General features: G+C 50.2%; 17 protein-coding genes, 3 long non-coding RNA genes and 1 pseudogene across 67 annotated transcripts; 15 read left to right on the top strand and 6 right to left on the bottom strand.

The window, feature by feature from the left end:
- Positions 1-16,707: 16,707 nt before the first annotated feature.
- On the bottom strand, positions 16,708-59,868 carry BICD2 (BICD cargo adaptor 2). Of its 2 annotated transcripts, XM_047699671.1 has the most exons (8): positions 59,497-59,867; positions 31,265-31,477; positions 25,635-25,787; positions 23,678-24,112; positions 22,176-23,183; positions 21,929-22,080; positions 20,458-20,668; positions 16,708-18,788 (listed from the first exon to the last, which is right to left on the bottom strand). In XM_047699671.1, exons 1-8 carry the CDS (start codon positions 59,734-59,736, stop codon positions 18,783-18,785), a joined length of 2,418 nt encoding a protein of 805 aa, XP_047555627.1. In that variant the 5' UTR covers positions 59,737-59,867; the 3' UTR covers positions 16,708-18,782. The 2 variants fall into 2 exon arrangements, with proteins under 2 accessions (XP_047555627.1, XP_047555628.1); XM_047699672.1 differs by lacking the exon at positions 16,708-18,788 and having other exon boundaries at positions 18,795-20,668; positions 59,497-59,868.
- Positions 59,869-78,749: 18,881 nt separating this feature from the next.
- LOC125083397 (uncharacterized) lies at positions 78,750-84,737 on the top strand. Its single transcript, XR_007122263.1, has 2 exons — positions 78,750-78,860; positions 84,256-84,737. It is a non-coding gene; the product is annotated as an uncharacterized LOC125083397 (long non-coding RNA).
- Positions 84,738-98,660: 13,923 nt separating this feature from the next.
- On the top strand, positions 98,661-148,699 carry FGD3 (FYVE, RhoGEF and PH domain containing 3). 4 transcript variants are annotated; one of them, XM_047699898.1, is made up of 18 exons: positions 98,661-98,753; positions 122,211-122,362; positions 123,020-123,552; positions 127,449-127,538; positions 128,136-128,272; positions 129,795-129,951; positions 132,524-132,662; positions 133,108-133,166; positions 135,573-135,719; positions 136,111-136,203; positions 137,494-137,573; positions 138,659-138,689; positions 139,534-139,641; positions 140,597-140,659; positions 145,078-145,200; positions 147,014-147,157; positions 147,718-147,864; positions 148,122-148,699. In XM_047699898.1, exons 3-18 carry the CDS (start codon positions 123,070-123,072, stop codon positions 148,329-148,331), a joined length of 2,211 nt encoding a protein of 736 aa, XP_047555854.1. In that variant the 5' UTR covers positions 98,661-98,753; positions 122,211-122,362; positions 123,020-123,069; the 3' UTR covers positions 148,332-148,699. The 4 variants fall into 4 exon arrangements, with proteins under 4 accessions (XP_047555854.1, XP_047555852.1, XP_047555853.1 ...); XM_047699896.1 differs by lacking the exon at positions 98,661-98,753 and adding an exon at positions 113,793-113,889; XM_047699897.1 differs by lacking the exon at positions 98,661-98,753 and adding an exon at positions 120,788-120,958.
- A 13,634-nt stretch (positions 148,700-162,333) lies between these two features.
- On the top strand, positions 162,334-175,643 carry SUSD3 (sushi domain containing 3). The gene is made up of 6 exons (XM_047700577.1): positions 162,334-162,366; positions 162,477-162,735; positions 170,868-171,056; positions 172,744-172,888; positions 173,621-173,779; positions 175,000-175,643. Exons 1-6 carry the CDS (start codon positions 162,334-162,336, stop codon positions 175,190-175,192), a joined length of 978 nt encoding a protein of 325 aa, XP_047556533.1. The 3' UTR covers positions 175,193-175,643.
- Positions 175,644-179,838: 4,195 nt separating this feature from the next.
- On the top strand, positions 179,839-193,846 carry CARD19 (caspase recruitment domain family member 19). Of its 4 annotated transcripts, XM_047700876.1 has the most exons (7): positions 179,888-179,996; positions 185,511-185,655; positions 189,809-189,951; positions 191,563-191,716; positions 192,808-192,867; positions 193,051-193,122; positions 193,563-193,846. In XM_047700876.1, the coding sequence occupies exons 3-7, from the start codon at positions 189,853-189,855 to the stop codon at positions 193,676-193,678; spliced, it is 501 nt and encodes a 166-aa protein (XP_047556832.1). In that variant the 5' UTR covers positions 179,888-179,996; positions 185,511-185,655; positions 189,809-189,852; the 3' UTR covers positions 193,679-193,846. The 4 variants fall into 4 exon arrangements, with proteins under 4 accessions (XP_047556830.1, XP_047556832.1, XP_047556829.1 ...); XM_047700874.1 differs by lacking the exon at positions 185,511-185,655 and having other exon boundaries at positions 179,839-179,996; XM_047700873.1 differs by lacking the exons at positions 179,888-179,996; positions 185,511-185,655 and adding an exon at positions 187,225-187,258.
- An 8,023-nt stretch (positions 193,847-201,869) lies between these two features.
- Positions 201,870-210,761, bottom strand: NINJ1 (ninjurin 1). Of its 2 annotated transcripts, XM_047700560.1 has the most exons (4): positions 210,598-210,756; positions 204,082-204,307; positions 203,287-203,448; positions 201,870-202,422 (listed from the first exon to the last, which is right to left on the bottom strand). In XM_047700560.1, exons 1-3 carry the CDS (start codon positions 210,670-210,672, stop codon positions 203,294-203,296), a joined length of 456 nt encoding a protein of 151 aa, XP_047556516.1. In that variant the 5' UTR covers positions 210,673-210,756; the 3' UTR covers positions 201,870-202,422; positions 203,287-203,293. The 2 variants fall into 2 exon arrangements, with proteins under 2 accessions (XP_047556516.1, XP_047556517.1); XM_047700561.1 differs by lacking the exon at positions 201,870-202,422 and having other exon boundaries at positions 203,311-203,448; positions 204,080-204,307; positions 210,598-210,761.
- LOC125083725 (proline-rich protein 2-like) lies at positions 210,671-246,618 on the top strand. Its single transcript, XM_047700576.1, has 3 exons — positions 210,671-210,920; positions 211,207-211,317; positions 246,221-246,618. The coding sequence occupies exons 1-3, from the start codon at positions 210,671-210,673 to the stop codon at positions 246,616-246,618; spliced, it is 759 nt and encodes a 252-aa protein (XP_047556532.1).
- Positions 225,734-869,515, top strand: PTPDC1 (protein tyrosine phosphatase domain containing 1). Of its 9 annotated transcripts, none has more exons than XM_047700748.1 (10): positions 225,734-225,890; positions 839,286-839,373; positions 851,511-851,682; positions 853,929-854,009; positions 854,227-854,345; positions 855,545-855,682; positions 858,222-859,462; positions 862,502-862,687; positions 864,567-864,677; positions 866,952-869,515. In XM_047700748.1, the coding sequence occupies exons 2-10, from the start codon at positions 839,292-839,294 to the stop codon at positions 867,069-867,071; spliced, it is 2,250 nt and encodes a 749-aa protein (XP_047556704.1). In that variant the 5' UTR covers positions 225,734-225,890; positions 839,286-839,291; the 3' UTR covers positions 867,072-869,515. The 9 variants fall into 9 exon arrangements, 7 of the variants coding, with proteins under 7 accessions (XP_047556704.1, XP_047556703.1, XP_047556702.1 ...); XM_047700747.1 differs by lacking the exon at positions 225,734-225,890 and adding an exon at positions 815,405-815,528; XR_007122383.1 differs by lacking the exon at positions 225,734-225,890 and adding an exon at positions 823,678-823,840 and having other exon boundaries at positions 864,553-864,677; positions 866,955-869,515.
- On the top strand, positions 246,394-365,530 carry WNK2 (WNK lysine deficient protein kinase 2). 12 transcript variants are annotated; one of them, XM_047700726.1, is made up of 31 exons: positions 246,394-246,614; positions 247,092-247,774; positions 278,551-278,723; positions 278,827-279,047; positions 282,326-282,483; positions 284,590-284,678; positions 286,433-286,652; positions 290,939-291,221; positions 294,666-294,874; positions 296,841-296,972; positions 297,341-297,532; positions 298,685-299,278; positions 301,334-301,627; positions 302,109-302,158; positions 302,944-303,112; positions 303,199-303,315; positions 303,544-303,714; positions 303,958-304,003; positions 304,503-304,622; positions 330,361-331,136; positions 331,411-331,480; positions 333,282-333,340; positions 333,431-334,122; positions 336,086-336,297; positions 337,148-337,336; positions 337,985-338,083; positions 343,556-343,600; positions 344,995-345,251; positions 345,576-345,657; positions 362,594-362,699; positions 365,337-365,530. In XM_047700726.1, exons 2-31 carry the CDS (start codon positions 247,094-247,096, stop codon positions 365,341-365,343), a joined length of 6,513 nt encoding a protein of 2,170 aa, XP_047556682.1. In that variant the 5' UTR covers positions 246,394-246,614; positions 247,092-247,093; the 3' UTR covers positions 365,344-365,530. The 12 variants fall into 12 exon arrangements, with proteins under 12 accessions (XP_047556682.1, XP_047556681.1, XP_047556692.1 ...); XM_047700725.1 differs by having other exon boundaries at positions 333,279-333,340; XM_047700736.1 differs by lacking the exon at positions 298,685-299,278 and having other exon boundaries at positions 333,279-333,340.
- LOC125083724 (protein ALEX-like) lies at positions 459,415-461,397 on the bottom strand. Its single transcript, XM_047700575.1, has 3 exons — positions 461,361-461,397; positions 460,684-461,255; positions 459,415-460,036 (listed from the first exon to the last, which is right to left on the bottom strand). The coding sequence occupies exons 1-3, from the start codon at positions 461,395-461,397 to the stop codon at positions 459,926-459,928; spliced, it is 720 nt and encodes a 239-aa protein (XP_047556531.1). The 3' UTR covers positions 459,415-459,925.
- Positions 461,827-559,710, top strand: FAM120A (family with sequence similarity 120A). Of its 3 annotated transcripts, none has more exons than XM_047700738.1 (18): positions 461,827-462,501; positions 478,754-479,000; positions 481,966-482,048; positions 498,569-498,697; positions 499,558-499,654; positions 511,344-511,441; positions 511,662-511,942; positions 520,808-520,895; positions 522,528-522,755; positions 525,118-525,292; positions 534,409-534,658; positions 541,319-541,433; positions 546,344-546,553; positions 547,960-548,143; positions 548,658-548,792; positions 550,816-550,957; positions 551,623-551,719; positions 557,799-559,710. In XM_047700738.1, the coding sequence occupies exons 1-18, from the start codon at positions 462,028-462,030 to the stop codon at positions 558,108-558,110; spliced, it is 3,345 nt and encodes a 1,114-aa protein (XP_047556694.1). In that variant the 5' UTR covers positions 461,827-462,027; the 3' UTR covers positions 558,111-559,710. The 3 variants fall into 3 exon arrangements, with proteins under 3 accessions (XP_047556694.1, XP_047556693.1, XP_047556695.1); XM_047700737.1 differs by having other exon boundaries at positions 548,658-548,795; XM_047700739.1 differs by lacking the exon at positions 548,658-548,792.
- On the bottom strand, positions 559,731-568,799 carry LOC125083819 (uncharacterized). 7 transcript variants are annotated; one of them, XM_047700754.1, is made up of 8 exons: positions 568,694-568,799; positions 567,474-567,564; positions 566,860-567,001; positions 566,701-566,753; positions 566,088-566,349; positions 561,033-561,455; positions 560,921-560,967; positions 559,841-560,890 (listed from the first exon to the last, which is right to left on the bottom strand). In XM_047700754.1, the coding sequence occupies exons 1-8, from the start codon at positions 568,700-568,702 to the stop codon at positions 560,823-560,825; spliced, it is 1,095 nt and encodes a 364-aa protein (XP_047556710.1). In that variant the 5' UTR covers positions 568,703-568,799; the 3' UTR covers positions 559,841-560,822. The 7 variants fall into 7 exon arrangements, with proteins under 7 accessions (XP_047556712.1, XP_047556713.1, XP_047556710.1 ...); XM_047700756.1 differs by having other exon boundaries at positions 559,731-560,967; positions 566,088-566,153; positions 566,700-566,753; XM_047700753.1 differs by having other exon boundaries at positions 559,841-560,967.
- On the top strand, positions 568,300-637,508 carry PHF2 (PHD finger protein 2). Of its 4 annotated transcripts, none has more exons than XM_047700742.1 (22): positions 568,300-568,741; positions 600,410-600,495; positions 605,406-605,520; positions 613,870-614,030; positions 615,534-615,675; positions 617,999-618,185; positions 618,922-619,084; positions 619,533-619,620; positions 619,952-620,058; positions 621,168-621,259; positions 622,348-622,437; positions 623,129-623,497; positions 624,609-624,728; positions 625,144-625,259; positions 626,603-626,781; positions 626,858-626,928; positions 627,612-627,775; positions 632,197-632,471; positions 633,673-633,768; positions 634,152-634,261; positions 634,626-634,995; positions 635,619-637,508. In XM_047700742.1, the coding sequence occupies exons 1-22, from the start codon at positions 568,644-568,646 to the stop codon at positions 635,705-635,707; spliced, it is 3,288 nt and encodes a 1,095-aa protein (XP_047556698.1). In that variant the 5' UTR covers positions 568,300-568,643; the 3' UTR covers positions 635,708-637,508. The 4 variants fall into 4 exon arrangements, with proteins under 4 accessions (XP_047556698.1, XP_047556696.1, XP_047556697.1 ...); XM_047700740.1 differs by having other exon boundaries at positions 568,512-568,741; positions 627,615-627,775; XM_047700741.1 differs by lacking the exon at positions 568,300-568,741 and adding an exon at positions 569,861-569,889.
- On the bottom strand, positions 774,543-778,038 carry BARX1 (BARX homeobox 1). Its single transcript, XM_047700760.1, has 4 exons — positions 777,703-778,038; positions 775,761-776,052; positions 775,594-775,678; positions 774,543-775,188 (listed from the first exon to the last, which is right to left on the bottom strand). Exons 1-4 carry the CDS (start codon positions 777,926-777,928, stop codon positions 775,024-775,026), a joined length of 768 nt encoding a protein of 255 aa, XP_047556716.1. The 5' UTR covers positions 777,929-778,038; the 3' UTR covers positions 774,543-775,023.
- A 5,185-nt stretch (positions 869,516-874,700) lies between the features above and the next one.
- LOC125083821 (uncharacterized) lies at positions 874,701-885,476 on the top strand. Of its 2 annotated transcripts, XR_007122386.1 has the most exons (4): positions 874,701-875,551; positions 876,029-877,950; positions 878,376-878,921; positions 882,931-885,476. It is a non-coding gene; the product is annotated as an uncharacterized LOC125083821 (long non-coding RNA). The 2 variants fall into 2 exon arrangements; XR_007122385.1 differs by having other exon boundaries at positions 876,041-877,950; positions 878,376-885,476.
- An 87,891-nt stretch (positions 885,477-973,367) lies between these two features.
- Positions 973,368-1,030,944, top strand: ZNF169 (zinc finger protein 169). Of its 9 annotated transcripts, none has more exons than XM_047699871.1 (5): positions 973,368-973,472; positions 990,198-990,284; positions 1,002,990-1,003,116; positions 1,003,540-1,003,635; positions 1,021,698-1,030,944. In XM_047699871.1, the coding sequence occupies exons 2-5, from the start codon at positions 990,252-990,254 to the stop codon at positions 1,023,191-1,023,193; spliced, it is 1,752 nt and encodes a 583-aa protein (XP_047555827.1). In that variant the 5' UTR covers positions 973,368-973,472; positions 990,198-990,251; the 3' UTR covers positions 1,023,194-1,030,944. The 9 variants fall into 9 exon arrangements, with proteins under 9 accessions (XP_047555827.1, XP_047555832.1, XP_047555831.1 ...); XM_047699873.1 differs by lacking the exon at positions 973,368-973,472 and adding an exon at positions 986,807-986,831; XM_047699872.1 differs by lacking the exon at positions 973,368-973,472 and adding an exon at positions 988,163-988,199.
- Positions 1,030,945-1,040,000: 9,056 nt separating this feature from the next.
- LOC125084080 (60S ribosomal protein L26-like) lies at positions 1,040,001-1,040,466 on the top strand (annotated as a pseudogene).
- Positions 1,040,467-1,044,899: 4,433 nt separating this feature from the next.
- On the bottom strand, positions 1,044,900-1,058,879 carry LOC125084081 (uncharacterized). Its single transcript, XR_007122464.1, has 3 exons — positions 1,058,769-1,058,879; positions 1,058,090-1,058,095; positions 1,044,900-1,044,910 (listed from the first exon to the last, which is right to left on the bottom strand). It is a non-coding gene; the product is annotated as an uncharacterized LOC125084081 (long non-coding RNA).
- Positions 1,058,880-1,065,684: 6,805 nt separating this feature from the next.
- LOC125083722 (NUT family member 2G-like) lies at positions 1,065,685-1,092,577 on the top strand. Its single transcript, XM_047700569.1, is given in 14 exon segments — positions 1,065,685-1,065,748; positions 1,066,996-1,067,040; positions 1,067,043-1,067,147; positions 1,067,150-1,067,275; positions 1,067,278-1,067,692; positions 1,068,592-1,068,720; positions 1,069,109-1,069,214; positions 1,069,216-1,069,249; positions 1,069,699-1,069,785; positions 1,069,788-1,069,993; positions 1,070,689-1,070,805; positions 1,071,177-1,071,775; positions 1,091,708-1,091,899; positions 1,092,106-1,092,577. Coding segments are annotated over 14 exon segments (2,649 nt in total). The 5' UTR covers positions 1,065,685-1,065,732.
- A 3,024-nt stretch (positions 1,092,578-1,095,601) lies between these two features.
- On the top strand, positions 1,095,602-1,123,490 carry LOC125083720 (NUT family member 2G-like). Its single transcript, XM_047700567.1, has 11 exons — positions 1,095,602-1,095,668; positions 1,096,066-1,096,206; positions 1,097,457-1,098,156; positions 1,099,055-1,099,183; positions 1,099,571-1,099,710; positions 1,100,160-1,100,455; positions 1,101,192-1,101,308; positions 1,101,675-1,101,964; positions 1,122,274-1,122,465; positions 1,122,802-1,123,086; positions 1,123,286-1,123,490. Exons 1-11 carry the CDS (start codon positions 1,095,638-1,095,640, stop codon positions 1,123,488-1,123,490), a joined length of 2,526 nt encoding a protein of 841 aa, XP_047556523.1. The 5' UTR covers positions 1,095,602-1,095,637.
- A 2,712-nt stretch (positions 1,123,491-1,126,202) lies between these two features.
- On the top strand, positions 1,126,203-1,134,449 carry LOC125083719 (NUT family member 2G-like). Its single transcript, XM_047700566.1, has 9 exons — positions 1,126,203-1,126,269; positions 1,126,667-1,126,807; positions 1,128,058-1,128,757; positions 1,129,656-1,129,784; positions 1,130,172-1,130,311; positions 1,130,761-1,131,056; positions 1,131,777-1,131,893; positions 1,132,261-1,132,759; positions 1,134,148-1,134,449. The coding sequence occupies exons 1-9, from the start codon at positions 1,126,239-1,126,241 to the stop codon at positions 1,134,447-1,134,449; spliced, it is 2,355 nt and encodes a 784-aa protein (XP_047556522.1). The 5' UTR covers positions 1,126,203-1,126,238.
- The last annotated feature ends 4,334 nt before the right edge of the window (positions 1,134,450-1,138,783 follow it).

Raw genomic sequence — 1,138,783 nt, 5'->3', positions numbered from 1 at the left:
GTACAACTCACAGAATGGGAGAAAATGTTTGCAAATCATATAACTGATGAGAGATTGAGATCTAGATTATACAAAAACTCCAACAACAAATAAACAACCCAACTTAAAAATGGGCAAAGATATTTCTTCAAAAAAGATTTAAATTGCCAATAAGCACATGAAAAAATGATCAGCATCACAAATATTAGGAAAATGCAAACCAAAACCACCATGAGATACCTCATGGTAATGGCTAGAATGGCTACTAGAATGGCTATAATGTTTTTTAAAGATTTTATTTATTTATTTGACAGACAGAGATCACAAGTAGGCAGAGAGGCAGGCAGAGAGAGGAGGAAGCAGACTCCCCACGGAGCAGAGAGCCCGATGTGGGGCTCAATCCCAGGACTCTGGGATCATGACCTGGGCCGAAGGCAGAGGCTTTAACCCACTGAGCCACCCAGGTGTCCCAATTTTTAAAAAAAATCATAAAACAAGTGTTGGCAAGTATGTGGAAAAATTGGAATACCTGTGCATTGCTCATAGGATAGTACAAATGCAAAATGGTGCAGCTGCTTTTGAAAATAGTATAAAAAAAAATGAAAATAGTATAGTGGTTCCTTCCTCAAAAGAATTAAAAATTACCATATGATCAGCAATACCACTTTGGGTTGTGTACCTAAGAGAACTGAAGCAGGGACAAGAACAGACGTTTGCATATTAATTAATAGCACCATTCATAGTAACAAAATGATGGATACTATCGATTGTCTACCAACAGATGAATGGATGAACAAAATGTGGTATACACACACAATGAAATATTATATAGCCTTTCAAAGGAATGAAATTATGACACATGCTACAACATGGATAAACCTTGACTACATTATACTAAATGAAAGAATCTAGGCAAAAGAGGCTACTTATTTTATGATCCCATTTATGTGAAATACATATAAAAGTCAACTTCCTACAGACAGAAAATAGTAACGTGGTTGTCAGGAACTAGGAAAAAAGAATGGGAGGTTACTATTTGATGGGCAGAGAGTCTTCTGTTTGGGATGTTGAACAAGTTGGAGGTAAATGATCATGGTTGTTGCACAACTATTAAAAATGTTAAATGAATGCCAGTGAACTTCTCACTTAGAAATGACTTAAATGGTAAATTTTATGTTATGAAAAATTACTTTGGAATAAACTTAGCCAAGGAAGTACAAAACTTGTAAACTAAAAACTATAAAACATTGTTGGAAGAAATTAGCAAACACCTAAAGAAATGGAAAGGCATCGCCTGTCCATGGATTGGAAGCCAAAACCACCTTGAAAAAGAACAATGTTGGAGAACTCACACTTCTAATTTTCAAAATTTACTACAAAGCTACATCTAATCAAGGCTCTTATGCTGGCATAAAGATGAATATTTGAATGAAAAGAATATAATTGAGAATCCACAAATAAACCTATTCAGTCAACTGATCATCAACTAGAGGACCAAGACCATTCAATGGGCGAAGAGCAGCATCTTCCACAATGGTGCTGGAGTAACTGGACATCCACATGCAAGAATGAGATTCAATCCCTACCTCACACCACAGACAAAAATCAAAAGTGGATAAAACACCTAAGTATAAAAGCTAAAGCATAAAACTCTTAGATTTAAATCTTCATGACCTCGGGTAAGGCAATGGTTTCTTAGGTATGACACCAGAAGACAAGCAATAAAAGAAAAAAATAATAAAATAAATTGGACTTTATCAAATTAATAACCTTTGTGCCCAAAAGGACACTGTCACTAATGCAAACAGACAACCTACAAAAAATATTTGAAAACCATGTATCTGGGAAAATTTAATACCCAAAATATATGAAGAACTGTTACACCTCAGCAACTTGGTTTAGGAGAGGAAGGCCACCTAGTTGATTTGAACAGACCATGGGGTCAAAATGCTACCCCAGTGGACCCAGAATGCAAAGCTGCCACCAGAGTGGGCCTGAAGGACTAAGGGGATTTTTTTCTCCTTATTTGGGATTTATTGGACTTACGTGGGACCCATAACCCCTTTCCTCTTTCTGATTTCTCCTTTTGGGAGAATGCATGCCTATGCCTGTCCCACATTGTATTTTGGAAGCAGTTTGGTTTCATAGTTTCTGGTTTCATAGGTTCATAGTGGGAGGTGAATATTGCCTGAGGTGGAATCATACCTTGAGTCTCACCCACACTAGATTTAGATCATATTTAGATGAGGTTTGGGACTCAGAACTGATACAGGAGTGAGTTAAGACTTTGGAGATGTTAGGATGAGAGTGAATGTATTCTGGATGTGAGAAAGATGCAAATTTCAGGCATCTAATAATAAAACTAAGAAGAAACCCAAATGAAATTCTGGAGCTAAAGAGTACAACTGAAGTGGGAAATTTGGTAGAGGGATTAAAAGTCAACTGTGAGCAGGTAGAAGCAAGTATTGGTGAACTTGAAAACAGGACAACTGAAATGACTGAAACTGAGAAACAGAAAAAAAGATTGAAGAAAACTGAATAGAGCCCAAGGGGCCTGGGGCATACCATTAAGGAGACCACATGCTCGCTGGGGTTGGGGGTCCTAGAAGGAGGAAAGAGAGAAAGGGGCAGAGAAAATATTTGAAGAAATAGTGACCAAAAATTTCCCAAATTAAAAACATGAATATAAACTCCAAGTATGATGAACTTAGAGATCCACACCAAAACATTACAGTCAAACTGTGGAAAGACAAAGAGAGAATTTTGAAAGCAGCAAGAGAGAAGTGACTCATCGCAAGGGTCCTCAATGAGACCATCAGCAGATTTCCCATCAGAACTTTTGGAGGCCAGAAAGCAGTGGGCTGATATATTCCAAGTGTTAAAACAAAAAAAAAACCCCATCAACCAAGAATCCTATATCCAGCAAAATACAGTGTGTCACATGCTAGAGATTTCTTATTGAAAGCTTTGGAGTCCAGAAGACATTCCATGGTGGACATCTGGATTTTCCTATGCTATAGCTATTTTGCATAATGCTGCTATGGACAGGGGCATACGAATATTGAGAGCCTGCTTTCACATCTTTGGGGTAGATACCTAGAAGTGGAATTGCTGGGTCATACTGTAATTCTATTTTTAATTTTTTGAAAAATCATCATTATGTTTTTACAGTGGCTGTACCATTTTACATCCTGACTCTCATTTTTACCTTCTGTTTTGATGATTTATTTATTTTTTATTGACGTATAATTAACACAGTGTCATATTAGTTTCAGGTATACAATATAATAGTTCAAAAATTCTATACATCCTTCAGCGCTCATCATGATAAGTGTATTCTTAATCCCCTTTATCTATTTTACCCAACCCCCCATCCACCTCCCCTCTGGCAACCACCAGTTTGTTCTTTGTATTCCAAAGTCTGTTTCTGCTTTATATATTTTGATTATCTATCATTGATGGCATAAATGCTTATAATGGTCATATCTTCTTGCTATATTGAACCTTTTATTAATATATTATGTCCTTCCTTTTCTCGTGTAAGCTTTTTGCACTTAAAGTCTATTTTGTCTGAAATTATTATAGTCCTTCCTTTCTTTTGGTTACTACTTGCTTGGAATATCTTTCTGGCTTGGGTCCCTGTGGCCCAGATGAAGGACAGTTCCAATTGTGCTGCACTTGAACCCCAGCAGGCTGCAATGTTCCCTGACCCTTCTTTGGGCTGCTGAATTACCCACCTGCTGCATGCACTGGTAGAACACAAAGGCCAGGTGCCCAGCTGGATGCACACAGCCCTTTCCTCCTCTGCCCCCACCAAGACATGTAAATGCACCAACTCCCCCACCCCAGCCTGCAGGTTACCCGTCTTCCCAAGTATAGCCTTTGTCTCTGCCTCTCAGAGTCCCCAGCACAGACCCTGCCTGCTTATTCCTTTCTTGTATGAGAGTTGGCTATGTTCATTGTTCTTGCCCATAACTGACAGCCTGTGGTGGGATCACCCCTGTGAGACACCATGCACACTTGGGGTGGCAAGGCATGGGTGTATACATGCATGCTCACAGCCAAACCCAGATTTTGGTTTCATTCATTCACTCATTGATACATTCATTGGACAGGCACCTACTGGGTGCTGGGCATGGGGGGGCACCACAGAGGCAGTGAGGTCATGGGAAGTTACCTTCCAATGAAGCTGAAGAAAGGATGGATTCATGTGCAGAGACGAAAGTCCTGTTACTTAGGTGGTGAGCACAGGGTGGAGGGAGGAGTCCCTGAATGCAGAGCTTCATGTGGACCCATCTGGGACAGGGAGATCAAGGCCCCAAGCCTGGGAAGCCATTTGGAATTCTTCAGCTGGCCTGGAGAGGAGACACTCAGGCACAGTTTCCTTGCTATCATGTGGCACTTGGGGGGTGATATTCCATGCTGAAGTACGTATCTCTGACTCCGTGCAGCCCAGTGTCACCTGAGCAGGGAAGAGCACTGGGGTGGGGACCCAGGCCCTCTTTTCTGAAAGCAGAAGGGGCTTTAGTTCACTCAGCAGGCAGTGGTGCAAACACATGCTGGTTTGGGGGGACTATCCAGCATAAAGTAAACCCTTGCCTCCAACCCAGGTCTTCGTGTGATGAGGCCAAGCCACACACACACCTTTGGATGGCTCCGAGGCAAGACCTCACCTGTGACTGCGCAGCCTGATGAGTCTCTATCCTGCTCCATTGATCCATCAGTCATTTTTGTGCCAGTACGATACTGCTTTGATTACTATAGCTTTGCAGAATATCTCAAGTCTGGGATTGTGCTCCCTCCAGCTTTGTTCTTTTTCTCAAGATTGCTTTGGCTATTCAGGGTCTTCAGGGGATCCATACAAAATTTAGGATTATTTGTTCTAGTTCTGTGAAAAATGCTGTTGTATTTTGATGGGGATTGTACAGAATATGTAGATACTGTTAGGTAGTATGGGCATTTTAACAATATTCTTTCAATCCACGGGCATGGACCATCTTTCCATTTGCTTGTGTCATCTTCAATTTTTAAAAAATATTTTATTCATTTATTTAGAAGAGAGAGAGTGAGTGTGTGCTCCTGCACAAGCAGGGGTGGGGAGTGGGGAAGGGCAGAGGGAGAGGGAGAAGCAGAATCACCACTGAGCAGGAAGCCTGACACAGGGCTCCATCCCAGGACCCAGAGATCATGACCTGAGCCAAAAGCAGACCCGTAACCAAATGAGCTACCCAGGTCCCCATTCAATTCTTTTCTCATAAGTGTTTTATAGTTTTCAGAGTAAAAGTCTTTCATCTCCTTGGTTAAGTTTATTCCCAGGTATTCTTTTTTTTTTTTTTTTTTTTTTTGGTGCAATTGTAAACAAAATTGTTGTCGCAATTTCTCTGCTACTTTGTTATTAGTGTATAAAAATGCAGTCAACTTCTGTGCAGTAGTTTTGTACCCTGCAACCTTATGGATTCACTTATTACTGCTAATAGTTTTTTAGTAGAATCTTTAGGGTTTTTTGTTTTTCCTTTAAGTATGCTGCATGTCCAACGTGGGGCTTGAACTCATGACCCTGGGATCATGCTCTACCTACCGAGCCAGCCAGGGACCCCAGAGTTTTCTATATATATTATCATATAATACTATCATGTGAATAGCAAAAGTCTTACTTTTTTCTTACCATTTGCATGCTTTTTAAAATTTTTTTTATTTTCAGTGCTCCAAGATTCATTGTTTAGTGCCACACCCAGTGCTCCATGCAATACATGCCCTCCTTAATGCCATTTATTTCTTTTTCTTGTCTGATTGTTGTGGCTAGGACTAACAGTACCAATGTTGAATAAAAGTGGTGAGAGTGGGTATCTTTGTCTTGTTCTTAATCTTAGAAGAAAAGCTTTCATCTTTTCACCACTGAGTGTGATGTCGGCAGTGGGTTTTTCATATATGACCTATTACCTTGAGGTATTTTTTTTTTTTAAGATTTTATTTATTTGACAGAGAGAGAGGGGTCACAAGTATACAGAGAGGCAGGCAGGCTCCCTGCTGAGCAGGGAGCCCGATGCGGGGCTCGATCCCAGGACCCCGAGATCACGACCTGAGCCGAAGGCAGGGATTTAACCCACTGAGCCACCCAGGTGCCCCTACCTTGAGGTATGTTCTAGACCCACTTTATTGAGTTTTTATCATGAACGGATGTTGAATTTTGTCAAATGCTTTTTTTGCAACTATTGAGATGGCCATGATTTTTATTTTTAACTCCATGTATTGCACTGATTTGCAAATATTGAACCACACTTACATCCCCAGAATAAATCCCACTTTTAATGTAGAGTTGAACGCAGTTTGTGAACACTTTGTTGAGGATTTTTGCATCTATGTATGTGATATTGGCCTGTAGTTTTCTTTTTTGCAGTGTTTCTTGACTGGTTTTGGTATCAGGGTAATGCTGGTCTTGTAGAATGTATTTGGAGGCATTCCTTCATCTTCCATTTTTTGGAATAGTTTGAGGAGAACTCTTCTTTAAATATTTGGTAGAATTCACATATGAATCCAGCTTGTGCTGGACTTTTGTTTGTTGGGAGTTGTTTTTTTTTTAAGATTTTATTTATTTGTCAGAGAGAGTACACACAAGCAGGCAGAGAGGCAGGCAGAGACAGCGAGGGAAGCAGGCTTCCTGCTGAGCAAGGAGCCCGATGCGGCACTCGATCCCAGGACCCTGGGATCATAACCTGAGCCAAAGGCAGAGGTCCAACCCACTGAGCCACCTAGGCGTCCCTGTTGGGAGTTTTTTGATAACTGACTCAATTTCATTAGCAGCAACTAGTCTGTTCATATTTTGTATTTCTTCCTGAGTCAGTTTTCGAAGATTATGTTTCCCAGAATTTATCCATTTCTTTTAGGTTGTCCAATTTGTTGGCACATAATTTTCCACAGTAGTCTTTTTTTTTTTTAAGATTATTTATTTATTTACTTGACAGAGAGAGAGATCACAAGCAAGCAGAGAGGCAGGCAGAGAGAGAGGGGAGGAAGCAGTCTCCCTGCGGAGCAGAGAGCCCAATGTGGGGCTCGATCCCAGGACCCTGGGACCATGACCCAAGCCGAAGGCAGAGGCTTTAACCCACTGAGCCACCCAGGTGCCCCTCCACAGTAGTCTTATATAATCCATGGTATTTCTGTGATATTAGTTGTTACTTCACTTCAGTTTGAGTCCTCTTTTTTCCTTGATGGGTCTTGCTAAAGGTTTATCAAGATTGTTTCTCTTTTCAAAGAACCAGCTCTCGGTTTCATTGATTTTTTTCTATTGTTTTTTGGTTTGGGATTTTTTTTTTTTTTTTTTTGGTCTCTATTTCATCTTTTCTGCTGACTTTGGGCTTTGTTATTCCAGTTCTTTTAAAAGTGTAAGATTAGATTGTTCATTTGAGATTTTTCTTATTTCTTGAGGTGGATCTGTATAACTAAAAATTTCACTCTTAGAATTGCTTTACCTGTATCCCAACGATTCTGGACCATTGTGTTCTAATTTTCATTTGTCTGCATGTTATGTTTTGTTTCCTCTTTGACTTCCTCATTGACCCACTGATTGTTTAGTATCATGTTTTCCTGTTGTTGAGTTTTAATTGCTTGTATGCTTTGGATAACAGCCCTTTACCAGATATTTTCTCCAAGGCTGGAGCTTATCTTCTAATTCTCTTAACCATGTCATTAGCAAAGCAGAAGTTTTTAATTTTAATGAAGTTCAGCTTATTATTTCTTTCATGGACTGTGCCTTTGATATTGTATCTAAAAAGTCATTGACATATCCAGAGTCACAGATCTCCTTTTATGTTACTTTGCAGGAGCTTTATGGTTTCGTGCTTTACATTTAAGCCTACGACCCATTTTGAGTTAATTTTTGTAAATGGTGTAACATCTGTCTCTACATTCTTTTTTTTTTTCAGGTGGTTGTCCTGCTTTCCAACACCGTATGTTGAGAAGACTGTATTTTCTCCATTGAATTACCTTTTTTCCTTTGTCAAAGATCAGCTCACTATATTTATGTGCGTCTATTTTGGGGCTATTTAGCTTCACTGATCTAATCTGTCTGTTTGCCAGTACCACACTATTTCAATTACTGTTGCTTTATTAGGAAGTGCAGAAATCAGGTATTCCCTCTTATTTTATTTTCTGGAAAAGACTGTAGTGAACTGATACAAGTTCTTCTTAAATTTTTGGTAGAATTTACCAGTGAAACCATCCTGGTCTTTACTATTTTGGAAAGTTGTTAATTATTGGCTCAGTATCTTTAATAAATACAAGCCAATTCAAATTGTTAGTTTCTTCTTGTGTGAGTTTGGGCAGATTGCATCTTTTCAAGGAATTGGTCTTCTTAATCTAGAGTATCAAATAGACAATGGGTCAAAAAAAATAGACGTGTCCACCTCATTTAGGTTATCAAATATAGTTGTTTGTAGTATTCCTTTATTGTCCTTTTACCCACTTGTAGTGATGCCCTTTCTTTCATTTCTAATAATTTCTTTCATTTCATTTCATTTCTAATATTTCAAGTTGTGTCTTCTCTCTTTTCTCAGTCTCATTAGAGACTTACGTATTTTAGTATTTTTTCAAATTACCAGATTTTGATTTCATTAATTTTTCTGTCAATTCCTATTTCCAATTTCCTTGACTGCTGCTCTAGTTTTTTTCTTCTGCTTACTTTGGACTTACTTTTGAGAATTTCTAAAGTATACTCCCTTAGCCAAATTTCAAGTATACAATATGTTAACTATAGTTGTCACACTGTACATTATATCCCCAGTATGTATTTCTCTTGTAACCACAGGTTTGTACCCGTTGATCACTTTTACCCATTTTTCCCTGCTCCCTCATCCTTGGCAACTATCTAATCTCTTTATGAGTCTGGATTTTTAAGATTCCACATATGCATGAGATCATACAGTGTTTGTCTTGCTCTGCTTTATTTCACTTGGCATAATACCCTCAGGGTCCATCCATATGGTCACAAATGGCAGGATTTCCTTTTTTTTATTGAGGAGTAATATTCCATTATATATATGCATTTACATATTTTAAATATTCAAAAATTTTAATTCCACCATAATTAACACACATTAGTTTTAGGTGTACAATATAGTGGTTCAACAGTTTTATATATTACTCAGTACTCATTGTAAGTGTGCTCTTACTCTCCTTCACTTATTTCACTCATTCCTCCCATCCACCTTCCCTCTCGCAACCACGCTTGTTCTCTGTATTTAAGAGTCTGTTTTTTTGTTTTTCTTTGTTCATTTGTTTCTCAAATTCCACATGAGTGAAATCATATGGTATTTGTCTTTCCCTGACATTATTTCACTTAGCATTACACCTTCTAGATCTATCCATGTTGTTGCAAATCGCCAAGATTTCATTCTTTCTATGGCTGAACAAATATTCCATTGTATACATACCAGATTTTGTTATCCATTCATCAATCTATGGGCATTCAGGCTGTTTCCATGTGGCTATTGTAAATAATGTTTCAATTAACATGGGAATATAGGTTTCTTTTTGAAACACTGATTTCATTATCTTTGTATATACACTGAGAAGTGAATTGCTGGATCATATTGTAGTTGTCTTTTAAAATATTTTATTTATTTATTTATTTGACAGAGACAGAGCACAAACAGTGTGAGCAGCAGGCAGGGGGAGGAGAGGCAGCCCCCCATTTCCCCCCTGCTGAGTAAGAAGCCCAACGCAGGACTTGATCCCAGGACTCTGGGATCATGACCTGAGCCAAAGGCAGATGCTTAACTGACTTAGCCACCCTTTTAAAAAAAAAAAAAATTTTTTTAAATTAGTTTTTAATTTTTAAAGGAACTTTCACACTGTTTTCCACAGTGGCTGCACAAGTCTACATTCCTACAGTGACAGAGATTCCTTTTTCTCCACATCCTCACCAACACTTGTTCTCATTTTTTTTTTTTTTGACAATAGCCATTCTAACGTGTAGTTGAAATTTCACTGTGGTCTTAATTTGCATTTCTCTAATGATTACTGATGTTGAGCATTTTTTTCATGTAAGCTGGTGGCCATTTTAGTATCTTCTTCGGGAAAAAAAAAGTCTGTTCAAGTTTTTTAACCATCTTTTAAATTGGGTTATTTGTGGGGTTTTTTTTTTTAATGCACTGTAAGAATTCCTTACATATTTTGGATACTAAACCCTTATCAGACACATGGTTTATAAATATTTCTTCCCGTTTCATAGGTCGCCTTTTCATTTTGCTGTTTCTTTTGCTGTGCAGAAGCTTTTAGTTTGATGTAGTACTGCTTGTTCATTTTTTCTTTTTATTTTTTGTGCTTTTGATGTCCGGTCCAAAAATGTGTTTCCAAGACCAATGTCAAGAAGCTTTCCCCTTATGTTTTCTTCTACAAATTTTGTAACTTTAGGTTTTACATTTTAGATTATTGATTTTAGATTTTTTCTAGTTATATACATCCAATGTTAGTAATGTCCACTTAAGCAGATTTCACTGCATCTCACAAATTTTGATGTTTTATTTTCATTTGCATTTCATTCAAAACATTTAAAAATTTGAGAATTCTTCCTTGATTTACATATTGTTTAGAAGTTTGTTTTTAAATCTTGCTTTAGTCCATTTATGCTGCTACACTAAAAGTAAGTAAGTTTTAATGAGGGGATTTCACCTGGTCAAGTAAAAACATTTTTTTGAGAGTATAGTACCCTTAAAGAGATTTCCTTATTTAAAAAAAAAAAAAAAATGCCATAGACCTGGGTGGTTCACAACAATAGAAACTTATTCCTGGGGCGCCTGGGTGGCTCAGTGCATTAAGCCTCTGCCTTTGGCTCGGGTCAATCTCAGGGTCCTGGGATCCAGCCCCGCATTAGGCTCTCTGCTCAGTGGAGAGCCTGCTTCCCCCTCTCTCCCTGCCTCTCTGCCTACTTGTGATCTCTGTCAAATAAGTAAATTAATAAATTTTTTTTAAAAAAGTGCTAAACCGGGCACTCACAGTATTTTAAAAATTTAAAAAAGAACAATAGAAACTTAATCCTGATAGTTCTGAAGTCTGCGAAGTCCAAGGTTGGGAAGGGATAGCAGATTCAGGGTCTGCTGAGAGCCCACTTTTTGCTGCGTCCTCAGCAAAAAGGGAGCTCTTTGGGCCCTCCTTTATACAGCACCACTCTGATGCATCGGTACTCTACCCTCATGACATTCTCACCTCTCAAAGGCCCTACCTTCCAATATCGTCACGTTCAGGATTAAGTTAAAGCATATGAATTCTGGAGGACATATGCATTCCGTACACTGAAAATCCCCATGTATTTGGGGATTTTCCAGCTATCTTTTATTATTGAATCTAGTTAAATTGTGTTGTGTTCTGAGAGCACACATTGCACGATTTCTATTCTTTTAAATGTGTTAATATGTTCTGGGAACCAGAGTGTGGTTGATCTTGGTAGACGCTCCATGCAAGCTGCAGAAGGATGTTGGTGGATGAAGCCATCTACTGTTGCCAGCTATACGCAGTTGATTAACAGAGCTGTAGAGTCCAACTGTGCCCTTACTAATTTTCTGCCTATTGGATCTCTTCATTTCCGGGAACGGGGTGTTCAAATCTCCAACTATGATAGTGTATTCCTCAAGTTCTCCCTGCAAATCACCAGCTTTTGCCTCACATGGTCGGACGCTGTTGTTAGGGGACTACACGTTAAGGATTGTTAGTCTTGGAAAACTGATCCCTTTGTCCTTATATAAGATCTGTCTTTATCCTTGTTAACTTTCTGTGCTCTGACGTTTGTCCAAAGATTAATACAGCTACGCCCACTTTCTTTGGATTAGTGTTAGGACGGCATGTCTTTCTCCATCCTTTTGCTGTTAATTTGTGTGTGTCTGTATAATTAAAATGGGCTTCTTGAAGTGCCTGGGTGGCTCAGCGTCTACCTTCTGCTCAGGTCATGATCCCAAAGTCCTGGGATCAAGCCCCACATCAGGCTCCCTGTTCTGCAGGAAGTCTGCTTCTCCCTCTGCCCCTTACCCAACTCACTCTCTAATAAATAAAATCTTAATAAAGTAAAATAACATGGGTTTCTTGCAGACAACATACAGTAAGTTCTTTATTGACCCACTCCAACAGCCTATCTTTCAATTGGTGTATTTAGACCACTTTTAAAGTAATCATTGCCCTTGTTCTTTGTTCTGATTTTTGTCTTCTTTCTTACCATATCAGTTATGCTTTTTTATTTTTTATTTTATTTTATTTTTTTAAGATTTTTTATTTATTTATTTGACAGACAGAGATCACAAGTAGGCAGAGAGGCAGGCAGAGAGAGAGGAGGAAGCAGGCTCTCTGCTCAGCAGAGAGCCCGATGCGGGGCTCGATCCCAGGACCCTGAGATCATGACCTGAGCCGAAGGCAGCGGCTTAACCCACTGAGCCACCCAGGCGCCCCCAGTTATGCTTTTTTAAAACCTTTTTTGGTCATTGCCTAACAGTTTGTGAAATATATTTACAATTAATGCAAGTGCACTTCATTTTTTATTTTTTGAGGAGGGGAGCGGGGAGAGGGAGAATGAATTTTAAGCAGGTTCCACATCCAGCATGAAGCCTGACGCCAGGCTCTATCTCACAACCTTGAGATCATGACCTGAGCCGAAATCCAGAGCTGCACGCTTAACTAAGTGAGGCACCCAGGCATCCTTATGCAAGTCCACTTTCAAATAACACCATGCCACTTCTCAATTAGTCCAAGGACCTTATAGTAACAAAATATTCCTAATTCTTACCTCCTGTCCCTTGTATCCTTGCTGTCTTTCATCTCACACATATGCTGTAATCTTCAAAAACATTACTATTACTTGGAGCAAATTTATTAGATTAACAGTAAGAAATACAAGGCAGTCTTACTTTACTTTATCCCTTCTCTAACAATCTTCCTTTCTTTATGTAGAACTGAGTTTCTAACCTATGTAATTTTCCTTCTCTCTGGAAAACTTGTACATCTATTGCAAGGAAGGCATACTGGCAACAAACTCCCTCAATTTTTCTCTCAGCAAGTCTTTATTTTCCGATGATAATTTCAAAGGATACAGAATTATAGGTTGGTCTTTTTTCCCTCTCTAACCAGCTTAAACATTTCCTACCACTCTGTCCTTGCATGTTTTCTAAGTCAGATGTAATTCTTATTTCACTCACTAGAGATAAAACTCCTACCCCCCACCCCCAAACTCTCTGGCTTTTTTAAAGGTTCTTTAAAAAAAAAAAAAAAGACTTTATTTCTTTGACAGACAAAGATCACAAGTAGGCAGAGAGGCAGGCAGAGAGAGGGGGTGGAAGCAGACTCCCTGCTGAGCATAGAGCCTGATTCGGGGCTCGATCCCAGGACCCTGGGATCATGACCTGAGCCGAAGGCAGAGGCTTTAACCACTGAGCCATCCAGGCGCTCCTAAAGGTTCTTTATATATGACTTTGAGTTTGAGTATCACATACCTAGGTGCAATCTTATTTTGGAATTTGTCCTCCTTACTGTTCTCTGAGCTTGGATCTGCAATTCCGTGGTCAACAATTTGGGAAAACTCTCAGTCACGGTCATTTCAAGTATCACTTCTTTTCCTTTCTCTTTTCCTTCTCTTGTCCCCCCTGTGCTTATGATGCACCTTTTGTTGTTGTCCCACAGTGATTTTTTTTTTCATTCTTTTTTTCTCTTTGCTGTTCAGTTCTGACATTCCTACTGACATTACCTGAGGCTCAGCAACTCAGGTGTGTCCAATCTAATAATGAGCTCATCAAAGGCTTTCTTCATTACTGTCACAGTGGTTTATTTCTGGAATTTTAAGAATCATTTCACCTCTCTGCTTCTATTACCCATCTGTCTCTACATGGTGTCTACTTTTTCCATTACTGCCCTCAATATTAGTCAAAGTTACTTTAAGTTCCTGGTCTGATACGTCCAACATTTCTGCTGTATCTGATACTTACGTGTCTTTTCAGTGTTTGGTTTTGGGGTTTTTTTCCCCCTTTGATTTTATTATGCTTCAAGTTTTTGTTGAAAGCCAGACCATGATGTACTGGGGAAAGGGAACCATGGTAAATGGGAATTAGTAATATACTGGTAAGGTGCAGAGCGAGGAAGCATACTACGGACCTACAACTAGGTCTGTGACTAGAGCACCTGTGCCTCTAGGCTCTGAACTCAAGTGCTTCACAGTTTTCTTCCTCACCCCTCCAGGTAGTAAAGTATGGCCAGAGGGGACTGGAGTTGGGTATTGCCCTTCCCCGAGGTCTCTTAGGCCTTGGCAAAATAGCTCGTCCTGAGAGGAGGGCTGGTTAAAATCAGAATACTCTGGAATATTTAAAAATGGCTCCTTTTCCCCTTCTGCGCTGGACAGAAGCCTGAGGGGACTTTTCTCCAGTATTTACAGTGAGACTCCCGTAGAGCTGCTGGAGGCAAAACTCACCTAAGTGTGAGGGTCCCCTACGACTGGGCCCTCCTGGATTTTCCACTGCCCTGGGCTTTCAGCAATCTGCCAGTGACAGTTCAGGTTTTCCTGCCCAGCTTATAACTGCTCTGGTAAATTCTAATTCTCTGTATGTGTCTCGTGTCCTGTGACCTCACTTCTCTGCCGGATCCAAGAAGGGCGGTTGATTTTCCAGTTTGTTCAGCTTCTAACTTGTTAGGACAAAGTGATGACTTCCAAGCTCCTTACAAGCTGGACCAGAAACTAGAGGTTCTGCTGGAAGACTTTTGAGGACTGATACCATTTCTCATTATGTCTCTAGGATTACTTCCCCTGCAGTTTTTGTACTTGGTGGGACTGAAGTGGCTTGCCAATTCATTAAGGTTACCTAGTGTTTTAGCAGTGTGGTCTCTTACAACCCTTTTTATTCGTGTCAGGTTTGTCAATCTGTCGATCTTTTCTAGGAATAACTTTTGTTTTCATTGATCTTTTTCTATTGATTGTCCTATTTCACTCGGCTCAGTTCTCTTTACTATTTCCTTCTGTTTGCTGCATTCAGGTTTGGATTCTCTAATTTCTTGGTGTATAAAATGTTCATAGTACTTTATTGTTATCCTTTGTATTTCTGTAAAGTCAGAAGTAATTCCCCAACTTCATTTCTGATTTCTAGTAGTGTCTTTTTTCATAGTGCAAAGGTCTGTCATTTTGTTGTTCTTTCCAAAGAAACAACTTCGGGTTTTGTTGATTTTTCTCCATTTTCCCCCATGGAAAAGAGGGCAATTCAACCAAAGGTCTATCTTCAAACTGGCGCTGTTGTTTCCAACTCTGGGAACCTATCAGGGGTTGGGGTGAAAACCACTGCAGATAGATGGAATTAGAGGGCATTATGCTAAGTGAAATAAGTCAATCAGAAAAAGACAATTATCATAGGATCTAACTGACAGGAGGAATTTGAGAAACAAGACAGAGGATCATAGGGGAAGGAAGGGAAAATGAAACAAGACAAAACCAGAGAGGGAGATAAACCAAAGAGGCTCAATCTCAGGAAACAAACGGAGGGTTGCTAGAGTGGAAGGGGGTGGGAGGGAAAGGGTGGCTGGGTGGTGGACACTGGGGAGGGTGTGTGTTGTGGTGAGTGCTGTGAATTGTCTAAGACTGATGATGAATCATAGGCCTGTACCCCTGAAAACAATACATTGTATGTTAATTAAAAAAAAAAAAAAAACCAACACTGCAGGGAGATGGAGGTGGTGGTGGGAATGGAGCCACACGGAGATACACCCTCTTAGAAAGGAAAGCCAAGCAGGCGGCCTTCCAGGGCCAACCGACCCCCCACGCCCCCCATCAAGAGACTGCCACTCCATCCCTGAAAGAAAGAACCATGTGTGCACAAACCCAGAGCAGGCTGCGAGGCAGAGAAGGCCTCAGCATCTGTGCTTGTGAGTCAAACACCCCAAATGACAGGACTGGGCCAGAGCCACAATGCACCACACACAAGTGGCAGCCAAGGGCTGGATGGCGCCTGCCCTGCCCGGCCCACTGCCAGCATCCCCTCCTCCAGGGTCCTGGTGGGGCAGCATGGAGCAGGGGAGGAAGAGTCCTTTCAGCTACTGAATTAGAAAAATGAGTCTCTTTCAAAAGAGGTTTCAAGCTGAACATGGGTTCTAGCAGCTGCTACACAAGCCAGATAGGAACCATGAGAGGAAGGGGCCCTGCAGACCACAAGGCAAGAGACTGAGGGTTGAGGGAGGTGTCCTGGGAAGAGGCCAGGGCAGTGAGACCCTGGCCTCAGACAGCCACCTGAGGTCTGGGCAGTCCCTCGGGCCTGACTGAGGCTGTCAGAGGAATGCTGCCAGAGTGTCCCCAGGACGCCCTGTCCCCTCAGCCAGAATCTGCCCCTAAGCTCACAGGACAAGCTCAGCGTTCCTCATAGGCATTCCTACAGGTGAACATGGCTACGCATCCCTGAGTTCACAGAGCAAGAGTCTGGACAGCGAAGGACCCCACATTATCCAAATCTCTGCTTCCTGAGAGAGGACAGTGTGAAGGCAATGTGCTCTCGCTGCCACACTGCTGGGGCTCAGGACACCTGAGGCCCACTGCCAGAGGCATCCCACACCTCCCCTCCTGTCCGCACCTCCGGAAACGGGCCCCAGGCTATGTCCACGTCCTACCACCAGCGTTCACTGATAGGCTGGTTTTGTTGTTTTAGGCACTGGAGTTACGATGCATTGCTGGCCCCACAGTCACCGGGAGCCGAGGGTCCGAGCAGCCACAGAGAACAAGTCTTGTGCTTTTGTATTATTCTTTATTTATTGGTCCTACCAACGTGACCCTTACCAGGCCCATGTTCCTATGTGCACTGGCTTTGCAGACATTCGTGCCGTTCACCCGCGTCCCAAGTTGCGACGGACTGCTCCGTCCTACTCCTTTTCCATTCTGCCTTATTTTCTCAGAATCTGAAGGCATTTTTTGTTTGTTTGTTAGGGTCTGTGTAAAGGTTCCTTGGCAGGAGAACATGCATATGATCTTAAAATAAAGACAACATTTCTGACACTAAGGTAATGCACAGAAAAAAAATACAGTACTCAGACATCATTGCAAATAAATACCCCATACAGATGAAGTCATCGTAAATGTAACATTATTTCTTATGAACCAACACTGTAATAGAAGGTAAAAATAGGGGTCCTTATAACTAGGAATAAGAAATGCTTATTCCAGGAAACAGAATTCTTTTATTCTTGCTACTTAAATATTATTATAATTTGTCCTTTACTTTGGAGAAGGGAAGACACTTTCTTCCTCTGTGAGTACCAATTTTACCATAAGCACAGCCTCACTCAGCAGACCCGACGGGACACAGCCCTGGGCTACTGAGGAGCTTTACCGAGTTCTGTTTCCTGAAATGAACAGTGATTAGTTACACCAAGCAAGAGAACACAGAACGTCTCTTCCTCACAGCTGCAGAGAATACTCCGGCTAGCCCTCGCCCCAGCGCACGGGGCCGACAGCGCCGGCGCCCCTGCCTCCTGCTGTTCGCAAACGTGGCACACTGTTCGCACCGCCGGCTTAGCTTGTCCCCCAGGTCCATTTGGTTCCCAAAGCACACTCAATGCGTGTGTTCACGTTCCTTCTCTCAGCCCCTGAATTTGCAAGGATCTGCACGGTGAAGAATCACTGACTAACAGAATTTCGCACAAAACAACTGCTGTTTTCTTTCCCTCGACGAAGATGCCCAGGCTCAGGCACGAAGGTGTGCGCCCGTTCACACCTCTTGGTCCACCCTGGCCTGCAACACTCCCAACCAGCTCTTGGCTATCCATGTCAGAGCCGAAACTACGCTGGGACACCTCCCTTAACTGATGAAGGCACTACTGGCAATGATTACTAACAAAAAGGTGTTGAAATAGAACACCCTAAAAGTCGACGACTGTAGGATTTTCTAAGTGTACCACAATTTGGCACAACAACCAGAGTAACAAAACAATTCCAATTTGGAATTTCACTGGTACAGTTGTATAAAATTCTGTTAATCAGTCATGCTTCACGATGTCCCAAAACCCAGAAGATTCTGGAATTTGTAGGTAATACTACTCACTCAATAATTTATCTTTTTGTTTTCAAGTGCCTATTACTGTTTAACCAGAGCAAAGGTCAAGTTTTCTTCTTGTTACATTGAACTATTCCTAAGAATAATAATAATACAATATGAAAAACCCCAGAATTGGAATACCCTGGATTTCTTAATGAACATGGCATTTAAAATCTGTAATTTCAAACATGAACCATAATGCCGTGTAACGTAAAAGGCTGCTGAACCACAGCGCAGACACGTATCGCTGAGCTCCTTGCCGGGTCGAGGCCTCCATCTAAAGAGTCTAGAGCTACAAGCTAGGAAAACACATCCATGCCACGTGCTGCTGTCAGATCAACACGGCGGGAGCTAAGACGGAGCGCTACAGGACCACGAGACAGACCACGGCATCTGAGACCGTCTCTATGGGAGGGATTAAGGAAGCAAATATAATATCAAAATATCAAAAGTGCACAGGTTGATCGGATAAAAAAAAAGGGCGTCTGTAGCAGAGAGCCCGGTGCTGAGTGTTCCCAGCGGGTTTCTAAGCAAGCCCGGTGGCCGCTGTCGGAGCGGGTTCTTCAGCGCTGCGCAGAGGCCTTGCAGACAGCAGCTGGCGGCCTTCTCAACACTAAAGCTTTTTCCCTCTGCCATTAAACACTCAGGGAATGCTAACTTGGAAGGAACTGCAGTGGCATATCCAAACACGTTTCTAAGTGGACTTTTGGGCTGCCCTTCCTTCCTCGGCGTGCGCCCGCGGGAGGGGGAGGGGTCCTCCCGGCAGCTACTCTACAGCTGGAAACGGGAGAAAACAAGACAGCGTTAGAACCGGCACCACCAGATGACCGCCGCCCGCGCTGGGGCAGGACTGGTGCGTTAGTGGCGGCAGAGAAGACCTGCGTGTGTTAGGAGGCGCCGCCAGCCCCACTGCCTCGGGGAGAGCCTGCAAGCAGGAGAGCAGCGGCAGAAGCAGCGGGCGGGGCCGGCGGGCGGCCCGGGCGCCAGGAGACCTGCCTGCAGAGGGAGCGGCCGGCCCCTCCTCAGCTGGGAGAGGGATCCGAGACCCAACGGCCCATCAGCAAAGCAGCCTGGTACTGGGGACTGGCACGGCCGGGCCCGCCATCTCCCTACTCTGGCTGTCTGCCAAGCCCACCGCGGTCTGTGCAGTGCCTTGAGTCTGCTAGGGACCGAGACGCGCCTGGGAACGGAGGCGAGAGCTGTATGGGGGCAATGCAAACCCCCCTGGGCATGGAGAGATCAGGCAAGGAGCCCTTCAGGGAAAAGACAGAACCCTCGCGTCCTGTGGCCCCCAGGGAAACAGGGAGAGAAATACTGCAAAGAAACGTGGGACCTCAGGTGGCCGTGGACGCCAGCGCTGGGAACGGAGAGTCCTAGAGCTGCCTGTGCTGCCTGTCCCCACGTCTGCAACTGCACTGATGAGGGGGACACACCACCTGCGTGCGGAACAGGCCCCAGGCATGCGAGGCTCCCTCTCCACACTGGGCTGGGCTCTGGCTAGAGAGTGGGAGTCCCTCGTTCCAGCCCATCCACTGGAGGTTTCTAGAGCCCTGCTCTAGGGGTGTGATGATGAGCAGAGGCTGCAGAAACCTGCCACGAAGGCTGGGACACCCTAAGTACAAAACGATGGGCTGTGAGAACAGGGTTTGGCCAGGCACTTACGAAGTTTTTCTCAAGGAAAAACCCCAGGCCTTGGGCCTGCCAATATGTCACCTCACAGGCCACCAGACAGGTGTGCAGATCTCAGAAGAGAGGCTGAGCTCTGTGCCTCACGAGCGTGAGCCGTGCCCTGTGCATGCACGTGCCCAGACTGGAGGACGCAGGAATCGGGGCTACTGTTTCTCTGGGCTTGGGGAGGGAACTGTGTCCCGAATGTGCTATGCAGTGAGATGCCGCATAAACCACGAAGGAATTCTGTGAACTATGCCAAGCTTGGCACGGCCCCTGATGCTGCGCCTGGCACCAGGCCGGACCCGCTAACGCCGCTGCATTAGACACATGCAGGGAACATGCAAGTTTCAATTCGGGTTCTGCCCTCCCTTCCCACCCCTGGCAGAAGCCAACGGCACACAGGCCCCGGGAAGCCACGTGTGTGCTAGGACACATCACTCGGACCCCCCGACACCCCCTCCCCCACCAGGAAAGCAGCTGCTGTGAAGGGTGAGAACAGACACAAAGCTCACAGGGTCCAGGTGGAACAGCACGCCGCCTCGGCCACATCCTTCCCTCTGTGCATTAGTCACGGTTAAGACCAGCCTAGCACCGCGGTCCCACTGCTGCTGGGTTAGTGGACGTGAAGCAGACAGGTGACGTGCGGCAGGGTAGCTGCAGCTGCGGCCCCGTGGCCCTAATCGCAGTAAATGTTATACTTCTCGCCACAGACCACCTGGGTGGTGAGCCCGGCGCCCTCGGCCCTGTCGCTGGCACAGGCACAGGTGTGACTTACGCTCGGGGTGCCCGGCTTGGCCTTGGAGGCGGCCTTGGCGCGGCCCCGCCGGGTCTGCTCGTGGTCCAGCTCGAGCAGCTCCAGCCGCTGGGTGAGTGCCAGCTTCTGCTGGATGGCCATGCGCAGCAGGGAGTTGAGAGTCTTCTTCTCGTCCTCCGCGGCCGCCAGCTGCCGCTGCATCTCGTCCAGCTGTGTGATGTACTCGTCACACCTGTGGGGGCGCCAGAGGCGAGAGCGTGGCTGGAGCGGCTGGCAGAGCACCAGGCAGGGCAGAAGGCAGTGGAGGACCCGCCCAGAGCGCGCAGAGGGCAAGGGGACTCAGCGGCGTCCTGCTTGCTGGGTTGGAAGGACGTGGCTGCCTCTCAGAGGTTCGGCTTCCTCTGGGAAGGGCTCCCCAGCTGGTTTTCAGTAAGGAAGATGGCAGCTGCTCTGCGAACTTCCAGAAGGCTAAGGGGCACCCGGCCCTCACAGGTAAACCCAAAGGCAGGACTTGCCTTGTTTCTGGATCACTGTGCATAGTAGGTGCTGAGTTAAGTCACCAGATGACCCACCAGAGTCTGGGAAAGGCACATATGGACGTGACCCTTCTTGTCATCTCCTTACCTGGGACCTATGTCCCCTCTCTCCATGGAGCTGGGAGAGAAACACCCACTCCAGGTCTGTCCCTGAGGGAGGCAGTGGTGGGCAAGCCCATCCCTCACTCCACCTGCCATGGTCCTCCCTCTTGCGATTCTGTGATCTCAGCTGCATTTGAGATGCCAAGTTGTTAAATGAAACTGATTATAGAAGTGAGAGTCACCATGTCACCCACATGGTGAGGGACTGACTGTGGGGTCATTTCCAAGGTCTTTGACCAGGAGGACAGGGAGCCTTCAGGGAAGCCTGGAACTTTCTTTCCTCATCTCTGCCCCCTCCTATAGCACTAAGAGCAACAGGCCTTGATTTGGGTTCCAACCCCATCTAACCATAGCCTTAGCCTCCCCGGCTTAAGAAGGACCTGCCTGGACCATCATGGGCCCGTCCCATCCCCGGTGCCTGCCCAAGACCAGCCCCTGTGGGTAGTGCAAACACCCAAAACCAGGGCCCTGAGCAGCCTCCTGCTCTGACTTCCTGGGGGAGGTGGATGGGTACCTATGTCCACAGCTGGCTGCCCTCCCCGGCTTAATCCCTAGCCAGCAAGTCAGATGGGGCACCCCACTGCCAGGCAGGGAAACTTCCTTGTGAATCTACAAACTTCCTGCAGAGTTCTGGGGAGCTAACTATACTCGGGTATCAGCCTCAGCCCGCACCCCCTTTTGACCTTGTGCCTCCAGCCCGGCCTCTGGGCCCTGGCCTCTCAGCCTCTGCCACCAGCCCCAGGGGAGTGCAGACGACACCGCAGGTGACAGCCCTGTGGGCCTTCAGCAGCGGCAGGGGGGAGCCCCCCGCGGGGCCTGACCACGGGCCCCCTGGCAGGAGCCATGGGAAGTACCTGGTGGCGAACATGGCACGCAAGGAGGAGAAGGTGGCCGCATCCTCCTTGAGGGCCTTCAGCTCGTTACGCAGCTTCATCATGGTCTCGGTCACCATGGCCTTCTCGTTCTCATACTTGCTCTTCAGATTGGCCAGGGCCACCTCAGCCGTCTGGGGGTCAGAAACACGAAGGGCAGGGGCTTGAGAAACACGGGTCCCTGCTGGAGGCCCAGGGAGGGAGGAGCCCCGCCCGCCCAGCTGCACACCTGCTTGTTGGCCTTGAGCACCGTGCGCAGCGTGGTGATCTGCTCCCGCTTGGTGCTCAGCAGGGACTTCAACTTGAGAATCTCCTCCATGAGCGCCTCCCGGTCCTTATCTGCAGCGGGGCCCAGCTCCTGAGAGGCCAGGCGCTGCCGCGACAGCTCTGTGGTGCGGTCCACGGCCGCCTGCAGGTGCCTGATCTGGTCGCGGATGATGGCGATCAGGTTGTAGATGTTCATGGGCTCCCGACGCGGGTCACTCAGGGGCGAGGGCAGAGAGGGGCTGGGCGAGGGGCTGCTGTCCCCTGCCCCACCCTCTGTGGCTGGCGGCCCTTTGGGCAGGACGGGTGAGCGGCGCCCGCGGGCCTCGGGGCTGCAGCGGCCGGCGCCGGCCGGGCCCTCTCGGTAGTAGTCCAGCACGACGCGGGTGGGCGTCTCGTTGTTACACATGCACACGTGGTGGTAGAGGTTGGCCAGCTCCTCGCTGAAGGTCACCAGCTCGTCCTGGGCCACGCTCAGGCTGCCCTGTGTCTCACCCGCGACATCACTCACCTTCTTCAGCTCTGCCTGCAGCCGGGCCAGCAGCTCGCGGTCCTGGCGGCTGGCCTTCTCCAGCAGGGAGACCTTCTCTGTGAGCGCCTGGCTCTCAGCCTCATGCTGGCCCTTCTCCTCTGCGTGCCGGGCCTCACCGGCCTCATGTTCACTGCGCAGGGCTTTCAGCTGCTCGCGGAGCTCACCTGCCTCCGCCAGGGCCACACGGTACTTGCAAGCCAGGATCTCAGGCCCGTTGATGTCCACCTCGTAGTAGTCGCCGTCCTCATGGCTGTCACGCTCCTTCTCGCTGTCCAGGGCCGTCCGCCGCTCCTTGCCGGCCTGCAGCCGCCGCAGGGCAGTGAGGTTCTCCGTGAGGCGGCTCACCTCCTCATGCTGCTCTGACAGGGCTCCCCGCGCCTGCTCCAGCTGCTTCTGCGTGTCCTGCAGTGTAGTCAGCAGGCCCACCTTCTCCCGCTCCATCTGCAAGAGCACAGGAGGCCCGTCAGCAGCCCACAGGACCCCCAGGACAGACTCAGATGACCCCGCCTGTGCCACAGCGATCACCCTGCAGGTCTCTGTGATGTGGGCAACGCGGGTGCCATGTGTGGAGCCTTGAGGGGCCCTCCCTGCCTGGAAGCTTGCGGAGCTGAGAGGGCCCTCCTTGGAGATGTGTGCCAGCCAGGGGCGGGCCGTGGTGCAGACGCCAGGACCGGCCTGTCCAGGGCAGGGGACCCTGACATGATGCAGCGTGGGAGGCTGCACGTGGGCCCGTGAAGGGGCACGAGGAAACCCAGGGAACCCTGGGCCGGGCCCAAACTGCCACCTCATCGCCAGGACCCTCCCCCTCGGGGCACCTCCCCTGCAACTCTGCACTGTCACTACAGCAACGACGTGGCCTATACAGTGAACACTGGTAAGAGGGGGAACGTGCACCCCCAAGGCCCCGGCGCTGTGATGACCCCAGCCGCCCGCACCTGCATCAGCTGCTGCTTCAGCTTCTGGATCTCGGAGATGTTGAGCTCGCTGAGGAGGTCAGACACCAGGCTGGGGGAGGGCGGGGCGAGGCCATCCTTGGAGGGCGTGGAGGTCCTGTTGTCTGGGGGCAGCTTGGCCAGGCCACCATGCTCGAAGCCATTGGCCAGGGCCTCGGTGTCGTCGCTGAGCTTGAGGCCATCCAGAGAGACATGCAGATGGCTGGTGTAGAGGGAGTCGTTGATGCTCATGTAGTGGGACAGCTCCTTGCGCAGGCTGAGCTTCTGCTCTCGCTCCGTCTTCAGGGTCTCCAGCGCCTCCTCCAGCTGCCGCTCCGAGATCTCCTTGAGCCTGATGGCGTCCTCCAGCTGGCTGTTGAGGTACTCGGTCTCCTCCTCCAGACGCTTGATCTCATGCTTGAGGCCCTCAAACTCCACCTGGAAAGACAGGGACGCTGTCCTGTGCCCGTACGAGGGGGACACACCGGCGTGTGGCCGCCGCAGCAAGGGCCGCTGGACGCTCGGGGGCTCTGGGTCCCATGCACCTGCTGCTGGCAGAGCCGGAGACGCGACCGGACCCAGAACACACGCATCCCTGCTGCACGTGGGTCGGGTAACTTGAAACGGCAGCACGCACACACTGGCTGGAAATTCCAGAGCTACTTCACGAACGTGAAGAGTTGGTTAAATATTTTTTTTTTTTTTTAAGATTTTATTTATTTGTCAGAGAGAGAGGGAGAAAGAGCGAGCACAGGCGGACAGAATGGTAGGCAGAGGCAGAGGGAGAAGCAGGCTCCCCGCCAAGCAAGGAGCCCGATGTGGGACTCGATCCCAGGACGCTGGGATCATGACCTGAGCCGAAGGCAGCTGCTTGACCAACTGAGCCACCCAGGCGTCCCGAGTTGGTTAAATATTCTAAGAAACCTAAAACATGTTATTGACGCCCATGCAGAAACCATCACATCTAATCCTATCTGCAAGCAAAAGCACGAGCGCTCCCACGGAGCAGGGACATGCCGCAGCGCTCCTGGCACCCAGACCTGGGGGCACCCCAGTGGGAGCAGCAGACAATCTGGAGTCACACGGACGGAAGCCGTGTCTGCGGGCGGACAAGGGAGGTGCCTGCAGAGGCGGCTACGGGGAGCTTCTGAAAGTATTTATCGTCCTGTTATATTGGTGCAAGAAACAAACACAACCCAGGGGCAGGAAGGCTGGGGAGGGGACTGGACTCCACCATCTGCCTCGGTTTCCTTGTCTCAGGACACTTGTGCATGACCGCTGATGTGCAGTGTCACAGCAGGCCTGCTGTGACATACACACGTGAACCCAGGCCTTCCCATGCAAGATTCAAACATCCAGGGCGCTGAGCTTTGGGGTTCCTGGGAAAAGGTCCCCCAGCCCCACCCTGCAGAGCTGTAGGGCCTGGAGAGGTAGGTGGCAGGTGTAGGCCTTCAGGGATCTCACATGGGTGTTCTGTCACCAGTGGAGGTGGCCCTCCTGACCCCATCACAGCCTGAGGTGACCCTACCTGTTGTTGGGGTTATCTGAGTGCAGGAGATAAGAGTTCGGACCTCTCCCTACTGCTCCTCCGTGCCCATCGCTCTACCTGGGGGCCACTAAGGCCCGGGACCACACACAGAGGAGTAGGCGAACTGCTGTGGGAGGGATGGGCCCGGACACCCTGCCTCCTGGGGCTCGGGTGTCTCCTCTGCATCATTTTCTGTATTTTTTTCCCCACTTTTGCTGACTGGGACGCCTTGGCCAGGCCAGCAGTCAGCCAATACTACAGGCAGAGACCTCATTCTCATGGTCCAGGAGACGCCGGGTCCTGCCCCCACACCCCTTAGCCCACAGCAATGTGCTGTGCGGCCCTGGGCTTGGCTATGGGAAAGGAGGCAGGGAAACGCCGGCAGACCACAGACCCACAAGCGAAGGCAGGGGCCGCAGCCCGGACACTTGCCTGGTTCTGCCTGAGCACAGACACCTGCTTCTGCAGGCTGATGTTCTCCTCCTCCAGCTCTGAGTAGTCCTGTAGCAGGCGGGCCTCTCGGAACTTATACTCCTTGATGTCATCCCGCAGGCGGCCACGCTGCGTCTCCACATTCTGATTGATCTGCCAAGAGGAAGGTGGGTGTGGGCAGCTGGCCACAGCAGGTCCCACTGGCGCTGGCAGCCACGTAGCTGAGCCAGGACCTGGCTGGGTCCCTTGACCTCAGTCCCTGTGACATTCTGGGCTGTCCTGTATGTGATAGGACGTTTCGCAGCTCCCTCCCACACTGTGACAACTAGAATGGTCTCCAGACGTCGCTGACATCCCCGGGGGCAGAAATGATCCCTAGACAGACTATCTCCCACCTGTCCCCTGTATTCGAGCTCCAGGTGGCATCTGGTTCCTCAGGCCAGCACCACCCCACTCGGGCCTCCCCTCTGCCTTCGCTTCTCGCGAACTGGCCTCTCCACTGTGCTGGGGCTTTGTAGACAAGACCCCAAGACTCCACGCAGGTACACACGCGCCAGCAACGCGGGATCGGTAAGATGTAACAGTACTAGAGAGAAAGAAGGAAAACATGAAAGCAACAAAAAGGGGGAGTCATCTGGTGTCAAGCACTCCTGACAACCACTCACTACACGAGTCTCCAGCAAAGTGACCCGAGGCGGTAGCCAAGAGCGACACCAGAACGAACACACAGCACGTGACAGGCTGAAGAAAAGGCAAGACTCACCCAGAAAGCAAAACTCCTGTTGAACAGGCAAAAATATGCAAAATGATACGGTCCGAGTGGCGACATGAGGAAACACTGTCACTCACTTCTGTGGATCTGGAGAGGCAGCTGGAAATCCCTGACAAAGCCCCACACACAAGCTCAGGGCTGGCACCGCCCTTGTTTGCTGCCCTTGTTAACTGTCAGGGTTAACGTCTGTGGCAACGCGGCGAGGCCCCCACATCCACGCATTTGGGTAAACGCCAGTCCAGACGCCACCACGCTGGATACAGGCGAGAGTGACGTCTAACTCAGCACACTCTGAGAGAAGAAGAGCACCCTCTGTGACGGGCCTCCTCCCATAGGTTCCAAGCCCCAAAGAAAAGACTAGAATGCTCTGGAAAGAGGAATTTTGCCTCCAGACCCCTTCAGACTCCAGTTGTAACCTCAGCTCTTCCCTGGGTCTCCAGTCACTGGCCCACCACCCTCACAGCCACCTGAGCTAAATCCTTACACGAAGTCAACCCTCTCCCCTGGTGTGCGGCTCTGGAGAGCCCTCCCTACCTCCACAATCACAGACTCATAAGAACCGTGACCGTGGGCTTGCCACGTCCACATGGCTACAGCATGCCGGGTGCTCCCCACTTGTGGCTCAGCCCACCCCGGCCTGACGCACCTGCTCAGAGCAACTGTCCGCTCAGCATGGGAGGACACAGGAGGTGGCATGGGGAGCACGGTCACGAGCAAGATCTACTCCTATTCTTCCAAACAGGCTTTATTTACTTAAAGCTCAACAACTACCTTCAAACCCAAGGGCCCTGAGGCGGACTGAAACAGTAGGTGGCGGTGGGGAGGAGGGGGGTGCACAGGCCAGCCTGGGCTCCCAGACCCTCCAAACCCCAAAACCTGAACTCCAGACGGCACGTGGGGTGAGCTGAAGGCGCACACAGCCTGTCCTTGACTGACACGGAACTCCCCCCCCCCCCGCCCCCCAGAGACAGTCCATGGAACGCACATGCGCCTCGTCTGCTCCGAGCAGCACGGTCACCCCCGCCCAAAGCACCTCCTCACTTCCCACGAACACCAGTCAGGTGCCTGCTCTGCCTCTCCAGAAATGCCCTGCCTACTCCGCCCTCTCTCACCTGGGGTACAAGAGGTGCCCAAACACACGTGACACGACCGGACACGGCCACCACTTGGGATGGAAGCCAGAGCCGGAACCCCGCAGCTACCGTCCCTCTAGACTGCAGGAAGAGACATGAGGGGTAGCTCCCCCCACGGCCAGGACAACCTTCCCAACTCAGGGTGACGGGCCCACAGGGAGACGCATCCCGTCTTGCTTTGTTGCTAAAAATGGTAACACAGCCTCCAATCACAAACACCTGGGCTGACAAACGACAGGGGGCCCCATGGGCGGAGAGGAAAGGGGCACCAAGCTCACAGATTGGCCCCGGACACATGTGGCAGGTGAGGGCACCTTCTGGGAATGCTACAGGATCCAGATGCCTGCATTTTGGTTCTGCAGCAGACACAGCGCCTCTGCCTAGCACACACCCAACTCTGAGGGCTCCGACAAGCTCCAACTGGCCACCACATGCTTTGGTTTTCCCCAAAGCAAGCATCTTCTCCCAGACAGCCCGTGGATGGCAGCCTTATGATGGGCACAGGCAGTAAACACGTGACCCTCTGCCCCGACGGTGCAGGCTGGCTGGAGAAGGTGGACGCGTGGGGACCCTGGACCTTAGGTTCCTCACCAGCAAACCCTCTCCATGCCCCTCAGTGCCCCCAGCCCGTCAGCATGCTCCCACCTCAGCCCCCAGGGGCCCTGAGGAGAACATGGGAGCAGACACTCCCCTTCATTGAGGAAACCCAGAGGAGGCCCATGGGGAATGGCAGGCAGAACTTGCCCTGGACCAGATGGCTGTCCTCACACAGCTAGAGAAGCACCTTCAGGGCAGGAGGCACTGGTAGGTCAGGGCTGAGCCAGGGCTTTGTCCTTCCAGCCAGGGCTATGCCCACCCTCCCTGTCCACCCCAAGAAGTGAGGCACCCCAGGTGTGTGTGTGTGCATGTTGGGAGGGGTGGGGGGATAGAGGGAGAGGAGGGGAGTCATGGCTGGGAGACTCCCTGCCTGGAAGGTTCCAGACCACTGGTGACGCCCTAGGTCCTGGGTCCTGCAGCCTGGGCCACAGCTGCAGGAGCTCTGGGTGGTGGAAGGAGGAGCTAGGAGAGAGAGGCAGGAAGGAGCATCAGGAGAGGGAACGCAGGAACAAGCCTCATTTAGCGGCCTGCGACAACCACGCAAGCCAATCAGAGGGACACAAAGGGGTCTCACGGGTAGTGACTCTCTCCTCCAGGAGCTCAGCTGTACTTCCCTCTGCCTTTCTCCCAGTGGGTTCTAGGAAGGTGGTAAGCGATGACCCAGGCTGGACCTGCTGTCTCGAGGCAAACAGAGTCCTGTGATGGGCCCAGCCCTGCGGCTGCTGCAGCGACAGAAAGTGTCCACAGCTGTGTTATATGCACGGCAGGCGAGGTTCCTGTGAGACTGACACCTTACTGGAGTTCCTAGGAAGCCCCCTACCAAGAGCCGCCATCACCAGAAGGGCCAGCTCTAAAAGAGGGTAGGCTGGGGTGGCAGGTGGGCCTGCCTGGGACCAGAAGCCACCTTCTCCCGGCTGGGCAGGGCCCCCTGAAGTGCTTGGGCAAGTAAGTGTTCTCCGCGTGTAACTGCAGAGGCCAAGGCTCGGGTGAGCTTGCCCTGTGCAGGCTGTCCAGGAGACACCTGCTTCTCCACAGACAAGCCTTCCCCAACTGACCTGATCTCCTGGCGGGCTGCTGCACATCATACCCTGCTCCCCAGGAGGAATGAGCCCTTCCTCATGGGACCCATTCCCTCAAGACCCACACAGGCCTCCCGGTCCTCCTCCCATGTGGGGCTTCACCCCTGTGGCCTCTTCAACATACCCATATCCCCTCCTCTTGCCTTTAGGCTATCTGCCCATGTGACAGTCCCCCCATCTCCCAAACCCTGGGCTGGGAGCCACCCCATGCTGAAGACCCACCTGGCACCTGACAAGACTGCTCCTGACCCTAGCACCCGTCTGAGCTTGTGACCAGACGTCTCGCTTCCTTCCAGCTGGCTCTGGGTGGCCCAGACACCACCACAGCGGCAATCAAGCCTTTCCTGGCTTCTTCCCTGGGTGACAGGGAGCACAGATGTCTGCTGGGACGACTCTGTCCTTTATTCTGGGGCCCGAGACACATGGGGTCCACCAGGGCAGCAAGGACAGGGCCTGCCACGACAAAGAGATGACCTGGCAGGGCGCCACAGGGCAGATGAGGCTGACTCCTCACCAACCCAGTCCCACCTCTCAAGAGTAGCCCCCACCTCGCTTCCCAGAGCAACTCTCTGGAAGGCCTCGGTGTGTGCACGAGACTGGACTCTGCCTCTAGCCAGCTGTGGCCGTGCCCAACTCCCGGGGACTCTGCTTCTTCATATGCAAAATGAGGCTCAAGGCCACGTCCCAGGACAGATGCTAGCTGCGCCCATCCACACAACAGCACAGAAGTCAGAGGTCAGGACCCCAGAGCTGCTCCTTGGTTTCGCCATCCATGAGATGAGGGAAGTACGTGGATGCCCACAGGCTCACCAAAAGGAGGAGTTCTGGGGCAGCTGAGGCTGTCCCATGAGCTAAGCACATCTGTTATACAGGTCACATGACAGAGGCCATTGGATGCCCCTGGAAAGTCGACACTGGGGGCTAGACACAAGCTGTCACGGGGTCTGGTCAGAGGACACATGGATGGCAGCAAGCCCAGGCACCAGGAGGTACAGCTATCGTCACGGAAGGGGTGTCCCCTGGGGTGACCCCGCACGGCTTGCAGTGCATGTCACACGAAGGCAGGTGCGGGGCCGCACTTCTTGGGGACAGCGCTTGGTGTTGTATTCCTGTGGTTCCGGCTCCTGGAGTAGGCCTGAGCCTCGTGTGCCAGCCTCAGGGAAGGGAGGGGATGGCCACATCCCCGCCCAGGACCAGCAGAAGAGTTCAGAAAGGGTACAACGGGGCTGGCAAGGGAGGGGATGTTGGTCTGAGCAGGGAGTAGTGGGGCTTGTGGGGCAAGAAATAGGGCCTTGAGAGGATGAGGAGGCTGAGGGTGCGTGGGGTGGGGTGGGCAGGCCGCCTCCTGAAACACCAACAGGAAGAGCAGGAATCCTGGCCCCACCAAACCTGGTCTCACGAGGGACCAGCTGAGCTAATTTCCTGACGCACAAAGCCAAGAGTCAGCAGGTCCCCAGGGTGTTCCAGACAGCCCAGACTAGCCCTTCTGGAAGAGGAGGAGAGTGGAATGAGCATGGCCAGCACAGCGGCTGAGACTGCCTCAGTAAGGTCAAACCCTCCTCCCATTCCAAGCCGGGTGATCCTGTGGGAGGAAGTGAGATCATGCACTCTGGCTCCACACGGGATCCAAGCCAAGCTCCTCCCAGGCCCACAGGCCTCGGTGACCTCTGACCCCAACCAGGGGCAGTGACTGCTCCCCCTGCTGCCAGATCCTGGGCTCTGTCCCAGAGCTCGCTGGAGTCCCCCTCCTGGATCCGTGGGACCCTGACTGCTCCATACCCTCCCATCCGAAGCATGAAACTGACAACCATCCGTCCCTCTGGTCACCTGTCACCCCTGAAGTAAACAGAGGGCAGACAGCAGGTCTCCCTGCGGCCCAGAACAAGGCCCCCTGCCCTTCTGGATGAGAACCCGGGGGTACCGAGGCCATGGCCAGGACTCGCTCACACGGGCTCGTGGCCACATGTGCTGGCCCTGTCGCTCGCCCACCCCACCTTGAGGGCAGTGGCACCAGACACTTGCCCCCACCCCACCAGGCACGCCCGTCACCTCCTTCAGCTCCTGCGCCACGGACGCCAGGCGCTCGTTCTCCGACTGCGTGTTGGTGAGCACGTTCCGCAGCTGCTTCAGCTCGGTCTGCAGCTCCAGCACCTTGCGCACGTAGTACTGCTCCTTGGAGGCCGACTCCTGGATCAGACTCTCCTCCCGGCTCTCGCCGTCCGCCGCCACCTTCTTGTGGTTCGTGTGCGCCTGTCCAAATGCCTGTGCAGAGACCAGATGCTCTTAAGAGAGATGCCGACGCTGGCTAGCCCTGGGGCAGGACATTCTGCTCATGCAAGTGCCCACAAGCTGGTCATCGGAGGAGGACGTGCCGGGACATGCGGGGAGCTGGATGGGGGCCACGGGCCACTGGCGGGGTACTGGACACCTAAGGGCCACACAGGCTGCAGGTGGGGGCGGAGGCAAGGAGGAGCTAGGAGGGGCTGATGGCCGATGTGGGCCAGGCACGGAAGGACCCAGGCCCAGCAGAAGGAGTGGCTGGGGGCCGAGAGAGACAAGATGGATATGGGGTGCGCAGCAGAACAGCCCCTTCTGGGAGTCAGGCTGCTGACCCAGGGGCCAGGCAGGGAACTCCTACCCTAGAACAAACAGGGCAGGTCTAAGGCCCCCAACAGCACCCCTCTGCCCCATTCCAGATGGAGAAACTGAGGCTCAGGGAGGCACCCTTCCACTGCCTGATTCTGAGCACTCTATTCACCCATCCTGGGAGGCCACGGAGACCAAGGAGGCTTGGGAGGGTGTGAGACCAGGCCAGGGCCTAGTGATGGCACAGGAGGGTGAACCAGGATACTCAGAACCAGTCTACAGACCAGGACCTGGGCAAAGAGCAGAAAGTACCAGAGGGGAGAGGGCACTGCCACCCCAACTCTCAGATACAGGGAGGGCTCTGGGCCACAACAGGCAAGGGGGCCCTGCCCCCAGGCTCAGGGAGGAGCCCTCAAAGGAGAGTACAACCTGGCATGGTATAGCCAACCCAGTCCACCGCCTCGGTCCTGAGCTGGTTGTGGCCCCCACCCAGTGCCTCCATCCAGCCACTCCGCACAGCCCCAGTCCCCAGGACACAACCCCCAGGGGCCTGTGTATGTCCCCTGCAGCGGCCCCCTTCCCAGTGGCCACCCTATGCAGATTCTCTACAGGGCTCCTGGCTCACAGAAGAAAAATAAAATCCAGGGAGGGCTACTGAAGAAGTAGTTGATGTCTTTGTTTCTTGCAGAAAAACAAGGGCATTTTCACTTATTTGCTGTTTGATAAGAAGTCCAGAACTCTGAGAAAACAATTGGGAAAATATGCATAAAGATAAGGGTGTTACTGCGCAGGATCATTTCTGATATAAAAAAATCAAGGGATGCCTGGGCAGCTTAGTCAGCTGAGCGGCTGCCTTCCACTGGGGTTGTGATCCTAGGGCCCAGAATTGAGCCCCACATCGGGATCCTTGCTCAGCAGGGAGCCTGCTTCTCCTTCTGCCTATCACTCCCCCTGCTTGTGCTCTTTCTCTCTCGGATTTAAAAACAGATAAATAGGGGCGCCTGGGTGGCTCAGTTGGTTAAGCAGCTGCCTTCGGCTCAGGTCATGATCCCAGCATCCTGGGATCGAGTCCCGCATCGGGCTCCTTGCTTGGCGGGGAGCCTGCTTCTCCCTCTGCCTCTGCCTGCCATTCTGTCCGCCTGTGCTCGCTCTCTCTCCCTCTCTCTCTGACAAATTAAAAAATAAAATAAAATAAAATAAAAAATAAAAACAGATAAATAAAAAAAATATTTTTAAAAAATCAAAATGTAGAAAGCCGTGGTAGACTGGTAGATGACGTGGGGTCTCCCCTTCCCAAGGACGGCTCCTGCTCATCTGCCCCCAGCTGCCAGCATGGCCCACCCTGTGAAAATCCGTTTCCTTTCAAACCAAGTCAGCTCAGCTCTAATTCCCGATGCTGTCCTCCTCCATCCCCGTCCCAAATAAAGACCAAACAGAGCACAGATTCATGCCTACACAGGGCCTGGCCCAACCAGTGGCAGTGCTGACTGCCAGCTGCACACCAGCCCGGGGTGTGCCAGACCCCGCCAGGCTTCTGGAAGCACAGGAAGGACCCAACCCATGAGGTAGGTACCCTGAATGAGAGCTGTATCTCCAAGCCTCCAGGCCAGCCTGACTGGGCGACCAGAGTACAACACACTCCTGAACCCCAAGCTGGAGTGTAGACATCTCACCAGGCAGTGGGTCAACCATCAGAGGCTGTCCCAAGGTGAGACAGCTAAATGTTGTGACGCACACAGGTGTGCACGCACACACGTCCAGGCCTGCCAGGATCAGCCCAAATCTGCACCTCCGCCCAGTCCCCAGCCCAGCCCACAAGCACTGAGACAACAGAGCTGGGGACTTGAACATCCTGCTGAGCTAATAAAACAGTCACAGGCACTGATCTGGCTCCCGTGAGCAGAAGTTACCATTAACAGGGAACTTTATGTGACTAAGCACCAGAGAGTGAGGGGCAGGGTTCAGGTGAGCTCCATGACAGCTCGTCCCCCAACAAAAGGACCTCTGGGTGTGGCACCGAAAGACAGACAATGGTGGGCATGCCGGCAGACCTTCGGGGAGGGGCGGTGCTGCAAGGTGGTGGACAAGGCAGAAGTGGCAGATCGCAGGCAAAAGGCACAACTGGTGCAAACCTGTGAGAGAGCCACTGGCAGCCAAGAGGAGGAGGTGGGGGTGGGTGCAAAGACATGGAGCCCGTAAGTGCTCTCTGGTCCTGACCAACAAAGCTGATGGGCACAACCTAAAGGCATCAAAGTATGTCCCAGAACAAAGCCTGGGAACCCACATAGGAATTAACAGCACCAGCTCCCAACGCCGTAAAAGGGAAACCAGTCCACCACAATGGGGAGAGCTCACCGTCACTGGGAGAAGAGCTCACCGTCGCCGGGGCAAGAGCCAGGAGACTGATTTCCACGGGTTCAGGATGCAGACCAGATACCGATCACACGCAACAGCGACCCAGAAGACTTGCAAGATGGAAGTACAAAAAGTGACGTGAGTGGGGCGACGGGTGGGATTAGCAGCCGGTTACACAATGTGGAAGACTAGTAAGCTTGAAGCAGCAGCACCAAGACTACCCAAAATAAAACACACGGAAAAAAAGACTGAAAAACTGGAGAGCTCAGAGGGAGCTGTGGGTCAAATAGGGAAACCAGAGTCCCAGGGAAGAGAAAGGGTGAGGATAAAGTAAGTCCTTGAAAAATCATAATGGCTCAAGAATTTCCAAATTTGATGGAAACTATATATCTACAGACGGTAGCAGCTCACCCACCCCGGAGCTCAAGATGAGAGAAACTACACCAAGGGTATCACAAAACTGCCTAAAACCAGCAAAGGACACACTAAAATCACCCAGAGAAAAGCAGCAAGTACAAGGTGACAGCAGATTTCTCTGACGAGCCAGGAGATAGCGGAACCACCCAGAAAGCAAAACAACAGAAACCTATTAACGAGGGGGCTACACCCAGTGAAAACCCCACAAAGGGAGTTCAGACAGACAAGAGCTGAAAGACTTTACCACCTGCACACCGGCACTGCAGGCATAAATAAAATCGCTCGGGCAGAAGAAAAACAGTACCAGATGGAAATCTAGATTTAGAAGGAGGAGCGAAAAGCACCAGAAATGAAAATCATGGAATAAATGTAAGACTTGCTTTATTGTTTTTTTAAAATATTTCATTTATTTATTCAACAGAGATCACAAGCAGGCAGAGAGGCAGGCAGAGAGATAGGAGGAAGCAGGCTCCCTGCTGAGCAGAGAGCCCGATGCGGGGCTCGATCCCAGGACCCTGGGATCATGACCTGAGCCAAAGGCAGAGGCTTTAACCCACTGAGCCACCCAGGTGCCCCAGGACTTGCTTTATTGTTAAAGTCCCTTTAAGATAATGAACTAGAGACTCGATGCAATCCCTACCAAAATTCCAATGGCCTTTTTTTGCAGAAATGGAAATTCATACGGGATTGCAAGGGGCCCAAAATAGCTAAAACAGTATTAGAAACAAAGTAGGAAGACTCAAATTCTCTATTTCAAAACTTAATGCTACAGTGACCATGACAGTGTGATACTGGCATTAAGACAGTATAACCTAATGGAACAGAAGAGTCCAGAAATAAACCCCTACATATGTGGTCAACTGATTTTTTTTTTTTTTTTTTTTTTTTACTTGACAGAGAGAGATAGATCACAAGTAGGCAGAGAGGCAGGCAGAGAGGGCAGGGGAAGCAGGCTCCCCGCTGAGCAGAGAGCCTGATATGGGGCTCGATCCCAGGACCCTGAGATCATGACCTGAGCAGAAGGCAGAGGCTTAACCCACTGAGCCACCCAGGTGTCCCTGATCAACTGATTTTTGCCAAGGGTAAAAAGGTAGTTCAGTGATGAAAGAATAGGTTTTCAACAAATGGTGCTGGGACAAATGGATAGCCCTGTGCAAAGAATAAAGTCGAATCCCTACTTCACATCATATACACAAATTAACTCAAAATGGATCAGAGACCTCAACACAAGAACTACAACTAAAACTCAGGAAAAAAATAGGGATTAATCTTTGTGACCTCATTGGCATTCTTAATATTGATACCATAAGCATGAGCAAAAACAACAAAAATAAACTGGACTTCATCAAAATTAAAACATTTGTGTATCAAAGGACACTGTCAAGTGAAAAGACAAGCTATGCAATAGGAGAAAATAGTTTTTTTCTTTTTAAGATTTATTTATCTGGGGGCACCTGGGTGGCTCAGTCAGTGAAGTGTCCACCTTCGCCTCAGGTCATGATCCCAGAGTCCTGGGACTGAGCCCTAAGGTCCCGCTCCGTGCTCAGTGCAGAGTCTGCTTGAGGATTCTCTCTCTCCCTCTGCCCCCTCCTGCACACACACTCTTTCTCCCACATAAATATCTTTTTATTTTTATTTTTATTTATTTTTTTTTAAAGATTTTATTTATTTGTCAGAGAGAGAGGGAGAGAGAGCGAGCACAGGCGGAGAGAATGGCAGGCAGAGGCAGAGGGAGAAGCAGACTCCCCACCAAACAGGGAGCCTAATGTGGGGCGTGAGGCCAAGACCCGGGGACCACGACCTGAGCCGAAGGCCGATGCTCAACTGACTGGGCCACCCACGCGCCCCCATGAAGAGTTCTTTAGTGAGAATGAGTTTAGCCAGGTTGCAAGATACAAGATCAATGTACCAAAAATCAAACACTTCTACATATAAGGAATGACGAGGAATGAACAATCAGAAAGTGAAAAATTTTAAAATGCTACTTATAATAGCATCAAAAATATTAAATGCTGGGAACCCTGGGGGGCTCAATTGGTTAAGTGTCTGCCTTTGGCTTGGGTCATGATCCCAGGGTCCTGAGACTGAGTCCCACATTGGGCTCGCTTGCTTCTCCCTCTCCCACTCCCCCTGCTTATGTTCCCTTTCTCACTGTGTCTCTCTCTGTCAAAAAAATAAATAAAATCTTCAAAAAAAATTTTTTTTTTAGAGCACACACATGCTTGGGAGCAGGGACAGAAAGGGAGAAAATCCCAAGCAGGCTCCACACCTGGTGCAGAGCCCAATGTGGGGCTCGATCTCAGGACCCTGAGATCATGACCTGAGCCAAAGTCAAGAGCTGGACATTCAACTGAGCCACCCAGTGTTAAGAATATAACAACAAAAACAACAACAACAACAAAAGAATATAACAACATTCTTTTTTTTTTTTCTTTCAAGATTTTATTTATTTATTTGTCAGAGAGAGAGCAGAAGCACAGAGAGCTGCAGGCAGAACCGGAAGAGCAGGCAGAGGGAGAGGCAGGCTCCCTGCTGAGCAAGGAGCCCTATGTGGGACTCCATCCCAGGACCCTGGGATCATGACCTGAGCCGAAGGCAGATGCTTAATGGACTGAGCTCCCCAGGCTTCCCAAGAATATACCAATATTCTTAATATTGTCCATTCTCCACAAATTTATCTTTCAATTCATCACAATGACAATAAAAATCCCAGCATTTTTGGTAGAAACTGATCAGCTGATTCTAAAATTCACATGGATATTAAAAGGACCTAGAATAATCAAAATGACTTCAAAAGAAAAACAAAGTAGAAGGACCTGATTTCAATACTTAGGCTATTTGGTGGCAAACAGATAACCTTGTAACAAACAGTGCTGGAATGAATGAATATCAATATGCAAAAAATCAACTTCAATCCCTATCTTACAGCATTTTGAAAATTAATTTAAAATGGGTCATAAGGGGCGCCTGGGTGGCTCAGTGGGTTAAAGCCTCTGCCTTTGGCTCGGGTCATGATCCCAGAGGCCTGGGATCGAACCCCACATCGGGCTCCCTGCTCGGCGGGGTGTTTGCTTCTCCCTCTCTCTCTGCCTGCCTCTCTGCCTACTTGTGATCTCTTTCTCTGTCAAAATAAATAAAATCTTAAAACAAAGAAAAAAAAATGGGTCATAAGTTTAAACATTCTAACTCTAAGACTTCCGGGAAAAACAAGAGAAACTGTTTGTGACCTTAGACATGACATATTTAAAAAACTGGTAATTTGGACTTTAAAACTAAGAACTTCTGTTGTTTGAAAGGTAAGAGAAGGGTGACCTCAAGGGCATTAGGCAAAATGCAGTAAATCAGACAGAAATACCGCACAATCTCTCTCATATGTGGACTCTAAGAAAAACCAAAAGCCACAGTCACAGACACAGATAACAGATCAGTGCTTATTAGTGGTGAGGCAAAGAGCTGGAAATGGTTAAAAAGAAAGGTAATTTTAAAAAGGTAATTCTATTGAGTTTTCAAGGTCTTTGTTTATAAGATTAATGATAGTAGTTTTGGCAATCTAAATTCTTTATTTTCACATACTTTAATGAGAAACATAAATACACATGACTTTTGAAGACCCTGGGAACCCAGGTTACAGTGATTTAAAGAACCAAACAGGGCACCTGGGTGGCACAGCACAGTAAGCATCTGACTCTTGGTTTCAGCTCAGGTCATGATCTCAGGGTCGTGAGTTCTAGCCCCATGTTGGGCTCCACACTCAGCGTGGAGATTCTCTACCTCTGCCCCTCCTCTCACTCCTCTCTCTCTAAAATGAATACACAAATCTTAAAAAGATTCTCAAGCTGGATACAAGAAACTATACCCAAACAAATTCCAACTATATGCTATTAACAATACACATATAGGACAAAAATAAGGACAAAGAAAGCTGACAGTAAACAAACAAAAAGACACACCAAGCAATACTAAGAAAGCTGGTATGGTTACTTTAAGAGCAGACAAAGTAAGACTCCTAGACAAAAAGCACTGCCAGAAATAGAGTCAAATAATGATAAAACAAGTAATTCACCAGCACGTTTTGTTTAAAATCAGGAAACTATTTTTAGTTGCACAACATAAAATTTACCATCTTCACCATTTTTTTGTATTTATTTTTATTTAAATTTAAATTTCTTTTCAGTGTTCCAGAATTCATTGTTTATGCATCACACCCAGTGCTCCATGCAATACGTGCCCTCCGTAACACCCACCACCAGGCTCACCCAACCTCCCACCCCCGGCCCCTCCAAAACCCTCAGATTGTTTTTCAGAGTCCACAGTCTCTCATGGTTCATCTCCCTCCTCCAGTTTCCCCCAACCATCTTCACCATTTTTAAGTGGACAGTTTAGGAGCGTTGATGACATTCACACTGTTGTGCAGCCCATCTCTAGAACTCTTTTCATTAACAAAAAAAAGAACAATGCAGAGACAAGGCACAGACTGAACAAAAGTCTATGCAAATCACGCATCTGATAAAGGACTTCCATCCGAGATACAAGAGTTCTCAAAACTCAGTAAGAGCAACAGCCCCCTAAAACATGAGCAGAAGAACTGAATAGACACTTCCCCCAAGAAGACACACATACAGGAAAGAATCAGGGACTAGGGAGATGCCACCACACACATAGGAGGCGGCGTAGATGAGAACATCTGCCCTGGCCGAGGCCGCTGTGCGAGCAGACACCTGACAAAAGGCACAGCCATCCACTCCCAGGTGTTTAACAGAACCTGTGTCCAGACAGTCCTGCGGGGGATCTGTAACAGCTGCGAAACCACGCTGAAATGGCGGCAGGAGGCCGGCAGGGGGAGCTCCGTCTCCCCACCTTGCTTCATTTCCACATGGCTCACTCAATGACAGCTCTAGGGAGCTGTTTATCACAAGGCATCCGGGCTTGCTGCTCCAGCTGGGGGACCTCGTCCCTCCCGTCTCCTGTGCTCACCACCCCAGCTGGGAAACCCCATTCCCTGTGCTCACCATCCCAAGCTGGGGGACCCCCATTCCTTGTGCTCACCATCCCAAGCTGGGGGACCCGTTCCTGCGCACAAGCCCCTGCTCACAGGCTGGAGACTGGGGGTCTCAGAGGGGAAGTCACTCAGCCTGCCCAACTGAATTTCTGCTGACCAAAGGGCCCTCACCCAATCCGTGCACCACCTTGAGACCTGCCTCCCCACCCCAGGAAGGCGCATAGCAGCAGTGTCCATCAGACGTCAATGTCCAGCTATGGGGACCCGCGTCCTCAAAGCATCCCCTGCCTTGCCGTGCACCTCCCAGGCCAGTGTCCACTAGAGGGTCCCCAAGGCCCCTGGTGCTCTGAGGAAGAAAGGCGGTGCCCTTCTGGATGGACCCCAAGATGCACATCAGGGCTCTGAGCTAGTGGCCTGGAGGGACCAGCAGCCGTGCTGGTGTGAGGTTCCCATAAGGGCTGGCCTAGCCAGGGGTGGGGCGACAGTGTTCCTGACACAGCTTCACGGTGCGCACCCCACCTGGCAAGCCCCAACACGGTCCCGCAAGCCTAGGCATGAGGTCATAATCAGCCCTACTTCAAGTTCATCTCCGCCCTTGTGGACACCTCAAACACCTGCAGTCAGGGCAGACTTGGTGGGGGAGGCTGGGTTTGCCCAGTGCGGAGGGCTTCCTGGGGCCGGGGAAGGAGGTAGAGGGCATGGGCAGAGGGAGCAGCGTGAGCAAGGGCTGGGCGGGAGGTGCCAAGCTCTTCTCAAAGCCTTAGGAGCCATGGAAGGGTCTGGGCAGGAAGGCCCAGCTGGGAGCAGAGGGCTGCAGGGGTGGGAATCTGGCCCAGGGCGGGGATGTGGACAGGGACTGGTGGGCGAACAGAGCAGGGCAGGCCCCTGGTCAGACCCTGCTCACTTGGCTGCGTGCAATCACACCAGTCCCAGGCTGGGGCAGCCACCTCCTCCTCCCAAGCCAGGTGTGAGGCCGACATGGCGTGTGCAGTTCTGAGCACAGTCTGACACACACACACCCAGCATTTCTGGCTGAGACCCCAACAGTACCCACTGGCACACGGGAGGCCTGATACCCAACCCCCACCAGGCCCCCACTATCCCAAGGAGGCTGAGAGCCAGAGACAAAAGCAGAGCAGAGAAGCAGAGAGAATGAGAGACAAGAGCTGAGCTGACCCCGAGAAGCACCGCTGGCCTGGGGTCAGTACACCACAGCCCCACCAGCCACCGCAGCCCAGGCCTGGTTCTGCTGCTGAATCTGTACCAAAACACACCCGAATGGGGAAGCTGAAGCAGCAGGCAGGATGCCCAGGCCACTGCCCTGAGGCCATGGACACAAGAGCCAGGGCTCAGCAAGGGTCCCTGGGACCCAGGCCCACACACAAGTCAGCAACCTGCTGGGGACAGGGAGCCTGCGAACCTTCCATGCAAGAAACCCCATCAGCTTGTCCCTCACAGGCCCAGCTCCGGGCACAGGCCCCCGGAAGGAGGTAAGGTCCCTACAGGGGCCCCAGCCTTGGACCCTGCCCCATCCTGGAGGGAGAAGCCAGGCAGTCCCACTAGGTGGGTCATCCAGCGCAGGGACAAAGACGGGGCGGGGGGGGGACGGGGGCAAACAGGAAGAGACCCCAAGCAGCTGCACACTCCAGACCAAATCTGCACTATTCAGGGTTCCCCAGAGAACACATATCGACATAGACATAAGAGATTTATTACAGGCACTGGCTCAGGCAGTTACAGAAGCGAAGTCCTACAGTCTGCCATCTGCACGCAGGAGACCCAGGAGAGCAGGAGGTGGGGTGTGGAGGCCTGAGGACAGAAGACGCTGTCCCAGCTCCGGGAAAGAGAACTCACCCATCCCATTTCTGCTCTGCTGGGCCAAAGGGCCTGCATGAGGGCCGCCCACACGGAATCAAATGCTAATCCCTTCCACAGACACACCCAAAAGTCATGTTTCCCAACACCTCGGTGTCCTTCAGCCCAGAAACTGACGCGTGGGGCAACCAGCACACCAGCACGAGTCTGCGGCCACGGCTCCCCACTCCGTCCTGCAGGGTGCAAGCTGCCACGACCACACAAAGGAGTAAAACTCTGTTTAGGAGACCAGGCCCACAGCCAGGCGTGGCCCTCGGGCAGCCGTCTGCAGACCCCCTGGTCTGGGCCCGCCCCCCCTCGCCACCTGGCGCCCACTCCCTGCGGCTTGTTACCCGAGAACTCTAAGTGCGTGTCGAAGGGCCCGTGCCCACGTCAGGTCAGGCCTGGGAAGAGGAGGGTGCTCCAGGTGCAGGGACGGGTCTGGCAAAAGCCCAGAGGCAGGACGGGGCAGGCTAGGAGGAGCCCTGAACAGAAAGCCCCTTCCTCCTCAGCGGTGGAGGAGCCCAGCACCCGGCTGGCAGGGGCGCGGGCATGAGCGTGGCGGGGCCCACTGCACACTGGGCTGTCCGCGACATGCCTGGCCCAGTGCTGAGGCAGCTGGAGGGACCAAGCCCAGGAGAAACAGGACTCATCGAGCTGGAAGAGCAACCCCACAAGGGACTGCCCCCACCCCTGTGGTTGGCCAGTCCCTATGGCCCCCAGAAGGCAGTTCCTCTCCCCTGCAGTGGCCTCGCCATCTGCCCCCAAAGACACCGATCATCAGTGGGGTCATCCGCCCTGGTCACAGAGGCCGACCCTTAGTTTCTGACCCCCGTCCATGGGACCCAGAAACAGGTTGGCACGGCGAGGCAGGAGGAGCCTGCTCCTGCCTCCAGGCGGGGCCGCGCTGGAGAAGTTCCCTTCCCAGACCAGTCAGTCTGGCTGGCAGAGGCAGCACGCACAAGGCACGCCACTCCAAAGAAACCCAGAGGAGGGAAGGCATAGGTCCAGGAAGCCCTTTCCACAGGGAGGCTGGGATCTAGGATTCTCGGCTCCTCTGGTGTTGAAGTCCTGGGCTGACCCACACTCACCCACCCACAGGGTGCCCCCCTTTCCCTGAAGGGCCACTAGGCTGCACCAGGATGGGGGTGTCCCAGGAACCCCCAAGTCCCATCAGCTGTCTGTCCCGCCCCCCAGCCCTACACAGCTCTGATGTGGTTACTGCGTGCCTGGGAAGACAACAGACACTGCCGGGCTCCCAGAGTCAACTCTGCCCCAGCTGGGGACCCAAAGCCTGGCACCCTGGGAACCTTCGGATGGTCAGAATCACTCCCTCCGTTCACCAATGGTCTCAAGAAGAGTGAGGAACCCCTAAGGTGTCCCTCACCTCTTTTCTGGTTCAAGATGGTGTCTGTACCTGAATCTTACCCTGGAGAACAGTTTCTCAGAACAAGTGTATATCAAGAGCCCTCCAGTGGGTCACACAGGCCCTGCACCACCTGGAGTGGAGGGCTCACACCTTCTTCACCTGCTTCTGCCTTGCGGGAGGGCAAGTAGCCAAGAGACCCACAGGAAGAAGAAACAACAACTCCAGTCCAATGCCAGCCACCTGTAGCCTGTGCTCAACAGATATTGATGGACTGACAGATTCCCAGTCAAAACTGGTACACGGGCCCCCCGGCTACCGCACTCACTCCGTCACAGGGGGATCGGGCACTCACTCCGTCACAGGGGGATCGGGTGACTCCAGGGCAACACTGTGACTCATGCATTTCCGCATGGCCAAGCTCTTTCTGAAGGAGCCCACCACTCCCACAGGAGCCTCATTCAATGCCAGGCCGGGTTGAGGCCTGGGAACTGGATACAGATAAAAGCCCAATAGTGGTGGTATGGGATAAAGATTTTATAGCACTCAGGGAGTAAATTCTCCATCACAGACGGGTCAATCCCAGCCACACGGCGGTCACTGGCATGAACAGTCGGGCACAAAATATTTAACACTGCAGAACGTATCAACTCACAAAGATCCAAAGTCTGGGGGCACTCAGCACCACGCAAGTCAATCAGAAACAGCCTCAACATAGAGAAGACACAACAGCGATCCCACATGGGAGGCACAAGGTTCTTTCCAATTAGAGCATTTCCCTAAGGAAACGGTAGGACAACGGGATGGGCTGACCTCACCATAATGTCAACAGAAGTCAACGCGCACGTTGTGGGCCACGCTAGAGCGAGACCGAAATAGATGCCTCAAGTTCTCTATAAATCTAAAACTGCTCTCGGGGTGCCTGGGTGGCTCAGTGGGTTAAGCCGCTGCCTTCGGCTCAGGTCATGATCCCAGGTCCTGGGTTCGAGCCCCGCATCGGGCTTTCTGCTCAGCAGGGAGCCTGCTTCCTCCTCTCTCTCTGCCTGCCTCTCTGCTTACTTGTGATTTCTCTCTGTCAAATAAATAAATAAAATCTTAAAAAAAAAAATCTAAAACTGCTCTCAAGAAATAAAAGCTATTTAAAAACGTATTAGCACACACCCAAACATAGGAAAATCGATCTCTTTGCTAATACCTGCACCGAAGAGGCCATCCAGAACACACACCAGGAAACCGAGTTAACAAAAACCAGAAACCTCTCCTATCAGCACTCGGGGATCACTGCCAAAACAGTACTGTGCCGGGGGAGGGAGGTGTGCTAAAAATACACTGTAGCGATAAAAAGAAACACAGAGACTCAACAAAGTAAACAGACAAAAGTCTCAGAAAGAGGAAGTGTCACAACAAAAGCCCAAAAGCAAAATAAAAAAACAAAAGCAAGGAAGCTGGTGGTGTCTGTTCTCCACCCCCGCGATGGTTTTATCCAGGATGGTGGTCTGCGTGGGGCATCTGCCTCTCTGTCAGGCACACAGAGGCGAGTGCCCCTGCATCCCAAGGTGATGTGCTCGCCTGGGGCAGGGCTGGGCCGGGCCGGACCGGACCCCGGAGCCTCGCTGCTCACTGCCACGTCCACTCCCAGCATGGAACAGGGCAGAGGGGTGGTGACCCTGGGCTCAGTGGACACGCTCATCCAGGAGCTCCCCCAATCCTCCCTGCACAGGAGGCCCAAGGATACCCACACGGAATGTGCACACAGAGACTTGGGAGGCCCCAAGAAACAGCTACGCTTCCCCGGGAGCACCAAACCAGCAGCACTAATCACAATTCAGTTTTATAAAAAGATTGACCAGGCACCACGGCTCAGCGTAAGCAAGCCTGTATACTGAGCAGGTCACACAGTGTGTCAGAGGCTGAACTACAGACATTCCTGCTGCAGACAGAGTAACGTGTGAAAAGGAAGCAATAACACCACCCACACGGAGATGCGCTGGCGATGACTGGCCTCGCCTCCCCACCAAAGCTCTACAAAAATGGACCGGCCAGCTTTCTTCTTGACATCGTTACGAGAACATCTGGGCATCAGCAAACGCACCTAGACAGATGAGCACTGACGTTAGCCAAGAGCGAGTGCATGAATAAGTATCAGTCGAGCCCTGGGGTCCCACCCCTGGAAAGGACAAGGGAAGAGAACCTGTGCCCACAGCGGACAAAGGCTAAAAGACACAGAAGAAAGGATTCAAGGGGACGATCTCACCTAGGAAATGCACTGAGGAACACCTCCAGAAAGCTCGAGAGCTCTCCAATCCTGTCAAAGTAAGCTGTTAGGATAGGGGTACGTAATGAGCAATTTATCATCTCAACATCAAGAACATTAACCCTTAGACACTACCTTAACTAGAACCCCAAGACTTAGAGGAAAGGACAACTCCGGCGGGAGGGGGAGCACCAGGTGGTCATGGGCAGCAGGCACCACACCAGGCAGGGAGCACCAGCACGAGGCTGGTGGCAGCTGGCCCATACCCTCTGGGGTCATCGCAGAGCAAAAGTGAAATTTAGCCTGACCATGAACAAACAGAAAGACTCTCCCTTCACCTCCTAAAAAGCTGTAAAGGGGTAATTCACACGCCATTACATTCACCCTTTCCATGGATACAATTCAGCAGACTTTAGTATATTCAAAGGGTGGCGTGACCATCATCATGACTGCCACGTTCTCATCACCCAGAAAAGAAGACCTCACCCCTACCAGCGTCGCTCCCCAGCTCCCCTGCCCCAGACACTAAAAACCACCAGGGTATATCTATGTGTGCTGGTCTGTCTGCAGGGACACTTTACAAAAGGGGCACCTCCTAGGACATGACCGCTGTGACTGGCCTCTCGCCAAGCATCATGGTCCAAGGTTCGTCCAAGGTTCATCCACATGCGGCACATACCAGCGCTTCGGGGCTGCTCAGGATGCTGGTGTTGGGTGGCCGCTGGGGCCGCTGTCTGGGGCAGTCCCACAGGAGCAGACTGCTAGGTCACGTGGTAATTCTGTGTTTAATGCTACGAGGACCCGCCACACCATTTGCCAAGGCAGCTGCCCCATCTTACTTCCCACCGGCCAAGTGTGGGTTCTGATTTCTCCGCATTGTCATCAGCTGCTGTCCCTGATTAGCATCCCAGTGGGTGTAGGTCCCCTCCCGCTGAAAGACCCAGAAGAGTAACAATACCCACCACCATTCCCATCAGCGTCTTCACCGTATCCTTTCACTTAATGCCAGTCTCCAAGTTCTCAGGAGGATCCGCGTTCATGTTTTTGGGAGGACGAAAGTAAGGAAGAGGTGGAGGCCTCAGCTGTCCCTGGCCGAGGACCACTGGGCCCCTGGGCCACCCACCTCCGCCACTCCTCCCACCACACCAGTGTCAGAACAGATCACTGCCCAACGACAGAAGGTTCCATGTCCAGACTATGAAGAGCTCCATGCACCAGTAAGAAATAGGCAGACACCTTCCAGAAACACTGGTGACGGTCCCAAACAGGCTCTCCACAAAGGAGTGTCTCCAACCGGCTAGTCAACAAAGGACTGGCGGCAGGGGCACATGAGAAGGGCTGGAGCCAGCAGCCAAGGGATGCGTCCAGGGCAGATGACCCTGAGGAAGGACCTGAGGCACAAGTGGTCCCCACACAGCACCCAGAACAGCTCCATGGCCCAGCCCACAGCCCTGCTCAGCAGGGTGGCTCGGCTCCCAAGCCCCCAGCCCCCAACCAGGCCTCTGCACCCTTCCGACTCTGACAGGGTCCGGGGAGGAGATGCCATAGATAGGAGAGTCCCGGGGGAGAGGGCAGGCAAAACCTGAGCCCGGAACACTTTACAGTGTGTGCCAACGGGAGCCCACTAGCTTCTCTCTCATGGGAAAGATCTCCTTGCACAGGCGAGAGAAACCAGACTCTGAGAGCAAGTGACTCCGTATTATCTCCCAGGTGCGACCGCCAGAGAAGGCAGGAAAGAGGCAGGGGTTGGCAGGCAGATCCAGCATCTGGCTCTGTTTAGCTGCCTTGCCTCAAAATCACCCGGGGAGCCAGAAACATCTGTTCACAGGTGCAGATGCACCTGCTAGGCAGTGCTTCCCAGTCTCGGGGTGTCAGGCCTGGAATCTAGAATGCTGTGGTTTACTGGGGCAGTGCCTGTTAATCCCCAGATCTGGCTAAGGCTGGTCACGCTGGTCCTTAGTCCCACTTCACACGACTTACGGAGATTATCTCCCTCCTGGCACACGGTCCTGCACCCCCGGCGCTGGGTAACTCAAAAAGCAGCAGAGCCCGAGGAGGGCTCAGCCTTCTTGCCAGGGGACCAGGGTGGCTGTCCGTGTGCATCTGTCCTGGACAAGCGCAGATGGGCTGCACTCATGGGAATTACCAGGAAAGGTGAGAGTGCAGGTGCACACAGAGCCCTGCACACCGGTGACCCCAACATCCCCAAGGGGGAGGTGTTGGTGACTCAGGCACCGACTTGGCCCCCGGCTCAGCTAGGAAGCCAACCATTAACACAAAGGTCTGCAAGAGAACCTAATTACCACAGAGGCCAGCAAGGCTCCGGGGGCCATGTGGGGTGGAAGGCACCTGCTGGGGACACTGCTGGGGGACAGCCATGCGAGCACAAGCAACTCTGTCTCCTCATAGGTGAGTTACACATCCACATAAAACATGGGGGCTGCTTACAAGACAGTAAGTAATCAGGGCAGTAGCCAGAGTCGCTCCAGAATCTTCTTCCAACCCCTGAGATGCATCCCACATGGACTGATGCAGCCCACCGTGTGAAGAAGGGTTCAGCCCCACCTCACAGTGAATCCCAACAAGAGGGACACAGGACAGCCAGCAGGAACAGCTTCCTGGGTGCCTCCCACAAGGGAAACCACAGGAGGAGGGGGACCAGCTCCCACACAAGGACAGAACCTGGAAGGCCTGGGACATCCCTGCTGGGAACCCATCATGCCACCTCTCAGAACCAAGGTGTCACCAGGGATCCAAGTGGCCTGGCAGGGTGAGGGCAGGGCTCAGGACAGTCAGCCCCAGGGAGAGCAAGAGCCCACCCTGCAACCTTCCATTTCCTGTGAATTCCCTCCGTCCAACACAGCCCAAAGACCCGCACTCTTGTCATTTCAGTTCACAGACAGAGAGTCAAGCTGGGGGAGGAAGGGCCCAGCCCCCAAAAACCAGTGTAGGCCAGGGTAGGGCTGGGGGAGCAGGCAGGCCCAGCCGACAGGAATGCAAACACCAGTGGGCCCAGGGCACCCGTGCCTAGCACCAAGTGTGCCCCTCCTCGGTGGGATCAGGCGAGCCCATGCTTGGCAAGTGACAGATGCTCCACAAATGTCTATGGATGGCCAGGGGACATGGGGACACTGTGGGGATGGGGGTGGGGGGTAAAGGGGCCATACCAGAAGTGGGTGGGTGGGGACAACAGTCTGCTGGAAAGGCTGAAGATGCTAAAGGTTAGGAGGAGGAGGGTTCTGGGGGAGCCAGAGAGCAGACCTCCTCTTTGGATTGGGAACCTCCCCTGGAAAGTGGGGGCAGTCCCCTCGTGGACTTGGGAGTCCCCTCCCAGGAACAAGGAGTTCCTCTTGGGATTGGGGGCCTCCTCCCAGGAACGGGGGGCAGATAGAGGCTGTGGGCATACTCACACAAACTCTCCCTGGCTGATAACCCTTATTCATCAAACCAGCATGCCAAGGGCCCATCCCTGTCCCAGGCCCAGGTGATCCCTGTGTGACATCTGTCCTCCATCAACCCACCCTCCCCGCTATGTGGCTTTTGGCCTCAGTTTCCCCAGAAGCACCTGCACATTGGCTGTGGGGATCAGATGAACCAGACCTGAGGACTGATGCCCACATGGGAACAGAATTCAGCTGCCTATGGATGGTTGTCACCCCCCCGCCCCCCCCCTCCCATCCACCCACACTTGTCCCATTGCCAACCACACACCCCAGCTGTCCTGGGCAGCATCCAAACATTAAGCTGCTTTTAGAAAACTGGGAATCCACTCCTGGGCGGTAGGGATTTAGCCAGAATCGGGTGCATTTAGAGAAGATTACACCCTAATTGCCTCAGTGTCAGCAGGCAGGCTTCTGGCCAGCTGAGTCCCAGAGCTGGCGGCAGTCCCTAGGGACCTGGGCTCTACCACCCAGGGACCCAGAGGCCAGTCCCGGGCCAGAGGACAAGGCCCCGTGTTCCCACAGCAGCCGGCCACCCACCATAAACCTCATTCAGCAGCCTGCAGTCATGGCAGGAGTGGCAGCTGTCCAGCTCCCATGTGCCCTGCGTCCCCAGAATGGCCTGGGCTGGAAACACCAGGAGAGCAGCCTGCGTTGGGTTGGCTTGCTCTGTCTCCAATCTCAGCATGTCTTCTCCGTTATTCGCCCTATGGTGAAGAGACACCCAGCAAGCCACATGGTCAGCCAGTGGCCAGATTTCTACCTCAGGACCCAGAGCCTACAACTTTTGGGGACAGACATGTCCGTGGCTGTGGCCAGGGCAAGACAGTGAGTCTGAGGGGTGAGTGTCCCCCACATCTGGCATTCTGTCACGCTCACCCTGGCAGGGTTAGCCCCAGGTGCCCGCAAGGAACGGGTGCGGGATTACCTGCTGTGAGGGGCTCCCACTCCCCGAGGAGAGAGGACACTGTTCCACCTCCGAAGAGAGCGGAGAACCTCCTGGGCGAAGCCAGGGCCCTGTACTGATGCCAGCTCTCTGGTCTCCCTGCCTCGCTCCTTCACCCTGCACACCTCGAGGCTATCCGTAGGGGTGCAGCTTTCAAGCCCGTCGTGTGCCGTTGGTGACATACACACATGCATGCACATGATCCACGCCACGCGCCAGGACGCCCTCCAAGCAGTCTGCATCCATCTCATGGCCACGACCACAGCGCCAGCACCGCGTCACGTGCAGCAGCGACCCCGTAAGCTGCAGCTGACTGCCGCCCGGAAGCGCGGGCCTAGACACACTCTCTCTCCAAGCTTCGCAGCCGCATCGTGGTCCGAGGCATTCCAGACCTTGGCCGGTGCGAGCTCAGGGCATCCCCCAGTGGAAGGGGGCACTGAGGGAGCGCGCCAGTGGAACACCCAGGGGTACTGGGTCTCGGGTCCGACCACTGACTGACCCCACATGCCCCCCCCCCGCCAACTACTGCCTGGATCAAATGCACAGACTGTTAAGCAGATCACTGGGTTGGTTTATCAGAAGAAAGTCAACCCTCGCTGAGCTGAATCCCAAGGGAATGAAAATTACATGAAGACACTGTCCTGCGGCCTGCCTTCAGAGATGAGGGCACGAGGACACAGACTAGCACACTGGTCTTTTATCAAGAACCTTACCAACTGTGCTGGTGACTTTTCTTTTTAACCACGTGCATTGTTACTTTTTGTCAAGATTTTTAAAAAAGGACAATCACAGTTGTCAGGGACCATAACCAACCCCATCAGCACAGGGCTGAGGCCTAAGGAACAGGCCCCAGTCAGGTGCAGAGAGTCATACCACAAAACTGCAGGGCTGAGGGGACACACGAAGAGACAGAAACCCAGTGAACCCACTAACACACCATCAGGAGAGTGGGATATGATCAAAAGAGTAACTGCACAGAACAATGGGACAAACAGAGTGCGGGCGGTCCCCACATACAGCGACCTGACCGTGGGTGGGGGCGGGGCGGCACACCAGCGCAAAAGCCGGTCTTGTCGCTGCAACACCTGACACCCCCATGTGAAGACGTGCGTCTGGGCACACCTTATGCACCTCACAAAAACTAACTGAAAACCAAACCCCCACCAAAAAACAAAATGCAAACCAAAAGAACTTCCAGACAGAAACACAGAATTGGGATAATCCTGGGTTTGGTGATGCAGATCTCGGCACCAAAAGCACAACCCGGGGGCGCCTGCGGGACTCTGATATTGGCGTCTGTCTGCGGGTCAGGTCAGGATCCCAGGGTCCTGGGATTAAGGCCAGAGTCAGGCTCCCTGCTCAGCGGGTAGCCTGCTTCTCCCTCACCCACTCCCCCTGCTTGTGTTCCCTCTCTCTGTGTCCATTAAATAAACAAAATCTTAAAAAAAAAAAAAAAAAAAAAAAAAAAAGCACAACCCACAAAAGCAAGATGGCACAAAACTGAAACCGTTCTGTGAAAGATCCTGCTACAAGAGTGAAAAGACAAACCACAGACTGGGAGAAATTACTTGAAAACTAGGACTTGTGTCCAAAATAGATAAAGACCTCTTAAAACAACTCAATTTTCAAATGAGCCAAAAACGAGTGCCAACACCTCACCAAGGACACAGACAGCAAACAAGCACGTGACAAGCTGCTATGCATCGAGTGTCATCTGGGGAACACCAACAAGATGCCACTCCGCTTTCTGGAGTGGCCAACATCCGGAGCACCGGCCACACCAAACGCTGGTGAGGACGCGGAGCAGCAGGCACACAGGGTCAGGCTGCAGAGACGCAGACTGCGCAGCCACTGTGGGAGCATTCGGGGGTTTCCCACAAAACTAAACGTACTCAATCCAGCAATCACACGTCCAGGTACTGACCCCAAACGAGCTGAAAACCTACCCCATGCCCAATCTGCACGTAGATGTTTGCGACAGCTTTATTCATACTCGTGCAAAGCTGGAAGCAACCAGATGCCCGGTTTGAATGGACGACTGTGGTAAAGCCACAGGAAAATCCCTGAAGAAGCTGGGGGACCCTAGGAGGGAACGAGCGCTGAGCAGTCTAACTATTTCGAGTGGATGAAGCCACCTCACGGAAGGGGTCGGGAACACGGAGCTTGCTCAAGTACCTTGTTTGGAACTAAGTTGAGTACAGAAGACCAAAGGCACAGAAGCCCTCAGCTCTAGGTGACACGGGCACAGGTCAGCAGCTGTCACCCTCCTGCGCACCTGCACTGGGACAGAGCGGTTACGTGTCTGCGTGGCGGGTGGTGGAGCCAGGGCTCTCACTGCTGGAGGGAGGCTTCGGACGAGCAAGGGGAGGCAGCCAGAATGACACATGCAGTTGGGCGAGAGCTGGAGACAGCGGTATGAATCCACGTTCAGCTTAACAGTACACAGGTGGCTCCATCTAGAAATGTCTGTAGATGCGTGTGTGCACTGGCTGGTGTACCCACACCTGTCACCTGGCTCTGTCGCCGGGGGGGTGTAGAGGCAGTGATTCTGCAGCCGCAGCAAACACCCAGCACCCAGATCTTGCTGCTGCCGCTGCTTCTTCTTGTTTTTTTCTTTTTTTAAGATTTATTTTTATTTTTTGAGAGAGAGAGAGAGAGAAGAGAGAGCGCGCACACACAAGCAGGGGAGGGGCATAGGGAGAGGGAGAACCTGATTCCCCGCTGAGCTGGGAGCCCAGTGTGGAGCCCAATCCCAGGACCCTGGGCTCATGATGTGAGCAGAGGCCAGATGCTTAATAGACTCAGCCACGCAGGTGCCCCCAGATCTTGGCTTCTAACACCCTCTCCAATAAAAGAAACCAGGCTCCTTGAAGAAATGACTGATTCTAGGACTGGGGCATGGATGAGCCTGGAGTACTTCGCAGCACCAAAAAGCTGCTAAGAAAGGAAGGAAGGAGGGAGGGAGTGACGAAGGAGGGAAGGAGGGGGGAGGGAGGGAGGAAGAAGAAAAGAGAGAAGAGAAAGAAGGAAAGGAGGAAGAGGGGAGGAGGAGGGGGAGGGAAGGGATGGAAGGAAGGAGCAAGTCAGGATGGACAATCATGACAAGGAGTGTCAAGGGGGCACAGGAGCAAATGCCAGAGCCGCCAGGGCCAAAGCTGGAACAAGCGAACAACCAAATCAGGAGTACTGGATCCTCACACAAACGTAAACTAAGCGTGTGTGAGCCACGACCAATATAAGCCCGCGGATGAGTAACTCAATAAACAGGGAAGAGCCAGGTCTCCCACACAGAAAAATCCCAAACCACGTACACAGCAGCTCCCATCCAGGAGGCGTCTGTTTGAAAGGGGGAAGTGGTGCCCTGGCGGAGGAGACCCGGACAAACACCCAGGAAGGGATGTGGTGAGAAGAGCTCTTCACTGCTGAGACCCTCCTCCCAAAAACACATCACCCCACCCCAAGCCGGAGAAACACAAGAGACAAATCCCAACTGAGGGACATTTGGCAAAACACCTGCCCAGTGCTCCTCAAAACTGTCAAGGTCACCACAAACAGGGAAAGTCTGAGAACCTGCCGCAACCAGGAAGAGCCTGAGGACACGTGGGTCTGTCTTGTGGGATCCCACATGGGGTCCTGGGGATAAGACCACATGAGCAAAGGCTGAGCTCCCACCAGCTCCCTCTGTTACTCAAACATCACCCATTTCTGGAACAAACAGATACTGTAGCAGAAGGGACTGCTTCACCAGGCTGGCCACAATGACAAAATCGGGGGACATCAGTGCTGGCCACAGCTTGCTCCTAGGCCGCTATGGGATCTGCCCTCCCTAGCCGGTTGAGCACCTGCAGTCCCTGCCTTTGCGCCAGGTGACAGGGTGACAGCAGACAGCCTGGCCCTGCCCCATCCTGGGGCCAACATGCCCTCTGAGCACCCCAGGTTAGAGCTCTAGAGCATCCAGGGAGCCCCTCAGGTTGGCGGACAAGCCTGGACCCCTGCAGTGCACACAGGATGGGGTGTGGAGAAAGAGAGAGGAGCGTGCCCAGGGGACCGCAGGCAGCCAATGACCGAGGCCCACAGGACAGGCATGGGGCCACCCTCACGCCATCACTGCCAGGGCTTCCAGGATGCTGGGACACTGAGGCCCAGGGAGGGGGCCGCTGGGGTCACATCAAGCCTTGCTAGCATACAGCATGGGCCATGAACCCTTGCTCTGAGCCAGGTCCCCATATGTGGAACGGGGTCACAGAGAGCTGGCATTGCTCTGCATTGGCCAGGACACAACCGACCGGTCAGCATGAGCCCCAGTGGGCAGAGAGGGTGCGAGAAGGCGTGCTGGACAGGCGACCCAGGAGCCAGGCCACCAACCAGCAGAAGGCAGCAATCCCGCCAACTTTTTAAGAAAAAGGAACACAGGGGCGCCTGGGTGGCTCAGTGGGTTAAGCCTCTGCCTTTGGCTCAGGTCATGATCTCAGGGTCCTGGGATCAAGTCCCACATCAGGCTGTCTTCTCAGCAAGGGAACCTGCTCCCCCCTCCCCAATGACCCCAACTGCCTCTCTGCCTACTTGTGATCTCTGTCAAATAAATAAAATCTTTAAAGAAAAAGAAAGAAAGAAAGAAAAAGGAAGGAAGGAAGGAAGGAAGGAAGGAAGGAAGAAAGAAAGAAAGAAAGAAAGAAAGAAAGAAAGAGGAACACAAACATGAGAGTGGGGCCTGTGGAAGAGAGCAGCCCCAGGTCTGGTGGGAAGCAAGATGAGCAGCCTCAGGACAGGCTTGCCAGTGGGCCAGTTGGTAAAGTGACAGGCCCTCAGCCAGGGGCACCCAGCCGACCCTGCTCGGCTTCTGATGCAAACAGATGACCCCTAAAGCAACATTTCTGAGTCAAACAGGGAAATCCCAATGCTGACCAGAGATCAAGACGATGTCAAGGAATCGTTAACTTCATCAGATGTGCAAATTCACCCGTGAATGCTACGAAACATTTAACTTACAGCCCTTATTTTCTCAGCCCAACTCAGCCGTGCTTACAGAGAAGCAAGGCCCAGGAAGGAGAGAGCTGGAGCCACAGACGCAGGCAGAACACACATGCCCACCACATGATTCCCTCTGCTTGGGTTCTGCTTGAAACTTCCCCTAAAGGTGGAAACCCTTAGCAGGGGTGCCATGCAGACAAACCCATAAAACCCAACGGCATGAGGATTTCACACAGTGCAGCGAGACTGACCAGAAGCACACGGAGTATTCTGAACCCACGGAAACCCAATCTGCGTTCACATGAATTAAACCTGCTCTTCTGCAACCCAGACCATGACACTGAACTGTGTCTCTTTGGAAGCTGTTACAACTGCTGTTTCCTGCTTTTCGGAGTAGCTTGTACAGCTGCCCCACGTCCATGGGAAGAAAACATCTGGCAAATAGAAATAGCGCGCCTTTCCCCATGCTCGCCATCAATCACCTCCTGAATCCCCGCACACACACTGCTTACGGCTACCTGCTGACACTTCTCAAACAGACATATGATTTTAAAACATACTAACCTCTAAAAAGGAAACCAGGCCCCAGACCTCCTCAATATTATTACCTGCCTGAGCCCGATGGCCCTGTGACCCTGTGACCCTGCAACCCCAGCTCTCCGTCTTCCTGCTATGGGGGCGGGCTCCGGGCCCGGGAGGGCCTTGCCTGTCACAGCCTGCAGGGCCCTGTCCAGCCCCTGCCCACCTGCCAGACTCTCCTCACTGGCTCAGAAGCAGCCAATCTCTCTATATCCCCCATGTGTGCAGTGGCATGTCACCCAGCACACCGCTGTGGACAACTGTGACTGCGGGCGACTGCCCCTCGCTGACAGGGGAAACTGATCTCCTCCCCCCCCCCCCAGGACGGGCCAGGGGCCCTGAGGCGAAAGGAAAGTCCAGCAGGAGTCCGTGTGGCCCTGTCCACTGCTCACTCTAACCACTGCCTGTCCGCATGCTCCAGAGGCACTGGCCCCCCCCATGCCCGGAGGAGCAGTCCCCCGCCCTGACCCTGACAGCCAGAGCCACTCGTCCAGGGCCAGGCAGGGCCCACCCTCTCCCTCAGAGCCAGTGTGGAGACCGTGGCCCTGGAAGGCACGTGCAGCACCCGCTTCCCTGCCAGGGCTGTACCCTCATTTCAGGAAGCAGCTCAGTCACAGCCAGTCACCACGGACAGGACAGGAGGGGCCATGGGGGAAACGCCGGAGACGCTGGCATTTCTAACTAAAAACCCTCACGATCACTTTGCAAGCCCCGCCTGACACAGTCCACAGGCGGTGGAGTGGGGAGCAGCCAGCAGTGCAGCCACAGGGAGCCAGCTGGTCACCATCCTTGCTCCCCTGCAGCTGCCTCCCTCGACTGTCAAGACCTTGGGTGCATGGCCACCTCTGTGCCCCCAGGGCCCACCACACCCCACCTTCTGCCCCAAGACAGGCCCCTTCCCACCCACGGCAGAACGGCCACCACACAGCAGCCCAGAACGTGCAGTCCCCTGGGGGGGTTTCAGCCCCAAGGACTCTGCTCCATCTTCTAGGAGAATCCCCACAGGCTTTAGCCAAGTCAAGGCTCTTCCCACCCCCAAGCAAACACTTGAGGAGGCCTCCAACCCCACTCCCCCAGCAGGAACAGGGGCAGGCCACACAGGCTCAGTGCCTTGAGCAAAACTCAGCTTCTCTGTGCCTCAGTTTCCCCAGCTGTAGGATGGACATAACAAGGTAGTGACCCCAAGGGTGGGTGTGGGACCTGTACGAGTCAGTGGGGCACGGGGAGGCCTTCACAGCACCCTGCTCTGTGGGACTAAACTGACTCACAGCTCTAACTTCTACGCAAAGACCCTGAGGGGACCCAGTGCCTGAGGACCCTGTTCGGAGTGGTCACCCCCACTCATCCATACCTCAGTTTCCCCATCCACTGGGAGAGGAGGCTAAGAGAGGGAGGGAGGGAGTGAAGGCCTGAGTGTAGGAGACAGAGCAGCGGCCCACTAGCTCTGCCCTGGCCCTTCAGGCCCGGCAGGACCGGACACTCCAGCGCTGAGAACCGAACTCAGGCAAGTCCAGAGGGGACGCAGCGGCCAGAGGTACCCAGGCCCGGAAGGGCAGGCGGGCAGCTGGGCAGGCTCACGGGCCTTCCAGGAGACGGGAGAGGCAGGGTGGGCGAGAGCAGCACAGGCAGCCAAGACACAGCGCAGTAGTACAGGGTGAGCCAGGCCCAGCCGGGGCCCCAGACCGCAGGCTCTGCCACCCAGTCCAGGGGACTGTGGGGACTGTGGGGACGGCGGGGAGGGGAGCCAGGCCTGAGGGAGGTGGAGGGAAGGAGCTGACGACACTAGCTAGCAAACACTAAGTAAGCACTTACTGGGTGCCGGGCACTGTGCCCAGCCCCTGACACACCATAGCCCGCCAAATTCCGCCTGCTGCTTCCCAGGACCTAAGTACGCTGCGCCAATAAGAGCTCGAGGCTGCGCCCAAGGCAGCAAGAGCACTGACGCTACACTTGGACCCCGGTGCCGGCCTGAGGCACGCCCTCCAGGCCCCACTCCCCGAGGCCAAGGACCACCCACTCAGGGCACCTGCTGGAGCCCAGCAGGCAGGAGCTCCCACTCAGCACGTCTACCCCCTCCAGACCTGAAGATGCAGCAGACGGTACAGAGTGAGATGAGGACCTGGCCACTCAGGACAGGAAGCACCACACGCCTGACCAAAGGCCAGCCGATTCTCTTCCGCACAGAGCAGGGAGGGGACACTGTGGGACTTGGGATGGACTGGGGCCCTTAAAAACAGCGGCCCACTCGCCCTGGGCCTGGGTACACAGCCACTCACCTGTGACCAGCCAGCTTCCCTCCCTCACTAACAGGACTGTCTACAAAGGCTGGGCACAGCAGCACAAACACCCTGTCTGAAATACAGTTTGTCAGCAACTGAACCAACTCTAGTTCGAGAAACTAAGTCTTAAAAGAACAAAAATGGCTCATCTCTCTACTAAAAAAAAAAAAAGACCCAACAAAATTTGTCACCTTAAATCTTGATTTTTAAAGTAAGAGTTAACATATCCAAGTAAGACCCCGATTACGGTGAATGAGGCTGAGGAGAGCCTGAGCGGGCCTGGGTGTGAGGGGGCCCGGTGCAAGCTTCCCATAGCGTGTCTGAGGCTCCGATGCTCCTTCCTCCGGCCTCAGCTCAACTGTTCTCACCACACCTATAGTGGGAGGAGCCAGGGTTCAGGACCATAGAGCCCTGTGTCCAAGGCTAAGGGGCAGGTTCCTGCAGGAGCTGGGAGGTGACATCAAACTAAGTAAGCAGGCACTTAAAGAACACGCGTGGGGATTGACACACCATTCTCCTGATTTCCCTCCGGATCCACCCTCCAGACACACCCCACAAAACGGAGCCAAAATTCTTGCACTGGTCAAAACATCTGTGTCTGTGACAGTGAAGAGCTGACAACTGAATGGCCTCTAAGTGGGGACTGGTTCTTTCTGCTACGGTCCGTTCTGGTCTGTTCCTAAAGTGGACATGAATGTGAGCTTGTAAACACAGAAAGGGACTGTGCTTGTGGCTGGGGTGGGGGGTGGGGAGGTGCCCAGCAAACTAGGGGAGGGAGGAGGACCAGAGACCAGAAGCGGGGGCCAAAGGTGCTCCTGCTCTGTATTCTCACCGCCCCCTGCCTCCCTCCACTGGTGCATCCCCTCACCCCACATATGAACATGGGGCCTTTGTGGGAGGGGGAGCTCCAAGGAGGCGCCAATACTTGCTGGCAGATGATAGGACCACGGGTCTGATGTGCTGCCACCTGGCCCCGCCACCGCCATTGGTCAGTTTACTGATAACCAACCAAACACCTGCTTTGCCTAGCACAGATCTAAGCGCCTGTGAGGACTAATACATTCTCTCCTCCTCACTATCAGAGGAGGACCCTACTAGTGTCCTCAGTGAGGCAGGGAGGCTCTGAACATTACAGGCACCTCCCTGAGGCCACTGGGAGCAGACATGCAGGGAGGTAGGCAGTCAGGAGGGCAGCAAGCATGGTGGATCCCAAGACCAAGGGCCAACAGCTCAACTGGATAAGGGGAAGTGTCCGGTGGGGAACAGCACACTGTTAGAAAAAAACAAGAGGCCAACATCTGACCATGCACGGCCTTTTCAAATACACAATTCTCAGACCACTCTCTTCTGGGTGGGCAATGCTGCAGAAGGAAAAGCTAGGGCTCCATCCCACAATCACAACTCCAGCAAAGAGCTGGGCCTGGATCCAAACCTGGATGTTCCCCCCAGAAAGCAACTTCTTCCTGCCCACCCCCACAACAGGGCCCAACCGTCAGGGAGACCTGGAAGAGAAACGCTGTTTAAGTCACCCAGAACTGCCTCAAGGAAGGCCTGCCCAGCTCTCGGGAGGGCCAGAAGGCACCCTGGGGGGGTCCCACCTCATCTGGGGGCAAAAATCACAGGAGACACAAGGCTCTTTCGGTGACAAACACCCACAGACCTGTCACCAGACCCTGGGACAGCGGCCAAGGCAGCCAAGACAGGAAGTAGGCGGGAGAAGTACTGCATCCCAAAGAAGTGATGAGGGGGGCAGTTGCAGAACTGAGCCTAGGAGAGACAAGGGGGATGCCAGGTATGGTAAATGACCACATTCAAGGCAAGCCCTTGTCGCGGCCCTTTTCCGGCCTCAGGGCGCTCACGGAGGAGAGAAGAACCGGTCTGCCTGGAGGCGACGGGGACCCAGGCCTGGCCAGCTACCTGCATCCATCCCACGCCCCCATCCCCCAACCCAGGAAGCCAAACGCCGCAGAGGACATCATCCCACCCGCCCGAGGCCTGCAGCCAGAAGCAAACAGGCTGGCTACATGGCCCCACCCGCAGCCCCTGCCCGCAGAGGCCCGAACTCTCGCATGCGCGCCGTCCACACGTGCGGGCCACTGCAGCACTGCCTAGCGGACCGGACACCCTGACCCCGGGCGCCGCAGTGCTGGCCCGGCCGGGCCGAAGAGCTGGCGAGGGCTCTGCCAGCCAGGGGTCCGGGGTCGGCCAGGGCGCGGCGCCGCCTCCGCTCCGCACCTCCTTGAGCTGCTCCATCTCGCCGCGGATGGCCTCGTAGTCCACCTCCAGCTCCTCGAACTGCAGCTTGAGCTGGTGCTTCTCCTCCAGCACCGCCAGCCCGTACTCGGCCGCCTGGATCTTCTCGCGCGTGGTCTCGGCCAGCTCGTGCGACAGCCGCTTCACCTCGGCGCGCAGCCACTCGGGCTGCGCTTCCATCACCAGCCGCGCGTACTCCTCCTCCTCCGACGGCGCCGACATGGTGGCCAGCGGCCGGCTACCGCTGCTCTCAGCGAGGTTCAGGCCGGGTTCCCGTCCGCCGCCGCCGTCGTCGCCGCCACCGCTACTGCCTCCGCCGCCGCCCAGCCCGACGGCGCCCCGGCCGCCGCCGCGCAGCCGCGGTGCGCTCCGTGCCGCGCGAGGCACTGTGGGGGCCGTAGTCCCTCCCGCACCGACTACAAGACCCGTCGTGCCCCGCGCCGCCGGGCTCGGCCGTGATTGGCGTGCGGCCGCGCTGAGCCGGGTCCTTTCTAACGCCATTGCCTCCGTCACCGCCTCCGCGAGTATTGTGGGGGCCTTCGTCCCTCCTCCGGGTCCCACTACAAGACCCGTCGTGCCCAGCGCCGCCGCCGAGCCGTGATTGGCCCTGGCCGGCCGCCAACGCCGTGGCTTCCGCCGCCGCCCCCGGAGATATTGTGGGGGCTGTAGTCCCGCCCTCGCCCCCACGGGCGCCTGCTGCCTGGCGGTCATGCCCGACAAGGTTGGCATCCCACTGCCCCGCGGAGGCGGACACAAAAGGTCTCCCCGCTTTGGTGTCTTCCTCCATTTCTTTCAGCCGTGTTTTTCCATTTTCAGCCTACACCGTTTACCTCCTTGGTTTAATCCTTAAGTGTTTTTTTATGCTCTTGTAAGTGGCATTGTTTTCTTGATTTCCTTATTAGCTTGTTTATTGTTAGTGTGTAGAAGTGCTCTGGAGTTTCTGTGTGTCGGTTTGTTATCCTATAATGTCACTGAACCTGTTTATTAGCTCTAAAAGCTTCTCTGGGTTTTGGTGTGGAACCCAGGGCTTTCTCCATGGAATATAGTGTCATCTGCAGTTTTACTTTTCCCTGTCCAACCTGGATACCTTTCATTCCTTTTTCTTGTCTGATTGCTGTGGCTAGGACTTCCAGGGCTATGTGGAACAGAAGTGAGTACAGCGGGTATCCTTGTTGTCTTCCTGATCTTAGGAAGAAAGCTTTCAGTCTCTCACCCTTGAGTATGATGTTTTAGGTAATATCCACATGTTTAGAATTTCAATTTAAAAGAATATACAACTACAGTGGTGCCTGGCTAGCTCAGTTGGTAGAGTATATGACTCTTGATCTAGGGGTTGTGTTTGAGTTCCATGTTGGGTGTAGAGATTTCTTAACTTTTTTTTTTAATCCAAAAAATAAACAAAAAATAAAAGAACATAAACTACACACCTATCATAATGGCTAAAATAGAAAAAAAATGATGGCAGCAACAAATGCTGGCAAAGATGCAGAGAAACAATCATTCATACACTGCCTTCAAGAAAGCTATTTGTTGGGGCGCCTGGGTGGCTCAGTGGGTTAAGCCGCTGCCTTCGGCTCAGGTCATGGTCTCAAGGTCCTGGGATCGAGCCCCGCATCGGGCTCTCTGCTCAGCAGGGAGCCTGCTTCCTCCTCTCTCTCTGCCTGCCTCTCTGCCTGCTTGTGATCTCTGTCAAATAAATAAATCTCTGTCAAATAAATAGATCAAATAAATTTGATCTCTGTCAAATAAATAAATAAATAAAATCTTAAAAAAAAGAAAGCTATTTGTCTTTTTCCTATAAAACAGAACATGCTGTTGCCACTAGACTCAATAATTTCACTCCTGTACATTTATTATGAAGAAATGAGAACTTGTTTTCACATAAAAATGTGAATGGCTCAGTGGGTTGGGCCGCTGCCTTCGGCTCAGGTCATGATCTCAGGGTCCTGGGATCGAGTCCCGCATCGGTCTCTCTGCTGGGTGGGGAGCCTGCTTCCCTCTCTCTCTCTGCCTGACTTTCTGCCTACTTGTGATCTCTGTCAAATAAATAAATAAATAAATCTTTTTAAAAAATGTGTACACAGATGTTCACAGCAGACTTATTTGTAAAAATCCCAAACCAGAAACAACCCAAAATATCTTTCATCAGGTTAATAGTTAAAAAAGAAAAACAAACCACCATGGTACACCTGTACCATGAGATACTACTCAGCAATAAAAGGAATGAGCTATGGAACCCACAACAATCTGGGTGAATATCCAGAGAATTACACCAAGTAAAAAAAGCCAATCCCAAAAGGTTATGCAATGTATGATTCCATTTATATGACACTCTTGAAATGACAAAATTAAGGAAATGGAGAACACATGAGTGATTGCCAGGGGTTGGAGTTGGGGAAGGTATGTGAGCACATAAAAGGGCAACGTGAGGGACTCTTGTGGTCACGGACATGTTCTGTATCTTGCTCTGATGTGTGACATGAATATACACACTTGATAAAACTGCACAGAACACACTTAGTAACTATATGTAAACCCAGGAAGATCTGAATTAGATGGGTGGCTAGTAGCCATACCAGCCTCCTCTTTGTGATATTGTACTAGAGTTACAAAAAACATAACTGAGAAATAGAAAATACAATGTGGCTTTAATCTGATGAACAAGGTCTTAATCCAAAGTGCTCATTTCTGGGGGCACCTGAGTGTCAGTCGGTTAAGCATCTGACTTCAGCTCAGGTCATGATCCCAGGGTCCTGGGATCGAGCCCCACATTTCTACCTCTCCCTCCCCTTCTGTGATCTCTCTCACTCTCTCTCAAATAAATAAATAAAATCTTTTTTTAAGTGCTCATTTCCGTCAGAGACAAAAGAAACTAATGATATCAAAATCACATATATTTGTATGTGAAAGAAAGACACAGAGAAAAGTAAGCCCCCTTCAAGGAGATATACAGACATATATTACTTCTCCTTTAAACAAAGCAAGAGTGTATGATACGCACTGGTTCCCCTCAGCAATCCCTTTTATGGCTGCATACTTCTCCGTGGTATAGGTAAGCCATACTTCCACTCCACTGATAGACACTTAGGTTGTTTCTGATCTTTTACGAATACATCATTGTAGCAATAAATATCCTCACCTTTAGGGCTCATACGAGGAAGACAGTACAGTTGGTAAAAGTTGCTGAGTTACGATCGCCATAGCTGTTTAGTTGATACAGCTGCTGGGATGGGAGCTGCTTTGGGCACCTTTCCCAGGCTGGCATCTGACTGATGAGGGGACACCTCTGTCTCTTGGGCTTTCTTGCCAGGACCTCACCTCTGCTCTCCAGTGACCAGTGGTGGGGGTCCTCTTGCTTGAGTCAGGACAGCTCTGATGGGGGGCATCCAATTGGAATTATCACCCAACAATGAGGATTGTTTCCAAGAACCTCCACTCCTCCATAGGGCCCCTTTTGCCTTTTGAAGTTCTGATATACTTCTCAAATTGATTTATAGATTTCAAACAATCCTTATCAAAATGCCAGCTGGCTTTTTTTTTTTTCAGAAATTGATCAATGGAATAAAATCAAGAGTACAGAAATTAACCCACACTTTCATGGTGCATTGATTTTCAACAGATCCTTTAGGGACAACAGGAGATCCACACACAAAAGAATGAAGTTGGAACCCCACCTCAAATTTAAAATCTGTGCTCCAGAGGACAAAATTAGGAACAGAAGGGAGAAAGTCTTTCAAATGACAAGATCTGACATCTGGAACTCCTAAGGGTAGGTGGACTTGGAAGTCAACCTTAGGGACTCTGGCAGCTGGCGCCCTCTGCTGGCCATATTTAGCTCTGCGCCTGCAGACCTTGCCAGGGGCAGGCCTAGGGGAAGGATTTTCAGGGGGCAGGAGGAGGGTGGGAGGAGGGGTCAGGAGGGAGAGCAGCAGGGGAAGGGGAAAATCTTCCTGCAAGAACACTGCACTTTAATAAGGATGCCACCAACACCGGCAATGTCCATGTCAGCTTGGGCCACCAAAGCAACACACCACGGACTGGGCAGCTTACAAAACAGACATTTATTTCTCACAGTCCAAGAGGTTGTCCAATATCAGGGTGGCAGCACGGTTGGGTTCTGGTGAGGCCTCTTCCTGGCTTGTAGATGGCAATCTTCTCCCTGTGTCCTCTTGTGGCAGAGAGTGAGCTCTGGCGCCTCCCCTCCTCCTCCCTCTTCTCCTCCTCCTCCTCCTTCTTCTTCTAAAGGCACTAACCCTTTGGATTGGAGCCCCATCCTACTAACCTCATTTAACCTTTCTCACCTCCTCTAGGCTCTTCTCTACTGGCGCACCAAGGGTTTGGGTTTGGACATGTGCATTTTGGGGGAAAACAATTCAGTCCATGGCAACAAGAATAATAGAGAGGAGCGCAAGATGGTGGAGGAGTTGGAGACCTTATTTTGGTCTGGTCCCAGGAATTCAGCCAGCTAGCTATCAGATAGATCATTCTGAACACCCGTGAACTCAACAGGAGATCTAAGAAAAGGAATACCTGCAACTCGACGCACAGAAAAGTGACCGCTTTCTGCAAGGTAGGAGGTGAGGAGACGTAGATCCAAGGAGATATATGAGAGGATAATCAGCGAGAGGAGGGAGCCTCCATCAGCCAGCTACCAGAAAGTGACAGAGCAGCAGACCACAAAATCAGAACTTTTAGAAGTCTGCTCTGGTAAAGGACATCCCTGTGCCTGAAAGGTACTCAGGTGGCGAAGTGGGGGTGGAACCCTCGCTGGGACAGTGTGGTCTCAGGATCCAGGGTCACAGAAAGAATGAAAGTGCCTGAGTCCAGTGAAATTCCTGGTACTAGAGTGGGGCAGCTGGCTGCAATCAATGAGCCCAGGTGTTCGCTTTCAGCTCGAGGTTGCCATAAACCTTGAACCCCACACAGTCTGGCGACTGCTTTGCAAACAGGGGCCCAGCAAGTGGCAGAACTGGAGTGAGACTCCCTCCCTCCGCCCAGGAGGAGCAGCATGGGTATGTGCCACAGGAGTCTGCAGGGTTTGGGGACTTGAAATGGGGTCAGCCATGCCTGAGATAGGAATGTTTGGTCACAGGCTGAGGTGAGCACAGAGTGCGGACAGAGACCAGGGAGACAGGAGTGATTGACTGCTTTTTCCTAAGGATACATTGAGGAGTGGCGGGGGGCAGTCTTCCAGCTCTGGGGCTGGAGATTGGGAGGCCACCAATGTCATTTTCATCCACTAAAGCAGATGGAAAGCCTTCAGGGAACAAAAGCCACGTAAAGCAATCTGGAGCTACTTACTTTACCTGGCCCCTGGCAAGGGCGGTGCAATTCTGCCTCCGGCAAAGACACCTGAGAATCAGCACAATAGGCCCCTCCCCCCAAAGATTAGCAGGAAGATCCAGCCAAGACCAAGTTCACCGATCACACAAAACTCCAAAACTCTAGCACTAGGGGAAAATAGTGTATAGAATTCATGTTCTTCCTCCCTCGTGACTCCTTAGTCTTTCAATTTTAATTTCTTTTCACTTTCCTTTTTCAATGAATTTCTTATTTTATCAACTATTTTAAAGTCTTTTTTAACTTTCATTTTTATCTTTTCATTGTATTTAATTTTATTTTTGTACACATACAAGTTTTTTCTTTCTTTACAGTTTTGGAATCTAGTTTTCTAACAAACAGGCCAAATTACCCAGAATGCAGTGTATTGCTCTGTTCTATTCACCTGTCTGATCATATTCTCACTCTTTTTTTTCTTTTTAGTTAAAAAAATTATTTTTTTTCAGTGTCGGGTCTCATCTGATTTCTTTAGTGTATATTTTCTGAGGTTGTTGTTGCCGTTTGAGTATTTTTTTTCTCTTGTTCATCTCTTCTTCTCTGGACTGAATGACAAGCTGGAAAAACTCACCTCAAAAAAGAGAACAAGAGGCAGTACTGACTTCCAGGGACCTAATCAGTACAGATATAAGTAAGACGTCAGAACTAGAGTACAGAATAATGATATAAAGATATTAGCTGGGCTTGAAAAAGGCACAGAAGACACTAGAGTATCCCTTTCTGAGGAAATAAAAGAACTAACTTCTAATCAAGCCAAAATTTAAAAAGCTATTAATGAGATGCAATAAAAAAAAATGGAGGTTCTAACTGGTAGAATAAATGAGGCAGAAAAGAGAATTAGTGAACTAGAAAACAAAATGATGGAGAATAGAGAAGCTGAGTAAAGAGAGATAAACAACTACTGGATGACAATGGAAGAATTCAAGACATAAGTGACACCATAAGATGAAACAATATTAGAATAATTGGGATCCCAGAAGAAGAGGAAAAAGGGAGGCAGCAGGAATTCGGAGCAAATTATAGCAGGAACCTTCCCTAATCCAGGGAAAGAAACAGTCATCCAAGTGCAGAAGGCAAAGAGAACCCCCTTTGAACTCAATAAAAATAGGCCAACACCCAACATATAATAGTGAAACTTGCAACTCTCAGAGACAAAGAGAAAATACTGAAAGCACCTCAGGACTGAAGGTCTGTAATCTATACAGGTAGAAACATTAGACTGGCAGCAGACCTATCCACAGAGACCTGGCAGGCCAGAAAAAAACTGGCATGATATATTCAGAGAACCAAACGAGAAAAACATGCAGCCAAGAATACTATAACTAGCTAGGAGAGGTCATTCAGAGTAGTAGGAGAGATAAAAAGCTTCCAGGACAAAAAGAAATTAAAAGAATTTGTGATAACCAAACAGCCCTACAAGAAATATTAAAAGGGATCCTTTAAGCAAAGAGAGAGCCCAAAAGTAACACAGACCAGAAAGGAACAGAGAAAATCTACAGTAACAGACACTTTACAGGTAATATAATGGTATTAATTCATATCATTCAATAGTTACTCTGAATGTAAATGGGCTAACTGCCCCCAATCAAAAGACACAGGGTATCAGAATGGATAAAAAAGCAAGACCATTGATATGTTGTTGCAAGAGACTCGTTTTAGATGCAAAGATATCTCCAGTTTGAAAGTGAGGGGGTGGAAAACAATTTACCATGCTAATGGACATCAGAAGAGAGCTGGGGTGGCAATCCTTGTATCAGAGAAACTAGATTTTAAACCAAGGACTGTAGTAAGAGATGAGGAAGGACACTATATCATAATTAAAAGGTCTATCCGGCAAGAAGATCTGACAATTGTAAATATTTATGCCCCGAACATGGGAGCAGCCAATTACATAAGTCAATTAATAACAAAATTAGAGAAACACATTGATAATAATACAATAATAGTAGGGGACATTAACACCCCACTCACTGAAGTGCATCATCTAAGCAGAAGATCAGCAGGAAACAAGGGCTTTGAATCACTCCCTGGACCAGATGGACATCACAGATATATTCCGAATGTTCCATCCCAGAGCAACAGAATACACGTTCTTCTCGAGTGGAACGATGAACGTGGAACATTCTCCAAGTAGATCACATACTGAGTCACAAATCAGGTCTCAACTGATACTAGAAGATCGGGATCATTCCCTGCATATGTTCAGACCACAATGCTTTGAAACTTAAACTCAATCACAAGAGGAAATTTGGAAAGAACCCAAATACATGGGGTGTCTGGTGGTTCAGTCATTAAGTGTCTGCCTTCAGTGCAGGTCGTGATCCCAGGGTCCTGGGATCGAGCCCCACATTGGGCTCCCTGTTCAGAGAGGATCCTCCTTTCCCCTCCCCCACTCTCTCTGCCTGGTATTCTGCTTGCTTGTGCTCTGTCAAATAAGTAAATAAAATCCTTTTAAAAAAATCAATACACATGTCAAATAAGTAAATAAAATCCTTTTAAAAAAATCAATACACAAGGAAAATACACACCTAACAACAGAACCCCAAATTATATGAAGCAAAACCTAATAGAATTGAAAGGAGAAATACACTATTCAAAACTGACCGTGGGAAATGTTAGTATACTACTCTCAGTAATTGAAGGAACAAGCAAGCAGCAAATCAGAAAGGATAAACATTTGAACAATACTATCAACCAACTTGACCTAAGTAACATTTACAGAACGTACACTAGTAACTAGAGATTACACATTCTTTTCAAGAACTCCTGGAACATTCTCCAGTGTAGGTCAAATGTTAGACACAAAACAGGTCAAAGTTTAAAGAGATAGAAATTATGCAAAGTGTGTTCTCTAATTATAATGGAATTAAAATAGAAGCCAATAACTGAAAGAAGTCTGGGAAAACCTCAAATATTAAGAAATTAAGCTACAAACTTTTTTTTTAAGATTTTATTTATTTGACAGTGATCATAAGTAGGCAGAGAAACAGAGAGAGAGAGGGTAGCAGGCTCCCCACTGAGCAGAGAGCCCGATGCGGGGCTCGATCCCAGGACTCTGAGATCATGACCTGAGCCGAAGGCAGCGGCTTAACCCACTGAGCCACCCAGGTGCCCCAAGCTACAAACTTCTAAATAATCGATGAGCCAAAGAAGATATAAGAAGATTAAAATTTAAAATATTTTATTTGGGGCTGCTGGGTGACTCAGTTGGTTAAGTGACTGCCCTCTGCTCAGGTCATGATCCCAGGGTCCTGGAATCAAGTCCCACACATGACTCCTTGCTCAGTGGGGAGTCTGCTTCTCCCTCTCCCTCTCCTCCTGCTTGTATTCCCCCACTCGCTGTCTCTCTGTCAAACAAATAAATAAAATCTTTTTAAAAAAAAGTAATAGTAATATTTGGTTGGATTCCCCAGTGGAGCCATTTGGACCCAGAGTCGGTGTTATGAGAATGTTTTAAACTACAAGTTCAGTTTATTTAATACCTATAGGGTTATTCCAATAATCTCTTTCTTCCTGAGTTATCTTTGGTAGCTCTATTTCATGTAAGTTGTCAACTCTATTGAAATGAAGTAGTTTATATAATTCTCTTATTTTATTTTTTCACTGTTATTTTTTTAAAGATTTTATTTATTTGACAGACAGAGATCACAAGTAGGCAGAGAGGCAGGCAGAGAGAAAGGGGAAGCAGGCTCCTCACCGAGCAGAGAGCCCGATGCAGGGCTCGGTCCCAGGACCCTGAGATCATGACCGGAGCAGAAGGCAGAGGCTTAACCCACTGAGCCACCCAGGTGCCCCTCATTATGATTTTTTTAATATCAAAGGAAATAAGACGTTACTGGAGTGTGAGGAGGGCTGAGGTCTGTGGGGTGGAGCTGCAGCTTTGGAGGGGCTGACACAGAACCCCAGAATCTGATGCGCTGTGATGACATCCTGGGGCCGCACTGACGATAAGGAGCAGGAGGGGAACATGACGACAGAGACCAGGTGGGGGCTATGGATGGTGCCTATGGCACATGATGAATCATTGACACGGGATGACAGGTGAGGTTGGGAAGGAGGTTCAGTGTCCCCATGACAGGGAGGAATCAGGGACTGAGGATGGGGCTGGGAAGGAGAAGGAGGAGGTGGGTGTCTTGGGAACAGTGAGATGAGGGGGCTCCATCAGCTGGCGCAGTGGGAGGACCCCTCTCTGATGTGGGATGACTTCCGTCTCTGGTTTCCAGGAAACGGGATCAGTCCTGACCCAGGAGATGGTTCATCAGATTTCCAGGAATGCAGATGTCTGCTTACTGTCCTCTCACACTTGAACTTCACCTGTGCCTGTGAGGCCCCAGGACCACGCACCCATATTATTCTCTTATTTTAAAACATTTCTTGAATCTGTAAGGATATCACCTCTCTCATTCTTGATATTGGTAATTTATCTTTTCCTCCTTTTTTCTCCCCAATTCATGTGGCCAGAGGTTTTCCAAGTTTATTCTCAGAGAACCAGTTTTTGGTTTCAGTTATATTTTCTATTGTTTATGTCTTATCAGTTTCTGCTTTTTATTATTTCCCCTCTTCTGCTTATTTCATGCTGAATTTGCTCTTTTATTTCTATTTTTTTAAGGAGAAAGCCAAGTGGGTCATTGACTTGGGTCCCTTCCATTTTTCTCTTACAAGGGTTTAGTACTATAAAGAAGATTGCTGAAAACTGTATTCCTAAAATTTAACTATGTTGTGGGGGTTTTTTTTCCCCACTCAGTTCAAAATATTTTTTTAAGATATTTTAAAAATTTTATTTATTTGTCAGAGAGGAAGAGCACAAAGAAGCAGAGTGGCAGGCAGAGGCAGAGGGAGAAGCAGGCTCCCCACTGAGCAAGGAGCCCAATACAGGACTCAATCCCAGGGGTCTGGGATCATGACCTGAGCTGAAGGCAGCCACTTAACCGACAGAGCCACCCAGGGGTCCCTAGTTCAAAATATTTTATACTTGCCTTTTTTATTTCTTCCTTGACCCACAAGTTGTTTTTAGAAGTGCATTATTTAGTTTCCAAGTATTTTGGTGATTTTCCAGATATCTTTCTAATATTTATCTGTAATGTAATTCTATTGTGATTAGAGAACACACTTTGCATGATTAAGTTATTTTACATTTGTGTATTGACACTTGTTCTATAGCCCAGAATATGGTCTCTCTTGGTCAAAGTTCCATGTGCACTTGAGAAGAACACAGTTCTGCGGTTGCTGGAGGAGTGCTTACAGACTTGGGTGAGTGGGTCTGTAATATCGTTCACGTCTTCTGTGCCCTTCTTGGTCCTGATTTGTCTGTCTTCCCATTCTCTCGGTTGTTCTGACAGGCATGCTGAAACTCCTGATAACTACCATGATTTGCACTTCTCCTTGCAGAAGTGGCTTCCTTCTGTCCGACCACCTTTAGAACATACATCCTGAGCTGTAGTTGGCTGGGGATGAATTCTTTCAATTTTACTATGTCCAAAAAAGGGTGTGGTTTGACTTTGTCTTCAAAAATACTTTCTGGTTTAGGGGCGCCTGGGTGGCTCAGTGGGTTAAAGCCTCTGCCTTCGGCTTGGGTCATGATCTCGGGGTCCTGGGATCGAGCCCCATGTCGGGCTCTCTACTTGGCAGAGAGCCTGCTTCCCCGATCTCTCTGCCTGCTTCTCTGCCTACTTGAGATCTCTGTCTGTCAAACAGATGGGTAAAATCTTAAAAAAAAAAAAAAAAAAAAAACTTTCTGGTTTAGAAATGCGGGTTGACAGCCCCAAACTTCACCCTTAGGGCTCTGCTGCCCTGCTTCTTGGGCTTGCATCATTTCTGGGAGAACCACTCTGTCATTCACTTCTGCTTCCTTGTGTACATTACACGTTTTTCCTTCTGACAGCTTTTACAATTTTTCTTTGTCACTGATTCGAGCAATCTGATTATGACATGACTTGGGTTCTTCTTTCTCTCTCTCTCTCTTTTTCCTGCTTGGGCGGATGGAGCTTCTCAGACCTCTGGGTCCAGCTGGGACACTGTGGGGCCTGGTGGCATCTACACCTTGCCGTTAGTTTTTATCAGATTTATCAGATTTGGAACATTCGGTGTGTTATTGCTCCCATAATGCTTCTGTCCTCTCTGCTCTCCCACAAAGACGCCAATGGGATGTGCTCTAGTCTGATTACGTCTGCCCCCCCCTTCCCGGCTCATTGGTTTTCAATACACTGATGGTTTTCAATCTTTCTACTTCATGTTTCACTTCAGAGAGTTTCTACTCTGTTTCTTCAAGGTCACTCATCTTTTCTTCTGTGTTGTCCAATCTTGTATTCATCCCAGCCACTGTATTTTTTATCCTAGACATTGTACTTTCATCTTGAATGGCTCAATTTGGGTCTTGTTTCTATTTCCCCTCTCCTCACATGTTTGCTCCTTCCTGAGCATAAGGAATACAGTTATGACCATTCATTCAATATCCTTATCTGCTAGTTCTTATATCTATGTCATTACTACTTTTAATTTTTACAGTTTTTATTAAGTGAATTTTTTCCTGCATTGGGTCATATTTCCCTGCCTCTCTGCATGCAAGACACTGTTAAGGCTCACCTTGTTGGGCGAGGGCTGTTTTTGGATTCCCATGAATACGACTGAGCCTTCTCCCAGGACACCTCTGAGTCACTTACGCAGTCTGAACTTCCCAGGCTTGCTCTGAAGAGATGTTTTCTGGGGCCAGAGCTCTTCTGTTCTAGGGCTGATTCTACTGTGCCACAGAGGAATGCCCTCCCCAGCACCCCGCCCTGCAAGGGAAAAGTATGTCTTCTCCTCTACCTGGTGGAGGGACTGCTCCCAGCCCCGCACACCTCAGTGACATCCTGGTTCCCTGTGGCGGTTCCTTCACTCACACACCACCCAGAGCTCAGCGCTCCACGTGACCCCCCCCATCCCTCAGAACTCTCTCCCCTCCCTGCTTTCTACCCTGTAAGCCCCAGGGGTGGCTGCCCCCGACTCAGGTGGGACCACGTGCCCCCAGGGAGCATGCCGGATGTCTCCCCAGTGAGCTGCAGTCACTGTCCTTCACCCAAGAGCCAGTGTCAGAAAGAAATTGCTTCACAAACTTCATCTGACACAAGAAAGCAGAAATCATACTTTAAACACTTCATTTTAATTTAACTGTAATTTCTACATGACTTTTTGAAACTGTTTCCTATTTCTACTTGTAAAAGTATTTATATATGGGGTGCCTGGGTGGCTCAGCCGATGAAGCATCTGCCTTCAGTGCAGGTCATGATCCCGAGGTCCTAGGATCAAGCTCCAGGTCGGGCTCCCTGCTCAGCTTCTCCCTCTGCCCCTCTCCCTGCTTGTGCTTTCTCTCTCTCACTCACTCTCCTTCTCAAATAAATAAATAAAATCTTAAAAAAATTTATTTACATAGAGAGATGTAGCTTCTAAGCACACTTTTAAAATTAGGCATGGCTTTTAAAATCTGAAAGCTTTTGTATTTTTGCTTAAATGCCTAAAATAGCGAGGAGAGTGTCCAATTAGTTTTTGGCAGACTGCAGTATAGGAAATAATTTGTGAGTATTTGTAGGTTGAACAATTATCTTTCTCCAGATTACTACATCCCATTTTTAATGTCCAACCTCCACAGGAGAATTCTAGATGAATTCTGCAGTATTGCTCGCCTTCTCTCTGAGATGCACACTGCCGGCTGCCTTCCTTCCTGACGTGTCCATAACCGAACTGGTTCCACATTATGTGCTAACGACTGGCCTCAAGTGGGTGCAGGAGAGCCGCACTTGGCCTGAAGATCAGCACGAAGCAAGGCTCTGTTCTGTATTATTTTAATTGATTTTAAATGAAATATTCGGTATTACTTTAAAACTCCAAACTACACATTTCCTTTTAAGCCAAAATAAAATGTAGTGTTTTGTGAGGGTTTTCATAAGTGCAGCCGGAGCATGAGTCATTTCTGAAGACCACAGACATCATCAGGAAGCAAAAATAAATCAGTCCCTGACAGACCGTCTTAGAGGGGCGGGTGGTGCGCAAGCTCGCTCTCTCTGTCCCCCGATTACCTGCTTTGTACATTTTCCCAGTTATCTTCTGTCTAGATTTTGGGAAGCAGAGAGAAGTAGGAAACTTTTAATTGGGAAGGAACTCTCAAGCATGTCAATAGCAATCATAACAAACCCCAGGGGCCCAAACAAAATTCAGTTCAGATGCTGGATATTTTGTTCAAGAACTGTTGACAGAACTTTCTGGAAAAACAATCTCTACGTTGGTAGCTTGACTAGTCCTTCTGGCACCATCTGAACGGCGGGGTGTTGTAGGTGAGCCCTGGAGGACCCTCCCCAGCAGGGCTGCCATCTCCCCAGATCCAGTCGCGAGAACCTGGAGAGTTCGGGTTGCCCCTAACCAGCAATGAAGTAGGGTTTTTCTCGTACTCTGCTAACAGTTAGAGTCATTGGCAATTCAAGTTTTATACTGGACTTGGTTTATTTTTCCCCTTAGCTCCAACTGGTGAAATTTGGTCTTATGGAATCATCAAAAGGTAGGTTGAATAGTTACAAATTAAACCTGCATATTAAGTTTTTCCTCAGCCACTGAGAAAACAGGTCCTGTGTTATAAATACCGCGGGTTAGACAGTAAACCCAGTGACGGAAGCTCATTCACTTCCTATGTCACATGCAGTCCAGATGCAGAGACGTCCGTCGTCAGCCACACAGGCTCCAAGCAAACCCTCCCTGTCCCGCGAGGAGACCCTTCTCTTCACTCCAGCATTCGAGCTCGCCCTTTGACCCCGGTCTGATCCCCATCACCTACTTTCTTCTCCAACTTTCGAGCCTAAATTCTTCAGCTCAGCGTGGACTATGATACAAGATTACCTGTTCGGTTTGAAAACTTAGAAGGAAGAGGTAGTAATTTTGGCATCTGTCTTGTTTAGTCATTTCAGGTTCTAGCGAAACTGGATTTTTAATTATGTAATTTTCTTTCTTTTTTTTAAGATCTTATTTATTTATTTGACAGACAGAGATCACAAGTAGGCAGAAAGGCAGGCAGAGAGAGAGGAGGAAGCAGGCTCCCCGCTGAGCAGAGAGCCCGATGCGGGGCTCGATCCCAGGACCCTGGAATCATGACCTGAGCCGAAGGCACAGGCTTTAACCCACTGAGCCACCCAGGCGCCCCTAATTACGTAATTTTCAATCCGAGCTTCGTATCTGTCCAATATTTTCTTATGAAAGTCTAAAATTTGTTATAGTGTGACTTTGCTTTTTTTTTAGTAACAAAACCCCAAAACCCTAACATCTGCTTTGTTTGTCTCTAATCTCATGTTAGTAAATAGACCTTATGTGCACTCATGCTGGTGACTGGCCCTGCGCCATGGGGTCCTGCCCCATGTGGTCCTGTGTGTGCCCCTCTTCTCTCTTTCTCTGTGGTGTGACACTATCCATGTCCTCTGGTCCCCTCTTCTCCTACCTTCTGGGGCTTCTTCTCTCCATCCTCCTGACAGAACTGTACTCCACGCCCTGCACTCCTGCCCTCAAGGCGGCGCGAGCCTTTCCGAGCGGACGTGCCTACCATCCTAGGTGGGCTCAACTCCTGACTCTCCCTTGCATCTCCCTCTCATGGGTTGTGGCTGTGCACCCCACTGCCATCTCGCCACCGTGTGTCCGGCGTCCTTCTTCCCTCTGCCATCCTCGTCCCGAGCGGAAGCCCGTGGGAAACAGTCTGGTCAGCTGCCAGTGCTTACTGCTTCCACTTTGGGACACAGCTCTCCTCTGTCCCTTCAGGACCTCACATCTTGCTGGAGTGACATGGCCACCTTGGAAGCCTCCAAAGCCCCGGACCCCGCCCCCCTGCAGATGGCCCCAGACGTGGACACCAGCCACTTGCCTACAGGGGCCTCTGGCCCAGAGTAAGCCTGACCTGACTCCTGTCTTCATCCTGTTACAAACACAAAATTCACCTGAGGAAACTTTATTGCTTCATTCAACAAGTTGCGAATTGGGAAGCTCCAGGGGGCTACAGAAAAGGAAAGGGTTTTGAAGGCCGGAGGGAAGTCATAATAAACAAGGGAGTAAATGAGATCATTTCAGGCAAGGTCACTTCCCTCTGAGGGACGAAAGGGTCTTATTAGGTAGGTCAACCACCGGGCTGACCAGGGGATTCCAGACTGACTGCCTTCCTGGGAAGGTTGGCACTGCAATTAGGGTGGAGATGAAGCCCTGGTTCGGTGACGAGGGCAGCACAAGGGATGCCATCTGGGGCCTGCGGTTTTCCTGTGACAGGACCTTCACTCACACGGTCCTCTGCACCAGTCTGTCCTTACCTCGTGTTTGCCTGTGGCGGCTACTGAGTGAGAAGGAAAGCTCTGCCTTCTGGGTATTGGAGCACCGTGAACAACCCTCCACGAAAGACCAAGTAGCAGATACTAGGCTTCGATGACACCACGGCCTCGGTCGCAATGACTCAGGCTGTCCTTGTGTGCAGAGCAGTGTAGACGGCTCATGGATACCTGTGGCCGTGTTCCAACAAGAGTGTCTACAGATACTGAAGTCTGGATTGCATAGAAATTCCGTGTGCCTGGAATATTCTTCTTCTTTTGGTCTTTTCAACCGTCTCTCAACGTGAGAACGACTTCAGCACGTACGCGCTGACAGAATGGGCAGGAGGGCTCCAGCGGGGGTGGGCTTTGTCAGCCCCAGGGCTGGAGGAAGGCACAATGGAGTGAGGGCACAGGACCGGAGTGCGGGCGTCCAGCCACCCAAGACTAAAAGGTGCCCATGAAACTTCTGAAAATGTCCCAGACCCCCAAAATAACCCGTCTAAGTCTTCTTCTGATGCTTTAGGACCCATCTTGCTAACAGATGCACAAAATAAATGGAGGCACAGTTCCGGCCTCTGGCGGCTGGACGCTGAGGAGTCGAGTGTGGTTCCCCCAGAAGGAGCCGGTGGGGCCCCTCGCAGGGACTGTCACCACCACAGCAAGGCAAAACAAACATCCAACGCTAGTTTGGCTTTTTGCCTTTTTCCATAAAAGTGACAATTCTTTTCAGATTTCTTTTGGTTAATTAAAACGGGTACTAAGGCAGGTCTTTGGTAAAAGCAAAGTGGCCTATTGACAACTTTTATTTATTTATTTATTTTGAAGATATATTTATTTACTTGACAGAGAGAGCATAGGCAAGGGAAGTGGCTGGCTCTCCGCTGAGCAGGGAGCCCAATGCAGGGGCTCGATCTCAGGACCCTGGGATTGTTGAGGGAGCAGAAGGCGGGCTGAGGACAAATCACAAGCTGACACCCTGTCCCCATCCCCCCACACACTCCTGGGTGGCATCTGTGTGATATTCCTCCTGGAATGCCTTGCTATCAATGCCTTGCTAGAGGGAAAATAACCTGAACTTGACAATGGCACGGCCTCCAGTATACTGCAGTCTTCTTTAACATACAAAAATCCTTTTGAAACCTCCCTTTTCTTCACCTCCCAATTCCCAAGTATAGAATCAGCCACAGCTCACAACCCCGGCCCACCAGCTCTTCCCGCCCACCGGTCCGTCCTGGATTCTTAATAAAACCATCTTTTCCTACCAAAGACGTCTCAGAACTTCTTCTTGGTCGTCGGCTCCAGACCTCACCCCACCAAACTTCACATATATTCGAAAACCCCACCCTTTGGTCCCGAACATCCGGCTATCAGTTTTTGCATCTGGACTCTGAGCCTCGGTGGGAACTTGGTGAGAACTTTCTCTCCTCTTCCTCTGCTCTCATTCCAGGGGCCCTTCAAGGAAGATGGTCCTACTGGTACGCTTTTGTGTCGATTGCTCAGACCGTAATCCTCTAGTCCTTGGCTACTCTACGGGAAGAAGAAAGCCTTGCCATTTGGCTGGAAGTCAGTACCCTGGCCGGGTTGGTAATAAGGCCCAGAAACTTGATGCCCTCTCTTTATTCCTGTCAGTATGCAAAACTGTCTGTCTTGGGCACGGGACAGCCACCAAAGTCATCAGGACGGCTGCCCATCTTAAGACTCTCGTGTGAGGTTTCCTCCTGATTGATTTAATCTGATCTCCTCCACATTACTGGTCTAGCTGCTTCTGGCCGCGGGACCTCCACGGACAGCCACTGAAACCAGTAGCTGATTGAACTAAAACCCAGCCAGGGGCTGTTTCCTAGGGAAGTTGGCTACAAGGACTACGTGTGTTGGAATGTCGCTTAGACCATGATGGATTTTTATCTTTACTGGTTTTCATCAGTGTCCTCTACCAACTACTTAAATTACAAAATTGGGTAATTTCCCCTTGTAAAACTTTTCTAGTGTTCTCCATTAAAAATAGCAGGTTCTTCAAGGCAAGGTAAAATAAGGCGTGACCTTCACGGCATGACCTTCAAGGCCTGGTAGTTCCGTCCATATGGCAGCACCCAGCATCATCTAGGATGCGATGGGTAAGTGGGGGAAGAGCAGGCCTCCGTCCTACAGAGGCCTTTAATGGCTGCAGTGATCATAGCGATTTTGTTCAGGGGGACGCCTTGGATCACTTTGATACCAGGAACCTCTGATATATCCTGTGTATGGGATGCCACCTGGGAGTCAGGGGGGATTTTCTAGGTAATGGACTTCCTTTAGCCTTCGGTGCCCAAGGAATCTCCCTTAAGATGCCTTTTAACCCACTGTAAACAATTCAGATAGAAAAATTTAGGAAAGGAATGATCCCCTGTAACACTGCATGGCCTCAGTGGGATCTGTAGTTAGCTCTCCTGCGGGAAAGAGGATAAATGGACCCAGGGTAACTTCATTGATCATACCTAGACCTTCATTTCTCTATGATGTGGGAAACAAAGGGAGAAGAAAAATTATTGAATTTCTTTACCACCTACAGCCCATTGCCAAGTCCTTGAAACAGGCAGAATGACCCTATTCTAGGGACTCAACTCTTAATACTCTGCTAAAAGCAAAAGACAATCCTAGCCTGAGACTGCCTCCCACCCCCAGGATCTTGTAAGTTTACTTAAACATATAAAAATTCCCTTAGAAATGTCCTTTATCTCTAAATTCCCCAAGATACAAGTTGGCAATCACCCCCCAAGCATTTGGCCTATGGATATACATCTGAAGGGTCTCGTGACTAAGTTTCATTAGATGGTAATAAATGACCTTTTCCCAGCAATAGTGAACCCCCTCAAGGTCCTGGAAACCTCACTTCCAAAATTCCTTAGAGACTTATGCTCTACTTAACCCCCTCCCAACTTGAAAGTGTATGACCCCGGTGCAGCCCTTTCTGCCTACAGGTCCTGTCCCCGTATTTTAATAAAACCACCTTCTTGCACCAAAGATGCCTCAAGAATTTTTCTTGGCCATCCGCTTCAAACCCTAACCCTTTTCCTACATCACTCTACACCAGGAACCCCACTTAAGGGCCTCTTGCACAATGTGCTTGCCTGAAGGTGTCAGTCAAGGTGTGGGCGAGTAAACTCTCTTGAGGTGTTGGGTGATAGTTATCTAAACAGGCCTCCTCCGAGTGAACCCCAATTGCTGGAGGAAACACAGGCCATTCCTAGCAACGGGGACTCTGACTCTCTCACTGTTCCTCCCAACAGATGTGGGGGCTTCTCCCTCATTAATTTCCCAGGTTAATGGCCACAACTGGAGCCAACTGTGGTTGGTCTTCCTCGGACAGGGACTTCAAGGAATATTCCCAAGCAGCTGCGGAATCTCCCTTTGTGTTGGGGGAAATTTCCTGTCTTCTCCGGCACACATGCTGCCTGTTCCCCACTCAACTGGCGGGAAAACATGGCGTCTGCTCCTCTGTTGGAGCAGATGAGCTCTAAAACCCGGAACTTTGCCTCTTCTGCCTCCCCCTCCCCCATCTCCTGGTTCTGCCCCACCTTGGGTGTGGCCTGCATAACTGGCTTCTAGACAGTCCTGCTTGCCCCCTGCACCATTGACTCATCCTCCTCCCCTCACAGTCGGGGATCATGAAGGACCGCCTGAGACAGAAGGCCGCCCACTCCTCAGATTTCCCCACCAGAGTCTCAGGTGAAACAAAACAGAACAAAAAAACATCAATGGGGAACTAATTGATTGGCTTTTAGGTGGGCCCAGATGGAACTGTTTCAGCATTTAAACTAATTTAAGTTTGTTGGTTTAAGATAGACCTGTCTTCAAAGTTACCAGCATCAAAGGTGAAGCTTTCATTCTGTTGGGGTTTACTAACGGGTCGAAAGAGCTCCTGTTATCTCCATTGCAATTTGTCAGTGAAAAGAGGACTTCAGGTGATGCTTAATCTTGTCTGACTCAAAGTTTTCAGGGGTGACTGTTGAGATAGCTTTCAAAGTCTTTGGTAACCTGAAACGTTCAAGTTTTGCCAGGATAATAAATGTGATTGAATTTGTGGGACATTTAGGTCTTTTCCAAATCGGATAAAGTGTTAAAGTCTTGAGTACTGGACGTAGGTTTGTGCTCTTGACAGCTTATTGCAATAAACTCAGGATAAAAAACAAAACAAAACCTCAGGATGTTTGAGTCTGTTGATAAACGTGCTTTGTGCTTGACTGACTCACCAACTTGCCTTCTAAGAATTCTGGTGTGACAATTGACAGTTCGTTACTACTTAGTTTTCACTGGAGACAGGCTTCTAAGACTGCAAAATTCTGCTAAATTTTATTAAGACTGATGGAAATAAGGGAAACAGTCTGTAGAAAAGGAAATACGTAAGAAATAAGGAATGGGAATGCATTTGTATTGAAGGTAGAAGGAAGTAATTGTTTCCTAAATAAGACGGTGGTTTGGAGAGAAACGGCTTGGGACAAAATCTGAATGCGAAATGGAGTTGTAGAAGGTTTGTGCAGGGCAATCTTTGGAAAGGAATTTTGGGTGTGGCAGAACTGACTAAGATTAGAATAAAGGGATTTTAAAATTACGGAAGCATGGGCGCCTGGGTGGCTCAGTGGGTTAAGCCGCTGCCTTCGGCTCAGGTCATGATCTCAGGGTCCTGGGATCGAGTCCCACATCGGGCTCTCTGCTCAGCAAGAAGCCTGCTTCCCTCTCTCTCTATCTCTGCCTTCCTCTCCGTCTACTTGTGATCTCTCTCTGTCAAAAAAAGAAAAAAAAAAAATTAAAAAAAAAAATTACGGAAGCATAAGATTAATTCTCTCTCAGCTCAAAAGACGTGGGAATTTTCTAGACTCTGTTGGTCGGCTCTTGATAAAATGTAAACAAAGGTTTTTTTCCTCTTTTATCTGCTGGGAAAACCAGTTTCTATGTTTTGTCTTTATCAGGTCTTCAATTACTCAGTTAAAACGTCTCAGTGTTAACAACTATAACCCTATGTATTTGCCCTTGGTATCTCTTGTCACCTTGGTTAAATAAAAAATAAATTTTGAGTTTTGTTAGGATCTGTAATCCTATGTAGGCATGTACTATAACTTTCCAAGGTTTTAACTAACTTCCCAAGATTTAAATTATAAATGAAGTCTTTTGAACTCATTAGGCCTCTGTATTTGGTATGTTCAATTAATCTGGAAGGACTGTTTAACAGATAAGCCTTAGGTTACATTTGGGTAAATGCCCTGTTCTAGAGATGATAGGCAGTTCCTAAAGTTTTAATATGTTCTGTATAAGACTGTTGGGTCCCCCCAAAATTGGGTACCCCAATAATGGGTCCGTGATTAAAGGAGCGAGACTGATACAAAGCGAAGGTCAAGCAAAGCTTTATTTCGCGCCAAGCATCAGGATCATACCCACCATCAAACAGACCAATCAGGGCCGCCCCTCCAGAGAGGACGACCCCTCCCTGCTTTCCAGGCTAACCTTTATAGGGCAAAGGCCATGTGGTTGGGCCTGGCCACACACAGGTGGCCAATGAGATTGTAACACACACAGGAAACTCCACAGTGATGCTAGGTGACCAATTGAATTACAATTTACCCTAGTAGACATTTGAACCAGCCTATCACACCTTGGTTAGGATTGGCGCCAAAAGACTCCCAAAGGGTGGGGGCCCATACTCCTTGGTAGCTAGGAGACAATATGCGCACCCACTGATTGAATACCTCCACCTGGCCTGACCCACCCTTGTACTTGGACTTTGTTACCTGGGACTGGTTTCCCGGACTTGCTTTTAAATAAGTTCCCCCGGGGGGGGGGGGGGGGGGGGGGCGGAGGGACAAGGTCAATTTAAGCTTTACAGCAAAATGGCAGTTCAACTGGGGTGGGGCTGCTCTGGCTGAATAGGCCCTTACAAGACCATTAATATTCTGATCATTAAAGAGCTGTGCATCACAGAAATACCCGGATTTCTTTGTCAGTCATGTTGTTACCTCATCAGATCTTAAACCTTGTCCATTTTTGAGTCTTTTGCCATTCACAGTAATTGTTCCATCTTCAAGGAAATTTTTTTAAAGATTTTATTTATTTACTTGACACACAGAGAGAGAAAGAGAGGAAGACAAGCAGAGGGAGTGGGAGAGGGAGAAGCAGGCTCCCCACTGAGCAGGGAGTCCGACACAGGGCTCCATCCCAGGACCCTGAGATCATGATCCAAGCTGAAGGCAGACGCCTAAGGATGGAGCCAACCAGGCGCCCCAAGGAAATTCTTAAAAAGGACTTTTGACAAATGCATTTTCTTAATATAGTTAAGATCCTAAAACTGAAATGGGTGAGTACTTCCAGAATGAACCAAAGCTGCATTCAAACTAAACAAGAAATAGTAACATGGGACTATGTGAATTGGGAAAAATGATTATAGATTTGTTTTGTTTTTTAAGATTTATTTATTTATTTGACAGAGATCACAGGTAGGCAGAGAGGCAGGCAGAGAGAGAGAGAGGGAAGTAGGCTCCCTGCTGAGCAGAGAGCCCCATGTGGGGCTCGATCCCAGCACCCTGGGATCATGACCTGAGCTGAAGGCAGAGGCTTTAACCCACTGAGCCACCCAGGCACCCCTTTATCTCTCATATTTATCCTAGAAGCCGCCTCTATTTTTTTTAAGATTTTATTTATTTATTTGACAGAGAGAGAGAGATCACAAGTAGGTAGAGAAGCCGGCAGAGAGAGAGGGAGAAGCAGGCTCCCAGCTGAGCAGAGAGCCCGATGTGGGGCTCAATCCCAGGACCCTGAGATCGTGACCTGACCCTAAGTCAGAGGCTTAACCCACTGAGCCACCCAGGCGCCCCCTGAAGCCATCTCTATTGATGTGCAATTGTAAACGAAGGTTTTGGCCAACCATACCACAGCCCTCCTGGTAAAAGGAGACCACCAATGGATGATGGGAGGCTAACTTTTTTTTTTTTTTTAAGATTTTATTTATTTATGGGGCGCCTGGGTGGCTCAGTGGGTTAGGCCGCTGCCTTCGGCTCAGGTCATGATCTCAGGGTCCTGGGATCGAGCCCCGCATCGGGCTCTCTGCTCAGCAGGGAGCCTGCTTCCTCCTCTCTCTCTGCCTGCCTCTCCGTCTACTTGTGATCTCTCTCTGTCAAATAAATAAATAAAATCTTTATTAAAAAATTTATTTATTTATTTGACAAATATCACAAGTAGTCAGAGAAGCAGGCGGGGAGAGAGAGGAGGAAGCAGGCTCTCTGTGTAGTAGAGAGCCCGACGTGGGGCTTGATCTCAGGACCCTGGGATCATGACCCAAGCTGAAGGCAGAGGCTTTAACCCACTGAGCCACTCAGGCACCCCGGGAGGCTGACTTATTAAATGCCAATCTACACTATAGATACGCCTGAATCAGTACTTAAAACCTGTTGAACTTTAAACCCAGCTGCCTTATGCCCGGACCTGATCATCGTAACTTCTGCAGAGCATAACTCTTCAGAGGTGTTGATCCTGCTCGTTTTAGTCAACTAGATCTAAAAGATGCCCCTATTAGGGGCGCCTCCGGGCTTGGAGGATTATTATGGTCAACTATTAAGTGTGTCTTTCTTGGACTTCTCATTCTTATGGCCGTACTAATCTTAATCTTCTTTGATATCTCTCCGCTGGGTGCGAGACCCCATCCCTACAATGACTTCACGACAGATGACACTTAGCGCCCTCAGAGAACCTTGACTTCAGCTCTCTCCCCCTTTCCTAACTCGCCTGTGCATTCCCCTGCTGACCAGTGCTGACCCATAGGTAGGGACATCTCTATACCCCTAGTCAGCAGGAAGAGGTTACAGAAGATAAGACCTTCCACCTTCACAGCCTTAAAGATTTAAGGGTCAAAACTGTTTAAGGGAGAAATGATGAGGGAGCAGAAGGCTGGCTGAGGACAAAACACAAGCTAACACCCTGTCAGCCGCCCCCACCCCACTCCTGGGTGGGATCTGTGTGATTCGTGTAAGAAGCTCCCAACTATCTCACTGTTAATGCCTTGCTAGAGGGAAAACAACCTGAACCTGACAATGGCAAGGCCTCCAGTATCCCCAGTCTTCTTTAACAAACAAAAATCCTTTCGAAACCTCCCTTTCCTCTCCCAACTCCCGAGAATATTCAGCCACGGCTCACAACCCCTCTTTCTGCCCACAGGTCCATCCCAGTGCTATAGTAAAATCACCATTTTGCACCAAAGCCATCTTGAGACTTTATTCTTGGTCGTTGGCTCTGGATCTCACCCCACTAAACCTCACCCGTATTCCAAAACCCCATCAGGATCATGACCTGAGCCAAAGGCAGACGCTTGGCAGACCGCTTCGGGACTGAGCCTCTGGGTGCCCCCTACTGCAAACTTTCATAAAAGCAGGGACACCTGTATACAAACTGTCCGCCTGTGAAAGGTGTCCCCGGAGAGAAATAATCAACAGCTGCGACCTTATTGGGAGCTTTCAGAGTATTTATGGAGCCAAGTGTGCGGGCGCAGGCTTCCCTCCCCACCTTCTCCGGACTCCTCCCTGCTGTGCCTCACAGCCCTCAGAGGCCCCCACCCCAATCGGAGAAGGGACTCCAGGTCTGCAGAGCTCCACCTCCCTTGCCCCTTGCTCAGGGTGTGCCCTCCTGTCCCAGGGGCAGGGAACCCTCTCTGCCCCTGCATGCCTCCCTCCCCCTACATGCCTCTCTTCCCATGCCTCCCTCCCCCTGCACGCCTCTCTCCCCCTGCACGCTCTGCAGAGAAACGGCATCACACAGGCCTACTTTCTGGTTTATCTGTTTTCTTCTCTCTGCCAGCGAGCCCCTGGGGAGTACAAGGCGGGCAGGGTTGTCCTGCTGACGGCTGCCTGCCCGCACCCAGCGCAAGGCCTGACGTGTGAAGGGAAAGCCCCGGCCAGGCCTCGCAGCAGCCCTGGGAAGGGGCACAGCACCCGGCAGACCTGCGAGGACTTGCAGGCCCTGCGAGCTCAGGAATGGCACTTACACAACCAGTGTTCTTGTATTTACATTTCAAACTGGCACCACATGGTTAAAGCTGAACGGTAGCACTCCTGCTGTAATTTTAAATTTTCTCTGCTTACAGTGACATTAAAGAGCAAATAAACACAAACGGGAACATGGAAGAAGGAAAATGCTCTCCGTCAGTGCCTCCACATTTTCATTGCTGCTTGCTGACGAGTGGGACCACGATGAGGTAGGAAGCCCCATTCCTGGGGCAGGAGAATTGAAGTCTGGAATGCAGCTGCTGGAGGTAACACTTGACCTGGGTCTTGAAATGTATAGGAGTCTCCAGGCAGATCAGGCCATCCGAAATGAGCAGAAGGAAAAGCAAAGCTCCTACCTGGGCGTATGAACACATGTCTTTGTCTGGCTGCTGCGCGATCCTGGAATTTGTAAGAAACATGTGCTTGGTCTTCATCCACAGTTCCTGGCCCACAGCTCCCAAACCTTGGGGTCTCCTGGCCAATAAGAGCAATGGGGGTGTCTTTGTTATAATGTTTGGTCCCTTGTCCTCAGTTCCTAGGGTCACTTCAAAGCCATAAAGATGAAATTGTTGTCGAATGAACCCCTTTCCACCCCGAGTGGGTTTCTGTTGACAAGATGACTTTCGGGAGGCACATAAGGATGGGCTGATGCCAGGGGAACCGACCATGTGATTAGAGGTTGGAAGTTTCTGTCCCGCCGCCCCTTAATTTCTGGGGAGGAGGATGGGGCCGGAGGTTGAATCAGTCACCAATAGCCAATGCGCTGATGGATTATGCTTAGGTGAGGAAGCCTCCATAAAAGCCCCCAGAGGAGGGGACTTGGAGAGCTTCTGTGTTGGTGAACCACAACGCATCTGTGTGCCCCTGTGCCCAGCCACAGACTCCACAAGGACAGAAGCTCCTTACTTCCTACTGCCTATGTCTTCATCTGGCTGTTGCTTTCTATCCTGTAAGATCCTTTGTAACAAACTAGTAATCTAGTGAGTAAATGGGTTTGCCAAGTTTCTGTGAGCTGCTTTATTTAGCAAAATAATCCACCCCAAGGAGGGGGGTGTGGGAAGCTCTGATTTATAGCCCTTTGGTCTGGAGTGCAGGTGAGAGCCTGGACATGTGATGGGCAGCTGAAGGGGGGCCAGTTTTATGGGACTGAGCCCTTAACCTGTGGGGCCTGGGGGTGTCTCTGGGTAGACGGTGTCAGAATTGAATTTAATTGTGGGATAGCCCATTGGTGCAGTTGGAAAACTTCCCCCACAACGCGGCTTTGGAATTGGTATACGATTGTTAGCTGCGGTAACCAAACATTTAACAAAATCCCATAAACCAGGTGGCTTTAGCAACAGAAGTTTATTTCCTCAGAGTTCTGATGGCTAGGAGTTCCAGGATCCAGGTGCCAGCATGGCTGGTATCTGGTGAGAACCCTCTTCCCTTGTAGGTGACCATGTTTCACTGTGTCCTCACGTGGCGGGAAGAGAGAGACAGACAGAGGTCTCTGGTGTGTCTTCTCACAGAGGCTCATCCCATCATGAGTCATACTCGAGACCTCATCTAAGCCCAGTTATCTCCCAAATGGCCTCCTCTCCAAACACCATCACGCTGGGAGTTAGGGCATCAATATATGAATTCAGGGGCACGATCCAGTCCATAGCAACATAAAGGAAATGTTTGGGGAACAGTGAGTAGGTCTGTAGGGTGAGAATAGGTACTGAGTAGATAGAAGTGAGAAGAAAACCAGTGTCAGGTTATAAGTGTTTGGCACTGTGCTAAGATTTAAACTTCATGTAGGAAATCCAAACCCTTGAAGTACAATCAGATGTGTTTTAGAATGAAACTCTAACAAGTACTACCTGGTGTTCTAAAAACTGATATAATAGTAATGATTGTAAAATAATATTCTGATAAAAATCAGGAACTGTACCTGCTGGATGGTTTAGTTAGACTATTACAGCAGCAATCCAAAAACTGGACCTATGATCTATAGGTGCTAGGAAGGTGTATCTGGAAAACCCGTGAGAACCACGCTTAGTAATCTGGGGAATCCAGGAAGGTCATCATGTACAACATTAACATGTAGGCACTGTAGCTTTCATATTATAAATAACATTTAATACATGAAACATTCCATTTACAAGAGTGACTAAAAATATAGTATCTAATAGGAAACTTAGCAAAAATGTACAAGACTGTGTAGTAAAGGACGAAGATCAGTAGGCTTGGGGTGTTCAAACCCAGCACATTTCAAAGAAAACAATGGCCCTTGACTGGCTCTTGGCAGACGACAGACCTGCAATTTCCTGGGCACAAGGCTCAAGTGAGTTTTGCCTGCGTTGTCACTTGTCATTACAGGGAGGATTAAGTGCTGTCTCTGGGACTTCTCTGAAAGAGAACAACTGGAAACTGCCATCTGGTTTTTCCTGGACTCCCCTTGTGTATTTTTTTTCTTCGCTGATTTTAATCTGTATTCATTGGCTGTAATAATTTGTAACTGTGATATAACAGTTTTGCTGGGTCCTGTAAGTCCTTTTAGCAAATCATCAGAACCAAGGGTGGCCTCGGGGACCCCTGACACAGTTGGTGTCCTAAGTGGGGTTTGCTGTACTGATCCTGACTCATGGAAATGGAAAGAAAAGGAAGTGGGAAAGGAAGGGCGAGTTTCCTCTCTGGTATTCGGGTAGCTACCGAATTACCCAAGCTGTGAAACAGTAGCCATGCTGTGATCAATTACTAGACGTAAATGTTAGCAACGTAATTTAGGACTGATAGTCCCAGCTCCTGAGAAGCTGCCTCCCTCGATATGTAAGGGAATCCAGAACACCAAGAAACAAGCTAAATACACAAACTCTTCAGTGGTTGTCTGCATGGAGAGTGGGTGGTCCTTTCTGAAGGCCTGACAAGATGGCAAAAGTGGAGCAGGAGAAGAAGTGCATCTTTTACAAGTTCACCTACCACGGCCTGGACCTCGGCCAGCTGCTGGATGTGAACCCACGCAGGTGATCCAACTGTCGAGCACCCAGTCGTGGCAGGGGCTGAGCTGGGGCTTACAGAGGAACCAGCACTCACGCTAAAGCACCTGTCCAAGGCTGAGAAGGTGACTCCCCTCAAGGAGAAGCCAGAGGTGGTTAAGACATACCTGTGGGACATAACCATCCTGCCTGGGATGGTGGTCAGCATGGTGGGTGTCGATAAATACATAAAATCTTTTTTTTTAATTTTTTTATTTTTTTAAAGATTTTGTTTTTATTTTTTTGACAGGCAGAGATCACAAGTAGGCAGAGAGGCAGGCAGAGAGAGAGAGGAGGAAGCAGGCTCCCTGCTGAGCAGAGAGCCCAATGTGGGGTTTGATCCTAGGACCCTGAGATCACGACCTGAGCCAAAGGCAGAGGCTTTAACCCACTGAACCACCCAGGCACCCCTGTTATTACCATTTTAAACCAGCTAAGATGATCTTAAAATCTAAATTGGGGGCAGGAGAGGGGAAGAGAGAGTAGCCAGGATATTTTGAAAAAGAACAGCAACTGGGGACCTCAGGTATTAAAACGCAGTGTAACGCTTAGTACTGAAAACAGTGTGGAAATGATCTATGAATAGACAGCCACATGGCACAGAATAAAAAGTCAGAAAATAGTCTCAGATACATACAGAATTTACAATTTGATGAAGGTTGCATTTCAAATCCATATGCTGCTGGGAAAATGATCCATTTTTAGGAAAAAAAGAGTGAATCCATATATCATACCATACATAGAGGCTACATTATAAATGAATCTAACATTTCAATGAAAAAAAAAATCATAAACCTTACTGGGCTATGACTTGGAGTGGATACAACTTTTTAAACGATGACATAAAGCCCAGAAACTCTGAACAGAAACAGAAATGCTCGCTACCTTTGGCTCCATTAAAGTGGAAAACTACTTGGTAAACATCCCATAAACAAACTCAAAAGACAAATGACAAACTTGGAAAATGTGCAACTTATTTTATAATTAAGGGGCTATATCTTTAATATATAAAGAGTTCCTATAAATCAATGAAGACTAATACCCAAGAGAAAACTGGGCGAAGGACATGGATGTTCTCAGCGCCTGAGTGGTTTTTTTTTTTTTAAACCAAGGAAATCTTTTTTTTTTTTTAAGATTTTATTTATTTATTTGACAGAGAGATCACAAGTAGATGGAGAGGCAGGCAGAGAGAGAGAGAGAGAGAAGCAGGCTCCCTGCTGAGCGGAGAGCCCTATGCGGGACTCAATCCCAGGACCCTCAGATCATGACCTGAGCCGAAGGCAGCGGCTTAACCCACTGAGCCACCCAGGCACCCCTGAGTGGTTTGTTTTGCTTGCATTTGCCATGCTTCATGCAACCTGAGTCCAAGGAGGGTGAGAGAGAGTTTGAGGCCAACTTGAAACCTTTATGCAGCCTGGTGTCAATCATAGCTGATTTGCATCCTGAAGAGAGCTACTCAGCTGAGCACAGACGATGTCCACTAAACCACAGGTGATCTTCAAACTTGTAAGTGAGCAAGGAAGACTTGCTGAGAACCCAGGAGCTGGGGATGGTCTGTTTATCAGGGATACCGCAGCAGTAGCTGACGAACGCACCCATAAGAACACATTACGAGAATTCACTGCAGCATTTTTTGTTTCTTTCTACAAGGAGTAGATCGAAAACTTCAATGTCCACCAAGAAGTGACTGAATTAATTAATTATGACACATCCATAAATGGGTTTGTCTGCAACAAAAAAAGAGTGAAGAAGCTCCATGGTTACCGACACTGAAAGTTCCCCAGGATAGCTGCTGATTATCTGTGTGAAAGAGGTAAAGGGGAAATGAGAAATCATATCAACTTGTGTATAGGCTAAGACAATCTCTGGAAAAATAAAGTAATAGCTGGTGTTTCCTGATGGAGGGAATGGAAGCCTGGTGAATAGGGAGATATGAAGACTGAAGTTATTTGTAAATGGAGATTGAAAAATAAATCTGCTAGTCAACAAACTTATTTGTTACTAAGTTACGAGAAAATTAGAAGTGAAAAGACCAAGGAGAATTTTTTCAGAGTACGCCTTTAAAAAAAATTAAAGCAGTATTTGAAGCAAATCATCTACTTGGTTAATTTTGCAAACTCCATGTACAAATGCCTCTAGTTTTGATAAGTATCTGTTCAGCAAATTCTGGTGTTCAATCAGAATAATATCGTACACGAGTCAAAGCTTAATTATTGAGAAATGACCAAGCAACTTAGTGACAAAGAGTTTGTGTGGGTTTGTTCCTTGTTATCTAGTTTCTTGAGGTGGGAGTTTAGATCACTGATTCCAACATTTCTTCGTTTCAAACATAAGCAATCAGTGCTATAAATTCACACACGAATGCTGCTTTACCGGCATCCAACGTTTTGAGGTGCATTTTCATTTTCTTTCATTTCAAGATGTTTTCTCATTTCCCTTGAGATTTCTTCTTTGACCCATGGGTTATTTAGAGGTTGGGTTGTTTTGTTTGAAAGTGTTGGAGACTTTCCATTTATCTTTCTGTTACTGATTTCTAGTTTATTTTCATTGTGGTCTGAGATCATCTTTTGTATCATTTCAAATCTTAAAAAAAGGTCTAAAGGCTGGTTTTGTGACTCAGGGTAAGGTTTATCTTTGTGAATGTTCTGTGTGCACTTGAAAAGATGTGTGCATCTGTTCTGGGGAGGACTGTCCCATAGATGTTGACTGGTTCCAGTTGGTTGATGGTGTTGGTTGTTTCCTCCATATCTTTGCTGATCTTCTGATACTAGTTGTATCTATTACTGAGTGAAGAATGCTGAATTCTCCAACTATAATCTTGGATTTGTCTAGTTCTCCTTTCAGTTCCATCATATTTTGGTTCTATATTTTGAAGTCCTAGTGTTAAGTCTCTGTGCATTTAGGATTGCTACATATTGAAGTGGATTTTTTTTTAACCTTGTGTCTTTATCCTGGTAATTCTGTTTGCTCTGAAGTCTATTTTACCTGTATCACTATAGCCACTCTATTTTTGTTTACACGATATATTTTTTTCAGAATTTTACTTTTCTTTTTCCTCCATCATATATTTAAAGTGAACATCTTATAGACAGTGTATAGTGGGGTCATTAAAAAAAAATCCATTATGACAATCTCTGCCCTTCAGTTAGTACATTTATACCACTTACATTTTATGTACTTATTGGTAAGTTTTTATTTGGGCATTTAAAAAAAAATTTTATTTACTTATATGACAGACAGAGATCACAAGTAGGCTGAGAGGCAGGCAGAGAGAGAGAGAGGAGGAAGCAGGCTCCTTGCCGAGCAGAGAGCCCGATGTGGGGCCCGATTCCAGGATCCTGGGATCACAACCTGAGCTGAAGGCAGAGGCTTTAACCCACTGAGCCACCCAGGCGCCCTTATTTGGGCATCTCTTATATTATGTGCTTTTTATTTATTATAGGATTTTCATTCCTCTGTTTCTCTTTCCTACTTTCTTTTGGGCAATTGAAACTTCTTTAGTATTACGTTTTAGTTTATCTGTTTTGAACTCACTGTTTGTATAGGTTTTTTTAGTAGTTGCCATAGGGATTGTAATATGCATACCTAACTTTGTCATTCTATTTATTTATTTTTTAATTTATATTTATATTTTATTTTTTAAAAGATTTTATTTATTTATTTGAGAGAGAGATCACAAGTAGGCAGAGGGGCAGGCAGAGAGAGAGGGGGAAGCAGGCTTCCTACTGAGCAGAGAACCCAATGTGGGGCTCGATCCCAGGACCCTGAGATCATGACCTGAGCTGAAGGCAGAGGCTTAACCCTCTGAGCCACCCAGGTGCCCCTATTTTTTTTTTAAAGATTTTATTTATTTATTTGACAGAGAGATAGAGAGAGAGCACAAGTAGGTAGAGCAGCAGACAGAGGGAGAGGGAGAAGCAGGCTCCTCACAGAGGAGGGAGCCCGATGCGGGACTTGATCCCAAGACCCTGGGATCATGACCTGAGCCGAAGGCAGCTGCTTAACCAACTGAGCCACCCAGGCGCCCCTTTGTCATTCTATTTAGAGTGAAAATTTCCCTACCTCAAGTATAATGTAGATACTTTACCATGTCAATCCGTTTGCTCACCATTCAATGTTACAGTTTTCTTGTCTATTCTATCTACGTGCACTAAAAACCCTATCAGACGGGGTTGGGGGGGGATAGTCTGTTACAGTCACCCATACTGTTGCCTTTCCATCAGCCCCGATGCTGCCAGATTCTTGCTGATATCATACCCCCATTGTCCAAAGGCCTGTCAGAGCAGGTCTACCAGATAGAAATTATCTTAGCTTTCCTTCATGGGAGAATGTCTGTTTCAACCTCATTCCTGAAGGATATTATCTAGTAGTTCTAGAATTCTTGGGTTGACATTCCATTCTTTTGAAAAATATGCTGCTTTGGGCACCTGGGTGGCTCGGCCAGTTAAGCACCTGCCTTTGGCTCAGGTCATGATCCCAGAGTCCTGGGATCGATTCTCTCATTGGGCTCCCTGCTCAGTAGGGGGCCTGCTTCTCCCTCTCCCACTCCACCTGCCTGTGCTCTCCTGAAAAGAAAAGAAAAATACGCTGCTTCCATTGGTCTCCATGATTCCAGATGAGAAATCCTGCCATGTGCATCTTTGTTCCTTTGTAGATAATGCATTTGCTTTCCTCTGGCAACTTTCAAGATGTTTTGTCTTCCCTTTCAGCAGACTGGTTGTGATCTGTCCAGGCATGGATCTCTTCGGGTTTGTCCTTTTTAAGGTTTGTCTGATGCATCAGGGGTCTCCAAGGCCAGCCACACCCCTAGATTCCCTCTAGCAGAGATTTGCTAGGACTCAAGACCTCAGCATCCAATGAGCTCATTGCTGTAAACTCTGCTGGCCAAGGCTGCCAATGCCCGGGCCTAGACCACCCACATCAGCCTGCTGGGTGAGGGCCCCCACACCATGGCTGGACGCGTGAATGCCTAGAAGGGCAGGGGAAAGCCCAGATAAAGTCCTTCCTGAGGAGAGCGGGCAGCCAAGGCAGAAGCTTCTGTCCTAGGAACCTTCAGACACCAGGCAGGAACCTCAACATATTTTTAAAGAAATGGCATTTCAAGCAAGCCAAACATTACTATTGAAAATGGAATTGTCATTAATCTATAGCATTTAGCATTCTTGTAGTTCTCCCCAGTTTACCTGACTGGCTATATGAAGACCACTTCACATCCCATGTGGATGTATTTGTGTAGTGTGAGTTACACATAGGCTGTGTGTGTAGACCACATGTACATGTAAGGATACTTTAGTACTCGTGTGTTACACGTGCTGTGTGTGTAGACTACTGCACATGTAAGGATAATTTAATTCTCATGTCAGTGAGACATCAGATAAGGGAAGTCTCCTAAAATATATAGAAAAAAATAATGGATCCTAGAAAAAAAAAATTTTTTTAAGATTTTATTTATTTATTTGACAGAGAGAGATCACAAGTAGGCAGAGAGGCAGGCAGAGAGAGAGGAAGGGAAGCAGGCTCCCTGCTGAGCAGAGAGCCTGATGCGGGACTCGATCCCAGGACCCCGAGATCATGACCTGAGCCGAAGGCAGCAGCTTAACCCACTGAGCCACCCAGGCGCCCCCCCTAGAAAAAAAATTTAAAGAGGCATGTGCGAACCATGCATTTCAGTAAAGAATAGGCCACATTTAGAATTCGCATTGTCAAAATGCACACTCTTAATTCATGAATATCTGAGTTGGTAAGCTGAAGTTTAAAAGAGTCTTCAACTAAAAAAAAATTTTTTTTAGTCTAATTTATAATAAACCCAAAAATGTGGTTTCTTTTATTTCTTTTAGGTTTTATCTTTTCAAATGGGCGGCGTGAACATTCATGGTGTCTTTGAAATGCAAACAGGTGCAGAAAAATGCGGTAGGCCCTTGCTTTCCCGTCATCCTGGAGGAGTGTTGCTGATTCCCTACATCCTTCCCCATTCTGAGACTCAGTCTTCCCAAGTTTTGTCAGTCTGGCGTGAAAATAGTATTTTGCTGCTTTGATTTGCAATTCTGAGACCACAGAAGGGATGCAACTGAGAACACTGGGAAGTTCAGTCTGAACGTCGAGTCCTAGTGGAGTGTGGACATAACCCTGTTGTGAGCCTCCTTGGAGACGGATCCCACTGCCTTCCAGCCGTGTGGCTCAGAGGCAGGCCGCCCAGCCACATGGGACAGGCGGGACTCACTGAACCCTGGTAGGAAGCAACCATTCACCACTGACAAGCAACCATTCACCCGCTCACCTTCCTAGTCGAGCCAGGCCCTCGCCCACCCATCCGCCACGCTTGCGCTGGCTGGCGGCGACTCTGCTGGTCCCAGGGGGCATCGAGTTCTTTCTCAGATTCAGAGACTATCTCGGCAGGTTTTGTCCCCTCTACTCACACCCACAAGGCATCCATGCAAACTGCATGGTATGCACTCCCGGCGCCCCTCCTAGAGAGAAGGAGGGCCACCCGAGTCTGGGACCTGCCTGGGGACTCTCCCGCTTGGAGATGGTCCCTAAGGAAAGTTCCCCCCGCTCAGCTTCACACCCGGGGTGCTGCTTATTTGTACTTGGCAGAGGAAATGGCTTTGGGAACCCGCTTTGGTGTCAGAAGTGGGTCAGGTTTCCAATGCTGGGGACATGCTGGGGATGAGGGTTGGGTATTAAATGGTGTCTTGTCCCTGCAGCTGGCGCTTCGGGGCTGGGCGGACTTGGCGCTCACGTTCTCTCTCCCAGGGTCGTCACCGGAGCCCGGCTGGGGTTGACTCCCAGCCCAGACTGCACCGATAGGAGCCCCCAGCAGGTGGCCCAGGGAGCTCCTTCGAGCTCCCTAAGCCTCAGCCTCCCCACCGCTCGGAGCTGACCGCAAGGCCTGCCCCTCAGCTGTCCGTGGGGTTCCGCTGGGCACCTCACCATGGCGCTGTGGATGTTTGCCTTCTCCCTTTGGGGGCGCAGCACACCCAGGGGCCAAGGTGGCTGCCGGCCTCTGCTAGCTTTGGGGCCCTGGGCGCCCCGTGTCACCTCTCTGAGCCTCTGCAGCCCTGCCAACAGGACCTCCCCACTCTGGGGAAGGGCCCCGAGTTCCCGTGTCACCGTACCAGCGTTAGGCTAGTGCGGCGTGAGCGCTGCTGGCTTTGAGGGGTCTTACCGTTTGGTGCCACCTGTGGAGGGGAACTGTGAGCCCGTGTGTGACTGACTGATTCGTCAGGGTGACCTTGTTTTGGCCCTCTGGAAGCAATGTTGGGAGAAAGGAAGTGTGTCCCCCCAACTCCTCAGCTGGACCTCTGTCCTGCAGGGGCTGAACTCAGAGGCCGGTAGGCCCTCACAGAAGCCTGAGTCTTGGGGGGACAGGAGAGCCTGTGCTGGCTGGGTCAGGGGCCTGGGTCCAGAGAGTGGCTGCCTGTCCCTGGGCATGAATGCTGGGGGCTGGGGACCTCACGTGGGTGCCAGTCAGGTGTGTGTTGCCACAGTCACATTGTAGGTGAGAAACCCCAGGCTTTGACTCACCACTGTGCAGGGCTGGGTTCCGTGGGCAAGGACAGCTCTGGGAGGAGGCTGGCACACATCAGGCAGGTGTCACGGCCCAGTCAGGGGGACTCAGAAGGCTGGGTGTGTCTTAGCACACACCAGAGCCCAGCAGACCCATAACTGTCCACCATGACCCATTCCCTACCCATCTCTAGATGTGCATCCTGCTGTTCCCAGGGCCCCGGCTCTGTGTTCTTGCCACCACTGCCTCTCCTGTTCCCCTGGCACTGACTGCTGGGTCATCACTGTGCAAGCTGTAGGATGTGGAGTCCAGGGCAGACTTGGCTCCTTGGCCCTGCAGGGGCCCTGCTCACAGCCATCCAGGCAGCCGGTACTAATCACGGTTGTCCTTGCAATGACCCCCCACCCACCATGTGGACCAAGACCATTCACTGGCTTCCATCTTTGCACATTCTCTTCCCACAAGCAGGAGAATGTTTGTCCCGCTCTTCCTATAGCTGATTGCCCCTCATTGTCAAGACTCAGGAGCCTCTCCCTAGGAAGGCTTGCCGCCTCTCCAGGTTGCTGTAGCACCTTTGCCCACCTCTACTCACCTCTGCCGCCCTGCTCTGCCCTCCACTACAGACCTGTGGGGTTGCCCTCAGGCTTCTGTACTCACCCGTGCGGACCCCACCCCTGGCCAGATATTCTGCTGTCCAGGCTGCAGGTGCTGTCCCTCGAGGGTGCTGTCCCTCCCCGGACTCCTCCTGCCCGTTGCCGGGGCTGGAACCCCTGATGCTGGTGCCTGCAGATGGCAACCCGTCCCCTCCCAGCTCCCGGGGGCTGGGGCTCTTCCGTGTTACTGGCTTTGGTCAGTAAATAGCAGCTTGGACTCGCGGGTATTCACTAAAGCAGAATTCACTGTATAGTCAGAATAAAAGGAATATTCGTGGGTTAAATCTGACTCCATTTATTTTGTTGCTCAAATGATTGCAGCTGTGGCTGTGCTGGGAGCCGCTCTACACCGGTCCCGAGCCCTCCTGATGGCCCCACTGTTACTCAGAGCGCGTCCTTACTTCCCCGCCTCGGCATATGCTTCAGCCTCATCTTGTATTCTAGGGGGTCCCTGAGGGACAGCAGGGCATGGTCACAGGGTCTGAGGCACAGAAAGTTGAGGTCAGAGGTCCCTGGGGGACAGGACATTATGGTCAGGGGTTCATTCTGGCTGGGCTGCCTTGGGTGGCAGAGGTACAAGGCTGGCAGCCTAAGGCGGATGGGGTCGGCTGCCCTCCAGCTCAGCCCCCAGGCCCCTTTCCCATGTTACCGGTGAGGCCTCAGCAGACAACTGGCTTCCCTCACCCAGGCCAGGCCCAGTGGCCACCTCCACCCTCCCTGCTGCACCCTCTGTGTGGGCCGCTGTCTGGGGTGCCCCTGAGGTTGCCTGGGGAAGGGCTTCTTGCTCAGAGACCTCCCGTCTCCAGGCTGATGGGTGAGCATCTGGTCCCGGGTCCCCTAGGAGAGGGGCTCCCAGGCCCTGCCCCGGGGACAGCCAGCCTTGTCTCGTGACCGCCACCACAAACGGGGAGATGGGCTTCCCGTCAGGGCCGCCGGGATCAGACGGCACAGGTGTATCTGTCCTGCTGCTTTTAGGGAAGCCGTCGCCACCCCACCCTGGGGAGGTTTTCTGCATCACTTTGGCTCACAGAGACCTTCTGGGCCCAAAACAGCCCTGGAAGCGTGTCCCTAAATTCCTGGCTACCATCCTTTAGAGAGTTCTGGGTTTGTCACAGTGCAGAAAAGGTGGCGTTCACGCGTGCGTGCTCTGTCGCGTGCAGTGGGTGCGAGCCCATGCGTGTATGTGAGCACACGTGTGTGCCCACGTGTGCCTTCCTCCCCAGGCCATTAGAATGGGAGCCCCAGAGCCTAGCTGAACCTGTGCGGAGGTCAGTGAGGCAGGAACCCAGGACAGAGGGCTCCAGCTGCCCTATCCAGAGGTGCCTTCCCGAGGCATCTACACACCTTGGCCATTCTCCATCTGTGAGTAGAACTACTGATCCTCGCCCCGCTGAGGGCATGTGATGACATCCTTCTGGGGGGGCCTGGCCCCCACCAAGTGTTCAGGGCCACTGAGCCTTCGAGTTTCCGTATGTAAATCTTCAGTCATCAGCTCCTACTCGAGTTACGCTTCACACAAAAGAAGTTTCTTCGCAGTGGGCTTGTATCTAGGCTGGGGCCCACAGCCCTTATCCCTGCTTGCGGCAGGCAAGTGCACAGATTTAGAGCAGGTCCCCATCCCCCACCAGCAGGGGCTGGGGGAGGGGTGAGAGATCGGGTCTGTGGAGGGGAGGCAAGCTCCAGGTCACCCTTCTGCAAAGGGTCAGAAGCAGGGGTGGGGGGCAGATACTGCCAAGAAAAGGAGGTGTGTCCAGCGCCCTGGGGAGAGGACTGTCCTGCCTTTTAGGCTCAGGTTGACACAGGGGACGCATCCTGGGGCTGGACAGTTGCCTGGATGTTTTCAAATGCAGCAGATAAATGTTTGGAACTGACGTATTTCTGCCATTTCTCATATGCTGCAGGAAAACCATGCTGCCCCAACCTCAGCCAAAGACACATTTTCGTTGCGGGGGTTGAACAAAAAAGTCAGCTGTGGGTTTAAGGCCCTGGGATGGCGTTACCTGGTGGCACCTCGATGGGGTGGGGGGCTGCTGGGCCGCACTTGGGGCTGAATCCAGGAATTGTGGCTGTGCCAGATTGGGAGGGGGCCTTTCTCTGAGAGGCAGTGGGGTGAGAGTTTTGGATGAAAAGATCTGGATTTGGATGACATGCAGCCCCTTTGGGAAGTGCTGGCAGGCTGGTGGTCCCGTCTTCCCAGCCTCTTCCATCACGGCAGCGTGGAAAGAAGGGACACCTGTGTTCAGGGCATCTTTGCAGAGGGGCTCCACGGCCCCCACGGTGGCCTCCTCCCACTCTGCCACACACCCTGCCCACTAGTTAATGCCACGTAACACACACCCGTCAGTGCTTTGGGAGCTGATGACGCGGCGTTCTTGCTAGACCACAAGCCTGGGTTTCTATCTGCACATTTCCCGGCCCAGGAAAGGCCACATCAGGACATTTGGGGCTGTCTCCAGAGGACAGGACAATGGGTCCAGCATTTCCTGGGCACCAAGAGCCTCACCCTGGCTGTGGCCTCCTATCTCTGTTGCTGCAGGCTTGTTGTCGCATGTGGGCACGTGTGTGTGTGTGTGTGTGTCCCTCAATGACCGGTCCAACAGCTGGCCTAGGGTGAGCGCCCATGTCTAGTAGGGCCCTGTGTCTGCCACACACACATATCACACACAGCCTCACACACATGCAGCATCACACACAGAGCATCACACACACACAACCTCACACACACAGAACATCACACACACACATCACACACAGCCTCACACACACAGCCTTATACACAGAACATCACACACACATATCACACGCACATCACACACTCACCACACACACAGCACCACACACAGCCTCACACACACACACATCACACACAGCATCACTCACACCGCCTGCAAACAAAGACCTCTGGAAGCAGATGTGCGCTCCCTGATGGCTCCCTAGGTCTGTGCCCAGCCTGCACACCACAGAAGGGGGCTCACCATGGTGACAGAGTATTTCAAGTGCCCTGTTAGGTCAGGACCTTCTGAAAAGTCTGGAAGTGGGAGTGTGGGGGGCAGAGTGTCATGAGCAATCTGCACCCTCTCCCAGCTGGCCTGGGCTCCTCTTCCACCCAGGGCCATCAGGACCCTAGGCTCCGGTCCCAGGGCGCCTGACGCCCAGCCCAGCCTCGTTGCCATGGGGACGGTGGGCATCCGGGCTGCTCCCCGCCCTCCAGCGGGCTGGGGAGCCTGGGGCTTTGTCGGGCTGGAGAAGAAAGGGGCTGCCTGCAGGCACCGCCCCGCCTGAGGGAGGTCCAAGCTGGAGGCAGGGCCGGTGTGTCCCTCCCCCGCTGGTGGCACCCGAGGCCTCACCCTGGACTGCCCAGATCAGCAGGGTGGCAGGGTCTCCTCCAGCCCCAGGGATCCCGGCTCTGCCTGTTTGCGTGCTTTCCCAGGGAAACGGTGAGTACGCTGGGGTCCGGAGAAGCCAGGCTTCCCGGTTCAGGAGGAGCCACAGCCCTGGGGGGGTCACTTCCCGGGTTCCTCGGGCACTGTGCGTGCCCCGGGGTGGCAGGCAGGACAGCACGTCTCTGTGTGATTTCAGGAGGAGGCTTCCCGCTTGCAGGCAGGGTCCCCATCACCCCTCAGCGCCCAGGGTCCGCGTCTGCCGGGAATCGTCCAGGATGTTGGCTGGACTCAGGCGTGGGGTTGGAGCTGTCCCCTGACCTGTGGTGTCTGGGTTTCCCCACACTGCTCTTCCCACGTCTTTTGAAACAGGTGGGAGGGGAGCCGGGTGTGTGCTTTAGAAATGCCGTTGCCTGAGGTTGCCTCAGGAACGCAGACCCCATTTCAAATGCTGGATTGTCTTTTTTTAGAACAATTTTGGAGAGCAGTTTTCGGTTCACAGCTCTGGAAATGGAGGGAAGTACAGATTTCCCATGCGCCCCGGAGCCATGCTGCCATCTCCTGGACTGGCAGCACCCTCTTTGGAGGGACACTTGTTACCGGTGGCAAGCCTGCCCTGACCTGCATAGTCACCCAGAACCCACACCTTATCGGGGTCACTCCTGTGGGCATGTCCTGGGCTTGGGACAGATGCCTCATGACACGTGTCTGTATTTACTTCCCTCGGAGCCCTCATGCCCCCGGCAGCCACGGACCCCAGGCTTTCTCCAGAATTTCTCCAGTTGGGAGCAAACAGGGTGTTGCCTTGCTGATGTGCGTTTAAGTTCCCAGCGATTTCCTTTCTCTCTCTCTTCCTTTCTTTCATTAGGAAAACCAGCCTAGCGTGGCCAGGGCACCAGAGTGGTGTGCATTCCCAAGTCCCTGGGGATGCCAGGCTGTCCCTGGCTCTTTGGTGGTATGGATCAGGACACTAGATGACTAGGGTGACATCCCAGGTCGGTGTCGAGTGAACAGAATGAGTGTGCGGACACGCACTCAGAGTCCATTGCAAACTACCACAGGACACACACCCAGCCTCAGAGTTTGTGCAGAAAGTGGAGCGTGTCTCTGCGGGGGTTCCAGCCGGTGGGGCGGCTGGAGCTGCTGGCTCTGGACACAGGGCCTCCTCTGGGCTGGGCGCAGAGACTCCCTCGGGCAGAGCAGGGCTGGAGCCTGTGTTCTCATCCGCACCACAGTGGTCATGAGGGCTCCTTCTTGGTGGTCTTGCTCTGTGACCTCAGCCTGCCCCTGGGGGGCCTCGCCCTGCTCTGGGCACAGGGAATAGAGCGGCTCACACATGTCTGGGGGCTCCAGGCAGGACACGTGACTGTGTCCCCAGCTGTCCAGTGGGGTTTTCTGGGGGTGAAAGGAGCCAAAGGGTGTCCTCTGTGCTGTGCGTCCCCGTCCCACTGCAGCGGCTGCCAGGGCAACAGGGACACCTCCCAAAGCTCGTGGACACCAGTTCTGCCTCAACCCCACAGCTTGGGGCCAGTCTGGGGTCTCCCACTTTCCCCCGGACATGTGGTGAGGGGCCCCCAGGGGCCTTCACGCTGCATGTGAGAGACCCTTGAACAGATGGGGCTGGGGCACGCCCATAGCTCAGTAGTCCCAGCCCACTCGGGCCCCCCGCCGTCTGTGTCTCTGTATATTCATGTGTGCATATGTGTACACATGAGTGTGCACAGGGGCCAGTATGACCTGTGACCCCCCACTGTCTGTGTCTGTGTGGGTGCATGTGAGTGTGCACAGGGACTGGTGTGTCCAGTGAGAGGCTGGGCGCCTGTGTGGGCAGCGATCTGCTCCAGAGGGACTGAGGGTGTCTCATCCCCCGGGCACTGCTGCCAGGCCCCAGACCCAGCGCTGCAGCCCAGGGCGGTGGATCCACCCTCCCGCCTGCTCGCCTGAGGCTCCCGCACCTACAGCCAGAGTTCAAATCCCCAGTCGCACTCCATTAACTGACCAGCGGGCGCCGAGCTCTCCTAAACCACCTACTGACCCACTGACTTCCTTTTTATATACCTCCCTCCCTACCTCTTTGCTGCCTTGTTCCAGAAGGGACCTGGTTCAGCTCAAGTATGCAGGATAGAGAAGTAGGTGAATACAAGGGAGAGCTGTGTGTTGCCAGGCAGAACTTGTGGGTGGCTGGTGAAGCCCTCAGGTGGGAGTCCGGGACTGAGGGCCATGGGGGTTCTGGATGTGGGCTGTCTCTTCCCGGTTGTGTTAGAGGAGCCCCCTCCTCAGCTCCGGATCAGCCCTTGTGAGGTGTGGGAGCCTGTGAGCAGAACTGAGGAGCCCGGGGGTCGGGGGCAGGGTAGTCTGTGGTCAGGAGCCCCTAAGTGACCTGGGGACAGCTCAAGGACAGAGCTGCCCTGCCCCGCCCTAGGACACGGGAAAGGCGCGTCCATTCCAGGTAGCAGCCGTGGCTGTCAGCCCAGAGTTGGACACCCCAGGTCCAGCCCAGCTTCTGCTCTGCTGGGGCTGCTCAGCCCCTGAAGGTCCATCCTCCTGCCGTCCCTCTGTCCCTTGGGTCCCCTGTGGGAACAGCCTAGCAGGAAGGTGAGCCCCAGAAGGCCTTTGCTTTGGAGGGAATCCCCATGGGTTTTTAGAGCTCCAGCTGGGGCTTTTATTATTTTTTTTTAAAGATTTTATTTATTTATTTGACAGAGAGATCACAAGCAGGCAGAGAGGCAGGCAGAGAGAGAGGAGGAAGCAGGCTCCCCGCTGAGCAGAGAGCCCGATGCGGGGCTCGATCCCAGGACTCCGAGATCATGACCCGAGCCAAAGGCAGCGGCCCAACCCACTGAGCCACCCAGGCGCCCCAGCTGGGGCTTTTAGAATGAGGTTGCTGCTGACAGAAGCTTGACTGGATAAATGAGAGTGGCCTTTTGTTTCTCAGTAATTAATTTCCAGTAAGCCCCTCCCCTTCCCCTCCTCCCTCCCCGCTTCTTTCTCACTGTGCTGGGGCTGCTGCGATCAGATTCCCACCCTTCCCAGCCTGAAAGTAGCGGGGCTGTGGGGTCTATACCTCTGGTCACTTGGGAGCTAACACTGAGCTAACACCTCATGGGAGAGGGCGGGGCGCATCTTGTACTGCTCCAGGCCGACCTGGGAGAAACCCAGGGTTTGCTTCTAGACGGCTTCAGTAAAGGAATATTGCAGTAGGCGAGTCAAGTGAGCATGCAGAAGTTATGTCTATGGTGCATGTAGCCTGTGAAGTGTGCCCCCAGTGTGTCTAAAGAAACTTTGCTCAAAAAAGAAAAGAAACAATGTTCGTACTTAAATTAGAAACACTCTCTTGTTGAAAACTACCAACCATCCTCTGAGCTTTCAGGGAGCCATGATCTTTTTGCTTGTGGAGGGTCTTGCCTGATGTTGATCTGCTGACCCATCAGGGTGGTACCGGCTGTGGCCTTTTCTGAAAATAAGACAACCCTGAAGTTTGCCACATGGATTGACTCTTCTTTCGAGAATGATTTCTCTGTAGCTTGTTAAGCTGTTTGATAGCGTTTTACCCACAGTAGAACTTCTTGTGGGTTTTTTTTGAAGATTTTATTTTTTTATTTGACAGAGAGAGAGAGAGAGTGGGAGGGGCAGAGGGAGAAGCAGACTCCCCTCCGAGCAGGGAGATGGATTCGGGGCTGGATCCCAGGACTCTGGGATCATGACCTGAGCCGAAAGCAGACGTGTAACCGACTGAGCCACCAGGCGCCCCAGTAGAACTTCTTTCAAAACTGGAGTCCATCCTCTCCAACCCTGCTGCTGTGTTACAGCTACGTTCGTGTGGTATTCTAAATCCTTTGCTGTCATTTCCGCAGTCTTCACGGCATCTTCACCGGGTGTGGATTCCATCTCAAGAAGCCACTTTCTTTGCTCATCCATAAGAAGCAAGTCCTCATCTGTTCAAGTCTGATCACGGGATTCTAGCAGTTTTGTCCCGTCTTCAGGCCACACTTCTGATCCAGCTTCTCCTGCTGTTTCCCCAACATCTGCAGTGACTTCCTCCACCGCAGTCTTGAACCCCTCAAAGCCACCCATGAGGGCTGGAATCAACTTCTTCCAAATTCCTGTTGATGTTGATAGTTTGAGCTCTTCCCATGAGTCATGAATATTAATGGTGAATCCTTTGCTGGATGTTTTCGACTGATTCTGCCCAGATCCATCTGAGAATTCAGTATCTACGGCAGCTAGAGTCTTACTAAAGGTATTTCTTAAAGGATGAGACTTGCAAGTCAGCATTACCTCTTGGTTCATGGGCTGCAGGGTGGATGTTGTGTTAGCAGGCATGAAAGCAGCAATAATCTTTTTTTTTTAAGATTTTATTTATTTATTTATTTGACAGACAGAGATCACAAGTAGGCAGAGAGGCAGGCGGAGAGAGATGGGGGGAAACAGGCTCCCCGCCGAGCAGAGAGCCTGATGCAGGGCTCGATCCCAGGCCCCTGAGACCATGACCTGAGCCGAAGGCAGAGGCTGAAAGCATTGAGCCACCCAGGTGCCCCTAAAGCAACATTAATCTTGTCCCTCTCCATCAGAACCTTGGGTGACCACGTGCAATGCCATGTAGCAGTAATATTTTGCAAGGAATCTTTTTTTTCCTGAGCAGTAAGTCTCAGAGTGGGCTTAACATATTCCATCAACCGTATGGTAAATAGCTGTGCTGTCCGCCAGGCTCTGTTGTTCCGTTGAAAGAGCACAGGCGGAGGAGATTAGCATGGTTGCTAAGGGCTGCTTTTCAGAATGGGCAATGAGCACTGGCTTCCACTTCAAGTCACCAGCTGCGTCAGCCTCTCTTGAGAAAGTCAGCCTGTCCTTGGAACTTTTGAACCAGGCGTTGACGTCTTTCTCACTATGGAAGTCCTAGGTGGCATCTTCCAATGGAAGACTGTTGCCTCCGTATTGAAAACCTGTTGCTTCGTGTGAGCGCCTTCGTGAATTGTCTCAGCCGGATGCTCGGGATCCCTTGCTACGGCTTCTCCGTCAGCACTTGCCGCTTCACCTTGCGCTTGTACTTAGAGACGCTTCTTGCCTCCCCTCTGCTGACTTCCGCCAGCTCCCAACTTGACTTCCGCAGCTTCCTCAGCTCCTCAGCCTGCACAGAACTGAAGAGTTAGGGCCTTGCTCCGGGGGAGGCTTTGGGCGAAGGGAATGTCGTGGCTGGTTTGAGCTTCCCTCCAGGCCGGTCAGACTCACTGCATGTCAGCAGGGAGGCTGTTTCATTCTCTTATGTGTTCACTGGGGTAGCACTGGTGATGTCCTTCGAGAACGTTTCCTTTGCATTCATAACGGGGCTTACTTTTTGGCACAAGAGGCCCAGCTTTTGGCCTGTCTTGGGTGTCAACAGACCTTCCTCACGCAGCTGAATCATTTCTAGTTTCGATGGAAAGTGAGAGATGTGCGACTCTTCCTTTCACGTGAACACTTAGAGGCCCTGGTAGGGTTATCAACTGTGCTAATGCGCATACGGTCATGTCTCAGGGAATAGGGAGGTTCTAGGAGAAGGAGAGAGATGGGGGGAGGGCCTGTCCATGGAGCGGTCAGAGCACACACAACAGCGGTTGAGTTCCCCATCTTATATGGCACAGCTACGGTGGCCCCAGATTACAGCGGTGACATGGAAGATCACCGATCACAGATCACTGTAACAAATGTGATAATAACAATCACGTTTGAAATATTGTGAAAAGGGCGCCTGGGTGGCTCAGTGGGTTGGGCCGCTGCCTTCGGCTCAGGTCATGATCTCAGGGTCCTGGGATCGAGTCCCGCATCGGGCTCTCTGCTCAGCAGGGAGCCTGCTTCCCTCTCTCTCTCTCTCTCTGCCTGCCTCTCCATCTACTTGTGATCTCTCTGTCAAATAAATAAATAAAATCTTTAATAAAAAAAAAAAAGAAAGAAATATTGTGAAAGTTCCCAGAAAGTGACGCAGTGACATGACGTGAACAAATGCTGTTGGAAAAATGGCGCCAGCAGACTGGGTCCAGGCAGGATTGCTACAAACCTTGCATTTGTAAGCAATGCTGTCCTTAAAACAAGGTGGACCACAGTGATTTTTTTCTTACAGGGTGGAAAAAAAGCCACAGACCCAGCAACCCCCCTCTGTGGCTGGCATCAGAGTGGTTACAGGTCAGGGATCACTTCCACTTGAGGCCGATGTCCTGTCCCCAGGGCCCCCTGTAACTGTCCTACTCCGTGGGCAAAGCTGTCAGACACCACCCTGCCTCAGGGTCAGAGGTCACTGGGCTCTGCCAAGGCAACCCCCAAAGGCTGCTTTCGGGTGCTGTGACTAAACCATCAAGTATTTTTAGAGCAGTTCTGCTTTTGTTTTGCTTAAATAAGGAGGTACCGTGAGTGCTCCCCTGTGGGACCCTCACTGCTCTCACGCTAGCGTCTGACACACCCCAAGCCAGGTGTGGCGTGGAGGGCTGTCTGCGGTCATCTGGGTCACCCGGCCGTCCTCAGAGCTGCCCGACCCACGGCAACATTCAAGGCAGTGCCCAACCTAGGGAAGGTTTTCTGTCTTTGAACAGAATCCAGTTTCAGTTTAAAGGAAACTAGAGAACTTTTTGCAAAAGTGTGTTTTCAGAAAGCAAAATTACACTCCGTGTCCCTTCCTTTTGGGTTTCTTAACCACATTTTTCCCCCAGAGAAATGTAGGACAGCTAAGTAGAAATTAAATTTTCCATATATAAACAGACATGGAGACAGCTGGCTCTGAGGCAGTTGCTAGAGGCTTGGAATCTCAAATGAGCTATGGAGGAGATGTTATCATCTTATTTTAAAATAAGTCGACTTTTCTCCCAATTGCAAATATAATAAATGTTCTTTGTAAAAATGTATATAGTACCGAGAAGCATGGAGAGGAAAGCGAACACCCCCAAAAGCTCAGCGCCCAGAGCTGGAAGGTCATGTGTCTGAGGGCATTTGCAGCGGGTCCCTGCTCCTTCCCTGGCTCTTGTCTGGGGCTGGCAGTCCAGGGGCCCCCCTCCAAAGCCCGTGGGGTCCCACCCTGTCTCCTGCCCGGCTCTTGCCCAGCTTGTGGAGAAGATGTCAGCACTGGACACTGTCCCACTCTGGCCTGCCCAGTGCCCCCAGTGCCCCACTGACCTGAGAGCCAGGAGTGGGCAGCCCCTTGGTCCTCAAGTGCCTCCCTCTTGCCACATGCTATTGTCTTTCAGAGCCGGTGCGGCATGGCCGCTGACCAACTGCATGAGGCTCTGGGCACCTCTGAACCCTGGTGTCCTCGTCGGTAACGGGACTCTCACGGCCAGGGCTCCCACTGGCCCTCCAGGCTCTGCACCCCCCTTGCCCCGTGCCCCTCCTTGCTCTGAACCCCCTACTGCCTACTCACCTCTCGCTGTCCTGCGCCCCCCCCCACTGCTGCCCTGTGCCCCCCTCACTGCCGGCTCACCTCCTGCTGCCCTGCGCACCCCCGCCAGCTACCTGAGCCCCTTCCAGCTGCCCTGTGCCCCCCCCCCGCCGCCCTGCGCACCCCCCTCCCCCGCTGCACTGCGCACTGTGCCAGTGGCCAGCCGTCCTAGCGGCGTCCTCTGCGGGGTCCTGCTTCACCTCCTTAGACACACCTTCCCCTTCTGGAAATGGGGCAAAGTGATGGTCCTGAGGCTGCTCCTCATTTGCTCTGTTTCTGTGTGGGCGTGGGGGCAGCGAGGCCAGGTCCAGATGGAGTAGGGAGGGGAGCAGTGGGCGCCGGAGGGCAGGAATGGCCAGCCTGCGCCCCAGAGCTGGGTGGGCACAGTGAGGGAACAGAGTGAGGTGGGCGGGGTGCACTGGGTCTTGTGGGGGAGCTCCGCGGCCTGGGGTCTCTGCTGCTTCCGCTTCTGGTTATGCGGAGGATCCCAGAACTGCCGTTTCCCTGGGCAGTTCACTGCTTCTCGTAAGAGTCAAGGGACTCCGTCGGCCTTTTTTTTTTTTTTTTTTTTTAATGAAGCTTTTTCTTTTGCAGTAACTAACTGTAGGCTCACATGCAGCTGTGAGAACCCCGCGGAGACTGTGTACCCTTTGCCCAGCCTCCTCCGGCGGTGACACGGTGCGGGTGACATAGTGCGGAACTGTAGTGCCCCGCCAGGGCGGGGAGGTCTGCACCGTGCAGGGCGGGGTCCCCTCCCGTGCCCCTGCGGGCAGCTGACCTGCACCCTGTGAGTACACTTGGGTCATTTCAAGAACGCTCAGCATGTGGAATTCGGAATGTTTTCAAACTGGCTTTTTCAGTCGGTGTTCATCTCAGGCGACTCACCCAGACTGTGGTGTCCGACTCCCTTCCTCTCCAGTGCCGACTGTGTCTGGGATGTGGCTGTGCCACGTTGGGTCCTGCACCCCTTGAAGGCCATCGGGTTGTTTGCCCTGCACGTCTGTGTGCGGGTCTCTGTGTGAACGCAGGCTGTACTTCTGGGGGACACACGCCGGGTCTCCTGCTGCGTCCGGGGGTGGTCCAGTGTGTCCTAAAAGAACTCGCCCAGCTCTTCCCAGGGAGGCTGTCCCACCTTAGTGCTGGGTCTGAGTGGCCCCATTTCAGTGCATCCTGGACCACGCCGGTGGGTAGCCTTCTTCCTGTCTGCCCACTCGGCAGGTGTGAGGGGAGCTCCTCACTGCGGGACTGGCTCGAGTCTGTTGACTATCTTGTGAGTGGCTCTTGCTCTTGGTGTCCCATCTAAAAACCCTACCCCACAGATCCCACAAGTTGTTTCCTAATTTTTTCTTGTTGAAGTTTCCTGGTTTGCAATTTACGTTTAAATCTATGATCCGTTTTGAGCTGGTGTCCGTGTTGGGCATGCGGTCTAGGTCGGGCTCCTTGGCTGCCTGGGGATGTCCCATCGCCCCAAGGCCATCCGTAGAAAGGCTGTTTTTCCTCTCTTTGAACCTTTGGTAACCACTCCTGCCCTTGGTGGGCTCCTGCTGGGTCCCCATTGTGTCCCGTTCACCCCTGGATCTGTCCCCTCAGCACCACCCCATGCCCTTTGCTGTGGCGACAGAGGCGTGGTCCCTCCTGGTTAGGCTGCCTCGCTTCCCTGGGGGCCTCTGTTCTTCATGTACATTCAGGAATGAGCCTGTCTGAGATCCACAAAAAGCCTTGCTGGGGCTTTGACAGAAACGGTATTAAGCTCATAGATCATTTGTGAGAGAAATGACATCTTTCTGTCATTTCTCTCACAAATCTTTCCATCACATCGTCGGTCTATGAACATGAACACAATATATCTCTTTTCTTGGACCTTTATTTCATCAGTGTGTTGAAGTTTTCAGCATGTGAGCTTAGTAAATGTTTTGTTGGATTTACATTTGAGGCTCCTTTTTAAAAATTAAAAAAAATTTTTTTAGCGTGAATGGCATTGTGTTTCTTAGTTTTTGGTGTCTACATTTTAAACATTCAAGCAGTTTTGATCTTATGTCTCTGAACTGCCAGATTCACTTGTTAACTCTAGTGGTGTTTTTGTAGATTCTCGGGATTTACTTTGTAGACAATCGTGTCATCTGCAAATATGGGCACTTCTCTTCCTTCCATTTGCTCTGCGTGCATTTTCATTCCTCACGTTGCCTTATTGCGTAGCTGGAACATCCGGCACTCTGATGAGCGAGGACAGTGATGTTACGGGATAAATCGCTCTCCCCAAAATTTGTATGCTGAAATCCTAAACCTCAGTGTCCCAGAACATGACCTCATTTAGAGACGGAACTCTTAAAGAGGTAATTAGTTAAAATGAGGTCATAGTTGTGGGCTCTAATCCAGTGGGACTGGTGTCCTTCTAAGAAGAGGAGGTGAGGACAGACACACACTGAGGGACGCCCACATGAGGACATGGGGAGAAGGTGGCCTGTTGCCCAGGCCAGGAGAGAGGCCTCAGGGGAAACCTGTCCTGCCCACTCCTGGATCTCAGACTTCTGGCCTTGAGGATGGGGCCAGGATGCATTTCTGCTATTGTTTCTATGGAGTTTTGTTAGAGCAGCTGGAGCAAACCAATACTCCCGCCCCCAGGGCCACGGAGGTCGGAGGTCGTGCTGCTCCAACTTCCTGTGCTAGTTCTGCCCATTCTTTAACCCCATCTAGAGCAACCTGTTGCACCTGGCTTCTCTTGTGAGCTTCACCCACTTCCCTGGTACATCGGTCGCTGAGTAACCTTCCGTATGACGAACATGGTTGCACACTTCGCTCAATCGTTCTCCAGTTGGAGGATATCTGGGTCATTTTCAGTTTTGTGTTATGATGAGTCGGGTTGCTACAGACATGGTGACCAGGTTTCTGTGTGGACAGATGTTTTCTTTTCTCCTGGGGAGAACCCACAGGTGTGGAATTGCTGGGTCGCAGGCAGATGTGTGCTTAACTTCGTGAGGAAATGCCAGGTGGTTTTCCAAAGCAGTTGTACAATTTTGCACCTGTCAGCACTGGGTCACTGACCCCTGCGTGCCCCACGTCCTTGCTGGCGCGAGATGGGCATGGTGGTGTCGCAAGGCTGTAGCTTACATCTCCCTCACGCGGGGGCTCGGGAGCACTTCCCTCGGAGCTCACTATCCCTTCAGATAATTTTTGAAGTCCCTGGTCTAGTCTGTTCCTCAATTTATTTTTATTGGGTTGTCTTTTTCTTTATTGAGTTGTAGGAATTTTTATATATTCTGTGCACAAGTCCTTTGTCAGAGAGATGTATTACAAATTTCCTTCCCGTCCGCGGCTCTGGCTTTCATCTTTTTCGCGGGGCCCCTGGATGAGCACGCGATTCTCCTGCTGATGAAGGTTGGTTTATCAAGTGTTTTTCTGCGGCTTTTAGGCCCGAGACATCTGCCTGCCTCGAGGGCGTGGGTGTTCCACCTGTGCATTTCTGGAAGCTCTAGAGTCCTGCTCACAGTTAAGACTTGGCTTCATTCCAAGTATGTTCGTGTGTGTGTGTGTGTGTGTGTGTGTGTGTGTGGTGTGAGTGATAGTTAAGGCTCACCTGTCTGTGTCATGTCCACGTGCTACAGCACAGTCATGAAGGACTTTCCTCTCCCAGTGCCAAGTGCCGCTGCCTTTGTAAAAACCCGACCAGCCACACGCATGTGATCGCACATCTGGACCCCCCATTCTGTTCCATTTACATCTCTCTAACCCTGTGTGACACCACCTGTCTTGTTTTAACTTAATATGCTTTCATTATTATAGTAATTATCTTGCTTAATAAATGAAATCATTTTACTTATTATAGAAACCCTGCCTGTGCTATTCTCCATCGTCAGACACTCATATCTCCGATTTTCCACCTTGCAAATACAGCTGTACTGTGGGACTAAGGACAGATGTGTGGAGGGGCTGCAGGGGCAGGGGTATGAGCATCTCGTGTCTGCTCTGTTTCCGTCGAGCCTCCAGGTCGCTGTCCATAAGGTGAGGGAGAGGGGTGCTCCTCAGCCACTGTCAGCTCCTTTTCACGCCTTCCTTCTTCTCTGGAGTAGCAATGCTCCCACCCTATGCTCCTCTGCTCCTTGTGCTCCCTCCTGTCCTCATCCTCCCCTGTGCTTGCTCGTGCTCCTTCCTATCCTCACTGCCCCGTGCTCCCTCTGCTGTCTGTGTTGTGCCTGTGGAGCCCCAGCCTATGTCTTGGCTCTGTGCTGCCTTTGCCATGGGGACAAGCCATGAGAAGAAGTGGAATTTTTAAAATTTGTGTCTTCATCATGGTCATATAAAAATTATTAAATTTAGGGGCCCCTAGGTGGCTCAGTGGCTTAAAGCCTCTGCCTTTGGCTCAGGTCATGATCCCAGGGTCCTGGGATTGAGCCCCACATTGGGCTCTCTGCTCAGCAGGGAGCCTGCTTCCCCCCACCCCCGCCTGCCTCTCTGCCTACTTGTGATCTCTGTCAAATAAATAAATAGAAATCTTTTAAAAAATTATTAAATTTAAAAGTAGACAATATGGTTACATGGTTAAAAAAACAAAAAGATCCAAGAGAGCTCTCACTCCCACCCTGCTCCATCCATAAGATAGCCGTTTTAAACAGTTTTTAAATTTTTCAAACTTATGGAAAAGATGCAGGAATTCATTTATCAAGCATCAATAATTTGCCCTGTTTGTGCTTCCCCCACGTAGAGAGGGAGGCACGTTTTCCCAGAAAAGCTGGCAGAGCTCATAACTAGATTGTCTGGCGGCCAGGTACTTCATACCATTCTAGTGACCAGCTGTGTCTGCCCATGAGGAGGTCTGGCCACTCTGCCCATTAGGTGCTTCTCTGTGCTGATCGGGAACCACGTGGTAGACCCACTGGCTCCCTCCAGGTGAGCCTTTGTTGTTTCCAGCCTTGCTCCTACCTGCCCTGTGCAGGAACCACCTGGTACCTTGCTGTTTTGCACCTGGGCAGGTATGCCCAGCACCAGTTTCCAGAGTGATGAGTGCTGGGCCAAAGGGCAGATGTCCCCTTCCGTCCCACCCGCCATCCTGTGGAAGGGTCTTTGCTAACCTGATGCGGAGAGAGGGCACTTGAGTGTGGGCTGTAGCTGTCTCATCACATGTGTGTGGCCACTTAGATTTCCTTACCTTCGAGCTAGCTCTTCCTGACCTTGGCTCTAAGCTATCAGTTTCTGGATCGTTCCTCGACCCACTCATCCCTCACCCCGCACCCAGACTCAATGACAGAGGGGACTCATCCAATGGGGGCCAGCCATCGGAATCTTTAAAACACAAAACTAAGGGCGCCTGGGTGGCTCAGTGGGTTAAGCCGCTGCCTTCGGCTCAGGTCATGATCTCAGGGTCCTGGGATCGAGTCCCGCATCGGGCTCTCTGCTCGGCAAGAAGCCTGCTTCCCTCTCTCTCTCTGCCTGCCTCTCCGTCTACTTGTGATCTCTCTCTGTCAAATAAATAAATAAAATCTTTAAAAAAAAAACACACAAAACTAAGCCATTTTGCAACAAAACCAAGTGTGGGTTGAGTCGAGGCAGCCCCACGCATGTAAACATCAGACAGACTGCTCTGTGTCTGGGGACTGTCTTTACCACCCTCTGTCCCTTGTGCTGCCTCAGTGGTCACCGAGGAGACAGGGAGCTTTCCAGGACGTGAAATGCTGGAAGAACAAGATTCTGAGAGAAGCAATGTGGCTCGTGGTCCCACACAGGATTGCTCCATCCATGGAAACACTAAGTGTTGAACTTAAAAGCCTTTGATTCTGGAATAATTCTACATGTGCAGACAAGTTGAGGAGACAGTGCAGAGGGCCCTTCTTCCCGTGTTGGCACCCACATAATGGGCTCCATTGGCCCAGAAGTGAGCTGGCAGAATACCACAGACTATAGACCATCGGCACCCAATCTGGGATACAACAACGTGTTCAGTAAACATGGAATTTTAATGTTGTTTGTGCCTAGAATTCTACTAAAAGGCAGAAGAAAGAATTTGGTTATCTTGATATGTTCTGTTTACAAAGAAATAAACACTTTAATTCTCTATGTGTTTAATGAGGGGCCAGGCTGGAAGGGCCACATGGCTCCTGTGGCTCCCGTGGTCCGGGGCTGGGTCCTGCGGCCCTGCCTGCTGCCAGGGAGGCCGGGAGCCAGCACACGCGATCATGCCACTCTCCAGGAGCAAGTGGGAGCCATACCACTGTCCCAGGGTCTTGCGCTCCAAGGAGTGCAGAGGAAACAGTGACGAGGGACCATGTTATGCTGCTTAATATTCTATATGATGAAAATGCTTGTTCTTGGCAAGTGTGTTCCTTGTTGGACAGCGCCACCGCCCAGGTAGAGTTGTCCCCTGCCTGATACGGTCCAGCCGGGCTGCACCCCACTCCACTTTTAGTCCATCACCTTTTGGGTCATGACATCTGAGCTGCTGCCTCCTTAGGCCATTTCTGCGCAATGGGACTCTGGGCCCGGGTCCTCAGGTCTCGGTGGGGTCTCGTCGCCAGTCTCCTGGCTCGGGGATGTCAGCGGGCAAGGGCCATGCTGGGGAAAGGTGTCAGGTGTGGCTCTTGCCCACTGGAGCAGGAGGCACCTGGAGGGGCCACCTGCCACAGGCCAGGCCTTTGTTCCTTGCATCCCGTCTCCTTTCCATTTTATGACAGAGGACTGCGGCCCTGAGGGTTCTCAGCCCAAGAGCCTGGATGTGAGCCCAGGTACCTGGGACACCAGCCACCATCCTGTCACCTGCCAGTGGGGCAGTCTGGAGTCCTCTGCGGTGGCTGGAGGCCAGAGGGTAGGCGCTGTGCATGCTCACCGGGGTCCTCACGTCCCTGGAGGGAGGTGCACCTATGTCCGTGCACACGGCACTACCCCTGTGACCTGTCCGTCCCCGACTTCCTCATAGACTTCCTCAAATCTGGGGTTAAGAGGAGGATTATCTGGAGGTGAAGTGGGTAGTGTCAACAGCCTGATCCCCTCACCCCCAGACAGCCGAGCACAGGAGCATCTTTGCTGTGCAGACACCACCAGCGAGGGCATGGAAAAGCCTCCATTGTGTGCCCCGGCGTGGGGTAGGGGGGACAAGGCAGGTCCGTGTGCGCTGGAGGAAGGCCCTCGTTAGCGGCTCTGGTACTGACTTCCTCATACTCGTGTGTTCCTTGTGTGCGAGTCGCTGTTCCTGGGGGACTCTATGGTGACCCCTGCCAGCAACAAGGCCACCAAGGTTCAAAGAAATCCCTTGTTTCTAAAGAAGTGTGCAGGGCGGGATGAAGTGGCCGCTGCTGGAACCAATGCAAGAGCTCATGCTCTGAGCTTTGTAGGGTTTGGCGTCTTCGTGCATTTACCTTCCTGGGGGTCACGGAGCTGCCCCGTGACAAGGGTGCTCTTCTGACCATGCACGGACCCCCTCTCAGCTAGGGGACCCCGCTGCTTAGGGCTGCTGGGCCCCCTGAGGGTCCCAGTGTTGTGTGCCCACAGGTCTGTGCAGCCCACGAGGCGAGGTGGAGGAGGCAGGCAGCGGCCTCCATCGCCTCCACCCCCGGACGGAGCTGTTAAACCACCACAGGCCGTGGTGCAGAGGCTCACGGGGGCCTGGACGGCTCTCCAGCCAGTCTGGCTGCATTTTCACAGAGGAGGCAGCTGGGGAACCAGTGAACTTGGGTGTGTGACGATGCGGAAATGCGAAGCCGCAGTCTTTGGTGACCTGTGTTGCAAAACCAGCAAAAGGAAGTTGTGTTTTGCTGTTGCCTGAAGTCAGCCCCGGGCAGAAGCGCACGCTCCCAGGGAAGGCAGGTGAGTGGTGCTAGCTCCGGGGTCTTCGCCAGCCACCAGAGCCTGTGTTGATCCTCCAGGGGCCACTTTTGGGGACAAGGATGCTCTGAGCAAGAGCGGCTTGGGGTGGTGGCTCCGAGGCCGGAAGCGATGCAGTGGTGGGTGAGTGGCACGTCCATGCTCCTTTGGCTCTCGGGTGCCCGTGGCTTGATCTGTGAAGAGCCAGCAGCAAGCGTGCCATCGGTTGGGACAGCACTGGCTGTCGTCTGGGGTGCCTTGGACTCCTGCTAAGATGAACTGAGCCCTGGAAGGGCCGGGGTCTGAGGCTGACCCACATCAGGGTGACCCCCACGTGGGCCCAGCCTGCGCACCTGTCACCGAGGCCCTGGGCAATGTGGGTCTTCCTTTACCTGGGCTGAGGAAGGGTGAGTGGTCCACATGGTCGCTAGGGGGCTAGGCCTTCCCACAAAATGTGTGTTTCTGGAAGGTTCCTCTTCAGTCAGATGCAGTTGAGACACTGATGGGGCTTGGCTGTAGTGGTTACCGGGGAGGAGGACACCCTGGTATGCCCATAGCACCGACTCCAGGAGGGGGATGGGGGCGTCCTGGGTGGCAGCGGGGTGGAGCCAGATGCCACCATGTTCTGTAGAGTGGGGGTGCGTTCAGGGGCACAGCTGTACCCAGAGCACTTGGCTCCTGGGACCATTGGGGCTTGCAGGCAACTGGCTGAGTGCTTGGCCACTCCTGAAGGAGAGGAGACAGAGAGAGCTCTTGGCCTTGGCCTGCACACTGCCCAGCTGGGCCCCACTCAGACCCTCAGAGCCTGACAGTTCGCTAGGGCTAGGCGGGGCTGGGCGGGGCCGGTGCTCGGGGAGGAAGTGGTTTGGCTCCAGCTGGGTGTTTGCAGGAGGCCAGAGGCCCTGGTTCTGCTCCTTGGGTTTGACGTCTGTCTCCCCACAAAGGCCAGCACCTCTGAAAGTTCAGGGGCCCCGGAGCTGGACAGGACTGTGTGCTCTGACACCCAGAGGCCTGATCCTTGGTTAGTCTATGAAGGCCAGAGCTCAGATGGGGGGCTAACGGAGGCCTTGAGGACACATGGGGCTTTGGTGTCCTGAGCCCAAGAGCCCAGGGACTCAGAACAGTGACAGGGGTGCAGCTGCTGGTCTCAGCTGGGAGGCTAGGAGCACTGGCCTCTCCACATCCTTCTAGGTGGGCTCTCATGACCCCCACTGACAGATGAGCAGAATGAGGCACCTCAGTAAAGGGGGTGATGTGGAAGACTGTGGGACAGATGTGAAACCAGCCCTGAATGGAGCATCACTCACTTGCACAGTCCCCTGGGCCCACGGCTGGGAGACCCATCCTGGCTCCAACCCCAGCGTTCTACCTCCTCTGTCTCCAGGTACCCGTCTCCAGATGGCTGGGCTGATTCTCCTTTTCCCTGCTTCCTCTATCTGTCTGGGACACTGTTCCCTCTGCCTGGGACGCTGTTCCCCCCGCCTGGGACACTGCTCCGTCTGTCTGGGATGCTGTTCCCACTGCCTAGGATGCTGTTCCCTCTATCTGGGGTCCCTATCTGTGATGGTTGGTCACCAGATAGGCATGCAGTGAGGAGGGCGGTAATTAACCTTTCCAGTTGGCTCTGGGGGTTCCGATGGGCCCCCATGAAGCCCACGTATGCCCAGGACCTGCGGCTATAGCCCCTACAAGTGTGTGGCTTTGGGAGGTTGAACCTGCAGCCTGGTCTCCCTTTCCCGCAATAATCTAGTAGGTCACTGTGCAGTCCAATGAGACTTATACTCGAGGGGAGGCATCCCCCAGGGTGGCAGTGAGAGTGACCCCAGGCGGGGGTCTGGGGGCAACAGTGGAAGTGTATGTGCGGAGCTCCCCACAACCCCATGGCACTGACACCTGGGGTGGGCAGCGCCAGGTTGCATGCACACAGGCCAGCCCTGGGAGCATGGTCAGGATCTCTGTGCAACTGGAAGCTTTTGGAAGGTTCTTGTCTGGTCGTTTCACTAGGTCTTCTGGTGAACATCTCAGACTTAAGCAAAGGTGAAGTTGTGTGGGGAGCCCGGGGCACCAGCAGTTGGCCTGGGACCCCTGCCCCATACACGCAGCCCAACAGTAGGTCACCCAGCAGGTCTCCAGAGCTTCGCAGGCCCGCCCAGAAGCAGCTGCGGCTGCGGCACAGCTGGTTACCGTGTGGGGACCTGTTTGTTCATAGTGGACAGTGATGCGGCGCCTATATTTACAGTCCAGGTGATGGCAAAATAAACGCAGAATCGGAAATACAAATAAAGCACACGAGAATGAGAGTGTTAACAGTAGAAAATAAAATTAGGAAGAAAAGAAGAGCATTAAGTAAATGTAAAAGTGAAAAGATTAAGTGGAAGCAGCTCAGGTGGTCAGTTTTGCAGGCCCACTGGTTCCGTGCACGTGCTGCCCTGTGTGCTGTGAACCCTCATGCCATGCAGCCTGTGTGCCGTGCGGCCCTGCGCGCCTACGTCCTTTGCGCTGTGCACCTGCGCACCGTGCACCTGCGCGCCGTGCAGCCCCATGCGCATGCATCCTGCGTGCCGTGCTCCCGCGCACCGTGCACCTGCGCGCCGTGCAGCCCCATGCGCATGCATCCTGCGTGCCGTGCTCCCGCGCACTGCGCACCTGTGTGCCTGCAGCCCCATGCGCGTGCATCCTGCGTGGCCTGCGGCCCTGTGTTGTCCCGTGCGCCTGCGGCAGCTCTTCTGTCATGGCTTCTTGTGGAGATGCAGTGCATTTCCGGGCTTGCTGTCTGGAGCTTCTGGTAAGCTAGCGTTGAGCGCACAGAGTAAGTACTGTGCCCTGGCGCGGCCTCTCCAGGTCCTGCAGGATGGAGCCGGTGACAGGGACCTGGGAGCTTTCAGCTGTGTCAGTGGCTGAAGCCCACCAGCCTGGCAAGCTGTCCTGGCGGTGTAGGTCTGCTGGGCTGCCAAACAGGTAGGATGTGGGCAGTTCGGGACCAGGGCTGTGCCTGCCTCAGGCTCTGGGAACCTTTGCAGGACAGTTATTTCCCTTTTTAGGCAGGAGAAAACTGAGTTTCAGCAAGTGCAACTTGTCCCTGTGGCCTGGCTGGTGAGTGGTAGCAGCCCATCACTCTGGAGCAAAGCCTCAGGCCAGCTGCTCGATCACCTCCCCGCATCCACACAGGAGGACCCATGATGCCCCTGTTCGCTCTGGGGAGGGTGGCACGTGGGGGTGCCGCATGGAGCATGGGCTTCAGTCTATCTCCTTGGGGTCTGTGTCAGCGCCCCTCCCTGCCCCAGTCCCTGCTCTGTTCGAGCTCCACCTCCCCAAGGGCCAGGTCCTCGTCAAAACGCGAGTCTCAGGGGGGCGCCAGGGGTTTCCAGGGTGTGCAGAGGAAAGGCCAGGGCCCAGGCAGGCAGTAAGTTCTAGGCATTTCAATCACCGTTGTCTTAGCCATCAATCACACAACTTCTGATGAGAATTTTCTAAAACACATTCTTTTTTTGAGCTGTTCATTGGTGGTAGAGTACACGTAACATAAAATTTGTCGTCCAAACAACTTTTTTTTTTTAAAGATTTTATTTATTTATTTGACAGAGAGAGATCACAAGTAGATGGAGAGGCAGGCAGAGAGAGAGAGAGGGAAGCAGGCACCCTGCTGAGCAGAGAGCCCGATACGGGACTCGATCCCAGGACCCTGAGATCACGACCTGAGCCGAAGGCAGCGGCTTAATCCACTGAGCCACCCAGGTGCCCCGTCCAAACAACTTTTAAGTGTCCAGTGGCAGTAAGTGTTTGCATGTGGTGCCGCCGTCCTCACTGTCTGTTTCCAGAATGTTCTATCTTCACAAACTGAGACTGCGTCATTAAACACTACTGTCCCCCAGCCCCCGGCACCGCCATCCACTCTCTGTCTCTGTGATTTGATGACTCCAGGGACCTCACATGGTATCTATCTGTCCTTCTGGGATGGGCACTCAGCCTCGTGTCCTCAAGGCCCGTCCATGCTGTGGCAGGTGTCAGGATGTCTTCCCTCTTGAGGGCTGAGGAATGTTCCATCACCAGTATGTTCATGAGCTGTATATGTGTCCCCTGCCCTGGCCGCTGGGGCTGCATCCCCCACTAAGCCCCCCGTCCGCTGCTGTGAGGAATACTGCTGCAATTGGGGGTGGGGTGCATGTATCTATTCAATTCTCTGCTTTCAGTTTTTCTGCGAGAAGAGCATTCTCGAGGACCGGGTGTTGGGATTCGGTATTGGAAAGACAGCCGCCTCTCTAAGAAAAGGTGCAGCTCCCCCCAGGAGCCCCCACCGGGGCCATCCCGCCCACAGGCCGCTGCCCACATGGGCATCCCAGCGCCACAGGGGTAGGGAGCGTTTATATCCTTTTTGGTTTTCTATAACTTCTAAGTTTACTAAAGAGGACGGGTCACTCCATCAGCTGTTGAAGGCGTGGTAACTTTAAGCGATGGTGTGAGCTGATGAGGGCATCCCAGCACGCGGGGATGGCGCTGCGTGGGTCTGCCTCCTTTTTTCTGTGCTCAGCATGCCCTGCAGCCTGTCCCCAGGTCCCGCCGACCCCGACCGCATCCCAGAGCGCATGGCACCCCACCGTCAGTGCCCATCTCCATGTGCTCAGCAGACAGGGTGGAGACTTCAGGCTGAGGCCCCAGGACAAAGATTGTGCTTCTGGAGCCTGACCCTGGAGCGCAGCAGCTCCGGGTCCACAAGCCTTTCTCACTGCTGCATGGCCTCGTGGATTCTGCAGCCTTGTTTCCCCCCCGGACCTGTGTGCAGGTACCGCAGGTACCTCTGGTGTATTTTCAGGCTTGTTCAGGTGACCTATTGCATGTGAGCCGTCACTCGAGCGTGGTGGGGAGAGAGCAGCCCACTAAGCACTGTCCTCTCTCACAGTCCTGAGGCTGGTGCTGATCAGGGTGGGATAATTTCAGAGGCCAGCGGAGGTGGCTGCTGTCGGTAGGAACCATACAGGGTGCCAGGTGCCAGGCAGCAAGAGACAGGAGGGTGGTATTTCTAGTCTGTGTGCTGCCAAAGCGAGCACAGGAGGTTGGTATTTCTAGTCTGGGTGCTGCCGAAGCGAGCACAGGAGGGTGGTATTTCTAGCAGGGGTTCCCGTGTTGCTCCCAAGGAGGGGACACCTGGCAGCAGGTGGGGTGGGGCCATGCTCGGCCTTGTGGTCCATGCGCAGGAGCGTCCCTGCCTGTCTCGGGCAGCCACCGGGCAGTGTCAGGGCTCCAAAGCCACTTACATGGTCCAAACACTCTGGACGTTTAATTTCTCCATCCTTTTCAAGTACCCGAACCTCCCCCAGGCTCAGTGTTAGGGCTTTGATGCTGGGCTGTGGCACCCTTGGGTGTCAGGGGCCTTGGGCCCTGGCTGTGTCCTGCTGTGTTTGTAGCTCCCCTGCAGTTGGGAGCTCAGCTAGGTGACTCAGCTTTTCTAAGGTGAGAGCCAGGGCTGGGTAGAGAAGGCTGACCACAGCTCCAGAGTTCCTGTGCTCACACCCACCCCCACAATGGCCCTGGATGTGGCAGTGTGAACCAGGATCAGCCTTGGCTTCCTTGTCTGAAACACAGGACATCGCACACCTTGGTGTCTGTGAGAGAGTATCCAGAAGTGCTGAGCACACCTCCTGGCACATGATGTGTGTGTGCGTGTGTTACGGAACCACGTGTGTAGGTGTGAGCATGTGTGCATTGTGTGTTCCCTTCCCAGTGCCCCCTGCTCCCCTGTGCGGTGCAGAGGGCAGGTGGGAACTGGGCTGGCCTTCCCTAGTGCTGACCTTGGACTTGGAAAAGCAGCAGGGAGACCAATCCCCAGGTGAACAAGGCCATGGACTGCATCCCACACCTTCCTGAATCCGATTGGGGGAGCAGTGGTCTCTGTTGTATCCCACACTCTGCTCCCTGTGGGATGTCTTTATGTTGAACTTTGGGCTTTCCCATCTGACTGAGCTGGTTCTGCCGCCCTTGGAAGAAGAGTTGGTCATGGCTCAAGGTCTCCAGGGGATGGGTGCACCCCAGTCCTCTGGATGAGAATGACCATGTGGGCAACAGGGCTGCCAAAGCTTCCCCAGGCTGTGGGGTACCACCTGTGCTCTGCCTGACCCCTGTCCCTTCTGACACTCGCGGGGAGGGTCCTGGGTGGCTCAGTGGCTTGAGCATCTGTGTTCCACTCCAGTCGTGACCTCAGGGTCCTGGGACTGAGCCCCATGGCTCAGCGGGGAGCTTGCTCCTCCCTCTCCCTCTGTCCCTCCCCCTGCTTCTGTGCTTGCTCTCTTGAGCTCTCTCTCTCTCCAATAAGTAAATGAAATCTTTTTTAAAAAAATGGCACTTGGGGAACGTCAGCTGGGTAAGTTGGCTCACGCCTGAGGCATCGCCGTCTGGGCTGTATACTGAGACGGAGGACGGCACACGTGCAGAGCACAGACCCGAGGTGCGACACGTGTGTGTACCCGTGACGCAGTCTCCCTGGTCAACACAGCGAGCCTGTCTGTGGTCTCTGACCACAGGTTCACATGCGTCTCCTGGAACTCTGTGTAGTCAGAAAGGCGGGTGTGTACCTGGTCTTGGGCGGGTCGGCATCTGCCGCGCTCAGGGCTCAGCATTCAGCAGAGCCTTCTCGTGTCCCCAGCGTTTGCTAGAATTCACCCTGAAGCCTTTGGAGCCTGGAGCTTTCTGTGTGGAAAACTACTTACAGACATTTCTCGTGCCCTGCGTTGGTTGAGACCCTTGGCTCTGTGGGTTTACAACTTCCGTTGACGCAGGAATGCTGTGGTCTGTATTCCGCAAACACTTCCCGCCACTCCCCTGTCCGGAGTCCGGTTACGCCTGTTTGCTGCGGGACGTTCGCTCACATTGCTCTGTCCGTCTGTGTGTGCTTCAGCGTAGATGGTTCTGTCGCTGTCCCCCCAGACCTGCTCGTTGTCTACAGCATCCGGACGTCCCTCTCCTGCAGGCCTCGAGCTCTCGCTGGAGGCTTTCCCCTCTGGAGGCTAGAGGTGCGGCTGCCCTGGCTCTAGCTGCTCTTGAACGCCGTTCGGGGAGCCGTGACGCTGCTAGGAAGCAGGTGGGCATCCTGGGACCTGAGCAGAGCTCCCCATGGGGTGGACCGTGCCCCCCCCCCCCGGTGGGGCCCAGCTTTGCCCTGCCTGTGCCTGGCCACTGCTGTTCCTCCAGCGACTCCTGCTCAGTCTGATGGTGCCCTCCCACGTGTGCCAACCATCTTCAGGAACCCTGCAGGCCTCGGCCCCCTGACAGGGCTCTCCTGCCGGTGCTCTGCCCGTGACCTCCACCTCCTTGGTCTCCTGTCCTGTCCCTGGGGTCCATGTGAGGCTGGATCCACGCAGGAGCGGGATGCGACGGAGGGTGCACCACTCTGGTTTCCACCAGTTGGGGACGCTGTGCTTCGCTGTGTGGTGGGGGCGTGACCAGAAGCAGGACCCCTGGGGGTTGCCAAGGCTCCCCTGGGGCCAGACACCGCACTTGACACACAGAGGCTGAGCGTGGGGCCCGCATTCCAGTGGCACGTCTGCAGGGCTCTGTCGTGTCTGCATGCTGGGACCTTGGGTTTACCTCCTGTGCTATGAGAGGAATGCAGTAAAGCAAGTACTTTCTGTTTCAAAACCTTCATGTTTCTCCCCATGAAGCTCATCAAGAACAGGGCAGGGGCCCGTGGTGCATGTGCCTCCTGCTCTGGCTTTGGGGCCACTCAGAGAAAGGTCCAGCCCTGAGCAGTCTGGCCCCACAGGAAGGGGGCTGTGCGGCAGGTGTCATAGGCGGAGTCCATGGTCCCAACGTGGAGGCAGCATGCCCGGAGGTCTTCCTGCCTGCGAGGCACCGAGGGGCAGGCTCTGGACACCTTTATGGCTCTGTGTGAGGGCGAGATGGATGGTTCTTCAGCCTGGTTTGCGAGGGAGGAGGGGAGCGTGTGCAGAAGCTGTGGGCTGCTAGGCTGGTCGTGGGTGTGAACCCTGGACACCTGTGTTTGCAGGTGTCAGGAGGGAGCTCGGTGGGGCCGGGAGGTGCCCTCTGGCCCTCTGCACACTGGGTGGGACTCTACCTCCCCCAGGAAGGGCACCACGGGTGGGGATGGTCAGTTCTGGCCTGGAGGTTTGGGCCAGACCCCCAGAGTTGTCCCTATGTTCTGGCAGGAAGCCATGTGATCCATCTGCCTGTGGCCTATGACTTGTCCAGGGCTGGCCACGCTGGGCGGGGCCACGGAGATGCCCTTCCACCTTCTGCCTTTGGAGCTCGCTTGACACCCGGCCACCCCGGGTGCCGGTGAAGGCAGCTTTCATGCTCCTGTCATGTTGTTTCAGGACCCCTGTGTCAAACCTGCTGGACAGGAAGGAGATTTGCAGCCAGCCTCCCAGCCCCACTCATGCTTACCGCCTGAGGCCGCCAACCCAGACCCCGCACACAGCCCGCAGGGAGCCAGGTGTGGAGCCCTTCCTGGAGACCAGGGTGTCAGGTGAGTGGAGTCAAAGGAAGATTCTGGAGAATGTCGATCTCTCCTGGCCTCACCCCCCTGGACACTCCCACAATGGTTCTCGCCTCTCCCGTGAGGGTGTCCAGGAGAGGTGGGCCGTGAAAGCAGCCATCGACTCCAGGGCACTTTGTGGGGGAGGGGTGGCATCTGGGACAAAGCCCTGGCCTCCCTGGGCCGGGGTCTCTGGACAATGTGGGTCACAGTGATGCCATTAAGGGGTCCTCTCAGAACCACATCCCTGGGGCAGAGCACACAGATGACCGGCCCCCCGCACTCACCACAGTTATTTCTGTGGGTGTAGTTTAAACGTGTTGTGCAACAGGGGGCTTCATGCTGTGGGATTCCTTCCCTCCGTCTTCCCCTTCTTACCTCCCTCTTCTCTTCCCTCTCTCTTTTCCTTTTTTTTTTTTTTAACATAGAAAAAATTTACTTATTTTTAAAATAAAATGCTTTCCATTTGCCAATCCGCAAAGGCCTGTCTGGACAGGACCCAGCTGGAGCTGTGTGGGCTGTCCCCACACGGCCCTCTCCCACCTCCACCCTTCTTTGGGTGGACATGCCTGGGGGCTGCACTCGGGGCTGCGTGCAGGGGCTGGGCCATGCCTGCCTGGCACTGACCCTGCTCATTTCCCCCAACAGGCAGCCCTCTGGCCAGCTCCCCCTGGAGCTCAGGGAGCTCAGCTGTGACAATGGAGTCAGGAGGGGAGGCCTCAACAGCCCAGCCCCCCATTGCTGCCTTGGGGGAGCTGAACTCTGGGCCTGGCTGCTCCTCCCGGGAGCTCCCGAGGGCAGACCCAGGGAAGCTCCAGGCACTGCCACTCGGACCTAGAGCCCACGGCAAGGACTCTGACCCTGGGAGCCCCGGCAGCCCAGTTGCTGCAGGGGATGGCCTCCCGGATACAGGCCCCTCGGGGGAGCTGAATGGTGGTGCTAAGCTCCCCAACCGGGACAGCGGGATCGACAGCCCATCCTGCAGCGTGGCTAATGAGCAGTTCCCCTGCGGGGAGGGCAGCGAGGCTGGCCAGGGCCCCACAGTCCTGGGGCCGCAGCTGGACGGAGCCCCAGAAGGCAAGGCCCTGCAGGAGGTGGCCGATAGCGACGTGGGTGAAGGCAGCGGTGAGGAGCCCGACCCCGAGAACAGCCCCCCAGGGGACCTTGCCGACCTGGCCAAGGTAGGCCGCCCTCACGTCCTGGGGTCACAGGGGCTCTTCTGAGGGTTCGTGAGGTCAGAGAGGCCCTGTGGTGGGTCAGCGGGGAGGGCAGGGGCTCTGGCTCCCCAAGTGACAACCTCCCAAGCCTAGGTTCCATGTCCTCATGGGGGTGCAGGGGCCCCACCCCCAGGACTCTGGCCATAGGTCTCAGTGCTCATGGAGCCACCACCACACCCTCCGTCAGGGCTAGCTGCCCACCTCGCAGAGCCCCTGTGTTATGAACAGGGAACCAAGGGTCACCATGGGGCGTGGCAGGGGTGGGAAGGGAGCAGGTGTCCCGGGAAGCAGATGTGCCCACGCCGTGGTGGGTCCACTGTGAGAGAGCCCCTTTGCGTCCCGACAGCACCCTGGGCTCTGGGGTCTGCACTGGGGTACGTGGGGACGAGGAAATGAAGCAGAGGGCCTGGCCCAGAGACATGGCCTGTGCGAAAGGGTCCCACAAGCGTCATAGGAGGCACCCGATCTACTGGCCTGGTGGGGACAGTCCTGGCTAAAGGGCCCCGTGACAGAAGACAGGTCTGGCAGACGAAGGACAGCCTTGTGCCCACACTGTAGTGAGCTAGCTTCAAGGGAGCGGGCAGCTGGGAGTCATGTTTGAACGTAGGTTTTGTTATTACTTGGGTATGGAAACACTGAGAGGTCAGGGTGCGTCGGCCATTGAAAAGATAGTTCGTTGCTTGCGGTTCATACGAGGAGGAGCAGGCCAGGCCCCGGGGCCACACGGGAAGCACCAGAGTGGGTCAGGAGGCAGAGGGGGTGGAAACTGCGTGCAGGCCTGTCTTGTTTCTGTGGGAGGGAACAGGTGAGGCAGGGTAAGCAGGTTTAGGACTGGCAAGCCTGAATGACTTGGCACTGCATAGAAGCTGTCCACGGTGTGTGGCAGCTGGTTCTGAGTGACCAGGGCGGGGGGGGGGCCCGTGAGAGCCCACGGAGGTGCTGAGGTGGCTCTGCAGGGGCCGGTTTGTGTGAAAGGCACAGCGCATGGGTCGACAAGGACCCGAGATGTGCAGATGCCCTACAACGTAGAAACTAAGTGATGTGGTTACTACATGCCACACCATCGGTGGCTCTCAAGGCGTGCTCAGGGGGAGCTCCGCTGGCCTCCCGTCTCGCAGGTAGTGGGGGGCAGGTGCTCACCCCAGGCCTGCTCCCCGTCTGCCCACGCAGGCTCTGGGGGAAAGCCTATGCCTTCATGTCTGCAATACGGATGTGGGTCTATTTGCTCGGTCAGGCTCTGGCCCGTCCTCAGGGTGACCCTATGCCTTGCGTCCCCCACCCAGGGAGCGGAAGTCAGCCTTCGTCCTGCGGTGGAAGTCCCATTTACTGGTGGTTCTGTCACAGGGGGACAGTGAATGTTGTCAGAGGCTGCTTCTGCAGCGACACAGGTCATTACAAGTGTTTCTCACTGATGTTGAGTCTCAGAATAAACCTCCCCTGGTCCTGGTGTCCAATCCTCTTCTGTACCATTGAGTCGGGTTTGCTGGTGTCCTGTTAAGGACTTCTGCATCAGTCTGCACCAGGGTCGTCCATCTCCAGGGTCCTTGGAAGGTCTTTGCCTTGCTTTGGTGTCAGGGCAGTGTTGGCCTCAGAGCTCAGACGTGTTGTCTCCTTGTCAGTGTTTTGGAAGCACTTGAGAGAGATTGGTATTAATTTTCCAGTGAACCCAACTGGTTCCAGGCTTTTCTTTGTTGGCAAGTTTTTCATTGCATATTCAATCCACTTACTCCTTCTTGGTCATTCAGATTTCCTATTTCCTCATGTCTTCAGTCTTGGTGTATTTATAGGAATTTATCTGTTGGTCTAGGCCGCCCAGTTTGCTGGAGTGTAATTGTTCGCATCAGTCTCTCATGATCCTTTTTATTTCTCTGATGTCGGTTATAATAGTTCCTCGTTTATTTCTAATATTACTAATTTGAGTTTTCTCTATTTCTTGTTAATTTGGCTAAGGTTTTGTGAATTTTGTTGATCTTTCCAAAAAACAACTCAGGTTGATTGATTTTTTCCATTGTTTTTCTGTTCTCTGTTTCATTTATCTCTGATCTGATCTCTGTTATTTCCTTCCTTCTGACTCTGGGTTTAGTGTGTTCTCTTTCTAATCTCTTGAAGTGTGAAGTTACGTCGTTGATTTGAGATCTTTCTTCCTTTTTCACACACACATTTACAGCTACAAACGTTCCTCCGAGCGGCGTTTGCTGCGTCCTAAGTTTTGGTGTTTGTATTTTCATTTTCAATTGTTTCAAGCTATTTTCTAATTTCCTTTGCGACTTCTTCAATTCTTCTTGAAGACTGTGTTGTTTAATTTCTACCTATCTGTGGGTTTCCCAGTTTTTCTTGTGCTGTTAATTTCTAGTTTCATTCTACTGTGACTGGAAAAAATACTTTATGTGATTTCAATCTGAAGTTTGTTAATGCTTGTTTTGGGGTCTGATATATAGACCATCATGGAGAATGTTCCATGTGCACTTGAGAAGAATGTGCCTTCTCCTGCTGGGTGGGGGGTCTGCGTCTGTGTTTGTTCATACCCTCGTTTCCTCACTGGTATTCTGTCTACGTGTCCTGCCCAGTGTTGAAAATGCAGCACTGAAGTCTCCTGCAATCACCATGCTGCTGTTTCCCCTTTAATTCTGTCAAAGTGTGCTTTCATATATTTAGGACTTATGAGGTTTGGTGCATAAATATTTAAGCTTTTTTTTTTTTAAGTCTTTTTATTAATTTAAGTCCTTTCTGCACCAAACATGGGGCTCAAACTCAGGACCCCGAGATCAAGAGTTCCACACTCTTTCTTTCTTTCTTTTTTTAAGATTTTATTTATTTATTTGACAGACAGAGATCACAAGTAGGCAGAGAAGCAGGCAGAGAGAGAGAGGGGGAAGCAGGCTCCCTGCTGAGCAGAGAGCCCGATGCAAGGCTCGATCCCAGGACCCTGAGATCATGACCTGAGCCGAAGGCAGAGGCTTTAACCACTGAGCCACCCAGGCGCCCATCATTGCTATTTTGATAGTTGTTTTCCACACATCTTGTGGCTTTTTTGTCCCTTTCTTAGAGCCTGCCTTATTTTTTATTGAATTTTTTGTAATGGTATGTTTTGATTCCCTTCTCGTTTCCATTCATGTATATTCTATAGATATTTTGCTTGTGGTTACCATTGAAATTACATAAAGCCCCTTGAAGTTAGAGCCTTCTGTCTTGCACATGGCTGGCCTGTTTCCAGGACTTTCAAACTCTGGTGCGGGTCATGACAGCACTCCCAGTTGGGCAGACAGAAGCCAGCAGTCCCTCAGGCGGCCCCCAGACACGTCAGAGCCCTGGATGTGAGGCTCACTGTCTCATTTCCATCCGGAGTGGGACCTCCAGCCTAGGGACTACATTCCACGTGGGCCATGCTCTGCTGCCTGGGAAGGGACACGAAAGGGCGTGCCAGATGCTGCCTGGTTTCCCCATTTGCTAGAATCTCTTCTTGGTTTTACCGTGATGTGGAGCGATAGCTTCTCAGCTCTCCTCTGGGTTCTCACAGAGGGATTCCGCTCCATACGTTGTTGGCACCATGTCTCTGGGGAAAGGAGGGCCTGTGGCATTCTAGTCTGCCATCTTGCTGACAGCAGGCCACAAAATATTTTGATGTGGCTGCTGTAGCTGCTCTGTGGTCAAGGTCTCAGGAGGGCAGAGTTGTATCTGGGATGGTTGGGGGGGGTTGGCAGGAGCTGTTGTGCCTTCCCTAGAAACCTCCCTGAGAAGTCCATCTGTGAGAACTGAGCCCCTTGGCCCAGTTCTAGTGGCCTCCTCTGGCCCCCAGGCCCCCTGGTTACCCCCAGTGTCAGACCTGCCTCCCCAGGGACCTGTGGTTCCTCTCTCTGCAGTGCTCTGAGCCCCCGAAGCTGCTCCACATCGCCCAGGAGCTCCTGCACACCGAGGAGACCTATGTACGGCGGCTGTACCTGCTGGACCAGGTAGCCCCCCAGGGCTGGGGTCCTGCCTCTGTGGGCTGCTGGTTTCAGAGGCAAAGTCCCCGTCTCTTAGCGCTGGCTGGCCCTTCCAGCTGGAGTATGAGGGCCTTCACACTGAAACTCAGGCCACTGTGAGTCTCCTCCAAAAACTCCTCCTTTTTGCTGTCTGAGCCTGGGGCTCTGGGGCCAAGGTCCTGTCCCGTCACCTAGTTGGAGGGGTTCTTCCTGGCAGTTGCATTATCTGAGCATGGAAAGGGGCTCTGGGAAGCTTGCTGTCCCCAGAGCAGCCCGGGTTCATGAGCACAGGAAGTAAACCTCTGCTGGACACCCAGAGTTCTGCCAGGTATCGCGTCCATGTGTAGCTCACAGAGCAGAGAAAGGAAATCCGGACCCTCCAGCCCCTTGAGAGGTGGGCAGAGGCGGGACAGCAAGTCCGCATCAGCCGAGGACCGTGTCTGCCTCTCCCGCAGTCCTTAGCCATCAGTGAGCTGGCTTTAAAACCATAGGTCTGAGCCCGTTTGATGAAGCGGAGGTTCGTTAAGAAAACAGGAGCCCTTCCCCCCAGCTCAGCACCCACTGTACGGGCCTCCGTACCCCCAGGTTTTCTGCACCCAGCTGACAGAAGCCGGCATCCCTTCGGAGGTCACCACGGGCATCTTCTCCAACATCTCGTCCATCTATCGCTTCCATGGGCACTTCCTCCTCCCCGAGCTGCAGACGCGGATCACACAGGAGTGGTGAGCGTGGCCCCTGGTTCCCGGCCGCTGGGTCACGGCAGCTGCGCGGGATTCTCGTGGTCAGCCTCTCCGTGCGGAGTCTGTGTGCCCGAGAGACAGGCAGGCACGGGGCGGGGTGGGGGTCTCGCAGGTCCAGGCTCCTTCCCTGCACGGGCCTGGGGCAGCGCTGACCCACAGCGTCCCCACACCTCTGCTGCTTCGTCTGCGCTTGAAAGCTCCTTTAATCCCCGCTCAGGCTCTGTGGGGTCTGTGAACACCAAACAGCAAGTAAACGGACCTCGCAGGTTTGTTTTCCCTCCTCAACATACTCCACCTTTGCTTTGGAGACTGAAGCGTTCCCCTTCCCAGGGCACTTTGGATCCTCCGGCTGCCCCCAGGGGCTGTCCTTCTGTCCCTCTGCCGCGTCCGCTTGTTCTTCATGGAGCGCCGGCTCGACTCTGAGTCTGGAGAGTAAAACATCACAGGCGTGGCCCTCCACTTGCCACTGTCCACTTCGCATGCGTCCCCTACTCTTCCCGGCGCTGCTGCTTTGCTCTGGGCTGTCTGCTCTTTCCTGTCTTCTCCCGCCTGGCTTTGAGCCAGCACCCGGTCTCCTGGGGCATTGGGTGCGTCGGGAGCTCCGCCCCTTCGCTCCCCGAGAGCCCCTTCTCCAGCAGCAGCCAGGCGAGTGAGGGTGCAGAGGCCAGGAGCCTTGACTCGCGGGCGTCCCCTCAGTTGCCCAGCCCAGTGAGGGTCCCTGTTTGTGGGTCTTCATGAGGAGCTCACTCCCCCTGCAGAGCAGGTCATACTGTGTCCCTAAGGCCATCGGATTAAAGCCCAGAGCCCAGCTGACCTTCTGTCCACACTTGCTAAAAATGGGTTTTCTCCTCGAGACCACAGAGAGACTTCTCGTGCACAGACCGCAGGGAAGAAGGCCCACCCGCCCGCCTGCACAGGCAGCCCACCCTCCAGGGACGGTGACCAGGGCACGTTCTCATGATGCCACCCTGGTGGCTTTTTGCACATGCCTCCTTGCTTTTGATGATGTCTTAGGGTCACTTCCCCTTAGAACTGTGGTTCAAAGGTTAAAGACTATGGGTATATTTTAGGCTTCTTGAAATTTATTTTCAAATCCCTGTCCGTGCCAGGTTTATTACTAACCTGCTGCTTTCCAATGAGATTGCCAGAGTCCACTCATCCCATTGTTCCTGAAATTTGCTCCGCTAAGGGGTGACATGGGGCTTCACAGATTCTCTCCGATGAGCGGCCTGCCATTTCAGCGGTTGCGTCCCCGCTAGCACCCCTGGCCTGGAGCAGTGGTCCTGTGTCCGCACAGTTGGAGAGCCACGGGATCCTCTCATTTACCTCCGTGTAACACATGGTTCCCCCCTACATGGTACCAGGGAGGAAAGTAAGGCTCAGAGAGGGTGACCAGTTTGCCCACCATCCCACAGCGCTGGGAGTCGGGCCATTACCCCATGGATTCCGGGTGACGTCCCCGTCCCACCCTGGCCCCTCTGATGACCTCTCTCCCCCCACAAAGGGACACGAACCCCCGGCTCGGGGACATCCTGCAGAAGCTGGCCCCGTTTCTCAAGATGTACGGCGAGTACGTCAAGAACTTTGACCGGGCCATGGAGCTGGTGAGCGCCTGGACCCAGCGCTCCCCAGTGTTCAAAGACGTAGTCCACAGCATCCAGGTAGGCCAGCTGCCGGCACACGCTGGGGTCGCGGGAGCGTGGGGAGATTCTGGGAAGCTGCAGCCCGTGTCCTGCTCTGCTGAATCACTCCGGGACACAAGTCCTTGTTGTCCTTTCACGGGACGGGGAGCGCCTCCGAGAGGGTGTGTGGTCTGTATGGTCATTGTTGTTGGGTGGACTCTGGATCCCAAGGTGACTGTGACTCCCGCCTCTCTCCAAAGTCCCCTCCTCCCTCCGTGAACTCAATTTGCCAGGATTTTACACATTAAGAATGTTTTTTATTATCTGTCCTGTATCTTACAAGTTATTTTCCCCATTGATTTTTATTTACAACATTGTTTACTAAACAAAATTTTTAGTTTTTAAGGAACCACTTCTACCAGTTTCTTTATTAAAGTGAAGTCTTTTTTTTAAAGATTTTTAAATTAAAAACAACATTTAAAAAGATTTTATTTATCTATCTGAAAGAGAGAAGCAGGCTTTCTGCTGAGCAGGAAGCCCGATGCGGAGCTCAGTCCTGGGACTCTGGGATCATGACCTGAACTGAAGGCAGATGCTTAACTGACTGAGCCATCCAGGTGCTCCACATTCACCAGTTTTTAAATAAAATAATGGTTTTATTTAAAAAAAAATTTTTTTTGGGGGGGCGCCTGGGTGGCTCAGTGGGTTAAAGCCTCTGCCTTCAGCTCAGGTCATGGTCCCAGGGTCCTGGGATCGAGCCCCGCGTCGGGCTCTCTGCTCCGCGGGGAGCCTGCTTCCTCCTCTCTCTCTCTCTCTGCCTGCCTCTCTGCCTGCTTGTGATCTCTGTCTGTCAAATAAATAAATAAAATCTTTAAAAAAAAAATTTTTTTTTTTTATTTGACAGACAGAGATCACAAGTAGGCAGAGAGGCAGACAGAGGGAGAGGGAGAGGAAGCAGGCTCCCCGCGGAGCAGAGAGCCCGACGCGGGGCTCGATCCCAGGACCCTGGGACCATGACCTGAGCTGAAGGCAGAGGCTTTAACCCACTGAGCCACCCAGGCGCCCCTATTTTTTTAAATTAAAAAAATGGTTTAAAAATCTTCAAAGTAATGCTTATAAATGTATTTCCTATCCCGTGATTAGATAATTTTTTTTCTAATGCTATGTCTTTGTTTAAAAAAATTAGAATTGCTATTCCAGAATAGTTTCCAGGTGGGTTGTGGTGTGAGGTAAGAGTCCAGTTTTCTTTCTGTGAATAGTTAGCTACTTATCCCAATATCCCGTGTACCCTGAGCACCACGCTTGAACGTCACATACCGCATCTGTGCACACACACTATACATACATGTGTGTGCCTATGTGCATTCCCACGGACACACGTTCCTCCTTCTGCGTTTCCCCCCTGGTCCTGTGGCCCTCGGGTCACCCAGGATTTCCTAGTGTGGAGTCCTAGATGCCTCTGTGTCCCTGCCCACAGAGGACAGTTCCAGTCCTTCCTCCTTTAGCTCCTTCACCCCTGGTCGGGCCAGCCCCAGCTGTGTGCACAGACTGCCCCCTCTAGCCTCCCAGGCTGTGCCTGTGGCCGAGCCCCAGCCCTGAGTGACCAGCAGGAACTAGGAGCTCACACTGCCTGTGTCAGCACCACTGGCCAGAGCACTGGGAGGCTGGAGGTCTAGGCAGGTGCAGGTGTGGGGGCCACGCACTCCTGCTGGGGCATGAGGTGCACTGTGGTTTCCTCTCCCAGAAAGCATGTGCCCCTCCAAAGTGTGTCCCTCATGGTTTTAGGAAGTTTCTTGCAGGGAGATACTTTGGAATTCCGTGAATGTCCGGTTCCTGGTCACCCCTGATTAGCCTCCCGCAGAAGGGTTGTTTCTGTGATAGCTGCCAATGGCGCTCCTTGGGCCCTGTCATGTCAAGGGCACTTGGAGCTCCTTCAGGCTGGAGGCTGTTCTCTTGTGAGCCCTGAGTGGCACGGGTGGCAGGCAGGGAGAAGCAGGGGGACAGTGTAGCCCCCAGCAAACTCAGGGGGAAGGCTGGAGCATCTTAACCAAGGAGCACATGCCTGGGCACCTGCAGGGAGTGGAGGCAGACAGCAAGGGCAGGGGCCCCCAGTGGGACAGCACTGAGGTGGCAGAGGTGGCCGAGCAGTGACTGAAGGCCAGGGTGGGGGGCGGGGCACGAGACCTGAGCACCCACCCCTGTGCTAAGGGTTGCACTTCCATCAGAGCACACAGCCACACTCAGAGCAGCTTCTCGGCAGGGCCGCAGGTCCCCCGTCGTAGTTGGGAGGCCAGTCCTCCCTGGTGTCCAGGGAGGGAAGAGACCCAGCCCCCGGCACCCGAGTAAGCGATCGTGCAAGTGAACGTGGGGTGGGGGGTTACCTGGGAGGGAAGCCTTCCCGTAAGGATGAGTTCTTTCCCCCGAGAACCTTTATAAAAGCCTGCACGGGGGTCTGGGTCCTTGCTCCATTGTTCAGTCTCTCCAGGCCTCGGTTTACCCTGCTGTAATGTAGTCTGCAGTCAGCAGAGTCCAGGTGCCATGGAGGCCAGAAACGGGGGCCAGGTCCACACGTGTTTCTGCAGGTGCCACGTGCTGCCTTTCTCCCCCACAGAAGCAAGAGGTGTGTGGGAACCTGACGCTGCAGCACCACATGCTGGAGCCCGTGCAGAGGGTCCCCCGCTACCAACTGCTACTCAAGGACTATCTGAAGAGGCTCCCAGGAGATGCCCCCGATCGGAAGGACGCAGAAAGTGAGCCCAGCAGCCACCAGGCCACATGGGAGCTGGGGCCCCTGCTGGGAACCCACAGGGAGAGAGGAGAGAGACATAGACAGGGACAGGGACAGAGCGGGGCAGATTGCCCAGTGCTTCCTAAGCACATCTCAGGAAGTAACTGCAAGGGATAAACCGCCCTGCCCCCACTGCCCTTAGAGGGGGGATCCTGGTTCTGGGGAGGGAGTTGCTGATGCTGGCAGAGGTCAGGTCCCAGGAAGGGCCTCATGGGGCTGGGGGCGGCTTGGGGAGTGGGATGCCAGCCCCCCCAGACCCCATCACCAAACGGAGTGTGTCTGCAGGGCCCAACCCAGGGCCAGGTCTCCTGAACAGCCTCGACACCCACAGGGAAGGGTGGGAGCAGGGCAGCCCCTGACGAGGCGGCAGGCGCCCCGTAGCCCGACTCTGCGTCTTCCTCCTGCAGGGTCCTTGGAGCTCATCTCCACCGCTGCCAACCACTCGAATGCTGCCATTCGGAAAATGGTGAGTGTGGAGCTCATGGAGGATGCCCGAGGGCCCCACAGCAGGCACACCCCACATGGACAGGGGCTCCGTCACAGGAAAGACAGGCCTGCCGGATCCTAGCTCTATGGCTCCATCTCAGCCGGTGCCTATCTCCACCAGCCGCTGGAACAAAATCCCACAGACAGGTTCTGGCCACACTGTGTATCTCGAAGCTGGGTGCCAGCAACTTCTGTCCCCGGCTTCTGAGCAGGCAGAGCATGTTGTCTGATGTCTCATCAGGGTTGTGACCCCATCATGGGGCTCCCACCCTCAAGACCATGACCTCGTCTAAGCTTCACCTCCCGAGGGCCCCACCTCGAGACACAGCGCAGAGGTGGAGGGGACAGTGTCCCCTGTTGTTGTCCCCCTGTTGTTGTAACACCTCCAAAGCCCATGGTCTGTGGATCAGGGAGTTCTCTGCGGTGGCCTTGTCCCTTGTGTGGCCTGCACGGTGCCTTGGCAGAATTTCTAAGTCCTTGCCCAGGATTACAGATCAGGGCAGTTCACAGGAGAATCCAGACTCCTGGATTTCCTGAGAAACCCCGTAAGTCCCACCCCACAGCCTGTGCTTTCAGCCCTTCTCCAGGCCGCCACAGTCCCCACCCACCCCGGTGTCTCCCAATCCTGAGATATGTTTATCTTCACACAGGCACTGCTGTTTTTTGAGAGGAAAAAAGTGAAATATCTGTTTGACCCCACATCTCTCAGTCATGAGAAGTGAGAAGCAGGGACTTGTTTTAGCATGGCCGTTGCTATGTGCGGCCCAGTGCTGTGTTCTCCTTAGGTGCCTGTCCCCAGGTTTGCTCTGGGGCCCCAGGACAGACCAGCCAGAGATTAGGCCCATGGTGGGGTATCCACTGCAACCCAAACAGGTCATGGTTTACTCTGGGTCCTTTCTGTCAAACGTCCCTTTCCACCTCCCCACGACTAAATCTCGTGGAGGTGAAAGACTTACTTCTCAGAGCTCTGCGGTCCTGAGCTCACATGGGGCCTATGGATGTTTCAGGGAGTCCCCATGGGTTTCATCTCTGAGGGATGTGGACAAGGCCTGAGACCTCACCCCAGGCCTTCCCACCTGCAGCACACCTGTAATGCTTCTCTCTCCTGGTCTGCTGAGGCCTCTGCCATGGTGATAGGTGGGGGGCTCTGGCATTGGGTCCCGGTCTTACCCCAGGCCATGGCCTTAGGGAGTGATCAGTGTGTGCTTGTAGGAGCCTCTTCACACGCCCGCTGGTCCCCACCCCCTCAGCCTGGACCACTGCCCGGCTTCTCCCAGCCTCCCCACCTGCCGTCTACTCAGTTTCTGATCCACACTTCCCCAGCTCAGAGCTTCCTATAGGGAACCTGTCTTGTTGCTCTGTGTTCAGAATCCTCTAGCCTGCTATTGCTTGCAAGGTGACACCAGCTGTCCCATGTGCATACCCAGTCCCCCAGTACATGCAAGGCCCTTTGGCACTCCCCTGCCTGCTTCTGCTTACTCTCCATGCCAACTCCCCTTTCTGGCCCCACACGCACATCGACCACTTGTGTCTTGACCAGAGGTGAAAGGGCTAGCCAAACTAGCCTGCTTACAGGCTGTGTAGGCCGAGATTGGCCAGGTGTGAGGGCAGCAGCCCCTGTGGCATAGCAAGTCCAGGCTCTATGGCGTAGACCCGTGTTACTGCAAGCCCAGCTCTCCCAGCCTTCCACTGCATTCTTCCCTTGGGGGGCTGGTAGCAACTGGTCAGGGACCATGGCTTCTGGGCTCAGAGCTGGGGCCACAGGCTGACACCCCTTTCCTATCACAGCCCAGGGGCACTGGTTGGCCGCTGACCACACCGCCAGTCTTGAGGCCAGAGGGAGAGGACCTGCAGACTGGCGGAGGTCTGGTCATGAGGGCACTGGGCCACATGGTCTAAGTGTGGAACAGGGAACCAGGCAGGGTCACCACAGGCAGTGATGACTCCGGGGCAAGAGCAGCAACAGCTTGAAATATCTCCTCTGACCGCAGAAGGGCCATCCTGGTTCTCTAGAGGCTCACTGGGTTTGTCCATAGCCCAGTTTCCTGGTCCGTAAATAGGGGATAAAATGGCCCCTACCTCCTGGGGTAATGCGGGAACTAAATGAGCTGATACCTGCCTTGCGTGTGGGCATAGCCTGGCCCGCAGCAGTGGTGGTAGCGGTTCTCTGCGGGCGAACATGGGTCCATCCCTCACTGCCCAGCCAAATGCGGCGCCCACGTTCATCATAACAGGAAGGAGACGCATTTTCCCGCCCACTCCATTATAAGGAGGCTCGTTGCCCGGTCTTGGTTCCCTGATTCCGGGCCATGCTTGCAGGGCGGGATTCCCTCATCCCGGGGTCCCCTTGCGGCCACCGCGGGCCTGAGCCCTGTGTCTCGCACAGGAGAAAATGCACAAGCTCCTGGAGGTGTACGAGCGACTGGGTGGGGAGGAGGACATCGTCAACCCCGCCAACGAGCTGATCAAGGAGGGTCCGATCCAGAAGCTGTCGGCCAAGAACGGCACAGCGCAAGACCGGCACCTCTTCCTGGTCAGGCCCCGCCCCGCCCCCGGGCCCCCATCCTGCGGGGCCAGAACCACGCCCCACCACGCCCCTTTAGCTCAGCGCCACGCCCTTCGCCAAAGAGCGGCGCTCAGCCCCGTTTGCCGCGCCCCTGTCCACCACCCGCTTCACCAGAGCCACGCCCAGTCCTGTCTGCCAAGCTCCCTCACCCCGGGAGCCACGCCCTTGCCCTCTCCGCCCTTCACCAGAGCCATGCCCATTCCTGTCTGTCACGCACCTTCACCACGACAGCCACGCCCCTTCGCCATGGAGCCACGCCCTGCCTAGCCCCGCTGCAGAGCCATGCCTCCCGCCTCCTTTCTGTCGAGCCTCCTTTGTTGGGGTGACACCCCTCACCCTGTACCTGTCTCGATTGCAGTTCAACAGCATGATCCTTTACTGTGTGCCCAAACTGCGGCTCATAGGCCAGAAGTTCAGTGTCCGGGAGAAGATGGACATTTCGGGCCTCCAGGTGGGTAAGCCCTGCCCTCTCACCTGCTCCCCTGGCAGGGCGCTGGACAAGGTGGGGACACTGAGCTCTGGCTGCTGGAGGGTCACCACTGTGCACCTGGCCTGCTGCCCACTTTTCAAGTTTCATCTCTGTCTGTGACCCACGTGTGGCCTGGGCATTTCTGAGTGCCACTCAGCCTGGTGTTGTGCATGGATCCTGTTCCCGTAATTGGCCTACCCACCCGGGTGCTGCTGCCCTGTGCGTGCAGGATGAAGGCCGGGGCCAACCTCCGTCCCTGTGAGGTTGGTGCTCAGAGCCTCATTTACAGACCCGAAGGCGAAGCTTGGGGTGAAAGTGGACGGGGTGTCCTCCCTGCCCAGTCCCTAGTCCCCTGGTCCCATGCACTATCCTCTCCCGCACCGGCTTGGAGTCCAGATGATGTTCTGTAGGCTCAGGGTCTGGACGATGTGTTGTCCTTGCCGCCCCTTACGGCCTCAGCCTTTCCGAGTCTCCTGCTTGGGGGCCACAGAGCAGGACTCTGCCCCCACTCCTGTGGGGAGGGCTCTGAGTAAACCCCCACTCCACAAATACCGACTGGATCAAGTACTCAGTCAGTATTCACATGTGAAGGTGTACCCTAGGGATACAAGAAAAAAAACTTCTTATTTTGAAATTCTTTGAGCCCCAGCTCAAGAAACATCCTTAAAATTAAAAACTACTGGAAAAAAATTTTTTTCATAGTTAGAAGAAATGATTCTTATAGGTGTTTTATGTAAGAAATTAGTGGTGGGTGGGTAACTAAATGTGCTAACACAGAAACCCTCAACTTTGGGGCATTTGGGAAATTCCTGCTCTGAGGCCTGATTCAGTCAGATTCTGGCTGGGCCTACTTCCCCCTACAGCCAGGCTGTGGTGCTGAGAGTGGGGGGCCTGAGGGCCACATCCAGCAGTTTCTTGGGGGTGGGATATCAGGGATGAGGGGTGGCTTCCCGCCATAGGGGCTGGTGGATCAGAGACCCCTGCAGAGCGGTAGAGAGCCTCGTGGCGTGGGAAAGCCTCCGTTTGTCTGGGGCTGGCGGCTGACTTGCTGGGAAGCCCGGCAGGCGGGAGGGTTTGGTCGGCACCATTCCAAGTGCAGAGGATGAGAGGTCCTAGCTCTCCTTCATGGACCAGCTCCCCCAGTGTCCCGCCCACTGGGTCGCCTGTGCCCCCTCCTCAAGAAAGACCTCTGTGTCTGAGAGCACAGGGCTGCCCCTCCGGGCCCGCTAAGCAACCGGTTGTTTTGTTATGTCCTTGGCCCTTGGCCTTTAGGTGCAGGATATCGTCAAGCCAAATGCGGCGCCCACGTTCATCATAACGGGAAGGAGACGGTGCCTGGAGCTGCAGACTCGGTATGGGTGGCCGTCCCAGCACCTGCTGTTGTGACTCAACACTTCAGCTGTTGGCTCCTTTTCCTAACAGGATAACCTTGTGATATGTTGGTTTTGGTTCATCATAATCACTGATTTTGTGGTTTAAAATGTAACAGTTCCGAAGGGAAGTTGATGAAAATGGAGCCTTGGCCTTTTTCTTCCCCCGCCCAGCAGACGTTCTCAGTCACCTCTGAGGAGTCTCCCAGACTTCTGTGTGCACGAACGTGTCCCGAGTTTTAAAATCACGCGCAGCTATTTATTGTGCAGCCCGTTCCGCTTCTTACTTTTTTCACTTAATTTGCCAGACGTCATGCCGTATCCGAGCCTCATTTCCAGAGGCAGCGGACTTCTCCATCACGATCGCCCGACCCATTCCTGTTCCCGGGCACCCGGGCTCCTTCCAGGTTGCCGTGGCAAAGGTGCTGCACTCAGCATTCTCGTGCCTGTTTAGGGCATATTTGTCCTTCTGTCCATCAGAAAGTTTAGTGAAGAGCTGCTGATCAAAGGGTAGCACATCTGCTTTAAGTTTTGGGGCCATTGTCCCACCCCCCAGTGATTGGGGCCAGGCTTGTGCTCTCACTGGGGGGAGTGTGTGGGAGATCCCATTTCTCATTTCCTCCAGCAATGTGAGATCTTTGTAAGTACCTGTTGTGGTCCCAGGAGGTGTTGATTTACATCCCTTGTAGAGGGGCCTGCAGACTGCACTTGACCTCACCTGACCCTGCCTGGATATACCTGGACACACCTGATGCCCCTAGCCACACCTGATCACACCTGACCCACCTGGACACACTTGACTCTATACCTGCCCCACCTGGTCACACCTGCCTTATCTGATCATACCTGACCCACCTGACACACTTGACTCCACACCTGCCCCCCTCCCCCGTTGCATCTGACCCTGCCTGCCCACAGTGTACCAGGCACTCAAGGACTGTCTTCTAGGCCTTGAGCTGCACTTGGAGGCTGTGAGCAGCTCAGCTGTGTGCCCCAGGGTTGAGAGGAGTGTGGAGGTTAATAGTGTTTAAGGCCAGGTTAATAAGATACTGTGTTTGTTTTTGTAGGACAGAAGAGGAAAAAAAAGAGTGGATTCAGGTGAAGCTCCTAAAATTTTAAAGTAATCAGGTGACCAGATTCTTGCACAGTACGGCCATTTAATGCTGAAACAAAGGATGGAGTGGCCTTGTGACTCCCCAGGCTTTGTCTGTCCATCCGTCCGTCCCTCTGATGAAGTACCCTCGCTAAGTCCCTTCAGATGCTGCCAGCCTGTCAGTCCGTTCAGTTGCTTAGCTGCAGTAAATATGCCAGTGCGAAGGGCTGGAGGCGGGCAGGTGGGGGGCCCTCACCCAGGGTGTGGATCTGCACTGTCTGGGAGGCCCAAGGGGACCCTCACCCTCTCCCCACCGCCAGCCAGCAGGAGTAGCAGGTTATGTGGGATGAGCAGTTGGCCTTAGAGGGTGGGGGCCTGAGGGTGGTCAGCCAGGCAGGGAGCTGATCAGTGTCCTGGGGCAGCCAGAGCAGACTTGGCTCGTAGGACACAGGGAACAGAGACCAAAGCCCATGAGGGCGAAGGTCAGAGCAGAGGCTGAGGCAAGGATCCTGGTAGAGCATTAACTGGGAAGAGCTGTGGCTTCTAGAATTCGTAGGATAGAAAGCTGGGCAAGGAGAGAAAAAGGAAATTTGAACAGATGTGAGGGGACATGCCAATGCAGGAAATAGAACCATGTCTGCCAATCTGTGTGGAGTGTCCGGGAAGCATCCGCAGCAGCTTGGAATGCTGTGAGAGGCACCAGCCGCGTGCAGGGGGGGCCTGGGGCTTGTGTCCGGTCAGTTGGGGACATGCGTGACCACAGGACCTACCTGCGGGGACAGAGGCGCGCTGGGTCCTGCCCTCGAGGGTGAGCTTGCTGAGGACCCTCGCTCTCTGGTTTTGTCTCAGGTCATTGAGGCCACCATCGAGAGGCACAAGCAGAACAGCCAGACCTTCAAGGCCTTCAGCAGCTCCTTCAGCCAAGAGGAGGACCCATCCCTCCCTCCAGATTCCCCTGTGAGCACCAATGTCCTAGGGACGAGGGAGGGACCTGGAGGGGGTATGCCCCAGGCCCCTGGAGGAAGGGCTGGCATCTCCGAGGGAAGCTGGTCCCCATACGCTCCCTGTGCTAAGGACCAGTGGCTGGCAGGCAGGCATCGCTCCCTGCCTGTCCTTTGCTGAGCACCAGCACGGGGGCCAGGCCTCACGAGGGGCAGGCGGGAAGAATGGGCCTGCATGAAGCCACATGTGAGGTGGGGCTGGGATCTTACCAATGCGGGCAGCTCATTAACCCCATACAGAGCCACCCTGGGGTCAAGGGGAGCCAGGAGGCAGGGGCCCTGCCCAGGGCCAGTTGGGTGAAGTCAGCTGCAGCTGCCCCCTGGGAGTCCGATGGGGGCCAGAGCCCCCTCCTGTAGGCACAACCGCCCTTGCCTTTAGAGTGAGGGTCCTCACGCCCACCTCCTGCCAGAGGTGCTCTTAAAACCAAGGATGCCCGGCCCAGCCCAGCCCAGCAGCCCTATGTCCCCAGCACCAGGCCTGGCACCCTCCTCACGGCCTTATCGGTCACTCAACATTTGCATCCATTTATCTTTCTGTCTAAATATATTTTAGAAGAAAACTTTGCATCTCTCCCAGGCTTCTTTGAACAGAGGCCTTGTGGACTCAGAACTATGTCTGTGGTTACAGCAGTGCCCAAGGAGCCAGGCTGCCCAGGCCCTGGAAGGCCTGAGGGTGGAGGTGGAACCCAGGGCCGCTTCCTGCGGGTGACACAATGGCACGGGGGGGGCTGCTGCAGGCTCCAGGGGCGTCCCACACTGGCCCAGGGAGGAGTGTGTCCCCAAAGTCCCAGCAAACACTGACCCTGTGGCCAGATGGAAGGGTTGGGGGTGCTGTCAGTGGTCAGTGCCGCACTGGTATCCATGCGTGGCCAGGGATCCTCGCTCATGCTGGCTGTCTCTGTTCCCTCCAGGTGGTGGGCTCCAGCTCAGAGGGGCCGGCAGTGGCAGCCAGCGGTGGAGGGGGTACAACAGGGGTGAGTGACCCCCTCAGCTTTGGCAGGGGCAGGAGGTAGAGGGCGAGGTCAGCCAGGGAGCTCTCCAGGGTGGGAGTCAGACCAGGGAGCCCTCAGGATGAGGTCAGACTATGGAGCCCTCTGGGGTGGGGGGGTCCGACCAGAGAGCCCTCAGGGTAAGGTCAGACCTGGGAGTCCTCTGGGATGGGAGTCAGACCAGGGAACCCTCTGGGGTGAGGTCCGTGGGTGAGCTACCCCTATGTGAGCTGAGTCCCCACAGTGATAGTCTCTGGCTGGGTTGGGAGGGGGCTGAGGGTGCCTGCTGGGACCCCCGCGTCTATTAGGTCAGTTGGGTGGTCACGGCACTGTGCTCTTTACCTTGTGTGGAAAGTACGTGGTTAAAACGACTTAAGGTGGTGCCTGATCCTTAGGCTACTCGGCCATCCGAAGAAGGACGGTCAGCCCCTGGCCCTGGGAGTCGAGGCCCCAGGAGGATGGAGGGAGGTCCTTGCTGTAGGCCCAGGAAGGCAGTGGTGCCCAAAACCCCCCCCTCCACGTCTGCTCACCTTCTCTCCACCTGGGTGGTACAGGCAGGGAGGGGGCTGGGCAGCCTATGTCCACGTCCCCCCAGTCGGGGCAGGCTGTGGACATGCTAGAGCCCCTCCTCTCTGCCAGCTATGTGGGGATTAGTGGGAGGGTGTTGGGTGCCTGGCCTGTCTGGGCGTCCAGTGCAGGGGAGCACGGTTATTAACTGGCCCACCAGTTGTGAGCCCTGCTGACAGTTGTGCCCCAAGACACCAGGGGAGTGTGGCCCCTGCAAGCTGCCAGGGGGTGCTCCTGGACAGACTTGGTGGGGAAGGGCTGGAGGCCACACTGTGGCTGTCTGCCCGAGCCCCGGCCTGAGCCCTAGATAGGGGTTTGCTCCTGAGTCCCCCATTCTCTCTGACCTGTCAGCCTCTCCCTCCCTCTCCCACGACCTCACCTCCCAGGCCGCCCCCGTCCCCCATCCCCTGGCAGGTGCTGCCCCTCCATCAGCCTGGAACTGCTAGTGAGTCTCCTGAATTCAACATCGAGGCCCAGAGCTCGCCCAGTGAGGTTGTGCTGCCCTTGTGGGTTGGTCGTTGTTCTGGGCAGCCCCACTTTAGACAGAAGTTTGATGGCAGGCCTAGCCTCTGCTTCAAACCCTGCATTGGGAAGGGGGCCCTGGAAGTGGCTTTTGGGGGGTGGCCATTGTCTCCGTGGCCACAGGGAACAGGGTTCCCAACATGAGCTGGATTTTTAGTAAGCGTAATTGGTCTCCCGCCTTGGCCCACGCTGGGAGGCCTCTGTCAGGTGCACCCAGAACCACAGCTCCCACTGCATACTAGAGCAAAACCTGGGCCCCCAACCTAGGTCCTCGGACTCCCGGGCACTGGGAACACCTTGAGAAGCTTTGAGGGAAGGATGGAGCATTTGGGGGACATGATGGGTGTAGGGGCCAAAGGACAGGAGGAACCCCCCCCCCCCCACTTATTCAAGTGGTGCCGCTGCCTCGTGGCTCTGGGGAACAGAATATGGTTCCCAGTAGTTAGTGTCATTGAGGCCAGCAGCATGGAAGTGGCATGGACAATGAGAGGGGGATGGTCTTGTCACAGCCCATGAACTCCCAAGGGGCTTCCTCACCCTCCTGGCCCTCTCTCCTCTCACTCTACCCTGCCCCAGGGTCTTTGCACCTGCCCAGAGCCCACAACACACAGACACAGTAACAGACAGTGGCCCCATGCTTTTCTCACCGGTGTGTCCTGTGAACAGAGATGTTAGTGGATCTGAGGTAGCTCAGTGTGGGTAAAAGTCTGGCTGTATAGGGTCTAACTGAGACCTGCTCAGTGTGCGTTAGTGGAAGGTGCTCTAAAATGAGTTTTCATTCTGACACCAAAAGACTGATCCTTGCTGCAGATTTAAGCTTTTTCTTAGCACACTTAGAGAGGAAGGTAAATCCCCATGTGGCTGCTGGTCTCCTTCCCTGAGCCCTGGTGTCCTCAAACACACGGTTCTACAAGCACCCCTTTCCTAAGAGGAGCTCAGCCCAGGCCAGGAAGTTTCACAAGGTGGCTAAAGCTTTTTGTGCTCTGCAGAAGTCATGTAGCTCTTCACAGAGAGGCTTTCTGGGGCTCGGGCTTGCAGGGGGACATGGGTACCCCTCCCAGAGGCTGAGCCAGGTCCCGCCCGACCACCTGGCCACGACCTTAGGGTGCACAAAGCTAGCGCTGCCCTTCCGCCCCAAGCCCATGCTCTGGGGTCCTGGACAGAGCTGCCCACAGGGAGCAGAGGGGCCGGGCAGGGCCTGTGTCCACAGTCTGCGGGACCCAGGGCCAGCTGGGAGGTGCCATCAGAGGCTGGTTGTCAAGCCGTCTTTGGGGCCGAGTCTTACCTAAATGTTCCTCCTCCTTCTGTGCTGTGGAGCCAGAAACACCCGAGTGAGTCAGAGTCTGCCCTGGGCAGAGACCACCGCCCACGCCCCAGCACGTTGGGTGCTTTGGGCGGAGACTCACAGATTCCCCAGTTCTGTACCTGCCTGAGGACTCGGCCCGGGCCTTTCCATGTCCCGGCATCCAAACAGAAGGCCTGAGCACCCCCTGCTGCAGAAATGCCCTCCGTCCCACTGGCCTGCAGCTGGTGATCTTGGCGCCACACCCCAGCCCCACTGCAGCCACCTCCTCCATCCGTCCTGGGCCAGCCCTCTCCTCTGGCCCCCATCCATGCCTCTGTCCCCCGGACGCCCCTATGGCCGTCTGGTGTCAGTGACTTGTGGCTCTGGCCTTGGGCCCGGCTGCCCTGCTGTCGACCACTCTCACCTCCCAAGCCCTTGGGGTCCTCACCTGGAAGACAGGGACAGTGGGACCACCCTGAGGGATGGTTGGGGGGTGGCTGCTGGGACACGGCAGACCTCAGGGATGGCCATGTTCCCCTTGTCTCTCTTTCCCTGCCCTGCATGCCAGGCCCCAGGTGGCTCCCCTCCCATGTCTGGCCCTGAGCAGTCCTGAGATGGTCTCTGGGAGAGGATCCCCGAGTGGGGTGGAGAGAAGTGGGAACATAAGGGGAAACTGGCCAAGTCAGTTGGGATCCATATGCTATGAGGGGCCTCAGGAGCTGTTGTCAACCCCACTGTACAGATGGGGACACTGAGGCTCAGGAAGGAGACCATCGTCCGTGGTCTCATGGCTAATGAAGGGCAGGGCGTGGGGGCTGGTTCCCACCTTGTACAACTCCTTCCCAGATGGGGAAACTGAGGCTCGGCTGGCCATTCTGCTGAGCCCCCACCAAAGCCTCATGCTGTACCTGCTCCTGCCTGCCCGCTGCTTGTGTGAAAGCTCTTGTCTCCGTGGGGCTGGGGTCCTGGACAGGAGTGGGGCCAGGAGCAGAGCACACAGCCACCCACCCACCCCCGCTCCCACACAGTTGTCCCAGGAGCCACTGGGTGGCGGCGAGGGGGCAGGGAGACCGGCTGCTTTCTACTTGTTTACTGCGTTTCTTCCTCTTTTCTGAGATATTCTTGGTGAGCCTCCCGCTAGGAGGTCCCTGGCGCAGCCGGCCAGCAGGAGCGTCTGGCTCTGCTTCCCCGTCTCCTCTCTCTGCTCTTCCAGCCCCTCTGTGCAGAAAGTCCGCTTTCTGCAGGAGCCGCTCTGCGGTTGGGTCCTTCTCCCTGAGCCGTGCCAGGGGCAGCTTTAAACCGCATCCCACTTGTGGCCTGGCCTCCATCTCGTTTGCAGGGGGCCGCTCCCTTAGTTTGGGACTAAACTAAAACAGAGTGAAATCAATAGTTTGACAAAGAGGGAAATAAATGCCTGTTTGTAGAGACTAAGGAGGGGAGGAAAGTGAGCCCCACCCTTGCCCTCCCACCCCCCACCCCCACCTCCGTCTCTGCGGGGGCTCTGAGCTTCCGGCCTACCTGGCCCAACGTGTGGAAAGGCATTCATGGTGTCCTCATGACTTGTCCTAAAGCTTGTTTAAGCTCTGTGAACACAAACCATGTTGTTTCCTGACTTCCTTTCGTTCCCCTTGTCAACTCCTGGGTGGGAGGACCAGACAGCTTGGCGGAGGAGAAAGGGAACACAGCCCAACCCGCCCCTTGAGTGCTCAGGTGGGCCCAAGGCAGCCCCTGAGCCTCGGCGACTCTGGCCCAGACGCAGACACTGCCTCCCTCCGGGGCCGCAGGGCAGACCTTCTCCAGCATGGGCTCTGGGCCCCACCTTTTCAGACCTACCAGTTCGGTCTGGGCAGAGTTCCAGACCCACCTAGAACCTCTGCATGCATGCTGGTGACCACAGGGCAGCCTGGGGAGCAGGGCTGGGTGGGGGCTGAGGCTACGATGCCCCAGCTTCCTTCCCTGCTGCATTTTGCTCTGTGCACGTGCTGCCCATGTGCTCACAGAGTGGCCCCTGCATACTTGCCTCCTGCAGCCTGAGCCCAGGAGGGGGTCTGGTAAGACCAGGCGCGACAAAGAGAAGCAGGGCTGCAGAAGCTGTGGTGAGACCTTCAACTCCATCACCAAGAGGAAGCATCGGTGCAAGCTGTGTGGCGCGGTGAGTGCAGGCACTCAGTACCGGGTCCCCTAGACCATGGGTGAGGCTTGGCGCCCCGGAGCGGACAGGCAATGTCCCATCTGAAGTCAACACTAATCTCCTTCCTCTGGTCAGCTCTGGTGTCTGACCAACAGGGCTGTGGTTGAGAAAGGACCAGATTCAGAACCACAGAGCTCAGTGCTGGGTGGCCTGGGTTGAAGGGGAGGTAAGGGACGCCATGCCTGGGAGGAGGGAGAGGGCATGGGGAGGGGTGGGGTGCAGCCGTTGGGGGAGCTGCGTCCTGCTACTTTGGTCCAGGTGCTCCAAGGGTGGTGAAGGTTGAGTGGGCCTGGGGGATGTGAGGCTACCTTCAACTGGTACCCCAAGTGATTACCATCTCTATTTCTCCTCACAGAGCCCCCCAGAACCCTTTTCTTTCTCTTGAGGATGGGCTTCTGAACTTGATATTGAAAGGGAAGATTATTCTTCATGAAAGGACTATTGTTGATTTACATATTTCTAGCTTAAGTTATTAAAAAGGAATTTATGTTAGCAGGTGGCTTTTAGCATGGAGCTGTCTTAGAACTGGTTTTCCAAAGAGCACCAGCAGACTGTGCCAGGTGTGGTGTTCATTGTCATGCCCTTGCATGAAACCTTGAGACACTGGGGGAAGGAGAGATAAAAGGATGGTCCTCAAATGAATGGATAGATGGATAAGGGATGGGTGTGTGAGTAGTGGATAGATGGAGGATGGATGGATGGATGGATGGATGGATGGATGGATGGATGGATGGACAGGTGGATAGGTAGGTGGATGGATAGGTAAGTGGATAGATGAATGGATGGGGAGGTAAATGGATGGTGGGTAGAGGGTGGGTGGGTAGAGGATGGATGGGGGGGATAGGTGGGTGGATGGGTGGATGGATGGATGGATGGATGGGTGGGTGGATGGATGGATGGATGGATGGATGGGTGGGTGGATGGGTGGATGAATGGATGAATGGATGGATGGATGGATAGGTGGATGGGTGGATGGGTGGATGGATGGGTGGGTGGATGGATGGATGGATGGATGGATGGATAGGTGTATGGACGGATGGATGGATGGATAGGTGGATGGGTGTATGGATGGATGGATGGATGGATGGATGGATGGATGGATGGGTGGATGGGTGGTTGGATGGATGGGTGGATGGATGGATGGATGGATGGATGGATGGATGGATGGATAGGTGTATGGACGGATGGATGGATGATGGGTGGATGGGTGGGTCTTCATCCATCTACTCACTAATCCAACCATCCATAAAAACAGAAATCATGGAAATTGCCAAGTCTTAGGGTAACTCTGTTTTCAGTGTTTTTGGAGACTGGATATCCGTCTTCCACAGCAGCTCTACTGTCTTGCATTCGCACAAATGATGCATAAGGCGTCGGTTCCTCCACGTCCTCACAAACATCCTCACCAATGCTGACTGCCTGTGTTTGGGGTACTAGCTATCCTGATAGGTGTGAGGCAATATCTGATATCTCACTGTGGATTGGGTTTGCATTTCCCTGGTGATTAGTGATGCTGAGTGTCATTCCATGTACCTGGTGCCTCTTCCCAATTTTCTTTCTGTGCACACAAACTGCAGGACCCTCCAGGAGAGGAGACAAGTCCTGGATGGCCCATGGGGCCAGCACTGGGGTCCTTACCCTCTGATGAGGCTCCTGCAGAGAAGCCCTTCCCCTCCACATGCGGTGTCCCTCCTGGCCCTGCAGCCCCTCCAGTCTCTTCCTGGACAGACTTCTGTCCCCGGGGGCAGGGTCACAGGTGCCCTCTGTCTTGCAGGTCATCTGTGGGAAGTGTTCCGAGTTCAAGGCCGAGAATGGCAGGCAGAGCCGCGTCTGCCGAGAGTGTTTCCTGACGCAGCAGGTGGTACCTGAGAGCCCCAGCCCTGAGGCGGCACCCGAGGAGCCCAAGCACAGCACAGAGGTGGGCAGGCCCAATGCTAGGAGCCTCATGACGGGAGCCCCTGTCCCCAGTAGCCTCTGCAGTGCTCACAGCTGTTGGCTTGTGCCAGGACAGATTGTGTGTGTGTGTGTGTGTGTGTGTGTGTGTGTGTGTGTGTGTGTGCGCGCGCGCGCGCACATGCTAGGTGCGTGGTGTGTGTGTCAGCCATGTGCGTGCACGCAGTGTGCGTGTTTGTGGTGTGCGTGCACATGCTAGGTGTGTGGTGCGCACATTCGTGGCATGCATGCACGTGCTGGTGCACTGTGCATGTGTTCCGGTGAACCACACACAGCCCTTTCTCATGAGCCACACCCTGGTTCCAACTCTTCCATTTTTTCTTTATTTCTGGCCCAATGCCACTCACAGTCTCAGTCCCCTGGAGGGTGCAGCCTGATACACAGAGGCCATTGTGGTGACCCTGGGGTGGGTCAGGCGGGCCTAGGCCCTTGTCCAGTATGTTCCCAGGAGGCAAGGCCTGCCCCCTCCCCATGAGGGTGACCCCTGTGGCGAGGCTGCCCCTGACCCACCCTTCATGTCTCCAGAACCCAGTGCCTGTGGACCCCCAGCCCAGCATGCTCTGCAGCTCCCTGCAGGTGTCGGACAGCGGTGTGGTGTGGAGTGAGGTGTGGGCCACCATCCCGGCGTCAGAACCCTTGGAGCTGGTGCTGCACTTGCCGAGAGACAGCCAGGTGTGTCCCCCACCTGCCCCCGGTCGTGCTAGGGGTTGTGCCCCAATTCTCACAGCCTGGAGCCTGAGGCCCACAGTGCCCAGAGGGGCCTGGGCCACGCTGCCTGGGACCAGCCCTGCTCAGGCTCCTGTGATCCTGGGGCCTTGGTTTCCCCGGCTGCGCAGAGTCATCCCTCTGCTGTCTGCCCGTGGGAAAAAGTGTTCTGTGGGGTAGGGTGGCAGAGGCCGGGATGCTGACACAGCTCTCCCTTGCTGCAGGATGGCGGGCTGCCACGCACCATCCCCCTTGCTGGCTGCACAGTGAGTGTGTTGGACCCTGTGGAGAGGCCGGACAGCAGGCACGTGTGGCGGCTACAGCAGGCCCAGCAGTCCTTGTACCTGAGCACCCCATCAGCGGACCTGCGGCAGCAGTGGCTGGAAGCCCTGAGCGCAGCTGCCCGCGGGGACCCTAGCCTAGTGGCCCTGTGAGCTGAGCCTCGGCCCGGTGTCCCGGCCCTGTGGCCACCATAACAGGGCCTGTGCCCACCTGGGAGGCTATGTGCAGGCGTGTGGGGCTCTCGGACTGCTGGCAGCAGACAAGCCACGGGACACTTAACCCTGGGGGGACCTCTTTCTGAAGCAGAGGAAACAGGCCCATGTGGCCAGCGTGTGTCCAGGAAGAGCCGTGACAGCGTGGCCTGGAGCAGGGCGCAGGCGACTGTGCAGTGAGGGAAACCCAGCTCCGGAAGGCAGAAGGAGAGGCCTGGGGGCACTCGGGGACACCGGGTGGAGGTCTGCAGCCTTGCTTTCCCTCCCCGCCACCCTGCCCCATCTGGACCGTGTGAGCTGAACTGTGACTGGCCTGGACTGCACCTTCCTGTTCTGCCCGCTCCCGGTGCTGCCGCCGCAGCCCGCCTCCCTGTTTGGAGAGGCCGTCGTCGCTGGGGGCATGTCTGCGGGACCTCCCTGAGAAACTCCGCAGAGCCCAGCGGAGGCCTGGCCCTGCATTACGTGGGGCCGAGATTTGTGCCCGTGTCCCCTGGCCAGCAGCAGGCCATACTGGTCTGTGAAAATAAATGCTGGCGGCCAGTAGCCAGGCACAGCCTCAGGGTGGGGCCCCAAGGAGGGGAGAGTGGGGGACGGCCCAGTGAGGACTGCGGGGAGCAGGTCCCGCCCCTGTGAGGGGGTCAGTGAAGCGCCCAGCCGGCCCTTCTCCCTGGTCCAGTCCCTTCTCCTCTGACCTCTGTTCTTTGCACTCACTGAGTACTTTCTATGTCCGCAGGCCTAGTGAGCTCTTCTCAGGGGCGCCTTGTCCGGGAAGTTTCACACGTGACAGCTGAGGAGACTGAGTCATAGGAGGTCCCACAGGTCTCAGAACTCCAAATATCAGGGGCAGCCAGGACTGACCCACTGGGTATGGGGCACTCCACTCGGGTCAGGTGTGGAACTAGGCCCCCCACAGCAGGAGCCCACGTGGGGTCCTCCTGGCCAGCCCCCTAGTGAGCTGTCTGGGACCTGTCCTCCTGCCCAGCAGGCTGGGGTCCCCATACACAGGTTTCCATGGTGACCTCAAAGGGGCCCTGCCCTCACCGGGCAGCCCTGGGGTTGATCACCAGGATCCTTAAGTATGAAAGAGCGTGCTGCCCCCCGCAGTCGGCTGCAGTCCATGGGAGAGCCCGGGGCCAGCCGTAGGCCCCACAGGCTGTGGCTACAGCAGGGCTGGGAGACATGCCCCCACTGCCCGTTCTGGACTGGGCTTTGAGGCTGTGCAGGAAGGAATTCCTCCCTGTGGAGCCATATCTCCTGCAGTGTGGGTGTTGGCAGAGTGGTCAGAGGAGGGCACGTCCCCTGGAGACCTGTAGGGAGAGCACACAGGCCAAGGGCAGGGTCGAGAGGGGCTAGCAGAGCAGGCTGGGGGCCACAGGGCCTGGCCCCAGGTCTCCCCAGCATCTCCTTTGGCGTTGCTCTGAGAGGTGGGGGCCGTGAGGTGGACTTGGGAGTGTGGGTCAGTCGGGGGCGGGGGCTGATGGAGACAGGGCTCCAGGTCCCCAGCAGGTCTCCAGCAAGAGCCCCGTGATGGGCGAGCCTGAGGCTGCCGCTTCTAGCTGTTCAAGAGATGACTCCGGCAAAGCCTGAGGTCTCAGGGTGAGTGGCGGTGTGCGCCCCGGTGGGCACATGTCCCCAGGTCCTGAGCTCCTTCCCAACCCAACAGCCCGCCCTGGAGCCCAGGGTCTGGGCTCACTCTCCTGAGCACCCACAGAGGGCAGAGGGACTGGGCTTCTCCACTGGCTTCTTCCTCGTCCTGCTGCTCCTCCTCCTCCCCACCCAGCAGCCCCCGTGGTGCGGACACAAGACAATCCCTAGAAGCTGGGAAGGGAAGCCTGCTGGATGGGAGTACAGGCTGGGGTCTGGGCAGGCCTGCCTGGCCTAGTGCCAGGCCCAGGGGCTGTGGTAGGAGTGAGGGGCCTGCCTGAGCGGTTTCCAGAGGAGGAAGAGTGGAGGACAAAGGGACAGGAGCTGGGGAAGTGAGTGCACAGGGGCCTCTCCACAGAGGTCCTGCATGGTGCTTGGAGCCCAGGCTCTGGTCAAGTGTTCCGGGGCCTGCTGACCACCCCACCGCTGGAGCATGTGTCCTCCAAGACCCAGAGCGGGTGCTGCTGGCATCCACCTCAGTCTTGGAAAGCAGATGGAGCCAGCCAGTTGCTGAGAAGAATTACTACTCAGAGGCATCGTAGCCTTAGGGAAACAGGCCCAGAGAGGGAAATACACTTGCCCTGGGTCACACAGCGACCGAGGGGCTTGGCTGGTGGTCATTCCTTCACTCTCCACCCACCCGTTTGTACACTGGGCACAGCTCCCGTGTGCTGCCATTTGGATTTCTGACACCAGTGTCAGACGGCGCCCTGCAGACCCTGGACCTTGCACACATCCGGCCTCATTTTGTCCCCCACACCCCTCACTCAGGCCCCAACCTCACCACCACCCCCCACCCCCACCCCCAGCTCTGGCCCCGCCTCCTTCCCACCTCCCGCAGGTCTTTTTGAGACCCTGCTGGACGCACTCTACTGTTGGCTCTACTCTACTGTTGGTATGTGCCGTTGTAGAACCTCTGTGCCCCTGTGCAGTACACAGACTCCCAGGGCAGGATGTGGCACCGACAACAGGCGCTCGGTGTCTGCCAGTAGCCGTGGCGAAGGCTTGGGGACGCTGTTCTTGGCATGTTGCCCCTGAGCACTTTGGGTCCAGAACCTTCATTTTACAGATGGGGAAACTGCAGCTCAGAGAGAAGCACTGGCTGCCTGAGGTTGTAAGGGCCTGGCACTCTCCAGGTCTCTGGGTCTCAGGGACAGAGCTGGCTCATCCTGGACATCTGGTCCTATTGCAGAGACTGGCACCTTGAGACCCAGAGGGGCTGCTGTGCCCCAGAACACTGGCAGAGGGGCATTTGGGTCCTACTTGCAGGTCTGCTGTCCTCCACTCCCCCGCCTAGGGGATAGCAGCATACACACAGGCATGGCAGGATCAAGCCCAGATCCCAGGCCTTGGGGAGCTCCAGCTTTGGCCACCACAGCTTCTCGAGGGCCGGCCCTCCTCCTGGAGTCTGATGGTCCTGGCACCAGGGGGGCAGGGAGGAGGGTGGGCTCGTCTCCCCCAGAACTGCGTGCAGTGTGTCTGCGGATGAGCTCTCTCTGATGGAGCCTTCCTGGAGACCCAGCTGGCACCTGAGGCCAGTTGTATCCCGGACCCCCAAGGCCCATACCTTTGAGACACCCCCCACCCTCATAGGGCTCCCCAGTGGGCAGGATCGGCTGGGGGTTACCTCAGATATCTGACATGGGGAGAACAGTGTCATGGAAGCCTCCCAGGACAGCACCTGAGACCCTCATGCCCGCCCCCAGTGGGACCCTACCTCTCTGCATCAGGGTTTCCACCCAATGCCCTGGTACAGGAACTAAGGAGGTCTGTATGCACCAGGGGCCAGAGCCTGTGGGCAGTGCATGGTGCTCCAGAGGCATCCAGTTTAGGCTTGTCTACCTGTCAGCTTGGCATCTCCATTTTCCCCCAGCCATGACCCCTCAGAGGCTCTCTGTGGTCCTGAAGGGTTCCAGGTGGTCCCCAGGAGAGTCTGAAGGACCCCAGGGACTCCAGCCTTCCTGGAAGCAGCTACCTGCTCCCTGGTCAAACAGCCTCATGCCTACCGCTGCTCCCAATTTATGAGGGGGAAACTGAGGGCCCAAGGAGGTGGACAGGGCCGGGACATGTTGTGGGGCGCAGCCAGGTGCCCACCCCACATTCTGCACATTCCATCCTGGGAAACCGGCCACCTCCACCCTGCTGGCTCCGAGGCCTGACCGGCCCGGCCTGGCCCCTCTGGCTGGATGGACTTCTGGGCTCGGTGCCTGCCTGTGGGTGCAAAGTGCCGATGGAGGCCCCTGACCCACAGCCCTGGTGTGGCCTGCAGGCTCCCCTCCTGCTGTGCGCGTTCAGGCCTTCCCAGCCTGCCTGGCAACCCCGGTGGGAGCATTGCCGTCCAGCTCCCTCCTCCCTGCTCAGGGCTGGTCCCGGCGGCCCCCAGCATTGCACAGGGCAGGGGCCCAGAGGCCCACACCAGGACTGGGGAGCAGACCCATCTCGGACTTCCCCTAAGCAGCTGTGTGAGAATAAAGCACGTGCAGTGAGCTTTCCCGCTCACCGCTGCTCCGCCCACCCGGCCACTGCTGTCTGTAGGGGCCGGCCAGCGGCCTCCACCGTGTCCTGCTTTGGCCCTGTCTCCCCACCTGAAGTCGGGCTGGCAGTGACCCTGGGAAGAACGGAAGGGTCCCCTTTGCCTGCTGTGATACAAGTCTCCATTCGACAGGGGCTCTGCTGCCCTGTGCCTTGTCAAAACCCGGAGAAGTGAATGACACCCCCAAAACACATCGGCCCCCAAAGGGGTACCAGGAAACTGGTGAGCAGCCCATCCTCTTCAAGAAAAAATAATGGGGTCATTCCCAAGGACTCCTGCTCCCCAGAGCAGGAAGTGCACATGGTCCTCAGCCGAGAGCCCACAACATTCTCCCAAAACCTCACAGAAAGGGGCCATCATCTTCCCCTGCCCAGAGAGGGGTACACGACAGTTCAGCATGGGAGGGCGTGTCTTCGGGGAGTCCCCAGGTGCTCAGTGCAGGGGTCCGCATCTTTGGGGGCTCCCAGGGAGCTTGGGTTGGGGGCCGTGTCTTCGGCAGGTCCCCAGGAGCTCAGAGTGGGGGGCTGTGTCTTTGGGGGATCCCGGGGAGCTCAGGGTGGGGGGTGCATCTTCAGGGGGTCCCTGGGAGCTCAGAGCAGGGGTCTGTGTCATGTAAGGTTCTCTCAGTGGCAGACCTTGCTGTACAAGTTGAATGCAAGGAATTTACTCGGGAGGCCTCCTAGGGAAACTGCGGTGGGGGGAGAACAAGGTGGAGAAGGGAGAAGGGGAGCGAGCCAACGCAGGTGTCTTGGGTTGATTCATGTCCACCTGGAACCTCAAAATGTGATATTAGTTAAAGTAAGGATAGAGCAGACCGTAACCTCCTAACTGGGTCTGTATCAGAAGAGAGGATACTCCGGGACGGCCACGTGACAGCGCGGCGGCCTGGCGCACCCAAAGGCAGTGGAGAGCTGGACAGGCAGAGCGAGCAGGGTTGGAAGGTGCGCGAGGGCCCTCCCCGCTGCTTCCAGAGGGAGTGTGGCCCTGCCCGCACCTTGACCCCAGGGTCCTGGCTTCCGGAACCAAGAGAGGATACATTTCTGTTGTTTTGATGAATTTAAGTTCTGTTGTTGGCAACTTTGTGGCAATGTGTTCTTCTCCAGTGATCTAGCCCCGACTTTGTGCTAGCAAACGCTGGGCGGCGGGAGTGGCTGAGGAGCTGGGAACTGGATGAGTTTGGGGCACGGGATGAAGGTGCCTCAATATCCTCCAAGAGCTTCTCGGTAGAAATAGGGACGAGAAAGGCTCCTCTGGGGAGGGCATTGGGGAATTGAGTGTGGCAGAGCCTGGCTGAACCACGCTCTCAGGTTGAGCACAAAGGAGACACTGGAAGGGACGAACTTGGATGTTTAGCTGAGGACATTTTCAAACAAAGCTGCTTGTAAAACCTGGGGGTGGGGGGGCAGGAGGCCAATGGGGGAAGGGCTGTTGGGCAGAAGGGAACCTGCCCAGATTGTTAAATTAGGTCTGAAGGGACACCGGTGGTGCGGTGGGAACCCCTGTTCCTAGAGAAATTGGGGGTGCACCCTCTCAGCCCAGCACCGGGACAGAGGTGGGGACCCCAGGCCAGGTCTGTAGGGGTTCTTGTCTGGTGGTATGAACTCCCTGACGGGGTGCCCAGGGCCTCAGAGAGCAGGGCTGCTGCCATGTGCCTAGAGGACAGAGTGTCGGGCCACAGAGGATTATTCTTGGGCCCTGAAGTCTCTGGCTGCTTCTTCAGGCTTCAGACTTGCTTGGGACCAGCGACTCTGTCCTTCGGTCCATTCTCCTCTCCCTTTTGGAATGGGTTAAGACTCTGAGAGTTGGGAGGATGGGCGGATATATTCTGAACATGAGACCAAAGTGACTTTTAAGGGGATCAGAGGGCAGAGTGTGGTGGGTTGAATAATGTCCCCCCAAATCCACATCCACCTGAAACATCAGAATGTGACATAATTTGGAAATAAGATCTTTGCGGATGTAGTTAAGAGGAGGTCCCTGTGACGGGTGTCCCTGTAGGAAGAGGGAGAAGATGCCCGAAGGTGGAGGGCAGAGCCAGGCACAGCGCCAGCGCAGCCCACGGACAAGGAACGGCGTGTGCTCTCCAGCGGTCCCAAGCCTGCTATTCTGTAGCGCTTTGCTGCAGTGGCCCCAGGACACTGACACAGGGCATGGTGTGGAGCCACTCTCATCTGGAGGTAACTGGAGCGTGGCCTCTCTCCCGAGCCCCAGGGGCATACCAGGGGCTGGCAGCTGCCGTGGTCGGGAGCAGCACATGGCATGGGGAGTGCAGGCATCTCTGTGCTGGGGTGTCAGGGGCTGGGGGCCAGGCTGGCATGACAAGACTCTGAGGAGAGGTCAGGGGGCAGGGCGGCTTCGTTAGGACATGGGCCCGTCCATGCTTGAGTATCAGTAACTTCTCCCAGAAAGTGGGAGGAAGGGAGGGAAGAGCCGTGCCAGGTGAGGGGGCAGCGGTCACTCAGATCCCCAGGACAGAGAACGTCTGGTGTTCCTACTTGCCCAGGGACCTCACGTAGACAGGACTGGGGAGCGCTGCGTCCTTGTCTCAGAGCGACCCTGTGCGATGTTGGTGCTGTGTGGCCGCTCCTCTTCCGCTGGAGAGCCCCGTGGCACAAAGCTCTCTCGTGGCAGGGGGACCGTCCCCTCAGGGCCATCCTGCTCCAGGAGCCAGCAAACCAGGGCACACAGCACATGTGGGGGCAGCATGGAGGCCCCTGGGAGGGCTTGGCAGGAGGCAGACAGAGAGGAGAACATGGCAAGAGCTAGTCCTGTGGTTTCTGTGGGAGGTAGCTGGCAACTATGGGAAGCAGGCCTAGGACTGGCTGTTTGAGTAATCTCAGTGTGCTCTGGGCGTGGCAGCTAGTTGTCTGGTGCCGGGCCTGGGGTGACTAGGGCAGGTGGGCATCCCCCCACCCCAGCCCACCCTACAAGGTGGGTGTGGCTCTGCATGGGTTGGTTTGCAGGTGAGGCAGCCCCAGGGCATCCTTTACCACCTCCAGGCAATGGTGAGCCCTGGGAGTCTCTCCCGGGTCAGCGTGGCCCATCCCAGCCTCAGATCACAGAAAATAAAAGACCATAAGGAAGGGCCCCAGGGGAAGCCTCAGGCACTGCGGGGCTTGGCTGAGGAGGTGTGGTGGGCACAGGCGGCTTCTATCCAAAGCACCCCAGCAGCTCCAGGGTCTGAGCTCAAGGTTGCCGATTTCAAAGGCCAAGGTCATTGATGACCTCGGCCGGAGGTCCAGCAGGTGAGTGGAGAGAAAGAACAGACAGGGGATTTGCCCGAGGCATCCCCAACATTACCCACGTGGGCCAGCAATCCTCCGCGGACTCTGCAGACCGCTGGTACTGGCTGCCCTGGGCCTGGCCCATGCTGCATGTACAGCCACAGAGATGAGCTGCATGTGGTCCCCACACTCCTGGTGGAATCTGCTCGTGGTCTCCCCAGCTCAGCCCTGGTCAGCAGAGAGGCCTTCCTGGAGGAGATGGCACCTGTGCTGAGTATGAAAGTGCTGGGTAAGATGGGAGAAAACTCAGTGTTACAGAGGCTTTCCTCCTGGGCTCTGTGGACCTGGGAGATCATAGAGGCTGGTAGTAAGAGCAGCCAGGTGGCACTCCATGGTGGGACGGGTTGACGTGAGAGATGGGAAGGGCTGAGCAGGGACTGGTCAGCCTAATCACCCCTTTAAGTCTGGCTTACAGAGGTGTTGGCTGCCTCCTACAGGACCTGGGAACATTCAGCCCTCTGAAGTCTGCAGCAGCATGCTCTGCATGAAGGATCACCGTGCTCAGTTCAGCAGGTTGTCCACTGTACAAGGGTCCCAGTGAGCATGTAGCCACACTGAGATCCAGTCTGCGCTCACTGTCAGGGCCTTGGCCTTCACCAGCTGGGTGAGCCTCAAAATCCCCCGGCCCTCCCTGAGCCCCACAGAGGAGCTGGGAACAAGACGGTCTCCAGTGATCTTAGGAGCATAGGGTGCAGGGGACGAGGGAGATACGAGTGCAGCAAAACCCAGGATGGCCACGTGAACTTGGACCCACCCAGGCTGAGAGGGGTCTGAAGAGAAGGAAAATCCACGTGCACCATCGGCAGGACCGCAGGTGCTCAAGAGTTGACCTGGTCTCTGCTCTCGGGCTTTGCCCACATGCTGGTGGACGGCAGCAGGACAGCCCGAGGCTCGATGGATGGACTGCACATTCCCGTGAAGTCTAGAAGTACGGGGAAGCTCCCAGGACACGGAAGTGTCCCCTCCAGCATTGACACCATGAGCTGCTCCCCCCTGGGGTCTCCTCTGTGTGCACCTGCTTGTGCATGTCTGCTCCAGCAGACCTCCGAGGCATCACACCCGCCTATGGGGTCTGAATCTGATGCTACTCTCTGCTCGGGAGCAGGCTGCTGGAGTGCAGGTGGCCTGGCAGACACACAAGCAGGGTCTGGGACAAGCTGGCCCAGGGCCCGGACTCCCACGTGGCTCTCAAATTTGCCAAGGATCGTAGCACTGAAAGACAAGGTCTGTCTGCACTCCTGGAACCCGAGCTCTATGGCTGCTTGAAGAACAGAGTAAAACAGAAGAGAGCTTCCACGCTTAGGCCGAGAGAAATGGGCGATGTGCACTTCCCGTCTTCTGGGACATGCGCTCCTGGGAGCCAACTCAGGCAGCCTCGGGGAGAGGCATGGAGCCAGAAGGGTGAGCCCTCTGCAGATGGCCCTCGATGGCAGACTCAGGAGCAGAAATGACTGTGGCCCTTGTAAGCAGTATCCCCTGCTTACGGCAACAGGATCCAGGAGCCCTGGCCCTCGTGCACCTCTGCCTGGCCGCAGCGACTGGCCCAGGGACAAATGAGCCCATGGTCCAGAGTGTCCCTGGGCAGTGGCGTCGGGATGCTGGGAGGGCAGGACCCAGAACCACAAGGGCCTTTCTCAGAAGTCCTCACCTCTGCCCCTGGGCTGACACTGGGTTTCTCTCTTTTGTAGCCGACTAGGGCAGCCCTTTAGCAAACTGTGCGGCTCGAAAGCCCGAGCCTCAGTTTCTCACCCATAAAGCAAAGACAGCCAAGTTCTCGGGATGGTCACTGGGCAGCATGGCTGTCGGCATGGAGAGTAAGGGGGCGAGAGCGGGTGCACAGCCCCTTCCCACTCTGCTGTCTGGTGGACCTGCTTCTGCGGTGATGACACAGAGCCCCTCCTACCAGCCCCGACTGTGGGCCTCCCATGCTGGACATGCTCAGAGGCACCGCACATCTTGTCGGCCCTCAGCCCAGGTAGGAGGAGTGCTAGCACACCCATTATGCTGGTGGGCAAACAGAGGCACAGAGAGCTGGACAGTTAGTCCCTGGCCCCTGGGCCTTGGCACGAAGGTCTGGGTGAGCAGTGTCGCTAGGGGCAGACCCTTCCCTCCAGGATCCAGTGTCCCCATCTGTGAAATGAGAGCTGTCCCAGCACATGCTTGGGGCCAGGGCTCCCTGATCTGTCCATTTGGATGGCCTTGGCCAGATTCCAAGGCCCCATGAGGGGCCACCCTATAGGGGCCCCAGAAAGGACTCCTTAGGCCTGGGCCTCCGAAGTGCCTGCAGGAGAGCGCTGAGCATTGGCAGGCGTGGCTTGGGGGAGGTGGAGACCAGACTGGAGGCCAGAGAGGGGCAGGGCTCACCCAAGGCCTCTCACCAGGCAACAAGGGGGCCTGTCCTGGGAGGCCAGCTGGGAGCGTGGGGGACAGGCTCTCACACTTCTCTGGTGACTGGGGACTCACTGGGCAGGTGCAGGGCTCAAAGAGGCTTAGCCGGCTCATGAGCGCTAAGCCCCTGGATTGCCCTTGACCCTCCTGTGCACTTGCTACTGCTCTGGTTGCTGGGGAGCACTGGGGGCTGTGAACACAAGTCTCCGCCCCCAGCAGGGCCCGGAACCCTCTCATCGAGGTGCATGGCCCTGGAAGGGACAGTTCCTTTCCCCGTGCCTCAGTTTGCCTATCTGTAAACAAGGGTTCTCACCCATCTTTTTACAGTGGGACATGGACTATCTTGTGAATTCATGCAGTTGTTACAGGTCCCTTAATATTAAATGTTTTACTATTCTCCTGTTTTCGGATTAGATGGATCCGTGCTTGTTGCAGAAACTTCAGATGTCACAAAGAAGAGTGAAGAAGCAGGAAACAGTGGCCTGCAGCCCAGAGGTGGGGAGCAACCCCGCAGGCCACATCCCCTTGTGTCAGCTGTGTCCCATGCCCTGTGTAGGTCTGGCACCTGGGAGGGGCTGGTGGGATCTTGTCTGTGAATCTACCACCTGCTTTCATCCTCCAGGGAAGCATGAGGCCCTGAGGCCTGTCTCCCGGCAGGAGATGGGAGAGATGCCTTGCTGCGTCATCCCCGAACCATCATTGTGAACCTGTGGGTGGCAGATCAATGACACTTGGGGGACCCACCCTCTCCCTCCTGAGAGGCCAGGCAAGCTGGCATGTGCAGGCTGCCTGTCAGCGAGGACAGCTGGGCAGTGACAGCTGGGCCCTGGCAGGCAGTGGGCTCCAGGCAGGGGCTCACCTGCGGAAGGGGACCGGGCTGCTGCCTTCCTGTGGGGTAGCTGGAGGGCCTAAGTGCACGGAGGGTGCCATTGTGGGGCAAGTCCTCCCCACACATTCAGTTCATTGGAGCTACAAGCTCACATTATTTTATTGAAAATTGCTTTAATTAAAAAAAAAAAAAAAAGGCCAGCCCACAAGGCCACATTGCTTCCCTAACTCTTACCATCTTGCAATGAACTTTCTGGACCTGGTCTATTGTCAGAGGTTTTTAGGATGGAAATCTCATGCTTCTATTGAGTAGAAGCAAAACAATCAGGAATATTTAAAGAAAAACAAAAAGCATTTAGCCCTTCTACAGTTATTATCCGATTTGAGGGAAACACACCAATAACCACCCCTGCCCCCCACCGGGCTTATGCACAGTCCCCCGTACCCCAGGCCACCAGTGCCCATGGACACATCAGTCAACCTGGAACAGCCCTTCAGGAAGAGGGGCCCCCCCCAGGGTAGAGCCTCACCATCCCTTTGTTTCTGGCAGCATGTGTGTTGGCCCATTTTACAGAGCAGAACACTGAGACCCTGGGTCTCAGACCCCTTTCCTCTCCCAAGTGCCTTTCCACAAAGTCATTCATGGCACAAATGTTCTAGCATACTGCCTGCTCCCAGCTGTAAACTGAGACGAGGAGCAGGTAATGGGGTGGGGGCCACAGAGGCCAAGGCTTTAATCAGTTCCTTAGGCTTCTGTGCTGGGCGCTTCTTGCCTCTCCAACAGCAGCCCACAAGTTCCTTCCTGGTCTCTTCCACAGGAACAAGGGGAAGCACAGTCCTCTCTGTTTTAGACACAATCCTGGCTTTGAGGTCACACACACAGAGATCAGCTTTGTAGGGGAGGTAAGCAGGGAGGGCTTCCTGGAGGAGGCAGCCAGCGCCCGAGGGCAATGAGGCACCCGACGGACCTGGTCCAGGCACTGCTCCCAGCCAGGACACGGAGAGGCAGGGGCAGGTGGGGAGGGGGTAAGTGCAAACTCCAGTGGGGCCTGTGTGGCCTCCTCTGTGGCACAACTCCATCCCTCTGAGGTCTCAGGAGGGTGACACAACATTCTCTGTCCCTCGGATGGGAACATTAAGGCCCAAGGCACGGCGGGAGACCGTCAGAGGTGAGGGGCTGAGGTTTCGGGCAGGGATTGAGGTTTCGGGCAGGGGTTGGCCCAGGCAGTGGGTTTACCCAAAGCACTTGAGTTGAGCCAAGTGCTTTCCCTCCTAGGCCTCAGTTTCCCTTCCTGCACACAGTTAGTGTTGCTGGGCTCTCCAAGAGGCCCCAGAATCAGTAGACAGGGCAGTTCAGCTCGTGACTCCTATAAGCTGTAGACTCCCTTCCAGAACCAACCCCAGGGCCTCCTGCTGCTTGTGGAGATGGCTTTGGTGGCAAGTGTGTGCCCTGACCCATGATGAGGGACATGGTTTCCCATGGGAAATGGCAGAGGTCATGGGCCATCCTTAGCTGTCTACTGGTACAGAAGGAGGCCAGCACCACACTGAACACCCAGAACATGCAACCAAGCCACACACCAAGAAAAATGTCTGTCCCCGACCTTGATACCATCTGTACAGGCTGAATTGTGTCCACCCACCCCCCCAAATTTAAGGGCTGAAGTCCTAACCCCTAGTACCCCAAACATGCTGTATTTGGAGACAGCATCTTTCTCCAGGTGACCAAGTTACAAGGAGGTCAAAAGGACTGATGTTACTCCAATAAGATTGGTGTTCCTATAAAAGAGGGGAAATTTGAGCACAGAGACAAAAATGTACAAAAGGACTGCCAGCCACGTGAAGTCTGAGATGGTGCTGCCACCAGCCAAGGAACTGTGGGAACCCGGAGAGAGGCCTGAAACAGATCCTTCCTAGTCCCTTTGGGTGGGTGGGGGGGCTCTGCTGACACCTGATTTTAGACTTCGGGCCCCCCAGAACCCCGAGAGCACATTGCTATTATCCTGGGCCTCAGTCCACGGCCCCTTGTTACAGCAGCCCCAGAAAACATGCACACCCTAAGTGGCCAGGCTCAATTCAGCATTTTGGGGTCCGGGAGGCCATCCCGCCTCCCCTCCAGCCCTGTGTGCAAGTCCTGGAGATGGGCTAGGGGGCATCTGGAAGGGAATTCTGGGGCTCCAGTCCCCTGGTATGGCGTGGAGGAGCCCTGAGGACTCACCTGGCTTCCCTACGTGGCAAATGGGAAACACCTGCTTAGTCAAGGGAATCGAAGAAACTCATCCTATGTGGTCCACAGGTCTGAAGTGGGAAGCGGATATTATGGGGCAAAAGCAACTCCCACCCAGGAGAGGGGTGTGCCCCTTACATATTCTACTGGGCTGGGAAAGCAAAGGTGCAGGGCAGTCGGGTGGGGGCGGGGAGCTGCTCTGCTGAAATGCTACTCTGTGGTCCCAGGAGAATACTCACCTCTTTGCTGCCACCTGCCAGGCCCTTCCGAGCCAGTCCTGTCCACCTGGGCCAACTTCCCAGACTTCCTGAGTCAGCCACCGGACTTCTGGCTGTTCCTCAAGCTTAACCTCAGGACCTTTGCATCTGCTGTTCTTGCTGATAAAGAAGCTTCCGCCTTCTCTGCAGGGCGACAAACCTGAGGGGCAGCAAGCTTACTCAGGAGCGGCCTGAGCCACCCAGAGCCCCCTCAGATCCTGTGTCGGTGATAGGAGAGCCCCCTGGGCGGTTGCCAGGGAGGGCGCGGCGACCGAGCTGGGCGGGGTCTGGGGAGAGGAAGAGGCGGGCCGCAGCTCTGGACCCAGCCCGGTACCACGACCCAAAGTAGTTGAGCTGGAGGGGGAGAGCTAGGAGAGGGCAGTTCCCCCTCATGTGTAAGTGGGGGCACAGCCAGAGCCCAGGGATCTGAATGTGCCCCCAGCACCCGGGGTTCCTCAGTGAAAACCAACACCATCGAGCCCTAGCTAAGAGGGCCTGGCTCACGGTGACACAGATGGGGCAGCCACGTGCCCCTCACGGAGGACACCTGGCCTGGGGGACCGGGGTGTTCGGAGGGGCGGGAGCCGAGGGCAAAGCCCTTGCAAGGCCCTGGAGCGAGACTTCCTGCACAGCCAGCTTGGCCCCTTGGGGGTTGGGGCTCCCGCGGGGCCGGCCACGCCCCCAGACCCATGGGGAGGGGCCCCTGGAGGGCGTGTCCAGGGCTGCCCCGCCCCTCGGGCTTCGGCCCCGCAGTCCCCGCAGAGCGCCGCGGAGCGCAGGGATGCCCACGGCAGCCGCGACCCCTCGCCGTAGGGCGAGGCCCGGGGAGCGTGCGGGGAACGAGGAGCCCGTCCCGGGGAACCGCACAGGTGAGCGCTGGGGCTGCGGGCCGCGAGTGGGGCTCTGCACCCATTTCACGGACAGGGAAGTCGAGAGGCGGGCGGCACGGCGGAGGCGGGGACGGGGTGCGCACAGCCGTGGGGGCAGGAGCACACAGCCGGGAGAAGGGGCGCACAGCCGGGTCCGGGACGGCCCCCAGCGCTACACCCGCCAGAGAACGAGCCTCCCCGACCCACTCCGCTAGCAGAGCCGGCGCCCCAGCAGAGCCGAAGTCCGGCTGCAGGCGGTCTGAAACTAGGCGGCCTGAAACCAGGCGGCGGCGCCCAGCCGCCCACCCGCCCAGGTGCGCGCCCTCTCCCGGTGCGGCGCCAGCTCCTGGCCGGCTGCTTACGGGGGAAGTCGGTGAGGCGGACGTGGGGAACCTGCCTCGCTTTGCGGGGAGGTGCCGCTGGCTGTCCCCCCTCCCCCACTTCACAGGTGGGGAAACTGAGCCAGGAGGGGAGGACGCCTGCCCGAGGTCCCGCAACTGCGGGGCCCGGCATGAGGTCCGGGGTCTCCGGAAGGAGGGAGGGCTGGCAGTTGGCTTACTTTGTGATTGATTTCGAGAGTGTTTTGATGAGGCTTCCCCGTCGTGCTTGGCTGAGGTGTAGGAGCTCCTCCGAAGGCGCAGGTTTGAACGCTGGCTTTGCTGCACGACTGCGTCTGAAGCCTAACCCTCCTAGAAGCAGCAGCAGATGTCCCAGAGCCTCCCTTTAGTGCGCGCTGCCCCTCTTCTTTGAGCCTGAGGGTCTCTGCACAACTGTGCCCCAGGCCAGGTGAGGGATGGGGCTCTTCCCACACGTGGAAGGTAAACCTGGAGGATCAGGCTGGCCCAGGTCACACCCCCTGGGGGCAGCCCATTCAGGCCTAAAACAATGACATCTGCCACTCTGGAGGGTCACGGGCGGGCAGGTTCTTCTCAAATGGGGAAACTGAGGCTCAAGAAGGTAAGTTGCCTGCAGAGCGGAGGTGCTCAGCTTTGGGAGTGGGAGCTGAGACCTGCCCCTGGCTGGGTGAAGGGGGTTTATTTTCTTTGACCCCCTCACACCCCATCCCCTCCTGCATTTGGTGCTTTGCCGCTGTTGCTCTATTCCGTGGGGACCCTGTGGCTTTGTTGCCGCACTACCAGGGAGGTGGGTGTTGACCAAGAAGGGGCTTGCACAAGCCTAATTTAGGACTGGGACTGGGAAGGAGTCCCTGATGTGTTTGCATACAAAAGACTACTGAGAACTCTGCCTGGGGCGGGGGGCAGGGAGGTTTCTTAGAGGCCAGTCCCTGCCCTCTGGCCAGCCCAGCCCAGCTCCACCCCTGCTTCTGATCAGTTACCGCTCAGCTCTCTCCTGGATGTGAGCCTGGGGAGGGGGCACTCCCAGCCCATAGGAGTCCTTCCCCCACATTTGGGTTCCGAAGCCCCCTCTGACCTGGGATGTGTCTCTCTGCCTCTCGCCTCAGTTTCCCCATGTGCTGAGTGGTGGGCATGGTATACCTGCCCCATGCTTGTGGACGGGCCAGGTGGAGTTGGGGGGCCTGTGTGCCCGCCCTGGCCATGGTCGTTCTGCTCCCAGGTAACAGGTCCATCCAGACTCCACCATTCCCCTGCCCCGTGGCCTTGGTCTTTCGAGCTGTGAAGTGGATTCCCTCTTGTTCCTGTGGGGTTGTGAAGGGATGTGGGGGGGGGGGGTCTTTTGGAGACATTTTGGCACTCCCTTAAACATAGCAGTGGGGGGTGTTTTTCCTGTAGTTGTAAAATGGACACATCGCTCTGTTCTCCTGAGACTAGGTGTTGAAGTCCAGCTGTGTCCTGGGATCCGCATTCTTCCTGCATCACCCATGTATGGCTGCTGAAGGGCAGGTGTGCGGGGAGAAGCTGGCTCAGAGGAGGGGCTTACATTTTTGTGGAGTGGCTGCCTGGGTGCCCAGCCCACCATGGAGGCCGCCCTTCCACTGCCCATGGCCCCTGCCGGCTCTGGCCCTCGTCCCTGAGCAGCTCCAGCAACTCCCTGATGGAGGAGATTGTATAGGACTGCAGGAGGGACACAGGGTTCCAGCAGCCGGAGGTGCCCCCACTCCCGGACCTTCTGGAAGGCCTTGAGGGAGGGGCCTGGGAAGGGGCAGCAGGAGGACCCAGGATGGTGAGAGCATGCCCTGGGCGTCGCTCCTGCTGCCCTGCTGCACAGGTGACCCGTGCCCTTTTCATGAAGGAGAGACTGAGGCCCAGGGGGAGACGTGGGAATCCAGATGTGGCCTGTGTTCCCCTGCAAGGCCAGCTTGGCCTCCTGCCAGGTGTGGGCAGCACCTCGATGTTCTTCCCTGAAAGGGTTGGAGTCAGCCTGGTTCTGCTCTGGAAGGCACTGTGTATTCCGCTGGTGTGAGGTCACCTGCCAGCCACCAGGGGAATGCCGGGATGACCTGGTCTCCACCGTGGCCAAGGTCCAGGCCTGCCCCCCCCTCCCCCCCGCCATGGGGAAAGAAGACCTGCTCTGAGAGGGCGGGTGTCTTGCCTGAGGACACACAACCAGGGCTATGGGCCTCCCACGTGTGGCTGTCCCTCCTGCTGGGATCGTGGGGGTCCCACCCTCCATAGAACACCTGTGTGTGCGCAGGTCACCCTTTTAAACTCTCCTCCTGGGGTTTCCCTTTCCATTTGAGGGCAACAGACTCAGAGCAAGAAGCAAGTCCCCCGTGGCAGAGAGACCCAGGCCCTTGGTGGGCTGGCCCTGAGGCTGGCCTCCCCATCTCCCATGATCCTTTGGCAGAAGGGGGGTAGGTAACTTATTTACCTGGGCCCCTGTGGGTGAGGTCAGGGTTTGAGGGCAGCATGGTCTCCAGGAAGAAGGATGAGAGGGGTGGGCCTCTGGTCCAGGGTTCCAGATAAAAGATTAACAAGAGAGGCTTGTTCTCCCACTGGCCATGCGGGCTGGGCTGGGGAAGCGCCAGGGTCAGGCCCTGCCCCCCTCAGTGTGCGAGGGGGTCAGGGGCTGAGGATGTGGGCAGTCCAGCGCAGGTCTGCCCTTTACTGTCCAGGGAGCCCACAGGTTTGGTTTGGGTTTGTGTCTTCTTTGCATCAAATCCGTTTGCTGTGTTTTTCCTCCTTTGAGATGTATTTGAACATAGTAGAAAAGAGAGAGGGATCATAAAGAGCTTGAGGAGCGAGATGGCAAAGGCTGAGGGGTGCAGCTTCCAGTGTCTGGGCCAGTGGCAGGTGGAGGGCCGGCCTGGCCGCTGGGTGTCTCTGTGGGTTTTCAGCAAGGATGGGGAAAGATGGGATTTGCCTCTTAGACATCAAGGCAGGGGCTGTTGGTGGGGTAGTGAAAGGGTGGAGAGTGTCCTGGGGGTCTCCGGGCTGGGCAGAGGCTGGGTTTGCAGTCTAGGGGATGCGGCCGCTGGAGCCAGCTGGCCCAAGTGCCAGGCCTTGGTGACTCAGGACGTGTTGGGGGGCCAGGGGGGCTGGGGTAGGTAGGTGTTTCGAATCCCCAGTAGCCCTTTGGCACCTTGCCGCCTCCCAGCTCTGGCCTGGCTGTGTGTCACCAGTGGAAAGGTCTTGGGACCCTGCCAGTGGACACCTGGGGTGCTGGGTGGACACAGTGGACCTCAGCTTCCTCGTCTGGCAAATGGGCTCAGCCAGGGAAGGGATGCAGGAGAGCCCGTAGGAGCCTGGGGCTGGGAGGTTGGCTTGGGTACCACAGCCTGGAGGGTCAGAAGAGGCATTGCCCCCTCCCAGGGCAGAGTGTTAGTGAGCTCCAGGCATGGCTCTAAGGTTTCCATGGGGCGGTCCTCCTCATGACCCTGGGGGCAGGGCACCCAGTTTCGCAGATGGGGACATAGAGTCTGAGCAAGGACCTAGGTCTGGGAGACGGTGGAGCAGAGTCCGACCCCATGGAGGGGGCCTGAGGTTTGGGGGCTGGGGTCTTCCCCACAGGGCAGGACCACCCTCCTGCTTGTCCACATCCCATCCAGGCTCCGGGATCACGGAGGCCTGAGCGCCCAGCCTGGCCCCTCTGCAGGGTGGGCTGTGGGCAAGGCTCCTCATCCTCCCCTCACTTACCAGGATTATTTCCTCAGGCCTAGGTTTTTAAGTGTTCAAGCTGCGCACTCGTGCTGGTGGCATAACTCCCAGCCTCTGATTGGTCTGAGCTCCCCTCCCTGTTGGGAAATGCAGAGTCTGAGGCCCCAGGGCTAGGGTGGGGGCCAGGACTCTCCTGGAGCCCTGCTGCATGTTCACAGGGTGAGCCCCACATCCTTTTTCCCCATCTTGCGTTGGGGGTGCGCCATGGCGGGCCTGCAGGTCAGCGCCACCCCCGCACTCTCCCATCCTCACTGCTGGGAGCACTTGGGGAGGAACATTGCGGGGTGGTGAAAGCTGGGTTGGGTATCTTGGCCACCGGAACTGGCCACAGCTCAGGATGTGGCTGTTGGCAGCGGGCCCTGCCCCCACCCTGTGCACATGCCCGGGCGCACTGTGTCCCAATGACAGTGCTGGTTTCCCTGATGGGGCCTCGTTGTCTGGGGCAGGCCCCCTGCCCAGCCAGCTGCCACACTGACAGGTAGGTCCCAGGCCCAGAGCGGCAGAGTGACAGGGTCACCCAGCTGGTAGGGTGGGGGAGTGCGCTGCAGAGCAGCCTTGCTGCCTTGATTCCTGGGGCCGGCAGTGCAGGCAGGCAGAGCCCAGGGGTGGGGGTCTGGAGGGCCACCTGGTTACATGCAGCCTTGTCGCATGCTGGGGGCACTCTCCCTGGGGCTTAAGTTATACTTAAGTATACTCAGACATACTCGCAGAGTTGAAGGGATTTGTTATCACGCCTCACGCCTTCTAGCCTGACCCTGACCCTGGACCTTTCACTGGTGGCTTCATTTGGGGTTTTCTTGAGAAAGTTCTAGCTGTTCAGACTGGGTGCTGGTGGGGGGGTGGGCAGACCAGGGCGAGCACCCCCGGAACTCAGCTGCCTCCCTTCCCTGAGGGCCAGGGCCTTGCAGGGCGGTACCAAGGAAGCCACTGAGCACAGAAGAATGCAGAAGTGACAGGTCTAAATTGGGCACTGGGAAGTGTTGGCTGCAGGGTGACCATGTGGCCGGCCTGTGGCCCATCTACCCTTCCCAAACCCCCCTGCCCAGAAGGACCGCATGAGTCCAGGTCCACCGTCCTGGTGGAGGTCCCAGGCTTGGGCCTTCTTCCGTCCATTCATGAATGCATGGCCGGCTGTCCAGGGAGAGGTTGGTCAGTTCAGAGCTCACTCCGGAGTCTGGGTATGTGTCCCACTGGGCACCCCACAGGGTGGGTGCCAGGTCAGCGCCCTTCCACCCCCCACCCACCTTGGTAGGCTAGTCATTTTACCGTTGACGCTGCCAACGGCCCAAAAACAATGCCTCACGTTTCAAATGTGCATTTCTTTGATTGACATAAGTCTTTTCCTGAAATTGTTTTTTTGCTTTATTGAGAGAGAATTCATAGATGTGATTCATTCTTTGAAGTATACAGTATTTTTTTAAAGATTTTATTTTTATTTATTTGACAGATAGAGATCACAAGTAGGCAGAGAGGCAGGCAGAGAGAGAGGAGGAAGCAGGCCCCCTGCCGAGCAGAGGGCCCTATGCGGGGCTCGATCCCAGGACCCTCAGATCATGACCTGAGCCAAAGGCAGAGGCTTTAACCCCCTGAGCCACCCAGGCGCCCCTGAAGTATACAGTATTTAACGTGTCTGGCAGATCTGGGCAGCCCTCCCCACGGTCCGCCCCAGGACATTTTCATCACCCCAGAAAGAAGTCATGCATGCTGCAGCAGTGTCTCTCCCACCCCGGCTGATCCACTCTCTGCCTGAGGATTGGCGTCATGCGGGAGGTTCATAGAAATGCAGTCCGACCACGTGAGGTTTTGTGGCCGACTGGGCTGCACGGTGGGTCAGCGCCTCTGTCCTTTGATATTCCCTGTGTGGCTTGTTCTGTGTGCCATTTATCCGTTCATCAGCGGGTGGGCGGGAGGGCAGTTTCTAGGTTCCAGCTGTTGTGAACAGTGCTGCTGGGAACGTGTGTGTACAGGTCTGTGTGGATGTGTTTTCCTCTCCCCGTTCTGTGGCTGAGCGGGGCGTGGCAGCATCACACGCTGACTGTCCGTGCGCGTGCTGGGCCCCGCTAGGGCCACTGCCCACCTGCCTTCCCGCCTGCCGCGCGGGGCTCAGGTTCCCACAGCCCTGGTACACCTGTCCCCCTCTGTCTCATGGACAGACGCTTGTGGAGGAGAAGCAGCATCTCCCTGATCTGATTAGCGCTTTCCTGAAGGTGAAGGACGCTGAGCATCTTGTCATGGGCCACTGGTACATCTGTGGAGAAATGTCTATCCGATCCTTTGCCCACTTTGAAATTTAGGTCCCTTCTGTAATTCAGTATAATAATTTCTGCAGGGCACCTGGGTGACTCAGTCAGTGAAGCGTCTGCCTTCAGCTCCGGTCGTCTTGGGGTCCTGGGATCGAGCCGCGCATCAGGCTCCTTGCTCAGCGGGGAGTCTGCTGCTCCCGCTGCCTACAGGTGAATAGTGTCATCAGGCATCGGTTGCTGGAGCACTGTTCTCGTCCCACTGAATCGTCCTGGCACCCTTGTTGAAACTTGCTTCACTGGGAATACGAGTTTATTTCTGGGCTCTCAGCTCTGCGCCACTGGCCTCGATGTCTGTCCCTTTGTCACCGTAGCTTTGTGGAAACTTTTGAAAGTGTGAGTCCTCCAACTTTGTTCTTTTTCAAGATCATTTTTGTGTGGGCTGCTGGGTCTTCTGCAATTCCTTATGAATTTTTGGACCAGCCTGTTGGTTTCTAGAAGGGCGGCAGCTGGGACTCTGGTAGAGGCCAGGCTGCATGTGCAGATGAGCAGAGGCGAGCGTCCATCACCCTGGAGTCTGTCTCCCTGTCCGCAGGCACGGGTGGCTTCCCTTCATTCAGGAACTTTATTTCCACCAACAATGTCTTAGAGTTTTCATGGTTTAAGTTTTGCCCTTATTTTGTTCAGTTTATCCTACAAAAGAAAGTGGGATTGCCGTCTCCGTCTCACTCCAGGCTGTTCACAGCCGCTGTACTGAAATATGGCAGATTTCCGTGTGTCGGTCTTGTCTCCTGTGGCCCCATGGGAATTCTTATTTGTTTCTGTAGGTTTTTACTAGATTCCTGGGGGTTTTTCTAGATCCAAGATCATGTCATCGGATGAAGAAGTTTTCCTTCTGCCTTTTTGACATGAATGTCTTGTATTTAATTTTTTTAACTGATTGCCCTGCCTCTGGTTTTTGAGGCATTTGTTTTTCTTTTCTGCTTGACCTGTACTTCTCTGTTGTGACTCTGGGTGCTGTTGTTGATACATAAGGGTGGTCTGTAGGGAGAGACCCTCCTGCTATGCCAAGTGTTACTTCTGGGCCCCTCCCCATGGTGTCAGCCCCCTCTGCAAGATCGGTGTCCCCACGGGAAAGTGGGTATGAGGATTCCTTCTTGCTCTCCTCTGGGATGGCTGTGGGTGCTGAACCGGGCTGGGAGTGAGGGTCCTTCTTTTTTTTTTAGTTACGTGAGGGTCCTTCTTGATCGGAACATTCTATCAGAGCTGCATTGCTGGTGGTGGCGGTGACACTGCTGATGGTCATGTGCACACAGGAAGGCCAAGCACTGTCCAGCCTTGCCGTGCCTCAGTTTCCCCATCTGTGAGGGAGTGATGGACTGCTCTGCTCATGGGAGCGAAGCACCCATTAGGTGCCCAGGGTGTCTCAGCTGATCCGGGAGTGAGCCCCCGCTCCACGAAGTGCACAAAGCCTAAGGGCCCCTGGCTCACCTTCTGCCTCACACTGCAGCCTGTGGGCCCCCCCAGGTTCTCAGTGGGGCCGAGCACTTGCAGCCTGGCGGAGCACAGTTAGGGGTGATGACCCCCACGTGGCTGATATTCAGGTATAACTTCAAACGCTCCCAGAAACCTTACCGCTGCTGCTGCTCACTGCTCCCTGGTGATGAAGCCCCACTGATCACACCACCGGCCACTAGACACGTGGCTTGTGTGTTAGGTGTTTTACGTACTGTGGTCCTACAGTAAAGGGAGCTGGAGAGGAGCAGACGTTGTTGGGAAAGTCACAGGTAAGGGAACTACGCGGATAGTTCTGTCCTGTAATAAGTCCAGCATCAGTGGACCTGAGCCGTTCATCCATGTTCAGGGGTTGCCTGAATTTGCCTTTGTTGTCTTCTGACACAAAGTTGTGTTTTCAACACTGAGGTCCTTGGAGCCTCCAGAGATCGCTTACTGTGGGACCCACTCTGCCTTTATCTGTGGCCACCAGCCGGATGGCCACCACCACGCTTGGTAGCCTGGGTCGTGACACTTCTCCAGAGTGTCACGTGGCTAGTGGGGCTTCTGCCCATTAGCACTACCCTGCCTGCCAGCGTGTGGTCCTCACACCATCTCTCCTTTTTTCTTCCCTAGGCGTGTGCACACATGTGCAGTCACCACCGAGGGGCACCCTCCAAGTTCTCCGTGGCAACGGCACTTCCGTGGGGACCATCATTGTGTTCCACTGCCCCTCAGGCCACCAGATGGTTGGGTCTGGCCTCCTCACCTGTGCCTGGAAGGGGAGTGTCGCTGAGTGGTCTTCAGTGACCCCTGTGTGCAAATGTGAGTCCCGCTCCCCCAAAGCCACCCCCCAACTCAGCACCTGCGGGGGGTGGGGGGCTGCCGATCCACGGCGGGGGTGCAGTGGATACGGGTCAGCGTGGGGCCTCTGTGTAGGGTCTACTCCTGGTGCTGGCAGCCCAACAGCCCACATAGGGCTCCATGTCTTCGTTTGCACTCAAGGCCCAGCAGGGTCCTGACTCTGCCCCTGAGGTGGCTGCTCACCTCCAAGAGGTCACTTGTACATTGGAACTAGCGCTCTGTCATTTTTGAAGTGGGCAGCTACGTTTGTTTCATTCATTCGTCCTCTTGTGCATGCACATGGCCGATCGCACTAGGAGGGTGCCATGGATTGTGTGTGTCACGGATCCTCGAACTGGGGGCACTGATGTTCCCAGTTGGGTGAAGAGACGGCTTTCCAGTATTTGAGTTGTATTTGTTGTACAGGGTGTTAATAACACCCAGCACAGCATTTCCCAAAGTGCAGTCATTGTTGTGTTGATGTATGTGCATTGGAGAGGGCTCCGTGGTCAACACAGATGGGAAAATGCAGGAGTCATAAGCTGCAGCACTTCTCAGAGCCTTTAAAATGCTCATGTGCTGGATAAATGTCTGATAAGGAGGGTGCCTGTCAGATTAGACTCCAGGAGACAGGAAACCTAAGAGAACAGGTTCACCAAGCTTTCTCTTGCCCGTGGCCCTCAGGAAGGGCATCTCATGTGGCGCCCCTTGTAACAAGGACCCAGGCCTCTCTGGGCTGCGGCTCGGGGACATGGCCCAGCCTGGAAGCACCTGTTCCTGCCAGGCAGGGCAAGGAAGGCCCTCAGACAGTGCTCCCCACCCTTCTCACCCCCACGGAGCGGAATGTAGACATGCAACTGCAGGGGAGACCAGGAGAGGTCCTCCGTGTGGGTGGGCTGTGTTCAGCTAGGGCAAGAGACGGGGATATGGGGTATGAGCAGTGTCTGTGGCGAGGGAGGATATGCAGTATTGCTCATACTGAGACCCCGGGCCTTGTTTTCCCAGAACACCCTTTAGAACCAAATAGAACCACTTCTCAGCACGTAGCTGGTCACATGGCTATTAAGTGGCAAAGGCCCTTTGACCTTGAGCCCTTCCAGAAAGTGACGGCCCATAGGCCCTTGGAGGGTTGTGCTGGCTTGTGACCTCGTGGAAGCAGGCCATGGGCTGTATGTGGGCATCTAGGGCCCAGGCTGCAGTGTGTGGGCCACCATCGACCTTGCTGTCACAGTTGTTCCCAGTGTGCCACTGTGAGCTCCTACGCACCCTCAAAAACTCTGCCGATACACCCCTTTCTTCTCTCTCTCTTTTTTTTTTTTAAGATTATTTGTTTATTTATTTGACAGAGAAGAGAGACAGCGAGAGAGGGAACACAAGCAGGGGGAGTGGGAGAGGGAGAAGCAGACCTCTTGCTGAGCAGGATGTGGGGCTCGATCCTAGGACTCTGGGATCATGACCTGAGACAAAAGCAGATACTTAACAACTGAGTCACCCTGGCACCCCAAGACATCCTTAGATGGCAGTGTTCCCTGATAGCCCCACTCCAGCAACATTCTGCACAGAACTTGGCCCTAGCCACCAGCACCTCCCTGCTCTCCCGCCATGGAACAGAGCTTGCTGAGAGCCTGGGCAAGCCCCCCACAGGGAAGTAGCCTTGTCTTCCTTGCAGCGGTGCCGCCATACGAGACCTTTGGCTTCAAGGTGGCCGTGATCGCCTCCATCATCAGCTGTGCCATCATCCTGCTCATGTCCATGGCCTTCCTCACCTGCTGCCTCGTGCGGTGCATGAAGAGGAGTGAGCAGCCATCCGACAGGTACGCTGGCCCTCATAGCCCCCAGCCCTCCCTGCTGCCGGAGGGCTCTTCACGGGCCCCTGCCGTCTGTGCTGGGGCCTCCTGCAGGTATGTGGGGCCGCTGGGGCAGCCCTGGCTCCTCAGAGAGCCAAGCTGCAGAGCATGGCCCCACAGCAGTGGGGGGCTCGGCATCCCATGCACATGGGGCTGGACTGGGTGTCCCTTAGGCAGGGCTGGCTCACACCCCACTGTGCTGGGTGAGCAGGGCTGACTGGTGATAGGGAGTTTTGGCGGGCGGCCAGACGCTGGGCCACCGCCACCTTCACCGTACTATAGCTTTGCCTGTGTGTTTCTTTCTTTCTTTTTTTTTTTTTTTTAAAGATTTATTTACTTATTTTTTTGACAGACAGAGATCACAAGTAGGCAGAGAGGCAGGCAGAGAGAGAGAGGAAGGGAAGCAGGCTCCCTGCTGAGCAGAGAGCCCGACGTGGGGCTCGATCCCAGGACCCTGGGAACATGACCTGAGCCGAAGGCAGCGGCTTTAACCCACTGAGCCACCCAGGCGCCCCAATGCCTGTGTGTTTCTTATAAAATATTTACAGGGTGCGAGCTGCCATCTTAACCCTCTGCAGGGGTGCAGCTCGGGGCTCAGTGTGAGCGGCCCTTGGCACCCTCCAGCCCTAGAGCTTCCAGATGCAGCGGCTGTCTCGCTGAGGTCTGGTGTCCTGAGCATCCTTCCCCATCTCTCCCCAGGGCGACCCAGCTGTGGCTCCAGCTGAGAGCCGGGGACTTGGAGACAGTGCCACCTGCCTACCTGGGCCTCAAGGGCGTGAACAACAGCAACAGCGGTGGCGGCGGTGGGGGGCCCGCAGGCCGTCCTGGCCAGGCCCATGACAACTACAGTTTCACTACGTGCGCCTGGGGGGTGTTGAGGGGGGTACCGGGGTGAGGCGGGCCCCCAGCTCAGTCAGAATACCACCACCCCACACGCTGCCCAGGCTTACCTGGACCTCAACTCCCGCCCCTGCACCAGTGGCCGGCCGTCCTTCTCACCCAGGGTCCAGACCCTGTGCCTGATGCCTTTCTCCTGGGAATTCAGACCTGCAGACATGAGCTCCCTTCCCAAGGCCCCAGCAGGACTCCCTGTGTCTCCCCCTCCTGTCTCTCATGCTTCCTACATGTGTGCATATGCTTTCTTTCTTTTTTTTTTTTAAAGATTTTATTTATTTATTTGACAGAGAGAGACCACAAGTAGGCAGGGAGGCAGGCAGAGAGAGAGAATGGGAAGCAGGCTCCCTGCTGAGCAGAGAGCTCTATGCGGGGCTCGATCCTAGGACTCTGGGATCATGACCTGAGCCGAAGGCAGAGGCTTTAACCCACTGAGCCACCCAGGCGCCCCTGTGCATGTGCTTTCTGAGCCATCACAAGGATGTCCTCTTACACCCCGTTCTCTGACTCGGGGAGTCCTGTCGAGGCTGCACGTGGACTGCAGAGAAAGCACCTCCTAGTGTTGCTAGCTTTAAATGCATGCCTTCTTACCCCATGACAAGTGGCACCTGAGGCTGGGTTCCAGGCACCCTAAGTGGGATGGCCGTTGCCATGTGCAGGCCCTGGGCCTGTGGTCCCACAGAGGTGGAATCCTGGGCCACCAGGCTTCTGCACAGCCACATTCGGGCTGCGTCTCCGCGAGGGGCCCCAGGGTGGCATGGGTGCGGGTCACAGACACGGGTTGGGCAGGCATCCCATGGGCATGAGGGCTGCGGTCTCCACGACCTCTGACCCAAGGCCTCAGGGTCCAGGGACGTTCCAGCTGGAACCAGTTACTGCCCTGGGATGACAGAATGGTCCCTAGGGTTTATGTACACTCTGAATGAGCCCCCTTCCTCAGCACCACTCCCAAGTAGCCCCTTCCCACCCTTGGAAGGTGGGCACGCTGCTTCTTGGATCACATACCTCGTACAGGTGAGGGGTCTGAGGCCCAGGCAGGGGCACCAGTGGAGGGACCTCCTCAGGCTTAGGGCAGTTCTAAGCCTGCCTAAGCCTACGGAAGGCCAGGCCCCAGGGGTCTGTCATGGGGGCAGGATGACACAGGTCCCTGCCCTTCCCCCAAGCCTTGTCTCTTTTTCCTGCAGGGACCTAGGTGAGGGCACCAGAGAGCTGGCTGGCGTGGCCCGTGGCGTGGACAAGGACCCCTGGACCACTAGTCCTGCGAGCTCACCCTGTGCCCAGGTGATGGTGCGCGCGGCCGACCTGGGGCGCACCCCGCCTGCCCACTGGCCCACTGCAGGAGTGTCCAGACAGCACATGGCCTACGTCCCGGGGTGATTGAGGCAGAGTCTGGAGCCTACCCTTCATACAGGAGGACCAGGGACACTCCACCACCCAGCCACCTCCGTCTCAACCTGTGTCTAGCTTGCGATGGGTCAGTGAAACCAGCTTCCGGGGTTAGGGATCCCTCACAGAACTGAGCTGGGGACTCCAGAGCGGTGTCCTGTCCCAGGGGGGCCCCTCTGGAGCAGCTTTTATAGACAGGCGTCCTCTGAGCCACCACAGAGTTTCCGGAACCAGATGCAGCCTCCCCACCCAGCTGGCTCCTTTAAAGAGCCTGGGAGATGTTTTTAGCAAATCTCATTTTGCATGGGGTTGGGGGAGAGAGAGCAGGGACTGAGCTGGGGCACTGCTTCTGCTCTATGCAAAGTAGCCACGAGGGGAAAGGGGTGTGAAATACACAGTTCTAACAATGGAGAAACAAAGGTAAAAATCGCTGTCTCGATTTTCAGTCTCTCTCAAAAGACATCAAGCAGGTTTTACTCAAGCTGTAAAACAACTCCCTCTTCACTCCTGCTCAATGCTCTGGGCTTGGGGGGCTGTGGTGGGCAGCGTGGTCAGCCGCCGGCTGGCACCGGGCCACGTGGAGGCTGGCCGGCTCACACATCTGGGCACGGCAGCTGTCAGCAGAGACCTCACTGGTGGCAGCTCTCGTGGCCTGGGTCTCCTTGCATCCTGGTGGCCGGTGTCCATGATGAGTCCTGAGTGCAAGCCTTGCCTTCCAGGGGCGTGGGAAGTCATGCCAGCTCATGGCCGCTGCATCCCACCTAACGAGGAGGGCAGCGGGGCTCCCCTTCTGCATGGGAGGAAGACCAGGCAGGGGTGGACGCCTTTGAAGCCATCCTGATCCCCTAACCCACAGCTGTCATAGCAGGTGTCAGAACACCCTTCCTTTTTAAGGCTGAACCCACCGTGTATCTATGCCACATCTGTATGTCCTTCCATCTGGGGTTGGACACTGGATGGCTTCTGCCTCTCTGCTGCTGTGAACATGGGTGTGCAGACGTCTGGGAGACCCTGCTCTCAATTGTTTCGTTTACACAGAGGCTATTTTCAGATGGAGCAATCAGAAATCCCCACGCCCTCCTCAGCTGTCATGTGGAGCTCTCCCTCGCTTCGGCCAGGCATCCACTCAGATGTCTGGCATGTTCCTTTTATGCTGCCACATAACCAGTGACCACAAAATGTAGTGGCTCAGAAATAATTAGCACCTGTTACTGCTCTGTGTCAGGTGGGGGCAGGGTGGCTCTGGCTCGGGGTCTCATGAGGCTGGGGTCTCATGAGGCTGGGGCATCCCTTGAAGGCTTGCCGAGGCCAGGGACCTGCTTGCAGGTCAGGTGCCAGCTGCTGGCTGTGGGCCTCCGCTCCTGCCGGCACACGGCTCACTGCAGTGCGGCCTGAGTGTCCTCAGCACATGGGGGCCGCTCCTCCCCAGGAGCAGGCGGCCCAGGAGGGAAGGGAGCCACAGTGCTCCTTACCACCTGGACTCAGAGGGCACCCAGCTCACTCTGTCACCCATCACCCTCACACAGGCCAGCCTGATTTGCCGTGGAATGAGATGGCAGAAGGGTGTGACCCGGGATGGGAGGATGGAGGGGCCATCTTGGGCATGGGCAGCCTCTCCAGGAGGTCTCTAGCCTCTTGCTTTCCCAGCGCTCAGTGCCCACATGCTTCATTTGGTTAATATCAGGGGAACCTCTTGTTGGGGCAGGGCCCCCTCTACCTTCCCTGTAATAATCTAGATCTGGGTTGGCCACGCAGCAGGCATTCAGGAGATGTGTTACAGGAATGAGAGAGTGAGGGAATGAATGAATTTGTATGGTCAGCTCCAGCCACACGGGCCGCCCTTCATGGCACCCCACGCCCCTCCTGCCTCCAACCTCTCTTTGTTCAGTTCATCGAGTCAGGCTTTAAGTGCATTTCTGGAGCAACTGCTGGATGCCCGGCACCATGGCCAGGTGGGGCCCCATCCTTAGGAGCTGACATTCTAGTGGGGAAATAGGAAGTGCAGGGGAGCAGGACCAGAAGCCCGGGGAGGTGCCCTGTGGGGGGGGCCCTCCCCACTGGCAGGCCCACACAGGACTTAGGATCTTGGATTGTGCTGCTTAGACCCATGAAATGTGAAGTTCTGGGCCTGGTCAGAATTGAGCGGCCCGCAAGTTGGATTCCTCCCTCACTGATGACAGGCGTGTTCACCCCCTTCTTTCGGATTCCTAGGACCTCTGTTAATTATGGATGTGAGCCTTCCGTGTGATGAGCTGCTAGCACCCCCCACTTCTTGTTTGCCTTGTGACTTTGCTGAGCTGTTGGGGCAGTGGCTGAGAAGAAACCTCAATAAGAAGGAGGTAGCAGGTGCAGACACCACCTGGGGTGGGCGTCCCCTGCCCAGTTTAAAACTATTTACTTTCTGATCACATAAATCCTGCCACAGTGACAATTCAAAAGAAGCAAATGTCTGAGGCAGAAGCGGAGTGGGGGTTGGAGGGGGTCAGAGCCAGTGCCTGCCTGAGGTCCAGGGACAGGTAGGGGACAATTTCAGTTTGCTCTCCGAAGCCTATACAAGGGCGATCCTGTGTGCCATGTGAGACCCTCGCTGCTCAGGAGTGGGTGAGGGTCCCCAGGACCACCGTCCTGCTGGCCCAAGTGCTCACTTTGTACCCTAGTGGGTGCTGGAGTGGGCAAGCGGGGAAGACATTGTGCCTCCCCCTCCCCCCACTCCCCGCCAGCCCTTTGACCTAGGGAGCCACGACCACCTGCTGCTCCAGCAGTGGGGACAGGGCTGGTCCTGTCCTGGGGTCCCAGCTCCTCCATGCACTCCTATTCAGCTCGCCTGAAGGGCATATCCAGAGGGCTCAGAGGTGCACCCTGTGCACACTGGGTGCGGGTCCCTTGGAGCCATTCTTGAACCTGGGAGACCTGGCCTGGCAAGGGATGCCGATGCTTGGAGCCTCAGTTTCTCCGCTCAACTTGTAGCAGGAAGTGACGTGAAGGTGGAATGCTGGCCATGGGGCAGCGCTCACTGAAGGTGGGGAGTGCTTGGGAAAGCCCGCAGTCCCATCCAGACCTGCGGGTATGGTGCTGATATTACTTCTAGAGGGAGAAACAACTGAGAGGTAAATGCTAGGATCCATGGCAGTGTGCAGAAGGCGGAATAATGGGGGGTCAGACAGCGTCCCACTGGGAGGCCCCTGTGGGAGGAGCACCTGGGGCCCAGAGCTGGCTGGGAAACAGGCCTGCAAGAGGCCAGGAGGGACCCCAAGGGGCACCCATGACTCTCCTGCTCCGGGGACCCTACCCTTGCCGTCCCTCAGCCTGGGCCTCCCAGGGAAGCCCGCGGAATTCGCTAGTGTTTGGGGATAGGGCAACTCCCGTGCAGTGAACCGCAAAACTAGGCCCACGAGTTTTGGGATTTCCAATCCATTCCCTGGACACCCCCAGCACACCCACCCGTGATGGGCAGTCCTGGTTCTGTTTTACAGGGGGCAGCTGAGGCACAGGCGGGGTGGGGGTGGTGGTGCGTGGGCCTTGGGGAGTGGAGCACCCTTGTGCTGTTGGTGAAGTGAACTCTGGGTTAGGCCCCGCGTGGCAGATTAGAGCTTCCGATGTAGAAAGGCCAGCACAGTCAAAGAAGGAACCAAGGAAGACCCAAGCCCTGTGGCAGTGGCCATGTGAAGGCCCTCGGTTCCTCCCCAGGCAGCTCTCCATCTCGTAGTTGGGAGCAGAGCTCACTCACCTGTGGGGCTGTGGCTCCCTGAGCAGGAAGGAGAGAGCTGTGAGGTCACCCATTTTACAGCTAGGGAAACTGAGGCTTAGGCAAGGCAAACAGCTCCTAGTCATGGTCACTGCCAGGCTGGTGTCCTCTTCTGCCGGCAGGGTCCTTGAGAGAGGCTTGCTTCACTCAGGTGACACGGTTATTTCTGGCTTCTCCCCTGAACCTCCTACAGCCTGACCTGCCTGACCTTAAGTAAGTCACTTACTCTCTCAGAGCCTCAGTTTCCTCATTCCGGTAGTGGGGTCTGTTGGAGCGGGTCGGGGCTGCAAGCTGCGTCCGCGGCGCTGAGCCACCCGCGCTCGGGAGGAACAGGTGTGGGGCGGGGCCAGCATGGGCGGATCCATCGCGGGGCGGGGCCATCTGGGGCGGGGCCAGGAGGCGGGCGTCGGCTGCTATGGAGGGTGTGCCAGGTCTGGCGGCGGGGCTCGAATGAGGGGTGGGGTTCAGGGCTACCCTGTAAAGGAACGACGGGGCGGCACTTAGTTAGGGGCTAGTTAGATTCCCTAAGGACTTATGGGAATCCAGTACTTACGCAAGTGTAAGCAAGGCTCAAGACTCCAGAAGGCCCCCGTAGCGGGCCGGGGGGTGGGGGTGGGAGGGACAGTGGGGGGCGTGGCTCAGGGCTACGGCAGTGACGACAAACGTCAGCGAGGGTGGGGCTCAGTGAGGGCGGAGGGCCCGGGATGGGCGGGTCGCAGTGAGGGGCTGGGCCGAAAACTCAGGACTGCGCTGCAGCCGCCGCGGGAGGAGGCGGGGCGTAGAGGGCGGGGCTTAAGGCCCAGAGGGGACGCCGCCGACGCTAGGGGCGGAGTATAACGGGAAAGGGCGGGCTCAGTGAGGGCGGGTTTGGGCTGCGACCCGGACGCTGCCGACGCCGGAGAGAGGCCTGCGGGGAGGGGGGCGGGGCCCTCCGGGAAGGGGCGGGGCGAACCGAGACGGGCGGTGGTGAACCGACAGCCTGACCCGCGGACGGCGACAGGGGGACGGGCCGGGGCCGGCCGGGCGCGCGCCGTGCCGCCGCCATGACAGGTGAGCGCGGGCCGGGCGGGGGTCCTGCCTGCAGTTCCGGGTCGGGCGCGCAGCTGCGGTGGTCCCCAGGGTCCGGTTCCTCGACGTTGCCCCGGCCGCAGCTGCTCGCGGGCGCGGCCGAGTGACCTTGGTTCGTGACCGCCTGCGGGTCGGCGGGTGAACGCCAAGCCGGGGGCCGTGGTCGGGGCTGGGAGGCCCGCGGGGGCGGGGCTGGAGCGCGCCTGTGGGCGGGGAAGGCGCTGGGGGGTCGCGGCGGGCTGGTGCGGGGATCCTCCCCTCCGGCACTTCTGTGAGGAGCTGCAGCCCCTCCAGCCTCAACCACCTGACATCTAGAGGGGGGCGTCCCGGTGAGACCCTGCAGTATCCCGGGACAGGCGCCGGGGGACAGACTCCGCCGGGCGCCCCGACCACCTCCAGCTTCTTTTCCCAGGATGGGGCTCCCTGCCATGCCCCTGGAGCCTGTTTGGACTGGACCCACTCTGTTCTGGTCCCAGCTGAGCAGGGCCACCTTGCTTTGTGGAACTTCCTCGGTGGGAGGCACCCGGTGATGGTGATGGGTTGGCGAGGGACCCCATGACAGCTTGATCCAGGAACGCTGTTGCTCCCACACACCTCCTTCCCAAGGGCCCCACTCTTCCACCTCAGGGGGTGGTCCAGAAGTCCCCGTTGTCTCCCCGTGCTCACTGGAGTCTCACAAGTAGGATTTCAGGGGCTGGAACCTAGTGTCTTCTAGGACCACAGTGTCCCAGCCTAGGTCAGAAGTAACCCTAGCTGCCTCCCATGCCCCTGTCATCTTCCTGGAACCTTTTTTATTTATGGCTGCTGCTTCCCAGCGCCTACACTCAGGTGCCTACCATACAGAATTGCTGCAGGATATCCTGTCTATGTGGAGGAGGAAGTGAAGGCTCAGGTTGGACAGGTGCCAAGCTCCAGGCTGCCCGTGGGTGGTCAGTGGCAGAGGCAGAACTAGGCCTGGATCCTGCCCAGGCCCTATCAAGGTCCTGTGGGAGCCTACCCACCTGCCCCTTTCTCATAGCCAAGTCTGAGTCTCTAGACATCCTTCCCATCACAGCCCTCCACTTTTGGGGTGGGGAACTGAGGCCCAGAGAGTACAGGCCCTGGAGGGTCAAACGGGCAGCCTTTGCAAGGCTGCAGGCATGAAGTCCCTGGCTTGCTGTCCCTGCGCACTGATGGGGCGCCTGCCTTGTGCTGCTTCTGGGGCCACCATGACAGGCTGCAGGATGAGCATTTGGACCCGATGTGTCGGGCCAGGGCCAGCCAGGTGTCACTACAGCTGTTCCTACTACTGTGGAACCAGGCCCTGCCTTGTGGTGTGCTTTGGAGTGAGCCCTCTCAGCTCCACACCTGAGGCCAGGTCTGGCCCTGAAACAGGAGGGGCTTCTGAGAGGGACAGGAGCCAGGGGTACTCAACAAGGCCTCCTCAGGGCAGGACAGTGAGCTGAGCACACTTAGCCAGGGAGGAACCCCAGAACACATGTCCTCATCCTTGGGTAGGTGTCCTGGACAGTATGGTGCCATTGGGGGCTGCTCTGCAGGATGGCTCAGAGGCCTGGGGTGAGGACAGGTGGGGCAGCTCCCACAGGGCCTTGAGTGCCAGGTGGGGGTAAGGGGTTGGGGGTCTAGGCACCAGCTGGCCACGAAGGTGGGGGAGGTGGGACTTGGCAAAAGAACCACAGTCCTGCTGGGTTTTGTGCCAGAACATTCAGCTATGTCTTATAAAAACTGTCAAGACTATCAATCAGGACCTGGGACCAAAGTCATTTTCTTAGTGTGCTTTTTCATTCCTGGGTGTGGGCCGCTGGGTGTGGTTTATGTGCACAGCTTCCAGCCACCAGAGGAAGCTTCAGCCCCAGGCTTGCCACTATGCCAGTGACTCATGCTGGTGGCTGCAGCAGGGGACCCAACGCAGCGTGCAGGCCACAGTCCACAGGTAGCCCTGGACCTTGGGCCTTGGGGCTACATCCGTTCATTCCAAAATTCTTTAGTGAGTGCCTACTGTGTTCCTGCCCTGTGCACACACTGCAGAGGCAGCATGGGGCAGAACAGTCTGGGGCCAGGCCAGGAACAGACTTGACGCAGCTTAACTGTACAGTTAATGAGTGTGATAATTAGATAAGTGGGAAGTCCGGATGTCAAGCAGTTGCCACAAAACCATGCGTGGGTCCAACCACCGTCCTCACTCCCTAGCTGGTTGTGGTCTAGGCAGGTACCATATCTCTTTGCTATGCTTCAGTTTCCCCATCTGGAAATGGAGATTGGTGGTCTTGCTAGAGTTGCAGAGCTGATGGAACGATGAAGTTATATGCCCAGAGCTATAGACTGCCTGGTCATGGGGCGCACACCGTGAACTGTGGCTGCTGTCCTTAACACTTGAATCAGGGGGGCTGCAAGTGGTGAAGCTGCATGACCAGGGGGTCCTTCCCATGTGCCCTGGCAGGTCTTCTGGTGGCCCTGTGGGCAGCTTCCTCACCATGGTAGGGCTGCTGATGAGTCCGTCTTCCAGGTAGACTTCCAGGGCCTAGAAGGATTCAGAGGTTAGAAATACATATTTTTGAGAGGGAAAGACCAGCCTGGACAAGGTGGCGGCGGGAGAGAGAGATGAGGAAGATGCAGTCTGTTGACTCGGCCCCATGGTGGAAGTAAAGGAGAAGACCCTTCTTGTTCTTCCCACGTGATGACCCCGTTTGTTTGTTTGTTTGTTCTTTAAGATTTTATTTATTTATTTGACAGAGATCACAAGTAGGCAGAGAGGCAGGCAGAGAGAGAGGAGGGAGCAGGCTCCCTGCTGAGCAGAGAGCCCGATGTGGGGCTCCATCCCAGGACCTTGGGATCATGACCTGAGCCGAAGGCAGAGACTTTAACCCACTGAGCCCCCCGGGTGCCCCAATGACCCCATTTTTAAAAATCAACTTTATTGAGAGATTATTTACTCACAACAAGTGCACTTATTTTTAATGAATAATTTTATAAATTTTGACAAATGTATACATCCCTAGAAATACCACCACAGGCCCAGTGAAGTCAAATGTTTCTATCGCTCTAGAAAGTTCATTCATGCCCCTTCCCAGGTAACCGCACTGAACCCAAGGATTGATCTGCTTTCTATACCTTCCATTTTTTTCTTTAAAATTTAACAATGGAGGGGTGTCTGGGTGGTTCAGTCATTAAGCGTCCACCTTTGGCTCAGGTGGTCCTGGGATCCAGCCCTGCATTGGGCTCCCTGCTCCATGGGTGAGTCTGCTTCTCCCTGTCCACTCCCCCTGCTTGTGTTCCCTTTCTCACTATGTCTCTCTCTGACAAATAAATAAATAAAATCTTTTAAAAAAGAATAAAATTTAAGAATGGAATTTAACAAGTAAGATTTCTCTTTAATTAATATGTTTTATTTTTATTTATTTATTTATTTATTTATTTTTAAAGATTTTATTTATTTATTTGACAGAGAGAGATCACTAGTAGACAGAGAGGCAGGCAGAGAGAGAGAGAGAGAGGGAAGCAGTCTCCCTGCTGAGCAGAGAGCCCGATGCAGGACTCGATCCCAGGACCCTGAGATCATGACCTGAGCCGAAGGCAGCGGCTTAACCCACTGAGCCACCCAGGCGCCCAATATGTTTTATTTTTAGAGGCTTTTTAGTTTACAGAAAATTGAGCAGATTGTATAGAGTCCCATATTCTTCCCCCCAACCCAATTTCCTTTGTTAATAATATCTTGCATTAATGTGGCGCATTTGTTACGTGATGAACCAATACTAATAACACTGTTACTAACTAAAACCCACAGTTTACATTCTAGTTCACACCTATGTTACACATTCTATGACTTTTGAAAAGTGCATAGTGCCCTATGTCCACCACTACAGTATCCTACAGAGTAGTTTCACTGCCCTAAAAATCCCCTGGGCTCTGCCCATTCATCCCATGCCCTTGTCTTGGCCCTGGTGACCTCTGCTCTTTCTACCATCTCCGTAGTTTTGCATTTTCTGGAATATCATATAGTTAGTATGTTGGCTTTGCAGACCGGCTTCTTTCCCTTAGCAAGATGCATTGCAGTTTTCTCCTTGCTTTTCTGTGACTCCAGAGGTCTTTTCTTTTTATCCCTGAATTTCATAATAAAACTGATTGAACAGAACCACCGTTCAATTATGCATTCACCTGTGTGTGTGTGTGTGTGTGTGTGTGTGTGTGTGTGTGTGTGTATTACTATGTACGGAAGATAAAACTGACTGGTTTACACATCTCATGGGCATCCTATATATGGACAGTGTTGTGAAACCATCAGACCTCTGTGCTCCCAGAACTTCGTCTTCACCCCAAGGGGAGACTCTGTCTCCATTACACAGTGACTCCCTTCCTCCCCTGCCCCCGGCTTCTGGTAATCACTCTTCTACTTTCTCCCTCTGGAATTTGCCATTCTATATATTTCTTGTAAGTGGAAATCCTATACTATTTGTCCTTTGATGCCTTTATTTCACTTAGCATGTTTTCAGGGTTCCCCGGGTTGTAGCATCCACGTCTTAGAGGTGTTTTCCCTTTTCTGCCTGTGTCATATTCCACTGTGTGCATTTACATTTCATTTATCCATTCCTCTGTGTGTGGACTCTTTCTGCTCTTTGGCTGCTGTGAATAATGCTGCTACGAACACGGGCATGCGGGTGTGTGAGTCCCCGCTTTCCGTTACTCGGACGGAGCTTATTTCCAGCAGTGGGATTGCTGGGTCGTGGGGTAAGTCTGTGTTTGACTTTCCTGTTCCACAGAATGTCTGCCCCACGTTTCAGTCCCCCAGTCCTGTTCATACAGGATGTACCGTGTCCTGAGTGTGGAGTGCTTTCTCATTGTGGTTTTATCTGCATTTCCCTCAGGATGATGACTGTTAGCATCTCGGCTTGTGCTCAGTAGTCCTCTTATGTCTTCTTTGGAGAAGTGCCTGGTCAGGTCCTGTGCCCATTTTTGAATTGTGTTATTTATGGCTTTTTGTTGTTGTTATGGAATGATAGGAGTTCTTTATATATTCTTTTTTTTTTTTTAAGATTTTATTTATTTATTTGACAGAGAGAGATCACAAGCAGGCAGAGAGGCAGGCAGAGAGAGAGAGAGGAGGAAGCAGGCCCCCTGCCAAGCAGAGAGCCCGATGCGGGGCTCGATCCCAGGACCCTGAGATCATGACCTGAGCCGAAGGCAGTGGCTTAACCCACTGAGCCACCCAGGCGCCCCTATATATTCTTTATATAAAGAACTTTGTATAAAGTTTCTTTATATATGTTTACCTATCAGCTTATCGGATATAAGCTTTGCAAATATTTTCTCCCATCCTGTGAGTTGTCTTTTTTCTTCACACCACCTCCCCACACACACTCAAAATAGGGTTTCCTTCTGTTTTATTCCATTGGTCTGTATGTCTGTCCTTATGCCCGTATCACACTGTGTTGGTCATTGTAGCATTGTAGTAAGTTTTGAAACCATTGTGAGTCTTCCAACTTTGTTCTTCTTTTTCAGGATGGTTTTTGCTATATAGGTCCCTTTTAGGATGAAAAACAAGAAACATCAGTGGAGTTTGGATAAGAATTACACTGACTCTGTAGACTACTTTGGGAGCATTGTCATCTTCACAACGTTAAATCTTCCAATCCATGAACAGAGGGTATATTTCCATTTATTTGTATCTTTTTAAATTTCTTTCAGCAATGTTTTGAGTTTTTGGTGTACAGGTCTTTCACCTCCTTGGTTAAAATTTTTCCTAAGTATCTTATTCTTTCTGATGCCATTATAAATAGAATTGTTTTCTTATTTCCCTTTTTGGGTTGTTCATTGTCAGTGTGTAGAGATGCAACTGATTTTTGGGTATTGATTTTGTATCTTGCATCTTTGTTGAATTTGTTGATTAATTTTGATCTTTAGAGATTTCTATATATAAAATCATGTCATCTGCAAAAAAGAAATAGTATTGCTGCCTCCTTTTCATTTGAGTAACTTTTATATCCTTTTTTGGTCTGATTGATCTGGCTGGAACTCCCAGTGCTACACTGATAGGAGCAGCGAGGGTGGGCATCTTGCTTGGGTTCTGGTCATAGGGGAAAAACTTTCAGTCTGCCACCCACTGAGTATGATGGTCGCTGTGGGAGTGTCATACATGACCTTCATAATATTGAGGAAATTTTCTGCAGTTCTTAATTTATTGAGTTTTTTTCTTTAATCATGAAAGAGTATTGAATCTTGTCAAATGGCTTGAGATGATGGTGGGGTGTGTGTGTGTTTTACTTCATTCTCTTAATGTAATGTATTACACTGATGGATGATCGTATGTTGAACCATCCTGGTATTCTTTTTCTTTTTTTTTTCTTTTTTTGAAGATTTTATTTATTTATTTGACAGAAATCACAAGTAGGCAGAGAGGCAGGCGGAGGGTGGGGGGAAGGCAGGCTCCCTGCCAAGCAGAGAGCCCGATGCAGGGCTCGATCCCAGGACCCTGGTATCAATACCTGAGCCGACGGCAGAGGCTTTAACCGACTGAGCCACCCAGGCGCCCCTCAAGGTATTTTCTGATTTCCTTTGTGGTTTCTTCTTTCGCTCCATCGTTGTTTCACTTTCACTTGCGAGTTTTCCAGTTTTCCTTCTGTTACTGATTTCTGGCTTTATTCCATGTGATCAGAAGAGATCCTTTGTATGATTTCAGTCTTTTAAAATGTATTATGACTTGTTTTGTAGCCAAATTTATTTTGCAGCCTGTCCCAGGGAATGTTCTGTGTGCACTTGAGAAGAAAGTGTACAGGCCCACCTCAGAGCTATCGTGGGTTTGCTTCCAGACAATAAATGACTGTTCACCACAATAAAGCAGATACTGCAATCAAGTGAGTCCAGTGAATTTCCTGGTCTCCCAGTGCGTGTAAAAGTTACATTTACACTATATCGCTGTCTGTGAAGTTTGCAGTAGTGTATGTCTAACAATGTATGTACCCTAATTAAAAATATTTTATTGTGAATAATCCTACCAGTCATCTGAGTTTTCAGCAAGTCATAATCACTAATCACAGATCACCATAACAATTATAATAATAATGAAAATGTTCGAAGAATGAAAAATTTAAATTGTGAGAATTAACAAAATGTGACACAGACATGAAGCAAAAGGTCGCTGGTGGAAAAGGGGTGCTGATAGACTTGCTCCACACAGGGTTGCTGCAGACCTTGGGTTTGTAGAAACGCGGCGCCTGCAAAGCATAGTGACATGCGATGTGCCTGTGCTGGTAGGTGGACTGTCCGTGCGTCCGTGTGTCTGTGTGTGTGAGCTGTGGTGATTTATACTGCAGCTCAGCCCTGCGGTTCCCTTGTTCTGTTATTGAAATTGGGGTACCGACGTCTCTAACTATTCTTGTTACTCATTATTCCTAAACCTTTACTATTATCTGGGGGCTCTGATTTTTGGCAAATGTATGTGTTAGATGTTCCTGGCGAATCAACCCTTTTATTAACCGAGGGTGTATTTCTGTCTCTTGTACCCGTCTGTGATGCAAAGCCTATCTTGCCTCCTATCCGGAGCCCTTCTGCTCTTTTGGGCATCATTTGCTGCGACACCTGTTCTCCTGTTCTCGTTCTCTGCCTGTTTGTGTCTTTGGATCTGAGTCTTTTGGAGACAGCATATGGTTGAATCATATTTTTTTCATCCTGAGAGGGAAAAGAACTCTGTTTCCCCTCTACTCCTACCCCAGAACTCATACTCCTGAGGACCCCTGACACTGCTGGTCACTGGATGTGTGGTCTCCCCTCTATCGAGCAGCCCTCCAACACCAGCTGTGTGTCTCCCAGTTCGACTCACGTCCGACCCCGTCTCCCTGGGGATGGCCTCCAGTTCCACCTGGTGGAGGCTCGGTCCTGTACAGCACCCGCACTGCAGACACTGGTCCCCAGGCCAGCTGCCACCATGCCTTTGACGGACTGGCTGTACCTCGAGGGTCCCATGACCCCGTTTTTGGTTCAGTCATTTGCTGCAGCTCACGGAACCTGGGAAAACACTGTAGGCACTATGGGCAGTCAATTACACAGGATATTTGAAAGGATAAAAGTGACCCTCCACACAGGAGACGCTTGGGGCAAAGTATGTGGGAAGGGACACACAGCTTCCACGTCCACCTTCCCAGCTCATCCAATGTGCTGAGCAACCTGGGAGCTCTCCAGACTCCCAACGTTTTGGGGTTTTATGCAGGGTTTTTTTTTTGTTTGTTTTTGTTTTTATGGAAGCATGATTAATTAAATCACTGACCTCACTGGCCTCCAGCCATGCTCCCCTCCCTAGAGCTCGGGGTTCTGTGGGACCGAAGCTCCAGGCCTCCGACGCTGTGCTTAGCTTCGCTGGCAATCAGCTCACATCCTGTGGTTCTTTAGGGGCTTTCGAAAAATCACTCCATTCACACAGAGTCACTTGAGGCTGCAAGCAGCCTCTTTCAAACAACAAAAGGCACCCTTTCCCTTCATGGCTCATCACTTAGGAAATTCCAAGGGTCTTAGGAGCTCTATGCCAGGAATTGGGATGAAGACCTAATATATATTTCTTTTTTTTTTTTTTTAAAGATTTTATTTATTTCACAGACAAAGATCACAAGCAGGCAGAGAGGCAGGCAGAGAGAGGGGAGGAACCAGGCTCCCTGCTGAGCAGAGAGCCTGATGTGATGCTGTGCCATGCGGGGCTCCATCCCAGGACCCTGGGATCCTGACCTGAGCCGAAGGCAGAGGCTTTAACCCACAGAGCCACCCAGGCGCCCCTATATATTTCTGACTCTAAATCACAGCATCACAAATCCATTTTGCCAATCTGTGTCTTTAATCTGTTTATCTTTAAAGTAATTACAGTAATTAGTGTTAATGAATAACTCATTTCTGCCTTTTTGCTCTTTGTTTTCTGGTGTCTTAGAGGTTTCTTGTCCTTCATCCACTACTGCCTTCTTTCTTGTTTGGTTGACCTTCTGTAGAACACATTTTTATTTCCTTTTGTCTATATTCTGTGGGTATTTTCTTTGTAGTTGTCGTAAGAATTACGTATAACATCCTCAAGCTATAACTGTCTAACTGAATGGAGAGCGAGTTCATTCCAGTCATGTATACGCACTCCCCTCCTGTGCTGTGGGGTCTGCGCCCAGCCCCTAGCCATTGGCAGGGGGGACGGGCCACCACCGCTCGGGAGGCTGGTGCACCTGGTCAGGTAGTTGATTCTGTGGAATTGGGACTCTCCCTTGGGGATCCTGGGCCTCCCACCAACCACTGACTTGCCTCTGGTCTTTAGAGGCCTGGCGTTGTAAAGAGCATTCTTAATGCCAGCGAAGGTGCACAGGGCGGCTTTACGGGTGGTCCTGAAAAAGGCAACAAAGTGAAGAGCACCCGGCTCGCGGGTGGGCACACCCGTGCCAGCACAAGCCCCCGAGCCCTGTACTCCTGTCCCTGTGAGAGCCACAGTGAGAGCTGCTGGGCCCTTCCAGAGGGACAGCGCACTTGGCCTCTCTGTCTTCTGCAGTGAGCTCTCGGGCACAGAAGAGAGGGGCAGAGTCTCCACTCTGCTTCTGAGCCCTCAGGACTGTTCCCACACACTAGTGCACCCCATCTCTAATGGGGGGTAGCAGGACAAGGGTGGGGATCCAGGCTGTGCGTAGCCCACACAGGTGGGATGTCAGCAGTTGTCCAGGTGCTCACAGCTGACGTGCCTCCAGGGGACCAGAGGCCACACCATGTGTGGTGTGGGGGACCAGCTGCCCCACCCCCACCCCAGCCATGCTGACTCAGGCCCTCCGTGCTCCCTGCTGTTTCAGAGCAGACCTACTGTGACCGGCTGGTCCAGGACACACCTTTCCTGATGGGCCATGGACGCCTCAGCGAGCAGCAGGTGGACAGGATCATCCTCCAGCTGAACCGCTACTACCCCCAGATACTCAGCAACAAGGATGCCGAGAAGGTAATGGGGGGGCCCTTCCCCCCCTGGGCTGGGAGGAAGCAGGCTTGGGGGCAGGGCAGGACAGCTTGGAGGTGAAAGCCTGGCTCCTTGCAGTGACGTTGGGCCCAGAACATCAGCTCTGCAAGCCTCTGTCTCTTCCTGTGTCATCGGGGCCGGCTGGCGGTCCTCCAGAGTTGCCGGGAGCACCCCAGGAGACAGGACAGCATGCCCCCACACATGACAGGCCTAGGAGTGGAGTGGGGGGCAGGGGCGAGGAGCGGGGCTGCTGGCCAGGCTCCACGCCAGTGCCACGGGGCTCTGCCCCTGCCTCTTGCAAAGGTTCAAAGATGGACAAACATTCGGGGACACCGAGGGAGAGTGGGTGCACTTTGTCTGCACTGCCCTTTCTCTGACTCCTCCTCAGGACAAGGGCTTTGGGGAGGAGGGCTCCCCTCCAGCTGGGTGACTGAGTGAGCCCTGCTCTTGGAGCTGCGGCTCTCGCCGCTGGTGCCGGGCGATGGTGCCGTATGCAGGGCTGTCCACAGGGTTCGGGGCCTCTCCTGGGGACAGCTGAAATCTCCATGGGCCCTGCTACTAGCTCAGAAGCTTAAGGTATAAAAGTTTACAGTAAGTTAAAAAGCATGGGTAAACTTTATACCTTATTATTATAGTTAAAAGTCTAATATATTGTGTACAAATTTGAATTTGAAAAGTTTCAGACATTTATAGAGGAAAAGGGAGACTCCTGCCTATGCCCACCCACACTCTAACGTTCCTCATAGTTTCCGTGGCTCCTGCCAAATGCTTGTCTTTGCCTTGCAGTTTCTGGTCCAATTCTCATTCCAAGTGGAAGGGAATACTGCCACCAGGTGGCAGCAGCCGGCCACAGCCACCAGGTCCCAGGGATCCAGGCCAAGTGCCCAGTTCACTGACCTTTAGAACAATGCATTTCTCCGTCAAACACATCAAAAGAGCTTGTTTTTTTTCTGCTTAACCCTTAGTTTTTATTTTTTAAATTTTAAAAAAGATTTTATTTATTTATTTGTCAGGGGAGGGGGGAGAGCAGAAGCAGGGGGAGTGGCAGGAGCAGGAGAAGCAGACTCCCCACTGAGCAGGGAGCCCCAAGTGGAACTCAATCCCAGGACCCTGAGATCATGACCTGAGCCAAAGGTAGATGCTTAACTGACTGAGCCACCCAGGCATCCCTTAGCCCTGGGTTTTTAAAAACTTGAATCACATTCCTGTAGACCATAAACTACTGGAAGTTACCACTTAACGCTATCATCTCATTGATTCCCAGTAGGGACCCTACCATTTGGGTTTATTACACCCTTTTTAGAAGTGAGGAAACAGAGTTGTAGGGGTGAAGTGACTTGTCAAAGTCACACAACAAGCCATCAGTTTCCAGCAGTTGGAATAATGTCACCACTGTCCTTCTCGATGCTGTGTCTGGCCTCTGCAAGGAGGTTGTGCAAGGCCCAGTGGCCCTGCTGTGACCGCGGCATTGCTGGGCTGCGACCCTGGGTAGTCTGGGGTGGTCAATTGCTGCCTCCTCTAGGTGTTCTCAGCCCCCCAGCCACCCTGCCCCTGCCCCTTCAGCCTGACCTTCCCTTGCGCCCTTTCCACCCCCAGTTCCGGAACCCCAAGGCGTCCCTGCGCGTGCGGCTCTGCGACCTCCTGGGTCATCTGCAGCGGAGCGGTGAGCGGGACTGCCAGGAGTTCTACCGGGCCCTGTACATCCACGCCCAGCCCCTGCACAGCCGTCTGCCCAGCCGGCTCGCCCTGCGTAAGTATGCCCCACCCCTCACCCAACGCAGTCTCCACAGTGGCCCCCAGAGAGAGGAGGCAGTGTTCAGATTCAGAGATTGTCATCTCTGTCTCTCTTGGGCCAGTGTTTGCAGAGAAGGTAGCATCTTGTGTACGTGGCCCTGCCCTTCCCTCTGGCCCAGGGCACCGGGAATCCATAGGCTTGTGTTGCAAGCACCAGCCTTGAGTGAACGGTGCAGAAGCCGAGGCTGCCCCCACAACCAGGATGCCCAGGGGGAATCCCTGCAGCGTGGGGTTTCTGTAGAACAGTCTGGGACTCAGATGGCGGATCCAGGGCCTGTGTGTTGGTTTATAGAGTCTTGCCTGCGTGCTCAGGAGGCGTGAGAGTCCCGAGCGACCCTCCAAGCTGCTGGGTTGGCAATAGGGGAGGCATGGGTGGGGATGGTGGCTCAGTCCTGAGGCCTCTGTGGCCTGGTCTCTTGGAGCAGGGGCTGCTGTCCCTCAATCCTCTGATGTGAACCTGGAGGCCAAGGGACAGGGTGGCTCACCCACTCACTCCAGGGTGCTCAGCTGGGACCCAGGGCCGGTGTCCCTGACCTGAGGGTGGGCGGCAGGACTGGGCCCCGAGCTCTGGCCCAGGACCCGTGTGTCATGCCAGCCACTGGGGGGGGCCCACTGCCTGGCTGGGAGTCACGCACCTTCCAGGCTCCAGGCCATTGGCAGGTGGCCGGTTGGGAAGTTCTGGGGAGAGCACACTCCCTGCCCTCGTATGGACATCAGACTTGGGACAGGCGGGTGTTCATCCTGCATCCACAGGGGACAATGGCCCCCACCCCATGGCCCTCAGGGTCTCAGGAAGTGGACAGAAGGAAACCCAAAACTCAGGGTTCCATGAGGCTTGCCCCCAGTCCCCTCTCTGGTGCTGACCCCCCCAAGTCCGGCCCAGAAGACTGGGTGCCCCTACAGCCTGGTCGTGCCCAGCCTCGGGCCCCCCCCCCCCCCAGGGTTGGGGGGAAGGAGCCTGAGCAGGCCCTTGGTTTCCGGCGGGCGGGGCAGCCCCTTTCCTCTGGCCCACCCCCTACTAACCGAGCCCTGTGATTTTGTTTCCAGAGAACTCAGATTGCACAGAGCTAGACTCAGGCACCGTGGGCCGCGAGCTCAGTGACAGGGGTAACCGCCTCCGCGTCCCCCACCCCATCCCCCCCCAGGGCTCTGTCTCTGCCTCAGGGGCTGTTCCTTTCCAAGTCAGGCTTGGTCCTGACTTCCCGTTTCACGGGCCCCAGGGTGCTTGCTGGGGCGCCCCGTCCTCCAGGCTCAGACAGCCACTTGCTCACTTGCCCCCTTTGTCCCCAGGACCCGTGGCCTTCCTGGCCTGCCTCGGCCTGGCTGCAGGGCTGGCGCTCCTCGTCTACTGCTGCCCTCCAGGTGGGTACTGCCTGGCCAGGCCCAAGCACTGAGTCCCTGGCTTCCCCGTGCCTCAGTTTCCTTGCCTGTGCAGTGGAACAGTGGCGGGGCCCATCTCACAGGGCCCAGGAGTAAGAGGGAATGTGCCCTGGTTCTCAAGCCCACCACCCCCAGAGGGCGGGGAATGACATCCCCTGACAGGTGGCAGAGCACAGCTGCGCTCTGGGGTTAGAAAGCCCTGTCCTCTGTGGGGCCTGGAGCAGGGCACCCACCTCTGGCCCCTCTGTGGCTCAGCACTGACAAATGGACGGGAGGCCTGTGGCCCCGCATGCCAGCGGCTACCCCTTTCCTGCCATGCCAGGCCTATTGCTGCCGTGCTTGGCAGGGACACCCCCTGTCACTCGGCTATAGGGCTAAGAAGGCCTGTTGGTGGCAGTTTCTGAAACCACCTTGTCTTCCAGACCCTAAGGTACTGCCGGGGGCCCGTCGTGTCCTGGGCTTCTCCCCTGTCATCATCGACAGGCACGTCAGCCGCTTCCTGCTGGCCTTCCTCACAGATGACCTGGGAGGGCTCTGACGACCCCCGCCTGCCCACCACCCACCAAAGAAGTCCCACCCGCCCACCCAGGGGCCTGCCACTTCTTTTCTAAATGCTTGTTTTTCACTATTTATACTTTTTTTAAGAAAGTTGCCTTTGCCTGACAAAGGTGCTCAACAATATTAAACGTTGGAGTCTTGTCCTTTTTCTCAGGTGTATTTTCTAGATGATTCTGACCCTGAGGACTCCTGGTGTCCCACAACCAGCCCAGGGGCCAGGTCCTGCTCAGGCTGTCCTCCTGGCCCCTGCTGGCCCTCAGTGTCCAGCCCCCACACACCCCTGACACCCCCCACCGTCTCCCTCACGTGTTCCCTGTTCTCCCTCCCCTGCCCCTTCCCACAGCTTCTGTCCAGACCACACATATCCCGCTTCGAGCCCCTCTGCCGTTCCTTGCTTGGTGTGTCATTTGCCCCCACACCTGTCCCTTCCCATCCTCTCTCCTTTCCCAGCCCCAGCCCCAGGTGGGAAGGCTAGGTGGGGGCACTGCCCTGGGCCTCCAGGGGCACCAGCCACACACCCCAAAAGCCTCAGTGCCCACACATGTTCACTTCCTTCTAACCAGTGCCCCAGCAGGTGGGGGCTGCTTCTCCTGAAGAGGAAACAGAGGTTACTTGGCCAGGAGAAGGGGGACCCACCATGTGAGGGGGTCCAGGCTTCACCACTGTCTTCATTCCCTTGCCATGATGTGTCCCCATCCAGTCACCAGAGTGGACACCCCAGTCCTGGGCCCCGCCTGGCCTTGCCAGCCCCTGTGTCCTGGGAATGGAGGCTCTCCCCGCCAGGAGGTGAGGACCCGGACTTAGTAGGTCTGGGGTGGGTCTGATGGATACAGCTCCAGGCAGAGTGTGGAAATGAGCACAAGATCTTGTCCCAGATTCCAGGCAGAAGCTCAGAGAAAAAAAGTCCACAGAACCTATTAGAACTTTTATTTTTTAAAGATTTTATTCATTTATTTGACAGGGAGAGATCACAAGTAGGCAGAGCAGCAGGAGAGAGCTGAGCAGAGAGCCCAATGGGGCGCTCGATCCCAGGACCCTGAGATCATGACCTAAGCCAAAGGCAGAGGCTTAACCCACTGAGCCACCCAGGCGCCCCATGAACTTTTAGAGATGAAAAACGTCATTGTGCCATTTGAGGTCCTGGCCTCTGGTTCCTCATGCCTTCCTCTCAGCAGCCTGGGATTTGACTGCACCACGTCCCTCATCCTCATCTTGGGGACCTAGGCCTGTCCCCTCAACCAGGGTGTCTACACCCCTGTCTCACCTATCAGCCTCAGGCTCAGGATCCCAGTGTGGAAACTTCCCTCATGGACATGGGAGGGTATGTGTGCAAGTTCAGCGGGGCCTGGTGCCCTGCGCTTGGCATCCAACAGCACAGTCCCGAGGGCCCTGTAAGCCCACCAAGTCCCCGGTGCTGGCAGGCAGGAGCTCTCGCACCGCATCCCCTCCAGGCACCGCCACTTTCATTAGGACCACCAAGATGGGGCTTCCACACGCGCGCCCTACACACGCACACTCACACTCACAGCCACGCGCAAGAGGCACACGTGCATCAGGCTCAGCTGGTCCCCTGCGGTCCCTCTCCCAGTAGCCGCCCTGTCAGCTCCTGCCCCGACAGCCTCCTTTTGGGGAAACAAGCATATTTGTCAACCCAAGAATCACCATGAGTTTGCATTTTCCACAGGAGGTTTCCGGAGAGGCCGGGGCCAGCCAACTCCAGAAATGACAGCTGCTTGTGGGTCTCAGGGTGGCAGGGCACAGGGAGGGAAACGGGTGGGGGGCAGAGGAAGCGGCTCCAGGACCTGGCGTCCCAGGCCCATGCAGGCAGCTCGGGCTAATTCACTCGTTCCCAGGTGTGGGTGGGCAGGTGAGGGCCAGGGGTAGGGAGAGCCCGGTGCAGGGGCCGTCTGGTGTGCCTGGATGCCGCGGGACAGCATGGCCAACCCCTGGCTCAATGCCCATGCAGCAGGCCCCAGGGGCTCTAAACTCGGAGCCTCAGTTTGCCCATCTGTATAATGGAAACACTCCTGGGAGAACTGGAGCAGGCCTGGGACAGCACTGCTCCGTGAAATACTGTCAGACAGAACTCTGTAAACTTAGCAGCTTGTGGGAAGGTGACTTGGAGGCATATTTCTCTCCAGGACCCCCCGTTGGGTGGAGCAAGCACAATTGCTTGCACTTGGCTGGGAGGACGCAAGGACCACACTGAGCCACTGGGCCAAATGGAGCACCCACAGCTTTGCCCCCCACAGAGGTCCTCTTGATCTTGCTTAGGGCCCAGGTGAGGGACCCGGGAGCCTGCCCGTTCCCCAGCAGTCCCCCTCCCGGGCCTGGCTGGGGCTGGATTTCAGATCCCTTGCAGCCAGGTCCCCATGCGAACGGCTCCTGTCACTGCAGGGGCTGGACTGCGGGCCGCTGCCCCGCTGGCCCGCCACACCAGTGGCCTGGTCCCCGCACCTGCTCTGGACTCGGAGCTCAGGGGTGGCGGGGCCTCTGGAGGTCGGTGGGCCCGTGAGGGTCCTTGTCTGGTCTACAGCTACTCCACATGTCACGAGGGGGTGAGATGCCAATTCCCAGAGCAGATTTCTTCCCGGGCAGGTGCCCTGGGGTGTTCTCATGTTTGTCCCACTTTCTGAGAGACGCAGCTGGGAAAAGGTGACAGACACACCCTGGTGAAGGTGACAGAGACACCTGGGTGAAGGTGGTGAGTGCTCCCCAGAAAGAGTAAATGAGGCCCCTGCGAGAAGGTGCGGGCATGGCTGGCTGCCAGGAGGGGAAAAGAGGCTTCGCAAGGGCCGTAATTTTAGCTCAGCTGGTAACACCTGCTATGTTGTGAACATTTGTGTCTCCAAAATCCACAATATTGAAACCTATCCCCCAAGGTGGTGGTGGTAGGACCTAGGGCCCCTGGGGGTCACCAGATCATGAGGGTGGAGCCCAAGATGGGATTAGTGACCTTACAAAAGGGGCTCCAGAGGGCCTGCCACGCGAGGCTACAGTGAGAAGAGGGAGCCGGTTCTCACCACACACCACACACCACACGGAATCTGCCAGTGCCTTGATCTCAGACTTCCAGCCTCCTGAAGTAAATGTCTGTCTGTACACGCCACCCAAACCAAGACAACGCCTTGGAAGAAACATCCCAGAGATAAGACAGGTGGCGGGAAAGGCCCCGCTGCCATCTGCCACCTGAGACCTGTGAGGCCTCCACTCCTTAGGGCCCTGTGGTGGGGTTCCTTCCCCTGAACAAGGGGTGGTCAGTGCCTGTTCCAGGTCTCAGGACCCAGCTGGTGAGCTGTGGCGGTCCCTCGGGGCAAGAAAGGCACCACAGGTCACAAACTCCCCTGCTCCCCCTGTCCCAGCTGCTCTAGGCCCTCACCGTACGTCCCTGTATCCTCACCTCCACACATCTACAACCGGAACCATTCATAGTCCATGCCTGAGCACGCCGTGCCCACAGCTGGAACGCTCTTTCCTAAGCCCCCATGGATTTAACCTTCAGACTTCAGTAAAATGTTACTTCCTCCAGGAAGCCCTTCCAAATACTACAGTAACAAGAATAGGTCCTCCTCCTGGCTACAGTAGTGTTGGGATGCCACTTCCACCTCCAGAAGAGTGCAGGAGCTGGGAGAGGCTGCCTGGGGTGGAGAATAGTCGCCAAGATTTGATCTGTGACAGGGTGTGAGGAGGGTTAAGGAGAGTGAAATGATGTGTGAGGAGGGTGTGCAGAAGCGTGAAGTGTGAGGTGATGTGAGGGGGTGTGAGGAGTTGAGGAGGTTGAGAAGGTTGAGAAGGATGTGAGGAGGGCGTCGTGAGGAGGAGGAGTATGAGGTGGATGTGAAAAGGTGTGAGGGTGTATGAGGAAGTTGAGGAGGGTGTGAAGAAGTCAGGTGGCATGAGGAGGTGAAAGGAGGGTGTGAGGAGACATGAAGAGTATATGAAGGGGTATGAAGAGGATATCGGAAGCAATTGGGAGGGCGTGGGAGGAGATTGAAGAGATGTGTGGTGGTAGAGGAGGGTGTGAGGAGGTAAGAGTATATGAGGAGGGTATGAGGTGTGAGGAGGTATGAGGAGTGTATGGGAGGTATGAGGAGGTGGAAGAATATGTGAGGAGGTAGAGGAGGGTGTGAGGAGGTGTGAGGCATGTGAGGAGTATATGAGGAGTTGTGAGGAAGTTGAGTGAGGAGGTGGAGCAGAGTGTAGGACGTTGAGGAGGGTGTGAGGAGGTGTGAGGAGGGTGTGACAGAGAGTGTTGGTGAAGAAGGGATCTTCTAGTGCAAGGAGTTTGGGCTCTAGATGCCCTTGCTTTGGACGGATGTGGTTAGGGCCATGTGATTAGGGCTGGGTGAGGACACAGCCTAGTGTTTGTGGGGCCGGAAATGGCATCTTGCACAACACAGCGCTCCCTCCTGGGAAAGGGTGGTGTTGACGGCAGGTGCAGTGTCCAGGCGAAGGTGCTGACGCGGCTGGATCCTGAGTTGTTATTTCCAGTTCCCCTGGGTCAGCATTCTTCGATGGGCTCAGCAGGGTCCTGTCCCCCATGCCCCCCAAAAGCTCTGTTCAAGGTCAGGCCTGACCGGACCCCTGGATCGGCCTCCTGCTGGATTGGCCCTGGCACCCGCTGTCGCACAGATGGGGTGAAGGTCCCTCAGCACTAGCCAGGTGGCAGCTGGGACCCTGATTCTTACCTCACCTGGAAGGGGCCAGGGCCAGTCCCCCCACTGAGGGAGGGCCTGGCTGTAGTGGGGGCAGGTCCTGCTGCCCCGGGGCAGCTTCTTGGGGCCTCACACAAATCCCTTACCTCAGTACTTGAGAGAAAGAAAAAAAAAAAAAAAAAAACATCAAAAATGTCAGCTCCCTGATTTTTAAAATGCCTGGAGAAATGCAGAATTCAATTCAAGTCCAGTCAGGTGGGAGAGGAGGCACCTGAGGGAAGGAGAACGGCAATGGCGGAAGCGGCCTGATGCGGGGAGGAGGACGGACCTGACCCCGCAGCCAGCAGCACCCACCTGGTCCCAGCCTCACCCAGCCTCACTTCCGTGGGCCCCTGAGGCACCCCTGGCCCTCCTCCTCTCAGGTGAGCAGCCGGGGGCCTTGAAGGCTGCACGGCGGGGAGGAGCGCCGGGGCCAAGGAACCGCCTCGTGAGGAGACCCAGAGGGCAGAGGTTCCGGGGAGAGATGGCGGGCGCCCTTGGCATTCCACGGCGCAGAGTACTTCCCCTCATGGGGACGCTGCCCAGGGATGACCCATCTGTCACCTGGCCCCTGTCGCTCACCTAACCCATGGTCCTTGCCCAGCCGTCGGCTCTCTCCGGGTAGGCGGCCCCTGCCGAGGGTCCCTCTGGGTCCGGGCACGGCCTCAGAGCTCCCGCTTCCCCAGGGCCCCCGGTCTCCACGTCTCCGGGCTCCTCCCGCCCCGCCTCACTCGCGGAGTCTCACTGTCCCCCTAGGGCTCTGTTGGCCCCGGTTGGCGGACACACACGCAGGGCCTGCCTCGGGAGGATGAGTGAGGAGGTCTGCAGCACATTTACTGAGCGCCAGCTGTATGCGAGACACGGTGCCAAGGACACAGGACACAGATGGTGGCGTCGAGCCTCAGGAGACTGGCAGGTAGGACCCCCCCCTCTCCGGGGGCAGCCCTGGCTTTGAGCCAGGCAGGGCAGCGGTGGGCAGGGCTCAGACACGGGCCCAGGGGACGCCGTGGATGCTCACGCCAGCCCAGGGCACCGCAGACAGAGTGAACCCAAACGGCCTAGTGGAGAGGGTCGGAAGGCCCTAGAGGGGGACCTCAGAGCTGAGCCGACCCTGGGGATCGGCTCACATGCCAAGGTCCTGAGATGGAAACACATCTGCAGGGTCAGGGGCCAGAGTGGCTGCCGAGGCTTGTGCCTGGGAGCTGGTGAGTGGGGAGGTGGGGGGCACCTGGGGACAGCAGAGCAGGCTGTGGGGTCTGGGATGCACAGACCCGGCCACCATCTCTCGCTGTCCCCAGTGCCCCCGGCACCCATGAAGGCCAGCCTGGCTTTGTGACCCGGGGCTTAGTCCTCTGGGGTTCACCCCTCTGGCACATGCTGACACACTCCCTGTCCTGGCCAAAGGAAGAGCTGGGCCATCTGTTGGCCATGTCCCTGGCACTCCCCATGTGACTACCGGCCAGCCCATATCACCGGCCACAGGCCACCGTGGGCAACACCAGGGGCGTGGTGCAGGGTGTCTTCCACCTGTGTCAGACCTGGGGCAGGACTGAGCCAGGGAACAGGCTGTCCCGGGCATGTGGGGGTGGCCGAGGGGGAGAGGGGCAAGGGAGACAGGATGGGCTGACAGGAGGGCCAGGTTGTGGGGACAGGTCACAGATGTGAGCCTGACTCCCTACAGCTTTCTGGCAAAAGCCAAGTCAATGAAGGGGAGACCCGCTTATGGAAGTCAGAAGTGGGAGGGGTGGACTGAGCTGCACCCCCATTCCCGAGTTGGTGACCTTTGCACCACCAGAGCCCAGGGCCGGCCACTGCACAGGTCCACGCCTGCCCGTGCTCAGCAGGGGCTCGTGCTCTTCAGCCCCCCTAGGAACACGGTGGGGGGGGGGTTCCTCTGCTTCTTGTGCTTCTTCACGGGCCTTGTCCCACACGGGGCTCCCCTATACAACCCCCCCTTGCAGGGCACGGAGGCGCTCGCCAGAGGGGAGGGCTGCCCTGGGGCCCCAGCTCCGTGCTAGCCGGCATTTCGCCACCATGTTTCATCCGTTTCCCCAGGCTTTGTCTTGGAGTGTTTTGATGGACTTTTTTGAGGCAGAGGAGGGGCAGAGAGCGAGGGAGAGAGAACCCCAAGCGAACTCTGGGTCCAGTGTGGAGTCTAAGGTTGTGACCTGAGCCGAAATCAAGAGTTGGATGCTCGACCAACTGTGTCTCCCAGGTGCCCCTTTCCTGGAGGGTCTTAAGGCAAAGCGTGGCCCGTCTCAGCACAAGCACTTTTGTCATTGATCACTTTGTGCACGCTGACCAGGGAGTCACCAAGCATCTCTAAGGAACTGCCCGGGGCTTAGAGCGCGGAGGGGCCCTGGAGCCATCAGGTACTCCACCTGGAACACCGGGTGAGGGTGTCACCAGGTCAAGGGTGTGAGGGGTGGGGCCAGTGGGGGTCAGGACAGAGGGGCCAAGGGGGCAGAGAGCGAGGGGTCAGCCTCCAGAGGTTGCAGGCGTGGACTGAGAAAGCAGGGGGTTCCAGCCAGCAAGGGGACCCTCGGGACAGGCCCTTGCTGGTGTCCACCCCACACCAGCCCCTGTCCTCAGCCCCCTTGGCCCGACTGACCAGCAGCACTGGGCACCCCACGTGGGCCAGGGCTGTGGGCATTGGGGGGAGACTGTGGGCAGGAAACCTGAGTGCTGGAAATTTCCATGAGGTCAGGGGCTGTGTGGTGTGTGTCCCGAGTACACATGGGGGTGATTCTGCTCCCCAAGCTTATCCTGCACACTGTCCTTCCCTCGACCTTTCCAGTGGCGGTTCCAGGCCTTGGCTTCTGACCATAAAAGCCACCAAAATTGATGAGGGACCAGTGGCCTCATCATGCCCATGACAGAGCACCCCTGCCTGTCGTCCTGAACATGCCTACCTAAGCCCCAAAGCCAGAGCCGGGAGTGGGCTGTGCGGGGTTGACCCTGCTATGTGAGTTCGCGGGCTGCCTGGCAACACGCGCACAGATCTGCAGTGTAGACGAGAGTGCTGGGTCAGGCTGGTTTTCTGACCTGGTCATCATGTGCGGTCATGCCGGCAACCTCACTTCTGGGAGGCCCACACTGTCCTTTCTGGCATTCGTCACTGTGTGTTGTCCCCAGGAGCCACGGCCGCCCTGGAAAACCCTGGTCCCAAGCAGCTCCAGGGCTGCTGTGCCTCACAGAGCAAACAAGGATGCGTGGTGTCACCCTGGGGCTACGGGATGAACCGTCTCTGTGGCTCTCCTGTGTGTCTCCATTAACAAAAGATGCTGGCCCGGAGCGTCAAGAACCTGGTTTCTGCCTCAAACTCATACGGACAGGCCAGGCGCTGGTGCCGCGTGAGCCCTCAGTCCCTGAGCAGGCGCCTGTGGTTGGGACTGTAGCCCCACGTTGGCCCAGCAGGTGACCCTCACAGGCTGGGGGGGGGGCGGTCTGGGGACGTAATGCAGGGCCCAGGCCCAAGAGGGGAAGAGATGCGTCAGCTTTATTGGTTGTTGGTTTAGAAATGTGGGGGCTCAGGCCCCTGTGGGGGGGCAGGGGCACTGCCCCGTCACTGCTGGTGGAAGGCGTGTACAGGGGCCGTGGCCAGCGGGGGCCAGCAGTCCCCCGTCCCAGGTCAGGAAGCACAGACGCCAAGGGTCCCCAGCGTGGGGCCTCGAAGTCCTCGTTGCGCTGGCAGACGCAGGGGTCTCCTTGTCACTCTGGAAACGTCCTGAGTCCAAGGCCGACTGGGACCCCTTGCCCATATCCTTGGGCTGCTGTGTGTCCGTAGTGACCACCACCCTGCCCCACTTGTCCCCTGGGCCACGCTCCAGGGGAACGGGCAGCTGAGGACAGAGCAGGACATGCATTGGCCTGGGGTGCCCTAGCCATGGGCGGCTAGTCCCAGGACAGTCTAGTGGGGCCTGCCTGGGCTCTTGCGGTTGCCAGGAGTGCCCCCCATAGGGAGGTGGGCCTCAAGGGGGAGGCAGCTCCAGGATCTGGGTAGCTGTGGTCGGGTGCAATCCGGGGGCATCTGCCAAAAAGGGAGAGGAGGGGTGTGAGGGCCTCCAACCCTACTGTGGTTACCAGACTTGAGCCTTGAGGCCACTATGACTCCAGAGGCAGAAGGGCCCAATTCTGATCTGGGCAAGCCTCAGTTTCCCTGCTCGGGTCAGTGTCAGGATTTAAAGGGGGGCCGTGGAGAGCAGAGGCTGGTGGGCTGATGGGCAGGGAGGGTCAGGACTGCATCTGGGGCACACAGTCGGCCATTAATAAACTGCCGGGTCACCATGCCCTGAGCATGGGAGTAGGCTGGCATCTGGAAGGTTCTATGGGGGACAGCTCTGACAATAAACCAGGGCCAGCAGCCAGGTATCGAGTGGTACCCCAGGTGGGGCCAGCAGCCATGGTGTGGGCAGAACAGACACTCCCAGCCAGGCCCAAGCTGGCCCTGCTCAGGATCCTGCCTCGTCACCTGCCGGCCATGCAGGAGCAGTGGGGTGTTCAGGCAGTGTCCCGCCCACTTGGCCGGGGTGCGGGGGGGGGGTTGCTGGCGGGCTGTCTGTTAGCAGCGCCCACCCTCACTTGAGGGCAGGTTCGAGGCCATATGCACCTGTGGTGTGCAGCCCGGGCCAGAGCCCCAGGTGCAGGACACATGCCACGTGCTGTGCCTACAGCACTGGCCCTGGAGATGGCCAGGGGTTCCCCGGCCTCCCTGCAGCTCCTGCTCCAAAGGAGGGCAACCGTGGGTGGGCTCTCACCTCTCTGAGCAAGGACAAGGCATGATCATGGGAGCTACATGGCCAAGAGTGCCCACCCTGTGAGGTCCAGACAGGACAGATGCCAGGCACAGAGGTCCACCCGTGCTGGACAGTGGGGAGCCTGCCCTTCTGCTCACCTGAACCCTACTGCTGGGGAGCCACATCCATCACAGGCTTCTGGACACCAAAGGCCGTGATGAAGATATTGACCACGACAATGATGAAAACCAGGCCGGTGGCCAGGTTGTTGAGGAAGTCCAGCTTGGCGTGCTTGGCTGGATTGTTGAGGTCGTACCTGACTGCGGGCACAAGGGAGCAGACACTGCACTGCGGCCCCGCGACCCTGGGGCTGCAGCCTCATGCGGGGTGAGAGCTGGGCCTGTGGCCTCAGCCCTGCAGCTGTGCTTCCGCCAGCACAGAGCTCGGAGTGGCCCTGCACACCGTGGGAGCAGAGGAACCAGCCCTGGGGACAGGTCTGGACTGTAAGGCACACTGTGCTGAGCTCACTCAGGGAAGCCCCATTCTGAGAGCCCGTGTGCGGTGTCTGGCGATCTTCACATCTCCCCAAGGACCCGTCCTTATGCTCACCTTATGGATGGGGGAACTGAGGCCTGTGTACCTGCCCCAGGTCACAGAGTCAGCAGTGGAGGTGAGCCCTGACCCTCACCTCGGGGTCAGGACCACCAACCATTCCCTGGAGACCGCTGAAGGGCTGCATTTTTCTATATCCTCAGCTTGGGTGGGTGGAAGGACAGAGACATGGGGGATCCTCTGAGGGCCACAGTGGGGAGCCATATCCTGACCACATGGCTGAGTGGGGCCTGTCAGGTAATGAGCACCCTGTCCCGGGGGGTATGCAAGCAGCACCACTTGATCACGGGCAGGGTTGCCCCAGGGCCCACCCCCATGGGGGCCCCAGCCCAGGCTCACACCAAGGAAGATGAGCAGCACGCCCACGCCAATCTGCAGCACGAGGGAGATGGAGATGAGGACCACCAGGGGGACGAAGAAGGCGAAGCTGGGACCCTGCTCGATGACAGCCTTCAGCTGGGAAGCGTTGGCCATCAGCAGTGCGATGTCCAGCATGCTCTCTGCAGCGCTCTTCTTGTTGGCGTAATGGTTCACGTTGATGGGCCGGTTCCGGCCCCAGCGGGATGGCTGCGGGGAGGGGGCAGTCAGCTTGGGACGGGCAGGGCTGTGGGGCTCAGTGGGTCCTGCAGATCTGAGGCCCACACAGGGCTGCGGGACGCCCCTGGGAGTCAGGTCCCGGAGGAGAGTCTCAGCACACAAGCCACTTTGAGACAAGAAGGCCACCGTCCCGCCTTGGGTGGGGCCCTCTGGCGCCTTCCCTGCATGCCTGGTGCCCCTGCCGGCCCTCTAGTGGCAGCAGGCCAGGGCGGGAAGGGATGAGCGGATGGTGCCGGGCCCTGTGCGCTCACCCAGCCATCTACCAATGCAGGGCTACAGTCGAGCTTTGCTACTGCTTTAATTTTTATTTTTACAAACAATTCTAAACCACTTGATTGAGGTGCCATCGCCCCAGGAAAAGCTGGGCACGACGAAGGTGAACACCAACCTGGAACCTCAGCGTGCACACACGTGACACCCTCGCGGCTCCCAGGCCTCCACTCCAGATGCCTCCTCCTGCCTTTTATTCAGTATTTGTGCTGAGGTCTGTCCCCACAGAGCCTCCGGGACTTGGAGCGGGGTGGGGCACTTCCTGCCGGGGCTTCCCAGCACCTCTACCTGGGAACAGGGCCAGGCCTTATGAGCCAGGCCGCTGGCCACGCCTCATGCCCTCCACACCCCGCCCAGAGGTCACAGCCTCCAGGAAGCCCCTCTCTCCTGGGGTGCCAGCTGTGAGGAGGCAGGAGAAGGCCCTCCTCCCTCACTAGGCCTCCCCGTAACCCCTCAGCCCCAGCCCCTCATGCACAGGAGTCCCAGAGCCACCAGGCCCAGCACTGCGGCCTCCCGGGGCACTTGGAGCTCGTGTTTCTACAGTCATAAAAGATGCAGGCCTGGGAGGCAGGCTGCCCTGAGAGAGGCCGACACAGCAGGTGAGAGGTACCCCTCCACTTTCTGTATCTGGAAATCTCACCCCAGAAAATCCTGAACTCCAGAAGCAGGGGCAGGACAGGGTTCGCTCCAGCTGCCTGTCTTGTTAAACTTAAACAAAACGGAGAATAACGTGCCCAGGAGGAAGGGAGAATGGGCGTGCAGAACAGAGGCTGTGGGACCTGCCCCGCCTTTCCTCAGGACCGCGGCTAAGCAGCAAATCCCCTGGGTTTAAAATTCCAGACCCAACAGGGAAAGCCGGCTCCTGGGACCCAAACCCCAGCACTGCTTCTGGAATATTCCACCCACAGCCAAGTCCCACTGGGGTCTCAACTTCACCTCTTCCCATCAAGAGACATCAGGGCACGGCTGCTCCTCCATAGGGTCCCCGCGCAGGCACCTGGGGCCAGTGCTCCCACCGCCTGAGGCTGTCCCTGGCTCTGCTCCTGCACAGCTGCAGAGCTGGCCATGCCTCGTTCCGTGTGGGGCGGGTGTCCGGGGTGCTGGCCTGCACTGGGCATGTGCTCCTAAGGTGCACAAAGCCAGAAGCACCAAGCCTTCCCTCAAGGCCACCACAGTACTCATTCTGGTCCCCAGGCCTGGAGGAAACAGCCAGGTGCACGCACGCACACCCACACAAGCACGGGCACAAAAATACAGTGTATCAGCAAACATAACCGTGTCTGTACGTATACACACGCATGAGCAAGCACATACAGGCACACACAGGCACACATGTACGTACCCAGTACATGCACACACGCACGCACGTCTAGGCTCACTGTGCTGGCCTCTGCGGAGGAGGAGGAAGTCCCTTCCCTCTTGATCCCCTCCAGACCGTTTGAGTCCTTCATAGACACGCACGTTTGAATACAGGACACTCGGTGCCCTGTGTCCCCGCTGTCCTCCGCCCCGCGCGCAGCTGGGTGTCCTCCTCCGTGGTGCGCCCCCCAGTGTGTGTGCCCCCATCCTCACACACACACACTGTGGGTAAACTGAGACTAGCAGGAAGCACCCATCCAAAGCCAAGAGCAAGTGAGGGCTGCACTTGGAATGCAGGCCCGGGGCTCAGAAGCCCCCTGCAGAGGGGGTTGGGGTCAGAGCTGGCCTGTGGGGGCTGTGTACTCGGAGGCACCCCTGGGCTCCAGCTGTGTGACCTCAGGACAGACAGTACCCTCTGAGCCTCAGTCTCCTGTGTGGGCAACAGGGCCAGGAGCACGCAACCCACGAGGTTCTAGTGGGCCTGACCTCTGCCTCGCAGCCCTGGGGGACATGCCAGGGCCGGGGACACACGCCCCTCCTGGTGCAGGGCACTTCCTGCCACAGGACCATCTGCTTCCTGTTGAACCCGTGCAGTGATGGGGGCGCCGGCGGGAGCCCAGTCCTGGCCCTGCGGCCTTGACAACGCGCTTCCCCGTGGCTGGCTTGTCTCCCCGTCCATCGGCCCCAGGCCACACTAGGAAGCTTTGGTGCCCACAGAGTTCCCCACTAATGGAGAGGGAGCACTAACCTCCCTTTCCACAGAGTCGGGGAGCCGCGGTTCAAGGGAGCTGCCCGGGGCAGAGCAGAGCCCCACTGCCGAGGAGGGGCTTGGAACTACAGGGAGACTCTGGGGCCTGGTGATGGCTGAGTCCTAGGGAAGCCCCGGTCCTGGGAAGCCCACCAGGGTGAGGTCGGAAGGTGGCTGGAGCCTTTGGCCTGAACTGACGGACTTCCCAGAGCCGCGCTGGGAACCGCCCCCAGAAGCCTCTGCCTGTGACCTGAGTAGTGCAGGGAACAAACACCCTGGTTAATGTGTTCCCAGGGCCTTCCCCAAACCTCGGTGGTGGTCCCAGGAGCTGGGTGAGCTCTGGATGTGTTCCCCTAAAAACCAGGAAGGCTCCCTGTGGGTAAAGAGCCAGAGGAGAGCAAGGAGGACCCCCTTGTGTGGACAGAAGCCTTGGGGTGGCTCTTCACAAGACCTAGCCCAGGGCCACTGTGCTGTGCGTCCTCAGCTTGGACAGGGAGGGGTTGAAACATATGTGAACCCAGATGTGCACCCGAGTAAGCACTGGGTTCTTGCCCCAACTTAACGGATGCTGTAGTCCAGCGGTCCAGCCCCAGCCTGGATGGAAGGAGCTGGGGTACCCACCCCAGCCTCCTGCTCCCCTGGGAGATGAGAGCTGAGCCCGCGCAGGACCCAGGGGTTTCGGTTATGGATGCTCTCTAACCCTGCCTGCTACTGACCCCAAACCCACATAAGAGTGGGACAGGAACTCCTGCCCAGAGGCACCTTTGCGTTATCAGGACGAGAGACAGAGGCCCCCACCAGATCCACAATGTCCATCAGCTGCCCGGCTAGGAGCTGGCATGGCACTTCCACATGCACCTGTCTCTAGCACCCCTGAATCCCAAACCCGGGTTCTCTGCCTCAGTTCCCTCATCTGCAAAATGGGCAGATGGAACTGACTGCAGGTGCGGAGGCCCCTCCATCTGTAGGAGCACAGCCAGCAGGGGCACACGGCCTCCCAAAACAGCCACACAGATCTGTAACAAAAACTCTGAAACAGGAGAAAGTATAAGCAGAGGAAACGGCAGTGTGAGCTGAGCAGGACCCAGGACCCCAGATCCTGTCTCACCATAGCCCCTCCGCTGGGGCGCAGCACATACCAGTGGGCCTCTGGGGAGGAACCTGAGAACTAGGAGGGTCTGGCAGGGCCTCGGTGTCCATCACCTGACCCAGCAGAGTGGGCATAAGCCTGCCGCTCAGAGCTGGCATGAAGGCCACCAGGCACGTGCCTGCCCTAAGTGGTCTCAGGATCCACGTCAGTGTCCCGGCAGGAAGTCTTGGGGGGGTTTCCCGCAGCAGCTGGGCCGCAGGCTGGGTAGACCTACTTCCTGTGGGCTCAGCACTGGCCAGCAGTGACCCTGCAGCCACGTCAGGGTGGACTTTTAGAACTTGGCCAAGACCCTGCCAGAGCTCTCGAGATCTGCTGGGAAAGCAGAAGTGAGGAAAAGAGTGAACTTCCCCTGGGGAAGCTGAGCTCTGCCCAGCCAAGATGTGACCCAGGAGCCACATTCCAGCTTGTCCAGCTCCCTCCCTGCTGTGACCCCAGTGTCCACAGCAGGGCCAAGGCAGATGTCTCCATGCCAAAACACAGCAGGCATGACACAGCCAAGGGCCATCCTCACAGTAAAATTGATGTTTACTATTTCTCCTGCCTCCAGCCACAAGCCCCACCTGCAGGGAAGCTGGACAGCCTGGTCTCCAAGAAGTCCTGGGGGCACAGGTACAGGTGTGTGTGGGGCACCTGTGGGGTTCATCTGCTGTGGGGCTCTTCCTGGAGCCAGGCTACCCTGGAAGGTGAGCGACCTGCCCCACTGTGGCCCGCAGTGGGAGTCCTGAGACTGACAGCGGTCCTCGACCTGGGCCACCCAGTCAGTCCCCCCCACCTCCAGGGGTGCCCCGGGGATACAGGACTAACCAAACCATCCACCTTGCCATCCAGTGCTCCCACTCTGGGTGGTAAGTCTGAAGACCCCAAGAGTTTCCCCTCACCCCAGCAAGACTTTCTTCCCACCCTGACCCTCACCCCCATCCACAGGGTCCCGCGACAGGGGAAAGTGCTGCCCCAAAGTCCTCTCCAGGAGTGGGTCCTATACGGCGTGCAGTAATGTGATGACTGTGTGCCCAGCACACAGCTTAGCCCATGGGGTCCTCACCATGCTCTCCGAGAAAGACACTGCTATCATCCTAGGTCACTGATAAGAAACTGAGACACAGAGTCACTGACTCAAAAACACAAGACAGGTCCTGAAGGTGGGAAGGGCAAGGCAGAGGCTGGTGATGGTGTCAGGGCCTCCAGGCCCCAGGCAGCCGGAGCAGTGGCCTTGAGGCTGCCCACTCTTCCTGGAGGAAAGTGAATGGAGACACCCCCCTACCACTACACTGGACCAGCATGCCACCCCCACCCCGGCTCTGCAGCACCCAGTGCCAATGTCCTCAAGTGCAGGAAGCCTTCCTGATTCCACTACCAATCTCTCATAGGTGGAATTTAGCACTTTCCATTTGGGCTGATCTCAAAGCTAAGACAGCAGCTCAGTGACAATGTGACAATGGAGCCACATCTCCCCAGGCTGGTCCCAGGGCCAACACAGTGACCCCACCTGACCTTCCTGGGCCCAAGATACACGGGAGCCTGCAGGTGCATGGCCAAAGCGGAGGGGGACAGAACAGGCTTGGAGCCAAAGGCACAGCCACAGGTTGGGAGGTGAGCAGGATCCCTCCTTCCAACCCACCTGCCCTATTTGTTACCTGACTTTCCCAAAGGCAGGCAGAGGCATTTTGTTTTCTCTTTTCAGACGGTGCACAAGAGGCCCAGAGAGGTGAGCCAGCCTCCCCAGGCACACACAGCCCTCGGCTCCAAAGTTCTTACATGCCAGGGCTAGGCTGCATGAGGGCCTCCTCAGTCCTGGGTTTCCCCACCATGAAGTCAGGGACAAGTCCTGTACCACCCGAGGGCTGTCAAGCTTTACTGAAGGGTCAGCACGGAGGCTGAGCCCCAGGAAGCTTCTGCCAAGAACAGGCAAGGATGGACAGGATTGCTGCGTGCGGCCACCTGCACACAGGAGGACCTGTCCCTGCCACCCGTGCCTCACTCACCCCATGTGTCCTCCCACACTCGGGCAGCACTGCCCCAGTCTGGTTCACACAGCTGAGAAACCTGGCATCCCTGCCCCCATCCCCAGGGGGTCAGAAAGTGAAAGAATGCTCAAAGTCAACAAGTCACCAGAGGGCCATGCCCAGGACTGCACCACCAACAGAGGCTCTGGGGAAATGCTGGGCCCCGGGAAGAGGGCATGACACCCCCGGACAGGACTCCGGGGCGAAGGGGCGCAACCCCCTCTCAAGTGGAAGTCGGGACCACTGCCCGGGGGCCTGCGGTGGGGACAAGAGCGGGGGCCACAGCCGCCACAGGTTCCCCACCGGGGCACGGAGCGGATAGTGCAGTCGCGGTGGACACGGCGGGTGACGTAACCGTCTGCCCGCTGCTGGCCTGGGGCCCGGAGGCTGGGATCCTGCGCGCCCGGGCGCGCAGCAGCGGGAGGAGATGCGGGGGCCGAAGTTAGAGCTTCGCGCGGAAGGCGGGGGAAGGTGGCGCCCAGGCCCCTCCACTGCGCGGCTCCGCGTGGACGCCTCCCGGCGGGACCCTCGCCCCTGCCGGGATGGCCGGAGCCCCGGGGCCACCGCTCGGACTGACTGCACGAGGCAAGGGGACCCCGGCACCCCGCAGTGCGGAAGCGCCGCGCAGCCGGCCAGAGCCCCCAAGTGCCCCGGGAGCAGCCTGCGCGGGGCCCAGAGAGGGCGCGCGCCGGCCAAAATCGCACAGCGGCGCGGGCGGAGCGGGGCTTACCGAGGCGTCCGGGGAGCCAGGCGAGCCGGGGCGCAGGTCGCCGTTGAGTTCGTACTCCTCGGGGCCCGACTCCATGGCGCGGCCGCTGGAGCCACCTCGCTCCGGGCCTGAGCGCCGCCCGCGCCTGGGCCGCGGGGACCCGGCTGAGCGCCCGCCCCCGGCCCGCCCCCGGACTCCGCCTCCCGCCCGCCCCACAGACCCCGGACTCCGCCCCCGGCAGAGGCGGGCGGGCGGGCGGGACCCACAGGACACCTCCTTCTCCCGTGAGGACCGCGGGGTGGACGCGGTTTCCCCAGGCCCCGGCCTCGCGCGGGCGGCGGCACGTCAGGCTCTACCGCCGTCGTGAACACTTTTAATCCATGAAACGAGGCCAAGAGCCACCCTTTCCAGAGCCACTTCGCAGACTTCTGGGCGCGCCAGGAAGGGGAGTGCGCCGCTGCCGCGGCATGGGTGTCCTCCCGGCACCGCGAAGCCCGGGCGCCCGGCTCGCACACTGGGCACCCCAGCCTCTGAGCCTGGCGTCTTGCACGCCCGGGAGGGGAGGGGAGGCAGAGGGCGGTCGCCTCGGGTTGGGCCAATTTGGTGTGGGCCCCCGCCCTGTTGGCGCAGCCTCCGTGCCCCCTAGCGGGAGGCAGGACCCTACGCCTGGGGAGGCGCCGGGTGCCCCGACGGGCGGCGGCGGGCGTCCAGAGCGCGTCGGCTTCCCCAGCCCTCGGCTGAGTTAGGCTCTGTTTCCCAGGGCGCCCGGCAAGACGCGGGCCGCTCCCAGACATCCGGAGCCAGGCGGGGGCCGCTGGGGCGGGAGGGGCCGGGCGTTATCTCCCGGCGGTGGTTTGCGAAGATCGCGCCACTGTGTCCTCTGGTCCTGACCTCCGGCCAGGCCCAGCTGTTTTTTACCCTTCCCACTTCTGCCACAGTGTCTACTGATGTGTCCACCCGGGTACCGCTAGTGTGCAGCGCGCACGGCCACGGGCGGCTCTGGGGCATGTCATGGTCCCTCTCACGGCCCTGGAGGGCCAGGTTGCAGGGACTCTATAACCCTGAGCCATGGTAGCTGTGTGGGCTGGGGCAGGTGGCTGGACTTCTCAATTTCGGCTCCCCTGAAGGGGAGTGGTCTTCTTCGGCCCTGCGGGCTGATCTTCCCCCTCCACATAAACTGGCATCAGAGGTCAGCGGCAGTGCCCCAGGTCGGGCAGCAGCAAGTTAGGCGGTAGGGCTGGAGGTTTGCGCGTTCACCCTGACCATCATGGGATGCCTCCTGTAAGCCAGGCCCTCTTCCGGACCCAGGGGGCTGCAGCTGGAGCCCAGCTTGTGTGGCGGCCCTGCCTGGGGCCAGGGACATTACTGTTTGACAGCCTTGGGAAGTGGGCTCTCCCCCATCACCTGGCGAGGGAGGAAACCGAGGCGCAGCTGGGGAGAGGCCCAGGAGGACAAGCTCAGAACCCCTGGGACAGTTGTGGGCCATCCAAACAGCAGACGGGTTGCTCCCCCAGATCTACATGGCCAGCACGTGGGCACTGTGGGGGTGGGGACCCAGGGCCTGCCTTGTTCAGGGTCCTGGCCACACTCCAGGCTGAGACCGCCCCTCCCCCACCGGGCGCCTCACCCCTGCTGGGAGAGCAGTTTTAAGTGAAACCGTAGACATGGAAAATGCAAGTCACCCAGGGGCAGAAAAGGGATCTTCCACTAAACCGGGTCTGGGCCCTCCTGGAGACCTCTCTCCTCCCTGGTGTGGGGAGCGGCAGCGCCCACTGGGTGGCGGCAGCACGTGCGGGCAGCTGTCCCAGAGTGTGCTGGTCTCTGAAGGAGCTGCCCACGGCCCAGTTGGAGGCTGAAGGAACTGAAGCTTGGAGACGTGGTCAGTACCTCCGTCTCTCCCTCTGTCCTGCTTCAGGGGCTGTGAGCGGAGACTCCACAGTGCCGTGGGGGCAGGGCAGGTCTGGGCACAGCACCCGTACCTGACTGCTGACACACAGCTGGAAACCCCGATTTTTAAATTTATTTTTTTATTTTTTTTATGTGACAGAGAGAGAGAGATCACAAGTAGGCAGAGAGGCAGGCAGAGAGAGGGGAAAGCAGGCTCCCGGCTGAGCAGAGAGCCAGAGAGCCAGAGAGCCCGACGTGGGGCTCGATCCCAAGACCCTGAGATCATGACCTGAGCCGAAGGCAGTGGCTTAACCCACTGAGCCACCCAGGCGCCCCGGAAACCCCGATTTTTAAATGTTAGTGCCTTTCACACAGAAGCGGTCCCCCCTCCCACCCAGGGGGCAGAGCTGGCTACTATAGGGGCCAGAGACAGGGCAGCCAGGAGAGAGGGTCCTGAGGGTGCAGGGGAGGCTGGGGGGCCGGAAGAGAGAGAGGAGGGCACCCCCTCAGCAGGTGAGAGGGTCTTGCTGGGCTGTGTCTGGGCTGCAGGCAGAAGGCTGGGCGGCACTGGGTTTCTCCTGTGGGCCCCAGAGTGGCTCAGAGCTGAGGTTCACCATTTGCTCCATCCCCAAGGAGGAAGTTGGGAAGGATTCTGGTGTCACAATTCAGCCTTTACACCTGGGTTTGTACCCCCCACAGTTCACCTTCCTGGGATCAGAATCACAGCCAGCCCTCCCCAGCTGGGGCCCGCCCTCCAGGCCTGCCTCCCTTGAGAATCCCCAGGCAGGGACTTCCAGGCTGTGTTGTGTCATCCTTGCTGGCCTGGGTGCTGTGAGTTTCCCAGACTGTTCCCAGCACAGACGTAAAGGGTTTCAGATCCTCCTGCAGAGACAAGCAGGAGCAGCCAAGGTGGGTTTGGGATGCTGAACAGAGCTGTGGGTCCATGGATGAGTGATGATGGGGTGTGTCCCCGCAGAGGGTGTGGGCCGGGCAAGGGGTGAGCTGGCCAGACTCCCGCAGAGAGACCCTGAGGTGCCCAGGCAGCCCACACCTTCAGACGCACCTGCACACAGCGTCTCCACGGAGTTGTGTGGCTGGGGACATGCTTCTGTCTGACAAACGGGGATGCTGTGAAGATGAAGTGTCCCACTTGACACCAAGGCCAGTGTCCAGCATATAGGGACTGTGGAGCTTCTGTAGCCCTCTGTTACCTGGGGCAGGCCCCAGCGGTGAAACTCAGCTGGGCAGAGCCCAGGCCACCAGAGCAACATCCCTCCTGGTGAGGAGGGACCCCGGTCTTGCCCCCCTGCCCCTGGCCACTCCCAGAGCTGTGTCCCCACATTACCATGGGGAGAGCACAGTGTGTCACTCCGGGGCCCAGGAGGATGTGTGTGCAGACAGGCCATGTTTCCTGAAACGGAGTCTTAGGAAGTCTCAGGCTCTCCGGCCCCTCTGTCTCTAAGAGGCCTGGACCCTGCAGGTGGTGTTTCCATTTTCTGCAGGGAGGGGCCATTGGGGGAAAAGGTGGAATGGCACGCCCCATGCGACCCAGCTGAGTGAACCTGTGCTCCGTCCTGCCCCAGGAGGCGGGCTTTGTGGCCAGCAGCAGCTCCTGTTGCCACCAGGGCCCAGGCCAGCCCACACATGCCTACTGCCAGGGAGAGCCACAGCACCCGGCACACCCCGGAAGCCGGTGGTCCGTTGCCCACCTGGTGGGACTGTGACATGGCAGCGGGTGGGCCCAGGCTCTGTGCCTCTGTCAGTTCCTTGCAGGGACCACAGCCCCCACTGGATGGGGGGTCAGAGCCAGGAGGCGGGAGTGGCCACTCCAAGAAGGACAGAGGAAGGAGGCCAGGCTGGTAAGGAGCTTCTGTGCCATCACGCCCACTTTAAAGACAGGAGAGGCATGTGCCAAGGTCACATAGGCATGCCCTGGCAGGGATGGTAACGGGTCAGGTAGTGTGATGTGGGCACACACGCAGGTGTCTGCACCGCCTCCCACAGTCCCCCAGAGAGATGTGACCCACCGAGGCTACCCAGTAAGATGCAGTGAGCCCCAGAGGACTCTGAACCCCAGAAATAAAGAGAGTGTCCACCATCAAGGAGATACCGAATTACAGCAGTCCGTGTTTAGGAATGTCACATAGCCATTAACAGAGTTAGTGGGTGGCAGTCTGGCTGGCCGGAGGGACCCATCCGGTACAGTGGAGAGAGCAGCGACAGGTGGCTTCCTCCTGAAGCCATGACCCTTCCTGAGAGCAGGGTGGGAATGACTTCACTTGTCGTCTCTGGGCATCTGTATCCAGCAAACCCCTTGTCCTGGGCAGCCAGGGCAAAAGGTGGCAGGATCCGTGGTCACCCCCCACCCCGATGGTTCTTCCCTTCCCCTCTACCACAGACTGCTGATTTTTAGCTCGGCAAATGGCTTCCCAGAAGAGAAGCTGCGATTCCCTGCTCTCCTGCAGCTAGAGATGCCGTGTGGCTAGGTTCTGGCAATGGAAGGGGACGTGCAACATCAGGGAAGGGACCTGAAACGGAGAGGGTGTGCCATTCCTTATTACTTCCTTCTGTCTGCTCAGTGGAATACAGAAGTAATGGCCAGAGCTCCAGCAGCCACACCGGCCCACGAGGGGACCTTGGGCCTGAAAGTCTCACATAGCAGAGCTAAAGAAGGAGCCTGTGTCCCCAGTGCTTGGTGTACAGGTCTTCCCTGGGCTGCCCACCTCAAGACTACTTGGGTGTGAATAAGGAAAAAAAACTATCTCGTTGGGAGAGTCCCATAATTTTTGGGGGGGGGTTGTGATACAATTGATTTAGATCCTATGTTTTTCATTAATAAATAGATTTTTTTCTTTAAACACAGAACATATAACAGATTGAACCGCGTTCCCCACAATCCTATTTTGAAAATGTATATCAGATTATGTCACTGACCAGCTTAAATCCCTTTCTTCTTTTTAAAAAATATTTATTTATTTAAAGAGATAAAACCTGAGAAAGAAAGCGCGAGTCAAGTGGGCAGAGGGATCGGGAGAAGCAGGCTCCCCGCTGAGCAGGGAGCCCGACGGGGGGCTCGATCCCAGGACCTCGGGATCATGACCTGAGCCGAAGGCAGACACTTCACTGACCAAGCCCCCCAGGTGCCCCACCTCTGAAATCTTCTTAAAAAAGCCTAGCTCCTGGGCCCCGAAGACCTGAGATCCCTGTACCACCCCCTTCAGCCTCCCCTCTGCCTTTCTGTTTATTCCATGGACTCTATGCTTGACGGTCTTTGTACTCCCCATTTACCCCACCGATCCTGCCTCCGCGTGGGTGGCTCTTTCCTGTGACCCGATCACAGACCATCTGCAGGCCTTCGGCCCCCCTCACTCCATGCCCTGGGTCAGCTCCTGAAAGCACCTGCTTATTTATGTGCGTGCTGTCAGCCTCCTCCCTCCCAGATGCAACCCCCCCAACCCCACCCCAAACCCTCAGCCCAGCACCCTGCCCTGCTGGGCCCAGGGCGTGCCCTAGTCTTGTCTGCTCTCAGCCTGCAGGCATCCCTCAGCCTAGCTGGCTCGGCCCAGCCCGTGCTCCACAAACCACTAATGACAGAGCTGCTGGGCTCCAAATTCCTGGCCCTGACGTTGACCTCTGACTCAGGCCCTCAAGCTGATGGGCCGCAGGTGACCATGGGAGTGAGGATGACTGTCTGGAGTCCCAGCAGATGGCCTGTGGTCTGGCGAAGAGACATCGCTGGGAGGTCAGGTCTCGTCTGGCTTCCTCCCACCTCTCCTGAAGGTCAGCTCCCGACCCTGGCCAGTCCAGGATGCTGGCTGGGCTGAGGGCCCAACCACAGGCCGAGAGGAGCTCCTCTGGGCAGGCAGTAGCTCCTCCTTAGTAAATCAGGTCAGAGAAGAGCTACTGAGGGACCTGTGAGGCCCAGGCACACCCGGCCCGCAGCCTCCCTTCCCTGCCTCCCCCTGCCTAGGGCCAGAGGCTTCTCATTCTCCAAGTCTGGGGGTCACCTCCTCTAGGAAGACTCTGGATATGCCCAGGTCTCTCCTTGTCTCTCCCAGGGACACCCCCCACCCCCACCACACACACACACACACACTGAGGCTCACTGAGGCTCAGGGCAACTTCCATGATGCTCCTGCCATTGGGGTCCATGGCTTGTGACCAGGATCCCACAGGTTATGACCAAGTGGAGACACCAGGAGGCCAAGGATGGAACTAGCAGGAGTTGCTAAGGGACCTGGGCTGGGGCCTTGGTGTACAACACCCATTCTACCATGGGAAACTGAGGCCCCCAGCAGGCAGACTTGAACCCAGGTCTTCTGAGCCTACATCATCCTCCCCCCCAGATGGGTGCTGGGAGGTACCTCGAGGCCATGGTGGGGCACACAGGTGTGCTTGGCTGACTCAGGGCCTTTCCTCTGGCCCACCTCAGACCCCACGCAGACCACAGCTTTGCTCTCCTCAGGGAGACCTCTGCAAATGCCCCAGGAGCTGCAGTGGGGAGGGCCTTTGGACCCAAGAAGCATGGATCCCTCCTGTTCCCGGTCCCTGACCCAAGGCTCCCAAGCCTGCCTGACACGATGAGGTCCCCATGCAAACGGCCATCCTTGTCCTGCCTTTGGTTTGATCAGCATCATGACCACTGAGGGACCCGGCTCTCTGGCCCACTGCCCAGTCCCAGAGAGGCTGCACAGCTGGTCTGGGGACCCCAGTGTGAGCCCCAAGGTGGGGACTTAAGTCATGGATCTGACTGAGGGGCCCTGAAAGGGAGGGCCCCACTTCTGAGCACCTGCCTTGACCTCACACAGGTGCTGTCACACATCACCCCTTAGCACGGGTTGAGTGTCCCTCTGTGTGGGAAAGTTAAGGCTTGTCGGTTGGTGTGCGTCATTTCAGGAGGGTAAAGCAGTTGTCATCAACAAATGGGTGCCTGGAGGACCTTTCTCTAGAAACAACCGCAGAACAGGGGGCCAGGCAGGAGCAGGTTGCCCTTTGCTCTCTGCCGGCCTTCGAAACACCCGGTCTGTGCTTCTCAGTCTGAACATGTTGGGCTCACATGCCCCCTCTTCCAGGCTTCCTTGGGCCCAGCTGGTTGGCTAGTCTTTGCTTCTTTCCTTGTGGTCAGCTGAGGCTGATCAGAAGGGTTACAGAGCTGAGAAATTCCATTTTGATTCCACAGCGGCTCCTTCCTTCCTGAGGAGGGGTACAGAGGTCTGGGGGCAAAGCAGCCTGCACAGGAAGCAGGTGGGAGGCAGGTGTGCCCTGGTGGCTAACTATGGGGACTGCTGGCCCACCCCAAGGGCTCCTCCAAGGGCCACCACTGCTCAGGGGCTGAACCACCAGACAGATGGGGCCCCAGTCACATAGTCAAGGCAGGTCCTAGAACCCAGATGTGCGTGTGGCCTACTAGCCACTCCATGGGGCTGATGGGGCAGCCTGAGGACGTTGTGCGTGCTACAGAGAGGCTGCAGTCTTTGGGGAGGCTCCCCAAAGTGCCACGTGTCCTGTCCCTGGCTCTAGTGGCGTCCAGGCTGGCGGCAGGCCAGGCCCTGGCAGGCCCGTTGCTGGGCAGAGCCCAGGACAGCATGCAGCGGGCTCTCCTTGAGGGCATCTCACAAGTTGATGGAAACCCATCTAGCACAAAGGGGCATTTATCGGACTAGATGCTGTGTCTCCGCCTAAACGCAGGGAGGACAGAAATAGCCTTTCACAGAGCGCCAGCAGAGCTGGGCTCTCGGCTTCGGAGGGTGTCAGTTTCCCAGCTCCTTCTCTGAGCTGGGCAACCTGTCCATATTCATGGTGAGTTACTCACTGTGTCCTGGGCAGGGGACTCTTTGATCCCTCTCCTGCTGAAACTGTTAGGGGGGGGGGGGAGAGAGAGAGAGAAGAGGGGGAGAGGGTTGGGAGGGGAGGGAGAGGGAAGGAAAGGAAGAGAGGGTGGAGAGGGAAGAAGGAAGGCAGGGAGAAGTGGGGAGAGAAGAGGAGGGGTGGGAGGAGGATACAGAAGGGGCAGAGAGGGAGAGGGAGGGAAGGGAGGGGGGAGGGAGGGGCATGGGAAAGGGGAGGAAGAGGAGAGGGAGAGAGAGAGGAGGGAGGGGGAGAGGGAGGAAGATGGAGAAGGCAATGAAGGGGAGAAGGGGAGAGAGGGAAAGGATAGGGGAGAGGAGGAGGAGGAGGAGGGGAGGAGGGAGAGAATGGAAACAGGGAAGTGGTTCAGTCAGGGCCTGTCTCAATGATCCCCTGTGGCATGAACACCCAGAGCTTAGAGCTCACCTGATGCTCTCACTGACAGGCTTTGGTAAGATGATAGCAGGTGGCCTGCAGGAAGAGACTTCTGTGTCCCTGAAAATGGCTATTCTTCCCAGATGTACGGCTTTGCTTGTGCTACTCCTTCTGCCTGTAACGTTTCTGGAAAAACACTCCAGTAAGCATCAAAGTCCCACTTAACACATATAAAGAATTTTAGAAACTTTAATGTGCTAAAACCAATGCTAATAATGTTCTGAAGAAGCTGAGTAGCTCAGATGCTACTAACAGAAATTTCGAAGACTTAACTAATACAGGATTTTTCTCTCACACAAAACAAGCCTGGAATTAGGAAATCGAAGGCTAGGATGACTCCTTCACAGTGTTATTGGGGACTTTTCTTCTCTGCCTTGCGTAATGTGGAATTTCCATCCTCAGAGTAGCCTCATGGCCCAAGATGGCTGCTGGAGATCCCACCATCAGTGCAGGAAGGTGTAGAGGGCAAAAGGGGGCTGGTTTCCAGTTGTCTGTCTCCCCTTAAGGAACTTTTTTTAAAAAAATATTTTATTTATTCATTTGACAGACAGAGATCACAAGTAGGCAGAGAGGCAGGCAGAGAGAAGAGGAAGCAGGCTCCCTGCTGAGCAGAGAGCCCAATGTGGGGCTCGATCCCAGTACCCTGGGATCATGACCTGAGCGGAAGGCAGCATAGGCAGCCTTTTAACAGAAACAGAACACATGAATTCTAGTTTTTTAGCAAGTGAACATTATTTCATGTTTTTTGTTAGGATCACTTGAAAGAAAAAGGGAGAAATTACTTTCTAGTTGTTACTGGCTGGTACAGTACCTCCCTGTGTGTTTCTCTTATTTATTTAGATTATATGAATTTTAAAGGGCTTTTTATATAAGTTGGAAGTCTGTTGTTGAGCATGCGTTCGGTTATCCCGATGCTATGGATTTAATTGCTATGTACTTAGTGTTTTGATTTTCTACAATTTCGGTTCAGTGTATTTTTAGGCTTGTTCATTTTTAAGTCGGTGTTTTATTTTCACTTATAATACCGTTTGACTTGTCTCTATCATGTACCATAAACTGTAATATTTTCAAGGATTATAGATCAAAGATATTTATTTAGAAGTGTACAAGAGACTAAAATTTAGATTCCTTATACTTAAGGCTGATTTTATTAGAGGATTATTTTAATGTTCTATTATAAATTTTAAGAATTTGTATTCAGATGGTATGTAAACTATGTAAAATGTTGACGGTACTATCTCACGTGTTTCTAGAAAAGACATTCACCCAAGTCTGCTGTGCGGGGCATCCCCATCAGAGACAAACCTCTTCTGTTTAACCCTCGTGATTTCTAGTTACAGGAATTTGGTGGTGGGGATTTCTGCCAGTTTTATGTCAAGATAAATCAGAATTTCCCTCCTGTTCACCTCTTTTAGGTCACTATCAAAGTCCTAAATAATCCGTAGCATCACATTTGCCTAAAGGCCACCAGGGCCACCCGTTTCTGAAGCCGAAGACCTCACACTGAAGCACAAGGACTGAGACAGACTACCTGGTTCTCAGGGGCCCAGTTGGGTGTCAGACAAACCATGGGTGTCCTCATGCTTCCCAGGGAGTGTGAGGTAAGCTCAGGAGTGTCTTGGTATCTTGACTTAAAATGAGCATGAAATCTCAACTAGAAAAACTTAGGGCAACTTTAAAAAAAATTTAAGAGTCATTTATTGCATGAATTGGAGTAATTCCATCTGGTGATTTAAAAAAAAAAAAAAAGAAGAAATTGTTATTTCACGCATAAAAAAATCATCCGGTTTTACTACAATGTAATTTTTTCTGCCATTTGAAAGTACTGACAACTATTTGTAACTAATCTTCCCCAAAAACTGTATTTGAGGGTAACAGATCAAGCTTGTAATTTAAAATGGAAAAAAAAAAAAAAAAAAAGCGGAAGGCAGAGGCTTTAACCCACTGAGCCACCCAGGTGCCCCTCCCCTTAAGGAACTTTGCAGGCGAATATCTACGTTCTGTTTCTATTTCACCAGCTCCCACTTGCTCCAGGGTGGGCGGGGCAAACTGCCCCCCAGAATGAAACCAGGGCTCATTTCCTGAGGGATGGGTGGGCCATCTGTACTGTCTGCTTGCGGCCGGCGGGCACCGCCGAGTCCAGCTGGCAGAGCCATGCAGGGGCTGAGCCCTGCTGGAAGGCACACAAGGCGTACCTACTGCGAGGGCGCGGAACGCCCATGGCCTCCACTCTGTCCATGTTTATCACTTTATCTCTGAGAACTCGAGGGGACAAACAACCTTTTGATGCACGAGCACATGCGTTGACCGCGATCAATAAACGTGACGATCGGAAATAAGCTTCTCACAGGGCGACAAGCGAACGCATTCTGTGACAGCCGCGTGCTGGGGCAGCCTGTCCGTGGCGGTAAACGTCACTCATGAAGGACCCGTGGTGACACGGCTTCAGAGGAAGGACAGGATATCAAATACGTGTGATACTGAAGCGGCACGAGACGCCAGCGTCTGAGGCTGGGACCAGCCAGGCTGGCCACAAGGGCAAGATGTTCTTTTAAGATTTAGCAAAAGCTTGTCTCACACACACGTTTTTGATATGAAATAATTTAAGACATTTATATAGATAATGAAACATACAAACACGAGGAGCGTATGTAAATGCTAAAATATATTGTAATAATAGAAACAATACATAGTTAATAAAGTCTATAGATAATAAAATAATGTAATAATTAAGCAACATCACATGAAAGAGAAGTTAGAAAGTGAGGGTAGGAGGAAATCAGAGGTGGGAGGAGAGGTGGGCCCCACTCAGGGGTGTCACCTGTCACAGCCGCCCGGGAGCCCCATGCGGAGTGAGCGTGCGTCTTGCTCCTGCATCTGGGGGCTGGCTGGGGCTCAGCACATGTGCTCTGCATGTCCCGCAGCTGGGACGACCCGCTCCTCGGGGCCTGTCCCCTCTTGTTGGGGGTCCGGGGCTCTCAGTGAGCCCTCCGCAGGCCTCGGGGAGGAACCGGCCCCTGAAGCCGCTGTTGGTCAGTTCCCAGATCCATGCATTGGAGGGAGGAGTGTGACACGTGTCATCTGTAGTGGAAACTACCCCAGACACAGTCTTCTACACCTGTTCTCTGCTTTTATGGGAAGACGTGTTCTTTACCCAACAGAACCATTCTACAAATGTCATATGGGCTTCATTTCATGTTACGAGCACATCTTTCCACGTTGTGAAAGTTCTGCTGCATATGACGCACACATTCTGGTTTGTGGTCCTATCATGAGTTACGCAAGTGTGGCGCACGCGTGTTTTCCTTCTCTTCCCTGTTTCTTAAAGCAATACTGCAATGACCACCCCCTCGTACACCTGTCTTTGCACACTTCTATGACTTATTAAAGAACGCATTTCTACCTGTGAGCTCGCTGGCCCCCAGACGGCCCCGTGCTTACTGTCACTGTCACGCCGCGTGTGCTCTCCCTCACCGGTGGACCAGGCTGGCCTGTGTGAGGGTGACCGGGCCAAGGTCCATACACGGGGGTCCGTCTGGCTCCGTGTCTGACGCGGCCACAGGCTGCGGGTGCTGTGCTCGGGGTCAGCAGCCACCTTGGCAATGCACCCCTCCTCCCCTTAAAAAACGTACCTCTCCCTTGTTCCCCAGATTTGCCTACGGTTTCGACGCCGCTTACTGTCCTGGGAGGCAATTCTCTCTTCTTCGCCAATAACCCCATCTTTGGCTGGTAAAATCACTTGACAGTTCGACATCCAAGGTTACCCACGGCCAGGCGCGCCCACGTTCCTAAGCTCGGCTCCTTTGCCTCAACTTGCCGGAGAGTCGCGGCTGAGAAAGGGGCGTGGGCTGTCTTGGAGGCCTTGTGACAGGAGCTGCAGCCTTCCGCTGGGCAGCTGAGTGGCCCATCATCCCACAGCGCCAGCCCTGACCGTCTTCAGCTTGTCCCCTTGGGTGGTGGTGAGACCACGGCAGGCCCATATCTTGGGCCTGGGCTGTGGCACCAGGGGCCGGGCAGGGCGAGATGGACCTCAGAGGTCAGCCCCCATCCTGAGAATCATATTCATGGACCATCACGAAGGTCAACACTTGGAACAGTGTCGTCCTCTGGAACGTTCTGTTAGGCAAGGCCTCTCCCTCTGCTACAGAGGCCACCATGGTTCAGACTCCTCATGCCTCTTCTAGAATCACAGGAAACAACCTATTCCGTATCCGGCTTCTCTGGCTCACAAAATGTTTTTGGGATTCATCGGTGGTGTTGGTGGGTCAGGAGCTCGTCCCCCCACCCCTGAGGACGCCCGCTGGGGGCTGTGTTCGATGAAGCTGCTGTTCACTCTCGTGTGTGAGGACTCATGGAAACACATGTTCTCACTTCTCCTGGGCAAACAGAGTGGAATTTCTGGTGAGTGCCTGTCCAGTGTGTCAGAGGCTGCCAGACCGCTGGGCAGGGGCCGCCTGCGTTCTTCCAGCGAAGCCGGAGTCCCATTACTCCATGCCCCCCACACTGGGGGTTTCTGCGGATTTCCTGCCCCTCCTGTGGGTTTGCAGAGGCGACTCCCTGAGGTTCAGCAACAGCTCCCCTCGTGATCGGTGGCACTGAGAATACTTGGACGTGCTCATGAACCCCTCGTGGGTCTTTTCTGATGAAGTGTCTATTCAAGTCTTTGGCTCATTCTATCTATCTATCTATCTATCTATCTATGTACTTATTTATTTTTTAGAGAGAGAGGTCTTTGGCTCATTTAAAATTGGGTTATTAAAAAAAAGAAAAAAATAAAATTGGGTTATTCATCTTTTTAGCCTTGATTTTTTAAGGCGTTCTTCTTCTTCTTCTTTTTTTTTAAGATTTTATTTATTTGAGAGACAGACAGAAATAGTGACAAAGAGCATGAGTAGGGAAGAGAGGGAGAAGCAGGTTCTCCATGGAGCAGGGAGCCTGATGCGGGGCTCGATCCCAGGACCCTGGGATCATGACCGGAGCCTAAGGTAGACGCTTAACCAACTGACCCACCCAGGTGCCCCTAAGGCATTCTTTGTGCATTATACATATCTACCTGTTGACCTTAAAATTAAAACGATTATTTTGCCAGAGAAAAAAATGGATTTATTCAGGAATGGCAGAGAATGGCAATCTGGGACCAGCAAGCTGTGGCGAAACCACTGACTTGCCCAACACACTAAGCAGAGGGACATTATTTGTTGATGAGTAAGGGGGATGTTGGGAGGGCGGTTTTGAATCACAGCCCACTGGAGAAAGCGGTTTCTCACAGCTGAGTTGCAGGCTGGTGGGTTTTCTGTAGGAGATTCAGTGAACATCGCCTCCTGTTGGGGCCTGTAGTTGAGGCTTCTCTCCTGCTGAGAGTCCTGGGCCGGGTCTGGTGGGGACACATGGGGACACAGGGCCGTGTGCTGTGAGAGCTCCCCCTGCTGGCGCCTGGGCTCACTTCACTGAATTTCCTTTCCCTAATTTTCACATTTCCCCCTTTAGATCAAGAGTTGTTTTTTGTTTTTTTTGCTTTCTGGAAGCATCACTGATAAAGAGTGAGGTTTTCTGAATTCAGTGGCCTTTGTCCCTTGGCACCAGAAAGGACCTTTCCCGGGTATCATGTCCCATGCTGGAGGGAAACTGTACAGATTGAAGGCCTGTTGAAGTAACAAGGAAGGTCAGGAGGGAGAACTCTCAGGCACTTCTCTCCCACTGTCCACCTTTGTCAAGATCGCAAGCCCTGGAGATCATCATCTCCTTATTGTATATCACTTTTATACAGGTTTGACAGGCAACGAAACACAAAACTCAAAATAATTATACAAAACAAAAGAAGTTACATGACAATTCCAAATCGTGTGTTGGTTCTAAACCAGGAATCCAGGTCTGAAAGGAGCCAACTGATAAACTGATTGGCATTTGTTCCGCCTTAGAGGGGAAAGGGTCTCCTTATGAGGGCAAAGCCAGAGTCCTGTACACCTTCTGAAAGTTTCTGGCAGAAGCAACCCGGAGAGCTGACCGGCGGGTACCACAAGAGCCTGTTGGAAGAATTAACCGAGTACGTTTGGGAAGACACCGCGCAGATATAAGTGTGAAACAACAGATGACGAACTTTTTGCAAAACAGTGCAACTTCGAAGATTTTGTAAAACAGTGTTGTTGTCTCAAAAGAGCTGTTTGGAACCAAATCTGCTACGGAGAATACAGCCAGTAAGCTTGCCAATTCAGAGACCATGAATTTGGGTAAGAACCCGAAGTCAGTTAATAGTTGAGAAGAAAGAAGACTTTTTGTGAATTCTGAACTTTCTAACCGTTTGAAGAAGGCAAGTGAAAGTGGACCCGTCCCGGGACCAGAATGAGGCTCTTTCTAAAAAGACACACTCAGAAGAAGAGGTTCCCCCTTTCATGAGGACTTGGATAAAACAAAAAAGGACACTGTCTTCCCACAAAAGAGAGCAGAACAACAGTGAGAAGAAGGTACGCTGGCCTGGTCCAGGCATTGTGGGAAAGCCGTGTGGTCAGGTGTCACCTGCTTCAGTTCTGGGGAATCTGCACTTCAGGCTCACCAGATGGCGTGCGGGGCAGTCGGGGTTTGCTGGTTTCTCTGCAGGTCTCACGTGAACCCGACAGCCTATTCCCTGGAGTTTGGCGGCACTTTCCAGCAAGGTTGAAGCGAGTCCTTCTGGAAGCATCTTTTCCAACAGATGGAATCTCAGGTTGCAAGGTGTGATGCAGGTCACGTCCCCTGGGAGCACAGCATGGAAAGGTCACTCTGCCAGACCATGGTTTTTTAAATACAAGCAGCTAGGCCTTGAGAGCAGCGAAGTGGATCCCCCTTTATCAGCTGCGGGTTAGAGGAGGCCATGCAGGCCGGATGTCCCGGGACTCTCTGGGAGCGTGAGTCTGGGAGTTCCAAAGACCGTGGATCTGAGACTTAGAAGGACCCACGGCAGTGCTTTCGGCCACGGTGTGCGGAGAGTCTCACAGATGTTGCCAGCGGAGACTCCATGACACCATCAGTGAGTGCGAAGAGCTCTGAGCACCGAGGATGGTGTACACAGGGCAAGTGTCATAGCGCCCGCCGACAGCGCAGATCTGCCAAAGCCCCTGCCCAGTAAAAGGGGTTCTCAGATCGCAGGGACGTTGGAGAGGGGTCCCCAGGTAGGGATTCTCTTTCTCATGGAATTTTAGCCACACAAGAAGAAGTGGCCTGTCTACAAGGGAACGTTTCAGTCCAGTGACCAAACAGAGACCACGACTGAAATGTATATCTATCCCTGAGACAGGGAGGCTGTAGGAGATCCACTTGGCCCAGCAGGCAGTCCAGAGTCTGGGAGCAGAGCAGTTTTCCCTGGACTGGGCTCGGAACGGGTGGGACAAGCAAGGTAGGCACTGTGGATTCCGCCAGTATCTGTTGGAGATTTTGCCCGTAAGGAGGATGGCAATTGATCTAATTGGGACAAATGGTTAGTGTCTTTGGAATCAGGTCCGGTTAGCTCAGAGATGGAGCAAAGAAGAGATGCTGAAGGGGCATTTGATTTACTTCTTTGGCTACTTTGATGGCTCCTGTCAAATTGTAGAGTGATTTCCCCCTTGGGAGAGGTAGAAATTCCAGCATGAAATTTTTCTAAGACGTCTCAGTCCAATAAGGGCTGAATGGGGCAGAGGAACTAAGGAGAAAAGGGCGTGGATCTCTCACAGGGCTGGGACAGAAGGGACTGGGTTCAGGGATGGGCACCTGTTTGGGTTGACCCGAGACCCCACTCTGGGAGCTGTTTTCATGCTCCGAGAACGGGCTGCTTCGTGGCGGTGGGGCTGAGCACTGAGAGTCAACACAGACAGAGAGAGATTCACTCCCAGTCTGGAGGGTGGTTTCTCCGGGTGGATTCAGAGGGAGGATTGGGAAAAGCCAAAAGTTCCTTGGAGCCCCAGCCCTGGGAATTAGGAGGACGTTGGACAAGGTTGACCAGAGGGTCAAAGTTGCCTGGAGCACTTACACTGGTAGCGGTGGTTTCCCCAGTGTCCTGGCCCTTTGCAATAATAGTAAAAACCATGAGGTTTTTGGCTTTGGGGGCCTCCATTTACCACAGTTGAAAATTGAGAATTTTCGTGGTCATTGTTTTAGGCAATTTTCCTAGGATTCGAACAAGCTAGTTTGCCAAATTGACTAAATCCCGGGCGGACGTAGTCTCAGATTCCACGCTGGTCCTTTTAACTAAAAGAGAAAGGTCCAAGTTCGGCCCTTTAGAAAACAGAGTTAAGGGGTGCCTGGGTGGCTCAGTGGGTTAAAGCCGCTGCCTTCGGCTCAGGACATGATCGCAGGGCTCTGGGATCGAGCCCCGCATCGGTCTCTCTGCTCAGTGGGGAGCCTGCTTCCCTTCCTCTCTCTCTGCTTGCCTCTCTGCCTACTTGTGATCTCTGTCTGTCAAATAAATAAATAGAAATCTTAAAAAAAAAAAAAAAAAACCAGTGTTAAGTGCTACTGGGTTGGATTCAATGTCTAAAGGAAGACCAGAAATTTCTTTAAAGAGGATTTGAAATCAGTGAGCATAACCTAACGAACCGACTTGTTGGAACTATGTCATACACCTGAAACTAGGGTAATGTTGTGTGTCAACTCTATTTCAATAAAGCAAACAAACAACAGAAGATTGAAAGATTTTGACTAATAATCTTTCAAACTACCATCTGTCATAAACAAAATAGAAAAACAGCAAATAAGCTGGGGAAAAAGAGTGGAACTACATGACAGTTAAATTGTTTTTAAATATTAAAATTTATTTTGAGTCAATAATATAAAGCCAAATATTCCAAAGAAAATATAGAAGAAAAACACAACAAAAAAGAAAATATAGAAGAAAGAAATGAACAGATAATGCATGAAAGAAAAAAAAACTAATAAAGACTTACAATATAAAAGATATTTTATAGTGATAAGTAAATACTTCTAATCACAGCATCAACTCTATTGGGCATGTTGACTTGGACAATGTATGTTAACTGTCAAGGCCTCAATTTACTAATTTGTGAAACTAGGATTAAAATTAGTAGGGAGGGGCACCTGGTTGGCTCAGTCCTTAAGCGTCTGCCTTCGGCTTAGGTCATGATCCCAGGGTCCCAGGGACGAGTCCTACTTTGGGCTCCCTGCTCAGCGGGGAGTCTGCTTCTCCCTTTGCCCCTCCCCCAGCTTGTGCATGCTCTCTCTGTCAGATAAATAATTAAAATAGTCAAAACAACAACAAAATAAAATCCTGTGGTTTATTTGGTCCATTTAGTTAGAAACGCACAGGTGGCGGGCCTGCGGTGTTCACACATAGGACTGGGCCGGGGGAGAGGGGCAACCTCAAAGCATTTTGATGACTTGGATCCCATTTCTTAGAGGTTTTTCTCTAGAGCAAAGAGAAAAAAATCCCTAAACAGCACACTTTGAACAGGAACAGTCTGTTCCAAAAGAAATCTGACCTAAGCCAGCACATTTCCAGTTAGGAACAGTTTGGTTCCAAAAAGGAGTGGGACCAAAGACCAAACAAGTACTCCCAGAAACAAGACTTAAAACAGATTCTGAACAAAGCCTGGAGGGCTCAGAATGCAGAGCACGTGGAGTGGGACATCCAGGAGACACGCCTGCCTGCCCGTCAAGCCCGAGGGTCCTCAGGAAGCAGGGAGGTCAGCACGCTCCGCGGCCGCTGCCACCTGTAGGCTGGCCAGCCGGGGGAGGGGGTGGGTTGGGGGTCTACTCCGGATCCCACTTCTCTGGCCGCAGGTAGTGTTGACCTGAAAAATAAAATTGCTGGTGATTTTACCAGCAAAAACAGATTCATCTGGGAATAGCAGAGAATTGCAATCTGGGACAAGCAAGCTACTGCAAAACCGCAGCATGGGTTAGGGCAGCAGATGAAAGAGAGGAGCACTGTTTTATGGAGGAGGGTGTGGGGACAGCTGCTTTGCAATCCAGTTGCTGGAGAAAAGCAGGAGGTCCGAGGGATCGCAGTTTTGCCCTGGCTGGGTTACAGGGGTGGTGGGTTTCTCCCAGGAGCGGTGCCCCTTTCCTGGCATTGAGGGTCCTTCCCTACCTGGCATGGGTGGTGGGCACGAGGCCCCCCTGCCTGCCTCCCCATTCCCCTTCGTTAAGTTCCACACGTCCTTTTTGGGACACGGGTCCTGTGGATAGTTTTCCAAGTCTGCACCTTGCCTGTTGTATTCTCGATGGTGTCTTTGGATAAGCAGAAGGTTTTATGAGTATGTGTCTTGGCATCCTGTCCCAGAGGCCTCTTCCCCGCGGTCTCTGAGCTCTGGACACCCTCCACAACCTGCTCTGTGGTGACATTTCTCCTTCACAGCCAGCGCAATGTCAGGCTCTCCAAGTTCAGAGCGATGGGGGTCCTCCGTGTAGGGTGAGGACTTCTGGCACACAGCCGTGGGCCCCTTGTGACCTTGCAGTCTGCAGCCTGTCACTGCCCTTCTGTGGCCTCTCGATCCAGACCCCCCACTCTGGGCTCACCCTGCATCTGGCCGTGAGGCACGACGCCTACGCCGAGGTGGTTGCAGACCAACCCAGGGCACGCAAACCAGCGGACTTCCCCGATGTCCATGCCCTCCCCAGGGAGACCCCATCCCTGCCAAGCTGGCTCCCTTCACCCTCCTGTAGCTTCTTAAATCCTGTCAGCACTTGCTTACTCATGGTCCTGATGTCCCCCTAAACGTCCCTGACTGGATGCAGACTTATGTATAGGTACAGATTAGCCACAGATCAGGTCTTTGTGACCAACATGACGTGACCTACAGCTAAGCTATATCCGCACCAGATCTGATCTATGTGTAGTTATAGGCCTGTTTTATTTTTAACGATTTACTTATTTTATAGAGAGATTGAGGGAGGGGCAGAGAGAGAGAGAATCTCAAGCAGACTCCGTGCTCAGCAGGGAGCCCAACACGGGGCTCGATCCCATGACCCTGAGATCATGACTTGAGTTGAAATCAAGAGTCAGATGCTCAACCGACTGAGCCCTCCAGGCATCCCTCTGCCTATTTTGTAAAAGCATCTTAACCATTGTTATGTGTCCAGTGGCAGTAAGTGTGTTTGCCTGTGGTGCTGCCGTCCTCACTGTCCATCTCCAGAATGTTCCAACTTCACAAAGAGAGACTCCGTTTTCATTAAACACTACCCCCCTACCCTGTAGCCCCTGGTGCCACCATCCACTCTCTGTCTCTGTGATCTGACAACTCCAAGGACTTCACATGGTGTCTGTCCTTCTGGGACGGGCACTCAGCCTTGTGTCCTCAAGTCCATGCTGTGGCAGGCGTCAGGGTGTCCTCCCTCTTGAGGGCTGAGGAATGTTCCACATGTCCGCGAGCTGTATAGGCATCCCCCGCCCCGGGCCTCTGGGGCTGCATCCCCCACTCCCCGGTCCGCTCTGTGAGGACAGCTGCTGCGATCGGGAGTGCGCACATGTGGGACCCAATGTGTGGATGACCGCAGTGGGCATGGATAATGGTGGTTGTGACCAGGCGTTGGCTTTGCGCTGAGCCAGGGAGGTGAGGCTCAGGGGGGCTGCGTGGGACAGTGGGGGCAGAACCCCCAAAGCTCTCAGCTCCTTGGATTCGGGAGACAAACCAAGAAGCGAGCAAGCCAGTATGCCCAGAGGCCTGGGGCCGGTCTGCGCTGTGCTGTCCTCAGAGGGCCCACGAGTGTGTGCACTATCTGCTCCCTTCCCCGCACTGCTAGGCTTCCCTCACACACCTTGTGGCATGTCACACAATTACACCCTCACATGCATGCATATGCTTACCACACAGTTGCACTCAAGCACGCACACGGCACGTGCGCTCACACACAGTTATACACACAGAACTGTGGGAGCTCACACACCCTCCTTCACTCTCCGCTGACCCTCACCTGGTTTTCCGAGCAGTAGGAGATAAGGGTCTGGGCCAGGACTTGGCCCAGAATGGCAGCTCCTGACCCCCCCCCCCCCCCCGCACCTCTGCCCATGGCGTGGCTGCTGGGGCCTCCCCGGGAACGCTGCCACCGGCCGTCTGCTCCTCGCGCATCAGTGGAACCTGTTCAACTCTGGCGGCTTCTCCTCTGGCACTCAGAGGGCTTGCCTGCCACCCAAACAGCAGATGGGCAGGAAATTAAGGCTCACTCCAACACCAGCCAGAGGACAATCTAATTCAATTGGCAAAGCGTATGGTCCGAAAAGCATGTGGGTCGACACATGCCATCTTGTTAGAGGACTGGCCTTCAGAGACGGGGGGCCAACGACCAACAGCTGGCCCAGGGTTGGGGCGCTGGGGTGTGGGTTCTTCTCTGCATCGGCCCCGCTCCCAGGTTTGCAGGCCTGGGCTCCCTTCTCCCCGACCCATTTACAGCCGAGTGTCTGGGTCTAATCCTCAGTGGGACACCAGGGACAGGCCGGGCACTGTGCCCAGTACTTTATATGCTGTGTTGCTCAGAGCTGAGTATGACTAGGAGGGACACAAACCCCAAAGTAACAGTGGCTTAAGCAAAGGAGACATTTCTTTCTTATCTCGTAGAGGCTGCCCTGAGGCAGGCAGGCCAGGCTGGTGTGGTGGCTCTGCTCTGCCTGGAGCTCAGGCTCCTCCTGCCCCAGGCCATGCCATCATCAGTGCACAGCCTCCCCCTCGTGGCCCGAAGTGGCTGCTGGGGTTCCAGCCACTGTGCTTGCATCCCACCCAGCAGGAAGAAGGAGGATAAAAAGAGTACACCCTACGCTCTAAGACACTTCTCAGAAGTGTCTGGATACGCACAGTCACGTCAAAGCCCAAAACTGAGCCACGTGGGTAGAGCTTGATATAAAGGAAGAGAGGTACAGAGTTTCTGTTTCAGGCATCCATGTTCCCAAGCGAAGTTCCAGGGTTCTGTGACCGAGGAGGAAGAGAGCACAGAGTAGAGGACACTTAGCCGTACCTAATTCTGCTACGTTCTGATTCTTTCCAAAGCTTAAACCTTATTTCTATGTTTTGTCAAGTAGCCTGATGATACAATAGGAAATTCAACACACTTTGTGGTGAAACCTCTCCCTTCTGCTCCTGGGCACCCAAGCCCTCTGGGTCCCAGTACTGGTCCAGCCTCACTGGGGATTTTCAGAAATGCAGATTCCAAGGCCCTTGCCCCAGACCCATGAGCCAGATGGTCTAGGGGTGAGGCCAGGAAGCCACGTTTCAGGCTTCCCTCTGGGGTGCTGAAGTCAGAGGCACCCAGCCTGTCTGTGTCCCAGGAAGCCCGGTCTCCACGCTGTCCTTCCCGCTGCCCCCCTGAGCAGCCTTCGGAAGCACGAGCCAGCCCTCCCTGCAGACAGCTTGGTGAGATGCAGCCCACACCCGCACACTTCGCACACTTGAAGTGTGCGTGTCGGTGGATTTTGTGTATTTGGCGCTATGTCTGTCACCGTAATCGGTTCTAGGACACTTTGATCCTTCCTTTTCATTTTTAATCTCAAGTCTTATTCAAGTGACTCAAACATTCTGAGAAAGTGTCCTCTGTACTTACCCCCCCCCCCCCCACTGCCCTCACACCCAGCCAAACGCTGTTTCTTTCCAGGATCTTTCGCTGGGAGGGAGTGAAGTACACTCAGTCCTGTGGATGTTGTCCACACACACAGAGAGGGCCGGGATGCCTCCTCTCGTCCTGTACTCTGACCTTCTCTATCTCTTCTGCTAGTGAGGGTTCCAGCTGGCAGGCCCTGCGGGTCTGCGGGTCACACAAGGAGCAGGACGAAGCCTGCCAGCATCCCCCCTCCCAGGGCTTCTTCTGTCCATGGTCAAGCTGCTGGCTCAGGGACAATGACGTCCCTCCTCCCACACCACAGCCCTCAAACCCTGACACCCACCCCCTCCTCGGGCTTCTGACCTGCACTCCCCGGTGGCATGGATCTCCCCGGAATGAGCGCTCCCCAGGACTCAGCAGGGGTCTCAGGATGTTTGTGGGGTGACTGCTCGAGCCAGCCAGTCCCTTCAGCCCCACCAGTGACTCTGGACCTCGGGCTCACACCCACTCTCCCAGGACCCTCTGTTTTCTTCTCTGGGGAGTTGGGACTGGCCCCTTATAGAGGCGGGGGCAGGACCCAAGGAGAGGTGGCCATGGGGCTGGGGAGGCAGAAATGTCTTCCTCTCCTGCCCTCTCAGAGGAAGAAAATCCGCCCTGAGCTGCAGTGTCCCTCGGCCTCAGCCCTCACGCCTCTCCTCCAGGCAGGAGCTGTGTGGCCGGGTGCCGGCAGGGGGCGCAGGGCATCGGGGTCTAGGAGGGCTGGGGGGAAAGCAGGGGACTGAGCCGGAGGGGGCTCGGCCCAGCTTGGCCAGGGCTGTGTGAGGGATTTACCTGAACATCCTGTTGAGCACAGTCCCCTGAGGGAGACACAGAGTGTCTTCAGCACGATCCCACTTCTGTGGGTCAAAGGGCACTGCCAGGGAATGGGTCAACCTCCAAAATAGTCACAGATGCCCCCACAGTCTAGGGTCCACGGACTAGTGTCCACAGACTACTGTCCACGGACTAGTATACAGAACCCTTAAGGGTCACCAGCAAAAGGACAAACAACCCAACTCAAAAATAGTCAGAAAGGGGGCACCTGGGTGGCTCAGTCGTTAAGCATCTGCCTCTGGCTCAGGTCATGATCCACGGCTCCTGGGATCGAGTCCTGAGTTGGGTTCCCTCTCTCTCTGCCTGCCGCTCCCCATGCTTGTGCTCGACCTCTCTGTCAACTAAATAAATAAAATCTTTAAAGGGGGCACCTGAGTGGCTCAGTGGGTTAAGCCTCTGCCTTCAGCTCAGGTCATGGATCTCAGGGTCTTGGGATTGAGCCCTGCATCGGGCTCTCTGCTCAGCAAAGAGCCTGCTTCCCCCTCTCTCTCTGCCTGCCTCTCTGCCTACTTGTGATCTCTGTCTGTCAAAAAAATAAAAAAATAAAATAAAATAGTCAAAGTGCTTGAACGGCTATTTCTCCCAAGAAGATCCCCAGCTGTTAGGGAGAAGTACACCCAAACCACAGCGAGATGCCTCTTGCCACCCTCCGGGTGGTTAGAATGGGAAATATGGGCCCCGCACAGTGCGAGGTTGTGGAGACATCGGAATCTTGGGCACGGCTGGGGGGACGGGACATGCTGGCCAGTTCAGGGGCCCCTCCCAGGGCTGGGACAGAACGGCCCTGTGGCTCAGAGCCCCACTTAGATGCACAGGAGAATGCGTGGGACTGTTCGTGACGTGATGAGGGCGTGATGCTGTGTGAGAGGGGCTGCGTGTTGCTGGCAGAGCCGGGTCCCCTGGAGGCTGCGCGTCTGTCCTGGATGAGGGTTGTGGCGGCAGCTGCACAGGTCCACTGCTGGGCTGACAACCACTGGGTTGCTCACCTTACAAGGGAATTATGGGAATTATGTCTCCATAGAAACAAAGGACGTACTCGGTGTGAGCCTGTGGTGGCCGGCATCCGTCATGACACGCCCAGCGCGCTGCTCAGCATTTCTACCCAGTTTCCAGACATTTCGGCTCTGTCAAGGTGCTGTTCTCATCCATTTTACCCTGTGGTTCTTTCTTGGGGTAGATGTGGAGGCAACAGAAGTGAGTGCATGGCTGGGATGGGGAGGGTGGCTGTTTGGCCCAGGCGGGTTGTCACCGTCCCCGGACCCTGCCCAGCTGTCCCAGGAAGGCACGGCCGCGCCTTCCCACTCCGGGGAGATCTCCGCAGGGCTGGCAGTCACGCCTCAGGCTGCGGGGAGGGTGTCCTACATCACTTGGGGCTGTCCCCTGGAGGCTGACTGTCTGGGTCACGTGTCATGGGTGCAGCCCCAGAGTTACAGACGGTGTCTCCAAGTAGATTATAATGAGACGTTGTTTTACAATCGGCCCTGCGAAGAAGCCCCCGAAGCTTGGCTGGCCTCGAAGCCTCTGGCCTCTGGATGTCGCTGCAGGCAGGCCTGCAGGGAGGTCAGGGTGAAGCCACACGAGAGCCCCTGGTTGGGGCAAGGATGCCACATGCTTCCCAGCGTGCACAGCCAGGCCCAGAGCCAAAACCGTCCCAGGCCTGGGTTCTAGGGGTAGGGAGCTCAGGATGAGCCCTAGGCCCTGTGCTGCTGTGGGTCAGCAAGATGAGCCCAGAGAGGTCAGCCGGCCTGCCCAGGGTTGCACAGCTGACTGGACGGGGCCGCTTCTGGCCGAAACATGGATTGTCATCCCAGCGATAGGTCTCTTTGCCCTCCTTCCGCCTCTTGTTCCCACCCTCTAGTCCTCTGGACAAGGACTGCCACGTTCGCTCAATGGATGATGGGACACACACAGGCCACGAGTGGTCTAGGGACACGCGAGGCACAGCGGCGGTCAGGCGGGGTGTTGGGGTCACGGGGGATGCCCTCTTCTCTATACTTCCTGTGTCAGCACAAGAGAAAAAGCACACATGTGCTCATGGGGATGAGGTCGCTCACCTCAGAGAGGTCTTGCTACCAGACAAGGCAGGAGGGAGGAACTGTAAAGGTGGCCACCCCAGGCGCCAGGCATGGCAGCGACACCGTGTAGAGCAGAGGGTTGACCACAGGGTCTCAATTGGTGAAAGGGAGGATAATGGCTCTCCTGGCTGACTCCAGGGGCTGGAACGGGCCTCGGTGTGGAATTTGCCCCGTAAGCTGCATTCCCACAAGGGCACAGGTTCCTAGAGAGAACAAAACGCCCACAGCAGAGCTGGGGGAGATAAAACTGGTGCAGCACGCCACTGACCACCACGTGGCCACGTGGATGCAGTGAGGTCCTCTTGCCTCCCAGCCATGGGTGAGCCAGCTGGGAAAGCAGGGACAGCTCCTGGGATGCTGCTGGCCTCTGCCCGAAGGAAGGTTGGATGCTTGGGCAGTGGCGCTCTGAGCAGCCCTCTGCCTGCTCATGCCACCCACAAGGGGGTGCATGTAGCCGTGGTCCTCCTGTGGGCCGGACACACTGGCGCTCTCTGTGGAAGCAGCAGACAGGACTTGGGGTATGGGGTCTACTCCGCACACAGTGAGCAGACTGCAGCGAGGCTCTGGGCCTGTGGGCGCTCCCCAGCCCTGCCCTTCTCCTGGCAAAGCCGGCTGTAGGGCTCAGTCATAGAACAGGGACAAGGAAACCACCTCCGGGCTGTGATTCCCGTGAAGACAGGACAGGAGCACCTCTGGGACGTCGAGATCTGGGGGTGTCACGTGAGTGTGCCTGCTTGTGATTTGCTGAACTGTTTAATGCCTTTTCTGGGAACATGTTGTGTTTTGTAGTAGAAAGTTTCGCGGTATAAACACAAGCCAGTAAATGCCTGGTTTTCAAGAAACGAGGCAGCTGTGTGCCTGGCCCACCGCACTTGGCCAGCCGAAGTGGGGGGAGGGGCTCACGTGCAGAAAACTCCCTGGAAACACAGTGGCTGGACCCCTGTGGTGGCCTGGGGAAACGGGCAGGGAGGCAGCAAGCCTGCCAGGCTGGCAGTCAGTGTCCTTGGGCCAGAAGAGGTAGCATCAGGCTGCGGCCACGAGTGATGTCAGGATGGCGTGCGCAACGCACAGTGAGGACCGGTCAGGGCTGGGGGTGCTGGCAGGTGTCCCTACAGCTGTTCTTGGCTGGCCACTTCCTTGGTGGGGGGGTGACGGTCCCTGTGCTGGCCTTTCTGAACAGTAGGTCCATATGCACCGCTGAGCCTCTGTCCCTTGTCCAGGTGTCACCCTGAGGACACCTGGATTCATAGCCGTTGGCCCAGGGGGCTCGGAGGACCCCAACCTCCCCCAGCAGTGCCTAGAGTGGGCTTTAGGCAGGCCTGAGGGCTGGGGGAGGTGGTTCGGGCCACTGACCCCTGCCTCGTGATGATGAGCCGGCAGGGATTTGACAAGCAGGGACCAGGTGTGGACTCAGCCGTCATTACAGCAGCCATGCTACGGTTGTGGCTGTGGCACAAGCTGCCAGCGGGTCCTGGGACGGGTCTGGCCCCTGCACGATCTGTGGGAGACTGGGGGACACAGGGTCGTAGCTGCCCGGAGCCTCAAGGACTGATCTTCCTTTGCTCCAGCCGGGGCTGCCCACTGCAGGTCTGCAGATGTCCCATCTGTTGTCCTCATGGTGACCTCGGAGTTGATAGTCCCATGACACCGCATACAACTGAGGCCTGGGGGTGTGTTAAGGGGCAGTGCCCACAGATAAGAGGTGGCCTGGGGCAGCCCAGGGGCTGGCTGGCCACCACCCTGGCTCTGTCTTGGGGCAAGACCCCACTGGGTGGGGCCCCGGGAGAGAGAGGCAGGTTCATGTACCCAGTGTAGGGGCCTCCCATCAGCTTAGGCCCTTCATGGGCGAGGCAGGTGCTGGAACGGGGGCGGGGCAGGGCTCAGAAAAGGGGTCCGGGGAGACACGAGCCAGCTTGCAGGCAGGTTGCTGAAAAGAGGTGTTTGGTGGAGCAGCCCGGGACTGTGTGCTCACACACACAAGGAGACACAGAAATTACAGCCTCCCCGTGATACCGCTTCTCTCCTGATGCAAGACTCAATTAACAGGCTCTGCGGGCGAGGCTGCCTCTCTGGTGGGAGTGCAAATTGGTACAACCACTCCGGGATGGTCTGACAACATCTACCACAACTACCCAGGCACACTGCTGACCCAGCCGCTGACCCGGTCCGGCCAAGCGGACACAGTGCACGCACAGCTGTGGGCCCGCTATGGCCTGCTATGGCTGGAAAAACATAGAGGAAAGAAAAGGGAGTTCACCCCAACAGAAGTAGGCGTGGCTGATACCGGGTGCGTTTTCTGACATGAGATCAAGCCTTCATCCGCTGCCTGCACGCTCCTTCCTTGAGCTTCCGTGTGGCCTGGGGCTGTCCCGGGCCAGGTCCCTGGGGCTGAGGCAGGCGCCCAGCGTCTGCCGTGGCCGGGAGCAGGCGGTCTCAGACCCTGTGGTTTCCCAGGCCCACCTGCCAGAACCCAGTGGTTTCCAGTCTTTCTGTAGGTGTTTTTCCGTAACTCTGAGCTAAACAACTACAGGCCCAGGTCTTTGCTTTCCTTAGGGAAATTCCAAGAGTAGGAGTAAGTGAGATTTTGCCAAATTGCTTTCCTGAAAGGCTGGTCCAGTGGACTGGCCCACAGCTCGCTGTCCTGCGGCCAGCATGGGGGCCTAGTTATTCAAACGAGGAGCGGTAAGCTCCGTGTGAAGATGCGGACTTGTCTCGCCTGCCCTGAGACGGCTCCTGGTGAGACCACTCCGTGGTTTCATGTGTCCATGACCTTCTGTCTGAGCTTGGCCTCTGCTCTCCTTTCTTTGAGGAGTTTGGCCTTTTCTAAGCATCCTGACTCACACAAGCTCTTGAATAAAGATTATATTTATTTATTTATTTATTTTAAATATTTTATTTATTTATTTGATAGAGAGAGAGATCACAAGTAGGCAGAGAGGCAAGCAGAGAGAGAGGGGGAAGCAGGCTCCCCTCCGAGCAGAGAGCCCAATGCGGGGCTCGATTCCAGGACCCCGGGATCATGACCCGAGCTGAAGGCAGAGGCTTAACCCACTGAGCCACCCAGGCGCCCTATTTATTTATTTTAAAGAGAGAGGGAGTGTATGCATGCATGTGTGGGGGGAGGAGCAGAGAAGGAGGGTGCAGGAGAGAATCCCAGGCAGACCCCACACTGAGCACGGAGCCTCACTCGGGGCTCGATCTCACCGTCCCGAGATCACGACCCGAGCCAAAAGCAGGAGTTGAAAACTTAACCGATGGTGCCATCCAGGTGCCCCAGAGCTCTTTGTTTGTTAATGATAATACTCCTTAGCTTTCATATCTGTTGCGAACATCTCTCCTCAAGTAAATGCCTGTCTTGTCACTATTCTTGAATATTTTAAAATTCAGTCAGCTTACCTTTGTTTTTAAAACCCGGCTCCCCTGGGCCCCCATTGCCGTTGTGTTTGGAGGCCCATGCACACACGTCTGATGACCGTTTATGGAAAGCTCCCTCTGGGCTGGGAAGGGGCCTCCTTTGAACCTGGTTCTGTGACCTGCTCCCTGGGCACCCTGGTGGCTCCCTTTTCCTCTCTAGGCCTCAGTCAGGTCTGCTGTGCTCTTGCTGGCATCTGCACAGGCCAGAGCCCTCAGCTCCAGGCCCCAGCCCCCCACACCCCCGCACAGAGACACGGGCCAGAGCTGCGGCCAGCCCCATGCAGCACACACCACCGCACGTCCTTACCCCGTGGGCTCTCCAGCTTGTCTTGGCCTGGCCCTCCCAGCGCTACTGACACAGAAATCCCCCAGGAGACTGGGAGTGCCTGCTGGTCCCCTGGGGATACCAGCAGCACCTCAGGTTTCTTTAGCTCAGAAAGCGTCTGGTCATCGGTGCACAATTCTCTTGCAAAATGGCAGTTCTGTCTCTAAGACCACTAAGTGTTGTTTCATCAAAGGGTCAGTGCTGTGGGTTCATGATCAGGGACTTTGTTCCTGGATGAGCAGGTCACACAAAACCTTGCAGAGAAAGACATGCCACCCACCCAACAGGCCGCCAGGGCTGTGACCCACTCCCTTCACAGGTATGTGCAGAGGGCTGGGCCCAGGGGGACAGGGAGCGGTTAGAGAGCGCCTCCTGGGTGCCAGGCTGTCCTTCACTGTGGCCCTGGGCAGGAGGCGGTGAGGAGGCCAGGGTGCACCCCACTGGGGACTCGGCAGGAATGAGCTATGGGGTCTGGTGGATGTCTCCCCTGGGAGCCCTTTGGGGACCCCATTGGGGGCATCTGAGCACATACATCAGCTCCCCCACTTCCGAAAGTCTCAGAGGCTGAGAACCACGGGCCTCACGCCTCAGACATCAGAGGAAGTGAGACGTGGAGGTAATGGGATCAGGCACTGCAGTGAAGGCAGACCCAGGAAAGCCAGCCATATGCAATGACCTGTCTGTCCCTGAGCATGAGTGTATGAAAGCTCAGCTGTGTGTCCCAGAGCAAACTCCTAGGACCAGGTCCTCGTGTCCAGGGCAGCCTGGGGTCCCCATGGCCCCACATCACCCTTGGACTTCCTCAGCAGCCAGCCTGTCTGCGGGAACATGGCATCATAAGGGTCTGGTTGGAGCTGTAATCGCCAATTCTCTTATTGTGGGCAAAGTGGCCCTTTCACCTTTTATGAGGCTTTTGTGTTCTCGTTCTACTACTCACCTCCCTTGTCCATTTTCCTGCCGGGTTATTGGTCTCTCTGATTTGAGGGAGCTTTCCTTTTCTAAGGAAACACATCCTTTGTCTTTCCCTTTATGAGATTTTTGCCAGGCAGAGGCTCATGTGACTAAATTCACCTGTTTTCTCAGCATTCGTGGATTCCGTGTTTGTGAATTTACTACACGCGAAAGTTTATTTCTGACTCATAATTGACAGCTGCCTCACCTCCCAGGTCACTTGTGGGTGTGCACAAATCTGTGAAGGCAGTCGACCCAAGCCGTGTGTGACCCCGGCCACGTGTGACAGGTGACACTCCGCCCCCTGGTCCAGCTCCCTGCCGTGAGCCAGTGTCCTGGTCTCAATCTCCTTTCTGTTAGGTGTTTTTTTGTGTGTGTGTGTGTTGTGTGTTTTTATTTTTGTGCCTTTTGTTGGTGATTTTGCTGATTAAAATGGCCCAAGTGTCCCACTGATGTGCTGTGTGGCATTCCCAAGCGCAAGAGGACACACGCTGGCGACAAGCTTCCCTCAGACTCCAGACGGGGAGCTCGATGGCCAAGCTCGATGTTGGTGAAGCGACAATACATATCTGATAATGCGTCTTAGAAACACATATGCGAAGCTGCTCGTCAGAGAGTTGACAAAAATGTCATATGTGCTGGTTGAGACCCTTGACCATGTCTCTCCCGTGGCTGTGGTGTTGGCAGTGACATTGGAGAACACACGGACTGTGAATAATGCGTCACCTGTGTACCCTAGAGCGAGCTTCCGCACTGCGTACCTCCTGCGTGGAGATCCGTAGAGAAAGATGCCTTTCCATCCTCCTGCTCCGTCTCTGCCTCCCTTGTGATGTGGCCCTTTTCTAGGGGGCACACTGGGCCTGGTGCCTGAAGAACCCTGTCCGGGGTTGGATGCTGCCTCAGGTCACCCGGGTGCCGCCTCTGTCTGAATGCACAGGCCCTCCCGAGGGCCCGCGCTGCTGTGAGTGTGGAGGGTGCTGGAAAACTCTTCAACAGAGAGCCCGAGTTCCTAGCCAGTGGAAAAAGCCTCCTGTGCGTCATGGGCAGTGTGTGCCCCCCACCCCCCGGGCTTGCATGGGGGCTGCAGGGGACCCCTGAGTGCCAAGTGGTGACTCTGGGCAGAAGAGACCCCAGTGAGCTCTGTGACCCCAGTTGGCAGGACAATGTGTCTTGGCCACTGGTCAGAGCCCGGCCTGGACAGTGGGCTCTAGCTGGAGGACCCCTGCCCAGCCTGTCAGGCAGGTGCCACGTTGTGCCTCCCTGGTCTCCACCGTCCTCCTCCTCTCTGCTCCCTCCACGTGCCCCTCCCACCGGCTCCATGACCCCGAGCACCTGGCCAAGACCTCCCGGGCCTCTGCGTCCCCCTATGGAGATGGGGAGCGGGTGGCCCCCCTGAATCAGAGGCTATTCCCCTTTCCACAGGCAGGTCCTGCGGGCAAGGAGACAGATGCACAGGCAGGAGCCGGCCAGAGCGGAGGACAGCCCTTCAGCTCCTTCCTTCAGCATCCCCCACCCCAGCCCCGGGGAGGACTAACACAGAAGCTGCGCTCAGAGCTGTCAACCCGTCAACCCGCGATGGGCTGAAGGTCACCGCCTGTGGGCAGTGCCAGGATTAGAAGGAAGCCCCCCCAGACTCGCTCTGTTCTCCATGGAGCCCTCCTTCATGGCAAGCCTCTGCGGGTCTGGGCACTTTTCCCGAAGTGGCGGCATACGAGAAGGGGAGCTACCTCTCATCCTGCATGCAGGAGAATGCACGGAAGCAGAAGCACCCTTTGCTCCTTCCAGGCCACCCCGTGCTGCATCCCTGGGCCTGACCTCTCATCACTTCCTGGGTCACAGCACGCTAGGAGGAGTCTCTAAGTGGCTTTGTCCTATGTAATTGTGTGGAGCACATTCTAGCTGCCCATTTGCAGCGGGCATTCACAGTCTTCATGACACCTTCCATAAACCATGCGTCAGGGGGCATCTCTGGGCTCCTTTATCTGCACAGCTAGCTGGTCACTTCCTCCCTGTCAGTTGTTGGAAAGGGATTCCGAAGACAATCCATGGCAGGTTCTTCCAACAGAGGGGCTGATGGTGGGTTTGGGTGCCCAGCACCCAGCAGGGGCTCCACAGGGACCCAGGTAGCACTCTCAGGTGGGGATGGAGGAGGCTTGGAGCTTGGAGGGGAGGTAGCTCAGGTGTGCATGACCCCTGGCAGTGAAGGATGCCAGCGGCTCCCCGCAGGAAGGAGAGGTGTGACCGGCTCTGGGGGCCAAAGAAGCCTGATGGAAGCCCGCCTTCACCCTGTCCGGTGGATGCGACGGGAGCCCTTCCAACCTGCCCCCTGCGCATATACCCACAGAGCCTAGCCAAGGGAGGCTGTGGGTCTCTCTGGGCGTGGGCAGAAGTGGGCGGGGGACACAGGCTGCAACAGCAGGGCCTGAGCTCCAGGGCCTCGCAGCAGGAGGTGCTGACAGAGAGGTCACAGGTGGGAGGGTTTTCAATGCCTGTGCGACCCAGCACGTCTAAAGCCTCATTCTCTGGACTGAACTAAACAGGGCATATGACCCAGTGTTTGGTGTTAACCTTCCAGAGGAAAATTAAATAATAGCAACTCTGTTTGGGAGAAAAAGTTTCAAATGGCCATGGGCTCATGGGACGGGCGGCTGCTGAGCATGTCTCGCACGGACAGCTGGCAGGCCACGCTTACTTGGTAGCGCACAGGGATAGTGTAAACTTTTCTATTTTCCTTGCCTTACAAATTCCCCATAATGACTACACGCTCTTCAGAAAATCAATGTCTGTCACCGTGCAATGGAATATTATCTGGCCACGAATGGAGCGGAACACGGATGCACGTTTGACCCACGTGGAGTGAGACGTGCTGAGCGCAAGTGTGCGGTCAGAGATCCTGGCGTTCCATGACTCTGGGGACGTGGGATGTCCCGAACAGGCAAATCCATAGACAGCGGATTTCTGGCTGCCTGGGGTTCACAGATGGGGGTGGGGGGTGACGTCTCGTTCTGGGGGTGAAGATGTGGTGGAACGAGATGGTGGTGGTGTTTACAACATCTGAATATACCAAAGACCCGTGCGTTGTGCACTTTAAAAGAGTAAGTTTTAGGGAGTGTGAATTACATCCCAGTGCAACTACGACTGATTCATTGATTGACTGATTGCACACAGGAGCAGGGGGATGGGAGAGGGAGAGAGAATCTCGAGGAGATTCTACGCTGAGCACCAAGCCTGACACGGGGTTCGATCCCGGATCAGTGGGATCATGACCTGAGCTGAAATCAAGAGCTGGAGGCTCAACGGGCAGGGCTTCCCGGGCATCCCCCAGTGCAAACTATTTTTTTAAACCACGTTTTAAAATTAGGGAGTAAAAGAAATGTTATAGAATTGTATTAATTACAAAAGAAGAAAAACAAAGATTATGTTATAGAACCTCGCATCCCCCATTGAGCAGGGAGGCTTTCCTGAGGGGCTGGGGCAGCAGGCGCTGCTCCTTCTCCTCCCAGCACTTCACAGGGACTGGGAGCCTGAGCTTCAGAGGCCCACGTGACTCCTACCCCCGCCTGTCTGCCCCTAGCACCTACCTTCAGGTCCTGAGAAGCCTGCCCTGCTCCTGTCCCCTCCTACTGCCTCCAGCTGTGGTCCCCCACCCCCACAGGACCTGAGATCCAGACGACCCACTCCGGCCCTGAGGTCTCACCTGGGGATGGGCCCCACAGAAGACCCCTGGTGGTAAGGGGCCACTTCCCTGGGCTGTGGCCTATGTCGGGGGCGGGGGCTTTGGGATGGGCTGGCTGCACTGTGTCTGACGACAAGACCCAGGCTGCTGGAGTCCACTCAGAGGCAGACTCACTCCAAAAGTACCTGGTGACTGGGCTTTTTGGGAGCAAGGCTAGACCCTGCTCCCCCTCACAGAAGTCTTTGCTTACCACCATTATGTCCACCTACAGAAGAGCAGTGTGATGACACAGCTGTGTGGCCTGCTTGGGTCCTGGCCCTGGAAGTGAGCCTCAGGTGTCCACCAGCCTGGCCAGGCAGGAGCACCAGGACAGCCTACACTTGGGGGGACTTAGGGTTCCCTGGCACTGGAGTCTTGGGGAGCCAAGTTGGCAGTGGAGGGGAGGGGCACAGGCTCCTGCTCTGTGGCTTTGAGCAAGCTACTGAAATCGAAAAGTGTCTGTGCTGGGCCTCAGCCTACTCCTCTGTGACACGGAGGTAATCACACTCTTTGGCTGGACAGCCGTGGAGACAAGGGCTCTGGGCAGGGGACAGACTCTGCCAGCACCAGCCAGGGTCAGGCAGTTTGCCGCGTCTGGCAGCCCTGTCTTGTGGGAGCCTCAGGACCACCTGCAGAGCAGATGGGGGTGGGGGGTGATGGCTATCCCCATCAGAGTTGGGGCATGGAGGTTCAGAGGTGCCAAGTGATCTAAGGACAACCATGATCCTGGCAAAGTCCTGGTCCCAAGGTCTGTCCAGGGATCCCTCAGTCTTGCCCTTCCTGGATGCTAGGACCTGCTCTTGAGCCCAGCCCAAGGGTCCTCACAAAAGAGGACTGTGACCTGTCTACTAGGTGCTTAGCCATGGAATCAGCAGAGGGAGTGAGCTCCCTGTCACTGGAGGCATGCCAGCACAGTTGCCTGAAGCCAACCCTAAGGGCTCAGAAAGCATATAGTACTCAGTCAGAGACGGGTTCTCCCCACTCCCCCACAGCGATTTGGGGGTACGCTGCCAAGCTATGCATATATGCCAGCTGGGGATAGACAGAGCCTGCAGGTGACGCTGTGAATGTCCAGCCATCTCCTCTATCACTAGACAGGCATGATGCTTGCTCCCTGCCAGTGTGGCCCAGGAAGAAGGGAGGAGGCCAGATGGCCTCGAGTCTGTCCACAGCACACTTAGCTCTACCTTTTCTCAGTTTTCCCTTGGACAGGCCTGGGTGTGCCCAGTAAGGACAGGCTTGGGACTCTGGGCGTCCTCCAGGACTGAGTCTTGGAGGAACAGGCAATCTTTCCACGTGTGCGAATTAGGATGGCCAAGTAAGTTCTGTGGGGATACTGAGGCTTGCTACAGCAGAACTCACCCAAGGTCATGCAAATGCCAGAGCAAGTTCAGGTGTGTCCAGACTCCAGACAGAAAGATTCTAAGCAGCCCCACCTCGGCCTGGCTGGCCCCCGCCCTCGGAAGTCACACCCAGATCCCTGCCTCGAAGGGCCTCAGGCTAGTGGAGCTGGTGTTGGATGTTGTCCCTTCTTTGGGCTCTGGGCTGGACATAAGGTAGATATGACGACTGCAAGGTATATTCAGAAGGCACGTACCAATTACCCAGCCCAGCGCCAGCATGCCATGAAACCATTCTCCGAGGGGAGAAGCCCTGATCTGTGGCATCTGCCCATTTCCACCATGCAAATGCTCCCAGCACCACAAGGTGTCCCTGGGAAGAGTTGGGAAGGGATGTCAGTGCTGGAGAACCGGTCGTGACAGGTTCCAGCACTTGGGAAGTCCTGAGGCTCTGGGGAACAGGGCTGGGCACACCTCCCCTGTAACTGTGATGGTTTGAATCCCATGAGTTAGTTTGTGCTGGGAGCTTGGAGCCCATGGGCACCCCGTATGTTGGATGGCATGCCAGACCCAAAGGCAGCACCAAGGTGGGAACCGCTGGGCATCTCCCCTGGAGCTGCCTCCCTGTGCCTTTGTCCCCTCACCTCATGGCAGCCACAGGGTCACCACAACTAGATGGAGGAGTTCAGGGGCTTACAGGGCTCAGAAACGAGCAGTAAAGTCTTTCTTTGCCATATGCCATCTCCTGGCAAGAAGGTTCAAGATGCCCAGGAGAAGGTCTTGTTTGTGGTAGTCCAGAGGAGGAAAGGGGAGACGGAGGATGACATAAAGGATCCCAGGGGGAGGGGGCATTTCACAAGGGGCAAAGAACACTGTGGGCCCAGGGCCTCCTGGAAGCCTCTTCAGGGCCCTCTCTGGTGACATCCCAGGGCAGCCTCTGTCTTAGAAGCTCTGGGATTTAGGGGAGATAACTTCTATCTCAGGGTCTCCCTTTGCTCAACTGCAGAGTACGATGATAACGGTACTCCCTCTCCTGGCAGTGAGGTCCCCATGAAATGACAGGGGGAAAGGACACCCCAACCCCTCCAGGCTTGCCTCCGGTTGCTTTTTGAGGGCTGAGAGGACCACCAGCCCTGGGCCCTCACCTTCTACCCGCCCATTTTGCCCTGGCACAGGGCTGAAAGGTCTGACGCGCCTGCTGGGACAGTTGAGGAGGTGATGCTGTGCCCCCTCTCGGGGACCCTCCGCGGCCAGCAGCCTGCGGGTCATTCCTGAGCCTGGGGTCCAGGAGCGCCGCCGCCGCCGCCGCCGCGGGGCCGGGCGGGGAGCCGGAGCTGCGAGCCCGCCCGCAGGTGGCCGCGCGCGCCCACGGCCAGGTGGGCGTGCCAGGCCCCGCCCCGCCGCGCCAGCCGGGGGCGGGCAGCCGAGGCCCCGCCCTCCCCGCGCGCCGGGTCGGAGCCGGTGCCCGAGCGCAGCCGCACGGAGCCCCAGCAGCACGCGGGAGCGCGGCCCCGCAGCGGGCCGGCCGAGGGAGCAGCGCGGCAACCCGGCCCGGAGCGAGGACCCCGGCCCCGAGAGCGACTCGGTCCCCGGCCGCGGACCTCGTCCACCGAAGCGCGGCCTCGCCCGCCTCTCCCGCCCCGGCCGCCGGGCCGCGGGCATGGACGGCGCCCGCTCGCCCTGTGAGTGCCGAGCCCCCCGCCCGCCGTCTTTGTGTGCGCGCCGCGCCGCCGCAGCCCCCTCCCCGCGCGCCCCTCCTGCGCCCCGGGCCGCGTCCTTTGTGGAGCAGCCGCATGTCCAGTGCCTCTCTCTCTCTCCGACCTCCCCGTCCCCTCTGCGAGCCCGCCCCGGGGACCCCAGGGACAGCCCGGCAGGCCCCTTTCCCAGGGCTAGGCTGGGCGCAAGTGCCCCTCCCCCGGCCTCCACCGCATCCCGCCCCCGGAGGGGGGGAACTTAGGGGCAGCCCCAGCAGGCGTCCTCCCCTCCCCTCCCCTCCCCGCCTCTAGGGCCGGTTTGCAGACCCCTCCCCCGGGGCAGTCCCGCAGGCCCCTCCGCGGCGGGGGGCGGGCGGGGCGTGAGCCGGCACGGCGCTGTCTCATCCGCGGCCGGGCAGGTGCGGCGGGCCGGCGCTCACGCGGCCCGGGTGTCCTTGCCTGCAGAGATGGACGGCGATGGCGGCCGCCGGGACGGCCCCCGCGCGCTGACGGAGGCCGGGCGCGGCGCGGGGCCCGCGGGCATGGCGGAGCCGGCGGCGGTGCCGCGGGCCCGGGCGGCGCGGCCCGGGCCGCAGCGCTTCCTGCGGCGCAGCGTGGTGGAGTCGGACCAGGAGGAGCCGCCGGGCCTGGAGGCGGCCGAGGCGCCCAGCGCTCAGCCCCCGCAGCCGCTGCAGCGCCGGGTACTGCTGCTCTGCAAGACGCGCCGCCTCATAGCCGAGCGCGCCCGCGGCCGCCCCGCCGCCCCTGCAGCTCCCGCGGCCGCCGCGCCGCCCGGCGCCCCCGCCGACCCCGGCCCCGAGCCCGCGGGCGCTCAGGAGCCCGGCCCGGACCCCGCGCCCTCGTCCCCCGGAGGCCCCGGCGAGGAGGCGGCGGCGGCTGCTGCTGCTGCTGCGGCCGCGGGGCGGGAGGACGCGGCGGCGCCGGAGGCGAGGCCGGAACCTGGGCGCACACGCCGGGAAGAGCCCGAGGAAGAGGAGGACGACGAGGACGACCTCAAGGCCGTGGCCACCTCCCTGGACGGCCGCTTCCTCAAGTTCGACATCGAACTGGGCCGCGGCTCGTTCAAGACCGTCTACAAGGGCCTGGACACGGAGACCTGGGTGGAGGTGGCCTGGTGTGAGCTGCAGGTGAGGACGCCGGCCGCAGGTGGGCGGTGGGCGAGTGCGTCCTGGCGCAGCCTTGCACCTGTGCGGGGCCGCGCATCCGGCCCTGGGGGGCAGACGCGCGTGTCCTTCTCTGCGTGCGCACGGCCTATGTGGTCGGGGTTGGACCTCCCAGCATGTGGCGGTGGAGTGTGGCACGGTGTGGGTCCCTGCTGAAGAGTGGGCACTTGGAGGGTGTGTCCGTCGGCCTGGCTGTACCCTCCCAGGTGGTCTGCATGGGAAGCGGCAGTGTGGGGGCCCTGTGTTCCAGGCGCTCTGGAGTCTTTAAAGGTGTGGGTGCCCCCGCTGGGGACGCTTAGGAGACGCTTCTGACCCGTGGTCTGTGTGAGGTGGGGCCGCCCCCGGCCTGGATGCGGCAGGGGCCTCTTGGTTTCTCCCAGGGCCCACTGCTTCACAAAATGGTTGTGCGAGAGATCTTAAAACCAAGTCGTACAAAATGCGGGCAGGATTTCTTTCTTTTTTTCTTTCTCTTCCTTCTTTCTTTCCTTCTTCTTCCTCTCTCTCTGTTTTCCTTTCTTTTTTTTGATGCAAAGGCGGTGGACATGCATTTTTCATAACCTTTTGCCCTCACGTTGTCTGTGTCAGCCCCGGCCCTGGAAGATTATATAAACCGTAACCCGAGCTTCCTGGGCCAGCGGTGGAAGCCAGGACAGTGCCTGTCAGAGAGGGTGTTTACGGGGCCTTCCCTCATGGGCGGAGGTGGGGGGGGGGTCAGCTGTCAGGCACGGGGCTGTCCTGTGCTGAGAGCTGGCTGCACGGGTGTAAGCCTCTCCCAGCACCCCTAAAGTTAGCAGGGCCTTCCAGGCCTGGCACAGGGCAGCCCGCCACGCTGCAGGTTGCCTGCCTTTTTTTTTTTTTTTTTTTTAATTTATTTATTTATTTATTTTGCAGACAGAGATCACAAGTAGGCAGAGAGGCAGGCAGAGAGAGAGGGGAAGGGAAGCAGGCTCCCTGCGGAGCAGAGAGCCCGATGCGGGGCTCGATCCCAGAACCCTGAGATCATGACCCGAGCCGAAGGCAGAGGCTTTAACCCACTGAGCCACCCAGGTGCCCCCGGTTGCCTGCCTTTTTGACCCCCAAATTGACTTTGGTTGCTCTATCCTTTGGGCCCCTGCAGTGTGGCCTGCATGTGTGTGAGTCCCCCCACCCCCCGATTTGATGGGTGTCGACCTGTCCTTGGCTTTTCTCCAGAGACAAAGAGCTCCAGAGGCCACCCCTTCCTGCAGTCCTTTGGTTTTGCAGTGGCAGTGTGGAGTTGTCTTGGCAGGCCTGGTTGGCGTCCTGTGGAGCCCTTCAGGAGGGACTGAGCTCTTCTTCCTCATGGCTGTCACTTCTGGGCCCCCTGCGGAGGGGTGACTTTGGGAGTTGTGGTCTTGGGGCCCCGGCATCCACCGTGTGGGTGAGGGAGCGAGCTGGGCATCGCTGCCGCATGGCAAAAGGAGGACCAGAGAGGAGTGGAGGACCCCAGGGTTTGGAGCATGGTCCTGCGCCTTTCCTTCCCACCTTCTCCCTCTCGCCAAGTGACCCTGCGTGGCGCTGTGGGCACCTGCGGGTGCAGGGTGGTGGGCTGGAGCAGGGGAGTGGCTGTAGGCGGGATCCGATGTAGCCCTCAGCAGTGATGAGGCATTGCAGGCGCACGTGACCCTCAGAAAGGTTTTTCGTTCCCATTCCCTGTAAGGCAAGGCAGGCGGCTCTGCCTCTGGCTCCCTGAGCAGAACATAGGCCTGGAGCTTGGCTGGCGTCCAGGCGTCTCTTATGCCTGGACTCTGGGAGGTAGTGGGAAGGCTGGAGAAGGCTTCCCATCCGTCTGGTGGCAGTTCTGGAATAGGAGTTACTGGGAGCCCCCGTTGGCGGGAAACTCTCCTTGTACCTCTCCCAGCGACTGGCAACAAACACTTCCTCTAGTTCCATGGGCAGCATCTGGGGCCAGCTGCCTCTGCAGGGCTGGTCTGAGATGGGGCCTGGAGCAGCAGGACAGTAGCCTCCTGCTGGTGTCCAGCTGCCTCCTCACCAACCAAGAGGCTGATGATTACCCCGTTCAGTGTTGAGGACCCCCAAGGTCACCATCTAGGACACAGGTGGTGTAGCATCATGCGAGGAGGCCTACAGCCTGGCGAGGCCATCCTTGGTGGAGGTGAGGGTTGGGCCTCTGGGACCCCTGTGCACCGAGAAAGGAGCCCTGTTGGCTCTGTGCCAGGGGAGGAGGGGGTTTCCTTCTGCACAGTGTGGAGATGCTCAATCTCCCTCGGCCCCCAGGATTGCTGGGTGTCAGGGACCCCAGTGGAGGGCGGGTCACTGGGAGTGTTGCATGGGGAGCTTTGCAGGATTCTCCTCACCCTTTGACCTCCCCTTCCTCAACCTCACTCAGGAGTGCCTTGGCTGGCAGCTTTGGAATATTCCCAAACTCAGTTTCTTTCTGCCCTCATGATGCTGGGGGGGCATTGGCACCTGCTGGCCTCCGCCGGAATGGAAGGAGGGCTCCCTTACTTTTCTCCCAGGGTGCCCTGCCCAAGGGGGTAAAGGCTGCATCTCTAGACCCAGTAAGTCTGCCTTGCAGGATGAAAGATTTCTGTGACGTCTGATTTTCTTCCATAAATTCGTGTTGGAAGGGCTTTGCAGCAAGACACATCACCTCCTGAATTCTCTAGTCGGCCGGAGCTCGTACTGATTTTCTGGGGAAGCCATTTTAAAGTATCACTTCCCTGTCTTTCTTCTTTTGAATGAACTTTTGTTTCGCCACCAGAACGTGTCCTGATAGCAGAGGGAGTGCTTGCACGCAGAGCTCTGCCCTCGTTCCTGTGCATGTTTCCCTTGTCCCCGTGACTGTCCTCGGCTGGCTTCGGGCCCGTGTGGGCCCGTCCTGGTGTCGGGCCAGGTCTTGACCACCAACATTGTCTCGGGTGTGTGAGGGCACCTTTTTCCCCGCTGTGCCCTTTGAGCCGGCGTGGGCCCCCGAGGAGACCCGGCTGGCATCTGGAGGCCGTGTTGGATGTGGGCTTCTGGCCTTTCCTGGGTCACCCCACTCCTCTGGTGTCTGCCTCAGGATCCTGGAGAGCCTTGGTTTCAGCCCCTTCCTGTCCATGGCCCCCTGCCTTCCGGGAAGATGGGGCCTCCGTGTAGAAGGCTTTGGGAGCTGCTTTTGGGGGGCTGGGCACTGCTTCAGTGTGGGGGGTGGGGAGGGGTAGCGGGGGCCATGTTTCCTGTGCTGGGGTTTAGGCCCGCATGCAGGGTGGGGGTCATCTGCTCAGAGCACTCATGGGGCCCTTGTGGGGCTGGGCGCATCCTAAACAGTATAAAGAGCTACTATGGGGGGCCCCGCCCGCCAGGGCCAGGTTCCCAGACCCAGCAGTGCTGTCCTGCTGCTCTGCTTTGCGCAAAGGTGATTGGGCTCCTGAGGGGCAGGCCCGGCCTGAGGAGTGACTTGCGGACATGGGCACCAGGAGATCTCTGCCATCCCCTTTGTGTGGTCACAGGGTTGCTGTGTGCTCCTGAGAGGCCTGCACCCTGGGAGGTTTGTTGCAGGTGGGTGTGCATGGTCTCCTCGCTGTGCGTGGCCCCGTGGGGTGTCCTGTGGCCGGGCGGCCCGTCTCTGCAGGCGCTGGGCTGGCACATGACCAGGCAGGCGCACCACTGCCGCTCCCAAGACAGGCTGGAGACATATCGGGGTGCTGGGCAGCTTCACATGCAAGGTGCTCAGGTCCTCTCAGGGGCCTTGTCTGCTGTCACGGTGGCCTCAAGCAGCCTGTCCTGGGGGCGGGGGCCCCACGCGGAGGGGACTGTGCTTGCTTGCTGGAGTAAGGTGCATAAAGCTCAGTTTCTGGAGCCGTGTTTCCTGTGCCCCGCCCCTCCTGGTTCTGGTTTGCTTGCCTGAGAGACCCGAGTGGTGGCTCTCTCCCTTTCCCTGCCTTTGCATCAAGGGCGTGCTGTGCTGGCTAGGCCGGCATGGTCGGCCGTGATAGGTGAGCATGCCCAGCTGTGGGTCACCCTTGGGGGCGTCCTGGATGTCGCAGCTTTTTCTTGCTGGAAGCAGGAGTTCCTGCTGCTCAGTGTGTGCCTTTTGGGGCACTCTCTGGGGTCCTGGCATCTGGGGCAGTGGACTGAGCCTGATTTGGGCCAGACTGCCAAGTAATGTGGGCCCCAGGATGAGGACCCCAGACTTACTAGTGTGACGGGCTGGCGGGCTTCCCCCCAATGTCACTTCAATTTGTGCTTACTGAGGTATACGAGGTTTGCAGGTGGGCTGTGAGCCAGAACGTGGAGAGAAGAAAAGGTGCTAAGTGGGTGGGGAGGTATTCCAGAAGGTTCTGGATGCCAGGTCCCCTTGTTAGCGGTGTAGTGCCTTTGTTCAGTGGGTGCCCTGGTTCTGGCCTGGGGTTACCACAGTGAACAGGGCAGACCACATCGCGGTGGGAGAGCCCGGTGTTCCTGGAGGGGGGTGTTTTCTAGAAGCCTGCAGGAGGCAAGGGAGTGAGTGTGTGGAGAGGCCATCCTGCGGTCCTGGGCTGGCGGGGCTGACCTTGTGCCTGTCACTCGCCTTCTAGAATGGCTTGGATTTGTGTTCCCATGCGTGGCCAGAGGCCTCTCTTGGGGCCTGTGGCTCGGGCCAGCGTTAGGCTGAAGCTGGATGATGCCCAGGGTGAGGACATGGAGCTTCAGGTCACCTCTTCGAAGGAACAGAACTTGACCCGGTCTGCAGAGGTTTGGGCTGTGCGCCTGGGTCTCCTTTGCCATCCGCTTGGCTGAGTGAGGAGGTGGAAACTGGCATCTGCCGGAGGTGCTGGGAAGGGGCGTTCAGGAGACTTGCAGCCAGACAGGGCCCCCTGCCCAGTGTGCACGAACACCCCAGAGCAGGGCCCCCACTGCATTTGGACCCCAGACCCACAGCTTCCTGGCGGAGAGGTCTTGGGGAAGACACCTGCCTTTGTGAGCCTTGGTTTACCTGTTGTGCAGTGGGGCTGGTGCTAGCGGACCGTCACGGGGTCGTGGGAACTGTCGACACGTGTTGAGCATTGAGGGCAAAGCAGAGTGATGCTCCCCCTGCACTTACGTGTGGAAAGAGAAGCCGAAGTGGAGAGCCAGCTGGCGCCTGGGGAGCTCGGAGGCCCGCGGGCAGGAGCGGGCCCCCGTGTGTTGGGGGGGCCCCGGGTGCAGGCAGGCGGGGGCCTGTGCTCTGTCCCCGCACCTGTGCCGCCGGCTCATCATCTGAGGGGCCGATGAGAGGAGGTGTGAAGCAGCGGCCGGAGTCTCCGAGAAGCAAGTTAGGAGCTGCCTCAGGCCACAGACAGGCGAGGGGCTGTGTTCTGGGCCGACCGGTCCCGCGAGGGTGGCTCAGGACCGGAAGCTCGGCCTGTCGGAGGCTTGGCTGCAGGTTTTCTCACTTCAAATAGTTTTCAAATCCGGTTCTGTTCCCCAGAGGGATGCATTCTAAGATTTTCCGGACTACATGATCACTGCCTCTAATTTACGTCAGCTTCCTTTAAATACATGTGAAGTTTTTTTGGAAAAGAATAAAAGAAAGGAGATGAGGACAATGCGGTGTTGGCGAGAGTAGACCAGTAGTTCAGTGCGGCAGAGCAGAGAGCCTGGAGACAGACCCACGTAGTGGAGTTCACCGGCCTGTGACGACGGAGCAGAGGCAGCTTGGAGGGGCAGACACAGTCTCTGCGGCAGACGGTGCTGGAGTCACTGGATGTCCCCGCACAGAAAAGTGAATCTACACACAGACCTTACTCTTTCCACAGAAATTAACTCAAAATGGGCCATAGATCTAACTGGAAAGTGCAAAACTTTGAAACTCCTAGAAGGTGACAGAGAATCTAGGTGACCGTGTGCGGGGCTTGGCAATGGCTTATTTTATTTTACTGTTTTATTTTATCTAAATTCCAGTAGTTAGCGTACCGTGTGACATCAGTTTCAGGTATGCAGCACAGTGATTCAGGCCTTCCGTGACCACTCGGTGCTCATCGCGACAAGGGCCCTCCTTCATCCCTGTCACCTGTTTCCCCAACACACCCCCCCCCACCCCGGTACCATCAGTGTGTTCTCTGCAGTCCAGAGTCCATTTCTTGGTTTGTCTCTTTTTTCCCCCTTTGCTCACTTGTTTTGTTTCTTAAATTACACATATGAGCGGGGCGCCTGGGTGGCTCAGTGGGTTAAAGCCTCTGCCTTCAGCTCAGGTCATGATTCCAGGGTCCTGGGATCGAGCCCCGCATCATCGGGCTCTCTGCTCGGCAGGGAGCCCGCTTCCTCCTCTCTCTCTCTGCCTGCCTCGCTGCCTACCTGTGATCTCTATCTGTCAAATAAAAAAAAAAAATCTTTAAAAAAAAAATTACACATATGAGCGAAATCATGTGGTATTTCACTTAGCGTAATACACTCCAGCGCCATCCATGTCACTGCAGATAGCAAGATGCCGTTCTTCTCGATGGCTGGGTAATGTTCCATCGTGTAGCTGTACCACGTCTCCTTTATTCGTTCCTCGGTTGATGGACGCTTGGGCTCTTTTCATAATTTGGCTATTGTAAATAATGCTGCCGTAAACGTCCAGGTACATGTAGCCCTTTGAATCAGTATTTTTGTATTCTTTGGGTAAACACCCAGTAGTGCAATTGCTGGGTCACCGGGCAGCTCTGTTTTTAACTTTTTGAGGATCTTCCGTGCTGTTCTCCACAGTGGCTGCACCAGCTTGCATCCCTCCAACTGTGCACAAGGGCTTCCCTTTCTCTGCATCCTTACCTACACCTCATGTTCCCAGTGTTGTTAGTTTTAGCCATCCTGACAGGTGTGAGGTGGTATCTCATTTAATTTTGATTTGTATTTCCCTGATGAGCAATGTTGAACATTTTTTCATGTGTCTGTTGGCTATCTGGACGTCTTCTCTGGAAGAAAGTCTGTTCGTGCCGTCTGCCCATTTCTTGACTGGATTATTCTTTGGGTGTTATGTTTGATAAGTTCTTTATGTATTTTGGATACTAACCTCTTATTGGATATGTCATTGGCAAACATCTTCTCCCATTTCCATAGACTGCCTTTTAGTTTTGTTGATTATTTCCTTGACTGTAAAGAAACTTTTTATCTTGGTGAAGTCCCACTAGTTCATTTTTGCTGTTGTTTCCCTGGCCGCAGGAGACGTGTCTAGAAAAACATTGCTACCTCCAATGTCAGAGACATTACTGGCTGTGTTCCCTTCTAGGATTTTTATGGCTTCAGGCCTCACATGTAGGTCTTTTATCCATTTTGAATTTATTTTCGTGTGTGATGAAAGAAAGTGGTTCAGTTGCATTCTTGCATGTAGCTGTCCAGTTTTCCCAACACCGTTTGTTGAAGAGACTGTTTTTTATCCCATTGCATATTCTTGGCTCCTTTGAGTAGATGAATCAACCGTATAATTGTGGGTTCATTTTTGTGTTCTCTGCTCCGTTCTTTTGATCTGTGTGTCTTTTTCTGTGCCAGCACCGTACTGTTTGGATCACTACAGTTCTGTAATATAACTTGAAGTGTGGAATTGTGATACTTCCAGCTTCACTTTTTTTTTTTTTTTTCCAAAATTGCTTTGGCTATTTGGGGTCTTTTGTAGTTCCACACAAATTTTAGGGTTGTTTGTTCTATTTCCATGAGAAAAGTTGTTCATATTTTTGTTTAAGTAGTCTCCATACCCATAGTGGATCCCAGTGTGGGGCTTGATCTCACAACCCTAAGATCAAGACCGGAGCTGAGATCAAGAGTTGGACGCTCAGCCAACTGAGCCACCCAGGCATCCCAAATGTTGGTGTTTTGATAGGGATTAAATGTGTAGGTTGCTTTGGGGGCTATAGACATTTTAACAGTATTTGGTCTTCCAATCCACTAGCATGGAACGTCTTTCCATTTCTTTGTGTCTTCTTCAGTTTCCTTCATCAGTGTTCTGTAGATTTCAGAGTACAGGTCTTTCACCTCCTTGGTTAGGTTTATTCCTGGGTATCTTATTTTTGTTGTGATTGTAAATGGGATCGATCCCTCAATTTCTCTTTCTGCTGTTTCATTATTGGTGTATAGAAATGCAACAGATTTCTGTATGTTGATTTTGTATCCTTTGACTTTACTGATTTCATTTATCAGTTTTAGTAGTTTTTTGGTGGAGTTTTTAGGGATTTTACGTGAAATATCATGTCATCTATAAATAGGGAAATTTTTTTTTTCTTCCTTACGGGTTTGGATGCCATTTATTTCTTTTTCTTGTCTGATTGCTGTGGCTAGGACTTCCAGTGCTGTGATGAATGACAGCTGATGAGAGGGGATGTCCTTGTCTTGTTCCTGACCTGAGGGGGAAGAGCTCTCAGTTTTCCCCCATTGAGTATGTTAGCTGTGGGTTTATACACACACGTGTGTTTAGCTGAGGTGTGTTCTCTCTAAACCTCCTGTGTGGAGAGCTTGTATTGCGAATGGATATTGTGCTTTCTCAAATGGTCTTTCTGCATCTGTTAAAATGATCATATTGTTCTTGTTCTTCCTCTTATTGGTGTGATGGGTCATGTTGATGGATTTGCGAATGCTGAACTACTCTTGCATCCCAGGAGTTAATCCCACTTGATGATGGTAAATGATTTTTTAAATGTACTGTTGGATTCAGTTTGCTGGTATTTTATGGAGGATTTTTGCCTCTATGTTCATCTGGGATCTTGGCGTGTAGTTCTCTTTTATTGTGGGGTCTTTGTCTGGTTTTGGTGTCAGGGTGATATTCTTGGCAATGACATTTTAGGTACAAACCAAGGGCATAAGCTATGAAAAAAAAGTTTACTGTGATACAACGTACAAGGAATTCCTAAAACTCAAGAATAAGAGAACAAATAACCTGATTAAAAAACGGACCAAAGATCTTACTTAACAGACACCTCCCCAGAGAAGACATACAGACAGCAGAGAAGTGCATGAGAAGCTCCACATCAGGTGTCATCAGGGCAATGCAGACTCAGATGAGATTCCGTTGCACATCTACTAGAACAGTCGAACTCCAGGGCCCTGACACGACAGTGCTGGCAAGGCTGCCGAGCGGCAGGAGCCCAGTCACCGTTGCAGGGACGCGGACCGTGCTGCGGTGTCACAGGACAGCTTGGCAGCGCCTCATGAAACCAGACACACTCGGGGCGCCTGCGTGGCCCAGCAGGTAAGCATGGCTCAGGTCATGATCCTGGGGTCCCGGGATCGAGTCCCCATCGAGCCTGCTCCCTCTCCCTCTGCCTGCCTCTCCCCCTGCTAATGCGTTCTCTCTCATGCTCTCAAATAAATAAAATCTTTAAAAAGATAACCCAAATGAGCTGAAAACTTAACCGCACCAAATCCTGCACACAGACAGATGCTTACAGCAGCTCCATTCATCATCGCCAAAACTTGGAAGCATCCAAGGCGTCCTTTAGTGGGTGGCGGACATATGAACTGTGGTCCGTCCAGACAAGGAAATATTACTCAGCACCAAAAACAAATGTGCTATGAAGTCCCAAGAAGACAGAAGTGAACCCTAGATGCACATTATTAAGCAAAAGAAGCCATTTGGAAGCCATAAGTCGTGCGTTGGTCCAGCTGTGGGAGTTCTGGAAAAGGCTCAGCTGTGGCGCTGGGAAGGAGGACAGCGGTCACTGCAGGTTGGGTGGGGGGCAGGGCGGGGGCTGGGCAGGATGAACGGGGGAGCTCAGAGCAATTTTAGGCAGAGAAACGACTCCGATGCTCTAACTAGGGTCATCAAAGCCATGTTCAAACCACAGAACTTCCAGTACCTGGAGTGAAGCCGATGTGGACTGAGGCTCCAGGAGATAATAAGGCACGTCAGTTGTCCGTGTACCCAGTGAGCCAAGTCAACAGAGGGAGGCCGTGGGGCTTGGTAGGGAGTACGTGCGAATTCTGCGCTTTCTGCTAAATCTTCCCATAGACCTGGAACCTTTCTAAAAATCGTTAATTTAAAAAAGCGATGATGACGGCTGCCTTAAAGGAGTTTGCAGATAATCCTAATTCCAGCGAGCACAGCCGTTCTTCACAATTCACATGTGGGTGTCCTACAGCCGTAGCTGCAATCACAGGGTGTCCTGGGTTCCATCTACCCATTCATTCATTCATTTATTCATCATCATCATCTTCCTTTTTTTTTTTTTAAGATGATTTATTTATTTATTTGGCAGAGAGAGAGAGATCACAAGTAGGCAGAGCAGCAGGCAGAGGCAGAGGGAGAAGCAGGCTCTCTGCTGTGCAGGGAGCCCGATGTGGGACTCGATCCCAGGACCATGGAATCATGACCTGAGTGGAAGGCCGCCGCTTAACCAACTGAGTCGCCCAGGCACCACATGAGTTAATTTATCTTCTTAGGATTTACTTTAGTTTTAGAGAGAGAGAGAGCATGTGCGTGTAGGGGGAAGGGCAGAGGGAGGGAGAGAGAGAAACCTCAGTGGACATCCCGCTGAGCACGGAACCTGATGGGGGCTCCATCTCACGACCCTGAGGTCATGACTTGAGCCAAAATCAAGAGTTGGATGCTTGATCGACTGAGCCACCCAGGCGCTGTGTCAGGGTGTGACATGTTTTAAAATCTTTTTGTTGGGGGCGCCTGGATGGCTCAGTGGGTTAAGCCACTGCCTTCGGCTCAGGTCATGATCTCAGGGTCCTGGGATCGAGTCCCACATCGGGCTCTCTGCTCAGCAGGGAGCCTGCTTCTCTCTCTCTCTCTCTCTGCCTGCCTCTCTGTCTACTTGTGATCTCTCTCTGTCAAATGAATAAATAAAATCTTTAAAAAAAAATCTTTTTGTTGGTAAAGGATCTTTTAACACTGTTAGCTTTCAAGGAGAGGCTATGGTTAGGGTTTGTTGCCGTCTTTGTGTTTGCTGTTTTAGAAAGTTCTCAGCCATGCTGGCAGTGTGGGGAGAAGCTGGGGCTGGACTGAGTGTTGCAGGCCACAGAGTAGAGGCTCTGGGTTATGGGCTCCCTGAGGGTCCATCCCAGGGGTGTTGGTGCCAGGAGGTCCCAGATGGGTGGTCCCTTTCACACCTGCCTCCCCCTGAGCTGGGCATATCTCTCAAAGTGTTCAGGAGGGAGATCTCTGCACGGTGGCCCCAGAAATAAAGACGTCACGGGATGAGCCCTGCCCGGACACTCGGTCCGAGGAGCCAGTGTGTAGAGGGGGTGCTGGGCAAGGCTTGGTGCCCCTAAGTCCTGATGGTTTATGCAGGCTGCCTTGGCTGGGGGGCCTCCTCCACTGGGAGGTCTGGGCATGGCCGTCAGCTGGCCACAGGCAGGGTGGGGAGGTGGAGGGCTTTTTCAGACTCCTCAAACCCAGTGAGCTCACTGGGTCTTCAGAACCACCATAAGAGATTTTGGGACTCTGCTTTTACAGATGAGGAGGCTTGGCATGGGGTGAGGGGTGGGGCGCTCATGCAGTGGGGCCGTGGCTGGTGGTATGGCCCAGGCTTCTCTTCCCTGCATCGTCATCTCGTATATGTGTTTATTGCTTTGCTGTGCAAAGGGAGTGTCACTAACGGGTTTGGGGAGGGTTGGGTCAGGTAGGCATTGCTGTTTCGGTACTTCTCAGAGCCTTTAAAGTGCCCACTGTGTTGCGAAGCTCTCAAGGGGCCGTTGGAGACCCTGCCCCCTTGCCTTTTCTTTTCCCATTGCTTCATGGGACTGAGATGGGCTCTGGGGAGTGCCCAGTATGTGGCAGCCAAATATTGGTTGGGATGTATATGTCCTGTGGCATGTCTTGGCTCTGTGGCAGTTACCGTGGGGGCTTCTGTCCCATTCGTCAGTGGGGTCATGGTTGTGCTTAGTGCTAGGCATGGGACACTGCCTGAGATTCCCACTGTCTCTGGCTAGATGCTATGGGAAGGAACCCATCCCCCTCTGGTGTCCACTCTTCCCCAGGTTCCCTGCTTTTCACATAAGCTGGGAAAATTCTCAGCTGTGAACTGAGTGCGGCTAAGCAATGCAGAGTTTTCATCATTCCCAGGATGTAGGACCAAGAGGTGGCCAGCCGAGGGCCCTGGTGGCTTAGCAGTGTTGGCAGGGACAGTCGTGTTTTCCTGTTTTTCTTTCCTACTGTTCTTGGCTGTGTTGGATTTGTCCACAGGCCCTTTGCCTCATGGCTGCAAAAAGGCTGCCATAGCATCAGGCATCACAACCACATTTGAAGGCAGGAAGCAAGTGGGTAGATGGGTGCCCATGTTTTAATGCATGAGGGAAACTGTTTACCAGTAAGTGACATTGGTCTCTTGGGTTAGAATGGGGTGGCAAGGTCTGGCCCTGCCACAGGGGATCTGGGGAAGGCTTGCTGCCATGGATGGATTTCAGTCTGTTCTTGGAGCTGGATACAGTGGGTTTTGTTGGCAGGGAGGGGGTCAGGCTGTGTGAGAGTGCCTGCCGGTGTCTCTCCTGGTCACCTCATGTCTCCAAGGCCCTGTGGTGCCTGCGTGTGATGAGGCCCTCCACCCAGGCCTGTCCCGCCAACAGCGCACGCCTACTGTTTCTGGGTGCCTCCTCTGCCTGCCCCCAGGCCTCTGCCGGACTGTCCCTATCCCCTCCTGCTGCGGTAGCCCCACCTGCCTCTCTCCCGCCAGCAGAGCCTCCTCTCTGCCAGGACTCTGTGTCCATTTCCCCACAAACTTTTTTGAGAAACTTAGGGAAGTTGGACTGCCAGGTGTTGACAGCTTTACACATGCTCCTATCCCTGTAGCTCCTCACGCATGTCCCCTGGCCTGTGTCCCTCGCGCCTGGAGTGCCACTCGCGGGCCCACAAATCCACAACTCCATGTCCTGCTCACAGCCACCTTAGATGCCATCTGCCACGCGTCTGATGCGGGCTGTGCCTCCGGGTGGAGCTGATCGTGTTCTCCGGATCCAGGATCCAGTCACAGGAGCCGTGAACTGCATCTGTTTGTCATGGCAGATTTCATCTAGAACAATCGCTCCACTGTTTTTTATCATTGTTTTTGCGTCTTTGTGGTACTGCCTTTTTCTCCCACAGAGGCGGCGTCCCGGGCCGCCAGGCTTCCGCATGGTCACACTCGGGCTGCGTCTCTGTGAGGGGCCCTGTGGTGGCACGGGTCATAGAGATGGGCGCGGGTCACAGATGCGAGGCGGACAGGCGCCTGGTGGGCACGCGGGCTGTGTTCTTTGCGAGGGGCTGCTCTGCCACCCCCATGACCTCTGACCCGTTGAGGGATGCTCCTGGAACCACCCAGACTTGTGGAGAGATCACGGTGGTCCCCTTCCTGGGGGCAGTCAGGAGCGGAGCAGGACCTGAACCAGGCCACTGGGGCTGCTGCCAGGAAGCTGGGCCACGGGCGCGGCGTGAGGCTCAGAGCTGCAGGCCTCCCGCCTTCCCCGTGTGGGCACCCCTGTTTGGGCTGAATGGTTGAATGCTCCGGAGTCCCGGTGGGCCGTGTTCACCCATCCCCTCCCTGTGCCAGCACTGGGCTCCTCCAGGGGGCAAGGGCTGTGAGGACTGAGGAGGCGGCCCCTGCAGGGGTGGGGGCATCTCTAGGGATGTTCCTGGGAAGGTGGTGATGCGACAGATGCTGAAACCCACCCCAAACCTCCTTCCTTGACGTGGCGGCGTTCACTTGGGTCTCTGCCTTTCTTGCCTCTTTTTTATGTTCTTTGGTGTTTTTGCAAAGTCATGATTGTGGCGTCCGAGCTGGCATGTGCAGTGACGGTGAGTCACCTCCCACAGCCTGCAGTCCCCACCTGCCCCAGCTTTGGCGAGAGCCCCCCGTAGCAGCGAGTGCGTCCCTTGGCCTCCCTATCCCCAGGGGCAGTTCAGAAGTCTGTGTGTTCTTGGGTCCTGGGGACACGGGGCACCCCCCAGGCCCTGGTGGCACACGGGGCCCATGACCCGCGTGGGAGCCTCATTAGTATTTGCTGTGGGGTGGTTTGCTCCTCTGATATAGGGTTGCCTTGGCACATGGACTGTGGGGTCCTTGGGGGATGAAAGCTGCCCTTGCGGCAGCCAGCGGCCCGGTCAGACTCCCAGACATTTCCTTAGGAGCATCTAGGCAGACTGTTCCTTTTCTTCCAGCACCCCCCCCCCCGGGACGGGCAGTTTGGGGTCTGGGTGGGGACTCAGAGCCCCGGTATGGGGGCCAGACTGGTCCTGTGTGGGCGCTCAACAGACCTGCTGCAGCCACGTGGGGAAGATGAGGGTGGCCAGGAGTGTGGTTTTGTCACGAGGCAGTGAGAACACTGTGGCCTCCTGTAGCCCAGGTGTGCTCCTGTGAGTGAACTGCAGTCAGAAGAGGTGGGGCAGACCCTGGGGAGGGGTGCACAGAGGACGTGGGGCTCCCCCCAGCCCTGCTGCTATAGCTCTCTGGCCTTGGTGGCCCTGACCATCTGTGGCGGGGGTTCCCGGCCTGTGGGCGTCAGTGGACCACCTACCCCATGTACACCATGTCCTGGCGTGGGTGCAGCCCCATGGAGCTTGTGTGCCCCTCCTGTCCTCCTAGCGGCCGGTGCCAGGTCAGCCTCACGCCTGTCAGATGGCATGCCCGTGGCACCCATGGGGCCGTCTGTCCGGCTGCAGGCCGTTCTGCGGCTGCAGGCCGGTCTGCACAGGTTAAGGGAAGGTCAGAAGGTGTATGATCTCAGTGAGGACTTCAGGGATGAGGTGGGAGTTGAGAGAAATCAGCTAGAGACAAAATGAAGGAAAAGCAGATGAAAATAGGGAAAGTCTTTAAAAAGGAACGGGATGGATGCAATTCTGCACATGCGGAATGACTGAGGGGTGCTCTTTGCTCCGCTGTTTTAGAAATGACATTGCTGGAACGTCGGGGGTAGGTCAGTGTGTCTGGGCCCCACGGAGTGCCGACCCACGTCCCGGTTCAGGCAGCACGCTCACTTTCTGTCCCAGATACCGCGTGCCACCTGAGACTTTCTCATACATGGATCGTGTGGTCTTGTCACCCTGTCTGTCGGCGCTCGGTACCTGCTATACCCGCCAGCCCCCTGGTCCCTGTTCCACCGTGCCTGAAGTTCCCCATCTATGGGTCTGTGTACCTGCTGCTGACACTGGGGCAGCCCAGTTTGGTCTGTTACTGGGGAGCGGCAGGCCGGAGTGGACACGGGACCCAGCTGCCCTCTCCCTTGTCCTGGGCAGCAGAAGGCACCTGCCCACACCCACCTGGGGTGGATGCACACTCACACCAATTGCTCTTGGTCTCCATGGAGGCCCGGCGGCGGAGAGCTGTCCAGCCCCTGCTGGCCCTGGCCTCCTGTCCAGCCAGCAAGGCCCCAGGCTCCAGTGGGCACGGTCTGGCCTGGGGACAGGGGCGGCTTCTCTGCAGGGAACCACGGCTGCCTCCCTGCCTGCTCACCTGCACGGCTGTTTCCCGGGAAGCGCAGGGATTGGCTCTGGGCTGGATTGTGAGCCCCTGTAAATATTTGATGACAGCGAAGACAGCAAACAAAGGTCTGCTCTGTTCCCGGAGGAGTGAGACGGTACACGGGAACGTTTTGGCCCTGCGGGCTGCTTCCTGGAGCGGCTTAGGGATGTGTGTTTGAGGCAGGCCCTTTGTGTCTGAGAGCAGAGCGGGGCCCTTTGGCAGGGTGGAGCGGAGGTTGCCTTGTTAGCTCTCTGCCTGGAACCGGCTGGGCCTCTCTCTCGGCTGCCAGCCTGCCCTCAGGTCACAGAGGGGTCTTGCCCTTCAGACGCCACTTGGGACAAACTTTTAGCCACGGGCTTTGGGGAGAGGCTTAGAGAAGCCAGGGGGGCTGGGCTTAGCTTGGGCGTCTGACAGCCCTGCGGAGGGTTAGCACGTGGCCGGCATCGTGGGGCCCGAGTGGGCTGGGCTGGGCTCCCACATTGCATGCTTGCCCCACGGCCCTCCGTGTTGCCCCAGTGGCTCCCGATCCAGCTTCTCTTCTTGTTGGCTGCTGGGTATGCCGTGAAGACACCCGTCACTGGCCTGGGGGCATACATGTGCCTTCTGTGGGCATTCTGTGGAAGAGGACTGTCTGCCCTGGGGGTGCTTCCACAGGAATGCAGACTGGGGACCTGCTGGCTGGGAGCAGATTCCGAGGGTCCTGGCGGCCCAGCCACAGCCCTGCTGGGCGGGGGAGTTCTGCTCCTTGGGCGGGGCGGGAACTGCCGGAACATACAGGCAGGTGTCCTGTGGCCTTCCGTGGAGGGTTTCTGCTTCCAGTGTTCTCTTTGGGGGAGGAAAGTACTGTGGGAGGGGCTGGGATAGTGTAGTTGGGCAGAGGTCGAATCATGGGGGTTTTCAAAGACCTTGATCTCTGAGTATAATTATTAATGGTTGTAATGACCACTGTGGCAATATTCTGAGAGCTCACAGGAGCCGCTGACCTGCTTCCCTCCGCTCGTGGAGCATTGACCACAGCCCAGGGAGGCCGGCTTATCCTTGGGGTCTTGGGGACTCTGAGGCCCATGAAGGTTGTAATGCTGGAGACGCCCTCCACTGCTCTGGAGCGCCTTTGCTGGGGATCCTGGTGGCAGCAAAGAGCCCCGCCGTGAGGCCTCTGCTGTGCTGTGGGGAAGGCAGGTTGGAGCCCCCGCTGCCCAGGGCTGTGGAGGGGGTCAGCAGTTGACCCCGTGGGGGGATCGGTCAGAAGCCCCTGCTGCCCTGGGCTGTGGGGTGGCCGGCAGTCTGACCGTGTGGGGGGTTCGGTCAGGAGCCCCTGCTACCTGGAGGCTGGGGGGGGGTTCGGCAGTCTGACCCCGTGGGGGGCTCAGTCAGGACCCCCCTCTGCCCGGGGCTGTGGAGGGGCTGGCAGTCTGACCCCATAAGGGGCTCCAGGCCCCAGGATCAGGCAGTTGGGAGAGACATGTAGGAAGCTGGATGGTGGGCCCCGGGCCCCAGCCTGTGGATGTGGTTGCCTTAAGGATCCTGAGATGGGGGATGATCCTGGCTTATCTAGGTAGGCCTGGTGTCACCCTTGGTCCTTCTGACAGGAGGACGTGGTGGCCTCTAGAATGTGGAAAGGCATGGATTTGCCGAGGCATCCGGCCGGAAGTGGCCCTATGTGTGTAGCTCCTTGACTTGGCTGGGTGGCTTCCTCCTCGCTTCTGGGCCCAGAACTGAAGAGCCTCGGTGTGCTATTGGAGCTGTAGCACCTGTTTGCTGAGGCAGCAACAGGAAGACATCTGCCTCCTGGTGGACAGCGTGCGCCCCGGACCTGCAGAGGCCACCCTGGGAGGACAACAGGGGGCCGTGGGTGAGGCTCACTGAGAGCAGAGTGGGGCTGGAGTCTGGGGGCGGGGCCTCCCAGGGTAGGTGGCCTGAGTGCAGGAGAGGGGGGACGTATTAACCCCCTGGCCTGGTTGGTATGGTCATATGAAAATGGTTTAGGGGCAAGGTGACCTCTGGGTGTGAGGCGCCAAGAGCCTTGGGGGCAGCGGGTAGCCGCAGTCCTTCTCTGGGAACCTGTCGCTGCAGGCGGCCTCCTGGCTCATCCCTCCTGGGGACGGGGCGCCTGGTGATGAAGAAAGGCCTGGGGCCGGGCAGCTTTTGTAGGGCAGAGAGGCCTCTGGAGAGAGCCTGGCACCGGGGCCCAAGCGCCACGGGGTGGAACCTCTGGGCAGTGGTGGCTGGCCCCAGCCTGCAGCCCAGGGGGCTCTGGGACGACTCAGTCTCTGAGCCCCGAGGCTCCTGCCCCAGGCTTGGCTTGTGGAGGGGGGTTGCTCATGCCTCGGTCCGCCCGTCACGGAGCCACACACATGCCGGAGGGAGTCCGCAGCCGGTGTTAGGAATCAAGGCTGACTGGGGGACCTGTTGTGTGCAGGTCAGATAAGCACACGTGTCTGTGGAAGATCTCTTTACTGCCTTGCTTTCTGGTGCAAATACTACTTCTGGTTTAGCACGCCCTCCCTGAAGTCTGGATTGCAGACCGGCTTTCCATGGCCAGGCCTGAGGGCCAGGGCTGCCTGGCACTTTGCTGGTACCTTCCTCCTCACCACTGACCAGCCTCTCTCCTGCCCCCATCTCTGTCCCCCTCCCCCATCTCTCTCCCCTTCCCCCATCTCTGCCTTCCTTCCCATCTCTGTCTCCTCCCCATCTCTCTTCCCCTCCCCCATCTCTGCCTCCCTTACCATCTCTCTCCCTCCATCTCTGTGCCTCCTCCCCCATCTCTGTCCCCTCTCCCACATCTCTCTTTCCCCATCTCTGTCCCCCTATCCCCTCTCCCCCATCTCTGTCCTCCCCACCTCTGCCCCCTCCCCAATCTCTGCCCCCTCCCCAATCTCTGTCCCCTTCCCATCTCTGTCCCCTCCCCATCTCTGCCTCCCTCCCCCATCTGTCCCCCCACCCCATCTCTGCCTCCCTCCCCGTTTCTGTCCCCTTGTCATCCCTGTCCCCCCCACCCCCAGCTGGAGCCCTGTATCCATAGCAACAGTTGCTGCTGTGGAAGCTGGCGCCTGCTCCCTCATCCCGCGGGGAGGTATTTTTGGCACTGCGGAGAGATTTTATTTTATCTTTGGTGTTGACTTTTACTCTTTGAGTGAGCGCTGCGCAGACAGAGCTGAGGCCGTGTTCAGGGAGGTCTGAGGGCTGCCCGTGGCTGTGTAGACAGAGTCTGGGACAGCACATCTATGGGTGCACAGGCTAGACGGGGGCTCTGGGAGGTGACTCTGGAGGAGCCTGGAGCTCACGGTGCTGATCAGCCTCAGGGATGAGCTCGTGGCCATAAGAAGAGATCACTGGGAGCTCTGACTTGCTTTTTGGCACAAGCCATAGTGCAGACCCTTTGGGGACCTCACGTGATGAGTTCCCATGCTTTGTCCAGGGCCCTTTGTACAGATAAGGCCACTGAGGCCACCAGGGTCGTCCTGGTGTCTCCTTCTGAGCCGTCTTCCTGCCCCTGCCAGGCCCACATGAATGGCATGATGTCTGGAGTCTGTGTCTTCCTTATTACGTGGGCTCTCTTATTTTTTTGGGGGGGGTCAGGGCTGCCCCCACTCACCCTGGTCCTGGTGGCTGGGAGCACAGGTGACCTCTGCATTTGGCACCCCTCGCTGAGGCACCACCAGTGGGACATCCAGGAGACTCTGGGGCGTCGGCCTGCCTGCCTAGCCCCTGCATACCTGGGTGTGGTGGCTGGGGGGGTGGATTCCCATGTGTCCTTGACCAGGACACCAGGAGCATGGGAGTGGCAGGCCTGGGGAGGGGCAGGTCTGTGCTTGAGGAGTGCTGAGGATGGCCTGTGGTGGACTTGGTGTCCTCAGGGAGGGGAGGCCCTGGGGAGCAGGCCCAGCGGGGCCTGCAGCTGTCAGCCCCTCAGAAGCTTGAGATGCCCTCTCCCAGGCTTCCTTGGGGAATGCACGGTCGAGGCAGGCTGCTGGGTATGCTGAGCTGCTCCCTGACCCTCCATCTCTTCATCTGCCCAGTGGGGGTGAGGGCAGCTTGCAGGGGCCCTGGGGCCAGGCCTGGGGTGTCCAGATCAGAGGCAAGGCCGGCGGAGCTGGAAGCTTACTGAGACCCAGTAGGGTTATTTCTGCCTTGTCATCATGGAAACCCCAAACAGGCCAGGAAGAGCGCCACCGTCCAGCCTCCTCAGTCTCACCATCATTGGCTGTGCTTCGTAGGTTAGTCTTCTTCCCAGACGCTCAGTCTTGCTTGAATACCCAAGTGCAGGCTGGAGGGTGGAAGGGACCTTGGCTGCCACCCCACAGGGCTCTGTCTGCTGCCACTCGGTACACAGTAGGTGCTGTCCACGTGTGTCCTTGAGCCAGAGCCTAGCAGGAGGAGGCGTTCAGGCCTTGTGGGTTTTACAGAACTAGGAATTGTGCTCCAGGGAGGCCAGCTCTGAAGCCATCTAGGGAACAGACACGGGAGGGGGCGCTTGGGGAAGTCTGCACATGGTGCCCTCCCCTCGGGGAGGAAAGTAGCCCAGCACAGGGATGTGGCCGCCTAGCATCATCGTGATCACAGAGAATTGGGACGCAGGGAAGAGGAAGCGGAGCTCCCACGCTTGCCTCCTGAAGGCGGCCCTTCTCATTCATCCTTTGGTCTGCACGTGGGAGTTTTGTTAAATCCCAGCCTGGCCCAGCCTGGTGCTTTTCACCAGCCCGGCCCGGCTCCCCGCTCCCCACTTCCCGCTCCCCGTGGTCTGCCACCGGCTTCTCCATCCCTCTGGCTAGTTCTTAGGCTATAAATAGCCACGCAGTGAAGAATTGCTTGCGGCCACACACCAGGCATCGAGGTTTTGGACGACTTCCCTGACTTCCCTGCCCGGGGGTGGGTGGGTGGGTGGGTGTGTGTGTGTGTGTGTGTGTGTGTGTGTGTGTGTGTCCCTGCTGAGTGCTTCGGCCTTCCGGGCACGTGGGGCTCTTGTAACGACGTCTTTGCAGCCTCCCAAGCCACGGTTCGAAAGCAGTAGAGGAAATGGGTTTTTGTGGAGGAGAGCACCGGTGCTGTCACGGGCGGCCTGCTATGCCCAGGTCCTGTGTGTGCACCGACCTCCACACCCCTATAGTCGGGTGCTCAGAGGCGCGGGGATCTGTGGATTGTGGCATTTTTGGGGAGGCACAGCTCAGCTGTGCCTGACCCAGGGAACAAAACCAGCTTCGGCCTGTGTAGCTTTGGGTGGGCACTGCCTCTCTGGTTAGGGGAGTGTGGTGGGAGCTCTGGGGCTGCCACTGCCCAGGGCCCGATGCAGGACGCCTCCCCTGGGCTTCTTCTTGGATCCAGGATGCATGCCGCATACCGCAATGACGGTGACCCCAGAACAGGAGGCTGTGAGCACAGCGCAGCCTCAGGTAGGAAGCCGATGGCCTGTGGGTACAGGTCACATGCAGCCTGAGCCCCAGCCCCAACCTGGGGAGTCTCGGGTGCCCACGGCACAGGGGGCCTACCTGTGTCCACATGGACAAAGGACATTCAAGGACGCCAATGAGTGAGGCTGGCACTTTTCTCAGTGCCAGTGCAGGGAGGGGGCTGTGCCATGTCGGGGGAGTGGGGCCCTGACCTGCGAGTCGGATGGGCAGGCCCTGTGGGGCGTGGCTGACTGGCTCTCAGGGAGTGGATTCCCACCTTTCCTCCTTAATAAGCACCACCACTGCTAGGCTTTGATTCCACTGCCTGTGGATCTGGGGATGGCCATGGGGTGTGTGAGAGGCTCAGGGGTGAGCAAGGTGGGCTGGGGCTGGGGAGGCCAGGGCCATAGGCTGCTAGGGCCTGTGCTGGGGACTGGGAGTGCTGGGCACGGTGGGGCATCTGCTGTGGTTGGCCCGTGAGCAAACCCTGCTTTGTGCAGAGCTGCCCTGTGGATGGTGAGTGGGAGGGTGAGCTTCGGGAGCTCACCCCACTGTGTGTGCCCAAACCCTGGGTCCCCGCAAGTCTCCCAGCCCGGAGCATGTGCACTCTGCTCTGAGACGGGTTGGCTGTCCGCTACGGCACCACCACGGTCCCAGGATCACATGGCTCGGGTCTCAAGGCCACAGCCTCCTCTTGGGCAGGGCCAGAGGGCTCTGGGATGCCGAGGGGGGGATGGAGGCACTTATCCATCGTTGGCTCATTCGCTTCCTTGCTCTTCTGCTTGCTCTGCTTGGCGGTGGCACTGCCCAGGCCCTGGAGCAGCTACGAGATGGAGGGATTTCATTCCCTTTCTTCCTGGACTGCTCTGGGTTTTGGCAAAGGCAGCCCAGGAAATGAGGAGGTTAGCCATAGGTAGCACAGTGATCCCATTGGTGTTGGTGGGGTCGCAGTGTGAGACGGTGCCCCCCAGCAGGGCTGTGTCCAGAGAGGTTGTCCCTACCCTCATCAGTCTGCTGGACAGAGGCCTGCTTATCCCTGGCTGTGCCACTTCAGCCAGGCCCTCCTAACTCTGACCCCCAAGACTCAGCACTCAGGCCCCCATAGTAGCCTGTAGCCAAGGAACTGGAAGCAGCGGGAGCAGTTGGCTGCGGCTGCGGCCAACCTGCTGGTGGTGAGCCGCTCTGCTCTCTGTGAACTGGACAGCATCAGGGTGGAGACTTGAGGGCAGAGGTCTTGCCCAAGGATACCTTTCTGGGCCTGGCCAGGGCTGTTGGTAAATGTTTGCCTGAAGTGGCATCTCCCTACCTGCCAGGGTGTGAGTGTCAAGGAGGGACTTCCTGACCTCTGCTCAGGGTGTCAGACCTCCAGTTTTTACAACTGGCAGTCAGGGTTGTTCCCACCTGTTGGAGGCGGGAGCAGAGAGTCCCCTGGGGTGCCAGGTGTGGCACCCAGGTGACTGGGGACGTGGCTTGACCATTACCTGGGGAGTGAGCCCACCGCAGGAGGGGAGCCCACTGAGCACTGGCTCCCTGTTGGATTTGGAATTCCATTTTGATTTTGGGAGGGACACGTGTTATCTTCCCAAAGGTCATCAGAGCGATGGGATGGTTGTGCTTCTTTGTGGCCATACCCAGGACACCTGGGCTGTAGGGTAGATGGACAAGGGGGGGCAGGATGGAGGATGGTGTACAGTAGGATGGTGGCCAAAAGCTTATTTCACTTGCCATTTTATTTTACTTGATGTCACTGGGAATTTGTAAGTTTTGGTCATTATTTCACTGCATCCTTGTGTATGTACACAGTGGGACATGGAGCAGCTGAGGTGTGGCATGACGAATCCATCCTGTAGCTGGACGTACCATTATTAGGGCTGTGAATTTGCCTTCAGGAAGTTTGTCGTGCATTTCCCTGTAAGTTTTATTGGTTCCGCCAGAGATAATGATACATCCTTGACATCTCCCACACCCTGGGCATGTAAGGGTCTTAGAACACTCAACTCGGTCTACCCACCCCTGCCTCCTGCCTGCCTTTTGTAATGTTGCTTCTAAGATTTCCTTTATGTGTTTGATTTTTATTTATTTATTCGTTCATTTATTTATTTTTTTTTTAAAGATTTTATTTATTTGAGAGAGAGAGAGTGAGACAGCATGAGAGGGGAGGTCAGAGGGAGAAACAGACTCCTCATGGAGCTGAGAGCCTGATGTGGGACTCGATCCCAGGACTCCAGGATCATGACCTGAGCCGAAGGCAGTTGCTTAACCAACTGAGCCACCCAGGCGCCCCTGATTTTTATTTTTATTTTGCTGTAATACACCTAGTGTGGTTTGTTTTTTTGTATTTAATTTGCTCGTGGCTTATAGCACTGCTTGAATGTATGTCTGGAGGTCTTGCTTCAATTTTGGAAAACTTTGGAGTATTGTTTTATGCATGTTGCTTCTGTCTCATCTTTATGCTCTCTTCTCCTGGAATCCTGTTTACCTGTAGGTTGGAACTCTTCGCTGTGTTCTATGAGCTTTCTATCCTCTTTCCTGTATTTTCCACATGTTTGTGCTTCCATGTTCCAGTCTACCTATGTTCTATGGTCTTATCTTCCAGTTTGCTGATCCCATCTTCAGCTGTGTCTTTTTTTTTTTTTTTTTAAAGATTTTATTTATTTATTTGACAGAGAGAGATCACAAGTAGACGGAGAGGCAGGCAGAGAGAGAGAGAGAGGGAAGCAGGCTCCCTGCTGAGCAGAGAGCCCGATGCGGGACTCGATCCCAGGACCCTGAGATCATGACCTGAGCCGAAGGCAGTGGCTTAACCCACTGAGCCACCCAGGCGCCCTCAGCTGTGTCTTTTTGCTGCTAAGCTTATATATTGGGTTCCCTATTTAATTTCTTAGTTCTAGATTTCTTTTGGTTCTTATTTCATGGATTTTAGTTCTGGTGAATTTTGGTTATCTATCTTCCTTCTTTACCAAATTTTAATTTTTTATGGTTTTATATGTTATAATTCCAGTTAACATACAGCGTTATATTAATTTCAGGTGTACAATATAGTGATTCAGTGCTTCCATACAACACCCATTGCTCATCACAGCAAGTGCCATCCTTCATCCCCATCACCTGTTTTCCCCACCTCCCACCCAACTCCCGTCTGGTACCAGCAGTCTGTTCTCTATAATTAAGAGTCTGTTTCATGATTTCTCTCTCTCTCTCTCAGCTATCTGTCTTCCTGACTCCACTAGTCACAGAAGTGTTAATGTCTGTCTGATACCTACAATATTTGGACCCTTTGGGGGTTTGTTGCTATTGTTTTTTTTTTCCCCTGTTGATTTTCTGTCATTTGGTCTCAGCTCCTAGTTGGCCTGGCCATTTTTGACTGGTGTATTTAAAGCTTATGGAGATATTTGAAATTGTGTGCGATTTTGTTTTCCTCTAGAGAAGATTTACTTTTGTTCCCAGTGGATACTGCAGTAAATAGGGGTAGGTCATGTTAATCCTGTCTGGAATTGAGCACAGCCTTCATGAGCAGTGCTCTTTTCTGTTTTATCCATTCCCCTAACTTCTGAGCCTCTGGAGAAAGTAGACTGAAAGCTGGAGTCTTGCCTGTCAGACTTCGGATGCTCTGCCCCATGGCTTGGCTCCTGGTCTGTAGCCTGGTGCGTACAGGAGGGCAGTGCCGTCCTCTAGGGTTGGAATGTGAGCTACGTGTGTAATGCGTGCAGTAATGGGCACATTGAATATGTAAAAGGAGCAGGTGGAATTATCTTAATAATGTTTTTCTTTTGTTCAGTACATCCAAAATACTTTTTTTCATGGAAAATATGAGAATATTAATGAGGTTTAAATAATTATAAAAAAATGACTATGTCTTACCTGGTGTACAGGTATTATGCTTAGATGACCTCTGTGTTTCGATGAGCTGCTTGTCAAGCCCTCACAGCCATATATGGCTTATGGCTATTGTCCTGGGCTGAATGTGGGGACTCCTGTCTCTCCATTGGAGTCACACCCAGAGCTGGCGACTCATTTCAGGTGTGTGTGCAGTGAGCACCTACTGTCTTGTCTTGATTCTGGCACTAATGCTCTTGCTGTCAACTTGGGAGGAACCAAGGAGTCTGTGCACAACTGTGGGGCCTTTCCTCACCCCAGACTTCCCTCAGCCTCTGTGGATCACACGCACTGGGTCTGTCTGGCAGGGTGCCCCCCACCCCCTGCCCCGCCCCCTGGGGCACTGCCCAGCCTGGAGGGACACCCCCACCCCCTGCCCCGCCCCCCTGGGGCACTGCCCAGCCTGGAGGGACGCTGTAGATGTTCAGGCTTGGGAGCATGTCCACTGAGCAGACACTGGCCTGAGGCCGTTGGTGTCTGAAGCCCCTGCTTCCTGGCCTCTGGGGCCATCTTAGGTCTGCTGGAGGAATCACCCAGGCTAGAAAGAGGAGTGAGGTCCTACCCGCTTCTTTCTAGGGGAGGGCTTTAGAGGGTGTGGCCAGACGCTGCCTTCTGCACTAGGAGGTGTCAGGCCCCCCACCCATGCTGTGGGTTCCTGGGGTTAGAGGTGTGCTGTGCAGAGGGTCTGCTTTCTGGGGAGGGGCCACAACTTTCAGCAGGTTGTTGCAATGACCTTACGCTTCATTGCTACTCTGGTGTCCCGCAGCCCTTGGACCCTCTGCAGGCGGATGGGCTCTGGCCCATCCGGCCTTGAGGTGGAGCAGTATCAAGTGTCCTGCCTCCCCACCCCCATCCCCACAGGTATGTCCTTGGTGGGGGTGTTCATCTCGGCTGATTGTGACCATGGTGTGTCCACATCTGTCATGAGGTGTCCCTGCGGGGAAGCAGCCCAGGGTGGGGCTGGCCCTTCCTGAAAACCAGACATGCAATGTGGTCAGTGCAGGTCCTGGCTGCTGCTGGGCCTCAGGTTACCTCTAAGGCTGACTGTCCCCTTGGGCAGAGGGAGGGGCTGCCTGACGGTGGGCAGGGGTGGACCACTCAGGGCCAGTCCGGCCCAGGGGAGAAGTCACACTAGGCCCCAGTGAGGATCTGGGGTGGGGCCACTGTGGGCAGGGTGACACAGCCCACGGTGTGTCCGTGGAACTGGTGTAGGCTGTCCTAGGGCTGCCAGCTGGCCTGGCAGGACTGCCCTTTGACGTGGCTATAAGTGGCTCCCCGCCCCCTCTGCCCACCGACCTGAGCCCGAGGCCATGGCCTCCATCTTGCCAGTTAGGGTTCCCCCCTGCTGATGGCTGGTGACGGGGCAGGGCTCTCTTGGCTTGTAGGAGGTTCAGTTCCCCCTGCTGTCTGTCCGTGCGGTCAGCTGGGCACCGCGTCCTGTATGGTAACTCAGTCCAGAAGCGTGGCCCTCAGAGCCCACGACCATGGGAAACGAAGAACCCGAAACTCGGGGCTGCATCATTTTAGGGAGGCGATGTGAGGGCAGGTCATCAGGAAGACTCTCGGGAGCACTGTGGTACCTCGGATCTGTGGGGGTGGGAGCGTCAACCCACGCCTCCGCTGAAGGCACTTTTATCCACGTGTTTGCAAAAGGGCCATGGACCTGTTTCAGAATGTTCCCAAAATGCTGGCAGGGATGGCCTTTGTGTTCCCTAAAACTTGTGGGGACAGTTTGGGTCTCTGCCCGCTCTGAGGGCACCCCCGTTTTCCTAGCCCCTGGGGAGTAGGGAGCACCTGGCCAACTGGTGGCACTGCCCATCGGGGAGGGACGGGGGCCCTTATCCGAGCTGCATAAGGACGCATCCTCAGTGCTTGGGGTCCTCTAGAGAGGTGACCCGGCTGAGGAACCCCTCCCGCTGTGTCTGTGTGTCCGCCCGCCGGGGCGGGGGCGGGGGTGTTCTTGTTAACAGCGATGCCTTTATTATAATCAGGAACTGGGAGAAACCTACAGACTTCATTGTTTAGGCTGAGGTCGAGGAGGGTTCTTGTGTTTAGAAAAGTGAGTTTATTTTTAAAACCTCTGCCAGCATGAGAAGGAGCAGGTCACAGCGGGAAGAGTGTGTGCGGTGGGGGGTGGAGCTCAGCTCCGGGAGGGTCAGGACGGCCCCACCGATCTGCGCTCCCCACCTGCGCTCCCCACCGGGCAGGGCCCAGCGTCTGCCTGTGGTCCCCGCGGTCTGGGTGGCCTCTGACCCTGCGCCGGCGGAAACCACAGCGGCCTGCGTGGCTGCGACTATCTACTCACCTGAGTTTCCCCTGGCCTTGGGGACCTGTCCCTTCACCCTGGTTTTCAGACAGTGACTGTATGTACATGCCCCCCCCCCCCCCGCCACCAGTCCTTCCTGCGCACCCATAGCCTCAGTGACCATCTGGTGACTGAGTGAGGCATATGCCGGTGCCCTCTCCATGCGGTCACCACCCCAGGGACGCCCCAGACCTCACACCACCTCCCTGCCTCTGCTGGGGAACACAGCAGCCCAGACGCGGAGCCTGCCACATGGCCTCCAGGTGTGGGAGAGGCCCTCACACAGCGGGGCTAGGGATTACAGAGACCCTCCTGGGTCAGCATCCCTGGAGCCCCGTGCTGGGCCAGTGCCCTAACATGGGGCAGCTCTCAACAGCGGCCCTGGAGGCTTTCTTTCGTTTTGATTTATAACCAGATGGGCTGGAGAGAGGGCACATGCCAGTTAGTGGCCCCAGGACTCTGGCTTTGCTGATTCTGGGCACCGTCTTCTGGCCGCCCACGTCCCCTCTCTGTCCTGTGTGTGGATCCCGCCTTCACCTTCACCTGCCTGAGTGCGGGGTCACCGGGCAGCTCTGCTCCTCATAGGCCTGGTTGGGCTTTGCCTGGCTGAGGAGAGGACTGCAGAAGCCCCTGAGGCCGGGGACTTCCCCTGTTGCCTCTGTGTGGGCAGAGCTGCTGACCCCTGGGCTGTGTGGGAGAGGCTGGTCAGACCCGGGCTGTGACTGCCTGGCTCCCTGCCCTGCTCAGAGGTGGCCATCCCTGACCAGCGTGGCCCTTGTCCTGCAGGAGAGGAGACAGCATCTCCCCAGAAGGTTTCTCTGTTAGCTGACTGGCTCCCACTACTCTGGGACACCTGGTGGGTGGGAAGCTGGTGTGAGCGACCTCTCCTCTGTGTCTAGTGGGGGGAACTGGACCCCACCCGTGCAGGAACAGCCTGACGCCCGCAAGACTGGGGGCTTCCCTCCTGCCCTGGTCCATGAACTCGAGGCCTCCTAGCGTTTCGGTTAGGACTTGATCCCACAAACAGTGGCTCTCCCGCCGTGGAGTTGCTGGTCTGATGGGGCTGACCGGCCCTCAGCACACAGTGACCAGGACCGGGGCCAGCTCTGTGAGGGGCACCGGGCAGCACTCTGAGGACATGCCAGCTGACCTTTTAAATTATCAAGTAGTGTGTCACGCAGTTAAAAATAGCTAGGTGGCTTAGGATATAAATGCGGCCTGTTCTCTGCTGCCTCCCACGTCCAGGCCCAGCCCCCAGTCCGGTCGCCAGAGGCACCAACCTGGAAGTCCGACCACATTCCCGCTGAGTCTTTGGCATCCGAGGGCTGCCCTCCTCTCCCTCTCGGGGCTTGGGGCTTGTTGGTTACGTCGTTTAGAACACAGACTTCTTCTCTGAAAGTCCAGTGAAGTCTTTCCCTTCTGCTGAGGGATGCAGAAACTGCACATGAAGCGTTCTGAGTTGGTGGGGCTGAGGGAGGGGGAGTGCCCCGTGCCCTCCCCTCTCCTCTCCCCCACGAGGCTGGGCCCTGCCGATAGCTTTGCCCAGGCCCCCTTCCCCTGGGTTGTGCTGGAATTTGAGGGCATGCTTGCGGTGAGGGCTGGACTGGGGTGCCCAGAGAAAGCCTTGGTTGTCATGTGGGAGAGAATGGGCCGTGTGGTTCCATGTCGTGTGGCTGGTGTGGAAGTCACAGCAGGTGGGCATTTGGAGGACGCGCTCCCAGCGCCTGTACCTCTGCCCCAGGGGTGAGCCTCCTCAGCCCCAGCCGCCTGCCCGCTCTGCTTTTCCTGGGGTTCGGTGCTGTTCTGGGCCATGCTGCTCTGAACCCCTGTGCCGTCCTGCAGGGGTTCCGGGAGGCCAGAGGTTGGACCTGGAGCAGGGGTGGACCCCACTGGCGCTCCCTTGCACGTCCAGCGGCCGTGTGTCCGAGGCCCTGGCCGCTCCCGGCCACCCAGTGTGTGGAACCAGCCTCCTCTTACTTCGACCTGCCGGTGGGTGTCAGAAAACACTCCGGGCTGGAACTGGCATTTTCCTAGTGACTGAGGATGGCCAGCACCTTGTCACCCGCTTGTTGGGCGTGTCTTCATCTGACTTGTTCACGCCTCTTTTTTTTAAAATAGGATTGTAGGAGTTCTGTGTTCTGGATGGAGTCCCTTGTCAGATACATTATTGAGAATAGTTTTTCCAGTCTGTGGCTTGACTCTTCTTAAATAAACCATAATTTTTGCTGAGTGGAGCATGTTTCCATGTCGGTGACTGGATTAAATGTTGGTGTTTTTGTACCTAGTGTTTCTCTTGATTATAGACCTGACTTTAAAACTGGAGCCTTGGGGCGCCTGGGTGGCTCAGTGGGTTAAGCCGCTGCCTTCGGCTCAGGTCATGATCTCGGGGTCCTGGGATCGAGTCCCGCATCGGGCTCTCTGCTCAGCGGGGAGCCTGCTTCCCTTCCTCTCTCTCTCTGCCTGCCTCTCTGCCTACTTGTGATCTCTCTCTCTCTAATAAATAAATAAAAATCTTTAAAAACCTTTAAAAAAAAAACTGGAGCCTTAATTTGCAAGAGCACTTTCTTGATTGTTCTTTTTTTTTTTTTTTTAAAGATTTTATTTAATTTTTTGACAGACTGTGAGAGAGGAAACACAAGCAGGGGGAGTGGGAGAGGGAGAAGCAGGCTTCTCGCTGAGCAGGGAGCCCGATGTGGGGCTCGATCCCAGGACCCTAGGATCATGACCTGAGCCGAAGGCAGAGGCTTAATGACCGAACCACCCAGGTGCCCCTTTGATTGTTCCTTTTTAAGTAGAATCCTGCTCTTAGCTAATGTGTGTCAGCCTCCTCCATCCCCGTGAGCACATGAACTAGATTTTTTTGAAGTTGCCTCTGGCCCCGAATTCTGTGTTTTCCTGGGGTCAGCTGTGCTATGGTTCTCCTGGTATCTCCTTGCTCTGCCAGGCCCCTCTTGTGCAGCAAGAGGCTGATAAGGGTTTGTGGGGGCAGGGCTGGTGCAGGGCGCAGGTGAGGGGAGACGGCCACCCTGGAGCCCGCAGAGGTGTGGTTCCCTGTGGGACGAGGTTGGAAACCACAGAGCTCATGGGTTTGTTCTGAGTACTGTGTGGTAAGAGCCCACTGGAGGGTATCTGGAAGGACCACTCCAGGCTGCTGGCTGCGGCCGGACGGGCAGGGCTGGGTGGTGGCAGATGGGGGCGGGGGAGCGCTGGCAATGGGAGTCAAACGTGGTGAGGGTGTTGGTGGTCTTCCTCGGGGGCTGTGGCTGGAGCCCCACGCGGGTGGTACTGCGCAGGGACTCCCAGCACCCAGGTGGTGGTGTTGCTGTGTACCGAGTGAACTTACGGTCAGGCTTGGCTGCAGACCCGGGAGGCGTGTCTGCCGTGCCCTGGGACACTGCCAGGCCTGGGAGGGACCCTGGTCTGTCATCGGGTCCCCTGGTTTTCTGGTTCGCATCTGCTCTGGTCGTAAACATGTCCTCGAAGTTGCGTGTGAGTTGGAATTGGACTGATGTCTCTCTTGTGGCAGCATCAGAGTGGGTGTGGAGGACGCGAGGCCGTGGAGATGTTTTCTGGGAGGGGGCGTGTGCGTGCTGCCGTGTGGGTTTTCGAGCTGTCTCTGGCTGCCAGAGATCTTTCTGCTGAGGTCCTGGTGCAGGGGCTCATGCGGGGTCGAGGGTGGGAGGCCGTGGCAGAGTGACTGCTGGATGCCTGGTCCCCTCCCTCCGCCGCGTCCTCACCTGCAGAGCCGCAGGGTGGGCTGGTGGGCTCCCGCCCGGGCCCTCCCACTATGAGGAGAGCGTCCACAGCGGCGGCGGCTGACCCTTGGCCCATGTGTCTCTTCAGGACCGGAAGCTCACCAAGCTGGAGAGGCAGCGGTTCAAAGAGGAGGCTGAGATGCTCAAGGGCCTGCAGCACCCCAACATTGTGCGCTTCTATGACTTCTGGGAGTCCAGCGCCAGGGGGAAGAGGTGCATCGTGCTGGTGACTGAGCTGATGACCTCGGGGACGCTGAAGACGTGAGCACGCCCCCACCCGCTGGCCGGACCCCGGGGACGCGGGGCTTTCCGTCGGGCCAGGGCCGGTCTCAGGAGTGCCCTCGGCCCCCCCCACCCCCCGCAGGTATCTGAAGCGGTTCAAGGTGATGAAGCCCAAGGTGCTCCGCAGCTGGTGCCGGCAGATCCTGAAGGGGCTGCTGTTCCTGCACACCAGGACGCCCCCCATCATCCACCGGGACCTCAAGTGCGACAACATCTTTATCACGGGGCCCACCGGCTCCGTGAAGATCGGCGACTTGGGCCTGGCCACGCTCAAGAGGGCGTCCTTCGCCAAGAGTGTGATCGGTAAGCCGTGGCCCGGGCACTGCCTGGGGGTCCCTGGCTGTGTGGGTCTGGGGCTGAGGCCGCTGGGGTCTGCAGGCCGCGGACACTCGGTGGGAAGGAGGCCTTGATGACAGAGGGACTCAGGATTGGTGTCCAGTGAGGTGGAATGGGCAAGGAGTCTGTTGCCCCGGGCCCTGAGGCTCCCCTGCGGGGAGTCCCTGGGGGTTGTGGGGCCCAGAGTCAGCTTGGGGCCCTGGGGCCAGGGATTTGGTGTGGGTGCCGGTTTGCTAGGCTTGTCTTTCTGTGTTTCTTGTCCTCCTCTGAGAAGCCCCGGTGGCCTTGGTGGGTGTGGCCCTGTTCACAGCTGCTGCACTGTGGTCCCTGTACATGGTGGGCGCTGGCTGGGGGCACTCCAGGGCCTTGCAGAGGGAGTGCTTGGAAGAGCTTCCGGGTGGCCCTTACTGGGGTTTGAAACGTCTGGGGAGCGCCAGCGTGCTGTAGGGCCAGACTGCTCTGGGGCTCCAGAAATCCTGATGGGATGGGCTGGGGTCTGGTGGGACCTGGAGAGGCTCCCCTGTCCTTTGAAGCCCTATGTGGGAACACAGCAGGACAAGAGGGTGATCTCAGGGTTTTGCAAGCTCCTGGTTTTAATGCACATTTGGGGACAGAACTTGGCCTATTTGTGGCAGATGGAACCACTGGGAATCTGGAAACTTCTCTGGCGGGGTTAGTGGATTTGGAATAAGACATCTGGGGCAGGGTGGCCGCTGGGGTGCCCTGTGGACAGGGCCTTCTGGCAGCTCTGGGAAGTTGAGTGCTGGGGTGGGGGCCAACCTAGGCCTTGGTTTGTCTCCCAGTGAGGTGGGTGGGGCTCCTGGCTGGAGGAAGCACACCTCTGAGCAGCCGGCAGTTCCTCAGCAGGATCTGTAGGTCTGACTTTGGGGTAGGGTGCCTGGGGAAGCTCCCTGGGGCTTCTCTGGCTGGTGGAAGTCCGTCTTGGAACTGGGGTATCAGGGTATCGGACACATGCTGGGTGGTCTGATGGGGTGATGTGGCATTTCTAGTAGGTGCATTGGCCCCAAGCCCAGCACAGGGGCCCAGCTCTGGGGTGGGGGGCCCAGAAGCTCCAAACGCGCAGAGAAGGGGAGGCAATTAGCACGTCTCCCCAGGCCCTGGGCAGCGAAGGGCCAGCCACTGAGTGGGGGGCTTTTGGTCGGGTGGGAGGGTCTCCCAAGCCTGTAAATCAGGCTCCCCGCTCTGTGGGACAATTGTTGCCAAGGACCTGCTTTTGGGTGCAGCTCTCGGGGGGGGGGGTTGTTGTGCCCGTGTTTGGGTTTGTACTAAAGATGTGGCCCATGTTGGACGTTGGGCAGTGGTGTCCGAGGACATCTCTCCCTGCTCTGGGGAGGCCCTGTGGCACCAGGCCTGAGGGCTCGTGTTGGCCGATGGGAAGGGAGGTACGGATTGAGTGTGAAGGTGTCATCGTCATAAGCACTATGGCCCCAGCCCCTTGATGGCGTGTGCACACACAACCGTGGGTTACCTGCCCCCTGTGGGGTTGGTTCCGGAGAGCCGTCCGCCTCCGATGGTGTCACTACGCTCTCCCTGTGTCTGCTGGCCAGGTCCTAGGCTGGTGCTGCCTGCAGGTGTTTGTGGCCATGGTGGTGGGAGCACTGGGAATGTGGGGCTAGGGGACCAGGGAGGTACCCTGGGCACATGTGTATGGCTGTGTGAACACACGCATGTTCTTTTTAACACTCAGATTTAAGTGGCCACAGAGTGAGGAGAGAGAAAAAAGGGTGTGTCTGTGGCCCAAGCACATGTGAGCATCCCCACCCCGCTCAGAGCTGGCCCCTCCCCTTCACCCCCACCTCCCTTGCTCCCTCTGAAAGGCAGGCTGTGTGGGACCGTGGGGCGGCTCAGCCGGCTTCTCTCGGTGGGTGCACACAGCCAAGTGCAAAACATTGTCAGCACAGTCATGTGGTTCAGAACCCCCAAAAGATGGAACTAGTCCCAGTGCAAGGTCCCTTGGACTCCTGCTCTCTCCCCACACTGTTCCCATTATTTCTGACTTGGAATCTCCTAGGATTCTTCTTCTTTTTTTAAGATTTTATTTATTTATTTGAGAGAGAGAGAGAGCGAGCGCATGAGTGGGGGAGGAGCCTCAGAGGGAGAAGCAGACTCCCTGCTGAGTAGGGAGCCCGATATGGGACTCAGTCCCAGGACCCTGAGATCATGACCTGAGCCGAAGGCAGATGCTTGACTGACTGAGCCAGAATCTCCTAGAATTCTTTATACACATATCAAGATCCCTGATTTTGCCATTTCTTCCTCAAAATGTTGACTTGTTTCATTAAACATATAATAGGCGTTAAATTGAAATCATGGGGGCATGAGAAAAAGATGCAGCGTTGTGCGACCTTTCTGTGTCCCAGAGAGCCGGGAACACGGCTGATGACCCACACGTGCTTGTGGACGCGGTCTGTGCTGTTCTGTGGCTGCCTTTTAAAGAAACGGGAACCTTTTGAAAGCGTTGAAGTGGAGGAAACCGAGAAGGCGGAGACGTTCTGACGTTCCCCTCTGCTTTGTGTTGGGCTGGACAGGCATTGTTTGGACCTGTTTTGATAAGAGGATTTTGTGATTTTTTAAAGCAGAAGCTTGTCACAGGGGAAAAAAAAAAAAAAAAAAAAAACAAAAACCAGAGCAGCATAACTAAAGGAAAAGTCAGCCGGAATCTCACCCCCCTGATGTGTCCTCATGAGTCTGCCCTCGCTGTTCCGCTGTTCCGTGGGGAGGAGGTCACTGTGCATGAACAGCCAAGGACTTTGTTTTACTCCATCTGTTGAAAAATTCTAAGGAAGCGTCGTTTTGGAATGGCCTGTGCTGGGAACACCTTGCGGGCCCCTGATGCTCCTTTCTGTGCTGACACACCGCCCCATGGTGTCTGTCTGGGGACACCTGGGGCCTTCTGGGTTTTCGCAGTTTAGGTAGCTCTGTGAGGAGCACGAGTCTCTGCTGTGGGTGGTTGGGCCGGGGGCCAGGAGGGTGTGCTCCCCCACGTGCAGCACCTCCTGTGTTTGGGGCACAGGCTGGGGCCCTGGGGAGTAACGGGCTCAGAGCTGGGGGGCTCCTTGTGCTATGTGCTGCTGCCACCTGGAATCAGGAGGGTCTGGGGGAGTTTTCGGGAACCGTCTGCAGGGCAGTCCTTCAGAACCACAGGTTCTGGGCCTGATGGGGAGGGGATCCCTGGCCCCGTGGCCACTGACCCTGCCGCTGACCCCTGTTCCTCCTGGGTACAGGCACCCCTGAGTTTATGGCGCCCGAGATGTACGAGGAGCATTACGACGAGTCTGTGGACGTCTACGCCTTTGGGATGTGCATGCTGGAGATGGCTACCTCGGAGTACCCTTACTCCGAGTGCCAGAATGCCGCCCAGATCTACCGGAAGGTCACCTGTGTGAGTCCACTGGCAACCACGAGAGACCATGCTTAGGGAAGTGCTCACAGCACTGCGTGAGGCAGGGAAGGGTGCTGTCACAGAGGGGAACCAGGCTGTCTAACTCAGCAGTGTGGCCGCCTGTCCCGAGGGCCCCTCCTCTGGGCCATTCCCAGGGCTGCTGGCTTTCCCGTGTCCCGTGTGGGCTTATGCCATCATCAGCTTTAATCAAGTGGCTTCAGCTCTGCAAGCAGGTCACCCCATCCTCCCCCTGTGGCTGTCCTGCCTGGTGAGGCCGTAGCTTTCCTGGGCACCAGGCCCCGCGACCCCCGAGTCCTGGCTGCCTTGCTCTGGCCTGGTGCCCCCCTCTCTTCAGCAGATGCACGAGGAGTAAGGTCCTTGGCAGCCCAGGGCACCTGCCCTCGCCCCACCTTCCACCCTGACTCCCTGCGGGTCTTAGGTCATTTCTCTCCTTCAGTTTTAATGCACTCATCTGAGCCCCTCCTGTGCTGCTGAGGGTGGGAGAGGGGAAGGTGGCTTTTGGCGGGTCCTTGTCAGAGATGCAGAGGGCGGCTCATGGTTCTCTGCTGATACTGGTGGAGAGGGTGGGCTTGTTGGTTGTGGGCAGTGGTCCTCCATGGGGCAGGGGTCATCTGAGGGGGCTAGGACCTCCCTCCCAGGCCATGGAGGGGTGTGGGGGGAGTAGCCTGCCAGCCCTACTTCTTGGGTGCCCACGTGGATGGGGCTGGGGGAGACGGGACTGGTTCCCAGTGGGGTACCCCTCAGCCACCCTGGGTCCCTTATTGAGGCCCCGGGCAGCAGGGCTCCCGTGCGGACCCATGTCACCATGGGCAAAGCAAGGTCAGGCCCCGCCCTTGCTCCCCAAGGAAACCAGACTGGGAGGCTTGTTCACTGACCACGGGCAGGGTTTGCAGTAACACCCGTGGGCCCGCCAGCCCCTCTCGGCACACACAGCCACACTAGTCCAGTCCTGGCATCTGTTCTGACCCCAGGTCCTGCAAGGATTCGGGGTCCCCACTCCCAGCACCCCAACTCCATGCTTCTGAGTCAGGGGGCACGAGCCCCCTCAAAACAGCACTTGTTCCTGTCACACGTTCTTCTGCTCTGGGGGCCTTGGCCCTTCTGAGGTGTGTGTGGGCCACACTTACCTACACTTATAGTTTCTCAGGCTGCCTGCCTCCCGCTGGGACCCTGGCCCTGCCTCCTGTTGTAATTAAACCACTCTTTCTTCGGCTTCTGTGGCCCGGTCCAGTTTCCTCATCTCCAAGGGGAGCCCGCCTGGAGCCCAGTGTCCCAGTCTGTCACTGTGGACTCTGCTGCGTGTGGGCCAACACGACCCCCACTGGTTACGGGCCTGGGGCCTGGGGCACAGCACCCCTTCTGGGCAGCAGGGGTCCCTGGGGGTCCTACACTCCTGGGCCTGCATCTGGGCTGGGAGACCACACATGTCCTGTTCTCTGTGTTCAAAAAACCAAACAAGCCAGCCCAAATGAGACTTTGAAGGCAGAATCTTACTGGAGAATGGGATGGTTGAAGCTCTCCGTGTGCTTAAGATGCTTAAGAATCAGTTGTCCCTCCCCCAAGCCCCTGCACCTGGTCCAACCCCTGCTTCTCCTGAGCAACCCCCCGCGCCTGCAGGGCTACACCCCAGGGTTCGGCTCCCCCGTATCATGGGCTTTACTGGCCGGGCTGCAGCCAACCTTGCCAGCACCCCCCAGGTCTGTGGTCAGTGTGGGTACCCCCGAAAACCGCCCGGCTGCAGAACTCCACGGCATAGACACTTACAAAACCCCAGAGTGACCAGGTCTTGGACGTCAGCCCTGCCCATGGCTGCAGTGGGGCAGAGTGCCTGGGGCCCTCGGCCAGTAGCCGTGACCACACCACGTGTGTGGGTGCTCCTGCCAGGCGGGGGCCGCGTGGGGCTCTTCCCCCACCCTGCTGCTCCTGACAGCCCCTCCTCCCTCAGCATGAGCCTGCATTCCCCAGCTGGCTCGCACCCCTCCTGCCTCCTGCCTTAACTGCCCCCCCTCGCCCCCCCCCAAAGTAGTGCAGCTGAACCAGGTCCTGGCCTGGCCTGCCAGTGACTCTGCCCCTCTGGTCTTACAGGGCATCAAGCCTGCCAGCTTTGAGAAAGTGCATGATCCCGAAATCAAGGAGATTATTGGGGAGTGCATCTGCAAAAACAAGGAGGAAAGGTGAGGCCGGTGGGGCGCTGGGTCCGGGTGTTGCTCACGCTGAAGTCCCCACAGCAGCAGCACACGCTCGCAGAAGACCCGGAGATGGGCTGCTTCAAGCCGGGGTCCCACCTCTGCTGCCCGCAGCACGATCCCTGGCTTTGGGGGCCATCTTGGAGCCTCCTGCTTGGCCAGCTGCTTCTCACCCAGCCAGCCTGGAGCAGGGGCTCCCCATGCCCTCAGACTGCCCCTCCTGTCACCTCCGGTTTGTGAGTTCCATGCACCCACTGCTGACCCCAGAGTGCACAAGTCGGAGCCCTTGAGCTGACCCCGAACCAGCTCCCACCTCCTCAGCGGGTCAGCCAGGAAGCCTCCCACCCCCTCTTGCCCTCCTCCCCTCCTTCTGCTCTCTCCCCTAAGTCCTTCTCTCCCCCTCTTTCCTCCTCTTCCTCTTCCTCCCCTTCCTCTCTCCCTCCTCCTCCCCCCTTCCTCTCCTTCTCCTGTCTTTGCCTCCTCCTCGCAGCCTCCTTCCCTACCTCTTACTACTCCTCTCTCTCCTTACTTTTCTTCCTTCCTTCTTCTCCTTCTTTCTCCCTCCTCCTCCTCTGCCCGCTCCTTTCTTTCCCCTCCCCCCTCTTCACCTTACTCCTCCCTCTCCCTCTTCTTCCTCTCTCCCTCCTCTTTCTCTCTCTCCCTCCTCTCTCCTTCCCCCCACCTCCCCATCTCCCCCTTCCTCCTCTTCCGTTCCCCTCCTCCCTCTTCCTGCTCCTCCTCCCTCCCCCTTTTTCCTCCTTCCTCCCCCCATTCCTCCCTCTCCTTCCACACTCCGACCTCATCTTCTCTCTTTCTTCCTCTCTTCCCACCTTCATCTTCTCCTGCCCTTCCCTCATCTCGTCCCCCATCCCTGCCTCTCCTCTCTCCCCATACCTCTTCCTTGCCCCCTTGTGCGCCCTCCCCACCCACAGGTCTGTCCATCCACAGGTCTGTCCTGTCATAGACCTCACCATGGCCATCCCCTCTCATGCAGGTGCCCCGTTCCGATCCTTGGGCTCTCCTGCCCCTGTAGGTTATCGTTGTCTTATATCTAGAAATCATGAAGTAGAACTCACATCGGAGAAGTAGAAAAGTAACCGCATAGAGCTAAAGAACTCTAAGAGCAGACCCCACAAGACCACCTTCCTGTCCAGGACCGGCAGGGGCCACGACCTCCATCCCCCAGGATTCCCCTCAGGCATGCGTCTGCTCCCCCTTACAAGTGTGGCGAGCATCCACCGGGCCTGGGCTCCACCTGTCACGGACGTAGTAATCAGGGAGGGGCTGCCGGGACAGATAGGACGCTGGGAGGGAGGCCAGGACAGCCCTGGGACTAAGCTCCTGTTCAGGGATGAGGAGTGGCCACTATGAGGACACCCAACAGCCAGGACGCCCAGGGCTCCTGGGTTCAGCCTCACCTGTGACCCCTGGGAGCTCGGTGGCACTTTCGCAGGCCTGTCTGCCTGGTGCAGAGCCAGGTCAGGAAACTTCACTTCCCTGAGTTTCTGGTGATGGGAGGTTCACTTTCTATAACGAGAGAAACCAGTAGCCTTCAGTGCTGTGCAGTAGGCTCTGTGCGGGGGTAATTCTCCCTTCTGCCCGGGAGTGAACTGTCACGGGCTCCCCTTGAGGACAGTGTTGCCTGCTGGGTGGTACTTGGAGAACTTTCTAGAAGGAGCTGGGCGCTCCATCTGGGGCCTCACTGGCTGCCGTGCCCTCACCGTCCCGTCGCCCCTCTTCAGGTATGAGATCAAGGACTTGCTGAGCCACGCCTTCTTTGCGGAGGACACCGGCGTGAGGGTGGAGCTGGCAGAGGAGGACCACGGCAGGAAGCCTGCCATCGCCCTGCGGCTCTGGGTCGAGGACCCCAAGAAACTAAAGGGCAAGCCCAAGGACAACGGAGCCATAGAGTTCACCTTTGACCTGGAGAAGGAGACGCCTGATGGTGTGGCGCAGGAGATGGTAACGGGGCGAGGGAGTGGTGGAGGGAGTGGCGGGTCCGTGCGTGCAGGGGTGTGCCTGGAAGGGTGTGGTCTCCAGACTGCTCGGGAGCTCAGGACAGGGGTGTGGCCTTGGGTGAGCGCTCAGCCCTGGTGTGCGGACTCCAGTTGTGGTGTGTGTGTGTGCCTGTGAAGAACGGTGCGGGGGTGGGGGGTAGTCCTGCCGCACAAAAGCCACACCCGCCCTGAGGGGGCGCAGTGAGGGGCTCCGTGGGGTACGCTTGGGCGTGTGGCGAAGGGCCTGGGTCGACCAGAGTCTTATGTGCGCGAACGCGGGCCTTCGGTTTGAGCTCTCGCTCTGCTGCTGAGGCTCTGTGTCCGGGCGCAGGGCGCAGGGTGTTCGGCCTCGTGGAGGGACGGAGGCTCAGGGAAGGAAGGAGACGCTGGTTTTCACTGTAGGAAGTGAGCGCGGGGGAAACCATGCTCGTGGCGGGAGAGGCTGCGCCGTCTCACGGAATGTAGCACACCTCTTAGAACCGGGTGCCGTGCAGCTGGACCTCCTGGCCCCAGCGGGTTCTAATGGGGAGGGTGTGGACTGCGGCCCTAGAGGTGGGACGGGCATCCATGCCGGTCCTCAGGCCCCTGCAGGGATGAGGGAACAGGCTGGCTGGGCCATAGCAGGTGTGGGCCATGGGCCGGGGCTGGCCGCTGTGGGCAGACAGCACCTGGGACGCAGCGGGTGAGGGTCCCAGGACCTTGCGGAGGGTGGTGCCTCAGGGCTGGCAGAGCAGGAGCTGTGTGCAAGGGTGTCCACTTGCCCTGGACGGTGGCCTGTGTCCTGCCTCTGTGATGAGCGGGATGTCTGCTTGTGGCCAGGAGCCATCCATACTTTCCCCACTGCCGGTCACATCCCTGGGCCCAGAAATGGGACACATAGCTCCACGGGGCTTAAGTGCCGTGGTCGTGCGGTTCTGGCTGCAGAAGTTAACACTAGAATATTCCTGAGCCGGGTGACATGAAGGCCGGTGTCCCGGGAGCAAGGGTTGAGTCCCATGGGACCGGGGGACCAGGCCAGGAGCTAGCGCTGTCCCAGGGGCAGCAGGAGGGGAGGTGGGTCCCAGGGGCGGCCATGAGGGCTGCAGAGGCCGATTCAGTGTGGACCCCTCAGGATGCCTGGGTGGCAGCAGCGCTCCAGGCTGTCTGTGAGCCCTGCGGCTGCTCCACGTGCCCAGGGAGGCTTCCTGCCCGAGATGGATTCTGGTGAGAGCCTCGCAGGGTCAAGTGTCACAGCAATGCGTGGGGACGAGGGTACCGCGGCATAGAGGGGCTCCTGTGCCTCTGTCGGACCAGGCATCTTCTCCAGCTCTGGATCGGTTCTTGGTTCCATTGACACGCTCTTCAGCTGTAGGACGTGGAGGTGCTCACACATGACCTGGGACCTTTTTTAGGACCACCCATCCTCCTGAGGGACCCCTCCTTTCTCTGCCTTGATGGCCTCCCCCACACTGTGGCCCCACAGGCCCTGCATCTGTGCCTGGGCCTGCCGCCTCGTCCGTCCTCTGCACGGTACCCTGGCTCTCGGCTGGACTCAGTGGGCAGTGTCCTTGAGTCCTTGGTGGTGCCCCCTGGACCTATGCCTCCCCCGTCGCCGTTCAGGATACCTTCCCATGAGGAGCACCCTCGAGGCAGTGCAGACTCTGTGCAGACGGCACCGTGTTTGACCGAATGACGTGGACCCTCCTCCACTCGTGGACCAGGATGAGGCAGGGATGAGCTGACAGCGGCTCGTTTCCACTGCGAGGTCTCGGCCCTGTGTGAGCACTCCAGCTGGGGTGGCCGTTGCCGCCGGCTGCTGGTGGGTCCAGCCCCTGCCCACCTCGGGGCTGACCCTCTCTCCCCCCCGGGTTCTCTAGGCCGCCGCTGTGCGAGGTGCCCTCATGGGCAGCGTTTCAGGGCCCACTGCCCCCAGCCACTCTGGGCAGTCACTTACTGACAGCTTCCCGTGATCACAGCTGCCTCTTCCAGACGCGGGGCCCAGCACCCGCGAGCCCCTACACCGGTGTTGTCACCTGAAACCACCTCCTAGCAGGTGGCTCCTGGACGGGCACAGGGGACCGATAGAGTGCCGCCAGGGCTGAGAGAAGGGCGGCTTCTCTGGGTATCTGGGCTGGCTTTGACCTGGAGGCGACCCCTGGTGAGGACCCCAGGATGGGGGCTCGCGGCCCGGCCCAGTGTCCCCATGTCCACGCGCCAGCCCTCCTGTCCTCACGGCCTCCGGGTAGTGGACGTTTCGGTGGCAGAGAATGGGGCTAAGCTCTCCCCGTCTGGAAAAAAATAGAAGAAACACCTTCGAGAGGATCGCCAGGGGGTGACCGCGAGGACAGAGACGGAAGGAAAACTGGGCCATGAGCAGAAAATAGAAGCAGCGGCAGGCGCATCTGCGGACGCCTTCCCATCAGCGGTCTCTCCGGTCGGGGCGGGCGGGCGCCATTGACCTCAGCCCTGGCCCCTCGCCTGTGTCCCGGCCGCATGCCGCCGCTTGCACTGCTGCTGCCCGTGCCTGAGTCAGGTGGAGGGCTGGCTGCCGTCCTGTCCCGGGGGGTGGAGAGATTTTGAACAGTCACAAACTTACAGAAAAGTTGCAAACGTGTGACAAAGAACCATTGGAGGGGACATCCAGGCCTGATTCCATGCCACCCGGTGTGGGCCCGTGGCTCTGCCCATAGACAGCAACCTTCTTGCTCAGCTGCCTCAGCCGTCAGAACTGGGCGAGCTGCCCACGGCCTGCCTGGGGTCCTCTGATGTGTGGCGACACCTTCGTAGCAGGAGCTCCTCTGGGCGGCGATTCTCTTCGGTTACCTTGCTGTGCAGGGCTCAGGGCGACTCCCTGGCGGTCACGTCGGCCGTCTACGGGAGCACTTGGCGTGAGGCTGTGTCCTCACCATGGCCAGCCCCGGAGGACACATGTCTGTCTGCCGTCTCCGTGTGGAATGACAAGTAATGACTGTGTCGTGGGGGGGGTGTACTTTGAAACTGTGTAAATGTTCATTTTCACCAAACTTCCCATTTATTTCTATCTCTGTGGACTATGGTTTTGCTGATGGGTTGTCTGTGACCACGGAGTATGTTACCCCAAACACAGTGCCGGACAAGCTTAGTGTCTCACACCGTCCTCATGGTCAGCAATCTGGGAGTAGCCTAGTGGGTCATTCTGGTTCTGGGTCCCCAGTGCTGTGTGGCTGGGTGTTGGCTGGGGCTGACCAGGGCTGAGGGTTGCTCCTGGCAGGAGACTCGATGTTCTGCCAGTGGTTGTTCTGTAGGTCACTCAGGATATAGCTTCCTGTGAGCAAGTGATCCAGGAGCATGAGGGTGTGTGGGCAGGGACATAGATGGCACACCGTGGCATCGTGTGTGGCCTCCTGCCAGGAGGGACAGCTGCATTCCCCTCATGGGCACTTGAGGACACAACCCTCAGACCATCATGGTGTCACTGTGCATTTTGATGCCCAGAATGTCCAAGTTGGGCCTGTGGCATGGGCTCCTGTGTTGGTCTGTGTGTCCCCTCAGTTCTCGGAGTCTGTCCTTGCTTTGAGGCACAGTGAGGTGTCTAAGTGTCTAGGTCCCTTGTCCTCCCCTCCCCCCCAACAGTGGCCAGACTCCGGGCACCACCCCAGGCCTGCCCAGGGTCCTTCACACTTGCACACGTGCTGTGCCACATGCTCATGTCTACATCTAGGTGTATGTATGTCTGTTGTGTGCTGAAAGCCAGGTGCTCCTACAGGTCCTGACCAGAGCTGAAACCTTTGCACTTTTTCCCTTTCTACATGGGGCTGCCGTGGTGACAGTGCAGAGACTGGCCTCTGCTCTTCTGTGGATTTACCAGCGATGTCCTCAGGGAGAGCTGTGACACTCTCCAGAGACTCAGGGCTCCTTCACAAACACTCTCCCAACACTCTCCTGTGTTCAGAGTTTTCTGGGCATGGGTGCCTGCCTACACTACTTCCCTCCGTGCCTTCTTGGGGAATGCCCAGGGCCCGCCTGTGGAAGGCAGCTGGGGTCTCTCCCCTCGCCTCCCTCTGCAGGCACAAGCACCCGCTGCACCCTCACTGTCCCAGGAGCCCAGCTGGGCAGATGCAGAGGGCTTCCTGCAACTGGCCGCTGGTGGGAGTGTCTCTTAATGGGAAGACGAGAGCGTCTCTGAGGGACAGGCTGAGGGCCTGCAGAGGGACTCCTGCAGAGACGCCGTGATCAGGAGGTAGCGGTGCAGATGGTGGGGCCCCAGGAATGACATGGTACCTCCCTTTGCAGATCGAGTCAGGATTCTTCCACGAGAGTGACGTGAAGATTGTGGCCAAGTCCATCCGTGACCGTGTAGCGTTGATCCAGTGGCGGCGGGAAAGGATCTGGCCGGCCTTGCAGCCTCCCGAACAGCGAGACCCTGGCAGCCCCGACAAGGCCAGGGGCCCGCCTGCACCCCTGCAGGTCCAGGTGACCTACCATGCACAGGCCGGGCCCCCGGAGTCCGAGGAACCTGAGGCAGACCAGCACCTCCTCCCCAGCGCGCTGCCGGCCAGCGCCACCTCCCTGGCCTGTGAGTGCCGCCCTCCCGGCTCCCTCTCACCCCATGCGCGCTGCAGGCGTGGGCCACAGGCGTAGGCGAGCCTTCTTCTGGGGGCGGGCACTGGGTGTCCCGGGCTCCCCGAAGCCCAGCTTCTCAGGACAGGTGGGGGCAAATGGGCAGACAGATCCAGAGCCTCCTAGGCCCCAAGCCAACAGGACGGAACGGCTCCATCCAGCCCCTTGTTCCCTGCAGAGGATGTCAGTCCCGTGCCTGGTGGGGGCGTCCCTGCGGGGACACCATTGCCCCGGGGCCACGGATGGCTGTGGTCTCCAGTGGTCATGACACTCTGCGCTGTGACCTTTGCCGCCAGGATGATCTGTCCCCAAGATTACGTCCCTTTTGGTACCCGACCTCTGAAACCTTTACCATGTTTCCCAGAGTGTCCGCGATGGGTCACTGGGAATCACTCTGAATCTCAGAATCTTGGGAGAGAGAATCTGTTTTCTGCACGTCCAGGCAGAACTATGTCCTGCCTTTGCCCTCAGTGGCCTAAATATGCCGCAGGGAGCTGAGGTTCAGGACGCGGTGTTTCCTGTCCGTCCTGTCAATGAGGGCCAAGTAGAACTTAGCCTGCCCAGGCCGCCTTTTTCAGGTAGTTTGTGTCGAAAGACCAAAATAGCCTGTTCGTGTTACTTAATAGGCACCTACTGCATTTATCAGTAAAATTATAGCTCGCATTCTTCACAGTAGGCTATTCAAATTCAGACCAGGCGCTGCCTGTCACTTGGCCGTTCGCTTGCCGTTGGCTTCCTCCCGACCGGCTCAGGTGTGCCTCGGAGAATCAAATCGCTACATCGTCTGTCCAGTTCTCGACATTAATGAGCATAAACTTGGTGTTGGAAAAATTTCCTCGTGATGCCACTGCCCACTTTAAAAATGTAACTGTCGGTGGGACAGTCTATTCCCGCCACACTTGGCTGTGGTCGGGGCTCCCTGCGCAGGCCCGGCTCCCCGTACAGACGCGGACTGTGGGCGGGTTCAGTGTGGCTGGGCGTTCAGTCTGCAGACGTCCTCTTCCTGTCGACTTGCTTCAGCTGCGGCCACGCTCTCGACACGTGTTTCACTCGTTTGTGGTCATTTCTGTGAAGCAGATGTTGCGTAAAATTCAAACGGTACAGAGGGTGTGCGGGAAAGCCCGTTAGCGTGCCCACCCAGCGGCCGCTGATGTTACCTGCACTTGATGGTAACTTCCAGAAAGAAGGTGTCCGTGTGATTTCTCACACATCCACATGCGTGTGCATACACGGACACCTGGACACCCATCTGTGTCCCTCAGTCCTACTACACCTGCACAGACGTCTGCACTGTGCTCTGGTCAGAATACAAGGCAAGGCCTGTGCTCCGTTGTCGCTCTGGCCATGGTGTGTGTGGGTGGCCTGGAAGCTCCGTGCCTTGTAAAGGAGAAATGATGGGACTCCAGGCTGCACACACACATCGCTGGGGAAGGGACCCAATGGGCGGACAGACACGCTTGGGCATGGAGGAAGGTACGGCACATGTCGAGGTAGCGTTCCCCGCCACACGTTGTGTGAGCGGCCTACCTCAGCCTGTACCCGCTCAACGAGAGCGTGTGCACCAGCTCCCAGCAGCTGCAGGAGGTGCAAAGATGGTTTTTTGATTTTTCAGTTTATTTTTAGAGAATGTGCATATCTGGGGAGGGACAAAGGGAGAGAGAGAAAATCCCAAGTAGCACCCCTCTGAGCGCAAAGCCCGACACCCACGACCCTGAGATCGTGACTGCACCTGACATCAAGAGCTGGGTGCTCAGCGGACTGTGCCAATAGGTGCTCCTAAAGATGACTTCTATGTTAAATCCTTTTTTTTAAAGATTTTACTTACTTGGCAGAGACACCGTGAGAGAGAACACGGGTAGTAGGGGAGAGGGAGAAGAAGGCTTTCCCCCAAGCAGGGAGCCTGATGCTGGACTCGATCCCAGGACCCTGGAATCATGACACAAGCTGAAGGCAGACACTTAACAGACTAAGCCCCGAGGCGCTGCATTTAATTTTTATTATAGAAATAGCAAACACATTCCCCTTAAAAATTTACAGTGCTACATGTATGATTAGAGTTGGTTTATGTGAGACTTGTCAACTTTGTACATGTTTCTTTTCTCACACACACAGTTTGTCTGTGTGTTTCTGTGTTTCTCTTTGTCTCTATCTCTGTATTTCTGTGTGTATTTGTCTCTGCATGTCTCGGTTTTTTATCTCTGTGTCTCTGTCTCTGTATTTCTGTTCCTGTGTGTGTATCTCTGTCTCTACATGTCTCTGTATCTCTCAGTCTCTGTCTCTATGTGTCTGTCTTTGCATGTCTCTGTGTCTTTCTCTTTCTCCGTGTGTCTGTCTCCGTCTCTCCTGTGTAGGTGAACTCAACTGCCAGCTGCCTCGTTACCAGTCAGCGCCGCTGGCTGGGTTGGTTCTGTGCAGTCGGACTTTGGCATGCATGCGTCTTCCCAGGCTGAAGTAGGCCCTGATCAGCCCCTGGGAGAAGTTATTTTGATGTAAAGCCAGCAGGATTCCCTTTTACTTCATTTGCTTGAATTATAAATGGACATGGATGCTGGCATCCTGGAAGGCGCCAGTGCCCGGTGTGGGAGTGGCAAGTTGCGGTGTGTGTGTGGTTTCTGGAGATGCCATTTCATGCAGGGTTTTGGTGTCCCTGCTCGCTGGCCTGGTCAAGGGGGCGGCCATCTTCCCAGGTACACCTTGGGGAGGTGAGCCTGTAGCTGTGGGCTATGCCTCGTGTGCACATGGCTCCGTCCACGGTGGCCCACTTTGATGGACTGTGGGCACAGGTTCAGGGGAGGCTGGCCTCTGGGCGGCCTCCTGGGGCTGCAGAGCCTCTGGTTTCCCAGGCCAGCCTCCCTGCGGGGTGGGGGCCTTGTAGCCCCATTCTCCAGCCGGGTTAGACCTAGGCCCGTGGCGTGAGGACCAGGTTTGGACCCAGCTCTTCCTGCTTTGGGCTCTTTGCTGTGGTGGTGAAGGTGGTCAGAGTCCCTCCCTGTGAAATACAGGTGACCCTGGCTTCTGCTGAACTGGGCACACCCGCCGTCAGCCTCCTAAGAGCTCACTGAGCTGTCCCTCCCCAGGCCCGGGTGGGGGCGGGTGAAGGTCCCTGTCTGTGGCCGGGGTGCACACAGCTGGGCTTCCTTCAGAGGACTGTGTGAGGGACCCACCTGGGATTCGTGGCACTTACAGGGGTGGCCCCCAATGCCAGGTGGTGTTGGGGTGGGGCGCCAGGGCGTCTCTGTGTGGGTTACAGTCCCCTCCCCCTGCCATCCTGGGATCTATGGTCTGGAATGACGCGCACTTACGACTCGGGGGGGCCAGGGGACTTGACGTTGGCATTCCTGCGGCCCGTGCAGAGTGCTGTGGGGTTGTCTGCTCTGAACTGTGCCCTTGTGCTCCCCAGCGGACAGCACCTTCGACAGCGGCCAGGGCTCCACGGTGTACTCGGACTCGCAGAGCAGCCAACAGAGTGTGGTGCTGGGCTCGCTGGCAGACGCGGCCACGCCCCCCGTCCAGTGTGTGTGCAGCCCCCCCGTGAGCGTCAGCGTCAGCGATGGCCCTGTCCTGCCCTACAGCCTGCCCTCGCTGGGGACCTACCAGCAGCCTGCCGCGGTGAGTCGGCCTGCCCCCCGGGTCCCACGTCCCACGGGCTGTTTGGGCTGCAGCGGCCTGCGGTCAGGCCCCGAGAGGGCCGTCCTTGTGGGTCACTGCAGGCTGCAGCAGGTAGGAGACCAGGAACGTAGAGCCCAAGGGACAGCCGGGCCTTAGAGCTGTGACAGAGCCAGCAGGGTTTCGTCCTGCGGCCGGGCTGGGGCCGCAGAGGAGCGTCCAGGCCGCGTCCACCCCCGGTAGGTGTTCAGTGTCTCCTGGCCGTTCTCTACCCGATAGCACGTGGCCACTGAATGTTGGAAGCAGGAGAGCATCGGGATTGTGGGAAACGGTTCAGTGACATTTGAAAAACCAGGGGGGTGGTTCGTGAGGAGCAGCCTTGGGGCGGGGGACCCAGGTGGAACTAGGCCGGGGGTTGCGTGCAGGGATCGTGCCTCAGAGCCTGTGCTCATCCCAGAGGAAACATGTTCCCCGTTCCCCGGTCCCAGGAGGCCTGCCGCAGAGCGCCGGCCCTGAGTGAGCGGTGGAGTGTCCAGAGGGACAGTGAGGCCCCCAGGCCCCTTCCCGTCCTGGCGCTGCCCGAGTCCCGTCCCTGTCCCCTGGGGCTGGCCAGTCCCCCAGGAACAACAGCCAGCGCCCTTGCCTCTGCAGGCCGGCCCAGACTCATTTCTAGCCGCTGTTTGTGGCTTTGCTGGTTTCATGAGATGAAACGAGACACAGTTCTAAATGGTGGGAGGAACTCGTTTAGGAAAAGGCAGATTTTCACCCCTGATTGAGGCTGGTTGGCCTTGAGTGGCCAGTCCCAGGGCAGAGAAGGAATGTTTCACTGTCCTTCATTGCTCCTAGGTGCAAGGTCAGGGCTTCCCTGGCCGCTGTGTACCCTCTGCTCAGGTCCTTGCGGTGCTGGGCAGGGGACACTCCACATGGGCGAGACCAGAGTTTACAGGCAGTTCCCTGGGACAGACGGGGGATCGGGTGGGAGGGTTGCCCTGGTGATACCCACCATCCCCTCCCAACCCCGCCGGGGGGGGGGGGTGGGTACCGGTGGAGGTGTCGGCACACCAGCCACTCTGAGGCCTCCGGGCTCCCGAGCTACTGTCTCCCTCTGGGCCTGGGGCTGCGGCTCCTGTGCTGTGGTCTCAGAGAAATGTCCCTCCCTGTGCTGTTCTCGTAGAGCACTTACTGTGAAGAGTGAAGGAGGGGAAGGTCCCAGCTCCCAGAAAACCAGGGACTCCCTGGGTCAGCATGGAGGCCTGGGCCTGCTGCCCCAGATGCCCTCCCCGTGTTCAAACCTGCTTCCTCCGCGGCCGCAGTATTTCCAGGTCTACCCCAGAAAGAGGTCTTGCCTGTAAAGATTTCAGTCTGTATCAGCAGGATCAGGATTCTGGAGAACAGAGCCCGGCCCCCTCATTAACCCCAAAGTGAACACATTGTCAGTCAGTTCCTTGATAGCATCCAACATCCAGTGCTCAGATCGCGGCCTCTTTCTTGCGCTGTGTCCACGCTGCCATGGGCAGCAGGGACTCGTGTCTGCTGCCCAGTCCTCCTGGTAGCCGCACTGCCGGGCATCCCACCTCCGTTCCCCTCTTTGTTCACATTTTTCTGTGTGCTGTTTGTGACGCATCTGCGTGCATGTTTTATCCAGACCTAGAGACGGAAAGCAAGGTCATCTGTATCTCTCTCCCACCGATTGTTGTAACCAGTGTCCCTCCCTGGTTCTGCAAAGTCCCTTAGGCCATTTTTTTAAATGAGTGCATTATATGCCACAGAGCTGAAGTTCCAGAACATTCCTTGGTTGGGAGTAGTGGCCAGTCTCAGGGGCCTCCACATCTCACTTTGTGCCTAGGGAAGAGTCCTTGTTAGGGTGACAGGCATGGGGAATGAGGGACGGGCCCCTGCAGCTGTGGAGCGCAAGCTGGGTGGGGGCCTTCGGGCAGCTGGTAAGCATGGTTGTCCGTCCTCTCTGCAGCCTGGCCTGCCAGTGGCCTCCATCCCACCCCCTGTCCACCCTCCGCTCCCACAGCAGCATTTCCCGGAGCCGGCTATGAGCTTTGCCCCTGTGCCGACGGGCCCAGGCCAGCCTGTGCCCCCTGGCCACCAGGTAAGTGTGGGCTGCCCCTGCCCGGCCCCACCATAGGTGCCTCGGTTTTTCCCCGCTCTGGGTGGGTGGCAAGGTCTGCTGGCCCAGGGTCTGTGGGCCTCCTGGTGGGTCCAGGCCCCCTTTGCCTCTTCTCTGAGGTTCCCTGGGGTGCAGGTGGGAGGTGCAGATGGGAGTGGGGTTCCCAGGTCCATAGCACTTGGAAGGGCACTAGTTGTGCAGAGGGATTCCCCCGGATCTGCGTGTCTCGGGCTCCAGGCTGGGTGTGCGTGTGTGTGTGGGAGTCAATTTTCTCCATCATATCTAAGCACGTGGTAGGAGGGGGTGTCTCAGCAGGATGCTGGTCTGAGAGAAGCCCCCCCTCTCCCCAGCCTCCCCCACTGGCCCAGCCGGCGCCCCTGCCGCCTGTCCTGGCCCCACCATCCATGGGCCCTCTCCCGCCGGTGCCCCCCCACCTGCCTCCCTACCTAGCTCCGACGTCCCAGGTGGTGGCCCCCGCTCAGCTGAAACCCCTCCAGATGCCAGCAGCGTCTCTGCAGCCGCTATCTCAAGTGCCTGCTCAGGTACCTCCCGCCCCGCCCCTCCCCTCTGGCTGGTCCCTCTCCGGCATCTGGGCTGCAGATGCTCCTGGGTCTGTGGGTTGGGACCGCTTCCTGGGGATGGGGTGGCCGTGTCCACCTGCCCTTGGCATCTCCTGGGGATGTCCAGGTCAGGGAGAGGTTTGGTCCAGGGTCAGGGCCAGGGAAGAGCATGGCGCTACGGCCACCGTCTGTCCCGGCATCTGCCAGGCTGTGCTGACCGTCATCCTGGGATGTCTGTGGCTTCAGGTGATGGGTGACACTGTATGGCGTGTGGTACCCGGGAGCCGTCTCCTAGGCTGACGCCATCCATGGCTTTCATCTCATGGGTCCTTCTGATTGTGGACCCTGGCAGGACACAGCCACAACGTGCCACCTCATGTAGGAGATGTGAGTGTCCCTGAAGTTTGTGGACACCACCCAGAAGCTTCCTACCACCGGGCCTCGCCCCATCACAGCCACGTCGGGTTGTGTTCACTGTCTCGCTGAGTCCCTTCTTGCTCTCTGGTACACAGACGTTGGCTCAAGGACCGTGGCTGATTTGTAATTGTGCAAAGGCGCGCGTCTCATGATGACGCTCGTGCGCCGGCCACCAGAAGGGGTTAAAGTGGATTGCTGGAGACTCTGGAATGTCAGACATGCTCCCTCCAGAAATCAGATGCTGGGGGTCTCCAGGATGGAAGACCAGGCACGGAAGGTTCCAGAGCTCCACTGTGGGAGAGGTCTGCTCCCCAGGCCCCGCGCGCGGCACGGGGGCATGGCCTCCACGCATGGGGGCTCAAGGACATGCTTTCCCTGACACAGCCCGCCACTAGATTTGGTCTCTGTGTGTGTGTGTTTGGATCTTTGGGGCCAATCTGCAGGCTCGGATGATCCCGGCTCCCCAAATGAAAACGTGCTAGAGCCACGGAGCTGCTGCTCCCTGCTATGACCATTTAGACTTCAACCACTGGCTGTCATGGTAGCCACCCGTCAGCACAGGGCGGACCGCAGCGTCGTGGCCCTTCCGTGGCACTAGGGGGTGCTCTCCGAGGTCCCATTTGAACTGGGTTTGCGGTCCGGTTCCTTCCGGCAGTGTGGGTGTGCCACGGGTGGGACGGAGCCCTGGGGTTGCTGAGGTGTTCCCGTGTCTTTCAGGTGCCTCCGCTTCCTGTGGGGCCCCCCGTTGTGCCCCCCGTTGCGCCCCCCATTGCACCCCTGGCCTCCATCGACAGCCTCCCTGCAGCTCTCCCTGACCTGCCAGCCGCCAGCGGGCCCACCGTGCCCGCCCCCTCGCAGTATTTCTCTCCCGCCGTCATCTTGCCCAGCCTCCCGCTCGGTGCGGCCGCTGCCCCCCTACCCGCGTCACCAGCCCTGCCTCTGCAGGCCGTCAAGCTGCCCCACCCTGCTGGGGCACCAGTGGCAGTGCCGTGCCGGACCATTGTGCCAAACGTGGCTGCCACCGCCACCGCCATCCCTCTGCTGGCAGTGGCCCCGCAGGGTGTGGCCGCCCTGTCCATTCACCCTGCTGCCGTGGCCCAGCTCCCGGCCCAGCTCCCGGCCCAGCCTGTGTACCCGGCGGCCTTCCCGCAGATGGTGCCCAGCGACATCCCACCATCTCCCCTCCACGTGGCGCAGACCGTGCGGGCCACCCCTCCACAGCCGGCGCCCCCCACCCTGCCACAGCCCCACCAGCCTGGCCTCATCCGCCCTCCTGAGCAGGCTGCTCCGGCCAGTGGGGCGGGAAGCCAGGTAATCCAGCTGCCACGTCGGGCCTGCCCTCTGGGTGCTGGGAGATATCTCTGGCATCTAAGTCTAAGGCGTGAGATCCGGGGGACAGGGGGTGGAGAGAGTAGGCAGCTGTGGTCCTCGGCTGTGGTTTCTCTGGAGCATGTAGGGTGTTGGCCTCCTCCAGAGCTGTGGGAATGGGCGTGACTAAGGGTTCCACCATCGGGCCCTTCCGAGGGTCAGTTGCAGCCACTCGTGATGGTGGGGGGTGCCCGGCCATGGTGGGGGGTGTCCGGCTGTGCAGGGCGTTGCCGCACCGGCCCTCCCTGGGTGGGGGTCTGGCAGCCTCGGCATGGTGTTGTCTGCTCCGGTGTGGGTTCAGCAGCCAGGCAGTGAGGCCGACCGGGCTCTGTGGGGCACAGAGCAGACAAGGACGATGTCCAGGGTCGGGTGGGACTTGGGCTGCTTGTCATGCTGACAGTGACGGGACGAGGGTCACAGGCCCTGCTGGATGGGCAGGCCTCCCCAGGGCTCCACACACCTGTAAGCCCATACATGGTTTCGAGCTCCAGGGCTGTTTCCCAATCTCGTGCAAGGCGAGGAGCTGGAGTGGGGGCCATTCACCTGGACCTATCCCCCACCTTGCAGCCTGTTACTTGGGGCTCCCCTACCTTGCACCCTGTTTTGTAGGGCCTTTCACCTGGGCCCCCCCACCTTGCACTGTGTTTCCTGGGAGCCTCTCACCTAGGGTCCCCCACCTTGCACCCTGTTTCCTGGGAGCCTCTCACCTGGGCCCCCTGTACCTTATAGCCTATTTCCTGGGGCCTGTCACCTGGGACCCCCCCAAGTTGCACCCTGTTTCCTGGGGGCCTCTCACCTGAGGCCCCTTGAACCTTGCAGCCTTGTTCCTGAGGCCTCTTACTTGGGGGTCCCCCCACCTTGCAGCCAGTTTCCTGGAGCCCCCCCCAACTGGCTCTAAGCCTCAGCCACTGTGTGCAAGCAGTAAGCCCTTGGCCCTCTGAGCTCGGACTGCTCTCTTGTGTGGTGGGACCAGTAGCTGCCTTGAGGCTTCGTGGTGGAGAGCCATCCCCAGAGCATGTGGAGGTTCCGGGTGTCATTCTGCACTGATTCCTCTGGATCTGGTCTGGAACAAGACTCCATGTGCTGAGAGCACACGGGCTCTCCGGGCTGTTGACGCTCAGTGTCTAATTCCAGAAGGGATTGGTACTTGGTGAAGGGAGGGGTCGTCTGGGTTGACGACCAGATATGAGGAGGCGCCACGGTCTGGCACGGGGCTGCACAAGCACATGCCAGGTCCGTCACTCGGGCTAGCCTGGGTTAGGTGCACAGGGTCGCTTGCCCAGGCAGCGGCTGGAGGAGGCGTGGTGTACTCAGAGGTTGTTGGTCAGGCCTGGCGGCCTCCCCACCATCTGTGGCTTACTGATACATTGGCCCGGCCGCCTCACTGGCTTCCCTGTGCTGAGAGCAGACGCCCCTGAACACAGCAGCCGGGGGTCCTTCCAGGGCAGATAGGCTGCTGGGCTGCAGCGCCCTGGTGCTGAGCCATCCCCCACAGCAGGGCCGACAGCAGACCTTCCCATTCCTGACCTTGTCCAGAGCTGGGGCGGGATGGAGGCTCCCACTCATCCGCGGGGGACCCGCCTGCCGCCTGTCTCAACCATCCCACCAGGAGCTTTCACAGAAGGGACTGTGAGGAGCCAGCCCACGGAAGGCCAAGGTCCCCGGTCCCTCTCCTATGTGGCTGACAGGGCTGGGAAAGGACGCAGTGTGGGGGTCAGGCCCCTCGGGTGCCAGCGGAGAGCCATATTTGGTGCTAGGTACATGCCAGCTGTAGAGCCCCAGCTGGCCTCAGCTACGGGTTCATTAAAGAAGCGTAGTTTTAGGTTTGCTTGTATGCAGATAGGGACCTGAGAGTTTTTGCTGAGTCCGTGTACCTACACGCTCAGGCTATGGGTAGACTGGAGCGGGACAGCCGGTGTGCTCGCCTGCCTGGTACAGGACCCTTGGCAGAGGCGTGGCTGGCCCTCCAACTTGCATCCCTGTCCCCTGTGCCTCTAGATCCTACTTGGCCACCCACCTCCATATGCTGCTGATGTCACCGCCCAGGTCCCCATGGCGCCTGTGCCGGCCACCGTCCTCTCCCCACCTCTACCAGAAGTGTTGCCGCCTGCTGTCCCTGAGTTGCCTCAGCTCCCCAGCTCCCTGGCCCCTGCAGTGGTGGTGGCATCTCAGAGCCTGCCCGTCCAGACCGCCCCACTCCTGCCACCTGCTACCCAGCCACCGCCGCCCACCGGGCCCGGGCTTGCCAGCCCCTGCCCAACTGTGCAGCTAACGGTGGAGCCAGCGCCAGAGGTGTGTGCCCCTGCCCTCCGGGCTCAGCCCCTGACACCTGACCCTAGTGGCCCCCTGTGTAGTGATATTACAGCTCTAAAAGCCACAGTGCACTCAGGAAGGCAGAAGTGTGTGCCCTGGGACAGCTGTTGTAACTGTTCTCTTCTACCTCACACATTACCCTTTCCTTGAAGGCATCTGGCTGGAGACCACGATGTTTACACGTGGATTTGCAGAGCCTTCCCTTGGGGGCAATGGAAGGCCTGTGGCAAGCCTCCCTGGCCCTGTGTGCTCCCCGCGGGGAAGATCAAAGTGGGGTAGCATATTGGCCAAGAAGAGGGAAGGATCTCGACTTTTAGGACCTGCACGAGATAAAAACCCTTATGCCTGCCTCGTGTGGTTGGCTTTCTGGGCTGGGGACAGCAGCTGTCTGAGGGGGGACAGCAGGCTGGGTGCCGCTGTGCCATGGTAACCCGTCGTCCCATCTACGGTTCTGTTGCAGGAGCAGGCCTCCCAGGACAAGCAGCCCGGCCCCCCGCAGAGCTGTGAGAGGTAACAGCTATTGGTCCCTGTGGACAGTGGAGGTGGCCACAGGCTCACAGTCCGCTCAGCCCGCCCACTGCGACCTCACACAGACCCCGCCCGTCTGCCCCTCATGAGTCAGGCCCTCTAGACGCATTTCCAAGCCTGACTTGGTCCTCTGGGGTCTGGCTGCCATGTGCTCCCTCTGTGTCCTGAGTCCTGGTGCCTGTCTGTGGTGCCCGGGATGTTCTAGAAGGGAGAGGCAGTGGACAAAGAGTTAGCAGGCCTGGGGGCCCGGGGAGACTGGGAGAGCAGGGCAGAATATGGCCCAACCCTCCAGATCCCCAGCACCGTGGCTGCTGGCCACCTGTCCTCTCCTGGTCACAGAACATGTCAGCCGGGGAGGAATTGGATGCAGGAAATGGCTGTGTTTCCCAGTGCACTAGCACCAAATTCGGTGCAAATCCTTCTCAACCCTGCTGTAGTCCCAGGGGGTTGTCAAGTTTTCATTGCTGTTATACAGATGGGGAAACTGAGGCACAGGGGAGTATTTTTCCTGATTTTGTCATTTGCTGCGAGCCCGTGGGGCCTGTGTCACAGGTCAGGATTCAGGCCAAAGGTCCCAGGTCAGACAGTGCTTGCGTTCCCATGACCCCAGTGCCACCCAAGACGGAACAGCAGAAAGGGGTGGGGCCCTGAAGGTGGGGTCAGGGCTGGCTCCAGGCCCTCCAGGTTTTCTGGCTGTTTCCTGAAAAACCACGCTTCCCACATGAGACTGTCTGCAGGTTGCTGTCACGTTCTCTGTTTTCACACAGCTACGGAGGTTCTGATGTCACCTCTGGCAGAGAGATGAGTGACAGCTGTGAGGGTGCGTTTGGCGGGGGGCGGCTGGAAGGCAAGGCCACCCGGAAACATCACCGCCGGTCGACGCGCGCGCGCTCCCGCCAGGAGAGAGCCAGCCGCCCCCGGCTGACCATCCTGAACGTGAGTGGCCTGGCAGGGAGGGCCCGCAGGCGCAGGGCTCCCCAGACGTGGCCTGCTCCCGGTCTCACCACCTGAGTGTCCCGTAGGTGTGCAACACGGGCGACAAGATGGTGGAGTGCCAGCTGGAGACACACAACCACAAGATGGTGACATTCAAGTTTGACCTGGACGGGGATGCGCCCGATGAGATCGCCACCTACATGGTGAGGCCGGGTGTCTTCCTGGGTCAGCAAGGCCGTCTCCCCCTGTCCGTGGGGCACGCGGCTGCCGGCCTTCCCCGGCCTCTGGCCCCTGGCTCTCTGCAGAGCCGGCCCCCCAGCTGGGGCTTCCTCCTCGGGCGGCGCACACGTGAGGCAGACCCGTCAGGGACTCCCTGGCGCATGCCCCTGCCCGTGGTGCGTCCCCCAGCAGGGCTGCCTGTGCTGTTGCAGGTGGAGCACGACTTCATCCTGCAGGCCGAGCGGGAGACGTTCATCGAACAGATGAAAGACGTCATGGACAAGGCAGAGGACATGCTCAGTGAGGACACAGACATTGACCGTGGCTCCGACCCCGGGATGAGCCCGCCGCACCTCAGCACCTGCGGCCTGGGCACCGGGGAGGTGAGTCCCGGGTGTGGGGTCCCAAAAGGGCCAGGGCTTGCTGATGCCCCGGGCCTGCTGGAGGCGGCTGCGGGTCACGCAGAGTCCGGTGAGGTGCCGTGGGGTGGGGCGGTGAGCGCCTTCAGTTCGGTTGGAAACGTCTGAGCTTCAGAGTCTCCTCGGGTGTTTTGAGGCCACAGTGTGTTTGGCAGGAAGTCCTTGTTTCACGTGCTCTGCTGACTTCGGACCCTTTACCTCCGCCAGGAGAGTCGCCAGTCCCAGGCAAACGCCCCTGTGTATCAGCAGAACGGTACGTGTGCCTTCCGGGCCCTGCCTGCCCGCCAGACCCAGCGTGGAGGAGGCATTTCCATCCCCCTTCTTCCCATGTCTCTCAGCAGGCATTCCATCAGACCCCGCTGCGCATGTCGTAAAGGGGTCTGGTCATCACACAGTGTGGGGGGGTTGCTGCACTATGGGGTGAGCATCTCCCCAGGTGTGGGGAGGGCTGCTGTGAGGGGCTGGGTCTGGCGCTGGGGGGGCCGAGCATGCTAGGGACTCCCCGCTGCCTCCTGTTGTCCCGGCTGGCGTTACCCCCTTCGCCGACGGCACTGCAAGCATCCCAGGAGCTCAGCCATGTTTGGGGGTGTTGTGTGAGCCCCAGGCTGCCAGTAGCCCGACTGGGCTGCACAAGGCGCCCCCCCCCAACTGACTTGAGTTCCCCAGGCAGGTCTGGTGCTGATGGTGAGGGGTCCCATTGGCCATGGGAGAAATTCACCGGTCTCTCCTGCTGTTTTGGTCCCGCTCCGTAGTCCTGCACACAGGGAAGAGGTGGTTTATCATCTGCCCAGTGGCTGAGCACCCAGCGGCGGAGGCCCCGGAATCCTCACCTCCCCTTCCTCCGAGCTCCGTGCAGCCAGAAGCCAGCCAAGGTAGGAGCAGCTGGAAGTTCCAAGCCTTTCTCCCCAGTAACTTGGGATGCTGGTGCCCCCAATGCGGTCACCCTGCAGCCCAGAGTAGCCTGTGGACCACATCATGTCTGCATCCGTAGCCTGGTTTTCTACCTAATGAGCCCCGTCAGGGTGGCGCTCCGGCTTGAGCCAGTCCTTACCTTCCTGGTGCAGGTGACACACCCAGGCTGCTCAGGTGTGTGCTGGGAGAGCTCTGCCCTCGCTTTCCGGTTACCGGTGTGGGTGTGTGGCTCCCACATCTCACTCCTTCCCACTCTGTGACCCACCTGTAGCGACCTGATCCTTCTGGCTCTACTTGCTCTGGAGGGTGGGGTGGGAAAGTCCCTTTCAGTGCCAACACTCTGATTTTAGAGGGTCCCTGAGGAAATCCGCCCGATAATGATGTGCCCCCATGTGCACAGACGCTAGCAAGCTTGCCCTTGGGGCTGTCGCTTAAATCCTGATTCTTTGGTCCCTTGGGAGGCTGAAAATAGTTGCTTGAACAGATTCTGGGTTTAATTCCCTGTAAGCTGGCAGGAAAAAGTTGCCAATTATGTAACTTGACCTAATTTCGTGGCACATTTGTGAAAAATATTTGTGAATCATTTTTCATTTCGTATTGTGTGTTTCCCATGATTGCCGTCATGCTTTTAGAGTTTTTTTCTATGGGGAAAGGGTCATCCTAGTAAGAAAATCCCAGCAGAGCCAAGAATAGGTCTGGTGACCTCAGATAAAGGGTCAGGTCCAACCTGGGGGAAAGATCGGGGGCAGCAGCATCGTCTGCAGAGGCTCCGTTTGCAGTAAGCGCACACTCAACGGCTACGCCTTGCCTTTAATGCATACACACACGGTTAACTGAGGGGAGAAAGACCCTTCTAGACATAAAGCTGATTTTTGGTATGCGGCAGGGATTCACGGGACGTGCCCAAGGTAAGCCCTAGTTCCTTCTTCTGTGCACTGATCTCAAGAAACTTTTTGGAATCTGTTTATTAAAAAAAAAAAAAAGGTGGGAGTGGGGAGTTAGCTACTTCCAAGGATGGCAGATCTGTTCATTTGGGTGAACCGTTCGCTGAGGGTGACCAGAGAAGCAGGAATAATTATAAAGATCGTCAGCTTGAAGGTATTTGAGCATCTCAAAACTGTGCAGATCAGGCCAGGGCCCAGGGTGGGATGGAGACCAGGATTCGAGGGAGCCCGATGCTAGTTCTCTTCCCCTGGGGGCAGCTCCCGTTCCTGTAGGGTGACTGAGAGGCTGAGCACTGAAGCTTCTGCAGTTCCCCAGCCCAGAGAAAAGGGGCAGAGTCCTGTTGGCAGAGTGACAAGATAGGCAGAGAGATGCCCGCATTGGGGTGATCTCAGGGTGGCTGCTGTGTGCTCAGGCAGGAGCACTCTGGTCCTTTCTGCAGGAAGACAGCACCGCTCTGGACCTCACAGTTGTACAGCTTTATGAACACACTATTTGACTTGTAATAAAAAATAACTAGGCTGAGAATCCTGGTGCTGGGCAAGACAGAGTGTGCACAGCACACCAGCCCTTCACTTACTGAGCCTAGCTATATGCCGGGCCCCAGGCAGGGCTCAGCTCTCTGAGACTTGGGAAGTAAGTAGCAACAGGAGGATGGGGAAGTGTGCCAGAATGCCAGGGATTCCTGGGCTAATGGTGAGCTTAGCATTTCCCTTCAGTGCCTCCTGACCCGAGGTCAGGGCAGTGTGAAGCCTGGGGGTGAGTGCTGGGTGCAGACAGGGAAGCTCCAGGAGACACCTGCTAGTTTCAGCTTGCAGAGCAGGAAGAAGAAGGAGCTCCTGAAGCTCGGAGCATGGTGTGGGTCCCTCGCTGTTTTCTTTGCCCTTCGCTTGTGCCCGAGCCCACAGACAGTTCTGAGCGGTAGCAGTAGGAACAGGCATCAACACAGTGATAGGGGAGAGCCCTTCTCTCTGCTGGGTGGAGCCAGGGCTCAAAGGGTACAAAACCAAAATCCATTGCTTTTTTCCCCTTTCTGTTCAGCCACTTGGCTCTGCTCAGTTGTGGAAGTGGATGGTTCTCTCTAGGGAGTTGGAAAGGGGAGTCCCACAGGTCAGGGAGATCATGAAAAAGGAAGAGCTTGGGAAAGTAACCCCATAAAGTTGTTGGTGAACTCCTGGGTTCACCCCTGACCTGTGTATGTATGGATCTGATTCTAATTAGCATATAATAAGCTGAGAACTGAGTTGATGGCTAGACTGGCCCCTGAGAGCTACACACGTTTCAGGTCAGATTAGAACAGCACAGGCACTGAAAACCAAACTGACGCTATAGCCACAGAAGATGAGTTGTAACTCACAGCTTAAACCTAAGTAGGTCAGCTGCTTGCTAAAGGAACAATATCAGCCAATCACCACAGGATGTAAAGAGACTGAGTGTCTCATAATATTTAAAATCCAATCCAATCTGATCCAACCAGTGCAATCCAAATACTTATCAAATGAGAAACCATAAAAATGCCAACTTGCATTGGAAAAGGACAGCCAACACTTGGCAGTAGCAAGCTAAAATAGATGTTGGGATGATCCCACAAAGAATTTAAAGAAACTATTGTAAATATGTCTCAGCAAGCAGTTACAAACATTGTTAAAACAAATGTAAAGTGGAAAGTACCCGTGAAGATGTGGGATACAAAGAGGAGAGACATGGAAACTTGAAAACTGAAAACTAAGATACCTGAACTAATCAGAACTTAGAAAAAAATGAACAGAGCTTCACGGGCTGTGGAACAGCCATGGAGATCTAACATTTGTGTCAACAGACCCAGAAGCAGAGGAGAAAGAGTGCAATGCTGAAAAAAATATGAGGAAATAATATGGAAAACTTCCCAAGTTTGGTGAAAGACAAACCTGTATATTGAAGGAGTGGAATGAATCCCCAAAAGTTACAAATCCAAAAAATTCCACACCTGGACACATCGTAAACTGCTGAGAAATAAAGATAAAAAGTGGTGAAAGCAGCCAGAGGAAAATGATGCAGGGCCTAGAGGGAAACAGTGGTTAAATGACTGCAGATTTCTCACCAGAAACCATGTCGTCCAGAAGCAAGTAGCACAGCATTTCTGAAGCATTGAAGGAAAAAAACCTATCAACTCAGAAATCTGTTTTCAGAGATAATATTCCTCAGGAATGAATCAAGAAAAATTCCTAGGTTAACAAAAACAGAATTTGTTCTATAATTTGTAGAATTTGTGCTCTAAAAGAATTGGTAAAGATCTTCAGACTGAAGGGAAATGATAGCAGAAGAGACACTTGGAACACAAGGACTGCAGGAAGAAGAATAGAAATGGTAAATATCTAGATGAAAGTGATAGACTTCTTGAGTTCTTCAAAACAGGTTTGATGCTGGTAACAAAAAATTATAATATTGTCTGACGGAGCTTTTAATGTATGTAAACAGAATAAAGAAACTATGGTAGGAGGGGGTGAAGTGCCTTCGAAGTTGAAAGTATTTCTACATTCCGACTGAAGTGGTAAAATACTGATTCTAAGTACACTGTGGAAAGACTTGCTGATTTTGATACATTTTATTCCCTTTTCTTGTCTGATTGCTATGGTTAGGATTTCCATTACTGTGCTGAATAAAAGTGGTGACATTAGAGATCCTTGTTTTATTCCTGACCTTAGGGGAAACGCTTTCAATTTTTCTCTGTTGAGGATGATGTTGGCTGTAGATTTTTCTTTTCCTTTTTAAAAAAGATTTATTTCTTTATTTTAGAGAGGGGTGCGGGGCAGGGAGAAAGAGAGAGAGAGAATCTCAAGCAGATTCCCTGCTGACTGTGGAGTCTGATGTAGGGCTCAATCTCATGACCCTGAGATCATAACCTGAGCTAAAACCAGGAGGTGGACGTTTAACCAACTGAAACACCCAGGTGCCCAGGCTGTAGATTTTTCATATATGGACTTTATTATGTTGAGGTATGCTCCTTCCAAACTTTATTTTGTTGAAGGTTTTTATGATGACTGGATGTAGTGCTTAGTTTTGTGCTTTTTCTGCATCTACTGAAATGATCATATGGTTCCTACTCTTTGTCTTACTGATGTGTTATGTATCACGTTGATTGATTTCCCAATATCGAACCAACTTGTAGCCCAGGAATAAATCCCACTTGATCATGGTGAATGATTTTTTTTTAAAAAATGTACTGTTGGATTCAGTTTGCTAGTATTTTGTTGAGGATTTTTGGATCTGTGTTCTTCAGGGATACTGGCCAATAGTTTTTTTTTGTTTGTTTGTTTTTTGTTTTTGTGTTTTTTTTTTTTAGTGTCTTTTTCTGGCTTTGGTATCAGGATAATGCCAGAATGAATATGGAAGTTTCCCTTCCTATTCTAGTTTTTAGAATAGTTTGAGAAGAATAGGTATCAACTCTTCTTTAAATGTTTGGTAAAATTCACCTGTGCAACTACCTGGTCTTGGGCTTTTGTTGTTGAGACTTCTGTTTGTTGGGAATTTTTTGATTACTGATTGAAATTCTTTGCTGGTAATCTGTCTGTTAAAATTTTCTGTTTCTTCCTGAGTCAGTTGTGGAAGGTTATTTTTCTAGGAATTTATCCATTTCTTCTAGATTGTCTAATTTGTTGACATATAGTTTTTCATAATATTCTTTTATACTTGTTTTTTTCTGTGGTGTTGGTTGTTACTACTCTTCTCTCATTTGGGGTTTATTTATTTGAATCCTTTTTTTCTTGATTAGTTTGGCTACAGGTTTATCAATTTTGATTTTTTTCAAAGAACAGATACTTGTTTCATTGACCTGTTCTACTTTTTAGTTTCTGTATCATTAGTTGCTGCTCTAATTGTTATTATTTCCTCCCTTTTGCTGGTTTTAGGTTTTTTCTTCTAGCTCCTTTAGGTATATGGTTAGGTTGTTTATTTAAGAATTTCCTTCCTGAGGTCAGCCTGTATTGCTATATATACTTCCCTCTTGGAACCACTTTTGCTACATCCCAAAGGTTTTGAAGTGTTGTTTCCATTTTCATTTGTTTTTATCCACTTTAAAATTTCCTCTTTTATTTCTTGCTTGACCCATTCATTGTGTAGTGGCATGTAATTTAACCTCCATGTGTTTGTGGTCTTTCTGTTTTTGTGTTTTTTTTTTTTTTCCTTGTGGTTGACTTCTAGTTTCATAGTATTATGGTTGGAAAAGGTGCATGGTATGACTTTGATCTTTCTGAATTTGTTGAGGCTTGTTTTGTGGCCTAATATGTGATATATTCTGGAGAATGTTCCATTTTCACTTGAATGTGTATTCTGTTTTAGGATGGAATGTTCTGTATGCATCTTTTATGTTCATCTTGTCCAGTATGTCACTCAAAGCCAATGTTTACCTTGTTGATTCTTTTGTTTTGATGATCTGTCCACTGATATAAGTGGGGTGTTAAAGTCCCCTACTATTATTGTGTTATTAGCAATGAGTTCCTTTATGTTTGTTTTTCTTTTCTATGTGTTTGGGTGCTCCTGCATAAATATTTACAATCGTTGTGTCTTGTTGGAGTGTCCTCTTTATTATTATATAGCATCCCTCTTTGTTTCTTGTTGCAGTCTTTGTTTTAAAGTCTGTCTTGTTCAAGGTAAGTACTGTTGCTCCACTTGCTTTTAACATCCATTAACAGGATAAATGTTTCTCCATCCCCTCATTTTCAATCTGCAGGTATCTTTAGGTCTGAAATGAATCCTTTGTAGGCAGTATATATAGCTGGGTCTTGTGAGGTTTTTTTGCTTTTTTTGTTTTTTGTTTTTATCCATTCTGTCACCCCTTGTCTTTTGATTGGAGCGTTTAGTCCTTTTACATTCAAAGTAACTATTGATATATATTCATTGCCATTTTATTGTTTTGTCATTTCTGAAGATTTTCTCTGATCCTTTGTCTTTTTTTCTTTTGTGGTTTGCTGGTTTCTTTAGTGATATATTTGTATTTCTTTCTATGCTTGGCATGTTTATTAGTCATTTTTTACATAGGGTTACCATTAGGTTTGCATGTAGTATCTTCTGCCTACAGCAGTCTATATTGTCAATGATCATTTAAGTTTGGACCTATTCTTTACTCTCCTCTCCACATTTTAGATATATGGTGTCATCCTTTACATCCTTCCATTTTATGTGTTCCTTGACTGCATTTTTACAGAAATACTCATATTTACTGCTTTTGTGTTTCCTACCTTAATACTGTCACTCTTGGTCTTCTTTCTACTTAAAGAGTCCCCTTTAATATTTCTTGCAGGGCTGGCTTAGTGGTCATGAATTCCTTTAGCTTTTGTTTGGGAGGCTTTTTAGCTCTTCTTTTGTTATGAATGATAATCTTGCCAGATAGAGTATTCTTTTTTTTTTTTTTTTAAAGATTTTATTTATTTATTTGACAGAGAGAGAGAGAGACAGTGAGAAAAGGAATATAAGCAGGGGGGCGTGGTAGAGGGAGAAGCAGGCTTCCTGTTGAGCAGGGAGCCCAACGCAGGGCTTGATCTCAAGACACCGAGATCACGACCTGAGCCAAAGGCAGATGCTTAACAGCTGAGCCCCCCAGGCGCCCCTGGAGTATTCTTGGTTGCAGATTTTCCCCATGTAGTACTTTGAATATATCATGTCACTCCATTCTGGCCTGCAAAGTTTCTGCTGTAAAATCCCCTGATAGCCTTATGCAGTTTTCCCTTGCCTATAACTGTCTTCTTTGTCTCACTGCTTTTAATATTTTTTCTTTATCACTATGTTTTGCCATTTTAATTATAATATATCTTGGTGTGGATCTGTTTTTGTTGATTTTGATGGAAGTTCTCCTTGCCTCCTGGATGTGGATGTCTGTTTCCTTCCCCAGATTAGGGAAGTTTTCAGCTATTATTTCTTCAAATAAGTTTGTGCCCCCCTTTTCTCTCTCTTCCTCTTGTGAGATTCATATAATACAAAGTTCTTACATTTGTTGGAGTCACTGAATTCCCTAAGTCTGTTCTCGTTTTCCATTATTCTTTTTTCTCTCCTTTGTTCAGCTTGATTACTTTTCATTATTTTGTCTTCTAGGTCATTAATTCATTCTGCTTCTTCCAGCCTGCTGTTCATTCCATCAAGTATGTTTCTCATATGTTTTTGTTTATGGAACCCTTTTGTCTGCTATGTTATCTCTGTTAAGGGTCTCAGTCATGTCCTCTATTCTTTTCTCAAGTCCACTGAGTAACCTTATGATGACTGCTTTAAATACTCCCTCAAGCATGTTACTGATACCTGTTTCGCTTATGTCTCCATCTGTGGTCTTTACCTGTTCTTTGATTTGGGATAAATTTTTCTGTCTTATTATTTTGTCTACATCTGTGTGCCTGTTTCTCTGTGTTAGGCAAGTCAGCCATGTCTCCTCTTCTTGAGGGTAATGGCTATATGAAGAAGAGGTCCTGTAGTGTCCTGCAGTGCAATGTCCTCTCTTCCCCAGGGTCTGGCACCTCAGGGAGTATCTCCTGTGTATGTTGTGTGGGCTGCGCTATTGTGTCCTGGCTGCTTTATTTTTCAGGCCAGTCAACTTCAGAGGTTCTCTTTGTCTGCTGTGGGCAGTGTTTGGTCCCTGGCCTGAATGTGGAGTGTTTTAATTAGATGTGCTCTTGTCTGCTTGTGAAAGGACACTTGCCACCACTGTTGCTGGAAGAGGCCCTGCAGAACTCCCAAGTTGGGAGATGCAGTGTGGGCAGGGGATTGGGCCAGTCTTCTGGGGGAGGGAGTCCACTGTAGTGGGACTGAGACAGGTGTAACTAGGAAGTGCATTTTTTCTGGTGCATGGTCGAGAGTGGGGCTTGGTGTAAGCAAGTTAGATAGTGACGGTCCACTGGTTCCTGCAGGTGGCCCTATGCTTAAGTGAGGGGGGGGAAGGCAAATGGCGCTGGAGAGTTCCTTTGTTCCTAGAATGGTCTCTCTGTGAATGATGCCTATTTGGGATGTGCTCTGAGATCAGCACACACCCTCCCCACTGTTCAGATCCCTGTTTCCACACTGTCTGAGGGTAGTCTGCCTGCCTTCTCTGTGAGAGCAGCTTAGCACTCTCTGGGCTCTATTCCAGTCAAGCCCACTGACTTTTAAAACAACGGGCTTTAACCCCTGCTGGTTGCAAGAACTCATGAAATTTCGCTCCTCTCACTTTCCAAGCCGGTTGCTATGGGAATTTGTTTTCCTCTTGCACTCTCACTTGTTCTGGTCTGTCTCATCCATCTGTGAGACCACGGTTCCTTTCCTACCACTGCAGCCACTGTGCATTTCTCTCCTGAGTCCCGTCTCTGTGCTTCCTACCTCTTCATGTGGCCTCTTCTCTACCTTTGATTGTGATGTTTGTCCTACCAGTCTTCAGATAGATTTCGGGGGTATTTAGGATGATTTCATAACTAGGTATATTTATGGGATTAGGTGAGCCTGGAGTCCTCCTACTCCACTGCCATCTTTCCATCTTGAATTCTACCAAACATTTTTTTAAAAATTAGTACCTGTCCTTTTTAAACTATTCCATAAAGTTGAAGAGGAATGAATGCGTTCAAACTCTTCCTGTGAGGCCTGCATTACCCTGACACCAAACCAGACAAAGACACTACAAAAACAAACAAACAAATTACAAACCAGTACCTTTGATGCACATACAGCAAACTGAATTCAGCAATACATTATAAGAACCATTCAGCACAATCAAGTAGGAGATGAGAATGGTTCCACATCTATGCTCCATTAACAAAAGAAATGATAATCGTATCAGTAGATGAAGAAAAATCATTTGACAAAATTCAGCATCCATTTATGATAAAAATTCTAAACCAAGTGGGTATAGAAGAAATGTACCTCAACAGATTCAAGGCCACATGTGACAAACCCACAGGTAATGTCATCCTCAGTGGTGAAGAAGTGAAAGCTTTTTATCTAAGATGAAGAATAAGACAAGGATGTCTACTCTCATCACTTCTATTTAACATAGTGTTAGAAGTCATAGTCACAGCTATTAGGCAAGAAAAAGAAATAAAAGGCACCCAAATTAGAAAGGAAAAAGTAGAAGAATCACTATATGCAGATGACCTGATGCCATATCTAGAAAACTATAAAGACTCCAGCAAAAAAACTATTACAGCTAATGCGAGCACACCTCATCTTCTTGTGTGCTTTACTGCATTTCCTGATGCTGTCTTTCTTTGCAGACTGAAGGACTGTGGCAATCCTGTGTCAAGGAAGTCTTTTGGTGCCGTCTTCCTAATGAAATTTGCTCACTTTGTGTCTCTGTCATGTTTTGGTAATTTTTGCAATATTTCAAAGGTGTTCATTATTATTGTATTTGAATTACTGCATTCTCACAATAAAACTTGAATGCATGAGGAGTTACTTTCTATGGATAAGCAAAGAAAAGAAAGTGGTTTCTTGAGGTGGAATCTATACTTGGTGAAGATGCCATGAAGACTGTTGAAATGACAACAAAGGATTTAGGATTTTATTTTATTTTTTATTTTTTAAAGATTTTATTTATTTATTTGACAGACAGATCACGAGTAGGCAGAGAGGCAGGCAGAGAGAGGGAGGGAAGCAGGCTCCCCACTGAGCAGCGCCCGATGTGGGACTCGATCCCAGGACCCTGGGATCATGACCTGAGCCAAAGGCGGAGGCTTTAACCCACTGAGCCACCCAGGCACCTCAGGACTTAGAATTTTATATAAACTTAGTTGATAAGGCAGTGGCAGCATTTGAGAGGATTGATTCCGGTTTTGAAAGAAGGTTAGTGCTATCAAACAGCACTGCATGCTACAGAGAAATTTTTCCTGAAAGGAGGAGTCGGTGTGGCAAACTTCATTGTCTTATTTTAAGAAAATGCCACAACCACCCCAATTTTTCAGCACCATCACCCTGATCAGGCAGCAGCCATCATCATCAAGGCAAGACCGGAAGAATAATTTTGATTCACTGAAAGGTCAGATAATGGTTAGCATTTTTTAGAAATAAGGTATTTTATTTGAGAGAGCGAGTTGGTGGCAGGGGGGTTGGCACAGAGAGGGTGAGAGAGAATCTTAAGGCAGGCTCCGCACCCAGTGCAAAGTCCAGCTTAGGGCTCAATCTCATGACCCTGAGGTCATGACCAGAGCTGAAATCAAGAGACACTTAACTGACTGAGCCACTCACACACCCCAGAAATAACATATTTTTAAGTTAAGGTATATATATATACTCCTTTTTAAAAAAATACATGAAAAATATATTGTTATTGCACACTGAACAGACTGTAGTGTAAACAACTTTTATATACACTGGAAAACCAAAAAATCTTTTGACTCACTTTATTGCAATGCTCATTTATTGCAGTAGTCTGAAATAGCCCACAGTACCTCCAAGTTATGCCTGTAAGTGAGTTCAGTAAAGTTACAGGATACAAAATTGACATACACGACTCTTGCGTTTCTGTACACTAATAATGAATTATCAGAAATTGAGAAAATGATCCCAAATACAGTTGCATCAAGAAGAATGAAATACCTAGGAATAAATTTAACCAAGAAAGGGAAAGGCGTGTACTCTGAAAACTATGACATTGATAAAAGAAATTGACAATTAGAATAAATAGAAAGGTATACCTTGTTTATGGATTGGAAGAATAAATATTGTTAAAATGTCCATGCTACCCAAAGCAATCTACAGATTCAGTGTAATCCTCATCAAAATACCAACAGCATTTTTCATAAAACTGGAACAAAGAGTCCTAAAATTTGTGCAGAACCACAAAAGAACCTAATAGCCAAAGGACCCCAGAGAAGAAAGAACAAAGGTGGAGGTATCATGCTCTCTGATTTCAAACTATATTATAAAGCCATAGTAATCAGGGGTGCCCATGGGGCTCAATCAGTTAAGTGTCTGCCTTTGGCTCAGGTCATGATCTCGGGGTCCTGGGATGGAGCCCCATGTGGGGCTCCCTGCTTTGTGTGGAGCCCGCTTCTCCCTCTCCCTCTGACCCTCCTCCCTGCTTGTGCTCTCTCCCTCTGTCTCAAATAAATAAATAAAATCTTAAAAAAGCCATAGTAATAATAAAAAAAGAAGTATGGTACTGGCATGAAAACAGAGACAGGACCAATGGAATAGACTGGAAAGCCCAGAAATAAACCCATGCATATGTGGTCGGTTCTGTGACAAAGGAGGCAAGAATATACGGGGGGGCGGGGCGGGGGCGGGCGGCGGGGGCGGGGGATCACTTCAATAAATGGTGTTGGGAAGATTGGGCAGCTCTATGCAAAAGAATTAAACTGGGCCATTATCTTACTCACATATAAAAATACATTCAAAATGGATCAAAGACTTGAAACCAAAAGCAACTAGAAGAAAACAGACCATAAGCTGTTTGATACTGATCTTAACAGTATTTTTTTGGACCACCCTTCTTAGGCAAAGGCAACAAAACCCAAAATAAACAAATGGGATTACATCAAACTAAAGAGCTTTTGTACAGTAAAGGAAACCATCAAGAAAATGAAAAGCAACATTTTGGGAGAAGATATTTATAAACCATATATCTGATAAGGGGTTACTATCTAAAATATATAAAGAACTTACACAAGTTAAAATAAAAAACACAACTTGATTAAATGGGCAGAGGACTTGAACAGACATTTATCCAAAGAAGACACCCAGATGCCAACAGACACATGAAAAGATGCTCAACATCACTCATCACCAGGAAACCACAAATCAGAGCCACAAGGAGATACCACCTCACACCTGTCAGGATGGCTAGAATAAAAAGGACAAGAGATAAGTGTTGGTGAGGATATGGAGAAAAGGGAACCTTTGTGCACTGCTTGTGGGAAAAATTGGTTACAGCTACTATAGGAAACAGTATGGAGGTTCCTCAAAAAATTAAGAATCAGAACTGCCATATGTCCCAGCAGTTTCATTTCTGGGTATTTCTCTAAAGAAAATGAAAACACCGATTTGAAGAGATACATGAACTCCTGTCGTCATTGCTGTATTATTCACAATAGACAAGATATGGAAGCAACCTAAGTATCCATCAGTAGATGAATGGATAAAGGAGACGTGAGATACACACAGACACAGACACACACACCACACACACACACGAATATTAGTCATAAAAAAGAGTGAAAGCTTGCGATTTGCAACGACATGGATGAACCTAGAGGATATTATGTTAAGTGAAGTAAGTCTGAGACAAATACCATATTATTTTACCTACATGTGAAGTCTAAAAACGAACAAAAATGAAAAGGACAAATGAACAAAACAGAAACAGACTCATCGATAAAGGAAACAGGCATTTGTTTACCAGAGAAGGGAGGGGCTGGGGGATGAGGGATGTATGGGAGGGGATTAATAAGTACAGACTTCCCGTTTTAAATAAATAAGTCATAGGGATGTTAAGTAGAGTATAGGGAATATAGTCAGTAACATTTTAAGAATTGTGACAAGTGGCAACTTCTTATCGTAGGGGCCATTTGATAACATATAAATATTGAATCAGTATGATCTGAAACTAACAGGATATTGTATGTCAGTTTAAAGAAAAACATAAAAGGGTCAATTCATCAAGATGACAGAACAGTTCTAAATATGAAGGTACCTAACAACGGAGCTTTAACAATGGATCTTCAACAATAGAGCTCCTTTCTTTTGAAAGGAAACATATACAAACCTATAATTAGAGTTGGAGACTTCAACTCTCTTCTCTCAGCAATAGATAAACAAATCTATAAGTCAAAGAAGAAATCTCAAGGAAAATTAGAAACATTTTGAAATGAACAAGAATGAAAATGCAACATATGAAAATTTGTGGAATGCAGCTGATGCAGTAAAGGAAATCTTACAGCACTACATGGTTAGATGAGAAAAGTCTCAATTTAGTCATCCAAGCGTCCATCTTAAGAAATTTTTAAAAACTCAGAAAAAATAAATCCAAAGCAAGCAGAATGAAAGGACTAAAAAGTAGAAATTCAAAATGGAAAAAACAACAGACAAAAACCAATGTAATAAAAAACTCGTTCTTTGAAGAAAATCTCTATTTATGATGAATCTCTGAGTACCTCTATCAGGAATAAAAGAGATATCACCAGAGACCCTGCATAAAAGAATAATAACCAAGGAATCATAGTCATGGAATACTATGAACAAACCTACACATATGAATTTAACAACTTAGATGAAATGGGCTAATTCCACAAAAGCCACAACCTGCTAAAATTCATCCAGGATGGAACAGTTAACCTGAATGCTCCTTACCAGTTAAAAAGATGGAATTTATAGTGAGAAAATCTCCCAAAAATTATTGTCCAGGTCTAGATGGTTTCACTGATGATCTAGCCATTCCATTCCTAGGTACTCATCCAACAAAAATGAGAGCAGATGTCCATATGAGAACCTTCACAGGTGTTTGTAACAACTTGATGTGCAATAGCCCAGAACGCGAATCAGACCACGTATCCATCAGCAGGTACAGATAATCATATTGTGGTTTATCTGTACAGCATAACAATATTCTGCAATAAAAAAGAAATGAACTATTTACTACAGTATGGGTCATTTTCAAAATAGTTATTTTAAATGAAAGAAGCCAGACAGAAGTGCATGTTGTACGGTCCCATATGAAAGACTAGAAAACGGAGACTACAGGGATGGAAAGCAGATCAGTAGTTGTCTGGGAAGGAGGGTGTGGCAGGAAGGGGACGGAGGGATAGATTACAAACATTCACTAACAAACATTCATGAACCATGTTGACTATGGTGATGATTTTGCTTGCAGGTTAAAAAAAAAAAAAACACGGGCCGCCTGAGTGGCTCAGTGGGTTAAGCCTCTGCCTTCGGCTCAGGTCATGATCTCAGAGTCCTGGGATTGAGCCCCGCATCGGATTTTCTGCTTAACAGGGAGCCTGCTTCCGCCGCTCTCTCTGCCTGCCTCTCTGCCTACTGGTGATCTCTCTCTCTGTCAAATAAATAAAAAATAAATCTTTAAAAAAAACCACACACAAAAAAACCTAACTGAACAGAAATTGTAGAGCTAGAAGATACAGTAATTAAAACAAAGACCCACTGGATGGTTTGTACACCACTGGAGAGAGAATTACCAAATTAAAAGGTAACTCAAAAAGTATTCATTTATTTATTTTTTAAAAGATTTTATTTATTTACTTGTCAGAGAGAGAGAGAGAGAGCACGCTCACAAGCAGGCAGAGTGGCAGGCAGAGGCAGAGAGAGAAGCAGCATCCCCGCAGAGCAAGGAGCCCGATGCGGGACTTGATCCCAGGACTCTGGGATCATGACCTGAGTCGAAGGCAGCGTCTCAACCAACTGAGCCACCCAGGCGTCCCTGGAAAAGTTTTTAAAGTAGGGGCGCCTGGGTGGTTCAGTGATTAAGCATCTGCCTTCGGCTCATGTCATGATCCCAGGGTCCTGGGATCAGCCCCGTGTCAGGCTCCCTGCTCAGCGGGAAGCCTGCTTCTCCCTCTCCCACTCCCCCTGCCTGTGTTTCCTTTCTCACTGTCTCTCTGTGTCGAATAAATAAAATCTTTACAAAATATATTTAAAGTGAAAGGAGCTACAAGATACAGGGATTGCAGTGAGGTAGCCAAACATATGATATAATTCGTGCCCCAGAAAGGAAGAGAATGGGACAGAGTCAATTTTGAGGAAATAATGGGGAGAATTGCCAGGCATTAACCACAAATTCAAGAAGTCCTCCAAATTAGGAGAAACTACACTTAACGTATGTTATGGTGAAAGTTAGGAAAAACCAGAGGCAAACAGAACTGAAAGAATGCTTGAGGAAAAAGCAGGTGCCTCTAAGGGCAACAGCGATTTGGATGGCTCCTGTCTCAGCAGATACAGGGATTGCCAGGAGACCGAGAAATGTTGGTACCCTCATGCGATAAAGGAAATAGGTGCCAGCTTTGACCCCTACCTGGTAGCAGGATCCTACCTACAGGAAGGCAGAATAGAGACTGAAGTTGTTCACTACCTTTACATCTCACCGGCAGAAGTACTGGAGGGGATATTTTTAGGCAAAAGAACGGTGACCTCTGTTGGAACGTCAGAAGGCAGGAGGGCATGAAAGTAATGGCATTACAGGTACACGGGCAGACCTAAGTGAATGCTGACTGTAGAAAAGCATAGTGTCTTCCGAGAGTTGAAATATATCTGTCGTGTTAAAATACATGAAAATACAGGCGTATATACTAGAGGAGAGAATTGTACGCACAGGGCTCCTGGGTTCTTGAATTGTCTGGTAAGAGCTAAAATCAAGAATGTGTATTGTCTCTAGAATGCCCCTGTGGGAATTTTAAAGTAGTAGATCACTCATACACTCGTGGTGGGGTGTAGTAGGGAAGAATTCTTAACGAAAGACAAGGAAGGAGAGAAAAAGTAGCATTGACCATGCACAACACATAGAAAAGTCATTAGTAAGGTGGTAGTTTTTACCCAAATAGATCAATAATTAAATATAAATGGACTAAATATCAAAGATTGCCCAATGTGAAAAAAAGAGAACAAACCAATAACAAACTAAGATCGAAGAACACAAAAAGTTAAATGTAAAGAAACGGGGAAAACACGGCACGTGAATACTAAAGAAAGCTAGTAGAGATCTTTTTGTATCACACAAAATAGGCTTTAAGGCAAAGTCATAATGGAGAAGAGTTCAGCTCTCCAGGAAGACAGAATAATTCCATGTTCGTGTGTCTCTAATAACACAGCCTTAACATATATAAAGCAAAAACTAACGGAAGCAAATGAAGAAATAGATCTGGGATTGTTATGTGAGTTTTACAGCCTTTAGACCAGGACGACAAAAATCAGTAAGGATATAATGGATTTTAACATAGAATTAGCATTGTTGGTCTATATGTAGAACAACCAATGGCTGGAGAGTACACATTTGTTTTTAAGTCCACATAGAGTATTTTTAAATTAACTATATGAAGGACACAAAGCAAATCTCAATAAATTCCAAAGGATCAAAATCATTCAATGCATGTTTTCCAACTACATTTGGATATAAGCTGGAATTCAAAAACAAGAGATCCCTAAAAGGTCTCTCTATATTTTCCAGTTAAGAAGTGTGTGTGTGTGTGTGTGTGTGTGTGTGTGTGTATGAAATTCACTTATAAATATTCCATGAAGCAAAGAAGAAATTACAGTGGAAATCAAGAAAATACTCTGAATGGTAAGGACATGAAAATCATGCAAATGAGAATATTACATATCAAAACCTGGGCATGGAGCTAAAGCTATAATTTTGCAGAAATGCATATATTAGAAAGGAGGAAAGGCTAAAAATCAGTGTCTGATACAAAATGGAAAACCAAATAAAGAGGAAATACAACAGATAAGAGCACAGATTAATAAAATCTAAAACAAACATATGAAAGAGTGTTAACAAAGCTTGAAACTGGCTCTTTCAAATGTCTAATAAAATTGGTTGCCCCTGATGAGACTGACTGTGGAAAAGGCATCCTCAGTCTCAGGAATGAGAAGGACGTCACTGCAGTCTAACATTGAGAAGAAGAGGAAAATATACTGTGTGTAATGCAAGCCAGTACATTTCAAAACATGGATGATGTCCTGGAGAAATATAACTTACTTACATAAGAAGATACAGAAAATCTGAAAAGTGCTATAAATATTTCAAAAAACCTAAATGAGTTCATTAAAAACCCTCTCAACTTGCCCCTTGTGATGGCAAGATTGCTGGAAGAGTCAGGGTGTTGTTTTCCGGGGTCAAGTACAGGTTAGAAAAGAGAATTATTTCTGTTCAGGAAGATTCTGAAGTTCTGGACCAGAGCCCGAGTCCGCTCTGCAGGACCCGGAGTTGAACCTGTCTCTAGAACAGTTGTGTGGACAGGCGTCCAGATGCACGGTTCCATGCGTCTCGCTGCAGTCGGAACAGGGACAGCTGTTCTGCCACACAAGGGAGGGGCTGGATGCTGCACTGTCCCAGCCAATAGGTGTTCATCAGAATGAAACAGAGGGATCCAGCCCAGTGTTGGGAAATAGATGACAGTTGTTGAAAAAAAGGGAAAGAACTTGTGAGCATCAGGACAGGTCATTTGAAATTATATAGTCCTAGGAGAAAAAAGAACAATGGCCAAAAAAAGTGAAGAAGGCCTGTGTGAATTACAGGGCACCATCAAGCAACTCCTATTTACATTGTGGGAGTCCCAGAAGAAGAGAGAAAGAAAGGGCAGAAAGCTTATCTAAGAAATTCACAAATCTAGGAAGAGAGGTGTACCTCCAGGCACACGAATCTTACAGGACCCCAGATAGATTCAACCCGAAGACGATTTCACCAAGACACATTAAACTATCAAAAATCAAGACAGAGATAATTTTGAAAGCAGCAAGACATAGGGAAAAAAAAAGAAAACCCACTTCATTTCAAACAAGTGAATACCCACAAGGCTTTCAGCAGATTTCACAGCAGAAACCTTGCAGGCCAGGAGAGAATGGGATGATAGAGTTCAGTGCTGAAAGTAAAAAAACTGACAACTAAGAATATTGGTGAAGCTGTCTTTCAAGAATGAAGGAAAAATAAAGACTTTCTCAGACAAAAGCTGAGAGAGTTCAGCACCACTACACCTGCCTTACAAGAAATGCTAAAGAGAGCTCTTTAAGCTGAAGTGAAAGGATGCTAATTAGTAACATGAAAACACATGAAAGTGTAAAACGTACTGGTAAAAGTACACAGTCATTCAGAATATGATTGTTGTGTGTAAATCACTTAAATTTAGTATAAATGTTAAAAGACAGAAGTATTAAAAATAACTATAGTCACAAGTTTTTTAAAGATTTTATTTATTTATTTCACAGAGAGAGATCACAAGTAGGCATAGAGGCAGGCAGAGAGAGAGATAGAGGAGGAAGCGGGTTCTCCGCCGAGCAGAGAGCCCGATGCGGGACTTGATCCCAGGACCCTGAGATCATGACCTGAGCTGAAGGCAGAGGCTTAACCCACTGAGCCACCCAGGCGCCGTAGTCACAATCATTTTAATGGATACAAAATATAAAAAAGATGTACATTGTGTTATCAAAACATCAAATGGGGGGGAGTATAAGTGTAGAGTTTCAATAAGCAATTGAAGTTATCAGCTTAAAATGGACTGTTATAACCATATTTTTTAATGTAAGATTCACAGTTATCACAAATAGCTCTAATATACAAGGTAAAGAGAAAGGAAACAAAGCATGCCACTACAAAAAGTCATCACATCACAAAGGAAGACAGAAGAGAGGAAGAAAGGAACTATAAAACAGCCAGAAAACATCAAGATGACAATAGTAAGTCCTTACTTATCAATAATTACTTTATATGTACATGGATTAAGTTCACAATTCAAAATATATAGACAGTATAGACTTAAATACCTCACTTTCAACGATGGATAGATCAAACAAAGTCAATAAGGAAATATTGACTGGAATGACATTTAAGAATAAATGGGCTTAACAGGCACATACACAGAATACCTCCTTTCTCCCTCAAACAGTAGCAGAATACACATTCTTCTTAACAAACGTGGAAAATTCTCCAGGATATATCATTTGTTAGATCATGTAACTGGTCTTAACAAATTTAAAAGGATTGAAATCACATGATTATCTTTTTTGACTATCTGGTATGAAACTTTAGAAATCAGTGACAAGAGGGAAGCAGGAAAATGCACAAATACATGGAAACTAAACAACATACTTCTGAATAACAGCGGGTCAAAGAAGAAATCAAAAGGGAAATAATAAAATATCTTGAGACAAATGAAAATTCCAAAACTTAAGGGATGTGGCAAAAGCAGTTTTAAGAGGAAAGTTTATAGCGATAAAAGTTGACATTAAGAAATAACCTAACTTCACGCTTCCAAGAACCAGAAAAAGAAAAGCAAACTAAGCCCAAAGTTTGCAGAAGGAAGGAAACATAAAAGATAAGTGCAGAAATAAATGGGCCAGAAAAACAATACAACATATACATGAAGAGCAAGCTTTTTTGAAAAGGTAAAAAAAATTGACATACTTTTAGCTAGACTAAGAAAAAAAGGACTCAAAACAGAACTGAAAGAGGAGATGTCACAGCTGATTCCATGGGAATTCATGAGGGACTACCATGAACAGTTAGGCTAACGTATTGGATAACCGAGGAAGAATGGATAAATTTCTAGACTGACACAGCCCATGAAGACTGAATCATGAAGAAATAGAAAATCTGAATAGCTGTATAACTGTAAGGAGATTAAATCAGTAATTAGAAATCTCCCAACAGGGACGCCTGGATGGCTCAGTTGGTTAAGCCGCTGCCTTTGGCTCAGGTCATGATCCCAGCGTCCTGGGATCGAGTCCCACATCGGGCTCCTTGTTCTGTGGGGAGCCTGCTTCTCCCTCTGCCTCTGCCTGCCACTCTGTCTGCCTGTGCTCGCTCGCTCTCTCTCTCTGACAAATAAATAAATAAAATCTTAAAAAAAAAAAAAAAGAAAAAAAGAAATCTCCCAACAAATAAAAGTCCAGACCACTGGTGACTTCTCCCAATTTTTTTTTTTTAAAGATTTTATTTATTTATTTGACAGACAGATCACAAGTAGGCAGAGAGGCAGGCAGAGAGAAAGGAAGGGAAGCAGGCTCCCCGCTGAGCAGAGAGCCCGATGTGGGGCTCGATCCCAGGACCCTGGGATCATGACCTGAGCCGAAGGCAGCAGCTTTAACCCACTGAGCCACCCAGGTGCCCCTCTCCCAATTTTTTTTTAAAGATTTTATTTATTTCGTGAAAAGGGAGAGCATGAGTTGGAGGGGAGAGGGAGAAAGAGAATCTGCAGCAGACTCCATGCTGAGTGCAGAGAGCCCAATGCAGGGCTTGATTCCACCACCCCGAGAGCAAAACCTGAGCTGAAATCAAGAGTCAGACTCCGGGGGCACCTGGGTGGCTCAGTCAGCTAAGCATCTGCCTTCAGCTCAGGTCTTGATCCCAGCGTCCTGGAATTGAGCCCCACATCGGGCTCCCTGCTCAGTGGGGAATCTGCTTGTCCCCTCTACCACTTGTGCTCTCTCACTCTCTCAAATAAAATCTTAAAAAAAAAAAAAATGAGATTGCATGTCTGGTCAGCTAATCTATGACAAAGGTGCCAAGTATACACAATGGGGAAAGGATAGTCTTTTCAGCAAATGGTTCTGGGCAACCTGGATGTCTGCATGCAGAAGAATGAAATTGGACCCTCATCTTCCACCACTTATAGAAATCAGCTCAAAATGGATTAAAGACCTGATATCATAAAACTCATAGAAGAAAACAGGAAAAAACTCATTGACAATGACTATGACACTAAAAACACAAGCAACAAGAGCAAAAATTATAACTGGGAGTACATCAAACTAAAAAGCTTTTGCTCAGCAAAAGAAATTAAATGAGAAGGCATCCTACAGAATGAGAAAATATCTGCAAACCATGTATCTGGTAAGGGGCTAATATCTAAAATATGTAAGGAACTCACACAACTCAAAAGCAAAAACAAGGGCGCCTGGGTGGCTCAGTGGGTTAAGCCGCTACCTTCGGCTCAGGTCATGATCCCAGGTCCTGGGTTCGAGCCCCACATCGGGCTTTCTGCTCGGCGGGAAGCCTGCTTCCTCCTCTCTCTCTCTGCCTGCCTCTCTGCCTACTTGTGATTTCTCTCTGTCAAATAAATAAATAAAATCTTTAAAAAAAAAAAAAAAAGCAAAAACAAAAGATGCCTCAAATAATCCAGTTTAAAATAGGTAAAGAATTGGGCACCTGGGTGGCTCAGTGGATTAAGCCGCTGCCTTTGGCTCGGGTCATGATCTCAGGGTCCTGGGATCGAGGCCCGCATCGGGCTCTCTGCTCAGCGGGGAGCCTGCTTCCCTCTCTCTCTCTCTCTCTCTCTGCCTGCCTCTCTGTCTACTTGTGATCTTTCTCTGTCAAATAAATAAATAATATCTTTAAAAAAAAAAAATAGGTAAAGAATCTGAATAGGTACACTTCCAAGGAAGTCATGCAGATAGCCAACAGATACATGAAAAAGTGGTTAACATCACTAATCATCAGGGAACTGCAAATCAAAACCACAATGAGATATTGCCTCACTCCTGTCAGGATGGCTATTTTCAAAAAGACAATAGATGACAATTGTTGGCAAGGACGTGAGGGAAAAGGGAGACCTCGTATACTGCTGGTGGGAATACACACTGGTAAAGCCATTATAGAAAACTGTGTGGAGGTTACTCAAAAAATTAAAATTAGAACTGCCATATGATCCTGCAATCCCACTTCTGGATGTAGAGCTGAAGAAATGAAGTCACTATTTTGAAGAGATATCTGTACCCCTGTGTTCCTTGCAACATTATTACCAATAGCCAAGATCTGAAAACAAGCTACGTGTTAACACTTGAATGAATAAAGAAAATATGGCAAATATATAGAGTGGAATACTATTCAGCCATAAAAACAAGGAGATCTTGCCATTTGTGACAACATGAATAAACATGGAAGTCATCAGGCTAAGTGAAATAAGCCAGAAGGAGAAAAACAAATACAATATGATATCTGGGGTGGTGGGGGGAGTTCATCGAGTCAGAGAGGGGAATGGGGGCTGCCAGAGGTGCATATTAAAGAAGCATGTGATCATCTCAGTAGATGGAAGAAAGCATTTTGTAAGATTCAAAGTCTATCAATGCCTCTGAATAAGAAGATAGGTTGAAAGTGAACTAGTTAAATTTGATTAAGAATATCTATTTAAAAAGCAACAGTAAGTATCTAACAGTGGTGTGTTGAATGCTTTCCTTTTGAGATGGAGAGCGACAGATTATCACTCATCACCACTTATTTTCTATACCCTCTTGGAGGTCTTAGTGCAATGTTGTGGGGTAAGACATCAGGAAAGAAAGAAGGAGAAGCAAGGAGTGAGGGTGAGGAAGAGGAGAAAGGGAAAAAGAAATAGAGAAAGAAAAGCAGCAGGACTGAAGAAGTGTGCCCCATATGGTAAAATCTGAATTTCCGCAGATGGGAGCCAGTGTCATCGTCTTTGCTCCTCCAAGTGAGTTCAGAACTTGACTGTTTAAGAGCCAGTTCGCTGTCCACTTTTTGTAAATATTTTTGGAGGTGTTATAGTAATGGCACAGTAGCTTTATTTTTCATCTGAAGAACATTCATTCACCTCACAACAAGGTTTTTTGAAGTAAACTTTGGCTTGAGTTGGTACCAATTTAAGGTAGGTTCCCATAATAGATGCTCAGAGCTGAATGATTATTCTGATTTTTTAATGTAATTCCATATTGGTGTTTCATAAAAGGTGATGTTTCTTTTAACATTATTACTTTTTATTGCATGTCTGGTCAGCTAATCTATGACAAAGGTGCCAAGTATACACAATGGGGAAAGGATAGTCTTTTCAGCAAATGGTTCTAAGCCATTTAGGCTTAAGATAATGATCTTTGATGAAGAAGCCCTTGCTATAACATTATTGTTTGGGGCCAAATTATAATTCTTTCTGAAGAATATGTTTGCTAAAACGTTTCCCATTTTGAGGTAGAAATTAATGTGTAGTAATGTTTGTGGTAATAATATATATTTTTTACCTCTGTTTAATGGCCCTTAAATGATTATTTTTAAAAAGCTGTCAAGATTTGAAAGAAATAAATAAATTATCATTATTTGTTGGCAAAGTGACTATATGGCACATAATGTGGAAATTAAAACTTAGAAATTATTAAAATTAAGGGAGTTTAGTGAGGTAGCTAAATGTTATTTTTCTATACCAGCAATAATTAGAAAATTTAGAAAAATTCCATTTGTACTAACAAAATAATACCAAACATCAAATAGAGATGGATCTAAAAAATATAAGTCCTTTATACTCCAAACCTTTAAACATTAAAACTTAAAAAGAAATGAATGAGAAGATACATACCATGTTCATGGATTGGAAGACTCAATATTGTAAGCACATTACTCTTCCTCAAACGGACTTATAGATTCCGTGTGGTCCTAGCTAAAATTGTAACAGTATTTTATGGGCATTGACAAGCTGATTGTATCATATTTGTGGAAAAGCAAAGGCCAGGAAAAGGCAAGAGACTCTCTTAGAGGAAGGAAGTGGTTCTGTCAAGTGTCAGGACTAATTATGTAAACTCACAGACATGGAAACACTGTGACACTGGAGCAGGAGTACATTGAGCTATGGAGTAAAAGCATCTAGAGCTGTACCCACATCTTGACTGACAAGAGCTCTCTGACTGCAGAGCTGTGAGGACAGGATGGTCTTTGAAACGAAGAGGGAGTTGGGGGCACCTGGGTGGCTCAGTTGGATAAGGTTGTGAGCTCAGGGTCTCGAGATCCAGCCCCAAGGTGGGCTGTGCGCTCAGTGGGAGTCTGCTAGTCTCTCCTCTGCCCCCCACCCTCGCTCATGCACTCTCTCTCCCTCTCTCTCTCTAATAACATCTTTAAAAACAGAGTTGGGACAATGGGCTCTCCACACTGGGAGAATAATCCTTGCTTCTAACCTCTTGCTGTAAAACTCGTTACTAGTGGATTGTGAATCTCAATGTAAAAGTGACACAGGAGAACATCTTCACGAAAAGCGCTGAAGGAGAGATGGGCTAAAAGTTGGTTAAATTTGATTACATTAAGATTAGTAAGTACTGTTCACTAAAAGACTACTAATTGGGCAAACAGGCAAATTGCAGCATGAGAGAAGATATTTATAGTATGTTCTTATCCAGCACACATGAAGAACTCTAGCCAATCAAAAGGGAAAGGACAGCTCTATAGAAAAACAGGCAAGGGACGTGGACAGGTGTGGTGTGAAAGCATGTGTCCAGATCAGCCCAAGACATGCTCGGTTTAATTTGTTCCCAGGGGACATGCGAATGAAAGGCAGAGATATCACCGTGCGCCTGTCGGGAGGGCTAATGTAACAAACACAAAGATAAATATTGGTGAGAATACAGAGAAAGGGGAGCCCTCCTGTGCTGTTGGCAGGAATGCAAATTGGTGCGGCCACTCTGGAGAATGGAATGGAGGTTCCTCAGAAAGTTAAAAAGAGCTCCCATATGATGCAGTCATCCTGCCAGCTTCATGGCCACAGGACGACAGAGGTCACTGGCTCTGGGACACCTGCACCGCCACGTTCCCCGCAGCACTATTCACAATGGCCCAGATATGGAAACAGCCTCCGTGTTCCGTGGATGGATGAATGAAACGTGGCAGCTGCTTACAAGGACATCATATTTATCCTTGAAAAAGAAAATCCTGCCGTTTGGGAACAACATGGATGAGCCTCGGGGATGTTATGTCAAGTGAGATCAGTCAGTCACCAAAAGACGGACGCTGCACAGTTCTGCGACGCTGACCAGGGTCCCCGAGAGTTCTGGAATTTGGGAGCAGAGCGGGAGGGCGCCGGGGAGGGTGGGGGGCGTTCAAGGGATGAAGTTTCACTTGCGCAGGATGGAGGAGCCTGCGTGCTGTTGAGCTGCGGACACCAGGACCGAACTACACAAAGTTTTGCCAGGAGGGTTGACCTCGCGCGGAGTGTTCCCGCCACAGTCAACAACAGCTTCACACTAGGTGTGATCCACTCCCCAGGAGGGCGTGCGGAAGGTGGGGGCACAGAGGCTGCTCCGGAAGGGGCGCGGGCACCGTCCTGCGCGCTGCGGCCCCTCTCACCGAGCAGCCCCGCCCGGGCTGGACGCCCAGCAGAGGTGCCCAGGCACACTCACACGCGTGTGTCAGTCGTTCCCAGACCGGCAGCAAGTGGTGCATATCCGCACCTCCGCAGCTCGGGCGTCGCAGGGGCGTCGCGAAGCGAAACTGCAGACGCGCCACGGGCCGCGTTCCCGGGATGCGAGGGCGGGAGAGAGAAGCCGGGTCGGAAGGCGTGAGCAGGACCGGGGACGCGGCGTTCAAACAGGCGGAACTGAGCCCCGGTGTTTAGAGCGGGTGCTTCCAGGGCGGTGCCGCGAGGAAAACCAGATGCGAGTTTTGTGACCTGCGCGGGGAGGGGCAACGGGAGTCCAGGGCACGGGATCCCCGCGGCGCTCTCCCTTCCCGCTTGATCTTTGTAAGCTTTTCGTTTTTGTTGTGTGCAGTGTCAAGTGAAGTAGGTTCAAGAGACAAGTTGGTCCAGGAAACAGGACATCCGGCGTCCTCCGGGTGTTCCCAGGCCCAGGGGTTCCTGGGGGGGAGGCCGAGGACCCACGTTCTATCGCCTGGTTCCCAGGGCTCCCCCCGGAGGACCCCATCCCGGCCCCTAGCAGGGCGCTGGGGTGGCTGCTTCTGAGCTCACCGAAACCTGACCATGGGAAGTTCATGCTCTGGGGCAGGGGAGAGTGCGGGCCTCACCGCATAGATAGCTTCCTTTTTTAAGTTCATTTGGTGACACTGTGGGGTGGGCCCGTGGAAAGGATCACAGAGCCGTGATTCATGTAGCTCCCCTAGCAGGGGGGCTTGGAGAGGCGGCTTGTGCCTGATGGCTGAGGGCTGCAGGGCAAGGCAAGGGGGTGGGCACGCCCGTGGCGCTGAGGGGACAGTGTTGGGGTGGAGGCCTGGAGAGAGAAGCCAGGCTGCAGGACCTCGGAAGGCACCTCCGGCAGGGGCCAGCCCACGCGCGAAGTTGGTGCACTGGACAAGGATGGAAGACCGGTGTGTGGGGCCTGCAGCTCCTAGAAGGCCTCTCTCAGGACCATGGGAGACAGGTACAGAGGCGTTTCTCCTATTTCTTCTAGATCCAGCGCCCTGTAAAGACCAGCTGTCCTTAAAGGAAAAATCCAGCTTCCCAGCCAGTCCGCAGCCTCTGAGCCAAGCAGGCCCCAGGGACACCCCTGGTAGTGCCCCAGCCCCTTTGGTGCCATCCTCCCCTCCTGTGACTGCTCTGCCCCAGGATGCAGCTGCACCAGCTGCCGGCCCCAAGCCAGAGCCAGTAATGGGGCCTGCCGTGCAGGCGGGGGGCCCAGGGACCTCTCAGGGGATGGCCAGTGAGCGCGAGACCCCCCAGCCACTGGCAGAGACTCAAGACACCCAGCTTGCTACACAGCCTCTGGGTGCAGGCGGAGGGCCTTCTGCCCCACCTCTGGAGGCCCCCCGTTACCCCACAGCTTTGGGAGAGCCCACCTCAGCCAAGGAAGCCGCTGCCCACGGTGAGCCCTTGCGGGCTCTGGCCCCGGCACCCAGCGCCCCCAGTGCCCCCATTGGGACCCCTCAGCCTGCCCTGGGCCAGCCCTTACCCCCACTTCCCCCTGTGGTGGGGGCCATCAGCTTGGCCACCCCCCAGCTCCCTAGCCCCCCACTGGGGCCCCCTGTGCCCCCCCAGCTGCCCTCGGCCTTGGAGTCAGATGGGGAGGGGCCGCCCCCTAGGGTGGGCTTTGTGGACAGTACCATCAAGAGCCTGGACGAGAAGCTTCGAACCCTGCTCTACCAGGAGCACATGCCCACCTCCTCAGCCTCAGCTGGGACCCCAGTGGAGCCGGGGGACCGAGACTTGACTCTGGAGCCCCAGCCTCTGGTGAGTCCTGGTCCCACCAGGGTGGCGGGCTCCCAAGGCACGCAGCTGCCTCTTGTGGCCCTGACTGTCCTGTTCTCTGAGGCAGACTCCGGGTGTGTTGCCAGAGTGGCCCATTTGGGGAACTGGGATGTGTGCACAGGTTGGGGGACCTGGCTTAGATGGGCTCTGTTTGGGGTGGCCTGGGGGAGGGGTCCAGCTCTCGTGGGTGAGATCCGCCCGTTGGCTGTGGAGGTCAGCAGGCGACACTTCTGACTCTTCCTGTTTCTTCGTGCAGCCAGGCAAGTCAGAACCGGCTCCTGAGCTGGTGGCTGCGCCAGAGCAGGCTGGGGCCTCACCGATGACAGGTAATGAGCCCCAGGTCCCACGTCCGAACCCCAGTGCCCATGAAGTGCCTTCCTTGCTCCGGACCATGCCGCATCTCTATCCCTCACCCCCATAGCGCCTTGGGTGGGGCTCAGACATAGCAGCGGCTGTCGTGAGGTGTTAGTTAAAGCCCCCTGTGTTCTAACAAACCGTGACATGCTCACGCCCCAAGGTGAGAATGTTCTCCGTGGAAACGGGTAAAAGCCCAGATGGCTGGGCGTCAGGGTGCGAGCAGCTGCCGGCTCCCGTGCTCTCGACGCGCTCTGGCACGTGTCCCCTAGCCCCGTGCTCCTTGAGAAGGTTACAGGGTGTTGAAGGTCATTTTGGCAGAGCGCAGGCTGGGGCCAGGGGCTTCCAGCAGGTCCATGGAAATGGCCAGGCTGGGGCCATCGAGTTTCTGGATCCGGGCTTCCTCTGAGGGTCCTGGGGTGCCTCTCTGTGGGAACACCTGTGTCTCAGCCCAAGGGCGCTGGTCTGATCTTCCAAGGTGTGGGGTTTCTTCTTGGCCTGGAATTCCTCCAGAGATTAGGAAGACAGGGATCCAGCTAACCTTGTAAGAGGCCTCTGGGTATGCGTCCATGGCAGGCGACGCCCCAGTTCGCAGAGTGAGGGGAGCGGGCTGCTGGATCTGGTCGGACTTCTGGACACTGCATTCTTGGGTGTCACGCTGTAGAGAGAGGGGGACAGCTGGCAGTGGGGTCAGAAGCTGTCGCATGTGCCATTTCCCTGGGAAAGTGAGAGTCAGGTGGTAAAGCTGGAATGTGCTGGACGGTACGAGGAGTGCCTGCTCCATCTTCTGACTTCCTTGCACAAGATACTCACTCTGAGCCCTTCCCGTAGCATCGGGGACATCACTGTAGCCAGTCCCAAACCCTGGAGCACCCGGCTGAGGGGGCAACTCTAAGGAAACAGATTCTAGCTTGGAAAAGGTAAACATTTCTGGAGGTCAGAGCTGTCCAGAAAGAGAGGGAGTGTAGTTGACCATGAACCCCGTGCCTGGAGCTGTGCAAAGACAGGCTGGATGGTTCCCGCTGCAGGGATGTGAGAACGGGCGTCAGGCACTGTCCGTGGGTGAGTGGTGTGTGACACTTGGGTCTGGGTATCCCCAGGTCTGTGCAGGGACAGCCCCCCAAACCTTGCCAGAGGCTGTCCCCCCACCCCTGCTACAAGCATGTCAGTCTGGCTACGGACTGGCACACAGCCCCTGCCTGCCTGAGGCTTTCCTTTACTGTGTGCGGGTCTCCGCACAGGCCAGTCCCCCCAGCACACCAGCTCCTTCTGCCCGTCACTCAGCAGCCCTGGGAAAGGTGGTCAGAAATCCCACGCTGTGTCTACCCCGAAGATGGGGAGACAGCCTCAGAGGACACGGTCCTTCCCCAGACACTGGCGCTCTTGACGCAGGGCCTCCTGAGACCTTTCGTCATCGGAGATGTAGAGATAACCTGTGACACAGGCCCACGCTGTCAGGGGTTAGAAGGGACAGGTGGGACAGGTGATGGTCAGCAGGGGTGTAGAGGGCGTGGCTGTACCCAAGGTTCTCGAGTAGGTGCCTCTGGGGACCCAAGTGGTATTAGGCTAAACCCTCTTTTCCCCGAGTTATTGGAGGTCTCCTAAGAAGAAACACTGGTAGGACATCCTGGAATGTTCTGAGTTCTCCCAGTTGCCGAGCACACACACTGTAGGCCCCTTTCCTCTCACTGATCTGGTTCAGCTTGAGGGTGCCTGCTCCTGTCCTTGCCCTCTACACCAGCCTGAGTAATGACTTTGACATTCCTACAGCAGAATCTTCTTTGAGCCAAGTGACAGCCTCAGGCTTGCCCACAGCACCAGGTGCCCCCCAGGTAAGGAGTTCTCTGAGGCGCCCGCTGGTCGGTGGGGTTTCCACCCTGCTGCTGTGTGCTGAGAACCTGCCCTTTCCACGCATTCTCAAGGATGTCCCTGCTTCTGCCTTCTCTGCACATCGGGAGCCCACAGACCGCAGCAGTGGGGTCCCCGGGGAATCCTCAGCTCAGCCCACAACAAGCTGCCTGGGGACACTGATGGAACACAGCCAGGCCAGCCACCCCCAGATGCAGGGCGCTGTGGCCTCAGAGTCCCCCCAGAAGCATCTGGGACAGCAGGACGGCAGCTCACCAGCCAAAACTGTGGGCCGGTTCTCGGTGGTCAGCACGCAGGACGAGTGGACCCTGGGCTCCCCCCACAGCCTGCGGTACTCAGCGCCCCCGGATGTGTACCTGGAGGAGGCCCCCCACAGCCCCGACGTGAAGCTGGCTGTGCGGCGGGCGCAGACGGCCTCATCCATCGAGGTCGGTGCAGGCGAGCCGGTGTCCAGCGACTCTGGGGACGAGTGTCCGCACAGGAGGCCCCCCATGCAGAAGCATGCCTCCCTGCCCAGCAGTGGTGGTGGTGTGGCCAGCGACTTGGTGAAGAAGGCCACCGCCTTCCTGCACAGGTCCTCGCGGGCTGGCTCCCCAGGTCCGGAGACGCCCAGCAGGGTGGGTGTGAAGGTGCCCACCATCAGTGTGACCTCCTTCCACTCCCAGTCGTCCTACATCAGCAGCGACAATGACTCGGAGATCGAGGATGCGGACATCAGGAAGGAGCTGCAGAGTCTTCGGGAGAAGTAGGTCCTGAGACAGTACTTCGGGAGAAGTAGGCACCAGGGGCGGCTCAGGGAAGAATTGTCCACAGCTGAAGCTGGGGGTCCCACCGTGTCCACCTGGGGCTGCCTGTGCTGGGGACAGGGCAGAGGCAGCAGCCCTGCAGCAGGTTGATCTGGTCCCTGGTCTCCTTTGGTGACCCTCACTGGGCTGGCACTTTCCCCTAGCAAGTGTGACTTGCCCCACTGTGTTGGAGACATTGCACAGAAGTGCCATTATTCCTTTTGCCCGCCACCACCCATGCCCAGTCCCGCCTCACCCTCCCCTCCTCCCACCTGCCCCCTCTCAGCCTCGCACCCTCCCCAACTTCACCTCCCCTCTCCCCATCCACACCAGCCCCAGTGCCCTGCCCTCCCTCCCACCTGCCCCAGCCACTATGTCAGGACCAGGCACTTGTAGCCCCTCCTCCTGGTGCCCTGTGCAGCCCAGAGCTGAGCACTGGCCCGGGGCAGCCACTGGACTCGGAGGCAGTCAGGGAGGTGCTCGGTCCGAGGATAGATGTCCTTGCGGGGCTCATCTATATGCTCTCACTCTGGGGTGGTGGTCGCTCTGGGAGCCTGTGGTCCATAGGAACAAGGGGGAGCCAAGAGGGGAGCTGTGGAAGGGCTGGAGGAGGGTTTGGGGGAAGCTGCTGTGGGTTCTGAGGAGGCAGAGCCTGGAGGTGGGGGCAGGGTGAGTTCCAGAGTTGCATCAAAGGGAGGGTTTTGGGGTCTGAGGAAGGGGGATATTAAGTGAGAAGTCTAGGCTCTTGCCTGGTAGAGGGGCCATGGATCCCAGTGGAAAAGGGAAACCATTTAGGAAGGGACAAGAAGTTGATGGCACCTGATAAGAAGGGAGCCTTGCTTGCACCATGGGGGACACTGGTGCCGGGCCACAGGGTGGGGGGCACTTGTGGTTCTTAGAGCCCAGGAGGCCTGCACTTTGAGATGCCTACCGCAGCCCCGGGACGGGAGCCGCAGAGTAGGGGTCTCCCCTAGGTCCTTCTGAGTCAGATGCTCCAGGTAACCTTTCCTCTTCCTCCTCCTTGGCAATTTTACTTCAAAATATCACCCCATCAGAAGCTGATCTGATGCAACAGGCAGTTCGCTGCTTGGAATAATTTTCCTCAAGTCTTGTAGCATTGGAGATAAAAGAGGTGAAACCAGAATTTGCTTTGTGGTCCAGCCACGAGCAACCCGTTTCCCAACCATGCCCTGGTCCGGGCAGTCACGTCTGAGGGGCTGGCATCACCCAGGGCTTTTAGGCGGGCACTCGAGCACAGTGGCTGTGAGATGGGCCAGCGGGTCCCCAAAGGAAGGTCCTTCTCTGGCTTCTAGAAACTTCCCTCGCCCACAGTCAGTAATTGCACCTGGGTCTTCATGGCCGCTTTGCACCCGCGTATCCCGGGGTGGTGCTGCCTGTGCCGGGAGCCCCCCGGGCAGGTAGCACCAGGAACCCCAGGTCCCTGGCTGGTGACTGCTCATGTGGGCATCCCCTCGTCTGCCATGCCCTGTGTCACTGCCATGCCAAGTGTCAGAGGAAGTGACACTTCTTTGCTGGAAGGGCTGAGGCAGCCTCCCAGTTCTGGCAGTTTTTCTCTTCCCGGGGGTTTAGGTATAGGGTGTGTGTTGTGAGCACAGACGTGAGCTTGTTCGTACCCCACTCCCCAACCACTGAAAGTGGCAGCTGCATGAGAACTTGAATCTCCTGAGGCTCTTCCTCGTGCCCTTCCGTGTTGCTGGGTGTGTGCGTGCAGAAGAACCCCCCCAGTGGGGCCCTCTTGGTTCCAATGGAGGCTGAGAGTCTTCAAAGCACCTGCGGCCACTGAGCGGGCCCTGTGGCTGCGCCCCCCACCCCTCACGCCCTTCCTGCCTGCCACGGCTCTCGCGGACACCCTCAGAGATGTAAGCGACCAGGATGCCCACCGCCCGCCCTCCCCTCCTGCAGGCACCTGAAGGAGATCTCGGAGCTGCAGAGCCAGCAGAAGCAGGAGATCGAGGCCCTGTACCGCCGCCTGGGCAAGCCGCTGCCCCCCAACCTGGGCCTGTTCCACACAGCGCCCCCGGCCGGCCGCAGGAGGAAGAGCAAGAGCAAGCTGAAGGCGGGGAAGCTGCTCAACCCGCTGGTGCAGCAGCTCAAGGTCGTGGCCTCCAGCACAGGTCGGTGCCCTCCTGGCCGCCAGCAGGCCTGGCCAGACCGGAGCCCGGCGGGTGGGAGGCGGGCACCCAGCCCCGGGAGAGCGCTGCTTGGCTCCCCTTTCATGGGAGCAGGGAAGCCTTGGCAGGCGTGCGGGTGAGGCGGCCCCTGGGAGTAGGCAGGCCTGCTTGGAGCTCTCCCAGCCGCCTCTGGGCAGCCCGGCTCAGGTCTCTCTCGCTGGCCTGCCTCCCTGCAGGGTACTGCCTGGGTCTGCAGCTGCTTCCTCTGGCTATTTTCCAGGCACCTGTCACCTGCTGAAAGTGGGGAGTAGAGCAGCTCCTTTGGGGAGGGGGAGGGCTGTGGGGTGCGGCGACCCCCACACTCTGGGCCGGAGACCAAGTGAGCTGGAGTCCCCCGGTTCGCCGGGGTGGTTGGGCGGGGGGTGGCGGGAGCCAGCCGTGAGCTGTGAGCCCACCCTCTGCTGTCACAGAGAACCTGCAGGGTACGTGTCTGGGACTGCAAGTTCTGCAGATTGCATGAATTCCAGAATTCCAGAAGGATTCCTAAAGCAAACTGCAAACTATTTAGAGTGAGCAGGTCCGTCACAGGCCTCCTGTGCCCAGGTGTGCCTCTGCAGGTGTGGCGTGCTCCTTGCACACTGGCACACCGTGCACCTGGCGTGGCATGAGCAAGTGGTCTCGCATTTCCTGGCCCCTGCACTCAGGCCACCGGGCCATGCGTCCTTTGCCTGCAGGGACTCCGCTTCCCCAAGGTCACCCAGCAATGAGCAGGGAGGACAGATGCACTCCGCGCTGGCTGGTAGGACCCGCAGCGCCTCACTGTGCCTGTCACCCCTTCTCCCCCCTCCCCCAGGTCACTTGTCAGACTGCAGCAGAGCCCCTCCTGCTAAGGACCCTGCCCAAGCCGGGGCAGGGCCCGCGGCAGCGTCAGACCCGTGTGGGAAGGCAGTTCAGACCCAGCAGCCTTGCTCCGTGCGGGCCTCCCTGTCTGCAGACATCTGCTCCGGCTTAGCCACTGACGGCGGCGGAGCGCACGGCCCAGGTGATTCCCAGCTTGCCGGCTCCGAGCATGTGCTAGCCGCGCCGGGCCCCCGCGGAGTGAGGGGGCGAGAGCGGCAGCACACGCTGCCCGCCGCGTCTGAGCCAAACCGGTAGCTGCAGCCCTTGAGTAAAGGGAGTGGGTGGCCCACCCGACCCCGGGGCCGCTGTGTGAGGCTCAGAGGGAGGCGCCGGGACCGCCGGGTCAGACGAGGCGTCGGCCGCGTGCTCCGCGCCGGTCCCCAGGTCCCCGGTAAACACAGGGCCTTCTGTCCGGAGGGGCGGCTAGGGGGTGTGAGGGCACAGCTCCTGAGCTGGGGGTTTGCCTTGAGGAGGAAACGCTCGTCACCTCTGCCGTGGGCGCGGCAGCCGCGCGAGGAGGTGCTCCGTCCCCACCATCTCTGTCCAGAGAAGCCGTGGTGACCGCTGCCGGCGCCCGCCCCGCACGCCCTCCCAGGGTCCGCTTCTCTCGTGCTCCAGCGGCGCCTCCTTTCCATTACGCGGTCGGCGGCTGTGGTCCTCCGGGCTGGGCTAGGTGCAGCCGTGGATGCTAAGTGACGAGGCTGATGTGGCTGGTGGTGTGTAGCAGCGATCCCAGAGACTGTACTTGATGCCTGTCTCTTTGTTTTCTTCCCTCTATATTCATTTGCAGGCTGGACGGTTTTCCACCCAACGTCTGAGAGACTGACCTATAAGTCTAGTAGCAAACCTCGCGCTCGATTCCTCAGTGGACCCGTGTCTGTGTCCATCTGTCTGTATTTGTTCTTTGTATTTTACCACCTTCTGGCCCTTGGTTTCTCCCCGCCCCTCCCTGTCTTCATCACCTTCCATACATTTCGTAGGGTGCCTCCCCCGCCCACGCCCCGCGCACAGCCCCGCACACACGCCCCCTCCTGGCCCCAGAACGCGCCTGCGCATGCTCTCGGCTCTCGCCCGCCCGGCGCCGGACGCATGTGCAGCGGCTCGCCCACCCCCGCCTCGGGCACCCGCCCCCTCCCAGGCCCCAAAGCGCTTGGCGCTTTTCTCCTCACCTGTTTGTTTAATTTCGTAGTTTTTACGTTGGACGTAGTTTTATTTCTGTTGCAATTGTGGTGCATACACACGTCCGCTGTCCCCAGTTCCAGCAACAACAAAAAGACAGCCCCGGCCTTCTCTAGACGCATGGTGTGTCTCACACGTGTCTGGATTCTGAAGACATGCATGTAGCGAGCTGAGACAGTTCTAGAAGGTCACTGGAGGGTGTGACTTCTGTACAAGGGCCACAGCACTCAGCACCGTTACCCCGCGCCCGCTCCCTGCATGTGGAAAGGCGGAGAGAAGGTGCTCCAGCTAGGAGCCCCACCCCTCCCCACGCTTTGGTCACCTGGGGAACCTCTCGGTGTCCTCCACGCTGGCTCTCCCTCTGGCCCCGGCCCCTCCTGGTCTCCAGCTGGAGCACTTTACTTGGTGAACCGCTCTCACCTCACAGACCTCAGACACGAAGTCAGTCACAGCTCCGAGCTCTGCTCAACCGAACCTCAGCCCTAGTGGCCCTCAGATTCCCGGGATGCCCTGCTGGCACCCAGGACTCCTGTCACAGGAAGGGCGCACATGCTCAGGGCCATCCAAAGTTATTTTCTCCCTCAGAACAATTGGAAAATGAATCCAAAGCTGTGGGGTTTTCAAGGTTTTTGTTTTTTTTTTTTTTTAACACAAAAATTAAGCTCTCAATTGGGTGGAAGTGCTGGTTTGGGGCACGTGGCTTTTTGCTGGTACAATAAAGATACATTGTATTTGTCAGGACCTGAGGCCAAGTCCACCGTGGGCATCCATTCCCATCCGAGTTGCCTTGTCACCCTCCCCCAGGCAGCAGAGGTCAGAGGCACAGAAGCACAGAGATTCCCAGGGACTGTCCCGAGGTCCTCGTCTCCCAGCAGGTGTCCCAACTGAGCTGCTGGTTAGCTGCTGAGCTGGTGGAGAAGTGGGGGCGAGGTCCGAACGCGTTCTGCTTCCTGGGTCACTTGCTGGTCCTCTTTTGCCCGAGTGTGTGTGGCTGTCTCCTGGGGACGACAGGTGCAGGGCAGCTGGGTCTCCAGGCATCTCGTGGTCAGACGGGTGGCTGCGTCGCTGCTGGGAACACCACTGGTCAGGCTCAGGAAGCAGGGTAGTTCGAGCAGGTGGTGCTTTCCCTGGGGTGCGTGCGGTGGAAAGGTGCGCGCGTCAGGCACCACATACTCCTCTGAGGTCGTCCCTGCTCCACGTTTGCACCTGCATGGTTCTGCGTTGTTTTAGGGTTTTCATTTGTTCTACTATTGTTATTCCGAGATTTAAAAAAAAAAATTGGAGGCACCGTAGGGTCAAGTGGTTTAGGTTTCAGTTGTCTCTGGCCAAGAGGAGAGGAACACGTGAGGCCGGGCTCTGTGGCAGACAGGGCGCTGGCCCAGGCAGGGCCAATTCCGGGGGGTGGTGTGTGCTGGCCGGGCGTGCCTCGTCTTCTCCGGTGCTGTGCACCCTGTGACATCACTGTTTCCGTAATAGTCCTTTCCAGGCATGACCTGGCTGTCTTGGCCACAGCGTGGCCCCCACAGGCTCTGAGGTTGCTGGCCGGGAGAGCATGCGGCAGACCGTGGCCCTGAGCCCACTTACCGCAAACGTGTGGCCTAAGGGTGTGTGGAAAGGCGCCCACCAAGGCCCTGTCTCCTGGTACCTGCCCAGCCCGCTGGGTTTCTCTGGGAGCCAGAGCCAACTGCTTCCTTGCTGACAGGGGAGCCCCAAGGCCCAAGGAGACTGCATGGGCACCCGTGAAAGCCCGGTCCCAGCCCTGAGGGCCAAGAGGTGGCAGAAAAAAGGGCATTTAGGTCAGGGTTGCGGGAAGACCCCGAGGTGGGCCTGCTCTGGGCTCTGGGCTAGCGGCGAGGGGAGGGGAGGGCTGCAGCCGTGGGCGTGGGTGCAGCTAGTATGGCCTGCAGCTGAGGAGAAACCCAGAGGTGTTCTGTGCACGGCCTTGCACGGAACAGGAGGCCAGGCTCTGGGAAAACCAAGTGTGTTCAGTTACAAAGTACAGAAAGGAGGCCCCCAGTTCTGTGACGTGCTGAGACCATGAGAGCAACCAGGCCGGGTCAGAGACGAGTGGGGTGGAGCCCAGGCAGTTGCAGGTGGCCAGGAGGGGACCCCACGTGGGAAAGGTGGCCAGGCCTGGGAGGAAGAGCGTGCAGAGAACCAAACCTGGGTGCCTTCCTGGGGTGGGCACCTGGACAGGTCTGCTGCTGGGAGGGCTGGCCGGGGAGAGGGATGGACTCCTCGGAGCCCAGACAGGGTGAAGCCTTGGGCAAAGGCCCCTCCTTGTGGTCGACAGGAGGCTTGGGGAAACTTGGGGACTATGTTTCAGGATTCAGGGGGTATGGTCGAGTTACAGAAGAATCTGGTGGTCAGGAGCTGCTGTCAGACCTCCCCTTGCCTCTGGCTCCAGCACCCGACTAGGTGCAGGTACGATCCCTCTGTGGCGTCTCTGCACACACAGCTTTGGATCTGCTGCTTCTCTCATGCACCCATCAGCCTGCCGTCTGCGCCGCAGCGAGTCTGTCCCTGGGACCCTCCGAGGAGGCTGCCCAGGCCATGCCCTCGCCCTGCAGTGTCCCGGACCCTTCCTGTGGGGACCCACAGCAGCGGGTGTGGGAGAGGGCCTTTGGGCAGCCAGGAAGGCGGCCACCCCCGACGAAGGCCTGTCCAAGCCGGACTGCCCTCGGGGCAGTCACCGCAGAGCGGAGCAGGGAGGCATTCCCATTTCATGCTTCACAGACAAGGGCTGGCACTTTGCTCAGCAGTGTGAAGACCTGGTGGCTCGTTACAAAGAAACCAGTGGCATTTTGGTGCCGGCAGCTTATCTGTCTCCAGTGCCGGAACCGGTGTCTAATGCCGCTGTGCAGGGTGCGACCAAGCAGCTGGAGGCGTGCCTCTCCTTGAGGGACCTGCAAGGAGGCCCCTGGAGCTCCTTGGGAGCCTCCTCAGGAGCGGAAGGCTGGTGCCAGCAGCATGTGTGGCAAAACCATGAGGCCTGGCCCAACTCTCCAGCAGCGTGTCCGTGGCAGAGAACCGTGAATTTGGGTATCTCCCTGGCAGCCAGGCGAGGGTCTGGATGGTGGTGGTGCCTGGCAGGGCTGGCTGTCCGCACCAGAAGCAGCTCGCGTGTCCTGGCCAGAGACCCTTGGCCCTTCCACAGCCTGGGAGAACATTTCCCAACAGCTGGCCATGTGGCTTTCCACCTCCACCCCTGCCCAGGTGGAAGCTTCCCCAAGTAGTTCTGGGCCTCACGCTGTCTCTTCCCAAGGCCTTGGCTAAGAATAGAAGTCCTGCAGGGGAGACCTCCTGCTGCATGTGGGTTTCCTGTGGGTCTTGTGTGTCCCCAGTGCCCTTGCGTTGCTGTCTTGTAGCCCAGTGGCTCAGGCAGGAATGCAAAGTACACGCTGGCGTGGAGGGAGGTGAGTGGGGCTGGGGGAGGCTTATCCATCAGCCGTCGCATGCTGGGTCTCAAGGGCAGGGCACAGGCCCTGGGGAGCCCTGAGGATGGGCAGGGCTGTGGCATGAGTGAGGGCTCATTGCCAGACACACGGTCCATGTAGCTCTGCACTGTACTGGATGGCATGACCTTGGTGTGGAGGTGGCCGGATCACCGAGGGCAGGGAGTGTCTGTGCTCTGGTCACTGTGGGCCGTGCCTAATGAGTGTGTGGAGGCCTCTGTGGGCCAGTGCTGAGCATGGTGGCTGGTGGCCAATGGTCCCACCTCTGGGGCCCTGACCACAGGCCCTGACTTCTCAGTGGTTCCCAGCAGGCAGCACCCGTTGTTCTCGTGGAGAGGATGGTGACCAAAAGAACCCGCTGCTGTCAGGCTGCGGGAACCTGGCTGGCCGGCTGTTTCCATGTCCTTGCGCCATCTGTACGGAGCTGCTGAGACCACAGGGTCGGATGGGGAAGTCTGTGCTGCACATGGTGCCCCGCACAGTCAGAGCCTGGGACCTGTGTGCCATGGAGCCCCCAAAGGGCTCGGTGCTCCCAGTGGGATTCCACGTTAGGACACAGACCAGCAGAGGCCCTGCAGAGCTCCACTGAGAGACGACTGGTCTGGACCACTCCTGCCCAGCCCCTTTGTTTTTACTTATACATCACAGACCCCAACAGAAGATCATCTCCCTTTCCCCAAGTCAGCCTCTGAGCACAGAGAGTATGAAGTTAAAGAGCAATTCATCTGGAGCCTGTGTTGACCGTTGTCCTCGCTCCTCAAACACAGGGATGGCCGCCTGCCTCCCCTGACAAGGGCACAGGGCACCCTCAGGGAGCATGGGTGTGTGGGGGTCCTGTTCTGGCAAGGGGCTAGGGTGGGAGCACCGACCCTCTCTGATAGTGCAGCCTTGCTGAGTGACCTTGGGGACGCCCAAGCCATCCTGGCCTGTCCCACTCTGCCTGCTCAGGCCAGCATGTCTGCCCTCTAGGCAGGCACCGACCATCAGGATGTGCCGGGCGGCACAGACAGCCTCCGGGACTGTAGGGCCTGATGCTTAGTGGTGGAAGAAGGAAGAGCCTCTCCCTGACCTGGTGGGCTTGGGGTACCGGAGGAGGCAGCAGCAGTGCAGGAAATTGGGGCCAGCCCTGCTTCCTACCTCCCATATAGGACCCCTGTACTTTCCCCTCCACAGGCACCACTGGTCTGGTCATGGCAGCCGCCTGGGATCTGGGATGGGCCTCAAACCTGCAAAACAATGTATCTTTTTACACTTGGAAAACAAACCTCCCTTGGGCCTACTGACAGGGCAGAGCCAGCGGCTCCACCAGCCAGCAGCTCCCCTGAGCTCTCCTGGCTGACTTTGGGTTTTTTTGCCTCAATCAATGGGGCTCCAGAAGCCTCTTGTTTGAAAACCAAGTGGTGTGCTTTGCTTTTTCGTTTTGTTTTTCTTTTTCCTTTCTTTTTTCTTTTTCTTTTTTTAAAAAATACGCTTCTAGAGACACACTCACCTCTACCTGAAGCTTGGGGCCTGGCCCTGCACCTCTGCCCCTCGGCGAAGCTCACGCGAACCCGCACACTGACTCGGGGCCACCCGGGTAGCCCAGGTGGCTGGTCCCCTCTCTGAAGCGCTGGCCTTTGCTCCTCCTTGCACACTGATGACTTGTGCTTAGAGTGTGGTGGCTCGTCCCCCGTGTGTGCTGTCCTGCCTAACTCTGTGGTCTTGTGTCGTTTCTTCTTCCCTTGCAGGGTCTGCCCTGAAGCGTCTCTGTCTAGGCAAAGAGCACAGCAGTCGTAATTATCGGGTTTTTTACCCCTTGTCCGCTCTCCATCGCATGGGCTTTCATGTGGCTAGTGCACGTCAGGGTCTCCGCGGCCGGCGGGCGGGTGTGCGTCTGCTCCGCGCCCATCCTCCAAGGGCACCGCTTTGCCTCTGCCTGGAGGGAAAGCCACCCGCGGGTGCCCCTCGCGTCTCCATGGCTCTTAGAGTCTGTGTGTCCTGGCTGGTTGACACACTGACACTCCCCTTCCTGGAACGTCCACACATTACCAATCGTTAATTGGCTCCTTTTCCAAAACCGTAGGAATGAGTATGTCCCTGAAGTGCTAAAGATGAGTGCCCCCGAGGAGAGATGCCGGGATGAAATGGGTATCAGTCCACCTGGGCCGCCCACCACCCTCACCTCACAATTTTTTTTCTCCTCCTCTTTTCTTTTCTGGCTGAAACATGCATGTAGAAATAGCAGTGTGTGTGTATAAAATTCCATCACTAATACCGAACTGTGTGTGTCTGTGCTTTTTCATTGCTAGCCACTCTAGACTACATTTCGCAATGGCTTGTTTGAAGAGATGGTCGTTACGCTATTTTTTTAATGCAGAAACATTTTAATTTGGCTTATTCAAAATTGCTAATCAGAAATTACATGTTGTGGGGGTGGGGAACACAATTTAAAAAGAATTTAAAAGTCCCATGTTGGCCATTTAAAACTAATCTCAGTGACTTTCTTTGTCCAGCTCCGCCTGAACCACAGCCCCCGGGGCCTTCCCGCAGCCTGGCCTCCCGGCTCCTGCTGGTGCAGGCACCCTGTGCCCCACAAACGTCTCCAAGCGTGGGGGCCCACAGCAGAAAGCTTTGGGTGTTTGTACCCTTGATTAATACCTTCCTTACATGCTCTGGTGGGGAGAGACACGATTTTGTGCCTTAAATTTCCAAACCACTAACCCATTAACAGTCAGTCACGGGCAGGCCCACGATGGAGATTTTGAGGCCTTTTCCCTTTGCCGGCCGAACGGCAGTGGCTGCCGTGGGCTGAACGCCCGGCATGGTCACATTCGTTCCCGCTCAGGGTGCAGAGGCCTTGGGATTCGCCCTCAGTTTTCTGAGCTCCCTCACACGTAGGAATCTAGGGTTCCTGGGCAGCGTGGCCATAGGGTTGATGCTGAGTAAGGCTGCCAGTGGCCTCGGTCCTGTCAGCTCGGATGGGGGACAGCTGCCTGGCACAGCCTGGTCCTTATGGCCTGTGGCAGTGTTCCGAAGTGTCTAAGGCTGGCACATGGGCTCCCAAACGCAGACCATCTCCTGAAGCAAGGTGTTGTCAGGCCTCAGCAAGAGCACTGTCCGAATGACCGCAGCTGGCCGGCGGTGCTCCGTGCAGCGTCACCGACCCAGCCTGTGTGTGCTTCCCCAGGGTCCTCCACCAGCAGCCTGGGCCCGGGCCCCGAGCCGGGCCCCCAGCCGCCCCTGCACGTCCAGGCACAGGCCAACAACAGCAACAACAAGAGCGGCACCTTCACGGACGACCTGCACAAGCTGCTGGACGAGTGGACGAGTAAGACGGCGGGGGCCGCCCCGCTGAAGCCCTCGCTCAACCAGCTGAAGCAGACGCAGAGGCTGCGTGGCGTGGAGGTCACGGCGGGCTGGCCCCCCGCCGGCGAGGCGCAGGCTGTAAGTGGGGTGCCGGGGTGCCGGGCTGAAGGGGCGGAGCGGGAGCGGCGCACGGGCGGCGAGTGCCGCGCCGGGGCAGCGCCAGGAGCTGCCGTCTGGGCTCTGGTCCGGCTCCGGTCGCGCGTCCCTGCGATGGCCGATAGGTTCACCGCCTCCCGGGAGGGCGCTCCCTGCTCGTCTTCAGGAGGACTGTGTGTCACGTTGTTACTTGGTCCTGAAATGCTTAGCGGAGGTCCCCGGTGAACCCATCTGGTCTAGGAGTTCTTTCTTGAGTGCGGGAAGGTTCCCTGTGACCTTTTACTTAGAAAAATTTCAAACCTACAGAAATGCTGGAAATCGCACAGTGAACCTGCGTGTGCCCCAGCCTGCACGCTGCGGCTGACACGCGTCTCTCCATCCCCTGAGGGTAAGGTTTTCGTTACAGATTCAGTTTTATACTTTCTGTGCCATTTGGATTTTCTATTTTTTCGTTAAGTCCTGCTTTTCTAACATTTGGTAAATACCTAAATTTATCTAAGTTTTCAAATTAATTGACATAAGCTGCTTATAACATCCTGTCTTCAGCCTGTAGTGACGCTGATTTTCATTTCTGAGGACGGTGGCTTCCGCGCGTGTGCCCCTCCCACCCCTCCTGTGCAGCCTCCTGAGGGGCTCATAAACCTTAGGAGCCTTCTCAGAGAACTCATTTTGGCTCTGATGGTATCTTTATGTGTCATTAGTTTCTCCTTTTGTTATCTCCTTCCTGCTGGGTCTGAGCGGCTTTGCTGTTCTCGAATGTTTAAGATGTGCAGGTCATCGATCTCCAGCCTTTCCAGTTTTATAATACAGGCATTCAATCTATAAAAATCCCTCTCGTGGTTCTATCTGGATCCTAAAGGTTTTGATATATAGCATTTTCTTTAATCTTCGGTTCAAATTACTTTGTAATTTCCGCTGTGGTTTGAAGCAATATAATTATTAATTTCCTCATACTTTTTATTACCGCTTTTGACCTTAACTGCACTATGTAAGAGAACAAACTTTGGGTGTTTTCAGTTCTTTAAAATGTGCTGGGACTGGCTTTTCAGTCCAGCTGTCAATCAGTCTTGTCCACTGCTGATGCTCTCTGCACTCCTGCCATGCACATGGTGCCTGAGCCTTCCTGTGTCCGCCAAGTGACCAGTGATGGCAGCTCCCTTCCAACGGCAGCAGCCCTGGAGTCCTAATGCCTCAAACCCCACTCTGGTATTTTGTGATCAAGTTGAGAGTCTTCAGCAACCCCCCAGCCCTGCAGGATCCTCCCCCTTGGCCCAGGCAGGGGAGTCTCTGCTTCACTGTCTGGACTGCAGCACATGGGACCTCACACCTGCGCAGGCCGTACCCCATCTGACCAGCTTGCTAATCCCATTGTTTGAATGGCAGGGATTCTAAGATTTTTTTTTTTAAGATTTTATTTATTTGACAAACAGAGATCACAAGTAGGCAGAGAGGCAGGCAGAGAGAGGGAGGGAAGTAGGCTCCCCGCCGAGCAGAGAGCCCAATGTGGGGCTCGATCCCAGGACCCTGGGATCATGACCTAAGCCGAAGGCAGAGGCTTTAACCCACTGAGCCACCCAGGTGCCCCTCTAAGATTTTTTAAAATATTTTTTCACTGTAATTCAGCATAGTACTCCGCACATTCACAATGTTGCACAGCTGTCACACCACCCATCTCTAAAACCCTCTTCATCCCAAATAGAAACTTCTAAGAAAAATACTCTCTAGTCCCCATCTCTGGTGCCTCTGCTTATCCAGTCCCTATTAACTTTCATTCTACATTCTATGGATATAAGTGGCATCGTGTAGTGTCTGCCCTGTCCTGTGTTCAGCCTACAGCATACAGCTGGGCTGCAGCTGGGGGATGAGAAGGAAACAGGGAACACAGTAGTACTGTACTACACTTATCATGGTGAGCATTTTGTAACGTGTATGTATCTTAAATCACGATGTTGTAGGTCTTAATTTAGTATTTTATGTCAACCACACTTAAATTAAAATTTAAAAATTACTTTTTTCCAATCTTTTAATTGCAAAATATAGGACATAAAATTTGCCATCCTAGCCATTTCTGAGTGCCGGTTTTAAGTGCATTAAGCATTAATTAATATTGTTCAAGCATTGCTACCATGCATCCCCAGAATTTTTTCATCTTGCAAAACTGAAATTCTGTCCTCGTTGAAAACGACCTTCCCATCCCCCACTCAGTCCCTGGCAACTGTGATTCTACTTTGCAGCTGCAGGGCTCGGACCGCCGGAGGCGCTGTCAGAGGAACCCTACAGTACTTGTCCTTGTGGGGCTCATTTCACTCACTGTAATGTCCTCAAGGTCCACCTACGTTACAGCCTGTGTCCACATGTCCTCCTTTTTAAGGCTAAATGCTATTCTAGCGTATGTACACACCACATTTTATCCATTTATCGACTGAGGGACGCTCGGGTTGTTTCTACCTATGAGCTGTTGTGAGCGATGCTGCCACGAATGGGGTGTGCAGGCATCTCGGAGTCCCTGCTTTCCATTCTTTTGAAAGAGTACCCAGAAGCAGAATCACTGCATCATACAGTAATTCTGTTTTTGTTTTTTTTTTTTAAAGATTATTTATTTATTTGACAGAAATCACAAGTAGGCAGAGAGGCAGACAGAGAGAGAGGAGGAAGCAGGCTCCCCGCCAAGCAGAGAGCCCGATGCGGGACTCGATCCCAGGACCCTGAGATCATGACCTGAGCCAAAGGCAGAGGCTCAACCCCCTGAGCCACCCAGGTTCCCCCAGTAATTGTTTTTAACTGTTTGAGGAATTGCAGACTGTTTTCCACAGTGGCTGCGCCATTTTACATTCCTGCCAGCAGTGAACAGGGTTTGTCTCTTTTCATTCTTGCCAACTTTTTATTTTCTGATTTTTTAAAATAGTAGCCATCCTAATACCACTGTGGTTTTGATTAGTACTCTACTAATGATCAGGGATGTTAGGCCTCTTTTCGTGTGATTACTGGCCATTTGTAGATCTTTAGAGAAACAGCAGTTTAAGTCCTTTGCCTATTTTTATTTTTTGTTTTTTTTTTTAAGATTTTATTTATTTATTTGACAGACAGAGATCACAGTAGGCAGAGAGGCAGGCAGAGAGAGAGGAAGGGAAGCAGGCTCCCTGCTGAGCAGAGAGCCGGATGCGGGACTTGATCCCAGGACCCTGAGATCATGACCTGAGCTGAAGGCAGAGGCTTAACCCACTGAGCCACCCAGGTGCCCCTCTTTGCCTATTTTTCATCAGTTGTTTTGTTTTTATTTTTTGTTATTTTTTTTTTAAGATTTTATTTATTTGACAGAGAGAGATCACAAGCAGACGGAGAGGAAGGCAGAGAGAGAGAGAGGGAAGCAGGCTTCCTGCTGAGCAGAGAGCCCGATGTGGGACTCGATCCCAGGACCCTGAGATCATGACCTGAGCCGAAGGCAGCGGCTTAACCCACTGAGCCACCCAGGCGCCCCAGTTGTTTTGTTTTTATTACTGAGTTTTAGGAGTTCTATCTTCTGGATTTTAATCTCTTATCAGATATGTGATCTGCAAATACTTTTTCCCATTCTATTGAGTGCCTTTTTACTCTGTGGACAGTGTGTTTTTTTTTTTTTTTTTTAGATTTATTTACTTGAGATAGAGCACAAGCAGGGGGAGGGGCAGAGAGAGAGGGTGAAGCAAACTCCCTGCTGAGTAGGGCACCTGACACAGGGCTTGATCCTGGGACTCTAGGATCATGACCTGAACTGAAGGCAGATGCTTAACTGACTGGAGCCACCTAGGTGCCCCTGGACAGTGTCTTCTGATGCACAAAATTTTTTAATTTTCATGAAGACCAATCTACCCGTTTTTTCTTTTGTTGCCCATCTCTTTGGTGTCATAGCCAAGAAATTATGCCAAATCCAATGTTGTGAAACGTCCCCCCTGTTTCTTGCTAAGAGTTTAGTAATTTTAGCTCTTATGTGCAGGCCTTTTATCCAGTTTGATTAATTTCTGTATATGGTATGAGGTAAGGGTGCACATTTCATGCTTTTGCATGTAGATAACCAGTTCTCCTACATCATTTGTTGAAAAGGCTCTCCTTTCCCCCAATGAATGGACTTGGTACTCTTGTTGAATATGAACTGACCATATTTGCACAGGTTTATTTCTTGCTTCTTTGTTTTTTCATTGGTATATATGTCTGTCCTTTTTCCAGTATCACATTGTTTTGATTTCTTTAGCTTTGCAGTAAGTTTTGAAAACAGGAAGTGTGAGTCTTCCAACTTGTTTTGAATTGTTGTGGTTATTCGGGGGTCCCTTCAGGTCCATATGAATTTTAGGATGGGTTTTTTCTATTTCTTGAAAAAATGTCTTTGGGAACTTAACAGTGATGGCAATGAATCTGTAGATCACTTTGGGCAGTACTGACTGTAACCACACACGTCTTCCAATCCATGACCTTTTTTTCTTTCCATTTATTTATGTCTTAATTTCCTTTGGCAGTTGTGTGACTTCCAGTGTGTAAATCTTTAAACCCCTGAAGTTATTCCTAAATATTTTATGGCTTTTCTATTATCTATTATTGTAAATGTAACTTCTTTAATTTCCATTCATTTTTTTTTAAAGATTTTATTTGTTTATTTGATAGAGATCACACGTAGACAGAGAGGCAGGCAGAGAGAGAGAGAGGGAAGCAGGCTCCCCGCTGAGCAGAGAGCCCGACGGGGGACTCGATCCCAGGACCCTGAGATCATGACCTGAGCCGAAGGCAGCGGCTTAACCCACTGAGCCACCCAGGCGCCCTTTAATTTCCATTCAGACTGTTGTTAGTGTATAGAAATGAAACTGATTTTGTAACCTGCAACTTTGCCGACTTCATGGATTAGCTGTGTGAATCCACACAAGCATTCTTTATGGTTATCCACATGTAAGGTTTTGTCATCTCTGACCAGGGATCATTTTACTTCTTCCTTTCCAACTTGGCTGCCTTTTTTCTTCCTCCCTAATTTCTTTGGCTAGAACTTCTAATATTATATTGAATAAAAGTGGCAAATACAGGTAGATTTTCTTGTTCCTGACCTTGAAGGAAATGTTTACAGACTTTCACCACTGAGTATATAATGTTAGCTGTGGGTTTTCATATATGTTCTTTATCATATTGAGGGCGTTCTGTTCTGTTTGCAGTTTGTTGGGTGCATTTATTATGAAAGTCGGATATTGTCACATACTTATTCTGCATTAAATGAGAGGATTGTAGGTTTCTTTATCCCTTCAGTCTTGTTAGTGGTATATTACATTGATTGATTTTCATGTTAAAACACTCTGCTTGGGGCGCCTGGGTGGCTCAGTGGGTTAAGCCGCTCCCTTCGGCTCAGGTCATGATCGCAGGGTCCTGGGATCAAGCCCCGCGTCAGGCTCTCTGCTCAGCAGGGAGCCTGTTTCCTCCTCTTTCTCTGCCTCTCTGCCTGCTTGTGATCTCTCTCTGTCAAATAAATAAATAAAATCTTTAAAAAAACAAAACACTCTGCTTTAATTCCTGGGATAAATCCCACCTGGTCATGGTGTATATACATACTCCAGTTATGCTACTGAATTTTATTGAAGACTCTTGCATAAATATTCATTGGGTATTAGTCTAATTTTCTTGTGATGTATTTATCTGGCTTTGGTAGCAGCTTAATGCTGGCCTCATAGAACGAGTTAGGAATTATTCCTATGTCTTCCAACTCTTGGAAGACTTTGAGAAAGAATGGTGTTAATTCTTCTTAAAAATCTGGCTTCTCTTTGTTGAGACATTTTTTATTACTAATTCAATCTCACTACTTGTTATAGGTCTGATTTTCTGTTTCTTCTTGAGTCCGCTCTGGTAGTTTGAGTGTTTCTAGAGATTGTTCTATTTCATCTAAATTATACAGTTTAGTAGCTAAAACCTTGTCCATTTGTTGATCTCTTCAAAGAACTGACTTCTGGTTTCATTTGTAATTCATTTGCTTTACTTTTTCTTCATGACTTCCTATTTTCTACTTTATTATGGTATGCAGTTAGATTATTGATGTAAGATATTGTTCAATGTAGGCATTTACAGCTATAAATTTCCTTCTGAGAACTTTTGCTTTGTCCCATAAATGTCTATGTATTGTATTATCCTTTTCATTTGTCTCAAGTTACTTTCTAATTTCCCTTGTGATTATTTCTTTGACTCTGGTTGTTTGAGTATTTAGTTTTGTATATATGACAGTTTTCTAGTACTTTTGTTATTGATTTCTAATTTCATTCATTATGTTAGAAAAGATACTTTATACTTTATAGTATTTCAGTCTTTTTAGATATGTATTATATTTATATTGTTTGTGTTTATTTATTGACTTTTTAATGGCCTAATATGGCCTATTCTTTAGAGGTTCCATATGCACTTGAAAGTACAATCTGCTCTTGTTGGGTAGAGTTTTATTAGGGCTAATTGGCTTATTGTACTTTTCAAATCCTCTCCTTATTCATCAGTCTCATTATTCTAACCTTTATTGAAATTAAAGTATTAGAGTCTACAATAGTGTAGAACTGTTTCTCCTTTCGGTCCTATGTTTGCTTCATATAATTTGGGGCTTTGTTTTTAGGTGCATATATAATTGGCAAATTTTGATGTATCAAGTTTTATCAATATATGGTATTCTTCTTTGTCTCTTATAACCTTTTCTGACTTAAAATCAGTTTTGTCTGATAATAAAACAGCCACCCCAGCTCTCTTTTTCCATCTTTTTACTTGCAACTTCTTTGGGTCTTTGTATCTCAAGTCTCTGGTAGCGGCATAGAGACTGGCCATGCTTTAACCTCTCTGCTAACCTCTGCTTATTAGAAAGTTTAATATATTTAAAGTAATTAGGGATAAGGAAGGAATTCTGACTTTTAACTATTTGTTTTCTTACAAGTTTTTATTTCTCAACTCTAGTTAAATTTAGTATAAAATTAGTCTAAAATTTAGTTGTTCTTTTATATTGTATACTTTGTATTCCCTTCTTTACTTTGTTAAATATTTTAGTTATTTTCTAACTGGTCCCCTTACTGATTACAGTTAACATCTGAAAATGACCTAGTTTGAATAATACCAACTTTGTTTCAATAGTATATAAACGCTTTGCTCCTATACATCTCCATCTCTCCCCCTTTGAATTTTTCCCGACTATTCATATACTGTGCGCCCGTTAACAGTTATTATTATGGCATAATGGGTTTGCCCTTTATTTTTTTAAAGATTTTATTTATTTATTTGACAGAGATCACAAGTAGGCAGAGAAGCAGGCAGAGAGAGAGGAGGAAACAGGCTCCCCACTGAGCAGAGAGCCCGATGCGGGGCTCAATCCCAGGATCCAGGATCGTGACCTGAGCCGAAGGCAGAGGCTTTAACCCACTGAGCCACCCAGGTGCCCCTGGATTTGCCCTTTAAATCATATAGGGAAAGAAGGAATTAAAGCCAAAGCACAGTACATTTATCTACATAGTTACCTTCTTTATTTCTTCAAGTGGCTTTTATCCTTCCATTCAGTCTGTAAGACTCTACCATTTCTGGTAAGGCACACCTTTTAGTAACAACTTGTCTTAGATTTGGTTTATCTGGGAGTCTTAGTTTTTCCTTCATTCTTGAAGAATCATTCTGTTGAATACAGAATTCCGACTTGACAGTCTCTTCTCTACTTCAAGTATTTTTTCCTGCACACTCTCTCTTCTCCTGAGACTCCCATAATGTCTATACTGGCCTGCTTAGCCGTATCCCACAGACCCTTCAGGCTCCATACAGGTTTCTTCATTTTTTTCTTTCTGCTCCTCAGACTGGATAATATCAATTGTATGGTCTCAAGTTTGCTGATTATTTATTTGCTGTTCAAATCTGCGGTTGAGTCCCTCTAGCAGATTTTCAAATTTCAGTTCAATTTCTCAGTTCTGATATTTCTATTTGGTTCCTTTTATAATTTGTCTTTTTATTGATGTTCTCATGATGTCCTGCACAGTTGTCCTGGTTTCAATCTGTACATGGTTTCCTCTAGCCCTTTGAGGATTTTAAAGTCTTTAATCCAGGGGTTCCTGGATCGCTCAGTTAGGTGGCCGAGTCTTGGTTTCGGCCCTGGTCATGATCCTGGGGTCCTGGGATTGAGCCATGACTCGGGCTTCACACTCAGCAAGGAGTCTGCTTAAGGATTCTCTTTCCTTCTCCCTCTGTCCTTCCCCTGCCCCAACACATGTGCTCTCACTCTTACTCTAAAAATAAATAAATCTTAAAGTCTTAAGTCCCATGTCTAGCTTTCCTCAGAAACAGTTTCTGTTTCTTGTTGAAAACCAGGCACTTACATATTATAATTAGTAACTGAATCTGATTAGAAATCAGATTCTCCTCTTTCCCAGTATTTGCTGGTTTCGATGAATGCTTAGCTTACATTAGCTTGAGATATCCTTGAATATCAGGAGCTAAAAAAACACCTCTTCCAGTCTTTACAGATTGATTGGCTCAAGGCTAGAGAACTCCTTCAATACTTAGCCAGGCCATTTACAATTTGCCTATGCTTGCAGTGTGATGAGTGGTGAAAGCTTGGTTTTTTTTTTTTTTTTTTTTTTTAAGATTTTATTTATTTGACAGAGACACAGAGAGAGAGAGAGGGAACACTAGTAGGGGGAGTGGGAGAGGGAGAAGCAGGCTCCTCGCCGAGCAGGGAGCCCGATGTGGGGCTTGATCCCAGGACCCTGAGATCATGACCTGAGCTGAAGGCAGAGGCTTAATCAACTGAGCCACCCAGGCGCCCCTCTCTTTTTTTTTTTTTTTTTATAGAGAAAGAGATCACAAGTAGGCAGAGAAGCAGGCAGAGAGAGAGAGAGGGGGAAGCAGGCTCCCTGCTGTGCAGAGAGCCCGATGTGGGGCTCGATCCCAGGACCCTGAGATCACGACCTGAGCTGAAGGTAGAGGCTTAACCCACTGAGCCACCCGGGCGCCCAGCTTGGGTTTTTCTCAGGTTTTTTTTTCCTGGCAGTGTACCCTGAATAGAGCATGTGCATGACTTTCTAAACTCCCAGCACACACATACTTTTTAATGCCCTCATTTCCCATAGAAACACTCTACCATGCTTTTCTACTATGGCTTTTAGGAAATCTACCTATATCATGATTTTTATTCTTTGGCCCCAAGCAACTGTGGATTTTTAAATTGCCTTACAATTATGAGTAATGCCTGCCACTCTTCTGCCCTTAGAGAGTTCTAAATATGTACAAACAGCTGTGTGTACCTTGTGTCAGTCCTTCAGGTGGCCCATACATAGGTTAGAATAGACCTACACAATAATTTTTAAGGGGTGCCTGGGTGGTGTAGTTGGTTGGGTGCCTGACTCTTGGTTTCAGCTTGGGTCAGGATCTTAGGGTTGTGGGACTGAGCCCTGCCTCAGGTTCCAGACTCAGCATAGAGTCTCCTTGGAATTCTCTCTCCCTCTCCCTCTGCCCTCCCCATCATGTTCTCTCTCTCTCTCTCAAAAAAGAAAAAAAAAAGAAATCTTTTAAAAATACTTGGCTTCTTGGGGCGCCTGGGTGGCTCAGTGGGTTAAGCCTCTGCCTTCCACTCAGGTCGTGATCTCAGGGTTCTGGGATCGAGTTCCGCATCGGGCTCTCTGCTCGGCAGGGAGCCTTCTTCCTCCTCTCTCTCTCTCTGCTTGCCTCTCTGCCTACTTGTGATCTCTCTGAAAATAAATAAAAAATAAATAAATATAAAAATACTTGGTTTCCTTAAAAAAAATAGTAATAACCTGCAGTAATAGCTCTGCTCCCTCTAGAACCAAGGACCAGGTTCCCACACTGGGAACATAGGCTTCCCTCCTTAAGACGCCTATAAAGCTAGGGATGGGCAGGGCCTGGGGCCAGTAAAAATACCAAAGTGCTTTTCTTTTTTTATAAAGTTTGCCTAGGGGTGCCTGGGTGGCTCAGTTGGTTAAGCATCTGCCTTCAACTCAGGTCATGATCCCAGGGTCCTGTGATCGAGCCCTGCACCAGGCTCCCTGCTCAGAGGGGAGTCTGCCTCTCCCTCTGCCGCTCTCCTACTCGTGCTCTCACTCTCAAAAAAAAAATAATAATAATAATAATAATAATAATCCTTAACAAAAAATTTGCCTTTTTCTTGATTTGTCCTTTACTTCTGTTTGGTTGCTATAAGCCTTTAACTGCTTTCTGGAATTCTGAAAAAGTTGGTTTTGATAGTTTCTGGTTCTTTTCAATGCTTCTGTGGAAGGATGGAAGTTTAAAGGTGCCTACTCCATTTTGCTTATGTATTTGTACTGAGATGTTATATTCGTGAATATTGTATCAATCACTGAAAGAGGAATTTTTATAGTTTCCCACTATGGTTGTGGGCTTGTGTATTTCCTACTGTATTTCTGATTTTTCCTTTATATATTTTGAGGCCATGTTATCAGTTATATTCAAATTGAGATTTATTATTCATCTTCCTTGTGACTTTAAGTACCTCCTAATGACTTTTGCCTCTAAATCTAGTTTCTCTGAAATTATTGTAGCTATGCTAGCTTCTGTTGGGTTATTATTCACATGGTATGGTTTCCTATCCTTTACTTTCAGTACTTCTATATCCTTGTTTTAGATGTATCTTTTGTAAAAAGCACATAACTTGGGTTGTTTTATTCCTTGATTCTACTTTTAAATTTTATCCATTCACACTTAATGTAATTGCATATACAGACCACTGAACAATACAAGGTTTAGGGGTACTCACACCCTGCTCAGTCAAAAATCTGCATATTACTTTTGATTCCCCAAAACTTAGCTACTGCTAGCCTTACCAATAACAGTTGCTTAACACACATTCTATGTTGTATTATATACTGTACTCTTACAGTAAACTAAGAAAAAAGGAAATAGTAAAATAGCAGAAAAAAATTTACAGTAGTGCACTATAAAAAATCTACTTATAAAAGCAGACCTGCACAGTTCAAACCCATTTTCCTCAAGGCAAAGTGTGTATTTTAGCTTAAATCCATTATCTTATCATATATTTTCTGTTTGTCCTATCTGTTCCGTGTTCCTTTTTCTCTCCCGTGTTCTTTAGAATTTGTTAAATTTATTTTCTTACTCTTTTCCTTTCCACTATTAGCTTGGAAATTTTACTTTCTCTCGCTGTTCATTTAATGATTAGATATTCTAAATACTATAGCATACATCCTTACTTTATCACAGTCTAATTTTCTTTAACCTATTTCCCAGGCAGTGGTAAGAACATTAAACACTTCTCATTGCTTTTACTCCCCCTCCTAACATTTATTTTTTTCAATTCTATGTCAACTTTCAGTCTCAGAATACCTCTTTTATACAGTCAATATTCATCTATATCTGCATATTTATTGTGTTTTTTTCATTTCTTCCTGCCTCTAATCTTCCTTCTAGGAGCTTTTTCCTTCAGAATTTCCATTAACATATGTATACCAGTGACTTATACCTCAGTTTTTGTCTAAAAGTTACTTTAAAAAAAGATTCATTTATTTGAGAGAGCAAGCACCCATACACAAGTGGGGGAAGGGGCAGAGGGAGGGGGATAGACACTTAAGCAGACTCCCTGCTGAGCAGAGCCTGACATGAGGCTCCATCTCACAACCCTGATATCATTATCGGAGCTGAAACCAAGAGTTGGACGCTCAACCAGTGGGATCCACCAAGGCACCCCATGAAAAGCTCTTTATTTCATTGTCAGTCTTGAAGGATATTTTTAATGGGTATAGAATTCTAGGTTAGCGATGACTTTCAGCTTTTTGACGCTATTTTTCTCTTGTTAGTTGGCCTCCCTTGTTTTTCTTTTAAGTGAGCTTCCAGTGTGTTACTCTGAATTCTTTTTCTTCTGACTTCTGCTAGTTTCATTTTCAGAAGATTTATCATGAGATGCCTAAAAATATACATTTTTATTCTACATAGACTTCATAGGGCTCCTTGACTCTACAGTTTCATTTCTTGGTCAAATTGGAATGTTTTTCTGCCATTTCCTCATCTTCCCATACTGCTGACCTACTCTCCTGCCCCTATTTTACTCCTGAGACTCCAGTCCATATATAAGGTCTTTTAGTCTATCCTTGGTCTCTTACATGTTTTCTCATTTTTTCTCTCTTGACAGTTTATTCTGGATTATTTCCTTCAGGTCTTTTAGTTCACTAAATTATTCTCTGTGTCTATACTGCTATTAACCCTGTAAATTGAGATTTAAATTTCAGTTACTGTATTTTTTTTAGATTTCTTTGAAAGAGAGAGAGGTGGGGAAGGGGCAAAAGGAGAGGGAGAGAGGAAATATTGAGCAGACTCCCTGTTAAGCGTGGAGCCCAACATGGGGTTTGATCTCACAACCCGAGCTTAAATCAAGCCTGCTGCTTAACCAACCGTAGACACCCAGGCACCCACAGTTACTGCATTTTTACTGTATTTGTTTTCTACACCCCATCCACATCTGCTTTCTGTACTTCAAGTTTTTCTTTTATTTCTTTTTCTTTTCTGACTGCTCTGGCTAGTACCATGTTGAATTAAAGTGGTGAGAGTGAACATCCTTGTCTTGCTCCTGATCTCAGGGAAGAGCTGTCAGTTTCTCCCCACTGAGCATGATGTTTGCCGTGGGTTTTTCATCTGTGGCCTTTATCATCTCCAGGTATGTTAGCTCTAAACCCACTTCGTTGAGGGTTTTTTTGTGATTGGGTGTTGAATTTTGTCAAATGCTTTTTCTGCATCTGTTGAAATGATCATATGGTTCTTGTTCTCTTGTTCTCTGGTTCATACATTCCCTTGTTGATGTGACATGTCACGTGATTTCCAAATACTGAACCACCATTGCAGCCCCAGGAATAAACCCCACTTGATTGTGGTGAATCATGTCTTTGAATGTATTCTTGGATTCGGTGTGCTAGTATTTGTTGAGGAGCCTTGCATCTGTGCTAATAAGAGGTACTGTCCTATAGTTCTCTGTGTGGGGGGTCATTAACCTGGTCCTGGTTTTGGTATCAGGGTAATGGTATCACTCACAGAAAGAGGTTGCAAGTTTCTCTTCCTCCTTTATTTATTTATTTTTTGGAATAGCCGGAGAAGAATAGGTATTAACACTTCTTTAAATGTTTGGTAAAATTCAAACCATGTGAAGCCATCTGGTCCTGAACTTTCATTTTGTTGGGAATATTCTGATTATATCAATGGCGTTTTCATTGTTGGGGATCAGTCTGTTCAGATTTTCTCTTTTTTCCTGATTTGGTTTTGGGAGGTGGCTTCTTTTTCTAGGAATTTATCGATTTCTTCTAGGTTGTCCAAACTGTTGGCATGTCATTTCCCATACTACTTTTATGTGGTCCTTTGCATTTCCATGCTATTGGCTGTTACTGCTCCTTTCTCAGGTCTGACTGTGAGCCCTCTCTCTCGTCTGTCTGCCTCTCGATGAGTCCAGCTAAGGGTTTATCAATTTGTTGATCTTTTCAAGGAACAAGCTTTTGGTTTTATTGATCTGTTCTGTTGGGTTTTTCTCAGTTTTCACTTATTTCTACTCTAATCTTTATTATTACTTCCTTCCTTCGAGTGGTTTGGGGTTTTATTCCTCTTTTCTAGCTCCCTCCAGTGTAAGGCTAGGTTGTTTGAGATTTTCTTGCCCCTTGTGGTAGGCCTGTAGTGCTTGCTCTACGCTTCCCTCTTCCAACAGCTTTTGCTGCATCCCGGTGATTTTGGACCGATGTGTTTTCGTTTTCACTCATTTGTGGCCATGTACTTTTTTTTTTTTTAAATATATTTATTTATTTGACAGAGAGAGGGATCACAAGTAGGCAGAGAGGCAGGCCGAGAGAGAGGGAAAGCAGGCTCCCTACTGGGCTGGGAGCCCCATGTGGGGCTCGATCCCAGGACCCTGAGATCATGACCCGAGCTGAAGGCAGAGGCTTAATCCACTGAGCCACCCAGGTGCCCTTTTGTACTTTTTGATATCCTCTGATTTCTTGGTTAACCCACTATTTCACTGTTTAGTAGCATGTTATTTTTAGTCTCTACATATTTGTGTTCTTTCCAGATTTTTTATTTCTGGTTGATGATTACTTTCATACTGTTTTAGTCCAAAAAGATTCATGGCATGACTTCAGCCTTCCTTAACTTGTTTGAGACTTGTTGTGTGGCCTACTATGTGATCTGTTCTGGAGAAGGCTCCATGTGCACTAGAAAAGAATGCGTACGCTGCTGTCTGGGGATGGAGTGTTTTGAATCTATCTGTTAGATCCATCTGGTCCAGTGTGTCATTCAAAGCCACTGATTCCTTGTTGACCTTCTGTGTGGCTGATCTCTCCACTGATGTCAGTAGAGTACTTGAGTCCAACCAGACCAGATGTCTGCTCCTAGTCCCGGGCTGGGGCCATGACTGGACTGTTGTGTGTGGTTATCGTCCCCTCTCCCTGGGCTGATGCTGGCCTCTGTTGGCGCTGCTTGCATTCTGTCAGGGTTCTGGTGCTGCTTTGGATGGTTCCGGCCAGGTGTGTCGGGCCAGGTGTGTCCCAGAGGGGCAGGTCTGCAGGAGAATGCAGGGGAGGGGCAGGCTGTGCAGGTCAGCTGTAGGAGGGGATCAGAGGAGCTCAAAACCATGCAGATGTTGCCCAGGTTGGAGGGGGGCACCTGCAGCTGGGTGCAGGCTGGTGCCACTATTAGCAGGAAGAAAGTAAAATGTTCCTGCTGCCCTGGTTCCCAGAGGTATCCATGTATCTAGGGAGGGGAATAGTACCTATGACCTTTTTTGTTCTTGGAAAGTCATCTAAACGTCCCTGCCCCTGTGGCACTCACTGTGAAATTAGTGAGTGTTCTCGTAGAAGCAAATGTTCTTCAGACCATTGCTCCAAGGCTGTCGCAGCAGGGCCATTTGTTGTGCTGCCTCTTCAAGGCCAGGAATCCGTTTCCTCTCCCTCCAGGCTCTCCAAAGCTGGGCTGGCTAATTTTTGAAGTTCCCATGTTATGCCCTGCTGATTCTAAGACCTGGCATAATTCTACCCGCCCCCATTTTCATGCGGATTCTCTGTGCCTGGGTCTGTTTCCCTCCTTTCTCTGTCCCTGAGGCGTCCTCCCTCCTGCAGACAGTCCTCAGTCTGTTTGGAACCAAACAGCATCTCTATCCTTCTGACCTGCTTTGATGAGGCCTCTTCTCTGCATTTTGCTGTGGAGAGTCTGTTCTGCCAGTCTTCAGGTCACTTTCTGGGTTATTTACACTGATGTAGGTGTTATCCAGGTGTACCTGGGATGAGGTGAGCTCAGAATCCTCCTGGCCCACCATCTTCCCTGGAAGTCTGTTATATCCTTTTTTGTAAGTTCCTCGTTCTCTGCCAAAATTCTCAATCTTGTCTTTCTTTCACATAGTATTTTACAGTTTGTTTTCTATTTCACCTTGTTTTCCTTTATATTGCCTTATCTTTTAAAATTTTAAGTTATATGAGATGTTTTATATGAAAATTTACCTGTAAAACAAAATGGAGGCCTAGAAATTGCTCTTATATCGTTTCCATTGGTCTTTGAGTGCCGTTTCACATTCTTACTGGCTTTCTTTTGTAAAGAGCCTGGTCAGCGATCTTTACCTTTTAAAAGTTGAATTATCTCTTGATTATTGATTTGTGGGAGTTCATTGTATGTTCTTTCACATATGTACACATCATGGATATGTTCTATCGGTCTGTGGCTTGTCTTTAATGGTGAAAATGACATGGCAGACATTTTAGTATTGTTGGGGTCCAGTTCATCCCATGACTTAATTTTTCTGTCCTATATTAGGGATTTTTGCGTCTCTCAAATTTGGATATTCTCTATGTTCCTGGGTTTTTCCCTAGAAGCGTCACTGTTTTGGCTGCTGCACTGAGGCCTGAAAGCCTATGGTCTGATGGAGGTGTCAGGATCCCCGCATCCCGTATGCACATCTGGCTGTTACAATGCCTTCTTTCCCACACTGCATCGCACAGACATGGGTCACGTGGTCCTATATGTGTAACTGAACTGTCACATCAATCTGTTCTTTCATAATTTTAACAGTACCACCCCCCGATGCACCGCAGCTTGTAGTATATTTAGTATCGAGGAGGGTACAAACTCCAATGTCCATCTTCTTCAAGAATTTGATTTTTCAGGGCACCAGGGTGGCCCAGTCGTTCAGCGTCTGCCTTCGGCTCAGGTCACGATCCCAGGGTCCTGGGATCGAGCCCCTCATCGGGCTCTCTGCTCAGCTGGAAGCCTGCTTCTCCCTCTCCCACTCCTTTTGTTTCCTCTTTCACACTCTCGCTCTCAAATAAAATCTTTAAAAATAAGTAAATAGATTGTATTTTCTTAAATTTCATTTTCCAGTTGTATATTGCTAGTATATAGAACTTTGTATTTTGTATCCTGCCATCTTGCTACATTTGCTTGTTCTAGAAATCTGTTTTTATAGTGTTTTTTCTCCAAGCACAACCTTGTCCTCTGCAAATGAGGATGGTTTTCCTTTTTCTTTTCTAATCTCTGGCTCTATTCTTTTTCTTGCCTTGGCTGGGACTTCCCACACAGCGTGGACTAGGAGCAGGGCAAGCTATAGGGGAAGTGCATTTGGCATTTCACAGCAGCGTAGGTTTGGCCGCAGGTTCCAGAGAAGCCCTCACAGATGGAGGAAGCATCCTCCGGCCTTGGCTGCTGTGCCTTCTGTGAAGGAGCGTGGAACTTCTCAGCTGCTCTCCCTGCATCTGCAGGGAGCATCACCCAGGCTTCTTCCTTACGGTATAACTGGGGCAAGAGGCAGCAATATTCCCTGGGAAGAGCACCCTTGCATTTCTGGGGCTGACTCCACTTGGCTGTGCTCTTTTCACGGCTGCTTTCTTCGAGCTGCCTGGACTTCGGGCACTGAAGGCTACTGGTCTGTAATCTCTGTGGGCTCAGTTTTCTGTATCATGGTTATGTTGGTCTCACCACCCATCTTTACTCACTCTCCCATCCTTGTGCTGCTCCTTCCTTTGGGGTGTGGAAAGAGGTGGGCCTGCCCTGCCATGAGTTCCTGGGCTCAGGCCCTTCCATAAAGACCCTGACCGGTCAAATAGGAAGCCCTGGGGTGGGGTGTGCAGTTCCTCACTGTACCCACAGGGTCCACTTTGGCCCACGGACAGCCGGGCCATGAGGTGGCCAGGCTGCGGCTTTGGGGAGACTGCTTCTTCGCCCCATGCTGTCACTTTGGTATCAGCCATTAGAAGACACCCCGTAGCAGGTCCTGAAACTACTCTCTGCTGAGGAGAGAGCACCTGTGGGGATCCCTGGGGAGGCCAGCTTTTGGCAGCCACATGTGCCTTCCTCTTCTTGTCTTGTAGATGAACGCCCCTCGAGCAGCAGTGGGGACACCATGTCTGGCCCCAGCGCCCAGCCCTCTAGCCACCGCGGCCATTCCTGGAACCGCCCCAGCCCTGCCCATGCCAGGTACTGCCCTTTCCGGCCTACCAGCCCCACCCCGTGCCCAGACTCTGGGCCAGTACGGAATACTATTCCCACCTCCAGTGTCCTGGGGGCCCTGGGCAGCCCAGGTGGGCGGCCCAAACCCCAACCCCAGGCTGGGCTTGGGGGCAGCAGATGTGCCTGCACTGCCTGCATTCTTGCAGTCGCCTGTGGTCAGCGCACCGGGCCCTAGACTGCGAATCACATAGCTCTCTCTTACCACCTGTCAGCTGGAATGCGTGGAACTGAGCAGTCTGGAGGAGCCAGGTTGCGGCTTAGCCTCCGAGTCCTGCCCCGCCTGCCCGTGGGTGCCTGGCGAGGGGGCCGGTGCGTGGGCAACGCTTGCTTCCTTGACTGCCGCAGACCCTGTTCCCTCTTATGTATCCGTGGTCTACACCTACAGCCTTTGCACCCACTTCCTGTACTTGAATCGATGGTTAGAACGTTGTAATCACCCTGCAGAAGTCCAGTGCCTTGAATTCCAGCTTTTCTGTTCCCTGATGAAGAGAGATGTTTAAAAAAAAAAAAAAATCATATGTTGAAAAAATTGTATTTCATTTTGGTAATTGGCTTGTGCTTTGATATCTTGCCCATTTTCAGTTGCAGAGATAGTTTATAAATCTGAAGCTAAAGCCTGACTTTAGATCTCTCGTGTAAATGAGGTCTCTTTGGGCTCCTCTGGTCCCTGAGAGCAGACAGACGGACACCCCCCGCGCCCGGCCTCCAGCAGCAGTAGTGCTCTGGGTGCAGCCAGCAGGCTCCCCGGGGATGTGTGCTTCCTGGGGGAGCGTGCTGCTGGCAGCAGCAGGTCTCTTGGTAAGGAATATGAGCAGCTATGTTTGGCTGTGCAGAACCTGCTAGAAAATGCTAGATGAGCAGGCACACCCTCTTGACCCAAAGCCGGTGGGCGGCAGGCAGGCCACCTACCCTGCAGAAGACCGCACAGTCCCCTCAGCTCTGGGGTTCTGCCGACCCTCCTGCTAGCTGTGCTTCCTCTTCTATCACTTGCACGGAGGCCTGGGTCTCACTCTGCTGTGTGCGTGCAGGTTGCCTTGCCAGGGCCAGGAGGACCCTTTCCCTGAAGGTTTTAGTGGGACTCCTCCCAGATGGGCACCACACAGCCCCAGGAGGGAGCTGAAGTCCCTGCTCATGGCCAAGACATTTTCACTTCCCCTCAGAAGGCAGCTTGGGCCGCCTTGCTGTGAACTGTATTGTTCTGCCGTACTGTGGGACCTCACAAGAATGGGCTGAATGATTTTACATGGATTATTCCATCAATTCAGTTAGAATTGAGTTTTCTAGGTGATTACGCAGTCTTCTGCCAGGGCACAATGATGTAATAAGAGATTTCTGTTCTCTGTAATGTGCCCTGGGTCCCTTGGTGTAGAATTTCATGTATCTGGTTCCTGAGGGGGGGTGGAAGCTGCCTTCTCCTGCTCTCCCTAACTCCCTGCTGCACCAGAGGTGAGATCTGGGGTCTGGCCTCGTACATGTATGGTCAGTGGCACGGAATCCCCAAGAGATTGTACATATAAAGGAGAAAAATAAACATTTTTGCTTGAAAACAGTGTGGAACAACATCTTTTCCTTTCCCTCTGCCCATGTCAAAGCAGCCAGGCTCCTAGGTTGTCCTGGGCACAGCCTTACACTCCGCTGCCAGAGGCCAGGGTGGCTGTAAGGAGACGTTGGATTGAATGGTGGGGTCCAGGTCCCCAGCAGGAGCCACATCTGGTGTGTGCTCAGCTGGCTCGGGATCCAAGTGGGCTGTTAGGTGGACTCACCACCACCACCCCCGGCCATTTTCGGCACATGGTGCTTGCCAGGTGTGGCCTGGGATCTGAGGACCCAGGTCTGCTACCTCCAGGCCTATCTGCTGGGCTTTCTGCCACTCTGGACATACAGTGGGCTCTACCCCATGGAGAGTGTGACTCATGGGCAACTAACTGGTGCCTCTGACCCCTGTCCACATGGACTGACTTGCACAAAGCAGGCTGGCAGAGCTGGAGGGAGGTGAGCTCCTTTGTACCTTCTCCTGGATCTGCACTGGGCTTGCAGGCTTGGAGAGGACATGAAGGTTGGAGCATGTGTAAGTTTGGTTGGAGCATGGCACTTGGTACCTGTCTGCAGCCGACCCACCCTCGATGGCATCACACTCAGTGGTCTGCGCTCCTGCCCATGCCCTGTACACACTCACGCTGAGGTTTACAGTGCCTCCTGGCCCAGCCAGCTAAGAGGTAGTCAGGCCCTATGCCCATGCTGTTGGAGGGAGGGGACCCCCTTTTCAGAACCAGTGCAGATCCCACAGCCCCATCTGCTGCCTCATCTGACACCGGCCTGGGCAGAGCTGGGGCATCTCAGGGCTGTGGCTTCTCTCACTGCACCCAAGGAGCTTGGCACTGCAAACACGCAGGTGCCAGCAGGCCCTGTCTGGTCCTGGGCAGTGGCTCCATGCAGAAGCTGGCCCAATGGCAGAAGCTGCCTGGGGTCTGCCTGCACAGTGTGGGGGTCAGAGACCACCAGTTCCCCCATGGGAGTATGACCGTCTGGCCACGCTGTTCCACCTTCCAGGGCCTTGTGTGACGAGTTGGGCCTGTAATGAGCTGTGGCGGTTTTGTTTTCTAGATTCTGAGAGTGAGAAGCCCGACTGAGCCCAGGCAGGCCAGCCCGACCCCGACGCCAGGCCCCGTGTCGTCACACGTGGAGAAGGCGAGTCCACGCCTCGTGTCCAGTTCACGCTGTTTTGTAACCACTTTCTAAGCATTTTTTATTCACAACTGGAAACACAGACGTAATGCAAGAATAAAGAATATTTTGGGGGAAAAGGGACTTTGGTTTTTCAAGCTCTGTCCTATCTAGTGGCCTGAGACCATAGGAAGTGAGTAAGGGGTGCTGGAACATGTCCTGGGACGATGCAGCAGGACAAGGTCTGGGGGCGCCTTTGACCAAGGGGTTCCTGGTGTGGTGGGGAACTTGCATGTTTACGTAGCACTTTATAGTGCACCTGCTAGCCCAGGGTCCTCAGGCTGGGACAGCAACTGGCACAAGCCAGAGAGGTGATGAGGTCCCACCTTGCTCAGAAGCAGCCAAGGATGAGGATCGTTTTCAGGACCCTCCCCATCATGCCAGGGTGACCGCGGTCTCTGGCAGCAACGGGCCCTAGGAGACCAAGCAGCAGCACCCATTACATTCGGCCCTTGGCGCACACAGCTCCACTCATTTTGCTGACCTGGGGGCTCCCCTGCTCTGTCTCAGAAGCTCAACACTCGCGCTTGGGGCACAGCGTGGGCATCCACAGCAGCCTGAGACCTGTAGCCACAGCGGATGGCAGGGCTAGGGCTGCACCCCCAAAAGAAAAATGGGAAGCCTGCAAGCAGCCTCACAGCGTCCTGCAGTGGAGGGGCTGCAGCGTGGCCTGGCCTGGGGGGATGGGGCTCACGCTGGAGCCCAGCTCAGGGGTCCCACTCATCAGGATGAGGAACTGCAGCTTTGCTGTCATTCCTCTTGGATGACAACTTAGTGCTTCCTTCAGTGGTGACTGTAGGGCAGGGCCACCAGCACCTGGGGCGAGCTGCTGCCGGAGCCCCAGATGCTGCAGGGCATGTGCAGTTGTCACGGGGGATCTGTGTTCATCACGACAAAACATCAGCTGAGACGAGACTCCTGACCAGCTGGCTGATGAAAGCAGAGCAGCATGGACTTTGCAGGGGACGTGTGCATGTGGTTTGGGGACACTCATGAGGACTGTCCACCCCAGCTCTCTCCAGCTCTGCATGCCCCTGCTCATGTCAGCTTGCCCTGGCCTAGCTCGCATCTGGGCCTCAGTCCCTGCTCTTGTCTGTGAGGGAGCAGAGCAGGCAAGCACGCAGCTGGACGGAACAACATCCAGTGTTTTCCTCGGGTTCTCTTTGTCCCTGTCATGGCTGGTCCTAGGTTCCTACTGCACTAGTAATGTACAATTTACCTTTTCATCTTTTTAAGCAAGTAACATCATAGGTGCTAATGGTAAACATGACGAGGGCAGAAGGCTGGAGGCCCAGCAGGCGCTCATTCCCAACAGTACTTGGACACAAGGACCTGGGAGACCCAAGGGTTCCTTAAGAATTTGAGGAGGCAGCACCCAGATTCCTTTCTTGTGGGGGAGGATTCTGGACAAGGGAGATTTTGGGATGGAACACCTGTTCACACCACAGCTCAGGTGAGGGTTTACCCACTTTCCCTAACTGGCAACCCCTAGTTCCTGGGACCCCAAGAAGCAGTACCTGCCCTATTCCCACTCTAGGAGCAGCAGGGTCCACCCTGCAAAGGGGACTACCCTCTAGAAGCAGCTCTTGATCGCCATACTGCTGAGCACAGGTGGGGTGACAGGCTGGTGATGGCCATGAGCAAGCTGCCACCCCAGGGGGTCCTGCACACCCAGGTCTCTGGAACTCCCAGGGTAAGCCCCAGTCCCCCATCTCAGGTCTGAGATTCCCTGTGCTGGCCTCCTCTCAGATGTGCCCTGCACGTGGCTGCCTGGGCGCCTCTGCCCCCTGGGGCTGCCCGGGCGCCTCTGCCCCCTGGGGCTGCCCACCCTCATTCTCCTGCTGCTCCAGGACTCCTCTCTGGCCCTCTCAAACCCTCAGGATCTCCCCCGCACTTAGTTCTGTCACAAGGCTGGTGGGAACCGCTCACCAGACCCCACAAGGGTCCTATGTATACATCTCACTTGTCACACTTGGCTTCAAGCCTCTCAAGGGAGAACTCAGGCGCATCCCAGAACCATCCTCAATAAGCACAGTGGTTGCACGGTGAGCTGTGGGCAGAAGCCTGTGGCTGCGGCTGCTCATCGTTACTTACAGGGTTTCTGAAATGGAACAGACCTGCCCCCAACCTGGTGCCTTCCCAGAGCCCCTGGGCCCAGCCCAGACTGCTCCAGGACAGGAATGGCACCATTGTCCAGGTTCACCCAAGCTCTTCCCACAGGTCTAGGTGCTGAGCTGCAGACTCTGCTCCCAATTCTCATTCTTCCCCAGAGAGCTCCCCGTCCCACTCTCCTGCAGCGCCTGCCATGGTCTGTGTGCATCTGCTCTGGGCTGACGAGCTTAAGTTCTGAAATGTGCATCTTATTAAAAGGCTAGGTAATTCTCTGTGACGTGGGAAAACCCAGTAAAACAGAAGAAAGCATCCCCAGGGTTCTGAGCACCCCGGCTATGCCATGTTAGCACTATGTTTCTAGATCATAAATAATTCTGCAGTCTATCCTGGGAGTCCAGCCTTGACTTAATGTTTTTTTGGAAAATAGTGTGTCTCAGACTGCCATCCCAGGATACCAGATGGGGCAGCTTAAACAACATACATGCATTTCCCCCAGTTCTGGAGGCTGGAGTCTAAGACCAGGTGTGGGCAGGGCTGGTTTCTCCTGAGTCTTCCTCTCTTGGTATGTGTCTGCCCTCTTGTTCTGTGTTCATCTGGCCTCTCTGTGTGCACCTGGCAAAAGTGTGTAAGCTCTGCTCTCTCCTTCTAATAAGGGCACTGATCTGTCAGATCAGGGCCCCACCCATGAAGCCCCACTGGACCTTAATTACTTCGATAAAGGCCCTATCCCCAATGCAGCCAGCAACATATGAATACTGGAAACAAACATTCAGTTGGGGACACATGGCTTATTAAATTGGTTTTTTTTTAATATAAAGATTTTATTTATCTGACAGAGAGATCACAAGTAGATGGAGAGGCAGGCAGAGAGAGAGAAGGAGGGAAGCAGGCTCCCTGCTGAGCAAAGAGCCCGATGCGGGACTCGATCCCAGGACCCTGAGATCATGACCTGAGCCAAAGGCAGCGGCCTAACCCACTGAGCCACCCAGGCGCCCTTAAATTGTTTTGATATACAAGCCATTTGTACAATGGAAACTATACTCATCTCTACTTGCATACACACATATCTTAAAACTAGGTGAATACCAAATGGGTGCACATGCACACATACACGCACAGAAGGAAGAATGGGATTAAGACCTATTTCTGGCAAAAAACTGAAAGGAATCACCCACTGCTCCCTTTGCTGGCTCCTACATGAGGTCATGGGGAGATGGGGGTCAGCATCCCTCCCTGACCCTAAAGCACCACTGACAGTGGTCAGGGGTGAACACAAAAGGTCATCTGTGTGGGGCTGGTCAGCACACCCACATTGAGGACCACAAAGCTCTTGGTTTAGACCTCAAACACACAGAACCACAGAAGACAGGAGAAAGGGGAACAAAGAACAGATGAGAAATAAAAATCAAATTGCAAGATGAGATGTCCAACCCTATCTACAGACATATTTTGTAATGGTATGTAAGTGGTCTGATCACTTTAATAGAAGAAACTGTCAGACTGAATTAACAAACCAACCAATGTTGCACACAACAAACCTATTCATACATAAAGGCACACAGCTAAGGTAAAAGAATTGCCCAAATACACCATCCTAACATCAGTCAGTGGAGTGACTGTTAATATCCAACAATGTAAATTTCAGAGCAAACCTTATTATGAGGAAAAAGATCATTTCATAAATAAAAAGGGCTCAACTCATCAAGAAAACATAAAATTCAAAATATGCTCATAACGAGTTTCAAAATATACGAGGAAAACACAACTGCAAGGAGAAATGGACAAATTGGCGATCACACTCTGATATTTCAGTGTCCCTCTCTCAACTGATAGAATAAAAAACCACAATAAAGTCTGATCCCACTTTGATGTATGACTGTTGACAACTTTTAAGCCCTGTCCTCCCTCTTTCCCTTCTGGGCACGTCTGGACAGCAGATGAGCAGCTCAGGTGCTCCCTCCCCTGGCACCATGGGAAAGTCACACCAGGAGTGGAATCCCTCATTCTGACCTTACCCCAAACCACCATCAAAATCCCAAGCCAGAGTTCCAAGGAAGATGACAGAGTATCCTAGGATACACCAAGATAACACTCACATGAGTGTAAATAATAACCCAGAAAATCACCTGAAGACAAGCAGAAAAGACTCACCACAGCTAAATGCAGAGAAGAGGCCACAGTGAAGGGGTAGGAAGGGCAGAGATGTGGTCAGGAGCCAGAAGGACACACTTACTGTACCACAGATGAAGGGATGTCTTGGGAGGGAAAAGGAGCAGATCCTCCACTGGGCACCCCAGGCATGGGGGATCCACACAAAGAAGATAAATCCCCAAAACATTGGCTTAGAAACCCAGAGGGGACTGACTTTAAGTTCTTACAATCAGTGGGTCTTAACACCTGGAAATTTAAAGATCAGCAAGATCAGCTCTGGAAGAGCCAGAGGGCAACATGTGCACTATCCCTGCATTCCCCTGGGGTCCTGCCCCGCTGGGACACACCTGGCCCGGACACACCTGGCCGGAACCATCCAAAGCAGCACCAGAACCCTGACAGAATGCAAGCAGCGCCAACAGAGGCCAGCATCAGCCCAGGGAGAGGGGATGATAACCACACACAACAGTCCAGTTATGGCCCCAGCCCGGGACTAGGAGCAGACATCTGGTCTGGTTGGACTCGAGCACCCTACTGACATCAGTGGAGAGATCAGCCACACAGAAGGTCAACAAGGAATCAGTGGCTTTGAATGACACACTGGACCAGATGGATCTAACAGATAGATTCAAAACACTCCATCCCCAGACAGCAGCATATGCATTCTTTTCTAGTGCACATGGAGCCTTCTCCAGAACAGATCACATAGTAGGCCACACAACAAGTCTCAAACAAGTTAAGGAAGGCTGAAGTCATGCCATGAATCTTTTTGGACTAAAACAGTATGAAAGTAGACATCAACCAGAAGTAAAAAATCTGGAAAGAACACAAATATGTAGAGACTAAAAATAACATGCTACTAAACAGTGAATGAGTGGGTCTACCAAGAAATCAGAGGAAATCAAGAAGTACATGGCCACAAATGAGTGAAAACGAAAACACATCGGTCCAAAATCACCGGATGCAGCAAAAGCTGTTGGAAGAGGGAAGCGTAGAGCACTACAGGCCGACCACAAGGAGCAAGAAAATCTCAAACAACCTAGCCTTACACTGGAGGGAGCTAGAAAAGAGGAATAAAACCCCAAACCACTCGAAGGAAGGAAGTAATAATAAAGATTAGAGTAGAAATAAGTGAAAACTGAGAAAAACCCAACAGAACAGATCAATAAAACCAAAAGCTTGTTCCTTGAAAAGATCAACAAATTGATAAACCCTTAGCTGGACTCATCGAGAGGCAGACAGACGAGAGAGAGGGCTCACAGTCAGACCTGAGAAAGGAGCAGTAACAGCCAATAGCATGGAAATGCAAAGGACCACATAAAAGTAGTATGGGAAATGACATGCCAACAGTTTGGACAACCTAGAAGAAATCGATAAATTCCTAGAAAAAGAAGCCACCTCCCAAAACCAAATCAGGAAAAAAGAGAAAATCTGAACAGACTGATCCCCAACAATGAAAACGCCATTGATATAATCAGAATATTCCCAACAAAATGAAAGTTCAGGACCAGATGGCTTCACATGGTTTGAATTTTACCAAACATTTAAAGAAGTGTTAATACCTATTCTTCTCCGGCTATTCCAAAAAATAAATAAATAAAGGAGGAAGAGAAACTTGCAACCTCTTTCTGTGAGTGATACCATTACCCTGATACCAAAACCAGGACCAGGTTAATGACCCCCCACACAGAGAACTATAGGACAGTACCTCTTATTAGCACAGATGCAAGGCTCCTCAACAAATACTAGCACACCGAATCCAAGAATACATTCAAAGACATGATTCACCACAATCAAGTGGGGTTTATTCCTGGGGCTGCAATGGTGGTTCAGTATTTGGAAATCACGTGACATGTCACATCAACAAGGGAATGTATGAACCAGAGAACAAGAGAACAAGAACCATATGATCATTTCAACAGATGCAGAAAAAGCATTTGACAAAATTCAACACCCAATCACAAAAAAACCCTCAACGAAGTGGGTTTAGAGCTAACATACCTGGAGATGATAAAGGCCACAGATGAAAAACCCACGGCAAACATCATGCTCAGTGGGGAAAAACTGACAGCTCTTCCCTGAGATCAGGAGCAAGACAAGGATGTTCACTCTCACCACTTTAATTCAACATGGTACTAGCCAGAGCAGTCAGAGAAGAAAAAGAAATAAAGGGCATCTAAATTGGTAAGGAAGAAAATGACATACTGTATACAGAAAACCCTGAAGACTCCACCAAAACACACACAAAACCTACTAAAACTGATAAACCAATTAAGTCTCAGGATACAAAATCAATCTACAGAAATCTGTTGCATTTCTACACAATAACAAGGCAGCATAAAAAGCAATTAAGAAAACAGCCTGGGGGGGCGCCTGGGTGGCTCAGTGGGTTAAGCCGCTGCCTTTGGCTCAGGTCATGATCTCGGAGTCCTGGGATGGAGCCCCGCATCGGGCTCTCTGCTCAGCGGGGAGCCTGCTTCCTCCTCTCTCTCTGCCTGCTTGTGATCTATCTGTCAAATAAATAAAAATAAAATCTTTAAAAAAAAAAAAAAAAAGAAAACAGCCTGGGGCGCCTGGGTGGCTCAGTGGGTTAAGCCGCTGCCTTCGGCTCAGGTCATGATCCCAGGGTCCTGGGATCGAGTCCCGCATCAGGCTCGCTGCTCAGCAGGAAGCCTGCTTCCCTTCCTCTCTCTCTGCCTGCCTCTCTGCCTACTTGTGATCTCTCTCTGTCAAATAAATAAATAAAATCTTAAAAAAAAAAAGAAAAGAAAACAGCCTGTCTACAACTGCACCAAGAAGAATAAAATACCTAGGAATAAACTAAACCATGGAGGTGAAAAACCTGTACTCTGAGAAAAATGGAAGATTGATAAAAGAGACTGAAGATGACTCAAACAAATGGAAAGACATTCCATGCTCATGGGTTGAAAGAACAAATGATGTTAAAATGTCCATACTGCCCCAAGCACTCTACAGATTAACGCAATTGCTATCAAAAACACCAATAGCATTTTTCACAGAATTAGAGCAAATAAAATCGTATTATTTGTATGGAACCACAGAAGACCCCAAATAGCCAAAGGAATCTTGAAAAAGAAGGATTGGCAGTATCACAATTCCAGACATCAAGTTGAACCACAAAGGTATAGTAATCAAAACAGTATGGTACGGGCATAAAAACGGACATACTGATCCGTGGTACAGAAGAGAAACCCAGAAATAATTTCACAATTATATGGTCAACTAATCTTTGACAAAGGAGGCAAGAAACTGCAATGAGAAAAAGACAGTCTTCTCAACAAATGGTGTCATGAAAACTACATGCAGTGGTGCTGGGACAGCTACATGCAGAAGAATGAAACTGGACCACTTTCTCACACATTACACAAAAGTAACTGAAAATGGATGAAAGGCCTAAATGTGAGACCTGAAACCAGAAACATCCGATAAGAGAATATAGGTAGAAATGTCTCTGATGTTGGCGATAGCAACATTTTTCTAGGTACATTTCCTGAGGCAAGGGAAACAGAAGCAAAAGTAAACTACTGGGACTACATCAAAATAGAAAGCTTCCTCACAGCAAAGGAAACAATAAAACTAAAAGACAACTTACCAGAATCAGAGAAAATGTTTGCAAATGACATATCCAATAAAGGACTGGTCTCCAAAATATACAAAGGACTTATAAAACTCAGCACCAGAAAGCAAATAATCCCACTGAAAATTGGCAGAAGGTATGAAGAGACATTTCTCCAAAGGAGAGACACAGATGGCCAACACACACATTTAAAAGATGGTCACCATCATTAATTGTCAGGGAACTGCAAATCAAAACCACAATGAGCCATCACCTCGCACATGTCCAAGTGGCTAAAATAAAAAACACAAGAAACGAGTGTTGGTGAGGATGTAGGAAAAAAGGTAACCTTTGTGCTGTTGGTAGAAATGCAAACTGGTTCAGCCACAGTGGAAAACAGGACAGAGGTTTCTCAAAAAACTGCAAGTAGAATTGCCCTATGACCCAGTAGGAGTATTTACTACTGGGTATTTACCCAAAGAATATGAAAATACTAATTCAAAAACATAAATGCACCCCTGTGTTTACCACAGCATTATTTACAGTAGACAAATTGTGGAAACATTCTTAATGTCCACTGATAGACAAATGGATAAAGAAGATGTGGTATATACACAAAATGGACTATCACTCAGCCTAAAAATGAATGAAATCTTGCCTTTTGCAATAACATGGCTGGATCTAAAGAGTATAATGCTAAGTGAAAGAAGTCAGAGAAGAACAGATACCATATGATTTCAGTTCATGTTCAGTTTTCATTTAAAAAAACAAAGCAAAGGAAAAAAGAGCAACAAACCAAAAAACAGACTCTTAACTGTGAAGAACTGATGGTTACCAGAGTGGAGATGGTTGGGGGCGGGGGAAATGGGTGAAACAGGTAAAGAGTATACTTATCATTATAAGCCCTGCATAATATATAGAATTACTGAATCACTATACTGTATCGCTGAAAACAGTAACACTATACGTTAACTATACTTGAATTAAAAAAAAAACAAAGCCAAACCCTAATCCAGTCCTCCTTCGATGCTCTCTCAGTCCATTTTGGACCTGAAAGCCTCATTATGTGAGTAACAACCTTTTCATCTTCTCCTAATGGGTAGATTGTGTATGTATATGTGGGTGTGCACATGCTTGTGCACACACGCACGTATGCATCATCTGTTTCAACATCTGAACCAAATTTGGGGTGGAGGTGCCTCCTGTTTCTGCAGAATGACCATAATAATCAGCAAGAACATAGAAGACATGAACACCCTTTTCAATCAGCTTGGTCTGACAGACATTCCTAAAACATCCCACCCACTCGAGAATACACACACTTTTCTTATGCGTACATCATCTATGTTATGAAGATGGGCCATATGCTATGCAAAAAAATTAGTGACAATAAATTCTAAAGTATTCAAGTCATACAAATGATGTTCTCTAACTACAATTGAATTAAAATTAGAAATCAAGAACATATCTCTGGAAAATACCCATATATTAGGAAATGAGATAACATACTTCTAAATAACCCATGGATAGAAGAAGAAATCAGAGAGAAAGTCAGAAAAAAAATTTTACTTCATGAAAATGAAAATACAACATAACAAAATTGGTGGGATACTGCTAAACCGGGACTTGGGAGGAAACTGAGAGCACTAAGCCTCTATTAGAAAAAAAGAAAAAAAGGAAGATCAAGTGATTCATCTTCTACCTAACTAACAGAAGAAAAAATTAAAAGTAAGCATAAGACTGTAATAAAAATCAATAAAATAGAAAACAGGGAAACAATAAAGAATATCAAAGTAACTAAAGCCTGATATGTGAGAAACTCTAACACTGAAAAACTACTAGCTAGTCTGATCAGGAAAAAAGACATAAATTACCACTATCAGAAATGGAAGGTGACAACAAGACTAGTTATAGATATTAAAAGCATTATAAAAGACTATAATAAATACCTTTATGCCAATAAATTTGACAATTTAGATGAAATGGACAAATTACTTGAAAGACATGTATCACCAAAGCTTACTTAAGAAGAAATAGATAACCTGAATAGCCCTATATCTATGAAATAAATCCACTTCATGGTTGAAAACCTTCCCATAAACAAAAAAACAATAAGCACCACGAATTCTGGGCACAGATGGCATCACTGGTGAACTCTCCTAGATATTTAAGGAAAAAATAATGCTAATTCTACACAAATTCTTCCTACACAAATTCTTCCCGATAATTCTGCTGCTCACATTCTATGACAAAGGCATATTAAAACTGTACAAAACCTAGAGTGAATATCCCTCCTGAACAAAGACATAAAAAATCTAAATAAGATATTAGCAAAGTGAAAGCAGCACTATATGACTAAGTAGAATTTGTCCCAGTAATTCATGGACAGTTCAACTTTCAAAAATTAATCAGTATTACATTACCAGAAATAATAACACCAAAACCTATGAAATATTTAGGGATAAATCTGACAAAAGATGTGAAAGCCCTATATAACTAACGTTAAGTTGAAAGATAAAGCTTCAACAAAAAACTCTAACAAATGAGAAACATCCTCGGGCGCCTGGGTGGCTCAGAGGGTTAAGCCTCTGCCTTCGGCTCAGGTCATGATCTCAGGGTCTTGGGATCGAGCCCCACATCAGGCTCTCTGCTCAGCAGGGAGCCTGCTTCCTCCTCTCTCTCTGCCTGCCTCTCTGCCTACTTGTGATCTCTGTCTGTCAAATAAATAAATAAAATCTTTAAAAAAAAAAAATGAGAAACATCCTGAGTTCATGGTTATAAGACTCAATGTTGTTAAAATGCTAATTCTTTCCAAATTGATCTACAGATTCAATGCAATCCCAACCAAACTCCCATTAAGCTTTTATGCAGAAATTAAAAAGGTGATTCTAAAATTCATGTAGGAATGTGCAAAGGACCTAGAACAGCCGAAGCAACTCTGAAGCAGAGCAAAGCTGGAGGATTAACACTACTGGATTTTAAAACATATCATGAGTCTACAACACTAATGGCAGCAAGAGAATAAACCAATGGAGCAAAGCAAGGAATTCAGAAACAGACCTGTACATGGATGACATAAGTCACAAAGGCAATTCAGTGAAGAAAGGATAAATTTTTCAATAAATAGTACTGGATTAGTTGGATACCCACATGTAAAAAAATAAAACTTCGATCCATACTTGACCAAGTACAAAAATCAAGTCAGAATGGATCAGTTCCAAATATAAAATCTGAAAGTGTCAGACTTTAAAAGAAATGAGAAGCCAGGCAAAGATTTATTAAATATGGCAAATTAAAAAAAAAAAACAAACTGATGACCTGGAATATCAAAGTTAAACATTTCAAAGCAGACTGGCATGTGAATTCTAAAAATGCAACAAGTAGAACATAAACCAATTTTTTTAAATGAGAAAAGAATTTAAAGTGATACTTCACCAAAGATACAAATGGCAAACAAGCACATAAAAATGTTTCTCAACCAATACTCATCACTGAAATGCAGATAAAAACCCAGTAAGATACCAAAGCACACCACTGCAATGGCTTAAAAGCAGAACACTGGCCACACCACGTTTGGAAGCATGTAAAGGAGGTGGGGGGCTCTCACACCGCAGGGGGCAGCGCAGAGCGCAGCAGCTAGGAAATGATCTGCCGCTAATGAAAGAGCTATTTACCGTGTGACCCAGCCAGTCAATGCCTGAGCAGTCCCCCTAAGAGAAATGCAAGCATCAATCTGCACGGCGACTTGATTACCACTGTTCACACCAGCTTTCTCTCAATTAGCCAGGACCGGGAAGACCGACAGCCACCCGCAGGTGAGGTCACAGACGAAGGGCACCAACCCAGCAGCCGGGCCGACTCACCCACTGCTGTGCCCAGCACCATGGACACATCTCACGGTGTGCAGAGCGAGGCCGCTGGACCGCAGAGCAGCGGCTGGTGCTTCCCTGCATCCAGGACTCAGGCAAACACGAACCGATGGTGATGGGGAGCCCAGTGGCAGCTGCCTACGGTGGGGGCAGGAGATGGCAGGGGGGCAAGAAGGTACTGCTGGTGGTGAGGGAGGAGTCCCTCTCTTAGTAGCGCTGCTGCCCATGTGTGTGTGTCTCTGTGAACACACCACACTGCGCGCTCTTAATGTGGATGGTGGGAGTCGTGTCACTTCTCACCTGATCCCATCCAGGGCCCACCTTCCCCACTCAGGGAAGCCCAGGCCCTCGGTCTGGCACGAGCCACAACAAGCCCCACAGAATACTGGAACCCTTTAAAAACACCACAGGTAAGAAAAAAAATCACAAAGTTTGTGATGTGCTTCAGAAACACCCTCAAGGGCACAGGTGACAGCAGAGACCATGTCAGTCAGCTTGAGCTGTCAAAACAAAACTACAGATGGGGCATTTTAAAAAATGGACATGTATTTCTCACAGTTCCACAGTCTAGAAGCCTCAGATCCAGGGGTGAACAGGGCTGGTATCCCCTGAAACCTCTCTCCTGGCCTTATAGACAGTTGTGCTCTCCCCGTGTCCTCACCTGGTCATCCCTCTGTGAGTGTCTGTGTCCTCATCTCTTCTTACAAGGACACCGGTCACACTGCATTAGGGCCCACACGTATGGCCTCATGTTACCTTAATCACCTCAGTAAAGGCCCCATCTCCACAGAAAGTCACATTCTGGAGTTTTGGGGGTCAGCACTTCAGCAAACGGATTTTGAGAGAATGCAGGTCAGCCTGAAGCAGGTGGTAAAACAGGCCATTAGCTGGTCATTGTGGAGCTGATCATGAGTCCGTGGGGCTCATCATTATACTGTACTCTCTCCCCTTTACAGATATCTGAACATTTCCTCCAAACAAACAAAGACTTTGTTCCAGCCTGTTTGCAGACTGGAGGCTGGCCTGGGCCACAAGCTTCACCCTGTGACCTCAGCAACAAGGCTATCGTGTTCACTGTGGAAGCCAGCCAGGTCTTTACCCTGCCAAACCTTCTGATGAGAAATCTGAGGGTCCTCTTGCTTGCTTCCCTTGGCCTGGGAAAGAGATATCACTCACCCACATGGAAAACTAAAAAAGTCTTTGTTCCCTGTGTGTGACATGAAGGCCAACCCATCATAACCAGCAGACAAATGCCCGTGCCTGCCCAGCTTAGAGGGGCCAGGACTGTAGGCAGTAGAAGGCCATGCTCCGGATTCCCTTGAGGGCTGGGGAGCCTTTGTGGGGAGGGTGAGCCCTGTTTTTAATGGGTATCACTTAGAACTGTAACAAATATATCCTCTGGTTCTGATGTCTTTTCTTTCCAAAAGTGTTTGGCAAACTCTGAAAATAACTTCAGAGTGTATTTTGAAAACTTCTTAGGTGCTGAGCTCAAAAGAAGGAATGGGCCTCCAACTGTCCTGTTCTCACAGGCTCTTGTTCCTTCTGTGCAATTATGTGGTCATCAGAAGAAAATTACATGCTTCCGTCTGTACCACAATGGAGCCCTTATCCACATCTCAATGTGAAGTCTTAGGAAAATCAGAGGTGGGACCTGGGATGGGCTTTTAAGCACCCAGAACCTCAGCTGATCCTCTGACCCTATAAGGACAGCACTCACAGCATACCTGTTTCATTTTACCACAGGGGAAACTGAGTCAGGGATTCCCCACTATTCCAGGTTCCACTATGCAATAGAACATTCCTGTATACAGCTTTTTTTATATTTTCTTTTTATAAGCAGTGGGAGCTATCAGTGCTGAGCAGAAGGGCTACCACTGTTAGAAAAGAAGTGGGGTGCCAGGCTCTCTCTGGCACCTAAGGGTGCAAAGTGTTCCCACACTCTCAGCAACGACCCCAGGAGGTACACCAGGAATGTCCCAAGATGAGTTCATGCAAATCAAAACTAAGGCTCCTGACATCAAGTCCTCAGGCCTTTGGTTTGAGTGGGAAAGAGGGGACCTGTTGAGTCCCCAGCACACACATCCCTCCCTTCCTCCTCTCAGGACACACACATCCACAATCCTCCCCTCAGGACACCACATCCACCTCTCCCTTCAGGACATACTCATCCCCCCTCCTTCCCTCAGGACACACACATCACTGACCCTTGCTCCGCCCAGGACAGACACAGGCCTCTCTTCCAGCAAAACCTCTCTGTTGCCTTTGGGCAGGGAGGCATAATAGATGTACTGGCACTAGCCCCAGGTTATTTCTTCCTTGGTTCCTATTTCTGCTCAACAATATTCCAACTAGCATATGTGATGCACGATGGCGGGGCCACTCTGGAAAGTAGTTATGAGCTTCCTCTAAACAATCAAAGAGCCGCTACCATACAACCCAGCCATGGAGTCCCTGAATTTTTCTCACAGCAGGGAAGACTGGTGTTCACCCAGAAGCCTGCACACCAACATTTGTATCAGGTTTGCTTGTATCAGCCGGCAGCTGGGGGACAAAGTCCCAGAGGTGCTCCAGGGGGTGAATGACTCAGACCGTGCCACACCCGAGGCACAGAGCAGTGTGCAGACACTAGGAGGAGCACACCGCGGTTCACACACAGCGTGGACCAATCGCCACAGAATTACAGAGTGAAACAAGCCAATCCGAAAGATCACTCAGAGTAGGATTCCATTTATATGACATTCCTCAAAGGACAAAGTTAGACAAATGGAGAACAGTGGCTTTCGGGAGTGCGGGATGGGCTGGGGACAGGGTAAGTGGTGTAGCTCTGAAAGATCCTGATGGATCCTTATAAGACTGGAAATGGATCCTGACTGTGGGAATGCCCTCCTCCTGGTTGTGCTGTTGTGGTATAGTTTTGGAGGTGTGGCTGGAATCGAGTTTACACGGGACCTCAGTAAATAACACATTCTTAACGCTGCATGTGACTCTATAGTTTATCTCGGAATCAAGATGCTCATTAAAAATTTCTATGTTCTCGTTGGATCTGCGGCCAGTGGCTGGGAACAATAAAGCCGGTAGCAATGAGCATAGGTACTGCCCTCACTGAGGACGCTAAGTAGCACTTCCCTCCAAAGAAACCAGACATCCTTCAGGAAGAAGTGGCCATGCTCTGTTGGGGGAAGGAAGTGTGTGTCGTGATCCTGGAGCATCTTCCTATAACCAAAAATAAGGAAGCAACAGGGACTACTTGTGAGCGCACGTGGGAAGGACCCAGGGGCCAATGAGGTGGTGATTCCACTTGCCAGATATGGGATCACTGGAACAATGATAACTGCAATGGTCTGAAACACCTCCGATATCTGAAAGATGAGTATTTTGAAATATTAACCCAAAACCCCACTAGCTGCTTTTGGAGGATGCTGGGTGTTACGGACTGACTGCCCACCCCCAAAACCTACAATGAATCCTAGACCCCCGTATGGTCTTGTCAGGAGGTAAGGCCTTTTGGGGGTCAGCAGGGTCACGAGGTGAAGCCCTCATGAAACAGATGAGTGCCTTCAAGAAAGGGACCCCAGAAAACTTCTCTCTCTCTCTCTCCCGGTCACGAGGTGCAAGGAGAAGGCACCACCTGCAGCCTGGGAAGGGGCCTCCCCAGCAGCCGACCGTGCTGGCTCCACGATCTGGGACTTCCAGCCTCCAGAACTGGAAGTAATTGCTGTTGTCGAAGCAGCCCTTCTCGGATGCTCTGTTACAGCAGCGGGAATGAACTCAGACACTAGGGACCCGACTGATGGCTGCACGACTGGTGGACAAATGGAAGGAGTCAGGCACGAGCCACACCTCAAGAGCTGCCAGTGAAGGGAACGTTCTCTGCAGAACGGCTGCATCTGACGGGAACACCCTGTTTTGTCCCCTCAGTCTACAACCAGCCCCTCAGACCGATCCTGTGAAAGGTCAGATCACTCCTCAAAGGAGGAGTTGGAGCTGCCATTCCAGAACTTCTGGAACCTTCCCTGTTTGGAATGTGGTCTTTCACACAACAGACTGTCTCCACTTCGGGCCAGTGATTTCATCTCCACTTCTCTTTCTTCGGGGCTGACTTGGTATTTTGGATTACTGTCATCTCCTCCGCCCGTTTCTGATCCCCTTCAAGGATGAAGCAGTTGCGTTTGGACAGTCAGGCTCTACTACCCTGAAGGGGGAGGGTGACGTCCCTGCTGACCCCACCCCACAGTCTCTCCCATGGGGGATATGAGAGAGTCAGAGGACTCTGCAGTCACCTTCTCTAGAGTGATATCTCAAGGTCATGGAGAGGTCAGGGGTCGGGTTCAGTTCTGGGCATGTCCTCTGGGTCAGCTGTAGTGGACCAGTCCAGGGGTCAGAGACCCAAAGTTTGGGTGACGGGGGTCAGAGGACATGGTACGAGGAGGAGCCAGGAATGGGGACAAGAGGTTTTTTTCCCACTCCCAGGAAAAGACAGTGCTGGGTGCTGCCATGATGTCCCTGAGGGCGAGCCTTGCCCAGGATAGGGACTGAACTAGATCATGTCAGTTAGGGTTCGCCACTAACTTTGCACACTGAATTGCTCCTCTGGGCCACAAAGTTTACTCTGGTGGTGGCAATGGGTTCCAGTGAAGTGTTTAGAAGGACTGTGAATGCGCATCATTGCAGAGTCTCCTGGAAACCACACATACAATGTGCAGCCTCGGAGGGAGCACACAAAGTAGGACCTGTGGGGGAAAAGGCCTCTGAGACTTTCCCGCGGGTGCTCCCTGGAATATGGGTTTGCAAATAGAACTCCCTGTCCAAAAGGACCTGCCGGTCGCTGCGGAACATGTCTCTGGGCATGCCGGCCAGACCCATTGGCAGGTTTCAGCCCTGGTAAGGACCAAGGGAGACTCAATAGCAAAGACCTCAGGAGCAAAAGCGCCCAGGAGGGCAAGGCGTGCTGGGTTCTCCTGCTCTCTGTCTGCGTCTGTGGTGAACAACCTCAGAGGGAAGTCAAGATAATAAAGGCAGCCTGACTCCTCCCCGGGAAAATGTGAATCTCATGGTTACATCTATTTGCCTCTGCGCCTCTATCCCTAACCCTGCCTGCCTTTTTTTTTTTTTTTTAAGATTTTTATTTATTTATTTGACAGACAGAGATCACAAGTAGGCAGAGAGGTAGGTGGCGGGGGGGGGGGGAGCAGGCTCCCCGCTGAGCAGAGAGCCCGACGCGGGGCTCAATCCCAGGACCCTGAGATCATGACCCGAGCCGAAGGCAGAGGCTTTAACCCACTAAGCCACCCAGGTGCCCGCTAACCCTGCCTGCCTTATAGGCACTGAGACACTGAGACAAGGCACACTAAAAGTCAAGGCAAGCAGTTCAAAGAGAGAACAAGCATCAGAAGCAGATTTGTATACGACAAAGATTTTGGATTTCTGATTGGGAACTTAAACAATATGGTAAATATGCTACAGGCTCTAGTGAATCAATCATGCAGAAGCTACAAGAAGGGATGGACGATGTGGGGGGAGATGTGGAAACTCCACAGGGTGTCACAGGGAAATGCTGGAAAGAGAAACAATGTCTGTGTGTGCGTGCGTGCGTGCGTGTGTGTGTGTGTATTTTCAGGTTGGGGTTTGGGGTTAAGGCATGTGCCTGGTATTCTGCAGTTCGGAGAGCTCTCCAGAGAATAAACCCTAGACATCAGCTAGGGTGAAAACAGACATGACTGCCATCTACTGAGCTGAGGCAAGAAGGGGATTTGGGGGACGCCTGGGTGGCTCAGTTGGTTAAGCAGCTGCCTTCGGCTCAGGTCATGATCCTAGCGTCCTGGGATCGAGTCCCACATCGGGCTCCTTGCTCAGCGGGAGCCTGCTTCTCCATCTGCCTCTGCCTGCCACTCTGTCTCCCTGTGCTCACTCTGAAAAATAAATAAAATCTTTAAAAAAAAAAAAAAAAGAAGGGGATTTGGGGCTCTAAATACTCTTTAAATAGATATTGGACCTTCTGTTTTTATAAGAAATGAAGAGCATCTTTGATGGGTTCACCAGAAGACTGGTCACACCATGGAGAGAGGAGAGTATCTACAAACGGGGGAGTACTATGACATAAATGTGACGACAACAACAGAAGGAAGAAAGAGAAAGAAAACAGATAAAATATTTGAAAAATAAGGATTGAGAATTTTCCAAAATTAATCAGAGACCCAGGTAGCCAAGAAAACACCAAGTAGGGCTGATATAAAATAAGGTATATCTAGACATATCACATTCAAACTGCCAGAAATCAAGGACACAGATAAAATACCGAACAGATCAAGGGAAGGAAGGTATCACCTACAGAGAACAAGGCTCAGACTTCATCAGACTTGTCTTGAGAAAACTGTGGAAGCAAGAAGAGAGTAAAATGGACTATATAACATTGAAAGAAATAATCTACAAGTGGATGTTGCATCCTGTGAAATTATCTTTAAAAGTGAGGGACAAAGAGACTTTCTCAGACAAACAGATGATGGCAATTGTCCCCAGTAGACTAGTCTTGCATGAATTGGTGAAAGCTTTTCTTCCCATGAAGGAAAAGGCTGTGCATCAGAGACTCAGATCTGTCTAAAAGAGCACTAGGAAGATGCATGCAATCAAAACCTTTCATTGACCTAACAGATGACTCGCCCCCAACTGAGGTACTGGTGGTCACAGCTTACACACAAGTGAACTGAATGACCACAGCGCTGTAAGAACAGGTAGGGAGGAGAGGATGCCCCACTCAATGGCATTTGCACCATCCATGGACGGGTACAGCGTTATCGGGAAGTAGACTGGGTCAGTGGTTAACTACAGGGACTGCAAAGAAATGTTCTCAAATGAAATATAATGACTGGGCTAAGAGGGGAGATATAAACAGGATTCTTGTGAAATGTTGAACTCAAGCACACAAGGAAAGAAACTGGTGGGACTTGGGGCGCCTGGGTGGCTCAGTGGGTTAAAGCCTCTGCCTTCGGCTTGGGTCATGATCCCAGGGTCCTGGATCATGATCCCAGGGTCCTGGATCGAGCCCCGCATCAGGCTCTCTGCCCAGCAGGGAGCCTGCTTCCTTTCCTTTCTCTCTGCCTGCCTCTCTGCATACTTGTGATCTCTGTCAAAGAAATAAATAAAAATCTTAAAAAAAAAAAAAAAAAGTGGTGGGACCCAGAATAAGAAGCAAAGGACAAAGACACCTCATAGGAAAAATTGAAAATATAGTAGGTATTCACACAAACAGACCAATAATTAGTGTACCCATCAACATTCTAAACACAAGAATTAAAAGAAAGGAGATGTCAGTGAGGACCAGAAAACAAGAGTCAACAATTTGTTATCTGGAAGAAACCCACTTTAACACAAAGACACAGTTAAAGGGAAGGTACAGGGGCAGAGAGAGCTCTGCCATGCTCACACCAACCCAGAGAATGCTGCAGGGGCTGCGTCATCATCAGCTCAAGCCTCCCCAACAAGGAGAGGGTCGGGGTGCAGAAGACAGAGCAGGGAAGAAGCAGCGCAGCACCAGGCTTGTTCCAGGCAGTGAACCTTTTCCCCGATGTCCTCGCTGCGCACAAACATGTCACATTTCTGTCAAGCTCCCTGCACTGCACGACACAAGCGGCAAACCCCGCCGCACAGACAGCGGGATGCGAGCTAATGCCGCTGTCGGGGCTGGAGTACTCCAGTGCAAGGCGTCCCACGGTCTGAGGGACACCTTGGTCTCAGGTGGTCTCATGGTCTGAGGAAGCGCAGCGTTAGATGGCAACACTGCACTTCCCCCTCCGTTCGCATTCACAGCTAAAGCTGCTGTTAAGAACAGTCCTCTGACACAAAAGGGGAGAAACACCTCTCCCTTTGGCTCTGCCCTCCTCCCCTGGCCCCATGAGCAGACCCTCTTCTCGTGCACGCACCCACACGGCCTCAGCGAGGGCCTCTCTCGTTTCGTCTGCAGTCAGGGTTCTGGGGATGAGACACTCACAGCAGAGTCCCGGGGATGGGTCAGGAGGCTCTGAGCCTGGGTCCGCCTTAGAGACAGGAGCACAGGGAGAGGTGATTGAATCAAACGAGAGGCGGCAAATTTAGGCAAAGAGGGCCCGGGTCCTGCACAGACGCCACCTGGAAGATGACTCGGTGAACTGAGACTATCCCCAGGGACACCTGAAAAAGAACGAGTTGAAGACAGCAGGGCCACAGTCAAGAAAGAGGGTGGATCACTGTGTCACCTCCAGAAGAGCAGATCACCCCCTCCCAGAACACTTGGATTCAATGTGCACCGAACAAACATCCACAAAATTCTCCAACCCTGCTGGTCCCACTGTTGTCTTGTGTGTTGTTATATCTGAAAATCTACATTCTTGGTTGGTACCTCTGGGGACACCCTTCCGTCCAGAGCGCCAGCTCCCCCAGCATCCACCAAAGACAAGGACAGACAGAGCCTCAGAGGGGGGAGACCCCTGGGACCTCTGTAGCAGGACCAAGCTTCTGTGAATGGGGGATTGAGCCTCACCCAGGAACAGGTCCACTGAGCCTGACACACATGGGCAGAGGAGGGGAATGGCCAAGAGTGCCCTGAGCTCCAGGCTGCAACCAGCCTAGTCCATGTCCCCCACGCACTGTGTAAGTGGTCTCCCTTTCTGTCTGTGCAGCGAGCAGAGCCAGGGCAGGCGGCGGGGTCTTGTAGCACCAGGCTGTCCACTCCCCTTGCCCAGCTGAGTCAGCCCCAGTTGCAGACATGGACTCTCCACGATGTTAGGATGATTATGGTGCAGGAGTGGGTTAAAAATGAAGCGAGCAGGGACATTTCTGGCAGGAGTCACCGTACAGGCAGAGACACAATGTCACAAACAACCTTGTCGAGGGGTCAGGTGCCTAGTGTGTGCAATTCCTGTCTGGAGCCCAGGACTCAGGTGAGAGGGCAGAGCCACAAGCAGAACCCATGAAGTGTTGACCTCCAAGAGGTTCCCATAACTTCAGCTTTCTTTGTGTTCAACTGCTGGGGAAGCCAGGACAAGGGTGAGGGAAGGCATAGGACTCAGGACATTTATCTTCTGGCTCTTTCCTGATGGGATCACCTCAAGCTGGCTCCATCCATGGGCTTTAGGCCATGCTTCTCTTCAGGGCTGAGTCTACACAGTATCTCCCTGGGGTTCCTCCACCAAACATACCCTGTATCCCTTCAGGATAGGACATGTAATGTCTGGACCACCACCAGCCCTGGGTTAATTCTTATGTTTGGTTCTTATTTCTTGCTGTAAAATACTCCAACAAACCTGGTAGCTGAAATTCATTGTCGTCTTAGAGAACACAATTCCTATGTCATTCTCACTGAGAAAGTCATGTGGCAGCAGGGATGCATCTTTTTAGGGCTGTTCCTTTCCAACTTCTAGAGCTTCCAACATTGCTCATCTGAATACCCTTCCTCCATAAGGACCATAAACACCATCCTGTCTCCCCTATGATCTCTGCTTCTGTCATCACATCTCCTTCTTCACTGTCCTTCCTCCCTCCTACAAGGACACTGGGCTCACTCAGGTAACCCCTATAATCTCCCCATTTCAGAATCCTTTCCAGAATTTAATCACATCTGCAAAATCTCTTTTTCGATATATAATGGCAGATTCACAGACTCTGTGGATTAGGATATGGACATTGTTGGGGGCTGTGTTACTCTGTCTACTACACAAGGCCTTATGCACTGCATTTCCCCCAGCTATAAGTTTCTAAAAAGTCCCTAAATATGAAGCCTCATAAAAGCAACCCATTTCCAATGTGCTATGTCTCCCTGACCATGTCTGTCATCCTCAGCTCTTATTTCAGTGCTGGATTGAGAAGGTAAACTAATTTAACACTTTAACAAACACCTTCCTCCCCAAAATAAATACATTATAGTATTTTATTGACAACATAAAGTATCCTACCCTATGGAAATATCCAAAGTGAAAATGAGAATCTTGGTGGCTTTTTGACAAATTCCCTCACCAGGCCCCCAACACACACACAAAAGAAGCCAGGCTCAGAGAATACCAAGCAGGAAAAATGTCTACAAAAAAAAAAAAAAAAAAAAAAAAAAAAAAAAAAAAAAAAAATCAAAATCAAAAAGAGTGGCAGAGCTACGCATGTTCTCTTCACACTTTAGGGCAGCAAAGACGGGGATCCTCTGAGAACAGAGGCAATGGTTGGGGTATTGGGAATGGACTGGCCGGCTCAGTGCAACAGAGTCAGAAAGACTCTCAGCACCTGAATTTTCCCTGGGGAGGGAAAGATGGCACTGAAGCATCCATTCTATGCTCAGAACTGTGCAGGGGCTACTTGAGACACCAGCTCCTCTCAAGCCTGTCAGAGTGTTAACAGGACCAGGTACAATCTGGATGTCTAAAGGCCACTGAGAACAACACAAGGAAAGGTCTGGGCAGTATGCCCTTGCTTGAGGACCTGCACTACAGCTACCAAACACCAGAGGGAGCAAGTGGGCACAGCCTCCTTTAGTGAAGGTCTTCCAAATTAAGAAGCCAGTCTATAAGGGCCAGACTGGCAACTTTTATTAAATGCACTGACACCAACGCAAAGTGTCCAAAAAATCTGGAAAAGCAGACCAACAAAGCCCAAAGGAACAAAATTAATCTTCACCAACGGACACAAGGAAAATGGTGACATATGGACTTAACAAATAATTCAGAATAACCATCATAAAAGTGCTATAATTTCAACAAACTGACACACAATGGGGTATTTAAAAGATCAAAAAAATACTTAAAACAGAATTTTAGCTAAGGAATACAGTAAGTTAATTGAAAATTTTTACCAGAACAGCCCAGCAATAGACACAATGAAGCAGAAAAAAAACAAGTGGACTCACGCAGGTCATATAAAATTATATAGTCACAGAAGCAAAATGAAAAGGAACTTTACAGTGAAAAAAACGTAAGGCACTTACAGAATTCTTATCAAACTGACTGCTATATGAACTTAACAGGCGTTCCAAAAGGGGAAAAAGGAATGGCCCCAAACTTCCCAAATCTGGGAAAGAATTGTACATTCAGGTTCTAGAAGCCCAAAGGCTCCAAAGTGGATGAACCCAAAAGAAGTCACAACAAACACATTATAATCAATGTGACAGAAGTCAAAGAAAAGAGTTTTCAAAACAGCAAAAGAAAGTGACTGCCACATACTAGGGAATTCCATGAAGACTACAAGGAGATTTCTCAGCAGGAACTGTGCAGGCCCAGAGACAGTGAGATGATATACAAGTGTGACAGAAAAACTGCCAAGAAGAATGTTTTTAATTTTTTTTAATTTTATTTATTTATTTGTCAGAGAGAGCGAGCACAGGCAGACAGAGTGGCAGGCAGAGGCAGAGGGAGAAGCAGGCTCCCCGCCGAGCAAGGAGCCCGATGTGGGACTCGATCCCAGGACGCTGGGATCATGACCTGAGCCGAAGGCAGCTGCTTAACCAACTGAGCCACCCAGGCGTCCCAAGAAGAATGTTTTAAATAGCCAAGTGTCCTTCAAAATAAAGGAGAAAACAGGAAGATCCCAAAGCTGAGGGCATTTACCACCCTTAGACCTGACTTTCAAAAAACGCTAAAGGGTGTCCTTCAAGAAACAATGAAAGGATGTGAAATCCCAGCACAAAAGCATAAGAAAGATAAAGCTCGCTGGTAGAGTGAGGGATTTAAACAAATACAAAATACCATAATTCCATAACGGTGTTATAAATCTTCTGTTAATTCTGACATAGAAACTAGAACACAAAGGTATAAGTAGTACCCATAAGTGGAACATGGTAAAAGATAGAAGGACGAAATTTGAGGGATGCCTGGGGGCAGCTGCTGAAGAGTCCAACTCTTGGTTTTGGCACAGGGTCACGATCTCAGGGTCATAAGCTTGAGCTCTGTACTCAGTGCAGAGTCTACTTAAGTTTTTTCTGTCCCTTTGCCTCTCCCACATCCCCCACTCTCTCTATAAAATAAATAAATATTTTTAAAAAGGATGTGATTTGTGACATCAATAACATAAAGTGTGGGAAGGAAGCAGTACAAGTGTAAGGTTTTTGTGTGATCAAATTAAAGTTGCTTTTAATATAAATTGCTATGACTAGTTCATCTTATATGTAAACCCAGTGACAACCACAAAAATGGCCACACAAGACACACACACACACACACACACACACACACAAACATGAGAAAGCAACCAAAATATCTCATTCAAAAATCAGCAGAACACACAAAAGCAGACAGCGAGAGGATGAGTCAAGAAAAGCTGTAAGTGGAAACAAGGGAAAAAGAGAAAAAGCAAGGCAATAGAGCAAAGATACTCTTTCATCAAATGGTGTTGAAACAATTGGACACTCACATGCAAAAAAAAGTTAAACTACACATGGACTTTACACCTGTCACAAAAATTCAACTCAAACTGGATCACAAACCGAAATGCAAAGTGCAAAACCACAGAAGTCTAAGGGAGGAGCAAGACAGCAGAGGAGTAGGAGACCTAAGTTTCAAGTGGTCCCAGGAATTCAGCTAGACAGATCAAACCATTCTAAACTCCTACAAATTCAACAGGAGATCGAAAAAAAGAATAGCAGCAATTCTATGAACAGAAAAGTGACCACTTTCTGGAAGATAGGACGTGCAGAGAAGTAAATCTGAGCCAACATACTGGAAGACAGACCACAGTGGGGAGGGAGCCTGTCAGCCAGCTACTGGCAAGTGAGACAGCAGCACAGCACAAAATCTTAACTTTTAGAAGTTTGCTCCATTGAGGGACCTCGCTCCAGTGGCTAAGTGGGGAGTGGAATCCCTGCTGGGACAGTGTGGTCTCAGGACCGTTGGGGTCACAGAAAGACCAGGGATGCCTGAGAGTGCAGCAGAGCTCCCAGGTATTGCAGTGGGGAAGTAGCTGCAGAGACAGAGCTGAGGAGTGGTCTGTCAGCTCGGTTGCCATAAACCGAGATCCAAGGCACAGTCGGGCCACTGCTCTTCGAGCAGCCCCAGGAGTGGCAGATCTGGGGAGACTCCCTTCCTCCCTGGGAAGGAGCAGCACACCGCAGGAGTCTGCTGGGTTTGAAGACTCCAAATGGGGTCATGTGCCAGGCATAGAAAAGCTCGGTCACAGGCCAGGTGAGCATGGAGTGTGGCTGGAGACCAAGGAGACGGGAGGGACTGACTGCTTTTCTCCGAGGGCTCACTGAGGAGTGGGGCCCCAAGCTCTCGGCTCCTCCAGGCTGGAGACTGGGAGACCGCCACTTTCATTCCAGTCTTCCAGAGCTCTATGGAAAGCATTCAGGAAACAAAAGCTCCCGAGAGCAAACTAGAGCAGATTGCTTAGCCTGGTCCCTGGCAAGGGTGGTGCACTTCCGCCTCAGGCAAAGACATTTGAGAATCTCTGCAACAGCGACCTCAGCCAGAAGATCGCCAAAAACATCCAGCCAGGACCAAGTTTACCAATCAATAAGAACTGCAAAACTCCCATGGTAGGGGAATATGGCACACTGAATTCACAGCTTTTTTCCTATGATTCGTTAGTCTTTTGAAGTTAATTTTTTAAATTTTCCTTATTTTTTCTTTTTCTTCAATTTTTCTTCTTTCCTATTTTTCTATTTCTTATTTCTTATTTCTTTCCTATTTTCCTATTTCTTATTTCCTAACATCTTATTGATTCCTTTCTAAAACTCTTTTAGTTTTAATTTTTACAGTCCCATTCTATGCAGTCATTATACTTAACCTTAGTTTTTTGTGGGTGTGTGTATGTATGTACGTGTGTGTGTGTGTGTATACACACTTTTTCTTTAAAATTTTGAGATACAGTTTCTTCTAACAGACCAGAATATATCCTAAATCTAGTGTATGACTTTGTTCTAGTCTCCTGCCTGATGACATTCTGTCCCCTTGCCATTTTTTAAATTTGTTTCTTTCTTTTTTCAAACAACTTCTTATCATTTCCTTTTTTATTTTTTTTAAAGATTTATTTATTTGACAGAGAGAGAGAGATCACAAGCAGGCAGGGAGGCAGGCAAAGAGAGGAGGAAGCAGGCTCTCCGCAGAGCAGAGAGCCCGATGCGGGGCTCGATCCCAGGACTCCGAGATCATGACCCGAGCCGAAGGCAGAGGCTTTAACCCACCGAGCCACCCAGGTGCCCCTCATTTCCTTTTTTAAAATCTTTTTTAATTTTCATATTTACCCTCATTTTTGTATATAGGTTTTTCTTTCTTTAAAACTTTGGGATGCAGTTTCTTCTATCAGACCGAAATACACCAAAAATCTAGTGTGTGACTCTGTTCTAGTCACCAGCCTGATCATATTCTTTTCTTTCTTTTCCTTCTCCCCCAGGTTTCAAGTCTCTTCTGACTTGTTTTGTGTGTATTTTTCTGGGGTCACTGTTACCCTTTTAGCATTTTGTTCTCCCATTCACCTATGTATCTCTGTACAAAATGACAAAACAGAAAAAAACTCACCTCAAAAAACAAGAGGCAGTACCAACTGCCAGGGACCTAATCAATACAGACATTAGTAAGATGTCAGAGCTAGAGTTCAGAATGACAATTATACGCTGGACTTGAAAAAAGCATAGAAGATACTAGAGAATCCCTTTCTGGAGAAATAAAAGAACTAAACTCTAACCAAGCTGAAATCAAAACGGCTATTAATGAGGTGCAATAAAAAATGGAGGCTCTTACCGCTAGGATAAATGAGGAAGAAGAGACAAATATTAATACAGAAGACCAAATGTTGGAGAATAAAGAAGCTGAGAAAAAAAGGTAAACAACTGCTGGATCACAGGGGAGAATTCGAGAAATAAGTGATACCATAAGACGAAACAGTATTAGAATAATTGGGATCCCAGAAGAAGAGAGAGGAGAAAGTATACTGGAGCAAACTATAGTGGGGAACTTCCTTAATTTGGGGAAGAAAACAGGCATCAAAATCCAGGCGCACAGAGACACTGAGAACTACCATCAAAATCAATAAAAACAGGTCAACACCCTGCCATCTAATAGTAAAACTTACAAGTCTCAGAGACAAAGAGAAAATTCTGAAAGAAGCTCGGGACAAGAGGTCTGTAATTTACAACAGAAGAAATATTAAATTGGCAGACCTATCCACAGAGACCTGGCATGCCAGAAAGAACTGGCATGATATATTCAGAGCACTAAATGAGAAAAATATGCAGCCAAGAATACTATATCCAGCTAGGCTGTCATTGAAAATAGGAGAGATTAAAAAGCTTCCAGGACAAACAAAAACTAAAAGATTTCGCAAACACCAAACCAGCCATACAGCAAATATTAAAAGGGGTCCTCTAAGCAAAGAGACAGCCTAAAAGCAGTAGACCAGAAAGGAACAGAGACAATATACAGTAACAGACACCTTACAGCCAATACAATGGCGCTAAATTCCTATCTTTCAATAGTTCAGTTCAACTTCAATAGTTGAGTTCAATTTCAATAGTTCAGTTAGCCTGAATGTATATGGGCTAAATGCTCCAATTAAAAGATACAGGGTATCAGAATGGATAAAAAACAAGACCCATCAATAAGCTGTCTGCAAGAGACTCATTTTAGACCCAAAGACTCCTCCAGATTTAAAGTGAGGGAGTAGAAAACCATTTACCATGCTAATGGACATCAAAAAGAAAGCTGAGGGGCACCTGGGTGACTCAGTGGGTTAAGCCACTGCCTTCGGTTCAGGTCGTGGTTCCGGGGTCCTGGGATTGAGCCCCAGGTCAGGCTCTCTGCTCAGCGGGGAGCCTGCTTCTCTGCCTACTTGTGATCTCTGTCTGTCAAATAAATAAATAAAATCTTAGGGAAAAAAAAAGGCTGGGGTGGCAATTTCTATATCAGACAAATTGGATTTTAAAATAAAGACTATAGGGGCACCTGGGTGGCTCAGTGGGTTAAGCCGCTGCCTTTGGCTCAGGTCATGATCCCAGGTCCTGGGTTCGAGCCCCACGTCGGGCTCTCTGCTTAGCAGGGAGCCTGCTTCCTCCTCTCTCTCTGCCTGCCTCTCTGCTTACTTGTGATTTCTCTCTGTCAAATAAATAAATAAAATCTTTAAAAAAATAAAATAAAGACTATAATAAAGAGATGAGGAAGGACACTATCTCATACTTAAAGGGGCTGTCCAACAAGAAAATCTAACAATTTTAAATACCTATGTCCCTAACATGGAAGTGGCCAAATATATAAACCCATAAATAACAAAATCAGAGAAACGCATCAACAATAATACAGTAATAGTAGGAGACTTTAACACCCCCCTCACAGAAATGGAGAGATCATCTAAGCAAAAGATCAACAAGGAAATAAAGGCTTTAAATGACACACTGGATCAGATGGACATCACAGATATATTCAGAACATTCCATCCCAAAGCAATAGAATACACATTTTTCTCTAGTGTGCATGAAACATTCTCCAGAATAGATCACATCCTGGGTCACAAATCAGGTCTCAACTGGTACCAAAAGATTGGGATCATTCCCTGCATGACCAGAGCATGACCGCGATGCTCTGAAGTGAGCACTCAATCACAAGAGAAAAGCTGCAAATAACTCAAACACAGGGAAGATAAAGAGTACACTACTAAAGAATGAATGGCTCAACCGGGAAATTAAAAAAAGTTTTTTTTTAATTCATGTAAATAAATGAAAATGAAAATATAACTGTTTAAAATCTTTGGGATGCAGCAAAGGTGGTCATAATAGGAAAATACATAGCAATACAAGCCTTTCTCAAGAAACAAGAAGGGTCTCAAATATACATCCTAACCCTACACCCAAAGGAGCTGGAGAAAGAACAGCAAATAAAGCCTAAACCCAGAAGGAGATGAGAAAATCATAAAGATCAGAGCAGAAATCAATGTAATAGAAACCAAAAGAGCAGTAGAACAGATCAACAAAGTAGGAGCTGGTTATTTGAAAGAATTAATAAGACTGAAAAACCCCTGGCCAGGGAGAAAGGTCCTGAATTAATAAAATCATGAATGAAAAATAAGAGAGCACAACCAACACCAAAGAAATTCAAACAATTACAAGAATATCTTAAGAGCAATTATATGCCAGCAAATTAGATAATCTGAAAGAAATGGATGCATTCCTGGAGGCTTACAAACTACCAAAACTGAACCAGGAAGAAACAGAAAAACCAGAACAGACCTATAACCAGTAAGCAAATTGAAGCAGTAATCAAAAATCTTCCAACAAACAAGAGCCCAGGGCCAGATGGCGTCCCCAAATTCTTTGGTAGGACTTGGAATTCTACCAAATATTTAAAGAAGAATTAATACATATTCTTCTGAAGCTGTTCCAAAAATTGAAATGGAAGGAAACATTTAAACTCTATGAGGCCAGCATTACCTTGATCCCAAAACTAGACAAAGACCCCACCAAAAAGGAGAATTACAGACCAATATCCCTGGATGAACATGGATGCAAAAATTCTCATAGAGATACTAGCCAACAGGATCCAACAGTACATTAAAAGGATTATGTACCACGACCAAGTGGGATTTATTCCTGGGCCGCAAGGGTGATTGAATATCTGTAAGTCAATCAGTGTGATATACTACATTAATAAAAGAAAGGACAAGAGCCATACAATCCTCTCGATAGATGCAGAAAAAGCATTTGACAAAGTACAGCATCCTTTCTTGATAAAAACTCTTCACAACATGGGGATAGAGGAAATATACCTCAGTATCATAAAAGCCATCTATGAAAAGCCCACAGCGAATGTCATTCTTAGTGAGTTAAAGCCCTCAATTTTTCAGGAAGGTCAGGAACATGACAAGGATGTCCCCTCTCACCACTGTTGTTCACCACAGTACTAGAAATCCTAGCCTCAGCAATTAAATAAAAGAAATAAAAAGCATCTGAATCGGGAAAGAAGTCAAATTCTCATTCTTTGCAGATGACATGATATTCTGTGGATAACCCAAAAGACTCCACCTCAAAATTGCTAGAACTCACACAGGAATTCAGCAAAGTGGCAGGACATAAATACAATGCACTGAAATCAGTTACATTTCTATACTCCAATGAGACAGAAAAAAAGAGAAACTAAGGAGTCAGTCCCATTTACAATTGCACGCAAAACCATAAGATACTTAGGAATTAAACCTAACCAAAGATGCAAAAGACCTGTACTCAGAAAACTATAGAACACTCTTCAAAGAAATTGAGGAAGACAAAAATAATAAAAAAAAACATTCCATGCTCATGGATTGGAAGAATAAATATTGCGAAAATGTCTATAGAACACTCTTCAAAGAAATTGAGGAAGACAAAAATAATAAAAAAACATTCCATGCTCATGGATTGGAAGAATAAATATTGTGAAAATGTCTATGTTACCTAGAGCAAGCTACACATTCAATGCAATCCTTATCAAAATACCATCAACTTTTTTACATAGAGCTGGAACAAATAATCCTAACATTTGTATGGAACCAAAAAAGACCCTGAATAGCCAGAAGAATGTTGAAAAGGAAAACCAAAGCTGGTAGCATCACAATTCCGGACTTCAGTCTCTACTACAAAGCTGTAATCATCAAGACAGTATAGTACTGGCACAAAAATAGACATATAGATCAATGGAACAGAATAGAAAACCTCGAAATGGACCCTCAAATTATGATCAACTAATATATGACAAAGCAGGAAAGAATATCTAATGGAAAAAAGTGTCTCAACAAATGGTGTTGGGAAAATTGGACAGCCACATGCAGGATGAAACTGGACCAATTTCTTATACCATACACAAGGACAGACTCAAAATGGATGAAAGAGCTAAATGTGTGAAAGAAATCCATCAAAATCCTAGAGGAGAACACAGGCAGCAACCTCTGAGATCTTAACCACAGCACTTCTCGCTATATGTGTCTCCAAAGGCAAGGGAAACAAAGGCAAAAATGAACAATTGCAACTTCATCAAGATAAAAAGCTTTTGCACAGCAAAGATTCAACAAAACTAAAAGACAACTGACAGAATAGAAGAAAATATTTGCAAAAGTTTTACCAAATAAACGGCTAATAACTATAAAGAGTATCCATAAAGAATAATATCTAATATCTATAAAGATATCAAACTCAACACACAAAAAACAAATAATCCAGTCAAGATATGGGCAGAAAACATGAATAGACATTTCTCCAAAGATGAAATACAACTGACCAACAGACACATGAAAAACTGCTCAACACACTTGGCTTCAGGGAAATACAAATCAAAACCACAATGAGGGATGCCCAGGTGGTTCAGTCAGTTAAGCATCTTCCTTTGGGTCAGGTCATAATCCTAGGGTCCTGGGATCCAGTCCTGCATCAGGCTCCTTGGCACTTGGCACCAGGCTCCCTCTGCCTGCCACTCCCTCTGCTTGTGTGCTTGTGCACTCTGACAAATAAAATCTTAAAAAAAAAAATACAATGAGATACCATCTCACACCAGTCAGAGAGGCAAAAATTAAGAAGTCAGGAAATGACAGATGTTGATGAGAATGCGGAACGGGAACCCTCTTACCCTATAGGTGGGAATGCAAACTGTTCCAGCCACTCTGGAAACCACTGTGGAGGTTCCTCAAGAAGTTGAAAACAGACCTAACCTATAACCTAGTAATTGCACTACCTTGTATTTACCCCAAGGTTACAAATGTAATGATCTGAAGGGGCACCTGCACCACAATGTTTAGAGCAGCAATGTCCACAATAGCCAAATTCTGGAATGAGCCCAGATGTGATGAATGGATAAAGATATGATATACACAACGGAATATTACTCAGCCATCAAAAAAATGAAACTTGCCATTTGTAACAATATGAATGGAACCAGAGGATATATGCTAAGCAAAGTTAAGTCATTCAGAGAAAGACAATTATCTATAGTCTCACTCATGTGGAATTTAAGAAACAAAACAGGATCATAGGGGAAGGGAGGTAAAAATAAAACAAGAAAAATCAGAGGGAGACAAGTCATAAGAGACTCTTAACTATAGGAAAACAAACTGAGGGCTGCTGGAAGGATTGGGGGTGGGGGAAGGGGTAACTGGGTGATGAACATTAAGGAGGGTACATGATATAATGAGCATTGCATATTATATAAGGCTGATGAATTACCGAACTCCACCTCTGAAACAAATAATACAATCTTTGTTAATTGAATTTAAATAAAAAATTATTTTAAAAAGAAAAATGAATTTTAAAAAATAATAAAAATAAAAAACATCTCAATCCCAATTTACATTCAAAAAGCTGAAAGAAAAAAGTCATCCCAATGTTATAAAAAGAAGAAAATTACAAAAACTAAAGTACAAGGGGTGCCTGGGTGGCTCAGTGGGTTAAGCCTCTGCCTTTGGCTCAGGTCATGATCCCAGGGTTCTGGGATTGAGCCCCGCATCGGGCTCTCTGCTCGGCAGGGAGCCTGCTTCCTCCTCTCTCTCTCTGCCTGCTTCTCTGCCTACTTGTGATCTCTGTCAAAAAGATAAATAAAATCTTCAAAAAAAAAAAATTAAAGCACAAAATCATTACCCATCCATACCCATAATATCCTACAGAAGACTCACTTCAGATGTCAAGACACACACAAACTGAAAAAATATATTCCATGCAACCAGAAACCAAGACAAAGCTCAGATAGCAATACTTCTATCAGACAATTACTCTTTAAGACAATGACTATATGTAATAAGAAACAAAGAAGGTCAATATGCAGTGACAAAGTGGTCAATCCAACATAAGGATATAATATTTGTAAATAGTTATGCACCCAACAGAAGAGCACCTAAATATACAAAAAGAATATTAAAAGGCCTAAAGGGAGAAATAAAATAATAAACATAAACAATACAATGTAAACAATAAAATAAATAAAACAATAAAATAATAGAAGGGTACTTCAATATCCCACTTTCATCAATGGATACATCATCCAGACAGAAAAATCAGTAAGGAAACAGGAGACCTAAATGACACTTCAGACCAAATGGGCCTTTCTAGACATACACAGATCATTCCATCAAGAAGCAAGAGAAGACACAATCTTCTCAATCGTACATGAAACATCTTCCAGGACAGATCACGTTGGCCACAAAACAAAAATTAACAAAATTAAGAGGACTGAAATCACATCAAGAATCTTTTCCAACCACAATGGCATGAAACTAGAAATCAATTACAAGAAAACTGGAAAATTCGCAGGTAACTGCTGATTAGATAACATGCTACTGAACAACCACTGGGTCAAAGAAGAAATCAAAAGAGGTCAAAGAAAATACCTGGAGATGATCAATAAAGAAAACACAACAAAACAAAACTTACGGGATGCAGCAAAAGCAGCTCTAAGAAGAATAGTAATAAAGATAAATGCTTGTCACAAAACCAGGAAAAATCTCAATCTAACACTGCACCACAAGAACTAGAAAAAGGAGAACAAAGCCCAGAGTTAGTAAAAGGAAGGAAATGATACAGATCACAGTGGAAAGAAATAAAACAGCAACCAAAAAGACAACAGAAAAAAAAAATCAAGAAACTAAACAAAATACAAGAATAAGTAATACTTCTGAACTCATTTTCTGAGACCCTGATGCCAAATCTAGGCAAAGATGCCAGAAAAGAAAATTACAGACCAATATCCATAAAGAAAGTCGATGCCAAAATCCTCAACAAAATTTGGTAAACTGATTCAACAATATATTAAAGGGACCATAACACCTGATTAAGAAGGATTTATTTTAGGGATGCAAGGAAGATTTAACATCCAAAAAATGTCAATGAGATACACCATGTTAACAACATAAACCACATTAACTACATTATACGAGGTGATCTTCTCAATAAATGCAGAAAAAGCATCTGACAAAATTCAACAACCATTTATGATTAAAAAAAAAAAAAAGGTCACAAAGTGTGTACAGAGAGAACTTAACTCAATAACAAAGTCACTGAATGACAATCCAACAAAGAAGTGGAGTTTTTTCTGCAAGATCAGAAACAAGACAAGGATGCCCAATCTTGACACTTTTATTTAATATAGTACTAGAAGTTCTAGTCAGAGAAGTTAGACAAGAAAAAGAAATGAGGCATACAAATAAAAAAGAAAGTGGCAAACTGTATTTCCAAATTACATGATATACATAGAAAACCCTAACAATGCCACTAAAAAACTACTACGATGAAGAAAGGAATTCAAAATTGCAGCAAAGTCAATATATAAAAATCTACTGTGTTTTTATATACTAATAATGAACTATCAAAGAAAAAGACCAAGAAAGTGATCCCATTTATGACTGCATCAGAAAGAATAAAATACATAAGAATAAATTTTACCAAGGAGAGAACAGACCTGTATCCGGCAAATTGTTAAGACATCAGTGAAAGTAATTGAAGAAAACAAATAAATGGAAAGATATCATGAGCTCATAGACTGGAAGAATTGACATTTATTAAATATCCCCACTACCAAAGTAATCTACAGATTCCATGAATCTCTATCAAAATTCCAATGGCACTGTCCACAAAAATAGAACAATCTTAAAATTTGTATGGAACTACAAAAGACTCTAAACAGCCAGATCAAACTCGAGAAAGAAGTCTTTTTTCCCCTCCAATTTTTAAAAAAGATGGGGTACCTGGGTGGCTCAGTGGGTTAAGCCTCTGCCTTTGGCTCAGATCATGGTATCAGGGTCCTGGGATCGAGCCCCACATAGGGCTCTCTGGTCAGCAGGGAGCCTCCTTCCCCGCCTCTCTCTGCCTGCCTCTCTACTTGTGATCTCTCTCTCTGTCAAATAAGTAAATAAAAATCTTTAAAATAAAAAAAGGATTTATTTATTTTTGTGAGAGAGAGAGCTCACGTAAACAAGAACAAGGCACGGGGAGCAGCAGAAAGAACAGCGGACTCCCTGCTAAGCAGGGAGCCTGATGTGGGGCGGATCCCAGGACCCTGGGATCATGATTTGAGCCAAAGGCAGACACTTAACCAACTGAGCCACCCAGGCACCCCAGATTATCACAAGTGATAAACCTTTAGCTATACCAAGTAAGAAAAAAAGACAAGATTCAAATAAAATCAGAAATGTACAACTAGATATTAAAACCGATGACACACAAATATAAAGGATCACAAGAGACCATTACAAAAATTACATGGATAACCTAGATAAAATAGATAAATTCCAAAAATAATGTAAAATATACCCAAGTGGAATAATGAAGAAATACAAATTTGACCAGATCTATAACTAACATGAAGACTGAATCCCGCATCAAATACCTCTGAACTGGGGAAATCCAGCTCCCGATGGCTTCCCTTGTGAATCTTACCTATCACTTAAGAAAGAATTAACACCGGGCGCCTGGGTGGCTCAGTGGGTTGAACCGCTGCCTTCGGCTCAGGTCATGATCTCAGGGTCCTGGGATCGAGTCCCGCATCGGGCTCTCTGCTCGGCAAGAAGCCTGCTTCCCTCTCTCTCTCTGCCTGCCTCTCCGTCTACTTGTGATCTCTCTCTGTCAAATAAATAAATAAAATCTTAAAAAAAAAAAAGAAAGAATTAACACCAATCCTTCTCTAACTCTTCCAAAGAAAACTGAAGGTGAGCACACTTCCAGACTCATTTTATGATGTCAGCATTACCTTGATACCAAAACCAAAAACACTACAAAGAAATCTACAGGCTGATATCCTAGGTGGACATAAATGGAAAATCCTGAACAAAATACTAGCAAACAGAATTCAACAGCACATTAAAGGATCATACACCAGCATCATGTGGGATTTGTCCCTGGGGTGTGAAGACAGTTCAACATATGAAGAGCCATCAATGTGACCACTGGCCATTTACAGAATGAAGGATAAAAATTCATATGATCATCTTGACAGATGAAGAAAAAGCTTTGGCAAATTTCAGCATATCTGATGATACAAATTCTAAACAAAGAACAGAAAGGAATTACCTCGATATAAGAAAGTTTATGGGTGAAAATCCCACATTAAACATCACACTCACTTATGAAAAACTGAAAACTTTTTCTCTCATCAGGAATAAGGCAAGGTCACTCATTTCCACCACTTATATTCAACATAGTACTCCAAACACTAGCCAGAAAAATAACATATGAAACAGCTATACAATATTCACATTGAGAAGGAAAACAAAAACTTTTCTGCATTGACAATGAGCACCTTTTAAATAAAACACCCTAATGAGGCCAGGAAAAGCACCAGCAACAGCACCAGCAACAATCTGAACAAATAAACAACATCAGTAAAGAAGCAGGAGATAAAAATAAAATCAGTTTGGATTCTACACACTGTCAATAAACTATCCTAAAAAGCAATTCAGAAAATAATCCCATTCACAAGAGCATCCAATAAAATTAAATACTTAGGAGTAAACTTAACCGAGGGGGAGAAAGACTCATCCACTGAAAAGTATAAAACATTGGTGAAAGAGAGCAGAGAAGACACATAAGTGGAAAGATAGCCAATGTTCATGGATCAGAGACTTACTATTATTAAAATGTCAAAGCTATCCAAAGCAGTCCAGAGAGTCTATGCAGTCCCTATCAAAATCCCAATGGCACTTGTACAGAAATAGAGAAAACAACCCTGAAAATCATACAGAACTACACAGAACCCTGAAGATCCCAAACTATATTGACAAAGAAAAACAAAGCTAAAGGCCTCACGCTTTTTTAATTTTAAAAATTATCATAAACTTACAGTAGTTAAAACAGTATGGTACTAGCGTAAAAACAGACACCTAGACCAATGGAACACAACAGATCAGAAATAAACCAAAACATTTACAGTTAGCTCATCTTCAACACGGAGGCCACCAACACACAATTGGGAAAAGGAAGATCTGTTCAATAAATTGATGCTGGGAAAACCTGATCTTTAAATGGAAAAAAATGAGAAAGGAACCCTCTCTGATGCCACACATAGAAATCAACTAAAAATGAACTGAAGTTATAAAAAAAAAAAGACCTGAAACCATACATCTCCTGGATGGGAATATAGGTGAAAAGCTGCATGATAGTGGTCTTGGCAATGATTTCTTGGATATGACACAAAAAGCACACAACAAAAACAAAAATGGTAAGTGGGACTACATCAAACTACAAAGCAGAGGAAACAACCAACAGGGAGTACTGGCAACCTATGGAGTGGGAAAAACATTTTTGAACCAGGAACCAGGTATCTGATAAGGGATTAAAACCTTAAAAACAGGGGCGCCTGGGTGGCTCAGTGGGTTAAAGCCTCTGCCTTCAGCTCGGGTCATGATATCAGGATCCTGGGATCGAGCCCCACATTGGGCTCTCTGCTCAGCAAGAGACCTGCTTCCTCCTCTCTCTCTCTGCCTGCCTCTCTGCCTACTTGTGATCTCTGTCAAATAAATAAATAAAAAATCTTTAAAAACAAAAAAAACCTTAAAAACATATAAACACAGACAACTGAACTGCAAACACACACACACACAAAACAAACAAAACAACCCACCCAATTTGAAAATGGCCAAAGACTTTGAATGGACATGTTTCCAAAAAAGACAAATATTCAACACATAAACACATACATGAAAAGATGCTCTATACCTCTAATCATCAGGAAAATGCAAATGAAAAGCACAATGAGGTATCATCTCCCACATTGTAGAATGGCCATCATAATATAACCATTGTTGACGAGGATGTGAGGAAACTGGAATCTTTGTGCACCGTTGTGGAGACAGGTGTATCCACCATGGAAAAGAGTATGGATCATGGGGGAAGGGAGGGAAAACTGTATGGGAAGTCAACAGAGAGGGAGAAAAACCGTAAGAGACTCTTAATTATAGGAAACAAACAGGGTTGCTGGAGGGAAGGTGGGGGAGGGAAGGAGTAATTGGGTGACAGACAATACAGAGGGCACGTGATGTGATGAGCACTGGGTGTTATACACAACTAATTACTGAACTCTACATCTGAAACAAATGATGTATTATACGTTGGCTAATTGAATTTAAACAAGAAACTAACAGTAATAGAGGTGCCTGTGCGGATCAGGCAGTTAAGCATCTGCCTTCAGCTCAGGTCATGATCCCAGGGTCATGAGATTGAGCCCCACATAGCAGAGGTCCTTGCTCAGCGGGGAGCCTGCTTCTCCTCCTCCCTGCTATTCACTTTGTTTGTGCGTGCTTGTACACATCCCCCGCCCCAGTGTCAAATAAACAAAATCTTTAAAAATAAATAAATAAAAAGAAAAACAACAAAAAATAGAGGGTGCCCAGGTGCCTCAGTTGGTTGGGTGGCTGCCTTCAGCTCAGATAGTGATTTCCAGGTCCAGGGACAGAGCTCCATATCAGGTTTCCTGCTAAACAGGGAGTCTGCCTCTCTCTCTCTCTCTCTCTCTCTCTCCCAATCTGCCCTGCCCCACCACTCATTCTCTCCCTCTCTCTCAAATAAATAAATAAAACCTTTTAAAAAATAACAAAAAGTAAATGTTGGAAAAAAACAGTATGAAAAAAAAAACAGTATGGAGGTCCCCCCAAATTAAAATCATAATTACCATATGATCCAGCAGTCCCAAATCAAAGTAATTATCCAAGAATTGAAATCAGGATCTCAAAGAAACATCTGCTCTCTTGCATTCATTGTAGTATTATTCACAACAGGCAAGATGGGGAGATAATCTAAAAGCCTGCTGGCAGATGCATGGATAAAAAGAATGTGGCATTTACACACAATGGAATATTACTCAGCCTTGAAAGGGAAGAAATCATGGCATTTTCAACAAGAGATGAGCCTGAGGGACATTATGCTCAAACTAAGTCACAAAAGGAGGACTACTGCATGATTCCACTTGCATGAGGGGATCTCAATTAGTCAATCTCCTAGAAGCAGAAGGTAGAATGTTGGTGGCAGGGGCTGGGGAGGGGAAAATGAAGAGTTGCTGTCAACAGAAAGTTTTGGTTACACAACATGAAGTTCAAGAACCGCTGTACATCATTTTTGCTTACGGTTAACTAATACTGCACTATACACTTCAAAAATTTTCTGACAAGAGTAGATCTCAGCTTATGTGATCACCCACAATAAAAAACAACTAAAAACACAATCTTATAAAATCTGAACATACATCTCACCTAAAAAGACATACAGCGGCGCCTGGGTAGCTCAGTGGGTTAAGGTCATGATCTCAGGGTTCTGGGATCGAGTCCCACATCAGGCTCTCTGCTCAGCGGGGAGCCTGCTTCCCTTCCTCTCTCTCTGCCTGCCTCTCTGCCTACTTGTGATCTGTCTGTCACATAAATAAATAAAACTTAAAAAAAAATAAAAGACATACAAATAATAAGCATATAAACTATGATCAGTTTTACCGGTCTTTAGGGAATTGCAAACTGAAACAACAATAACTACTACCACGCATCTACCTACCAATGCAACCGCAAAAATACAAAACATTGATCGCACAAACTGACAGGATGGAGAGTAACTAACTCTCATTCACTGCTGGTATCAATGCACAACACTACAACCTCAAGGGAAGGCAATATGGCAGTTTCTTATCAAATTAAATGTACTCTTAATCATACAACCCTGCAATCACACTTCTTGGTAGTCACACACAACTCCAAAACTTAAGTCCATACAAAAACCTGCACCCAGGTGTCTACAGCAGCTTTACCGCCAAGAACCATCCAAAGCATCAGTCAGTAAATGAATGAATGAACAAGCTGACAAATCCGTACAATGGCATGTCATTCATTGGCCCCCCTCCAAAAAAGGAGGGAGGGTGCCTGGATGGGTCAGTCAGTTAAGCGTCTACCTTTGGCTCAGGTCATAATTTCGGGATCCTGTGATCAGGTTCCCTGACAGGCTCCCTGCTCAAGTCTGCTTCTCTCTCTTCCTCTGTCCCCCTTGTTGGGTCCATGGTCAAAGGAGCAAGACTGATACAAAGCGAAGGTCAAGCAAAGCTTTTTTTTTTTTTTTTAAAGATTTTATTTATTATTTATTTTGACAGAGAAAGATCACAAGTAGACAGAGAGGCAGGCAGGCGGGGGGAGGGGGAGAGAGAGAGAGAGAGAGAAGCAGGCTCCCTGTCGAGCAGAGAGCCCGATGCGGGGCTTGATCCCAGGACCCTGAGATCATGACCTGAGCCGAAGGCAGCGGCTTAACCCACTGAGCCACCCAGGCGCCCCAAGCAAAGCTTTATTTCGCACCAAGCATCAAGAATCAAACTGACCGGCCAGGGCTGTCTCTTGCAAAGAGGCGATAACCCTCTGCCTTACAGACTAGCTTTTAAGGGCAAAGGCCATGTGGTTGGGCCTGGCCACGCACAGGTGGCCAATGAGATTGTAACACAGAGAAAGCTGCACAGTCCTGCTAGGTCACACATAAGTGACCAATTACAATTTACCCTATAGTAGACATTTGAACTAGCCTATCACCTTGGTCAGAATGGGTGCCCAAAAGGCACCCAAAGGATGGGGCCCATACTCCTTGGTAGCTAGGAGACCGTATGCGCCCCCACTGATTGAATACCTCCACCTGGCCTGACCCACCCTTGTATTTGGGCTTTGTTACCTGGGACTGGTTTCCAGGACTTGTTTCTAAGTAAGTTCCCTGAAGCGGGGGGGGGGGGGGGGGGGGGGGGGGGGGCAGGGTCAGGATGGAGCTGCTCTGGCTAAATAGGCCCTTACACCCACCACCCCGCCCCCGTTCTCTTTCACATGCTCTCCCTCAAATAAATAAAATCTCCAAAAAAAAAAAAAAAAGTAGCTCTATTTTTAACTTTTTGAGGATCCTCCATACAGTTTTCCAGAGTGGCTGTACCAGTTTGCATTTCCACCAAGAGTGTAAGAGAGTTTCCCTTTCTCCACATCCCTACCAACATCTGTTGTTTCCTGAGTAGCTAGTTTTAGGCATTGTGACTGGTGTGAGGTGGTATCTCACTGTTGGTTTTGATTTGTATTTCCCTGATGAAAAGTGATGTTGAGCAGTTTTTCACGTGTCTGTTGGCTGTTTCTATGTGTTCTTTGGAGAAATATCTGTTCATGTCTTCTGACCATTTTTGACTAGATTATTTGTTTTTTGGGGATTGAGTTTCCTTATAGATTTTGGATACTTGCCTTTTATCTGATAAGACTACCCTATGATCCAGCAAGTGTACTACTAAGTATTTATCCAAAGGATACAAGTGTGTTCCAAGGGGCAAAAGCACCCCAATGTTTATAGCACCAATATCCACAACAGCCAAAACATGGAAAGAATCCAGATGTCCATCCACAAATGAAGAGATAAAGATGTGGTATATAAATGTGAAAGTTAATATTACACAGCCAACAATAAGAATAAAATACTTGCCATTTGCAAGAACATGGATGGAACTAGAAAGTATTATGCTAAGTGAAGCAAGTCAGAGAAAAACAAATATATGATTTCACTCATATGGGGAATTTAAGAAACAAAATAGATGAACATAGGGAAAGGGAAGGAAAAATAAGACGAAATCAGAGAGGGACACAATCCATAAAAGCCTCTTAACTATAAAAAACAAACTGAGGGTTGCTGGAGGGGATACAGGTGAGGGGATGGGGTAACTGGGCGATGGGCATTAAGAACGGCACATGTATGAGGGAGAGGAGATGCAACATGGGGGGTTGAGGGGGTAGGAGAAGAGTAAATGAAACAAGATGGGATTGGGAGGGAGACAAACCATAAGTGACTCTTAATCTCACAAAACAAACTGAGGGTTGATGGGGGGAGGGGGTTGGGAGAGGGGGTGGGGTTATGGATATTGGGGAGGGTATGTGCTATGGTGAGTGTTGTGAAGTGTGTAAACCTGGCGATTCGCAGACCTGTACCCCTGGGGATAAAAATATATGTTTATAAAGCTGTAAAAAAAAAAAAAAAAAAAAAAGAAAGGATGAATACCCAAGTTTTGTAGCAACATGGACGGGACTGGAAGAGATTATGCTGAGTGAAATAAGTCAAGCAGAGAGAGTTAATTATCATATGGTTTCACTTATTTGTGGAGCATAACAAATAGCATGGAGGACAAGGGGAGATGGAGAGGAGAAGGGAGTTGAGGGAAATTGGAAGGGGAGGTGAACCATGAGAGACTATGGACTCTGAAAAACGATCTGAGAATTTTGAAGGGGTGGGGGGTGGGAGGTTGGGGGCACCAGGTGGTGGGTATTGTAGAGGGCACAGATTGCATGGAGCACTGGGTGTGGTGCAAAAATAATGAATACTGTTATGCTGAAAAAATAAAAAAATTAAAAAAAAAAAAAGAACGGCACATGATGTAATGAGCACTCTGTGTTATATGCAACTGATGAATCACTAAGCTCTATCTATGAAACTAAAACAAGTAAATAATGTTTTTTAAAGGGGGGAATATCAAGCCATGACAAGACATGGAGTGATTTTAAATGCATATTACTAAGTGAAAGAAGCCCATCTGAGAAGGTTCCATTTCCTCTGATTCCAACTGTACAACATCCCAGAAAAGGCAAAACTACGGAGAGAGTGGTTGCCTTGGGTTACAGGAGAGGGAGGGAAGGATAATAAAAATAATATAAATAGCTCAACAACTATTGCAAATGTATTCCATAACTTTGAAAATTCAAAAAAAAAGGCCCTTACTCTCTAAAGGTCTCACTGGAAAACTGCACCAAAAGTTTAAAGAATCATCAGGGGCACCTGAGTGGCTCAGTCGGTCAAGTGTCCGATTCTTGGTTTCTGCTCAGGTCTGATCTCAGGGTTGTGGGATGGAGTCCCGGGTCAGGCTCCCTGCTCAAAGCAGAGTCTACTTAAGAGATGCTCAATCTCCCTCTCCCTCCCCCTTTGCCCTTCACCCCCGCCCAACCCCCGCCTCCACTGATGTTCTGGCTACCGGTGCTCTCTCTCTCAAGATCTTAAAAACAACTTTTTAAAAATAATCAATGCCAATGTATATATACTTTTTCCAAAACAACAACAATAAAACACTTCTCAAAGTACTTGATGCTAATGTAACCTTGAAATACTAAAACCTGACGAAGACTGTACCTCAAAAATTCTGTAGGCCAAGAGACCTAATACAGACTCAAACATCCTCCACAAAATCTGAGTAAACACAATCCACCAATAAATAAAAAGGATTACAGGGCATGAACAGATGGAGTTTGTTCCGGGTTGCGAGACTTGTTTCCTAAGTGAAATTCAATGTATTTCATCACCTCCTAAGAAACAGCCGCGCCTGGGTGGCTCAGTGGGTTAAAGCCTCTGCCTTCGGCTCGGGTCATGTTCCCAGGGTCCTGGGATCGAGCCCCGCATTGGGCTCTCTGCTCAGCACGGAGCCTGCTTCCCTTCCTCTCTCTCTCTCTGCCTGCCTCTCTACTTGTGATCTCTGTCAAATAAATAAATAAAATCTTAAAAAAAAAAAAAAAGAAAGAAAGAAACAGCCTAAGAAGAGTACATGACTGCATTCATCCATGCAGGAAATTCATTTAACAAAACTCAATACCCATTCACGACAAACCACGCCCCCTCAGCAACATAAGAGTAGAAGGAACTTTCTAGACTTGATAAAATTCATCCGTAAGAAGGCCTAATTCACCTAGTAGGTGAGACAGAATGCTTTTCCCCCGAGAAATGGAATAAGGTATCTGCTCTCACCACCGGACTTCAACATGGCCAATAAAATCAATCAAGAAAAGAAAATACAAACACGTGAAATGAACGGGAAAAAAAATCAAACTATTATTTGCAGACGGTGTGACTGACTATGTAGAAAAAAAAACAAGAACCTACCAAACAATCCAAAACAAAACAAAAAACACCCAAAGCAACAACAACGCCAAACCCTTAGATGCAAATAGAGTTCTGCAAAGTCGCATGATACAAGATTGACATAAAAAAGGAAAAAATATGAGGTGCTCGGTGGCTCAGTCGGTGAAGCGTATGCCTTCAGCTCAAGTCATGATCCTGGGGTCCTGGGATCACGTTCAGCACCCGGGCTCTCCGCTCACTGAGGAGCCTGCTTCTCCCTCTCCGCCTCCCACCGCTCCTATACGCACTTTCTCAAATACATAAAATCTTAAAAAACAAAAAACACGCACTGCTGCAGACAGCAGTGAACAACTCACGAACATGTTAGTTACACATACGGCATCATTTATAATTTTTCAAAACCTGGAATGTGAGCTCTCCGTCTCATAAAACACTCAAAGGACTTGTATCCTGAGAACTACGGAACGCAGGTGAATGACATCAACCAGCATCAAAAGAAACGCAAAGACACACCTGGTGCGTGGGTGAGAAGATGCCAATCAAGCTGGAACGGATGCACGTCTTTCCTGCAGTTCCCGGCGCGCATCCCAGGGAGGCTCCTCCGCAGACAGGGACACGACGACGCTCCCCACGTTCGCCAGCGCCGCCTGTGGCGAGAAGCGCCGCATTCACAGACGGGATGGCAGCGCGGGGCTCCCACGGCTCTCCTCCCCACGGGCGCTGCCGACGCGTTTCCAAGTCCGCAACCCAAAGGCCGTCCCCGCACCAACGCTCGGCCCGTTCAAGGAACTCCGAGTACCAGGCCGCTGTCCACGGAAGGAGCGAAACTTGCGGCGAGGCTCCTACTAGACACTTGTTGGGACCGCGGGGCAGGCCAATAGTGTGCGGGGGATGCCAGCGGTGCACCCCGAAACAACCCCGGACGGCCTTCAGGGCCCGCTGCGCGCCCGCGGGAACACCCAACCGCGGACGGGCAGCTCTAGACTCGCCACACATCCAAACCCGACGGGACCCGCGCTAACGGGGCTCGGGAAGGCCGGCGGCATGGGTGGGGATACTCCAGCGCAGCGGTCCAGAACCGCGCAGAAACCCTCGGCTCGCCTCTACAGACGCCGGCCAGGACTCGAAGACGCTGGGCTGGGGCTCCTACAAAAACGTCGTCGTGGGGCGGGGCCTCCACAAACAACGTCGAGAACCCGTAGACGCTCCGCGGGCCTCCTACAAGAACGCCATTGTGGGGCGGGGTTTTCACCGACGCCATCTGGAAACGCTCAGACGCTGGACGGGGTCTCCTCCACGAGCACCGGCATAGGGGGGCTTCCACAAGCGTTGTCCAGAGCCCCATAAACGATGGGCGGGGGGTGCTCCTCCAAAGACGTTGTCCTTGCACGGGGCTTCCACAGACGCCAACCAGGAGCTTGGAGACGCTAGGCGGACCTCCTCCAAGAACGTCATCATGGGGCTGGGCTTCCACAAGCGCCATCCAGGACTCCATAGACGACGGGCCTGAACTCCCTCCAGGAGGCAATGGACCCTGGGTGGGAATTCCTCAGGCACCGCCCCAGACAAAAGGAGGTCGCCATGTGGCGGGGCTTCCTCAGCCGCCAACAAGGATGAGGGAAAAGATGGTGGGGGAAACCCATCTAAAAGGACGTCACCGTGGGGCGGGACTTCCTGAGGCGTGGTCGAGGAAGCCGTGGATTCTGGGCGAGGCCTCCAAGGACCTCATCCAGGGGCAGGTGGGAGTCGTCATCCAACAGGCCACAGACACTGATTGCGGCCTCCAAGGACATCGTCTGGGACGCAGGTGCCATTCAAGGCGCAGGTGACGATGGGCGGGGCTTCCGCAAGCGCATTATAGGGCCCTCCAGACGCTCCGAGGGGCTTCCAGCATGCCTAGCTCCCAGGGGCGAGGATTCCTCTAGCGCCTTTGTCGTGGGAGGGTCCTTCGCAGGCACCCTCCAAGGATGTCGTCAAGGGGCTAGAGGCACCAGGCGCCCTCCAGGACGCCTCACACGCTGAGCAGAGCATCAGCAGGCACCCTCCAGGATATTGTAGAGGTCAGGCAGGGATTCCACAGGCTTCATCCAGGACGCAGTGGATGCTGGATTCTCCTCTAAGATTTCGTCGTAGGGGGAAGTGGCCTCAGTCGCAGTCTGGGAAGCCACGGACGCAGGGCGGGGCCACGGAGGGCGCGGTCCAGGAATCTGTACTCCGGGCGGCACTTCTGCAGACATCCTCCAGGAGGCCGTAGACTGGGCAGCTGCCACAGGTGCCCTACAGGGCACAGAGGATGTGGGGAGGGACCTCGGCCAATGACATTGTTGTGGGGCTGGGTGGCCGCAGGTGCTTTCCAGGACTCCGCAACCGCTGTCGGGTTTTCCACAGGGGCCATCAAGGAGGCAAAGGAAGCTGGGTGGAGATCTCCAGCGCCAGACCCGGATGCAGTGGACCCTGGGCGAGAGTTCTGGGATGCACCTGTCCACTGCAGACGATGTCCATGGTGTACTGGGGACTGAGCGGGTACTTCCCGGACTCGTGCACCACCTTCCAGGGTGCAGATTAATGGTCAGCTGCCATCAGGTGAGGGCAGCCCGCCTGGTCTAAAAAGGCTCCACCTGCGCTCCAGGGCTACAGGAACCTGCCGACCCAGTCTCCACAGGAAAACCAAAGAAACCAGCAAAAGACCAGAAAATGTGCAGAGATGGGAAGTGAGCAAGCACACGGAAGAATGTCCACACCATTAGCTATTGCATAATGAAAGTTAAATTCCTTAGGTACTCTCACCACACGCCTGTCAGAATGGCTGAACGAGAAAATGCTGACAATGGCACAGGGAACAAAGGCATGCAGAAATGTATTGTTCCTTCACTACTCCTATAGATGCAAGATGGTGGGGCCACAGTGGAAAGTAGTTCTGCCCTTCCTTTAACTCTCAAAGAGCTGCTACTGTACAACCCAACCATGGAGTCCTGGGCATTTATCACAGCAGGAAAGACTGGTGTTCACCCAGAAGCCGGTACACCAACGTTTGTAGCAGGTTTGCTTGTATCAGCCAGCAGCTGTGGGACAAAGTCCCAGAGGTGCTCCAGGGGGTGAATGACTCAGACCGTGCCACACCCGAGGCACAGAGCAGTGTGCAGACACTAGGAGGAGCACACCGCGGTTCACACACAGCGTGGACCAATCGCCACAGAATTACAGAGTGAAACAAGCCAATCCGAAAGATCACTCAGAGTAGGATTCCATTTATATGACATTCCTCAAAGGACAAAGTTAGACAAATGGAGAACAGTGGCTTTCGGGAGTGCGGGATGGGCTGGGGACAGGGTAAGTGGTGTAGCTCTGAAAGATCCTGACGGATCCTTATAAGACTGGAAATGGATCCTGACTGTGGGAATGCCCTCCTCCTGGTTGTGCTGTTGTAGTATAGTTTCGGAGGTGTGGCTGGAATCGAGTTTACACGGGACCTCAGTAAATAACACATTCTTAACGCTGCATGTGACTATAGTTTATCTCGGAATCAAGATGCTCATTAAAAATTTCTATGTTCTCGTTGGATCTGCGGCCAGTGGCTGGGAACAATAAAGCCAGTAGCAATGAGCATAGGTACTGTCCTCACTGAGGACGCTAAGTAGCACTTCCCTCCAAAGAAACCAGACATCCTTCAGAAAGAAGTGGCCATGCTCTGTTGGGGGAAGGAAGTGTGTGTCGTGATCCTGGAGTATCTTCCTATAAACAAAAGTAAGGAAGCGACAGGGACTACTTGTGGGCGCACGTGGGAAGGACCCAGGGGCCAATGAGGTGGCACTTCCACTTGCCAGATATGGGATCACTGGAACAACGATAACTGCAATGGTCTGAAATACCTCCGATATCTGAAAGGTGAGTATTTTGAAATATTAACCCAAAACCCCACTAGCTGCTTTTGGAGGATGCTGGGTGTTACGGACTGACTGCCCACCCCCAAAACCTACAATGAATCCTAGACCCCCGTATGGTCTTGTCAGGAGGTAAGGCCTTTTGGGGGTCAGCAGGGTCACGAGGTGAAGCCCTCATGAAACAGATGAGTGCCTTCAAGAAAGGGACCCCAGAAAACTTCTCTCTCTCTCTCTCCCGGTCACGAGGTGCAAGGAGAAGGCACCACCTGCAGCCTGGGAAGGGGCCTCCCCAGCAGCCGACCGTGCTGGCTCCACGATCTGGGACTTCCAGCCTCCAGAACTGGAAGTAATTGCTGTTGTCGAAGCAGCCCTTCTCGGATGCTCTGTTACAGCAGCGGGAATGAACTCAGACACTAGGGACCCGACTGATGGCTGCACGACTGGTGGACAAATGGAAGGAGTCAGGCACGAGCCACACCTCAAGAGCTGCCAGTGAAGGGAACGTTCTCTGCAGAACGGCTGCATCTGACGGGAACACCCTGTTTTGTCCCCTCAGTCTACAACCAGCCCCTCAGACCGATCCTGTGAAAGGTCAGATCACTCCTCAAAGGAGGAGTTGGAGCTGCCATTCCAGAACTTCTGGAACCCTCCCTGTTTGGAATGTGGTCTTTCACACAACAGACTGTCTCCACTTCGGGCCAGTGATTTCATCTCCACTTCTCTTTCTTCAGGGCTGACTTGGTATTTTGGATTACTGTCATCTCCTCTGCCCGTTTCTGATCCCCTTCAAGGATGAAGCAGTTGCGTTTGGACAGTCAGGCTCTACTACCTGAAGGGGGAGGGTGACGTCCCTGCTGACCCCACCCCACAGTCTCTCCCATGGGGGATATGAGAGAGTCAGAGGACTCTGCAGTCACCTTCTCTAGAGTGATATCTCAAGGTCATGGAGAGGTCAGGGGTCGGGTTCAGTTCTGGGCATGTCCTCTGGGTCAGCTGTAGTGGACCAGTCCAGGGGTCAGAGACCCAAAGTTTGGGTGACGGGGGTCAGAGGACATGGTACGAGGAGGAGCCAGGAATGGGGACAAGAGGTTTTTTCCCACTCCCAGGAAAAGACAGTGCTGGGTGCTGCCATGATGTCCCTGAGGGCGAGCCTTGCCCAGGATAGGGACTGAACTAGATCATGTCAGTTAGGGTTCGCCACTAACTTTGCACACTGAATTGCTCCTCTGGGCCACAAAGTTTATTCTGGTGGTGGCAATGGGTTCCAGTGAAGTGTTTAGAAGGACTGTGAATGCGCATCATTGCAGAGTCTCCTGGAAACCACACATACAATGTGCAGCCTCGGAGGGAGCACACAAAGTAGGACCTGTGGGGGGAAAGGCCCCTGAGAGTTTCCCACGGGTGCTCCCTGGAATATGGGTTTGCAAATAGAACTCCCTGTCCAAAAGGACCTGCCGGTCGCTGCGGAACATGTCTCTGGGCATGCCGGCCAGACCCATCGGCAGGTTTCAGCCCTGGTGAGGACCAAGGGAGACTCAGGAGCAAAGACCTCAGGAGCAAAAGCGCCCAGGAGGGCAAGGCGTGCTGGCACTCTCCTGCTCTCTGTCTGTGTCTGTGGTGAACATCCTCAGAGGGAAGTCAAGATAATAAAGGCAGCCTGACTCCTCCCTGGGAAAACATGAATCTCATGGTGACATCTATTTGCCTCCGCGCCTCTATCGCTAACCCTGCCCGCCTTATAGGCACTGAGACACTGAGACAAGGCACACTAAAGGTCAAGGCAAGCAGTTCAAAGAGAACAAGCATCAGAAGCAGATTTCTATAGGACAAAGATTTTGGGATTCTGATTGGGAACTCAAACAATACGGTAAATCTGCTACAGGCTTTAGTGAATCCATCATACAGAAGCTACGAGAAGGGATGGACGATGTGGGGGATATGTGGAAACTCTATAGGGTGTCACAGGGAAATGCTGGAAAGAGAAACAGTCTCTGTGTGTGTGCTCAGGTTGGTGTTTGAGGTTAAGGTATGTGCCTGGTATCCTGCAGTTCAAAGACTTTTCCAGAGGGTTATTGTTAGGGTTAGGGATTAGGGGTTAAAGTATGTATTTGGTATCCTGCAAATCAATGAATATGATACATCGCATCAAATTAGAAAAGGCCCAAAAACCATATGATTGCTTCAATAGATGCAGAAAAAGCATTTGACAAAGTATAACATGCATTCATGGTAAAAAAAAAAAAAAAATCCTCAGCAAAGTAGGTCTAGAGGGAATAAACCTCAAGATAATTTAGGCCATATATGAAAAACCCACATCTAACATACTCAATGAAGAAAAGCTAAGAGCTTTTCTACTAAAGTTAGTAACAAATCAAAGATATCCACTCTCATCATTTGGCTCAACATTGTACTGGAAGTCAATAACCACAGCAATCAAATAACAACAAAATAAATACAAAGCATCCAAATTGGTAAGGAAGAAGTAAAACTTCCACTATTTGCATATGACATGATACTATATAAAGAACACCCTAAAGACTCCACAAAAAATACCAGAACTGATAAATGAATTCAGTAAAATCACAGGATATAAAATCAATGTACTGAAATCTGTTGCATTTCTATGCACTAATAATGAATCAGGAGAAAGAGAAATTAAGAGTATCCCATTTATAACTGCACACACACAAACCCACCTAGGAATAAACTTAACCAAAGTAGTGAAAAACCTATACTCTGAAAACAATGAAACACTGGTGAACAAAATTGAAGATGACTCAAGAAAGGAATGACATTCGATGCTCATGGATTAGAATAACAAATATTGTTAAAATGTCTATGCTGCCCAAAGCAATCTACAAATTTAATGCAATTCCTATCAAAATACCTACAACATTTTTCAAAGAAATAGAATAAATAGGCTTAAGTTTGTATGGAACAACAAAAGGCCCTACATACCCAAAGCATCTTGAAATAGAAAAACAAAGATAGGGGCGCCTGGGTGGCTCAGTGGGTTAAAGCCTCTGCCTTCGGCTCAGGTCATGATCCCAGGGTCCTGGGATCGAGCTCCGCATCGGGCTCTCTCTCAGCGGGGAGCCTGCTTCCCCCTCTCGCTCTGCCTGCCTCTCTGCCTACTTGTGACCTCTGTCTGTCAAATAAATAAAATAAATCTTAAAAAAAAAAGAAAAAGGTAGAGTTATCATAATTCCAGACTTCAAGTTATATTACAAAACTGTAGAAATCAAAACAGTAGATTAACTGGCACTAAGTAGACACATAGATCAATGAAACAAAATAGAAAGCCCAGAAGTAAACCCACAATTATATGGTCAATTAATTTCAACAAAAGAGGAAAGAATATGCAATGGGAAAAATATAGTCTCTTAAGCACATGCTATTTTGAAAACTGTACAGTTACATGGAAAAGAATCAACTAGATGACTTTCTTACATCATATACAAAAATAATCTCAAAAGGAATTAAAGACCTAAATGTGAAACCTGAAAACATAAAAATCCTATAGGAGAGCACAAACAATAATGTCCTTGACACCAGCAGTAGCAACATTTTTCTAGATCTGTCTCCTGAGGCAAGGGAAATAAAAGCAAAAATAATCTATTAGGACTACATTAAAATAATAAGCTTCTGCACAGTGAAGGAAACCATCAAAACAATGAACAAAAACAAGAGGCAACCTCAGTGGGAGAAGATATTTGCAAACGATGTATCTGATAAGGGGTTAGTATCCAAACCGTATAAAGAACTGATACAACTCAATACACACACATGCATGCACACACGCATGCACACACACACACACACATTCCAATTATAAAATGAGCAGAAGACATGAACAGACATTTCTCAAAGAAGACAACTAGATGGCCAACAGATACATAAAAGATGCTCAATATCACTCATCATCAGGGAAATGCTAATCAAAACTACAATGAGATGCCATCTCATGCCTGTCTGAATGGCTGAAAGTGTTGTCAAGGATGTGGAGAAAAAGGAATCTCAGTGTGGTGGGAATGCACCCACTGTGGAAAACAGTATGGAGTTTCCCCAAAAAATTAAAAACGGAACTACCTTTTGATTCAGTAATTGAGCTACAGGGTATTTATCCCCAAATACAAAAAACACACAAACAAACAAACAAAAAACCTGGGCCACCTGAATGGTTCAGTTGGTTGGGTGTTCGGCTCTTCGTTTTGGCTCAGGTGATGATCTCAGCATCTAGAGATTGAGCCCTGTGTCATGCTCCATTCTCACTGGGAGTCTGCTTGAGATTTTCTCTCCCTCTCCCATCCTGGCACCACCCTGCCTGTGCTCTCTCTCTGAAATAGATAAATAAATCTTTTAAAAAATACAAAAACACTAATTCAAAAATATACATGCACCCCTATGTTTATAGCAACATTATTTACAATAGCCAAATTTTGGAAGCAATCGAAGTGTTCATTGATAGAAGAATGGATAAAGACCAAGTGATATATCTGAGCTGCAATATATATTAATAGAAACTTTACAACTCACAAGGAAACAGAAACAAAATGAAAAATATGGAAGAGAATACCTAAGTGTCATGTTAATACCAGAAAGAGAAGAATGAGAAAAGGCAGCAAAAGATAAATTTAAAGAAATAATGACTGATATTTGTCTCAAATTGATGTCAGATGTTAAACCACAGATTCAGGAGAATCAGAGTATACCAAGGAGGATAAATTCCAAAAAAAAAAATAAAAGAAAGAATTGAGCAAAAAAAGTTATTTTAAAGATGTATTTATTTTGGAGAAGGGGAGAGAGAGTGGGGGGGGGGGAGGGGGAAAGGGAGAGAGAGAAAGAGGGACAGGATTTCAAGTAGACTCCCCAGTGAGCATGGAGCCTGACACAGGGCTCGATCCCACCACCCTGAGTTCATGACCTGAGCAGACATGAAGAGTTGGACACTTAACTGACTGAGCCACCCAGGCACCCTGAATTAAAATTTTTCCAAAAAATTGAACAGTGCCAGCAGTATCTGGGACACAATCAAGTGGACAAATATATCCATGTGGGAGTTCCAGAAGAAGAAAAGATAGAAAAGGAGGCAGTGAGATTATTTGAAAAATTAATGGCCAATTATTTCCCAAATTTAATGGATGATATGAATTTATAAACCCATGACAATAAATGAAATATAAATAGGATAAACTCCAAGAGATATACACCAAGATACATTATAGTCAAATTATCAATAGGCAAAGACAAAGAATCTTGAAAGCAGCAGAACAGAAGGGATTCATTACATATGAGAAATACACAGTAAGACTATAAGCAGAATTCTCATCAGAAATCTTGGAGGCTGGAGGACAGTAGGTTGATATCCTCAAAATGCTGACAGAAAAAAGGCTCAGCCAAGAATTCTGTATCCACCAAAACCTATTAAAAATGAGTGATAGGGGCGCCTGGGTAGCTCAGTGGGTTATAGCCTCTGCCTTCAGCTCAGGTCATGATTCCAGGGTTTTGGGATCGAGCCCCACATCGGGCTCTCTGCTCAGTGGGGAGCCTGCCTCCCTTCCTCTCTCTGCCTGCCTCTCTGACTACTTGTGATCTCTGTCAAATAAATAAATAAAATCTTTTTTTTTAAAGTGATACATTAAGATGTTTTCAGATTAAAAACCAATAAATTAAAACAGAGATCATGCAAAGAATCTTCTCCCACCACAGGAAAATGAACTTAGAAATCAATAACAGAGGGAAAATGGAAACCGAACCAATTTGTGGAAAGTAAACAACACATTCTTTTTTTTTTTTTTTTAAGGTTTTGAATGCCTTGGTAGATGAGGCCTTTATTGTACCTTTGTTAACTTTCAGTTCTGGCAAGTTTATGCCTGATCCAGTCAAATGTACCAACTACAGCAAGCTTTCTTCATTACACATAATTTTTTAAAAAATACAAGGTGATGTTGAAGGCAACAAGAAAAATAGCATATTTGGGGGGAATTTCATGGAGCTAAGAAACAAAAATGAAGGTTCAGCTCTGTCTTCTGCACCTCCAGCCATGTGTCTTCACTGCAATGAGTCCTCCACTTATATCTGAGAGAATGTAGAAGAAGGGGAGGAGGGGAGGGGAGCAAGAGAGAAGAGCCTTGGTGGCTCAGTTTAAACAACACATTCTTAAATAACCAATGGGTCAAAGAAGAAATGATGAGGAAATTAGAGGGTATTTCAAATAAATGAAAATGAACCTGTGATACACAGTGAAAGCAGTGCAAGGAGGGGAATTTATAGTTATAAATGTCTACATTTTTATTTTTTTTAAAGATTTTATTTATTTATTTGACAGAGAGAGATCACAAGTAGACGGAGAGGCAGGCAGAGAGAGAGAGAGGGAAGCAGGCTTCTTGCTGAGCAGAGAGCCCGATGCGGGACTCGATCCCAGGACCCTGAGATCATGACCTGAGCCGAAGGCAGCGGCTTAACCCACTGAGCCACCCAGGCGCCCCGATAAATGTCTACATTTTTAAAACAAACGATCTCAAGTCAACCTATCTTTATAATTTCAGGAACTACTAGGAAAAGAAGAAAGAGGCATCTGAATGGCTCAGTGGGTTAAGCATATGCCCTTAGGTCAAGTCATGATCCCAGGGTCCTGGGATAGAGCCCTGCATCAAGCTCCCTGCTCAGTGGAGAGCCTGCTTCTCCCTCTCCTTCTGCTTCTCCCCCCGACTCATGCTTTCTCACTCTCTATCTCAATAAATAAAATCTTTCAAAAAGAAATGGTAAATGTGTTGATAAATATATACATTTTTAAAAAAAGAAGATAAACTAAATTAAATCTAGCAGAAGGAAGGAAATAATACAAGCCAGAGCAGGGATAAATAAAATAGAGACTAGAAAAAGTAATAGAGAAAATCAACAAACCAAAATTTGTTGATTTGAAAAGATCCACAAAATTTGCAAATGATAGCCAAGACTGACAAAGAAAAAAAGAAGACTCAAATTACTAAAATAAAAGAAGTGGTGACATTACTAATGATTCTACAAAAATGAAAATTGTTATCACTACAAGAAAAATTATGTGCCTAAAAATTGAAATCTATATGAAATGGACCAATTCTTAGAAGCACAAAATGTACCAAGACTGAATCATGAAAAAATGGAAGAACTGAATAGACCTATACCTAGTTAGGAGATTGAATCAGTATAAAAAACAACAAAACAAGAAAAAAAAACCTCAGAAAAAAGGAAAAGACTGGATGATTTCACTGATGAATTCTACCAAACATGTAAAGAAGAACTAACACAAATCCTTATTAAATCCTTCTAGAAAATTGGAGAGAAAAGAACACTTAAGTTATGCTATTATGCCATCATTACCCTGATACCAAAGCCAGGCAAAGATATTAAAAGAAAACTATGCAGGGGCGCCTGGGTGGCTCAGTGGGTTAAAGCCTTTGCCTTCGGCTCAGGTCATGATCCCAGGGTCCTGGGATCGAGCCCCACATCGGGCTCTCTGCTCGGCAGGGAACCCGCTTCCTCCTCTCTCTCTCTGCCTGCCTCGCTGCCTACCTGTGATCTCTATCTGTCAAATAAATAAATAAATAAATAATCTTTAAAAAAAAAATAAAATAAAATAAAATAAAACTATGCAACAAGATCCCTTTATGAAAAGTAATGCAGAGATTCTTCACATAATACTAGGAAAAGAAATTCAGTAATGTATTAGAAAGATTATACACCATGACCAAAGGAAGTTTATTCTTGGAATGCAGGGATGGTTTAACATAGGAAAAGTGACCAATATACCACATTAACAGAATAAAAGAAAAAGACCCATGTAATCATCTCAGGTGATGCAGAGAAGACATTTGACACAATTCAACACCCTTTTATAATAATAATAAAAAAAAAAACCAACATTCAACAAACTAGGAATAGAAGGAATGTACCTGAACATATTAAAGGCTATATGTGAAAAACTCATAACTAACATCATCCCTCATTCTTAGGGACAGAAAGTAAAGCAAAGGTTACAGGAATGTAGGGTAGGAAATAATGGGGAGTTATTCCATTTGGGGTGGTGAAAAGTTCTGGAGATGGATAGCAGTAATGTTTGCACAACAGTACAGTAGTATGAATGCACTTAATGTCATTTACCTGTACACTTGTGATTAAATTTTTACATTATGATAATTATAAGTTTTACATTATATATATCTTGCCACACTTAAAAAATTCTGTGACCAGGGGCACCTGGGTGGCTCAGTGGGTTGGGCCACTGTCTTTGGCTCGGGTCGTGATCCCGGGTCCTGGGATTGAGCCCCGCATTGGGCCCTCTCCTCTGCGGGGAGCCTGCTTCCTCCTCTCTCTCTCTGCCTGCCTCTCGCTGACTTGTGATCTCTGTCTGTCAAATAAATAAATTAAATAAATCTTAAAAAAAAATTCTGTGACCAGATAATCATTTAAAAAATATGTTTGGTTTTTCTCTAATACATTTCTTTAGACATGACCTTCTAACCAGCAGAGACACCAGTTAAAGGACAATTTCCAAAGCAAGTTAAAATTATGATTCTCATACAGACTTAAATTGACACATGTGGTGTCCCTGGGTGCCTCAGTTGGTTAAGCATCTGCCTTTGGCCCAGGTCATGATCCTGAGGTCCTGGGATTGAGCCCTGTGTTGGGCTCCCTGATCAGCAGGGAGTCTGCTTCTCCCTCTTCTTCTGCCACTCCCTCCTATTCTCTCTCCCTCTGTCAAATAAGTAAAATATTTAAAGAAAAACATAACAAGCACATTTGCAAGATAATAAATAGCAGAATGAAGAACTTCAGGCTTGAGCGGTGAGAGTGATGAATTCAATAGTGGATCTGTAGCATATTTGGGCTCGAAATGACCCTCGGAAGCAGGAGGACTTAGAAGGATGTCTAACTGTCCTAAAGTCACCTGACAGGGGACCTGGAGGCAAACTCAGAGTTAAAAACCCAAACACAGGCTGAGTCTCCAGGTCAAACCTTTAGTTGGCATCATCTTCCCAGGGCCAAGGAGAAGTGAAGCACTTCTTTCCTGCACCATGACTCTCTGGGAGAGTCAGACCACATTCTGTTGCTCTCCTCAGGCTCTGTGCATACCTGAGGTGTTTCTCCCCGAGGAGATTTTGTACAACTTAAGGCCCAATATGTGGTGACAGACTGAGGTAGGTCACCATTGACACTTCTTGTGGCACTGTTGACAAAGGGCACCTAATGAGGGCTGTGGCCATAAACAGGCCTATTGAAGTTGTCCACTGGAATCTGCACGGTCCATAGACATCTTCTCTTATCTAGCAGGTTCACTCCCCAATGACCCTTTACACTTACAGCTGCAGCTGTGGTTGCTCCTCTGAGCTCCAGACCTGGCTCCCAGCCAGTCCTTACCCCACCACCCCCTCGCCCACTTCAGAACCGCCACCCGTTGTATCTTTCATTCTACAGAACTCTTCCTGAGGTGCCCTCACTGTTTATGTGACTCTCCACTCAGAGAGGCCTTCCCTGACTTTACAGAGTCTCCTGACCCACCCCCATCATTCCCCACCCACCTGTTTTTTCAACTCCAGAACCCATATTATCAGGTGACATGTCATCTCTGCTATTTAATTTCCTTAACATCTGCATTTCCTCTGAAGCTGCCAGCTCCAGGAGGCCATAGGCCTCTTCACTGCTCTTTCTCTAGGCCCAAGCAGGGGCTTCTTTACCAATTGTGAGAAGAGACCATCCAGCTTCTCACAATGCTGCCCCTGTCACATGCCTCCTGTGACTTCCCAGCCACCAGTCATAAATTGTCTCTAGTTACTCCTCTTCCACCATAATAGCTGTTAGTTTGTGCTCATCTCTTGGTGAGGGGGGACATCACCTGTGATGAAAACTATTAGTTGTGGGGACCCCACCTTAATTATGTGGGAGAGAAGCCCCTGAAATATCTATCAGCTTTCTAATGAGGAGGGTGACCTCATGTAGTGATGTGGAGCTTCCCAAAATTGTTCCCAAGGAATTCCTTTTTGGTCAGAAAACTCACTGAAATATTCCTGCAGGGAAAGAAAGCCATTGTGCAATTTATCAATGTTGTCTTATTTCAATATTTAGCCATTATTACATTAAGATATAAATATTGAATAATATAAATAAATATAAATATAAATATTAAATAATATAAATTTTTTAAGCATACCATTTAAAGTATGCTTAAAGTAGACCTCCCCAAAGACATCTATTATTTTTTTTAAAGATTTTTCTATTTATTTGACAGAGAGTTAGAGAGAACCAAAGAGCACAAGCAGTGTGGGGGTGGGTGGATGGCAGAGGCAGAAGGAGAAGCAGCCTCCCCTCTCCCTGCTGATCAGGGGCTCATTCCAGAACCCTGTGATCATGACCTGAGCAGAAGGCAGACACTTAATCGACTGATCCACCCAGGTGCCCTTATTATCATTTTTTAAAAAGATTTTACTTATTCATTTGAGAGAGAGCATAAACAAGGGGAGCAGCAGAGGAGAGGGAGAAGCAGGCTCCCTGCTGAGCAGGGACCATGATGCAGGACTCCGTGCCGGGACCTGGGATCAGGACCTGAACTGAAGGCAGATGCTTAACCAACTGAACCACCCACTTGCCACAAGACACTTATTATCTTTAAAAAATTATAACAGGGTTGCCAGGGTGGCTCAGTCCCTCTGTGCTCCCTCTGTGCTCTCTCTCTCTCTCTCAGATAAATAAATAAAATATTTTTAAAAATACATAAAAACAAATGAAAATGAAAACACAATGGTCCAAAACCTTGGGATGCAGCAAAAGCAGTTCTAAAAGGGAAGTATATAGCAATACAAACCTACCTCAAGAAACAAGAAAAATCTCAAATACACAACCTAACCTTATACCTAAAGGATCTAGAAAAAGAACAACAAATGATGCTAAAGCCAGCAGAAGGGAAATAGTAAAGATTGGAGCAGAAATAAACAATACAGAAACAAACAAACAAGAAAACCCCAGTAGAACAGATCCATGAAACCAGGAGCTTGTTCTTTGAAAAAATTAATAAAATAGATAACCCCTTAGCCAAACTTACAAGAAAAAAGGGAAGAGACCCAAATAAATAAAATCATGAATGAGAGAGGAGAGATCAGAGCCAACACCATGGATATATAAAAATTTATAAGAGAATATAAAAAAAACTATATGCAAACAAATTGGGCAATCTGGAAGAAATGGATAAATTCCTAGAAACCCACAAACTTCCAAACTGAAACAGGAAGTGGAAAACTTGAATAGACTGTAACCTGCAAAGAAATTGAATGAGTAATAAAATAGCTCCCAACAAATGAAAGTCCAGGACCAGGTGGCTTCCCAGGGGAATTCTACCAAAGATTTAAAGAGGAGTTGATGCCTATTCTTCTTAAACTGCTCCCCAAAAATTGAAATGTAAAGAAAACTTCCAAATTCATTCTACAAGGCCAGCATAACCCTAAACCAAAACCAACAAAGACTCCACTTAAAAAAAGAACTATAGGCCAATATCTCTGATGATCATGGATGCAAAAGTTCTCAACAAAACACTAACAAATCAAATCCAACGGTACATCAAATCATTTACCATGATCATGTGGGATTTACTTCTGGGTTGCCAGTGTGGTCCAATATTTGCAAATCAATCAATGTGATTGATGATACACCACATTAAAAAAAGAAAGGATAAGAACCATATGATCCTAAACAAAAATAACAAAACCATATGATCCTCTCAATAGATGCAGAAAAAAACATTTTACAAAGCACACCATCTATTCTTTATAAACCCTCAACAAAGTAGGTTTAGAAGGAACATACCTTAATATAACAAAGGCCATATATGAAAGACCTATGGTTAATTTCAACCTCAGTGAAGAAGAACTGAGAGCTTTCCCTCTATGGTCAGGAAAAACACAATGATATCCACTCTCACTGGTGTAATTGTTTTACTATTTGCAAATGACATGATACCCTATATAGACAACCCAAAAGACTCTACCAAAAATTGCCAGAACTGATATATGTATTCAGTAAAGTCACAGGGTACAAAATCAACAAACAGAAATCTGTCACATTTCCATATATCAATAATGAAATAACAGGAAGAGAAATCAAGGAATTGATCCCATTTACAATTGCACCAAACCCCATAAGATACCTAGGAATAAATGGCATTTATTATGTTGAGGTATGTTCCCTCTAAATTCGCATTGTTGATAGTTTTTGTCATGAACAAATGTTGAATTTTGTGAAATGCTTTTTCTGCATTTACTGAGGAGAGGAAAATTGTTTTTATCCTTCATTTTGTTAATGTGGTGTACCACATTAATTGATTTGTGGATATTGAACAATTTTTGCATCCCTGGAATAAATATCACTTGATCATGGTGAATGAGCCTTTTAATCAATTAGTAAATTTGGTTTGCTAATATTTTATTGAGGATTTTACATCTATGTTCATTAGGGATATTGGCCTTTTACTTTTTTTTGGTGAAGTCTTTATCTGGTTTTGGTAGCAAGGTAATGCTGATCTAATAGGATGAATTTGGAAGATTTTCTTCCTATTCTATTTTTGGGACTTATTTGAGAAAAATAAGGATTAATTCTTCTTTAAATGTTTGGTAGAATTCTCTTGTGAAGCCATCTGATCCTGGCTTTTTGTTGGGAGTTTTTTGATTAATGATTAATTTTGTTACTATTAATCAGTTCAAATTTTCTATTTCTCTGTTTTTTACTTTTTATTTTTAAAGATGGAATCATGACCTGAGCTGAAGGCAGAGGTTTTAACCCACTGAGCCACCCAGGCACCCCATCTATTTCTGTTTTTTTAAAGATTTTATTTATTTATTTGAGAGAAAGAAAGAGAGAGAGCATGAGTTGGGGGAAGGGCAGAGAGAGGGGAGAAGCAGACTCCTTGCTGAACACGGAATCCAATGCAGGGCTTGATCCCAGGACCCTGAAATCATGACCTGAGCCAAAGGCAGACTCTTAACTGACTGAGCCACCCACATGGCCCACACTTTTTTTTCTATTTCTTTTTAATTTATTCTTATAAATTGTATGCTTCTGGAATTTATCTGTTTCTTCTAGGTTGTCCAATTTGTTAGCATTCAATTTTTCATAGCAGTCTCTTATAATCCTTAGGTTTTTGTGGTGTCAGTTCTTACTATTTCCTTTCTAATTTTATTTATTTATGTCATCTTTTTTTTTTCTTGATGAGTCTGTTTATTTTTTTTAAGATTTTATTTATTTATTTGACAGACAGAGATCACAAGTAGGCAGAGAAGCAGGCAGAGGGAGAGATGGAGAAGCAGGCTCCCTGCTGAGCAGAGAGCCCGATGTGGGGCTCGATCCCAGGACCCTGGAATCATGACCTGAACCGAAGGCAGAGGCTTTAACCCACTGAGCCACCCAGGTGCCCCTTGATGAGTCTGTTTAAAGGTCTGTCATTGTTGTTGATCTTTTCAAAGAACCAATTCTTGGTTTCACTGATCTTTTCTAATTTTTAATCCCTATTTCATTCATTTTCCCTTTGACTTTTATAATTTCCTCCCTTCTACTAGCTTTGGGTTTTGTTTGTTCTTCTTTTTGTTCTTCTTGTTTGTTCCTTTGGGTGTAGATTGTTTATTTGAGGTTTTTCTTGTTTCTTGAGGTAAGCCTGCATTGCTATAACCTTCCCTCTTAAAAGGACTATTGCTATGTCTCAAATATATTTAACTATTTCATTTTCATTTTTTGCCAGGTGTTTTTTTTTAAATTTCCTCTATTAATTTCTTCTTGATCCATTATTAGGTTAGTAGCATATTATATAACCTCCATGTATTTTTTTAAAAGATTTTATTTATTTATTTGACAGAGAGAGAAAAATCACAAGCAGGCAGAGAGGCAGGCACAGAGAGAGGGGGAAGCAGGCTCCCTGCTGAGCAGAGAGCCCAATGTGGGTCTCGATCCCAGGACCCTGAGATCATGACCCGAGCCGAAGGCAGATGCTTAACCCACTGAGCCACCCAGGTGCCCCAACCTCCATGTATTTTGATTGGAGCATTTAGTTCATACATATTTAAAGTAATTGGTGATAGGCATGTACATATTGTCATTTTGTTACTTGCTTTATGGTTGTTTTTATAGTTCTTCTCTTGCTCTCATCCCTTGTGGTTTGAGGGATTTTTCTTGTGATATGTTTGGATTCCTTTCTCTTAATATTTTTGTATGTCTACTACAGGTTTTTGATTTGTGGTTGCCATTTGGTTCATATATAACACTGTATGCATATACCAGTCTATATTAAGTTGATGGTAGCTTAAGTTTGAACCCATTCTAAAAGCACTACATTTTTACTGTTCCCCCATCCACATTTTATGTATATGATGTCCTACTTTAGATCCTTTGATTTTGTGAGTCATTTGTCTGATTTTTATACATATAATTGATTCTACTACTCTTATGCTATAACCTCTGTACTAGTTTTATAAGTGATTAATCTAGTACATTTATTATGTTTGTATCTATTTTGTGACTTTTTTCCCTTACATAATTTTCTTTACTCCTGATTACTCCTGATTATGGCCTTTTTTTGCACTCAAATAATTCTTTTTAATGTTTCTCATAAAATTGGTGGTGAGGAACTCCTTTAATTTTTGTTTGGGAAATTCTTTACCTCTCCTTCTACTCTGAATGATAGCCTTGCTAGACAGAGTATTCTTGGTTGCACTTTAAATATATTATGCCACTCTCTTCTGGCCTGCAAATTTTCTGCTAAAAATCAGATGATAGCCTTATGGATTTCTCTTGTATGTAACTGCCTTCTTTTCTCTTGCTGCTTTAAAAAGTCTCTCTTTATAACATCCATTAAATACCTAGGAATAAACCTAACCAAAGAAATAAAAGATCTGTACTCTGAAAACTATAAAATACTAATGAAATAAATGAAGAGGACACAAAGAAATGCAGACAATCTGTGTTCATTTATTGAAAGAACAAATATTATGTAAATGTCTATACTACTCAAAGCAATCTACATATGTAATGCAATACCTATCAAAATACCAAGAGCATTTTGCACAGAATTAGAACAAACCATTCTAAAATTTGTATGGAACCACAAAAGACCCTGAATATCCAAAGCAATCTTGAAAAAGAAAAGCAAACCTGGAGGCATCACAATTCTGGATTTCAAGCTATATTACAAAGCTGTAGTGATCAAGATAGTATGGTACTGGCACAAAACAGACACATAGGTCAGTGGAAGAGAATAGAAAACCCAGAAAAGAATCCACAACTATATGGTCAATTAATATTTGACAAAGCAAGAACAAAAATCCAAAGGGAAAAAGTCACTCTTTTCAACAAATGATGTTTTGAAAACTGGACAGCTATATGCAAAGGAATAAAGCTGGACCACTTCCTTACACCATAAAAGAAATAAATTCAAAATGGATTAAAGACCTAAATGTGAAACAGGAAACCATCAGAATCTTAGAGGAGAACACAGGCAGTAACTTCTTTGACATTGGCCATAGCAGCTTCTTACTAGATTTGTCTCTTGAGGGAAGGGAAACAAAAGAAAAAATAAACTATTGGGACTTCATCAAAATAAAAAGCACAGTGAAGGAAATAATCAACAAAAGTAAAAGGCAACCTAGTAAATGGGAGAAGATATTTGCAAATGACTTATCTGATAAAGGGTTAGTATCCAAAATCTATAAAGAACTTATCAAACTCAATACCTAAAAAATAAATAATCCAGTTAAGAAATGGCAGAAGGCATGAATAGACACTCTTCCAAAGAAGATATCCAGATGGCTAACAGACACAGGATGCTCAATGTCACTTATCTTCAGGGAAATACAAATCAAAACTACATGAGGTATGTAGAAACAACATACAACAACTGTCAGAAACAACAGGTGTTGGTGAGGATGTGGAGAAAAGGAAAATCTCTTGCACTGTTGGCAGGAATGCAAACTGATCCATTCACTGAGGAAAACAATATGGAGGTTCCTCAAAAAGTTAAAAATGAAACTATGCTAAAATCCAACAATTGAATTACTAGGTATTTACCCAAAGGATAATATAAAAATATTGATTCAAATGGATACATGCACCACAAATCAGTCCATTGACTAATAAATGGATAAAGAAGATGTGGGAGATCATATATATGTATATATATACATATATATATATATAAAATACCCACAAAAATGTATAAATGCACACCCCACATCATATATATGTATACATACATATATATGTGCAAACCCTATATATACACACACACATATATGTACATACAGAATGTATGGAGCATATATATATTATATATATTTGCCATTTATATATACCATATATATACCATATATATGCCATATATATATATGCCATATATATATACCATTTATATGCACACACACACACGCATATATAATGGAATATTCCTCAGACATGAAAAAGAGTGAAATCTTGCCATTTGCAATGATATGGCTGAAGCTAAGGAGTATTATGCTAAATGAAATAAGTCAGTCAGAGAAAGACAAATACCATATGATTTCACTCATATGCTGAATTTCAGATACAAAACAAATGAATATGGGGAAAAAGAGGGGCAAACCAAGAAACAGAGTTTTAACTAATAGAGAACAAACTGATGGTTACTGGAGGAGAGTTGGACAGGCGGATGGATGGGCAATGGGTATTAGGGAGGGCACTTGCTGTGATGAGCACTAGGTGTTGTATATAAGTGATGAATCACTAAGTTCTACACCTAAAACTAATATTGCACCATATGTTAATTAGCTGGGATTTAAATTAAAAACTTGGAAAAAAATGAAAAGTAATTATTGTAGTATTCATTATTGAATCCACATCTATACATTCCAATATAATTTGCAAAATAATCTGTAATTATATTTAGTACATTATACAAAAACCAATACAATATGAAATTTTTCAGCACAATTATTTAATGGAGAAATAATTGATGAGTATGTCTTCTTTGAAAGACAGATATAGGGGCGCCTGGGTGGCTCAGTGGGTTAAGCCGCTGCCTTCGGCTCAGGTCATGATCCTGGGGTCCTGGGATCGAGTCCTGTGTCGGGCTCTCTGCTCAGCAGGGAGCCTGCTTCCCTTCCTCTCTCTCTGCCTGCCTCTCTGCCTACTTGTGATCTCTCTCTGTCAAATAAATAAATAAAATCTTTTTTAAAAAAAAAGAGAGAGACAGATATAACCAATATCAAAAAAACTAATAGAACTGATTATTTTCCCCTCATAATTGATAATGTAATTTGGTTCATTGTGCTTTCTGGGATTTTTTTTCTACATTTAAAAAATATAAATGAAAAATTTTAGCTTTCTCTTATGAAAAATTAAATAACATGTTATTTTATTTATATCATTTATTTACTATTTTATTTATTTTATTTTTATGTAATAATTAAATCCTTTTATGTACTAATTAAATCCTTTTTATATTCTTGTCAATCTTCATTAAACAGAGGGTATACTCTTGTAGGATTTAGAAGAGAATTTCAGGGCTTATTTAGTGAGGGGTGGTGAGTGCTACATGAAAAAATTTAAAAAGGATGTTGAGGGACTCAGGGACTAATAAGAGTACAAAGCTGTTACCAAACCAAGCCCAAAAGGACAAGGGTGGAAAGTGATGTTATTGGCCAGTGAGTGCTAGGGCTATTGGGAAGAGTTACTATCTGAGTGGGATTCAGTCCCTGATAGATAGGGAAGGAGGGGAGCCTGACCCTGCCATCTCTTCCCTCTTTCCCTTTGACTTTTTTTTTTTTAACAAAATCCAACCAAAGCAAAGAAGTAAAGCCATGCAATGCAGTCCACAAAGGTCAGCCCTAGGTGCACCGAGTAAAGTAGAGAAGGACAGATGATGAATGGAGCAGGGAGAGACAAAAGGAGTATAGTAAGCAATGTTACAATACATAGTTATTTCTGTGTGCTTGATACGAGAGATTTTGAAAATTATTAGGTGGATATTACCAAGATGGTGTCCTAGGCAGCTCCTGATTATTCCTCCTCCCTTGAAGCACCAAATACATACAAAGAAATTCCCTTTAGGAGAAATTCAGAAACTAGCTGACTGACTCATACATATCAAGTGATTGAGAAAATATCCACATTGAAATGGGTAGGAAAAGATGAGACACACTCTTGCCATGAACCCTACTCCTAACACAGTGCCTTATAGTCGGGATGGAACCCACAACTCCCAGCATCTACCTGAGGAGTGAAGAGTTTGGATCACACTTTAAGTACCCAACTTTAAAGGTTACCACCTAAGATACGGGCCATCAAATCACCTAGCTCTGATACCCAACACGGCTTGCATTCATGAATCCCACAGGACCATAGAAGACAAAGAAGATTGTTGCTGTTGTTGAGCTCTACCTGACATATAAGATCATATCAGTTTCAGATGTAAATAAAAGCTTTTATTTATTTTTTAAAATTAAAAAAATATTTTATCTATTTATTTATTTGACACAGAGAGAGACACAGTTAGAGAGGGAACACAAGCAGGGTGAGTGGGAGAGGGAGAAGCAGGCTTCCTGCAGAGCAGGGAGCCCAATGCAGGGTGTGGTGACCTGAGCTGAAGGCAGATGCTTAACAACTGAGCCACCTAGGCACTCCAAGAAGTAGTTTTTAAATGGGCCTGGGAGTACTCCCTGCACCTGTAACTGTGGGCTCAGTGCAGAGGGAACTGACAAAAATGTTCATCTCCCTTTTTCTCCCTGGAAGGGAATTGACTGTATACTATTTAAGCTGCCGACTGAGGATCAGGCTTCTGATCTGCCTGTGTGTGGAGCTCCCTCAGATCACTTAGGAAACTGAGAGAACTGGTGGTCAACCTCATCTTCTCCTGGCTCATCCCAACAGTAAAACCAAGCCTCCAGCTTCTCCCTAGAAAACGCTTGTCCATGCATCTAGCACCCAACGTGTTATGGCTGCTATCTAAATGAAGAAACAAAATGGGGGTGCCTGGGTGGCTCAGTTGGTTGAGCAACTGCATTCGGCTCAGGCCATGATCCTGGAGTCCTGGGACAGAGTCCCGCATCAGGCTCCCTGATCCATGGGGAGTCTGCTTCTCCCTCTGACCGTCTCCCCTCTCATGCTTTCTAACTCTCTCTCTCTCAGATAAATAAATAAAATCTTAAAAAATAAAGAAACAAAATGAGTATGTTATAAATAATAGAGTAAGAAAATATCTAAAAACTGACCTTGATGAAATGGAGATAAGTAGTTTACCTAACAGAGTTTAAGTCAACAGTCGTAAAGATGCTCATCAAGGTAAGGAGAACAGTGCCTAAACAAAGTGAGAATTTAAACAAAGAGATAGAAAATATTAAAAAGTACCAACAGAAACTATAGAGCTAAAGGATAAAAACTACATTGAAAAATTCAATAGAGGGCTGCCTGCGTGGCTCAGTGGGTTAAGCCTCTGCCTTGGGCTTAGGTCATGATCTCAGGGTCCTGGGATCAAGCCCCGTGTCAGGCTCTCTGCTCAGCAGGGAGCTTGCTTCCCCCTCTCTCTCTGCCTGCCTCTCTGCCTACTTGTAACCTCTCTCTCTCTCTCTGTCAAATAAATAAATAAAATCTTTTTAAAAATTCAGTAGATGTTCAACAGCAGATTAGATCAAGTTGAAGAAAGGGTCAGTGGACTCAAAGATAACCCAATGGCAATCACTCATCAAGGAGGGGAGGAAAAAGAAAGAAAAAAAATAAAAAGTCAAGAAAGTATCTTAAGGGACTTATGGAACACTATGAAATGGACCAGTACATGCATGACATGTGTCCCAGAAGGAGAAGATGAAGAGAAAGCAGCAGGGAGCTTATTCAAAGAAATAATGGCTAAAAACTTTCTAAACCAAGGAGAAAAAATAGACATTTAGATTTAAGAAGCCCAAAGACAATAAAATTAATATCAATTCTTCTCAAACTCTTCCAAAAACTTGAGGAGGGAAGCACTTCTGATGTCATTTTATGAGGTCAGCATTACCCTGATACCAAACTAGACAAGGACACTACAAGAAAGAAAATCATAAATTTCTGTTGAACATAGTTGCAAAAAAAACCTTCAATAGTATACTAAGAAACCAAATCCAACAATACATTTAAAGAATTATACACCATGATCAGGTGGGATTTAACCCTGGGATGTAAGGATGGTTCAACATATGTAAATCAATAAAAGTAACAAAATAAGGAATAAAAATCAGATGATTGTCTCAATAGATGCAGATAAGGCATTTGACAAAATGCAACATTCTTTAATGATAAAAACTCAGTACATTAGGTAGATGGAATGTATTGCAAGATAATAAAGGTCGTATATGAGAAGCCTACAGCTTGGTGAAAAGCTAAAGACATTTCTTCTAAGACCAGGAACAAGACAAGGACACCCCCTCTTACTACTTCTATTCAACATATTATTGGAAGTTCTAGCCAGAGTAGTTAGGGAAGAAAAATAAAAGGCATCCAAATCTAAAAGGAAGAAGTAAAATTGTCTCTGATTGCATAAGACATAATTTTGTATATAGAGAACTCTAAAGACTCCACCAAAAACCTGTTAGAACTAATAAACTCCATAATGTTGCAAGATAGAAGATCAATATACAAAAATCAGTTGTGTTTCTATACACTAACAACAAACTATTAGAGAGAGAAATTAAAATAATCCCACTTACAGTGGCAATAAAAGCAATATAAAACTAAGGAGGTGAAAGATCTGTACACTGAAGCTATAAAATGCCAATGAAAGAAATTGAAGAAGACACAAAGAAATGGAATGATATTCTGTATTTGTGGATTGGAAGAATTAATATTGTTAAAATATCCATACCATTGAAAGCAATCTATAATCCCTAACAAAAGAAATAAATTCCCATTCTTATCAAAGAAATCCTTATCAAAATTCCAATGGCATTTTCTATAGAAATAAAAACAAATCTAAAATTCATATGAAACCAGGAAAGACCCCAGACATTTGAAGTAATCTTGAGAAGAAGAGCAGAGCTGAAGCGCCATTCTTTCTACTTCAAGGTATATCGCAAAGCTACAGTAATCAAAACAGTTTTGTATTTGCGTAAAAACAGAAGCAAAAATCAGTGAAACACAATAGAGAGCCCAGAAGTAAACTCATAAATATAGGGTCAATTAATTTTCAAAAAAGGCACTAAGAGTACACATAGGCAAAGAATAGCTTCTTCAGTAAATGGTGTTGGGAAAACTGGATATCCATATGCAAAACAATAGCACTAAATCCCTATCTTATAAAAAGTCAAGTCAAAAATGGATTAAAAATTTGAATGTAAAAATTGAAACCATGAAAATCTTATGTTTATAGGGGATAAGATTTTGACATTGGTCTTGGCAATGAGTTTCTGGATTTGACACCAAAACCACAAGCAACAAAAGCAAAAATAAACAAGTGAACTACATCAAATTAAACGGCTTCTGTACAGCAAAGGAAGCAACAAAATAAAAAGGCAACCCATGGAATGGGGGAAAATATTTGCAAACCTCATACCTGATATGGAGTTAATATCCAAAATATAAAATAAACTCACACCACTCGATAGTAATCACCATCATCATCATCATCATCATCATCCAATTAAAACAGGCAAAGAACCTAAACAGACATTTTTCCAAGGAAGACTTACACATGGCCAATGCGTACATGAAAATGTGCTCAACTGCACTAATCAGTGAAATGCAAATCAAAAGGAGATATCAATTCACATTTGTTAGGTGGTCTATCATCACAAAGACAAGAGATCAATCCTGGTGAGGATGCAGAGAACAGGAAACCCTTGTACACTCTTGGTAGGAATGTCAACCAATACACTGCCAAAGAAAACAGTATGGAAGGGGTGCCTGGGTGGCTTAGTTGGTGGAGTTTCCAAGTCATGATTTCAGCTCTGGTCACGATCTCATGGTTCATGAGATTGAGCCCAACATTGGGCTCTGTGCTCAGCGGGAAGTCTGCTTGAAATTCTCTCTCTCCCTCTGCCCCTCCCCTCACTCATGCTCTCTCTTGCTCTCTCTCTCTCAAATAAATAATAAATAAAATCTTTTTTTTTTTTTTAAAGAAAACAGTATGGCGTTTCCTCAAGAAAATAAAAATAAAACTACCGCATTTTCCAGGATTCCCACTTTGGGATATATATCCAAGGGAAACAAAATTAATACCTTAAAGAGATATCAGTACTTCCATGTCCACTACAGCATTATTATAATAGTCAAGGTATAGAAACAAGTGTCCATCAAGAATTGAAATGGACGGGCGCCTGGGTGGCTCAGTGGGTTAAAACCTCTGCCTTCCGCTTGGGTCATGATCCGAGGGTCCTAGAATCAGCCCTGCGTCGGGCTCTCCGCTTTTGTTTATTTATTTGACAGAGATCACAAGTTGGCAGAGAGGCAGGCAGAGAGAGAGGAGGAAGCAGACTCCCCACTGGGCAGAGAGCTCGATGAGGGGCTCGATCCCAGGACTCTGGGATCATGACCCAAGCCGAAGGCAGAGGCATTAACCCACTGAGCCACCCAGGCGCCCCTAAACAAAATCTTAAAAAAAAAAAAAAAAGAATTGAAATGGACAAAGGAAATGTGAGATGTTATGCAGCCAAGGATGAAACTAGAGGGCAGTATGTTAGGTGAAATGAGCCAGACAGAGAAAGACAAATACTGTATGGCATCACCTATATGTGGAATCTTAAAAAAAAAAAAAAAAGAAGTTGAACTCAAAGAAACAGAATGGAATGGTGATTGTCAAGGACTAAGAGGTAGGGAAGTTGGAGAAGTTGGTAAAGGATATAAATATTAGTTAGGAGATGAGTAAATCCTGAGGATTTAGTGTAGAGCATGATGACTATAGCTAATGATACTGTATTATATATGTGAAATTTGCTCAGAAGGTAGACCTTAAGCATTGTCTCACATACACAAAAAGGGAGCTATATGAGGTGATGGATATGATTGTGGGAATCCTTTGACAATGTATATGTATATCAAACCATCCCATTGAATATTTTAAAAATATTACAATTTTATGTGTCAATTTTTCCTCAATAATGTTAGAAAAAATATTTAAAATAAAACTATAAAACTAAATAAAAGAAAAGAAAATTCCTTGGTTGTCACTGGACTTGGGATAATGGTGTTTCCCATTCCAACTATTCTTCTGGCTTTTAATTCAATATTTTCTTTAGGTTTAGAAAGGCTGTGGGCCAAAGCTATGTGTTGGTTCCACCTATAAAGAATCTATATTTACATCTATATTTAAGATTTCCTAAAAAGAGCTAGAACTTTTAATGAACTTTTAATCTCTTCACAACTGAGATAAAACAGGATTATTTTTCTTTAAACACTTTTCTCTATAGCAATTTAAAGAAAAGTCTAATTCTTTAAATCTATAAGAATACTAACCTTACCATTCAATTTTGCTGAATCCTTTGTGCTTCATATCTGAAACTTAACAATCTATTAGTAAAATTATAGTGTTACTTTCTTTTACTACATATGAAAGGTGACATTTTTAGCAAAATGCCTTAGATGTGTTAATAAAAAATTGTCTTCATTATTGTTTTTTACTTTGAGTTCATTGAACTATGTGGAAGTTAATCTTTTGGCCCTTACACATGCAGAACTCCTTAGGGTTCAGTGTGTGTTTTGTGCATGGAAGAACTAGAGAATTGGGCTTTTGGTTTATTTGTCCAATATTCACTTGAATTGCCTTTGCTTAGTTTTCAAAAAGTGGTTTCCTGGATCTCTATTCACTTGTATACTCAACCTCTCTTTCTCTTTGTGAAATTGGACAATTCATACCCCTACCCTGTCTTCGGTTTCCACAAGTTCTGGTCTAGGAAGCATTGTTGCTTAGCAACAGGTGAACGAGCTCCTCTTTTCTATGCCACACTACAAAAGAGTTGATCAGAACCTCCACACACTTACTCATCAAACGACCACAGATATCGTTTCTTATGCTGTATTACTGATGAATTGTATAATTTCGTCTATCTTTTAACTGCAGCAAGATAGAAAATGTATGTTTTAAAATCAAATGTTTCCTTTTACGTAACTTGTTTGACTCAAGTTTAAAACAGTCTGTGCTTAAAAAGATTCCTTTTCATTGAAATAAGCTAAATCTTTTCTCTCTATATCTAAACCAACGAAAGCAGACATGATTTTAAGCTGATTACAAAAACTCTCCCAGGATACCTTTTCTTACCAAAGTTTGCTTCATATAAACAGCATTTTGAATAAATAGAGTAGCGACAAATTACTCCTCGTATGTCTTACTTTGAATTTAAATATACAGCAGAAGCCAGTTAGGGACTTGGAAATGCAGTACACGATACTTCGTACTTTTCCAAAACTTTTCAGAAGCATCTTTAGGAAATGCTAAGTTAAGTTCAACTGAGCTGGGGAGCAAAGGAAGCAAAGGGAAAGTTTGGTATTCTCTCATTTAGTAATAAAATATAACAACATTGAGGATTCACTTGCCAGACAAAGTGTTCTAAAAATCCCTGTTGCTAGGGAAGGACGTAAAAAAGAATGCTGAAGCCACTTGGAAAAAATACTTGATTATCTAAAAAATAATAAGCTAAAGCTTAAATTTTGTAAGAGCTAAAGAGTTTTGCAACTTCTTGTGCTGGCCAAGATAGTGTAAGCACAATACAGTGTATTTCTCCCACTCATTAGAATTAATTTCTGGACAAAAGTCAACTGCCAGTGGACTCTGAGAAGTAAATAATGACAGGAAAATCAGGCAGTGTGAATCAAAAATCAAGAAGAAACATCCTGTACAGGAATGAGTTTCCCAATATTGTTAACTCTTCTAGCTTTGAAATGAAAGTGGCTCCAGTAACAGAACTACCCCCAGTTGACATGTGTTGCAAGAACTCCAATAAAATCCCTGTCTTTCTGGCTGGAGGACCAGGAAACTGGCTTTTCTGTGGGCCAGAGATTTCAGGGGGAAATCCCTGAGTGTTCTCTCTCCCCCTACCCCTCTCCCTTCAATAGGTAGGTAGGTAGACACAGATAGATGGACATACAGGTAGATATAGTTATAGATTAGATTAGAGATGGAGGGGCGCCTGGGTGGCTCAGTGGGTTAAGCCGCTGCCTTCAGCTCAGGTCATGATCTCAGAGTCCTGGGATCGAGCCCCGCATCGGGCTCTCTGCTCAGCAGGGAGCCTGCTTCCTCCTCTCTCTCTGCCTGCCTCTCTGCCTGCTTGTGATCTCTCTGTCAAATAAATAAATAAAATCTTAAAAAAAATAGATTAGAGATGGAGATAAAGGTAGAGATTAGATAGCTTGCTCTTGTTTCTCTCAGCCCTGCTTGAGGGAGCCCTCAGTCCTGGAACTATGAAAAGACATGGTGGGCACCAAAAACTCCAAAAAGTTCCTGTGATTCAAACAGTGTATGTTGGGGAATTAGGGAAGAGAGCTAGAGAAGAGGAGCCCTCAATGCTGCACATGAACTGGTGCAAGTCTTGGGCTCAGACCTAAGCTGGACATGCATGGACAGACCCAAAGACATAAGTGAAGGTTTTGAAACCAGAGCTGCCATTGGAGCTACCATCCAGGGAAGGAGAGACATAATTTTCAGCCTGTATCTACCTGGGTTAATTGCCTGCTTAAAATCAATATTCTCTAGAGGATTATAACAGGTTATAGAGTCTCACAACACAGTATTCAAAACGTCCAAGATATAATACAAAACTCCTGGACACACAAGGAACCAGGCATAGATCACTTACTTATTCATAAGGGAAAAGACAATACATATCAAGTCAAAAACAATCCAGATGTTGGATTATCAGATAAAAACTTGAAAGCAGCTATTATAATTACAATATTATAAGTTCTTAAGGTAAATAAGAAGAATTCTTGGCAGAGACATAGATATTACAAGTGGAAATTTTAGAACTGAAAAATGTAATTTCTGAAATTAAAAAAATGTAATAGATGGGTTTCACAGCAGAATGGATGTAACACAAGAGAGAGTCATGAATTCAAGACAGATCGATACAAATTAACCAATCTGAGAAACACAGAAAAAAAGATAAGACGAAATGAACAGAGCTTCAGGATCTGTGAGAATTATCAAAAGCCTAGAGTTTAAGAAACAAAACAGATGAACATGGGGAAGGGAAGGAAAAATGAACTAATTTAAAGACAGAGGGGAAGACAAGCCATAAAAGACTCTTAACTCTAGGGAACAAACTGAGGATTCCTAGAGGAGGGTGGGTGGGGGCATGGGGTAACTGGGTAATGAGCATTAAGGAGGACACTCAACGTAGTGAGCACTGGGTATTATATGCAACTGTTAAATCGCTGAATTCTACCCCTGGAATTAATACTACGTGTGAACTAACTTCAATTTAAATAAAATCTTGAAGAAAAAATTCTAATATTGTTGTCATTTGAGTCTCAGAAAGAGATGATGCAGAAAAAAATATTTTGAAGAAGGGGCACCTGGGTGGCTCAGTCGGTTGGGTGTCTGCCTTTGGCTCTGGTCATGATCCCAGGGTCCTGGGATTGAGCCCCACATCAGGCTCCCTGCTCAGCAGGAAGCATGCTTCTCCCTCTCCCTCTGTGCTTTCTCTCTCTCTCTCTCTCTCTCAAATAAATAAAATCTTTAAAAAAAATATTTTGAAAAGGGGCGCCTGGGTGGCTCAGTGGGTTAAAGTCTCTGCCTTCGGCTCAGGTCATGGTCCCAGGGTCCTGGGATCGAGCCCCGCATCCGGCTCTCTGCTCAGCAGGGAGCCTGCTTCCTCCTCTCTCTCTCTGTCTGCCTCTCTGCCTACTTGTGATCTCTGTCTGTCAAATAAACAAATAAAAATCTTTAAGAAAAAAATAAAAAAATATTTTGAAGAAATAATTGCTGAAAAGTTAAAATCTGGTGAACAAAATAAATATACAGGTTCAAGAGACTCAGCAAAATGCCCAATATGTCATAATCTAATTGATAAAAACCAAAGATTAAAAAGTCCTGAATATAACCAGAAAAACAAAAGAACATATTCAATACAGGGATATTTAATAAAAAAATCAGGTACTATAGAACACAATGAAACAATATCTTTAGAGTATTAGTAGAAAAAACATCAATCCAGAATTTTACATGTCGTGAAAATATATTTTAGGAATATGGTGGTTCTAAAAGTACATCCACAGGTCCCTTACCTTGCAGCCTAATTCCCACCCCCTTGGGAGAAATCCAGTACTAGTGATTCATATCTCATGAGTATTATATGGTAGAAGTGACACTTTGTGAAGTGTTAGTTACCACCCTTTAGCTGGCAGTAGTACCCCAAGTTCACGGTTCAAGTTTCAGTTACCACCAAGTATTAACTGAGTAACTACATAAAATGCAAGCTTGCTGCAAGCTGCTCTAGCTCCTCATGAAACCACTTAAAAGCATGAAGTTAAACAAAAACCAAAATAGCTGCACTAAAGCTTCACTGAAGCTTGATTTCAAACTAAGCAACCTTCTCCCTCTCTTCTGAAAACCTCCCCATCTCCCTTCATAGACTTTTGTTGCAGGAACCACCCTGGAGACGGGATGCATGAGGCTGTCAACAAGTACACAATTCCTGTCAAAAACAGCTAGACTGTATTTCCCAGTAAAACCCTGTAGCCCCTTCCTCCAGGCAGGCTTCCAGTTTTGAAGGCCTGAAACTGCCTATAGCCTGCTTTGCTGACAAAGCAATAATGCTATTGTTTCTCTTCATTTTAAACTCTGTCTTTGTGCTGTATTTGGGCTCTGAAGAACAGAGGTCAGTTTTTTTTTTAAGATTTTATTTATTTATTTGACACAGCGAGATCACAAGTAGGCAGAGAGGCAGGCAGAGAGAGAGGAGGAGGAAGCAGGCTCCCTGCCAAGCAGAGAGCCCGATGCGGGACTCGATCCCAGGACCCTGAGGTCATGACCTGAGCCGAAGGCAGAGGCTTAACCCACTGAGCCACCCAGGCGCCCCAGAGGTCAGTTTTTGACAACATTCAGTCCACCAGTCACTGTGTAAATAATAGATGGCGTCATGCTCAGTGACCAGTGGTGTCACTTCTTGCAGAGTCTGTTGGTGGCTGGTCACTGCACAGCTCAGTTCACGCACAGACAGCAAAGTATGTAGCTGTGTTGCCTCCTTGTCTCCAGTGGTTAATACACATGACAGTTTACAAAGTGGACCGGTGAACGCAGGACTTGCAATCCAACATAAATTGGGTCATTGAAGAAGTACCTTACTGCAACATGTTAGCATGCTGTACTGCAGACTCTCAGATGTGCAGTCAGAAGCATCCAGTCAAGGTGGGTTTATCAAATGTGCTGTGATGACAAGGATGAAGATGTCCCAGAGGAAAGGGAACCAGCAAAAACACAGTCAAGGCACTTAGAGATATTTCATGACATTAAAAGCACAAAGGAGAAAATGTTGAACGTTGATCCAGACTTAGAAAGTTTTATGACAAGTTGTCAAATAAGCCCTACAACTTAAGAAAAAGGCAAGTACTGCTCAAAAGACTTTTTTTTCAAGATGCTTGATATACTTTTTACAAAGATGAAAAGCACTTTAATTCTCTGTGTTGCTAATATTTACAATTGTGGGGTACAAGATAAATATTAATTTTATTATTTTGTTCATTTCCTTATACACTTGTAACTGAGTATATGTTTTTAAGGTTTTCATGAAAATTTCTAGAAATCACCGAAAGCCATAATTTTACTCACTGATAAAAGATTGTATGACAGTTTTAGCATACCTGCCTGGTCATTTTTATAGTTTTATACTGCTGTGCAAAGCAAAAACTGTCTGCTTCAAGTTGGGAGACTCTATGTGCTAGAAGTCTAAACAATTCTCTGGAGGATGTGGCTATTTTCATTTTAACAGGCAATCACTAGGTTAGCCTCACACCATACAAACCTGTCTTGCCCTCTCTTGGTGGTGGCTGCAGTGTCACTTAATTTTCAAAGTGCTGCTCCTTTGCCTCCACATGTGCAGCTCTGGGCTGAACGTGGACATGTGTCTGCTCATACACAGAATTGGAGACGCCCCTTTCCAGCTCTGTCCTCTCCAGGATGTCACCCAGACTGTCTGGCTCCCAGGGACCGTTTTCCTCGTGCTCTGGCTATAAAGATGGGTTTCTCTCTGATTATTACCTGCCAACATGCCCCACGATTTTGCCAAAAGGAACAGCTCTCAGACAAAAATAAGAGAAAACAGAAAAAAATAAGCATACATTTCCTCCACATTCTTCAGACCACAAGGTCATTTTTCCTTGCTTCCAGGCTAAAGAGACAGGGTTTTTCTCAGGGTTGACCTTACTGCTATCTCTTTGGTCTCTGCAGTTTCACCACAACTAGGGTAAAGTTCAGGTCAGGACTGAGAGAGAAAAAATATTAGGAAAAAAAAAAACAGGGATTACTGACACACTCTCTGACTTATAGGGGCCTCATTACCATACTTTTTAAAGACAGTTCCAGACTATTTTCATATCAACAGTGTGAGAGTCCCTGTTCCTCCACACCCTCATCAGCACTTGGGAATAAGCACTCTTAATTTTAGCCATTCTAATAGGTGTGTGTGGTAGAATCTCCTTGTGGTTTTTAAAAGGCTTTATTGAACATAATTCACATATGATTCATCCACTTACAGCTTGAAATGTAATGGTTTTGGTACATTACAATATAACTTTTTAAAATTGTGGTATGTTGGGGCACCTGGGTGGCTCAGTTGGTTAAGCAACTGCCTTTGGCTCAGGTCATGATCCTGGAGTCTGAGGATCGAGTCCCGCATCGGGTTCCCTTGCTCATCAGGGAGTCTGCTTCTCCTGCTGACCTCTCTCCTCTCATGCTCTCTCTCTCTCTCAAATAAATGGATAAAATCTTTAAAAAAATTAAATTGTGGTATGGTAAAATACGTATCATATACCATTTTTCATTTAACCATTTTTAAGTGTACAGTTGGCCAGCTTTAATTACATGCATGGTAACTACAGCCATCACCATTGTCTGCTTCTAAGACTTTCATCACCCCAAAAAGAAACTGCACTATTAAGCAATAACATCCAATTCCTCCATTTCCCACCTCCTGGTAACCTCTGATTTAATTTCTATATATGATCATTCTTTATACTTCATATAAGAGGAATTTAAACTATCCGTTTATATCTCCCTACTTTCACTTAGCATAATGTTTTCTAGGTTTATCTCTATTGTAGTGCATTTCCATACTTCATTCCTTTTTATAGCAGAATAATATTCCATTGTATTTATTTACCACATTTTATCAATCCTTTCACTTGTTGATGGACACTTGTATTATTTCCACCTTTTATCTCTTATGAATGATGCTATTGTGAACATTGGCATATCTGTTTGAGTTCATGCTTTGAATTCTTTTGGGTAAATACATAGAAGTGGAATGCTGAGTCATATGGTAATTCTATTTTTACCTTTTTAAGGAGCCAACAACTGTTTTCCATTGTGGCTGCAACATTTAGATTCCCACCAGGTATATACGAGAGTTCCGATTTCCCTACATTCACATCAACATGTAATATTTTCCATTCTTAAAAATTGTAACCATTCTAGTGTGGTTATCTCAATGTGGTTTTGGATTGCATTTCCATAATGACAAGTAACGTGGTATCTTTTCATGCTTATTTTCCATTTGTACATCTTCTTTGGAGAAAATCTAGTCAAATCATTTTTAACTTTTGAATTGTGTTTGGGTGTTTTGTTGTTGAGTTGTAGGAGGCTTTTTTTTTTTAGTTTTTATTTACATTCCAGTTAGTTCACATACAGTGTAATATTAGTTTTGGATGTACGACATAGTGATCCAACACTTCCATACATCACCTGGTGCTCATCGCCAGTGCACTCTTTAATCCCATTTGATCCCCTATTTCCCCCACTCCCCCACCACCTCTCCTCTGGTAATCAGTTAAGTGTCTGTTTCCTGGTTTGTCTCTCTCTTTTTCCTTTGCTTTTTGTTTTGTTCCTTAAATGCCACATATGAGTGAAATCCTATGGTATTTGTCTTTCTCTGACTGACTTATTTCACTTGAATAATACTCTCTAGCTCCATCTGTGTCATTGCAAATGGCAAGATTTCATTCTTATTTTTAAATTTTTTTAAAGATTTTGTTTATTTGAAGGATTTCATTCTTTTTTTTTTTTTTTTAGATTTTATTTATTTATTTGTCAGAGAGAGAGAGGGAGAGAGAGTGAGCACAGGCAGACAGAGTGGCAGGCAGAGGCAGAGGGAGAAGCAGGCTCCCTGCCGAGCAAGGAGCCCGACGCGGGACTCGATCCCAGGACGCCGGGATCATGACCTGAGCCGAAGGCAGCTGCTTAACCAACTGAGCCACCCAGGCGTCCCGGATTTCATTCTTTTTGATGGCATAATCAAATCACACACAATTTGATCACATACACACACATATCTCACATCTTCTTTATCCATTCACCAATTGATGAACACTTGGGCTGTTTCCATAGTTTGGGTATTGTAGAAAATGCTGCTATAAATATCAGGGTGCATGTACTCTTCTGAATCTGTATTTTTACATCCTTTGGGTAAATACCTAGTAGTGCAATAGCTGGATTACAGGGTAGTTCCATTTTTAACTTTTTGAAAAAAAGATTTTATTTATTTACTTGACAGAGAGAGATCACAAGTAGGCAGAGAGGCAGGCAGAGAGAGGCGGGGAAGCAGGCTCCCCACTAAGCAGAGAGCCCGATGTAGGGCTTGATCCCAGGACCCTGAGATCATGGCCTGAGCCAAAGGCAGAGGCTTAACCCATTGAGCCACCCAGGCACCCCCATTTTTAACTTTTTGAGGAAACTCCATACTGTTTTCCGGAGTGGCTGCTCCAGTTTGCATTCCCTCCAACAGTACACGAGGGTTCCCCTTTCTCCATATCCTCACCTATACTTGTTGTTTCTTGTGTTTTTTGATTCTAGTCATTCTGAGAGGTGTGAGGCAGTATCTCATAGGGGTTTTGATTTGTATTTCCCTGATGATCAGTGATATTGAGCATCTTTTCATGTGTCTGTTGGTCATATATATGTCTTTATTGGAAAAATGTCTATTCGTGTCTTCTGCCCATTTCTTTTTTTTTTTTTTTTAAGATTTTGCTTATTTATTTGACAGAGATTACAAGTAGGCAGAGAGGCAGGCAGAGAGGCAGGCAGAGAGGGCGGGGGAAACAGGCTCCCTGCTGAGCAGGGAGGCCAATGCGGGACTCAATTCCAGGACCCCGGGATCATGACCTCAGCCGGAGGCAGTCGCTTAACCAACTGAGCCACCCAGGTGCCCCTCTTCTGCCATTTCTTAACTGGATTATTTATTTTGGGGATGTTGAGTTTGATAAGTTCTTTATAGATTTTGGACACTAACCCTTTATCAGATATGTCATTTGCAAATATTTCCTCCCATTTACCAGATTGACTTTTAGTTTTGTTCATTGTTTCTTTCATTGTGGGGAAGCTTTTTATTTTGATGTAGTCCCAATAGTATATTTTTGCTTTTGTTTCCCTTCCTTCAAGAGACATATCTAGTAAGAAGTTGCTATGGCTAATGTCAAAGAAGTTCCTGCCTGTGTCCTCTTCTAGAATATTTGTGGCTTCATGTCTCACATTTAGGTCTTTAATCCATTTTGAGTTTATTTTTGTATATGGTGTAAGAAAGTGGTCCAGTTTCATTCTTTTGCATGTGGCTGTCCAGTTTTTCCAGCACTGTTTGTTGAGGAGGCTGTCTTTTTCCCACTGGATTTTCTTTCTTGCTTCGTCAAAGATAGACCATATAGTTGTGGGTTTATTTTTGGGTTTTCTATTCTCTTCCATTGATTCATGTGTCTGTTTTTGTGCCAGCACCATACTACCTCAATCACTACAGCTTTGTAATATAACTGTAAGTCTGGAATTGTGATGTCTCCAGCTTTGCTTTTCTTTTTCAAGATTGCTTTGGATATCCAGGGTCTTTTGTGGTTCCACACAAATTTTAGAATTGTTTGTTCTAGTTCTGCGCAAAATGCTGTTTGTATTTTGATAGGGATTGCATTAAATGTGTAGATTGTTTTGGGTGGTATACATATTCTAATAATAACCGTTCTTCTTATTCATGAGCATGGAATGTTTTTCCATTCCTTGCGTCACCTTCAATTCCTTTCATTAGTATTTTATAGTTTTCAGAGTACAAGTCTTTCATTTCTTTGGTTAGGTTTATTCCAAAGTATTTTATTATCTTTGGTGTAATTGTAAATAGGATTGTTTTCTTTTTTATTTCAAGTTTTTATTGAAATGTTAGTGAGTTAACATATAGTGTAATATTAGTTTCAAAGTAGAATTTAGTGATTCATCACTTATATATAACACCCAGTGCTCATCACAATAAGTGCTCTCCTTAAAACCCATCACTCATTTAGCTCATCTCCCCCGCCACTCACCTCCATCCATCAACCTTTGGTTTGTTCTCTGTGGTTAATAGACTCTTATGGTTTGCCTCCCTCTGAATGTTGTGAATTTTAACTAGGTGTGCTCTGGTCTTTTTGTGAAATGAGACCTGACTACCTCTACCAGAACTGAGGCCCTACAGAACTGTTTGGTTGGAGGAGAGATGTGGGCAGGGGTTTGCGCTGGTTTTCGGGGGGAGGAGTCTGCCACACTGGGGCTGAGGCAAGCTTGACCAAGAAGGGCAGTCCTGCCAGAGCACAGGTGGGTGGGACTTGATGTAAGCCAGTTAGGCAGCCAGGGTTGGCACCGAAGTGCTTCCCACTGGTGGTTCTGTGTTTATGCTGAGAGGTGGGGGAGGAAAATGGTGCCAGTCTTCCCCTTTGTTCACGGAGAGGCATCTCTGTGTATACTAACTCTCAGGGAAACATTCCAAGAAGAGTGAATAATCTCCCCAGTGTGTGCCCCAGGTGCTTTTCAGATGCTGTTTCCATGCTATCTGCTCCTGGGTTGTTGTTTGCCTTCCTTCCAGGAGCAGTCCATTGCCCTCAGGGATCTATCTCATCCAAGCTCACTGACCTTTAAAACTCCAGGCTTTAAGCCCCACTGGTTCCAAGAACACATGAAATCCATAACCTTCCAAGTTAATGGTTTTGGGGAAATGTTCTCTTGTGCATTCCCCTCTGTGTTCCTCTCTCCCTTGCCCTTCTCTCCATGACCAGAGCTCCCTCCTCTCCTCTCTGGAGCATCTGCTATCTGTTTCTCCCTTAAACCACATCTCCATGCTTCTTACCTTCTGTGATGTGGCCTCTTCTCTCCCTTTAGTTGTAGAGTTTGTTCTTTCAGGGTTCAGCTGGATTTCTGGGGTACTTAGGATGATTTGATAGTTATCTGGTTATGTTTGTGGGAGGAGGCAAGCCTAGGGTCATCCTACTACATCACCATCTTCCTCTGCTGAGACTACTCTTGATTTTCCTAATTTTGTAATTCATTTCTTTCTTTCTTTCTTTTTAAAGTAGACTCCATACCCACTAAAGAGCACAATGCAGGGTTTAAACTCATGAGTGTGAGATCAAGACCTTAGATGAGATCAAGAGCTGGACACTTAGCCAATTGAGCAACCCAGGTGACCCTATATTTTCTAATTCCTTAATACCATTTTTGTTGTGTCCCATAAGTATCAGTGTGTTGTGTTTTCATTTATATTACTCTCTAAACATCTCTTAATTTCCCTTGTGACTTCTTTGATCCATTGTTTGCTGACAAGTGTGTTGTTGTGTTTATATAATCCACATTTTGTGAATTTTCCAATTTTCCTTATACAATTGATTTACACCTCTAACCTGTTGTGGTTGGAGAAGATACTTTGCATGATATTTATCTTCTAAAATCTACTGAGACTTAATTTATGGCCTAATTTATCGTCTGTCCTGGAAAATGTCTTGAGAAGAATGTGTGTATTCTTCTTGTTGGGTGGAGTATTCTGTGTTTGTTAGATCTATTTGATACATTGTATTAAGTCCTCTATTTTCTTACTTATTTTCTGTCTGGTTATTCTGTCCCTTCTTGTGAGTGGGATATTGGCGTCTCCACTCATTACCATAGAATTCTCTATTTCTCCTTTCATTTCTGTGAATTTTTTCTTCATAGATATTGATGATCTGTTATTAGGTACATAAATATATCTTCTCATTATATTGAAACTTTTATTAGCATATAATCTATCTATCTTTCTTTCTTTCATCTTTCATCTAAATTTTACTTAGTCAACATACATTCCAATGCTAGCTTCTGGAGTAGAATTCAGTGATTCATCACTTACATGCAACACCCAGTACTCATCAAAACAAGTGGCCTCCTTAATACCCTTCACCCATCTAACCCATCCTCCCCTTCCATCAACCCTCAGTTTCTTCTCTATTAAGAGTCTCTTATGGTTTATTTCCTTCTGTTCTTCCCCCCACCCTTCCCATATGTTCATCTGTTTTCTTTCTTAAATTCCACATATGAGCAAGATCATGTAGTATTTTTCTTTCTCTGACTTATTTCACTTAACATAATAGTCTCTAGCTCCATCCATGTCATTGCAAATGGCAAGATTTCATTCTTTTTTTATGGCTGAAATAATACTCCTTTGTGTGTATATATCACACCTTTTTAACCCATTCATCACTTGATGGACATTTGGTCTCATTCCATAATTTGGCTATTGTTGATAATGTTTTTTTAAAACACGGGGGTGCATATGTCTCTCAGCATCAGTATTTTTGTATCCTTTGGTTAAAGACCTAGTAGTGCAATTGGTGGGTAATTCTATTTTTAACTTTTTGAGGAATCTCCATACTGTTCTCCAGAGTGGCTGCACCACTTTGCATTCCCATGAACAGTGTAAGAAAGTTCTCTTTCTCTACATCCTCACCAACACCTGTTGTTTCTTGTGCTGTTACTATGAGCCATTCTGGGGCACCTGGGTGGCTCAGTTGGCTGAGTGTTTGCTTTCAGCTCAGGTCATGATCTTGAGGTCCTGAGATTGAGCCCCACATCAGCATCCCTGCTCAGCAGGGAGTCTGCTTCTCTCTTGCTCCTCTATGGTGCTCGTTCTCTCTTTCTCTCAAATAAATAAATCTTTAAAAAAAATTTTTAGCCATTCTAACAGGTGTATGTTGTTTTGATTTGTATTTCCCTGAAGGTAAGTGATATTGGGCTTCTTTTCTTTTCTTTCTCTCTTTTTTTTTAAAGATCTTATTTATTTATTTGACAGAGACAGAGATCACAAGTAGACAGAGAGGCAGGCAGAGAGAGAGGAGGAAGCAGGCTCCCTGCTGAGCAGAGAGCCTGATGCGGGGCTTGATCCCAGGACCCTGAGATCATGACCTGAGCTGAAGGCAGAGGCTTTAACCCACTGAGCCACCCAGGCTCCCCTTGGGCATCTTTTCATGTGTCTGTTAGCCATCTGGATGTCTTCTTTGGAAAAGTGTCTATTCATGTCTTCTGCCCATTTCTTAACTGGATTATTTGTTTTTTTTGGATGTTGAGTCTGAGAAGTTCTTTATAGATTTTGGATACTAACTCTTTAACTGATATGTCATTTGCAAATACCTTCTCCGGTTCCATAGGCTACCTTTAAATTTTGTTGATTGTTTACTTCACTGAGCAGAAGATTTTAACTGGATGAAGTCCCAGTAGTTCATTTTTGCTTTTGTTTCCCTTGCCTCTGATGATGTTTCTAGTAAGAAGTTGCTATTGCCAAGGTCCAAAGGTTTCTGCCTGTATTCTCCTCTAGGATTTTGATGGATTCCTGTCTCACATTTAGATCTTTGATCCATTTTGAGTTTATTTTGTGTATGGTATAAGAAAGTGGTCCAGTTTCATTTTGTTTCTGTCCAGTTTGCTCAACACCATTTGGTCTTTTTTTTTTTTTTTAGATTTTATTTATTTGAGAGAGACAGAGAGAGCACAAGTTGCAGGGGCTGAACAGAGAGATGGGGAGAAGGAGACTTCCTACTGAACAGGGAGCCCAATGTGGGGCTCAATCCCAGGACCCTGAACCTGAGTTGAAGGCAGATGCTTAACTGCCTGAGCCACACAGGTGCCTTAAACCCAACACCATTTGTTGAAGAGACTGTCTTTTTCTATGCACCAATAATGAAGCAGCAGAAAAAGAAATCAAGGAATTTATCCCATTTGCAATTGCACCAAAATCAATAAGATGTCTAGGAATAAATCTAACTAAAGAGGTAAAAGATCTGTACTCTGAAAACTATAGAACACTTATGAAAGAAACTGAAGAGGGTAAGAAATGGAGAAGCATTCCATGCTCATGGATTGGAAGAATAAACATCATTAAAATGTCTATACTACCCAAAGCAACACACACATTTAATGCAATCCCTATCAGAAAAACACCAGCAATTTTCACAGAGCTAGAACAAATAATTCTAAAATTTGTATGGAACTACAAAAGACCCCAAATAGCCAATGTAATCCTGAAAAAGAAAAACAAAACTGTTGGCATCATGAGTCCAGATTTCAAGCCATATTACAAAGCCATAGTCATCAAGAGAGTATGATAGTGGCACAAAAATAGACACAAATCAATGGAACAGTAGAGAACCCAGAACTGGACCCACAACTATATGGTCAACTAATCTTTGACAAAGCAGGAAAGTATACCTTTTGATTAAAAGTCTATTTTGTCTGCTATTTGTATAGCCACTGCTGCTCTCTTTTCATTACTGTTTGCATGTACTATCTTTTCCACTTTTTCACTTCCAAGCTGTGTCTTTGGCTCTCAAGTGAGTCTTTTGTAGAAGCATATAGTTAGAACATGTGTTTTTATCATTTTTCTAATCTCTGGTGTATGGAGACTTTAATCCATTTACATTTAAAGTAATTATTGATAGCGAGGCCCTTAACTTCTTTCATTATGATACCTGTTTTGTATATGCTCTATAGGGTTGGACTTTTTTTTTGTCATTTTCTGCATTACTTCCTTCTTCTGTGTTTTGGATTTTTGTTGTTGTAAAATTCTTGAATTCTGTATTTCTTTTTGTGCAGTTACCATGGAGATTACATTCCCAATCCTAAAGTCGTGACTTTCTAATTGTAGTTTATAACAGTTTAACTCCAATAAAAATCTCTGCTCTTTTAAAACTTCAGCCTCATTTAGTTGTTGATGTCACAAAATTACATCTTCATACATTGCCTGCCCCAAAACATAATTCTTTTAAATGCATTACTTTCCTCAATCATATGGAAAAGATTATGTGGAGTTGCAAATCAATGGTACAGTATAGTACTAGCTTTTACATTAAAAACTTTTTTATTTTAATGCATCAGTCTCTTAACTAATGTAGGAAACAAAAATTACAGTTACAAACCATTCTTACAATAGCACTACTTTTTTTTTTTAAAGATTTTATTTATTTATTCATGAGAGAGAGAAAGAGAGGCAGAGGAAGAAGCAGTCTCCCCACTGAACAGGGAGCTCGATGCAGAACTTGATCAGGACCCCAGGATTGTGACCTGAGCTGAAGGCAGACACTGAACCATCTGAGCCACCCAGGAGCCCAATAACACTACCTTTTAAAGATGCCCTTATATTTACTTTTATTGAGATCTTTATTTCTCCATATGGCTTTGAGTTACAGTCTAATATCATTTTGTTTCACTTTGCAGGATACCTTCGAGCAGTACTTGAAGGGCAGGACTAGTGCTCTTGAACCCCCCTCAGCTTTTGCTTATCTCAGAATGTCTTGATTTCTCCCTCATTTTTAAAGAACAGTTTTGCTGAATATAGGATTCTTGGTTGATATTATTTTTCTTTGAGTACTTTGAATATGTTGGCCCACTATCCAATGGCCTCTATGGTTTCTGGTAAGAAATCTGTAGATAATCTTATTGAGGATCCCTTGTATGTGATGATTTGCTTCTCTCTTGCTGCTTTCTTTTATTATTTAAATTCAATTGGCCAACATATAGTACAACATTAGTTTCAGATGTAGTGTTCAATAATTCATCAGTTGTGTGTAGCCCAGTGCTCATCACATCTTGCTGCTTTCAATATTTGTTGCCTTTGTCCTTTGAAAGTTCAAATGTCTCAGCATGGGTCTGTTACTTCATCTTACTTCGAGTTTGTTGAGCTTCTTGGATGTTTATATTCATGTCTTTCATCAAATTTGAGAAGTTTTCAGCCACTATTCAAACGTTCTCTCTGCTTCTTTCTCTTCCGCTTCTGGGACTCCCATGATGAGTATGTGGGTACATTTTGTGTTGTCCCGTATTTCCCTTAGGTTCCATTCCTTTCCTTCAGTCTTTTTTCTTTCTGCAGCCTGGATAATTTCCATTTGTTCTATCTTCAAGTTCACTGATTATTTCTCTTGCCTGCTGAAATTGGCTTTTGAATATCTCTAGTGAATTTTAAAATTTTAGTTATTGTATTTTTCAGCTTCAGAATTTGTCTCTTTCTTAGGTTTTCTTTTTATTGATACTCCTATTTTGTTCATACCTTGTTTTCTTGACTTTCCCTACATCTTCCTCTAGTTCTCTGGACACATTAAGACAGTTGTTTTAAAGTATTTGTTTCATATATCTTTTATTAAGTTTATTTCAGGGGATGATTCTGTTGAATGGTTTTACCTTTGAATGGGCCATACTTCTCCAATTCTTCTTGTGCTTTGTGTGGTTTTTGGTTGAACACTGGAATTTTAAATCTAATAATGTGGTAAGTCTGGCAACCAGGTTCTCCCCACCTCCAACGTTTTTTGGGTTTCTTTTCTTTTCTTTTTTTTTTTTTTTGTATTTGTTTTGTTTGTTCGAGGTTTTCTCAAACAACCAGAGATTAGCCCAAGGTGTAAACATAATGTCTTCTTAGGTCTTTTCTGAGACTTTCCTTGGGAAAGTGCAGTCACTTTTAAATTTTCTCTGTACATGCAGCTGTTTTTGAATACCCATCCTTTAATGTCTGGCTTATGAAAGGGGAAAGGTGAAAAATGAAGGGGTGAGAAAAAGACACTTCCCTATACATTTCCTGGAAGTCAGATCAGTGGAGGTGGGGGTTAGGAGGGGTTTGCAATGGGAGAAGTTTCAACAATAATGGCTACCCATGACTTTGCACCTCTGTGATCAGAAGCAGCAATCAGCAGTGAGAGCACAGATCACCAATATTTGGCAGACAGTGTCCTTTTTTCCTAGCCTTGCTCCTGGAGACTTTATGTAAACAGCTCAAGGATCATGTGTACAGCTACCTGCCATGGTGCTGGGAGTGGGGATGCGTAGTTGCTGCTGTGTTAAGAGCTGACCAAAATTAACAAAAATTTACCATCCAAGCCTTCCTCTGGAAGTTGCAATGCTTCAACACATTCCAAAGTTCCAAAATAGTTACATCAGACAGATTCTGCCAGTGCCATTTTTGTCTAAATGGGAGACAGATTCCTGGTGCTTCCTACTCCAGCATCTTCCCAGAATCCTTGTCTAGGTTAATTTTATCTAACTATTGAGGGAAGACCTTTTTTAGTACTCTAGCTGATGACTTTTTGAATGATGTGATTTTCCAATCTGTTGGAAATGGGCACTGTACCATCTCATCCTTTCCAAATGTTTTTTCCTCTGCCTTGGGTAGCTTGCTCACATGCATGCACTAATCAGTTCTCAGGTGAATATTTCAGGAGGATCATCTGCAGATCTCTCTTTACAGAATTCCTCTCTCCAGTACTCTGCCCTACAAATTCTAGCCACTTTGTCCAACTCAGATTCCCAGTTCCATTCCCTCGACTTGAGGAGGCTACCAGGCCTTCCTCACATCATGGCCCTGAAACTTCTACCAGGCAGTGAGCTGGGTCAGTTGTAGGGTTCACTCCCTTTGTTTCCCATCTTTCAAAAATCTCTGTTCATCATTGACTGATCTTCAATGTTTAAGAAACATTGTCCCATTTAATTAATTATTTAGTTAATTTTTTAGAGTGCTAGGGTGTGCAGGAGAAGGGGCAGACAGAGAGAGAGAGAGAGAATCTTAAGCAGGCTCCACAACCAGTGTGGAGCCCAACACAGTGCTCAGTCTCAGGTTGTCTCACTTATTTTTTTATTTTTTTTTTAAATACTTTTTTTTTTATTTGACAGAGAGATCACAAGCAGGCAGAGAGAGAGGAGGAAGCAGGCTCCCCGAGAGAGCAGAGAGCCCGATGCGGGGCTCGATCCCAGAACTCCGAGATCATGACCCGAGCCGAAGGCAGCGGCTTAACCCACTGAGCCACCCAGGTGCCCCTGTCTCACTTATTTTGTCTCTTTGTTGTTGTTGTTTCAGGCGGGAGGGTGGTCAGTCCCTGTCAGTATATCTTGGCTGACAGTGAGGCTGAAGCTCCACTTTAAAATTAGTGTCTTTCTCACATGAATGTACTAATGGTACTAATTGGTACTAATCAGTATCTTTCTTGGTAATACAAGTTATCTCTATCTTTTCTTAGTAGACTAGGAGAAGAAGATATAAATCTGAGTACCAATAGGTACTTGACAAAATTAAAAATATGAGTGCTTAATAAGTATCTAATGGATTAAAATATTAAAGGTTAACCTTATTTATCATAAGATTGCTAGAGTTATAGGTCATGGAAATGTCATGGAAATATAGCATATGTTGATAGCTCTAAGGAGTTCCATGATGTTTCTTAGGAGAACTTTTGTGATAAAATACAGGTCTTAGTTTCTTAGTTAATTAAGTGAATTTGTGGTGAGTTAAATACATTTTAAAAAAAGACAGATGGATCAAATTAGAACTGGCCAGTTCTTCAGACATGTGGCTCAGTGGTGATTCAGTATATAATCACTGGCTTAAGGTTTAGAAGGCATGATTTTATAGTATCTGTGTCCTTTAAGGACAGTGTATAGGAAGGGTCTTATCAAGTATATCATGGAAACATGTCTATTTTGGACATTCAGCATTCCTTTTCCCTTCCTAAAGGCACATAGATATCCTTCTCAAAAGTTGTATATGGTTTTGGTGAGGTGATCAATCCAGGTACATGTTGCTTCATAATAAAACTGAAAGAGCCATATTCTTTTCATTGTGAGACTGGAGATATTTTATTTAAGCTTAGTCTATTCCACACTTTTTTTTTCTATAACTTTGAATTTTAAGCAAGTGACCACAGGACAAGGGAATATTGCTATTCCTTATGTCATCATCAGCACCCCAGAGGTATTTTTAAATGTACTAGTGCCTGGCCTCCCTCATTTCTGCCCACTTCTAATCCTGGTTCCTCAACTTTTGTTGATTTATGAGTTCCTAACATCCTTATAATATATGCCATTTTGCTTATATAAGAGAGAGTTGTATCTTCTGCTTGTGACATAAGAGCCAAAACCCATACAGTGTAACATGCTATCTTGCCTGTCAGGGCTAGGGTTTTAGACAGTCTTTTCAGTTGACCAGGCTGTGCAGTTGGTTATAAGTCAATGTGAGCAATGTGAGAGGGGTCTGCTACAATGGTTAACACAGGCTTGGGCTGCACTCGCAGACCTACTCAGACCTCAGGAAGCTGGTCTTGAAGTATACTGAGCTGATCAGGCAATAAACTGGGTATGGCATCTGGTGTGAACAAAGTATTCCTAAGACTGCACACTGGAAAGGCATCTCTTGTATATGTCCTAGGTGGTAAGAACTCTACAAACGATGTGATAGAATTTGTGTGTGCTGGGAAATTAAAACTCCAGGGTAGGACCCTTATCTTATAATTTCTATACTTTTGCAAGTAGCTAGCTATCCATCAGAGCTGAAGAGAGTTTTAAAAAATTTTATTTATTTATTTGACACACAGAGAGACAGCAAGAGAGAGAACACAAGCATGGGTGTGGGAGAGGGAGAAGCAGGCTTCCCACTAGAGAGCCCAAAGCAGGGCTTGATCCCAGGACCCTGGGATCATGACCTGAGCCGAAGGCAGACACTTAACTGACTGAGCACCCAGCTGCTCCTGAAAAGACTTTTTTGAGAAGGCCCTTTATAAACTATAAAGCACTGAACAAATGTGATGTTAAATTGAAGTGTTATAAAGTAATCTACTGAATAAATTTCATTAAATGTAAGCCAATATGAGGCAAGGGTGATGCAATTGCTCAGCTCTTTAGGAATTAAGATCTTTTGATATAGTAGCCACTAGCCACATGCAGCTATTTAAGGAAAACTAAATGAAATAAAAAATTTAGTTCCTCAGTTGTATACATTAAGTGCTCAATAGCTACATATAGCTAGCAGCTACCATAGTGGATGGCACAGCTCAGTTTTCCTCCGTCACAGAAAGTTCTACTGAACAGTGCATCTCAAGAAAAGTAAATGCTAGGATAAGATTACTCAGTCTGGGGCGCCTGGGTAGCTTAGTTGGTTAAAGTGTCCAACTCTTGATTTCAGCTCAGGTCATGATCTCGGGATTGTGAAATCAAGCCCTATGTTGGGTTCTGCACTAAGCATGGAGCCTGCTTAAGAATCTCTCTTTCTCTCCCTCTGCCCCTCCCCTCCTTCCTGCTTGTGCATGCTTGCTCTCTCTCTCTCTTTTAAAATAAAAAAAAAAAAGATTACTGAATCTATAATCTTTTCTATTTTTTTTTTTTTTTTTTTAAAGATTTTATTTATTTATTTATTTGACAGACAGAGATCATAAGCAGGCATAGAGGCAGGCAGAGAGAGAGGAGGAAGCAGGCTCCCTGCTGAGCAGAGAGCCCGATGTGGGGCTCGATCCCAGGACCCTGAGATCATGACCTGAGCCGAAGGCAGCGGCTCAACCCACTGAGCCACCCAGGCGCCCCCTAATCTTTTCTATTTTTAAAAAGATTTTATTTATTTGTCAGAAAGAGAGAGAGAGAGTGCAAAAGTGGGGGGAACAGCAGGCAGAGAAAGAAGCAGGCTTCTGGCTGAGCAGGGAGCCCAATGCGGGACTCCCTCAGATCATGACCAGAGAGCTGAGGGCGCACACTTAACCGAATGAGCCACCCAGGCATCCCTAATCTTTTATTTTGTTTATTTTATTTCTGTTTATTTTGATATATGGGGTTTCCTAGTTTAACAAAACAAATCTGTGCTGAAATCCTTACTCCCAGTTGCACTGATGAGGAGACGGATGCACTAGCCAGCCCCTCAGCTAGGGCTGGTGCTGTCTGCACCCCCATCTAGGACCTGCTGCAGGGAGGGATGGGAGCAGGCAGAGGTGAGCAGAGAAGGAGCAGCTGTTTTTTGCTTCTAGCTCTTTCCCAAGCTCAGGCTATTGCTCCACCCTGAGGACATCTGCATTTAAGGCAGAACTTTCTCCCTGCCTTCCCAAGGCACTTGTGCTCCTATAGCTCCTCAGGCAACTCTGATCTCTTCCCTAGACAGCAGAGTCCATGTGGGGAACCGCAAATCACTTGCCAAAGGATGACTGTGTGTTTCTGTGTTTGAGGCTACAGCGTCCCTGGAGGAGGTGAGGTTCGTGTGCGCTAGACTGGTCAGGCCTGGGTGCTCCTCCTATGCTGTTATGAGAGAAGTGTTCCTTCCAGAAACATTTTTTATGGTTTGCACAAATGTAACAGACCATTTGATGATAACTAGACTCTAAATAATTAAATCTTAAAATGGTTTTTACTGTGAATGGGAATTGGATTCATATCATATTGAGAAATAAAATTTAGTTTACCAGGGGTGCCTGGGTGGCTCAGTGGGTTAAAGCCTTTGCCTTCGGCTCAGGTCATGATCCCAGAGTCCTGGGATCGAGCCCCGCATAGGGCTCTCTGCTCAGCAGGGAGCCTGCTTCCTACTCTCTCTCTCTGCCTGCCTCCCTGCCTACTTGTGGTCCCTGTCTGTCAAATAAATAAATAAAATCTTAAAAAAAAAATTTTAGTTTACCAAAAAAAAAAAAAGAATTTTGAAGATTCCATCAGGCAGTATTTAAGGGATGACTATGAAGGTGTTTTATACAAATAAGAGAGACTATATGCCGACTGAGTATTGTCTTCCAAAGCATCCCTTGGATGTTTGTCTCCTCCTCCTCAGCAGCTCCCAGTGGTGAGGTGGGAGTGAAGACAGAGTGTGATGCTTGAGTGTCTTACGTTAGTAAGTACAAATGTCGGGAGAAAGAGGCCTTAGATGCCCAGGAAGTGTGAGGAAGATGGGCACGCATTTCCACAAGTGGTGGGGAGGGGACACAGGCAGTCAGTCCTTTGCAGACTTCAGAAAGAAGACCCTAACAACTGTTGTAGATAGGGAAGGGAAAAGTATGGCGATTAAGAGTGCAGTAGCCGTTCAGCAGAGATGGTCATCAACTATTTAAAATGTCGCCATGCATGTGGGAACTCCTGCTAAACTTGAAGACTGCCAGAAATGTGAATTTATAGAAATCTGCTTATACTTTCCCAGTGAGTTATGATTTAAAACTATAACTGTATATTTGTTCATAAAAGTTATGGTTGAAAGAGAAAATAAATCCACAGCTGTGAAGGAAAAGGACTTTTAATCCACATGACTAAAAACGAAAGCACTTTCTAATTCCAGAATAACACAATAGCAATAACAAAATCTTCAAGACTACAGAGATATCTGTGTGCTCTCCCAGGTTATTTAAGTTGACAATTAATCAGACTAGAGCCTAGTGCAAAGTAAACATTATAGGTTCAAATCCCAAGCAGGGATTAATCTATTATTTTCTTCTCAGGTCACAGATTCCATGCTTAGCTGTTCCAGCCTACTGTTCACCCAATATATGCTAGTGATAACAGGGGTGGGAGCAGAGCTCCCTTTTACCTTCCTTGAAGCAGAAGCCTCAACTAAGTAGAATATTAATTAAAGGTGTTATTCTACTATAAAGCACTTTACTTTGGAAGGGTCATGTAAATTACACAATATTTTCCTACTTTGAGTTATAGATGAATTGATCAATAACAGATTGGTTGAAATGTAAAAGAGCTGAAAATAGTATTTCTGTGATCAGTTTTCTACCTATTGATAATTTTTGCATACCATGGGCTGGTTCTCTTTGTGTATTAATGACAACATTTTTCCTGAGATTTCATTTTGTAATTTTTGTGAAGTGTAGGACCATGTCCTCTTTAGCATTTTTAAAAATTTTTTCCTCACTTGTGTGGCAATCTCTTGGTGAAATTAAAAGTTTTATCATACATGGGGCGCCTGGGTGGCTCAGTGGGTTAAGCCGCTGCCTTCGGCTCGGGTCATGATCTCAGGGTCCTGGGATCGAGCCCCGCATCGGGCTCTCTGCTCAGCAGGGAGCCTGCTTCCTCCTCTCTCTCTGCCTGCTTGTGCTCTCTCTCTGTCAAATAAATAAATAAATAAATCTTTAAAAAAAAAAAAAAAGTTTTATCATACATTCTAAGTGAATTGTCCAAGGTTAAAGTTGCTGGAAATGAAAGTCCCCAATCATTAGTTGTCACGTGCTGTGAACCCAAGTTATATTTATAACTTTTTACAGAATTTTAATTACAGATATTTACTGTAAAAGTAATATTTTTATTTTTTATTTTTATTTTATTAATTTATTTGACAGAGAGCGATCACAAGTAGGCAGAGAGGCAGGGAGCGAGAGAAGGGGAAGCAGGCTCTCCACTGAGCAGAGAACCCAATGCGGGGCTCAATCCCGGGACCCTGAGACCATGACCTGAGCCGAAAGCAGCGGCTTAACCCACCGAGCCACCCAGGTGTCCCAAAAGTAATGATATTTTTAAAAATTTTAACTTCAACTGAATTTGAGCTGAGGTTGCATAAAATATTGGTCAGCCAAATATCTTGGCAGCCATTAATAATATCAGTACATTAGTCAACAGTACATGGTGAATGTAAATATATGGAATGCAATGCTATAAATGAAAATACAATGAGTGATTAAAACTATTCTTCTTCTTAATCTTGTGAGCCTACAGTGGGTTAACGAGGAAATGTGGATATTTCTGGAGTGTCAGCATTTAATGTGGCCTTAAATGGCTAATTGCATTTCTAGGTAACACATAATCCTTGCTTTTTTACTCATTTTGTGCATGGGTAAGCGGCTCAACTTGCTACAGTCTGTTTAAAAAATTAAACATACTTATCAAAATACCAAGAACATTTTATTTATATATGTATCACACTGGCTTGTATTTGAGGTGAAGTTATAAGAAAAGACATTCAACTTGCCTTTTCAGGGACAGAGAGTATGGGGGCTTCTTGGAGCCGGCTTGGGCGCAGGCTCCATCTGCTCTGCACCTGCTGTCCGGGCGCGCTCCTCCATAGAGGTTTCTTCAGAAAAAGAACAGATGGGAGGGCTGGAGGTAAGTAAAAATGCCACTTTCAAACTCTTAAGAGTTCTGAGTTTCTGAATGCTTCATTCTGCAACACATTAATCTGTTTTTTAAAAATGTCTTATTGAAGCATAATATACGTACAGGATTAACCTCATTTTGAAAGCAACTGCGGCAAAGCCACCAAAGCAGATGCCACCAAAGCAGCAAGGCTGAACTGGCTGTCCCCAGGGGGGGCTGCCCGGCCCCGGGAAAGCCAGACAGGGCGGCTCACGGTTGGAGCTAACTAGAATGGGCGCTGCGAGGGGCCCGCGGTCCTTCCAGGGTGCGCAGCGGCCCCTGACAGGATGGCCAGGGCGGCCGGCGGGTCTGCGTGGAAGCAGGCTCGGCGTGGGATGGGCTGCGTGGCGGTGCCTGTGGCGAAGACTTGGGCCCCACGCCGCTCTCCCGAGGGCCGGGGGCCTGGGCTCGGGCCGGGCCACCCCCATCCGCTGCCCACACCTGGGACCCCAGTCCTGGGACGCCCGGAGTCTGGAGGGGCTGTGTCCCTTGCTAACAGAAGTGCCAGCACTCTGGTAGCCACCCCAATGACACGCGGCAGTGCACGGACCAGTGCCATCTGCCGCCCCTCCCTCCCAGACGCACCCCCACTTCCGAGATCCCGACCAGCCTGCCCCCTTTCCCTCTGCGGGCTGACCGGCTTCGGGGTCGGGACGCGCGGCCTTTTCCGGATAGTGGGACCCCAGGGACGTGGGCTCCTCGGGGTGACGCGAACCACGGATGGGGGATGAGGACCGATCTCCTCAGCTTAACAGGCTCCAGGGGGCGGGGTCTCTTCGGGGTGACGAGACCCGTGGATGGGGGACAGGTCTTCTCGGGTTGACGGGACCCGGGGACGGGGACTGGTCTCCTCGGGGTGATGAGACCCGTGGACGGGTCGGGGTCGCCTCGGGGTGACTGGACCTGGGAACCGGGGACGGGGACGGGGACTCCTAAGGATGACGGGACCCGAGGACGGGACGGGGTCTCCTCGGGGTGACGGGACCCGAGAACAGGGGACGGGGTCTCCCAGGGATGACGGGACCCGGACACGAGGACGGATCTCCTCAGCCTGACCGGCTCCCGGGGACAGGGTCTTCCTGTGGTGACGGGACCCGCGGACGGGGACGGTGTCTTCTCGGGGTGACGGGAACCACGGATGGAGGATGAGGACAGATCTCCTCAGCCTGACAGACTCCAGCGGACGAGAACGGGGTCTTCCCCGCGGTGACGCCACCCGCGGAAGAGGACGAGGTCTCTCGGCGGTGACGGGACCCGCGGACCGGACTGGGTCTCTTCGGGGTGATAGGACCCGCGCATGGGGCGGGGTCTCCTCGGGGTGACGGGACCCGCGGACGGGACGGGGTCTCCACAGGTAACGGGACCCGCGGACGGGACCGGGTCTCCTCAGGTGACTGGACCCGCGGACGGGGACGAGGACGGATCTCCTCAGTCTGAGCGCGTCCCGGGGACGGGGTCTCCCCGCGGTGACGGGATCCGCAGCCAGCACCGCGAGCCCCCCACCCTCACTACCCGGCGCTCCCTCCCTCCGGCCGGCCGCGCTGCCTCTACCGGCCGGTGGGCTTCTCTGCCGGGGCCGGGATCCCGGCTGGGTGCGGGCCCGGCAGGCCGCGGCGCCGCCTCTTCCGCCCTCCGCCGGCCCGCGTGCGTCAGCCTGCGCCGCCCCGCCCCGCCGCCGCCGCCGCCGCCCGCGCGAGGCCGCCTCAGCCTGGCCCGGGCCTCGAGCGGCGCACGGCGCAGGTCCCTCCCGCCATGGCCATGGGAGGCGGCAGCACATGGCGGCCGCAGCGGCCATGAGCGCGCCCGCGGCCCGCCCCGGCCCCCCCTAGAGCCCGCCGCCGCCCCGGCCGCGCCACGGCCCCGCCGCCCCCGGCCCCGCCGCCCCCGGCCCCGCCGCCCCGCCGCCCCGCGCCCGCCGCCGCCGCCGCCATGGGCGTGCAGGGCTTCCAGGACTACATCGAGAAGCACTGCCCGAGCGCCGTGGTGCCGGTGGAGCTGCAGAAGCTGGCCCGGGGCAGCCTGGTGGGCGGCGGGCGGCAGCGGCCCCCGCACACGCCGCTGCGCCTGCTGGTGGACGCCGACAACTGCCTGCACCGCCTCTACGGCGGCTTCTACACCGACTGGGTGAGCGGCGGCCAGTGGAACCACATGCTCGGCTACCTGGCCGCGCTGGCCAAGGCCTGCTTCGGCGGCAACATCGAGCTCTTCGTCTTCTTCAACGGCGCGCTCGAGAAGGCGCGGCTGCACGAGTGGGTCAAGCGGCAGGGCAACGAGCGCCAGACGGCGCAGCAGATCGTCAGCCATGTCCAGAACAAGGGCACCCCGCCGCCCAAGGTCTGGTTCCTGCCGCCCGTCTGCATGGCGCACTGCATCCGCCTGGCGCTCATCCGCTTCCACGTCAAGGTGCGGTCGGCGGGGGCCGGGGTGGGGGGTAGGGGTGGGCGCGGGCTGGGCCCGGCCCCGGGCCCGGGCCCGTCGGATCCGGGAGCCGGGGGTCAGAGGGCGCGGGGGCGGGGGGCGCCGGGGCGAGGGCCACAAGATGGACGCGCGGCCTGGAGCCCCGGCAGGCCTGGAGCCCCGGGCGCGCACCGGGCTGGCCCGGGGCGTGCAGGGCGCGGCGCCCCCGCCCCGGCATCGCGCGGGTGCCCTCCCCCTCCGAGGCGGGCAGGTCACCGGCCTGAACTTGCACCGGATACTCCCTGCCCCTGTGGCAGTGCTCGCACAGCAACAGGTTTTCCGTGCAAGCGAGTGGGCTGCATAGCGACGGGAAGGGGTCCCGAGCGGGGGTGACGGCAACTGTGCGCTGCTGTCACCACGTCCCAGCCGGGGGGACCAGCTGCCCAAGGCCTGCCGAGGTGGCCCGCCTTTTGAGAACACAGGGCTGTGTCCAGGTTCCCTCTAAGATGACAGTGTTTAGAGAAATTGTCCGATTTTTGTGTGAGTTAGAATTTCCAGAATTGCAAGATTTGACATGACGGAATTTTGTTAGTTCTGTGACTTCAAGTGTCTGCTGTGAAAGGTGTAGCTCAGAGTCAGGGCAGAGGGGAAAGTGAATCTGAGTTTTCGCGATTGATGTCTCTGCACAGGGAGGACGCCGCCGCTTCAGGCTGTGCACCCAGGTAATCAGAGCTTTTGCTGCCGGCCTGTCGGCTGTCCCCTTGGCAGAGGGCTCCTCGCTGAGCTGGGGCCAAGGACAGCTTCAGGACCCAGCAGCCACTGCAGAGATAACATGCAAATCAATGATCCTCGACTTAAGTTTTGATTGCTTCTTTTTTCACTGTTTTTTTGGTTAAAAATTTAGGGGGCTGTTTTGGTTTTCTGGCTCTTGCCACTGTGACTTCCAGCTTGTTGGCCGTTCCTTTATTTCTGCTTGAAAGTGCTTGAGCCCAAAGTTTGTGAAATTCACTCTTCTGCCTGCCTGAGCTGAGATGGTGGTGGGTAAGCCTAATGTGATAGCGGAAGTCCCACCCCAATCCTGTTGTAATTGGTGACAGGCCTTCTAAGTCTGCCGGTCGTGTTGGCTGGGAGAGCGGGGATTGGTCTGTGAGCCTGGCACAGGCACAGCAAGCGTCCCCTGGGAGTTTGTGTGAGAGCCTGGAGCTGCTGGCATTTTCTGCCCTGGAGCCCGGGCTCTCTGGGAAGTAAGGCAGTGTTGGTTTCCAGCGCCTATCCACCTCCAGAATATTTTGAAAAGGTATTCAGGGGTGGACACTAGCACTGACAAGACAGGATGAGCTTTCTGGTCAGATGACTTTCAAAGGAACACTAAATATTATAAAGGATTAGACTCAGTGTGTACACAGTCTTTGTATCTTTTGAACTGCAGAATTCTTTTCTGACTATAAAGAGGTGTCTTTATGTTTATCTCTGCGCCTCTCTGGATGTGTGGCTTACGTACTAGGTGCTCAGGATTTTGACCAACGTGTGAGTGTTTGGATTTAAGATGATTTCTGCCACTTAGGTTTCCAGACACAAGATGATTGTTCGTAGGGCTGTTTTGCTTTAGGTAGGCTTTAACCCCTGGTGTAGAGGCATAGCATAGTGCTAGTTGCACAGATTAATACAGTAATGGCTCAGTTACCTAGTGCTCACTTAACCTGGCATCCTCACCTTTTTGGAAAACATCTAAGAAATTTAGCTACTGGACGTTTTCTCAGGAGCCAAACGAGAGGTCAGGAAGTTTTGGTACAGTGACCTGAAAAGAAAAAAAAACAAAAGCTTTCTTTTTCCTCACTGGAGAATCAAATCCTCTGCTTCTCACATTTGGTTCTGAGAGGCTCGGTAATGCATTTCTAAACTCAGCGTGAGAAAAGGGTGCAGGGGAAAGTCAGCCAGAGGCAGGAACGCCATTAATAGCAAGAAGCGACACTTTGTAAGGGAGAAGATAAAAACAAACTGTAAAAACCAGACATAATTCTGGGGCCTATCAGAAAGAATCAGGAAGACAATCCTATGTATTTGAGTAGCCCCTGAGGGTGGCACAGTGTTTATTCTACAAGGATGATTTTGAGTCAGAGATTTATGGTCAGCATTCCCTAAGGGAATGAGGCGGTGTGTACCATTTTAAAAAGATGTTCATTAAAATGATAAAGTAAATTAAAACCATGATAATATATCACTGTATACCTGTTAGAATGGCTAAAACAAGCACTACCAGCAATGCTAAGTGCTGGCAAGAATGCTGAGCAGCCGGAAGCGGGCCACGTGGCTGGTGGGAATGCAGGCTGGCCCACGGCGTTAAGTATGCATTTACCACGTGCTCTGGCAGTGCTGCTCCTGGGTAATTACCTAATGAAACTTTTGTTCACACAAAGACTGTACTTCAGTGTGCACAGCGGTTGTATTCATAACAGCTAGAACTGGAAACAGCTGAAATATCCTTTAGGAGGTGACTAAACAAACGGGTTTGTCCCTACCCTGTCGTCCTACCCCTTAGTATCAGGGAGGAAGTACTGGTCCAGGCAACTAGGGGGATGAATCTCTAAGGTTTTATGTTGAGTGAAAGAAGCCAGGCTCAAAGGTGTGATTCTCTTTCTGTGACATTCCCGTGACCAGGTCAGTGGTTGCCAAAGGACAGGGGTCTGGGGAGGGCCTGGGGATGGAGCTTTTTGGGGTGATGGAACTGTTATGTACTCTGATGGCCATGGTGGGAATGCAGTTTTAGAACCTTAGAACTGCACAGCAGAAATAAATAAAAGTTAATTTTACTGTATGATAATCAGTAGGTTTTTTTCCTACAGTATTATATAAAATTGACAAAGGAATTGACAAAATGGACATGAAATGTCACTATATGTTATGTTGGGTCCATGAGGCATGTGTCTTATAAAAATCTGCCATCTTGTTGACCTTCTCTAGGCTTCTGTAAACTGGCAGAAAGTCTTACTTTTCTGTGAGCTTGGGTTGGAGAAATCTTTTTTGACTTAGAAGAATGTGTCTTTGGTAGAGTGATAATTGTAACTTTTTTGTTACAGTAATAATTATATTTTTTTAACCATTAGAAGTTGGCCCATGAATCGGCTAATTTTGTTCAGGTCACTGAACTGCCTGGCCTGAGCTTGGCCTCTGCCAGATACTGGGAGTGTTTCCTCTTGTGTGCTTTGAGTCATCACAACCTTTGAAACTTCAGGGAGGGACTGATATTTATTTAAAAATCTTCGTGGCATTAAATCCCTGGAGCTTTCCTAAGTGTTCCTGCCACAAGAGTTGAGTCGGTGTGTGGGTTTATAATGAAGATCTTCAGATCTTTTTTTTTTTTTTTTAAGATTTTATTTATTTTTATTTGAGAGGGAGAGTGAGAGAGCACGAGAGGGTTGGTCAGAGGGACAAGCAGACTCCCCATGGAGCTGGGAGCCTGATGCGGAACTTGATCCCGGGACTCTGGGATCATGACCTGAGCTGAAGGCAGCTGCTTAACCAACTGAGCCACCCAGGTGCCCCAAGACCTTCAGATCTTACCCTGAGTTGGTGCTCTGGCATAGTTGCTTAGTTCTGATATAGTAAAGCCGTTGTCCTGCTTTATGTCACTGGAAGTCTGTGAGATTTGGCTGTGGCTTTAGATTTTGGGATGATGATGTGTACCTGATGGGGCAGGGACTGACTTATGGGGTGCCTGCCCTTGCTGGGTCCTTTCACAGCTTTGTCTCATTTGGCTGGCATGGGGTTTTGTTACCCATTTTGTATGGGACAAGACAGGATTGCTGAGTGGGCAACATCTGGGAACAAGTAACCAGTAACCTTCTCAAGAGCGAAGTGGCAAGCTGAAGGCAAAGTTCAGTTGCTTTGTGTAAGAATACCTCAGGGGTGTGCCTACCTGCCCTTCACTCCCAGGTCAGATCCGGGTAGCACACTGCCTCTGCTGTGTTTTCCAGCTACAGTGGGCGTGGCACGGTTTCTGTCCAGGAGAGGCCGAAAACTAGTAGTTAACACCTTGTCCTTTAAGCCCTAGAATTCACCAGGGAATACTTAGGTTCAAAATTGACCACATTAAAACCAAAGCCAGCCATCCATTTAAAATACTTATTTTAAAATACTTATTTTCTTGCAGTGTACCAATTTTTGACTGGCTTTCTCAGCCTGATGTCTTCAAGGTTCATCCATGTTGTGACATTGTGTCAGTTTCCCTCCTTTTTAAGGCTGCATAAAATTCCACGGACCACATTTGGTTTATCCCTCCATCTGTCCATAGATGCTTGGGTTGCTTCCCCTTCTCTCTGTTGTGAATAATGAATCATGCTGCTATGAACTTGGGTGTGCTCTGTTCGAGCCCAAGTTATAGTTCTTTTGGAGATGTTTGGAAGTGGAATTGGTGAATCATATTGTAATTCCGTGGTTAATTTCTCAAGGAATTGCCATGCTGTTTTCTGTAGCAGCTGCCTACATATGTTTTGTAAGATACATTACAGAATATATTATATACTATCACAATATGGTTTTAATTTTTAACATTAATGTGATCACACAATGCATTATTCAGCAATTTGCTTTTTTAAGTAAGAATGTAAAAAAACTTTTTATGTTTATATAATTCTAATTCTTTATAATGCCTGCATAGTGTTCCATAGTTTATCCAACCCCCTGCTAATGGTGCACACACAAACGTGGTAGATCCAAGAGTGTGCATGTTTTAAAAACCTTACAGGACTACAGAGCCATCATTACCAGTCTTCACATTTTTCAAGAAAGCCAGAAATCCAGATTTTTATTTGAAATTATCCCATTGAAAAGATACTATTTAAGCCAAACAAAATAAGTTGTGGGTTGGATTCCGTTCTAGAGCCTCCAATTTGTGATTTCCACACTGATTTCTGTAACACTCATCACCTTATCTAAATTTCTTCCCTTTTCTTGAAGTTAGAATGATCAAAGCCAGCCTTTCTCCTTCATCTGCCTTGTTGAACCCTTTTCCATGATTAGAGTGCTTCCATTTCCTGGAGCTACTGAAATAAGACTTCGCATCATTGCCACTGTTCTCCACAATGCTCTCTCCCTTCTTATAATCCCAGGATCACCTCTTTGAAGTTACTGCTGTCCACATGTGCGCACAGCTTCTGACCAGTCCCACAGCCTGCCTGCAGAAGCTTGACGGGCTGCTGGTGTTCCGTGCTTGACACCATGTCTGCTGATCCCTTATTTAGCACACAGCTGACCACTCAGCACTGCCCTGCCTCCTCCTGTCCCTCACACCAAGTGGCCATTGTGTTTGTGCTTCTCCACCCCAGAGCGAGACCCTGTAATTAGCGGGAAACTTCACTGTTAAGACTTTCAAATGTCTCCCCTCTATAGCCCAACCCCTTCTGAGCTGGTCTTCATTCTCTGTTTCCGTTCCATCCTCTGTGCACATCCCTTATAGCCCTCACTGGTTTGAGCCTTGTCATCTACTTCAGGGTTACACTCCCTGGCCCCATAGTGTCGTTGTGTTGCCCCCCGCCCCCCACATATATCACCCAGCCTGCCGGTCCCTCTGCAAGGTCCTTCTGCAAGCCCAGTCTCCCATGTGCCCTTCCTTACTCTAGTACCCATCATGTAAACTCACCAGAGTGGAGCCAATAGGCCTAACAAGGGGTCGTGCAAACCTGTTGGTGGTTGTGAAACCAAATTATGGGTATTTACCGGCATTTAGAAAAAATGATATAGAATAATAAACTAGAGTGAAAAGTACACTGCTAGACTTAACCAAGGGTACCAATTGTTCACCAGTGCCTGAGTGTGGGCCACCGCCAGAATTGTTTCTGCATCTGCCTGCGCCGCACACCTGCTTCCTCACTGGTGGAACTCTTCTGCACACCTTGTCGGTGCACCCTGCAGGCTCCTCGGTTAGACATTCCTGCCAGCAGCTTGAACAAAACCATGAATCCATGCTCTGTTGGGGCTCAGACCCCCCTGATGTGCGCTCCCTCTGCCCGGCTGCGTGGCGCACCGTTCTGCTGTACCTGGTCAGCGCTTCAGCCCTTCCACTCCCTGCTCCCCCACTCTGTTGCTCCTTCTTGTTGAACTACCACTTCTGCGGGTCAGAATTTTGCTCACACTTTAAAGTCCATCTCAGGCGCCGGCTTCCTCCATGGAGCTCTTTTTTTTTTTTTTTTTTTTTTTTTTTTTTTAAATTTTATTGATTTATTTGAGAGAGAGCAAACGAGTGGGGGTGGGGGCAGAGGAAGAAGGAGAAGCAGACTCCCCGTTGAGCAGGGAGCCCAATGTGGGGCTTGATCCCAGGACCCTGAGATCATGACCTGAGCCAAAGGCAGATGCTCCACTGGCTGAGCCAGACAGGTGGCCCAGATGGAGCTTCTTCTGACGATCCCGCAGGTGGACCAGGGATCCACACGGTGCGCCTGTTCGTCAGTGCTTCCTGCGTTCCACTTTGTTCTAGCTGCCGGGGTGTGCACCCCCAGCTAACTGGAAGCTGCTGGAGGCCAGGGACTCAGTTTACTCCTCCTGCATGTGTGTCGTATAGGTGCTGAGTTTTTTAGTCAGATATTTGCTTTGTTCTACTTATATAGACAGACACATTTAATTATTTTTCTTTCAATACCTGGATCAGTGGCCATTATGTAAGATTTATTTTATCACCTTAAATTCCTGATGCTGTCTTTTCTGACTGGTTCCCAGCGATGACCCATCCTCCCTTTAGCAAAAATTGAGTACGGGTTACTGTCCAGGCATGGAGGAGTGAATGTAACAGGAAAGCGTGGAATCCTCCAAGGAACTCAGTCTAGTGAGGACAAGGGGCTTGTTCCCTGAAGACTTGGCAGGTGTCGCCATCTTGAAATAAATTAGATCAATCTGAGATTCAACTTCATAAATTCTGAAACTTAAATTTTGATGTATTGTGTTTTATAATTAGATTTCTAACGGGCAGCATTGCTCAGAATTAGCGAAGTATGAGGAGAGTAATATAGTAGGCTAACTAGACACTGAGGGGAGGACAAATGATGCTGGTTTTTCCTTCTTTTCTTTTGTCATTTCTTTAATTTTTCAAGTTAATAAAGTTTAATTTGCATTTTGTTATGTTATCCACTCGTTTATTTTTTATTTTCAAAGATTATTTTATTAGAGAGAGAGAGCGAGAGCGAGAGAGAGAGCGAGCGTGCATGTGGGGAGGTGCCAAGAGAGGAGAGAATATCAAGCAGACTCCCTACTGAGTGTGGAGCCCATCTCAGGGCTCCATCCCATAGCCCTGAGGTCATGGCCTGAGCTGAAACCAAGAGTTGGACACCCAAACTGCACCACCCAGATGCCCCCCTCATTTGTTTTTTGAGTGGAGAAAGAAAATTGTTTTATTATTGAATAACCAATGGCATTAAGGCAATCTATTAAAGAGATTGCAAAGAAAAAAGAAGTCTCAGCCTGTTATATAGCCTGGCGGCCACAGTCTGTGCTAATTATGTGCACTAATGTCATCATCTGAGGGACAAAGTAAAACCTCTGTCTTTTGACAAGTAGGAAGTTACCTCTTCGAGCCAAGCGCTTAGGCTTCCTAAGAAGACAGGGAGATGGGGCACAACCTTCTTTTTATTATTATATAGTCTTAATTTTATTTTTTTTAAATTGTGGTAAACTATAACACCAATTTTACTGTTTTAACCGTTGTTAAGTGTACAGTGCAGTGGCATTAAGTACATTCATACTGTTGTGCAGCCGTCCCCACCATCTGTTTCCAGAACTTTCTCACCTTCCCAAACTGAAACTATCTCTGCTAAACTCTAACCTGCGCCCCACCCCAGCCACTGATGCCCACTACCTACTCAGTCTCAGAATTTCACTGCTGTAGGGACTTCATATAAGTGGAATCGTACGATATTTGTCCTTTTGTGACCACCTTATTTCACTTAGTATAGTGTCCTCAAGGTTCATTCATGTTGTATAACAGGATTGTATTCTTTTTCAAGGCTGAGTAATATTCTACTATGTCTATACATATATTTTTTTTAAGATTTTATTTATTTATTTGACAAAGATCACAAGTAGGTTGAGAGGCAGGCAGAGAGAGAGAGAGAGAGAGAGAGGAAGCAGGCTCCCTGCTGAGCAGAAAGCCCAATGTGGGGCTTGATTCCAGGACCCTGAGATCATGACCCGAGCCGAAGGCAGACGCTTTAACCCACTGGGCCACCCAGGTGCCCCTACACATACTTTCTTTATCCATTCATCTGTTGATGGTTGCTTCCACTTTTTGGCTGTTGTGAATAATATTACTATGAAAATGGGTGTATAAATATCTATTTGAGTTTCTTTCAGTTCTTTTGGTATATATTTGGAAGTAGAATCGCTAGATCACAGGGTAGTTCTCTGGGTAATTTTTTGAGGAATGGTCGTACTGTTTGCCATAGCATCTACACCCTTTTACATTCCTGCCACCGATGTAGGAGGCTCCAATTCCTTCACATCCTTGCCAGCACCTGCTTATTGATGTTTATTTGTTGTTGTTTTTTTTATAGTAGCCATCCTTACGGGTATTGAATGTTACCTCATTGTGGTTTTGATTTGCATTTCCTTTATGATTAATGAAGTCAAGAATCTCCCTTAATTAATTAATTTTAAATATTTTTATTTATTTGATAGAGAGGGAACACAAGCAGGGGGAGTGGGAGAAGGAGAACCAGGCTCTCTGCCCAGCAGGGAGCCTGATGTGGGGCTCAGTCCTGGGATCCCAGAATCATGACCTGAGCCGAAGGCAGATGCCCAATGAGTGAGCCACCCAGGTGCCCCATCTACTCCTTTATTATTATTATTTTTTAAGATTTTATTTATTTATTTGACAGAGAGAGATCACAAGTAGAGAGGCAGGCAGAGAGAGGGGGAAGCAGGTTCCCTGGTGAGCAGAAAGCCTGATTCGCGGCTCGATCCCAGGACCCTGAGATCATGACCTGAGCCAAAGGCAGAGGCTTAACCCACTGAGCCACCCAGGTGCTCCTCCGCTCCCTTATTTTAAAATAAATTATTTTTCCTTGCTTTTAAGACCACAGTAACCAATTTTTAAAGACTAGGCAAGAGATGTGTAAGGTAAGAAGCTATTTAGCTCTGATTCCAGATTTCCTGAGGGGGAGAGGCTTAGTTTTTAGAGACATAGCTAAAATATGTCCTAACTTTAAATTGCCCTTTTAAAGTCAACAACAACAAGAAAAATCTTCCACCAGAGTGGAGTTGACTTTTATGTCCTCATTCCTTTGTTGGACTAGAGCAGGGGTGAGTAGCCTGCCTAATCTCACCCACCCAGGACCTGGCAACTAGAGTTCAAGATCAAGGTGTCCCTTAAAAAAAAAGAAAAAAGGAGTTTAGGTCAACTCCTGTCCTCTTTTGTTCAGGTTAACTAACATCTTTTAAATCTCATGGCTGGCTGGCGGGCGTGTCATATCATTCCCTGAGCTGGTGTAAAACTGTTCTAAAGAAAAACCTCACACAATATTTTTTTCTTGATGTTGGAAGATCTATTTATGACAACTCATAGTGTTTCAGGTCCCATATGTTTGAAAAGTATGAAGAAGCAGATCCTTTCTCATGCAGTGTTCTTAAAGACAAATGGTGGCCGACATTTATTACTGATGGACTAAGCCGTTGACGTGCAGCAGCTCACTAAGCGTTCCGGCCGCCCTGTGAGGTAGGGATGGCGTTATTTTTGCAGGGGAAGAAGTGGAAGTTCAGAAAGTGTTAAAGTGGGCAGTGGGGTTCACCTATCTGGCACCCGAGACAGAAACCTTCCTGTGCTAGTGCCTTGCCCCTGGAGACTGGGGTAACAGTATGGCCTTGTCATCTGACAGGACTGTCCCCATAACAGTTGTCAGCATTAATAAGTGGCCATACTTGCACAGTAAGCTTGGGGAATTTTTAGTCACTATTCCTCGTGAAAATACTGCCTGAAATTTTCAGTGACACTCATGCATGTGTGAGCTGAGAAGAGTCAGCAGGGGTCTGGAGCGGCACGCAGTAGCAGACAGTCACCGAGGCTCCCTGCGGTTTCCCCGCTGCCAAGGCCTTTCCATGCCGGCGGCATGTGTTTCTGGGACCAGGTGGGTATGGAGGCAGGCGAGGTGTTTCCTGCTGTGTGGTGTGGTCATGGGTCCTGCAGCCAGGAGCCAGAGGTGGCTCTCAGGCTGTGTGTGGGGGGGCGCTCGGGCACACCCCTGCATCTGCTGAGCAATGGTAGCCGCGGGGAGACTGCGAAGGCCCAGCGCCTCTATGGTGGCCGTGGTCTCTGGGATCCAGCCCATGGTTCTCCTTACTGAGGCCGTGCAGAATTCTAGGTTTGGCTCTTTGGGGAGGGAGGCTTTACCCCTCTACTACAGCTGGTAGGAAGGTAGGTCTCAGGGCTTCACATTTTTAGCTTGAAATAATCATCCCAGTATCATATGTCATAGTTTTTCCTCACTTCTAAAATTAGAATTAAGAACCAGGGGTACCGATTTTGTTGTATTGTGCCCAGTTTGGACCTGGAGCTGGAGGCCAGGGAATCGGAGAAGGAGGGTGCTGTCCTCGGGCAGGTTAGGTGGGAGACGAGCCCTGGAGTAGAGGGCTTACTGTCCCGGAGAGCAGATGCTCAAAAGAGAAGGATGGCCAGCGCTTGTCAGACCCTTTTTCCCTGGCGCTTAACTCTGACATTTAATTTTTATCTTGAATAACTGCTTTTCAAGTCCTGTTTTGAGGCAACCTAGACCCTTCTCCTGTTCCCTAGCAGAACCTTGTGCAAACCCAGTCCCAGCACCTGCTCTTTGAGTAGGCTCTGTAGTGCTCGTCTTGAGGCTTTGTCCCTGGGCCCTCTGGCAAGCGGAACTGGTTCATTTATTCACAGGTCTGTAGGGACCCGTCTCACCTGCAGTGGGCTCTCCTATTTCCCGAAGCCCCATGATCTGCGGAGAGATGTGTTTTCATATAATAGGGTCTTAGACTGTGCTGTTCATGCCCATTAATGCTGTGTTCACCTGGTGAAGTAGCTTAAAATAGTCTTCCAGCTGGTGTCTTGTAGACTGTTGACTTTTTTCTTTTTAAAATAAACTTCTTACTGTGGAATAATTTTAGGTTTATAGAAAAGTTGCCAAGATGGTACAGAGGGTTCCTGAATATCCTTCACTCCGCTTCCGTGCACGGTGACAGCTTGTGAGCGAGCACAGTTATCAAAACTAAGAAGCTCGCACTGGTGCAGTGTCGTGAGCCTCACTGTGTTCTTCTTCATTTCTCATCCCTCCTTCCACTGGCGTTCTTTTCGGCTCCGGGCCTGATCTCCGGGCTCTGTGGCTTCAGGTGTCTCATCTCCTCAGTCCCCTCTGGTCCAGGACAGCTCCTCAGCCTCTGCTTCTTTGCTGACCTTGGCACTTTGGATTACTGAGCAGGTATTTTGTAGACTGGCCTCCAGTTTGGGCTGCCTGATGGTTTCTTGTGTTTTGGGTGCAGTGCCCTTTGCCATACCGTATGGTGTTGGAGTCTCCTGGTGTCTGCTCCATGGCACAACTTCATCCTGTTGCTGGTTTCCTTCGGAAGTGGTCCTTTAGGCTCGCGCCTGTTGTGGGGGTCTCCGGTGGTGAGGTTCAGCTCCTGGGAGGGATTTCACGTTATTGTTGGAATTCTTGTGTAGGGCAGACTGTGTTTATGTAATCATTTGTTTAGACTTATATGGGCTCAGGTATTTGTTTCATACTTTGGGTGATACCCTGATATGATGTTCTTTATTTTGTTGCATAAATTGTTCCAGCTTTGTCCATTGGGAGTCTCTCGAGGGGTTCCTGTGTCCTGACACACCCCTCCTTCATTTTGTGGGCACCTTCTTCCTTTCTGGCACTACAGAGACATGCTCAAGGGCTGTCTTGGATTTCCCTGCCTTGGCATCACCCATTTTTCTCAAGGGCCCTGGTTCCATTGGTGGAGAACGGAATTTAGAGACCACATTGGGGTGCAGGTGTTCTTGCTTCTGGGGTGTCGCTGCTTTTCAGCTGTCTGTTGACAGCGGGGAGGTGTGTGTGTGCACATGTCACCTCTGATGATTTCTGTGCCTGTGTTGTTACCTACACATCAGTTCATAGGATGTCTCCATGGCTAAGCTGGTACCAAAAGTTTGTTCCAGCTTCGTCCCTTTGCCCATGTGTAACCCTGTTCTCTGACAGTGAGACACCTGGCTTGTCCACCACTCATGAAGTGGTCTCGGTGCTGTCACCTGCACCCCTCCACCCTCAGGATACACATTACCAGGAGAGGTCAGCATCTGCGTGGTGCCTGTCCTCGGGAGTCTGAGCTGCCACTCAAAACATTGTTCTCCAAAGTTACTTAGGGCAGCAGACCCCACCCTACTCAGAGGTCATTTCAGACTTTTCTAGTACAGTTCTGTACCTTAGCCAGTCTGCATTCATTCCTGGTTCCCCTGGTGTCCTGGCTGATTTGTTTTTAATTTGCATACATTAAAGTTCATTCTCCGTGTGAGACATGCAGTTGAGTGAGTTTGGACAGTGTGTCGAGTCATGTGTGTCTACCACGTAGACCCCCAGCTCCGAACTCTGGCCTCAGGCTTTTGTGGTACTACCCCACCCCACTTCTATTACCTGCGTGCGGGGGAGGGTTGTGTCTCTGTCACCTTACGGTTTTAAGGCCATGTTGCCTTTCCTCTGGTAAAGGTGGGAGAGAATACTGGACATTTGGAAGTTGAAGGAAACTGAAAGACCCATGAATTGTACAGTCCTGGCTGGGCAGGTGGGCGTCAAGCCAGAATGGGGACTTAGGTGTTCTGGTTCTGTCCCCTTTGCTGGCACTGAGGTGGGAAGGACGAGTAGGACAGGGGCTCGGGTCAGCCCACCTTGCCTCTAGGCTTGAAGTCCATGCTCACGGGGCTCGCTTCCTCCATCTTTTGTTTTCAGGCGTTAATTCTAGGCAGCAGCTGTTTAATGCTGGGTGTGCTCTGAGAGGATTAAGGTATTGTTAATCATTTGCAAATTAGTGTTTTAGTGGATTAATATAAGTTCATTCACTTTGCTTTTTTTTTTTTTAAAGATTTTATTTATTTATTTGACAGAGAGATCATAAGCAGGCAGAGAGGCAGGCAGAGAGAGAGGAGGAAGCAGGCTCCCTGCTGAGCAGAGAGCCTGATGCGGGGCTCGATCCCAGGACCCTGAGATCATGACCTGAGCCGAAGGCAGCGGCTTAACCCACTGAGCCACCCAGGCGCCCCTTCACTTTGCTTTTTTTTTTTTTTTTAAGATTTTATTTATTTATTTGACAGAGAGAAATCACAAGTAGGCAGAGAGGCAGGCAGAGAGAGAGGAGGAAGCAGGCTCCCTGCTGAGCAGAAAGCCCAATGTGGGGCTCGAACCCAGGACCTGGGATCATGACCTGAGCCGAAGGCAGCAGCTCAACCCACTGAGCCACCCAGGCGCCCCTTCACTTTGCTTTTTAATGCCAACTGAAACCAGGTGTTCTGAAAGAACAGGGAACTGTTATTTGGGATGGCGGAAGGAGGCGATGGTGGAGAGCCCCACGTCTGCCCTCTGTGAGGCCCTCTGCCTGCCGACTTCTGCGGGATAGAGTAGATCTCACCTGTCGGTGCGGGTAGCTTCAAGACTCCTGGAGCTCTGTAATGGGGCCCCCAGTGTTCTCTCTTTTGGAGTTTACCATGTGCCAGATGCCAGGCTAGACCCTTGGTTGGCAGGTGAGTAAGTGCGTGCCTTGTCATCCTTGCGGAAGGAAGAGCATCTGTCCCCAGTGTGGTGACACTGAGGGGCCAGTGTGGGTGTGGCTTGTCCTAGTGCTGCTTCAGCTTTTTTATTCATTTTTCGTTAAGCATAATTGCACCATCCTGACACAACTCTTGGCATTTGCTTTGTCCCTTTCAGTGTTTCCCCACAGATGCAGCTTTGCGAGGCTCTGTGTGCAGGGAATTGATTCTGAGCAGTTTGCTTAGTGTTATATTGAAAGCTTTCCCCACGTTTCTGTACATCACTGCGGGCTGCTGTGTCTACCCAGCTCCTGGATGTTAGCTTACGTTCTCCCCCAGGAGCCTGCTCTGACCCTTCTGACGCCCTAGCATTTGTTACCGGTGCCCTGGTTTCTTAGGCTTCATTTCCTGGAGTGAGATCACCCGGTCAAAGAGCACGAACGTTTTACAGTTCTGGAAGTACAGCGCTGATTGTTGAAGGACACCAAAGCCTTCCTTGAGAACTGCCAGATGAGACCCTGTCCCTGCTTCCTCTGAGTCTACCATGGCACCTCTCCTCCGTGCTCACCTTGGGCCTGTGCCCTGTGCTTCCCCTAGGGCCCTTGTGGGCGATGGTGCAGGGCTGGCCTAGCTCCCCTGTCTGGGGGCCTGGGAGGCGTGCAGCCCAGTGACTGGCACGGGGGCGCTCAGGGAGGATGATAGCATTGACATCAGTGTCCTCGGAGAGTGGTTTAATAAACTCTCACAAAGTATACAGACTGAGTGTACAGTGTGCAGCTCCTACACTTAATTCTGCCCCATCTCCGCAGGACGCCTGGCTCTGGAGCAAGTGGCCATGCTGCCTTTTCTGGAACTCCTTGGAGGTGTGGGGAGTGAAGGGTGGTTACTCACGGTCTCCTCTTATTTCAGGGCTTTTGGGGAGATATTGCAGATTTATGATTAAGGATGTCTAGATGACAGCCAGGGGTTTTTGGAGATTTAGAAATGCTTTAAGATGTTGCTGTCATTATGAAGTTCAGTGTTCTGAAGTGGGAGGCTGGGGACTTGGGCTGGGAGAAATGGAGCTGGCCTCATTTCAGAATTTTCTTAAACTATACTTTGCTATTTTAGTGAAGGGTACAGTGTTTTTAGACTAAGGGATGAAAGTGCATTCTTCTATTCTAAGAAGTAGAAATAAATTGACTAAATGTTTATATTTTTCTTATGAAGTAGAATGTTTTTATAAAAATATCAAGAGAATGCAGGAAGTTACTTTCCCTTTAAATATGCATCTTCAAAAGGATTGCCTTGTTTCTACGTGAGCTTTCATTATAACTAACTTTCCAACAAAATATGGTGTCCACTTGGCCTGTGAAATTCTGCAAGAAATGGGAGCAACTCCACAGTGTGCCCCACTGGTGACCCCAGAACACTCGTACTTACTGTTGGGATGTGATTTAGTTTTTATTTCAATTCAACAGAGCCGCACATTGGGCAGTATAGGTCTAGACGCTTACGTTTAAGGGCATGTGTTTTTCAACCTCAGGGCTCTTCGGGGGTTAACTTTCCACCGTTAGTTGAGTCACCTGACTTAGTTTTAAAATTCTGTTTTCTCAAATACCTTACCCATTGTAGAAACAGAAAATCTGCCAGATTTCAGTTGGTTGAATGAGTTTGGGAAACAGCAGAAGAATCAATTGTCCCTGACTTTATATATTTTAGGAAAGTGTTTTTCACATGCCTCGTGTGTTTTGGAAGTAGATTCCCAGAGCCTTTTACCTCTCCGCGGGTATTGCTCACTGCCTGCCCTTAGGTTGCTACAGTCCCCGAGATCCCTTGGTCTCCGGGATACCTGCAGCGGTTCACTCATGCTGGGAGAGCTGGGACGAGGAAGAAAGCTGCGGCTTGTCGTCTTCATCACTAAGCAGGCACTGAGTTTGGGCCTGGTCCCTGCGGTGGTCCTAAGCCTGGGGCTGCACCAGCATGGCTGGTCCTTTGCACAGGATAACCATGTGACAGTGATGTTTGGGGTAAACGTTCACCCTTACTACTTTCCCCATATGCTAAGTGCTTAGGAGATCTGTGGATGAAAGGTAACGCTTGGCCCTTGTGTAAAAAAAAAATCCTTTTGATTATTTTACCTATTTGACATATTTCTACTTGGAAGAAATTACCTGGTTTACCAGCGCGGCCGGCTCCTGTCTCCTGCTTTGACACTTGTTTCTTTTCCTCTTCTGTCCCCGGTTCCGCTCCTTCTTTTCCCTCAGAACACTTTCGGGGATCAGCTGACATTGTGTATTTTTAGGCAGGGCGATCTTTGGATTTGACAAGAAACGGGCAGTTAATTTGTAGTCTGGATGGGATTATAGTCACTGCCCTGGAGATGGCTCCCATAGAGCTCGCTCACGGAGCGGTGTGCCACACCCATGTTATGGTTCTTTGATTCTTTGGCTCTTTTGGGTGTTTCTTCATCTGGGATTTGCAGGGTCCCCACAGAGGCGTCTGCATGGGTGCCATGGCTCTGACCACATGCTCCTCTCGCTTGCACAGGTGGCGCAGAGCATTGAGGACCATCATCAGGAGGTGATCGGTTTCTGCAGAGAGAACGGCTTCCATGGCTTGGTCGCCTACGACTCCGACTACGCGCTGTGCAACATCCCTTACTACTTCAGTGCCCATGCCCTCAAATTGAGCCGGAACGGGAAAAGTCTCACCACGAGCCAGTATCTGATGCATGAGGTCGCCAAGCAGCTGGACCTGAACCCAAACCGCTTCCCTATCTTTGCTGCTCTGTTAGGTAGGTGGGCAGTGTGAAAACTGCTTCGTTTGATAGGGTTCCACGCTGGGAACACACTGGTATTTTTAAATGTCAGTGTTGGAGTGTTGTGGAGTGTGCCCCTCCTCGGTGGTGTTCTTACCCAGTATTATTTTTTGGTGTGGCTGATAATGTGCTGCTTTTATTCATAAGTACTCGTTTATGTGTTGTTTCATCCGGCGCGGAAAACTAATTTTGTGAATAAATTCACTAATACTGTGGGGGAAATTATATTTTAAAATCACAAATGTTAATCACATCCTTACTATGAAAATTAGACAGTTAATCCTTTGTCATAAGTCGTGTTTGTTAGAGAAGAAAATGTGTTGTGAACTTGGCTCTGTCATAGGTTCTTACATGTTGGGGACACTCACTGCTTGGAAAGAAAAACAACGAACAGAGCTCACCACCAGTACCTGCATTTTAAATGTCTTTAGAAACTCCCTTGGAGGAATTCCTCATGCTGGATTCCTAGAAAAGATGAAATCTTGTTTTGATGGAAGTTTTATATTTTAATTCATTTCATGTAAAAATGGCTTTCCAATAGTTATATATTCATCTATCACTTTAATATGCATTTTGCAGTTTTTTCTTTCTTTTCTGTCCATTCCTGGTGTTCTGCTCATAGCGTGCACATTTAAAGCTGCTGAGACCCCCAGCTCTAGTGGCTGGTTTTGTAAGAATTGTGCCCACAGCGTGAATGGGCATTCTCCAAGCCGAGCCCTCCTGGGATCACAGCCTAGTGGCCGCAGTGACAGGTGGGAGGCTGCTAGGGACACGCAGGCCGTTTGAATGCTCCGTGGTCTCCGGAGAGTGAGTGAGATCTTACCATGTTCTCCATTTGTCTTCTCTGGAGTGTGCAGGATGGCAGTCATATTGTGGGCTGTGTTTAGAAGTTTCTACTTACCAGATTTTACAAGCATTCCAAAAAGTTTTACACAGTAATTACACTGAGGGAGTCACAGTTTTCCTGTGTTGTATTTGGTGATAGCATTTCACACCACGTAACCACCAGTCGGTCAACAGTTCTCATTTTGCAAATTATCCTTGTTTGAATCACATCTCAACTCTATGTTATTCAGCATGTGGCTGTTTTCTGTCCATTTTCTCAGGGAACTCTTATGACTTGGGATTTGGAGAATTAAAACCAATTTTCTAAATATACTTTCATATTTTCAAATATTAAAAAATGTACTTTCTCTGAAGTGATTATGTAAATGGGATATTGTGAAAAGTTTGCTATTTACTTAAACGTTACACAAAATGGCTTTGGCATATTAATTGACCTTAAATGAACTGGAAAATTGTATGCTTTCAGAATATTGGGATTCCCCAGCTAATCTGAGATATGGAGGATATTTGGTTACTGTATTTAAGAAATATTGAATCCGTTTCTTAGGAGATAGTGTAAACTCTATACTCTTGTAGCTAAATTACCCCGTGAAGTCTTAAAATGAGTGAAAAACAATAGTAACGAATTTAGGGCTTAGAACTTCTTTAAGAAGTCTTAATTGGACGGACATTTTTATTTTAGATTTAGTGTAAAAGTTTCAGTGTCCTCAAATGAGAAAGATTATTTTTCTTTTCCTTTTTGTAATGGGACTGTAGCTATATGAGTTATTTTGTTTTAGAGAGGTTGGGTAGAATATTCAATTATGTATGTGACCCAAATTTTAACAGACTATTACTGATGTTGGAATTGGCTTCATATTTTTTCAGATAGAAGCTTCAAAAAAAAATCTAAGATGCATCATACCTCACAGTAAAGTTCTGTGCAGTCTGTGATCTCAGGAAGGCAGCGCAAAGCTCAGTAAGACCGCGAGGACATAACTTTGCTCCTCCAGACGTCAAGGCAATTCAGTGTTCACATGTTGAGTACTTCCATGTTTAGAATATTAAGATTAATCAATTAGTTACTAAGAACTCACCGTTTTTTGTTTTTTGTTTTTTTTAAGATTTTATTTGAGAGCGAGCGCATCTACAAGCAGGGGAGAGGGACAGAGGGGAGAGGGAAAAGCAGACTGTCTGCTGAGCCAGGAGCCCGACATGGGGCTCGATCCCAGGACCCCGAATCATGACCCAAACCGAAGGCAAACGCTTAACCAACTGAGCCACCCAGGTGCCCTGAACTCACCTTGTTTTGCTTTCTCTTAGTAGCTAATTAATGAACCTGCCTTCTCAGTGTGGAGGGGACTAAATCATGATATAAAAATCAGAGAATTATTCAGGAAGTTGACACTTTTAATTTGCATCGAGAGAACTGACCCATTGAAGTTGTTGGTATGTTGGTATCCAAGCTCTGCAGAAGGGAGAGTGTTCCCCAAAACACAGTTTCTCAGCCGAGTGCAGTTCTTACTGTTGATGCAACCCTGGTGACAGGGCGTCCAGCCAAGTGGCATTCCTGGTACTGGTGTGGCCTGTGCTTCGTCGTCTGTGGGTGACGGTGGAAGTGACAGGAGAGGTGTGACCCATGTCACAAGTTACGTAACCTTGCTTAGAGAGATCTGGAAGTGCGCGGTCTGGTCTGCCTCTGCTGTGGAACCTAGTTGACAGGGTGCAGTTTGAAGCCTAGGGTCTTGTGAGCAAACGAAAGCTTGTGTCCCGAAACCCCAGCATTGTCAGACCGACCTTAACACTGCCCAGTGATGTCACTTGTCTCATGCAGATGGTTCAGTTGGAATGCTGTTGGAACTGTCCAGGAAATGCGTGTCGTACTGAGGCGGCGGCAAGAGGCCTGCCTGCTCTGTGTGGCTTTATATGAAAAGATGAAGAGGTATTTTCAGTTTTTGTGTGGAAGTTCTATGTGGTGTGTGAAATGAGGCGGTCCTGAGTTACACAGAGTCTCAAACGAAGCCCCTCGAGAGCCCGCGGATGATGACGTGCAGTGTTGTCAGTGCGCCTGTGTCACCGACGTGATATTTCTCACCATGCCATGTCTGTGTTGCAGGGAATCACATTCTGCCTGACGAAGACCTGGCTTCCTTCCACTGGAGCTTACTTGGTCCAGAGCATCCACTAGCCTCACTGAAGGTACAAGTTCGTTTCATCTCCAACACTGGTGACCATCAGCTGTTAAGTTTGCTGTTTCTTTAATAATGTGAATGATGTTCCATTGTTGTAGAAGGAAATAGGCCACAGAGTTAGGGGTACCGTGCTTCCCCTGACTTTAGGATCAGCACTGCCTTGAAAAACCCACAGACCTGCCTCATCTTGTTCCCAACACTTATGCTTTAGGGAGATACGTGAATGCCCTTTAAAGTTTCCTTAGAGGAATTCAGGCTGTGTACCTAGGTAGGTGGAAATCTTTTAGCTAAAGGTTTTTTATGTTGTTTTACAAATGTATTTTCAAGAGGTAATATAGTCAGCTGTTGCTTGGATCATGACTTAGCATACTTTGATAAATTTCATAATGTCCTATAATTTTCTAAAATTATTGAAGTCTAATTAATAATTAAGGTTTTAGTGTTTGGGTGATGGAGGGGACCCAACCAAGTTCATTAGAGAAATGTTCCCTTTGTACTGGTTTATTAACACTTGATATTTTTTTTATCTTTCTTGCCTTCCTGTTATGAAAGTGAGGAGCGTCAGAAACATGCACGGTTTTCTAAAGTGGGAGGGCCGTGGGGACGCCTGGTGTGTACTGGCCAGCAGCCTTCTGGGACTTCGAGTCCCCTTTGCTGTGACCACAGTCACCCTCGTTGGGGGCAGGTGGGAAGCCAGTTGGGCAGCCTAGGCCTCAGTTCCTGTAGTGAAGGGGCTGCTCCAAATGGTTCCCAGAGGCATTTCTGTGAAATTCTGTCTCCTGTCAGATTGACCCTCCTGCTGTAAACCATCTTCCGTGGTGGTTAGTTTCGGAGTTGATTTTGTGTGTGACTTTGAGTGAGCTCTGGGGAAGCCGGGTCATTTAAGCACATCTCTTTCCTACTTCTTTCCTCCGGCTCCTTGCCGCCCGTCCCTCCGGCTCCTTGCTGCCCGTCCCTCCTGGCATGCTGGCCGGTGGGAAGCTGTCCTGGTTGTTCTAACAGTTCTTGGGCCTGGGGTTTTCAGCTTCTCCTCTCATTAGGAACTAGTTGTTTTCTTCACGTTTTTCATCCTTGAAGGAGAGAAACTTTCTTCCTGCTGTTGGCCTTGGTGTCATTCCTGTGTCCTCGCAGATGAAGTGCTGCGGTTTATGGTCCTGTGGTCCCCTTGCGGACGTGCAGCCTGGAGGCAGGTGCACTTGGATGGGGTGTTGTGCTCATCAGGGTTGCCTGGCAGTGAGCTTCTGTAGGTGGAGACGAAGGGAAGGCTGGCTTCTTACAAGGTTCAGGCAGTTTTGGATAGCAGTGGAGAGGCTCCTGGGACCCCAGACCACACGTGCGCTTCAGCCGAGCTAGCCTTGGTCAGTGTCAGACGTTAGACAGCAGCACTGTTTGTGGGCTTAGTGGGAGCCAGCTCAGTCTCGCAGGTCACTGACGTCATTAGCATGTGTATTTCCTAACTTTGTTTGTTTGTTTATTTATTTATTTATTTTTAAAGATTTTATTTATTTGACAGAGACACAGCGAGAGAGGGAACACAAGCATGGGGAGTGGGAGAGGGAGAAGCAAGTTCCCCGCTGATCAGGGAACCCAGTGCAGGGCTTGATCCTAGGACCCTGAGATCATGACCCGAGCCGAAGGCAGACGCTTAAAGACTGTGCCACCCAGGTGCCTCCTGACTTGGTTTTAAGAAAAATATTAAGTACGTGAAAAGTTGAAATAGACAGTGTCCATCCATGTATCTGCTTGATTCTACAGTTACCATTTTGCCATAAGGTATATTTACATCTACTTTTTTTTTTTTTAAGATTTTTATTTATTTGACAGAGAGCACAAACGGGGAGCGGCTGACAGATAGAGAGGGAGAAGCAGGCTCCCTCCTGAGCGGGGAGCCCAATGTGGGGTTCAGTCCCAGGACCCTGGGATCATGACCTGAGCCGAAGGTGGGCGCTTAATGATTGAGCCACCTAGGCACCCCATCTTTGTTTTTTAACTCCACTATTTGGAATTAAATTGCAGATATCCTAACACTTCACCTGTGAAAACTTCAGTTTATATCCCGATTCCCTAACAATAAGGCTGATTTCTTTCTTACTTATCCTACTATTAGCATAGCAACTACGTCAGCCGTAGTTCCTAACGTTCTGTAAGGCCAAGTTCATACTCACATTTTTCACTTGATCCTGCAAGTCATTTATGCTGTATGTGTTTTTTGTTTGTTTGTTTTTTAAGTCAGGATCTAATCAGGTTTTTCGTATTATCATCATGTGTATTGTAAATATCAGCTGGGGGTTTTTGTGGTATGACGGAGAAGCAATCTGCAATAATTTTTCAATGACTTTGTAAGTTCTAGGTGTTTCAAAGTCACGTTCTAAAAAGCAGGCACATCTGGCTTTGGGTTCAGATGTGGCACAGTGTTTATGTTTTGGCCTTTTGTGCACATGCCCTGTGTGCAGCGACATTTCAGTATCGTGGCAGATGTGGGGAAGTTGGATGTGATGGGGTCCTTTCTCATGAACATCCCTGCTGTTTTGCACTGTTCTTTTTTTTTTTTTTTAACCCCCTGAGCCACCCAGGCGCCCCCCTTGCACTGTTCTTAATCCTGTGTGCTTCTCCCCGCTCATAAAAGTAACCACATGTTTTAAAAATTTGATTAGTTGTTGTGTTTGACACTTTCTTATGATTTTTGACAGTCTATAGTATACACAGCTTTCACGCATCTGATTCATGTCCCCAAGTGCAGATGTTCCTGGCCTTTTCTTGTCCTACTGTGTTGCGTTTTTCCAAAGTCATTCCCAGTGGATTGCTGTTTCCAGAAGGTGGGTATTCTGTGAACTCCTAACCTGATGAGCCCAGAGTACCCTTTGCTGTGGAGCACCATCGTCTTCACCTCCGTGGCGACCTCCTTGTCCACAGCTCTGCGTGTGCTAGGAGAGTGCGTCGGGGCTGGGCCTGTGGGTGTAGAACAGTGCAGGCCACCATTTCGAGGGGTGATACCTGCAGACAGTGGGCTGGGAGGGGAACAGACTCCATGTGCCATATTGTTCATCAGGGATGCGCCCACTGGGGTGGGAGGGCAGTGCTGGACACACTTAGAACCTAGAATCTCACAAGGGTGGCAGAAAAGAGGAGGTGAGGTAGCCAGGGAGGTGTTGAGCTTTTTAGTTCTTCAGTTTCCATGCAAAGAGGTGCCGGTAAGGTGGCATCAAATGTCTTAGGTTTGATTTGGAAGTAAAAAATACTTCATATTGTTCAGGACAGCATGTTATGTGACAGAAAATTCTAGTACTAGGGCAGGGTCTTCGGGACATGGGGTGGTCAGCCACCGTGGGAGTACCTCCTGGCCATAAGCACATGCTGAGTGCGCTTTTTTTTGGATTTTTACTGCTGTATGATTTTGAGTCCTAGTAAGTGGTAGAATTTTTATTTTGGGTAAGCATTTAGTTATTTGTTTGTTTGTTTTTAATGATTTATTTATTTATTTATTTGACAGATCAAAAGTAGGCAGAGAGAGAGGAAGGGAAGCAGGCTCTCCGCTGAGCAGAGAGCCTGATGCAGGGCTTGATCCCAGGACCCTGAGATCATGACCTGAGCTGAAGGCAGAGGCTTTAACCCACTGAGCCACCCAGGTACCCCGAGTTTTAATTTTAAAAAATGTTTTTAAGTTGGACCATTAGTTATAGGTCTTTGTATTCATTTAAATGGTTTTTGTGTTTAGTTTCATGCATTTGGAGTTTTTATCCCCATTAGGTGTTGTGACCACCAAGCATCTCCTGCTACAGAGTCCCTTGTCCACCTCTTGCTTGGGTGTGCCCCCTTGCAAGTCTTTGCCAGCCTTTCCTGTCCCCAGACCTCCTGCACGCATTGGTCTCCCACATGACTGGTGGATCTCTGTTATGTGCTCCGTGCCATGCCCCTGTTGTGAGCAGGCAGAGTGCCAGTGTTCCCTGACCCCCACTCCGTGGATGGCTGTTGGCACACCCCCAGAGCTCCTCGGCTTCTGCCTCTTCTCAGAGCTCCCTCCAGGTTAGCCTGTGCACACCTCCCTTTCTGATTCATATTTCCTTGTGTTTGTAACCCCACCTACCTTTCATCAGCAGTACCTGTCACTGAGGTGGCTGGACACCATGATGATGTGTCAGGTCACACCAGGAACACCCAGTTTTAAAATGTACGTAGAATTTTCCTCAGTTATCTCTAACTTCATATTTTTTATGTGTCACTGTCTGCCACCAAAAGTCACCAAGTAACCCTTTGTACAGGGTCTTTAAGGAGAGGGTGAAGCAGTCGACCGCAGGCAGGTGGGAGTCTGGTTCTGGAAGAGTGGCCGGGAGAGGTCTCCCAGATCATGGGGTGGATGGAGGGGCTGTCTGTGTCTCACCATGCAGTGCGCACGACTGCAGCGCTCCCGAGGCTGGGGCACAGCGGGGCTTGTGGCAGGCCCCTCGGGATGAAGTGTGGCTCCGCAGTTCTCCCCATCCTGGCTTCCTTGCTCAAGCCCCGGGAGGCCAGGTGTCTGGCCAGCCTGGGCCCTCTCGGCGCGGTGCCCGGCCCCGTGTGGGTTTCACGCCGGTTGTGGAGCAGCAGCGTTTCAGGCCTGGTGAGGTTTTATGGTGCAGCTAACATACTCTGCAACCTTATTGGAACAAGGTTGGCAATCAGGTCCTTTTTGAAATCATTTTTTTTTTTTAAAGATTTATTTATTTATTTATTTGACAGAGACCACAAGTAGGCAGAGAGGCAGGCAGAGAGAGGGGGAAGCAGGCTCCCCGCTGAGCAGAGAGCCCGATGTGGGGCTTGGTCCCAGGACCCTGAGATCATGACCTGAGCCGAAGGCAGAGGCTTTAACCCACTGAGCCACCCAGGCGCCCCTGAAATCATTTTTAAAGTAGGTTGGGTATAAATTCTACATAAATAGAAGGTTGGGCTTGTTTACTCTGAATTTCACCTTGAGAGGCATTACAGGGGAGGGCAGTTTGGGCGTGGCGGGCCTTTCAGAGAAGGAGTTCTGTTCGCACCTTCACAGTAACTTAAGTTAACTTATGAAGAAGTCATCCTAGGGTTCTGAGAAGTAATCATTGGCTCTGGAGAAAATCACATCAGGCGCCTGAGGTTTGAAAGCATCACCCATCGTGGCATGGATGGGGGAGCTGCTTGCAGCCCTGTTCCAGGGGGATGGCCCCTCTTGGCAGGCTGGTACTAGGTCTTCCAGGATTTACAAGTGTATCCTGCTCACATCATGGTCATCTGCATGGGAGCAGCATGTGTGCAGCTGTCCATGCGGAACTTGCGTGCACAGTCACCATGCTGGGCACCCTGCTTGTAGGTCATCAAAACCTGCTGTGGCCAGAAGTTCTCTTCTTTGCTCAACTTCAGTCTGTGTGGAATCCTTACAGGGAAAACGCAAAATCAAACTTGGAAGGTATGTGCTTGTTTATATCTTTATGTTAGAACCCATGAGTGCGGGCGTGTGTGCAAGCACACAACCCTGCCACCCATGCATGTGTACACACACCCTGTGTCCTGCGTGTGCGCGCACACATACGCACACCCTGTGCCCCGCCGGCGACCTCTGCGCGGCTGGCGCTGTAAGCTGCTCAACCAGAGACCTCTCCCTTCCTGAGACCAGCTGAGTGCGGGACCAGAGAGATCCGTGATGAAGCCAGGATTTGCCCTGCAGTTACTCCATGAGTGCCACTTGCTTAGAAAGCTTGTTTTTCTTTTTGTAACAGTTTTACTGAGTTATAATTCATATGTCATAAAATCTGTGTTTTCAAAGTATACAGTTCAGTGATTTTTAGCTTTCACAGAGTTGTGCAACTGTCTAATTTTGGAATATTTTCATCACCCCAAAAGAAACCCAGTGGTTGGGGGCGCCTGAGTGGCTCAGTGGGTTAAGCCTCTGCCTTCAGCTTAGGTCATGATCTCGGGGTCCTGGGATCAAGCCCCACATCGGGCTCTGCTCAGCAGGGAGCCTGCTTCCCCTTCTCTCCCTGCCTACTTGTGATCTCTCTCTCTGTCAAATAAATAAATAAAAAATCTTAAAAAAAAAAGGAAACCCAGTGCTCATTGGTAGTCACTGCCCGCTTTTCCATCTCCCTGCCCAAGGCAACCACTGATCTACATCCGTCTCTGGACGTACCTCTTCTAGACACTTGATATAAGTAGATGTACATATCCTTTTGTGTCTGGCTTCTCTCACTGAGTGTAACTCTGCACGGTTCATCCATGGGGGAGCAGCTGTTGGCGCTCACTCCTCTCCTGCCAGGAGGACACTGTTTGCCGGGGCGGGGGGGACTCATCAGCTGGTGGACATTCAGTATATGTGCTGCCGAAACGAGCACCTGGTGGACATTCAGGTTGTGCCTACTGTTCAGTTGCCGTGAGCATCTGCGCCCATGTCTGTGCGGACATACTTTCCTTGCTCTCCAACAGATGCCTAGGGCCAGAGTTGCTCCTGCTCTCCTTGAGGAGCGACCAGAAGGCTTCCTGTGGTGGCTGCACCGTTCACACTCCCAGCAGAACCCTGGGAGGGTTCTGATTTCCTCACATCCTCGCCAGCACTTGCTGTTGTCCGTTGGATTTTCAGTTGTCCCAGTGGGTGTGAGGTGGTTTGGATTTGCATTTCTCTGATGAGTGATGATGTTGTGAGCATCTTTTCCTGTACTCGCTGACCATTCGTTTAGCTTCTTTGGAGAGATGTCTGTTCAAGTTCTTCGTCCATTTTTAAGTTGGGTGATTTGTCTCTTTATTATTGAGTTGTAAGGGCTTTTTTTTGTGTGTGTGTGTGTGTGTGTGTGTGTGTGTGTTTTTGTTCTATATTCCAGATTCTGTCTCTTAGCAGACACACGCTCTGCAAATACTCTCCCCCATTCTGTGGGCTGTGCTTTTCTTTCCTGATCTGGCTCTTTGGTAACTCTTTGAAGAGTCAAGCCATCGAAATACCACCTCTTACTGCTCCTAGTGGCTGTACTCAGTTAGTTTTTGTCACTTGGGAATGCCTTGGGGACCTTGCCAATCTTCCCCTTTACCTTCCAGAGCCCTCATGAGCTCAGCGCACTGGGGCTACTGGACAGCTTGGCTGCACGTCCTTCACCTCCAGTCAGGTGTGCGGTTGGTCCAGCTGGACCACGGCCTCCTGGGCCCAGAGGCCTGCCCTGGGTGTCCTCCCAGAAGAGCTCTATCTCCGCTCGTAAACTTTAAACTTCACTACTCCTCACCCTTTGTCACTACCACCTTCTGCCGGTGCTAGTTCTCAGTGTGGACACTTGCTGCTGGGCCTCCGGGGGCTCTCTGCTCCCCTCCTCTGAGTATCTCCCTTCTGGGGTGCCCTCTCAAGCTGGTCATGCTAGCACCAGCTGCCTCAGGCTTCACGTCCACCCCTGCCTAGCAAACCCTCTCCCCTTGATGGTGCTGCGCCATCTCTTCTGCCCGCCTGGGAACTGCCCACCTGAGCAGGCGGTGAGTTTACAGTTGTGGTCAAAGAAGGACCTAGATGGCTAGATGGAAAGAAGCACTGCGTTCGTGGATTAAAAGACTTACTTAGATTTTATTACCTCCCTATCAGAACACTAGCACTAGCACAGAACACTAGCTTTTTTTTTTTTTTTAAGTAATTGAAAACTGTTTTAAAATTCATGTGGAACTATAAAGGACCTAGAATAACAACAAGAATGTGGAGAAGGAAGAACAGAGTCGGAGGGCTTTCGTGTAGAAACCCCAATAAAATGGGGAAGGGATAGTTTTTATAGTAATGGGATATCCATGAGCAAAAATGAAAAGAATATTAAAATCAAGTCTAGAAAAAACATAAGAAATCTTTACGACCTTGATTGAGGCAAAGATTTCTTAGTGAAAAGAATGAAAAACAAGTGGCTGAGGGAAGGGGTCAGAGTGTATTTCTGGTAACAGACCCATGTCCGGAATTTATAAAGGAAGGCACAGTAAGAAGATAGGACCCAGCAAAAAAGGGATGGGGACGGTTTGAACAGGCATTTTCTGGACTGTTTAGTAGGTGCGCAGAGGCCCTCCACATCCTTAGGGAATGCCAGCCATAGCCCAGCCATAGCCAGGGGAGGCGGCAGGATGGCACAGCCTGTCGCTCTCCAGGTGGCTTCCACGGGATTGTGCCCGAGTGGCTACCTGGACAGCAGCCCGGCAGCTTCTCACAACACTGAACATACAACTCCCTTGTGAGCTGCGTTCCCACTTGGCGGCACTCACCCCAAATGAAGCTGTGTGTTCACCCACACTTAGGCCTCAGTATCCCTGTGGCTTTATGTGGGGCCTCAGAACCACCCCTTGGCCGGCCGGTGAATGATGGGTGGAATGGAGTCGCACGGGAAGGCCTGGGAGTGGGGAGGGAACAAACTTCTCTTGAGTGAGATCTCAGACACAAGGGAGATCTCCGAGCCCGCCTCTGGGTAGCTCCCAGGGAGGGCAGAACTCGAGAGAGGGCGCGGTGTGCAGCTGCTGCCTGCGCTGGCTGGGAAGCGACACTGGGGACCGGGGGCGTCTTGGGCTCTGTTCCCCATGGCAGTGCTGGCTCTGCTAAGGTGTGCCTTCCTCAGAACTCAGTGATTGTGTGCCTGAGGTTGATGGGTTTCACTGCGTATAAAATGCTTCCGTAAAGCAGATTTAAACATTAGGCTCCCCATCATGAACCGGGCTGCCCATGCCCGCAGGTAAAATTCCTCCTCCTGAACGTGTCATGAACATTCATCTCTGTCTTCTGGGCTCTCCTGGTCTCACACTGCTCCCACTTACAGACCCTTTGTCCCAGCACTGGGGCTCCTCTCCCCGCGGCCCCCTCCCCACTGCCTCTTCTCCCTGGCCAGACCCATTGCCACTGCCTTCTCTGGTCTGAGACCGGTCTGTGCTGTGTTCTTGAGCTGAGCTATTGTCACCAGATGCATGTGGGCCCTGCACACCTGGCGCTGTCACCCCTGTGCTCTCATAGCCCTCAGTTTGTAAATGTGCTTTCGTCTTTCCCACATTCCCCAGCCCCACTGCTCCTCTGTAGATCTCCGGAGGGTGGCCTCTAGTGACGTGCCCAGCGGCTTGACCCTGCGGTGAATTTGAGCCACCACGGTGGGTGTGTGTTCCCTGTGGTCCATTCACATCTTGCTGCGGCCTCGGGCTTTCCGACACATCTCATCTGCTCTTAGGGTTTCAGCTGCCATTGCTGTGTTGAGCTCTGTCCAGTATAGCTCAACCATGAGACCCCTTCCCTGACTGCAGGGTGTAGCCCTCCATCTGCCAGGGCATCTCCACCGGGACGCTCCACCTGCACACTGGATATGGTGTTCCTGCTTCTCTGAGTGCGTTTACTGCCCTGTATCCTCATTCTCAGAAACAGCCGTCCCTGCTGACATCTCCACCCTAGGAGCGGTGTCACTTAGAAGGTGGGAGTATGGTCTGCCTTGGGGCGGTGGGCACGCTGCTCACCTGGGTGGTCCTACAAGTAAGCACCTTAGTAGGGCCCTCTGTCCCCTTGGGATGTCCAGAGTGGACCACACGGTGGTGGCATGAGGGTAAAACGCAGCGATGTTCTTCTACACGGCCCTCCAAGGGGCCCTCCTGGGTTAGCAGTTTGTCTCCAAAAAGAACGCGAGTCTCTGACATCCCGTGTTCATGCGCGAGTGAATGAGTGTTGGCGAAGTGGCTTTCTGGTTTCCTTCCCTGTCACTTCCAGAATTCAGACTTGCTGCCTTCACATCTTGTGGCTTTCCTAATGGTGATGGAGGGGTCAGGTTCTGCTTCAGCAGAGCCGTTGTGTGGAACTTGTGTTTTGTTCACCCGTGTTCCGGTGAGCGGCTGGGAGGCCGTGTGGGAGCAGCAGCACCAAGCCCCAGAATCCTGGTTTTGTGGTGTGTTGGTTCAGTTAGCGGGGAGTCCTGTAGAGAGCCATGTGGGTCTCAGAGCTCAAGCCAGATGTGCTGACGACCGGCCTGAGGGGGACTGAGTGGCCGTGACAGTTGCGCTGTCCCAGTCATTGACGTGAGAGTGGTGCGCGTTCCAGCTTGCTCATAGCCTCGCGCTGAGCAGTTCATTAGACGAGAGGATAAAGAGTGGAAGAGCCCTGTGCTCACAGAAATTTCCATGATGGGTGGATAGCATTTATGCAAAGTTTGGATACAAGCTGGAAGAGATCGTAAGGGTTTTTTGTTCTTACCTTTTTTCACTTAGTCAAAATTTATTTCAGACTAACCAAAATAGTAGCACTGTAATCTCCTATGTAAAAACTTCCTATAAAATGTTTTGAAAATGTTGATATTATTATTTAATCCCTAAGAGTGTACTATAAGATTTTTAAAAGCAAAATAAGATACCAGTGAACTTGGAGGTACTTAAGATGACATAATTATCAGCAGAATTAAAATACAACTGCAGTGGTTTTCAGACAAAACCAATGTGAGTCTGTTACACTTTGCATCTTATTTTTAACTTTGCTTCATTTTAAAGCATTTGGATTTCTAACATTTCTATTTCCTAAGTATCTTTATAAAGAAAATACTTCAAGTCACAAACTGTATTGTTTACCATAAACTGATGTGCTGTGAAGTCAGACATGGTCTGGCTCTGTACATCTGTCTTCCCTTCCAGTGTCAGCTTTATAAATGTTGTCACTGAAGTCAGGCGTGCAGCTCCTTCATGCAGGTGGGAGTGTGGTGGACGGCGGGTCCTGTGTGTGTCCCCACACGGTTGCTACTGCAGGGGCCCCATTTACGTCTTCCCGAGCTTCTGAGGATTTCAGATTCCTGTCCACATGAAGAAAAAGACTTAAGTGGCCCTAGATGATCTATTCTGTATGAAGAAAATGCACAGGAGAAAGATCACTTAACGGCAGGTGAAACTTCACTGTGGGCTCCCTTCCCCAGGCTTGGAGCCCCGCCTGGCCAATGTCCCTTTGCGTGTGCGTGCCCGTCCAAATGCAGTTTACCCGGCTTTTGACTGGCTGGTTCCCTGAGTGTGTGTGAGGGCTGAATTTTTGTTTTAAGGAACTGGTGTATGTAAATATGTTCAGCTAAATTGTGTGTCAGTATCCTGATGCTCTTTTCCTAAAGATGCAACATGTAAGATCTTTATAAAAAAGTTGAGTGGGGGGCCTGGGTGGCCACCTGGTTCAGTCGGTGAAGCATCTGCCTTTGGCTCAGGTCGTGATCCCAGGGTTCTGGGATTGAGTCCTGCATCAGGCTCCCTGCTCGGGCGGAGCCTGCTTCTCCCTCTGCCCCTTCCTTTGCTTGTGATCTCTCTCTCTCAAATAAATAAAATCTTAAAAAAAAAAAAAAAGGCAACGCAGATGCACTTGCTGGGTGCTGTTCATGGGGCGGCAGGCATGAAACACTGTGGACGTGTTCCGGTTGTTGTCAGTGCCCCGGCCTGAGGCTTAAGGAGGAGGGTACTGAAGTGAAGACAAATTCTCAGTGAGAATATCTGTTCTTTAAAAAGGAGGTAAAAAGTCATATAACATAAAAATGTAACCTATTGATTTGGAGAACACCCATTTTTTTGTCTTAAAAAGCCAGAAAAAATGTTGAGAATGGAATTGATACCACTTAGAGCTGGAACAGAGCTGTTCAGAAGTGGAACGTGTGCCAGTGCTTTGACCTCACGGAAGAAATGACTTCCATGTGCACAGCCAGCTTCCCCTGGGTTCCGTGGCTGTGCCACTGTGTCCGTGTGGGACGCCCCGGGTCTGCGAGGCCAACGCTTCCCTGCATTCGTGGCTCACAGGATGCTCCCCGGCCAGGGCGTCATTGCCTCGGGAAGGGAGTTGCTGTTTCAGTAGAAACATTTTATTCCATCATGTGAACATTAAGACCCTGTCAAATTATCCTTTTTTGTGGCACATTTTAGAAAGCTTTAGAAGGGCCTTTGATGTAGTCTCCATACTGTCTGGAGAGAATCTTGGATTTTAGTGGCATCCTTTGCTGCTGTGGCATCGTGGGTTTAACAGTTAAAATGTCATGTGGTAATTGCATTGTGCCATTTAAATTAATTTGTGGACAAGTCTTTGATTTTTGAAATGGAGCCAAGGTAAGGTAACAGAATCACGGAAGTAGTGGAATACTGGAACCTGGTAGCTGCAAGTTGATTCTGTGGCAGGACTCTCATTATTTCACCTTTAGGGGTGGGAAGAGATAGTCTCCTTGGGGAGACAGACGTGAACTTGTGTTGTGGCCCTTGAATTGCTAGGTATGGATGGGAATGGGGTCCTAAAGAGTGGGAGCCTGTTGCTGCTTGTGGTGGCTGGTGCTGGCTGTGCTGGGGCTTTCATGGACCTGGTCGCATCCCTGCAGAGTGGGTTTGTCCTGTGCTCACACCACCGAGTTCATGACAGCTCCAGCAGTGGGCCAGGGTGCAGAAGAAAATACAAGGTAAAGGGTGTCAAGAGAGGCACATGGAACGGGATTATCGTGGCTAGCAAAATGGGGGGGGGCACCTGCTGGGTTGTGGGTCTGAGGGGTCCCAGAGGGGAAGCCAGAGGGTACAGGAAGGGCCATCATGGGGGCCACCTGGCTTAGTGCCTTTTGCACCCACCACCTGCCCATGACCCACAGGAGACAGCAACACATGGTATTCAGTAGGAAATGAGACCTTGGGGCAGGATGGGGTTCTGTGCTGAGGGCCTCGTCTGAGGCTCTGCCTGCCAGCTCCCGCCAGGTTGTGTCTATCTGCCACCAGTTGTCCTGTATGCACACTGGGATGCTGCACACACTGGGAGGTCCTCTCCACTTACAGGTTTTGTCTTTTTGCTTGCAAAGTGTGTAACTAACAATTATTGCAATTGTTACAAAGTGCTCCAAAAAGGCAGATGATCGCAAACATTTGGTTTTTAATTAAACAGAATTTACATTCTATCCTTGGAGACAAAAAGTACATTTTTCCAACTTTAACTTAGATATATTGCAATTTAAGTTTTGTTTTTTTCTCCTAAGGTTAAGCTTTGGGCTAAAATAAAAGTACAGTTGCTCAAAGAAAAGAAAAAAAGGAGAAGTAGGACTTCCAGAAAATGACTTTGAAGCCTCTCTCCAAGGAGCAAGTTTGAGTTGGGGTTTGAATGTGATTTTGTTTTTTTGAGTGGACAGGGAGGGATTGCTGTAAGTTCCCTGCAGTCTCTTCTGTGGCTGGGGGTGGGAGGGTGTCGCCGTGCTCTTCCAGCATGTTCGGGAGGATTTAGCGCTTTTTGAGGGACAGCAAGTCATCATTTTGTACCAGCGGAGAGTCGGCAGAGAAACTCCTTTGTGTGGTGTGTGTGGAGGAGGGCCATGGGCCATGTTCGAGGTGGCTGGAATCTTCGGGGATTATTGGCTTTCTCCGCCGGATTTTCGCTCTCAGCTCTGTTTCTCAGACCATAGGAATACGCGATTCCTCCCCAGTGCAGCGCGCGGCAAGGTTTTAAAGAAAGTACAAATTAAAAGTTGTTAGGAACGTCAGAAGTTTAATAAATTGGTTGTTTGCAGATATAGGCATATTTGAACGTACCAGGAATCTTTCTCATGAAAGGAATACTATGGTAAATAGTTGTGAAACATGTATAATCTTTTGCCAAATGTTTCGAGGTTATAACAGTGCCATCTGAGTTGTAGAAATTACGTTGTGTACTCTTTCTTCCTGAGTTAAAGCCTCTTGTGTGCACTGAGGCCCTCAGGATGTGCCCCGAGCTATGAGTGCGCTTAGGCTGTCCCCTGGACTTGGCCACTGTCCCGGGTTTCTCACCGAGGTGGTTTGGGAGGCTTGATTCTTTTTTTTTTTTTTTTTTTTTAAGATTTTATTTATTTATTTGACAGAGAGAGAGCTCACAAGTAGACAGAGAGGCAGGCAGAGAGAGAGGAGGGGAAGCAGGCTCCCTGCTGAACAGAGAGCCTGATGCGGGGCTCCATCCCAGGCCCCTGGGATCATGACCTGAGCCGAAGGCAGAGGCTTTAACCCACTGAGCCACCCAGGTGCCCCGTGGGAGGCTTGATTCTAAATGAAGCTGCAGGGCCAGGGGCGGCTGGTGTGAGGAAGTCAGGGCCCTGGGGACTTCTGTGCCATTCGGGGCTGGGGGCTGGCGCTCAAGAGCATTCACTGGTAGTGTCCTTTTCCTTCAAAGCTTGTTCAGCATAGCACTTAGGGTGGGAGTGAAGCAGGGATGTCCACGGGAACGAAAGTGACAGATGGTCGTTTTCACTCAAGGCGGGACAGACCCTGAGTGACTACCCATCATCGGCAGAGTCCCAGTGGCAGTGTGTGCACCCCAGGAGAGGTTCTCCCCCTATTAGCTCCCCGCCCTGGGGGATAGCCCTTTTCAAACTTGGCCATTTTATATCCTATAGGTTCTGTTCTCACCATGTTGTCATCACTCTGTTCTGTATCTAAACTCCTCGTACAACAGCCAGCCTTGCCAGTATGGCGTGAAACCTTGAGGACCTCATAAGCTCTTAGGGAGCCAGGGGCACACCTGGTCAGCCAGGCCCATGCTGCTGAGGCCAGGAGTCGAGGCCCTGGACCCTCAGGCACAGCTGTCCCCGGCCCCGTCCCTGTTCCATGAGGACAGCACAGGGTTTTTGTTCTGACTCTTCCCTCCTGGGCTGCCACCAGCTGGCCCTGCTCCTGCCCGGCCATGGGACCAGACGCCCCAGAAGGGGGAGCACAGATGGGACTTGAGTTCCTCCCAGACTGACTGGCACATGCTGTTTGCCAGGCTTCGTCCCCATGGAGCGTGTGCCCCCGTGGGCTTTTGTCTTCATGGGGGAGTTGGGTTTCTGGGCCTGAGCTTGGGATGTGTGTGCATAGACGTGTGTGGCTCTCTAGAGGCCTCATGATGGGGTGTCCTTTCATGAGCACTAATGACTGGCACACAGGGCCTGAGAACTGCGACTCGGACTTGAGGAATGGTGCTTCAAGAAAATCTGTTCCCGGGGTGCCTGGGTGGTTCATTGGGTTAATAAACCTCTGCCTTCGGTTCAGGTCATGATCTCGGGGTCCTGGATGAGCTCCGCTTTGGGCTGGGTGCTCAGCAAGGAGCCTGCTTCCCCTTACTCTCTGCCTACCTCTCTGCCTACTTGTGATCTCTGTCTGTCAAATAAATAAATAAAATCTTTAAAAAGAAAAAGAAAGAAAGAAAGAAAATCTGTTTCTTCTGTGAAAAGAGAGTGAATGTAGTCTACACATCTGAAAATCTTCTTGATGGTGACTTAGAAGTGTCAGTGTCTGTTTTCTGGTGGGTCTTCCATGTCATATGCTCAGGCTCAGGTTTTCTGATTTTCTTCTTTTGTTTTTCTCTGTCTTTGTGCATGTGTGTGCATGTCTTAAAACAACTCAGATTATGGGGCACCTGGGTGGCTCAGTGGGTTGGGCCTCTGCCTTCGGCTCGGATCATGATCTTGGGGTCCTGGGATCAAGCCCCGCGTCGGGCTCTCTGCTCGGCAGAGGGCCTGCTCCCCTCTCTCTCTCTGCCTGCCTCTCTGCCTACTTGTGCTCCTTCTTTCTCTGTCAAATAAATAAATAAAAATCTTAAAAAAAAAATCCAACTCAGATTTATCATCGTAACGTTGTAAAAGCCACAGTCCTTCTGGAAGCTCTGGAAGGATGTTTCCTGCCTCTTCCAGATTCGGGGGTCACTGCAGTCCGTGGCTTCTGACCCCTCCTCACTCCTCATCTCTGAAGCCAGCTCCCCTGCTCCCCATTCACCCCGGAGGACCCTGAGGTGACACTGGGCCTACCTGGACAGTCACAGGGTGGAGGGCAGGAGCAGACAGCTCTGGAGGCAGAGGGGTTTTTGGGGTCTGTGCCCTGTTTTCTTTGTGACCTTTGTGGCTATGTGGGAAATAGAGATTATTTTTTGCTATCATTTGACTTTTTTTAATTGCTAAAAACAAACTTATGCCTGATTCATTGTTGTTTCTAAGAGAAGAGCAAAACTCTAGTTACGGCTGAAATTATATCTTTTTTTTTCATAGTGTTTTAGTTTTTATTAAAGAGCATAAAACCTTTTTTTTTTTTTAAATCTGTTTACTTACCTTTTCGTGGAGTCAGCTATTCTGGGACAGTGAAGTACTCCGACACTTACTCCATGGATCTTCACCAGCCACGACCCTCAGCATCAGCAGTCAGGGACCCATCTTTTCTTTCCGTTCAGAGCTGACTTGGCTTTCTTGGCACTCTGGTGCCTGGGCTGCGTCCACCTGTCACGCCTTCTGTTGGCTGGCACAGGAAGAGTGGGAGTGCGTCCGGCCCGTGGCTAGTGCGTCCGGCCCGTGGCTTCTTGTGCCACGTTTGCTGCTGTGGGGCACGGGGTTTGCAGTCCAGGACTGACGGTGAGCAGGCTGCAGACGGGTCAGAAGTGACGCAGGACTGCCAGGCGCTCCGTGACCTAGGTCAGTGGAAGTGGCTGAGCTGTACTTAATACCCATGGGGAGCCTGGGCTTGAGCCCCAGCCCCAGAGTCTTGGGGCCAGGACCTACAGAGGGGTCATGATGGGGCATGCAGCTTCTGGGCCCTGCCCTTGGGACTCACCTACTGACCTGTACACTTGTTTCTCAGGTCCGGGCCCACCAGCTAGTCCTGCCGCCATGCGATGTGGTGATCAAGGCTGTGGCTGACTACGTCCGCAACATCCAGGACCCCTCGGACTTGGACGCCGTAGCTAAAGACGTGTTCCAGCATTCTCAGGTACGGCGCAGGCTTGGAGACTCTGCACAGTGGGGGTGGGGGTGGCCCGGGCCCGGCACCTGGCTCCCAGCCTCCCCTGCGGCTGCACCAGGAGGGCTTGAGGTAGATGCCTGGGAGGTCTGCACTCCTCCGTTGTCCATCATGATCGATACCGTTTCTCCTGAGAAGACAGACCTATCACATGGGCCAAGGGGAATTGTGAACATGACTTATCCATCCCTTCAGGTGATGGTCAGGGATTTCTTCTTCCTTTTGTTTTGTAAAGTAGGGAATGTGAGCAGGTCGGGGTTAATAGAGGACATGAGGTTGGTGTGACCTCCCATGTCTCTCTGGAAAGCTGAAACCACTGTCCTGCTTGCTGGAGACAGGACAGAAAACTTCCCCAGGCAGCACCAGGGATGTGGCCCAGAGAAGGCTGGGATTTCTCGTGGGGGCCAGTCTGTGTTACCCACGTCACTCTGAGAGGATTAGTGTCTGATGTGTTGGTTTTCCCGGAAGATAATTTTTTAAAATAAAGTTTGTTTGTTTATTTATTTGTTAAAGATTTTATTTATTTATTTGAGAGAGAGAGTGAGAGAGCACGAGGAGGGGGAGGGTCAGAGGGAGAAGCAGGCTGTCTGTTGAGCAGGGAGCCTGAAGCAGGGCTTGATCCCGGGACTCTGGGATCATGACCTGAGCTGAAGGCAATCACCCAACCAACTGAGCCACCCAGGCACCATTGCTGAAAGATTTTAATGTCACTCTAAACTCTTCTCTAATTTGAAAAGCTGTAGATGATACATGTGCTGAATTGTGAAAGTATGTTCATGCACACGACCAGTGGCATGCAATTTACAAAGGTTTTCCTACGTTTATTTCAGTCTAGAACAGATGACAAAGTTATTCGATTTAAGAGAGCAATTGGATATTACTCAGCGACTAGTAAGCCTATGGCATTTCACCCAGCACATTACTTAGGTAAGTAAATCCAAGCCTCTGTGATGGACGCTGACCATGCAGTCACCAGAGAGATGAAAACGTGGGCCCAGTGGTCATGTAGTTTTATTCATCTGAAGTGAGGTTTCTGCAGCCGGCACGAGCATGTGGAGCTGTGCCTCCTGGGCAGACTCGCAGTAGCCCTTGAAAGGGTTGAGGAGCAGGACAAACCGACCTTCTGGGAGTTGGGGGCGGGCCAGGGATGTCCACGGGATGCTCTGCGGGGAGGCCTCTGGACCTGCAGACCCCTTTGTAAATCCAACTCAGAAAGGTGAATAGGTGTCTTCTCCTTTGCTACTTTTTTTTTTTTTTTTGTATTTTGTTTGCAAAAGACCAAATTTAACTCAGAGATTTGAAATTGGGGAATAAAAATAATTATAAACTGTTTGCTTGAAGCCTGTCTGGTGGCGCTCTCGTGGGAGGCTGTGAAGCCCTGAGCCTACCTACGTGCCAGACTTCTCCCTGAGCCCGATCGCCTCTCTGGGTCCAGAGCCATGAAGCTCAGAGATCGTGCTGCCCACTGTTGTTTCTGTTGTGTCTGCTTCCTTGTTCCTGGTGTGGCTAGAGAGCACCACTTTGTACTGGTTTCAGAAGGTTAGTCCCAGGTTTGAAATGTCCCAGAGAGTTGTCCCTCACGTGGTATGTTCATCAGCTCACTCAGACATAGAGCTGCAGTGTGTTGGGGGGCCCCACAGGTCATGGAGGAGTGCTGGCTGCTGGTGGTGGTCTCTGCGGGTGCCCAGTGCCCAAGGAGGGCCGGGCTGCAGGCATGGTGGCTTCACTGGCCTGTCCGTTGGGACCCACAGTCGGGGCTTCTGACGGGTTGGGGCTCACAGCTGGTACTCTGGCCCCCCACAGCCACAGTGCTGTTGAAAACTACTTGGCATGTGCAGTCTGTTCATGCTTGGACAAACTCTGAACCGTGCCCCTGCTTTCCCCATGGCTTGGTCCTGTAGCCTCGGCCCTATATTGTCCAGGCCTTGCTGACTTCCACCGGGGATGTGCCGGGCTAGCTCCTGTCTTAGGGCCTCAGCGCCCTACGCCAAGAGTGATTCCTGACCTCCTGTGCCTGGGACACTCCAGTTCCTGAGGTCCTGGCTTTGCTGTCACCTCTCTGAGGCCATCAGCCACCGGCCATCATGTGTCAGCACCTGGCTTTAATTCTCTGTACACTGCCTCCCACCCCTCCCCCAGGAATGTCAGGTCTTGGGCAACCAGGGCCCCAACTGCCACCGTCACCCTTGTGCCCCTCTGGGAAAAGTATTTGACTAAGTGACTTGATCTAGAAAAAGCTATTAAACTAGGACTGTGAGATCTTGATTTGGGGTCACTGTGCTGGACAGAGGGACATGTGGCAGTGCAGGTCAAGTTTGTTGCTTTATTTCTATGGCAGGGGCACCCAGTGGACACTGTCAAGACAGGTGACAGGCAAGGTCTGACACCAGGGGAGGACATCCTGACCCTATGGCCTCTGGCCTCAGACTTCCTGGTTATGGAGATGGGTGTATGTGACATGCTCTATGACCACTTGTCATAGGGCAGACATTGTCTTTGTTCTTGGAGCGGGGCTGGGAAAGGCAAGGAATAGCTTGTAGCCACAGAGCCTGGCAGGAGCTCCCAGAAGGACATCTTTGCCCCTTGTGTGTCTGAGGTGACACCTGGTCCTTGTGTGACATGGTAGTTGAAATAGTCACTGTAGTGCACTGGGGACTAGAACTTTTGCTCAGGAGGAGGCAAGCAGGAAGGTCAGGGTGGAAAGGAACATGAGGCTGTGTTTGGCACTGGTCTGAGCTGCTAACAGGGTTGGTAATATGTTGAAGAGATGAGATGGGCTTTAAATGTACTTTTAAATTTGAGTTGCTGCTGCCATTTTTTTTTTTTTTTTTTTTTGACGATTTTATTTGAGGGGGGAGAGAGAGAGAACACACAAGCAGGGGGAGGGGCAGAGGGAGAAGCAGATTCCCTGCTGAGCAGGAGCCTGATGGGAATCTCAATCCCAGGATCCTGAGATCATAACCTGAGCCGAAGGCAGACACTCAACCGACCAAGCCACCCAGGCACCCCTAAATTTGAGCTTCTTAAAACCTTGTAATGTTGTACAAAGTGGTCTTGTGTTCTTACGTTGTCAAACAACATGTGAGGGAAGTATTTTATGGATGGAGGTGACACTCCTGGAATTTAGTTTCACTTCCTGTCTGTGGGTTTTGGGGGACGGTGTTGCGTTGGGGAAGAATTTTTGGTGTTTGGGGCAGTATTTTTAAGCAGATCCATATGGGCGATAACTACCGTGTGTTGCATTAAAGCCTTTTCTGCAGGGTCTCCTGGGGCTGCTGACTGTGGTGGAGACCTGAGCCTTTGGGCACAGAGTTTGGGGCAGCTGGAATTGCAGGCCGACCGCTGTGTGGCCTGGAATATGGGGTGACCTGGGTCAGAGTTTGGGTCAAGACTGGGAAGAAGGTGTATTTCAAGTTACAGATACACAATTTGGAGCCAGCAGAAAGAGATTCATGTAAAATCGCTTTCGTTATTTTCCTGACAAGTATAAAGAAACAGATGAATGTGGAGATGGTGGCCATCCCTCTTGCCTGTATGTGCTGTTGCGCTCCCACCATGGCGCTGAGCGGGCAATGGAGAGCCTAGATGGAGCAAAGTGGAATTGGGGAGAGGCTTTCTTGGCATCCCATGTGAGAACCTCAGACACATTTCCCGTAAAAATGTTTTTGTGAGCAGTAGGTAGGTCCTAAGTGGTCTTTTCTGACTTTGGTCCGTTATGTTGCCTTCTGGGAAGATGCATTCAGCATTTGACAGCCAGAGTTGGAACATACTTTCTCGTTCATTAGAACTTGTCTTATGAATCGTTTTAGAAACTGAAGTATGTGTAGTTTTAAAGGCATTTAAAGCATCGTATTAACCCCATGAAGCCTTTTGGGAGTAAAAATGGGGAGAGTTGACTCTAATCAGGGGTTTCTTTTTTTTTTTTTTTCTAGATTTTATTTATTTCTTTGACACAGAGAGAGACAGATCACAAGTAGGCAGAGAGAGAGAGGGAGAAGCAGGCTCCCCGCTGAGCAGAGAGCCTGATGTGGGGCTCGATCCCAGGACCCCGAGATCACGACCTGAGCTGAAGGCGAGGCTTAAACCACTGAGCCACCCAGGTGCCCCTAATCAGGGGTTTCTAAACCTGAATGGAGCCGAGGTTCTAGGCGGAACTGTTATCTCCGGGTCTTCCCTGGGCCTCAGGAATCTGTGTCTTCCAGAGGAGCGCCTTCCTGGCCTGGTCTGGGACTGGCCCTGGCGGGGCTCCTCGGTGGGTGCATCTTCTGAGCCCCTGGGCCTCTGCGGCTCCGAGGGAGCCTCTGCTCCCCGCACCGATGTGGAGGGTGTGGAAGTGACCTATACCTGTCTGCCCTGTTGCTCCGCGGCGCTGGGAGGCCTGGTCTGCACGGTGCATGGTCTTATTCAGGGTGAAGAATGGGTGCCAGTCCCTCCTGTCTTTGCACAATGGACCCCAGAAGTGACCTGTTTTGAGATGGGTTTTTAAAATCAGTTGCAGGTGAGATTAGTATTCACTGGGAAAGCATTTACTGCATCAGAAACACCGTGTTGGGACCGGGGACCTAGAGACAGTTATAATTCTGTGCTTTCTGTCCCAGCACACGGTGCCTCCCACATCCACAGAGTCCCAGTCTGAAGGGAGGCACACATAAGAAGGGGCAGAATGGAAAATTGTCAGCTGTATGTGGCTCCCGGGTACTGGAGGCCCACCTCAGGCCAGTGAATGGAGACAGCAGGCTTGAGCTCACCCTGGTGTACTTGTTAAAAGCTGCCCAGGTGAAACTGAGGCCCAGTGACTCTGAAGGTGCATACGCTGTCTTCTCGGCCTCTGCGGTGAGAAGTAGCCAAGCTCCCACAGCACGCTTGTCAGAACAGCCAGCATCCGGAATGCCGACACCACCGGCTGCTGGCGAGGACCAGAGCAGCGGGGGCGTGCAGTCTCGGCTGTGGGGAGCACAGACCGGCGCTGCCGCTGCAGGAGACAGTGTGATGGTGTCTCAGAAAACACAACAGGATCTTCCCATGTGCTCCAGCAACCACGCTCCTCCGTGTTTACCCCGAGGAATTAAAAACTTACGTCCACACAGAACTCTGCACGGGATGCTTACAGCAGCTTTATTCATCATTGCCAAAATGTGGAAGCGTCCAAGATGTCCTTCAGTGGGTGATGGACAAGTAAACTGTGGTCCATCCAGGCAATGACATATTATTCAGTGCTTTAATAAAAAGGGTTATCAACTTATGAAGACCTCGAATACATTCAGTGAGAGAAGCCACTCTGCCAGGCCTCCATACTCTGTCATTCAAACCGCATGATGTTCTGGAAAAAGCACAACCATGGGGCCAGCGGAAAGTCAGTGGAGAGATGAATATAGGCAGAGCATAGAGGATTTTTAGGGCCATGAAACTATTTTGTGTGACACTATAGTGGTGGATATGTGTCCTTACAAATTCGTCCAAACCCAGAGAATGAGCACCAAGAGGAATCCTGTTGGGAACTGTGGGCTCTTGTTCACAATCGTCATGTCGCAGAATTAGGCCACTGGTTGAACATGTATCCTACGAATGCAAGGGGTGTGCTTTCTGCATAGGTTTTCTACAGACTTAAAACTGCTCAGAAAACAACATTTATTAGTTAAAAAACCCAAAAACCTTTCTGTGTCCGGCCCGTGCCAGCACCTGCCAGGTTCTGGACGGTGTGGCAGAGCAGACGTGTCGTCCTGGGCCTTGCACGTGACTAAGACGTGGACTTGTACGGCTGGTGAGGGCAGATCCAGGGAGACGGGACACGGAGCTGGTACTGATTAAATCAGGACTTGGTGCTGCCTGACTGAATTAATTTTTTTTTTTTTTTTTTTAAAGATTTATTTATTTATTTGACGGAGAGAGAGAGATCACAAGCAGGCAGAGAGGCAGGCAGAGAGAGAGGGGGAGAAGCAGGCTCCCCGCTGAGCAGAGAGCCCGACGCAGGGCTTGATCCCAGGACCCTGAGATCATGACCCGAGCCGAAGGCAGAGGCTCAACCCACTGAGCCACCCAGGCGCCCCTGAATTAATGTTTGAGCTGAGGCCTGAGGGTAGAGCAGGAGTTGAGCGAGGTGACGATGGGGAGGAAGTCTGTTCCACATGGAGGAGACCCCGAGGTGGCCGCTCTGGCCGTGGAAGGAGTGGAAGGGAGTGGCTGGAGACCAGGATGCAGGGGAGGGCAGGGGTGCTGGTGTGGCTGTGGGCAGTGGCATCCGAACACAGCCTGAGGCTTCAGATTTACTCTAGGGGCTCTGGAAGCTCACTGGAGGATTTATAGTGTTAGAAGTTGTTACTTGGTAACTTTTGCACACCCAGGGCGTGTGGAACATGACCAATGGCCTGTGTACAATTAATGAAGCCAGCCTCAGTGGAACATAACCAGTAGCCCTCTCCACATCTCCCCCTCAGGTTTCCCTGCCCACCAGCTCCCTGAATTCTGTGTCAGTTGTCCCCTTTTCTTTATCGTGTCTGTACCCCTAATTCTAAGTGGAGATGTGGAAGTAGGCGGGCTTCTCTCATGGCTTGGTTGGAGAGGAGGTGGAGGCAGGAGTGAGGTCAGGGTGGGAGCAGGAGCAGTGTGGCAGGAACGTCTGTCACACCTTGGATGGTGAGGAGGGGACGTCTCTGGCTCCTGTGGCTGCATGGTCCTCAGCGAGGTGCAGGGAATCCGAGGAGAGACAGTTTTTAGCGCTGCAGCTGCTGCCGCCCCTACAGGCACAGAACAGGGTGGGATGGGGGTTGGTGGCAGCCTACTTCTGTGGCTTTCGTGAAGGGTAGGGTGTAAAGCAGGAGGGATTGACTGGGCTTGCACTGTCAGAAATAGGGGTCTGGAGGTGCCTGGCACACATGTGGGGACTTTGGTAAGGCACTGAGAGAGCTTAGAGGGTTTCAGAATACACAGGGCCCCAGAGCGTGTAGGCTGGGGAGGAACCTGCAGGAACAGGCCGGTGAACAGGTTTCCTGGGGACGGGAGCTGCTCCCAGGAAGCCAAGACCAGACCGACAGTGACCATAGGAAGGGGCCCCTGCGTGCCTGCATCCTCACTGGTCCCCTTCTCCCAAACCGGGTCACAGGAGAGCATACTGGATTGCTGTCTCACCTGGAAGGAGGACCCTGTCACTGGCCTTCTGTACCCAGCTGTCAGGGCCAGGGCTCAGGAAGGTGTAGGTGTAAACTCGAGGAGGGATGAGGGTTGGTCTGTGTTCCCTGGTTTTGGGCTGTGGGCTGTGCTGGCAGGCGTCCCTTTCTGCTGACTAAAGGGGAGCCTGTGGCCTCACAGCCTGTGTTGCTCATGTCACCAGACTGTCCTATCAATTGTCGCTGGGGTTTCTAGGTTAACAGGCTCTTTGGAAATACAGCTCTGCCTCCCCACAGGGTGCCTTCCAGCCTATCAGGGCATATCATCAGGTGTCACCCCGAAAATGGAGACACTGCCTGGGAGGAAGGACGCAGCTCCTGCGAAGCTGCTTCGGCTGACAGGGCAGGGCCATCTCCAGGAGAACAGGGTTGCCCACGTGGGACCCCGCGGGTGCAGTGGTCGCACAGCCTGCCCGGAGCAGAGGGTGATGACAGGTTCGTGGATGCCAGGCAAGCGAGCTCAAGTGAGGACCAGCACTGCCTGTGCTGCTCCGTCCTGCTCTGACTGTGCTGACTCCGCGGAAGCTTGGCGGGACAGCCGCACACACGCTGCCCACAGCCTGCCTGCTACCACTCGGCTCCCGCGCCGGAGGCCCATCACCATCCTCGCCCTATCGAGTTTGCCGCGGGCCACAGTGTAGGTGCTGCGCCATCCTGGCTGCTGCCCGTGCCCATCGTCTGCGGTGTTCCCGCTCTTCGGCCGTTACGATGATAGCTTTTTACGTTGTTGGTCCAGATACTCCACATTATACTGCTGTTGCATGTTATTAGGAGGTTTTTGAAATTTGGCATTTAAAGTGTACGTGGTGTTCGGCCTTACAGATCCGCTTACTAAAGCCACCATTTCCATGGTTTCTGTTTAAGCTTTTTTATTGTGGAAAAACACAATATAACCATCAGTATAGGGAGCAGTGCCACAAGCAGCAGTGTGCCCACGGAACAGGGTCAGCAAACGGCAGTGTTTGTTTCACATCTTTCTTCGTTTAAAGAAAGACATTAGACTTTTCTGAGGTCCCATTTGTCCCCTCAAATAGGTCTGTGTTTTCTTACCTCATATGTGTGCAGTAATCAGTGGTGGTGGTCTCATTTCTCATGAGAGGCTGTGTTATACACATCATTCTGCCCTTGCTGGTTTTGGAGATGTGTCTCTGTGTCCGTCTGTCCCCATTTTTATCTCAAGCTGGTGCACATGGTAGTGATGTCAGGCCCCCAGGGGGAAGCCACGGCGCTCTCATGTGGAGCCTTCTCTCCTTCCTTCCGATTCCTGAGCGTCATCCTCAGGCTCGACATCTGTTCCCATGACCTTTCATTCAGATTTTTGTGAGTTTATTTCAGTCCTTGTACTATGAAGTGATACAGGCTGTCTGGTCTCACGGCTTTTAGAAAGGTCATTTTCTAAAAAAAAACCATGAGCAGTCATTTCGGGGTAACTCAGGAGCCATTCGACAAGGTGTGTCTTTGCGAGATGACCAGCTCATGGTCAGATCTGCTGGCGGTTTCTCAGGGTGTGGTGACAGAAGGGCACGGCCACTTTAGTTGGCGGGGACCGTCCCTGCAGGTTGTGCATTTCTGAAATCCGTGGCGGACAGAGACTGGTTTGCTGTGTTGGGCTCCTGAAGCCATGTGGGCAGCCCGGTGAGGCACTGGTGCTCCTTCCTGCCCCCCATCTCTGCCAGCCCATGTGCGCAGCAGCCTTGGCTGTGGGACCCCACCATTCTAGCTTGGAGTGGGTGAGTGGGGAGTTGGACAGATTTGCATACAACTTGGACACACTCGTCACTTATCAGACTCCTGCTCTTGAAGACTCAGACGCTTTGTGGGTTTGAGTGATGCCATACCGTGAGGTCCACGTGCGCTGCCCAGACCCCGGGGCAACAGAGGGGCTGGGGAGCGGCCCGCTGGCTCCCGGCCATGCAATGCTGTCTGCCCACAGTCCCGTGATCAGGAAGACTGTCCTCGCCGCAGTGAACTGCCCCAGTTCCCGGAGTTCTTACTCCTGCTGGCGTGAGTGTGCTTCCTGGGGGTCTGTGGTTCGTTCAGGTACCTGCTTGCTTGATTCTCAGCCCTGCCTTTCGCCTGCCCATGCTTCTCTGTCCAGACGGTGGCTCCTGGCTCCTCTCAGGGGGCCTGACTGTGTGTCCCAGCTCTGGGAGCCCCTGGGAGCTGGTGCTCTTGGAAAGCGACTGGGTTCAGTCCCTCAGAGCTGGCAAACTTCCACTCATCCTGCCTCTGCCCTCACGGTCTTTGGCCTGTGGCCTGCCTTTCAGAAGCTACTCATCTGGAAAACGATGGAAGCAAGTGACATAAAATTCTCCATGTGGCTTTCTGTCTTAACTTCTGTAGAATATCAGTGCTGAATAAATACATCCATTTCAATACGGTTAATGTCATTGGAAAATTTGATCTTTTTTGTAGGTATTCAAGATTAGTATTGGTGGTAGGGAACATACTGACTTATCTTCGAATCTGAATTGTCAGAGCTGTTTTTTGTGCTTGAAATCATGTATCCCTTGGCATTAGAGAATTTTAAGAGTTCATGATTTTGTCGTTTCTTTGGTTGGCCTAACGTCTCTGCAGTGCCATGCCTGGTGGTCGATGAGTCTGTGCTAGGCGGGCCGGGCCACCGGTAGGCTGACTGGCTCTAAGCGGGCCTTCTTGGTCAACACCATCCTTCGTTAACATGTGTCTTCTCTTGCTTCAGGGAGTGGCTGAACAGCTCTGCCCGGGGCACAGGGGTACGGGTGCAGCTCGCCCACAGCACTGCTCACTTAGTATAGCTGTCAGACCGCGTTGTATGTGTGCTTTTCTCCTCGTGCACAAAGAAGTCTTTGAAAAATTTTTTAATTGTGGAAATATTTTTCATATAGTATTTAAACACTGTTTCCACTTGTCTGTCTCCGTCTGCGTAGTCTGCTGACAGCCCTTCTCTCTTAGTAGAGTGTCTGCGAAAGAAGAGTGACAGGCTGGAGGTGTTAACCTCCACGCACGAGCTGGGGTCGGTCCCGAGAAAGGCGGCCTTGTCACGGGACTGTGCTCTGCGTACTGGCTCGGGGGCGCTGCTGACCAGAACTCCTGCACAAGAATGCATGCCACATCCTGAGGCAGGCCTGGTTCACTGGGCCATCCTCTAGCCTTCCCAGAAGTGTAGAGAGATTAATTCACTTACTGGACCAGGTTCTGATAGATTAGCAAGTAGCTTTGTAGGATCTTAAAGGTTTGTTTGAGGTCAGTGATTATAATGTGATTTTAGAAACTGTCTTTACTTTGGGAATCTTTGCTTTTAAGTTATAGTTTATTTTTGTTTTTAAGGAAAGTTTGTGCTTTTCAGGAAGTTGGTAGCACGTAATGGCCAAAAATAGAGACAAAAGGATCCCCTTCCCTGGAATGCTGGGAATTGGCATGGCCGACTTTCTGTGCAGTTACTCAGAAGTTACGTGGGTCAGGTCAGCCACAAGAGGTTGTAAATTGTGCTTCTCACGGTGATTAAATTGTAGTATTAGAGCTTGAATGGAGTTCATGGTGTTCTGGCCATGATTCAGAATCTCCTGAGAAGGCACACAACCAGTGTCTTGTGTCTCACACTCGGAGGTTCCAATCCCCTGGGTTAGAAATGTTTGATCAGGAATGTTTCCTTATGTTTGCATGTGCATACATGTGTGTGTGTGTGTGGGGTGTGTTTCTGTGTGCGTGTGGTAAACGTGTGCAGGTATATTTGGGGTGAATGCACATATGTGTGCAGTAGACACGTGCACATGTATGGGTGAGTGCATGTTTGTGGTGAACATGCACGTGCGACTGTGTGTACATGTGTGTATAGTGTGTGTGTGCACGTGTGTGTGGTGAGCATGTGTGTCTATGGGGTGAGTATGGTGAATGTAGTGAAAACGCGTGTATGCACATGTATGTGTGGCCAGTGTGCATGCATGTGCATGTGAGTGCATGTTTGTGTGTGGTGAGCATGCATGCATGTGTGGGGTGAGCGTGTGAGTGCATGTGCACAAGTGCCGGCGTCATCATTCCCAGCTACTTGTCCCACAGTTGCGGAAGTTGTGCCCCCGGCTTCTTGGTACTGGCTGTGTGCGGGGCACTCGGAGATGGGCTTGTGCAGCGGGCTGTGGCTTCCAGGCACATGGGTCCTCTTGGGTGGGGAGAAGTGAGCTGTGGCCCTTCTCTCCCTGCTCCACCAGGACTGAGTGGCTCTCGGAGCTCAGATTATATACCAGTGGGAGTTTTCTTTCAGAGAATGAGAGGGAGGATTTGGGTTTTGGGATGCTTTATTATTATTATTTTTAATTTAAATGTGTTTATCTTGGCAAGTTGGTGGGGTGAGAGGTGGTGGTCTGTGGGCTCCTTGTTTGGCTTGGAGTTGCCCAGATTCTGAAGTTGGAGGAACACCCTTCCTGGTAAAGGATGTTGGCGTTCAGGGGCATCTAGGCTTGGTTTTGTTCACTCTCTAAAAGAAGCCTAAGGAGGAGATCGTGTAGCTTGGTGGCCCCCAGGTCTGCTATCTGTTCCCGCCATTTGGGTTGTGGGAACATTTGGGGCTCAGGTGCTCCAGGCCTGGCCTTGCAGCTTGACCTCACAGGCGCCCCGTACCTGACTGTTCAATGGAGGAGCAAAGCTGCAAAGGGTCTCATTCCCATTTTTATTGCATTAGTAATTAGTTCATGGTGTTTGGAAGTGTTCTGATGTTGAGGCCACAGTCCCCAGTACCACCTGTCAGTCACCACATGTTGTGCCAGGTGACGGCACTGAGGTCTTGGGCGTGCAGGTGTGCAGGTCCGTGGGCTGAGCTGATGGCTGTGTGTCCCGACTTAGTACTTAGCCCAGTCCTGACGTGTGTCCACAGCCGCTTCTCCACACGCTTCTGTTCTGGCTGCTCTGGCTCCCATCAGCACGGGGCAGCAGAGTGAGCACAGTGTACATCAGAGCAGACTTAGGGAGTCATGTTCTCAGAGCACAGAGAGCCAGGTGACTGGCCCTGGAACACACATTGGTTGGTACATGCAGCCCCATCACGGTTTTGCTTAGCAGTGGAAAACTGAAAGGTTCCGGCTGCAACTTCCACAGTTCACTGTTTCTGTTTAATAGCCAAGAACTGAGTTTTAGTCTCAGTAGGCAGATTCCCTTGCCTCACTTACATGAGGGGAAGTGTCTGTCCCTGCTTTGTCCCTACATCGCAGTCTTAGGGCTTTGAGAAGCGGACAGGGTCAGAGAGAGAGGGTGGCCCAGATGCCTGGAAGTTAAAATCCTAGCCCCAGTATATAAAGTTGATCACCATAAAATGAAGTATTTTTCATGTGAAACATGAAATTTTGAAGGTAGGGATCAGTGGTGTGTTGTCACCTGAGGGGGGTACAGGGCAGATGGGGGCATGTGCTGGCCACTGTGGTGTCCCGGGGCATGTCCTCTGCTAACCAGTGTACCGCTTTCTTTCCTTGTCGACGAAACAGCCAGACCAAATCCGTTCGGAATGCCTGGGATCGTGCCACCGTATGTCCCCCCCCAGATGCTCAACATTCCACAGACCCCTCTGCAAGCCAAGCCTGTGGTAAGACCCTCCCCCACCTCCTGCAGCGGGTCTCCCTGCGTGGTTGTGGGGGTGGGTAGTGCACACATCAGATTTTAGCAAAAGCTAAAATAATTTCTTAAGCTATTGAGCTGATATGTAAAGCAGATGCCAGTGTTCCTTGAGTTACAACCAGGTAGCACCGACGGGAGCTGGGCCTATAGGCCTCAAGTGTATGCATAACACCTGCCCTCTGTTTCAGGCCCCACAGGTGCCCAGCCCAGGTGCCTCGGGCCAGGGTCCACACCCTTACAGCCTCGCTGAGCCGGCCCTCACTTTGGAAACGAGTGGAAAGAGTCTGACTGAGCACAGCACCTACAGCAACATTCCTCACGAAGGAAAGCATACCCCGCTGTATGAACGGTCGTCCCCAATCCACCCAGCTCCAGGCGGCAGCCCCAACCACGTGGACTCAGCGTACTTTCCAGGGTCTTCTACGTCGTCGTCTTCTGACAACGATGAGGGCAGTGGAGCAGCTGCAAAGTGAGTGGGGTGCGGTGTAACTGGCACTTCCATATTTGTATTGGCGACTCCAGGCCCATCAGGTAGCTCGGTCCCCTGGGAAGCTGCCTTCTGTCCTCCCACGGCCGAGGGTTGTGTGCAGAGGTGTCGTTTGTTGTAGGAAGGGGACCGTCACTGTGCACAGACTAGGGCTTCTTGGAAATGGAGGAGTGAAGGTTATACGCCTCCTTGGGGCTTCCCAGGCTGAAAATCTGCACTGTTCCAGCTGTGCCCTTGGGCCGCTCCTCTGCTGGGGTGGAGTTTTGGTTTATGTGACCCTTAGATGTGGTGAAGTTACCTGGTCAAGTGCTGACGACCCTTACTGTCCCCTGGGCTGTGAGACCCCATCCCACCCTCGGAAAGCATTTTGTTACACGCTGGTGCCTTTCTGTCTTGGCTCGTGGATTGAGGGAAACTCTGGATCTCCTCCTCTCCTGAATTGAATCTGGCAAGTCACATCTCAGCTCAGCAGCCTGTGAGGTTCCTGAAATCACGCCGTTCACCTGGCCAGAGTGGAGAAAGCGGCCGTCTGGGCTGGAACTTTCACTGGAGAGCAGCATTTTAAATGTGTGTCCCTGAGTAAATGAATGTTCAGATACGTGATTTGTTAGAATCTGATCAAGAAAGTCTTAAATGCACTGTCTTCCTCCTCCCCTCAAATACCGACCGTTATGTTTTAAGAAACCTGATTCACAAACGGAAGAAACGGCCTACCGTTCTGCTGCTGTCCTCTTCCTCGTCGTTCTCTGGCTCATGACTGGATGGCCGGGGCCCCTGGCTGCTCTGTCAATGGAGGTGGTTTCTCGTCTTCCGCAAATTCTCATTGGGCGTGAAGCCTGAGGCGGGACGTCCCCTCTCTTCATCTGTGGAGTGGGCGCAAGTGTCCGCTGACCTTGGGCGGCAGCTATGGAGGGCTTCGCTGCCGTGCATGGCGTATGTGTTCTGTGCAGTAGTGGAGCATAACTCTGGATGTAAATGCTTATTGCGGTCTTGCAAGTCTAAAATCCTGAGGTGAATAACAAGTTCTGCCTTTACATTTACACTTCCAAGTTTACCTTCTGGAAAGGGAGTAGAGTGAAGATCTGCTGAGTGTGACGAGCCCAGGCTCGTGTGTGTGCAAATGAGAACAGCTGGTCATGTCTCGGAAGCTCTTCCCCTCTGGAATTCGAAGGCACTGAATGTTTTCTGTGGAAAATCACCTCACACCAGCACGACGACTATGTCTGTATGGCACACGCTTGGTCTTGCGAGAGACGCTTTTCCTAGAGAGCTGGGAGCAAGGACCAAAGCAGGAGGGGCTGTACTGTGTGCCTGGGCCCTGAGCTGCCTGCGGGGGTCCCCCACCTAGCTTGGCTCTGTGGGGGTGGTAGTTGCTGGAGGGCCCTTTGCTTCCCTTGTGTGCCCTCAGCTCTGCCCTGTTCCCAAAGGTTCAGACCTCATCGCCTTTCTGGCTCTGCCCCACCTCGGTGTTTTCGCGGTACTCCCTGGAGGAACTGCTGGAAGGTGGGCTCGCATGTGGGGTGATGTGAGGCGTGGTGAAGAGGACCGAGCACCCCCAGCCTTGCATCCAGACCTCGGGTAGCCTTATGGGCCTATCAACACTTTAGTGTTCTTCACTTCCCAGTTACCATGATCAATAGATGTGTGAAAACGGGGGAGGGGTAGGGAGAGGCTTTGGGGCCAGCCCTTGTGACGACTCTGGCCCGTGTTCTACGGTTTCCTGGGTGTGGACTCCAGCCAGCTGAGTGTGCTGTGTGCGTGCACTCACTGTGCCCGGGGCAGGGTGTCATCCTGCTGGCCCAAACACTGGGTTGGAGCAGGAAGCTGTGACCTGCTTTACCTTGGTTTGGACTTGAGTCGGGAGCTCTGGACCTGCATCTGCTCTCAGGATGCTCTGAAGGGAAGGCCGTGCATTTAACCAGGCACCCCCCGAGCACTTGCCATGAGCACAGCAGCCCGCAGCACAGACCAGGTGTGGGGTCAGGCTGGCGTGGCCTGTGTTGGTGGCATGTTTTTAAAGGATGGTGCTGATAGGAGACAGAATGATTACTGAATGAAGTGGTCTCTCCCCTCCCCCAAAGCATCCTGCAAATGAAAAAGACAAGTATTTTAAGTAACATAAACATGCAGTTCACGAAAGAAACACAGATGGTCAGGAAACATAAAAGGATGTTCACCCTCACTTTAGAAAAAAAGGAGTATTAAGACTTAACATTTTTATGAAACAAAGTTGGAAAACATATATTTTTATTTTTTATTTATTTATTTTTTAAGATTTTATTTATTCATTTGAGAGAGAGAGCATAAGCAGGCAGAGGGAGAAGCAAACTCCCCACTGAGCAGGGAGCCCCAGTGCAGGACTTATCCCAGGACCGAGATCATGACCTGAGCTGAAGGCAGACGCTTCACCAACTGAGCCACCCAGGCTCTGTTTAAGGATAAAGTTCAGTAGACGTAAGATTTTGGCTCTCTTGGCACGTTCCCCAGGGTGCAGCTCCCTGCTCTGAGGTGGGTTTGAGGTGTGGTCTGTGTCCTGAATGTGGACAGCGGGGAGAGCAGGAGCCCTGCGAGCACACGCTCACAGGAGAGGGTGTCTCGGGAGTCCTGAGGCAGGAACATGTCTCCTGGTGATGCTCAGCTTCACGTGGCAGCACACGCACCGTGTACACGTATGTGTGTGATGCCAGACATGCTCGGAGGGCCTGCCCCATCAACCCTGCTTGAGTACTTCAGCGGCCTTTTGGCCCTGGGGCTGGAGTGGGAGTCCGGTACTGTTGCTTACCCAGCTCCTCATGACCCCGCCAGTCTGAGTCTCTGCCGGCCCTGGAGTCCTGGGGCCACCGAGGGTGCCGTGCACACTGTGGCACCGGGCATCTCCACTGGGCGTGGCCAGCGCCGTGGCTGTCCTGGCTGCTGCTCCCACTCCCTTGGCTGCAGACTCTCAGCTTTGTCTGGCTGTGGCCCTGCGTCTGTCAGAGGACGGAGGCCGGTGCCTGTAGCAGTTATTCCAGACCCTGACAATCATTCTCAAGTGACCAAAGAAAGAAGTGTACTGCTTTCTATCCGCATGCTCTCCCTCCTGCTTTCTGCTCTCTTAGAGTATCATTAGTGTGTCCTTTTGCTCTCTTCTTGGTGCAAATCTTTATGAAACAGTAATGCACCTGTTTTCCGTCTTTCCTGGCCTTTGTCAGATCTTTGTAATGTTATTTTGGTTGAATTTAGAAATACAACTGAATCCTTATGGAGTGTTAATCTTACACTATTTTCATAGATTCATCAGCTTTTGGATCCTGAATCTGATCTGAGTTTGCTAGCTAATTTAAAGTTTTTAGTTTTTCGTTGTGTACGTATTTCTAATTTCCATCTCAGTGCAAAGTTAGAGAACTGACACATCAGAAAAAAAGGTCCAGGGAGCCTGTTGTGAGCCCTCTGGACAGACAACACTCTACAAAGATGGGCGAAGATGTTCCAGGGTGTGTCCTGACACAGCTCCCTGCTCGCGGGACCTGGTCTCAGGGACAGCGGCTCGTCCTTCTTCCTCTGCTTTGTGTACACACAGCATGCTTACATGAGGGTGTGTATGCACCTGTGTGCCTGTGTGTGCTCCCTCCACATGTCACCTCAGTGTTTGGCTATAATCACTGATGTTTTTAAATGGATGTCTGGAAGTCCATTGGGAGAGAACAAGAATGTAATTTCTTTGCTGTATGGAGTCGTTGGTGTGTGGGGGATTGCTGTTCCGTGTTCCTGTGCACGTGTTCCTTTGACCCCACTTACCAGGTCAAAACAGCATCTGTCGGGTGAGCTTGCTGGCCCGCTCTGGACCCTGTGGGACCAGGTCTGGACTGTGGAAGGTCCCTGTGGTGCCGGGAGCCTGTGCACCAGGGTAGGACTCAGGCGCGGACCTCCTGTGGCAGGTCATGCTGGGCCGGGCGTGGGTGGGAGGTATCTGGGTTGTTTGTGAACCACATCAGCTGGTGTGTAAGTGCAGTGAGTGATAGACAGTGTCCCTGCTAGGGCACTGAGTCCATGTCTGTGAAATGCTGAAGAAACCAGTGGCGCATGTCCTTCAGGGCACCTTTGGCCACGAAGTGGTAGTGCTCTTGGGCTGTTCGTCGTCGTCTTTTTTGGGCGGGTGGGGGGCTGCTGTGTCCTCTCAGGCTCTTTCCCTAAGACATGGGTGGTTCATAGTCACACAGGCTGACTGTGGCTGCGGTTCTTCCTTCTGGAGCCTTGTGCTCTGTGTTGTGCCCGATGGGGTAGCATACCTTCTCTCTCCTTGTGGAAACCAATCTGAGGTACTTTTCCACGTCGGTAAGATTTAGTAATCCTCTGTGCCATCAGCGGAGGGGGTCTGCACATGTCCTGGCCATGCAAAGACCCGGGTGGGCATTCTGTTTGGCGCTCGTCTGCCTCTGTTGGTGTCGGAGCCCTCCCTCATGGGGGAGAGGTGTGAGCAGTCCTGGCAAGTGCATGAGAGGCGCACACGGATGCCAGCGCCGTCTCACTGCTGCGTAGGAATTGGACCACCACTTCCTCTGTTCCCAACTTCTTGTGAGAAAACCTGAATGTGTGACAGGAGTTTAAATTGGAGCATAGGGAGACTGCGCCTGCGGCAGTGTCTTGGGTCCGACTCGTGGGTCCCCTGTTGTAGAGCCCTGCCCTCCATGCTTTGCGGTGGGAGTCCCTGGCCTTGGGCTTCCTCAGAGCTCTGCAGGTCCGGATGGGGACAGGTGCGCATCCAGAATCCTTCCACCCGGAACTGGGGAGCTCACAGACGTGAAAATGGGCTATGCGTGCTTGCTGCAGGCCGACTGCACTCGGGGACCCCATCTGTGACTTCCCGCGCACACTGGGTATTTCTTCGGGGGGTTTGATCTCTCACTTTTCTCTGTTTCGTTGCTTCCCGCGTGGTTTCATTTGCCCTTGCTCTTTCTTTCTGTTGACAAGTCAGTCAGCTCGTGGTCAGTGTCCCATCCGCACAGCCTGTGCCCGTGCAGTGGAGGTGTGAGTGAGAAGTCAGTGTGGTGGGCCCACTGCCCTCACCCGCGCTGTGCGCACGCACCCCAGTACCCCCACCCCACTGACTAGACCTGCGTGTAGGAGGGAGCACAGTGGGAAGAGCGCTTTGCCGTCTCCCTCTAGCTCTGGTTCAGAATAGCCCCAAGTGTCCAGCTGGAGTGAGGGCCACAGAGCCCTGGCGTGCGGTGCCGGCCTTCGTCCTCGCCACCGTTCTGGGTGCGTGGTTGGCCCGCTGCAGCTCGGCCTGTGTGCAGCACCTGTGCCATGCATGGGTCCCTTCTCCCTGAGACCGACTCTTGTCAGCAGGATTTGGCATGAGCATGCAGGCCTCCTGTGGCCTGTGTAGGTGCCAACAGGTCTTTGCAGGGCATGGCCTGCGATAGGGTGCCGTTCTGAGCACCAACTGCGTGTTCTTCAAGGCAAGGCATCTATCATATGTCAAGAGTTTGATTTAAGTTGTAAAGGGACATAGTCATTCTAGTGAAGTGTTCAGGACTTCAGAAAAACTGGCTATTGTCAAGATGCTTTTCAGGCAGAATTTCAGGTTTATGGTATGATTATTAGGAGGCCGTGAGGTCGTCTAGATTATGACATTACCATTACTCTGGTTATTATCCATATACAATAAAACCAGTGTCTGTAAATGTAGGTTCTGTGTGGTCTTTGGTGGGCATGGTCTCCCCGCCACTCTGCCCGGGTGCTCGCTGGCCTGGGACCCATCGTGAGGTTCCCGTGCTTATGGGGCTGTATGCCTAACGAGTCCCCGTGTTGAGCTTTGTGTCGCATGGAGAAGTCCGGTTTATGCTGTCTTCTCCACATACCTTTAGGGTGCGGTTATGTGATTCATTCCTTTAGCTGCTGGGCTCCCGCTCGGCGGTGGCTCTGAGCGCTTATCTTCATGGAATGTATTATTGAGTGATGGAGATGGACAGGAATTCGGTGCCAATGTGGCACATGCCAGGAGGGACATAGCCATGAGAAGAGCAGGGACCAGGTGGCTAGAGAAGCCTGTGCTGTGGTGACGCTGCCACTAAGGCCTGCGAGACGAGACGTCACAAACAAGGACCTGTTTATCGCGAAGAGAAGGGCTGGAAGTCCACCAGAACGCAAGACTCCACTGCCTCAGTGAGGACTGGGGTCCACAATGAAGGACTGCCTAGAAGTCTGTAAGAAGAGCATTTTGCACACTGTCTGCAGTGGGGACAAAGTATGTGCATTATTTGTACAAGTAGCGGCGAGAGAAGACATCACACGTGGAGAAGCGTTCATCTCCGTTGTCGTCAGGGAAACGCAAACCAGACCGTGTGGGGTTGGCACATCCGGAGAAGGGCTGTGGCGGGCGCTGCAGGAGACCCTGCGTGTCCAGGGCGGGAGCTCCCAGGGTGTTTGGGGGGCTGGACTGGAGACCTGACGGTGGCTTGCTGTCCCAGAATGCGTCCAGCAGGGGGGCTGAACAGCACGGCGGGCAGGAACGTGGTTGAGCCCAAACCGCTGGGCAGTTGCACGGTTCTGTTTCTGTGGTGTTCGAGGCCCAGGGAAGGCCATGTTTGCTGTTAGAGGTCTCACAGCCATTGTCCTCGGGGAGGAAGTTGGAGTGGGGCCAGGAGGGGCCTCCTGGGGTGTTAGCCCTGTCTCAGTGGGGCTGCCCGCATGTGCACTCAGAATGTGGACGTCCATTAAGCCGTTCACTTGTAACTTGGATGTGTTTTTACAGGTGTGTTGTACTTAATTATTTAAAATTGTAATTAATAGATGTTATATCTCTTTATGAAACTTTTAAGGATTTAAATAACTTGTTCCAAAGTTTCACTAAACAAAGGTCACTGACTTTTTAGTGAAAAATTGCATGAGCTGCTCTTCTCGCGCTGCGTCCTAGACCACTTGAGTGCTGCCAGCCTTCCCTTCCCAGTGCTTGGGAGTGCACGTGCTAGACATGTGTGGTGGGACCGTCCCCTCCGACTCCCACTCAGGTGTCAGTTTTGTGGGCTCACCCCATGCCGTGGCTGCCTTGGTCTCAAATTGAAACAGAATGATCGTTATGCTCTTGGACTGCTTGCATGTACCGTGGTGCTGTCTCCTCATCACTAGGGCTCCTGGTGGTTTGGCAGAGCTGTGGTCAGAGAGGGTGCAGGGGGGGAGCAGACCTGGACAGAGCGGCGCTTTGAGTCCTCTCAGATGACCTGGAACCCACACACTGGGCAGCATCCCGGGGCCCCGTCCCATGCTGGGACTGAGGAGCCGAATGGGCTCCTAGAGGAACAACGTGGGGCACGACTCTTGGCTTATGATGGGCAGCCTGCTCCTCATCTCTCCTTTTTGCATTGTTTTGTTTTGGTAATGACTAAAATGAGGAAGATAGGAAAATAGTGGGTCCTTTTTTTTTTTTTTTCAAGATTTATTTATTTGACTGAGAGATCATGCACACGAGTGGAGTGGAGGGGGGCAGAGAGAGACACAGGCACCTTGCTAACTGCAGAGCTGATAAGGGGCTCCATCCTAGGACCCTGAGATTATGACTTGAGCCAAAATCAAAAGTTGGACGTTTAACCGACTAAGCCGCCGAGGCATCCCAGGAGAATTATGGGTCTTGACAACTCTCCATCTGTCCCATGGGTCAGTTAGAAAGGCAAGTCCAGTAAAAGCAGTCTTCCTTGGCAGACCTTATGGCTAGCACTGGCTTTAGAAACTGGTTTTGGTGTGGGGGAAGGATGACGGAAAGCCCCTGTCTGCAGGGCTGTGCCTCAGGCGCCTCCAGACTCCCAGCTCCCTCCAGGGTAGCGCTTTTCATGAGGTTGCCCCGGGACCACAGTGAACTTCGGTGCTGTGGTCTATGATAACAAGTGGAAAAATAATGTATGAGATAATGCCATGTGTCTCACATTTACTGCATTCTGTTCCATTTTAAAATGTTTTAAAAAATGCTGGTTAGGGGTGCCTGGGTGACTCAGTGAAGCGTCTGCCTTTGGCTTAAGTCATGATCCCAGGGTCCTGAGATCGAGCCCTGCATTGGGCTCCCTGTGCAGCAGGGAACTTGCTTCTCGTTCTGCCTGCCACTCCCCCTGCTTGTGTGCTTGCTCTTTCTTGCCGTCTTGCTCTCTCTGACAAATAAATAAAATCTAAAATAGTGCTGGTTAAGCCCGTTGAATTGTTTTAACTGAGCTGTTAACGGGTCACAACCTACAGTGTTTTCCAGCTGCAGATTGATGGGTCTGGCCCGTGAGCCCCTCCTGCTCTTCCCCATCCCTTCCCACACCCTCGTTACCACTTTGTCACTTGAGGCCATTCCCAGAGAAGTTTGTGCCGTCCATCTGTTCTCTGAACCCACCTCTGCCTTTCCTGATGAGTCACCCTCGCCTGCGCTCCGGCAGCCTCTCCAAGAATAGGCTGAGCGCCCCGTGTACCGTCTCTCGGCACCCTGTAGCTGACACGTCTGTATGAATTATGAGTAACACTTGGTCCGCATAACACTGAGTCCTCCCCTGCCTGATAGCCGTCAGCTCAGCGGGCTTGTTTTATCCTGTTTCCTCATGACGGCTGGGCCTGCTGCTAGGCAGGGCTGCATCAGTCCCCTCTGTGGCCATCCCTGGCCATCTTTGGTTCCTGTGCTGGCTTAGTGCTCTGTGTTTCTCTTCTGGAGTGTGATGTCACTGCTGGCCTGAGCAGGCAGAATGTGCTCCCAGTGCGGGGCTCTCTCTGGAGGTGGTTTGTTGGGGGCGGCCAGGTCGAGAAAGCGGAGTCTGTGGGCTCAGCGCAGGCCGGCTTGTCAGGGCTGGTGTGGGGGAAAGCAGATGCTAATCTGACCGTGTTTCTTTTGTTTATGTTCAGCCATATCAGTGGGAACAAAATAGGCTGGGAGAAGACGGGAAGCCACTCAGAGCCGCAAGCGCGGGGAGACCCAGGAGACCAAACAAAGGTAGTAGGTCGGCTTTTATTCTTCAGATATTGACTCTTTGGGCATGTAATGTTAGGAATTTGTTCAAAGCAAAGTGCTGTTTTTTTAAAGCATGTTATGAGTAATAGACACGGGGAGGGTGGGAAGGGAAGGGGGTGTCACACACTTTGGGAATGGGAAGGAAAGGGGGTCACATATTGGCAGGGGAGGGGTGTTGAGGATGTTGGCGGGGAGATGGGTCCCAGACATTGGTGTAGGGGAGGGAGTCCCAGATGCACGGGGAGGGGAAGGAGACAACTCATGTCTTCCACAGTCTGGGTGGAACCTTCTGGAAAGCCTCCCGCCTGCGGGCACAGACTCTGCAGGATTGAATAAGGAATCACTTCAAATTGTACACATTAAAAATGAAAATAAAGTACATTCCATTCCCCCTTTTATCTGCCTCTCCCTGTTACTAGTGATCCCTCGAAATACCTTTCACCTGTAGAGCCTGTCCCCTGCGTGTGGTTCCTTAGGACGCACCACATCTCTAGCTAGAAGAGGGCTTGTCTCTACATAAGGGGACACCATGTTGGAAATTCATTTAAGATTCTGGAATACTCCTTCTTTTGAAGGGTTGTTTTGTGAAGAAGTAACACATGCTTTATGGTTGTCTATTCTTTGCAAAGTACCTTCCAAAATTTTTAGCTGCTTATGTCTATATTCTGTGAATGGAGAGTATAGAAAACACTTGTGGATTATTCTTGAGTTTTTTTTTAAGATCAGTTTTGGTACTTTGTGTTTTAAAGGGTAAAATTAAGCACTTAAGTACATACCACTGTAAAGAACATGTCTTGTTTCAGAACAGAGAAATGTATGTTCCCTAGATTGGCATGAAATTAAGTAATGGGGAATTATTATTTCCAGCATTTGTCATGAGAAAGAATAAAACCGTTTATTGTGCAAATAATAACTGATCTCAGTAAACACTTCAGACTTTGCTAAAATTCATAAAGAGGAGGTAAAGGTTATCCCTCTGCCTTCCCTTTCCCCAGTCTGCTGCCTGCAACTTTCCATCCCTGAGCCCCACATGGGGACCACTCCTCCTCTGCAGCTCGTACATGTTCTGTGTTTTGGTGATTGGTTGTTACAGGATGGGTATTTTTCACTTAATGCTATTCTCCGTACATATTTCTATGTCATCATATATAGATCTGATCATCAATTTCAATGGAATTAGCTTGTTTCTTGCTTTAATTTTTGGTAAGCATTTCTCTGTGTGTACTTAATTTGGGGCTTTTTGATGAAGAGAGGGAATGCCTGAGTTTGGGTCTCTGTTCTCCAAATGCCAGCAGTGGTGGTGAGGAGGGGTGTGAGCCTCTGTGCTGCGAGTTCCTAGGCAGTGACACAGCCTCTCTGAGCATCCCCTCCCATTTCCACACAGAGAGCAGAGGGCACACGGTGGCTTCCTGGGGGGCCAGCAAGCATCGAATGCCATTCCTGCCCACTACTCCCCCCGGGGAGTAGTCGTGGTGAGGCCCACCCTCACACAGGCTCAGGGGGCCACTGCCACTCCCTGTCTTTGGGGAGGGTCCTCTGCATGGGACACACAGCGAAAGGACTGTGTGGAAACATGACCTGACCTGTTCTCCCCTCTTACCCGTGGCTCTGCAGACGGAAGGCTCATCCACTGCCTCCTCAGGCAGCCAGCTTGCTGAAGGAAAGGGAAGCCAGCTGGGCACTGTGCAGCCGATCCCTTGCCTCCTGTCCATGCCCACCCGCAACCACATGGACATCACCACACCGCCCTTGCCCCCGGTGGCACCTGAGGTACTGAGAGTGGCGGAGCACCGGCACAAGAAGGGGCTGATGTACCCCTATATCTTCCACGTCCTGACGAAGGTATGGGTGGCTGTTTTCTGTCTGACCAGGCACCTGAAATGGAGTGCATTTCCGCCTTCGTAAACATTGGGAGAAAAGGCGAAAATGCATACATGTAAATGCAGTAAGAGAAGAACATGGGAAAGTCTTATTTTCCCCTTCAGTTTGATAGAAAATAGTTTTGAGATTTCTAGTTAATGGCACATCATGTTAATTTTCTGACTTGTGATTTTATTTTATTTTATATTTTCTAATTTTAAAATTTCTTGTACCATGTTTATGCCATACTCTCAGGCTTAATGAGCTGTCACGTGCCCTGCCCGTCTTCTCTGTCCTCTGTCCTAGAGTGCCCCTGTGGAGTGGCAGACAGCGCTCGGCATCCTTGGACTTATCGAGTACGGCTCTTAGAGCCCTTCAGCAGAAAATCGAATACAGGACTGTGTGACATGCTAACAGTCAGAAAATGTGTTTACGTAGTGTCAGGATTTCACTTTATTAGTGTCTTACCAAACGTATGCTTCAGTGGACAGCCAGTGTGGCATTGTTTTTGAAAATTGGTGTCTTGAATGGATCTATGTGTCCATTTAAACTTCCTCAGTGACTTGGAGTCTTTCTGTTGATGTTTATGGCCCTATACCCAAGATTTAAGATGTAACTTCGGTGACCAGATTTCTCATGTGGATGGGTTTATTGCCATCATGTATTTTTAACATGTTTTCATCAGTGTCTGCACCACCACAGATAATCAGACATTTTTTTCTCTGCTTCTGCAATTCATCTGTGGTTTGTACGGTGGGGTCAGTAAGTACACAAGCCCCATACCCCACAGAACCCCGAGCCGGACAGCGACCGTTAGCTGGCTAACCCGAGCATCGCTCCCTCGTGTCAGTCCAAGGGCACCATGAGTTTTATGTTTAAACCGCAGTCGCCTCCAGGTGTCATGCACTATGTGATATGGGTCTGCACGTATGCTATCACTTTTCAGATTACGGTTGTGAGGTAAACATTTTATTTTTCAGCGGCATCGCATGTTATAAGTAAGGGTAAGTGGAAAGTTCCTCTCACAGGAGAAGGATTTGCTGAGTTTAAAGGAACCCAGGTTCGGGGGAGGTTGCACCTTTCCCCTGTGGGGTTGTGTGGGCTGCGAGGTCCTAGACCCCTGTGCTTCTTCCTTGCCCACTGTGGTCTGCTCAGTGGCGAGCTGAGCAACAGATGGCCTGTCCTCCTCCACCACTCCCTCATCTCAAGGGCAAATACTGGTAAAGTGACTGTGGTTGAGAAGAGTAAATGGTTATCTCTTCAATTTAAAAATGCTTCTACTATTTTTCTGTACGTTAGGGAAAGCGTAGAGTGTCAGGCATGCTGTTTGCTGTGAGCTACGTGCCTCTGGTGTTATATTGTCAGGCCGACACGCCTCGGTGAGGCGAGGCTTCACACTCATGCAGGCAGCCGGCCAAGCCAGGGCCCGGGAGAGAGTTCCCACTGCACTCTCTCTCACATAGATCTATGAAGAAAGAGCACATGCCATGGAGTTATTGAAAGAGTAAGTAGTGATAAATTTAACAGACATTGAAGGTCATATGTATACTCTTATGTCATGAACATCCCTAAGTAAAGTTCCGTGCAAAATCTCTTGAGATGCACCTTGATGCCATAGAATGTCTGAGACGGGGCCCCAGAGGTCTTGCCACCGCCTCAGGTGCGGACGCGCAGCCCCTTGTCTTGGGCCATGTTGGCCGTGGAATGTGAGCAGAGTGGGGCTTCCTTCGAGGGCCACCCCAACGGCTGTGCGTGCCCCTCATTCAGGAGTCACGCCCCCCCCACCCCCCCGAGTCCTGGCACGTGCTGAAACCGTGCAGAATGAGGGGCGCTGCAGGGCGTGCTCTTCGGGAGACCGTGTATGCACGTGCTCATGTTTTATGGAAGAGCTTGGTAAAGACAATTTGACCATTTTGTTTTCAGGACACCCATTTCTTGGATTTCACATAGGTCATTAAAATTTATGAATTTCATTGCATATGACCATCTTGACTCTTAAGTAAAATTTGCAAGTTCTCAGCATTTTCTAGTCTATTTGTTGTCTGCTGTTACCTGTCCAGATTGTTTCAAAGACTTTGGGGTCGTCTATGTGGTTTCCTTATACTCTTGGTTCCAATTTAAAGATGAAACCATGTAGATTTTATTTTGACTCTTTGAGCATATGTTTTGACAGCCCACTAAATAAATTCGCCCTGACACCCCACTGCACGCAAGTGGTTAAGCAATTGATTTGGAATAGAATTGCAATGTCATTAACTGGAGATAATGCAGTATATTTCTGTGAGTTTGTTGTAAATTCAACATGAAAAATGTGCAATATTATTCTGCTTTCTTCCATGCAAAGGGTGAAATCAAAATTGCTGTTTCTATTGAAGATGAAGCCAGCAAAGACCTGCCTCCCGCCGCCCTGCTCTATAGGCCAGTTCGCCAGTATGTTTACGGAGTGCTGTTTAGCTTGGCAGAAAGCAGAAAGAAAACTGAGAGACTTGCTTTTAGAAAGAACAGACTTCCACCAGAATGTATGTACTGTGAAATCCATTGTTTGTTTTCCTCAGTACCTCGTAACCTCTTGTGCATTTTCCAAAGCCTTAGAGGATCGTGACTGAATCTGACCCGAGTGTCCCCACGCGAGATGGCGGGCTTCACGGGGCCCTTAGGACAGGAGGACCAGCCATGGGCTGTTTTCCTCAGTAACATTCCAGTCATGCTGTGTATTTGGTAAAACGTGTGCACTTTAAACTGGATGTTGATCTGGAAATGGTCCGGATGGGCACCCTCTCCTGTGGCAAGTGCGTCCCAGGCAGGGCGACAGCGGCGTCTGCTCCGGTGTCCGCGAGTGCATCTGCGCTGCAAAATCTGTGTTCCTGGGGAGGCCCTCCCTGCGTGTGGCTTTGTCTGTGCAGGTGGCGTGTGCGTGCACACGGCCTGCAGCAGACAGGGCCCTGGTCACCATCCCCCTCGAGGACTCCAGCCGATCGACCCTGGGGTGGAGGGGAAGTGGAAAGACAGAAGAAGGTGCTGTTTGACATGTTGGCAAAAGCTGAGGTCAGAGCATGCATTTCCATCTTCCAATGGCCAGCATAATATTTGGGGAGAACCAAATATTTTTTGGTTTGAGAACCAAATGTCTTTTTGTTTCAGGTTATTTTATCTACTAATGTGGGAAATGTAAAAGTCACTGTATATCTATTAGGAAATACAGAAAAGTTTCCCAAAACATACAGTTTAAAATAAGAATATCCTGAACTGTGGATATCGTAGACCAGATTATCCCCTCAAATAAGACTGTTTAGGGACAGATCCCCTGCGTGTACAGTGGCTTGGTGCAGGCGTGGTGGCTCAGGGACACATATGACAGTAGGTCTTATCTTTGGACTCTGAACTAGAGAGATTCTAGCAATTCTAAAAGCTTTTTCCATAGGTTCTGATATTTTCTGTTTCTGATTACGTGGTCGGTAAGCTTTATTCTAAAGAATGAAGTGTCTGCCAGTGCCCTGGCTTGAGGGTGGCCACTGAACTCTGAAGCTGCCTCTAGCTGATTGTCGGCCACCTTGACTGGGTCTGGAGGCTCCATGGAAACACTCTTGTCGGTGGACGCTGCAAGGCCAGGACGTTCCTGGTGGACACATCCTCTTTCTCACTTTACACAGGGTCAGCCAGTCTTCGGCACTGGCTGGCCCGGGCCTGCAGCTGTGACCTCCCTTCCAGGGCCATGGCCCCTTGCTTCTGCCTTGGCCTAGACTGCCAGGTGCCACAGAGCTCTGGGCAGCCCCACTTTCTGCCGTGTCCTCGGCTCTGGAGCACCATTTTGGCTTTTGCGGTGAAGGCTGTTCTTTTTCTCATTTGGTTATATTCCAGAAACAGTTATCTTTACTTAGCACGCTCCTGGGAGTTTTCCAGGATGGGTCCCGTCTGCAGCATCCACAGCTTTGTAGAGCCGTCCGGGTGGGCTGTGCTCGGTGCACACTGCCAGTGGTGGGCAGTGTGTGCTCCTCTCATCTAGGGAGTTCTGCGTCACAGGTGAGCTGCGGGTGCCAGGGACAACCGGAAGTAAGCGTTGGTCTCTGCCCTGCTGCAGGTGTGCGGTGCCCCCGCGGCACACGGCATGCTCACCCTCTCGGTGCTTGTTCCGTACCTGGGCGGTGCAGATGTCCAGCTGGCCCCTGAGCAGGCAGTAGGGGATGCAGGGGGCATGGGATGGCACTCACTGCACAAACCAGCACCCTCGGGGCATAAACAAGAGAGCAGCGCACTGCGGTTCCAGGCCGGGCGTGCGCATGTGCCACGCTGTGGGGCTTGGCGCTTGCCGAGAGAGTACAGGTGGGGTAGCGTAGGAACAAGATGGTGAAGAGGAAGAGAGGAGTGGCGCAGACAGACTCCAAGCTTTTCTAAAGCTCTTTATTTATTTTGAGAGAGAGGGAGCTGGGGAGGTGAGGCAGAAGGAGAGAGAGAATCTTGAGTAGGCTGTGCACTAAGCACAGAGCCTGATGCGGGGCTCGATCTCGCAACCCTCAGATCATGTCCTGAGGCTAAACCAAGAGTTGAACACTTAACTGAATGCGCCACCCACTTGCCCCCTGGCTGAGTTTCTGGAGGAGGATGGTGCTGCGCATTGGTCTTTTTGCTCAGGTGATGGAAGAAAGTGGGTTCTGACTTCTCGGTCCGTCACGGGGAAACCACTGAAGGGTGGGGGAGGGTGGGACATTTCTGTTCAGGGGAGTGAGTTGAGTAGGGACAGGCAGCTGAACTGAGACAGAGGGAAAGGAGCTGTGAACCAGCCCTGGGACGTCAGTGGCACCTAGAGAAGTGTGTGATTCACGGGCATTACAGGTAACGGTGAACCTCTAGGTGGAAAGATGTGTCCCTTTGACCTCTGAGTCCATGGGTTAAGAGACTGTGGTTAGCTCTGTAATGAGTGGCTTTAGAATCCAGGTCTGTTTGGTCTTCTTGGGGACCTGATACGCTTGAATTTGTTTCATGCATTGGTTGTCTTAATGAGGGGAAAACAGCATTAGAAAAGGTTTTTAGGTCAGTAATGCCTGCCCTTAGTTGCTGACTATCATGGTAACCAAGCTCCTGCTTCCTACAGGGGGAGTTATGTCCTTAGGCACTGTTGGGAGCCTAGAGCCGGAACACCGGCAGCTTTCCTAGAGCAAACCTTGTGTGAGGGAGGAACGTGCGCACTGGTGACCTTACACCTCTCACGAACAGTGCATTACGGTGGTTCCCCAAGGACTGCTCGCTGAGGCCCACTCTTAGATCCCAGCTGACTCTCGGTGCTAATGTGAGATGCCCCTGCCATGGGTTTCCTGCCTGAACCAGGTCGTAAGTGATGGTGCATTTCAGTGCTCTTAGGGAGGAAGCCCTTGGGGCTGTGGATGAGGTGAGGATGACGGTAGTCGTGCTCACAGCAGTTGCTCCAGAGTTCCTGGTCGGCAGGGTTTGAGAGTTGAGTTTGCAAAAACCTGGATTTACCCCCTGGCCACTCTTAAGACCATCTGTGGATGGAATGAAGTCAGTGGCACTTAGCACGAGAGTCAGAAAGCACTGACCGTGCACCATGAGCTCTTTGGGGCAGGTTTGTTTCTCAGATGCCAACTGGCCCCGCGGTCTGCGCCATGCATCCCAGGTGAGCCAGCTGTCTGAAGCAGGTGAGGCTTCGGGCCCAGCACAGTGTCAGCATGCTGGGTGTACAGACGCAGGTTTGACGTGCTCACTGTGACAGCTGGGGGATCCCTGGGAGGGCTTTGTTGTCAGAGAGAAACAGAGGGCACATGGAAGTCTAAGGGATTGTTTAAAAATATTGAACTCTCACCACATTGAAGACATGTACCCATTTGGAAATGTAGTCTCTCTCTTTCTCTCTTTTTTTAAGGAGGCTTTGGGCCCAGTGTGGAGTCCAATGCAGGGCCTGAACCCATGACCCTGAGATCAAGACCTAAGCCAAGATCAAGAGTCAGACACTTAACTGACTGAGCCACCCAGCCACCCCGGAAATGTAGTCTCTTGATCAAGACACAGGATAAAACGTTTCATAGTCTATAATGAGTGCTCCAGTGCTTGTGTGATTTAGCAAAGGTTCATTTTTAAAGTCATGTGGTTAAAGCGGGATATCCACCCTCAGATCCTTAAAAACTCTGGCCTGTGAAAGTCCTACTGAATTATGTGTTGGCAGACTGTTTTCCATGCGTCCATCCCTGGATTCCATTGTTTTGCTGTTAGGAGATCCATCAGAAGCTTGTTTTATAGGACAATAAGATGCTCAAAGTCACCAACAGGAGGCCCATGCGGAAGTCTGCAGACCTGGCACAAGCGATTAGCCCCGGGTTCTGCATGGGGACAGAGGCAGTTGCTTTGGGGTGAGGTGGGTGCAGAGATCTGTCTTTGTCATTGCCAACACTTGGGCGGGGTCCAGGGACAGTCGCCAGGCCGGAGGTTTGGAGCATGAAGCTCCCACCCTGCTGGTGTCTCCAGCCTTGCTGCCCCTCGGGGGTGCCCTCGGGTGCCCTTCAACCCCCCCAGGGCCAGCAGGAGGGGCAGGAAGAAAGGGGGCCTGGTTCCAGAAGGACTGCAGGGTAACAAGGCTCCTCAGCCACTGGAGAAGAGGTAGAAGTCCAGGAGATAAAGCTCAGTGATGGGCGTGTTTTCTAGTTATTGTTCCCTTATGAAAACTGGCCTCTGTTTTCTTCAATAAGACTCCCCAGGACCTCAAAATTAGGTAAGAGAAACAGGCTTATACACGGTGAAGGGACATAAGGTATAGACAAAAGATGAAAATCTCCACTTTCTAAATAGTCAAGAAAAGCCAAGAGAATATAGATTTTTTTCGTGGTCCAGTTTGCTTTTTGCTTTAGAAATTTTGTTTGTGCCAAGTAATTGGTTCTGCTAATTAGAAAGGAGTAAAATTAAATTGTTTCACTATGGACTATATTATAAAACAGAATAACATGACCCATATTAGTGCGTTGTTTTAATATGTGTGAAATTTGGTTGTCATACACATTTCCCCTGTGATTTTGTGAAGGCTGTTTATGTTTATCTGAATTTCCTTACTCTACAAAGCGTTCCATGAGTAGCCTTGGCTACTGCCTTTTCCTCACCAGCCTTCGAGCAGCTGAGCCTGAGGGGCAGCTGCACAGGCGGACAGCTCCATGCGGCAGTCTGTGGGCCTCCTTCATGTGCATCGCAGGTCCTTGCCCTCCTGGGTTCTGATGTGTTGGGAGCACCAGGCTCTGGAGCCTGCAGGGAGGGCACCACACACGGCGTTCATACAGGGGAGTGGAGAGCCGGCTGGACCCCGCCGCCGCCTCATGCGTCGGCTTCCTGTGGGAAGGAAGGCCCAGCTGCCGTTGTGCCCAGTGTTCTGTTTCTGTGTAGATACCGAAGAACCAGATTTTGTTTTCACTTGTGTGGTTGTGTTGTTTTTCTCTACTGTGAGGCTCAGCAAATGTAGCATTCCTCCTCCCGACGTGCGCACTTGCACACATGTCTGCTCACAGGCCATAGGCCCAGTGGGCCGTGTCGTGGGAGCGGCTTGTGTCCATCTTCTCCTTCAGCCGTACCCGTGATGTGTGCTTGCCCCCCTCGCACACTCAGCCTGTAGCGGGCATGGCTGGTGCCATGGCTGGGCTTAGGTGTTCTTCATCACGCAGCTCTGTCAGCAGCCACCTCCGGTTGGTTGGAATTGGCTTACGAAATGAACCATTTTCATTATTCCTGGTCAGGGATGGATCCCAGTCAGTTACAGCAGATTTGCAAGGTAGCTGGCCGCCCTGTGTTTCCATGTGACGCCAAAGACGATGACTCCCATCAGGCACTTTGGTAAAGACGGTGCATCATAAACGTAGCCTCTAGCAGTACAGAAAACAACACGCTGGAGTTGTTTTTGCCAATATAAATGTTACTTTAACGCAGGAGAAGGAAGATAGTCTCCTGTTCAGTGCTTTCAGGTCTGCCTGAAAGGGTGAGTTTTTCTGTTGGTGGAAAAGCTGAGTTGAGTGTTTGCTGACGGCACAGCTGGGTCTGTTGACCTCTGGGCATGAGGTCATGTCTTACCACATGGACTTGTCATGGCCATGCTCTTGTCTGAGTTCTACATGTGTGTGTTCAAGGGGTGTGTAATACCGCAGCTTCCCCATGGGTGATCCCCACGTAACCAGTGCTTTTCACAAACACAGGAGCCCAGTGGATGTGCTGTTGGCTCCTCTGCCTCTGTTTGTCCCTGCGAGTGGAGTCACAGAGCCTGAACCCTCTGTCCTCCCGGGCAGGGGTGTGTACGCGTATATGCACATGGGCTGTCACATGTCACCCTGGAAACTGACATCCCTGGGGTCCTTTATCAACATTAGGCTTTCAACGAGTTAACTGTGGTCGACCTCACACGCTTGCAGCCTGTAGCCATGTAACAGGCAGGAGGTGCCTATGTTTCCTTCCCAAGATTGCGTTCCAGTAAGTCCTCAGCCCCTTTCCGTGGTACCTGGTCCCAGGGCTGGGCCTCAGGGTTTAAGGATACCCTGGGTGTGACATGGCACGTGGGGATTGGCCCCTGAGGACCCCCAGCCTCCCCAGCTCCCCCCACCCTGCCTGGTACATAGAAGGTGCTCAGTAAATGCATATGAGGTGATTGGCTGTAGGTTCTAGCACTATTAAGTGGTATGCAGAAAGATTTCCAGAACCAGATACATACATGTTTTTTTGTTTGTTTGTTTTTGTTTTTTTGACAGAGAGAAATCACAAGTAGGCAGAGAGGCAGGCAGAGAGAGAGAGGAGGAAGCAGGCTCCCCGCTGAGCAGAAAGCCCGATGCGGGGCTCGAACCCAGGACCTGGGATCATGACCTGAGCCGAAGGCAGCGGCTTAACCCACTGAGCCACCCAGGCGCCCCCCAGATACACACATGTTAAAGATAAAACAAGTTGGGAGCTGCTTTATTCTCGGAACAAAGTTTTGTGTTCCTGCACTTGCATTTCCTAAATTAGATTTGAGCTGTTCATGAGTAGTAGAGATGGGCAACAAAAATACTTAGAACGACAAGAGGAAGTGAATACACGGGACCCCTCTTTCATAGGGAGCACAGCCCCTCCCCGCCTCGCTCCTCGAGAGTGCAGAGTGTGTCCCCAGCAGTGTCTCCAGGCAGTTCCCAGCAGCCGCTGCCAGCTGGAAGGATGTGCGCACAGCAGCTCTCCTGGAAATTGGGACACATGTGGGACCCTCTGAGCCCGCTGTGCACACCGCGGTCTTGGAGCCTAGGGGATGAGGTGGGGACAGGTGGGAATGAGAGCTGGCTCCGTGTCCCCCACCTGCCTTCCATGTGGGGCCTGGGCCTCAAGAACAAGAGTGTGCTACCCAAACCTATTTCCAGATGAAAGCAAGACACGATAAAGTAAAATGACCTTGGTAGGTGTTAGTGAGCAGCGGGGTCAGAAGTGGAGATGGACTTAGTGGGGACGCCTCCCAGAGTGGACTCAGATCAGAGACCTGGCGCCGGGCAGCCACCTCGTGTGAGCATGCGTGCATGTGTGTAGGTGTGCATGTACATTGGGGAGAAAGTGAAAGAACCTAGATGAGCTAATCCTACAACCAAAGATAAAATCTAACCAGTACCTTTAATACTTTGCCGCCAAAATGAACATGTTAATATATATTCGTGCGTTTTTGCATTTTTGGCATGGAAATGTACTTGTGGATTAACCAGTAGACACACATAGCAGCCTGCTGGTTGAGGGCTTGTTCTGTGACCAGCCTTGGCCTGCTTATCCGGGGCTGACGACTGCCAGCCTCTGATACTCATTGGGCCGAGGGCGCCTTGTGGTGACACTGCCCGGTGTGCGTGCTGCATGTGCCGAGACTTGGCAGGCGTGGAGCTAGATTGTGAGTCCAAGGACAGGGACTGTGTGGGTGCGTGTCTGGCGTCTCAAAACACGGATGACTACAAAGATGCATGTGTTTATATATATGTGTGTATCTGTTTGCACTTGATGGACTTTAAGTATTTTATGCGTTTTAGGTTTTTTTAGCACTTAAATGTTAAGATACTCAAATGTGAATGAAAGGGATTTCCCCAGTGACAAAACAGTAACTTTTTTGGAAGAAGACAGTTCTGGGGAGCTATCTCGACCTGTACCCTGCTCCAGCAGCCTGCTCCTGGGGGTGGGGTCTCAGGGCTCCACAGCAGCACACCTTTCCCTGCCTTGTCTGCGGCTGGGTGTGCGGAGCTGGCTGTCCTGTTGCTGATGTCCTGTGTGTCCGGATGTCTGGCTGCCCACATTCTCCCGGACCTTGTGCAGATGGGACGGGGTGGAGCTGCAGGTGGTCCTTCGGTCATTCCACCAGTCGGAATGTGGGCCTTCAGTCTCCTGTCTGCCTTGGGAGGAGGTACTTTTGGGAAAGTGAACCCATCTGGGCTGCTGTCATTTGGGTAGAAGGAGCCTGTGGGAGAGGACAGTGGAGTTCTAGTGCCATCTTGGTTCTGGTTGGGCTCCATCTGTGCTCCGGTGCTCTTGGGCCCAAGTGAGCTGGCATTGCCTAGGAAATGCACACCCAGAGCCCGGCATCGGCCTGTCCCGTCAGTGCCGCGAGGAGACAATGGAACGCAGTCCCTGTGGTGGCGTGCCGTGTCTTCACTGCAACTCCCCCATCACACTTTATCTTACTGGATTCAAACTTGCATGGGAAGAGGTGCTTGTTGGTGCTTTAGGAATTAACAGACTCGAATAGTGGTAAGACGGCTGAGGAGAAGAGGCCGTAGTTTTGTATTAGATTAGCGTGGACCCTCTTGCCTTTTTGGAGGTGAAATGGGGAATTTTATTCTTTGTCTTCAGTCCTGAATAGAATTATCGTGTGCTGATATCACCTGGGATTTCAAAACACCGAATCTTGCCTCATTTTGCCGCCTTACTGGGCTTTTGGGGTCTCACTGCAGGAAGCTTGTTCTTGCTCATCTCAAAACACAGTTTAACAGGGGCGCCTGAGGGTGCCCTCAGCAGACTGGCACCAAGTGCAGGTTATTTCTCAAATCTGATTAGTGAAGATATCTGTGTAGAAAAGATTAGCTATCTCAATTGGATTTCCTTTGGATTTCCATGATAATCACACACTTCTGTGAATTTTAGCAGTTATTATTTTTTTTTTTAAAGATTTTATTTATTTGAGAGAGAGAGAGAGACAGAGTGAGAGAGCATGAGAGGAGAGGTCAGAGGGAGAAGCGGACTGCCCATGGAGCTGGGAGCCCGATGTGGGACTCGATCCCGGGACTCCAGGATCATGACCTGAGCCGAAGGCAGTTGCTTAACCAACTGAGCCACCCAGGCGCCCAGCAGTTATTATTAAAACTTAACAGACTTCATGTTTTCCAGTATCCTTGATTTATACATACTAGTTACATGGGGAAATCGAATCATGATTTGACTGAGGAGAAACTTACTGGTGGCCTGAATGGAAATCTGATTGAACCATGAAAGTGCGTCGGGGACAGAACGTTCTAGACCTGAGGACTGGTGGCCCGTGGCTTGCTGATGAGAGAGTGTGTGGTGTGAGCGGTGGCATCTTCAGACTGTATTTATCAGAGGGTTGGGTTTGTTTCGGCTTCCGGTGGCTGAGCTGGTCGTAAATGGTTCTCCTTGCTCTTCCCTCCTCCAGTTCCACCTGTGATCATTAAAGAGTGGGCAGCTTACAAAGGGAAGTCTCCACAGACGCCGGAACTGGTGGAAGCGCTTGCCTTCAGGGAGTGGACCTGCCCCAACCTGAAGAGGCTGTGGCTGGGGAAGGCAGTGGAGGACAAGAACCGCAGGATGAGGGCCTTCCTGGCCTGCATGAGGTCAGACACGCCAGCCATGCTCAACCCGGCCAGCGTGCCCACCCACCTCACGGTGCTGTGCTGCGTCCTACGGTAGGTGCGGCTGGGCGTCCCCAGATGACTTCCGTGTGGCACATGCACAGCCGTGTCCGATGAGTTGTCTTTGTTCTGTAGTCACGTCTGTGATGGAAATGCACGTGCATTTGGGTTGATTCTGCGTGGAATATTTACGGAATGGGTGCATTTGGTGAATGTCTTGTGTGTGAATATCATACTGATTTTAAACATGATCTGTCCTTTAAATATTAGCAATTTTGAAGGCTGTACATATTATGTGATATTTAGAGTTCTGTAGGGAGAATGTACCTCTTTTATCATGTACAGATTGGTATGGACTTGTGTTATTGGTTTTATTCCTGACGTGTCCTTGTTTATTTGGTGGCTCAGATTGTTCCAGCTCAGGCATTGGGGGCGCATTCAGTGGGCCCTTGTGTCCCTTCTCCCCCAGCACACTCTTGCTTTCTAGCACCACAACATGCCGGGGCTTGTTCTCTATCTTCCCTGTTTTGCCCCAGATCCTGTCCTCTCCAGGGGGCTGGCTCCTGCCCTTGGAGAGGGATCGAAAACCTGGATCTGGGCGCTGCGTGCTGCCGTGCCCTCAGCTGACAGGCCCCATTTGGGTACCATTGGTGCTGGGAGTGAAGTTGTGTTGGCATCACCTCAGTTCGCTTCATTACTTTTTTGAGGGGTTTTTTTGAACCAATTTCCAACTTGGGAGAAAGTTGCAAGTACTGTATAAAGAGCTTTCTTTGTTTAAGAGTTTAATTTTTTTTAAAGATTTTATTTATTTGACAGAGAGAGATCACAAGTAGGCAGAGAGGCAGGCAGAGAGAGGGAAGCAGGGTCCCTGCCGAACAGAGAGCCTGACATGGGGCTGGATCCCAGGGCTCTGAGATCATGACCTGAGCCGAAGGCAGAGGCTCAACCCACTGAGCCACCCAGGCGTCCCAAGAGTTTTAATTTTTTTTTAAATTGAATTATATAATATGCATTATATTAGTTTCATTTGTACAGTATATTGATACAATAGTCACGTGCATTTCCAGTGCTCACCACACACACAGACTCCCCAGTACAGAGTAGAAACTGGTGGTTGCAGAGTGGGAGGTGATGGGGGGTAGGCAAAAATAGAGCCTTTTTTATTTTTTTATTTTTTTTATTTTTTTAATTTTTTAAAAGATTTTATTTATTTATTTGACAGAGAGAGATCACAAGTAGAGAGGCAGGCAGAAAGAGGGAGGGAAGCAGGCTCCCCGCTGAGCAGAGAGCCCGATGCGGGACTCGATCCCAGGACCCTGAGATCATGACCCGAGCCGAAGGCAGCGGCTTAACACACTGAGCCACCCAGGCACCCCAATAGAGCCTTTTTTAAACCCACACATTGGAGTGTGGTTTTCGAACAAACAAGGACATTTGCTGATAGAAGCACAATGTAATCACCAGAATCAATCAACATCATGCCTTATTTCTGTCTTAACTTCAGAATCCATTTAAGACTCTCTCTTTGTGTTTGGAGGTAAAGTCCTGTTGGTTTTTCTGCCGAACGCCGGGAGGTCCAGCTGCCCCTCTGTTGCTGTGGTCTCTTGCGGGCTGTGTGCCTGCGCCCCAACCATGAGGCGGGGTGGGTGTCGGCAGGCCTCTGCGGTGGGGCCTTTGTTTCATGCGAGGCTGTTTGTGTCAACACTCCACCCTTCCTCAGACCTCCACGGACTCCCAGCTTCTGCCTTCTTCAGTGGCCCCCAGGCTACTCCTGCCATCGCTAAGTCTGGTGCTTTGTTGTCACCGGCTGGGGCTGTGTCAGGCTGGGCTGTGTGTTCTCCTGACGGGTCTCCATCATCCTGGGAGCACCTTCCTTCTTCTCTTTCTCCAGGCAGCCCTGCTTCCTATGGGTACAGACGGTCAGGTCTCCCAGGCCCTCCCACACCACATGGCGGCCTCTCAGCCTGTGGGGCCCAGCCCTGTGTGTCCCTCCTGCCTCGCCCCCGACTCCCCTGTTTCTCCCCCTGGGCTGAGCACGGGACAGAGCTTCAGTCGAGTGTTCGGTTCCCGACATTTCTTACATTCATCATAGGCTTTAAGGTCAGTGACTCATGTAGAAGCCTCTGCTTCACCAGACTGAGGTCGGCTGACACAGGCGTATTGAGGATTGCTTTGTGGGAGAGACTAGATCTTTGTTTCAAATCTCCTTTTTTCCTTGAATGGAAAATTCATTTATGGACCTCTTTTTATCAGTGATGATTTTGGATGTTCTGAGATCAAATTAGCAAGAATAAATTAAGTTGATTGTGTTTCTCTCTTCTGAGTTTAAATCGGTGTGTGGCCTTTGACCCCAGCGGACTGCTGAGTGTCCGCCATCCTGGAGAGAGGCTCTCTTGCCGCCTGCTGCACCCGAGGCCACCCTCCTCACCTGGTCTCCATCCTTGTCCCCGTGGCCCCTCCTTGGCCATCACTCTTAGGCCTTTGTAAAGTCTTCCAGATTTTAGGATTGTCCTGGTCCCCGTTTTTAAGACAGTCTTTATGGTTGATTTTTTTGTGTGGTTGTTTGTAGAAAATATACTCATTTTAGAACTTGGGAAGATTATTAAATGTGACTGTCATGAGAGGCTCTAGCACTCTGGTGAGAGGCAGGTGACCTGCTTGGCTGTGGAAATGGGCGGACACCTGAGGTTTCTGGTGCAGAGAGCCTCTCACAGTTTCAGGTCCTGAGGTGGTGGAGCTGGTTGGGGAGACAGTCAGGGAGAGGTGAGGGACTGTGGTTCACAGGGCAAGTACCTGGGGGCTTGGGGGCTGGACACCAGTAAACAGGCTGGTCCACTCCCACTAAGAGAGTCTGTTCTACCTTCTGCATTTTAGGCTTGGGGACAAGCAGGTGATAGGCACACTGCACAGCCCCCTTTGGCTCCATGGCACGACCTCAGGTCATGGGGATAGGCTGAGTCGGAGGTCTCACATTTTGGAGGGGGTGGTGCATGGAGGGGCCAGGAGGAGAGGTCAGGGTTGATGTGTGCCTCTGAGGCCCTGGGGTCGGGCTTAGGTCCCGGGAGGGGAGGCAGTGAGGCCCTGTGGGTGCCCAGCAGATGACTGTTGCCGGATAGAATCAGTTCCTACCTCAGGTTTGGCGGCTCATCTCTTGAAAATCAACACTCGAAAGACAGGTGAGGGTGGGAAGTGAGAGGTTGCTTTATTCAGGAAGCCGGCAACTGGGGAAGAGGGTCGACTAATGTCTGGATGGCCACCGTCCCTGTCCAGGCCTAGCAGGAGGGTGTTGGAGGGGGAGGTACGGGAAATGGGGAGGGGGCTGCGAGTGGGGGACGCGGTGCCCAGGCGTTTGGCTCTGTGTCCATGGGACCCTTACGGACTTGCTGGCCTCTGTGGCAGGTGTTTTCAAATGTGGTCAGGCCTTATCTCCAGGGAGTCTGGTCCTTCACTCTCAAGGCCAATGGTCTGCAAATCCAAGGAGAGAGGGTTAGTTTGCCGTGGGCGGGGACGTAGGGCAGTGAGCAGGAGCTGGTAGGCGTGAGGCCAGCTCACTGCCAAGGCCGCGGGAGTGCGGCTGCTGACCCCCTGGCTGTGGTGGCTGCGGTGGCTGCGCGGGGCAGGGCTGGTGGTCAGCCACGGGGTTTCCCTTTCCTTAGCTTTCTTTTTTCTTTGTCTTTACTTTTTGGATTTTGTTTGTTTTGCATAACTTCAGACTTGAACAGATTGGGAGAGGAGTTCGAGGACTCTGTGGAGATCCTTCACCCAGACTCCCGACATGCTCGTTTTATTGCAGCAGATTTTTCTTGTTCTGTCCGTGTGTCCTGGCCCTTGAGTGGAAGTTGTGGGCCTGTACCCCTGAGCTCTTGGGTGTGTGTTTCTAAAAACAAAGACATTGTCAAAATCAGAAAACTCCTCTTAGTACAGCTCATGTATATGTTTTTCTGAGATTTTGCCAGTTGTCCCAGGGATGTCCTGCATCAGCAACAGGTGACCTCAACTCGTGCTGGCATTCAGCTGCCAAGTCTCTCCCAGTCCTCGAAGCTTCCAGGCTTCCTCCGGGTTGATGCGGAGCGAACACTGGTTTGTCTGCAGATAGTCCATCTTGTAGAGGGCACATGAAGTAACGGGGCGGCAGCCCCAGGAAGCTGTCCGTACAAACAGGCTCCCAGACCCTGGCTGCTGCTTGTCTGCCCCTGACTGGACTGTTTCTCGGTTTCGTGTGTACCAGTGTCTCTTTGCAGTGAGGTCTGTTCCTGTCTCTGGGCAGGTGGTCTGACAGTGTGGTGGTGGTTGTGGTCTTGATGCCTGTGTCCCTTCTGGGGCAGTCAACACTGTGACAGCAGCGGTGAGTGGGAGGATAGCAGCCAGATCTCTAGAACCATCCTTGCAAGGGGGGGTAGGGTGGAGGTGGGATGCAGACCTGAGCCGAGGTTCAGTGTGGGGGTGGAATGGGTGTCCAGAATAGGGCAGTAGGCGGCCTTCCCAGTCTACAGCTGAGACAGACGGCCCTCATCCCAAGGAGCTCATGTTCTGAGCCCCAGGCTGGATTCAGTCCTGGTGGGACTCAGGTCAGTAGGTAGATAAGGGGATGGAGGGCTTAAGCCCTGGAGCGAGACGCAGGCAGTTGGTGGTACTTGTGCCCGCACCCTGGGGAGCACAGCCTTCCCGGGGGGTGTCGCACTGGGACCTGCCCTTGCCTGGCCTTGCAGATGGCCTCCTACTGTCTGTGTGGGTGGAGCAGTGTGGCAGGTAGGGGGGCAGGCCAGGCCACTGCCCGTCACGTTCACTTTTGACCACGATGCCGTGGGGATGGCCTGTGTGGTGTGGTTTAGTCCAACCTTTCCGCTCATGCGTCGCACCCTTGTGCATCCAGAAAGAGGTGAACGGTGGTTTTGTGTAAAGGGGACTAGAAAGCCAAATGGAGGAGATACGGGTATTCTAACCAAAAACACTGTTGTTCAGCTAAACTGACTCCTAGGAGTCTTTGCTGCCAACAAAACCAGCCTGCCCCGGGGATGGCGTTTTTTCTCATTCATCATTTTAAAAGGAACATGGGAGGGTGTGCCGGGGAGGCATTCATGTCTTGTGGGCGTGCAGGGTGACACCGGAAGGCCGCACGGCACCAAGCACGTCCTGAGCCAGTGCTGTCCTCGCGCATGTGTTCGAGATAGCCGCTCTCGCGTTCTGCGCATTTCGTCACCGTCCAGGTGCGGCCCGATGTGCAGGAAGAGGCCATACCCAGACCCCAGTGTTTCCCACAGCCACTGTTGTTGGACGGGGGGCCATGTTCACACTTGCTGTGTCTCACATTAAGCCCTGACTCAGACTGTTGTCCCTACAGCTGTATGGGTGCTGCCTTTGTCACTGTGGCCATCGACAGTTCCATGAAGTGATACATGTCTGTTAAAGACACCCCACTAACCTGAGTTCCCACAGATGCAGCGTCTACCACTCATTTGCCTGGACATTACCCGTACTTCCTCCTCGCACCACGTCCTGTTCCTGAGAACGTGGAAGCTTTGCCGCGGGTCCCCGTCTCTGAGGTGGGGCAGGGTGGCCCCTGGCCTGGGGTTGCCGGGGCCATGGGGCTGGGAGGTGGGATGTGCCCGTGTAGACTGGTGCCTGGCACCTGCCGAGAACTTACGGTGTTCTCTTGAGGTTTTCATTGAAAATACTTCTCCTGATCCACTGGACAGAACCTCCTGCTTTGCCTGTTCATGCACATTCCCGTGGACGAATATTGATTATTACTGACACAGGGCTCCACACCAACTTGCTCCTGCTTTTACTGACTTAGATTTTTAGCTTGGAGAGAACTTCCTCAGCAGACAGGCCTGGGAAGGGCTTTGTGCATGTCGTGGCTCTTGCAGCTGTGTTTTAACTGCCCATCAGAGGTCACAGAGGGGTCTGTCACCCCAGGTTATTTTTAGCGACCAGCAGCAGCTTGACTGAGTCATCCTTCAGGAGACTTGGGCTGGGGCCATGGCAGCCATGCCTTGGCTCGGTGGCCTGGGGTTGACACGGAGGCAGGGCATGTGGCGAGGCAAGTAAGGAGGAAGACCGTGGATGCTGGTGGATCCCAGGCAGATGGCACGGATGGATGTTTCAGATTTGAAAGTCAATTTCACCCCAGCTGCTCACACCAGGGCTGCCCCCCAGATGCCAGGGTATCCAAGGGTTGTATGCTCTGGTGGTGGAGGCCGTGACATCAGTTCCGGTCCCTTGGGCCCCTTCCTGTCCCTTCCTCTGGTGTCCACATGCCAGGGCCCGAGCCTCTTCTGTGTACGTGTCTCACATACACTCGCTCCTCACTGGGAGCTGTGTCTTTTTTATTTGTACCTAAAGTCTGCCTCCCAGGTGTCTGGTCTTGAATTGAAATAAATAAATTGTGTAAACTAGTGCTTGAAATGTATTTTCAGGGTTTGAATACCGAAGAGAAGCCGTGTCAGAAATCCCCGAGCAGTGGCTTTGCAGCACGTGCATATGTGCTGTGCTGTTTTAATCACTCTGAAAGCAAACATTGTGTCAAGCCCAGGTGCCTTACACGAATTTGTAGCTGGTGTCCTGCAGTGCACATAGATGCTGGGGGAGAACTCTTGGTGGTACCCCCCACAGTGCGCGCCATCTGAGAGTCCTTAGAACCTGGGCGCCAGGTTGTACGTGTGCCCAGTGACTGCTCCATCCTGACACCAGACCCTCTCTGTCCACCTGTAGGTATATGGTGCAGTGGCCTGGAGCACGGATCCTGCGTCGCCAGGAGCTGGACGCCTTCCTGGCTCAGGCGCTGTCCCCCAAACTCTATGAGCCTGACCAGCTGCAGGAGCTTAAGGTAATGGACAAGCCTCATTCCTTGTGTTGGGAAGTGTTGCTTTGGAGTTCTGTGATGAGGGCTGACCTCACCGGGCAGAGCTGCTGAGAGCGCTAGACTGGAAAACCGAGCCGCGGACTTGGGAGCCTTCAGGGCAAAGGCAGTATCCTTCCTGGTGATGGAAACAGTCAAGTCTACTTCTGTCCAATAGAGGTTTTCCCTTATCACCAGGGGGTGTTTACTCTTATTTTCACATCAGGAAGTGAACTTGCTTGTTTGAGGTGGGGACCCTGAACCCTGGGGAGGGCTTGGTCTTCAGGATTGTCTCACATCTGGCCAGGATTCTTTTCTCATTTCGTTCTGTTGTTCCTAATAACAGCATTCATTTTCTCTAAAAAGTAGTCTTGGCCCTCCTCAATTGTAAACCCCTTTAAAAGCCACTTGAAGAACAGTGTTACACCATCATCCCTGCACCCCTTTTACTTAGCGTTTAACATCGTAATCCTTTTAATTTTTCCTTCCAGTAACTCCTTTTGTTCCTTATTGTTTTGGCAATGTTAATTTTCTCCAAGTGGTCCCCTGATTTTTCGGGGTGCTTATCTTTTCAGTGCACTTGGGTTAGTCGCTGTGTTCGCACGGCTGTACTTGCTTTCTGTAATGTCTGGGCTAAACTTTAGAAAGTTTAAGACTTTCCAGAGTTAGCTTAATCAGTTGATCTGCCTTTATTTTTAATGTACAGGGTTTGTTTTTCCTTTGACATAGTTTTTTGTTTTGTTTTGCTTTTTGTTTTTTAAATATTTGATTTGTAATCCGATAATCTCTTTTGACAAATTGCCTTCACTTTTAGATCTTTTTGCCATTCTTTATGAAGGCATTCTTTCCCTGGAGGGGTGTTCAAGGCTCACTGTATAGATTTTCAGTATTCCACAATTGGGGCCCAATCAATGTCTGGTTCCCATGAATTATTGAGTTAAATTCAGTAATTTGGTGTTGAGTAGCCCTCGACCATGCAGAGCCCAGGTCACATGTGGTCGCCCTAAGCTTCTCATGACTTCAGCACAAGCTAAATGAGACAACAAAACTTAGAACCCACCCCAAATTATATTCTTTACTTTGCAGATCAAGCTTTTCTGTTTGTTAGACAGAAATTATTTTCATTTGTAATGTTTTCGAATTTAAGTTTTCGTTCTAGAGTATTTGGCTGGGTGTCCCCGAAAAGCTGGCCCTCAGCGCAGGCTCTCGCTCCCGTGCCCCCGGCTGGTGGTGCCATCAGCTCTGTCTTCGTCCCCAGCCTGTGCTCAGGGGTGTTGTGAATACTTTGACTAGCGTGTGCTGCCATCCCTCTACCTCTACTTCCTGTTTCTCTTATTTAGATTATTACATCAGTATTGACATCCCAGTTCTGAAAATCAGACCGCCAGGTATCAGGTATGCCCACCAAGCCTTACTCACCATCAAGTTGCTTTTCCTCAAAGTTCATCTTCTCTCCCATATCCTTTTCATTTTGGATCAACACACAGGGTGTAACTTTTGAAAGACAACCACACTCTAAGCTTTCATTTTGGTTCTTTTGAGATCTTAGTGCTTTCATGGTTTTCTCCTGATCCTTCCTCTGAAGCCAGGTGTTTCGAGAGCTGTGTTTAGAAAGATCGATTTTATGTGCAGTGACTTGAGGCCTGCCACTGTCCCTTTGGCTCTTGCTGGTCTGGAGGTTCGCCTTCCCTTCGAGGATGGCCCGCACCTCTGGTAGTTCATTCACAAGCAGCCCAGATTCCGGAGAGCTAGAAGGGGGAAACAGCATTCACGGGGGCGGGGCGGGGGGCTAGGTAGGTGTTTATTTTATTTTATTTTATTTTATTTTATTTTAAGATTGAGGATTCTCTCAGCTATCAGATTGAGAACTGGTAGGAATAGACATTATTTAAATGCTACAGAAATCCCTAGGCAGAGCTGAGAGTCCCAAAATGCAGTGACAGAAAAGTAAATTTTAAACTGCTTTTTCATTTAACATTAAATTTTTTATATATATCAAAAGCAAGGATGATGCTTTTCTATGAAATGTCATTTCACTGTTTGGGATATAGTCAACTCTTGATTTTGGTGGTTGTCTTAGGGGCCTTTGTCCAGTTTGTGGATTGCCCAGACCCTATTTTTCTTCTCTCATTTTTGTCCATTCTGTGCTTTTTAGAATAAAGAGGAAAAGAAAAGAGCAAGACCCAATTCTGACTTGGCCTCTCGTTGGGTTTTCTGATGGGAGGTGTGGCGGGGAAAGACGTTGAAAGCGTTAATTCAGAATGACTTGGAAGAGGCGTCTTGTCCGTGTGCGCTCCATCTGCCCGCCGTGACCATGAACAGCTGCGTGTCAGGCGTGGCTCATCGCAGAAATGACAGGGATCCATGGCCCTTGTTTTCCCTGCTGTATTTTTTAGGGGGTTCTCCTAGGCTACCTGCATGAAGGTCGTGGTGAAGGTTAATCAGCACCGACCACGTGTCTGGAGGAAAGCAAGGAAAGGGTCAGGAGAAGGACGTTTGTATAGGCTCAATATTTGTCTAGTTCCTCTCTCCTCTGCTCTTGACGTCCCTATAATTGCTTTAAAGTCTTCTAACAGTTTCACCTAATCAGTGCACAATATAAAAGATGGAGGAGGAGGAACTCTAAGACCCTGTCAGGGCTCTGTGGCTCCTGAAAGCGTCAGGATGTGTGCAGGTGAGCGTGGTCAGTCAGAGGAGGGGTCACCGGCCCAGCGGAGAGATGCTGGGCAGGCAGCCTCCCCGGCATTTGGCTCTTGAGCTAATTGGACAGAGAGTGAATTCCATATTTGTAGTTCCTAGAAAGTCAGAGAACTGTGTCACTTTCTCTAGTTGAAGGACTTTCGATACTGCGGATGATTTTCTCTCTCTGGGTCAGAGAGTGAGGCTGGGATACAAGTATCACAGCCACACCCGCAAGCAGGGGCTCAGACTCCGGTGCTGCTGGTGACCAGTGTTAAGACCCTGAACGCTCTGTGACTGTGTGTCCCCCTCTATGAAGTGGAGTGCTAGGAGCAGCATGTGTGTCGCACAGTGATCGAGATGTAAACAAGGTAATGCACATGAAAGGGCACGCAGCGGCACGCAGTACATGGGTGTCACGGTCCCTGTGGGTGTTGCGTAGCGTTATTTGTGTAATTAGCGTATAGGGAAAGAAATAGAAAACACTCTGTGAGGTAGTTTAGAAATTGTTTGGGTGAGGCAAGATCCACTCGCCAGTTGAGATTTTATTTACGTTATTTGAACAGCTTTTGTTTTGGGAATTTTTTCTGTGAAATTATGGTAGTTGTCATTAGTAAAACTATATGACTCGATAATAATTTGAAACCCATACAAATGGTTCCTTCACTGATGTTGAGTCCATTTAGAACAGGTGGATGTGTGTGCGGGTGAGGCCGACTTCCCTACGCCTCCCGATAGCTCCCTGGGAGAGTGCTCCACGTCTGCCCACCTGCGCGCGGGGGGCTCCGTCTTCCACGTGAGGCTGGCGTGGGAAGCCAGGCGCTGGCAGCAGCTTCCCCAGAAGGCACTGCCGGGCTGCAGGATGGCACTGGGTGATGGAGCAGCATCCGCACCACCCCTGGCGTCCCCTTGGCCTGCTCCATGCGAGGCCACGTTCCCAGGGTCAGCTTTCTAGGAGAAGGCATGTGAGACTCTCTGAGAAGAAGAGACCTTTCACTTCAAGTGAATTCTTTCTCCATTTTTTCCCTCTTTTTCCCTGTTTTCTTCTCATAAGGAAATGTTCCTGGTCCCATCCCGCAGCCCCGCCTGCCCTCAGCCCAGCACAGTGTCCGTCCCAGTGAGGCTGAAGGCTCACAGAAGCGGCGCCCAAGGCACAGGCTGGGCTGTGAGCGGGGACAGGCTTTTCCAGGTTTGGAAAAATCCAAAAAACAGAGGTTGGAGAACAGTGTTAGCTGACTGTGGGATGTTGGCACCGAGCGCAAAATAGCAGATGCTCACACCATTCATCAGTATCTGGCACGGAATGACCTCTTTCCTTTTTCATGCAAAGCCAGGGCACCTGCCACATTAGGCATTGCTTAGGTGGGTGCCCCGTGAAGACTGCATTCTTGGGACACCATCACCTTCAAAAGTACATGCGCAGGGTGGGCAGACAGAAGCCAGGCAGTGAGAACTCGGTTCCGGATAATCCACAAACCAGGTCCTTCGTAGAGAGACAATCAAGAGTTGACTGTATCTGTCAGTGTTCCTTGCCCAGCGCACCAGGTGCGAGCAGAGAGGGCTGTGTGTGGGTATAGGAGGGCGGCAGCGCCAGCGGGGGGAGCCAGGAGAGATAGTCTGCATGGCCCAGACACAGTGTTTTTGTTGTTGTGTTCTCCATTTATAAGCTCCATTTCTCCCGAAACATTCGACAGTCTCATTAATGAGTTGCTATCTAAAACATTAACGTATAAAATGATGTAAACATGAAGTACAGGTTTTAGAATGAAATTGTAAGGAGTGCTTTTTAATATAACGACTTGGAAAATGCAAAATCTTACTAGAATTGCTCCTTGTTATGATCTTTCTGTTCCTTCATTACCAGCTTGTAGAATCTGTTTTCATGCGTGAGTTGTGGCCTTCCTGAGTGCTAAGGAGACTCCCAGTAATCTGTTACTGGGTCATGTGAGCTGCAACGTGGTGTCTCTGTGCTTGTACAACACTCTACAGATTCCACGTTGAAATAGGCAGTTTCTTAAATGTTAATCTGTTAAGGAACATAAAACGTCTGTGTTCAGATAGCCCAGTGCCAGGTTCACTATGAGGTAGTAACAGGTGTACTTAGGGGGCATTTGGTGGAGGGGTGTCCACATTAACTGTGGAGAGCTGTAGTCAGATGTTCTGAGAAGCAGGTACTGTGGTGCTCTTACTCCATGGAAATCACTCTTTTCCATTTTAAGATCGAGAACCTCGACCCCCGAGGCATTCAGCTGTCAGCTCTCTTCATGAGTGGTGTGGACATGGCCCTGTTTGCGAACGACGCGTGTGGCCAGCCGGTGCCCTGGGAGCACTGCTGCCCTTGGATGTATTTTGACGGGAAGCTCTTCCAGTCCAAACTCCTCAAAGCAAGCCGGGAAAAGACCCCACTCATCGACCTCTGTGATGGTCAGGTCAGTATAGGAGCAGCAGGGGGCAGGGAGGAGCGGCTGGCCGCCTCGGAGCGGGATTCAGGAACGTGTGCTGGCTAGTGAGCCTGGGCCCGACCCCACGTGTGCACAAGTGTCCATGCCGGCTGCGGGCGCCGAGCTGCACTCACCCGAGCGCTAAGTCACCGCACACTGAAGCTTGCTCCTGGGGGACATATGGGGCTGGGTTCCTCCCGGCGTCTGGCCACACCTTTCTCAGCAGCTCAGTACCCTGCCTTGTGTGTTTCTGGCACAACATCTCCATGGACACACATTATTCACTTACTCACATTGTCCTCGCGGCCAGCAGCATGGTAACAGCCTGAACATGCACGTGGCACACTAGCTTTCTCCACAAGGCGCATCCCACAGCCTGGCACTTAGGGATATGAGCCAGCACCCGGCACAATGCTCAGGCCCATTTCCAACAGCAGAATCACCCACAGAAACATGAAAATGTGGCACTAAGTAGATGGGGAACAGGACACTTGTTTACAGTGTAAAGTCTGAAACAGGACGGCAGAGCCTTGGTGGCGACTCCCACCTCACCCCACTCCTGCACGGGTCTGCGGAGCGCCGCGAGAATGCCATGAGCACTTACATGGGGTTACGGGATACATTTCAGCAATAGGTGACTCCACAAACGTGCAGCTCCTGAATGTGGAGGGACCATGCTTGTTGGAAATCCTGGTGAAGTCAGCTGTCAGGTGATCATGTCCCATTGCGTGAAAGAGCGTCCATTCGCTTCAGGCTTCTAACTACATGTTCCCCCGGAGCTGCTGTAGCTCCCAAGTCAGGCTCAGTCTGAAGACGGATTGATGGGATACATGGGTTTTCAGATTCTCGGATTAAAAATTAGTGTTGTTTTATGTCTTTTCGTATTTATTAACAAAAGACACTCCAGATGAACGTTATAGGTGTTTTCTCACAGTGGATTTGATGTGCATGGGCAGTGTGGTGTGCATCTGTGCGGGTAGCTGTCGCCTTCTTTGTCACGTGCAGCACACGCCGGGCCAAGCGCTCGGTCCGCGGGCATCGTCTGAGCTGTTTGGACTCAAACACTGGTTTCCAGGACCAAAACTACACTTTCAGTTAAGATCTCCTATAGGAAACGGTTCTCACCTGGAGATAAGCCAGCAAAGCTGGGCTTTAAGTTTTTAAGTTGATGTTTGTCTGGGGTTAAGGTCGTGGGAGTGAGGGGGATCTATTCGTTGTTTGCGTTTTCCGTCTTGCCTTCTGTACCAAGCGTGGCTCCACAGACCAGGACTGTGACTTGGGAGAAAGTGTGGAGACGCATCCTGGCCATCGGTGTGTCTCACTTTGTCCTGTCCATTCCAACTCGAGCAAAGCCTCATGAACCACATTTTCACTTGCTGGCACTTGACTTGCAGGCCGAGCAAGCTGCCAAGGTGGAGAAGATGCGGCAGAGCATCCTGGAAGGGCTGAACCTCTCCCGGCAGAGCCACCCACTTCCCTTCCCGCCACCCACGGCGCTGCCCTTCTACCCTGCCTCTGTGTACCCCCGGCACTTCGGGCCCGTCCCCCCAGCTCAGGGCCGAGGGCGGGGCTTTGCAGGTGAGTGTGCAGGCACTGTCGGGAGGGACTGGCGGTGTGAGGGGACAGGCACACGTGCCACAGGCACCCGTGTAGCCCTGGTCCACATCTTGCTGCACTGGGACCTTGTAATTAATCATCAGGCTTACATGACGTTTGCAGCATCAGCTTTTCAGGATAGACAGGGTGCAGACGCGACTCCCGAAGCTGTGATGGGGAAGGGAGAGAGGGAAATACAGAGGCAGCTGGAGAGACTAGGTGTTAACAGTTGGTCGGCTCAAGTCTGGGGGCCAGAGGAGTCCTCTCCGCCAAGACTGCCCCCACCACCCCCTAGGCCAGTGGCTGAGCCCCCATGGTTGACACTTCAGAGTTGTTCATTGCTGGCAAGAGGGGCTGGGAGACCCCTCCCTGGCAGCTGATGGTATGGAAGCAGCAGCTGAAGGAGACAGGGTCACTCTGCCCAGAGGCCCACCGGTGGCTCCCTCCGAACCCGCTCCTCATGGCTTCTCCGTCTCTCTCCACCCGGGTCCCACAGGAGTCTGTGGCTTTGGAGGCCCCTATGGGGAGACTGTAGCAACAGGCGCTTACCGTGCCTTCCGAGTGGCAACGGCAGCGGGACACTGCGGAGCCTTCTCCGGCGGTGACAGCAGCAGGACTAGCAAGTCGCAGGGTGGTAATTATGCTGTGCCTTCTCCTAGAGCTTCGCTGCCCCACCTGGTTCCCCTCTGCTGTCCTGGCCCAACACTGCATCCTTTCTGCTAGGCCCGCTCCCAGCCCCGTCTGCCCCCAGGTCTCGGCCTGGCAGTGGGGCCATCGGGTGTCCACGCGGCCATGTGTGCCTGGCCCCAGTGTCACCTCCTGTGCTGGGACAGGCTGCCTGGCAGTGCCTGTTGGTGGGCTACTCCCCTGACAAGAGGGGATGAGCTGGCATAGAAAGTTCTGAGGTCGTAGCAGAACTCTTGGCATAAAAACTTTCCACAGACTGTTCCGTAGGAAACGTTTTTAAAGAAAGTTCTAATAACCACATACATAGATATATTTATTTTAAATTCCCTTTGCTTCTCTTCTTGTATGTGTTAGCCTTACAAGAGAGAAAAAAGTCTTAACATTTAGTTTTGAAATAATGTCTTGTGATTTTGCTGTAATTAGAGCCTGTGACTCGTAGCTATGTCACATGTCCTGTATTTTGGGACTGCAGAGTTAGGCCTGGCCATCCCATCCACGTCACAGGGCCCTTCAGATACATTTTCAAGTAACTTCAGGATAGGCAAGTCTTCCTCTCCCGCCCAGGAATGTTTTTCAGCTCAGCTCCTTGGGGCTGGGGGGAAACCTCTTCTGGAGCAGTAAAGACTCGCAGGCCAGTGCAGACCCCACACCCCCCAACCCCCAGAGGGGCTCTGGGACCATTTCTCCCCCTCACCAACCCTGCATGCCCCTCTCCTGCCTCCCACCAGCGCTTTTCTTCCTGCCCACGCCATGCAACGTGCAGTGACGCGTGCTCGGTGCTTCGCCACTGGCTTCAGCTCCTTGCACCCCTTGTCTGGACACTCACATCAGTGTGCAGTTGGGATACAGCTCTGGGTGGGGTGGTGGCTGTGGACACTGTGGGGTCAGAAGCAGTTTCTTGGGTTGAAATGGCAAGAGGAACCTGTTCCTAACTACTCCCAAATTGTGTCTGGAGCTCAGCTCTGCACTGTCCAGCGGAGTGACCGGCAGCCACTGTGCTCTTGAGCGCTTGACCTGAGCTTGTCCAATCTGAGCTGGGCCCGAAACACAAAACACACATCCAGTTTTAGACCTCATATGGAAAAAGGAATACAAGATAGCTAATTAATAGTTTTTATATTGGTTCCATATTGAAATAATAGTGTTTTGATATATTGGGTCAAATAAAACATTATCAAAACCTATTTCATCTGTTGTATTTTTTCAGTGTGGCTATTCGGAACACGAGGCTTGTCATAGATGTTCTAGCTGGGCAGTGCTGGCTGGCAGCTAATTGTTGTGTTGAAAACCTGGATCATAGAGAGTGTATTAGGGTCCATTCCATCTGCCAGGAAATAAGAAGCTTGAGGTTCTGTTTGGTTTTTACCAGAAGTTTTGCTCTCAGTTAACTGAGAATTTTCTTAGTTTAGTCAGAAAACCTTAGAAAATGCAAGCTATAAACAGCTAATAGAAGTTAGTGAATACAGTGGATGTTTGTGACCCCACATGAGGGAATTCTGATTTAACAGTACAGTGAGAAATAAAGCCACATTTCCTGGTTAGCTTCCGTAATGTTTGGTGAAGGCAGGAAGCCTGGAAGCAGTTACTCAAAGAGAAAACACTCTGAGTTTGCAGGTGTCCACCTCTGCGGTGGAGGCAGCGTGCGGGGACCGCCCAGCGGCAGCGGTTTCCTGAACCTAGGTCCGTCTAAAAGCCTCGCACAGTTTGCATCTGTAACTCGTTTCAGTTGTTAGTTCTGTGTAGCCAGCACGTTTGCTTACTCTCAGGTGTATTTTTAACAACAGTTAAAACTATTAAAATCAAATGATGTGCGCATTTATACTTTATGTCATAAATAAGTCTTCCCAAAGCAAGGGAAGGGGCCTTTCTATGAAATATAAGCCACAGTTGAAAAGAAAGTGCTTGCTTGTTCCTTCTTGCGATTTTTAGTTATGTGATTGTCAAGATTTGTTCTATTTTTTGTGCAGGACTGCAGCCTATACCTTCTCAGGGAGGGAAGCTAGAAATAGCCGGCACCGTGGTCGGCCACTGGGCTGGGAGCAGACGGGGCCGCGGGGGCCGTGGGCCTTTCCCCCTGCAAGTGGTTTCTGTTGGAGGACCAGCACGGGGGTAAGTTCTGAAAGTGTGTTTGTATTAATAGAAAACAGCCTCTTTATTCTTTCTTTCTTTTTTTTTTTTTTTTTTTTGTAAGATTTTATTTATTCACTTGACAGAGAGGAATCACAAGTAGGCAGAGAGGCAGGCGGGGCGGGGGCGGGGGGCGGGGGAAGCAGGTTCCCTGTTGAGCAGAGAGCCCGATGTGGGGCTTGATCCCAGGACCTTGAGACCATGACCCGAGCCGAAGGCAGAGACTCAATCACTGAGCCACCCAGGTGCCCCTAGCCTCTTCTTTCAATTAGGACTTTCCTAGGAACATTTTTATATCATTAGATACATCTTCTTTGATGTCACTGTTTGTGGTTACATAGGATTCCATTATATATGGTATTAGGTAGTTTTTCAACCATTATTAAGTAATTATCAACACATTATTTAATTAACCATTAATTTAAAAGTATTTAAAAAGTAGCATTTTTGAAGTGTATGGTTTTTCAAATCTAATACACTGGTTATGGACCCAAACAGTTGATATCTTGGAATGTTAGAATTAGTCTGTGGTGTGACCATGATTTACTAGACAGTGCTACTGCAGTAGAGCGACATCATTTTACGCGTTTTAGATGTCTTCAGCAGACTCAAAGCCTGTGTGCTTCTGTCCTCTTCTCTCTGTTCAGGCGTCCAAGGGGAGTGATTTCCACCCCGGTGATCAGAACGTTTGGAAGAGGTGGACGGTACTACGGCAGAGGCTATAAAAACCAGGGTGTGATTCAGGTAATCCGCAGCGCGGGGCGGTGGCGCACTCTGAGGGCCCGGGCTTCCGGGCTAGTCCTTCGGAGCCTGCGTCCAGACAGGGGGTGCCAGTGGGGGGGTTCTGCAGCTGCCGAGCGCGTGAGGTGCCCGCCAGCTGTGACTCTTCAGCCCAGTTGGGCCAGCAGCTGCCACGGTGCTGAAGAGTATGGTTTCCTGGTCACAGCTGCGTGGAGAACGTTCCCAGGGTGTTAGCGGCATTTATGTTATAAAACGTTTAGGTAAATAGCAGCTAGGTTTTTAAAAAGAAAGCTGGTATCTTTTTCTTCTCCTGGACCGTCTTGACTAGCTCTTCCCTGAGAGGCTCAGCCTGTGAGAGGGGCCAGGGTCATGAACATGTCTCCAGGAAAGAGCTGGGGTTTCTTCCTGCTTTGGATACTACCACTTTAGAACCTAGATCCTGATGAATTTCCCCTTCAGAAGGATCTTTTAGAAATGCCAGTCAGCCTACTTCTTGAGTTACGACATTCAATCAAAGTGTGCTTTTCTGTCCATGCTATGCATGCAAACCTTAGGACTCTCCAGTGACTCATGCACCAATAACCACACGCGGAAATTTAATTGGCCAGAAGAAACTAAAACGCCTGCCTTTACCGGCTGACCTCAGCATCGTAAAAACTGCTGTTTTTTTGTTTGTTTGTTTGTTTTTTAAAGATTTATTTATTTATTTATTTATTTATTTGACAGACAGATCACAAGCAGGCAGAGAGGTAGGCAGAGGGAGAGAGGAGGAGGAGGCAGGCTCCCTGCTGAGCAGAGAGCACGATGCGGGACTCGATCCCAGGACCCTGAGACCATGACCTGAGCCGAAGGCAGAGGCTTTAACCACTGAGCCACCCAGGCACCCCTCTCTTTGTTTTTCCTAAGGTTCATTTTATTTTGGGGGGGCAGAGAGAGAATCTCAAGCAGACTCCTTGCTGAGCACAGAGCCCAACACGGGGCTTGATCTCGAGATGCTGCATGAGATGCTGTGTGAGATCATGACCTGAGCTGAAACCAAGATGTTCAACCAACTACACCAACAGGAATTTGTTTTGGTGAAATACATCTAGTAAGTCAGATACAAAGGCAGCCCCTCCCTAGAAGCAGGGTTCAGGTAGCCCGTCTGCAGCGCAGTGTCCCCCGGGGTGGGGAGTGTGCTCTGCTCACTTTGGCCCTCCCAGGTCCACCCCAACCTTCCTGTCTTCAGAGACGCCCTTCTGAACGGAAAGCACTCAGCCTCTGGACAGGTTTACGAGAGGCAGGGGAACCCGGCCTTGCTGTGCTCCAACCCAGAGCCTGTCCTGTGCAGAGAGCCCTCATGGGGCCTTCAGCCCTATTGGTTATGGGGCCTTTGATATAAAACACAGACACCAAAGCCATACAAGACAGCTGTGTGGCATAGCCTCTTCCTTGTCTCCATGGTGTGCTGAATCCACCGGCTTCCCTCCCTCCCTGCCTATTTCCTTCACTTTTTGAAGGAGGGACGATGCAGTGTGTCACCCACAGACTCTGCGTCTGGCCAGGTGTGTTCTGAGGGGCTGGCTCCCAATGACCCGACCTCTTCTTCTTGCATCCTGGTAGTGGGTCTGGGTGCCCTGCCAGTCGTGGGTCTCTGTCTCTGTGACAAGACTGAGGTGGACCCATGCGCTTCTGTCAGGGGCACACATGTCTGCGTGTTAGGACCTATTGTACTGATGCACCACTGACTGGATCCATTTATTCACTGGAAAATGCAAAAGGAAGATGGTCTCACTCCATCATTTCTTTTTTCATTGTTTATTGGGGAATTTGTATAAAGAGATGCTTCTTCCCCTTGCCTCCTATTTGGCACCTGAGTATGACAGTCCTGGCAGGACAGACACGTTGCCTGCCTTGGCCATGGGCCTTTGGTGGCTTCCTTTGAGGGCATCACCTGGCCCAGCACCACATTTCTCTTAGTTCCTTGGGCTCTTTAGTGGGAAATGGCATTTGACCTAAATTTTACTGTTGGTATCGGTATGTCTCTTCTTCCACCCCGAGAACCCAGGGTTGATAAGTTAGATGGCCTTGGACTTGTCACTGATTTTGTCCCAGCTGTGTGCACAGTGGCTCAGTCCCCCAGCTCTCACATTTCTGATGGTAGCTGGGCTGTTACCACCGACTAGGTCATCCCAGCACACATCCTTGACCTGCCACCCCACCTGTGCCTCATTTGCCCAGCTTCTGTGGAAGCGTGTCCTCTGCCTGCCAGCCTTGTCCCTCGAGGCTCTCCTCAGCAGACCACAGAGGGGACCCCATGGAGATGAGGGGACGTTTGAAAGCACTTTGCTTTCCTAACAATCAAAAGCAGTGGTTCTTACCTCCCACTCAGGTGTCTCACGGGCGTTCTCTCATTTTCTTCTTTCATAAAGCTTTGTGTTGAAGACTGACAAGAAAAGAATCGTCTTTCCCTTGGAAGTTGTTTGCGGTTTTGGCGCAAAGGCCCAAACTGTTTTTGTTTCTCTGCCAAGGTTTAGTGATGCAGCCCCGTTGCTGGTCGTTCTGGGTTGGTGTGCTCAGCACACACTATGCTCTTTTCCAAACGTGGTTTCAGATCGTGTCTTACATCAGAAAGTTTTCTTGGATTCCTGTTTTTTCATTTCTGTTGTTTGTCCTTGCTTGGTTTTCATCTCTGGCGCTCCTGCTGAGCTTGTCCTGGGTCCAGCGTCAGCGTTTGGCATGTTCTCCACTCCCTTTGAGGTCTTCTTTGAGACAGAACTCACCTGCTTCAGGTGGACAGTGCAATCTGTTCTTACTGTTGTGCAGCAACATCGCTGATTCCAGAACATTCACCACCCAAGAAGAACCCCCTTACAAAGGAGCAGCCACCTCCCAGCCCCTGACGTCCACGAATCTGGTTTCCATGGCTGTGGCCTTGCTCTGTGTGCATGTTACGGTGCGCACCATCTCGTCTCTCCCTTCTGTCGCTTCCCGATGCTCCACTGTGGGGACAGGACACATTTTGTGTATCCGTTTACCAGCTGATGGACATGGAGGCTCTTACCCAGCTTTATTGAGATGTAATCAGCGTGTAGCATTGTATCAGTCACATTGTATCTGTCCAGAGTGCGATTTGATGCTTGTATATACTGCACAGTGGTCACCACAGTAAGTCTAGGTGACCTGCATTACCTCAGATAGTTACAAAAATGGATTTTCTTGTGATGAGAACTTTTGAGATCCTTCTTAGCAGCTTTCAGATACGCAGCAGTATAATTCATTACAGGCCTTGCCTTCACATGTTTGTGCAGATACACATTTCATTCCTCTAGGAGTGAATTCCTGGGTCCCGTGGTCGTTCTACATTCATGCCCTTGAGGAACAGCCAGACTCACAGCGGCTGCCCGGTTTTCCCCTCCCGCTCGTGGTGCGTGAGGCTGTGGATTTCCCCGAGCCCTCGCCAGCTCCTCTTATTGTCTGTTTTTGAAGTTAACTTTCTGGCTGGGTATCTCAGTGTGGTTTGATCTGCGTTTCCCTATCTTTGTTTCTTTCTGATTTTTTTTTAACGTTTTATTTATTTATTTGACAGATCACAAGTAGGCAGAGAGTCAGGCAGAGAGGGGGTTAGCAGGCTCCCTGCTGAGCAGAGAACCCGATGCGGGGCTCGATCCCAGGACCCCAAGACCATGACCCGAGTTGAAGGGAGAGGCCTAATCCTCTGAGCCACCTAGGCGCCCCTTCTTTCTGATTTTAAGCTTTTCTTTCTCTTCACCACCTTCATGTTTGACGATGTCCATGTGCTACTGTGTCTCTCTAGTTGGGTCTCCGTTTCTGGAACAGCCTTTGCTTCTGTTTTGGATCCTCTGCCTGTTTCCCACCTCACCTCCGGGCTTTTCTTGGTCTGCTCTGTGCTGGAGCCAGAGGACAGGTCTTGGTCTTCTGGGGACGTGCCCTTGGCACCTTCTGCTGCCCACAGGGGTGTGGTTCCTTCCCTGATCTTCTTACAGTGCGCTCCGTGTGGCTCTACCTCGTGCTTCCTGTTGCTCGTTTTTAGGCGACATCTGTGTTCTTGCCCCGTGAGAGGCCCGGATAGTGAAGGGCAGCTGGCCTCCGGAGAGTTTCTGGCCCATCTCTCTGGTTGGTGTTGCTGCTGCCCGGAAGGGTCGAGTGTCAGTGAGGCAGGGGAGGCAGTGCTGCCCTGTGCTCGGGGTGCCCTTCGTGACGGCATGGGTGGGAGGGGCTCGTAGTGGCCAAGGCTTATGGGAAGAATTGGCTGTGTAGAGAGCAGATGTCTATTTCTGAACAGGTACAGTCCGCTTTCATGTTCCCTCGCCAGCATCCTCTGTTCCTGCCCCCACGGTCTCCAGAGAGGGACTGTGGTGGCTTTCCCAACACGCAGACCCCTGCTGGGGCCCCTGCTGTGGGGTGGTGCCTCTGCCAGCCCCTGCGACACTGCTGGAGGTGTTTGTTTAGTGGCAAGTGGACATTTCCCTCAGAGAGTGAGCCCTTGGAGGTTTGAAAGCACGTACTTGGAAATCTTTGATGTTACCTTTTTCCCCGCTTCACCCTCTTACATTTTTGTATAATTTTTCTCAAGGTTCTAACAAAATGACAGTGGTATTGAGTTGTGGAAAAGCTCACATTCATATTTCTGAATCTGGGACTGAACACTAAAGTAAGAAGACCCATGGGATTTGATCCCAGAGGGGAACCAACACTAGAAGCACTGGTGGAGGCGAGGGCGACAGGCGCCGCCAGCCCTGCTTGGCTGAGTGGGGCGGGGGGCTTTCTTTTCAACCAGGCAGACATGGTTTTCAGAGTGGGAAAGACTGGAGACCAGACACACTGCCATCGGGGGTTGAAAGGGAAGGAATGCACAGCTGGAAGTTCTGTAGGCGGCTTTCTGGTTCTGGGTCTCCTGTTCTTCACTGAAAAATGACCGTTCAAAGGCAAAGACCATTAAGGTTTTCTTCATCAAGGAGTCTGCCTCTGACAGTGGTTCTCGGCCCTGATGATGTGCCCCCCTCACCCAGCTTGGTTTGCAAGTGCTTCTGGCTTCTGATGGTCAGAGGCCAGCGATGCCCACCACTCTGCAGCACACAAGATGGCCCGTGGCAGTACGATCAGGTCCAAAATGTCACAGTGCCAGGCTGAGAAACTGCGATTTAAGATGTAAGCACCTGGAAGATTTCGGCTGTCTTCCTTGTCTCTGACCAAGAGGTCTTGTCTTTCAGGACATGAGCTGAATCACTCTAAAAGTACATATTCTTCCAGAATTACTTTTAAATCTGTTAAGAGGAGCAGAGAGGCCCGTTCAGTAGAGACAAGTCACAAACCTTTGTGGCGATTATCAGCTTAGACTCACTTCTTGTGGGCTTGTCCTTGAGAGGACTTAGATTTGCCTCCATTTCCCGGTAGAAGCGGGCCTCCCCCAGACTGTGACAGGCGGACATGTGAGTTGGTAAACATGGAGGGAGTCGTAGTCTGAAACTTCAGCTGGATTTATAGGGGTGGTGTTAAGGTGCAGCTGGTACTATCCAGAATGATTGGGAAGAGCTCCTCTGGTGGGGGTCTCCTGCAGGTCAGGATATTACCTACAGAGATGTAGAGGGAAGAGGCCCCAGGATGAACCTGCCGAGACAAGCGTCTCCCAGCAGCAGGTCAGGCAGAAGCAAGACAGAGTGTATTAGAGTGTGGACTGTAGAGGCCACAGACTCGAGAGAGTATGGAGTGTAGACGGTACAGACTCTACGGTATGGAATGTGCACTACTGGAGTGTACACGGGGAGCCTGCGGCCGGAGTATGCGGGTGTGTGGAACAGATCCTCCGGCAGGCTGTGGAGAGCACTGGGGCGGATGGAGGGAAGAGTAGAGCGAGGGCGGATGGAGGGAAGAGTAGAGCGAGTGCGGACGGCGCAGCCGGCAGAGCGCAGGAGAGCAGAGTGCACGCTCCATGAGGAGCCCACGCGCCGGTGCGGGGTGCGCCCGTGCAGGGTGTGCCGCGCTGATCTGAAGCTCGCGCTGTCTGGGCTCGGTGGGCGTTCCTCCTCTCCCGCTGTTGATCAACGCTGCTCTCTTGCTTGTTGTCCTTGATTTTGACCAGGGCAAGCCTCCCTATGCTACTTCAGCAGAGGAGGTGGCTAAAGAACTGAAGTCAAGATCCGGGGACTCAAAGTCGTCCGCCGTGTCTTCAGATGGGTCCCTGGCTGAAAACGGAGCGGTGGCTGAGGAGAAGCCTGCTCCCCAGATGAACGGGAGCGCGGGCGACGCCAGGGCCCCCAGCCACTCGGAAAGTGCCTTGAACAATGACTCTAAGACGTGCAATACAAATCCTCACTTAAATGCACTAAGTACAGACAGTGCTTGCCGCAGGGCTGACGCTCTGGATGCTGCTGTCTTAAAGAAAGAAGAGTAAACTTATTTTTATAGAGGGTGAAGGATGCTGGAAGGGTAGGATTCAGGAATATCTGGAGAGAAAGAGAGCCTACAGTTATGTACATTTTTTCCTTTCCGTAAGAGAAAAATGAGGACTTTGGAAATTCGGATCCCTCTTTGATATCAGAGATTTAAACAACACATTTTTAGTTTTAACCAGTTGTAGTCAAAATGCTACAATAAAACAAAAAGAGAGAAAGAAAATGAAGAGCATTTGACTCCCACACTTAAAATGAAGTACACACAAAGTTTAAACTGGTTATGACAAAAGCCTATAGTTGTGTTTCTTGAACTATAAAGAAAACAAATTTTGGCAGTCTTTAAGTATATATAGCTTAAAATATCATTTTTAGCATTTGGCACCATATGTATGCCATTATCTTTGATTTTGCATTACTGTTCACAAGAAAGCTTTGTCTAAGGCTTTGATTTTATGATTATGAAAGAAATAAGGCACACCACGGTTTTTCTTTCTTACTTAAATCTCATCACTGTTGATGTGGTTCTTTTGTGTTAAAAAAAAAGTGCAACTATCAAAACTAAAAAATTATAGAGTAATATTGCCGTTCTGCTGATTTTAAATATGCAGTACATCATACTTACTTTACAAGCAAGTTAAATGGAGATAAAGTTGAAATCATAGAAGATGCAAATGACCTTTCAAAATCAACACAATGTGTTCTGAAACTTTTCGTGACTTAATACCATGCATCTGTGATCAATGAACTATGTGGTTTTGATCGGACGTAGACCATTAGTGCTACTACTTGAGCTAACCTTCTGCATGGTTCATAATTTTTAAAGTGTGTAGTTAATATTATGCATGTTATTGTCCTTCCATTCTTACCAGTATGTGCCCATTTGCAAAACAAAATGCTAATAATCAGTAATAGTCCTATAAAAGATGTTAACTCTGTTTAGTCATTGACTGATCTTGCTCTAACCTTAAAATTTTGTGATTATTGACCTCTGTTGCATTTATTCTAAAAACTCCCCAAAAATTATCTAGCTGTTTCAAATACCAACATTACCCTGGTGTATTCACTGCTGTATGCATTATTGTTCTTTGTTGCTGTTTTATGCCTTCATATTAGCAAAATATGAAATTCTGTGAAAAACAAAAAAAAAAAAATCCCTTTGATCTTTAAAAAAAAAAAACAAAAAAAAAAAACAACCCCCCCTTCTGTAGCAGGAAACAAATTGCTTGTTCTTGAGAACTTTCCCATCAAGAATTTAGTAGAAGCAGGTATACTTATATCATTTTGATGTTTTTGTTACTGTTTCCAAACAATGTACTTTGAAATCAGAATCACTTCTTATTCGTTTTCATATAATTCTCCTGATGCTCTTCATCACACATTAGTGATCAGAAATGAGATGTAATTCCCCAATCCCTGCCCGCGAGACCTGAGTAGGATCTTACTGTAAGTTGAAGGGAGTTCTGCCCTAACTCATGGATTGTGCAAGAATGAACTGCTGTTGGGTCTGACTGATTGTAGGTGGGTTGTGGCGTGCTGTACCGAAGGCTATTGAATGCAACTTACAATGCTTAATAAAAATCTTTATTCTTTTAGTATAAACGCAGCGTGGCTTCCAGATTCAGCCGGCGGCCGGGGTGGGATGTCCGAGCCCCACGGACAACACACACACCCGGGGTGGTCGTCGGACCGCAGGCTGGGGGGCGCCCAGGGTGCGGGGTTGGTGGGGGTCCGAGCCCAGCCGACAACACACACCGGGCTGGTCCTCGGACCGCAGGCTCGCGAGCACCCGGGACTCCGAGCGGGTGGGGATCCGAGCCCCGCGAACCACAGACACGCGGGCCGATGGTCGGACCGCAGGCTCGAGACCAAAGACAGCGCACTGAGTGCTGCTGCTGCTACTATTGCCCACGTCAGCCATCATCGGGGCTCCCCCGCGGCTCTGCCCATCCGCTGCTGTGGCCGCTCCAGGGTCGCTCAGCCGGCAGCGCTGAGGACAAACCCGAACCGGCGCTTAGGTAAACGCCGGCCACAACACTGGCTATTCGCGGAGGGACGACCCGTTCCCTTCCGGCCTGTGCGCTGGGGCGGGGCCTGAGCTGCTTCCGGTCTGTGTGCGGGGCGGGGCCTGAGCTGCTTCCGGCCTGTACTTAGGGCTGGGCCGCAAGCACTTCCGGCCTATGGTCTGGACGACGCAGGGCGGGGCCACGGGCACTTCCGGCCTGTGCTCGAGGCGGGTCAGTGGGCGCTTCCGGCCTGTGCTCGGGGCGGGGCGGCGAGCACTTCCGGCCTGTGCTCGGGACGGCGCGGGGCCGGAGCTCTTCCGGCCTGTGCTCGGGGCGGGGCGGGGCCATGAGCGCTTCCGGCCTGTGCCCGGGGTGGAGCCGGCACCGCCCCACTCGCACGGGCGCTGCGCGCGCATCGTACCCGCCCCGCGGCCGCCTGGGCCGAGCGCCCCAGCGGGCACCGGCGCCGGTGTGGGTGAGGACGGTCTCTGCGGCCTAGCCGCTGCTCTGGGGCAGGTCAAACACTTGTTTTTCTTTGTTAAAAGAGCTTTTGTTGATCATGTTTGCTTGTCTCAAAAGTAATACGTTTATTGTAGTAACTTCCGAGAGTGCAGCTAGACAGAAAGGAACAGAAATCAGTCGCGATGTTCGCCTCCTGGCGCACCTGCATCTGTCCCTCTCCGCAGCCCACAGACGTCTGTGGGAACTTTACAGCGGACTCCAGCCCCCAAGCACGCTTGGTGAGGGGTCTGCGTGCGGGGCACCGCGCCCAGCACCATTGCGCCCAGGACCACTGCCCCCAGCACCACTGCGCCCAGGTCCACCGCCATCAGCACCACTGAGCCTAGCACTGAGCCCAGCGCCACTGCCCAGCATTGTACCTAGCACCACCAAGCCCAGCACCATTGCGCCCAGAACCACCCAGCACCACCGCAGTGTCTTCCCGCCACTATGTTCTGCTGTGACGCAGGCCCCACACAGTGGTTGTACCAGTGTTCAGATTTAGACTTAGTACCAGACTTAGAGGGCGGCAAGGGCCAGCTCTTCATGGCACTTTCGGTCCAGGGTGCAGTCCAGGGGTGTGTATGTGAGGCTGTATCAGGTAAGAACACAAAGAGCATACAGGGCAAGGGCGTGTGGCAGGGAGGGCTGCTGGGGTTGGGGACGAATGTTGTCTGCAGAGCAAGGTTGGGCTTAGGTTCAGGGCAGGCATCAGTGGAGAGAGAAGCCACAGGTGAAGGGAGAAGCCACTGCACAGGGTTCTTGGGTGCTGCTGGCACCTGGGAGATGGGGAGCAGTCTCCAGGTGGGCGCACACACCCCGTGGGGGATTAGCCTCTCACTGGAAGGAAAGCCAAGGGGAGTGAAGGGCGTGTTGGTCCTCAGCGCTGATTAGCCCCGCTCTTGGCCAGTGGTTCAGGAAAGTGGGTTTCTGGTTTTCACCTGCATTGCTTCAGTTGTCCGTGAGGGTGACATTTCCATTTGTACATTAATGTGCCCTCAGTCTGTCCATGCTCCAGTCAACAGATTGTTAATATCCTGGCTTTTTAAATTCTAAAAACCCAGGCCAGGGCACACATCCCTCTCAGCAACCTCTGTGGGTGGGCACAAGGACACCAGCTCTCTCCTCCTGCCATCTTATTCTGCCGTGAATTCTTTGGACAATGCCTGATTCACTCCCCTTTCCCCTTTGCTCCTTATTCCCCACTTGGTGGAGTGAGCCTTGCAGAGGTTGCTTTGCCCTCCCCACGGGGGGCCTCTGGCTGCTGAGGACTGGGCCTCTACTCACTCCTCTCCTCACAGCTTCCCCAGCAGAGCCAGGGACCCCATGGACCTGCACCAGGCGCTTCACCCTGTGCTGTGCGCTGGACTGTGCAGGTGATGTCTCGCGGACTCCAGGAGGGACAACCTGGGGACTGGGTGGAAATGACCCAGGATGGCCTCGGTCCATTGTGCCCAGCGGGCCCCAGCAGCTCATGAAGCAAGCCGCTGGTGGTACCGCAGCAGACCGACCCAGGTCTCATCCCACTGCGGCCAGCCCTGGCATTTGTGCCAGCTCCTCAGACCTAACTGATCCAGGTGTGGGTTGTGTAAGTATCACCTGAGGCTGGCTCTCCCAGAGTAGCCCGTTTGCCCCATGTTGCTGTTTTATGAACAGCCCTCCTCTGGACGATAAATTAGATAGTCACTGGGCTGAGAACCTCTTATCTACAAGCTCACTGCTTCCAAACATCACAGGGCCATCCTAGAGAGGCTCAGCAAGAAGGGCACTCTCATACAGTATCGGGAAAACCCAGAAGGTTTCCAAAGTGCCCATGGGTCACTGTTCATTTCACTGGGTTCTGGAGCAGATCAGTTTGGTCCAGGTCTCCCAAGGGCCTGCTCTTAGAACTCTCTTGGCATTCACCAGATGGCTTCCTGTGTTATAAGAGCACACACCCAACCCCAGACTAGTACCTCCTTCCTGACTTCTCCCACCCTCCAGACCGTTCTCATCTGTCATCTGTTCTGGCACACGAGCTCATCAGCGGTGGGATGTGTCTGCCTGGTTCCTGGCCATAAGACCTGCACTGGTTGCGCACTGACACGCTGGACAGCCTAGGTGGAAAGGGCAAACCCCTTGACACACACAACCCACAAAGCTGAATTATGAAGAAACGGGACATCTCACAGACTTGCAGCTATTACCGTGACTGAATCGATAACCAAAAGCCTCCCAATAAAGAAAAGCTTCGCTGGTGAATTCTACCATGGATTTAGAGAAAAATGAATACCAATCCTTAAATTCTTCCCCATTGTTGAGGAGGAGGGAGCAGTGTTGAAGCCAGCATTGCCCTGATACCAGAGCCAGACAAAGACTCTACAAGAAAAGTGAACTATGGAAACAAGAACTCTCAAGACCCCGATGTGACTTTCTCAGCAAAATACTGGGAAACTGCATGCACCTGTGAGTTAGAAAGATGGTACACCATGACCGAGTGGGATTAGTTCCTGGAATGCAAGGATAGTTCTGTCTCAAGATCAAGCCCTGTGAGATGCCGCCCTAACAATGAAGGGCGGAAAACCCACAGGATCATCTCGACTGATGCAGAGAAAGCACCTCATAAAGTTTAACACACTTTCATGATAAAAATAACAAGGAATAGAAAGATACTTTTTCAGCATAGTAAGGCCACATATAAAAAGTCCAAAGCAAACATCATACTCAATGGTGGAAAAGTTCAAAACAAAACAAGATCAGAAACGAGAAAGATTCCACGTTTACCACTTCTACTCAACACGGTATTGAAGTTCCAGCCAGAGAAATTGGACATGCATAAAAAACAAACAGCATCTAAATTAGACAGAAAGAAGTAAAGTTATCTGTTCACCAGTGGCATGCTTTTATGTACAATCTCAAGACTTACACACTCTAAAGATTCCACAAAATACTGTTAAAAGTAATAAATTCGCAAAGTTGCAGAATACTAAATCAACACACAGAAATCAGTTTTGTTTCCATACACTAAGAAAAAACAATCCCAAAAGGAAATCAGGAACACGATTCCACTTAAAATAACATTTAAAAAAAAAAACAAAACAACTTAGGAATACACTTCATCGAGGGGACAAAAGACTCGTGAGCTGAAAACTGAAACATCGCTGAAGGCAACAAGACACAAAGAAGTGGAAACACCTCCCATGTTCGTGGATCAGAAAATTAACATTGCTAAGATGGCAATAGTACCTGAAATGACCTACACATTCAATGCAATCCTGTCGAAATGATCTTAGCCCTTTTTGCAGAAATGGAGAAGCCAATTACCAAATTCATATATAGTTGTAAGGGGCCTAGAAGAACTGAGATGATCCTGAAAAAAGGAGAGTTGGAGGCCTCACACTTCCTGATTCTGAAATTTACTACAAAGCTACAGAAATCAACACAGTGTGGCATAAACCTAGACATACTGACCAATGAAAGAAATAAAAAGCCCGGAAATAAACCCTTGCCCACTTGGTCAAATGATTTCGACGAGGGTGCCATGACCATTTAATGGGGGAAAGAATTGTGCTTTCAACACGTGGCACTGGGAAAACTGCATGTCCACATGCGAAAGCAGGACCCTGAGCCTTACTAACACCAAATACAAAAATTAACTCAAAATGGATCAAAAGCCCAAACCTAAAACACAGGGTGAAAGCTTCATGACACTAGATTTGGTAATGACTTCTTGGATATGACATCAAAATGCACAGGCAAGAAAAGAAGAAAAAAAGAGTTGAACTGGATTTCCTCAAAATTAAAAATGTTCGTGCATCAAAGGACACAACTGATCAACAGAGTGCAGAGACAACTGCTGGAACGCAAGGAAACATTTGCAAATCGTCTCTTTGATTAGGGATTAATATCCAGAATATATAAAGACCACCTACAAGTCAACAACAAAAAAAACCCAGCCCAAATAAAAAATGAGGAAAGTCCTCAAATGGACATTGCTCCAAGGAAAACATACAGATGGCCCAACATTTAAAATGCAAATCAAACCCATAATGATCAGGGAGTGGCACTGAAAACAAGTTTTTGCCATCAAAAGCTAGCATTATATTGAATCAAAATAAAAATCTTTACTTCAAAATTAAAAAAAAAAAAAAACCCACAGTGAGCCCCACATTAGGACAGCTACAATGAACACGCACATACACAACCAGAAAACAACAAGGTTGGTGAGGATATGGCGAAACTGTTGGTGGGAAAGCAAACCGGTGCAGCCACTCTGGAAAACAGTGTGGAGGGTTCTCAAAATGTTAGAAATACAGCTACCCCATGGTTCACCGATCCCAGTTCTGCGTATACACACAGAAGTAAAAGCAGGGACATGAACAGATATTTGCACACCCACATTCATAGCAGCATTACTCACAACAGCCGAAAGGTGGGAACAAATCAAGAGTCCTCCGGCAAAGAATGGACAAATCAGACGTGGGTTATACACGGAATGGAACAGTACTGAGTCTTTCAAAGCAAGGAATCCTGACACCTGTTACAGCACGGCTGAACCTGGAGGACACTGTGCCAGGTGAAGTAAGCCAGTCACAGAGGGCCCAACTCCGCAGGAGTCCACCGACATGCAGGTCCCTAGAACAGTCCAGCTCACGAAGACAGGAAGTAGAACGGTGGGCACCAGGAGCTGGGGGAGGGGCGATGGGGGGCTCTCCTCTACTGGGGCCAGGATTGCAGAGGTGCACCATGATGGCTGCACAACAGCGTGAACATACTTAATGCCACAGAGCTGTGCTCTTAGAGTTGGGCAAAACAGTAAAGGTTATCTTGTGTATGTTGCTGCCATTAAAAGAAAAGTCTGTGCTAGCCTTCAGTGTACTTTGTGGAGAGGGAGGGAATCGGCGTGACCTGAAACATGCTGTGTGTCCACTGGGCAGCAAGGAGAATGAAACAAGGCAAATAAAACAGGTCCCGCCCTTGAGGCTAGCTGCGGGGGGTGTGCTGCTGGGAGCCCCCCTCTCGGCCGTGCCACAGGCCCGGCCACGCGGGCAGGTGGGGAGCTCTTGACGCTTACATGGACTGCGCCCCCAGGAATGGCGTGGACTCGGTGGGCACTGAGGCCCAGGGCAGACAGCATGGAAGGGGCGGAGTGTGGGTGGGCAGCCAGAAGGGACACCGGCATCTTAAGGCCACTGGCCCCTACTTCCTGGGTCCATGAGTCTGGCCCTGTGCACGTCCCCTCTCTGCATGGCCTCTGAGCCCAGGTCGCTTTAAAGGGCCCTTGTTCCTTCCCACCCATCCCCACCTGCTGCCTGGTCTCCCCAGGGCACTGTGGGGCATGTGTCACTATCTCCCTTACAGCAAGGGGAGCTGCGACAGAGCACATAGCAGGTGCTCAGTGCACACCTAAGGAAATGAAGGAGAGGGAGGAGGAAAAGGTGGGCTTTCTGGAGGGTGACCACAGGGAGAATTTGGGACCCACAGGATGCTTACTTTAGTCTGTAGTCAGCCCGCAGCCTCAGAAGAGCTTTGGGTAACAGGAAAGCATGTCTGTGGACACTTCCAGGTGCAGTGGACACATGCAGATGGGGAGGGCAGAGCAGGCGGAATGGCCTCAAGTCCCCGGAAGTCTGAGCTCCCGGCCTGCTCCTCTCTCCCGCCAGCCGGCCAGCTCCTCGGGAGGGACCGAGCGGCTTCCGCCTGGGTGTTCCGGAGAATGGCACCCATCTGGGTACCTGTCTGTGGAGCAGGGGGCCGCTGGCCGTCCAGGGCTGATGCTGAGTGCTTCCCAGGCAGCACGGGGCAGGCGGGTGCAGGGGGCTGCTGCTGGGGCCTGTGAGGAACTAAGCCAGCCCCTGGTGAGCTAAATGCTGGGGTGCTGTCCTTGTTTGGAGGGCTGTAGTACAGGGCCGGCCTCGCTGGACCGCGAGGGGGTGGAGGTGGGCAGTGAGCCCCATAGCACTGCTGCGGGGCGGCTGTCACTCAGCAGTGCCAGGCTGGTGCCCTGGGCCCCCCTGCAGCGCTAGCACCATTCATCTGCACTAACTCTAGCACCATTCATCTGCACTAACTCACACTAGGGTGTTAATGGTGGACGGTGCTTCCCAGAGCCTTTGGCACCAGGTCTGGGGAGGAGGACTCCAGAGGGGAGGGTGACAGCTGCAATTCAGGTAGGAAGGCACTGAGCTGCTGCACAGGGGCTGGGGGATGGGAGCTTATCCCTCCTCCCCCCTCCCGCATCACCCAGTGTCTTTTCCACTCTCACTCCTCATGCTGGAGCCTTCCAGCTAAGGCCCTGCCGCTGGCACCGCTGAGCTGTGGTCCAGGGGTCATCTGCTGGGGAAGGGCGGCTGGCCACGCTGGGCCGGGTTTTGGCTCAAGAGCGGGGAGCACCTCCACTGAGCTGCCTGCAGGCGGGAAAGGTGGCCTTGAGAGGCTGCGGCCTCAGGTGAGCACCTGCCTGTCAGGGCGGCTGCTGCTAGGCAGCCTGGACCAGGCTTTCTGTCCAGGCTGGACTTCTGGGCTTCGGGTGGCCAGCCTCCCCCAGGAGGAGGGGGCAGAGCACAGGAACACATGCAGTCTCCCTACTGCACATCAGGAGCCCCTCTGCTCCGGCACCCCCAGAGGAGCATGCAGGCTGCTGGGAGGGGGCAGGGGACAGGTGGGTGGAAGGAGCCCTCAGAGGCCCCCACCCCCCAGACCCTGACCACCCGGCTGAGGCTGCAGGGCTCAGAGCAAGGCAGCAGCACCTCCCGCCCACCCCTCTACTCCGGCCGCCCAGTAGCCACATTCCCGACATGGACGGGAGGCCTGAGGCTCTGACCAGGGATGGGGGCGGGGCTCCAACTCCACATAATCACTCTGTCTTTATGAGCTGACCTGTGCCAGCGCACTCCTGGCTCCCCTGAATTCTGTCCTCCTCTGGGGGCTGAGTGTCAGGAGAGTCAAGGATCCTGTTCAGGATGGTTGGCTGTACCCAGCCCAAAAAGGAGGAGGGAGGAAAAGCAAGAGAAAACCCCAGCTGCCCCCTGTTCCTCTGCTGGGTAAGAAGACAGTTGGAGCCAAGTAGTTGTTCCCTGGCCGTCTGAATGGGAAGGACATCCTGAGGGTCTCATCCCACACCCAGGGGTCTCCAGGGCCTGCCTACCCCTGTATCCTCAAATCACTTTCTTTCGTGGTGCCCCCCCCTTCCCTTGCATTCCCCCTTTCCCTGAACCACCTTGTGCTGACTTGGTTCCTCATCCATCCTCCCCCACAGGGGGTCTCCCTGGCCCACTTACTCCTGGCAGAGGTCCTGGTCGCCTTCTCCCCTGCGGGTCCCCCAGGCCACGTTCTCCCCCAAGGGATCCCTCTGCCCACCTTCTCCCTGGCAGGTCCCGCAGACTACCTCTTCCTCCAGAGGGGTGTCCCAGCCCATCTCCCCCACGGGAGACCCCCCTGCCCTCCTCCCTGGCCCACATTCCCCGAGAGGGATCCCCCGGGGCCGCCTTCTCCCCCATTGGGGTCCCCTAGCCCTCCCCGACAGGTGCCCCCAGCCCTCCTTCTCCCCCCGGGGGTCCCCCGGCCCTCCTTCTCCCACAGAGGGGTCCCCCGGCCCACCTTCTCCCCGGAAGGTCCCCCGGCCCGCCTTCTCCCCGCGGTCCCCGGCCCGCCTTCCCTCGGCGGGAGCGGCGGCCCAGGCCGGCGGGCGGAGGCGGCGCCACCCGGGGCGCTGACGTAGAGGCCGCTCGGCGGCCGGGGGTCCCTTCGGTGGGGCCGCGGCTCCCCGCCCGCCGCCCCCGCGCGTCCATTCCCTTTTGTGTCCCGCGCGCGGCCCGGCCCCGCGCACACTCGCGCCCGCGCCCCGGGGCCGGCGGGCGGCTCCCGGCGCGGCCCTGCTCCGCGCGCCCCGCTTTGTGTGGACGCGCCGGCCGGGTGCGCGCGGGCTGTCGTGCGCCCCCGGCCCCGTCCCGGCCCCGGCCCGGCGCGGCCCCCCGCCCGGCCCGCCCGGCCCGCCCGGCCCGACCCGGAGCGCAGCGCGGGCCGAGGGCGGGCGGGCGGCGCGCGAACATGGCGACGGTGCCCGTGTACTGCGTGTGCCGGCTCCCCTACGACGTTACCCGCTTCATGATCGAGTGCGACGCCTGCAAGGACTGGTTCCACGGCAGGTGAGCGCGCGGCCCGCCGGCCCCGGCCCCGGCCCCCGGCCGCCCCCCGGCCGCCCGGCGGCTCCCTCCCCCCGCCAGCCCTGCCCCGGCCCTGGCCCCGGTGCGCGCCCGCCGCAGGCCCCCGCCGCCGCCGCCGCCGCCTGCCTCCCGCCGGCCGCGCGCCCTTTTGTGCCCGGGGCGGGGGCCGGGGCCGGGGCGGGCGCCCCTCGCGCGGCGCACAAAGCGGGCCCGGGGGCCGCGCGGGGAAGTTGGGGCGCCGCGGGCCGGGCGGCTGACAGCGGGGGCCGCGGGGAGGCCGGCTCCAGGCCCAGGCCCGGCCCGCCGCCTCCCCCGCGAAGTTGCAGGAACTTTCCCCGCGCGGGCCCCGGGAGGCGCGAGCGGCGGCCCGGACGCCGGCGGGCCCGGCCAGGGGGGCGACCGGCTAGCCCACCCTCCGTCGCGGCCCCCGAGCCCCGGGACGCGGTCAGGGCCGGGTGGGGTGGGGGGACCCCGGCCGGTTCCCCCCCACCCCGAACCTCCCCTCCCCTCTCTCTCCGCCCCGCGGGGGTGGGTGACAGAACGGCGTCGGTGGGGGTGGGGGTGTTGGGGCTCCGCCGCCTCCTCCCCGACCGGCATGGTGCCCCGTTCCCCCCTTCTCTGCTCCAGACAGGGACGCCCCGGGTTTGACTTGACCTTATGCTCTCTGGGGGCCGTGGGGTGGGGGGAGGTAGAGTTGGGCCTTGGCCCGTGGCCGTGACCTGGCCCTGTGCCTAGTTTTCAAAAGCGAGGCCCCTTCCCACCCAGAAGTAAATGGGGAGGAGGAAGAGGAGGTGCCCGTGGTGCCCAAACTGCTCCAACAGGTTCTCACGTGTTTGGGCCTGGACAGGACAGGGTCCGGGGGCTGGCCAGGGGCTGGCCAGTGCTGTGTGCCCTCCGTGGTTGCCCCCTTGGACCCAAAGCCAGAGGTGCTGGGGGCGGAAGGGCCCTGTGTGCTGGTGGGTGTTCCCCGAGTCCCCAGAGGAGAACCTACTGCTTGTTTAAAGGGTAGATGGGCCGGTGGCCCTGCCAGTTCCCATGTTGGGGAACCAGGCAGCCAGATGTGACAGGAACTGCTCAGCTGGGTCAGCGCCAGGCCCGGGTCCCAGCTCAGTGCCTATGACAGGGACCGGGTGAGGAGGGGTTGGGACTGTTCCCAGCAGGGACAACTCCTGAAATCCCCTGGGCCTAACGGGCTGCCTTCCTGCCTGTGGATGCCCAGGGCTGCAGAGCCCCCAGCGCCTGAACATGGGACTCTCCGGAACTGTGCTGCTGTGCACCCACCAGCTGGTATCCCCTCAAAGTTCATGGCCGGACCAAGGGTGAAAACTGCCATCTGATCCTTCAGGGCTGCTCTGTTCCAGAGATGCTGGGAAGCTGACCCTGAACGCCCTGCATGGGGCGGTGGGGGGGGGGGGGGAGTCCTCCCTCTCTTCCCCCACCTCACCTGGAGCCTGCTGAGCTCCCTACCTGCCCAGGTCTGGGGAGGGCCTGGGAGGACCTTGGGCTGCCCAGGGGCCCACTCCACTGGGTTGGGAAGGCAGGCGAGGTCTGAGCTAGACTTTGAGATTGGGTGTTGGGGGGTACCCATTAGTGAAGGGCAGGCAGGGGAGAGGGGCTGAGGGCTGGTGCCTGGTGGGTGGCATTTGCTGGACAGGCTGAGACAGAGTTGGGGAGACGTACATTTGGGGAGGCCTTACTCCCTTATTTCTCAGTTCTCAGTGGAGGTCTTTGATTTGATCCAACGTAGGCACAGGCCATTTCATCAGCTCAGATTCATTTCCATCCACGTGGAGTGGGCCCTGGGGTCTGCAAGGGGCTGTGTTTTTCCCCTTCCCATGGGCATGTTTTCTGGGCATCTAATCAAGGGCCCCTTGCAGGAGGGAGCCCTGAGGCTGTAGCTTTCCCAGGTAGCTCAGGGCAGGTGCCCAGGTGGGGGACGAGGGGTCGAGGTCAGCCCTGGGCACCCTCCCTCCCCGTCCCTGCATGGACCCTTCTTCTGTAACAGGAAGGTGTGCGATGTGATGATCCCTGTGCTGTCCCATCTGCAGGTAGTCCTGGCTGACCCAGACTTTTTTAGATCCACGTCCCACTTTGTGGAGGACTTTGTGTTCAACAGCTTGACTATTTGATTTTGTTTTATTTATCTTACTTCATTTTTTTGAGAGAGGGAGGAGGTGGGGGGAATCCTAAGTAGGCTCCATGCCCAGGGTGGAGCCCGACACAGGGCTTGAACTCATGACCTGAGCCGAAATCAAGACTCGGACACTTAGCCGACTGAGCCACCCAGGTGCCCCTTGACTCTTTTTTTTTTTTTTAAGTTTAAATACTTTATAACTTTTTATTTTAGAGAATTTTGGACTTACAGAGTTACAGAAATGGTTCAGTGTCCTTATACATGTCACGATGCCTCCTCTGAAGGCAGCACCTGCCCGGACCACGCTACAAGTAGGGCAACTGAGGCAGAGACAGGCGTGGGGCCGTTAAGCAAAGCGCAGGCCCTAGCAGGTCATTGGGACAGGTTTTCCCTGTGCTGTCCTTTTCCTGTTCCAGGACCCCAAGGTGCATTTCAGTCTCCTGAATATTTCTTTTAGAACGAAACTTCGTATCATTCCCTGAAATAGCACATTAGTGGAACTTGCCGTAGACAGTACCTGTAAAAGTAAACATAACTGTTAAAAATAACAGGCTCAGTCTTGTCCCACCTGTGATCCTTCACATCTCTCCAGGGCACCTTATTTTGGGAGGACTGGGAAGGGTCTCTGTGGTTACCCACCCTCCCAGTGGCCCAGTCTTTGCTGGGAGGGCTCCAGCAGTGTCCCCAGGCCAGGGTGTGGTTGGGGCAGCCCCATTCTAGAGGTAGAGCCTGCTCCCAGAGTGCATTTGCCTCTGCAGGAAGCCCGAGGCACCCTGAGCCACCATCCTACTGGTCCCTAGGGGGGCCTCTCTGCTGGGCTGGGCTGGGCTGGGCTGGAAGCACGGTCCGCCAGGAAGGCAGGAGCCGGGGTGGCACCCCATCCCCTGGGGCTGGAGCACATTGTCAGCCCCGCCGGTCTTCACCTGCACCGACTGGCGTTCCCTGGGAAGCTGGCTTTGACTAGGGAGGGATGGAGTTGTGGCCAGCCACCTTCTGAACTGTCTCGTCTGTGTGTCTGATGGGCTGGTGTGGCACCCATGGGCACTGGGGACTGTCCTTCTCCTGGGTGGGGCAGGCACCTGGGTGGCCTGTGTCTTCCACCAGACCCCTGTGTCCTCCACCCCGGCCTGCAGCAAGGCATGTGGGTGCCGGGGCTGGTCGCTATAGGGACCGGCATCTCCCCTTGTCACCACCTGGGTGCAGAGAGTCCTGGTCTGCAACAGGAATGATTCTGTTGAAGTGTCAGGCATCCCAAAGCTTTCTGGTGCTCTTTCAGTCACCTGTTCTGTTGATTCCAAGGGGCTTTGGAGGCAGTCAGTAAAATTGATTTTAAGGAGCTCGGAGGCTGGAGGTACAGTGCGAGCCCTTTGGTGACAGAAGTTTCCCTGATTTCTTGATAAATGTTTCTGGGTGCGTGTTCTGTGTGGGCTGGAGAGGTTCCTGGGCTTGCAAGGCAGATCTGTCTCCTCTTGGGATTCTTTCGACCAGAGTCAGACTTGCACATGACGAGCTCCGTGGCAGCCTGGGGTGCCCTGTCCAGTCCTGAGGAAGCCCCGTGGGGGCAAGAGCAGGCACGGGGCAAGGAGGCCGCATCAGGGATGGCCTCCGGTATATCCGGAAGGGGGAGCCCGTTGAGTCTCTGAGCCCAGGAGTGGAGGGTGAATTTGATAGGGTTCCTCTGGCTGTCATGGAGACACAGGGTGTGTGGGGGGGTGTTGGGGGGATAGGGAGACGAGGAGGGGGGACAACGGCAGAGGGGCCAGGAGCCAGTCCCCAGATGGGAGATGGTGGGTACAGCAGGGGTGGGGCTGGGGTGCGTTCTGGTGTGGATTCCCTCTGTCTGGGCTCCTCGTCACAGGAGGAGCCTGTCTCTGGGCTCCCCTTCCCAGGGCTGGTTGGCTTTTGTGGGGTCTTGCTATGCCCCCCATCCCACCCAGCCATAAGCTTCTTGGGGCAGAGCCGCGTCCGGGTCCTCGGCCCCCGTGGGTGCCAGGTGACACTGAGCAGAGCTCCAGGCTGGCCCTCTTGGCCCATGGAGTATGTGTCCTTGGAGGGAAGGAAGGCCCATGAGGGCCAGTGCACAACCGGAGGGGGCTGTTAAGTCCTTGAACCAGATTCCTGAATATGGGAGGAGGTGGAAGCGAGGTGTGTTTGGTGGGTTTGCAGGGAAAACGATGGATTAGAACAAGAAATTCTCTGTGCGTGAGTTTAAGAAGCGCTGAGCAGGTTGGGGAGACCTCCTGGGTCTAGAGGGCAGAGAGGAGGACCGTCCCTTGGTCCGAGGCTTGGAGTTGGGCTCACTGAGATGGCCAGAATGTTTGCTTTTAACTGGAAGCAGTAGCCGGAAGCGTGCTGGGTGTGAGCCTCGGTCCTGCGGCTGGCGCCGGTCGGGGTCTCCCGGGCTCGGGCCTGGCTGCGGACGGCACCTTGGCACCCCATCCTCTGGGGCCATCCCCTTGCCTCTGCACTCACGGCGCCTGGCCATGTGGCAGGGTTGTATCCCAAAAGAATGAGGGGACTGAGCGTCAGTGTGCCAGGAAATGGGGGTGTGCTGGAAGAATCCAGCTCCTAAAACACCTGCTGTGGGAAGAGCGAAGCCCCCAGTTGGCTTCTAACTGGCCGATGTGGCTGCAGGGCCCCCCTTGGGCTGCTCTCTGGCATGGGGCTTCCTTCTCCTCCTTTGTTCCCGCGGTGGCCTGGCTGGTTGTGGGGCCGGCCCCCTTGTCCTCTCACTTCAAGCAGAGGGGACTTGGCTCCTCTCGACCAGCAGGTGCACACGTTCAGTTTGGGTTCCTCTGGCTCAAGGGCCGGAACCACCACCAGGCACCGACAACCCCATTCATGTCCACGGTTTCGCAGACCCGCATGGAAGGAAATGCCTTTGAGGCCGGGACTCACTCGTGGCACGAGGTGGGCAAGCTGGGCTCTTCCTGGCAGCCCCCCACCCCAACCAAGTCCCAGGCGTGCCCGTTGCCCCACCGCCCTGCTCAGAGCCGCTTCTCTGCCTCTGCCCCTCTCCTTTTCGCTCCATCTTTTTTTTTTTTTTTTTAAGATTTTATTTATTTGTCAGAGAGAGTACACACAAGCAGGCAGAGAGGCAGGCAGAGAGAGAGGAGAAAGCAGGCTCCCTGCCAAGCAAGGAGCCCGATGCGGGACTCGATCCCAGGACCCCAGGATCATGACCTGAGCTGAAGGCAGCGGCTTAACCAACTGAGCCACCCAGGCGTCCCTCGCTCCATCTTCTTTCCTATCCGCCTTGGTCCTCAGCTCCTTGGCTTGGTGTGGGAGAGCCTCACCGTGCTGTAGAGTCTGTCCGCTTCCCCCCAGTGCGCGTGGTCATCTGCGAGAAGACACGGGATTCCAGCCAGTGGCTGGCTGTGATCGCAGAACATAAGGACTGAAGGTCCTTGTGGTGTTCGTCCAGGCGAGTGGAGAACTAGTCTTTTATCTTTTTTTCTTTTAAATTGGGAGTGAAAGTCACACGTCGTGACCGTGAGTATTTTAAAGTGCGTGGGTTATGGTATCTAGTGTTGCTTCGGTCTGGTTCCCAAACATTTTCATCACCCCGGAAGAAAACTCCGAACCCTTTAATCAGCAGCTCCGCACCCCCCGCATGCCTCCGCAGCCCTGGACAGCCGTCCCCGTGTTTGCTCTGCCCCGGTGGATTTCACTGTTCTGGATGTTTCCAACAAATGTTGGAAACATCCTACAGTGTGGAACCTGTGTGTGTGGCTTCTAACACGTAGCGTGGTTTTTAGGGCCCTCCGTGTTGTGGCGGGTGTCCGAACTTCACGGATGTTGCTGGGGCCGAGTGAGTACTCCACGGGGCAGGTGGACCACGTTTCTGTACCCAGGAGCCTGGCGATGGACTTGGGGTTTTCCCGTGGCCATTGTCAGCAGTGCTGCCGTGAGCACTCGTGTACGGATATTTGTTTGAAGACCTCTTTTTGTCTCTTTGGGGAATTACTGTGTCCTGTGGTTATTCTCTGTTTAACTGTTGACGTGCCTACGACTGGCTTCACAGCGGCTGCCCTGTTCCACGAGCCGCCGCCGACGTGGGAGCCGTCTGATACGGCTTCATCCTTGCTAACACCTGTTTTTTTCCCACTCTTTAAGTCACAGGCCTCCGCGTGGCTGTGAAGTTGAATCTCATTATCATTTTGATACACATTTTCCTAATGGGTGACGATGTCGATTGTGGGTTCATGTACTCGTCGTCCCTTTGTCTGCTTTCATGGGAGAAAGGCCTGTTGAGACACTTTGCCCATATTTAAATTCGGGTATTTGTCTTTTTATTATTGAATTGTAAGAGTGTTTTATATGTTTTGGACACTTATCAGATACATGATTTGCCAGTATTTTCCCGTTCTGGGAGGTGTCTTTTCACTTCTGTGTTTGTGTCCGTGGATCCACCAAAGTTTTAATCTCGGTGACATCCAACTTACCCTTTTTCTTCTGTTGCCTGCGCTTTTGGCGTCGTATCTAAGAATCCAGTGTCAAATCCAAGGTCACAAAGATTGGCCCCTTTGATTTCTTCTAAGACTTTAAGAATTTTAGCTCTCCTGTTTGGTTTCTGATTTAGTTCATTTCTGTGTGATCTGGGGCAGGGATCACCTGCGCTTGTTTGCAAGTGCACATCCAGTCACCCCAGTACCTCTTGCTTAGAAACCATTCTTTCCCTGTTGAAAGTCGGTAGCCTTAGTGAAAAGCATTTGACCTCGCACACGGGTATTTCTTTCTGGACCCTATTCCTTTCCGTGGTCCGTGTGTCTTTCCTTAAGGTCAGAGCCGTGCTGTGTCGGGGACGGCAGCTTTGTGGTGGCTTTTGAAACCAGGAGGTGTGAGACCTCCAGCTTTGTTCTTTTTATTTTTTTATTTATTTTTTTTTTAAAGATTTTATTTATTTTATTTGACAGACAGAGATCACAAGCAGGCAGAGAGGCAGGCAGAGAGAGAAAGGAGGAAGCAGGCTCCCTGCTGAACAGAGAGTCGGATGCTGGGCTCGATCCCAGGACCCTGGGATCACGACCTGAGCGGAAGGCAGAGGCTTTAACCCACTGAGCCACCCAGGCGCCCCTTGTTCTTTTTAAAATACTATTTCAGCTTCTCGGGATGCCTTGCTATTCCATAGGGATTTAAGGATCTGCCCCTGTTTCTTGGGAAGGGGCTGGTGGGGTTTTGGCGGGGACTGCCCTGAATCTGTAGATTCCGGCCGTAGGTAGTGCTGACATCTGAATGACGTTGCGTGTTCTGATCCCTGAGCTTGGAGTGTTTTTCCATTTACTTAGAGTCAGGTCTTTGATTTCTTCGGTGGTATTTTGTAAATCCTTCATCCCTTTGTTAAGCTTATTGCTACGTATTTTATTCCTCTGGGTGCAGTGGTAAGTGGGACCATTTCTGGAACTTACTTTTTGGATCATTCATTGCTGGTACTTTTACACCCTTTTTAAAGAAATCACCTTTTAGCGGCTGAATGTTCAGAATGAGGCGTGTGCAGGGCGCAGGTGTTCGTGGGTGTGCTGGGGCACGCACACACGTAGCGGTGCGCCTGGGGACGTCTTGTGCCCATGTGTCCACACACATGGGGTGGGGTGCTCTCTTTTGTAACCGTGGTCGTTGGGCCTTGCCTCTGTAACATCCTGGCATTTTTCATACACTTGTTGCCGGGGGAGGGAGGGGCGCACGCGCAGGTCTCTACCTCCTTTGGCCTCCCCTTTGAGGAAACCGTGGTGGGGCAGGCGAGGCCTGCTGCTGGGTCCGTGTTGCACGCGGCCTTGCTGATCTTCCGAGTGCCCCCAGAGTGGTGGTGATGGGCAGTGCTGACTGGGAGGGAAGCCAACCGAGGCATGAGAGACCAGCTCGCTGAGGCTGACACCACAATGTGATGGGTAGGACAGCAGTGCTGTGCCCCCAGAGACGGGGGTGCTGCCCAGGACCCCAGAAGGCAGGCAGGCCCATGCCTGCGGCATGGCTCCGCTCTGCTCCCTGGGTGGAGTGGGGCATGAGGACAGTGAGGGAGCCCCTGGGACGGTAGCCTGGGCTGTTGACTGAACCATGAGTTTGTGCTGGGGTGTCCAGCATCCCCAGGAAGCTGTGGCCATGGTCTCTGGCCTTGTGCCCTAGGACTGGGTCCTCCGAGTGGGGTACCGTTTTCTGCTTTACACGGAGATAAATGGTGGCCCTCATTCCTTCTTGTGCCTAACATAATGTGGACAAATGTGAGTGTCCAGATGGTGCCTGGAGAGTGCCCTGGGGCTAGTCTGCGGCTCAGGGACCCTCCACCCCCACTGTGGCCAGCAGTCCCAGACCACAGTGCACCTAGCCTGATGACAGGAACTCCGGATACCTGGGAGCTCTTCTTGTCACTTGCCTGCTTTGGCCCTCATTTTGCTTCCCCTTGGACACCCTGTCAAGAGCTAGTCTGGGTTTGGATATCAGGAAGCTGGGCTGAGCAGGGGGTCTCAAGATAGTGTTTCCAGGGAATGGTAGCATATCCCTGGAGACACAGGACCATTCCTGTCCAGGCCCCACTCACCATCTTCCTGGGCTGACCTGCCACCAGCTGGAGAGAGGACACGGATTTGGGGGTTCAGGTCCCATCTCCCTGCAGGAGTGACTAAGGCTGGGGGTCCTGCAGCATGACACTTGACATCCTGGAAAAATCCAGAAACTGTAGCCTGATGTAGTCTGCCTCCTGGATGAACAGGCCTGGGGAGGGAGTGGTGGGGCTTCCTGAGAGCTCCCAGACCTTTGGGGAGGGGCATGCCACATGGGGCCACGTTGGAACCTTCTGTTGGAGTCTGGAAGCTCCAGGGTTGGTTCCTATTGGCGTTTGTGGAGTGTCTTTCCCAACTGTCTGGCACCCTGTGCCAATCTCCCCAACTGTTTTGAAGAGGCTTGTGACAACAGGGACACCTGGGAGGTGAGGGCGTTTCCTGCCACTGGTTTGTACCCAGCCCTGGGCACTTCCTGACTGTGGTCCCTTGTTCTCCCAGTGACTCCCAGCGACTCCTGAGGACCCAGGTCTGCTTAGGAGAATCTGGCTGGGAGAGGGCCCGCGTCCATGGGTCACCCAGCCCCCTCTCCACTCCAGCCAGTGAAAGCCATACTAGTTTTGTGCTGCAGGCAGCAAGGATTCCCCAGATTTCAGACACTGGAGGCGATGGGCGTTGGGCTAGCTCCTCGCCTGCCAAGTGAGGCAGCGGTCGGGTCAAAAGTGGCCACCTCAGGCCCCGGGCTCGTTCTAGGCCCTGCAGGCAGTGCTGGGCACCCTTATGCGGGGCAGCCTGCTTCTGGTCAGAGGGCACCCAGAGTACCCTGTCTGGGAGAGGATATGGGTGGGGAGGCACCCTGGGATGTGGGCCAGGGATGGGAGTTCCCATTTTATTCTCAACTCAGTGGGATCAGGACAGAGCGGGATGTTCTCTAGTGTCCATCTAGTTAACCAGATCCTGTCCTAGTGCTGCAGGCTGTGGATGGAGGGGCAAGATGGGGAGAGATCAGAGACCAGCTGCAGGGATGGGGGAAACACTGGTGGGGAGGGTGAGTGCAGAGGTTGGAGCCCTGCGGGGAGGAAGTGGGGAGTTGGGGGTGAGGTCCTGGGGGAAGATGGGGGTCCTTTGTGGAGGGAAGGGGGCTCTGGGGGAAGAATGGGGGAGGGGTGGTGACCCTTGGATCCCAGTCTGGATGCTCTTGGAGCAGGCCCCAGCTTGCTGCCGGTGCATGGGAGAGCTCTCCAGCTCCCCTGCGGCTGGGGTCCCCGCCATCTGCGCTGCCATCTGCGCTGCGTGCTGCCCCTGCTGGGATAGGTGTGTGTGTTTGGGGCCCAGGATGTGGAGGTGGATGTGTGAGTGACCCGATCGGGGCCCAGGGGTGTGTGAGACAGAGGGGTGACCGTGCGCCTACAGGCCGTGCCTTATCTCAGCAGTTGGGTGCGGGACTAGAGTTCGGAGGGCCCCTCACCTGCCTCCCCCCCTCAAAGGAGAGCCGCTTTGTGCCCGACCTCGGCCAGCAGGCGAGCGCTGTGTCCCCTCCTGTCTCCTCCTACCTCATTGTAAAATGTCTGGGGGGCCCTCAGGGCAATGCCAGCAGTGGCTGGCAGGGTTCACTTCAGGGGGCCCCTCTGGCTGGTAGTCTGGAGTGGGGTGCGGCCCACGGCATGGGGCTGCCCGCCTGCCTGCCTGGTCCACCCCATGTTACCCCCCCGCTCCAGTGCGTTCTCCCTCCTCCATGGCTACCTCGAGCTCCTCCAGACTGGTCGGTGGGAGTTGGTGGGAAGGGAGGGCGCCCTGTGGTCCCCACCTTGACTGTTGGCTGAAGGCTTGGGACAGGAGGCAGGCAGAGCTGGGGTCAGGCTGAGGAAAGACCCTAAATACTTGAGACTGACCCAAGACAAGACACCTCGGGAGAGACCGCGTCTGCCGGGGCAGGGCTGCCTGGCCGTGCTCTGAGCGCGGGGCAGGGTGGGGTCGGGGGCTCGGGGAGCCCTGTGCGGAGCAGCACTCTGGCCTCTGCTCCCATCCTGGGGTGCCCGCCTCGAGGTGTGGGAACACGCTGGGGTCACAGGCCTGGGGGCTCCGCCAGCTGAACTTCGTCAGGCGGGAAACGGATTTCTGACCCTGCTGAGGGGTAACGGCCTCTATTCGTTCCGGACGGGTTGAGGGGATGGATTTGCAGACGCAGCACTAGCACGTGGTGTTTCGAAGCGGAGAGTGGGTCGTGAAAAGCTTGCCTTCTCCCTGGAACCAGCCTGGTTCCAGCTTCTTGAGAACATGAGAGAGACTCCTGTTGTGCAGGATGTACGGCCACTGCCCGCCCCTTAGTCCATAGGCGCCTGGGGACGCTGCTGTCCCAGGACACCGCTTGTCGTGCTCTGCCGGAATGGGCTCATCCTGCCCCTCGGGGCTTCGTGCCCGGGTCCCGGCTGCAGGCCTCCTGGTTGACATTCAGCTGGCTTCTCACCCTGAGCTCCCCAGCTTCGCTCAGGGACTGTCCTGGGGTCTACGGTTACCTGCCTGGGAGCAGCCGTGTATGTCGGACAAGTTCCGTGACTGACGTGCGTGAGCCGGAGCCTGCAGGCGGGGCTGTAGGTTGCAAAACCGGCAGGTGGGCTGTGCTGGTCCTGGTCCCCCTGCTCGCTGGGCCGCTGTTTCCTGAGCCTTTTTGTCACGGTGGGTTTGGTCTGGAAGGCCGTGCGCCCCGCTCCAATGTGGAGGGTGGGGTTGTCGTGTGTGTGTGTGGGGGTGTTCTCCCACTGTCCCCTCGGTCTGCCGCTGCCCGTTCTGGAGCCCGTGGCCCCAGAGCCTTTCCTGCCTGCCACGGTGGGGTTTCCGACGAAGCCAGAGAGAGCAGGACCTGAGAAGTGAAGTGACAGGCAGCCTCCCCCAGATGGCTGGGGCGTTCCGACCCTCCCACCTCCTGCCCCGTGGCCCTGAGCCCCCCAGACCTCCAGGGCTGGCAGTGGTTGGAAGGCTGTCTGTTTACTGACTATCCCCTCTTCCTGCCGTTTGAGGACTGTTGTGAGGTCAGGCCTCATTTGCTTTTTTTCCCCCTGTAAACTTATTTCTTTTAGACTTGTTTTAGGTTTACAGAAAAACTGCAGACATGATAGAGTTTGCACGTACCCCTGGCTCCGTTTCCCTGACTGTCACCACCACGTGTCACCACCGTGCCCTGGTCACAGCTCCCTCAGCAGCCACTCTCTGTCCTGGTCCTCCCCACCTGCCCACCATCCAGCCTCCTCAGCCTCCTGGTCCCAAGCTGGCTTCTCAGACCGACCCCTTTGTGCTGTGATCCTGACACCAAAGATCCTTTGTGGTTTGTGCCCCACTGAGGAGCTGTGCCTTCACTCTCGTGTGCTCCCCAGGCACCTTCACACCACCAGCTGTGCCCTCACCCAGACACGGGCAGCCTGATGGTGGCGGTTCCTGGGCCACGGTTGTGGGCACACTGCACCTGGCCCTCATTACATGGGCTACTGCAGACGGTCGTGGTGCTTCCCCTTCAAGGATTCTTCCAGATCCCAAACTCATGTTGTTTATTAGATTTCAGTCTGCTGTTTGGAAAAGAAGGATGTAATTAGACTGGTCTTTGGAACGTCCTCAGAAATGCCAACAAGAGAGCAGCCCGGGCCCGAGGCTCTGCCTCGGAGCAGGTGCCACTGCCCTAGAGTGGGGTTTGTGAGCGGTCCCTGGGGAGCACCAGCCCGAAGGCCCCTCTTTCCTTCGGGAGAGGGAGGCTGCACAGCTGTCTGCCCCTCTCTTAGCCAGCGCTGTTTCCAGACCTTGGGGCGCCCTCACAGAAGGGCTGGAACCCCCGTAGTTGGTGCTGACCTTGAGAAAGGCCCCTGAGTCCCAAGCAGCACATGTCTAAGTGCGGGCAGCCTTGAGCCCCACTTGGGACACCTCCCATGTGGCGGATATCTGTCTGCAGCGGGCCACTGTGACAGCTGGGCAGGAGGATGCAGTCGGATGGCTGTCCGGGTTATCTGTCCAGGCCCTCTCCACGGGCCCTCTGAATGACCCAGGGATCTGGCCGGCCCGCAGAGGCCAGTATTGCCAGCCTCTCCGGGAGCTGGTGGCCTCCAGAGACCCAAGGGGGAGGGGAGGCAGCGCCTGGCAGCCTGTCCCCTTGCCTGGGCTTCCCTCTTGACACTCTGGGGTTCGGGGATTTGGGTTCATTTTTAAGGTCCTGTGGGATACCTGTTGTGCAAGAGGGTCCCGTCCCTGGGGAGTGTGCAGCTGCCACCTGCATCAGAGCACTGCTAATTAGAGGAGGAAGAGCCTCCTACAGAAAGGCCCCACGGCATGTGGCACCTGCCCTTAGCATCGCTTGGAGAGAGCCCTTCAGGGCTGGATGCATGCTGTGTGCGCCGGAAGTCACAGGCGTGCATGTGTGCGCCTGCTTCTCTGCTTGCTGGTGTCCCTCAGTGTGAGTTCCATGGGTCCAGCATGCTCTACGTGGCGACAACTGTGGTCTGTGTGCGTCTCCTCTCACTCTCGGGGCCGCTCTGTGAGTCAGGCAGGGTCCCCGAGTTACAGACGGACACTGATGCTCAGTGTTCCAAACACAGTGCTGGGCTGAAGGTGGCTGAGTGCGGCCCCTGTCTTTCCCTGAGCTCATGGCCGCCAGCCACACTGGCCACCAGCCACTCTGGCCACCAGCCACTCTGGCCGCTGCTGAGATATCTCAGCGTGCCTGCTCCACGCGCCACACCCACAGTCGTGGCTGCTGGGGGTTCAGGGTGGGGGGGTAAGGCCCTCCAGGTTCCCATATCCCAATCTTCGCTTTTCTTGTCACGTATGGTTAAAAATGAATGGCAAAGAACAGATCCTAGAATGTTGCAGCGGGACAGGCCCTCCAGGTGCACCTGTGTCTCCTACAGGCCCAGCTGCCCTGAGGACCAAGCTGCCTGTCACTTGAGGGCTGCTCCCTGCAGTCAAGCACAGAGCTGGCCACTGGGGCCACCCCACACACCCTCCAGGCTGATGCCCCCGGTGGTGCCGTGGGAACTGAGGACCGGGCCTTCCCTCCCTTGCTCTGGAGTCCTATTTCTGTTAATATGTCCCTGACTGCTTTTGCTGTCAGCCTTATCTTCCCAGCCCCCTTGTGGGTCTCCGAGGGCTTCAGGGTACAGAGGGCTGCAGTTCCGGGAGCTCCCGACAGAGGCATCTGCTCTGCATCTGCACGAGGCTGTTTCCCTAGAAACTGCTGGAGTAGACTCTCCAAAACCTGCTTCTGATGCTTAAAGGGACCGCGCACCCTTTATCTGGAACGTCTGTTAAAAATCCACTGGAGCAGGTTTTAGAAACATAGACGTTTTGAATATTGATGTAACATATGAAGGACCCCAGGCGTCTGGCGAGTGTGTCGGGGGATGGTGAAGTGGACCGCAGTGACACGCAGGAAGCGTGTTCAGGGGAAAGGGTTTCCGCTGTGACAGACGAGGGAAGGAAAGCGCAAGTCAGAGCTGGTGTGCACTAGTGAAAACAGAAGAACACACCTGAAGGAAACCTGCCAGTGTGTGGACACGGTTGAGAGGAGCTGTGTGTCCTCCAGCTGTCCTGCACAGGCCCCCCTTGAGGCTGGCTCGTGGTGGGGGGGTAAGGTCACTTACCTAGGTCACTGCGTGGCTTGTCGGGTGCTTGGGTGTCAGGCTCGTCTCACCATCCCCATGCTGGCCCAGATGGCCTCCCAGGACGTTGCTGCAGGTGCGCTCTGGTGTTTGGGTCACTCGGCCACCCAGGGCAGAGTCCGTGCATGGGCTTTAGGGTCGCCTCCGGGTGATGCAGGAGGGCACGTCTCTGGGAATCTATATCTAGTGCTGTCCCCTTGGCCTCGCCCTGCCCCCACAGTACTGGGGGTTCCACACGAGCCCCCCCACCTTTGCTGTGTGTTCGCACCTGTGCCCTTGGAAACTGGCTTTACTCTGTGTGTTCTTTGTGCGTGTTGTTGTGTGGCCCGTTCGCCCCTCAGCATAGGCCTCAGTGAACTGACCCGCTGGACACCTTCCAGCGCCTTCACCTCCCGGTGCCAGGGATGGGCGGTGGTCAGACGGCACTGGCCTGCCCTTAGTGGCCATGCGTCCCCAGAGCAGGCCCCTCCTAGCAGTGTACCCTGTGGGACCCAGGTTGGTCCAGACTAATTGCAAGTGACCAAGCTGTGATGGGGCAAGGGGAGTGGTGCTGGGGGCCTGCAGCGGTGGGGTCCACAGCCCAGCAAGGGGAGCTCTGGGCTCCTGGTTTGAGGGCAGCCGATGGTCAGCCCAGGCTCGCCTCTCACCTTGCTTGCGCTGCACCCATTCGAGCACCGCTGCGGGGGTGGGGGGTGGGGGGGTGGGTTGGGAGTGTTGGGGGGTGGGGTGGGGGCTGCCCGTCACCCCTCACTGCTCCCGCACACAGAGGGTCTGGTGTTTCTTTCAGGGTTTGATGTGGTAAAGGAGACAGTAGCCAATTAGGAATGGACAAAGTCAGTGTTTGGGATTGCTTGGCACTAGGGAGGGGTAGCTGCATGCTGGCAGGAGGGTCTGCCTGGTCCCCCAGAGGACTCAGAGGGTGGGACCTTGCGTGCCCAGGGAGGACATGAGCAAGGCCTGTGCGCTGCTTCTTGGGGAGGGGGTGTGGGAGAGGTGGGGGGAGTGGGGGGAGAGGGTTGAGAATTGTGCATCCTGGCCATCCAGGCACTGGGCTCTCCCGTGGTGGGAGATGCACCCAGCGTCTCTGGCTACCTCGGCGTCCTGCCCAGCCTGCACCTCCCAGAGTGAGCTGGCCTCGGCTAGCACTTTACCTTGTGCTCAGAGTGCATTCCCGAAGACTCTGGTCCACCCTGTCTGAATGGCAATATTAAAGAACGGCAGTATTAAACAAATGTGTCTAATTTGTTGCTTAAAGTGTTCGTGGAGTTTTAGATTTTAGTGTCTTAGTTCATTTCCAAAAGTTCTTGTGTTTGCAGGTTTGTCTGGTCATTTCTTCCGCTGAGCTGAGTGTGAGTGCCCCGCCTTTGCCCCCGCAGGCATTTAAAAGGACTTTGTGTTCCCTATGAGGTGGCTCTGTGACATGCTGAGGGCTTAGTCCTGCTTTCCCTCAGGGTAGATCATCTCCTGAGTTTGGAAATTTGAGCTGGGGAGTGCGATCTGTGGCACACCTGCCCCTCAGTGTCACTTCCTGGGGGCGGGGCGGGCCACCTCTGGGCGGGCCCCCCAGGGCTCCCCCACTCCTCTGCTGGCCTGGCTCCTCCCCTGTGCCTGGCAGAGGAGGTCTTCTAGGGGACTGGCCCTTGGCTGCGGGGGGCGGGGGGGGGGTGTCTGTGAGGCTTCCGTCAGGTGAGCCAGCCTCCCCCAGTCCCAGTCGAGCCCCATAGGGCACCCATCCCAAGGGCTGCTTGGACCCAGAAACAGATCCCAGGCTGCGATCATTTCCTATTTCCCCCTGGCCTCCGATTACCAGGATGTGCTCGTTGGTGGCAGCACCTCTCAGGCCTCCTGTGTGGGACAGTGGGGACCTAGAAGCACTGGGAAACACCGTCCTATGTTCTTGGGAGCATGTGTTTGGGGCAGAGTCAGCAGAGGGGGTTTGGGTCCCAGGCTCAATGTACAGTCCCTCCCGTGGTATTGCTCAAGGGCGGCTGTAGTGCTGGGATAGACTGCTGGACCCCGGGGAGACAGAGCCTTCTAGTTGCCCCAGAGCCTGGGCTTCTTCATCAGGGAGGGGACCCCTGTGTTTTCTGGACTGGTGGGGAGCACAGATGTGGGAAAGGAGCAAGGAGTGGATACAGGTGTCCAGGCCTGCTGCTGCCCCCGCGGCCCCTGGGCTGGCTGATGGCACTGGTACCCTGGGTCACACGGCATGGGGCGGGGGGCACAGCCCAGCTCTGTGTACCGCCCCCCCCACCACAAGCCCGTCAGTGGTTGGCTGGCCAGTGAAGGGCAGGGACACTTGGCTCCTGGCTGGGGTGGGCATTTCCAGCCACAGAGCACAGGGCATTCGCAGGCAGGGAATACAGCCTGTCCGGTAGCTGTTTTTGAGGGGCCACGACCCCCCCCGAATGCTGCTGATGCTGGATTCTTCTTGTCCACACAGCTGAGGTCATGGACGGTCAGTTCAGCTTCCCCAGGCCAGCCGTCACTTGAGCTTCTGGTGACAACGCCAGCTTGCAGGGCCCTCCTCAGGGGGCCTGGGATGCCCCGTAATCTGCAGACTCAAGTGGAAACCTGCAGCCTGAGTTGGGGCATGCGGGGTCTTCCCTAAGTCCTTGCTGGCCCGTCTTGGGCCAGGCCCCCGCTCCTTTGTCCAGCCTGCCCTGACCTGCACACCGCACGGAGCAGGCAGCCTTCCCTGCCCTCAGGCTGGCCTTCTCCTGGAGCTTGGCCTGGTCCTGCAGGAAGGCCTCTCAGGCGGCCTCCCCAGGGGGTTTGCGTGGGTCCAGCACATGCACCCACTTTGAGCCCAGATCCAGTCACCTCGTTAGTCAGCACCGGCAGGCCACAGGCTGGCCACCTCTGGGTCCCCAGCCCTCAGCTGGTTGTGGTCCTGATGGGCCCCAGCAACACGTGGCCGGGTCCAGGGTGGGCCGGCCACATGCGCGGGACTCCTAGGACACTGCCTGGCTCTTCATGGTCCATCTGGACACCCGCTGGCCAAGGGGACATTTCTGCTGACTGGGAGGACCCCCCTCCAGCCCTGATCTGGGGAGCAGATGCCAGGGCACGGGAGCCCCGAGGGGAAGACGTTGAGATGAGGAGAGCCCTCTGAGGTGGGAGAAGGCAGGTGGTGCTCCGGGGATCAGACCAGCAGGTGGATGGTGGGTGGCGGTGGGCGGCTGAGGGCCTGAGGCCCTGATGCCACCCCTGGTGTCTGGGAATCCTGGGGCGGGCCGGGCTTGTGGGGAGCAAGAGTCCTTACTTCCCGAGTGCCAGCGTTTTCCTGGGTCTGTGAGCTTCTGAAGTGGAGCGGCCTGGAGCCTCCTGACCCCGTCACTGGGCCTCTCATGCCTGCCTCTCCGTGTGCTCGTCGTGTGCTTGCTTCGAGTGGTTTCTGCGACAGATGTCGTTGCCACCGGCGTTCTTCGTGTTCCCATCACATGGTTTTCCTGTTGTGGCCGCTTTTCTCCAGCACAAGAACCCTCGTGATTCTCAAAGCCGTGTGGAACTTTTCCTTTCTGATTAAAAGAAAATAGACTTTATTTTTAGAGTGGTTTTAGATTACAGGAAGATGGAGATGAACGTGCAGAGGGTCCTCACGTAGCCCTTTAGTGCCCACAAGCCTCGCCGGGCATGGTACGTTGGCTACAAGTGATGAACCGGGCTGGATGCGCTGTCCTTTCTGCCAAGTCCACAGTCGGCTTCGGGCTTCACCATCGCTGTGTGTATCCTGTGGGTTTTGCAAATGTGCTGTGGTATCTTACAGCGTCCTTTCACCCCCTAGAAATCCTCTGTGCTGTGCTGTGCCTCCTCGTCCCTCCCTGTCCCCCAGTTGTCTTTCCCAGCATGTCGTACGTACGGCTGGAATCATGCAGCCTTTTCAGCCTGGCTTTTTCCCCTTAGTGATGAGCATTTAAGTTCCTTCCATGACTTCTCGTGACTTCACAGCGCGTTTGTTTTTAGTGCTGAGTAATATTTCCTCGTGTGGACAGACCACAGTTCATTTGTTCACCCACTGAAGGATGCCTTGGATCTTTCCAAGTTTTGGCGATGATGAATGGAGCTGCTGTAAGCATCCGTGGGCAGGATTTGGTGCGGTTAAGTTTTCAGCTCATTTCGATCAACACCTAGGGTTTGCCTAGGTGGATCGACTGGTAAGAGTGTTTCGTTTTTTCCTTTTAAAGATTTTATTTATTTATTTGAGAGCATGAGAGAGAGTGCGTGAGCAGGGGGAGCGGCAGGCAGAGGGAGAGGGAGCAGCCTTGATGGGGACTCGATCCCGGGACCCCAGGATCATGACCTGAGCCACGCTTCACCGGCTGGGCCATGCAGCTGCCCCGAGTGTGTCTGGTTTCCTAAGGCGCTGCCAAGCTGTACTGTGACGCTGCGGCGCGGTCCTTGTCCCTGCAGCCGTCACTGGGCTCCTGCCGCTCAGCAGCCTCGCTAGCACTGTGATGTCAGGGCCCTGGAGTTCGGCTGTTCTAGTAGGTGTGCAGCAGAATCTCGTCTGAATCTGCATTGCCCTGATGACACGTGATGTGGAGCTTCTCACGCACTTCTCTGCCATCCGTATGTCTTCTCTGGGGAGGTGTCTGTAGTAGATCCTTTGCCCATTTTTAAACTGGGTTGTTAATTTTCTTATTACTGTGTGTTGAAGAGTTATATATTTTGGATACTAGTCGTTTACCAGGTATATGTTTTGCCAAGATTTTCACTTAGTCTGTGGCTTATCTTTTCATCCCCTTAAAAGTGTCTTTCACGGAGAAGTTCAAAAAAATTTCAATCAAGTTCAGGTTATCAGTTTTTTTCCTTCATGGATCATGTCTTTGGTGTTTGTACCTAAAAAGGCATCAGCACTCTCTGATTTTCTCCTGTGTCATCTTCTAGGAGATTTATCGTTCTGCTTTTTACATTTAGGTCTAGGATTCATTTTGAGTTAATTTTTGTAAGCTGTTAAATCTATGTTTTCATTCTTTGTGTGTGTATGCGTGCATACATATATCCGGTTGTTCCAGTTTTGGTGTATGAGTGTGTGTTTGTGTGCACATGTGCATGTGTGTGCACATGTGCACACGTGTGTGGGTGTCTGGTTGTTTCAGTATGTGTGTGCATGTGTGGATGTCCGGATTTTCCAGCACCGTCCTCCTCCGTGACACTGCCTCCGCTCCTTTGTCAGAGGTCAGTTGGCTGTATCTATGGGGCCTATTTCTGTGCTCTCCATTCTTTCCCATTGATCTCTTTCTCTGTTCTCTCATCAAAAGCCCACTGTCTTCATTACTGCAGCTTTCTTCTTTTAAGATTTTATTTATTTATTTATTTGACAGACACAGCGAGAGAGGGAGAGCACAAGCAGGGGGAGTGGGAGAGAGAGAGAAGCAGGCTTCCTGCTGAGCAGAGAGCCTGATGCAGGGCTCGATCCCAGGACCCCGGGATCACAACCTGGGCCAAAAACAGACGCTTAAGCACTGAGCCACCCAGGCGCCCCTGCTGTAGCTTTCTAGTAAGTCTTGAAGTTGGGTAGTGCCAGTCCTCTAGCTTTGTTCTTTTCCTTCAACATTGTGTTGGCTGTTCTGGGTCTTTATCTCTCCATATAAATTTCAGAATCAATTTGTTGATATCCATGAAAGAACTTGATTGGGATTTTATTTATTTTTATTTTATTTTTTTAAAGATTTTATTTATTTATTTGACAGAGAGACAGAGGGAGAGTGCACCCAAGCAGGGGGAGCAGGCAGAGGCAGAGGGAGAAGCAGGCTCCCCACTGAGCAGGGAGCCAGATGGGGGCTCAGTCTCAGGACCCTGGGATCATGACCTGAGCCGAAGGCAGACGCTTGACCAACCGAGCCACCTAGGTGCCACGATTTCCTAATATTTTTTTAAAGGTTTTATTTATTCATTTGACAGAGAGAGACACAGTGAGAGAGGGAACACAAGCAGAGGGAGTGGGGAGGGAGAAGCAGGCTTCCCTCTGAGCAGGGAGCCTGATGGCTGACGCCCAACGACTGAGCCACCCAGGCGCCCCAATTTCCTAATGTTTTGTAGAAGACCTTTTTGCTTCTATGTCTATGAGAGATATTGGTTTACAGTTTTCCTTTCTTACAATACCTTTGTTTGGCTTTGGTATTAAGGTAATACTGGCCTCATAGAATGAGTTAGGAAGTATTTCCTCTACTTTTAATTCCTGGTAGAGATTATAGAACTGGTAATATCTTTTTTAAGGGTTTGGTAAAATTCATCAGTGAATCCATTGGGCCTGGTATTTTCTGTTTTGGAAACTTAATTATTGGTTCAGTTTCTTTTATAGAGGCAGATTAGATTATTTATTTTTCCTTGTGTGAGTTTTCAGTAGATTGAATCCTTCAAGGAATAGATTTTTTTTCACCTAGGTCATTAAATATGTGGGCATAGAGTTCATAATATTTCTTTACTGTGCTTTTAATGTTTGTGGGGTCTGTAGTGATGGCTTCTCTCTCATTTCTGATATTAGTAACTTATATTTTTATCTTTTTCTGTTAACTTGGATAGAGTCATGTCACTGTACTGACTTTTTCAAAGAATCATCTTTTGCTTCCCTTGACTTTTCTCTATTTATTTGCTGTCTTCAATTTCACTGATTTCTGCTCTCATCTTTATTATGCATTCTGCTTACTTTGGATTTTCTTTTCTTTTTCTAGTTTCCTCAGGTGGAAGTGGAGATGATTAGTTTTAGATGTTGTTTTGTAACATATGCATTCAGTGCTGTAAATCACGCTCCAAGCACTGCTTTCAGTGAGCCCAATAAATCTGGATAAGTATTTCATTTCCATTTTAGTTAGAAATATTTAAAAATTTCTCCTCAAACTTCTTTCACTCTTTGTTATTTAGAAGTGTATTATTTAATCTCCAAGTGTTTTAGAGTTTTCCAAATATCTTTTTGTTATTGATTTCTAGTGTAATTCCATTGTGGTGTGACGGTATCCTTTGCACAATTTCTTTTTAATTTGTTAAGGTAAGGTATGGGCTCAGAATGTGATCTTTCTTGGGCAAATGTTCTCCGTGAGCTTGAGAGGAATGTTTATTCTGCTTTTGTTGGATGAAGTATTCTATAAATATCAATTAGATTTAGTTGATTGATGGTGTTGTTCAGGTCAACTATGTCCTTACTGATTTTTGTCTGTTGAATCTGTTAATTGTTGATAAAGGATGTAGAAATTGCCATTAGTAGTGTCTTTGTCTATTCCTCTTTGTGGTTCTATTAGTTTTTCCCTTATGTAGTTTGATGCTCTGTTATTAGGTGCATATGCATTAAGGATTTTGATGTCTTCTTAGAAATCAACTCCTTTATGATTATGTAATTCCCCTCTTTATCCCAGTTATTTTTCTTGCCTCAAAGTTTACTTGGTCTGAAATTAATATGGTTACTTGGCTTTCTTTTGATTAGCGTAAGCATGGTATAACTTTCTTCATCCCGTTTTTCCCCCCCAGATAAAAACTTTTTATTCCTATTTATTTTTTTTAACAGACCTTTTTTTTTTTTAAACAGTTTTATGTTCACAGCAGAATTGTGTAGAAAGTGCAGTGTAGAAAGAATTTCCCTTCCCCTTCCCCCACACTGTGCCTTTATTTTTAGTTTGGTTATTTTTTTATATTTAAAGCAGGTTTTAGTCTATATATTTTTATATTTAAAGCAGGTTTTTAATAGACAGTATATGCTAGGGTCTTGGTTTTATTCTCTATCTTAGAGTCTCTGTCTTTTAATTTGTATTTGAGACCACTAGTGTTTAAGGCGATCACTGATATGCTGGGTGAATGTCTACCATGTTTGTCTCTGTTTTCTCTTTGCTGCTCCTTTCTTTGTTTCAGTTGTTATCTTCTGCAATTTTTCTGCCTTCTCTGGTTTTAATCGAGCATTTTGCATGATTTCATTTTTTTTCTCCTTTTCTAGCATATCAATAGTACTGCTTTTTAAACTGTTTATTTATTTGTTTGTTTGTTTTTAACAGTTGCCCTTGCATTTGCAATATACATACTTATGGCTAAGCCAGACCCACTTGCAAGTATGCTATTGAGGACCGTGCAAGCTCCTCACAGCATTCCCAGATCCTTCCTCTGTCCCTTATACAAGTGCTGCCATTCATGTCATTTATCCGAAGTTATAATCAAGTACATTGTTGCTATTTTGTTTTGCACAAGCTATTATCTGTTATATCAGTAAAAATAAGAAAAATATTTCATGTTTTCTTAATTTAATTTCTCTAACATTCTTCTTTTCTTTATGAAGATCCAAATTTGTGACCTATATTCTTTCCTTCTCTCTGAAGGTATTTCTTTAACATTTCTTCCAAGGCTGTGCTACTGGTGACAAATTCCCTCGGTTGTTTGTCTGAGAAAGCCTTTGTTTCTTTTTTACTTCCAAAGGATAATTTTTTAGGATACAAAATTCTAGGTTGGTTTTTTTTTTCTTTCAAAGCTATAAATGTTTCACTCCATTCTTCCTGTTTGCGTGGTCTCTAAGGAGAAGTTTGGTTCTCCTACAGATGAGCTACAGACAAGGGTAGTTTCTTTCTGTGTCAGCAGCTCCCACCTTAGAGGCTGTGCCAGTGTGTTCCGCTGAGGACACATGAGGATGCTTGTCTGTGCATCAGGCTAAGTTCCCTGCAGCCCCTAGGCTATATGACTGATGGGTGGAAATCTTCTTCTTCTTCTTCTTCTTTTTTTTTTTTTTTTTAGATTTTATTTATTTATTTACTTGACAGAGAGAGAGATCACAAGTAGGCAGAGAGGTAGGCGGGGGGATGGGGAAGCAGGCTCCGATCCCAGGACCCCAAGACCATGACCTGAGCCGAAGGCAGAGGCTTAACCTACTGAGCCATGCAGGCAGCTGGGTGGAAACCTTCTTAAAGTTGGGTTTCATGTCTTATTGCAAGTGCTTCTTCTCCTTCCATGTTTAAAAGCCAGTTATGTTTTGTCTGTAGCATCTACTGAAAGTCATGACTTAAATCACTGGTCAAGTAGACATAGTTTAGTGTTTTTCCCCCAACCACCACTCCCCTCCCGCATCTTCTTACTGTGTACTATATCCTTGACATGCAGTCCACATGTGGACTGAGGTTTCCCTGAGGTGCATAGGACACTGCGGAAAGCAGTCATTGGTTTGGTACTTGCTATTTTTCACTCCTGGGGCTGCTCTTCATTGTTTGGAATTATTTGGATCCTTGCCCCATGAGGCTGGTGGCAGAGCACCCTCAGAGAGCCATGGGGAGGTGTTCCACTGGGTGTATCTCTGCATGGTGTGAAAAGGGCCAGGTTCCCTTGGGGCCCAGAGGCAGCCCTGAGGAGACCTTGGTTGATTAGAACCATGAGCCTGTGTGGCCTACTTGCTTCTCTCCACCAAACACCTAGCTAAACTAGACCTGCGGGTGTGGTTTTGTGCTTTTAAATGCTTTAGGAGTAAGGTTTTAAGAAGGCAACCCTTAGGAGTTTCAGTTAAGTTCACATGAGGGACTTGGGTCCTTGGGCGACGATGATAACTGGATCGTGATGGTGATGTGGTGATGGTGATGATGCTGATAAGGATGGTGATGATGATGAGGGTGATGCTGATGATGGTGGTGATGGCAAGGATGGTGATGGTGATGATGACAGTGATGAGGTGACCAGGATGGTGGTGATGACGATGATGATGGTGACGAGGGTGGTAGTGATGGTGGTGAAGATGACGAGGATGGTGTTGATGGTGATGGTGATGGTGACAGTGATGATGAAGGTGATAAGGTGACAAGAATGGTGATGGCGGTGATGGTGACAATGATGGTGATGATGGTGGTGATAGTGATGAGGATGGGGTTGATGGTGGTGACGATGATGGTGATGGTGACAGTGATGATGACGATGATGAGGTGACAAGCATGGTGGTGATGGCAGTGATGGTGACAATGATGGTGATGACGATGATGGTGATGAGGATGGTGGTGATAATTACAATGGTGGTGTTGAGGTTGAGGGGTGATGATGACAATGATGGTGATGAGGATAGTGGCTATGACAGGCAGGAAGCTGTCCTCAAAAGACCATCCTGTGTGCCCGACACGGTGCTGTGGTTATGCTTGCAGCCCCTCTGGAACTCACCTGCCCCGCCAGAAGGGCTGGGAGAACAGTTGCTCTTGTTTCAGAGCCTGTTTTCATCTCTTCTGAGCATGCAGTTCCTCCTTGGAATCCTGGTTATCTGTGGGTGTGTAACAGTCACCCCAAAGCCTAGTGGCTTCTGATAATAATCACATTTTTTCCTATGAATCTGTACGTTGGACTCAGCAGACAGACTTTACCTTGGTCCCCAGAGGCCCATCATTGCTCTGTGGCCAGATCCTCACAAGAGCCAGGTGGGAGCTACACAGTCTGTGTGACCCCTGGGGGTCCCAGGGTACCAGGTCCCCAGACTGGCAACCCTACAGGGGGGAGTGAGGCCCGGGCCATGGCCAGTGTCCCATCACCCTGTGCACATGTGCACGGGACAGGCTCTCCTGGCTGGGTCAGGCCCGCCGTTCCCCCTGTTTTCTTTCCAGTCCTCTTTGTGACTCATTCTCTGGGAGCCCAGGTGCATCAGGGGTCTTGTCCTCTCTGTATCCCACCTCGTCATTGTGCCTCCTCTGCCCCCCTGCATGGTGGGTGGCAGCTGCAGAGGCTCTGGGGCCTGGTGTGCCCATCCCCACCCACTTCCCGTGGGGTCCTGGCAAGCTCTCGGGTCCTCTCTGGGCCTCTGTCTCCCTTGCACTTGGGGCCTGAGGCTCTCAGGGTGGAATCAGCAAACTGGACGGACGGTGGCTCACCAGCAGAATCCTGAGTGGGCCCACATGTGTCACCTGTGCCCGTGCTCCGGAAGGGCTGCTCCCTGTGTGTGACCTGGGGCATATTACTTCCAATACTGTGGCTTTTCCCGTTGCATGGAGAAGCTCACGTGGTGCCTGGGCCAGTGGCTGGTACTCAGGGATTTAGCTGTTGGTGGCACAGTTAGGGTCTCAGGGACCTTCTTGAGTCTGACACGTGGCCAGTGACTGCATTGAAGCTGAGTGATGACCACGCTGTCCCCATGTGTCCCCATGGCTGCTTCATGTGAAGCGTGTCAACCACTGGTGTCTGGGCGTCCTCCAGAGACCAGCTGGGCTAGAATGGGGGGAGTGGGGCAGCCCGAAGGCAGGGGTGAGGTTGGCGAGGGAGAGGGCGGAAAGAGGGAGGGAATCACCATGGCCAGTGATTGGCGAGGAGGGCACCCCCACTATTCCTTCTGTGCTCCCTGGCCACTCGGACTAGCATCTGCCTGCCCCTGCTGCCCCTGTTGCCAGCCCGGCCTCCCCTGTAGCAGGCTCCCTGCAGGGTGGACAGCTCAGGCCGCCTTCTCCATGGGGCACCAGGACCTGGGAAAGATGGGAGGAGGTGAGCTAAGGAGGGGCACTTGGAAGCCACCTTGACCTTCCGAAGAAAGCAGGACTTTGGGCCTTATATGAAGGGAAGACTCGCTGGTTTCCGGTGGCTTAGTAAGGCACAGAGGAGAGGAGAGAGGAAACTCACGTGGGGCTCGGCCCGGGGTGTGGCTGGTGTGTGTGGGCCTTAGCGTCAAGACTCGAACATGCGTACCACCCGGGGTTCATGGCAGCAGGACATTCTGCTGTGGGAGAGCTGCAGGGCCCGGGTGTCCAACCTCCTGGTGGGAGAGGTCGCTTCTCCTGAGTTTTGCTCTCTCAAGTCATCAGGGATGGCTCCCTGTGCACATCAAGCTTGTGAATGTTCCTACACTTTGCCTTACAGTAGGTGTGCAACAGGTGTGGAACTCCTGCCCTGAGAACAGCTCGAGGCACTTGTGGAGCAGTCTGGAGGTGGTGGCCACGGGTCCTGCTGCTGTGACAGACCGGCTGTCGCCACTGAGCTCCTGGGACTTCGGAGGGCAGGCGGTGCCCGTCCCTCCCCTCTGCAAGGGGTCACTTCCTTTTTTATTTTTTTCTGAGGTTCCTCCTAAAACTTCAAACATAAGTAAATGTCAGAACAGGGTTACAGAAGTTGTAGTTTATGTTAAATCCATGCTCTTGACAATAATAATTCCCCCCTTCCCCTTCCCCCCCCAGTGCCTCGTGCTACAGTCCCCCCCTTCAGGTCCCTCATGCTGTGGTCCCCCCACCCCTGCCCCTACCCCTTCAGGTGCCTCCTGCTTGGCCAGTTTCTGTGATGTTTTGTCCCTCGCCACTCCACCTGCTGTCTTTCTACTTGGCTCATGGCACTTACATCAGCTGTAATGTTTGTGGGGTTGGCTCAGTGCTGGATGCCACGTCATTGCGGGCTCAGACCAGCCTAGCCCCCAGCCCCACTGGCCATGTGCTCCTGAAAACATGACCTCTCCCTACAGGTCTCACCTTCCAGCCGTCGAAGGAGCTCAGACAGGAGCACAGGCACACATGCACGCACACACTCATGCACGCACGTGTGGCACACACGCACACACTCATGCTCACGCACGCAGGCATGCACAGTACGTGTGCACACGCTGGTGCATGCACACATGTGCACGCAGGTCCATGAGCAGTACACAGCGCAGGTTTGTTGTGGGTTGTCTGCTGGGAGGCCTAGTGCCCACCTTGATCTCTACTGTGTGCTTCTGCAGGTACTTCATTCTCCTCCCTCCTCACCTCCCTCTCCCTCCCCTTCCCCTCTATCTCTCCCTCTCCCCACCTCCCCTCCCCTTCCCCTCCCCTTCCCCTCCTTCCTCTTCTCCATCTCCCTCCCCTTCCCCTCCTTCCTCTTCTCCATCTCCCTCCCCTTCCCCTCTGTCTTTCCCCCTCCAGCCCCCCCCACCCGCTCCCCTCTCTATCCCTCTCTAGCCTCTTCCTGCTCCCCAATGCACCACAGCTCCGATCACTTGGTTCCCAGCCCTTGGGGTCCCAGTCTCTGCCTGGCCCATCTCCTGGTCTCCATCTCTGTGGTGACTGCCTTATGCAGATGTGGTGATACAGGGACAGGATAGGCAATAGGGATGGGAGGTTGGGCCTGGCTCTTAGCCTTTCAGCGCCCTTTGTCCTGGATTTGTCCCTGGACCTCAGCTGGTGGTGACTTTGAACCCCTGCTTGGGCCTGGAGTGTGGGGCAGCTCTGGAGCCTCCTCCCCATGCCTGCCTGTGATGGAGAAGGCCCAGCCGGGTGTTCCTCTGGGCCCTCCTGGCCCGCACACCCGCACACCCACGGTAGAGGATGGGCGAGGCCTCAGGTGTCCTGCTGAGACATGGGCAGATGAGCCCCACGTCCATCTCTCTGTCTGGGGACGTGCTTGGGGGCCCAGCTCTTGTCCTGACCCAGTCGTCGTCTCCATAGGGAGGTGACCCCCAAATCTGCAAGACTGGTACGTGGGCTGAAGTGGCCCTGGGCAGGGCTCCCGCAGAGGGCACGTGCCAGCCTCAGGCATGGGCGCCTTTAGGGTTCTCTCTGATCACCTGCCAGTCCATTTGTGAGAGTGCTGGGCTCTTTGTCGGCGGTGCTCCGTGGCTGGTGGAACAGTATGGGCCTCAGCGGGGGGTGGGGGGAGGGTGGGGAGGTGGACAGGCACGCCCAGGGTGTGGGCCACAAGCATCTCCTCCAGACGCTTTGCTCCTGGCTTTAAGGCGGGGGGGCGGGGCGGGGGGGGGGGGACGGTTCTGACTTTCCCAGGACTGTTGTTCTTCTAGTCTTTTGGGTGATTTCCCAAGTAATTTCTCAGGAGGCACTGGGAAAGCCTTAACTTGGGGATAGAAACATAAATTGGGAGCGGTTTCAGTAAAAGGCCTTCCCCCATGTGGGTAGAGGGGCTGCTGTGGCTGAGGGCCCTCCGCCCAGAAGGTCAAACCCAACTGCGGGGTCCTTGGGCCCCGGGACACGGGGAGTCAGGAGGTCTGTCCTCGCACATAGCACAGCGGGGGGCTGCTCCTGGGACCTTAGTTTCCATACATCCGGTGGCCCTTGTCAGGGTGGCGGCCCAGGCAGTCAAGGCCCATGGTGACACACGCCGGTCGTGGGGGAGCAGGTGGCATCAGGCCCTGGGTGGCCCTACTGGGTGAGGGGTGGCCCTGAGGTGTCCTGGGTAGAACGAGGGACCCACATCCCACCGCTCTCTGTCCCTTTTAGAGAGGCCTCTCTGCACAAAGCGGGTCTCTGGTGAGACCTGCATGCCCCAGTGCTGGCATACCGAAGGGGCACCCAGAGCTGGGGAGGGATGTTGGCATGCACACCTTGTGACCCTGGGCCTCAGCTTCCCCACCTGTCATGCATGTGGGACCAGCAGGGGCGTTTGGATGGGGATGGTTCAGGCATGCTGATTTTCCTCCCTTCACCTGGCCCAGGACTTAGCCGCCGTTCCCTCTGCATGCCACCGCACACCTGCCCCCTGACCTGTTGAAGGGGCCGCAGTCTGTGGGGCTGAGTTTGACATTCGGAGCTCAGACATCCCGTGTGCTGCGTTGGCTCCTTGTGTGTCCCTGGGATCCCCGTGGCTGGGCCAGGCAGGAATATGTGCGGATGTGGGGTGTGGACACAGGGCGGATGTGGGGTGTGGATGCAGGATGTGGAACTGGGGTGTAGACCTAGGGTGTAGACAAAAAGTGTGGACCTGGAGTGTGAACACAGGCTGTGGACACGGGGTGTGGATTCTGGGTCCAATTACTAGTTCCAGTGGGTCCTGAATGCATGCAGGGCTCTGCCTCTCGCCCCTAGTGCGCAGCTCCGGGTGGGTGTGGGCGATGGGGGCTTCCCCCGGCGTGCTCTCTGATGGCTGGGCACACTGAGGCCAGCTGGCGCAGGGCCCAGGGTGCAGAGCGGCCCGGGTGCAGGGCCCTTTCTGTGGCATGCCAGGGGTGTAGGGGGCTGGGAGGGAGGGAGCGGAGGAGTCAGGCGGGTGCACCAGCCCAGGAGAAAGGTGCTGGGTGAGTGGCTACTCCTCCTTGTGGGTGGGGAGGAGCTGGGGGCGGGGTTTGAGGAGGAGGGGCTCTCTTGGAGTAGGGGTGCTGTGGAGACTGACAGTTGTGCTCCGGTGTTTGCTGTCCTCACTGTGCCTCCCTCTGCTGCGTTAACAGCTCAGTGTGCCTGGTTGGGTGACTTTGCGGGTGACCGATGCAGTAATGTGATTCTAGCTCCCCTTTCTGGGCGGTTAATGGGGTGGGGCATCTTTCTCCATAGGCCTGGGCCCCTTCGGGCTCTCCCCTGTTCTTCCGAGGGGGAGATGCCCTTCATGCCCAGTTCCTGCAGGAGAGGGGATGCTCCCGTACGTGCTGTTGGAGGGAGCCCTGTTTCTGTCTGTCAGGGTTCTCTCTGATGTCCTTTGCTTGTTCAAAAGTCACTTTGCATGGCGAGAGCAGACCCGTAGACCCTCGCATCTGCTTCTGGTGGCTTTGTGTCTCACACCTGCCTCTTTAGGCAGCTCGCACTTTGTTTCGGGGCTTGTTCCGAGATGAAGAGTGAACTTCGTGTTTCCAAAGATGCGTACCGGAGGCTTTGAGGGCTCCAGCGCAGCTCCTGGGACCGTGGCATGTGGCAGCTGTGGCAGGCAGTGTTCCATCGAGGGGCCCGGAGCGGTGGTGGCTGACCCTGGCCAGGGGACGAGGGAACACAGTGAGGAGACGCCTGGGGTCCAGACACACGTCTGCCCTCCATGGCAGGCGAGCGGTGACCCTCCTGTTACCGCAGGGCTGTTGCAGGAAGGTCCACGTAGGGTCTGTGCTGCTGCCGCAGGCAGAACAGGCACTCGGCCAGCCTTAGTGAGGATGGGCTCAGTGGCAGTGGGGACGCGGGCCCCTGTCATGGGGCACATTCCTTGTCTTTGGATTGGGGTAAAATTCACATAACATAAAACTAACCCTCTTAAAGTGAGCCTTCCTTGGCAGTTAGTACCTTCACACTGTTGCGCAAGCACGGCCTCCACCTGGGTCCGAAAGGAGACGCCAGGCCCCCTCCACAGTCACTGCCCATTCCCCCCCAGCCCCTGGCTCCAGTGGCGGGTCCTCTGGGTGTGCGTTCTGTGTGAATGCAGACCTGCGTATATGGCCTTAGGTGGCCGGGGTCCGTCATGCTGTAGCAGGTGTCCACGCCACCCCCCCTTCAGGCTGGGGGCTGCTCGGTTGCGTGGACAGGTGGCTTGGCTGTCAACTGGTGCGCGCTGGCCGGTTTCCGTCTCTTGGTCGTCGTGGTGATGTTGCCCTGAACACTGGTATGCGGGGTTTGTCTGCGGCCCTGCTCTGCCTTCTCCGGGGCACGTGCCTGGGAGTGGGATTGCCGGGCCACAGGGTAAGTCTCTGCTTAATTTTCTGAGGAGCCGTCAGACTATTCCCAGAGAAACCATCACGTTTACACTCAGCAGCGATGGAAGAGGGCTCTCATTTCCCACATCCCGGCCAGCACTTGCAAGTCTCTGGTGTTTTTTCTTGTAAAACCTGTAGCTGTCCTGGGGTGGTGTCTCGTTGGTTCGGATGTGCGTTCCAGGGACATCCACACGGCTAAGCATGTAGAGCATCTGTCGAGAGCCTCTTGGCTGTTTTGCGTCATCCTGGGAGAAGAGTCTGTTTGAGTCCTTTGCCCGTTTAGATGCTGTTGTGTGTGTCTCCGTCATCCAGCTGAGAACGTCCGCTGAGAACACCCGTATGCGCTTCGGGCGCTAGGCCTTCATCAGAAATGTGATTCGCAAATGCTCTCCCATTCTCCGTGTTGTCTTTTCACTTTCTTCCTAGTGTCATTTACCGCACAAACGTTTTACATTTCCCTGATACACAGGTTAATTTTTCTTTTGTTGCTTGTGTTTTCGGTGTCCTATCTGGGAATCCATGGCCAAGTCCAGGGTCATGAAGATGTACTCCTGTGTCCTCTTCTTAGTGTCTTATAGCATTAGGCCTTATATTTCAGTGGTTAATCCATTTTTAGTTAGTTTTTTTTTATATGGTGTGAGGTAGGGATTCAACTTCATTCTTTTGATATCCGGTTGTCCTGGTACCGTGGTCCTGCCCCCTGGTTCAGCGGTCCCTCGAGGGGTCAGGAGAGCCCCGACCCATAGCTCTAAGCTGCCCCAGGTGACGTAGTGGGGACAGCCCCTCTCCGAGACCCCTTGCCCTCTCCGACTCTGTGGTGACAGGATAGTAGTGGCTATCGTGCAGGTGGGCCTGCTGGATGGCCTGGCCCTCTGCGTAGCCTGGTCATGCACAGCAAGGCCTTCCTTGCCTCTCCCTCCCTCCCTCCTCCTCATGCCCCCTCCTGTCCCTGTGGGCTGCTGTCCTGGCTCAGGTTCTGCTCCCCCTGCACGCGTGGTGCCCCCTCCTGAGGGGTGGACAGCAGCTGTCTGGGTTCCGCAGGGGAAGGCCCGGAGCAGTTGCTGACCGCCAGCTACATCTGTGCTTCCTCCATTTCAGCTGTGTGGGAGTGGAAGAGGAGGAGGCCCCAGACATCGACATATACCACTGCCCAAACTGCGAGAAAACCCACGGGAAGTCTACCTGTAAGTACAGGGCCTGGCCTGGCTGGCTGGGGGAGGTGCGTGGGTATTTGCACCCTGGTGCCTGGGGACCGCTGCTGGCCTTGCTTACTGTCCCTGTGGACTCATCACTGCAGCCCCTCCTGTGGGGCTCCTGTCCAGGGCTGTGGCTAAGGCCACTTGGCCTGTGCAGAGACCCCACTGACTTTCACAGGCCTGGGCAGGGGCCTCACATTCCATCACCTGCAGGGGCCAGACCTATCCACGATGGGGACACCATGCTGTGGCTGTCGGGGAGGCTGCCTGGCCCTGCCCACTGCCTGCTGCCCATTCCATGTTGGGGATCTGCTGTCCCTTCCTGGGTACCACCTGCAGGGAGAGTCCCCATCTCAAACTGCCTGCTGGTCCCTTGGGGGTGTGGTGCACCCTGAGGGGGCTCCTTGGGAACAGGCTTATCCAGTGTGGCTCCACTGGGGGCTCATATCCCTTCCAGGAGGTGAGTTCCAAGGCTGAGCCCACATAGGGGGTGTGCCCTGGTCTGCAGTTACCTTGGCGGGGGTCCTGGCCTGGGGGCAAGACAGATGGCGTGGGGGTGTTAATGTGGCCTCTGGTTTCTGACCTGGGTTGGGGGGCCTGGGTGCTCATAAAAGGTGCAGTCTGGACGCTGACCCCGGAGTGTTTGTGTAGGGGGGTTGAGGGGGACCACAGCTGGCCCCAGGCCACCAGAAGTCCTGTCACCCTCCTTCAAGGGGAGCCTCCCTCCTGCTGTCTATTCACAGGGCAGAGGCTGGACCCCCACAGCTCCTGTGGGGAGAGTTCTGTGGGTCCAGTGGGGGTTGAGGGAGGGTGCCTGCACCCCCAGTCAGTGGACTGAGGCTGGCCGTGATCCCACCACCCGGGAGGCTGCGTGATGCCAGTGGGCTGTAACCGCTCCTTCTCGCCGAGCTTTCTGTGTGTCTGGCCTGTGTGCCGCCATCAGTAGATGATCCGGTGGCCGCCCTGGTTCGGGGGTCATCCTCCAGACCGGGGCAGGGCATCAGCACACGATAAAGCATCACCAAATTCCTGAGACCAGCAGGAAGCTTTGTGGGCTCCTACCTCCCCTCATACCCCCAGGGGCCGGCAGTGCTTGTGCTCAGGGCGGGTCTGCTGCGATTACCCAGAAACCACTCTGGTCCCTGCCCAGCCGCTGTCGCTGTGGTAACCCCTTCTGAGCCTCGGGAAAGCTCAGAGCGGGCGGGGTTGAGCAGGTGGGGCTGGCGTCCCACCGTGAGGCCCTAGGGCAGGGCCAGGTGACCCGGCCTGTCCCCACAACAGCCCTGAGTGTCCTGACAGAGGGCGGGGCTGTGCTCTGGGGCTCAGGTCGGGCTGCAGGGGAGTGCTGAGGTGGGCGCTGGTGGTCACACACTGTGTGACTTCTCCAGCATCTCTGCATGTCCTGGAAGCACCTTTCCCTGACCATGAGCTTGACCACTGTTCCCCAACTTAGTCTGCTGACCGAGACCCCCGCCCTTGTGCTAGGGGTTCCTGCTGCCCCGTACTGCTGCTCAAAGCCAAGTACAGGTGACCCTTCCTGGTACTTATGGCCACCCACCTCCAGGACATGTGGAGACTGCAGCCTGGTGGGGGCCGGTAGCCCCTCCCTGGCTGGGTGTGTTTGTGTACGTGTGTGTGCACAGATGTTCATGTGTGCATTTGCGTGTATAGACAGGAGTGTGTGTACAAGCGTGGACACGAGTGTGTAGATAGGTGCGTGTGCACAAGAGTTGGCATATGTGCGTGAGTGTGTATAGACAGGTGCGTGTGTGCAAGTGTGGACATGTTTGTGTAGACACATGCACGTGCCCAAGCATGAACACGTGTGCATGAGTGTCGCATGTGCACAGGTTGATGCTTGTATGTGTACGTGTGTGTGGCTGTGCACACCTGCTTCATAAATCCTGTGGATCAGGGGCTCCCTGCCGTTACTGGGGGCTGCATGGCCATTGGGGTCAGAGGCTTGGGAGCTGGCATTTCCTGCCAGGATGCACGCCCACAATTGTGTGTCACTCTGCCTTGGAGTGGGTCTGTGTCACAGTGACACACTGGTTCGTTTGATGGTTCTTTGCAGTCAGACGCTCCACGGTGAGGACCGTCATGGTGTCATGTCCCCAGGGGACCCCTAAGACCGTGAGCTGCTCAGGGGCCCACAGGTTCACAGTTTACACAGAGTTGGGGCTTGGGGGTCCCCAGGGAACTCGGCAAGGAGTCCCCACCGATGGGAAGGTTCTGGCAGCACAGCCCCAAGAGCAGTTCTGACCCCGGCAGGCTTCAGAGGCCACTTCAGAGGCCACTTCCTGACCGGCCACATCCCTCCTCCCCGAGGCCCTTGTAGCTGTGATGCCCCGAGGGCAGCTGCAACGGGGGGGGGGGGTATCCGTCACCCCCATGCCCCAGCCTCCTGCTGGGCTGAGGTCTCTAGGCTGCCTCGTCAGGGGGTGCACAGGCAGGAGGACATTTGGCCTCGGGGCTCAGCGTGTTCTGGGCCCTGGGGAGGGAAGGAGCACACCAGCCAGGGCTGCACGGGGAGCCCCAGGATGCTGGGCCTGCCTCCCCTATGGATCTGTGTTGCCCTGTGCGTTAGCCGTAGTGTCCTCCGAGGTGCTCGCGGTGCCACATCCCAAGTGAGGGCCCAGGAAGGCCGCCGGCCACAGGCAGCACCTGCTTCTCAGGCCCAGTTCCTGGCGGGTATGTGGGGGTGCTGCTGCCTTCCCACACTGCCCTTTACACCTGCATCCCCATCCCCCAGCCGCCCTCCAGGACTCAGTTCCCCCACATGGCCTCCTTGGCCAGGGCCCTCCTGCCAGGCATCTGCATCCTTGGGGCTCTGCATGCCTTCTACGTGGAGACCTCGGGAAGGGCAGTGAGGGACGATGCAGGGGCCAGTGTTGGAGGACCTTGGGGGGCCCACGTGAGGACCTCTGCTGCCCCCCCCCAGACTGCATGGGGATGCCTGTCTCTCCACTAGTCTCCCCTCTATGTGGTGTCGCTCATGGCTGCCAGCATGCGGCCTGGCTTCCCCCTCCTCTTCCTCAAGGCCCTGGATACACTGGACCCCTGGTAAGTGGGCTCCCCAAGAGTCTGGCTCGCCTCCCCAGGGGGCAGGCAGGGAGGCCCCACCAGGCATGGGCCGCCAATTGCCAAGGCCCACGACACCCCCGTGGCCGTGCAGTGGGGAAGCTCCATGTGGACTCCAGAGCCCCTTGCCTGCGGGGTTGGGCTCGCGTCCTGAGGCAGCTGCAGGCCTAGGAGAAGGCTGAGGACATGGAGACTGGTTTCAGAGTCAGGGTGACCTGGGTCGTCATCAGGGTGGTGCCCTCCCACCCTCATCTGAGCCTGCTGGGCTCTTTGGGGAGTAGGGAAGACTCCCAGGCCACCCACAGCTTTGGCGACCCCCGTGCAGAGCTGGGCTGCTCAGTGGGCACTGAGGGGCCTGTGCAGTGCCCAGGAGACCCACCATTCACAAACGTCCCTCCCTCCGCCCTGTGCCCTTGGTGCCGGGCCATGCCAGGTGCAGTGGGTGCAGCTGGGGGAGCCTGGGGGTCTGGAGCAGGACTGAGCCCTGTGAACAAGGGCCTGCAGCCCAAGCAGCCTTGCCAAGAGGAGGGGCTGCGCTTGCACAGTGTGCCCCCCCAGAGCTCCTGGGCAGGTGGGGTGCCGCATATCGTTTGCCTCCTGTGGCTCACGAGGAGTCCGGGAAGCTGGTACTAGCTTCTCTCTGTTGAAGATACAGCATAGAGATGCCCAGTGACTTGCACAAGGTCACACAGTGACAAGATGGTGGGGCAGGAAAGATTTGGGCAGGCGCCCGGGCCCTTCTGAGCTCCCACGTGTGCCCGATGCCACCAGAAGCCCCAGCTCGGAGGGTCTTGGCAGGGTCTTGCCAGATTTCAGTAACACCCGCTCAGACCTTGGCCATGGCAAGCCAAGCATGACAGAGATGTCGCGTCGTTGTTGGAGACAGTCTCAGGGGTCTGTGACTGGATGGGAGATGGGGAACGGTGGGAGCCCCTCCCCGTCCTTGTCTGTGAAGGAAGGGCATCCAGAGGGCCAAGCGGCAATCCTTCACAGCCAGTCTGACCCAGGCTGTTCCAGACCCTGCCCCGGAGCCTCCAGGGACAGGCGTGTGCGCCAGTGCTGTCCTCACTCCCCATCACCAGTGGCTGCCCTGAGCGGGGGATGAGGGCCACAGGAAGATCACTTCCCTCCCCTCCTGGGTTTGTGATCCAGTGGGGTGTGTGTGAGTGTGAGTGTGTGTGTGCACACGCACCTGTTCTTGTGCCTGCAAACATGTCACGGTCCAGTAGGGGCATGTGTACATACTTGTCTCTAGAAAGTCCAATGTGGGGTGCCCAGTGTCCTGGGAGCACATGTGGGACGGGGTCGGAGGGAGCAGGCAGGGTGGTGGTACGCATGGGTGGACACACCGGGGAGGGTGAGGTGCACACAGCTCGGGGGTGAGGAGGGTGGGAGCTCCCTGTGCCTCTGTGCCTCTGCCCCAGCTGCAGGCTATTGGGACAGCAGAGGTCCCAGCAGAGAGGTGGCAGGGTTTGTGATATTCGAGGTCAAAGGGGAGGTATCCCAAAGGCCAACCTTGGTGGGACTTCCCCGTAGGTGCCTCTGATGCGACACGCCCTCAGCAGACAGGCGCTGGTGGACAAGGTCCCAGGCTGCCCTAGCTCTGGGTGTGGTCACTGAGCCAGGGGCTTGGCAGGTGCAGGGCGGGGTGGGTGGAGAGATCATGGGGCTGCGGGCGGGCAGTGAGGGAGGCGGGTGGGCCAGACCCCTGCGGGACCACGAGGGCTCTGCCTGTAGGGAGCCTTGAGTGTTGGGGTGTTGACGGCTCCTTGGCTGCCCTCCTGGCTGGGTCCCCGAGCTGCCCTGTCTCCCCACAGTGAAGAAGAAGAGGGCCTGGCACAAACATGGTCCAGGGCAGACGCCCGACGTGAAGCCCGTGCAGAATGGCAGCCAACTCTTCATCAAGGAGCTGCGGAGTCGGACCTTCCCCAGGTGGGCGGCAGCGGCCCCACCCTCTGGGCGTCAGGGGCGTGGCCTTCCCTCCAGGGGACTGGCGTAGCCCCCCGAAACCCTAGGCAGCCCTGGCTCTGGGGCCCGGCCTCTCCCTTCACGGCACCTCCACACACAGGTGCTGGGGACCCTCTCCCTCTGGGCACATCCGGCTCCTCCACCTGCTGTGGCCCTTTGCACGGAGCCGTCCTGAGGGAGAGGCTGCTGTCCTCAGGTTATGTCCAGTCAAGCAGTGGGGTCTGGGGTCCTGCTTAAGACCCCCCTCTGGACATGGCAGTTCCCAGCCCCCATGGGCCTGGGCTTTCCTCTGTGCCCCTGGGCCTGGCAGGCTGTCCCCAGGCCCCCGTCTCAGGGCACTCCCTGCTCGCACCTGTGTCCCGAGCAAGGGTGGAGGGCAGGGTCGGGGTCAGAGCTCTGGGTCCCCTCCGCCTTCGCACCTGGAAGACTTTTTTGTTTGCCTGAGAATGTCTTTTTTCCCTCAACTTTTGAAGAGTAATTCACTGGACACAGAACCCTACATGGTGGGGTTTTTCCTTTTAACAGTTTAAATATTTCACTCCCCTGTCTTCTTGCACACACGATTTCTGTTCTAGTGTGACTCTTACTTGTGACTGTGTGTGGAGAAGGTCCTTCCCTCCTCTGGCTTCTTTCCTTTCCCCCCGCCCTTTTCCCATACCCTGTGGCCCCCCCGATTCAGTGGTCTTTAGTGTATTCACAGATGTGGGCGCCGCCACCAGCCAATTGTAGACCATTTTCATCAGCCCAAAGCTTTTGTTTAATATTCAGTTGTATGGCCGGACCACATTTTGTTTATCCATTCACCAGCAGACACATTTGGGTTATTTCTGATTTTTGGCTACTGTGAATATTTCCACTGTAAACATTCTTGTACAAGATCTTGGTGGACATATGTTTTCATGTTTTTAGGAATAGCTCTGCATTCCATTGTCTGAGGGATGAACTGCCAGACTGTTTTCCAAAGTGGTTACACCGCTTTCCGATCCCACCAGCAGGGGGTGATGGCGCTTTGATTCTAACCGTCCTTCCAGGTGTAAGGTGTTGGCTCACTCTGCTCTGATGGGCATTTCCCTAATGATGAGTGACTTCGAGCATCTTCTCAAGTGCGTACTGGTCATTCGTAGGTCTTCCTTGGAGAAATGTCAGTTCAGACCCTTTGCCTATTTTTACTTTTTTGTGCTTTTTATTATTGAGTCATAAGAATTCTTTCCATATTTTAGAAGTCTCTTAACAGATAGGATTTGTGAATACTTTACCCTGTTTTGTAGACTTTACACTTTCTCAGTTGTGTTTTTGGAAGCACAGACATTTGTCATTTTGATGGAGTCCAGTTTATCCATTTTTAAAATTTTGTTTTTTGTGCTTTTGTTGTCATAGCTGAGGCTCATTTTCCAGGTCTAAACCCAAAGTTGTGAAGGTTTATCCCTATGTTTTCTTCTAAGAGTTTTATAGTTTTTAAGTCTTACAATTTGGTCTTTGATACATTTTGAGTTAATTTCTTCATATGTGCGTGGTAAGGATCTTTTTTTTTTTTTTTTGCATGTGGCTCTCCATTTTTCCCTGCACCATTTATAAGAAGACAGTTCTTTTTCTATTAAATTGTCTTGGCCCTTAGCTGTAAGTGTATCCATTTATTTCTGGACACTCAGTTCTGCTCCGATAATCTCTGTTTACCCTTAGGCCAGTCTCACACTGTCCCGATTACTGTGCTTTGCAGTATGTTTTGAAATGAAGAAGTGTTGAGTCTTCCAACTTTTTCTTTTTAAAGATCGTTTTGGCCACTCCGAGTCTGTTGCAGTTCCATGCAGATTTTAGTTTTAGCTTGTCAAGTCTACAGAGAAGTCCGCTGATAAGGATTATGGTGAATCTGTAAAGCAGTAAAATCAGAGTATTGCCATCTGAAAAATGCTCAGTCTTCTGACCCATGGACATGGACATTTTCCCACTTATTGAGATCTTTTAAATTTCCATCAAAAGTTTTATACTTCTTTTGTTAAATTTATTCCTAAATAATTTATGCTTCTTGATGTCTTTTAAGTGGAACTGTATTCTTAATTTTATGTCAGTGCTACTGTACTGAACTACAGTTGATTTTTGTATATTGATCTTGTATCCTGCAATCTTGATGAGCTAGTTTATTATTTCGAGTAGCTTTTTAGTAGGTTCCTTACAACTTTCTTTATACAGGATCGTGTCGTCTGCAAATAGATCATTGCTTTCTTTCTTTCCAATCTGTGTTACTTTTTTTCTTGCCTAATTGCTCTGGCTAGGATTTCTAGTGGAATGTTGAAGAGGCTGGGCAAGGGGAACCAGGGCCCCAGTAGTCTCAGGGTGCCACATTCAGGGTACGGTCTCAGTACCTGTGGGCCAGGTGGAAGAAGGGAGCCCCCAGGTCTTGGCTGTCCTCACCCAACACTTAGAATGAGCAATAGACAACCGGGGCAGCATGAAAAAGACTGCCATGCTGTTCCACCAGAGGAAAGCCCTCTGCCTGGAAGCTGGGGAGCCCTCCCATCCGGCATTCATGTGTCCTTGGCTGCAGTCTTCCCAGAGAGGAGTTTCCTTGCCAAGCCAGGGACGTGAAGGGAGGTGTGGTTATATGCTCTTGCCTTTCATACCAAGTTTCCATAGATTTTCTTGACTAGATGTTTCTTCATTTGATGTTTGCTCTTAGAACCATTTCCAGAGGTCTTGAATGTTTTTCCAAATAATTTTTACCAGTTTTGCTGGAGTGTGGGTCAGCACTCTTCACACTATCATGGCAGAAGTAGATCTTTCTCTTGTGGCCTTTTTCAAGATACTGTCTTTCATTTTTTGTAGTTTGATTATGACATGCCTAGGAATAGTTTGGGGTACTTATCCTGCTTGGTGTTGTCTGAGTTTTCAGGATCTGTGGTTTCATGTATGTCATTATTTTTAGAGAATTCTCAACCATTAGTACTTCAAACATTTCTTCTGCTCCTCTCTCTGTTTTTCTTTCTGGGATTCCCATCATACACTCTTTCTGCAAGTTCTCCACTTCTTGGATATTCTGTTCCCTGCCTTTTTCATTCTTTTCCTCTTGGCATTGCAGGTTGGGCAGATTTTATTGACTTAACTTCTAGCTCACTGATTGTTTTCTTAGCCATGTCCACTCTACTGATGAGCCCATCAAAGGCATTCTTCATTTCTGTTACAGTTTTTAATTTATTTCTGTCATTTTTTTTTTATTTTTAGAGTGTCCACTTCTCTCCTTTTATTGCCCTTCCATTCTCTGCATGTTGTCCACTTTTTCCACTAGCACTCCTAGCATATTAATCATAATTTTTTGAAGTTTTATTTTTTTAAAGATTTTTTTAAAAATTATTTGAGAGAGAGTGCCCATGTGTGCACAAGCAGTGGGGAGGAGCAGAGGGGGAGGGAGAAGCAGACTCCCCACTGAGCCAGGAGCCCCATGTGGGGCTCAATCCCAGAACCCTGAGATCATGACCTGAGCTGAAACCAAAAATTGGTGCTTAATGGACTAAGCTTTCCAGGCGCCCCGGGATTCAACAATTCTATACATCACTTCAGTGCTTATCAGGATGTGAACTCTTGATCCCCATCCCCTATTTCCCCCATTCCCCCCACCAACCTCCCATCTCGTGACCGTCAGTGTGTTCTCTATAGTGAAGAGTCTGTTTCTTGATTTGTCTCACTTCCTTTTCCTCCCTGTGTTCATTTGTTTTTTAAATTTTACATATGACTGAAATCGTACACTATTTGTCTTTCTCTGACTTATTTTGCTTAGCACAATGCTCTCTAGCTTCACCTGTGTCATTGCAAATGGCAAGATTTCATTCTTTTTTAATGGCTGAGTAATATTCCAGTGTGTATATAGACCACTCGTGAATGGGTGAACACTTGGGCTGCTTCCATCTCTTGGCTCTTGTAAATAGTGGTGTTATAAACCTAGGGGTGCATCTTTTTGAATTAGTGTTTTCATTATCTTTTGGTAAATACCCATTAGTGAGATTACTGGACCATGTGGTATCCCTATTTCTTACTTTTTTTTTTTTAAGATTTTATTTATTATTTGAGAGAGAGACAGTGAGAGAGAGCATGAGCGAGGAGAAGTTCAGAGGGAGAAGCAGACTCCCCATGGAGCTGGGAGCCTGATGCGGGACTCGATCCCAGGACTCCGGGATCATGACCTGAGCCGAAGGCAGTCGTCCAACCAACTAAGCCACCCAGGCGTCCCCCTATTTCTTACTTTTTAAGGAGCCTCCATACAGACTCCCACAGTGGCTACACCAGTTTGCATTCCCACCAACAGTGCATGAGGGCTCCCCTTTCTCCACATCCTCACCAACACCTGTTATTTCTTGTCTTTTTGATTTTAGCCATTCTGACTGGTGGGGGTGCTTCGCTTTGTCTCTTCATGCTATGGGTTTCTTGCCTTTCAGCATGCCTTGTGGGTTTTCTTGTTGAAAGATGGACATGATGTGTTGAGTCAAACGAGCTGAGGTGCTCATGCATTTAGAGTGAGGTTTCATGTTGACCTGAGTAGGGAATGGGCTATGTCCACTGCAACTGTAGGTGCCAGACACATCACTTTCTTGTGGTTTCCTTGTTTTTTCCTCCTCTCCTGTTTTCTCTGGGCTTTCCTAGCAACTCCTTCTTAAATGGAATTAGTCTCTCAATTACGCTCAACTGTTCTGCTGTCATATGGCAGCCAGGTTTGGGCAGGGGAATGTTCTGTAATTGAATAGCAAACCTCAGTGCTTCAGTGGGCCCTGAGGCTCTGGGCTGTTACCTTTGGAAACATTTCTCTGCTTTCCTGAGACAGGAAGCTAGTGGGGGCTGGTGGAGGCCACTGGCCCTCCCCTCATCAGATGAGGGCCTGGTTAAGTCAGTTCTCCTGGAAGGTAGACTTTTGTTCTAGAGGAAAAACATAGTCACTTCCCCCCAACCCTTCCTGAAGTAGGAGCAAATCTTCACCAGAACATCCTGAGGTAAAGCCCATGAAAGTGTGGGTCTCCTCTGATGGAGCCCCCATGAGTTCTTAACTCTGAAGCTAGTTCACATTCAACCTATGCACTTTATCAAAAATTACCATTTAAGTATTCCTCCCACTAACTGCCTCCAGCAGCTTCTACTTCAGGTAAGGTTATCTCGGTTGTGATTTTTTGTATTTGCCTGTCGCTGCAGATTTCGGGGGTGGCTGTTTGCCCTATAACCCTAATTCTCTGTGAATCTAAGAAAATTCATCGATTTTCAGTTTGTTCAGACTTTTTCTTGTTGTGAGGACAGGAGTGACCATGTCCAAGCTCTTAGCAGATTCCAGAAGTCAACTCCGAGTTACTCTAACCCTGTCTAATTTAATTGGTTGTCTTTTTCTTGTTGAGTTGTAATAGTTCTGGATACTTGTCATTTATCGGATATTTTCTCCCATTCTGTGGGCTGCCTTTCCATCTTCTTGATGGTGTCCTTTGAAGCACAAAAGTTTATAATTTTGATGGGGTCTAATTTATTTGTTTTGTTGTTGTTGCTCATGGTTTTGGCTTCTGAAAAACCATTGCCAAATTCAGGGTCATGAAGATTAATGCCTGTGTTTTCTTCTGTACGTTTTATGGTTCTAGCTTTTGTATTTAGGTCTTCAACTTACTTTGAGTTAATTTGTGTATATGATGTGAGGTAGGGATCGCACTTCATTCTTTTGCATGTGGACCTCCAGTTCTCCCACGTGCCGTTTATTGAGATGACTTTTTCCCCATTGAGTTGTCTCGGTGTTCCTGAGGCAAAGCCGTTGACCATAGATGTTTGGGTTTATTTTTGGACACTTGATTCTGCTCCACTGATCCGTATGTCTCTTCTCTCTTCTCATGCCAGCACTACACAGTCTTGATTACTGTAGCTTTGGAGTGAATTTTGAAATTGGTAAGTGTCCTCAACTTTGTTCTTCTTTTAAAAGACTGTTTTGGTCATCTGGGTGCCTTGCATTTCCATTCAGCATTCCAAGTTCAGCTTGTCAGTTTCTGAGAAGTCTATGGGTATTTCAGTAGGGGTTGTAAGAAATCCATGGTACAATTTTCCATTATTTCTTGAGTCTCATTTCTTTCTTCTAGATTTGATTTCCCTCTTGTTGAATTATTGTCCTTTAGTGGTTCAGTAAAGGCTTATAGAAATAGTCTCCATTTTGAAAATGTTTTCGTTTCATCTTTACCCTTAAACGATTCTGATTTTTCTAAACTGGATCTAAAATTCAAGAGTAAAAGTTATTTTCCTTGCAATCTTTGAAGGTACTATTCTGTTGTCTTTTGGCATCTCTTGTTGCTCATGAGATGTCTGTTGTCAGTCTAGTGGTTGGTGTTTTGTTTGGGTTGCCTTGGTAAATAATCTGGTTTTTTTCTCTGAAAACATTAAGATTGTCCCTTTGTCCTTGATATACCACAGATATGCTACAGTGCTCCCAGATGTGCATTTGGTTTTTATTAATTCTACTCAGGACTCAGTAAGTTCTTTAAATTTGAAGAATTATATCTTACCTCAGTTCCAAAAAATGTTCTGTTTTCTTTTTTAATGGCAGTTCTATTCCATTCTCTATCTTATTTTTCAGATATTTCATCAAATTCACCATTTTTTTTTCCCAGGCAGCTACCATTGAATGCATCATTGAGTTTTTAAAATTTTTCAAAAATGTTTTTCATGTCTAGAATTTCTGCTCACACATTGTCCATGCTGCCTGCTCTGTTTCTCCTCCCTCCCTGCTCTCTGCCCCATCCTTCCATTACCCTGTGAATGTGTTCAGTGTGTTTGTCTGAAACCCTCTTTCCCAGTTGTCCGTTGTCCTCAATGCACCGACCCGCGCGCTGGTAGATGGGTCAGCTGGTGCGCCTGTGGTCCGCCTCCGTCTGTGGGGTGGGGCCTTCAGAGCACGTGGTTTCCCACGGCAGCCAGTCCCCACAGGACCGTTCTGCTTGGCGTGTGGGGTTGTGTGACACAAGGGGATTCGGGTTTGTCCGGCACCTCCCGGTGCTGACTGTGCCCTGTTCTCGTGCTCTTGGAGCTGCTCCCCGCTGCTCACGGCGTTCCTCCTCCTCACTCACGCGCCACTTGCGCCTGGTCCATGCCTAATGGCCTCTCACCATGTGCTCCAACCCCGGGGGTCTCCTCGATCCTTACCTTCACTGGCCCCTTGGTGGGACATGGCCCTGGGGCCCCTTCTCAAGCCCCATCCTCCTTGGAGCTATGATACCGCCGTCTCCCCGGTCTCCTCTCCTGCTGACTGCTCTCCCTTAGAGTTTGGTCCCTGCTATCTCTCTGCCCTCAGAGTTCTCGTCCATTCCCTTGGCTTCTCAGACTGCCCCTTGGACAGTGGCTTCAGCCTCCCTCTCCAGACTCTAGTCCTCTGAGCTCCTGCCCCATCTGTCTGATGGGCGCTTCTGTGGCAAATCTGACACTTGCCTCAGCCCAAGTCTGTGTCAACTGAACTCTGGGCTGCCGCCTGCACATTCCCACTACTGGACTGACCGCCAACTATGGTTGCCCTGCTTAAGCTGTGCGGTGGCTCCCTGGTGCTCTTGGCATGAGGCAGAAGTCCTCACCAGGGCAGACAGGCCCCCAGCCACCAGGCTCCTTGTCGCTGCTTACCCTGGCCACATTCTGCCCATTCCAGGGCCTGTGCTGCTCCCTGCTGACCTTCCAGGCCTGGATGGGCCTCTCTGACCCGGACTCCTGCCACCATCCCCCCACCCCAGCCCGCCCCAGCTCTGTCTGCTCTCAGCTGTGGGCTTACGGCCTCACATGCCCCTCCAGGGTCTCTAGGTTCACCACTGGTGCTGTTCCAGCTGGGTCCTGAAGGTCCCTGGTCCCCCGGGCAGTGCCCAGCACACAGCTGCCCCTAGGTCCTGTGCTTGGCTTGTCCTGGGGGTGGGCTCTCCCTGAAGAGGGGTTTGTCTCCATCTACCGTGTCCTCAGGCCTGACCCCAGCCCTATGCAGGGTGTGACATCGAGCACTAGGGAGGAGTCGCGGGGAATAGAGGGTAGGCAGATAGACCAGGAGAGGAAAGGGAGAGACCTCGCTCACACTTCTGCCTTTCTCTGCCACGGCGGGAGTTCTGGTTTCAGGATGTCCCCATCCTGGGCCTCCTGGACCTTGAGGGCCCTGTCTGAGCACCGTGGCTGCCCCGGGAGCCCTGGGTGTGGGGCTGCAGGCAAGACCTCCTCTCAACATGCGGGAGGCAGGAGCTGGGGCTTTGTGTTTCCGGCCCCGAGGCCACAGCCAGGCCTGTCCTGGAGCTGCGGGGCGGGGGCGCCGGCCGGCATGACCCCCGACCCCCACTTTTCCCACAGCGCGGAAGACGTGGTGGTCCGCGTGCCAGGCAGCCAGCTCACTCTGGGCTACATGGAGGAGCACGGCTTTGCTGAGCCCATCCTCGTCCCCAAGAAAGACGGGTTGGGCCTGGCGGTCCCAGCCCCCACCTTCTATGTCAGCGACGTCGAGAACTACGTGGGTGAGTGGCCTGCTTGCTGAATGAAGGCCCCGGCTGGTCCCTGTGCCACGTGCTCCCTTTGGGAGTTAGAACACATGTCCCACTAAATGGAGTGTGACTCTGGCTGTCCCCCCTCAGTTATTCTGGCTGCAAAATGGGGGCTGTGAGGGGCCCTTTCATTGTGGACGCCGTTGTTGGGGCAGCTGTGGGTGGAAAGCAGTGCCTTTGTGTGCTTGGCCTGGTCTGTGAGGCCGTCTCCCCCCAGCAGCGGTGCCCATGTGACTGCGGCCCGCATGGCTAGGCTCTGAGGCCCTCGTGGTAGCTGGGGCTCGAGGTGTTCACGGGGATGGCAGAGTGGCCAGGGCAAGAGGAGGGAAGACCCTGAGAATGCCTGCGTCCCACCCACCTCTGGTGGCAGGGAGGGAGAAATGCCCAGTGCCTAGGTGAGGCCGCACCCCTGGAGTGACAGCTAGGGTCTGGGGCCTACCTGCCTGGCACCGAGCACTCCCTGAGCTCTCCCCACCTGTGAGCCGGTGTCATCCTGCCCACAGCTATGTCGCCCCCTGCCTCTGACAGATGGCGTGAGAACGGTGTCAGGGCCCAGGGCCTGCACTCGGTTGCACTGATGGCGCTGATGACTCATACCAGAGCCCTGCCTCAGTTAACCCCGGGGCCCAGTGCACACATTCTGGGCGGGCAGCGGGAATCGCACACTGCATTTGGTGATTATGCCCCTTGGCCTCTCTCTGTTCCTGAGGTTGCTGGAGGATCACATTGTTGGTCTAGAACATCCCACAATGTGCCCGTGGTGTCCTGTAACCCAATCCTGTGTCCCCAGTGGTTCCCGCCCCGCCTGGGCAGATGCTCGGGTTTGCCTTCAGGTGGACAGCGGGACTTCTGTGGGGCTCGGGAGGTGCCTGAGTGGTGACGGACCAGCTCCTCTGTGCCCGCAGCTGGGGTCCACGTGGCCCCGGGCGGACTGTCGGGAAGCCCGAGGCCGTGAGTTCTGTGTGTCTTTGTCCCACAAGTACTTAGGAGTCAGATGGGATGTGCTTGCCCTCATCAGGTCCTGGGCTGTCTGGAGCCTCCTGTCACCGGTGATTCTTAACCCGATCTTTTCCTTGTCAACTACAGGAAATGCAGGAAAAATGTTTTTCCTTTTACTTACCCATTTTCAGAATAAGTCGGTGCCCTAGAAACATAGTTTTTTGATTTTTTAAATTTTTAAAACATAAGCACGTTCCGGGCGTTATCTGGGATGTGCTCAGACTAACAACACATTTGTCGTTTGCTTGTCTGAAGTTCACGGGTGCCTCTCGTCCTGTGTTTTTACTTGGTTTCATGGCTACCCTCATGGGGCCCGAATGCCAGCGGCCTCCTGCACCCTGGGGCCCAAGCCGCGGCTGAAGGGCGGGGGCAGCCCGTGCGGGGGGGACGTCGGCACCTGAGCCTCAGGCCCAGCCCCGCTCGGCAGCCTCCCCGGCACGTCCTGCCCCGCTCACCATCCCCCGGCACTGCCCGCAGGCCCGGAGCGGAGCGTGGACGTGACGGATGTCGCCAAGCAGAAAGACTGCAAGATGAAGCTGAAGGAGTTCGTGGACTACTACTACAGCACCAACCGCAAACGGGTGCTCAACCTCACCAGCCTCGAGTTCTCCGACACCAGGTGAGCGCCCGCCGGCCCCTGGGCCGCCTGCCGCAGGGTTTCTTCCTAGGCACTGTGACAAATTCAAACAGAAAATGAGCTGCCGGGGCTGAGTCCTCCTCCCGCTGCCCACCCCCCTCCCCGGAAGGAGCTGTGAGTTAACAGCGTGGTGCCGATTCTTCCCGAATGCGCACACTCACGCTCACACGCTTGTGCAGACAGCCACACACGTCTCCGCATGCGCACACATGTGTACCCACTGGCCCACGGGCCTGCACACGTCCACAGACGCAGCCTCAAATTCATACCTGCAGCCCCGTGGGGTCGTGCTGTCCCCGGCCCCTCCTGCCATCTCAGCCCGAGTTCCACCGGTGGGCCCGTCCAGTTCATGGCTCTTCTCAGGGCGGAGGGTCCGGCATGAGGCTCCGTGGCTGACTGCGGCCCACTGAGGTCCAGGTTTCTGCATCATGGAGGCAGGCCGGCATGGCATGGCCCCCCGCTTTCCTGCCCCTGGGCCAAATCCCTGCTGCTCTCCAGCTGGGCCCTTTGTGCACCGCAGGGCCCGACTCGGTGACAGTGGTTTCGTTTACGTGTGATTTCACTTTTGGGTCCTTCCTGTCTTGCCGACTTCTGGAAAGCTCAGAGCATAGCCAGATAGCTCATGTGCAGAAGAGCGGGTAGGAGGGTTTCTGGAAGCCTCACGTTGACGGAGAATACAGAGCTGTGCCACGAGCCCCAACAGGATGTTGCAACCGGCTGCTGGGTTCTGTGTGAGCTTCCTGACAGCAAAGGCATAAAGGGAAATAGGATGGCTTATGGTATCAGGACAAAGCCACCACCTGAGAGTTCACAGCAAGGATTTCCTCAGGCTGAGTTGTGATGGGCATGTTGCTCTGCTCCCAGAGAGCACGCTCGGGAACATCGCTGTCAGCTTGGGCTATGAGCAGCCTGGGTCTTCATAGAGAGCCGCGGGTACAGAGCCAGGGGGGGACTGGATGCTTTGGCTTGGGGTTTTCCCTGGGGCCTCTTGGGGCCACCCCTTTGCTGGCAGAGAATGTGCGGTGCCTCCAGGGTCCTCAGGCCTGACCAGAGGACCACGGGGGGTCATGCACACTTCCCACCAGGCTGTTGAGCAGCTGGGACTCTGGTCTACACCACCAGAGAGGGAGAGGGTGGCCTCCACTTAATCAGTGCGGTCTGTGCCTGGGAACGTCAGCTGGGGCTGCAAGGGCTGGGCCTGACCGCAAGGATCATCTGTGGCGGTCTCAGGGTCTGCGGCCTCAGGGGTCCTGCAGTGACTCCCATGTACCCTAACCCCAGAGGCAACTGCTGTGACAGATGGAGAGTGATTTGCCTACTGTCAGTGATGCGAACATGCATGGTTACCTCTGCACTGCACCCACGGTGGCCTTGGGTGTCTGGGGGCCTTGGGACACCACCCCTCGGCCCTGGGAGACTGCAGGGAGCCATAGCCTTGGCAGCAGGAGAACGGGCTAGCTTTGCACCCGAGGAGCCATCAAGCAGGGAGAGGACATTCGTGGCGGTTTTGGGAAGCCTTGATGGGTGGTGTTCAGAGGACCAAGAGGGCCCCAGGGCAGCAGGGGCCTGGACTAGTTAAGAAGGGCGCTGGGGAGCGGGGAGGGGGATGTTACCTGGGGACATGTGGAGAGTTAAAGGAAGAGGGTCTGCTGAGGATGCTGTTGAGGTCGGGGTCGCTGGACCAGGTCTGCAGTTCAGGACCGTCTTGTCCTGCAGGCATGGCCTTCAGTGCGGGGCTGTGCAGTTCCGTCCCGCCTGGGGCAGCGAGGACACCGGGCTCTCATTGCCAGGGACTGCAGGCTGTGCAGTGGTGATGCGGCACCGTGTGTTTTAATCAGGATGGTGACATTTCATTGGAAAGGCCACCTTTGCCTTCCCTTGTTCTCCTTGGAAAGGAGTCTGCTGGCTTGACAGGGATCCCCAGCCCCTTGGTCCGTTCTGGAGAGCAGCCGCTTTTCTCTGAGCGAGGGATGCCTGGGAGCGCCTGGACTGTGTGCGAGACGTGCCATTTGCTGTCTGCCCCCTGCCCTCCGTGCCCGGACAGCCACCTCCAGCTCTCCAGGGAGTGGCTGGCGGTCTCTGGTTTCTTGTGGGAGACCCGTGTTAGATCCTGCCATGGCCACACCCGGCAGCTGGGCTCCCTCTGCCCCCGGGAACCTTAGTTTGCTTGTCTGTAGAGCAAGAGTGATGCCATGTGGCCTGGGATGGAGAAGTAGGTGAGGGACATGACCCCGGAGCCCCTTCCACGCCAGGTGGCCCGGCGGACGTCCCGTCACTGGTGCCCCTCCTCCTGCATCTGCCCCAGGATGTCCAGTTTCGTGGAGCCACCTGACATTGTCAAGAAGCTGTCATGGGTGGAGAACTGCTGGCCCGATGACGCGCTGCTGGCCAAGCCCAAGGTGACCAAGTACTGTCTCATCTGCGTGAAGGACAGCTACACCGACTTCCACATCGACTCGGGAGGTGCCTCCGCCTGGTACCACGTGCTCAAGGTAGGCTCATCCGGCTCCATGTGCAGGGTCACCTGCGGTCCCCACGAGCCCAGCTGGGCCAGCGCTCAGCTTCTCCAGGAGGGACGTGGAGTCTGGCCCTCGGGAGGCAGAGGGATGGGGTCACATGTTGCGTGTTTCTGAGGAGGAGGAGTTCATGAAGCAGTTGGAAGCGGCCCACTGGAGTGCAGCCCAGGGCTCTGTGGTGTACACACCCAAGGATGAGAATGTGGTGCTGGGAGGACTTCCTGGAAGAGGGGCCCACACAAATGTGGGGGCAGGGCTGGAGGCTCCTGCCAGGAAAGAAGGGAGATGTGAAGACAAACAAACAAGGGGATCCTAAGGCTTGGGCTCAACCACCCACTGGGGTCTCCCCACACCTGCCCGAGCCCAACATGGGGTGGGCGGCTCAGCTCATGATTCTGGCCCTGGGTCCTGCAGGGCAGAGCAGCCCTGACCCCAGGGCTCTCACGAGCAGAGCTTTCTTGAAATTCATCAGACAGCTGGTCCCACCTTTGCTGCCCCATGGCACATGTGGCAGTCCCAGGGTCGCATGAGCACAGCGTGTGGCATGCTGGGGCTCCTGTGCCACACTCATCCCTGCTCACAAACTATGCATTGCAAAGCCCACACGGCCCCACCTTTCAGGGAGGGGGTGGTGTTCACGCCTGGACCCACTGTAGGGAACCCCACTGTCCTTGCATTGCGTCGGGCTCTGCCAATGGCCTCTTGTTGGCAGGGGGAGAAGATCTTCTATCTCATCAAGCCGGCTTCAGCCAACATCTCCCTGTATGAGCGCTGGCAGTCAGCCGCGAACCACAGTGAGATGTTCTTTGCTGACCAGGTGGACAGATGTTACAAGTGCACCCTCAAGCAGGGCCAGACACTCTTCATCCCCTCCGGTGAGTGCCCTGGCCCGCGCCCCATCCACTCCGCCAGGCTCCCCGCCTTTGCCCTGGCCCCCAGCCTCCCGCTCAGCTGTCACCTGTGGTACTGGAGGAGGGGGATGCTCCTGGCCGAGGCTTGTGTTCAGGGGTGGTCTAGGGGTGAGCCCATTTCCCTGGGCTGTGGCCACCCTGCCCTGTCTCCTAGCCCTGTGTGTGTGGGTCAGGGCTGCTGGGCAGCTGACTTGGGGCAGGTGGGGCGGGTTTCTTTAGCTCCTGGGTCGGTGCCAGGCAGGAAAGCCAGTGTGGATGCAGGCTCCCCATCACAGGGCAGGAAGGGGGTGTGGGGGCAGCCAACCAGGGTGGACAGGGGCCCCAGGGCAGGCGGGATGACCTAAGCCCAAGCTGCAGTGGGGAGCCCTCCCTGAGGGCGAAGTCAAGGGCTAACCACGCCCCTGCCTTCTAGGCTGGATTTATGCCACACTCACTCCCGTGGACTGCCTGGCCTTCGCGGGACATTTCCTGCACAGCCTGAGCGTGGAGATGCAGATGAGGTAGGGCCACGCCTGCTGGGGTCCCTGTTGCCAGGCCGGCGTGGTGGCACCCCCCGAGTTTGCCCTTGGGTGACCTGGTCCCTGGGCAGCCTCTGTGGCCCTTAGAGGGTGATGGGTGAGTTGAAAGGCCTCTTCCTGGGCACTGGCCCACAGGCTCACCCTCACACAGGGCGCTCGTTCCCATGTGGTCCCCTGTTCCATCCTGCCACAGAGGGGAGGCCTGAGTGGCGTAGCCTTGGTGTGGCCTTGTCGTGGCTATGATGTGGGGTCACCCTTAGTGTCACCTGTTCAGAGCCGAATGCCCTGGACAATTCTTTGCTATGGTTTCCAGAGCATATGAAGTGGAAAGGAGATTGAAACTGGGCAGCCTGACTCAGTTTCCCAACTTTGAAACTGCCTGCTGGTACATGGGGAAGCACCTGCTGGAGGCATTCAAAGGTATGGGTGTGCAGGTTGGCATCTCTGACGGTGGCTCCAAGTGGCTGGTTTGCGTGCGGAGCTCGGGGGCATGGGGGTGGGTAATGGCTGGGCCTTCATGTGGCCAGAGCCCGGTCCAGGTTGAGCCCTGCAATGCAGCACGAGGCTGGATGGCGCCCTCGGGGCTGTTGGTGTTTTGTTAAGAATGCTGGCTGGGACATGTGTTCCCAGGCCTGGAGTGTGTCGCCTCACGAGATGGCCGGTGGGGCTCCCTGGGGAAGTCGGGAGGCCCTGGCTACAAGCTGAGGGACCCCAGTGGCATGCCTTCAGGGTGGGTGCCTGGCTCCCAGTGGCCGGGCTGCGCTCCCCCTGCAGGCTGAAGCCACCTGGTCCGGAGCCCTTTGTACACCGGCTCCAGCCTGAGGTGGGAAAGCTAAAGAGATGGACCTTGATCTTGGCTTGTCTGTCCCCATGTTGAGATCCCTGGGCTTCACCCTGGCAGAGGGCGTGCCTAGGAGGGAGCCCACGGGGGCTGCACTGGGGGCTCATGGCAGGGAGGTGGGATGGGAGCAGTGACGGCAGAGCCATACCCTGGGACGGTCTGACAGGGTGACCGCTGACCTGCTGGGTCCGCCCCTCTGCCAGGAGACCAGAGAAGTAGCCGGTGACCTGGTGGCTGAGAGATCTGGCGGCTCTGCCTGCAGCTCCCTGGCCAGAAGGGGGGGCGCCTTGTCCCTTTTCTGCAGGGCTTGCCCAGCCCCCAAGGGTGTCTCAGGGGTGATGCTTGTCCCGGTGGCCACAGCTTGTCCCTGGAGTCCCAGCCACCACAGCTGTGCAGGAGCTCATGAGGAGTGGGTACACCCATGGCCCCTCACTCCGGTGGGCCAGGGGACAGGCAGGAGGTGAACTGGGCTGCCTGCCTGGGGCCCCCGGCGAATGGACAGTGGGAGGGCTGTCCTGCCCTGCACAGGGCATCTCGGACAGGGCCCTGAGGTTCCAAGAGGGACCGTTGGCAGTTGGGCAGGTGGCAGTGGGTGGAGGTCCAGCCCTGACCCCGCCCCCTACCCACCATGTGAGGTCGCCCGCAGGTGGCCACCCTTCCCTGACCCAACCCCTCTACCTCCCGCCAGGTTCTCACAAGTCTGGGAAGCAGCTGCCCCCTCATTTAGTCCAAGGAGCTAAAATTCTCAATGGTGCTTTTAGATCATGGACGAAAAAGCAGGTAGGGATGTGGGCCAGGTGTGTCTCCAACTGGAGGGGAGCATGGCTGGTGGGGAGTCCTCCCCAGTGCTGGTCCTTCCTTTGCTGGGTGTCCCCTGCCCACCTGTAGCAGGAGCAGGGTGCTGGGAAGCAGATCAGGGACTGAGGGATGGAGGTCAGGGGGCCTGGAGAGTCCGTGGGAGGAAGGTACGGGGTGGAGAGGGCGCTGAGTGCACCCGAGGAGTGGGGCAGGGTTAGGTTCAGGGCAGGACAGAGAAGAGCCTCTTGGCTTCCCTGGCTAGCCTAGGCATCAGCTCAGAAGTGGGCTTTACTCTCTGATGTGGGCCTCCCTTTGTACTGTGTCTCCCCGTTGTGGCCCCCGTAGCACATGCCATTTTACCCAAGTTACCCCTGATGGTATGCCCAGTACCCCCCCGGGCCCCCACCAGCAGCACTGTCCTGTCCTCCCCATGGTCCCCCCAGCAGCACGGCCCTGTCCCCAGCATGGCCTCCCAGCAGCGCTATCCTCTTCCCCCCCATGGTCCCCCCAAGTAGCACTGTCCTGTCCCCCCACCCCCCCGAGCCCTCCAGCAGTGCTGTCTGGTGACCTCCCAGGCTGTCCTGCAGCCACATATCTGGCCTCAAGGCCCGGAACCGTATCTGGTGTCCCTTCTCCCTCACCTCAGCCATGTGGCCAATGGTAGCAGCCTTGTGCCCAGCAAGAGAGGATGGCCTGTATCACTGCCCAGCTGGTGGTGGCCTGAGGCACCTCATTCTCTCTGGGACTCTGTTACTCCCCCTGTGGAGAGTGGTGGTGGCAGGGCCCTCTTATGGGCTGATGTCCAGCTAGGGGCTGACCAGTGCAGGACCCATGCAGCCAGTCTCTGCCTGCGGTAGCCCTTCTTACATACCCGTCTGGGCTGCAGGGGTCCTGGGTTGTTAGGCAGGAGAGGACCTGGAGGGACAGTGAGGGTGAGTCGGGATTCTCGGCTGTGGAGCCTGCTTGGGGAGTGTGAGTGGCAAGGGGCTGGGGCAGCATGGCCTGGGATGGGTGGACGTTGGCTCCGGACTGGGCAGCTGACTGCTGGCCCCACGTGTGCTGCCCTTCAGGCTTTGGCAGAGCATGAGGACGAGCTCCCAGAGCACTTCAAACCTTCCCAGCTCATCAAAGACCTCGCCAAAGAGATCCGCCTTAGCGAGGTAGGACTGACCTGGGGGGACTGCCAGCCCTGGCCGGGGGACCCTCTGCCTGCCTGCCAGGGACAGCCATGTCTGAGATGGCTCCTCCCGTGGCCCTCTAAGGCAGAGTCACTGGCGTGATGGGGACTCCGAGGCACCTGTGGCTGCCCGTGGCCTCCCAGCCGGAGCTCCCCAGGTGGGTGGGGAGGGGTCTGGAGGCAGGACGGTTCCAGCTGCTGGAGACCCTGCCTGTGTGAGCCTGACTGCTCCCAGGCTCTTCGTGCCATGGGGTAGAATGGTGGTCTCCACCAAGGAGGTGGAGGGGTGGAGGGGTCAAGTGGCTGATGGTGTAGACAAATGGCACCTTGTCACACGGGTACTGTAGATGAATGTGTCACAGGATGGTGTAGATGGATGTGAGTGTGTCGCAAGGGTGTAGATAGATGTGAGCGTGTCACACGGTGCTGTAGGATAAATGTGTGTCACACAGTGATCAGACAGATGTGAGCGTGTCACACAGTGGTATGGACAGATGTGAGCGTGTCACACAGGAGCTGTAGGATAGATGTGAACATGTCCAGCGGGTGGTGTAGACAGACGTGTTGTATGACAGCGTGGGCGGAGGTCCTTTCTGTGGGAGCGTCAGCCATAGCCCGGGCTGAGGCCCTGCTGGAGGGAGGCAGCTGGCCACCTCTCCTTCTTCTTTCCCTAGAATGCCTCCAAGGCCGCCCGACCCGAAGTGACCCCCGCAGTCTCCTCAGATGAAGTCTGTTTTGGGGGTCGGGAGAAAGAGGAGCCCCCGTCCCCTATTGAGGCCAGCCCTCCGCGGTCCTTCCTGGAGAAAGTGTCCAAAAAAAAGACTCCCAAAACCGTGAAGATGCCCAAGCCGTCCAAAGTTCCCAAGCCCCCCAAACCTCCCAAACCCCCGAAGCCCCCCAAGCCACTGAAGCTCAAGGATGGGGGCAAGAAAAAAGGGAAGAAGTGCAGGGGCGCGGCCTCGCCCACCATCCCCAACCTGGACCTGCTGGAGGCCCACACCAAGGAGGCGCTGACCAAGATTGAGCCTCCCAAGAAAGGCAAGGTAGGTAGCCGCACCCTGCCGCCTGTGGTCGGAGCTCCCAGATATCTCCCCTGTGGGGTGGAGCTGGGGCTGCAGAGTCCTTGTGCTGGAGGCTTGGGGCGGGTGGGCTGTGCCCCAGGGAGCTTGGCGCAGTGGGGAGAGAGCCTCACAGGGAAGGCAGTGGGGTCTGTGCTGGGACGGGGGGGCACCACACAGGGTCGCTTGGGGGGACGAGGTGGCTGTATCGTCTCTGAGACCCAAGCACTGGCTGAGATCTGAAGGTGGGCCAGTGCCCAGTGGAGGGTAATAGGGAGGCGGAAAGGGGACTGATGATGTGGGCAGTTATTGGAGGGGCCTGAGCCCCTACAGGCAGTGAGAGAGGCAGACCTGGCCCTGGGGACCTACCAGTATGACCAGAGGCCCTAAAGTGTGGTCTTCGGGGCCATGAGCCCAAGACCAAGCCTCACTGAGTGATTTCCTGCTAGTGGGAGGTTGTTACCCACTTCTTAGCTGGGGGTGGGGACGGGTCAGTGGTGGCCCTGGCTTACCAGGCTCACTAAGGCCAACATCACAGGGCTGCACTGGGGCATATCAATTTTCTCATCCTTAAGGCAAAGAGAATGGATGAACGAACAAATGAACAGATGGATGGATGGCAGGAAAGGGGGAGAGAGGAAGGAAGGAAAGAAGGGGGGAGAGTGCATGAATGGGTGGGTGGATGGTTGGGTGGGTGATTGGGTGGAAGGGATGGGTGGATGGATGGATGGGTGAGTGGATGGATGGATGGATGGGTGGATAAGTATGGATGGGATGGTAGGTGGATGGGTGTATGGAAGGATGGATGAGTGGGATGGTGGATGGGTGTATGGATGGATGGATGGATGGATGGATGGGTGGATAAGTGTGGATGGGATGGTAGGTGGATGGGTGTATGGAAGGATGGATGAGTAGGATGGTGGATGGGTGGATGTATGGATGGATGATGGACAGATGCATGGGTGGATGGGCTGCTGCATGTGAGCCTGTAGGAGGCAGGGGCTCTGTGCTGTGTGGCTCTTGCTTTGCCCTGTAGCCTCAGGGATCCTCGACACCCTCCCACGTCCACTGCTGGGTCATGACTGCTGTTTCCTAGGCCACAAAGAGTGTCCTGAGTGTGCCCAACAAGGAGGCAATCAGCTCGCAGAATGACATGGAGAGGCTAGAAATCCGAGAGCAAACTAAGAGCAAGTCAGAAGCCAAGTGGAAGTACAAGGTGAGGCGTGTGTGTGTGCAGGTGTGTGCAGTTGTGTGGACCTGCCCTCTGGGGGGCTGTGTTCTGTGAGAAGGGGGTGTGGGGGGGTGTGCATGGGCTTTGTGGTATGAGTGGAGGCGCGTTTCCTCCTGTCCCCAGGGCGGGCAGTGAAGGTGTGGGTGTAAGTGTGGCTTCTGTGGGGCCATCGTCCGTAGGGTCGGGTGCCTTCTGGCAGAAGGAGCCAAGTGCATCACTGTCTGAGTTCATGGATAGCCCGCCTTGAACTCATACTCCCTGGAGCCAAACCATGCAGGGGCTGCAGAGAAGGGGCTTTCCAGGATGATACGGTCAGAGGGAGGAGGCTGGCCTCTCCCAGCACCTCTGCCCACTGGTTGCCTGTGTGGGGCTCAAGGACGGTCCTGGGTTTGCTTTTCAGAACAGCAAACCTGACTCCCTACTGAAGATGGAGGAAGAGCAGAGGCTGGAGAAGTGTCCTTTATCAGGGGGCAAGGACCCCAAGTTCTCGTTCTCCTTCAACAAGAGACTGCTGGGGTATGTGCGTCCTCATGCACACGTGCCCCTCCCCTGTCACACATGCACCCCCCCACACACACACATGCCCTCACGGAGGGCTTCCCAGGTGAGGCTCACCTCCTGAGCAGGCAGACCCCTTCCCTGGGTCTGATAGCTCCCGGGCTGATAGCTCTGATGGGTGGGGGTGGTGCAGAGGGGAAGAGCGTGACTGGATGGGTGTTAGCCCAGTTGCTGTCCTGGGCTTGGTAGGGTGGGTCAGGGTCCTGGCCTTGGGCCCAGTGATCAGTGTGAACCCAGTATTCTCAAGTGTACCTAAAATTATGGCTAAGATGGGGGCTATGGAGGAAAAATCTCTGGGGCCTCTGGGGCCTGAGAAATCAGGAAGGCTTCCTGCGGGGCGGGGGGCACTGAGCTGAGAGGTGGAGCACCCAGCCTGGCAGGGCGCGTGTGTGTGGGGGTGGGCACGTCTGCGTTCTAGACTGTGGAATGGGTGTGTGTCTGCTGACCGGCTTCGAAAAGCCAGCCACCCCTCGCCTGCTGAGAAGCCCGGAGCAGCCGTGGTCCCTCGGGCACTTGCCTGTTGAGTCTGAGGTTGGGGTGGGCGCCCCTCGGCGGGGAAGTGGCGCATCCCAGTGGGAAGGGGGCCAGCATTTTGCCGTGGGCTTCAGTGTCCTCCTTTCAGGCAGTGGGGAAATGGGGCCCTGCAGAGCCGGGTGCGATGGGGAGTCATACCAGAGGCCTCTTAGCATCGTGCTGAGGCTGCTCCGAGAACAGGTGGGATTGGGATGGTCCGAGGGCCCCGTTGCCCTGACCTCGTGGCCCTAAGCACACTGTTGATGGATCTGAAGGTCAGGTGCCGGGCCCCAGGGGCTTGGGGGCTGCATTTGGCAGCAGCAGGAGACAGCTGTGTGTGCTCCTGCTCCATCCAATCCCGAAGGGCTCCTGCCGCCGGGGAGTGGGGGCCGTCCCGTTGGCAGCTGATGCAGGCCCTGTCCTGGCCCACCGTCCCCATTGCTGGGTGCGGCCAGAGCCCTGCCTTGCGCTGACAGGGAGGGCCATATGAAAGACAGCGGAATTTATTTTTCTGAAATAGCCAGGAGGGGAGCCCAGGCTATCGGCGCTGGCTCCGTCTGAAACTGAGCTGGTGCCGGACCCCAGGGCAGGGGGCGGTGAGGGGCACTCCTTCTAACAGCCCAAGAAAGGGCCAGGCATGCACCCCAGGGCCACGTGCCATCCTCGCTGGGGCCACAATGGCTGGGAGGAGGCTGTGGGATGGGGACGTGTGTGGCCAGCGGCTGGTCCTTTGAGGCCCAGGATGGAGTGCAGGGGGAGCACTGAATGACTCACTCGTGCCACCCCAGCTCCAAGGCCCTCAAGCCGCAGCCCAGCCCAGGTGTGTTTGGGGCTGTTCAGAGCTTCAAGGAGGACAAGCCCCAGCCGGTGCGGGACGAGTACGAGTACGTGTCGGACGACGGGGAGCTCAAGATTGACGAGTTTCCCATCAGGAGGAAGAGGAGCGCCCCCAGGAGAGATCTGTCTTGTGAGTGAGGGAGTGAGGGTGGGGAGCGGGCCGTCCTCCCGAGGCCTCTGCCAGACGCACATCTGCTGTGTTTCAGTCTTGCTGGACGGGAAGGAGCCACTGCCCACGCCCGCCTCGAAGCCAAAGCTGGACTCGGCACTCTACAAGGTAAGGACGTGGGTGCTGGGCCCCAGGAGGCCAAGCCAGGGGTCCTTCCCTTTCTCGGGCAGTCCTGCCATGCAGTGGGACATGCCTCATGGTTTTGCGTGGGGACTGCAAAAGGGGTCATCTTCTGCCTTGTCTCAGGCGTTTTCATGGGGAGGGTGGCCTGGGTTCTGGCCATGGGCCCCACAGATGAGGGATGAAGACGGAGCATACAGAAGTCTGTGGGTCTCAGTGAGTGGCTGCCCCGCCCTCGAAGATAATGAATGGGGAGATGTGGGGCCAGGCCTTGCTCTGTGCTGTGGGAGCTGAAGTCAGGCCACCTCCAACCCAGGACATGGAGGCTGTTTCCAAGGAGGCCAGGGTCCTCACAGAGCCAGCAGCCAGGTCCTGACTGGGGTCCCCGAGCCCGGGCATGAGCTCCCATCTGCTTCCTGCCCAGCCACACGGCTCCTCTCGCATCTGTGGTCAGAATTGGGGCTCATGGGGCCACAGGGCAGGGCGTGAAGATCGCTCTGCCCTTTGTGGCAGGCTGGCAGTCCCAGCAGAAAGCCCTGGCTCCAGCCCTGCCCGCGGTGCTCAGTACAAGGGCTAGCTCCTCACAGACTCGGAGAAACGTCTTTTTATGGCCAAAGGGAAATAGTAGCTCTCCCCCAAACTGCCTCTGACCCGTGGCCTCATCCCCGCAGCAGAGTGACGACTCCTCTGACGAGGGCTCGCTGCACATCGACACAGACACCAAGCCCGCCCGCAACGCCAAAGTGAAGAAGGAGGGCGTGGGCTCGGCGGCGGGCATCCTGGACCTGCTGCAGGCTAGCGAAGAGGTCGGAGCGCTTGAGTACAACCCCAACAGGTGTGCAGAGGGCCCGGGCCATGTGCAAGGTGGGGTGTGGTGGTTGTGGCAGTGGGCGTGAGGGGGCAACCTGGGCCCCCTCCAGAGTCAGGGCAGCCAGAGCAGGACTCCGCCCCAGCAGGGGTGGTGCCGGACTGCCAGGGCGATGAGTGGGGGCTGGGTCTGCTGGCCCCCAGAGTCTGTGGAGCTCCTGGATGTGTAGATGGGGGGAGCCTGAGAGACGTCTGTAGGGGCTGCCCTCCCTGGGAGTCTGTGGAGGAGCAGGGCTGGGCTCTGGTCAAGGGCACTGTGTCTCTGGGACCCAAGGCGTCAGAGACCTCACCTGCAGGGAGGGAGATGGTCGCCTCCGAGCTTGGGGACAGAAGAGCCGAGAGGTGGGGCTGGATCTGCTGGGTTCCCAGGTGACCACACCCAAGCCGCCTTGGGAGCCGCCTCACTGCAGCCGGGGAGGCCCAGGTGGCAGGGTCCCTCCGGCCCAGTCCTGCCCGGCCCAGGCCGCTGATGGGAGAGAAATGGAGGACCCCTCCGCATGTTGTTGGATGAAGGGCCTCCGCTCGTTTCTGTGGTGATGGTCCCCGTTGAAGACTCTCCATCTAGTTAAACTTGGTTTTTAAGCTTTGTGGTCGGTTTTTTTACAGGGGACTTTCACAAGTACCACAGACATAACTGAGGGGTCAGGGCGTCCCCAACAGGGGACCTCTACTGCCCTGCTCGTCCTTGGGACAGCAGCAACTCCCACGCAGGACAGCTGGGTCAAGGGCACGCTGCCAGAAGGTGGCCCAGGCAGGACCAGAATCCCCTGTCTGCCTGATGATGGACCCCGGGGGTGGGGACTCCAGAAGGCCCCCGTGCTGGGCAGTGACATCAGGCAAGGGTGACCTGCCTGGGGAAGGTGGGGCTCACGCGGCCTGCGCGGTGCTCGGCCCCCTCGATCTGCCTCCAAACCTGGGTCCAGAATTGAGGTCCCAGATCTACACAAGCTGGCGAGTAGGCCGCACCCCTCGCCGGCATCAGACACACTGGAGCCCAGGGAAGCGGATTAGGCCGTGTTGGGAAGGGCTTCTGCTGGTGAAACAGCAGGCCTTCTTTTGGGAATGTCTGTGGTGTGCGCCGGGCTGGGTTCCCAGACAGCCAGAGACGCCTTCTCCCTGGGGGTGCAGCAGGGGCTGGGGGTGTTGGCAGCCCTTCTGTGGCCCTCTGAGTGTGCGCTCCCGCTCAGTGCCCAGGGGTTTCTGTCCATGTGCAGACATGGGACCCTCTCGGTCAGACGTGCTATCCTAGGACCCTGGCCTGAGGCCCTTGTGCTGGGGGCAGTCGGCCTGTGACCCCCTTTCTAGGAGCGGCCCTGTGGCATGGGCTCAGCCCCAGGGAGGAGGGTGGCCAGCGTGTGGGTGTGCTGCTCACGGCTTTGCAGACATGCACATGTGCCCTCACACCCGCCCGCGTTGTGTGCACACGTGCCTGCCAGGTCCACCCCCTGCTGCCTGCCGCGGGCAGTTCCTCTCCCCAGTCTCCCGTTTGGAGAGCAGGTCAGTTTTTGATGGTCCGCTTGCTCTGTTTTAAGTTTTCGCTGTTGTGAAAAAAACAGCTGAAAAAAAAAATGGAGGGAAATATGTTAATTTCTTGTGGATGGTTTGTGGAGTGTTTACTGCTGGGGGTGAGGGGAGAGGATTTTGGTATGATAATTGGAGGATTAAGAGATTATTTTCCATGTGTGTTGCTTCGACTTTGCCCCTTGATTTGCCGGCCCGTGTGGATAGACCGGCGGCCCGTGCCACGTGCGGCCCTGGGCTCCACTGGCCTCCTCTCGGGGGTAGCGGAGCTGGGCTGGGACCACGCCGGCTCCGGGGGGACGCTCGTGGTGGGTGTCCTGGCCCCCTGCCCTCCCGTCCCTGTGGGAAGCCTGGTGTCTTCCCAGCCTTGGTGGGGCCACATCCATGCCCGAGAGCCGAGCGTCGTGGGTGCTGGGCCAGCTGGGGGCTCCTGATGTTTCCGTGTAGGTCGGGGGTCTGGTGCAGCAATGAGACGCTGTGTGTCCCTGGTCGGACCTGGACAGCCCTTTGGCCGCGCAGCTTGGTCGGGGCAGGCAGCATCACGGGGGTGGGGCAGAGGGGCCAGGAGCTCCCAACTCCGCAAGGGGTCTGCCCAGACTGATTTTCCCACTCTTCTGGCTTTGGAACTGCAGTCCTATTTGGTTCCAGTAGAAACCAGAACACTGTGGTCCAGTGTGTCTGGGATGGGACCTGGGGAGGTGGTGTTTGTGGAGGGCTGCCTGTGGGAGGAGGCCAGAGTCCTTGGCCTGGACCCCAGGTATGACCGGCAGGACAGCTTCTGTCCCAGCTTGCTTCATGGGGCCCCCAGGACCTGGGGGGACACTCTGTGTTTGTGCTCCCTGGGGGCCAACTCAGTCTCCCCCAGCCCTCCAGCCCCAGGCTTGGGAAGCTCTCATTTCTGAGTGGGGACACATGGCCCCTTTCATTTTAACAGTCTTACTAAACATGCATCCAGCACTTGGTGGTGGGGGTTGGGGGGCCGTGGTGTGAGAGCCGATGAGATGTACATGTTGCAGAACCCCCCAGAAGGGTCTGCGTGCACTGACACTTTGGGTATTGCTTTGGGGTCACAGTAGCCGTGCAAGTTGGTTGCTCCCCTGTGGGGGGGGTACATGGGGCAGGCAGGGTGGGGGATTGCTGGAGGTCAGACATAGGATGGGGCCCTGCAGTTGCTCCCTGGGCCTTTTGGTCCCTCACCCCATATCTGGCTCCTGCTCCTGTCTCCTGGGGGTCCAGGGAGTGGAAGAAGGGTCTGCTTAGGAGTGCCCAATGCAGTGGTTTGGTTGGGGGCCCTGCAGGCCAGGATGGGCTGTCCTATTCCCAGTGGCCCACAGGCTGGGGTGATAGACAAGGACAAGGGCCAGAAATGGCCCCCGAGGGGAGCTGCCTGCTGGGCCAGGGCTACTGGGAGCTTCCTGGGCTGAGCTGAGGAGGTCCCCCAAGGAGGCCCAGAAGGATCCCATGGGAGGGTCCGCTGGACTGAGAAGGAGAGTGAAGCTTCTGGAGGAGCCCAGGCTTGGGCTTGGAGAGCTCTCTCCATCTAGCCATATCCAGGACCCTGCTGTGCACGGGGGTGGCGAGGGGGCCTGCCTCTCCTTCCCAGAGCCCAGGCCAACAGAGAGTACGGGGCCAGGTGGTGGCACAGCCTCACTGGGTCCTGGAGGGAGGGGAGCTGGTATAGCTGGGAGGAGGTTGGGGAGAAGTGGGGTGGGCAAAGAGGGCATGGCAGGGCACTGGGGGCAGTGGCACCTGGAGCCAGAGGGCAGTGGGTGCTGGGGTCAGGTCAGCACAAGGTGGCATTGGGAAAGGATCTGAGCTATTGTGTGGCCATCAGGTAAAGAATAGGTGGGAGCGAGTAGTTGTGATCAGAGACAGGAATGGACATCCCTCTCACTCTGCCCCCTTCCTCTCCCTCACATCTCCTTATGTCCCCTCTGCACGCCCTTCTCTGTCCCTGTAGAGTGTGGGGACAGAGAGCTGGCCTTTTCTAAGTGGGAGTCATCAGCTACCACTATGTTGTACCCCAAGCTCTCTTCTGGCCACTTGGTGGGAGGGTGCGTGGGCTGTGGGCCTGGATGGAGTGCTGTGGGCTATGGGATGTGGGTTGTGAGCTGAGTACTGTGGGCCGTGGACTGAGTGCTATGGGTCGTGGGTTTGTGGGCAGAGTATGTGTGCCATGGACTGAGAGCCATGAGCTGTGGGCTGAGTGCCTTAGGCTATATGCGGTGAATGCCGTGGGCTCTGGGCTGAGTGCTATGGGCCATGGGCTGTGGGCTAAGTGGCATGGGTTGTGGGCTGTAGGCTGAGTGCTGTGGGGCATGGGCTATGGGCTGAGTACTGTGGGCTGTGGGCTGAGTGCCGTGAGCCATGGGCTGTGGCCTGAGTGCCATGGGCTGTGGGCTGAGTGCTATGGGCCACGGGCTGTGGGCTGAATGCCATGGGCCGTGAGCTGCGGGCTGAGCCATGGGGTATGGGCTGTGGGCCGAGTGCCGTGGGCCGTGGCCTGAGTGCCATGGGCCGTGGGCTGAGTGCTATGGGCCATGGGCTGTGGGCTGAATGCCGTGGGCCATGGGCTGTGGGCTGGGCCATGGGGTATGGGCCATGGGCCATAGGCTGAGTGCTGTGAGCTAAGTGCCATGGGCTGTGGGCCGAGTGCCGTGGGCTGTGGGCCAAGTTCCGTGGGCCATCATGGGCTGAGTGCTGTGGGCTGTGGGCCGAGTGCCGTGGGCTATGGGCTGAGTGCTGTGGGCTGTGGGCTGAGTGCCGTGGGCTGTGGGCCGAGTGCCGTGGGGCATGGGCTGAGTGCCGTGGGCCGTGGGTGGAGTGCCGTGGGCCGTGGGCTGAGTGCCTATCTCTCTGTGCCTCCAGCCAGCCCCCAGCCTCCCCCAGCACGCAGGAAGCCATTCAGGGAATGCTGTCCATGGCCAACCTGCAGGCCTCTGACTCCTGCCTGCAGACCACATGGGGTGCCGGCCAGGCCAAGGGCAGCTCACTGGTGGCCCACGGTGCCCGGAAGAACGGGGGTGGCGGCAAGAGCGCAGGCAAGCGGCTGCTGAAGCGGGCAGCCAAGAATAGCGTGGACCTGGACGATTATGAAGAGGAGCAGGACCACCTAGACGCCTGCTTCAAAGACTCGGACTACGGTGAGCCCTGTGGGGGTGTGGGCGGGCTCTGGCCTGCCCCCTGGGGCCTCTCCACGGTGCTGCTGGGGCTCGTCCTTGTGCCGACCCCTGGCCGTTCTTTAGCACATGGAGAAGTCGGCCTGAGGAAGCATGTAACTCGGTGGAGGGCGTGCCGTAGTCACTACCCAGAAGGAAATCCGCCCCGGCCCCGGCCCCGGCCCCAGGTCTCCCCGTGCGCGTGCATCGGGTCCTGGGTGCAGGCGGTCCTTCACGGGCTCTTCACGGCCCCACACGTGCCCATGTCCACTGCCGGTAGACGCCTGGTGGCTTCCTCCTCTTGGCCACTGTGGACACTGCTGCTGTGAATGCGGGTGCAGGGGTCATTGTGTGCCCATGGCTGTGGTGCACCCGGGCAGGGACCTGGGAGGGTGCGTGCTGGGTTGAGGGTCCATTCCCATGTTGCCTTCTGAGGACCAGCCCAGCCATCCCCCACGTGACCATATACTCACAGACACGTTGAGACCCCATCTGCCCTGCGCGTCTCTGTGTGGATAGCAACACCGAGGCCCAGAGTGGCCCACATCTGAGGGGGGGCAGAGCAGGGACCCTGAGGGGCATGACCCTTCACGCCCCACCCCAGTCCTCCGGGCCCCGCACATGCAGGGCTCAGGAATGCGCACCTGCCTGCGTGTTCGGCCTGCCCCTCGGGGATGTGTAGGGTGCCCCCGGGCCAGCGATACGCTGGCCCCGGTGGTGCAGGGTCTGCCTTTGGTGTGGTCCTGATGCCCTGCGCTCACACTCCTGCCCCTGGAGCGCCCTCTTAAGGAGAGGCTGGCCCGGCCCCAGCTGGTGGACAGATAGCAGGGAGCCTCTTTTCTAGCCTCCTGGGTGGGGGGGCAGGCCCTGGGTGCGAGGACACAGCTATAGTGGAGGCACCTGTGAGTCGCCCAGGGCTCCTGGATGGGGCTCCGTCATCGGAGACTCGCTGGGACAGCGGCCTCTGATGGACTTGGGATGTTTTCTTCTCTGACAGCTGTGGAGAAGGAAGCACAGGGGACACTGCAGCCAGGCTGGGGCGGGACCTGTGGGGGCTGCCAGGGCCTCTTGTCTGACCAATCCCTGCCCTCCCTGGGGCTGCCTGTGCCTGTGCATGTGGTCTACCTGAAGACCCCATCCCCCAGTGGCACTGCCGGCTCAGGCCTTTCTCCCCCTGCCCCCCTAGTTTACCCCTCCCTGGAGTCTGACGAGGACAGTCCGGTCTTCAAGTCCCGGTCCAAGCGGAGGAAAGGCTCTGACGATGCTCCCTACAGTCCCACAGGTAGTGCCGGGGGCTGGGCAGCGCATCCCCTGCCCATCCCTCTGGCTTGAGAGCTGTGAGCCCCCTGGCACTGTGAGGGGCGCTGGTGGGGCTGGCTGCCTGCGGGAGCCTGACCGGGGCTCTGAGGAGGCCAGCCCTTCACCTGGTTCGTCCCGTCTTTGCACCTGGCTGGGTCAAGGCAGCCTGTGGGGTAGAGGTCTGGTCCACTGTCTGTGTGACCCCCTGCCTGTTCTCCCGTCTTACTGGCATGGGGGCCCTTCCCACTGGGGCTCATGTTGACCCTCCCCGTGACTCAGGGACAGACTGGGGCAGGGTCAAGGAGGCTGGGGGGTGTTTCAGGGGATGGGTGGCCGCTCCAGGCAGGGTGGTGGTCTCTCCCACAGCGAGGGTCGGCCCGTCGGTGCCAAGGCAGGACAGGCCTGTGCGTGAGGGCACCAGAGTAGCCTCCATCGAGACCGGGCTGGCAGCTGCCGCCGCCAAGCTGTCCCAGCAGGTGAGGAGGGGCCCTGCCTGGGCTCAGGCTCCCCAGATGCCTCTGCTCCTTCCAGCCCTATGGCCAGCCCGCCCAGGCTGGGAGCTGTCACAGGGTTGGGGACGTCTGAGTACTGCTGAGCCCTGGCAGTGGGCAGCTGGGGAGGTGGGAGCTGGCAGTGGGTCCCCCAGCAGCTCTGAGTCTGTTGGGGGTGTGAGGGGGTGAGGGGCAGAGAACATGTCCCCTCGTGCAGGGGCATGCTGGTCTGCACACAGGCCCTGGCGCTTCTCTGGGGTTTGCGGTGAGTGGGCGTGGGCCTATCCCTTTTTGCCACTGGGGACTAGCTCTTTGGCGTCTGAAGTTGGCTCCTATGCTTCCTTCAAAGGAGGAGCAGAAGAGCAGGAAGAAAAAGAACACCAAAAGGAAGCTGGCTCCCAACACCCCCTCCCCCTCGGCCTCGGCCTCCACCACGTCGGCCTCCACCACATCAGCCTCCACCACGTCGGCCTCCACCACCCCGGCCTCCACCACCCCGGCCTCCACCAGCACGGCCAGCAGCCAGGCCTCACAGGAGGGCAGCTCGCCCGAGCCCCCGCCCGAGGCGCACAGCAGCAGCCTGGCGGATCACGAGTACACTGCAGCCGGAGCCTTCTCAGGGGCCCAGGCTGGCCGTGCCTCCCAGCCCATGGCCCCGGGGGTCTTCCTCACACAGAGGCGGCCCTCTGCGTCCTCCCCCAACAACACCGCTGCCAAAGGTACCGCTCCCGCGCGCCCTGAGCAGCCCTGCTCTCGGTCAGCACTGCAGGGACCTCGGCCTGCTCTGTCCCACCGTGGCCCTGGGTCCGTAGCCACGTGCTTGGCCCGTGTGGGGAAGAAACGGTCCCTCTCAAGACCCAAGAGCTACGGTCCCTCATGGGGCAGAGGCCGGGCTGGTGGCCTCGGCGCTGGAGCCTGGCTTGGAGTTGGGGTGCGGTTAGCTGTTTGCCGAGGGTTCTCTGGGTGGGGCGTGAGGGGATCCAGGCTCCCCTACGCGATTTGGCAGTGGGACTGCCGACTAGGTCCCTTGGATCCTCACTCTCCCCAGGCCCCTGATCTGCCTGCATTCTGGCCATAAGACCCAGCTGGCCACCGACACGAGGAGCATGGCTCCTGCTGCCGGGTGGGAGGATGGGCCTCACTCTGGAGTGATGCTGTCCCCTGTCCCTGTCAGCGCAGCCTCAGGCAGGGCACTCTGCCGGCCACTGGTGGTTCTGCACGGTCTGGAGTGGCCGGGGCTCAGGTCTTGGAGGTCCATCTTCCGGAGACAACGGAGGTCTAGTAGGGGCTCCTCTGGTCTCTCGCTCACCTGGCATTTTCCCATCTCCTTCCCTGCCTACAGGAAAACGTACAAAGAAGGGCATGGCCACCGCCAAGCAGAGGCTTGGGAAAATTTTGAAAATTCATCGGAACGGAAAACTGCTCCTTTAAAGTTTGGAAAGCCAGGATCCTTCCGCTCCGCTCAGGACTCCCGGAGCCCCGCTAGAACATCAGCCCCCAGGAGGGTGGCCGCGCTGCCTCACCCCGGGGAGGGCCTGGCCCCCTCCCAGCCACCACTCCCCCCATACGAGCATCTGTTGCTTCAGCAGGCAGAGCTCACCGATGTGGACAGACATCCTTTCTCAAGTTGCTTAGAGTGACCAGTTCCCGAAACTCAGCCCTGCCCGTTTGAGGACCATTCCAGTTTCAGGAGAGCCTCCAGGCACCCCTGACTGTGGGTGTGATCGCAGGGCTTCGGCAGCTCTGCTGGGAGCACGAGTCCTTTGAGGAAGGAGGAGTGAGCCAAAGCTCACCAGGCCCAGAGTCTGAGCTAGCCACAGGCTGGTAGCCTCCAGAGGCTTAAAAAAGGCAAAGAACACTAGAGAGGAAGAGGAGGAGAAAGTGGGGTCTTATGTGCCCCCCTACTCTTCCCGAGTGATTCTCAGACAGTCCAGAGAGTGTGAGGCCCGGCCAAGAGAGGGGATTCTGTGCTCCCCGGCCGGGGGCCGGCGGGCCGGATGGTGGGTGTCGTGCCCCGAATGGCCAGGGCCTTTCTTGGGATGCTGGGGCCGGCAGCAGGGTCAGTGTGTTAGTGGCTGGGGGCGCCGTGATGGGGTTCCCCTGGAAGGGTCAGGCCCAGCCACGACGTGGGGCCTAGGGGCCCGGGCTAAGCCATGAGGGTGGGCCCCCGCTGCCCCACCGGCTACACTCCGAGAAGCACTTCTCAGCTGAGACACCCCGCCTGGCGGGGCGGATGGCGGCGGGGCGGCCCGAGGACGCGGGGCCCGGCACGTCTGTCTGTCATCTGTCCGTGTTTGGTGTCGAGTCCCTGGGTGGACCCTGGACCGAATGTCCGCCCGTCGACACAGAGGGGCTGGAGTTGTTTCTCAGGCAATCCTGTATTTTAATTTTAGATCTATCTCCTGAAGCATATTTTTCATAGAATGTAGCGTGTAAATAGCTTTTTCAATAACTTCTTTTTTATAAGAGTAAAAGTATCTTTAGGGATTTCTTTCTAGAGAGTCCGTCATTAACATTTATACGAGTTTTTTGCCGAGTATGATGAGCACTTGGTTTTTGCCTTCTTTCTGTTTACTGTTCCTGTTGGTGTTACTGTTTTCTTTTAGGAACTAAGGTATTGCCTGAAAAACAAGTGGGTGTGTGTGGAGCCTTCTGTCTGTCTTTGCAGCAGCAGCCGTGCGCGAGACCCGCTCCAGACGCGACGGGAGAGGGCTCTTCGACTCGGACACCAGCTCTTTCTTTCCTTCTCGTTGGCGGAGGGGTGGGGATGCAGTTATTTTACTTAGCACCTTGTGAAGTGTTTCTGTGTTTTGTGATGCTGTAATTTATTAATGTTTGTAGCTTTTTATATTTGTACATTTCTTATGAGCTTTGTTTATACGCCTGTCCCCAGGGGCCGTGTCGGCGAGGCCCGGCCCCGAGGCTGGCTGGCGAGCTCGCCGGGCGCTGGCTGCGCTCACTGTGCCGTCCTGGCGTCCGCGAGGCTTCCTTTCCCGTCCTTGTTGAACATTTATATAATCTAACCCGGCCATCCAGCTGTTCTCTCTCTTTTATTTTTTAAAGTTTATTATTATTATTATTTGGCAACATGTACATTTCTAACAAAGTTTACCGTGGCTATTAAAGTGTTTTATTTCCCAATTCATATTACTCTTGTATCGAGTCCCTAAGGTCTAAGGCAGCTTAGATCAAAGTTTTAAAAGAGTAAAAATATTTCAGGTTTTGTACAGAACCCTGTCTGTGTCATTCCTGCTCATCGGCCAGCGGCGGCTCCCGTGGTGGGGGTGGCGGGAGGGAGCCCCAGGGGCTGGGGGCGCAGGCCCAGACCGGGGATGCGTGGGCCAGCCATCCCCTCGGAAAGCGTGCTCTGCTCTGCACCCCAAAGCTGCAGCTCCTGGCACCAGCCTGCAGGAGCCGCCAGAAGAGCCCGTGGGGATAGGCAGCCTTTAGAGGCCTGGCATCTATCCATCGGGAGCCTCCAGAGGCACAGCTGAGAGCATGGGGGTGGGGGGGGCAGGGCAGAATTCATTATGTACCATGTGTTACGAAATACAGAACTGTAGCACCTGGTGCCCTCCTCGCCTCTTCTGTCTGAGCTTTGGTTCCCTCCATCCTGCTGGGTGTCCAGGCAGATATCCTCTATCCCACACTGTGGCTGAGCACCTCCAGGACCTCAAGGGAGCTCAGGGTGGGTCAGGGTTGGGCTCCAGGCACCCATCCTCCTCCCTGGAAGGGGCTACCCCTCTGTTGGACATCTCAGACATCTCTGGGCCCTTGGACGTGGCACTCTCCCCAAATACCTGACCCCGCAGTTCCCTCTGCTGGATCCCACATGAAGTGGCGGCCTCTGCACACTCCCAGCCTGGCCGCTCATCCTGCTTGCAGCTCCCTCATCCCGGCCTATTTGTGCGGCTATTAGGACTGGACCTTCAAAGGTCGTCTGGGATCTGGGTTCTGAGGCCCAGGGCCCAGGGAGAGGCTCCCAGGGACCACCCAGCATCCTCTGTGCCCCAGGCCCCTTCCCGGGCTGCCCTTGGGGAACCCTGTTGCTGGGTGCCCGGGCCTTGCCCTCTGCCCTCACCAGGGCCCCGGGTGCCTGTGTGAGGTCCCCACAAGGTCCCTGGCTGGGTGTGTCTGAGCGCAGACCCCGGGCCTGCATCTCTGGGTGTGGCTGTGCGGGGACAGCGGGGGCTGGGTGCTGCTCTGGCCTCCAGGGGTCTTCTCCCTTCTCCGTAGGTGGCTGATAGCCCCAGACAATAAACTGGGAGGGGGGTACCGAGCGAGCTCCCAGCACAGCCTGCAGACCTGCTCCTCACCCAACAGCCGACCCTCCTAGCAGGCAGGCTGGGGGGTCTGGCCAGCCCGTCCACAGGGCCCCCAGGGACCCCACTTAGTGCGTTCGTACAGAGGGCCTGGCTCTCTGGCCACCAGGCCTCCTTCCAGATTTCACCACTGGCCTCCGGGGCTTTCTGACGCGGGCGCACACTCGCAGGCCACAGCGGCTGGAGGTCAGAGGTCCCACCCCCAGAGCCGTGGCTCGGACACGGCAGGTGTGTGCGTGCGCGCGCGGGCAGGTGCGTGCGTGCGGGTCACCGCGAGGTTGGGCGGCTCCTCTCGCTCCTCTAGAGCCTCGCGTGCAGCCGCGCTCACCGACGTTCTGACGCGAGGCCCCGGCCCGCCATTTCCCAGCGGCCTGGCGGAAGCGCGGCCAGCACAAGCGGAGCACGGGCCCGGGGAGCCCCCCGCCCCAAGCAGAGACAGAGCCGCCTGACAGCCGTGGGCTTCGCAAGGGCAAACACGAAGTTGCACGCCAGCCGTCCGAGCCGTCGGAGCTGTTTGTTGCTGCAGTGGGCCTGGTCCGTCCGGTGGCACAGGGGCCGTGTCGCGCGCCCCGTGCCTCCCCTCCGGTAAATACGCACACTGCTCCCCAACTCGGCTTTCAGAGTTCAGCCGCACTCCGTGGGCGCAAACCCCTGCTGCGTGCCCGGCGCTGTGCTGAGAACCTTCTGGAGCCATCATCGAGGCCCGCAAGAAGCCCATTTTACTGAGGAGGTCACCGAGCTCAGAGGAGGGGCCCGCTGCCCCGCCTGGAGCAGAGCCCAGGTCTTGTCAGCGCCCGGACCTGCTCACCCACCAGGTAAGAAAGGGCTTCTGAGAGGTTTCCTGGAGCGCCCGCGGCGGAGGGTCGGGGTACGAAAATGTCGTTAGCAACGTGAGCAAAGGCCCCAAGGCAGGAGACGTTCCTGTGGGACTCCCGCCCTCACCCAGGGCTCCTCTCCCCTGGGAGTCGTGTCCATGCAGGCGGGACCTCAGCACTGGGGGCAACCTGGTCTGCTTTGCACCACTGCCTCCCTGGGTGCCTGGAGCCTGGGGAGGAGCCAGTCCCAAAATGAGCAGGAAAGAAGGGTCCCCCTTGGTGCCTTGGGGAAATACCGAGAGTGACCACGAGGGGGCAGGGGAGGGCCGGGAACCAGCCTCCGCGGGCGATGGTTGCGGGAGCTCGGTTAGCTCTGGTGTGCGAGGGGAGGGGCAGGGGGTGGAGTTGGCGCTGGGGCTCCTGGCCTAGGGGACAGCCCCCTCTCCAGAGAAGTGAGTGGTCAGCGCGCTGCAGTGCAGGCAAGGGGGGAAGCACGGTCCCGTCGGTGTTGTCCTAAACTGCGTAAGCGGCCAGTGCGCCAGGGCCTGTGCCAGCACCAGCCATGTATTGGTGCGCTCACACTTGCAACTGTCCTCTATGGAAGGTCCTAGCACTGTCTTTATCTTACGGTGGGGAAACTGAGGCACGCAGTCTCGCAGCTGGTGGAGCTGGGATTCAGGTCTAGGGAGACAGTTCCTGGGTCCTGGGGGAGGAGTTGTGCCAGGGCAGAGAGAAGGGGGCTGCTGTGCAAAGGCCCTGAGGTTGGGGCAAGGTGGGGTGCCATCTGATGACGGCTGGAGCAGGGGGCCTCAAAGTTGGGCAAGGCAGCATGGCCAGGCCATGCTGTGGCACCTGGAGCTTGTAAAGGGTACTGGTGCCATCCCCTCGCTTGGCTTTCCCCTCCACCACGAGGGTCTCTAGTTCTGAAGGCTACACAAGGATCTTCAAGCCTGCCTCCCCCTCTGGGCCCCACCCATCCCACTCTGCACAGCCCTGACTAAAGAGCCCTCTTTGCAGATAGGGAGACTGAGGCAGATCCTTTGCAGAAAGTCTCTGTCCTCCTTAGGTGTACGAAGGAGAATCAAGAGGGCAACCTGTCCAGGGTTTAAAAAAGGATGCTACTGGCATAAAAATCCAGGCAGGTTCCCAGTCCTGTGAAAACAAGTCTGCGTGGCAATAATTCCCAGTGATAACAGTGGTGTAAGATTCCTATCAAATACCATACTGCCAGTGTGGCTGCCTTTCCTGAGCGCCTACTGTGTGCTGGGCAGAGTGCTTCAAGCTTTCCCACTGCTAATCGCTTACCACTGTGCCTCCGCCTCAGCGTATTGATGGGAGGCTTGGAGTGTGGGGCTGAGAGATGGCCTTTGAGCAGAGGACCTGAGGTATGTATTGGGTTTGCAGGAACAGCTTGTGCAAAGACCCTGGGGCAGGAGTGATCTTCCTAAAGGATAGTGGGGCACAGTGTAGGTGGAGAGCTTGGTAGCACCAGGGTTCCTGCAAGGTCTTGTCCCTTCCAGAACTTGGCCCAAAATGCTTGCCTTGATGAGTGGCAATATCACTGGCTTGAGGAGCCGTCGGGGGGCACCCTATGCCTGGCTGTGGGACCTCAGGGAGGGCCTCAGCTCCCTCCCCACACAGAGGGGCCACTGGACTCCCACCCCAAGGGCCTGTTGGTCATGTGATCTTGGCCAGTCACTTCCTATCTCTGTGCCTCTTTCTTCTGCTGACTGCGAGCAGAGGGACAGAGGAGGGGCGGCAGCTGGAGCTGAGTGGGAGTGTGTCCCCACTGGCCTGCCCTCCATCCTCGCTGCCACAGCCTGCAGCAGAGTGCCCGCGTTGGGGTCTGGTTCCAGCGGGATGCAGGTGGCCTTACATGGCCTGGCATGGCCCAGGGGCCTGTGTTTGCAGTGTCAGTGCCCAGTTAGACTCGCATCAGCCCCGCAGTCTCCTCCTTCTCTGAGTGGATCCTTACTTTTCACATCCCCAGAGCCTGGTGGACAGATGGACCTGGGTGGGGTGGCCGGGCTGTCGGGCAGCCTGACAAATGGCCTCCCTCCTGGGCCGCTGGCCTGCCTTTCCCAGGCCGAGTCCCGCCGGCCGCCTCATCCAAACATCCCTGGGGATGCCACCTCGGCAGAAAAATGATGCTGTTCCATTAACATCTGACACGGATTTGCAGGCCCCAAACAGACGAGCATGCACGTAAACACCCGGCTCAGAGAGGGATCCTCGTAATTAATCGTCTGCCTGAGCGCCCGCTGGCCTCCCCGCAGCTCCAGCCAGGGTTATTTCAAGATTGCAGTCCCTCCTGGCCCCCCGCAAACTGCATTTCCCAAACAGCGGATGTGCCTGCTTGTAGGAAGGAGAGAGAGGATCCTGGTTCTGTGGGCCTCGACTTCTTCCCTGTGAAATGGATCTTCCTCCAGGGTGGCCACATCCATGCAGCTGCTCCAAGCCCCTGCTCCTTGTCCTTTGGATCCTGGGGGTCCTTCTCACCTGTTCTTCTCCCTGCACTCCTGGACTGGGTCAGTTCTGGCTCTGTCAGATCATAGCACCTGCTGGCTCCCTCAGCTGTCCCAGAAGTCCCCACATTGTCCCCCCTTAGCCCTCCCTGGGACCCCCTATACCAGCCACCCTCAGCTTTCCCCAGGAACCCTACCATACCAGCCCTGGCTCCCTGGGACCCCCCCCCCAAACTACCTGCCCTCGAGCCCCCCCCCCCCCAGGAACTCTGCCCCCACACCAGGCCTACCTCCCTGGGACCCCCTACCAGCAGCCCTCCAGTCCCCCAGGACCCTCCCCCACACTGGCCCTGCCTTGTCTCTGTCTCTGATTTCCTTTCTTCTGATTTCCACATTCAGCCTCATACATTGTCTTCTCTGGTTGCTGTCCAGCTCAGTAACCTTCTGTGGCCCCCCACTAAGTGCCTGTGGGGTTCCCCACATCTCTCCATCCTCTCAGGGCATCTGCTGGATGATCAAAGTGGTCCTGTCCCAGCCCATGTCCCTCCTGAGGACAGTCTCCAACCCCACCCTCTGCTGGGCGCTGGGGCTGAGTGGCTGCCAGGCTGTGGGCGAGCCAGGTGGGCTGAAAAACCAGGCACCTGGGAGGAGAGAGAGATGGGAAAGTGGGGAGGGGGGTTGTGAGGAAGGGGGCTCTAGGTAGATGGATGTATGGTGCTGGGGACGGGGCTGGGTTGTGTAGACAGGCCGGTGGCAGGAGAGGAGGGGGCTGTGTTGAACCCTCCCCTGCAGGGTGGATTAGGACAGAACAGAGGGTGGCCCTTCTGGGACCTCGGGTTATCGCTGCTTCCTCCTGTGAGGCCGCTGTGATTCATGGCTGGGGGGCTGAAGGGCAGGCTGTCAGGGGCATGGCTAGGTCGGCAGGGAGAGATGCCAGTCACTTCTTCTGTAGTGAGTTGGGCTGACCTGTCCAGGCAGGCTTAGGGCCCCTGGAAGCCCAGATGGAAAAGTACAAGACTCTAGGTCCTAATGTCTTAGTCCCTGAGCCCATTCCAGACCAGTGCCCTCAGTCCTTCATACTCCTGAAGCTCATGCCCTCCTAGATGCTCTGTCTCACACCCAAAACTCAGCTGGTCTCAAATAGCAGGGACCTGTTTTCCTGGGTGGCTGTGGGGAGCCTGAGCTCTGGGGCTTAGGACATGGACCAGGCCCAAGAGAAGTGAGCAAGCACCTCTGGGGCTGGTAGCATTGTCCCTCTTTCCTTCTGCCTACAGACTAGTAGATGACTGAGATGTGACACCAGTGACTCAGTAGCCTATCTAAACCGTCATGCAGGCTTATGGGGGAGAGAGATCACGCCCCACTGAGAAGTTCTTTGGGATTCTAGGCAATGGGAGTATTGCCATTTGAGCAGGTTGGTACAGGGACACATGTCTGTGTTGGAAGCTCCTTCTGGAAGCAGATGTGGAGAACAGACAGTTAGGGCTGGGAGGAAGCAGAAGGTCCAGAATGAAGGGAGATGGCCATAAGGCCTGAGCTGAGGCCAAGACTATGTTCATCAGGAGAACAGGACTGGTTAGAGGACTACTTAGCCTGCCCATGAAGCTTTCAGAAATGTCTTGCTGAGAGATGGAACCAGTTGAGGAATAGACCTCCCACCCCCGAGAACAGAGCTGTCCAGTGAAATCATTTGCAAAGATAGAAATGTTTATATAATGCAATTGAGCACTTGAAATGTGACTAGTATGACTGAGTTCTGAATTTTTTTTTAAGATTTATTTATTTGAGAGAGTGAGAGAAAGTAGGGGAGGGGCACAAGGAGAGACTCTCAAGCGGGTTTCCTGCTGAGTGCAGAGCCTGATATGGGACCCAAACCCATGACCCTGGGATCATGACCTGAGCCGTAATCACTGGTTGGACACTTAGCCAACCGAGCCACCCAGGTGACCCAAGTTTTCTAAATTCTTAACTTTACTTCAATAGACTGCTTTAAGCTTTACCTTATATATTCACATGAAAAAAAGCAATGAAGTTGAATGAAATTAGAGGGTATAGTGCTAAGTGACATAAGTCAGAGAAAGACAATTATATGATCTCACTGATATGTGGAATTTAAGAAACAAAACAGAGGATTATAGGGGAAGAGGGGAAAATAAAACAAGATGAAACCAGAGTGAGAAAAACCATGAGAGACTCTTAATCATAAGAAACAAACCGAGGATTTCTGGAAGGGAGGGAAGCAGGGGGATGGGGTAACTGAGTGATAGACATTAAGAAAGGCACGTGATGTAATGAGCACTGGGTATTATATAAGACTGATGAATCACTGACCTCTACCTCTGAAATCAATAATACATCATATGTTAATTAATTGAATTTAAACCAAAAATGGGGGGAAAAAAGCAATGAAGTAGAAAGTAGACAAACAATAGAGAACATTAGTGAAACCAGATATTGGTTCTTTGAAAGGATCAAAAACATTGATATACCTCTAGCTAGACAGTCTAAGAAAAAACATGGAGAAGATACCAAGTCCTAAAATTACAGATGGAAAAGTGGTCATTACTACAGACCCTACAGACATGGAAAGAATGAAAGAATATTATAATCAACTTTATGAAATAGGTTATACAGCTAACATGGACAAGTTCCTTGAAGGATATAAATAACCAGAGCTGCACAAGGTAGGAAATCAGATTAGTCCTCTGAGTATAAAAACTCTGAATTTGTAATTAAAAAGCCTTTCCCCACAAAAAATTTCCAGGTCCCAGTGGCTTTACTAGTGAATTCTAGAGACATTTCAAAAAGATTTACAAACTCTTTCAAAAAATACAAGATGAGGCAATGCTTCTTATCTCATTTTTGGGGGCCAGCATCACCTGGATGTCAAAATTAGAGACATTACAAAGAAATTATAAAGAAAACTATAAACTCTATATCCTTTATGAATACAGACATAAGATTCTCTATAAAGTATCAGCAACCAAATACAAAGCAATATGTATTAAAAAATCATTGTTTAAGTGAGGTTTATCTCAGGAAGGTGAAGTTGGTCTAATATTCTCAGATCAATCAATGTAATTCATCATATTAAAAGAATAAAGAAGAAAACTATATGCTATATGATTATCTCAGTAGACTAAAAGAAAAGGAAAAGTTGAGTACCCATTGAGGACAAAAAATTTTCAGGAAACTGGAAATAGAAGGTAATGTCTTCAATGGATGTCCTGATAAAGGACATCTATTTATAGAGAGAAGAAAGGGTATTTCCCCCCAAAACAGAATGGAACCCTCTTACCACTTTCATTCAGGAGTATACTTAGCAACTGTAATAAGGCAAGAGAGAGAATAAAAGGTCTACAGACCAGAGAACATTCACAGATCATGTACCTTAATAATCCCTCAAGAATCTATAAGAGAGCTACTGGAACTCATTTGAGTGAAGACCCATAGCATAAATCAGTTTCTTGTATAATGCCCAACAAAAGAAAGAGGAAAAAGTGATGAGTGGACAGTTTGGCAAAGGTCACAAGATACGAGGTCAGTGTTTAGAAATCAACTATATTTTTTATGTGCTGGCAATAACTACCAGAGAGTGAATTTTTTTTTAAAGATTTTATTTATTTACTTGACAGACAGAGATCACAAGTAGGCAGAGAGGCAGGCAGAGAGAGAGGAGGAAGCAGACTCCCCACCAAGCAGAGAGCCTGACACGGGGCTCGACCCCCGGGACTCGGGACCACGAACTGAGCAGAAGGCAGAGGCTTTAACCCACCGAGCCACCCAGGGGCCCCCCAGAGAGTGAATTTATAAAGCAGTACTTGTCGCAGTAGTGTAAAAACATAAAATACTTGGGAATAAATTGAACAAGAATATTTGCAAGACCTATATACTGGAAACTACAGAAACTGCTGAGAGAAATCAAAGACTTGAATGAACAAACAAAATTAGACTTAACACTGGTTGATTTCAAAACTTGACATAAAGTTATAAAGCCATATTTTACAGATAAGTATACAAAACAATGTAGCAGATACAGAAAAATGGAACTAGATAAGATGTCTATAAGTGAATTCACATGTATATGTATGTCCAACTGATTTTCCATAAAATTGCCATGGCAATTCAACATGGAAAAGAGTCTTTTCAAGAAATGTTACTGGAAAACTAGATATCTGAACCCTGGGCCTTATCTCATTCATAAAAATTAAGGCCAAAGGGGTCAGAGACTTAACTTAGAAGCTAAAACTACACATCTGCTAGAAGAAAGCATAGGAGTTCTTCACATAGTTGTATAGGCAAAGAGTTCTTAGACACAAAAGGAACAAAACATAACACTAAAAACTGACAAATTGATCATCAAAATAAAAATATTTTGCTATGTGTAAGTTTCTGACAAGAACATGCAAATATGAGCCACATGAAAGACATAAACCTGTAGATCCAAGAGGCTGAGCAAATGCCAAGCAAGAGAAACCCAAAGAAACTGACACCAAGCAGGATACACTGGAACTAAACTTGTGAAAATACAGACAAAGGTCTTTTTCAGAAGTCAGAGAGAAATAGCGTGTTGCCTGCCAAGAGCCACCTCAGGCAACAGCAGAGTTCCTGACTGACAGTGGAGCTCATGGAGAAAAGGACCATCCACCTCACATCCTAGTGGCAGCAAAACTTTCCTTCAGGGAAAGAAAGGCTCTCTCTCGGAGGGCTAGAGAGAGAGATGGTTTGTTGTTGGTGCACCTGTGAGGGAGCTCTCCAACAGAAGGAGGCCCAGACCTTCAGAAAGGAAGGAGGAACAACAGAATAGGCAAAAATACAAGTAAACAAGAAGTAATCACTTCACCTCAAGGGTTTCATTCATCAGGCACCCTTGGATGTGGTGCTCCATGTGTATAGAGGAAACAATTCGGAAAATCACATTTTAAAATTTGGGAGAGGAGAGGAAATCTGAACAGAAATAAGGTTTCTGCACTTCACCCAAACTGGCAAAATATCTCCACCACTGGCCTGTGATGACTAATGTCCGTGTGTGGTAGTACCCAGAGCAACCATTAACAAAACTATACAGACTCAAAATTACCATAAAACATCACAAAAAATGTTCAAGTAACCCACAGAAAAACAAGAAAAAAAAAAAAAGAGGAACAAACACCAAAGGAACAAATGGAAAATAATAATACAGTGACAAACTTAAGCTATGATATAGAAATAATTGCTTTACACAAAAATGATCTCAATATGTCAATTAAAAGACCACAGATTGGCAGAATGGATAAAAACTATTCCAGTTTCCAGCTGTTCTCCAGAAACTCACTTGAAGCATAATGACACAGATAGGTGGAAAATAAAAGGATGGGAAAAGATATATGCGTTCCAAGCATTAATTCACAAAAAAGATAACTGGCTATATCAGTGCCACATAAAGTAGCATGCAGAGCAGGAAAATTTACCAGGGACAAAGAGGGACATTACATAATGAGAGAAGCACCAATGCACCAAGAAAAATACAGCAGTCCTAAATGTTTATGCACCAAACAGCACATCTCCCAAGTACATGGAGCGAAACCCAGAATTGCTGAAGGAGAAAGACTCAGCAAGACACAGAGCTGTCATTCAATATGGTGGAATACACATCCTTTTCATACAGCTGTGGGCATTTACCAGAACAGGCCATAACACAAACCTCAACACGTTTGAAAGAATAGAAATCACATAGAGCATGTTTTTTGACCATAATTGATTCATTTGGGAAATCAATAAGGTGAAGACAAAAGTAACATGTCCAAACACTTGGGAAGTAATCAGTACATTTGTAGGTAACCCATGCCACAAAAAGGAAGTCTCAAAGAAAATACAAAAGTGAGAAGAACTAGGTGAAAAATAAAATGGCGACATGCCAAAGTTTGCAGGATAACGTGAAGGCTATGCAGACAGGGAAATCTGTAACACGAAATGCTTACATTAGGAATGAGAAAAGTCCTCAGGGAAATAATCTACGTTTGTACTCCCAGAAATGACAAAAAGAAGAGCGAAATATATCCAAGGCAATCTAGAGAAAGGAAAGAGTAAGAGTAGGGATCTATAAGACTGCAAAGAGGAAAATAATACAGAAAATTAAAGTTGAAGCTCTTCTAGCAAGACTGACTAAGCCACATACAGAGAAGACCCAAATTTCTGACAGAAGAATGAAGCAGGGCATCACGAGAGGTCCTGTAGCCACTGAAACATAACAGAGAAATACTGAATAAAACTTATAATCATGAATTTGACAACTTAGAATAAATGCACAATTCCTCAACACCACAAATGACTGAAGTTCAACCAAGATGAATGAGACAAGCTGACTGGTCCTGTAAAACCATTGAGTAAATTGAATGGGTAATTTAAAAGCTCCTGAAAAATAAATCTTTAGGCCAAAATGATTTCACTGGAAAATTCTAACAAACATTTAATGAAGAATTAACACCATTTGCACATAATCTCTTTCAGACAAGAGGAGGGAATACTTCCCAGCACAGTTTACCAGGCCAGGAGCTTCCTGGCAGCCAAACAGAAAGTGTACCAGAAGACAACTAAATACTAATCTCTCTCATGATTTTAGAAGCAAAAACCATCCACAAAATATGACCAAATCAAATCCAGCAATGTGAAACAAAAATCATACACTCATAGCAGGATAATTCAGGGACTGCATGGCTGGTTCCGTATTTTAGAATCAGTCAGTACAATCCACATCAACTGGTTAAAGAAGAAAAATCATATGATGATACCAATTCAGGCAGGAAAAGCATTTGACAAAATTTAACACAAATTCATGATTAAAAACAAAAACCAGAAAACTAAGAATTAGAGGGTTGATCTCCCTCAACTGTCTCTGCAACTGGAGGGGAAGAAATTAAACTGTCCCTGTTTGCAGGTGACGTGATTGTCTACATCGAAAATTGAAAGGAGTCTACAGAAAGCAAACCAGCCCTTCAGAGTAATAAGTGAGTTCAGTAAGTCAGAGGATAAAGGTCAAAATACATAAGTCAACTGTACATCTTTACAGTAATGATGAACATTTGAAAATGGAAATTACCATGATACCATTTATGCTCATTCCAAAGATAGTAAAATACTTAGGTATAAGTTTGATGAATGAGCACAGGATCTGAAATGCTGGTAATGATAAAATGTGGATAAAAGAAACCAAAGATGATCTCCATGAATGGAGAAGACGACACCACGCTCAGGGATCGGAGACCCAGCATGGTACAGTCTTCCCCAGACCTCTCTGTAAATATGGTGCAATTCCTATCAAAGCCTTAAGACGGTTTCTGGGAAACAGACAAACCCATTCTCAAATTCACATGGAAAGGCACACACCTTGAAAAAGTGTTAGGTGTTGGATGGTTTCCCCTCAGACTCATGTGTTGACACCCTCACCCCCTCCCCGTACCTCAGGATGTGCCCTTATTTGGAGATAAGGTCTTTAGCGAGGTGAAAGCCAAGTGAAATAGAGGGGATTACAGTGGCCCTAATCCTCAGTAGCTGGTGTATAGGGAAACTTAGGAGACAGATACAGGATGAGGACACCACCCCCACGCCAAGGGGAGAGCAGAGCCCCCTTCTCAGCTGCAGAAGGAACTTCCCCGTGACATCCTGATCTGGGGCTTCCAGCCTCCAGAACTCAGACAGAATAAATTCTTCTTTAAGCCTCTAGTCTGTAGCACTTTGTCACGGCCGCCCCCAGGAGTGAATACTGGCGGTTATACAGTGGGACCAGGAGGGACCACGCCTCCGTCACCACAGCAGAGGGCATGGGGTGGTCTTGGGAGGACAGACCCAGGGATCAACCGGACACAACAAGAACCCAGCAGGAGCCCCATCAAGGACGGGGGGGGGGGGGGGGGGGGGTGGCTGCCAAAGGAACAAAGAGGGGAAAACAACCTTTCCAGGAACAATGTTGGGGCGATGGGACATCCGCAGGCAGCCAAGGAGCCCAACCTAGACCGCATGCCCAACATGGACACCAGTTCAAAACAGATCATAGATGTAAATGTGAAATGTAAACCAGGAAACTTCAAGAAAAAAATTGGAGAAAATCTTTGGCACCTAGAGTAGTCCAAGTGTTCTTAGGCTTCATATCAAAAGAATGATCCAAAAAAAAAAAAAAAAAAGATCCGTAAAAGGAAAATTGATCAAAAATAAAAACTTTGGCTCCTGCATTGAAAGACACTCTATGACCAGAAGAACAGTTGTCTCCAGATGGGGAGAAAATGCCTGCAAGCCGCATATGCGACAAAAGACCAGTATCCGCAGCATAGAAAGGCATCTCAGTGCCCCAGAGTGAACACGAACCCTCCATTAGGAGACGGGCGCACACTCGGGCAGAAATCAACAAAAGACTACACAGAGGGCAAGTGAGCCTTGTCAGCAAAGGCTTGACATCAGCGTCCGCCAGCAAACGTGATCTTCTTACGCCTCTCAGGACAGCTAGGACAAAGTCGGGTGACAACACCGCGAGCAGCGAGGAGGCTGGGAAACTGGGGCCCTCCCGCGTTCCTGGCGGGAGTGTGGAACCCTGCGGCCGCCCTGCACAGTACGAGGGCAGTTCCTGTTAAACCTATTAGTGGAATTACTAGAAGACCCGGCAATTACACTTTCGGGCATTTATCCCAGAAAATGGAAATTTATTTTCACACAGAAATTTGCACAGGAATGTTCATATCAACTTCATCTGTCATAGTTAGAATCTGGAAACAACCCAGAGGCCTTCCACATGTGCATATGGAGAGGCGGGTGCATCCTGGCCTTGGCGGGCCACTCTGTAGGAAGACGGGATGCCCCCTGCTTCTGGAAGGTGTTCCTGTCACGCCACGTGCTGGCGCTGGGGGAGGCTGGGTGAAGGGTGTACTGTACCTCCTCCTCATACAGTTTTTCTTGCAACCCGTTTTGAATCTATGATTATTTTACAGTAAAAAGTTAAAAAGAGGGGCACCTGGGTGGCTCAGTGGGTTAGGCCGCTGCCTTCGGCTCAGGTCATGATCTCAGGGTCCTGGGATCGAGTCCCACATCGGGCTCTCTGCTCAGCAAGAAGCCTGCTTCCCTCTCTCTCTCTCTCTCTGCCTTCCTCTCCGTCTACTTGTGATCTCTCTCTGTCAAATAAATAAATAAAATCTTTAAAAAAAAAAAAAGTTAAAAAGAAAAGGCAAGCAAAGTTCAGAGGGGAAAAAAAATCTAAACAGGACTTCTATATCCGAAACACAGAAAGAAGGCTTAAACTCAATAAGACAGACACAGCAAAATGGGCAAAAGATCTGGAAATCCTTTCTCAGAGGAAGGCGTTCTGAGGGCCCAGCCGCATGTGGGGTGGTGCTGGCCGGGAGGTGTGAGGCGCAGCTGTCACAGGACACTCACCGTGGGTTGAAGGGAACGTGGAGCACTGGGACTCGCGTCTGGCAGGTGGTATGCATTCTGGTAGTTTCTCACGAAGGTGAACCCACAGCAACCCCAGGACCCAAGCCGGCTTCCTAGTCCTCAGACACACACCCACAGACGTGGCCACAGCCACTGCGGGTGCGCCTCACTCCAACTGGAAACAGCCCAGGTATCAGGTGAGTGCGCCTGGACTGTGGGACTCTTCTTGGCACCACGAGGAGTGAAGCCCTCCCAACCCCGGGCACTCCGGGGTGTGGCAGACATTGCGTGCAGGTCTCTTGCAGGCACCTGGGGCTGGTACAGGGCACTTCTCAGGACGGCGGGAGTACTGTGGCCTCACTGTGGTGGGTCAGTGTCGTGAGTTCCGTGCGCGTGGTAGGTGGGCTGAAAACACCTGGCGCGTCTCGCCCTGCCCGGAGGCCAGCGTCCTACCCTGCTAATGGTGGCTGCCCCGCCGGGCTCTCCAGAATGAGACCATCCACACCAAGCACGTCTCCTCGTGTCTCCTTTGGGCCACTATGCCCGACACACAGACCCGCCGCGGGCCCTTCCGATCCTCTCTCAGGGCCCTCTCCCTGCCAAGGCCTTCCCGCACTCCTGGTCTGTCCACTCCTGCTTTCCCTTGCATTCTGTGGCTCAGACGCTTCCTCCTGTGGGAAGCTCTCCATGATTCCTCAGGCCAAGTGAGCCCCCCCATACCCCCATCACAGCCCCCCCCCCACCAGGTTTCCTCTGGGGGGACCACCCCTCCAGCTAGCACTGTGGCTCTGGTGCATAGGCCTGTCCTGAAGGGCGCTGGGGACTTGCCCTCCCCATGAGGGCGGAAACCTGCATCCAATCTCCTGGGCAGCCATACCTATGTTTGGAAACGTAAGTCTGACAGGTGGGGTGGGCCCGGCGTGCGGGTTCAGGGCTGATTTGTTAAAAGGTTTTATGAAAGCATGCTAAATAGACCGTGCAATTGCAAGAGTGAGTCCTTCTCTGGTGGAAATTACTCAGCCATTTGGTTTTTATTTTTGCAAACGTGGTTCGGCCCTTTTGAACACTCGCTTGATATGCCTTTGCTGCCAAAGCAACAGGAAGATACGCTTTGAGTTCTCTGTAAAACCCCCGTGTAAACACCAGGCTTACGGGTAATTGCAACACAGCGCCGGCTTCGGGGGCCTTCCCGTGGCCCTCCCTCTGACTACTGCCCAGCCCCAGGCCCCTACCCACCCCACAGCGCCCACCCCAAAGCCCGCAGGGTCAGTGCGCCCGTCAGGTCCCCACACTGGGGGGGACCGAGGAGAGGTGAGGCTTCCGGAAGGGGAAAGGGAGCAAGGAGCTGCCATGGGTCTCTGGCCTTTGGACACCCCATCCCTCCCAGTTAGCTCTTACTCATGTTGGGTCCTGGGCCCTCAGGAAAGCGCCCTGCCTGGGCTCCATGAGCAGCTCACCCAGGCCCCACAGCCAGGCCTGCCCTTTGCTGCCTTCTTGCTGGCCCTGCACTCCAGAGCTCCCGGGGAGTCTTCTGAGGCCAGTGCTGACAGTGTGTGCCTTTGCCCTCACCGGACTGGGATGGAGCCTGTACCGCTTGGGGAACCTTGGCCTGGGTGCAAGGCATTCAGATGGACATTTTAACCAAAGCCTCAGATACTGCAGGTGGGCCATTCCAAAGGCAGAATTGGAATTCCCACAACGTGGCCCAGCAAGCCCCAGGGAGAGGGGTCAGGGCTCCCATGGGAATTGAGGGGCTGATCTCTGCCCCTGGGAGCCTGAAGGAATGGGGTGGGGGGGGGGGTCACAGGAATGGCCAGGAATGGACTGTCATGAGGACCCCACTTGGCTTCCCAGAGCCCACACCCTGCTCTGGGCAGCATTGGCTGCTGCCCCCGGATGCAGCGTCAGGTTCCAAGTAGAAATGGGAGGGACCATAGGATGCCTTGCCCCCCTTGGGGCGCTGGGGAAGCATGAACGGGCCGGGGTCCATCCCAGGCAGGCACAGGGGTCCCCTGAGGACATGGAAAGGGACAGATGTGGGTGGCCTCCCGGGACCCAGAGGAGGGGGTGTGCAGCCATGTTGTTCACACCTGCCCAGCATCCCCCACTTTCTCCCTCAGTCCCTTCCCAACGGATCCTTCTTTCCCTCCCTCCCTCGCCCCTCCCTAATGGTCATCCCCCCTCCACAGCTGCTGGCCCCTGGAACCCCTGCTCCAACCCAGCCAGGCTGGTGAACAACCCCCATGCCCAGTGTACCTGACCACGGGCTGCTGTGAGCCAAGCCCCTGGGCCAGCCTGGGGAAGGGGCTGGTCAAGTGGGGGACATTGGGATGGGTGATGACTGTGCTTCAGGTGGGGCAATCCCAGGGTGTGGGTGTGACCATGGTGAGGGCGGGGTTGTGTGTGGCCCAGGCAGGGGCCCCTGAGCTGTCCTGTCTCCCAGGGGCCAGAGAGCTGGAGGGTCCCCTTGTCCAGCCTCCACCCAACTTCTGTCCCGGTCAGACACTGCCTCCCTTGCTTTCATGCCTGTCCACCTCCACACACAGCTCTTGGCTTCACCCACAGGGCATGTCCCAACATCCCAAGTAGGGTCTGACTTGGAAGACTTGAATACTTGGGGCCTTCCAGAACCTTCTGGAAGTTCTCTATCACAAGCCCAGCAGCACATCCAAGGGGAGATCTCACTTTCTGAGGGACTACCAGAGGATTTGCAGTCATGCTGAGTCCCACCATCTGCTGTGCTGTGCCTGTCCCTGCCCAGTGGCCCTCGAGGCGACAGGCAGGTGGTATACGCAGGATTGGATCCGGGTTTTCCTCCCTGGCCCCAGAGCTCCCACCCCTTTGGTAAACCACTGTACTACCCCATTATTGCATGACGAGTGCCAGCCGTGGCAATCAGGCTCACGTGGCCCCTGTCCCCTGGAGCTTGTGGACGTGTCTCAAGAGGCAAGACCCCGGGCAGGACAGGCCAATCTTGCAGAGAGGGATCCTGTGATGGGGAGTCAGGGAGGGCTGCTCTGAGAGTGTGACTTTTCACCTGGGCCAGGCCTAGCCAGAAGGCCTGGGGCGAGCACAGACCTAGGCCAGGGGCTGTCATGGCATCTGGAGCACCTCTGGCAAAAGCCTTTGGGGCACCTGGGCTTCGAGGGTCTGAGAGCCAAGGAGTGACCCCAGAGAAGAGGTGGCCTAGACGGTCTTGACGAGATGGCAGTCATGGGGGAAGAGTAACCGGGTGTCCCACAGGCCACTTCCAGCACAGCTGTCCCCCCCCCCCCGCCCACCCCGCCCCCTGGCCACACATGAGGTCTGCAGGGCCTGGCCCCACGGGGACCTGGGTGACAATGCCAAGGCTGCTCCCACCCCCTGCTCCGGGAACCCTGTGGGAGCCGCGGGTGGGTGGAGAGGATCAGAAGCCCCCAGCCCGGCCTCACCCATCAGGGAAACATCACGTTGCTCTGGAATGAGGTGGTTTCGAGCAGCCAGTGCAAGGAAATGGGTATTTATGTAACGGTGGGCATGGTTTTTATTTTCCCTAATTTTCAGATTACTTTCGATTAGGCGTCTTCAGAGTAGAAAAGACTTGCAGTGAAATAGATCCTGCCTAAATCATTACTGCCCCCGCCCGAGGCCGCCTCTGCAGACAATTACCCCGACCCCGGGGTTAGGGGCGGACTGCAGGCCGGGCACGGCCGGCCAGGAGGGCCCCGGGCCCGGCCACACCAGCCTTTTGTGCTCCTGTGGACACACAGTGGCCATTGATTCCGACGTCCCTCTGGCCAGAGGGGCTGGGGGAGGGAGAGGAGGGAGTCATTCTCACCAACATCTGGACTCTATCTCTTCTCCCTGCCCCCAACTTGGGACAAGGCGCGGGAGGAGGAGAGGGAAAAAGGAAAAAATGCCCAGGCCGAATTAAAATGCTTTCATAAATTTTGCACCAGAAATGTTTTGACGTGAATATTTTTGTCAGTCCCCAGCGTGTGCCAAAAGAAACTCAACTCCACACGACAGCTCGAATATATTCTCTAGATGACTCTGCAGCGGCTGGGCCCCAGCACCTGCAAGGCACGCGGGGCCTGGGGCCTGGCCAGTGGGCAGTCGTGAGCGGGGAGGGCAAGACGGGAGTGGAGCCGGACGGATGGGGTGGAGGCGTGTTCACACCTCCAGAGGGGGTCCCACACATGGTAGTAGCAGTTTTCTTCTGTGAAGCTGAAAAAAAAACAGTCATTTTTGGTGTTCTTTTTTTCTTGACTATGTTTTTCCCACTTTCCTATATTCAATATGAATTACTAGAAAACCATATAAGAACATGCTTCTCTTCTTCAGCAAATTGGGGATGGAATTGTTTTATGATGCACTAACCCCATTTCTGGGTGTACCCCCAAGGGAACTGAGGGCAGGCGTTGGCACGCGCATGTTCATGGCGCCACTGCTCTTCATGGCTACGATGTGGATGAACAGACAAGCGTGGCATGCACGTGTGTGTGCATCCGTGGGCACATGGACAAACCGTGGCATGCATGTGTGTGTATGTGTGGATGAACAGACAAGCTGTGGTGTGCGCATGTGTGCGTGCATCTGTGGACAGACAAGCCACGGCGTGCACACATGTGTGTGTGTCCGTGAATGAACAGACAAGCCGTGGTGTACATGTGTGTGTGCGCGTCTGTGGATGAATGGACAAGCCATGGCATGCACGTGTGTGTGTATGTGTGTGTGTGTGTGTGTGTGTGTCCGTGGATGAAAGGACAAGCCGTGGCGTGCACGTGTGTATGTACATCTGTGGACGAATGGACAAGCCGTGGAGTGCCGTGCAGCCGTAAGCAGGAGGATCGTGTTGCCTGCTATGGTGTGGAGGAACCTCGAGGACACTGCAGTTCGTGAAGGAAGCTGGCCACAAAATTACGTATTGCAGGGCGTGTCTAAAGTAACTAGATTGTAGAGGCAAAAAGTCAGCTAGGCACTGGGGGCCAGGGGAGCAGGGGGGGTGTGAGTGCTTACTAGGGACACAGTTTTGCAGGATGAAAATGTCATTTTTATCATTGCTGTGCAATCCCAAGGGTGTGCTTGATGACCCTCGACTTAAAAATGTTTAAAACAGGACATTCATGTTCTGTGTCTCTCAACACACACATGGTCCAACGGATGGTGTTTCCTCCTCACCAAATCCATTACCCCTTGGGCGCAGGGACCCCAGCAAGAGGCTTTGCCTAGGGGCTACAGTCTGGAGGTCTGGCTGGAGCATAGCTTCCTCCCGTTGGTGGTCTCAGATGGCCAGTCGGTGAGGTGGGCGCCGCTCTTCTCAGCACCGGGCGATGAGGACGGTGAGGGTGGCCCTCAGCCAGTATCGGGCTGTAAGGGGCTGGGGTGACTCTGAGGAGCCAAGGTCCCCTGCAGATGCCCAGGGGCACCCAGTCAGGGCCATTCCCAGGGAGCAAGGGAGACCTAAGCCGGGCGGTCCCCGAGCCCCAGGTGGGAGGGCATGACCCCCAAGGGTTATGGCACAGTGGGCTGCAGGCATTGGCAGTCGTGCCCCCCCTTGTTCCAGGACCCATGGTGGCTGAGGTCAAGCTCCTAATTCCTCTGTGACTCAGTTTCCCCATCTGTAGACTGGGGTGGTGATGTCAGCGTGCTGACCTCGGGCTGCCCCGAGGATGGAGTGGGGCTGCTCTGGCCATGGGGCAGTGCCAAGCCTGGCAGGGGGATCAGCCAGTGTTGCTGCAGAACTCGCCTTGTGCAAGTGGATAATCATGCCGTCTGAAGTCATTTATACCTGAAAAATGGGGATCCCATGAATTCATTCCTTGTTTCTTCCAAAATACGGAGTCCCAGGCGCCTGGGTGGCTCAGTGGGTTAAAGCCTCTGCCTTTGGCTCAGGTCGTGATCTCAGGGTCCTGGGATCGAGTCCCACATCGGGCTCTTTGCTCAGCAGGGAGCCTGCTTCTCCGTCTCTCTCTGCCTGCCTCTCTGCCTACTTGTCATCTCTGTCTGTCAAATATTAAAATCTTAAAAAAAAAACACACAAAATATGGAGTCCCTGCTCTGTGGGTGAAAGGGATAGGGCAGGAGGTGCTGAGGAAGGTGTTGGACAGCAGGTGTAGATCCCATGGGGCAGGTTTCTCTGGGAGAGGCGCAGCCCTGGGAAGGGCGGAGAGGGCGCGGGCGTCAGGAGCCGGTCCCTCCGTGCACCCATGTGTGCCCAACTTTGCAGCTGGCTGGCGATCAGAGCTAGTTCACGGTCCCAGGACTTGTATGCTGAGCAGAGCACTTTAACGGGGTGGCTTGCTGTGTGCCTGCAGGGACTTCCTCCCTCCGAGCGCCACCCTTAGCTCCACAGTCAGCCCAGCGGGAAGCAGAGGAGATGCGTCTCTTATGGGACTGGGCATCTGGCTGGGCTTGGTCCTCTGTCCTCGGTGTGGAGACACCTGGGACAGGGAGGCTCCTCCAGCAGCATCCATGGGCCCAGCCCCCACACGTCCCCCCATGAATGTCACAGGAGCTGAGTCACAGTAGGTGATGCTGGAGACCAGGGGCGTCCCACACTGCGCAGAGTATGGCTGAGCGAGAAGACAGTCTTTTCCTTCCCATCTGCTGAGGCCTGGGGCTGCTTGTTACTGCCACAGAGCTGAGACGGTCTTGACGGCTGCGCACACATCGTGGAAGTATCTGGATCACTGGAGTTTCTAGGAAAAAACAGGAGTTCTGGCCCCATGATCCCAGGCTCCCGCATGGCACCGTGGGCGGACTGAGTGGCAGCTTCATGTGGGGGCAAGGCCTCGCCACTCTGCCTCACTTTCCCCGGTGCATTCTCTCATGCTACCACCCTGCATCGGCTTTTGCTTCCCCAAAGGCCTCTTGGGGTGCCTGTCTCTGTCTCCCCGGGACTGTGTACTCCTTCTCCACAGGCAGCCTTAGCCTCAGCTGCCCTGACCTGTGGGGCTGTTGCCCTCCTGGGACGTCTGCATCCACTGCCTGGTGGCTTGGGGGTGGGGGGTGTTCATAGCACATCCGCTGTCTAACACCCTCCCGCGCTCCAGGGATGACATTGTCTCTAGGGAGGAGCCTCCCTCCCCACCCCCGCCTCTCCCGGCCCCAGCCAGTGCTAGGAAGCCCGGCCACACCCCTGGCTGTCTCCTTCAGTTCTGTGGGAAGATTTTGTTGGAAGAGCTCAGAAGGAGGTGCTAGGTGTCTGGGTAAGAGGCTCAGACTGGGGGGGGGGCGCCCCAGTGAGTTCACAGCCTCGAGAAGTCAAAGCCAGGGCCCACCTTTACGCTTGGGGTTTCCTTGTGTGGCTCCCCCGTGGGAACCCCAAACTCCCCTGCTTCTCCACCTGCTTTCCTCAGAGGTCATTAGGCTTCCAAAGATTTTTAAAGAATTCTCAGTTTTACTCATTTCCGGAAGAGAAGTCACCCCTGTATGCTGCCACCAAGTGGCTGTTTGTCCAGTTACAAGTCCTTCGCCTTCCCTCCTGGGTGTTCACTCCCACTGGGGAGCCTACTTCATTACATTTTGGGAAGGAAAATGTATCAGAGCAAGAGAATGTGACTCTCCCAGGGTGCTCACCTCAAGCACATGGAAGGACTCAGACCAGCCACCATAAATCTCCCCTGAATGAGTCATTCAGGCTAGAATCACAGTGACTCAAGCACCAGCCCCTGAAGGGCAGACATTCGCATCCTCCTCCTGCTGATGAAGGAAACAAGGCCCAGAGAGATGGAAGGACTGGACCAAAGATGTGCAGTGCATTGGGGCCAAAGCCTGAGGCTGAACCTTCCCCTTCTCTATCCAGCATTTCTCTGCTTCTGGCCGACGACATCTCCCTTCTGATTCAGGCAGACGTGGAGTCTGTTCCTATGAGACCTGGGCCAGTCCCAGTGCCTCACCGAGCCTGGGGTTCTTCGTCCACAGTGCAGGGAAGCACCCCATTCATGATGGGGGACATGAGTCCCGGCCATGTGAGCCTCATGCATGCTTAGTTGTAACTGCTTGCTCACTACCTGCCTTCTTTCTAGAGCGGCTCTAGAAGGGTACACTTCTCCGGGTGAAAGGCTAGGAGTCTCATCTGGGAATAGGAAGAGCATTTCCCCTTCTCCTGAAGAAGGGGAGAGACTTGCCCCTCCTTCACCTTCCTTCTGTGTGGAATAAAGCCTCCTTCTGGCTACTCTGGAGGTGAGCACCCCAGCCCGAGAGACCCACTCGAATGCAGGCTGGATCAGGAAGAAGGAAGTCCAGTCTCCTGACACCATCAGGCTGGGGAGCAGCCAGGCTGGCCGGGAAGCTGAGCCTCCTTTCCTTTTTTTTCTATTTTCATCGTGGCCAAATATATATAACATAAAATTTACGGTTTCAGCCATCTTTAAGTGGCAATTCAGTGACGGCGTTAAGTACACTCACAGTGTTGCATAACCTTGGCCACTACACGCCTCCAGAACTCTCTCACTGTCCCAAACGGAAACTGGGACCGCCAAGCATAACTTGCTGTTTCCCCTACCAGCCCTTGTGGACTGCGTTCCCCCCTCTGTAGGAGCTTCTCAGAAGTAGAATCAGAGTAAGTGCCCTTCTGTGGCTGGCTTACTCCACCCAGTCTGACACTGGCGAGGTTCTTTTTGCTGTTGTTTGGGTCAGAGCCACGCGACAAAATGTTTAACTTTTTTTTTTTTTAAAGATTTTATTTATCTATTTGACAGAGAGAGATCACAATTAGGCAGAGAGGCAGACAGAGAGAGAGGGGGAAGCAGGCTCCCCGCTGAGCAGAGAGCCCAATGAGGGGCTCGATCCCAGGACTCTGAGATCATGACCTGAGCCGAAGGCAGAGGCTTAACCCACTGAGCCATCCAGGTGCCCCAATGTTTAACATTTTTGTATGTGTTTGTTGACCATGTACACATCTTTGAAAAATCTGTCAATCCTTTGCCCATTTTCGAAGTGGATTGTTTGATTTTTGTTGTTGAGTAGTAGGAGTTCTTTATATGTTTTTGATATGCGTTCCTAAAGAGATGTATAATTTGCAAATACTTTTTCCCATTCTGTGGATTGTCTATTCACTCCCGATTTTGCCTTTTGATGCACCAAAGTTTTTAATTTTGACAGATCCAACTTACTTTTTTTGTTGTTGCCTGTGCTTTTAGCGACATACCCAAGGCCATGAAGATTCCTCTGTCTGTTTCCTACTAAGACTCATAGTTTTCAGTTCTTATGTTTATGTCTTGATCTGTTTTGAGTTAATATTTGAATATGGAGTAAAGGAAGGGTTCCACTTCATTCCTTTGTATGTGGATATTCAGTTTTCCAGCTCTGTTTGTTGAAAAAACTGTCTTTTCCCTATTGAATAGTCTTGGCTCCCTTCTTGGAAGTCATTTGACCATATATGTGAGGGTCTCTTTATGGCTCTCCATTCTATCCCATTGCTCTATAAGTCCATCTTTATGCCAGATCACACTGTTTTGATTGCTATAGTTTTTCAGTAAGATTTGAAATAAGGAAGTGTAAGTCCTCCAACTTGGCTCTTCTTTTTTAGATTCTTTGGCTATTTGGGCTTACTTGAGAATCCATGTGAATTTTGGGCTAGGTTTTTCTATTTCTGAAAAAAAAAACTGCATTGATCTGTAGATTCTTTTGGTAGTATTGTCACCTTAACAATATTAAGTTTTCTGATCCATGAACATGGGATGTCATGACATTGATGTCTGCTCTCATTTCTTTCAGCCAGGTTTTGTAGTTTTCTGTGTACAAGTCTTTGTATACTTAGACAAATTTGTTCATATATTATTCTTTTTGATGCTCTTATAAACAGAATTATTTTTACCATTTCCTTTTTATTGTTAGTATACAAAAATGCAACTGATTTTGGCCTGTTGGTTTGGTATACTGCAAATTTGCTGGATTCACTTATTACCTCTGACAGCTTTGTTTCTGTATGGATTCTTTAGTGTTTGTACCTAGTACATCATGTCATATTAGAACAGAAATAATTTCACTTCTTCTTTCCCAATTTGGATAACTTGTATTTCTTGTTCTTGCCTTTTTAAGGTTCAGTAAAGTGGTGAGAGTGGGTAGTTTTTTCTGATTCCCAATGTTAGAGGAAATGCTTTCAGTCTTTTACTATTGAGTATTATGTAAGCTGTGGGTTTTTTTCATATATGATACTTCATGTTGAGGAACTTCTATTTATTTCTAATTTATTGAGTGTTTTTAATCACAAAGGAGTATTGGATTTTTCTGCATTGATTGAAATGATCATGTGGTTTTTCCCTTCATTCTGTTAAGGTGGTGTATTACATTGATTAGTTTTCGTATGTTGAACTTCCCTTGCCTTCCTGGGTTAAATCCCACTTACTTGGTCATAGTAATAATTATTTTCATATGCTGCTGAATTTTGTAGTTAGTATTTTGTTGAAGATTTTTTGCATCTGTATTCATAAGGGATATTGGTCTGTGCTTTTCTTTTTCTTTCTTTCTTTTTTTTTTTTTTTTTTTTTTTTTTTTTTTTTTTTGTAGTGTATTTGTCTAGCTTTGGCATCAGAGTAATGCTGGCCTCCTCAAATATGTTAGGAAGTATTTTCTCCTCTTAAATTTTTGAAAGAGTTTGAGAAAGATTGGTATAATTCCTTTCAATATCTGTTAGAATTCACCAGGGAAGCCATTCAGTCCTGGATATTTCTTTGTTGGGAGATTTTAAATTACTGATTCAGTCTCTTTGCTGGTTACAGTCCTATTTAGATTTTCTATTTCTTCGTGAGTGAGTTTTGGTACATTGTTTGTTTCTAGGAATTTGTCCATTCTTCTAGGTTTCTTCCAATGTGTTGATGTATAATTGTTCACAGTATTCTTTTATTTATTTTTTTGTTTAGATTTTATTTACTTATTCATGAGAGACAGAGAGAGAGAAACGCAGAAGCAGAGGGAGAATAAGGGTCCCCATGGAGCGGGGAGCCCGATGCAGGACTTGATCCCAAGACCCTGGGATCATGACCTGCGCCAAAGGCAGACACCCAACCAACTGAACCACCCAGGTGTTCCACAGTATTCTTTTAAATCCTAATTCTTATAATCCTTTTTGTTTCTGTAAAATCAGTAGTAACTTCACTTTCGTTTCTGAATTTGAAGGTTGCATCTTCACTCTTAGTTATTTTAGCTAAAGGTCTGTCAATTTTGTTGATCTTTTCAAAGAACCAACTTCTGGTTTCATTGATTTTTTTTTCTCTGTTGTGTTTCTATTCTATAGTTTATTTATACCTGCCTTAATCTTTATTGTTTCCTTCCTTTTTCTCACATTGTGTGTTTCTTTTTCTAGTTTTTTTTTAAGTGTACAGTTGAGTTGATTTGATGTCTTTTCAGAATATATGTTTGTTGCTATAAATTTCCCTTTCAGTCCTGCTTTCTGTGTCCCATAAATTTTGGTATGTTGTTTCTTTTATTTTATTCATCTCAAGGTATTTTCCCTTTTTTTTTTTAATCATTGGTTGTTTAGGAGTGTGTTAATTTTCATGTTATTTGTGGATGTTCCAGTTTTCCTTTTGTTAATTGATTTCTAATTTCATTCTTTGTGATGAGTAAAGATACTTGGTATGATTTCAGTTTTAAAAAATGTATCAGGGGGGCACCTGGGTGGCTCAGTGGGTTAAGCCTCTGCCTTCAGCTCAGGTCATGATCTCAGGGTCCTGGGATCGAGTCCCGCATTGGGCTCTCTGCTCAGCAGGGAGCCTGCTTCCCCCTCTCTCTCTGCCTGCCTCTCTGCCTACTTGTGATCAGTCTCTCTCTGTGTCAAATAAATAAATAAAACCTTTAAAAAATGTATCAGGATTTGCTTTTTGGCCTAGCATGTGTTCTGTCATGGAGAATGTTACATGTCTACTTGAGAAGGACTGCATTCTGTTGTTGTTGGGTGGGGTGTTCTGTTCATATCTGTTACCACTAGTTGATTTATGGTTGTTCAAATTCTGCATTTCCTATTGATATTCTGTCTGGTTGTCCTGACCACTATGGAAAGTTGAGTATTGAATTCTCTAGCTGTTATTGTTGAGCTCTCTGTTTTCCTTTAATTTGTCACTGCTTGCTTCATGTATTAGGAGCCTCTGTTATTTGGTGCATATATATTTGTAATTATTTTACGTTACTGGTGAATTGACTTTTTCATCAATATAATGTAATGTCCTTGTCTCTTGTAACAGTGTTTGACCTAAAATCCATCTGTGGTATTATAATAGCTACCCCAGCTCTGTTTTGTTTACTATTTGCATCAAAGATCTTTTCATTCTATGACTTTTGATCTATTTGTATCTTTAGATCTAGAGCAAATTTTTTGTAGGCAGTGTATAGTTAGATCACTTTTCTATTTGTTAATTTGCCTTTGAAGAATTTAATCCATTTATATTTAAAGTAGTAACTGATAAGGGAGGACTTGCTTCTCTCATTTTGATGTTTGTTTTCTATATGTCTTATAGCTTTTTGTGTCTCACACCCTCATTACTGACTTTTTTGGGTTTAGTTGATTTTTTTGAAGTGAAACATTTTTATTCTCTTTTCATTGTCCTTCATGTATATTTTCTATGTATATTTTCTTTGTGGTTACCATGGAGTTTACATTTAACATTCTAAAGTTATAACAATATAATTTGAACTGATACAAACTTAATTTCCATTGTATACAAATATCTGCATTTGTATGTTTTTCTCCCTTTTATGTTATTGATATCACAAATTACATCTTTATACACTATACACCCAATAGCATAGATTTATAATTTTTATGCATTTGTCTTTTAAATCCTTTGGAAAATAAATAGTGGAGTTGTAAACTAAAATTGTAATAATGCTGGCATTTTTCTAACTCCATGTATTTGCTTTTATCAGGAATCTTTATTTCTTTGTATAGCTTCAGGCTAATGTTTTGCAGCTGAAGAACTTCCTTTAGTATTTCTCGTAGGGCAGGTCTAATAGAGGCAGATTCCTTCAGCTTTTGGTTAGCTAGGAATGTCTTAATTTCTTGTTCATTTGGAAAGAATTTTGCTGAATATAAAATCTTGATTGACAGTTTTTTCATTCAGCACTTTGAGTATATCATCCCACTTTCTTCTGGCCTCCAAGGTTTTTGGTGAGGAATCAGTTGATAATTTTATTGTAGATCCCTTGTATGTGACAAGTTGCTTCTCTTTTGATGCATTCAGTATTTTCTTTTGGTCTTAAGCTTTTGACAGACTAATTATAATGTTTCTGGGTATGGTTGTTTTTAAATTTTGCTACAAAATATTGGAATTCACACAGTGCATATGATGATCTATTTGGTGGCATCTCACAGGTCCTTTATGCTCTGTTCATTTTTTTTTTGCTGTTGATTTTTCTTTCTGTTTCTTGGTCACAATAATTTCAATTGTCCTAACTTCAGGTCTACTTATTCTTTGTTCTGCATGCTCAAATCCACTATTGAATCCTTCTAGTAAATTTGTCAAGGTTCAGTTATTGTATGCACCAGCCTAGGATCCTCTCAAATTAACTATCGAGAGAAATATTTGGCATGTGGAATTGGCTCATGTGATTATGGGGGCTGAGAAGTCCCACGATCTGCTGCCTGCAAGCTGGAGACTCAGGACAGCTGGAGATGTAATTCATTCCAAGTCTGAAGGCCCGAGAAGCATGGGAGCTGGTAGTGTAATCCCAGTCCGAGGACTGCAGAAGATGACATGAGATGTCCCAGCTCCACAGTGAGGCAGAAAGGGACCCTTTGAGCAGCACCCGTGTTCCACAGAGTTCACCATGAAAACTCTAGGAGTGGGTGTCATGATGCCTGATTGACTGTAAGCCCAAGTCAAGAGGGCTGCTTGAGTAGACTGCCAGTGAGTGTGGGAGCAGTGCTGTGCTCGATTAGCAGTGTCTGCCCTTGAAAGGGACAGAGAGGGTGCAGGGTCTTACATCTGTCATCATGTTCTATGACCAACTTAGATCCTTTTTCCTCTGGGGAAATAGAACTCAGAGATTTCCACTGCTGGTCCATAACAAATTAGGGCTTTGGACCCAGAACCCAGTGCTCCATGATCCTATATTTTAATGACCTATATCTGCATAGCAAACCACCCCAAACTTTGGGATTTAAAACAATGGTTTTATTATGCCCACAGATTCTGTGGGCCAGAAGTTCAAACAGGACACAGTGGGGACAGCTTCTCTCTGTTCTATAGTGTCTAGTGCTTCAGCTGGGAAGATTCAAAGGGCTTTATGTGACTAAAACAGGCTGGAAGAGTGGGGCTGGGTGGTCCATTTGCAGACAGCATGCTGCTGTCAGCAGTGCTGAGATGACTGGGGTACTGGTCCCACGGGGAAGGTCAACTTCAATGGCTCTCTATGTGGCTTAGGCTTCCTCTCCGCATGGTGGCCTCAGGGTGATGAGACTTTTTCCATGGCAGACCAGGATTCCAAGGTGGGTGTCCCAGTGAGCAAGGTGGAATTTGCATGGCTTCCTATTACTTGGCCTCTGAAGCCATCGGGTCACTTCCCCTTGTTCAAAGCAGCCACAGCCCACCTGGTTTCAAGAAGGGGGCAGAGACCACCACTCCATGCAGGAGTATCAGAGAGTTTGCAGCCAGATTTTACAATGGAAGTTTCATTCTTTGAGTGGATACCAGCTTCCAAAAGGGGCTCTTTGGCAGCCAAAGAGGAACGTGTGCTTTGGGCACACTGGGGGTTGGGGCAGTGACAGGTGCTGTTCTGTCCTGTGTGGGCAACACCATCCTAATAGACAATCACAGAACTAGTGACCCTGAGCTAGGGCTGTGAGGTTCTGAGAAACCATCAGGGAAAGAAGGAGATGGAACTTTGGTTACTGAGCACCTACTACGTGCCAAACACCTTACAGGCAATGCTGTAGGAGAGCATGGGATGGTGTAATGTGAGTGGGGTAGTGTTGGGATATGTGAGTGCTCAGGGGTGTTACCATTCTTGCTTCACATTTCCCAGGGAGGGCTCTATGGATCCCTGTCCCTCCATATGTGCTCTGAAGACAGAATGCAAAGGTTGTGATCCATGAACTTTGGGGAACTCCACATTCCTGACACCCCACTGCATGTGACCACAGTATGGCCACTCTATCCCTTCTCAAGAGCTGGTTGCTGTGATGACCGGCTCTGGTTTTCTCCAGTTCCTCTCTGGGCTTCAGTTTCCCTGGCTACTGGCCCTCAGGTTGGCCCTACAAGTTCTAACCGCTGCTGACCTAGCTGTCTCCAGAGCTCTTAACAGTCTTTTAAAGAGCAAACAATTTTAATTTGATAGGGTTCAATTTATCAATTTAGTAGTGTCCAGACTAAGGGCTCACTGGTCCTAGATCCTAAGACTTTTCCCTGAGTTTTTTTTTTCCTTGAAATTTTATAATTTACATTTTATGTTTAAATATATAATCCATTTTGAACTGGTATCTGTTATCAGGTGTGCAGTTTAGATTGGGCTCCTTGTTTGCCTGGGGATGTCCCATTGCCCCAGTGCCATTCATGGAAAGGCTGTTTTTCCTCTCTTTGCACCTTTGGTAACCACCTCTGTCCTGGGTGGGGCTCATGCTGTGTCCCTGTTGTGTCCTGCTGATCCCTGGGACTTTTCCCCCAGCACCACCCCATGCCCTTTGCTGTGGTGAGCGAGAGAGAGGGGTTCCTCCTGCATGGTCCTTCCTGGTCACAGCTGCCTACCCTGGAGCCTGTGTTCTCCACATACATTCTGGAATGAGCTTGTTTACATGGATGAAAAACCCATTTGGGGTTCTGATAGGAACTGCATCAGTACTATAGATCAGTTGAGACTGACTTCTTTACCGTGCCGAGTCTTCCAATCCATGAACATGGTATGGCTCTCCAATTTATTTAGGTCTTTTTGGATTTTTTTCAACGAACATTTTTTAATTGTCAGATCCTGTACATTTTGTTACACTTTATACCTTTTCGAGGCATGCAAATGATGTATTTTTTCTATGCTTACATATTTCTTGCTAGTATATAACAGTGCAGTTGATTATTGTGTGTTGGTCTTGTGTCCTTTGGCCCTGCTGAACTCAGTTTGTTGTAGGAAATTTTTCTGTAGCTTCCACATATGCAGTCAGATCATCTGCAAATAGGGATGGTTTAAATTCTGCCTTTCCAGTCTGTGTAACTTTCTCCCTTGCCTTAATGCAGTGGTTGGAACTTCCAGGACTATGTGAAATGACAGTGGTGATTGTCCCCAAATTTAGGGTGAAAGAATCCAACCCTTCACTTTGAGTATGATGTTAGCTCTAAGATTTTTGTAGTAGGTGTTCTTGGGCAAGCTGAGGGAGTTCCCCCCTTTGTTCATAGTTCCTTAAGATTTTATCATGAGTGGGTCTTGGATTTTATCAAATATTGTTTTCTGTATTGATTGGTGTGATCATTTGGCTTTTCTCCTTAATCTTTGGATGGGGTATATTATACTGATTATAGACTATCGAACCAGCTTTGCATTCCTGGAATAAATCTTACTTGGTCATGGTATATAATGCTTTTGTGTTACACTGATGGATTCACTGGGATCATATTTTGTGGAGAATCTTTGCATCTGAATTTTCATGAGAGATATTGGTCTGTTGTTTTCCTTCTCTCCTTTCTCAAGCAGTCCTTGTCTGGGTTTGGTGTCGGACCATGACGGGACTTCTAACAGAAGCTGGGAAGTTATCCTGGCTCTGTTTTCTGAGCCTTACTGAGTAGAAATGGTTTCCATTCTTCTTTAAGTGTTTGTCAGAATTCTCTAGCAAAAAATCTGGGCCTGGAAACTTTTATCTCAGGACCTTACAGTTTACCAACTCAATTTATTAAAGGTTATAGGATTATATATAGTTTGTCTCATTTGACTGAGTTAGTTTTCATAGTTTATGGAATTTGAGAAATTATTCTTGTTATTTCTCTCCATTTCTTCTCAGTTGTTGAATTTATGAGGCTAGAATTGTTTGTAGAGTCCCCATCACCATATAAGTGGTTTTAGTAGGTGAAGTGGTAGTATCTTTTCCATTCCTGATGTTGGTCATTTGTGTCTACTCTCTGGGTATTTTTAGTCTTGCTAGAGGATTATCTTTTATTGTTTACTCAAAGAACTGCTTTTCTCCCCCCATTAAATTTCTATATTGTTTTCCTGTTTTATCAATTTCTACTCTGTATTTTTATTTACTTATTTATTTATTTAAGATTTTATTTATTTGACAGAGACACAGTGAGAGAGGAAACATAAGCAGGGGGAGTGGGAGAGGGAGAAGCAGGCTCCCCACTGAGCAGGGAACCCAATGCGGGGCTCGATCCCAGGACTCTGGGATCATGACCCAAGCCGAGGGCAGATGCTCAACAACTAAGCCACCCAGGCTCCCCTCTACTCTGTATTTTTGAATTTAAAAAAATTAAATTGAAGTATAACTGAGGTATGATAGTAAATTAGTTTCAGGTATACAACATAGCGATTCAACTATAATATATGTTATGAAATGCTCTCCACAATAAATGTATGACAGTATTATTGGCTATATTCTCTATGCTGTGCTTTGCACCTCATGACATCTATTTTATAAGTGGATGTCTATATAGCTTAATCCCCTTCACCTGTTTCCCCACCCCCACCCCCCACCTTGGGCAACTGCCAGTTTGTTCTCTAGGAATCAATTTCTTTCTCCCTTTTTAGTAGTTATTTATTTGTTCACTCATTTGTTTTGTTGTTTTGATTCCACATGTAAATGAAATCATATCTATTTGTCTTTCTCTGTCTGACTTTTTCAACTAGCATAATATTTCTGGGTCCATCCATGCTGTCACAAATGGCAACATTATATCTGACAAGGGGTTACTATTCAAAATGTATTAAGGACTCATACACTCAACACAAACACCCCTAGATAACCCTATTAAAAATGGGCTGAAGTCATGAACAGATGTTTCTCCAAAGACATACAAATGGCCAACAGACACATGGAAAGATGCTCAACATGACTCATCATCAGGGAAATGCAAATCAAAATCATAATGAGATGTCATCTCACACTGGTCAGAATGGCTAAAATAAAAAACACAAACAACAAGACTTGGGGAGGATATGGAGAAAAAAGAACCCATGGGCACTGTTGGTGGAAATGCAAACTGGTGCAGCCACTCTGGAGAACAGTATGAAGGTTCCTCAAAAAGTTAAAAATAGAACTACCATATGATCATTTAACATCATTCTGTAGATTATTTCAACATCTTTTAGTATTCTCTTAATTTATGTGCAACATTTTTTAATATGTTGTGGAGTGTAGAAAACTTAATTCCCTTTAGATTCATTACCTTTCCCATCTGAAGAACAGATCTTGAGTATTTTTTCTCCATACGCTGAGAACCACATCAGATTATAATTTTTACTTCAATCGTCAAATATGACTTAAAAACTAATGAGAAGGTAGTTAATTGCATTTGCTTCTATTTTGAGTCATTTCGATGTTGCTCTTTCCTTTTTGACATTCTGAACTTTTGTTGTTCTCCATTGCTAAGTTTGGGATCATTTGTCTCACGGCAATAGCTAACTGGTACAGCTGAGGACGGGGAGGAGTGCTCCAGGCATGGGGAAGAGCCTGAGCCAAGACCTGGTGATGGAGTGGGCCCGAGACGCCCATGGGAACGTGTGGGGGACGAGGCTGGAGCAGCTGGTGTGGCTTCCTGACCAGGCTGGCCCCAGAAACCCTCCATAAACAGAGCTGTTGGGGACCTTTCTCAGAGGAAGTGCAGATGGTGCCCCCCCCACTTCCTGCACATGGCGGGGAAGTGTCTGCCCTGAGCACAGAACAGGGGCGTCCAGCTGGCCCTCCCCAAACGACCTCTTGTTTATGTTGTGTTTTGTTTCTTCTGGGTTCCTCATTTACAGTCACCAGATGTTGGCTGCTTTCAGACACGCTGGCGGGCGCTCCTGGGGTTCTGCCGGAGAGACGCTGCCCAGCGATGCTGAGAGTTATAAATGAGTCCATTAAGGGAGGTGGATTTGCTAAAAGGTTGTCTTCATTCCACCTGGTCCAAAGCAGCCCTCACGTGATGGATGGTTTCAGAGCCTCCGACACGTCTTAAACCTTGGTGCGGTATTAATGCCTCAAAAGTTTCCAATTAAAGTCAAATGGCTCTTGGCAAAGTCCAAGGCATTTTCACTAACTAAAATAAATACCTGGGCAGGCTCCACGGTTTATGCCTTCTTCACGCGGTCGAGGATAAACAGCCAGGAGGCCAGGGTTAGAGGCACGTCAGGGTCTGGAGGCCCAGCCAGCCCCTGGAAGTCACTGAGAGCTCCACACGCCTGTGGCTGGGAAGGAGGTTGTGTTTCCATGGGCTCTGGGCTTGGGGATCCCGTCACTCCCTTCAGAGGCAGGCGTGAGGGTAAGGGCCATGCTGAGCAAGGCGGTGGGGCCCGAGGAGGGTGCCTGCTGTCAGCTCTTGCTCTGGCTCCTTCCTGCCACTGGAGGAGCCCCCCAGGACCAGCAGGTGGACAGTTGTGTGAAGCTGCTGGAAGGTGCCTGCACAGGGAGCCTGTGGGCACATCAGTTGGTACCACCGCCCCCTTTGCTGCCTCCCAGTGTAGGCGGGCCTGACCACTAGGACACGTCTTCCCCTCTGCCTTCTCTCCCTGCTCTGGGGCCTCCTGGCCACCCCATTGCCCCTGGGCACATGCAGCGTCGTTTCCACAGCAACTGGGTTCCTGGTGCTGCTGTGCGATGGGGTTAAATCCAGGCTTTCTGCTCAAGGGGAAGCTTCTCTGGAGAGCCAGGGTCCCATTCTGAGGGTAACAGTGACTCTGCCTTGGAGGGGTTAATAGGAACACCTGGGAAGGCTCACCTGACACCTCCACCAGGGGGGTCACCCCCTGCCCTCGCTCCTGGCTCCAGAGGTTCTCCCTGCTTCTTCCTCCATGAGACGCCACCTGCCCACTGACATAAGAAGGCCATCCCTCAAGGGACCATGCCCTGACCCAAAGAGCTGAGGCCTCTGGGGCCCGAAGGGGTAACTCAGTGTCCATGTGCATCCAGGAGGGTTCCACCAGGGGGCTGGCTGGGAAGAAGAGGGACCCCCATGTCTGGAAGGCCATACAGTGCTGCAGCTTGGAGTTCAGACAGCTGAGTGTCCATGGTCCTGACTATGTGCAGGTTGATGCTCAAGGGACCCTGGGGTGGTGGCGTGAGCCCATGGAGGAGCGTGGGCAACTGCCTGCCTCCCACTGGGTGCTCCCTCCATCTTTCCTGATCTCCCTGTGCCTCGGGAAGGCAGGCTTTTTGCTCACAAGGCCCTGCCATGGGACCCTCTCTGTCTCAGGGTGCCCCGAGAATTTGGGTGACACTTTACAGATCAGCAGGGTGCTCTGAGGGCCTCTGTCTGCTCCTTCCCCCTTTCCTTCCATAGGTATGGCCCCTAGGTTGGCCTGCTGTCCCCTCCTGACCTCTCAGAAGACCCAGCAGACCCCTCCCTACAGCCCTGCTCTCCCTTTCAAGCCTCTAGATCCCACTCAGGCCCCTGCTTCACATCTGGAGTGGACTTCCCTCTGTGTGTCTCTTCTGGGTCTCTCCACTTGTCCACACAGATGAGATTTCTTGTTTTAGGGCTATTTGTAGACCAGGCACTGTGTGTCATGGGAGGGACCTGGATCCTACTGAGATCACTGAGCCACTCCCAATGGATGTGGACACTGAGGCCAGCCAGGTAGCCAGGTCCCACTGAGTTGCCCTCAGTCCCTGTGTCCGTGCCAGGTTCAGCACAACCCTCAGACCCTCGGAGCCAGTGCTGCACAGACAGGTGTCTGAGGGCACTGTTGGGGAGGGGATCCCCATGGACACCTCCAGACAGTGGCAACTGCAGCTCCTTGGTGCTGAGCAAGGACCGCGGGGAATACTGACTGAGGCCCTGTCTGCTGGCAACTGTCCTCAGTGCTCCTGAGGTCTGGGAGCAACACGGTCACGGCCTCTTTTGGGGACAAGGACAGGAGCCCTGGTCCAGCCTGCTGACTGGAGCCCTAAGCCTGCCTTCATCCTCCCATGTGGGGGGCCCCAAGGCCTCTGGACTTCCTGCCACATCCCATCCATATCCCCAGAAGTCAGCTTCCTTGTCACAGGGTGGGCAGCCTTGCTGGAGCAGGAAGACAGCAGGATGCCAGCAGGACACCCAGGCCTGGGACCGCAGGGACCTCACAGAGAAAGGCCATGGCTGCTGGTTTTATGGAAAGTATAAGCACGAAAAATATGGTCGTGTTTCCTCACTGTGGAGCCTGGGCCAGTATCAGCCAACAAGGCCATTCCTGTTGCTTTCCTGGTTATTTTATGACCTTTGCCAGCACAACGTTGTGACCATTGCGAAAAGTAAGGGAAGTAGAACCGAGTGTCTGAGCGGGCCAGGAGGTTGAGGAGGCAGTGCAGCACAGGGCCCTGCCCCTCCATGCCCATGGCACCTGCTCACTGGCGTGGCCTCGGCTCATGGCCGGTTGTCTGCACATGGGCACCAGGATCCTGGCGCAAGAGTGTTCCCAGGACCTTTCTTGGGGGTGTGATGTTGTGGGGCAGCCACATGTCCCCTGGCCGGAGGATGGACAAACCACTCCTGTTCATGGTGCTGAGGACGACTTTTTACAGCTGCAACGTACTTAGCTGTGTCCCAGGAGGGCATCACAGAAATGTACACAGCAGGTATGCGCACGTGTGCCCGGTGTGGCAGCATGCCAGATGGCGCTTCCGCACTTGGGGACGCATGCACAGGTGTCCAGAAGCGGGGAGGTTGCTATGGCTCCCCAGGCAGCAGCCTTCCAGGGGGGACGCAAAGGCTCTGAGGGGTATGCACCACACGGTCCTTGGTACTCGTCATGCCTCCCACACGTCACGGAGAATCGCTTCTGCAAACAGCATTGGTACAAAGTAGTTTCTGAAGGTGTATCTGGGGAGTCCGGGGTCCCGTGCTCCCATCTGAACCACGCACACCCTGTACCATCTGTCCGTGCACCAGCAGGCTGGGCTCCACGCCCTCTACCACCCCATTGACCCTGCGCTAGTCACGGCAATGCCGGCGTCTGTCCTCCAGGCCTCCTGAGACCCAGCGAGGGGTCATGACGAAATATTCCGCTTCAGCATACCTGTGTGTCGGGGCACCTCAGCCCATCCTGGGGGCCTTGCCCCTCCTTGTCCCTTTCCCTGGAGCTTGCCCAGCAACCCCCAGCCGCTGAGATGCAGTCGTCCTCGTGGCTCAAGGCTGCCCATGTGGACAAGCAGTGCCTGCTGTCAGATCCCTGCCTGGCGTCCTCCGCCCTCTTGCCAGGGACCCAGCCTCCCCTGGCATGGCTAGCTGCTCCTTCTGGGACCCAGGCTCCTTCTTCCCTGCAAAGTGGCTCTGCAGCTGGGACGCTGCCCGGGGGCTTCCCCCAGGCCCAGGTGCAGCCTTGACTCTCCGAAAACAGGAGAGTCAACCTCCAGCGGGGCAGGCAGGTCTACCTCCCTCCTCCCCCCTGCCCATAAGCTACAGGTGGCTGTTTTCTCACCAGTGTGTCCCCACCGCAAAGGAACTCCAGGACCTCAGGAGGTGTGGCCTTACGTAGAGGTGGGGTCATTACACATGCAGTCAGTTAAGATGAGGTCACACTGGAGTAGGGTGGGCCTAATCATGAAATACTCGTGTCCATCTGAGAAAAGGAGACACGGCCACTGGGCCACCGATGCAGAGGAAAGAGGCCATGTGCTGAAGAAGGCAGAGATCAGAGTGAGACCCTCTGCAGCTATGGGGGCCACCGGGAGCAGGAGGGGCTGCAAGGACTCTCCCCTGGAACATGCAGAGTAGAAGGGGTAAACCGCTGTCCTGGGGGCCACCTGTCTGCTCCCAGCAGCCACAGGAGACGGGCACAGCGGGTAACACCTCAGAATACATGTACAAGCACCTGCAGCCCCGTCACCTAGAGTCAGGTGCCCACGCACAGCTGCCCAGCTGCCCTGGGGCCTGCTCGCCCCCCCGAGGACACAGCGTGGACCCGCACCCGATCTGCAGCCCCACGGCAAATAGCCACACCCTGGGCATGGACGGAGCATCCTCCCAAGAAGCCCCATTGGTGGGTGTTCAGGGTGCTTTCTCCTCCCTCCCCTCTCCTCCCACCCCCCTCTCTCAAATCTCCCTGACACTGTAAAGAAATGAGAAAACACAGGCCTTTCTGATCACAAATGTTTTAAAATGCCTTCGTATTAATGACTGTGAGTATGCGTGTTGGCGAGCAGAGGGCAATCTTTCTTGTCTTAAATGAGAAAAAGTCATAGGAAAAATGGGCTTTGTGTTGTCAAACATTAGCCTGAGCAGACACTTTCTGAGAGCTGGACCCCGAGGGCTTCCTGAGACCAGTTGCATTTTTCCTGAAGGAGTGTGTTTAACGTCAGCACCCTGAGGAGCTTGGCCGAGAAGAGTCCTGAAGACCAAATATTTACACAGCCGACCCCAAAGCCCACGGAGATGACCTCATAGATATTGTTTTTATTAGTTCGCAAGATGTGGTGATGAACGGGACGACCGCTGGGTCTGACACTCATGCTGGCCAGTAGAAGCAGGGGACTGGGCTCCTGGGGGCAGAGGCGCTGTGCCAGAGGAGGGCCCGGTACAGGTGGACGGGCATCAGTGCTGACCGAAGCTCCCTCGCGGACCCTGTGGCCTTATATGAGCCATGACAGCTCTCAGCCCCTCCTGTGGAGTGTAGGCAGGAATGAGGGCAGACCTCTGTGTGTGCAGGTCTCTCACTGGCAACAGGGCAAGGGTCGGAGCCTCGCTGAGCTGGGCTCCCTCACCTGCTGTTGTGACCTCTGCAAAGAGACGCCATGCCCTGGCCACGGTTAAATGATGTGGCAGGAGCTTCTGGGCAAACAGCCAAGTGAATAGGAGGTATCGGGGTGCAAACTTCCACTCCCAAATTTGGAAGTCCCTGGCTCATGACACGCTAAGAGGTGATTGTCCTCTGGTCCACCCCCAGCCCCTCTCCCCATCCCTTTGGAACTCCACAGCCTACGTGCGGCTGCCAGCACCTGCACCTCCACCCGGGGCTATCTGCCCCAAAGCCACACTCTGCCTGGGTGAGGCAAGCCAGTGATCTCTGAGGGTCAGTGCCCTGCCACCAGCCCTCAAGCCCTTAAGCCCTGGCTGGCTCCCTCTCCTCTGTCCCCTGGGTTGGCCACCTTGGAGGAGCATATTCCACAAGGGCTCCCCCAATTCTCAGGTGGGAGTAGGTGCCTGCTGCCTGCAGTGCTAACTTGGATGACACACCTGTGTCCACCTGCCCTCCTCCCCTGCCTGATGTCCCTGTCCCATTCGGTGTGGCCTGGGATCATCTCTCAAGCTACTTGCCCTGTAATTTCTGTCCATGACTCTGTGTTCTGAGTCAGCCTGAGGAAGGTGCCTTCTCCGAATCGACCAAGCCGTGATTTCTCACGGCCCATGCCAGCTGCCTTCTCGGCAACCTGCACTCCATCTTCCCAGCTGCTCAAGCTCGGACTCTTGGCAACATCTTTAATGCCTTTCCTTCTTGACTCCCCCATCAGATCCATCACCAGTAACCTGCTGGCTCTGACTTCAAAACATATCCAGAGGCTTTATGTAGCATAATCCTATTTCTTAAAAATGATTATAAAGGAAAATCTGAAGAGAAAAAGAAACATCATACAAGAAAACAGAGGACTTCTTGTTAGCACCTGAACAAACCAGAAAATAATGGAGAAACATCTTAGAGTACTGAAAGAAAAACATTGTCAACCTAGAATTCTACACCCAGCAAAAAATGTATTTGAAAATGAAGGCAAAGACAATGCCAGATTCTGGAGAGGATGTGGAGCAACAGGAATGCTCCTTCACTGCTGGCGCCTTCACTGGCACTTGGGAAGACAGTTTGGTGGATTCTTACAGATTGAGCATGATCTCACCATACTGTCCATCAGCCACTCCCCAAGGTACTTACTGAGTTGAAAACTTATGTTAACACCAAGTCCTGTATGTCGGCGTTTATGCCAGCTTTACTTATAACTGACCCAAACTGGAAACAACCAAGATGTTCTCCAGGAGGTGAATGGATAAATAAACTGGCCCATCCAGGCAAGTGAACATGACCTAGCACTAGAAAGAAAAGGTCTATCAAGCCATGAAAAAACACAGAGGAAGCTCGAGTGCATATTGCTGGGTGAGAAAAGCCAATCTGAAACAGTAATGTACTCTGTGATGTCACCTCTGTGACATTCTGGTAAAAACAAAACCATGGAGATAGTAGTGAGAGGTCACGGGGCAAATGGCCGCCCTGAAGAGGGAGTGTCAGGCAGACACCCAGAATCACAGATTGCTGTGAGCTGAAGCCACTGACAGAGCCACTGGCTGGGGGACAGCTGCGGGCAAACAACATGCTGCGGCACTGAGCATGGGCTAGCACAAGACGTGAAACATTCATTTTTATGAGTTCCACTTCCTGGAACAGCATGGGACCCTCAGGATGAAGACCGAAAAGAAAGTTCTCGTACTTCCAAGATGGGTAGAGGAAGGGCAACCCAGAGTATTCTGTTCTCCATCACAGTGAAAACACTATTAAACTTCCATAAGATGACATAGGAGAAAATCTAAATGACTTTGAGTTTGGTGAAGTTTCTTTAAACACAATATCCCAGTGCCTGATCCATGAAAGGAAAACATAGTATGTTGGATTTCATTGAAGTGAAAAACTTCTCTTCAGGGGTGCCTGGGTGGCTCATTGGGTTAAAGCCTCTGCCTTCGGCTCAGGTCATGGTCCCAGGGTCCTGGGATCGAGCTCCACATGGGTCTTTCTGCTCAGCGGGGACCTGCTCTCCCCGCCGCCCCCGCCTCACCTGCCTCTCAGCCTGCTTGTGATCTGTCAAATAAACAAAATCTTTAAAAAAATAACAAAAAAACTTCTCATCAGCAGAATACACAATTCAGCTAATGAAAAGTCAAGCCACATACTCAGAGAAAACATTTGATAAAAAAAAAAAACCCATTTCATAAAGGGTTTGTGACTAAAACGCACAAAGAGCTCTTAAATTCAATGAGGAGAAAACAACCTAATTAAGAAAAAGGAGCACAATACCTGAACAGACTGCTCCCCGAAGAAGACATACAGATGGCAAATAAACATATGAGAAGAGGCTCAACAATTCAGAGTTGCTAATTAAAACAAGACAACTCCACTACACACCTACCAAAACGGCCCAAATCCAGAGCACTGACAACACCAAGTGCCAGGGGGAATGCTGAGCCATAGGAGCCCAGTTACTATGGGAGCTGCTTGGGAAGACAGCTTGGCAGTTTCTTAGAAACCCAAACAGTTTCTGATCCTATAAATCCAGCCATCATGCTCCTTGATATTTTTTCCCCAGCTTTACAGAGATATTGTTGAAATATAACACATGTAAGTTTAACATGTACAAGGTGATGTTTTATTACATGTACGCATGGGAAAATGACTACGATAAGGTTAGTTAAGACCTCCATCCCCTCACATAATTGGCTTTTTTTTTTTTTTTTTTGGTGGTGGTGATAACATTTAAGTTCTACTCTTTTAACAACTTTGAAGTATATGATAGTATATAATGCAGTGTTCTTAATTATAGTCGTCATGCTGTACATTAGATCCTGAAACTTATTGATTTTATAACTGAATGTTTGTACCCTTTGAGCAATATCTCTTTCCCCCTCCAGCTTCTGGCAACGACCATTCTGTCTGACTTATTTAATTCAGTACAATGCTATTGGGGTCCATCCTTGTTTCAAATGGCAAGATTTTTTTCATTTTTATGGCTGGATAATATTCCATTGTATATATACACCATATCTTCTTACTTCATTCATCTATGAATGGACCCTTAGGTGTTCCCGTTATTGTGGCTACTGTGAGAAATGCTGCAATAAACATGGGGGTGCAGATATCTCTTCAAGATCATGAGTTTATTTCCTCCGAATATACACCCAGAAGAGGAATTGCTGGATCACATGGTATTTTTATTCCTATTTTTGGAGGACCTCCATACTGTTCTCCAGAGTGGCCCCAGTTTGCATTCCCACCAACAGTGCAAGAGGGTTCCTCCATTTCCACATCCTCACCCACACTTATTGTTTTTTGTCTTTTCGATACTGGCTGTTCTGATGGGTATGAGAAGAGAGCTCATTGTGGTTTTCATTTGCATTTCCCTGATGAGGAGCGAAGTTGAGCATCTTTTCATGCACCAGTTCATCATCTGTATGTCTTTGGAAAAAATATCTCTTCAAGTCCTTTCCCTATTTTTTAATCTGATTTTTTTTGGCTATTGAATTGACAGAGGTCCTTGTATATTCTAGATATCAATCTCTTATCGAATAGACAGTTTGCAAATATTTTCTCCCATTCTGTAGGTTGCCTTTTCATTTTGCTGGTTTTTTGGAATGCAGTGTTTTTTTTTTTACTTAATGTAGTACCACTTGTTTATTCTTGCTTTCATTGCTTCAGATTGGGTGCCATATCCAAAAAATTTTTGCAAAGGTTAATGTCAGTGAGGTTTCCCCCTATATTTTCTTCTAGTTGTTTTATAGTTTGGGGTCTTACACTTAAGTCTTTAATCCATTTCAAGTTAATTTTTGTGAGTGGTATAAGACAGGGTTCCAACTGCATTCTGCATGTGGTTGTCCCATTTTTCCATCACCTTTTTTTGAAAAGACTATTATTTCCCCCATTGAGTCTTCTTGACTCCCTTGTCAAATATTTGTTGACTGAATATAGATGTTTTGGGTGGGGTCTCTCAACTCTTTTCCACTGGTCTATGTGTCTTTTTTAATGCCAATACTATGATTACTATAGTTTTGTAATCAAGTTTAAAATCAGGAATTGTGATTCCTTGCACTTTGTTCTTTCTCTGGATTGCCTTGGCTACTCTGTCTTTTGTTGTTTTATATGAATTTCAGGGTTTTTTCCATTTCTGTGGAAAATGTTGGTATTTTAATAGGGATTTCATTGAATCTATAGATGGCTTTGGGTAGTGTGGACATTTTAACAATATTAGTTTTTCTGATCCATGAATATAGGCTATCTTTCCATTTATTTGTGTCCCTTAAAATTTCTTTCATCAGTATCTTGTAATTCTTAGTGTACAGATCATTCACCGCCTTGGTGAAATTTATTTATAATTTTTTCGACTCTATTGTAAATGAGATTGTTTCCTTTCTTTTTTTTTTAAGATTTTATTTATTTATTGGACAGAGAGAGAAAGAGAGAGATCACAAGCAAGCAGAGGCAGAGGCAGGCAGAGAGAAAGGCAGAAGCAGGCTCCCTGCTGAGCAGAGAGCCTGATGAGGGGCTCGATCCCAGGACCCTGAGATCATGACCTGAGCCTAAGGCAGAGGCTTAACCCACTGAGCCACCCAGACACCCCTGTTTCCTTTATTTCTTGTTCAGATAGCTCGTTGTTAGTGTGTAGAAATGCATATGACTTTTATGTGTTGATTTTGTCTCCTGCAACTTCACTGAATTTGTTGATTAGTTGTCATCGTTTTTGGTGGAGGCTTTAGGGTTTTCTGTGTATAAAATCATAACATCTGCAGACAGAGACATTTTTATTTCTTGCTTTCCAGTTTGGTGGTCTTTTATTTCTTTTTCTTACCTAATTGCTCTGGTGAGGACTTTCAATACTATGTTGAATGGGAGTGATAAAAGTGCAAAGTTTTGTCTTATTCCTCATCTTGCCAGGAAAACTTCAATCTTTCACCTTTGAGTATGATGTTTTCTGTGATATACGATCATATATATATATATATGACCTTGTTATGTTAGTGACATTCCAACTATACCCAATTTGTTAAAGGTTCTTTATCATGTTCAGTTTTGTCAAATGCATTTTCTGCATCTATTGAGATAATCATGTGACTTTTATCTTTCATTATATTGTTGTGGTGTATCACACTTGCTGATTTGTGTATGTTGAAACATCCTTGCACTGGGAATAAATCCCATTTGATCAAGGTGTATATCCTTTTGTTGTATCGTTGAATTTGGTTTGCTAGCATTTTACTGAGTATTTTTGCATCTATGTCCATCAGGGATATTAGCCTCTAGTCTTCTTTTCTTGTACCATCCTTATCTGGTTTTGGCATCAGAGTGATTTTGGTCTCATAAAAGGAGTTTGGGAGTGTTCTTTCCTTTTCAGTCTTTTGGAAGAGTTTGAGAAGGATTGGTGTTAATTCTTTTACACATGTCTGGTAGAATTAATCAGTGAAACCATCTGGTCTGGGGCTGTTCTGTTTTGGGAGGTTTTTGATTACTGTTTCAATGTCCCCCACTCATTTTTGGTCTTTTCAGATGTTCTGTTTCTTCATGATTCACCATTGCTCTTATATCTCAATAAAGCTGACTTTAGACATCATATCCCAATCCATCCCCTTACTACCCTCTCCCACTGCACCCTGGGCTCTCTCAGGACAAGTGCTCTTGTCCCTGCCTTGGAGGTCCCTCCTGTCCATTCTCCACACACAGCCACAGGGTCCTTTGACACTACAGAGTGCTGGAATGAATCTTCATAAACATATACATCAAAATCTCATAATCTCTTCACTTAAATCCCCATAGCTGCTTCTCGTTATCTTAGGAGAAAACCCATACTCTCCTGTGGCCTCTGGCGTCCCGCTGACCCCTGACCAGCCCTCGGGGATCTCCCCCTTGCTCATTGCCCTCCAGCCATGCTGGCTGAGCTTCTTCAGAGCATCTGGACAGGCTGTCTCCTGCCACCTGACCTCTGCCCCTCACCTCATAACTCAGTCCCACTAGTGCCACTTCCACATCCCTTCAGGTGTTGTTTCTTAAACTTCACCCATTTGTGAAATTCCCTCCCGATTTTTGCTGCCTAAATCTATACTGTCATTTTGTAATATTCTATTTAACGTCTGTCCCATTTTTATTTGAATGCGTGTACTTCAAAGAGGGACTAGGGTGTGTGGGGGGAGGAAGGAACTGGGTGGGGCTCTGAAAGGCCCACATGAGGGGTCCTTGTGGAGGAAACACTGTGCAGCTTGACCCCAGCGCTGGCAGCATCCTGGTTGTTATCAGTGGCAGAAACTGGGTGAAGTGCACCGTGGATCTCTCGCCTCTCAAAACACTGCACGTGAACCTAGCATCCTCTCAAAACACAAAGTTTACATAAAAATGTGTAGAACAAATATGCAGAGCAACAATGATACAAGAGGCTGAAGGAAGTCAACGGAGTTTGTGTGTCGCAAGGTCCCCGCGCTGCCTAGCGATTGGTAAAAATACAAATTCAAATTAGATTTTAATAGGATTATAGGTTGTAATCTCTATAGTTACCATGGAAAGAAGGTAAACAAATGTATAACTAAGAGGCTAATTGAGGAGGTAAATGGGAAAATAAAATGCAGAAGAAAGCAGGAGAGCAGAGAAAAAACAACACAAAGCAGGTGAGACAAATAATAATAAATGGTAGATTCAGACCCAAAATATCAGTAATTACATTAAATTGTGCCAAACATAAGTGGGCTGAAGATCCTGAGAAATCAACAATACGTGGCTTACAAGAAATATGCCTTGGTTATAAGGTTAAACAGTAAAAGGGTATAAAAAGTATATCTTTCAAATGATCAAAAATGAGCCAATACCAGGCAAGAAATACATTTAGTAATAAATATAGTTAAAAATGAAGGGCAATATCGCATAACATAATTCAGTTTTACTGCTTTGAATTTATGTACGGCTTATTAATAGGGCCTCAAAATACTGAATGCTCAGAATCGATGAAATTGAAAGGAAAATGAGATGAGTCCAGGAGGGAGTGGGAGACCCTCCCATATCTCTCTCTCTCGGTAACGGACAGAGGGACCGTAAACCCATCTGCAAGTGTGGGGAAGGGGGAGAGGGACAACAGGCGTAAGACAGTATTGCTTGCAAGAACAAGGAGCCATGGTTTCTCTTAATTCAGTGAAGCATCTGGCGGAGCTTTCCATGTGAGCCTTCCAGTAAGAGAATAAAACCAGTGCGAGTGTAAAGCCGGGAGCACCTCGGGGACTGGAACAGCTCCGCCGCGTGCGGCGGCAATCAGCGCAGAGAGTAACGTTCCCGTTCAATTTAAATTGTGTATAGCAAGACCAGGCATGATAACATCAGATTCACAGCTTTTCCGATGGTTGAAACAGAGTTGAGAACTTAATTATAAAGGAGCCAAGTCCTGTAGGTTGTATTGTTAGTGTGAAAGGATTTTTGTGTGTTAAACTAGCATATGTATATACAACGTGCCCCTCTGGGTGACTTTCTCCTGCCACCTACATGCGCCTAAGCAGGACACAGAGTTTCCAGCACCCTGGACAGGTCCCCACGCCTCTTCCTGGCAACACCCTGCCCTACAGAGGTGAACCGCTTCCATCCCCGTCACGTGGTGGCTGCTCTACAACGTGAGACAGACGTGCACGTGTCTGTGTATGCATGTGCGTGCGTGAGTGAATGCGTGGCTCTCTACTTGCCACCTTATGTCCTCTGTCATCTTCCTGTCTCCCTGTTTTGCTGTCTGTCTGTTCAAGGGAAACTAAGTCATGCTCCTAAAACTGCCCCTTTTCCCAGGAACTGAAGTCACCTGTCACGATGAGCCGAGGGGAGCTTGGGTTCCACGTGGCCTGCAGCTACTTGGGGGTTGGCTGAGCGAACGGAGATGCTCTCTTGGTCACATGCCTAGCAGGGCATTTGGGAGGACAGAATCCCCGAATGGGACATTTCTCCCTGGTGCCAACAGACGTGATGAAAATGTTCTTGCCCTGTGATGCTCTCATTCAGCTCCGCATCCAGGAGCATCTGGGCTGCCCCGGGGGACAGGTCCCATCGTTGGCAGTTATGGCTGAGGCATTTCTCAGAGTATTCTGGTGAGGGTCTGAGGGCTGAGACCCTTCAGGGGGTACCTCTGCCTCCAGGTCTCCCTCAGTCTGCACCAGGCCCTTGTGCCTCGGTCTACACTCCTAATGCACATCTGGGTTCCAGGTGGTGGCACGCTGCACCCCAGCGAGGTGGGTCAGAGCTGCAGAGTCTCCCCCTGGCCCGGACTATGCCACCAGGGAAGGGGGCCCTGAGCTTTCCAGGATGGCGGGTGCAAGCAGTCGTCATGCCCACAGAGCAGAGCTGTGACCTGTCCCAGGGCCCACTCCCTGAGTGTGTGTGGAAGGGGGCATCAGACTCTGGTGTGCCTTTCCAAGGTTCCATTTCCAAGGGGTCCACATCGCCCCACGCTGACCTTCCCAGGTGGCCTTGCTTTCTGGTGTCCCTGGGACCATGGCAGGGCTATCCCAGAGCTGGTACTGATGGAGGCTGTGCAACTGGGGAGCCCGCCCTCCTGCTCCACGGACTTGACCTTCTGCAGTGGAAGCTGAGGAGGTGACCTCAGACCTATGCTGAGTCTGGCCCCATGTCCAAGGTTAATGACCCCCTGGGGAGGTGAGGCCCAGAGGGCAGGGCTTCAGTGGGTGGCTGAGGTTTGAGTGTGAGCGCCGCTGCAGACCTACAGATGTGCGTGAGTCAGAAGTCCAGCATCCTTGTGCGGCTGGCCTCGCTGGGCAGGATACACGTGCGGCCCCCAGCACCCCCTGGGCTGCTGTCAGCTCCAGGCCGAGGCCTGCACCTGGCTTCTGGGCCTCAGCTGGTTCTGAAAGTCGTCAGCCCATAGCAGGCCCAGAGACCTACCACCTGGGAGTGCCCTCTGTACCCAAGACAGCTCTGGGTGGGGGGTCCTGGTGCCCTGGGAGACGGGACCCCAAGGGAGGGGCTGCAGGCTGGGGACTCCGTGCTCCTGAGTGTCCGCGGCTGTCCTTGGGGAGGCGGTGAGGCTGCCAGGTTTCTCCTTGGCATCAGTGTAGGGCAGACCTCACCCCTTCGTTTGGTGCGCTGGGCCTCCCGCTGTCCAAGCTGCACAGCTTATGAGTAGGAGACACATGTTGCAGAGAGATGGTGGCCTTAATATTAAAATCTACAGCATTGTTGTCCTGGGGGCCCAAACCAGGACTCAAGCTTCCTTACATGACTCAGCACATTTGTCCATTCCTGGAGGCCAACTGTGGGACATCAACCCCAGCAGTTTACACGTAGCCAGGAGTCAGAGGTCTGAAAATACTCGCGCTGGGGGAGAACCACGGTTTAGAGTGGGGAGCAAGCCTCAGGAGGTCCCGGTGCCGCACGGCAGCCAGGAGCGCCGCATGGGAGTGTGGGGTTTCAGCTGAAGACGCTGGTTCAGGCAGCAGCATGGGTCCTGCTGTGTGGCCCCTCACACGACCCCCACCTGCTTGGGGTCTCCAGAGAACAGATATGATTTTATTCTGGATGGGCTCCTCTCAAGACCTGCCCCACTCCGGCTTCGAGGTCACCTCTTGGGGAGCGCTCCCTGGAAGGGCCTGGTGCTCCTCTGGTCCCAGCAACCCCTTGCATACCCCACAGTGGGGGCCTGCCTGCCTGCAGGGGTAGCTTCTCCCAGACCGGGAGCTGGGGTCTCCACGAGCTCCAGAGCCCAGCGAGGGCTCAAGCGGGTGCCTTCCATCCTCCGGTTATGAGCCTGAGCTCCCGGGGGCTGTGGCCACCTTGTCCAGTGACACCTCTTTGGAGTCAGCGACACCAGGCAGCAGATCCTGAGCCACTGCTGGTGTGTGACCCAGGATAGTGATGCCCCCATTCTGACCTCAGTCCCCCCACCTGCAAAATGGTGTCATCATGGAGTGAAATAAGGCACTGAGGGTGGAGCCCACGTCAGATCCCCCAGCCTGTGCCACCGTCCTCCCCCGCAGGGACTGAGGTGGCCCAGGGTCCTGGCGCCTGCAGGCTGCAGGGGGCACCCCCACACACACCGCCAGCCAGGGCACAGGCCTGGCAGGCTTGCAGTGAATTAGGAGCTGGCTGGCTGTGCTGCTCTCACTGGATCTGGCAACAGCGTGTTCCTGTGCTCAGAGCACATGCCCACGGCCTCCACGGAGTCTGCCTCCTTCCAGTAAGGGTAACATGGTGCAGTCCACTGGGGGTAATGAAGGGCAGGAGACCCACTCCAGAGCAGGCCCAGAGACCGCCCCACTCCGTGCTGGGACCAGGCCTCTTGGGTGTGGGGCTGTGACAGGAGCTGAGCCTGGCTTTGCTGTGGGCTCTACCCTTGGCTGCATGGCTGCTCTGTGTCCACCTCCCAGACCCACCGGGGTGCACACTAGGGGCAGACCTGGCAGGATGCAGGCAGGGAGCCAGCCAGGACGCCCACTTTCCCTCCATTCTACAACAGTAGGAATCCCAGTGGCTGTGGGCTGATCTCCAGGCTGCACTTGGAAGCCTGTACCACATGATCTCACAAACCCGTCGAGGCAGAAGGCATGCATGTTCAGATTTTCCAATGAGGATTTGGGTGTGGGGAGACACAGGACCTCGTCTGGGGTCCCACAGTTGCACTTTTGAACTCCTAGGGCTGACAAAGCATTGTTCACACCTAGGTCACCAGCTGGGGACAGATGTAAAGACTGAGACAAAGAGAGCAAGGCTCAGGGCGGTCAGCAGCCTCCAGCGAGGGGCCAGAGATAGCAGATGGAAATGTCTGCTGGGACCACTCTGCAGGCTGCCCTGGCTGGGAGGGGGGTCTCGTGCGGTCAAGCCCCCGGCAGCAAGCAGCAGCTGTAATGGTCACATCAGGTGCTGACTCCACACCATCTTGAAGCTTCTCTCAAAGCCCGCACGGCCTTCAGGTCAAGGTCCTCGGGCTGGCCTCCTCACACCCTGTGCTGGGTCCTGTCTGGGTCCTCGGGATGGGCGTGCTTGCCAGGGAAGCCTGTGATCCTGGGCTTCCCGGGCTCCCTCGGCTCCAGAGGCATGCGTTCCTGGGGAGGACCCCCAGCTGGGGAAATAGGTATGGGGTTGGCACTGCCTTTCTGGGTGGCTGCCCAGGGGACAATGAGTTCCAGGTCCAAGCTCACACCCAACACCACCGCCCACTGTGTGACGTTGGCCACCCACCTCACATCTCTGCGCCTCGGTCTTCTTCTCTGTAAATAGGGACGACACAGCTCGGGTAGACCCGCCGTGCCGCCCCAGGAGTGGGTGGCTGTGAGCACCTGTCAGCCACCACAGGCCTGATTTCAGAGAGGGCTGTGGTGGGCCCACCGACATACAGCAGGCACAGTCTGACCAGGAATCGCCCCCAGCCGTGTGGACTTGATGCTCTCATGACCCGCCTTGACCCAGACAGGGCTCACTGTGCTCAAAGTATTTGATATGGATTCTATGCTTTAGTCCTTGCAATGGACTGGGGTGCTCTGTCCCCACACATTGAAGCCTCGCCTCCAGATACCCCAGGGTGTCTGGAGGGGTTTTTGGGGAGTGATTAGCATAAGATGGGGTGGGGCCACGATGGAGAAGAGACACCAGAGCTTGGTCTCCCCGTCTCCACCACATGAGAACACGGCAAGGGGCCCTGTCTGCAAGCGGGATGAGCTCCCACGGGGCCCCCGCCATGCTGGCCTCCGTGACCCTGAGAGATGCAAATGTTGTGTCTTCTTACATTGCACACCTGCGGAGACAATCTTTGTAACAACGCTGAGGTGGGTCATCGTGCCGTTTTATAGATGGAAACACTGAGTCACAGAGACTTAGCCGCTGACCCTGGGTGCATGGCTTACAACTGTGGCACTGGAAACACTCTGTCCTTCCTGGCCTGGCGTCTGCGAAGCCCACATGCAGAGAACAGAGCTGCTGGCCTCTGTTGCCCATGGGATTTCTCTGCACACGTGGCCGGTGAGTCGGGAAGAGGCACTGATGTTTGTTGAATCTGTATGAAACGTTGACAGTGCCACAGTGTCGGTGACGTATTTGTCGAGGGATTTGCCATCAGGAATGGGTGACGCTATTTGGAGGGAGCGACGCCAGGCTGAGCCCCGAGTGAGCCTCGTTCACCTGGCTCGTAGGACGAGTGCGTGGGGCTGCCCCACAGAAGGGAGGGGCCAGGGCACCAGCTGGTGGGGAGCTCACAGTGTACCCCAAAAGTTGCAACCGGCTTTGCCATCCTGGCCCCCCTCCTCCTCAGGATGCACCTGCCTGGCTGCTCACCCAGAGACCGTCATGTGCCCCACATCCCCTGCCAGGCCTGCAGGCCCCTGGGGTTTGAACGTGGGGAGACCTGCCCCCTTCCCCTCCTACCAGGGCCCAGAGCAGCCGCTCTGCCCAGCCCCGTTGCCCAGGGGAACTTGCTGTAGCTAACCTTGGCTCCCACTTCCCCGGCCCCGGAGTCCTGGGGAGCCCCTGGTGCCGGTCAGGACCCATCCCACTCCTCCAGTGCTCACCTGGCCTTTCCCCTGCCTGCAACACCACCATCCTCCTTGTGGCCCCTTTGCACCCCTGGAGCCCTCACCAGCCCACCTGCTTGTGGCCTGCTGCCTGCACCGGCCGCCCCTGTCCTCCCTGAGCCCCGGCTACACACTGGAGGTGTAGATGAAACACCGTCGTCGAGGCCCTGCTGTCTCCGGGCCTGTGAGGGGCCCAGCCACTGTAGGTGAGCTCCCTGGTATGTCACCCAGGGGGCTGGTGGGCCTCTCTGTGCCTCAGTCCCCTCCTCTGGAGAGTCAGGCCAATGGGAGGTGCCTCCGTCATGGGGCTGAGGATTAATGACAACTCCTGTAAACAGCAGGGACTGCATAAGTGCTCATTTTATCTGGCAGGCCTTGCTGACTGTGGTTGATGAGCCTTGGGAAGGGGGAAGGTCTGGGGTCACCTTCCTCCCTGCACCACGCCCACCTCAGGGACTCCCACATGTCACCCCCCAGGGAACCTGTGCCAGGCTCTGTCTGTGAGCAGAGGGGCCTCCTGGGCTGGCCTGGCCCTAGTGACTGTGCCCTGGCATTGAGCTGCCTGCCCCTTGGCAGTGAGCGTGTGTCTCCCCTGTGTCTACCAGTGCCCCTCATTTACCCTCCACCCAGCTCGGGGCCACACCTACCCTGGGATTCCGAGGAGGCCACTGCATGCAGCACTTTGGGCTCAAACAGACCTGCCCCCTCCTCCGGATTCTGCAGTAACCACCAGTCTCCCTGCCCACAGCACCAGCAGTCCCATGGCAAGGTGACTTTTTAGCTCACACAGTGGACAGGCGCTCACACTGGACAATCACCAGCAAATGGGCTGTTCCTACTCCTCCCTGGCCAGTACCCCAGTCCCTCCCTCCCCCACATCCACTCCCCCGACCCTTGCGAGTCCCCTCTCCCATGTCCACTCTCCCAGTCTCTCCCCCTCCCCCATGTCCATTCCTCCAGTCCCTCCCCCTCCCCAACTCCACTCACCCCACCCTCGCAGGTCCCCTCTCCCCTCCCCCATGTCTGCTCCCCCAACCTCATGGGCCCCCTCAGCCCTGGGGAGTGGCTGGTGACTGTGTCTGAGTAATTGGGTCCCCTGTTTAAGGAGAGGAAGCAATAATAGTGACTGTAATTGTCCAAATTACTGCTGCCCCTTTGAGCTTGACATCTGCCTGATGGTGGTGGATGGAAACCTGACCTGGGCAGCGGTGGGGTGTGGCCCCAGGAGTGGGGTGGCCCTGTGCTGGCCCAGGCAGGAGACCGGAGCACCTGGCCGGGACCCCTCATCTGTGGAGAGAGGACAGCCCACCGCTCATGGGCAGGCGGCAAATGGCTACCGGGAGCCTGCTGTGTGCCAGGCAGGGGGCAGGGCAGTGCCTATGTTTCTGGTGTCTGAGCGCCTGTGGAGGGCATCGAGGCGGCCTGCACTCTGCTTCCTGCAGCGGAAGTCTCCCCACAGCCTGCCAAGTGTTACCTGACCTGGAGGAGGCTGGGGATGCCTGCACCCACAGAGTCATGCTAACGGACGGGGTGGGGGGTGTCCGTTAGGGCGTCCGCAAGGCTGCGAGTAGGCTGAGAGGCCCTGGGGTGTCAGTGGCAGAGAGCACATCCAGTCTGTGAGGCTCATCACTGAGTCCCCAGACTTGGGCCTTTGTGGGGGGTCCCCGTCCGGGACGCCTGGGTGCCTGGGCCTTTGTCGGGGGGCTCCCCACTCTCCTCTGAGAAGTGCTTGGAAGTGGCATGGCTGCCCTGAGCCTGGTGTTCTCACAGGGGCTGTGGACACTCCTTCCTCGCACACTCAGACTCGGGGAGGGGCGCAGGAGGAAGCATCAGTGAGCACCCGAGCCATGCTGGGCCTGGTGAGAGGGCTCCCCCAACCCCACTCCTGCCGACCCTCAAACCATGAGGAGGGGCTGGAGTCACAAGCAGACCACTGAACCTCTGTATTGGGGATGGCAATGCTGCTGGACCAGGCGCCCTGGGGACAGCCAGTCTGTGCCAGACTTGGAGTCAGCCCACGGCCCTGTGGGAAGGCACATGTGACCCATGCGCTCTGCTGGCTCTGACAAGCACAGGGCCCACCGTCGCCAAGTGCCCCCAGTGTTCAGCGCCTACAGACTAGCAGAATTTCTTCTAAGGAGGGGTGTGGCTGACTCAGGTGGGAGGGGGGCCCTGAGCAGTGCCCAAGTCCCCACCCCCAGCTCCCTCTCAGGCCTGGAACCTGCTAAAAGCCGCCGCTTCCTCGGACCACGGTTAAAAGCCCCAGGTCCTTCCGGCTGCGAGGCAGCTGGAGCTTCAGAAGAGCATAAAAATGTCTGGATGACACTCTTTCACCTTTATTATATACAGCGGGCCCTCATCTCCTGCCTTTCAAGAGGGCCTCTCCGCTGGCCGCTGTGGGGGTGGACACTCGAGGCCGTTTATCTGGAGAAGGAATGTCTGCGCAGAATGGAGCCTCCTGCGCCCATCCATCATTGCCTGCCCCTCACTGGGCTGGGCCGGGGGAGGGTCTGGGGGGGGGCGGCGAGGCCCAGCCGGCCGGCCACAGCCTGACACAAGGGACTCCCGCCCAGCTGGGTCCACTGGAGGGCCAGGCCTGCCTCCCGAGGGCAGGGTCGGTCAACATGAGCAGGCTCTGGGGCTCTGCCCACTCTGCCTGGAGGGGGCAGGGCCAGGGAAGTTGGGGTGCAGCTTAGGGGCAGCATGGAGGCCAGTGGGGGATGTCTAGAGTTTGGCAGAAGTGCTGGACCAGGACACCTGCCAGGGTCCCCACACACATGTGGTGAGAGTCCCTGTAGGGTCCCGGCCTGGACCCCCAGCCCTGTGTCACGTGACAACTTGTCCTTTCGTATGCTTCTGGCCCATGCTGAGCGTCCCAGGAACAGCGTGTGTTGGAACGTGTCCCCAGGCGCTCTCACATTTGCAGAAGGCTGGGACCCATGTGTGGAGTGGCGGTGGGGGGGTGCATTGCACAGACATGTCATCGTGGAGCCCTGATCCCCGAATTTCACATAGGCAAAAACGGGGTTGGCCGTCCCGAGCTGAAGGCCATCTGTGCTCGGTCTGAACTTACTGCGCTGTGCTCACGGCTGGGTGCCTCTGGCCGCCCAGTGTGGCTGGGCCTCCTACACGCTTGCTGGTTGAACTGCATGTTTGACGTTAGTGTCCTTTCCTTTCAGTCCTTCCATGGTGGCGGAGGCATCACGTGACGTGCACGGGAAGGTCATGTTGTCTATTGACTTCACCCCAAGATGGTCACGGGTGTCACTAGGCCAGGGTGCTGGTTCTGGAAGGGCAAATGGGGGTCCCCATGGCTGTGGTCCCTCAGTGGTTTCCGGGTCCCCACAGAACGTGGCCATGGGTGCACCTGCATGCCATGCTCGTGTGTCCTGGGCGGTCACCGGTTTTGATGGTGGCCTGGCCTCCACTGGTGGGTTTGTAGCCTGGGGTGTCTCATGGGAGGAGGTGCGTGAATGGTGCACACAAGACCCCTGGGTGCTCCACCAGGGACAGGCTGAGTGGAGTGGCAGCCCTGGGATGCACACACAGGCTGAGCACTCGTTTGTGTACTGGACATTTTGGGTACCCATGTTGTGCCGGCTCCTGTTCCAGGCAGCACACGTATGGGAGCCTGTTACCCTGAGCTGACGAGGAAGAGATGACTGTGAGGAGAAGTCAGTCACACAGGTCATGGTTGGGGTGAGGTGACAGGGGTGCAGCTGTTCTCCCCATCTGGGTGCAGTGCCTCATGGGCACAAGGTGGCTACTAGCACTCCAGACAGCTCATGCACACAGGACCACAGCCAAAGGACAGGATGGGGTGGCATCTAGGTTGGGACTCTCTCATCCTCTCTCTGGGAGAACCAACCTCTCAGACACCCCTTCCTCAGGGACTTCTCAGTGGCCAGAACTGTCTGCCACTTCCCACCTTGTTTTGCTGTAAGGTGAAGTGAGGGTCTGGCCCTTTCTCCCTGACAATGGGTGGAGGAAGAGGGCTGGGGCTAGTCGGGGGCCAGATGGTCCCATAGCAGGGCTCTTCCCCTACCTACCTCCCCTGCTCTTTGCCTCCCTGTCTCTCCCTCACTGGGCTCCAGCCTTGCTGGCTTTTTCACTGTTCCTAGAACTCCCAGGTCTTGCCTCAGGGCCTTTGCATAGGCCATTGTCCGGATCCCACTTCCCCAGATGTCTGCCCTCTGCCCGCTTCAGGTCTGTTTCCCAGCATGCACCCTCCCCAGCTGACCCCAGCGCTCCCTGAGGGTCTCCCACATCAGGATGGTCACCTACCCCTGACGTGCGGCTCCTGCCTGTGCTCCCACCTCTGTGCAGGGCCTGGCCCTGGCAAGGGTGGGGGGATGGGGGTGGTGTGCAGAAGCATTCATTCATTCCTTTGCGCATTCATTCAGGAAACACTGATTAGCGCTGACAGGGGAGGTGGAGGTCATTAAAATCCCTCAAGAGCCCCTCCGTCTGGTGCGGAAGACAGCATTGTAAACAGACCATCAGGCAGTGTGGTAAGTGCTGGGGGCAGAGAGCTGCCACATGAAGCCCTGAGCTGAGAAGGACTCAACACCATCTGGACATGGAGCCGGGGCGCCCAGGTGCCAGGCCAGCGTAGGAGGGGATGTGGCTCCGGCCTGCAAGGGTGGGCTTCTGAGGAGCGGGCAGGGGTGTGCTGGGCACATCTTTGCCCCTGTGTCTTCCTAGGTGCACAGCAGCCCCCCAGGTGGCACCTGGCCCGGCCCCTGCTCAGGTGTCCCAGGTGCATCCCTGCCTCATCCGGAGCCAGTGCCCTAAGCCCTGTGTTTACACAAGCAGCGGCGGGAGGCACAAATCACCTGCCTCCGCTAATGGACACCCGGCTGCCCCTGACAGCTGCGAGATGCTTTTGGGAAAGACTTTTGACATCAGGGTGCAACCTCCTGCCTAAAGTCCCCTCCCCCAGCCTGGCTGCCCCACACAAAGGACGCTGGCAGAACATAGGGCTGCACCACTGCAGGGATCCCAGGAAGGGGAGCAGGGAGGGGGTGCAGCCCCCGCCCCCCCTGCACAGACCACTTTGGCAAGGGCCCCACTGGCCCAGGGGAGAAGCTGTGAGGCTGGGGCCCTGGTGCGGGTGCCCTGCTGGGGGTGCGAGCAGCACCCCCTTTCCAGCCAGCCCCAGGGGATCTCTGCTGGCTCTGGGAGCAAGCCTCCCAGCTTCAGGCTCTAGCTAGAAGTTAACCCCATTTTCCTAGTCAGGCTTCCGCGTATGGGTTTTTTGGGGCTGGTAACCATCCCCTTCGAAGTGACTCCACCTGAGGGAAAGGGGGCAAATCCATGGAAGGGGAGATAGGGGAGGCACCCCAACCTGAAGGTGACTCAGGAGACATCGGTCCGCCGGCCAGGGTCACACCCTGTGTGGGGGGCCACCTGGCATCCCTCCCTCACCACCCTGCCCGGCATCTGGGGGGCGCATTCCCGGGTCGTGGCAGCTCTGCGTTTCCCACGGGCAGGAGCCCCCAGACGGTGGTGAGGGGCCCTGGCTTGTGTCCTCGCCAGCACTTGCTCGCCGGGCTTCCGCGCTCTGGGGGCAGTGGCGCCTCCGTGTGCACTTGGTAGGCACGTCCCGAGGACGGGCGACACGCTGCCTTCCCGTTCAGCCGCGCAGTCTCTACGTCCGCAAGGGAGAGCGCACCCGTGGGTGGCGGCTACTTCTCCCATCCTGTGGTGGTCTTTCTACTTTCATCACGGGGGACTTTGAAGCACGAGAGTCTTTAATTTTGACGATTTCTACCGAAGTTATTTTTTTCTCGTGCGCGCTTCCTGTGTCACATCCGGGGCCACCGAATCCAAGGTTGTAGATTTACTCCTGCATTTTCTTCCAAGAGCCTCATAGTTTCGTCTCTTACACTTGGGTCTTCTGTCCATTCTGAGTTAATCTTCGTGGGTGTGGGTCTGTTCTTTGGAACACTGACTCCTGGAGGCAGTAATTTTAGGAGGAACGTCTGTGAGGCCTGGTTCACATTGGCTGTCAAGCTTCGGAGGGTGCTCACTATGAGGAAGGAGATGTCATATCCCTGTCCCCTTCCCAGCATGGCCCTCATGAGCAGTCAGCGGTCCCACTTTATGGGGATGGAAACTGAGGCTCCTGGGGCCCAGGAGGGAAGGAAAGAGAGAAGAAATGAGGAAAGGAAGGAAGGAAGGAAGGAGGGAAAGAGAAAAGAAAGGAGGGAAGGAAGGAGGAAGGAGAGAGGGAAAGAAGGAAGGGGGGGAGGAGAAAGGGAAGGAAAGATGGAGGGTTGGGAGGAGGGAAGGAAAGAGGAAGGGAGGAGGGAAGTAAGGAAGGAGGAAGGGAAAGAGAAGAGGAGGGACGGCACTTCCTCAGAGCCAGGACCGGAGCTCCGTCCCTGCGTCAACCCTGACACAGGAGAGGTCTAGGTAAGCCACACAACAGCGTGGTCCTAGAGAGGGCCCTGCTTACCAGGTGTGCAGGGACAAGCAGACAGCAGTGGGTGTGTGGGGCGGCTGACACAGGACAGGGCAGCCCTGTCCTGGCCCCGTGGGCCCCTGGGGGCTCTGTGCTCATCTGTCACATGCTCGGCTGGATGGGGACCCTTGGGCTGACAGGCTAAGTGCTGCTGGACGGACCACAGCAAGACCACCGGGGGCTTGTGGAGGGACGCCTAGTAGCTGGCGTGAGTGATGGTCCTGGAGGATTGACTGCTGTTTGGGCGTCCCATAAACATGGGCCTAAAGTGGCTGGGTGGCGCCCATCCATCACGCCCAAAAGGCCTGGCAGCTCTTGCTGGGGCCCTCGCCTCGGCCCCTTCCGGGTGGTGGGCGTGTTGCGTCTGACCCTTGACGGCTACTTGACGGATGGGTCCCTCCCTGAAGAAGTGCCATGTCCAGTGGGCCCGAGGGACATCGGGAGCTTTAGCAAGAAGAATCTGGGTGGAGGGAGATTCTCACACCCTGCTGATGCCGTCACCAGGCAGCCCTCTGGGTTGTCTCCTGGACACAGATGGAGCGCCAGTGCTGGCTGGCAGGAAGAGGCTGGCGGAGGGCCTCCAGTGGGGACAGCAAAGAGTGGTGGGGACAGTGGCAACCAGAGCGCAGTCTGGCCAGGGCCCCAGGAGGCCATCTAGAGCAGCTGAGTCTTCTGATTCCTCCAGGGACCCCTGAGTGATCCCCACACACCATCCCCCTGCAGCCTCTACCCTGACCGACCGCACACAACCAGCCAGGTCCTCCTCGCCTCTCCTGCCATCGGAGAGAGGACAAAGTCATGTAGGTTCTGCCCTGGCCTGACCTCATGAGGTCACTCAGAGTGGGGCTCCAACGCCTCGCAGTCGCCTGCTGGAACTGGGGAGGGCATGGCTCCTGATGGGGACCCCGAGGGCCTGGCCCAGTTGCGTGGGGCCCACACACTGCGGGCACCTGGGATTGAGCTGGTGGAGCCAGGGCTGTGGAGACAGCCGGGGCCTTGCCCCGTCTGACAGCTCACCCTACATCCTGCCCTCTTTCCAGGCCCTGCCACAAATGCAGACTTTGGAGGACACAGATGCCCTTGGCATCCAGGAATTCCCTGTGCAGAGTCCCTGGAGTGTGGGCGGCTGCCCTTCTGGACCTGCCTTGGATGACAGGGAGCTCATCTCCTGTGGCACAGCCCTCCCAGCCCTGTTTGCTTGCCTCTGATTGCATGCCTCCCTCCCTCCCCATACCTGTCCTGCTCTGTCTCTCCCAGAGTCTCTCCCAGGTTCCAGCTCTGTTCTCTAGGCCATTATGTTTTCATCGTTTATTTGGAAACCATTTAGCACAAAGGACACCGTTCTCGCCAACAGCCTACTGGTGCGGGGAAGCAGTGCCCCTGACTCCCTTCCCTCTGTCCTGCACACACCGGGCTCATGGGCAGCCACAGGCATCAGGTCCCCTCCCCCGCTGTGCCCAGAGCTCGCTGTCCCTGCAGGAAGCCGGCCCTCGAGCCGCCCTGCCCTGCTCTGCTGTCTGCAGTTGTCCGCTGACCCCATGCTGTCCCTCACAGGCCTGCCGGCCCCGTCCAGCACCGTCCCCTGTCCTTTCTCCTCTAGTCTGAAGCCGGGCCCATGCCTTCTTTTTTGGCAGGGGTGTTTTGGATGAACGCAGTGTCTTTCGCAGAATGCCCCTCTAGGAGTGGGTCTGGGGTTCTTCCCGTTTGGGCTGGTTGTGTCTTCCCAGCTGGTTGTGAGCGCCGTGAGGGACGGGCACTGCGCGGAGGCCTTCGTGGTGGTGGTAAATGTTAACAGGCGCCAAGGCGAGGCCTGGCCTCCCGCTGTGCCGTTCCCCTTCCTCGTGTCTCACCCACAGTGAGCAGGCGGATCCGCAGGAACACGAAACGTCCTGCTGCTGGGGGCCACTTCCAACGGCGTGAGCACCAGGGCGGGTTGGAGGGGACTCTTGCCTGAACCTCCCTTTGTCACAGAGGCTGCAGGATGCTGATTTTCAACACAGGTCCCCCCACATCCGCCAGCTGGTAACAGAAGCTGCGCATTGCCTCAGAAGACCTCTCCTTGCTTATCCATGTGTCACAAGGATGGGTCTTGACTTGCGGGGTCCGCTGCTCATCACCATTGCAGTCTCTGACTTGCCCATAACCACCCCCCCTCGCCCCGCAAGCAGCTCCTCTAACCTTCCACAGCAGCCAGCAGATTCTCCCGGTGCTTCCGCGGAACCCAGGAAACACAGGGTCCAGGCCTGCATTGTGCCCTCTTGCCCAACTTTGGAATTGGCTGTATTCCAAGAATCCAGTCTCCTTTCCCTGGGCGTGGGTGGGTTCGCAGCTCCAAGGATGGCTTGCCTTCGTGGGTCCCTCACGACTCAGAGCCAGGTGCACAGACCTGACGTGTGTGCACACACCACGCCGGGCTCCCACGTCCCTCCCCGTCCTGGGCCACACAGGATGCTCGGGGACAGTCTGGTGTGCTAAAGTGTCCCCTAGCCCATCCCCAAGGACCCCAGAGGCAGGGCTTGGTAGCCTGCCCTTCACAGCGTGCCCAGGGCCAAGGTGGTCTTTAGGAGGCTGTGCCCCTGTGCCCTGAGGTTTGCCCAAGGCTGTGAGTTTGAGGTAGGGGTCCAAGCAGCAAGCCCCTGGGCTGGGCTGCGTGGCTTAGCCCCAGCCTGTGGCAGACAGGCTTGCCCCTTGCAGCATGTGTCCCTGGTGCCTGCTGCCCAGCTCTCAAGCCAGGGGGGTGGCCCACCTGGGGATGGGGCCTCTATGCTGACGGTGGGGCCACCACTGAGGCCTCGTGGCAGCCCTACCCACAGGGGAACCGGAGCCCCATGTTTCAGATTCAGAAGCCAAAACTCAGAGAGGTTCTGGCACTTCTGTGGAAAGAGGTCATGGAGCAGATTCTGCCTGCGGGCTTCGGCCCCGACTCACAGAACGCCCACCAGGGCCCCTGGCCCCCGTCCACGCTGGCCCCCGGCAGCCTCTGCACTTCTCAGATGGACACCTGAGCACGAGTTTGTCCTCAGTGGACATCCTAGCACCACAGGTTGGTGTGGGACAGACTCGCACCTTGCCTTGTCCCAGTCCCAAGAGCTGAAAGGTCCCTGGGCCTGTCCAGTGGCCCATCCCTAGCCCTGTCAGGTCTGACCCTCTGCCTGGGCCGTCACTCGGCCTGCACGTGCTGTGTGTCCTCGGCACACGCCCTCACCTCAGTCTCCTTATCTGTGGCTGAGGCTAGGCAGGATCATGGGGAGGGCGTCCCCACCTCCCCTGGAGGCCTGGAAATGAGCCCCAGGGAGGTCCCATCTCTGTCCCCCAAACTTCACTGGCTGTGTGACCATCATTCACGAGAAAGGGGAGGGCAACTCATTTTTCAAGCAAAACGGTATCAGATGTGTGATTTGGTTAAAAAAATTCTGGCAATGGCTTGAGCTCTGCTCGAGGGAGCGCGGGGGAGGGGGAGGGGACTGTTCCAGTGGCTTAAAAACCCCAGATAAGTGTGTGGTGATTAAGCGCAACCATTAGCTCTAATGGGCAATAATTGGCGATGAGAAATAATTTTCTGGGGCACAACTGCCCCTGTGCCCCCACGCCCCAGCCCGAGGGGGGAGGGCCCAGAGGCTGATTAACTCTCGGGCTAGAGGAAATGTCGGAGGCACAAAAAGTTTCCAGATTGGAGGGTAATTGGGAGGAGTTATTCCACTTTCCACATCAGGCTGATGAGGGGCCACCCACCTGCTGCCAAAGGAGGGGCTGAGCTCGAGCTGCTTCCTGCCCGGAGGACAGTGTGTGTGCAAGGGGGCAGGGGTGTAGGTCCCTCACTGCCCCTGTGGGGCTGTGGGGTGCGCTCCCAGTGAAGGTGGCTGTGGGGGTGGAGGAGGGGACTTGGAGGCACCAGGGAAGAGCCCCAGCTCGGAAGAACCCCCAGCCCTCCCTCCAATGGGGTCCTGTCCTTCTCACCCTAAACTCAAAGACAGTCCTCCAAGCAGGCTGCCCTGGGTCCCAAGCCTTCCTCCCCCAGAGCCCAACCAAGGCCCCTGCTGCCTCTGGGCACCTTTGTGTGACTCCAGAAAAGATGCCTGGCTTGCGGGGATGGGGCATAAGGAGAAATGGGGAGACTCCACACAGCCCTTGTGTGCCTGCCTCCCCTGCCTACCTCCCCACGCCTCCCACTTAGTCCTACGCCAGACCCGGCTCTGGTCACCTCACCTGGTTGAACACAAAGACCTGCTTCCGTCCACCCACCTGCTCACTGTTCCCAGGCCTGGCTTCCCTCTCTCCCCACCTCACTTTCCACTTCCCCAGTCCAAAGGACAAATTCCTCTTCTGCCTCTCCTTCCTATCCCTCTGTGCGTCTCCAGTGTTACAGTGACCCTGATCCCGGTGAGGTGGTGAGCAGGGGTCCCGCCCTGGTGCAGCTGGTGTTCTAACTGAGATGCAGACAGGAGCCAACCAACCTGTGAAGCCCATCACCTCAGAGAGGAATGAGCACTGAGATTACAGTGGAGCACGCTCCGGGGGCGAGGAGACGAGGTGGGTGGGCCAGCGGCTGCTGAACGAATGTGTGCAAATGAGTGAAAGGAAGAGAGCTCAGGTCCGACTGGGGCTTCAGAACATAGACCCAGAACCATCGGGAGGGGCTTCATGCAATGAGAAGACCTTTGCCCTCAGCGCAGGGCTGCAGGGCTCTAACCCGGAAGGGACTGAGCTCCCTGGCCCGGGGGGTGTTGCCCAAGCTTGGTTGTTCAGAGGGGGCGTCCTGCCCTGTGTGGGATGAGTTGGAGGGCTCTGGGCTGTCCTCAGAACACACCCCGCCCCAGCAGTGTCTGCTGGATATGCCTGTCTGCCATCTGCCGGCCAGGGCCTCGACTCAGGTTCTACACGTGGGCCTCTCAGGCCACCGTGTCCTTCTCTGAAAGTGAGACTTCGAGTGTCTCCCCTCCAGAGCTGGCTGGTTGGGAAACCTCCAGGGATGGCAGCCTGTGTAGGGAGTGGTGAGATGCCTTTGGACAGGCTCTGGGCTTCCCCACGGGGATGACATACCGAATGCTCTGTGTCCCCAGAAGGCACAGTGAGAGTGACTGTGCATGGCCATGCCAAGCACTGCTCTATGCATCTGTCTGTCCTGCCCCCAGCACCCCTGGAGGCAGGGACTCAGGAGACGACAGAAGGATCGCGCCTCCTCTGAGCCCAGGCCCTGCGGCCCTGGCTGCAGGACCCACGCTCACCCTGGCCGCGTGCCCTCTCCACGGACCAGTAGACTGAGGCTCAGGTGCGCCATCCCCAGGGGCCCAGGGGCCGCAGGTGCCTCCCCTGACATCCCGGGCCCACACACACCTGTGCACGGGCCCCCGCAGGGGTCGCAGGAGCTGGCAGGGCTGCGGGGCTTTCGGCAGCTCATTGTGGAACATTTGCATGTAATTTGGGAGCAGGTCACATGTGGGAGTCATCAGGCAGAGGAAAGGCTCAATCAGGGCCTAATCACTGTCTGTTTGGAGGGGTCTGGGTCCAAGTGAAAAATGAAAACGGGCCTATTTTGCTTGAGTGACAACCATCAGCGGTCACCTTTGACCTCCCCACTGGGCTCGGGTCTGCGGAGCTTTAAAAACCAATCACCAGGTAGGCCCTCCCCCACTCCCTCCTGCGGACCTGGGCCATGGGATTCATGCTCTCACCCCTCCCTCTGTGACGCCTTCAGCTACCCAGAATCGGCAATATGGCCCAGTGGTTAGGGCTGTCTGGAGCCAATCCAGGGTCTGAGGAGGGCCCCGGGCAGGTGACTAGGGAGGGCTATGTTCTTCCTGTGGGAGGATCACATGTGGCCTGGAAGGATGGCGCTCGGTGAGTGTGGTTCGGGTCCTACAGGACGATGTGGGGGTGGGGCTCCAGGCTGCAGCCCTCCCTCTGCCCTCCCCAACCAGGACAAGGGGCTGTATGGCCCCCACCCAACAGAGCAGGGCTGGGGCTCAGCCGGAAGCCCAAGGGCATCTGCCGGGCAGTCAGGAAGGGGGCATTACCGGCTGAGGACGAGGGCTGGGACACCAGACACAGCAGGGCAGGCACGCCTGGAGAGGACCCCCGAGGGCAGGGATGCTCAGCCAAGCCCCCATTTGTGGGGCGCAGAGTTCTGGCCCTGCTTCACCCCGGCCACAGGGACTCCCTCCACCTGGCCTCTTCCTGCAGTCCAAGGACCTGTAAAGGGGCTGCCAGGCTCCAGGCCCTTCCCTGACCATCTCCGGAGCTGGCCTAGGGGCCGACTCCACCAGACAAGGACTGACTAACAGCTGAAGGCACGAATGAATGAAGCAGCGTTAATAAGCCGCAGGCGCGGGGGCGCCGGGGTGACCCAGCTCTTCCGAGGCGCCTGGCCCGGCGCGGGGAACTGCCCACTGGGCCCAGTTCAAGGGACAGGCTAGGGGCTGTGGCCCACAGCGGCACCCGCCCACCCCCTGCATTAGCCCCCACCCTACTAGCCCTGCCCGTGAGTAAACAGGGCTGTGGCGGAGCGGGCCTCCAGGAAGCCGTCTGGCAGGCCGGGCTGCAGCAAATGGATTGCCAATTAATCAGCATCTATTTATGAGAACGTTTAAACCATTATTAATGTAGTGTAAACACGGAGCCGCTGGCGGGGCCCGGCCAGGCTGGCGGGCGGGAGCCCTCTGCAGAGGAGGAGGCTGCCGCATTCCTGGTGTCTGTCCCCGCCCCTGCTCCTGGACAGGGCCTCTCCCCCACTGCCCCCACCCCTGCTAACCGACTGACCTGCCCTGCTGGGCTGTGGGGCTGCCCCCAGGCGGGCTCCTGGGCCCCAGTGCACCCCCCCACCCCACGCACGGGGCTTTCAACATGTTCTCACTTCAGACGTTGAGCAGAACATGAGGCTCGAGTCCCGCCATTCTGTCACTTAGGAGCCCTGGGCCCTCGTGGCTGGGTGTGTATCCACCCTTGGGGAGCCCTGGGGCAGGAGACCCCACCTTGTCCTCCTCCTCTCTCCCACCGCTCTCCCGGCTTGACACCCACTAACGACGACCCTGCAAGGAGTCTGCACTCTGGGAGGCGGGCGAGGGTGGTGGCGTTCCCAGCTCCCCCTGGCCATCCAGCACCCACCTGTTCCTTGGGCCGGCCTCAGAGCCAGGTGCGGGGCTCTGTGGGGCCACTACAGTGTGCGCCGGGGGGCCTCATAGGCATCGGACCTGCGGTGGCCCCTGAGACACAGCAAGCCCACCTTCAGCCCCTGTGGCTGGTTCCTCAGGGAGAACTGACCGCCTGGCCATACATCTCTCTGACTGGTTTTTTACAAATGCCTGCTATGGCATCCCAGTGGCCCTGTTGATGAGAAGCTCTCCATGCCTGAGGTCTGAGGGCTTGCACGGGGACTGGACATCTGAGAACTGGGTCACCAGGAGCAGTAGCTGACTGGTTCCCCTGCACAAAGGAAAATCCGTTTGTGTAACTGGGGTGCTCGCTGACCTCGGCCCCCACGGGTTGGGGAGGGCCTCCTTGCGCCTCGGCCGTCTCACAGGACAATGGCATGGTGCTTGTCGCAGACAGACTCTGAGGCCCCCCTTCTTGCTCCGAGTGATAGCGGGCCATCCCTCCCGACCCCGACCTGGGAGTCGGGCCACGGCTGCCAGGTCAGCAGTTGGTGTGTTGCTGCTGTCTTCATCTGACCCTGTGCCCTCGAGGGTGGGGAGAGGGTCAGAGAGGGTCCTCACCCCGTTCACATCCTTGTGCCTCAAGGGGGCACCACCAAGTGGTTGTTGACTGGCTGACCAACTCTTTGGGAAACTTTTGCTCAGACTGGCTTCCCCAGGCTCTTCTCCTTTCTCCCTGGCCATCTGCCCAACTGACCTCTGCCACTGCACCCCATCAACCCCTAGAGCAGGCCTGGGACGCTGAAGCCTGGACAGGACTGTGGACCAGGAGCACACCCTGCAGAGCCCATCTATGCCCAAGGCTACGGCGAGAACAGCAAGCCCCACAGAGTAGGGTCTCACTGTGGTCACTCAGCAGCCCGGAAGCCTTGGTTTCTTCTGTCCCGAGGCCCCCCAAGCTGGTCTGCTCCAGACCCTGGCCTGGCTGCTGGGTCCAGCTGCTGGGGCGTGCCGGGGGAGAGAACAAAGAGGCCGCGTGCGCCCTATTTCCCGGCCCTGCTCCCCCGCCCCCCATTAGCTGAGCAAGCCTTGTTTATATTACAGCAGGAATTATTCCAGCCCTAATCAGAGGCCCTGCGAGGTTTCGGCATTCCACGTATTTCTTTACCCAAGGACACTCTCCAATCCTATAATTTCCATTTCCCCAGACGCCCCTGATTGAAAGCAAACATTTTATATTTGGAAAGGAAAAGGGCCTTGTGCTATTCATAGCCCAGGCGGGCTGTCCGGAGGTGGGTCCAGGGGCCTGGGCCTGGTGGGGTGGCAGAACCAAGAGGGCAGCAGGGGGCATGGGTGGGCCCCCGGGGAGGGGAGGTAGACTGAGGGCAAGGGCAGGCATCCCATGGTGGGACGGGGCTGAATCCAGTATGATGGCGGGGGCCCATGAGGGCTCACCATGGGGGGCCGAGGCCAGCACTGCCTGAAGGCACTTTGAGAAGCTCGAGGTCATTGGGACCCTGGTCTCCACCTCGGGTCCCCAGGTCGCAGCTCCCACTCCCCTGGTACCACACACCCTCCCAGGTTTACTCACCTGCCCACTGCTCCAGGACCGTTATGGGCCACCTGGCCCGGCTCCTCCCCTCTCCTTTGTCCCCTGATGTGGGATATGTGCCCCTCCACTCTGTCCACCTGTCCTTTACTGGGAGCTAGAGCCCCCCTGTACTCAGAGCTGATGTGTGCTGGACACTGCTAAGCCTTCTCTAAGACACCTCTGCAAATCCTTTGCAGCGGTCACCATTGCTCTTCCTGTTTTGTAGAGAAGAAACAAGGCACGGTCCCACTTCTGTCCCTCACGCCTCAGCACCCCAGCACCTGCCTCCTGGCTTGCATGAGGGGCTGTGCCTCATTCTTAGTTGAGTGAGTGACTCCCAGGGCAGCAGGGGTGTGGCGAGAGATGGTAGGTTCTCTTCTGTGGCGATCTGTATTATGGGATTACTTAGAGACTGCGTTCATACATTTTTTTTCTTAAAATTTAATTGTTATTTTTATCAAAGTAATGCATGCATGGTTTTGCTAGCTGCTTTATTGAAATATAACCAACATACAATGAAATGCTTAAATGTAAAGTGAAAAAGGTGATACCTTTCACAAACAATTCACCCACTTAAAGTGTATGGTTCAACGGAATTTGGTGTATCACGTATTATTCTCAATTGTGGTAAGATAGGACAACGTAAAAATTTAACCATTTCAGGTATGCGATTCAGTGACCTTACTTACATTCACGTGTCATGCAACCACACAGAAATCCTGTCCCCATTAGATGCCAGCTGCGCATCCCCCACCCAGACCCTGGCCACCTCGCATCCACTTTCTGTCCTTGTGAACTTGCCTGGTCTGGATGTCTCGTACATGTGGACTCCACACCATTGTCCTTTTGTGTCTGGCTTGCATCTATCCTCATAGTGTCCTCAAGGTCCGTCCACACTGTAGCAGGTTCCAGGACCTCTTCCTTTTCTAAGGCTGAGTAATATCCCACTGTGGGTGTAGACAGCATTTTGTTCATCCATGCATAGCAGGAACAGGTTGTTTCCACCTTTTGGCTGTTGGGACAAGCGTGCTCTGAACACTGACATACATACACGTGTCTGTTTGATATCTGTGCAAGTCCTCGTTTTCATTTCTTTCAGGTGTATACCTAGGCATGAAATTGCTGGACCATATGGTGATTCTTTGTTTAAAGTTTTTGACAAACCACCAAAATGTCTTCCATAGTGGCCGCACCTTTTCATATTACCACCAGATTCCAATTTCTCCATGTTCCCTTTAACACTTGTCACTTTTCGTTTGTTGCTTAGTAATTGTGAAGTGGTGTCTCATTTGGTTTTAATTTGCACTTTGCTAATTACTAATGATGTCAAGTGTCTTTTCATGGGCTTGTTGTTCACTTGTATGTCTTTGGAGAAATATCTGTTCAAGTCCTTTACCCATTTTTAATTAGGTTGTTTGTCATTTTGTTGTTGAGTTTGTAGGAGTTCTTTATATATTTTGGCTGTTTAACTTTTTAAGGTATATGATTTGCACATATATATGATTCTTCCATTCTGTAGGTTGTCTTTTCATCTTGATGAATTTGATACATTTTTACATACACCCCCCCTTCCTCCTTCCTCCCACCTCCCTCATCTATCTGTCTTCATGGAACCCTCACTGCACTCAAGATACTGAACATGTCCATCATGGACATGTTCTGGAGTTATGGACAGCACTTTTTCTCTCTGCATGGTTATGTGGAAATTCATTCATGTTACATGCCTCAAAACTTCATTCTTTTATTGCCAAACATTGTTCCATGGAAGGAATAGACCAGTTTGTTTACCATCCGTTCATTGAAGGGTATCTTACCTATGTTGGTTCCAGGTTTTGGCTACTATTTTTGGTTGTTAAGGCTGCTCAAAACATCCCTATGCAAGTCTTTGTGTGGACTTATATTTTCATTTCTCTTTGGGTAAATACCTAGGAGTGGAATTGCTGGGTCATATGGAAGTTCTACATTTAGCTTTTTGAGGAATGAACTGCTTGCTAAAGCAGCCCGCCATTTTACATTCCCATCAGAATGTATGAGGTTTTCAATTTCTCCACATCCTTGCCAACACCTGCTGCCATGTCCTTTTGGTTATAGCCGTTCTAGCGGGTGTGGTGGTGTCTCATAGTTTTGGTGGGCATTTCCCTGATGGCCAACGAAGGTGAGCATCTTTTATATTCTTATTGGCTATTTGTATATCTGCCTTGGAGAAAGGTCTATCAGACCCATTTTTAATTGGTTATCTGCTTCTTACTGAGTCATAATAGTTCTTCATGTATTCTGGATACAAGTCCCTTATAAGATACAGGATTTACATATATTTTACCTCACTTTGCAGTTATGTTTTTACCCTTTTTTTAAAGATTTTATTTATTTACTTGACATGGAGAGAGAGAGACAGCGAGAGAGGAAACACAAGCAGGGGGAGTGAGAGAGGGGGAAGCAGGCTCCCCACTGAGCAGGGAGCCAGATGCAAGGCTCAATCCCAGGACCCTGAGATCATGACCTGAGCCAAAGGCAGATGCCTAACACCTGAGCCACCCAGGCACCCCTCTTTTTACCTTTTTGATGATGCCCTTTAAAGTACAATAAATTTTAACTTTGATGATCTCATCTATGCTTCTTTTGTTGCTTATTCTTCTGAGATTCTATCTAAGAAACCATTTTCTTTCCAAGGTTGGGAAGACTTACTGTGGTGTTTTCTTCAAAGGCTTGTGTGGCTTTAGCTCTTGTGTTTAGATTTTGGACCATTTTGAGTTACTCTTTGTATGTGGTGTGAGGTAGGAATCTACCTTCATTCTTTGATGAGGGGGTATACAGTTGTCCCAACACCGTTTGTTAGACCATTTTTTCCATTGAAATAGCTTGACACCATTATAGAAAATCAATTGGCTATAAAATGTGAAGGTTTACTTCTGCACTGTCAATTCTGTTCCCTTGATCGACATGTCTTTCCTGTGTTAGCATCATACTGTTCTCATTACTATAGCTTTGTAGTAAGTTTTGAAATAGGCAAGATTATGCTCTTTTTCAAGATTGTTGTTGAATTTCTACATGGATTTTATGATCAGCTTATCAATTTCTGAAATGAACTCAGAGATTTTGGTAGGGATTGTGTTGACTATCAGCATTATAACAATATTAAATTGTTCAGTCCAATGACATGGGTTTGGTGCAAAACATGTCTATTTAAGTCTAATTTCATTTCTTTCAACAATATTTTTCCATTGTCAGAATGAAAGTTTTATATTACTTTCGTTTAACGTATCCCCTAAATATTGTATTACCTTTGATGTTATTGTAAGTTGTTTTGAAATATATTTGATTTTTATATATTCATCTTGTATTCTATAGCCTTTCTGAACTTGTTTATAAGCTACAATAGATTTTAGTAGATTCCTTAGGATTTTCTGCATACAAGACCATGCCATCTGTAACTAGATAGAGTTCTACTTCTTCCTTTCTAATCTAGATGCCTTTTATTTCATTTTCTTGCTCAATTTCCCTAGCTGGAATCTCCAATACAAGTTAAGTAGAAGTGGTGAGAATAGACATCCTTGTTTTGTTTCTGATTTTAGGGGAAAGTATTTGTTTTTTCACCATTACCTGTGCAGTTAACTGAATTTTTCATGTATGGCATTTATTAAGTTGAGATAATTTACTTCTATTCCTAGTTTTATGATGAGAAGGTGTTTGTCAAACACTTTTTCTTCATTAATTGAACCAATAATGTGATTTCCCCCCTTTATTCTATTGATGTGGTATATTATGTTAAGTGATTTTCAGATGTTAAACCAACATTGCATTCCTTGGATAAATCTTACTTGGCCATGTGCATAATTCTTTTTATACATTGCTGGATTCCATTTAATAGCATTTTGTTGAGGATTTTGTATCTATATCCATAAGAAAATGTTAAGTGAATGGTGTACCATTTTCTTGTGATATCTGTCTGGTTTTGATATGAGGGCAATACTGGTCTCATAGAATTATTTGGAAACTACCCCCATTCTCTTTTATTTTAGGAAGCATTCATGAAGAATTCATAGTAATTCCTTTTCAGATGTTTGGAAGAATTTACCAATGAAGCCATTTGGTCTTAGACTTTTCTCTGTGGACATTGTTTGATGACTAAGACAAACTCTTTACTTGTATAGGTCCATTTAGATTTTCTGTTTCTTCTTGGGTCATTTTCAGTTCTTTTTTCAAGGGATTTGTCCATTTTATCTCAGTTATCACCTTTGTGGCATACAATTGTTCACAGCATTCTCTTACAATTTTTTTTATTTCTGTAAGTTCAGTAGTTATGTCTCCTCTTTCATTTATGACTTTAGTAATTTGAGTCTTCTCTCTTTCCTCTTTGGTCTAGCTTAACATTTATCAATTTTGTGGATTTTTTTCTGAGACCAAACACTTTGTTTAGTTGATTTTCCTATTACTTCTATGTTCTCTGTTTCATTAATTTCTCCTATAGTATTTATTATTTCATTCCTGCTACTTGCTTGGGATTCAGTCTACACTTCTTATTCTAGGTCTTGAGGTGGAAGTTTACTGATTTGCAATCTTTCTTCTTCTTCCCTGTAGTTATAACTATAAATCACCCTCTAAACTGCATCCAGAAATATTCATGTATTATTTTTAAAATTTTGTATTAATCTCAAAGTATTTTCTAATTTCCTTTGTGATTTCTTCTTTGTGTCACTGGCATGTATTACTATGTTGTTTAATTTCCACATATTTGTGAATTTCCTAACTTCTTCCTGTTATTAATTTCCAGTTTTACTCCATTGTGATTGCAGGTCATACTTTGTACAATTTCAGGTTTTTTTTTAAGAATTTAAGTTTGTTTTGTGACCTACCATATTATCTGTCCTATAGGATGTTCCAGGTATGCCTGAGGAAAATGCATATTCTGCTCTCGTAAGGTGCAGTGTTCTATACATATTAGTTAGGTCATTTGTGAATATTGTTGTTCAAAGTCTTCTGTTTCCTTGTTGGTCTTCTGCCTAGTCCTATCCATTATTGAAAGTGTAGTATTGAAGGCTCTGATGATTATTGTTGAATTGTCTACTTCTACCCTCAATTCCATCAGCCTCTGCTCCACGTGTTGCAGTGCCCTGTTGTTTGGTGCATTTACGTTTACAGTTGTTGCAGTATCCTTATGGGTGGACCCTTTTAGCATTATAAAATGTCTCTCTTTGTCTCTAGTAAAAAAATGTTGAAGCTACTTAATCTGTTATTAATATAGCCACTCCAGTTTTCCTATAGTTGGTATATACATTATATAACTCTTTTCATCCTTATGCTTTTAACTTATGTGAATCTCTGAGTCTAATGCTGTGTCTCATATAGCCAGCATGTAGTTGGATATTTTTTATCAACTATGATATTCTTTGCCTTTTGATTGGATTGTTTAATCCATTCATATTATTGTGGTTATGATATAGTTAGACTTAACACCTGCCATTTTACTTTTTCTTTACTCTGTTTCCTTTACTTCTTTTGTTCCTCTCTTCCTCCTCCTTTCTTTTTATGAAGTGAATGTTTTCTAGTGTAACTTTCCTTCCTTTAGTGATTCTTTATATATATATATATATATATATATATATATATATATATATATATATATATTTACTTTAGTGGTTGCTCTAGGGCCTACCACACATATCTTATTAAAAAATCTAATTTGGATTTCTACCAACTTCATTCCAATGTGATATAGATATGATATTCCTAAATAGATCTATTCCTTCCCTGCCATTTTGTGTTATTCTTATATGTATTAAATTTAAGTGTTCCAAACCAAATAGTAGTACATTGTTATAGTTGCTGTTTTATATAAAGAATTTGAGAAAAGAAAGGAGAGGAACAAGTATTTACTGAATTGTTCTGTTTGTCTTATTATTTACCATTTCTGTTTGTTTGTTTTTTTAATCGGTTCATGCAGGTTTGAGTTACAATCTGGTGTTGTTTCCTTACTCTCATGTAACTCAGCTCCTACCTATACCTCATTATGTTGTTATTGTCAAATATGTGACATTTGTGGCCCACCAATACATTGATATGCATGTTGTTTCATACAATTGTTTTTTAAGTCAGTTAAGAGAAGAAAGAAGCAGACAGTATGTATCTTTTTTTTTTTTTTTTTTTTTTTTTTTGCTTTTTGTTTTGTTTTGGGGCGTTTTTGGTAATTACATAGTTACCTTTAACAGTGCTCTTTTTTTTTTCATGTGGATTAGAATTTTCATTTGGCTGTAATTCCTTTTAGCCTGAAAAAACTTCTTTTAATATTTCTTATAAGATGGGTCTGCCAGAAGCAAATTTGCTCGGTTTTGGTTTCCTGGGAACATTATTATTTCACTCTCATTTTTGAAAGATAGTTTTGGTGGATATAGGATTCTGAGTTAAGCAGTACTCTTCTTTCAGCACTTTAACTATGTCCTGCCACTGCCTTCTGGCCTCCATTGTTTCAGATGAGAAGTCAGCTGTTATCCTATTTGGGTTCCTTTGTATGTGACCAGTCATTTTCTCTTGTTGCTGTCAAGATTTTCTCTTTGTCTTTGTCTTTCCAGTTTTACTCTGTATCTTGGTGTGGATTTCTTTGTACTTGCCCTGATTGGACTTTGCTGAGCTTTGTGAGTGTAGATAAATGTTTTTCAGCAATTGGAAGTTTTCAGCCATTATTTCTTCTAATATTATTTCTGCTTTCTCCTCTTCTCTTGGATTGTCATTGCATATATGTTCTTGTGCTTAAAAGGATCCCAGTTTTCTCTGAGGTTCTGTTCAACTTTCTCCATTCTGTTTTCTCTTTGTTCTTTGGATTGCATAATCTCTATTGGTCTGTATTTAAGCTCACTAATTCTTTCTTTGCCAGTTCAAATCTACTATCTGAGCCCTTCTAATAAATTTTTTCATTTCATTTATTATACTTCTCAACTTCACAATATTTATTTGGTCCTTTTTAATATTTTCCATGTCTACTGATATTGTCTATTTGACGAAACATTGTCTTCATATCTTAAGTTCCTGAAGCATGTTATCCTTTAGTTCTCTGAACATATTTATAATGGTTGTTTTGAAGTCTTTGTCTGTGGCATATGACCTAATGGTCCTCTTAGAAGCACTTTCTTCTTTCTATATCCTATGTAAAAAATGTTCTTATTGGGGTGCCTGGGTGGCTCAGTGGGTTAAAGCCTCTGCCTTCAGCTCAGTTCATGATCCCAGCATCCTGGGATTGAGCCCCACATTGGGCTGTCTGCTCCGTGGGGAGCCTGCTTCCCCCCTCTCTCTGCCTGCCTCTCTGCCTACTTGTGATCTCTGCCTGTCAAATAAATAAATAAAAATCTTTAAAAAAATGTTCTTATTTCTTTATATGTCCTAATATTTTTTGTTGAAAACTGGACATTATAGGTAATATGTTATAGGAACTTTGGATTGCCCTTCTTCCTCTTGGGGACTTATTTTTGCTATTTGTTTTGTGATTTGGCTAGACTATTTTAGTGAAGTCTGCTTCCCCTGTAACATGAAGACATTGCTGTTGCTCCTCTGGGAGCAGAGCCTTGAGCATGTACACAGGTCCCCTGGGATGGTGGTGGCTTGGTGGGGCTCTTTGAATGGTCTTTCTCTGAGTTCTCTTAGGCTGTCATCTTCATTTGGTGTTACTCTCCACCTCTAAGGTGCAACTGATCACCAACTGCTTGCTTTATAGTTTTCAACAGTCCCCATGGGCCATGTATTTCTCAGCAGTCTGATCCAATTCAGTGTGCACAGGACTATATTTTGAAGCCAATCTTTGAGGTTTGTTTTGTCCCCAGAGTGTCTTCTTAGCTGTTTCTTTCCCTAGTTCTCTATAAGCTTATGAACTAGATGGCCTGTGGTTTAGCTTGTTGCTCCTAACTAAGAGGACTGTTGTCCTCTTAATTTAAGCCACCTTAAGCTTAAATTTCTCCATGCTTTTTTTCAAATAATGTCAGTTCCTTTGTGGAGAGCTTTGGAGCTCCTTTCTTATCGGATGCTTCTCTTCCTAGACAATGTCTCTGATCCACTACTCTGGGCCCTGAGTAGGACAGTAGACTCTGGTCTGCATGACTTGACTTTCTTATTCTGGAAACTTTGCCCTAATCTGGGGCAAAGATCATGAGGGCCCCAGTATTCTTGGCTGGCTGTACGTAGGGCAGAGCCTCTATCCTATGGGTGGGAGATGGTGGAGGAAGAGAACTCCTGACCTCTTGGCCCCACTCACCAGGAATTCTTCAACTTGAAACTGAAAGGGATTTGAAATGCTGGTGGCTGCCCTTCCTGGTGAGGTATATTAAAACTTTGTTGGGAGCTAAGAGAAAGGGGGGGGCCACCATCTTCTTGGCCACACTTACCCAGAGTGGAGCGTCTATTAAGCTGAGAGTGGAGAAGGGAAGAAGGAGTGGGCTATGGCTCAAATGTCACAGATTCTTGCTGTTTTTACCAAGTTTTAGTATGTTTCTTTGAATAAACCTTTTTTCATTTTTTGTATGCCCCCAGGACAACTTCCAGAGACTTTAAATAATTAGGTTTTTTAATAGCTATTACCAGGTTTGTTTGTTTGTTTTTTTCTGGTGAGTGAGTCCATGGAGCTCCTCATGTTGACATCCAGCATAACTTTTTAATGAACTACCAAATTGTTTTTGAGTATTTGTACCATGTTACATTTCCACTAGTCCCAGTTTCTCTACAGTCTTAGTTAGTCTCTGGTCAGTCTTTTCAATTTTAACCCCTCTCATAAGTATGTAGTAGTATTTCCTTATGTTTTTAACTTCATGTTCTGATAGCTAATGGTGTTGTGCCTATATGCCATTCATATATGTTCATTGGTGAAGTGCCCGTTTAAAGCTTTTGCCCATTTTTAAATTGGATTATTTTCTTACTAAGTTTTGAGAGTTCCTTATCTATTATGGCTACAAATTCTTTATTGGATATGTGCTTTGCAAAGTTTTCCTCCCAGTCTGCAGTTTGTCTTTTCATTCTCTTAAGAGTGTCTGTTGCAAAGTGGATGTCTTTAATTTTGATGGAGTCCAGGTTATCAATTTGTTCTTTTATGGGTGGTGCTTTTGGTATTATACCTAAGAAATCTTTGGCTATCCCAAGATCATAAGGTTTCTCCTAAAAGTTATAGTTTGGGGCTCTGCATTAAAGTATATGATCCATTTTGAGTTCAACTTAGATACGAATTTTGGATGGAACTTCAATTTTTTTCCCTATTGGTATCCAATTGTTTCTGCATAATTTGTTGAAAAGACTATCCTTCCATCCCTGACTTGACTTTGACGATTGTTAAAAGTTAGCTAACTAACCAGAAGGTAAAAAAAAAAAAAAAGTTAGCTAACTATATTTATGTATTTGTGAAAATTGATTTCTGGATATCAATGTACATTACTATCTTTGTGCCAATATCACCCTGTTTTGATTACTGTAGTTTTATAAGTCATGTGGTCAGCTAGTATTAGTCCTTCAATTTTGTTTTTATTTTTCTAGAGAAGAAGTTTGGTTTGGATCTTTTTTATATCTTCCATGTCTCTATTTAACTTTTTAAACATAAAGAATATAATTACAATAACTGCTTTAATATTCTTCTCTGCTAATGTTAATATAGTTTCACTTTTGGTTTTTTTAATCTGAGAAGAAAATATATTTATTTTGAATTAATTTGAAAAAGTGAAAAATATTCCTAGAAAGAAATATGAGTTTATTATGTCCATATGTGGATTGGATGCAAGCATAAATAGAAAGTCTCACTTTGTACTTTTAAAGTATCATCATAATTTAAATTCAGATTCATTCTAAGTCTCCTAACTTCAGAAAGTTACTATTCACATATCATCTGGATCAGTTTTGGTTAATTAGTTTTTCTCCTCGTTATAGGTTGATTATTCCTGCTTCTTCTAACGCCTGGTAATTTTTTATTAGATCCCAGGCATTTTGAATTTTACCTTATGGGGTAATTGAATAATTTTGTCTTTCTGCAAATATTAATGTGCTTCATTCTGGAACACAGTTAAATTACTTGGAAAGAGTTTGATGATTTAAAGTCTTGTTTTAAGATTTATTAGGTGGGGTCACAACTTCATTCACTCTAGGGCAAATGACTCTCTACTGACAAGGTAAGACTTTTCTTGTATTCGTTATAGTGCCCTGTAAATCATGAGGATTTCTAATTTAGCTGGTGAGAACAGGCACTCTTCTGGTCTTGTGAGAGTACTGGACATCATCGCCTCTAATCCTCTCGGGTGGCTCTTTCTCCATCCTTAAATAGTTTCTCCACATATATGTGCTGACCCACACTCTGCCTCTCCCTTGAAGGGAGCCCTCTGAAGTTCTTTCTCCATTGAGGTCTCTGCTCTTCTGGTATTCTGTCTGATGACTCTTGCCATCTTGTCTCCCCAGTCTCAGTTTTGTCTCTCACCTCGGTGAGACCACTGTACTCTATCTTTTCCCTCTGCCCGCATCATGACATGGAAACTATCAAAGGCAGCAAACTGGAGTAGTCACAGGGCTCACCTCCTTTGTTTCCTGGCTCTTAGAGATCAGTCACTTTCCTTCACAGTCTGATGTTCTGTGCTTATGTCTTGAAAAAAAAACCATTGTTTCATATATGCTATTTATTTTTTTATTGTTTCATGTGGGAATGTAAATCTGGGCTCTGTTACTCTCTCTTGGCCAGAAGTAGAAGTCTTTTCATTATTTAATTTCATAAGTTAACTTTCATAAAAATTATTACTTTGGGAAGGTGTGGAGGGTAGACTGAAAGGCTGGAGTTTGAAGGGGCTGGATCAGGCTCAGAGATGAGTATGGAGGCAAGCAAGAAGAGTGAGAGTCCAGGAGGTCTCCTCTTAGGCACATTGGGATTTGACTCATGATTCCTGGTCCAGGAAGATCTCTGCTTTTGTAGCCACTGCCCCCGTCATGTGGCTCAGGGTTGTTGGAGACTTGGCAGGAAGGGTTCTGCCTGGGGGTTATGGCAATCTTATCCCTGGGATGAAGGACACATATCTGGCCCCTTTGGTAGCTGAGCAAAGCTTTGTCCTGGGCATATCTCCCAGATGTCTTTCTATTTACTTAACCTATAGTGGGCAGGAACATCTTAAGGCCTGGCTTATGGTCTGGCCTCAGCCAGGTGTTAACAGCACACTTCAGCTATCACCTAAGGCTGCCAGCACTATCTTGGTGACTGGCAGTGATTCCTCATATAAAAATACAGTTGTTCTGGACCCATTTGTTAAAAAGGCTTTCTTTCTCCCTTCAGTTCCTTTGGCACTCTTGTCAAAAACCAGTTAACTCTGGAACGCCTGGGTGGCTCAGTGGGTTAAAGCCTCTGCCTTCGGCTCAGGTCATGATCCCAGGGTCCTGGGATCGAGCCCCACATCAGGTTCTCTGTTCTGCAGGGAGCCTGTTTCGCCTTCTCTCTGCCTGTCTCTCTGCCTACTTGTAATCTCTGTCAAATAAATAAGTAAAATCTTAAAAAAAAAAAAAACAGTTAACTCGTAAGAATGGGTTTATTTCTGGACTGTTTCTATTCCATTGATCAGTTTGTCCATCCTTTTGCCAGTACCATAATGAGACTTAAAATTAAATAGTGTAAGTCCAATAATCTTTCCCTTCTTTCCAAGATGGCTTTGGATATTCTAGGTACTTCACATTGCTACATAAATTTTAGAATAAACTTGTCAATTTCTAAGAAAAGGGCTACTGAGATTTTGGTAGGATGCATTAAATCTGTAGATGAGTTTGGGAACCAACATCTTAGCAATGCTGTCTTTCAAGAGCATGATGTGTATCACATTTACTTAGATCTTACTCAATTTCTCTTAACAGGGTTTTGTAGTTTTCAGTGTACGTGTCCATCACAATTTCAGCTAAGTCTTCTGCTAGTCATTGTACATTTATGATACTACATAGATAGCACTGATTTTTTAAAAGAATCATATTGTAATTATTCATTTCTATTATATGGAAATATAATTGATTTTTGTATGATGGTCTTTATCATGAAATCTTGCCTAACTCATTTATTATTTCCAGTAGATTTTTTTGGGTAAATTTCTCAGACTTTTCTATGTACATAAGGTGTCATCTGAAAACTGAAGGTATTTTTGTTTCTTTCTTTCCATTCTGTATGTATTTGATATATATTTTATTACCTTATTGCACTGGCTATAATCTCAAGTTCAGTGTTAAATGGAAAGAATGAGAGCAGACATCCTTATCCTCTTTCTAATCTAAAGCAAAGCATGTAATCTTTCACCATCACATGCAATGCTAATTGTTGGTTTCTTATAGATACCCTTTATCAGGTTGAGCAAGTTTCCTTCTGTTCCTAGAATTGGCTTAGATACCCGCCCCCACACACACACCAAATCATGGAATTTGGACAGGTATTGAATTTTTCATTTTTTGCGTTTATTGATGTGATGATATATTTTCCTTCATTGTTAATGTAGTAAAATGTACTGATCTTTAAAATATTAAAGCAACTTTGCATTTCTACTATTCCCATGTAGGCACTTGCTTACATATGGACACACACACACACACACACACACACACACACACTTTTTTTTCTGCAACCGATTTGCTAACATTTGTTAAGGATTTTGTGTCTGTATCCTTAAAGAATATTAGTCTGTAATTTTCTTATAATGTCCTTTGCTAGTTTTGTTATTCACGTTACGATTGCCTCATAGAATGGTTAGAAAGTTTTCTTCCTCCTGTATTTTCTAAAAGAATTAGTCTAAGATTGATATTTCTTCCTTAAAATTTTGATATAATTCACTAGGGAAGCCATCTGACCCTAGACTTTTCTTTGTGAGGAAATTTCAAAGATTTAGTAAGTACAGGGCTATTCATGTGTACTGTTTGTGTGTGGGTACATGTGCGTGTGTGTGTGTATGCATGCACATACACACAAACACATGCGTGTGAATTATGGAATTTTGTACCTTTTGAGGAATTTGTCCATTTTCTCTAAGTTGTGAAATCTATTGGCATAAGGTTGTCCAGAACATTCCTTTATTATTGTTTTACTGTCTTCAGGACCTGTAATTACATCTCCTTTTTTCATCACTAGTAACAGCAACTTATATTTTTTCTTTTTCTTTAATTGAGCTAAGGGTTTTGTCAATGTTATTGATCTTCAGATAACCAACTCTGTATTTTCTTGATTTTTCTGTATTGTTTGTTCATTTTATACTTTGATTTCTTTTCTTGTCTTTATTATTTCTTTTCTATTTTGATTTTGTTTTTTAAATTCTTAAGGTGGAATTTAGATAATTCATTGTAGGCATTTCTTCTGTAGGTATTTAAAGCTATAAATTTCTCTTTATGTACAACTTTTGCTTCTTCCCAGAGATTTGGATAGGTTTTGTTTTAATTTTCACTACTTCAAAATTTTTCTTTTTTTTTTTAAAGATTTTATTTATTTGTCAGAGAGAGAGAGAGGCAGAGCACAAGCAGGCAGAGTGGCAGGCAGAGGCAGAGAGAGAAGCAGGCTCCCCACCGAGCAGGGAGCCCAATGCAGGACTCAATCCCAGGACCCTGGGATCATGACCTGAGCCGAAGGCAGATGCTGAATCCACTGAGCCACCCAAGCGTCCCTCAAAATATTTTCTGATTTCCTTTGTGATTTCTTCTTTGACCTATGGATTATTTAGATGTGTGTTACTTTTAAAGATTTGAGGATTTTCTCATTAACTTCTTACGGATTTCTTAATCTCTACTAGTAGCTAGGGAACAAACTCTATTATTGCAGTGCTCTTTAATTGAGTATGACTTATGTTACAAAATTTCCATGTGCCTTTTTAAAACGTGTATTCTTTAGCCTTGTGTTTTACGGATTTCAGTAAGGTTAATGTGGTTTATGCTGTTTAGCCCATATCCTTATTGGATTGTCTTTTATCAGTTACTCAGAAAGGAAGGTTCAGTCGCTGTGGATGTGCCTGTTTCTTTAGTTCTTTCAGTTTTTACTTCTCTGCATGTTGAACGTCTGTCATTAGGTGCGTTGGTGCGTAGAACGGCTGTATCTTCCTGAAGAATCCACTTTTATCCTTCTGAATCAATCCTCTTTCTCTAGTGATACTCCATCGTCCTTTCTATCCTCCCACATATTTGTCATTTTTGGTGCTCCTCACTGCTTCGTGTGAGTAAGCTTGCATCTGATCTTTTTCCTTTTCAATCTGGAGAACTTCCTTTAGCATTTGCAGTTTTAATCTCCCTGGAGAACGAATTGTCTCAGCTTTTGTTTGCGTGAAATATCCTTATTTTCCCTTTATTTTTAAGGGGTGATTTTGCTGGCTGTAGAATCCTAGATTGAAATTTTTTGGTAGCCTTTCGAAGATGTCTAGATGTTACTTTTCTTTAGAGCATGTTGACTGGTTTTCTGATGGGAAGTTAGCTCATAGGCAGATGAAATTGCTCTTGTTGAAGTTTGCAGGTGGGTGTTTTAGGGTGCATCCAGAGTCACCCTTACAATGGCGAAGCAGAACACCAGGGTCCCTGGGCACGGTGCAACCTCCTGGATCCCCACCCAGCTGTTGGCCACCCACTAGCTGTTCTCTGCCAAACCTACCGGAGCTCAGCCCTGTGCATGCACAGCAGTGTTCCGCCGGCTTGGAGGAGCTCTGCGCAGAATTCTGTGCCATGTGTCTCTACACAGCTTCCTCCCTCCCACACCTTCCCTGGCCGTTCTACCTACCTCAGAAGTCTGGAGCACCATCTCCTCCCTCTTCCCAGTGAGCTGTCTGCTTTTATGTTCTATATCCCTGTGCCACGGTTGGGTGAGTGCATCAGGCGTAAAGCCAGAATATGGAGCTCACCTTGTGTGTTTTTCTTCTCTCGAGAATTACAGCTCTGCTTGGTCTGGTGCCTAGTCCTTGAAACAGTGGCTTCATATATGCTGTACCTAGTTTTATTGTTACTTGTGGGGACGGGATAGATCTTACACTCAGTACTTCATCATGACTGGAGCTAGAAGTTAAGACTTCCTCTTTATTCATCTTTTTTGTATATAAATTCTTTTTTTAAGATTTTTATTTATTTGACAGTGAGTGAGTGAGAGAGGGAGAGAGTAGCAGAGGAAGAGGGATAAGCAGGCTCCCCACTGAGCAGGGAGCCTGATGTGGAAGGCAGATGAGCCGAAGGCAGACGCTTAACCAGCTGAGCCACCCAGGCACCCTTATATTGTTCATCTGTTGTATTTGAACTGTTTTTTTTTTTTTTAACCTGTGCATGAATTTATATCAATTTTTTAAATGATGGCATCAAAGATCCTAGTTTGGTAGTGCTCAGCTTGTCTGTTGGCTTACAGACTGCTTGCCTAACAGTGATGACACAGGTCGCCTTGAACCCCTCCTTTTCACTGGGAAAACTGGGAGTTTGGAATGAGCTATCCTTCACTATGACATGTGCTGGTTCAGCCACTGACTAGTCCTCTGGCCTTGAGGAAGCCACCTGGTCTCTCTAATCTCCAGTTTCATCTGGAAAAAATGTAGAAGATAATCCCTCCATCATAACATAGCTTTGAGAAGCAGAAGTCACTCCTCTGAAGTGCCTACCGCAGTCCAGGCTATATAGTACAGGTGTTCGGGAAGTCTTGTTTCTTTCCTTTCTTCTTCCTCGCCCTGTGCCCGAGGAAGGGAGAGCCTGGTCCAAGCCTGGAGTTTTTCTTTTCGTACTTTGCAGTCTTCATCTTGAGAGAGTGACTGCAGAAAATTATCCAGGCTATTGGGAAGCCAGTGGAGCCAAGCCCTGCAGGGACATCCCTGGGTGGATGGGTGATGGATGGGTGGATTATGGATGGATGAGCGGTGGAAGGATGGGTGGATGGGAGGATGGGTGGATGACTGGATAATTAGGAGAATTAATGTTTATCCTATCTGCCTCTCTAGGGTCTTAGCTCTTTGAAGGCAAGGCCATACTTCCTTTATCTTGTGCATCTAGAGCCTTTGAACAGGAATGTTTGTTCTCCTTATGTCTTTGCCACCTGGAAGTTGAGGACAGAGTTTTCAGCTATCAGATTTTGTTCTATACCACCACAGGGTCTGCATCAGACCCTTCAATGACTCCCTGGGAAAAAAGAAAAAATCCCAGCTCCTCACTCTGCCCAGAGGCCTCATGACCTCACCACCCTCACTGGAGCCCTCAGGCCTGTATACCAACACATGAACCTCCTTGCTATCCCACAGAAGTGCTGAGCCCAGGTCTGCTTTAGGACAGCTGAGCACACGGGCTTGGTAAACCTGGTCATTTCAGCTAGTGAGCACTCCTACAAGCAAAACCAGACAGGGTTATGGGGCAGAGAGGTAGGGCAGGAGGGGCTTCCAACAACCTCAGCCCTTCTCTCCAGGACAGGGGGCCTTTCCTGCAGGATCCAGCTCAGCACCTGGTACTGGAGGTGCCCAGGCTCCCCGGAAGAAAGGGGAATGATGGGGGCACGAGTGTGCTTGCCAGCCATGTGGTGAAGGGGCAGGAAGTTTACACACTCATTTGTTTATTGACTGTGCTTTTATTAAGCACCTACTATGTGTCAGACACTGTTCTGGGCTGGAGGGTAAAGCGGTGGACAAATCAGACACTGCCTTAGGAGTAAATTTCATTTTGGGGATGGGGTCGGGGAGACAGATAATAGAGGGACCCATTAGGATACAATGTAAAGTCAGGGAAGGGAAGGGCAGGCGGGGAAGAAGACACAATGGGGCAGTGGTCAGGGCCCTCCGAATGGAGAAGGAGCCGGCCCTGCAGTCACTGGGCAGAGGAAACAGCACATGCAAAGATCCTGGGCAGGGACAGGAGGCAGCTGGAGCGTGGCAGTCAGGGGAAGGATGGGAGGTGTGATTTGACATGCCCAGTGTTTAGAAACATGAGGTAAGGGGCCAAACTTGGAAGACTGGGATATTTCATATCAAAAGCTAGATTCCCAGCTCCTTAAAGTTGACACTGCTGGTGCCGTAGGCCCATGGGCTGGAGGTGAGAAGCGCTGCTCCCCAGACTGGGCACCGGTCTCCCTCCCCACCAACCCCACCTGGGCCTGTAGTGAGGGGTGGGCTCTGCCCATCCAGGCCCTGCATCTCTGCCCCTCATGTCACCTGCACCCCGACGTGTCCTGGGGGCTCCAGCCTGTCCTCTCCTTTCACTGTCCAGCCGCTGCCTGTGTCCCGCTCAGTTCCACTCAGCTCCGCTCTGCTTGGGGCCTGTGGGTCTGCAGGCTTTTCATCCCTGGAGGTGCTCTGACAGCCTGGCCCAGGAGTGAAAGCCCCAGGGCAGTGGGAGCTGCCACCTGTCCCACAGCTTGTCCCTCCCCACCCTGAGAAAAGACTGGCCTTCCTTCTCCCAGGAGGGGTACAAGCCCCCAGGCGCCCTCACTGCCTCCCGCCCCTGTGGCTTCTGAAATCTCTCCATCACGCGTCCTGGGCAACTCTGGTACCCCAGTGACCTGCAAGGCGGGGGCGGCTTAGCAGACCTCAAGGAGGTACCCCCTCGCTCTGAACCATGTGGAAGACCTGGAGGTTTGGACCAGGAGGGATAAGGCCTGGCCAAGGAGCAGAATGGGGTGTGGGGACTGACAGGGTGGAGGTGGGGAGAAGGCAGGTCCCCAGTTCCCATCAGCCAGGTCATCAAAGGCAGAGCCGAGAGAGGGGTGTCTGGGGCTCAGCAGAGGCAAAAGAAGGAGAGGGGACATCTGGGGCTCAGCGGGATCAACAGAAGCAAAGGATGGAGAGAGGAGCATCTGGGGCTCAACGGAGGGAGAGAGGGGTGTCTGGGGCTCAGGGTCAGTGGAGGGAGAGAGGGGCATCTGGGGCCCAGCGGGGTCAGCAGAGGGAGAGAGGGGCTTCCGGGCTGTATCCCCGTTTGTTGCTTGTGGACCCTTCATCCTGTTCCCACTGGAGGGGCCTAGCACAGGCAGTCCTGTCCGCCCTGCCCTGTCCCCCACTCTACACACACACAGGCCACTAAGCTGCCAGGCTCAGGCACAGCTGCGTGCCAGCCTGGGCCTGCTGTCCTGTGACAGGGGCCCTCACCTGCATCACAGACCCCAGGGGACCCCCTCAAGCATCCTGCTTCCCCAGCGGACTGTGAGCAAGTCATTAAGACAGAGCAGGACTTTATAAATGTGGCTTAAAGTTAAGTACGCAAGAAAATCTCTGTAATTTCCCGCCGGGCAATGGGGATGTTGTCTGATTCCTACAGGCCATAATTTTTGGGGAGAGAAACAGTTTTTTCCCCACAAATGATGGGAAGTCGGTGGTTACGGTTAGGCTGACTGTTGACGTTGGGAAGCTGTTCTGATGCCCAGAATCCCACCTACCTCAGCTAAATGGTATCTTTATGAAATTAGCAGAACGCGGCTGCACGAGGGGAGGCAAAAAAGGAAAAAAATGAGCTTTCAAATTTTAAGTATAATTGGAAAACTGACCTTTGGAAAATATTTTCCCACCCCAGCCCCATGCTGGGGAAGAATGGGCGCTTTATGCTGTCGGCGAGTGGCATTCTTGAATGTGCAGGTCTCTCTGGAGGTGGGGGGGAGGGGCATTAAGGGTGATGGGGTCCCTCGGGGCACCTTCAGGTTACAGGGCTGGCGGTCGCTGACCAGAGGGGCTGGGGACACCAAGGCTGCCATGGGCGGGGAGGGATCCACAAGCCGCTGAAGAGCCGAGCCCTTGGCAGGGCCAGCAGAGGGTGCCGGGCAGGAAGGCAGGAGCCTGTTGGGGGCCGGCCCCCCACACCGCTGTCCCCCCACACCGCTGTCCCCCAGCTCACCTATGTCAGGAGAGGTCAGGGTTGCTGTAGATGGGCGTGGTTCTCGACCGATGGAGCTGGGGTGCCGCTGAGCCTACAGGTGGAAAAGACAGGGTGTCCAGTGGACTTTCCGGCTGGGCCAGGCTCTGAGAGGCTGGGGTCATGGGGTAAGTAGATACAAAGAGGCCCGAAACCATCCAGCAACCTGGCAAATGTCTGTCCAAGCTTTGAATGCACAGTTCTGTCCCCTCTCAGCCTCGGTTCCATCATCTGCAACGTGGGGTCATAATGGGAGGAGCAAATGACAAATGGTGACTTTGGGGAGCCCCAGTGGCCCTCTTGTGGTTTAGGGCATGCACCCGCGTCCCTGCTGGCCGTGGAGCCCAGGCTATCCAGCTCACGGTTTCACCTACACCCACACTGAGACTCTCTCCCTGAGTGGACACTCTCTCTGCCACAGAGCACCTGAGGGCATGTAGCCGGGACAGAGCCTCCAGGACTCCTGTTCCCCAGGGATCCCCATACCTCTGCTCCCAGGCTGCGGGCTCAGCCCTCTGGCCCACCCGAGGGCCAGCCTGCTTGTTCTGTGGTCAGCCCAGTGACTTGGTGAAGTGTATGCCTGTGACTGCCGGGCTATCCTGGGGCCTCCTGGGGGATAGCCCGGACCCCTCCTCAAATCCGGCCTGGCTGCGGCTCTGTTTCCAGGTCCTTCAGTGAGCGGACACTTGTTGGGGAGGGTTTCCGCACCAGCATGCAAACCGAGTGGTTGGTCCCCTCCACTGGGCCTCATCTGACCTCCTCCGGCGCCCACACTGCTCCAGGCTCTGTATGGAACTTGCTCCCTGCATAACCCACGAGGACTGTTGACAGCTCTAGGAGGGAGAGAGATAATCAGTCCTATATCCAGAGGAGGAGCTCCTGCCCCTGCTCTGGTAAGGTGCCAGGAGAGTGTGGGGCAGAGCTGTGTTGGGCCCGGCCATCTGTTGGATGTCTGTGCCTTCAAAGTCAGTCCAGCCCTCCTTGCCTCCTGGGGGCTGGTGTCGCTGGCTCACTGCTAGGCAGGAGGCGCGCTGTGATGGGGGGCACAGTGGCAGCTACTAAGTGACTTAAGCTGGTTGGTTTGCAAGAGGTGTGGAGACAGGTGGTAGGAAGCAGGTGGCAGGACCACCCCCCCACACCCCCCCAACCCCCCCCTCCAAAAGCAGCTTCTGGGCTCTTTCCCCTTCCTCCGGATGGTGTCTGCATCCCTCGCTTCTCTCCCTGCAGCTGCCCTGGCCAGCCCCTGGGTACAACAGTGGGAATGAGCTTTTCTGCGCTGGCTATTTGCCGGGAACCATTCTAAGCTCTTGGCGCCCTTTCCACGCCCTCCTCAGGACCCGGTGCAGGCACCATCATCCTCATGCTTGCGCACGGATGGGAGACTGAGGCACAACCAGTCCCTGCCCCCAGCCACCCCCACAAAGCCCTGGCCCGGGAAGCCTAGCAGGGACACAGGGTGCCGATTTGATTTCGCATGGTCCTCCTTGGAAGGAGAGCATTTCCTAATTACCATTCACTAATTACCCTTTAAGCTTTCTCCATAATTGTCTCAAGAAAGGATTTTAATGGCCAAATGTGAGTAGAAACAGCCTCAGGGAGAAACGCCAAAAGCACATGCTCTGGGAGCTAAACCAAGGAAATTAAGTGCATGGCCCGGAGCCCCATCTGGGTCCCCATCCCACAGAGAGGGAAACCGAGGCCCACCAGACAGGTGACGGGGCCAGCAGTCCGTCTCGTACACTGCAGGTCGCTCTCAAAAGCCCCCAAAGACAGCGCGTGTTTCCTTGAAGCTAATTGCTTTAGTTTGAGGTAATATTGGTCACAGAAACACCAGCAGTAACCTTTGGTCTTGGCAAATTCTCCCCTCAATCATGGAACGTAAACAGCGATAAACGAGGGCTTTTTAAGGCTTTCTTCATAATGCGTAGCACATGCATCGGTTACTCAATCTGCCTGCATTCAGCCCGGAAACCTGAGCGTGGCCAGGAGGGGAGCTGAGGGCGCCCAGTGGGGTCAGGGCTCCCGGGAGACTGCCTTGGCCCAGCCCAGGCCAGCACACCTCCCCTCTTCCTCCCCTCCTCCTCAGTTCCCCTCCTCCCCTCCTCTCTTCCACCCTCATCCCCCTTTCCTTCCTCCCCTACTCTCCTCCCCCCTCCTCCTCCCTTCCTCCCCTCCTCCTCCCTTCCTCCCCTCCTTCTCCCCTCCCCCTCTCCTTATCCAACTCCCCTCCTCTTCTCTCTTCCCCTCTTCCCCCTCTCCTTCTCCTCCCTCCTTCCCCCCTTCCTTCCTCCTCTCCTTCTCTCTGCTTCTCCTCCCCTCTTCCCCCCACCCTCTTCCTTCTCCCACCCCTCTCTCCTCACCTCATCCTCCCTTCTTCCTTCCACCCCTCCTCCTTTTCCTTCCTCCTCCTTCTCCCCACCTCCCTCCCCTGTTCCCTTCTCCCCCATCCCTTTTCCTCCTCCTCCCTCCTCCCCTCCTCCTCATTCCTTCTCCTAGAGGAGGAGAAGCGAGTTTCTCTAGCTTCTTGATTTCTCTCATTCCATCTCCCTCTCTCTCCCCTCCCTCTCATCTCCCTCCGGCACCCATAGCTCTCTCGGGCCATGAAGTGCGTGAGGACTGCATTACCAGTGCACCCTCTGCCCTGAAGCCTGGCCCACCCTGGGGGACACAAGCCTTCGGTCAACCTCTACCCTTCCTCCACCTGCTGTCCAGATCCGCAGGAGCTCCTGACACCAGCCCTCAGCCCCTCTTGTCCACTCCCCTCCCAACTCCCAGCAGCTCCTCTCCTCCCCGTGGGGCACACAGTCCGCCGGTTTCCGGCTCGCTCTCCCGGCTTGGACATTGTCTGTGAAACAAGTGAGCCCGTTGCTCACCCCACAGACTCCTCAGCCTCAGCAGTACAGGAGTAGGGAGGAGGCTGGGTGCTGGAGGGGAGGGCTGTGGGAGGGGGCTACACCCGCAGGGGAGGGGAGGGGTCCCAGGCTGGGTGACCAGGCTGAGTGGCAGAGTTGACTTCCCTCTAAGAGCTCAGGGGGAGCTGGGCCTGTGCGCCCTTCCCACAGGCACCTCTGCCCCCCAGGTGCCCTGCACCCCATTTGCTGGGCTCTGGGATGTCCCAGGCAGGGGCTGCTTCAGGAAGGGAGCCAGAAGGCCTCGTCCTGCTCAAATGTCAAGCAAATTGAAAATTGAGGCAATTTAGGTAAAAGGCAGTTCTCCAGCAGCACTCATATTAGTGAGCTGGAGCAAGATCTGAAAGTGATTTCCTGAGAGGCCTGGGTCCAGGCACCGTCCCCCATTGTCCCTCATCCCTCATCCCCGGAGGCCAGCAGAAGTCTGGGGCCGCCTCTCTTCAGGGCCCTCAGGCGCCTGCCCCAGCCCTGAAGGTGCTTGTGTCTGTGGGGCAGTCCATGCAGACGCCCCCCACCCCCGCCCAGAGGCCACTTCCTCAGGGGCACTTCCCCACCCCAGCCTCTGACCTCTAGCCTGCCATCCGCATCCCCTTCCTCCTCCTGCTGGGGTGTACGGTGGTTGTGGTGTGGGGAGGACCACAGTGACGGTGAGCACTTAGGGTGTGGGTGTGCACCTGCATGTGCATGTACACACGTATTTGTGTGTGTGTGAGAGCATGTGTGCATGCGTGCGTATGTGTGCACATGTGTTTTGTGTGCATCTGAGCATGTGTATGTGTGAGTCTACGTGGCATGTGTGTACTTGTGTACGTGTGTTTCCATCCCTTGCCCTGTCACGCCAGCCCTGTGGGCTTCCGATTCCAGAGCCCGCGTTTGTCTCGACCATTTCTGTGGGGGCCTGGCTGCCATGAGCTCGAAGCCAAAGGACATGGAGTCTTTACCGGGATTCCGTTCTGGGCTTGCTGGGACACCGAGGGCCTCTGCTACTTCTAAGCATGTCCCCACAGGTCCTGGGGTGACCGGGAGGGCTATGAGGACAGCCTGCCAAGCCCCGAGGCGGCCGGGGCTGCACCCAGTGGGTGCACAGCACAGAGGGAAAGCGGCCACAGGAGGTGGAGTGGAGCCTCCCAGACACAGGACTGAGTGGAAAACATAATAACCCAAATCGAAGACTCTCATGCGTGAAACACTGTGTGTTCGAGGACCAAAGCCTGGACAGATCGCGACTCCAGGGACATCAGAGCGGGCCTCAGGAGTGGGGTGTAGAAACAAGGGGGTCCAAAGCAGCCACGCACTGGACACTCTGCTGAAGTCGCCCAGATGACAGCAATCACCATTTCGAGCACAAATATGCCCACCGATGCACAGAAGACACGAACCTGTGAACGCTGTCAAAGTGAGGCCTGAGCGCAGCCCTGGACCGTGAGCTCCTGGGGCTGTGTGCGGAGGGGTACGGTCTACACTGTGGGGCTGGCTCCTGCCTGGTGCCCTGTGCCCATTCCCACCAGGAGTCCTGGCTCTGGGAGCAGTGTCTCAGAGCCAATGCGGGCCTCTGGCACCTGAGAAGTTGGCGCATTTGCAGAAAGGACCTGACCTCAGAACCAGGCCTGGGGCTCGCTGTGCAGTGGACCTGAGGGCAGAGAGCTCTGGAAAGTGTGTGGGAGACCAGGCTGTTTTCTGCTCTGAGAACCCCTATCCTGTTCCTAAGCTGACAATGGGGAGGCTGAGGAGGAGCCAGAGCTCCTATGTTGGCCACATGTTAGTGGAGATGGCTGCTGGGGGGCCTGCCCTGATGGACCGGCCCTATGGGGAGGAAATGCCAGCCAGCCAGCCAGGCTGGGCTCCTGGCCCCGCCTGTCCCATGTGTCCTGCCTTTCCTCCTCTGAGAGTCCCAGACCCGGCCCTGCACACGGGCTTCCTTGCTACTCAAGAGGCCAAGGCTGGGGCAGAAGCAGCCCAAGGGGACAGGCCCAGTGACGTGCTCACTGTGTGCCCTGGCCAAGGTCCTGCAGCTTGTAGGGTTCACCTGGGGGAGGACAGGAGGATAAGGGATGATGCACACAGACATATGACACACATGTACATACACCACACACAAACGACACGCACACACCACACACACAAACTACATGTGTCCCCACACGCGTACATGCCACATACATACATGGCACACTTACACACACAAACACATACACCCTGCCACACACACACACACACGCATGCATGCACACTCACATGGTACTGAGCCTCGGGCAGCCCCAGGCCCTGGCAGGCTCTCCTCAGCCCTCCTGGTGGCCCTGGAGCTCCAAAGCAGGGAACTCAGCATGTGAGGCTGGGATGCTGGACTGTGACACACTCACCCCTGGGATGGAGCCCCTGCTCCAACTCAGCCAACTCCTTCCCCTTGAGGGGCTGGTGACTTCCCTGGCCAACCGAGCTGGCAGGTGACAGGGTGTTCCTACCACCACCAGGCTCACAGGCCCCTCCTGGCTTCTGGTGCAAAGGGATCCCCATCTGTTACTGTAGGATGATTTATTTGCTGTCTTTAGATAAAAGATCCCCTTAGCCACCTCTTCTCCCAGGAAGATTTCCTCAGTACCTTCTCCCAGCCAACTCTGGAACTCACAGAGCACCTTGTCTTCCAAGCAGGGATGAGCACAGCTGAGTACCAGAAACAGAAGAGGCAGGTGTGCACAGATGAGTAAGTGACCAGTGGGGAAACATCTCCGTGTCCTTTTATTCATTCAACAACGTGGAGCAATATGGCCACTCAGCCCCTCATCCCCAGCAGAGGGCTCTGGAGGACAGTCCATCTGTCTCCTTTGCTCCCTGTAGGGTGCACCAGGCCTCTCAGCTGTGCTAAGAGCCTCTCATCGCCTGCAGCTGGACAGTGGGCTTGGAGGAACTGAGAATGGCCAAACCACAGGGAAACCTGAATTCTCAGCTGCCGTAGGGGACCCTGAGTCCTGGGGGTGTGAGGCACAAAATCCTCTCGCTGTTGCATAGGCCAGAAGGTCAGGAGTCTGGGTCGGTGGGACCCAACTGGGTCCTCTTCTCAGGGTTAGGCTTGGTGCTGGCCAGGTTAGGCCCTCTCCTGGAGCTGTTTAGGCCCCCAGCCCATGGCTTTTTGTCATAGCGGCCTGAGCCAACTAAGATCCGCGGCAGCTAGGATGCCCGGAACTGGTCTTAATATCCTATTAGGATGGCTTCTGGAAGCTTATAAGGAATAGTGGCCTAAATGAGATTGCAGGTGTCAGAACTGCTTTGGTTGAGTGACATGCTTGGGATCAGATACTTCAAGAAGTTGTGGGCTTGGAACAACGTCTACTAAGTCCTGAGAACCTTCCTGCTGACTGTGCTCCTGGAAAGGATTCAGAGGATGTTTACCCTCTGAAGCAATAAAGATGAGGAACTGCTGTGAATCTGGACACTGCTGTGACACTGGGCTCAGCAGCTCCAAAGAGGGCTCTGGCAACAGCCCCTAGATCATTGTGCATGGAGAGGCAGAAAGCAGGGGGAGCCAATAAAGGTAGGACTTGAGATACATAATCAAACAAGATTAGGAATGCATGAGGAGAGTGACGTAAGCAAAATGGTGCAGAGGAGCTCTGTGTGTCCCTCTACAGAAACATCAAGAGACAAGTAGAAACTGTCAGAATTTTGGAAAACAGTAAAGGTTTACAGCAACCGAATGAACAACGAATCAAGAAAAGGACAACTTGAAAACAGCAGGAAAGCTTTGGGGCATTTTCCTTGCCTTTGGCCTGTCTACCTCTTCCCTGGTACAGTGAAGTGGCAGCAGCCCAAATTCCCAGTCTGAAGTTCTATCTGGTCTGGGAGCCACCTGGAGGACTGATGCAAGGACCTCATCTCTGTTTCCCCTGACTCAGACCTCAGGCCAGAAAAGGGGTGAGCATTGCCTTTAGTTTTGCAAGCCATACTAACAACCCACAGATGGTTTGGACAAAAGACTATGGTTGAGACATATAACAACTGCCTAAGGCCCAAGAAGAAAAACTGAAATGCTTGAAATGCTTAATTCTCTGGGAAGATAGAATATTCAAAAGCACCAAAAATATAGAGGATTTTTGAAAGCCACACGAATACCCAGGACAAGACACTTGCTCAGAAATGACAAGAAGACCATAAGATTTCATGTTGGGATCATCCTGAAGCTTAGAGCAAGCCTGCCTAAGTGTTGGAGGGCCCCAGCACAGAGACAATTCACAAACACTGGAAGAGATGCTTGCTTTAGTTTATTGTTTGTGTTTGTGTTTTTTCTCTCCTTCTCTTTAAGTTCCTGACATGCAAGGAAATCTCTGTCAAAATATTAGCTGAAGATGAGGTAAAGAAACAAGAGTTCAGTAAGCACACATGACAAAAATTAAAGTCTTTACAAAAATACTTTGAGAGAGTCCCTATAAATATACTACCAAAGAAAGCTACATCTTTCCACAATCAAAACAAAACAGCAAATTGAGAAAGAGGAAGAATCTGATTTTTAAAGTTACCATAGTATAGCATCAAATGTTCAGTTTTCAACTACAACAAAATCACAAGGCATACGAAAGAGAGAGAAAGAGAGAGGGAGGGCTGGGGAGAGAGAGATCTATTCAAAGGAAAAAATATATTAACAAAAATTGTCCCTGAGGAAGGCCAGACACCAGACTGACTAGATGACAAAGACGTTAAACTCGAACAAAGAACTAAAGAAAATTAGAAAAATAATATATAAATGACGTGAGATTTTTGAATAAAGAAAATAAATAAAGAAATAAATAAAGAAAGAAAAATAAAGGAATTGTAGAAAGAAATGAAACAAAAGTTTCATTTTTGGAAGTGAAGCTGAAAAGTACAATAACTGGAATGAAAAATTCACTAAAGGAGCTTAACAGCAGATTTGGATGGCAAAAAGAAATCATCAAACTTGAAGATAGGCCAATGGAAATTATTGAATCTGAAGAGCAGAGACAGAGACCAAAAACGTGCAGAAAAGCAAATGAAGCCTAAAGAACCCGTGGAATGCACCAAGCAGGCCAACATATGCATAACGGGAGTCTCAAACAGAGAGGAGGGAGAGAAAGTTGTAAGAAGAATACGCCAAAGATCAATAGCCAATTATTTCCCAAATTTGATAAATCTACAAATCCAAGGAGCTCAACAAACTCAAAGAAGGGTAAACTCAAAGAGGCCCACACTGAGACACATCATAATCAAACTGCTGAAAGACAAAGACGAAGAAAAAAATATTGAAAACAAAGCAAGAGAGAAGTGACTCGTTGCATACAAGGGATCCTTGATGATATCAACAGCTGATTTCAGAAACCACGGGAGGCTGGGGTGGGGGAGAGGGGGTAATTGGGTGTTGGGCATTAAGGAGGGCACATGATGTGATGAGCACTGCGTGTTATATGCAACTGATGAATTATTGAACTCCACATCTGTAAATAATGATGTACTATATGTTGGCTAATTGAATTTAAATTAAAAAAAGGAAAGAAACCTTGGAAGTGAGAAGAAAGTGCCAATATGTCCTGTGTTCATGGATTAGAAGAATTAATATTGTGAAAGTGTCCATACTACCAAAATATATCTATAGATTCAATGTAATCTCTATCAAGACTAATGGCATTGATTACAGAAATAGAAAAAAAAATCCTAAAATTTGTATAGAACCACGAAAGAGCTCAATAGCCAAAGCAATCTTGAGAAAGAAGAACAAAGCTGGAGGCATCACGCTTTCTGATCTCACACTATATTACAAAGCTATAGTAATCAAAACAGTTTGGTACTGGCATAAAAATAGATCCTTAGACCAATGGAACAAAATCAATAGTTGAGAAACCCATGTATAGATGGCCAACTAATGTTTAATAAGGGTATCAAAAATACTCAATAATCTCTTCAATCAATGTATTGGGAAAACTGGATATCCCCATGCAAAAGAATGAAATTAGACCCCTATCTTACACCACTAGCAAAAATTTAATTCCAAGTGGATTAAAGACTTACTTATAAGAATTAAAACTGTAAAAATCCTAGAAGAAAACATGGAAAAATCTCCAGACATTGGATATCACAATGATTTTTTTTTTTTTTTGGATATTATACCTAGAACACAAGGAACAAAAGCAAAAATAAGCAAGTGGGACTACATCAAACTGAAGTTATTCTGCACAGTAAGGAAAATAATAAAATTAAAAGGCAGCCTATGGAATGGGAGAAAATATTTGCAAACCATGTATCTGATAAGGGGTTAATATATAAAACATAGGAGGAACACATACAATCAAATAGCAAAAGAGTTTGATTAAAAAAATGGGCTGAGGACATGAATAGATTTTTTTTTCCAAAGAAGATATATAAATGGCCAAGATGTGCATGAAATGGTGCTCAATGTCACTAATCACCAAGGAAATACACATCAAAACCACAATGAGATATCACCTCACACATAGTAGACTATTATCAAAAAGACAAGAAATAACAAGTGTTGATAAGGATGTGAAGAAAAGGTAACCCTCATGTACTGTTGGTGGGAACATAAGTCGGTGCTGCCACTATGGAAAATAGTATGGAACCTCCTTAAAAAATTAAAAATGTAGTCTCCATACAATCCAATGATTCCACTTCTGGATAGACATCCAAAGGAAACAAAATCAGTTTTGAAGAGATATCTGCCTTCCCATGTTCATTGCAGCACTCTTTACAATAGCTAAGACGTGGAAACAACCTAAGTGTCCATCAGGGGACAATTGGGTAAAGAAAATGTGGTTGATATAAAGGGATATTATTCAGCCATAAAAAAGAAGGAGATCTTGCCATTTGAAGCAACGTGGGCGAAGCTTGAGGACATTATGCCAAGTAAAATAAATCAGAGAGGAAAACAAATGCATGAACTTATATGTGGAATCTTAGAAAAAACAAAGCTAGAACAGAAAGTAGATTGATATTCTCCAGGGGATGGGATGGTGTGTGCTGGGGTGAATGGATGAAGGTTGTGGGTGGTACAAACTTACAGTTATAAGATGAGTAATTCTAGAGATCTAAAGCACAGCGCAGTGACTGTGGTTAACAATATTGTGGTGTATATTTGAAAGTTGCTAAGAGAGTAGGTCTTAAAATTTCTCACCACTACGAAAAGGGTAACTATGTAAGGTAATGGAGGTGTTAAGTAACCTTATTGTGGTAATCATTTTGCAATATACGTGTATCAAATCATAACATTATACACCACAAACTTACCCAGTGTTACGTATGAATTATGTCTCAATAAAGCTGGAAAAAACAGAGCTAAAAAGTATATGAAGAAACTTTGTCAGATTTCAAGGAAGAAATTGAGAGTTGTACGTTAATAACTGGAAACTTCAAAATTCTACTTTCAATAAGAGATAAAGCATATAAACAGAAGAGTAACAAGAAGATAGAGGAATTGAACAATACTCTAAACCAACAAGACCCAATAAGCATATAAAACACTCAACCCAATAACAGCAAAAGACACATTTTTCTCTAGAACATTCTCTGGGATACAACATATGTTAGACCACAGATTTTTAAAAGATAAATATCATACAATGTATGTTCTTTGACCACTGAGGAATGAAGCTAAAAATCAATAACAGGAAATCTGGGAAATTTACAAATATATGGAAATTAAACAGCACAGTCTTAAACAACCAAGGGGTCAAGAAGAAATAATAAGAGAAATCAGAAAATACGTAGAGACTACTAAAAGAGAAAGCATAACACACTGAGCAAAGAAAAATTCAGACCATATAGCTCCACTAGTGAATTCTACCAAATACTTAAAGAAGATTTAACACCAATTTCGTCAGATTCTTCCCAAAAAAAGAGAAAAGGAGAGATTCGCCTGGGCGGCTCGGTCGGTTAAGCATCTGGCTCTTGATTTTGGCTCAGGTCATGATCTCAGGGTTGTAAGATCCAGCTGTGCATAGAGCTCCATGCTGAGCATGGAGCCTGCTTGTGATTCTCTCTCTCCCTCTGTCCTCCCTCCCTATGTCTCTCTCCCCTTCAGAAAAAGAAAAAAAGAGAGGAGTGGACACTTCCTAACTCTTTCTGTAAGATTAGTACTACCCTGATACCAACGCTAGGTAAGACATCATGAGAAAAGAAAATTACAGACTGTGACTCTTATGAGTAAAGATGTAAAAATCTTCAACAAAATACTAATGTCTTAGTATACCATAATACTATAGACTGGGTGCCCTAAATAACAGACATTTATTTTCTCACAGTTCTGGAGGCTGGAAGTCCAACATCAGGATACTAGCATTTAGGATTCTGGTGAGAAACTTCTTCATGGCTCCCAGATGGCCACTTTCTCACTGTGTGCTCATATGTCCTTTCCTCGGTGCATGTGTATGGAGAGAGAGGGAGACAGGGAGGGAAGGGGGAAGAGAGGGAGTGAGTGAGGAAGGGAGAGAGAGAAAAGAATGAGGGAGATAATTCTCTCTCTTCCTCTTTTATAAGGGCACTAATCCCACAATGAGAGTCCCAATTCATCTAAACCCAATTACCTTCCAAAGGCCCTGCCAAATACCATCCCACTGTAGGTTAAGACTTTAACATATGAATTTGGTGGTTGTCGAGAGGTGATGCAAACAAAGTCCATAACAACTAGCAAGCTGAATCTAACAGAGTATTTGAAAAATTATACACCAAATCATGCATTAAGTAGGATTTATCCTATGAATACAAAGTTCGTTCAACATAAGAAAATCAATGTAATATGTCAGATTAATAGAATAAAAACCACATGATCATCTCCACTGATGCAGAAAAGACATTTGACAAAATCCAACACCGTTTCATGATAAAAATACTCATAAAACTAGAAATAGAAGGGAATTTCCTCAACATGATGCAGGGTATTTATGAAAAATTCATAGCAAGCATCATATACAATGGAGAAAGTCTGGTCCAACCTATGATCAAGACAAGGATGCCCACTTTCATCACTGCTATACATTACACTGGACTCGCCAGAGCAATTAGACAAGAAAAAGAAATAAAAATACATTCAAGTTAGAAAGATTGATGTCAAATTAACTCTGTTGTAGATGGCATGGTCTCATATAGAAAAAATTCCAAAGAATCCACAAGAAAACTACTAAAACTAATTGAAAAATTCAGCAAAATTTACAGGGTGCAAGATCAGTACATAAAAGTCAGTTGTCTTTACATATAACAGCAGTGAACAATCCAAAAAAGGAAATTAAGGAAAAGATCCCATTTATAATAGCACTTAAAAGAATAAAATGTCAAGGAATAAATTTAACCAAGGAGATAAAAGACTTACACACTGCAAACTATAAAACATTGCTGAAATAAAGAAGATCTAAACAAATGAAAAATGTCCTTTGTTCTTTGACAGAAAGGCTCATTATTGTTAAGATGTCTTGACTACCCAAGGACTCTACAGATTCAACACAATCCTTATCAATATTTTATAGCATTCTTTTTGCAGAAATGAAAAATCTGATTCCCAACTTCACATTAATTGGAAGGAGCCATGAATATCCAAAATAATCTTGAAAATGAATCATTTGAAGGACTCACAGTTCCCAATTTCAAAACTGACTACAAATTTATAGTAAACAATATCGTGTGGTGCTAGCATAGAGATAGATGTGCACACCAATGGGAAAGAACTTTGAGTCCAGAAGTAAACCCATGAACCTCTGGCCAGTTGACTTTGACAAGGATGGCAAGTTCATTTTGGGGATAAGGATAGTCTCTTCAAAAAATGATGTTAGGACAACTGAATTTCTACAAGCAAAATAATGAAGTGGGATCCCCACCCCATACCATATATAAAATTAACTCAAAATGGATCAATATCCTGAGTATAAAAGCTAAAACCATAACACACTTGGAAGAAAACATAAAGGTAAATCTTTATGATCTTTTTAGTAACAGATTCCAGATGTGAGGCCAAAAGTGTGAACAATACAAAGATAAGTTGGACTTCAATAAGATTAAAAATTTTTATACATTAAAGAATATTATCAAAAAAGTGAAAAGACAGCCTACAGAATAGGAGAAAATATATTGCAAATCACATATCTGATAATGGTTTACTGGCCAGAATATTAAAACAAAAAACTCTACAAGTCAATAACAGAAAGACAAACAATTCAATTAAATAGCAGCAAGGGGAGCACCCAGGTGGCTCAGTCAGTTAAGCATTTGCCTTCTGGTCAGGTCATGATCTCAGGGTCCTGGAATAGAGCCTCGTATCGGGCTCCTTGCTCAGCAGGGAACATGCTTCTCTCTCTCCCTCTCACTCTGCCTGCTACTCCCCCTGCTTGCACACGCTCTCTCTGTGTCAAATAAATAAAATTCTTAAAAATAAATAGGTAAACAATGAACAAAGGCTCTTATCCAAGGCCATATCATTAAAATGTCCAATGAGTACATGAAATGATGTTCAATATCATTAGACATGAAGGAAATACAAATAAATCAGAACTACAGTGAGATACCTCTTCACACCTACTAGGATAGCTATCATTAGAAAATAACAAGTGTTGAAGATCTGGAGAAACTGGAACCATTGTACAATGCTAGTGGTGATGTCAACTGGTGCAACCACCAAAGTTAGGCAGTTCTTTAAAAATCCTCTCTGAAGAGAGGGCCACCTGAGTATGAACCTGAAGGAGGTGCGGAGTGAGTCATGAGGGTGTCTGTGGGAGCAGCAGAAGGGACAACCTGTGCAGAGGTCTGGAGGCAGACGGAGAGGGACTGGAGCAGAGACCAGTGGGGAGAGGGGCTGGATGTGGGGTCAGAGAGTGGCCCTGCAGGGCTTTAAGACAGAAGAGGCTCGGGTGCGGGGGGCGCTGAGTAGAGGGGAAACGTGGCCTGTCTCTGGTGGCTGCATGGAGTGGACACAGGAGGCAAGGGACAGAGGGAGGGAAGACAGTGCAGAGGCTGCGGCACCAGCCAGACCCCTTGGACGCACAGAACTGGGTGATGGGGTCGTGAAATGACATAACCTCCCTGTGTATGATGCCAGCTGTAGGGCAGCCTGGAAGGGGCAGAACTTGGGAGGTGTCGAAGAGACCAGGGGCTGCCAGACCCTCAGGAAAGGGATAGATGACAGGGTGTTTTGGGGCAATGAAATGCTTCCATATGATTCTGTCATGGCAGATACAAGGCGCTACGCATTTGTCACAGCCATAGAACTTGACACAACAGAGAGTGAGTCTTCACACGTGAAAAAGAATGTGTAGTCATTTAGGATGCTGAGGACCTCAGGACAGGATGCAGACTTGATGAGGGACTTGTGTCACAAATACTTGGAGCAGCCCCACTGAGGGGGCGGGGAGAGGAGCTAAGCCTGAAGTGAGAAGGGCCAGCAGCTGTCAAGGGTCCGCATGGTCATGGATTTGAGCGGGAGCCGTCAGTGTGAACTTGCGTCTGACTTGCTATAGATACGATGGTCCGCAGAGAAGTATTTGTAGACGCCTGCCTATACGCCAGTTAGTAGGAAGACATCCATCCTTTGCTCTGGCGGCGGAGGGGGCCCGAGAGGAATGATGCCCCAGCAGCAGTGAGTACGTGGCCCTCTGATGCGGGCTTCCGAGGCCAGGGTGCCTTGGAGAGAGGAGTGATTCGCGGGCTGGAGTGAGACCTGTCCAAGCCGTCGCTGGCCTGGGGCATCTTGAAGCTGCAGGAAGCAGAGAAGAGCTCTGACACACACGCACGCGCGCGGGGTCACGCGCACGGGGTCACACGCACGCTCACACGAGCATTCCACAGGTGCACAGCACGGAAGCCAACTGGAGAAGCTCCGCATGGCCAAAGCTGGGACAACTTGAGCAACGGTGCGGAGGGCAGCCCTGGGTCGTGGCCCACACTGTAAGAAAATCACCCACAGAATCACACTGATACGAATAGTGACTGAGCGAATTTGGTCACGTATTTGACCAAAATCTTGGTCAAAATACGTGGGAAGTGCGGAAGCGGGGAGAGACCCGCACAGTTCTTCCGTCCAAGAGAACTTCAGATAATTTATGAAGAAAGTCTGTCCTCAAGAACGGGAGTTCGACTCCCCAACCCATCGACGTGGGCTGACAAAATGACTTTCTTCCCAAGAGGGCGGTGTGGAAAGGGGAAGGGTGGTTTTCCAGCAGAGAGACCTGACGAAAGATTCCTCAGCCAGCTGGGCCAAGCCAGCTCCAACCGTGAGTCGTGTGGACAGCAGCACCCTTGCTGGGATGTGAGGACGTGGGTGGTTGTGTGCCCATCCCTGTGGTTTGGGCCTGGACCCAACACACTGTTGACCTCTCTGCAGCCCGAGCACGTGAGGGCAGCCCAGATTTCCAGCTGGCAGCTGGGCCCCCACTGCACCCTCAGGGAGATGCTGAGCCTCACCCTGGACAGGGTGTGGGCACAGGAAAGCCTGAAGAACTTTCAGCAATCAGTCTAGCACCAGGGACTTGGCCCACAACCTGTTTGTACAAATAAAGTTTTATCGGGACACAGACACACACCTTTGTTTACAGTCACCTATGACTCCTTCCATGGTGAGTAGTTGGGAGAAGCGGGCCACCCGCCCACACCCAAGGAGAAAAGCTCCCTGGCAGTGTCTTTGGGATGGACCTGGCCTGACCGAGAAGCCAGCCGACTCCCTGGCGGCCCTGGGAATGGAACATTGATTTCCGTGAAGAGGCGGAAACTAGTGGCATCGTCAGTGCTCCCCACTTGCTCTTGGCTGTGTGTCTCTGGGTGGGCCACCTCCCCACCTGGGCTCAGAGGACCGCCCCCTGGGGGTGTGCAGGCTCCACAGGGAGCACCTGTAGACTCGCCTGGTCAGGTGAGTGATCAGCAGAGCAGAGCCCACGGGCCTCTAGACCAACAGGCAGGGGAAGGGTCCCCTGTTCTAGGCCCCTCCTGCCGCCCTCTGCTCTGCTGGGAGGGCGCATTCCTGCAGCCGCGCATCTGTGGGGGAGATCTCCTTCCCTATCTGTGTCCTGCTAATAAAGAGAAACACACTTGGTGAGGTTAGACAAACAGCAGCGAGTGATTGACACAGCCGCAGCCCGTGGCCCAGCCGCCCGGCCGCGCAGCGTGCTGCTGAGTAAACACCGTGTGGGCTGCCTGTCCGTCCGTGTTTGCTTTCCATTAGCCTCACGTTTTGCCCGTTAGTCACACTCTATCAGGCTGGCCAGGCTGGGAGCCTGTTCCTCCACCGCAGGTCTCAGGGTGTCCCCCGACGTGCCCTGGCTCGTCCCGTGCCTGCGAGGGTGGCTCTGCCAGGGGCCCTGGGCCTGGCGCCTCCGTCTGCAGTCACAGCTGGGCCACCCTGGGAGCTGGGCTGAGCCGGCTGGGCTGGAGCCCAGGTTTAATAGCTTCCCCTATGCACCCCCTGTTCTTCCCACCAGGGATCTACCTGGGGCCCAGCAGCCAGTGAGTCTGCAGGCCAGACTGGCCACGGGAAGGCAGGACACTTGTCTCAGGCAGACAGCCCTTGTCTGTCTACAAGCCCTCACGTGGTTTCTAACGAGGGCCTACACCGGGTAGGAGGCTAGGGCCCTGGACCCAGCCTGGTCCCCCGATGTCGGGGAGGCTCTGAGCTCGACACTCTGGGCCCCTTCCTACCCCTCCCTGGGGGCTTCTCACGTCCGCTTCCGTCTCCGGCCTGTGTGTCACACAACGCCTACCATAGGATGCACACGGGGCTCCCCATGGCCATCTCCTGAGTGTCCTTGGAGGTGACAGGGCAAAGCTGCAGGGGGCGCTCTGGGGTGTTGAGTAGTGGGCAGTGGAAGACGTCCCAGAGCCTCAACTGTGGGCATCCCTGGTGGCAGGAGCTTCATTCGGTCTGACGCAGACAAGCCCGAGGGCCAGCCCACCGCCCCCCACCCCGAGAAGCAGCTCCTGTCGAAGCGGAGAAGCCGCGGCTTGGCGCAGGCAAGCCAGCTGCCCGGAGCCCCCAGAGCAGAGCCAGGATTCCTGTCTGGGGCCTCCACACTGTTCTCCATCCCACACCAAGAATGGTTTCAAGTGCCAAGACTGATGATTTTGGAAATCTGACCGTTCTGCACCGTTCCTGGGTTCTTGGTCCCTCTCTTCTGGTTCCTGGCATTGTTGACAGCACAGAACTCAGAGAACACCATCCCGGCCTCTCGCTGCCTTAGTCTCCCATCTGCTCATCAGGATCCTGGCGGGAGCGGGCCAAGAGGTAAGTCGGCTGTGCCCACTGGGTCCACGAGGCTTCCCGTGGGAGGGTGGCATGCTGCCTGCCTCCCCCAAGGCTCTTTCCTCCTTCCTCCCCCACTCAAGGGGAAATTACCCATTAATGAGAGAGAATTACAAACGCAGCGTCTGGCCCCACGCCCAAGGTCCTGGGGCAAGCGGGGAGGGAGAGCGTGCTGGAAGGCAATTGGAAACAAATGCACGGGGGTGTTTGCTTTCGTGGATCCAGTTCTTTCCCACCCCCGCTCCTACCGCTGTCCCAAATTTGGACTTTCACGGAAACAGATTTCATGCCTGGGCTTCCCGTGAACTCTTAATTCAATTGAGGGGCCATTATCGGCCGGGTGTAATGGGCGGTTTCCGCAGCCTGGGGGAGGCCCACGGAGGCGAGGGGTGGACGCATCTCCCCTCTGCAGGTGGGGGCCAAGCCGGGTGGGACCGTGGTAGGGAGAAGGACTAGGCTGAAGTCCCTGTCCTGGCAGGTGCACCCACGGGCACAGGGGAGCCTGCAGCTCCCTTGAGTGGGGGGCACCAGGCCCACGGTGGCAGGACAGGAAAGAATAGCGGGTGAGTCCAGAGCTGAGAGGGCCACCTGCGGCAGGGCCAGCTGGGGGGGGGCTTGGTGGGAGATAGTGTCAGGGCCCTGGGCAGGAGGAGCCGTCTGCCAAGACCCAGGGTCTCTCTCTGCTCCACTCAGAATTCTCTCCCTCCTGCACCACCCCTGTGCAAGGCCCCTCTTGCTCACCCTTTGGTCAGGCCCAGAACCTCCTCTTCCAGGAAGCCTTCCAGGTTCCAGCCCAGGAGCCTCCACTTCTGCCCTGCTGGCACTGGCACTGTGAGTGACCCCGTCTCCCATTGTCAGGGCTCTGGGGGAACAGAACCAGCACAATACAGGGTCCCAGAGGGAGGGGTGGAGAGGCAGGGCACAGCATGGGAACAGGCCTCTGGAGCTGACTGTGGCCTGGGCCAGCCCCTCGTGCATCACAGCAAGCTCCCAGGGAGCCTGAGGGTCAAGTGCACCGAGAATAGCGACAGGCAGGAGGAACATGTGGACCCCAGCCCTGGGCCTGTGGCAGTCCCAGGGGAGAGGCAAACAAGGTGCCCTGCAGAGCCCCTCCCCACGGAGGCCCTTGCCTCCTGGTCAAGGGCAGGATCTGGCAGGCAGCCCTGGGCTTCAGAAAGCAGACCCTGTGGGGGCCTTTGGTTTTTGCTTTTGTTCTAAACCTGATCCAGAGCGGAGGCTCCCAATGGCCAGGTCTGCCTCCCAGAAGCCCGAAGTGAGTGGCAGGGGCTCTGGCAAAGGGCAGCCCAGGCCCCATATATACTGGGCAGGTACAGAGGGGAGGCGGGCTACCCTGGTGTCCCCACAGCCACCTGCCTCTGCAGATGTCTGTCTAGCTCTCCCCACAAAATGGCTTGAGGTCAGCTGCAAATCCCCAGGCTCCTTGTGGCCCGGCCTGGCTGCGGGACTAGGTCTTGGCCAACGGCCGGTGGGCAGGGACGGGTGTCGCTCCCAGGCTGGAGCATGGTAGAGCCAGGCCCCACTTCCCGTTTCCTCCATTTGTTTTTGGTGCTGCTGCTGGCAGCCTGGGGCCCCGAGGGACCTGTGGGGTGCAGGCCCTGGCGAGCTGTGTGCAAGGTGGGTGTGCATGAGAACAAACCTTTCTGGTGAGGCCTGAAAACCAGGGAAGACGCCGTCTTCCCCATGTCCTCGTGTGGTCGTGGCTCTGTGTGTGTCTGTGTCCTCATCTCCTCTTCAAAGGGACACGGGTCCTGCTGGATCAGAGCTACTCTGACGGCCTCATTTTAGCACCATTCCCCTGTCAAGGTCCCTCTGCTGGCACAATCCCATCAGAGGTGCGGTTGGTGGGGACACCAGCCTGTGTGCACTGGGGACCCCAGCTCAGCCCACCACAGGAGAAGGAGCTGGAGGAAGGAGAGGTAGGGGAGGAGGGAGAAGTCTGGGGCCTGGAACGCCAAGCGCTGAAAACCAAGGTAGGGTGCGCTCAGGAGGACCTGGCAGGCTCCTGACCTGGCTGGGGTGGGACCTCGTCCAGCAGGACGTGCTTCACGTGGCGGAGGTGCCGAGCCTCTCCCAGAGGCCGGGGAGCCCTTTCAGGAGTCCTTTGAGCTTCCCGAGGCTCCGTGAGCTCGTCTCTAACAACTGGAGGTGAGCCTCTGCACCTGGAGCGGGTTTCCCGGGGGTCCCACCGGGCCAGGCACATGGAGGGTCACAGGAAAGGGGGTTCAGGGACCCCAGTCTGAGGCCTTGCCAACCCAGCCCCCAGGGAAAGAGGCCAAGGCAGGCAGAACTTCAAATGCTTTGGGTTATTTCATTTTATTTTATTTTACTAAGTGGAGGCAAAAATTGGTTTCTCGTGTGGGCTCCTGCTTTCCAAGCCATTACTTCACCGCTGGTCCCACTCAGGGTGGAGCCTGTGCAGCCCGGGGCCGCCCCCCCAATACCCGCTGCTTCGGGCCCCCGGAGGCTGTGTTTGCTGTTGGGCCCTCAGTCTCTCCGGCTGTAAAATGCTGGCAGGGGCTTCCGTGCATCCACCCATCTGCGGCTGTGAGTTTCTCAGTGGCCCTGGCTGTCCAGAGCTCACCTGGGAGGACCCAGCTTGCTGTTCAAACTGGAGCAGGGACCCCCGAGGGAGCCCTTCCTCCTGGAAAGCTCAGCCCACCCTGGGGAGGTATTCCACTGCTGCCCGGACCCCCTTCCACTGGCCCTCAGTCATGGCCTCCCTCCCTCTTCTACCTCCTCCCACCCCCAGAGCTCTGCCTCAGTTTACCACCCTTTCCCAGGGCCTCTGGAGAAGAGGCTGTCAGGATAAGCACCCCAGTTCCTCTGACTGGTCCCCCACCACTGTCTCCCCTTCACCCTCATGGCCCCCTGTCATGGCCTGTCCCTGTGATGCTGACACTGCCACCCTTGGGACAGTGTCCCCTAAAGCCCTCGAGGTCCTGCCTCTGCCGGCCAGCAGCCTCATCTTCCTCCTCCTCCTCTCTGAAGGCCATGCTCTCTTCCTGTCCTCTAGGTGCTCCTCCTGTCAGAAATGCCCTCCATCCCCCTCCCTCTCGCCCTACCTCCTCCTCCCTCCTTGTCCCTCCTCATCCCTTCTTTTCCTTCCCTCCCTCCTTCCCCGCCTGAAGCTTCCTGACCCCCACACTCTACCCTCGAAGTCTGTGGACTTGCCCAGCCTATGTCCTTCTGGCCTTACTCTCTCCTGGCTTACAGGGGCTAACAAGTCCTACCAGCTCCTGCTGCTGCTTAACAAAGCCCCTGGACCTTGAAGGTCCAAACTGGGTTCTCTTTTGCTTGAAAGTCTGTGGTAGTCGTTCCCCCAGTCTCCACTGACCCTGGCTGGACCCACGGAGGCACCTATGGCCAGGAGCTCTATTCAGTTTCTCTGCTGCAGAATCACCCCATGCTTAGTGGCTTGAAAGCACACCCATTCGTCAGCTCAGGGTTCTGCAGCTCGGAAGCCTGGCGGGGTGCGGCTGGGTCCTGTGCCTGGGGTCTTCTGAGGCTGCACGGTGTTGGCCCAGTCGTGTTCTTGCCCAGAGGCATGAGGGAAGACCCCCTTCCAAGTTCATCCTTGCTGCTGGCAGAATTCAGGTCCATGAAGTCAGGCCTGAGCTCCTGTCGCAAGCAGAGGGCCAGGAGCTTGATTCCACCTTGAGGTGACAGGAGCTGCCTGGTCAGCGGGCCCTGTCCCAGCACTGCTGTGGTTGTGCAGGTGTGTCCCCAAGTGGGGTCCTGGGGAGGTGGGGCTGGGTGTGTCCTGCCTTCATGGCAGGGAAATCAGTGACCCCTCCAGGCCCAGTCAGCAGCCCACAGACATCAGCGCCCCTGCCAGATACCTGTTGGGCCCACCCAGAGAAGGCTGGTCACAGGAACGAGAGGTGCCTGGTGGGGAAGAGGCAGCCCTGCCCCTGAGGCGCACCACCCAGGCCTTTCCTGGCTCAGTCACACACTGCACGTGGCCCATCTGCCCCCTGAGCTCGGAGATGGTGGGACAAGGTATGGACAGAGACTCAGTGGGGAAGGAGCCAGGGTCCTTGATGACCGCGTGGGGCCGAGCTGGCCCAGGCTGTAGTGTAGCTCCTCAGAGGACATGCCCATGCCCACCATGCCTGCCCCCAGGCCCTGGCTTGGCTACTCCCTTGGGGCTCTGTCAGCTTGGCGTCTACGGACCCACGAGGGAGCTTCACCACAGACATTGGGGTGCTCAGCCATGAAGCCTTCTGAGTTCAAGACCAGCTGCAGGGAGCATGGGGGGATGGAGGAGGAGGAAGTAGAGGAGTCGGGGGAGGGGGCGTGGAAGACCAGTGGACGCCAGGAGAGGAGCAGCAGGAGCCAGGTTGTGGTGGGCAGGCCCTGGCCAGGCACCTGTTGGCCCCCAGGCCCCGTGTCTGCAGCCTGGCTGTCCCCACCATGGCCCAGCAAAGCAGGAATGACCACCCCATTTATAGAGGACACAGACCCGGGAGCTCCCAGGCTATCACAGGTGGACTTTGTGCCCCCCCGAACCGCCTTGCCAATGCAGCAGCTGGTCTCAGAGGCTGACCTGGATTCCAGGCCGTGGAGCTGGGGAAGCTCTACCCATCACTGGTGCTGAAGGGGCCACTGGGCTCCCTGGCATCCCTCGGGAGGACATGTTCCAGGGCTGGAGGGACATGTGCGGGGCAGCTCCTGACAGCATGCCAGGACCATCTAGCACCCCGAGTCCCTGACCTCTGTTCAGCAGGTGTCACAGGCCCCTAGAGGCTGGGCTGCCTCAGTTTGCTCATCTGCCTGGGGGTCCTCCGGAAGATATCAGGGTGGCACAGAGATGTGCCCTCGGGATGGGTCCTGGCTTCAGATCCTGGCCTTGCCCATCTCTAGCTGGGTGATGGGCACAGGTAGCAGGATCGCAGGCGCAGCACGTGGCCAGGTGAGGAGGACATGAGTGTTGCAGGAGGACGGGGCCACCCTGGGAGGGAGCAACCCCAGACAGCTCTCAGGGCAGAGCAGCCCCTGCAAGGATTTACCCAAGGCACTGTCGGGCCTGTCATTCAGGCCTAATCCCTGCCCTTTGTCCGCCTGCCACTGAGGCTTTGGGCTGCCACCTGCCTATGCCAGGTGATGTCACAGGAAGGGAATGTGGTGGATGGGGCGGGGAAGGGCTGTCCTGGAGAGAGCCTGCCCATCCCCACCCCACAGGTGGGCAGAGGGCTGCAGGAGACAGTGTGACAGCTCAGGACCACCGGCTCCCTGGGCCTCAGGCGCCACCTTATCCCACAGTTGACACGGCTCCATAAGGTCAAGGATCCAAAAGTCGAGGACGCTTCCAGAGCCTTGTAAAAGGGATGTACACCACCTGGCTCTTGGTTACCAGCCAGCTGGTGGAAACGTAACAGCAGGGATGTCTGTATCCAGGCCATTAGGGATGCCCTCAGAGGGCCACGGAGCTGGGCCTGGACCGGTTCCCCCGGGGAGTGACCTTGCTTTGTCAGGTTTCCAAGTCTCCATGGTAAGGCTCGGCAGTGGCGGGGAGCGGCTGTCCCGTGGGCTTAGAGTAGAGGCTGCTCTGGGGCTGTGTGTCTGGGCCTGGGGTCATCCCTCCTGCTGGCGCTGCACCTGCAAGGCCCTGTGTCTATAGAGACTCCTTCCCTTGGGTATGTGGTACCTGGGGACCCAGGCTCCAGACACGTCTCACGACCTCAGCTCTGGGTCTCCTGCAAGGGCCAAGGCAGAATAAGAGATGAGGGTGCAGGAGGTTTGGGGTCGAGCTGGGAAAGATACTCATCTTTCCTGCCTGCCTAGTGCTGGCCAGAGCCCTTCATGGGCCCTGGGCTTGCAGGGTGGCCAGGGAAGGGCCGTCCTCTCACAGGACATGGAAAGGAAATGGGGTTTAGTCAAGACGAGGAATTTTCTGACCACACCTGGGTGTGTTCCAGAACTCCTGGTCTGGTATGGAGATATTGAGCGGCAAACCAAGTCCCACTTTGGAAACTTGTGTCCCCCCACCCCACCCCCCGCAGGACCCTGAGCGCTCTTGCACCACCGTCCCTCCTGCCCCAGGTGCCTGGGAGCCTCGCTGGGGAGGCAGGAGGGGCAGGGAGCCTTCTGCAGATGGGGCCGTCAGAGCCTGGCAGCCCAGGGCAGGCCTATGGGCCCGTGGGAGATGCCCCTTCTGTGATTTCTCCGGCAGGCCACGCCGCCTCCTCCTCGCCCCCTGACGGCTCCTCCTCCTAATGCGGGCCCACTCCCATCCCTCCTGTGACTAACCGCATCACTGAGCAGACTGTACTGGGTGGGCCGACCTAATGTGGAGGGGGGCAGCTTCAAGAAGGTAAAGCATCAGAGAGATGCCCCCCCATGACCTGGGAGGTGCAGATGGCATGGTGTGAACTGTTTTGCAGGGGTGGCCTCCAGGACTGAGGGCAATGCCAGGACTGCCAAATTCCCCAGCTGCACAGGACCGATTTCTGCCAACCACAGAGGGAGTGGAGAGGCCCCCCGGCCCCAGGTGAGACTGTGGGGTTGTCAGTCTGGGTTGTCGAGGCCGTGAGGTATGTGGCAGCATGTTTGCGGCTTTGAAGACACACAGAGGCCCCTTCTCCACCTGTAGGGTTGAATGGTGTCCCCCTAGATGTCACACACACACACCTGGGCACCTGCAAATGTGACCTTATTTGGAAACGGGGTCTTTGTAGGTATAAGGAGCTAAGGATCTTGAGAAGAGCTCCTCCTGGATTATGTGAGCTCCTCCTGGATTATGTTGGTGAGCCCTAAGTCCAGTGACAGGCGTCCTTAGAAGAGATGAGGACACGGACACACACAGGGAGAGGGACACGGACACACACAGGGAGAGGGTGACCCCGTGATCATGGGGGCAGAGGTTGGAGGGAAACAGCCGCAAGCCCAGGGGATTGGGGTCACCAGTAACAAGAAGAGGCCGGAGGCGAGCTCCTCCAAGAGCCTCTGGACCAGCCTAGCCCTGCCAACAGCTCGAGCTCAGACTCCCAGCCCCAGAGCTGGGAGAAGACACGTTTCTGCTGAGAGCCCCCAGCTTCTGGGGCTTTCCTAGGGTGGCTATGAGAAACCAGTACATGCCCCAGGTGTCCGTGCGGCCTTGTCAGTCAGCACTGACTCCACGCCCCGGTCTGCTTGCACTGGGGCCAGCCAGGAGATCCTGGGACAGAAAACAGCCCGGAACTGAGAGGAGCCTCGTCAGCCACAGATCTCTGCCAAAGAGCAGAGAAAGATGTGTCGGTGGGGGTGATTCCGCCTCCAAGCTGGAGCGCAGCGCCTTTCCTCCCCGCACAGCGGACAATGAGGGCTCAGCAGGTGTGACCTCCAGGAGCCTCCAAGAGGATCAGTGCACTCCCGCCCTCACCGAGGGGGAACCGAGGCTCAGAAAGAAGTGGTTTGCCCAAGAGCCAGCCATCATCCCTAGAAAAACACTCAGAGGACGCGGAGAGTGGGACAAGAATGTTAATTGCAGCCTTGTTTTTGTAGCAAAACCCCAGACCAGCCTAAATGTGCCTTCGTGAATAGAGGTGTCACTAAATCAATTAGGAAGCCCTCTGAGGCACCCTGCAGGTTTGGACAGGACGGGTCTCCGAGACACGCTGGAGGAAGTGGGTGCAGAAACACGATCCGCTGTCGCCTTGACAGCCCGGCAAATCCCGAGTCAACACGTGGACCACAGGAGGACGATTGTGGAACAGGCAGGGCGCTCTGAGCGCTGAGGCGTGCTCGGCGACACTACGGAAAGCCTGCTTGCTTTGTTGAGCATGCTGATGGGACTGTGCAGGTAGCAGGGAAAGGAGCCCAACCTCTGGGACAGTGATAAGACCCTAACACCCAGGGTTTGGCTGGAACTGGGGGGGGCAGGCGCAGAGGTGCCAGGAGTGGCCCTGACGGGGTTGTAGGGCTGTGCCTTGGGGACACAGCTCTTCACGCCATCCTGTTTGAAAATCCCTGCAACTTGGTTAGGCCCTGTCAAGTCGTCCTATATGTTCTCCACACCTATGCAGGCATGTAGCAGCAAGGATGTCTTAGTGTCCGGAAGGTTGTGCTCCAGACAGGCAAGGGTGGACGCCCGGGGCCGGGGGTGGGGGCCGGGAGGGCTTGGCCGTCATGGGGACGGGAATCTTAACTTTTAAGGTTTCCAGTTTTTTAGAGAGAGGATGCCTTTACTCATGAATGCTGCCCCCAAGCACATAATCTAAGAGAGGAGAAAGGGTGGTGTGTACCAGGGTTCAATTACCAGATTGAGTAAGTGCGGGGGACCCGAAACTCAGAGCAGTGACGACCGGTAACAGGACGGTACACTTGGAATTAGCGAAAAAGAGATCTTCAGGGTAGTGCAGGGATGGGGGATGAAGCTGCTGACCAGTTTGGGCCAACTGTCACTTCTGCCGGTCCTGGAACAGGAATGTAGTGTTCCCACACTGTGGTGGCCACAAACCAACAAGGGTCTCCCCAGTGATGGTGTCGGGGACGGGGCCCGTCGAGGAAGGAGCCCCCACACAGAGCCCACCCTCTGGTCCCAGTCTCCGTTGGCTCGGCCTCCCTAAGGAGTGCCAGCTGCCCGCTCCTCCTGGTTCTGGGTGCTGGAAGCCTGCGGCCGGGCTGCGGGCATGCCAAGGTCTGGGAGGCCCTCCTTCCCACTTGTAGTCGGGCGGGCCTTCTCGTTGTGTCCCCACGGATGGGAGAGAGCTCTGGTGTCTCTTCCTCTTGTAAGGGGACGGGTCCCACTGGATCAGGTCCCTGCCCCTCTGGCATCACTTACCCCGAGCCACCTCACTGTGTGTCTGAGACAGCCCATGGCGACCAGGGCTCCAGCTGTGACTTGGGGGCGGTCTGCAGCCCAGAGCATGGCATCCCTCTGCTTCTCCCCACTCTCTCCCACCATACATGCGCCCTGAAGACCCTGTGACCTTGTTGTCCCTGCCCTCCGACAAGGCTGTCCCCACCTCTGTCTTCAACAGAGGCCTGCTGCCTCTTCTGTCCGCACAGCCACTCCTCCCCTCGCACGTGGACAGGCCACGTGACTCCCTGACTGACAGAAGGCAGCAGGGCGGCCTCATCCCTGCAGACTGGGCCTGTCCGGGCCTCATGCTCCCTGGTCCACCTCCGGGAGGCCTGCCTGGACCCCAGCCATGCAGCGGGAGGGCCCCAGGAGGACACATTGGTGGGGAGAGGCCCCAGGCCTGCAGGGGACCACCGTGGAGCAGAGAGCAGCTGCAGAGGCTGGAACAATCAGCTGGTGGTTTCAGACCCTTGGTCCCGGGGTGGCTGTCATGCGACAGCACATAGCTGGTATAGGCCTCCACTCACCCTTGGGGCTCTGACGGGATGAATGAGACGGTGCACTCTGAGAACCAGCTGCTGCCCTGGGCGCCTTGAAAACATGCTTCAGAGGGGCGGCGGGGTGAGTGGAACCTGAGGGTGGGAGCCTGGAGGTGGGTTCAACTCCATCCCTGCTCTGGGCCTCAGTTTCCCTCGGCTCTGAAGTGAGCTTCTTGGATGGCACTGGGCTTCCAGGCACGAGGTGCCCCTTCTAGTCGATACAGGTGATCTTGGCACCTGCTTCTGGGCGTAACACAGGTACTCTTCCAAAAATCCCCAGTCCCCTTGGAGAAGGTTGGCTTGGACATGGCTCTAGTGCCTGTCCTCCTGCTCTAGGGAGGTGGGCGTGCAGTCCATCCTGCCCCAAATCCCACCATCTAGCCCTGTGCATTCCCAGCAGGGGGCTCTCCCCCTGCAGCCTACAGGGGTCAGAGCCAGCTGCCTGATCCAGGGTCAGGGCATTACGGTCCCAGCCGCTGCACTCAGCAGGTATGCAACCTGGAGCAGCTTGTGCACTCTGTGCCTTAGTTTCCCTCACCGGTACAGCAGACTAATCAGGGCCGTCAGAGGACTGCCTTGCTGTGTAGGGTGCCCGGCACACCAGGAACGCGGCTGAAGCCTCAGCCGGGTAGCTGGTGTTGACTGACGCCGTCAATCCTGGCTTCACGATCCCTTGGGGCTGACCTACTTACCCTCTCCTTCCAAACCCGACACTCGGGCCTCCCCGCACCCCACAAGCTCATCCCCTCCCTGCTATTGCTGGCAGCAGAGCTCCCCTGGCTGTCACGGCCCACACGCAGACCCATGGCATAGTACACAAGGCCCAACGGGGCACAGGCGAGCAGAGCCGCGGCAGGACAGGGCAGAGCAGCCTCTGGCCCAGGGCTGCCCCTCGCCCTTCAGAGCTGCTGAGGGTCTCAGCGCTCAGGCTCCAGCAGTGGGTGCGGGACCCCTAGAGTGTGTGCACCACCCCTCCCCTAGGGCCGTGGAGGCCAGAGCACCCTCTCTGCAGGAAGTCCTGTAAGGGGAATGGCAGGGGAGGGGCATGACCCCCACAGAGCCCCCAGCGTGTGCCAGCCCTGCGCCTGGGGGTCCCACCAGTTTCAACAAAGACAGTCACAGCCCATGGCCACCCTTGGCACTCAGGTTCATGCCAAGAGGAGGGACGGGTAGTGTCCCATTTCACAGATAAGCAAACACGGCCGGTGGGGTCAGTGTTGGATGCAGACAGTTGTCTGGGTGCTCGGTCTTGATGCCCAAGGTCCGAGCCCAGGCCCCTGAACTGCCCAGCCATGCTCCACCTCTGGTCATCCCGGGGTGCAACGAGCACAGCAGGGAGTTGGATGGGAGTTGGGGGCCCTGTGCCTACCTCCCCCACCCACTGGAAGATTCAGGGGAAGCCACGGTGGAGCTTGGCGTCGTGGCTGCCGCCTGCCGGAGGCCCTGTGGCCACAGAACCTGCAGTCATGCAAATGATTAATGTCAGCTCCTTGGAGGGCCGGGGTCCACAGGAAATTGGAGTCGATGAATTTAAGAGAGAAACTCCTTGTTTAAACAGAACTACTTTAGAAAATAAATACTGCCCAACATGATGGCAAATACAGATACTCGCACAGAAAGGAGGTGGAAATATGAATTTAATGAAGCTGGCGGCACGTGGGCCTCAGAGCCACCATCCCAGCAGCGCCAGCCACTCAGAGCACGGCTGGGCGGCCCAGCTTCCCATCCTGTCCCACCACCAACTTGCTCTGTGACCGTGGTGACTTGCGTCCCCTCCAAGCTTCAGAGGGGTTTGCAAATTCTCTGTGGGCAAGTCTGGAGCTGGAGGCCTGCCACTACCCTGTCCACAGACTCAACGGCCACTGGAGCCTCTGCCACCATTCAGGTGCTCCGGCTGCGAGGCTTTGGTCACGCTGGCCCTCCCACTGAGGTGTCCTTCCTAGGTCTGTCCTCGGAGCATTGCCCTCCACGCACCTCAGAGGCTTCCACAGGTCCCCGACGGAGGCTGGTCACACGGCAGGCCATAGCCTCCCTGCTTCCCTCCTGGCAGAGCCCCTGGGCGACAGAAGCACCCAGAACTCCTGGCCGATAGTCCAGCAACTCGACGTCTGGGCCCTCGGAGCAGGTGTGATGGCCACCTCCACCTTTCCTGTGAGGGAACCCACGCCCATGGGGGACTAGAGTCCCCCCCACACAGTGGGCACATAGGCAGGGCAGCCCCAGGACGCATCTGAGCAGCCAAACAGGGCCTGCAGGGCAGCACTACCAGGGGACCGAACCCCCATGTCCCCTGCCTCCCGGCGCTGGGCACGTGGGCCAGGCTCTGCTGCGGAGCCCATCTGAAGCCAGCAGCCCCCCGCCCCCGCACGCACCCCTTCCTCAGACGAGTAGACTGAGTCGCCAGCGGACTACCCGCCTGCAGGGTGTTGAGGCTCCCTGAGGGTATCCGTGTCCCGCTGAGGATGGCCGCACCCCGGCCCTGGGCCAGGTCTCTGCGCGGCGGCCCTGTTAGGTCCCCATGTGCGGCGAGTGGTGAGGGACAGGGGCCCCGCACCCCCGCCGGGCATGCCTCCCGCGCCCACAGGTGGACACGCACTCACGGCCCCGGGTGCTGCTGGGAGCTCTTCCTCCGCCCGCCGGGAGCTTCGTCAGACCGCGTCTGCCCGCCGCGCACGGCCGCCCGCAGAGCCCGCGCCCGATGGGCCGGCTCCCGCGCGACGCCAGGCGGCTGAGTCCCACGTCGGCTTCGGTTTTACGTCAGGCCTTTAAAAGGGGAAATAAAAACGAAGACGGAGGAGAGACCTTTTTAAAAAAGAAGAAAGAAACGAGCCGGAGTGTGAACAGACAGGGCTGTGATCCTGCGCAAATCCTGGCTCGCTGGGGCCCAGTTTTATATGGAAACTCGGCCGTGGTAAGTAGAGCTTCCCGGCCGTCAGGCCCTTCGTTAGCGAGCTGTGCGTAATTTATGTATGTAAGAGCCGCCTGCAGCCAAGCTATCGCGCGGGGAGCATGCTTCATAGGTGTTAGTGTTTATACGGACAGTAAATAAATGTCAAACACACACAAAACCCACTCTCCGGCGAGTGCTGACACTGTCCCATCCATCATCCACCCAGCTGGAGGCTTCGCCAGGCTGCCAAGGCCTGAGGGCTGCCTGGCCTCACCGTGGGGCTGGCAGGGCCGGAAAAGGCTGCCTGCAGGCGGGAGGGCTTGGGGCTTTCACACCTGTCCAGAGGCGGCAGGAGCCCCCCAGGCGGGGAGGAGGCCGCCCATCTGGAGGCCTCTGAAGCAGCCTGTCCCCGTGTCCCGCTTCGTGGGGCCAGGCTGGGCCAGGCTGGCTCCAAGGGCTCCCCGGGGCGGGGCTGGAAGGACCTGGTCCATCTCTGCTCCGCCAAGGCAGCCGAGGTTGGAACCACCTCAGAGCCCAGCACAGCTTCAGAGCTAATAATAGCACAGGCTCTCCGTGTTTCCATCCGCTAGCTCCCTGGCTGGTCACCATTGCCTACCAGGTAGGTCCTGTTTTTTAAGGTTTAAAGTTATTTTTAATACGAGTTTAAAGAATCTTTTTTGCAGTTCTTCCTCGTGGTCCACCACTGAAATGCACACGGGGGAGGGTGGTCAGGGACAGGTCTCCCCCCCCCCCAGCAGAGTCCCTGTCCCAGAGGCATGGTCTTCTGCAGCTCCGGAGCAGGGGTGGGGGTCATCACAGGAGAGCACGTGCATTGCAGCACGCTCCTCTTCCCTGCTCCACACAGCCCTGTCCCATCCTCGCTCCTTGAGAACCATGCCTTGTCTCAGCCCTCAGTGCACAGGGGAGCTGCCCTGGATTCCTGGGGATACCCCACCAAGTGGCCAACCAGCAGCCAAGGCGACAGCCACAGCAAACTGAGAGGCTGCCATCGGTTGAATTAGGTCCCTCCCCAACTCGTCTGTTGGAAGTCTCAACCCCTGGTACTTTGGAATATGACCTTGTTTGGAAACAGGGATGTGGCAGAGGTGATCAGTTCGGATGAGGTCATGCTGGAATATGACTGGTATCCTTACAAAAAGGGGACATTGGGACACAGACAAGGATGTGAAGATGAAGGTGGAGACGTGAGGTGGGGGGCAGTGCCAGAAACCATGAAAGCCAGGGGAACGCCTGGACCAGCGCCTCCCTCAGGATGGTGGGAGGAGCCAGCCCTGTGCACCTTGACCTCCCCCACTCCAGAGCAGTGGGGGAGCAAAGACCGGCCCTGGGAAGCCTCTAGCCTTTGGTACTTTGCTGTGGCAGCCCTAGGAGGCTAACACAGAGGTGGGGTGGGGGGGTGCTGCTGAGCACACACCAAAAGACTTTGGGATTGGACAGGACTCAACCCCTGGTGTCAGCTTGGCCAGGTGGCCTCGCCTCTCTGGGCTCAGTCTGCTCCTATGCACAGTGGGACCTGGCTCTTGGGAGTCCTCAGTGCAAGCCGCTAAATGGTATTATTTAGAGATGGCTCAGGGAGAGCCATGATGAGGTCCATCTCTAGGGACCACTCTGCAGTGATGCTGTGTAACAAACACTTGACTGAGGATGGGCTGCTCTGCTGGGTTTGGCCACATCACCTCCTGGACCAGCAGTCAGACTGGTGGCCAGCATTTGAGGGTGGGCCCACAGTCCCTTTGTGAAACAGGTTCTCTGAGCCCCATCACAGGCCCTTCCCCACCCGGGCCCTGCCCCATCAAGGTCCTGGTCACCTTGCTCCACCACAGGCCCTGCCCCCCAGGCCCCGCCCTCCCGGCCCCCTCTACCCACCTGCCGCCCCCCACTCCTGGATGCCTCCTCCACTCTGCTCTCTTCTGCCTCCCCTGTTCCCACCTCTTCCATGTCCTCCACACTGGCCAGTGGTGTTTCCCTGCTCAGGCTCTTGTGGCTCACCATTACTGTCACTTCCTACCTCAGAGGTCTTGGACACAGCACTGAAAGCCCTAAACCTCTGTTTTTTCTTTTGCAGATTAGGTTATGGCACCTTTTGGGGTCTGTTGCCCTCTGTGGTCCATTTGGTCCTGGCGGGGCGGCCCCCACAGATGCAGGGCCCGTCAGCACAACCCACCGCCCCAGCACCGAGCTGACCCGAGTCCGGCCGTTGCGCCATGTCGGAGCCTCTGGGCCCAGCTGTGCCTGCAGACAGACCTCGCTCCCCTGCAAGTCAGCTGCACACTCTGCCCTCTGACTCGGGATTTGGCAGACAGGGGAGCACTGAGTCCGAGGAAGCATGGTGCCTCTGCTGTGCCCACGTGAGTGGATATATACTTCGGAGTATGTGGCACCACGTGCTGTCCTCCACCGGACAGCCCTCCTCCCAGAGGCTCTGGAAAGGTATGCACTTGTGTATGCTAGTGAGTCTGTGTGTGAGTGAGCGGTGTGTCCACTGTAACTGCTGGGACCCCCAGGCAAAGGAAGCTGTGACAGACATTCCCAAAGACGGAGGCAGAAGCCAGAGCAGGTGTCGAGTGGCAGGTCTGGCTTTTGGGTACCCCCCTGCCCTGCACCACTGGTTCTCAGAGTGCACTGGGAGCCAGGGGACCCATCCCAGTCATGGGGGAGGGAGATTCCAGGCACCCGTCTGGGCAGTGCCACAAAGCATCAGGAGCCTCTGCTTCCTGGACTGTCCGCTCTGGCTCAGGCCAGCCTGGTGGGCAGGTGGGTGAGCATCTGAGGTCACCATCCAGCCCTGGGGCCAGAACACTGTCCACTGCCCAGACCTCTACCTCCCTACTTGCCAACACCTTTCACCCACCAGGAAGTGAAAGGGCTGGGCTCCTAGGAACAGACCTCACACATCGGTTTTCAGAGGCCTAGACAGGGGACCTGGATTCTTGGTAAGGAGGATTCCATGGCAACGGCCAATGAGGGTGACCTCGTCTCCCCCCTCCCCTGGGACAGGTGGCTCAGAGGTGTCTACACCATGGGCTGCAGGTCCTGGGCTTTCTGCCACAACCTCACCCCCCCATCCTCCAGAAGTTTCTGTGTGGACACCATCCCACTTCCCCACACACAGCCCCACCCCACTGAGTTCACAGACCCTACCCCTTGACCCCAGACTTTCTAAAGCCCAAATCATATCTGCACCCCGAGGGACTCCCTCACCTTCAAATTCCTTTTGTCCAGTAGTAGCCCTCCAGGAAAGGAACTTGGGGATGCCCATAAGTAGGTTTACTGGAGACATGGGGCGAGTTGCTTAACCACTCTGTGCCTCGGTTTCCCATCTGTGTGGCAGTGATGCTAGTGATCATACCTTCCTTCCAGAGCTGCTCCGAGTGTTAACTTAAAAATAAGATAGCCAGGAACCAATTTCACCATATATGTTCACTAGCTAGAATTTAAATTAAAACTTGAAATAAAAAAAAATTAAAAATAAAAATAAATTAAGAAATAAGATAGCCAGCTATTTTACCACCAAAATGGGTTTATTCAGGAATAGCAGAGAAACTACAGTTTGGGACACAAAAACTATTTCAAACCATAGGCAAGTCTGGAGAGCAGAGAAACATCGCTTTATAGAGAAAAGGGAGAAAGTTAGGAGCAACAGCTGCTTTGAACAAAAGTCCATTGGAGGAAAAGCCAGACCTTAGGGTGGTGACCTCTCTCATTGGCTGGGCTATCTCTCCTTGTCTGGGCTGCGACTTTCTTTCATTGGCTGGGTTGGGACCCTCTCTCATTGGCTGGGCCGTGACTGTCTCTCATTGGCTGGTCTGTGATCCCCTTTCATTGGCTGGCTGTGACCCTCTCTCATTGGCTGGGTTGTTGGCAGGTGAGGAGAAAATCATGCTTCCTCTTGGCAGGAGAGATCAAATGGATTTGGTCCTGCGGGAATGCAACCTACGACTCTTCCTGTTGCATCTGCAAAGGGCTGCAAAGAGTGGTGGGCATGAGAGCTCCCCTGTCTGACACCCCGCCTCCACTTTAAATGAGGTTTCCTTCACTCATTTCCACGTTTCCTCCTTTTAATCAAGATCTTTTCCTAAAACTATCGCTGGTCCAGAGTCAGGTTTTCTGTATTTAGTCGTTTTGTCCCTCAGTGCCAGGGAGGACCCTCCCTGGTTGTCCTGTCCTACGTCAGAGGGAAGGTGCATAGCAGCTGGAAAGCACTTAAGGCCCCAGCTGAGTAACATGGAAGGTGAAGAGGGAGAAACACTCGGGTACTTCCCATCTAAAGTCTCTGTCTTCTCAAGGTTATAAGTGTTGGAAATCATCTTGAAGCATGAGCTAGAGTCACCTTATTGGGCACATCATTTTTGCAAAAGTTTGACAGGCAATGAAATGCATAACCTAAAAATAATTACACAAAATGGAATTGAAAGTAACATGACAAAGCCAAATTCTAATTTTGCACTGTGAGCTTTCTATGTTGAAGTTCATTTTTCATTTTAATCTTAGCCAGTTTGATTACACATAAAATTCCCTTCCCAAGATTCCTTTCCTACAAATCTTCTACAATTTTCTATGTCCATTTTAGCTTATTTCTTGTTTTCATTCCCTTTCCAAAATAACCAAGGACAAAATCATACTTATTTCCCTCAATAAAATGCATTTCCATTCCTCAAGTCTTCTTTTACTGAAAACACACATCCTATATTTTCATATATATTTTCTTTCATCCTTATTGTTATTAGTTTTAATTTTACACATATTGATTAAAACCCTTAATTCCTAGTGAAAATTAACAAGTTAGCAATTGTGCACTGCCAAACCTATAAATACACTTCATAAATTCTAGAAACAAAATTTTCTCAGCATGGCATAAAGTTTAGTAAAGAACTCAAGTATCTTTAGTTTCTCTGAAATAAAAAGTCAAAGTTGGATAAACCTATGTTCAGTAATTAATGTTTTCATATTTTATCTTGCTTAGAAAGTGAACCAGATATTTACAGAAATTCCATCATTTACTTGAACTTAGAACAACTGTGAAGTCCTGAGTCACCACAGTAAGATTTAGGGTAGCCATTTGTTTTAAACACACATACCACAAAGCACCTAAAAACATTTATCCCATTTGTATCCATCTATCTAAAGCCATCTGTTCCCAACAGTTATGTTTAGATCATTCACAAAAACTTGATGAGATACTAGACAAAGCATCATCTCGAGCAAATTTTCTTGCTGGCAAATTTTGCAACAGAGATAACATGCACTGAGGTGAGTAATAAACTCAAGGAAAATAAAAGTTTTCTACTTGCATTATATTCAAAGTTCATAATCCTAAGTCATGTCTCTATTAATTAAAGCAACAAACTTAAACTAGCATTTAATTATCAAAGATTATCCCAGATCGTGTGAACTTGAGAAACATTTTGGTTAGTTCACTTAATTTATATAAGCACTTACTTTTCTTTAAGCTCACCGAATGGAGCTCTTCACAAATTAATTTTCGTAATATTTTCTGGGGATAAAGAATATCATATATAAACATATAGGCAGATATAGAAATCTTATAGATTTCTTAGCCATGTCTCAGGTGCAAAACTTACAAGAATAGTTGGATCTAAATTGTGTTTCTGGCCAATGGGTAAGTTAAGGTTACTTGCTCAGATGGCCAAAATTTTTACCAAAGTGTTTTTTTTTTATTGAAGTATAATTAAAATATAATGCTATATTAGTTTCAGATGTACCACATATTGATTCAACAATTCTATTCATTACTCAATGCAAAGATTCTTTATTTGTATGCTGTAAAGATCCTTTTAGAATTGTTTTTGAAGTCATTTTGTCTTTTAGAAGTTTCTTCATACCAATCAAACCATGCATTTAATTGTCTCCAAGAGGTTTGGGATCCTCTCTTTTATGGGTGCCCTTTAAGGTGAACTTATCTAAATTAAAGTTTCCCCAGAATGGCCATTACAATTCCAAATTATTGGAAATTGCACCCAGTTTTCCAGAAAAGAACAAGATCTTGGCCCAAAGACCAGGAGGAATCTGTCCTGCCTTTGGATTCCCCAAAATGACCTAACTGTGAGAGTCCCTGTCTGCCAACAGCTGCTCCAAATCACAGAGAATCTCATGTTTTATCCATTTTGAACAGGATGGTGATGTACCAAGAAGTTTCAGCAAATAGAAACAGAGAACAAACAAATAAAAAACAGAAGAGTCCTAACCAGGAAGGACAATGCCTTCATAAAAACAAAAACAGATCCTGAATAAAGACTGGCTGAATGGGAAGGAAAGACTCCCAGACCTAGAGTGTACAGAGGGCTCTTGTGGGTGCTTCCCACGATTCCAGGATATCAGTCCCTTGGGGGCTTGTGCCTTCAGATCCCACTTGTGACACCAAGGAATGTCAGCCTTAAAAGTAAAACCTGGGTGGCTCAGTCAGTCAAGCAGCCAACTCTTGATCTCAGCTAAGGTTTTGATCTTATGGTCATGAGTTCAAGCTCCACTCTGAGCTCCAGCCCAGCATGGACCCTGCTAGAGAAATAAGTCAATAATGACTAGTTATCTTATCAGCAAGGTGAACTTATCTGGAAATAGCAGAGGAATTGCAATCCAGGACATACAGGCTGTGGTAAACCACAGGCACGTCCAGACAGCACAAGAGAAATAAAATTTATTTTATTTATTTATTTTATTTATTTTATAAATAAATAATTTATTTATTTATTTATTTATTTATTTTATTTTATTTATTTTATTTATTTATTTTATAAATCTCTTTATAGAGAAAGAGGAGGCCACACTGCAGGCCCCTTCCAATGAAAGTCCCTTGGACGAGAGCTAGGGTTCAGGGTGGTGATGGTTTCCTATTGGCTGGGCTGTGACCCTCTCTCATTGGCTGGACTATGACTCTCTCATTGGCGGGACTGTGACTATCTCTCATTGGCTGGGCTGTGAGGTGTCTCATTGCTTGGGCTGTGACCCTCTCTCATTGGCTGGGCTCTGGCCTTCTTTCATTGGCTGGGCTGTTGCCAGAGTAGAGAAAATCTTCTTTCCTCCTCCTGGGGTGGGAAAGACTATGTCTTGCCTGGGAAAACACGTGCAGCAGGTGGTATGTACATGAGTGCTCCCCTTCAGGGCTTCCTGACTCCATCCTAAAGGAGGTTTCTTGTTATTAATTTTCACAGCAGGGGATGAACTAGTGCACAGGAATCAGAGGGCTGCTGCTGAGAGCTGGGGTTTGCCGGCCTTTGCGGGAACCTGGCCTGCATGGTCTCCCCAGCTTGTAGAGGGCACGCGGTGCTGACAGCACCATCCAGAAACTCCTCACTGTGGGCCTGCAGCACTGTGTCGCCACACCCACAAAGTAGAGGACTGTAGACAAAGACTGACCCTCATCCCTGGAGCCGTGGAGCCCCCCACCCCTGTACCACATGATGGTGAGGCAGGGAGGGGACCCCAGCCTCCCTCCGGATGAGATTTAAAAGTGCAGGACTTCTGGCCCCTCCTGGCCCCGAGGCTGTACACACCCCATTGTGGAGAACCCAGCCTACAGACAGGTTTGGGCCTGGCCTTCTCCCCTCACACCCCTCCTTACCCTCCTCACACTTCTGCATTTCTCCAGCTCTCTGTCCTCCACTCCTACCTGGCCAGTTTCGAGTAGAACCCTCACACCCCAGAGGGAGGTCTTCCTTCCTGCTCTGCCCTGGACCTCCTAGTCCTTTGGCATGTGCAACCTGCCCTCGGGTCTTTCTCGCCTGGCCCTTCAGACTCCACGTCAGCATGTGCCCCAGGCGACACCTGACAACACACGATAGCGGGGGTGGGGGTAATACTGGCATCTGGTGGGTGAAGGCAGGGATGTGCCTGGCACCCTGCAGGGCCCTGGGATCCTGCTACTAAAGTCCCTGCTGTGGGGCCTTGGGTCAAAGGTACATGAGGGCTATGGTGGGCAGCTAAGGCCTGGGTTACACTCAGTAGACTCAAGCGTTTAGCCTGCACGCCAGCTCCTGATTGCAAGCCCTACAGGATCTGAGTCTCATTGCCTAGCACTTTTCACCATGTTCAGTGAAGACAGGTTGGAGAAATGTGTTTGTAGAAAGAAAGGAGTAAATGCTTTCACGCATCAAGCTCATGCACAGCCTGATCTGCTCCCCTCCTGAAGTCGCTGGAACGTCCCCACGGTTCGTGAGCTGTGGTAGCGGATTCTCAGCTGCGTCCCCACCCTGGCCCAAATTGTGTGACAGTGGAGCCCAGCAAATGTTTGCTGAGTGAATGTCGAGTGAATGAGCAACCTCAGGACTCCAGAATGTATTTCGCCAGCAGAACCCTGCCGCTGTGGTGTAACCGTGATGACCCCCAGTTTGGGGGTCAACGGTGTGTCCCCGTCCATGACTCTGAAGATCCCATGTAAGCAACCCGGATTCCGCACTCCTCCATTCCAACCTGGTGAACCCGTGGGACGAGGCAGCACAACGGGGAGGGACAGAATGGACCCTGCAACACCGCCCGGCTGCGCCCTACCTGGAACTCAGGTTTGAATCCTGCCGCCCCCACCGCGGTTAGGGTGGTCTGGCAGCTGTAGGGGAATCGCTCAGCTGCAACCCCTTCCACAGCCCTTCACGTGCTTGCTCTGACTTTCCTCGGGAACCCCGCCCTCACTGTCTGTGGTTTGAGGGGTGAGCCAGGCCCTGGGGTACGGGGATGCATCCATAACTGAGGCCACATCCCACCCACCATGGTGACTGCTACGGGGACAAGCACAGGACCCCAGGACAGCCGGTCCCGCCTTCACTTGGACCATCCTAGCCTGCTGTCTGCTGCACCACAAAAGGAGACCAGGCAGGGCGGGACGGGGAGCGACAGGGAGCGGCATGCTGCTGAGAACGTTTGCTCTCTTCCCGGATTCCTTGAGCCTCTGGGCTTCTCAGTCACCAGTGAGCCAACAAATTCCCTTCCATGTTCAAACCAGCTGGGGTTGGTTCCTGTTGCTTGCAACCAGGAGAGCCTGGACTAATGTCAGCTTCCCCATCCCTGAAGCGGGGGGGGGGGGGGGGGTGCCCTGACTTCTACCAGACTTGCTAGAGGTGAGAACACTGCCACCTATGTGCTCCGACGAGAGGGTGGACCTGTGGGTGGCCCAGGTCAGAGGCCGTGACAGGGAGCCCCACTGCCCAGCAGGAGCCAGAATGAGCAAGAAAGGGGGTCAGGGAGAGGTGACAAGTGGAGGGGAGAGACTGTGCCTGGGAGTCTGGGAGCATGTCCCCTGCAGTCCCTCACCAGCACCTGGCCTGGCCCAAGGCTTTGAGCAAAGGGGGCATTTACTTTTCCAACAGAAACAGGTTCCCTGGAAACAGCCTGGACCACAGGATTGGAGGGGGCAAAGCCAGTTCCATCTGAGGAGTGGGGCCAGCTCTGGGGCGGGGTCTAGGAGGTGGTCCCCTCCTAGCTGCGCCCTCATGCGGGAGGTGTGAGAGCAGGGAGCCCCCCACCTCCCACTCCTGTGAGCACATTCTCCCCCAAACCCGCCCAGCTGCCCCAGTGTCTGCAGCTCCTCCAGGCCCAGACCAGGGTCTCAGCACGGAGCTTTCCTGACACCCAGAAGTCGAAGCCGGGCTTCCCATGCAGAGCTGATTCACTGCAGCACCAGCTGTCTGTCCCCCAGGGGCCACAGGCCACACCACCCAGGCCAAGGCCCTGTGCTGCCCAAGCTGGGCTCTGGGGGACCTGACTGCCCTGAGACCCGCAGCCCGCTCCTCCTCTGGGAAGGGCTAGTGCTGGAGGCATTCCTTTCACTAAAACACGACAAGAAGGAGGAATGAACAAACACCGGAAAAGTGGCGTCCTGGGAAGCAGCTCGAGGGGCCACGGAGCGAGGCTTCTCCCTCCTCTCCCGACTTCCCGCCCCGCTCCATCTTGGTTAGACATTCAATACTTCCTTTTGGAGAACACATAGATTTGTTTGACTTGGAATATTGAATTTGGAGGCTGTTCAGCAATTTCAAATTTCAGGAGTGGAGCAGTGGGGAGACACTGTAAATTAAAAAATTCTTTCCTCTTCGGTTTCTACCCAAGATTGTATATTTTTTGATGGCAAAATTAGGGATTAACTATAAACATCTGTTTGTTCAATACTGACATGGTTGGGAGAACAATGACCACACCACGGGTGGGGGGAGGTTTGGTAGAAAGCTCCGGGCCTCCGACCAGGACTCTGGAAAGGTAGAGGAGGGAGAGGTGGGGGGTGGCAACAGGGAGGAGGAAGAGAAGATCAGGGAGGAAGCAGCAGAAGACCCCAGGGCACCCAGACAAGCCTCGGCCACCACCTGTCCACACCCTGCCTGGGTGTCCATGCTCTGCCCTTCCCCCTCCATCCTTCCCATGGGGCCTCCCTTCCTCACCAGCCTCCTCCCTGCACAGCTGGTGTGCAGCGGGCACTGCACTGCGCTCTGAGGACAGGAGGGCATGCGACGACATGGCCGTGGCACTCCATGTGGGAAGGCACTACTGAACAACGAACGATGCTTGGTGTGATGGGTCGGCTCACAATAGGTGACAGGTAAGAGCCCTAGCGGAGACAGACAGGGCGTGGGGTTGGACAGTGAGCCGCGTCCAGCTCAGCAGGGCTGAGCAGAGAGGGCTCTTCCCGCGGAGCGTGGCAGGATACAGAGGAGGGATGCAGGGAAGGCCTTCAAGACAGAGGCGGCCTGTCCAAGGGTCCCAGGGTGGGAAAGCATCCAGATTGGGTGTTAAGACAGAGCTGCTGAGTGGAGGGTGTGCAGGTGTGGAGGGTGCGGCCGCAGGCTTAAAGCCCAGAGAACCCGGAGCTTTATAAGTGGCTGAGAACAAGATGAGCTCTTTCTGTGCGTCAGGGAGATCCCGGCGTTTGGGAAGCAGATGCAGGGGTGAAGCAAGGGCCATGGGAAGACCACGAGGAGCCCGAGGTGTCTGTGGAGGTGCTGGAGCTCAGGTGAAGGTAGGCTGGGGTCTGGGGGAGAGCGCTGCCATTGCTGCAGCAGGGGACACAGGGAAAGGGGGGGTTTGAGGGAGAAGTCGGTGAGTCTGCCCTGGACAGGGTGGGTTTGGGGTGCTTTAGAGACGAGACATGCAGGGAAGCCCAGCAGCACGTGTGCTGTCCGGTGCTCTGGGCTGAGCTGGGGACGTGCGGAGCCAAGTGGCCTCAGGCTCTGTCAATACCCCCAACCATCCCGCTTGCTGCCCCCGGTGATGGGGGCCCCCCAGACTCAGATGTGCAAGTCCTGACAGCAGAATGTGACCTTATTCGGAACTAGGGTCATCGTGGATGACTGGGGTCAGAGGAGCCCCAATCCAGCACGACTGGCGTCCTCACAGAAAGGGGACATGTGGGCACAGACCTGCTTGGGCAGAACGCCTTTTGCAGGTGGAGGCAGAGCCTGGGGGATGCTCCTACCAGCCTCGGGGAGCCAGGAAACTTCCAGAAGCTTAGGTGCAGGCCTGGAACACACTCTCCCTCAGAGCCCTCAGGAGAAGCCAGCCCACCCACACCTGGATCTTGGGCTTCTGGCCTCTGACAGAGAGACAACGGATTTCTGTGACTGAAGCCGCCCAGTGGTGGTGCTTTGTTGTGGTTCCCCCAGGAAGGTGAGGGAGCCCAGAGCTCAGGACAGAGGGTGGCTCTGGAGGACGCCAGGAAGGCTGAGGATCTCGGTGTTCTTCCTCAGCAGAGAGCCAGGGTCTCCCCTGAGAGATGGGGTGGGGAGCAGGGGCCCTGAATGGCAGTGCACCCATCAGCGACTGCCACATCAGAAACCTGCAAAGCTTAGTGGCTCCGCACCATGACGGCTCCTTATCACTGCCATGTCTGTGAAGGAGTCAGGCTCCCCAACACTGGTGGCTTGTCAACGTTGGTGGGGTGCCCCAGGTTGTGGCAGGAGGCTCCAGCTGATCCAGCAAAGGGTTCAGAGGGATGGAGAGTCAGCCGGGCTACCCACTCTCTGTCTAGTCTTTAGTACTGAAGGCACCATGCCAGGTAGGGACTGCCCTTTGCTCAAAGAGTGAGTGAGAGAGTGAAGGAACGAATGAATGAGTGAGTGAATGAGTGAGTGAGTGAATGTATGTGTGTGAATGTATGTGTGTGAGTGAATGTATGAGTGAACAAGTGAGTGAGTTAATGAATGAAAGTATGAGAGAATGAACAAGTGAGTCAGTGAATGTATGTTTGTGAGGGAATGTATGAGTGAGTGAGTGAGTGAAGGTATGAGTGAGTGAGTGAACAAGTGAGTGGGTGAGTGCATGAATGAATGAGTGAATTGAATAAGTGAATGAATGAGTGAGTGAAGGTATGAGTGAGTGGGTGAAGGTATGAGTGAGTGAGTGAACAAGTGAGTGAGTGAGTGCATGAATGAATGAGTGAATTGAATAAGTGAATGAATGAGTGAGTGAGTGAAGGTATGAGTGAGTGAATGAAGAATGAGTGGGTGAGCGCATGAATGAATGAGTTGAATGAGTGAGTGAGTGAACGAATGAGTGAGTGAATGTATGACTGAGTGGAGGAGGAAGTGAGTGTCTTGCCCGCTGCCCCACACTCTCCTCTGTGTGGCCTGCAGAGCCTGGCCCCTGGCAGCGCGCAGGCATTGAGCCCGAGGGGAATGACCAGGGCCCTGGTCACCCTGGCCACGGTGTCCCTGAGACCCCAGGAAGTTCCTGTGGGAACTTCTGAGAGGAGGAGGGCTCGGGCTGCCTGGGGCGCGAGGGAGCGCCGCAGGAGCGCTGGCTCTGGGATCTGAGGCTCTCAACGTGTGATGTGCTTGTGAAAGCGCCCGGAGAGTCCTCCAGTTCGAACCACGAACCACCACACACTATACAAACAGGAAAGCCTCTGGGGGACGCGTCAGTCTGCTGGGGCGGCCAGAACGAGGCAGACGGGGTGTTTTATCCTCTCCGCCCGGAAGCAGGCAGTGCGAGGTCCAGCGCTGGCAGGCCGGGTTCCCCGGGGCCTCTCTGCGGGCGGGCAAAGGCCGACTTCCCCATGTCCTCACGTGGTCGTGGCTCTGTGCATGTCCATGTCCTCATCTCGTCTTCACAGGGATGTGGGTCCTAGTGGATCAGAGCTACTCTGACAGCCTCGTTTTAGCGCCGTCCCTATAGGAAATGGAACAGAAGTCCTGAATAAGCATGCCACCGAAGGGGATGCCCAAGCAGCCGTCACCATGGCAGAAGGCACTAGTGGGAATTAATCCCAACGAGCCATGGCTGCAGCCACAGAGCAGGACCCTGAGGGGCCAGGGGCCTCGGGGGAGCAGTAAAGACAGAGGGCGGGAGCTGAGGGAGGCAGGACTGGCTCACACGCCCCTTGGCACCCCGGCGAGCTATCCCTTGGCAGGTTCTCGAAAATGCAGCAAGCTGGCCCCACAAGGACAGGTCCCTGGCTGCCTGTGCACCCCGATGTCTAGCCTAGGACCTGACCCTTCTTACCTGACCCAGCCAGCCCTTGGAGCAGGTCCCAAGGTCCCGGTCCTGGGTCTGCGGCACCCGACAGGGACACACAGGGCGCGGACACTGCCCAGATCCCACGCAGTGGAGCGGCTCTGCTTGCTGTTTGCCACTCTGGGTCCCTATAAATACCCCGGCTGAGGCAGAGAGCCTCCTGATCATATTATGACCAGCTAAATAAGACGCCTTTAATAAAGAGAAACACACGGCCCCATTTATACACAAGTGTGTAAAATATATTAAAATAATTTTAAATGCATGAGTCACTCAGAGAGAGTGTGTTTTTTAAAAACTCACAAACAGCACTTTGTGGTGAAGATGGCAGGGAACAGGGGCTTGCCCTGCAGACATTTCCCTGGCAGGGAAGGGGCACAGACGTGTGGGGGACACTATCGTGTCCCCCATACAGGCCGGCGTTCCCTTGGTGGGTGCACCGAGTCGCAGCTCCCACCTGGACAGCAAAGGGCAGCATCAGTGTGGGAGCCGGAGTCTGGCCCACTTTCCGCACTTCACACCCCTCCGCAGGCACCACAGGCAGAGCTGGTAGCCCCTGTGGCGGCTGTGGCAGAGGGAAGAAAGGCTGCTTTGCATTCCATTGGCTCCTCACTTTCCTTGTTTATAGATTGGAGAGAAGAAGCCTGACGGTAGTAGCCAGAGAAGACTCCAGAGGCGATCCCCAGCACAGTGATCCTCTGACGGCTCCTCTCGCATCTCACACCACCAGTGACAAGGAGCTCACTCCCTCACCGGCATCCCTAGCAGCAGAACAGAGCCCCAGGATGGCCCTGCTCCTGCCCAGGGCCCAACCCATCACTTTGGGGGTTAGCGTTTCCTCATGTGGGTTTGAGAGGGACACAAACATTTGCAGTCCATAACACCTAGCTCCCTCCAAAAGCAACTAATTGGTTTTCCGTAGTATCATTATAAAGTCTTGAGTTTTCAAATATTTGATGTGTTTCAAACCATTGTTGCAAAAGTATCCCATTGGCCCAGCAGGATCTCTCCTCCTTAGCCCCCTTGGTCCTCTTCCTGTGGCCCAGTAGTCCCACCACTTCCTTCCTGTTGCTTATGACAAGAAGCTCAGGGCATCTTGCCCATTTCTCACCCCAGACACAGGCCAGCCATTTCTAGAAGGACCCCTGGATCCGTATAATGCAAGTGATATACGGAGCTCAGAGTGGGGCACAGGCATGCTCGCCACGACCGGATTTGTAGTATCTCGGAATATTCGGTGCAAAGAGCTATCACATTTGTATTTTTCTGAAGATTTTGTTTGATCGTGCTAAAATACACACAACAGAAAATTTACCATCAACCATTTCTTTTCTTTTTTTTTTAAGACTACTTACTTATTGGACAGGGAGAGAGAATCTCAAGCAGACTGCGCTGAACATGGAGCACGATGCAGGGCTCGATCCCCCAACCCTGAGATCATGACCTGAGTCAAAATCAAGACTCCGATGCTCCGCTGACTGCGACCGTCATGCGCCCCTCCATCAGTTTCTAAGCGTACAGGTCAGTGGTTGTGCGCTTGTCACTAGCATTCTGTCCAGAACTAAACTGCACGTGTGAGCCACCGCTTCCCACCCCTCCCCCATCCCTTCCCCGACCCCCCTCCCAGTCTCTGTGAATTTGACCACTGTAGGTCACTCACAGGAGAGCCATCCTTGGGGATGCGTCTTTGAGTCTTTCTGTGACTGGCTTATTAGGCTCAGCACAGTGCCCTCCAGGTTCACCTGAGCTGTGGCAGGTGTCAGGATCTCCTTATTTTTAAGGCTGAATATTTTTCCATGGTGTGGATATACCACACTCTCCTTCTCCACTCCTCCACTGATGGATACTTGGGTGGTTTCCACCTTTCGGCTGTTGGGAATAATGCTACTATGAACATGGGTGTGCAAACAGGCATGAATATGTTTTTGTTGCCAAATCCCAGGAGGCAGAGAGGGTGGGCGTGCATGCATGGGGCGTGCTCAGAGTGTGCAGGCTGGGGTTGCTCCCATAGACCCCTCTGGTGTGGCCTCGTCACCTCCCTCCACCCCCACCACCCCCGGCTGGCACACCATCAAGCAGCGGGGTTGCCGCCCACCCCACAGGACCCTGGCTAAAGAGAGACACAATGCCCCTTCTTCACAGGGCTCCTCTCAATTTGTTTCTCACAACACTGTTTACCGCTCCGGTCTCCTGGATAAGCAGGATGGGCAGGCCAGTGTTCAGAAGTCTCTGAATGGCCGCTGTTGGCATCACATGGCCCAGGACCCTGGGGCCCTCCTGGGGGTCCTCCTTTCCCTTCTCCACCCTCTGCCTCCTTCCCGCTCCCTGTCACACACCAGGGGGCTGCTGATGGCCGACGCAGAGCCTGCAGTGCTTGAAGGTAGGTGGACCGCATCAAGGGTTCCAGAAGCTCTGAGCTGGGAAGGGTCCTTTGATATCTGACAGTTCTCACCAGACAAAGCACCTTTGATCTCCAACAGTCCTCAACCTCATTGCTCAAATACAATCCTACCCGATCCCCACTCACCAGAGTTGCCAGGGGAGCGGCTTTTATGTACAGAGGGCAGCATGCCACACAGAAGACAAAGGGTGTGATTCCCAGCAACTTCCACGGTGGGTAACTGGGGGTCCATGCTCCCCCTCCAGTCCCAGCTGTCCTGCTGGGGACGTGTGCTCACTTGCTCCCTGGAAGCCTGGGTGTGAGTTCCTGCATGGGAGGGGCTGGTGAGAGCAGAAGCCCTTGGCCAGCCCAAAGCCTGCACTTGCAGAGGTCATTCATTCATTCATTCACTCATTCCTCCACTGCAGCCCTGCCAGTGTATGCCCACAACCTGGAAGGGACGTGAAATCGTGTCCAGGTTCTGGGCAAGCCTGGGGGCTGTGGGAGCACAGTCCAGGGCCCAAAGCCCACAGGGATGAAGTCAGGGAGGTCTATGGAGAAGCTTTCTCTGGAAAGGATCTGTGTCTCTGTGGCTGGCCAGCCAAGGAGGAGCTGAAGTGTGGGGGCCTGGACAGGGTGCACCCCAGCAGGTGGGACAGGAACCAGCCAGGCAGAGTGTGTGTTCAGAGAAGAGGGTGCAGGAGTGGACTGGCCTGGATGGGGGTATGGGGGTTGACGAAGAGTAGGCACAGCAGTCTCCCCCCCACCCCCACCGTGAGTGGAGCCCCCCAGGGCCAAACCCAGGCTGCCAGGGGTCTGCTACCACCAGGCCCTGGGAGGAAGGGGCATTGCATTCTAGAGCCTGTGGGAGCAAAGGCCAGGCAAACTTTTGTCATGTGAGACCTTCATGTCCCTCCTCAGCACACGCTGGGGTTTGGCCGAGGGTCTCCCAACTTCTAAGTGGCATCTACATCTACTCCTGTGACCCACAGGTATTTCTGGGGCATTCAGCATGTCCCAGGCACTGTCCCAGGAAGAGGGGCACAGGGGTGAGAGGACGGACAGGGCAGGCATGCCTGAGGAGAGACGGCCAGAAATCCATCCAGGGATGACCTCTCAGAAATTCCCCTACACTTGGGTAAGTGCCATGATGACGTGTGGGGGTGGGGCAGAGCAGGGGGCTGCTTCCCTGAGGGGCCCCAGTAGCTCCCACAGCCCCAAGACACCACACCAAGACACCACACCGACCCTCATGGTGTTCCAGAACTCCCTTGTGAGGAAGTTCCACTGGCTGCAGCCATCAGGCCGCTCAAGGATGTGGGGTTTTATTATTGGTCATTATTTTAAGGAGAGAGAAACTGAGGAATGGGGAGAATGGGTCACACTGCCCATGAGTGGTGAAGTCAGGCTACTTAGCTTACAAACCACGCCCTTAACCACTGAGCCAGCTGCCTCCATTGTTTCCAGACACAGAGCTGGAGCAGGAGGAGCTCTGCCCCTGGACCTGAAGGCAAGTCCCCCTTTTCTGAGCTTCCGGTTCCTCACCTGTGACATGCAATTCGTGGCATGTTTCTGAGGGTTTCAAGGCTATTCTGCAGGCAGGAACCCAGGCGGTGCACCAGGTGGTTGCCCTGAGAAGGGTGGGGCGGTGTGTGGCCCAGTTATAAGCCTGGAAGGGCCTGAGGTTCCAGCTGGGCTCCAAGGCTAGGGGGAGAGGTCACACTGAACTCCCACACCTCCCAGGCAGCACCCCAGAAGAAGCCTGAGTCCCACCCACCCCTGTTCAGACAGGAAGGAAGGACACTTCGGAGACCCTGGCAAGGGGAGAGATCCCAGCCAGGTGTCTTCCCGGCACTGGGAGTTTTCCCAAGTACCTGTAGTGGGTGCGAGGTCCAGCAAAAGCCCGGAGGTCTGAATCCAGGTCTGCCTGTCCGCGGCCAGACCCAGGGTCTCTCCTCCCGCAGGAGGACGCCAGGGATAGGGAGCAGCCCATGTCCCAGCCCAGACCCCAGGCAAATGCACAGGGCAGCTAAGCAGAGAGGAAAGACAGCCGTCAAGGCAGCTGGGGCTGCGCACTGGGAAAGACAGGGCCCCGGGAAGGAGGGAGCTGGCGCCCTTGAGGAACTGAAATACCGCAAGTAAGCTGCCGGCCAAGGGAACTGGGGTGCTTTCCGTTTTCGCCTCCATCTACCAGGCCACACCACCCTCCCTTTCGTGCACACGATCACCTGTCGGTCTGGGGACGGGGACCTGGAAGAGCCTGTGGCTGGGATCCCCATTCCCTCCTTCCCTTCCCCGTTCCTGTCTCCCCTTCCTCCGCCTCCCGCGCCCGTCTTCCGGCCGCCGCTGTGCGGTCCGCCGCTGTCGGTGCTCAGGGCGCCCACCCCCACCCGCCCTCTCCCAGTCTCCCTCCGACACGCATCCATATGTGTTGGTCCGTTTCTGCATCTTCGGTCTCTGCACGTCCCTCTCCCCTGTCTCTCCGCTCCCCTTGCGCCGCCGTGCCCCCGCCCCCCGCGGTCCCCAGGGCCCGCCCCCGCCTCCACCTGCCCCTTCCCTTCGCCGCGCCGCCTCCTGTGCACAGCGCCGAGACCCCGCTAATGCGTTTCGCATGGCGCGTCAGTCAAACGCCCTTCTAATGTCCTTAAAGCACGCAGAAAATTGCATCCTTATGAAAAAAAAAAAAAAAAAAGCAAATTGCCTGGTGGAGGCGGAGCTGCCGCGGGGCTCTGGTGGCCGAGCGCCGTTCGGGAGGGTGGAGGCGCCGGCCCCAGGGCTCCTAGGGCTGCAGGGCAGCGGGGGTGGGGGTGGGGGTCAGTGGGGTGGGATAGAGGGGGAGCCAGGGGTGCTACCTTCCGGGTAGCTAGTGCCTGGGCCCACCGCCTCGCCCCCTCACCCACTACCCTTGACCACCTCTCCACACTTGTTTCCTCCCCTCTGACCCAGCCCCACGCCCCACCAGCCTTTAAGGCCAAACTCCTAACTGCCTCAGGGCCTTTGCACTTGCTAAGTTAGCTATCTGGCATTCATTCCTTCAGGTCTCAACAGCAGGATCAGCTACTGACAGGGATCCTCACTGATGACGCTGAGTAAAGCCACCCTCCTACTCATTGTCTATCACATGCTTTATTTCCTGTAAGACATGTGTGACTCTCTGAAATCATCTTGTAGGGTTAATTGTGGTTCCTTTGGGACCTATCCAAGTGCCCTCACCTCCAACATGAGCTCCGTGGTTCAGAGGCTGTATGCCCCACGCCTAGCACAGTGCCTGGCACACACACACACACACACACACACACACACAACAGGCATTTAATAAATACTTAGTGAACAAGTGGACATACTCATTCTCGGTAGGCAGAGGCTGTTGGGGACCTTACGGCATCTGGGACACCCCAAGCTGAACCTCAAGGCTGCTAGGTAAGGGGCAGTGGAGACCCATACAGGTGAAGTCAGATCCAAATTCTGCTGCTAATAGCTGTGTGTCCCTGGGCAAGCTGCCTAACATCTCTGAGCCTTATCTTCATCTATGAGACAGGAGTAAGGTACGTACCTTACTGGGCCGTCACTGGATCAGCATAGGGGAAGGGCCTGTGTCACAGTGCTGGGAACTGCCGGCCACCCTCAGTCACTGCTTTCTTCAATGAACCAGTGGCCCAGGGAAGTACTTGGTTAGTATCAGGATCCATGATGCCACCGAAGTCAGACACTGATATTTCCAGAAGCACTAAGAAAGAAAACGTGTGAAGACACTGCCAATAGTCATGACCCAATGCTTTCATGTCGCCAGAATTTTTATGTTATACTTACTCAAAGACCTCTTTTGGACCTACTCACATATTGATTCTGCTGCTGCCCCCCCTTTCCCCCCACAGATCTGCAGTGAGTTTACCAAAAAAAGGAAACTATTAGGGAAATCAATGGCTTGAGGTGTTCGTAAAACTCCTCTGAGGTCAGAGCTGCCTCAGAATCTGAGCCATCCCACAGCCAAAATCCTGAGCCCCTTGGCCTCTGCCTGGAGGATGATCAGCTCCCCCCACCTACCACCCACCCCATGTCTCCCTGCATCTCAAGTAAGGTCTCCCCTCCAGCAGGCTTCCTGGCTTTCTCCATGGGGGGAGGGGGTCAGTGCACCTGCTGCGGGGACAGTCACATCTTGCAGACATAAGGACCCCAGTGCCCTGGACACCTCCCCCCAAACTGTTGTATGAACTCAGATTTCAGAAAAGGGAAGAGGTCTTAAACTTGATGAGGTTCAGTAATATTGTATAAGAATTAGGAGGGGGGCTTTTTAAGTCATACAAGGGAGAGGACCCTGCAGAGCTAGGGCATGAGGTGACCCACTGGGCCTTACTACAGACAGGAGGAGGACCTGCCTTTCACTACATTTTGTGTGTCTAGGGCCCAGGGACTGGGCCAGCAAGGAGGCTGGCCCAGAGCCAGGCTGACTGCACAGATGGCCCTGTCTCTTTGGTCACCTTTCTGCCCCACTCACTGAAGGAGTAAGGCTCCCCCACTCCCTAAACTGGGAAGGTAGTATTTGAGACATTTCCTTCAGCTCCAAGACCAGGCTTGGCTGAACTGGACAGGCCAGTGAGGCAGTTGTGGTCCTCCTCAGCCTGGCTCTGGCTCCTGGAGAGGCCTTGGGGACAGAGGCTTCCTGGATTAGCTGGGGCCCTCTCTGGACAGGGGACCTTGGTGGTGGTGGGTGGTCCTCATTTCCGAGGCAGGAGCTGCTCTTGAGTGTAGAAAGAAAATCAGGCAGCAGGGCGACCAACAATGAAGGAGATGCGTGGTTTCTCATCCCACGCGGGAGTCCCCAGAAGGCGTGGCAGTAGTGCTAAGGGCCGTGAGGCTCCCTCCTCCCTACCCCGCCCCCAACCCCCCCCCCCCACCGTGGGTACAGGAAGCCAGTGCCCTCCCTCCAGGAGGTACAAACCTCATACAGACCTGATTAGTTTGATCCGGGGTCCGAGTTTCTTCTCTTCCTATTTATGAGTTCCCACCAGAGAACTTGGAACAGGGAAAGGGTTAAGCCAGAGTAAACTTTATATTTTACAAAGAGGTGTGGCGTGTGGAGCACCCCCTCCCCTCCCGACTGCACCTGTCACGTCCTGGCGATGCAGCTTTGGACGGAACCTGGGGACGGGCTGCTGACCTCAGGCCCGCCTGGATCGGACCACCCTCTTCCCAAACGCTCGGGTGTGCCTGCCGAGCTAGGCTCCCGCTTCTACCGATGAGAACGACTTGCACAGGCTCGTGGTCACAGTACCCCTCCCCGGCTAGGCCCTGCAGCCAACCCTCCCCCAAAGCCTCCCCTACTGCCCAACCCGGCCAACCCCCCTCCCTCCGCCCTAGAAGCTCGGAAAGCGCAGATTTGGCGGCTGTCGTCTAACGCGGCAGCCTGGCTAACCCGGCGCTGCTCAGCCCTCGGGCGGCCCCAGACTTTGCCGCCGGAGGGTCCCGGACGCTGCGGGAGCTCCCTGCAGCCCCCACCCCCGCGCCGCGGCTCTCGCGAGATGCCCGAGGCCGCTCCTTCCCCCGGCCGCCCGCCCTGCGCTCCCCGGGCGCAGCCGCGACCTCCGTTGCCCGCGCAGTCCCAGGGTTGTTTCCCAGGACCTTGGGGCGGAGAAGACATTCGTGCCGCCGGGGAACGGGGCGGGGGCGTGGAGACCGGCCCTTGCCGCCGCCTGGCCTGCGGTGAGGGGCGCACGTGCTGCAGTGCCGGGAGGGCCACCGCGAGGGTGGCATCCCGCCGACACGCCGCGTGCCCTCCGCGGGAAGGATGCGGCCCTTCTCCTGGAGTCTGGCTCTGCCGGCCGCGGGCAGCGAGCCAAGTCTGGGGCGCCGTGGGCACGTCGTGGCTTCTCTGGGAAGCGCTAAGCTCCCTCCTGGGCTTCCTGATCAAGGAACCCCGAGCTGCCCGGTGGGCCGCCCCTTCCCCTGCCCACGGAGGGGCACAGCGGAGCAGGCAGTGCCGGGAATCCCCCCACTCCGGCAGCACTGGGGACCCAGCTTCCCCTCTGACGAGCTGGTGATCTCTCCACAGCAGAGCCGCTCAGGCTCCCCCTCTGCGTCTGGAGGGGCTGCCGTCGCTGGAATATTGGGGCCCCTGTGCTCTGGCTCTCAATTCGCTGGACGATGCCGCCCTCTCCGACCTCTTCCCTCGGGGCCCTTCGGTGCAGTCCAGTGAAGGGGGGCTGCCTTGGGCAAACGCGCAGAACCGCAGGGCAGTCTGCCTAAGGTCGCTTCCTCAGAGTGAGTCCAGCCTGCGGCCCCAGAACCCACTGCGAGGCTGGGTCGGAACTGCCCTTCTCTTCTCTTGCAGCCTCCTTCCTTGGACAGCCCCACGCGGCTGACAGAGGCTGTGGCTGGAATCTGCACCCAGCGCCCACCCGGGACAAAACTTGTGGGACCTTCCCTCTCCTCCGATTCGAAGTGGAGAGAAGGACACGCAGCCTTGTGCCTCTCTGGGCTGCTCTGGGCCTGGGGCAGGAAGGTTACTGCCACGGCCACGTGTAGCCCCCTGAGGGTAACCCTCGGGTTGGGAGGGATCAGGGTCGCAGCCCAACACTGCAGATCTGATCCCTCCCGCGCCGGGGCGCTGCGGGATTTCTCCCGGGCCGCTGACCAGCGAGGAGGCTGTCAACTGTTGCAAGGTGGAGCCAAAAGTCCCGGAGCTTGTTTCCCTGAGACTGGCAGGGCTGGGGCATGCAGAGAATTGTCTGCAGCCCTCAGAAAGAACCCACTCTCTCACTCCTCCCGGCCTTGACCCAACGATACCGCGGTACTCGGGGACCAGACATCCAATCACTGATTTTCCCGGGGAAACGCTGAAGCCGCAATTTGGAGGGAAGCCGTGGCCACCACAGGTGGAGGCCATAACCGTCGTTTTCACATTGGAAGATGCCAAACCTGAATCTGGGTATGCTGTTCCTCTGTCCCCCGTATTTGCGCCTGGAGGACCTGGTTATGTCCTGGTCACACTCGGAATCTGCAGGGCCAAGATGGGGTCTCTCCCTGAGCCTTAACCAGCAAAGTGGCCATCTCTCCATCCCCATGCCCTGATCGTCTTAGTAGGATTTGCAAGGACAGGATACCACAGGTCTGCCCAGTCCAACCTAGAGGGACAGAAGTCAGCAAAAGCCTTCCCGTGAGGAGAGGACACCCGCGAGCACAGGCCATCGAGCTGCACCCCTGGAAAGGGCGCCCTGCGAGAACTGGGGAGGCTCTGGGTCATCTGCCTGGGTCAGGTGCCCCAGCTGCCGGCAGCCAGACCTCCGGGCTAGGCGCCACCGCTGGGCGTGCACCGCGCAAAACCTGAAGACGCGGTGGCAGGCGGGGCTGGCGGCGCGCCTCTGTGGGGACCTCGGACCCCGGGCTTCCCTTCTGCCTTAGGAAGAGCTGGCCAGGACCATCTCCAGGACCTCACAGGCGGTTCTTCAAGTCCCCAAAGAGCGAATCAACAACCGTAAGAGGCTCTCAGCCCCGGGACACTTCCCGAGCCAGCTCCGTGGCGGCCTGGGGTTCCAGCCCCTCTGGGCGAGCCCTGTGCTACCGCCGGAGCCCTGGCCTGGGAAGTTAGGGGAGGGGGCTCAGCCTGACTCCTCACACGGAGAGCAGGCGATTCTTGAGATCCTGCCGCAACGGGTCCGCCTGCCCTGCCAGTCCGAGCCCGTGGGGCAGGTCACAGTTCGTTCCCATGAAGCCCTGGGAGAGGAAGTTTCAGAAGCCAGTGCGAGTGTCCCCCTTTCTTTGACGCGACCCCCCTCTCCCAGCCCCGCAGACTCAGAAACCCCTTCATCAAGCCCCGCTGTGTCATAAAATATTTTATTGGAAAAAAACACACTGTCTTCGCAAGAGAGGGGTAGGAGCCCCAGCGACGTGGGGGACCCGGACTCAGGGTAGAGCCGCGGGCTCTCTGGGCGCCCTGTCGGGCGGTAGTGGCCTGAGCCGGGCGGTGGGGTCCCCGACGGGCGGAAGCTAGTGTGTGCCGGCGGCGTCAGGACGCAGAGGGCCGGCGGAGGCGGGTGGGGGTGCGGGAGAGGAGCGGGGCGTGAATGCGCGCGGGGCTCCGGGACCAGGTGTTCGTCCGCTGCGCGGGACACGAGTCTCCAGGTCAGGGCTGGGAGCACACTGGGGCCGGGCTTGGCTGCAGGGTCTGTGTCCTTTCTTGCTTGGCCCCTAACTGTCCGCATTCAAGGTAATAATAAAACGTTTATAAAGTAAACGGCGTGGCCGAGAAGGGCCGGCTCGCGGCTTCCAGCGGGCGGAAGGAGCCTCGGTCGACGCTTTGCGCTCTCAGTCCTCGCGGCTCCTGTCGATGGTTTCGCCTGGCGCCTCTGCCGGCTTCTCTGCCTCCTTGGCGCGCTCCTGCTCCGTGAGCTGCTCGCTCGTGGGAATGGAGTTCTTCTTGGGCCGCCCCTTGGGCTTGGTGGGAGACTCCAGGCCGCCGCCCTGCAGCACCTGCGTATAGGACGGCCCCGCGGCCATGAACTGGGACCCAGGAGCGGGACAGCGAGCCCCTTGCCCAGGCACAACAAGACCATCTGAGGCCACGCCTAGCCCGGGGAAATGGCGGCCATTTGAGCGCTGCTGGGGAAAAGCCACCGAAGGTTCTAGCCTAGGAGTTCAAGACGGCCGGAAGGCCTGAGGGTGCAGCGGAGCACAAAGGAATGTGGGCTGTACTAGGGCACCCAGAGGCAGGGAGAGAGCAGAGAGAGTCCCTGCGAGCACCAGGCATGGAGGGAACCAGAAGGGTTGGGTAGAAGTCTCCGCGGAGAGGGCGGGGATGGGAGGTCCGGGAGGGCACAGGGGCCTGGTAGCGACGGGGTGGCGGGGGGGAGCGCGAAAAATCACAAGCACACTCACTATTTTCTTCCATTTCATCCTCCGATTTTGGTACCACGTCTTCACCTGCAACTGGCTCAGGCCCAGGGATTCAGCGAGATCTATTCTGGAAAGAACAGGGTGCACCTTCAGCAGAGCAAGCAGACCCCTCCCACTACCCGTTGGGCTCAGCCTGGCCCCACCGCTACCTGTCCGGGGTGGAGAGGTACTTCTGTTTCTCAAAGCGTTTCTCTAGGCCCATCAGCTGCAGCTCAGTGAACACCGTGCGGCTCCGACGCCCCTTCTTGGCCTTGGCGCCCGGCTCCCCGCTGCCCGGCGTCTCCAACTTTCCGCGGAGCTGCAGCTCAAGAGGCAGGTGCGGCGCGCCAGGGGCGCCGGACAGTCCAGGCCCTGCGGCCAGTAACGCGGAGCCTAGCCCGGAGCAGCCCAGCGGCGCCAGCGGGAACTTAAACACAGCCGCCTGCTCCGCCTTCAACACGGCTGCAGGGAGAGAGAGTGCGGAGCTGGTGAACTTGGGCCGTGCTCCTCCTCCTGAAGATACCCCGCATTGTGCGCTGCGCTGCGGGAGTGCTCGCCGCAGCTGGCCAGTGCCACCCAGCGTGAAACCTTCCTGCCGGGCCACAAAGCACGAGATTTGCGCCGCTTGCCTAGGGTGACCCTCTTCAAAGCCAGCTTCAGTCGCCTCGGTCTAAGAGGGGGACCTCCCCCACCCGGGCCTCTGCCTGTTGTTCCCCAGGCCCCAGCCGCCTCCCGGATTCTCAGTGAACAAGGTCGAGGCTCCAAGAAGCACAGTGTGTCTTTCACAGAAAAGGGAAAGCAAGAAGAAATGGCAGCGAGTCAGGAAGGTGAGCCTTTCCCCGGCCAAGTCGGCATGGCTGCGTCCGAAACCAGAATGTTAACTGCGTGAGCGCATCTGCTCCTCGGTGCGGGCGCCACAGCCCCGCGGCTGGCAGGCTGGGGTCGCTAGCGTGGGGTGGTGGGGGTGGGCGCTTCCCGGAAACTCCAAGCACCCCCGCATCAGGAAATTGTCCTTCCTGTTTTCTCTGTTTACACCCCTCCCGGGAAGACGTTTCCATTTTTCACGAGTCCTATGATGATGTTTTTGTTTTTGTTTTTCCCCGCTTCAAACGAATTGTTAGCAACAGCGCAAAGAGCGGCGGAGGGGCTGCATCAGAACTGTATTAAAACGAACGAACTGGCCCTGCAGCCCTCCGCGCTGGCGGGGCCCTGGATGTTAGGTTTTGGGTGCAGAGCAAGGCTGTTTGCAGGGCGGTGCGCCTGCTGGGACGTAGGCGGCCTCCCTTCCCGGGCAGGCGTCTTACTGCGGCGGGTGCGCGTCCCCCCGGAGTCGTCCAGGGCCGGGCAAAGTGCGGGCAAATGTGAGGAGGGGACGAGCGATCCTTGGGGGAAGGTGGGAGAGGGAGGGCAGACAGACCCCATCGAGAGAAGTCCACCGACGGGCGGAGAGAGACCGGAAAAGGCCAGAAGAAGAAGGGGTGCCGAGGAAGAGAACAGTTAGGAAAAGGCAGGATCAGCCAAGTACGGACGAGAACCGGTGGCGGCAGAAAAAGCCAGAGCAGACAGCTCAAGATCCAAGGAGGCCCAGCCGACCTGGACAGAAAGGGCCAGGCGGGCAGCAGCGCACAGCCAGGCCTCTCGTCCGGAGGCAAGGCCCACAGGAGTCAGCGCTGCGGCAGAGGCCGTGGGTTCCCCCACACAGACCCCGGGACTAGCGTCAGCTACCAGAACAGCCCTTGGAGACACGGGCTTCTGCGCCGAAGGTCCGGCTTACCCGCCGTGGGCAGCCGCGGCCACTCACGACCAGCCGCCTGCGGCTTAGGCCTGGGAGTCCGAGGCCTGAGGTCTCTTAGACCCACAGTGTGACGTTAGCAGTCTGCTCCCGCGCTAGGGATGCGGGCTCGGGGCCCGACTGGAGGCCGCAGGTCGGCGGCGAAGGACAGAACCGACCCCCGAGCCGGCTCGCGCGCGGGCACCAGGCCTGCTTACTGCGCGGTCGGGCGCCCGCTCCCCGTTTCCCTGGCCGGATCGTGCGCTTGGAGCCTCTGCGCCCAGAGCTGCGTCCTCGAGGCAGCGCGACTCGCTCCCCCCAGCACCCGGCCCCGCACGTACCCAGGTGGCTGTGGAAGGGCCGCGCCGCCAGCAGCGCCTGCACGCCGAACTTGAGCAGCTCGCCCGCGGCGGCGGCGGCGGCGGCGGCGGGCGCGGCGCCCTTGGGCCCCGGCGGCTCGGTGAGGATCTCCTCGATCATGAAGCTGCGGTAGCGATGCGGCGGGTGGTCGGCGCAACCCTCGGGCAGTCCGAAGCGCGCGACGCGGGGCTCCCCAGGCCTCTGCATCGCGGCGCCCGCGGCTCGGTGGCGGTGGCGGCTCGGGCACGGAGCCCGCGCGGGGCTCTAGGCCGGCCCGCAGCTCCGGGGGGCGCGCGGGTACCGGCTCATGCCCCCTCCCCCGCCGGCCGACCGGGCGGAGGCGCAGGGCGCGGGCGGGGCGCGCGGGGCTCGGCGGGTCGGACCCGGGACTGCGCCCCCGCCCCGCGCCGCCGCGCCTCTAGCCCGGCGGACCCCGCGTCACCGCCCCGCCCCGCCCCGCCCGGCCGCCCCGCCCCGCGCCGCCGCCCCCACCCCCCAGGCCGAGCCCGAGGGAGGCCTGAGAGGGGAAGGAGGCGGGAGGGAGGGGGCCGCGAGAGGGGCGGGCCGACGAGACCGAGGGGACCCAGCGGAGCGCACGCCCAGGAAGGAGAGAGCGGGAGAGCTGGGAGACCAGACCCCCGGAGATGGGAGCGAAGGGTTCGAGAGAGAGAGGTGAGAGAGGGGCCAGCGCGAAACAGCGAGGCCACACAAGACGCGAGACAGCGATGAGAGGGTGCCACGGACGCCGAGACGTGCGCACAGAGAGGCCGACACAAGCGCGGGAACCAGCGGGCCGCGACGTGCCGGAGCGCACAGAGGCAGGCAGGCCCGGGCATGGGTAGTAAAGAAAGGCCGGGGACCGGACCGCTAGGAAGGCAGCGGCCTGGCCAGCGGTTAAGGAGCCCTGGAGAGGTCGGGAAAGGAGAGACAAAGTCCGCGCAGCATGGCTGGGGAAGAAGTAGCCGTGCGCAGCCTCCTGGCCCGCGCTCAGAGCCACCCGCCATGGTGGGGTGCAGCCGCAGGCAGGTGTGCAACTCGCAGAGCAGCGGCCGCACCTGTGCACTCCCGCCTCAGTTTACCAGACTCGGCCTTATCTGTCTCGAGCTGCGGTGAGAGGTTGTCCAGCCCGGATGTGCTTATATGACCAAGTGATGCAGGGACACATCTTCCTTGGCGATCCCCCTCCTGGTGGAATGGGTCCTGTCCCCTTACTTAGAGGAAGAGACGGACACCCAGGAAGGAAATGCTGCAGCTTCACCGTTTCCCAGCTTTAGAGTAAGAGCACAGTGCTGAGCTGGGTGAAGGGCCACAGGCTGTCCTGGGAGCCTGAGGACAAACTCTGGCATCACCCTACTGGTCTCGAAGCTTTAGAGTGCCCACACATGACTGAGGGAGGTCCCGCATTCCCTGGCTCCCCTCAGTCACTGCAGAAATAGAAACCCAAGCTGTGGGGTGAACAATCTCCCCAGCTCTCTGCTGAGTCTCTCTCTCTTGGGCTCTGCCCCTCCTGGCAAGTCACTGACCCTTCTGGGCCTCAGCCTCCTGACCTGTCCTGAGGAGCTGCGGCTGTGGGGCTCCAGGGAGGCCCTGATGACTGAACAAGGGGTCCTGCACCCATGTGCCCCACAGGTCTGCTGGGGAGGAGTACACAGTTTGTCTGGGCAAGGCGGATGGGTTTCCAGTGGCGTGGATGGGTATCTCTGGAGGCTGTGGAGAGTGCCAGCCCTCCTCTCCCATCCCTCTGCTGAGGTCCTGGACCAATTCCCCACTATGTGAGCTTTGCCCATCCTCTGTGTTTGCTTCTGGGAATACCAGAGTAGGACCTACCATAGCCATGGCCCTTCTCTCTGCAAGCTGATGCAATTTCTCCAGCTCCAGCTGCTGGCAATGAGATCCTGAGGCCAGTCCCAAGCCCTGGACCTTTCGTTAAGTAGATGGCCAAGACTCTTTGTCCACAGGGACAAAGAGAATGTCTTACCAGAGGCTCTGAGGTCCCAGCTGCCCCTTGCCACAGTGGCTGAGTGCCTTTTGCTGGCACTGCCCCTTCATGAACATAACAGCCATCATCAGGTCTGAGAGGTGCTCCATGTGTGGGTGGTCCTGTGAGTCACACGGCGGCTGTTTGGAAGGGGACAGTGTGGGACCCACGGAGGATGACCCACACGAGCAGGCCTCCCTCCCCGTGAGAGGCTGCATGACAGGGTGGTGGTGGGGGCGGTGCGCACTGCCACCAGTCCTGGGGAGGAAAGCCAGTGTCTCCCGCAGCGCTGGGCAGCCCAGCCTGGACCGCACTGGCCTCTAGGGCCTCTGCCTCTTTGCTGTTGCTCCTGGCATAGATCTGCCTCACACTCTTCCCCTCTCTGCTCCTGCCACCTCTGTAGGGCCCACTAGCCTCTGCCATCTCCCCCCACCCTTTCTTCCCCTTCCCTCGCTACACCTCCTCCTGCTTCTCCCCACTTTGGGGGCTTTCCAAGGGCATAACTTGGGGGGTGCTTTCGTTGGAGGGTTAGGCCCAGCCATCCCCATTCTATCCCTTCACTCCTATCTGGGCCCCTGATGGACTCTGCCCAGCTTCAAACCGTCTCTTCTCCATGCATTTGCTCTTCTGCGGGGGGAGGGGTGTCTCAGGTCCTTTAGATGAAGACCCCTTCAGGGTCACATTAGGTAGTGAGCAACCGTCACCAAACCCATTTGACCCCAAGTTGGACTCCTAGGTCAGGCTTGGGGAAAGGAGGTCATTTTCAGGGTGAGACCTCATCTCTAGACTTAGGGGAATCGGAAGAGCAGGGCAGCCCAGCCCGCACCTCATTTCACAGGTGCCAAGGCCCAGAGTGCCTCCCCCAGCTCTTTGGACCCGCGCCAGGGCACTTTCTCAATGGCCCAGTGAGGTCTCCCGTCTCGCGGGTAATGAGGCCCCCGGGCTCTTTGGAGGTTGCCCTTCGGGAAGCAATCAGAGGCCTGGGGCTGGCGCAAAGTACTGAGGGAGCCCGGCCAGCCTGGTCACCCCCTCAGACTCTCCCAGGGGCGGGAAGGCCCCTGACACCCCCGCTCCACCCCACCGCCAGACGAGATCTACCCGCGCGGTGCGATCCCAAAGCAGACCCGCAGATAACCCCTTTTAGGCGAAAAAATGTGCGCACACAGCGGCAGGGCCTCCTCTGCTCCGGAACTGCAGCGTTGTTGGCCGGCAAAGGGTTCATAGCGGGTCCCTCAGCCCCCACCCCAGGGGTGCAGCAGCCCGGCCAACGCCTGGGACCCGGCTGGGGCCTCCAGCCGCCGCCGCCGCCGCGAAAATCCCGGAAACCGTCCGCTCGTGGCGGGCGCAGTGGAAAAGGTGACCTCAGCGCCCGAGGCCAGCCACCCTCTCCCGGAGGCGGGGGGCGAGGGGCTTCGGGTGGCAGGGGGATCCCGGCGCCGCCCCGCCGCCGGCTGGGGCCCCTTTTCCCCACTGCTCTGCCCTTCCGGACCCCACAGCCGAGCTGCAGGGGAGACGCGGGGGAAGGGGGTTACCTCCCTCCCTAACCAACCCCCTCTGCCCGGGTGCGCAGGTTCCAGACTTTTCCCCTCCGCCAGCCAAGCCTCCTCCTCCCCCGGAGCCTCCCGGTGGGATTCTGAAGTCGTTCGCCTTAGGGATCCTACGTGCTGGGGGAAGCTGAGACTCGAAGGAAGCTGAGACTCGAGTGCGCAGGCCTGGCCGAGGTTGGCGGCCCTTGGCGGTGTTTCTGCACCGCCGGGAGGGGCCTGGGACCAGCTCCCCTCGGACCCCCACGCGACCTCGGCCGGTGTCCTGGCTTCTCTCCTCCTGGTCGCGCGTTGGGATCTTACGAGGCAAAAACGGCGTCTGGCGGGAATGGAGCGTAGGTTGCTTCTGGACCTGTCTGGCTCACCTCCGAGGCGATCGCCCAGCAGCTGCCTGAGGGGAGTCCCACACCTCCTCCGGGTCCACAGAGCGGGAGACCGAATCCCGACGGGTCCTCTGCAGCTCCGCGCCCCCCACCAACCTCCTTCCCGAGCACGCGCAACGCAGCTTCGATGCCCCGCACACAGGTCCTCCTCCTCTCCCCTCTTTCCTCCGGGAAGTCTTCAGTTCTCATGGCCTCCAGCCTGGGGCGGGCAGGCGGTGAGGACCCCCGCATCTGCTGGATCTCAGGTGGGAAGCGACAGGAATGCACCGTGCGGCTTTGGCCGGAGCTCTGCTCGTGCCTGATGCGTAAGTCTGGCCTGCCTTCAATGTGGAAATCTCGGGGTGCTCACGCTCGCAGGTCACATCTCCCAGGGACCGCCGAGTTACTGTCTCCCTGGAGAAGCCGGTCTCTGTGGTACCTTCTTTCATGAAAATTTCTATGTCAAGTGTGGACTTTTCGTTTTGGATCATTTCAAATCGCTGTGAGCTGGGGGCTCGAATCGTGTTTTGAGACAGTGCCTTAAGACACATCCCTCCCTCTTTCCTTCAAATTATCCCTTTTCGGGTATTTTACAAACTTGCTCCTTTGGAATGTGTTACTTTATTTTTGTTTTGTGGTTATTTTTGTTAAACGTGTGGTTTTCTTTAAAAGTGTGAATTTTAGAAGATTATAAGCAGGTAATAACTAGCCTGACCCAGAGAAGACCCAGAGCGACTCTGCGGGACAGGCAGAGACAAAGGCCGCCTCCGCTTCATGCCCATCCCTCCCCTGGTGCGGTTGGCTCACGCAGGGACCTTGGAACACAGTCCAGCTGCGCTTGATCAGCGCCCAAGTCCGTACCCCGGGTCTGGAAGCTTGGCCACTGGGGCCTCCGTTCGGTGAGGCCCCTCCGCATGCGACCGCAGCGAGGCCAGATGTGGGCCGTCTGCGGGAACTCGGAGATGTGCGCCGGGCTCTGGGTGCTGCGCACTGGGGACTCAGCGCCAGGCCCCAGGGAGACTGGGCCTGACTCCTGCGGGGTGCGGGTCTGGGGCCACATTTGTACTCAGAGCTGCTCCGCCTTTGGGGAGAGCGAGGGTCAGTGCCCGCCAGCCGCAGGGTCCTTGTGGCTTCATCCCGGCAGGTGTCAGGTCACCCACGCGCCAGGTCACTGGTCCCTGAGGTGGCAGAAAAGGAGAGGCCCTGGGACGGAAGCCAGATCCTCTGGTGCCACCGGCCAGGTCTCCTTTCTTTCGTTTTCTTTGTCCTTCCTTCTTTGCTCTCCTGGTTCTCTCCCCTCCTTCCGTTCAGTCACCGTCTTTCTTCCTTCTTTTACTTCCAGCTCTTCCTTCTCCACCTCACCCACCTTCTGCTCCCCTCGCCCTCCCTCCCCCAGTTTCTTTTAGTGAAAAGGAAGGGGCCAAGCCACAACTGTCCTCCTAATCATAAGGGGAGGGGTCACACTCACGAGTGGCCCCCCAGGTACCAGATACACAGACGCAGAACCGTTGGAGGCATCCGTGGTCCTTGTGTCTGGACGGGGGTCTCCTTTCCAGCCAGCCAGTGGAGAGGCTGCCCAGGGGGCCAGGCTGAGGGCAAGTAACCCCAGCCCGGAGGGTGGTTGACAGGGGCATGCTGGCTCTTCCAGCTTCTGTTAGGTGGCAGGTGGGAGGCCAGATCACGTTGTCCTGTTCAAGTAGGGACTGAACGTGCTGCTCTCATCCCTGACACAGAATCCCTTCTCTGGAGGACTGGGGATGGGGATGGAGCTCCAGGGGACAGAGAGGCCACAGCTGCCCTACCTCAGATACCAGGCCAGGACAGGCCTCCAGTCCCCAGACTACAGGCCAGCGCTCCTCCCTTCTGCCGGTCTGAGTGGGGATGGGGTCAAGAGCCCCCACTTTTCTGTCCCCCACCTGTGCTTCATGCAGGATCCTGGACCCGTCCCTGGGTGCCAAGAAGGGGCTCAGAGGCTTAACTCTCAAATGTCCAAATGCCATGCAGAGCGCAAAGGACTCCACAATGAGCCCAGGACCCTGTTTTCTGGTCCTTCCCTGCTCCTGCCCTTGAGCAAGCCCACTCCCTGTGCAGGCCTCAGTGTCCCCAAATGAGACAAAGAAAGGGGTGAACTGGATGAATCATCCTCCTTGCCAGTTTTAATAGCCCCATCGGGGCTCCCCAGCATTTTCTGCAAAGGGCCAGTGAGGTCAGTGTCTTAGGCTTTCCACCCACAGTGTGTTGCCGCTGCCCCACTCTGCCCTTCAGCACGGACTCGGCCGAGGTAAATCATGCAGGCTGTGTTCCGCCACACTTCATTTCTGCGCACCGACACTTCAGGTTGATTTAATTTTCACGTGTAACAAAGTCTTATTCTTATTTTTATTTGTTCTGGCCATTTAAGAATGTAAACCCCATTGTCAGTTGATAGGCGGCTTAAAGCCTGGCAGGACAGAGTCCTACCATTTCCTTGCACAAACGCGTGCTTCCACACCAGAAGTGTTACCTGATCCAAAACAAAAAAACATTTTTTTTCTGTCTTTTCCCCCACAAAAGCACCCATTTGTTTTATAGCACTGGAGCTTGGGATATGTAAATTATGTGGTTCATCCCCTATGACCATGTTTGACTTCTCAACGATTTAAATCTTCTCGAAGCCAATACTGTCTTATACCTGGCTGGCTGACAATCGTCAGCTCATTTATTTCTTTCTTTCTTTCTTTCTTTCTTTCTTTCTTTCTTTCTTTCTTTCTTTCTTTCTTTTTTTATTAACATATAATTTATTATTTGCCCCAGGGGTACTGGTCTGTGAATCATCAGGTTTACACACTTCACAGCACTCACCATAGCACATACCCTCCCCAATGTCCATAACCAGCCACCCTCAGTCTGTTTCTTGAGATTAAGAGTCTCTTATGGTTTGTCTCCCTCCCCGATCCCATCTTGTTTCATTTTTTCCTTCCCTACCGAACACAACCCCTGATGTTGCCTCTCAAATTCCTCATATCAGGGAGATTATATGATATTTGTCTTTCTCTGAATGACTTATTTCACTTAGCATAATACCCTCTAGTTCCATCCACATCATTGCAAATGGCAAGATTTCGGTTTTTTGATGGCTGCACAGTACTCCATTGTGTGTGTGTGTGTGTGTGTGTGTGTGTGTGTGTGTGTGTATACATACATACATACACACCACATCTTCTTTATCCATTCGTCTGTTGATGGACATCTAGGCTCTTTCCATAGTTTGGCTATTGTGGACTTTGCCTTTGCTGCTATAAACATTTGGGTGCACGTGCCCTTTTGGATCACTACATTTGTATCTTTTTTTTTTTAAAGATTTTATTTATTTATTTGACAGAGATCACAAGTAGACACAGAGGCAGGCAGAGAGAGAGAGAGAGAGAGGGAAGCAGGCTCCCTGTTGAGCAGAGAGCCCGATGCGGGACTCGATCCCAGGACCCTGAGATCATGACCTGAGCCGAAGGCAGCGGCTTAACCCACTGAGCCACCCAGGCGCCTCTACATTTGTATCTTTAAGGTAAATACCCAGTAGTGCGATTGCTGGGTCATAGGGTAACTCTATTTTCAACTTTTTGAGGAACCTCCATGCTGTTTTCCAGAGTGACTGCACCAGCTACATTCCCACCAAAAGTGTAGAAAGATTTCCCTTTCTCCGCATCCTCGCCGGCATCTGTCATTTCCTGACTTGTTAATTTTAGTCATTCTGACTGGTGTGAGGTGGTATCTCACTGTGGTTTCGATTTGTATTTCCCTGATGTCAGGTGATGCTGAGCACTTTTTCATGTGTCTGTTTGTCAGCTCATTTAATAGATGGACTATCACAATAGTCCTTAGGGATTGTTTAGCCCACTTTCCAGTGCCTTGGATACTCCTGGTGACAGGGTGCTCACTCTCTTCAGTGGTAGCCCTAAGAGACTCTGAGAGCTGGATCCTCTGAGAACCCTAGCTACTGAGAGCCCAGTGACCTGCCCAACAGCTCTAGAAGGACAAAGACCACCGTGGGTATGAGTGCTCCCTCCAGGGCCTGTCCTTTCCCATCTCTGCTCAATTCCATCTAAATCCTCTCCAGCTGTTGAAATGTGGATGGACAAGGGGGCCACAGCCTTGATTTTCTGGAAGTTTCCCAAGCCCTGAGACTTTGCAGGTCTTTGCAGCTGCCAAGTGACAGATCTTGCAAGGAATAGGAGAGGGGAAAGAATATGACAGAGAAATAGCTATTATAAATGTGTTTCTTTTTTTTTAAGATTTTATTTATTTATTTGACAGAGAGAGATCACAAGTAGATGGAGAGGCAGGCAGAGAGAGAGGAAGGGAAGCAGGCTCCCTGCTGAGCAGAGAGCCCGATGCGGGACTCGATCCCAGGACCCTGAGATCATGACCTGAGCCGAAGGCAGCGGCTTAACCCACTGAGCCACCCAGGCGCCCCTATAAATGTGTTTCTTGCTAGAAATATTTCTAGGAAATCTCATTCTTCTTTTTTTTTTTTTTTTTAAAGAGAGAGAGAGAGAGAGAGAGAGCACAGGCAGACAGAGTGGCAGGCAGAGGCAGAGGGAGAAGTAGGCTCCCCACAGAACAAGGAGCCCAATGTGGGACTCGATCCCAGGACACTGGGATCATGACCTGAGCCGAAGGCAGCTGCTTAACCAACTGAGCCACCCAGGCGTCCCAGGAAGTTCATTCTTGAGAGGGCCTCACAGCGCGCCCCCTCCCGCACATGTGCATCTTCAATGGTTCTCGCGCCCTCTGCTGGTCAGATGGAGTCCTAACTGGGCTCCCTAGGACAGTCTCCTCCTCCAAAGGAAAAACAAGCCAGAGCACTCTCTCCTTTTATGTACCAGACGCTTACTGGATGCTAAGGAGACAGAGGAAAAGGCATCTTATCTGTCCTCAAGGAGCACGGTGGAGCCATGGAGAGCGGTAGACAGACGTGTTCACAGCCAACATCGAGGATGAAGCTGTAGACACCGGTGGAGACAGGTGGGGAGAGGTGGACAGCTGCCCAGAGCCAGTGATGGGCAGGGGCAAGGAGCTTCCAGACCCAGACGCGACGAACTCATGGGGATGAAGGGTGTTCGCGCTCCAGTCAGTGGGCTGGCAGCGCATGTCGGTTTTTACATGTGTGGAGACTTTTAGTGCCGGCCACAGTGGACCTTTGGAGCCAGGCTGGAGCCCCATGCCCCGTGCTCTCTCCTGAGGGCCATGGATGCTTTCTGTCCCCTGCTGCTGAGAAGGGACATCTCAGCGCCCAGCTGTGGGCTCCTGCGTGTGCTCCCTAACTGGAATCACCCTGGGGACTGTCTGAGGAGCATGTCCTCCGAGTACCAGCCCCCAATATTATCTCACTGAATCCCACTGGAGGACACCTTTACCCCAAAGTTATAGGTAAGGAAGCAGGTACAGAGAGGCGACCTCATTTGCTAAAGTGGCAGAACCACGGTTTGAGCCAGTGCTCCCTCCAGAGCCCCACCGCGGCCTCCAGGGGCTCCTCTGCCTTCTGACTTAACCCCCATGTTCTCTGCAGCCCTGAGTGCTCCTGGGCTTCAGACTAGTGGCCCTCACTGCCAAAGTTCACCTCCAGCCAGGTGTCTACAAGCACATGGTGCTCACTGCGTTGAAGTCTGGACCCCTTATCCCTTGCGGCTCCCCAGGCTGCTCCTGCTCCCCTAGGCAGGCCGGATGGGGAAGATCTGCTGAGCAGGTGCAGATCTGAGCTCAGCAGGCCCCTGCTGGCCCGGGGCCCTGGGAGGCAGGCCCCATTCCACCAAGAGAGCACGCAGCTGGCAGGGCACCCCGTGCAGGGGGCACAGCAGCCAGGGTACTGGGCCTCTTCTGCAGGCCGGGTCCTGTGCTGGCCCTGACTGGGGCCTAGCCGGGGTGTCCAGGAGAGCCGATAGGCATCGAGGACAGAGGATGACCACACATGGTGGCTTCGGGAAGAGCGGCTGGTTCTGAGAATCGCAGGAGGCATTAGGGGAGGAGGGAGCTGAGCTGGTGTTGGGGTGCATCAGGTGGGCTCAAGGACCCAGAGGAGCACCATTTGCTGGGGCTGGAAACCTGTCTGGAATGGAAGCTTGGAGGGGGGTCCAGGCCCTCCTGAGAGGTCTGGGTAGTCACCTGCTTGGAGACTGAAAGGCTTGTTCCGGAAACATGGCGCTTCCCAAACGGTTTTGCATTCAGTGGTACAGACAGTAGTGTCCTCAGCCAGGGGGTCACAACTGGAGACCGTTCTGGTGCCTGGGGACAGCTGTTGGAGGCCGGGAAGGTCCGGAGACCTCTGCTTTAAGCCGGAGCAAGATGGCCATGTACAAACTGCGTAGCTCTCAGGGGTGCATTGCCTGTGCGGTAGAGGGTACTTCAGTGCACAACCCACACAACTGTCCAGGAGTCCTGCCAGTATTCACTGCCTTCTGTTCTCCCAGATCAAAATGGGGTTGGAGAGACGGATGTCGTCCAGCTTATCCTGTTCTGTGGGCCCCTTTCCCAGATGATGTGCCATGTCAAAACAAGGGGGGAGAACATCCTTTCAGCACATGTCACCTGAGGCATCTACCTTCATTTGGAAATTTGTTTTTAAATGCTTTGCTGTTTTATGTTTCTATTACAGATTAGAATACAATTTATCTCTTGGCGTTCTGAGCAGGAACAAACCCAGAGCCGGCTGAATTCCACGAGCGCCCCCTAGTGACATGCCCTGTGTAAGCCCCGACTGGGGACAGACCTGTGGTCTGAAGGGCTGCCTGTCCACTACCCACTATCAGGCAAAAGGCATTTGCTAATGTAATTGAGGTCCCTAACTGATTGTGTTGAATAGATCAAAAGGGAGATGATCCCGGACCTGACCTACCTGGGGAACGGGACTCCCTGAGGTCAGAAAGGTTCTGCAGGCCTAGAAATTGGCTGCCACGTGCTGAGGGGTCCACGGAGGGGCCACGGGGCCAGGACCCCAGGGTGGACTCCAGTTGTTGAGAGCAAGGAGATAGACTGCCGACAGCCTGAGTGAGCTCCGGAGTAGTTCCGTGGTCAGGAGGGCCAGCAGCTGGGCCTCTGCGAGTCGCCGTCGGAGGACCCTGCCCGCTCCCCTGACCACAGACGTGCCGAGGTGGCGAGCCTGTGCTGCTCTGTTTACGGGAACTCGTTAGGCTGCAGTAGACTTCGATTCAGTAAGGAGCTCTGTGTGGTCCAACAGGACTTCTGCTGGGAGAGACAGAGAACATGAGAGAACAGGACTCTGGGGACCCTTCCCGTGACTGGGACCGGGGGGGCAAAGTTGGGAGTCTGCCCTGCTGAGGGACCGTCGCGTGCCTGGTCCGCACGCACAGGCTGATACCCTTAGCAGCAAGCTGGCCACAGGGGCCAGGACCTCTCCCACTTCTTGTCTGGGGCAGAGAACAAAGGACATCACTCTGGTCACCTGGTACCCTGCTATCCAGAGGCCATCTTGCTGTATATAAGAGTGAGTCCGAGGAAGCCCTCCCTGGAAAGGGGAGGCTGTCTGAGGCTGCAGGGCTGGTGGACACAGACGTGGGGCCGGGGTGTCCAGCTCCTCTGTCCCCCGTGCCTGGTTGACTCTCCTGGGCTCTGGGAGGCAAGACAAGGTAGCACGTGGCATTTAAGTCTGTTCTCCGACCTGGGGTCTGGTGTGCTGGGCCAGCCTGCTCTGTCCCTACCCGCCGTCTCAGCCCCCCACCCCACTGCCCTGCAGACGCTGCCCTGCCCACGGAGGCCTCCCCTCCCCGGTTGCCACAGACTTCAGCCTCTGCCGGAGCCCGGCTACCCTGGCTTTCCTACTCTGGCTTCCCTTGTTCTCCTGGCCAGAGGAAGAGCACAGCGGTCCCCGGCGGGGGGCCTCGCCTACTCCGTGTAGGGGAGCACATGAGGCGTCGGGAAGGCCCTGAGTATGCCACGTCCCTATGCCGCCGTGTAGATGCTGTGTGTGCTCGCCATGGGAGGGGCGCGGAGCTGAACACAGCCCCCCGGCAGGTGTCCTGCAGCGTGGTAGGGATGGCTGGGGCCACCCCAAGGACATGTGTCCAAGAGTCAGGGCGCAATGCTATATCCACTAGCATCCCACACAGACAGCGCAGGGAAACTGGCCCCGGGTAGCTGGATAGTCCGTCCGTGGCCTGGAGGTCCAGCGTGGGTACCGGTGGGTAGGGGCTTCCAAGGCTCGCACACACCCTGTAGGATCCCGGCCAGGGGAGGCGTGCAGCTGGGTCAGAGCACCCGCAGGGCCTGGGGAGAGGCTGGCAAGGCAGCTATGATGTCCTTCTGGAAAGCTCTCAGGGCTGGGAGCCAGGCAAGTGCCTCGGGGTTTGGAGAAGGCAGCCGAATAACCCCGCCAGGCCCTGCCTCCCTCCAGCACTGCCAGCCTAGAGGCCGTGTTCTGGAGAAGTGCTGCGGCAAAGCTGCCGTGTGGACTGTCCGTCCTGAAGGCCATTGTTGCTGGGAGGTGTCGGCTCCTGTGGGGCTCCAGCTCCTGGGGAAATCGCGAGGCTGGGAGGGCCTTGGTGCTACCTCTGTCCTGGCCCCAGACGCCGCCCACCGCTTGCCTCCCTGGAGCCTTCCAGCCCTTTGTGGCTCCTGGCTCCCTGACAGTAAGGCTGGGTGGGCCTGAACCCGCAGGCTGCTCTCCCCGCCCAGCTGGGGACCCTGCATCTCTTGTCTGTCTTCCCAGTAGTCCCGTGCCACCAGCGTGGGGATGGGTGGTGCTCACGCAGTCACCGCGCCCTGGGAGTGCCGTCCTCAGAGGGTAGTGTGGGGGAGAGAAGGCTTGACTGACCTTCCCAGCCTCACCCACAACAGGCACTGAGTGAACAAAGTTCTCACCCCACACACAAGGGACCTACCAGAGCCTCCCTGCTGGGGCGATTCCGTGGTCTCCTTCCACGGGGTTTTCCGGCCTTCCCTGACTCCCATTCTGTTCATGGACCCCCACTCCGCTGGCCCTGCTTTCTGCCTTTCCTTCCTCCTCCCCCCACATCCCCCATCCTCTGCCTCGTTCCGGATCCCACTCTCCAGCCTCATCACTGGATGGGTCACTGATAATGCCTCTGTACTTCCCGATGGGGAAACTGAGGCTCAGACAGGGACTCCACCCCAAGCCACATAAGCAGTGGCAGAGCTGGGAGGACGTGTCAGCAAGACACCGCAGGAGAGCTCCCCACCCCTCCAGGCAGATGAGGCTCCCTCTGCACATCTCCCTCTCTCTGCACATCTGCCCCTTGGGCTCCTTGGCGGCTCTGGCTCCCCCTCACCAGCCCGGGACTGTGGACAAGCAGCAGGACCTGGCTGAGCCTCAGTTTCCCAAGCTGTCTGGTGGGGATGGTAACAGCCCACATTCGGGGATCACTGTGAATAAAACGAGATGCTACTTTCAGGGTCAGGTTCAGAGGAAGTGCTCTCAAGACTGGAACAAGGAGACACTATTAGGCGCTTGGAAAATCTGCCGGAGGTCGTTGTGGACCAAGCATAGGGCCCTGCGAGCGTAAGCCTGTGGAGCCGGGTGACGCTGTTTTCATCTTTCTGACAAGGAAGCCAGCTTGGAGGCATTCCCCAAATGGAGCAGGGCAGGATTCGAATACTGGCTAGAGACCAGAAGGTGCCTGGGGGTGGGGGGAGCTGAGGGGCCCAGCAGCAGAGAGGAAGCCCGAATGTGCCAAGCCCAGGAGTAGGAGGTGGAGAGAGGTCCCCAGAGGTCCAGTGCAGTGGGCAGGGGAGGTGCTGGCGCTGGACGTGTGTGTGTGAGAGCAGCTCAGAGGCCTGGATGCAAAGGCACTGTGGTGGCCATTTGGGGCACGAAGGTGGTGTGGCCTCCTCGCCCCATGGCCCCGGTCCTTGTGGGCCCTGTCCGCATAGAGGGCTGTGTGCTCACCGGCTGGAGCCCCTGGCTGGCTGCTATCACACGCCCACCCCCCCTTTCTTGTGCAGGGCCCAGCCTTGGGTTTCAGGTCTTGGGGTGAAGCCAGGTGCCTTCTCAGGACAGGTGGGGACAGAAGAGGTGCAGCTGCCCAGACTGGACCCTCCCTGCCTCTCTGGAGCCTCAGCTTCCTACCCTGGCACTGTGGGTCAGTCCTGCGCCGGGAGGACTTGCGACCCTGTGGGACGGGGTGAGGAAGCTTCCCAGAGGCTGAAAGAAGGGGGGTGGCCTGGGAAGAGCCCCCATGGCCTGGAGCTCAGCCTGCTACCCTACGTAGGGCAGAGTGGAGGCGCTCAGCCCACGACCCAGCTGCCGCCAGCTGAGCCTCTGGGAGCAACAAGGTAGCTCCAGCCCTCACTGCCTCAGCCAGCCCTTCAACCCACCGGTTTGTTGACCCTCCTTATTAGGCGTCTCTTGTTTTCTCTCTGCCACAGGACCTTATGGCCCTTGAGAACAAGATTCCCCCGGCCCCACCTCCATCTCAGCTGAGAACCTCATGTTTCTGGGGGGCTGGGGTAGTTCTGATCTTTAAAAACGCCCACAAGGAGGGTTCTGGAACAGGGCCGTCACTGGCTTTGTGGTTTTCTGGACTCAGTCTGTTCTCTCAGCTAGAGGCTGGAAGTGCGGGATCAGGGTGTCCTCGGGGCTGCCCTCCCCCTGAGGGCCAGGGGAGGACGCGTCTTTGTCTCCTCCAGCTTCTAGTGGCTGCGGCCGCTCCAGTGTCTGTCTCTGTGGTCATGTGGCCTTCTTCCCATGTGTCCATGTCCCTAGACCTCCCTCCTCATGAGGCCTCCAGTCACTGGGTCAGGACCCACCCTGATCCAGCCTGAATTCATCTCAACAAATTACATCTGCAAAAACCCTGTTTCCAAGTAGAGTGACATTCAAAGGCCCCGGGGGGTTAGGACTTCAATATGTCTCTCTGTGGGACACAATTTACCCAGCACTGCCCACAGAGTATCTTCATACAAATTAGATAAAGACACCCCGTCTTGCAGGTAGGCATGGAGCAGCAGCAGAGCACAGGCTGGGGTTGAGCCCCTTGCTTGCCCTCAAGCTTGATACCCTTGTGCAGTGAACAATCTGCACAATTGTAAGCAGCAGCCCTGTTCTAGAACCTCTCATTTATAGGTTTAACATCCATCCCAGGTAAAATGTCCAGACTGGAATTTCAGTTTCAACCTGGGCCAGAAGGTGTTTTGAAGCCCAAGGGAGGAGCCGAGGCAGGGGGCCAAGGCAGGGTCTGCAGCAGGTGAGGCCGGGGGTACATTATCTGCAGAGAATTTAAGAACAATCACAACTGAGCATAAGATGATCTGCTTTTTATTACCACCATGCACCACTATTCTAAACAGGGTAAACCAAATCCTCCATTGGTTTTAGTTCTTTTTTTTTTTTTTAAAGATTTTATTTATTTATTTGACAGACAGAGAGATCCCAAATAGGCAGAGAGGCAGGCAGAGAGAGAGGGGGAAGCAGGCTCCCCACTGAGCAGAGAGCCTGATGTGGGGCTCGATCCCAGGACCCTGAGATCATGACCTGAGCTGAAGTCAGAGGCTTAACCCACTGAGCCACCCAGGTGCCCCTCATTGGTTTTAGTTCTAAACAACCACTACAGCGTTTCCAGGTGAGCACGTGCTTAGTCTCTGTCTTTTCGTGAACACTGTGGCCTATGTGGAAGTTGCTTGAAGAACTGGGACATGGCAGCCACCCAGGCATTCACATCCATCTTGAGGGTGGGGGGCTTTGGGACCGTGGGCAGTCATGGCGCAGTGGAACTGCACACCCCTGACACCCAGGGTAGTCAGTGTCCCTCCGGAAAGCACAGTGACCACAAAGACAAAGACAAACCTCGAGCTCCTCCAAGTTTGCCATTCTGTGAGAGTGCTGGGAGTTTTTATTAGTGTTTAAACCTTCCGACAGTGAAAGGTGTGAGGTGAGGGGTAACCCTTCTATATCCTGAACACAGTGGTCGCTACTAACCTGTGATTAAATGGTAAAGAATGCCCCCCCCCCGACCCCGGTGGTTCAGTTGGTGAAGCGTCTGCCTTTGGCTCAGGTCATGATCTCAGGGTCCTGGGATCAAGCCCCGCATCGGGCTCCTCATTCAGCAGAGAGCCCGCTCCTCCCCTTCCCGCCATCCCTCCCCTTTCTCTCTCACGCTGTCTCTCTCAAATAAATAAGTAAAGTATTTTTTAAAAAAACGGCCAAGAGCAGCATGCATGCACAGCTTCCTGCTGTGGATATTGGTTAACTACAGTTAATCCACCCAAGTTGTTACCACTTGCAGAATGGCCAGAGGGCACTCGGGGACCTCTCTCTACTACCTTTGAACCTGTAATATAGTTCAAAATAAAAACTTAAAAAGGTAATGGGGGACAAGAATGATCTCAGAAACCAAGCCAAACCAAACCAACAAACAACCCCCCCCCCAAGACACCACAATGGTCCAAATCGCAAAGCGTAATCATTTTGTTTGTGAGTGTACATTTATTCTGTGTGTGAACTATTTTACTGCATTCAGATATCTTTGAAATTGAGATTTATTATTCCTTTAAAATTATGTCACTTATTTGATTTCTATTTAAAGGTTATTAAACCATAACAGACCAGTATATAGGCTGAAGGTTTTCCCCTTGGAAAAGTGCATTCAAGTCGGTTAGAGGTATCAACCCACTGGCTTCTTCCTATTTTGTGTGATACATATATATTTTTACCGGCATGTAGTTCAGGAAAAGTCAACTGAGTTCCTTTACTGTCATGATGGTGGCTAAGACTAACGTCATTTCGTGATTATAACAGAAAACAGTTTTGTCACGTGGTGATGGGGCGCTAAATAAGGCAGGCTGGGTGCGGTGCTGGGCCCCGGTCGGCCTGTTAGCTGGAATCATCTCTCCCATCTTGGGGCCTGAACCCAGCTCTGCCCAGCGCCCTCCACCCTCTGACCCATCTGTACATCTGGAGCTTGTTATCTGTGAGGTAAACGCAGGTGCGCCAAAGGCCCGAACGCTGGCTCTGCGTTTGGTTCCCGGGAGGGAGACAAGTTGCAGGAAGCTTTGCCCCCAGAGATGAAAGCTGCCCCACTCAGATGTACTTACCAACGCTCCTGTAGGGGTGACTCTTGGTCATTTGGGACCCAGTGCACGTGCACACTGGGTTCAGGCGGGAGTCCTAACAGCAGCTGTGTTTCCTCTGTGGGCCTCCCACATAAAAGGGCCCACAGACACTGATCCTCGTGCTGTGGAAAGGAGCTGTTGGGTCCCATGTGGTGTGCCGCGTTCCACATCCTCACCACTGCACACGCGTCACTGCTCTCAGCTGCTCTCTACACAGCCCAAGTACCCCTCCACCCCGGGCCTCAGTTTCCCCGTCTGCAATTGGATGGCTCTCCAGGTGCCTGCCAGTGCTGATGTCATATTTGCCCCCAGATGTCATTGTCCAGGACCCACCCATTCCTCCCTGCATCTACTCAGTCCATGAGCGAGCCACCCACAATGGTCCTAGGGGCTGGGCACGGTCTTCTCCCCCTTCTAGGTAAGGAAACTGAGGTGAGCTACATTGGCAACTTGCCTGTTTACTCTGTAGTGAGCGTGGAGCTTGAACCTCAGTGCTCACAGCACTCACTGACCACCAGGCCTCCCTTCCTCCACTGCAGGCAGAAACAGACTTGAAGTTCCCAGGACCAACTGTGTACCAGTGAAATTGAAAGCCTGGTATGGTAGGGAGCCCACTAACACTGCAGGTGTGCAAGCAGAGGCAAGGTTATTTGTCAGGCAGGTTGTGGGAGGTCAGATAGAGGAGTGGGTGAGACCCACAGGTGTCGAGGCAGCATCGTATTAGTATTGGAGGCAGACATTGTAATAATATTAACTCTTCCTATCCATGAGCATAGAATGTGTTTCCATGGATTTGTGTCTTTTTCAATTTTTTTATCACTATCTTATAGTTTTCAGTGTACGCATCCTTCCTTGGTTAAATTTATTCCTAAGTATTTTATTCTTTTTTGATGCAGTTTTAAATGGGATTCTTTTCTTTTTTTCTTTGAGAGAGCACGGGTGCTCATGCGCGCGTGCGCGCACACACACACACACAAGTGGGGTTAGGGGGAAAAGGGCAGAGGGAGAGAGAGAATTGTAAGCAGGCTTCACGCCCAGCTCAGAGCCCAATGCGGGGCTCAATCTTACAACCCTGAGATCATGACCTGAACAAAAATTGAGAGTTGGAGGCTTAACCCACTGTCCCACCCAGGAACCCTGGGATTATTTTCTTCATTTTTCTTTCCAATAGTTCAGTATTAGTGTATATAAACAGAACAGATCTTTGTATATTGATTTCGTGTCCTGCAACATTACTGAATTCATTTACGAACTCTAGAAATTTGGGGGTGGAGTCTTTAGGGTTTACTGTATATAATACCATGTTTCTGCACATAGTGACAGTTTTGCATTTCCCTTTCCAATTTCAGTGCTTTGTATTTCTTTTTTTTTCCTCATGACCCAGGCTGAGAGCTTGCGTTTTTATATCTAAATGGATTTTTTTGTTGATGACACTGAATTGGGTCTTGCTTTTTTATCTGACTATCTCTGCCTTTTAGTATGAACATTTAGACCACTAACATTTAATATGGTTATCCATATGGTTGGATTTAAAGTCTACAATATAGATATTTTTTTATTTTCCTTTATTGTCTTTTTACTTTTATCCTTGCCTCCTTTTAGGGCAAAAAATTTTTGTGGTTTCAGTATGTCTCCACGGTTGTTTTATTAGTCACTCTAGGGTTTACACCAGTCACAATCTATGTTCAGATAATATTACATTATCTCATTTGTCATATATGAATCTTACAACAGTCAACTTTGCATGCCCTCCCTCCCCCACTCTGTGTGTTGTTGTTGTACATTTTAATCCTGCATATGCTGTAAACCACAGAATACACTGTTGGTTTTTGCCTTAAACAATCCATCTTCCTTTAAGAAGATTTAAAAAAAGGGAAAAATGTATTTAGAATTTATGTACAATTTGCCAGTGTAGATGTTCTACGTTACTTTTCTGTAGGAACACAGTTTCTTCCTGGTTCCGTTAGTTCTTGAAGCAGCGGCTTTAACATTTCTTGTAGTTCATGTCTGCTGGTGAATAGTTCAGCTTTTCTTTCATCTTTCTTGAAAGATGTGTTCATGGGGTATAGAATTCTGGGTTGATACATATTTTTTCTTTCAGCACTTAAAAGTGGTGCTGTATTGTGCTATGGTCTGCGCAGTTTCTGGACAGAAGACCACTGTCACCTCTAGTCTTGCAATGTGCCTTTCCATCTCCAGCGACTTCACTTATCATGTACCTTTGTGGAGTTGTCTTTATATTTCTTCCTTTAGCATTTGCTGAGCTTCATGGATGTTTGGGCTTGTCATTTTCCTCAAATGTGGAAATTTTCAAGTATAATGTCTTCAAATATTTTTATGTTTTTCCTCTCCTCCTGGGACTCCAATTACAAGTATATCAGACCACCCAATATTGTCCCACAGCTCACTAATATTCCCGGGTTTTTTGAGTATTGTTTTTCTCTGCGTGCTTTAGTTTGGATACTCCCAAATTGCAAGCTGCGAGGTCGCTGATCTTTCCTTCTGCAGAATCTTATCTTCTCTCAGTCCTATCCAGTTTATTTTTCACCTCGGTGTCACAGTCTTCATCTCTACAGCTTCCACGTGGGTCTTTTTCACACCTTCCATTTTTTTCCTCACAATGTGCACATTCTCCTTTACAGCCTTGAACACAGTTACAAGATTTTTAATATAGCTGCTTAGTATCTTCATCCATTAGCGCCATTACCTGTCACTTCTCGGTCTGTTTGTATCGACTGATTTTTCTCTTGGTTGTGGGTCCTTTTCCCTGCTTCTCTGCATCTCCGGTTGTTTGAGGATATTATCAGCTCTGCAGTGCTGTTCAGTGCTGCATAGCGTTATGTTATTTTGCAGAGTGTTGCATTTTGTTCTGGCTGCAATTACTTGCAGATGAATCTAATCCTTTCGAGTTTTGATTTTAAGATTTACTACAGGGAGGGGCACCTGGGTGGCTCAGTGGGTTAAGGCCTCTGCCTTCGGCTCAGGTCATGATCTCAGGGTCCTGGGATCGAGCCCCGCATCGGGCTCTCTGCTCAGCAGGGAGCCTGCTTCCCTTCCTCTCCCTCTCTGCCTACTTGTGATCTCTGTCAAATAAATAAAAAAATAAAATAAAATCTTAAAAAAAAAAGATTTACTACAGGGATTTCAGAGCAGCTCTGAAATCTGAAATCTGGGTCTAGGGATAATTTAACCCTGCTACTAGGGATGGCCCTTGAGAACACATTGCCCAGTGTCCCAGGCAGTATGGACTATGGGAACAAAGACTATTCCCAGCCTGATCTAAACTCCCAAGAACTGTTGTCTGCTGCTTTCTGGATCTCTTTCATTGCTCTCAGAGAGTTTCCTCCCCTATACGCACGAGGACTCTGACAAAGACTTGGTGGAATGCCTCTATAGACACCTGGAACTCTGTCTACAGCACCATCCGCTTCTGCACTCTGTCCTGAATTGTCTAACTTTCTTGATGCCACCATCTGTGTCCTGAGCGCAGTGGGACCTCTGAGTCCTGCTCTGCTGCACAGACATCACCCCAGGCAGTGATTTGGGACACCTGTGGGGCTCACCCGACTTTTCACTTCTCAGTCCTGTGCTACCTGCTTTATGATGCCTGGAAACTCTTGCTCCAGACATTTTCCCAAGTGTTCTATTTTTGTATGGCCAGAGGGCAATTCCCATAATGTTTAATCCTTCGTGGACAGGAGTAGATGTCATCCACTGAGTTCTTAATTTCAGTTATTACGGCTTTCAATTCTAGAATTTCTGTTTGATTGTTGTTAATGGTTTCCAGTTCTCTGAGAAGAATTTTCCGTGTTCTTATGGGATGTATTGAAGACATGAAATACAAAACTTAAGTATTTTAAATTTCTTGTCTGATAATCCTGGTATCAGGGCATTCTGTGGGTCTGTCTTCAGTCTTAGTTTTTTCTCTTAATTTTTGGTCAATTGTTGTCTTTTTGTGTGCCTTCCTAAATCTGGCTAAGTGCCAGACCTTTGTGGTTTACAAACTATGAAGACAGCTTGAGACTTTGGATTCTTTCTTACAGAGAGATTTACTTTTGCTTCTAGCGGGCCATTAGGAAGGGACAGGCTACCTTATTACATGAGACACTGAGCTGCCTTGAAGCTGCCTTTTGTCCTTGTGATTGATGATCTGCTTCCTGTCTGCCCTTTCGGTTAGAGTGTACCCCTCCAGGGACCCAGTAGAGAGCCTGGGGTATTGGACATCCTCCCCTCCTTGCCCACCTCCGAATGACAGTTGCCCCAGGCCCATGGAGTCACCAACAGTGACAGTGAACTTCATAGCCTCTGCAGCAGCAGCAGCGTTTGTAACTGGCAGATACTTTCCTTGAGGGGGAAATGTACCAGACATTGGGCTCCCCTCCCTGGGCTCTTTGCAATGCTGTCCAAAGACACTTATTTGTACTGGCTCCGTCTTTTATAGTCATTCTTGGTTTGAGGGTTAGTTCAAGACAAGCTGGTTCACTGTTACAGGAAATAAAACTCAGCCCTGATTTCTTCCTAGTAATATCTTTTGAGCCTGAGATGGCAGAGGCTGTGCCCAGTGGTGAAACCCACATAACTGAAAACTTCCCTGTAGTCGAGGCTGACTCGGAGTTCCTGAACGCTGAGGCTGGAAACGTGAACAGGACCCTCCCCACCCCGTAATGAAGCCAGGCAGCAGAATCCTTGAACTCCAACAACTTTGTACAGAAGAGATTTACCGCTATGACACATGCAAATGCCTTGTTAGAAAGGGCGTGGCCAGCTAGGCATATTAAGCTTAGGGACATGGTTATCCTATTAATATCCAGGAACTAGATATTAATATCCACTCAAGGGACCGTTGCTAGCAAATCTAAGTCAGGTTTCTGAGGGTATATCATAAAAATCTAGTCCAGGTGCTTGCATTAAGCACTGGACCTCTTTCCTCAGTTGCCCCCAGGAGAATTTCCCCCCCCCACACCTTGATGTCCAAGAGTACCTCAGGCTCAAGGCTAAACTTCTGTCTTTTCCCCAGATCCCTATTTTTCAGAGAAAAACTTCTGAAAGGACACTGATGATACTATTTTAATAGAGGCCACATCTAGGGAGTTTAACTGTGGGACCAGAGAAGAACAGAAGGTGGAAGGCTGCTTTTGCTTTGTAGCTTTTGCTCTCTCCAGTCTTGAAAACAAATTTAAACGATGAATTGGTATCACCCTCATGGCACGGCTGGCACAAGGGAGGGAGAGTGGATCTGATGGGCAAGCAGACTACAAGTGCACCAGCCCAGGTTCAAGTCCAGTGGTCCCCACATGCCTGTGTAGCTGGTTTGGGAAAGCCAGGTTCCAGTCAGGCAGCATGCCTCGGAGAAGGCTGCCCATCCCAGACTGTCTGGTCGCGACACTCGTCTCCGCAGCCGGGAGACGTGGGCAAGAGTGAGCTTGTATGAGCCGAGAGAGGACAGACAGACAATGGTGATGGATTGTAGCTCACTCCGAGTCAGCCTCGACTACAGGGAATCTTGCCCCCGACTCGCCTGATGCAGGTTCCACCTGATTCCTCAGCCAAGAGCGAGGCCGGTGGCGGCCGTGACCAGCTGGCCACCAAAACTGGGACGCAGCCACCCTGCAGCCTCCTTTGTGTCCCTGTGTGACCCCATGAGTAGATGTGGCCAAGGGAATGGGAGCAGAAGTGCTCTCCTCTCTTTCTGTCCCCGCTGTGTTGGTTTTCTCGGGCGGTGGTAACAACGCGCTGCACGCCAGGAGGCTTTAGCATCAGAGACCATGGTCTCCCGGTCCCAGGGGGGCGTCTGAGGTCCAGCGCCGACAGGTCGGTTTCCCCTTAGGCCTTTCTTCTCCCTAGGTCGTCTTCCCCGTGTCTTTACATGGTCGTCCCTCCATGCGTGTCTGCACCCTGATCTCTCCTCGGTCCTGCTGGGTTAGGGCCTACCCTAATGACCCCATTAGAATCAGTCACATCTGTAAAGACCCCACTTACAGAGAAGTCACCAGAGCTTAGGGCTTAGACTCAGAAATACTTTGAACTGAAAAAAATATTGAAATATGCGACGTGTCCGTACAGCAGCGCAGACGGTGTCTGGTGCCCCGCGGACGGGTAGAGAGGGGGTGCCTTTGCACAGTATAGCCGCCGTGGCTGGAGCAGTGGCCGGAACTGGAGCCACCAGCCACTTGGGTGTGTGGCAGCCCACTGTCCTCCTTCAGGAGCTCCCACATGCGTCTGACTGTCGAGGGCAATGGGGACACTGCGGGTGTCACCGGCTTCCTTCGGGGCTCTGAGGGCGGCATTGGTTTCTTCAGTCTCCTGGGAGGGGGTCTGCTTCCTGCTCACCAGTCTGTGGGGAGCAGAGGGTGCGGGTGGACCACTTGGCCTTTCCTGCCATGATGTTGAACCTATACCCTCCCGGGTCACAGTGTGTATCTGTTCCCAGAGATCATGCTCACCTCTGACCTGACTGTGGGCTTACAGGCAACGGGGAGGGGCTGTGCTGTGTCTTGAACGGAACGAGGCTCCGTCTTGGAGGCGTTTGCCCCGGCAAAGTTAGCAGAGGGACATAAAGCAGAAGAGCCTCTCCTTGGACAGCAGAAGACGTCACTTCCGCTGCTGGTGGAGGCTGAGAGGGAACTGTGGGCTCCATATCACCAGTTTCTTCCGGGTCCAGCCAGATTTCTCCATTCTGTTTCTCCACTGTCAAGTTTTAAGATCCCAGTCCTTCCTGATCAATACCCTAAGTTTCACATAAGAAACTTGACAATACTGAATTCCACTGTCGACATTAAGCAACCTACATCGCTAAATACTGTGCTCGATTTCCATCTAGAAATGATGCTCTACTGGGTCTTATGTGGGACCTCTGTGCTTCTCAGAAATGGCTTGGGCCAAGATTAACACCTCCCCAGCTCCTCGTTTTCTCTCGGAAAGAGCTCAAGTGCACCCACTTCTGCTGTAACAGTCAAACGCAGCAGCCACTGGGATCGCAGTCCAGTGCTGTGGTCCACAGTGTGTCATGGTTACCAGCCTCTCACCTCCCCTGGGCAAGGAGCTCAGCACGGCGCAGGAGCCCGAGGGCACCCAACGACCTCCAGATTCCATCTGTACAGTCCCAGCACCAGTCCTCTATCAGTTTGGATCCAAGAGAGGGACAGAAACCACATAGCGATTTAAAGGGGAAGTTTAGTCTGAGGAATTGGTAAGCTGTGATTAGGGAGTAATGCAAAGATGAAAAGGGATCTCTAAAGGGAACCGGATGGCTGGAAAAACAGTCCACGGTTCTTCACAGGAAGAACACACAGGCCACGTTGTTCTCGTACGGGGCGCACAGGGAAGCACGGACTTGGAGGGAGTCCTGGTTCCTTCCTCAAGCCTGGGGCTCACACGTCATCAGGGGAGGTGCGGCTGCAACCCCCAGGAGGGCCCAGGGTTTTGCTTGCTGCTGGCCAGCGGTCACCTGCAGTCTCTGGGCAGCAGGAAACGCCTTCTCATTGCCGGGACAGCACATGGTCTCAGGAGCAAGGCGTTCACGCGGGGTGTATTGCAGCTGCAGAGCCACCAAGCCAGTTCCGGGGGCCGTGAGATTTCGGGGGACATGCGTTCCGGGGCTCTGGGCGTGTGCCTGGGGCAGACGGAGCCCCACTGGCGGTTCCCAGAGGATGTGGCAGAAGAGAGAAGCGGATACAGCCGCGGCTGCCCTGGGGCTAGCGCTGGCCCTCTGGCGCCCTCTGCTGACACGGCTTGACCTCACACCCTGGCCGGGGACCCGCGCTCGGAGCCCAGGCTGTCCGCGGAGGTGCTTCCGGCAGCGAGGAGCCCTGACGTGTGCGCCAGCAGAGGAGCCGCGCCAGTGCGTACCAGCGGGGGGGGCGGGGGGCAACAGGGGCTCGTCGATGGGACGGAGAACGCCACTCCGCAGCGGAAAGTCGCAAGTTGCCGGCACACGCACGCGTAGTCGCGAAGGCGTGCAGGGCGGGGCGAGAGGCTCAGCGGGCGCGGTGTCAGCCGCGTGGGGCTCGGGGAGAAGTCGTTGCGGGGGCGGGGCACGCAGAACCTTCTGGGATGCTGGGGGTAGAGTCCTGCTGGTTAAGTGGCTGGACGTTGTTCAAGACTCAAAGTTCAACACTGAGACGAGCGCATATGAGTCCTGTAAGTTATGCCACAATAAGGCTATTTTTAAAAAGTTAGCGGGAAAGCTGGCCTCTCAGGAAAAGCAAGACTCCTAGGAATGCAAACCATCCGATATAGGGGCGAGGACCCCACGCCGAGGGGCCGGCTGACAGCAGAGAACATGCCCGGGGCGGCGGGAGCTGACAGATGCCGACTCTGGCTTCAGGACCAGCCGTTCAAATGAACACCGTCAACGCGCACTTCTTGGTGGCTTTCCTTCTGGGGCGGGGTGTGTAAACCGAGTTTTCCTCCTCCTACTGTTTACTCAGCAATTTTGGCTGTGATGAATTTCCATGACTTTTGGAGGGGGGTCACAAAATTTCCAGGTAGGACTTTGAGCTAGAACAGGAATGAGCCTCCCGACGTTATTATGGGGAGTAATGGGACTTTGTGCGTCCCCTCCTGGGCGTGAGAAGGGAGAATCCCCACAAAGCGTGACCATGTCCTATTGGAAAAGTGTGAGGCTTCTATTCTTTGTGGATCACAATTTGGACACAGGTGATGGGTGGTCACGATGCTAGATTCCTGCTGCTGTCACTGTGGCCCACCCCTGCGTCCTGACCGAGGTTGCTCTGCAGGGGGAGGGGCATCGCTGTGCTCCCAGGACTCCAGGGAGGGCAGGGCGACTCTGCATCCCAGCACCTGCCCCGGGGAGTGGATGGTGGTCCCAGAGCAGGAGTGATGGCGGCCCCTGGGGTCCTGGTTATTGTTCCTTCCTTTTTGCTCTTCTAGACCTTCTACCTCACTGGTAACCAATTCTCTGTATGAATGTTTCTGTGTAAACTCCTGCTGGGGTTTCTGTTTTCTTGACTAAGACTGTGGCGAATACAGCGTCAAAAACAGTGGTCCTACATTACACGGTCGACACAATGGCCTTGCACAGGGCCGGGTGGAGATGCGCTGATGACCTGACACCATTTAAATGGGTGGTTTTAAAGTATTTGTTCAGCACTTACTTAGCAGAAAGGCTGAGCATGCTAACTAAATGAAGGCAGGGCCCAGAAGGAAGAAAGGCTCCGGGTGGGGCCCCTCCAGCCTGTCCCTACCTCTGAATTTATTTCTGGCCCCGAATCTGCGGTCTCTCCTTAGTAAAGAAAGCCCTGTGAGGAAGGGCAGCATCCTCTCTGGAGGTGACCTTCTCCTCCCCTGCTCTCTCCCCTGAGGGCAGATCTGGAAAAGATGTTGTCTCTACCTTGCTGCTGCCTTCCCTGACTTGGGCTGTTCTGCCCTGGCTAAAAGGAAAAATGGTTTTTCCTAAGTCTCGGGTGCTCCTGAAAGGGGTGGCTTGGCCCTGCATGTCCCTCCCACCACTCCTGACCCCCTGCCCCAGACGTCCCCATCGTAACCGTTTAGGCCATGACACAGAAGGCACACAGAAGTTGGAAAAGAGTGGAAACAAAGGATTTGAATAAGAACCAGCGTCTTGGAACTTATTCATATGTCCAGAGTATAATAGAAAACCACCAGTTCAACCAAGATCCAGGCACATCTCGACGTCATTGAGAAAAGACAGTGAACAGGAGCCAACACTGAGAGGACACAGATGCTGGAATTATCCAGCAAGGATTTTAAAGGAGCCATTGCAGAAACGCTCCAGTGAGCAAGTAGGAACCTGCTGGCGACAAATGAAAAAAAAAAAACAGAAAGTCTACGTAAAGAAATAGAAGATGTAAAGAAGGATCAGAGGAGACATTTAGGCGTGGAACCTACAAATGAACGACTCAGTGGACGGACGAATGGCAGGTGGACAGGAGAGGACGGAGGAAAGAGTCAGTGAGGTCAAAGGTGGAAGGACAAATTACGTGGCCCCAGCGATGAGAAAATGGATTGGAGAAACAAATGAACAGAGCCCCCAGTGGAACGATGACAAAAATCGCCCATGGACATACTGGCATCTCACCTGGAGAAAGAAGGTGGGCTGAAAGATGCTCAGGGAAATCCCTGCTAAAATTCCCCAAATTTAGCAAAAAACATTAACCTGCAGATGGGAGAAGTTGAGGATAATACAGGATAACCTCAATGAAACCCACACCAGAACCCACCACCGTCAGACGGAAAACAGAAGCAGAAATCTCAGGTGGCCGGAGAAATGAGGCCTCGTCTACAGAGTGAACAGGCCGCCGGCCGGCTGACTCGCTGCCAGAAACAGTGGCAGCTGGGGGATGTGGCGCGTCTCCCCATGAGCGGGGACAGAAGACAGCTGGGGGCCTGGAATCCTGCCCCCACCCATGGGGACACCTGTCAGGAACAAAGAGGAGAGCGAGACAGGCTCTGAAACAAGGAAGACCGAAGTCAGTCCCCAGCAGATTGCTCTAAAAGATCTTCTCAAGACTGAAATGACGAAGAAGGATATTGGAAACCGTGCGAAGGAGCCAGAGAGACGCAAAAGGTAAAGGTTTGGGCAGATCCAGCGGTCTTCGCTTCTCTCCTCGAGCCCTCTCAATCATGCTTGGTGGTTGAGGCAGGTCGGTGTTGGGGTGGCCCTAGGAGTAGGAGTAGCCAGGCGAGTGGTACCTGGCGCTCGAGTGGCTTGCCTGTGCCAGCTGGCCCAGCGTCCCCGGCAATGCCTGATGCTCTAGGAAGCAGCGCGGGTCATCGTCAGTAGCTAAAGCAGGAGATGTGAGAACACAGCACAAAGCCAACAGAAGGCCATCCACTGGTAAAAAAGATTAAATCCTCCTGTTTTCTCCCATAAATGTGGCAGCAAAGTACAGGGAGGAAGAAATCCGCCCAGCGCTTCTGTTCTCAAGCAGCCAGAGTCAAGGTGGTTGGGAAACCTTCAGGGAGGGGTGGGTTCTTCCTGGCCTCCCCCCGCCCTCCATCGCCCACCGGGTCAGAACTCCAGCATCTAGCAAGGTTTTCTCCCCATCTCCCCATTTTCTGTCCTGAACACACTTTGACCCAAGCTCCCACTTTGGAACATCAGGAAAAAGCTCTATTTGCTGCCTTTTTCATCTGTTAACACTAATGAGGTTGTGAGCTAATCAACAAAGTCACTGGTTAATTGGCTTTCCTTTCTTCCAGTTATGTCAGTAGAAATGACATTTTTCAGAGCATCAAATGCATTCCCCAACCTGAAATCTGGGTCTGGGCCACATAAAAAGGTTTTCTGCTGGGGTCGCCTGGTGGCTCAGTCATTGAGTGTCTGCCTTCGGCTCATGTCATGATCCCAGGGTCCTGGGACTGAGCCCTGCATCAGGCTCTCTGCTGGGCCAAGCCTGCTTCTCCCTCTCCCCCATTTGTGTTCCCTCTCTCGCTGTCTGTCTCTCTCTGTCAAATAAAATCTTAAAAAAAAAAAAAAAAAGTTTTCCTGCTGGGCCAGCTGAGAGTAAATTGAGCAGACCGGGGTGGGAGCCGTTCAAGAAAGAAGCTGTCTCTTCCGGCCCCATTTCCTCGATGGGGTCTGTTTCACAGTGGGGAGGGGACAAGTCTGCGCCGGGAGACCTGTCACTAACGAGCTGTGGAACCTTGGGCAGGTCAGCTCCCTGAGCCCTGCCCACACGGTGGGTACAAATCCACCCGATCTAGCCTTTGCAAAGAAGTAAAAACATGCTGTCAGCTGCAGCTCACTACAACACACCCTCCTTTTCAGAGGCTGGAGCACGAGCACAAGAGCAGAGGTCCAGTCACAGAGCTGAATCACGAAGCAGGAAAGGAGAGGGGATGTCTTTGGCCTGGAGAGCAGCACAGCGAAGGTGAGGAGGGCAGCGCGTACCTGGAAGACTGCCTGGAGTTGGCACCGCCAGGTCTGAGGGCACAGGGGGATGGGCAGGAGGGGAGAGGGTGCTAGCATGGGCAGGCCAAGGCCACGAAGCCCTTCTTGTGTTGCCTAGGAGCAGCAAGGGCTTGGAGGCTGTGGGGGGCCATCCATGCATCTGAAGAGGGCAAGGACCACGTCAGAAAGTGGCTGGAAAACCCTGCCCCTAGGAGGAGGTCTCACTGTTGTAATGCACTAAAGTAACTGGAGGGCAGGTCAGGGGGCTTCTGTGCAGGCCCCCAGCTTCAGTCTGGCTCAAATCGCTCATGCAGGGGCGTGTCTGGGGGAACACTTGGCCTTGTGTCTCCCTGGGAGCTGCTCATTCTGCAGAACAGACCCGTTCTTTCCCTGCTCTGGTCCTTCCTCCTTGGCCCTCACAAGACACCCTGGTCTGTTCCTGGGATCACTGCCTTCCAGCTAGTGTGGCAAGGCTCTCCATCCAGGGCTCCCCAAACCGCCCACCCTCATTTCTCAGGATTTCTTTATAAAAGAAAACAAAAGAGGAACACCAACATTAAAAGCACATTTTAAAAGTTCTTTAGACAGTTTAAATCTTCATCTTGCATGGTTCAGGTTGAAAACTTTGATTCCCAACCATCCGTCCCAAGGATTCTACTGCCCCCGTATGTTTTTTCGGGCCGGGGGTCCTCGGTCACGTGTCCCGCGCCGCACAAGGCTTGCAAGCCAGGATTTCCATCCACATCGAACCCGCCGTGTCTTTAGTCTGGCGAAGCCCGTTGCTTCTGGTTCTTGTCTTGATCAGTATTCGATGAATTTCTTGCCATAGTAATAGTTCATACCTTTAAAGTGTGATTGGGCTCTTTCAGACATCGATACAAAATTAAAATGTAGTTGTGAAGGTGTTTCCAAATCTCAACCAGCAACGCCCTTCTTTATCGGCTCCCCCTGCCCCTGAATGAGAGACCGAGTACTTGGAGTGGCCCAGCAGGTCCAGCCTTGTGCTCCTGCCTCCCCTCAGCCACTCCTCGCTGCCCTCCTCCCACCCCAGGCTGCGCTGCATTTCTGGGGGGCTTGGGGCCTGATTTCCATGAACTGCTTCTGTATAATGACAACAAATAAGCTGACATCCATTTTAAGATCCAGGGCAGAACTGGGGTCTTGACCTTTCTCTCGGGTCTTGGTTCCTCCGTCCACAAGGCTGGACTGGACTGGAATTGGGCCCCAAGCACGGGATCTGGGATTCCCAGGGAGCCTCGGAGATGTGAGCGATCGGCAAACGGCACACAGCACGGTCGGGGGAGGGACTTGCCCTCACGGTTCCTTAGTTACACCTGAAGGAGCGGCTACTCTACCTGTTAGGCCTCCACGTTCAGAAGGAGAAATTAATTGTCCACAGACATGAGATGGGGTTCTACAAGCACAGCTGGGGTTCTGCGAGGCCGAATAGAACCAAAGCCATGTTTCTCTGCTTTTAAATGAAATTCTGTCAATTTAATAATGTGACCGGATCATCCAGGCAACAGGGCCGAGAAAGGAAAAAGAAGTGTACTCTGGCCTTACAGATACCTTTCAACACATGGCTCATCCTGGGAGGTGGACACCGGCGCACATCCTTCTACTGAAGATGGAAACCAGTGGAGGAAGCTCAGGAAATACTGAACTCAAAGAAAACCCGCACGCAGTGCGCACACGCCGTGGTCACGGCTCTCAGTGCTCCCGTGCTCCTGCCTTCACTCAGAGCGCCCATTTCCTTTAAAAATTCAGTCTTGGTCGTTCTCTGTATTAAGGACGAGCTTACATGCGTGCGGTTACTCCTTTGACCTGGAGACACCCCCAGTCTCCCCGCGATCACTCACATTAGTAAGAAAACCAGTGAGCCCCATCCAGACCTCCCACTCCCCATCCACCGCTCTTTCTAGTACATTCTGTTTCCCTCATATTGGCCTGGAGGCTGCCTTTTGAACAGATTTAATAAGGATCAGGCTCAGGCTCTGGCTAAATTCGAGTGTGCCAGCCCCCACAGCCACTAGGAATCCCAAGCTAGCCTGTCAAGATCACGCCGTGTCTGGAAACAGCCACGGGGCTGAGAAGGAAGCAGCACACCGACCCTGTGCTGTCCTCCCTCGCCAGCGGCCGAGCTGAAGGAACGCAGAAGGGTAAGGAGCTCTTGCTGACTCACGTGGTCTTGCACCATCTGTGAGTGTGGGCCTTATCCATTCTGGAAGGTGAACACCCTCATGAAATGCCTCAGGTGTGCCCATGGCTGAATGATGGCTGGAGTTTCCCTGCCACAGTGATCTGTGAACTTTTCAGAGGCTGTAAGGGAGCGTCGGGAAACCGAGTGGGCTTTGTAATCAGACCATCCCGGGTTTTAGACCTTGATTCCTCCACTTAATCGGATAACTCGGTTCCTCTGGAAGCTTTATCTGTCTGTGTAAAAGGGAGCAATCCTAGTATTCTTGTCTTGTGGGGCCTCGTGGAGGCTGAACGGACAAAGCGTGCAGAGCACTTACTCAAGGAACAGGCACTCCACAAATGGGCTCCTTTGATTGTTGGAATGCCACTAAGCTCCCTCTTGAATACCTACACATTGATTTCCTCAACCCATCAATCACTTATTCCATAAACATTCACTAAGTGCCTAAGAACATGCCAGTTGCGGAGCTGCGAGCTAGGGGCAGAGACCGGCAGGGGGATGGGGGGAGACCGCACACGGCGCTAAGTGCTGAGGGTCCCCGGAAGATAAGCCCCAGCATCAGATTTTTGTATTCTCTTTTCCTCCTTCTTTTCACACATTCGTGCATCTAAGAGACAGCAAGGCTCACGGGAGCTCTTGCTGCTTTCTGGTCTCCAGAATTTCTTATAGAATCAGGGTTCTCAGGAGAGTGCCCCTGGGAGACCTGCTCTGTTCTGCAGCCTACCCCCTGCAGCGAGAAATAACCGTGTTCTCAGACAGTCTCAGTAGTACCGAAAGCGGTAGTGCTGTGGCAAGATCATCCTGGCCTCTTACTTAAAGGCTGTTGTGGTTTGGTCCTTGTCCCCAGTCGTCCTGATCTGTCATGTTGGTTTACTCCTGCTGTCAGTCCTGTCAACAAGTGTGTCCTCATGCCTCATGTTATTACAGCAGAAGTGACACATAAAATTTCAGGGAAAAGTGCATGTTACTGGAAATCAAATTACTCAGAGACCACATGTTGGAGACATTCCACTGCGCTAATTTGTTCTGTTTCCTACAAATCTGCAGCCACGAGTGACTCATCTTCAAAACAGCTCTGGAGTTGCTCATCTGGAATAACTCGAGAAAAAAAAACCCAAACCTTGTCATGGTCATCACGGAAGCAATCGATCTTACAGCACAATCATCCCAGGACGGTTAAAACTTAAAATGTGACATGAAACCAGAAGAATTTTAGAATCACAAGGTGTGAAGATTTTTACACTTCTCATGTGGAAAAGGTATTTCTAAGCATGACATTAATGGCAAAAAACATTAAGAAAATGACTAATTGAACTGGTTTCTGAGAAAATCTTAAAACTTTTTAAAAAGATTTTATTTATTGGAGATAGAGCAGGGGGAGCAGCAAAGGGAGAGGGAGAACAGGCTCCCCACTGAGCAGGGAGTGCAATGCAGGACTCTATCCCAGGACCCTGGGATCATGACCCAAGCCAAAGGCAGATGCTTCACTGACTGAGCACCCCCAGGCGTCCCAAGCTTAAAACTTTTCTATGACCAGTGATTCCCCAAAATAGTGATGTAAATTAGGAAATAAACAAAGTGCTTTCACAATTGCAAAATGAACAAGTCATTTAAGGACAGTTCATAAAACAATGTCCAATAAGCATAAACATGTTTGACCTCACCAATCAAAGAAATACAAACAAAAATGATGAGATATAGTTTTTTACCATTAAAATGGCAAAGCTTAAATTTATGGATAAGGCCACTGTTGGCAAGTATGTGCACAAACCTGCGTTCTCGCCCATTCTTAGGGGAAATATAATGGGATTAACTTTCTGGATGGCTATTTCCTAAATATAAAGAAATTTTATTTATTTTTAAAATTGCACTTAAGTTTGAGTAAATTCATGGAAAAAATGTCTTGGATGATATAAACTTCTATGTGTATTCCCCATGCTCTTCTGCCTTTCTTGAAATTTCTTTACTTAATAAAGATTTAATTTATGAGAGAGAGAAAAAAACACTCTTGAGGACACACAGTGCAAACAGTCGAGGAGGGGAAGGAGTAGAGGGGGAAGGGCAGAGGGAGAGCAGACTCCTCACTGAGTGCAGAGCCCAACATTTTGCTCCGTCCCAGGACCCCCAAGATCATGGGCCAAGCCTAAATCAAAAGTCAGACGCTTAACCGGCTGGGCCACTCAGATGCCCCCAAATTTATTTTTTTCAATGAACATGTATTTTAAATTGAAGATAGATGTATTCCTACTTTTAAAGAAAAAAGAAAAACTATATTCAAGAGCTTGGAGCAGAGTTTACCTATTATGGTGTCATTTTTGTGTCATGATGATATAACTTTTTTTTTTTTTGCCTTGGAACATATTGACATTCATTTATTTAAAGATAATGTGACATATTTGTGTTCATTAAGGTAGTCTGTGGATATAGTTAAACATGAATGTCCATTATATATTAAGAAATAAAATGAAAAAAATTGCAATCAGAGCTTTTGCGCTGCTAAAAATGGCTCATATTAAATTAAGGAACTCGCATATGGCTATTTCAAACACAACTGCAATGACTATAAGGAAACAAAATCACAACTTGGATGACTGCTATGCCAGAACATTCATTCCACTTAAAAGAGGACATTGGAGCTGAGCTAACGGTCATCTGCTTCAATACAAGCCCTCTGTCTGTTCAAGAGTGATTGTCCCTTCATCTCCATTGCACTGGGGGGGACACAGAGAGGCAGGGAAACCGTGAGTACAGTATATACTTCAGAAGAACATAACGAGATGATGCTATGCAATAAGTGGTTTTAATATTTTTTAAAGATTTTATTTATTTGATGAGAGAGAGAGAGATCATGAGCAGGGGTAGGTGAGTGGGGCAGGGGCAGACTCCCCACTGAGCAAGGAGCCTGACATGGGGCTCAATCCCAGGACCCTGGGATCATGACCTAAGCCAAAGGCAGATGCTTCACCGACTGAGCCACCCAGGCGCCCCTAAACTGCTTTAATATTAACCAAAGTATGCATGTGGCGGAAGGTTGCAAATATGGCTTAAAGATTCATACTTAGATCAGAATTTTCTTATTAATGCTCTAATTCATCCACCAGGCTACTGACCTACTCCAGTCAATCACTAATTTTCAAAGATTCACATCTGGAAAGCAACAACAGCAACAACAACAAAACCCAAACAAAGAAGTGGGGATTAAAATAAATGGAAATGCTAAAAAAATTATCATTTTAATGTAATGTAATTGGCAACTTTTTGATGCCCTTAAGAGAAAACATTATTTTGAAGGTGTTGCCGGAGACGCAGTATCACAGATCAAAGCTAAATTAAAGAGTTTCCTTGCAAGTGGCTCTAATTAGTGGCCCTCCTGGAACTTAACAGAGCTGTGTTTTCATTCCGTACCACCCACACTGCCGTCTTATCTCAACTTTACTGCTCTTTATCCGAGAGCACTGATAGGGCTCCCCTGTTTCAAAGTTAATACCCATTTGTCTGGGCAGGGTTTCCTCTTACAGAAGAATAATTAAGAAGCTTCACTGATGGATCAAATAAGTCATTCTCACGCACACCAAGATGTTGCTAGAGAGATGAGAAATAACCTTTTCATCTGCATCTTCAGAATTCTGTGTGTGATAGGCTTCTCACAATGATACTTTTACTCTAGGGTAGCAGGGAAAAGGTAAGAAAGTATATGTTAATGCATGTCAGTTCTAATCGACTTTCACCATCAGAAAATGCATCTGCGCATAAAATCTACAACTTGAATGACTCAGGCTCATGGGACTACATTGAGTTGATAACTAATTCTCTGATTTTGTTTTTCTTCCTTTATCAGTGTTTTGACTAGAAAGCCGGTAGTATTTGCTGAGAAATGTAAAAGTGCTTAAAATCAGGGTTCGTATGTGGTAACCTATTATCTCACTTTTTAAAAAGTAGAATGTGCCTTGAATTTCAAGGCGTCATAAGTGAAGTGCATGGACTCCAGCCTAGTTTCTGTGCCCGCAGTCTCGCCGGGGAGGACGAAGGACAGAGCGACATCTTGTCATCCCTCCTCCTCCAGCCCACTGAGGGGCGTCTCGGTGTGGTGGCCAAAGTGACCCGGCACGCACGGTTTCCATTCCATCGTCCTGGCTGCAGCTGTGGAAACTACTTCCCACATCCTCTCAAAGCTAGGTTCTCAGTGTAAATTAGGATTATGGGATTTGGAGGAGAAGAGAGCCTGGAGCACAGCTATCAGCTGTGTCTTGGAATCATAACCCTAGTGTGTCTCCAAAGTCATTCTCCTGGACAGTTAGTTCTGTTTGCTTCTGAGTGGGAGGCTGCAACCGCTTTAAGCCCTTAGAAATTTACAAACCTAAAGAATTTGTGTGTGATGTAAATAATGCAGTAGCCACGTTTCCACTAGAGAAACTTGCTTTTCCGTCGAAACCCGGGAAAAGTTGTCCGGAGAACATAGAATGAGGATGAAATTGGGTGGGACATTTGCACATATTGGTCAAAAAAAAATTTTGGTGGAACACCCCATCCGAATTGTCACAGAGAAATGATGTCTATGTAGTTCAGACTTTCCCTAACAGTGCTGATTTAAAATACTAAGTATTTAATTTTGGGTTGGAAAACATGATCAAAGTAAGTACGGAGTACATCTTTCCAAGGACTAAAAATATAGTCTTCATTACCAGTCGTGAGATGTGAAAATGAACTATGAGACTACAGGTTACTACTGAGTGGGCTGAGGAAGCAGCCCACACGATGCCTTATCCTCTGTGGTGCTCTCCACCCCATTTAGTACAGTTCACGAACCCATCAGGCAGCCCCCTCGCCCGCTCCCCAGTGGGGTTGTTTCAACCCCTGACTCCCCGTCCCACTACTTCCCCTCTCACTTCTGGTCGACCCTCCAACTGGCTTAGCTTGAGTCAACTGCCCCTCCATTGGCTGGCGGAGCAGAGAGTATCTCAATTAAGAATGCCACCAAGACTGCACACGAGGTGGAGTAACTCCCCCCAAAGCAAGGAGGGAACTACACTGGTGGCCATAGGAGGCAAACCCCTTAGCATACATGACCCATCATGACAGGGCACCATCTGACGCTTCAGGATGCCCTTCTAGTCCTCTCTTCATACCCAGCTGTCATATATGCGACACCCTTTCCCCTACATACTTTTGTACTATCATTCCCTACACTTAGCCTGTCCCCTCCAGTTCATTTTCAAGAACCCCATTCAGTTATCACCTCTTGAGGCCTTCTCTGATAACTCCCTCCTTCCTTGTCTCCCCTCTAGGATGGACACATTCCCACACCATTCAGGGTTATCCTGATAAGTTCAGGTCCTCTGTGCTCCTTTCTCCCGATAGACTGTGGGCTCCATACAGGCAGGACAATGTCCAGCTTACCCGACTAACCGCCAATGCTTAATGCAGCATCAAGTAGTGGAGAGCCATCTAAACCAGCCCTGTTGCTTATTAATAAACCCAGTATGGGCACTGTCCCTTGGACAGTGCTGAGAAAAAGCAAGCTCAGCTGTTCAACTCTCCTTCACTCTACTGTTTGTCCGAGCCCATTCCTTTCACAATGTTACTCTATTGTTTAGCCGTTGACCATATTTTTACATCGGTGTATTATGTGAGGTCTGCTTCTTGAGCTAGAAGAGTAGCCTTGTCCTCATCTTATTACCGTTGTCAGCCCTAGAGCAGCGTGGCCCTCCTCGATTTAGCACACAAAATTATATTCCTTAGTCCCTGTGCTTGTGACGCCGCACAGCAGCTGATACCAGGTCCTTTGGTAGATCTCAAAGCCTTCTGCGTTCTGGTTTGCCACCAGGTATCTGCACTGCGGGGCTAGTAATGCCTGTCGCGGGCTTGCTGGGAATTCATTAGGAAAAGACACGTAAAGCATCTAGTACGGGGTCAGCCACAGAGCATGCCCTCACCCAGACGAAGCTCAGTACGTGCGGGAGAAAGGCTTGTGCGTACTGAGCTGCGAGATCCGGGACCAAACAAACAGCCCCACTAGACCTAGCGATCCGCTACTCGTCTGTCGACCGCATCCTTCCCTGCTTCTCTGGAAGATTTCCCTGAGGGCAGAACCGTGCTCGGACCCCATTTCCCAGCTGAGTGAGGTGCTAAGACTGTAAGATGTAGGTAGAGGCTGCCAGGCGGGGCTTCCGCAAGGCCGAGCTCCCAATGTCTCGCCCCAGATTTGCGGTGGGAAGCCCAGCCGGGAGGCCCGAGCAGAGACAGCCCGGGTCCCGGGGTCCCTGGCTGACCCTTCCTCTCGGGAGGGAGAGAGGCAGCCTTGCGATAAGGCTCGGGCCGGGCGTGCAGAGGTTCTGTGATACGCTCCCGCGTGTCGGGCAGCAGGTGCGGGGCCGACGGTCGGGCCCCGCCGGGTCCCAGGACTGCCGCCCGTGAGAGCGGGCTGGCCCGAGAGCGGGACCCGGCTCCCCGTCCCGCGGACACCGGAGGGCCGAAGCCCGGACCACCCCCCTCCGGCCGCCGCCGCCCCGTCGCCGCCCGGTCGCCGCCCTCTTTGAAAGCCCGCAGAGTCGCTGGCCGCCTCCCCCGGGCCGCCTTGGGCTGCCATTGGCTGGTGCGTGTCACGTGCGGCGGCGCGCGGCAGCGATTGGCTCGGGGCGGCGGCGAGGGTGGGGCGGCGAGCGCGGCCCGGGACCTACTCTCAGTCCCTGCGCCTGCGGCTGCTGAGGTGGGCGCCGGCGGTTGAGGGGTATGCTGGGGGCGCGGCGCGGGGCGGCGGCGCCGGCGGCTGCGGAAGCGTCCTCTCTGTGCGCGGTGAGTGCGGCAGGACGGGGAGGGAGGGCCGACGGGGCTGGCGGGTCTCTGGAGAGATGGAGGTCGGCGCTGTGTCGCCCAAGCCGGGATCCCGACGCGTCAGCCGCGGGTGGAAAGCGGGTGAGGAGCAAGGGGGCCTGACGTGGGGCGGGGGTCGTTCCGCCATCTGCACCCGGCAAGCTGACGCCGGGATAGAAACCCAAGACGGCGTCTGCGGCCCCGGGGCCCCCTGCGCGCGACCCCACCGCGGGCGCCTTGGGACCGCGCCGCCCCTCGCCCCAAGTGCTGGGGCCCTCAGGTGTGGGTGTTCTCAGGTGCGGGGACCCCCAGGTGTGGGTGTTCTCAGGTGCGGGGACCCCCAGGTGTGGGTGTTCTCAGGTGCGGGGGGCCCCCAGGTGTGGGTGTTCTCAGGTGCAGCGGTCCCCAGGTGCGGAGACCCCCAGGTGTGGGTGTCCCTAGGTGTGGGTGTCCTCAGGTGCGGAGGCCCCCAACTGTGGGTGTTCTCAGGTGCAGGGGCCCCCAGGTGTGGGTGTCCTCAGGTGCAGGGGTCTCCGGGTACAGAGGCCCCCAGGTATGGGTGTCCCTAAGTGTGGGTGTCCTCAGGTGTGGGGGCCCCTACGTGTGGGTATTCTTAGGTGCCGAGGTCCCCAGGTGCAGGAGTCCCCAGGTGTGGGTGTCCTTAAGTGTGGGTGTCCTCAGGTGCAGGGGCTCTCATCCTCGAGGGTCCCCAGGTGCAAGGCACCCCAGAAGCGGGGACCTCCAGGTGTCCGGCCGGGGTTCCAGGCCGGTGCTCAGAGGCTGCATCTCTCCCCTGGCCTGGCAGGGCCTTCTGGGGGTCCTGAGTAGGCGCGCTAGGTCTGGGAAAGCGCTCTCAGGGTTGCTCCCCTCCTCCCTTCCCTTCGGTCTGTGTAGCGCTTCCTTCCATGCTCCTCTGACCCTCATAAAAAATCCAGGTCCAAGGCAGTTCTCTTGAAGTTCATATTAGACCGCAGCACGTCGTGGAAAGGCGTCTAGAAGCCACTGTTCACCCCCGAGGCCGCCGGTCTGGCTCAGTTGTCTGCACGCCCTGCCGCATCGCTCTGCTGTAACGAACAGTCTCCCCGCTCTCGGTCATACAGATCGTTCAGGGTCACAGGAAAGTTTCAGCCAGAAATCTGGAAATTGGGGTGCCTGGGTGGCTCAGTGGGTTGAGCCTCTGCCTTTGGCTCAGGTCATGACCTCAGGGTCCTGCGGGGAGCCTGCTTCCCCCTCTCTCTCTGCCTGCCTCTCTGCCTACTTGTGATCTGTCAAATAAACAAAATCTTAAAAAAAAAAAAAAAAAAAAGGAATTTGGAAATTATCCTGAGGACAGACCCTAAATTACAGTTTTCTTTAAGGCACATCTCATCCTTTTTGCCAACTAAAAATGCCTCAGAATCTGAAGATTTTCTTTAGTTTTAAAGTAAGCTGTACAGTAGGTGTGAAAATGTACACGTTGGAATGTTTCTTTTCTAGTGACTTCAGCTGTTCTTTCTCACATCATTTCAGTTTTACCAAAAGATACATTTAATTACTTAGTTTACTCACCTTTTCTAAAAAGTTGAATAATCAAAATATTTCTTTGCAAATATAAACTCTGTCTCTTAATGCATTTAATGTGTTGTTACTGGAAAAAAAAATAGGTATTTTTTTTGTGGTTCCTGTGAGGCAGCATGGAGTAGAGGAAATAATGTGGGTTTTGGTTTAAGGAAGAACTGATATTCTAATCTCAATTCCAACACTTTCTTGACTTTGGGCCTCGGACTTCCTGGAGGATTCTCACTTTGCTCTTCTTGAAGATGGGGCAGTGCCTCCAGGGTTTTATCTGAGACAGTGGGTAGAAAACCCTTGGAGAATACTAAGACGACTGTTTTTCTACTGTTCTCTTTCTCCTTCACTGTTTTTAGAGCAGATTTGTGAGTTCCAGTCGTGCTATAATATTCAATGTCATTTTCATTTCCAAAAAATATGCAATTTATTTTTGAGAATCTACTCTGTGTGAGGCAGTAAAAAATCCATAAAAATAATAAGGAGCCACCTTTTACATTTTTTGATAAATTTGAGGGCATGGACTATTTAACGCCTAATCGCTTTCCTTTCTATGACTAAAATCACCCATTTGTTAAGTCAGTAAATACATAGAACACTTTTTAGTATCGGGTCTTATGTTAAGTGGAGGGGATATACCAACGAGGAAGGCAGAGAAGGTCCCTGATCTTACAGAAATAGTATAGGGGGGAAAAAAACAATAAAACAAGGTAATTGCAGATTGAACAATAAAACTGTACAGCCTCTGAATTTTTTTTTAAAGACTTTATTTATTTATTTGACAGAGAGAGATCACAAGTAGGCAGAGAGGCAGGCAGAGAGAGGGAAGCAGATCCCCTGCTGAGCAGGGAGCCTGACTCAATCCCAGGACCCTGAGATCATGACCTGGGCCGAAGGCAAAGGCTTAACCCACTGAGCCACCCAGGTGCTCCGGCATCTGAATGTTAACATGACAAGGAACTGTGTTTCTCACTGAGTTTAATTTGTAACAAAATAGTGGTTGGAAAATTCTAAAAACTCTTTTGAGTCTCAATTAAGCTTGTTAGGAGTACTTTGTGTGGGATGCCTGGGTGGCTCAGATGGTTAAATGTCTGCCTTAGGCTCAGGTCATGATCTCAGGATCTGGGATCTAGCCCCATGCTGGGCTCCCTGCTCAGAGGGGAGTCTGCTTCTCCCTCTGCCTCTCCCCTTGCTTGTGCTCCTCTGTCTCTCTCTCCTCTCTCTTTCTCTTTCTCTCAAATGAATAAAGTTTAAAAAACTTTTTAAAAAATTGCAATTAAAAATATAAAAGTAGTTTTTGTGTCAGAAAATAGGAAACTACAGGAAAATAAATGAGCACAACTGAAGATTTTGCAGGTCTGAAGTTTTTTTTTTCCTAAGATTTTTTTTTTTTATTTTTATGTATTTATTTGACAGAGATCACAAGAATGCAGGGAGGCAGGCAGAGAGAGAGGAGGAAGCAGGCTTTCCAAGGAGCAGAGAGCCTGATGTGGGGCTCGATCCCAGGACCCTGGGATCATGACCCGAGCCAAAGGCAGAGGCTTCAACCCACTGAGCCACCCAGGCGCCCCAGGTCTGAAGTATTTTTACAGTTGATCTAAGAGATAGATGTAACTTATGCTTGTTCCATAAAAATGTCAATGCTTTGATAGTTCTTTGGCTTAATTTCTAAGAAGTTATAATGTTATTCTCTCTTGGAAATCATTTTCTTTAATGGCAATTAGAATGGACACCTAGTTTGGTAGAAAATCGTGACCCCAAAAATCTATCTTTGTGGTCTCTAAAATTATCTTGTTAAAGGTTTATTTATTTATTTTAGAGAGCATGCAAGCAGGGGTAGGGGCAGAAAGAAAGGGAGAGAAGCAGGGTCTCTGGATCTTTTTACTGGAGAATGGTATTAAAACCCAGGATTTGCTCTGATGTGCTCATTGCTACTGGGATGTCATTGTTTTTAGGTCCTGTGAGTGAGCAGAGCTAGGAAATAAATATATGTATATTTATTTACCTGTGTATGCATACATCTGTATTATTTTTACTTTTACTCATCAGTTTCTGTATTAAGCTAAACAGAAGTTCCCAGTGATGTCTCAGACTCTAATTCAGAACTCCACAGTTCATTCTAGCCTTTGCCCCTTTACTTACCAGTTATCTGTAACCTCCCACTCCCAGCAGTGAAAAACCTGGCTTCTTCCATTCACCATGTTTTTACTTATTTTTTCAGCCCTATTATATGTGTTCACTATCAAAATCATTAACCAGCACCTCCATGAGAAACAGTGTTTCCAACTATAGTGGGAATGTATAGTTCCTTTTGTTTTGTCTTTCAGTTTCCAGTCTTTTCCAAACTACACAGGTCCCTTTCTCCTGTGGGTTTATGTCATATATTTATATATTTGAAATACAATTAAATTCTTTTTTTTTTAAAGATTTTATTTATTTATTTGACAGACAGAAATCACAAGTAGGCAGAGAGGCAGGCAGAGAGAGAGAGAGGGAGAAGCAGGCTTCCCACTGAACAGAGAGCCCGATGCGGGGCTCGATCCCAGGACCCTGGGATCATGACCTGAGCCGAAGGCAGAGGCTTTAACCCACTGAGCCACCCAGGCGCCCCTAAATTCTTTTTTTTAAGATTGGTTCATTTATTTGAGAGAGAGAAAGCGAGCGAGTGTGTGCACACATGAGCAGGGGAGGGGCAGGGCGGGAGAAAGAGAATCTGAAGCAGTCTCCACGCTGCATATGGAGCCTGACTCAGGTTCAAACCCATGACCCTGAGACTGGCTTGAGCTGAAATCAGGAGTTGAACACTTAACTGACTGAGCCACCCAAGTGTCCCATAATACAATGAAATTCTTTTGTCATAGTCTGCATCCCCCTTCTCTTCACTCCCCAGTTGATTTTTTTTATTTGCATTTTAAAATATTGCATTAAAGTTTATTCTTCATGCTCCAAAATAGTTCTGGGGGTTTTGACAGATGGATGGCATCATGTATCCATCACTGTAGCTACCTTCCGAATGGTACTACCGTGCCGCACTCATTCCCACCAGCAGGGAAAGAGGGTTCCTGTTGCTCTCTACCGTGACAGCATTTGATATTGCTGGTTTTTCTTGAGTTTTTGTTTTTTGCTATTCTAATAGATGTATAATGGTATATCATTATGTTTTTAACTAGCTTCCCCGTAATGAGAATCTTTTTATATGCTTATTTTCATCTGTAGATCTTTTTTTTTTTTTAAGATTTTATTTATTTACCTGACAGAGAGAAATCACAAGTAGGCAGAGAGGCAGGCAGAGAGAGAGGAGGAAGCAGGCTCCCCGCCGAGGAGAAAGCCCGATGTGGGGCTTGAACCCAGGACCTGGGATCATGACCTGAGCCGAAGGCAGCGGCTTAACCCACTGAGCCACCCAGGCGCCCCTCATCTGTAGATCTTTAATAAGGTATCTGTTCAGATCTTTTGCACATTTTTTTTGTTTCAGTAGAACCTAAAAAATATAATAACAGGGTTTATTTTTAATTTCAAAGTAAAGCTCAAACAATACAGAAGTGTATAAAGGAATAAAATAAGACAAACACTTGCTTTCTTGGTCCAAACGTAAATCTTTTAAAACTGGTGTTAGCAGATTGACCCATGTGCCGCCAGTTTCTCCCTATGTTTCTAATGCACAAATGCATTTTTCTATCATTTTGAAAATTTTTACAGATAAATGTAGCTAGACTAAAATTATTACTCTGCATTTGCTTTTGTTTTTTAACTTATCACTGTATTACAGTCAATTTTCCAGCTCAGTACTTGTAAACCTAACTTGGTGGAAACATAACTGGTTTGTATTCTATGAGAAATATTAGAATGTGTTAGAATTTGCACAACCGTTTCTTACTCTCAAAAGTATTCAAATTAATACCAATTTCTTTTCTACAAGAAAAATACTACAGCAACCACAATTTATAAACACTGATGGCCTTTTCCGGTTTTTTTCTTTTTTTTTCTTTTTTCTTTTTTTTTTCCGTTTTTTTTTCTTAAATAGAAATACTATCTGTAGATACCTATAATATCTCTAATTACCCAACCAATATATGAGCAGGAAACAGTAGTAGTTAGTCCTCCTGTGAATGTTAAATTCATCTTCTCTCTATCCTGGAACCTGTCCTTCCTGCCACCATGTTCTCCTTCCCACCCCCGCCCTCTCCCCTTACCCTCTCTCTCATTTTGCCAATTTGGAAAAATTGAGTTGTCTTCTTATTATTCAGCCTTAAAAGTTCTTGGCATATACTGGGTACATGTCCTTTATCAAATGTGGGATTTGCAGATATTTTCTTCCAGTGTGTCTTCTCATCCTCTTCACAGTGACTTTCACAGAGTTCAGGGTTTTCATTTTAATTAAATCCAACTTGAAAGTTTCTTTGTTCATAAATTTGCTTTTGCTTTGTACTTAAAACTCATCACCAAACCCAAGATCATGCAGATTTTCCTCTGTGTTTTCTTCTAGAAATTTTATAGCGTCTGCATTTTACATACAGGTCAGTGACCTGTTTCAAGTTAATATTTGTGTGAGGTTTAGTTTCTTGCATATGTACTTCCAATGTCTGGCACCAATTGTTGAATGGCTGTTCTTTCTCTATTGATTTGTCTTGGCACTTTTGTCAAAATGGACTGTGTTTTTGTGGGTCTGTTTCTAAGCTCTGTTATGTACCATTGATGGATGAGTCCATTCTTTTGCCCCTTTGTGGTCATTGCTTTATAGTAAGTCTTGGAATCAGGTAGTATGAATCCTCCAACTTTGTTCTCCTTTTCTAGAATTGAATTGGCTGTTCTAATACCTTTACTTGTTCATGTAAATGTTAGAATAAGGTTAAGTATGTTTCCAAAAAGCTGGCTGAGACTTCAGTAGGAATTGCATGAAGCTAAGGGAGAACTGACATCTTTACTATGTTGGGTCTTCCAATTCAAGAATGCTGTTTCTGTACATATTTTGTTACCTCTGCACCTAGGAACTTCATTTTGGGGACTGCTATTATAAATGTATTGTTTTTTAAAATTCATATTCCAAGTATTCATTGCTGGCATATAGGAAAGCAGTTGACTTTTAGATCATGATCATGTACTTTTCAACTTGGCTAAATTCACTTATTATGTACAGGAATTATTTGGTAGATTCTTTGGGGTTTTCTGCATAGACAGTTATGTTGTTTGTGAATAAAGATAGTTGTATTTCTTTTTATCCAATTTGTGTACCTCTTATTTTTTTTCCTTGTGTGATTATACTAGCTAGAACTTTTATTATGAAGTTGAATTAGAAGTGGTGAGAGAGGACATCCTTGCCTCATTTCTGATCTTAGGGAGAAAACTTATCTCATTATTTAGTATGATGTTAGCTGTGATTTTTAAAAATAGTCTTAATAGGTTAAGGAACTTCCCTTCTAAGTTTTTTGAGAGTTTTTATCATGAATGGGTTTTGAACTTTGTGCTGCATATATTAATATAATCCTATCTTTTTTTTTTTTTTTTAAGATTTTATCCATTCACTTGACAGAGAGAAATCACAAGTAGGCAGAGAGGCAGGCAGAGAGAGAGGAGGAAGCAGGCTCCCTGCTGAGCAGAAAGCCCGACGTGGGGCTCAAACCCAGGACCTGGGATCATGACCTGAGCCGAAGGCAGCGGCTTAACCCACTGAGCCACCCAGGCGCCCCAATAATCCTATCTTTTTTATTTTTTAATTTTATTATTATTTTTAAAGATTTTATTTATTTGACAGAGAGCAGGAAAAAGCACAAGCAGGGGAAGGTGTGGGGGGGCGGGCAGTGGGGAGGCATGCTCCCCAGGTCATGAGCTAAAGGCAGACACTTAACTGACTGAGCCACCAGACATCCCAATCCTGTCTTCTTTTCATTCAGTCCATTAATATGATGAATCACATTGATTGACTTACAGATGTTGAATCAGCCTTGCATTGGAATGAACCCCATGTGATCATGATGTTTTGCCCTTTTCATGTAGTCAGTTTGCTGAGCCAAAGGCATATGCTTAACCAATGGAGCTACCAAGGTGCCCCTCATTTCCCTCTTTTAATCAATATCTTTCCCCCAAAGCATCGCTGGTTCCGAGTCAGGTTTTCTGTATTTAGTTGCTTTGTCCCTTGGTGCCAGGGAGGACCTTCCCTGGTTGTCCTGTCCTACATCAGAGGGAAGGTGCTTAGCAGTTGGAAAGCACTTAAGGCCACAGTTGAGTAACAAGGAAGGTGAGGAGGGAGAAACTCTCAGGTATTTCCCATCTAAAGTCTGTCTTCTCAAGGTTGTAAGTGTTGGAAATCATCTTGAAGCATGAGCTAGAGTCACCTTATTGGGCACATCGTTTTTGCAAAAGTTTAACAGACAGTAAAATGCAAAACTTGGGGCAACTGGATGGCTCAGTTGGTGGAAGGTCCAACACTTGATCTCAGGACCTGATTTCAGGTTTGTGAGTTCAAGCCCTGTGTTGCATGTGGAACCTATTTTAAAAAATGCAAAACTTAAAATATAATTATACACAACAGAAAAATTAATATGGCAACTCCAAATTATGTTACGATCTCCACAAATGTTCCCAGCGGAGACTCCATGACACCATCAGTGAGTGTGACGAACTCTGAGCACCGAGGACGGTGTACACAGGGCAAGTGTCATAACTCACACCGACAGTGCAGATCTCCCGGAGCCCCCCCCAGTAAAAGGGATTCCCTGATCGCGGGGACGTTGGAGAGGGGTCCCCAGGTAGGGATTCTCTTTCTCACGGAATTTTAGCCACAGGAGAAGAAGTGGCCTGTCTACAAGGGAACGTTTCGGTCCAGTGACCAAACATACAGACCATGACTGAAATGTCTGTCTGTCCCTGAGATAGGGAGGCTGTAGGAGATCCACTTGGCAAACTGGAGTGGCCCAGCAGGCAGTCCAGAGTCTGGGAGCAGAGCAGTTTTCCCCGGACTGGGCTCGGAACGAGTGGGACAAGCAAAGTAGGCACTTTCTGTGGCCCTATTAGCTCTCCCCTCCCCAGTATTGGTTCATGAATGCCTTTGGCCTCCAGGGAGTCATATACAGAATGGCCAGGAATGTTAATAATGGCCAGAGCAGCCAGTGAAAATATATCATGTAATAAATTTTGGATATAGCCATTTAAAATTTTATCTCCATTGGAGGTAAACCTCACTGTTTCCATAGTATTTCAAAGTCAAGAGTTGCTGGAAAGCATACCAGCTCTTGATGTAAATGCTGGTTATTTTACCCTTGGCTAGGGTATCAAGTCCGGGGGTGCAATTCAGCCTGTTTGGCTGAAGTCGCCAAAGGTAAACGTGCTGCCTCAGTGGCTTCAAAGGGAGTTCCCCGGCCGACCCAGCACGGTATTTAACAGGTTCATCCTTTAATAAGAACCATCAGTAACCCATTAAAAATCTGCATTTGAGCTGCAGAGAAATTCCTGTAAATTGTCAAAAGGTGATCTGTCAGCGTTAAGCAGTCACGAGGGAGGGGAGAAGAGTAGCAGGGTTAAGTCTATGCAGTGAGGAAGAGTTACATGGGCAGCATTTAGCAGGAGGATGTCAGGAGGCGAGGTGACTGGCTGAAAATCATTGTGAGGAGAATTCAGGAGGGCTTCTACTGCATGGGGCAGAGGGATGGTTAGAGTGGACCCTGTGACTGTTTCTGGAGTGGCCTTACCTAAGAGGGCAGTGGCAGGAATGTCTGTGAGGCAAGGGGGTTATACCTGAGCCATATTCAGGGTCCGGTTGTTAGCTGTAATGCCCTACAGGGCGACGATGGTCCCCGGTGGGGTGAGCGCTCCAAGGGCATTCCCTTCCCTCTCACAGACAAAGAGGAAAAAGGGAAGTTGATGGTTAAGATGTCCAAAGGCAGGGGTCTTATTAGACTTTTCTTTGAAGTCACAAAAGCTCTGTCATCCTGATCTTTCCAAATAATAGGGTCAGGTTTGTTGATTTTTCAGGAAAGCAATAGAGGTTGAGCTGTAGGAGAAAGTTTGGGATCCAGTTTCGACAGCAGTCAGCTAGTCCAAGAAAACCTCGTCATTGGGATTCAGTTTTAGGTTTAGGCATGTTCAGGATGCCTTGAGGTCTCCCTGGATCCAAATCTAGTCCTGGTCCCGAGATCAGGGGCCCTGAGTCTCCAACCTGAGTTTGAACACACTGCAGTTTTTCTTTGAAGGTTTTATGTCCCTTTAAAGGCAAAAGTTTTAACAGATGAACGTTTCCTTCCTGTGAAGAGGTCTGAGAAGCAGAGCAGAAGAGCTGATCATTTCCCTACTGGAACAAAGTAGAGCCTGCAAAAAACCTTCTGTCATCCGAATCAACGTTTAAGGTTTATAACGTTAAGAAGGACTCTGAGAAGTCCTGGGGCATAACTATCCAGATGGATCTTAATTCTTCCCAAGTGAAAGCAAAAAGATTTTGGCTATCCTTATCTACTGAAATACTAAAAAAAATGCACTGCATAGATCAGTCACAGTGAGCAATTTGGTTTCAGTGGGGTTGGGTGTCAGGATGTGTGGGGTTAGAACAGCAGGGTGCTGAGGGATATCAGCGGTACTTATTGCTCAGGTCCCAGACAAAGCTTCGTCCTCAGCCACTGAGTGTTCTTGCGGGTGAGCTAGAGATACTCCGGGGTCTGGTGCCGGAGATAATGAGGCCCTGATCCTTGTGATCTTCTATGATGGACTTGATAACTTGAAAGGCAGCTTTATTTATGCAGTATTGGCTAGTTCTGGGGAGAGATTCGGAAGGATCTGTTTGAGTCTGGATAGGAGGTGCACTGTGGTTTCTGCCAATATCCCTTGGAGATTTTGCCCATAAGGAGGATGGCAGCTGATCTAATTGGGACAAATGGTTAGTGTCTTTGGAATTAGTTCCAATTAGCTCAGAGATGAAGCAAAGAAGAGATGCTGAAGAGGCATTTGATTTACTTCATATAAATGGAGTTGCTTGTATGTACTCCTCTCTGTCTGCCTTGTTTTATTTAGTAATTTATCTTATCTTGCTTTTGCATCTTTGTCAAAAATCAGTTGTCCTGGGGCACCTGGGTGGCTCAGTGGGTTAAGCCGCTGCCTTCGGCTCAGGTCATGATCTCAGGGTCCTGGGATCGAGTCCCGCATCGGGCTCTCTGCTCGGCGGGAGGCCTGCTTCCCTCTCTCTCTCTGCCTGCCTCTCTACTTGTGATCTCTCTCTGTCAAATAAATAAATAAAATCTTAAAAAAAAAAAAATCAGTTGTCCTGCAGGTGTGGGTATATTTTTGGAGCTTCTTTTTTGTCCCATTGCTCCATTTATCTGGCTTTAAGCTCCTACTTCACTGTTTTTATTACTGCTGTTGGAAATTAAGTAGTGTTAGATGGACAACTTTTTCTTCTTTTTCAGTGGTGTTTTGGCTACAGGGGATCCTTTGTATTTCCATATGTTTCATGATTGGCTTTCAATTTCTACAAAAAGCTTTATGGGATTTTGGTTGGGATTGTGATGGCTCTGTTGGTCATTAGGGAGAAAACTGGTATCTTAAATAGTCTTCTGAACTATGAACACAGTAGATCTTGCCCCTCCGCACCCATTTTTTAGGTCTTTAATTTTTCTCAGTAGTGCTTTATAGTTTTCAGTATATAAGCTTATCTCTTTTATCAGATATATCCCTAAATACTTCATATTTTTCCATGCTAATGTGTGTTTTTAATTTTAATTTTGTTATCTGTCCTCATTATATAAGAATGTGATCAATTTTTATATATTGATATGCATACCATAGCCTTGCTAAATTGGCTTACTATTTCTAATAGGTTTTTTTGTGGATTGCATCAGATGTTCTATGTAGATAATGTCATCCTTGAATAAGCATAATTTTACTTTTTCCTTTCCAGTATGAAAGTCTTTTACTTCTTTTTCTTGTATTATTGCTCTGGCCTCCATACTGTGTTAAAAAAAGTGACAAGACTGGATGTGCTTGTCTTGGGGAGGATACATTGAGTTGAACAAAATCTCAACATATCAAAAATTTGTGGGCCTGGGGCACCTGGGTGGCTCAGTGGGTTAAGCCTCTGCTTCCAGCTCAGGTCACAGTCTCAGGGTCCTGGGATTGAGCCCCGCACCGGGCTCTCTGCTCAGCAGGGAACCTGCTTACCCCCACCTCTCTGCCTACTTGTCATCTCTGTCAAATAAATAAATAAATCTTTAAAAAAAAAATTTGTGGGTCCTCTAAAGCAGTGCTGAGAGAAGGTACAAGGCTGGTTCAATATTTAAAAATCATTCAGCGTATCCACTGTGTCAACAGGTTGAAGAGACAAAAATCATATATGTATATCAATTGATGGAGAAAAAGCATTTGACACAATCAAACAGTGATACATTATTAAAAACTCTCAGAAAATTAGGAGTAGAGGGAACTGATTCAACTTGAAAAAGAGCATTTTTAAACAGTTTGTAGAAATAAAACTATAATTCAAGCTACAGAAATAAAATTGGGTTTATGTATCAATCTTCTATCTTGCCAACTTGCTGAACCTGCTTATCTGTTCTTAGTTTTTTTAGTCAGTTCCTTAGAACTTTCTAAATACAACATCCTATCTACAAGTAGAAATAGTTTTACTTCTTTTTCAATACAGAAGTCTTTCATTTCTTTTTCTTACATTATCGCACTGACTGGAACCTCCATTACAATGTTAAGTAGATATGGTAAGAGTACATATCCTTATCTTATTCATGATCTTAGGAGAACGCCCTCCATCTTTCTGTAAATCATGATGTTAGTTGTGGATATTTCATAGGTGCCCTTTATCAAGTTGAGGAAATTCCCCTCCTACTGCTAGTTTACTGAATATTTTTACTGTGAGAGAATGTTGGATTTTGTCAGGTGATTTTTCTGTGTCTGTTGAGATGATCACATGGTTTTTGTTTTTATTATTGATACATTACATTGATCTTAATATTGATATGTTACATTGATTTTTGAATGTTAAACTAACCTTGCATTCCTGAGATAAATTCCAATTGCTCATGATGTATATATATATATATATATATATATATATATATATACTTTGCTATATGCTGTTGGATTCAGTTTGCTAACACTGAGGATTTTGCCTCTGTATTTAAAAGAGACATTGATCAATAGTTTCTTTTCCTGTGATAGCTTTCTCATTTTAGTATCAGTGTAATACTGTACTCATAAAATGAATTATGACATGTTCTCTCCTCTTCTATATTTTGGAAGAGTTTGAAAAGTGTTGGTATTAATTCTTTTTTAAATGTTTGGTAGAACTCACCAGTAAAACCGTCTGGGCTTGGTTTTTCTTTGTGTGAAGTTTTTGAAATTATTTAATTTCTTTACTTGTTGTAGATCTGTTCAGATTTTTCTGTTTCTTCACGAAGATATTTTTGGTAGTTTCTGTTTTCATAGTAATTTATTTCATCTTATTTTTTTGCATACTTTTCTTCATAGTATTTTCTTATCCTTTTTATTTCTATAAGGTTAGTTATAGTGTCCCTTTCTACTCTTTAATAATTTGAGTTTCTTCTTGGTTAGTCTCGCTAAAAATTTGCCAATTTTCTTGATCTCTATTAAAGAACCAAATTTTGTTTTTTTATAGATTTTACTTATTTGAGAGAGACTGAGCGAGAGAGAGAGAGAGAGAGAGAGAGAGAAGCAGCAGGGTGAGGGACAGAGGAGTAGGGAGAAGCAGACTCCCTGCTGAGAAGGGAACCCAGCAAGGGGCTGGATCCCAGAACTCCAGGGTCATGACTTTAGCCAAAGGCAAGCACTGAGCCACCCAGGCACTCCTAGGAAGAATCAAATTTTGGGTTTGTTAATTGACTCCATTATTTTTTGTCTTCTTTCTTTTATTTATTTCCACTCTACTCTTTTTCATTTCCTACTTTCTGCTTACTTGGGTTCATTTTATTCTCTTTTTCCCGTTACTTAGGGTGAAATGGTAGATTATTGATTTAAGTTTTCTTCTTTCTTTCTTTCTAAGAAGGTACTTTGTATGTTTTAGTTCTTTTTAATTTGTCGAGGTTTGTTTTATGACTTAGCATATGGTCCACTATGAAGAATATTCTTTGTGCACTTGAGAAGAATGTATATTCCGCTCTTGCTGGGCTTAAAGTGTTTTGTAGATGTCTGCTACAACTAGGTAGTCTATAGTGTCTTTTAAGTCTTCTGTTTATTTGCTGGTCTTCCGCTTCATTTCTGTTCGTTATTGGAAGGGGAATGCTGACGTCTCCAGCTATTTCTGTTGCCTTGTGTATTGCTCTCTTCAGGTTTTCAGTTCTACTGCGTGTATTTTGGGGTTCTGTTCTTTTTCTTTTAAGGTTTTGTTTGAGAGAAAGAGAAAGCATGAACAGGGGGAGGGGCAGAGGGAGAGGGAGAAGCGGACTCCCTGCTGAGCAGTGAGCCCAACACAGGCCTCCATCCCAGGACCCTGGGATCCTGACCTGAGCTGAAAGTAGATGCTTAACCGACTGAGCCGCCCAGGCACCCTGGGGTTCTGTTCTTAGGTGCATGGATATTTAGTCATTATATCCTACTGGTGAATTGATTTCTAACCATTGTAAAATGTCCTTATTGTGTCTATAGTAACAATTTTTGTCTTATTCTATTCTATACAGTATATAGCCATCTTGGCTCTATTTAGGTTACTGCTTACTTGGTATCTATTTTGACATCTTTTTTTCTTTCAGCCTGTGTCATTGACTCTAAAGTGTGTTTTTGTAGACATCATTAAATGACTTAGGTCATTTTTAGATTCAAATGGAATCCAATTTATATTTTTCTTTATGCTTTGGGTCCGTTTTTTAAAAGCCCTTATTTTTTTAGGGAAGTTTTAAGTTTACAGCAACCTAGAGAGGAAGGGACGGAGATGACCCATATATCCCCTGCCCACACACATGCACATGTGATCAACCTCACGCACCAGAATGGTTCATTCGTTACCAATGATGAACCTACATTGACACCTCATGGTTACCCAGACTGCTTACCTTAGAGTTCACTCTTAATGTTCTATGGATTTGGACATCCTGTAGATTTGGACAAATACATAATGACTTTATCCATCATTATAATACACAGAGCATTTTCACTGCCCTAAAAATCTGTGCTCTGCCTATTAATCCCTCCCTCCTTCCCCCAACCCCACTGATCTTTTTATTGCCTCTGTAGTTTTGCCTCTTTCGGAATGTCATATAGTTAAGTCATGTATCATGTAGCCTTTTCAGATTGTCTTCTTTTACTTAGTGACAGGTTTTTAAGATTTCTCTATGTCTTTTCATGGCTTGGTAGCTCATTTTTTTTAGTGCTGAATAATATTCTATTATTTTAATGTACTATAGTTTATCTATTCACCCGTTGAAGAGAATCTTAGCTGCTTCCAAGTTTTATGAATAAAGCTGCTGTGAACATCTATGTGCAAGTTTTTGTGTGGACATAGTTTTCAACTACTTTGGAAAAATAGAAATGCAGTTGCTGGATTGTAGAGTATATTTAGTTTTATAAGAAACCACCAAACTGCCTTCCAAAGTGACTGTACCAGTCTGCATTCTCACCCACAGTGTATGAGAATTCCTGTCGCTCCACGTCCTCATCAGCATTTGGTGTTGTCTTTGCTCCACAGTTTTGCTGTTCCAGGAGGTGTGAAGCTGTATCTCAGTGTTTTCATTTGCATCCTGGTGGCATATTATGTGAAGCATCTTTTCACATGCTTATTTTCCATCTGTATATCTTCATTGGTGAGGTGTCTGCTACGGTCTTGGGCCCATTTCTGCAATCAGGTTGTTTGTTCTCTTACTGTTGAATTTTAAGAGTTGTTCTTGTATATTTTGGATAACAAGGTCATTATCAGATATGTCTTTTGCAAATATTTTCTCCGAATCTCTGGCTTGTCTTTTCATTCTTTTGACATTGTCTTTGCAGAGCAAAATTTTTAAATCAATTCCAACTTATTAATTATTTTCTTCATAGGTTTGTATTGGTGTTGTATCTAAATAGGCTTCACTACACCCAGGTAGTGATGGTTTCATCATGGTTTCTCCTGGGTTATCTTCTAGGAGATTTGCAGTCTTACATTTTAGGGTTAGGTCTTCCATCCATTTGAGTTAATTTTCATGAAAAGTGTAAGGTCTGTGTCTAGATTTTTTTTTATGTGGGTGTCCAGTTGTTCCAACACCATTTGTTGAAGAGACTGTCTTTGCTCCATTGTGTTGCTTTGTCTCTTTGTTAAAGATCATTTGACTTTGTTTATGTGGGTTTATTTCTGGGCTCTCTGTTCTACAGATTTATATTTTTGTGCTTTGGCCAATTCTACATTGTCTTCGTTACTGTAGTTTTATAGTAAGTCTTGAAGTTGGTTAGTGTCAGTCCTCCAACTTTGTTCTCCTTAATTATTGTGTTGGCCATTCTAGGTCTTTTCCCTCTCCACATAAATTTTAGAATCATTTTAATGATGCCTATAAAAGAACTTGAACTACCTGTAATTGAAAAAATTTTTTAAATAATATGTCATAGAAATGTATTTAAATGTGAACATAATTATGTATCCACAACATTTATATACTTAGTAAAAGGAATAATTAACAAACATTTGTTGGTTAAGATTTCAAATTATGGGGGCGCCTGGGTGGCTCAGTGGGTTAAAGCCTCTGCCTTCGGCTCAGGTCATGGTCCCAGGGTCCTGGGATCGAGCCCCGCATTGGGCTCTGTGCTCAGCAGGGAGCCTGCTTCCACCTCTCTCTCTCTCTCTCTCTGCCTGCCTCTCTGCCTGCTTGTGATCTCTGCCTGTCAAATAAAATTAAAAAAAAAAAATTAAAAAAAATTAAAAAAAAAAGATTTCAAATTATGCCGTCTAAAATGGTGTGGTATCTGGTACTTGACCCAAAAGTGGCTGCTGTGGGGAGTCTTTCTTCCTGCTGATACCACCTGCAGAGCAGTGACCTGACTCCAGGTGATCACTTGGTTCAAACTAGGATTTGGGGAGCAACATTAGTACCCAGGTCTCATCTAGGAATAGGAAGCTTTTTCTAGGTTTGATTGATGATGTGGGGCTTCTTAATGCATTCTGGGATTTTGTGAGGATCGACTAAGGAATTGTAAAAGGCGGGTTTTATTATTTGCCAGCTAAGGAGACACACCTTCACAGTGACCTGTATGAACACTGGCTATTAGTTAAATGCAAATGGCTTGTCTCATGCAGCAGTTCTCAAAGCATCACTGGAAACCAGGTAGAAATGCAGATTCTCAGCCCCACCCAGACCTACTAAGTGGAAATTCTGTGGGTAAGGCCCAGCAGTCTAGGTTTTTAAGAAAACCCTTCTGATGGGTGTTGAATCAGTCACCGTTGACATCTTGATGTGTTTGAAGGATCTGTGGTGGTGACACTGACGGGGGTGGGTTCCGACCTGTAGGAATGAGCCTCGTGTGGCTGTGGGGAGAGCACAGGGATGGTGGAAACCTTGCTTGCAAAAATCTGCTCCACCTACTTTTTACTTTCTTAACATTTTACCCATTTGTTCTATCATAATGTGTTTTCTGAAGACTCTGAACCAAACAGCACATTTCTTTAAATGATGAAAAAGAAGATCCTGCTCTGGTGTTGTTTTTCCCTGATCTGTGATGAGTCTCCTGAGAGCCCAGGGGCCTTCCCTGAGGTGCATTCAAGGTGTGAGATCACAGAAGCGGGTGAAGTTCATAGCAAACTGTCAGACATCAGTATATTCAAGGCAGCCCTTAGTCCTTTCTGTGAGGACTTAGCTTGCTAGAAAGGCTGGAGTGATGTCAAGAAAGAAAAAGCATTTTTTAAAAATGTTGCCTGCTTGCCCCTAGGGGTGATTTCAGGAGAAAAAGAATTTTATCCAGTTTCCTCTTTTTTTTTTTTTTTTTTTTTGAGGTGCAGATTCAGAAGAGAGGATATTTCCATTTAAAAGATATTTGGGGGGCGCCTCGGTGGATCAGTTGGTTAAGCATCTGCCTTCAGCTTAGTTCTTGGTCCCAGGGTCCTGGGGTCAAGCCCTGCTCAAGGGTCAAGGTCCCTGCTCAGGAGGGGTGTTAGCTTCTTCCTCTCCCTCTGCCCCTGCTCATGTGCTCTCCGGCTTACTCTTTCTCTCAAATAAATAAATGAAATCTTAAAAAAAGAAAAAAAAAGAAATTTTTAAAAAAGAAAAATTGGGCTTTTTGTTTGTTTATTGTTTTTATTATTTTTTTAAAGATTTTATTTATGTATTTGACAGACAGAGATCACAAGTAAGCAGAGAGGCAGGCAGAGAGAGGGGGTGGGGGAAGCAGGCTTCCCGCTGAGCAGAGAGCCTGATGCGGGGCTCGATCCCAGGACCCTGAGATCATGACCTGAAGGTAGAGGCTTTCCGCTGAGCCACCCAGGTGCCCCTGTTTGTTTATTTTATTACATGTGAAATGGTAAAGATTCCTTAAGGACTAAAGACTAGTGTGTTATCAGGAAGCTAGGTTTTATAACATCCGAGTCACTAGGTAAATCTTTAGTCAGCCTTACATGATAAGGGGATGTAGAGAATGGATAATTGGTATTAGGGAAGCCATCCTAAAGCAGAGAAAATCTGGGCAGTATTGAAATTAAACAGACCCACCCCTCAATGAATTAGAAGGAATGCACGTCTGTCAGGTTGAAGACCTCCAAGAAGTTGGAGATAGACATGTGATCGGAAAAACTAAGATAAGGAAAATACCACTCCTTGCCTTCTGTGGTGGTGCCGTCTTGTCATTTCCGTGGTCTCAGCAATAACCTTGACATAGGGAAGGTATGCTTAGTGCTTCCCCTTTGCAGATGAAAAGGCTGAGGTTTGGTGAGATTAAACGGTGGTGGGGGTAGTGGCAGCTGCCTTTAACTGAACAGTAATTTGTGTATTCATTCAGTACCTCTTTACTGAGGACCTACTATGTGCCCGGCCCTGTTTTATACAGAAGTTGACAAAGCAGACAAAACTCTATGCCTTCATGGAGCTGACATTCTGGTCATGGAAGGCAGACAATAAAAGGGATAAATCAGTAAATTATGTACCATGTTAGGCGTGTTTTCTTCAAAAGTCCTGAGGGGAACAATGAAACAGGGAAGGGGAGCTGGTTTGAATTGGAAACAGGGTGGCTAGATGGGTTTTGAAGAGAGGGCGAGCATGACCTGGCTGAAGTTAACAAGGTCACTCTGGCTGCTCTGTTGAGGAGAGGCTGAATTCCATACGGTCAGGCCCAGAATGAGTCTGTACGTGGGCTTGCAGGTCATCTTTGCAATGACTGTGGGCAGATGTGAGGCTCGGAGATGTTGGCAAATGTGCTTCGGATCGTAGAGCTGGTAAGTGCCCACAGCTCTGTCCATGCTTGTGTGGATTCATGACCATACAGTCAGACCAGCTGCATTTCTGTTAGAAGGAGGAGGAGGCCAAAATATGTAAAGGAAGTTTGTTCTTGACACTTGTCTTTGGGGCAACAGTGAATTAAGATTTGGATAAAGGATTAACAAAGTGCACAAAGCAAAACAAATTGAAAATCTTGCTGTGGATAGAGAGTTCTGAAAAGTTTCTTACAAGCTAAGGAATTATCAGTGTAGCAGGGTTAAAATGCATACAGTGATACCGAAATTTCTTTTATCGAGTTTGAGTCTTTCCTGTTGAGAGACCGTGTGTGTGGTGGTGGAGAGCACAGATTCCGGAGCGAATGGTGTGAATTCAGAGCCCGGTTCCACTATCTAACAGCTGTGTGACTGTAGGCAAATTATTTGACTTCTCTTTGCCTTCATTTTCTAATCCATAAAATGAGAATAATGTATGAAACTAACCACATTTTTACCACATGGTCCAGCAGTCATGCTCCTTGGTGTTCCTATAGGAGCTGAAAGACCTGTGCGCTCACCCGCACCCTCACGTGAATGCGCACAACAGCTTCATTCATAACAGCAAAGCCTTGGAAGCAAGTCTGATGTCTTTCAGCAAGTGACTGGTAACTAAACTGTGATTCCTCTAGATAATAGACTACTATCCAGCACTAAGAAGAAATTGACTGCCAGGCCATGAAGATGTGTAGAAACCTGAAATGCATATCACTAAGTGAAAGGTGCTAATCTGAAAAGGTGACATACCAGGATTCTGTTAATTTGACATTCTGGAAAAGGCCAATCTGTGGAGACAGTGAACAGATCAGGAGTTGTTGGCATGGGGCAGAGAAGGGGATGACTGAGCAGCAGAAATTCTCTGTAATGGCAGATACATGTCCTTATACATTTATCCACATCCCATAAGGTATCCAGCACCAAGAGTGCTCCCTAAGGTAAACTGCGGACTGTGGGTAATGACGAATGTGTCTGTGTGGGCTCATCCGCTGTGACCAGTGTGCTGTCGGGTGTGAAGGTTGATGGTGAGGGGGCCTGTGCATGTTGGGGTGGGACAAAGGGTACAGAGGAATCCTCTGTACTTTCCACTTAGTTTTGCTATGAACCTAAAACTGCTCTAAAAATACACTGTCTGTTTTCTTTTTTAATTGGAATAATAGTAGTACTCACCACACAGTGGTGTGGTGAGGATTATGAGTAAGGCAAAGAAGGGACTTGGAACAGTACCTGGCATGGAGTAAGCTTATGTGTTATAGTTATTATTAATATATTATTTGTGGACATAAAAGTATATAGCTTTCATAAGTTCACTCACATACTTGGAGATCTCTATTTTTGCCCATACAAACTTAAATTTTTCAACCTCAAATTCTTCTACCACGATTGCCATGTAGAAAGTAATCCCGTTGGCCTGTATCTTTAATGTGGGCAGGGGGCCTCTTGCAGCAGGAGGAGGTGGAGGGCAGGTTGACTCCTTCCCAGATGTCCCACCTCAGACATCTTGACCCTGATGGCTGCGGAGCGCAAGTGATCTGCACACCCCGGAAAGAGGCTGCTTCCCGCCTCACTGCAGGCATGTCTAACACAGTCCCCACCCGCTACCCCCAAAAGTACATGTGCAGGCTTTTTGTCTGGAAGGGGGAAGGGAAGGCAGTGTCCTCAGAACTCCTCAGGTCACTGCAGAGCCTGTCTCTTGTGTGAAATGGCTTTTTTATGGAGAACATTCTTTTTGTGAAACTCTTACTTCGTGATGACTCTACAGTAGGAGTGATCGTCCATTCCTGTTCTGAGTTTTAAGTACTGGGTACTAATTAGTGAGCCTGTGATTAATCCTAAATGTTGAGTCATTTTGAGGAACATCTTGGGATGAAAGCAAATTGTAGGATAGAGCAAGCAAAATATCTGTCATTAGCAGCAGGAAATGAAATTAAAGAAGATGATCGTGCAGTGAAATGACAGGATTACTGTTCAAACCCCGTTTCTCCTGACTCTGCAACCAGGCACATGAAATGAATTCAGTTGTGAATGAAGTTAATGTTTCGTAAATCTTCTTGAGAAAGTCAACCATCACTAACTACCAGCAGGACTGTTTTCTAGGTAGTCAAGGGACTACTTTACAAAGTTTTACAAAATACTCTGATACTGGTTTGCAAATTAAAATAACAGTAATACATTGGATACGTGTATGCCAGACATTGTGCTAGAAATACACACGCAATTGTTCTTTATCCTCATAAGAAGCTGAGAAAGATATGATCATCCTCATTTTACAGAAAAGAAAATTGAAGCTCAAAATGGTTTGTATAGATGGCAATGAACAGAGTTAAGGTTTAAATGCAGAACTTCTGACTGTGGCTTTAGCCACAGCTTTAGCCTAGCGGAGCCGCATGTACTTGGTCCGTTACCCACAGCTGGGTGACACATCCCCGCTTTCGTGCAGAGTTAATGCGCAGAGAGCACTCGCAGACTTCCCGTGGATGCCAGTTATGCAGAGAAGGCCGAGGGGTTTCTGCTTCCAAGCACAGTGAAACCGCAGAGACCAGGGTTACACTTCTGCCTTAAACAACTAGAAAACCAGACAAAATATATAAAAATGGGGTTTTGTACAGTGGAAAACAGGCAGCTTAGGACAGTGATCCCTGAGAGGAGAGAAAAGACATGGTGAGCCCAAGATTGCACTGTCTGCCTCCCTGGAAGCAGTTTCCAGGCTGCCGCATGGGAGGAGACCTAGAGGGAGCCTCCTCAGAGATGCGCCAAGAGCCAGGGTAAGATGAAGGGCACTGGGGAGAAGAGAGTGGCACAGAGAGGGCCGTGGACACGCGCAGAGGGCCTGCAGTCTCCGCCAGCCTTGGTGTTTGACTGAGGACTGATCTGTGCACACTACCCAAGGCTGGGGACAAACATAGGAAGGAGTGGACAGTCCCACTCTCAGGGCTCTCAGAGGGGTGGAAGTGGCTCATGTTCCCACCAGCCAGGGAACAAAGGCCTCGTGGTACGCAGAGAGGCAGGTAGAAGCCTTGGAAAGATGTCGTGTTAGTGATGGGACTAAATTAGCTTACAATGAAGGCTGCTGTCGAGCTGCCATGCCATGCCGGCTGCAGAGTGTTAGTCTGAGGCGATAAGGGAGAGAAGTCAGTGTTTGAGGTCTGTTGGTTAAGTAATGGGGGTTTCCTGGAGGAAGCTGGAAGGGGCAGCGGGACAGGAGTGGGGACTGGCGCTTGGTCAAAGAGGAGGGCTGTTTACTGTGTCAGGCAGCAGAGCTGGGGCTGCGACACTGTTTAGATCAAAGCAGGTGGTGATACCTGCAAGGAGTAGGAAGAGGAGCGTGCACCGATGCTAGCCTTCGAGTTTCTGTTTTAACTCAGAGACTTTGAAAGGTCTGGAAGTCCCGTTTCCCAAACCGATGTTTATGAGATGTCGCAGATCTTTGAAAATGAATAGTTTAACTCTAAGCATATATTAACTCTCAGGTAATTAGACCATTAAAGAAAACTCCATTTTTCCACTGCTTTTCCTAGGATAGAAGAATTACTGTTTCATAAAAAGCATATATTCATGTTATTTTATTAAATTAAAATTTAATATTTAAACAATACAAATGTAAATGTTTTACAAATAAACAGAGCTTTTACTATTTTTAAGATGACTTTTATAGTAGTATAGTCACATTTGGATACATATGATTTTTTTTTTTTAAGATTTTATTTATTTGACAGAGAGAGAGAGATCACAAGCAGGCAGAGAGTCAGGGAGAGGGAAAGAGAGAGGGAAGCGGACTCCCTGCTGAGCAGAGAGCCTGATGTGGGGCTTGACCTCAGTACCCTGAGATCATTACCTGAGCCAAAGGCAGAGGTTTAACCCACTGAGCCACCCAGGCTCCTTTACATATGATATTCTTTAAGATGGGCCATCTTTAATTTTGTAGATTAACTATTATATTTTAGCAATACTGTCAGCCTGCAACAAAGGGATAGCATTTATCTATTATTAAATTGGGATTTACATGTTACTTTGGAGAAACTCTCCTTTTTAAAATATATATATAATTTTATTTTATTTTTTAAAAGATTTTATTTATTTGACACAGAGAGAGAGAGATCACAAGTAGGCAGAGAGGCAGACGGGGCGGGGGGGAAGCAGGCTCCCCGCTGAGCAGAGCCCAATGTAGGGCTCGAGCCCAGAACCTCGAGATCATGACCTGAGCCAGAGGCAGAGGCTTAACCCACTGAGCCACCCTCCTTTTTTTTTTTTTTTTAAGATTTTATTTATTTGTCAAAGAGAGAATAAGCAGGGGGAGTGGAAGACAGAAGCAGAAGCAGACTCCCCACTGAGCAATGACCCTGATGTGGGACTCAATCCCAGGACCCTGACTGTGATCATGACCTGAGCTAAAGGCAGATGCTTTACTGACTGAGCCACCAGGTGCCCTATTAAGTTTTAAATTTTAATTCCAATAGTTAACACACAGTGTTATATAGTTTCAAGTGTACAATACAGTGATTCAGCACTTCCATGCATCACCCAGTGCTCATGAGGACAAGGGCAGTCCTTACTCCCCATCACCTGTTTCCCCATCCCTCCCCCACTTACCCTCTGGTACCACCAGCATGATGTCTGTAGTTACGAGGCTGTTTCTTGGTTTGTCTCTCTCTCTTTTTCTTTGCTCTTTGTTTCTTAATTTCGGCACAAGATCTCATTTTTTTAATGGCTGAATAGTACTCCACCGTGTGTGTGTGTGTGTGTGTGTGTGTGTGTGTGTGCGCGCGCGCGCATAAATGAACATCCCGTAGGCAAACTCTCAGAAGCTACTCTTTTTTTTCCCCCAACAGACTACCATGCCTGCAGGAATCATACCTGGAAATGAAGACCCGTATTCCACTTCAGTGAGTAGCAGTGCATATGCTGCAAACATGAAAGGTGAGAGTACTTTGACATACTTGTTGCCTCTTTGTGCAAAGCGCTGTCTAATACAATGGTGTGAGTAGACATGACAGAAGGCTCGAGGCCTTATACTGGGATCCCAAGTGCAGCTGCTGTTTATGGCTTTTGTTTATTTCTGCCTCCCTGTTTTGACCTGTTGAAATTCCTTTTCAAAATCTGGAATAACGGGTCTTTTGAGAAGGAACGTTGCAAACAGTGTTTGTCTCCTGCATCATCCTCTCAGACTGAAATTATCTGTTCCTATCATCCAGCGCCTCCTTGTGAGTCATGCTTTCCTTTCTTTCCTCTCTCCTTCCTCGCAAATGTCACTTAGACGCACGTGCAGAGGCATGGAACCCTGTGCCTCCCAGTCTGTTTCTCTCCTCTGTCCCATCCCAGGGTTTTGGTCTTTTCCATGGCAGCCCCAGGAAGGGAAGGTGCTGACTGGGGCTCCTGCTGCTACACGTGCCCTTACTCCTTCGAGCTGCCGCAGGTGCTAAGCTGGGGGCACACCCTGACTTCCTGCCACGTTGGCCCCGCTGGTCCTGCTGCTACCACCCACAGTGAGCCAGATGTTGAGTCATTTTTCTTGGCAGTGCCCTTTGCGTGCTGCCTCCTCTAGGTTTTTGCTGTTCACTTCAGTGTTCCTCTGCAGGGAACTTTGACGGACTGTCCCCTGAAGTGGCATTAGATGATGTGAAGATCTGAAGATAGTAACTGGCACTGGGTGGCTTGTGCTCTTGTAAAAATCCAGACACGCCACCAGGGGGAGCTGTCTTTTACCAGGAAAAGGATTGTCTCCCTCCTGACACCTTGCCCAAATTCCGGGTCCTCGAAGGTCCTCCTTCATCTGTCCCTGCTGTGCCTGACTCTGGGGGCCCCAGGGCGGCTGTTGACTGCCTTTTGTGGACAGCGTCTGTGTGCCAGACTTACCGTGTGTTAGCTTCCGTGGTTTGAGAAGGAAGCACTGCCTGAAACCAGTGCAGGAACAGTGCCGACTTGCTGCTTCCTTTGCAGAGTGATGTGTTTTCTCCTAAGTGACTCTCCAGCTAGCGAGCGAAACAGTCAGACAAACCTTCCCCCTCTCCCTTCTTCTGTTGAAATGTCACCTCTTAGCCGGGGTTTCCCACCAGGGATTCTCTTGGCTTCTGAAGCAGGGAAGTCTTCAGTGTACAGAAGAGCGCCGGAGGCAGCAGACAGCATCCCTGCATCCCCCATGGCATCCAGTCGTGCCCCGGACTCCAGTGACCACCAGCGAGCCTGACACACTTCCAGATGCCCAGGGAGGGCTGGACCGCCTGGGTGCGGTCCTCTAACTGAGCCATTCTACCTTTCCTAAAACCATCTTTGTCATTGAAATTTTTCCCATTGTATTCATGTAGCAAATTTTTAATTAGGAAAAATCTGAAAAAATAAGAAACTTTACATCTAACTTTTTAAAGATTTTATTTGTTTATTTGACAGAAATCACAAGTAGGCAGAGAGGCAGGCGGAGGAGGGCGAGGAGCAAGCTCCCCGCCGAGCTGAGAGCCCAATGCAGGGCTGCATCCCAGGAGCCCAGGATCATGACCTGAGCCGAAGGCAGAGGCTTAACCCACTGAGCCACCCAGGCGCCCCTGCATCTAACTTTTTTAGAGTGAGTCTCCTCTATAAAGGTAGCCAGTTATACTTTATTGGGTTAACATTGGGATGGGAGGTATTTTGTTATTATTGGCTAATGAATCATGGGGAAATTAGGAGATATGTAAGTAAAGTTTTTAAATTATTTGTAAAGGAAAGTGGAAAACTCAGCAAGAACTATCTTTGGAATGAGACAAACCTAGATTTAAATCTTGGTTCTACTTTTCGAAAAAAAAAATTGGGGGGAGGCAGAATTTCAAACATTCATAAAAGTATATAGAATACTGTATGTGGAGGTCCTGATCTTTTTGGAGGTACCACCCCCACACGTGGGTGCCATCCCCCATGGAGGTGCCACCCTGCCACAGAGGTCCCCTTCCCTACCAAGTGCCGTCTCCCAGCTTTAACATTTCCTCTCACTCACTTCCTCCCCTCCTTTCCCTACTTCCTATTACTTCATTTCATTCCTTAACCATATCACCATTACCATAATTTTAAAAATTTAACAATTGCTCAGCATTATCAGTATCTAAACATTACGCAAATTTCTGTCTTGTAGATGTGTGTATTTTTGTTCACATCAGGCCCCAATAGAAGTCAGTATTTTAGAATTGGTTGGTGTGTATCTTACATCTCTCTTGCAAGAGGGTTTCTCACTCTTTCCTTCAATTTATTTGTTGAAGAAACCAGGGGTTTTTTGCCCTATGGAGTTTGCCGCAAACTGTATTTTGTTGATTGTATTCACACGTTGTTTCCTATAAACTGAACTGGCAGAGGGACATGGAGTCTAATCAAGTTTTCTTTACTTGCAACCATATTTGATGAAAGGTCTATATTCTTCCATCAGAATGCCCATGATGTCCGGTTGTCTCTCTTGTGACGTTAGTTCTTTTGAAATAATTTCAAACTCACAGAAAAGCATAAAAAAATTTCCCATATGCTGTTCACCCAGAGACCCTCATTCAAGTTTTATAAACTGTCCCAATAATATCCTTTAATAGCAAGAGGACACTGGTCATGTTTTTTCAGTTCCTTTTAGTGATCAGACGCTGCTGGTTCTCTCTTGACCTTCAGGAAAATTCCAGGCCAGTTCTGTTGCAGCATGTTGCTCACTTGGCATTTGTCTGCTGTTACATTGTAGTAAGATTAAGATCATGCATTTTTGGCAGAAACATCCCAGAAGTGATCTCACTGCATCCCATCGTGAGACCCAGACGGTCCCTGGAGGCGTTAAGTTTGATCACTCGGGACAGTGGTGTCTGCTGAGATTTTTGCATTATGAGTAGTGCTTTCTCGCTCACAGCTCCTGTTTTGTGGCAATGTCTTGGAGAGTGTCACCACCCCGCTTTGTCCAGCTCTTGCTTGGCACTTTGAGGCTCCTCCTGAATTAACCATCCTGGTGGTAGATAATGAAGTGGGGGGTTCCTGATCCTGGCATTGCTTCTGTGTGTCTCAGCTGGCGCATTCCTATAGGGAGGAAATTTCTCCTCCCCTTTCTGGGTCCAGTTGTTTCTCCATTGCAGTGTGGATTCGTGTTCTGGTCAGGGAAATGGATCAGTTACTGTCATTTGTTTTCATGTTCAGCTGTCCCACACTTGGCCCTGAAGAGCCCCTCCCGGCAGAGCCATCTCCGCATGCCTGCTTCCCGGTCCAGCTCCCTGTCCTTTCCCTGTCCTACCCCTGAAGTCACCTCCATCTGCAAGGAGCTCTGGTCCTTTCAGTGGGGAAACCAAAATTTGCTCGCTGCTGCAAGGACGCTGCAATTGCCCTGCTCCCCAGGGACAGAGCTAGGAAGTGTGTGTTGGTAAGCTTGCACAGATACCTGCCTGCTTTTACACGTGTATTTGTTTCCATGTGGTGGAAACTCTGAGTTCGTATTGGTACTTCCCATTCTCATCCATCACTATACCATCATCCTGGCTTTTCCCATTATTGGGTTTATAACTCCCTTCTTCAGGAATGAGAAACCTCATTGTCATTATCCCCAGTTTCCTTCTTTCCTCAGGCCTCCTTCTCTTGAGCAGTCTCCCAGCCCTGGCCTGCCATAGCTCGCCCCCGCTCCCCCGCACAGTCTGCAGCCCGCCAGGCCGAGTGCCGTACTCTGCTGCAGTTGACCCTTGGGCACATGGGGGTGGGGAGCACTGACTGCAGCGCGGATGCAAAGCCACAGATAACTTCTGGCCGCCCAAGAACTTACCTACCAACAGCTGCCTGCTGACTGGGAGCCTTACTGATAACCATTGATTAACACACATTTTATGTGTCACATGCTGTATTTTTACAATAAAGTGGAGAAAAAATATTAAGGAAATCACAGGGAAGAGAAAATACATCTATGACATTGCACTGTATTTACCCAAAGACATGCGTACAGGTGAACACGTGCAGTTCACACCCAGATCGCTCAAGGGTCACCTGGAGTTACCTTCCTTGTGTGGGGCTGCCATCTGGTACATGGCCCTCACTTAGGCCTGCCTCAGAGATGATTGATTAAAATTTTGAGATAATGGTACAGTCACATGCAATTGTCAGTCATAGTAAAGACCCTTCACTCGGTTCCCACCACTAGTAACATCTTGCAGATCTCTAGTGCCATATCACAGCCAGGATGTCGACATTATTACAGTGAAGATACAGGACAGCACTTTGGGGGGCATGTCAGTTACATGTCTGATTCTTGGTTTCAGCTCAGGTCATGGGATCGAACCCCATGTCGGGCTCTGTGCTGGGCATGGAACCTGCTTGTGATTCTTTCTCCCTCTCCCTCTGCCCCTGCTCACTCATCACTCAGGCATTCTCCCTCCTTCTCTGTCTTTAAAAAAAAAAAAAAAAAAGGATATGCAACAGCACTGTTGATACAAGGAGCCCTCCTGTTGCCCTTTTATTGCCAGACCCATTTCTGCCTGTGAGTCTGGCCCCTGACAAGTACTGTGACAACAAAAGTAAAATCAACACAAGAAAGAAAGAGATACATCAGACTTCATCAAAATTTAAAACTTTTTTGCATCAAGAGATGCCATCAGCAGAAAGGAAAGTCATTCTGCAGAATGGGAGAGACTGTTTGCATGTCACATATCCATCTAATTAGGGGCTAATTTCCAGGATACAAAGAGAATCCTAGAACTCAGTGAGCAAACACAACGTGATCCAGAAATGACCGGAGTAGATGCTTCTCTGAAAGGACACAGAGATGTCCAATATGGACCTGAGAAGCTTATTTTAACCGTTGTAGACATGCAGACCTAAACCACGATAAGATTCCACTGCCTACCCATTTGGATGGCTGTTACCAAACAGCCAGACCAGAAAGAACAATGTTGGCGAGTAGGTGGAGAAACCAGAGTCCTAGTATGTTGCTTTGGCATAAATGGTGCAGCCACTGTGGAAAACAATATGGCAGTTTCTCAAAAAATTTAAAAAAGAATTACTCCGGGGATGCCTGGGTGGCTCAGTTGGTTAAGTGTCTGCCTTTAGTTTCAGTCATCCCAGGGTCCTGGGATCAAGCCCTGTGTTGGGCTCCTTGCTCCGCAGGAAACCTGTTTCTCCCTCTGCCTGCCTCTTCCCCTGCTTCTGCTCTCTCTCCCCACCCTTGCTGACAAATAAATAAAATCTTAAAAAAAAAAAAGAAAGAAAACAAAAAATAATTACTCCATGACCCAGCGGTTCTACTTCTGGGTATATACTGTAGGACAGAAAGTGGGGACTCAAGCCAGTGTCTGTGTACCCACATTCATAGCAGCATTTGCAATAGCCGAAAGTGGGAACCAGCCCACAGAGCGGGGCACATAGGTGCAGTGGATAGGATTCAGCTCGAGGAAGCCGGACGCCTGCTACAGCGTGGAGGGACCTTGAGGACACTATGCCGAGTGAGATCAGCCAGACACAAAAGGATAAATACTACATGAGCCCACTTCTGTGAGGGACCCAAACGGTCAGATTCATAGGGACAGAAAGTGAAGGGGTGGGTGCCAGGTACTGGGTCGGGGAAGAGATGGAGAGTTAGTATTTAATGGGGCCAGAGTTTGGGTTTAGGAAGATGAAAAAGTTCTGGAGATGGACGGTGGGGATGTACTCTTAATGCCAGTGAAAGTACTGTACACTTAAACATGGCTGAAATGGCCTATTTTAAGTCATATATATTTTACCACAATTAACAAAAGGAAAAAGGAAGGCGCTTTCTCATCTTTTTCTTTTCCCTTTCTTTCCTGAACAAGTCAGTCCCAGGCCACGGGCAGGGCCGCAGGAAGTAGGCGCGCACACTAGTGGGGGAGCGAGGCTACAGTGCTGGAGGCCGGCAGGGTGAGCGGTGCAGCCGTCATGAGGCCGCACGGGATGGCGGGTGTGCAAGGCTGGCCCATCTCGGGTGATAGAGCCCTCAGGATATCGGAACACAGGCAGGGCATCCACACAGGTCATGGCAACAGCAGCCTGTTTGGGGTGTTAGAGCCCACATTGGGAGGGAATCCATATCGAGGAGGGGGCAACAGCAGTGGGGGGACATCGGTCTCATAGAGGGGCCCAATTAAAGGTGATAGTAGCAGAGCTCTCACTGTTACAAAAAGGTGAGGGGCCCGTGTATGTTGGATTGGAATTGGTAGTGTAGGGTGAACTCTTGGTTTTCTGTTTGTACATATATGCGTGCGTGTAGAAATAAACGTGGCCGTGAACGTGTGGAATGTGCATGTGCGTGTCTGTGGCGCACACGTTCTTTAGCTGTGTCTGCTGAGAGGGGCTCCTGGCAGGAACGTGCTCAGAGCCACGAGGACACCTGGTTCCCAGACTTCCTTCCCGGGGGCCATTCTTCAGCCACGAACACCTGGGCTTCTTGGGTCTCATCGTGGGGAAACAGATACATTCTGCAAAATAATGGGCCTGCGCCCTTCAGGAGTCCAGGGAAGACCGAGGAGCTTGCTCTGGAGTGAATGAGCGAGACACGGGGCACCTGGTACAACATGCGGCTCTGACGTGGTGTGGCATGATTCGCCATGAGGAGCTCCGAGACCATCAGGGAAGCTCGAGCGAGGGCTGAGGGACAGAAGAGACTGGTCACGTATCAGCTGTCATCTTCTGATTTGGGGGAATCTAGAGGATGTCTTTATGGGAAATAAAAGTTAAAGTATTTGAAGTTAACAGGGCAGCGTGTCTGCAGCTTATTCTTAGATGGTTCAAGAAAAAATGTCTTTTTCTGTAAGTTTGAGATAGCTTCAAAATAAAGGGTAAAGTCTTTTCCAAAAATTTTTAAAATTAAACCAAATTGTCCAACCACGTTGCATGCTGCTAAGTGGTCCACCAAGACAGAAACTCTCCAGAGGCCATCAGAGATCTTGGAGGCAAGGACACGGGTTGGGCCGAGACGGTTGAGGTGCCAGTGGCCACTGCCATCAGCTGTTCAGAGGTGTTGCTGTGAAGGGGGACCAAGGGGCCTCCCAAGCAGGGGCTGCGATGAAGGGGGTGGGGACAATGGTGTATGCAGGAATGCTTGGACAGTTAAGAAGCTATAGCCCAAGGAGGGCGAGTTGTGGAGAAGTTCTGTCTTCGGATATTTGAAGATCTTGCAAAGTCGAAGAGATGCTTTGGTTTAATTTTCGGAGGAAAGAAGAAGAGCCAGTGTCTACGGAGCAGGGGGCTCTGACTAACGCGTTGAGCCATCCAGCGACTGAGTGGTTGGTGGCCTTGCACGAAATGAACTCCTGTCACAATCAGTGGCAAGCAGAAGCTGCTCCTTGAAGTGACTCCTCTGGTGACTTAGGGCTGAGGCCAGGTGGACCTCCAGCTCCCACTGCACACTCTGGCCCATGGTCACTGTCACCTGAGTTTGTTAAAATAGGATGTTCTCAGCCCTTTTCAAAATCTTGAGTCTAAACGGAAATGACCGCTGCTTGGGGTTCTACATCTGCTCTAAACACCGCTTGTGGGGCTTAAGGAGGAAAAGACCGAGCTGTTGGGGTCCTCTCAGCGGGTTTCTTTGTTGCTTGCTGTGCTTACCACAGGGGTGGACAGTCTCACGCTTGCAGCGACCAGGGAATCCCTTGGATCCTTAAACATGATTTTGAATTGGGGAAGGTCTGATTGCCACCTGCAATCAGGCCAGTGGCCATGAAGGTGTTAGGGCATGGAAACTGGAGCACGGCGCCCTCCTCCTTTGTGCTTCCAGGGGCCCTTTGTGTGTTGTCGGTGACGGCAGCTTGGGGCGTATAGGATTGGTCACAAGGATTATCCTTTGTATTCCTGCTTTTTCTTGGAGCCTGTTTTATTTTTAGAGACAGTATATTTGGAAGTGAGAAGGGTAAGAACAGTAGCAAGGTAGCGCACCCATGAGTCTGCATTCGTGGGATGGAGAAAACGGACATATGTCTTATGTATTTCGAAGAATGTGTTGTCAGAGTGAGAAACAGATGAGTTGTTAGCAGGTAAGTGGGAAAATAGCAGTAGTGTGGGTTTGTGCGGACCACAAATAAATTTATAACTGTGGAAGGACAAGGAATTTAGGATACTGACGTTCCTTCTGTGAAAAGAATACTCTACCTTTTAAGTGTCTGCAAAAGCATGACCCTTCACAAAATTACTCTAACTCTGGAACACTCCATTTTATAGATCACAATATCACATGAGATGGGAATTAAAATAGTGTTGTGGCTCCTGTTTATCTGAAGAGAAGGCCTCTATTTTTTTTTATCCTGCTGGTAATTTATGTATTAAAATGTTACTTGTAAGAGTCCGAACAACTCATCCTTAGCAATCTGTAACTCATCCCAACTTAAATTTTATAGTGGATTTTTAGGTTGTTCTACAAATATGCTTTCTTAACGAATACAGAAAGACCAGTTTGGCACAAATATAATATCTTCTTTTCTGAGAATTTGAAAATAATCTCTTTCAACTTATTTCATGATTGTTTTCTGGCAACATTCTGTGAACAAAAACATGGTTTTCGAAGGCCACAAACTAAGGAGATGTGAGATTTTGGAGGTCAGGGAGGTTGAAACAAAGCTTCTTGCCGATGTCTTTTCTCAATCCTTATTTTAATGCTGTATTTCTCTATGAACTCAGGAAAAAAACCCGTGTTGAGTTTTTTTAAAATATTACCTCTTTTAGCGTCTTCGTACATAGTTGTTGAAACCTGTAAAGACTCACCGATATGAAAATATGAGCTTTGAAAATTCTGCTTGCAGCCACCTTAGCCCTAGGAATTTGCTGAAGAAGAAATGTGGATATAAAAAGGTTTGGGTTCGGAGATGTTTAATGTCTTTTTTTTTAAAAGATTTTTATTTATTTATTTATTTGACAGACAGAGATTACAAGTAGGCAGAGAAGCAGGCAGAGAGAGAGAGAGGAGGAAGCAGGCTCCCTGCTGAGCAGAGAGCCCAATGTGGGGCTCGATCCCAGGATCCTGGGATCATGACCTGAGCTGAAGGCAGAAGCTTTAACCCACTGAGCCACCCAGGCGCCCCTAATGTCTTATTTTTAAATAAGATCATGGATTATGGCCTAAATGTCCAACAGCAAGGGAATGAGGACCTAAGTTTAGGTGCACCTGCTTATGCGTGAGGATCCTTGTGCATCCATTAGAGGAGAATTATGAGACACGGAGCAAACGGGAAGGTGTGGCCTTCTGCTTAGAAAAGCAGGAAGACATGTGCGCAGAAAGTCCACGTGTCTGCAGACAGAGGCAGGAAGAGAGGCCAGTGCCATCTTAGGGGTGGGACTGAAGGCACACTTCCCTGTTGGAAAGCCACTTAGCATCAATGAAACTGGCTTTCAGAGGCGGATTTGGCCACGATTTGGGCATTTTGCCAGTGAGTAGTCTGGAGCCTAAGACTGGGTGACAGTCCTACCATGGCTGGGGGAAGGAGGTGTCCATCCCGCCTGTCGTGCCCACACCCGCAGGTGGACAGGGCTCCTCTTGAGCAGCAGGTGTGCCCCACACTCTCAAGTTGGGGGTGAGCACTCGAGGGAGGGTACAGCTGCCTTTCAGACTCCTGTCTGCCTTTGGCGCCACTTCCCTGAAGACCTGCACTCGGGGTCCCTGAGCGTCCAGTGGTTCTAGGTGTATAGGAGGTCAGCCCCATGTTTAAGATTCTACAGCAGAAATTGTTCTCGAGATGATACACAACCAGCCCTTCCTCAGCATCAGCCAGACAAGGCTGACTGTCATCAAATTCATTTTCATTCTTGGAGCCTTTGAGAGCAATGCCACTTGGGCCCTGGGCCGTGGACGTCCTTAGAGCTGCAGACGTGGGGCATCTCCCACTCACTGGTGGAGACTTTCCGGCCGCTGCCTCACGTGCTTCTCAGCTCCACTGGAGCTCGCCTGCTGGGTTTCTCCACGGGCTGCATGAACCAGCTTCAGACAGCTTGTTAGCGCCCTGGCTGCCATCTGTCCACTCCTGCACTGTCTCACACCTCGATTAAATCCATTCACACCGGCACTGTCCCAGCAGGCCCCTGGTCCCTGGCTCCCAGCCCGTGAGCCCCCGCTCAGAGACTTGTTTGGAACTCCTGCCCCACATAGCAGATGCGGACCCCCGAGTTGGAGTACTCAGGGCTGTCGGCCTCCAGGCACCTGCTTGCCCTTGGTGTGGAATCTTCTACTCTCTCTCCTGTGAAGCTCTGTGGAAGCTTTCCTTTTTGGATTGTAACATCAAAAAAATTATTTTCCATCACAGTATGTGAACAAGGACATGCCCCAAGGCTCAGGTAGGAATTTAGGTACCAAATGAGCTTCTCTGTCTCTGTCTTATCGGACAGAGCCTGTTCAGTTGGGGTTGCATTTTAAAGGGCAAGTGCTTACAGAATTACTGATGATTAAAATAAAACTGAACAGACAAAAACGAGCCGCACCTGTGGCAGGAGGTAGTTTCTGTCTGCACATGGCTGAAACACCACTTGGAGAGACTGAGAGAGACACGGAGACACAGAGACGGGGTGGGGCGAGCCTGACATTCACAAGCGAGGAGGCGGACGTCAGTGTTCGATTTTCTGTGTTCTTTGTGTCCTTTATCCTCGAGTTGCAGCCACCTCCTCATCCAGCTCCTGAGAAGAATGTGACCCTTAGTGCATTTTTTCCACAGGCCTCCACTAAGACATTCCTGAAGCTTCGTTTCCCCCACAGGCAGTGACAAAAGGCACAGAATTGCATCTTTGAATGAGACGCACGGCCACTTAACTGCATGGTAAAGCCATAGCCGGAATCTGTGTTTTCACACTCTGAAAGCAAAAGTATGGAAGCACATGTCTTCTGATTGGATCAGCCCTACAGATGTCTTTATGTGTTCTGTCCAAGTATTTTTTTAGAATAGTTCTGTCGGGAAAATCATAGGGGACTTTCCGGTTTTGAAGAACTGAGTGGTGTTTTAATACTGTTATGAGGTGTGCTACACATTCTGCGTCATTACAGTTAACTTCCTGTCCACCCTGGTCCAGGGAGGAGTAGAAAGAGAAGTTTTTTCGGACTGTTCAGAGAATAGATATGAAAGGAATAACAATTTAAACCTTTCAGCATGTGTACAAAAGGCAGTGTCTGTGTCATAAACACGTTTTTCTAAATTCATTGCAGTGCGCTACCTGTAATTCTTCGAGCTGGCAGGTCTTCAGCTGTGTATGAGAAACAAAACAGAGCAGTTGCGATTTAGTATAATCTATTTAAAATACATGTTCTTCCCTCTCTTTGAACAATCTGTCCAAAGTGCAATCCATTCATGTGGGATTTTGCCTGTACAGCCCTGAGTGGGAATCAGTAGTTTCTTTGTTCGTCACCATGGAAACAAGTCAGCCTATCCCCGATGGCTGTCAGATCTCGCAGCCTGCCGCTGCCATCCGCTCGGCCGCAGCTCTTCCCGCTGGGAGCCCAGCCATGCAGGACCTGCCCCGGCGGTGCTCGGCCCTGCCGTTCCTCAGCGCCTTCTTCCAGGGCCGCCGGCACTCATCCTCGGACCCTATCCTGCAGCAGGGCCGGCGCGGCTCGGCCGCCCAGACGCTCTCCTCGTCCTCTCTCCAGGTGATGGTGGCAGTGGCCTCTGTCAGCTGTGCCGAAAGAAACCCAACTTGCCTCCAGAGAAAAAGTAAAAGCTTTTTCCCTCCTTAAAGATTGCCACAGCTTTGAGTTTAAATTCAGGCTGTTGACAGTTAATTCTACGTCGTACTTTTTACTGTCTGTTATACTAAGAGCTTCAGTGGGCATGTAATAGGAGATAAAGTGATTGAATGTTTTGTGCTTTTGCATTGAAAATGTAATTTTTGAAAAAACTCATTTCGTTATAAAAGATGTGCTTTTATAGTTTCTTCTTCTACATCACCTGTATGACATGTAGAGATTACTGTGCACGAAAGCCTTTTCTGTATTAAGAGATCGTGCACTCAGATGAGAAGGAAACAGTTTTATTTCTGACAAAAATGAAGGGAATGTAGCACCAGCTCATCATCTATGGTCCTGAGAGAACATGGAAGCTGTTTCTCATGTTATTATTCCACATGGAGAGTGGAATTTTGAATCCTCCCGTCCTCGTGTGTTCTAGGAAATTCAGGACGTCCAACACCGAAGTATACAAAAGTCGGAGAGCGTTTACGGCATGTGATTCCTGGACACATGGCCTGCTCCATGGCGTGTGGTGGCAGAGCGTGCAAGTATGAAAACCCGGCCCGCTGGAGTGAGCAGGAGCAGGCCATTAAGGGGCTTTACTCGTCATGGTAAGTGCCATTAAGGGGATCTACTCATCGTGGTCAGTGAGTCTGCGGCAGGGAGTGGCTGTGGAGGAGGGAGCGTGGGGGGGCTGCAGTCCCAGGACCCCACACCCCGCACCCCGGCCTTGTGGCTTGATGAGCTCATGCAGGTACTCAGACCCTCATCTGTAAAGTGGAAATAACAAAACCAACCCTCAGGGTTTTTTTAATTAAGTGAAATGATTACGTAGAGTACCTTAAAGAAATGGTAGTGAGATAGCTCTTAAATATCAGAAGTCACCAGAAATAATGTGTTCAGCTCTAAATCTGAGAAGGCAGAAGGTACAAACGTGGTTTGTCAGCTTCACACAGGTACACGTCAGCCTCATTTTTTTTGTTCCCATCTTGTGTATGAAAGGGCACGCTTCCCCACAGAGACACCGCCCGCGTGCCTCAGTAGAGAGCCGTGCGCGTTGTTGGCTCAGCAGACAGCATAAGGTGCGTGCGTGGTTGATGGGACACAGATGTGACTCCTGTGGTAAATACTTCTGCTTCTTGTTATTCATAGTAAACTGCCAAGTAGACCTCTTTTGATGCAGTGATATCTCTGATGAATTCTGATAATCAAGCCAAATCACCTTTGTTTGTTTTGTTTTTTCAAATTTTTTTATTTTTTCAAGATGGCACAAGTGGTGGGGGCAGGGGAAGGAGCAGAGAGAGGAGGAGAAGCACACTCCCTGCTGAGCAAGAAGCCCGATGTGGGGCTCAATGCGGGGCTCGATCCCAGGACCCTGAGATCGGGACCTGAGCTGAAGGCAGACACTTAACCGACTGAACCACCTGGGCATCCTGCCAAATCACCTTTGAAACCCACGAAGAGGAATTCATGGTTTGAAGAACTCTAGTAGTGAATCATTTTCTGTGGCAAGAATCTATTTCCAAGCTAGACTTTTGTCAACCGGCCTACCTAACTTGCCACTGTGTGTGGTGTTAGAGTTGGGTCTGTTGTCACAGCCATTCCCCACAGATCGCATTCTAGTCTAAAGAGTGTTGTGCGAAATCAAGCACTAGGCCTGAGGTGTGGTCAGACTGTAAATTCCCTATAATACAGCTTGAGATCACAATAATTTTTTTGGTTTAGGGGCACCTGGGTGGCTCAGTGGGTTAAAGCCTCTGCCTTCGGCTCAGGTCATCATCCCAGGGTCCTGGGATCGAGCCCCACATCGGGCTCTCTGCTCGGCGGGGAGCCTGCTTCCTCCTCTCTCTCTGCCTGCCTCTCTGCCTACTTGTGATCTCTGTCTGTCAAATAAATAAATAAATCTTTAAAAAAAAAATCTTTGGTTTATTGTTGACCAAACATCTGAATCTTTTTCATCTGTCATGGTTTCAAGGTACTTCTCTCCTCATCCTATGCTAAGTACTACTGAATTTGGGGGAGTCCCCATCAAATTTCAGGGCTTGCCCCAGCGGGGGGGCGTGATATCTTTTGGATTGTGCTCTGCTCAGCTGATGTCTCTGTTACTTGTCAGGCTCATGTGACCCATAGCTCCCGACAGACTGCCTGACATGTCTTTCACCAGACCCCTGAGGAGGGGCAGCTGTCTGCTGGGGGGCCTCTGTCCATTTGTCCTCAGGCCAGGCACTGTGCTAGACACTGTCAAATTATTATGTCATCTTCATAAAGCTCCTGGAAAGCAGACGTGGTTTATGTCATCTGTTGATGAAGGAATTGAGGTCCAGAGAGACTAAGTAACCTACTATCCAGCTAGAAGTAGAAAAGCCAATATTTGAAACCAGTCCCAACTGATTCCAAAGCCCATATGTTTTGCCAAATTAGAATAACTCAGCATTTATTCATCACCACATGCCAGGATTTGTGCTAAAGACTTACACCCACATTGTGTTGAATTCTCATGCCAGCCCTGTGAGGAAGGCGTCAACCCCTACTTGACATAATAGGTAACTGAGGGGCAGAATTACCTTTGGTGCCCAACGAGGTTTCTCCACCACACCCACTAGAATCTCATGAGAGTCCTTGAAATCACACTGCCAGAGTCCATGAATACTTTACATCCTGGAATGTTTCCCAGGGATTCAGGGGTTCTTAGAGCCCTCATGATACAAAATTGAAGCCAGAATCTGTATAAGAAAATTGTATCTAGAATTGTTAAAAAATCAAAGAAAAAGTAGGGACTTGATATCTCATTCTCTTAGTTCTTAGAGCTGGAACATTCCAAGTTTTGTGCATCTTACCAGCCCCTCCCCGCTCCTAGGGTCACTGAGAATATCCTGGCTATGGCTCGCCCGTCCACGGAACTCCTCGAGAAGTACGGCCTCATCGAGCAGTTCCAAAGGTAAATGCCATGTCGTTGACACACTCGCTAAGCCAGTTCTTGTTTTCTCGTCCATTGCTTTTGACTCCAAATAGTCGAACAATAGGCAGTGGAGAGCTTATTTCAGTTAGGAAATTGAGGTTTTAAGATGATTAATAATGTTTACTAATGCCAAAATGCTTGATTTTTTTAAACACTTGCTCTCAATATGATAACTTTTTTTCTTTTCTTCTATAAGTCATGGCATAAAAACAGTCATCAACCTGCAGCGCCCTGGCGAGCATGCCAGCTGTGGGAACCCTCTGGAACAAGAGAGTGGCTTCACATACCTTCCTGAAGCTTTCATGGAGGCTGGCAGTAAGTCCCTCCACCTCCCCTCCATGAGGTACCAAGAAGGGCACCCAGACTTGTCTGCTCAGCTCTTTCATCACAGGGTGATAGGACACAGTGGGGGTAGCGGGCTCCCTACAGGGAAGATGAGCTGACTGATTCTAGATAATGCCACCGTTCTTCTTGTTCTTCTCGGGTGGTGCTGCTGAAAGTACAGGATTTCTTTTGTCCTGGGAGAGGGATCTCGGGAGGAGCCCCGTAGAAACAATGCCCGCATTAGTTACCATAACAGGACACTGGCCCTGCTGCTGGGCACCCCCACCTCCAGTAGTCCCTGTTTTTGCTTCACACATGGGTCTCGCAGGCTTAGTGAGTTCCCACTCGTCCGGGTCACACAGCGTACACACGGCAGCAGGAGTGGAACACAGGACTCACTCATGCTTTTACTGCTGCCCAGCTCTGATTCTGGGCAGGACACAGGGATTCTTCATGCAACAGTCCCAAAAGTCCCAGTCTTGGGAGCCTAGGGACCGAGTCCACCGAACGCGTGCCATTCAGAACCAGGCTGGAAAGGACCACCCCTGGCCACTTTTGCGACTTGTTTTTAAGAACTGTGTGTCTAGCTCTTTTTGTCTCCGCTAGGTGGGAAATCTGAATGTACCCACCTTGTGCCATTTATCAGTCCTTTAAATGCATTTCCATGCTTAAACCAGGTGCCATGCTTTCCCTCTGTAGCTGAGTAATTTGGGCCAAGGTCGTGGAATTTATTAATTTGCAATCCTGTTTCACCTTAATTCTTTCTGGCTGAGTTTTAGCAGGAAATATCTTAAGTAATATAGAGTGTGCTTTGTAAGAAATGTTAACAATAAACTTACTGGAAATATAAAAACCCCATTATTTTTTTTTTGAGCTTTAATTTTTATTTTTTCAGCATAACAGTATTCATTATTTTTGCACCACACCCAGTGCTCCATGCAATCTGTGCCCTCCACAATACCCACCACCTGGTGCCCCCAACCTCCCACCCCCCACCCCTTCAAAATTCCCAGATCGTTTTTCAGAGTCCATAGTCTCTCATGTAAAAACCCCATTATTTTAGGCCTCTGCATCTAGTCTTACAGCTTTACACTTTTCATGAATTCACTCACCTTCTTCAGATGGCTATGCAAGTACTTTTCCTGTATGTTAATTGTTTTTTCCTGTTTTCTTTTTTTTTCATTGTCCAGTTTATTTCTACAATTTTGGATGGAAGGATTATGGTGTAGCATCACTCACCACCATCTTGGATATGGTGAAGGTGATGACATTTGCCTTACAAGAAGGAAAAGTAGCGGTCCATTGTCATGCAGGGCTTGGTCGAACAGGTAAATAAATTCTAGGAAGTGGATGTATTGTCTTGTAGCATATGCAAACATGTAAAGAATAGTATTTCAGGAGCGCCTGGGTGGCTCAGTGGGTTAAAGCCTCTGCCTTCAGCTCAGGTCATGATCCCAGAGTCCTGGGATCGAGCCCCACATCGGGCTCTCTGCTTAGCAGGGAGCCTGCTTCCCTCTCTCTCTCTCTCTGCCTGCTTCTCTGCCTACTTGTGATCTCTGTCTGTTAAATAAATAAAAAAAATCTTAAAAAAAAAAAAGAATAGTATTTCATAATTTTAGAGGATAATATTTTTCAGAATCCTATCAAAGTTTTGGAGTCAAATGGTAGAAGATACTGAAAAAAATTGGAAATATCTTAAATAAGTAGTTTCAGTGATCCTTTATTTGTGAGAGTGTTTTTGAGAGACTTAAGCCAGAAAACTCGTCATATTTACTGAACAGATGGGTTTCCACAGCCTCACCAAGTGACCACCCTGGTTTTTCTTCTTCGAAGGAAACAACCCTAACACTTTATTTATACTAGGTAATGTCTTTTAAAAATGTAGTTTTCCTTAACCGAAATAATGAAAATAGAAAGCATTGTTTTAGTTGTTGTGTTATAAGCACTTTACACTCGCTGTTTTTTTAAGTCTTTAACAACAATGTGAGTTTTGAAGGAGGTTAAGTAATTTGCTACATTGAGTAAGTGACAGAGCCAAGATTTAAATTCACGGCTGGAAGGATTGTGGAGGGAATCTCACTGTGCCTAAAATTCTGTATAAAAATCAATGATTTTACTTACAAATGCAGCACATCTCAGTGCAGTGCTAATACAGGGGCAAAAATAAATACCATAAGGTTAGAATATAAATTGTCATCGGGTCCAGCCAGACTCCTGAGCTCAACACTGCCCACAGTGTACCTGTGTACCTGTTTCCAGGCCTCCCACCTGCTTGGGAGTATGTTTGGGGTGGGGGCTCAGTTCTGCCCGAGAACAATAGCTCTTAGGGTCCAGCGAAAACCTCACTATTCCTGGCAATTCCACATGACAGCATCGCAGATACTTCTTACACCAAAGTGCCAAGTCCTGGTGCGAAAGATTTGTGGGATGATGCCCCTACTGGGAACCACGCAGTTTGCAGAGGTCCTGATTTTTATGTGTAACGTGATGAACAAACTGGTGAATCACACAGATGTCTGCTGATTTGCCTTTCACCTTGATATTAGTTAACTGTCAAAGTTGGATTGATTGATTAATCATCACCATTGTTATTCATTTTAATTTAATATTAATTAACAAGAATAATAATGTTTATAACATTAAGGTTGTCTCCTTTAGTAATAAGTATTTATAGAATAAAGTTATATCTTGGTCTGGAGAAAAGCACTGTTAGTATAGACAAAAGTCCAGAAATTAACTGTCAATATGAATAATCCCCAAAGAAAAAAATGCCTGAAAAGGAAGAATGCCAGGCTGGGAATGTGGCAACAATTCTGCAAAGATGGCAGAAGTGGAAAGTAGGTGTACAGTCAGGGCGGGTAATGGAGTGAACTGTGCTCCGGCTCCTTATCCTCTTTAGACCAGCTTTAACAGGGATGAAAGCAAATCCTGCTCTATTTCCTGCTCTGAATTGCTTTTAAAATACTCCTTCCAGTCAATCCATACACTCCGTTTGGACTTCCCCTAACCCCCTTTCACTCCCTCAGGCCCTCACCACACTTTCTGTCTCATCCCCTCACCACACTCCTTCCTTCAACACCTCACCACATTCTCTCCTTCATCCCCTCACTACACTCTCTCCCTCAACTTCACCACGCTCTCCCTCATCCCCTCACCTCCGCTCACCCCTCATCCCCCTCATCACACACTCTCCCTCATCTGCCTCACCCACATACTCTCCCTCATCCCCCTTACCACACTCTCTCCCTCACCACTCTCTCTCTCTCCCTCATCCCCTCACCTCCTCTTACTCCCTCATCCCCTCACAACACACTCTCCCCCAGCCCCTCACCACACTCTCTCCCTCAACACTCTCCCTCATCCCCCTCACCCCTGCTCACTTCCTCATCCTCTCGCCACACTCTCCCTCATCCCCCTCACCCACACTCATTCCTCATCCCCTTACCACACTCTCTCCCTTATCCCCCTCACCATATTCTCTCCCTCATCCCCCCACACACTCTCTCAACACTTCACCACACTCTCTCCCTCATCCCCCTCAGCACACTCTCCCTCATCCCCTCACCCCTGTGCACTCCCTCATCCCCCTCACCACACTACCATTGCCTCACCCCCTTCTGACTCCTTCATCCCCTCACCCACACTTACTCCCTCTCAGGGTACAGAGGTAACTGTGGGTTCTCAGGGGGAGAAGGGACACATAGACAAGTGAATAAACACTTGTACAAGAAGTCAGTAAGTTATAATTGTCCTTAAAATGGTCCTTTATATGGTTTCCTAATGCATATTCAAAATTTAAATCTTAGAGAGTGGTAAATAAGGAAGTGATAAACTTTTTCATATCACTCTTCTCTTCTTCGCCCCTAGGCGTTTTAATAGCATGTTACTTGGTTTTTGCCACAAGAATGACTGCTGACCAAGCCATTATATTTGTTCGGGCAAAGCGACCCAATTCCATACAAACTCGAGGGCAGCTGCTCTGCGTGAGGGAGTTTACTCAGTTTCTGATTCCTCTTCGCAGTATATTCTCTTGCTGCGACCCCAAAGCGCATGCCGTGACTTTAGCACAGTATCTCATTCGCCAGCGGCATCTGCTTCACGGGTATGAGGCCCGACTCCTGAAACACGTACCCAAAATTATCCACCTCGTCTGCAAATTGCTGCTGGACTTAGCCGAGAACAGGCCAGTGGTGACGGCAGAGGTGGCAGAAGTGCCCAGCCTGTCCGCCGAGATTGAGAAGACGGTTTCTGAGATGATCACCCTGCAGCTGGATAAGGAGTTGCTGAGGCAGGGCAGCGACGCATCCGACGGCTTCCCCGCCACCGCGGTGGCCACGGATTTTGAGAATCAGGATGTGATTCTTTCCAGCGAGCAAGGGATTGACCCTCTCTGGAAGAGGCGGAATGTCGAGTGCCTTCAGCCCCTAACTCACCTGAAAAGGCGACTCAGCTACAGCGACTCGGATTTAAAGAGGGCCGAGACGCTTCTGGAGCACGGGGAGACTCCGTGGACGGGGCCTGCCCAGGCCTTGCTTGGCCGTAACCCCGGGCTGCAGAAGCCCGTAAGCCACTGTTACACCCCCCAGTCTCCACAGCTTGATCCAAGTAAGGAAACGCTTGTCCGAAATACATTCTCTTTCTGGAATCAGGCTAAATTTGGAGGCCTGGAAGGACTCAAAGATGAGGGGTCACCACTTTTCCATAGGGAGACTGTTGCAAAGGAAGTACAGCGGAGTAGAACCTTCTCTTCGGGTGTTTCAGGTTCATACAACCCTAGGGAGCCAGTTACAGCGAACCTTGCAGATACCCCGACGGAATCAGACAGTTCTCCCCAGCAAGCGCCCCGCTGTCAGTACGAAACTCCCGCCGGTTGCTGCTCCGACACGCCCCACAGGCCCCTGGACTGTGGCTTCAGCCCCAAAGCACCCTTTTCCGGCGGACGCAGCCAAGCCCAGGACAGCAGAGACGTGTCCGCAGCTGCTGCATACGGTGCTGTGCAGTCCGGACTGAGTGCCGAAGCCAGGAGAGTACTGGCAGCCAAAGCCCTGGCAAGCTTAGATGAGTTTGCAGAGAAGGAGGAGGTGAAGAGGAAGGTAGAAATGTGGCAGGTACTTGTATCTCATTTAATTATGCATTGGCGGGGGGTACTTATGTCAGAGCAAAAATGGAATACATTTTACCAAATTGAAGGGTTATGGGAATTTGAAGACCTGTTTCGGTAATACCTGACTTCGGAACCTCAGGTTTCTCAGTGTCTGTGTGAAAGAGAGCACGCAGTCCTTGGCACTTAGCTGGGTCCTCCGAGCAGGGCACTGATGCCCAGGCCTGTGGCGGCTTCTTGCTTTCCTGCTGGCTTTGTGGGACAGACAGACCACAGCAGACAGCTTTAGGAACTGACTTGAGCATCTCTAACCTGAATCTGGTGGGGAGCCATACTTGGAGAATCACTGACCAAGACACATGAGTAAAATCAGAGAAAACTCTTGTCCAAAGTCCCCAACGCGCGGAGGACGCGCGATGGCTGCTATCCGCTCGGCTCCCCTTCCTGCAGACCTCCCAGTGCTCCCGTGTGGCAACGGTCAGGTTCCACAAAGCACTGGGAGCGAGCCGCAGAGTACCTTTGTGTCGTTAGTTTTCTTAAAGAGATGTTATTTATTTATATAGAGCGAACGAGAGAGGTGTGGGGGCAGGGGCAGAGGGAGGGAAAGGGTCCCAAACTCAGCACCACGCCTGACCTGGGGCTCCGTCTCATGAGCCTGAGCTCATGACCTGAGCCCAAATGGAGTCAGAAACTGAACTGACTGAGCCACCCAGGCACCCCTGTGCCATTCGTTTTACCCAAAGTTGTGTCTTTGGGGTCCATTCCTGGGCTTTTACTTACATTAGAATGTGCAATTTTAAATTTTAACCCCTCTTTGTGGTGTATTTTCATTAGAAACGGTCTTAAATCAGTTGTGCTCTTCTCCCTGAATGAACAACTGGTGTACACAAAAGGCCTTAACCACCTAGTTACCAGAAACTAGTCAACTGCCCAAATGTGGGGCTGACCTGGGGAGGCCTGTCTCAGTGAAATCTGGACTCGTCAGTCTGTAATGTCCCACGAATTATCTGTGTGGCTGCTCCTCTGTATTCTGCATTAATTAAGCAAGGCTTGGGTCAGAACCTTCCAGATGCAGAGGTGGGAAAACTTGGCCAGAGCCTTGCACCCACTTACAGCTGTGGGACTGCAGAGCACGTGCACATTTGTCAGAACTGCAGGCGTTCACTGAGCAAATATGTACAGATACTGACTTCCCACAACATGAAGTATTTTTCCTTATTCCAAACTGAACAGGACTTTGGGTCCTTCTGGCTGCTCAGTCTGCGAGCCCTTCCCTTGCAACACCGTAGCCATGAGAGCTAGTGGTCGGACCCCTCAGAGGTCAGCCTAGTGGGTGGGACTGTTGGAGCACAAAATACAAAAGCATTTTCCAGAGGTGAACATGACCCTTTTGTTTGGATAGGCTTGCCCTTTGTTACACTTTCTGGATTTTATTATGAGTCTTTCAGCAGTAAAACAACCTAGCTGAGTTGTGGAAGGAGTCCAGAGCTATGATTTGGGCGGCACCATGCTGCCCGTGCCCCTGCTGGGACCTCTCTTGGCCGCTGCGTCACCTGCTCTCACGGTGACCCGGCGGGCAGAGGATACCCTAAGATTCTTCCTTAATCTTCACAACCCTTATGAATTAAGGATCACAGATAGGGAACCTAGGGGTCCCAGGGGTCAAGACACCTGCTCAGGATCATGTGGCCCAAATGCGGCAGGGCCAGGATGCAGCTCATGAGTTTAACGGTTTGCTCAGCCCCCTGGAGGATTTCAGAAAACAGAGTAACCAGCATTTTCCTGGGAGGGCCTTAGTTGTGCTGCTCTGCCGAGCTTCTGGTTACTGCAGAGCCGATCGGCTGTGTGTGTGACCCGTGGGGACTGGGGCCTCCACATAGCTAAACACAGTGGCTTCTTTATGAGAGAATAAAGAAGAACCAGAGGAACCCAGAGCCAGAGGACCCTGGCAGCAGGGCAGAAGCGTCACGTCAGGGATCAAGCAAAACCCAGGGAACGCCGCCAGCCCCGTGCTGCTTTGGGCTCCTGGCCAGGTACCCTCTTCCCTGGGCCTGCACGTCTGCCGTCAGGCCCCGCTGCGGGTGCTGTAGGAATTGGATAGGCCGCCTGCTACGGGCTGTCCCAGTCTGAGTCTTGTGAACCGACCCGATGCGTGAATGAATGAATGTGCAATTATGATGCTTATTCCTGTAGCACACATACACTTTATTTACTAACGCATAAAGCTGAGCCCCATCAGAAGTTAGAATTCTTCCTGTTTGTCTGCTGCTCTCTGCGAGGTAAACTGTTAGGGCCTTCTGCTTTTAACTTGTCTCGAGCATTTGGGGCGTGGGCCAGACTTGCTCGTCCACTCCGCTGTCCAGTCTCAGGATGTGGGGCTGACTCTGTGTCTGGGCCTGCACGGGACTGTGGAAAGGAACGTGAGGCAGGTGTGTCTGCCACGGTTGCAGACTGTTCAGCACTTTTCTGGGGCCCGTTTGGAAGGTTTAGTCAGCTTTTCCTCGTCCCAGGGTAATTTGCAAATGTTGCCTTACATATGCTTTCTCGTCTGCCGTCCTACTTCCTTACAGTATGTCTGTTTTGTTCCAAGGAACCTAAAAACGAAGGCTCCCTCTTCCTGAACAGTATCTGTGGTTTCAGAGCGGGTTAGGGAGCTTAGCGTTTAGGCCAACTGAGCCCCTTTCTGAGGGAGCTTTAATGCACACATGGGGCAGGGGTCAGCTTCACAGAGGGAAACTGAGGCTTGGAGAGACTCAGCATCTCAGCCCATGTGCCACCGAGGTGGGGGCACTGGAAGGGGTTCCTGTCCACCCTGAGCCTAAGACTGTCACTCGTGGACAGCCTGAGGGCCATCAAACCTCAAATGGTGCTGCCTCCCTGTTCCTCCCCATCTCCCTCCTTCTGACCCCTCCCCTCCCCTCTCTCCCTCCCCTCTCCCTTCCCTCCCGCTCTTCTTTTCCCTCCTCCCTCCTCCTTCCTCCATCCCCCCTTTTCCTCCCCTCCCCTCTCCTTCTCTCCATTTTCCTTTTTCTTCCCTTCTTTGTAGAAAGAACTAAATTCCCGAGATGGAGCTTGGGAAAGAATATGTGGCGAAAGGGACCCTTTCGTCCTGTGCAGTCTGATGTGGTCCTGGGTGGAGCAGCTGAAGGAGCCCGTGATCACCAAACAGGACATGGACACGCTGCTCGGCAGCCGCACGGACGCCGCGGACGCGCTCTCTCTGCTAGAGAAGGTAAAGAGACTGTGGGGCAGTTAAAGTTAACCAAGGCCTTAGCATAGGCTTCGTGCACTAAAGTCCATTCTAAAGAAGGGGGCTTGCGCGGAGTCCCATATCTGGGCCTGATTTAGGTTCTTCTGAGGTAAGAAGAAATGCACGCCCAGCATCACATGTTGAAGATACAAAGCCAGATGAGAACACCCGTGATCCCAGCGGCCCCACCGTGAACATCTGCAAGTCCTTTCTGTCAAACTTAGTGCATTTGTTACTATGGTCAAGGACAACACATACTTCATTTTTTTTAATGATTTTTTATTTTTATTGACATATAATGTATTATTGGTCCCAGGTGTACAGGTCTGTGAATCGCCAGGTTTACACACTTCATAGCACTCACCATAGCACATACCTTTCCCAATGTCCATAACCCAACCACCCTCTCCCTACCCTCCTCCCTCTGGCAACCCTCAGTTTGTTTTGTGAGATTAAGAGTTACTTATGGTTTGTCTCCCTCCCAATCCCATCTTGTTTCATTTATTCCTTTCCTATCTCCCAAACCCCCCATGTTGCATCTTCACTTCCTCATATCAGGGAGATCATATGATAATTATCTTTCTCTGACGTATTTCACACAGCGTAATACCCTCTAGTTCCATCCACATTCTCACAAATGGCAAGATTTCATTTCTTTTTATGGGCTGCATAGTATTCCATGGTATGTATGTATGTATATATATACATATATATACCACATTTTCTTTATCTATTCATCTGTTGATGGACATCTAGGTTCTTCCCATAGTTTGACTGTTGTGGACACTGCTGCTATAAACATTTGGGTGCACGTGCCCCTTCGGATCACTACATTTTGTATACATCATTTTTTAGACACAGACATGGATGCTCGTACACATGCACATGTACCTTCACAGATGAGGATGCCCTGGATCCAGAGTATGTTTCGTAGTCTGCCTTCTCTCCCCTCTGTGAGAGAAGGAGAGCAGTCACCCCTGGGGCTATGGCCAGGCCCTCGTCAGGTCGTAATTTCCGTTTTCCCCTCCATTCATCTCCATGGCCCAGGATGAGGCCCCGTCTCTCAGGAAAGGCAGGCAGCATGTGTGAGAGCAGGACTTGAACTCCAGTGGCTCTGCACACAGCTCAACCCGTCTGTCACAAGGCGCCCACCGCACCTTCCCCATCCTTTACCCCGACCCCCGCATGTGGGGTGTTTACATCATTTCAGGTTTTTACTTTGGTAGCCACCCCTGTAGTGACCGCTTGTGCTTGCAGGTTTTCTGCATTTCCGGTTAGGCCCTCAGAGTAGATTCTGAGAAACGCAGTCAGTGGCGCTCAGGCAAGTGTGCCGACACGTGGTGGCTCCAGAGGTGAAGGGTTTCTTCTGCTTCTCTAAGTCAGCACTGGGAGTCAAGTCGGACACGTTCCTCGGGCACTTTCCCCCGAAGTTCTGTCCTCCCTCTGCAGCTCCTGCCACAGACAGGGCGTGCCCGTACTGACGCTGACCACCCGCCACTAGTCCGCATACCGCCGTGGCACGTCAGCATCCGTCAGCGGACCCGAAACAGTGTGTACAGAAACGAGTGGGTCCTCTCATCAGTTCACTGCAAGGAAGACGCTTGATTTGAGATTGCACTTGTGTTCATATCCAGCTATACCTTATGTACTAACTAAGCAGCTTTGATTGTATCTCCCCGAAAGCTTTTCAGATTGTATGAACACGTAACAGGAAGCATTGGCAGAGCCCTTGGTAGAGAGTTTGGTGTTTGTGGTTACGCATACTTGGTCGCGCATCAGCTCCCGGCTGTGCAGTTGCTTTGAGCTTATGTCTTGAGGCATTTTTCAAACCACTTGCTTGATTTTAATTTCTGCAAACCAGGGCCAGTACCAGACCATTCTCTGCGTGTTGCACTGTGTCGTGAGCCTGCAGGTGATCCCCGCCGACGTGGAGGAAGCCATCCTCGCTCGTGCCATTAAAGCCTTCACCAAGGTGGGTCACATGCTGCCGTTAGCATAAGTGCAAATCAGAATCCAGAGGCCCCTCACCTGCTCTAAAATAAAATTCAGTATGTTTTTCCATAATGGAAATGTGTCGGACATTTCTCAAACATAGTTGTAGACATTGGCCAAAAAATAGTAGTTTCTCAACAGTGATATTAGAAAAAGCTGAACTGTGGGGTTTTGAAGGAGAACATTGAAACAAAGAGCTTTCATACAGAAACAAGTGGATGTGGAGAAAATGATTTTAGATCATGTGCCAAGTAGGAGAGATTCTTTTCTGGGTGAGCCCATTCTACTTTGGGCCTAAACACGTAACTGACCCCTGAGAACCCAGCATCAGTGACCCGGGACCCTGCCCTAGTTGGCAAATCAAAGCAGAAGGTAATAAAAGAGTTTGTTTTCTGTGCACACCTTTTGGCTTGCAGCAGTCCGTCCTGGCTGAAGCAAGGACCAGGGCTGTGCCGGAAGAAAAGGTTCCTGTCAGCCTTTCCGTCTGGTTCCTCTCATAGTGGACGTGACCCTGTCCTGAGGCCCAGAGCCCAGTTTCTCCCCATCTGCGGTAAACAGGAGTGATGCTGCCACGTACCGTTCGTGTGGTTGGCCACGGCTCCCGCAGCACTCCAGAGCGCGCCCTTGCAAGCGTCTGGGTCACTCTCGGGAGCTTGGCGCCTCCAGGTCTCTTCTCAGCAGTTTCCACAGCCAGCAGCTCAGTTGTCCTTTGCACCTTACATGGATGTCGTCACAGACCGCGAGGCCACCAGCCCTTGGGGAGGGTTGCAGTCGGGTGCTTAGCAAAGTGAATGATTCACACCGTTATTAATGTTAATGAGAGGTTTTTCAGGTAGGATAAACAATGTAATGAAGTTTCTGAATTTAATTGAAAAAATCCTTAGTATTGGTTTCTCTGAATGTGGTAGGAATTCTTTTTAATTTCTGTTGGCCTTTTAGGGGGATCCTGATGAAAAGTTCAACATAGCAGTTGTTCCAAATCCAGCTTTGAAAAGGTTGGGAGACATTTATGGCCATTTGCCCTGTGCACAGTCTCATGAGCAGAGGCCCTGGCCGCGCTCGTTCTGGGCCAGCTCTTCAAGGAGGCTGTACAGCAGCTGCTTCCAGTGTGACAAGGGTCCTGTTTCCCTGTGGCCAGAGCTTCCCAGGCCTGCGACCCCTCAGCAAATACTGGGGTCACCTGCACTCGGAGACACTGGCTAGGATGCAGAGCCCCTGCTTGTGCAGCCCATAACTCTTCAGGGGATGGGGGGCTTGGAGGGCGAGGGCGACCGTGTGATTGTGACACACATGCTGTCTGGTGTCATAGAATTGTTTGTCTCTGACCTGGCCGTCTTGTGTCCACAAACATGTTGGCCAGGCCCAGACCCTCCGCAGCACTGCCCAGGGAGCCACTGTTTCTGTGGGAGTGGGAGTGGGCAGGCGTGTGGGAATTGCTCTGCTTCTCTGTCCTCCCATCACTCGACCCCGCAGCCTGCTGAACTTGAGCAAACAGCAGGGACTCAATGTGTCCCCACCGTAGAGCAAAGCAACGAACTTCCATGCACGTTCTCTTTGGCCAACAAACACGTGAGCCTCTCATGTTCGCAGCTCCCAGAAACGCCTAGGCGGTGGGCATGGTGGTGTGCACGTCACAGAGGTTGGGTGTGAAGCGGGCTGTCGGAAGGCAGGGCTCTGGGCGGGTTGCCACAGGGCAGCCCTTATAGCTGGCAAGTGTTGTTTTGATAGACGCCTTCCCTTGTGCCCGCGGCCGTTAGTCTCCACACTCGACACTGCCTTCACAGCTGCCTGGCTTCATGACAACCTGTGAGGACACATGTCCAGGCTGGGGGTTTCAGTTTTTGAGTTTTCGTTCATAAGTTTGGTATTGACATGATTGGCAGTTCTAATATAGTCTTTCAATTAGAGTTGATGTGTGAGCTGTGTTGTGAATGCTGTGCATTGTATATGATTGTGTTCGGAAGTCAGAGTTTTTCTCCACCCTCCTTTCTTTTTTTTTTTTTTTTAAGCTTTTATTTATTTATTTGAGAACGAGCATGAGAAGAGAGAGGTCAGTGGGAGAAGCAGACTCCCTGCCTAGCAGGGAGCCCATTGTGGGACTTGATCCCGGGACTCCGGGATCATGACCTGAGCTGAAGGCAGTTGCTTAACCAACTGGGCAAACCAGGCGCCCCTCCACCCTCCTTTCTCTTCTCCCCAAATCAGCTGATTAAAATTCTGCTACCATGTCCTGAGTCTATTCATTCTTTGTCAGCAGGTTAATTTTGACTCTGAAAATGGACCAGTAGTTTACAACACCCTGAAGAAAATATTTAAGCACACACTGGAAGAAAACAGGAAAATGATGAAAGATGGCCCTCAGCCTGACATTTAGTGATGCTTCCCTGGTGGCAGACACCTCAGACCTGGGGACCCAGATGGCTTTTCTGCACACAGATGAGCAGGTTGGAGCCTGGAGCCACTTCGTCTCATAGCACTTTATCTCAGACGCTCTTGGTTTGGTTTGTGCTAAGAACGCTCATTTCTGTTGGAAGCAACTATTTATTTTAAAATATCCTCAAGCTACATTTTTGTGCTGAAAAATTGCCATAACGTTGGTGCCACTTTTTTATATTTATTTAACTGAATTAATATTGTTCTATTAATATGTAAGTATGTGGTGTTTACATCTTTATTCTTTTTGACATTTTTTTTCCAAAACAGTTATTTTGTCAGTGGAATCCTTGCTGGAGCTTTTACCAAATAGGTGATTCTAGTAGTAAAACTTCACTGTGGATCCATCCCCCTGATCCAGGACCTAAGGAAGTCACAAAGTATCTTAAGCTGTTTTGTATTTGTTAATAAGAAGGCTATTGATAAGACATTTTTTAAGGATTTTATTTTAATTTGCAAATTTTTTGTTTTTTCTTTTTATAAACACATCAAAGGATTTCTCCGAGTGATTTAGTGATTTAGTTTTGTGTTGAAGGTTGACTGAGGTGATGGGATTTTTTACCACAGGAAGTAGACTTGCTCTTGGTTAGGCTTCCAGACCCCCGTGCCGACCCCCGCTGTCACAGGAAGCAAGAGCGCCTCTGAGTACATCCAGCCCGATGCCCAGCAAACAGCATCTTCACAGAGGAACGGGGGCCACAGTGGGCAGTGTGGGCAGCTGCTTCGACTCCGCAGGGAGGACCATTGGGCGGGGGCAGGCTCAGTGCAGCAGCGTGACCACCAGCTCACACCTCCCACGTCTGCCCTTCCGTGGACCCTGTCATCTCCAGGCCCTGTCTTCGGCAACTTGTCACTCGGAGAACTAAGATTCTTAAACTAAATGTGGTGCATGTAGACCACACTCACCCTGTTGGCCCGAGATAAGAAACAAGTGAACTAGTTACGGCCTAACTAGTTCTCTGTGGACCAAACTGTCTTTCAGCAGTGGAAGCTGTGATGAGTGTGTGCAGTACCAGAGGTCAGGTCACAAGGAGGGTCCTCATTTTTCCCAGTAAACGTGATACTCATCTAACCGATTTCATACTAAGGCAATGACCTAATTTTAGAGACAGAATTTCGGGGGAAGCGAGGCTAACCACGGATGAGTCTGCCCACCTCCTGCACCTCCTAATCAGGCGCTGGCGCATTGGGAATATCCTCATCCTTGTCGGTCTTACGAACTCTGGTGGCAAGTGCTGTTGCCTCCCACACCGTTTCAGTTTTCTTAGGAAACCAGATCCAGTGAATTTTAATGAACCGGTTACCCATTCCTGAAATGTCTCATTTTTAAGTGCCTGAAAGGGAAAGGAAGAAAAGATTACATTTTATCCAAAGGTACATTACAAAAAATAGGTTTTTTACCCAAAAAATGTTTACTGTCATTTCTGTCAGTCTCACATGGGCAGGTGCCAGCACGGCTCATTGGACAAGAGGCCGTTGGCCTGTGTGTCTGAGATGGTCCCGCGCATCCCCGATGTGACAATGGCATTGCGCCAGACTGAGGAAGAGAGCTGGTGGGAGAAGTGTATCAGGCTGTCTGCAGGCTTTGTATGTATTCGAATAAAAGTGAAAAGAACAACCCATAACCCTCGTATATCTTTAGCTTGGAGCTCCTGATGACACAGGTGTGGTTGGTGATGGGACGATCCTGATGGGCGGACTGGGTCATGGGCTGGACGTCAGCCAGGCTCTGGTCGGTCCCAACTCTGTCGTCCAGATGAGCAGGCGGGGACGGGAGGAGAGAGGAGAGCTCCAGGAGGAGCGGGTGAACGGAGTCTTTAAGGCCAGCAGGGTTCCTGCCTTTCTACATTTGAGTGGGTGAGGAGTTCTCTGCAACCCAAAGGATAGTTCCACTGACCAGAAGAACTTTGGGATTCAGCTCAACAGAAGTGTGAAGGGTCAGGAGCACACACTCAGAACTGATGGCCGTGGGCACGCCTGTGCATTGTCTGGGCTCCTTCCATACCGGGGAGAAGTATTGTTCATACCTGCCTGTTGAAGGAGTCCCAGACTGACGACTCCAGTCCTGCCTGCCTCCCTCCCCAAGCCACCTGCCTGCCTTTGGTGCTCCTAACAGAGGGCCCAGCTGGGACAATGGGCCCTGTCACCCCTGGGCTCTGTGGTGGCTCCCTAGAGCATCGTGTTCTTTGTCACTTAGTGAAAGTACCCATCTTCTCTGTCCTCTGGAGCCGGCTGAGCTGCTGTGTTACTGTCGCATGATCTCAGCCTATCTCACTTAGGAACTGCAGGACTTGTGGCCACATACGGTTTCCTTCTACCGAGAGCTCGCTGATGCCCTCTGCGCCAGAGTGCTGCTGACTTTGAGGTGCTTTATCTGTTCGCGGAGCTCAGTGGTTATCTCGGGAAGCGCGTGTGCTTCCATCATGCCAGAGTCCGTGCAAAACAACGTGTCATACTTCAGAGAAGTTTCTGTTTTCTCGTAAAGGGAGGACTCCTGCTCATGAGCTTGCCTCCGGTTTCAACCAGTTCTCTAGACATCTCAGGGCATCTCCGGAGACAATATGCTGCAGACAGAGTGCACACCCCAAGTTCCCAGTATCTGAAGGCCTGCAGGTGATTTTCGGGATTGATTAAATCTGACAGTTTACTCAGGACATCTTTGTTCTTGCTTCACATGAACAAGGGTCGATATATTTTCAGTGCAAGTAAATCAAGAATGACATTCCCTTTGGTGCTTTTTATGAATATGGCTCAAGACTATCGCCTTCTCTAAAGGAACCTACTCGGGACGCCTGAGTGGCTCAGTCGTTAAGCATCTGTGTTCAGCTCAGGTCATGACCCTGGAGTCCCAGGATCCAGCCCCATGTCAGGCTCCCTGCTCAGCAGGGAGTCTGCTGCTCCCTCTCCCTCTGCCCCCGCTCTATTTCTCTCTCTCTTGCTCACTCTCCCTCTCTCTTAAGTAGATAAATTTGAAAGAAAATAAAGGAGCCTTCTCAATGCTAGATGGTTGAAAATTGTTTACAGATAATGTGGCAGGAGAAAAATTCAACAAATCCTGGGACGCAGTTGTATGTTCTGTTTTAGTTATGCTTTTAGGCATGAGCTGGCCTCTGACTAGCGCAATACTGGCCATAAAACTGACTTGTGAGTGATCACGATGGAGGCCTTGAGCAGCGTGGCTTGGGGAAACCTTCGCTGTCAGCCATCGCTGAAAACATCCAGTCGTGGAATACCATGTCCAAACCAGACTTTACGATCTTAAGGCCTTGTCGTGCACTGGAAATAAGTTTCCTGCATCCACGGCAGCTCATATCACAGCAAAAGCCTGGTATGTGCTTGCCTTCTGGCTTTGTTGATTAAACTGAAAAGACTTTTGACCCTTAAGAGTGCCTGTTTTGGGGAGAGTTATATTTTTGGAATAGTTTCCTATTTATATGGCCATTTGATTACAGCCTGAAAATACTCCTTGGCTTTGATCGATTGAGTTGCTTTCTCATTTTCTTTCTTCTCTTAAAAATTAAATTAAATTAAAATTACTCAGACATTGAATTTGACTGAACCATGTGGAATAACCTGCAGGTCAAAAATGATCAAATGTGGCCATTTTCTGTGTCAACCTAATATTAAATTTAATGCTCTTGAGACAAGTAGGTGACAGTTCCTGAATTACTTTAACAAAGTTTTAATTAGGTGACCAGTTATTGTCTGACAATATTCTATATGCTCATAGTGGGCTTCAAAACAAGTGGAAGAGACCAACGCGAAATTCCTTTCAGTAGGCAAGGCCGTGCCTCCTCTGTGCGTGGTGCTCCACTGATGCTGGGGGCACACGGGGTCCTTTTTTCAGTCATTTGTCCTCTGTCAGGACCCAAGTTTAGCACATGCTTGGAACTAATACTGGAATCCTAATTCTCAACATTGTCACTCACTTAATTCCTAACATCCTTCAAAACTCATCTCTAATTCCTTGGAACAGAATGTGTTAATTGTAGTCAAATTCAGCTACTTGACATACAGCCCAAGGAGATAGAGGGGTATTACAGGCTGGATTAGGTCCTGAAATTCATGTTGAAGTTCTGACCTCTGGTACCCTACAATGTGACTGTATTTGGAGATGGGGTCATTGCAGATGGAAGATGAGGTCACTAGGGTGGCCCTAATCCAGCATGACCAGTGTCCCTCTGAAGAAGAGGAGATGAGAACACAGACATGCACAGGACCATGACCACATGAGGACACAGGGAAGATGGCCGTCTACCTGCCAGGAGAGAGGCCTCGGGGAAACCTGTCCTGCCCACACCTGGACCTCAGACTCCCCCGCCTCCAGGGCCATGAAAACATAATTTTCTATTGGGTCAGCCTGGGCTGTGGTGTTTGTTAGAGCAGCCCGAGCAGACCAGTGCAGTCCTCAGTGCTTCCGCCGTCCCTTGTGTATGTTTCTCGGTCGCGTCACCTCAAACAGCACAGTGCTTGGATTTGCATGTCTCTCAACATCATATAGATTGTAGAACGCAGTGTGTGTTCTCCTGTGACTTGCTCACATTTGTCCCTGTTGGATAACGTTTAACCCTCCCTGTCTTGGGCTCCGGGGACTAGGACACAGACATAATGGAGCAGGGGGAGGGAGGGTGGCGTGATTCCACTCACCACACCCACACATGAAAACTATAAAATATTTCCAAGAGAGACTTAAAAAGATGGAGAGATATACCTGTCCGTGAGTCGGAAGAGTCAAGATTGTTAATATGCCAGTTCCTTTCAGATTGATCTCTAAAGACCATACAATCCTAATCAAAGTCCAAGCGAGTTTTTCTTGAAGAAACTGACAAACTAATTCTGAAATTTCGTATGGAAAGGCAAGTGACCTAGAACAGCCAAAAGAACTTCAAAAAAGAACAAAGTTGACAGGCTAACACTACTTGATTTCGAGAATTATTATAAAGCTGCACTAACCAAAACTGTGTGATTCTAATACAACAATAGGCAGACACATCAATGGAACAGGATAGTCCAGAGAGAGACCCCCACACACATGGACTCCTGAGTTTGGACAAAGGTTGAAAAGGCAATGAGGAGAAAGGACAGTCTTTCAACAAATGGTGCTGGAACAATTGGACAGTTATAAGCAAAATAACAACAATGGAAAATCCTTGGATCCATATCTTGCATTATCTACAAAAATCAACTTTTAAATGTAAAATCTAAAACTATAAAATTTCTAAGAGAAAATATATGTGACCTTAAGTTAATCAGAAGTTTGTTGGATACAACACCAAAAGTACAGTCCATTAAAGAACAAGCTGATAATCTGTACTACATCAAGATTAAAAACTTTCGCTCTTCAGGGGCGCCTGGGTGGCTCAGTGGGTTAAGCCGCTGCCTTCGGCTCAGGTCATGATCTCAGGGTCCTGGGATTGAGCCCCTCATCGGGCTCTCTGCTCAGCGGGGAGCCTGCTTCCCTTCCTCCCTCTCTGCCTGCCTCTCTGCCTACTTGTGATCTCTCTCTGTCAGATAAATAAATAAAATCTTTAAAAAAAAAAAAAACAAACTTTCGCTCTTCAAAAGACACCGTGAAGAAAATGAAGGCAAGCCATAGATGGGGAGACTCTTTCTCAAAGCATGTGTCTGATAACAGACTATCTGAAACCTCTCAAAACTCAACAAGATAAAAGAAAAGTAGCCCAAACTTATAAAACTGCCAAAGATCTGAATACCCACCAAAAATACAGGATTGGCAAATATGTGAATGAAAAGATGCTCAGCAGTATTAGTCATAGAGGGTACCTGGGGGGCTCATTTTGTTGGGCGTCGGCCTTCAGCTCAGGTCATGATCCCAGGGTCCTGGGATCGAGCCTCACAACGGACTCCCTGCTCAGTGAGGAGCCTGCCTCTTCCTGTCCCTCTGCTGCTTTTCCTGCTTGCGCTCTCTCACTCTCTCTATCAAATAAATAAAATCTTTAAAAAATATATTAGTCATAGAAAGCCAAATGAATCTGCACAGCAAAGGAAATAAAAACTAAAAGACAACTACAGAATGGGAGAAGATATTTATAAATGACATATCTGATAAAGGGTTAGTATCTAAAGTGTATGAAGAACTTATATAACTCAACAGCAAAACAAATAATCCACTTTTAAAATGGACAGAAGACAGACACATGAAAAGATGCTCAACATCTCTTGGCATCAGGGAAATACAAATCAAAACCACAATGATACCATCTCACACCTGTCAGAATGGCTAAAATCAACACAAGAAACAGCAAGTGTTGGCGAGTATGCGAAGAAAGGGGAACACTCTTACACTGATGGTGGGAATGCAAACAAACTGGGGCAGCCACTCTGGAAAACAGTATGGAGGTTGCTCAAAAAATTGAAAATAGAGCTACTCTACAACCCAGAAGTTGCACTACTAAGTATTTACCCACGGAACACAACACTAATTCAGAGGGGTATGTGCATCCTTATGTTCATAGAATCACCATTTACAATAGCCAAATTCTGGAAAGAGCCCAACTGTCCATCGACTGATGAATGGATAAAGAAGATGTGGCGTACATATCCAATGGAATATTACTCAGCCATCAACAAGAACAAAATCTTACCATTTGCAACGACATGGATGGATCTAGAAAGTATTATTCTAAGTGAAATAAGTCAGAGAAAGACAAATACCATATGATTTCCCTCATATGGAATTTAAGAAACAAAACCAAAGGACAAAGGAAAAAAAGACAAACCAAGAAATAGACTCTTCACTATAGAGAACACACTGCTGGTCACCAGAGGGGGGTGAGAGGGTTGGTGAAACAGGTCACGGGGAGTAAGGAAGCACTTGTGATGAGCACTAGTTGACGTAAGGAAGTGTTGAATCACTTTATTGTACTCCTGAAACTAGTAGAGTATCCTGTGTTAATTGTACTTGAATTAAAAGAAATGCAAATGAAAACCACAAAGAGCTATCACTACATACCTTGTAAAATGCTGACAGTGCAGAGCCGGGGTACCCCAGGTGTTGGTAGGGATACGGAGAAGTGGGAGCTCACGCTGTGAGTGGGGACATATAGTGGCACTTTGGAAGCAGTTTGGCTGTGGGTTCAGAGGGGGGTGACCCAGCCATTCCGCTCCCACACGTGTGCATCCCAATAAAGACTTGTACAGCAGTGTCTGTAGCAGCTGCGTGTGGAATACCCAGAAACTGGGACAGCACAAACGTCCACAAACAGGAAGGTGGAAAACCACATCGTGGCAGATCCACACGTGGAAAGCCGTGTGGCAATACGACGAGCGGACTCTGATTCATGCGACAGCAGGAATGACTCAGCCTCACGGCACTGAGCGGAAGAAGCCGGTCGGAAGGAGTACGTGCCATGTGACCTCCTGTACACAGAACTAGGGAATTCAGAGCAATGTGTCGTGACCAGGCACAGATCTGGCCACCCAGAGCCAGGGGTGGCCCGGGAGTGTGGGGGGATGCACCTCGTCATGGTGGTGACTGCGCCATTGGGTTTGTGGGTGAAGTTCATGGTTTCATGTCAGAAGGTATCAAGTTGCACACTTTAAATACTATGTGCCAATTTTTCTGTTCCAGAAAATAGACTACATTTGTAAAAGAGGAAACAGTGCCTTGGAAGGAGGAACACTGGAGTTGTCATGTGGGTTTTCCAGGGGAAGGGACACACGGGCCATCACGTTCCAGGGGCACGGGAGCTCTGACTGTACTTGAATTTCTATAACATGAGTTTGCCCACAGCATAACCGTGCTGTGTTTTCCACGTGAGAAAGCAGCGGCTCGCTCACAGCCGGTCTCTGGTGCGCGTGGAGCTGGACCTGAGAGCCTTGGAGTTGTCGCGTTTTTGCAGGGGGAGCTCTGTTTCTGCAACCTGAAACTAGCTTTACCTGAAGTGAAATGCGTTTCTCGTGTTAAATGTTTGTTTCCTGACGATTTCTAAAGGACTGATTTGGGGAAATCTGCTCTTTGACAGATGTCCCACACTCCCTGGTGCGCGGCTCCACGCGGAAGGCCGCTCTGCCTCTCACTCGGGCGTGGACTTCGGCCGCCGCCCATTCGGAACACACTCTCCTGCCAGATGTTTGTCTTCCTGCTTTCTCTGGGTGAAGGTTCAGAGGAGTCTTCGCAGCTTCAGCCACGTAATTACTTTTCCAACAGTTAAGAGCTTTGGCAGCTGGCATCCGCAAACTGGTGTGAAGACGGGAACCCGCAGTTTAACCGCAGAGCTTCCGAAGCGCCTACCGAGCGGGTTCGGGCCGCCGCCCCCACCAAGGGCACTGCCGGTGCGCCGGGAAGTCGCCCCCGGGGAATTCTGACAGCCTCCTGGCCGCCGCCCAGGGACTGTGAGTCATGAAGAAACCCCGTGTGCAAAAGAAACGGCCGGCAGACAAGAAATGGCTCCTGAGAAGGTCTGTGTCTGCGCGGGAGAGGAGGAAGTTGAATTAAACTCGGGGCCATGTTCATTCTTCCCCCTGCCGTCCCTCATGCGGGCCTCCCCGCGGCCCCTTCCAGCCCTAGCCCTGGTGACACGGATCCAAGGCCATCCCCCTGAGGATGCAAGGTGGCCCTGGGAGGCAGGACCGGCTCTTTCTGGGGAGCGGTGGGCCCTCGGAGCCAAATTTCTCTGGGAAGAGGGAGGACACGGGCTCGGCCTATGGAACGTTGGGAAATGGAGGGACGGGAGTTCTGGACAAAGTGGCAGTGTGCAGAGGTGCTTCTGGCCCGTTGTTCTGAGACCAAATCCTTCTTTGTCCCTGGACTGTTGGAGGGGGCTGGGGTCATTCTGCTGCCAAATTTCAAAGGGGTCTCCCCCACCCTGTCCAGTATTTTAAATCCACAAGCACAGGTGAGCACAAACAGCCTATGTCTTGACTTTCTTTCCTCAGTGTGGCCTCCAGGCCCTCGTCTCCCCCAGGCTGGGCCCCTGACTGTGCCCGAGGTCCTGGAGAGGCCTGGGCCCTCTGCACCCCACCCCCAGCTGCCACAGGGGCTCCGCAAGCCTGCAGTGGGCACATGTCTCCCCTGAAGATACAGAAGTGTGTCCCCCAGTAGGCAGGGCGCTGCCATCCAGCCAGGCCAGGGCACGTCCCCTCCCTGAGGAACCGAGGAACCCAGATGGACGGGGGTGTGTGATGTGGAGCGGGGCTCCAGGCAGGTGGGGCCTATCTTCTCGTTTGGGATCCCCCCCTTGACCCTGAGCCGAGGCTGGCTAAGGAGATGGCTCTTGGCACTCTGGGGAGACGGGGAGAGGAGGGGCAGGAACCATGGCCCGCCTTGCTGAGGATGTTATGGGCTTGGAGCGCTGATGGGGTGACCGGAGGAGATGGAGCACCAGGGTGTGTCCCTGCCCAGCTCCCAGGGCCAAGCCAGTCTGGAGGAGCCCCTCCCTGCCAAGAGCTGGGCTTGGTGGTCCAGCCCCTCCTCAGATCCATAGCTCGGCCACCTCCCCTAACCCAGGGACAGCTTGTTTTAAAGGCAGGTATATTGAGATGATGTAGTCAAATGCCCTACCTTTCATGTTCCAATTTTGCAAACACGCAGTCCTGTAGCCACCACCACGGTGGCGGCCAGTGTAGGAGGTCCCCGCTGTCCCCACACAGCTCACCGCTCTGTCCTCTGGCTTTGCCTTCTCAGCTGTCACACAGCGGCAGGCTCTGGGCCCCCACCGATGTGCCTGTGCCATCGCGTGTATCGGCAGTGGCTCCCGTCTGTGGCTCAGAAGCTCCTGCTGCATGAACTGGCCACGGCCTTGGGTCCGTTCTCCCAGGAACACTCAGGTTGGTGCCAGTTTGGGCGATTGTGAATAGGACATGATGCCCTAGCCAAGCCCCAGCAGGCTCTCCTGGGAGTTCAGCCTGGATTTCTGTTGGTGAAAAGTTGGGGCTTTGGCTCCCTGTCTTTGTGGCCCCTGCCTCGCTCCTCGTCCACAACCACCATCCATTTCCTCTCTGGCTTGTGGCCCGTGTGGTCTGTGCTCCATCCTCTGGTCCCCATCCCCACACACTCAGCCTTTCTAAAGAAAGTCTCATCATATCCTCTGCGTCGTCTTCCAAGTCCCCCACACCTCTGAGTCCCTCCTTCCTTCTTCCAGTGACATTTATCCTCCTGGGCCCGTCCCAGGGACCCCCACTCCCACCCCTTGCATAGCCTCCCAGGCTCCAGGCCGAGTGGCCTCTGGACCGGTTCTCCTAGGACAACACTCATGGCTGCAGCAGGGCCTGGGGGTCTGCGTGTTGGTGCCCCCACTAGACTCTGGGTTCTTGGAAAGCAGGGCACCTTCTGATTGAAATCTGACTCCCAGACCAGCAGGCACCTGGTGGTCGCATCCAAGGGGAACACAGAGAAGTCTATGCCACAGAAAGGGGCTGGTGTACCGAAGGGGCAGAGGGAAACCCCACAAGCCAGAATGCCTCAAGGCAGGAGGGAGGACAGAGAGGCAGAAAGGTGTTGGCCTTTCTTAGGTTGGCACCTGGGCCTTGCCCTCTCAGTGCACACTCTTGCTGCTGGCCTCCACGGCCCGTGCACCCCAGAGGCAGCATGGACCCCTGCCCTCTCTCCTTGGTGCTCTGCCTCCCCTGACCCTGCCTGCCCGGACGGGCTCACTCTGCTGCACCCACCCCCTCTAGCCCCCAGGATGCCCCCTGAGGGACTCGGTCCTGGAGGCTGTCCAGCCTTCTCCACACTGTTCAGTGGGGAACAGAGTTTCAGTTTGGGAAGACGGGACAGTCCTGGAGACAGATGGTGTAGATGGCTGTGCACTTACAAATGGCCCAAACAGCCACTTGAGGGGCACCTGGTGGCTTAGTTGGTGAGTGTCCTGACTCTCAGTTTCGGCTCAGGTGATGATCTGAGGGTTGTGGGATCCAGCCCTGTGTCGGGCTCCGTGCTAGGCGCAGAGTCTGCTTGAGGTTCTCTTTCCCTCTGCCCTCCCCCACCTCAAATAAATAATTTTTTTCATTTTTAAAATTTAAATTCAATTAACATATACTGTATTATTAGCTTCAGAGGCAGAGTTTGGTGATTCATCAGTCTTCTGTAACACGCAGTGCTCATCACATCCCGTGCCCTCTTAATGCCTGTCACCCAGTTACCCCATCCCCCCACCCTCCGCCCCTCCACAGCCCTCAGTTTGTTTCCTGGAGCTAAGAGTCACTTAATGTTGGCCTCCCTCTCTGATTTCATCTTGTTTTTTCCTCCATTCCCCTTCTGTTTTGTTTCTTAAATTTTACGTAGAGGCGAGATCATGACTGACTCAGTTCACTTAGCAAAGTGCTCTCTAGATCTACCCGCATCACTGCAGATGGCAAGACTTCAGTTCATTTGATGGCTGAGTATCAGTCCATTGTATATATATACCCCATCTTCTTTATCCATTTAACAAATAAATCTTTAAGGGCTGAAGGCAGAGGAGTGGGAGGGGAGAGGAGAGCCCGCAGAGTGGCAGCACCATGGCACCCACGTGGCCATCACATGTCTGCGTGTTGGGTGCCAGCTCTGTGCCTGTCGAATGAAGGCCAAGGGCTTACGGTGGGTTTTCATGGCTTTCTCCCCACTGCCCGTGGTCCTGCTAGCACGCTCAGGAGTGTGAGGAGGCCGTGCATCTCCCCGGGAACGTCCCCCTCACTCGTGAGCGGTGCAGCCTGTCAGAGGCCAGAGGAAAGCCCGCACGGGACCCCAGCAGTCGGAGCCAGAGCAAGCCGGCCGTGCACACGAGGTGGGGTATGTCCCGCGGTGTTCTTCTGAATCAGAAAGGTCCACAGATTCACTAAAGAGCTAAAAGTATTTTAGACTTTGCAGGCCACATATGGTCTCTGTTATGTAGTGTGTGTTCCTGTTTTTGTTTCTTACTGTGTTTTAAAAATATAAAATGCACCTGCGTCCAGTGAGCTATACAGTAGGAAGCTGCGGGCAGGCCATAGTTTGCCCCCTATTTGTGCTGGTGCCCTGGGGGGGCAGGGTGCATCTGGGGGACAGCCCTGGAGGAAAGCCTGGCATGTGCGTGGTGATGTGTCTCTCGTGGCTGTGTCCGTGGCCTGATGTAGAGGCCTGGCGGGGCAGGACGCCGTGCCGTCCTGCCCCATGTGCATGGCGCTGTTCATACCTGTACTGCTCCTTCTTGGTTCCCACAGGTGGGTACCAGGGCACAGTCTGTGGTCCTGGGGTCAGAGAGAGAGAGGTGTGGGGCCCTCTGTGGACTCTGTATTTTGTCCTGTGGGCAGTGGGGAGCCAGCAGTGTGGACCTGGGAACCATAATCCACGTCACACATCCGGTAGGACCCAATCTTCGTCTCTCCCCCGAGCTGGAGCACAGGAACCACAACTGGGGCTTGTCCAGATCTCTTTGGTATTTGTGGAGGGAAGGAAGGAAGGAAGGAAGAAAGGCAGATGGAACGGATCGCCCGTGAGCAGAGGGCAACCTATTGCAGACGGGGGCCAGCCCGCAGTAGTTATCAGTTGGGCATGAGGGCGGGGGTCGAGGATGCCGGCCGGGGCAGTGGTTGCAAAGCACCAGATGCTTGGATTTATTTATGCTTTTCATTTTTCAACTTGGAATTTTCACTTAATTTGTATTTGTTTTAAAGTTCTCTCAAAGTAGCACATACCAGGCTGAAGAGTCAACCTTAGAAAAGATGGAGAGCAAAAGCCATGGCCTCTGCTCCACCTCTGCCCTCCCAGGCCTACCTAGGCATCCCCTTGGAACTTGTTCTAGAGAGTTCTTCCTGTGGTACCTTGCAGTACTAAATAGTGTGCTCAGTCCTTAATGTCCCCACACCCCCAGCTGTGGGCGTGGCTGGTGCTGGCTTCCTCTGCCAGCTGAGCGCCCGTCTGGGAGGCTTCACACCACCTCTGGTCCTGCCGGTGTGGGTCTAAGCCACGCGCTGAACAGTAGGGACAAGGGGATTCCCTGTAAAACAAGGTTTCTCAGATGTTTGTCTGCCAGACTCAGGAAAATCGAGGGTGCCCACGCTGAGCCTGGGTGTGGGATGTCCCCCAGAGGAAAGCGCGGGAGCCAGGTAGCCCAGACGGCCGGGGCACGGGCACGGGCACGTGTTATTTCTAACTAGTTTCTTCCACTCGCCATCTTTCTCGGCTTCTTCGTGCTGTGTCTCAGCCGTTCCTCTTCCCACTGCCGGGCCCCCGTGCACGCACACCTACTGCCCACTGGCCTCCTGACTTGAGCTCCGCGCAGCTGGGCCCTGGCTCGGGCGCTCCCCCCGGCCCTGGGCTCAGTTACTGCATCTCCTCTGGTGAAACGCAGACGCAGGTACTCGCTCACGCCAACCCCCAAGCAGCGCAGGTGGGAAGGGCGGCTTTGCCGGTCCGGCCGGAGACCTGAGGGTGGTGCTGGCATGGTGGCTGTGTGGCATGTGTGTCCCCCTCAACGTTCAGAGCCCAGCCTCGAGGGGGGACCGGGGTGACTGTCCCCTCCCCTCTCACGTCCCCATATAGCCCACCTGAGGGAAAGTGTGCTGAGCAGGTGGATTCTGAGATGCTGGACTGTGACGGTGGCTCCCAGCTTGTCTGTTGTGCTTTAAAACCTGTTTTATTACTAGTCAGGTGGCAGGTGGCAGGAGGCCATCAGATCAGAAGGTAGATCGCTACCCACAGTCCCTGAGGGGTGGCTTTGCCATGGGGGGCCACATGGTGAAACACTGGTGTCAGCCAGCGAGTTACCTTATTTCCATGGGAAGGAACAGGCAAGGCAGAGTGCAGTAGGTCTGGGATTAGTGGGTGAATGACCTCAGCGGGCTCTGGGCCCAGGGGCTGGTGACCCTGGGTGACCAGAGCGGGCACACTGACTGGGGGTCGAGTGCCGACCAAGGCTACAGTGTGGCTCCGTGTGGGCTGGTGTGCACGTGGAGGCAGCCCCCAGGTGAGTCCTCCACTGTCCCCAGGCATGGCCCGTCCCTCCAGGCTCTGCCAGACAGAATGTGGCAAATGAGAGATGCGGTTAATACACTTGGGTCCTCCGTGCCTAGTTGAGGCGCCCTCTCCTCAAGGCTGCAACCCTGGTCTCCGCGGTCACCCTGGGAGACCCGCTTCCTCCCTATCCCTGCTCCCCTGTGCGTCGTCATCACCTGGGAGCATCCCCAGCAACAGGCGGGGCACAGGCTACCCAGGAGAGGGCTAGAGGGCAATGTCCCCTCCCCGCGGTGACATCACAGTTGGTGATGGGCACTTGCCACAGGCTTGCGCCTCTGTTTTAGCTCGTCTCTCTGAAGGAAAGGGGAGGAAAAGGGTTGCAGAGGGACATGCTGGCTGAAAATGTGCAAGACAAGTCTGAGGAGGTGCCAGAGACAGCCCCCACCGTGGAGCACAACCAGCTCGCTCCAATGCGCGAAGAGCGTGGGGATGCCACCATCCTGGTGCCCAGTTACAACTTTATTCTTGCCAAGGTGCCCAATGGCCAAATCGCTCATCAGCCTTACCGCTGAAATCAGGTGTTTGCTGAGGAGTATAGCATCAGATTCCTTTCCAAAAACATTCCACACCCGCGCTGACAACCCTTCGCTCCTCACACTGGAGCCCAGGGACGGGACGTGCACGTCATTCCACCATGCAGCCCACGGCAGGATTTAGGGGACCACAGGGAGTGGTACTCAAGCAGTCGGCCTGACATTCAGAGGATTTGGCTGCCCCTCGTCATCCCAGTGACAGAGGGTGGGGGAGGGGGACCAGCGAAGCCGCCAGTCCTCCTGCTGCTTCCCGCTCTGCTTGGAGAGCTGAGCATGTTGCTCAAACCGGCCGGCACGGAGCCCTTGCTCTATTCTGTACAACACTCGGAACGTCATGCGCTTATGCGCATGGGTCTGCACACAACCCAGCAAAACTCTATGTCCTCTGCATCCCAGATCCCAGTCAAGGGACCTTCAAAGGTAATTCGATGCATGTAGTCTTCCCCTTAGTAGAGACCTGAGGACGAACCCATGTCAGTTAAAACTCGGGTGTGACTTGGACTTAACACCAGCCTGCTTCAGTTGTAGCGCATCTGAGTCCCTCAATGACCCTGGAGGGCCGGGGTGCTCCTTGTCCCCCCGATTCCGGGGCACTGCCCTCCAGCTTTCGGCGGCTTTGTTAACTGCAGGGCGTGAACTAAGCTGATGATTTCTTTGAAGGAAGTCAGGATGATTCCCTGGTCTTCATAATTTGGCTCTGGCTTGAAGCTCTGCAGCCAACTCCAGGAGCACAGATGCGGCCCCAAGACACAGTCTCGTGGTGCCAGGGGCTCCCGGCTCTCCAGTGCAGGTCCTGGGTTTCCACCCTCACTAAGCAGGGTGTCCCTGTGACCCCCCCACTTCAGCCAACCTCCTGGGCTGCCAGGCCACTCCGGCCTCTGCTGTGTTCCTTCAACTGTCCCTCCTCCTCTGAGGACATCGTGGCAGTTCTGGGCAGGCCGGCCGCACCAGTGAGAGGCCCAAGAGAAGAGTGCGCCGTTCAGCGTTGCTGTTTGGACTCTGCCTCTGAGAGTCAGTTTCATCTGCCACAAATTCTCAGTGGTTCTGCAGCGCGGTCAGTGGTTATCTCCCCTGCCGAGGTGTGAGTGCTCGTCCTGGCCCCCCACTGGTGGAGGGAAAGTGAAGGGTCCTCCTTCCACCCACGTGGTGCTCACCACGAGCCTGCAGCGGGCCTGACGTTGTGGAGGCGTATGTGTCTAATGTGCCTAATGCCACCGACTGACGGGTGTCTCACCAGGCGGGCTACGGATGCCGCAGCCAGGCCTCCTCGCAAGCCCCAGGAGGCTTGGCATAGCAGAGGGGAAGGGGCTCTGCTCTTCTTCTAATCCCAGTGCTGCCCCTTCCTGGTGGCGTGTCTGTGGGCACATTACCTAGTGTCTTGGAAGCTTCCCAGCTTCCTCACACAATTACCGTCTAACCTGGTCATTGTGAGGATTCCATGGAGGACCCAGCATCGTGTGCTCCTGCTGAATGACCAGTTGAGCATCCCCGGACTACCATCACCTCTGTCCTCCACCTTCCAGGGCGTCCTGGGCAGGTGGCCCTTGATACCTGCTGAAGAATGCTGCTTGCAGGTGTCACTGGCCAGGGACATGGCAGGTCCTGAGCACATAGCACTGGGACGTGGGGAGAATGAGTCAATCAGATGTGCCTCAGTGATGGAGAACCAATATGTAGATGTGCAGCCTCTTTGGGGACCACAAATCTCAGCAGTTGACCAATATATAAAATTAAAAAAAAAAAAAAGTGATGAAAACCAGTGATGAAGAAAAAAACCTTAGAAGAGACCAAAGGGGGAGAAAGATGTTCCATACAGAACAAAAATAAGGATGACATCAGATTTCTCACTGGAAACAATCCAAGCAAGAAGACAGTGGAGCAAAATTTTAGAAGTAGTCAATCTAAAATTCTATATCCACTGAAAATATCTTTCAAAAAGGAAGGCAAAATAAAAGTCTTTTCAGACACACAAAATCTGAAAGAATTCCTCACCAGCAGACCCACACTTCAAAAAGTGTTAAAGAGAGTCTGTTAGGCAGAAGGAAAATCTGGATCTGCCCATAGGAATGAAGAGCGCCGGAAGCCAACACAGAACTTTCAAAGGTTTTTCTTATATTATTTGAACCTCTCTAAAAGACAATCGGTTTAAAAACAACAATATATCATGGGGTTTACAATATGTAAAAGTGAAATGCAGGACAAGAAGAGTACAAAGGCCAGGAGGGGCAGGGTGGGAGGGCGGGGGTTTGAAGGGTGGCAAAATCCCTCTGAGGCAGATTGGGACAAGTTAAAGACAAATTGGATCAGCCCCTAAAGCAACCACTACACTGGCAAAGACAGAATTATACAGAATAAACCAGCAATGGAAATAAAAAAAGATCACAGAAAAATACTCAATCCTAGAGAAGGTAGAAAAAGAGGAAAAAGGGAACAAAAAACAGATTAGACAAATAGAAACAAATACCAAGATGAAAAAACTCAAATCTAGCCACATCACATGCAATGAAAATGATCTAAATCCTCCAATTTTAATGCTGATTGCCAGAATGGATTAAAAAATCAAGACCCAACCATATGCTGCCTGTGATAAATACACTTTAAAAAGGAAGCACACACAAACAGGTTAAAAGTAAAAAATGGGAAGGAACAAGTCCAAAAACAGATCTCACACCAAATAGTATTACCAGAGGTAAAGAAGATCACTTCATTTTTTAAAAGATTTTTATTTATTTTGAGAGAAAGGGAGGGGTCAGGGAGGGGCAGAGGCAGAGAGAGGGATCACAAATAGACTCCTTGCTGAGTGCAGACCCCAGCTTGGGGCTCGACCTCGCCACCCTGAGCCCATGCCCGGAGCTGAAATCAAGTGGGATGCTCACCCAGCTGCACCACCACGCCTTGAAGGTCACGTCACTCTGATGAAGGAATCAACAAATCAAGAGGACATAGTGGTCCTATGTTTGTGCATCTAATACTTCAAAATGTATAGAGCAAAAACTGATAGAAGTCCCAGGAGAAATAGATAAATCCATAATTTTCGCTATGATTCTCCCGGTCGCTGGCAGAGCAAGGCGGGAATTTAGCAGGTGCCTCGCAGACTCCGACCAGATGCTGCCCCGCAGCCGTGGAGCGCACGGTTCACCAAGACAGACCGTGGAGACAGCCCCCCTGTTTGAAGGGCTTGAAACCACACCAAGTGCTTCTCCAGCCGTAATGCAATTCAGTTAGAATTCAACAACAGAGATCTCTGGGACGACTCCACGTATTTGAAAACTAAAGAACCCACAGAACAAGGAAGAAACCAAAATGGAAACCACTAGCTGTTCTGAACGGGATGGAAGTGAAAACACAACGTTCACGCTTGAACACATCCCACTTGGCCATGGGACGGTATTATGTCAACGTGCTGCTGTAGTTTCTTCCCTAGTGTGATACTCACTGGAACTGCACTGATATTTATAAGTAGTGTTTGTTTGTAAATTTTCTTCTTTTGATACCATCTTTTCAGAACTGTGTCTCAACATCCTACTTGTTTCATGAAAGACACTTCAAAGTCCTTCACGTCCCATGCTCTGGAACAAGTTGAAGATTTGGTAGAATTCTTCTTTGGGAACAATGGGGCCGCGTGATTTTGAGTGGGCTCGTTCCTCAGTAACTTTATTTTGTTGTTCAGAAGCTATTCTGCTCAAGCTGTCTCTCTCCAGTGGGGTCAGTCATGTTAAGCTATTGTTTCTCAGGAAATTATCCATGTCATCTGGATTTTACATTTAATTAAAAGTAGTCTTCTGTTTAACAAAATATTCATTGGATTCAATTCAATTTATTTCTCCCTTCTCATTTCTGATTTAATATGTTTTTATTTTCTCTCTCTTTTTCTTGATTAATTTATTCAGTGCTTTGTTTTGTGTTATTTTAGCAAGTCAAATTATTTTGTTATCCATAGTATTGTAATTCTCAAGAATTTCTTTTTTTTTTAAGGTTTTATTTATTTATTTGAGAGAGAGAGAGCACGAGCAGGGGGACCGGCAGAGGCAGAGGAGGAGAAGCAGGCTCCCAGCTGAACAACAGCCTGATGTAGGACTCGATCCCAGGACCCTGAGATCATGACCTGAGCTGAAGGCAGAAGCTTAACTGAATGAGCCACCCAGGCGCCCCTTAACTCAACAATAAGAAAACAATTGAAATAGGCAAAGTATTTGTACAGACTCTTTCCCAAAGAAGGTATACAGATGGCAGACAGCACATGAAGGAATTCTCAGCGTCACTGGTCACAATGAGATCCTGCTCACACCATTAGAAGGAAAAGGCCACATCAGTGTTGGCAAGGATGCAGAGGAAGTGGGGTTCTCGTACATCATCGCGGGGAACGTAAAATGGTGCAAAACAAACACTTTGGAAAACAGTTTGGCCATTTCTTTAAAAAGTTAACATATGATCCGGTCATTCCACTGCTGGGTCTCAATACCCAAGAGGAAAGGAAATATAGATGCCTACAGAGACGTGCCCACAAACACTCATAGCAGCTTTATTTGTAATAAACACCGGAAACAATGCAAACATCCAGATGAACGCATCAACAACGGTACACACACCTGTAAATGTGTCTGAAAATCGCCGTGTGAAAGAAGGCAGACAAAAAAGAGCACAATTCCATTTATACAGAATCCTGGAAACTGCCTCCTCGCATGAAGGGAGGGCAGGGTCTGCTGGGAGGCAGTGGTGGGGGTGGAAGGGAGGCCACGGCTAAGGGGGAGCGGGACAGTTGCGCTCACCACCCTGGCTGCGGTGATGGCGTCCCCTCACCCCCTCAGCTTCGAAACCCATCAAATTGTATGCTTTTTGCATGTTAGTTACAAGCACTAAAGTTGTTTTAAAAACTTAGAGTGTTTTGAAGAGCTGGGTTTATGGCACTCCTCCGAGCCTCGGGCGTCATCAGTCAACGAAGCACCACCTCCTTCTTTTGTTTACTTGGGGGTTTGTATCTGTTGGGTGCCTGTTGGGTGCTCGGCCCCAGGTGTCTGACAGTGAGTGAGACAGGTGTCCTGCTCCGTGAATTCATGGCCCTGCGGGATGGACAGGGGTCATTAGTATCTTGGCTCTGTCCAAGGCCTGGGGACGTGTTACACGGAAGTTCAGGGGCCGACCAACCCCACAGGCCCCGCTGAGTGGGAGGGCTCCGCTCCAGACCTCCGCTCCAGATCTCGCTCCCAGCTCACTCCAGGGTCCGAGAAGCCAGTTGTATGTTAAATGGGACCCATGGCTCGGCTTGGAGATAAGCAAGTCCGCTCTCTCGCTCTCTCGTGAGCATCTCCATGGGAGTTGCTGTCACATTACAAAGTAATTTCACTGCATCACATATTCCTTATCATAGAAACAGAATTCAATGACTCACTCAGTGTTGGAATCTGTGTTAAATTTTTTGTTGTTGTATTTGTGGTTCTGTTCTCTCTACAAAGCCTAAAATACTTAGAAAATACATCATTTTATATTTATCACAAAATAGATCCTTTTACAAGTGTAAAAAGAAGTCCACAATTTGTAGTGTTTAACATTTCTTATATAGCATGGAACTGTAAGTTTTCTTGGAAGCCAAAGAGCCACCAAACTAACATTAAAAACTTACAGAGAGGCGATTCGCAGACCTGTACCCCTGGGGATAAAAATATATGTTTATAAAAAATAAAATTAAAAAAAAAAAAAACTTACAGAGAAAGAGATATTTAACATCTTGCAAGGCCCAGGTGGGGGAAGGGTACCGGCGAGCTCACCAGCCTGTTCTTCATCCCGTTTGTTCTCTCTTGCCTATGGGAGCCACTATCCCAGAACACCTTCATTTCCGTGGCTCTAACCCTTTGTGGACCTGCGGGCGTGGCCATGGCCTCTCCTGGCCATGCCCACTTGTGTAGCTCCCCAGGCCCCTGGTCAGCGGTGCCGTGCTTCGTGTCGGCCCTGACGTTGTTCAGGCCTCCCCGTGGGTCCCACGCTCCTGATCTCGGGCCTGGACGCTGCAGTGGCTCCCACGGGGGCTCCCCACTAATCGCCAGCGCTTTCACTCATCCCAATCCCTTGTTCAAAATCAAAATCCCCACTTGGTGGTAGGGGTCCACAGACTGCGAATAAATCCACGGCCTGGTCCCCCAGCCACTCCCCGCAGCCGCTCCCCCGCCAGGCCCCCACTCTGAGCCCCGCTGTGCCCCAGCCTCAGCGCCAGGCTGCTTCTCAGACGTCCTTCGTGCTTTGTCAGAAGACCAGGGCTTGACCATTATTTGGTCCTGCCCTCTGAGGACATCTTCTCTGAGATGCCTTCCTGGGGTGCCCCAAGTACACGGCCGCCTGCCCCCACCCCGCTCCACGTCCCTTCACCTTTGGGCGGCATGTCCGTGCTGCGGGTTCTGCTGTGTGGCGGTCATTCTGCGTTGGCTGCCCGTGGGAAGCTCCCTCGAGTGGCCAAACAAGACGCCTCCGCGCTCGCCGGGCCGGCCACCCGTAGCGATGAAGGAGGCAGCCACCTCTGTTTCTCAACTAAACCTGCAACTTGAAGACGGCTTTGGAAATGGTGATTCCTGATAAAGGCTCAGCGATGGGAGAGTGGCGTCATTTCGAGGTCGGCTCACAATGTTGGGATGTGTTCCTGTCATGCTATGGTGACCCGTGGTGACACGTGCAGGACTGCAGGGACACGCAGGGCTGGAAGAACCGGTCGCTCCCCAGAGCAGAGGAGGTGTGGGGAGGGCGAGCCCGGTCTGGGTCTGCTGAGGGCCTGCTGTGTGCCGGGTGTGGCTGTGCACCCTGCAGGGTCACCTCTCACTCCGTGCTCTGCAGGACCTGGGTCCCTTTTCCGAAAGCAGGAACCTCAGAGGCGGGGCTCTCCAGCCATCAGAGCCGAGAAGACTGCCACGGGCTGCAGGACATGACCGCGCCTCCCGCGGCGGACAGCAGGCCACAGAGCTGGTGGCAGCTGAGCTCGACAGGATGAGTGGGTGACTGGCGAGTGGGCCAAGACAGGGAGGGGCTGTGGCCATGGCCAGTCCAGGGCAGGAGATCTTGACCTTTTCTAGAACGATCCCAATGGGTGGGTCTGAGATTTCATTCTCCTCAAAGTTATCTGGGCCATCCTTCGATTTGGTCATTCTTTCCCCAAGGATCTGCCCTTGATTGTAATGAAAGCTCAAGAGTGACGATTTTTTAAAGAACTAAGGGTTCTGTTTTCTGACTGAAATGTCCAGAGCTGGGGAGCCTGCCCAGGCCGCTCGGTGCCCTCGAGGCTCTGCCCTCTTCTTCGGCCATGCTGGGGGCGCCCTTGTCACACAGTCACAGGATGCTGCCCACAGGGGCACCGGCCGGAGGAAGGGGATGGGCAGGGGTCGAGACTTGTCCCAGAGGCATCTGCCCACTTTGCAGCCGCTTTCCCAGAGGCCCCACCCAGCCACTCCTACTTCTGCTTCGGTTGCACGCCTGGTCACCCCTAACTGCAAGGGAAGCAGGAAACCAACGTAGTATTTTTAGTTCCCACACACTGCTGGCAGGGCTCAGGGTTCTTTGGGTAGGAAAGGTGAAAAATGGGTGCTGGGCTGGCGACCATGGGTGCCAGCCACACCTGAGGAGTCCCTGGTCCACGGAGGATGGGAGGCGGAGACAATGCCCTGAGTAGTGCCCACACCCGCCCTCCGGAGGTCCTTCCTAAGGACGCGCTCATGCTGCTCCCGCAGGACAGGCAGAAGCTCCTCTGGAAGCTCCAAGCCAGGACCACTGACACGCGGGCCACAGTCTATGCCACTGGAGTGCCCTAGAGCCACTTGGAAAAGGCAGCTGGGGAGCGAGCACTCCTTCAAGTCAGAAATTAGAGCTGGTTGCCTGGGAACTTGGGGCAGCCGGGCCTCTGGGCCCGCTGATGAAGACGCCCCAGCAGCAACACTTGAGCGCGGTGTGGTTTCCCTGTGAGCATCAGAGACTCAAGGTGGACAGGCAGAGACTGGGGGGCGGTGTACCCCCCCCCCCCAGGGCCCCGCCGCAGACACTGTTTCCATCGGGTGTTATTTTCAAAGAGCTCATCAAAGGAACAGACCTGGCTGCCTTGGTCACCCCCGAGACTGACCCCGTGCTGGCCAGCTCCTGGCAGGTGAGCCGCGGCACCCAGGGCCACCGATCCCAGCAAGTGTTTGAGGATACTTTGTGCCAGGCAGGTCAGGCGTGGTGCCGAAACCCGGAGGAAGAGACAAAGCCTTCCGAGAGCCCATCTGACCGCTTTCTTCCCATCCCCCCAGCACAGGGGAGTGAGGCTGGGTGCGGGGATCGGCCGCACAGCACAGGACTGTGGCCTCAAACACTGGCAGCTTTCATCGTTTTGGCTGCAACTTGAAAGTTGCCAGACTTCTTAAAAAGAAAAAAAAGATTCTTTCTACATTGTGGTTTCTCTCTTGACTTGGGGGTCTTACATTGCTAGTTGACCATCCAAAGCTTTTCCTTTTCTTTCTTTTTTTTTTTTTAAGTGGAAATCTGCTGTAACAGCTTGTTGTCTGAAGCTCACATCGGAGGTTCTGAATCGCGGGGGCCACTGCTTGGCTGTGGGGTGAGTGCTGCACGAGGGAGTTCTTGGCACAGCTGAACAGAACGGCTTTGTGCTCTGATGACTTTCCTGGCTCCGTTGGGCCTCGGATACTAGAAATCACAACAGCAGTGATTCTCCAGAAGTGAAGTCTTTGGCTGGCTCTCGCCCATGGCCTTTTGACGTCCATCATAATAACCACAATTTGTTGAATGCTTAGTATCACTACGAGGCACTCTTTCTGCAAGGGAGTTATTTCCATTCTCAAAGTCACTGAAAGAGACGAGATTTATTATCTCTGCTTCATAGGAGGAACCTCAGGGTCCAGGAACTGAGATAACTAGCCCAAGATGACACACTCCTTGGAGGGGTGGGACGTAATGCGAATCCCAGTCCAGCAGGGGGAGGTCTGGATGGTTCCAGCCCACCCCAGAGACCTCAAACGCCATGCTGACCTAGAAATGTCTCCCTAAAGGACACTGGTGCTGTTCTTCAGGAGGGAGGGGGCTCTTCTTAACGCCAGCCCACCTGTGCTTAAACATTTGCCCTAAAAGTAAGTGCTTATGGAATCCTTGGTAACCCCAATTATGCACGAGCATTGCCTTTAAGGCTTCACGTAATGACATAATCCACCTCGGAAGGTTAGCAGCAGAGTCCCATGGCACAGGTGAAGAAACGGGGGTGGGGACAGGGGGTTGGGGGAGGGCAGAGATCTGTGGATTTGTCCAAAACCACAGCTGGCCGCCTACGTTCCAAAGGTCTTTCTCAAGCCGCCTGCTTCCACTACCTCCTGGCCGGGGACATCTGAAACGCGTGAGCACAGGGTGGGGTGGCCTCGAGGATGGCAGTCGACAGAGACTCAGCCCTGACTTTCTTCTTTCTCTGTTTTCGATACTTGTTTTGTGTATTTTCTGCAGAATGACTTCTCCCCTCCTTACAGACTGGGGTTGAGGCTGTGGGTGGTGGGTGAGGTCTCTTCTTCCTGTTCCTGTTTGATACATTCCCAGGAAAGGATCCTGCTCGACCTGGACCCAAGTCGGGCCTGAGCCATGCCCCAGAGAGGAGGTGGTGGGGACGCGAACTTTGCTGACCACAGAGGAGCCAGGCTCATAATAAAAATCAAGCAGGCGGGGGGCTGGGCGGGGGGTTTCCTGTGACAAACAGCAGAGCCCACTCTGCGCATAAAGAAAAGATTGTCCTGTTGGAATGTAGGCTGAGTGTAGCCAGAGATTCCGGGTTTTTTGAGAAAAGCAAGAAATCCAGATTTTTCATGTTAAATGTCTTGATTCTTTCGAAAGCTGTCAGCTAATTAAAAATAGATTTAAAACATTGCGTGGGCGGAACAAAGCCCTTCTGTGGACCAGATGGGACCTCCCGGCCATTACCAGTTTGCAGCCTCTGGTGGAGGTGGACAATTTCATAGATACCCCTCCCCCAGGGACTCTGGGGGGCATTGGCCAAGCGAAGGCTCTCCCCCATCCGACTGTGACTTCCCAGGCCAGCATTTCTCCAGTGGGCGTGCAAGGAAGCAGGAGGCCCCTGGAGCCACAGGCAGGCAGAGCAGGGGGCCCTCAGGAGGCACTGGCCAGACATCTTCCTCCCGATGGACATATACCAGAGCTCTGCTGCAACCTGGGCCTGAGGCGGGGACCCAGGCGTAAGGGTGAGAAGACTGAACTTTGAAGAGCAGGGAGCCCGGAGGCAAGCTGCTCATCTGCACCTAGCTGAGCGTCAGGGCAGAGGAGGGGAGCCCAAGACACCCCCAGTCTCACCTGGGCACAGACGGCGTCACAGGGAGCTGCCAGGACTGTGTTTGTTTTAGTTCAAGTTCGGCTGCCAGACAAGGGTGGACTGTGGGTTCTGTTCTGAGGCTCCCTGCAGAGAGGTGTGAACCATCAGTGGGATCGGGACAGCAGGGCTGAAGGGACACTGGGCCTTGGGGGCCCTGTGGGAGTTTGTAGGTCTTCCCAGAACTCCGTGTCTCCTGCTCACTCTGTCTGCCTTTTCACCTCGTCTGCTGGCTGTGGCCCCCACAACCTGGATTCCCCTGTGACCTCTCCACCTTTGGTGTCCTTCGAGCTCAAGCACTGGGAACTGCCCTTGTTGCTTCCCTTTTGATTCCTCACGAAGAGACTGAGCACCTACCGTGCGCAAGGGGCCCTGTTCTAGGAGATGGGGACCCATCCGTGAAAATGCAGACAAGCAGGCCAGGTTCAGAGAGTGTGAAGAGGGCCAGGTGTGTTCAAAGTGGGGGGCTCAGGCTGCGTGGTCAGGAGAGGACTCTCTGAGCGGGCCAGACTTAAGGCCTGACAGGACCTGCCAGAGGGGGACAAGCATTCCAGGCAGCCTGAGTAGTCCTGGGCACGGGGAGTGGGGAGGGAGGCTGAGGCCAGGCCATGGCGCAAGCTCCCACTTGGACCCAAGGATGACCGCAGGCTGGTCTGCATTGCCAGCAGCTCTTTCTGCCTGTGTCCCGTGATACGTGCTCCTCCTGCCTCTTCCCCCTCATCTGTTTGTCACCGAGGTGTTCCCCAGCACTCTCCTGCTGAGATCTAAGTGAACGCAGTGTCTGTGCCTTGAGGGAGCCCTGGGACGCAGACACCAGGACTTTCACCCACTCTTGCTCTATCCCAAAAGCTGCAGGGTGTTTCTACAAAATGCCCTCTCCACCTTCCCTACACCCTCCTGCAGAACGAGACATGGGGTGGGCATGCCCACCCGCTCAGGCTGGCTTGCTGTCAAGTGTCCCCACACTTGAGGGGTGCAAATCAGATGGAAGTCGTGTTTCTGTCACAGTCCAAGGTTTTGTGGAGGATGCCCTGTGATACCACTGGGGGATTGGGGTTCACCCCAGGTGGCTCTCTGCTACACTCCACTATACCCAGCCCGCTGGGAATCAGAGGGGGAGAGAAGAGGCCAGCTCTTTCCTTGGAGGGCAGAACCCAGAAACCTCACCCATCCTTCTGCCCACATCTCACCACGCAGAACATAGTCACACGGCTCCATTCTGGGACATTCTACTGCTTCCATTACCTAAAAACCGGGTTCCTGTTTATTGTAGAAAAATGGATATTGGGGAACAACTGACCATGTCTGGATAATTTTTATATTTTTTCCTGATTATGAAAACAGCACATAGTGCTAAGAATCCAGAAATAGGTGGGGCCCCTGGGTGGTGCAGCCGATGAGTTGGACACTTGTTCTTGGCTCAGGTAGTGATCTCAGGGTCATGAGATCGAGCCCTGTGTGGAGCCTTGTGTCAGGCTCCAGGCTCAGCAGGGAATCTGCTTAAGTTTCTGCCTTCCTTTCCCTTTGTCCCTTCTCCCCCCAGCTCTCTCTTTCTCTTGGATAAATAAATCTTAAAAAAAAAAAATCAGAAATAGGTGAAGACAATAAAGACCACCAGTAATTCCAGAGCTAACTGATGTTTAAGACTCAAGGGGTCATACCATAGACATGATTTTGTAGCCTTGCTTCCTGCTTAACAGTATAACCCTGGTAACCTTCCCGAATCAGTAGAGACCTGCATTACCATCATAGTTTTTCATGGCACATTTAAGTGGTGACTATGAGGAACTTGGAGAGGGCTGTGATTTGTATTTATTTGACTACTAGTGAAGGCCAGCATCTTTTCACATTTATTGGTCATTTTTATTTCTTCTGTGAATTGCCAGTTCATATCCTTTGTCTCTGTTTCAATGGACTGTCCACTTTTATTCCTATTGAAGAGAAAATCCAGGTTACATATTAAGGATAACACGTTAGCACTTCTACAGTGCTTATGTGCACCAGCTTTAAGTACTGGTAATGCAGGTTCACCTAAACCTTAGGACAGTTCTGTAAGCTCAGTATTACTGGAATCCCCATTTTATCCTTCCTAAGCACAGAAAGGGTAAGCAGTGTGGCCAATGCTGTGTCGTGGTGTAGTCGGGGGAGGCAGAACTGGGATTTAAACGCAACGTCTGGTTCAGGTTCCTGCTCGTAACTGCTAGACATTTTAATTAATGTTTTGCCAGTTATAGATTTTACAAAATCGTTTTTCCAATTTGCCATTGGTCTTTTAACAGTAAGTTCTTTTTAAAATTGGTTTTTCCAATTAATCTTTTCCATCATGGACTTTGGAGTTGCTTGGTTGGCCCGGACTGGAAAGTAGAGGGTAATGTATTTCATATGCACTTTACCAAAGTTCCTGAGAACTTTCAGGGGAGTGAAGAAAATGTCAGAAAGACTCATAGTGCTATGGGGCTCCTAGTAGACGTCCCCGGCAGCACCTGGGCGCCCAGCCTGGGCCACGCGGCTGAAGCCCACCGCACCTGCTAACTGGGTGCCCGGTGGGCGTCCGCATCGGGGCGCCACGAATGCAGCCGGTTCAGTGGGCTCGCGCTGCCGCCTGAGCACCTCTTCCTCCCAGGAGTCCTCCCGGAATGCTGCCCAAGCTCAAGCGTGCCCTCCTCTAGGCCCCCATGGAACTGTCCCCCGCCTCTGGCACGTGTGGCGGGCAGCTCTGCGGGAGCTGGGAGGTGTGAACGCACCGGGCAGACGCGACCCGCTCGTTTCACACCTTGCGCACCGAGTTCCCGCGAGCGGGAAGGAGCCCCGCGGGCCCGGGGGCGGCTCCCAGCGCAGACCCGCCCGCGTGGGCAGCGGCACCGCGCGCCACGGGTCCTGGCCCGAGAAAGTCGCCGCGCGCGCGGGGCAGCTCCGCTGAAGGTTTGACTTGAAAGTGGGAAGACTAAGGTTCGCTTTGAGAAGCGTCCGAAGACAAGAATCTAAGAAAGCTGGGACATCCAGCAGACACGACTGCCTCAGCCACAAACGGGTAAACAGAGGCAAGACGCGCAGTCCTGCCTCCGCGGGGCGCTCGGCCGCCCCGCGCGCCCTCGGCGCCACGTGACGGCGCCCGTCCATCACGCGCAGGGGGTGGGGCGCCTCTGCCTCTCTCCGGCCCGTCCAATAGGTAGCGGGTTACGGACAGGGTAGGCGGGCCCGCCCATCCCTCCGCCGGCCCCGGCCTCCCGGCGCCCGCGCTGCTTTCCCTCAGGCCGCCGCGGCCCGCCCGCCCGAGCCTCCATCCGGGTCCTCGCGCGCGGCTCTCGGGCGGTGGCGGGCGGCGGGCGCGAGGGCTGGGCGGTCCCCGCGGAGGGCGGCGGCGGCGGGCGGCGGCCTCCTCTGCGAGCTCGAGGTGGGTACGAAGACGGACGGCAAGCGCAGCCCCGTCGCCATTTTCCTTCCCTCCGAACCCTAGTGGCGGTGGGAGAGGGGAGCGCTGCGGGAAGACCGGCGGGGGTCTGAAGCCGGAACAGGCGGGTGGTGAGCGGGGACCGTGGGTGGCGGAGGCAGCGGCAGCGGGCGGGCGGGGGATGGGCGCCGCGTGGCGCCGTCGGCTGGCCCCAACCCCCCTCCGCTTCCCGCCCAGTGCCTCACGGACCGGGGGGAGGGGTCATTCTTCACATTCTTCACCCCGCCCCTCCCCCTCGCCTCAATCAAACTTGGGCGGGGGAAGTCCCGCCCCCAGACCGCGCCCATTGGTCGGCGCCGCCTCTCGCTGTGGCGTGACTGGCTGTGGGAACGGCAGGTCCCCCTGACGTCACTTCCGCTATCAGGTTTGTGGGCCGGGGAGACCTTGGCCTTGGGGGCTGGGATGCAGGAGCGAAGGTAGGAAGTGCTGGGGGAGGGCCCGTGCGGGCGGGCGGGCGCGCGCAGGCGGGCCCTGGGCTGGCTCCCTGCCCCTAATCCGCCGGGCCAAGTACAACCTCCGTCCCGGAGCAGCTGTGCGGCCGGCTCTGCTGCCGCGACTGTCCTTGGCAGGGGAGCGGGGCGGGCGGCGGGAGGAAGTGGGATCCCGGGGGACGGACTCGTGCGCGGCAACCCGGGCCCCCGCCGGCGGGCGCAGCCCCGAACCCGGGCCGCTCGCCCTGCACGCGGGCTGGCCAGGGCTCGTCCCCGAAGGGCCCCGGGTGAGGAATGCGTAACCTTTCTGTCCTTGGCCCGCGATGGCCTTGGGTGTCCCAACTTTTTACAGTAGGGCCTGGCCCCCTGCCTTGTGTATCGGAGGGGAGGGGAGGGTGTGCTCGGTGCTCCGGCCCTTCCTTGGTGGCGGACTTCTCCCTGCGGGAGGGTCGGCCCGCGAAAGACGGCGTCCAGGCCGCGGGTGTGAGATGCCCGCAGCAAATTAGGAGACCGGGCGAACGTGCTGCTTTCTGGGCGCTCGGTTCCTAAAGTTAGCCGCTCACTGAGCAGCCCCTGCCCTTGTTTCTGTTGGCCTGAAAGCCATGCAGTAGTATACGATTTAAGGTCAGATTTTAGATTTGAATGTAGTTTTGTCCGTATCCAGGATTTTCCGCTGGCTGGCCTTTAGGTTCATTTACGGTGCGTTCAGGGAGTATGTGTAGTTAAGGAAGGAAAGACTTGTGGTTACTTTGGGTTTTGTGAGGTTTTGATTTATTATACAGTCTTGAAGCTTGTTGAGTTTTTTGAGAGTAGACAAATGTTGATCTCTCCTAGGTTCAGTTATGGCTAAATAGTATTTTAAAATTTTTTTTAAGATTTTATTTATTTATTTGACACAGAGAGCACCAGTAGAGCAGCAGGCAGAGAGAAGGGGGAAGCAGGCTCCCCGCTGAGCAGAGAGCCCGATGCGGGGCTCGATCCCAGGGCCTCGAGATCCCAGGACCTCGAGATCGTGACCTGAGCCGAAGGCAGAGACAACCCACTGAGCCGCCCAGGCGCCCCTAAATAGTATTTTTAAATGTGTCGCTTGGGTACAGGCAATTACAGTTAATGTGCGGGAAGAATTTAACCCTTTTTGGATATTTTGCAGGGATAGTTACTGTTTTTCTTTATGATGGAACGGCTGTGGGTCCTTCCCTCCTCTCCACTAAGTTCAAACTGTTAAATTTAAGAGATTCAAGAGTTATGCAGGTGTGAGGGAAAACACCTGTTCATAAATAAAAAGAAATTTGTAAATGAGTTCAGACTTCTGGAATGAAGAGATCAATATTTTACAAGTTGGTCTTGTTTACACCTTAAGAGCATTTTATTCCTGTTAGCGTGAACTGGAATTTCTTGGTTTAGAGTACAGCATGTTAGCTATTTGTGCCTTTTCTTTCAAAAGTGAATACAGTAATAGTTTTACTAATAGTGGGAAATACTCTTTATTAAGAGCTCTATGCCCTTGTCTCAAACTGTAGGTCTTGACTCATTGGGTCATGAAATCACTTCAGTGGGTGATGGTTAGAATTTTTAAAAAGCAAGAATAGAAAATATTAGGGTGTTACATGAAACTTGGTTCACTTATATGCACATATATTCCTGTAAAATCTCTTTTTCTGGGGTGTCAAACTTCGAAAAATAGCACTTCTAAAGGGTATTTTTCTCATTTATAGTACTGGTCTTCTGCAAGGAATACTATAAGCCCTTTTAATTCATCACTTAGCATTTTTAATATTTTGAGCAGCTTTTATTTAGACAGTAAAGGATCCCAGAATATTAATTCCAGTGATTTGTGTGTGTGCGTGTGTGTGTGTGTGTGTGTGTGTGTGTGTCTAGATGAGTGTAGAAGAATCTGGATCCCCAGTAACGAGTTGTCAACATTGCCTCATGTGACCTTAAGATTGGAGTCAAGGAGGTCTGGTCTCTCTTGCCCTTTGCCTGTGTGGGTGTTCTAAGCATTGCACAATCACTTAAGAGTGGACTTCATTAAATAACCAGATACAGTGAAAGCCACTACTCCTTTTTTTAGGTGCCAGATCTTTGAAGTCTAGAGTGTATCTTACAGTTACAGCGCATTTCTCTTTGGGCTAGTTGGAATCCAGTGCACAGTAGTGACTCAGTAGTGGTTGCTAATGGCTACTGAGTGGATAATGTAACTCTAGTGGATTGTCTGGTTACTTTTTTTTTTTTTTAAAGATTTTATTTATTTGACAGAGAGAGAGAGATCACAAGTAGGTAGAAAGGCAGGAAGAGAGAGAGAGGGAGAAGCAGGCTTCCCGCTGAGCAGAGAGCCCGATGCGGGGCTCGATCCCAGAACCCTGAGATCATGACCTGAGCCGAAGGCAGAGGCTTAACCCACTGAGCCACCCAGGTGCCCCTGTCTGGTTACTTTTTAAACATTAGCTTTCTCTAGCTGTTTGCAGTTTCATATTATCATCAGAAATGTATCCTGTCTCTATAGCCTTGTCTCAAATGTGAGGAAATTGCATCAGGTGATTTCTTAGGCTCTTTCTAGGTCTAAAATTTAAGTATTCCGGAGCAGCTGACAACTATACTTCTGATAAGTGTTACTTTTGCTTCTCTAGAAATATTTTAAGAGATTTTAGATGATCTGTTTTAAAATGACATATTAAGGATGAATGTGATTGGGAGCATTTTGTTCTGTTAAAACCATCGTTTTTTTACTTTGTATCAGTATTCATTATCAGAAAGTTATACCAGTTTCCTGCTCACTTGGTAGGTGTGTTTTTATTTGGTCAGTTACATGATACAATGTATAGGAGGGAGAATTCACTCTTGTACAATGTAGGCTATGAATTGTCTATCTAGAATATAGGTAATTATAGTAAACTGGAATCTAGATTTAAAAAACAGAACCTACTTCTTCTTCGTTTTTAGGGATGTGTAGATAATGTAGTGATTTTTCAACCTGGGGAAATATCGGTATAATGAAAGGTCGGAAGAGATTTTAAAGGATTGAGAAGTAATGGTGTATATATGAGGACTGTTAAGCAGAATAAGTCACCCAAGTGGAACATTGCCTCACTCTTAGTATTTGCATGCATTGTAGTGTTTGTAGCAGAAATTTATTAGTTATACAGGGGTACCATAGAATGCACTTGTGCTAGCAGAGAGGTTGGCCCCAAATTAACATGCAGCACTGGAAAATTTACAAAAATCCAGGAATTGAGTTGGTATTAGTTACTTTTTAAAAAATTTTCAGAATTGACGTATTTTGTCTAATTAAAAGCATCTCAGAGTGCCTGGATGGCTTAGTCGGTTCAGCATCCAACTCTTGAACTCAGCTCAGGTCTTTATCTCAGGATCGTTGAGTTCAGGCCCTGTGTTGTGTGGAGCCCAGTTTTTTTGTTTTTTTTGTTTGTTTTGTTTTTAAAGCATCTATGTACTTGCTGTATGTTTAAGTGAGTGAAAGGAAATTGTCCTTTTGGAAAATAAGACCCAGTACTTCACAATTTAATACTTGACATGGATCCTCAGTGCAGTGTTTGGTAGGGTAGGAAATTGAGATCTTAGATTAGAATTGGGTTAACTTTCACTAGCAAAACTTATTTATATCTGAAAACATTTTGTCAGTTTTACATCAGCTTATATTGGAGTTGATTCTTTGCTTGAAAATAGTGCATATGGTCTGTCAAATAAATGAAAATGTTTTACTATTCAGCCAGCATCATCAAATAAATGATTTCATTGATAGTTAACGGTATACTTGAGATTGAAGGAAATCTTCGTAAAGTAGCCAGTATTCTCTTTGGTTACCAGCAAGTGAAACAATGACAGGACTGAAGGAAATGTTTTACTTTGTGTGGAAGTTTGTCAAAAGTGAAATTTATACAACCGTACATAGAAGGGCATATGAGTATGGATTTTTAAAAATAAACTTTCTGAGCTACTTTGATAGGAGTATGTAAATTAATGTAAAGTCTAGGAAACTAGACTTCTAGAAAATCAGCATTTTTGCCCAGAACTCTTAATAAGTATGAAGTGTATTGAAGGTAGAGCATGACTGCTACTGGACTAAGTTTAGTATATTTTCAGAATTTTAGAAGCTAGTTTGTGTAAAATACGGTCTTTGTAAAACTGTGAAATAGAAAGGTGAAATTTACATATTTTACTTCATTAACATGTAGCCTTCGCAATGTATATTCAAATGTGTTTTTTGAACCATGATACTTAACTGTTTTGCCATAGACTTTCTTGCAAATCTGGTAAAAGTTATAGATTATTGCAGAAAAATTGTATATAAATTTCTGGAGGTTACTGTAACACTTCTTGAAGCCTGCTGTGGGTGCAGGTTAAGAACTCTGACTTTGTCGTGATGAGCACTGGGTGTTACACGCAATTAATAAATCTTTGAACATGACATCAAAAATTAATGAGGAACCGTATGTTGGCTAACTGATCATTTAAAAAAAAAAAAAACAAAACCCTGACTTTAAGGTGTTGGCTGTGTAAGTAGTATGTTAGGTATTTTGATATATAGTATGATATATAGTATGATTTACTAAAATATAAGTGGACTTTAAAATGTATTAAGTATTGAAACTTTTAGTTATGGAACCTTAATATAAGTACAGATACAGGCAGACAAGCTTATTGACAATGAATAACTAGCCTCCTCACAGTACATTTTAAGTTGACAAAGCAAGTTTTACATTGAACATAAGTATTTCTGACTATCCCAAGTAAATCTGGGCAAGGAAAATTACTATCTGGGACAGTTTCTTAAATTGATTTAATTTAGTAAGAAGAAGAGTTAGGATTTGTTGAGTACTTCTGGGTCATGAAGGTGTTTCGCATATGTTCCCAGTTCTTAAAATGACCCCATGAGGTGTGCCTGTTAGTTCCCAAATCTGAAATGAGAGAACTAAATCTCAGGGAGGTTATGTGAGAACTAAATCTCAGGGAGATTATGTTTGTCCAAGAACAGCCACCAGGTACCTGCTCAACCCCAAAGTCATTGGCCTGAACTTTCTTATACCGTTATAGCAGTTTATTAACGATACATTTATCCAAATTCGGTTGAAACTTTTAATGACTACAATTTTTAATGTGTGAGGAGTAGTTCAGGCTACAAATTGGGATAGTATGTGAATAAGCATTGAAAGTGGGTATAAAAGTGTGTTACGTTCTAAAAATCTTATCTGAAAGATAAATTCAGATAGTTGTAACTAAGAGGATCTTGTCTAAGAACTTTTTTTTAAGATTTTATTTATTTGAGACTGCATGAGCAGGGAGAGGGTGAGAGGAAGAGGGAGAACCAGATTCTCCACTCACTGAACAGGGAGCCCAATGTGGGGCTCAATCCCAGGACTCCAAGATCATGATCTAAGCCAAAGGCAGACACTCAACCACCTGAGCCACTCAGGTGCCCCTTGTCGAAGAATATTTTAGTTAACAATCTAATAATTGAGGGTTGCAGCTGCCAGATACAGAGCATGCCCTGTGCACTCAGCATTGTACTTGGTGCATTTTGTATTTTATTTCTAATCCTTCTTAACAGCCCTGTAAAATTTGCCAGATTTTTAGAAGTTCAAATAATAAATGCCCAGAGATTACGTGATGTAAATTAAGTAAATATATGGTAAAATAAAAGGCTGGGATTCAAGTCAGGTCTCTGAAATCCACTATGGAAGGAAAAATCTCAACTGAAAATATGCTAGCGACATCCCCCTACTCCTTTTTCTTTCCCAGTAGCCGGGCATTTTATAGTTGTGGTTGTGTACATGGTAGGGTTTTCACTTAACCTTATTTCTTAATGAACGTTTCCATGGGTCCTCATAATCCATAAGTTCTAGTACATAGATTGTGTTCTTGGTTTCTGAAAGCTTGCTTAATTAAAAATTGCCTCCTCTCAGGTGTTAGATTTTAGTTTCCAAAATTTTGCACTTCTCAATGCTTTCTAGAAAACTGAGGCTGAGAACCATCAGTGGATCATACAATCTATTTATTCTGTATAATAGAAAATATAAGAGTGAGGGATGGTGTTCATTTGTGAATGTTAATATTTTGTACTGGTATTACCTATTTATAGACACATGAATATGGTTTAGAAATACGAAATATTTTTCTTGCTGTGGATTGTGGAAAGGTGGAAACCACTGTTCTAATTAATAGTAATGCTATGTAATAGCTGTATCTTCTTCCCCTTGTTCATAAACACCCAGCGTTTGGATTGTATTTGTGTATGTTTCCCCTCAAATTGACAGCATTTTAATAGCCCTTGGTATGTAAATGGCCAGATTGCTTTCTGCCAGTATGGTACTTACTGACATTGCTGGATCAAGAAAAATAGTACAAAGTAAGCATGCCACACTTGCTGAGTCGAAAAATGAATACATTTTAGATTGTAAATTGTTTTTTAATGTTTATTTATTTGTTTATTTGACACAGAGAGAGAGAGAGAGAGATATCACAAGTAGGCAGAGAGAGGGGGAAGCAGGATCCCTGCTGAGCAGAGAGCCTGATGGGGGGCTCGATCCCAGGACCCTGAGATTACAACCTGAGCCGAAGGCAGAGGTTTAACCCACCAAGCCACCTAGGCACCCGTAGATAGTAAATTATTTCATTTTAGATTCCTATGTTTGATGAGGATACAAACTTTTTTTTTTTTTTTTTTTTTAAGATTCTCTTTGTTTAAGAGAGCTGCAAGAGTGAGGTCAGGGACAGAGGGAGAAGCAGACTCCCTTCTGAGCAGGAAGCCTGATGGCAGGACTTGATCCCAGGACTCCGGGATCATGACCTGAGCCACAGGCACCCTCAGACACGTTTTAGATGAGAAAAATTGGAGTTGAGGATTGGGGTAGAGGTACCAGCTGGTTTTACTGCTAACTGTTGGCTGTCATTTTATTTTGTTTTATTTATTGTTTATTGTTTATTTTTTTTTAAAGACTTTATTTATTTATTTGAGAGAGAGAGCATGAGAGGGGAGAAGGTCAGAGGGAGAAGGAGACTCCCCGTGGAGCTGGAAGCCCAATGAGGGACTTGACCCTGGGACTCTGGGATCACCATCTGAGCAGAAGGCAGTTGCTTAACCAGCAGAGCCACCCAGGCGCCCCGGTGGCTGTCATTCTTTTTTAAAAGAACCATGCTGGTTCTAAAGAAAGATTCTGACTTCGAAAGGCTTGGCTTTTTAGGGATAATCATCTGCATGTTCATACCCTGGATTATCTGGCCTTGTAGAATGGAAATGAACTCAGGGATAGTAAGTTTGGAGGTCTAGTGCTCTCTTCTGTAATTTGGGGCAAGTTATTACACTTAGCACAAGTTCCCACCTGTGGAAATAGAGATGACTATTGAATAAGGTGAAGATGGCACATGTGAAGGGCTTGACGTGGCACCGTACGTGTGTTAGGTGCGTGATAAATCTTCCCCTTATTCTCACAGATCATTGAGCCCAGTATACTGATGTAACAGTGCGTGAGCAGGGCCAGAATTTGAATCTTGGTTTTAGATGACTCCAGATGAGTATTGCTCCTATAAAACATTCATGTACAGTTTGTGTGTTTAATTTTCTAGGGAATATACCTATGATTTGGAATTACTTGTCATTTGGTAACTGTAACTTCCTAGTGAACAACTAAACTTCTCCAAAAGCTCCTGGCCCCATTTCCCATTCCCACCAGCTGTATATGAGGGATGGAATTTTAATTTCTCCATATTCTCAACAACACTTAATTGTCTTTTTGATCGTAATTATCTGAGTGGATCTGAATGTGGCATCCTATTGGGGCTTTGGTTTAGCTGTACCTAATGTCTCATAAATAATGTTGAGTGTCTTGTGTACTTGGCCATTTGTGCTTGTTAGTCATTGGAGAAACATCTGTTTAAATCCTTTGCCCTTTTTAAAAATAGGTTATTTGTCTTAAGTAACTTTTATATATGGTGTGTGATAGGGGGTCTAAATTCATTCTTTCACGTGTATATAGCCAATTGTCCCAGCACTATTTGTTGAAAAAATTATCCTTTCCCCCATTGAATTGTCTTGGCACTGTTGTTAATGTAACTAATGTGATCATATTGCTTAGTGCAAAAGTATTATACTAAGGTCTTAAATATGTTGGTCTCTACCTTTGACACCCTCACAGCACCTTTCTGGCTAAAGGAAGGTTGCTGGTCCTGAGTCAGATTCAGTTAATTTTCTGTTTAAAAGACTACTTAGTGTTAGTTGGCATGGAATTATGTACATTGGGTTAATTTTATTTTATTTTTTTAAAGATTTTATTTATTTGACAGATCACAAGCAGACAGACAGCAGGCAGAGAAAAAGGGGAAGCAGGCTCCCTGCCGAGCAGAGAGCCCGATGCGGGGCTTGATCCCAGGACCCCGAGATCATGACCTGAGCCGAAGGTAGAGACTTAACCCACTGAGCCACCCAGGCACCCCAGCATTAAGTTAATTTTAAAATTAAGTTCTCGGGGTATCTGTGTGGCTCAGTTAGTGTCCTGACCTGTTCATCCCACTGCATGTGATCTCAGCTTGAGTCTTGATCTCAGGGTCATGAGTTTGAGCACTGCATTGGGTTCCACGCTGGTCGTGGAGAATGAGTGAATGAATGATAAAGAGAGATTCTCTCTGTGTATTTTTTTATATCATCCTCCTGCATATATTAATGCATTTAATCATAGATTATAAGGTGTATAGCACTGCTGGGTTTTGAGGGCATTAGATTTCGTTAGAGGTTCTTTATAATGGATTTTTGTTTGTTTTTCATGGAAAGATACTTGATTTTATGAATTTTCTTTTTTGACAAAAAAGGATGATAGTCAAGTAAGAGATAACGTAAGAAAGTACTTTCTGTATCTTGCAAACATACGGCATTAGGAGCAGATTCAGATAAATAAGCATTTGATACTAACCAAATAGTAGGAAATGAAAGCACTGCATAGATCATAAATGTAGCTAGAACTTAAAATGCTAGTTTTAGAAGGTTTGTTCCATTAAACTTGTGCTCAAGGTGAGTGAATGAAATCGTTTAATACTATTTTTTTCTCCATTCATCACACAGGGAAACCAGGATGACTGAGGAGAAAGCCTTCGCCTGGTGCTCAGCTGACCCTGGACCTTCTCTTCACTGTGGGATGAGGTAGTAGGTTGTATAGTTTTAGGGTCACACCCGCCACTGGGAGATAACTATACAATCTACTGTCTTTCCTAACGTGATAGAAACATCTACATCCCAGCGGCCGCACAGAAAGTTGACAACTATTATACAGTATTTTAACTTGTATAAAAATGCTGTAGTGCAGCGTTTTTTATGTTTTGCAGGTTGCTGACTCATTTACTGATTAAAAACTTTAGCAAGTAGACCAGATGGCAGTGGGGATACTTTCCGTTTCTCATTTCTTATATATAAGGATAAGTGTGTATTTTTAATTTGATGCTAAAATTTTTATGTCGTATTTTTCTTTTGAAAAAGACTGTGTTCTCCATTCCAGAAGAAAAGATTGCTCTGTCAGAGTGAGGTAGTAGATTGTATAGTTGTGGGGTAGTGATTTTACCCTGTTCAGGAGATAACTATACAATCTATTGCCTTCCCTGAGGAGTAGACTTGCTGCATTTTGTCTTTATCTAGATGATGTTAAAACTCAGAAGAATTAATTTTGACATGATTTTGTATTCTTTTTGTATCAGTTGCTGGTTTTTTCTGTGATAGGATAGTGTACCTACAGTAGATACAGTGATCTAATATTTTTTACATTTCACATACAGTGTGTTCCAGAAATTTGATTTTAAATGAAAATCTCAGAGTGGAAAGAATAAATCTTAACAGGGGACTAAGCCCCTTTGGAATTAAGAATAGGTTGATCGCTCTGCATCCCACTGCATGTGTCCAGGGCCAGGTCTAGGGACAGCAGTAAATGCAGACTGGAAAGGCACTGTCGGAGCTGAACTGGATTCGGGTTGCTTATCACTCCCAGTTTAGGGTTTTGGGTGGCCTTCGGCGACGTTGTAAGTAAGCACTGTTGCGCTGGTATGTTGACTTGGACAGCTTCTCCTCCAGCCTGGGAAATGAGAGATGGGCTCTGGGTCCTACCATTGCTCCTGGTAAGTCACAAAGACCTCAGCTTTGTCCCCCAAACCTGAAGGGGCCCTTGTCACAAAGGGGAATCCCCTGAAGCTGTCAGATGGGGAAATCCATAGTTGATTGTTTTAAAGGAAAACGTAAGGATCATGCTAGAAAGGGCTACTTGAGTTTTAACACCCCCAAAGGCCCACGTTTCAGCCTTCATCTGTAACCAAACCATATCCTACCTTAGGCCTTTAGAATCAAACTAACAATAAAAGCTCCCGTTGAAAGCACTTGCTGTATATTTTGTTTTGGGAGGAGAGAAAGAGGTAATATATGGAGGTGAGGAAGAGGTTACCTCTTCACAAATGTTTCCTCCATCTGTCCTGAATCTTACTGTCTAAGATAATTCCAGTACATTGCCATCGGCAGCAGGAGCTTTGTACAGAGAAAACATCCAGTTCTCTTGGGCGGGCCTTTTATGTTCATTGCTTTTTGATGTGCCGAAGAAAAGTGGGAATGTTCGAGAAATTCTCTTTGGCTTAATTTTTCTGAAGCAGATAAGTTGGGTATTTCTCTTCACTGTGTGGGTGGTGGTTTTGTGACACACATTCTGCCCCTGTCGTGGACATCATGGCCACACTGCAGTTGGAATAATTAAGATCTGGAGAAAGAGGAATCTGCATCTTCTAGCCAAGCCCAATAAGTAAATCAGGTTGTAGAGAACTGATATATTCTGTAAAAGCACTTAGGTCAAAACCTCAAATCCCGGGGCCCAGGAGGGGCCTGGAACTAAGAAACACTTGGTGTCCACAGGGAACTTGGTAAGTTAACGTGCTTCCGTGGATGATGGCAAGCAGCATTTACACATACAGTGTCACCTCATTTTCCAGTGGCTCAAGAGGGGCTGGAGATCTTGTGAAATTAGGTATTTAAATTTTGGTAATACTTTGTTTTTAAAAGTCTTTGGCTCCAGCAATATAGATGGGCTGGGAGGTACTGGGCTTCTAAGATTTGTATCTTCTGATACAATTGCATTTTTGTTCTTTTTTTTAACAAGAGGTTTGGTTTTAAGCAAATGCTTTTGTGAATATTACCAAGGTCATGGCCAATAATTTACTTAAAAGCCTCAGTGAAGAAATTCTAATTGATGTGAGTTTGAAATAAAATCCAAAGAATATGACCTGATTTAACAGGTTAGTTTGAAGTACAGCTGCCAAGTAGAAGACCAGCGTGGGAAGAAACGGGTTCCTGGGAAGAGGTAGTAGGTTGCATAGTTTTAGGGCAGGGATTTTGCCCACAAGGAGGTAACTATACGACCTGCTGCCTTTCTTAGGGCCTTATTATTCCTCGGTAACCTGTTCCTTGTCACCTTGTTTTGGTATAAGCACGGTTCTTCCTGCGGGTTTTCTTAGAAATGAAAACATTGCAGGAATACCACAGGAAGCCGTGTTCGCCTTAGTGATTTACAGAGCGCGCCACGGTGCCAGCGTCGGTTACCACAGGTCCGCCAGTGAGCGTGTAGGCCTCTGAGGAGTACCTGGTTGCTTATGAGTCTCACTCAGGTCACAGGAAAGTTTCGAAAAACAGGTTTTTTGGTTTTGGTCAAGTTCCTGTTTCTGATCTAGAAACCACCAGCTGTTTCCCTCTCTGTAGCCCGTGTTAAACTTGAATGAAGGCATTGAACGAGGCTCTCCAGATACTTGCTGTTTCCTACACTGTTTGTAAATATTTAGCTCGCAAGGGTCTGGAGCTGGACTTGATATTTGGGTGGCTCTGGAGTGTGTTGCGTATTGTGGGAATCCGTCGTTGCATTGAGCACCATCCTGGTATGTAACCTTGTGAGTGAATCTTAAATGTGTATGTGGGCACTAAGTTTTCAATAAAACACTATTTTAAAACTTGTGGTTTTAAAATCATTTTTAAATCATCTCCATCCTTGCAGAACTAGAAGTGTTGAAGTCTTTAAACTTGTTTTAAGATCTGTTAAAGTACTTCATTGTTTTATTCACAGTAATTTGCTGATCATACTCTTCACAGATGTGCATTATTGAAGCTAACTTGCTGTATCCAACACTTCCGTTTTTACAAGCGTTTGTATGTCTCTGCGCACGCAATTATTTATGCTCAGGGTGCCCCCACTTTCTTGGGAGTAATTTTTTCGCATCTACTCAAGCAGACACTACCTTGCAAAAATTGCTGTCCTTCTCTGACCCCCCCCAGTCTGGCTCAAACATCTCTTGAGCCTGGGATGTGCGTGTATTCACATCCCAGCACTAGATTTAATTTACTCCATCCTACTGTGAACAGTAATTTAAAGTTGCACATCCTGGAGGAAAGGTCAGGAAGTGGGCTCCAGGCATAGTCCACGCCTCTGACTGGGGCTTTAAACTTCTCTGTAGATGGAGAGAGTTGGATGTGGCTTTTAAGATGCTTTTTACGTTGTATATCCTTTTAAAATTGAAGGATTCCGGTTGATGGGCAAAATTACATAAATTTTGTGTGCACTGATTTGAGTGAAAAATGCATTGGGAAAGAGCGAGAAAGTGGAATTGATACTGGCTATATACTAAGATTAGAGGTGATACTTTTATTAACATTTCAGATTTCTGCTAGTTATGCTTCCAGAAGTATTCTAAATTATTTTCTAACCATCCTCATTGAAACACTTGGGCCATATCAACCAGACTTCATTTTTTCCTCCATTCCACTGAACTGACTTCCGTGTGTTCTTGCTCCCCCCATTTTGTGTTTCCTAGTTTGCCTTCCTCTGTCAGGGTCTTGGTGGGAGGGGAGCTGGGGGGCCGGCCCCCCGTGCATTGGCCAGCAGTGCTCTCAGCAGTGTTGGCCGGTTGGATGGCCCACCTGAGCCATCTGCTGGGTGTGGATGCCGGGGTCCTGCCTCTTGTTTGAAGCCTGTAACTGACAATTTTAGTTTGACTTCGAGGCTAGTTTTCCCTAAGTAAGAGGGTTGTAGGGGTAGAGTAATGGCTGTGAGCCACTGTTCGTACCAGAAGAGTGTGGGTTAGGGAAGTCCGTGCTTCAGAAATGCTGAGGCTGCCCACTGCCTGTCGGAAGCATCCTGACCAGCATCCTAAAAGCTCTGGCTTCTTTGCCATCTCCAGGACATCGTTTCCCTTTTCAAGATGTCCACTCTTTGTCACAAAGACGGCTATAAACCGTCCGGCCTTTTGAAGATGACTGGGCAGTGCCGCCCAGTGACCCCTCTGCCGACGGCGGGTGGGGTTGTGTGGCAGGCGCATTGCCAGGCTAAACAGTCCTTTTACCCAGTAAGGAGTGGGGGAGAAGGCGTGTGGGGAACTACAGCAGAGGGTGTTCGGAGGGAACGGGGCGTAAAGAAGGTGAGCAGGCCCTTGTCCACCCCTGCCGTTAACGCCTGGACAGCAGGTTTCCAGCTGAGGCAGGAGGTCCAGTCGGAAGGGCTGTGGGGGCTCCACCTCTCCAGGGAGCAGCCCAGCTGCCCAGCTGCCCAGGAGGCCTGTGTGGGTCCTATGATGTAGTTCTTGTGGCTTGGTACAGCACTAGAGCTGATAAGGCCTTTACCCCCACTTAAATGAACATTTTGTTTAGAACAGTTTTAGGGTTGGGGCTCCTGGGTGGCTCAGTTGGTTAAGCATCTGCCTTTGGCTCAGGTCGTGATCCTGGTGTTGTGGAATGGAGCCCTCTCCTGTCCGCCTGCAGCTCCCTGCTCAGCAGGGAGTCTCCTCTCTCTCTCACTCATCCCCACTCATGCTCTCTCAAAATCTTTAAAAAAGGCATTTTGGGGCGCCTGTGTAGCTCAGTCCTTAAGCATCTGCTTTCAACTCCTGGCATAATCCCAGGGTCCTGGGGTCAAGCCCCGAATTGGTCTCTGCTCAGCGGGAAGCCTGCTTCTCCCTCTCCCACTCTCGCGGTCTCTGTCAAATAAATACTTTTTTTAAAAATTGTAAAAAACAAACCAAAAACCAGTTTTAGGTTTATAGCAAATGAAGCAGAAGGTAGGAAGTTCACGTATACACTGCTCCTCCCCTCCCAGACTTTCCCACCACCGACACCCTGACCACTGTGTTACGCCTTAAAGCCCGTCGTTTCTCCCTTTTCGGGAAGTTCTTCCATCCCTGGGATTAGGCTCAGAAGCTTAGCTTGTTGCCTCATGGAGGCAGACACAACGATATGACCAGGGCAGATTTCGTGGCTGCGAATGCCAGAGTCAACTGGAAAGTAAGTGGCAAAAGCAGGTACTTGAAATTATTTTTTTGGCATTTTGTATAAACTTGTCGAGAGGTAGACCTGTAGGACTGAGGGCAGTGAGTCGTGTAGCCAGAGTAGGGGGAAGTGCTGGGGAGGAGTCCCTGGGCTCAGGTTTCTGGGACAGGCCTGGTGGGAGCCCAGGGCCAGTGGGTGGCAGGTTTGCTGCCCTTCCCCAGAGTGCAGCCTGGAGAGAAGACAAAACTTCCAGGGAAGCCTAGATACAAGGTGGCATTTCAGCTGTGAAGACCGGAGGAGAGCTGTGGCTACCCCGAGGGAGTTGCTGGGACCTCTGGAAAAGTACCGTAGCTCTTGGTCTAGGGATAGGTTGTAACTGGATGCCACCAGTGAGCTGGAAGGAGTGGTGGAGGGTGCCCTCCAGAAGGTTGTGGAGGAGAAACTCTTGTGCTGTACCCTGCTGCTTATTTTCAGACACAGTTGTGTGAAGACCAGGGCTGCTCCTGCCGTCTTGTGACCATGAGAGCGAGGGATGCCATGCCAGCCTAGAGCTCTGACATCACTGAGCTTTAGGGACAATGCCAGTACTTGCCCACCTCCACACTTGAGTTAAGTGAGAAGAATGAAGTATGCCACGACGAGTGGGTGTGCTGTTACTTGGAGAGGAAAGCTCCCTCACAGGATCCCACCTAGCTCAGGGAAGTCCAGGGCAAGCCCCCAAATGTGCTTAACTGTTGGGGAGGAGTGAAGGTGCTGAGATCATCTGCTAGGAAGGAGCCTTATGGCTGAGCCGAGGATGCTAAAGACTGAATCTCATGGAGGCTGCGTTAGGACCTGAATGTGAGCATGACCTATGGCGGAGATTGACACAAAATTACATATATATAAGGTGTATAATTGGTGTGATGTAAGCATATTTTATGTAACAGTTGCCACAAATTAGCTAAGTCCTCACCTCCTAGACTTCTATTTGTGTGTGTTGAAAACTCTTAAGATCTACTCATAGCAAATTTCAACTATGTAATAAATTATTATCAAGTGTTACCATGCATACAGTGGATTTCTAGAACCTACTCATTTTATAATTGAAACTTAAAGAAAGTTAACCCTCTGATCAGTTATTTCCCCATTCCTACATGTCCCAGTCCCTAAGAACCACCATTCTGTACTGTTTCTCTAAGTTCAACTTTTTAAAATTCTACATATAAGTGATCATGCAATACTTGTTTTCCTGCATCTACCTTATTTAGCATAATGTCCTCTAGTAATTCACATTATTGTAAATGGTCCTCCTTTCACATATAATGGTCGATGACATACATACCACACTTTATCCATTGATCTGTCAGTGCGCATAGGTGGTTTCCATACCATGGCTATTGTGAATATTGCTGCAACGAACATAGGATAACAGATACCTCTTGAAGATTTCTGATTTCATTTCTTTTGGATAAATACCTGGAAGTGGAATTGATGGGTTATATGGTATTTCTGTTTTTAATTTTTGGAGGAACATGCTGTTTTTCATGGTGACTGCACCATTTTATATTCCTACCAACAATGCACAGGGTTCTCTCTTCACCACAGTCTTGCTGACTTTTTTTTTTTTTTTTAAGATTTTATTTATTTGAGAGCATGAATAGGAAGGGGCAGAGGGAGAAGCAGGCTCCCCACTGAGCAAAGAGCCTGATGTGGGACTTGATCCCAGAACCCCGGGATCATGACCTGAGCCGAAGGCAGATGCTTAACCGACTGAACCACCCAGGCATCCCTCTTGCCAACAATTTTATCTGTTGCTGTTTAATGATGGTCATCCTAACAGGTGGAAGATGATATTTCATGTAGTTTTCATTTGCATTTCCCTGATAATTAGTGATGTTGAGCACTTTTTATGTACTTGTTGGTCATTTTATGTCTTTAGAGAATGGCTATTGAAGTCCCCTGTGTGTTTTCTTAAAATTTTAATTCCAATATAGTTAACATGCAGAGTTGTATTAGTTTCAGGTGTACGGTATACTGATTCAACAATTATATACATCATTCAGTGCTCATCATGGTAAGTGTATGTTAATCCCTTCACCTAGTTCGCCCCTCACACCCGCCTCCCTGTCAGTTGTCTATAGATAAAAATGTTCTTTGGTTTATCTCTTTTTTTCTCTGTTCATCTATTTTGTTTCTTAAATTCCACATATGAGTGAAATCAGATGGTGCTTGTATTTCTCTGACTTCTTTCACTTAGCATTATACCCATTATACCCATCACTTAGCATTGTACCCTCTAGATCCCTTCATATTGGTGTAAATGTCAAGATTTTAATTTTTTATGGCTGAGTAATACTTCATTGTATAAAGATACCATATCTTTTATACATTTCGTCTTTATCAGTGGACACTTAGGTTGCTACCATATCTTGACTACTATAAGTAATTCTACAGCAAACATATGGGTGTGTGTATCTCTTCAAATTTGTATTCTTTGGGTAAATACCCAATAGTGAAATTACTGTATCATTTGTTAATTCTATTATTTAACTTTTTGAGGAACTGCCATACTATTCTCCGGAGTGGCTGCACCAGCTTGCATTCCCACAAACAGAGCATGAGTGCTCCCCTTTCTCTGCACCCTCACTGACACTTGTTTCTTGTTTGAGCTTTAGCCATTCTGATGGGTGTGAGTCTCATTGTAGTTTTGTTCTGCATTTCCCTGATGATCAGTGATATTGAGCATCTTTTCAGGTTTCTGTTGGCCATCTGGACGTCTTCTGTGGAGAGATGTTTGTTCATGTCTTTTGCCCATTTTTTAATTGGGTTATTTGTTTCTGGGGTGTTAAGTTGTATAAGCTTTTTATATTTTGGATACTAACCATTTATTGGATACATCATTTGCACATATCTTCTCTCATTTTGCAAGTTGTCTTTTAGTTTTGTTGATTGTTTCCTTTGCTGTGCGGAAGTTTTTCTCTCCTCTCCTCTCCTCTCCTCCCCTTCCCTCCCCTCCTCTCCTTCTTTTTTTTTTTTTTTAAAGATTTTATTTATTTATTTGACAGAGAGAGATCACAAGTAGACGGAGAGGCAGGCAGAGAGAGAGAGAGAGAGGGAAGCAGGCTCCCTGCTGAGCAGAGAGCCTGATGCGGGCCTCGATCCCAGGACCCTGAGATCATGACCTGAGCTGAAGGCAGCGGCTTAACCCACTGAGCCACCCAGGCGCCCCCCTCCTCTCTTTCTTGATGAAGTCCCAGTAGTTCATTGTTTCCCTTGCCTCAGGAGGCGTATCTAGAAAAGTGTTGCTGTGACTGATGGCAGAGAAATTACTGCCTGTGCTCTTTTCAAGGATTTTTATGGTTTCAGCTCAGACATCTAAATCTTTAATCCATTTTGAGTATATTTTTTGTGTATGGTGCGAGAAAGTGGTTCAATTTAATTCTTTTGTGTGTTGCTGCCCAGTTTCCCCAACACCATTTGTTGAAAAGACTCTTTTCCCACTGTATATTCTTTCTTCCTTTATTGAAGATTAATTGTGGGTTTATTTCTGGGCTCTCTATTCTGTTCCATTGATCTGTGTGTGTATTTTTTGGTGCCAATACCATACTGTTTTGATTACTACACCTTTGTAGTGTATTTTTAAATCTGGGATTGTGATAATTCCTTTTTTTTTTTTTTCCCAAGACTGTTTTGGCTATTTGGGATCTTCTGTGGTTCCATATAAATTTTAAGATTCTTCTAGTTTTGTGAAAAATACTGTTGGTCTTTTGATAGGGATGACGTTATTATCTGTAGATTGTTTTGGGTAGTATGGCATTTTAACAATATTTGTACTTCCAGCTCATGAGCATGGAATATCCTTCCATTTGTTTGTATCCTCTTCATCTCTTTCCTCAATGTTCTATAGTTTTCTGAGTATTGGTTTTGTGCCTCCTTGGTTAAGTTTTTTCCTAGGTATTTTGTTATTTTGGTGCAGTTGTAAATGGGATTGTTTTCTTAATTTCTCTTTCTGCTGTTTCATTATTAGTGTCTAGAAATGCAATGGGTTTCTGTATATTGATTTTGTATTCTGTGACCTTACTGAATTCATTTATCAGTACTAGTAGTTGTGTGTGTGTGTGTGTGTGTGTGTGTGTGTGTATGTGTAGTCTTGGGTTTTCTGTATATAGTATGTCATCTGCAAATAGTAAAAGTTTTACTTCTTCCTTACCAATTTGAATGCCTTTTTTTTTTTTTCTTTTTGTTATCTGATTGCTATGGCTATGACTTCCAGTACTATGTTAAATAAAAGTGGTGAGAGCGGACATCCCTATCTTGTTCCTGACCTTAGTGGAAGAGCTCTCAGTTTTTCACCATTGAAGATGATGTTAGGTGTGGGTCCTCTAAACCCACTTTGTTGAGGGTTTCTGTCATGAATGGTTGTTATACTTTGTCAAATGCTTTTTCTGAATCTACTGAAATGATCATATGGTTTTTATCATTTCTCTTGTTGATGTGGCGTATCACATTGATTGGTTTGCAAATATTGAACCACACTTGCATCCCAGGAATAAATCCTACTTGATTGTGGCAAATGATTTTTTTAAAGTATTGTTGGATAAAGTTGGCTAATACTTTATTGTTCAGTGTTCATCAGAGATACTGGCCTGTAGTTCTCTTTTTTTGGTAGTCTCTTTATCTGGTTTTTATTTTGGTATCAGGGTAATGCTGGCCTCATGCAATGAATTTGGAAACTTTCTGGCTCATTTTTTTTTTTTTTGCACAGTTTGAGAAAAGTAGATATTAATTTTCTAATCTTTGGTAGAATTTACCTGTGCATCTAACTTATCCTAAACTTTTGTTTGTTGGGATTTTTTTTTTATTACTGATACAATTTTATTGTTAGTAATTGGTCTGTTCAAATTTTTATTTTCTTCCTGATTGAGTTTTGAGAGGTTATATGTGTCTAGATATTTATATATTTCTTTTAGGTTGTTTAATTTGCTGGCATTTAATTTTTCAAAATATTCTTTTGTATTCCTTTGTATTTCTGTGGTGTTGTTATTTCTCCTCTTTCATTTTTTATATTATTTACTTGAGTCCTCTCTCTCTTTCTTCCCTCCCTTCTTCCCTCTTAGATGAGTCTGTCTAAAGGTTTATCAGTTTTGATCTTTTGAAAGTACAGGATGCTGATTTCATTGATCTGTGCTATTATTTTGTTTTTAATTTTTTTAATTTCCTGGTTGAGCCATTCATATTTTAATAGATTGTTATTTAACTTCCATGAATTTGTGGTCTTCCCAGATTTTTTTCTTGTGGTCAACTTCTAGTTTCATAGCATTTTGGTCAGAGAAGGTACATGGTATGACTTTGATCTTCTTGAATTTGTTGAGACTTGTGCCCTAATATGTGATCTGTTCTGGAGAATGACCCATGTGCATTTGAAAAGAATGTGTATTCGCTCTGTTAGGATGGAACGTTCTAAACATGTTTGTTAAATCCATCTGGTCCAGTGGATCATTCAAAGCCACTGTTCCCTTGTTGATTTTCTGTTTGGATGGTCTGTCCATTGATGTAAGTGGAGTGTTAAGGTGCCCTACTATTACTGTATTATTACTGATTAATTTCTTTATATTTATCATTAGCTTCTTTATGTATTTGGGTGCTCCTATGTTAGGGGCATAAATATTTACAATTGTTATTTCTTCTTGTTGGATTGTTCCCTTTATGATTATGTAGTGTGCTTCTTTCTCTCTTACTATAAGTCTGTTTGTTTTTAAAGTCTATTTTGTCTGATTTAAGTATTGCCTCTCTGGCTTTCTTTTGACATTCATCTGCATGATAAATGTTTCTCCATCCTCTCACTTTCAATCTGTCTTTATATGTCTTTAGGTCTGAACTGAGTCTCTTTGAGGACAGCATATAGATGGGTCTTGTTTTTTTAATCCTGTCACCTCGTGTCTTCCCCCCTCCCCTTTTTTAAATCCTTTTAAAATTATTTTTATTAACGTATTAACCTCATGTCTTTTTATTGGAGTGTTTAGTCCATTTACATTCAAAGTAATATATTTCCTAAAAATTCCAGTATAGTTAGCGTACAGTGTTATATTAGTTTTAAAATGCTGAAAGGGAAAAATCTACAGCAAAGTCATTACTGATAGGTATGTACTTATTGCTATTTTCTTAATCATTATGGTTGTTTGATAGTTCTTCTCTGTTCCTTTCTTTTCACTCTCTTTATTCTTTTCATATCTATTACTGGCTTTTTATTTGTGGTTACCATTAGGTTTATATGTAACATCCCTGCATATAGCAATCTATATTAAGGTTGATCATTTAAGTGTGAACCCATTATTTACTCATCGCCTCACCACTTTTTAGGTATATGATGTCATACCTTACATTCTTTTATTTTGTGAATCCCTTGACTGATTTTCACAGAGATACTTATTTTTACTGCTTTGGTACCCTCTACTTTTCTTACTCCTACTTACAGTTTTTCTTTTCCACTCATTCTCCTTTAACATATTTTGTACGGCTGGCTTAGTGGTCATTAATTCCTTTAACTTTTGTTCATGAGGGAAGCTCTTTGTCTTCTATTGTGAATGATAGCCTTGCTGGATAGATTATTCTTGGTTGCATGTTTTTTTCCTTCAATCTTTTGAATATATCATGCCACACCATTCTGGCCTGCAAAGTCCTGCTGAAAAATCAGCTGATACCCTAATGCTGTTTCCCTTGTATGGAAATGTTTTCTCTCTCACTACTTTGAAAATCCTCTCTTTATCACCACTTTTTTGCCACTTTAATACCCACATGTCTTGATGTGGAATTTCTTGGATTGATTTTGTTGGGGGCTCTCTGTGCTCCTGGATCTGGATATCTTGTTTCCTTCCCCAGATTTGGGAAGTTTTCAGCTATTATTTCTACCTTCCTTTTTTTTTTTTAAATTAACATATAATGTATTATTTGCCCTAGGGGTACAGGTCTGTGAATCATCAGGCTTACACATTTCCCGACACTCACCATAGCACACCTTCCCCAGTGTCCATAATCCAGCCACCCTATCCTCATCCCCCTACCCCCAGCAACCCCCAGTTTGTTTCATGAGATTAAGAGTCTCTTAATGGTTTGTCTCCCTCCCAATCCCATCTTGTTTCATTTTTCCCTCCCTACCCCGCACGAAAATCACCCTGCTTCTCAAATTCCTCATATCAGAGAGATCATATGATCATTGTCTTAATCTGATTGATGTATTTCACGTAGCATCATACCCTCTAGTTCCATTCATGTTGTTGCACATTGCAAGATTTTGTTTCTTTTGATGGCTATATAGTATTCCATTCTGTATATATGCCACATCTTCTTTATCCATTCAACTGTTGTTGGACATCTAGGTTCTATCCATAGTTTGGCTATTATGGACATTGCTGCTATAAACATTCAGATGCACGTGCCCCTTTGCATCACTACATTTGTATCTTTAGGGTAAATACTCAGTAGTGCAGTTGCAGCGTCATAGGATAGCTCTATTTTCAACTTTTTGAGGAAACTCCAGGCTGTTTTCCAGAGTGGTTGCACCAGCTTGCATTCTCACCAGCAGTGTAGGAAGGTTCCCCTTTCTTTGCATCCTTGCCAGCATCTGTCATTTCCTGACTTGTTAATTTTAGCCATTCTGACTGGTGTGAGGTGGTATCTCATTGTGGTTTTGATTGGTATTTCCCTGATGCCAAGTGATGTAGAGCACTTTTTCATGTGTCTGTTGGCCATCTGGATGTCTTCTTTGCAGAAATGTCTGTTCATGTCCTCTGCCCATTTCTTGATTGGATTATTTGTTCTTTGGGTGTTGAGTTTGCCAAGTTCTTTATAGATTTTGGATACTACCTCTTTATTTGATAATGTCGTTTGCAAATATCTTCTTCCATTCTGTCAGTTGTCTTTTGGTTTTGTTGACTGTTTCATTTGCTGTGCAAAAGTTTTTGATCTTGATGAAGTCCCAATAGTTCATTTTTGCCCTTGCTTCCCTTGCCTTTGGTGATGTTTCTAGGAAGAAGTTGCTGAGGCTGAGGTCGAAGAGGTTGCTGCCTGTTCTCCTCAAGGATTTTGATGGATTCCTGCCTCACATTGAGGTCTTTCATCCATTTTTGAGTCTATTTTTGTGTGTGGTGTAAGAAAATGATCCAGTTTCATTTTTTTGCATGTGGCTGTCCAATTTTCCCAACACCATTTGTTGAAGAGACTTTTTTCCACTGGATATTCTTTCCTGCTCTGTCAAAGATTAGTTGACCATAGAGTTGAGGGTCTATTTCTGGGCTCTCTAAGAATAGAGATTGATCCATTGATCTGTGTGTCTGTTTTTGTTTGTTTGTTTTGCCAGTACTATACTGTCTTGATGATGATAGCTTTGTAATAGAGCTTGAAGTCTGGAATTGTGATGCAACTAACTTTGGCTTTCTTTTTCAACATTCCTCTGGCTATTCAAGGTCTTTTCTGGTTCCATACAAATTTGAGGATTATTTGTTCCATTTCTTTGAAAAAAAAAATTGGTGGCATTTTGATAGGGATTGCATTGAATATGTAGATTGCTTTAGGTAGCATAGACATTTTCACAATATTTGTTCTTCCAACCCATGCGCATGGAACATTTTTCCATTTCTTTGTGTCTTCCTCAGTTTCTTTCATGAGTACTTTATAGTTTTCTGAGTACAGATTCTTTGCCTCTTTGGTTAGGTTTATTCCTAGGTATCTTATGGTTTTGGCTGTAGTTGTAAATGGGACTAACTCCTTAATTTCTCTTTCTTCTGTCTTGTTGGTGTAAAGAAATGCCACCGATTTCTGTGCATTGATTTTATATCCTGACACTTTACTGAATTTCTGTACAAGTTCTAGCAGATTTGGAGTGGAGTCTAGCAGATTTGGAGTGGAGTCTATTGGGTTTTCCACATAAAGTATATCATCTGTAAAGAGTGATAGTTTGACTTCTTTGCCAATTTGGATGCCTTTAATTTCTTTTTGTTGTCTGATTGCTAAGGCCAGGACTTCTAGTAATATGTTGAATAGAAGTGGTGATAGTAGACATCCCTGCCGTGTTCCTGACCTTAGCAGAAAAGCTCTTTTTTTCACCATTGAGAATGGTATTCGCTGTGGGTTTTTCATAGATGGCTTTGATGATATTGAGGTATGTACGCTCTGTCCCTACACTTTAAAGAGTTTGATCAAGAAAGGATGCTGTACTTTGTTATATGCTCTTTCAGCATCTATTGAGGGTATCATATGGTTCTTGTTCTGTCTTTTATTAAGTATTGTAGCACATTGATTAATTTGCGGATGTTGAACCAACCTTGCATCCCTGGAATAAATCCCACTTGGTTGTGGTGAATAATCCTTTTAATGTACTGTTGGATCCGGTTGGCTAGTATTTTGCTGAGAATTTTCGCATTTGTGTACATCAAAGATATTGGTTTGTAATTCTCTTTTTTGATGGGGTCTTTGTCTGGTTTGGGGTTCAAGGTGATGTTGGCCTCAAAAAATGATTTTGGAAATCTTCCTTCCATTTCTGTTTTTTGGAACAGTTTCAGGAGACTATGTATTAATTCTTTAAATGTTTGGCAGAATTCCCCTGGGAAGCCGTCTGGCCCTGGGCTATTGTTTGTTGGGAGATTTTTGATGACTGTTTTGATCTCCTTACTGGTTAGTCTTTCCAGGTTTTCTATTTCTTCCTCATTCAGTTTTCGTAGTTTATACATCTCTAGGAATGCATCCATTTCTTCCAGATTGTCAAATTTGCTGGCGTAGACTTATCCATAAGACGTGACAGGCCAGAAAGAACTGGCATGATATATTCAGAGCACTAAATGAGAAAAACATGCAGCCAAGAATACTATAGCCAGCTAGACTTTCATTGAAAATAGACGGAGAGATAAAAAGCTTCCAGGACAAACAAAAACTAAAAGAATTTGTAAACACCAAGCCAGCCCTACAGGAAATATTGAAAGGGGTCCTCTAAGCAAAGAGAGAGCCTAAAATTAGTAGACCAGAAAGGAACAGAGTCAATATACAGTAACAGTCACCTTATAGGCAATACAATGGCACTAAATTCCTATCTTTCAATAGTTACCCTGAGTGTAAATGGGCTAAATGCCCTAATCAAAAGACACAGGGTATCAGAATGGATAAAAAAACAAAACCCATCAATATGCTATCTATAAGAAACTCATTTTAGACCCAAAGACACCTCCAGATTTAAAGTGAAGGGGTGGAAAACAATTTACCATGCTAATGGACATCAAAGGAAAGCTGGGGTAACAATCCTTATATCACATAAATTAGATTTTAAGCCAAAGACTATAATAAGAGATGAAGAAAGACACTATATCATACTCAAAGGGTCTGTCCAACAAGAAGATCTAACAATTTTAAATATCTATGCCCCTAACAGGGAGCAGCCAACTATATAAACCAATTAATAACAAAATCAAAGAAAAAGAAAGGAGAGAATTTGCTCAGGCTGGAGACTAGAACAAAGCCCTGGGCTAGATTTAAGGTACATTTTGATCTATTAGAAGAAATTGTATCCCAAAATTTTTTAGGAAAAAATACCCCTATATGTATACAAAAAATAAAGTTAGGTACAATGAAGGATAAAATATGACTATAATAATGAAGGTTTAAAAAGATTGTTTTTAAGAAAGGTATTGTTAAGATAAACTAGTTAAAAAACGTTAAAAGAGGAAAAGTTTAAAAAATTAGAATAAGAAAGTTAAAAAAATTTAACTTTGCAAGACTAAAGAATCATGGGGAGAAAGCCATGAATTCCATGCTTTGCTTTCCCCTCCTCTGGAATTCCGCTGTTCTCCTTGATCAGTGAGCTTGGTCTTGGCTGCATGTTCTTGCTGATCTTCTGGGGGAAGGGCCTGTTGTAGTGATTCTAAAATGTCTTTGCTTGAGGCAGAATTGCTCCACCCCTGCCAGGCCTGGGCTGAGTAATCTGCTTGGGTTCACTCTTGGGAGCTTTTGTTCCCTGAACACTTTCCGCAGAGCTCTGGAGGACGGGAATGAAAATGGCGGCCTCCCGGGAGCTTGGGCCCCACTCCTCAGTGTGTCCTTGGAGAAAAGGGGTCAATCCCTCTTGTCTCCCTGGTCTCTAGCCGCACTCCGAGCTCACCTGGCCTGTGACCAAGTGTTTCTGTCTCTGGCACACAGCCCCATTTGGGAGTCTCCAAACCCAGCAGATTCCTGCCACACTGCTCTTCCAGTGGAGAAATGTGAATCTCCCCGGATCCGCCACTTGTGGGGTCCCTGCTCAAAGAGCAGTGGTCCGACTGTGCCGGGAGTCACAGTTTAAGGTAACCCCGAGCTGAGAGCTCACTCCTCGGCTCTGTCTCTGCAGCCGGCTTCCCCGCTCTAATACCTGTGAGCTCTGCTACACTCAGACACCCCAAACCTTCTGTGATCCCATGGGACCTGAGACCACGCTGTCCCCGCAAGGGCTCCACCCCTGCTTCACCTCTGGAGTGATGTCCCCCAGTGGAGGAGACTTCTAAAAGTTCAGATTTTGTGCTTTGCTGCTCTGCCACTTGTCGGGATCCAGACCCTCCCCCCGCGGTCTATCTTCCCATCGCTTCGGATTCACTTCTCCGCACATCCTACCTTCCAGAAAGTGGTCGATTTTCTGTCCCTGGAATTGCTGCTCTTCTTCTCTTCATTCTCATCGCTCTTCCTGACCTTGGCTTTCAAGCTTTTCATGTTTAGTCCATTCAGCTTTACCAAGCTCTAGAGATTTTTCAACACCCCATCTAGGAGGAGGCTCCAGGTACCCTCAGGCTGCGCCATTCCACCTGCTGCTTCCCCCCAGAAAAATGCAGCCCCTGGGCTCACTTCCTCTATTATTTTTTCAAGTAAACTTTCTGCGCCCTTTTCTCCCTTCTCCCTCTCAGATCCCTGTAGTGCAAATGTTATTACTCTTGATGGTGTCATTATGTTTTCTAAGTCTGTTTTCACTTATTATTTTTCTCTCCCTTATTTAGCTTGATTGCTTTCCATTACTCTATCCTGCAGGTCAGTGATCTGTCCTTCTGTTTCTTCTAGTCTGCTCTTTATTCCCTCTGGTGTATTTTTAATTTCAGTTATTCAGTTCTTCATTTCTGATTTGTTTTTATGTTTTCTCTTTTTTGAGGGTCTCACTGAGGTCCTCCACTCTTTGAAAGTCCAGTGAGTATCTTTATGACTATTACTTTAAATTCTATGTCAAGCCTATCACTGTTTTATTTAGCGCTCTTGCTGTGATTTTGTTCTCTTTCATTTGGGAAATATTCCTGTGTCTCCTTATTTTGTCTAACTCTCTATGTCTGTTTCTATGTGTTAGGAAAGTCAGCTATATTTCCTGCTTTTGAAAGTCATGGTCCTACGAAGAGGTCCTGTAGTGCCTTGTAGTGCAGTGTCCCCCACTCACTGAACCTGGTGTTTCAGAAGCTTCTTCTATGCGTGTTGTACGTGCCCTACTGTTATGGTTGAGCTAGGTTTGTCTTCAGACCAGTCATCTGCAGTGGCTCTCTTTGCCATTGTTGAGGGTAGGGTTTGGTCCTTTGTTGTTAGTGGGCCAAACTGGGACTGCCTTGGGCTTATTGAATTGAGTCAGACCGGGCCTTTGCCAGAGATTCTATAGCACAGAACTTCAGGGCACTCTCCCTGTGTTGCCTCAGAGAAGCTTTTGTTGGTGGGCGGGGCCTATAGTCAGATCTGGTCCTAGTCTGCTGCTGGGGCCTCAGTTGGACTGCTGAGGATAGTTTTCTTCCCCTCTCTGGGGCAGGAGTCCCTTTGGAGTGGTTCTGGCCCCATCAGGGCTGTTTGCACACTGCCATGCTTGTGGCACCACTCTGGATGGGCTTGGCCAAGGGTGTATTTAAGAAGATAGGTGCACAGGAGGACATGGGGGTAGGACACAGTGCCAGCAAGGTCGATTGGTCTGCTGTGGGAGGATACCTGGAACCAAGGCCTGGCTCTAAGGGGCAGATCCACAGGAGAATATAGGGCAGGGCATGCAGTGTTAGCAAAGTTTGTGCTGGTCTGCTGTGGAGTGAGGCCAGCTGGAAGGGACTGTGTCCACCAGAGATCACAGGGGTGGGGCACACTGTTAGCAGGTCAGGTAGAGCATGTTGGTGCTGCACTAGTTGCCATAGGTATCTATGTGTCAAGGCTGGGCAGGGGGTGGCATAAAATGGTGTTTGCCAGTTCTTCTGTCTTGGATAAGTATCCCAATGATCCGTGTCCCTACAGCACATACTCTAAGATGAGTAAACAAATGTCCCTCCTGTAGACCCCAGACATTTTTCAAACTGCTGCTTTTTGCTGTATCTCCACAGGGCTGTTTGTCGTACTGTCTTTTTAAGGCCAGGGACTCCCATTTTCTGCCACCCTCTAGCTCTTCCAGAGCTGAGCCTGTAATTTTTAAAGTCCCTAGTGTTAAGCCCCACAGATTTTAAAAACTCAGGAAATACAGCCCCTCTGGTTTTTTAAGTCAAATGTTATGGCATTCAACTTCCTTCTGCGGGTTCCCTGTGCCCAGGTACTTTGTGTGAGGGTCTCTTTCTCTCCTTTCTCTGTACTCATGCCATCTCTTCCTCCTGAGGACAGTCCTGTGCATCTGCCCTTCCTACCTCTTCCTTGTGGCTTCTCTACATTTAGTGGTGGAAATTCTGTTCTGCCAGTTTTCAGGTCATTTTCTGAGTTATTTATTCATGTGGGTGTTATCTACTTGTCACTACTATGGAGCAAGGTGAGCTTAGAGGCCTCCTACTCTGCCATCTTCCCCAGACGACTCCTCTGCCCATTTTTTAATCAGAATATTTTGCAGTTGATTTCCTTATATATTTTGGGTATTGGCCCCTTATTAGATAGATGGTTTGTAAATATTTTCTCCCATTCTGTGGGGCTTCTTTTAATTTTTGTTGATTTTCTTTTGCTGTGCAGAAATTTTTAATTTGATGTGGTCCCACTTGTTGATTCTTGGCTTTTGTTACTTGTGCTTTCAATGTCATCCAAAAAAGCACTGCCAAGACTGATGTCAAGTAATACTAAAATTTGTACGGAACTACAAAAGACTGTGAATAACAACCAAAGCAGTCTTGAGAAAGAAGAACAAAGCTAGAGGTATCACAATCCCAGGTTTCAAGATATACTACAAAGGTGTAGTAGTCAAAATAATATGGTACCAGCACAAAAGGGCACATAGATCAATGGAACAGAATAGAGAGCCCAGGAATAAACCCATACTTATGCAGTCAATTAATCCATGACAGAGGAGGCAAAAATATACAATTGGGAAAAGGCAGTCTCTTCAGCAAATTGTTCTGGGAAAACTGGACAGCTACATGCAAAAGAATGAAACTGGACCATTTTCTTACACCACGCACAAAAATAAACTCAAAATGGATTAAAGACCTAAATGTCCTTTCATCTGTTGAAGGGCATCTTGGCTCTTTCCACAGTTTGACAGTTGTGGACATTGCTGCTATGAACATTGGGATGCATATGGCCCTTCTTTTCACTACATCTGTATCTTTGGGGTAAATAAATACCCAGTCATGCAATTGACTCTGAGAAACAAACTGAGGGTTTTAGAGGGTTTTAGAGATTAGCCCAGTGATGGATATTTAGGAGGGCACATACTGCATGGAGCACTGCGGTGTTATAAACAAACAGTGATCATGGAGCACTACTTCAAAAACTAATAATGTACTGTATGGTGACTAACATAACATAATTAAAAAAAAAGAGAGAGAGAGAGAGAAAAACCCCTAAGTGTGATACCTGAAACCATGAAACTCCTAAAAGAAAACTATAGGCAGTAACTTCTTAGACATAAGCCTTAACAACATTTTTCTAGATAGTTTTTTCCTGAGGTAAGGGAAACAAAAGCAAAAATAAACTTGGGACTAAATCAAAATAAAAATAAATAAAAAGGGTTTGCTCAGTGAAGGAAACAAAGAACAAAAAGGGAACCTACTGAATGGGCAAAGATATTTGCAAATGATGTACCTTGTAAGGGGTTGATATAAAAATATATAAAGAACTTACATGACTGAACACCAAAACAACAACAAATAATGTAGTTAAAATGGGCAGAAGACCTAAACACACATTTTTCCAAAGAAGACATACAGATGGCCACAGACACATGAAAAGATGCTCAACATTACTGATCATCATCAGGGAAATATAAATAAAAACTGCAATGAGATATGATCTCACACCTGTCAGAAAGACTAAAGTAAAAAAGACAAGAAAAAAGTGTCAGCGAGGATGTAGAGATAAAGGAACCCTTGTGAACTATTGGTGGGAATGTAAATTGGTGCATCCACTGTGGGAGACAGTATGGAGTTTTTCCAAAAAATTAAAATTAGAACTACCATATGACCCAGTAATTCCTTTACTGGGTATTTACCCAAGGAAAACAAAAACACTATTTTGAAAAGATATACGTACATCTGTGTTTATTGCAGCATTATTTAACAATAGATAAGACATGGAAGTAACCATGTGTCCATGGACAAATGAATAGATAAAAAAGATGTGGTATATATCCATAATGGGATATATGCAGCCATAAAAAATTATGAATTTTGCTGTTTGTGACAATGTGGATGGACCCAGAGAGTATTATGCTAATAAGTCAGACTGAGTAAGATAAATACTATATGATTTTACTTGTGTGAAGAACCTAAGAAACAAATGAATAACAAACAAAAATCAGAAACAGATCCATAAATACAGAGCAAACTGGTGATTGCCAGAGGGGAGGAGGGTAGAGGGATGGGCAAAATGGGTAAATGGGAGTAGGAGGTTCAGGTTTCTAGTTGCAGAATGAGTAATCACATGGATGAAAGGTACAGTGTAGGGAATATAGTCAGTGGCACTGTACTAGTGTATGGTGACAGGGCATCTATACTTGAGGTGAGCATATTGTAACATTTGGAGTTGTCAGATCACTATGTTGTACACTTGAAACTAGCATAACATTGTGTGTCAACAATGGTAAAAATAAAATGACTCTTGTCAATGATTGTATCCCTCTATTTGCTCTAAGAGTTTCACGGGGACAGGTCTAATGTCCTTTCATTTCAACTTGAAGAACTTTGAACTTTTCTTGTGGGCAGATCTAGTAGTAATGACTTCTCTCAGCTTGCTTGGGAATTCTGAATTTCTTTCTTATTTTTTTATTTTTTTTTAAAGATTTTATTTATTTAGGGACAGATCACAAGTAGGCAGAGAGGCAGGCAGAGAGAGAGAGAGAGGGAAGCAGGCTCCCCGCTGAGCAGAGCGCCCGATGCGGGACTCGATCCCAGGACCCTGAGATCATGACTGAGCCGAAGGCAGCGGCTCAACCCACTGAGCCACCCAGGTGCCCCTCTTTCTTATTTTTAAAGAACAGTTTTGCCAGATATAAAATTCTCAGTTGACATTTTTTCTCCTTCTCCTCCTTCTCCTCCTCCCTCTCCTCCTCCTTTCTCTTTTCTTCTTTTAAAAAAATATATAATCGCATTGCCTTCTGTCCTGCAGTTTCTTCTGAGAAATCTACTAATAATCTTACTTGTGATTCCTTGTACGTGCTGAATAGCTCCGCTGTTGCAGCTTTTGAGATTCTCTTTTTGTGTTTGGCTCTTCACAATACAGCTATAATGTGTCTTGGTGTGTGTCTCTGGATTTATCCTACTCGAGCTTGGTGAGCTCCTTGAATTTGTAGAGCTTTGTTTTTTTCCTCAAATTTCAGAAGTTTTCTTCAAATAATCTCTCTGCCCCTTTCTCTCTCTCTTCCTCTGGGATTCCTATGGTGTATACATTGATCTTCTTGATGGTGTCTGATAAGTCCCTCATATTCTAGTCACTTTTCTTCTTCTTTGTCTTTTTTTTTTTTTTTTTTTTTTTTTTTGCTCCTCAGAGTCAGTAATTTCAAATGACTGCCTTCAACTTTACTGATTCTTCTGTCTGCTCAGGTCTGCTGATAAACCTGTCCAGTAAATTTTTCACTTCATTGTATTTTTCATCTCCAGAATTACTTTTTGGCTCCCTTCTACTATCCATCCCTTTGTTTAGTAGTATTTTGTTCCTATATTATTTTCCTGATTTCCTTTAGTCTTTGTCCAAGTTTCCCTTTATTCCTGAGCATACTTAAGACACTTGTTTTAAAGACATTGTCTAGTAAGTCCAGAACCTGTGTTTCTTCAAGGACAGTTTTTGGAGATTTATTTTGCAGTTTTGAATATGCCCTTAGTTTCTGTGTATGTTTTGTAATATTTTGTTGAAAATTGGGCATAGGAGAAAACAGCCACCTTTCCTTGTCTTTGGCAGACAAACAGGAAGGACCTTCGGTAATTAGCAGGGCATGTCCTTAGCCTTGAGATCTGTCTAGCATGAAACTAGCACCTTCTTAGTTCTTTTTGGACATGCATCTTGCTTCAGCCATATGTGTGCAATTTTTCCTTCTAGAATAAATATTAACTTCCCAAAGAATCTCACCAAAGCTTCCTAGGGCCCTAGATGTTCTCTTGTGTTCCTTTGCCTGTAATTCTTGCTCCACATGTAAATGGGTCTGCATTTTACATGTGCTATTGTATCCTCCACTGCCTTCAGTGACTTGTGCCAATCTGAGTTCTGAGCTATGCTGTTTCTTCTCTGAGCTTTGAGTTGGGCAAGACAGAAACTAGTCATTCAGGTAGCCCACAGATTAGTCCTTCCAACCTGAGGGAGGGAATGGGGAATTGGGTTACCTCCTGTCAACCATACTGTGCATCTGGGAGAAGGTAGAGTGAGGATGAATTTAAAATGCCACATTTCTTACCATTTCAATGTGGCCTTTTCTTCACTGGGCAGTTGCTTGGTTGCTATAGAGTTTGGTTTCCAGAGCTCCTATAAAATTACATTACTCAGTCTCTAATTGTATTTTTAATGTTTCCTTGGGAGAATGAGGGCCTGGAGCTTCCTGGTCTGCCATCTTGCTAACACTTCTTTATTTTAATGATTCTAACTGGTGTATAGTTATATTTTCTTGTGATTTTAATTTGCATTTCTGTAAATATTAAAATAATGTTGAACATGGTTTCATATGCTTATGTGCCATAATTATTTCCTGTTTGATGAAATGTCTATTCATATATTTTGCCCATTTTCTGGTTGGCTTGTTTTTCTAATGTTGAGCTTTAAGGATTTTAAATATATTGTAGATAGGAATCTTTTATTGAGTACATCGTTAGCAAATATATTCTCCCAGCCTGTAGCTTGTCTTCTCTTCCTTTAACAGGGTCTTCCACTAATGTAGATTTTTTTTATTTTGATAAATTCCAATTTATCATTTTTATTTTATTATTTTTAGCAATGTATCTAAGAATTTTTTGCCTAGTCCTAGATCCCAAAGATTTTATCCCATATTTTTGGTAATGTTTCATAGTTCTATATTTTACATTTCAATCCATGATCCACTTTGAGTTAATTTTTGTGGAAAGTTTGAGGTTTGGGTTGATTTTTTTTTTGTACCTATGAATATCCAGTTAGTCCAGCACCATTTGATGAAAAGACCATCTTTTCTCCATTGAATTGCTTTTTCACCTTTGTGAAATGTCAGGTTTATATGTATGGGTCTATTTATGGATTTATTATTCTGTCTCATTGAACTATGTGTGTATCTTTCTGCTAGTGCTACTGTGTTAATTGTGTTAGCTATATAGAAAATTGTTTTATTGTATTATGGTTGTCAGCACACAGTACACCATTAGTTTTCGATGTAGTGTTCCATGATTCATTGTTTGCTTATAATTTTTTAATTACAGAGAGTGGTTTCTAACTGTTCTTTTTTTGTTTCAAAATTATTTTAGCTATTGTCATCCCTTTGCCTTTCTACGTAGTCAATAAGAAGTTTATCTATGTCTTCAAAATATGTAGCTGGGATTTTGATAGGAATTGTGTAGATCATTCTGGAGAGAACTGATATCTTCACTATGTTGGGCAACCAGAACATTAAAAAAAATTCTTAATTTATTTCATGAGCATTTTGTAATTAAAAGGATATAGGTGCTTCATGTATATTGTTAAATTTATAACTAAGTATACATTTTAAATTGTATTGTGTTTTAACATTCAATTACAGTTTATTGCTAGGTGGTAGAAATGCAATTGCTTTTTTTTTTTTTTTTTTTTTTTAAAGATTTTATTTATTTATTTGACAGAGAGAAATCACAAGTAGGCAGAGAGGCAGGCAGAGAGAGAGGAGGAAGCAGGCTCCCTGCTGAGCAGAGAGCCCGATGCGGGACTCGATCCCAGGACACTGGGATCATGACCTGAGCCGAAGGCAGCGGCTTAACCCACTGAGCCACCCAGGCGCCCCTGCAATTGCTTTTTATGTGCTGATCTTATATCCTGTGACATTACTGAATTCATACTAGTTTTAGGAGATTTGGGGCTGGGGTGTGTGTGTGTGTGTGTGTGTGTGTGTGTGTGTGTGTTTGTGTGTGTGTGTATGTGTCTTTTTAGATTCTTTGTAATTTTCTACATAGGGAATTATCTTCAAATAAAGATACTTTTATTCTTTTGCAATATCAATGGCTTTTATTGACTTTTCTTTTTAACTGAGATGAAATTCTCATAATCTATAATTAGCAACATTAAAGTTAATTCTGTGGCATTTAGTACATTCACAATTGTTTTTAACTTCCTGAGGAACCTCCATACTATTTTCCAGAGTGGCTGTATCAGCTTGCATTCCCACCAACAGTGTAAGAGCGTTCCCTTTTCTCCACATCCTCACCAACATTTGCTGTTTCCTGACTTGTTAATTTCAGCCATTCTGACTGGTGTAAGGTGGTATCTCACTGTGGTTTTGTTTGTATTTCCCTCATGCCAACGGATGTGGAACATTTTTTCATGTGTCTGTTGGCCATTTGGATGTATTCTTTGCAGAAATGTCTCGTTATGTCTTCTGCCCATTTCTTGACTGGGTTGTTTTTTGGGTGTTGAGTTTGATAGGTTCTTTATAGATCTTGGATACTAGCCCTATATCTTAGGGACCTTCTGTCCTTCTCTCTCTTTCTCCTTCTGCTGTGACCCCATTAATTCTTATATTATTTGGTTTTATGGTATCACTGATTCCTTGAAGCCTCCCATCATGATCCATTAGCTGTTTTCCTCTCTTGTTCTCAGCTTCCTTGCTTTCCATCATTTTGTCTTCTATATCACTGACTCTCTATTCTGCCTCATTTACCCTAGCCTTTAGAAGATCAATTTTAGACTTCATCCCAGTTAAAGCATTTTTAATTTCAGCCTGATTAGATTTTAGTTCTTTTATTTCTTCTTTCTTTTTTTTAAAAAGATTTTATTTATTTATTTATTTATTTATTTGACAGAGAGAGAGAGAGAGAGAGATCACAAGTAGGCAGAGAGGTAGCCAATGGGGGGGTAGGGAAGCAGGCTCCCTGCTGAGCAGAGAGCCTGATGCGGGGCTAGATCCCAGGACCCTGAGATCATGACCTGAGCCAAAGGCAGAGACTCAACCTACTGAACCACCCAGGCGCCCCTAGTTCTTTTATTTCTGCACTAAGGGATTTTCTAGTGTCTTTTATGCTTACAAGCCCTGCTAGTGTCTTTATAATCATTTTTCTGAAATCTAGGCCTGGCATTTTGCTTATATCCATATTGATTAAATCTATGGTAATGAGTATTACCTCTAGTCCGTCCTTCCTTCCTTCCTTCCTCTCCTCCCTCTAGTCATTTTGTCCAGAGAAGAATAGATAAACAAGAGAACAAAATTAAAAATATCAACCATGGGGGCGCCTGGGTGGCTCAGTGGGTTAAGCCACTGCCTTCGGCTCAGGTCATGATCTTGGGGTCCTGGGATCGAGTCCCGCATCGGGCTCTCTGCTCAGCAGGGAGCCTGCTTCCCTTCCTCTCTCTCTGCCTGCCTCTCTGCCTACTGTGATCTCTGCCTGTCAAATAAATAAATAAAATCTTAAAAAAAAAAAAATCAACCATGACCCCAGCAAAATACACACTAGACAAATCCAAAAAGACCAAAACCAAAAAAGAAAAGGAAAAAAAAGAGAGAATATAATCTCACCGGTGAACAAAACAGTGTGATACACTTGGTCCTGGGTGTATTTTGGTCTGTCTGTCAGAAGACACTAAATCCCAAAATTGTAAAGAAAGAAAAACTTGTATATATACAAAAATAAAATTGAATGCAGTGAAAGGAAGCCAAAAATGAAGAATATATCTATAGAATCTAAATGTAAGAATGAAAATTAAATAAGACTTAAAGAGTTGATAAAATAAGAAACTAGTTGAGAAGGAAAAAGAAAAGAAAAAAAATTTAAACTGAAAGACTCACGACTAATGAGAAAGAAACCCTCAAATTCTATATTCTATTTTCCTCTAGTGCAGGAGTTTTTCAGTTCTGTGTGATCCATATACTTGGTATTAGCCTGATGTTCCTGCTGGTCTTCTTGGGGAGAGATCTGTTGCACTGATTCTCAGGTATCTGTACCTGGGCGGAGTTGCACTGCCACTTGCCAGGGGGCTGAGCTCAAGGTAAGCTGTTTGGGGTTGCTCTATGTGGCTTCTTTTCTTTGAAGGCTTTCCATGTGGCTTTAGAGGATGCGAAAAAAAAATTAAAATGGCCTTGCCCCGATTTCCAGCTAGGGAGCTGAACGATCATAGCCCTGACTCCTCAGTTCACCCTCAGGGAAAAGCAATCAATCACATTCGTATGTGCCAAACTCTGCAAAACCTTGCAGTGCGCAGCCCTGCCCATCTTCCCCGGGGAAGGAGGAGGGTTGCTGCAGTTCCGCTGCTTGTTGGGCGCCTGCTTGGAGAGTGGTCGCCCAATCCTGAGAGCCCACTCCCAGGCTTGCTGATTATAACTTGCTTCCCTGCTCCAGTGCTGGGGAGCTCGCTGCACTCAGGCATCCCAGTTCTTTCTGTGACCCTGGGGATCCTGAGACCACACTGTTCCACCTAGGGTTCTGCCCTGCTTTACCACCTGAGCACCTTTCAGGCAGGACATCCCTCCCTTGAGCAGACTTGTAAAAGTTCCGACTTTGCACTCTGCTGCTGTATCATTATTTGGTAGCCAGCTGACAGAGGCTCCCTCCCCCCATGGTTTATCTTCCTCTCTGTCTTCTCAGAGTCACGTTTCTGCACCTCCTACCTTGCAAAAAGTGGTCATTTTTCTATTTGTAGAATTACACTAACTATTTTCTTAGATCTCAGGTCGAATTCACGGGAGTTCAGGATGATTTGATAGATATCTAGCTGAATTCAAGGGACCAGATGAAACAGGGTCCCCTATTCCTCCATCTTCCCTCTCCTCACAAAGCATCTTTCAACTAATGCCTTTTTCTTTTTTTAAGTACAGACATTTTAGAGAATGTGAAGTGGTACCTCATTGTAGATTTGATTTGCATTTCCCTTAATGACTTATGATGTTGAGGATCTTTGCATACATTTGTTGCCCATTAATAGACCTTTAGAGAAATATCTCTATAAGTCCTTTGGCATTTAAAAATTTTGTTTGTCTTTTGTTGTAAGAGTTCTTTAAATATTCTGGATATTAGTCCCTTATTAGAGATACACATTGCAAGTATTTTCTCCCATTCTGTAGATTGTCTTTTTACTTTCCAGAAAATGTTCTTTGATACATAAAAGTTTTAAGTTTTGATAAAATTTAAATTTTAAATTTTAAAATTTTGCTCATGCAAGAATCCATTGCCAAATCCAAAGTCAAGAAGATTTACCAATACATTTTAAGAGTTGTTTAATTTTAGATCTTATATCAGGTAATTGATCCATTTCTAGGTAATTTTTGTATATGATATGAGATAGGGGTCTGACTTCATACTTTATTTTTTTTTAAAGATTTTATTTATTTATTTGACAGAGAGAAATCACAAGTAAGCAGAGAGGCAGGCAGAGAGAGAGGAGGAAGCAGGCTCCCTGCTGAGCAGAAAGCCCGATGCGGGGCTCGAACCCAGGACCTGGGATCATGACCTGAGCTGAAGGCAGCGGCTTAACCCACTGAGCCACCCAGGCGCCCCTGACTTCATACTTTAATATGTGGCTATCCAGTTGTTCCATCATGTGTTAAAGAGACTATTTTTCCTCCCATTGAATGGTTTTGGTCCCTTATCACAAATCAATTGGCCATAGATGTGTTGTTTTATTTCTAGATTTTCAGTTGTATTTCACTGGTCTAAATATTCTTATACCAGTACCATGGTGTTTTGACTACTCTAGCTTTACAGTAGGTTTTGAAACAGGGAATGTAAGTCCTCTAAGTTTGACCAATCTTTCTACCTCCCCCCGCCCAACCTCAAGGCTCTTGGAATTTCATAAGAATTTGAGAATTGGCTTTTCCATTTCTGTGAAATAGAGCATTCAAAAAATTTCTTAGGTTTTTATTTAGTTCCAGTTAGTTAACATACAGTGTAATATTCCAAATGTACAGTACAGAGGTTCAATACTTCCATAGAACACCCAGTGCTCATCACAACACCTGCCCTCCTTAATCCCCATCTCCTATTTAACCTAACCCCCCACCCACCTCCCCTCTGGTAACCCTCAGTGTATTCTTTATAGTTAAGAGCCTGTTTTCTTATTTGCGTCTTATCCCCCGCTACTTTGCTCATTTGCTTTGTTTCTTAAATTCCACATGTGAGTGAAATCATATGGTATTTGTCATTCTCTGACTTATTTCACTTAGCATAATATTCTCTAGCTCCATCCATGTCATTGCAAATGGCAAGATTTCTCTCTTTTCCATTGTGTATATATACCACATCTTCTTTATCCATTCATCAGTCAGTGGACACTTGGGTTGTTTCCATAATTTGGCTATTATAGATAATGTTGCTATGAACATTAATGTGCACATATCCCTTTGAATTAGTATTTTTGTATCTTTTGGATAAATATCTAATAGTGTGGTTGCAGGATTTTGGGGTATTCTATTTTAATTTTTGAGGAACCCCTCCATACTGTTTTCCAGAGTGGTTACACTAGTTTGCATTCCCACCAACACTGCAAGAGGTTTCCTTTTTCTCCTCATCTTTGCCAACACTTATTGCTTCTTGTATTGTTGACTTTAGCCATTCTGACAGGTGTGAGGTGACATTTCATTGTAGTTTTGATTTGTATTTCCCTGATGGTGAGTGATATTGAGTGTCTTTTCATGTGTCTGTTGGCATCTGGATATCTTCTTTTTTTTTTTTTTTAAGATTTTATTTTATTGAGAGAGAGAGTGGGGAGGTGTGGAGGGAGAGAGAGAATGCTAAGCAGGCTCCACACTCAGCACAGAGCTTGATGCAGTGTTCAATCTCATGACCGTGCAGTCATGACCTGAGCCAAAATCAAGTATCAGACACTTAACTGACTGAGCCACCCAGGCATCCCCATCTGTATGTATGTCTTCTTTGGAGAAATGTCTGTTCATGTCTTCTGCCCATTTTTAATTAGATTATTTGTTTTTTAGGTATTGAATTTTATAAGCTCCTTACATATTTTGGATACTAAACCTTTATTGCATATGTCACTTGCCTATATATATTCCCATTCAGTAGGTTGCCTTTTAGTTTTGTTGATGGTTTCCTTCACTGTGCAGAAGATTTTTATTTTGATGAAGTCCCAGTAGTTTATTTTTGTTTTTATTTCCCTTGCCTCAGGAGACCTGTATAAAGAAGTTGCTACAGCTGGTGTCAAAGAAGTTACTGCCTGTGCTCTCTTCTAGGATTTTTATGGGTTCAGGCCTCACATTTTGGTCTTTAATCCATTTCGAGTTTCTTTTTGTGTATGGTATAAGAAAGTGGTCCAGTTTCATTCTTTTGCCTGTTGCTGTCCAGTTTTGCCAACACTATTTGTTGAAGAGACTGTCTTTTTTCCATTGGACATTCTTTCCTGCTTTGTCGAAGATGAGTTGACCATAGAGTTGTGGGTCCATTTCTGGGTTTTCTCTTCTGTTCTATTGATCTATGTATCTGTTTTTGTGCCATTACTGTCTTTTAAAAAAAAAGATTTATTTATTTATTTAGTCATAGAGTGGGATAGAGAGAGTGTGACTGGGGAAGGACAGAGGGAGAGAGAGACTCCCTAGGCAGATTCCACACTGAATGCAGAGCCTGACATGGGGCTTGATCCCATAACCTGAGATCATGACCTGAGCTGAAATCAGGAGTCAGATGCTTGGGGCACCTAGGTGGCTCAGAGGGTTAAGCCTCTGCCTTCAGCTAAGGTCATGGTCTCGGGGTCCTGTGTTCGAGCCTTGCATTGGGCTCTCTGCTCAGCAGCGAGCATGCTTCCTTCTCTCTCTCTCTCTCTCTGCCTGCCTCTCTGCTTACTTGTGATCTCTCTATGTGTTAAATAAATAAAATCTTAAAAAAAAAAAAAGAAGAGTCAGATGCTTAACAGACTGAGGTACTCAGGCACCCCAGTACCATACTGTCTTGATCATTACCGCTTTGTAATATAACTTGAAATGCAGAATTGTGATACCTCCAAGTTTGCTTTTCTTTTTCAAGGTTGCTTTGGCTATTTGGGGTCTTTTGTGGTTCCATACAAAATATGGGATTATTTGTTTTAGTTCTGTGAAAAATGCTTTTGGTTTTTGGTAGGGATTGCATTAAATCTGTAGATTGCTTTGGGTAGTATAGACATTTTAACAATATTTTTTCTTTCAATCCATGAGCATGGAATTTTTTTTTAAGGATTTATATATTTACTGTAGATATAGGAAGATCATGTGAGTGGGGGGTGGAGTGGCAGAGGGAGAGGATGAGAGAGAATCTCAAGAAGACTCCCTGCCTGAGCCTGACAAGGGGCTCCATCTCAGACCCTGAGATCATTACCTGGGCCAAAATCCAGAGTTGGATGCTTAACTGACTGGGTCACCCAGGCGCCTCTGGAATGGCTTTCCATTTCTTTGCGTCTTTTTCAATTTCTTTCATCAGCATTTTATAGTTTTCAAAGCTCAGGTCTTCCACTTATTTGGATGGGTATATTCCCAGATATCTTTTGTGTGTGTGTGTGTGTGTGTATGCACACACACATCTGCAATTATAAATGGGGTTGATGCTTTAATTTCTCTTTCTGCTGCTTCATTATTGGTATTTAGAAATGCAACAGATTTCTATACATTGATTTTGTATTTTGCAACTTTACTGAATATGTGTATCAGTTCTAGCAGTTTATAGGTGGAGTTTTTTGGGTTTTCTTTTCTTTCTTTTTTTTAAGATTATTTGTTTGTTTATTTGCTAGAGAGAGACACAGCAAGAGAGGGAACACAAGCAGGGGCAGAGGGAGAGGGAAAAGCAGGCTTCCATGGAGCAGGGAGCCCAAAGCAGGACTTGATCCCAGGATGTCAGGATTGTGACCTGAGCCGAAGGCAGCTGCCCAATGGCTGAGCCACCCAGGCACCCCTGGGTTTTCTATATATAATATCATGTCATTTGCAGATAGTTAAAGTTTTATTTTTTCCATGTTGATTTTTATGCCTTTTATTTCTTTTTTTTTAAAGGTTTTTTTCTTTTTTAAGATTTTATTTATTTATTTGAGAGAGAGAGAGAGAGCATGAGAGGGGAGGTCAGAGGGAGAAGCAGACTCCCCATGGAGCTGGGAGCCTGATATGGGACTCAATCCCAGGACTCCGGAATCATGACCTGAGCCGAAGGCAGTCGCTTAACCAACTGAGCCACCCACGCATCCCTATGCCTTTTATTTCTTTTTATTGTCTGATTCTGTGGCTAGGGCTTCCAGCACTATGTTGAATAACAATGGTGAAAGTGGACATCCTTATCTTGTTTCTTATCACAGAGGAAAAGCTCTCAGTTATTCCCCATTGAGAATATTAGCTGTGGGTTTTTCATATATGGTCTCTATTATGTTGAGGTATGTTTTCTCTAAACCTACTTTAGTGAGGGTTTTTTTTTATCATGAATGGATGATGTACTTTGTCAAATGCTTTTTCTGCATCTAATGAAAGGATCATGGTTCTTATCCTATCTTTTACTAATTTATTTACTAATTTACACAATTTACTAAATGTACTAATTTACACCTTGATGGATTTGAGAATATTGAACCACCCTTGCAACCCAGAAATAAATCCCACTTGATTGTGGTGAATGATTTTTTTTAAAGATTTTATTTGTTTATTTGACAGACAGATACCACTAGTAGGCAGAGAGGCAGGCAGAGAGAGGGGGGAAGCAGGCTCCCCGTGAAGCAGAGAGCCCGATGCAGGACTTGATCCCAGGACCCCGAGACCACTACCTGAGCCGAAGGCAGAGGCTCAACCCATTTAGCCCCCCAGGTGCCCCTGAATGATTTTTTTAAAATGTGTTGTTGGATTTGGTTTCCATCCAAAACTTTTGGATAAATTTTGCATCTGTGTTCATTAGGGATATTGGCCTGAAGTTCTCTCTCTCTCTTTTTTTTTTTTAAGATTTTATTTATTTATTTGACAGACAGAGATCACAAGTAGGCAGAGAGGCAGGCAGAGAGAGAGGAAGGGAAGCAGGCTCCCTGCTGAGCGGAGAGCCTGATGTGAGGCTCGATCCCAGGACCCTGGAATCATGACCTGAGCTGAAGGCAGAGGCTTTAACCTACTGAGCCACCCAGGTGCCCCCCTCTCTCTCTCTTTGTTTTTAAATACAGTTTTTGAAAGATTTCATTTATTTATTTGTCAGAGAGATAGAGCACAAGCAGGGGGAGAAGCAGGCAGGATCTCCCCTGAGCAAGGGGCCTGATGAGGGACTCAGTCCTAGGACCCTGAGATCATGACCTGAGCCACAGGCAGCTGCTTAACAGAATGAGCCACCCAGGCATCACCCCCCTCACCTTTTTTTTTTTTTTTTTCTTTGTTACTGTCTTTGGATAGTTTCGGTATCAGGATAATGTTGGCCTCATAGAATGAATTTGGAAGCTTTCCTTCCTTTTCTATGTTTTGGAATAATTTGCGAATAGGTATTAACACTTCTCTTTTTAAAAATATTTTATTTATTTATTTGACAGACAGGGATCACAAGTAGGCAGAGAGGCAGGCAGAGAGAGAGGAGGAAGCAGGCTCCCTGCAGAGCAGAGAGCCCGATGCGGAGCTCGATCCCAGGCCCCTGGGATCATGACCCGAGCTGAAGGCAGAGGCTTTAGCCCACTGAGCCACCCAGGAGCCCCTGTATCAACTCTTCTTTAAATGTTTGGTAGAATTCACCTATGCAGCCATCTGGTATTGGACTTTTGTTTGTTGGGAGTTTTTTGATTACTGATTCAATTTCTTTGCTAGTTATTGGTCTGTGCAAGTTTCCTATTTCTTCCTGTTTCAGTGCTGGTAGTTTATATGTTTCTAGGAATTTATCCATTTTTTCCAGGTTGCCCAATTTTTTGACATACAGTTTTTCATAATATTCTCTCATAATTGTTTGTATTTTTGTGGTGGTGTTTGTTATTTCTCCTCTCTCATTTGTGATTTTCTTTATTTGGGTCCTTTCTCTTTTTGATAGGTCTGGCTAAAGGGTTATTAATTTTATTACTTTTTTTCAAAGAACAAGCTCTTGGTTTTACTGATCTGTTCTTTTGTTTTGTTTCTGTATCATTTATTTCTGCTCTCATCATTTATTATTTCCAACTTCCTGCTGGCTTTAGCAATGTTCGTTCTTTTTCTAGCTCCTTTACGTGTAAAGTTAGTTTGTTTATTTGAGATGTTTCTTGCTTCTTGAGGAAGGCCTATATTGCTGTATACTTCCATCTTAGGACTGCTTTTGCTGATCCCAGAGGATTTGGATCATCGTGTTTTCATTTTCATGTACTTCCCTGTCTTCTTTGATTTCTTGGTTGACCCCTTCACTGTTCAGTAGCATGCTGCTTAACCTCCTAGTATTTGTGGTCTTTCCAGATTTTTTCTTGTGGTTGACTTCTAGTTTTGTAACATTGTGGTCAGAAAAGATGCGTGGCATGACTTAGATCTTTTTGTTTCTGTTGAGACCTGTTTTGTGTCCTAATATGTGATCTGTTCTAGAGAATATCCCATGTACATTTTAAAATAATGTGTATTCTGGGGGCATCTGGGTGGCTCAGTCAGTTAAGCATCTGCCTTCAGCTCAGGTCATGATCCCAGAGTCCCAGGACTGAGTCCCACATCGGGTTCCCTGCTCAGCAGGGAGTCTGCTTCTCCCTCTGGCCCTCCTTCATCTCATGCATTCTCTCTCTCACTCTCTCCCCCTCAAATTAAAAAAAAAATCTTTTAAAAAAGAATGAAACAAAGGATATCTCTACATACTCTGAAGACACCAAAAGAATATTCATCCATAAATCTCACAACGTAGATGAAATGAACTGCTTCCTCGAAAAACAAACTGCCCAGACCCACCCAGTATGCAGTAATTTGAACAGTTTTGTAACTATTAAGGAAGTCTAATTTTCAATCTGAAAATTCCTTCAGAAGAGCTCTATGTTATCTTTACTTTTCCTTTCTTCTGTGATGGATAGATTTCAGGGATATAGAACCCTTAGTTGACACACATCCTCCCACTGTCTCTGATTTCTGTTGTTTCTGATGAGAAGTCAGCTATTAACTATATTGCTCTCTCTGTCATAAGTCTTTTTCCCTTGCTGGTTTCAAGATTTTCCCTGTGCCTTTGGATTTCAGCAGTTTAATATGGTGTGTATAGGTGTGAATCATTGTGCATCTTAGGTATGTAAAATAACAATTTTCATCAAATTTGGCAAGGTTTTGGCCATGGTTTCTTCAAATATATATTTTCTGCACTTCTCTGTTGCTTCTCCTTCTAGAGCTCCATTACATATATTTTGGTGCACGTGGTGTTGTTTCACACTTCTCTGTGGCACGCTTCACTTTTAAAAAAGATTTTATTTATTTATTAGAGAGAGAGAGAGAGAGAGAGAGAAAACACAAGCAGTGGGAGGGGCAGATGGAGAGAGAGAAGCAGGCTCCCCGCTGAGCATGGAGCCCAACTCATACCTCAAACCCAGGACCCTGGGATCATGACCTGAGCCGAAGGCCACCACCCTGGTCCCCTGGCACTGCTCATTAAAAAAAAAAAAACCATTTTCTCTCTGCCTGTTTTATTGGAAGATTTCCTTTGAGCTGTCTTCAAATTTATTTATTCTTTCTTTCACCATCACAAATCTTTTCCTTTTTATTTTTAAAAATTATGTATTTTTCAGATTTCATATCTATTGAAAAAAATAATGTTTTCTTAATTACAGATACCTTTTTCCCCCAACTATTACAAACGAAATTAAGTATCTTCATTAAATATAAATAAATACATTTTAAAAATCAATTTTACAAATAACCTAAAGTTCATGTTTTCCTATCCTGAACAAATTTCTTGGAAGAATTAGCTTAAAATCTATATGGCAAAGACCGCAGTATACACAATACTTACTTTTAAAGTTTTAGCATTGTTTTAGTTTTCACTACAGGGTTTACTATAAAGCAAAACAAAACAACAATAGTGAAACTGACAAATATGAAATACCATGTGTCCACTGGTAATCGGTGTTCTCTCTGTTGAGTTTGCTAGATCACAGAAAGTTGTTATGCACAGGTGTCCACCAAGAGCCCATACTGGGATACACATTTTAGAGTGGGAATGAAAAACTGTGTGTGACTATCTTTTTTTTTTTTTTAAATATTTTACTTATTTGACAGAGAGAAATGCAGAGAGGCAGGCAGAGAGAGAGGAGGAAGCAGGCTCCCTGCTGAGCAGAGAGCCCGATGCGGGGCTCGATCCCAGGACCCCGAGATCATGACCCGAGCTGAAGGCAGAGGCTTAACCCACTGAGCCACCCAGGCGCCCCTGTGTGTGACTACCTTATCTAACTCTCTATACTAAGAGAAAATGTATTACTTGCCCCACTTCTTACACCTTTCACAACATGCCCTCAGTAAATGTCACTTGTATTTAGGTCTTTATGAAACAACCTGAGAAGAGTACAAGTGTCACATTTCTCATTAGACAAATAAGGACAAGTCAGTCCTTGAGAGCTACAGTCCTTTCAGCCCACAGCACCACCATGATTTAAACTCACAACTCTCAATCTCCAAACCTTTACCTGCTCCAACCACCAAACCACATGTAACCATTCCCTAACACTGTTTCTCAAATGGAGCCGAGAATCGGAATTCCCAAGGGATAACCCGATACTGCCTCTGATGGACTGTAACTGGCAATTACTGCCCCTACTCCTGAGCAGTACAGCTCAGCCTGCCTTTTAATATTCAAACGTCTAAAGTGATGGCACAAATGATGAGGAGACCAGTTTATATGAACATTTTTTTTAAAGATTTTATTTATTTATTTGACAGAGAGAAATCACAAGTAAGCAGAGAGGCAGGCAGAGAGAGAGGAGGAAGCAGGCTCCCTGCTGAGCAGAAAGCCCGATGTGGGGCTCGAACCCAGGACCTGGGATCATGACCTGAGCCGAAGGCAGCGGCTTAACCCACTGAGCCACCCAGGCGCCCCTATATGAACATTTTTTACATCACCATGTAATATTATCACCTGTTCTCATTCCTTTAGAATAATTCTGACCTCAGTCTTTAACTTTGCTTTGTTAAACAAAATTACATGTGGCGCCAGGTGGCTCAGTGTGTTAAGCCTCTGCCTTTGGCTCAGGTCATGATCTCAGGGTCCTGGGATAGAGCCCAGCATCGGGCTCTCTGCTCAGCGGGGAGCCTGCTTCCCCCTCTCTCTCTGCCTGCCTCTCTGCCTACTGGTGATCTCTGTCTCTGTGTCAAATAAATAAATAAAATCTTTTTTTTAAAGATTTTATTTATTTATTTGAGAGAGAGGCAGTGAGAGAGAGCATGAGTGAGGAGAAGGTCAGAGGGAGAAGCAGACTCCCCATGGAGATGGGAGCCCAATGTGGGACTCAATCCCGGGACTCCAGGATCATGACCTGAGCCGAAAGCTGTCGTCCAACCAACTGAGCCACCCAGTTGTCCCAATAAATAAAATCTTAAAAAAACAAAAACAAAAACAAAATCACAGATTTCAAATCCACCTGGAAAACAAATCAAATATACATAGCAAAAAGTAGGGTTGAGGAATTGGTCAGAGGAATTGCTGCCTCTAAAATAACTAGTCATGACAACTACTTAATGAACACAACTATCAGATCAGTCCCTTTCCCTATTTCATAAAGTATAATTATCAAATACAAAACACAGCCTTCTTCAGACTTGCTGGTAAAATTTTCATTTCAATTATTGTAATTTTTCATCTCAGAATTTCCACTGTGTTTTTTAAAAATAATTTCTTTTTTCTTAATGATATTCTCTACCTGAATACTGTCATTATTTATTCCTTTAATAATTTAGATGTTGTTTCCTTTATTTCTTTGAAATATATATATTTAAAATAGTTTTCTTAAAAAAATAAAAGTTTTCTTGTATATCTTTATCTGCCAATTCCGTTGTCTGAGATTAGTCAGAAATAGTTTCGATTGACTGCTTTATTTCCTAAGTATGAGTTACACTGTTTCTTTACATGTCTTGTAATTTTTTTGCATGAAAGTTGACATTTTAGACAACATCTTGCAGGAACTCTGAATTTTTCTTCTTTCCCCTGAGGGTTATTGTCATTGCTGTTTGTTTTTTGTTTAGTAAACTAGTCTGGACTAATTCTGTGGTATTCGTCTTCCTGACAATGTATTGCTACTGGTGTCTGTGCTCACCCCCCCCCCCCCCCCCCGCCCCGGGCTTTTTTTTTTTTTTTTTTTTTTTTTTGTAAGCCTGGCTTTCTAGAAGTTGCTTCTGCTTCAGCATATCTTAGTTGTCAGCCAAAGATTAGTCAGAGGTTCTGTTCAAACACCTTGAGCCATTAAGGTTCCCACTCATTGGGGATATATCTGTGTATAGTTTGGGGGAATGTATTCAAAGTTCAGGCCATTTTCAAGTCTCCTTTAACTTTTTTTTTTTTTTAAGATTTTTTAAAAATTTATTTGACAGATCACAAGCAGGCAGAGAGAGAGAAGGAAGCAGGCTCCCTGCTGAGCAGAGAGGCCGATGCAGGGCTCGATCCTAGGACCCTGAGATCATGACCTGAGCCAAAGGCAGAGGCTTAACCCACTGAGCCACCCAGGTGCCCTCTCCTTTAACTTTTATTTCTCTTGGGCCGTCTCACGTCTCCACATGTATGGACACTCTTACGGTCATCCAAGAATGTACAGATGGCTTGAATCCCCTCTGGTCTTCCCCGCACATGTTGCAGGCTTCCAGTAAGCCCGGGACATATGGAGAGCTTGTTAAAGTTCTCCTTTTGTATCCTTGTTAAATTTCTGGCTAGTCTTCTGGTCCTTTGCTTTCCTTAGCCAGGACTGAAACTCCAGAGTAGTTGGTTCACTGGTATTCCTCTCCTCCCCCACCTTTTTTTTGCTACCTAGATGCTAGATGCTACTCTTCCTGATAACATTGTAGGGTGTGGGGGTGTTTGTTTTTGCATTCTGTTACAATGAGAGTAAGTCTCCCCTCACAGTGAATCTTTTGGTTTTCAGGGTTTGGACCATCCTTATAAAACTGAAACTGACCCAGCTGGGTGGGGGAGTGTGAACAGTCCCAGTAATAGTGCCACATGCTGCATCATTCAATAGTTTTTCATGACTAAATTATTTTTTTTAAAGATTTTATTTATTTATTTGACAGAGTGAGAGAGAGCACAAGTAGGCAGAGCAGTAGAGTGAGAGGGAGAAGCAGGCTCCCCACTAAGCAGGGAGCCCAATGCAGGGCTCGATCCCAGGACACTGGGATCGTGACCTGAGCCGAAGGCAGAGGCTTTAGCACTCTGAGCCACCCAGGTGCCGATATGGAAGTGATCTTACAGATAAAACCAAGAGCGCATTTTGACCTTGTCACAGATTAGGTGAATTCCCAAGAAAGCAGACTCTGAGGTGGAGGCTAGTTGCGGAACACTTACTATACTATGCTCTCAAGATCAACATTTTAAAGAGGGGAGGGAAGCAGGCGGGACTGGGCAGGGACATTCAGCAGGGAAGCTTAACAGTGACTGCAGCCAGCCACATACACTAGGGTCTGTGGAACTCAGATGGCCTTTCAGAGTTGTCCTGTCTTGGGATAAGAGAGTTTGGTTCTAGACTCATATGCTGATCAGTTATTGGACGCTGGCGATATGCCTTGTGTGAACCGACGCTCTGCAGCCAAGGCGATCTCCAGAGTGGTCCGGGACTGAGGGTTGCCTGCCAGTTGTGCCTCCGGAAGCTGGGATAATGATTCTTCATTTCCGAAGAAGGATCTGTGTGGCACATTCTCCAACCCACCCCAGACCTGAAGTGAAGAAGAGCAGAGGAAGGTTATGTGTGGATAGAGACCATGTGCACAGGGCGATCATCCCGTGGCCATAGAGGTGGCCAGCAGGGCGTCAGAGACGGAATGGCAGTTCCGACCTGATCTCAGGAGATTCACGTGTACCCCGGCCTTTCATTGTGTGAGTTGTTCATGAACCGTGGCTAGGAAAGATGATGAATTGGAAGTACCAACCACCATGAGAGATGGGCGAGCAATGAGGAAGGGCTGTTTAAATCTGAACACAGTGTATGTAGTCCAGTCCAGAGTTTCTTTATTCCAGCCACGCAGACAGGTGAAATTTCCAGGGGTGTCTTCTGTGGAGAAATTGAACCAGAGAGGTCTGGCTTCCAGGTATGAGGTAGGAGTAATATGCTGGAGTGTTGGATGAGAATTTGAATATTGAACATGAAATCCTTTATTTTCACAGAACTCCTGTTGCTGGCGAATTCTCAACTCATTCCTATTCCTTAAAGGCAGGGGATTGTAGAAACACCTGTCCCAGAGAAAAGATCTCCAAATACTGACATTTGAGAGAACCATAACTAAGAAGATGGCATATTACCTGATCACTTGACAAACAGCAGTTTTCAAAGCGTGGTCCATGGACCTCCTAGGGGGCCCCAAGATTCTTTAGAGGATCCAAAGTTTAAGTTATTTTTATATTTTATTATTTTTATAGCATATTTCAGATGCTGTTTGCCTTTATAAATGTGTTAACCTTCACAGATGGTACAAAGCAATAAATAAAACTATTGGTCCTTTTAGCATGAATTAAGGTAACGGCACTAAATTGTACTAGTAGTCATTCTTCACTGCCACACACTGAAAGGTTTTTTTTTCTAAAAACCTAAGATTTTCCTCAATGAAGTAAACTTATTAATTCTATTCAAATCTTTTTTTCTAAATGAATTCTATTCAAACATTCTTTTTTTCTAAATTAATTCTATTCAAATCTTTTTCCCCTAAAAAACCAAAGATTTCCCTCGATGAAGTAAATTTATTAATTCTATTCAAATCTTGACCCTTGAACACATGACTTTTTAATACTCTGTGACAGAATGGGAAGTAGCAGAAAGCATTTTTTTTTTTTAAAGATTTTTTATTTATTTATTTATTTGACAGAGAGAAATCACAAGTAGGCAGAGAGGCAGGCAGAGAGAGAGGAGGAAGCAGGCTCCCTGCTGAGCAGAAAGCCCGATGCGGGGCTCGAACCCAGGACCTGGGATCATGACCTGAGCCGAAGGCAGCGGCTTAACCCACGGAGCCACCCAGGCGCCCCAGCAGAAAGCATTTTTGAGCAGTTATTTGTGTTTGTGACTGATTTTTTTCCCATGGGAAAACTATTTCTTCCTTGAAAGAACTACTAACAGATAAAATATGAATATGTAGATATGGGTATTTGGCATTTTCTCAAAAATGAATAAGATGAGCCTGTCATTTCTGACGCTATTTGTTGCTAATGATAAAATTTGAGCTTTCAAGTGAAATTTAGAATTACGGAAATTAAAAAAGAGAATTGTGGAAATTTATAAAAGTGTGAGAGTTTAGCACTTTCCCAATATTTAGATATGTTTCTTACTAGATCATTGGGATATTAATGATATTTTTGATATTATATAATGAAATGTGTTAACATTTGAAAGGCTTGCATATCTCAGTAAACCAGCATTTTCCAAATAACCAATGATTGATGTAACAAAATCATGTATGAATAAAAGATCTATTCAATGTGCAAAAATAGGCTAATGGATTTTTAAATTATTATTGAAGTAATAATTGACAAATAGTATTGTATTAGTTTCAGGTGTAAAACATACTGACTTGACAATTTATATGTTACTCAATCCTTACCATGATAGATGTAGTCACCTTTGGTGACTACATATAACCTTACAAGGTTATTACAGTATTATTGTCTATGTTCTCTTTGGTGTACCTTTCATCTCTGTGACTTTTCATCTCTATATTTTGCAATTAGAAGTTTTATCTCTCAATTCCCTTCATCTATTTGACTTTCCCTGCCCTCCTCTCTTGCAAACACCAGTTTCTTCTCTGCATTTAAAAGTTTGTGTGTTGGGGCGCCTGGGTGGCTCAGTGGGTTAAGCCGCTGCCTTCGGCTCAGGTCATGATCCCGGAGTCCTGGGATCGAGTCCCGCATCGGGCTCGCTGCTCAGCAGGAAGCCTGCTTCCCTTCCTCTCTCTCTGCCTGCCTCTCTGCCTGCTTGTGATCTCTCTCTGTCAAATAAATAAATAAAATCTTTAAAAAAAAAAAATAAATAAAAGTTTGTGTGTTTGTTCATTTGTTTTGGTTTTTAGATTTCACATATTAGTGAAATCCTGTGGTATTTGTCTTTTTCTGTCTGATTTATTTCACTTAGCATAATACCCTCTAGGTCCATCCATGTTATTGCAAATGGCAACATCTCATTCTTTTTTATGGCTGGGTAATATTCCATTGTACATTTGTCACATTTTCTTTATCCATTCACCTACCAATGGACACTGGGGTTGCTTCTTTTTCTTGGCTATTGTAAATCAGGTTGCTATAAACATACAGATGCATATATTTTTCAAATCAGTCTCTTCATTTTCTTCAGGTAAATACACAGTGGTGGAATTACTAGATCGTATGATATTTCTATTTTTAATTTTTTAAGGAATTTACATACTGTTTTTCACAGTGGCTGCCTCAGTTTGCATTCCCATCAACAGTGCATGTAGGTTCCTTTTCCTCCACATCCTTACCAACACTTGCTGTTTTTTGTCTTTTTTATTTTAGCCATTCTGACAAGTATGAGGTGACAGCTCTTTGCAGTTTTGGTTTGCATTTCCCTGATGGTGAGTGATTTTGAGCATCTTATCATGTGTCTGTTGGCCTTCTGTATGTCTTTTCTGGAGAAATGTCATTTTAGGTCACTTAAAATGCCCATTTTACGATCGGATTATTTATGGGTTTTGTTTGTTTGTTTTTTGTTGTTGAGTTATATGAACTCCAAAATACATTTTAGGTATTAACCCCTTTTAGATATATCATTTGCAAATATCTTCTCCTGTTTAGTAGATTGTCTTTTTGATTTGTTGATAGTTTCCTTTTCTGTGCAAAAATGTTTTATTTTGGTGTAGTCTCAATAGTTAATTTTGGTTTTGTTTCCCTTGCCTGAGGAGACATATTTGTAAATACGTTGCTAAGGCTGATGTTCAAGAGATTACCATCTATATTTCTATGTCTTAAGTTTCTCCCTGGTATCCTTTCTTTTTTATCCTAAAGGACTTTTCACATTTTGTATAGGTCTGGTGTACTGGAGACATAGCCTTTGCTAACAAGCCTTTGCCTGATAGTATCTTGTTTTGCCTTCTTTTTAATCTTTATTTCTATTTTTTAAAGATTTTATTTATTCATTTGAGAGAGAGACAGAGAGAGACAAGCAGGCGGTGGGGGGCAAAGGGAGAGGGAGAAGCAGGCACCCTGATGAGCTGGGAGCCCAACATGGGGCCCAATCCCAGGACCTGGAGATCATGACCTGAGCTGAAGACAGGTACTTAACCAACTGAGCTACCCAGGAGCCCCGTGCCTTCATTTTTAAAAGAATATTTTCACTGGATATGGAATTGTAAGCTGACAGACTCTGTCTTTCATTTTTTTAAAAGGTGTGCTTCCATTGTCTTCTGGCTGTCATTGGTTCTGATGAGATGTCAGTCATTTTTCTTCTCACTGTTCCTATACCTGCATTATGTCTTCCCCCGCCAACCACCCCCCACCTCTGGCTGCTTTCACAGTTTTGTTACCTTTTATTTTAGGAGGTTTTTTTTGTTTTCAGGTCTCATGTCTATGTCTTTAATCCTTTTTGAGTTCATTTTTGTGTGTGATGTAAGAAAGTAGTCCAGTTTTGTTCTTTGGTGTGCAGCTGTCCAGTTTTCCCAGCACCATTTGTTGAAAAGACTGTCTTTTTTTTAAATATTTTATTTATTTGACAGATCACAAGTAGGCAGAGAGGCAGGCAGAGAGAGAGAAAGGGAAGCAGGCTCCCTGCCAAGCAGAGAGCCCAATGTGGGGCTCGATCCCAGGATCCTGGGATCATGACCTGAGCCGAAGGCAGAGGCTTTAACCCACTGAGCCACCCAGGTGCCCCGAAAAGACTGTCTTTTTTCCCATTGCATATTCTAGCCTCTTTTGTCTAGACTAATTGACCATGTAAGTGTGAGTTTATTTCTGGGTTTTATATTCTATTCCATTGATTTATGTGTCCATTTTTGTGCCAGTACCATACTGTTTTGATTACTATTAGGTTAATGGATTTTAATGTAAACAGTATGAGAATTTATTGATAGGTATTCAGATTCCACATTGCATTCCTTTAAGAAACTACCAGTTGTTGAATTTCAGCATATTATCAAAGTAGAATACCCATAATTATCTTTAAAAACTATTAAAACAACTCCCACATTCCAACTATATATTGGTATGAGGCTAGATTTTGATCATATAGTTCAACAAAAAAAGAGCTAGTACCACAAACTGAAGAAGTAGATATGAGAATGAACTTGCCTTCTCTTAAGTCAGACATTAAAGAGAGATTTGCAAATGTAAAATAATGCCAGTCTTTCACCATTTTTTGGTTTTGAAAAATAGTTATTTTTCATAAAATTTAATTTAACATGTAATGTGCTTATTACTTTAAATAATTTTAAAATTTTCTTAGTCTTAATTTTTAATGTGTAAATACTGATAGACTTAACCCATTTAAACAGAAATTCTTTGGTGTCTTTGATAATTTTTAAGTGTCTAAAGGAGTCCTGAAACCAAAAAATTTGGACCCATTGCTCTGGAGATTACCATATACATATGTAACTTGTCACTGTCTACCTTTAAAATATAATATGTTGCTTCATGGGTGATATAAGAGCTTTATACAGGGTATGTCCAATTGTCACCTTCCCATATGCTGTGCTTTTGTTGTCATATATGTTACTTCAATATAGACTAAAATTCCCATGTTATGCTGCTATTTTCACTTGACACAGTTTAGGAATCCATAGACTAGGTGTGCTGCTCAGATATGCCTTTAAGAAAACACTCCCTGTTCAGTTGTGAGAAGTGCAGTTGCTTGTGAGCCTCTGGTTACAGATCCTCCAGGACCTGCCTCAGCTTTAGAACTGAGGTCATGGTTCATTAGACAGCCTGTAGCTAATGAATAAGTATGGTGGGCTGGCCAGGACTTGGCCATTCCATCACAGTACATAGCTTCTCTGGTGCATTTGCTTTGCTATGGAGCTCCCTATTATATTGGCTAAAGTTTGAAGAGATCCTCCTAACAAATCCTGCTCTCTCTCCTTTCCTTTCTCAGGTGTTGAATTTACATTGTGGTCTGAAGGCTTCCCCTGCCACATTCTGACCCCTCTTCTTATCTTTCAAAGACATCACCCTCAATAAACCTCCTGCATTCCAATCTCTATCTTGTCATTTGCTTTCTGGAAGATCCAACTGACACAATGGTATGTCTTTCAAAAAGGTATTACTCTGTCTGGTGTTTTATTTCTCCATGTAGAATTGAATTTCTCCCTGGTATCCATTCTCTTTAACCCTAAAGGACTTTTCACATTTTGTATAGGTCTGGTGTTCTAGAGACAAAATCTTTCAGTCTTTGTCTGATAGTATCTTTATTTTGCCTTCATTTTAGAAGACTATTTTCACTGGATATGGAATTGTAAACTGACAGTCTTTGTCTTTCATCTCTTTAAAGATGTGTTTCCATTGTCTTCTGGCTGTCATTGCTTCTGATGAGGTGTGTTAGTCATTCTTCTTCTCACTGTTCCTCTATGTGTATTTTTTTTTTTTAAAGATTTTATTTATTTATTTGACAGAGATTGCAAGTAGGCAGAGAGGCAGGCAGAGAAAGAGAGAGGAGGAAGCAGGCTCCTGGCTGAGCAGAGAGCCCAACACAGGGCTTGATCCCAGGACCCTGGGATCATGACCTGAGCAGAAGGCAGAGGCTTTAACCCACTGAGCCACCCAGGCGCCCCGTTCCTCTACATGTATTGTCTTTTTTTTTTTTTTTCTGACTGCTTTCACAATTTTGTTATCTTTTGTTTTTAGCAGTTTGACCTAAATGTGACCATATGTGGACTTCTTTGCATTTATCTGCTTGTGGTTCATAGATCATGTTGGACTTGTGGGTGGCTATATTTTATTAATTTTGTTACCTCTTGGCCATGGTATCTTCAAATACCCATTCTTTTTGTTGTCAAACAAAACAAAAAGAATGTCCCATTCTTTTTGTTGTACTCCAATAAAATATAGGTTAGAATGATATTGTGTCACATGCTTCAAAGGCTCTATTCCATTTTTTAAAAACAGCTTTAATGAAAAATAATTGACATGTACTAAATGACACATATTTTAAATTTTTATTTAAATTCAATTTAATTAACATATAATGTGTATTAGTTTCAGAGGTAGAATTTAGTGATTCAGCAGTGGACTACAACACCCAGTGCTCATTACATCAAGTGTCCTTCTTAATGCCCATCACCCAGTTGCACCATCCCCCCACCTCGCTGCCACAACCCCTCCAGCAACCTTCAGTTTGTTTCCTAGAGTTAAGAATCTCTTATGGTTGCCTCCCTCTCTGTTTTCATCTTATTTTTCCTTCCCTTCCCCATGTTCATCTGTTTTGTTTCTTAAATTCCCCATGAGTGAAATCATGTGATATTTGTCATTCTCTGACTGACTTTTTTCACTTAGCATAAATGACACATATTTAAAATGTACATTTAAAATTTGATAACGTATACATTAAAATTTGATGTAAAGTTTAAAATTTAGTAAGTTTTGACATATTTATGCATACATAAAACCATCACTCTATCATCTCCAAATGTTTCCTCAGCCCCTTTAATTTTAGCCATTCCAGTGGGTGTTTGGTGGTATTTTATTATGGTTTTCATTTGTATTTCCCTAATGACTAATGATGTTGAGCTTCTGATTCATGTACTTATTTGCTATCTGTATATCTTTAGTAGAATTTCTGTTCACACTTTTGCACATTTCAAGAAATGAGTCATGTGAGACTTTGTTAATTGAGTTTTGAGTGCTTTTTATACATTTAGATATGAGTTCTTTTTCAGATATTTGATTTGCAAGTACATTTTTTTTCAAGCCAGTGGTTTCTTTCCCATTCTTCTTAACAAGTTCTTTCAAAGATCAGACATTTTAAATTTTGATGAAAATCAATTTATTAATTGGTTTTCTTATGGATCGTGCTTTTGATTTTGTATCTAAGAAATCTTTGCCTAACCTAAATAACCTTTGTTGAACCTAAAGTCATAAAGATTTTCTCTTGTGTTTTATTTATAAGGTTTTGTTGTTGTTGTTCCTTAAACTTTTTGTTTTGATAATTATAGTTGCACATGTAACTAAAAAAATAATACAGAGGAGGGGGTGCCTGGGTGGCTCAGTGTGTTAAAGCTCTGCCTTCAGCTCAGGTCATGATCCCAGGGTCCTGGGATCCAGCCCCACACTGGACTCTCTGTTTGGCAGGGAGCCTACTTCCCCCTCTCTCTCTTCTGCCTGCCTCTCTACCTACTTGTGATCTCTGTCTTTCAAATAAATAAATAAAAATATTTTTAAAAAAGAAATAATACAGATTAATACAGAGGAATGACATATACTATTTACCCATTTCCCCCAGTGGTAACATCTTACATAATTGCATTACAATGTCACATCCAAGAAATTGACATCAGTACAACCCATCAGCCTTGTTTAGATTTCATGGTTATTGGGCCTTCATTTGTGTGTGTTTGTGCTTGTGTGTGTAGTTTTATGTGATTTTATCATGGTGTAGATTCTTGTGACTAGCGCCATGATCAAAATACAAAACAGGGATGCCTGGGTAGCTCAGTGGGTTAAGCCTCTGCCTTCAGCTCAGGTCATGATCCCAGAGTCCTGGGATCGAGCCCCGCATTGGGCTCTCTGCTCAGCAGGGAGCCTGCTTCCCACCGCCCCCCCCCCCACCTGCCTCTCTGCCTACTTGTGATCTCTGTCAAATAAATAAATCTTTAAAAAAAGTACAAAGCAGATTCATCATAAGGATAATTGTCCTTTTATAGTCACAGCTACCTTTCTTCCTCCTCCTTCCTCATCCCTGATAATTAATGTGATCTCCATTTCTCTAATTTTAACATTTCCATAATGCTATGGAAGTGAAATTACTTTTTTAAAATATTAAAAAAAAATAAAATCAAATATTTAATTAGTTCAGAGAGAGAGAGAGAGAGAAAGCACAAGCAGGGGAAGGGGCAAAGGGAGAGAGAGAGGGGAAACACAGTCCTCACTGAGTGTGGAGCCCATCACAGGGCTCGATCTCATTGAGACTGAGCTGAAACTGAGAGTTGGATGCTCAACTGACTGAGCTACATTGGTGTCCCTAAGTGAAATTATTTGTATGTTACCGTTTGAGGTTGGCTTTTTTTCACTTAGCATAATTCCCTTGAATCCATTCAAGCTGCTGTGCTCCTACTGATGGCCGAGCAACATTCACTCATTGTTCCTGATTTTTGGCCATTAGGAATAAAGCTTCTATGAACATTTATGCACATGTTTTTGTGTGAGTGCAAGTTTTTGTTTCTCTTTGATAAATTCTACTGAGCATAATTTCTGGGACATATGGTAGAGACATACTTACCTTTATAAGAAACTGCCATATTCTTTTCCAGAGTAATTGTATCATTTTACATTCCCAATAGCAATGTGTGAGCAATCCAGTTTTTTCACATCCTCGCCAGTATTTGGTATTAACACTGCTTTTATTTTGCTCATTTTGATAAGTGTATAGTCATACCTCATTGTAGTTTTAATTTGTATTTCCCTAATGGCTAATGATATTGACCATCTTTTCATGTGCTTATTTGTCATCTGTATATCTTCTCCAGTGAAATTTTTTTTCTTTTTTTTTTGATCTTTCAAAAAATTGGGTTAATTTTTCTACTTTTGAGTTTTGAGATATTCTAGATACAAGTCTTTTGTTGGATTTGTGGTTTGAAATTATTTTCTCCCACCTGATAGTTTGCCTTTTTGTTCTCTTTTACAGAGTGAAAGTTTAAAATTTCGATTGTGTTCAGTTTATTAATGTTCCTTTTTATGAATCATGCTTTTTGTGTCAAGGATAAGAATTCTAAGCCTAATCCTACTTGTCTTAGGTCTCAAAACCTTTTCTCCTTTTTTTTTTTTTTTTGTTTCAGGTGTAGAATTTAGTGACTCATCACCTACATACAACACGCAGTGCTCTCACAAGTGCCCTCCTCAATACCTGTCACTCACCTAGCCCACCCCACCCACCTTCCTCGATCAACCCCCCCGTTTGTTCTCCACAGTCAAGAGTTTCCTATGGTTTCCCTACCCCCCGACCTTTCTCTCTCTCTCTCTCTCTCCCTCTTTTGGTAGAAGTTTTTTGCATTACATCTAAGTATGTGGTCCATTTTGAGTTAGTTTTTATATAAGGTGTGGGGGTTAGTTTGAGATTCATTCCCTTCCTCCCCAGGAATGTCCAATTGCTCCAGCACTATCTGCCAAAAAAGCTAATCTTCCATCGCAATCCTTTTGCACCTTTGTCAAAAATCAGTTTGGTGGGCGCCTCGGTGGCTCAGTGGGTTAAGCCTCTGCCTTCGGCTTGGGTCATGATCTCAGGGTCCTGGGATGGAGGCCCACATCGGGCTCTCTGCTCAGCAGGGAGCCTGCTTCCCCCTGTCTCTCTGCCTCTATGCCTACTTGTGATCACTCTCTGTGTCAAATAAGTAAAATCTTTTAAAAAATCAGTTGGGTATTGTAAGTAGATCTATTTTGGGATCTCTATTCTATTCTATGCATCTGACCTGCTGCCAGCATCACACTGTCTTGATTACTGTAACTGTATAGTAAGTTCCCACTTTCTTATTCTTCTTTTTAATTGTTTTAGCTATTTAGGTCCTGTGCCTTTCCATTTAACTTTAGAATAAATTCACAAAAACTTGCTGGGGTTTTGGTAGGAATTGCATTGAACCTAACAATCGATTTAGGTAAAATTGACATTTTTATTGTGTTGTTTTCCAGTTCATGGTCACACTGTATCTATTCACTTATAGGAGTTCTTTGATTCTTTATATCAGCATTTTATAATTTTCATCATACAAATACTATACTTGTTTAATCAGACTTATATCTAATTATTTCAGTTTCTTTGGAAAAACTGTAAATGGTATCATGGTTTTAAATTTGGTTTCCAAATATTTGTTGTTAGTATATAGAAATGCAGTTCATTTTTGTATTTGATTTTGTATACTATTACTGTGCTGAATTTCTGCTGTACATTTTATAGTTTGGGGTTTCCTGATTAGGTCTATAATCTATTCTGAATTAATATTCAATATGGTAGGAGTTATGGATTGAAGTTCCTTTTTTTTGTTTTGCATCTAGGTATATAATTATTCCAGCTCTATTTCTTGAAAAGATTATCCTTTATCCACTGAGTTGCCTTCATATCTTTGTCAAAACCCAGTTTTCTGTATATATGTGGATCTATTTCTGGACTCTCAGCTCTGTTCCATTTATTATTTGTGTATCTTATTGTCAACACCATACTGTCTTGATTGCTGTGGCTTTCTAGTAAGTCTGAAATTAGATTTTCTTAGTCTTCAAATTACAACTTTGTTCTTTTTTTTAAAAGGAGTTTAGATTCTTTTAGATTTTTGCATTTCCATATGAATTTTAGAATCACCTTGTCAATTACTAAAAAAAATATCTTCTGGTATTTTGGTTGGAGTTTTAGTGAATCAGGAGATCAATTTAGGGAGAATTAACATCTTAATAACATTGCATTTTCCTATATATGGACAAAGTATTCTTAAAATGTCTTTTTTTATTATGTTATGTTAGTCACCATACAGTACATCATTGTTTTTGATGTAGTGTTCCATGATTCATTGTTTGTGTATAACACCCAGTGCTCCATGTAGTACATGCAGTCCTTAATACCCATCACCAGGCTAACTCATTCCCCTATGCCCCTCCCCTCTAAAACCCTTAGTTTGTTTCTCAGAGTTCATAGTCTCTCCTGGTTTGTCTCCCCTTCTGATTCCCCTGCTTCATTTTCCCCTTCCTTCTCCTAATGTCCTCTATTCTATTCCTTATGTTCCACAAATAAGTGAAACCATATCATAATTGACTTTTCTGATTGGCTTATTTCACTCAGTATAATCTCTTCCAGTTTCATCCATGTTGATGCAAAAGTTGGGTATTCATCCTTTCTGATGGCTGAGTATATTCCATTGCATATATGGACCACATCTTCTTTTTTTTTTTTTTTAAGATTTTATTTATTTGACAGAGATCACAAGTAGGTAGAGAGGCAGGCAGAGAGAGAGGAAGGGAAGCAGGCTCCCCGCTGAGCAGAGAGCCTGATGCAGGGCTCAATCCCAGGACCCTGGGATCAGGACCTGAGCCGAAGGCAGAGGCTTTAACCCACTGAGCCACCCAGGTGCCCCTGGACCACGTCTTCTTTATCCATTCATCTGTTGAAGGGCATCTCAGCTCTTTACACATTTTGGCTATTGTGGACATTGCTGCTATGAACATTGGGGTGCATGTGACCCTTCTTTTCACTATATTTGTACCTTTGGGATAAATCCCAGTAGTGTAGTTGCCAGGTCATAGGGCAGCTCTATTTTTTACTTTTTGAGGAACCTCCACACTGTTTTCCAAAGTGGCTGTATCAGCTTGCATTCCCACCGACAGTGTAAGAGGCTTCCCCTTTCTCCACATCCTCTCCAGCATTTATTGTTTCCTGCCTTGTCAGTTGTTGCCACTCTAATGGGTGTAAGGTGATATCTCAATGTCGTTTTGATTAAAATTTCCCTGATAGCCAAAAAAATAAATAAAATATGATAAAATAAAATATCTTTCTTTTTAGAGAGGGAGGTGGGGGGAGAGGCAAAGGGAGAGGGAGAGAGAATCTTAAGGAGACTTCATGCCCAGCATGGAGCCCAACACAGGGCTTGATCTCACAACCAAGATCATGACTTAGAGCTGAAATCAAGATTGGATGCTTAACTGACCAAGCGACCCAGGTGCCCCTTAAAACGTCTTTTAAAAGCAATGTTTTATAGTTTTAGATCTTTCAAATATTTTGTCATACTTATCTGTCAGCATTTTGTTTTTGACTATAAATATTGTAATAAAGTTTTAATTTCTGATCATTCTTTATAAAAATGTTCATTAAGGAAACACATTTTTAAAAATCTTTTTTGCAAGTTGCTAAACTTATTAGTTTCCTTGGAACTAATCATTGAATTGTCTACATGGATGGTCATCCCATTTGTGAACAAAGACATTTTTACTTTTTCCTTTCCATTTTGGATGCCTTTTATTTATTGTTTTGCACTTATTCCACTGTCCTCCAATTCAGTGTTGAATAGAAGTGGTGATAATGGACATCCTAGACATCCTGGTCTTGTTTCTGGTTTTAGGAGACAAAGGTTTTATTCAGTATGATATCAACTATAGGTTTCACAGGTTGAGAAAGTTTCCTTCTGTTCATAGTTTGCTGACAGCTTTTACACATTATGAATGGATTAGATTTTGTCAATTAATGTTTCTGTGTCTGTTTAAATTATGTTTTTTCTCTTTCAGCTTATTAAAATAGTAATATTTTACATTGAGTTTCAAATGTTAAGTGAACTGCATTTCTGGGATAAACCACTTGTTTTTGATGTATTATTCATTAAAAAATCTTAACACTATTTTTTTCAATCTTTTTGTGTTTCAATTTGAATACTTCCTGTTGACTTACCTTGAGTCTATCTCTTCTTTCCTCTGCTATATTATGCTAGTAAGTCCATTGAAAGATTTTTTTTCTTCTCTGATGTATCTTTTTTTTTTAATTTTTTAAAAATTTATTCATTTGAGAGAGAGAGAGAGAGATCACAAGTAGGCAGGGAGGCAGGCAGAGAGAGAGGGGGAAGCAGGCTCCCCGCTGAGCAGAGAGCCCGACGCGGGACTCGATCCCAGGACCCCGAGATCACGACCCGGGCCGAAGGCAGAGGCTTAAGCCACTGAGCCACCCAGGCACCCCCTCTGATATATCTTTTATTTCTAGCATTTCTTTTTGGCTCTTTTTGGAGAAAAAAAAAAAGTTTAGAGCTGTATGCTAAAATTCCCTACTGTTCATGTTGTCCTCTTTCCACTAGATTCCTTAAAATAATCATCATAGTTATTTGAGTTTTTGTTTGTTCCACTATTGGGGCCAATTCTGGGTCAAGAGTCTTTCCTGTGTTGAAGCTGACAGCTGTCGAGACCATTGCCTCCCATTTCTTATAAGACCCTGAATGTCTTAGAGTCCCTTCAGTCCTCCTACTGTCCCTCAGAGTCCAGCAAACACTGCCTCCCCACTTGGCCAATTCTCTTGGTTCCCTGACCGGTCCCCATTCTGTGGACTACCACTGCCCCATACCCCATATAATGGCCAGAGTTCCTGTGGAGTTCTGTTTTCCTTTCCTTTTTTGTCCCCATTTTTTTCCCCAGCAGTCTATGAGTGTCTGTGCCTCAGAGGGAGTATCTTTTAGCTCTGTTCCTCTGTCCCCAGTCTTTCCCAAGAGCACTCAGTGAAAGCCCATTGAAAACAGCTGTATGGTGTCTGTACACTCCCTTTACATCTGGGGCAACTGAAGATTCTAAATTGTCAAACTAGCACCTGTTTGGCCTTCAGAAAGTCTTCCTACCCATATCTCTGGCACCCTCCTCCTCTTCCTGCTGCCTTGCAATGGTAGAGTAACTGCAGTGCCTTTTCTTTCAAGAGGACTCTGTCACTTTCTGTATTTTAGCTTAGTAGGTTTCTTGGTGACCTCAGCTTTTTGATGGGCTAAACCATCATTTTGTTGTTGTTGTTTCAAATTTTTGTTTAAATTCTAGTTAGTTAACATATAGCATAATATTGGTTTCAGGAGTAGAATTTAATGATTCATCACTTACAACACCCAGCACTTATCACAAGTGCCCTCCTTAACCTCTGTGGCCCTCTAGCCCCTCCCCCACCCACCTCCCTCCATCAATCCTCAGTTTGCTCTCTATAATTAAGAGCCTCTTATGGTTTGCTTCCCCCCCCCCTTATTTCCCCTTCCTATCATTTTTTTAAACCTATGATTTTGTAGACTATCTGACTCTTGTTGTTGTTATTGATCTTAAAGGTAAGATAGATAGTTTCCTCATGACTTTATGTCTTAAACAGAAGTGGAAGCTCTTGGCGTCTCCTTAGTCCCAGTCCCCGTTGATACTGAGGTACAGGGACATTGTCACCCCATCATCCTGCCGTCCTTCCCTTTTGCTTAAGCTGAGGAGGGTCTGGTTGATCTCACTGCAACCCCACAGGCCCTGACTAATAGCAGCAGGAAAGGCACTGTGGAATGTTGTGGAGGAGTGGCACTGCCCTCTACCAGAAATGCCTCTGCTTCTCTTCTTGCAAAGCAGGGAATTTAAGTTCTACTCACAAATCTCTCGGGAAATTCTTCTGGAATAATGGATGTAAATGAGCTCTGTTACATGTTCATACATATATTACTTCTAATGATAAAGTGCTTTTTCCCTGAAGCTTCAGTATCTGTGGAATCCCAGTCTTCTCTCCATTGGTACTTCCACGTTTTGGTTCAGGGCCATCACCTGAAGTTTAGTATCTGATAGGTGTCCTGGATGAACACTTTAGGCCTCTGTGCCTGGGCTATTCTTATTACAGATGTGGCCTATGGATTCCTGCTACCAACTCTTACCAGCTGTGTGGTGTTCAAGAAATAGTATAACATCCAAAAGCCTCAGTTTCTTTATTTGTAAGAGATAAAAGTAGCACATAATCCCAGAGTAATTGTAAGAATTAAATACCATGTTTGTGATCTGTGTTTGTCACACCGGAACTGACCTGCCCAAGACCGTGGGGTTGGTTTGCATCAGGTCTCGGCTGGAACCCTGTTGGGGACATCTACGGCATTGTTTGGAGTCACTGAGTTCTGTGGTCTCTGAATAGCTTCCCTGGGCTCTCTGCCTCACCTTGCCCTCATATTCCAAAAGACCATGCTTTTAAGGTCTCTCCCCTGCACCCAGACCTTTGCTTGTTCTTCAATGCCAGGAGCTCTCTCTGCATTGATTATATTAGCATTCGGGTCTTCTGACAGTCCTGCACAAAGCTTACCTCTCTGTCAAGCACACATAATTGTTATGTTTAGCTCACGCATTCTCTGGCTGTGCCTTGAACAGTGGGCAAGCTAAGGACAGGCAAAGACAGAGACGGCTGTTGCAGGTTGTGTGGGAGAGAGCATTTCTGGTGGGAAAATAATGAGAGCAGAGGCCATGGGACAGGTAAGCAGGGTAGCATGTATATGAAGCAGGGCTCAGGCTGCTGGGGTGCATGAAAGATATGTATTGTGGAAGGTGCCAGAGTATCATCCACAGCTGGACTGTTTGAATCGTAAGCAGATCTAGGACCCCTGGCTCTTATTAGTAGTTGAAGAGGAGTCCACCAAAGTGGTTTGAAAGGAAAAGACATGAGCATCTGCATTCCCTGCTGGATGTCTTTCTCCTGGTTTTGCTCCAATCATGTCAGAGGTCACTCAGTCAGAGTAGATTCTAATGTTTCCCTCCCTCTTCATTCCCATTGTGGGCTCTGCAAGACCCAGCCCCACCTACCATCAGAAAAATAATATCTGCACACTTACACTGCTGAGACTGAAGACATGAGAAGGGCACAGACTGTGACCACAAGGTATCAGCTTCTCCTGCTTGTCCACATAGATCTCTCTGTGCCTTAGTTTCCTCAACTGTGAATTGGGGTTAACAGCACCTACTTTAGGGGGGTCCTGTGTGGATTGAAGGAGATAAAGTAAGAAAAGTGCATAGCACAGGGTCTGGCATGAAGCCAGCCTCCAGGAAAGCCTTCTGCTCTGGGCCTCCCTTGGCCAGTCTTCCCTCTAGCATGTCCCACTCACAGACAGTGTGGTCTGAGGACACAAACCAGCTCTTCTCTCCCCTTGTTCAGTATGTGGGCATCGCCCGAGAGGTAAGCTGCTCCATTTCTGCCTTCAGGAAATCACAGGTGACCCATGAGCAGCACAGAACTGAAAAGACTGGCAGTCCAGGTTTCTAGCTCAATCAGGGGTGTGTGGAAGGATAGTCCCTTCCTTCCTCTGTGACCTCAGTGAGTTTGCTAGGATAGCCGTGTGATGCAGAGGAAGACACAGTCTGCATCTAGTGACATCTTGTGACAGCTCTGTGAGTCACTGTGGGAGAACTTGGGCATACTTCTCCACTTCTCCCCTCCTGTGTCTTCACTGAAGTTGGGCTGAAGGGAGGGGTCAGTGAGAGAATACAGGAAAAGTGCTGCACTGGCTGGCCCTGCCCGTGCCCAGTGGGGATGGCCTTCTCCCACTTGGATTCCCCATGAGACTTGGCTGAGGGGAGGAGTAGTCAGGATAGTCAGAGGCTCCTTGCTGATCTGGGGCCTTGCTGTGATCTGGACCTCTGTGATGGGGAAGGAGTTCTGTGACATCCACATGCCATGTGTCTATCCATCTTGGGGCAGCTCCTTGGCTCTGTGTGAGAGAGATTCTACAGAGAGTCTAAACCCAGCACTGTCCAGTAGAAATATAATGTGAGTCACATGTGTAAGTTCAGGTTTCCTAGTAGTCACATTAAAAAAAGTAAAAAGAAAAAAAAGTGGAAATTTTAATGTATTTTATGTAAACCAGTATATCTAAAATATTGTTTCAGTATGTAACCAATATAAAGTATTATCAATGAGATACTTTATGTTCTTTTGTCATATACAATCTTCAAAATCCCATGAGTATTTTCGTGTAAAACAATCTTGATTAGGATTAGCCACATTTCAAGTGCTCAAGAACCATTATGCAGCCAGTGGCTAACGTATTGGACAGATTCAGCATCTAAGACCTGGCCTCCAGGAACAGCCATGCCGCCACCTCGTGGTTACACCATCAAATAGCAGCCTGAGCCCCCAACCTGGGCCAGGTCCTGCAGGGCGCCAAAGCAAAGTTACTGCTTTACACCCTGGGGTGCCCTCAACCTAGTGTGATAGAAAAGGCGGCAGAAAGAACCAAAGTTCAGAGGCTACCCTGGGATTTTGAAAGACTGAGCATGATATTCAGCCAGAGAGGAGAGAAGGCCCTAGAAACAAGGAGTCATTTCACAGATACGGAGATTAAGGGGAATGACCTGCTTAGGGTCATGTTATAAATGAGCAGCCGCCCTGAGGGGAGGAAACCCTGACCAGGACACCAGCGCCTCTCACCTGAACCAGGGAAATTGCTTTAAGAAATTCTCTTTCTTTCCTTCTTTTCTTTTCTCTAGAATTTTATTTTATTTTTTCAGTGTTCCAAGATTCATTGTTTCATGCACCAAACCCAGTGTTCCATGCAATAAATGCCCTTCTTAATACCCACCACCAGGCTCACTCAACCCCATACCAAAACCCTCCAAAACCCTCAGTTTGTCTCTCAGAGTCCACAGTCTCTCATGGTTCGTCTCCCCCTCCGATTTCCCCCAATTCACTTTTCCTCTCCTCCTCCCAGTGTCCTCCATATTCCTTATGCTCCACAAGTAAGTGAAACCATATGATAATTGACTCTCTCTGCTTGACTTGTTTCACTCAGCATAATCCCCTCCAGTCCCGTCCATGTTTATATAAAAGCTGGGTATTCCTCCTTCCTGATGGAGGCATCATACTCCATTGTATATATGGACCGCATCTTATCCATTCGTCTGCTGAAGGGCATCTTGGCTCTTTCCACAGTTTGGCAACTGTGGCCATTGCTTTTATGAACATTGGGGTGCATGTGGCCCTTCTTTTCACTACATCTGTGTCTTTGGGGTAAATACCCAGTAGTGCAATTGCTGGGTCATAGGGAAGCTCTATTTTTAATTTCCTAAGGAATCTCCACACTGTTTTCCAAAGTGGCTGCACCAATTTACATTCCCACCAACAGTGTAAGAGGGTTCTCCTTTCTTCACATCCTCTCTGACACTTGTTGTTTCTTGTCTTGTTAATTTTGGCCATTCTAACTGGTGTAAGGTGGTATCTCAATGTGGTGTTTTTTTTTTTTTAAATTTTTATTTATTTGACAGAGATCACAAGTAGGCAGAGAAGCAGGCAGAGAGAGAGGAAGGGAAGCAGGCTCCCCGCCGAGCAGAGAGCCCAACGTGGGGCTCGATCCCAGGACCCTGAGACCACGACCTGAGCCGAAGGCAGAGGCTTTAACCCACTGAGCCACCCAGGCGCCCCTCAGTGTGGTTTTGATTTGAATCTCCCTGATGGCTAATGATGATGAACACTTTTTCATGTGTCTATTAGCCATTTGTATGTCTTCTTTGGGGAAGTATCTGCTCATGTCTTCTGCCCATTTTTTACTTGATTATCTGTTTTGGGGGTTTTGAGTTTGAAGAGTTCTTTATTGATCTTGGATATCAGCCCTTGGTCTGTAGTGTCATTGGCGAATATCTTCTCCCATTCCATGGTTGCCTCTTTTTTAAAAAAAAAAATTTATTTATTCATTTGAGAGAGAGAGAGAGAGAGAGCATGAGAGGGGAGAAGGTCAGAGGGAGAAGCAGACTCCCCATGGAGCTGGGAGCCTGATGTGGGGCTTGATCCTGGGACTCTGGGATCATGACCTGAGCCAAAGGCAGTTGCTTAACCAACTGAGCCACCCAGGCGCCCATTTGCCTCTTTTTTTTTGTTGACCATTTCCTTTGCTGTGCAGAAACTTTTTATCTTGATGAAGTCCCAATAGTTCATTTTTGTTTTTGTTTCCTTTGCCTTTGGAGACATGTCTTGGAAGAAGTTGCTGTGGCTGATGTTGAAGAGGTTACTGCCTATGTTCCCCTCTAGGATTTTGATAGATTCCTGCCTCATGTTGAAGTCTTTTACCCATTTCGAGTTTATCTCTGTGTACGGTGTAAGAGAATGGTCAAGTTTCATTCCTCTACACATAGCTGTCCAATTTTCCTAGCACTATTTACTGAAGAAACTCTTTTTTCCATTGGATATTTTTTCCTGCTTTGTTAAAGTTTATTTGACCATAGAGTTGTGGGTCCATATCTGGGCTCTACTCTGTTCCACTGGTGTATGTGTCTGTTTTTGTGCCAGTACCATGCTGTCTTGGTGATCACAGCTTTGTAGTAAAGCTTGAAATCAGGCAACATTATGCTCCTAGTTTTTTCTTTTTCAACATGTTCTTAGCAATTCAGGGTCTTTTCTGGTTCCATACAAATTTTAGGATTTGAACTCTAGTTCTAATATCCTACTAATGTCCATGTTGATTAGCTCCTGGAGTTCAGTACTGTCTCTTGTTCTTTTATTTTTTTATTTTTTCGTTTTGTCCAGAGAAGAATAGATGAATGAGAGAACAAAATACTAAAAGGGTAATAGCAACCTTAGAAAAATATACACTAAACAAATCAGAAGAGACCCAAAACTGGGGAGAAAAGAAGAAAAAAAAATGGAGAATATGATCAGGTTGGTGAAGAGAATAGAGCCACACACTAGATTTTGGGTGTATTTTGGTGTGTTAGAAGAAACTGCCTCCCAAAATTTTAAAGAAGGAAAAACATATATATACAAAAATAAGGGTAAATACAATGAAAGGATGGACTACGAATATAAAAATGAAAATTTAAAAAGGTTTTAAAAAGGAATTGATAAGTTGAAAAAAGAAAAATTTAAAAATATGATCATGTGGATGAATAGAACAAAGCAATACACTAGATTTAGGGTGTATTTTGGTCTGTTAGAAGAATCTGCATCCCAAAATTTTAAAGAAAGAAAAACTTTTATATATACACAAAAATAAGGTTAAATACAATGAAAGGATAGAATATGACTGTTAAAAAGAAATTTTAAAAAAATTTTAAAAGGAATTGGTAAGATAAGAAATTGGTTAAAAAGGGAAAGAAGAAAAATTTAAAAAAGAAATAGAAAAAGAAAAAATAAAGAAAAATATAAAAATTAACTTTGAAAGACTAACGAATCATGGGGAAAAAGCTATGAATTCTATGTGCTGTATTCCCTAGCTCTGGAGTTTCCCAGTTCTCAGTGATCAGTGAACTCGGTCTTGGCTGGATGTTCTTACTGATCTTCTGGGGGAGGGGCCTGTTGCCGTGATTCTCAAATGTTTTGACCAAGGCAGAATTGCACCACCCTTGCCAGGGGCCAGGCTAATCAATCTGCTCAGTTCACTCTCAGTAGTTTTTGTCCCTGAAAGCTTTCCATACAGCTCTGGAGGATGAGAATGAAAATCTCGGCCTCCCAATCTCCAGCCCCAGAGGAGCCAAGAGCTCAGGGGCCTCCCTCCTCAGTGTGCCCTCAGAGAAAAGCAGTCACTCCTGTCCCCCTGGTCTCTGTCCACACTCCAGGCTCAACTGGTCTGTGACCGAGCATTTCTATCTCTGGCACATGACCCTATTTGGAGTCTCCAAACCCAGCAGATTCCTGCCATGCTGCTTTTCTGGTGGAGGAAGGTGGATCTCCCTGGATCTGCCACTTGTGGGGTCCCTGTTCAAAGAGCAGTGGCCCACCTGTGCCACAGATCATGGTTTATGGTAACCCTGAGATGAGAGCTCACTCCTCCACTCAGTCTCTGTTACTGGCTTCCCCACTCCAACATCCGGGAACTCTGCCACACTCAGGCACCCCCAGTCTTTCGGTGACCCCAAGGGTCCTGAGACCACAGTGTCCCAGCAAATATTCCACCCCCCACTTAGCCATGGGAGCAACATCCCTCAGAGAAGTAGACTTCTAAAAGTTTGGATTTTGTGCTCTGCTGCTGTCTCACTTGCCACTAGCTGGCTGATGGAGGCTCCCTCCCCCCACCCCCATGGTCTATCTTTCCAAATATCGCCTCAGATTCACTTCTCTGCACATCCTACTTTCCAGAAAGTGGTCACTTTTCTGTTCATAGAGTTGCTGCTATTCTTTTCTTTGATCTCTTCTTGAGTTCATGGGTGTTCAGAATGGTTTGATAACTACCTAGCTGAATCCCTGGGACCAGATGAAATTTAAATTTCCTACTCCCAATATATGTTGCTTTTATCCCATAGCCAAGATTCATGGGTCTGGGAATCAAGGGGTGGAAGTGGGAGTGACACCATTCATAACTACCCCTACTAGTAACATGCTAACAGTATTTTTACTTCTTGTACGCATAGTCTTATACTCTACTGGCCTAGAAGTCTTAGTTCCAAAGGCAGGAATGCTTCCACTAGGAAACACCATAATGATTTTATTGAACTGGGAGTTAAAACTGTCACCTGGCCATTTTGGACTTCTCATGACTCTCAATCAACAGGCAGAGAAAGGAGTTGCTATGCTGTCTGGGCTGATGGCTTTTGGGTACCTAGAGAAGCTGAACCACTACTCCACAATGGAGGTAAGAAAGAGTATGTCTGCACAGCAAAGGAAACAGTCAACAAAACAAAGAGGCAACCCACAGAATGGGAGAAGATTGTCGCAAATGACACTACAGATAAAGGGTTGATATCCAGATCTATAAAGAACTCCTCAAACTCAACACCCCCCAAAACAAATAATCAAGTAAAAAGTGGGCAGAAGACATGAACAGATACTTCTCCAAAGAAGACATACAAATGGCTAACAGACACATGAAAAAGTGTTCACCATCATTAACCATCAGGGAAGTTCAAATCAAACCCACATTGAGATACCACATTACACCAGTTAGAATGGCAAAAATGGACAAGGCAAGAAACAACAAGTGTTGGAGAAGTTGTGGAGAAAGGGGAACCCTCTTACACTGTTGGTGGGAATGCAAATTGGTGCAGCCACTTTGGAAAACAAAGTGGCTTTTGAGGACATTTTGAGAAGGTTCCTCAAAATATTAAAACAAGCTACCCTATGACCCAGCAATTGCATTGCGGGGTATTTACCCCAAAGATACAGATGTCGTGAAAAGAACGGACATGTGGACCCCAATGTTCATAGCGGCAATGTCCACAATAGCCAAACTGTGGAAGGAGCTGAGATGTCCTTCAACAGACGAATGCATAAAAAGATGTAGTCCACATATGCAACGGAAAATTACTCAGCCATCAGAAGGGATGAATACCCAAATTTAGCATCAACTTGGGCGGGACTGGAGGATATTATGCTGAGTGAAATAAGTCAAGCAGAGAAAGTCAGTTATCATATGGTTTCACTTATTTGTGGAACATAAGAAATAGCATGGAGGACATTAAGAGAAGGGAAAAATGAAGGGGGAGAAATTGGAGTGGGAGACGAACCATGAAAGACAATGGACTCCGGAAAACAAATGGAGTTTTAGAAGGAAGAGGCTTGGGGGGATGGTTGATCCCGGTGATGGGTATTAAGGAGGGCTGGTATTGAATGGAGCACTAGGTGTTATAAGCAAACAATGAATCATGGAACACTACATCAAAAACTAATGATTTGGAATGTCTGGAAAAGAGCGATTCCTTGGGGTGTCTTAGTATTGCCATGCCCTGTGATTAAAGTCCATGAAGAAGTACAACAATGCAATCTAGGCAGGACTGGCACGGGCTCAAACCCTTCAGGAATGAAGGTCTGGGTCACCCCACCAGGCAAAGAACCATGACCAGCTGAGATGTTTGCTGAGGGCAAAGGGACTATGGAATACATAGTGGCAAAGGTAGTTATCAATGCCAGCTACAACCATGTGAGCAGTTACAGAAATGAGGATTGTAGTTGCTCTGAATGTTTTTTCCTTATTTTGTTATGAACATGTTAGTGTGCTGTGTGGATGCATGTGTGTATGTACACATAATATAGTATAGTTTGTTTTTGGCACTTTCTCATCCCCTTACCATGTAATGTAAGATGCATTGACTTTTCATTATAGCTTTTAAATATTGGTTTTACATTATGGCATTTAAGTTATAGGATATCAGGGAGAAGAGTGAACATTATTTAAGATCTTTGCATCATCTTCTGGAAAAAGGGTTAGTGTCTTCATTTGTATGCAGGATAATTGTATACTGGCAGGAGGTGTGACCACATTATTCCATATTTATGCATGACTGAGATATAAATTTTCTAAATATTGTTATTTTGATAACCCAAAGCTGTTTTGCTACTTCTGGGCTCTTGTCCTCTCCAAGTTATACAGTGAAGCCCATGGAACATAGGAAGAAACTCAGTATTGGTTCCTCCCTCATAATCCTCACTTCCTCCACTCCTCCCTGAACCGTAGTTTCCTTCACCACATGGTTCCCCTATCTATGATTCCGCTGCCACCAAAATGTCCACTCTTCCTTGGACCATAGTTATAAGGTTGCTAGTTATATTCAAAGTCACTGTAATTTCCACTTGCATAATTTCTTCCTACGTCATTGTCAAAACCACCTCTGTAGCCCCCACCCTGTTTCCACACCTATATCCCACCACTATATCTTCATTCTTGTCCTTTGTAAGCATGCTGCCTCCAAAAATGCCATCTCCAAATCCTCTTCCATGCCCATTAGAGCCATCCCTAAATCTGTGTCTTCCTTCAGACCCATCAGAACATCCTCTAATCTTGCCTCCTGATCTACTGCCTCTGCATCAATCCTTCGAGACAAAACGCCTTCCACTGCAAGTGCTAGAACTTTGGATTCCCTGCATTTCTTGTCTGCACAAAGACTTTCTTATTTCTGACCACAGATGATGGTATAGTATTTCCACAGTACAGTTTTATCCACAGGATCATGATCATCAAAATAATAAAACCAATGCCTCTCTTCTTTCTGGACTTCCTATCAGTAATGATCTCAAATGGTATCAAGTTTTCCATATTACTTGCATAGTTTCTTAGGTGATGTTCCTTAGTATCTTCTTTAATTCCACCACAATTAGCTTCTTCATGGTTACATGAGCACCAGGTCTTCCAGATTTCTCTGGAAGATTTTGTCTCAACCACTCTCCCATCAATTAAATGAGATCTTGCAGCCATGATAGCACCAACCTCTGCCATGTATGAAAAAGTTACAAAACCCAATATTCTTGAGCTCTTGCTCGAAGGATTCCTTATTATCACAGTCTGTAAAATTTCCCCATGGCTTGCAGTAGTTCCTCAAACTTTCTTTTGTGGTTTCAAAACTTAAGCCACCATTAAAGAAGTTCCAGAAGTGTCCCTTCTCTTTCTCCATGGCAGACTCAGTCATTTCAGCTGGACTTCAGACAGAGAGATGAGAGAGACCTCTGCCTACGAGCATGAGCAGCTTGTCCTGTTGCTGCTGTCTTGAAGCCTTCTTTTTTTGTCTCTGCTTTGGTATAGTTCATACAAAAGCCTTCCATACCACAGGTAGTTTTCAAAATCATTTATACATCATCATGTTATGTCTTTGATTTCTTTTTATATTTGTTTTGTGAGCTAGCTTTAGCTTCCCACAAATAATTATTTTCTCAAGCATTTCAAACTGATTTGAAACTATTCTCTCTCACTTTTCCTCTCTCTCTTTCTACTTCTCCTTCCCTGGTTGCTTTACTGACTTTCCCTTTAGTTCTGTTCAGCTAAATTGTACCATTATCACACTGATTATTACAGTATTAGATTAAAATGCTAATAATGCAGGAAATTTTATCCTGGGTTTTGAGCTCTGCTCTCTTTGTGTTCCAACTCTCCAGGATTCATTCAGCACCTGTTCTAAGGCTTTGTTTTTTTCCAGGAGGACCCATTTAGCCTTCTGTCTGACTCCTTTTTTGGAATTGGACTCTTCTTACTGGAACTATGCTGGCCTTTGGTTTGATTCCTTCTGCAGCAAGGCTGTTCCCGTTGAAACTGTGTTGTTTTGGTATTATTCTTTATGTTCTAGAGAAAAACCTCTAAGAAATGGGACCTCAGTCACCAAAATACTTTGAGGGTCCCCCGCTACATACATACATTGGGACTCCAGTTGGTTTTATGTTTAAAAAGACTATAGTCCTTCCTTACGTGCACTGACTTAACCAAAAGTAATTTATTTTTTTTTATTTGAACATAGTTGACACATTCTGTTATATTAGTTTCAGGTGTACAACATTGTGATTTAAAAAGTTTATACATTATGCTATATTCACCACAATTGTAACTACCATCTGTCACCATACATCACTATGACAATATTATTGACTATAATCCTTATGCTGTATCTTTTATTCCCATGATTTATTCATTCCATAATTGGAAGCCGGTATGTCCAACTCCCCTTCACCCCTTTTAGCAATCAGTTCACCCTTGTCTCTCTGGCAACCATCAATTTCTTCTCCGTATTTGTAATTCTGATTCTGCTTTTTGTTTATTCACTTTTTAAAGATTCCACATATGAGTGAAATCATATGGTATTTGTCTTCCTCAGTCTGACTTATTTCTTTTAGGATAATACTCTTTAGGTCCACCCATGTTGTTGTGAATGGCACAATCTTGTCTTTTTTATGATTGTGTAATATTCCACTAGTTGTATGCATGTATGTATGTATACATACCACATCTTCCTCATCCTTTTGTCTATTAGTGGACTCTTAGGTTGCTTCCGTAACTTGGCTATTGTTGGTAATGCTGCAATAAACATAGAGATGAATGTAACTTTTCAGGTTAGTGTTTTAATTTTTGTGGGTGAATAGCCAGTAGTGGAATTATTGGATCATGGAGTATTTCTATTTTTAATTTTTTTATGGAACCTCTATACTGTTTTCCATAGTGGCTATACCAGTTTCTACTCCCACCAGCAGTGTATGAGGGTTCCTTTTTCTCCACATCCTTGCCAGTACTTGTTATTTCTTGTCCTTTTGATTTTAGCATTCTGACAGATGTGAAGTGATATCTCATTATGGTTTTGATTGGCATTTCCCTGATGATTAGTGATGTTGAGCATCTTTTTATGTGTCTTTTGGCCATTTATTTGTCTTTGGAAAAATGTCTATTCAGGACATTATTTATTATTTATTTAATTGGATTGTTTGTTTTTTTAGTGTTGGTTATATAAATTCTTTATATATTTTGGATATTAACCCATTATCAGATATATCATTTACAAAATATCTTTTCCCATTCACTAGGTTACCTTTTTGTTGGTGGTTTCCTTTGCTATGCAAAACCTTTTTATTTTTATATAGTACCAATAGTTTATTTTGGCTTTTGTTTTCCTTGCCTTGGGAGACGTGTCTAGAAAGTACAGATTTCCCAGAATTGAAGTAGACAACATCTGACCAGACAGCTTTTCCATAATGTCTGGACCAGGGTAGTACACCTTCTTCTTACTGTTGTTTCTTCTCTCTTTTGTAGGAAGACAGTACCCCTTTCTGCTTTATCCAACTCCTTGTGAAAGGGGGGGAATATCTTCTTATTTTGTGTGTGTGTGTGTGTGTGTGTGTGTGTGTGTATGTGTTTTAGAAACAACCTCATTATGATCCCAGGACAAGTAAATTTCGCTTGCATTCTTCAAAGGGTTAGAAATTTCAGAATCCACAAAAGTCTTCTTTCTTTTGAACTATTAACTGACTTTGGATCCTTATCCAAATTCATCATCTCTGAATTTACAGGCTTATAAGCTGTATTATCAATAGCATATTTGGTCCCAAACAGTTCTTTTGAGATAACAACACTGTTTTAGAAGTTGCGCTGTTTTTGCAAAAAGTTCATCAGCTGTTTCATATTTATATCTGCATGGTATCTTCCCAAATGTACTTGGTTAATTCTTTGAGTGTGCTCTTGAAGTATCCACTAAACAGCTTTTGTGGTTGCCTTTTTAAAAAAGTGTTTATTTATTTGAGAGAGAGAAAGAGAAAGTACAAGCAGGGACAGCTGCAGGAAGAGGGAGAAGCAGACTCTGCTGAGTGAGGAGCCCAACGCAGGGTTTGATCCCAGGACCCTGGGATTATGACCTGAGCTGAAGACAGAGGCTTAACTGACTGATCCACCCCGGTATTCCACAGTGGGCTTTAAGCAGAAACTTCCAGGACGTATACATGATCCCATGTTTGTCTTCGTGAAAACCATTCTCCCCTAAGTTGGAATAAAGGCCAACAGATATTTCCTTTGACTGCTTTCAGACCTCGATTCCTGGTTTAGAACCATTGTACAATTTGGAATTGTTATGTTACTTCTGTTGTGTATAATTAAGTTTCATATTTTATTGCCTGGGGAAACTTAAAGAAAAACCTTTCATGTAACCAAAAAAGCAATTCTGGCTCAACCCTTCAAGATGATCTTCAACACTTATGCTTTTGAGAAGATATGGACTTCAGGTTAGAGTACCTGAGAGTTCTCCCTCTTAACCTTCCTTGTTACTCAAATGGGGCTGTAAGTGTTTTCCATCTGCTTTGCATTTTCCCTCTGCCGTAGGCCGTGACAACCAAGAAACATTTTTCCTGGCATCTAGGGACAAAACTACAAACATAAAAAACCTGACACTTGATCAACAGTGCTTTTGAAGAAAAATCTTGATTGAAAGAGAGAAATGTGAAAATAAAAGGAAACCTCGTTTAGAATGGAGCCAAAAAAAAAAAAAAAAAAAAAAAAAAAAAAAAGAATGGAGCCAAGAGGCAGGCAGAGGGAGCTCTCAATTCCTATCATTCAGGGACAATTGCAGACAGAATAGGAAAAGACACTACTTTACTACACCAGGAGGAGTTAGGTAGTTTTCCTCCTCCTCCCCACGCCCCTGCAGCAGCCCAGCCAATGAGAAGCCACTACACTTCCAACTCCTGGTTCTCTCCAATGGACTTTTAGGTTTTTGTTTTAAAGATTTTATTTATTGGGGCGCCTGGGTGGCTCAGTGGGTTAAGCCGCTGCCTTCGGCTCAGGTCATGATCCCAGGTCCTGGGTTCAAGCCCCACATCGGGCTCTCTGCTCAGCAGGGAGCCTGCTTCCTCCTCTCTCTCTGCCTGCCTCTCTGCCTACTTGTGATTTCTCTCTGTCAAATAAATAAATAAAATCTTTAAAAAAAAAAAAAAAAGATTTTATTTATTTATTTATTTGACAGACAAAGATCACAAGCAGAGAGAGAGGGGGAAGCAGGCTCCCTGCTGAGCAGAAAGCCCAATGCGGGGCTCGATCCCAGGACCCTGAGATCATGACCTGAGCCGGAGGCAGAGGCTTAACCCACTGAGCCACCCAGCCGCCCTATGGACTTTTTAAGTTTTAGAACAGCCCCTCCCAAGGCCTCCTTTCTTCCTTAAAAGAGCTTCCTCTCATTTGTTCTTGGACTTGATGGTTTTGCTAAAACCTGCTTGTGTGGGGTTGCAATTCTTCATTTCTCAGTGAACCCGTTTTTGCTGTTAATATGACTGGCAGTGTGTGTTGTGATGTGATGTGATGTGATGATGTTATTATTAGGAGGCTCCACCCCCAGCTTGGAGCCCAGCGCTGGGCTTGAACTCTCAGGCTGAGATCAAGACCTGAGCTGAAATCCAGAGTCCCACACCTAACTGAGCCGCCCAAGTGCCCCCTGGCAGTTTTATTTTTAAAGTTAACAAGTTTTTCCTCTAATTATTTTTTTATGAACTTCAGTATCTTTTTTAAAAAAGAACAATGCCAGTACGTTTGACATTTTTTTTAGGAAGTTCGTTCATTTTGCACTGTTATTTAAGTGTAAACACGGCTGAATCTGCAGGATGGAGGACAATTACACATCCAGGTCAGCATTTCTGTATTATTAAACAAAAAACACAAGGGCCCTATAAATTAAAAAGATTTTCTGCTCACCGGAGCCACCCTTCTCTTGTAGGGGAAAGTCTGTTTGATTTTACTTTCTGATTCTTCACAATTTCCGCAAAAGCCTGAAGGATTGTAAATCAGTCCCCGGAGTTGAGGGGTGCAAGGGAGTGCAGCGGGCAGCTACCACGTGGGGTCGCCCGAGGCCTGGTCTCGTCGTGAGGCGTCAGCGCAAGCGCGCTGTGCTCTGAGGCACTGTGGGTATTGAAGCTCTTCGCCCGGGGCACTGTGGGTACCGCAGTCCCGCGCCTCGGGGGACTGTGGGTAGTGCTGTCCTGTGCCGGCCGGCGTCGCTGGTCCTGGCGGCCGTCCTTACGCGCTTGTGGTAAGCGAGTCAGCCGCCGGAGGGTGGGGAACGCCGGGCGAGGGCGAGCGGGGTTGGTTTTCCCGGCAGGGCCGGAGTGGTCCACCTGAGAGCGGCTGTGGACGAGAGCTCGGGCGCGCGCACTCCGCGCGTCTGGGGTCCCAGCGTCCTGTCCCGGAGGGGCACGCGGGCGGTGGGCGCGTGGGTCGGCGGAGCCCACCGCGGTGATGCCCGTGGCGTTTGGCCCCATGCGCCCAGGTCTTGGCGGGGAAGACCGGCCTGGGGCGAACACCCCAGCCTCGGTGGTGGGGGCAGCGGGGGCAAGAGACTCGGGTCAGTGGCCTCGGGCCCGCGGACCCCTGGGGGCACTGGAAGGGTCCAGCGGGGTCATATCCCCGGGTTGCGTGCTGCGTCCTGCTGTTGTCTGTGGCCTCTCCGGGAGGCTGGGGCGGCGCAAGTGGAGTGGAGTCCGCGGGCCAGGGCACTTTCCCCCAGCGCCTGGCGGGGCTCGCCCCCTGGATTACTGGAAGTGGGAGAAGCAATGGAGGTTCCGACCTCCGTACCTAAGTTCTTAGTTTTAACTTTCCTTAAGAAAATGAGACCCAAGCATACCCAGAAGTAGCTGTGAAGCTCATGGGTTCATCACTCAGATTAACGAGTTGAGAACCCTATCCTTTCTCCCCCAGTCTGCAACCCCGAGTGTACATCTCTTTGGGCAGTGCCTCTGTCCAGGGGGCCAGGCCAGGCTTGCCATTGGAAACTCCCCCTCCCCACCCTCATCCCGCCCAGAACCCCCCAACTGACCCGTTGGGAGAGTTCAAATCCAGGTCTGCCCCTTTTTCACTGACTCATCCTGAGCAAGTAAACCTCCTGGAGCTGATGTGATTGTGGAAAGAGTTAAAATTGTGTCTGACACATGCTAAGTGATTGATAACGTTCATGTGTGTTTTTACTGAGCCCCATGAGCATGTAGAGGATTAATATACTGGGGATCAGCCTGAATTCAGAGGTTTGCGCTAAAACCCACACCCTCTCTTCCCGAGCCCGTCCATCCCTTCCCTGCCTGCTTCTGATGCTTCTGGAAAGTGGAACCCAGCTGCGGGCTTGGCAGTTTAGCCTGCTGCTCTCTGGGCGGGGAGAGACTCCTGAGGTGGGAACCGCCTCTGGTGTGCCCAGGTGGGCCCTGGAGCAATCTGCCCTCCCCCACCACATCAGGGGTAATTAATTGCCTGTTAGGGAGGGGAGAATTCCTAAGGGCCTGGCAGCCCATCTCAGGTGGGTGCCACTTCCTTGTGTTCTTCTGGTGCCACCTTTGCCGTGTGTGTAATATTCCCCGTGGGGCTCAGTGCTGCAGGGGGATTCCCAAGCAGCCTGGCCTGTTCTTGAAAGGACACATTCCTGGGGCACGTGTCTCTGCCTTTATTCAGGAGCTTTTCGGCATCTCCATACATTCACTCTGCTGTATTCTCAGGGCCTAGGCAGTGCTAGCAAAACAGAGATGGGGAGAAATGCTGTTTTGAGAACAGTAGTCTTGTATTGGCCACATTTTTATTTCCTCAGCCATCTTGCACATTAGATGGGAGAATTTTCATTGTGTAGAACGGTAAATGGGGCAATAGAGGATTAAATAATTTTTACCTTGGAGGTAGCTGTTCTTCACTTTCAAAGTTAATGAACATTTAAAAAGAGGTGCTCTATTTTTAAAGATTGTCTCATACCTCTAATGCTGATTAAAAAACATTCATTCATTTTCTTCTGATCCTGGTTCTCCACCCTGTGGACATTAACAGGAATCAGGCCACCCCATGTTTGCAGTCCACATATCCCCAGTCTTTTAAAGTTTCATCTACTTTCCTTATTTTTTTGGAGTGTGAAGGGAGATGGAATTATTAAATTTAAAATTTATTATGGAAATTTTACAGCCAAATGTAGCAAGAATATTAAGAGAGCATCTCTGTACCCCTCACTTGGCTTCAGCAATTGTCACCATTCCGCTCTTCCTCTTCCTTTTTGGTTTTCTCTGATGAAGTATTTTGCAGCAAATCCCAGATATCATTTTAACTGTGAATACTTCAATATGCATCTCTTATGAATAAGGAATTTTATAAAAATTTACCAAAGTATAATTAACATAGAGTTATATTACTTTGTGTACAACATATTCACTCAGCAACTCTATGCATTACTCATGCTCACCATGATAAGCGTTGTTACTATCATTACACAATGTTATTACAGTATTACTGACTATTCCTTACGCTGTACTTTTCAGCTCTGTGACTTATTTATTTTATAACTGGAAGTTTGTACCTCTTAATCCCCTTTTTCTATTGTGCCCATATCCCCACCACCTCCCCTCTGACAACCACCATTTTGTTCTGTTTATGAGTCTGGTTTTTGTGTTTTGGTTCGTTTGTTTTGTTTGTTCTTCATCCATTCATCTATTGATGGACACTCAAGTTACTTCCATGTCTTGGCTATTGTAGGTAAAGCTGTAATAAACATAGGGATGCATGTATCTTTTTGAATTATCATTTTCATCTTCTTTGTGTAAATACCCAGTAATAAATTACTGGATCACATGGTAGGTCCATTTTTAAGTTTTCTAGAAAACTCCATACTGTTTTACATAGTGGTTGTACCATTGTATCTACTTATATTCCCACCAACAGTGTGTGAAGGTTCATTTTTCATCATATCCTTGACAACCCTTGTTATTTCTTGTCTTTTTAATACTAGCCATTCTGAATGGTGTGAGGTGATATTTCATTGTAGTTTTAATATGCATTTCCCTGATGATGAGTGATGTTGAGCATCTTTTCATGTGTCTGTTGGCCATCTATATTCTTTGGAATAATGTCAGTTCAGGTCCTCTTCCAGTTAAATGTTTTTTGGTGTTGAGTTGTATAAGTTCTTTATGTATTTTGGATATTAACCACTTATTGGATATATCATTTGCAAATATCTTCTCCCCATTCAGTAAAGTTGTCTTTTTGTTTTGTTGATGGTTTTCTTTACTGTGCAGAAGCTTTTTATTTTAATGTGGTCCAAATAGTTTGTTATTGCTTTTGTTTTTCTTGCCTGAGGAGGCATATTTATTTATTTATTTTAAGATTTTGTTTATCAGAGAGAGAAAGAGTGAGAGAGAGCATGTGTGTGTGCACACAACCAGGGAGAGTGGAAGGCAGAGGGAGAAGCAGGGTCACTGCTGAGCAAAGAGCCCAATGTGGGACTTGATCCCAGGATCCTGGGATCATGACCTGTGCCAAAGGCAGATGCTTAATCGACTGAGCCCCCCCAAGCCTCCCTGAGGAGGCATATTTAGGAAAATACTGACAGCTGATGTCAAAAGAAATTACTGACTGTTTTCAGTATAGTACAGCATAAAGAATATGAAAATATGTACAGCATAGGAATTTTATGGCTTCAAGTTTCACATTTAGGTGTTTAATCCATTTCGAGGGCCTTTCTCTTTTTAAAATTTCAATACAATTAATATCAGTGTTATACTAGTTTCAGGTGTACATATAGTGATTCGGCAATTCTCGACGTTACTCGGTGCTCATCAGGATAAATGTATTGTTAATCCTCCTCACCTGTTTAACCCATCTCCCTATCCGCTTCTCTGGTAATCATCACTTTGTTCTCTATAGTTAGGAGTCTGCCTTTTGGTCTCTTTTCGTTTGTTTGTTTCTTAAATTCCACATACAAATGAAATGATACGGTATAGGTCTTTTTCTGACTGGCTTATTTCACTTAGCATTATACCCTTTAGATCCGTTCATGTTGTAAATGACAATATTTCATTCTTCTTTATGGTTGAGTAATTCCGTGTGTGTGTGTGTATCACATCTTTATTCATCTGCCATTGGATAATTAGGTTGCTTACACATTTTTGCTTTTTTAAGTAATGCTGCAGTAAACATAGGTGTACATATATCTGTTCAAATTAGTGTTTTCATATTCTTTGGGTAAATACCCAATAGTGAAATTACTGCATCATCTGTTCTATTTTCATTTTATTTCTTTGAGGGACCTCCATATTGTTTTCCACAGTGGCTGCACCAGTTTGCATTCCCACTAACAGTACAAGAGGGTTCCCTTTTTCTCCACATCCTCCTCAACACTTGTTGTTTTCTGTATTTTTTGTTAGTCATTCTGACAGGTGTGAGGTGGTATTTTGCTGCTGTTGTTGTTTTTAATATTTTATTTATTTATTTGACACAGAGAGAAAGAGAGATCAGAATTGGGAGGCAGAGAGAAAGGGGGAAGCAGGCTCCCTCCTGAGCGGGGAGCCGGATGCAGGGCTTGATCCCAGGACCCTGAGATCATGACCCGAGCTGAAGGCAGAGGCTTAACCCACTGAGCCACCCAGGTGCCCCTCATTGTGGTTTTGATTTGCATTTCCCTGATGATCCTGATGTTGAGCATCTTTTCATGTGTTGTCTTCTTTGGAGAAATGTCTGGTCTTGTCTTCTATTTGTAATTGGATTATTTGAGAGGTTTTTGGTAGTGTTGTATAAGTTATACATTTTACCTACTAACCCTTCATTGCCTGTGTCACTTGCCAATATATATTTCCATGCAGTGGATTGTCTTTTAGGTTTGTTGGTTCTTTTCTTTGCTGTGCAGAGCTTTTTATTTTGATATAGTCCTAATAGTTTATTTCTGCTTTTGTTTCCTTTGCCTCAGGAGACAGTATCTAGAAAAATGTTGCTATGGCTGATGTCAGAGAAATTACTGCCTGTGCTCTTTTAACAGGATTTTTTTGGTTTCAGGTCTCACATTTAGGTTCTTAATCCATTTTGAGTTTATTTTTGTGTATGGTGGAAGAAGTGGTCCTGTTTCATTCTTTCATATGTAGCTGTTGTCTTCCCAACACCGTTTGTTGAAGAGACTTTTTCCCATTGGATATTATTTCCTGCTTTGTCGAAGATTAATTGACCATCAGTCATGGGTTTATTTCTGTGTGTTCTTTTCTGCTGTTCAGATCTATGTGTCTGCCTTTTGTGCTAGTACAGTGCTATTTGTTTGTTTATTTATTTATTTATTTGACAGAGAGAGAGAGAGAGAGAGACAGAGATCACAAGTAGATGGAGAGGCAGGCAAAGAGAGAGGAGGAAGCCAGCTCCCTGCTGAGCAGAGAGCCCGATGTGGGGCTCCATCCCAGGACCTTGGGATCATGACCTGAGCCACCCAGGCGCCCCTACAGTGCTGTTCTGATTACTACAGCTTTGTAGTATATCTTGAAATCTGGGATTGTGATACCTCGATTTTTGTTCTTTCTTAAGATTGCTTTGGCTATTTCTGGGTGTTTTGTGTGTGTGTGTGTGTGTGTGTGGTGTGTAGTTCCATACAGATTTTAGGATTATTTGTTCTAGTTCTATGAAAAAGGCTATTGGTGTTTTTGTAGGGATTGCATTAAATCTGTAAATTCCTTTGGGTAGTATGGACATTTTAACAATAAATATTCTTCTGAAAAATGAGCATGGAATATCTTCCCATTTGTTTGCATCATCTCCAGTTTTTTTCATCAGTGTTTTATGGTTTTCGAAGAACAGGTGTTTTACCTCCTTGGTTTAGTTTATTCCTTGGTTTTATTAATTTTTAGGCAATTGTAAATGGGATTGTTTTCTTAATTTGTTTCTGCTACTTTGTTATTAGCGTGTAGAAATGCAATGGATTTCTCTATATTGATTTTATATCCTGTGATCATACTGCATTTATTTATCAGTACTATAAGCTTTTTGTTTTTGTTTTGTTGTTTTGGTGGAGTCTTTAGGGTTTTCTTTATATAGCCTCATGTCATCTGCAAGTTGTGCAAGTTTTACGTCTTCCTTACCCATTTGGATGCCTGTTATTTCTTGTCTGGTGGCTAGGACTTCCAGTATCATGTTGAGTAAAAGTGATGAGGATGATCATCCATATTTTTGATCTTAGGGGGAAAGCTTTCAGTTTTTCACCATTAAGTATGATGTAAGCTGTGGGTTTTTCATATATGGCCTTTATTATGTTGAGGTATGTTCCCTCTAAACCTGCATTGATCAGGGTTTTTATCATGAATGGATGTCATTCTTTGTTAAATGCTTTATTTCCACCTATTGAAATGAACATGATTTTTGTGCTTTCTCTTATTGGAGGGAATATTATGTTGAATGATTTGCAAATACTGAACCATCTTTGCAGCCCAGGAATAAATCCCACTTCATTGTTGTGAATGATTTTTATAATGTATTGTTGGATTTGGTTTGCTAATAGATTTTTTACAAAGCTGCAGAAATCATGACTGATGGTCTGGTATGATAATAGATGCTGTCTGAGAGCCCAGAAAAAGACCCATATAAATATAGTTAACTGATTTTTGTCAAAGAAACAAAGACAACGCAATGAAGCAAATGCTGTATTTTTTTGAGGGTTTTTGCATCTATATTCATTAGAAATGCTGGTAGCCCCCCCCCTTTTTTGTGGTGTCTTTATTTGGTTTTGGTATCAGGGTAATCTTGGGCTCATAAATGAATTTGGAAGCTTCCTTCCTCTTTTATTTTTTGGAATAGTTTGAGAAGAATAGTTATTTACTCTCCTTTATTATTTTATTTTTTTTCATACATGAGCTATTTATTGGGTAGAAAATCCAAAAGAGTTGACAAAAGCACTTGTGAAAATCATAATTTAGCAAATTTGCAAGACAAAATTTTAATATACAAAATGCAACCCTGCCCTATGCCATCAGTGAACAGTGTAATCTGAAATGGAAAACACAATATCATTTACATTAGCCCAATGGAAAAAAAAGAAAAAGGAAGAGAAAATTGTTAGGTACAAATGTAATAAGATATGTACCAGATCTTCTACATAAAATGCTAAAAAATTCAAATGAATACAGTTATAACCGAATAAATGATTAGATGTAACATATTCGTAGATAGAAAAACTTAATGTTGTGAAGATGTTGGTTCTACTTATTTCAACTTAAAGATTTAATGAAATGCCAATCAAAATGCCACCAAGTTATTTTGTGGATGCCAACAAAGTGATTATAAAACTTATGTGGGAGAAAAAAGACCTAGATAGCCAACACTATATTGAAAAGGAAGAAAGTTGAAAGATGATCTCCAAATGCGAGACTTTTTACAAAGCTGCAGAAATCATGACTGACGGTCTGGTGTGACAGTAGATGCTGTCTAAGAGCCCAGAAAAAGACCCATATAAATGTAGTTAACTGATTTTTGTCAAAGAAACAAAGACAACACAATGAAGCAAACACTGTATTTTCTTTCTTTCTTTCTTTCTTTTTTTTTGGTGAGGATTTTAAAAAATTTTTTATTGTGATATGTTAATCACCATAAAATACATCATTAGTTTGTTTTTTTTTTTAAGATTTTATTTATTTATTTGACAGACAGAGATCACAAGTAGGCAGAGAGGCAGGCAGAGAGAGAGGAGGAAGCAGGCTCCCCACCGAGCAGAGAGCCCGATGTGGGGCTCGATCCCCGGATCCTGGGATCATGACCCAAGCAGAAGGCAGAGGCTTTAACCCGCGGAGCCACCCAGGCGCCCCACATCATTAGTTTTTGATGTAGTGTTCCATGATTCATTGTTTACATCAGCACCCAGTACTCCATGCAATACGTGCCCTCCTTAATACCCACCACCAGGTTCACCCATTTCCCCACTCCCTCCCCTCTAAAACTCTCAGTTTGTTTCTTGGAGTCTATAGTCTCTCGTGGTCCATCTCCCCCTCTGATTTTCCCCTTCACTTTTCCTTTCCTTCTCCTAATGTCCTCCATGTTATTCCTTATGTTCCACAAGTAAGTGAAACCATATGATAATTGACTTTCTCTTCTTGACTGACTTCACTCAGAATAATCTCCTTCAGTTTCGTCCATGTTGATGCAAAAGCTGGGTATACATCCTTTCTGATGGCTGAGTAATATTCCATTGTGTATATGGACCACATCATCTTTATCCATTTGTCTGTTGAAGGGCATCCTCGGCTCTTTCCACAGTGTGGCTGTTGTGGACACTGCCACTATGAACACTGGGGTACAGATGGCCTTTCTTCTCATTGCATCTGTGTCTTTGGGGTAAATACCCAGTGCAATTGCTGGATCATAGGGTAGCTCTAGTTTTAACTTTTTGAGGAATCTCCACACTGTTTTCCAAAGTGGCTGCACCAACTCACGTTCCCACCAACAATGTAAGAGGGTTCCCCTTTTCCACATCCTCTCCAACATTTGTTGTTTCTTGTTAATTTTGGCCATTCTAACTGGTATAAGGTGGTATCTCAATGTGGGTTGTTTTTTTTTTTAAGATTTTATTTATTTGACAGACAGATCACAAGTAGGCAGAGAGGCAGGCAGAAAGAGAGGGGGAAGCAGGCTCCCTGCTGAGCAGAGAGCCTAATGCAGGGCTCGATCCCAGGACCCTGGGATTATGACCTTAGCCGAAGGCAGAGGCTTAACCCACTGGGCCACTCAGGTGCCGCCTCAATGTGGTTTTGATTTGGATTTCCCTGTTGGCTAATGATGATGAACATTTTTTCATGTGTCTGTTAGCCATTTGTATGTCTTCATTGGAGAAATGTCTGTTCACGTCTTCTCATTTTTTGACTTGATTATCTGTTTTGGGGGTGTTGAGTTTGAGAAGTTCTTTATAGATCCTGGATATCAGCCCTTTGTAGTGCCATTTGCGAATATCTTCTCCCATTCTGTGGGTTGCCTCTTTGTTTTGTTGACTGTTTCCTTTGCTGTGCAAAAGCTTTTTATCTTGATGAAGTCCCAATAGTTCATTTTTGCTTTTGTTTCCCTTGTCTTTAGAGACGCATCTTGAAAGAAGTTGCTGTGGCTGATGTCAAAGAGGTTACTGCCTATTCTCTAGGATTTTGACGGATTCCTGTCTCACGAGGTCTTTCATCCATTTAGAGTTTATCTTTGTGTGTGGTGTAAAAGAATGGTTGAGTTTCATTTTTCTATACATAGCTGTCCAATTTTCCCAGCACCATTTATTGAAGAGACTGTCTTTTTTACATTGGATACTTTCTTTTGCTTTATCGAAGATTATTTGACCATAGAATTGAGGGTCCGTATCTGGGCTCTCTACTCTGTTCTGTTGGTCTGTGTGTCTGTTTTTGTGCCAATACCATTCTGTCTTGGTGATCACAGCTTTGTAATATAGCTGGAAATCAGGCAATGTGATGCCCCTAGTTTTGTTTCTCTTTTTCAACATTTCCTTGGTGATTGAGGGTCTTTTCTGGTTCCATACACATGTTAGGATTGTTTGTTCCAGCACCTTGAAAAATGCTGGTGGCATTTTGATCAGGATGGTGTTGAAAGTATAGATTGCCCTGGGCAGCATAGACATTTTATCAATGTTTATTCTTCCAATCCATGAGCGTGGAATGCTTTTCCATCTTTATGTGTCTTCTTCAGTTTCTTTCATGAGTGTTCTGTAGTTCCTCGAGTATAGATTCTTTACCTCTTTGGTTAGGTTTATTCCAAGGTATCATGGTTTTTGGTGCTATCGTAAGTGGAATCGGTTCTCTGATTTCCCTTTCTATAGTTTCATTGTTAATGTATAAGGAAGCAAATGATTTCTGTGCATTGTTTTTGTATCCTGCCACATTACTGAATTGCTGTATAAGTTCTAGTAATTTGAGGGTGAGTCTTGGGTTTTCCACATAATGTATCATGTCATCTGTGAAGAGAAAGAGTTTGACTTCTTCTTTGCCAGTCTGAATACCTTTTCATTTCTTTTTGTTGTCTGATTGCTGTTGTATGACTTCCAGTGCTATGTTGAACAATAGTGGCGAGAGTGGGCATCCTTGTCGTGTTCTTGATCTCAATGGGAGAAGTCTGTGGATTTTTCATAGATGGATTTTATGAAGTTGAGGAATGTTCCCTCTATCCCTGTACTCTGAAGAGTTTTAATCAGAAAAACATGCTGTATTTTGTCAAACGCTTTTTCTGCATCAATTGAGAGGACTGTATGGTTCTTCTCTGTTCTCTTATTGATTTGTTCTATCACATTTATTTGTGAAAGTTGAACCACACTTGCATCCTAGGGATAAATCCCATCTGGTCATGGTGGATAATCATTTTAATGTACTGTTGGATCCTATTAGCTAGGATCTTGTTGAGAATCTTGGCATCCATATTCATCAGGGATATTGGTCTGAAATGATCCTTTTTGATGGGGTATTTGCCTGGTTTGGGGATCAGGGTAATGCTGGCTTCATAGAAAGAGTCTGGAAGTTTTCCTTCTGTTTCCATTTTTTGAAACAGCTTCAGGAGAAGAGGTATTATTTCTTCTTTGAATGTTTGATAGAATTCCCCCAGGGAATCCATCAGGTCTTGGACTCTTGTTTTTTGGGAGGCTTTTTGGTTTTGTTTTAAAATCACTGCTTCGATCTCATTACTGGTTAATGGTCTATTCAGGTTGCCAGTTTCTTCCCATTTCAGTCTTGGAAGTTTATAGGTTTCCAGGAATGCATCCATTTCTTTCAGTTTGCTTAACTTATTGGCATACAGTTGTTGATAATAATTTCTAATTATTGTTTCTGTTCCCTTGGGGTTAGTCATGATCTCTCCCCTTTCATTCATAATTTCATTAATTTGGGTCCTTTCTCTTTTCTTTTGGATTAGTCTGGCCAGTGGTTTATCGATCTTACTAATTCTTTCAAAGAATTAGCTTCTAGTTTTGTTGATGCATTCTCCTGTACTCTGGTTTCTAACTCACTGATCTCTCCTCTCCTCTTAATTATTTCCCTTCTTGTGCATGGGGTTGACTTAATTTGTTGTTGATTCTCCAGTTCTTTAAGGTGTAAAGAGAGTTTGTGTATTCAGGAATTTTTTTTTTTTTTTTTTTTTTTTTTTGAGTGAGGCTTGGATGGCTATGTATTTCCCCCATAGGACCACCTTTGCCATATTCCATAGGTTTTGGACCGATGTATCTTCATCTCATTGGTTTCCATGAATTGTTCAAGTTCTTTGATTTCCTGGCTGACCCAAACATTCTTGAGCAGGATGGTCTTTAGCTTCCAAGTGTTTGAATTTCTTCCAAACTTCTTCTTGTGATTGAATTTCAGTTTCAAAGCATTGTGGTCTGAGAATATTCAGGGAATAATCTGAATCTTTTGGTATTGGTTGAGACCTGATTTGTGACCCCATATGTGGTCTATTCTGGAGAAAGTTCTATGTGCACTCGAGAAGAATGACTATTCTATTGTTTTAGGGTGGAATGTTCTGTATATATTTATGAGGTCCATCTGGTCCAGTGTGTCATTCAAAGCTCTTGGGGGTTTTTTTTGTTGATTTTCTGCTTAGATGATCTGTCTGTCGCTGAGAGTGGCGTGTTAAGATCTCCTACAATTAACGTATTCTTATCAATATGTTTCTTTATTTTGATTAACAGTTGGCTTATGTAGTTGGCTGCTTCCATGTTTGGGGCATAAATATTCACAACTGTTGGATCTTCTTGGTGGATAGACCCTTTAAGAATTATGTAGTGTCTGGGGCGCCTGGGTGGCTCAGTGGGTTAAGCCGCTGCCTTCGGCTCAGGTCATGATCTCAGGGTCCTGGGATCGAGTCCCGCATCGGGCTCTCTGCTCAGCAGGGAGCCTGCTTCCCTCTCTCTCTCTCTCTGCCTGCCTCTCTGTCTACTTGTGATCTCTCTCTGTCAAATAAATAAATAAAATCTTAAAAAAAAAAAAAGAATTATGTAGTGTCTTTCTGTATCTCTGACTACAGTCTTTAGCTTAAAATCTAATTTGTCTGATATGAGAATTGCTATCCCAGCTTTCTTTTGAGGCCCATTGGCATGAAAGATGGTTCTCCATTCCTTCACTTTCAGTCTGGATGTATCTTTAGGTTCAAAATGCTTCTCTCGTAGATAGCATATGGATTGGTCCTGTTTTTTTGTTTTTTTTTTTAAAGATTTTTTTTATTTATTTGACAGACAGAGATCACAAGTAGGCAGAGAGACAGGCAGAGAGAGGAAGGGAAGCAGGCTCTCCGCTGAGCAGGGAGCCCGATGTGGGGCTCGATCCCAAGACCCTGGGAACATGACCTGAGCCGAAGGCAGAGGCTTTAACCCACTGAGCCACCCAGGCACCCAAGCTATATGTTTCAAGGAATTTGTCCAGTTCTTCTGGGTTGTCCAATTTGTTGGCAAATGATTTTTCAAAATATTCTCTTTTAATCCTTTGTATTTCTGTATTGTCAGTTGTGCTTTCTCTCCTCTCTCATTTCTGATTTTTGTTTGAGTCTGCTCTTTTTTTTTTTTGACCAGTCTACTTTTTATCAATTTTATTTTTTTCTCCCCAAAGGAACCAGATGCTGGTTTCATTGATCTGTCCTATTGAGTTTTTATTTGGCTTGGTTTTGTAGCTTCTGTTTTATTTATTTCTGCTGTAATATTTATTATTTCTTTCCTTCTACTGGCTTTGGGTTTTGTTCTTTTTCTATCTCCTTTAGGTGTAAGGTTAGGTTATTCATTTGAGATTTTTCTTGATTCTTGGGGTTGGCCTATATTGCTGTATAATTCCTTCTCAGAACCACCTTTGCTGTATCCCAAAGTTTTGGACCATTGTATTTTTCCCATTTGTTTTTTTACTTCCTCTTTGATTTCCTGTTGGACCCATTCATTATTTAGCAGCATGTTATTTAACTAACATGTATTTGTACTCTTTCCAGATTTTCTTCTTGTGGCTGATTTCTAGTTTCATAGCATTGTGGTCCTAAAAGATGCATGGTATGATTTTGATCTTCTTGAATTTGTTGCGAGTTGTTTTGTGGCCTACCATGTGATCTCTTTTAGAGACTGTTCTATGTGCACTTGAAAAGGATTTGTATTGTTTTAGGATGAAATGTTCTGAATATATCCGTTAGATCCATCTGGCCAAATGTGTCATTCAAAGCCACTGATTCCTTGTTGATTTCTGTTTGGTTGATCTATCTATTGATGTAGGTGGGCTGTTAAGGTCCTGTACTATTATTACTATTATTTCCTTTATGTTTATCATTAGGTGTTTTATGTATTTGGGTGCTCCTGTGTTGGGTCACAAATATTTACAATTGTTATATCTTTGTGTTGGATTGTTCCCTTTATGATTATATAGTGTCCTTTTTTGTGTCTTGAAATATAGTCTGTTTTACAGTCTATTTTGTCCAATTTATATATTGTTACTCTGGCTCTCTTATCACTTCCATTTACATGATAAGTGCCTTTCCATCCCTTAACTTTCACTCTGCATGTGTCTTTGGGTCTGAAATGAGGCTCTTGTCGACAACATATAGATGGGTTTTGCTTTTTTATCCATAATGCCACCATGTGTCTTTTGATTGTTACATTCGGTACATTTACATTTAAGGTGTTTAATACTAGGTATGTGTTTATTACTGTTTTGTTACTTCTTTTCCAGTTGTTTTTGTAGTTCTTGTCTGTTCCTTTTTTCTTTTTGTCTCTTAGAGTTTGCTGGCTTTCTTTAGAGATAAACTTGCATTACTCTCTTTGTTTTTTGGCTTATCTGTTATTGGCTCTTCATTTGTGATTACCATTAGGTTTATGTATAATATCTTATGTATATAGCAGTTTTATTATGTTTATGGTCACTTAAGTTTGAACCGATTCTTTTTTCCTCTCCCTGCCATGTTTTAGATATATGGTGACATACTTTACATCTTTTTATTTTGTGAATTCTTTGACTAATGTTTTTTAAAGAATTTATTTTTATTTATTTGAGAGAGAGTGTATCAGTGTGGGGAGGAGCAGAGGGAGAGGAACAGGCAGATTCTGCATTGAGTGCATAATCATAATCATAATCTCATAATCAAGTCATAATCTCATGACCCTGAGATTATGAGCTTCGTCCAAATCAAGAGTTGGTCACTCGATGAGTCACCCAGGCCCTCTCCCTTGACTGATATTTATAAATATACCTAATTTTACTGCTTTTGTGCTTCCTACTTTTCTCACTCATGCTTATGGTCTTTTGTTTCCACTCATAAAGTCCCCTTTAATGTTTCTTGTGGGCCGGTTTAGTGGTCATGCATTTCTTTAACTTTTGTTTGTCTGTTAAACTCTTTATTGCTCCTTTTATTCTGAATGATAGTCTTGCCAGATAGAGTATTCTTAGTTGCACATTTTTTTCCTTTTAGCACTTTGAACATATCATGCCACTCTCTCTGGCCTGCAGAGTTTCTGCTAAAAAATCAGCTGATAGCCCTATGGGGTTTCCTTATGTGTAACTGTTTTCTTTTCTCTTGATGCTTTTAAAATTCTCTCTTATTCACTTCTTTTTGCTGTTTCAGTTACTATGTGTTTTAGTGTGGATCTCCTTACGTTTATTTTGTGGGAGACTCTCTGTACCTCCTGGGTCTGGATTCCTTTCGTCCCCCAGATTCAGGAAGTTCTCAGCCATTGTTTCTTCAAATAAATTTTATGCTCCCTTTTCTCTCTTTTCTTCTGGGATCCCTATAATGCAAATGTTACTACTCTTGATGGTGTTCCTGAGTTTTCTAAGTCTGTTTTCACTTTTCATTACTATTTTTTCTCCTTCCTTTTGAGCTTGCTTTCCATTCCTGTCCTCCATGTCATTGACTTATTCTTCTGCTTGTTCTAGACTACTATTTATTCTCTCTGGTGTATTTTTAATTTCAGTTATTAAGTTCTTCATCTCTAATTAGTTCTTTTTTGTTTTCTATCTCTTTATCAAGGGTCTCACTGAAGTCCTCCACTCCTTTCTCAAGTTCAGTGAGTATCTTTATGTCCATTACTTTAAATTCTTTCTGAGGCATATTATCACTGCTTTGTTAGCTCTTTTGCTGTGATTTTGTTCTGTTCTTTCATGTGGGATATATTCCTCTGATTCTTCATTTTGTCTAATTCTGTGTCTGTTTCTGTGTGTTGGGAAAGTTAGCTATGTTTTCTGCTCTTGAAAGTCATGGCCTTATCTCTTTTTTTTTTAAGATTTTATTTATTTGACACAGAGTGGGGAGAGAGAGAGAAAGAGAGAGAGAGCGAGAGCGCACAAGCAGTGGGAGCAACAGAGGGAGAGGGAGAAGCAAGCTCTCCACTGAGCAGGGGGCCTAATGCAGGGCTCGATCCCAGGACACTGGGATCATGACCTGAGCTGAAGTCAGACACTTAACCGACTGAGCCACTGAGGTGCCCCAGCAATTGATTTTTGTATATTAATCTTGTATCTGCAGCCTTGATTTACTCACTTGTTAGTGCCAGAAATTTATTGATTCTTTGGTATTTTCTAAATAATTAGGTCATTTGCAAAGTTATTATTGCTTCTTCCTACCCAGTGTGTGTATCTTTTATTTCTTCTTTTGTCTTCTTATATTAACTAGTACTTCCAGTGTGAAATTCATAGGAGAGGTGAGAAGGGGACACCCTTGCTTTGTTCCTGTTCTTCAGGGACAGCATCTGCTTTCTCAGCACTAAGCAGTGTATATGAGTGGTGGCTTTTCCACTCTTTTTTTAAGCCCAGCCACAGTTACCTGCTGAGGCCATCAGCACAGCCTGTTCTTAACCTGAGCCTGAAAAAATTAATGTCACTTCTTTACTGGTCTCTAACATCCAACCAGTGTTCATATTTCCTGGATTGCTCAAAACTGCTAAAACACATTGCCTTTGGTTGCTGGGTCTTGAAAGTCCTTTCTGTAAGAGCTCTCTCTCTCTTTTCATGCTGTTAACTTGTTGAAAGCTTCACATTTTGAAAAGATTACACACATGTCAATTCACCCCTCAGTATTTCCACCATTTTTTTTTTAAGATTTTATTTATTTATTTGAGAGCGAGAGAGAAAGCACGAGAAGGGGGAAGACAGAGGGAGAAGCAGACTCCCTGCTCCACCCCAAGACTTCAGGATCATGACCTGAGCCAAAGGCAGTCGCTTAACCAACTGAGCCACCCAGGTGCCCACTTCACCATTTCTTAATAATGACTTGTTTTCCCCATATGCTGAATATCATGATCACAACTAACAGTGTTCACAATACTTCTCTAATGCCCAGTTCATTTTAAATTGTCCTTTGTAATCCCCAAAATGCTTTCTGGTACATTTGTGTGAAGCGTATAATCACATCTGAAGAATGGTTATCTAGTCTTTGCATTAAGGAAAGTCTCCCCTCTTAATAATTTCTTTGTGACATTGGCTTGTTGAAGTCCTGGGCCATTTGCTGACTGCCCCTTCTTAAATCTCAAGTCGCATTTAAAATCTTGGGAACTCAACCTTGGACATATAAATGGGGGGGCAGCCAGAATGATGGCACCCACCCTGCCTAACCTACCCCCCCCTTCCCCTGGTCTACATTCTCTGGAGACCCGTAGCATTCCTTCTGTTTGGATTTCCTGGGACTTGTCCTTTGGCTTCAGGGCAGATGTGGATGGTGAGTTTCTGTTTTCCCTATGATAGGTGATTTTGGCTCTCAGTGTGAGTGCTCTCCTATGGGTACTCTGAGGACCTTTCCTTCTTAATAGAATCCCCACAGTGAGAAAAGTCTTATCTACCTGCAGGGGGCTGAAGGCTTCAATTCTCAACTGGGGATTGGGACAGCCTGTTGCTGATCTGGCTCTAGGACCTTTTTCCCCCCACCTTTTTTTGGATACTGGTTAAGAATGAGCAGCTCTGATGACCCCTGCAACCTGCCTTCCTTATCTCTACTCACCCCTGCTGAACTGGGAGGCTAATGGAAGGGTACTTCTTCCAAGCGCCACTTCACCTCTGTTCTCTTTCCTCAGCTCTGCCTTGGAACTTGACTCTTCTCTAGGAAGAGCACTAAGCTGACCAGGAATATGGCCCCAGGGCTTCTGACAACCAGGGATCAGGTGAGTCCTAAAATTTTTTCCTAGCTCTTACAGGATGGACTCATTGTCTGCTTGTTCTGGAGCTGCCCTGGTGGTGTTAGGTCGTATTTAGCCCTGATTTTGGAGGTGTGGCGCATCTTACCCAGAGCCTTTTCTCAGACTCCTCTGTTCCATTCATGACTTACGCATTCACCAAGTAGTGAACTGTAATCAACACGGTTAAAATACAAATACAGGATATTCATGCTTATGTGCCCAGTGATTCCCAAGGCCTAAAAACGTGAAGGAAGGCTTCCAGGACAAAGCTCTTTGCAGAGCTGTCTGAGCTCCCCCTGATGGACTTGACAAATTGAAGAACTTCCAGTGGGAGTGTGACAGGAAGTCTAGTGCATCTCAGAAACCAGGTGACTGGCAGGCTGTCCCTGACCATTTGGAAAGATGGAGCAGCCAGTGGCCTTTGGTCACATCAGTTTTCTCTGTGTAGTGGTGAGGGTGTCTGCTTGTTACTTGGGGATACATTTAGTTTGGCTAGTCCTATGATTGATTGATTTATATTATATATCAATATATATATAAAAATTATATATAATTTTCTTTTTTTTTTTTAAGATTTTATTTATTTATTTATTTGACAGAGATCACAAGTAGGCAGAGAGGCAGGCAGAGAGAGAGGGGGAAGCAGGCTCCCCGCCGAGCAGAGAGCCCGATGCGGGGCTCGATCCCAGGACCCCGGGATCATGACCCGAGCCGAAGGCAGCGGCTTAACCCACTGAGCCACCCAGGCGCCCCATATAATTTTCTTTTTTTTAAAGAGTTTGTTTATTTTACTTGAGAGAGAATGTGAGCAAGAGAAAGCATAGAAGAAAGGGAGAAGCAGACTCCCTGCCGAGCAGAGAGCCCAACACGGGGCTTGCAGACAGATGTTTAACCAAATGAGCCACCCAGGAGACCCTGTACTTTATATTTAAATGAGTTTTCCACACTTAAAAATCGGAAGATTGTATCTGAAGGTCTGGATTGCCAGCTTCCCTGAGAATAGGTCATTCATCACTCTCCAGAATCCACACTCTTGGCAAATGACAAGTAGTTGAACCCAAACAGTGTCACTACAGTGTAGTCATACTCCCTTCCACCCCCTGGCCCCAAGGCCGAGGAGTCTAATTCACTCACTCATTACTGTTCTGGACCCTGAATTCTTTGCCTTCACCTGTTGTGAGCCTGGATGGACAGTTCAGCCAGAATCTGGAAAGCTAGGCTGAGGGTTGTGGGCTTGAACTTAGAGTAAGCTGGATTTTGAACGATTTTGAGATGGATTTCGCCATGTTGAAATCAAGGATTGGGAAATAAATAGTATAGTTGATTCTTGAACAACATGGATTTGAGCTGTGTAGGTTATTTATATGTGGATTTTTTTTTCAGTAAATACAGTGCAGTATTATAAATGTATTTTTTCTTTCTCATAAGTTTCTTAATAACTTTTTTCTCTAGCTTATTTTATTTTATGAGTATAGTATATAATACACATAACACAAAATGTATGTTCACTGACTGTTTATGTTATTAGTGAGGCTTTCAGTTAATTGTAGGCTATTCAGTTTTGGGGGGAGTCAGAAGTTATACACAGATTTTTGAATGTATGGTGGTTTGGCACCCCTCACCCCTGTGTTGATCAAAGATCAACTGTAACTGAGTTAATACTGTGTCCTAAAGGTTTTCTCTAAGATTAGGCAGTATTTGAAATTGGCACAATTGGATAAAATTAACATTTATTAACCACCTAAATAGATACCAGATGAGATTCTTTTGTCTTGGTTATATCAATTACACAAAGTACTGTCAGTTGTATTCAGTTTTTCATTGCCTATCATATCAGGTGTAGAATTTTTTGCAAAAGATCTGAACTTAATCTTAAATACTCGGCTCATACAGTGAATAGTTGCCTGTTACTGTACAAGTTAAAAATAAATGATTATCAGAACCACTGAGAGCTGCTTGCCCCTCAGTTGTCAAATATTTTATACCTTTGAGGGAGAATGTTTATGTAGCACATGCAATTCAGAATGTTACTTAAGGTAAGAGAGAAAACTTCTGTATGTTTCACTTTACCATTTATGATGTTAACAGAGAAGCATTCTTGGCCAAAATGGAAGGTAGCACTTGCTCACTTTTTCCTTCCCTACTCTGCCACTTCCTGTGGGATCCTTAGCACACCTTGAATCTCATCCTGTCTGTGACCAGTATCTCTCAATATACATTTTTTTCTTTTATTTATTTCCTTGTGAGAAATTGATGTGAGTGTTTAAGTGTCTGAAATGCTAAGTTTTTTAAGATGAAATTTCCATACCTGGAAGAGTGTCAGGCATGCAAACCTACTTGTTTCAGAAAGGGACCACAGTCCAAACTTTTTTTTTTTTTTTTTTTTAAGAGGAGGGGCAGAGGGCAAGAGAGAATCTTAAGTGGTTCCATGCCCAGCATGAAGCCTGATGTGGAGCTCAATCCCACAACCCTGACATGACCTGAGCTGAAATCAAGAGTTGGATGCTTAACCAGCTGAGCCACCCAGGCACCCAAAACAATCTTAACTTTTTTTGAAAAAAAAAAAAAAAAAAAAAAAAAAGAAGCATGAAGGGGTTTGTTTTTCTGTTTATTTGAGGCATAGAAATTACATATTTTAGGATTCTTTAAATTGCATTTCCATGTACTTTGGTATGTATCTGATCTGAATTACATAAAATCTTTTGACCTGTATTCTAAATGAATATATTGTTGGCCATATATACACATGGTATTTGGCCTTGTCTAAGGAGTTTGGCCTGATAGAAGAAATTGGAATATGCTTTAGGGTTGTGACATAGATCAGGGCTGGACCTACAGGTTGTTAACTAGTAAGAAATTAGCACTTTTTCATTGAATCTTAAGAAATTGTTTTGAATGTCTGCTGTGTGAGGGAGCCTTTAGTCAACAAACAATGATATCCACAGCACAGCCTCCATTCTTATAAAACTCCTAACTTATTTAGGTGTTTGTCACTGGAATTAAACATTTAAGAGTTCCTTTATTGAGGTATAATTCACATCCAATAAAATTCACTATTTCAAAATCTACAGTTTGTAGATTTTAGTATATTCACAAAAGTCGTGCAGTCCTCACCACTAATTCCATAATGTTTTTGTAACCCCCAAAGAAAGTTCACACCCATTAGGAGTCACTCCCTTTTCTTCCCTTTCCTAACCACTGGCAAGTGCTCATCTATTTTCTTTCTCCATAAATTTGTTTTTTCTGGGTATTTCATATAAATGAAACCATATAATATGTGGTTTTTGTATTTGTTTTCTTTCACTTAGCATAATATTTTCAAGGTCCATTCATGTTGTAGCCCGTATCAATAATATTTCATTTCTCTTCATGGTTGAATAACATTCTGTTGTTTTTTCATTCATCATTCATCAGTTGATGTACATTTCATTTATTCTTGTCATTGGAAATTAGGATCTTTGGTCTATGCACATATTTGAGGTTTTAATGATAAAACTGATCTAGTGACTACCCCAGTGTCAGATCTTTAAAGGTGAAGAAACCCAAGAATCCATCAAACTCCTAGAGGAGAATATAAGCAGTAACCTCTTCAACATCAGCCACAGCAATTTCTTTCAAGACACGTCTCTAAAGGCAAGAGAAACAAAAGCAAAAATGAACTTTTGGGACTTCATCAAGATAAAAAGCTTCTGCACAGCAAAGGAAATAGTCAACAAAACTAAGAGGCAACCCACGGAATGAGAGAATATATTTGCAAATGACATTTCAGATAAAGGGTTGATAGCCAAGATCTATAAAGAACTTCTCAAACTCAACAACCAAAAAAAAAAAAAAAAAAAATAAAGAATCCAGTCAAGAAATGGGCAGAAGACATACAAATGGCTAACAGACATGAAAAAATGTTCAGCATCACTACCCATCAGGGAAACACAGATCAAAACCACATTGAGATACCACCTTACACCACTTCGGATGGCTAAAATCAACAAAACAGGAAATAACAAATGTTGGTGAGGATGTAGTGAAAGGGGAACCCTCTTACATTGTTAGTGGGAATGCCAGCTGGTACAGCTACTCTGGAAAACAGTATGGAGTTTCCTCAAGAAGTTAACAATAGAGCTACCCTATGACCCAGCAATTGCACTACTGGATATTTATCCCAAAGATACAGAGGTAGTGAAAAGAAAGGGCATATGCACCCCAATGTTCATAGCAATAGTCCACAATAGCCAAACTGTGGAAGGAGCTGAGATGTCCTTCAACAGATAAATGGGAAAAGATGTGGTTCATATATATAATGGAATATTACTCAGCCACCAGAAAGGATGAATACCTGCTGTTTGCACTGACGTGGGTGGAACTGGAGGGAATTATGCTTAAGTGAAATAAGTCAACCAGAGAAAGACAATTATAATATGGTGTCACTCATGTGTGGAACATAAGGAATAGCATGGAGAACCACAGGGGAAGGGAGGGAAAACTGGGAAGAAATCAGAGAGGGAGACAAGTCATGAGCTACTCTTGACTCTGGGAAACAAACTGAGGGTTGTGGAAAGGGAGGTGGGTGGGGGGATGGGGTATCTGGGTGATGGGTATTAAGGAGGCAAGTTAAGTTATAATAAGCACTGGGTGTTATACACAACTAATGAATCGTTGGACACTACATCAAAAACTAATTATGGGGGTGCCTGGGTGGCTCAGTGGGTTAAGCCTCTGCCTTTGGCTCAGGTCATGATCTCAGGGTCCTGGGATCAAGCCCTGCATCGGGCTCTCTGCTGAGCAGGGAGCCTGCTTCCCCTCTCACTCTCTGCCTATTTATGATCTCTGTCAAATAAAATCTTAAAAGAAAAACCCAAAACTAATTATGTTACTATATACTGGCTAAGTGAAAAGAAGAAGAAGAAGAAGAAGAAAGAATAAGGAGAAAGAAGGAGGGAGAAGAAGGAAGGAAGAAAGAAGAAGAAGAAGAAGAAGAAAGAAACATTCACATTCAAATATATAACTTTTTACAGGTTAAAAACATTCACAGGTTTTCACTATCCCATCCCACTGTTTCTCAGTGATTGTGAAATTTAACTTTTCTCAATGTTTGAGAACCTTTTTTTTTTTTTTTAAGGTTTATTTATTTGGAGGGGGGAGAGAGCACCCAAGTAGGGGGAGGGACAGTGGGAGAGGGAGACTCTTAAGCAGACTCTCCACTGAGTGCAGAATCTGATGTGAGGCTCGATCCCACAATCCTCAGATCATGATCTGAGCTGAAATCAAGAGTGGGGATGCCCAACTGACTGAGCCACCCTGGTGCCCCTTGGTAACCTATGGTGGAAAATTTTGTTCATGAAATCAATTGTAGTCTGACAGTTCTTCTCACCAGAAAATATGCCAAATGAGAAGATATGAGTATTTTAAATTGTATAGGCTATAACTGTGTAGTAGAATGTGTTCTTTTGTCTGCTTTCAAAACGATCCATAGGATACTACAACACCTCTGCTTTCTATTCTACCACTAGCTACCTTTCCCTCCTGCCAGGTGCTTCTCCTTACCTACATCATGGACTTTTTCCTTCTCTTCCTCTGTTCATGGCATCTCCTACATGCACCTCCCTACATGCTTCATTTAGATTCTTAGCCCTCTACTCTTTTCTTGACTGTTCTGAATCTTAGCCATCTTTCAAATTTTAATTTTTTTGAGATATAATTCACAGACCATAATTCAGCCTGTGGATGAAATGATTAGATAAGAACTTTAAAGTCTCTTTTAACTATGCTCAATGTGGAAAAGGAGAATGTAGCAAATCAGATAAAATCAACTTCAAGACAAAGGGAAAGAAAACCATTCTGAATGATAAAAGAGTCACTTTAGCAGGAAGACATACCAGTATGTATGCATGTGTCGAATTAACAAAGCTTTAAAATACTTGACAGAATTAAAGGGAAAAAGGCAACTGTACTATTACAGGGAATTTAATCCCCACTGAGCAGCTGATAAGACAAGTAGGTAAAAAGTCAGTAGAGACATATATAATCTAAAGAAAACTAACAACTACATCATCTTGATCAATAGTTACAGAACACTACACTGTGCAACTGCAGAATACACATTTTTTTTTCAAATAGGTTTGGTGTGCTCAGCAAGATAGACCTAGTGAATTTGAAGGGATTTATAGAATACAGCTTATATTCTGTAACTCCAATTGAATTAGAAACCAATAATAAGATACCTAAGTAAATCTCAAGTATTTAGAAACTAACCAACACATTTCTTCACATTTTTCACTTCTCCTTACATCAAAGAAGAAATTGCACTGTGACATCAAAAGGGTGGAGGAAGGGAAATACGTGGCTCTGCACCTGCCACAAAGCAACTGATGAGCTGCTGAAATCTGCCAGAATTACATTTTGTCAAACTTGGGAACCTAGTCAAAAGTGGAAAATTTGGTGAAGAAAGAAGCTCCTACTTTGTGGCAGAAGAGTGCAGCAGCATTTTAAACTGCCTGCCTATTAACTATATCAAATATACACGAAGAGCTAAAGGAAGCCATAAACATGGAACTAAAGGAATTGGGCCAACAGTGTTTGAAGAGACAGAGAATATCAATGAAGAAATTATAAAAAGGAGCCATACAGAACTTCTGGAGCTGCAAAGTACAACTGAAGTGAAAAACTTGTTATGGGAGTTTAACAGCATATTTAGGCAGGCAAAATAGAGTCAGTGAATTTGAAAATACAAACTGAGATTATCCACTCTGAGGAGCAGAAAAAAAAAGAACATTGAAAAATGCACAGAACTTAAGAGACCTGTGAGACACCAACAGATGTACTTACATATACATAGTGGGAATTGCAGAGGGAAAGGAGAGGGATAGAAAACTTTAAGAAATATCCAGAAACTCCCCAAACTTGCTTTAAAAAATAGCCATAAAGATATACATCTAAGAAGCTTAGTAAACTCCAAGTAGGATAAACTCAGATCCATACCCAGACATGTAGTCAAAATTATCAAAATCCATACACCAAGATAGGATTTTGAAAGCAGCAAGAAGATATCTGTTACCTACTAGGAAGGGTTTTTCAGTAAGATTGAGAGCTGATTTCTCATTAGAAACCATGGAGACCACCAGTCAATAGTATAACATATTGAAGGTCTTGGAAGAAAGACTGTCAACTAAGATTTCTATATCCAGCAAATTATCATTCAAGAATGAAGGAGAGGGGCGCCTGGGTGGCTCAGTGGGTTAAAGCCTCTGCCTTCAGCTCAGGTTATGCTCTCAGGGTCCTGGGATCAAGCCCCACATCAGACTCTCTACTTAGCAGGGAGCCTACTCCCCCCTCCCCCCAATGCTGCCTGCTTCTCTGCCTACTTGTGATCTCTGTCTGTCAAATAAATAAATAAATCTTTAAAAGAAAAAAAAAAAGAATGCAGGAGAAATAAGAGGTTTCCAGATTTCAAAACAAAACAAAAAAAAACAAAAACCAGAGAGAGCTCATTAACAGTAGGCCTGCTCTACAAAAAATGCTTCAGGCAAAATGGAAGGACACAAGACAGTAACTAAACCATTAGAAAGAAAATTGAACACTGGAGCACTCAGCATGGAGTCTGCTTGAGGTTCTCTCCCTTTCCCATCCCTCCACTTAAATGCATGCTCTAAAATAAATCTTAAAGAACAAAAAAAAACTTAATGAGGTTTTGCACCCGTCAGATTAGGTTTTACCAGAAATAACAAGTGTCATGCACTGTTGGTGGTAATGAAAAGAGCCATTGTGGAAAATAGTCTGGAGACACCTCAAAAACATGAAAAGAGAACTACCATATGATCTATCAATATGGTAGTAGATGTCTCATCATCAGGAACCACATAAGTTAGAGGGAAGTGGTGTGATGTTCTTTAGGTGCTGGAAGAAAGGAATTGTCAACCCCAAGTCCTATACCAAATGAAATATCTTTCAGAAATGAAGGGAAAATCAGGACATTTTTCAGATGGAGGAAAACAGAATTTGTCTCTAGGAGCATGGATAGAGGCAATTTTAGAAACAAAAAGGAAACAATAAAAGAGGGAAACTTGGAGCATCTGTGTACAGAAAACAGATAACAGGCTTCAGACTGTTATTCTTGGGAAATCCAAATCCTGCTTGCAAGATTATCCTTTGGCTGGCATTGGGATCTTGCATTTCTGGGGGGTTAGCACCATTCTCAGAATTGGTAGGAAGGGTTGACTATGCCTAAAACTATGCAAACTGTTGGGTTTATGCTGAAAGAGCCTGGGACCAGTCCCTACTAAAAAAGTTGGGCAGTGAGCCTCTAATGGGCTTCCTTGTTAGTGTTTAACACATGTTGTCACAGGTCCTTGGTGGTGGAGTTAAGTGGGTCATGTATTACTCCACTGGGAGAGTATTCTTGGATGCTTGTTCCTGGTTTCCTTTAGACGACGTCTTTTGTACCATTTCTCTCTGGTGATTTTGCTTCGTATCCCTTTGTTTGTAGCCATGTGTACAATCATATGATGAGTCTTGCAAATCCTAGTGAACATCAAACCTGGGGGTGGTCTTGGGGACCCCTGACACCAACAGGAAGAAAGGAAACAGGAAAAATATGGGTAAATATAGGAGGCACTCCTCTTGCACATGAATTTTCTAAACTAATTTTGATGGTTGGTGCAAAAATTATTATATAGTCTGATGTGATTCTAAAGATAGAGAGGAAATACTTAAGATTACCAGAAGGGCAAGAGGATTTAATGGGAGGTAAAAGTTTCTATACTTCCTTAAACTGGAAAATGAAGATACCAGTAGACTGCTTAGTTATATGTATATAATGTAGCTCCTAGAATAGCTACTAGAAATGTTATATAAAAAACACACAGCACTGGAGAAATCAAAATAGAATTCTTAAAAAAAAAAAAAAAAGTTCAAGTAACCCAAAAGAAGTCAGTAAAAAGAAAACAAAGCAAAAAGAATAAAATGATCTAAATACACCAGCCAAAAGAGGGACTGGCATAGTAGAGTAAGAAATAGCAGCAATGACAACAACAAACCCTATATTTTGTCTAAATGAAACTTCAAACATTATAACATAAGCAAGTTAAAAGGATAAAAAAAATCATGCAAACGTTAACCAAAGGAAAGCTGGAGTGGCTTTATATTAAATCAAGTAAGGTAGACTTCAGAGCAAGGAAAGTTACCAGACACAGGGTGATAAATGGTCAATTCCGGGAAGACCATGATCCTTAATATGTATGCATCACATAACAGCTTCACCATATTTGAAGAGAAAACTGAAAGAAGAAATAGACAAATCAACGATTGGGAGACTTTAACACCCTTCTCTCAATGATGGAAATAGTGGACCCCAAATCAGTTAAGAGTTTTTGTCAATACAATCAACCAAGAGAATGTAATCTCTACAGAACACGTCACCCAACAATAGTAGAATACATATTCTTTTCAGATGCCCACAAAAACATACTAAGATAGACATATCCTGAGCCATAAAACAACACATAAGACACAAGAATTTGTTTATCTTAACAAAAGTAGAAACTGATAACAATGTGTGTTTTCTGACAACAGAATCAAACTTGAAATCAGTAAGAGAAAGTTGACAGAAAAGCCTCTAAGCACTTACAAAAATAAACTACACACTTATAAGTTATCCATGCATCAAAAATGAATTTCAAGAGAAATAAAAATATACATGGAAGAGAATGGAGAAGAAAATACAGTATATCAAAGTATCTGGAATACAGCTGAAGCAGTCCTGAGAGGAAGACCTGTAGCACTGAATATGTATGTTAGAAAAGAGTAAGAGTCTCAGGGGCGCCTGGGTGGCTCAGTGGGTTAAGCCGCTGCCTTCGGCTCAGGTCATGATCTCAGGGTCCTGGGATCGAGTCCCGCATCGGGCTCTCTGCTCAGCAGGGAGCCTGCTTCCCTCTCTCTCTCTCTCTCTCTCTCTCTCTGCCTGCCTCTCTACTTGTGATCTCTCTCTGTCAAATAAACAAATAAAATCTTTAAAAAAAAAAAAAGAGTAAGAGTCTCAAGTCATTAAGCCTCTACCTCAGGAACCTAGAAAAATAGGAGCAAAGTAAACTCAGAGCAAAACAAATAGAAGGAAATAATAGTGTTAAAGGCAGAAATCAGCTGCTCTTCTGGAAACAGTGACATTGAAACAACCTCTAGCAAGACTAAGAAGAAAAAAAAAAGAGTAGACACAAATCATCATATCAAGAAAGAAACAAAGGGTCACCTGGGTGGCTCAGTCAGTTAAGCAGGTCATGATCTCTGAGTCCGAGGATCTAGTCCCACATCGGGCTCCTGGCTCAGCAGGAAGTCTCCTCTGGCCCTCCCAAATCAATGCTCGCTCGCTCTCTCTCTCTCTCAAATAAATAAAATCTTAGAAAATAAAGAAACAAAGTTTATCTCTACATACTCTGAAGCCACCAAAAGAATATCCACCCATATACTTTGCAACTTAGCTAAAATGAACTGCTTCCATGAAAAACTACCAAAACCCACCCAATATGGAGTAATTAGAACAGCTCTGTAACTATTAAGGAAGTCTAATTTGCAATCTAAAAATTCCTACAGAAGAACTCTATGGGCCCAGATGTTTTTACTGTGGAATTCTGCCAGATCTTTAAAGAACATTTAACACAAGTGCTACATGACTTCTTCCAGAAAATAGAAGAGGAAACACTTAATAATTCACTCTACGGAGCACATATTACATTGATACCAAAATAATTACATGTTATTACCAAGCACAGTTTACTTTAGGAATGTAAGACTAGTTCCATATTTGAAACTTAGTGTAATCCACCATATTAATAAACTAAAAAGAAAAACCACATGATTGTATCAGTTGATGCAGTAAAATCATTTATTTGACAGAATTCAACAATAACCATAGTGGGAAAAAAAATTCTTGAATGCAGGAGAACTCCTCTACTTCAGTAGGGACATCTACCAAAAAATCTATATCTAACTTTTTTTCTTTCCTCAGTGGGGCTTTTCTTGGCCATTTACCTTTTTTTTTTTTTTTTAATTGCTGAGGTATACATAATATAAAATTTACTGTTTTAACCAATTTTAAATGTACAGGTCAGTGGTATTAAGTATATTCACACTGTTGTAAAACCATCCCTCATCTCCAGGTCCAGCACTGCTTCATCTTCCCAAACTGAAATTCTGTCCATTAAAAACTGACTCATTCCCCATTCCTCCCAGATGTTGGTAACCTCTTTTTTACTTTGTCGCTAAGGTTTGCCCATTCTGTGTACCTGCTGTAAGTGAAATCAAACACTTTTTGTCCTGTGACTGGCATATTTCATTTAGCATAATGTTTTCAAGGCTAATCCTTGATGTTGAATGTATCAGAATTTCCTTGCTTTTTAAGGCTGAATATATGTCATTGTATGCATATGCCATATTTTGTTTATCTGTTGATGGACATTTGAGCTATTGTGAATAATGCCATCAGAGACTTTGGTGTACAAGTATAGAGTGGTAGATAGCTAAGAGTGGAATTGCTGGATTGTAGGGTCCATTATACATTTACTGTATGAGTAATACAACAAAAAGCTGGATTTTTCCACAGAAACCACACCATTTTACATTTCCTATAAGAAATGCACAAAGGTTCCATTGTCTCCCCACACCCTGCCAGAACTTATTCTTTCCCTTTTCTTTGGTAATAGCTATCCCAGCGAGTATGGCATGGTATCTCATTGTGGAATAGTATTCTTAATGCTGTGAGACATAACACTTTCCTCCTTATGTCAAGAATAAGGCAAAGCTGTCTGCTTTCACCACTCTTTATTATGCTATTAGTACTGTAATAAAGCAAGAAGAGGAAAGAAAACGCATACAGATTTATATAAGGGAAGAAATAAATCTGGCCCTATATGCAGATGCCATGCTTGTCTATGTAGAAAATCTCAAGGAATCTAGGAGGAAAAAAAAAAAAAAACATAGAACTAAGTGAGTTCAGTCATGCTGCAGGATTTAAGGTAAACAGAAAATTGTACTTTTATTTCCTAGCAATGAACTTAGTGTCACTGAAATTAAAAATGTAATAGCATTAGAAGTTTGTAGGTATCAATCTAACAAAGCATGCATGGCTTTGTATGCTGAAAACCACAAAATGCTGATGAAAGAAAAGAAAGAACATCTCAGTAAATGGAGAGACATACCATATTCATGGATTTGAAGAGTCAATGTAGTAAAGATATTAGGTCTCCTCAAATTAATATAAAGGCTCATGCAAATCTTGTCAAAATTCCAACGAGGTTCTTTGTTTTGTTTTGTAGATACAGATCAGGGTTCTAAAATTTATAGGGAAAGGATATATCTTAGAATAGCTAAAATAACCTTTAAAATGAAGAATAAGGTGGGAGGAATGAGGCTAGCTGATTTCAAGACTTAAACTACAGCCAATCAAAGCTGTGTTTTTGACAACATCACAGACATAAGATCAAGAGAAGAAAGGAGAGGACCCCTAATTGACCTATGAGCAATGTGAGAAGAAGGTTAATAGTCTTGAACACGTGGCACTAAGAGTTTGGGTTAAAAGCGGGATCTCTGAAACTCACCAGGGTGCCCCACACCAGCATTCTTCCTGATTTGGCCCTGGTTAGTGGCTTAGGTTGACTAGTGCATGTGGCTGGCTTCTGGGTGAGCAGGAATGTGTTTGTGTTACAGGCATTAATGGCCTTCAGGGATGTGGCTGTGGCCTTCACCCAGAAGGAGTGGAAGTTACTGAGTCCTGCTCAGAGGACCCTGTACCGGGATGTAATGCTGGAGAACTACAGTCACTTGGTATCACTGGGTAAGGACAGCTTGTCTCAGGTCTCAGACTGCCTGTGAGCATCTTAAGATTTTATGTAACAGCTGCCATGCTTTTGGCTCAGAAAGGAAAATTGTATTTTCCCTGTACCCACACAGGATGTCTGGGAGTGTATGGTCTGACACTGAATTGCCAGGCCTCTTCCGGGGCTGGGCCCCTCCTCCACAGTGATTTTCCTTCAGATCTGGGAATACCAGTATTCACTTAACCACAGTGTACTGCCTTTAGATCCAGGATTCCCCCCTCCCTTTACTCATCCTTTCTCAGCACTCAGAGAGCCTTTGCACACCTCCCCGTGCTTCCCTGGCTCCTTTTGGGTTACTGCATTTGCCTGTTGACTGAGTTCTGCCATAGCCTCTTAAGCCTCTAACCTAGGGTCACCTTGGTTTCTTTCCCTGTGAGTAGGAATTGCCTTTTCCAAACCCAAACTCATCACACAGCTGGAACAAGGGGATGAGCCCTGGAGAGAGGAGAGCGAATGTCTTCTGGACCTTTGTCCAGGTGAGTGGGAAGCAGTGGGCAGACGAGGAGACTGGGCAGTGAGGCACTCAGCAGATAAGGAAGGAGGGCACCTGAATTTCTGGGGAGGGCTCTTCTTCAGGCCCCCCTCCGTGCCATCCTGCTCCCCCAGAGAGGGCTTCCCTGGCATCCTCTTTTCCCCCAGGCAGCCTCATTCCACTCATGTGGTATCTCTTTTCCAGCACCTTTTCTAGTTCACTGATCTCTGCATTCTTGGCTTTTGTTGGTTTATTCTGCATAGCATTTGGCCTCTGGTCTTCTGCCCCTGGGAGACACTGTTGTTTCTGTTCTTAACCTGGTAGCTTCTTAGTGCATCAGTTCTCCATAAATCCCCATAACCTTGTTTCTTTTATGATGGATTATTTAAGATTACAACAGGGTGTATAGAATTGTATGATGAGTGCCTGTGTGCCTTCCCTGTGGTCTGAGAGACAGACGTTAAAGACCAGAAAACAGTCCCTGCACCTTCCCTGGTTTGTCTTGCTCTCCACCCCACCCCACCCCCGAGAATCCAGTTTCCACACGCGCATTCTCATGTGCCTCAATCCTTTCTACCCCATCTGATGGGTCCTTCAACCATATAGTGTTGTTTGCATGTTCATAAATGTCTCTACACATAGTATTGCAATGTACACATCCTTCTAGAACATGCCTTTTTACTGTCTTTATGTGAGAATCATGTTAAAATGTGATTTAGTTTATACTTTTAAAAACTGTTAGATTGATTCCATCATAATGAATATTTCTATTTTAATGCTGTTGAATTACCAGTTCCCTTCTTTTGAACATGTATTTCCAATATTTGGCTATTAAATAATGCTATATATTCTTGTTATTTCTGTGGAAATAAGGGAAAGAGTTTCTCCAGGATGTAAACCTAGGAGCACAGTAGCTGGTTCTTAGGCATGGGTAGCCTAGAGATTCTTGTTACACATCCTCACCAATACTAGGTATTGTCAGACCTCGTTTTCCAGTCATCTCTTCCTTTTGCAGTGAAACCTTACAGAGGCTTTGCTTTTTCAGGGAGCAGGAGTATCTTTTCCTATGTTGTTGGAGCAGGAATACCTTTTCTTATGTTTGGTGATTTGTCTGCTCAGAGAGTTTTCCTGCTTTTCATTTGGGCTGTTTCTGTTATAATTATATAAATTCCATATAAATTCAGGGAACATTCAGGTCTTTAATGCAGTGGGAATTAATTTTATGTGAATGTCTGGAGGTAAGAATAATTTTTTTTTTAACTGATTTAGCTTTTTTATTCTTTTAATAGTCCTGGCATTTTATTTTGTTTCTAAATATAACCATATATCTGGACTTGTACTTTATAGCAAACTCAGTGCTTTTTTTACGGAGAACTATTGTATAAGCTATAATTATGGCATAACACAAAAATATGGTATAAGGTGTTACAGTATAATAGTTAAGAGATGATTATGAGGTATATTATCAAAATATATTAGACTACACATATTTATTTAAGACCTTACGTATTTGAGAGAAAGAGCAAGTGAGCATGAGCAGGGGTGAAGGGGGGCAGAGAGAGAAGCAGACTCCCTGCTGAGCATGGAGCCCAACACAGGGCTTGATCCCAGGACCCCGGGATCATGACTTGAGCCAAAGTAGTTGCTTAACCGACTGAGCCACCTAGGTGCCCCTAGACTACACATATTTATAAAGCATAAAATTTATTGTTTTGACATATGTATGTAACTATGAAAACATTGCCACAATCCAAATGCCAAGCCTACCTATCACCCCAAAGTTTCCTTGTGCCTTATTATAATCCCTATCTCCTATCCCTCCCTGTAATAACCTCCTTTCCTCTTCCTCTCCATACCCAGGTAACCACTGATCTGCTTTCTATCATTATAGATGTTTACATTTTCTAGAATTAATATAAATTGCATAATACAGAATATATACCAGATTCTTTCACTCAACAGTTACTTTGAAGTTCATCCATAATGTTGTGTGAATTAGAGTCCACTTCTTACTGCTGAATAGTGTTCCATTATACAGATATCACTATTTATTTATTCATTTATAACATCTTAATTTTTTTTTCAGTTTTTCTCACAATTTATTTAACCATCACCTATTGAAAAACATTTGCGTAGTCTCCAGTTTTGACGAATACAAGTAAAATAAGTGTGAACATTCATTACAAGTCTTTCATTTCTTTCAGATAAATACCTGGGACTGGAAAGGCTGGGTTGTAGGATACAGTATATATTTAGTTTTTTACAGAACTCAAAAACTGTTTTCCAGAGGGGCTATACCATTCACATTCCCCCTAGCAGGGTATGAGGGGTCCAGATGCTCCACATCTTTGTCAACTTCGTATTGTTATTTTAATTTTGGGCATTCACAGAGCTGTGTAGTGGCGTCTGTGTTTTACTTGACGTTTACCTAGTGACTGATGATGTTGAGAATCTTCTTGTGCTTATTTGCCGTCTGTATATATATCTCTTGTGAAATGTCTTCTCAAATCTCGCCCATTTAAAAACTTGGTTTCTTCTATTTTTTTTTTTTTTAAGATTTTATTTATTTGTCAGAGAGAGAGAGAGAGAGAGAGATCACAAGTAGGCAGAGAGGCAGGCAGAGACAGAGGGAGAAGCAGGTTCCCTGCCGAGCAAGGAGCCCGATGTGGGACTCGATCCCAGGATGCTGGGATCATGACCCGAGCCGAAGGCAGCCGCTTAACCAACTGAGCCACCCAGGCGTCCCGGTTTCTTCTATTTTTAATTGAATTCTGAAAATTCTTCATATATTCTGTAGAGAAGGTCATTATCAGATGTTTGATTTACAGGTATTTTCCCTATGGCTTCCTTTTTATTCTTTTAATAGTGTCTTTCAAAGAGAAATTCTTAATTATGATGTCAATATTCAGTTTTTTATCTCATGAATTTTACTTTTGGTAGTGTATTTAAGAAATCTTTGCCTGATCTAAGGTGAAATAGATTTTCATATATTTTTTCTTTTAAAAGTTTGTAATTTTTATTTTATATTTAGCTCTATAATCTATTTTGAGTAAATTTTTATACTTAGTACCAACTTTGGATTTAAGCATATTTCTTTGTTTTTGCATACAAATACCCAAATTTTCCAGCACCATTTATTGAAAAGGCACCCTATTCTTTATTGAATTGCCTGTTTACCTTTGTGGTAAATTAGTTAACCAAATGTGTATGGGGTCTATATTTGGACACTTTTTTTTTTAAGTTGGCTCCATGCCCAGCATGGGACCCAACATGGGGCTTGAACTCAAACCCCTGAAATCAAGACCTGAGCTGAGATCAATAATTAGATACTTTTTTTTAAAGATTTTATTTATTTATTTGACAGACAGAGATCACAATTAGGCAGAGAGGCAGGCAGAGAGAGGAAGGGAAGCAGGCTCCCTGCTGAGCAGAGAGCCCGCTGCGGGGCTCAATCCCAGTACCCTAGGATCAGGACCTGAGCCAAAGGCAGAGGCTTTAAACCACTGAGCCACCCAGGTGCTCCAATAATCAGAAATTTAACCAAGCCTTAACTAAGCCACCCAGGAGTCCCTGGACTCTTCTCCGGCATCCCCCCCCCCCCCCCCCCCCCCCCGCCGGCCCATCCTTTCGTGTCTCTCTTGATGCCAGTACCAAATAATCTTGATTAATGTAGTCTTATAAGTTTGGAGTTCAGATAGTATAATTCTCCAACATTTTTTCCCTTTTCAATTTGTCTTAATTATTCTAGATTCTTTGCATTACCATATAGATTTCAGAATCAGCAATTTTCACCAAAAATCCTGCTGCGATTTTGATTTGTATGGAGTTAAATCTACCTCATTTAAAAAATAATTTAATTTACATGTGATTAATATTTTATCACCCTATATGTGAATACAGTATATGTCCCCATTTTTAGTGGGACTTAATTTTTGTCAGCCTTGTTTTATAATTTTTAGTACACAGGTCCTATATATCTCTTATCAGATTTGTTCCTCTATATTTCATATTTTTGATACTATTAAGCTATATTAAAACTCAGTTTTTATGGGTGCCTGGGTGGCTCAGTGGGTTAAGCCTCTGTCTTCGGCTCAGGTCATGATCCCAGGGTCCTGGGATCGAGCCCCACATTGGGCTCTCTGCTCAGCAGGGAGCCTGCTTCCCCCTCTCTCTCTGCCTGCCTCTCTGCCTGCTTGTGATCTCTGTCAAATAAATAAATAAGATCTTAAAAAAAAACCCTGTTTTTAATTGTTGAAAGTACAGAGAAATACAATTAACTTATAGATAATGATCTTATATCTGGTAAATTTGCAAAACTTACTTTTTAGCCATCGTAGCTTTTTTGGTAAATCCTATAGCATTTTCTACATAGATGACCATATTATTTGTGAATAAGTTTTATTTCATTACATTCAATATATCTTTAATTTCTTTTTCTTGCCTCATTGCACAGGCGAGACCATCCAGTGCAATGATGAATTTAAATGGTGAGCCTGGACACCCTTTCCTTGTTCCTGATCTTTTGGGGAATGCTTTCTCCTAAGTGTAAGTTTTATAGCTGCCCTTTATGAGCACAGAAAATTTCTATTCCTGGTTTGCTGAGAGTTTTTATTGGGAATGGATGTTGGATTTTGTGCAATGTTTTTTGGGCATTGTTTGAGGTGATCATATATGGGTATTTTTAGTCTTTCATTTTTTTTAAAGTTTTTATTTTAATTTTTTAACAGTATTATGTTAGTTTCAGGTGTACAATGTAGTGATTCAGCAATTCCATACACCACCCTGTATTCATCTCAGTAAGTGCAGACATTTTTTTAATGGTTCAAATTTTATTTAAATTCTAGCTAGTTAACATATAGCATTAATATTGGTTTCATCACTAACATATAACACCCAGTGCTCATCACAAGTGCCCTCCTTAATACCCACCACCCATTTAGCCCATTTCCCAGCCATTTCCCCGCCAGCAACCCTCAGTTTGTTCTCTATAACCAAGAGTCTCTTATGGTTTGCTTCCCTTTTTTTTTTTCCCTTCCTCCCCTATGTCCGTCTATTTTGATACTTAAATTCCATATATGGAGTGACATTTTTTTCTTATTAAACCAGCCTTTTGTTTTTAACACAATGCACTGACCTTATTCAGATTTCACCAGTTGTTTTTTTTTTTAATATTTTATTTTTTTGACAGAGATAGATCACAAGTAGGCAGAGAGGCAGGCATAGAGAGGGGGAAGCAGGCTCCCCGCTGAGAAGAGAGCCTGATGCAGGGCTTGATTCTAGGACCCCAAGATCATGACCCGAGCTGAAGGCAGAGGCTTAACCCACTGAGCCACACAGGCGCCCAGATTTCACCATTTTACCTTCACTTCTGTGTATGTGTGTGGGGGATGTATGTTTCTTTAGTTCTATGAAATTTTATTGCATGTACATTCCTGTAACTGCCACTATATTCAGAGATACAGAACAGCTGTGACACAGGGATGCCTTGTGCTGCTCTTGTATAGTCACAGCCAACCCCCTCACCCCCGCCGTCTCTCTCTTGCAACCACTAATCTGTTTTCCGTCTCTGTAATTTTTGTCGCTTCAAGAATGTTCGTAAAAGAAGTCTACACTTGGGATAGCCTTTTCAATGTAGTTCTCTTGAGATCCCCCAAAACTAAGCATGTACCAATACTTCATTCCTTTTACTGCTGAGCAGTATTCCATAGTATGAATGGACTCCATTTGTTAAACCATTCATCCACTGAAGGGCATTTGGATTGTTTAGTTTTTGGCTATTAAAGATGAAGGTGCTTTGAACATTTCTATACAGGTTTGTGTGTGAACATAGGTCTGATTTCTGGGATAAATGCTCAAGAGTTCAGTTGCTAAGTCATATGGTAAATGTTTAGTTTTGTTTAAGAAGAAAAAAAAAAAAAAAGGAAACGTGTAATACTCATGGGTACACCATTTAAGTTCCCACTAGCAGTGTTTGAATAATCATTTCTCCCCCTTCCTGCCTGCATCTGGTATCAGCACTATTTTTTATTTTGGCCATTCTGACAGATTTCTAGCAATATCTCCTTGGTTAGTACCGTGATACATTTAGTGTAAGCAGTTTCTCTCAGGGAGAGCTAGATAGCTGAGCATATCTGAGTAAGAGCTCTGTATCAAGGCTTTACTCTTCTTGGAAAAGAGACTGGTATTTTCGCCATGGGTAGGTAAAGAGCGTATAAGGCCCTGGTCATAGGTGGCTATGGCTGTTATTTTGTGAGGTCTTTCTGGCATGTTCTTGCATCTCTGTTCATTCTCCTTCGACGCCCTTTATTCCTCAAGAGCGGGTGACAGGTGTGATGTGTCTTAAGATCTGATGTGACCACTCAGTGAACCTGGCAAAGACAGTCTAACAATTGAGAGGAATGGGACAGTCTCCTGGGTTGGCTCATGTGGCTGGCTGGCAGGCAGGGACCCAGGGACTCAGGTCTCGGATGTCCACCTAAGCATCTTCAGACACTACATTTTAAGAGGCAATCCCTAGCAGCTCATCTCAGCTAGTCAGGGCTGTGAAAGGTGGTTGAGGGCGCCTGGGTGGCTCAGTGGGTTAAGCCGCTGCCTTCGGCTCAGGTCATGATCTCAGGGTCCTGGGATCGAGTCCCACATCGGGCTCTCTGCTCAGCAGGAAGCCTGCTTCCCTCTCTCTCTCTCTCTGCCTTCCTCTCCGTCTACTTGTGATCTCTCTCTGTCAAAAAAAAAAAAAAAAAAAAAAAAAATCTTAAAAAAAAAAAAAAAAAAAAGAAAGGTGGTTGACCCCAGGAGCAATGGGCAGATGCGTATCATTGCCTAGAGTACTGTATTTCTTGTATTTAAGTAGAATTTACTTACAGGAAATGTGAAATTTTGCATGAACTGTACATGTCTACAACCCAGACTTTATCAAAAAACAGATTACTACCATCCCATATAGCTCCCTTCTGGCCAATCCCAGTAAACCCCCACCCTATCCCTCAGAGGTGTCACTGGTCTTGATTTTACCATAAATTAACTTTTCCCACTGTACAGTTTTGCATGAGTGGAATCATAATACTCTTTAGTGTAGGCTTCTTCCAGTACAGAGTTTCCGAGCTTCATCCATGCTGTTGCACACATCAGTATTCTGTTCCTTTTTAAAGCTCAGTGGCATCCCGTCAGATAAATATACAACTATTTATCCATTCCCCTTGGTAGATACCTTAATGGGTTCTAGTCCTTAGTTACTGTGAAAAAGCTGTTATTAGTATTCTCATGCTAGGTATTTTGTTTTGGAAACCCATGTTTTCATTTCCTTTGGGTAAGTACCTAGAGTAACGTTGGGTGTTTTAGATTCCTAGCATTGTTGTAACATATTACCACAAACTGAGAGACTTGAAGAAATCTGTTCTCACAGTTGAGAAGCTGTAAGTTCAAAATCAACCTGTTGGCAGGGCTGATTTATTCTGGAGACTTTGAGGGAGATCTGTTCCTCGCCTGTCTGCAGTTCCTGCTGGTGCTGGCGATCCTTAGCATTCCTCGGCTTTGTTGCGGTGTCACTCCAGTCTGTGCCTTTGTGATCACACAGCCTTCTTCCTTCTATGTATCTCTGTCTCTTTGTAAGGATGCATTTGTTGAATTAAGACTCACCCTAACTTAGTATGACCTCATCTTAACTTGATCATATCTGCAAAGACCTGATATCAAAGTAAGTCCACATTCACGTGTTCATGTAGACGTGAATTTTGGTGGGATACCATTCAACCTGATACACTGGGTCACAAGGCTACAGTATATGCAGTTTTATGAGTGACCATTTCCCAAAGTGGCTGTACCATTTTTCACTTCCATGAACATATGAGAAGAGAATTCCCGTTGTCTCACATCCTCCAGACAGTTTTCGTCATATCTGTGATGGGTGTGTAGTGCTATCTCATAATTTAATTTCTATTTCGCTAAAGGTTAAATGTTGAGCACTTTATGCTTTTTGATCATTCAAATATATATCATATACTTTACTTTTTAAAGTATCCATTCAAATCTTCTTCCAGTTGCCAGTTTATTACGTTTTTAAAATTGTTGAGCTCTGGGAGTTCTTTATTAATTCTGGACACCAGTCCTTTGCCATATGTACATTTTGCAAAAATTTTCTTAGTCTGAAGCTTTTCTGTTCTTCCTTTAACAGTTACTTTTGATTGGCAGATGTTTGGAGGAAGTCTGATTTTTCTTTTAAATTTTTATTGTCGTGAAGATAATCTGAATTTTCTAAATGCTGTACAGTTTTAGCTTTACATTTAAGTTTATGGTCCATCTTGAAGTAACTTTTATGTATGGTGTGAGGCAGGGATCAAGGTTTTTCTCATTCATATGGATACCCAGTGGTTCTAGTATCATTTGTTGAAAAGACTTACCTTCCCCTCCTTAAACTGTTTTGTTGAAAATCCAATGACTGGCTAAGTGTGGGTCTGTTTTACACTTTCAGTTCTATTTCTTCCATTAACAGGCCTGTCCTTAACCACACTGTCTATATTACTGTAGGACCATCAGAAGTCTCGAAGTCAGGTAGTATGTCTCCTCCCTCTCTGTCAGGTAGTGTAAGTTTTTCTTCCTTCCTTTCTTTTTCTTTCTTTCTTTCTTTCTTTGACAGACAGAGATCACAAGTAGGCAGAGAGGCAGGCAAAGAGAGGGTGAAGCAGGCTCCCTGCTGAGTAGAGAGCCCGACTCGGGGCTTGATCCCAGGACCCCGGGATCATGACCTGAGTCAAAGGCAGAGACTTAACCCACTGAGCTACCCAGGTGCCCCAAGTCTTTCTTTTTAAAGATTGCTCTGGGGACACCTGGGTGGCTCAGTGGGTTAAGCCTCTGACTTCGGCTCAAGTCATGATCTCAGGGTCCTGGGATCAAGTCCCACATCGGGCTCCCTGCTCAGTGGAGAGCATGCTTCCCCCATCGCTCCCGCCTGCCTCTCTGCCTACTTGTGATCTCTGCCTGTCAAATAAATAAATAAAATCTTAAAAAAAAAAAAAAGATTGCTTTGGGTAGTGTAGGTTCTCTGCATTTACACTTAAGTTTTAGGATCACCTTCTCAAAGAAAAAGAAAAAGGGAAAGGAGGAGGGAGGAAGGGATGAAGGAAAGAAGGAGAAAGAAAGAACCCCTGGATAGTCTTTACTATTAAAATTTTAGTGTACCTATAGATAACTTACATTTTATGAAGTCTTGTAACCCACTCTATAGATCTTTCAAAATTCTATTCTAGCAAAATAAAAATGTGTGTTCTAACAAGGGGCATTTATAGCCTGAAGTGCTTATATTAGAAGAGAAGAAACCTCTAGGATCAGTGACTTAAGCTTTTTACTTAAGAAGTCATGGAGAGGACTCAGTTAATAGAGGAAGGTGGGTGAAGGGAGCCGACCTGCCCAGGTGGAGTGACTGTGTCGATAGCAGTAAGGGGGTGCTCCCGAGGCAGCACTGCCGAGCTGGAGATCCCAGCTCTTCCCCCATGAGTGCATGACCCTGGGTATCACTTAGCCTTTCTCCACTTCATTTCCCCATCTGCAAGCGGTCGTGAGGAATTGGGAGTGTATACCTCAGCACGCCGTTGTGGTGTTCAAGTCAAATAAAACGCTTAGCACTCTGCCTGGCAAAAAAAAAAAAAAAAAAAAAGTCATGGAGATGGCATATTATGAAAGTTGTCCGATTTCCAGGGATTAATTATGATTAACGTTGAAAATCTCCCTTTTACTTGTGGACCAATGTCTCAGAATTCTGAAACTTGTTTAAAAACAGTGAATGCCTGGCATGCATTCTTTCAAGGGCCAATGTCTAAGACCATTCACTTAGCCCACAGCTCTACTTTTCATTCCTCGACTATAGCTGCAGAAGGAAAATTTTCTTTAAGGAACCATTAGGCATTGATTTTTCTCTTTCTTGTGTAAAGTTTTTAGTTCATTTACAATTACTATTTACTGGTCTAAAAAGTCAACTAGCACAAGAGCAGTTGTAGATTTTAACAGTTTATAAACTGCTTAATTTTCTTTTTCATCCTAAAAAAATTAACTATATAGATTAACTATATTCTGTTGGTACAATTTTATTTTTTATGCTTATATTTTAGAGAGGGAGAGAGAGAGAGAAAAAGAGGGGTGGGAGAGGGGCAGAGGGAAAGCAAGAACCTTAAGCAGGCCTGATGCAGGGCTTGATCTCAAAACCCTGAAATCATGACCTGAGTTGGCCACTTAACCAACTGAGTCACCCAGGCACCCCTGTAAAATTTTATTTTTATTTCTTTTATTCCACAACTTCTACTTGTTTGAAAGCATGTTAAATTTTAGATTCTCAAAGTGAACACTGTAATTCTAAATAACTTTTAGTTAAAATTTTCCACGTTACTAGATAGACACAAAAGTTGTGATGGGGCGCCTGGGTGGCTCACAGGGTTAAGCCTCCGCCTTCAGCTCAGGTCATGATCCCAGGGTCCTGGGATTGAGCCCCGCATTGGGCTCTCTGCTCAGCAGGGAGCCTCCTTCCCCCTCTCTCTGCCTGCCTCTCTGCCTACTTTTGATCTCTGTCAAATAAATAAAATCTTAAAAAAAAAAAAAAGTTGTGATGACTGAAGCTATGGTTTCCATAGTATGATGCTAACTGTATTTAAATCAGCCACCATATTTAATAGGGAAGACACACAGAAGTGCTTCCTCCACACTGGAAGGCTTGCTTACACCCTCCACAGTGGGGGTACAAGCAATCCAAGGAGAAAGCAGACAGAACACTCCGGTTAGTTACTCTGTCCCTTTCTTATAGGGAAGAAAATCACTAAAGAAATCTGTAGTAAGTCACATATTTATTTATTTAAATTCCATTTAGTTATCATAGTGTTATATTAGTTTCAGGTGTACAATCAAGTGATTAAGTAATTTCATATATCACCCTGTGCTCATCACAGGTGCCCTCCTTAATCCCCATCACCAATTTAACACCATCCCGCACTCACCTTCCCTCTGGTCCCTGTCCGTTTGTTCTCTATAGTTAAGAGTCTCTATAAGAGTCTCTACAGTTAAGACTTTGCTCATTTGTTTTATCAAATTCCACATATTGTGAAATCACGTTGGTATTTGTCTTGTTCTGCCATATTTCACTTGGCTTCATACTCTCTGGCTCCGTCTGTGTCATTGCAAATGAAGACTATCCCATTGTGTGTATGTATGTGTGTATACACATATAACATCTCACATATAAAATATGTGTGTGTGTGTGTATATATGTAACATAATGTATACACACACACACACACAATCTTCTCTATCCATTCATCTATCAATGAACACCTGGGCTGTTTCCATAATTTTGCTATTGTAAATAATGCTGCTATATAAATGCTGAAGTACGTGTATCCCTCTGAATCAGTATTTTTTTTTATTCTTTGGGTAAATACCTAGTGGTGCAATTGCATATGGTATTTCTATATTTCAATTTTGAGGGGCTTCCATACTGTTTTCCACAGGGGCTGCACCAGTTTGCATTCCCACCAAACAGTGCAGGAGGGTTGTTGCCTTTTTCTCCCCATCCTTGCCGACGCCTGCTGTTTCTTGAGTTTTGATTTCGGCCACTCCGACAGGTATGAGGTGGCGCCTCATCATGGTTCTGATCTGCATCTCCCTGACGATCAGTGACGCTGAGCATCTTGGCAGGTCTGTCGGCGTCTGGACGTCTTCTGTGGAGAAGTGTCTATTCATGTCTTCTGCCCATTTTTAATTGGATTATTTGTTTTTTGGATTTTGTAAGTTCTTTATATTTTTTGGATACCAACCCTTTATTGCATAGGTCACTTGCCAATATATATACCCATTCAGTAGGTTGCCTTTTAGTTTTTTTGTTTCCTTTGCTGTGCAGAAGCTTTTTATTTTGATGTTGTCCCAATAATTTATTTTTTGGGTTCCTTGCTTCAGGAGACATATCTAGAAAAATGTTGCTACAGCTGATGTCAGAGACATTACTGCCTGTATGGTCTTTTAGGGTTTTTTTTTTTAATGGTTTGGGGTTTCACATTTAGGTCTTTAATCCATTCTGGGTTTATTTTTATGTATGGTGTAAGAAAGTCATCTAGTTACATTCTTTTGCATGTAGCTGACCAGTTTTCCCCACTGTTTGTTAAGAGAATAGTCTCTTTCTAGAGTCTTCCCTGCTTTATCAAAGATTAACTGGCCATATAATTGTGGGTTTATTTCTGGTTCTGGCTTCTGTTTCATTGATCTATGGGTCTGTTCCTGTGCCAGTACCACACGGTTTTGATTACCACAACTTTTGTAATATAATTTATATATATATTACATATATATATGTATAATATAATATAACTTCAAGTCTGGAATTGTGTTAAGTCCAACTTTTTCAAAACTGCTTTGTCAGTTTGGGGTCTCTTGTGGTGCCATATAAATTTTAGGATTATTCTAGTTCTGTGAAAAATGCTGTTGGTATTTGATAGGGATTGCCTTAAATGTATAGACATCTTAACAATATTTGTTCTTCTGATCTAGGAGCACAGAAATGTTTTCTGATTTCCTTGTATTGTCTTCATTATCTTTCATTGGTATTTTAAAGTTTTCACAGTACAGGCCTTTCATCTCTTCGGTTAGGTTTATTTCTAGATATCTTATTATTTTGGGAGCAATTATAAATGGAATTTTTTTTTTAAAGATTTTATTTATTTATTTGACAGAGAGAGTTAGCAGAGGCAGATAGAGTGGCAGGCAGAGGCAGAGGGAGAAGCAGGCTCCCTGCTGAGCAAGGAGCCCAATGTGGGACTCGATCCCAGGAGGCTGGGATCACGACCTGAGCCGAAGGCAGCTGCTTATTAACCAACTGAGCCACCCGGGCGTCCCTATAAATGGAATTTTCTTAATTTCTCTTTCTGTTGCCTTATTATTGGCATATAGGAATGCAACAGATTTCTCCACACTGATATTGTATCCTGCAACTTTACTGAATTTGTTTATCAGTTCTAGTAGCTTACTAGTGGAGTCCTTAGGATTTTCTGTTTAACCAATTTGGATTCCTTTTATTTTTATATATTGTCTACTTGCTGTGGCAATTAGAGTGGACATCCTTGTCTTATTCCCAGTCTTAGGGAATCTCAGATCATGACCTGAGCCGAAGACAGATGCTTAACTGACTGAGCCACCCAGGCACCCCAAGGTTAACTATTCTTTAAATCTTGGGTAGAGGGGTACCTGGGTGGCTGAGTTGGCTAAGCATCTTCCTTCAGCTCAGGTCTTGATCTCAGGGTCTTGGGATCAAGCCCCACATAAGGCTCCCTGCTCTGCAGGGAGTCTGCTTCTCCCTCTCCCTCTGTGCTCTCTCTCTGTCTCAAATAATCTTTTCTTTTTATTAAAGATTTTATTTATTTATTTATTTGACAGAGATCACAAGCAGGCAGAGAGGCAGGCAGAGAGAGAGGAGGAAGCAGGCTCCCTGCCTAGCAGAAGGCCCGATGCGGGGCTTGACCCAGGACCCTGGGATCATGACCTGAGCGGAAGGCAGAAGCTTTAACCCACTGTACCATCCCGGTGCCCCTAAATTAAATAATTTTAAAATCTTTGGTAGAATTCGCCAGTGAAGCTGTCTGATCCTGGACTCTTGTTTGTTGGAAGTTTTTTGGTTACTGATTCAATCTTGCTGCTAATTGGTTTCTTCAAATTTTCTATTTCTTCCTGCCTCAGTTTTGGTAGGTTTTATGTTCCTAAGTATTTATCGATTTTTTCTAGATTGTCTAATTTGTTGGCATATAGTTTTTCATAATATTCTCTTAACAACTGTATTTCTGTGATGTTGGTTGTTATTTCTCATGTTTCATTTCTAATTTTAAGTTTGTTTTGTTTTTTGATGAGTCTGACAAGGGGTTTGTCAATTTTCTTGATGTTTTCAAGGAACCAGCTCCTGGTTTCATTGTTCTGTGTGTGGTCCCCCACCCCGGTTTCTGTATCGTTTACTTCTGTTCTAACCTTTATTTCCTTCCCTCTGCTGGTTTTGGGTGGCATTTTGTTCTTTTTCTAGCTCTAGTAAGGTTAGGTTGTTTGAGATTTTTCTTACTTCTTCAAGTAGGCCTGTATTGCATATACTTCCCTCTTACAACAGTTTTTGCTGCATTCCCAAAGGTTTTGGACCATTGTGTTTTCATGTACTTTTTGATTTATTCTTTGATTTCTCAGTTGACCCACTCATTGTTTAGTAGCATGTTATTTAACCTCATGTATTTTTGGTCTTTCCAGATTTTTTCTTATGGTGGATTTCCAGTTTCATAGTGTTATGGTCAGAAAAGATGCATGGTATGCATCAGTCTTTAATTTCTTGAGGCTTGTTTTGTGGCCTAATATGTGATCTGTTCTGGAGAATGTTCCATGTGCACTTGAAAAGAATGTGTATTCTGTTTTAGAATGGAATGTTCTGAATATATCTGTTAAATCCTTCTGTTCCCATGTGCCAATGAAAGCCACTCTTGTTGCTTTTGTTTGATCTGTCCATTGATGTAAATGGGGTGTTTAAGTCCCCTATGATTATTGTATTACTATCGAATAGTTCCTTTATGTTTGTTCCTAACTGTATTACATATTATAGTGCTGCCATGTTGGGGTACGTAACCATTTACAATTGTTCTATCTTCTTGTTGGACTGCCTCCTTTATTATTATATAGTATTCTTCTTTGTCTCTTTTTACACTTTTATAATCTATTTTGTCTGACATAAGTACAGCTACCCCAGCTTTCTTTTGACATCCATTTGCATGATCTCCTTCCCCTCACTTTCAATCTTCATGTGTCTTTAGGTCCGAAATGAGTCTCTTGTAGACACCATATACATCGGTCTTTTTAAAAAAATCTACTCTGGGGGCACCTGGGTGGCTCAGTGGGTTAAGCCTCTGCCTTCGGCTCAGGTCATGATCCCAGGGTCCTGGGATCGAGCCCTGCATTGGGCTCTCCACTCAGCAGGGAGCCTGCTTCCCCCTCTCTCTCTGCCTGCCTCTCTGCCTACTTGTGATCTCTCTGTCAAATGAATAAAATCTTAAAAAAAAAAATCTACTCTGTTGCACTGTGTCTTTTTTTTTTTTTTTTAAGATTTTTTAAATTCATTTATTTGACAGAGAGAGATCACAAGCAGGCAGAGAGGCAGGCAGAGAGAGAGGAGGAAGCAGGCTCCCTGCTGAGCGGAGAGCCCGATGCGGGGCTCGATCCCAGGATCCTGAGATCATGACCTGAGCCGAAGGCAGTGGCTTAACCCACTGAGCCACCCAGGTGCCCCGCACACAGCAGTCTGTTTTAAGCTGATGGTCACTCAGTGTTGCCTTCATTCTTTACTCCTCCCCTCCCCTCCATGTTTTAGGTATATGGTGTCCTAGTTTACATCTTTTTATTTTATGAATCCCTTGACTGACTCTTACAGAAATACTTTTACTGCTTCTGTTTTTGGCTTTTCACGCTTATTATCTTTCCATTCCACTGAAAGTGTTCCCTTCTACAGCTGCTTTAGTGGTTACAGACTACTGTAGTTTTTGTCTGTGAAACTCTCTCACCTATTCTAAATGACGGCTTTGCTGGATATAAAGTATTCTTGGCTGCATAGGTTTCCCTTTCAGCACTTTGAATATATCACGCCACTCCCTTCTGGCCTGCAAAATCTGCTAATAGCCTTATGGGGTTTCCCTGTGTATGTAGGTCATCTTTTCTTTTGAAGCAGCCTAAAAATTCTTTACCACTGTGTCTTGTCATTTTAATTACTTACGTGTCTTGATGTTAATTTTGATTTTGTTGGGGGATCTCTGTGCCTCCTGAATCTGAATTTCTTTTTCCCTTCCCAGATTTGGGAAATTCTCAGCTATAATTTCTTCTCTTCCTCCCTTTATCATCTTCTGGGATCCCTATATAGATGCAAATGTTACTATGCTTTTTTTTTTTTTTTTTTAAGATTTTTATTTATTTGACAGAGATCACAAGCAGAGCAAAAGGCAGCGGGGGGGGAGGTAGCAGGCTCCCCACTGAGCAGAGAGCCCAATGTGGGGCTCAATTCCAGGACCCTGAGATCATGACCTGAGCTGAAGACAGAGGCTTAACCCACTGAGCCACCCAGGTGCCCAAATGTTACTATGCTTGATGGAGTCCCTGAGGTCCCTAGTCTGTTCTCTGTGCAGCGTTTCTCATCTGCTTAGTCGAACTGCTTTATATTACTCCATCCTCCAGGTCACGGATACATCCTCTCCTTCCTGTAGCCTAGTTATTCCCTCCTCTGCATTTCTAGTTTCACTTATTGAGTTCTCATCTCTGATACGTTAGCTCTGTATGAAGGGTCTCACTGGTCTCTCTTTTCTCGAGTCCCACTGAGTATCTTTATGATCATTACTTTAAGTTCTCTTTCAGGCCACTACTTCTGTTTTACTTAGCTCTCCTGCTGTGTTTCTGTCACGGCCTTTCATTGGGGACATAGTCCCCAGACTCATTTTGTCTAACTCTCTGTTTCTATGTGTTAGGAAACCCAGCTATATCTCCTCTAGAAAGTAGTGGTTCTATGAAGAAGAGGTCCTGTAGTGCCCATGCAGTGTTCCCTGTTCACCAGGACCTGGTGCTTTAGAAGTGTCTCCTGTGTGTGTTGCCTGCATCTTGCTATCGTCTGAGTAGCTTTTCCTTTCTGTCTAGATGTCTGCACTGACTCTGCCTGTTGTAGGCTGTGCTTGCTATCTGTGGTGTGAGGGAGACCTAAGCAGATCGGCTCTGAAGGACAGTGACCATAGGAGAGCTCAATAGTAGGGTGATGGTGTTAACAAAATCTTCATTGAGTCACTGGGCCAGATTCCCCAAAGAGTGGTAATGGCCAGGGACATGGCGTATAGTAGCAGCCGTGGCCAACAATGGACATTTGGCAGCTGGGGGGCCTATGTTGCCTGGACATGGCACGCACAGTGTCAGCAAAATTTGCACTGGGCCACTAGTCCTAGGCCAGTCCCCCAAAAATGCAGCAGCTTGGTGTGTGCAGCCACTGGGCAGGGCGTGCATGAACTGCTAATCCTAATCCAGATCCCTTGAAGAAATCCAGTGGCCACAGAAGCACAGCACACAGGACATTAACAGAATGTTTGCTAAGCCCAGGCCTGAGGCCGGCAGGCTTGGCATGGGCAAATCCTCAGGAGAATACATGGGTGTGGTGTGCTGCTAGCAGGTTAGGTAGCATGTGTCTCTGCAGCCCTCCTTCCCACAGGTTGCCCTCTCTTTATGCTGGGGGATGGGGGAGGAAAATGGCACCTGCCAGCTTCTTTGGTCCCAGAAAGCCCCCCCCCGCCACCCCCCCCAACTCTGAAATCAATATAAACAGATCTCCCTCTTATGCAAGCTTTCACTTCTATGTTGCCTCTCCTTGGGCTTCTGTCACTTTAGGGTTAGGCCCTGGCTATCCCTGGCCTAGCACTAAAGTGGCTGACTTTTAAAGCTCCGGGTTCCAAATCCAGTGCTTATTCAAACTCACTGAATTCAGCCTCTCTGGTTTTCAAGGCCAGACATTCTGGGGATTTGCTTGCTCTCTGTAGGCTCCATGGTGCTCTCTCCTTTCCATGACCACAGCTTCATCCTTCAGGCAGCTTCCAGCCACTGTTTCTGTCCTTCATAACCTCTCAAAGGTGAGTCGTGGAGTTCTGCCAGTCTTCAGGTCATTCTAGTTGTAGTTGTAACCATGGGACCGGGTGAGCTCAGGGTCCTCTCACTCTGCCATCTTGCACTGCTGGCTCCCTGAGTCACATGGTTTCTCAGTGGAAGCATCAGCTTTGATGACTGACTGGCTTGGAGAACCGTACTGGAGGGGAAATGTGTAACTCTCATGGCGGCAGTTTGTAGGCTGCCTTGATGCTTTCTCGCTGGGCTGGTGTTTGGAGCTGGCTCAGCATGTGTGTCTTCTGTGTTGCGATAAGGAAGGTGGCAGCGAGGGATGGAATGTAGGTGGGCAGAGGAAGCCTTGGTTGTGGGAACAGCGAGGAATGAACGTTGGGTCGGTGGAAGCAGCCATTCACAAGGCACCTGTGGTGATTCTGACCAACATTTTCTCTCCAGCAGAACCAGGGACAGAATGCCAGCCATATGGCCATTCCTGCCCGCTGGCCTTTTCCAGCACACAGTTCCTCAAACAGTATGTGCTGTGCGGTCACCTTCCTCCGATCGTCCCCAGCTCATACGCAGGAAGCCCCATCCCAACGGAAGCTCCAGCCTGCTCAAGTGAACAAGCAGACGATGGAGACACAGAAGGGAGACTTCACCTGAGTGGGGCTTCCAGGGTGCTCTTCAGACCCTCTCAGGGCCAGCCAGCTGACTGGGTGGAAGGCAACAGAGCGAGGCATCCTGAGGAGGCAGGCCTCTCGGCATCTGAAGCAGCCACGTGTGGAGAATACAGACTGGGGTTCGATGCCAGCCCTAACTTCTTGAGCCTCCAAAAGCACCATGTATGCCCTGACTGTGGCAGAAGCTTCTGTCAGAAGTCAGACCTCACCAAGCACCAGAGGACACACTCAGGGGAGAAGCCTTACAGCTGCAGGGAGTGTGGGCGAGGTTTCGGCCGCAAGTCCTCCCTCACCATCCACCAGCGGAAACACTCAGGGGAGAAGCCTTACGTGTGCCGGGAGTGTGGGCGCCACTTCAGGTACACGTCCTCACTCACCAACCACAAAAGGATACACTCCGGGGAGAGGCCCTTCGAATGTCAGGAATGCGGGCGAGGCTTTCGCCAAAAGATCGCCCTCATCCTGCATCAGCGGACACACTTGGAGGAGAAGCCCTTTGTGTGTCCTGAATGTGGCAGAGGCTTCTGCCAGAAGGCGTCGCTCCTCCAACACCGCAGCTCGCATTCGAGCGAAAGGCCCTTCTTGTGCCTTGAGTGTGGGCGTGGCTTCAGGCAGCAGGCGCTGCTCCTCAGTCACCAAGTCATACACTCAGGGGAGAAGCCTTATGTCTGTGCTGAGTGTGGCCACAGCTTTCGCCAGAAGGTCACCCTTGTCAGACACCAGAGGACGCACACGGGGGAGAAGCCCTACCTGTGTCCGGAGTGTGGGCGTGGCTTTAGCCAGAAGGTCTCCCTCTTGGGACACCAGAGGACGCACACAGGGGAGAGGCCCTACCTTTGCCCAGAGTGTGGCCGTGGCTTTGGTCAGAAGGTCACCCTCATCAGACACCAGAGGACACACACAGGGGAGAAACCTTACCTGTGCCCAGAGTGTGGACGCACCTTTGGCTTCAAGTCACTCCTCACGAGACACCAGAGGACGCACTTAGAGGAGGCAGCTGATGTGTACGGAGTATGTGAGCAAGGACTTGGCCAGAAGGCCCACTTCACCTCTGACCCGAGGTCACACTCGGGGAAGCCATGTGTGTGTAGTGAGTGTGGACGAGGCTTTGGCTTCAGGTCGGCCCTCATCAGACACCAGCGCACTCACTCGGGAGAGAAGCCTTATGTGTGCAGGGAGTGCGGCCGAGGCTTTAGCCAGAAGTCTCACCTTCACAGACACAGGAGGACCAAGTCTGGCCATCGCCTCCCACCTCCAGGGCTGCTCTCCTGACCTTCCCTTTCCTTAGGAGTGGGAGAAAGCACCAGGAAATGTTCCTCAAATGCAGAGGAGGAAAAAATGTGTTCTTTCAGTGATTGGAAGATACCTGATTTATGGTTTATTTTCCATGCTAGCCATGTTTTAATTTGCTAGGGCTGCCATAACAAAACACCACAAACTTGTTGGCTAAAGAACGATTTTCTCACAGTTCTTGGGACTGATGTCCAAGATCAGTGGATGCACTTTGGTTTCCACTGAAGCCTCGCTCCTCAGCTGGCAGATGCCTGCATCCTTACGGGGTCCTCTCCTGACCTTTGTATGTGCGCTGCTTGTACGAACCACAGCCTTACTGGGTTAGGGCCCCACTCTGTCACCAAATAAGGTCACACTTAGGGTTCTGGCTTCAACATATGAATTTGGAACATTTCGGCCCATAAGTCAGCCTCCTGAACCCCCAAAACTCATGTTCTTAACAGCTCCCAAAGTGTTGACCAATTCCAGTAATGAGTCTGTCCAAAATCTCATGTAAATCAGATGTGGGTGAGGCAAGGGGTACGTTTCATCCTGAGGCAGTGTTCCTCTCCAGCCGTGAACCAGACAAGTTACCACAGATGTAGAACTGCGTTTCCTTAACACAAGGGGAAGCAAGATTGATGGGCCCTCAGCAGGTCTGTGGCGGAGCAGGCAACCTCTACTAGGCTTTAAGGCTTGAGAATAACGGCTGGTGGGGTATTTCGCCCCCTAGTCCCGCTGGGGTGGCGGCAGCAGGGCGCAGAGCCCTGAGACCAGGGAGGCATTCACCCTCCGGGCCCACCAAGGGATTGGCAGACCAGCTGCTTTCTTTCACCACTGGGGTCACCGTTTGCTCTTCCTGGCAGGTAGCACCACAGAAGTCTGGCAGCTGGCCTTTGCTCTGTCCTGTCTGTACCATTCTTGGTTCAACTGAGCATCAAGTGGCTGTCCACTGGTGTTCTCTCCAGAGTAGGTGCTCTCATTTTCACAATATGGATAGGCTACGAATTCTCTAAATCTTCAAGTTTGCTAAACAGTTCCTTCACGTTACCTCCCTCCTCACATATTTCTCTGAGGGGCAATGAGAAACAGGTACACCTTCCAACACCTTGCTTAGAAATGTCCTCAGCCTCCACTGAACACCGGAACACAACCCAGTGACATTCTTTGGTGCTTTATAATCAGGATTCTCTTTAGTTTCTGGTAATGTTCCCCATTTCTGTCAGAGGCTGCAGCGGAATCCCTTCTACTTCCTCTGTTCCTACCATAGTCTTCTTGAAGCAACCCTGGCTTTCTCCAGCAAGCACATCAAAAAACTTCCTCTACCCATGACCCAGTTCCAAAACCACCTCCGTAGTTTTTCATATTTCTAACCGCTCACCACTCAGTACCAAAACTGTATTCTTTTGCCTGGGCTGCCGTAACAAAACCAGAGACTGGAATTCTAAGACCACTTCGACCTACCGAACCTTGCCCACTGGCCGGCAGGTGGTGCCTTCTCATGTGGCTGTTCCTTGCATGTGTGCCAGAGAGCACGCGAGCTCTGGTGTCCCTTACTCCACCCCTACAACATCATTTAACTTTCGGTACTTCCTTAGGTCCTGTACTCAAATACTGTCACATTAGGAAAGGGCTTCATCATGGACTTTTGGGGAAAAATTCCATTCATAACACCTGCCCTCTGGACACCCCCCAAATTCCTGCCTGGCCCTCGACCCCTACCATAAATCTGATCTTTCCTTTTCCCAGGAGTGTGAAGCTAGCAGGAAGCACTGGGCAGCGCTGCACTTTCCTGAAGTGGAATGCAAGCAGCATGCTGCTTCTCTCAGGGGCCAGGGTTGTGTGTGTGTTTGGGGGGGGTGGGGAGTAGTGGGGGAGCTGGACATACCTGCTTTCTAAGCCCTCCTCCACACCCAGGTCTGTTTAATAAACTGCTTCCTTATAAAGCTAAACCCCGATCATACACCTCATTCAGCTCTCAGGAATCCCATGGTCCTGAACCTCAGGAGACATGGAAGGTCACATGTTTGTTTTGGACTCTGACCCTGTGTGTGGGGAGGGCCTTCATCACCCTTTCTTAGGTCCTCCAACAGTGCCACCGAGGGCCTCTTCCTGCACCCCTACATCCTGTTAGCCACACCCTTGTACCAGTGATCCAGCTTGAGGACTTGAGACCTTTCTTCCATGATCCTGCCTAGTCCTCCAGTCAGGGACTAAGCACTAGAGCACCTGTCTTTATATCCAGCCCAAGGTTCTGTCCCTTTAGCCTGCCTCTTGCTCTTGAATCCCCAGAGCCTGACTAGTGCCCAGCCCAGGACCGGCCTTGTCCCTTTGCTTTGGGCACAGAATGGTCCCCACAAAGTCCTTTTTCCCAGGCCCAGAGGCAATAAAAGATAAATACACAAAAAAATAAAAACCCCAAAATTTTACATGTCAAAAAGTAAGTAGTACCAAAAGACAAATGTCTGGAAGGAAAATCTATCAACATATTTCATAAAGGATTAATACCTCCTTTTTCTAAGAACTCCCAAAAATCAAAAGACCAGAAATGCCACAGAAAGTGGGCAAAAGACATGATCACTATTAAGTATACAAATAAGCACAGTCTGCTGCTTACAGCAGAATGCCAAAGGCCAACTGGTAACTACATTTTTTTTCCTAGTAACATCTTATCATTATGGTGTTTTTCTCAAAGCTAAGAAATTAGGACAGCACTGTTAGGAACTATTCAGTTTTCCACTATTGTCTTTTTTTGTGATCTAGGATCCCGTACTGCATTTGTTCTCATGTCTCTCTAGTCTCCTCCAATCTGGGATAGTTCCTCTGTCAGTCTTTGTTATCCATGAACTTGACTCTAGAGTTGGTCAGATATTTTATAGAACACCAGTTTGGGACTGTCTGATATTTTCTCATTATTATATTTGCATTATAGACTTTCTAGAATACCACAGAAGTGAAGAATCCTTACTATATCATATCAAAGGGTAATGATACCATCAAGGTTTATTCCAAGTAATGTAACCTTGATCACTTGGTAAAAGTGGTGGCTGCCACGACTTTCTACTGTAGACTCCCCGTTTTTCTCCTTCCATGCTCCATTCATTAGAAGTAATCAGTCCAGTCCATATTCCAAGAGGAAGGGAATTAAGCTCTAGCCCCCAGAGGATGCACCTTATGATTTGTGCTTCTTGCATCCACCACCCCACAGAACAAAGCTGCCCAGTGTGTTCTGGCTCCCAAACGAGCAAAAGACACCCCAGGTAGGTCCATTCCTCACTGGATGGAACAAAAGTCCTGCTGACAAGACCAGGTGAGCCCAGCAGCACCAGCAGGTGGAAATGATTCTTTTCTCACAGGTTGAGAACTCTGCCTCACCTAGACCCAATACAGCCAGGGAGGGTCAGTCCTGTCACAGAAACACCTGTTCCAGGAAGTACTCTTTGGCTCCAGAGACCTGAGATTCCCCATCTAGATGCAAGACACTTAGGAAGGTGGCACCAGCAAGGACACTCCTGCTAAACTGCCCAGCCCAAGAAGAGATCCATCTCCCTTACTGGTAGACAACAGGTTACCAATAGGCACTGGACATGGGGATCCTGACACGTCAGCAGCTCAGCCTGTGAAGCTTTTGCTTCCCTTTTGGGCCAGAGCATCCCTTCCCCATTTGGAGACACTGGGCATCCTGTTTTGGGGCAACTCTTTCCACACCTAACACCAGCAGGAGAAAGTGGAAGAAACAGTGATACCAAATAAGCTAAGTTTCCCTAAATAGCATTGCAAGAGCTCTGAAAGCTACACTATCATTGGATCAAACAGAACCCACAGAAATAGGCTCTGATTTGGGAACAAACCTAAGAATAGGGTGACTGCCTGCTGAAGTCAAAGGTTTAAATAAGACCCAGAGTCTCTTAACAGCTAAATGTGCAAAATGCAATATAAAGTTACTCATCATAACAAGAACCAGGATATCACAACTTATAATTTATGAGAAAAGACAATCAACTGACACCAGCATGGAGATAAGTATGATATTGGAACTGACAAGGATTTTATTTTTTTTAAAGATTTTATTTGACAGAGATCGCAAGTAGGCAGAGAGGCAGGCAGAGAGCCTGATGTGGGGCTTGATCCCAGCACCCTGGGATCATGACCTGAGCTGAAGGCAGAGGCTTTAACCCCTGAGCCACCCAGGCGCCCTAGAACTGACAAGGATTTTAAAGCAGCCAGTATAAAAGTGCTTCAAACAATCACAAATTCTCTTGAAACAAATGAAAAAAGTACAAGATCTCAAGAACAAAAAACAAAAAACCCAGAAGTTACATCAAAGTTCAACTGGAAATTGTAGAACTAAAAAAAACCCGAGAAATTTAAAAGCTTATTGGATGGGCTTAATGGTGGAGTTGATACGCCAGAGAATGGAACTGGAGAACAGAGGGTAGATTAATAGAATTTAGTAAATCTGAACAATGGAGAAAAAAGACTGAAAAAAAAAAAAATCTTTGGGACAAGAACAAAAAAGCTACCTTTTATGTCAAGTCCCAGAAAATGAGAAAGGAAGTGGGACTGAGAAAACATTTGAATATTTTGAAGAAATGACCAGAAACATACCGTATTTGGCAAGAAACAGAAATGTGCATATTCAAGAAGCCAAGTGAACACCAAATTCAAAGATGTCCACACTAAGACATTAATAAAATTCTGAAATCTAAAGACAAAAAAAAATCTTGAAAGCAGCCCCAGAGATATGTCCCATTACCCACAGGGGGGACACCAATTCAAATGGCAGCAGATCTCTCATGAAATTATGGAGGTCACAAGAAGGTGGCACATTTTTCTTCCAAGTGCTGAAAGAAGACTATTAACTGCAGACTGAGTATCCGCCAAAACCATCCTTCAAAAATGAAGGCAGAAAAAAAAAAAAAAAAGGCAGAATTAACAAACACATTTCCAGATGATAGAGAACTGTAAGAATTTGTTGCTAGCAGACCTGACTTTAAAAAATGGCTAAAAGGAAGTTCTTCAAACAGAGAAAATAAAAGAATGGAGCATCAGGAAGAAAGAAAAAAAACATGAAAAGAGCATAAATATGACACATAAAACAGGCCATCCTTCTACCCACAAGTTTTTAAAATCAGATGTGAAGATTGAAGCAAAAGCCATAGTATCACCTGATGCTCTAGACAATGATGTTTAAGAGTGGGAAAAGGGCCCTGAATAAAAATAACATTTTCACACTTCACTCCAAGTAGTAATATACTGATAGACTGTGATACGGACTTATGTGTATTGCAATACCCAGAGCAACCACTAAGAAAACTATACAAAGAGATACACTAAAAAACAAAGAATTAATCCAAAGAGAATCTTAACAACCCACAGAAGAGAGAAACAGAAAAATTAGACTTAGAGGAAACAAATTTAAATTCGGTAATAAAATGGCCAACTTAAGCCCTAACAGATCAGCAATTAATTACCTTAAGACTGGTTCTAATTACACCAATCAGAAGACAAAGATTGTGAGGGTGGCCTTTAAAAAAAACAGCAACTCCCCAACTATACACTGTTCATCAAATTTGATGACATAGGTAGACTGAAAGTACAAAGTATGGGAAAATATACACCAAGCAATCATTAATTTGTAAAGAGTTAAGTTCCCACATTAATATCAAATACAACAGACTTCACAGCAAAGAAATTACCAGAGACAAAGAGGGATTATTTCCTCCTGTATTATTATATAATCACTGCACCAGGATGATATAACAATCCTAAATGTGAATGAACCAAATAACAATATGCGTGAAGCAAAAACATAGCGCTGAAAGAGACTTTGAGAAAATTCATTATTACTGTTGAAGACCTCAACACTGCTCTCTCAGCAACTGAGAACTACAGAACAAAAATCAGCAAGGATGTCTAGTAGACCCGAACACCATAATCAAGCACCAGGATCTGACATATGTATCACTCCATCCAAAAACAACAGAATATGTTTGTTTTTCAAAGCAGCAGTGAAATACTCACCAAGACCATATCCTGGTCCATAAAACATACCTCAACAAATTTAAAAGAATTAGTAAAGAGTATATTCTTTAACTATAATTAAATCAAACCAGACATCAAAAACAGAGACAACAGGGACACTTAGACTCTGAAATTTAACAGAGTACTAAACGATGGGTCAAACAGGAAGTTGTTTCAAAGGAAATAATTAAAAAATACATTGCACTGAATGAAAATGAAATAAAACATATCAGCCTGTGGGGTGCCACTAATGCCATGAAGAGGAAACTGATAGCACTAAATACATCATACATACAAAAATGTTTCAAATCAGTAACTGAAATTTATACCTAAAAAACTTGAAAAGTAGAACCCAAAAGAAGCAAATGGATAGAAATAATAAAGAGTAAAGACCAATGTAGTTCATACAGAAAAATAGTTAAAGGAATAAAATGCTGGTTCTCTATGAAGTAAAAGAAACTTGACTAATCTCTTGTAAGAATGACACAAATTAGAGCAAAAACACAGATTATCAAAATCAGGAATGAAATGGGATATCACTATAGATCTTGTAGCCATCAAAATGGTAATAAGGGAGTGCTATGAACAATTTTACTATGGTCATGAATTCCATATCTCTGAAGAAGTGGACCAATTCCTTAAAAACCACATCCCCAAATTCTAGATCAAATAGATAATCTGAGTGTTTACATAACCACTATAAAAATGAATTCATAATATTCCTTTTATACATGGTTGGGTTCTGTTTGCTAATTTTGAGGATTTTTGCATGCGTTTTCATGAGAGATACTGGTCATTTTATACTTTGACATTTTCTTTGCTTTTGTTATTAGGGAGTACTGGCCTCATGAAATAAGTTCGGAAATGTTCCTTCCTCTTTTCTGGGAGAGACTGTATAACATTGGTATTAATAATCCTTCTTCAAATGTTTGGTAAAATACTCCGGTGAAACCATCTGGGCCTGGAGATTTCTTTTCTAAGAAATTTTAAGATCTACTACTGCTCTTGTACTGAGTAACTTTTCAGACCAATAAGTACTTCAGTAATTGTGTATAAACCCAAAACTCTACCAAAAAAGAGAAAAAAAGTAATGCTTAGGCCTCATAAGCACCACATTTCCAATAAAGTGCAGTCCTTCACTGTATCTCCCAGGGCTAGAGCTGAAAGCCACAAGGGAAGTTTGTGTGGTGGTGTGTTTTAGGCAATCAGAACAAAGATAAAATGGCCTTTCCTTCAACTGTGGTGCTGCTTCTGTTCCATATGGGAACAACAACAACAAAAACCTCCAATCATCTTATTTTTTTTAAATGGTAGAAAGATGGGACACAATTTTTTTTTCTATTAAATCCAATAATATGGTTGGCCCAGCTGAGCACAGAATGAAGGGTCTATCTTTTCAGTCTGTGAAGGAAGATTCTGGTTTCCTCAGCAAACCACTACTTACTCACTCTTGGGTCTCCTGGAAGGGATAGGGTTTTGCAATCAGCACCATCCCCTCTCTGGTCTCCTGGCTCCATTCCAGAAGGAAGCAGACTGAAGTGTGATGAGAACTCAGAATAATCGGTCCAAGAAGAGAAGAGGCAGCACAAATGGACATGACTCAGGAAAGCAGCAGCCCTGTTTTCTGCGTACATGCCTGAAAGCCAAGCATGTAACTCATTTATTCTGTCCATAGGACAGATATTTGTCATCCTTGAAACTGGTAATAATATCTACCTTTTGGTTTTCTTGTTTTTGTTGTTGTTGTTTTAGAAATAAGTGACACAACATGTAGAATGTTGGGCACGAGATAATCAAATATTAGAAACTCTGCATTCCCAACTTCCGCTCTTCTAGAACAACTTCTAAAATAAAAACATTAGGGGTTTTTACCCCCTTTCATAAAACATCAAGATCCCTGAAATAGGACACATTGTTCTAACATATATGCCCACTCCCCAACACAGGGATTCTAGAAAATCATACAGTTTTAATACATAGCTTGCCTTGAAAAAATGGAAATAAATAAAAGATGAACAAAACACAAAACAAAAATCTGGGGGCTGATGTTAACATTTTCTTAGACCAAAATACAATAAAATTACAAATAAGAAAAACCATAAGAAAAAGCCTCTTATATTTAGAAAACTAAAACAAAATTCTATTCACGTGTTAAGAAATGAAATCATAGAAACCTATGTTTGTAACTGAATAATACTGAACTCAATATATAGCATAAATAGAGAACAATTAAAATGTTAAAGGAAAATCAATAGCCAAGATGCCATTATTTGACACTAATATTGGAAGTAAATGAGCATTTCACTCAGAAAGTTGGAAAAATAACAGGTAAATGCTCAAGGAAAAAGAAAATAAAAAACAAGAAAGTGTTTAGTAGTAGAAACTAAATGAAACAGGAAGAAAAAAACTTCAGTGTATTCAGGTTCTCCAGAAAAACAGAACCAATAGATGGGGGTGGGGTGTGTGTGTGTGTGTTTATTAAGGAATTGGGTCATATAATAAAGGGGCTGACAGGTCTGAATCTGCAGGACAAGCCAGCAGGCTGAGAACCCAGTGAAAAGTATGCTTTGGAGCACAAATAAACAACAAAATATAGAGATAAACTCAGACACAAAGAACCAACTCATGATTCCCAGAGGAGAGAATAGGTTAAAAAAAAAAAAATTATGCCGTAAGGATGCTTGCTAGCTTATCTGGAAAACCTGTTTTTGTTGTTATGGCCTTGAACTCACTGGATGAGGCTTAACCACACTTTTAAAAGTAATCTCTACTTAAAGTCTACCAATGGTAGGTGCTAACTATACCTATGAAATACCTTCACAGAAGTTTCTAGATTTGTGTTTGATTAAATAAGTAGGTACTATAGTCTAGCCAACTTAACACATAGAATTATCCATCAGAGCCCACCCTTTGTCAACTTGACACATACATACATCTCCTTAAACCATACTTAATCTCCAAATAAAGTAACAACAAAGTTACTTCTGCCTAAAGTGATACAACTCTGTAGGGAAGTGGCAGTTCATTTTTGGTCCTACAGAGTTCATTGGACATGTAGGTGTAGTTGGTATTTATGTCTACATTCTTCCATTACCCATTCTGTATTCTCTTTGCCCTCAGTAAGCCCCTCAACTCATGGTTCTTTGCCAGATGAAGTGTCTCAAACTTTCATTTCTTTTTTTAAATTTTATTTATTTGACAGAGAGCGATCACAAGTAGGCAGAGAGGCAGGCAGAGAGAGAGGGGGAACCAGGCTCCCTGCCAAACAGAAAGCCCGATGCGGGACTCGATTCCAGGACCCCCGAGATCATGACCCGAGCCGAAGGCAGAGGCCTAACCCACTGAGCCACCCAGGCGCCCTCAAACTTTCATTTCTGAATGGGCCATTAGTGGTTCTGCCTGAATTGTAATTTTCCATTTACTTTTTAATTCTTTTTTTTTTTTTTTTTACAGATTTTATTTATTTATTTGACAGAGAGAGAGATCACAAATAGGCAGAGAGGCAAGCAGAGAGAGAGAGGGCTGAAGCAGGCTTCCTGCTGAGCAGAGAGCCTGGTGTGGGGCTTGATTCCAGGACCCTGAGATCATGACCTTAAGCCAAAGGCAGAGGCTTAACCACTGAGCCACCCAGGCGCCCCTTCCACTGACTTTAATCCCAGGACCTGAGCGATGTCCTAGGGTATTTCCTGTGTTGTAGATACTCTCTTCCTTAACTCCACTGTGTAGTGGCAGCCCAGTTTCTCCTAAATAATTAGGACCAGTCACCCCAGCCACTACACTGATCTTCTTTTTTGCCTATTGAGAGGCATGAGGATCTGAAAGTGGCTGGGGGAGAAGGAGTCTCAATTTCCAGGTCAAAAGAATGACTGCTGTCTCCTGGTGGAAGCAAAATTTTTGCTAGGGGATCTCTATGGCTAATAGTGAGTAGAGCTGCTCCCTTTTCCAACCCTTGATTCCTTCCTGACTGTGGGGAAAACAACACTATATACTGAAGGCAGATTTAGAGCATATACCACTGCTTGGAGTATACTGCACGAGCCCTGAAAGTGCTGCCACCTAGGCCGGCACTGGAAAGGAATTTCCAAAAGGCCAGTTCACTTCAGGCAACTATTCAGGATTGTGGGGAAATGGTAAGACCAATGAATTTCATGTGTTAACCCATTCACACTCATTTGCTGTGAAGTGAGTTATTTGACCAGAACCAATGCTGTATGGAATACCATGAGGGTAGGGAAGACATTCTGTAAATCCACATATGATAGTTTTGGTGAAAGCAATGCCTGCAGTGAAGATAAAACCCTATCTAATAGACTAAGTGTCTATTCTAGTAGAAACAAAGCACCAATCCCTCCATGACGGGAGACGGGTTTTGCAGTCCTTTGTATTCCACAGGACTATGTTACTGCTTTGTATGAGTAACTCTATGGGCTCTCAGGGAACGGAAACCTACTTCTCATGAATATGGCACTGTACCTAGTCTCTGTGATAAGGAGGGTTGACAAAACAGTTTAGAGAATTTGCCAATATGCCACTTGAGGTCCTGATGGCTTCAAATATCAAAGCACATAATGCTGGATTTTATTCAAAGAAATTATGGCTAAAAAATTCCCAAATCTAGGGAAGGAAATGGACAACCAAATCCAGTAAGCTTAACAGAATCAAGTTAGAGGAATCCAAAGAATTTCACACCAAGAAGCATTATAATCACACTGTCAAAAGCTGAAGACAAAGAATTATAAAAGCAACAAGAAAATCATGACTTCATGTATAGGGTCCCCCATAAGATTTTGAGCAGATTTCTCAGTGGAAACCTTGCAGGCCAGAAGGCAGTAGGACAATATACTCAATGTACTAAAAGAAAAAAACCTGACAACCCAGAACACTGTATGTGGCAAAACTATCCTTCAAAAGCAAAGGAGAGAGAAGCATTTTCCCAAATAAACAAAAGCTGAAGTTGTTCATTCACCACTAGACCTTTCTTACAAGAAATGCTAAAGGGAATTCTTCAAGTTGAAATGAAAGCATACGAAACAGCAACAGGAGAGCAAATGAAAGTAATATACTCGCTCGTCGAGATAAATATGCAGAAAAATACAGACTACTGAAAATACTGTAATGGTGAGAAAATAAATTCTAATGTAGAATAGATAAAAATATATAAATGTGTTAAGCAATTCACAGTGTAAATAAAAAGATTGTAAATTCTGACATCAATAACATGAACTATGTAGGAAGAGAAGTAAAGGTATAAAGCTCTTCCATACAACTCCTTTCTATCACAGCTAAACCTAGAGGTTAAGATGGTAGAGTGGAGGAACCCTGAGCTTGCCTTGTCCCTCAAACACAGCTAGATCAATGGGTAACTATTTTGAAAAACTAGGAATATAATCAGGATTAAGAAAACAACCAGCACAACTGGAGGGAGAGAATGGGGAAGAAGAGGTTCAAGGAGTGGTGAGCTGGGGGAGAGGAAAACTACAAGACAGCAAAAGGGAGGGAACCTTTTTCATGGAGAAAGGGAGAGAGGAGGAGAGAGTGAAGCACAGAGGGTTTGCACAATAAGCCACTGTGAGGGGATCATCTGGGTCGCAGGGGAGAAGCTCCCCTTCCTGGAGTACCTTTGGAAGAGTGTAACGTGCTTCTCCAAAAACAAAAGGGCAGCTGGGAGCCAACGAGTGGAGTTGAATAGCGCGGAAAGAGGTGCGCAGACACCCCATACCCGAGTTGCAGCTTTTCGCTATGAGCCACAACAGATTTAAGCCACCATGTGCCCGCCAAGCGGCTGCTTTTCTGCGACAGAACTGAACAGAGAGCAGTGACACACAGACTGCAGATCACTCGGTGCAGCGTTTCACCGTGTGCCACAACAGACTCAAGCTGCTGCGTGACTGCTCTTCGGGACGGGACTGAGTAGGGGACTGAGGCGCACGGCAGATCACCTGGCTGCAGCTTTTTGCTCTGAATGGACAGTAGCCGCCACATGCACACTGTGTGGCCGCTTTTCTGGGACAGGACGGTGCTGGGTATGCTGCCAGCCTCTCCACAGGAGGAGGGGAGTGGATCCATACATTGCCAGGCACTTTAAAATTTGGAGTTTTGAATCCTAGCCACTGGCCAGAGATGAAATACCGCAGATTCGTGGTTCCAGATGTGCTGATGGCCCAGGTACAGACAGGTTAAGGGCAGACATCTGACAAAAGCCCAGGACGTAAGAGACTATTTGCTTTTCTCTGAGGGTCTCGAACTGCCCTCCCAGGGACAAGAAGGTGGGGGTGACATCATCTTCCTCCTTCACCACCTCTCCTTCCACCTGCCCACATCACCGACTTGAGAGAGCAGCACAGTACTTCCAGGGGAGGCTGGACTCGCTTACCCCAACCCCCTGCCCCTCCCCTGGCAGGGTCAGCTTTACAAGGGCAAAATGGTTTGTGAGCCAGCCCAGAAGAACTCTCCCTCGGAAGACCGACACAGGCCCCTGGCACGTACCAAGTCTACGGATGAAAGAGTGCTACACAGTGCCAGCTTCAGTTTTAGTGGAAATCAGACCAGGCTTTCTTTCTTTTTCTTAAATTTTTCATTTTTCAAAATGTCTTTTTAAAAAATCTTTTCTTTTATATAAATGTTTTTTCTTTTTTCCTCTTTTTTTGGGTATCAGGCTTATAATTTCTTGTTCACTTCTTGATTTGTTTCCTTCTCTTATTATTTGAATAGGCTTTTGATTTTTCTTCTTTCCTTACTCATTCACCTTCTTTCTTATTCTTTAGAATCAGGCTTATAGTTTGTTTCTTTGCTTTTTTGTACCTTTCCCTTTTCTCTTGTCTTGGATCATGCTTTTTTCTTTTCCAAGCTTAACAAATAAAGCAAACCTAGTTAAAGGTCTAAACACTCCCCAGGGAAGGAGGAACTCTGTAGAGAATGGACCAATGGGAAAGAGTAGCCAAAATCCATCATTTGGTTTCTGGCACCAAAAACAGTTCCTGAAGTGCCAGGCCCTGGACAGTGTATGATATATATATAATATATAATATAATATAATATAATATAATATAATATAATATTATATATATATATATATTAATATATATAATATATATATATATATATATATATATATATATATATTTAATATAGCATACTTTCAGGTACAGGAACCATAATAAGCTTTCATAACATGCAAAATATAGAAACTTAGCCAAAATGACAGGAAGGAGGAATTCTCCCCAAAACAAAGGTCAGGAAGCTATCACAGCCACGGACTTTCTCAAAGCAGGGATAAGCAATATATCTGGAAAAAAACTTAGATCAACAGTTAAAAGACTACTAACTAGACTCAAAAAAAGCATAGAAGACAGCAGAGAAACACTTGCTGCAGAGATAAATGACCTAAAAACTACTCAGGCTAAAGTAAAAACTGCTATAACTGAGATGTAAAGCAAACTGGTTATAATTACTATGAAGACTGGAGAAGCAGAGGAGATGACAGATGACATAGAAGAAAAAACTATGGAAAATAATGAAGCTGAAAAGAGGAGGGAAATAAAACTCTTAGATCCCTAAGGTAGACTTAGGGAACTCAGCAATTCCATAAACCAAAATGGTATCTGTATCATAGGAGTCCCAGAAGAGGAAGAGTGGGAAAAAGGGAAAGAAGGTTTACTTGAACAAATTATAGCTGAGAACTTCCCTAATCCAGGGACGGAAATAAGCATTCAAATCCAAGAGGCACAGAGAACTCCCTCAAAGTCAACAAAACAGGCTAACACCATGACATATTGTAGTGAAACTTGCAAAATGCAGTGAATTTCAGAGAATCCTGAAAGCAGCTTAGGAGAAAAAAAAATTCTTAACCTGCAAGAGTAGGCACAAAAGGCCGGAAGGAGATCTGTCCACAGAGACCTGGCAGGTCAGAAAGGCCTGGCATGATATATTCACCATGCTAAGTGGGAAAAATATACAGCCATCAATACTTTATCTATAAGGCTGTCATTCACAATAGAAGGAGAGAGAAGAGTTTCCAGGACAAACAAAAACTAAAGGAATTTGTGAACACTAAACCAGCCCTGCAAGAATATTAAAAGGGACCCTTTGAGCAGAGAGAGAGATGAAAAATAACAAAGACTAGAAAGGATTGGAGACAATCTACAGGAACATTTACAGGTAATACAGTGGTACTAAATTCATATCTTTCAGTAATCACTCTGAATGTTAATGGACTAACTGATCCAATCAAAAGTAGCAGAATGGATTTAAAAAAAGACCCATAGGTAATTTGCCAATGAGAGACTCATTTTAGATACTGAAGACACCTCCAGATTGAAAGTGAGGGGGTGAAGAAACATTAGTCATTTCAATGGATATCAAAAGAAAGCTGGAGTGCTCATCGTTATATCAGACAAATTAGATTTTAAACCAAAGATAAGAGATGGAAAAGGAAACTATATCATATTAAAAGGGTCTATCCCTTTTAATAAGACCTAACAATTGTATATACTTACGCCCCTCACTTGGGAGCAGCCTAATGTGTAAACTACTAATAATAAAATTAAAGAAACTCATTGATTATAATAATATAATAATAATAGGGGACTTTAATACCCCGCTCACAGTAATGGACAGATCATCGAAGCAGAAGATCAATAAGGAAACAAAGGTTTTGAATGACACACTGGACGAGATGGACTTCACAGACATATACAGGGCATTTCATCTTAAAACACCAGAATACACATTCTTCTTGAGTGCACATGGAACATTCTCCAGAAAAGATCACATACTACGTCACAAATAAGGTCTCAACCAGTACAAAAAGACTGAGATTATGCCATGCATATTTTCAGACCACAATTTATTAAGTTTTGAAGTCAACCACAAGAAAAAATTTGGAAGGGCCACAACTACATGGAGGTTAAAAAGTATCCTACTAAATGAATGGGTCAATCAGGAAATTAAAGAATAATTTAAAAACATACTATGGAAAATAGTGTGGTGGTTCCTCAAAAAACTTAAAAATAGATTTTCCACATTATCCCTTAATTCTACTTCCCATTGTATACCCCAAATAACAGAAATTAAAGACTTGAAGAATCATTTGTTCACTCATGTTCACAGCAGAATTACTTGCTACAGCCAAAAGGCAGAAGAAACCCAAGTGCCCATTGATAAATTGATAAATAAAATATGGTACACATAGAATGAATTAATATTCTTTTATTTTTTTAAATATTCTTTTAAAAATAGGGTCATATTTGATTCTAATATTTAAAAAAATAAAAATACTACATGTATTAACCTTGAGGCATTAGGTTAAGTAAAGTAAGCCTGTTGCAAAAGGACATATACTATTATTATTCCACTTAATATAAAGTACATAGAGTAATTAAACTCATAGGAACAAAAAATAGGATAAATTCGGTTATGATCCCAGCATCCTGGGATCGAGTCCCACATCGGGCTCCTTGCTCAGTGGGGAGCCTGCTTCTCCCTCTGCCTCTGCCTGCCACTCTGTCTGCCTGTGCTCACTCTCTCTGACAAATAAATAAATAAATAATCCTAAATTAAAAAAAAATAGGATAAATTCATAGAGACAAAAACCAGGCAAAATTGGGGGTGGGGAAAATGTGGAATTACTGTTTAATAATTACAGATTTTCAGTTTTGCAAGAAAAAGTTCTGTGGATGATGGTGGTAATAGTAGCATAGCAATGTGAATGTACTTAATGCCACTGACTTGTGCTTTTAAAAATAGTTAAAATGGTAAGTTTTATGTGTATTTTTACCAGAATTTTTTTTAAAGATTTTATTTATTTATTTGACAGACAGAGATCACAAGCAGGCAGAGAGGCAGGCAGAGAGAGAGGAGGAAGCAGGCTCCCCGCTGAGCAGGGAGCCCGATGCAGGGAGCCCGATGCGGGGCTCGATCCCAGGACCCTGGGATCATGACCCGAGCCGAAGGCAGAGGCTTCAACCCACTGAGCCACCCAGGCGCCCCTTTACCAGAATTTTTTAAGACATATACACATAAAGAAAAACTAAAGAAGTTCATCACTAGTAGGTCTGCTCAACACAAAATGTTATAAAAGATAAACAGAATTGGCAATCCTATAACAAGATGGACCAAGAAAAAGAGACAAGGCTCAAATTAGTAAATTCAGATATGAACGTGGAGACATTAACTTTCCATAAAAGAAAAAGAATCATAGGAGAATCCTATGAACAGTTTTATGCCAACAAGCTGTATAACCTAGATGAAATCAACAACTTCCTACAAACAGAATACTAAAACTGACTCAAAGAAATAAAAATCTGAACAGACCTACATCAAGTAAAGGGATGCAATCTGTAGTAAAACAAAACAAAACAAAACAAAAAACAAAAACCCAATGAAGAAAAGCTCAGAACTAAAGGGCTTTACTAATAATTCTACCAAACATTTAAAGAATTATCACCAATCCTCAAACTCTTCCAAAAAAATACAAGAGGGAACATTCCATAATATCAATATTACATTGGCATCAAAGCCACATAAAGATACCACAAGAAACAAATATTATTTCCCTATCCCTCACACACAGATGCAAATATCCTCAAAAAGATACTTGTTAACCAAATCTAGTAGCATCTTAAGTGGATTATCCATCATGATGAATTGAGATTTATCACAGGAATGGAAAGATGTTTCAAGATATGAAAATTAATCAGTATAACATATGACATTAATAGAATGAAGGAAATAACAAACATGGCTTTTCCCTTTTGTGGCCATTGCTGAAATGCCAGTAGCCAAAATGAAATTCAATCCTTTTGTGACTTCGGATCAGAGCAAGAACTGTAATAGGCATTTCAATGCACCCTCCCATATTTGCAGGAAGACTATGCCTTCCCCTTTTTCCATAGAGCTGAGATAGAAGTACAACATTTTTTATTATGTTAAGTTAGTCACCATACAGGAAGTACATATCATCCATGCCCATCTGAAAGGATGATGAAGTACAGGTTGTATGAGGACACTATAGAGGTCAGCAAATTGGCAAAGTAGTCCAAGTTTACAAGAAGAAATACATCATATACATTGAACAAGTACAGTGAGAGAAGGCCAATAGCATAACCATCCATGTGGGCATTCACCCTTGCAAGGTGGTTACCACTAGACTAAAACTAGACAAAGACCACAAAAAGAAAGCCATATCTCACCATGTAGGAAAGGAAAGGGGCAAATATAAGGAAGAAACAATTGAGAGGATTCAGGAATAAAGTAATCATATACGTGACTTTAAATAAAAACTGTTAAAATGAAGAAGACATAATTATCTCAGTAGATGCAAAAAATTTAATGAAATCTATCATTCTTTTATATATGGAAAATGTATATCTACATATACACATATATATAGGAAAAAGATAATCTAACTAGGCACAGAAGGTAATGTCCTAAATGAGCTGAAGAGTACAAAAACCCCACAGTTAACATTATACTCAATGGTGAAAGGATGAATGCTTGCTTTTGCCTCTTCTATTCAGCCTTGTACTGGGAGTTCTAGCCAAAGTAATTAGGCATGAAAAAGACATAAAATACATCCAAACTGGAAATGAAGAAGTACAGTTATCTGTTTGCAGTTGACATGATCCTATATACAGAAAAGCATAAAGAAGTCACAAAACACTATCTGAGCAAATTAACAATTTCAGCAAAGTTGCAAGATATTAGATCACACAAAAATCAGTTGTTTTCTATAATCTAGCAGTGACCCAATCAGAAAATAAAATTTAGGGAAACAAATCCACTTACAACAGCATATAAAAGAATACAATGGAATATAAGCCATCAGAAAGGATGCATATCTACCATTTGCATTGACATGGATGGAACTGAAGGGTTTTTGCTAAGTGAAATAAGACAAGCAGAGAAAGACAATTATCATATTATTTCACTCATATGTGGAACATAAGGAATAGTGTGAAGGACCACAGGGGAAGAGAGGGAATACTGAATGGGAAGAAATCAGAAAGGGAGACAAACCAAGAGAGACTTGGGACTTCAGGAAACACACTGAGGGTTATGGAAAGGAGGGAGTGAGGAGTTGGGGTAACTGGGTGATGTATATTAAGGAGAGCATGTGCTGTGATGAGCACTTGGTGTTAATACGCAACTAATGAATCACTAAACACTACATCAAAACTAATGATGTACTACTATTTGTTGGCTAACTGGACATAATAAAAAATAGAAGAATAAAATACTTAGGAATAAATTTAACCAAGGAGATGTCAGACTCGTACACTGTAAACTACAAACTACCAGTGGCTGAATGGATAAGCAAAATGTTGGAGTATTTATCCAATCCTATGTCTTTCAACCATAACAGGAACTAAACAAGAAGTGACATCAAGATGGCAGATGAGGCAGTCACAACCCCATCCTTATACAAAACAATAATATAACAACTACCCACAAATAAAAATAGATCTGAAAAGTGCCAGAATAAAATTAAGAAGCTGAAGCATCCCAGTGGAGCACAAAATCCATGGATATACACAGAGCAAAGTGAAGAAAGCATCCTACCTGTGTCACTCCATCCCCTAGCCCAGCAGTTTGGTGACCAGTGTGACCTGAAACCCTCCTCTACAGGGCAAAGGACAGCAGGAGGACCCCAACAGCCTTCATCACTGAGGACACCAGCAGCCCTTGCCATTCACCACCAGGGACTAGTGTAGACTTCACTGATGCGGACCTTAACCAACACAACTGCCCAGGGTTCAGGCCACTGTGCTCCTCGGGAGCAGAAGCCAATGCTGTGAATCCCCCCTCCACCCCTACAACTACCATGCATTCCCATGCCCCAGACCCTGTCACTATCTAATGTGGGTCCATGCCATGGATCCTAATGCCAAAAGAGATCCCTTAAACTGCAACACCCTTATGCAGAGGAAAGGGAGAGCAGAATCCCAGCAGCCTTCACTACTCCCACGGAAACCTTCAGTCTTTGATGATGCTGACAGAACAAAGCTGCCCATATTCAATACCACTGTGCCCCCTGAGAGCCAGAGGGGGGCTCACTGTTGTGCCACCCTTAAGCTGGAGCTGCCACACCCAACTCAGTCAGAGCCCTCATACCCACCCGTATGTGAAAATCTTTTCCAAAGCCAGTCCACAAAGCCTGGAAGAGGAGATTGCTCCTTCAAATGTATAGACATCAACATGAGGCTATAAGAAACATTAAAATAACCAGGGAAATATGATACCACCAAAGGAACAAATTTGTAGTAAGTAACCTGAAAGAAGTAGGTTATTTATGAACCACCTGCAAATACTTAAGTTTTTAAAAGAATCTCAGCAAGAAAGGGGCCAAGATAGTGACATAGGAAGACCCTGAATTCACTTCCTCCATGGACACACCAAATCTACACCTATCTATAAAGTAATTACTTTCAAAAAACTGAGGCCTTACTGAACAGCCTCTTCACAACAGAAGACAGAAAGACCATACAGAGAATGGCAGCTGTGAAAGTAAAAACTACAGTGGGGAAGGACGGTGCTGAGGGACCATGAACTGACTTGTCTTCCTTGAAGTACAGGGGGGAAAACCCCACAATTTGAAAGAGCAACTAGAATATAAAAGATCCAACCCTAGAACTCTATTAAATGGTATGAGAGCTGCTGGAACCTTCTCCAGGATGGGAGGGCTGCCAAGCACTACCATTTAGATTCTCCTTTCTACGTTGATATATGGATGGGAGCAGGGTCTGGGTCTTCTAGCTAACCAACTGCTTCAACTAGCCCTGGGCCCTTAACTTACACAAGCCTCAGCCATCCCAACAAGCCATCCTGCCAAGGTGACACAGGGGTGAGGCATCCTGGAACACTCCAGGCCCAGACCACTTTGGCTTCAGTTGCCCTGCAAGGGCACCCCCAGATCTCCACACCCATGCCAGCCACTGCTCCAGCCAGCCAGCCACATAAAGTCTACACAGGAGAATACTATACAAATAACTTCCTACATTTTCAGGAGAAGTAGCTATTCTAATTTATAGAAACAAAGAAAGCCAAGCAATATGAGGAGACAGAGGAATATGCTACAAATGAAAGAAAAGACAAAACCTCAGAAAAACAGCTAAGTGAAATGATGGAAATAAGTAACCTACCTGTTACTTAAAAGTTCAAAGTAAAGTTCATGAAGATGTTCACCAGACCAGACAGAATGGTGGATGAATTCAGGGAGAACTTCAACAGGGAGATAGAAAAAGTAACTGGGTGATATATGCAACTGATGAATTACTGAACTCTACATCTGAAATTAATGATGTACTCTACGTTGGCTAACTGAATTTAAATTAAAAAAAGAACTAAATAAATAAAATCTTTAAAAAAAAAAAAAAGGGGGGCGCCTGGGTGGCTCAGTGGGTTAAGCCGCTGCCTTCGGCTCAGGTCATGATCTCAGGGTCCTGGGATCGGGTCCCGCATCGGGCTCTCTGCTCGGCAGGGAGCCTGCTTCCCTCCCTCTCTCTGCCTGCCTCTCTGTCTACTTGTGATCTCTCTCTGTCAAATAAATAAATAAAATCTTTAAAAAAAAAAAAAAGAACTAATCACAGTTGAAGAACACAATAAATGAAATGAAAAATACAACAGAGGGAATCAACAGATTATAGGATGCAGAAGTACAGATAGGCCATCTGGAAGACAAGGAAAGGGAAACCCCAAAACATAACAATGAAAAGAAAAAAGAATTTTGAAAAATGAAGTTAAGGGATCTCTTGGGCAACATTAAGTGAGAAAACATTAACATTATAGGGATGAAAAGAGAGAAAGCAGAAAATTATTTGAAGAAAGAATAGCTGAAAATTTCCCTAACCTAGGGAAGGAGACCGACATCTAGGTTTAAGATGCACAGGGTTCAATTCCAAATAAGATGAACCCACCGATATACCTGGCACAACACCTAATTAATATGGCAAAATTAAAGATAAAAGAATTTTAAAAACAGCAAAAGAAAAGCAAGTTGTTATATATAAAAGAAACCCCATAAGGCTATAAGTGGAGTATTCAGCAGAAACATAAGGAACTGCCGTGGTACACTCCAAGTGCTGAGAGGGAAAAGCCTATAATCAAGAATACTTAGCAGAAGATGGCAGAGAAGTAGCAGGCTGAGACGACATCAGGTAGCAGGAGATCAGCTAGATAGCTTATCAAACCATAGTGAACACCTACAAATCCAACAGGAGATCGAAGAGAAGGAGAGCAACAATTCTAGAAACAGAAAATCGACCACTTTCTGAAAGGTAGGACCGGCAGAGAACTGAATCCAAAGCGACAGGAAGATAGGCTGCGGGGAGAGGGGCCCGCTCCTGGCAAGCGGCAGAGCAACAGAGCACAAAATCAGGGCTTTAAAAAGTCTGCTCCACTGAGGGACATTGCTCTAGAGGCTAAACCAGGGTGAAGCCCACACGGGGTCAGCATGGCCCCAGGTCCCATGGGGTCACAGAAGGATTGGGGGTGTCTAAGTGTCACAGAGCTCACAGGTATTAGAGCAGGGAAGCTGGCTACAGAGACAGCCAAGGAGTGAGCTCTCAGCTCGGGGTTACCTTGAACCGTAATCCATGGCACAGGCCACTGCTCTGTGGGTGGGGTCCCCACAAGATCCAGGGAGACACCCCCTGGAAGAGCTCAGGGATCTGCGTGGTTCAAAGACTCCAGGCAGAGCTGTGTACCAGAGGAAGAGACGCTTGGTCACAGGCTGGGTGAGCTTGGAGCACGGCTGGAGGCCAGGGAGACAGGAGCGATTGAGCAATTTCTCTGATGATGCACTGAGGAGTGGGGCCCGGAGCTCTCAGCTCCTCTGGGCCAGATATTAGGAGGCCACCATTTTCATTCCCATCCTCCGGAACTCTACGGAAAGCGTTCAGGGAACAAAAGCTCCCCAAAGCTAACCCGAGCAGATTACTTAGCCTGGACCCTGGTAAGGGCAGTGCAATTCCGCCTGGAGCAAAAACACTTGAGAATCACTACAACAGGCCCCTCCCCCAGAAGATCAACAAGAAATCCAGCCAAGACCAAGTTCACTTACCAAGGAGAATAGTGGAATTCCAAAGGAGAAGAAAGCAAAGCATGGAATTCATGGCTTTCTCCCCATGATTCTTTAGTCTTGCAGTTATTTTTTTTTTCTTCTTCTAAATTTTTTAAACTTTTACTCTTCCTCTTTTAACGTTTTTTTAACTAGTTTATCTTAACAATAACCTTTCATTAAAAAAAACTTTTTTGAACCTTCATTATCATAGTCATATTTTATCCTTCATTGTATAATAAAGTATTTATAAATAAAGTTATTATTTTTTGTATACACATAGGGTTTTTTCTTCTAAAAAATTTGGGGTACAACTTCTAATAGACCAAAATATACCCTAAATCTAGCTCCTGGCTTGTTCTGGTCTCCAGCCCAAGCAAATTCTTTCCACTTTCTTTTTCTTTATTCTCCCAACCAACTTACTTTATCAACTCATTTTTTAGAAATTAAAAAAATTTTTTTTCAGCTTTATACACATATTCCATCCCTTCATTGTGTTTATCCTTATATATGTTTTTCATTCCTTAAAATTTTGGAAGGTAGTTTCTTCTAAGACACCAAAATACTTCCAGAATTAAGTGGGTGACCCGGTTCTAGCCACCAGTCTAATACATATATATTTTTTCTTTTTTATATTTTTTCTTTGTTTTCTTTTTTTAATTCTTTTTTCCTGAACTTCTTTTTATCCCCTTCCCCACCCCGCAACGATTTGGGTTCTTTTCTGATTTGGTTAAAGCACATTTTCCTGGGGTCTTTGCCACCCTTTTAGTATTTTATTTGTTCCTTCATATATTCTTATCTGGACAAAATGACAAGGCGGAAAAACTCACCACAGAAAAAAGAACAAGAGGCAGTACCGAAGGCTAGGGACCTAATCAATATGGACATTGGTAATATGTCAGATCTAGAGTTCAGAATGACGATTCTCAAGGTTCTAGCCAGGCTCGAAAAAGGCATGGAAGATATTAGAGAAACCCTCTCCGGAGAAATAAAAGCCCTTTCTGGAGAAATAAAAGAACTAAAATCTAGCCAACTTGAAATCAAAAAAGCTATTAATGAGGTGCAATAAAAAATGGAGGCTCTCACTGCTAGGATAAATGAGGCAGAAGAAAGAATTAGTGATATAGAAGACCAAATGACAGAGAATAAAGAAGCTTAGCAAAAGAGAGACAAATACTGGACCATGAGGGGAGAATTTGAGAGATGAATGACACCTTAAGATGAAACAACACTATCTGAGGGTTTTGAAGGGGTGGGGGGTGGGAGGTTGGGGAAACCAGGTGGTGGGTATTAGAGAGGGCACGGATTGCATGGAGCACTGGGTGTGGTGCAAAAACAATGAATAATGTTACGCTGAAAAGAAATTAAAAAGATGAAACAACATTAGAATAATTGGAATTCCAGAAGAAGAAGAAAGAGAGAGGGGAGCAGAAGGTATATTAGAGAGAATTATTGTAGAGAATTTCCCTACTATGGCAAAGGGAACAAGCATCAAAATCCAGGAGGTGCAGAGAACCCCTCTCAAAATCAGTAAGAATAGGTCTACATCCCATCACCTAATAGTAAAATTTACAAGTCTTAGTGACAAAGAGATAATCCTGAAAGCAGCCCAGGAAAAGAAGTCTGTAACATACAATGGCAAAAATATTAGATTGGCAGCGGACTTATCCACAGAGACCTGGCAGGCCAGAAAGAGCTGGCATGATATATCAGAGCACTAAACAAGAAAAACATGCAGCCAACAATACTATATCCAGCTAGGCATTCACTGAAAATAGAAGGAGAGATAAAAATCTTCCAGGACAAACAAAAGCAAAGAATTTGCAAACACCAAACCAGCTCTACAGGAAATATTGAAAGGGGTTCTCTAAGCAAAGAGAGACCCTAAAAGTAATAGATCAGAAAGGAACAGAGACAATATACAGTAACAGTCACCTAACAGGCAATACAATGGCACTAAGTTCATATCTCTCAATAGTTACCCTGAATGTAAATGGGCTAAATGCCCCAATCAAAAGACACAGGGTATCGGAATGGATAAAAAAAGAAAACCCATCAATATGCTGCCTACAAGAAACTCATTTTAGACCTGAAGACACCTCCAGATTTAAAGTGAGGGGGTGGAAAACAATTTACTATGCTAATGGACATCAGAAGAAAGCGGGGTGGCAATCCTTTTATCAGATCAATTAGATTTTAAGCCAAAGTCTATAATAAGAGATGAAGAAGGACACTATATCATACTCAAAGGGTCTGTCCAAAAAGAAGATCTAACAATTTTAAATATCTATGCCCCTAACATGGGAGGCCAAATATATAAACCAATTAATAACAAAATCAAAGAAACACATAGACAATAATACAAAAATAATAGGGGACATTAACACTCCCCTCACTGAAATGGACAGATCATCCAAGCAAAAGATCAACAAGGAAATAGAGGCCTTAAATGACACACTGGACCAGACGGACATCACAGATATATTCAAAACATTCCATCCCAAAGCAAAAGAATACACATTCTTTTCTAGTGCACATGGAACATCCTCCAGAATAGATCACATCCTGGTTCATAAATCAGGACTCAATCTGTATCAAAAGATTGGGATCATTCCCTGCATATTTTCAGACCACAGTGCTCTGAAGCTAGAACTCAATCACAAGAGGAAATTTCCAAAGAACCCAAATACATGGAGACTAAACAGCACCCTTCTAAAGAATGAATGGGTCAACCAGGAAATTAAAGAAGAATTGAAAAAATTCATGGAAACAAATGATAATGAAAAAACAATGTTTCAAAATCTGTGGGACACAGCAAAGGCAGTCCTGGGAGGAAAATATATAACGATACAAGCCTTTCTCAAGAAACAAGAAAGGTCTCAAATACACAACATAACCCTACACCTAAAGGAGCTGGAGAAAGAACAACAAAGAAAGCCTAAGCCCAGCAGGAGAAGAGAAATAATAAAGATCAGAGCAGAAATCAATGAAATAGAAACCAAAAAACCAATAGAACAAATCAACGAAACTAGGAGCTGGTTCTTTGAAAGAATTAATAAGATCAATAAACCCCTGGCCAGACTTATCAAAAAGAAAAGAGAAAAGACCCAAATAAATAAAATCATGAATGAAGGAGGAGAGATCACAACCAACACCAAAGAAATACAAACAATTATAAGAACATGTCATGAGCAACTCTACGCCAACAAAGTTGACAATCTGGAAGAAGTGGATGCATTCCTAGAGACATATAAACTACCACAACTGAAACAGGAAGAAATAGAAAACCTGAACAGACCCATAACCAGTAAGGAGATTGAAACAGTCATCAAAAATCTCCAAACAAACAAAAGCCCAGGGCCAGACGGCTTCCCAGGGGAATTCTACCAAACATTTAAAGAAGAATTAATTCCTATTCTCCTGAAACTATTCCAAAAAATAGAAATGGAAGGAGAACTTCCAAACTCATTTTATGAGGCCAGCATCACCTTGATCCCAAAACCAGACAAGGATCCCATCAAAAAAGAGAATTACAGACCAATATCCTTGATGAACACAGATGAAAAATTCTCACCAAAATACGAGCCAATAGGATCCAACAGTACATTCAAAGGATTATTCACCACGACCAAGTGGGAGTTATTCCAGGGATGCAAGGTTGCTTCAACATCCACAAATCTCAATGTGATACAACACATTAATAAAAGAAAGAACAAGAACCATAGGATACTCTCAATAGATGCTGAAAAAGCATTTGACAAAGTACAGCATCCCTTCCTGATCAAAACTCTTCAAAGTGTAGGGATAGAGGGCACATACCTCAATATTATCAAAGCCATCTATGAAAAACCCACTGCAAATATCATTCTCAATGGAGAAAAACCTGAGAGCTTTTCCACTAAGGTCAGGAACACGGCAGGGATGTCCATCATCACCACTGCTATTCAACATAGTACTAGAAGTCCCAGCCTCGGCAATCAGACAACAAAAAGAAATTAAAGGCATGCAAATAGGCAAAGAAGAAATCAAACTTTTGTCACTCTTTGCAGATGATATGATACTATATGGGGAAAACCCAAATGACTCCACTCCAAATCTGCTAGAACTTACACAGGAATTCAGTAAAGTGTCAGGATATAAAATCAATGCACAGAAATCAGTTGCATTTCTTTACACCAACAAGTCAGAAAAAAGAGAAATTAAGGAGTCAGTCCCATTTACAATTGCACCCAAAACCATAAGATACCTAGGAATAAACCTAGCCAAAGAGACAAAGAATCTACACTCAGAAAACGATAAAGTACTCATGAAACAAATTAAGGAAGTCACAAAGGAATGGAAAAAATGTTCCATGCTCCTGGATTGGAAGAACAAATATTGTGAAAATGTCTATGCTACCTAAAGAAATCTACACATTTAATGCAATCCCTGTCAAAATCCCATCCATTTTTTTCAAAGAAATGGAACAAATAATCCTAAAATTTATATGGAACCAGAAAAGACCTCGAATAGCCAAAGGAATATTGAAAAAGAAAGCCAAAGTTGGTGGCACCACAATTCCGGACTTCAAGCTCTATTACAAAGCTGTCATCATCAAGACAGTATGGTACTGGCACAAAAACAGACACATAGATCAATGGAACAGAATGGAGAGCCCAGAAATAGACCCTCAACTCTATGGTCAACTAATGTTCGACAAAGCAGGAAAGAATGTCCAGTGGAAAAAAGACAGCCTCTTCAACAAACGGTGTTGGGGAAATTGGACAGCCACATGCAGAAAAATGAAATTGGACCACTTCCTTACACCACACATTAAAATGGACTTAGAGTAGGTGAAGGACCTCAATGTGAGAAAGGAATCTATCAAAATCCTTGAGGAGAACACAGGCAGCAACCTCTTCGACCTCAGCTGCAGCAACTTCTTCCTAGGAACATTGCCAAAGGCAAGGGAAACAAAGGCAAAAATGAACTATTGGGACATTATCAAGTTAAAAAGCTTCTGCACAACAAAGGAAAGTCAACAAACGTAAAAGGCAACCTATGGAATGGGAGAAGACATTTACAGATGACATATCAGATAAACGGCTGGTATCCGAGATCTATAAAGAGCTTATCAAACTCAACACTCAAAAAACACGGGGCACCTGGATGGTTCACTGGGTTAAACCTCTGCCTTCAGCTCAGACCATGATCTCAGGATCCTGGGATCAAGCCCCACGTTGGGCTCTCGGCTCGCAGGGGAGCCTGCTTCCCTCCCGCCCCACCCCGCCTCTCTGCCTACTTGTGATCTCTGTCTGTCAAATAAATAAATAAATAAATAAATAAATAAATAAATAAATAAATAAATAAATAAATAAATAAATAAAATCTTTCTAAAAAGAGCAAAGAAGACATACAAATGACACATGAAAAATTGTTCAACATCACTACCCATCAGGGAAATACAAATCAAAACCAAATTGAGATAACACGTTATACCAGTTAGAATAGCTAAAATTAACAAAACAGGGAAAAAATGTTGGTGAGGATGTAGAGAATGGAGAACCCTCTTGCACTGTTAGTGGGAATGCCAGCTAGTACAGCTACTCTAGAGAAGAGGATGGAGGTTCCTCAAGAAGTTAACAATAGAGTTACCCTATGACCCAGCAACTGCACTACTGGGTATTTACCCCAAAGATACAGATGTAGTGAAAAGAAGGGGCACATGCACCCCAATGTTCATAGCACCTATGTCCATAATAGCCCAACTGTGGAAGGAGCCGAGATGCCCTTCAACAGATGAATGGATAAAGAAGATGTGGTACATACATACAATGGAATATTACTCAGCCATCAGAAAGGATGAATACCTACCATTTACAACAACGAGGATGGAAGTGGAGGGTATTACACTTAAGTGAAATAAGTCAACCAAAGAAAGACAGTTATCATATGGTTTCAGTGATATGTGGAATATAAGAAACAGTGCAGAGGATCATAAGGGAGGGAAACCTGAATGGAAAGAAATCAGAGAGGAATACAAACCAGGAGAGACTCCTGACTCTGGGAGACAAACTGAGGGTTGCTGAAGGGGAGGTGAGGGGGGAATGGGGTAACTGGTGGATGGGCATTAAAGAGGGTATGTGATGAGCCCTGGGTGTTATTAAATGCAACTGACAAATTATTGAACACATGTAAAACTAATGATGTATCTTATCTTGGCTAATTGAATTTAAAAAGATGAAGTATAAAAAAATTAAGTGACCTATAGATTCAATAAAACCCATACTTTTTTATTTGAGAGAGAGAGAGAGAGAGAGAGAGAGAGAGAGGGAGGAGGGCAAAGGGAGAGGGAGGGAGAGAATCTTAAGCAGGCTCTATGCACAGCATAGAACCTGACATGGGGCTCCATCTCAGATCATTCATTACCTGAGCCAAAATCAAGAATCAGATGCTCAACCAACTGAGCCACCCAGGCACCCCAACAGAATCCCTATTAAAATCCCAATGGAATTCTTTACAGAAATAGAAAAAAACAACCCAAAAATTCATACGAAACCATAAAAGATCCTGAACAGCCAACACAGTTTTGGACAAGAACAAAGCTGGAGGCATCACACTTCCTGATTTCAAAATATTTTATAAATCTACAATATATTAGTACTGGCATTTAGACCATTAGATCAGTGGAACCAAGAGCCCAGAAATAAATCCATATATAGTGTGATCTTCAAGAAGGATTCCAAGAACTCACAATGAGGAAAGGTTAGCCTCTAATAAATGACGGGAAAAAACGATCACTACATAGTTAAGAGCGAGACTGGTTCCTTATCTAACTTCATCTACAAAATTAAATGAATAAAAAAGACTTAAGACCTGAAACTGATAAAGACAAAGGACTAAAACTTCTTGACATTAGTCCAGGCGATAACTTTTGGATCTGATACCAACAGCAATGACAACCAAAAAGTAAAAACAGACAAGTTGATTTGCATCAAACTAACAGCTTCTGCACAGCAAAGGAAACCATCAAAAAATGAAAAGGCAAGCTACAGAATGGGACACAATATTTGAAACTACGTATCCCACAAGGGGTTAAGATCCAAAATATATGAGGAATTCCTTCAACTCAACAGCAAAATAGCAAATAATTCAAAAGAAAGTCAACAAAGTATTTGAATAGATCTTTTTCCAAAGACCCTTTTTATAAAAGGCCAACAGATGTAAGAAAAGTTGCTCAATATTACTAACGGTCAGGCATTTGCAAATTAAAACCACAACGACGTATGACCTCACACCTGCTAGAACGGTTGCGGTATTTCACGCTGCTCATTCTGCTCCTGGGATGTCTTTTGCATCTTCACGGCCTGGCCTCCAGATGCATTGACCAAGGTCATGTTTAGTTTGCTGGGATGGGTCAACCAGTTCGACTGATACTCGGCACATACAAGTGCTCGGTCGTAACTGCTTACCTCTGAACATCAACTTCATCACCTGAAATGTGAAACAGTAATGTACCCACTAGGGGTTTTTTTATGGATTTGGCAAGCATGAATATGAATGTATTCCTCATAGTGCCTGGCACATGCTAAAAACTCAGTGGTGCAGTGATGATGCAAATTTACTTTTCAACAGAGCCTGATGAACGCAGCTGGGCACTCGGTTTGGGTCTGTTCTTCCTTTACCGGTCCAGGACACCAGGAGTTTTGGCTGTTGACATTCGGATCACGGGAGACAAGCTGCAGTCTAATTTAGAACATTTAGAATTTTATACCCAGTTTATTTTAACTTATATGCTGTGCCTGCTTCATTGCATTTGAACTATGAGCCATAGGAGTTTAGGTTTTTCGTGAGCAACATTTGGGTTTGTTGCTTTGCAGGATGCCATGTGTCCTGTGTCAGCTGGCTTAATTTGTTCTACCTCCCAGTGATATGAGCTGACGGTGATCAGGCCTAGGACATGTCCTGGGTGGAGGTAATGAAGACTCAATGCTCCCATCCTTGAGGGACATGTGTGCCACTAGGCAGCAGGTTCACAGGTCCTGTTGACAAAGCGGACCATGCAGTTCATTCTCTCACGGATGGCCTGGTGTCTCATGTGTCAATGGTTACCAATTCCTGGAGTTAGGATACTCGCTAAGACACTGACCAGCTTCCCACTTCAGCCTTGAGAGAGACATTGTAGGACAATGAAGCAGGATGAGGGCCAAGAGAGTAACAGGGCAGATCTCAGTCAGGAAGGACTCCATAAAGAGAAGAGAGAAGCATTCTAACATGAGGAAACAGAAAATGAAGAGGCCCCAATGTGCCTTTCAAGAACAGAAAGAAGGCTGCTGCACCTGGGGCTCATGACCAAGGCCAGTGGGGCGGCAGTGAGAGGTGGTCAGACCAGAAGGGGCCTAGGAAGGGACACTGTGAGGAGTCAAGTTTGTTCTGATAAGAGTGGGTGCCAAGAAGGCGGAAATGAGAGGCAGGAGGATGGTGTGAGAACATGGGGAAGAGGAATCCCTCCTACCTGGAGAAGGTGACTCTCACCCACGGTGTCAGGGGAGAGAAAGCAGGATGGGAAGCAGGGGCAGGCTGGGGAAGGACAGTGAGAACTGACATGCAGGGGGCCTCATGCTGATGTCACCAGAGGACACAAAGTACAGTAGAACATGTGCATACACAGACCGGTCAGCAGGGCCAGGCCTGAGAAAGACCCTGTGGGGAACTTGGCCCTTACCCTCTGTGGGAGCCATCCAAAGAAGAAAGTAGATTCCTCCCTCAGGAACTATCCTTGGATCTACTACTTCCTGGCAGAGTTCATCCAATGGGTCACTCCCACCAGCACATTCTGGAGAGAACTGGTCAAGTCTGACCTCCTGGAGGAGAATCCCTGATCTCCCAGCCACTCCACTGAGGACAGTGACACTGAATTCTGGGGAAGTCAGCCCCACTCTGCATCCAGCCACTAGCAGAAGTGATATTCCCAGACCCATCCAGGTAAGCTTAAGAAGACCACTGACCATGCCAGGGGAATGGCTGCTCTAGAAAAGAGACAGGATGAGTCTGAGCAACAGAAGATCACAACAAACAAGGGTCAGTCCACATGGGAGAGCCTCACAGTCGCCAATATGCCCCCTGTCCCCCTCCTACACCAACACACACTCCAGCTAGTCACAATGAGCCACTACCACACAGTCCCACAGAGCTCTGCGTGTCCCCAAACACACAAACCGTACCCACCAGATGCCCACTAGTGCACCTAGAACCCTCATGTCCCAGACCTACACCTTTAACCCCAATGAAATTACAGCCATGGTCTTGAATACAAAAATGTACTCCCAACCAGCCCCCAATAATCAAACACTTAAATACACACATCCTCATATCCCCCCAAAAATCCACTCAGCCCCGTACCAATCCCCAATGAAATCATACAAACCCTCCAACAATAACTGAATACATTAAAACCAAACTCACATACTTAATATTAAACACAATCCCATAATCCTAAATATACCACATATAGTCCCCTAGAACTATTAACGTCCACTTGTGTACAATGCCTCCAAAACTCAACACACAAATACCATCCAATAGATACACATGGGGTTCCCTACTTTCTCCTAAATACTCCTCAAAAGAACGACCTCACCACCCCAATACAAACCTATACCTGTCTCCTCTTGATAACCTATAAATGGCATCTGTCTATACCCCCCAATTACAGACACACAACTCACAACACCCCACTACACTGACAATCTGAAGCTCCCAAAGCCCTCTACTCCCTAAATTCTTACCCTAAGTATACACACAGCCCTGATAGTGCAAATATACATAAAACCAACACACAAAGCATTAACACATAACATTATGTCTTCTCAAATGCACAGACACATATTTACAATAGTTTCAAAATGCACAGACACACACACTATGCCACACCAACTATATACTCATGGCTTTCATTGCCCCTCAAAATCGCACATACACGGTTGCTACACATCTTTAAAATTATCCTGAAACATCCATCCCCCCAAAATACACCCATAGGTTCCCCCCATACCGATATGTCCTGATTCAGGCTTTCTCCCCAACCTCCTTCCACACACAACACACACACACACACACACACACACACAACAATCCCTCCAATCCCTGTCCCCACCCAAGGTCTCCAGAAAAAAATACTCATCAGATCTTCTTAAACCTGAATATACAGAGCCAATCCCTCAAACCTCGTAAAATACACAAGAACCCTTCCAAATTCATCAAACACACTCCTAGACCCCCTACATAAATACATACATGTGCAACCGTCCATGCCCCAAATATACATGTACCCAGAACATAAGCAATCCCCAACCCTCAAATGTATGTATTAGATTCCTCACTAGACACTCTGAATTTACACACACCACAGCCCAGCCTGTGCTATAGACACTCTATACACCCACACCAACTTCCTACCAGCACTGTGAACATTCAGAGGCACTCACACAATGCCAGTGTGTACACAGAGTGTACACAAGCACACACTTGCACACAGAGCTCCAACCTCATGATGAGAGAACAGCTCTTCTGAGGGGCTGCCGGCACATTCTACAGCATGACAACCTGCTCACACCCAGTCTGGACAGTTCCATAAAGACCTGAGCTCAGAATTCCCACCCCAAGCTCCCACTCTACTTTTCCTAGGGCACCTTTACAGGTAACCACTAAAGAGGTGAGCCCACGAAAATTTAGGGACCTCCGCCCCAAACACCTATAAGTCCTCAGTGCTTGCTACCCTGCTCTCTATGTCCTGCTGGCTGTGACCGGAGACAGAGAACTGCCCTTCCATTGCACACACCCCATTACTGGGATCTGTAAGTAAATCTTGTGACTCCATGTCCTTTGGAGGGGCTGTACTGAAACTGTGCCTTCACTTCCCCAAAGTGGGAGTGCCCGTGCTGAGGGAGCTCCCTCCTTCAGCAAGTCATACCCTGCAGGTTCTCAATACAGTGTACCAGGCTCAGGACCCCCAACATACCTCCGAACCTTATACGAGGGCCATCCCAACCTCCCTCAGACACAAGCACACACCTCCAGGCTCCCTGACTTGACACACACACACACTCACAGCCCCAACACGTACATACACAATTGCCTCCACCTTGAAGACACTCACACACTCAGAATCTATGTAAAGAAATTGCTATAAGCTGTAACAGGCAGGAGTCTGATGACAGTGGCATGCGTCCTGAGTTGACAAGAGCACCTTTGGGAGAGAGCGTCAGCCCCCTGCTCCCTCAGGGATGGCGGCAACTACAGAGAACAGCGTTGCCCGGGGGCATCCTGTTTCCAGGAAGGCATTTGTCTCATGGGCTGATGAAGGCCTGGCCAATTTCTTCCAATGGTGACAGCTCTGAGAGACAGTATAGCTCCTCAGCTCCAGGAGGAGAAGCAGAGGCTGTTCCGGAGTCTGCTGAGAGACCACTGTGCCCAGTTCTTCCTGTTTCTACCCTCACAGGTGCTGTTTAGTAAATACCTTGTTTCCTAAACTCTGTGTCTGGTTCTGTGTTCCAAACTATGACACTCTACACACCCATGACAATTATTTATCAAGCATCAAGGATCACAGTAAAGACCCCTCTCCTGGCTCTTACATTCCAGGGGAGAAAAGAGATAATAAACATATGGTTATATCATGGACTTGGATGCATGCACGTGCACAGTCAAGACGGTGACAAAGGACTCTTGATCTCTTGGGAGGAAGTGGGGGAAGGTGCAAACAGATTTGCAAGTCAGGACAGGTTTCTTGCTCGAAGCATGAGAAAGCTGCAGGAAGGACGTAGACCACTGACCCCCAAACTAGAATCCTCTCAGCATCCCCAACTACTAGCAGCCACGGGAGCAGAGTCTGGCCGAGGGTGGAGGAATTTACCTCCCGACGTGCTCCCTCCCCCTCGCCCAGCAGAGTCAAAGCCTGCCTCCAGCCTCATCCTGAGTCCCATCTTCTCCCTCCTCTGTTCCTAGTGTCCCACTGGCCCTGTTCTGCTTTTCCTGGTCTCTGTAGGTTGTAAGCCTCCTCTCTTGGACCCTAGCAGACATCAGAACAGGGTACTTTGTGTGGAGAAAAGGGAACACTCTTACACTGTTGGTGGGAATGCAAACTGGTACAACCACTCTGGAAAACGGTTTGGAGCTTCCTCGAGATGTTAAAAATAGAGCTACCCTATGACCCACCAATTGCACTACGGGGTATTTACCCCAAAGATACAGAGGTAGTAGAAAAGAAGGGGCACATACACCCCAATGTTCATAGCAGCAATGTCCACAACAGCCCAATTGTGGAAGGAGCGGAGATGTCCTTCAACAGATGAATGGAAAAAGAAGATATGTTTCATATATACAACAGAATATTACTCAGCCATTAGAAAGGATGAACACTTAACATCTACACCAATGTGGATGGAACTGGAGGGTATTCTGCCAAGTGAAATAGGTCAGCCAGAGAAACACAATTATCATAAGGTTTCACTCACAGAGGAACATAAGGAATAGTGCAGAGGACAATGGGGGTGAGGGGGGACTGAATGAGAAGAAATCATTGAGGGAGACAAACCTTATGAGACTCCTGACCCTGGGAAACAAACTGAGGGCTGTGGAAAGGGAGGTGGGTGGAGGGATGGGGTTACTGGGTGGTGGGAACTGAAGAGGGCATGTGACACGATGAGCACCAGGTGTTGTTATGTACAACTGATGAATCATTGAACATTATATCAAAAACTAATGATGTATTATGTGTTGGCTAACTGAATTTAAATTAAAAAAATTTAAAAAGAAAGAACAGTGTCCTTTGTAGGAACAGTTCCCTAGTGGCCACAGAGCCACCTTTTGGGTCTCCTCAGATGCACTCCTGTGTCGCTGCAGGGCTCCTGGGCCCCCATGCCCCAGGGCGGTTGAGAGGGTTCAGGTCCTCTCTCCCCAACAACTTCTGGGAAGTAGAGCAAGTTGGAGCTTCTAATGGCCTGGCCAAAGGGGCCACTCAGTACGAAACAGAGGATTCCTTCTGTCCGTGGAGATACGGGGCAACACAGGCTATGTCCCATGATACACACTCCAAAAAATACTTGAGGCCCCAGAACAACCAGCTCTGACCAGCCTCAGCCATTCCAGCAATCCCCATTCATTCCATCTGAGTGGGGGGTTTTCAGTGCTGGTTCAATACCACGATATCCCTATTTCTCTCCCTTAAATCTCAGGGTCTACATCTTCCCATCTCAAAGACAAGGCACACTAAACCCAAGGATGTATACCTTGTACACATATTGCATTCTCTTTAGAATACTCTTTAAAACAGAAAAGCAGGCAGAGATCCATTCCGCCGACAAAACACAATACAGTTAGCCTACCATACCGGCATTTTATTGGGGACAGGTTATGAAGGAGGCAGTGAGAGCTACTAGGAACCCACCCGTACTAAGAAAGTCAGTTCAAGAAGCTGGCAATAGCACCTTCTGTTGGAGGGAGATCCAGGAGACTCACCATAAGGAAGGCCCAGAAATGCTGGGTGGGTCCAAGGGAGGTGGGAGGCAGGAGGCAGCTACGTGGCCAGCTGGTGGCCATGCTGATCACGTGGCTGGTGGGTTTGCAGCTCCACCTGGACAGAGGAAAGAGCATCAGGTTTTCCTTTCAGAGAAACATGAAGCTATGTGCTTCCCAGTCCTAGGAGCATCCTGAACATTCAGAAAAGAAGAGAGCATTTCTAAAGGGTTTGGGGACATGAGAGCCATATCCATTCAGAGCAGAACATCGCAGTCCTTCTGGGTCACAGCCCCTAGCTCTTCTTCATGGACAAAGCCTCCCCACACCCAGCCTTGTCAGTTCGCTGACCCCTAGGGGTCCTGCCTAGCCCCGAGGACTCAGGTTTCCACTGGGATAGGCTGGTTGAGAACTAGAGATTCCCAACACTCCCCATGACTCTGGGCAAGGGGTTCTGCAGGCTTTCACCTCCTGGACCCATGCGGAGGGCGTTCTTCCTACCAGCCATGCTCCAGAAGAGACAATGACGCCTGCAGCTACCTAGGTGATTTACAAGGGGTTGTCTGGGAGAGCATGCTCTCTGACCTCCTCTCCAGGAATCCCCACAATGTTCTGAATGCTGCCTGTCACAGCAACAACACATTTATGAAGGTTCTGCTCTGCACGGCCATGTCTACCAGGGCCATCCATCTTGGGATGCCCTGATGTAAGGACCACAAATCCTGAAGGAATGTCCACCTGCCTAACATATAAACACCCCTGAACCTACCTGCACAAAAAACTGGAAATCAACCAAATATATAGGGATCCTTTGGCCCGAAAGAATGGGCCAACCTGCTTAGGAGTAATGCAGTGGTTCAGAATGACCAGGGTCAAGGCACACATACAAGGGCCCAGAGCTCTGGATGCCCCCACTCACACACCCAATGATGCCTGCTTCACACATAGACACCAGTGGTGTGCTGGTAAATACTTAAGAAAATGCTCTCAGAGGAAGGTGGGAAAGACTTCTGCTTGTGGTTTTTACCTGGCATAAATATTCCCAGCATGACTAATTTCCAGCTACCTACCTAAAGTCATCAAACACAGAACTAGGAAAAGAGATGCACCACCGACCATCCCAAGTTAGTACGAGCCAGTTCCAGTGCACCACACCCCCTCTCATATAAGTATGTGCACACAATCCACTGTACGCCAAGCAACTCCCACCCCAGATACATACACAAAACACTACATGTATCTGTACATATGTGCATATATATACAAATATACATACACGAATACATATAGATCTCCACACACACACACACACACATTTCTATCCTCATCCTGAATATAGAGACCACCTTCTACTATCTACGACCAAACACATTCAGACACAGAGTAGCACTACCCAAAGAAACACACTCTGAATACTCCTAACTTCAAACCTTACGAACAAATTTGATAATTCATGCAGTTGGTGCTGGATATTTACACAAACCAGTAGATATACACAAATACACACACACACACACACGACACAAAGAAACATCCCTCACGATCCATACATGAAACAACTTCCAAATCCCAAGCTATCTGTAGTGAGTAGCAGTCAGCTTTCACACCTGCAAATACTAATAATCATATCACATACCTCTAATACAGAGAAATACAATTCTCCAACTCTCCTGTATGAACACTGAGCCCCATCTCCCCATCAGACACATACATGCTCACTTTCCAAAATACACAAGCTTAACGGCCCCTACTGAACAATACAAACACACGGCCCCAGCAAATATTCCTCCAAATAACCATGGTCCCTGAATACACACACAAACTCAATACACACACCTCTCTCCACAAGCCCGAAATATACCTAAAATAACCCAGTATGCTACAACTATGCACGTTTATCACCCACACCGTTTCACATACACATATGCCACACCACCTCTACATACATAACCTCACAGTCCCAAATTCTCATACAGAATCAACTCTTCCGTCTTGCACAACAGCCCTACAAAACCCGTATCACACATATAAAACACCCACCAGTGCCATAAAACAATTCACAGACTTACCCTCAACACACCGAGACAAACAGGACTGCTGCCGATCAGAAAAAGATACACAGAACCATCCAACATGCTCTGATACACCAATGGTCCTCCTGCAATGCCCGTACATAAAAACCAAGCGCGGTCTACCTAAACGAATGCGCACTTTCCCAAGCATGCCCCTACCCACATGCACATAATGCTTTCAAATCTGCTCTTACTCACACGGTTCCCCAAGTCATGGGGGAAGCCACACGTATCATATTCCACTCAACACCGAATTACAAACCCCTAACCACCAACTCCGGGACTCTGTATGGACCCTGACCTCCTAACACCCTCCTAACCACACTCAGCTCACTCTCACACACACAAGCTTCACCGCCCCCTTTCCACAAATACCACACATCAGAATATACCTACCGACTCGGACCTAACCAGACCCTCCAAGCCCCACCTGCGCTCCACTCCCCTCGTGGCCCCGCACCATCACACCTGCAACCACTACGGCTCCTCCCCGCGGACCCGCCCCCAGGGCCTCCCGCCCACCGCACCAGGCCCCAAGGACCACTACAGCGGGCAGCTGAAGGGGAACCCACAGGCCGCCCAGGACACCAGACCCTCGGGCCCCTGGTACCTGAGACCCACAAGCGCAGACCCCGAACCCCAGACCCCGGGGACCCAAGCACACACCCCAGACTCCGGCGCGCGGACCCCAATCCCTCAGACCCTCTGAATTCTAGACCCTCGAGCGCGGACCCCAAACCCTCAGACCCTCCATAACCTACACCCCAGACCCCAGGGACCCGAGCACTGACCGCAGACCCGCGGCCCCAAAGTACCGGCCACCAAATCCCAGGAACCGACCTCACCCCTACAAGGTCAGGGTGCAAACAACCCGCCCGAGGGACCGCGCGACGCACCTCAGCGTAAAGCCAAAGCCGCAGAAAGCGACGGCCATGCCTCCAGTCCCCGCGGGCCACACCTCAAGGGCGCACACAACGCGAAGCAAGAACGCCACAGACCGCGGGCCGCCACCCCTGCACGCCGGGGAGCGCGCGCCCTCATCTTCAAGCCTACCTCACGCAAGCACGAGGCGGCCACGCACGGCCCCGCCCTCAGCCAGAGGACAGTTAGGGACCCCCGCCCCCGAGCCCGCGCAGGCGCGCTTTCTCCGGCGGGCAGCCTCAACGGACGCCGGGAGCTGTTGCAGGGGAGGGTCCGGGAGACTTTCAGCCCCGCCCCTGGGGAGGTGTGCGCGGGCGCGGGCGCGGGCGCGGGCGCGCGCGGGGCAAGTCCAAACGGGCCCTGAGAGGCCTGCAGGAGAGGCTTGAAGCGATGGGTCCAAGACCCGGGGGCTGCACGGGGATGACTACCCTCCCGCACTCTTTGCGGTCCTCCTGCCTTCTAGCCAGCGCGTGGGAAGTGAGCGCTCAGGGCCCTACCATCGCAGGCGTGCACTCCCTGGCCTCAGACGCGACCTTGCGAACGACCTGGGACAGGTGCCTCCGAAGAAGCCCGAGGGCCCCGCGGGCGGGCGGGCGGGCGGCCACCTCCGTCCCGACTGCGCGTCGGCTGCTCTTTCCCGCCTTTCTGCGCCCTCTGCGCCGCGCCCGGCTGAACCCCTGAGCCCCGCAAGGTTCCATGGAAGCACAGTTCTGGCGGAGAATCCAGACCCGGGGAACACTCGAGACGCGATCTGCCCTGACTCCATTCCCAGACTTTCCCCGGGGCACAGCCTGTACACAACAGGTTTCTTGGCGGAGCTGCTCAGTGACTGTGAGCGTCGTCCACACAGCTTTCCTCGCAAGGCTCGTCTTCCGCCTTGGGTCGGCACGCGCCTGTTTCAGGTGACCTAGCAGGCGGCGTGGCCGCAGTTTTGCTCTGCCCTCCCTCCTCTTCTGGAATATCGAAGAACTTCAGTGCGCGTGAAAAAAGGATGCAACGGATTGCCCTGACTTTGTGTGACATTTTTGGAAGAAGCTTCAATCATGCCATCTCTTTCCAGTCCGTTGCCAGAGGAGGGCTGTTTCCGGGCACCGCGGACCTCGCGAGCGTCGCACGGCCCACCTCCAAGTGCACGGGAAGAAGACTCCACAGCACACAAGCCTGCTGTCTCGCCTTCTGCCAGTGTCCTCTGACTGGGTGGAGGTCATGGCCCTTCGCAGACCTGTGAGCCCTGTCCAGAGATGGCTCTCTCTGAGCAGTCACTACAGGCATGCTCAGAGACCAGCACGGGAAGGATTTCTGGTGGTGCCTTCCACCACCGGTCTTCCCAAATTGCATTTGGGCGAATTTGATTCCATCTGCTTCTGGGCTGTAGGATTTTGAAGCAGTACAGAAGTGGTTGCAGAATTGAGCCGAGATCCTTTTCCCACAGTGCCACTTTTGTATCAGTGGCCCCGGGAAGGCTCCCTCAGATCCTACATCTGAGCCATGAGTGAGAATCTTGTGGCAACTTGACGGAATGACAGGACAAGGGCAGGAAGCAGGAAGGAGGTGCTTTCGCCAGGTGCAGCAGTTTCCGTCGGCATCTCTCTAACGGGAAGTCGGCTGGAAATCATTTCAGGCTTCCCAAGATAAGAGCTCAAGGCCTGAGAAATGTCTCCAAGTTGTTTCTTTTTCCAGTCCCCAACACGGATCTTTGAAATTAAGTTCCCTGAGATTTGCCTGAATTGCTCTCAGCTCATGTCCCCAGCTAAGATCAAGGAAGCGTGCGTGGAGCAGCTGCGGGAGAGAACAGGCAGGGGTGTGTGTGGAGGGCCACGTGAGGGCTGCATAGGGTGAAAGGCCTGGGAAGTGTCCCATAGGGCCACACCATGCAGCTCCCTTCCTTCAGGTGGCTGGTGGGACGCTCGAAGTATTCCATATCAATATTGCCTAGACCTAGTCACGGGGTGTGTTGGGAGAACACTTAAAATCATGAGGAAATGGGGCAGGAATTGAGAAGTGACTTGTTCCACAACTGTAACACGGGGTGAGGGGGAGAAGCAGCCCAGGCCCTGGGCTCACAGTCCATGGCCCTTCCCCTTCAAAATGGCCCCAGGTTCCTTTTCACCCAACAGTGGTCTTTGGAGTCGGCTTTCCTTTGAGGAGGGTGGAGGGAGGCAAGAAGGGTTTCAGCGCCTTAACCAAAAGGAGTTCTTGTTCAGTGCCAGTTCAGAGCGGAGCCATCCTTCTCACGCTCCCTTTCCTTCCCCAACACCCTGCTGTCGTAGGAACTCTGCCGTCATGGCGGTGGGAATGAGGCTTGTCTCCCGAGACATCTGGCTTCAGCCTCTGAAGTTCTCAGCCCTCATCACCCTTGGCCCATTTCCTGACAGTCCTCTCTTCTCACAAGGAAAACACCAATCAATGCTCCTTCGCATCACTGTGTTCCCAATAAACTGACATTGACGTGAACCATGAAGATAAGAGTCCGTGAGATTTTGAAGGGGTGCTACCATGATTCCCACGTACATGGGACCCCATTCAGTGTGAGCCTGGATTCCAAAGAACGAGGGTCTACCATTTGCAAGCCCAGAGCAGGGCTTCCAGGCTCAGAGTGGCCGGCCAGCCCTTAGAGGAAGCTGGTTGTGTGAGTGGGAAATGGATAGGAGTGGATACCCCAGGAGGCTTTGTCTCAAGGGGCACATCCATTTCATGAGCAGGGATTGTAACGGCTCAAAAAACCAGGGCTATCGGGTCTTTCTATGCCCCTTCGAAGTAAGAAAGGGGAAGATCTATGCCTTCTTTCTGTCCTCACCCCCACTAAGCCTAGACACTCAGTGATATATGATGGCTCTTCCAAATTCCAAATCATTCAAAGAGCCCGCAGATACTGTGTGTGTGTGTGTGTGTGTGTGTGTGTGTGTACACAAATGAGCTTTGCAGTGAAGCCGAGATAGCACTCTGGAGTGTTCATATCCAAGATCTTTTTCTCACAGGTAAGGGACTAATAATAACTGGGTACGTTACACATTTTTGGTAGAGATGCCAGATAAAATAGAGAATCCCACCTCAATGCAAAATTAGATAAAGGGGGGAAAGATCTGCATGAAAAGTGTATCTCAATATTGCATGGGACACAACTCTTGTGAACGCTGATTCCATGTTTATCTGCGATCCTAATTTAATTGAGTGTCCATTATTGTTATTTGCTAAAATTGGCCACCCCATTCGATGGGGCCCTCCGAATTTTAGAGGACTGTAGCACTTCTTCTGGGAATCTAGCCCCCAGAAAGGAGGAGAGGAGCCACATTACCAGGACAAGAAGAATCACTGTGCATATCCACACACATTTTGGGACCTCTCTCAACCTTCAACCGGAGAGAAATAGGCTTTCATTCTTCAAGAAACGAAGGGCGTACATTGACTTTTTGAGGCACAATGCATCTCTCTGAAGATCTAAAAGACACAGGTAACCCTGGGTTCCTGGGAGAAAGGGGCCGGGTTGCCAGGAGTAGGAGGTGGGAGGAAGAGGCGCCCCTGCGCAGCCCCTGTTGAAGGAGTCAAGAGCCAGGTAGGAAGCAGAGCGGGTGGAGGGACACGAGCCGAGGTCTCTGGACACAAAATCGAGCCAAGGAGCACCGGGTCACACCTTGGTGCGGTGAATCTGGAAAACAGTGTCTGAACTGCCTGGAAAGGCGCGCGCCCCAACTGTGCTGCCCCTGCATCGTTCGAAAGGAACCTGGGGTTCTGGCCCACCTGCCAGAGCCCCGACTCATGGAATGTCTCCCCACCCCAGCCAGGGCAGGGGCCCTCGCCCCTCCCCCGCCACAGAATGTCATGAAGTCCTGCGTTCTCGCCCTGTTTAGATTCAAACTTTTCCGTCCTTGGCTTGGGTCCCGACTGTCTCCTGGAGCAGCTCACCGTGTGGGGCCCGGACCCTGACTTTCCTCAGTGTGGAGGCTGCCAGGCGGCGGCGTCCTCTGCCTGTGGGGATGGCTTTACAAGGAGGTGAGCCTTTGGCTTGGGTTGGACGTGTCAGGGCCCAGGCCACCCCTGAAGTCCTCGGATTCAAATGTGACGCCGGCCAGGGGCACTCCGGTGGGGTTAGGCAGAGGAAGGGAGCGCACTGGACCCCCAAGGACAGCTGGCCTGGGGGCCGAGAGGCCGGAGTCTGCAGAAACCTGCAAGGACCTTGGGGAGGGGCTCCTTGGAGGTGGGTCAGGCCCTGTCGGGGGAAACGCCCTGTGTGTGGAGAAAGGACGGCGGCCGTCTCGCCGACTCCCTCCGGGGGCACACGCCTCCTTGGGCAGTTTGCAGGGAGAGGTGGGAGTGTGTCCTGCCGGCGGCGCGGGCCGGGGCAGGCGGAGAGGCGGTCTTAGCCAGAACGTCGTTGCATGGGCTGTGTGCGGCCAAGTGTGCAGTGTCGTGTCCTCCCCGAGACCTGGGCCGGTGGTCACTCCGAGCCCACGTGTCCGCAGGCCACGGAGGCCTTGTCTTGGGTTCAGCAGGGTCGGGGCACCGGGAGGCCTCAAGGTAGGGCTCGGGTTCCTCAGCCAGCTCTGGGTCGCTCTCCCTCTTGAGGAAACGCAGTTCCCACTGCTTCCTCTTGTCCTGTTTTCTGGGCTGCTGGACCTGGCCCTGTGTCCGGGGTGTGTGGATGGTTCTGAGACGGGCTTACCGCAGGGTTTGGGGGGAGCTTTCCTGGCAGAGATCCAGGTCAAGCGTTCTTGTTCGGTTGTGCTGGGCCGGGAAGGAGAGGGTGGGATTCCCAGGGAGCGTCGGGAACGGGAAGGCTGGCGGGAGAGGGGCCCGAATGGTTCAGACGCTGTCCGTTCACAGAGGCCCTACAGGTGCCTAGGAGGGACCTTGCAGAAGGTCCCCAGCTGCCAGGGGGCCCGCTGAGGCCACTTCCCACAGGTCAGGGGTCCAGCCAGGCCCACGTCTTGGGAGGCAGCCCGTGAGGCTGGAGAGTCGTGTCTGGGGGGTCCGTGGGGGTTCTCAGAGGCAGTGCTGGCCCAACCGCCTGTGCAGACAGGATGTCGTGGTGGGAGGGGCGGGGGCGGGAGTTCCCTGCGGGAGGCCAGAGCATGGACATCACTCTCGGACACTGGCAAACCGCACCTTTTTCCCGTGATGCCCCTCACGCGATGCCCACGGGATTCACTGCTCTGCTCCCCGGGGCTAAGGGGGCCCCGGGTCCTCCCTCCCGGCTGCGGGTTCTCTGACCCCATCCGGCCCTTTCCTTCTGTCCACAGCATCTGCAGTGCTGGGACCCCATGTGGCCACGGACCCAGGAGCCTCCCGTCTGCTTTCATGGCACGGCCCTTCCCCGCACCCACTGCCGGCGCCCCTCACCGGCCACTGTGGGGGCAGCACCCGCCGCCCCTCATGACCCCGCCATTCCCTCCTGTGGCCCCCTGGTGCTGCCAGCTTTCTCCAGGACTCCGCTGGTGGCAGGAGAGGCTGGCCTCGGCCCCAATGGGACTGGGACCTGCAATGTCATTGTGCAGGTCCGGTCAGAACAGGGGTGCTCAGTGACCCCCAGACTCAGACCATCGTCCTCACTCAGGCCCCCCTCAGCTGGAGTGCTCCAGGGGCCCTCTGTGGGGGTGCTGCGTGTCCCGCACCCCTCTTCGTGACAGCCTCTGCGGTGGAGACCAGCATGCCTGCCTCGGCCCATGGGGGCTCCCAGGCTGGCAAGGGAGGCTCGGCCCCAAGCCTTCCACCTCCGGCTCAGCCCCCAGCCGCGCAGCTGACCACCGTCGTGCCCCCAGTCGACGCCAGGCCACAGCCTCACGGAGCTTCCAGGAGCCGGACCACGGCCTCGCCCGAGGACTCCTGTAACCCCAAGAGTGTTTACGAGAACTTCCGGCGCTGGCAGCGCTTCAAGTCGCTGGCCCGGAGGCACCTCCCGCAGAGCCCCGACGCAGAAGCTCTCTCCTGCTTTCTCATGTGAGTGGCCTCTGCTCTCTGCTCTCCTGCAGCCCTCACGCAAGCCCACCTTGGGGCGCGCACACAGGGCGGTGATCTAGGGCCGCTGGGAAGAAGGGCTGCGGCCGGGTCCCTGCTCTAGGAAGGCACGTTCTGGTCCAGGACACCTTTCAGTCACGCATCTCAACTGACATTGGGGTGGTGGTGGTGGGGGGGGTTGTCCAGCCAACCTGTCCCTTCCAGAGACATCACGGTGACATTCGCCGGGGACTCACAGGCAGAGAGGGTCCAGGTGTCAGAGGAGGGCCTGTGGTTTGGGTGCCGCGCTCTCTGTCACCCTGCCTCCTGGGAACATGGGCCTGGGGCATCTCACGGCCAGGGGGCCAGCGCAGCAGAGGAGGCTTGGGACGTGCAGGGCCCGCAGAGGTCCTGTGCGGGCCCCACCCTCGCTGTCCCAGAGGATCCCTCAGAACGGGAGGGGAGGGAGCAGAGGTGGTGCAGGGGTGAGGGTGTGGGATCCTTCCTGCAGAGGTCTGACCAGGCAGGCCCGACCATGGCATCTGGGGTCCCTCCCGAACACAGGGGTGATGGCACTTCCTGCAGAGGCTGGACTCATTGCTGGGTACCTAATGTCCGCGAGTATTATTACTCTGAGAGGCAGAGTCCAGAAGGACTGACTTGCCAGGCCACCACGTCCCTGCTCCTGTCAGTGGACAGTCAGCCTGGAGCCCAGGGCCCAGGGCTGGTGTGGTGGGAGGCGCTGACCGTGGTGGTTGAGAAGGTGGATTGGCACACCCCGAAACCCCTGTCACCTGCCAGCACTCGGTCATGCTGGGTGGGGGACACGGGCTCCAGAGGACCCGGGGCAGGCTGGGGGTGACCGGGACTGCAGCCGGCCCCTGACCCCGACGGCTTACAGGCCCGGTGCTGCGGTCCCTGGCGCGCCTGAAGCCCACGATGACGCTGGAAGAGGGAGTGTGGCGGGCCGTGCAGGAGTGGCAGAGCAGAAGCAACTTTGACCGCTTGATCTACTACGAGATGGCGGGAAAGTGAGTCAGGGTCTCTGGCCCGGGGCTGCTGGGCGAGTGGGCCGGGGGCAGGGTCTGGCTGTGCTGATGCTCGCTTGTCCCAGAGGGCCGCCCTCCCCACCTCCCTGGCGGTTCCCACCCTCCCTTGCTCTGGACCCACTGCTGCCTCCACCAGAAGGTCTCAGGACGGGGGTTGGGGAACCTGAGGCCGCCTCGCCTGGGGTCGGACTCCCTCCGAGGGGGTTGTGGAGGCGATGCGCCGGACAGCCCGCCTGCTGCCTCCTTGGTGGCCGGGGCCACGGCCGTCCCTCCAAGGCCCGCCTCTCCCGGTCCCTCAACCTGCTGCTGGCCTTGCTGGCTCCAGGGCCGGGCCCCCTCCTCAGTGCGGCCTGGGCCTCCTCACCCCCAGGTTCATGGAGTTCGAGATGGAGGAGGAGATGCAGATGCAGAAGTTACAGTGGGTGAAGGTGGCCCAGGGCCTGCCTCCCCCAGCGCCCCCGAAGCCTGAACGGCGGGGGGCCCCCAGCCGCGGAAGCGGGCCCGCAGCCAGGTAAGGCCCCCGCATTCCCATGACAGCTGGTGGACCGTGGCAGTGGGGGCCGAGGGAAGGCCTCTGTCCCTGTGTCGTGTCTGCTCCCACAAGGGGACATTGTCTGGCCTTTGACCAGAGCAGCCGGGGGTCTCAGCTGCCCTTTGTCAGGACGGGTATTGACCGAGTGAATTTCTTGACTCCTCTCCCCACGCCTGTCAGAGGACCCGCACAAAGTCTGCCTGGGAAGTGGGCTGTGGGGAGACCCTTGGAGGATCGGTGGGATCCGCCCTGGCTCACGTGGCTGGCTGTGAGACGCTCCTCCTCCCGGCTCTGCCAGTCCCACGGTGCCCACAGCTTCCGGTGGCCCTGACCCAGCCCCCAGGGACATCAGTGTCCCCCAAACTCTGCCCTCCCGACGCTCTGGCCGAGCCCCTCACGCCTCCTCCCTCCTTCCCGCTCTGCCTCAGCGTGCGTTCCCAGGAAGGCGGGTTCCAGGGCCCAGCCCTCCCGCCAGCAGCCACGCAGACCCCCGCGGCGCCCGGAGAGCAAGGCGCCAAGGAGATCCCTCCAGAGGCTGTGAGAGAGTACGTGGACATCATGGAGGGGCTGCTGGGGCCTGGCCACTCGGCCCCGGGGGGCCCGGCAGGTGAATGCGGAGAGGATGGAAAGGAGCCACAGCAGAATGAGGCCGCGACCTACCCGGACCCGGGTCTCCTGAGCTACATTGACGAGCTGTGTTCCCAGGAAGACTTCGTCACCAAGGTGCGCTGGCCCGCAGCCTGGTGTCTGGAAGATTCCAGGGATTGGCACTCCAACGCCCAGATCGGGGCTGAGCTCAGGCCTTTGGCATTAAGCTCTTTCCTTGTTCCTGGGGCTGTGTGTGCATGTGTGTGTGCATACTTGTGTATTTGCCTGTGTACATGCAGGCATGTCTGTATACTTCTGTGCGTGCAGGCATGTGTGCACACATGCCCAAGCATCGTGTTTGTGTGTACGTTGTTTGTACCCGTGCATACCCGTGTCTGTGTGCGTAGAGGCCTGTGGTGTGTGTATTTGTGCCTTGTGTGGATGTCTTTGTGTATGTCCGCATGTGGTCCTGTGTGTCTGCTCACTGTGTGTCTGCCTAGGGGTATGTCCTTTGTGTCTCTGAGAGTGCACGTATGTTTGGGGGCGTTTGTGTGTGTGTGTGTGTGTGTGTGTGTGTGCATGCCCAGGGTTTTGTCTCTCTGTGTACATATATGTGTGAATGTGTGTCTGCACATGTGCATGCGTGTGTGTGTGTGTGTGTGAGAGAGAGAGAGAGAGAGAGTGGGGCCAGTGACTGTAACGTTAAAACCTCTCCCACCATCTGGAGAAGGATGGGTGAGTCTTTACTTTCCCACATTTCCTGCAGACCCTCCTGGCTCACAGGGGGCTCCCTGCCAAGTATGACCCCAGCCTCTTTCCTCTGTCCCCAGGTGGAGGCAGTCATCCACCCCTGCTTCCTGGCGGAACTGCTGTCCTCGGAACCACAGCTGGACCTCCTGGCCCTGGCTGAGAAACTGGAGCAGGAGGAAGGACTCAGCCTTGCAGAGGTGAGCAGGGGAAGGACGGGGTTCCAGGCAAGCTGGGGGATGGAGGGGACCCAGGCGATGCAGGGGGGGGGAGTGGGGTCCCAGGTGAGCCCGAGGAGGGGACTCCAAAACAAAGACCCACATGACTCTGTGCCCCCTTTGCTTCTTGCGAATCACAGCACTGGGGAGGCCAGCGTCGGGTGGGCACAGAGCCGAGAATGGGAAGTGGAAGATGGGGAGCCTGGGAAGGGAGGGAGGGAGGAGGAACGCAGGGGGATGACAGCAGAGCCACAGCCTCGTGGGTCACCCTCCCTTCCTCTCCCAGTGCCACTGTCCCCATCCCCCCATCTCACTGGCCTATGCTGGCCAGTCACTCTCACCTCCTTCCTCAGCTGGTGGAGAAACGACTGATGGCCTTGAATACGGAGGAGGGTGTGCAGGCACCCCCACGCCTCTGCGCAGCCCGGTCGGGCCCCACGCCTGAGCACGAGACCGGTCCCGGGAAGGGGCTGGGGGTCAGCGACAAAGCCTGCCCAGCAGACACTGACGGCCAGGACCTTCAGAGGCACGGCCGAGCACAGACACACCTGTCGGGGCCCAGAGCCTTTGCTCTCTCTCCCGGACGACAGGAGTCCCCTGCACCTCGAGCTGGACGTGTCCCCTCCCCTCCCCAGGGTCAAAGGTGCGCCTACCCTGGACTGGGCCCCAGGGATGCCCCGGTTCTCAGAGAGGCCCCTCCTGCTAGGGACACTCGAGGGCTGGCAGATGGGTCCAGTGAGGACGAGGAGGAGCTCCCCAGCCTGGCCTTCCTCCTGGCCTCATCAGCACAGCCTGCTGCCCTGGGGGCTCTCCCAGAGTCCCGCTCCTGCCTCAGTCATCCCCAGCCCTGGCGGTTGGGGGCCACGGGGGGCTCCACGGGCCCCCTCTCCTCAGAGAATAGGCCTCGGCCCGGCCACCCCCCCAGCTACAAAGTCCAGGAAGCGGGCTCTGTGTGAGGGTCCTGCCTCTGTGGCGAAGACGCCCCTGCCTGGGGCCAACCTCAGGGTGTCTGGGAGGCCGGCCTTGGCTGTGGGGCTGGTTCACCCCTCACAGCCTGCAAAGAGAAGGTGTGACTCCTTGGTCACAGGGAGGAGAAGGAAGCGTCACTGCAGCCAGTAGGAGAAGTGGGCCTGCCTCCAGGGCCGGCACACCCCGGGGACCCAAGGAGCCTAGGGGGTCCTTCTCGTCCTGGTGCTGATCCTGATTGTGGGAGGGAGGGAGGGAGGGAGGGGAGGGAGGGAGGGAGGAGGGAGGGAGGAAGGAGATCCTAAGGGAGGTCGGGAGGGAGGGAGGGAGGGAGGGAGGGGAGGAGGGAGGTCATGACCGTGGGGGCAGGGTGGCAGCAGCCCACTGGGGCACCGTGTGTAAATGGGGAATAAAGTTAGTTTTGTGGTTAACGCTCTGGGCCACTGTCTTCCTCCTGGCGTGTGGGCTGCCGCCGGGAGAGGGTTCCCCACGGGATGGAAGGGCCTGAGAGGGGCTTCCTGGGGCTCCCGTCACCATCCGGACCCCTGAGCGTCCAGGGATGGGGAGCCCTCTGCACCACGACCGTTTTGAGAATGAAGTCCGCAGACAGCCCCATCTTCCGGAGCTCCCTCTGCCTCCCCGAAGCTTCCGCCACGGGTCCGACTGGGCGGGTGGTCCTCAGCTCCCGCAGGGCTCCCTGTGCGGGGCCTGAGGAGACGGGCTCTGGGCCTGGGGCTCGTGGTAGCTGGAGTGTCTCCTGGTCCCAGTGGGATCACCGAAATAGGAGGGCCAGTGGGGGATCCTCCCAATCCCAGTGAGGACAGACACGGGGCATGGATGAGGGCAGATGGGGGCACTGGCCACGGTGTGCACGCAGGAACCACAGCTGTGGCGCAGGCGGCAAGTCCCGTGGCGGGATTTCTGGACAGGGCCATCTTCTCCAACCATGCAGGGAGGTGACCCTGCTGCCCCCCACAACTGCCCTGCACCTCCCAGTCCGCCCACCTCCCCTCAGTAGGAGTGCTGGTCCCTTCCAGCCCCTACCCTGTCCCCACCCAGATGCTCTGATCCAAGGAGCCAGCACCCAGGCCCTCACCGGCCTCCACCCCAGCCACGGCCCTCCTCTCCAGGTTCTAGATTCTCGTGGCTTTTCCGGGTTTGGTGAGGCCCCTACAGCACTCAGCACTCCCAGATGTGCTGTTCCTAGCAAGCAGGATGGGGCCAAGGCCATCCAGGTCCAAGGGAACACCTGGCCCTCTGCTTCCCTCCTCCCGACCCCAGCAAAGAGTTTGGTGAAGAAAGGAAATCATGCCGGCGTCCTCATCCCGCTGCAGAGAATCCGCAGGCCACCCCACAGGGGCTCCCTCCCTCTCCAGGCAGGCGGCTCTGGAGTGCTCCCCACCCTCCTGCCCCTCCTGAACAGCAGAGGTTTCCTCTTGGTCGCACTCCCCAGCGCTGGCCCCTCCCTGTCCAGCTGGGCCTCACAAGAGAGGAAGGGGCTCAGGGGGCCCACCGACCCAAACAGAGGGCCCACCCCCCCGTGCCTGTCACCCCGCCCCGTTTCCCTGTCCTGGTGGGCGCCTAGCGGGCGCTGGATGCTATGGCATCGGGAAGATTTGCCTCTTTTCCTTGGAAAATAGAAGGTCTGTGCAGCGGGAAGGAAATTAAGTGGAGAAACGTTTCAGATTTTTTATGGCGGCCAACCTTCCTCGCCACAGAAACACTTAGGAGAGGTGACAGCTTGCGGGGGACGGTGTGGCAGGGCCAAATCAGGAGGGAGCTCCCAGGAAGTGAGGCAGAATCTGCGGGAGGACCAGGTCATCCGGGCACCTGGGGAAGTCCGGTGCTCACCCAGAGCGGGCCAGCTGTGCTCTGCACCATCCAGCAGGGCAGGTCCCCGGTCAGCTCGCTGGGTCTCCAGAGAGCCTGCAGGAAGCCAGGCTCACGCTTCCCGAGAGCACCGCGGGCTTCGGGCGGCCTGGGGACCCTGGGTGGCCCTGTCAGCGGCCTCGCGGGTTGGCTGCAGAGCCTCCTCCTGCTCCCCTAGGACAAGATCCAGCAATGGGTCCTGGAGTTCTGGGGAATCCCTTGGATAGAGGAGCATTCCTGTCACCACTGAGGACAATGCTGTGCCTTCTGAGGGCACCCGGGAAGCTCGGGCTCCCGTGGCCACCCTTCCGCCTGCATGTTTGTTCTTCATTCAGAGATGCGTGTGTTCCTCACGCCACGGTGCGCTGGGCGGGAAGAGGAGAGCAGCCAGCTTGTGGGATCCTGGCCAGGGCGCCCCAGTGCCCCCACACATGGCGCTCGCCCAGCGGCTGGTAATGGGCAGGCTCTGCCTGTGTCCAGGCCTCCATTCATCATCCACTGTCCCTGGACGCAGGTGTCACAGGAGGCTCTGGCCAAGAAGGATGGTGTGGGGGCTGCGTGTTCAGACAGACAGTGGGGCGAGCTGGAGCCATTCCTGCTCAAGTGTCTGCTCTGGAGAGTCTGGGCTTGGATAGTCGCCACTTGTCGGCCCCCTGGCGTTTGTTGGTGGGACCCTCCCCCAGACAAGCTGGCAGCGGGCCCCACCACCCAGCACATCCACTGGGATGGCCCCAGGCATGACTCCCTGAGTTCTGAGGGCCTGTTTCCTCTGGTATGCCTGTGCACACCTGGGCCCTTGGTGCTCATTTTCGTAAAATATCTTGGGGTTACGCTGTGCTGTCTGAGGGTTCTTCTGCCATCCTCCCTGGGTCTCTGAAAGTCAGATCACTCTCATTCTAGTCTGTGTTTGGAATGTACTTTGAGTTGGTTCATTCTGAGGATCCAGTTTCAGGGATGCGTGTTGTGTGAAAGTGTACAACGTGTCTGGACGTTGTACGTAGAGATGTTTTCCACCCACAAACATAAATTGCAGAGGGATTCCTAAGGTTTTTGTAGCTTATAAGAGTCCTAAGAATATATAAATGGAAATATAGTTCATGGAAAATTTTTCCTGTACCTTTCAATCCAATGTGGATTCTAAGCATTGTGCCAAGATAGTCTCAGAAGTATATACAAACAGATCTACCAGTGACAGTGAACGTATGGTGGTATCTTCAGAACTAGGAGGCATTAAGATCAGACCCCATTCCCTTCCCTATTATTACCTGGACACTGGCTTTGTAGGATCCCTAGTGCTGTCTCAGAGAGCAGAAGATATTGTACTGTTCCAGTCTCTGGGTACTCTGCTAAATGTGTGTCCTGTATCTGGGCATTCTCCTGTTGGTTACTCTGAAAGTGCAAAATATTGAGAATTTCTAGATAAAATTGATGTTAAAAGTGTTTTCTCCAATGATATTTGAATAAGTCATATAAGGTTAACTGAAAAAATATAATTGCATTGTAATCTAATATGTCCAAAGTTTAAACTCTAAGTTATATAGAGATAAAAGTGAGGATCACAAGTGCACTCCTTGACAGGGGCAAAGATGGTGGAGGAGTAGGGGACCCTATTTCAACTGGTCCTTGAATTGAGCTGGATGTCTACCAGACCATTCTGAACACCCGCAAAAGCAGCCTGTGATGTAAGGAGGTATATCTGGATCTCTATAAACAGAATATCTCAGGCGGTTAGTCTTGAGGTATGAAGCGGGGAGCCATCATTCCATGGGCAGATATCAAAAGATAAACAGAAGAGGTTACCGCCTATGTTCTCCTCTAGGATTCTGATGGATTCCTGTCTCACGTTGAGGTCTTTTATCCATTTCGAGTTTATCTTTGTTTACAGTGTAAGGGAATGGTCGAGTTTCATTCTTCCACATATAGCTGTCCAATTTTCCCAGCACCATTTATTGAAGAGACTGTCTTTTTTCCACTCTATATTTTTTCCTGCTTTGTTGAGGATTATTTGACCATAGAGTTGTGGGTCCATATCTGGGCTCTCTACTCCGTTCCAGTAGTCTATGTGTCTGTTTTTATGCAAGTACCATGTTGTCTTGGTGATCACAGCTTTGTAGTAAAGCTTGAAATCAGGTAACGTGATGCCACCAGTTTTATTTTTGTTTTTCAACATTTCCTTAGCGATTTGGGGTCTCTTCTGATTCCACACAAATTTTAGGATTATTTGCTCCAGCTCTTTGAAAAATACCGGTGGAATTTTGATCGGACGGCACTAAAAGGATAGGTTGCTCTAGGCAGTATAGACATTTTAACAATGTTTATTCTTCCGATCCAAGAGCACGGAATGGTCTTCCAACTTTTTGTGTCTTCTTCAATTTCTTTCATGAGTGTTCTGTAGTTTCTCGAGTATAGATCCTTTACCTCTTTGGTTAGGTTTATTCCCAGGTATCTTATGGTTCCTGGTGCTATAGTAAATGGAATCGATTCTCTAATTTCCCTTTCTGTAGCCAAGTGTGGGTATTATGGAGGGCACGCATTGCATGGAGCACTGGGTATGGTGCAAAAACAATGAATTCTGTTACGCTGAAAAGAAATTAAAAAAAAAAAAAAGATAAACAGAAGGGGGAGGGAGCCTCCAGGATCCTGTATTGTTGGAGTGCAAAAGCCTTCTGCTTTTGATAAAGAAAAGTTGAAAAAGAAAAACAAAGCTGGGGGCATCACATTGACTGATTTCAAGCTATATTACAAAACTGTGATCACCAAGACAGCATGGTACTGGCACAAAAACAGACACGTAGACCAATGGAACAGAATAGAGAGCCAGATATGGACCCACAACTCTATGGTCAAATAATCTTCAACAAAGCAGGAAAAAGTACCCAATGGAAAAAAGATGGTCTCTTCAATAAATGGTGGGAATAAATAATGGGAAAATTGGACAGCTATATACAGAAGAATGAAACTCAACCATTCTCTTACACCATACACAACGATAAACTCTAAATGGATGAAAGACTTCAGTACGAGACAGGAATCCATCAACATCCTAGAGGAGAACATAGGCAGTAACCTCTTCGACACTGGCCACTGTAACTTCTTTCAAAACATGTCTCCAAAGACAGGGGAAACAAAAGGGAAAATGAACTTCTGGGACTTCATCAAGATAAAAAGCTTCTGCACAACAAAGGAAATAATCAACAAAACAAAGAGGCAACCCACAGAATGGGAGAAGATATTTGCAAATGACACTATAGACAAAGAGCTGATAGCCAAGATCTATAAAGAACTCCTGAAACTCAACATCCAAAAAACAATCACATCAAAAAATGGGCAGAAGACATAAACAGACACTTCTCCAAAGAAGACATACAAAGGGCCAACAGACACATGAAAAAATATTCAACATCGTTAACCATCAGGGAAAGTCAAATCCAAATCACAGTGAGATACCACCTTATACCAGTTAGAATGGCAAAAATTAACACGGCAAGAAAGAAAAAGTGTTGGAGAGGTTGTGGAGAAAGGGGAACCCTCCTACCCTCCTACCCTACCCTCCTACCAGCCATTTTGGAAAACAGTGTAAAGGTGTCTCAAAAGTTAAAAATAGAGCTATCATAGGATGCAGCAATTGCACTCCTGGGTATTTACCCCAAAGATACAGATGTAATGAAAAGATGTGCCACATGCCCAGTGTTCATAGCGGCAGTGTCCACAACAGCCAGACTGGAAAGAGCCGAGATGCCCTTCAACAGATGAATGGGTAAAAAAGATATGGTCCATATAGACAATGGAATATTACTCAGCTATTAAAAAGGATGAGTATCCAACTTTTGCATCAACATGGATGGAACTGGAAGATATTAGTTGAGTGAAATAAGTGAAGTGGAGAAAGTCAATTATCATATAGTTCCACTTATTTGTGGAACATAAGGAATAACATGGAGGACATTAGGAGAGGGAGGGAAAAATGAAGGGGGGATATCAGAGGCAGAGACGAACTATGAGAGACTATAGACTCTGAGGAACACACTGAGGGTTTTACAGGGGAGGGGGGTGGGGGGATGGGTTGGCCCAGTGGTGGGTATTAAGGAAAGCTCGTATTGCATGGAGCACTGGGTGTTACGTGGAAACAATGAATCATGGAACACTACATCAAAAACTAATGATGATGTTGGGGCACGTGGGTGGCTCAGTGGGTTAAACCTCTGCCTTTGGCTCGGGTCATGATCCCAGGGTCCTGAGATTGAGCCCTGCATTGGGCTCTCTGCTCAGCGGGGAGCCTGCTTCCGCCCCCCTCCCCCGCCTGCTCTCTGCCTACTTGTGATCTCGCTCTGCAAATAAAATAAATAAATAAATAAAAACCTTAAAAAAAAGTAATGATGTACTGTGTGGTGACCAACACATCATACTACTACTACTATAATAATAATAATAATCAGAAGAAGAGGAGGAGGAGGAGGCGGAGAACTAGGATAAAGCTTTTCCTGTGAGTTCAAAAACAAGACAAGAATATCTTCTCTCATCCCATTTTCAACTTATTATTGTAGGTTCTACTTAGTGTGGTTTAGGAAGATATGGAAATACAGACATATGGTCTGGAAAAGATGAAATATTCCTGTTATTATTTGCAGACGATATAACTGTCTACATTGAAGATTCTCAGGACTCTCTATGAGAAAACTCACAATAATTATAATAGATTACTTTAGCAAAGTCTCAGAATAAAAGATTAGTGTAATATGCAGCTGATCATATTACCATAGACTAGCAACAAACAATTGGAAACCAAAATCAAAAACCTATACCATAGTTCCCTCCAAAATGAGATGTTTGGTATAAATCTTTTAAGAAATGTAGAGGACCCAGACAATGAAACTTGTAGAACTAATGAAAACGAGCAAGACTAAGTCAGTGCAGAGAGGTATTGCTTTCATGGATTTGAAGAGTCGTTGTAGGAAAATGTTAGTTCCTCTGAAATTGATTTATAGGCTTAAAATGCAATTCCTATCAGTTCCCAGTAGAACTTTTCTTTGGTTAAAATCAACAAACTTAACAAAGAAAGCCTAAGCCCAGCAGGAGAAGAGAAATAATAAAGATCAGAGCAGAAATCAATGAAATAGAAACCAAAAAAACCAATAGAACAAATCAACGAAACTAGGAGCTGGTTCTTTGAAAGAATTAATAAGATCGATAAACCCCTGGCCAGACTTATCAAAAAGAAAAGAGAAAAGACCCAAATAAATAAAATCATGAATGAAGGAGGAGAGATCACAACCAACACCAAAGAAATACAAACAATTATAAGAACATGTCATGAGCAACTCTACGCCAACAAAGTTGACAATCTGGAAGAAGTGGATGCATTCCTAGAGACATATAAACTACCACAACTGAAACAGGAAGAAATAGAAAACCTGAACAGACCCATAACCAGTAAGGAGATTGAAACAGTCATCAAAAATCTCCAAACAAACAAAAGCCCAGGGCCAGACGGCTTCCCAGGGGAATTCTACCAAACATTTAAAGAAGAATTAATTCCTATTCTCCTGAAACTATTCCAAAAAACAGAAATGGAAGGAGAACTTCCAAACTCATTTTATGAGGCCAGCATCACCTTGATCCCAAAACCAGACAAGGATCCCATCAAAAAAGAGAATTACAGACCAATATCCTTGATGAACACAGATGAAAAATTCTCACCAAAATACGAGCCAATAGGATCCAACAGTACATTCAAAGGATTATTCACCACGACCAAGTGGGATTTATTCCAGGGATGCAAGGTTGCTTCAACATCCACAAATCAATCAATGTGATACAACACATTAATAAAAGAAAGAACAAGAACCATAGGATACTCTCAATAGATGCTGAAAAAGCATTTGACAAAGTACAGCATCCCTTCCTGATCAAAACTCTTCAAAGTGTAGGGATAGAGGGCACATACCTCAATATTATCAAAGCCATCTATGAAAAACCCACTGCAAATATCATTCTCAATGGAGAAAAACCTGAGAGCTTTTCCACTAAGGTCAGGAACACGGCAGGGATGTCCATCATCACCACTGCTATTCAACATAGTACTAGAAGTCCCAGCCTCGGCAATCAGACAACAAAAAGAAATTAAAGGCATGCAAATAGGCAAAGAAGAAATCAAACTTTTGTCACTCTTTGCAGATGATATGATACTATATGGGGAAAACCCAAATGACTCCACTCCAAATCTGCTAGAACTTACACAGGAATTCAGTAAAGTGTCAGGATATAAAATCAATGCACAGAAATCAGTTGCATTTCTTTACACCAACAAGTCAGAAAAAAGAGAAATTAAGGAGTCAGTCCCATTTACAATTGCACCCAAAACCATAAGATACCTAGGAATAAACCTAGCCAAAGAGACAAAGAATCTACACTCAGAAAACGATAAAGTACTCATGAAACAAATTAAGGAAGTCACAAAGGAATGGAAAAAATGTTCCATGCTCCTGGATTGGAAGAACAAATATTGTGAAAATGTCTATGCTACCTAAAGAAATCTACACATTTAATGCAATCCCTGTCAAAATCCCATCCATTTTTTTCAAAGAAATGGAACAAATAATCCTAAAATTTATATGGACCAGAAAGACCTCGAATAGCCAAAGGAATATTGAAAAAGAAAGCCAAAGTTGGTGGCACCACAATTCCGGACTTCAAGCTCTATTACAAAGCTGTCATCATCAAGACAGTATGGTACTGGCACAAAAACAGACACATAGATCAATGGAACAGAATGGAGAGCCAGAAATAGACCCTCAACTCTATGGTCAACTAATGTTCGACAAAGCAGGAAAGAATGTCCAGTGGAAAAGACAGCCTCTTCAACAAACGGTGTTGGGAAAATTGGACAGCCACATGCAGAAAATGAAATTGGACCACTTCCTTACACACACACATTAAAATGGACTCAGAGTAGGTGAAGGACCTCAATGAGAAAGGAATCTATCAAAATCCTTGAGGAGAACACAGGCAGCAACCTCTTCGACCTCAGCTGCAGCAACTTCTCCTAGGAATTGCCAAAGGGGGAAACAAAGGCAAAAAATGAACTATTGGGACATTATCAAGTTTAAAAAGCTTCTGCACAACAAAGGAAAGTCAACAAACGTAAAAGGCAACCTATGGAATGGGAGAAGACATTTACAGATGACATATCAGATAAACGGCTGGTATCCGAGATCTATAAAGAGCTTATCAACTCAACACTCAAAAAACACGGGCACCTGGATGGTTCACTGGGTTAAACCTCTGCCTTCAGCTCAGACCATCTCAGGATCCTGGGATCAAGCCCACGTTGGGCTCTCGGCTCGCAGGGGAGCCTGCTTCCCTCCCGCCCCACCCCGCCTCTGCCTACTTGTGATCTCTGTCTGTCAAATAAATAATAAATAAATAAATAAATAAATAAATAAATAAATAAAAAATCTTTCTAAAAAGAGCAAAGAAGACATACAAATGCACATGAAAAATTGTTCAACACACTACCCATCAGGAAATACAAATCAAAACCAACATTGAGATAACACGTTATACCAGTTAGAATAGCTAAAATTAACAAAACAGGGAAAAAATGTTGGTGAGGATGTAGAGAATGGAGAACCCTCTTGCACTGTTAGTGGGAATGGCAGCTAGTACAGCTACTCTAGAGAAGAGGATGGAGGTTCCTCAAGAAGTTAACAATAGAGTTACCCTATGACCCAGCAACTGCACTACTGGGTATTTACCCCAAAGATACAGATGTAGTGAAAAGAAGGGGCACATGCACCCCAATGTTCATAGCACCTATGTCCATAATAGCCCAACTGTGGAAGGAGCCGAGATGCCCTTCAACAGATGAATGGATAAAGAAGTGGTACATACATACAATGGAATATTACTCAGCCATCAGAAAGGATGAATACCTACCATTTACAACAACGAGGATGGAAGTGGAGGGTATTACACTTAAGTGAAATAAGTCAACCAAAGAAAGACAGTTATCATATGGTTTCAGTGATATGTGGAATATAAGAAACAGTGCAGAGGATCATAAGGGAGGGAAACCTGAATGGAAAGAAATCAGAGAGGAATACAAACCAGGAGAGACTCCTGACTCTGGGAGACAAACTGAGGGTTGCTGAAGGGGAGTGAGGGGGGAATGGGGTAACTGGTGGATGGGCATTAAAGAGGGTATGTGATGAGCCCGGGTGTTATTAAATGCAACTGACAAATTATTGAACACATGTAAAACTAATGATGTATCTTATCTTGGCTAATTGAATTTAAAAAGATGAAGTATAAAAAAATTAAGTGACCTATAGATTCAATAAAACCCATACTTTTTTTTTGAGAGAGAGAGAGAGAGAGAGAGAGAGGCAAAGGGAGAGGGAGGGGAGAATCTTAAGCAGGCTCTATGCACAGCATAGAACCTGACATGGGGCTCCATCTCAGATCATTCATTACCTGAGCCAAATCAAGAATCAGATGCTCAACCAACTGAGCCACCAGGCACCCCAACAGAATCCCTATTAAAATCCCAATGGAATTCTTTACAGAAATAGAAAAAACAACCCAAAAATTCATACGAAACCATAAAAGATCCTGAACAGCCAACACAGTTTTGGACAAGAACAAAGCTGGAGGCATCACACTTCCTGATTTCAAAATATTTTATAAATCTACAATATATAGTACTGGCATTTAGACCATTAGATCAGTGGAACCAAGAGCCCAGAAATAAATCCATATATAGTGTGATCTTCAAGAAGGATTCCAAGAACTCACAATGAGGAAAGGTTAGCCTCTAATAAATGACGGGAAAAAACGATCACTACATAGTTAAGAGCGAGACTGGTTCCTTATCTAACTTCATCTACAAAATTAAATGAATAAAAAGACTTAAGACCTGAAACTGATAAAGACAAAGGACTAAAACTTCTTGACATTAGTCCAGGCGATAACTTTTGGATCTGATACCAACAGCAATGACAACCAAAAAGTAAAACAGACAAGTTGATTTGCATCAAACTAACAGCTTCTGCACAGCAAAGGAAACCATCAAAAAATGAAAAGGCAAGCTACAGAATGGGACACAATATTTGAAACTACGTATCCCACAAGGGGTTAAGATCCAAAATATATGAGGAATTCCTTCAACTCAACAGCAAAATAGCAAATAATTCAAAAGAAAGTCAACAAAGTATTTGAATAGATCTTTTTCCAAAGACCCTTTTTATAAAAGGCCAACAGATGTAAGAAAAGTTGCTCAATATTACTAACGGTCAGGCATTTGCAAATTAAAACCACAATGACGTATGACCTCACACCTGCTAGAACGGTTGCGGTATTTCACGCTGCTCATTCTGCTCCTGGGATGTCTTTTGCATCTTCACGGCCTGGCCTCCAGATGCATTGATCAAGGTCATGTTTAGTTTGCTGGGATGGGTCAACCAGTTCGACTGATACTCGGCACATACAAGTGCTCGGTCGTAACTGCTTACCTCTGAACATCAACTTCATCACCTGAAATGTGAAACAGTAATGTACCCACTAGGGGTTTTTTTATGGATTTGGCAAGCATGAATATGAATGTATTCCTCATAGTGCCTGGCACATGCTAAAAACTCAGTGGTGCAGTGATGATGCAAATTTACTTTTCAACAGAGCCTGATGAACGCAGCTGGGCACTCGGTTTGGGTCTGTTCTTCCTTTACCGGTCCAGGACACCAGGAGTTTTGGCTGTTGACATTCGGATCACGGGAGACAAGCTGCAGTCTAATTTAGAACATTTAGAATTTTATACCCAGTTTATTTTAACTTATATGCTGTGCCTGCTTCATTGCATTTGAACTATGAGCCATAGGTTTAGGTTTTTTCGTGAGCAACATTTGGGTTTGTTGCTTTGCAGGATGCCATGTGTCCTGTGTCAGCTGGCTTAATTTGTTCTACCTGCCAGTGATATGAGCTGACGGTGATCAGGCCTAGGACATGTCCTGGGTGGAGGTAATGAAGACTCAATGCTCCCATCCTTGAGGGACATGTGTGCCACTAGGCAGCAGGTTCACAGGTCCTGTTGACAAAGCGGACCATGCAGTTCATTCTCTCACGGATGGCCTGGTGTCTCATGTGTCAATGGTTACCAATTCCTGGAGTTAGGATACTCGCTAAGACACTGACCAGCTTCCCACTTCAGCCTTGAGAGAGACATTGTAGGACAATGAAGCAGGATGAGGGCCAAGAGGTAACAGGGCAGATCTCAGTCAGGAAGGACTCCATAAAGAGAAGAGAGAAGCATTCTAACATGAGGAAACAGAAAATGAAGAGGCCCCAATGTGCCTTTCAAGAACAGAAAGAAGGCTGCTGCACCTGGGGCTCATGACCAAGGCCAGTGGGGCGGCAGTGAGAGGTGGTCAGACCAGAGGGGCCTAGGAAGGGACACTGTGAGGAGTCAAGTTTGTTCTGATAAGAGTGGGTGCCAAGAAGGCGGAAATGAGAGGCAGGAGGATGGTGTGAGAACATGGGGAAGGAATCCCTCCTACCTGGAGAAGGTGACTCTCACCCACGGTGTCAGGGGAGAGAAAGCAGGATGGGAAGCAGGGGCAGGCTGGGGAAGGACAGTGAGAACTGACATGCAGGGGGCCTCATGCTGATGTCACCAGAGGACACAAAGTACAGTAGAACATGTGCATACACAGACCGGTCAGCAGGGCCAGGCCTGAGAAAGACCCTGTGGGGAACTTGGCCCTTACCCTCTGTGGGAGCCATCCAAAGAAGAAAGTAGATTCCTCCCTCAGGAACTATCCTTGGATCTACTACTTCCTGGCAGAGTTCATCCAATGGGTCACTCCCACCAGCACATTCTGGAGAGAACTGGTCAAGTCTGACCTCCTAGAGGAGAATCCCTGATCTCCCAGCCACTCCACTGAGGACAAGGACACTGAATTCTGGGGAAGTCAGCCCCACTCTGCATCCAGCCACTAGCAGAAGTGATATTCCCAGACCCATCCAGGTAAGCTTAAGAAGACCACTGACCATGCCAGGGGAATGGCTGCTCTAGAAAAGAGACAGGATGAGTCTGAGCAACAGAAGATCACAACAAACAAGGGTCAGTCCACATGGGAGAGCCTCACAGTCGCCAATATGCCCCCTGTCCCCCTCCTACACCAACCACACTCCAGCTAGTCACAATGAGCCACTACCACACAGTCCCACAGAGCTCTGCGTGTCCCCAACACACAAACCGTACCCACCAGATGCCCACTAGTGCACCTAGAACCCTCATGTCCCAGACCTACACCTTTAACCCAATGAAATTACAGCCATGGTCTTGAATACAAAAATGTACTCCCAACCAGCCCCCAATAATCAAACACTTAAATACACACATCCTCATATCCCCCCAAAATCCACTCAGCCCCGTACCAATCCCCAATGAAATCATACAAACCCTCCAACAATAACTGAATACATTAAAACCAAACTCACATACTTAATATTAAACACAATCCCATAATCCTAAATATACCACATATAGTCCCCTAGAACTATTAACGTCCACTTGTGTACAATGCCTCCAAAACTCACACACAAATACCATCCAATAGATACACATGGGGTTCCCTACTTTCTCCTAAATACTCCTCAAAGAATGACCTCACCACCCCAATACAAACCTATACCTGTCTCCTCTTGATAACCTATAAATGGCATCTGTCTATACCCCCCAATTACAGACACACAACTCGCAACACCCCACTACACTGACAATCTAAAGCTCCAAAGCCCTCTACTCCCTAAATTCTTACCCTAAGTATACACACAGCCCTGATAGTGCAAATATACATAAAACCAACACACAAAGCATTAACACATAACATTATGTCTTCTCAAATGCACAGACACATATTACAATAGTTTCAAAATGCACAGACACACACACTATGCCACACCAACTATATACTCACGGCTTTCATTGCCCCTCAAAATCGCACATACACGGTTGCTACACATCTTTAAAATTATCCTGAAACATCCATCCCCCCAAAATACACCCATAGGTTCCCCCCATACCGATATGTCCTGATTCAGGCTTTCTCCCCAACCTCCTTCCACACACAACACACACACAAACACACACACACACACACACACACACACACACACAACAATCCCTCCAATCCCTGTCCCCACCCAAGGTCTCCAGAAAAAAAATACTCATCAGATCTTCTTAAACCTGAATATACAGAGCCAATCCCTCAAACCTCGTAAAATACACAAGAACCCTTCCAAATTCATCAAACACACTCCTAGACCCCCTACATAAATACATACATGTGCAACCGTCCATGCCCCAAATATACATGTACCCAGAACATAAGCAATCCCAACCCTCAAATGTATGTATTAGATTCCTCACTAGACACTCTGAATTTACACACACCACAGCCCAGCCTGTGCTATAGACACTCTATACACCCACACCAACTTCCTACCAGCACTGTGAACATTCAGAGGCACTCACACAATGCCAGTGTGTACACAGAGTGTACACAAGCACACACTTGCACACAGAGCTCCAACCTCATGATGAGAGAACAGCTCTTCTGAGGGGCTGCCGGCACATTCTACAGCATGACAACCTGCTCACACCCAGTCTGGACAGTTCCATAAAGACCTGAGCTCAGAATTCCCACCCCAAGCTCCCACTCTACTTTTCCTAGGGCACCTTTACAGGTAACCACTAAAGAGGTGAGCCCACGAAAATTTAGGGACCTCCGCCCCAAACACCTATAAGTCCTCAGTGCTTGCTACCCTGCTCTCTATGTCCTGCTGGCTGTGACCGGAGACAGAGAACTGCCCTTCCATTGCACACACCCCATTACTGGGATCTGTAAGTAAATCTTGTGACTTCCATGTCCTTTGGAGGGGCTGTACTGAAACTGTGCCTTCACTTCCCCAAGTGGGAGTGCCCGTGCTGAGGGAGCTCCCTCCTTCAGCAAGTCATACCCTGCAGGTTCTCAATACAGTGTACCAGGCTCAGGCCCCCAACATACCTCCGAACCTTATACGAGGGGCCATCCCAACCTCCCTCAGACACAAGCACACACCTCCAGGCTCCCTGACTTGACACACACAAACACTCACAGCCCCCAACACGTACATACACAATTGCCTCCACCTTGAAGACACTCACACACTCAGAATCTATGTAAAGAATTGCTATAAGCTGTAACAGGCAGGAGTCTGATGACAGTGGCATGCGTCCTGAGTTGACAAGAGCACCTTTGGGAGAGAGCGTCAGCCCCCTGCTCCCTCAGGGATGGCGGCAACTACAGAGAACAGCGTTGCCGGGGGCATCCTGTTTCCAGGAAGGCATTTGTCTCATGGGCTGATGAAGGCCTGGCCAATTTCTTCCAATGGTGACAGCTCTGAGAGACAGTATAGCTCCTCAGCTCCAGGAGGAGAAGCAGAGGCTGTTCCGGAGTCTGCTGAGAGACCACTGTGCCCAGTTCTTCCTGTTTCTACCCTCACAGGTGCTGTTTAGTAAATACCTTGTTTCCTAAACTCTGTGTCTGGTTCTGTGTTCCAACTATGACACTCTACACACCCATGACAATTATTTATCAAGCATCAAGGATCACAGTAAAGACCCCTCTCCTGGCTCTTACATTCCAGGGGAGAAAAGAGATAATAAACATATGGTTATATCATGGACTTGTGATGCATGCACGTGCACAGTCAAGACGGTGACAAAGGACTCTTGATCTCTGGGAGGAAGTGGGGGAAGGTGCAAACAGATTTGCAAGTCGGACAGGTTTCTTGCTCGAAGCATGAGAAAGCTGCAGGAAGGACGTAGACCACTGACCCCCAAACTAGAATTCTCTCAGCATCCCCAACTACTAGCAGCCACGGGAGCAGAGTCTGGCCGAGGGTGGAGGAATTTACCTCCCGACGTGCTCCTCCCCCTCGCCCAGCAGAGTCAAAGCCTGCCTCCAGCCTCATCCTGAGTCCCATCTTCTCCCTCCTCTGTTCCTAGTGTCCCACTGGCCCTGTTCTGCTTTTCCTGGTCTCTGTAGGTTGTAAGCCTCCTCTCTTGGACCCTAGCAGACATCAGAACAGGGTACTTTGTGTGGAGAAAAGGGAACACTCTTACACTGTTGGTGGAATGCAAACTGGTACAACCACTCTGGAAAACGGTTTGGAGCTTCCTCGAGATGTTAAAAATAGAGGCTACCCTATGACCCACCAATTGCACTACGGGGTATTTACCCCAAAGATACAGAGGTAGTAGAAAAGAAGGGGCACATACACCCCAATGTTCATAGCAGCAATGTCCACAACAGCCCAATTGTGGAAGGAGCGGAGATGTCCTTCAACAGATGAATGGAAAAAGAAGATATGTTCATATATACAACAGAATATTACTCAGCCATTAGAAAGGATGAACACTTAACATCTACACCAATGTGGATGGAACTGGAGGGTATTCTGCCAAAGTGAAATAGGTCAGCCAGAGAAACACAATTATCATAAGGTTTCACTCACAGAGGAACATAAGGAATAGTGCAGAGGACAATGGGGGTGAGGGGGGACTGAATGAGAAGAAATCATTGAGGGAGACAAACCTATGAGACTCCTGACTCTGGGAAACAAACTGAGGGCTGTGGAAAGGGAGGTGGGTGGAGGGATGGGGTTACTGGGTGGTGGGAACTGAAGAGGGCATGTGACACGATGAGCACCAGGTGTTGTTATGTACAACTGATGAATCATTGAACATTATATCAAAAACTAATGATGTATTATGTGGTTGGCTAACTGAATTTAAATTAAAAAAATTTTAAAAGAAAGAACAGTGTCCTTTGTAGGAACAGTTCCCTAGTGGCCACAGAGCCACCTTTTGGGGTCTCCTCAGATGCACTCCTGGTCGCTGCAGGGCTCCTGGGCCCCCATGCCCCAGGGCGGTTGAGAGGGTTCAGGTCCTCTCTCCCCAACAACTTCTGGAAGTAGAGCAAGTTGGAGCTTCTAATGGCCTGGCCAAGGGGCCACTCAGTACGAAACAGAGGATTCCTTCTGTCCGTGGAGATACGGGGCAACACAGGCTATGTCCCATGATACACACTCCAAAAAATACTTGAGGCCCCAGAACAACCAGCTCTGACCAGCCTCAGCCATTCCAGCAATCCCCATTCATTCCATCTGAGTGGGGGGTTTTCAGTGCTGGTTCAATACCACGATATCCCTATTTCTCTCCCTTAAATCTCAGGGTCTACATCTTCCCATCTCAAAGACAAGGCACACTAACCCAAGGATGTATACCTTGTACACATATTGCATTCTCTTTAGAATACTCTTTAAAACAGAAAAGCAGGCAGAGATCCATTCCGCCGACAAAACACAATACAGTTAGCCTACCATACCGGCATTTTATTGGGGACAGGTTATGAAGGAGGCAGTGAGAGCTACTAGGAACCCACCCGTACTAAGAAAGTCAGTTCAAGAAGCTGGCAATAGCACCTTCTGTTGGAGGGAGATCCAGGAGACTCACCATAAGGAAGGCCCAGAAATGCTGGGTGGGTCCAAGGGAGGTGGGAGGCAGGAGGCAGCTACGTGGCCAGCTGGTGGCCATGCCTGATCACGTGGCTGGTGGGTTTGCAGCTCCACCTGGACAGAGGAAAGAGCATCAGGTTTCCTTTCAGAGAAACATGAAGCTTATGTGCTTCCCAGTACCTAGGAGCATCCTGAACATTCAGAAAAGAAGAGAGCATTTCTAAAGGGTTTGGGGACATGAGAGCCATATCCAGTTCAGAGCAGAACATCGCAGTCCTTCTGGGTCACAGCCCCTAGCTTCTTCTTCATGGACAAAGCCTCCCCACACCCAGCCTTGTCAGTTCGCTGACCCCTAGGGGTCCTGCCTAGCCCCGAGGACTCAGTTTCCACTGGGATAGGCTGGTTGAGAACTAGAGATTCCCACACTCCCCATGACTCTGGGGCAAGGGGTTCTGCAGACTTTCACCTCCTGGACCCATGCGGAGGGCGTTCTTCCTACCAGCCATGCTCCAGAAGAGACAATGACGCCTGCAGCTACCTAGGTGATTTACAAGGGGTTGTCCTGGGAGAGCATGCCTCTCTGACCTCCTCTCCAGGAATCCCCACAATGTTCTGAATGCTGCCTGTCACAGCAACAACACATTTATGAAGGTTCTGCTCTGCACGGCCATGTCTACCAGGGCCCATCCATCTTGGGATGCCCTGATGTAAGGACCACAAATCCTGAAGGAATGTCCACCTGGCCCTAACATATAAACACCCCTGAACCTACCTGCACAAAAAACTGAAATCAACCAAATATATAGGGATCCTTTGGCCCGAAGAATGGGCCAACCTGCTTAGGAGTAATGCAGTGGTTCAGAATGACCAGGGTCAAGGCACCACATACAAGGGCCCAGAGCTCTGGATGCCCCCACTCACACACCCATGATGCCTGCTTCACACATAGCACCCAGGGTGTGCTGGTATACTTAAGAAAATGCTCTCAGAGGAAAGGTGGGAAAGACTTCTGCTTGTGGTTTTTACCTGGCATAAAATATTCCCAGCATGACTAATTTCCAGCTACCTACCTAAGTCATTAACACAGAACTAGGAAAAGAGATGCACCACCGACCATCCCAAGTTAGTACGAGCCAGTTCCAGTGCACCACACCCCCTCTCATATAAGTATGTGCACACAATCCACTGTACGCCAAGCAACTCCCACCCCAGATACATACACAAAACACTACATGTATCTGTACATATGTGCATATATATACAAATATACATACACGAATACATATAGATCTCCACACACACACACACACACACACACATTTCTATCCTCATCCTGAATATAGAGACCACCTTCTACTATCTACGACCAAACACATTCAGACACAGAGTAGCACTACCCAAAGAAATACACTCTGAATACTCCTAACTTCAAACCTTACGAACAAATTTGATAATTCATGCAGTTGGTGCTGGATATTTACACAAACCAGTAGATATACACAAATACACACACACACACACACACACGACACAAAGAAACATCCCTCACGATCCATACATGAAACAACTTCCAAATCCCAAGCTATCTGTAGTGAGTAGCAGTCAGCTTTCACACCTGCAAATACTAATAATCATATCACATACCTCTAATACAGAGAAATACAATTCTCCAACTCTCCTGTATGAACACTGAGCCCCATCTCCCCATCAGACACATACATGCTCACTTTCCAAAATACACAAGCTTAACGGCCCCTACTGAAGCAATACAAACACACGGCCCCAGCAAATATTCCTCCAAATAACCATGGTCCCTGAATACACACACAAACTCAATACCACACCTCTCTCCACAAGCCCGAAATATACCTAAAATAACCCAGTATGCTACAACTATGCACGTTTATCACCCACAACCGTTTCACATACACATATGCCACACCACCTCTACATACATACCTCACAGTCCCAAATTCTCATACAGAATCAACTCTTCCGTCTTGCACAACAGCCCTACAAAACCCGTATCACACATATAAAACACCCACCAGTGCCATAAAACAATTCACAGACTTACCCTCAACACACCGAGACAAACAGGACTGCTGCCGATCAGAAAAAAGATACACAGAACCATCCAACATGCTCTGATACACCAATGTCCTCCTGCAATGCCCGTACATAAAAACCAAGCGCGGTCTACCTAAACGAATGCGCACTTTCCCAAGCATGCCCCTACCCACATGCACATAATGCTTCAAATCTGCTCTTACTCACACGGTTCCCCAAGTCATGGGGGGAAGCCACACGTATCATATTCCACTCAACACCGAATTACAAACCCCTAACCACCAACTCCGGGACTCTGTATGGACCCTGACCTCGTAACACCCTCCTAACCACACTCAGCTCACTCTCACACACACAAGCTTCACCGCCCCTTTTCCACAAATACCACACATCAGAATATACCTACCGACTCGGACCTAACCAGACCCTCCAAGCCCCACCTGCGCTCCACTCCCCTCGTGGCCCCGCACCATCACACCTGCAACCACTACGGCTCCTCCCCGCGGACCCGCCCCCAGGGCCTCCCGCCCACCGCACCAGGCCCCAAGGACCACTACAGCGGGCAGCTGAAGGGGAACCCACAGGCCGCCCAGGACACCAGACCCTCGGGCCCCTGGTACCTGAGACCCACAAGCGCAGACCCCGAACCCCAGACCCCGGGGACCCAAGCACACACCCCAGACTCCGGCGCGCGGACCCCAATCCCTCAGACCCTCTGAATTCTAGACCCTCGAGCGCGGACCCCAAACCCTCAGACCCTCCATAACCTACACCCCAGACCCCAGGGACCCGAGCACTGACCGCAGACCCGCGGCCCCAAAGTACCGGCCACCAAATCCCAGGAACCGACCTCACCCTACAAGGTCAGGGTGCAAACAACCCGCCCGAGGGACCGCGCGACGCACCTCAGCGTAAAGCCAAAGCCGCAGAAAGCGACGGCCATGCCTCCAGTCCCCGCGGGCCACACCTCAAGGGCGCACACAACGCGAAGCAAGAACGCCACAGACCGCGGGCCGCCACCCCTGCACGCCGGGGAGCGCGCGCCCTCATCTTCAAGCCTACCTCACGCAAGCACGAGGCGGCCACGCACGGCCCCGCCCTCAGCCAGAGGACAGTTAGGGACCCCCCGCCCCCGAGCCCGCGCAGGCGCGCTTTCTCCGGCGGGCAGCCTCAACGGACGCCGGGAGCTGTTGCAGGGGAGGGTCCGGGAGACTTCAGCCCCGCCCCTGGGGAGGTGTGCGCGGGCGCGGGCGCGGGCGCGGGCGCGCGCGGGGCAAGTCCAAACGGGCCCTGAGAGGCCTGCAGGAGAGGCTTGAAGCGACGGGTCCAAGACCCGGGGGCTGCACGGGGACGACTACCCTCCCGCACTCTTTGCGGTCCTCCTGCCTTCTAGCCAGCGCGTGGGAAGTGAGCGCTCAGGGCCCTACCATCGCAGGCGTGCACTCCCTGGCCTCAGACGCGACCTTGCGAACGACCTGGGACAGGTGCCTCCGAAGAAGCCCGAGGGCCCCGCGGGCGGGCGGGCGGGCGGCCACCTCCGTCCCGACTGCGCGTCGGCTGCTCTTTCCCGCCTTTCTGCGCCCTCTGCGCCCGGCTGAACCCCTGAGCCCCGCAAGGTTCCATGGAAGCACAGTTCTGGCGGAGAATCCAGACCCGGGGAACACTCGAGACGCGATCTGCCCTGACTCCATTCCCAGACTTTCCCCGGGGCACAGCCTGTACACAACAGGTTTCTTGGCGGAGCTGCTCAGTGACTGTGAGCGTCGTCCACACAGCTTTCCTCGCAAGGCTCGTCTTCCGCCTTGGGTCGGCACGCGCCTGTTTCAGGTGACCTAGCAGGCGGCGTGGCCGCAGTTTTGCTCTGCCCTCCCTCCTCTTCTGGAATATCGAAGAACTTCAGTGCGCGTGAAAAAAGGATGCAACGGATTGCCCTGACTTTGTGTGACATTTTTGGAAGAAGCTTCAATCATGCCATCTCTTTCCAGTCCGTTGCCAGAGGAGGGCTGTTTCCGGGCACCGCGGACCTCGCGAGCGTCGCACGGCCCACCTCCAAGTGCACGGGAAGAAGACTCCACAGCACACAAGCCTGCTGTCTCGCCTTCTGCCAGTGTCCTCTGACTGGGTGGAGGTCATGGCCCTTCGCAGACCTGTGAGCCCTGTCCAGAGATGGCTCTCTCTGAGCAGTCACTACAGGCATGCTCAGAGACCAGCACGGGAAGGATTTCTGGTGGTGCCTTCCACCACCGGTCTTCCCAAATTGCATTTGGGCGAATTTGATTCCATCTGCTTCTGGGCTGTAGGATTTTGAAGCAGTACAGAAGTGGTTGCAGAATTGAGCCGAGATCCTTTTCCCACAGTGCCACTTTTGTATCAGTGGCCCCGGGAAGGCTCCCTCAGATCCTACATCTGAGCCATGAGTGAGAATCTTGTGGCAACTTGACGGAAGGACAGGACAAGGGCAGGAAGCAGGAAGGAGGTGCTTTCGCCAGGTGCAGCAGTTTCCGTCGGCATCTCTCTAACGGGAAGTCGGCTGGAAATCATTTCAGGCTTCCCAAGATAAGAGCTCAAGGCCTGAGAAATGTCTCCAAGTTGTTTCTTTTTCCAGTCCCCAACACGGATCTTTGAAATTAAGTTCCCTGAGATTTGCCTGAATTGCTCTCAGCTCATGTCCCCAGCTAAGATCAAGGAAGCGTGCGTGGAGCAGCTGCGGGAGAGAACAGGCAGGGGTGTGTGTGGAGGGCCACGTGAGGGCTGCATAGGGTGAAAGGCCTGGGAAGTGTCCCATAGGGCCACACCATGCAGCTCCCTTCCTTCAGGTGGCTGGTGGGACGCTCCTGAAGTATTCCATATCAATATTGCCTAGACCTAGTCACGGGGTGTGTTGGGAGAACACTTAAAATCATGAGGAAATGGGGCAGGAATTGAGAAGTGACTTGTTCCACAACTGTAACACGGGGTGAGGGGGAGAAGCAGCCCAGGCCCTGGGCTCACAGTCCATGGCCCTTCCCCTTCAAAATGGCCCCAGGTTCCTTTTCACCCAACAGTGGTCTTTGGAGTCGGCTTTCCTTTGAGGAGGGTGGAGGGAGGCAAGAAGGGTTTCAGCGCCTTAACCAAAAGGAGTTCTTGTTCAGTGCCAGTTCAGAGCGGAGCCATCCTTCTCACGCTCCCTTTCCTTCCCCAACACCCTGCTGTCGTAGGAACTCTGCCGTCATGGCGGTGGGAATGAGGCTTGTCTCCCGAGACATCTGGCTTCAGCCTCTGAAGTTCTCAGCCCTCATCACCCTTGGCCCATTTCCTGACAGTCCTCTCTTCTCACAAGGAAAACACCAATCAATGCTCCTTCGCATCACTGTGTTCCCAATAAACTGACATTGACGTGAACCATGAAGATAAGAGTCCGTGAGATTTTGAAGGGGTGCTACCATGATTCCCACGTACATGGGACCCCATTCAGTGTGAGCCTGGATTCCAAAGAACGAGGGTCTACCATTTGCAAGCCCAGAGCAGGGCTTCCAGGCTCAGAGTGGCCGGCCAGCCCTTAGAGGAAGCTGGTTGTGTGAGTGGGAAATGGATAGGAGTGGATACCCCAGGAGGCTTTGTCTCAAGGGGCACATCCATTTCATGAGCAGGGATTGTAACGGCTCAAAAAACCAGGGCTATCGGGTCTTTCTATGCCCCTTCGAAGTAAGAAAGGGGAAGATCTATGCCTTCTTTCTGTCCTCACCCCCACTAAGCCTAGACACTCAGTGATATATGATGGCTCTTCCAAATTCCAAATCATTCAAAGAGCCCGCAGATACTGTGTGTGTGTGTGTGTGTGTGTGTGTGTGTGTGTGTGTACACAAATGAGCTTTGCAGTGAAGCCGAGATAGCACTCTGGAGTGTTCATATCCAAGATCTTTTTCTCACAGGTAAGGGACTAATAATAACTGGGTACGTTACACATTTTTGGTAGAGATGCCAGATAAAATAGAGAATCCCACCTCAATGCAAAATTAGATAAAGGGGGGAAAGATCTGCATGAAAAGTGTATCTCAAATATTGCATGGGACACAACTCTTGTGAACGCTGATTCCATGTTTATCTGCGATCCTAATTTAATTGAGTGTCCATTATTGTTATTTGCTAAAATTGGCCACCCCATTCGATGGGGCCCTCCGAATTTTAGAGGACTGTAGCACTTCTTCTGGGAATCTAGCCCCCAGAAAGGAGGAGAGGAGCCACATTACCAGGACAAGAAGAATCACTGTGCATATCCACACACATTTTGGGACCTCTCTCAACCTTCAACCGGAGAGAAATAGGCTTTCATTCTTCAAGAAACGAAGGGCGTACATTGACTTTTTGAGGCACAATGCATCTCTCTGAAGATCTAAAAGACACAGGTAACCCTGGGTTCCTGGGAGAAAGGGGCCGGGTTGCCAGGAGTAGGAGGTGGGAGGAAGAGGCGCCCCTGCGCAGCCCCTGTTGAAGGAGTCAAGAGCCAGGTAGGAAGCAGAGCGGGTGGAGGGACACGAGCCGAGGTCTCTGGACACAAAATCGAGCCAAGGAGCACCGGGTCACACCTTGGTGCGGTGAATCTGGAAAACAGTGTCTGAACTGCCTGGAAAGGCGCGCGCCCCAACTGTGCTGCCCCTGCATCGTTCGAAAGGAACCTGGGGTTCTGGCCCACCTGCCAGAGCCCGACTCATGGAATGTCTCCCCACCCCAGCCAGGGCAGGGGCCCTCCGCCCCTCCCCCGCCACAGAATGTCATGAAGTCCTGCGTTCTCGCCCTGTTTAGATTCAAACTTTTCCGTCCTTGGCTTGGGTCCCGACTGTCTCCTGGAGCAGCTCACCGTGTGGGGCCCGGACCTGACTTTCCTCAGTGTGGAGGCTGCCAGGCGGCGGCGTCCTCTGCCTGTGGGGATGGCTTTACAAGGAGGTGAGCCTTTGGCTTGGGTTGGACGTGTCAGGGCCCAGGCCACCCCTGAAGTCCTCGGGATTCAAATGTGACGCCGGCCAGGGGCACTCCGGTGGGGTTAGGCAGAGGAAGGGAGCGCACTGGACCCCCAAGGACAGCTGGCCTGGGGGCCGAGAGGCCGGGAGTCTGCAGAAACCTGCAAGGACCTTGGGGAGGGGCTCCTTGGAGGTGGGTCAGGCCCTGTCGGGGGAAACGCCCTGTGTGTGGAGAAAGGACGGCGGCCGTCTCGCCGACTCCCTCCGGGGGCACACGCCTCCTTGGGCAGTTTGCAGGGAGAGGTGGGAGTGTGTCCTGCCGGCGGCGCGGGCCGGGGCAGGCGGAGAGGCGGTCTTAGCCAGAACGTCGTTGCATGGGGCTGTGTGCGGCCAAGTGTGCAGTGTCGTGTCCTCCCCGAGACCTGGGCCGGTGGTCACTCCGAGCCCACGTGTCCGCAGGCCACGGAGGCCTTGTCTTGGGTTCAGCAGGGTCGGGGCACCGGGAGGCCTCAAGGTAGGGCTCGGGTTCCTCAGCCGCTCTGGGTCGCTCTCCCTCTTGAGGAAACGCAGTTCCCACCTGCTTCCTCTTGTCCTGTTTTCTGGGCTGCTGGACCCTGGCCCTGTGTCCGGGGTGTGTGGATGGTTCTGAGACGGGCTTACCGCAGGGTTTGGGGGGAGCTTTCCTGGCAGAGATCCAGGTCAAGCGTTCTTGTTCGGTTGTGCTGGGCCGGGAAGGAGAGGGTGGGATTCCCAGGGAGCGTCGGGAACGGGAAGGCTGGCGGGAGAGGGGCCCGAATGGTTCAGACGCTGTCCGTTCACAGAGGCCCTACAGGTGCCTAGGAGGGACCTTGCAGAAGGTCCCCAGCTGCCAGGGGGCCCGCTGAGGCCACTTCCCACAGGTCAGGGGTCCAGCCAGGCCCACGTCTTGGGAGGCAGCCCGTGAGGCTGGAGAGTCGTGTCTGGGGGGTCCGTGGGTGGTTCTCAGAGGCAGTGCTGGCCCAACCGCCTGTGCAGACAGGATGTCGTGGTGGGAGGGGCGGGGGCGGGAGTTCCCTGCGGGAGGCCAGAGCATGGACATCACTCTCGGACACTGGCAAACCGCACCTTTTCCCGTGATGCCCCTCATGCGATGCCACGGGATTCACTGCTCTGCTCCCCGGGGCTAAGGGGGCCCCGGGTCCTCCCTCCTGGCTGCGGGTTCTCTGACCCCATCCGGCCCTTTCCTTCTGTCCACAGCATCTGCAGTGCTGGGACCCCATGTGGCCACGGACCCAGGAGCCTCCCTGTCTGCTTTCATGGCACGGCCCTTCCCCGCACCCACTGCCGGCGCCCCTCACCGGCCACTGTGGGGGCAGCACCCGCCGCCCCTCATGACCCCGCCATTCCCTCCTGGTGGCCCCCTGGTGCTGCCAGCTTTCTCCAGGACTCCGCTGGTGGCAGGAGAGGCTGGCCTCGGCCCCAATGGGACTGGGACCTGCAATGTCATTGTGCAGGTCCGGTCAGAACAGGGGTGCTCAGTGACCCCCCAGACTCAGACCATCGTCCTCACTCAGGCCCCCCTCAGCTGGAGTGCTCCAGGGGCCCTCTGTGGGGGTGCTGCGTGTCCCGCACCCCTCTTCGTGACAGCCTCTGCGGTGGAGACCAGCATGCCTGCCTCGGCCCATGGGGGCTCCCAGGCTGGCAAGGGAGGCTCGGCCCCAAGCCTTCCACCTCCGGCTCAGCCCCCAGCCGCGCAGCTGACCACCGTCGTGCCCCCAGTCGACGCCAGGCCACAGCCTCACGGAGCTTCCAGGAGCCGGACCACGGCCTCGCCCGAGGACTCCTGTAACCCCAAGAGTGTTTACGAGAACTTCCGGCGCTGGCAGCGCTTCAAGTCGCTGGCCCGGAGGCACCTCCCGCAGAGCCCCGACGCAGAAGCTCTCTCCTGCTTTCTCATGTGAGTGGCCTCTGCTCTCTGCTCTCCTGCAGCCCTCACGCAAGCCCACCTTGGGGCGCGCACACAGGGCGGTGATCTAGGGCCGCTGGGAAGAAGGGCTGCGGCCGGGTCCCTGCTCTAGGAAGGCACGTTCTGGTCCAGGACACCTTTCAGTCACGCATCTCAACTGACATTGGGGTGGTGGTGGTGGGGGGGGTTGTCCAGCCAACCTGTCCCTTCCAGAGACATCACGGTGACATTCGCCGGGGACTCACAGGCAGAGAGGGTCCGGGTGTCAGAGGAGGGCCTGTGGTTTGGGTGCCGCGCTCTCTGTCACCCTGCCTCCTGGGAACATGGGCCTGGGGCATCTCACGGCCAGGGGGCCAGCGCAGCAGAGGAGGCTTGGGACGTGCAGGGCCCGCAGAGGTCCTGTGCGGGCCCCACCCTCGCTGTCCCAGAGGATCCCTCAGAACGGGAGGGGAGGGAGCAGAGGTGGTGCAGGGGTGAGGGTGTGGGATCCTTCCTGCAGAGGTCTGACCAGGCAGGCCCGACCATGGCATCTGGGGTCCCTCCCGAACACGGGGTGATGGCACTTCCTGCAGAGGCTGGACTCATTGCTGGGTACCTTAATGTCCGCGAGTATTATTACTCTGAGAGGCAGAGTCCAGAAGGACTGACTTGCCAGGCCACCACGTCCCTGCTCCTGTCAGTGGACAGTCAGCCTGGAGCCCAGGGCCCAGGGCTGGTGTGGTGGGAGGCGCTGACCGTGGTGGTTGAGAAGGTGGATTGGCACACCCCGAAACCCCCTGTCACCTGCCAGCACTCGGTCATGCTGGGTGGGGGACACGGGCTCCAGAGGACCCGGGGCAGGCTGGGGGTGACTGGACTGCAGCCGGCCCCTGACCCCGACGGCTTACAGCCCGGTGCTGCGGTCCCTGGCGCGCCTGAAGCCCACGATGACGCTGGAAGAGGGAGTGTGGCGGGCCGTGCAGGAGTGGCAGAGCAGAAGCAACTTTGACCGCTTGATCTACTACGAGATGGCGGGAAAGTGAGTCAGGGTCTCTGGCCCGGGGCTGCTGGGCGAGTGGGCCGGGGGCAGGGTCTGGCTGTGCTGATGCTCGCTTGTCCCAGAGGGCCGCCCTCCCCACCTCCCTGGCGGTTCCACCCTCCCTTGCTCTGGACCCACCGCTGCCTCCACCAGAAGGTCTCAGGACGGGGTTGGGGAACCTGAGGCCGCCTCGCCTGGGGTCGGACTCCCTCCGAGGGGGTTGTGGAGGCGATGCGCCGGACAGCCCGCCTGCTGCCTCCTTGGTGGCCGGGGCCACGGCCGTCCCTCCAAGGCCCCGCCTCTCCCGGTCCCTCAACCTGCTGCTGGCCTTGCTGGCTCCAGGGCCGGGCCCCCTCCTCAGTGCGGCCTGGGCCTCCTCACCCCCAGGTTCATGGAGTTCGAGATGGAGGAGGAGATGCAGATGCAGAAGTTACAGTGGGTGAAGGTGGCCCAGGGCCTGCCTCCCCCAGCGCCCCCGAAGCCTGAACGGCGGGGGCCCCCAGCCGCGGAAGCGGGCCCGCAGCCAGGTAAGGCCCCCGCATTCCCATGACAGCTGGTGGACCGTGGCAGTGGGGGCCGAGGGAAGGCCTCTGTCCCTGTGTCGTGTCTGCTCCCACAAGGGGACATTGTCTGGCCTTTGACCAGAGCAGCCGGGGGTCTCAGCTGCCCTTTGTCAGGACGGGTATTGACCGAGTGAATTTCTTGACTCCTCTCCCCACGCCTGTCAGAGGACCCGGCACAAAGTCTGCCTGGGAAGTGGGCTGTGGGGAGACCCTTGGAGGATCGGTGGGTCCGCCCTGGCTCACGTGGCTGGCTGTGAGACGCTCCTCCTCCCGGCTCTGCCAGTCCCACGGTGCCCACAGCTTCCGGTGGCCCTGACCCAGCCCCCAGGGACATCAGTGTCCCCCAAACTCTGCCCTCCCGACGCTCTGCCGGAGCCCCTCACGCCTCCTCCCTCCTTCCCGCTCTGCCTCAGCGTGCGTTCCCAGGAAGGCGGGTTCCAGGGCCCAGCCCTCCCGCCAGCAGCCACGCAGACCCCCGCGGCGCCCGGAGAGCAAGGCGCCCAAGGAGATCCCTCCAGAGGCTGTGAGAGAGTACGTGGACATCATGGAGGGGCTGCTGGGGCCTGGCCACTCGGCCCCGGGGGGCCCGGCAGGTGAATGCGGAGAGGATGGAAAGGAGCCACAGCAGAATGAGGCCGCGACCTACCCGGACCCGGGTCTCCTGAGCTACATTGACGAGCTGTGTTCCCAGGAAGACTTCGTCACCAAGGTGCGCTGGCCCGCAGCCTGGTGTCTGGAAGATTCCAGGGATTGGCACTCCAACGCCCAGATCGGGGCTGAGCTCAGGCCTTTGGCATTAAGCTCTTTCCTTGTTCCTGGGCTGTGTGTGCATGTGTGTGTGCATACTTGTGTATTTGCCTGTGTACATGCAGGCATGTCTGTATACTTCTGTGCGTGCAGGCATGTGTGCACACATGCCCAAGCATCGTGTTTGTGTGTACGTTTGTTTGTACCCGTGCATACCCGTGTCTGTGTGCGTAGAGGCCTGTGTGTGTGTATTTGTGCCTTGTGTGGATGTCTTTGTGTATGTCCGCATGTGGTCCTGTGTGTCTGCTCACGTGTGTGTCTGCCTAGGGGTATGTCCTTTGTGTCTCTGAGAGTGCACGTATGTTTTGGGGGTGTTTGTGTGTGTGTGTGTGTGTGTGTGTGTGTGTGTGCATGCCCAGGTTTTGTCTCTCTGTGTACATATATGTGTGAATGTGTGTCTGCACATGTGCATGCGTGTGTGTGTGTGTGTGTGAGAGAGAGAGAGAGAGAGAGAGAGACAGAGAGAGAGAGAGAGAGAGAGAGAGAGAGAGAGGGGCAAGTGACTGTAACGTTAAAACCTCTCCCACCATCTGGAGAAGGATGGGTGAGTCTTTTCTTTCCCACATTTCCTGCAGACCCTCCTGGCTCACAGGGGGCTCCCTGCCAAGTATGACCCCAGCCTCTTTCCTCTGTCCCAGGTGGAGGCAGTCATCCACCCCTGCTTCCTGGCGGAACTGCTGTCCTCGGAACCACAGCTGGACCTCCTGGCCCTGGCTGAGAAACTGGAGCAGGAGGAAGGACTCAGCCTTGCAGAGGTGAGCCAGGGGAAGGACGGGTTCCAGGCAAGCTGGGGGATGGAGGGGACCCAGGCGATGCAGGGGAGGGAGTGGGGTCCCAGGTGAGCCCGAGGAGGGGACTCCAAAACAAAGACCCACATGACTCTGTGCCCCCTTTGCTTCTTGCGAATCACAGCACTGGGGAGGCCAGCGTCGGGTGGGCACAGAGCCGAGAATGGGAAGTGGAAGATGGGGAGCCTGGGAAGGGAGGGAGGGAGGAACGCAGGGGGATGACAGCAGAGCCACAGCCTCGTGGGTCACCCTCCCTTCCTCTCCCAGTGCCACTGTCCCATCCCCCCATCTCACTGGCCTATGCTGGCCAGTCACTCTCACCTCCTTCCTCAGCTGGTGGAGAAACGACTGATGGCCTTGAATACGGAGGAGGGTGTGCAGGCACCCCCACGCCTCTGCGCAGCCCGGTCGGGCCCCACGCCTGAGCACGAGACCGGTCCCGGGAAGGGGCTGGGGGTCAGCGACAAAGCCTGCCCAGCAGACACTGACGGCCAGGACCTTCAGAGGCACGGCCGAGCACAGACACACCTGTCGGGGCCCAGAGCCTTTGCTCTCTCTCCCGGACGACAGGAGTCCCCTGCACCTCGAGCTGGACGTGTCCCCTCCCCTCCCCAGGGTCAAAGGTGCGCCTACCCTGGACTGGGCCCCAGGGATGCCCCGGTTCTCAGAGAGGCCCCTCCTGCTAGGGACACTCGAGGGCTGGCAGATGGGTCCAGTGAGGACGAGGAGGAGCTCCCCAGCCTGGCCTTCCTCCTGGCCTCTCAGCACAGCCTGCTGCCCTGGGGGCTCTCCCAGAGTCCCGCTCCTGCCTCAGTCATCCCCAGCCCTGGCGGTTGGGGGCCACGGGGGGCTCCACGGGCCCCCTCTCCTCAGAGAATAGGCCTCGGCCCGGCCACCCCCCCAGCTACAAAGTCCAGGAAGCGGGCTCTGTGTGAGGGTCCTGCCTCTGTGGCGAAGACGCCCCTGCCTGGGGCCAACCTCAGGGTGTCTGGGAGGCCGGCCTTGGCTGTGGGGCTGGTTCACCCCTCACAGCCTGCAAAGAGAAGGTGTGACTCCTTGGTCACAGGGAGGAGAAGGAAGCGTCACTGCAGCCAGTAGGGAGAAGTGGGCCTGCCCTCCAGGGCCGGCACACCCCGGGGACCCCAAGGAGCCTAGGGGGTCCTTCTCGTCCTAGTGCTGATCCTGATTGCGGGAGGGAGGGAGGGGAGGAGGGAGGGAGGAAGGGAGATCCTAAGGGAGGTCGGGAGGGAGGGAGGGACGGAGGGAGGGAGGGAGGTCATGACCGTGGGGGCAGGGTGGCAGCAGCCCACTGGGGCACCGTGTGTAAATGGGGAATAAAGTTAGTTTTGTGGTTAACGCTCTGGGCCACTGTCTTCCTCCTGGCGTGTGGGCTGCCGCCGGGAGAGGGTTCCCCACGGGATGGAAGGGCCTGAGAGGGGCTTCCTGGGGCACCCGTCACCATCCGGACCCCTGAGCGTCCAGGGATGGGGAGCCCTCTGCACCACGACCGTTTTTGAGAATGAAGTCCGCAGACAGCCCCATCTTCCGGAGCTCCCTCTGCCTCCCCGAAGCTTCCGCCACGGGTCCGACTGGGCGGGTGGTCCTCAGCTCCCGCAGGGCTCCCTGTGCGGGGCCTGAGGAGACGGGCTCTGGGCCTGGGGCTCGTGGTAGCTGGAGCGTCTTCTGGTCCCAGTGGGATCACCGAAATAGGAGGGCCAGTGGGGGATCCTCCCAATCCCAGTGAGGACAGACACGGGGCATGGATGAGGGCAGATGGGGGCACTGGCCACGGTGTGCACGCAGGAACCACAGCTGTGGCGCAGGCGGCAAGTCCCGTGGCGGGATTTCTGGACAGGGCCATCTTCTCCAACCATGCAGGGAGGTGACCCTGCTGCCCCCCACACCTGCCCTGCACCTCCCAGTCCGCCCACCTCCCCTCAGTAGGAGTGCTGGTCCCTTCCAGCCCCTACCCCTGTCCCACCCAGATGCTCTGATCCAAGGAGCCAGCACCCAGGCCCTCACCGGCCTCCACCCCAGCCACGGCCTCCTCTCCAGGTTCTAGATTCTCGTGGCTTTTCCGGGTTTGGTGAGGCCCCTACAGCACTCAGCACTCCCAGATGTGCTGTTCCTGCAAGCAGGATGGGGCCAAGGCCATCCAGGTCCAAGGGACACCTGGCCCTCTGCTTCCCTCCTCCCGACCCCAGCAAAGAGTTTGGTGAAGAAAGGAACTCATGCCGGCGTCCTCATCCCGCTGCAGAGAATCCGCAGGCCACCCCACAGGGGCTCCTCCCTCTCCAGGCAGGCGGCTCTGGAGTGCTCCCCACCCTCCTGCCCCTTCCTGAAGCAGAGGTTTCCTCTTGGTCGCACTCCCCAGCGGCTGCCCCTCCCTGTCCAGCTGGGCCTCACAGAGAGGAAGGGGCTCAGGGGCCCAACCAGACCCAAACAGAGGGCCCCCCCCCCCCGTGCCTGTCACCCCCGCCGTGTCCCTGTCCGTGGTGTGCGCCTAGCGGGCGCTGGATGCTAATGGCATCCGGGAAGATTTGCCTCTTTTCCTTGGAAAATAGAAGGTCTGTGCAGCGGGAAGGAAATTAAGTGGAGAAACGTTTCAGATTTTTATGGCGGCCAACCTTCCTCGCCACAGAAACACTTAGGAGAGGTGACAGCTTGCGGGGACGGTGTGGCAGGGCCAAATCAGGAGGGAGCTCCCAGGAAGTGAGGACGAATCTGCGGTGAGGACCAGGTCATCCGGGCCCCTGGGGAAGTCCCGGTGCTCACCCAGAGCGGGCCCAGCTGTGCTCTGCACCATCCAGCAGGGCAGGTCCCGGTCAGCTCGCTGGGTCTCCAGAGAGCCTGCAGGAAGCCAGGCTCACGCTTTCCCGAGAGCACCGCGGGCTCCGGGCGGCCTGGGGACCTGGGTGGCCCTGTCAGTCGGCCTCGCGGGTTTGGCTGCAGAGCCTCCTCCTGCTCCCCTAGGACAAGATCCAGCAATGGGTCCTGGAGTTCTGGGGAATCCCTTGGATAGAGGAGCATTCCTGTCACCACTGAGGACAATGCTGTGCCTTCTGAGGGCACCCGGGAAGCTCGGGCTCCCGTGGCCACCCTTCCGCGCCTGCATGTTTGTTCTTCATTCAGAGATGCGTGTGTTCCTCACGCCACGGTGCGCTGGGCGGGAAGAGGAGAGCAGCCAGCTTGTGGGATCCTGGCCAGGGCGCCCCAGTGCCCCCACACATGGCGCTCGCCCAGCGGCTGGTAATGGGCAGGCTCTGCCTGTGTCCAGGCCTCCATTCATCATCCACTGTCCCTGGACGCAGGTGTCACAGGAGGCTCTGGCCAAGAAGGATGGTGTGGGGGCTGCGTGTTCAGACAGACAGTGGGGCGAGCTGGAGCCATTCCTGCTCAAGTGTCTGCTCTGGAGAGTCTGGGCTTGGATAGTCGCCACTTGTCGGCCCCCTGGCGTATTTGTTGGTGGGACCCTCCCCCAGACAAGCTGGCAGCGGGCCCCACCACCCAGCACATCCACTGGGATGGCCCCAGGCATGACTCCCTGAGTTCTGAGGGCCTGTTTCCTCTGGTATGCCTGTGCACACCTGGGCCCTTGGTGCTCATTTTCGTAAAATATCTTGGGGTTACGCTGTGCTGTCTGAGGGTTCCTTCTGCCATCCTCCCTGGGTCTCTGAAAGTCAGATCCCACTCTCATTCTATCGTCTGTGTTTGGAATGTACTTTGAGTTGGTTCATTCTGAGGATCCTGTTTCAGGGATGCGTGTTGTGTGAAAGTGTACAACGTGTCTGGACGTTGTACGTAGAGATGTTTTCCACCCACAAACATAAATTGCAGAGGGATTCCTAAGGTTTTTGTAGCTTATAAGAGTCCTAAGAATATATAAATGGAAATATAGTTCATGGAAAATTTTTCCTGTACCTTTCAATCCAATGTGGATTCTAAGCATTGTGCCAAGATAGTCTCAGAAGTATATACAAACAGATCTACCAGTGACAGTGAACGTATGGTGGTATCTTCAGAACTAGGAGGCGGATTAAGATCAGACCCCATTCTTCCTTCCCTATTATTACCTGGACACTGGCTTTGTAGGATCCCTAGTGCTGTCTCAGAGAGCAGAAGATATTGTACTGTTCCAGTCTCTGGGTACTCTGCTAAATGTGTGTCCTGTATCTGGGCATTCTCCTGTTGGTTACTCTGAAAGTGCAAAATATTGAGAATTTCTAGATAAAATTGATGTTAAAGTGTTTTCTCCAATGATATTTGAATAAGTCATATAAGGTTAACTGAAAAAATATAATTGCATTGTAATCTAATATGTCCAAAGTTTAAACTCTAAGTTATATAGAGATAAAAGTGAGGATCACAAGTGCACTCCTTGACAGGGGCAAAGATGGTGGAGGAGTAGGGGACCCTATTTCAACTGGTCCTTGAATTGAGCTGGATGTCTACCAGACCATTCTGAACACCCGCAAAAGCAGCCTGTGATGTAAGGAGGTATATCTGGATCTCTATAAACAGAATATCTCAGGCGGTTAGTCTTGAGGTATGAAGCGGGGAGCCATCATTCCATGGGCAGATATCAAAAGATAAACAGAAGAGGTTACCGCCTATGTTCTCCTCTAGGATTCTGATGGATTCCTGTCTCACGTTGAGGTCTTTTATCCATTTCGAGTTTATCTTTGTTTACAGTGTAAGGGAATGGTCGAGTTTCATTCTTCCACATATAGCTGTCCAATTTTCCCAGCACCATTTATTGAAGAGACTGTCTTTTTTCCACTCTATATTTTTTCCTGCTTTGTTGAGGATTATTTGACCATAGAGTTGTGGGTCCATATCTGGGCTCTCTACTCCGTTCCAGTAGTCTATGTGTCTGTTTTTATGCAAGTACCATGTTGTCTTGGTGATCACAGCTTTGTAGTAAAGCTTGAAATCAGGTAACGTGATGCCACCAGTTTTATTTTTGTTTTTCAACATTTCCTTAGCGATTTGGGGTCTCTTCTGATTCCACACAAATTTTAGGATTATTTGCTCCAGCTCTTTGAAAAATACCGGTGGAATTTTGATCGGATCGGCACTAAAAGGATAGGTTGCTCTAGGCAGTATAGACATTTTAACAATGTTTATTCTTCCGATCCAAGAGCACGGAATGGTCTTCCAACTTTTTGTGTCTTCTTCAATTTCTTTCATGAGTGTTCTGTAGTTTCTCGAGTATAGATCCTTTACCTCTTTGGTTAGGTTTATTCCCAGGTATCTTATGGTTCCTGGTGCTATAGTAAATGGAATCGATTCTCTAATTTCCCTTTCTGTAGCCAAGTGTGGGTATTATGGAGGGCACGCATTGCATGGAGCACTGGGTATGGTGCAAAAACAATGAATTCTGTTACGCTGAAAAGAAATTAAAAAAAAAAAATAAACAGAAGGGGGAGGGAGCCTCCAGGATCCTGTATTGTTGGAGTGCAAAAGCCTTCTGCTTTTGATAAAGAAAAGTTGAAAAAGAAAAACAAAGCTGGGGGCATCACATTGACTGATTTCAAGCTATATTACAAAACTGTGATCACCAAGACAGCATGGTACTGGCACAAAAACAGACACGTAGACCAATGGAACAGAATAGAGAGCCAGATATGGACCCACAACTCTATGGTCAAATAATCTTCAACAAAGCAGGAAAAAGTACCCAATGGAAAAAAGATGGTCTCTTCAATAAATGGTGGGAATAAATAATGGGAAAATTGGACAGCTATATACAGAAGAATGAAACTCAACCATTCTCTTACACCATACACAACGATAAACTCTAAATGGATGAAAGACTTCAATACGAGACAGGAATCCATCAAAATCCTAGAGGAGAACATAGGCAGTAACCTCTTCGACACTGGCCACTGTAACTTCTTTCAAAACATGTCTCCAAAGACAGGGGAAACAAAAGGGAAAATGAACTTCTGGGACTTCATCAAGATAAAAAGCTTCTGCACAACAAAGGAAATAATCAACAAAACAAAGAGGCAACCCACAGAATGGGAGAAGATATTTGCAAATGACACTATAGACAAAGAGCTGATAGCCAAGATCTATAAAGAACTCCTGAAACCCAACATCCAAAAAACAATCACATCAAAAAATGGGCAGAAGACATAAACAGACACTTCTCCAAAGAAGACATACAAAGGGCCAACAGACACATGAAAAAATATTCAACATCGTTAACCATCAGGGAAAGTCAAATCCAAATCACAGTGAGATACCACCTTATACCAGTTAGAATGGCAAAAATTAACACGGCAAGAAAGAAAAAGTGTTGGAGAGGTTGTGGAGAAAGGGGAACCCTCCTACCCTCCTACCCTACCCTCCTACCAGCCATTTTGGAAAACAGTGTAAAGGTGTCTCAAAAGTTAAAACATAGAGCTATCATAGGATGCAGCAATTGCACTCCTGGGTATTTACCCCAAAGATACAGATGTAATGAAAAGATGTGCCACATGCCCAGTGTTCATAGCGGCAGTGTCCACAACAGCCAGACTGGAAAGAGCCGAGATGCCCTTCAACAGATGAATGGGTAAAAAAGATATGGTCCATATAGACAATGGAATATTACTCAGCTATTAAAAAGGATGAGTATCCAACTTTTGCATCAACATGGATGGAACTGGAAGATATTATGTTGAGTGAAATAAGTGAAGTGGAGAAAGTCAATTATCATATAGTTCCACTTATTTGTGGAACATAAGGAATAACATGGAGGACATTAGGAGAAGGAAGGGAAAAATGAAGGGGGGATATCAGAGGCAGAGACGAACTATGAGAGACTATAGACTCTGAGGAACACACTGAGGGTTTTACAGGGGAGGGGGGTGGGGGGATGGGTTGGCCCAGTGGTGGGTATTAAGGAAAGCTCGTATTGCATGGAGCACTGGGTGTTACGTGGAAACAATGAATCATGGAACACTACATCAAAAACTAATGATGATGTTGGGGCACGTGGGTGGCTCAGTGGGTTAAACCTCTGCCTTTGGCTCGGGTCATGATCCCAGGGTCCTGAGATTGAGCCCTGCATTGGGCTCTCTGCTCAGCGGGGAGCCTGCTTCCGCCCCCCTCCCACCGCCTGCTCTCTGCCTACTTGTGATCTCGCTCTGCAAATAAATAAATAAATAAATAAAAACCTTAAAAAAAAGTAATGATGTACTGTGTGGTGACCAACACATCATACTACTACTACTACTACTACTAATAATAATCAGAAGAAGAAGAAGAGGAGGAGGAGGAGGCGGAGAACAAGGATAAAGCTTTTCCTGTGAGTTCAAAAACAAGACAAGAATATCTTCTCTCATCCCATTTTCAACTTATTATTGTAGGTTCTACTTAGTGTGGTTTAGGAAGATATGGAAATACAGACATATGGTCTGGAAAAGATGAAATATTCCTGTTATTATTTGCAGACGATATAACTGTCTACATTGAAGATTCTCAGGACTCTCTATGAGAAAACTCACAATAAATTATAATAGATTACTTTAGCAAAGTCTCAGAATAAAAGATTAGTGTAATATGCAGCTGATCATATTACCATAGACTAGCAACAAACAATTGGAAACCAAAATCAAAAACCTATACCATAGTTCCCTCCAAAATGAGATGTTTGGTATAAATCTTTTAAGAAATGTAGAGGACCCAGACAATGAAACTTGTAGAACTAATGAAAACGAGCAAGACTAAGTAAGTGCAGAGAGGTATTGCTTTCATGGATTTGAAGAGTCGTTGTAGGAAAATGTTAGTTCCTCTGAAATTGATTTATAGGCTTAAAATGCAATTCCTATCAGTTCCCAGTAGAACTTTTCTTTGGTTAAAATCAACAAACTTAACAAAGAAAGCCTAAGCCCAGCAGGAGAAGAGAAATAATAAAGATCAGAGCAGAAATCAATGAAATAGAAACCAAAAAAACCAATAGAACAAATCAACGAAACTAGGAGCTGGTTCTTTGAAAGAATTAATAAGATCGATAAACCCCTGGCCAGACTTATCAAAAAGAAAAGAGAAAAGACCCAAATAAATAAAATCATGAATGAAGGAGGAGAGATCACAACCAACACCAAAGAAATACAAACAATTATAAGAACATGTCATGAGCAACTCTACGCCAACAAAGTTGACAATCTGGAAGAAGTGGATGCATTCCTAGAGATATATAAACTACCACAACTGAAACAGGAAGAAATAGAAAACCTGAACAGACCCATAACCAGTAAGGAGATTGAAACAGTCATCAAAAATCTCCAAACAAACAAAAGCCCAGGGCCAGACGGCTTCCCAGGGGAATTCTACCAAACATTTAAAGAAGAATTAATTCCTATTCTCCTGAAACTATTCCAAAAAACAGAAATGGAAGGAGAACTTCCAAACTCATTTTATGAGGCCAGCATCACCTTGATCCCAAAACCAGACAAGGATCCCATCAAAAAAGAGAATTACAGACCAATATCCTTGATGAACACAGATGAAAAATTCTCACCAAAATACGAGCCAATAGGATCCAACAGTACATTCAAAGGATTATTCACCACGACCAAGTGGGATTTATTCCAGGGATGCAAGGTTGCTTCAACATCCACAAATCAATCAATGTGATACAACACATTAATAAAAGAAAGAACAAGAACCATAGGATACTCTCAATAGATGCTGAAAAAGCATTTGACAAAGTACAGCATCCCTTCCTGATCAAAACTCTTCAAAGTGTAGGGATAGAGGGCACATACCTCAATATTATCAAAGCCATCTATGAAAAACCCACTGCAAATATCATTCTCAATGGAGAAAAACCTGAGAGCTTTTCCACTAAGGTCAGGAACACGGCAGGGATGTCCATCATCACCACTGCTATTCAACATAGTACTAGAAGTCCCAGCCTCGGCAATCAGACAACAAAAAGAAATTAAAGGCATGCAAATAGGCAAAGAAGAAATCAAACTTTTGTCACTCTTTGCAGATGATATGATACTATATGGGGAAAACCCAAATGACTCCACTCCAAATCTGCTAGAACTTACACAGGAATTCAGTAAAGTGTCAGGATATAAAATCAATGCACAGAAATCAGTTGCATTTCTTTACACCAACAAGTCAGAAAAAAGAGAAATTAAGGAGTCAGTCCCATTTACAATTGCACCCAAAACCATAAGATACCTAGGAATAAACCTAGCCAAAGAGACAAAGAATCTACACTCAGAAAACGATAAAGTACTCATGAAACAAATTAAGGAAGTCACAAAGGAATGGAAAAAATGTTCCATGCTCCTGGATTGGAAGAACAAATATTGTGAAAATGTCTATGCTACCTAAAGAAATCTACACATTTAATGCAATCCCTGTCAAAATCCCATCCATTTTTTTCAAAGAAATGGAACAAATAATCCTAAAATTTATATGGAACCAGAAAAGACCTCGAATAGCCAAAGGAATATTGAAAAAGAAAGCCAAAGTTGGTGGCACCACAATTCCGGACTTCAAGCTCTATTACAAAGCTGTCATCATCAAGACAGTATGGTACTGGCACAAAAACAGACACATAGATCAATGGAACAGAATGGAGAGCCCAGAAATAGACCCTCAACTCTATGGTCAACTAATGTTCGACAAAGCAGGAAAGAATGTCCAGTGGAAAAAAGACAGCCTCTTCAACAAACGGTGTTGGGAAAATTGGACAGCCACATGCAGAAAAATGAAATTGGACCACTTCCTTACACCACACATTAAAATGGACTCAGAGTAGGTGAAGGACCTCAATGTGAGAAAGGAATCTATCAAAATCCTTGAGGAGAACACAGGCAGCAACCTCTTCGACCTCAGCTGCAGCAACTTCTTCCTAGGAACATTGCCAAAGGCAAGGGAAACAAAGGCAAAAAATGAACTATTGGGACATTATCAAGTTAAAAAGCTTCTGCACAACAAAGGAAAGTCAACAAACGTAAAAGGCAACCTATGGAATGGGAGAAGACATTTACAGATGACATATCAGATAAACGGCTGGTATCCGAGATCTATAAAGAGCTTATCAAACTCAACACTCAAAAAACACGGGGCACCTGGATGGTTCACTGGGTTAAACCTCTGCCTTCAGCTCAGACCATGATCTCAGGATCCTGGGATCAAGCCCCACGTTGGGCTCTCGGCTCGCAGGGGAGCCTGCTTCCCTCCCGCCCCACCCCGCCTCTCTGCCTACTTGTGATCTCTGTCTGTCAAATAAATAAATAAATAAATAAATAAATAAATAAATAAATAAATAAATAAATAAATAAATAAATAAATAAATAAATAAAATCTTTCTAAAAAGAGCAAAGAAGACATACAAATGACACATGAAAAATTGTTCAACATCACTACCCATCAGGGAAATACAAATCAAAACCACATTGAGATAACACGTTATACCAGTTAGAATAGCTAAAATTAACAAAACAGGGAAAAAATGTTGGTGAGGATGTAGAGAATGGAGAACCCTCTTGCACTGTTAGTGGGAATGGCAGCTAGTACAGCTACTCTAGAGAAGAGGATGGAGGTTCCTCAAGAAGTTAACAATAGAGTTACCCTATGACCCAGCAACTGCACTACTGGGTATTTACCCCAAAGATACAGATGTAGTGAAAAGAAGGGGCACATGCACCCCAATGTTCATAGCACCTATGTCCATAATAGCCCAACTGTGGAAGGAGCCGAGATGCCCTTCAACAGATGAATGGATAAAGAAGATGTGGTACATACATACAATGGAATATTACTCAGCCATCAGAAAGGATGAATACCTACCATTTACAACAACGAGGATGGAAGTGGAGGGTATTACACTTAAGTGAAATAAGTCAACCAAAGAAAGACAGTTATCATATGGTTTCAGTGATATGTGGAATATAAGAAACAGTGCAGAGGATCATAAGGGAGGGAAACCTGAATGGAAAGAAATCAGAGAGGAATACAAACCAGGAGAGACTCCTGACTCTGGGAGACAAACTGAGGGTTGCTGAAGGGGAGGTGAGGGGGGAATGGGGTAACTGGTGGATGGGCATTAAAGAGGGTATGTGATGAGCCCTGGGTGTTATTAAATGCAACTGACAAATTATTGAACACATGTAAAACTAATGATGTATCTTATCTTGGCTAATTGAATTTAAAAAGATGAAGTATAAAAAAATTAAGTGACCTATAGATTCAATAAAACCCATACTTTTTTATTTGAGAGAGAGAGAGAGAGAGAGAGAGAGAGAGATGAGGGCAAAGGGAGAGGGAGGGAGAGAATCTTAAGCAGGCTCTATGCACAGCATAGAACCTGACATGGGGCTCCATCTCAGATCATTCATTACCTGAGCCAAAATCAAGAATCAGATGCTCAACCAACTGAGCCACCCAGGCACCCCAACAGAATCCCTATTAAAATCCCAATGGAATTCTTTACAGAAATAGAAAAAACAACCCAAAAATTCATACGAAACCATAAAAGATCCTGAACAGCCAACACAGTTTTGGACAAGAACAAAGCTGGAGGCATCACACTTCCTGATTTCAAAATATTTTATAAATCTACAATATATTAGTACTGGCATTTAGACCATTAGATCAGTGGAACCAAGAGCCCAGAAATAAATCCATATATAGTGTGATCTTCAAGAAGGATTCCAAGAACTCACAATGAGGAAAGGTTAGCCTCTAATAAATGACGGGAAAAAACGATCACTACATAGTTAAGAGCGAGACTGGTTCCTTATCTAACTTCATCTACAAAATTAAATGAATAAAAAAGACTTAAGACCTGAAACTGATAAAGACAAAGGACTAAAACTTCTTGACATTAGTCCAGGCGATAACTTTTGGATCTGATACCAACAGCAATGACAACCAAAAAGTAAAAACAGACAAGTTGATTTGCATCAAACTAACAGCTTCTGCACAGCAAAGGAAACCATCAAAAAATGAAAAGGCAAGCTACAGAATGGGACACAATATTTGAAACTACGTATCCCACAAGGGGTTAAGATCCAAAATATATGAGGAATTCCTTCAACTCAACAGCAAAATAGCAAATAATTCAAAAGAAAGTCAACAAAGTATTTGAATAGATCTTTTTCCAAAGACCCTTTTTATAAAAGGCCAACAGATGTAAGAAAAGTTGCTCAATATTACTAACGGTCAGGCATTTGCAAATTAAAACCACAATGACGTATGACCTCACACCTGCTAGAACGGTTGCGGTATTTCACGCTGCTCATTCTGCTCCTGGGATGTCTTTTGCATCTTCACGGCCTGGCCTCCAGATGCATTGATCAAGGTCATGTTTAGTTTGCTGGGATGGGTCAACCAGTTCGACTGATACTCGGCACATACAAGTGCTCGGTCGTAACTGCTTACCTCTGAACATCAGCTTCATCACCTGAAATGTGAAACAGTAATGTACCCACTAGGGGTTTTTTTATGGATTTGGCAAGCATGAATATGAATGTATTCCTCATAGTGCCTGGCACATGCTAAAAACTCAGTGGTGCAGTGATGATGCAAATTTACTTTTCAACAGAGCCTGATGAACGCAGCTGGGCACTCGGTTTGGGTCTGTTCTTCCTTTACCGGTCCAGGACACCAGGAGTTTTGGCTGTTGACATTCGGATCACGGGAGACAAGCTGCAGTCTAATTTAGAACATTTAGAATTTTATACCCAGTTTATTTTAACTTATATGCTGTGCCTGCTTCATTGCATTTGAACTATGAGCCATAGGAGTTTAGGTTTTTTCGTGAGCAACATTTGGGTTTGTTGCTTTGCAGGATGCCATGTGTCCTGTGTCAGCTGGCTTAATTTGTTCTACCTGCCAGTGATATGAGCTGACGGTGATCAGGCCTAGGACATGTCCTGGGTGGAGGTAATGAAGACTCAATGCTCCCATCCTTGAGGGACATGTGTGCCACTAGGCAGCAGGTTCACAGGTCCTGTTGACAAAGCGGACCATGCAGTTCATTCTCTCACGGATGGCCTGGTGTCTCATGTGTCAATGGTTACCAATTCCTGGAGTTAGGATACTCGCTAAGACACTGACCAGCTTCCCACTTCAGCCTTGAGAGAGACATTGTAGGACAATGAAGCAGGATGAGGGCCAAGAGAGTAACAGGGCAGATCTCAGTCAGGAAGGACTCCATAAAGAGAAGAGAGAAGCATTCTAACATGAGGAAACAGAAAATGAAGAGGCCCCAATGTGCCTTTCAAGAACAGAAAGAAGGCTGCTGCACCTGGGGCTCATGACCAAGGCCAGTGGGGCGGCAGTGAGAGGTGGTCAGACCAGAAGGGGCCTAGGAAGGGACACTGTGAGGAGTCAAGTTTGTTCTGATAAGAGTGGGTGCCAAGAAGGCGGAAATGAGAGGCAGGAGGATGGTGTGAGAACATGGGGAAGAGGAATCCCTCCTACCTGGAGAAGGTGACTCTCACCCACGGTGTCAGGGGAGAGAAAGCAGGATGGGAAGCAGGGGCAGGCTGGGGAAGGACAGTGAGAACTGACATGCAGGGGGCCTCATGCTGATGTCACCAGAGGACACAAAGTACAGTAGAACATGTGCATACACAGACCGGTCAGCAGGGCCAGGCCTGAGAAAGACCCTGTGGGGAACTTGGCCCTTACCCTCTGTGGGAGCCATCCAAAGAAGAAAGTAGATTCCTCCCTCAGGAACTATCCTTGGATCTACTACTTCCTGGCAGAGTTCATCCAATGGGTCACTCCCACCAGCACATTCTGGAGAGAACTGGTCAAGTCTGACCTCCTAGAGGAGAATCCCTGATCTCCCAGCCACTCCACTGAGGACAGTGACACTGAATTCTGGGGAAGTCAGCCCCACTCTGCATCCAGCCACTAGCAGAAGTGATATTCCCAGACCCATCCAGGTAAGCTTAAGAAGACCACTGACCATGCCAGGGGAATGGCTGCTCTAGAAAAGAGACAGGATGAGTCTGAGCAAAAGAAGATCACAACAAACAAGGGTCAGTCCACATGGGAGAGCCTCACAGTCGCCAATATGCCCCCTGTCCCCCTCCTACACCAACACACACTCCAGCTAGTCACAATGAGCCACTACCACACAGTCCCACAGAGCTCTGCGTGTCCCCAAACACACAAACCGTACCCACCAGATGCCCACTAGTGCACCTAGAACCCTCATGTCCCAGACCTACACCTTTAACCCCAATGAAATTACAGCCATGGTCTTGAATACAAAAATGTACTCCCAACCAGCCCCCAATAATCAAACACTTAAATACACACATCCTCATATCCCCCCAAAAATCCACTCAGCCCCGTACCAATCCCCAATGAAATCATACAAACCCTCCAACAATAACTGAATACATTAAAACCAAACTCACATACTTAATATTAAACACAATCCCATAATCCTAAATATACCACATATAGTCCCCTAGAACTATTAACGTCCACTTGTGTACAATGCCTCCAAAACTCAACACACAAATACCATCCAATAGATACACATGGGGTTCCCTACTTTCTCCTAAATACTCCTCAAAAGAATGACCTCACCACCCCAATACAAACCTATACCTGTCTCCTCTTGATAACCTATAAATGGCATCTGTCTATACCCCCCAATTACAGACACACAACTCACAACACCCCACTACACTGACAATCTGAAGCTCCCAAAGCCCTCTACTCCCTAAATTCTTACCCTAAGTATACACACAGCCCTGATAGTGCAAATATACATAAAACCAACACACAAAGCATTAACACATAACATTATGTCTTCTCAAATGCACAGACACATATTTACAATAGTTTCAAAATGCACAGACACACACACTATGCCACACCAACTATATACTCACGGCTTTCATTGCCCCTCAAAATCGCACATACATGGTTGCTACACATCTTTAAAATTATCCTGAAACATCCATCCCCCTAAAATACACCCATAGGTTCCCCCCATACCGATATGTCCTGATTCAGGCTTTCTCCCCAACCTCCTTCCACACACAACACACACACAAACACACACACACACACACAACAATCCCTCCAATCCCTGTCCCCACCCAAGGTCTCCAGAAAAAAATACTCATCAGATCTTCTTAAACCTGAATATACAGAGCCAATCCCTCAAACCTCGTAAAATACACAAGAACCCTTCCAAATTCGTCAAACACACTCCTAGACCCCCTACATAAATACATACATGTGCAACCGTCCATGCCCCAAATATACATGTACCCAGAACATAAGCAATCCCCAACCCTCAAATGTATGTATTAGATTCCTCACTAGACACTCTGAATTTACACACACCACAGCCCAGCCTGTGCTATAGACACTCTATACACCCACACCAACTTCCTACCAGCACTGTGAACATTCAGAGGCACTCACACAATGCCAGTGTGTACACAGAGTGTACACAAGCACACACTTGCACACAGAGCTCCAACCTCATGATGAGAGAACAGCTCTTCTGAGGGGCTGCCGGCACATTCTACAGCATGACAACCTGCTCACACCCAGTCTGGACAGTTCCATAAAGACCTGAGCTCAGAATTCCCACCCCAAGCTCCCACTCTACTTTTCCTAGGGCACCTTTACAGGTAACCACTAAAGAGGTGAGCCCACGAAAATTTAGGGACCTCCGCCCCAAACACCTATAAGTCCTCAGTGCTTGCTACCCTGCTCTCTATGTCCTGCTGGCTGTGACCGGAGACAGAGAACTGCCCTTCCATTGCACACACCCCATTACTGGGATCTGTAAGTAAATCTTGTGACTCCATGTCCTTTGGAGGGGCTGTACTGAAACTGTGCCTTCACTTCCCCAAAGTGGGAGTGCCCGTGCTGAGGGAGCTCCCTCCTTCAGCAAGTCATACCCTGCAGGTTCTCAATACAGTGTACCAGGCTCAGGACCCCCAACATACCTCCGAACCTTATACGAGGGCCATCCCAACCTCCCTCAGACACAAGCACACACCTCCAGGCTCCCTGACTTGACACACACACACACTCACAGCCCCAACACGTACATACACAATTGCCTCCACCTTGAAGACACTCACACACTCAGAATCTATGTAAAGAAATTGCTATAAGCTGTAACAGGCAGGAGTCTGATGACAGTGGCATGCGTCCTGAGTTGACAAGAGCACCTTTGGGAGAGAGCGTCAGCCCCCTGCTCCCTCAGGGATGGCGGCAACTACAGAGAACAGCGTTGCCCGGGGGCATCCTGTTTCCAGGAAGGCATTTGTCTCATGGGCTGATGAAGGCCTGGCCAATTTCTTCCAATGGTGACAGCTCTGAGAGACAGTATAGCTCCTCAGCTCCAGGAGGAGAAGCAGAGGCTGTTCCGGAGTCTGCTGAGAGACCACTGTGCCCAGTTCTTCCTGTTTCTACCCTCACAGGTGCTGTTTAGTAAATACCTTGTTTCCTAAACTCTGTGTCTGGTTCTGTGTTCCAAACTATGACACTCTACACACCCATGACAATTATTTATCAAGCATCAAGGATCACAGTAAAGACCCCTCTCCTGGCTCTTACATTCCAGGGGAGAAAAGAGATAATAAACATATGGTTATATCATGGACTTGGATGCATGCACGTGCACAGTCAAGACGGTGACAAAGGACTCTTGATCTCTTGGGAGGAAGTGGGGGAAGGTGCAAACAGATTTGCAAGTCAGGACAGGTTTCTTGCTCGAAGCATGAGAAAGCTGCAGGAAGGACGTAGACCACTGACCCCCAAACTAGAATCCTCTCAGCATCCCCAACTACTAGCAGCCACGGGAGCAGAGTCTGGCCGAGGGTGGAGGAATTTACCTCCCGACGTGCTCCCTCCCCCTCGCCCAGCAGAGTCAAAGCCTGCCTCCAGCCTCATCCTGAGTCCCATCTTCTCCCTCCTCTGTTCCTAGTGTCCCACTGGCCCTGTTCTGCTTTTCCTGGTCTCTGTAGGTTGTAAGCCTCCTCTCTTGGACCCTAGCAGACATCAGAACAGGGTACTTTGTGTGGAGAAAAGGGAACACTCTTACACTGTTGGTGGGAATGCAAACTGGTACAACCACTCTGGAAAACGGTTTGGAGCTTCCTCGAGATGTTAAAAATAGAGCTACCCTATGACCCACCAATTGCACTACGGGGTATTTACCCCAAAGATACAGAGGTAGTAGAAAAGAAGGGGCACATACACCCCAATGTTCATAGCAGCAATGTCCACAACAGCCCAATTGTGGAAGGAGCGGAGATGTCCTTCAACAGATGAATGGAAAAAGAAGATATGTTTCATATATACAACAGAATATTACTCAGCCATTAGAAAGGATGAACACTTAACATCTACACCAATGTGGATGGAACTGGAGGGTATTCTGCCAAGTGAAATAGGTCAGCCAGAGAAACACAATTATCATAAGGTTTCACTCACAGAGGAACATAAGGAATAGTGCAGAGGACAATGGGGGTGAGGGGGGACTGAATGAGAAGAAATCATTGAGGGAGACAAACCTTATGAGACTCCTGACCCTGGGAAACAAACTGAGGGCTGTGGAAAGGGAGGTGGGTGGAGGGATGGGGTTACTGGGTGGTGGGAACTGAAGAGGGCATGTGACACGATGAGCACCAGGTGTTGTTATGTACAACTGATGAATCATTGAACATTATATCAAAAACTAATGATGTATTATGTGTTGGCTAACTGAATTTAAATTAAAAAAATTTAAAAAGAAAGAACAGTGTCCTTTGTAGGAACAGTTCCCTAGTGGCCACAGAGCCACCTTTTGGGTCTCCTCAGATGCACTCCTGTGTCGCTGCAGGGCTCCTGGGCCCCCATGCCCCAGGGCGGTTGAGAGGGTTCAGGTCCTCTCTCCCCAACAACTTCTGGGAAGTAGAGCAAGTTGGAGCTTCTAATGGCCTGGCCAAAGGGGCCACTCAGTACGAAACAGAGGATTCCTTCTGTCCGTGGAGATACGGGGCAACACAGGCTATGTCCCATGATACACACTCCAAAAAATACTTGAGGCCCCAGAACAACCAGCTCTGACCAGCCTCAGCCATTCCAGCAATCCCCATTCATTCCATCTGAGTGGGGGGTTTTCAGTGCTGGTTCAATACCACGATATCCCTATTTCTCTCCCTTAAATCTCAGGGTCTACATCTTCCCATCTCAAAGACAAGGCACACTAAACCCAAGGATGTATACCTTGTACACATATTGCATTCTCTTTAGAATACTCTTTAAAACAGAAAAGCAGGCAGAGATCCATTCCGCCGACAAAACACAATACAGTTAGCCTACCATACCGGCATTTTATTGGGGACAGGTTATGAAGGAGGCAGTGAGAGCTACTAGGAACCCACCCGTACTAAGAAAGTCAGTTCAAGAAGCTGGCAATAGCACCTTCTGTTGGAGGGAGATCCAGGAGACTCACCATAAGGAAGGCCCAGAAATGCTGGGTGGGTCCAAGGGAGGTGGGAGGCAGGAGGCAGCTACGTGGCCAGCTGGTGGCCATGCTGATCACGTGGCTGGTGGGTTTGCAGCTCCACCTGGACAGAGGAAAGAGCATCAGGTTTTCCTTTCAGAGAAACATGAAGCTATGTGCTTCCCAGTCCTAGGAGCATCCTGAACATTCAGAAAAGAAGAGAGCATTTCTAAAGGGTTTGGGGACATGAGAGCCATATCCATTCAGAGCAGAACATCGCAGTCCTTCTGGGTCACAGCCCCTAGCTCTTCTTCATGGACAAAGCCTCCCCACACCCAGCCTTGTCAGTTCGCTGACCCCTAGGGGTCCTGCCTAGCCCCGAGGACTCAGGTTTCCACTGGGATAGGCTGGTTGAGAACTAGAGATTCCCAACACTCCCCATGACTCTGGGCAAGGGGTTCTGCAGGCTTTCACCTCCTGGACCCATGCGGAGGGCGTTCTTCCTACCAGCCATGCTCCAGAAGAGACAATGACGCCTGCAGCTACCTAGGTGATTTACAAGGGGTTGTCTGGGAGAGCATGCTCTCTGACCTCCTCTCCAGGAATCCCCACAATGTTCTGAATGCTGCCTGTCACAGCAACAACACATTTATGAAGGTTCTGCTCTGCACGGCCATGTCTACCAGGGCCATCCATCTTGGGATGCCCTGATGTAAGGACCACAAATCCTGAAGGAATGTCCACCTGCCTAACATATAAACACCCCTGAACCTACCTGCACAAAAAACTGGAAATCAACCAAATATATAGGGATCCTTTGGCCCGAAAGAATGGGCCAACCTGCTTAGGAGTAATGCAGTGGTTCAGAATGACCAGGGTCAAGGCACACATACAAGGGCCCAGAGCTCTGGATGCCCCCACTCACACACCCAATGATGCCTGCTTCACACATAGACACCAGTGGTGTGCTGGTAAATACTTAAGAAAATGCTCTCAGAGGAAGGTGGGAAAGACTTCTGCTTGTGGTTTTTACCTGGCATAAATATTCCCAGCATGACTAATTTCCAGCTACCTACCTAAAGTCATCAAACACAGAACTAGGAAAAGAGATGCACCACCGACCATCCCAAGTTAGTATGAGCCAGTTCCAGTGCACCACACCCCCTCTCATATAAGTATGTGCACACAATCCACTGTACGCCAAGCAACTCCCACCCCAGATACATACACAAAACACTACATGTATCTGTACATATGTGCATATATATACAAATATACATACACGAATACATATAGATCTCCACACACACACACACACACATTTCTATCCTCATCCTGAATATAGAGACCACCTTCTACTATCTACGACCAAACACATTCAGACACAGAGTAGCACTACCCAAAGAAACACACTCTGAATACTCCTAACTTCAAACCTTACGAACAAATTTGATAATTCATGCAGTTGGTGCTGGATATTTACACAAACCAGTAGATATACACAAATACACACACACACACACACGACACAAAGAAACATCCCTCACGATCCATACATGAAACAACTTCCAAATCCCAAGCTATCTGTAGTGAGTAGCAGTCAGCTTTCACACCTGCAAATACTAATAATCATATCACATACCTCTAATACAGAGAAATACAATTCTCCAACTCTCCTGTATGAACACTGAGCCCCATCTCCCCATCAGACACATACATGCTCACTTTCCAAAATACACAAGCTTAACGGCCCCTACTGAACAATACAAACACACGGCCCCAGCAAATATTCCTCCAAATAACCATGGTCCCTGAATACACACACAAACTCAATACACACACCTCTCTCCACAAGCCCGAAATATACCTAAAATAACCCAGTATGCTACAACTATGCACGTTTATCACCCACACCGTTTCACATACACATATGCCACACCACCTCTACATACATAACCTCACAGTCCCAAATTCTCATACAGAATCAACTCTTCCGTCTTGCACAACAGCCCTACAAAACCCGTATCACACATATAAAACACCCACCAGTGCCATAAAACAATTCACAGACTTACCCTCAACACACCGAGACAAACAGGACTGCTGCCGATCAGAAAAAGATACACAGAACCATCCAACATGCTCTGATACACCAATGGTCCTCCTGCAATGCCCGTACATAAAAACCAAGCGCGGTCTACCTAAACGAATGCGCACTTTCCCAAGCATGCCCCTACCCACATGCACATAATGCTTTCAAATCTGCTCTTACTCACACGGTTCCCCAAGTCATGGGGGGAAGCCACACGTATCATATTCCACTCAACACCGAATTACAAACCCCTAACCACCAACTCCGGGACTCTGTATGGACCCTGACCTCCTAACACCCTCCTAACCACACTCAGCTCACTCTCACACACACAAGCTTCACCGCCCCCTTTCCACAAATACCACACATCAGAATATACCTACCGACTCGGACCTAACCAGACCCTCCAAGCCCCACCTGCGCTCCACTCCCCTCGTGGCCCCGCACCATCACACCTGCAACCACTACGGCTCCTCCCCGCGGACCCGCCCCCAGGGCCTCCCGCCCACCGCACCAGGCCCCAAGGACCACTACAGCGGGCAGCTGAAGGGGAACCCACAGGCCGCCCAGGACACCAGACCCTCGGGCCCCTGGTACCTGAGACCCACAAGCGCAGACCCCGAACCCCAGACCCCGGGGACCCAAGCACACACCCCAGACTCCGGCGCGCGGACCCCAATCCCTCAGACCCTCTGAATTCTAGACCCTCGAGCGCGGACCCCAAACCCTCAGACCCTCCATAACCTACACCCCAGACCCCAGGGACCCGAGCACTGACCGCAGACCCGCGGCCCCAAAGTACCGGCCACCAAATCCCAGGAACCGACCTCACCCCTACAAGGTCAGGGTGCAAACAACCCGCCCGAGGGACCGCGCGACGCACCTCAGCGTAAAGCCAAAGCCGCAGAAAGCGACGGCCATGCCTCCAGTCCCCGCGGGCCACACCTCAAGGGCGCACACAACGCGAAGCAAGAACGCCACAGACCGCGGGCCGCCACCCCTGCACGCCGGGGAGCGCGCGCCCTCATCTTCAAGCCTACCTCACGCAAGCACGAGGCGGCCACGCACGGCCCCGCCCTCAGCCAGAGGACAGTTAGGGACCCCCGCCCCCGAGCCCGCGCAGGCGCGCTTTCTCCGGCGGGCAGCCTCAACGGACGCCGGGAGCTGTTGCAGGGGAGGGTCCGGGAGACTTTCAGCCCCGCCCCTGGGGAGGTGTGCGCGGGCGCGGGCGCGGGCGCGGGCGCGGGCGCGGGCGCGGGCGCGGGCGCGGGCGCGGGCGCGGGCGCGCGCGGGGCAAGTCCAAACGGGCCCTGAGAGGCCTGCAGGAGAGGCTTGAAGCGATGGGTCCAAGACCCGGGGGCTGCACGGGGATGACTACCCTCCCGCACTCTTTGCGGTCCTCCTGCCTTCTAGCCAGCGCGTGGGAAGTGAGCGCTCAGGGCCCTACCATCGCAGGCGTGCACTCCCTGGCCTCAGACGCGACCTTGCGAACGACCTGGGACAGGTGCCTCCGAAGAAGCCCGAGGGCCCCGCGGGCGGGCGGGCGGGCGGCCACCTCCGTCCCGACTGCGCGTCGGCTGCTCTTTCCCGCCTTTCTGCGCCCTCTGCGCCCGGCTGAACCCCTGAGCCCCGCAAGGTTCCATGGAAGCACAGTTCTGGCGGAGAATCCAGACCCGGGGAACACTCGAGACGCGATCTGCCCTGACTCCATTCCCAGACTTTCCCCGGGGCACAGCCTGTACACAACAGGTTTCTTGGCGGAGCTGCTCAGTGACTGTGAGCGTCGTCCACACAGCTTTCCTCGCAAGGCTCGTCTTCCGCCTTGGGTCGGCACGCGCCTGTTTCAGGTGACCTAGCAGGCGGCGTGGCCGCAGTTTTGCTCTGCCCTCCCTCCTCTTCTGGAATATCGAAGAACTTCAGTGCGCGTGAAAAAAGGATGCAACGGATTGCCCTGACTTTGTGTGACATTTTTGGAAGAAGCTTCAATCATGCCATCTCTTTCCAGTCCGTTGCCAGAGGAGGGCTGTTTCCGGGCACCGCGGACCTCGCGAGCGTCGCACGGCCCACCTCCAAGTGCACGGGAAGAAGACTCCACAGCACACAAGCCTGCTGTCTCGCCTTCTGCCAGTGTCCTCTGACTGGGTGGAGGTCATGGCCCTTCGCAGACCTGTGAGCCCTGTCCAGAGATGGCTCTCTCTGAGCAGTCACTACAGGCATGCTCAGAGACCAGCACGGGAAGGATTTCTGGTGGTGCCTTCCACCACCGGTCTTCCCAAATTGCATTTGGGCGAATTTGATTCCATCTGCTTCTGGGCTGTAGGATTTTGAAGCAGTACAGAAGTGGTTGCAGAATTGAGCCGAGATCCTTTTCCCACAGTGCCACTTTTGTATCAGTGGCCCCGGGAAGGCTCCCTCAGATCCTACATCTGAGCCATGAGTGAGAATCTTGTGGCAACTTGACGGAATGACAGGACAAGGGCAGGAAGCAGGAAGGAGGTGCTTTCGCCAGGTGCAGCAGTTTCCGTCGGCATCTCTCTAACGGGAAGTCGGCTGGAAATCATTTCAGGCTTCCCAAGATAAGAGCTCAAGGCCTGAGAAATGTCTCCAAGTTGTTTCTTTTTCCAGTCCCCAACACGGATCTTTGAAATTAAGTTCCCTGAGATTTGCCTGAATTGCTCTCAGCTCATGTCCCCAGCTAAGATCAAGGAAGCGTGCGTGGAGCAGCTGCGGGAGAGAACAGGCAGGGGTGTGTGTGGAGGGCCACGTGAGGGCTGCATAGGGTGAAAGGCCTGGGAAGTGTCCCATAGGGCCACACCATGCAGCTCCCTTCCTTCAGGTGGCTGGTGGGACGCTCCTGAAGTATTCCATATCAATATTGCCTAGACCTAGTCACGGGGTGTGTTGGGAGAACACTTAAAATCATGAGGAAATGGGGCAGGAATTGAGAAGTGACTTGTTCCACAACTGTAACACGGGGTGAGGGGGAGAAGCAGCCCAGGCCCTGGGCTCACAGTCCATGGCCCTTCCCCTTCAAAATGGCCCCAGGTTCCTTTTCACCCAACAGTGGTCTTTGGAGTCGGCTTTCCTTTGAGGAGGGTGGAGGGAGGCAAGAAGGGTTTCAGCGCCTTAACCAAAAGGAGTTCTTGTTCAGTGCCAGTTCAGAGCGGAGCCATCCTTCTCACGCTCCCTTTCCTTCCCCAACACCCTGCTGTCGTAGGAACTCTGCCGTCATGGCGGTGGGAATGAGGCTTGTCTCCCGAGACATCTGGCTTCAGCCTCTGAAGTTCTCAGCCCTCATCACCCTTGGCCCATTTCCTGACAGTCCTCTCTTCTCACAAGGAAAACACCAATCAATGCTCCTTCGCATCACTGTGTTCCCAATAAACTGACATTGACGTGAACCATGAAGATAAGAGTCCGTGAGATTTTGAAGGGGTGCTACCATGATTCCCACGTACATGGGACCCCATTCAGTGTGAGCCTGGATTCCAAAGAACGAGGGTCTACCATTTGCAAGCCCAGAGCAGGGCTTCCAGGCTCAGAGTGGCCGGCCAGCCCTTAGAGGAAGCTGGTTGTGTGAGTGGGAAATGGATAGGAGTGGATACCCCAGGAGGCTTTGTCTCAAGGGGCACATCCATTTCATGAGCAGGGATTGTAACGGCTCAAAAAACCAGGGCTATCGGGTCTTTCTATGCCCCTTCGAAGTAAGAAAGGGGAAGATCTATGCCTTCTTTCTGTCCTCACCCCCACTAAGCCTAGACACTCAGTGATATATGATGGCTCTTCCAAATTCCAAATCATTCAAAGAGCCCGCAGATACTGTGTGTGTGTGTGTGTGTGTGTGTGTGTGTACACAAATGAGCTTTGCAGTGAAGCCGAGATAGCACTCTGGAGTGTTCATATCCAAGATCTTTTTCTCACAGGTAAGGGACTAATAATAACTGGGTACGTTACACATTTTTGGTAGAGATGCCAGATAAAATAGAGAATCCCACCTCAATGCAAAATTAGATAAAGGGGGGAAAGATCTGCATGAAAAGTGTATCTCAAATATTGCATGGGACACAACTCTTGTGAACGCTGATTCCATGTTTATCTGCGATCCTAATTTAATTGAGTGTCCATTATTGTTATTTGCTAAAATTGGCCACCCCATTCGATGGGGCCCTCCGAATTTTAGAGGACTGTAGCACTTCTTCTGGGAATCTAGCCCCCAGAAAGGAGGAGAGGAGCCACATTACCAGGACAAGAAGAATCACTGTGCATATCCACACACATTTTGGGACCTCTCTCAACCTTCAACCGGAGAGAAATAGGCTTTCATTCTTCAAGAAACGAAGGGCGTACATTGACTTTTTGAGGCACAATGCATCTCTCTGAAGATCTAAAAGACACAGGTAACCCTGGGTTCCTGGGAGAAAGGGGCCGGGTTGCCAGGAGTAGGAGGTGGGAGGAAGAGGCGCCCCTGCGCAGCCCCTGTTGAAGGAGTCAAGAGCCAGGTAGGAAGCAGAGCGGGTGGAGGGACACGAGCCGAGGTCTCTGGACACAAAATCGAGCCAAGGAGCACCGGGTCACACCTTGGTGCGGTGAATCTGGAAAACAGTGTCTGAACTGCCTGGAAAGGCGCGCGCCCCAACTGTGCTGCCCCTGCATCGTTCGAAAGGAACCTGGGGTTCTGGCCCACCTGCCAGAGCCCGACTCATGGAATGTCTCCCCACCCCAGCCAGGGCAGGGGCCCTCCGCCCCTCCCCCGCCACAGAATGTCATGAAGTCCTGCGTTCTCGCCCTGTTTAGATTCAAACTTTTCCGTCCTTGGCTTGGGTCCCGACTGTCTCCTGGAGCAGCTCACCGTGTGGGGCCCGGACCTGACTTTCCTCAGTGTGGAGGCTGCCAGGCGGCGGCGTCCTCTGCCTGTGGGGATGGCTTTACAAGGAGGTGAGCCTTTGGCTTGGGTTGGACGTGTCAGGGCCCAGGCCACCCCTGAAGTCCTCGGGATTCAAATGTGACGCCGGCCAGGGGCACTCCGGTGGGGTTAGGCAGAGGAAGGGAGCGCACTGGACCCCCAAGGACAGCTGGCCTGGGGGCCGAGAGGCCGGGAGTCTGCAGAAACCTGCAAGGACCTTGGGGAGGGGCTCCTTGGAGGTGGGTCAGGCCCTGTCGGGGGAAACGCCCTGTGTGTGGAGAAAGGACGGCGGCCGTCTCGCCGACTCCCTCCGGGGGCACACGCCTCCTTGGGCAGTTTGCAGGGAGAGGTGGGAGTGTGTCCTGCCGGCGGCGCGGGCCGGGGCAGGCGGAGAGGCGGTCTTAGCCAGAACGTCGTTGCATGGGGCTGTGTGCGGCCAAGTGTGCAGTGTCGTGTCCTCCCCGAGACCTGGGCCGGTGGTCACTCCGAGCCCACGTGTCCGCAGGCCACGGAGGCCTTGTCTTGGGTTCAGCAGGGTCGGGGCACCGGGAGGCCTCAAGGTAGGGCTCGGGTTCCTCAGCCGCTCTGGGTCGCTCTCCCTCTTGAGGAAACGCAGTTCCCACCTGCTTCCTCTTGTCCTGTTTTCTGGGCTGCTGGACCCTGGCCCTGTGTCCGGGGTGTGTGGATGGTTCTGAGACGGGCTTACCGCAGGGTTTGGGGGGAGCTTTCCTGGCAGAGATCCAGGTCAAGCGTTCTTGTTCGGTTGTGCTGGGCCGGGAAGGAGAGGGTGGGATTCCCAGGGAGCGTCGGGAACGGGAAGGCTGGCGGGAGAGGGGCCCGAATGGTTCAGACGCTGTCCGTTCACAGAGGCCCTACAGGTGCCTAGGAGGGACCTTGCAGAAGGTCCCCAGCTGCCAGGGGGCCCGCTGAGGCCACTTCCCACAGGTCAGGGGTCCAGCCAGGCCCACGTCTTGGGAGGCAGCCCGTGAGGCTGGAGAGTCGTGTCTGGGGGGTCCGTGGGTGGTTCTCAGAGGCAGTGCTGGCCCAACCGCCTGTGCAGACAGGATGTCGTGGTGGGAGGGGCGGGGGCGGGAGTTCCCTGCGGGAGGCCAGAGCATGGACATCACTCTCGGACACTGGCAAACCGCACCTTTTCCCGTGATGCCCCTCACGCGATGCCACGGGATTCACTGCTCTGCTCCCCGGGGCTAAGGGGGCCCCGGGTCCTCCCTCCCGGCTGCGGGTTCTCTGACCCCATCCGGCCCTTTCCTTCTGTCCACAGCATCTGCAGTGCTGGGACCCCATGTGGCCACGGACCCAGGAGCCTCCCTGTCTGCTTTCATGGCACGGCCCTTCCCCACACCCACTGCCGGCGCCCCTCACCGGCCACTGTGGGGGCAGCACCCGCCGCCCCTCATGACCCCGCCATTCCCTCCTGGTGGCCCCCTGGTGCTGCCAGCTTTCTCCAGGACTCCGCTGGTGGCAGGAGAGGCTGGCCTCGGCCCCAATGGGACTGGGACCTGCAATGTCATTGTGCAGGTCCGGTCAGAACAGGGGTGCTCAGTGACCCCCCAGACTCAGACCATCGTCCTCACTCAGGCCCCCCTCAGCTGGAGTGCTCCAGGGGCCCTCTGTGGGGGTGCTGCGTGTCCCGCACCCCTCTTCGTGACAGCCTCTGCGGTGGAGACCAGCATGCCTGCCTCGGCCCATGGGGGCTCCCAGGCTGGCAAGGGAGGCTCGGCCCCAAGCCTTCCACCTCCGGCTCAGCCCCCAGCCGCGCAGCTGACCACCGTCGTGCCCCCAGTCGACGCCAGGCCACAGCCTCACGGAGCTTCCAGGAGCCGGACCACGGCCTCGCCCGAGGACTCCTGTAACCCCAAGAGTGTTTACGAGAACTTCCGGCGCTGGCAGCGCTTCAAGTCGCTGGCCCGGAGGCACCTCCCGCAGAGCCCCGACGCAGAAGCTCTCTCCTGCTTTCTCATGTGAGTGGCCTCTGCTCTCTGCTCTCCTGCAGCCCTCACGCAAGCCCACCTTGGGGCGCGCACACAGGGCGGTGATCTAGGGCCGCTGGGAAGAAGGGCTGCGGCCGGGTCCCTGCTCTAGGAAGGCACGTTCTGGTCCAGGACACCTTTCAGTCACGCATCTCAACTGACATTGGGGTGGTGGTGGTGGGGGGGGTTGTCCAGCCAACCTGTCCCTTCCAGAGACATCACGGTGACATTCGCCGGGGACTCACAGGCAGAGAGGGTCCGGGTGTCAGAGGAGGGCCTGTGGTTTGGGTGCCGCGCTCTCTGTCACCCTGCCTCCTGGGAACATGGGCCTGGGGCATCTCACGGCCAGGGGGCCAGCGCAGCAGAGGAGGCTTGGGACGTGCAGGGCCCGCAGAGGTCCTGTGCGGGCCCCACCCTCGCTGTCCCAGAGGATCCCTCAGAACGGGAGGGGAGGGAGCAGAGGTGGTGCAGGGGTGAGGGTGTGGGATCCTTCCTGCAGAGGTCTGACCAGGCAGGCCCGACCATGGCATCTGGGGTCCCTCCCGAACACGGGGTGATGGCACTTCCTGCAGAGGCTGGACTCATTGCTGGGTACCTTAATGTCCGCGAGTATTATTACTCTGAGAGGCAGAGTCCAGAAGGACTGACTTGCCAGGCCACCACGTCCCTGCTCCTGTCAGTGGACAGTCAGCCTGGAGCCCAGGGCCCAGGGCTGGTGTGGTGGGAGGCGCTGACCGTGGTGGTTGAGAAGGTGGATTGGCACACCCCGAAACCCCCTGTCACCTGCCAGCACTCGGTCATGCTGGGTGGGGGACACGGGCTCCAGAGGACCCGGGGCAGGCTGGGGGTGACCGGACGGCAGCTGGCCCCTGACCCCGACGGCTTACAGCCCGGTGCTGCGGTCCCTGGCGCGCCTGAAGCCCACGATGACGCTGGAAGAGGGAGTGTGGCGGGCCGTGCAGGAGTGGCAGAGCAGAAGCAACTTTGACCGCTTGATCTACTACGAGATGGCGGGAAAGTGAGTCAGGGTCTCTGGCCCGGGGCTGCTGGGCGAGTGGGCCGGGGGCAGGGTCTGGCTGTGCTGATGCTCGCTTGTCCCAGAGGGCCGCCCTCCCCACCTCCCTGGCGGTTCCACCCTCCCTTGCTCTGGACCCACCGCTGCCTCCACCAGAAGGTCTCAGGACGGGGTTGGGGAACCTGAGGCCGCCTCGCCTGGGGTCGGACTCCCTCCGAGGGGGTTGTGGAGGCGATGCGCCGGACAGCCCGCCTGCTGCCTCCTTGGTGGCCGGGGCCACGGCTGTCCCTCCAAGGCCCCGCCTCTCCCGGTCCCTCAACCTGCTGCTGGCCTTGCTGGCTCCAGGGCCGGGCCCCCTCCTCAGTGCGGCCTGGGCCTCCTCACCCCCAGGTTCATGGAGTTCGAGATGGAGGAGGAGATGCAGATGCAGAAGTTACAGTGGGTGAAGGTGGCCCAGGGCCTGCCTCCCCCAGCGCCCCCGAAGCCTGAACGGCGGGGGCCCCCAGCCGCGGAAGCGGGCCCGCAGCCAGGTAAGGCCCCCGCATTCCCATGACAGCTGGTGGACCGTGGCAGTGGGGGCCGAGGGAAGGCCTCTGTCCCTGTGTCGTGTCTGCTCCCACAAGGGGACATTGTCTGGCCTTTGACCAGAGCAGCCGGGGGTCTCAGCTGCCCTTTGTCAGGACGGGTATTGACCGAGTGAATTTCTTGACTCCTCTCCCCACGCCTGTCAGAGGACCCGGCACAAAGTCTGCCTGGGAAGTGGGCTGTGGGGAGACCCTTGGAGGATCGGTGGGTCCGCCCTGGCTCACGTGGCTGGCTGTGAGACACTCCTCCTCCCGGCTCTGCCAGTCCCACGGTGCCCACAGCTTCCGGTGGCCCTGACCCAGCCCCCAGGGACATCAGTGTCCCCCAAACTCTGCCCTCCCGATGCTCTGCCGGAGCCCCTCACGCCTCCTCCCTCCTTCCCGCTCTGCCTCAGCGTGCGTTCCCAGGAAGGCGGGTTCCAGGGCCCAGCCCTCCCGCCAGCAGCCACGCAGACCCCCGCGGCGCCCGGAGAGCAAGGCGCCCAAGGAGATCCCTCCAGAGGCTGTGAGAGAGTACGTGGACATCATGGAGGGGCTGCTGGGGCCTGGCCACTCGGCCCCGGGGGGCCCGGCAGGTGAATGCGGAGAGGATGGAAAGGAGCCACAGCAGAATGAGGCCGCGACCTACCCGGACCCGGGTCTCCTGAGCTACATTGACGAGCTGTGTTCCCAGGAAGACTTCGTCACCAAGGTGCGCTGGCCCGCAGCCTGGTGTCTGGAAGATTCCAGGGATTGGCACTCCAACGCCCAGATCGGGACTGAGCTCAGGCCTTTGGCATTAAGCTCTTTCCTTGTTCCTGGGCTGTGTGTGCATGTGTGTGTGCATACTTGTGTATTTGCCTGTGTACATGCAGGCATGTCTGTATACTTCTGTGCGTGCAGGCATGTGTGCACACATGCCCAAGCATCGTGTTTGTGTGTATGTTTGTTTGTACCCGTGCATACCCGTGTCTGTGTGCGTAGAGGCCTGTGTGTGTGTATTTGTGCCTTGTGTGGATGTCTTTGTGTATGTCCGCATGTGGTCCTGTGTGTCTGCTCACGTGTGTGTCTGCCTAGGGGTATGTCCTTTGTGTCTCTGAGAGTGCACGTATGTTTTGGGGGTGTTTGTGTGTGTGTGTGTGTGTGTGTGTGTGTGTGTGCATGCCCAGGTTTTGTCTCTCTGTGTACATATATGTGTGAATGTGTGTCTGCACATGTGCATGCGTGTGTGTGTGTGTGTGTGTGAGAGAGAGAGAGAGAGAGAGTGAGAGAGAGAGAGAGAGAGTGGGGCCAGTGACTGTAACGTTAAAACCTCTCCCACCATCTGGAGAAGGATGGGTGAGTCTTTACTTTCCCACATTTCCTGCAGACCCTCCTGGCTCACAGGGGGCTCCCTGCCAAGTATGACCCCAGCCTCTTTCCTCTGTCCCAGGTGGAGGCAGTCATCCACCCCTGCTTCCTGGCGGAACTGCTGTCCTCGGAACCACAGCTGGACCTCCTGGCCCTGGCTGAGAAACTGGAGCAGGAGGAAGGACTCAGCCTTGCAGAGGTGAGCCAGGGGAAGGACGGGTTCCAGGCAAGCTGGGGGATGGAGGGGACCCAGGCGATGCAGGGGGGGGGAGTGGGGTCCCAGGTGAGCCCGAGGAGGGGACTCCAAAACAAAGACCCACATGACTCTGTGCCCCCTTTGCTTCTTGCGAATCACAGCACTGGGGAGGCCAGCGTCGGGTGGGCACAGAGCCGAGAATGGGAAGTGGAAGATGGGGAGCCTGGGAAGGGAGGGAGGGAGGAACGCAGGGGGATGACAGCAGAGCCACAGCCTCGTGGGTCACCCTCCCTTCCTCTCCCAGTGCCACTGTCCCATCCCCCCATCTCACTGGCCTATGCTGGCCAGTCACTCTCACCTCCTTCCTCAGCTGGTGGAGAAACGACTGATGGCCTTGAATACGGAGGAGGGTGTGCAGGCACCCCCACGCCTCTGCGCAGCCCGGTCGGGCCCCACGCCTGAGCACGAGACCGGTCCCGGGAAGGGGCTGGGGGTCAGCGACAAAGCCTGCCCAGCAGACACTGACGGCCAGGACCTTCAGAGGCACGGCCGAGCACAGACACACCTGTCGGGGCCCAGAGCCTTTGCTCTCTCTCCCGGACGACAGGAGTCCCCTGCACCTCGAGCTGGACGTGTCCCCTCCCCTCCCCAGGGTCAAAGGTGCGCCTACCCTGGACTGGGCCCCAGGGATGCCCCGGTTCTCAGAGAGGCCCCTCCTGCTAGGGACACTCGAGGGCTGGCAGATGGGTCCAGTGAGGACGAGGAGGAGCTCCCCAGCCTGGCCTTCCTCCTGGCCTCTCAGCACAGCCTGCTGCCCTGGGGGCTCTCCCAGAGTCCCGCTCCTGCCTCAGTCATCCCCAGCCCTGGCGGTTGGGGGCCACGGGGGGCTCCACGGGCCCCCTCTCCTCAGAGAATAGGCCTCGGCCCGGCCACCCCCCCAGCTACAAAGTCCAGGAAGCGGGCTCTGTGTGAGGGTCCTGCCTCTGTGGCGAAGACGCCCCTGCCTGGGGCCAACCTCAGGGTGTCTGGGAGGCCGGCCTTGGCTGTGGGGCTGGTTCACCCCTCACAGCCTGCAAAGAGAAGGTGTGACTCCTTGGTCACAGGGAGGAGAAGGAAGCGTCACTGCAGCCAGTAGGGAGAAGTGGGCCTGCCCTCCAGGGCCGGCACACCCCGGGGACCCCAAGGAGCCTAGGGGGTCCTTCTCGTCCTGGTGCTGATCCTGATTGTGGGAGGGAGGGAGGGAGGGAGGGAGGGAGGGGAGGAGGGAGGGAGGAAGGGAGATCCTAAGGGAGGTCGGGAGGGAGGGAGGGAGGGAGGGAGGGAGGGAGGTCATGACCGTGGGGGCAGGGTGGCAGCAGCCCACTGGGGCACCGTGTGTAAATGGGGAATAAAGTTAGTTTTGTGGTTAACGCTCTGGGCCACTGTCTTCCTCCTGGCGTGTGGGCTGCCGCCGGGAGAGGGTTCCCCACGGGATGGAAGGGCCTGAGAGGGGCTTCCTGGGGCTCCCGTCACCATCCGGACCCCTGAGCGTCCAGGGATGGGGAGCCCTCTGCACCACGACCGTTTTTGAGAATGAAGTCCGCAGACAGCCCCATCTTCCGGAGCTCCCTCTGCCTCCCCGAAGCTTCCGCCACGGGTCCGACTGGGCGGGTGGTCCTCAGCTCCCGCAGGGCTCCCTGTGCGGGGCCTGAGGAGACGGGCTCTGGGCCTGGGGCTCGTGGTAGCTGGAGTGTCTTCTGGTCCCAGTGGGATCACCGAAATAGGAGGGCCAGTGGGGGATCCTCCCAATCCCAGTGAGGACAGACACGGGGCATGGATGAGGGCAGATGGGGGCACTGGCCACGGTGTGCACGCAGGAACCACAGCTGTGGCGCAGGCGGCAAGTCCCGTGGCGGGATTTCTGGACAGGGCCATCTTCTCCAACCATGCAGGGAGGTGACCCTGCTGCCCCCCACAACTGCCCTGCACCTCCCAGTCCGCCCACCTCCCCTCAGTAGGAGTGCTGGTCCCTTCCAGCCCCTACCCCTGTCCCACCCAGATGCTCTGATCCAAGGAGCCAGCACCCAGGCCCTCACCGGCCTCCACCCCAGCCACGGCCTCCTCTCCAGGTTCTAGATTCTCGTGGCTTTTCCGGGTTTGGTGAGGCCCCTACAGCACTCAGCACTCCCAGATGTGCTGTTCCTGCAAGCAGGATGGGGCCAAGGCCATCCAGGTCCAAGGGACACCTGGCCCTCTGCTTCCCTCCTCCCGACCCCAGCAAAGAGTTTGGTGAAGAAAGGAACTCATGCCGGCGTCCTCATCCCGCTGCAGAGAATCCGCAGGCCACCCCACAGGGGCTCCTCCCTCTCCAGGCAGGCGGCTCTGGAGTGCTCCCCACCCTCCTGCCCCTTCCTGAAGCAGAGGTTTCCTCTTGGTCGCACTCCCCAGCGGCTGCCCCTCCCTGTCCAGCTGGGCCTCACAGAGAGGAAGGGGCTCAGGGGCCCAACCAGACCCAAACAGAGGGCCCCCCCCCCCCGTGCCTGTCACCCCGCCGTGTCCCTGTCCGTGGTGTGCGCCTAGCGGGCGCTGGATGCTAATGGCATCCGGGAAGATTTGCCTCTTTTCCTTGGAAAATAGAAGGTCTGTGCAGCGGGAAGGAAATTAAGTGGAGAAACGTTTCAGATTTTTATGGCGGCCAACCTTCCTCGCCACAGAAACACTTAGGAGAGGTGACAGCTTGCGGGGACGGTGTGGCAGGGCCAAATCAGGAGGGAGCTCCCAGGAAGTGAGGACGAATCTGCGGTGAGGACCAGGTCATCCGGGCCCCTGGGGAAGTCCCGGTGCTCACCCAGAGCGGGCCCAGCTGTGCTCTGCACCATCCAGCAGGGCAGGTCCCGGTCAGCTCGCTGGGTCTCCAGAGAGCCTGCAGGAAGCCAGGCTCACGCTTTCCCGAGAGCACCGCGGGCTCCGGGCGGCCTGGGGACCTGGGTGGCCCTGTCAGTCGGCCTCGCGGGTTTGGCTGCAGAGCCTCCTCCTGCTCCCCTAGGACAAGATCCAGCAATGGGTCCTGGAGTTCTGGGGAATCCCTTGGATAGAGGAGCATTCCTGTCACCACTGAGGACAATGCTGTGCCTTCTGAGGGCACCCGGGAAGCTCGGGCTCCCGTGGCCACCCTTCCGCGCCTGCATGTTTGTTCTTCATTCAGAGATGCGTGTGTTCCTCACGCCACGGTGCGCTGGGCGGGAAGAGGAGAGCAGCCAGCTTGTGGGATCCTGGCCAGGGCGCCCCAGTGCCCCCACACATGGCGCTCGCCCAGCGGCTGGTAATGGGCAGGCTCTGCCTGTGTCCAGGCCTCCATTCATCATCCACTGTCCCTGGACGCAGGTGTCACAGGAGGCTCTGGCCAAGAAGGATGGTGTGGGGGCTGCGTGTTCAGACAGACAGTGGGGCGAGCTGGAGCCATTCCTGCTCAAGTGTCTGCTCTGGAGAGTCTGGGCTTGGATAGTCGCCACTTGTCGGCCCCCTGGCGTATTTGTTGGTGGGACCCTCCCCCAGACAAGCTGGCAGCGGGCCCCACCACCCAGCACATCCACTGGGATGGCCCCAGGCATGACTCCCTGAGTTCTGAGGGCCTGTTTCCTCTGGTATGCCTGTGCACACCTGGGCCCTTGGTGCTCATTTTCGTAAAATATCTTGGGGTTACGCTGTGCTGTCTGAGGGTTCCTTCTGCCATCCTCCCTGGGTCTCTGAAAGTCAGATCCCACTCTCATTCTATCGTCTGTGTTTGGAATGTACTTTGAGTTGGTTCATTCTGAGGATCCTGTTTCAGGGATGCGTGTTGTGTGAAAGTGTACAACGTGTCTGGACGTTGTACGTAGAGATGTTTTCCACCCACAAACGCAAATTTCAGAAGGATCCCGACTTTGTAGGGCTCTTAATTTATTTACATTAGTCCGTCCCAGTGTGCAGTCTATTAGCAGGAATCTGACCAAATCTGGTTCTCTCATATTCCTTCCTAACACAGGGAAGGAACGCCTCTGAGTCACTAGTCACAAAATTCTGCCTCTGCTGCCCCATGGGGTCTCTGCTTCCAGCTCCTGGACACTGACCACTGCCCCCATGATGCTTTTATGTCTCCTCCCCATAAGTCGAAGTGATCTAACTGGTATTCATAGATCACAGTTGGCCAGCATTCATTCACACTGCTTTTCTCCTTTTCAGTGAAAATGGGTAAAGTCATTAGGAATGTTTCAACTACATTATTAAAAAATGGGAAAATGCAATAGAAAGCAGTGTAGAGGATATGTAGCACAGTGTTAGCATTGTGACACGTTTGCTCCAGCTCAATTATAAAATAAAAACTCTATCAAGACATCACATAGAATACAATTCATTCATTTTAAGTGTATGGTTTTGATGGCTGAGTAATATTTCATTGTATATATGGAACACAGTTTCTTTATCCATTTGTCTGTTGAAGGGGATCTCAGCTCCTTCTACAGTTTGGGTATTGTGGACACTGCTTCTATGAACATTGGGGTGCATATGGCCCTGCTTATCACTACATCTGTATCTTTGGGATAAATACCCAGTAGTGCTATTGCTGCACCATAGGGTAGCAATAGTTTTAATTTTTTGAGGAATCTCCACATTGTTTTCCAAAGTGGCTGCACCAGGTTGCATTCCCACTAACAGTGTAAGAGGGTTCCCCTTTCTCCACATCCTCTCCAACATTTATTGTTTCCTGCCTTGTTAATTTTTGCCATTCTAACTGCTGTAAGGTGGTATCCCAATGTTTTTTTTTTTAAAGATTTTATTTGTTTATTTGACAGACAGAAATCACAAGTAGGGAGAGAGGCAGGCAGAGAGAGCGTGGGGGGAAAGCAGGCTCCCCGCCAAGCAGAGAGCCTGATGTGGGGCTCAATCCCAGGAACCCAGGATCATGACCTCAGCTGAAAGCAGAGATTTTAACCCACTGAGCCACCCTGGTGCCCCTCAGTGGGGTTTTGATTTTAATTTCCCTGATGACTAACGGTGATAAACATTCTTTCATGTGTCTGTTAGCCATTTGTATGTTCGTGGCTTCTGTCCATTTTTTGACTTGATTATTTGTTTTTTGGGTCTTGAGTTTGAGAAGTTCTTTATAGATCTTGGCTATCAGCCCTTTGTCTGTAGTGTCATTTGCAAATATCTTCTCCCATTCCATGGGTTGCCTCTTTGTTTTGTTGACTGTTTCCTTTGCTGTGCAGAAGCTTTTTATCTTGACAATGTCCCAATAGTTCATTTTTGCTTTTGTTTCCCTTGCCTTCGGAGACGTGTTTTGAAAGAAGTTGCATGGCCCATGTCAAAGGGGTTACTGCCTATGTTCTTTTGTAGGATTTTGGTGGATTTCTGTCTCACATTGAGGTCTTTCATCCATTTTGAGTTTCTTGACAATACATTATGATTAAATGGAGTCTATTCTAAGAGTGCAAGACTTGTTTAATATTCAAAATCAGCAGTGTAAACCACCATGTTAATAGTCTAAAGAAAAAGATCCGCATGGCCATAGCAGTTAATGCAGAAAAAGCATTTGAGAAAACTCAACACTCATTCATGTTAGACACTCATAAAACTGGGACTAGAAGGGCACTACCTCAACCTAGCAAGGGATATCTACAAAAACCCTACTGATGACACATACATAATGGTGAAAGAATGGACATTTTTCTCTCAAATCCCAAAACAAGATCAGGATGTTCTTTCATCTCTCATTTTCAACTTAGTACTATAGACGCTGGCCCACACAGTATGGCAAGAAAAAGAAATAAAAACAAATAAATTAGAAGGAAGGAAGTATTACTGTCCATATTCATGGATGACATGACTGGTCACGTAGAAAATCCAAAGAAATCTACAAGAAAATGCTTAATCCAAAGAAATTTACAAGAAAATGATGATCAGTCTATCTTGTGTCTCAGGATACAAAATCAACACAGAAACATGAATTGTATTTCCCAGTATCAACAATGAACAATTGGAAACCAAAATTAAAAAACAATGCATGTACAACAATTCCAAAAAGCTAAATATTTGGTTATAACATTTTTTAAAGAGATGATCAGTATGATAAAATGAGTAAAACCCTCATGAAAGGAACCAAACAAGACCTAAATAAATGAAGAGATAGATCACATTCATGAATTGGAAGATAGTATATAGTAAAATGTCAACTGCCCACAGACTTCCTTTGTCAACCTAGACAAGCTTATCCCAAAATGTATAGAGGAAAGGTAAAGGTAAAGGTACCAGAATAGCTAGCACTGTTTTTGAGAAAGCAGAATACAATTGGAGGACATTATGACTTGACATAAAGCTATAGTATAAGGCAGTGTGGTGTTGGTGAGGGATAGCTGTGTGGTTCCACGGACAGGACAGCGAATTCAGAAATAGTCACACAGAGATACAGCAAACTTGTGTTTTGGGGAAGCAGAAAAGCAGTATGATGGAAAGAGGATAGCATTTTTAGTAAATCTTAAAAATAACTCAAAATGATTAATAGATTGAAATGTAAGATATAAAACATTGAACCTTGTATAAACGAAACTAGGAGAACATCTTTGGGTGGTAAGGCTTGTTGAGGAGCTCTTGGACCCGACAGCAAAAGCAACAGCCATAAAAGAAAAAAGAAAAAAATTGGACTTAATCAAAATTAAAACTTTCCCTGGATGAAAGGCCCAGTCAGGGATGAAAAGAAGTTACAGGTTTGGAGAAACTATCTGCCCTACCAGAAGTGGGAAGGAGTTTTCTCTGAACTACGCTTGAGAACGTAACAAGGCCACTGGAAGAAACACTTGTGCAAATGTACCCCCCACCTCACCGGGGGCTGGACTCCAGAGCCGTGGACTCTCAGCTGGTCCACACAGGTCTTTAGC

The sequence above is a fragment of the Lutra lutra genome, chromosome 13, assembly GCF_902655055.1.
Source record: "Lutra lutra chromosome 13, mLutLut1.2, whole genome shotgun sequence".
Taxonomy (NCBI): Eukaryota; Metazoa; Chordata; class Mammalia; order Carnivora; family Mustelidae; genus Lutra; species Lutra lutra.
This window is presented reverse-complemented; position numbering and strand designations above follow the sequence as displayed.

What these genes read in the sequence shown, in the direction of transcription:
- BICD2 (XM_047699672.1), bottom strand. Translation starts at nt 59,736, where the DNA reads ATGTCGGCGCCGTCGGAGGAGGAGGAGTACGCGCGGCTGGTGATGGAA. An exon ending in TGGCGCAGGAGCTGAAGGAG is followed by an intron (nt 25,788 to 31,264) that starts GTGACGGGCGTG and finishes TCCTCTTGGCAG; the next exon opens with ATCAATCAGAATGTGGAGAC. An exon ending in CGTGCCATGTTCGCCACCAG is followed by an intron (nt 20,669 to 21,928) that starts GTACTTCCCATG and finishes GCGCCCCCACAG; the next exon opens with GTGTGACGAGTACATCACAC.
- FGD3 (XM_047699898.1), top strand. Translation starts at nt 123,070, where the DNA reads ATGGAGTCAGGAGGGGAGGCCTCAACAGCCCAGCCCCCCATTGCTGCC. An exon ending in GGCTGTACCTGCTGGACCAG is followed by an intron (nt 127,539 to 128,135) that starts GTAGCCCCCCAG and finishes CCGTACCCCCAG; the next exon opens with GTTTTCTGCACCCAGCTGAC. An exon ending in TGCCTGGAGCTGCAGACTCG is followed by an intron (nt 137,574 to 138,658) that starts GTATGGGTGGCC and finishes TTGTTTTTGTAG; the next exon opens with GACAGAAGAGGAAAAAAAAG.
- SUSD3 (XM_047700577.1), top strand. Translation starts at nt 162,334, where the DNA reads ATGCCCACGGCAGCCGCGACCCCTCGCCGTAGG. An exon ending in CCGCGACCCCTCGCCGTAGG is followed by an intron (nt 162,367 to 162,476) that starts GCGAGGCCCGGG and finishes TTTCACGGACAG; the next exon opens with GGAAGTCGAGAGGCGGGCGG. An exon ending in GACAACTACAGTTTCACTAC is followed by an intron (nt 173,780 to 174,999) that starts GTGCGCCTGGGG and finishes TTTTTCCTGCAG; the next exon opens with GGACCTAGGTGAGGGCACCA.
- CARD19 (XM_047700873.1), top strand. An exon ending in GCAACAAGGATGCCGAGAAG is followed by an intron (nt 189,952 to 191,562) that starts GTAATGGGGGGG and finishes TTCCACCCCCAG; the next exon opens with TTCCGGAACCCCAAGGCGTC. An exon ending in CCGCGAGCTCAGTGACAGGG is followed by an intron (nt 192,868 to 193,050) that starts GTAACCGCCTCC and finishes CTTTGTCCCCAG; the next exon opens with GACCCGTGGCCTTCCTGGCC.
- LOC125083725 (XM_047700576.1), top strand. Translation starts at nt 210,671, where the DNA reads ATGGCGCGGCCGCTGGAGCCACCTCGCTCCGGGCCTGAGCGCCGCCCG. An exon ending in CCTCGCGCGGGCGGCGGCAC is followed by an intron (nt 210,921 to 211,206) that starts GTCAGGCTCTAC and finishes CTGTTGGCGCAG; the next exon opens with CCTCCGTGCCCCCTAGCGGG. An exon ending in CTTCCCCAGCCCTCGGCTGA is followed by an intron (nt 211,318 to 246,220) that starts GTTAGGCTCTGT and finishes CCTGGGGTCCAG; the next exon opens with GAGCGCCGCCGCCGCCGCCG.
- NINJ1 (XM_047700560.1), bottom strand. Translation starts at nt 210,672, where the DNA reads ATGGAGTCGGGCCCCGAGGAGTACGAACTCAACGGCGACCTGCGCCCC. An exon ending in CTGGCTCCCCGGACGCCTCG is followed by an intron (nt 204,308 to 210,597) that starts GTAAGCCCCGCT and finishes CCCTCCCCGCAG; the next exon opens with CCATCCCGCTGGGGCCGGAA. An exon ending in CGTGCTGCTCATCTTCCTTG is followed by an intron (nt 203,449 to 204,081) that starts GTGTGAGCCTGG and finishes TTGTGCCCGCAG; the next exon opens with TCAGGTACGACCTCAACAAT.
- WNK2 (XM_047700724.1), top strand. Translation starts at nt 247,094, where the DNA reads ATGGACGGCGATGGCGGCCGCCGGGACGGCCCCCGCGCGCTGACGGAG. An exon ending in CAGCGCCACCTCCCTGGCCT is followed by an intron (nt 291,222 to 294,665) that starts GTGAGTGCCGCC and finishes TGTGCTCCCCAG; the next exon opens with CGGACAGCACCTTCGACAGC. An exon ending in ATGAGATCGCCACCTACATG is followed by an intron (nt 303,316 to 303,543) that starts GTGAGGCCGGGT and finishes GTGCTGTTGCAG; the next exon opens with GTGGAGCACGACTTCATCCT.
- LOC125083724 (XM_047700575.1), bottom strand. Translation starts at nt 461,397, where the DNA reads ATGCGCGGGTCCTATCACCCCGAAGAGACCCAGTCCG. An exon ending in CCCCGAAGAGACCCAGTCCG is followed by an intron (nt 461,256 to 461,360) that starts GTCCGCGGGTCC and finishes CAGGCTGAGGAG; the next exon opens with ATCTGTCCTCATCCTCCATC. An exon ending in TCGGGATCTCGGAAGTGGGG is followed by an intron (nt 460,037 to 460,683) that starts GTGCGTCTGGGA and finishes CTTTTTCTGAAG; the next exon opens with AAACCTCTATGGAGGAGCGC.
- FAM120A (XM_047700737.1), top strand. Translation starts at nt 462,028, where the DNA reads ATGGGCGTGCAGGGCTTCCAGGACTACATCGAGAAGCACTGCCCGAGC. An exon ending in ACCCAGGAGACCAAACAAAG is followed by an intron (nt 520,896 to 522,527) that starts GTAGTAGGTCGG and finishes GTGGCTCTGCAG; the next exon opens with ACGGAAGGCTCATCCACTGC. An exon ending in GTGCTGTGCTGCGTCCTACG is followed by an intron (nt 534,659 to 541,318) that starts GTAGGTGCGGCT and finishes GTCCACCTGTAG; the next exon opens with GTATATGGTGCAGTGGCCTG.
- PHF2 (XM_047700742.1), top strand. Translation starts at nt 568,644, where the DNA reads ATGGCGACGGTGCCCGTGTACTGCGTGTGCCGGCTCCCCTACGACGTT. An exon ending in AAGGACTGGTTCCACGGCAG is followed by an intron (nt 568,742 to 600,409) that starts GTGAGCGCGCGG and finishes CCTCCATTTCAG; the next exon opens with CTGTGTGGGAGTGGAAGAGG. An exon ending in CCTGCTGGAGGCATTCAAAG is followed by an intron (nt 620,059 to 621,167) that starts GTATGGGTGTGC and finishes ACCTCCCGCCAG; the next exon opens with GTTCTCACAAGTCTGGGAAG.
- LOC125083819 (XM_047700753.1), bottom strand. An exon ending in GGAAGGCTCCAGCATGAGGA is followed by an intron (nt 566,754 to 566,859) that starts GTGAGAGTGGAA and finishes CCTGAATTGCAG; the next exon opens with CTGTCACCCTCCCCTCTGGA. An exon ending in CACTGCGGTGGTGCTGGGTG is followed by an intron (nt 560,968 to 561,032) that starts GTTCTGGGCGCA and finishes TGGCGCTGGGCT; the next exon opens with CAGTGCTAGGCTCAGTGGTG.
- BARX1 (XM_047700760.1), bottom strand. Translation starts at nt 777,928, where the DNA reads ATGCAGAGGCCTGGGGAGCCCCGCGTCGCGCGCTTCGGACTGCCCGAG. An exon ending in GCCCTTCCACAGCCACCTGG is followed by an intron (nt 776,053 to 777,702) that starts GTACGTGCGGGG and finishes CTCTCCCTGCAG; the next exon opens with CCGTGTTGAAGGCGGAGCAG. An exon ending in GGATGAAATGGAAGAAAATA is followed by an intron (nt 775,189 to 775,593) that starts GTGAGTGTGCTT and finishes TCCTATACGCAG; the next exon opens with GTGCTGCAGGGCGGCGGCCT.
- PTPDC1 (XM_047700751.1), top strand. Translation starts at nt 850,754, where the DNA reads ATGGAAACAAGTCAGCCTATCCCCGATGGCTGTCAGATCTCGCAGCCT. An exon ending in AGCTTTCATGGAGGCTGGCA is followed by an intron (nt 854,346 to 855,544) that starts GTAAGTCCCTCC and finishes TTCATTGTCCAG; the next exon opens with TTTATTTCTACAATTTTGGA. An exon ending in GGAAGGTAGAAATGTGGCAG is followed by an intron (nt 859,463 to 862,501) that starts GTACTTGTATCT and finishes CCTTCTTTGTAG; the next exon opens with AAAGAACTAAATTCCCGAGA.
- ZNF169 (XM_047699869.1), top strand. Translation starts at nt 998,795, where the DNA reads ATGATGAGTCTTGCAAATCCTAGTGAACATCAAACCTGGGGGTGGTCT. An exon ending in CAGTCACTTGGTATCACTGG is followed by an intron (nt 1,003,117 to 1,003,539) that starts GTAAGGACAGCT and finishes CCCTGTGAGTAG; the next exon opens with GAATTGCCTTTTCCAAACCC. An exon ending in TCTTCTGGACCTTTGTCCAG is followed by an intron (nt 1,003,636 to 1,021,697) that starts GTGAGTGGGAAG and finishes TTTTCTCTCCAG; the next exon opens with CAGAACCAGGGACAGAATGC.
- LOC125083720 (XM_047700567.1), top strand. Translation starts at nt 1,095,638, where the DNA reads ATGCATCTCTCTGAAGATCTAAAAGACACAG. An exon ending in TACTACGAGATGGCGGGAAA is followed by an intron (nt 1,099,184 to 1,099,570) that starts GTGAGTCAGGGT and finishes CCTCACCCCCAG; the next exon opens with GTTCATGGAGTTCGAGATGG. An exon ending in ACCAGACCCTCGGGCCCCTG is followed by an intron (nt 1,122,466 to 1,122,801) that starts GTACCTGAGACC and finishes CCATGCCTCCAG; the next exon opens with TCCCCGCGGGCCACACCTCA.
- LOC125083719 (XM_047700566.1), top strand. Translation starts at nt 1,126,239, where the DNA reads ATGCATCTCTCTGAAGATCTAAAAGACACAG. An exon ending in GGAAGCGGGCCCGCAGCCAG is followed by an intron (nt 1,130,312 to 1,130,760) that starts GTAAGGCCCCCG and finishes GCTCTGCCTCAG; the next exon opens with CGTGCGTTCCCAGGAAGGCG. An exon ending in AGTCATCCCCAGCCCTGGCG is followed by an intron (nt 1,132,760 to 1,134,147) that starts GTTGGGGGCCAC and finishes TCCCGACCCCAG; the next exon opens with CAAAGAGTTTGGTGAAGAAA.